This window comes from Lethenteron reissneri, chromosome 48 (assembly GCF_015708825.2).
Source record: "Lethenteron reissneri isolate LAM-NWPU_2019-01 chromosome 48, ASM1570882v1, whole genome shotgun sequence".
Lineage (NCBI taxonomy): Eukaryota > Metazoa > Chordata > Hyperoartia > Petromyzontiformes > Petromyzontidae > Lethenteron > Lethenteron reissneri.
In genome coordinates, this window is record NC_083826.1 from 6308760 (window position 1) to 7428759 (window position 1120000).

At 46.6% G+C, this 1120000-nt stretch overlaps 5 protein-coding genes across 6 annotated transcripts in view; 2 read left to right on the forward strand and 3 right to left on the reverse strand.

Annotated features, from left to right (window-relative positions):
* Window positions 1–115239, reverse strand: part of LOC133354733 (tenascin-like) — a 165270-nt gene extending 50031 nt beyond the window's left edge. Inside the window, exons 1-6 of one of the 2 annotated variants that reach the window (XM_061571798.1) lie at window positions 115052–115239; window positions 42411–43129; window positions 40596–41261; window positions 38861–38976; window positions 36173–36323; window positions 35363–35632 (exon numbers count right to left, since the gene is read on the reverse strand). In XM_061571798.1, coding sequence (XP_061427782.1) covers window positions 35363–35632; window positions 36173–36323; window positions 38861–38976; window positions 40596–41261; window positions 42411–43011 — 1804 coding nt within the window. In that variant the 5' untranslated portion in view covers window positions 43012–43129; window positions 115052–115239. Of the gene's footprint in view, window positions 1–35362; window positions 35633–36172; window positions 36324–38860; window positions 38977–40595; window positions 41262–42410; window positions 43536–115051 lie in introns of those variants that run through there. The other variant, XM_061571795.1, reaches the window with a different exon arrangement.
* LOC133354734 (tenascin-X-like) lies at window positions 28324–30345 on the reverse strand. Its single transcript, XM_061571799.1, has 2 exons — window positions 29485–30345; window positions 28324–29369 (listed from the first exon to the last, which is right to left on the reverse strand). The coding sequence occupies exons 1-2, from the start codon at window positions 30173–30175 to the stop codon at window positions 28900–28902; spliced, it is 1161 nt and encodes a 386-aa protein (XP_061427783.1). The 5' UTR covers window positions 30176–30345; the 3' UTR covers window positions 28324–28899.
* Window positions 115240–212644: 97405 nt separating the features above from the next.
* Window positions 212645–339253, forward strand: LOC133354584 (pappalysin-1-like). The gene is given in 26 exon segments (XM_061571534.1): window positions 212645–213491; window positions 232894–233084; window positions 233086–233661; window positions 236659–236996; window positions 242902–243047; window positions 243739–244035; window positions 246379–246571; window positions 246933–247054; window positions 250316–250545; window positions 250547–250833; window positions 255314–255430; window positions 255631–255722; window positions 272302–272498; window positions 284418–284534; window positions 285103–285244; window positions 288500–288701; window positions 293050–293314; window positions 297659–297848; window positions 298790–298998; window positions 305378–305542; window positions 306308–306446; window positions 307747–307856; window positions 312020–312091; window positions 324538–324639; window positions 329436–329477; window positions 332503–339253. Coding segments are annotated over 26 exon segments (4959 nt in total). The 5' UTR covers window positions 212645–213187; the 3' UTR covers window positions 332617–339253.
* Window positions 339254–345646: 6393 nt separating this feature from the next.
* LOC133354672 (astrotactin-2-like) lies at window positions 345647–829968 on the reverse strand. Its single transcript, XM_061571710.1, has 25 exons — window positions 829504–829968; window positions 770895–771082; window positions 714786–715035; window positions 711725–711928; window positions 703468–703617; window positions 693034–693141; window positions 688742–688888; window positions 676707–676877; window positions 619801–619885; window positions 585297–585371; window positions 582618–582755; window positions 546045–546195; window positions 483572–483738; window positions 471782–472048; window positions 438211–438335; window positions 418657–418761; window positions 409539–409727; window positions 388903–389195; window positions 382709–382842; window positions 380551–380706; window positions 370598–370635; window positions 364031–364172; window positions 361816–361916; window positions 361070–361253; window positions 345647–352235 (listed from the first exon to the last, which is right to left on the reverse strand). The coding sequence occupies exons 1-25, from the start codon at window positions 829841–829843 to the stop codon at window positions 352004–352006; spliced, it is 4140 nt and encodes a 1379-aa protein (XP_061427694.1). The 5' UTR covers window positions 829844–829968; the 3' UTR covers window positions 345647–352003.
* A 60-nt stretch (window positions 829969–830028) lies between these two features.
* On the forward strand, window positions 830029–945602 carry LOC133354621 (BMP/retinoic acid-inducible neural-specific protein 1-like). The gene is made up of 10 exons (XM_061571619.1): window positions 830029–831401; window positions 871714–872102; window positions 881710–881900; window positions 893921–894090; window positions 910010–910115; window positions 921145–921381; window positions 929085–929307; window positions 931015–931387; window positions 937889–938449; window positions 941987–945602. Exons 2-10 carry the CDS (start codon window positions 871759–871761, stop codon window positions 942467–942469), a joined length of 2688 nt encoding a protein of 895 aa, XP_061427603.1. The 5' UTR covers window positions 830029–831401; window positions 871714–871758; the 3' UTR covers window positions 942470–945602.
* The last annotated feature ends 174398 nt before the right edge of the window (window positions 945603–1120000 follow it).

Consider the following 1120000-nt stretch of genomic DNA (forward strand, 5'->3'; position numbering starts at 1 on the left):
CACTGATGCCACTGATACATTCCTTGATGGTAGGTGAATTGTAGTTCCACTTGTTTCAATGATGGTTGAAGTTTGTGTTCCTTTATCTAACACTGTGGTGGTTACAGTTGCCAACAATTTGTGCTCTGCAAAACAAAACATTAATTCCAGAATGTTGTATGTATATTCTACCATTATAATAACATTGCAAGCTTATTGATAAATAATAATAGTATAGGCATTTCAAACGGGGTAAAATAGTTAACGATGTTCGAATAGATACAAATATTACATGGTTAGATAATTTAGTAGATTATCTGCATTTAAGACTGAAATTACAATTCAGAAACAACTGCATGAGAAAAATTACTTTCTTACGACGAATGCAATTACACGTGCTATTTGTCACCCAACGGTGTTAAGACGTGTGTAAAAATACAACTATCTATTCATATTTGGTAACAAGAGAATACAGCTTTGGAGCACGTGAATGGAATTGGTGTTTTGTTCCAGAAAATAATGCCGAAAATACATTTAAAGTACAGGAATAAAGATCACCTGTTATAACCTTTGTTTTCAGTGGCTTTGAGTATTTCTTCAGTCTTGAACCTAAGAGAGTGACTTCGTATTCAGTGTTTTCAGTCAACCCTGAAATATCTATTGAGGTGATATGGCCAGCAAGAAACGTTTCCAATGGGGGTTCAGAGCTGTCAGTGGGCTTGTATCTCACAAGAAAGCGGTCAAAGACGTTTGGATCGACCACCCATGACACTTTCATGCTGTCAGGTGTGATGTCGGTTATGAGAAGTTCATTGGCAGAATCAATTGGAACCCCAGACTCTGAGGTAACTGAAATGCCTATTGGAAGAGCACGTGTCGTGCTTTCAGGCACTTCAATGACACTTGGTATTTCTGATGTTTTGACAAGTAGTTCTGTAGATATCCCTAAAGCTGCAAAACAAACTTAATTAAATCATATGCACAATACAGCACTGGAATATGAACATAAATGTTAGATAATTGTCACAAAATAAATGTTTAATATATTGCAATGTGCCATTGTCTATTACCTGTAATAACCCTTGCTTTTATTGGTTTTGAAAAAATTCCATTTCTGGATCCGGAGAACTGAATGATATACTCTGTGTTTTCTCTCAGATCTGTCAGGTAAATTGTCGTAATATGTCCAGGAAAGATGTGTTCATATGGTTCTGTTGAATTGTCGAGGGACTCAACTTTTATGAGGAAATAATCAAAAACACTTGGATGAACCACCCATGAAACTCTGAGTCTATCGGGTGCAACATCAGATATGATTAGCTTATATAAAGAATCAAATTGAATGGCAGGTGCTGAAGTCCCAGACATTTCCTCTGGAAACAGATGCGTGGTCGAATCAGTTGATTCAGCGATGGTCGGTGTCTCTGCAATTTGATCTGCCTCTGTCGTTGTGAGAAATATTTTACCTGCGAAGAAATATAACACGTAATTATTTTGAATCGTTCAGTGAAAATGCATACAAAAATTAAATGAAAAACCTGAAATATAAAATAAGTTAAACTTACAATACCTGGCCACATGCGAACAAGATGTTAACCGTTTTCATGTCTGTTAAAACCTTTTATGCTTGTAGGTGGATTGTAACAAAATCAACTAAAAGTGGCATACGTTGATAAAATGGATTAAATTTAAAGATTAAATATAGACGTCAGCTACTTCAGTAAAACAATAATTTATCACAGGCAGACCGAGGTGACTCAACAACGGTTGGCTCCAGGAGGTAATTTAAAAAGATTGCAAATATTGCATGTTCTTAAAAAATATGTAATAGGTTCACTTAACAAGGTTGAAATACGTGAAGATGTACCTGTCATAACTTGAGCAACCAGTGGCTTGGAAGGCTTTCCTCGTCTGAAACCAATGAGCTTAATGATATATTCAGTATCATCGCTCAAGTCTGTAAGATCAACTGTCGAAACTTTGCCAGGTAATGTTTTTTCGAGTGGTTTCTCAGAACTGTCAGCAGGCTTGTATTGAACAACAAAGCGCTCAAAGACTTTTGGATCTACCACCCACGACACCTTCATGCTCTCAGACGTGATGTCAGATATCACAAGTTCATTGGCAGAATCAGTTGGAACCCCAGACACAGAAGTTATTGACACCTCCTTTGAAGGTTCGTGTGTGGTACTTATAGGCAACTCAACAACGGTTGGTGTAATGGCCTCATGGATGACTGCCGTGGGTAAAGGAGTTGATTTTGGTTTGGGCTCTGCAAAGTAAATGAAAATAATTGTAAGCATGCAACATTCTCTTTCAAAACGTGGGGAATATTTGTGTAATGAATAAAATATATTAAAACAAATTAAGATTTACCTGTCTTAACTTGAGCCACCAGTGGCTTGGAAGGCTTTCCTCGCCTGTAACCAATGATCTTAATAATATATTCAGTGTCATCGATCAGGCCTGTAAAATCAACTGTAGAAATGTGTCCAGGCAATGTTTTTTCTAATGGTTTCTCAGGGCTGTCAACAGCCTTGCATTGCACAATGAATCGCTCGAAGACTTTTGGATCTACCACCCACGACACCTTCATGCTCTCAGACGTGATGTCAGATATCACAAGTTCATTGGCAGAATCAGTTGGAACCCCAGACTCAGAAGTTATTGACACCTCCTTTGAAGGGTCGTGTGTGGTAGTTCCAGGCAACTCAACAACGGTTGGTGTAATGGCTTCATCGATGATTGCCGTGGGTAAAGGAGTTGATTTTGGTTCAGGCTCTGCAAAGTAAATGAAAGTAATTGTCAGCATAAGACTTACTTTTTCAAAATGTCTGGATTGTTTAGGTAAAGAAGAAAATATATTAAAACGTATAAGGATGTACCTGTTTTAACTTGAGCCACCAGTGGCTTGGAGGGCTTTCCTCGTCTGAAACCAATGAGCTTAATGATATATTCAGTATCATCGCTCAAGTCTGTAAGATCAACTGTAGAAACTTTGCCAGGTAATGTTTTTTCGAGTGGTTTCTCAGAACTGTCAGCAGGCTTGTATTGAACAACAAAGCGTTCAAAGACATTTGGATCTACCACCCACGACACCTTCATGCTCTCAGACGTGATGTCAGATATCACAAGTTCATCGGCAGAATCAGTTGGAACCCCAGACTCAGAAGTTATTGACACTTCCTTTGAAGGTTCGTGTGTGGTACTTATAGGCAACTCAACAACGGTTGGTGTAATGGCCTCATCGATGACTGCCGTTGGTAAAGGAGTTGATTTTGGTTCAGGCTCTGCAAAGTAAATGAAAGTAATTGTCAGCATAAGACTTACTTTTTCAAAATGTCTGGATTGCTTAGGTTAAGAAGAAAATATATTAAAGCATATGAAGATGTACCTGTTTTAACTTGAGCCACCAGTGGCTTGGAGGGCTTTCCTCGTCTGAAACCAATGAGCTTAATGATATATTCAGTATCATCGCTCAAGTCTGTAAGATCAACTGTCGAAACTTTGCCAGGTAATGTTTTTTCGAGTGGTTTCTCAGAACTGTCAGCAGGCTTGTATTGCACAATGAAGCGCTCAAAGACTTTTGGATCTACCACCCACGACACCTTCATGCTCTCAGACGTGATGTCAGATATCACAAGTTCATCGGCAGAATCAGTTGGAACCCCAGACTCAGAAGTTATTGACACTTCCTTTGAAGGTTCGTGTGTGGTACTTATAGGCAACTCAACAACGGTTGGTGTAATGGCCTCATCGATGACTGCCGTTGGTAAAGGAGTTGATTTTGGTTCAGGCTCTGCAAAGTAAATGAAAGTAATTGTCAGGATAATACTTTCTTTTTCAAAATGTCTGGATTGTATAGGTAATGATGAAAATATATTAAAGCATATGAAGATGTACCTGTTTTAACTTGAGCCACCAGTGGCTTGGAGGGCTTTCCTCGTCTGAAACCAATGAGCTTAATGATATATTCAGTATCATCGCTCAAGTCTGTAAGATCAACTGTCGAAACTTTGCCAGGTAATGTTTTTTCGAGTGGTTTCTCAGAACTGTCAGCAGGCTTGTATTGCACAACAAAGCGCTCAAAGACTTTTGGATCTACCACCCACGACACCTTCATGCTCTCAGATGTGATGTCAGATATCACAAGTTCATTGGCAGAATCAGTTGGAACACCAGACTCAGAAGTTATTGACACCTCCTTTGAAGGTTCGTGTGTGGTACTTATAGGCAACTCAACAACTGTTGGTGTAATGGCCTCATCGATGACTGCCGTTGGTAAAGGAGTTGATTTTGGTTCAGGCTCTGCAAAGTAAATGAAAGTAATTGTCAGGATAATACTTTCTTTTTCAAAATGTCTGGATTGTATAGGTAAAGAAGAAAATATATTAAAACGTATGAAGATGTACCTGTTTTAGCTTGAGCCACCAGTGGCTTGGAGGGCTTTCCTCGTCTGAAACCAATGAGCTTAATGATATATTCAGTATCATCGCTCAAGTCTGTAAGATCAACTGTCGAAACTTTGCCAGGTAATGTTTTTTCGAGTGGTTTCTCAGAACTGTCAGCAGGCTTGTATTGAACAACAAAGCGCTCAAAGACATTTGGATCTACCACCCACGACACCTTCATGCTCTCAGACGTGATGTCAGATATCACAAGTTCATTGGCAGAATCAGTTGGAACCCCAGACTCAGAAGTTATTGACACCTCTTTTGAAGGTTTGTGTGTGGTACTTATAGGCAACTCAACAACGGTTGGTGTAATGGCCTCATCGATGAATGCCGTTGGTAAAGGAGTTGATTTTGGTTCAGGCTCTGCAAAGTAAATGAAAGTAATTGTCAGCATAAGACTTACTTTTTCAAAATGTCTGGATTGTTTAGGTAATGATGAAAATATATTAAAGCATATGAAGATGTACCTGTTTTAACTTGAGCCACCAGTGGCTTGGAGGGCTTTCCTCGTCTGAAACCAATGAGCTTAATGATATATTCAGTATCATCGCTCAAGTCCGTAAGATCAACTGTAGAAACTTTGCCAGGTAATGTTTTTTCGAGTGGTTTCTCAGAACTGTCAGCAGGCTTGTATTGCACAACAAAGCGCTCAAAGACTTTTGGATCTACCACCCACGACACCTTCATGCTCTCAGACGTGATGTCAGTTATCACAAGTTCATTGGCAGAATCAGTTGGAACCCCAGACTCAGAAGTTATTGACACCTCCTTTGAAGGTTCGTGTGTGGTACTTATAGGCAACTCATCAACCGTTGGTGTAATGGCCTCATCGATGACTGCCGTTGGTAAAGGAGTTGATTTTGGTTCAGGCTCTGCAAAGTAAATTAAAGTAATTGTCAGGATAATACTTTCTTTTTCAAAATGTCTGGATTGTTTAGGTAATGAAGAAAATAGATTAAAACGTATGAAGATGTACCTGTTTTAACTTGAGCCACCAGTGGCTTGGAGGGCTTTCCTCGTCTGAAACCAATGAGCTTAATGATATATTCAGTATCATCGCTCAAGTCCGTAAGATCAACTGTAGAAACTTTGCCAGGCAATGTTTTTTCAAGTGGTTTCTCAGAACTGTCAGCAGGCTTGTATTGAACAACAAAGCGCTCAAAGACATTTGGATCTACCACCCACGACACCTTCATGCTCTCAGACGTGATGTCAGATATCACAAGTTCATTGGCAGAATCAGTTGGAACCCCAGACTCAGAAGTTATTGACACCTCCTTTGAAGGTTCGTGTGTGGTACTTATAGGCAACTCAACAACGGTTGGTGTAATGGCCTCATCGATGAATGCCGTTGGTAAAGGAGTTGATTTTGGTTCAGGCTCTGCAAAGTAAATGAAAGTAATTGTCAGCATAAGACTTACTTTTTCAAAATGTCTGGATTGTTTAGGTAAAGAAGAAAATATATTAAAACGTATGAAGATGTACCTGTTTTAACTTGAGCCACCAGTGGCTTGGAGGGCTTTCCTCGTCTGAAACCAATGAGCTTAATGATATATTCAGTATCATCGCTCAAGTCTGTAAGATCAACTGTAGAAACTTTGCCAGGTAATGTTTTTTCGAGTGGTTTCTCAGAACTGTCAGCAGGCTTGTATTGAACAACAAAGCGCTCAAAGACTTTTGGATCTACCACCCACGACACCTTCATACTCTCAGACGTGATGTCAGATATCACAAGTTCATCAGCGGAATCAGTTGGAACCCCAGACTCAGAAGTTATTGACACCTCCTTTGAAGGTTCATGTGTGGTACTTCTAGGCAACTCAACAACGGTTGGTGTAATGGCCTCATGGATGACTGCCGTGGGTAAAGGAGTTAATTTTGGTTTGGGCTCTGAAAAGGAAATGAAAGTAATTGTTAGCATACCACATACTCTTTCAAAACGTTTGGAATGTTTAAGTAATTAAGAAAATCTATAAAAAATACGAAAATGTACCTGTCTTAACTTGAGCCACCAGGGGCTTGGAAGGCTTTCCTCGTCTGTAACCAATGAGCTTAATGATATATTCAGTGTCATCGATCAGGCCCGTAAAATCAACTGTAGAAATGTGTCCAGGCAATGTTTTTTCTAATGGTTTCTCATGGCTGTCAACAGGCTTGCATCGCACAATGAATCGCTCAAAGACTTTTGGATCTACCACCCAGGACACCTTCATGCTCTCAGATGTGATGTCAGATATGACAAGTTCATTGGCGGAATCAGTAGGAACCCCAGACACAGATGTTACCGAAACTTCCTTTGAAGGTTCGTGTGTGGTACTTATAGGCAACTCAACAACGGTTGGTGTAATGGCCTCATCGATGAATGCCGTTGGTAAAGGAGTTGATTTTGGTTCAGGCTCTGCAAAGTAAATGAAAGTAATTGTCAGCATAAGACTTACTTTTTCAAAATGTCTGGATTGTTTAGGTTAAGAATAAAATATATTAAAACGTATAAGGATGTACCTGTTTTAACTTGAGCCACCAGTGGCTTGGAGGGCTTTCCTCGTCTGAAACCAATGAGCTTAATGATATATTCAGTATCATCGCTCAAGTCTGTAAGATCAACTGTCGAAACTTTGCCAGGTAATGTTTTTTCGAGTGGTTTCTCAGAACTGTCAGCAGGCTTGTATTGAACAACAAAGCGCTCAAAGACATTTGGATCTACCACCCACGACACCTTCATGCTCTCAGACGTGATGTCAGATATCACAAGTTCATTGGCAGAATCAGTTGGAACCCCAGACTCAGAAGTTATTGACACCTCCTTTGAAGGTTCGTGTGTGGTACTTATAGGCAACTCAACAACGGTTGGTGTAATGGCCTCATCGATGACTGCCGTTGGTAAAGGAGTTGATTTTGGTTCAGGCTCTGCAAAGTAAATGAAAGTAATTGTCAGGATAATACTTTCTTTTTCAAAATGTCTGGATTGTATAGGTAATGATGAAAATATATTAAAGCATATGAAGATGTACCTGTTTTAACTTGAGCCACCAGTGGCTTGGAGGGCTTTCCTCGTCTGAAACCAATGAGCTTAATGATATATTCAGTATCATCGCTCAAGTCTGTAAGATCAACTGTCGAAACTTTGCCAGGTAATGTTTTTTCGAGTGGTTTCTCAGAACTGTCAGCAGGCTTGTATTGCACAACAAAGCGCTCAAAGACTTTTGGATCTACCACCCACGACACCTTCATGCTCTCAGATGTGATGTCAGATATCACAAGTTCATTGGCAGAATCAGTTGGAACCCCAGACTCAGAAGTTATTGACACCTCCTTTGAAGGTTCGTGTGTGGTACTTATAGGCAACTCAACAACTGTTGGTGTAATGGCCTCATCGATGACTGCCGTTGGTAAAGGAGTTGATTTTGGTTCAGGCTCTGCAAAGTAAATGAAAGTAATTGTCAGGATAATACTTACTTTTTCAAAATGTCTGGATTGTTTAGGTAAAGAAGAAAATATATTAAAACGTATAAGGATGTACCTGTTTTAACTTGAGCCACCAGTGGCTTGGAGGGCTTTCCTCGTCTGAAACCAATGAGCTTAATGATATATTCAGTATCATCGCTCAAGTCTGTAAGATCAACTGTAGAAACTTTGCCAGGTAATGTTTTTTCGAGTGGTTTCTCAGAACTGTCAGCAGGCTTGTATTGAACAACAAAGCGTTCAAAGACTTTTGGATCTACCACCCACGACACCTTCATGCTCTCAGACGTGATGTCAGATATCACAAGTTCATCGGCAGAATCAGTTGGAACCCCAGACTCAGAAGTTATTGACACTTCCTTTGAAGGTTCGTGTGTGGTACTTATAGGCAACTCAACAACGGTTGGTGTAATGGCCTCATCGATGACTGCCGTTGGTAAAGGAGTTGATTTTGGTTCAGGCTCTGCAAAGTAAATGAAAGTAATTGTCAGCATAATACTTACTTTTTCAAAATGTCTGGATTGTTTAGGTAAAGAAGAAAATATATTAAAACGTATAAGGATGTACCTGTTTTAACTTGAGCCACCAGTGGCTTGGAGGGCTTTCCTCGTCTGAAACCAATGAGCTTAATGATATATTCAGTATCATCGCTCAAGTCTGTAAGATCAACCGTAGAAACTTTGCCAGGTAATGTTTTTTCGAGTGGTTTCTCAGAACTGTCAGCAGGCTTGTATTGAACAACAAAGCGCTCAAAGACTTTTGGATCTACCACCCACGACACCTTCATGCTCTCAGACGTGATGTCAGATATCACAAGTTCATTGGCAGAATCAGTTGGAACCCCAGACTCAGAAGTTATTGACACCTCCTTTGAAGGTTCGTGTGTGGTACTTATAGGCAACTCAACAACGGTTGGTGTAATGGCCTCATCGATGACTGCCGTTGGTAAAGGAGTTGATTTTGGTTCAGGCTCTGCAAAGTAAATGAAAGTAATTGTCAGCATAAGACTTACTTTTTCAAAATGTCTGGATTGCTTAGGTTAAGAAGAAAATATATTAAAGCATATGAAGATGTACCTGTTTTAACTTGAGCCACCAGTGGCTTGGAGGGCTTTCCTCGTCTGAAACCAATGAGCTTAATGATATATTCAGTATCATCGCTCAAGTCTGTAAGATCAACTGTCGAAACTTTGCCAGGTAATGTTTTTTCGAGTGGTTTCTCAGAACTGTCAGCAGGCTTGTATTGAACAACAAAGCGCTCAAAGACATTTGGATCTACCACCCACGACACCTTCATGCTCTCAGACGTGATGTCAGATATCACAAGTTCATTGGCAGAATCAGTTGGAACCCCAGACTCAGAAGTTATTGACACCTCCTTTGAAGGTTCGTGTGTGGTACTTATAGGCAACTCAACAACGGTTGGTGTAATGGCCTCATCGATGACTGCCGTTGGTAAAGGAGTTGATTTTGGTTCAGGCTCTGCAAAGTAAATGAAAGTAATTGTCAGGATAATACTTTTTTTTTCAAAATGTCTGGATTGTATAGGTAATGATGAAAATATATTAAAGCATATGAAGATGTACCTGTTTTAACTTGAGCCACCAGTGGCTTGGAGGGCTTTCCTCGTCTGAAACCAATGAGCTTAATGATATATTCAGTATCATCGCTCAAGTCTGTAAGATCAACCGTAGAAACTTTGCCAGGTAATGTTTTTTCGAGTGGTTTCTCAGAACTGTCAGCAGGCTTGTATTGAACAACAAAGCGCTCAAAGACTTTTGGATCTACCACCCACGACACCTTCATGCTCTCAGACGTGATGTCAGATATCACAAGTTCATTGGCAGAATCAGTTGGAACCCCAGACTCAGAAGTTATTGACACCTCCTTTGAAGGTTCGTGTGTGGTACTTATAGGCAACTCAACAACGGTTGGTGTAATGGCCTCATCGATGACTGCCGTTGGTAAAGGAGTTGATTTTGGTTCAGGCTCTGCAAAGTAAATGAAAGTAATTGTCAGCATAAGACTTACTTTTTCAAAATGTCTGGATTGTTTAGGTAATGAAGAAAATATATTAAAACGTATGAAGATGTACCTGTTTTAACTTGAGCCACCAGTGGCTTGGAGGGCTTTCCTCGTCTGAAACCAATGAGCTTAATGATATATTCAGTGTCATCGCTCAAGTCTGTAAGATCAACTGTAGAAACTTTGCCATGTAATGTTTTTTCGAGTGGTTTCTCAGAACTGTCAGCAGGCTTGTATTGAACAACAAAGCGCTCAAAGACTTTTGGATCTACCACCCACGACACCTTCATGCTCTCAGACGTGATGTCAGATATCACAAGTTCATTGGCAGAATCAGTTGGAACCCCAGACTCAGAAGTTATTGACACCTCCTTTGAAGGTTCGTGTGTGGTACTTATAGGCAATTCAACAACGGTTGGTGTAATGGCCTCATCGATGAATGCCGTTGGTAAAGGAGTTGATTTTGGTTCAGGCTCTGCAAAGTAAATGAAAGTAATTGTCAGCATAATACTTACTTTTTCAAAATGTCTGGATTGTTTAGGTTAAGAAGAAAATATATTAAAACGTATAAGGATGTACCTGTTTTAACTTGAGCCACCAGTGGCTTGGATGGCTTTCCTCGTCTGAAACCAATGAGCTTAATGATATATTCAGTATCATCGCTCAAGTCTGTAAGATCAACCGTAGAAACTTTGCCAGGTAATGTTTTTTCGAGTGGTTTCTCAGAACTGTCAGCAGGCTTGTATTGAACAACAAAGCGCTCAAAGACTTTTGGATCTACCACCCACGACACCTTCATGCTCTCAGACGTGATGTCAGATATCACAAGTTCATTGGCAGAATCAGTTGGAACCCCAGACTCAGAAGTTATTGACACCTCCTTTGAAGGTTCGTGTGTGGTACTTATAGGCAACTCAACAACGGTTGGTGTAATGGCCTCATCGATGACTGCCGTTGGTAAAGGAGTTGATTTTGGTTCAGGCTCTGCAAAGTAAATGAAAGTAATTGTCAGCATAAGACTTACTTTTTCAAAATGTCTGGATTGCTTAGGTTAAGAAGAAAATATATTAAAGCATATGAAGATGTACCTGTTTTAACTTGAGCCACCAGTGGCTTGGAGGGCTTTCCTCGTCTGAAACCAATGAGCTTAATGATATATTCAGTATCATCGCTCAAGTCTGTAAGATCAACTGTCGAAACTTTGCCAGGTAATGTTTTTTCGAGTGGTTTCTCAGAACTGTCAGCAGGCTTGTATTGAACAACAAAGCGCTCAAAGACATTTGGATCTACCACCCACGACACCTTCATGCTCTCAGACGTGATGTCAGATATCACAAGTTCATTGGCAGAATCAGTTGGAACCCCAGACTCAGAAGTTATTGACACCTCCTTTGAAGGTTCGTGTGTGGTACTTATAGGCAACTCAACAACGGTTGGTGTAATGGCCTCATGGATGACTGCCGTGGGTAAAGGAGTTAATTTTGGTTTGGGCTCTGAAAAGGAAATGAAAGTAATTGTTAGCATACCACATACTCTTTCAAAACGTTTGGAATGTTTAAGTAATTAAGAAAATCTATTAAAACAAATTAAGATTTACCTGTCTTAACTTGAGCCACCAGTGGCTTGGAAGGCTTTCCTCGCCTGTAACCAATGATCTTAATAATATATTCAGTGTCATCGATCAGGCCTGTAAAATCAACTGTAGAAATGTGTCCAGGCAATGTTTTTTCTAATGGTTTCTCAGGGCTGTCAACAGCCTTGCATTGCACAATGAATCGCTCGAAGACTTTTGGATCTACCACCCACGACACCTTCATGCTCTCAGACGTGATGTCAGATATCACAAGTTCATTGGCAGAATCAGTTGGAACCCCAGACTCAGAAGTTATTGACACCTCCTTTGAAGGTTCGTGTGTGGTACTTATAGGCAACTCAACAACGGTTGGTGTAATGGCCTCATCGATGACTGCCGTTGGTAAAGGAGTTGATTTTGGTTCAGGCTCTGCAAAGTAAATGAAAGTAATTGTCAGCATAAGACTTACTTTTTCAAAATGTCTGGATTGTTTAGGTAAAGAAGAAAATATATTAAAACGTATGAAGATGTACCTGTTTTAGCTTGAGCCACCAGTGGCTTGGAGGGCTTTCCTCGTCTGAAACCAATGAGCTTAATGATATATTCAGTATCATCGCTCAAGTCTGTAAGATCAACTGTAGAAACTTTGCCAGGTAATGTTTTTTCGAGTGGTTTCTCAGAACTGTCAGCAGGCTTGTATTGAACAACAAAGCGTTCAAAGACATTTGGATCTACCACCCACGACACCTTCATGCTCTCAGACGTGATGTCAGATATCACAAGTTCATTGGCAGAATCAGTTGGAACCCCAGACTCAGAAGTTATTGACACCTCCTTTTGAAGGTTCGTGTGTGGTACTTATAGGCAACTCAACAACGGTTGGTGTAATGGCCTCATCGATGAATGCCGTTGGTAAAGGAGTTGATTTTGGTTCAGGCTCTGCAAAGTAAATGAAAGTAATTGTCAGCATAAGACTTACTTTTTCAAAATGTCTGGATTGCTTAGGTTAAGAAGAAAATATATTAAAGCATATGAAGATGTACCTGTTTTAACTTGAGCCACCAGTGGCTTGGAGGGCTTTCCTCGTCTGAAACCAATGAGCTTAATGATATATTCAGTATCATCGCTCAAGTCTGTAAGATCAACTGTCGAAACTTTGCCAGGTAATGTTTTTTCGAGTGGTTTCTCAGAACTGTCAGCAGGCTTGTATTGAACAACAAAGCGCTCAAAGACATTTGGATCTACCACCCACGACACCTTCATGCTCTCAGACGTGATGTCAGATATCACAAGTTCATTGGCAGAATCAGTTGGAACCCCAGACTCAGAAGTTATTGACACCTCCTTTGAAGGTTCGTGTGTGGTACTTATAGGCAACTCAACAACGGTTGGTGTAATGGCCTCATCGATGACTGCCGTTGGTAAAGGAGTTGATTTTGGTTCAGGCTCTGCAAAGTAAATGAAAGTAATTGTCAGGATAATACTTTCTTTTTCAAAATGTCTGGATTGTATAGGTAATGATGAAAATATATTAAAGCATATGAAGATGTACCTGTTTTAACTTGAGCCACCAGTGGCTTGGAGGGCTTTCCTCGTCTGAAACCAATGAGCTTAATGATATATTCAGTATCATCGCTCAAGTCTGTAAGATCAACTGTCGAAACTTTGCCAGGTAATGTTTTTTCGAGTGGTTTCTCAGAACTGTCAGCAGGCTTGTATTGCACAACAAAGCGCTCAAAGACATTTGGATCTACCACCCACGACACCTTCATGCTCTCAGACGTGATGTCAGATATCACAAGTTCATTGGCAGAATCAGTTGGAACCCCAGACTCAGAAGTTATTGACACCTCCTTTGAAGGTTCGTGTGTGGTACTTATAGGCAACTCAACAACGGTTGGTGTAATGGCCTCATCGATGAATGCCGTTGGTAAAGGAGTTGATTTTGGTTCAGGCTCTGCAAAGTAAATGAAAGTAATTGTCAGCATAATACTTACTTTTTCAAAATGTCTGGATTGTTTAGGTAAAGAAGAAAATATATTAAAACGTATAAGGATGTACCTGTTTTAACTTGAGCCACCAGTGGCTTGGAGGGCTTTCCTCGTCTGAAACCAATGAGCTTAATGATATATTCAGTATCATCGCTCAAGTCTGTAAGATCAACCGTAGAAACTTTGCCAGGTAATGTTTTTTCGAGTGGTTTCTCAGAACTGTCAGCAGGCTTGTATTGAACAACAAAGCGCTCAAAGACTTTTGGATCTACCACCCACGACACCTTCATGCTCTCAGACGTGATGTCAGATATCACAAGTTCATTGGCAGAATCAGTTGGAACCCCAGACTCAGAAGTTATTGACACCTCCTTTGATGGTTCGTGTGTGGTACTTATAGGCAACTCAACAACGGTTGGTGTAATGGCCTCATCGATGAATGCCGTGGGTAAAGGAGTTGATTTTGGTTCAGGCTCTGCAAAGTAAATGAAAGTAATTGTCAGCATAATACTTACTTTTTCAAAATGTCTGGATTGTTTAGGTAAAGAAGAAAATATATTAAAACGTATAAGGATGTACCTGTTTTAACTTGAGCCACCAGTGGCTTGGAGGGCTTTCCTCGTCTGAAACCAATGAGCTTAATGATATATTCAGTATCATCGCTCAAGTCTGTAAGATCAACTGTAGAAACTTTGCCAGGTAATGTTTTTTCGAGTGGTTTCTCAGAACTGTCAGCAGGCTTGTATTGAACAACAAAGCGCTCAAAGACATTTGGATCTACCACCCACGACACCTTCATGCTCTCAGACGTGATGTCAGATATCACAAGTTCATCGGCAGAATCAGTTGGAACCCCAGACTCAGAAGTTATTGACACCTCCTTTGAAGGTTCGTGTGTGGTACTTATAGGCAACTCAACAACTGTTGGTGTAATGGCCTCATCGATGAATGCCGTTGGTAAAGGAGTTGATTTTGGTTCAGGCTCTGCAAAGTAAATGAAAGTAATTGTCAGCATAATACTTACTTTTTCAAAATGTCTGGATTGTTTAGGTAAAGAAGAAAATATATTAAAACGTATAAGGATGTACCTGTTTTAACTTGAGCCACCAGTGGCTTGGAGGGCTTTCCTCGTCTGAAACCAATGAGCTTAATGATATATTCAGTATCATCGCTCAAGTCTGTAAGATCAACCGTAGAAACTTTGCCAGGTAATGTTTTTTCGAGTGGTTTCTCAGAACTGTCAGCAGGCTTGTATTGAACAACAAAGCGCTCAAAGACTTTTGGATCTACCACCCACGACACCTTCATGCTCTCAGACGTGATGTCAGATATCACAAGTTCATTGGCAGAATCAGTTGGAACCCCAGACTCAGAAGTTATTGACACCTCCTTTGAAGGTTCGTGTGTGGTACTTATAGGCAACTCAACAACGGTTGGTGTAATGGCCTCATCGATGAATGCCGTTGGTAAAGGAGTTGATTTTGGTTCAGGCTCTGCAAAGTAAATGAAAGTAATTGTCAGCATAAGACTTACTTTTTCAAAATGTCTGGATTGCTTAGGTTAAGAAGAAAATATATTAAAGCATATGAAGATGTACCTGTTTTAACTTGAGCCACCAGTGGCTTGGAGGGCTTTCCTCGTCTGAAACCAATGAGCTTAATGATATATTCAGTATCATCGCTCAAGTCTGTAAGATCAACTGTCGAAACTTTGCCAGGTAATGTTTTTTCGAGTGGTTTCTCAGAACTGTCAGCAGGCTTGTATTGAACAACAAAGCGCTCAAAGACATTTGGATCTACCACCCACGACACCTTCATGCTCTCAGACGTGATGTCAGATATCACAAGTTCATTGGCAGAATCAGTTGGAACCCCAGACTCAGAAGTTATTGACACCTCCTTTGAAGGTTCGTGTGTGGTACTTATAGGCAACTCAACAACGGTTGGTGTAATGGCCTCATCGATGACTGCCGTTGGTAAAGGAGTTGATTTTGGTTCAGGCTCTGCAAAGTAAATGAAAGTAATTGTCAGGATAAGACTTACTTTTTCAAAATGTCTGGATTGTTTAGGTAAAGAAGAAAATATATTAAAACGTATGAAGATGTACCTGTTTTAGCTTGAGCCACCAGTGGCTTGGAGGGCTTTCCTCGTCTGAAACCAATGAGCTTAATGATATATTCAGTATCATCGCTCAAGTCTGTAAGATCAACTGTAGAAACTTTGCCAGGTAATGTTTTTTCGAGTGGTTTCTCAGAACTGTCAGCAGGCTTGTATTGCACAACAAAGCGTTCAAAGACATTTGGATCTACCACCCACGACACCTTCATGCTCTCAGACGTGATGTCAGATATCACAAGTTCATTGGCAGAATCAGTTGGAACCCCAGACTCAGAAGTTATTGACACCTCTTTTGAAGGTTTGTGTGTGGTACTTATAGGCAACTCAACAACGGTTGGTGTAATGGCCTCATCGATGAATGCCGTTGGTAAAGGAGTTGATTTTGGTTCAGGCTCTGCAAAGTAAATGAAAGTAATTGTCAGCATAAAACTTACTTTTTCAAAATGTCTGGATTGTTTAGGTAATGATGAAAATATATTAAAGCATATGAAGATGTACCTGTTTTAACTTGAGCCACCAGTGGCTTGGAGGGCTTTCCTCGTCTGAAACCAATGAGCTTAATGATATATTCAGTATCATCGCTCAAGTCTGTAAGATCAACTGTCGAAACTTTGCCAGGTAATGTTTTTTCGAGTGGTTTCTCAGAACTGTCAGCAGGCTTGTATTGAACAACAAAGCGCTCAAAGACATTTGGATCTACCACCCACGACACCTTCATGCTCTCAGACGTGATGTCAGATATCACAAGTTCATTGGCAGAATCAGTTGGAACCCCAGACTCAGAAGTTATTGACACCTCCTTTGAAGGTTCGTGTGTGGTACTTATAGGCAACTCAACAACGGTTGGTGTAATGGCCTCATGGATGACTGCCGTGGGTAAAGGAGTTATTTTGGTTAGGCTCTGAAAAGTAAATGAAAGTAATTGTTCAGCATACCACATACTCTTTCAAAACTGTCTGGAATGTTTAGGTAATTAAGAAAATCTATTAAAACAATTAAGATGTACCTGTCTTAACTTGAGCCACCAGTGGCTTGGAGGCTTTCCTCGTCTGTAACCAATGAGCTTAATGATATATTCAGTATCATCGATCAAGTCCTGTAAGATCAACTGTAGAAACTTTGCCAGGTAATGTTTTTTCTAGTGGTTTCTCAGGAACTGTCAGCAGGCCTTGCATTGCACAATGAAGCGCTCGAAGACTTTTGGATCTACCACCCACGACACCTTCATGCTCTCAGACGTGATGTCAGATATCACAAGTTCATTGGCAGAATCAGTTGGAACCCCAGACTCAGAAGTTATTGACACCTCCTTTGAAGGTTCGTGTGTGGTACTTATAGGCAACTCAACAACGGTTGGTGTAATGGCCTCATCGATGAATGCCGTTGGTAAAGGAGTTGATTTTGGTTCAGGCTCTGCAAAGTAAATGAAAGTAATTGTCAGCATAAGACTTACTTTTTCAAAATGTCTGGATTGCTTAGGTAAGAAGAAAATATATTAAAGCATATGAAGATGTACCTGTTTTAACTTGAGCCACCAGTGGCTTGGAGGGCTTTCCTCGTCTGAAACCAATGAGCTTAATGATATATTCAGTATCATCGCTCAAGTCTGTAAGATCAACTGTCGAAACTTTGCCAGGTAATGTTTTTTCGAGTGGTTTCTCAGAACTGTCAGCAGGCTTGTATTGAACAACAAAGCGCTCAAAGACATTTGGATCTACCACCCACGACACCTTCATGCTCTCAGACGTGATGTCAGATATCACAAGTTCATTGGCAGAATCAGTTGGAACCCCAGACTCAGAAGTTATTGACACCTCCTTTGAAGGTTCGTGTGTGGTACTTATAGGCAACTCAACAACGGTTGGTGTAATGGCCTCATCGATGACTGCCGTTGGTAAAGGAGTTGATTTTGGTTCAGGCTCTGCAAAGTAAATGAAAGTAATTGTCAGGATAATACTTACTTTTTCAAAATGTCTGGATTGTTAGGTAATGAAGAAAATATATTAAAGCATATGAAGATGTACCTGTTTTAACTTGAGCCACCAGTGGCTTGGAGGGCTTTCCTCGTCTGAAACCAATGAGCTTAATGATATATTCAGTATCATCGCTCAAGTCTGTAAGATCAACTGTCGAAACTTTGCCAGGTAATGTTTTTTCGAGTGGTTTCTCAGAACTGTCAGCAGGCTTGTATTGCACAACAAAGCGCTCAAAGACATTTGGATCTACCACCCACGACACCTTCATGCTCTCAGACGTGATGTCAGATATCACAAGTTCATTGGCAGAATCAGTTGGAACCCCAGACTCAGAAGTTATTGACACCTCCTTTGAAGGTTCGTGTGTGGTACTTATAGGCAACTCAACAACGGTTGGTGTAATGGCCTCATCGATGAATGCCGTTGGTAAAGGAGTTGATTTTGGTTCAGGCTCTGCAAAGTAAATGAAAGTAATTGTCAGCATAATACTTACTTTTTCAAAATGTCTGGATTGTTTAGGTAATGAAGAAAATATATTAAACGTATGAAGATGTACCTGTTTTAACTTGAGCCACCAGTGGCTTGGAGGGCTTTCCTCGTCTGAAACCAATGAGCTTAATGATATATTCAGTATCATCGCTCAAGTCTGTAAGATCAACTGTAGAAACTTTGCCAGGTAATGTTTTTTCGAGTGGTTTCTCAGAACTGTCAGCAGGCTTGTATTGAACAACAAAGCGCTCAAAGACATTTGGATCTACCACCCACGACACCTTCATGCTCTCAGACGTGATGTCAGATATCACAAGTTCATTGGCAGAATCAGTTGGAACCCCAGACTCAGAAGTTATTGACACCTCCTTTGAAGGTTCGTGTGTGGTACTTATAGGCAACTCAACAACGGTTGGTGTAATGGCCTCATCGATGAATGCCGTGGGTAAAGGAGTTGATTTTGGTTCAGGCTCTGCAAAGTAAATGAAAGTAATTGTCAGCATAATACTTACTTTTTCAAAATGTCTGGATTGTTTAGGTAAAGAAGAAAATATATTAAAACGTATAAGGATGTACCTGTTTTAACTTGAGCCACCAGTGGCTTGGAGGGCTTTCCTCGTCTGAAACCAATGAGCTTAATGATATATTCAGTATCATCGCTCAAGTCTGTAAGATCAACTGTAGAAACTTTGCCAGGTAATGTTTTTTCGAGTGGTTTCTCAGAACTGTCAGCAGGCTTGTATTGAACAACAAAGCGCTCAAAGACTTTTGGATCTACCACCCACGACACCTTCATGCTCTCAGACGTGATGTCAGATATCACAAGTTCATTGGCAGAATCAGTTGGAACCCCAGACTCAGAAGTTATTGACACCTCCTTTGAAGGTTCGTGTGTGGTACTTATAGGCAACTCAACAACGGTTGGTGTAATGGCCTCATCGATGAATGCCGTTGGTAAAGGAGTTGATTTTGGTTCAGGCTCTGCAAAGTAAATGAAAGTAATTGTCAGCATAAGACTTACTTTTTCAAAATGTCTGGATTGCTTAGGTAAGAAGAAAATATATTAAAGCATATGAAGATGTACCTGTTTTAACTTGAGCCACCAGTGGCTTGGAGGGCTTTCCTCGTCTGAAACCAATGAGCTTAATGATATATTCAGTATCATCGCTCAAGTCTGTAAGATCAACTGTCGAAACTTTGCCAGGTAATGTTTTTTCGAGTGGTTTCTCAGAACTGTCAGCAGGCTTGTATTGAACAACAAAGCGCTCAAAGACATTTGGATCTACCACCCACGACACCTTCATGCTCTCAGACGTGATGTCAGATATCACAAGTTCATTGGCAGAATCAGTTGGAACCCCAGACTCAGAAGTTATTGACACCTCCTTTGAAGGTTCGTGTGTGGTACTTATAGGCAACTCAACAACGGTTGGTGTAATGGCCTCATCGATGACTGCCGTTGGTAAAGGAGTTGATTTTGGTTCAGGCTCTGCAAAGTAAATGAAAGTAATTGTCAGCATAATACTTACTTTTTCAAAATGTCTGGATTGTTTAGGTAAAGAAGAAAATATATTAAAACGTATGAAGATGTACCTGTTTTAACTTGAGCCACCAGTGGCTTGGAGGGCTTTCCTCGTCTGAAACCAATGAGCTTAATGATATATTCAGTATCATCGCTCAAGTCTGTAAGATCAACTGTAGAAACTTTGCCAGGTAATGTTTTTTCGAGTGGTTTCTCAGAACTGTCAGCAGGCTTGTATTGAACAACAAAGCGCTCAAAGACATTTGGATCTACCACCCACGACACCTTCATGCTCTCAGACGTGATGTCAGATATCACAAGTTCATTGGCAGAATCAGTTGGAACCCCAGACTCAGAAGTTATTGACACCTCCTTTGAAGGTTCGTGTGTGGTACTTATAGGCAACTCAACAACGGTTGGTGTAATGGCCTCATCGATGAATGCCGTTGGTAAAGGAGTTGATTTTGGTTCAGGCTCTGCAAAGTAAATGAAAGTAATTGTCAGCATAATACTTACTTTTTCAAAATGTCTGGATTGTTTAGGTAATGATGAAAATATATTAAAGCATATGAAGATGTACCTGTTTTAACTTGAGCCACCAGTGGCTTGGAGGGCTTTCCTCGTCTGAAACCAATGAGCTTAATGATATATTCAGTATCATCGCTCAAGTCTGTAAGATCAACTGTCGAAACTTTGCCAGGTAATGTTTTTTCGAGTGGTTTCTCAGAACTGTCAGCAGGCTTGTATTGAACAACAAAGCGCTCAAAGACATTTGGATCTACCACCCACGACACCTTCATGCTCTCAGACGTGATGTCAGATATCACAAGTTCATTGGCAGAATCAGTTGGAACCCCAGACTCAGAAGTTATTGACACCTCCTTTGAAGGTTCGTGTGTGGTACTTATAGGCAACTCAACAACGGTTGGTGTAATGGCCTCATCGATGACTGCCGTTGGTAAAGGAGTTGATTTTGGTTCAGGCTCTGCAAAGTAAATGAAAGTAATTGTCAGGATAAGACTTACTTTTTCAAAATGTCTGGATTGTTTAGGTAAAGAAGAAAATATATTAAAACGTATGAAGATGTACCTGTTTTAGCTTGAGCCACCAGTGGCTTGGAGGGCTTTCCTCGTCTGAAACCAATGAGCTTAATGATATATTCAGTATCATCGCTCAAGTCTGTAAGATCAACTGTAGAAACTTTGCCAGGTAATGTTTTTTCGAGTGGTTTCTCAGAACTGTCAGCAGGCTTGTATTGCACAACAAAGCGTTCAAAGACATTTGGATCTACCACCCACGACACCTTCATGCTCTCAGACGTGATGTCAGATATCACAAGTTCATTGGCAGAATCAGTTGGAACCCCAGACTCAGAAGTTATTGACACCTCCTTTGAAGGTTTGTGTGTGGTACTTATAGGCAACTCAACAACGGTTGGTGTAATGGCCTCATCGATGAATGCCGTTGGTAAAGGAGTTGATTTTGGTTCAGGCTCTGCAAAGTAAATGAAAGTAATTGTCAGCATAAACTTACTTTTTCAAAATGTCTGGATTGTTTAGGTAATGAATGAAAATATATTAAAGCATATGAAGATGTACCTGTTTTAACTTGAGCCACCAGTGGCTTGGAGGGCTTTCCTCGTCTGAAACCAATGAGCTTAATGATATATTCAGTATCATCGCTCAAGTCCTGTAAGATCAACTGTAGAAACTTTGCCAGGTAATGTTTTTTCGAGTGGTTTCTCAGAACTGTCAGCAGGCTTGTATTGAACAACAAAGCGCTCAAAGACATTTGGATCTACCACCCACGACACCTTCATGCTCTCAGACGTGATGTCAGATATCACAAGTTCATTGGCAGAATCAGTTGGAACCCCAGACTCAGAAGTTATTGACACCTCCTTTGAAGGTTCGTGTGTGGTACTTATAGGCAACTCAACAACGGTTGGTGTAATGGCCTCATCGATGACTGCCGTTGGTAAAGGAGTTGATTTTGGTTCAGGCTCTGCAAAGTAAATGAAAGTAATTGTCAGCATAAGACTTACTTTTTCAAAATGTCTGGATTGTTTAGGTAAAGAAGAAAATATATTAAAACGTATGAAGATGTACCTGTTTTAACTTGAGCCACCAGTGGCTTGGAGGGCTTTCCTCGTCTGAAACCAATGAGCTTAATGATATATTCAGTATCATCGCTCAAGTCTGTAAGATCAACTGTAGAAACTTTGCCAGGTAATGTTTTTTCGAGTGGTTTCTCAGAACTGTCAGCAGGCTTGTATTGAACAACAAAGCGTTCAAAGACATTTGGATCTACCACCCACGACACCTTCATGCTCTCAGACGTGATGTCAGATATCACAAGTTCATTGGCAGAATCAGTTGGAACCCCAGACTCAGAAGTTATTGACACCTCTTTTGAAGGTTCGTGTGTGGTACTTATAGGCAACTCAACAACGGTTGGTGTAATGGCCTCATCGATGAATGCCGTTGGTAAAGGAGTTGATTTTGGTTCAGGCTCTGCAAAGTAAATGAAAGTAATTGTCAGCATAAGACTTACTTTTTCAAAATGTCTGGATTGTTTAGGTAATGATGAAAATATATTAAAGCATATGAAGATGTACCTGTTTTAACTTGAGCCACCAGTGGCTTGGAGGGCTTTCCTCGTCTGAAACCAATGAGCTTAATGATATATTCAGTATCATCGCTCAAGTCCTGTAAGATCAACTGTAGAAACTTTGCCAGGTAATGTTTTTTCGAGTGGTTTCTCAGAACTGTCAGCAGGCTTGTATTGAACAACAAAGCGCTCAAAGACATTTGGATCTACCACCCACGACACCTTCATGCTCTCAGACGTGATGTCAGATATCACAAGTTCATTGGCAGAATCAGTTGGAACCCCAGACTCAGAAGTTATTGACACCTCCTTTGAAGGTTCGTGTGTGGTACTTATAGGCAACTCAACAACGGTTGGTGTAATGGCCTCATCGATGAATGCCGTTGGTAAAGGAGTTGATTTTGGTTCAGGCTCTGCAAAGTAAATGAAAGTAATTGTCAGCATAAGACTTACTTTTTCAAAATGTCTGGATTGTTTAGGTAAAGAAGAAAATATATTAAAACGTATGAAGATGTACCTGTTTTAGCTTGAGCCACCAGTGGCTTGGAGGGCTTTCCTCGTCTGAAACCAATGAGCTTAATGATATATTCAGTATCATCGCTCAAGTCTGTAAGATCAACTGTAGAAACTTTGCCAGGTAATGTTTTTTCGAGTGGTTTCTCAGAACTGTCAGCAGGCTTGTATTGCACAACAAAGCGTTCAAAGACATTTGGATCTACCACCCACGACACCTTCATGCTCTCAGACGTGATGTCAGATATCACAAGTTCATTGGCAGAATCAGTTGGAACCCCAGACTCAGAAGTTATTGACACCTCTTTTGAAGGTTTGTGTGTGGTACTTATAGGCAACTCAACAACGGTTGGTGTAATGGCCTCATCGATGAATGCCGTTGGTAAAGGAGTTGATTTTGGTTCAGGCTCTGCAAAGTAAATGAAAGTAATTGTCAGCATAAAACTTACTTTTTCAAAATGTCTGGATTGTTTAGGTAATGATGAAAATATATTAAAGCATATGAAGATGTACCTGTTTTAACTTGAGCCACCAGTGGCTTGGAGGGCTTTCCTCGTCTGAAACCAATGAGCTTAATGATATATTCAGTATCATCGCTCAAGTCCGTAAGATCAACTGTAGAAACTTTGCCAGGCAATGTTTTTTCAAGTGGTTTCTCAGAACTGTCAGCAGGCTTGTATTGAACAACAAAGCGCTCAAAGACTTTTGGATCTACCACCCACGACACCTTCATGCTCTCAGACGTGATGTCAGATATCACAAGTTCATTGGCAGAATCAGTTGGAACCCCAGACTCAGAAGTTATTGACACCTCCTTTGAAGGTTCGTGTGTGGTACTTATAGGCAACTCAACAACGGTTGGTGTAATGGCCTCATCGATGACTGCCGTTGGTAAAAGAGTTGATTTTGGTTCAGGCTCTGCAAAGTAAATGAAAGTAATTGTCAGCATAAGACTTACTTTTTCAAAATGTCTGGATTGTTTAGGTAAAGAAGAAAATATATTAAAACGTATGAAGATGTACCTGTTTTAGCTTGAGCCACCAGTGGCTTGGAGGGCTTTCCTCGTCTGAAACCAATGAGCTTAATGATATATTCAGTATCATCGCTCAAGTCTGTAAGATCAACTGTAGAAACTTTGCCAGGTAATGTTTTTTCGAGTGGTTTCTCAGAACTGTCAGCAGGCTTGTATTGAACAACAAAGCGTTCAAAGACATTTGGATCTACCACCCACGACACCTTCATGCTCTCAGACGTGATGTCAGATATCACAAGTTCATTGGCAGAATCAGTTGGAACCCCAGACTCAGAAGTTATTGACACCTCTTTTGAAGGTTTGTGTGTGGTACTTATAGGCAACTCAACAACGGTTGGTGTAATGGCCTCATCGATGAATGCCGTTGGTAAAGGAGTTGATTTTGGTTCAGGCTCTGCAAAGTAAATGAAAGTAATTGTCAGCATAAGACTTACTTTTTCAAAATGTCTGGATTGTTTAGGTAATGATGAAAATATATTAAAGCATATGAAGATGTACCTGTTTTAACTTGAGCCACCAGTGGCTTGGAGGGCTTTCCTCGTCTGAAACCAATGAGCTTAATGATATATTCAGTATCATCGCTCAAGTCCGTAAGATCAACTGTAGAAACTTTGCCAGGCAATGTTTTTTCAAGTGGTTTCTCAGAACTGTCAGCAGGCTTGTATTGAACAACAAAGCGCTCAAAGACATTTGGATCTACCACCCACGACACCTTCATGCTCTCAGACGTGATGTCAGATATCACAAGTTCATTGGCAGAATCAGTTGGAACCCCAGACTCAGAAGTTATTGACACCTCCTTTGAAGGTTCGTGTGTGGTACTTATAGGCAACTCAACAACGGTTGGTGTAATGGCCTCATCGATGAATGCCGTTGGTAAAAGAGTTGATTTTGGTTCAGGCTCTGCAAAGTAAATGAAAGTAATTGTCAGCATAAGACTTACTTTTTCAAAATGTCTGGATTGTTTAGGTAAAGAAGAAAATATATTAAAACGTATGAAGATGTACCTGTTTTAGCTTGAGCCACCAGTGGCTTGGAGGGCTTTCCTCGTCTGAAACCAATGAGCTTAATGATATATTCAGTATCATCGCTCAAGTCTGTAAGATCAACTGTAGAAACTTTGCCAGGTAATGTTTTTTCGAGTGGTTTCTCAGAACTGTCAGCAGGCTTGTATTGAACAACAAAGCGTTCAAAGACATTTGGATCTACCACCCACGACACCTTCATGCTCTCAGACGTGATGTCAGATATCACAAGTTCATTGGCAGAATCAGTTGGAACCCCAGACACAGATGTTACCGAAACCTCCTTTGAAGGTTCGTGTGTGGTAGTTTCAGGGAACTCAACAACGGTTGGTGTAATGGCCTCATCGATGACTGCCGTTGGTAAAGGAGTTGATTTTGGTTCAGGCTCTGCAGAGGAAATGAAAGTAATGGTCAGATTAACACACACTTTTTCAAAAGGTATGAACTGTTTAGGAAATGAAGAAAATAGATTAAAACGTATGAAGATGTACCTGTTTTAACTTGAGCCACCAGTGGCTTGGAGGGCTTTCCTCGTCTAAAACCAATGAGCTTAATGATATATTCAGTATCATCGCTCAAGTCTGTAAGATCAACTGTCGAAGCTTTGCCAGGTAATGTTTTTTCGAGTGGTTTCTCAGAACTGTCAGCAGGCTTGTATTGAACAACAAAGCGCTCAAAGACGTTTGGATCAACCACCCACGACACCTTCATGCTCTCAGACGTGATGTCAGATATCACAAGTTCATTGGCAGAATCAGTTGGAACCCCAGACTCAGAAGTTATTGACACCTCCTTTGGAGGTTCGTGTGTGGTACTTATAGGCAACTCAACAACGGTTGGTGTAATGGCCTCATCGATGAATGCCGTTGGTAAAGGAGTTGATTTTGGTTCAGGCTCTGCAAAGTAAATGAAAGTAATTGTCAGGAGAAGACTTACTTTTTCAAAATGTCTGGATTGTTTAGGTAAAGAAGAAAATATATTAAAACGTATGAAGATGTACCTGTTTTAACTTGAGCCACCAGTGGCTTGGAGGGCTTTCCTCGTCTGAAACCAATGAGCTTAATGATATATTCAGTATCATCGCTCAAGTCTGTAAGATCAACTGTAGAAACTTTGCCAGGTAATGTTTTTTCGAGTGGTTTCTCAGAACTGTCAGCAGGCTTGTATTGCACAACAAAGCGCTCAAAGACTTTTGGATCTACCACCCACGACACCTTCATACTCTCAGACGTGATGTCAGATATCACAAGTTCATTGGCAGAATCAGTTGGAACCCCAGACACAGAAGTTACTGACACCTCTTTTGCAGGTTCATGTGTGGTACTTCTAGGCAACTCAACAACGGTTGGTGTAATGGCCTCATCAATGACTGCCGTGGGTAAAGGAGTTGATTTTGGTTTGGGCTCTGCAAAGTAAATGAAAGTAATTGTAAGCATACAACATTCTCTTTCAAAACGTGTGGAATATTTGTGTAATGAATAAAATATATTAAAACATATTAATATTTACCTGTTTTAACTTGAGCCACCAGTGGATTGGAAGGCTTTCCTCGCCTGTAACCAATGATCTTAATAATATATTCAGTGTTATCGATCAGGCCTGTAAAATCAACTGTAGAAATGTGTCCGGGCAATGTTTTTTCTAATGGTTTCTCAGGGCTGTCAATGGGCTTGTATTGCACAATGAATCGCTCGAAGACTTTTGGATCTACCACCCACGACACCTTCATGCTCTCAGACGTGATTTCAGTTATGTGCAATTCATCGGCCGAATCGGTGGGTACTCCACTCTGCGATTCCACCAAAATGTCTCTCGCAGGTAAACGCGTCGTCGTCTCAATTAATTTAGTTGTTGAAACGTCAGCAATACCTCCTGCTGGTGTAAACAACAAAAAATGCCGGTTGATCCTTTGTTTTTTTCTTAACAAAACATCAATATTACATTGCTATATTTAGATCATTAAGACATTGTTATATTTCAAAGTTAAATTAAGCATTATGAAATAAAACATGATCCCTGTTTCAATTTGATTTACTCTCGATTTGGATGTTCTTTTTACTAATAAAGTCTTTATGGCTGTATACACTTGGCCAGATCATGTCTTTGCATCTTTTCGCAGAACTGTGCATCGGTTTGTATCATACAAGTAAACTTAAACTTTTGTTGTAAACAATTAACTTTTCACACGATAAGCTATTGATGGTCTTATATGGTCTCTGCTAAGTGTCTTAAATAAATTAAACATATTTACACATGTATTGTTTAATACATGTTCCTTTAAAATACATTTACGTGTTTAACATGCCCACGTTTTAAACTGTTCCATCAGTGGCGTCAATGGTTTTTTACATCATGTAACCAATTAGCTTCATGGTATAACCCGGGAAAATTGTTAAGGTCCATAAATTACGGTGTAGGGACTTGGTCCAGGTAGGCCTCTTCAAGACATATACAGTATTATGAATCAGAAAACGCTCTCAAGGGCTGATGAATGACGCATGCAATTATGAACGCAGGAAACATACGTAACTTTTATCAAGTGTTGTCGTGTAACTTCATGGATAATGTTACGAACACATCCTGAATTAATTATTAATGCGACTATTTAAATGTAGGGTTTTTATATACATTTCTTCAACTCAATAATGTTATGCAGTATGGATGCGAGGATAAATTCTGCATTTTATTTTGCAAAGGCAACAACTGTATTGCACATCCAATTAGTTTCATTAACAACAAAGGTATTATTATTCTTGGTTCTTTCGGTAAAGTCACGTAGAAGGGAAGTAATAAAATAATAAAAATATATAACGATAAAATTATCACGACGTTTCGACTGCAACACAAGAAATCCGCAGCAAGAAACATTTGAAAAAAAATTCTAATTTTTGGAAAAAAATTCAAATTTTTCTTGCTGTGGATTTCACACCTGATGATGATTGCTTGTGTTGCAGTCGAAACGTCGTGAGAATTTTATTGTTTTATATTTTTATTATTTTATTATTCCCCTTCTACGTGACTTCACCGAAAGAACCAAGAATATGAATCCCTGCAGTCACGAAAGCTTTAAATCAAATGTATTATTCTTTGGGTCTTTCGGTAAAGCCACGTCGATGGAAAAATAATAATAATACAAAATAAAAATATCACGACGTTTCGATCGCAACACGAGCAATCTTCATCAGGTGAAAAAATATAGTGGGAGAGCTGCCGAGGCAGGATGTTATGAAGGTTTGAGATGGGTGTAGCCCAAGGGTCATACGTGAAGTGGGCGGGGCTAGAGATGAAATTTGCATGCAAATGTAAGATCGGAGAGCTGAGCTACCTCTACGACGACAAAGCTGTAGAGGTGGCCATTGTATTGTGAGATATTTGCATGCCAATGTAAGAAAAAACGAGAGCCACCGCCACATCGAGGAAAACGAGCAACGGTGGCTGTGTTAGTGAGACATTTAGCCTGTTAATGTAAAGACATTTAACCTGGTAATGTAACTCAAGAGAGTCGAAAATATCTGCTAACATCGGCAGGTAGGATGTAAACATCACAGCCAGTTATGACTTAAACTGGTTAATAACGTCCTTCCAATGATTGCTCAGTTTGTATTTATCTTCTTCTCGGTCGAAATTGTGTTTGTGTTTATATATCTGGATGGCTTCATGAACCAATCTTTGCTGAAAGCCAGTGGGTTTGCAGAGTACCTTCGTCTAGGAAAAATCAATTTCGTGTGTGCCCACAGCGTTGAAACAATGATCAGCCACGGCCGAGGTATTGGTCCTACCGTGTTTCAGATCTGCCTTATGTTCACGAACACGGTCCGAAACATGTCGCTAAGTTTCCCCAATGTAACTACTGCCGCAGACACAGCTTAGTTTGTAGAAACCGGGGTATTGCATGTCAGGGATCACATCCTTCACAAAAGTATTACACGAGGTGCACTTGGTACATGCAAATTTCGTGTCCAGATTCAATACAATTTCGAGGAAATTACGTCTAATCTGTTTGGTTGAATCAAGTAATACCTTGTCTATAATTCATATTACAATTCTATCATGCCGACACAGTTGAGACTTGTTTAAACCAAGAATGAAAATGACACATGCATAGTATTCCTCTACTGGATTGAGATAATGTCAATTGTATTCATACATTTCATATACAACAAGCTCTTTAAAAGAACAAGTGATGTAACAAATACCTGTTTTAGCTTGAGCCACAAGTGGCCTTGATAATTTCCCACCTCTCGATCCGAGGAGTATAATGACATATTCTGTATCTTCATTAAGGTCCACCAGATCTACCGTAAAAACTTGACCGGGTATCGTTTTATCGAATGGCTTTTCCAGACTGTCACTGGGTTTGAATTGAACAATGAAGTGGTCGAATGTTTCTGTATTTACCACCCAAGATACTTTCATACTGTCTGATGTGATTTCCGTTATGTGCAATTCATCGGCTGAATCAGTGGGAGCTCCGTATTCTGACCGAACTGAAACTTCCTTTGAAGGGACATATTTGGTGGTCTCAGGTAATATGTATCCAGCTGTTGTGCCTGGTATTTGCTCGATTAACACATCTGGCATTAACGTCACCACTTTTATGTCTGCAAAAGATAAGTCATGTTGATTAGTTAATGCATACAATGATGGCATCAGAATTATATTCATGTAAATTTGTGTTGTTTATCTTTAGCATTGTAAAAGTAATAAAACAAATACCTGTTGTCACCAGCGCCATCAAAGGTTTGGAGGGCGTTTTCCGCCTGTAACCGATCAGCTTAATGGTGTATTCTGTATTTTCAGTCAAGTCTAGCAGATCTACCATGGAGACTTGACCGGGTAATCTTTTCTCCAATGGTTTCTCAGTACTGGCAGTAGGCGTGTACTGCACAATGAAATGGTCAAATACGTTCGGATCAACCACCCACGAGACCTTGACGCTATTGGGTGCAATTTCCGTTATGTGCAACTCATTGGCCGAAACAACGGGAACGCCTTCGGTCGACTCGATGGAAACTACACTTGGACGTAGCTGCGTGATGGAAGCGGGCAACTCGTATAAACCCGTTGTGCCAGATACTTCTTCCGGTAAAACCTTTGGAGGCAATGTAATCACCTTCTGTTTGCACTCTGTAGGAAATAAAAAAAAACTACATATATCAAGTGGTAAGGACAGGGAGGCAGTATGACACCGTGATTGTGGGCTCGCGGAGGTGATAACATTGACTGTGACGATGCCGACAATGATGGGATTGGCGTGAGGTGTCAAAACAGGGCGTAGCGACACGTGGCATGCGGGATGGTGGATGATGCCGAAAGCGGCGCCTCGGGACGGAACCGCCAACCGTTTGCTGGAATTTGACGGGAGAGGGCATCTGGCCTGGCTCAAGTGCCGTGGTGACGTCACCATCACTTAGTGGTCGAATGGCCTGGTATTGGTGGTGTATCGGTGGCCAAAGTGGAACAGCTGGACGTGACTTACCAAGTAGGATGTTAATGATGGTGTAATGAGGAGAAGGCGGGGGAGGGTGAGGCGAAATTAGGACATGGCCAAGAGACTCAGCCCTTGGATGTGTTCACGAATTATAATTTAAAAACATTCTCTATGTTTCGATTTAAAGCTTTCGTGACTGCATGGATTCATCTTCTTGGTTCTTTCGGTAAAGTCACGTAGAAGGGAAGTAATAAAATAATGAAAATAAAACATAATAAAATAATATAATAATTCTCTCTTATTTTTATTATTTTATTACTTCCCTTCTACGTGACTTTACCGAAAGAACCAAGAAGATGAATTCTCTATGTTTATTTAGATTATTTGGCTGCTATAATATTTCCACGTCATAAGCCACTTCAGTGAGCAATGATTTGTGGCCAGGTCGCGTCTGACAAAGAAGATAATAATAATTGTTTTTAGTAATTTTCTTACATTTTCTATACAATACACTCATATCGTGTTTTGTAATGTTTGTTGCTGTAACTTCCTGAACCTGCCCCTACTGGATATCTGTGAAAAAGAGCTTTATAGCTCGTCCGATTCCTGCAGTATAAAGATTCTGATTTTGAATTAGTGTCGTGTTAGAATAACTTGTGTAGCTTGAGTGAAAGTCACGTGATTTTAGTTTGAGGTTTGTGCACTGAATGTCAAAGAGATTGTTTAGTGAATAGTGAAGGTTTGCAGCACAAAGTATCATGTGCGTTTCGTAATTGGCACATGGTTCATGTGGCATTAGAATGTGTACATTGTAAACGTAGTGTAGTAGCTGTGTAACAACAGAATATGGGGATGTATGGTATTTACATTATTGTGTAGTGATATTATAAAGGTCTCACACAGAACTTGTGAGAGGTGTAGATTTGCATAACGGTATTGTGATATTCCCTGGGTACTCTGGACAATGTCCTGCATCATGAGTGTCTATTGTCATGTATCATGTCTGGCCTTCGTTTGTTTAACATGCGTGTGGGAGAGGGCTGGCGTGGGAATTGTTGATCTAGATAGAAAGGGAGCAACATGAAATGAGCTGAAGAAATGTCTTCCTGGTGGTGGCAATGAAAAGAGCTTCATGGCTCATCGGATTCCTCCAGTATAAATACAGATTTTGATTCTGACATGAGATGTGGGGGGGCAGAGTAGGAAATGAGTGAACCCAGTACATCCACAGCAATATGATAGATCGGCACACAACGCAACTACTTTTTGTATAAAGCTACGTATTTTTTACAATAAGCAACAATGGCAAATAGACGCGAAATATATATATTTAGATACCTGTTGTGACCCTCGCTGTAAGTGGGTTAGATTGCTTTCCTCGTCTGAAGCCGAGAAGTGCAACGACATATTCTGTGTTTTCTCTTAGATCCGTGAGTTCAACCGTAGATGCATGTCCAGGCAACGATTTGTCGACGGGCTTGTCACGAAGGTCAGCGGGATTGTATCGCACAATGAAACGAGTAAACACTCGGGGATCTACCACCCATGACACCCTCATGCTATCACAGGCAATGTCCGTAATGCGCATCTCCTCGGCTGCGTCAGTTGGCGCTCCAAAGGGTGACGGCACAAACATTTCGTGCACGGCCAGCTGAGTGGTGGTATCAAGAAATTGAGCAGTGACTGTTGTGCCAATAGTCGTTGCTTCAGGTAAGAGATCTGTCCCTGTAAGGTATGCAAGGGTAAAAGAGTGTTACACGTTTAACGTATTATTTTAAATATGGCACTGAGAATAAGTTAAACATTGATTGGGTCTTTCGGTAAAGTCACGCAGATAGGTTCAAAGAAAATAACATAAAACTACGACGTTTCGATCGCAACACAAGATGACGACCACTTGTGTTGTGATCGAAACGTCGTAGTTTTTTGTTATTTTCTTTGAACCTATCCACGTGACTTTACTGAAATACCCAAAGAATATGAATTCCTGCAGTCACGAAAGCTTTAAGTCAAGATTTAATAAGTGAACTGTTCATGGAAAGTACATAGATAAAAATGTTGAAAAATTACCTGTTCTAACTTGTGCCACCAGTGGCTTAGAAGGCTTTCCTCGTCTGTAACCGACCAGCTCAACAATATACGTGGTATCTTCCTTCAAGTCTGTCAGGTCAATTGTGGAAACTTCGCCAGGCAATGTTTTTTCGAGTGGCGTCTCAGAACTGTCCGCGGGCTTGTAGCGCACGATGAACCGCTCAAAGACCTTTGGATCTACGACCCACGAAACCTTCATGCTGTATGGGGTAATATCTGTTATATGCAATTCATCGGCTGAATCTGTAGGCGACCCATATGGTGACTGTACTGAAACTTCCTTTTGGTGTGCACGTGTGGTGGCGTCAAGTAACCCAACTACTGTCGGTGTTGCAGATTCATCAACAACTGCAGGTGGAGGAGTTGATATGTATTTGGCCTCTGCAAAGTAAATGAAAACAAGTTTAAATGTTACTCTCTCCGTTACAATCCAATTGTATGGTATATTGTAGCAAGGTAACAAAAATGTTAAGATATTTTAACAATGTACCTGTTTTAACTTGAGCCACCAGTGGCTTGGAGGGCTTTCCTCGTCTGAAACCAATGAGCTTAATGATATATTCAGTATCATCGCTCAAGTCTGTAAGATCAACTGTAGAAACTTTGCCAGGTAATGTTTTTTCGAGTGGTTTCTCAGAACTGTCAGCTGGCTTGTATTGCACAATGAAGCGCTCAAAGACTTTTGGATCTACCACCCACGACACCTTCATGCTCTCAGATGTGATGCTAGTTATGTGCAATTCAACTGCTGAATCAGTTGGAACCCCAAGTATTGATATCACTGAAACTTCTCTTGCCATCCACATCCCAGTGGTATAGAGTTCCTTATCAACGGGTGACTCTGTTGTGGTCTCAGCAATGGGTTTCAATTCTTTTTCTACCAAAAAACATTGAACGGTTAGTTTTCATCACTTATAGAACATTGACTTACCACGCATTCACTTTTCACGTTTAAATTAAATAATACTTGACAAATACGATTTTACAACAAAATGTACAAAACATGTTAGAAATAAATTATGTCTCGCCGTAACATATTTTTGGTGATGTTAATGTGTAGCCATGCCACTGTTTTATATTCGTACGAAGTTTTTTTGACAATAATTTTGAAGACAATTGTATTAATGGTGCAAAGGTGTGTGCGATAGGAATGAATTACCGAAAGTGGTTATGGAAAACGTGAAGCTTATCTGCAAGCAAATACTGCTGATACCTCCAGCAAAGATATACTGCCACGCAAGTCATGAAAGCAGAGAGATGGTGCAGCGATGGATGTTTTTTTTCAGTTAATATTCCCTGAAAAGGAATGGAAAAAGATGTCAAGGTATTGTATATATATGCAAGCGTTAACCCTTGGAATGTTTCCTGTGAAGCAAATGGAAATGGCGTTAGTACAAATTTGCAGATGGGATGGAATATTCCAGCAAGGCCATTCATACCTGTGGTCACCCTGGCCTTCAGAGGCTTGTAAACCTTCCGTCCCCTCGACGCCACAAGAGAGATCTCATACTCTGTGTTTTCGCGGAGCTCTTTGAGGGCAATGGTTGTCACATTGCCGCGCACGGAATATTCCGAGGGCAGTTCGGTGCTTCCGTACGGTTTGTATTGCACGACAAAGTGGTTGTAGATGTCGGGCATGGTCGCCCACGAAACCGTCATGCTGTGCGGCTTGACGTCGTAAATCTGCAGCTCTTTCAGCGAATCAACTGGACTTGCAGTGGGAGTTATCACCGGCCTCTCTGGGAGATATTCTTTTGTATCCAAATCGGTTGTTTGGTACCCTTTGGTCAAATAGGACAAGTTTAGAGACGAGCGTCAGTATTTTCATTAAAAAAAACAATTAAACATTAATAATGTTTCAAAAAATGGCCATTCCATCCATACAAATGTCGTTTTTTTTTCGATGAAATCATCCTCCGTTGAATGCACACTCAGCGAAACACCATTTCATCACATCATTTTCATGCAAGCTCGATCTCTTCTTCGTTTCCTTTACTTTGTATTCGTTGCTGTAGGTGCAAACTGACACGGTGCAGTGTGCCCACAAATAGCGTTTCCGAGCCACCGCAGTTGATGACATGTCCACTTTTGCTGAGTGGGCAGTCACAAACTCCCATCAACCATAATTTGTGTGTTCAGATGTGGAGAGTGGGACAGGTGGCACAGGCAATAGGGTTGTGTGTCGTACTGCATCGGTGCAGTGTGAGCTTTTATGGATGAGTGGTCACCACAACATTGTGATTGGGCATCTTACCATGCATTTGACGGTTTAAGAACACACATGCTACCACATTTTAGCCTTCCCTGCACTGCATTGTACGTCAGACAAATGTACACTCAACTGAGTTCGGTTAACTCTCTCTCAGACTTGGCAACACCTGCTAGGTAAACTATTTAAGAACGAGTATACTGCACGCTATAATAACAAAACGTTTGCAAGGCAAAAATCAATATCAAGAAGTATCGTGGTCAGTTCTGCCGATGCTACCAAAACTCAACATCTGATCCTTTTGTCAGAGCAGAGCTGCTGCACAGTTGACAACCGAACCTCTTTATAGAGACAGATTACCCCCCCCCCCACCATCCCCCAAACAATCTAATAGTATCCACATTACCTGACGACAAACTTATCCTACATTCACTCGTCGATTTATTTCACTGACAGTCTAGCTCGATTGCAAGAATACTCTGTTAACTGGCCATTTTTTTAGACCAAACTTCACAGCAGGCCATTGACATTCAAGAGCCACAAACCCAGACGAATGTTATTTCCATAATTACATTGCCCGCACTTCCGGTCAGCACGGTTGGCTAGGCACGGTGCGAAAGAAGTTCTACGTACATATATTTTAGGCTGCGTCATCGGCACGCAAATCTCCGTAAAATTAATTGCAACAAAAAGAAAGAGAGAAATGCACCGTTTCAGGCACTGCATTCTTCAGTCCCCGAAGAAGCTCCCAGCACGTGGGAGCGAAACGAAAACGATGCACAACCCCGCTCAACAACACGTGGCACAAACCGAGCACGTCAACAACCGTTCAACGCGAGCGCCGCGTCCCGACCGCCGCTCACCGGTGACGAAGCTCTGGATCTGCTTGTCGCTCATCTGGGGGCCGCGAACGGAGTGCAGGGTGACGGTGTAATGCACGCCCGGGCGCAGGCCCTGCAGCGCGTGGTCCGTCACCGTGGGCTGCAGCGGCACCTCCGTCTTGCGAGCGCCTGGTCTGGTCGGGCCGTAGGTGAGCACGAGGCCGTCCACCAAGGCGGACGGAGAGGTCCAGGACAGCTGCGCCGTGGTGTCCTTCACGTCATCCACCTTGAGATCCTTGGGGCTGTCGATCACTGGGGGGGGGAGGGGGGGTCATGTATTTTAACGCGTTGTTTTCACCACCCATGGGAATCTGCCTTAACTGGCCCGGAAGCAGCCTAGTTCTGTATCAAAAGCGGCACCCAGAACCTGCGTCTATGTCCTTACTCTTCATGAGCCATAGATGGGCTCAAGACTAAACTAAAATTGTTTTTTTACCAGGTAAAGCCGACTTAGCTATGTCGCTCTTTTTCACAAGCGACCTGGCCACAAATTGAAGCTCTACAAAGTGGCTTTTCTCGTGGAAATTTCTAGCAATCAAATACTTTAAATAATCTGTAACTCATGTTAGTTTGGCACGACGTCCCACGTCTCGCTCCACGTGCTTGGGGAGCTTGCGGCGACGAAAACAACTTCCTGAAAAATCCTGGGTCTGAACCTGCGTTTTTCGGCCACCGCCCACTAAAAAAAAAAAGTCCCAGCCCATGGGAACAAAACATGGGGCATCCGCGTCTTACAACACGCGGCGCAAAACGTGAAAGCACAACGAGAGCAACACCTCCAGGTGCGCTTACAGGTGCTGAAGAAGGACGTGGTGGGTTGACTCTTCTTGTTGTCCTTGATGGCCACCAGGGAGACGTCGTACTTGACGCCAGGCTCCAGACCGGTCTGCGTGTGGCTCGTCTCGGTGCTGCTCAGCGTCGACAGAAGTCCGTCTGGGGTGTCCTGAAATCACCATTAGGAGCGCGTCGCTAAGCTAGCAACGCGACGGGGGAAACGTGCGCGTTCAGTCCGTGACGCGCCACGGCAATGCGTGATGAGTTGTGTGTGCGATATATATTTGTTTGAGTTAAAAACGGTCCCATGGTTGAGATGGAGTAGTCCCCGCTCCTGAACCTCATTTTGATCCTCTCTGAAAGCCTCACCGCCTCTTCTTCATCACCCATTCCCTCTTCCCTCCCTTTGCCCCTCCACTTCTTCTCCTCCCTCCCCTGTAGCCCTTCCGTGACCCCCAAGTAACCCTCTATTGGGGTCACTCATTCCTCAGCCCTTGCACACAACCTGCCACCTAAATCACTCCGTTATGTTACCGCTTCTTAAAAAAAAACTACTGTATATTAAAAAGCTTATGCCAAGGGCGCTCTTTAAATAGGAAATAAGATAAGAGTACCATTGCCAAGAACATTTGGTATCCCTGCAGCATGTGTTTCGCAAGCCTGACTCTGCTGATGAGGCAAATAAAATGGAAACCGCTCCAGAGTTCACTCGCTAAAACAATATTGGTCGCGAAAGCCAATCGGCCGTTAGACTAAATCTTTATTTTACTTGTAAGTTTTATACACGTGATGGAATTCTCCTTGTAAGTGCTTTTCCGAATGAGCTATCATTGCAATGGTTGGTATAGTAGCCAACTGGACAGACAATTGGGCTTAAGAGGGTGGTGATTACAAAGTAACTGGTGGAAAGCCCGACGAAATCCGTTGATTCCCCCTACTTCCACACACACACACGCTGTTGCTCCACAGCAGCGCGTTAAGATTTTAAGACATCGCAGCAGTGCTGCTGCGGTGACCCACTTTACTTCAGTGACCCGGGTGCTGCTGCGGCAGAGGTCGCAAACGGGTTTTGATTCCTTACCCGTACCCGTACCCGGCCGCACCAGGGTCGCAATCGGGTACCCGTACTCTACACGGCTATCCGTACCCAGCCGTATTGGGTAGGGTACGGGTACCCGATTGCGACCTCTGGGATGAAGTCATGTTGCAGGCGCGGGTGGATTGATTCTAGGAACTTGAATTGTGAGAAGAGACAAGACGTTGGGAAATGAGTGACAAACGTTTACTCACCAGTGACTCACGGCCTACCGGTACCCGTACCCGGCCACACCAGGGTCACAAACGGGTACCTGTACCCGTACCCGGCCGTGTACGGGTAGCCGGGTATCGGGTAGGGTACGGGTATCGGGTACCCGATTGCGACCTCTGTGCTGCGGAGTCCACTTTCTGCCCCGCCTCTTCCCCCCTTCTCTCTCCTCCCCTGCAGCCGAGGCCTATATAACCTCGTGCCACGGCAAGTCTCTCGCCTACTTCAGCAGTTGTTTCTTGCTGTGGTTGTCTCACCTGATGACGATTGCTTGTGTTGCGATCGAAACGTCGTGATCTATTATTTTTCTACCTACGTGACTTTACCGAAAGAACCAAAGAGTATTTTAGGACATCATTGTCCGACTAGGCCGGTGAACAAATCACCCAGAATGCACTTGACCTCGTGACATCTGAGAAGCTAAGCAGGCTTTGAGCCTGGGCAGGGTGTTGCGATGGGCGACCACCAAGTACACCGGGCGGTGGTCGAAGCGCGCCTGTAATCCAGCACTGTGGAGGCTGAGGGTTGGTGGACCAGATAAAGGTTGCGAAACTTCCTCCCCGAGGGCATCGAGGAGGTGCCATACCCTGGTTCTGCCGCTCAGCAAGTGCGGACTAATATCACCTGTCCCTTCTGTTTGGGATAGAGTGTTTGCCCCCTTGCATGCATAGGTTTTCTCAAGGCGCTCCCTGGTTTCCATCCAGATGTAATAAATTTGTAGAGAACTGCAGTGCAATTGTTGGTAGCAAGCCTTCCAGCTCGTGTCTGTGGTTCCTCAGCGATTCTGAGATGCAATTTGCATGAATGGCGCATCCTTTTTTAATGGCGCATCCCTCTACTAATTCCCGTCCTCGTCCTTAAAACCTTAACCATTCTCCCCCTTCATAAATCTCGCCCCTCCCTTTTCCTACCATTATTGGATTGTACTATGTGCTCTGATGTCTATTCTTCCTGCCTTCTTCAGAAACCCCATCACTGACCAGCCTGGTGAATCATGGTCGAGTAACATCTTGGGCCCACAACGATATGGGGAGGCTCTCATCCAGCAGTGGATTGACAAAAGCTGATGATAATAATCGTGAATAAAGGATAATCCACTGATAGACACCCCACTAAAGTACGTAGGCAAGCGTGCTAAATCGTCGGTGTGCGTGGGTTGTACTGCTTGTTGTTCGGCAAGCTCCTTTCGATCCACGTGCTGGGCAGCTTCTGCGGTTCCTGAAGATGCCTCCGGCACACGGGGTGAAACGTCGGACGTCGTGCCCAACGAGCACGCCGACGCAAACGACAACACAACAGAGGGCTTGTGTATACAGCACGCAGCCACGGACACCAACGCAGCACGTCCTGAGGCAACCTTTGTCAGCCGAAACGGCACCCGTACTCGCCGTTCGACTCACCTCGGACGTGAACGTGATCTCCCAGCTCTCGACGGGGAAGGGTAGAGCTGCCCACCCCACCTGCACTGAAGACTCCGTGATGTAATTGAAGGACATTTCTTTGGGGCCGATGAAAGCTGAAAACGGAAAGACACAAGCGCTCACATTTAATCTCCACAAGGTCAGTGGGGGGGGGGGGGGGGGGGGCGGTCGTGCGATGTGTCGCTTGTTGCGGAGCTCCGTGGTCTGAGCCACTTGGCCGACCCTGGTTAATACTGCGGGCGTATTGAATCGTAAAAAAAAATATGCGCGCCGTCTGCGTGACTATTGTTTAAAAAGGAAAAAAAAGGCCACTGCGTGCCAGCAGCGTCTCGGTCCACTTTTTGTGAAACCGGCGGTGAAGTACTCAGAACAGAGTAACATCCATAGCGGTCGTTGCCCCCCGAATGTGAAACTTAGCAGGGACCTTCTCTGAAAGAGGAGCCTTGAAAATTCGGTGAGGCTTTTCTTGGTAAATGAACGTTGATAATAATATGGTCGCATGGGGTGGAACGGTGGTGCAGCGGTTGGCAATCTGTGTCATGAAACCCGCAAGGCAAGTTCGATTCTCAGCCACGGCTAGCATCAGTGGCATGTGATATCTGAACTGTTCACCACAGTGCTTTGACTATCATGGTGAAGTATAGTCAAACAACCCATGTAACTGACATGGCATGAATTGTTAATCGGTTGTAAATTATTCAAAAAGCTTGCACATTTCTTTAGGTTGTAGGCTATGCATACTTATAAAAATATATTATTTATGCAGCGTTACGTTCATGTGATATTTTATTTTACTACATGTACGGTGTATACGTACAGCCCTTTTGTCATTCCACTGCTGGATGAGGGCCATCTTTGTATTACGAGGGTTAAGAGGATTGTTTGACCATGCTTCATGACGCCGATCAGTGGGGGTTGGTGAAGGCTGAGAGCCTAGATGCGGAAGCCAAGAAGTATAGTACAACAATGGATTCTACTCCCCAACCAATAGCCCCACTGCCATATGCATGGTGGAAGCCCATCCATGCACTGTCCAGGCGCGAAACCTGCTAAGATTCTGAGACCTAACGAGATCACGTGCAATGTAGGCTATTCACCAGAGGGTATGTAATATATATTACGTAGTATCAACTAATATGTTGCTCATATCACAGTATTTACAGGAAGTCATTACAGTTGTGAGAATCGAGTAGCAATGCTGACAATGCGTTAGCACCATAACTGAATGACAAAAAAAGTCTTAAAAGACAAATAATCCATGTGGAACTCTCGCTAAGCACTGCATTGTCACGTGACGGAGAACGGCCCATATAAGGAGATGTTATAGAACTATTTCTGAGATTCCCTCAAGTGACCACTTTCATCTACAAGAGAGATGCTGTACTTTCCCACGTGCCTTGCAGGATAAATATTTGTCTCACGGCAGTAAAACTGTCATTTTTTTTTATTAAAATAACAACTCGCTACACGGGTGGATGAGACCCATGTCAAACCCAGGATCTCAGCAGTTAGGACTCATTTCTAGCGCAGAGGTACCAAGTGGCACATCGAATATTTCTCAACTTCATCTCTACAGCACAATTGACGATGTGCACCATGACACCCAAAACAGTGGTTGGGGGGGGGACCCCATCTCAACGGCACGGCAACGCAAACGCCGATGCACAAACACAAAAGCGGGGGTGGGGGGGGGGGGCAGTCTCGCGGAGCTCACGCGTGCTGCAGTCCTCCCCGACGAAGCCTTTGTCGCAGACGCAGATGCCGTTGTCGCAGAAGCCGTGCCCGTTGCAGTCGTTGGGGCAGCTGAGCACGCTGCACTCGGGGCCGGTGAACCCCGGCTCGCACACGCACCTCCCGGCCACGCACTTCCCGTGGTCGCTGCAGTCGTTGGCACACGCTCCCCCCTCGCCACAGTCCTCGCCGCCATAGCCCCTCTGGCAGACGCACCGTCCGTTGACGCAGCGGCCGCGGTTGTTGCAGTTGTTGGGGCACCGCGACTCGCGGCAGTCCTCTCCCGAAAAGCCCCGGGCGCACAAGCACTTGCCGTCGACGCAGCGGCCCCTGCCGTTGCAGTCGTTGGGGCAGCCCGGCTGGGAGCAGTCGGCGCCCACGAAGCCCCGCTCGCAGACGCAGACGCCGTTGACGCACACGCCGCGGTTGCTGCAGTCGTTGAGGCAGGTGGCCTGCCCGCAGTCGGGACCGCCGAAGCCCTCCTCGCAGTCGCAGACGCCGTCCACACAGGTGCCGCGCCCGCCGCAGTCGCTGGGGCACGCCGGCTGGGAGCACGTCTTGCCCGTCCAGCCCTTGTCGCAGACGCAGCCGCACGACTCGGTGCTGAAGGTGCCGTGCCCGTTGCAGGGCGACGCGATGTCTGTGCCACCTGCAAAAGAGGGTGGGCACCGCCGTTGGATGTTGGGTCGAGTGAACGGAGAGTCGGAGACTGGCGTAGGGGTTGGTGTAGAAGCAAACTATGCAACTGTTGCCGTTGCAATGGACGCTGTTTGATAACAGTTAAAAAATATACGGCAGTTGGCGAATGTTTTGGTAAAATGACCTTCTGCTGCTCACTGTGGAAAAGGGTCATGGAACTTGTGATATATATTTGCAGGAAAAAGGCAAAATGTCACGCAATTATCCCTTTCATGAGTAACTGAAATCACAAACATTTGGTCAAAGGTTTCGTGCAGACATTTTAAAACCTAAAACTCTATGAACATTTACTTGAGTGTGGTATTCATTGGCCTAAGTAGCCAACAATTTCAGTGGAAATTACGTGGCGCTAATGTTGAATAAAACAGGCCAAAAAAGTAAAAAAAAACTACTAGTTTACAAAAATTACGAATATACATTAGATTGTTTCGTCACATTCTAGACAATGCTAATTATGAAGGCAACAAAATATAGAGTCAACCTTTGCCGAAAGGAGTATATTTTTAAGTTTTTTTCCCTTTTCACAGGCTTTAAACCACATTCCAGCCCTGCGGTTTCAAATTTACATGAATGTGTTTTGGCGAACATTTCTCTGGTTACTTTCATTACTTTTTCGTGAAGGTGAAATAGAATGGGGGGGGGGGGGCGATGATGCCAGGCACATGGTGACAACGAATCCCAGGGCAGTCCACGGAGTCGGGTAGCAGTGGTGGGGGGAGGTCGTCTAATTGAACTTTTAAAACTATAAACTCAACTATTTTTTATTTTGCCAGGTAAGGCTCGCTGAGCTATGTCGCTCTTTTTCATAAGCGACCTGGCCACAAATGATAGCTCAATGAAGCGGCCTTTTCGCATGTGGAAATTTTATAGCAGCCAAATACTCCACAGGAATATTGATTTGAAAAACCGGAGCACCCAAAGAAAAAATGCATGCGACCACGGAGAGAGAGACGTGCAAACTCCATGTATACAGGCGTGAGGGTCAAGATCGAACCTGCGACCTCGTGTATACCAGGCGGGGTAGTTAACATCTCGCCACCGCGAGATTTTAACTGTATTGTTGATCTGCCCCATTGAAATTGGACAACGCATGACGGACCTACGGCTCCGGGCGCTGCTCCGCAGCACGCGGCAGAGGAGCACTGCTGGCGCAGCGACGAGATCTCCTGCTCCATGAGCTCCACGCGCCGCACGAGCTCCCGCAGGTCGGGAAGCCCCTCCGTGCTGCACCCGCACGCCCGCTTGGGGATGCTGATGCGGTGCGTGAACACCACCTGGCCGCCCGTCTCGTGCGTCTTCTGCGTGAAGGTGCCCAGGTCTGACTCGCCGCCGCCGATGTCGCCGTCGCCGCTACCGCTGCCGACCACAGACCTGGAGTCGAAGCCGGCGCCGTCGGGGGGGCCCGCGTCCAGGTCGACGGCACACAGCGATCCCGGCGGGACATTGATGTTGTACACGTGGTGGAAGACGATGGGCTGCAGCTGCTGCTCGTCCGAGCCGCCGCCCAACGTCTGGTTGCGGTGCGGCAAGTCGTGTGGTGCGGCGCCGACGCTGCCCGGCTCGTGCCGGTGCGTCTCCACCGTCATGCTGGCGGCCGACGCGCTGGCTGCAAGTGCCAGCAAAATGATGGCGGCCAGCGGCGATGGAGTCTTTGGAAGGAGGGCCATGGCGCCGGCCGAGCTGGTCGCTCGACGGCGCATGGAGGGGGGGCGGGTGAGGAGGTGCGGTGGTGACGGTAAGCCTGGCGAGGAGTTGCACTGGAGTCTCGTGCGGTTCTTCTTATCTGATGTGTCGGAATGAAGAAGAATCGTACCGAGCCTGCGAATGAAATGACATCAGCAAAATTACTATGAATGCCGCTCTTGCGTTTAGCCCACAAAAAAGGTTCGAGGTGCCCTCTAGCCGAGCCACTTTTCTAGATTTTCGAAATCTCGAAAATGATGGGGAAAGTGCAGCCCTGCAATTGCTTGCTCTGAGCGCTGCTGGAAATAGGGATTCCACCAGCGGGAGCTCTAGAGAGATTATCTCGAAGGTATTTAGCGTTCCATACTGGTCATACGCCTTGGAATTGGTGGGACTACCCGCACTTTACCCCACCACACGTAATCTGCCAATAGACAAACTGGGGTGCACATATTTTTACTGCTCAGTGAATAGAGGTGGTGGGTAGTTAAGAAAGTGGTACCATTACTGTTGTGCTGGGAGACCAAACCAGCATCCTCTGGAAAACAAATGTCTGTTATATTCAAATGATATTAAATTGGATTTAAAAATATGGCAGTGTACAGATTTTTTTTTTACCTGCCACACACAAATGCGAGTGAGACACTTGTCGCAAATACATTGCTGAGTTTCCCCGCATTCTCAAATAACTTTGTAACAATTTCAATAATAAAAAAACCACGTGATTCCAATGCTGTCACATTTCAGGGCTAAGCTATGACAACAACAAAATAACACCAGCATATTATATAAATGTTTAACATGAGGTATACTGGTGCCTCTGGGACCAGTCCTCAAGCCGCCACTACTAAGAGCTTAGGACCAATTCCAGCCTTCGACCATCCATGAATAAACTGGGTTTTGAAGTGTTATGAGTTGATCATCTTAGCCCACTCACCAATGACCATCACGTTAAATTCAGCTCTGAGATGAAACTAATATAAATTGGCTGCCATGTGACAATTTGCTCGAGAGTCGGGAGTGCGGGAAGATGGATATCAAATCTCTCATGAAGAGATCTCAGATGTGGTGGCCTCTGCTTCGGATGGCCATTCCCTAACACTCAGGGTTCTTCTTTCGCAGTGAGTGGCGTTGATACATTCATGTCGAGGCGAGTGAGTGAGCCAGTGGACGGCCTGGTTGACGGTGACTTATCAAAGCGGGCTGCTGTAGTTGGTGTTACCATGTGGTCCGTGGTGCGAGACGTACAGGGTGGTGTGTCGCTCAGCGAGATTTCAAATGGGACACGATGTCTCATGCAATAACGGCAAACGCGCAAATGGAATATAACTGAGAAAAAAGTATTCGCGCGATCTCAGATGCCAGCATTTCAGGTGCCACGATAAATACAACAGACGCATTTGTGTCTCCAACACAAACAAATACAAAATGATGTTTGCTCTTATGCCACGTTCCCACCACGTTATGACATTCAGCGCGAGAGCTGAGAAATCACACGGAGTGTACACACTCCGCTTAAAATGTACTACTGCTGAAATGAACAATACGGGGTGGAACGCTCTCTTTTGAGTTGTACATCTGTACGTATTTTATTCACAGTTCCCACGCACGCACGAAACAAAGATCCCCCATATGACCTTCACAGACTGTTCGGGCAACTGCTGTGAGCGAGCACCACGCGCGCGCGCACACACGTGCTGGAAAACCAACCACCGCATTGCGAGATCCCACGTGGCATGCACGTGCAAAGTTACTGCTTTCACTTCTAGGCGCTTCGAATAGTTTGTTGAATACGTTAAATCAGGGGTCGGGAACCTTTTTGACTGGGAGAGCCATAAAAGCCAAATATTTCTAAATATATTTCATTGAGAGCCATATAGTATTTTTAACGTTTAATAAATTAAATATGTCTTACTTTTAATGCGACTTCTGGTGCTGCATGGTTTTGCTGATGGCCTTGTAGTCTGGTTCATACGTGGTGAGGTTGAGCTTCATGCAGGCGTGACCCGTGAAATTTATCTTCAAAACTAATTTCTGTTTACTTTAAAATGACACAGTATTATTAAGCAATATCACAAGTATTTTAAAATCAGTTCCAAACTGATTTTTTGTTTTTTCATTATTATTATTTTTTTCAACTCAAAATTGTCTGGGAGCCATATGCCGTCACTGGAAGAGCCATATATGACTCGCGAGCCATAGGTTCCCGACTGCTGCGTTAAATGAACGGCAATAAATCATTGTCACTCTGGTCCCTCCGTGATACGCACGTTCTCCTACCCTCCCACGTCGTACTAGGCACCAACACCACAGTGATCTGTCGATTGAAATCGATTATTGTGCTCGCGATGCATCGAGTGAGAACCGATTAATTATAATTCGTGAAAATCATTATGCGATTATGTTAAACTAAACTTGTTTTTACCGGGTAAGGCCCACTGAGCTGTATCACTCTCGTTTAGAAGCCACCTGGCCACAAATGATAGCTCACAACTAAGTGGCTTGTCACGTGTCAATTTATAGCAGCCAAACACTCTAAACGCATGTTTATTCTAAATGTGGAGGAAAAAATCGGAAGCCCTGGAGAAAAGTCCACGCGTCCATGGGGAGAGAGACATTCAAACTCCAAATATACAGCAGGCGTCAGGGTCTGTGGATTTAACTCACGACCTCCTGTATACCGAGTGAGGTAGTTAACATCTCGCCACGTGGGTACAACGATACTAACGATGCGCTGCAAGTGATATGCTAACAGTCGTTAAATAATGCAATTTATTGACTCAGAAAAGCCTCGCAGAATCTCAATGCTTTTTTTTCCACAAGAGTATCGCATCGGGGTTGCTTGGCCAATTAGAATTGGTGAGGGAATGGAGTAACCAGGGGTAAACCCCTGGCATGCATACCGCACAAACAGATTCAACACACAGGCAAACCAAAGATATTAAGTCATAATGTAGACTCCAATAATAATATTAATTAAAACAGCTACATCTCAGAAGCGAAACGGTTGGTTCTAACTGGACCTTGCTTTCATGGCCGACATGCATAACAGGTGTTATAGGCCACATGGTTAGTAACACAGGGCGGTGCAGGAAAACACTGGTCAACAAAAAATAATTCTGGCCTGGACTTTTGCAGCTGTTTTAGACTAATTTCAGGGTGCTGATTCCAAATATGATCTCAGATTTGCTCTATCACATTATTTTTATGCTATCGGTATACCCCATTTTCATTGATTTTACCAGAAATTAACTCTGTCACTTATGATTGCAAGTTGTTGCGAGTCAGTGACTGCTTTAGTGTTAAAATATGGTGCTGTATTTTTATGATAGTGTGTTTATAATATCATTTTATGTGGATATCCACATTTATTTAATATTTTAATCTTCTGCAGTTTTTATTGAAAATGCAATATTTGATATCTCAAAAACCTGATGTGATAGACAAAAACTGATGCCAGATTTGGAATCAGCACCGCAAAATCACCTTAAAACCGTTGGAATACCTTATGCCAGAAAAAGTGTGTTGCCCAGTGAAATCCATCACGCACTTCTGTGGTCTCCCACAGCTATGCTCCTCGTCATCACCCCGGGGATCCCTCATCAGTGCGAGCGGGTCGACAAAATGCCGTGAGCCTATGGAAGTGGACCGAGTCCATCGCCGAACAGCACCGCCAGGCATCGGCAGTCACTCGCACAAACAACCTTCCCTAGCTACCGGGGGTTCCAAGGAAATTATGGGCGTCTTCAGGGTGATGTCATGTTTTGTGGGATCAATGCTCTTGCCCCTACGCCCGCCAGCCTGCCCGCCCGCTTGCCTGCCCATCAGTGTGAGGTTTACATTCCTTCGAGCACTCGTTCAGTAATATTTTCCGTAACGCAACGCACGCTTAATGCGCACGCTGGCGTGGCCTCTCGCATCTGCATAGAGACAGATTAGCCAAACAAACTTTTATGTGTGTGTCTGGAGGGGGGGGGGGGGGATTGGATATAATCCCAAATTTCTTCTCTGTTCATGTTTAAATGCCTTTATATATAATGTTTAGGCATGACATCATGCCCTATTAGTTATTTCCAATACAATTTTCTTTTGAGATTTTTTTTGCTGTTGTTTGACCTTTACATGCTGCTTTGGCGTCACGGTCGGCAACACCACCGCAACTTACGATCCAGCGGTTCGCAAGTGCGATTCAAACTCCTCGCATGGCAGTTTAAGCAATGTGGCACGTATTGTTTAAAATATATATCTCCAGATCTCACTACAAGGCAGTTTAAAGAGCTGCACCTTAGTTCGTTAATTAATTGGCATGTCAAGTGTCATGGGGTAAAGTGTGGGTGCTTAGACCTCTAATAATAACGATACTTTCATTTTATTTCACGCCATTCATGCCAACAGCATCCCACAACGCTGTGCATTGATTTTATATATGAGGACCAAATCCCATACAACATGGTTGGCTACGCACGGCGCGAAAGAAGCCCAACACACACACACGTACATACCAAGCGAACGAAAACTTTACGACTACCCAGCAAAATAAAAAATGAATAAACAAATTAAGAGTTGGCACCAAAACAAAAATTACAAACAATAACAAAAGGTTATCACAGCCTTTTGCCAGACATCTGGCCGGCATGGAAGAGTAGGCCAAATACCCTTTAGAGCACCCTCTAGTTAGAGGGAGGGGTTTCTATCAGCAACGGCGTGATCAAGCAATTTGAAGGCGGCACACCCTTTACATTTCCCCCCATTATTCAACATCCCTTCAGGTTACCGGCAATTCACGTGTCCACTCCTGCACCACGTGGCAACGTTCTCCGAGCGCGTTGCTGGGCCGGCGAATTCGAACGCGGCGCGAGAACTCGCGTATTTTGTCGCACGGAACCCCAATATTTTTTGTCAAGCGCAACACGCCCGGGGCGCGCACAACGGCAACGGGTGTCAGGCGTCAACGTCAAACGGCACGATGACGCCGATGACTTACGAAAACCGCGCGCGCTTTCAAATGACACCTCAAGCATTGACATTGAGGTTTACTTGACAGGAGGCATACAATAAACGTGCGCTAAGAGCATTTGGCTGATCTTCTTGTTGGTTCTTTCGGTAAAGTCACGTAGAAGGGAAATAATACAATAATAAAAATAAAACAATAAAATACAAATCTCACGACGTTTCGGTCACAACGCAAGCAGCCGTCCTCAGGCGAAGAACAGGTCTGTCGGAAAGACAGCGTCTGAATGAACACCACCAAGCTTGGCAGCGTATATTTAAGCTTTAAATCGAAATTTAAGCATTTGGCTGCTATACATTTCCACGTGATGATAAGGCCACTTCGTTGAGCCATCCTTTGTGACCAGGTCGCTTCTGAAAAATAGCTATGTAGCTAAGTGGGACCTTACCTTGTAAATAAAAAAAACATAGTTTCGTTTTAGTTTACATAGAGATAATCTGCGTATCGCATGCCCGGTGAGTTGCTTTAGCGCTGAGAGTTAGTGGGGGAGGAGGTAGAATGAGAGGGGGGGAGGGTCAAATAGCAAGGGAGAAAAAAGACCACACCACGTTAACTCCTAAAAGGAAGTTATTGCTCCTGCACATTTATCCAAGCTGATTTATTCACCGGCAACACTTTGCCACCGGTGGCAATCATTCACCCGCCTGGCAAGTGATCCTATTCCTGGCGGCGTAGGCGAGACCACCAGAAGCACAGCGGGTGGGCGGGGGGGGGAGGCGTTTCTCCACGGACGTTTTTAACGCAGCTATCGTTTCCTCCCCACACACCCCGCCGCCACTGGGCAGTGGCAGTTCCCAACGCAGCGGGGTCAGACGAGCAGCTCACTGGGAGCGTCTTCTTGTGACGAGCGTACAAGCCCAGGAAAGTTGCCACTTTAATTAAGCAAGCGAACAAACGGAGCACTCGTGCCGCCAGGACCTGAGCTACTCCCCCCTCCCCCTCCCTCTGTTTGTTTGGGAAACATTTTAAAGGTCGATTCATAATAGATTGATTATTTTCTTGGTTCTTTCGGTAAAGTCAGGTAGAGGGGAAATAAAAAAATAAAGTAATGTAATATAAAAAAAATATAACATTATTAATTTTATTATGCTTTATTTTATTATTATTTTATTATGTCCCTTCTACGTGACTTTACCGAAAGAACCAAGAAGATGAATCCCTGCAGTCACGAAAGCTTTAAATCGAAATATTGATTATTGTTTCGGCCGCCACGTGACGGTCCACTCGGATTTGTGCTGAGAGACAGTCGCACCGTCCAACACAGCCAGATATGAATTTGTCGCCGCATCTGAGCGTTTAAACAATGCACCGATTGTAACGGTTTAAAACTCGTTGGTCAAATTAAAGAGCAATTCTCACAAGCAAGTTTATTTTAGTTAATCGACAGAATTGTCCAAATTCCGGAGAGCTGACGCGTGTTAAACGCGTGTACACCACGTGACAATTACATTTGTTTGGCCGTGTTGCGCGGTGGAGTTTTTTTATTTTACACAAATTTGCCCGAATAATTCTGTGGCCTGACCCAACGATATATTATGAATCATAATAACATTGGCTGCAAAAACCATGTGTATTGCATTTTAAAGGGCGTGTGCCTTGATTAATGTGGGTGTCACCATAACGCGTGTATATTCTTCAATAAATCTCACCAGTCTGTGCAGTTGTGCAAGGGCGAAAGCCAACATGTGTCATCTAGTGGGGCCATCCCTCGGACCAGCGACATCTGTTGAATTTTCTCCTCAACAAAAATCGCGCTTACACCGTTGTCAAAATCATGAGCAGTTTCTTTACATATTGAAACATGTGCTGTGACTGCATCCCAGAAATACATCGATCACGCTGCACGCCGGTGGGTTCTGCCATCACCAGCAAATGACAAAATAAACTGTGACACCGGCACCGTTCCAATGTCCATTAATACTCCTAAAGCGCTCATCCAAAGCAAATAAATAAATAAATAAACATATAAATCACGTTCCGCCCAGCCACCCAATGACCGAGATCATCCCTATCATATTTCATTTGGCCATACCCTTAACGTGGGCAATTTCCAACTCTTGGGAAGTAAAAATATCGGTTTCACCGTCACGTGACAGACATTACACTGCAATAGGACAGGGAGGAAATTGATGCCCCATAGGTGCGTGGCCCAGAGGCTGCTCACGTGATGGCATCCCATAAGGATTTTTTGTTTTATTTAATTTTATTTTCATTAATTTTGATGTTTTTACCTACGTGACTTTACCGAAAAAACCTAAGAATATGAATCCCATAAGGAGTTCTGCGCTACTCCTCTCAAAATTGGCCGTATTCTAGAAACACAGCGGGGTGTTGCGCAACTCTGCGAAAGGTCCGCACGGCCTTTCTGTGGGCTCATGTTATGACAACCGTTCCCCAACAATTGGGATGAAGCTGGTGAGAAAGGCACAAAAAAATCACCAAAAAAAAACAAAACCCCCATCGGTTTCCTCTGACGTAAACCATAAGTGTCTTCTCATGGCCAGGAATGAATCCAACGATGCACTCAAAGGCACTGCGCAATTATTGGACGTCTCGCATCGCGCATGAAACTCGCCGAAGGCCTTACATCACACGCACAAACATTGTCCGTGATCCACCGGTCAATTTGCCTCCCCTAAAATCGTCACGAGTACTTTAGTGGTGAGTGACGAGTACAATTAGCGTGAATGGGTGACCTTCCACATGTCAACCCCAACGATGGCTTCATGCCATAGCTCAAAAAGCATTTTCTTTTGCACACACGCACTGTAGAATGCGGGATTGTCATTCTTTACACATAATGTAATGTATTGTGTACGTAGGAATGTAATACTTTTTTTTATTGCGATGAAGTCACAGCCTCTAGAACCCTAGATAAACCTACGTTTTATATCTCAATAACGTTTTACCCTACGTGACGTTACTATCTTTTGCGGGAGTCGTGCAACAATGTTAAGCGATCGCAATGTGACGAATTGTCACGTTTCGAGGTTGCGATTAATTTCGAATGTTTACATGAACGGTAGCACCTCTGAGTGGCCGCTGTGGTCACACTAAACGCATCACTCGACAGCACACGCGCTGAGTGATTTGTCCGTGCCCCCCGCACCGCCGATTAGCGCGGTTGGCTTCGTGCGGTGCAGAATAAGTTCAACATACACGCACGCGTGAACAATCTATCCCATACCTGTGGACACCTTATCAGCGCCCTACCTTATTACAGACCAATTCAGACCTTATTGGTCACCCCGTGCCGCTTATACATTTCAACGTTCATCCTACACAGTCCCATCACAAGGGAGAAACACAAACAAATCGATTTTGTTTTTCCCGTATTGAAACGTCTGTACGCCGTATGGACCTGAAAACTCAATGTCCCTGTACAAGAATGCGGGGTAAACCGTATGGGTTGACAGGTATGGCTATCCTCACACACACGCGATTCGTTCCACGGATCGTGAACCTAATAATACATTTTTAATCGATAATGATTCTTTTTTTTAACGTAAACATACTCAACGCATTCGTCGATAACACCGTGTTTTCAAACGGGGAACAAAATAATTATGGTATAAAAGGTTACGGTTTGGCAATTGCCTTTCTTCATAGCACAAGGTCATTGGCGAACGTTTGTGGTGTATTCTGTTACTTGCACGACACTGCCAATGCAGCAACAGCAGCAGCAGCAAATAACTTTTTTGGGATAGAGCATCCTTGGTTCCGGGGCATCTCAGAGAAGTGACGTGAAGCGACGCATCCAACTGTATCAGTAATTATTATTATTTTTACACATCAAGAACAAGACGCCTGTAAGAGGAAGACACACCCAGCTTTTGTTCAGGTCATATGATATTTCTGAAAAATCAATTCGACACAGATGATTACAATGACACTACAGTCAAATGTGTATTGTAAATGCTTGCCATCCCAAATGGGTTTTTGCAGCGGCGCTTTTCTGCCTGCGATTTCTGCGGGCAATAATATTTCGGGCAATAATATCCTAGTTTCCTTATTAAAGCGCCACTGCAAAACCACATTTGGGACAGCAAGCATTCACAACACACAATGGAATAATAAATGCAGGCAATTATTGCAGGCAATAATATGCTTTAGACAAGTACATCGGCTACTGGGGTAGGTGAATGCGTGGATTAATCGACTCATATCGAATATTAATCTCATACTGCGTGAAACTCAACACGTTCACGATATAATAAAAGTCTGTTGTTTTTGTTTCCCCGATTCGCGTGTCAAACTTAACTTAAACTTGCATTTAATGGGTTCGTGTTATCGCAGCCACATTTACTGCTGTGTTCAAAGAGTTATCTTGTGATGCTGCTGCGTTCGCACACATCAAAAACGAATTCTTTAACGGCAATGCCGAAAACAAAGACGTAAATTTAAAAGTAATTGTACATATTGTTTCCTCTTTTAAGGCAGTGTTATTGACGATTATGTCCAATCGTTTTTTATAACAAAAAAAATCGATTCTCAAAAAAAAATTGTGACCGTGAATTTGTGCTGTCGCACCGTAAACTTTGGGTGCATCTCACGCACCCCAAGTGACCATGGCAGCTGTGACATCACTGGCACACATTTTAACGTGACGTCAGTGCAAGGGGACATTGCCCAGAGTGCTATGTCGGAGTGCCTAATTCGAGTGTTTTATTCTCATTTATAAAGTTTCAAACTCATGTCGCGGACTGTCCAGGACACCCTGCCCCATGCGTTTATCCATCTACGGGACAACGATTGCAGCAAAGGCGCTGTTGGGTCACGTTGTTCTTGAAAGGAAATTAAATAACGTTGCTTATTAAGGGTGCCGCTCATCCAAATGGAACATGTTAAGTTTCGGTTATCTGGGATCACTCACTCCTCCCAATCGATGATTACCTTTGGTGTAAAACCCAACAGCTAAAAAAATCTCATTATACTCTGTTCATATTCACAAATAATTCAGCGTCCCCGCCCTCCTCTTCCCTGTGTCAATGCACCTCCACTGTGACTCTGTGTGCATCGACTGTAATGCCTTTTCCAACTCTATCGAGCACACAGTAAATATTGAGGAATTGTCATTAAACTCCCAGCGGCTTCCAGTTAGCGGCAAATGAATACAACCGGGAGACGTGACCGTGAAAATAACAAACTTTAATTTTGAGTGGCAATGTGTTAAAAATACACTCTCCCAGATGTATATATTTAAAATTCTAAATTCTGAATAGCTGCGCGCTACTTTTTACGCACCCCTCTCGTCCACACCGTCCCCATCTCCGTCTCCTTCAAATTCCAGATGACTCAAACTGCCTCTGCGAGGACTCCCTCTCAGGCACCCGTATTCAAGACCACATCGCCACAACACTCAAACTCCTATATTTGGCTACCAATCCAATATCATCAAGATCCTGTGTGGACCAACGCCTGCCTACCTCCACCCTTCTCATATCGGTCAACTTTCCTCCACGCACTCTCTGCTCCATTCGTTTTTCCTCTGCCCGTAACCCACCGCCTCTCTGTACACAATAAATATACCCCCTGTTTCTGTCCAGCGTCTCAAAGTCCGATCGTATTTAGCCGCGATATATTGCACATCCACAAATGCATTCGATTGTAAAAATCACACATTCTGTCTTTACATTTTAAAGTCATACGCAGCGCGCAGGACGTGAACGCGAAATCTAATCACCGTGCGGCATTCGCCGAGTGCAAGTAAGTCGGAGCGTACGCAAGAGCAGACATTTTCAAAGAAAACACGGAGGCAAGTCAAAGTCAAAGCCCTTACCCGTCAAGACGCCGTGCGCTGTCTCAACGGCGATGCTCGAACTGCCTGCGTGGAAGCGCGTGTTCCCGTGTGTGCGCACGCAGCTGGCTCAGGCGCTGCCAGTCCCTCAACCCTCCTCGCACTGCGCGTGCCTCTGCAGCCCCACCGACTCCAAGCTAGCCCCCCCCCCCCCTCTCACATCGCTGTTCCGCAGCCAGCAAGCTTCACGTTCATTTGGACATAGGCCTAAGTTATGAGCAATGGAAGCTGGCATCGGTCATCTTCACGGGGGATGAACGCTCTCGGGTTGTGAAATTCTGAGCGTGCGGGGTGGGGGAGGCAGGGGGGGGCGGCGGAGGCGGGCAGCTGTTTTAAGTTTTGAGAAAATCATTATTTTAGATTTTGCCATCGCGATCGGTGTAGAACCAACATTTTGCTGACCTGTTGACCTTTGTGAGCAAAGCGTCCTCGTGTGAGGGGCTTTCGTGATCGGTGGTCGAGCGTGGCCAAGTATACGAATTTCGGGACGCCGCACAAACTCCGATGGGAATGGAAAAGACCGTCTTGTAAATGAACGCGTTGCAAGAAAGCAACGTTTGTGAGGCGAATCCACAGTTCCTAGACATGATCTTAAGACGCGGTTGCATTGGGCCGCCAGTTAAATACAAATTGCACTGCACAGCATTCTGTGCTGTCGACTTCCTGCGCCAGTTCCAATGGCAGCCTTCAGAACCAACCCTACCTACGACCTCTCTATAAAAATAATATTCACACGTTGTTTTTGTACTTGGGATGCTGTCACACTTAGCCGCTGTATAATTCCGCATTTAATCGCATTCTGCGCTGTCGACTCCAACCTCACCCCCGCCGTTTAAGTCCAGCCTCAAGATCTTGCCGTTATCCTCTACCTATGACTGATGCTTTCCTATACAATTAACATACTCCCACTGTTTGTGGACAACAGGTCGCATTTAGACGTTACAAAAAATCCAAATTGTATTGTCTGGTGTAATTTAATTGCATTGCGTTACCAATGTTTAACACGCAGACTTTGCGCTACCAACATGATAGTTCGTAACGTTGTTCGCAGTCTGCCGAAGCGATTATAATTCAACTGTCGCGTTTGGTCACGTGGCTACTTTGTTTCTATGGCTGGGAGGTGGACGATGGTGCATAACACACATCACGTGGTGATCTGACACAATGAAGTAGTAACCAATTTCATTCACAAATGGATTCTGTGAATGCAATCTTTTTCTCAGTTAATTGAAACATTTAACCAGCAGTCCTGCAGTCCCTCCCACATTTAACCACTTTTAATGAAGTCACTTGGTGTTAGTAACAAAAAAGTGTCACACTTAATAACACTGTGTAACAATTTTTATTGTTCCTGGGTAGTAAGTGTTATTTCCTAATTGTTTATGCCTCAAAAGTACAGAAAATTGCTATTATTCTCCACAAACGTTGCTTTTGTGTACAGGAGAGTGATATTTTGAAATGTACCTATTTTCCAGAACATTCCAGATAGATTCAGTGCTGAGTAAAGTTGGAGTAACTTCTAGAACATTCTAGAACTTTCCAGTAATATAAATAGTATTATAAATACAGGGGCCTTAAGCCTACCAGTTCAGTTTAGTTCCAGCTGCCTAAGTGGATATAAATCTGTATTTACCTGAGATGGCATCAAGAGGCTGCAAGCATCCGGCAGACGAATTTGGCTATGTCTGCAGCCAATTTATCAAGACGAGCGGAAAAGTACTCTGTGGAAGCATCTTGTAAGAAGTGTGAGGCCTACAAGGCATATTTAGGCATGCCTGTATGGGATCAAGACAAACCCTAGGCACGTCATTTCACTTGCGAGCAATGCAAAAAAACTGTGGAAGGTAAGATGTTGCTCGGAATTTTAAGTTATAAAATTTGTAAAAAAAAGATTAAAATGGGAAAAGTTTTTAATTTTAAAATCTTTTACAATTTTCAATGTTATTTAAAAAAAATATATCATATATGAAAAATGTTGCGAGAATCTCTTACTCATTAGTCATGGGTGAAATAAATGTATTTTTATAGGATTTGACAGAGGAGAAAAGAGAGCCATGAAGTTCGCTATCCCAAGAATTTGGCGGGAACCCACTAACCACTCAAACAACTGCTACTTCTGCATGGTGGACACTTCCAAACGTCGGACTGGCAAGAATGCATCTGCTATCACGTATCCGGACCTTCCATCATCCATCACCCCGGTGCCACACTGCCATGAGCTCCCGTACCCACTCCTCCGGAGAGAGAACAGCCGTCTTTAGAAGAGAGCAGCAAGCCAGAGAGCGAGGAAGACGTTGTAGATCCAGATGACAATTTCAGAGGTGGAGCGGAGGAGAGAAACCCATATTACCCCAACCAAAAAGACCTCAACGACTTGAGCAACCATATTGGTCTCACCAAGTCCAATGCCGAGCTTTCGACGTCTAGGCTCAAGCAGTGGAATTTGTTGAATGAAAGTGTGAAAGTCGCAGATCAGAGGAAGCGTCACCAACCTTTTTGCAGCTTCTTCACCCGTCAAGATGGGTTCTGCTTCTGCCACAATGTGACCAGTCTGTTCGTGGCAATCGAAATCGCCTGTAACCAGAATGAGTGTTGCCTCTTCATTGACAGCTCATCCAGGAGCCTCAAAGCTCCATAATGGTAAGAAGTACCCGTTTCTTCCCCTGGCTCACTCGGGGAACCTCAAAGAGGATTACAACAGCATCAAGACCTTGCTGGACGCCTTGAAGTATGATGAGTACGGCTGGGAGGTCATCGAATACTTCAAAATGGTGGCATTCTTGATGGGTTTCCAAGGCGGTTTTACCAAGTTTCCCTGATATATTTGCCTTTGGGACAGCAGGGACACCAAGGCGCACTACCACAGGTGGGACTGGCCACAGCGGACCGAGTTCTCTTTGGGGAGGAACAACGTCAAGTGGGAGCCACTGGTGGACCCCCAGAAGGTGCTGATGCCACCACTGCACATCAAATTGGGCTTTATGAAACAATTTGTCAGAGCTGTAGATAAGTGGTCGGCAACCTTCAAGTACCTTCAAGACTTCTTCCCTAAGCTGTCTGAGGCAAAGGTCAAAGCCGGTGTCTTCATCGGACCACAGATAAAGAAGATCCTGGAGTGCAATGAATTCCCCAAGAAGCTCACGAGTAAGGAGAAAGCGGCTTGGAACGGCTTTGTCGCAGTGGTTCGTGGCTTCCTGGGCAATCACAAGGTCGAAAACTATGTGGAGCTGGTGGAGACTCTGGTAAAGAACTACGGCACATTGGGCTGTAGGATGTCCCGCAAAGTCCATATCCTTGATGCTCATCTTGATAAATTCAAGGAGAACATGGGAGCGTACTCGGAGGAGCAAGGGGAGCGCTTCCACCAGGATATACTGGACTTCGAACGCCGCTACCAAGGGCAGTATAACGAGAACATGATGGGAGACTACATTGGGGGGATGATTCGTGAAAATGATTTACAGTATAATAGTAAATCTCGAAAAACTACTTACTTCTAAATATTTAGTAGTAATTTTTGTATTACTTTAGTATAAATACATGTTAATTTTGATTTATATATTGTTGTTTTCTGACTTCATGTGAACGAAAAGACACAAATTTGCCCGTTTTCTCATTGAAAATAGGTACATTTAAAATATCACTGTCCTGGTCACAAACGCAAAGTTTGTGGGGAATAATAGCCATTTTATATACTTTTCAGGCATAAGCAATTACGAATTAACACTTACTACCCAGGAACAAAAATTGTGTTACATAGTCTTGATTTGAAGCTTTCGTGACTGCAGGAATCCATACTCTTTGGTTCTTTCGGTAAAGCCGCGTAGGTAGAAATAAAATAAAACAAATCACGACGTTTCGATCGCAACACGATCCTGACGACGATCGCTTGTGTTGCGATCAAAACGTCGTGATTTGTTTAATTTTATTTTATTTCTAACTACGTGACTTTACCGAAAGAACCAAAAAGTATGTGTTACATAATGTTATTCATACGTAACATACTATATTATAGTGTTCTACAGATTTTAACTGTGGTTACATTTTGACTACATATGAATCCAAAATGAAATGCTACAACTTTAATATTTATGGCCTTGCAGCAAATGCCAATAGCAGTTAATGCCAATTTTATTTTGGAATCTACAAGCAAGTAATACGCTGGGAGTGGTTGCAAAGTGGTCAGTAGATCACTGGGCAAATAACTCGGTAAATACATCTGATTGCCTACCACAGCTACCATCAGTGGCAAGTGATATGTGAAATGGTCAGCGTGGTGAAGTATGGTCAACAACCCCACAATCAACACAGCAGTGGATTGACAAACGGCTGTAAATTGTCGCATGAGCAACCAAAAAACCCGCCGGACCAAAATTTCAAAGGATGCCACGAGGCCACAATTTGCCACTACCATCATCAGCCACGATCTATCCACTGCTGAATGAACGCCTCAACTCCCGCGTTCCTGCCTGCTAAGCAACAGTCCGCCTATAGATCTCTAATTTATCTGCACACAAGCTGATTCCAGTACATCTCACTTGGTGTACGTGCTCATGGGCGCGTTGTACGCATGTACGTTGAACTTATTTTGCACCGCACGGAGCGAACAGCGCCAATCGGAGGTGCAGGAGAAGGACAACAAACTAAAGAGAAAAGGCAGTTCTAAAGAAGTGAGCTTTCAATCTAGATCATTTAAAAGTGCATAGCTCCAGTGGGCTTCCTAATATTGGAGGGAAGAGCGTTCCAAGCAGCCGCAGAAACGCCTCTGAACACGCAGTGACCGTCTTTGTTTCGATGGCTGAGCCAATATTCGCTGCGTTGACTCCACTGGTGTCACCATTTGGCAGACATGAGAAAATCCCATGCCTTAACACCAGGTCATTTGACTCAAACGGGTAATTCCATACTTCGAGGCAGAATATTCTGTTCAGTTATTTGCTTCCTTTTTACAATATATCTCCAACTTACTAATAGTGCCAAACAAAATTTGAAAAAAAAGTGTTTGGAATTATTGACTCAAGAGTTGCATTAACATGGCAGTGAGGCCTCGTCTAAGCCTGACTCATTCAACCACGGAGGCTTATCCAGCTGAAATTTATAGCACTGAACTTTTCCTTACTTAGCTGCAGACCAAAGAGTATGCTTGTACGGTGTAAATAAATGTAGAAAAGAGCACTCTGAACAAGAGTGTTACCATTGCTGGATAAACTGAAATGTGACGATGTACTGATGTGTCGATTCACAATAAATCAATCATTGAGGCGAGGCTATTACAAATCATGTAAAATAATAATAACTTAAACAGTGTTTTTCAATCTCAATGCACCAATGGATGAAGTCCTCCCTAAGCCAAGTCAGTCATGGGGGATTTTTGACCATACTTCCCCATTCTGGGTCAGTGAGGGTTGGGTGAAGGGTAGGGCCAAGTTTCGTCCGGCTGTGACTCACCAACTTATGTTAGCCATGGCTTGGAATCGACCTGAGGCCATGGGGTTCGTGGTACGGGTGTGCTAACCACTGTGCCACCGCTCCAAGTGACGTGACATGGCACACTTCTTTAAATCGCTACCAGGGGGATGTGGGGTGAATTGTTGTGTCCAATGTTTCATTTTTGTTATTTATTTAGCACGAATGCCAGGCATTAAAATGTAATCGCTATATACTTTACTGGTATTATTGGTAATTACGTGCCTGGAGCAATTCAAAGTAATTGAATTCACTAATTTATTTCAGCTGCTCTCAAATCCAACAGCAAGGCACTTGGGTTGCTCGAGAGCCTTTCTGCGTGACTTTTCTTCAACATGTATAATTAAACAAAGCAGCTTTTCTTTTAAATGAGTAAATCTGATAGATCTAAAACTCCACGCCAAACACTCAGAACCGCATGGGAAAATTAGATACCTCCCGTGAATTTCATTCGGCAACATTCCAACGAACTAAAACGCATTGAGAGCCCACGACATTACATTGATATGTACAGAGAATGAAACGTTGCAGCGCTGCAAATTTTCTCTGCTCAAGCTCGACTCTCTCACGCTGACCAGCCGTCTTGAACAATCTGGGAGTATAAATTTCGATTTAAAGCTTTCGTGACTGCAGGGATTCATCTTCTTGGTTCTTTCGGTAAAGTCACGTAGAAGGGAAATAAAAAAATAAAAAAATAACAGCGTCTAAGTGACGCTGTCTTCCCGACAGACCTGTTTTTCACCTGAGGACGGCTGCTTGCGTTGTGGCCGAAACGTTGTGAGAATTATTTTATTATGTTTTATTTTTATTATTTTATTATTTCCCTTCTACGTGACTTTACCGAAAGAACCAAGAATCGGGGAGTACGCACACTTCACGCCACTACGTGGGACCTACCGATCAACTAAACGGCGGTGTACCCATTTAAGTCATGTATGTGTGTAGAACTTCTTTCGCGCAGTACGTGATAATTGGAGGTGCGGGGGGGGGGGGAAAGGAAAACAACCCAAAGACAAAAAGCAGTTCTCAAGAAATTAGTTTTCCAATCGAAATTTAAAAGTGCATAGCTGCCAGTGGCGTCCTAATATCGGAAAGACGACCGTGCAGCGTCGCAATTGAAATGAGTAAAAGTGGTGGAAACGAATCCGTATTTCATTAATTAAAACAAACAGCAGCGAATATGGATTAGGGAGTGAGATGACGCAGCAGCTCTTGGTACACATTACCAAACGTGTTATTTCAGCGGATGCCATGCGTCAATCGCAGTGTTTTGTTTATAGAATCCTCGGTAAGGGTTTTCACGGTGTGTTTTTATTCTGTCACTCTTCAGTCCAATGTTAGACACATAGAGGATGCAGGAGGCCTAACTCTTCATTTAGACGTGGAGACCGAAATGTTCGACCACAGATCGACGCACGTTTGGGAAGCTGGACTTGACATCATCATGACGACTAACGTGGCCAATGGGTCGACTTTAGCCAGGGGTGTCCAAACTTTTTGCAAAGAGGGCCACATTTGATAAAGTGAAGATGCCCGGGGGCCAATAGATCCTTCTGACATGTTTTAATCACAAAAGTTACGTGGGAATACACACTGTTATAAAACAATTTTCATTGTCGCAATTACCTTTATTTTTCAAATGACAATGTAACCAAATATAAGCCACTCAGGCAGACGTGAACAACTCTAAAAACGCAATTCTGCCTTTCATTCAGTCAGATAACATTGAACAAACTGTATAGAATACCTTAAATTTCCATGAGTTATATGATGTATGTATTCTGACAGAGCTAGCGAGCCATAAATAACACATTATAAGAGCTGCCGGCCGTATGAAATCTGACCGCGGGCCGTAATTGGCCCGCGGGCCGGACTTTGGACATGCCTGGCTTAAGCAGAATATTTGTATCACCTGCTGTGCCGCGTGGATAGGAAATACAGACCCTGATAAAGAAGAGTGAACGTCAAGCTCTGAGGCTTGCAAAGCCACGTTGGGAAGGGATGCGTGCTTGGGATTGCACCCAGAAGACAGAACGAAAGGAATGTGTGGGTTATAGAACACACGTAGGCTACACCACGTACTACTGATTGTACGACTGTAAGTATACTTGTGCAGGCCACGTCAAATACTACGTCCACAGATGGAGACGGAGCGATGAGATCAGTTCGCGTGCAGTTGCTGGTTGGATTTCTGGGTTGGGCAAGAATTCAACTCAGCAGTAGATCGATGATGGCTGATGATGATGATAATGAGACTGGATGTTTATGTTGTTCCAACCGGGGCCAGCATCACGGGCACGTTTAACGACCTCGTTAAATGGCCACAAACTCAGCCAAGGGGGCTGCACAATGCAGCAAGGGGCATATACAATTAAACGCAACAGTTTTTAAGGTCACGGGGTAGAAGAAAAAAAACCCCGCATCTACAGCATTGATGCCGGCAAAAGCAATTCCAGTCGCGTGGAAAAAACCCCCCCAAAGTTGCTGCTGCTGCTGTTGCTGATTACGATTATTCTTATTCTAACGATGATGTGTGCATGCACGCGCGCCGCATCGTAGACATTTCCGCACGCGTCAGCACACTCACACGCACGTGCAGGGGCCCATCCCACGCACGTGAATCGCATGCCCCAAAAAGCCACGAAAACAACACGGTGGGGATTCGTTTGCACGAGAAGCTTCATCGGTGCATCTGCTCCTCGCACACAACTCCTCCCCGAACAGCGTGAACATCGCTCCGCGATAGAGGGCCGACGGGACGATGTTTGCAACGGCTGAATGTTGAGAGACACGGATGCTGCTATGTTAAGGCGGTGAGACTCAATGGTTCATTGGGGCGTCCGCAGCAGGTTCGGTATCCATGGAATTGTTCTTTAATTAAAGTGATGTACAAGGTTGTCCTAAAACAGGTTAAAAAATAGCAGAGGGCGTTACCAAGCCGCGCCCAAGGCACCCCCCCCCTCCTTCACGAGGCTCCTTGATCACTGGTTCAACTTACTCTCCCGTCCCTTATATAGGCGGAGATCTCTCCCTCAATTCATTATTCCTTTATTAAATCCAGCTGTTCTGCAATGACCTTACTGCCCCGCGGGAGTCGCCACACCGGCCAGGCAAAGCATGCTGGGTGTGCGTGCGACATGCAAACCAATAAACCGGCTCACCCCCCCCCACCCACCACCCTGCCTCCCAGCAATCTTCACAAGTGTGACCGTAGATCACAACGCATGCAATACCTCGCCGCTGATCTCCTCAAGGAGCATAAACGATCACGCGAGCTCCGGTCATCCTCGACGGCTCTAGGCTGGCGCGTCGAACATAGAGGGTCGCCGCATCGCGCACCGTCGGATGCGCTTCCGCGGCCGTCTGGAACGCTCTTCCTTCCGATATTAGGAAGCCACTGGAGCTATGCACTTTGAAATCGACGTCTAGATTGAAAGCTCGTTTCTTTAGAACTGCTTTTTGTCTTGTTGTCCTTCCCCCCGCACCTCCGATTAGCACGGTTGTCTGTGCACGGTGCGAAAGAAGTTCAACACGCGCATGTAAGTATGAGTTTCTGGCATGCATGCAGGCAAGCACGCGCGCATCTGTTCTGAATTAATTCATTGTAGTGGTTACTCCCCAACCTCTCCATATTGATCTATGTTCGTTGAATATTTGCGATTTTTTTTCCTGCTACGTGATGGATTTTGCTCCGATTGTCTTTGAACGCTTTTTCTCTGACTTCAATTTTGTTTGATTCGCTGCGACTTCTTGTTGGTTTCATTTGTTGGATTTGATTTCATCGCTTGTCATTTTGGCGACCCAGGTTCACTTTTTTTGCAAATGATACTCCCATCCCTGCTCGCTTGAGTCCCAACAAACCCGGCTCTACAAATGAAAGTTGAACTTGAGTTCCTCCCGAGTCGCACCCTGCCATATCCATCAATGGGGACACTGCCGCGTCCCAGCGATGACTGAGCCAAGGAAAACTGCCACAGCTTGAATTCAGCGTTAATCACGGGGGGGGGGGGGGGTGTTGGTTGTACCCGGCATTTTCACTCCCAGAATAAAATTAAATAAACAGATTATGACCACCTCCTCCTAAATGATGCGTCGGCGTTCTATATAAATATATCATCAGTATTCTTAGGTTTTATCGGTAAAGTCACGTAGGTAAAAAATTTAAATTGATAAAAGTAAAATAAAATAAAAATGACGACATTTCGGAGGCAACACAAGCATCCGTCTTCAGGTGGAACCGTCACAGCACGATAGCTGTATCAAGTAATAGCTGTACCAAGTGAGATACAGCTATCGTGCTGTGACGGTTCCACCTGAAGACGGAGGCTTGTGTTGCCTCCGAAACGTCGTGATTTTTATTACATTTTTATTTTACTTTTATTGAATTAAATTTTTTACCTACGTGACTTTACCGAAAAAACCTAAGAATATGAATCCTTGCAGTCACGAAAGCTTCAAATCTAGAATATATCGTCAGTGTGAGGACGGCAAACACCGCCTGCAAGGGTTGCTTTCGCATTTGTTTATTTTCGGGGGTGTGGGGGTGGCGCACGCTAGGGGCCGCACTAAAGGCCACCAGGGGCCTCAAGTGGCCCACAGGACCACTTGAGGCCACAAGACCACTGGCCCACGCACGTGCTGTAGCGCCAAATGATGCACTTACTGCGTTATACATTTTCCTGTGTTGAAACAGCGCCACCAAAGGTGGCAGAGTTGATGAAATTAAGACAAAAAAAACCCCGTAATTTAATGTGGCGGGGGAATTGCTGTGTGAAGTAAGTGGCTAATAGGGATAATAATGTCGGCGGTAATTGATCAGGTTTCAAGTAATTAATCAGGTTTCGATTAAATGTTAATTTGTTCATCAGCAGGGGAATCATGTTGTAGCTATTGGCATAGCGAGCAGAAAAGTCAATATTTAATGCGGAGTTATGGGACTGACAGTCAGTTGTTTGTGTTACGAGCCAAGGCTTGTGCTGAATAAGTATCGATGGCAGAATACGTTCAATTATAAACTTAGTGGAGAACTGACCATGGAATACTTTTTAAAAAAATATTTCAAAATCAAAAAGCCAAGTGGCAAGTTTGTCTCCCTTCCCGAATGAACAATCCACATTCCCATGACAGGGCCGGTCTCTCCAACGGATAACCTCTGTCGATGTTCTCTACTGCCGGATGAATGCCCCTTTGCAGGCCGGGTTCTACATACACACGACACGGAGACCTGCCACTGGAGGGGTCATCCCTTGGTTAGACCGCAAGAGGGCATCGGAATTGTTGTTGGTGTGAGATGTGAGATGCTGAGGTATGTAAGCCCCCTATAAACGCAAATCCTTCTCCTAAAATCCTCAAGTGATACTCATTTTGATCGATCCTTAATGAGTGATAGGCTGGAGCCAATCTAAAACTGGATTTTGACCAGGCTTCTGGACTGTGAGTTGAGGGTTCTAACCACTTCGCCACCCAACTGGATAGTTTTCTTTATATTTTTTCATAATAATAACAATAATAATGTTCAGCCATTTGTCAATCCACTGCTGGATGAAGGCCTCCTTATGCTGTATCTGTCATGTGCACTGCACGATCACGATTCATCACATTGGCCAGTGCAAGGGTGGTAAAGGGAGGGACCCAGCTAAGACACCAATCGAATTCAAGACGTCGGGATCACAGCACAGTTTGCTGTTAAACTATGCCAAAGATAACCCGCGCCAATTGCTATCATAGACCAAAAGTATTCCAAAATTCACACGAGTGTATTCATATTCTTAGGTTTTTTCGGTAAAGTCACGTAGGTAAAACATCAAAATTAATAAAATAAAATAAAGATCATGACGTTTCGGAGGCAACGTCGTGATCTTTATTTTATTTTATTAATTTTGATGTTTTACCTACGTGACTTTACCGAAAAAACCTAAGAATATGAATCCTTGCAGTCACGAAAGCTTCAAATCTAGACGAGTGTATTCGTTGTGACAAACCGTGACGAACCTTCAAATTGTAATTTAACAAAAGCAACAGTTTTTTTTGTCTTTCTAACCACTATTATAAAACTGTTATTGAAGTAACCCGGTTGACTCATGGAATTAGAGCACTTTAGTCAGCACTTTAGAGCTGCCTGGGTTTCTCTTCTGGGAGTCGATCACTCACAATTTTACTGGGTTCTCAGGGGCAGCGAATTCATGATGGGTCTCAGTCCAGTTGCCGATGACCGCACAAAGCAAACGTCTTAAATTGTGTTCATTTCACTTCATTCGAATCGTTCCAACTTTGGGGATTTAAAATATTCGTTTTGATTGACAACTGACATACACTGTACACACTGCATATCCAAGGATGTGTCCCTAGTTTAGGATGAAAATCCCTATTGAAAGGGATATTTAAGCAATATGCTTGCCAAAGCCTACCGATTTAATTGGCGGGTTGCAGATGTTTAAACCAATAAACCCCATGCTGATTTTCAAAGTTAAACATCTCATTAAAATAAATGTAGATATATATATTCTTAAAGCAGCATGATTAGCTTTGAAAATCGGTATGCAATCGGCAACCTACCACTTAAAATGGATATAATTAGCAGGTATGGTTCTAGCAATCTTGATTTGAAGCTTTCGTGACTGCAGGAATCCATACTCTTTGGTTCTTTCGGTAAAGTCACGTAGTTATAAAATAAAACAAATCACTGATTTATTTTATACCTACGTGGTTCTAGCAATGTCATCTAACAGGGCTTTTCTGTGACACACGGTGGTACACTTACAGCTACGAGAACTCTAACTTAGAAATACCTTCGCCACGCGGATGTGCCGCTACCAGCACAATTTGAATTTCAGTAGGGGGAAAAAATATCCCAATAAGTATAACCCGTAAAAACAAAGTTTTTCACTCTAAATCCTTTATATGCGTGGCGGCTAGAGTCTTCTCGTCCTCTGGCTTGAGATGGCTGCCACCTATGGGTCAGATGATTGTCTGCAGTATTAAACAATTGGTAATTAAATATTTAATTTGCTTTCCATAAACAGTGTAAAATTTTGGAATTTTTTTTTTCACGAACATTAATTGTCTCGCACAACGAGTCTGTGTGCAAAATGTCAGCTCGATTGGATCACGGGAAGTGGGTTAAAAATGACCGAAAGGTTTGCACGGTCGTAAGCAAGCAAGCAAGCACGCAAGCAAGCAAGCACGCAAGCAAGCAAGCAAGCGAACTTAATATAAAGGATTTAAAAATGGTTACGCTTGTCCAACACGCGTGGTATTGAAATATAATTATTTTTAGAGAGACATCATCCATCTTGGGAAAGGGCAGTTGGCAAAAGCCCAGGAAGTGATAACATGCCAAGCAAGTGGTCTTCAGGGCAGCATAACATTATAGCACAACCAGAGCTGTTGCGTCTGCTTTGCGTTAAACTCGTGTTGTACCCATGTACGCCACAGAGGACAACAGCACGCCAAAAACCAATAAGGAATTCTTCCCAGGCTCAGGGCTCTGCCTCTCTCGCACGTTGGTCCCATCACCTGGAACTGCACTCTGCATGCCACCTTGATGACTTATTTCCCGAAACAGGATGCACATGACTCTTCGGGGCATCTGCTTGGTTTAAAAAAATAATAATATTCAACACGTGGGCGTCCGTACGTACACTGTGGCACCAATGATGTTCAGCTTCAAAGAAAAGAAAATGACACGATCCCTGCAGTTGCTTGTTGTTCCTTTCAGCGCGTCGCTAAACGGGATTGACAGCCGATCGTCGCCAAGAATAATGAATGTACGTGCGCCCTGTTGAACTTCTTTCGCACCGTACGCAGCCAACCGCGCTAATCGGAGGTGCGGCATGACAGACTGGCAGCCAGCCACGGAAGTGGCATACAAGAGGAAGTATTTTAAAGAAGGTGGAGCAATGAAATCAGTTCGCGTACAAGGTACTCAGTGGATTGTTGCATCGCAAAGTAGTTAGAGGTGGCAGCCGTTTGGGGCAGGCTCAATCAGCAATGATCATTAGCGCCTTGAGACATTAGTGGAAGGCATCTTACAAATGAATGTATATTGTTGTTACTGCTGATGACTGGCGATTGTTTATATTGCACGTGGCATGTAGGAATATTGCAAACACGTCGAACCCCCGCCCCCCCCCCCCCCAAAAAAAAACTGTGATAAAACAACGACTCGTGTTCATGGGTCACGGTTTGTGTGAATCTCAAAAAAATAAATCCAGATGTGGCATTTTATCATTCTCGCTGACGAATGTACGTTGCCTGAGGTTCACTGTGAATAATGCGGCATAAGGCATGCATTTTGCCCACTGCTCAGGAGTGCAACAAATGTTTTTTTTTTAACAAAAAAATGCAAAGCTATTTTACTCTCAAATGTTTTACACGTGGATGGTGTTCCCTCCATAAAGTTTATGAGATTCAGATGTTGCAGAGTAAGGATGGCGAGCATTAGTGCATGAATGCTGGTGGACTTGTGTCATATATTTACTTTAAAACAATATAGTTTCACACATTATGTGGTGTAATAGTATCTGGCTTTGCCTGTTTTCTATCAGCTTTTGCATCTCACACTTCCAAAATGAACCCAAAACAAAAGTACGTTGTCACATTTGGGTTCAGTCACCGTCAAAGCCTGTAAACTCACACTTAGCCTAGGTTAATAAAAAAATGTATTATATATTCTGAAAAATATGTATTTCAAAAAGAATAGCCCTCACCCTGCCCCACCCATATCAATTCCAAAGTCAGCCAGTGTAGACAGGATCACAGAGAGAAAAGTTTTGATCAACAGTCTATGATCTAAAAAGCACAATTTTTTTTACACACATACTTACGAAGCAAAACTTATTGGGGCATTAATCAATTTCAGTGATGTTCATGGCAACAACAAAAAACTTTACAGCGTGCGCATGGTGATTGTGTGAAGCAATTGCATTTATCAGCGATTGTTTTTATATTTCAAATATATATAAAGTGGGCCACGTTTTGACATTGACTAATAGCCTGAAGCTTTGACTTTTTTTTTCTCAACAACATTTCACATGTTATACTCCCTTTTCACCCCTCGCCTCCCCACCCCACCCCCACTCTGAACAAAGAGAATGTTTCTCGAATTCTCTTTTTATTGAAAGGACCGCATTGGCACCACTATTTTTTTTTACTTTTTACCCAAAGTGTATTTCACAATCTCAAGCCCCCCTTCTCCTCTTTGCTCTCCGCTGTGAAGAAGAATTATCGCCGGAAGCAAACCCTAAAAAGTAAATTTTTTTCGTCACGAGATAGAATATTTCGGTTATGAATGTAGTTAACAATGTACTGCCTATATATCAGCAAACTACAAGTAGATTGTAAAGGATTTCTGTTTCATACAAAACAACAACAACACTAATTAGAAGTGTTTAATATTAAAGCATAAAATAAAATTATGCTTTAATCGTCACTCAGCCTATCAGCCTTCTGGCCCAAATGCTTTTCAGTGGCATATGTATTTTTTTTTATCATATGCCACCTGATTTCCTTGAAACCCATCAACAGGGTGTGGCCCATTTAATCAATGCTACTCGCTTGCCTGATGTAACAGGCAGTGCCGGAGCTCTGCACTTTTGAGTCATCATCTAGATTGGAAAATCATATTAGTTTAGAACTGCTTTTTAAATCCTTTATATTAAGTTCACTTGCTTGCTTGCTTGCGTGCTTACGACCGTGCAAATCTTTCGGTCGTTTTTAACCCACTCCCCGTGATCCAATCGAGCTGGCATTTTGCACACAGACTCGTTGTGCGTGACAATTTATTTTCGTGAAAATTTTTTCCAAAATGGTACACTTTTTAGGAAAAAATAAATTATATTTAATTACCAATTGCTTAATGGTGGCAGGCAATCATCTGACCCATAGGTGGCAGCCATCTCAAGCCAGAGGATGAGAGGACTCTAGCCGCCACGCATATAAAGGATTTATAGTGAAAAACTTTGTTTTTACGGGTTAATTTTTTGTGTGTTAGTTGGTTATCTTTCCTCCGCAGCTCCGATTAGCACGGCTGGCTACGTACGATGCGAAAGAAGTTCACCATCCATGCATAAATGCCATAAATCAAACGGGCCGATGATTTGTTAAATGTTAAAGGTGTCCATGTGCTGTACACAAACGCATTAGCGCGCAGGGGATAGAGAGAGAGAGCAATGTGACATGGACTTCTTGCGATCGTGGTAATTATTGTAGACTCACACGGCAAAGGGCTCTCTCCCTCTAACGATTCCCATGTGCCTTCCGATGGCCTTTATCTGCCGACTGGCGAACGAAACATTTGGCCTCGTAAGCGAAACTCGCATCACGGGCGAGACTTACGGAGCAAGCCTTGCAACCACTACCTACTTGTCATGGAATTCAAATTGCGCCTTGTAAATGTTGTCGCTGATTAAAAAACAATACAAGCTTGGACTGAAAGAGCAAATTATATATATATATATATTTTGAAACCCATAACTGATTTTAACAACGTGGCAACCGCTACAAGATCTGGCAAGATTGAGAACCGTATAATTCAAAAGTTGGGGGCACAGTACTCGCGGTTGTGCATGTGTTGCGCAGACCGATGCGACCACGTGCTTTCCTCAACTGAAAATCACTCGCACCGTCCCCTCCTCTTCTCACTCACCGCGAGCCACGAAGTCGTCCGTCGCTGCCTGTGTGGGACAGTTGAGCGTACAACTGCTTGCACATCACCAAATCGCCCGCAATGTGTCCGCTCTCATCGGAAACTCGGATGATGAGGATTGTTTGCCTTAGGGTTGCCACTTCTCCCGGTTTTCCTAGGATCGTCCTTTCTTTGAAGTAAGTCGCTGCCATCCTGAGAAATCTGCAAGCCTTTCCCGGGGAAGTCTTGCAAGCGAAGACTTGCAGTTGCGCAATAACACAACAATCACTCAATGCGATTTCAATAAATGTTTCGTGATATTCTGGACTAAAGCACAGGACAACTGTCAGTGTGGGGTCATATATTATTCGCCGCCGATGTTAACCATAGCCGGGAATTTAAACTAAACTAAAACTAAAGTTTACATTTTTTTTATCGTACCAGGCAAGGCCCACTGAGCTATGTAGCTCTTTTTCAGAAGCGACCTGGACACAAATGATGTATCTTATCACGTGAACATTTGTAACATCCAAATACTCTAAATGTATGTTGATTCTAAATGTGGAGGATAAAAACCAGAGGACCCGAAGAAAAATCTACACGAACGTTCAAACTCCGAACCTATTTTAGGCGTCAGGGTCGGGATTGAACCCACGGCCTCCTGTATACCAGGCGAGGTAGTTAACATCTCCTATTAACCGTGATGATGATGAGAGAGAGAGACACGCAAACTCTGAATCGAGAGCAGGCGTCAGGGTCGAGGATTGAACCAACGACCTCCTGTATACCAGGCGAGGTAGTCAACATCTCCTATTCACCGTGATGATGATGAGAGAGAGAGACACGCAAACTCCGAATCGAGAGCAGGCGTCAGGGTCGGGATTGAACCCACGACCTCCTGTATACCAGGCGAGGTAGTTAACATCTCCTATTCACCGTGATGATGATGAGAGAGAGAGACACGCAAACTCCGAATCGAGAGCAGGCGTCAGGGTCGGGGTTGAACCCACGACCTCGTGTACACCAGGCGAGGTAGTTAACATCTCCTAGCCACTGCAGCGCCCCCGATTCAGTGATCAGAGAAGAACTATAAAGATCCGGCAGTGCTCAGCGATGGTATTCATGCACATATTTTGGCGCCAGTGCATATTTAATACACGCATTGTTTCGGGTATTTCAAGCATCGTGTTTGTAGGAATGTCACAATTGATTCCCACACTCAAATAAGTGATTTGATAAACGGGCATGAACCTGCGGAATGAATCAATGAAAGAGATGATTGTGTTTCATCTCATTTTCACAATGTCGTTCGTACTGTTTCTATCCTTCAATTTAATATTTGGTACGTAAATGGTTTGTTGTTTCATTTAGTCGAAATGTAACAGTCAAAATACATAACAGAAATGATACACGCACGGTGCCATGGGTGTGTATCATTAATTAAAGAACCGAGTTCAATCGTTGAAGCCATGCACCCAGTATACACACCTGACGCGTTGCATCGGGTGAAGTTTAGCAAATCATTCACTCATGAATTTACTTTTTCACTCATCGGCTACTTTTAAATCATGGTTTAAGGTAGCTCTGACGATGTCTTCAATCGACCGCACCTTCAATTTCTCCATAAAACTATTTGCAAAGCACTACTGCAATGGATAACAATGGTTTATTGATCGATTTAATCATTTGCGCTTTTGATATTTTTCACAGCACTATTAAGTCAGTTAATAAAATGTTTTTTTTTCGATATACGAGCCTCGATAATTATGATATAACGCGACTTTACAAAAAGGACAATGCGATTATCATATTCTTAGGTTTTTTCGGTAAAGTCACGTAGGTAAAAGATTAAATTAATAAAAGTAAAACAAAATTAAAATAAAATAATAAAAATCACGACGTTTCGGAGGCAACACAAGCTTCCGTCTTCAGGTGGAACCGTCACAGCACGCTTGCTGTATCAAGTAATTTAAATTAATTTTTTTACCTACGTGACTTTACCGAAAAAACCTCAGAATATGAATCATTGCAGTCACGAAAGCTTAAAATCTGCGATTATCATGTTCCTAATGTAGCACGATGCATCGTAAGCCTGCCATGCCCCGGCGGCGCTTATACTGTTCATGATTAAAGTACACGAGGATTCGCTCTGGCAAGGGAACACTGGGTGCTTGGCACTTTGCTGGCCACTGCAGACGACGGTTCGGACCCCCAAAAGCCTTGGCAGCGTGACCAACAACTTTGCTGGCGAGGAGACACCGTTTCCTCGGACTTAAAGAAGTACATTTCAGTTATTTTTTTTATCCGTAAGTTGCCCCCCCCTCCCCCCCCCCCATCCGCTCGCGTGCTCGTATTTCTGGACTTTGTTAACAGTTCCCCTCTTGCCAATTGAGGCATTTCCTTGAGACCTGAACTGTCGATTAAAAAATACTGAGCCCACGGACGACATAAAAGAATAATAATGATAACGGAAAAAAATACGAAGTGAATCATTTCAAGAGTACTGTACTCCCCACAGAAACGTGATATGCAGAGAACACGTCTGTACACTCTGGCTTCTGCCAATTGAACCATGGGCCAAGGATTGGCAAGGGATTCTATTGACTCCCACGGACTAGCTCGATCTCGTTGCAAGCACTAGCATTGCATGTATGTTGAGCTTCTTTCGCACCGTACGTAGCCAACCATGCTGATCGGAGGTGCGGGGGAAATACAACACACTAAGCACGAAAAGCAGTTGTAAAGAAATGAGTTTTCAATCTAGATTTAAAAGTGCCGAGCTCCAGTGGCTTCTTAATATCACAAGGGAGAGCGTTCCAGATGGCTACAGAATCGCATCTGAAAGCGCGCAATGCAATTACCGTCTTTGTTTGATGATTAGCCAAAAGCCACTGCTAGGAGGACTGGAGTTTTCGTGATGGTTTATGCTCTTTGATGAGTTCAGCCAGCTCCTCGTTGTTCTGTGAGCCAATTAGACACATCGTAAATGTAAAATAGCCCACGATTCTTCCTTCAGATCCTTGGACATTCCGATTCTTGGGGTTCCCTCTCATTATATTTACTTCAATTGTCCTATAATGTCATTAATCATACTATCTCACCCTTAGAATGTGTCAAATCCAGGGGGGAGGGGCTGTGGAAAGCCACGAGTGTGGACTTCAATTAAAAAAACAGCTTTCCCAGCAAAAGTAATTAATAGTGGTCTCGTGTTCCGTTAGCTTATTTCATGATATAAATCTGATTCACTTGTCGTTAGAAGCTAATCTTAATGGCATTGGTTAGGAGATACACCAAAAGTTCTGTTCATAGCTATCAAACACAAAAATAAAGAGTATGGAGGCTATATTAAACGGGGGGTTCTTGTGGCACGTGGTTGTATTGTGGCAAGCACGTTTTCGAGTTTTGAAGATGCACATTTCAATACGCCGTAACAGTGATATAGCAAGCACGGTTACGGTAAAAAATCAGACAACACCTCGAAGTGATACGCAATAGCTTTAATAAGGATAGCAGACGAATAACTGATCTGAGCCAATCATCTTTGTTCCTCAATATTGTTAAAGGGCTGACAATTTATCAAACGGATGTTTATCTCGTTGCTTCATTGATGAAGTTTCCCAGTCTTGTCAAGGCCTCGCAATATAACCTCGTGGTATCAGTCTCTCTGCATTTTCTCTTTTTGCTTTGAATGGTCATCATCGAAAATATCAACAAATTCTATACTTTTCTATTGTAAGGCAGTGTTAGTGACAAAGCAAATTAATTATGGGACCTTTTTTTCCAGTTTCAAAGTATGAAAAAATAAGAATATGTTTGACCCTTTTTGGCAATAAAACATAACTTGATTTCTTGCAAAAGGTTTCTATTTGGTGTTTGAACATCTTAACACCCGTTTTATTGCCAGAAAAGATAAAACCTATTCTCATTTGTTTCATAAATTCATTACATTTGTGCTCGTACACCACTGCCAACAGACTGTAAAATACGTATTTTTCACATTAATTTCTTTATTTTATTTTTATGAATACGCAACAACCCCTTTGTCAATCCACTGCTGGATGATGTCCTCCCCACACTATGAGGGTCATGGGGGGTTATTTGATCATACTTCACCACGCAGCTCAGCGCGGGTTGATGAAGGTGGGGAGGACAAACGTGGCACCATAGCAGTACAGTACAGCAGAGGATGCTGCTGTCTTCTGCTTCCCATTACCGGGCCACCGAAGCCACCTAGAAGCAAATGACCCAGAATGCATCTGCTCACGTCAGATCGGGTGCAGAATATAAAACTATGAACAATCCTGCCTGGGGCACCTTGTTTTGTTATTTCATTGAGTTCTTTGAAACCAAATGTTTTGTATTTAATACACAACAACCCCTTTGCCCACCGCGTGGGGGGTACTTTTCTTGAAAATAGCCACAATTGTCAAATCCGCGATCCGCAAACTCAAAAAGGCACCAACGGGAAAACCGGAGTTTCGTTCGCGGTTCGGGCCGCTTGGGGCACAAGATGGAGACGAGACGGCACGTGTGTCCCTCATTCTCCTCTTCGGCAGCAGCAGCAGCATCATCATCGCGAGCAGTGCACTTACAATGTGATGAAGGAACCTCGCGGTCAATCGCGAATGGCCGAGCCACAGAGGCACGCTCGGCGAACTGAACCTCGCCAATCCGCGAGAGGGATGGGTTCGCTGGTATTCATATTTTATGTATGCCAGGCGTTCGTGCAAATTTCACTTCACGTGGAGCGCTCTGAGATGCCTTCATTGAAGCGTGGCGCACCGTATAAAATGCAGGATGGCAGGCTGAGCGAGTCCTCGGAAGCCAAGCAGGCCTGAGCCTGTGATCGATACGCCGTGTTCAATCGTGAGTCAAAACTTGAGGGTTCTCTGCCCGAGAGGACCCACGCTCGACCACGTGGGCATCTTCCCTTCGTCGGACTCTCGAGGTCGCTTGAGCGAGCGCATGACATGCCAGCGACGAAGCACCAACCCAGCCTGCTTCACGCAACCCAAAATATCTCACGACTTAATTGCTTACCATGGCAAAAGTGCATCATCAGTGGAATACGAGATCCTTGCAAAAGCAAACACAGAACTGCCCACGATCTGCCCCAGGCACGCCAGCCACTCTAGATGTTGCCAGATCTTCTTGGATCTCGGAAGAAAAGCAGGATCGTGTCTGGCTTGTGCTCGGGTTTTGTGACCACCACTAGGGTTTGCCCAGGTGTCGTAAGGTGAGGGAGTTGTGAGGTGTGGGCCAGGGCTTTCTCCGCGACTCTCCGCTTTCCTCCCAAGTGAGGCCAAATGCTCGCTCACCGTATTGGCCATTATACCATTGCAGGACTCTGCATTGGTATAAGGAACCTTGAGACGTATTTGCCTCTGCTGGCCCTGTTAGTATTCGAGCTCCCTTCCCTCAGGCATCCCATGCTCTCGACTGCCTGCCACGATTCACGTCAGTCCAGGCCCAGACCTTCCCCCCCACCCCAACCCCTTCCCACCTGATGTCTTTAACCGATTGTCTCAAGCCTATACAATTTGTAAGCCAACCCTCCCTGTACGGCGTCCTGTATTCCACTGTTATTGTCTGCATCGTCAGCTGTTGCCGACCTTTCCTCGAGCTTTTCTCTCTCTCTCTCTCTCCTGCTGCGGTTAATTAACGAATCAATTGGATTTTAACAGAACTTCTTAAGGGAGGGAGGGTGGAGGGGGGGACAACGGCTCGCAGTTTTGTGATTTCAACCGATTCCACACGTGCGTATAATTTCCCCCGCCACTCCTTTTGTTCTCGTACCCGCCTGGCCCCCTCCTCTACGACCGTCGCTCGCGCACAGACGCGAGAGAGAGAGACTTGCAAGAGCCGCAGGAAGGCGGTGTTTGTTTTTCCTCTCGTCTGCCGCGGAACACACGGCCGACCATCAATGCGGGGGACACCAGATATCGGAGTTGCGATCGCTCGCCGCTCAGTGTCATGAGTAAAGGCTCTTGGAATGCCTGGTCCGACCAGACCTCGAAAACGATATTTTTTTTGCCTCGGATACAACAACAACAAAAAAAATCAACATAATTGTTGCTACCCGATGTGATCAGATCGTGTAAGCCAAGCAGGGGGTTGAGCCTGGTTGCTTAAGTACGTGGGATGTGGAAACCGAACAGCGCTTGCCCCGGTGTTTGCAGATGTCAGGTTTGGCGGTGGCCAAGATATGGCAGTGCTGGATGTTACGGGTGTTACTAAATGGAACGGGAAAGAAAGGCAAGGAGAAACAATACAGACGAAATAGTAAGAAGGACAAGAAACACATTCCTGCGGAGGGAGCATGGTAGGAACGTTGGGTTGCTCGGTCAATTGCCAGGGTCAACGGCGGCATGGTGTATTCCGCAAATATGGCCGACTGTGAGGGCGGGCACAAGCCGGCGTGAGTAGGTTAAACGTTGAGTTTTATAAGGGCACCACGGGGTGACCAACCCCTCCCCACCCAGCCCCACTCCTCCCACCCCCTACCCAGCCCCACCCTCCCCACCAGCCCCTCCTCACCCTCCTCTCCCCACCCAGCCCCTCCCCGCACTCCCCACTCTACCCAGCCCGACCCCTCCCATTTTTGGATGCACGACGGACGGACGGGCACAATAATCCCCTGTGGGCTGGTGGAACCAGGTGGTTCCTACCAGTAAAATAGGTTCATGAATTGCATCAAAAACTGGGAATTTGTGACAATGTACTGAATCTTGGGGGGGAAACGGTGCGTGTTACATTCCTGCCAAGTGCCGCTCAGCAGTCGTCTGGCCGGGCAGTAAAGTTATTTCACTGCCCTAAGTTTAAAAACGTTGCAAGTTCAAATCCTAAGTCGAGGAGGGTGTGGCTCGGTCCATCATCTCTGCCGGGTTAATAAATGCAGCGCCACTCCGCTGGGACATCAACAGTGGGCATCCTGATGTACACACCCCTCTGCTATAGCCATAAAGGAACTTCCCCCGGTGGATTCAAGGCCATAAACAGGAGACGGGTTGCCCTCTCGACGCTCGTTTTGAGCAGGAAACCGTTCGGACTTTGCCTGCTTTTATTTTAGACAGTCCTCCGGGGAAGCCAGCCGTCCCGAATGTGGAGCAGCTGAAATTGCGTGGAGATAAGCAAAGCCTGCATACGAGCGGGGCTTAAGATAAATACGAGCAGAAGGAAAAGTCACGCGCTTTCTGAAAATAAGGACCGAAGAAAGACAAAAAGGCACGAACTTGACGGGATGGGGAAAGCATCGTTCATCGGAGATTTTATGATGGCATCGTCACAACGACCCAATGGGAATAGATGGAAAATGTGAAGAGACTTTAATGCAGACTGCTGTAAAGTTGGCAAATTGGAGATGTCTAACAGAACAGTTTATACCTTAGATAGTTATTGAAGATGGGATCAAGGTGCGTTCACGATGGGTTCAAGATGGAATGAAGGTGGGTTCCAGGTGGGACACAGGTGGGATCAAGGTGGGAACAAGTTGGGATCAACGTGGGATCAATGTGGGATCAAGGTGAGATCAATGTGGGATCAAGGTGGGATCAAGGTGGGATCAATGTGGGATCAAGGTGGGATCAAGGTGGGATCAATGTGGGATCAAGGTGGGATCAAGGTGGGATCAATGTAGGATCAAGGTGAGATCAATGTGGGATCAAGGTGGGATCAAGGTGGGATCAAGGTGGGATCAAGGTGGGATCAAGGTGGAATCAATGTAGGATCAAGGTGAGATCAATGTGGGATCAAGGTGGGATCAAGGTGGGATCAATGTGGGATCAAGGTGGGATCAATGTGGGATCAAGGTGGGATCAAGGTGGGATCAATGTGGGATCAAGGTGGGATCAAGGTGGGATCAAGGTGGGATCAAGGTGGGATCAATGTGGGATCAAGGTGGGATCAAGGTGGGACCAATGTAGGATCAAGGTGACAGCAAGTTGGGATCAAAGTGGACCCAAGGTGGGATCAATGTGGGATCAAGGTTGAACCAATGTGAGATCAAGGTGGGACCAATGGGGGATAAATGTGGGATCAATATGGGTTCGATGTTGGATCAAGGTGGGATCAATGTGGTATCAATGTGTGATCAAGGTGGGCCCAAGGTGGGATCAAGGTGAGGATGCAAACAGGCGGGAGCGAGCAGGTTGGAGTGCCTTCGGACAACGAACTTGCCAATGAAAACTAACGCATCAATGCCAATGTCGGTCATGGGCGTTGTTCGACCATACTTCGCCGTGCTGCGAGTGAAGCGGTTTGCACGGTGGTTCTCGCACTACATTCTGAACCCCATGACCTGACCTTGATTCCCGCAGCAATGGCTAACATCAGTGGCGAGCAATACCTGGGCAGACCCTGGGCCCCGGCTTCACTGACCTATAACTGACCTTATGCTGCAATGTATAATGTCGCTCTCCTTAGTTTACGTCTGCTACATATATGGACCATGAATGGCTAAAAGTACAATAATATTTACTTTACATTTGTCCAAGTAAATTATAATATTGGTAATTATCAGCGGCGCCCTGCTGTGTAGTGCCGTTATTTTACGAAGAATTATGGTTCTGCTGAAATAAAAAGAAACTTGGCAAGGCGAAGACGCAACAAAAATTGTAAAAGTCTGCTCTCATTCCCCTGCCGGGTTTCTTCTTAACAATCGCACGCTCGGAAGAAAAGTTGAAACTTTTCGCTCGCCCTATGTCGCAACCATCCCATTTTAATAAAACATCCTATTAAAACATGCCATACGCTCAACAACACTTCGTTATTTACAAGATCTAATTCATTCCATAAGCACAAGCGGAATTCATCTTTTTTTTGTTATTTTGCAAGTTGTTGTTTCAACACGAAGTTGTTTCCCACGGCTGTTGTGTGCTCAAGAGCGAGTTTCTGAGCCTCAGGAGGCATTTCAACCAAACCTGAGAATCATAAACGTGCCTCTGTCTGACTCTGTGAGTCTCGGGTATTATCAATGAAATTATTCTAAAAAAAACAATAAATCATATGCATTTTTGAATATACAGAGGTGGATGGGTGGGGTGGATGAAGGTTCTCTATGTCAGTCATGAGAGTTGTTTGACCATACTTTACCATGCTGGTTGGGGTGTGTTGATGAAGGGGGGTGTGGACAGATTCTATCACGAGCCACTTGTGTTAGCCATGGCCGCGAGCTGGGTTTGTAGCAGAATGCACAAACCATTGTGTCACTGCTCTACTCCGAAATAAAATATGGAACATAATATTGCAATAAAAGAATATTGCTAAAATTATAATAATGTTTACCCAATATTACAACACACACACACAGTGCCTTTGGATCTCTGGAGAGGGGAGATACACGTTTTGAAAGTGGATGCCTTTCTAGTTCTCAGAGCACAATCTAATTTCAGGACTTGTTCACAAGTTTTCAGCTATGTGGATTTTAAGGCGGTTGACATTTCATATTGAGGGGACCAACCCTCCTGAATTAGTAAGCGCCTCAAAATAGTTCGTCACACGAAGCTAAGGCCCTAACTTAGTACTGTGAACATTAAATCGTTGCCGTGTAAGTATAGAACATTCCTTTGTAACTAGGTTAACGTTTATTTAGGAACGAACATGGCTGAATAAAACGTTTATTTATAATGCGAACGTTGCAGGTGTGTGTTCTAAGGCTTTGAGACACTTATCCGGACATTTTTGGCGCTGTGCATTTTTAGGGCGAATTGGTTGGCGCATTGCACTGAATTCGATTCCAAGTCACGGCTAACATCAGTTGGTGAGTGATATCTGAACCGGTACTGGCACCAACCCCCCATTTCACCACAAACCCACACCGAATCCACGTGGTGAAGTATGGTCAAACAACCCCCCCCCCTCTCCATCCCCTGTACCGTTCCAAGTCCGTTGTAATGTGCACTGATGCCTACTTTATCAAGGGTGATATTGGCACGTAAAATAACGATTGATCGATTGATTGAGTGGATAAGCCATGACTCATGCAGGTGACGCTGATGATGATGGCTGAAATATAATGTGCCCACTATACACCATGATGAGGCCAAAACATTGAGTATGATGTTCGTTCAAAAGTCTATTTCATTATTTGTTAATTTATCTCAGCCTCTGGCAGTAATTTGACCCGAAACGCCCACACGCTGGAGCCATGCCAAGAAAGCCAGATACCGCCGACTCAAGCTGAGACTCACGTGCTGGCCAAGGGATCTTCAAGTATTGGTTTTCATTAACAGAAAAGAAAAACATCCCAAGAGGGAACGAGGGAACAATAATTCCCACAGTGTGCGCACGGACCAAAGAAATGCAACCCGTCGGTTTAACGCAGCACTTGCGTTCACACGAACACGCAAAGCCACAGAGAACCAGAGGTCGCAAACGGGTTTTGATTCCTTACCCGTACCCGGCCGCACCAGGGTCGCAAACGGGTACCCGTACCCGGCCGTACCCGTACCCTACCCGTACCCGGCCGGGTACGGGTAGGGTACGGGTATCGGGTACCTGATTGCGACCTCTGGGATGAAGCCATGTTGCAGGCGCGGGTGGGTTGATTCTAGGAACTTGAATTGTGAGAAGAGACAAGACGTTGGGAAATGAGTGACAAACAGTTACTCACCAGTGACTCACGGTCTACCCGTACCCGTACCCGGCCGCACCAGGGACGCAAACGGGTACCCGTACCCGGCCGGGTACGGGTAGCCGGGTATCGGGTAGGGTACGGGTATCGGGTACCCGGTTGCGACCTCTGAGAGAACCCCCTCCACACGGAGTCTTTAAAGAGTGCTGTGAGCGATGGCCTATGAAGGGAAGGTTCACGCATCACGCGAGGGCTTGGTGTGACCGGCATCACACACAGCCAGTCGCTTTCGTCTCCACCCTTCCCAGTGCTAATGTTTAAACGCAGCACCACAAGATACTTATTTAAAGGCGAGTCGCCCTGGGTAAGTCATTGGTGAAGTTCCGATCCCACTCACCACCGATATTCGCTGCGGCAGGGGACCAAAGACATGTCTTTGGGTTCGGAGCACAGCATGCAAATCACTGCACGACCGCTATTTCTCTTTCTCTCCATACACACACGTTCAGCGACACACCTATATCGTACCATTTTCCATGTCAGCCCGGGTCAGAACGGGTGCTGAGTGGCGGCACGTGGCCGGCAGGCAACGTGCGAGCAAATATTTTTGTTATAATATCGTATTTTATCACAACTTGCGTCCCACAAGCTTCATTATAAGAAACGGGACAACATACTTTGTGAGCCAGCATGCTCCTATCCAGAATCATGCCGCATCACCAGCAAAAAAACCCTCTCTCACGGGAGTGTATATGGTGTTTTTTTTAGCGGCCCTCTGCTTATCTTGCCGGTATTGTATTTCATCGTGCCGTGCCAACATTTGAAACAATAATTGTCGCAAAGCCTGTGAAATCCTTTGCTTAATCAAACGCAGCGGGCGAGAGAACATTAAGCAGTACAACATTTATCAGCTTGAGTGCATTATATGTGCAGTAATAATGGATGATCTCCTGGCATATTTCAAGCCATCACTGGATCAAGGTCCTGTCACTCCTGATGGTCAGGAGGGCTGTTTGACCATACCTTACCACGTTCGTTGGTGGCGAGATGGCAGCTCCCTCGCCTGGTATGCAGGATGTCATGGGTTCGATCCCGATCCCGACCCTGATGCTTGTATATTAGAAGTTTGTATGTTATTCTCATTATTGCGTGGATTTTTCTCCGGGTCCTCCAGTTTTTCCCTCCAGATTTAGCATCAACATGCGTTTAGAGTATTTGGCTGCTATACATTTACACATGAGGAGCCACTTTGCTGAGCTATCATTTTTGGCCAGGTCGCTTCTGAAAAAGAGCTAATAGCTCAGTGGGCCTTGCCTGGTATAGAAATGGTTTAGCAATAGTCGTACGGTGCAGAGTATGAATGTGGGGGTGGCATATAAAAAGTGCAGTACAACAATGGACTCTGCTCCTCTGCCCTATAATTTCCACCACGTTGCCCTGCAAAACTCATGAAAACCTTTTTGTGAATGGTGGTCCATCCACTAGCAAGATTTAGGGCATAGGGCACTTCACATGAATAATCAGAATTTACTTTGGTTTGCTTTTTCAAGCCAGTGCTGGGGTGAAGGTCTCCCCATGGTCTATTTGTCAGTGAGGTAGGATGGTTTGACCAGTACTTTACCACGTTGGGGTCAGTGCAGATTGGCGAATAAGGGCCCAGGACCGGTTCAGATTTCACCCGCCACTGATGCGAGCCGTGGCTGGGAATCGAACTCAGGTCCCGTCGGGTTCGGAGCACAGCACAGTGCTGACCAGGAATGCCACTGTTCCACCCTTATCTCTGGGTAGAAGCGACGTGTCCATCTGTACTCTCGTATCCCAAGTGGTTATTTAACGATGGCCATTACTCTACCAGAAAAAAATGGCACAATACGTAAAAATGTTTTATTGCACCTTTACATTTTTACAAGATCGGTTGGGTCCGGGAAAAAAACGACCAATAAAGATTCCTCTAACATGCACATGGATACTGTTGATGGCAGTTACCAAGAACCAAAGGAAACGAGTGGATTTTATATTGCTGCGTGCTTTTCAGAGAGGGGGGATACATTTTGCCCCCTTAAAGTAAATCCAGGGCTTGAGCTGATATTAAATGAACGCGCGTGCATATACTAGTCCTCTTGGGAACGTTAATGCGATGGATGTTCAGCGCTTAACGCTAACATGTAACATACGTGCTCATGTATTTATTTGAGAAAAGTGTGCATACACACTTTAATTGCTCTATATATCAATACTTCCACCCACAACTTCACCACACTCATTCTATGTCTTCGTCAACACTCATGACATATGGGTTCAGAAACGTGGTCATTAAACAAATTATAGGACAGAAACTGATAAGTGTGCTAGGAAGCATAGCGGAGAGGCATGCTTGGAATTTCATACGGATGAGAGGAACCAATGCAGGTTCATGGCATAATTCAAAACTATAAAGAGAAGTACGTGGGCTGCGTTGGGCAGGATGCATTGCTATGAAGGGTTGATAGCCTACGGAGTAGCAGCCAAAGTAATTCAACGGGTCCCAAAGTACGTCAGCGGCGGAGATGGAGCAATGGATTTAATTTGTGTGCAGGATGCTGGGTGGAATATTACCGAGCAGGAATGCGAGATGTGGCAGTGCCTTGGGGAGGCCTTCATCCAGAAGGGGATTGACCACTGGTGCAGAAGATTATGATGAATACATTCACGTCACTCGGTTCAACTTAGACCAGCATTTGTGTGGTGTTGATTTTCACTCTTTTCATGTTAATTTGTTTTTGGCTCAGAGCTTCGAGTGCTGAGATGGCGCAGCTGAAGGTCCTCGGTTTGAATACAAGTGGCTGCCTGTGAATACACGGGGTCCTCAAGTGGAGTGAGTTGATTGGTCTCGGCCGAATTACCAATCAAGAACTGCACAACAAATTAATTCCATTAAATTCTAATTCTGCAAGTAGAGCTGTATAAATTCCAGCTCTGAGAAATCAAACACATTGGATTGACCCTCTCGTGACGAAACGTTGCTCTCGTATGACGAGTGAGTGGGGAAGTGCTGCCCCACACATTGTGGACTCGAGGTCACGTGACAGAAAATATCAGAGGTAGCTCTGTGATATCTGCTTGCGTGGGCCGTTATTTAACACGAATGAATGCACTGCTCTGGATTGTTCTTCTCATGACCTGATGCCTGACAGCACAGTCAGAAAACAATTTGCTGTTGGCTTATCTGTGTTAACATTACAGTACGTCTTAATGCTGCACAGTGGATGGGAGGTTATTTCCAGAGATAAACAGAAACAAACAATATATTATTGGTTCTTTCGGTCAAGTCACGTAGAAGGAAAATAATAAAATAATAATAAAAAATACAATAAAATTCTCACGACGTTTCGATTGCAACACAAGCAATCATCATCAGTTGTGAAAACCACAGCAATAATTTTTTTGAAAAAAGTGGCGGTTTTTTGAACGTTATAAACAATACAAACAATATATTTATGAACATGGGTCCTATATTTAAATATAATAAATTGAATTATTGTTGCCAACATGAGTTTGAACACTGCAGTGTTACATATACAGGTAGGTCCGTTTTCCTGTGTGGATGTGAAAGCTGGACAAATACACATACGGTAAAAAGCAAACTAGAAGCAAAAGAAAATGTGGCTTTTAGCAAAGCATGTAAAAAATTTTTTACACGGACTGACAAGGTGAGTGACAAATGTATGATGGATAGCAGACACAAAAATACGTTGTGTATGAACAATTATAGAAAGGCAAGTAAGAATGTATTGGACATGTAATGAGAAAAGAAGAGACTCATCATCACGTGTCCACTGGGAAAATTAAAGGTACGAGGTGCCGGGAAACAATGAATGAAGTTACGTAAGCAACTTGAACAACTGGATGCAACTAGGAGAGTGTAATGCAAAGTTCTTCAATAAATGTCATGGGCAGAGCTAAACGGAAGAAGAATGCTATACAAACCCAAATGTACGACAGTTAATATTAATCAAGCTAATACTAATCTGTTCATCGAATCTGTCTATGTATATATTTTCACAGGTGAGGACCCATTGAGACCTCAACTCTCCCGGTGACAAAAACACAACAGTTAAGTGTATGCGTAAAGAAACAGAGGCACGACAGCCAGAAGAGACAATCTTCTACGAAGATAAAGACTGCGAAAGCATGCAACTAGGCACAAGTCATACAAACATAAAAGTGACTAAAGTGCATCCCCAGCTGTCATTATATTAAAACACAATAATAAAATAAATACGAGCATAATGAAGATGAACAATGTTTCTGAATTCCAAAACGTGAATAATAAAAAAGGCCCTCCCTTTGCACCCACACAAACACGCACACACACCCATCTGCACAATTTTATTTCCATATGTTTAAAATTTCCTCCCCCCCCCCCCCCCCGTTACGGACCAATGCTCATCATTCAAGGAAAGCCAGAGAATGCACAACGCTGCGACGTACATTTATTCATCTCAACAGAGCTGATGAGTCACTTTTTCGTGCAAGGCCTTGCAATTCTGGACCAAACTGGCTCAGAAGACAACCCATACCTTCTTCTTGGTTCTTTCGGTAAAGTCACGTAGAAGGGAAATAATTAAATAATAAAAAATACAATATCATAAAATAATTCTCCCTACGTTTCGGCCACAACGCAAGCAGCCGTCCTCAGGTGAAGAACAGGTCTGTTGGAAAGACAGCTGTCTTTCTCAGGTGAAGAACAGGTATGTCGGAAAGACAGCTGAGGACGGCTGCTTGCGTTGTGGCCGAAACGTCGTGAGAATTATTTTAATATGTTAAATTTTTATTATTTTATTATTTCCCTTCTACGTGACTTTACTGAAAGAACCAAGAAGATGAATCCCTGCAGTCACGAAAGCTTTAAATCGAAACCCACACCTTATTGGATTGCACAAACGATGCACTGGCACAGTGATCAAGCCACGCTACGATGCCAACATTCTTATGTTGTACATATGCCCGCAGGTCCGATTAGCATGGTTGGCGATATTTTAAATACCTTACCTGGTATACAGGAGGTTGTGGGCTCGATTCTATCCCTGACACATGTATATTTTGAGTTTGCCTGTTCTCCTCGTCGTGTTTTTCCCCCTCCACACTTAGAATCAACAACCGTTTAGAGTATTTGGCTGCTATACATTTCCCCGTGAGAAGCCACTTCGCTGAGCTATTTTTGTGATAGCCAGGTCGCTTCTGAAAGAGTTAGCTCAGTGGGCCTGCCCTAGTAACATAACATGTTTTAGTTTTTTTTTAGCACGGTTGACTACGTACGGTGCGAAAGAAGTTCAACATACATACGCACGCTGCGTATATTTACGATGTGTTTTTTATCATTCAGAATACGTACAGCACAATGCAGCGCTATTACCGGATGGTGGAGTAGAGGCAGCGAATTAAATCGTGCGAGGGAAATCGAATGACAGATACTATCCTTGCCCAACGATGCATTTTCTGGGGCTGTAGCTGAAATGTCCCACATCGTGCTGAACACCGCGTGGTGTGATCCAAAAAAAAAAACGAATGGAGAGCAACACAGCGCGCAATAGCGACAACAAAAAAACTTCGCGGTAGAAAATGTATCACCCAGAATGCACCTTGTCTCGTCATATCTCACAAAATACACATGTGAGTTCTTCCTGGCTAGTACTTGGACGGGAGGCGACCTGGGAACGTGGGCCTAGACTTCGAGGTTGGTCAAGAGACACGAGTATAGTGCAGCGCAAGCAACGTCCGTTTGAAGTTATCTATTGCAGGGCTTCTGCCTTTGTATGTGCGATGGTTTCCTCCCTTGCCATACCCCCCCCCCCCCTCAATATTCTGGTCTCCTCCCATACGAAGACACACTCTCGTTTCATAGAATTAGCCAAACATCCAAATACAAAAACCAGGCCGAAGAAGAATTGCGTGACTCGGTGTGGATTTTCTGCGTAAACCATGGGCATTAATTGCCAATGATTAACAAAATAAGCACGTGGTCGTGAGATGAATTTCCCTCTCAATTTTCACAATTATGTTCAAAGCAAAGGATATCGCTGTGGTTATTAGGTGCCTATGCAAACAGCGCGGGTGCTAATCCCGGTATGTTGGCTTTATTCCCAATGCAAGTCCGTAAAATATCAAACTCTCAGTACAGCTGGCACGATGTCAACAATGCCTGCACCCCACCCCCCTGTCGACAAGACATATACGAGTCTCTCGGTAGACCTCCCCACGTCGAAGGAGACCTTCAACAACCGGCATTATTCTGGCAATGAGCAAAACGGCTGTTTTGGAAGGTGGTCGGTGACAGAATAACAAGTGCAATCATCCATAAATAACAAGGAGATAAAAGGCTTAAAGTGAAAATCGGTTTAGCTCTCCGATGTGTTTCCGGGTTGTGCCACGTGTGATGTTTGACATCTCTCTCCGTCTGCTAGGAGCTCTTTAAGAAGGAATCTCCCAGGCAACACGTTGAGTGAAATGTTGGAGATAATATTGAACAACGCGTGGTACAACCCAAACACACGTCTGAAAACGAGACACCACAGCCGTTAAACCTCATCAAGAGTGAACATCAGTTTAACACGGGGCAGGCTTTCACAACCACTATTATCCACTAGCCTTTTTCCCGTCCAAGGACGGGTGTATTGCAGTAAATCTGAAACTTGCAAGCGAAAAGCAGACTTCTACGTGATATATTCACTGCATAAATTTGTGTGCAATTTGTAATGGCGCGTTGACACAGACCTATTTCATTTAAAGGTTATATAATACCTTGTTCATCATGACGTCCTTTTTACTTTGATGTTTCAACAGCGTCAGGGAGATCGCGTGACGTGAGGGTTCTGCCTTTGTAGTGAGGGTTGTAAGTTGACGCTGAAGAGGGGGGAGGAGGCACCTCGCCCCCCATGTGGAGTGATGTCACCCGCTCATGATTATTAATGAGGGGGGGGGGTCCATGTGGAGGACGCAACCTGCTCATGATTATTAATGAGGGGGGCTGGTCGACGTGGAATGGCATCACGGATATTCTTGGCTCATTATAATAGTAAATATAAGTTTTTTGGGGGTTAGACCACATTAATATAAAGGCATCGTTAAACCCGCCATCACCCCGACACAGCCAATTAGTAAGGGTTGTCACGGAAACCAAATCAGTTTTTCCAAGAGGCGTTAAGTTGTCTCAGGAGATTATGGTAGTTGGTCAAATGTGGTGGTAATGGAAAGAGGGACCAAAGATGTTGTAGATTACCGAACAAAATAATAATAATAATGCCCTTTATTTACCCATGGCAGCCTCGCCGAGTTTTCAAGACTCATTATCAGGAGGGTACCTGCATCGAGTTTTATGGCCAACTCTATCATATATTTTTTCCTACCTCAGCAGCTCTCCCGCTATATTTTTTCACCTGATGACGATTGCTTGTGTTGCGATCGAAACATCGTGATATTTTTAAAATACATTTTTATATCTACGTGGCTTCACCGAATGACCCAAAGAATATCTATTATGGAGCGTTTGGACTTCGCGTGGGAGTAAACGGCAAGCAGCCACATACAATCCACGTGCGCTGGGAGCTTCTCCAGCAGTTTGCTGAGGAAGCTCCTGGCACGTGGAGCGAAACGTCGGACGTCATGCAGGACAACGAAGAGCGGCACAACCTGAAAACCCCGCGTGGTTCAAGCCAAAGCTTCGTGTCAGGAGTTTGACGTGGTCCAGCCTGGAGTGAAACACAAGCCGCTAATCGTCATAGGTGCGCAGTTTGTTTCATTTTGGCTAACGCAAATTCGTGAAGCGTTACATATATTGTTTTATATTCACGAGTTCATTCATTCTAGATTTGAAGCTTTCGTGACTGCAAGGATTCATATTCTTAGGTTTTTTCGGTAAAGTCACGTAGGTAAAACATTAAAATTAATAAAAGTAAAATAAAATAAAAATCACGACGTTTCGGAGGCAACACAAGCTTCCGTCTTCAGGTGGAACCGTCACAGCCACGACAGCTGTATCAAGTAAATGAGAGATTGCAGGAGCTACCACTCCGTTTATATAATGGTTGGAGAGGGGGGGGGGGGGAAGCGGCAAGTACAGCACACTTTTTATTCATATGGTAAGGTGAGGCTTAAGGGGGTGAGCCTCTTTATTTTATTTTTATTAATTTTAGAGTTCATTCATCCGTACGCCCGCTCGAGGTCGGTAAGATCTGCAGACTCCACCCTCCTGGGGAGACAAAGGCGGCCGAGCATGGTGCTGGCCACCCACCACCACGTGTGCCGTGCCAGCCTCCATAGGTGCTCCCCGCACTTGCCCCAACAGTCTTCCAAGGCTATACGGGGGACCTTTGCCTTATATACGATTAAGATCATGGCCAAAGTCGTCGATGCCACTGCACCTCGTCAAAGCTTTGCGTCCTTGGCAAGATCCCAGCATCTGTTGCGCAGTAGACTCGCAGCAACCTCCAAAATCTGCCCCTGATAAGTCTCCTAACATCTGCATTTCGGCCGCCCCCCCCCTCCCCACCATGGCAGTCAGACTCGCGGTTGACCACCTTGACGTCCGTCTCGCGCACACACGTCATACCCGGCGCCATCTTTGTTTGCCTAACGTGGCGCGACGTTGACGAACCTCGCCTCGTATGCGCAGGAAGGTCGTGGGTTCGATGCCGGCCCTCACGCCTGTTTACTTGGAGTTTGCGTGTTCTCACCAAGGTCGTGTGGATTCTTATCTGGGTCCTCCACCGCCTTTTCACCTCAACATTTAGAAACGGGCCGTCCATGAATGACGTCACGCGATTTTAGACGATTTTTGACCCACATCCCCCCATCGTCACACGGCGTCACAAAAAGTCAGACCCCCCCTCAAATATGACGTCACAAAGATCTTGCCCCCCCCCCAAATAAAACATGCTTGAAATCGCTTAAAACTATTGTCATTGTAGTGCGTATTTAATGTGGCGCTGCACTCTGATGTTGTAGGAGAAAACGCTTATAAAAAGTATATTTAATTAAGTAGAACGTGTTGTTTATATTTATTTAAAGTTGCGCATTTTGATGTGATGTCATGTTTCTCACCCCCCCCCCCTCCGCGTCACACATCGTCATAAATGTCTGCCCCCCCCCCCCCCCCAGGTGCGTGACGTCATTTATAGACGGCCCCAAACGCGCGTTTAGAGTGTTTGGCTGCGAGAAATGTCCACGTGATAGACCGCTTCGTTGAGCTATCATACGTGGCCAAGTCGTTTCCGAAACAAAGCAATACAGCTCAGCGGGCCTTATATGTATATAGGCCTGTGCTAAATAGGCCAGCCGGCAGGGCTGCCTAAAGAGAGAACGATTGCCATGGACACAACGGGGACATGTCGCAGAGAACGCAGCCACTGGACCAAGTCCTTGGCTGCCTTTGGGAGGCCCCAATTAGTCAAAACATCCTGCCCTAACCACAAGCCCTTCATGTCTGAACGCCACCATGATCATTCCATAGCAATGCCACTGATTAGCCTAATTAATTATTGGCTGAAGTGACCGTTGGATGGAAGGGGTATAGCCTAGCGTTGGCGTGATTTTATAAGCGGGACAATTTGAGCTAACCATGCAAATGCAGGGCCCCCTTTTATCCGTCCACAGCTGGATGAGGTCCTTCTCCATGTCATGTTGGTCACGTGGGTGAGTTATTTGACCAGACGTCGCATACCCCTCCCAACCCCCACAAATATTTACGTGGAAATTCCACTTCCAGCCAAGGGTTACAGAGAGGGGACTCACACGGCCCCGCAACCATTTGAGAGGGGAAACCCCACTCTGACATTTTGTCGAAATGTGGGCACGTATATAATTAAATATACACATTGTGATAGATTGAGGACTTGATTCACTGGTAGAAAAGTATCCGATCTGAAATAATTCATACGCCAAAAGTCAAGCCCATCACTTGAGAATAAAGGGCTATTCTATTATTTGCACAAAGGAAAGCCAGTTTGGAATATCATCCCGCAGTTTCACTCAACCACCCACTCAATCAATAGCTCACTTGCCACGTCGTCTCTTAACTCAACCGCCTACTCAATCATTCACTCACTCATTTAAACACGACCCACACAACCATCCATTCATCTATGTACTCACTCATTGACTTACTTAACTGCCTGATCACAATCTCACAGGCTTACTAGGTCAACTACGCGTGTATGTATAACTTATTTCGCACCATACGTAGCCAACCTACCTTCCCACCCATTGGTCCAATCACCAATCCATCCACGCACCTACTTAACCACCCACTCATCCACTCACTCATACGTTCACTCACCTACCACGTCTACAACACACCCACCAACTCAACCATTCACCCAATCACTCACCCCATCGCTCACCCACACACCAAAACAATCATCCACCCACCCACTCAATAAATCACTCACTCACCCACCCACCTACCCAGCGCCCCATCTCCCCGTGCCGCTGCATCTCATCGCCCCCACGGACGAGAGCTCCGTGGGCCACAGGGTCACTGCCGGCTCAATCCGCTCACAGCGCCAGTGCCCAGATGCGCGCGGATATCCCGGTTGGCAGCCAATGTCGTCGCCGCTGGATGGACCAGCAACAACGCGTCTTTGTTTCATGATTTAAGAAAGTACGTACATTCATTAAATAACGGAAGACTGCAGTTACATGTAAGTGTGCGCCAATTTATGGACGTACAGACAATGCTGGACAGTCCATGGACAGATTAACGGCGTAAATCCGCACCTTTTAAACCCGCGCTCGTTGATTTATTCGCTGTTCCTCACTCGTCGAAAGTCAGTGACCCAGTGCCCCCACGTGAACGCAAAGAAATGTCAGCCATAAAACACGTCAGAAAGGTCACCTTTCCTATGGCCCCTGCCATAGGAACGTGGAATTTCCACCGCTGGCTCAGCGCTCATTTGTGCCAGAAATCATTCTGACTATAACGGATCGTGAAACAATGAAAACTAAATTGCACATTCTACATATTTACCTCTATTTTACACGTATAGGAAAATCATGTTCCATCGCCCCAACAACATGTGTTTTGCATTATCCGTGACTCTTTTTAAATCTGGACAATCCCTCCCCCACCATTACCCTCAGATAATCAAGAGTGGATTGTGTACATATACACAGAGAAGACAAAAATATCTATACATACAAAATTGACAGCTTCGTAGCTTAGACCTCAACCACGTTTTTTTTTTATTTGGCTTCAATCTCAACGGTCGGTACACGAATGTGCGTAAAAAATCACAGCAATTACACAACACGACATGGTGTGCCCGCGCGCCTGGGGAAAACATTTCACCGGGGGGGTGACCGAGCGTCAGCCGTCTGCTGCTGTTGCCGTGGAGGCGAGGCAGAGGTGGAGAAAGCCGAATTCGTTAATGATGATGATCAAGCCCAATTCGTTAATGATGATGATCAAGCCCAATTCGTTAATGTTGATGATCAAACCCAATTCTTTAATGATGATGATCAAGCCCAATTCGTTAATGATGCTGATCAAGCCCAATTCGTTAATGATGATGATCAAGCCCAATTCGTTAATGATGATCAAATCCAATTCGTTAATGATGATGATCAAACCCAATTCGTTAATGATGATGATCAAACCCAATTCGTTAATGATGATGATCAAGCCCAATTCGTTAATGATGATGATGAAGCCCAATTCGTTAATGATGATGAAGCCCAATTCGTTAATGATGATGCTCAAACCCAATTCCTTAATGATTATCGCACGCTGCTTTTCCGCCCCCCCCGGAAGTTTTTCGCGGTTGTGTTGTACGCGGCTCTCCGACGCGCGTTCGTGTTGCACCGCGTGTGGTTCGGAACGGTGTCCGACGTTTCGTTCCACGTGCTGCTGCTGCTGGGAGCTTCTTCAAGAATTGAACTGATTGTAAGTGGACACCCCCTCTTGCTGAACAGAGCTGAACTGAAGAAGCGCCTGGCACATGTAAGCGAAACGTCGGATATCGTGCTGAACAACACATAGCAGTGCATCCGAAAACACAGTTTTTTTTTACTTTCATCGTCTTCTTCCCCTCCCCCATCCCCACACAATTTATTCCAATCATGCTACCAGTGTCAAATCACAAGACAAAGGATCGACTTGGAATCTCACAGAGCAGTGTGCGACAGAGACTTGCCACAGAAGAATACATTTGACAGGACACCTGAAAATGCCTCCATCACCCATTGCACGGTTGGGCAGGCACACTTTCCTAGAACCCTCTCCTCTGGGATCCGTCATGTGTATGTATGCACGCAGAACTTATTTCACACCGTACGTAGCCAACTGTACTCATCGGAGATGCGGTGGGAAGGGCAAGAAACTAAACACAAAAAGCAACACGTGACGGTACACCATCATATTTAATTGAAGAGCTTGGATTTAGCTAGATAAAGTTTAAAAACACTTAATTTTTGTGTGCGTGCAAACATTGGTGACTGGGCCAAGACCACGAACCCGCCACATTTGTAAAAACGCGGTTTAATCACAGCAGGATTTTAACCCGGATCCAACCCGTGCCCTCAGTGGTGCCGGCTCTGCGCTCTTGACCTCCGGACGACCCGACACTTTAAAATGAAAAAAAATAATCTCAAAACGAGACGGCAACAACAACGGAGTCCACGCTCGCAGAGGCAAGCAAGGTGATTATCCTCGCACACAACCACACAACCATGATATCATGGTGTTGGCTTTCTATAAAATGTTGGGTTTTTTGGCGATGCACATATGCGGTGAAGTGTAAAGACAGCTGGATTAATGTTTTTTTGGGGTTGCCATGCAAACCGTTAACAACTTATCGGTGGGGCTTCAAACACGAGTCTTTGGTCATATTACCAAAGACCCATGTTATGTGACCAAAGGCCCATTTTCTCCCCCCCCCCCACTGCCGCCCCCTCCCCGTGTGAGTCGCTGCTCTTATTCGAGTCCAGCGGGTCCTCTTAAACGGATCATGTTTTCTCCATAATCAAATGGAAGCACACACTGAAACAAACGAGTGTGTTTTTTTTTTGTCCGTCTCCAAAGTTTTTATTCCACTAGCACTGTCGGCGCCACACCGCGCGGACATTTGGAACCATCGTGAAGCGCTGCGTCACCGCGCGTTCAGGAGGGCCAACGCCTCCGCCCTGGGTAGGGAGATATTGCAGAACCACTTCGGTTTTTTTTTCCCATTTATTTTACCAGGTAAGGCACACTGAGCTATGAAGCTTTTTTTTCAGAAGCAACCTGCCCATCACATATGATAGCTCAACGAAGTGGCTTATCATGTGGAAATGTAAAGCAGCAAAAATATTTGAAACACATGATGTTGGCTCTAAATGTGGGGGGGAAACTGGAGGACCCAGAGAAAAATCCACGCGACTGCGGGGAGAAGATGCATACTCCAAATATACAGCAGGCGTCAGGGTCGAGATCGAACCCACGACCTCCTGTATACTAGGCGAGGTAGTTAACATCTTGCCACTATTCGACTGATCTCTTATCCACATTCGTGGCACTAAACTATTTCACACATTGTCCTCCAGTGGAGACATTTTATCGCGCGGCAGCGATACCAATATTTTTTTTATCCTCGGAACTGGAATTCCTCCAATGTAAGTGAAAGGCCAATTGTAATGTGATGATATTTTTATGCAGTCATTATTGATTGAGCTGGGACCATGAATTCTCCAAAGTCTTGATGATAACACGACATAATCGTTGCTGGTGGCTGAAATCCAGATCTGTAATTGAGTTTAATTGTTCAAATGCTGTTTTTTACATTGACATATGTGTATTCGTTGTACAAGAAAACTGTGTATGATTTTGTCCTTATCAGTGAATTCACGAACCAAACTTTGTGTGCTTAATCAATGAAATTAAGTTAAATCTCTTTAATATTTAACGTGAAATTTTGTGTAAATAATAGCACTTGCTCGACGTCTTACGAGGCAAGTGTTTTGAACGCCATCTGCGTCTCTGCCGATTATAGATGAGATCATTTTTACGCCTTTCACAGTAAATTTGCTGGATAGGTCTACTTAATTTCTCCCTTGGCAATCATGAAAATTATAATGTTTACCATACCCCACGCAGCTATGTGGCAAATTCAGTTGTGCCAGAAATCACATTTGCACCCTGCCAACAACGATGCACTAAATCGACCATTAAAAACATTGCAATGTGGACGAAGATTTTGAGCCCAAGTGAGAAAAAAACGAAGCTGTAAATAATACCAATAACAAATGTTCATGTTTCGTTGCGAGCCGCAGAAAACTCAACCAAACCGTGGGAAGGGTAACATCGCGTATAACGTTGCAACGACAGGAAACTGCCACACGATGTTAAAGCGTGTTCATGGCGGTGGCATTGGGTCAGTGACACACAGTGGGGGGAGGGTGGGTGGTGGGGGGGCAAGCTCACCACTCGGGACCATACGGGAAAAACAATGTATGGCTTCCTTAGAAATCCCAAGGCAGCAATAACGAGACCCGTCGCACGCACGCAACTCTGGTCAAATAAATCACCGCTTCTCCTGCAAGCGCTATAATGTAAATACATATTGCCCCAAAGTGTGTGTATCTACCCTATTAATCTAGTGTGCAGCGCGGGTTTGCAGAAAGGTGATGACTCGGCAAGACATTCTTGAGTATATAAATAAGCACAGTACATCGCGTTTCAAAGACCATTCAAAGATTGGAAAAGGAAAAATATGCAGCCCTGCAATTGCTCGCTAGGCCCAATGCTGGCGGAAGGACCTCAACTATTAGATCTAAGAAGGTATTTTGGCATTCTCTTGCACACCAGGCAAATCGTCTTAGAAGAGGCGAAAATACCCACACTTGACCCCACCACACGTGACCAGCTGATTGACTTAACTGTGGTTGTACCCATGCATACTGCTGGAGGGATAGAGGTTTTGGGAAGGTGGGGGAGGGGGTGCTGGTGTGATTTAAAGACACTTGCACCGTTGTTTACGCTTGCCGTGCTGGGAGATCCAAAGCGGCGACATCCGGTCTGAATGCCCGGTGGGATGGCCATTACACCGCGGCAGCATTTACAAAAAAATACAATCAACATCAAAAATGATTGCGACTCTTCAGCATTAACTGTAACAATTGGACCAAGTACAAGAGTGCCCCCCCCCCCCATTTTCCATCACCACATACAGCGCGCCAACCTTTACCAGTGAAACCCACCGCCCCCCCTTCCGTTACCCCCCCCCCCACCACCACAACAAAGGGCATTCATTACATTGAGTGACAGCCAAAAGTGCATAATTCTTTCCGACAGACAGATACGACGCCTGTTGCCGAGCGGAGCTATTAAGATCGGAGAGCCCGCGGGGAGGGCTGGTGAAGTGCGTGTTACGACGGGAGGCCTTCGAGGCCACCATGCAATGGCTGTTGAGGCCAAAGCAGAGGCGAAGGCATTGAGAATTGGTTCTTCAGAGATGATCGCTTGATTGTTCTCGAGGAGATGCCGACAAGGGCTTGTGCCCTTCACGACCCTCCTCATTCTTGAGCGCGTGGAGTTTAAACTTTAATAGTGGACATAGCATCACAATTGATTGTACATGTGTACAAGGACAAAAGTATGAATTGTTAGTCCAAGTGCTGTTAGAGAGAAGCTTTTGAGGCTTGCACGGAACTTGCAGGCGTACAGGGGGGGCATCACCATGCCCATCTCTGACTGCCTTTGTCCCCCCATTGCTGATGGATGTCACCCATACCAGACCACTGTAGCGATCGGCTGAACATATTTTTTTGTATTCGGGGAAATTAAAGAACAGTTGTAGGCTTATTCATTTTGTAACCTAGAAATGCTTCACAATGGCCCGTATAAAGAGATGTATTTAATAAAATATATATTTGCTAACAGGGCACTGTTGTGTAAGAAGGAGTGCTGTGAAAAATAACATCTGCCAAACCGGCAGTGAAGCTTGACTGCCGATGAGACCGGGACGATATAAACCAGTGCAGATTTTGCCAATAATATGTTCTCGGCATTGTAGGAGGCACCGCAAACTTTTGCTTTAAAATACAAGGGAGGTGCGGTGTGTGGGGGGGGGGTCTTATAATCCAGAGAATATTGCAGAGACAATGGAGACTAAATTTCGATTTAAAGCTTTCGTGACTGCAGGGATTCATCTTCTTGGTTTTTTTCGGTAAAGTCACGTAGAATTGAAATAATAAAATAATAAAAATAAAACATAATAAAATACAATTCTCACGACGCAAGCAGCCGTCTTCAGGTGGAGAACAGGTCTGTCGAGGAGACAGAGTCTGAATGAATTCAGAAAATTATTTTATTATGTTTTATTTTTATTATTTTATTATTTCAATTCTACGTGACTTTACCGAAAGAACCAAGAAGACACTGGAGACTGCTGAATAAAATTATTGAATGAGTGAGCACGGCCGATATCTCCAACACATGCAACAAATCTGCGGTGGCCGCAAACGATTAAACAATTAGAGATGTTTAGTTCGTGAATGCTTTAATTGTAATGGGTTGCATTTAATGGGTGCTCGTTTGAAAGAAAGAGGTCAAGACGTGCGCATTTATAATTTGGCGAGTTTCACCGATGGCGGCAGTCAGGAAGGCAACAACATAAAAAAAATGTCCTCGTAAATTTTCAAGAAGAAAAAAATCCCATAAAATCCTGAGTCCCATTCTGCACGTGAACACCCCCTTTTTTAGCACGAGTAAAAGCTTGCAAGATTTTTTTTCACCTAAACATACACACACGCAGCGCTGGTACGAGTCCACCGGTGGGACCTAAACAAAACTGTTTTGTGGGTACATCCCATGACATCCGCTCTATAATGGACACACCGCATAACTGAACTCCATGGCGGTTGTGTGAAACAGTGACGTTAACGTCGGCAGCAAGTGAGATCTGACCCGCACTGACTCGTGTGGTGATAAGCGTGGTCAAACAAAAGCTCCACATGGCCGAAGGCTTTCATTCGGTATTGAACAAATGATTTGATGTTACTTCATGCACTGTAAAGAAGGGTCATTGCCCGAAACGTCAGATATTTCCCCCCAATTCCCCCCCCCCCAATTTTTTAAGGCCACAATGTTATTGACAATTGTGTTGAGTTTATTTTTTTTTACAACCATAGTAATCGCTTGAAATACACACACACACACAAAAAGACTGACAGCGATTAAAATGCATGCAATAATCATATGATAATTATGAGCTTTGGTAGATATTTTTTGAAGCATACGAGTTCGATTTGGTTTATCCTTAATTTTTTAAATCATTAATTCGGGTCGCTTGAAGTCTTTGAGGCCCTTAGATGTTGCTTAGTTGGCTTATACCTAATGCTCCCACCGCATACGCCCGCAAAAAGCATGCACAACAGTTAATACACTGCCCGCGGTACTGTTAGAACATGGGAAACCATACCGAGGTTATTTTAAGTCAACATTGGGGTTAAAATTAAATTTGAGAAAGCCAAGCTTTTCGCGCTGATCATGAAAGCATTGTGCCTGGGGTTTACGGTTATGATTGGTGGAGTTATTACTTAGTTGGCACGTGTCTTATGTTCACTTGTTACACAACATGAAGCAATTCTCTCGTGCCCAAGCCAACGTCTGAAAACCCGAGTCGCCTCAACTGGAAAACACAAAAATGTGCCGCTTCTTTTATTCAAGAGCCATCTGAGAAAATGTATTGCAGTACACACACCCCGTGCACACGCGCCTAAAGCCGCCATTCGCTACTAAGTGACGGTGACGTCACCACGGCGCCGGTGCCAGGCCAGGTGCACTTGTACGCAAAGACAAAAAACAAAGATCCCCCGTATAGCCTGAAAAGACTGTTGGGGCAAGTGCTGTTAGCGAGCACCTATGAAGGCCAGCACGGCACACGAGGGGGTGAGTGGCCAGCACCACGCCCAGCCACCTTTGTCTCCCGAGTGGCGATGTTTACACAGCGCAGCGGTTGCTCATCTGATGCTGAGTCGACCTAAGGGAGGCTCACGACCGGTTCAGATAATCGTCACCGGTGTAGGCCGTGAGCAGGAATCGAACTCGGGTCGCCGGCTTTGTAGCGAATCGCGCTAATCGCCACACGACCGTTCACACACACACACACTTTCCCATGCATGCCCACGCGCATTTGAGGACACTCGAAATACACACGCAGAGCTTGGCACGTGTACAGAGCAAATAGCAAGCTTTCCGCAACAGTTCACTCGTAGTTGCCTCCTGCCTGCATCCGATAGTTCGAGTTTATTTATGTCTGTTTCAATTCCACTTGGCGACCACGTTCGGAGCCGACCCACACACACACACAGGCGCGTTGCGTTTGTCCCGGGCGAGCATTGTGTGCAGGCAGAACAATTTGCTGCAGATTTTTTTTTGCAGCAGCATCATCAGTTACCCAGCCAGGTGTCTCGACAAGCGGCTCGCATTCTGGTTACGGGGGGGCGGGTTTGACTCAGCCCATCATCCGTGTGGTGGTTGCATAACATCAGTACTACTTTTGTGGAGAATAATAGTGGTCATCCTCTAGATAAGTGGTTCTTAAACCCTTTAACTGCAGCCTTGCACCTGTTTGGGTCTCAATCGTTAAAACATGGGAATGTTAATACATGTATAATGTTAATAAATACATAGGGTTTGATGAAACAAAGTAGTTGTACGTATGTGCCCGTGCTTAATTTATGTTTCGATCAATTACTTTCAAAAACAAATTGGCCATGTCTCGTACCCCAGGAAGGGCATCACGCACTCCCAGGGGATGCGTGCACCTCCAGGTTAAGAGCCACTGCTTTAGATGGATTCGTCCCCGCCGTAGGAATGAGGAATTTCCACCACTGTCCCTGGGCTGTAAACGGGGATGAGCACCGCCTCAATTGTTCATCTCAGCGGGGGATTACTTTTACTTGATGCTGCCAAAACCAGATTGAAAATTGTCAAAATTGTTATTTTATTGACTCTGGCAGTTATAACGAAAAACTGACGTTATACCTACACGATCTTACCCAAACAGAAATTATTCACGAATCATGTTCAGCTCGATTAAAATCCAACAAACAACCGTTGCGGGGCCTTTGTGGATATTTCCCAGGCACGCATTAAATAGGCCTTTTGAAGTCAATTGAGAAGTGGTTCTGTGAGATCTGCTTCCGCAGACCATGTGTTAACACAGGGGTGTATGCACTGCTCCAAAACGAAACTTCCCTCACCCCGTGACACGACACCGATAGCACAAATGGAATGCAACTTAGAAAACAAAGAGATATATATATATATAAATCTATCAAGATGAGCACGCTATTCCCTGAACAGGCAAGATTCAGCCGTACAAGCAACACCATTCACCGCCAAATACATCACCATCATAACACTCTCTAGCCATCGGAAAAAGTTGCAGCTATCGATAAATGACGAAGAACTTCATCTTCTTGGTTCTTTCGGTAAAGCCACGTAGAATGGAAATAATGAAGTAATAAAAATAAAGCATAATAAAATATGTTGAATTTTTATTATTTTATTATTTCCATTCTACGTGACTTTACCGAAAGAACCAAGAAGATGAATCCCTGCAGTCACGAAAGCTTTAAATCGAGACGAAGAACTTGCTGATAATTGAAAGGGTGAGTGGCTCTCAGATCTGGCGGCAGATGTTCGAGGATGGAAACTGCTTGGGGGGAGGGAGGGGGGAAGGGGTGGGGGGGGCACCAGCCCTCCCCACTCCCACCATCTAAACCTCCACGCGGTCTCAGGACCAAATATATTTTGCACGCATTATCGCCCGCGCGCACGCAAAACGCGCAAATGTCACACTCGACCCGAGATGCCTCGCTGATTCTCGATGCCAAACATATGTTTTTATTGCAGTGTGTGCAGTGGGGGTCCCACCACCCCCCTCCGGTGTGCATGTGGTTGTGCTAATGACAATAGCAGCGGAGACGCGGCGTTTGGGGGAGGCGGGGGGGTGGAAATGTCAAACTGCAAGGAGGAGGAGGCACATTGAAAACGTTCCTCTGAAAAGTTGGAGTCATGGGCACACGCACGCACGGACGCACACGCACGCACGGACAAATGCTTTTTATAAACACGCATTTACACACACACGACCCCCACCCACCCACTCACACACCCACACACAGCATCATTACATATGGCAAAAAGTCTCAACGGTTCCAAGTTCAAATAAACGCCGGGTGTTCTTGATATCCGACGCGGAAATTCTACATTCCTATGGCGGGGGGGGGGGGTCACTCGCCACTCGCTCCCATGGGTCAACCGCTGCAGTCTTTCGATACACAGAAGTGGTTCTCATGTTATCGACCCCTGGGGATGATGAGCCGATGCACGGTGTAATTTATGAAAAGCTGTGGGAACCTTCTGAACGTCGATTGCTTTTTAACAAGCGAAACCTTTGCGGTGTTGTTCTAAGCCGCCAACAGTTTCTCTAAGGTTAAACATGCCCATGTTGTTCATTTCATTTTTGCTATTCCCTTTGCAATACAATCCGGGTGTGGCGGAAAGCCGCTACGATCCAGGGATTTCAGTCGCATGGGTCGGTGGATCGTGCAGAGATTTTCTAAAACTCGCAAACGAACTTGACGGCAAAGGTGGCCAGGAGAGGGCGGTACGGGAGAGCAGTTCCAAGAGCTCGTCTTGAGGACCACGTTTGCGTTGTCTCTTCGTAGGTGTGGGCATTTTTGGTTTCCTATCACATGAAGTCAAACACTCGTCAACGATTATTGCACGTTACTCATTCGTGACATTGGCCAACTATCCGAAATCAGGACCCTTCTTAAAGAAAGAGTTCCTGAGACTAAGCGAGGCTCAGCTGAGTAAACAGATGGTATTATTATTAGTACAAATGCAGATCAAAATGTTACATTGTACCTACACAATCTAACCCAAAATGAACTAATTATGAATCATGGTATTTTTTATTAAATGGGGAGAAATAAAACCTAACAGCACATTGGAATGTCAACTCTGGAAAAACATGATTTTTTTATCGAGTATGAAACTCATACGGCCGCGTAAACAGGAAGGCATTCTCGAGTTAAAAGTGGACTAATGGAGATTAAAAAAACACTTGTGAATACACGACCAGCGGTGTAATGATGATGGTCATGATGATGATGGATCCGCCATCCCACTTCACATTTATTTTTCATTCAGCGAGTGCGTAATCGCCGTGCCATGGGTCCGCGTCCTTGGTGGCCACGTGTGGAACTTAATCGGTGGACAGTCAGCAGCAACAACACGCGACACTGTTTGTACGAGACCGCAGCTGCAGCGTGGGTTGTCATGAAGACCCCAGAGGGTGGATCTTGGCTGCATAGAGAGACATCACCCTGTTGACAACCTGTTCAGCAAGGTCCACACTATAATATAACAATAGGTTTTACCATTTCTTGTAATAAAACAGGTGTCAAGATGTTAAAACACCAAATAGAATCCTTATTCAATGACTCCTGTCTGCGTTAACCACATGCACACACAAAAATGCTCTGATAATATATGCCTTGTCTTTGAAACTGATTGGTCCACACCAGAAACAGCTTTGAAGGCCCACACAGACTGCGTGGCAGGGTGAAGCGAGGTGAATAGACCTGTAGGATCCTCGATAAGGAACTGGTGTTGGTGATGATTTTGGCCCTCCATTCCTGCCGCCAGCCGCTCTCTGCCAGGCAGTCGTGGCACTGCAGTGGGTGTTCGTGATGGCTTCACATAAACAGCAGCGGCGGCGGTGTTTAATCTGCACCGACTTCTAAGAGACACTTAAAAGGCCCCCACCATCCTCGCCTGGCTCTCCAGCTCCACCGACCTTGGCTCCCGGCGTCTCAGAGTTGCGGTCATTTAAAATATGGGAACTTTCTTGCCATTATTCAAATATAACAATAGGTTTAACCCTTTCTGGCAATAAAACAGGTGTCAAGGTGTTAAAACACCAAACTGAAACCTCTTGCAACGAATCATGTCTGCATTAACCACACGTATTTGTGGTGAACATGCAAACAGAAAGCATGCTCTGATATTATATGCATTGTCTTTGAAACTGGTTAATGCAGACAGGAATCCTTGAATAGGTAAAACCTATTGTTGTACGGTAATTGATGTCCGTAAAATATTGTGCGTCTTACAAATGGCATTATGATAAAAAAGAAAATACATGAGGATTCGCATGATGACGGATGTTTGAAAAATATTGAAATCTCGCCGTCAACCGATGCCTCCACCATGCAGTTACAACCAACCACTCATATGAAGGTTTTTTGTCTGCGTTGCAGGTGTTAGATCGTGCCACCATCTCAAAAAGAAACAAACTTGTAGTTTTGGGAGGGAATTCTTTCAATACCTGCTAATGTATGGCTTTCCATCGTACAAGTTTTGCGAGCACTACTAATGGTGCACACGTGGTCAACATCTTTCGATAAATCAATGGTTAGCGTGGTACGGTTTTTAAATTATAGAATTCCCCCTCCCCACCCCGGAACAGAATATTTTGCAATTTATTTAGAAATTGTCCATGGGGCATTTTGCGCCAGCTGCACACATTTAACACACACACGTGCAGCAATAGAGCATGTTTACGGCATATTTTAATTCGCAATGGAAGACCAAATTATTATTATTCCAATAATTTTTGTAACGGTGCCAAACATCCAAATTAAATCTAGGGCTGGGGAGCCTCACTTGAACGTCAGAGTGAGGGCTGAACTTGAACCTTCGCCCTATCCAGGTGCTAAGCACTCACCAACACCAATGGCCTTAATTCTCCTCCAGGAAAGCCTCACGGAATCTCTGGGCCGTTTTTTTTCTTTTCTTGCAATGTAATGTAATGTTTGGCTAACGTCAATATTCAGAGTTTGGTATTGTGGGATAAAACCAGAGAACCAGGAGAAATCCATTATGCATATGAGGTGGTGACATTCGGCACTGCCATCTCCTGGCCACCTCACAGGCCTCTATGCCTGTGAGACCTGGCAAGCCATTTTGGTGACCCATCCAACTATTAGGCGGGCTCAAAGCCTGCTTAGCTTTTGGAGATCCAGCGAGATCAGACACATTTAGGGCAATCTGGTCATCTGCCAATTGCATTGTGGAAGTTAAGTGTTCAAAATTGCAAACACATTATAATAATCTCTTCAATGTGCATGTACACACACACTAGTTAGATATGTACACAGTGTTCTGCTGTGATCACTGGGAGACCATACTGTAAGTGGCAGCGCATGCACTCCGCTGGTCTATTCCCATGTTAATTATTGAAGTGCTTGAACATTTATGAATTAATTGGCCATATGAGAGATAATTTGCAGCAAGCAATGATGGTGGTCTTAACTAGGTCTCCACATACCCCCTTTATGAAATATGAAACGCTGATGGCCGAGGATCACCCGAAATGCACCCTTATCATAATCATTAAAATATCACGGGCAAAGCAGGATTCACTGTAGTTCGTGGACGGATGACCACCAGGGCTTGCCCGATGTTTTAGGTGCTGCAATGCGAAGGGGCAATGGAATGGGCGTGCGTGTCACCACCTCGTGCGTGTAGTGGCTTTTCCTTTGGGTTCTCCGGTTCGACACCTCCGCGAAGCCAAACGCCCCTTTTAATGATATTGGCCAAATATACCAATGACGCAGAATCTTCCACCCGTTCTCCCCGCCAAAAAAAAAAAACCTCCGAGACTCTTCATCGATACCCTCCTGGGTCAACAATTGATACAATTGGCAGGAGCTGGAGCAGTACAGATCAGCTTTTGAACAACGGAGTCAAGAACCTCTCCCCAGGCTTCACTCAGACCCAAGGTGATTACCCCTTTTGGATATTAGCCAATGGTAGCTTTAACTTTCCGGGAGTTGAACGTGACCACTTTTGAAATGTCCAGTCCCGTTCTGGTCTGGCGTTGGCGGCGCACAACCCATTTGTGTGCAGCAGAATTAAAAAGTTCCTCGGGATGGTGGTGGAAGGGGGTCTGGGGTGGGGGGGGAGTTGGGGGGGGGGGGCACTGCCACGGGTGTGGCCTAGGAGTTACGCTACGTGGACTTGTGCCACACCCCTACGGTCGCGTCTTAAGTTATTGCGACTGAACTGCCTGATAACACGTGGCCTTCAAACTTTGACAAAATGACTATAATTGGGTAGAAAAAAAAGAAACACGTGGCAACACCGCCCCCGACTTGGCATAATACGGCGCGCCCATCTGAGAAAAGGTATTTTTTCCTGGTAAGCATCAATTAAATTACAATGTTCAGCCTCTCAAGGTGGAGGGTGGGGGGAGCATTGGCCCCATCACTTCACTCTTGGATCGGCCACTGATTTAATTGCTCTGTGCTCTAAGAACGGTGTAAATACCAAAATGTTACTCATTGTTTATCATTATGCACGTATGCATCACACAATTCACCAGGCTGCTGTGGTTAAAACAAAGGAATCACGATGCGAACATTGCCGGTTAGAATTTGGGTCAGGGTCAACTCAACCGCTTACATTTTCCAAGATGGATAAAATCAGTACAATTCGAAGAACATATAAAACGGTTGCGGCTTTTGGCTTCGCCCATCGGAATTGAGATGTGGAATTTACAACACTGGTTTAGGGCAGAAAATTGTCAACTGAAGTCCTAGATGTGGATGATGGTGATCAGAAAACATGTAAAGAAAGGTCCTGAAAAGGATAAGGCCGCTGTGTAACCGCCGAGCGATCTGGCAAAACGAAAGGAAGAGATGGCGACTTGTGGTGACATCACCATTGACATTGCCCTATCATCATCTTCTCAAAAATTATCTTGAATTGAGTACATCAATAACAGCAACTGCCATTCGCCACTAAGTGGTGGTGACGTAACCACGGCGCTTGTGCCAGCCTAAGTGCACTTTAAGGCCACGTGAAGTGTCAAACGCCCGCTTGCAGGAGGTCACGGGACAGACCGGGGTGTCAAGGGTTCACTGTCTGAGATGACTGGCCGATCCACTATCTATGCTGCCTACTGTGCCAACTTGCTGTGTTCTAGCCCCCCGGCGCTCCGCTTATTATTGTGAGCATCCCTCCTCTAACCTCCGTTGTTGCTGGAGGGCGAGCATCCTCCACAGAGGCCGATCTTGACACCGCTGGTAGCGGTCATCGGCAAGTCCACTCAGCTCCACTTCCTCTTGTACCACATCACTCCATCTCTTCTCTAGCCCGTGCCACGCCCTTTTAGCCCCCTCTATCCGGCCGAACAAAAGCTGCTTAGGCATGTGGTGTCTGGGCATGGAGGCTACTTGACTCAGCCATCAACACACACACACACACGTGCAACTTGTGCATGCAAATACAACGGCCAGCGGATGATGCCCTGGACAGCTGAGCAGCGTGGGGGGGGGGGCAGGCGAGGACTGGAGTTTGAGTACTAAACCAGCCGAAAGAGAAGTAACATGTACGCGATTTCCCAAGCCAAGAATATTGTCCGGGAACATTTTTGCACGTGCGTACACACGCCGTGCTGTAGAATCGCTTGCGCTGGCCCTGGGCGCGTCTCTCAGCGCGAGCCAAGGACACACGTACAGGTGGGAGTTTTGCGCGGCATGTTGGCTCATTGCCTTGCGTGCAATCCCAAGGAAGGTCCAAGAGGCTTAAGTCAATCTGGCTTTACTCATTCATGAAATGGACCCCTAAACTAACGGAGCTGCCGGTTACCTCCGAGCCTAATTGTCATTTAGTCCAGGCGAGTGAGGATTTATCGGGGCAACTTTTTTGTGTCATGGCAAGGAGGTCGAAGCAATTGACTTTGCCGGATTTCGGTATTTGGACACATATAATACCGAGCTTAGGAATTATGTTAAAATATATATTCCTGAGTATCAGCAATCCACCCTTTGGCAATGCGTTGCAGTCGTTACCACCTTTCCCCCCTACTTTTTTAATCATGTGACTCACTTGAGTGCGAGTGTGTGAATAAACGATTTATGTATGCGATACAAATGATATGAAACTTGACCATGTTTTAAACAGGATACACACCACACGTTGATAATTTTGAAGTTGCAACTGGCACCGAGTTTTCCTGCTTACATTAAGCTAAGCATACTTGAGCCTAGTTAGGACCTGGATGGGTAACTCCGAGATCCGACCTGGTGTTGTTGGCATTGGGATGCGAGGTCGGGACTTGTGGTGGGTTTTCTCTGCGCACTTTTTCTCCCACATGAAGCCAAACACACATTCATGGAACTCGGTCAATAATTCCAACGCAAAGAGCCACCTGAAATTGCATTTTGAGACTCATCAATTCATAATTGCCTCTTAATTTGTTTAGAAATGTTTTAACGCACCATTAAGGCACACTTGTTTAAGGTGTTTGTGTGAAGGTGGGGAGCTCTGATTGCCCCTGGAAATATTAAAATATTCACCATGCCTCCATTCTGCATTGTCAAAATCACAAAGGTAAAAAAGTTAACCCGTAAAAACAAAGTTTTTCACTATAAATCCTTTATATGCGTGGCTGCTAGAGTCCTCTCGTCCTCTGGCTTGAGATGGCTGCCACCTATGGGTCAGATGATTGCCTGCCACCATTAAGCAATTGGTAATAAAATATTGTAATTTTTTTCCTAAAAAGTGCAAAAATTTGGAAAAAAAATTTCACGAAAAGAAATTGTCACGCACAACGAGTCTGTGTGCAAAATGTCAGCTCGATTGGATCACGGGAAGTGGGTTAAAAAACGACCGAAAGATTTGCACGGTCGTAAGCGCGCACGCAAGCAAGCAAGTGAACTTAATATAAAGGATTTAAAAAAAGGGTACGAGGGCAATAGAAACATGCCGTTGGGTTGCCAGAATTGCTCTTTGAGATTTATAGCGTGACTTAAAACACGCGACGAGAAAATGTATTTTTTTTCCAAAGCAGCAATCTGACTTAAAAAAAAATCCGTAATAAAAGTAAAATATGTTAAATATTTAAAGTGCATGGAAAAGTAATATGAATCTCATCGCCATTTAAAAAAGCCGTTACAATTTAGCAGCTTTGACGATAATTATTTATTGATTTCATTTTCACTGGAGTTGGTGGTGCTGTGGCCAGTGCACGGTGCTGTGATCTCGGCAAACCTGAGTTTGAGTCCCAGTCAGTGAAAAATCAGTGACAAGTGACATCTGAACCGGTCCTGAAACTCTCCGCTTTAACAACCCGTATTGATCAGCATGGTGAAGTTGTCTTCCAACAGCAGATTGACGAATCGCTCTACATTATTATTATGAGGATCATCATTCATATTTTGCTTTGTGCATTAAGATTCACAAGTTCACCACATTTTTCCTTCTCGGCTGGAATAAATGTCAAACGTGGGCACTTTGCCGTCTGTCACGACCAACCACCAACAGCAAAAAACACCAAATATTTTAAATCGAATTCAAGATATATATCGTAAACACCGTCAACAGCAGAAGAGATGCAATTACAGTGTTCAGAGAGTTGCTGCTGGACAGGATCAACATGGCAGTGTTCTCAAGATTGAACCACCTCTACGGGGAAGGGTTTAACACATCTGTTAGAGCTTTTAACAGACTACGAGACAAGAAGGCTCACATGATCGAGCTGCTGTATCGGTGCCACCTGATGAAGGTCGCTTGTGTTGCGATCGAAACGTCGTGATTTTTTCCCAACAGTGGGGAAGTTGCAGGCCGACAACAACAAACATCTTGATACACTCAAACCAACTTGGCCAGGGATAAAAAATTAATAATATATCCGCTCAAGTATTTCATCAAAGGCTATCGAAGGGTCATGTATTTGTCGAACTATCCGAGTCAATTCCCGCACCCTGTTCTTCCATCGACTCGCTGCCAAGCTCGCCGTGACAAATCGCTCGCGAAAGCCCGTGAGCGGCCTCGACCATCCAACCCCGGCACGTGCGCGCTGCTTAGCCGCAAGACTCCGCCGCTCGGCAGCGTTGCTGTTCACCGAGCCGCGTGGCTTCCATTGCCTTGTTGACGTCTCAGCCAGTGATCACCTGTGACCCGACACTGCCGCGAAGCAACCCTGACAGTTGCTCAGCTCTGCTCTGAATTAGGGGTCATCTTGGGGGTGGGTTTGGGGGGGGAGGGTGAGGTTTCGCCCAAGAAACATTAAAAAATACTCAAATCGCGTTGGGGAGCCAAAGTTCGACGCGTTTACAGCGCAGTGACGTGCTGAGAGAAAAAACGCAAATATTTAAAAAAAAATAATTTTCCTTTCTGTAAGGCAAAGTGGGGAGGGGTGGCCCCATTCCAGAGGTCCCTGGCTGCACTTTCCAGCTAGATTTTTTTTTTACACAGCTATTATACGTCTTCACATTGCTATGCAACGACAATTCACTTATCGGTTAAACACATCTGTAGTTTTTGCAGGCCATTACAGTCTTAACTGAGAAATACCACACGGAGTGTGTAACGAGGGTGAGATTTAGGGCAAATGCAAACAGTATTATTTTACACTGGTATAATGAGGACCTATTGCACCCGTTACCCAAGCGTGGCGACGTGGTTGAGCAGCAGAGGACAGTTCATAAAAACAAATCTCTTGTTTGTACTGCTCTTCCATGTCCCCACGTCAATGCTCCCAGGCTTCACCAACCCACATTGATCAGGGTGGCGGAGTATGGCACAACAACTGCTCCTCAAGACTTGCATGGCGTGGGGAGGCCCATGTACATTTATTCACAATAGCCACTCCCCTGAGCCCCCTCCCCCATCTTGAGCACCGCTCCACAAACCATCCGTCTACCCTCCAAGCAGACATATGGCCCCACAGAATAGGGATAGGCGCTTCTACAATATTCGTAATTATTGGAAGAATAACCCAAATTCCAATCATGGCCGGACAGCCAGCCCGAGGCGACGATACATAATTAGTAATAAAGTGGTGGGGGCATTGCCAATAGCACGCTGGCAGTCTGAAACACATGTCAGCCCCAAAGTGGCAGAACGCTCTTGGCAAGGAGATTAATTAGTGTTAAAGTGATGGGTGTATTGACAATAATATGGGTTTTATGTGTATTTTTTATTGTTTCAATTAACAGTGCCCTTTTGTTTAGGACACAATTATTGGTTATATAATCCAGATTTCAGCTAGTAATTAAATGGCGGAATTGTCAATCATATGGATTTTATTCTTCAAATTAACGCGGTGCCCTTTTTTCAGCAGAGAAGTAAAGAGGTCCTATGCCAATGATAGAAAGATAAAGTCTTGTGTTCAGTTTGTCGAATTTTTGTTTCAAAATGATGATGATGGAAAAAAAAACACTTGGGGTTTTAAATCTTTGATGGATTTGCAAAAGGATTTCCTCGTACGAATGGCACGCAAGCAGCACGGGAAATGTAGTTCTCTTACTGAGAGAATAAAAAAACAGGGTTCCCAAAGATAAAATTCTTCCACGAATCTATCATCCAAGTTTACCACCACGGCAGTTGTCGTGAGGAAGAAAGAGCCAATGCCTTACGCGTCTTTTTTCTTTTAGACACGGTTTCTAGCGTTACACAGCTTCAAATCGCTCGTAACACTTCAAGCAATAGGTTTATGGATATTCGGCCAAACATTATCGACTGTAAAACCCAACACAGCCCCATTTGACGAAACGACGCTTCTCAAAAGCAAAGTTTTACGAGTGTCTATATTTTTTTTGAAACACGACCAAGCCCTGTAAACCTGCCCTATCTGAAGAAAAAAAAATCACATGACGTCTACTTCAAATATAGAAGAAGACGTCATGTGATTTACGCCACTTAGGCAGCTGACTGATGAAATTACACGCATCTTCCCTTTCGGCGACGCAAGCCGTGCTAAAAAAACTTACATGTGCCTGTACAGCCCTTTTGACAGTTCACTGATGAATGGGGCCTCCCACACACTGTTCAGGGGGTCACGGGGCTTACATGACCATACTTTACCATGCCCGTCAGTGCGGGCTGTTGACGGCAGCCAGAGGCAAAGACGTGGAAGCGTATTCTTTGGATTTTTCGGTAAAGCCACGTAGATAGAAAAATATGGGAGCGTCTTGCAGCACAACAATAGATTTTGCTGCAGTGCCCTGTATCTCAGCAGCAGCCCACACCACCTCCTCTTTTATGCACGGTGCTCAACCTTCAAAGTACTTTCCAGGCTCACCCCTGCTTGGCCTCAGAGATGGGTCTGCATTCGCTGTGAATTGGGTTATTAGCAGAAATAACATTACGCACACCATTGGAAGTAAAAATGCTGGACAGATAGGATCGAACCTTTGTCACGCAAACTGTTGCCGTTTCAAAGCTTATTTGGTTCGTGTCACAACAACGGGTGATCTTTAAAACAACAAACGTCAATCGTCCCACATTATGGCAGCGAGTAATGCGTCCTCGGGCGAAGTCACAAAAGTCACGCACGGGACCAAAGCATGATATTTTATTTTGATCGCCGCTATCGGCATCACGTCATGAGACGAGAAAAATCCATTTGGAAATCTCGCAGATAAATGCAAACCCTTGCGTGATGAAAACAAAAAAAACCGGCCCATTGAAGCAGATATCACGGAACTACATCTGAGATCCCTTCAAGTGACCAGTGGTCCACACGGTAGAGGGCAGCACTTGCCCATCCGCTCTGCCACATCAGAATAATGTCCATCAAAACCGATTTTTTTTCTTTCTCAGAGTTGGCATTTAGCCAAATGAAGGGCACAACCAAATTTACTGGAAATGTTTTGGTTGTTGTTGTGCAGTCCATGTTTCTTGCCAGGCTGAGAATATCAACTCGCTATACTTGATAACCTGGTTCAGCAGCAGGCGGCTGCCTGGATTGGAATTCAGGTTATCGGCTGTACCAGCTGATCGCTATGACATCTGCGAGCCACGTGGCCGCATCGATTTTTATTTTTTTTAATGGCCAAGCCAAGGGGTCGTAATGGCGAGGGAGTTTCCTTTCAATTCTGGGGCTAATCTCAAGAGATGGTGCGATAGGTCAACAATGGACACACACGTGGCAGCATACTTTAGCCTTGTCCGTTTTTGCTGCACCTGATGAGCACATACCAAGAAGATGCGATGATAGCCATAACCTTGCAAAAGAGTAATAAATACCAGGGCAAAGACCCCATCACTCCCGTGGTGTTTGCACGACAGACCTAACTCTACTTGTCCCAACGGCCAATAAACTCGAGGCGAGGCGGGGGGGTCTACGCCGTTATGTATCAGACCTCACGGATCACCCAAAAAGGATGTCACTCAAAGCAGAATAAAATACTCCATCAAAGTTATTTCATGGGACATCCCACCTCACTTGGACACCCCCTTTTGGCGATCATATTGCTCGTGATCATAACGCGTGTTCCACTGAGCAGAGATTCAGGATCAAGATGACATCTTGGCCGGAGCCGTTGATGCGACCACACCACCTAGCCAACACCAACAAGGTCCAGCAGTTGACACACGACCTCCACGACGTGTCCCAACATCTGCTCTGGTCGCGGGATTCGTGGAGACCAACTTCAATGCCTGTCTTAATTTTGGAGCTTTCGTGACTGCAGGAATTATTCTTTGGTTCTTTCGGTAAAGGCCACCCCACAGAGACGATCACCCCTCTCTGTACCTGTGTTGCTCTCTCTATGTATCTTGGTGATATCTGTCTGCTTATATGTCTGTCTATAGTTTTCTGGTTAAATTTTATGTCGCTATTTCATTATACCTGATGATGATTGCTTGTGTTGCAATCGAAACGTCGTATGCTATTATTCAATGCCTGTGTCTCGGCAAAACGGCCCTCCGCCATCCTGCACAGCTTCTTTGGCACGACAAAGACCGCACTCACCGCTCAAGTTCTCTTCCGGACTTCCGCACTGCTCATGCTCTCTTGCCGCGACATTCCGAGCGTCCGTTTCGGACACCTGTGCTGAAATTTCAACAACTGAAATTTCAGGCTGCTCAGTTTGAGTCAAACATGTCTCCTAGCCACACAGCGATACAGAAAACACTGCTGCCTCCAAAAAACATTTTCCGCACATTCAGAATGACATCGCTTCTCTTCCCTAAAGTGGGTTACACCCAGTCCACATGTAACTTTGGGCCAACTTTGGCATGTGTTTGAAACCACGGCCCAACGTTCCATGTTTCCTGGGCATAGCCAATACAACGCTTGCTTTGCCAGTTACACCTTAGCGTTGAGTTCCATTTGGTTTCGTGCCAATTTGGGTTCAGGCCGCTGGGGAGAGGAGTCAAAGTAACCACACTCAATACCACAAGCGTGGGACACTCTGCCTGCACCTGCTATCACGGCGGGGAACAAGACAATCACGTAAAGTAACACTCGTCTCGTCAACATTGAAGCGAACTGCTGAAGTAAATAATAATAATGAGAAAATAAATCATGTCAAATTGAATTTTATTTAGAGCTTTCGTGACTGCAGGGATTCATTTTCTTGGTTCTTTCGGTAAAGTCACGTAGAAGGGAAATAAGAAAATATGGAAAAATATTTTTATTATTTCATTATTTCCCTTCTATTTTTATTATTTCACTTCTACGTGACTTTACCGAAAGAACCAAGAATATAATGTCAAATTGATTTGAAGCTTTCGTGACTGCAGGAATCCATACTCTGTGGTTCTTTTGGAAAAGTCACGTAGGTATAAAAAAGAATAGATCACGACGTTTCGATCGCCACACAAGCAATCGTCTTCAGGTGGGAGAGATAGAGGCGATTGCTTGCGTTGCGATCGAAACGCCGTGATCTATTATTTTTTCTACCTACGTGACTTTACCGAAAGAACCAAAGAGTAATATCAACTTGTGACACACGCAGTTGTCCCTCAATCTCGCAGACAGACGATGTGACGCAGAGGAGCAAGGAACTACAGACAAGCAGATATGCAGCAGCCAAGGAGGTGAGCTGGTGCCAACAATTTCCCAAGCTCTGTGATTTTCAAGATATAAATACTCTTTCAGGCAATCTAGCTTTGAAGTCTTCAGCAAAAAAAATTCTTGCTGTGGTTTTCCCAGCTGATGATGATTGCTTGTGTTGCAATCGAAACGTCGTGATTTAATTTATTTTATTTTATACCTATGTGACTTTACCGAAAGAACCAAAGAGTATACTCTTTCAGGCAATTAACGAGTGTCGAAACAGGTCGCAAAAATGCAGCCACGGTTGAGTTCATTCTGCAGGCAGCATCTTGTGCATTGAAACTTCACAAATATGTCACCCGAGCCAGTTGTAATGTGGCAGGAGTGGTAGGGTTGTCAGTACACGCGGCGTCCCGAGTTCAATTGCCAGTCACGGCTAACATCAGTGGCGAGGGACATCTGAACTGACCCACAGTGGCCAGCAGCACACGGAAACGATCAAACAACCCCCATGACAGACAAGGCATGGGCTGACCTTTATCCAGGGGTGGATTAACAAACAACCATTAAGTCTGAATTGTATTTATTACACCCATTTGTAAAATTGTCGGGAAATAATTGAACCCACGTTTTGCAACGGCTGACACACGAGGTCTAAACATGACGTCAGGTGCCACACGGCTATTAAAACTAAACTACTTTATTTTTTATTTTATTTTACCAGTTAAGGCCCACTAAGCTCTGTAGCTCTTTTTCAGAAGCGACCTGGACACAAATGATAGCTCAACGAAGCGGCTTATCAAGTGGACATTTATGTCGGGCCAAATGATCTGAACGTGCGTTTCTAATTGTGGAGCGCAAAAAAAAAACGGGAGGACCCGGAGCAAGATCCACACGACCACGAGGAAGAACATCCAAACTCTAAATATACAGCAGCAGGCGTCAGGGTCGGAATCGAACCCACGACCTCCTGCATACCAGGCGAGGGAGTTAACATCTCCTAGCCACCGTGATGATGATGAGAGAGAGAGACTCGCAAACTCCAAATATACAGCAGCAGGCGTCAGGGTCGAGAATCGAACCCACGACCTCCTGCATACCAGGCGAGGGAGTTAACATCTCGCCACCAGCTACAGTCAAATGACCGCGTTCAACTGCTGGATAAGCATCCGCAACCCACGGGGAGAGGCACGCTAAGGTCACGACCCCGGTGTCCCCACACCGCACGCCCCGGCGAGTGACTCTTCTAGGGTTACGTCAGGCGGTGTCCCTACATGGGGTGCTTGTGCGGACAGCGCAGAATATAGGCTCCCGCTCAGGTCAGGTTATTCCTGGATAAACACAGACATTTATGACGCCCAATAATAGGTGAGGGGCGTGCGCCGACCTCGAGCAAGAGCGGCGGGGTGGGGGGGGAGAAACATGTCATGTCCAGGCAGATAAAGCCATCAAATGAGAAGGTGCGGAGGAACAGCGACTTTCAAGTCAAATAAATGTGCGACGATATTTACGGCAGGATGGGAACTATATAAAAGAGTGCGCTGTGTTTTGTTTTAAGTTCGTCGAACGTTCGTCTACCGCAGAACGACACAATTATGAAATCTCCGCTGGCCATCGCTGCACAAGCGCGAATCACAAAAACGCAACACATCCGTTCATAGCAGTGGCTTAAAAATATGAGCAAAAAAGAAGATTACAAACACACACTGGGCAACGTTTCGGGCAACGGCCCCTCATCCGTGGCATTGAACAGGTTTCTGGACTCACGTTTGTCGCGACCAGGTGTGTGGGGTTGGGGTGGGGGTGGTGGGGTTCCGAGTCCACGGTCAGCGATCTTCTCCGGCAGGCGCAGAGAGGCTCGGTGACGGACGGACAGGCGTGAGTGTTGCACCCGATGGTGCACGCGAGTGCGATCCACTTTGCTCCCTCCCGCTCCGAGGGACAGAAGCGGATGCAGGCAGGGCGCCGCGGAAATTCAAGTTTTGTCGACCGCTGAAAAAAAGGGGGGAGTAGCGGGAGTGAGGGGGGGGGGGTTAAGAGCGCGTTGCGCTGGAGTGAAACGAGACACCGCTGATGTCACGGTCAGCTCAACGTGTGGGTTCGTGACGTAGAATACATCGCGAATATTAATCAAATTGCCGTAAAAAAACCTTGGCTGGGATTAAACAGACCCTCGAGTGCAAAACTGTGCTATGAGAAGGCACAATCAATCTCTCTTGCACCCATTTCCGCCTGCCGTGGTATTTCAACGAATGCAATGGGCTCAACTTCTTCTTGGTTCTTTCGGTAAAGTCACGTAGAATGGAAATAATAAAATAATAAAAATAAAACATTATAAAATAATAAAAATAAAACATAATAAAATAATAAAAATAAAACATAATAAAATAATAAAAATAAAACATAATAAAAAATTCTCACGACGTTAAATCGAAATTCAATGCGCTCAAGTTTAACGAAAGTCACCGGCTCAATCCGCTTGCGTCTTTCTTGCCCAGCGAGTTCCTCTTCCTTCGCCAACAAAGTCGTGTTCGTCCAGGCATTGTTACGTTTCGCCGTCAGCCATGTTCCATCCACTGCTCGATGAACGCCACCCATAATCCGTCTCGCTTCACAACCTCACTGCTCAATCACCACGGCTGCCAGGCGCCCATCGGGATGGCGTTCCCTCAATTGGCTGCGATTGTCATCACTTTTACCCACTGGCTATCATGGGAACGGCAACCGTGGTAATAGCAACAGAAGAGTGACAGGGAGGTGACCGACCACCAGTGAGTGGAGTGAAGACAATTAGCAGCAGAGCAACAGATGTCTTAATTAGCTGAACGTCGCAGTTCTACTTGCAACCATGCATTCGTTGTTATTTGTCTGCTAAATCATACGAATATGCTGCTGCATTTCAAATGTTTTAATTAGGTTCTTGCCATAAATTTATCCTTTTAAGGGAATTCAATTAATTTGCGACGTACCATAATTCACTCGAATATATATTTTTTATAAAACAATACGGATTTACATATCGCCAATGATTCGTGCCATATGTACATTGTGTTTATATTCTTGGTTCTTTCGGTAAAGTCACGTAGAAGGGAAATAATAAAATAATATAAATATAAATAATATAAATAATAAAAACTTTCAGAATTTGTTTTGTTTTATATTTATATTATTATTTTATTTCCCTTCTACGTGACTTTACCGAAAGAACCAAGAATATGAATCCCTACAGTCACGAAAGCTTTAACTCAACATTTTACATTGTGTTTGTTATTAAAAGATGGTTGCAGCTTGTTACGATAAAAGTAACGGGCAATTTCATGTTTGACAGCTAACATTTCCATGCGACGATCGTAATAACAGATTGATAATCCTGGGTTGCCATTAAAGAGGGAAGCAAAATAAACTCTTGATTGTTTGAACCGCAACGTAGATTGTGCAAGTGTTTTTTTTCTTTCCAGAAAAAATATTTTCGTTTAACAACTGCGACTGGCGTCACTGCAACCGCGTGCTCCGATTTACGCGTCATTTGTACAGTTTTATTAAGATAATAACCGTCTGGAATTGGACGAAAGTCTTCGAGCGTGGCCTATTGCGAACGAAAACTCATCTCCACTCGCCTTATAAACGTGTGGTATTTATCACGCAAACAAATAAACTTATTTTTGCGCCGCTAAGTTTGATACATTTCCACCCATCCTACCCATAAAAAAAAATGTATTTCAACGAATGACATTTTCCTCACCGCAAAATGAATTGAAAACCTGCCCAACAGTTTATAATCATCATCGGCCATGATCCGTCCACTGCTGGATGAAGGCATCCCCCCCCGCCCCCGCCAAAGTCGTCACCAGCTCTCACGATCCTGCGTAGCCACCAGCACATGAAACGGCTTTAATCACTCCGTCTCCGCGGTGGGACGACCTCTCAAGTACGTTGTGGCTTGGCTCTCCAACACACAACCGGTGTGCTGTACTAGTGACGAATTGGCACGTTCTGTTTACGTGACAAAACTTACTAGTTGGCTGTGTCGGGTGGTGGCGGGTTTCAACGACACATTAATATATTTACGCGATCTCACCCAAAAAAAATCTCTATTATGGACGTTTCCCTCTTCTTTTTTTCGGTAAAGTCACGTAGGTAAAAAATGAAATTAAAATTACTAAAAATAAAATAATAAATTATGAATTTTAATTTTATTTTTTACCTACGTGACTTTACCGAAAAAACTAAGAGTATGAATCCTTGCAGTCACGAAAGATTCAAATCTAGAATTCTTCTGATATCGTATTGAAAAACGAACACGTTTTCGATGCCGTTTGAGGGCAAACCGCTCAGTTGGGCTGCACGTCACTCTCTCTCTGCCCCCGCCACCCCCATTGAGAAGACATCACCACTTTTTCACTTTCAACTTCGACGTTTCATTCATGAGGACGTTTGGACACGGCCAACGAGACAGAGCTCGTGTTTTGGAACCGTAAAACCGACGACATAAATAATGAATGGCCCGCACTGTCAACTGGTGTACCACGCAGAGGTACAAATGAGAAAAGATCTGCTGGCACGCTGTGCCCACGGCCCCGATTCACAAAGGGCCCTCTCTCCATGCTTTCTATCTAGACACGTCCCTCGTTAAATCACTCGTGCTCTCGGCGATTCAACATTTCCAGGGTTGTTGGTCACACGCGGCTCACGATCACCACCACAGCTGTCTGGGTTCCTCGCGGTCAGAAGCCTCGACGAAGAAATTGCTCAAATAAATGCCTATCCTAACTCTAAAATTGTACGTTTTTGTCAACTGCTTAGGGATACATGACGTATTTGTAGGATACATATTTGTTTAATGTGTGTGTTGAAAAAAAAATGCAACCGTGCAAAAACCCATCACGCAAGAACACTTAAATATGACATCTACTCTATAAACGTGCTCACATTATGGTGCCATGTGTCTGTGGTGCACTGCGTTTCCAAGGACATAATGCACCATGGCTCGACCCTAAATCCAAGACCAAATCTATCCACCTGAAAAAAACTCCATCAAGGTGCAAGCCCTGAAAATTCTTGCTCATACCACTGCTGGCAGAAATCTCCTCCACTACACAGAGTAGGAGAGAGCGGCTCCACCCCCCCCTCCTCCTCAAGGGTGTTTTTGGTCTACTCTTCCACGCTGAACAGATGTCTAGTAAGAGGTGGGGAAGGCGGGGTCACCCACAGCTATTTCCACGACACGGAACCTGCGTTCTATCCATGAATACTGCTGGGTAGACAGTTTGTGAGAAAATGTTAAGAAACTTGCACCATTGCTCCAACTTCCACGCTAGAATATCTACCCACCTACCTAATATTTTAACAACCTTTCTGGAGTGTCTATAATCCCCCGTAACTCTGTGCAGTGAAATATAATGATCTTTTTTGAGGGGTCCTCTCTGCATCTCTTTTAGGTGGTCAGTGACCCCAGCAGATGCCTGTTTAAAAAACAAAAACATCTCTAATTGTCTGCAATGTGGTCACAATTTACCAGGAAAGACGATTACATTGATGAACACTTAGCTGCTCACATTTGAAGTGGGGGAAAATAAACACTTAAACTACAAGAGTGGCTGGTTTAGGAAATGCCACGTGCACCATAAAAATCCACCGCAAGCCAATTCGGACGAAGCATTTGAAGACATCACATTTTAAGTGGGTGGACTGGGCAAAACTCTCAGGAAATTGCATAATTCGAACGTGCTTAATCCCTTCAGTGAACAAGGGACGCAGCAGGGAAGCATTGCTGAAGATGGTGGGAGATGATAATGTGTTTTGTAAGAACAGGACATTATTTAATCTGTCTGGATTTTAAGAGGCAAATGAATATACCATTATTGGCTTGGCCTTTTTGAACAAAGCTTGGAGATGCATTTCAAAATTGGCACTACATCCCACGGATTAATATAATTTCGTAACCAATTGTCATCCCTGTTTGAATACGCTGTATCCCCATGCTTTTCTCGATCGCGGGGTTTGTTTTAACCATACTTCACCACACTGGTCAGTGTGGGTTGGTGAAGGAATCGGGGGGGGGGGTCAGAACTGGTTCAGATATCAATTGCCACCGATTCACTGGTGTTAGCCGTGGCCAGGCATCATACCCAGGTAGGCACGATCATAGCGCAATTGACCTACAAACTGCACCAAAATGGATAGCGATTGCTGCTGCTGCAAATGAAAATCGCTAACGTCATTTCAAAAGTCACCTGATCATAATTGATGTGACATACCACGATAAAACTTCAAATTAAACTGAAAAAAAGCTGGTTTTCTAACCACTATTTTACAACTTATTGGAGATGCAGTTTGCAAAGCACCGCCCTATTTCCCCCATCCAGCGTATTTTACATATTTGTTTACACAGCTTTTTAAAACAAATGGGGCAGAGGCCACAATGTACAGAACTGTCACGTGGGGTGGGGGGGGTGCAGACGTTGGGTGGGAACAAGCTCGCTGAGACACTTGAGGGCATTAATTCACTTTGAGAGCTCCCCTACTCCCCCCCGACACAGTCCCCTCGCCAATTGTACATTCCTCATCCCAAAGGCGGAGGAGTTTCACTTCTATATTTGGAGGTGGGGCGGCAGAAATTTGGGGAATCGCGGGTGTATATATTACTTAATTTTTGTAATCTTAATTGTATACTACTGAAAATGAAGTAATAAAGGTGGCCAGTTTGGGTGCGGGATTGCCCCCCCGTGCCCCCCCCCAAAGTGCCCCCCCTCCCATCCCCCACAAACTCTGCCCGTGCCTAATCCATCGCACGATTTAAAAACGGGACACGTATCACACGTCAGGTTATTGTGTGTATGGTAACATTGATGAGAGGTAGAATTGTCCAACAAATTTCAAATTATTATAGTGAAGTCCCTGCGTTGGCAGTGGTGCACAAGCACAAACAACAATAAAACAAAGTCACATTCGTCGATAATAATAATAATACTACTGTGCTGCTTTCAACGTAAAAAATAATAATAGGTGACATTTCAGGCAACCCTTATCCATTTGTGTGCTATAAAAAAGGGATATTGCCCGAAACGTCACCTATTGTATATACCTTTCATTTTAAGGCCACAGTCTTACCGACGAATGAGTTGAGCGTTGAGTGCGATATGCCACGATAGCCAAATAACTACGTCAAATGCCGTGAAACGTAAACATATCCATGCATTACCAGTATAAATATACATGAAAACTATATATTTTAATAAACGTGTTAATATAAAATTATACAAATCTCCAGCCCTTTGTTAACCCACTGCTGGATGCTGATAGATGGAGGCATTCCCACACCATATTATCTTGACGTTTTTATCACCATACTTCACCATGCTAGTCAGTGCCTGTTGGTGCAGGTCTGGCGGTTTTGGGGAGAGGTGGAGGCGGTGCCAGTATGGATTCAGTCATCACTTGCCACTGATGTCAGCCGTGGCTGGGAATCGCACTCAAGTTTGCTTGGTTCTTACCACTGCCATGAAATAGTTCCATCCAATTGTTGTGGTCTGCTTGAGTGAGATTAACCTAGTTAGGAGCCCCCTGGAAGGGGGCAGGTGCATGGAGGAGATTTTGTAAAGATCTGGAAAGGTGTGTGTGTGGGGGGAGGGGGGGTATATACTGGAGGGAATGGTGGAAGGTGCTGAACGACGAGTTCATGGCTTTAGTGGAGTGTGAGGGCTTGCCAGTAGAATGAGAACCAGGCCACGGCCCCATGTGAAAGTCCCATTGATACCCTTGGAGTGGAGCCGAAAGGCTCTACCCTTAATCTCGTCCCGTCCCGCGAGTAACCCTACTAATAAAGTTCTGCCCAGGTGGGCTCCACCCCCCCTCTCCCGCCCGTAGATGAGAAACGTCTGGAGATGGCTCCTTGTGCGTGTGGAGATTGGACACTTAACGACGAGGAACGCTGCCCTACCACGCCCCCAAAAATTAAACGCGGCACGTCCTCTTTTAAATCCTTTATATTAAGTTCACTTGCTTGCTTGCTTGCGCGCTTACGACCGTGCAAATCTTTCGGTCGTTTTTTAACCCACTTTCCGTGATCCAATCGAGCTGACATTTTGCACACAGACTCGTTGTGCGTGACAATTTATTTTCGTGAAATTTTTTTTCCAAAATTTTACACTTTTTAGATAAATTTTTTTTATATTTAATTACCAATTGCTTAATGGTGGCAGGCAATCATCTGACCCATAGGTGGCAGCCATCTCAAGCCAGAGGACGAGAGGACTCTAGCCGCCCGTTTCAAAGACCAATGTGGGCTGGGTTGTGGCCCATTGAACACGCATATAAAGGATTTATAGTGAAAAACTTAGTTTTTACGGGTTAATTTTTCCCCCTGTTACCACAGCGAGACCGAACGTCGCTGTACATCTAACAAGCCGTGTTCGACACCTCCGATGATTTATTTGCGTTTCTCATCGAGCCATGTCATGTTCGTGTAATTGTCACGATGATCAATCGTGCGGTGAGACCCACCGCCCACGTCAACACCACCGCCGCCGCCACGGATGCTGGCCGAGTGAAAACAGGCCATTGGACCCGAGCAGCTGCTCGCGCTGGAGAAGTAATGTAGACGAGTGATAAATTAATGAATAAATAAAGACAGCCGGTGCATCTGGCATCGTTCACATAAACACGGAGCTCTCCCGAGGGGCCTGCACTGACGCTTATAGTGCGCAGTATGCGTGCAGATGTTGAAAAACCCTGCAGCATTCTCAAGCACAGCATTCTCAACTCGAGTTAAGAGTCCCAGCGCCCCCACACCCACGCAGGCCCCCAAAGAGGCCCGGCTCCAGCTTCTTTCGTAAGGGGGCAGTAGTGTGGGCCATCATAACGGTGATTGCATGTACACAGTACCACGTAGAAGAACATATTGGGAGGCCCAAAAGGGACATTTGGTGGTGTGGGTCAAACGCCAGCACCCCATTAGCCACCTGACCTGCCCCGTTGGGGACTTGTTTGGTAAAATGGGTCTCGGCTCACCCATGAATATGCTTGGACTATGTGAAGGGCTTCAGCCCCCACCCCCCAAAGGCTGTCCTTGGACTCATTTGGTGCGCCCTTGGCTGCCCCAGGCTGTGGGGATATTCGAAGATACTTCCCCATGCTGGTGGATGCAGACTAGTGGATGCGTGTAACATAGAAGTGATAGCCAAGCAGTAATGTACGGCAATTTATTCTGCCGCACAATCCTATGGTGCCCACCAGAAAAGCCCTCGCAGCAGCCTACAGCAGCCCATCATTCATGGTGGTCTATATCCAATGAATATCGCATAGGCTGCACCCAGCAATACTCCCAAGATCTGAAGACATAGGGCACTTTCCAGATGATTAGTCACGGGCAAATATGAAAAGGTAAAGTTGCAGCCATGAAATTCCTTGCTCGTGCCACTGCTAGTGGAAGCGCCTCCAACTTGGGGGAATCTCTAGAAAGCCTCTCTCGAGGGAATACGGCCTACTCATGCTGGACAAATGTCTTGAAAGAGGTGGGAATACCCAAACTTTACTCCACCACAGGGTGCACATGTTTACACTTCTGGAGGGGATTTGAGAAAAACTCGCATCATTGCTTCAACCACTGTGGCCGGGAGACCGAATCGACGAGCTCCGAGTTGCAAGTCCAGTGTGCTCTGGCCATTGCACCGTGGCAGCATTCCAGACTTGCTGAAATGATATTTTATAAGTCTATTTGAATTAATTTTGTGTAAAAATAATAATAAATCGAGACACCATTGCATACAATCCTTGCCCATTCTCAATGTGCGGTCGTGTGTTTGAACAACGATTCATCACATACGCACATCTCTGACCGTGGGGCAAAAGTGAAACGAATAAGGAGTAAAATGTGGCACCCAGGAGGCCAAGTTAAACAAACTGAGAAGATGTGGCTGGCTCACAATAAGTTGGCTGCAGCAGCTCTAGGTGTTTAGGGGCAGCAAAGTCATCGGGTAACGTCACAAAATAATGGGAAAAAAAAGAGTAGGGAACGTGTTTGTCTTTTATGTCAAAGTAGATGTTGTTGGCAGACAACGCGGACAGGAAACCCGCCTAACACATTAACTCATACCATCACACTTTACACTTCATTTTTTGCCTGTAATGTCTGACAGAAATTCGACTTAAGGCAGAGAGAGAGCTTCTACATATATTTCAGGACACACGTGTAGAATGCCCTGGAACTACGGGCCCTCAATATTTGCCGAGCAATTGCTGGCTCACGCGACTGCTGGTGGAAGGGACTTCACGAGAGAGAGAAAGCTCTAGATATGCCCCCGAGAGGGTTTCCAGTATCGGCATAATCTTCCAAACTGGTCCGGCTTATTGGAAGTTATAGGTAACACTCATTCTACTCACCACATGTAACCTGTGTTCAACTAACTGTAGTGTACCTGATCATTGTATTATGTTGAACTTCTTTCACACCGTATGCAGCCAATCATGCTAACCGAAAGAGCTCTGTATCCCAAGTCCAATGTACTGGCTGCTAAGCCATTCCACCGTGGCAGCTGCCCCAGTACTCGTAGATTCGTTTTATTTTCAAAGATCCTCTGAAAACATCTCCTCCTCGTAACGGCCTCTAAAAAAAACCGGAATAAATGTTTTTTTGAGACCAAAAATTGTCCAGCCAAAAACTCATATCATGGTAACTGCAACAAATGCCGTCAAATCAGATTAATATGACATCCCCGGGCTCTGCATATTTAATAACGCTACATCGAAGAAAAACAATTCTGATTGTGTTATTTTAAAGTGCTTCAATACACAATTCACTTGTTATAGTATCCATGTCAAACCATTCACTTCGGCGCAATTCTTGTTACGTTCGTTTTAGAGGAATAGACAAATACCACACAAGTTCGGTTTATTTGTTACTAAGACTATTTAAACTGCAAAAAAATTGAACGTTTCCGAGAAATACGTCTACAGAGGAGATGGAGCAACGAAATCAGTTCATGTGCACGTGCTAAGACGGATTTGTAGATTGCAGGACCGTGAGGGGAGGGGCTTCATCCAGCAGTGGATTAACCGTGGCTGATGAGGAATTAACAAAAAAAAATTTGGGAGATGTATAACACTGGTTAACAACAACATTTTTTTTCTGGCCTGGACTTTCAGGGTGCTGATTCAAAATCTGATCTCAGATTTGCTCCATCACATCTCATTTTATGCTATCGGCATACCCCATTTTAATAGATTTTACCCGAAATTAACTCTGTCACTTATGATTGCAAGTTGTTGCGAGTCAGTGACTGCTTTAGTGTTAAAATATGGTGCTGTATTTTTAGGATAGTGTGTTTATAATATCATTTTATGTAGATATCCACATTTATTAATATTTTTATTTGCAGTTTTGATTGAAAATGCAATATTTGATATCTCAAAAACCTGATGTGATAGAAAAAAACTGATGCCAGATTTCGAATCAGCACCCCAAAATTACATTAAAACCGTTGGAATACCTTATGGAAGGCATGCGTAATAGCCGAGGGATCTTCACTGGTAATTCTACCTGCAGAACGTATGTACGTGCGACAGGGATGTCCTCTGGCACCTACATTATTTAACATATTTTTCAACCACGTAGTTCGAGAAAGTCTTCCGTGGCTGTACCGGAGAAATATTCATCTGGTACACATACAACGGGAGGCTGATCGATGCGAGGGCGCGGTCGAGGGATGGCTCCCTATTGGTCAACCATGTTACGTAAGCTGATGATCTGGTGATTGCTGCTTACTCAGAGGAGGAGTTGGAGGCGCTGCCGCTTGACCTGGAGCGTGGCTATTAAGAGGTTGGGCCTTACTATTAGCCCCTCCAAAAGTAAGCACTTGCCTGGGTGTTTGGTGTCAAACACTCCTTCCGCTCAACTCCACATTGGCGGGGCAGTTGTGGAGAGGTTTCTGTACCTGGGGAACGTGCTTATGACCAGCTTTGGTTAACAGCAGAGGTCTCACTCCGAATCAGTCCAGCAGCATTATCTTTTCATTGGTTGTGTAACACTGTGTGGAAGCGACCTCGTCTGTCACTTCATATGAAGCTTCGGGTTTTTTCAGCCACAATCATGCTCTCTCTTCTCTATGCTTGCGAAACGTGGACCTCCCTAATGGAACATCTTTGCCAGTTAGAAACATTCCAGCTGTCCTGCCTACAATCTTTCCTGGGTTTAACCAGGCTGGATTATATTAGTAGCTCCGAAATCCTTGAAAGATCTGGAGGCAAGGCTGCGTTGGCTGGGTCATGTAGCTCACATGCCAAACCACATGCATTTGTTTGGCCAGTTAGAGGGGCTAAATGAGCGCGGCACGGGCTAAAGAAGCGATGGAACGATGTGAACCGAGAGGATATGGAGCTGAGTGGACTTTCCAATGACTTTTACCAGTGGTGTCAAGATCGGCCTCTGTGGAGGAGGCTCGTGAAGGACGCGAATGGGCAGTTGTAGGCAGTCGCCCTCCAACAACAACGGAGGGCGGAGGAGCGACACAATGAGTGGAGCGGCAGGTGGCGTAAAAATACGCAAGTTGGCACAATTGGGGGCACAGGTGGTGCATCTGCCAGTCATCTCAGTTAGTCAACCCATGGCACCTGGGTGTGTCCTGTAACCTCCTGGCAGTGGGCAATCTACACTTCACGTGACCTTCAAGTGCACATAACTTGGCACAAGAACCGCAGTGCCATCACCGCCACTTAGTGGCGGATGGCGGTTGTTGTTATACATATGCACCTCCGATTAGCTTGGTTAGCTACGTACGGTGTGAAAGAAGGTAAACATACATAAATACAGGCAATGCAATTGGGTCGTGATCACAGATGCCCTAGCAAATTTGGTGAAGTGGTGGTTAGCCCACTGCACTTGAACTTGGCGACCTGAGTTTCATTCAGGGCAAACATCAGTGGTGAGTAACAATCTGACCCGATGGCGGGTAACACCTATCCCACTTCACCAACCCGTATTGACGAGCGTGGTGAAGTATGGTCGAATAACCTCCCCCCCAAGACTGACAGCACATGCAGAGTCCTTCATCCGGAAGTGTAGCTGCTAAAGAAGTGCCATGCCTGCAGTTGGCCTAAGTATAAGAAGTAGGAAAGCCAAGGCACACAGTACATTCAAAAACCACAAACACAAACGACACTGCTGCGTTATATTACCATCTCATTTCTAAACAATGTCACGAAACGTGATCACAGCACATATTCCAAAGCAGGATAGTGAAAAACAGAATTGGCATCACCTCTGACATCCCCATTGGGGTTAATGCTAGTGCACAAGCCAACACAAGGCCTTGAATTGCATTGTAGCCGATTATAGTTTTTCACTGTGTCCGGCTAAATCAAGTGAAATTCCTATTAATGCTTCATTTATACCTCCGGGAACTATGTACGAGTGCGGGGCAGAAAACGTGTTACCAAACACTCCTGAACGTAAAAGCATACCGTGACTGCCATTGGCAATGTGGTATTAAGGCAGTCTTGATTTGAAGTTTTCGTGACTGCAGGAATCCATACTCTTTGGTTCTTTCGGTAAAGTCACGTAGGTATAAAATAAAATAAATCACGACGTTTCGGGCGCAACACAAGAGTCCGTCATCAGGTGGGAAAGCATGAGGCAGTGTTCAATAATAATGTCCCTTTTGCATAGGAAAGTCTCAGTGTATCTCAAGACTATTTTTTAAGCAGGATGATGAATTGGGATGTTATGTTCGGCCAACTCCATTAACGAGCGTCAGAGGTTGGAGCAGTTTGAGAAAACCCACGCATCCAAAGGGAATAAAACCTCGAATCTCCGCACAAGAGGAATTAAGAATTTCCATTGCTATACTGCAATATCCTGAGCCACTTCGTAAACAAAAGCCAGCAACAACAACTGATATTGCAAGGGCAGTCTTCTATGGAAGTGCTAACTAGGGCTCACGTCTGATTATCTTACAAGATTCAATGAGATCGGGCACATTTAGGCCGGGTTGGTCATCGGTCCAACATTGCCATTACAATTGAGTAACTATAACAGGAGGAGGATGTGCATTTAATGAGGCTGTCCCCTGCCTTTGTGCGTGTGTGCTGCAAACAAAAACTCGCCAGTTTAACACGTAGGCTTTCGCGACAAATATTATTCACAATAAAGTATTTTCGGGTGAGATCGCGTAAGTATCAATGTGTCGTAACCCTCCACCACCCGACACAGCCAGTAAGGTTTGTCACGTAAAAACCGCGTCAATGAGTTTACTACTTCAGCCCACCGGTGTGTTGGAGAGTAATACAATAACACACAGGTGGGCAGAATTAGTAAATTAATTGGGGCGTTGTTTACGTGACAAACCTGACTGGCTGTGTCGGGCGGTGGAGGGTTACGACACATTTATACTTAGGTGATCTCACCCAAAAAACCTTTATTATCAAACACACGCCAATTATGCAAAGCGGGCACATCCGTACCATTTAATTTTTTTAACGAGCTCGGGGTCCATTCCGGCACGGGACGACATTCACTGCGCAGAAAAGTGTGGGTTTCCCTGAAAGGGAGGTGCGAGCGAGGAAAGTAAAAAAACACAAATGATGTCACGATAACAACCCACGAGCTTGTTGAGCCAGCGATAGTGGGGAGGTTGACGAGCAGGTTGATGTCAAGTCTCCAGGGGACCGAACCGTGACATTTCACAGAGACGTCGCCCGAAACATAACGTAAGCGCTGAAAATCCACACCCCGCCGCACCCCCCCAACAACGCTTCAAGTCCGTTAGCGTTGGGAATGTTCGCCGCGTAGGATTTGGAGCTCTGTTCTCGCTTCCCGAAGGTAGAAACTCCCGGCACGTGCGGAGAAACGTCAGACATGATGCCGAAGCGACGTCAGCACGCAGCGCGAAGCTAAACACAAGTCCGAGTGCTATTATAATCACGTATCAGCTTACGTTTATTTTTTTCCCATACGACCGTTTCAATGTACGTGAAGCTCATCAACATCTCAGAAGCCGAGCGAGGCGTGGGAGCGTGGCGAGTTGCGTGGACGCGAGACGGCTTGCGGCGAGGTGACACCAAGTGACCACGTGGGCAATGCGTCAGGAGCTGCAAAAAAAAAATGTCGGACACCGCGCCGAACGCGACACGGTTTCTATTTCGCTCGGCAAACGTGCGCGCACCCCCCACCCCCCCCAACTGCAAGATTCCCGGCTGATGTACTCAACCACCAAACAAACTCCCCCATACCACACGCGCGGTGCAATGCCGTTCGAGTGGAGAGCACACGCCCGGTCTCAGGAGACTAGAGCCTCTAATCCCCTCGACGGCGGCGAGCGAGCGAGCGAGCCAGCGAGCCCACAGAGCGAGAACGAGCGAACGAGGTCGCTCAAAACGAGAAGCAGATGCGTCTTGGGCCTCGCTTGGGTCTGTTGCCTGGCCACACTTGGCAACAACTTCAGCTCGGCTCGGCAGTCAGCGGTCGGGCGGTGCTCGCGAGGCGACGGCTGCCCTCCCCTGGCCTCCAGATTGACGGGACGCAGCGGGCGCCGTGGTGGCGAGATGCTAACTGCCTCGTTTCCAGAAGTTTCTGGGGGGTTCGATCCTGATCCGTACGCCTGTATAGTTGGAGTTTGCATGTTCTACCCGTGGTCGTGTGGATTTTACTCCGGGTCCTCCTGTTTTTACTTCCACATTGAGCAACTTGCGTTTAGAGTGTTTGGCTGCTGTACATTTGCACGTTAAAAGCCACTTCGTTGGGCTATCATTTGTGGCCAGGTCGTTTATGAAAAATAGGTATATAGCACTCTTACTGCTTTGATTTTCGGTGCGATGGGCGAGTGGGTGAGCGAGCGGGAGAGCGAGCGGGCGAGCGTTGTTGTAACTAGCAGCGTGGTGGTTGAATAGTGTGGATGGGATGAAAACGGCGAGTGTAGCAGACCGAGTCCTCAGCATGGGTGGAGGGATCAACAAGCGACGTTCGTAAAAACCGTAACCATTCTAGCGGCGATGGAAGAGTGATAAGGGGGTGACTGACCGCCGGTTAGTTAGTTGCTGGAGGTGAATCAGTAAGTGCTGGATCATCATCATCATCGCTGTTGTTGTGTATAAGCGCACTTAATCGGGGTTTTTTATTTGAATGAATGGTTCAATTATCGCGGTTTTATTTTAATATCGCAATTACCCCCCCCCCCCCCAACCGTGGCATTAATTGATCGTGCAAATTATACGTTGCAATTTATAATAATTGCAGCCAGAACATTTCAACCGGGAATTCGCAGAATGATTTTTTTTAGTATAACTGAGACGGTCATTGATGCCTGTCAAATACATTTTTTGCTCACGATCAGAAATACATTTGAATCAATAATGACAGCAACATGGGCCGTCGTTTAAAATCCACAATTAGTTTCTACCCGGTAAACCAAACCAATCATCTCTTTAAATGAAACAACCACATGCAATTTTTTTGGAAGCTGTACAAAAAAAGAAATTGGCAGTACAGCAGGAGCTGTTTTTTTGGTGAAGGAAAAGTGTTTCAGCAAGAGCAATTAGGTAGTCAAGTGTGGAGCCCTTGTGTGTTGAGACCCGTTGCTGGGTAAACAGGGGCGGAGTGTTAAATAAAAAGCCACTTGACGAGAGCTTATTCATTTCCTTTCGAGCCACTACGTTCGGAGTGAATAATCAATCAATAAATCGGCCGGTCGAAGCCGAGTCAGGATCAGTCTCACTCGTAGTCACGGGGTCGTTAATCACAAACCGTTTCAAGCGGATCACATTTGGAATCTATGACTACGCAACCGGCAATTTGTTATTATTGTTGTGTTTATGTTTTGTTGTTTAAGCATCCGTGCGTGCTTATTTTGTTGTTTGTTTAATCATATACGTGTTTGTTATTGAAGTTAATTAAAGGGTGGCTATCTTTGACTCGGAGGGAGGGGGGGGCGTTAGTTTAGAAACAATTCTGCCAAGTCGACTCTTTTGATTTCTGGGGGTCCCGTTGAAGGGAGGAGAAAGTAAACATTGGAAAGTGCTAGATTTGAAGCTTTCGTGAGTGCAAGGATTCATATTCTTAGGTTTTTTCGGTGAAGTCACGTAGGTAAAACATTAAAATTAATAAAAGTAAAATAAAATAAAAATCACGACGTTTCGGAGGCAACACAAGCTTCCGTCTTCAGGTGGAACCGTCACAGCCCGACAGCTGTATCAAGCTGTACCAAGTAAACGGAAGCTTGTGTTGCCTCCGAAACGTCGTGATTTTTATTTTATTTTACTTTTATTAATTTTAATGTTTTACCTACGTGACTTTACCGAAAAAACCTAAGAGTATGAATATTGGAAAGTGCGCGTCTAACAATATTAGAGATATTCTTGGTTCTTTCGGTAAAGTCACGTAGAAGGGAAACGTCGTGAGAATTGTATTGTTTTACATTTTTATTATTTTATTGTTTCCCTTCTACGTGACTTTACCGAAAGAACCAATAATATGAATCCCTGCAGTCACGAAAGCCTTAAATAAAAATATTAGAGAGATATATTGATCGGTTGATTCGTAGATTCAAATCGGTTCAATATGTGCAATGAAGCATGCATGTCGGAAATTATTACTTATGATTAATGCTAATTGTATGGAGATTACTTACAAACGTTTACCCGTGAGTATAATGGGTGAAATTAGAAGCGAGTCAGAGAATAAACGAGACGGACAGATCAAAGACAAATGTTACAAATTAGACAATAGGGACTTTTTAAGCAAACAGTACAAACGAGACAGTACTGCAAAGACAGAGAGTATATACAACAGGCGATGAAATAGTCCATTATCGACAGTAAAAATAACCGATCCTAAAATCGCGACTCCAAAAGTAGATCTGAGTACATTAGCATACAATGGCTAAATTGTGCATCTGTAATCTAGTGCACATCTGTAATCTCAATAGCCACGGGGGTAGCACTTCTTAGTAGCAGGACACCTCCAACTTCCATCATGTGGAAGACCTCCCTTTGCCACCATCCCAACATGAGTGGTGCCTCTCTATCGCTTTCCTCGCGCTCAGCTCACACAAGGGAGCTGCAGAGGGAAAAAAAAAACACAGAGAGAGTTTCTACAGGTGCACATGAGAAATATCCAGCTGGTCTGGGCTACGGGACGGATGGAGTGAAAAGCTCTGGGATAATTGAAAAGCCATCAGCAGAAGTCCTGTGGTGTGTGCATCATTCCTCCTGAGTTTGGGCTTCGTGATAGGGGCGTCCGAGCTGGTCAGGCCACGTGCAGCCACCGTGCTGAGGTCTGAAGCTGTCGATCACGAGTTGGCATCGGCATTGGAAATGGTGAGACGACGGGCAACACCGACTCAAAAGGAACGGCCAAAACAATTGCATTGTTGTGTGAAGCGGTTAAAGAAAAACATAACACAGTGTTCCTTTTTTGCTGAAAACATACTCAATAGAGTATTTTGGCATCAATGTGCTTACATGAAAAACTAAAGAAAATATTACGCAAAAAATATAGACAGTATTTTAAGAGAGATAGCGCTGCTGAAGAGCGCACTTCATCGTACTGGGCAATGCGGCTTGAAGGGCGGGGAGGACAGACCTGGGAGCATAGAAGTATAGTATAGCTCTAGATTTGAAGCTTTCGTGACTGCAAGGATTCATATTCTTAGGTCTTTTTCGGTAAAGTCACGTAGGTAAAAAATTGAAATTAAAATGAATAAAAGTAAAATAAAATAAAAATATAGTATAGCTATGAATTTTGCTGCATTTGCCTATCTGCCCAAAACGTATCCCACTTCTGCCTACAACAACCAGTTTTTTCAAGCCAACTTCCACGACTTTGTCACAAAAGTGCTTGTACGACAACAACAAAAAGTGTTATATATATGTATCTATTTTGCGGCAATATTTCAAGCAGAGCTACAACCGCCGTGCAACGTCGTGACAACGAGCAGTCAACACGTGCAAGCCCAAAAGCGTTCTCGGTTAAGAAGCGCGGCGATTTCTCCCTCCCCAGTACATAAATCTTCACGTCCCTTCGCGGAGTTGCTCTGTTCCCCTTCCAATGTCGACCGGCGCGTTGTACCGGGGGCTCGCGTTTTGTCGCATTGAGTAAGAACGAAAGCGCCAAAACATTCCATTGGAGGGTGACACGTTAGCACATGGGAAACGTCTGCGTCGTCGTCGTCCATCGAACTTTTCATCCCTTTTCGTCTCTCTTTGTTGCTGCTTTGGACTCGTACGGCGTTCAATAAAACGAGCGTCTCTTTTTTTTTTTTGGGGGGGGGGGGCGGTTTAGACAAGCAGCAGCAAAACCACGCTCGGCTTGCAATTCGCAAATAAACCCGCCCGGTGGCCTCAACGCTGGCACCGGACACAAATGACGGCGGCACGCGGAGACGAATAACAAACGCGACCCACAATCCAAAGGACCCCACAGCAGCTGGTTCTTTGATCGAATCAAAAAAGCAAAATCTCATGGCCGGGCCTTGTTTTTGTTCCACTAGATGTGGGCCAGCGTAACTGTGGTCAAAAGAGGATATGTCCCCCGCGGACCATCTGAGAGTTTTTGAGTCGAATATTTTTAATGCTTGGCTCCCCCCCCCCCCCCCCCACAAAGTTTGATTGATATTGCGCTGTCGCTGCCCGTGTGTCGCGGAATGAAGAGTCCGTTCAGAACTCTCGCAGAGCAATGCAGTTCATTGCCCCCCCCCTCCCAACTCCCTCTATCTTTCTTTCTTTGTGGCCTGCACCGCAACTCTTCGCATGAATTACGAATTCGAGCCAGATTATCTTTAACGCATCCGATCACCAGATCTCGGAAATCGAGGCAGGGCTGAGCCCCGTGGTTACCGCTCAGACGGTTACAAAGGGGTTGTCTTGCATCAATATTGGGGCGGCGACATAGCCTAGCCTAGCAGTGGCGTGTGCATAGCTTCTTGCAAGAGCTTAAGGGTTCGCTTCTACTGGCTGCCCTGGTTAATACTGCGGTGTATGACAACCACAATACTACTACAGCAAACTTTTGATTATCCGCGCCAGTGATGGGGAGGACGGGCGCGGGTTGTTCATAATCGCGTATAATCCAAATAAATCCATTTTCCGCAGATGTCTACTGCTAATTATGTTTAAGTTATAAAAATTGAGTTTATTAATGAACCAAACTACATTTTTTGAGTAAATAGTGTATTTATTTTGTTTTATTACAAAGTCCAGAACACTCCGCCCACTAAGTGGATAGCAGCAGAGCCACACCAATCAAAATCAATCAAACTCCGCCCATTGATACAAAGATATGGAACTACTGTACTGTAGAGGCGATCACGTGGATTTCGGATCAACAGGAGCAACATATTTGTTCCGTTTAAGCACGTGACTTGTAATGCACATTTGCAAGAATAACAATGTATAACTGTTTTTTTTAGATTATTACCTTGGGCTGAAGGGAATATAAACGGGACATTAACTTACGTTAAAATCTCGGGTGCGCGGTTAATAAACCTGTGCGCGGATAATCGAGAGTCTAACTGCACTATGCGCCGTCTGCTTCGTGGTGATGTTGACTATCAACAACAAGGCAACTCCTATGACTAATTGGGAATAGGACGCAAGCGTAGGATTGATCACCCTGTCGCTGGCCGCCTTTGGGGAGGGTGTATAGTATGAAAGGCCGAAACACCCTAGGAACCAAAGGTTCACTACTGACGATGCGCTCCCCAAATTTCACCAGGCTCACTGTTCATGAACTCTTGGAAGTGCTTGCACAAAGGATAGTAACATCTCATCCTGTGTTCTTGGAATCTGCACTATGCGCCGTCTGCTTCGTGCGGAAGTCAACGATCCCCGGACGCCAATTCCAAAAGAAGGCAAATTGTGATCGGGTGTCGTGGAACGGCGTCAGTCCAAACTTGCCAAAAAAGTGCAAAGATGGCAGGTTACCCCCCATTGGGATTATATATACACACACACACAGACAGGCAGCAGCAGCAGTCATCGCCCTCCTTTTGGCATATGAGTGCCCCAGGTCAATCTTGCACATGAGAACTCTCTTGGTCCCTTGAGTTCACCTGGTTTAACAAAATAAACACACGTGTATAAATTGTGAATGTGGATGACTGTTGTGTGATGTTCTTAGACAGAGCCTTGGCCGTCTTGTCCCTGTGCTTGACGTAGTATATTTGTATTTGAAATTGTATACATATTATTAGATTTAAACACATGTTGGGCATGTCTAAATGCGTATTTGCTATATATACGTGTCACCTGACTTCCTTGCAAACGGGATGTTTGAGCTGAAGGTTTTTTTTGCAGGTTAAATATTTCAGAAAAATGAATTGAAAAAAAGTAATAATCTGAATGTAATAATTGGTTTTTGACCCTTTTATCTGGTAGCAAAACTGACACCTTTTTTTTTTACAAGGAGTCATGTTTGCATTGACCACAATACCTGCAGTCGGAATGCAAACAAAAAACATAACTCTGATAATGTATGCACTGTCCTTGAAATGTATTGGTCCACACCCGCCAAAAGGCGTCATCTGGTCCAACACCATGTGAGACTAGGCTCTAAAGAAAGCAGTTTCGGGTGTGGACCAATCAATTTAAAGGACAGTGCATACATTATCAGAGTTATGTTTTTGTTTGCATTCCGACTGCAGGTATTGTGGTCAATGCAAACATGACTCCTTGTAAAAAAAGGTGTCAGTTGTGTTGCCAGATAAAAGGGTAAAAAAACAATCATCATATTTTGTTACTGGCAAATGAGGTTCCAATAATCTGAATCTAGTCTCTATCTTATTGTGAAATCAGTTGAGCAAGGGATTGAAAGGTCACGCCTGTTCCCAAGGATGTAGCCTCCCGATGAATACATCAATCGACTTTCCAGGGCTCGTAAATAAATTTGGACAAACACCCAAAACGTGCGAGAGCCCCCTTCAGAAATGTGACCACGTTGCACGATTTCAAGACGCCGTTTGTTTTGTTTAAAGCTCTGGACACAAAACTCTACCGGGATCCTTTTCCCACACTTCGTAAAAAAAAAACTAGACATCTGCTCGAGGGACATAGGATGGGGAGGCCGAACTTTCGGCAACTGCAACATCCCCGAGGCGAATGCTGGCGGTGAATTTGCGCGGAGTGGGAGCAAATTGCACTTACGGTAAATGAGCAAAGCTCCGAGCCAGAGAACAAACAATGCATTAATCGCACGGGGGAACTCGGACCCACGGAGAGTTGTTGTTTTATGTGCCCAGCGCAATACGTTACGAATCAAGGAAATTTCCAAGTGCGTTTGTACACGTCCCAGAGTAGAGACAAAGCGAGCAATGCAAGTTCAAGACAAATATCCTCTTGGGGGGGGGGGGGGGTACAGCGCTTTTTGATGGTTCAACTTTACATCGCACTGTTTCGAATCACTCTGACTTCGGGAGGGTGACTTGCATAACCTCACCGCGCGCCGCGCGTTCCAGCCAACTCGGAGTTCTACGCGGTCGGTAACATTGCAAGATTGCGAACTCGAACATCGCTGGGGTGTTCGGTCTACCGCGCTGGATTCCAGGGGAACAAAGTGGGTTGCTTTGAAAACGATCGAGATGCGGTTCCCGTTTTTCCTTGAGAAGTCGGCGGTTGGGGTCGCATGCCAAGGTGCAGTTGCCAAGTTTATTCTTTTGACCTTGTGAGCAGCTGGACCTTAGCATCGTGGGGCAATCTCAAACAGGCACACTACCTGGGTCACCTTTTGTCTTCTCAGTTGCTGATGGTTACACATCACGCCAGGTACACTAGGTGTCATTTGAGGCCGATTTGAACCAGGGCAGACCTCGTTGAAATCTCACTCGCCACGAATGCTGTGATGAGGAATCAAATTCAGGTCGCTGCGTTCATATCACAATCCGCGAACCACTGTGGGACCTCTTCACCCACTAGTTATATTTTTTTTGCTGAAGAGGTATTTTTATTTCCCCAGAAACAATGAAAACATTCCTCTTCGCTCATTCCTCAATCAGTGTTGTGGAAAGTCAAGACATTTACATTTCTGCTCTTTTTCATTCTCCCTCTAGCGATGGATAAGTGGGGACATTTTAGGACTTAAATGTTTTGTTGAAGACGCGTGCAGATGCCTGGGATGAAAGAGATGAATTGCCAAGCAAAACAGCCGTGTCTGAGTGCTGCGATCTCAATCCCTCCCGCGCTCCATTCTTCCGTGGCCCAAACAAGCAGGCCGTTTTTTTTTTGTTTTGCCTTTTAATCCGCTTCCAAATGCAACGCGGTGCAACGATAACGATAACAGAAACGAGCGACGGCATGCGGCGAGACGAAACAAGCAAACACAGCGGCGCTGCCGCAGAGTCAAGATTGCGGCAGCCGCAGCTTGATGCGAAAACGGGGAAAAATCGAGGAACGCGAATTTTTTCAACTTTGTAAGGGGCGCTGGCAATGCTGAAGCGCGCCACGTGTTGTGTTTAATAAATGCCTCCCGTAGAGCGGAGGAGGCGACGCTAATGAGCGCTCCGAGTCAGATGATCGCGGGGGGAGATGAAGTCATGACAGTGTAATGGTCTCAATCGCTACGGCGAGCCCCTCTGCAAGGGTCAAAACAAAATAAATCTCACGACGCGTCGGCGTCTCCAAGCATTTGATCACCCAATCATCCCCCTCGCAAACTCACGCGACAGTGTTGACAGATTCACAAGGCGGCGCATCTCTCCACCAGCTGCCCCCCCTCCCTTTAAAGCATTTAGAAAGCACACACACATCATGATGGCACCAAACGCAGCCCCTAATCCCTCGTGTTCCGGGTGCAAATATCCCACCATTTCAATGAGGCTGTGGCACCTACCGACCAGCTGAAAGATAAATGGATGCGGTGTTTCCCAAAGTGTTCTAGCTCTGCCCCGGCCTGTGTTTCCCCCCCCACCCCCCCCACAGTAGCCTGACATGACTGAGCAGGAGCTGGAACCAGGCGGCGTAGCTCATTTTAATTGGGAGCCGCACGCTTTCAATCGAGCAGCCCTGGAAAACAGTTGTTAGACGAATATCTGACAATATCTGACAATATTCGTCTGAAGAGGGGAGAACTTTCCGTGCCAATGATTTTTTCACGTTCCCGGGAAATTACACATTTTCAGGACAAGCTAGAATCTAAAAACAAAGCGGACTCTCCTGGGAAAACCGGGACAGGTGGCAACCATCGTCTAGGCCCTAATGGGGTTAACGTGTAGAACTTCCTTTGCACCGTACGTAGCCAACCGTGCCAATCCGAAGTTCTGGGGAATGATGACAACAAGCCGAACACAAAACGCAGTTCTAAAAAGAAATGCGTTTTCAATTTCGAAAACGTGGAAAAGAGATGTGCATGGGCGCGGCTGTCTCTCACACTTACGTCAACTTCGGGGCAGTGTTTATATTTTAATAATCCAGTAAAAAAAAGACAAAATATTACTTCAGTTTGGAATGTACATGTACCGCCTCTTTTGCTAATCCCATACTGCGGGTCCAGGGGGTTGGGGGGGGGGGGGTTATTTCGCCATACTTTACACTCATCAGTGTGGAATGGTAATGTCAGGCAGCATAGAAGTACAATACAACAACCGTATGTTACCACGCTGCCCATTGCTTCCCACCACGTAGCCCACGAAGTCTGGGACGGTGCAACGTGAACCACGCATATGCTGAACAGTGTTCAACATGAAAAACCTCTTGGGCTACACCCATTTCAAACCTTTTAAAACAGTCTGCCTCAGCAGCCGACCATGCTGTCCCACCTGATGACGGACGCTTGTGTTGCGCCCGAAACGTCGTGAGTATGAACAATGACGGCCGCTGCTCTGAAGCGACAGGAGGGAAAGGGAAGGGGGGGGCACCGCAGGGGGGTGGAGGCCGTAGCGCCCCCCCCCCCCCCAGTTCTCGTACACCCGCGGTCACCAAGGCTGCAATACACAGGGAGATCACAGATCCACGTGCTCCAGGCCAACAACGGCGTTTGCGAGGCATTTTTTTCGCCGCGATCTTTCGCCAAAATTCCTCGTGTTGCATTGGAAATTTCTCCTGCACGGTATCCGTGCTGCAGCCTGCGCCTCCCGCCATTGAAAAGCTTTGGAGAGATGATGGGGTTGGGGCACTCAACCCAGGGGAGTGGTAACGTTTGCCGTTGGGTCTCATGCCCCCACTCGTAATGGGATATACGCGCGCCTGGAAAACCTGTGCATTTTCGGCGCAAGCCGGCACGGCACGGCTTCTAGACGGCCGCGGAAACGCAGCACGGGTTTTTTCCAGGCGCACGTATATCCCATTACGAATGGGGGGCATGAGACCCACCGGTGCACGCATCTGTGGCAAACTTTACCAACTCTCCTTCCCAGCAGTGTGGCTTGCACCGTAGGAAGCAGGAGCACGGACACGCACACGCACGCGCGTGCACTAAAACAACCGAGACCTGATTGTATAGCAGCTCGGCCTAACGACCGCGATCAATCAAGGGTCGGCGTGGCGTGCACATGCCCCCGCTCGAGGTGGCCGTTCGCGAGCGTAGGGGCGGCTGCGTCGCCGCGAGATTTCCCCTCGTGCGCCAGGCACACTTTCAAAAGCGATGCAATTGTCTTGCAGGTGTGCCTACCTGAGGCAAAGGAATTCCCCAACAATACGGAAATCCGAACTGCAAGAAGTGTGTTAAACATCAGGAGTAATTCAGCAGGCATTTTCCCCAACAGGCCCACACGTTGACAACGAGGCTCAGGAAGGTGAAACTGCTCCTCTTGTCCTAACCAAAATGTTAAGGCTATGCGGGGGATCTTTGTTTGTGTTTGCTGAGCAGTGGCGGCGTGGTGATTAGACGAAGGCGGTCACAGGCGTGGTGCTGGCCACCCACCTCCTCGCGTGCTGTGCCGGCCCTCATAGGAGCTGCTCACGAACAGCACTTGCTTCAATAGCCTGTTTGAAAAGGCTATACGGGAGGTCATTGTCTTTGCTCTGTACATCTCCGATATGTTTTAAAACTGCGCTGCGTGTTGCTCGGCACGAGGTGAACTCTGGTAAGTATGATCCAGGTGGGAGAGAGGTCGGATACGAAAATTCGGATACAGAAGGTCACATTTGTTTAAAGTGGGATGGCAATTAGTGAAATTTGTCCCAAACCTGCCCTTGATTTTGACTGCCCACGGCAATTCCTTTTGGATAATGAAAATTAGCGATTGCAAATAACATGTGCAGCATTACCTACAACAGATGGCAATGAGTACTGTGGGAGTGGATTGCTGCTGTGACTGCGGTGAATTTCAGCCGAGCCCATTTGTGAAGCTGAACTCTATCGAGTACCATTTCGCAAGGCTTCTTCATTCCTAACCACGCGCGGTCAAAAACGCTTGCAAGAGCAGGGGCTTTCTTGTTTGCAGCCTGTCGTAGCACGTGAGCAACATTTATTTTCCAGGACAACTAACTGCGAAAAAACGCGGCAAATCCCATAACTGTTCTTGCAGCCATATGTAGGTCTGCATGTTGCGACTAGCGCTGTTACATGCGCAATAACTTCGGAGACACGAACTGCAGAGGGTTTCTTTTTTAATAACACGATATCTTCACAGCGTCGACTCGACGACACAGAGACGATTTGAGGACACAATGACAACTGCCTCTATGGCGACGACTGACATTGTGACGACAGCGACGACAGCATCGATCCCGATCCCCACGGCAGCCTCGAACCCTGCTTCTCGCCCCCCCCTCCCCCCCCCCCCAGCAGTGGCCCATGCCTCCGACCCTGGCCACGCCCCTGGCCACGCCCTTCTTCTCGAACTCTCTCGCAAGCAGAGGTCGCAACCGGGTACCCGATACCCGTACCCTACCCAATACCCGGCTACCCGTACCCGGTCGGGTACGGGTAGCCGTTTGCGACCCTGGTGCGGCCGGGTACGGGTAGGCCGTGAGTCACTGGTGAGTAACCGTTTGTCACTCATTTCGGGTAGGGTACGGGTACAGGTAGGGAACGGGTACCCGTACCCGGCCGGGTATGGGTACGGGTACCCATTTGCGACCCTGGTTCGGCCGGGTACGGGTACGGGTAAGGAATCAAAACCCGTTTGCGACCTCTGCTCGCAAGGTTCTCTGAAGATCCCAGATCGTTCCCCTGTCTGTTCCCTGTCCTGGTTATTCCCACTTTGTTGTTACCACTCGCGGCCACCAGTCCCCTATCTGTCTCTACATCTGTTGTTACCACTCGCGGCCACCAGTCCCCTATCTGTCTCTACATCTGTAGTTACCACTCGTGGCCACCAGTCCCCTATCTGTCTCTACATCGGTAGTTACCACTCGCGGCCACCAGTCCCTTATCTGTCTCTACATCTGTAGTTACCACTCGCGGCCACCAGTCCCCTATCTGTCTCTACATCTGTAGTTACCACTCGCGGCCACCAGTCCCCTATCTGTCTCTACATCTGTAGTTACCACTCGTGGCCACCAGTCCCCTATCTGTCTCTACACCTGTAGTTACCACTCGCGGCCACCAGTCCCCTATCTGTCTCTACATCTGTAGTTACCACTCGCGGCCACCAGTCCCCGAGCTGTCTCTACATCTGTAGTTACCACTCGCGGCCACCAGTCCCCTATCTGTCTCTACATCTGTAGTTACCACTCGTGGCCGCGGTGTAAACGGTCAGCCGGTCGGCTCGCTGCACTTGCAATCCAAAGGGCGCCCGTTCGATTCGATTTCCCGGCACGGCAGCTGAAACAACGGTGCGAGTTTGAATCCACCCCCACTCCCCACCCAGCAGAGTAGATGTGTTCACCACAGTTGGTAGATGGCTTGTGGTCGGGTAAAGTCTGGGTACTCCCATCATCTCCGAGACATCTGGCCAGCGTGGAAGAGTTATTATAGCTGTAATGTAATGCGGTCCATTGAGAGACTTACCTTTTTATCAGTGGGATCCTGCACAACGGAAGCAAGAGGGGTGGATTAACTAACACTTTGGGCTATGACCCTCCCTCAGAGAAGGAAGTAGAACGATTACTGATTGTTAATAAGAATAAACAAATATCAGTGCATGTACAGACGACACCCAATGCGGCCCCTTTTTTTTACTCGAAATAAGCTTCCTCTCGAAACTCAAATGCTCCTGTGAAATGAAAGGCATTGAAAAAAATATGCTCTCTCTCTTTTATCTTTGCGAATCCCTTTATCCTCTTTCTGCCCTAAAGAAGGGCCATTGTCTGAAACGTGTGAGCCTTATATATTATTATTTATATGTTTGCAACAAAGCAGAGTTAAGGACAACGCTGCAGGGAGTGTTCCGAGGAGGATGAGAGATGGTTTTCTCTGCGAATGCTCTCCATTGTTCCCGAGTTGTCGAAATTGCAGCAGGGTGCACGCTCGTACGTACACTGAACTTCTTTCGCGCTCTACGTAGCCAACCATGCTCATCATGCTAATCTCTCACATTAACATAGCCACTTCCGTGCCCTATAATTTCTCACATTAACATCATGCTAATTTCTCACATTAACATCATGGTGATCTCTCACATTAACATAGCCACTTCCGTGCCCTCTAATTTCTCACATTAACATCATGCTAATCTCTCACATTAACATAGCCACTCCTGTGCCCTCTAGATTCTCACATTAACATCATGCTAATCTCTCACATTCACATAGCCACTTTCGTGCCCTCTAATTTCTCACATTAACATCATGCTAATCCCTCACATTAACATAGCCACTTCCGTGCCCTCTAATTTCTCACATTAACATCATGCTAATCTCTGACATTAACATAGCCACTTCCGTGCCCTTTAATTTCTTACATTAACATCATGCTAATCTCTCACATTAACATAGCCACTTCCGTGCCCTTTAATTTCTTACATTAACATCATGCTAATCTCTCACATTAATATAGCCACTTCCGTGCCCTCTAGTTTCTCATATGAACATCATGCTAATCTCTCACATTAACATAGCCACTTCCGTGCCCTCTAATTTCTCACATTAACATCATGCTAATCTCTCATATTAACATAGCCACTTCCGTGCCCTCTAGATTATCACACTAACATCATGCTAATCTCTCACATTAACATAGCCACTTCCGTGCCTTCTAATTTCTCACATTAACATCATGCTAATCTCTCACATTAACATAGCCACTTCCGTGCCCTCTAGATTCTCACACGAACATCATGCTAATCCCTCACATGAACATAGCCACTTCCGTGCCCTCTAATTTCTCACATTAACATCATGCTAATCCCTCACATTAACATAGCCACTTCCGTGCCCTCGTCGAGGAGGCCGCTCTCCTATCTTACAGCAACATGCTAATTTCTCACATTAACATCACTAGCCCCGGCCACTTCTTTATGACCCTTGGGCTACACCCATTTCAAACCTTGTTAAACAGTCTGCCTCAGCAGCAGACCATGCTTTCTCACCTGATGACAGACGCTTGTGTTGCGCCCGAAACGTCGTGATTTATTTTATTTTATACCTACGTGACTTTACCGAAAGAACCAAAGAGTATGGATTCATGCAGTCACGAAAGCTTCAAAGCAAGAAGGAGAACAAACTAAAACACAAAAAGTAGTTCTCAAGTAAAGAGTGTTCACACTTGGTGGTTTTTCAGAGCATTAGCGGGTATCGCACGCAACTTTAGTGGCCGATAAAGGGGAGGTGGGGATGCGGTGGTCGAATGGGTGACTGCTATTGTCTTGGCTAGAACGGGTGGGTGATTGTGAAGGCGTGGGTACCCGTGGAGGTTTGATTGGGTGGTGATGAAGGAGAGGGTAGAGAACAGAAATGGAGTGGGGGATTAGGAGGGATGAGGAGGGAGGGAAGAGGAGGGAGGGAAGAGGGTAAGCAGCGGTTTTACGTAGCAAGCAGTTTAATTATAGATGAAAAAAAGGATAGCAGCCGCGATGAATCGTTGTGGTTTGAAAGGACATCTTGGGTTAGGCGTTTACACACACACACCTCCTCTCGCTTAGGTAGTAAGCCGGTTCTCTTTTCTTGTTTTTGTGAGTGGTGGCTAACGCTGATAAATAATTCTCACGAAGTAGGAAGTTGTGTTTCCGTGGTTATTACATAACGGACCAAAAGGGACTGGACTTGACCAGCGAAAAGTTGGGAGATGGGGCAGAAGGCTCGGTCAGTATGGATATAAAAGTTCACAGCATCTCGTTTTTGTCAGCATTGCAAACTAACCCGCACGAGAGATGGTCAAACGCCTGTGACCATCTCGCCCAAAGTCCACCAGAGCTCATCACGCCTCGGAAGCGAAGCAGAGGTCGCGTCTGGCCCATTGCTTGGGATGGTGACCCCCCACCCCCCCCCCCCATGCATAACAAGGTGTTATAGACTATAGACCGGTGGGGCAACGCAGTCGAGATAATTTGTGATACAACGTGCGCTTCCATTCTCCCACACTTATGCTTCTGCGTGAGATTTGGCAAGTTTTCAGATATGTTTTAAATAGAAAAAAAGAAACTGAAAAGAAGCACTGTCAGTTGGTCAAACGGAGGGCTTAATACAGCACAGTCCATCGGGGCAATGACCTGGAAAATATATCCACAACCGGCACAGCACATCCAGTATACCCTTTCTCACGGTTGTGGCCTCTTGCTGGTAATCACGCGCCTCCTCCAAGTCGATCGGAACCTGCAAAATATTCAGTGACAACTTGAGCCGTACGTCATTAGGCCACTGCATTGCTATCATCATCATCATACAAATCAATCACAAACTCGCACGGCAACTAACACACTCTGCATGTGAAATACTGACTGAGTTGTCAGTGTCAATGTGGTACATTTCTGAGCAGCAGGAAACCACGCGGGACATAGACCGCTTTCTTTGCACAGCCTTCTCCATTCGGCCGCGCAAAAAAACAATAAAACGCGCACAACACTCGGCATCTCGCCTTTCAAAATAAAGCGAGAAAAACAACGCCCCACATCGGCCGAAGAGGACGATGCCAGTGCCCGCGACACCATCCCCCGCTGCTACGACGGCGCCACCACCAGCCGTTGTGAATTGTATTCCTGGAGCGCCGATCTTCGATTTGCCGCCGATCTGCCCGCCCGCCGGGACGTTTCCCAACACCGACCGGACAACTTGGCGACTCGTCCGGTCTCTCGACGGTGCGAGCGAGCGACTGAGCGGGCGAGCACGCGTGCTCTAGCCCCTCCCTGTGGAACTCACAAGTCGGCTTCGGTCATTCTTCCTTTCGCATGGCCGATGTCGGCGCGGGGCGACTGTAACCACCGAGTGGCACGGTCGGCTACGTACGGTGCGAAGGAAGTTCTACAATGTTGATTTGAAGCTTTCGTGACTGCAGGGAATCCATACTCTTTGGTTCAATTGGTAAAGTCACGTAGATAGAAGATTATTATTAATAGAACGATCGTCTTCACCTCACCTGAAGACGGTCACTTGTGTTGCGATCGAAACGTCGTGATCTATTAATAATCTTCTATCTACGTGACTTTACCGAAAGAACCGAAGAGTAAGGAAGCTCTAAGTTCATGCAGACAGTGACTACTATTTCACATTCAGGTGGTCACCCCAGGAGCGGGGGAGTTGTGTTGTACCGCTGTGATGTCCTCCGTCTTGGTGGATCGGGGCATTGCATCGTTATATGTTGTAAGTTCTGCTCTGGATGACCACAGTCGCGCACTGGAGAGTTTTTATTGAATTTTTCCATTTGTGTATAGGCTATCTGCATTTGTCATGGGTTGTGCAGTGGATGCGGTTTTTTATGTTGATTATGAGCTTGCGTGGAAGATCAAAATCAGGGATCTTCTGCGTTGGGTCCTTCACAAGGTGTTCGTGTGAGAGTTCTTTTGAACTCCATTCAGTTTCCCAGGCATCATCGGGGTTGAATTCGCATTGTCTCAGGTTAAGCGCATGGGTCCACAAGGGCTTGGCGTGACTTCAAGCGATAACTGGGGACGCTCTTGAGGTCCTGGTGAAATGGGAAGGTTGCAGCGTTGCGGCGGATGGGTGGCGAGAGAGATGTGTGACGGCACAGGCAGTCTGGGTGTCTGGGGGTCGACTAGGGGGTTCCAGTGATACACAAAAAGTGTTCAGTCATCGGTCCTTACGACCGCCGAGATATTTTTTTTTTCAAACGTCCCTCTACCCCACCCCCCAAACGAAGTGGTGATCCACGCTCTCTCCATATAAATTCAGACTGGTTGACTTAATAGCCAGAGGTTTAATTTGAATTTCTTTGGAAGTTCTAGTCACTCTCGTCCTCACCCTCTCACGAGCCGCGCCCTTTCTCAAAGACGTCGGCAATCATGGCCGTCCTTCCCTTGAGCTGTCCATGATATTTGCTCACAGACTCGAATTCGTGTCTGCCAGTTGCACCCGATTGTTCAAGCTGCTTTTAGCCTTCCTTAATTTTCCACCTTCAACTGGCTTCTTGTACCCTTGATTGCCCCAGTAAATACGATAGAGCGTGGGTTCAAAAGGCACACAATTCCAAGTGACAAGACATCTCTAAAGTTGCAACAGACAAGAGCTAACACACACAAGCCAGCGTGATGAACCGATCTTCAGAATACAAAGATAAAGGTGCAGCCCTGCAAAAGCATTGCTCACGCCACCACTGGCAGAAGGGCCTTCACGAGAGGGACCTCGGCTCCGCGAGAGGGCATTTGGCCTACTCTTCCATGCTGGCAAAACGTCTTGAAAGGGGGCGGGATTACCCACACTTTCTCCCACCACCACCAGCACTGGGTGAGCAGAGGCGAACAACTGAATTGGTACTTTGTGCCTTAACCGCATGTAGCAATCACTCTACTCGGTAAAATATTGGCGCTTTCGAAGCGATTGCTATAACAGGGCCGAGTGCGGAACATGCACGCGAATGATTTCATCTGAACGCACGCACATCATTGTGGCATTCCTGGACTCGGATGGGTTTTGGCGATCCCACAGACTAGCCCGTCGAACTCGGCCAGCATGCCTTCACAAGTTTTCAAAACGTGTTCAGATGTCATTGCAAACAGGCACCCCAAGCTCCTTCTCGAACCGAATTCACGGCCCGTGACTGAACAACATGTAGTTGCAGTTAGATCTTTTTAGTTGTACGTTGTGGCATTGTGCTATCGTCTGAGCTGCACGCTATCACAAGGCTGTGTGCAATTTGCGCACGAGAATAATGATTTCATCGGTAAATTGCAAAGTATTCTGCGATTGCTGCAATTTTTTAACAGCTTTAGACAAACATGTGCATACGTATCCGTAAGGTATAAGGTAATGGTGCAGCCCTGAAATAGCTTTCTCATGTCACCGCTGGTGGAAGGGCCTCCACTAGAGGCAGGTCTAGACAGCCCCTCTAGAGGGTATTTGGCCTCCTCTTCCACATTAGCCAGACACCTGGATCGCAAGCCCCAGGGTGTTGTTATTGCATGGCAGCAAACGTTGGAATAGTACCAATGAATGCTGTATGTTGAACTTCTTTCGCACCGTATGTAGCGAACCGCGTGACTCGGAGATGAGGGCGAAGGACAAACGAAACACAAAAATCAATAAAAAAAAATAAGTTCTCCATCTAGATGATTTTAAAGTGCATTGCTCCGGTGGCTTCCTAATATCGGAAGGAAGAGCGTCCCAGAGCAGCAGCAGAAGCGCATCTGAAAGTGTCCGATGCAGTGGACCGTCTTTGTTCGATGGCGAGCCAAAAGCCACCGCTAGGATGACCGGCGGTGCCGTGAAGAAGGGCTATTGCTCAAAACGTCCAGTGTTACATGTACTTTCCCCTCTAAGGCAGTGCTATTGGCGAGTGTGTCGAGTTATTTTGTTAGTTGCGCTCGTGCACGGCCGCCAACACGGAATCACAAAATAAGTTACTTAACCGTCAAATTATGGGATTTCTGAGAAGAAGAAGCCTTTGTATCACCATGAAATCCTCCACCACTAAGACTCCTATGCGTACGTCACCCCATACGCCAACGGGGTTTGGCGTCGAGTCACACGGCCATTGATTTCATCCAGATATTTTACGCAGACGAGAAAATCAGCCTGCTGACGCATTCGAAAACGAGCCCTCAAGCTACCAACCGCATCTCTCAAACTCTGTGGACATTCGCCACGCTCCCCTGACCCACACCGGTTTCCATTCAATTCACCAAAACGTATCCACCGCGGCTTGTCATAATACATTTACAATTTTGACAATTGTATCTGTTCATTGCAGGGGGTTTCGTTGCTGATGTACCATTGGGAATGGAAATGCCAATTCAATTGTCCCCATATGTTTGACCTCAGGGCACTCCCACAGTGCGCCAAGGGTGAGCTGAGAGGCGCGCTTCCAGTGGTAATTTATACAAAAGACGGTAAAACGTTAAGGTGCAGCCCCGCAAACGCTTGCCAACACCACTGCAGGTAGAAGGGCCTCCACTGGAGCGTGCTGTCGAGTCTTGAGAAAGGTGGGAGGACCCACAATTGTTTGCCACCACATGAACTTAACTGAAAACTGTTAACTAATTATTCGTATTTTACCAGGTAAGGCTCCTTTTCAGAAGCGACCTGGCCGCAAATGAGAGCTCAACAAAGTGGCTTATCATCATGTGGAAATGTATAGCAGCCAAATTACTCTAAACGCGTGTTTCTAAATGTGGAGGGGAACATCGGAGAACAAGGAGAAAAAAGCCACACTATCACGGGGAGAAAGACACGCAAACCCCAAATATACAGGGGTCAGGATCGAACCCACGACCTTCTGTACACCAGGCGAGGGAGTTAACATCTCGTCAATGTGGCGCCACACCACAGCTATTCGACCTGCTCATAAAATAGCTGTGCTGAACCTCATTATCATGCTGGATGGACAGAGGCGGGGGAATTTAATAAATCTGCCACCATTGTTCCAAGTACTGCACCACCGGGAGATAAGAATTGAAACGGCTACCTCAAGATCACAAAGTCAGTGCGCAAACAGGACATGGCAAAAATCCCTCCAGTGCTTTAGATATATATACTTCATATAACATACTCATTAAACACTGCCCATTATTCTGGTGTATGTTATCATCTTGTCCTCGTCTCTTTAGAGCAGATAGAAGGATGCTGGCTCGGAAAAACTAACAACCATTAAGACACGCTCTGCCTGTTCAATGCAATCGATTCCAGAGAGCCTATAGGCCCCAATAATGAACATGATTCACAGCAGATTTCATATCAATAATTCTGCATCACGGGTTATGTACGGTTTATGCTCGTGGTATATCCCAAAAAAATATTTCCAACCCCCCCCCCCCCCCCCCCTAGATTTTATTCCAGATTGTTCCAGCGACGTCTTGTCAAGAGAGTAGTTGCTCATTCCGACAACTGTCGCGACGTGCCAGACAACGGCTCGGGAAGTTGACGTCACAGAACTACTTCTGATGTCCCCCTCAAGAGGCCTCTTTATGCAGTGCATTATCTTGTGCATTGGAAAATGGCCCGCAGAAGGGGAAATCAGAGAAACGCTGCTAAAATCCATTCACATTTGGCCGTATCCACCCGGGTACTCTCCTACATGCCCTACAAGAGAGCAATGTTCATTATTTGGCATCCAAACTAATTTATATATTTTTCTCAGAATTTGACTTTAACCGAGTAAAGTGGCAAAGTTAATTCAATGTGATGCGGTTTGTGTGTGTGTGTGCAGTCATTGGTAACCAGGCTGAGATCATAAACTCGCTACACTTGAGAACCTGGTTTAAATCACAGGATTTGATTTCAAAATGTCAGCAGTGCCAGCTCGGTGCTCTGACCTATGACCCACATGGCTTCCTCGCAAGTCTTTATGTCACTCCCTTATATCAGTGGGCTTTCAATTGATTTGTGACCAACGCACAGCATCTGCTGCACACCAATAACCCCATGCATTTTCACAACTTATAAAAACACAACTGTTCTCCATCCCCACAGACGATGACTCCCCCACGGCAACCGCCAAATATCCCTTGACAGTGCTGCTAGCGAGCACCTATGCAGGCCGGCACTGCGGACGAGAGGATGGGTGATCAACAACACGCCCGGCTGCCTTTGTCTCTGCAGTGACGATGTTTACATACAGCAGTAAGGACTCATTTATGGTTTGGAAATCAAACTCGTGTTGCCGTGTTCGTAGCGCAGTGTGCTAACCGCTGCACAACCGCTCCCGAGTAAGACGAAGACGCGCGCGCACACACACACGTACCTGTACGACGCTTTTACTGTGGTAGTTCTTGGCAAGGGCCCAATTGTGCCAGTCATTTAAGAATGAAACCACGCCTCCGTGTGTGTACGGTATCCAATTCACGCACCTTTGCACCGCTACCGAGAGCAAAGTTTGATGGGGAAAATAAAAAACCTGGCACCTCATCCATCACAGCGCATTGTGGAAACTATGAGTGACATTGCCGGTCAGCCCAAGAATCAGCTGGTAATACTCAAGAATTTGGGATTTTTTTCTGGTGCAGTGCTCGCAACAAAGCCCCGTCTAGCCACAAATTGGCAAAATGACTAATCACGACCGACACTGAGAGAGCGTTGGAGCATTTAATCCAATAAAACTCTCCACCGACCAGCTGTGTGCGATCGCACAGAGGCTAAATTTGACTGCTACTGAAAATGCCGTACAGAATGGTGGACACTTTGATTTCATGGACAGAGGCAGTCGGGTCAAATTCAGAGGAGAAGAGGAAGTGGAAAGGTCTGGGGCCTGGACTTAAATATGGCAGGGATTGGACAGCATGGATGGCTGGGTGCGATGGAGGAGGAGGGGTGGGAAGGAAGTTCCATATGATAGGGACAGCAACGGAAATTAAGTGTCCTTCCACTGAACTAAGGTTGACTTTGATTTCGAGAGTGGAGATTATGTGGAGAGTGGTAAAGTGAGATGACAGGGGGGGGGGGGGGGAGGGTGTAATAGAAAGTATCAACAATACATTACTTTTTTAAAGTGCCTTTCTACAAAGTACCCAAAGCACTGTGCGTCACAAAAGTTAAATAAATCTTTGGCCATGGGCGGAGGCAAACTAAGAAAGGAGGTTATTTAGTGGACCGAAAGCAAGCAAAGAAATGTCCTTGGAGGATCTTGAAGACAGCGAGCGAGTGCGATCTTGAAATTGATCTGGGATCACATTGGGAGCCAGCAGAGGAATTTGAGTGAGGAGTTTATGTCGTCTCGTGTAAGGCTGCTGGTGAGAATTCCGGCTCATTTGCAGCCGGGATGAGAATTTTGGGGGAGGAAATTGAGGAGGGCGTTTTAATAGTTCGGGTCGGAATGCGATGAAGGCATGGATCCCAGTGGCAGCTGGGGCAAGGAATTGGCAGACACGGGTGATGTTGCACAGATGGACGCACGAGGTCCTGCAAAAAGAGAGAGTTGGGTTCTGTGGGAAAGCAAACGATGGCTCGGGATCAATGGACGACTGTTGAGGTTTCATACACCCTTCATAAGCGCGGTGTCAACGTTTAGGAGGCGCGCGCCCAAGCTTGTGGGTCTGCGACACAGGAAACTTCTGTTGGGAGCTTCTTCAGAACTCCATTTCCCGAAAGAAGCTCCCCGGCACGTGCCCCGAAACGTCAAGACACGGCACCGAACGCAATTGTGAAACTCAAACACGCGTCGGAGAGCTGCGCGATATCTCAGCGCATTCAAGGTGACGTGCTCGGAGGCATTTTATTCGATGCACGAGATATTTTCCTGGGATCGTCGGCCTTCAAGCTGTGGATGTTTGTCACTCGTCTCCTGGAGCGAGCAGCTGCTGGAATTAAAATATTGGCATTGCGTTACCATAGCTACAGGTTGTTGCACGGCCTTCTTGAAAGAATGTCTAAATGACCCCGTTAATTAACCTCAGACTCCTTCAGGGGAACTCTAAGGAAATGAGAAATGAAAAAAAATATAGCATAAGTTAAAACTATTTTCTTTTCAGCTTTTTGTTTAAATCCAGTAATGCTGGGGGATTGTGTTACAGAAATTGAACAGCGATATCAAATGCTCATTATGTGCAATTACATTCCTCGTGTACATTTACACAAATGGATTTTCAATTCCCTCGGTGAACAACTGGCAAACATGGCTTTGTAATAGATTGTAGTCCCACGTCCATGCGACACGGACATAGCTACCAGTTGAAATAAATACATGTACATGTAAAAATAAAAAAAATTTTGTTCGCTACAAAAAAAAATCCACACACTTATAGTTACTGCACACGTCTTGATGATTGCTCCTAAAAAAAACACCCACACCATGGAATGATGTATTGATCCCAAGGACGCATTATTCACAAACGATAATAATTAGCGTCGGCCGTCATCTATCCATTGTCTGATAAAGGCCTCCCCCCCCACCCCACTGCCCCAAGCATTCGCCATATGCCCTGATCTTGCGATATTATAATCTATCTAGCACCGGCACACGAGGCGATTTAAAATCGCTCCATCTCAGCGGTGGGCGTCCTCTCCGTTGTGATGCCACTCTGTAGTTACTCTCAACTGCTGGCCGTCGTCTCTTCTCGTGATGTGTCCTGCCCAGTGCCACTCACTCTTCTTAAAAGTCAATATGATGTCCTTGACTTGTGTACCGTTCTCTACTCCAAGCGCTTGCCCACCCCGTCCGCCTCTCTGCGCAATGCCAAGCACGCGTCTCTCCATGCTTCTTGATGAAACCTTTCCGATTTTTATCCAGATCTTTTTTGTCAATGTTCGTGTATCCGGTCCATACATCATAGCCATGCACTGATTAACTTAGTCTTCTTTAGGCACATTGATACGTTGCATTTGACGAGCAATTGTATTTTCCCAAAAAGCACTTTGCAACCTGCTCTAGTCCACTTCTTTCTTCAATATTTTTTATCCCAATTCGGCCTGCAATAGATATGCTAGGTACACACACTGCTAAGATGTGTCCAGACACACACACAGTGCGTTTTCCAGTTGTGGCCATCTGACGGATATCTCCCGATTGTTTCGGTCACGCGTGACCTTTGTTGTTCTAAAATGTATCCCGAGCCGAACTTTTCTGCCCTCTTTGTGAAATCCCATTCACATTTCCTGCAGCTCGTTCCCACTGGACGTTATAATGGCCATGTTCCTCAACAAACCCGTGGTAGATAATTATTTTTCCATTTCATACCGGATGCCTTTGTTTCTCCAAATACAATATTCGGAAAACGTCTTCCAATGTCGCTGCAAAATGTTGTATGTTACCCGAAATGTTAGACGTTAGCGTGTAAAATTGTACTGCTGTTGAAGTTTCACAGCCACATGGTTTAAATGTCATGTTTAATATTACGACCGTACATATCGCTTTACAATGGTTTAAGACCAAGTAACTTATTATATTGCCTTGTTATACAAGCCTCCCTTTAACAAAAAGACACATTTAATTATAATTAAAACCAGGCGCGCACGTTGAACACTATGTATCTTGATAATTATCGATCTCAAAGAATGTTTCAAGCGTGACAATACTTGACCACGTGATGGCCCATATTGTGGGGGCTTTTAAACATTTGGGTAAATCAGCAGACTTGTCAATGTTCGCATTAAAGACCACATCACCTTGAGCGAGCCCATTATTGCCAGTTCTACGAAGCTAAGCAGGTACCGAGCCTGGTATTTGTACTTGTGTGGGTAACCACTAAGCTTGCCAGGTGATAATTATGGGGCTGCACAATGACCAGAAGATGGCAATGATCAGCGTTGCCCCTCTATGTATGGGGTTATCTCCAGGTCCTCTGGAGTTTCCTCCTACATGCCAAACATGCGTTAATGATATTGGCCAAATACGTAACCCAATGCAAGTGTGCGTCTTGAGGCTCAGTGAGGCTTTCCTGGGTACCGTATATGGACATCACTTTGTCAATTCACTGTTGCATAATGTCCAGGCCATGCCTTTCCTTCAAATGGGGGATTGTTGAAACAGAAAGCAGGCTCCCCCCCGCCCCTAGTGGATACATAATTAGACTGAAATAAATAAATAATGTGATTAGGCAGCTGAGGTCATATTCGAGCCAGCAAAACTCTGTAGCTTAAACGCAAGTCCCCGAAATACTGGCGGCCGGTTACCATGGAATAACTCCAGCGATAGTTTCCATAAGTTTGCAATGTAAATCAGGGTGACTTCAGGATAAATTTCACTACAGGGATTATATTCAACAGGCCACAGGAGGCCGACTGTCCAATTTCAGAGCTCTTAATAAACCCCTGCAAACGAAGAACATCGATCCATAATACAGGCTTTTTTGGGTTAGTTCGCGTAAACATATGTGTCGTTGAACCCGCCACCACCGACACACATTAATGACACATTTACATATTGATGCGATATAACCCAAAAAAAACCTGTATTGTGGATGACATTGGTCGCGAAAGCCCACGTGCTAAACTGAACAACATTTAAATCGACGTAACGTCGAGTACGAAAGCTGCCTCAGTTGGACTCGACTTGTTTCTTTTATGGTGGCGCTTCCTCTGCACGGCGCGATCACATTTTTTGCACAAGCGTGGGCGCGAGACCACCCGAACGTTTCCTCGGCCGTCTGTTGTCAGCCCAACCTCGACATTGAAGCTCGCTTCCACCGCCCCCCCCGCCCCGCCACCCCCCGAACTTTGGAAGCGTAAAATAAAATAGGGTAGCATGTGCTGTTGTCCTGGCAGAGAAGACGTTTGCGTTTCGTACTCCTGCTCCTGCAGCAACAGGAGCAGCTGCGCATTCGCTCACTCGCGTTCATTTTATCGCCCCCGCTTGGACAGAAATCCTCGCGCGGCACCACAACCGGGCGAACCGAACCGAACTGTCCGTCCGTCCGTCGCATTTCTCTCTGGGAGAAGAGAAGCCTACACAAACAAAAGCGACATGTTTCAAGTGCAGTGCTTTTTGTCAATCCACTGCTGGATGAGAACCTCTCCACGCCATTCAGGTCTTGGGGGCTATTTGGCCATAATTCACCAGGCTGGGCAATTACAGGTTGGCGAACATGGTGGAGCAGCATAGTAAAGTATCACGGTGAATTTTTGCCACGCAGTCCTCTGCTGATATTTCTGCTACGCAGAAGCCTGTTTCACGCTGCATTGCGTGTATGCACGTTGAACTTCTTTCGCGCCGTACGTAGCCAACCGTGCTAATCGGAGGTGTGGCGGTTGCTCATCAAAAGCATTTCTTACTCTTTGGTTTTTTCGGTAAAGTCACGTAGGTAAACATTTTATATCAATTAAATCACGACGTTTCGGAGGCAACACAAGTTTCCGTATTCAGGTGGAACCGTCACAGCAAAAAAATTACTATATCAAGTGATACAGTAATTCCGTCGTGATTTAATTAATTTACATTTTTTTACCTACGTGACTTTACCGAAAAAACCAAAGAGTATGAATCCTTGCAGACACGAACAACTTCAAATCTAGAAAAAGCATTTCTTCTTCTTTGACGATCAAAAGCACTGGCCAGCCGCAAACCTGCTTGGCTTTTCAGACCCGACGACATCAGGCACATTCAGCAGGAGTTGGCCACAGGCCCGATACAAACTGACTAGACGCAATATGCGTTGGAGTGGTGGCGCAGTGGTGAGTGCACAGAGTTTGATTCACGGCCTCGGCTGACGTCAGCGACAGGTGAGACCTGAACCAGTCCTGGCCTCCCACCCACCCACCCCTTCACCGAACCAACCCACACCGAGACCCCCGGGGGTGAAGTTTGTGTCAAACAACAACCAAGACAGTCAACGGTAAGGGGAGGTCTGTATCCAGCACTATGTATGTAGAACTTTTTTCACTCCGTATGTAGACAACCATGATAATTGGACGTGCGGGGGAAGAACTAAAGACAAAAAGCAGTTCTAGGGAAATTAGTGTTCAATCTAGACGATGATTAGAAGCGCATAGCTCCAGTGGCTTCCTCCTATCGGAAGGAAGAGCGTTCCAGACGGCCGCAGAAGCGCATCTGAAAGCGAGCTATGCAGTGGATTGACAAGCCGCTGCCAATTTTTTAATGAAAGACCACGCACCTCAAAGACAACCGCGTGCATTACCAAAACACGTACAGCAAAACGGGTTTAAAGCACAAAAACGGAGTGAAATGGCCCGAAGCTAGCCGGCGGGGCTATGAGTCGGCCATAGTCAGCTTGGAAAGCCCCTCCAGGGAGCGCAGAATGGAAAGAGACAGTCACCCACGGCATGTGCGGCAAGGAGCATCGCAACGCAGCTGCGTTAAGGGGGCTTGGGTGCCAGGGTCCATCGCCATCGTCGGTCTTGGTCCTAAAACAACACAATCCACATACGTGTAGTCACTGCGCACGTCTTGATGCATGGTCCTAAAATAAGTAATATAAAAAAAATCCTTTTTTAAATCCTTTCTATTAAGTTCGCTTGCTTGCTTAGGACCGTGCAAATCTTTAGGTCGTTTTTTAACCCACTTCCCGTGATCCAATCGAGCTGACATTTTCCACACAGACTCGTTGTGCGTGACAATTAATGTTCGTGGAAAATTTGTTCCAAAATTGTACACTTTTTAGGACAAAACTATTATATTTAATTACCAATTGCTTAATGGTGCAATGCAATCATCTGACCCATAGGTGGCAGCCATCTCAAGCCAGAGGACGAGAGGACTCTAGCCGCCACGCATATAAAGGATTTATAGTGAAAAACTTTGTTTTTACTGGTTATACTTATTAAACACACGCTTTAATGAAATGTACCGTACTAGTAATGGAAGAACTCTACGACTCCAGGAAGTGGCCCCGAAGCTTGCCACAACGTAATGGGACCGTGGTGATTTACAGCCAACGTCAGTTGAGCGTGGACAATTAGAGCCAAGCCGAAACATAACATATAAAAAAGAATGTTTAAAAATATATATTTTAAACATTTAATGATAGAATATAGTATTGTCATCCGTATGACATAAGTATACCAAGTTTGCAGTCGATACCACATTGGGAAGTGGGCTAAAATTGAGTTACAAGATTTGAGGATACAACGACAACAACAACAGAGTGAGTTAATAGAAAGCGTGTAAAAAAAACACAATCCACACACTTGCAGTCACTGCGTACGTCTCGATGATCGGTCCTAAAAAAACACCCACACCATGGAATGATGCATTTATCCCAAGGACGCATTATTCACAAACGATAATAATTAGCATTGGCCGTGATCTATCCATTGTCTGATGAAGGCCTCCCCACCCACTGCCCCAACATTCGCCATATGTCCTGGTCTTGCGATATTACAATCCATCTAGCACCGGCACAGGAGGCGATTTAAAATCGCTCCATCACGTTAAGCGTGAGCCTGTTAAGCTGCCTCCGAGAGGTAGCCAGCTTCTCCGCCAGTCCTGGTTCCCCCCCCCCCCCCCCCCCAGAATCGTCAACTTGTTACAGGAATTGGGCAAATCTGTAAATCTTCCTGGGAAATTCACGGTCCCGCTTTTCGTCAGCTGTGAATGAATATTACTACGTCACTTAAGAGAAGGCATAAACATGCAGGTGTCTCTTCTTTCTGTATCGTAAGACGTGTGTACGTAGAACTTCATTCACACTGTACGTAGCCAACCAAGCTTCTGATGTACCCGTTTCTGAAATACCAGGGTCAGGTGAAGTGGATTGTTATTTTTTTACTCTGACCTCCAAGATCTTGATAATTGTTTTTTTACCCTTTTATCTGGCAACAAAACTAACACCTTTTTTTACAAGGTGTCATGTTTGCATTGTGGTCGGAATGCAAACAAAAACACAACTCTGATAATGATATGCACTGTCCTTGAAATTGATTGGTCCACACCCAAGACAGCTATTCTTAGAGCCTAGTCTCACATGATGTTGGACCAGATGACGCCAAAAGGCAGTTTGATGCAATGTCAAAACGCAACGTCGTACTTAGTCGGCACATTTGGTGGTGACAGTTAAGAGCTGTAACGATCAGAATTAGCGCGTCGTTAAACGGTTGGACACTCGACAACTTATATAATTTCTTTTGGCCCTTGGGTTGGGTTGGAGGGAGTTTCTTTCACAACATAAATTTGGCAATTATAATTTGCGTGGCCTAACCACAGAAAAATGCAAATATATTGGTAGACGTTGACCCACGTGTCAGCGTCTACAATGGTTACCGGCACTTCCGATTAGCAACCTGAACCTCCGTTTGGCTGGCTACGTATTGTGCCAAAGAAGTTCAATGTACACGCATACCGTTCACCATAAACCTCACCCAAAAGTCTTATTCGGCTCTCCGCAGGTGATAACCTAGGTGATAAGAGTTGCACTTGATGACGGAGACTTGTGTTGCCTCCGAAACGTCGTGATTTTTATTTTATTTTCATTAATTTTTATGTTTTACCTACGTGACTTTACCGAAAAAACCTAAGAATAAGAGTTGCACATTTATACATGTACTTACTGAATGGAAGGGTTGCCCAAGCCCGTGCTATGGACTTGGTGGCAAGGCACACATCTACTCGTCTCCTAACAGTGGCAAGAAGGCTACCAGTGTATTCGGTGGTATTCTGACACCGGGTATTCGGCGGTGGGGTGGGGAGGCGTGGGGGAGTAGTGGGGTGGAGAAGTTGGCTAAGGACTGGTATCGCCGTGCAAGTCTTATTTAACTTCAACGTGCCCCCGGTAATTTACGCAAGATTACGGTCCAAATGTACGTGAGCATCTACAGGACGTACCGTTAACTGTGGATAAATGCTTGTTTCTTTCTTTTTCCAGAAGCCTTGGGTGGTTGGGGGATTTTTTCGTTGTGTTTTGGTTTGTAGAGAACTACCCCACAAAACTGCAGCTCCGCTACTACCGACGCCAGCGAGCCTGCCCAGCTGCAGCGCTGGTGCGTTAAACACGTGTGCCCGACGCAATTTTGGCTCTCCGAGAGTGTAATGTCTTTGGCAGCGGAGCTTTATTTTTTCCCATCCACGTATCAACACGATGTCAGTGAATGCGCTTCGACGGAGGTCCCCCCTTCACATGGTCCGTCGCGTAGCAGGGCACATCGCACGATGCCCGCGAGATGAACACGTCTGCAAAACAATGCAAGTTGGACTTACGCGATGCCGTTGTAGGGAACAGCGGGGTGGGGGGGGGCATGGTGATCCTTCGGAAATTTGGCTTGTTTGTTTATTTAAATCGAGGAAGACAACGTTGGTCAGAAGCAGGAGGATAAGAGGGAGGTCTGGAGCCCTAACTTCTTGAACAGGAGCAGAAATTCGAGAGCACGGGTGTCTAGGGGAAGAGAGTTCCAGATAATGATGTCAGCAGATGAGAAAGAACGACCTCCTACAGAATGAAGGTTGGCAAGGGGCTTCAACAGAACTCCTCGGTTGCTGGAGCAGAGAGTGTGTAGAGACCAGTCGAGTGAGATCAGAGGGGATAGGCAAGAGAGTACGTGGAGGGGAGTAACATGAGATGAGATGGAAGAGGCAGAGAACATTTCTCGTAAAGCCGTAGCAGACTGTTGGGAGAGAGTCTTGTTAGCGAGCACCTATGAAGGCCGGCATGGCACACGAGGGAGAGGGTTGCCAACATGATTCTCAGCCGCCTTTGTCTCCCGAGTGACGATGTTTACGCACCACACCCGGTACTCTTGAGGCCGAGTCGACACCTATAGGGAAGGCCCAGGACTGATTCAGATGATTGTCACTGGTGTTGTTGGGTAGCCATGTGCGGGGAGTCTATCTCGGGTCGCTGGGTTCGTAACGCAGCGCGCTAATCACTGCGCCACCACTCCTCACAAAGGTAGGCACTACCACAGAGAAAAAGACACACACCTCGACGTAATAAACCATTTAATTACAGCTGGGAGATTTGTGGTTGAGCAATGGAGTCACAAATTAAATCAAACTATTGCACATAAAACATCCGAATTTGTCTTACAATACAGAATTTTGTCCTGAAAGTCAGTCTTATTAAATGTACGTACTCAGTATTTTTTGGTTGTTTGGCAGTCGCACTTGCCTGAAGCTTTTGGCCACAGGGTTGTCCCCCATGAGCCCATTGCATGCGCAATGCACAGCTACGACGGGACCCTCTGGCAGACGCACATCATCTTAGAGAGCCACTGGAAAATGTGACTTTCCTATTCCGGCAACTCCTAACAACATCTTTTCTTTTTTACGGCAACAGCCCTCCTTTTGTTTCCGCTGCCCTTTTGCCGTTGCGTGCTTCGGATTCTGGAGAAAGTGGAATTTTCACGAACCATTATCGTGAACCCAGCTGTGGTCAGAGAGCCCGATCGGTCGGGTCAGACCATTTCCGACATAGACAATCTCTCGTTTTTACTTCGCCATGTGAATTGCTGGCTGGGATGTGGCTTGGCAGAGTGGCAGACCTCTAAATTACGACATAAAGAGATCAAATCCTGATATCACGAGTTCAAATCTTGGCTATAATCGCCTCAGCCCATCACCCCTATGGGACTGATAAAATTACTATGACGTCAACAGTGATTTTTTTTTTTGCACAGTCAATGAAGACAAATTTGTGGAAATGTTGTTCAAACTGATTTCACCATGCAATTGCTTTGTCTGACAGTTGGTGAAATGCAGATACACCCACTCAATCATCCACCCACCCCATGCCTTTAAATTCATATTTGGGGCAAATCGAAGGCCATCAATTGGAGTTTGTAGTTCACAGTCGCACACAGAGAGAGTCTTGTTTTCCAACTGTGCATTAGTTAGCCGCATCTTCCCGTGGTCTGTGCTGTTGATTGCCATATGGTAGGTTTGGGTCCAGTCAGTCGAACATGAACTTTCCAATTGATCACCAATGCTATTCGGATTGTGCTCTAGGCCCCAGTGTCACGGGTAGAAGTATCTACCCGGATCTCTCAACAGTAGAGCCCTTTGTGTGACAATTGCAGGGAAGTGGATATTGTAAAGTAGATATCAATGCTCTTTGGTTCTTTCGGTAAAGACACGTAGTTAGAAATGAAACGAAATGAAACAAATCACGGCGTTTCGATCGCAACACTAGCGGTCGTCATCCTTTGCCTGATGACGACCGCTCGTGTTGCAATCGAAACATCGTGATTTGTTTGATTTTATTTATAACTACGTGACTTTACCGAAAGAACCAAAGAGTATGGATTCCTGCAGTCACGAAAGCTTCAAATCAAGATTAGATATCAATGCATGAAGAGTCATTTGAAGGCTTATGATAATGCAGTTCATGGGAATGATTTCGAAATAATATCTTGTTTTACATTTGACCCAATAGTTCAAGATGCCATTGCAGCTGATGCTGCTTATCCAATGTGCCGTTGATAATAGCCAGGTGTGTAACATATAGGAGCCCCATTTAAAATCATACAACATATTGATGAGTAGTACACGTGTGCCGTTAGGGAGGGGTGGGGTGATCTCACTGCAGTGGCAAAATGTAAACTATCTCGCCTGGCACACAAGAGGTCATGGGTTTAATCCCGACCCTGACGCCTTTATATTTGGAATTTGTGTTTTCTCCCCGTGGTCGCGTGGATTTTTCTTCCCTCCGGGTCCTCAGATTTTTTTCCTCCACAATTATAAACGTGCGTTCAGATCATTTGGCCGCTATACATTTCCACATTATAAGCCGTTGACCTATCGTTTGTGTCCAGCTTGCTTATTTAAAAGAGCTACAGAGCTTAGTGGGGGCCTTGCTTGGTAAAATCTAATAAAATAGCGAAGAAATAGCAAAAATTGGGGTGAGGAGAGCAGAATGACTCGGTACCCCTGAAATATGTAATTTATTGCCGTTAAATTTTAAAAGGCTTTACTGTATGCAATGTAACACAACACTAAATGGTGTGGAGGCGATGCTCTGCTTGCGAGTTGCTGCAGGCAGATTACATTCAGAGAACGCCGAACACATGTCTCGGTTTCCTTCATAGGGCTATAACGAGATTATTTACTATGAAACACGTGCCAAACACGTGCCCATCGTGCACAGCTCGAACTCGTCGGCGCATCTGTTCCTGCCACCGCTTCAACCTCGCAAATGGTTACATCTTTGCTTCAGGAAGTGGACATTGCCGACAAGACAAATTGTGGCCATGCCGCCATGCACATGTGACGGACCGCCATAGCGATCCCCACATCATCAGCATTCCCAACCGCCTACTCGCTCACATCAATCCCTGCACCGACTCGACTTGACCGGGAGTAACCCGCGCAGAGTGACGATCTCTGATCTGCGGTGCAGAGATGAGGCCACGCGAGTCTGAGGCGGTCGCGATATGCGACTGGCGGCTGAGAAATGGGGTGACAGGGATGAAGCGGAGAGGGGGAGGGAATGAGAGAGGGGACTGCGTGCGCGGGGGTAAGAGAGCACACGTCGGAGGAGCGACGAGAGGAGAGAGCGGTGGGTGAAGGAGGGAGCTGAGTGTGTGTCACGGAGATGGAATTAACGGACTGGAACCCTGACGTGTCTCGGCGAGGCGAGTTTCCGCTCCAGGCTCGTTGTGGCCCATCAGCAGGAAATGAGCTCGTTTGACGCCAAAGTGAGAAGCAAAACACAGCACTTTGAAGCAATCGATATTACCGAGATAGCCTTGGTTGTTGCGTCTTGCGACGGTTTGCATGCGTGTGTGTGTTTGTATGATACTACAACGTTGTCTGGACTCAGATGTCACGTGTATTATACTACAACGTCGTTTGGATTCAAATTGATGTTTCGCCGCGATGACGGTGTTCGTTGTTTAGGGTTACACAAAAACGAGTAGCCAGGTGGGCTGCCACGTGAAGGCTACCGGATGACACCCGGTCGCTAGAGACTCCGACAAAATCCCTCCAAAACCACAAACGCTTTCTACCCGAACAATCGTGCAACAAATGCCACCCCTGGATGTGTCCTTCTGCGGTAGCTGAGTGCGCCATGTCCACACCCCACAATAACTAGGGGGTATTATGGACGTAAATGTTGTTTGGGTTATCATGGACAGACGCCTGACCTTCAAGCCCCAAGTTAAACAGATCTCTGAAAAGACCAAATCAAGAATCTCCCCGTTACAAAAATGTATAGGAGCAGCCTGGGGCACCTCAGTCAATGTGCTACGAACTGCTGATATATTTAGTGGCAGTGCAACTGTGCTCTAGCCTGGTCTGGGAGCTCGTACGTGAAATTGCTCGATGCATAATTTAATAATGCAATCCGCATCATAACCAGAACACCGAGACTGACACCAAACCCCTGGCTCCCTGTTCTGGAGAACATTCCACCACCAAATATAATCAGAGACATTGCAAGCTGCAAGGGAGTTTGCACGTTCTAGCCAACGACAAAAAAATCATCAGCCAAGACATCAGCAATGTTCACGGCCACAAACTCAAGTCCCGATTCCCTCCTTCCGGGATCTCGCCGATGCCACCATCCGAGAATCTCTCCCAGATCCATAACGATGCTCGCAAAACATTGGCGGAACAACGCGGACGTCCAAAATAAACGCCGAATTCTAAGCGCGAACATCGCGCCGAAGCTTCTCCATTCTTTCGACAACACTTGGTGTAACCTATCAACCGCGTGAGAACATCAACGGCAGGCCCTCTCGTGGCCAGCAATTCCAACTCTTTCCCGAAGCCCTCTCGTGGCTAGCAGACCTCGAAATTGGAATTTAACTCCTGAACACATTTGCCATGCACAAGAATAGAACTACGCTGTCCATTGTCGTGCTGTACTATGTCACAACGTCTATGCCTTTTTCCTTCACCAACCCACACTGACCAGTGCTATGAACCTGGCGGCCTAAGTTCCATTCCTGGCCGTGCCTAATGTCGATTGCGAGTGATCCAGAACGAGTCTTGCTTGACCAGCTTGGTTAAGCATGATTAAAAACATAATTTCCCCCTACCCTACGACTCACACGTGGCACGCCGAGGCCTTCATCTATTAGTGACCAGAAAGTATCGAGACAAAAGTCTCTTTCACAATGGGAAGCTGCTGCATATCTTGGCTGTGGCACAATTCACGTAACATCTGCACTCATTTCCCCCCAAAACGAGAACATAACATACCGTGACGAGTAGCAGGGCATGCGGTCACACATTGCCTTGAGCATCTCGATTCCACGGTTTCGAAATATGCCGTACAGAACAGTGGGACATGGACATCCTGGGGAGGAATAATTATTTATTTTGTAGAAAGAAAGAGACATCCATATGCAGATGAGACGAGGAAGATCGGGACTGGATGTGAAGAGGGTCAAGGTGTCAACAGGACGGATGGCTGGGGTGCGGTAGGAGTTGATGGGAAGGACTTTCCAAATTATGAGGGCCGAGTCAGAGCGACTGTTAAATTGGACTGAGTGACTGTTCTTCTTTCGTATGGCTGATGTGGATGCAGAACGACAACTACAATTTCACGTTGAGGTGGTCAAACCAAATGACTGCGTCAGGAGCGCCGCAATGTATCGCTGTGATGTCGCCTTCGTATTTGTGGATCTGGAATTGCATCATTTTACGTAAAAACACTATTTACATTTACAAGGCGCATTTCATCCAATGATCCCAAAGCGTAAACTGGAGAGTTGAAACATTTTCCATTTGTGTATCAAGTATCCGCATCTGCCATGGTTTGTGCGGATGCGATGTAGGGTGGACCGTGAGCTTCGTGGGAGATCGAAAGCCAGAGATCTTCTACGTTGGGTCAGACTTCATTGGCGGCTTCGGCGAGACGGCCTTGGGTCACCGAAGTGGACAACATTATGGCTCACCTCCAATAAAACACAAAATACAAATGTAACGTGCCCCAGGGTGAATATCTGCAATTGCTTCCAATGACACCCGCCAAAACAATCGGCAGCTGCAAGTTTAACGCGCGGAGTGGGGACGGGGGGGGGGGGGGCAAAAGCGCTGGAAAAAGCCAACGCGACTAAATGAACGGCCGGCGGCACATGGGCCCGACTTGTCGACTAAAACGGTGCCCCCGCGTCAAACGCTGCCAACTAAAGGCAACGCTTCAAAGCGTTGCCGTCTAAGGGCCGGGTAGAAAAGGTTGTCCACACGTGGTGATGAACGCATTGTGCCGCTCGTTAGCCCGAGAAGTTATGCGCGTCGCGTTTCTCTCCCGATCGAGGTGTTTTTGCAGCCCTTAACATGCTGGCGTCGTTTTTGTTTGTTTCATACATATATTTCGTGGGGGGTTACACGCACCAACTGTGTGCCCTGAGAGGCAGAATGAACAACCATTAGTGGGGCTTGGATCCATCAACCGTGACCACAATTTCGATTTAAAGCTTTCGTGACTGCAGGGATTCATCTTCTTGGTTCTTTCGGTAAAGTCACGTAGAAGGGAAATAATAAAATAATATAAATAAAACATCATAAAATAATTCCCACGACGTTTCGGCTACAACGCAAGCAGCCGTTTTTAAATCCTTTATATTAAGTTCGCTTGCTTGTATACTTGCTTGCGTGCTTGCGTGCTTGCTTGCTTACGACCGTGCAAATCTTTCGGTCGTTTTTTTAACCCACTTCCCGTGATCCAATCGAGCTGACATTTTCCACACAGACTCGTTGTGCGTGACAATTAATGTTCGTGAAATTTTTTTTCTCCAAAATTTGACACTGTTTAGGGAATTTTTTTAAAAATATTTAATTACCAATTGCTTAATGCTGGCAGACAATCATCTGACCCATAGGTGGCAGCCATCTCAAGCCAGAGGACGAGAGGACTCTAGCCGCCACGCATATAAAGGATTTAGAGTGAAAAACTTTGTTTTTACGGGTTAATTTTTTATTATTTCCCTTCTACGTGACTTTACCGAAAGAACCAAGAAGACGTGACTCCAATGTCCAGAGAGCAGCAGCGTCGGTCCCCTCAAGAACAGACGAATTTTGATTGGTTGTGTAACTTTTATTTTTATTTTAGATCCTCATTCTTGTATAGCGACTCTGCTTGTGAATTATAAATGGGTGATCCGCTTATAGATACCCCACGAAAAGAATACGTGTTAAATTCTACTAAAATATGCGATGGCAATTGTTTGCTGCATTGGCAGTTGGTGCACAGGCACAAACAACGAAAAAAACTCACATTCGACAATAATACATTTACGTAAGAGGTGACGTTGCAGGCAAATTGTTCTTCTTTGCAGCACGTGATTTTCTCCAAAGCGTTACCTGTTATAAACTTTTCCTTTTAAGGCAGAGTTATTGACAATCGATGTATTATTATTATGAGGAAGAAATTTGATGAAACATTTTATTTCAAAGCCTCCATCTACACGTCTGCAATACATTAAACTGCTTTGTGAATCTCTTCAAGCTCACTCTCCTCTGTGAGAGATACACAGCCATCAATGTCGCAGTTTCCAAGCGTAGAAAATAATTTGGTCCCTTGAAATTTGTGGCGTTATCTATAAATGCCCATCCTGTATATTATGAGAAAAGTTTTTTTTTCTCGTGGAGAATTGTGGGTAAGAATATACACGGACCATTAAATGTAGTACATCAGCCAATGGGCTTTCCTTATATTATGCGGCAGCATTTGTTTACACAATAACAAAAAACTCCGGAATTATTTTGATCTTCAGGGCCTCATCAGCAGTCAGGCTCGTTCAAACAACATGCAGCTGGGTTGCCAAACGTTAAAAGTAAAACTGTGGGCCCTGGTAAAAAAAAAAAAACACAAAAAAAGCAATATTGCATGAAAACTCAGTTCTACAATATCATTTACTTTAATACGGCACTATTCACGCAAGAGCATCCCAGGGCACTTCACAATAAAAAAACTCTCAAAAACATTGCCCAATCTAGACAGCTCAAAAAGAAGCTGACTCAGGCAAATGTGTTCTTCATTTTTATTGAAATATGCGCCGCTGAGGATAATAATTACACTGGTCAACAAAAAAAACATTTTTTTCTGGCCTGGACTTTTGCAGCTGTTTTAGTCTTATTTCAGGGTGCTGATTTCAAATATGATCTCAGATTTGCTCTATCACATCAAATTTTTATGCTATCGGCATACCCCATTTTCATTGATTTTACCCGAAATTAACTCTGTCACTTATGATTGCAAGTTGTTGCGAGTCAGTGACTGCTTTAGTGTTAAAATATGGTGCTGTATTTTTAGGATAGTGTGTTTATAATACCATTTTATGTAGATATCCACATTTATTTAATATTTTTTTCTGCAGTTTTTATTGGAAATTCAATATTTGGTATCTCAAAAACCTGATGTGACAGACACAAACTGATGCCAGATTTGGAATCAGCACCCGTTGGAATACCTTATGTCAGAAAAAAGTGTGTTGACCAGTATTATTGGTCATGAAATCACTAACGAGAACGAAGTTCTTACATTAAGGTAAAGATGGAGCACTGCAAAGTATTTCTTACAAACCTGCTGGTGGAAGGGATCTCCACTAAAGGCAGTACTAGACGGTCCAGATGGTATTTTGCCTACTCTTCCACACTGGAGAGACATCTTGTAAGAAGTGCAGGTCACCCACACTTCACCCCACCACAAACGACCTGCCGATCTACGAACTATGGTTGATGGGTGGACAGAGATAGGGGTTGGGGACTGGTGGTGGGCGTGAATTATTCAAAATAAATTTGCCTCATCATTTTAACTGCCGCACCAGGAGATCGAACAGGCGACCTCTGGATTTTAAGTCTAGCGTGCTCACCTCGTCACACCACAGCCGCATCATCACCCTCTCTCATCAATCCTTTGCGTAAAAAAATCGCGCGCTGCATTGCGTTTGTGGATATCATTAAAGCTTCGAGATCTTTCGGACGCCAAAAATATTCCAAGCAACAAACAGCACCGCGGGGCAACTTTGTAGGCCTGGAAATCTCCCGCTGGTGTTTCGTGCGTTAACGTTGCTCAGGACGACACCTCTCCGTAAATCTCCAATGACCGATCGGATTGCAGTAATGAACGCCGTTTAAACAAAAAAAATGGCAGCTCGTGTACAATGTTTACTTTTTACTCATAGCGAATTACAGCAAAAAAAAATCTAGAAACGTCTTTAGAAACGGTCGCTTTGGATCTGAAAACACATGTTTGAGAATTCCCCCCCTCCCTCTTCGCCCCCCCTGCCCCCCCTTCCCCGCTCCTTTCATATTGGGAGCACCAATTTCATTGCTCGCCAAAAAACAAAGGCGTATTAACCCTAAAGCGTCATTGTTATTTTTACTAACTTTGGCCGGAGGGGGGAACTTCGTACGCCTAAAATTTGAGAATTTAGTGCACACATGCGACGCATGTGCTTTCTTTATTTTGCAGCCAAAACACCGTTCACTTCATTGTTGCTGTAGGCAGCAATAAAGTGCCTGTGCAGCCAACAGTTAATCCTGTACAATAGTCGTTTTTTTTCTCCTACAGCATGTTTCTGCTCAAAGTAATTTTACTTTATATATATATATACACACACACGTCCCTTGTTATTTCAATTTGATTTAGCTCATTATTGACACGTGTGGATATACGGCGATGTGCGGGGTCTGGGCCATGTTGGCCCGTGTTGCTGCCACGCATTGAGACGGACCCCCCGAGCAGAGCTTTCGCCAATGCTGGAGACAATTTTTGTGCTGGCTCTTGTAACGTCATAAAACGTGTGGGTATTCTCGTGCCAGTTCCAGAGATTTTTCCATCATCATTAATGCAGCTTTGTCACTTCATTGCCCATAGCTGCATCACGGGACCTCCTTTGCCAGTACCAAAATATGAGAATAGTTTTTTTCCCCCTTTTTTTGGCAACAAAAAAAAACATTTTACAAGGAATCGTGTCTGCATTAACCACAATACTTGCGGTCAGAATGCAAAAAAAACATACTCTGATAATGTATGCCAAAAGTGCTGTGCGTCTTTTGGCGTCCTCTGGTCTAACACCGTTTGAGACGAGCCTCAAAAGAAAGCTGTCTCTGGTGTGGACCAAACAGTTTCAAAGTAAAATGTATATATTATCAGAGTATTTTTTTAGTTTGCATTCTGACCACAAGTAGTGTGGTTAATGCAGACATGATTCATTGTAAAAGTTTTTTTTGTTGCCAGAAAAAAGGGGAAAAAAGCCTATTCTCATACCCATAGCTGCAAAAATTATAAACAAAAAAATCAATTGTGAAACGCAGTACTTTCTTTTCACTGCGAACCTTTTTGAGAACCTGCCTTTTTTTTCCAAGTCACGCTTTGCCGAGCACAGGCCCAAAAGGCCCCGCACGCCACAGGCGCAAAGTGGTTGGCAAACGAGCGTCACTTACCGAAGGTGCAATAAGAGACACGGAGTGAATACGCTTCTCAAGCTGAGAAAAGGTTTGCAAGAACGTGGGAGGGAGCGCAACGGGACGGGAGGGGGGGGGGTCCCAAGTCGAGAAGTTGTTTAAGAGCAGCCCTTGTTGTCAAGGCTCTAAAACAAAACTGCGAGGTTGCCGTAGCTTACCTTGGCACCGATTGTGACCCAACAAAGCTTCAGGTGGTGTGGCCAACACCATACCGTGCCGCCTTTGGCTGTCCAACAGCAATGCTCACACACCACTTGAGTTAGAGATTACGTAAAATAACCACTGGCCACTGATGTTACCGGAGGATAGAAATTGAATCCAGGTCTGCTGGGAAGGTAGCGTCACCACGATAAAAACCATCATGAAGACAAAGACCCCCCCCCTCCCTTCCACCTGCCCCCATATACTTTACAGAGGTTGTCAGGGCAAGTTATATTAGAGCACCTATTAAGGGGCACATGGTACAATAATTCAAAAACACTCAGTATATAAATAATGTACATACCTCACTCACTCCCATGGAGAGACGCACGTCAAATTGTCAACATTTCGCCCACTGGTTACTCATAAAAGGCAAAGGTTAAGCCCTGCAGTTCCTTGCTAACGCCACTGCTCGCAGAACGGCTTCCTCGAGGGAATTCCAGAGTACCCCTTCTGGAGGGTATTCGGCCTACTCTTCCACACCGGCCAGACATCTTGGAGCATCCACACTTGTTCACGACGCACGTGACTTGTCAATCAACGAACTGTGGTGTACCGATGGATTTAAGAAAACTTGCCACCATTGTTTCGTCTGCCACGCTGGGATATTGAAACAAAAAACGATGTCCTTAGGCTAGCAAGCCCAATGTGCTAACCATCACATGATGGCAGCATCATTTCTGGTTACTGATATATATACACATTTTTCAAATTTTAATAACTCTAGATGAACACGATTTGGAGGAATTACACTGTCATTTTTTAAATTATGTTTACGTGATAACTTAGAGTCGGGTTATTATCCCTTTGCGAGAGTGAACATAGTCTCTAAATTAATTGCAAATTTCCTGCTCCATCACCAGAAAATATTTTGAAAGCGTGCACAAGGGTAGGCCACGTATGCGACGCTAATTAAGTGGTTATTTTCAGTACACTGGTGCACTACATAGAACTTAATTTAAACATCACTTGATATTGACTGGATGAGTCTATAATAGTAACCTACACAGTTCAGCTCAACACAGCACCACGATATTACATTTCAGAATGTGTGTTTTCTGGCCAGAAGAGCGGCGAGGGAAATAACCACAAATTTACGTCGTAATATTAATGTGAAAATTACAGCGGACGTATATGAAAGCCGACAGCTCGCGATATGTAAACAAACCGCACTACTTTACGCACACACGCATTACATTTTATATTCCAACTGTAGACTTGCTTTATTTACATAAAAGACTTCAGATGTGTCCATGTAGCCTCCAATATTTTTTTTGGGACGAGTGCTGTTATCAAGCATCTATGAGCGTTGGCATGGGGGGGGGGGGGGCTTAGCTAACATCTTGCGCAGCCACCTTTGTCTTCCTTACACACAACGTTGGGTACTCATTTTAGGAAGAGGCCACCTAGGAAACACCCCTGTCCACTGCTCCCGAAACAAGTATGAATTGTAGATTCTTACATACACACATACCGTTAAAAAAACATCTCTCGTATCCACCCTCCCTATTATCCGTGGCCCCCAAAATCCATAGACGAAAACTATTATCCAGATAGAGGCGTCACCTGAAAGTTGGAATCAAATCCATCGTTTTCGTCTTATCTGGAGATAGCCGCTCAGACCATAGGTAATTATTGCCAGTTTAATGTGGATGAGAACTGAGCGTGGTGGTGCCGCGGTTAGCACACCGCGCCATGAACCCGGTGACGTGGGTTTGATTCATGGCCATGGGTAACATCACCGGCGAGTGATATTTGAACCGGTTTTTGGATCTCTCTGCCCCCACCCTCCACCTCCCCTCCAACCATGGGTGGAAAAAACCCGATTTTTCCAGCGGCAGGCATCGGGTTTTTTCTTTAATACAATTAAACCCGATTTCGGGGAATTAAGACCTGGTTTAATGAATACGAAACTCTGATAGGCTTAGGCTGCTTCCTCGTCGGTGCTGCGATCGTACTCGGGGCCGTCGGACACGGGGTAGTCGTAGAATGCGGCGGGCAGGTTGGTCGTGATGAACACGAGCTTCTCCTCCACAATCGTGGGCGCTAGTGAGTTCCTTAGCTTGGAATGGATGAAGCCCATCGTTGAGAAGTGTGGTTCCGCAATTAGAACCAATTAAACCGGATTTCTCCCATTCTCAGATGATCGGGTTTAATATAAAAAAAACTATTAAACCCGATTGTAAAAAACCCGCCTGTGCCACCCTTGCCTTCAACCCGCACTAACCAGCATGAGGTATGGTTGCGCAACCGCCCCCATGACAAACGCGGCATGGGAAGGTCTTCTACCAGCAGCAGTGGATTGACAAATGCGCTGTAAGGTAACGCAACATGTATAGGACTGTGATAACCTCCACTGTGTACCAGTGTGACGTGCGTGGCCCTTGTCTTAAGCTCCTGCCCATTGTTTGGCAAGCAACGCAGCGCAATTAGCTTTCATCACGAGCCGAACAGGGTCTCCGCCGCTCCGAGCCAAACGAGAGCCAACATGTGTGGCTTTGATTCTTAATAGTTACCCTTTGTGAAAGCAACGATTTTCCAGTGCCCTCTTTCTCTTTGGAAGAGTCTTCTGCTGGCAATGTCACCCCCCCCCCCCACCTTAATACACGAAGCATTGGTCAGAGCAAAGCAGCGAGCTAATCAAATTCATGAAGAGTACAAATGTCTCGAGGAGATGTCACCCTGTTGTTAGATACGCTGTGTAATTGGAGGAGGTGGTCAGGTGTGCATTTAAAAGGTCAGCACTGAGCTGGCACAGCCGAGACCCTAAGTTCGACTCCCTGGTCGCTCGCCTGTGATTTAACTGGTGTTTCAAGCGTACCGAGTTGATGTCAGCCCAGTCCACCAATGACTGTATGAGAACAAAAAAATTAAACCCACCACATTAAATTTGGTTGTACACTTCATTTGGCTACATTCCAGTTCTACGAAATATGAAAATACGCGACGAACATTGCTCCCACGTGGCCAGGTTTGTGGGGGTAAGTGTTTGCCCTTCACCGTGTGACCACTAGTCCAGACGTGTGGACAAGAGATCACACAGGTCACACAAGTGACCAGAGGCCCCGGCTTGTGGACCAGAGGTCAGTTGTCGTAAAAGTAATGACAGTGTGACACCTGCTGGTCTGGAAGGGGAATCACGGGTTACGGGCACGGTTAAGTAACAACCAATCAAAGAAGGAGGTGTATCTGGGGCAAAGGTAAAAGGTGGGGTTCGCCGAGATACTCCGGGAACCTGCTCGAAGATTCCACGAGAGGGCGTGGCCGGAGGCGGGGCCTAGCCACGCCTGGGGGGATATAAAGGGGAGCGGACCCGGGGCTCGTGTGGGGTCTTGGGTCCTGGCTGCGTCGCTGCTCGCCGACATCTCTCTCCGTCGTCCGGCCACGTGGAAGATCTCCTGCGGGGTTTCCATCGCCGTCATCGTCACGCCGCCAGCCAGCGGTGTAGCCGAGTGAGGGCGATGGGATCGCACCGAGTGATCGGTTGTGTGTAGCCAGTAGAGACGTTGATACCGAGTGTTGTACTCCATGTGAGACGGAATAGGTATTGGCCTGTGTCGTGCCAGCGTGAGTAATAAAGAAGAAGTACCCTCTACACGATGTTTCGCGGTAGTCGCTCATTACACATGCACAATATCTTGGCTGACACGATGACCAAATATTCCCCCCATTTTCATTTCTTCAACTACATGCCAGACGAAACGCTTAATTACATTCCTGCAGTTCTGACGGACACAACATTGTTTTACTAATTTAATTGTTACATTCATATAGCAGAAAATGCAATGGGCCATTCACGACGGTCGTTATTTTCTTTAACCCACCCCCATCCCCACGCGCGAACCACCCACGATGAAATCCTACTTGAAACCAAACATGTGTATTTGGTCCACGTCGCCCCCTTAGCCTCCAATGCTCTCCTGCGTACAATATGGACATCGGGGGGGGGGGGGGGGAGCGTAGCTACGCAGCGTTTTTCCAACTCGGCAGTTTTTGCCCCATTTGTCTTGTTTTCTTTAAAATATTCTCACAAAATGTGCTCTTAATAATACATGCATTTATAACCGGCAAAAACAGTACCCCCTCCCAAAAAAATTTGCAGGGCTGCAATTGAGAGCAAAAGTCCCCTGTACGGTTTTGGGCCTTTAAAACTTGTAAGTCCATTGCCAGTAAAGAGCTGCATGTGTCATTCACCAAGCACGTCCCAGTTCTGCTTATGTGTTGTCAGACCCCGGGTGGCTTCACATGCCGTGCTTTCACAATCAGGGGTCTCTCGGGCGAGCAACCCGGGAGAGTGTGCATTCGCCGACAAAAGGCAGAGCGGTGATCGCTTCAAATTGACCCACGTGCTTGACATTAAAATTTTTCCGACTTGGCAACCAGCCGCCCGCCAGTGGGCACCAAAGGCGCGATTGCAAAAATTAAAACAACGTCCTCGCTTGGTACCGTGGGGACGCAAGGAGGCCCTCCGTTTCATAACGGACAGCTACGACCAATGCGGTACGGATTCTCATGACGCCCGCAAACTCCTCGGCGCCTCGGCTGACGTTTGAGGTTAACGGCGAAACGAACGAGGAGATTAAAAAAAGAGTGCTCCACTTAAAACAAAAAACATTAAATTGACCACAGCTGCACAATGTGATTCATGCTGGACATGTGACAAACAGTTGGATATTAAATAATAAGCACATTTATTTGTCCAGCGCCATAGTTTAGAGACGATGGCACAAGGCCCGAGACCTGTGGTGGTGCTGTGAGCGTAGAGGTGCTGGTGACTTTCGGTCGAATTGCCAAAAGGCCACACGAAACAATGACGCTTTGTAATATTTTTTTTTACGTTTCGTGAGATGGGATGGATCGAAGGTCATCTGGCAGTCTGACTCGGCATGCTTCTAAAATCTGTAATAACAAAGTAAATAAATTGAAGGGTTATTACAATCCCAATGCTTTGTCAGCCTAGTAGCACTGGTTTGCAAGCAATATCATCATTGTTTTGGGATGGTGCGGTGGGCTTTGTCTTGAATATAGTTGCGGAGGGGGGACAGAAATACTGAGCATCAGAGGTGCGGCTTTTTTCTGCACAGAGCTCTGCTGGCCAACCACATAGCACCAGTCTTCAACACCTGTTGTGCATGTTGGACGCCCATCCAAGCAGTATCAAGGCTCAATCCTGCCGACTTTCTGAAAACGGACCAGATCGGTATGATTTGATCGAAAAGGCGTTTGCATTCAGTCGCTTTTAATTACGCAAGCCACTCCACGGCATCGGGGCTAAATGGAGAGTCCCCTCGTGTCACCGGAACACGCGTATTGTATTGGGAAGTCGGTGATACGCCCGTTAGTTTTCAACTCACCGCATTCGATTGGGACATGCCTTTATCAAACACCTGGTTCTAATGTGTGTCGCTGGACTTGCTGTACCAGCTACAAATAAGTACCTTATTTTCCTCTGCCATGTGGGAGACTTACAGAAGCCGGCTCAGTTTTTTTTTTCCCACAGCCGTTCTCAGACACACACGGTGCACACTGCAAGACCTCCCCAGTGGAGTTTTTGATACCACGTAGGGGTTCGCGGTTTTTGCTGTACATTTCACCGACGCGTTTTTGGGTTGCACTAGAGTGTTGTTCGGTATGATGTCCGATGTTTTCGCTCGACATGTGCTCGGAGAGTTCCTTCGCCGGACCGAATTGAACAGCTCACTCTACGAAAACCGAGGAAGAAAGGAGGCTGCCGAATTCTCCAGCGTGTGCGAGAAACGTTGGCGATCACGCCAAACGACAAAGCCGCGCGGCACAACCTGAAAACGCATCGAAGAACTCACGAAGGTCCGGTTGCGGAACCACCTCCAGGAAATAAAAATCTCGAGACTCGGCAAGCCACTTGTGTATACGCGTGCTGGGAGCTTCATTCAATTCCTCACGTCCGTGAACAAACTCCCCAGCCACATGGAGCGAAACGTCGGGACACGGTGCCGAATGGGCACGTGGCGAGGCCCGAAAGCCTGTCGGAAGTTTCCAATGGATTTTTGCATCTCATGACATAACACCAATGGCACAATTGCAAAGGAACGGGGCAAAGAAATTATAACAATTTGAAAAAAAGAAAATCCAGCAACAGAGGGCTCCTTCCCACACAAGCTCCGCCATTACCATGGAAGTCGCCATCAAGCTTGAAACACACACACACACGTGTGGCACAGAGTTATGACGGGAGGCCAGTATGAGCCATCGCCGTGAATAAAAGGCCCTTTTGTGCTCTTCGATTTTCCACCGCCTCCTTTTCAGCACGTGTGCGCGTCGCACGCCAGACACGCCAGACGGCTGGCAGTAGGGTGATTCACTCTGGCATGCCGGCCTCCTACGTTGCAGGTCAATGGCTGGGACGCCTAAGGTGGGTCACCGCGGCCTCTCCTCTACAGCCAGCGCCATCCCAGTAAACGTGCAACGTTGGACCAATGCCACCGTTGGTCCAGCACCATTGGACTAATATTGGCATGTCGTTGGCCCAACTTTGGGCCAACATTGGCCCAATATTGGCCCAACATTCCACGTTTACTCAGATGTGATGTTGACATGGGCGGTGCCTCCATGGCAGGGAGGTGCCACGTGGAGAAGTCAGGGCCAGCAACAGAGGGATAAGATGATTTCCCGTTAACGTTCATATTCTACAGCCTTGTGAAACCCGCCAGCAAAAAACTTAAGATGGCGGCGTTTCCAAAATAAATGTTTATGCTTACATACTCTACCGATTAGCCGCGATGATGATTAAAGCAATACACATTCATCTTGTCGTTTCTTCTGATGCCTACAGTTAAACAAAGGCCACACTCTTGACAATGTTGGGCTTTCGACTGTGCAGAATATATGCAATGGTGATGTGATCTTAATATGCACAACATGCTGAGATTCCTGTTATGATTGGCTCTTTAAGACAAGGAAGAAGCCTATTTGCCAATATTTTTTCATCACAATGGTACATATCCCATGCACAGAGTGTGAAATGAAAACGTATTTGAGAGCACAGATAAAGATTGTAAAAAAGTAGTTAACCTCTCAAATGGGCATCGTCGGCAGTGGTCACAGCTATTATTAACAACCAAGTATTGGACATTCCATATTCCTATGGCGGGAGTGAACCACTGTGCAGGACAACCGTGAGCCGAGCAAAAATATTTTAATCTGCACGTTTATGGCCTCAGCAAGCACCAAAATAACATTTACCTGACAAGATAGTTAAATATCCACAAGAGCAGTTTGCAATCACATTTGCATTAATGCTCAGAAATGATTTGAAATGAACGAGCATCCTTAGCTTGACGAGGGGAGCGAGGATGAACGATGACGATTACAATTTGTTTGAGATGTTTTATTTGTATGTACAATGTATTGTGACCATACATCTCCCGGCGAGCACATGAATATTATACGATTTGTCCAGACAAGACCTGTGGGATGTGTGGCTCACGCAGAGAACAAGCCAACTTGTGTACGGGAACTCTGGGAAAACGTGGCGAGCCACCAAAACCCCCAAACGAGCGATTGGAATCAGAAAAATCAAACATGCAAAACTGGGAGGTGGGGAGGGGTGTTAATAATAGCCATCTGGCACACAAAACAAAATAAAATTACCTCGGGCTAAAATGTTCCAACCGTTACCCCCACACCGTTAACCAAGTGTAAACCATTCACAAGCCACAAAGCGAAAGCAACTGGCATTGACGTGTCCTGGCAAAGCGACTTGGTGCGTCATCAGAACCACGAGGCTTGCATTTAATGCCAACGCAGTGGTGACACACGTGCCCTCACAGCAATCAAGGGCCTGGATTCGATTCCCGACTTGGGTGCCTTTGTGTGGTGTGGCTTGTGTTCTATCCCTTGTTCTACGCGGTGGTTCCCAAACAGTTAGAGCATGGAACGAAACGTGTGACGATCCAAAATATTCATGGGAACAGTATCCATGGCAGGAGCGAGTGCTTCCACCCATGCCTGGGTATGCTTCGGGTTTCCTCCCACACGTATGAGCACCCATTATCTGGTCGATAACACCTTCAGAAAAAGAGTTAAATAGTCTAACACGTAGACTTTCGCGACCAATATTATTAATAATAAAGGTTTTTGGGTTAGATCGCACAAGTATAAATGTGTCGTAACCCTCCACCACTCGACACAGCCGGTAAGGGTCGTCACGTAAACAACACGCATATTAGTGGGCCTTACCTACTAATTAAAAAAAATAGTTTCGTTTTAGTTTAGCTTGGGGGTGGGAGTTGTCACTGGCTCACTGCCTTGCCCGCTTGTTCGCGATTCCTCACTCGCACCTTCGAATCCTTCTTCTCTCTTCAAGAGTGAACGAACACTGTCCCGTGGGAACACTTTAAAATTGCTATAATTGTTATGAATAGCGACTAATAATCCGTTCGGAAAACTCACAACTCTCTGCGCTCAATGAATGTTAAATCATGGGTGGCTAAAACTTGGAACCGAAACCACAGGGCCCGATCGGAGCTCGCTCCATGACTTATGAGATGCACTTAAAATGTTCGCATTTTGTGCAATGAACTACCATTCTTACCACTATCATAACTCCATTGGTGGCCATTTCGTCATTTGGCTGTGACACTGGCACAACATGACCTTGAGCATTAACATTAATTCTGGGTTTCATTGTGCATGAGTTCTGGTTTATAATTTGTTACATGTATTATTCATTAGTCATGTTTACAAAATGTCTCTGCTTTTTTTCGAGGCAGCCCCCTGTAAAACCTCACTTCCCACGTAAAGGCGCTTGTGGCTCTTTTTAAATCCTTTATATTAAGTTCGCTTGCTTGCTTGCGTGCTTGCGTGCTTGCTTACGACCGTGCAAATCTTTCGGTCGTTTTTTAACCCACTTCCCGTGATCCAATCGAGCTGACATTTCCCACACAGACTCGTTGTGCGTGACAATTAATTTTCGTGAAAAAATGTTTCCAAATTTTTACACTGTTTAGGGAAATTTTTTTAAAATATTTAATTACCAATTGCTTAATGGTGGCAGACAATCATCTGACCCATAGGTGGCAGCCATCTCAAGCCAGAGGACGAGAGGACTCTAGCCGCCACGCATATAAAGGATTTAGAGTGAAAAACATTGTTTTTACAGGTTAATTTTTATGAAACCACTTTGGCCGGGTCGCCAATGGAACCTCCCCGATAAAAACGGACCGAGTGACTGACTAACTTCAATGTCCATTTTGCAGCAGATGGCACAATTTTTAGCACGAAATAAATACAAGGTGGCTGTGGCGAGGCCTTCATCCGGCAGTGGATTGATCACAGCTGATGAGGATGATGCAAACTGTATTAATTTGTCCTTTGAGAAAAATGTTGGTGGCAGTGGCCCTCGTTCCGACCGGAATATCATACCTGTTGTTGCTGCATCAGAACAAGCGGTTTCAAATTGTCTGATCTACCCACGACCACCAAGAGGCATTAAACACACGGCCTCTCAAAGTGCCACATCGTCTGCACACGCACGACCTCTTGAGAAGATGGACACACACCTCCGTATGCATCAACGACACCGCCTCTCACAACAACTCCAATCATCTTGGACGTGACGGTCAATTCAACTTCCACCCCTTTTGACCTCGGATTCTTCAGTGAGTGAATTAACAAGCAAGTTTGAAAGTCCTTCCAGAGATTTCAAAAGTGCGCTTAAAACAGTTCGCAAGCATGATTAAGAAATATATTATCTCATTTTGTTTGTATTCATCAATGTGCTGGTTTTTCTTACGTCCGTCCAGAAATGTACCAAGGCAGAATATTCCAGTTTAGTGGCGATGTTGGGAGATGGTGGTGGGAGGGGGGAAGGGGGGGCATCTGTCTTTCGGCAGCATTGCTCCTTTTCTCGGGGTCCTCATGGAATGGTTTTGAACGCTGCCCAGCGAGGAACTGGAGCCACCATTGAGTCGCGCAGACCTATTTATGAGCCAAACACGTTTTTCTCCTTAGTATGCTGTGCTGCATCCAAACAAAGTATCTGCCTGCATGCTGAATAGTTGTTTATGTGCGCAAGGCACAAAAGTGATCAGCTCCCCCCTGCTCCTTTCGGCGAGGACCTTAGAAGATATTCATGTGCAAGCAGAATGCGGCCAGAAATAAAATATACACGATACATAGGCTAAACGGAACATTTTTCCCCAGAGTGATATCAACCCTCCGAGTTTGCTAATCTGGGCCATTCGGCCCATCGTTCGGAGGCCCCCTCAATTGTCCCTTCATTGAAGTTTTATTTTTATCTCCCGATTTGCTTTTACACGTGTCCTGTAAACTATGACATTGATCCTCAGCTAAGATCGTCAACGGGGTTTATTATAAGTGTTGTTGTTGTTGTTGTTAGTCTTGATATGAGAAATACGGCTTAACGCCTAAAAAGCTACTCTCTCTCTTGGTAAACTGCTACTCTGTTTTGTTGGCGAAGGATACCGTTGCGAAAAGGTAAATAGGTAATGGGGCAGCCCTGCAACGGTATGCTTGTGCGACTGCTCGTTGAAAGGACATCCACTGGAAGAAGCTCGAGACGGTCTGAAAATGTATTTTTGACAAATCTTCCATGGTGACCAGATGTCTTAGAAGAGGTCGGAGGTTGCCAATACTATACCACACCACCATGCAACCTTCAATTTATAGCGTTGGGTGGACAGTGGCTGGTGGATTCAAAAGACATTCCCCGGGAGATTGAATTGAACCAGTGACCTCCGGATTATATGGGAGAGTTTAGCCTATGATTTGCCTAAATTGACATTTGACAAAATCACCTATGCATTTGTACCCACACCATAGCTAGAGACATTGAAAGGCCAACGTGTGTTCACTCGCATTTTATTTATCTTAAATGCAACCATCCATATTGTAATGCGAATTACAGACAAGGGGCCGTCCATAAATGACGTCACTCAATTTTTTACTTTTTTTGACCCCCCCCCCCTCTCTTAGTCACACAGCGTCTCAAAATGTCTAACCCCCCCTCAAATATGGCGTCACAAAGCTTTGCCCCCCCCCCCTAAAATGTTTTTAACATGCTTCAAATCGCTTTTAACTATTGTCATTGTAGTGTTGTCTATATTTATTTCAAGTTGCGCATTTTGATGTGACGTCACATTTCTCAACCTCCCCCCCCCCCCCTCGTCACACATCGTCACAAATGTCTGACCCCACCCCCCAGGTGCGTGACGTCATTTATGGACGGCCCCCAACATGCCGTGCACAACCTTTGCTTTGAGTGCCGATACACCTGGACATGAGACGTGCGGCGATCTTCACGGTCTGTTCGTCTTCTTCTGAAAGCCAGTGACGGGACTATTGAAGGCACAATACGTAAGGGCCATTAAATTAAGCAAAGTTGTTGTAAGATTGAGAATACGAAGGGAAGGAATTGCAATGTCCAGCAGTACGAGGGAAAGCTGAACGAGAAGTGTTGTGACCTGCAGTGCGGTGAGTGGGTGAGTGGATGGGTGGGTGAGCGGTTTGGTGTCCGAGTGTGAGTGAGTGAGTGAGTTTGTGAATGAGTGGGTGAGTGAGGGTGTTGTTTCGACCCGCAGTGTGGTGGTGGTGGTTGTTGAACACGGCGTGCATGATACGAAACAGTTTGTCTGGTTGACCGAGTCTGCAACACGTGAAGATAAATCTATGATCGACGTTCTTGGAAACAATATAGCCACGGTATTGGGAATACAAGAGTGATCGCAAGTGTGACTCGATGCTGGTCATCGAGTGAAAATGTGGCGGAGTGACAATTCCATAACGGTGACTTTGCCAAATTTCTCAGTCTGAAAATCTGTTCAACATCAGAGCACACCCTTTCTTCAGGGATTCATAGGGAGCCAATTGAAATAACGTCTCAATTTGAAAAATAAGACCGCCTTTACATGCATGGAACATTGAGCCATTTGACAAAGGAATTTTTTTTCTATTACCAACACCCAGAGCAATTTTGCAAAAATAAGACTAATGCTGGACTTTTTAACTAAAAAAACCCGACTGAACCATCTATTAATTTACAGTACGTCCGTTGTATTTTGACACGCACGGTTGTTCAGTCGCTTCCTTATCACTCGTTTATCACGACTACCAGGGCCATCGCTCCCGTGAACTTGATTCCTCGCCACTCCCCTCGGCCCATCAATGACTCAGTCATCGAGAGCGACTCCTTGCGCACCCGTGCCGTGTTCAACCGTCAGCCTCCGCAGGGCCCCAAAAAACGACTTCTTGTTTTCTTCGTATTGCACCACTAATATTGCGATTATGATTTTGCTATCTTTCCTGAGCACTAAGGTCCTCTTATCTTTTCATTGGCTACCAGTCAAATTCCGAGTGGATTTTAACATACAGTTATTAACCCATAAGGCTTTCAAATGGCTCACCCCCCCTCCCCCCCACAATACTTGCAGGAACTATTACATTTATATATTCCATCAAGTTTCTCAAGATCTTCTGATATTCAGCTGCTCAGCACTCCTGGGTCTTGGTTGCGCTTTTTCGGTCATCGGGCTTTTGCTAGCGTGGCACCCACGCTATGGAAAGCCTTGCCACTTAAAATCAGGCCATCGGAGTCAGTAGATATATTAAGGTCTGCTTTGAAAACCCGTCTCACAAAAGTGGCCTGCCCTCTTTAGTTTGGTTGGTTGCCCCAATGGTTCTGTTTTTGTTTCCCGATTTCCATGCATTGCGCATTGGGATCTTGTGATGGAATGCGCTTGAATACGTTTGAATTATTATCGTTTTCTATTTTTTTGGTTTCGCTTACTTATTACCGTTCATCATTCATTTATTTTTTACCATGACTCGTTGCGCATGTCGGAGACGCGGTGTTGTTTTGCCGTTGACGAAAAAAAGGCGATTTAAGAGCATCTTGGCTCTCAGGGTAATTGAAAACAAACTACGACTAACTGCTAATACTATAACTAACTGCCGAATTCCCAACCGCTCTTCCATACAGCGTCTTGGAGGGGCAGCTAGTTGCCCAGCGTGGCTTGGCGAAGGCGGCAAGCGTTTGTGGGCGCATGGAATGACCGCTGACGTTGTAGCCCAACATCCGTCTATAAAAAACGCCTGTTATGCAGTTGCCCGTGTAAGAACCATCCACGCCCAACCACTGCTTATCTTCTGATATCCGGGCGCATTCCAGGTGATTTTGTCAAAGGCAAAGGTCGTAATAACATTGCTCAATTTAAGAAACATCACGTTCTTATCTGCTGCATTATCACGAGTGTTTTGTGTTTCTCTCGATGCTTGCAATTATAGACCTTTGGCCCAGTGTTGAGCAGCTTTGATGATAAAAAGCACAACCTTTTTTTTGTTGGTTCAAGTTGTTTCTGGAAAGCACGTTACTTTCATTGACGTGATAAATTATGATAGAAATACCGTCACATGCGGTTCACAGAGCCCCCTTCCACTGGCTTACATTGTTCATTTTTCACTACCAAGATATTTTTTTAAAGAAAAGGTCAACGTGACCTCATATCGCCGTCTCAGTTTTCACGGTTGCACCGAAGATCGCTTCCGAGCTGAGACTATTCTTTTTGCGCGTTCAGTTTTTTGCCCTTCTCGCCACCCCTTCGATTAGCACGGTTGGCTACGTGCGGTGCGAAAGAAGTTCAACGTACACACACACGCACACATACGCGCGCTATTCAGTTCTGGAAGAGGCTCCCAGCACGGTTCAGTTTATTTGATTTGTTAGACGGATGGTCCCATTTAGCCACTTTCCTGGCTGTTTTGGCAGGGAGATTCTGGAGTGCGTGATCACAGCAGCGGCAACAGACGAAAAACGTTAATATTGCAGGGAATCAGTACGGGTTATTTAAGGAACATTGCAACGAGTAACAAAACGAGTTATTTAACGACAGTAAAGGCGCAAATAAAAAAGACGCGCGAATTACAAAAAGTGCAAACCTAATAAGAGCATAAGAAGCTGCATAAAAAAAAGTCCGGTTCATGTGCAAGTTAAGCTCTATATATTTAGACTAATTATGGATAAACGACAGTGCAAACAAGGTAAGAGCAAGGGGTGATGGAAAGTTAGGTCCAGGTCAAGTAAGGTAATAGGGACACGTGTTTGGGAAAGAGGGAGCAAAGGGAGGGAACCAAGTTGAAGACGAGCCGTGAGGGTATTCCAGAAACGTGGAGCAGCAAGGCGGAAGGACTTTTTTTTAACAAAGGTTGAAAAAAATGGCATTTGTAGTAGGAATGAGGAGACACTTCTGAGGCTACAAGAGGGAGTTCGAGGAACGAAGTGGTCCTTTAGGTAATAGACAGATTTGTTTAAGTGGACAATTAGGATGAAGGCGGCCCAGTTATGTTCTCTGCGGATATCCAGGCCGGGATAGGTTTGCAATGAGGAGTTCTGTAGGGGGGGCACGAAGGTCAAAACGGAGGGTGGAGTGGTATAATGGCACGAGACGTTTTGGAGTACATTCACAAGTTTGGGGGGATATGTCACCGTCATGGTTAGCGTTGACGCTAACCGTGACGGTGATACGAACCGTGACAGTTACGCTAACCGTGATGATGATACTAACCATAGTCATGCGGCGATTAGTTTTTTTGTTACATAATATTATCCACGTGATCAATGCGAGTGTTGAAAAGCAGTTGAGTCCAGGAGAGCCCCTAGCTATTTAAAGTTGTCTAGAGCCGCAATGTGCATAGGTGGTGAGACAGGTTATATAGATAGCTGTAAAATTATGTAACTTTTGACTTTTTTCGCTACGTTGAGCAGTTTTAGGGCATTAGGTTTGAAGCTGAAGACTACCGAAGTACTGTTGTAGATGCTGTTGCAACTCTTCTGTGAAATATCTGAAGGCCATCAGGACTGTGCCATCAAAAAAGTAAAGAGTGGAGATTAGATATTCCAAGACTGTTGATGTTCAGAGAAAACGAGACATGGACCAAGCACAGGGTCCTTAGGGACCCCCTCAGTAACGGGAGCCTTGTCAAATGTTGGAGACATTTTGAAAAGGGTCAGAGAAGTTGTTGTTGTAAACCCAGTTGACTGCACAATGTGACAAAACGTCGACATTTTTTTGCGTTTGCAACATAAGCCGAGTAATAGACTGGCACAACGAACGATTAGATGCAAAACTCTTGACGATTCAAGACTGGTTGAAGGAGCCAGTCTTGAAGTGGAGTTGAACGTCAGACATAATGCCAAACAACTTTGAGCTACAACCCGAGAACACATTGGAGAGCCAGTCTCCCCCCTCCAATGCTTTAAAAGTAGCATGGGGCATGATAAGTGTAAGTATGTGTCGTAACCCTCCACCACCCGACACAGCCATTAAGGTTTGTCACGTAAACAACGCGCCAATTAGTTAATTCAGCCCACCTGTGTGTTGGAGATTAAATCCACAACATTTACCATTTGAATACGACGTTTCCCTGGTAATTACATCCAGCATCATCGGGCAATTTGCCAGAATAGAGAAGCCATCCACCTGCTTCCGGTCTAAAATAGAGCAGCAGTATGACGTCATCACTGAACCCATCAGGTGCATAAATCAGAGGCGGAGGAGGTGGCGGAGGGTCTGGAAGCGTATTATTAAGTAATAAATCTTAAAACTACAATTCCTTATAGAGGAAACGCATACTAATGCACTGATTACTAATATATTATATAATTACAATAACCCCTTCTCCTCTGCCTCTGATCTCTGCAGCTGATGGGTTCAGTGATGACATCATTCCACTCTATTTAAAGACCGGAAACAGGTGGATGGCTTCACGAGTCAGGCAAATCGCCCGATGATGCTGGTTGCAATTACCAGGGAAACGTATTCAAATTGTAAATGTTGTGGATTTACTCTCCAACACACCGGTGGGTTGAAGTAGTAAACTAATTGGTGCGTTGTTTACGTGACAAACCATGATGGCTGTGTTGGGTAGTGGAGGGTTACGACACATTTATACCTACGCGATCTAACCCAAAAACCTTTATTATGAATAATATTGGTCGCGATAGCCTACGTGTTAAACTAGCATGGGGCAGTTTAACCCATTAACGATTTTTTTTTATCTCATGATAGAAATTACACAATCTAGTTCATAGAGCAAAATCACCTGCAGTACACCCGATCTCATCGGATCTCAAAAGGCAAGCAAGGGTTGAGCCTGGATAGTGCTCGGATGGGCGATCACATTTGGGAATTCAATTGCATGTTTTTCTATACTTCAAAAGGGAGACTTTTGGTCTCTGTGGACTCTCACCTGGCGATAAATACATGATGCGAGTGAACGGTGAGTCATCTTGGGCCAGAACTTGAAGCCACGTCCTCACAAAAGATAGTCTTGGTACACTAATGACCAACCTATATCCCAGTCTCTTACGTGACAGGTGAAATCTGGCCAAAGGTGCAGCCCTGCTATTGCTTGTCATTGCCACTGCTGGCAGAAGAACCTCCACTATGAGGAGGGGGACCCTCTAGAGAAGATGTTGGCCTCCTCTTCCACGCTGACCACACATCTTGGAAGAGATGGGAGTACCCACACTTCACTCCACCACACGCGACCTGTCGACTAATCAATTGTGGTGTACCCACGTATAGCGCTTGGGTGGGCAGAAACTCGCTCATTGTTTCAAATCGCCTTTCCTGGAGATTGAACTTACGACCTCTGGATTGCAAGATCACTCTGACCATTGCACCATGACAGCGTCCCACCTTATTGCATGATGCTGTTTGGCCATCCTGTTTTTAATACAGGAAGCAGGTGGATTGCTTTACTATTCTGGCAAATCGCCCGATGATCCTGGATGTAATTACCAGCGAAACGTCGTACTCAAATTGTAAATGTTGTGGATTGACTCTCCAACACACCGGTAGGCTGAAGTATTAAACTAATTAGCGCGTTGATTACGTGACAAACCTTACTGGCTGTGTTGGGTGGTGGAGGGTTATGACACATTTATACTTACGCGATCTAACCAAACAACCTTTGTTATTAATAAAATTGGTCGCGAAAGCCTACGTGTTAAACTGTCCTACTTAACTATGCACTAGGGCAGGGGTCGGCAACCAAAATAACAAGAAGAGCCATTTCTTTCCAATTCGGTAAAAAATTCAGTATTTCAAGAGCCGCAATGCATCTGAGTACATACTGTACATACGTACATATCGTCAAGAAGCAGCCCGTAAAGAGCCGCATGCGGCTCCGGAGCCGTAGGTTGCCGACCCCTGCACTAGGGGAACAATGAACGACGTGGGGTTTGCCTTCGGTTGCTATTGGGAATTGGATCGACCAGATGTTTGGAGGATATAAATCGGAATCGGTTCCGGAATCTGCAGACATGATTCTAAAAATCAGAACCCGATCTCATTCAAATACATTCTGATCCGATTCTAAACATGGATTCTAAATATAAAATATTTAAACGTATGATCTGATACAATCCACGAACCGACTCATGTAGTTTACCGTACAAACGGAGTGATTGTGCACATCTGTGAACCAACACTTTAAAGGGAAGTGGTTGGAGGACCAGGTGTTGTTGGTATTTTGCCAAAACGTACAAACCCCGCAGAGCTGCGAAGTTGTCATCAGTGTTCATGAACCTTGAATGTTATTCTCAAGTAGGAGTGGTGGGTTTTCTCCGGGTACTCCAGTAACCTTCTCACATTAAGCCAAGCACCAATTAATTCTAGATTTGAATGCTTTCGTGACTGCAAGGAATTCATACTCTTAGGCTTTTTCGGTAAAGTCACGTAGGTAAAAAATAAAAATAAAATTAATAGAAGTAATAATAGAAATACAAGAATGTATTATTTATTTTATTTATTATTTTATTTCTATTATTCTATTATTTTTATGTTTTACCTACGTAACTTTACCGAAAAAGCCTAAGAGTATGAAACACCAATTAAACATCGAACTGGCCACAGTCTTAGAGACTGGCGTTCCTGAGTAAATCACTTTATTACTACTCAGCGTGCGTCTGTGTTGTTTTCAGAGCGTAACATAATTGCGTAATGTATTACCATATTAACCAATGCTCTTAGACTCTGTTCTCCCTTGACAAAGTTGACTTTTGATCTCTAGGTGCGTACAAGTCGTTGAATCTTAAGGACGTTGCGTAATTGATAATTGTGCTGGAATTGAAGTTCCGTCGAATAATTGAACACATCTCCATCTGCATATTGTACGACAATGCTGCTACAATCTAAATCAGCTCCGCATCGGAACGACATTCACATCCGAACGGGAATCCGGTAGCTTTTTAGTGGATTGCTTTAGTGGATCAAATTAGACAAGAAGTACAAGCCGCGTGGCACGGGAAAGGCTTTCATCCAGCCAATGGATTAACGAAGAGCTGTTTGCCATTCGTAGACAAAGCGACGTATTCCAAACACGGGAAAACAGGTTGCAGTGGGACACCTGGTGGTAGCGTGGGGAATGTGCAAGCGAGCAAGACGATCATGAAACTACGTTGGACTTCTTTCGCACCGTACGTCGTCAACCGTTCTAATTGGAGGTGCGGGGGAAGGACAATAAACTAAAACACAAAAGCAATTAATCTTCTTGGTTCTTTCGGTAAAGTCACGTAGAAGGGAAATAATAAAATAATAAATATTAAACATAATAAAATGATTCTCACGACGTTTCGGCCACAACACAAGCAGCCGTCCTCAGGTGAAGAACAGGTCTGTCGGAAAGACAGCGTCTTTCAAGGGGTGTGGGGGTCCCCCCCAGAAAAAAAAAATCTAAATTTTAAAACGAATTTCCTGTCTTTCCGACAGACCTGTTCTTCACCTGAGGACGGCTGCTTGTGTTGTGGCCGAAACGTCGTGAGAATAATTTTATTATGTTTAATATTTATTATTTTATTATTTCCCTTCTACGTGACTTTACCGAAATAACCAAGAAGATGAATTCCTGCAGTCACGAAAGCTTTAAATCGGAACAAAAGCAATTCTGAAGAATTGAGTTTTCAATGCGAATTTAAACGTGCATAGCTCCAGTGGCTCTCACGTCAGAAGGAAGAGCGTTCCAAATCTGTGCTCAAGTGATAGAAATCTAGAGCCAGGCGGATCAGATTATTCAGTGCAGTAAACAGATTATTCTCCTGTCTGCCGATTCGATTGCTCAACCCACCGCGGACAACGTGGACAAAGTCGGCAAATAAAAGCCCAACCTCTGTCCTAGCGTGTGCCGCTGTACTGAAGGTGATGGGCACGGCAGGGCCGGATTAAGGTTATTGGAGGCCCTAGACCAAGGCCGTAGCCAAGGAATCAACATTGGGGGGGACCAAATCTTTCAGGGGGTGTGGGGGTGCCCCCCAGAAATAAAATCTAAATTTGAAAACTAATTTCTTGCCATTTCCTGCCTAAAATATGAAAAAAAATCACTAACACATGGGATGGACTTTTTATTTTTTACAATAATTTATAATAGTGTATTGTATTACATTGCTCTGTTTTTTTTACCTTTTATTGTTTCATTGTATGTAGTGGCAGAGATTAGGGATTAATAAAGTACAACCTTAACCACAATCATATAAACAGACATCTATTTTATAGCAATATATTTGTTGGGGGGGGGGGACATTTTGAGCATATTTGAATATTGGGGGGATGTGTGTATTGGGGGGGATGTGTCCCCCCCAGTATATATTATAATTACAGCCTTGCCCTAGACACTTCTGTTTCAGAGGTCTTCAGTGATGAATCTCTATAGTTGGCACTGCTGCAGTCCCGTGGTTACTAACTACCGCCCCTGTCACTCGCTAAAGCAGATTTTTTAAAATAAAAACTGTCTCCGATCAATCATAGGTCAACAACGCCGCCTTGTCTTCTCTTGCACTCCTCTCAAGTAGAGAATGAGATTGTGCGAAAAACACCCTTTGAAGATGCTGTTGCTAATTTTGCAATGGAAAAAAAAATCTCCAAAAGTTAACCTCCGATGTTCATTTATCTCACTTTATGGAAAACGATTCGAATTGACATGACTATGCCTCTGAATATTCACCGTACCTATCTAAATATATTTATTCAAGACGATATCTTGGTTGCATTTTTTTTATCACACAATCAAATGCGGTCACATCTTTTTTCGTGGACCCTCGGCACAGTGTCTCCTATAATGTGGGCCTATTGGATGATACGGGCCTGCTGCCCGCAAGGCTTGAATGGCGATATCAACCAAGAGCCGAGTTGCGTTGGACGCGACTTTTGTGGCGGTGAAATCGACCGCAAAGTATAGTGGTTCAATCTTGATTTGAAGCTTTCGTGACTGCAGGAATTCACGTAGGTATTTTTATACCTACGTGACTTTACCGAAAGAACCAAAGAGTACAAAGTATAGTGGATTGATTTATTTTAGCCGATTTGACTCGATCAACTCCTCATCCCAGTTTTTTATTGAAATAATGCACACACCCAATAGATTTCCCCATAATTAAAACGTTCGATTCATCTATGGACACACAAGCGCGCACGCACACACACAGGTGAAAAGTGAGAATTGGTCCAAAAACAGGTCCTGTGAGGCAATTGTCTCTTAACCTTCAACCCCTGAGCTAAGTGTACACTCAACGTAATTGAAGCCTTAAAATAGAAAGATTATGTTTCAAGATAGAATAATGATTACTGGGGCTGCCCTGTGCGATAAGGGAGGCCAATTCAACCTTTTTTAAGACCGTATAAATGTGCACCGTATTTATTTTCCCTTCGATTCAACCACACGTTTTGGATGGATCCCTTTGAAACGTGTATTTCGTGTGCAGTGCAGTTTTTGCATAGGCCATCGTGCCCGCTGATCACGTACAAATAGAATGGAATAACACCAGATGGCGCGCACGCTGCATGAACATATCAACAGTTCCGACCAGGCGAGAGCACATGGCCTTAAACAGGACCCGAGGTTGTTAGTGTTGGCCGATGTCCTCGTGTGTAGGGGAGCGTTAGCGGAGCCGCAAACCCGGCAACCCGAGTTCGATTCCCGCTCACGACCAACGCCAGTAACGATTATCTCAACCGGTCCTGGGCCTCCCCCCTAGGTCGACTCAGCCTAAAAAATGAGTTGCCTGATAAGGAGTGTGTAAAATCACCTCCACCCCACACCCCTACCCCCCTCGTGTGCCGTGTTGGCATTCAAAGGTTGCTCCTCTCTAATAGCACTTTCCCCAACAGTCTAAGTCGATACGGGGGATCTTTGTCTTTGTGTGTATGTTCAAACGCCACCAGCAGCATAATCCGTGATCGATCCGCTGATGGACGACGGCCTTGCAATTCGTTGACAACGCTCACAGTTTAGCATAACAAATCTACAATGACAGTACCAAATTGGAGACGCAGATATTAAATGCGTCTACGTCACCTATATACATCTCCCCACTAAATTTAAAAGTGTTGCGTACACAGCACATCAGCCGCACAGCCTTACTGGCAGTTCATTCATTTCAGCAGCATGGATCCATAGACTGCATAGTGCGACCAGACTAAGGCGCTTTTAGCAGCGTTTAATCAGGAAAGTTAGGACGATAACACGAGTGTCATTTATTTATTATTTTAAAAATCTCAAGGTGTTTCCGCAGAAGGGTCCTGCTACATCGGGATGTTTGTCTATAAGGATTAAATGAGCGTTTACGTTTTCATACGTAAAACTGAGAAAATCCACCACACATCAGAAAATGAGACTCAGAACGGTCATGTCCTGGCCCTACACGGCAGCCACAAGCCTGCAACACCTGGCAAGTCCTGGCGGTCGCCCATCCGATATTAGAGAGCCACTGGAGCAATACACTTTTAAATCGAGGTTGAAAACTCATTTCTTTAGAAGTGCTTGGTTTTTAGTTTGTCGTTAAGTTAGTAGTACAGCACATCGGTGTGTTGGGTGGTGACGGGTTTTAGCGACACATTTATATATTTACGCGATCTAACCGAAAAAAAAACCCTATTATGGATGATATTGGTCGCGAAAGCCTACGTGTTAAATATACATCCGAATATTAACCAGATTCAACCCTGCTTAAATTCTGTGATCTTTTAAGATCTTGCACATGTTGGGTGATAAGGTTTGACCGGTTCCTTACATATACACAGGGTTCACACTTGCATAAACACAGGTGCTCGCGGTCACACACATCCTACACCTTGACTTTCACACAAACATCATACACGAATACACAGGAAGGGACAAAACTGTTAATTTTACAGACTTCATATTTGAGTTCAGAAACGAGGGTTGGACAGCACATTTCACAAGGTGATAACGGTGACATCGCGAAACAACCGACAGAAGATCCCTGGCTTCGAAACGTCTGGGCCACTAGCCGACACCGCATCCGCTCACAAACCATGGACAGCTACACTTCATGAAAAATTGTGGAGAATAAAACAATGTCTCCGGTATGCGACTGCATGACAACAGCCCATGGAACACATCACGAATCAGTTCACAGTGGTACACCTCTGCTACTCCTGACGCAATTACGATTCATCTACCGCACGCGAAGAGTTAGTTGCTGCTCCTGACAAACATCAGCCGCACACGGACGACGAGGACCGATGGACAAGACGCCCGGACGCAACGAAACAACCCGACATTGAGATTGAGCCCACGTTACGCGGACTGTGTCATCGCGGTACCCTGAGAAGAACGGTGACGGCACGGGGAGGCCTTCATCTACAAGTGGATAGTAATGATTATCATGATGATTGACTTGCAGTGTTTGTCCCATTGTAAATACCCTGTGCTACACTGATTTATTGGAGATCAACGGTTAAAGGGGCAGAACTAATGGTCCAGTGATGCCGACCCTGCATCCCCCTCCACCCTCCAGCCACAGAACAAAGACTAAAACCACCAGGGTTTTGCAAAAGTAACCAAAATAGCCGCCGCTAAGGCCACGAACGTCCATCAATCAAAAGAGACAACATTCCGCACTTTAGTGTTTAAGTCTCCGCTATTTTAACGTTAACAACAGCAGGGGCCCAATTGCGTCAATATTACGACTTCGTTATCAACATCTCCATGGACTCCACCCTCGCGAAACGTTCAGGAATCTCTCCCGCTCGCTTTGGCAAACAAGTGCCCAGCGCGCCCGCCCTAGTTGATGCGTCGACATCTCAGGGATGATTTGGTGACCTGGCGGGTCGAGGATCCATTGCCGCACGTGCCCAGCCGGCAATGGAAGAGCCGTGGCATTTCATGGAATAAATGTTTTCACAGCACTATTTCGCAACGTCTATTAAGTGTAACATTGTCCAGCCCAGCTGCCTCGCTGTAACAATCCCACAAATGTTGAATGAAGGTTCGTCATCATTGGTGAGATTGCATTTCCCTGCAAGTTCGTCTTGTAATTGTGCGGCAAATTTGACGACACTAGCAACGCTTCCACACAGAGGTCGAAAGCGGTAACGCATTCTCGGTCTGAAACGCGGGGTCACACCCAACTCTTGCCAAGGCGATCTGATGTGCACAATACTTTGATATGGAGTCGTTTTGCTATCATGGCCTTCCTACAAAACGGAGACCATTCATTAAAAAAGGGGGGGGGGGGCAAAACTTGGGAAACACAAACCAGACCAAATAGTTTTTTACCATTTTGCAAATGTAAAACGGCCGTTTTGCCCCTGACAATTGCCTACCATCTGTCGTACCGCAAATTGGATACTTCCGAAGACAAACGCGTGTTGGAAAGCATTACAGAACCTGTGCGCGCATTTCTTCTTCCAAACTTGTTTTTTTTATATGCTAAAACTAGTGTCCACAGATTCGTTTTTTTATTGCGCAAACGAGCTCTGTTAAACACCAATATTGCCGAATGTTTAAAAGCCATCTGGGATAAAAAAAAATCTATTTATTTGGCAGAACAAATGGCTCCAATAGAAGGACTGTAATCAATTAAAATGAATTAGTTAAATACAACCAACAGTGGTGATGTATGGTTTCATGCACTGCCTCGCAATTCCATCGAGCCAGCTTCAATTTCTTGCCAGAGTCAACGTATGGAGCACGTATTATCCAAGCCTATCCTAGGTTGATTCGGCCTTGAGTACTGTGTGCAGCGCGTGCATCATTATCCGTGAGACAAAGGCGGTCGCAATGCGTGGTGCTGACATCCCCATTGCTTTCGTTCGTCATTCAAGCCTTAATAGGTTCTCGCTAACATAACTTGCCCATAATAGTAGTAGCTTTTTACCCTTTAAACTGGTACAAAACTGACAACTTTATACAAGGCATCATGTTTACAATAACCGCAACACAAGCAGTCAAAATGCAAACAAAAAGAAACAACTCTGATAATGGTAATGATATGCACTGTCCTTGAAGTTGATTGGTCCACACCCGAGACAGCTTTCCTTAGAACCTTGTATAAAGGTGTCAGTTTAGTACCAGTTTAAAGGGTAAAAACCTACTACTATATTTTGCCACTGGTAAAGGAGGTCTCATATTGCCCCAAATAGTTTCTGAAGCCGATCGGATGCCAGCGGCGCCCCCCCCCCCCCCATCGGATATGGCTGTGTCATAATCAATTTCCATCTTGGTCTCTCTTAGGTAAATAGAAAAATTAAGTTGGTGAAATTAAATAAACGTCTTTTTGTTGTTGTTGTTGCGAAGTTATGGTCGGATTCATCCTTATGATCCGCCGAGTAGGAACTGAAACGTGACCTCGTGCTGGCTTTGCATGCTGCACTTTGCACACCCGAGACCTCGTACGCAAGTGCGTTGCGACAATATAAATGGTCCATGATACGGCGCCAGATTTCGCAACGTGACGATAATCGCGATGTCAGTTTCTCCTGTAATTTGGTAATTGTATTTCACTTGTTATTGGATTGTTTTTTTTTGCTGCTGACAAATAAAGATTTACTTCAAAGATGTTCAAAACTGCATGCACTCAATTTAAGCCTTGCCCTGAGTCTCTCTAACCGTTACTATGACATCATGGCAAACAAGACACACACATTATTAAGTTAAGACTACACAATAACTAAATGCCGTAATCGAATGAAGAACAAAAATTATAACGTCATATAATGACCGTACCATCAATTACTCAAGACAATTGTTTGTGGCTAATATACTTGATTAAAAAACGTTCATTATTCAATTTGCTATTTCGTAACTGATTTGTCAGAAAATAAATAATGAAGTAAAATGAGCAATAACAACCAATTGGGCTTCATTTGAAAAACAATGTTTTTCTCACTCACAGCCGTATGCGACCAATCTCACTCATCGTTAACAGACTTTTAACGATTTCCAGCATTTCAGTGTCAGAACAATTAACGCAAGGTGCCAGCCACTGTGTGCATAAGCTGGTTAAGGACTCTTTCCCTTCTCACCATCCACCCCCTGCGCGCACTGCGTTTTTATCCGAAGGATCGTTGCAATTCCAAGCGCTCAATTCTAAGCTTCATTGCCAGCCAGAGACATTACCGATACCACTTCATACCGTGTTCATGGCTAAAACAAGTGATCATTTTGGAATCCATACACTGCGTTGCCAAGCGAAACCCTTAGTAAGGTGCATGTACAGCAGGTTTTGTCAATCCACTGCTGGATGAAGGCTGCCCAAAGCTGCTGCCACCTCTCTTGATCGTGTGGCACATTCCACTTGGCACCTGCCTACGGGTCAATTTTGTTGCTCCCATATCACCACGGGGGTCGCTCTCTTGGGTGTCTTCCCGCATTTGGCTGCCACTCAGTGCCGGATTAAGCGAGTGCGGGGTTTGTAGAATATATTATTAAAGGGGTCCTAAATTACAAAAAAAACACACAAATATTAAAACACATTTTTTACTTGCATAGTAAATTGTATTTTTTCATTTGCTATACGGCCAGATAATACAACAAATTGCTAACCTTAAACACCCAGTCGTTCATAAAAGTTGAAGGCGGTATAGTACTATCGTAATAGAGCAAGTGCAGAATCACTGAACCGGAATTGATAGCTTGAAAGTATTTAGCGCGTGGCCCTTGAAAGTGCGGGTTCCATTAGCATATGTAGCTACTTTTGCTACTAGGATAATCCGGCACTGCTGCCACTATCATTCGTCTCGACCATAATGACATTGGTTCATCTTATTATCATCCCATGCGGAAATTGAATATATATTGGCCGTTTAGTGCACTCACCAATGCCAATGCCTTCGAGAGCTTACTTAACCATTAAGATTGAAATCGCGTTGGCACAATGGTTGGGATCTACATCATGGGCCACCTTCTCAGACTCTTGCTTACAAACACGCATCAACCCACTCGATCTTCACAAACAGCCCTCCACACCTTGCTAGGATTACAAGAGGGAATCACCACATACGGTTCAATCACATTCATGATGGACAATGAGTGAAATTTTGCTAAGCGGCCAACGTTATAGATGGATTTGCATTTTATTTGTGGCCGATGTTCCAGATCGATCTCAAACGCTCGAGTTGGAGGGGAATTACATGTGCATTTAATAGTCTGACTTTCATTGAAATTGCCAATTTAAATTGGCATTTTCCATTCATTGGAATGGCCAACGTACAGGGTGGCCCAAAAGTCAGGATATGATTATCTATCCTGACTGGCATCAACACATTTTTATTGCTTGATCTTTAAGTTAATATTATATATTAGCTTCATTAATATCCATTTTTCTTCCTTTTCTGAGGACATTTAAAAAAAAACTAAGACGAACGAGTTAAATTAATTGTATGTACGCTAAAGGAGGAACTTATAATATAACAAAAAATCCTGAATTAATTTTTAAAGAGAATGCCAAGCAGCGTCCTTCACGAGCCTCCTCCACAGAGAACAATCTTAACACCGCTGGTACCAGTGATCACCAAGTCCACTCAGCTCCACATCCTTCTATATTGCATCAGTCCATCTCTTCTCCAGCCCATCCCATGCCCGTTTATCCCACTCTCTCTGACCAAAGAGAAGCCGTTTGGACATGCAGTGGCTGCCTGCGCATGCAGGCTACATGACCCAGCCAACGCAGGCTCACGTGCCAGAATAACTCACCGACGGGACTGTGTCCAGACCTTTCAAAGATCTGCGAGCTCCTCACACAATTCAGTCTAGTTAAACCCAGGATGGGTCGAAGGGGACAGCCAACCTGAATTTATAAATCCAGCACAGATGTTTCTTTAAAGGGCTCCACGTTTCGCAAACAGACAAAGGAGGGCATAACTGTGGGTGAGAAGACCCAGAGATTCATATGGAGTGATAGGCCAGACAGCTTGCACACACCGTTATGCAGCTGATGAAAAGAGAATGCTGCTGGGGCTGATTCAGAGCGATACCTCCGATGCCAAACCCCGAAGTGGTCATACGCACACTGCCCAGCTATGGGAACTCTTCCACTCTCTCCACAACTGCACATCCAGTGGAGGAGTCTTTGATGGCAAAATATCCAGGCAGGTGCTTTGTTTGTGGGGCTGATGGGAAGGCCCCATCTCTTAGTAGCATGCTCCAGTTTCAGCAGTTGCGTCTCCAACTTCTCAGAGTGAGCAACATACGTAACATTTCTGACCAATCGGGAGCCATCCAGTGCAGGATTATCCTCGTAGCACAAGTAGCTACATACGTTACGGGCCCTCCACTTTCAAAGGCCCCACGCTAAATGCTTTCAAGCTATCAATTCCGGTTCAGTGATTCTGCACTTGCTCTATTACTATAGTGCTATACCGCCTTCGACTTTTATGAACGACTGGGTGTTTAAGGTTAGCGATTTGTCGTATTATCTGGCTGTTTAGCAAATGAAAAGATACAATTACTTTACTACGCAAGTAAAAAATGCGTTTTAATATTTGTGTTTTTTTTGTAATTTAGGGCCCCTTTATAACTTGTGCTACAGGCCCCGCGCAGATTGCAACTGGGCAACGATCAGCCTCCCATTGTATCTGTTGTACCAGATAGACGTTCCTCCAATTCAGCCACGCAAAGATTGTAGAACTATATTGTCAAAAAAGATGTTACATAGTGGAGAGGCCAGAGGTCATCCCCGTCACACCAAGGTGAAAAGAAAATATCTCCAACTCATGTCAACTTCACTTTACTCAGGCCTGTCCACCATCACAAAGTTGCTTAATGATTGTGAGCAGAGGGTCAGGAACTCCGAAAGCACAAGTAATAATCCAGAGCTAAGGCCTGTTGATGGTATCATAGGCCTTGACCTATGACAAAGATCCTCCGCATAGCCTGAACAGACTGTTGGGTCAAGTGCTGCTAGCGAGCACCTATGAAAGTCAGTATGCCACACGAGGGGGTGGGTGGCCAGCACCACGCCCGGCCGCCTTTCTCTCCCCAGTGGCGATGTTTACACACCGTACCAGGTACTCATTTGCGGCCGAGTCGACCTACGGAAGAACCAGGAACTGTTCAGATACTAGCCACTGGTGCTGGCCGTGGGCGGGAATCGAACTCGGGTTGCCGGTTTTGTAGCACAACGCGCTAAACCCTACACCACCGCTCCCCACTATGATACACACACATTAGATATCTCCATTTCATTTCAGTGGAACACATTACACGTTTCGATTGTCAGCAGCAATTTCTCCACCACATGGGACACACATACACTCCCAACAAGTCTTCGTTTTCAAGCAACACTATTCATCACGTGGACGCATACAAGATGTCTTAATATTCATCCCCACCAAGTCCTCGTGGGACGCACAAGTCTAGATTTTAATCAGCACTCCGCAGCACGTGTGACATACACCACAGCACACACCACACAGATGATCTCTATCTTAATTTGAATCTGCTGCTCTCCAGGCCCACGTGGGGCGTGTTAAGCAATCATCAGACGCGTGCGGCGTGTAACGGGCCTTCATTTGGACATCTGGTAAAGAAGGTAACGTTGCACGCTGGTGCGTCTGCAAGACTGGAATGTGGGGGGTGAGGGGGAGAGAGACCCCCACACCCCCCCCCCCCTCTGATTTATACCGGGCACCTCTCATATAAATTAGGGGTTTTCCCAAACTCGATTTCTTGTCCGACGGTCGCGGATTAATCTTGTTGCACTCTCTCTCGCTCCTCGTCCCTGCATGAACTGCAGACTTACACCGCGCTCCTATCCCCCACCCCCGCAACCTCACCACCACCACTCCTCCTCCCACCACCAACCCTCACCAAAGCTGTCCCCCCCCACCCCCACCAACCACTTTCCCAGACAAGAATCGGCAACATCACTTAGGATGAGCGTTGGGTCCTTGCACGGCGGCGCAAGCAAGCCGACATCAATTATTCAAGCGGCCCCATCTCATTTGTGCCGTGGCTTCGCCAACGAGTCTCAAGGTGGATTAAAGGCGGCAGTGTGGTTCCAAATATTGCTTATTCCGTTTGGCGGTCCCGTTCACAATCTAGACCACTGAACGGTTTCATCTCCCCCCCCCCCCCACAGGCCCACCTCACTCCCCCCAGCACCCCCCCCCCCCACTCTCCCAAAACGCTCCCGTCCCACTCATGAATCTCGTTAGGCATGTTGTGTGCTCGTGCGTTCATTAGTCGCCGCAACGTGGCGCTGACATTCCACGCTCGCGTTCAACTGTTGTCCTGCACAGTATCCATGCCGGCCGCATCCTGCGCGAACCACCGGATTTGATAACCACGGATTTGTTTTTCTCTTTCTCTTTTTCTTCTTCTTTAGCCGCATTGTTAGATTATTGCCTTGGGCATCGCATGCGATTACATCAACGGTGTTATACCATAGCGTACGTGATACAGTCGGCAAATGTAGTACCGCCGTCGTAAGTTAACGGTGTCCCTCTGGAGATGAAAACCCCCACCATGTACATAATACAAGGCGGTGACACGCGAATTGCCGCACAGATGGATTGAATAATCCATTGCTGGAGCGTAAACTTTCCTGGCTGCCTTGCAGGCAAGAGCTCACCTACAGCATCTAGTATTCCCAGACAATATCCCATCCAAGTATTAACCGGTTTAAAAAAAAAAACCTCCTTATAGCTTAAATCTTTACTTAAAGCTGAAGACGACCGCTTGTGTTGCGATCGAAACATCGTAGTTTTTGTTTGTTATTTTTTGTTATTTTCTTTGAACCTATCTACGTGACTTTACCGAAAGACCCAAGAATATTAATTCCTTACAGCTTCCGAGACACGAAGAGATCGGGTCCGCCTTCTCTAAGCGTTTTTGGTCGTAGCGAGTTTCATTTCTAGCCTGGGGAATGGAACTTAAAACTGCGATTCAATAGTGCAACATAAAGTCAAAATAACAACGCTGAAGAACCAATCCAAGTACAATTTGCGATGGTGCCCTTACGATGCAAACTACTCTGGGATTGCTGCTATATTTTACTACTGAAGGTAGCATTGTGTATTAGATTTAAGGTGTATTCACGATTCGGCTTTAAGCATTAATATTTTTTATCAGTTGTGAATGTAGCTGCCTCAAGTGGCTGCAGGGGTAGGGAAAAGCTATTGCAACTACTGTACTGTACAGGGACTCAAACACTTACGGACATTCGACTTACGAACTTTCAGAGATTCGAACAAACCTGTCCTTATGTCCAGTTGCCTGTTCGGACCGAGAGTCGTAAGTTCAACTGCCGCGCAATAAATGGCGGTGGTGGCATCTACATCTGCGGAACAAGAAGAACCAATGGCATCTGCATCTGCAGAACATGAAGAACCAGTGGCATCTACATCTACAGAACGTAAAGAACCAGTGGCATCTACATTTGCAGAACGTGAAGAACCAGTGGCATCTACATCTACAGAACGTAAAGAACCAGTGGCATCTACATTTGCAGAACGTGAAGAACCAGTAGCACCTACATCTGCAGAACGTGAAGAACCAGTGGCATCTACATCTGCGGAACATGAATAACCAGTGGCATCTACATCTGCGGAACATGAAGAACCAGTGGCATCTACATCTACCAGGAGATTATACAACTTTTACAGCCATTCCCTGTGTTTAGTGTACATGCCGTACAACATGTTTGGAATCGACAGGAGTAAAGTTGGACTTACGAACAAATTTACTTACTAACAGACCTCTGTCTTTTCTTGGATTTTCTGTTTGCACATAGTCACTTAAGGATGTTTTCTTGTTCATGTTTTTGTTTGTTGCGGTTGCACCCGATTCAAGAGCCGAATGGCTCACAGGGCTCTACCAAATAAATGAAACTTGAAAACTTTGAAACTTTGGAACCTAACTCGTTCGTAAGTAGAGGAGTCCCCGTGCATAATACGTACATATAGGCGAAAGACGAAGATCGCTCATTTTGCACAGAAGAACGCAAAGTTCGATCCATCATAGATTGGCCGTTCGGAAAATACGGCGAGCAGGATGGCATTGCACTTAAAGCCAGAGACGTGGATTCGAGAACATGCCCAGGTTAACGGCATCATTCACACCTTTAAAGTGCTCACAGTCTCAGTGTCGCTCATTCTCGCTCCCAGCCCATCTGCACTCGAATCAACTGCCCTTGCACGACAAACAACCACCCTCTCTCGCTACCTTCCGCTCCTCTCTTCAACCCCACTCGTTCTCTCTAGTCCCCACCCTTCCTCCTCCCCTTGTCGTCCTCACCACCTCGCACGAACGCCTCCTTCCGTGTCCCCCCCCCCCAACTCCCCATGGCCACCCAGCATCAATCCACTCATCTTCCTTGATTTCACGTATCGTCACCACCACCATATTTTACACACACATCCCGTCCACTCATCTCGTTTCATCTCGCCCAGCATCCTTGTCCCATAGTTAGTTCGCCGTACAGCGCCTTGCTTAAGACGCTGTATCAATGCATCATGCAAGATATTTAAACATGAACTATCAGCCAAAAGTCGAGAACGTTCACCGCCGAGATGGGAACCGTCAAATCATCTTGAATGAAGGTACTGGACGAGACTGTCAAAATCGCAGCGGGCCCCACGTGGAAAATGGCAGCAGTGGATTGATCATGGCTGGTAATTATGAAGACGAGCTTGAGACTATATATTGTCCGGAGCATCGTTGCACTCCTTAGGTGTGCGTCACCGCACCGTGAATCGCGTACATTTCTGCCGATACTTGAATCGGAACAGCAACCTGTAACTCACCAGCCACCTCAACAATCTTCTCTTTCGTCACGTCACAGATCTCTCCTCTCAACCATCAACACCGCGCTGCTCACCTGCTTACTCGTGCCCGTTTAGCCCCCTCTATGCGGCCAAACAGAAGCTGTTTGGGGCATGCGGTGGCCGGGGCATGCGGTGGCCGGGGCATGCGGTGGCCGGGGCATGCGGTGGCCGGGGCATGCGGTGGCCGGGGCATGCGGTGGCCGGGGCATGCGGTGGCCGGGGCACGCGGTGGCCGGGGCACGCGGTGGCCGGGGCACGCGGTGGCCGGGGCACGCGGTGGCTGGGGCATGCGGGCTACATGACCCACCGCCCCATATACGCACATTAAGACAATCATCCTAAACATTGAATGCAACAAAACGATTATTTTCCCTTCTTAAAATTGTTGCTAGTGTAGGGCTTCCAGTATTTCGTAGGGCTTCCAATTGAGCACACGCTGACCAAGTGAGCAAAGCGGCGTGGAGATAAGAGGCGCGCGTGTGTGCGCAACCCTCTTGGCAATGCAGAGAGAAACAGGGAGAGGAACACGCGGATTGGCGCATGGACGTTTGTCTGTGAGAGTTCCGAATTCAACGTTTACAAGGCTGCGGACGTGGACGACGATAGCACAACTTGAATAACATTGTAGAAGCAAGTACAGGACTGTAGTAGTAATAATAATAATAATATTAAAGAAGAATACTGCACGGAGATGAATTATGGCTGGGGCAGATGCACGAGGGGAGTGAATCAGGGAGGCTCGGAGCCAGTTGCGTCACTCGAGTTGGTGCTACCCAGTGCGGTAACTCATGGTGTCACCCCTCATGGACCTCTGCCCGTACCAGACCATAGAGAACCTTTAGTAATGTTTTTTGTACGAATGTTATTCGTAAAATCGGATTTCCCGTGTATCACTGAATGTAATGGCAATAGTAGTGACGTAAACAACTAGCAAGATGAAAATGACACCTTTAAATTACAATATTTCCTTTAATTACTACTTCATTTTCAAAAAAGATATTGATATAGATTCACAAATACCAATTACCACAATATTGTATCAGCGACTATAAAAACACGAGCAGCAGCGAAAACAACGGCGCGTGCAAGTAGCGCGTGCAGACGAAACCACGTGACACGAAGCGTCACTGTAGTTGGGTAACAATGACGGCTCTGACCGGAGCGCATTAGAAAGTTAAAAAAGTAAATAAGCACAGAGTTATTGCCTTGTAGGTGTATTGGTACCAGTACATGTAAGTTGGTCTTAGTTATAACAACAAAAACAAATTTCTGTTGTTATAACTAATTACAGAGATATTAAAAATATATATGCTGAAACATATTCTTTGGGTCTTTCGGTAAAGTCACGTAAATAGGTTTAACGAAAATAACAAAAAACTACGACGTTTCGATCGCAATACAAGCGTTCTTCCTGATGACGAACGCTTGTGTTGCGATCGAAACGTCGTAGTTTTTTGTTATTTTTGGATATTTTCTTTGAACCTATCTACGTGACTTTACCGCAAGACCAAAAGAATATGAATTCCTGCAGTCACGAAAGCTTTAAGTCAAGATACATGCTGAAACACTGTACAACATTTTTTATAGACATTCATTTTGGTGTCACCCCCCTCTGACGGTGTCACCCGGTGCGATCTGTACCCCCGCACCACGCAACTGCTCGGAGCAATTTCTGCCTGATGAAGGCACCCGTCCCGCACTGACAATCGGCCCATGCTGAAGTCACAAACCCGACTGAGGCCACGGAGAACGCGTGGTTGTCACATCACGTGAAGTTTACACGGAGTGGGTCACGTTAACCGGGGCCGGTCCACGTGAGCTTGGGTGAAGCGTACGAGCCACGGGGAAACACTTGGGTTTCAACGTACATGGCAATGCGATGAACATGATACCGATGTAGCGAGAGCCACTCCCTCTCCCCGCTTAACAACTTTAAAGTGACAAAATCATCACGAAGTAATGCGATAAATCTCGACAGATCGTCGAAGCTAAGTTGGGGTTGAGACGAGCTCGTGCTTGGATGAGTTGGTCACCGGAGCTGTGAGATTGCCACATGCCTCTGGGTATGTACTCGAATTTCTTCCCGCAAAGTTGAACACTCATTTCAACGAAAAACAACAGAAACCACTATTTTTATTTACCAGCTATATTGCTCTTTTTCAGAAGCGACCTGGCCACAAATGATAGCTCAACGAAGTGGCTTATGTGACCGCGGGGAGAACATGCAAACTCAAAATATACAGCAGGTGCCACAGGTTGGAATCGAACCCAAGACATCCTGTATACCAGGCGAGGTAGTTAACATCTCGCCACCGCGGCGCCCATTTGATGGAATTGACCAAATAATTTTGAGAGTCAGTGAGGCTTTTCCAGGATATATAAATGACAATCAAGACAATTGAAATTATGTTCATGTGTATGGGTAGAGTGCACACTCTGAGAAATTACCACACTGATGTTGTATGCGCAGTTGACACGTCCAAACCAGGCATGTGAGAAAAGTCATCAAATGGTGTGGATTAGAGACAATTCAAGTGTTCAGATGTAGTTCTGCAATATCATCTTCCACAGACCATTCTTCATCAGGGGTTTATATTCTGATAATGTGGTGATATAACGTAATTTTCACGTGAGCCAATTACTCCAACCGATAATCGACAATCTAACTGATAATCTAACCGATAAGTGGTTACTTGAATTATCGCATATCCCAACTCTTAGACACCTTGCTATTGTCTTTGTTTGTGTATTCCATGATACAATACCGTTAAAGCCACTCCAACAAAAGCAATCGCCCCAAGCTCTCAATAAACCATCCTGTCGTGGTTGCGAACATATGCAGAAGCCTGCGCTCTGCCAAATAGACACTTGTGCATTAAATTTAAAAGATACAAACGTTGACATGAAAACTTTCCTGAAACATTTGCATGTGAACTTTGGGCTTGACTTTCATTTTTGTTTTGACCCCTTCCACCACCAATGTATCCCAATGTTCATATTGGAAAAATATTCATTGGGACTATAATTTTATTCTTGCGTTTAGCTGTGTCCTCAGGAGCAAAACGCCAACGTCGAGGTCTGCTAGCAACGATCGGGCTTCATAAGAGCGTTCGTGTAGTTTTGCTCAACTCCGTTGAATGAGCCTAGACTACAGTGATTTACTACATGGCCCATAGCGTGGGTTGCATAGCCACAATCACAACACTGCTGTGGCTTGTCTTTAATGTTCCATTCACGAAGATGTGCAGAGTGGCCTGTTGATGTTCTGATGCGGTTGATGGTTCTGCCAGTGTCATCCAGGAGGAATGTCAAAGCCTGGAGAGGCGATGTTTGGGTCTCGAGTGAGGTGTTTATTGTGGACGTCCGCGTTGTTTCACTCTGATCGCCGGTGTTCCTCCGGCTCTGGGCGAGATTCTAGGATGGTAACAGCAGCGTGATCCCCAGAATAAAAAAGGTGCAGCCTTGCAAAAACCCACACTTTACCCCACCAAACGTGACATTCCAACAGACTGTCCATTCATGCTTCCGGATGAACAAGCGTAGTGTGATAAACCTTACGCCACAGCATTAGAGAGAAAAAAAAACTACAGCAAACTAATGGAAAAGGATGCAAGTTACAGATTTGCTGACAGTGACAGGTCGACAATTACTTAATGTGATCAATCAAATGTGCCTGACACGTGTGAAGTCAGACTTAAAGTGACTCATATTAATCTGTGCAAGGCGACTCAAGAAGCCATCAATCATTGATTTTGCATGGCTCTAGGATGATGATGATGATTATCGTCATCATCTGGTCATTCTATGATCACGATCAGATGATGATAATTGGTTTGATGATCATGTAAAGGCACAAATGTTTTTGTTTAATTTGATGTTAAATGTGTGTAAAATGTACGGCTCTTTTTGCCACTGATTCTGCATGAGGGCCTGCCCGTCCGTGCCCAGGTGGGTCGTGGCGCTTATTGGACCACACCTCACCAAGCTGACTGGTCAGTGAAGGCATGGAGCATAGACGTGTGAGCAAAGCACCAGAGTGCATACATTTATTGTTTTGCACTTCACGCTACAGCCACCCCTTGGCAACGAACCATGCATGGCAGTCAATTGTTTTTAGTTTAAGTGAGTGTTCAGCTTTGTGGGAGGAAAGGACGTATCCGGTGAAAACCCATACGTACGAGGAGGTGGCACTACCATCTTAACTGGCAACCTCACAGCTCCGGTGGTCAACCCATCTGAGCACTAACCAGTCTCAACTCCTAACTTACCTTCTAAAATCTGTTGAGATCGATCGCGTTACTTCGTGATGATTTCGTCACACATCCAAGCACTTGTCCAGACTCAATGTTGCTTAGCGTCTGATATTTGAAGAAATGTATTCTGGGTAATGTGGTCTCAGTCACAGGCGTGAAAACTATCCAGTATTCATACATTGGGGATGTGCTTCCAGACCTTCGGATTAACATGAAACAAATATCCAAAAATTTGGCCTGGACACCAAATTTTCATCCGAAGCTATGATATCACGTGAAATGACGTCACTTTCATTACACTCACAGTACGTCACTTCCGTGCTTTTGTTGTCAAAAGAGACGCCACGTGCCACTTGGGTCGTCGTGTTGCTTTGGGGTTTTTCGTGCAACGACGCGTTAAGTCATTGCAGAATATACAGTTTAAAAATGCTAAAAAAATACACATTCAACTGTCCTTAAAAATCTGAAATCCGAAATGTTTAAATCTGAAACTCGTCCTTATCTACAAATATAAAATAAAAAGAACAACACACAAACTCACCAAAAATCAACAAACTCATCTACACTATGGGGACCTCATTTGCCAGTAAAAATATGATAATTGGTTCTTTACCCTTCTATCTGACTGCAGGTATTGCGGTCTATGCAAACATGACTCCTTGTAAAAAGGTGTCAGTTTTGTTGCCAGATAGAAGGGTAAAGAACCAAAAATCAACACACTCGTCAACAACATTGCCTTAAAATCAAAAGGGACATTTCCCTATAGGTCGGCGATGATATATTGTTTTTTTAAGGCAGTGTTGTTGAAGAATGTGCTCTGTTTCATTGTAAAATAAAAATAAAAGTGACAATGCCCGTAGATTATGCGCTGGAGCGGTGTTTATCGGAAGCCAAAGCGAAGGTTTCGCTTCACTTTGGCGTCAGATATACAGCGCATGTGACTGGGACCGACCGTCATATATATCTATTTGGCACGTTTAAAACCCCAACGTTTCAAAACGGCCTGTAAAATGTCACAGCGGTCATCGTAATCTGCAAAACACCTGCCTAACAAACGGAAAGGAATACATTCATAAAAGGAGTACAAACGGAAAGGAATACATTCATAAACGGAGATGCATCGTTGGTTTCCCACTGACTGATGTATTTACGTTGTACCGTAGCATAACTATATCCACAGGAAGTTGAAACGTAATTTACGGCCCTATGTCAATCCGCTACTGACTGAATGCCTCCCCGTGCGGCCGTGTCGCGTCGTCATTGGGTTTGTTCGACCATAATTCACCGTGCGGGTCAGTGTGGTTGCCTGCCCTCTCTCCCATCATACACGAGTGTCCCCACCCCTCGTAACATCCTCTTCCCAATTACATCTGCAGCGTTGTCTGCCACTGCCGCATAAGGCCGAACATTTGAGTTTAAAGGCTCGTATTTAATGCGGTTTGCACACTGGATTTGGAGTTCACAGGTCGCTGGTTCGATTCCACCTCCCCGGCGCGGCAGTTGAAGCATTCGTGGCAAGTTTCTTAAATCGCTTCTGTCCACCCTGCAGTAATAAGCGGGTTCACGATCACGAATCGATCGGCAGATCACGTGCCGTAGGGCAAAGTGTAGTTTTTTCACTACGTCTGGCCCAGGATGGAAGAATACGCCAAAATACGCACACACACTTTAGAGGTGTCCTGTAGAGCTTCCTCTCGTGGAGGACAATGCACCAGCAGTGGAATGAGCAAGCAATTGTAGGGGGCTCCACCTTTTCCTTAAGTTACTACGCGCCTCTGATATCACCGATGGTTAAGCCGTGCGCGATCACAATTTGTTTTCATCGTGATAACCGATGCCACTCTGGCAAGAGCGCGCGTAGGTACAACGGCAAAGATCCCCCGTGTAGCCTTAAACAGATTGTCAGGGCAAGTGCTGTTGGCAAACACACACACGACCCGTCTCGCTCGCGTTTGTCGTCCATATGGGTCGACGCATTTCCCCCAAAAATGTACGTGTTCGCAAAACAATGGCAATTTTTTTTGGATCGCCTTATATTTGTCGCCGCGCTATTGAAAAAGGGCGAGTGAGCAAAGCAGCAAGGATTGGAAACGAAAAACAAAAAAAGTGCACGCACAAAAGGAACGCCGTCTATCTCCGATAGGGGCTTTGTTCAACATTTGTCGATGGTGGGGGACACACAGAGAGAGGGACAGAGAGAGAGAGAGAAACAAAAAAAGATTACGATGATCGATTTCTCCTGGAAGCCAGTGGCTAAATGGAGACGCATGACGTGTTTGTCCTGTGTGTGCGATATGACGCTGACGGTTCTGCTTAACTCACTAAATCGCTCGAGGTTTTAATAGAATTATTTCAACAAAGGGGAAAGAGACGCGGGACGCTTCGCGAGTGTCCACCCGGCGGACTTTGCGTTTCAGTCGTGGCCCGGGACCGCCGATCCGTTTAGTATCGATCCAAGAGGCAGGGATTCAAAAATATATATATGACGCCTTTGTCTCATCCCTCCCACTCCTCCGAGCCCCCCCCCACACCCCACCCGGACCGCTCACCACAGCGGCAGTGACGAACGCGACGCTGATTTTGGTTTTTTGTCTGTCACAGAGGAACTCTCGACTCAATCGGACACCTTGGAATGTGCCAAAATCTCGCCGGATCTCGGAAGCGACGAGGGGGGGGGGGTGGAGCCTGTTCGGTCACTCGGTTGCAGCGGCGTCAATCGTGCCCTTGGGAAGGCTCTTGGCATGGGTCCTGGTGCAAGGAACGAATTAGAATTTGAAAAATGAAGTATACTTGAGAGAATCCGATGAGCTATGAAGCTCTCTTTCTCAGATGTCCAGTGGGGGGACGGGGTAAGAACGTTGCAACAAGCAGCTCAAAAACATGACAGTAGTGCAAAGTACAAGAAAGGTAATGAAATTACCCAAACGCACACAGGTCAAGTTCAAGTTTCATGTATTAGGTGTAGCCCTGTGAGCCATCCGGCTCTTGAATCGGGTGCAACCGCAACAAACAAAAAACAAAAACATGAACAAAAAAACATCTTAAAGTGAATATGTGACTGAGTGCAAACAGAAAATACAAGAAAAGACAGCAAAATATTGCAGAAAAAACACCGTACACCAACGCTGTGTGCAAAAATCCTAGTGGGATGCAAGTCAAACAACCAACAACAACCACAAGACAACTTAGATTAAGGCCATCAGTCTATGTACTACAACAAACAAACATGGCTAAACCAATACACTTTTCGAAATCACCAAAATAAAGCCATGATACAACACTAAACCACCCCCATCCTACCAGGCAAAGCCCACTGCGGTGTTCACTTATTTTTCAGTAGCGACCTGGCCACAAATGATAGCTCAACAAAGCGACCCATTATTTGGACATTTATAGCACCAAAGTATATCTAAATCGATCTTAAACGGGGGGCCCCCATGTCTAGCGTTTACCTCTGCTCTTCGTAACCTGTTGCTTGGGGCCACCGGTGCAGTTGCATCACGTGATGCCACTGGCGGTGACTACCGTTAGATGTCACGTGCTGTGTGACCACGGCTCAGCCAGGTGCTGCAGGTGTGGGGCTGCAGGGGGCAGTCAGGAGATGGCAGTGCTGCTGCGGTAAACTCCGGTGCACGTGGTGGGTTTCCAAAAGCACTTCTTAAGTTTACTTCCACACGAAGCCAAGCACTATTTTGTGGAATTAGCAGAACATATTTCTGGGGGGGTGGGGGGGGGGTGAAAGTATTGAGACTCAGTGATGCTCTGCTGTGTAAATAAATGGCATTGTTGTTCTTCAATAGTATTTTTTTACTCGGCTTTACACACGGTGCTCTGAACCTAGCCACCCAATTCCAATAACCGGCCACGGCTAACAATAGCGATGAGGGATAACTGAACCGGTTTTAGGCCTCCTTTACCAAATCTCAACGACGAGCGTGGCGAGATGAAGTAAAAGCCCCCCCAATGACCGGCTAGCAGTAGAGAAGCCTTCATCCAAGCAGTGGATAGGCCATGCCTATTGCTGATTATGAAGATTAAACCAGCCGTGTCTGTTTAATACGCCTGACTTTGCTCAGGCAGTTACTTTATTTCGGATAAGATCCATTGAGCTAGGAAGATCGTCGTCAATGCTGACGAGCCTCAGAACAGTGAAATTGGTCCCAAAAATGTTTTAACAGACGCCGCTTCTCAATGTAAGTCCGCAAAAGAGCAATGGACCTATACACTTAGACAAAAAATACGAATACTTTCACGTGGCATATATGGAACGGAAGGTGTGGCTGATTTGGAATAACCAAAAGATGAGAACCATTTAGGTCCGCACGCCAATAGCCATTCCAGGTACACAGTCTCTGCTGCGTATTGCTGCTGCGACCTAAAAAACAGATGTCTGCAACTGCGTAGGGAGCCTGACGTAGACGGGCGCTCGGCTTTTGCCGGTTATTTATCCCGAATGCAACTCTGGAAGCCTCCCTCGTTGAGTTTGTCCCATGCCATTTCCTTGAGTTCACTCATTGTTCATTACCAATGGACGTCATAATGACAGTCATTATTACATCAAATAAAATCCAGGACACTTGAGCAATTGTTCTCAATCTTTTTGGTATGCCCCCCCCACCCAATCAAGACCACTGGTTCATGTGCACCCCCCTGCTCTCCCGTTTACTACGGCTACAATAACCAGATAGATCACATGCCCGCACCTCTAGTCAAGGAGGTGTTCGTCTTGTGCTTTTGAATGACGAACGTTTGGTGAGACACAGTCATTTATTCCACGTCGTGTCGTCGCAACGTGACTCTGACGTTTCCCTGCTCACGTTGGAATTGCCTCCCTGCACGGTATCCACGCTGCAGGCTACGCCCCCCACCCCCACTCCCCTATCCCCTCCCCTAAAAAGTTGAGAGCCGCTGCTCCCTGGAGTAAGTTGCTACTGAACATCGCCTCTAGAAGTTATCCCGCATGCGTAAGCGCGGAACTCGACATCATCGCGTGTGTGTGTGTTGGCTATGACGTGCGCTCAGTGGGTTTGCTAATTGCTCAACACCACAACTCATAACCTCGGCGCGAGTCACGCAAATGAATGGGGCCAATGCACGCAACGCGCGTGTGCGTGTGTGTGTGCGTGTGTGTGTACGTGTGTGTGTGCACGTGTGTGTGTACGAGGAGCGGTGGCGCAGTCGTTAGCGCGCATCGCTTACGAACCAGGGCGACCCGTGTTCGATTTTCATGCTCGCGGCCAACGACAGAGATGATTATATCGGAACCCGTCCTGGGCCTCCCCAACGTCGACTCAGCCTCAAATGAGTACCTGGTGCGGTGTGGAAACATCGCTACAGGCGGGGACAAAGGCGGTCGGGCGTGGTGCTGGCCACCTGCCCTCTCATGTACCGTGCCGGCCTTCGTAGGTGCTCGCTAACAGCACTTGCCACAACAATGAGTTCAAGCTCTTAGTTCTTTCGGTAAAGTCACGTAGGTAAAAATGAAATTAAAATTAATGAAATTTTTTTTCATTTGATAATGATTTTATTAGTTTAATTTTTTTATTAATTTTAATTTCATTTTTTACCTACGTGACTTTACCGAAAGAACAAAGAGTATGAATCCTTGCAGTCACGAAAGCTTCAAATCTAGAATCAGTTCAAGGCTATAAGGGGAATCTTTACCTCTGTACGCGTGGTGACAAAGTCAACATGAAAGCGGTAGACCAATGGGTCTGGTAAGGAAAAGGACAGAGAGAAAGATCGTAATGTGAAGCGTGCATAATGCCAGACACGTGCCAGAACGGACAGGTTCGTTTGTGGTCGAGTCTGTTGAGGTGTGTGTGTGTCTGTGCATGCATGTGTGAGTTTGTAGGCGCCGCGCTAACAACACTTGCCCCGTGAGTCTGTGCAGCCTATACTGGTGGTCTTTGTCTTAATATATATGTGTGGGCATTCGCGTGTGTGTTACTTAAGCCATAACACCTGGATCTGCGTTGTGACCTCCTGCCAGCGCACGTAGCCTGGCACAAGCGCCGCGGTGACTTCCCCATCCCTGAGTGGCGAACGACTGCTGCTGCTGTTGTTGTGCGCGTCTGTACGTGTGATCTGTCCACGGGGGGGGGGGTGGGCGTCTTTGTCTTTGCATCCACTCCTGTGTATACGCGTGCGTGCGTTACAGAGAAGTGGGGGGCGGTAGTGTAGTGGTTAGCGCACTGCATCATGAACCGGGGGGTCCAAGTTCGATTCCCGCTCACCAGCATAATCACCCGTGAAACCGAATGTCTGAACCGGTCCCGGGCCTCTCCTAGGTTGACTCAGCACTAAATGAGTGCATGCACGGTGCTATACGTAAATCATCAGCACCAGGGGAGAGAAGGGCGGCAGGGCGTGGTGCTGAATCACAGTTCCTATGATCACTGTTACATAGTTTTTATCGCTTTATTTTGGTGATTTCGAAAACGTTTTGGTTTAGCCATATTTGTTTGTTGTAGTACAGAGTTAGACTGATGACTTTCATATAAATGGTCTCATGGTTGTTATTGTGTTGCACACAGCATTGATATACGGTGCTTTTTCTGGAAGACGTTGCTGTTTGTTCCTGGATGTTTCTGTTTGCGCATAGTCACTTTAAGATGTTTCTTGTTCACGTTTTGTGTTTGTTGCGGTTGCACCCGATTCAAGAACCGAATGGCTCACAGGGCTATACCTAATAAATGAACTGAAACTGAAACTGTGACCACCCACGTTGCCGTGTCGGCCTTCGTATATGTGCTCGCTAACAGCACTTGCCCCAAGTCGATGAGATAATCGTTGTCTGTTGACCATCAAAGAAGTGCGCTCTGCGTCTTTCACTCATCTGCATGAGCGCGCGCGCGTCTTCTTCGACGCTAAGCACGTGGGCGTTCACGCGTGTGTGTGTCTGTGTGTGTGTATGTGTGTGTGTGTCGCCTGTGTGTGTGTCTGTGTGTGTGTGTTCCCTGTGTGTGTGTGTGTTGCCTGTGTGTGTGTCTGTGTTGCCTGTGCGTGTGTGTCTGTGTGTGTGTGTTCCCTGTGTGTGTGTGTGTGTTGCCTGTGTGTGTGTTGCCTGTGCGTGTGTGTCTGTGTGTGTATGTGTGTGTGTTTCCTGTGTGTGTGTCTGTGCCTGTGTATGTCTGTGTGTATGTATGTGTGTGTGTATGTGTGTTCCCTGTGTGTGTTCCCTGTGTGTGTGTATGTGTGTGTGTATGTGTGTATGTGTGTCTGTGTGTGTATGTGTGTGTGTCTGTGTGTGTGCCTGTGTGTGTGTATGTGTGTGTATGTCTGTATGTGTGTGTGTCTGTGTGTGTCTGTGTTTGTGTATGTCTGTATGTGTGTATGTGTGTGTATCTGTGTGTGTGCCTGTGTGTGTGTATGTGTGTCTGTGTGTGTGTGTCTGTGTGTGTGTCTGTGTGTGTGTATGTCTGTGTGTACGTGTCTGTGTGTGTATGTGTGTATGTGTGTGTATGTCTGTGTGTGTGTGTCTGTGTGTGTGTCTGTATGTCTGTATGTGTGTGTGTGTTCCCTGTGCGTGGTAGGTGCGACGATGTTGCGTCTCTGCGCGCTTTGCAACTGCGTGCGTTTCAGGCCAAACACGTGGAGGCGGGGCTGACGTGAGTAAAGGGAACGGTGCCTCACGCGTGATTGATTAGCCCTGGGTTATAAAAGCCCTTCGGGGCGAGATGGGAGGGTGGTCTCCGCTGACGGACAGTAGTGAGGCAAAGAAAGACAGAGAGAGAGGAGGAGGAGGAGGATAAGGGAGGGAGGCTTGCAGAAAGAGTGAAAAGGGAAAAGCAAGATTGAATGAAGCGGGCGGAGAGAAGCAAGGCAGAGAGTAGCGCGTAGAGGGTTGGAACGACAAGAAGACACAGACACGAGAGGACGAGAGAAGATTCACACGCGAGAAGATTGAGACAGTGCGCGCGACTGGCACAATCTCGTCCGCTAACTTATGTGCAAAGTGCAGAGATACATCAAAGGCTCGCTCAGTATGACTGGGTTAGCGCAATAGCCGTCAGACCTGTGTTCCAGGACTGATCATTACGCACGACACTTTATAGTTAAATTGACACTTCGTATTATTATTATTCATCCTTCTGAATTCAACCATCAAGTACATTTCGTTGGTTCTTTCCTCGCTAAACTAACCAGGGGGAGGTGGTGGTGGTGGTGGTGGTGGAAAGTCGCCAGCGTCTCTCTTCAAAAGGAAACGGGCATCAACAACAACACCACAAAACGAACCCAGGCAGTGGCCATGCGCACAGCCGAGGGAATGACGCTCTTCGTCTGCCTCCTCGTCGCCGTGACCCCGGCACGCACCGCAAATCGTTACGGCCGCTACAGCCGCTATCCCAGGCGCGGCCCCACTGTGCTCCCCGCGGGCAGAGGCGGCGACGGCGCTACCCGGGTGGGAGTCAAGACGCTCTACTTCAGCGGGCAGAGGGAGCAGCTGAAACTCAAGGGCGGCACGCCGCTGATCTTGCGGACGCAAGCTGCTTTCACCGTCGAGATGTGGATTCGGCCCGAGGGAGGGCAGCACTCGCCGGCAATAATCGCAGGTAAGAGACTTCGATCCGCTCACCGGTGCTCTTCACGATTCGCAAGACGCCGCTGCCGAGTTGGGTTGAGATCGCGACGGAAATTAAGGTGTTGTTCAAAGTTGTACAAATGTGGTCACGCACGCACACACCACAAAGACACGCAGACACATAGCTACCGGTTTATAAGACGCACTCTCCCATCACCCCGCAAACTATCGCTTTAGAATTCAAGGATTAAAAAGTGAGTATTCTAATCCAAAGAATACGGTAAATGTATTGCCTCAACGTAAAATAAATACACTCATTTTTTTTCTTCCCTACGATGTTTGCCGGTTTTACTGCGTGTTGTTCGGCATGATGTCCGACGTTTCGTTCCTCGCCATCGGAACCTATTTAAGAACTGAACGCAAATAGCCAACGTTTTGGCCCCGCGATTACATATCGCGTCGAAAAGATTTTGTACAGCGCTGCTCAATTCAGTGAGCCGACGCAGCTCCCGGCACGTGGAGCGAAACGTCGAACATCACCAGAGAGCCATGCAGCACAACAGCGAACACCCACGAGGTGCGTTTTTTTCTTTCTTAAGTCCAACAACTGACTGGGCATCCGCTCTTACGTTTAACGAGAACCGCCTGCAAGGTGTCGTACACATGAAACTCATCGGTTGCCCTCGAAGTTGAATGCAATTTCGTATCGTCGTCATCATCAGCCATGATTAATCCACTGCTCGATTAAAGCATTCCCCGAACGTTTGCCAACTCTCACGATCCTGCGACGAGACAATCCAGCTCGTGAGCTGATGTCATCGCTCCGTCTCCTCGAACGGTGTACGCTCGGATGCGTTCCATCTATCGGTTGCCGCTCCATGATTATTTCTGACCTTCGTTTGTTTCAACGGTGTCTAATACAACGAGGTATCTGTGGTCAGAGACGTGGGTGTCATTCCGGGTTCACCAATCGCATCGAGTACTGTCCTGGGTTTTTAATTAATTTGGTACAAAAAAAAACATGCCAGCTCTGAGAATTCGAAAAAATACATTTAAGGGTTCCAATGCCTCGCACCCCTCTCTATGGTAGATACGAGGTCACTTGAATGGATCTCAGACTTGATTTGAAGCTTTCGTGACTGCAGGAATCCATACTCTCTGGTTCTTTCAGTAAAGTCACGTAGGTAGAAAATTAATCGATCACGGCGTTTCGATCGCAACCCAAGCGACCGTCTTCAGGTGAGAGGAAGACGGTCGCTTGTGTTACGATCGAAACGTCGTGATCGTTTCATTTTCTATCTACGTGACTTTACCGAAAGAACCACAGAGTATGGCTCTCAGACTGTTGTTCTGCGATGTTTGCTTCCGCGGGCCGTTGCATGACACGACGGGATGATGACACCGTTCGCTGCGAGATGACGTCGACGGTACAAGTTCGGGGGTGGGGGGGGGGGGGTGGAAATAACAAACAGACAAATGAAAACGTCATGATTCAACACAGCAAAGCGTACGAAATAAGATCGACCGAAACTACCGTGTTGTTGTCAGAGCCGAGTCGGTGGGCTTACTGAGTGAGCTCATGGCCTTGAGCGCGCCGGGTACAATTCTCGGTCAAGGTGGGATATTAAATCAATCATACCTCGGGAGTTCATCGAAACTATCATCGTTTTGTAAATTCGGAGAAGTTGGCATAGCTTATTATATGGACATACTGATCCCCGTCAGAGCAACGTGGACTTTGCAAAAAATTGTTCAGGACTTCCAATAGAAGACTGAGCGGGCGATGATTGTGAAAGCGTGTGGACGTGCTGAAAAAGTCACGAAACTCTATTGGGTCGATACAATTGGTACCCATTTTTGGGGTGTTGAGAAGTTGTTCGTCCTATTCATCCAATCACCACCACGGCTCATGGCTCTGCACGGCAGACCGGCGTCTCTCCACGCTTGCTCGAGCAGTAAACCTAAACCGACCTTGAACACGATGCATGACACAGGACCCTACATGCAAAACAGAAAGACGTCGGATGAGATAAGAGTATCGTTTGCCTTTTTAACGGCAGGTCTCGCACGAAAACGAAACTTGCCACTCCGCTGAAGGTGAACGCTCCCTCCCGATTGTAAATACGCATTTTCCTCTTACTCCGCGTGCATGGCGTGGCACACAGAGACCAACGGTACAACATTCCCCTTCAAATGGCCATCGTTAACATCGGCAGGGCTCTTCCTTCCGCAGGTGAAACCGCGTACACACAGGCTACGCAGATCATACGTCACGTCAAAGTGATGTCCTGCTCGAATGCGCATTGATGCGGTGCTCGGGCATGGATGCGATCGGTCGAAAATTCCATATTCCTATGACGGGTCCATAGGAGAACAAATGTTGACTCTTGTTGGACGGGCAGGACTACATGATCACGTAGCAATCGTTCATCTCTCGGTATTTTTTGTCCTCATCATACTACGCTTGCGTTTGACAGCGATGTGCATGTAGCCGTACATCAAACTAATGTAGAGCACGGCTCACGTAGCATCGTTACTGACGGGCGTACCCTGTAGCGTAGTGCTCGTGCCGTGCGTCAAATAATCCCTGAGCCGGAAAACGAAGATCAAGAAGACACTCGCTTTCGCTCTGCTTCAACGCGGCCGGGTTCCAATTCATGGATTCTCCTCGCCCGCGGCGTTATCTTCTTCATCTTGTCAATGGCAGTGGCTCTATCATTGCTTCGACTCGTTTTAAAATCTGCCGCGCCTTTCCGCACTTGCCAATCAGCGACAGTGTGCTGTGGTTCGTTCGAGCAGAGAGGCGTTGGAGCGCTCGTGCGCGCCTTCGTGAACGTCATCGCAAGCGCGCACGTGTGAGTGAGTGAGTGGGTGCGTGCGTGCGTGCGTACGCCGAAAAGGGGGAGCGGTAGTGTAGCGGTTGGCGCGCTGCGCTACGAACCCAGCAGCGACCCGAGTTCGATATATATATTTGAAACGGTCATGGCCCTCCACGGGGTCGACTCAGCCTTAAATGAGTACCAGGGGCGGTGTGGAAACATCGCCACTCGGGAGACAAAGGCGGCCGGGCGTGGTGGTGGCCACCCACCCTCTCGTGTACCGTGCTGGGCTTCATAGGTGCTACTCGTTAACAGCACTTTCCCCAACATTCTGTTAAGGCTATATAAGGGATCTTTGTCTTTGCATGTGTGTGTGTTGAGGGAGCGTACAACGTGTGAGTGTGAACTCGTGCACATGCGCGTGGATGCGTATGTGTGTGTGTGTGCGTTCACACGCATTCACGCGCACGTATACGTGTGTGTGTGTTCCCATGCCCGTCTGGGTGTCAAAACGACCCTCCCTATCCAAATTTCAGAGCTCTGATGCAGAGGCGCTCGGCTCGTCTTGGCCAGTGCCTGTCCAAAGTCGAGCGGACACGACAGCCGTGGTTACACAGTGTCCTCTCTGGACACGAACAGCTGTCAAACTTTGGAACGGGAAGCTCACCCGCGACAGATGACCTTTTTATTGTTTCATTTGACTTTCTCGAGTTTCTGTTTTGGCCACTCAAGGAGACAAGCGGGTGCATTGAAAGCGCCCCCTTTTGCCGTGACATCGCGTGCTCGGTTTGTAAGCAGAGTGGTTGCGAACGAGCAAAGAATCACGCTTACCAAAAAAAACTTAAAAGCAAAGAACCTCCAGTGCGCACTCTTTGACGTTCGGATCAATCGCTGATAACGAGAAGCTATTGAGACCGGCACGGCCCACGAGTTGGGTGGTGTGGCCATCGCCCGGCACGGCCGTCTTTGTCTTCTCAGTTCTCATTCATGGCCGAGTCGACCTAGGGGAAGTCCAGGACAGGTTCAGACACGCGCACGCGCGCGCACCACACGTGTTAGCCGTGCCCGGGCAAATCTAACGAGAGAAGCGCAGTGCGCAAATCGCTGCGCCACGGCTCACCCTGAACGTACAAAGGAGAGACGGATGGCACCACAAACAGTCTGTGATAGACTGTTAGATGGAGCAGGCGCCTATTAAGGTCCGCATAGCGTGGGCGAGGGGTGCGATGGGGCGAGCACCCAAACCCATCCGCCCGTGGTCTCCGTATTGCATATGCCACGAGAGGGTGGGCGGCGTGCATCACGCTCGGCCGCCTTTGTCTTCCCAGCGACGAACCATTCAATAGTCGCTTGTGTTGGCCGTGAGCTCGAATTGAACCCGTGTCGCCGGGTTCGTAGCGCGGCGCGCTAACCACTATACTGCCGCTCCTCTATTGACCAACAAAGATCCCCCGTGTAGCCTTAACAGATAGTTGGGGCAAGTGCTGTTAGCGAACACCTTTTAAGGCCTGGAACGGTACACGAGGGGTTGGGTGGCCAGCACCACGCCCGACTGCCTTTGTCTCCCCAGTGGCGATGTTTACACGCCGCACAAGATACTCATTTGATACTGAGTCGACCTAGGGGAGGCCCAGGACCGGTTCAGATAATCGTCACACTGGTGTGGGACGTGAGCGGGAACGAACCCGGGTCGCCTGGTTTGTAACGCTACGCTACCGCCCCCCCCCACACACACGAACACACACGTGGACACGCACTCCACAGCGAATGAGTCGTGGGCGCATTTGGACTGTCCGCAATAAATAACGCGCCGCCGACGCTGCTGCTGCTGCGCGCACTATCGCTCACGTCGCGGTCATTCAATTTGCCTGCAACAGTGGCACTTCAAAGGGTCTTGCTTTGTTGGCGCGGCCCACGGGCCAGTCACTGCTCGGCGAAAGCCGCTTAGGCATGCGTCTTGCGGGAAGAGGTGCACGCGGTTCTAAGTGATTACAGAACTCACAGTGGGGGTGGGTGGGGGGGAGGGAGGCTTTGGCGTGTGCGGGGAAGAGGTTGGACGTCTCTCCTCCCAACCACCACCGCCCCACCCGCCCGCCCCAAACTCCCCATCCACACTTTGCTTGCCCTGGCCGCGTGCGCATTGGCAATACTCCGAACACACTCTAGGCACGGGACGCGGCAAAAGGAGCGAGCCGTGGTCGCCGAGAGGGCTCGTTATAGGGGCCGTCCATAAATGACGTCACGCACCTGGGGTGGGGGGCGGGGTCAGATATTTGTGACGATGTGTGACGATGGGGGGAGGAGGGTTTGAGAAATATGACGTCACATCAATATGCGCAACTTTAAAATAAATATAGAATTGTTATAACAACACTAATTGTTATAACAACACTCCTACAACATCAGAGTGCAGCGCCACATTAAATACGCACTACAATGACCATAGTGATTTGAAGCATGTTTTATTTTAAAAATGGAAATATTTTTTTTGGGGGGGGGGCAGAGCTTTGTGACGTCATATTTAAGGGGGGGGGTCTGACTTTTTGTGACGCCGTGTGACGAGGGGGGGGGGGGTCAAAAATCGTCCAAAATCGCGTGACGTCATTTATGGACGGCCCCATAGCCGCGTTCGAGCCGCGTTATGGCGATAATGAAGGCGCAGACGGCGAGGCAGCGGAAGGACTGTGACATTTGGTCGTTGAAGTCGATCGAGCGACGAGAAATAAGAATCGATTACTGCTTCGTTGGCCAATTACTACAGCTGGTCGCCAACACATCCTGCCACCATAAGGGGAACCCCCCCCCCCCATGACGTCACCAAGTCCCGGCCGTGACCTCCCGTCCAGCGGCACAGAGGGGGGAAACTGAGGTCAGACGTTTTCATTTCGTGCTAATCATAACCGAAAACGCTTAAAGTTACAGTATGGAATAGAGCACAGTGCGTAGATGCCCCAGCTATATAATTCACGTTTGAATACACAAGATAGCTTTGAATGAGTCTCAAGAATCCTGTCTTTTTAGGAGGGTCCTGCAGTGAGATATTTGGCGATTAAAAAACAAAATTTGCCTTGCACGCAAGAAATCTGAGCACCTCGGACAAGCGAGTGGATTGCAACAAGACAATTATGGCAGACAGCTGTCAACACGCGTACATGACCTCTCAGCAGCACGTAACGTTAATACGTGAAGGCGACTGGCAATGGTCCTCCCTTAGGTCGACTCAACCTTAAATTGTTCTTTCGTGCGCCCTGCCGGCCTTAATAGGTGCTCGCGAACAACAGCACGTGTGAAATGAACATTGCTACTACGAAGAGGGCAGAACGCAGAGGGTTGGAGGTTTGTTTTGCACACTCCATACCTCCACCCTGACTGCCAACGGTTCGGGCAATGGTCCTTTTTCATGGCAGAGGTGGCGCCTATCCAGGAGACATCCAATGGCTGCAACGTCACATACAGTACCGCACTAAGATATAAAGGGTTTTGTTTTTTCCTGGAATGGCAGGCAATGCTATTCCCCTTATTTATTCACGCTCAATTTGATGGGAGACATCACGCTGGGGATGTGTGGAGAACACACGCGTGTCTATCTGCGGCCCAGACTACTCTCCCCCCCCCAGTCCGCAGTTAGTCAATCGGCAACTCGCGTGTGCGGTGGGGTAACGAGTGGGTACTCCGAATCTCAGTGTGGAAGAGTAGACCAAATACCCCGCTCCCTTTAGAGATGCTCTCCAATGCTCCCTCCAGTTGCAGGGGCTTCCACCAGCAGCGGCGTGAGAAAGCGATTCCAAGGGTCTGTACTTCCTGTGCCTACTCTCTCTCTCTCTCAGTAGCCACGGTGCTAAATCGGGCAGGTTTCCCTCGCAAGTCGAGTTGTGAGTTTCGACGGGGGAAACTGTGCGGCCGCCTCCCTCGCGAGATGTTGCGCCCGGCAGAGAACCGGCACTCGGAGAGAACTCTGGAGGTTTGGCACGCGATGGGGACCGAGCGAAACGAGCGGGTTCATCCGGAACGCCTTCCGCGCACTCGCGCACGTTCAACAGTCGTGTGCACGAAGCGGCCTCACGGGGAGCCGCGCGGACGAAACCACCGTTCATCTTCTTGGTTCTTTCGGTAAAGTCACGTAGAATGGAAATAATAAAATAATAAAAATAAAACATAATAACATAATTCTCACGACGTCTCGGCCACAACGCAAGCAGTCCGTCCTCAGGTGAAGAACAGGTCTGTCGAGAAGACAGAGTCTGAAACCACCGTTGTGCAGGCACAAGCGATAGACTCCCAAGCGCGCACCTCCCCCCGCGCCGTCCACTGTGTTTTGCGTTGAACCCAAACAAAGAACAAGCGGAGGCAGCGCACCCAATAGTCACGGGAGGGGCGATAGAGAGAGAGAGGAGTGAGTTTTGTGGCAAGTTGCACAAAACCGCGTCGTTATTTGTTTCTATCACAACACGCAGCGTCGTGACCACGAGAACCCGTTTGACCTCTCGAGCTGAGAGTTGCACAATTTGCTTCCTATTCACAATTCGGCATTCAATGTCTTGTCTCGGTCGGGGAGATTGATTGCTCACACCACCACCGTTTGTGGGAAGGCCTCGCTCGAGGGAGCTCCTCTCGAGGGCACCTTTGGCCTACTCTTCCTGCGCTACGGAGAGCTCTCGACAGAGGTGAGAGGGCCCCACACTTTAACCCACCTCACGTGACCTGTGGACCGATCAACTTCCGTTTCCTATTTATACTGCCGCTTGGATAGCGGCGCAGGTATTTAAGAAACTTGCACCATTGCTGTAGTTCGTGAGCCCAAAGCAGACAGTTCACCTGTTTGTACCTCCTGTTGTGGCGGAGCTTCAGTGGTTCCAATGTCTCTATGTGGCCAACAACAGTGAAAGATGTCAAACCACTTGGAATGAGTGGGTAATCAAATCATACACCCTTGTTAGCCATTAAACTAATTGCCACTTCTAAGATTTTTTTCCTATCTTTGGAGGTTCCTTGGTTGGCTACCAAATTTCCGCCGTGGCTCACATGGATTGCAAACCTCGGTGTGCTAGCCATTAACACTACGGCTGCATCCCGTGGACTCTCCCCTGTATATTTCGTCAAGTTCATCTGTCTGTTCACATGACAAAGTACACACAGAGAGAGAAAACATTCCACTAAGTCACCGCTTTCATGCAAGCGGCCTCTGGAATTTGAGAATCTCCGGTCCAGAGTCTTTAAACGTATTGGCAACAACAAAAAAACGCACCAAGAGGAATTCCCAAACAATGTTTGTTACACACTGGCCTCGCGTCACCGCTTATGGCCACGTGTAAAAGGAGCTGGGCACTCGCCGTTTGGGTTTTATTTGAGATGAGATGTGACGACCGCGCTTTTACGTGGCATCTACGGAGGGGGGTGGTGGGGAGAGAAGCTCGCAAGCCAGGAGCACCTTCAGACAAGGCTCTTGCCAGGATACCTTTAACTGGCGTTCAGCCATCCTTTTGAAATCTCTTGGCAGGTCAGCCTGCCAAGCACACACACACACACACTAGGCTCGATGGAGAAAGGGAGGGAGGGGAGGTAGGAGAGGGAGCAATTGCATTTATGAAGAACTGTACTAATAATTCTATCATGCTCAGCGTAAAAAGCTCAGACCCATACGTGTTGAGAATGTAACATTTTACGGTGGATTTGTATCTTGGTGCATTCACCGCCCACGAACCACAGCGCCTTCATTCGCGAGCGTCGTATTATGTGGACGGTCTCGTCAGGTCTCGGAAGTTCGTAGCAGAGAGACTGCCCAATGAATACTGGATGTTGTTAGGCTTAGGCGGTGAGGAGCCCATGAGATGCGTGCTAACGACAATGCATTGCTGAGGCGGCCAGGAGGTTCCGGTAGGGCGATGAATTGTTGAGTCCGTGTGGAGATTTTAGTGTGTGCCCCTTCCCCCTGGGCATAGTACTCCGGTTACATCCCGCATGGAGCCAAACTCTTAGTAATGGAATTGATCTCAGCAATCCCGATGCAGAAAAGCCTCCTTGAGATGCCGTACCTTGGCTCGTCTTGAGACTCGGTGATGTTTTTTTCTGGATATAAATAAGAGGGCTTGATTGTTTACCCGGTTTCTTTGCTCATAGAGGGGGGCCCACGTACTATGGAGGCAATTTCGCTGTTTTGGTTTGCCAACTTCCTCAACATCACATTTTGCGATGCTTCGCAATCATCTCGCTTTGCATGCACACCGCAAACTTAACCGATTGGCTGACATCTCAAACCATCGGTGTGTTTCGATTTAAAGCTTTCGTGACTGCAGGGATTCATCTCCTTGGTTCTTTTGGTAAAGTCACGTAGAAGGGAAATCATAAAATAATACAAATAAAACATAATACAATAATTCTCACGACGTTTCGGCCACAACGCTGTCTCCCCGGCAGACCTGTTCTTCACCCGAAACGTCGTGAGAATTATTTTATTATGTTTTATTTTTATTCTTTTATTATTTCCCTTCTACGTGACTTTACCATCGGTGTGTTGTCGTACGTGGATAATTGCGTCCCTGTGTCGTTGCTGTTGGCTCCCTGGTTTCTTGGTCCGGGCCCTCCTGTTGTCATGTTGCTCTTCCTTCCTCTCTACCACGGTTCCTTGCCCTCACCTCTCCACTCATCCATCTACCCACCCACTCCCAAGAGGTGGGGGGGGGGGGTGGAGAAATAATAATTTAAAGGTACAGCGAGAAGAATACGGTGGTGATGTCACTGCAGTCGGGAGAGCATCATACAAGTGATGTCACGGTGACATCTGCAAAGGCCTCTTGACCGTAACTTTAAAGGCTTTTCTTTTTTGTTCTTGCACACGGCATAACATGGCATCGCTACTCGAGTAGTTAATTTATTCCGCGCAATCAATAGCGCCGTATATTTTTTTTTCACCGGCACAAATGGACCTGAATCGATACACGTGCTGGCCGTTACCACTGCTACTGAGCACAAACCCTTTACTTGCGATGAGACATGGGGTGCTGTTTGACTTTTTTTTATTTCTTTCCCCTCCAACATTATTCCAATTACGCTGCTGTCAGCATCGTATCACGAGCAGACGAATCCATTCGTAAATCTCCCAGAAATAAATGCGACGACTGTCAATTAGAACAGCTGCATATAAAGCACGCAAATTGTGCCTTTTGTTATTGTTATCCTTTACACACTTTCCCACACAGACACACACTGCTATGAAATCGATTTGTTTAATTTTAAGAGCTGACAAATTAGAAACGTGAAATCGTGATAATTTTTTTTTCGTGCAGTTATCGGTGACTGCTTTGAGCCCATCAACTCAGCTGCACCTTCAGAACTTTGTGTAACCGCACCAAAGTTTGCTAAAAGTCTCCACGTCCTCCGAACGCGTCTACGTTTGCGTATGCGAGCGGTTAGTGACTCGGCCGAAACCAGAGTTTTACTTAAATTGAGAACTGATCGCATGTGGCTGAAATCTGGATTTGAACCCAAGATATCAGCGGTGCAAGCTCTGAACCACCAGACCACCTCCCATGTGCATTTGTTTTTCAAAGCAAAACTCTGGCCCTATCTGCCACCTTAATCCCAAAGAGTAACAGGTAACAGAATTGTATCTTGTGCTCCCCAAAGGTATCATATCATAGCCACGGAAGTGTTGATGATCAATAGAGATTGAGTTTTTGAGTCTTAGATAGACGATCTGTATGTATGACCGGGTGGGGTCCATTGAGACCGAACGTTTCTTTTGTCAAGGGAGACCTGGGTTTAAATAATTACGGCAAAACAGAAAGGACATTCAAATGTGTCAACGCAATGATGGAATTCGCACCGTGTGAAACATTTCTAACAATTATAAGGGCGTGTGGTTAGCACACTACGCAACGAAGCTGGCCACCTGAGTTAGATTCCCGGCGACGGCTAATATTAATGCGGAGTGACATCTGGACCCCAGTTCAGCGTGGTGAAGTATGGTCAAATAACCCCCACAACCAGCAGACTGACCAAAGGGTTGAACACTGTTTTGTTACTAATGAAGACTCGTTACCGTGCAAAGGCCTTGGCATCTCTGAACATGCACATATACTAAGCAGAGGGTAGCTCTGTGGTGTGTCTGCTTGTGCCGCCACGATGTCCGACGTTTCGCTCCATGTGCTGGGAGCTGCTTCTTTTTAAAATTAATCAAGAGCCCAGTACAAAGCACGAGCGATGGAGGGGGGGGGGGTATCCGTTCTGTGAGCTTCTTAAAGAACTGAAGAATCTCCACATGGGTGGGAGGGGGGGGCATCATGCCAAAACAACTCGTGAACAGCACATCGTGCCCGTGGGCCTCCTCTGGGTGCTCCGACTTCCTTCGGTATGTACGAGCGCTCATTAATTGGCCCGATGAAATCATAACGCATCGAGGACAGCGGTGCTTTGGGCAATTGTTGGAAGGCAGGCGCCATGCCCACCGCCTTCCGGCCCGTGCCTGTGCTCCCTCGGCGTTTGTGCGATGCAGTTTTGCACGAACTTCCTGCATGCGCAACCGCGGACTTGTACGCGGTAGGAATCGGTGTACCGTCCCACAGAGGTCGCAAACGGGTTTTGATTCCTTACCCGTACCCGTACCCGGCCGTACCCGTACCCTACCCATACCCGGCCGGGTATCGGGTAGGGTACGGGTATCGGGTACCTGATTGCGACCTCTGGGATGAAGCCATGTTGCAGGCGTGGGTGGGTTGATTCTAGGAACTTGAATTGTGAGAAGAGACAAGACGTTGGGAAATGAGTAACAAACGGTTACTCACCAGTGACTCAGGGTCTACCGGTACCCGTACCCGGCCACACCAGGGTCGCAAACGGGTACCCGTACCCATACCCGGCCGGGTACGGGTAGCCGGGTATCGGGTAGGGTACGAGTATCGGTACCCGGTTGCGACCTCTGCCGTCCCATGAGCAGCTTGGTGCAACTCCGTGATGCTCTCACGAAGGTAAAGGACTCAAACCGGGCAAGGAATGGACTCGGAGGTTGGTGGGGGGGGGGGGCGGGGGGGGGGGCGAGTACATTATGCGTCTCAGAGTCACCCAAGCCGCTCATCGTTTATTTATCAACCTTCGTGAAATATTAAAGTTTGAGAGCTGTGTCTTGATGAGAGCAACTTGACACTGATGAGAACAAGCTCGCTAATTGAACGCCCCTGCACTCTGCGTCGCTGCTTTTGATGGTGGTAATAATAATAAATCTTACATCGTTCAGGTGTAGTAATGTGTGACGCTCTCAAGAGCAGCAATTCAGGGCCCTTTTTGCCAATCTACTGCTGGATGAAGGCGTCCACCATGCCTTGTTAGTCATGGAGGTTGTTTGACAATACTTCACCATGCTGGTCCGTGTAGGTTTGGTGAAGGTGATTAGGGTGGGTGGCCCGGATCTTGTTCAGTTATAATTTGGACATGACCAGGATTCAAACTTAGGTGGGCCGGGTTCATAGCGGCAGTGCTCTAACCACTCTCACACTGCTTCCCCTAACACTGTGGTGTAACTATACACCCCGTGTTGTCAATCCTCACTAATTTACAGACTTCTTTTCAGGAGGGTCGTGTGTGGTGGTGGATTTTTATTTCATTTTAAGATGTGTTCAGCCAATTCATGGCTGCAAACATCTTAGTACACGGGTGGGGAGGAAACTGATGCGCCCGGAGAAAACCCACAACCACAGTGCTAGGAGGCAACACTCTACCCCCGTACAGATGGAAACAGATGGCGATTAGTCCACTTGCTGTAACGCCCTCTCTTGGCTAGCCAGGGTATGGCATCTTCTCGACGCCCACTGGAAGGGAGTTAAGATCTCGCCACCGTGGCATAGATGTTAACTCCCTCGCCCGGTATGCAGGATGTCGTGGGTTCAATGCCGACCCTGACGCCTGCTATATATTTGAAGTTTGCTTGTTCTCCCCCGTGGTTGCGTGGATTTTTCTCCGGGTTCTCTGGCTTTTCCCTTCACATTTAGAACCAACATCACGCGTTCAGAATATTTGGCTGCTCTACATTTCATCATGCTGGTCAGCGCAGGTTGGCGACATAGGGGGTTGCGTAGACATCGGAGCAGAGGAATACAACGACGGCTATGGATTTTTCTAAGCTGTTAATCTCTGCCCGCAAAGTATCCCCGCAGCCCACGACGCCGATCTTGTGCAAGGTGGTTTGCCCATCCGAGCATTATCCAGACTCAACTCTGCTTAGGACGAGGTGGGACTACCCACACAGCACCCCACCGCATGCTTGCGACCTGCCGATCGACTAACTGCAGGTTCACCCGTTCATGAAGCTGGCCGGACAGAGGCAGCGGTGGCGTGATGGTCGTGGTAGGGGTGGTGGTAGGAGTGGAGGGATGTAAGAAACGTGCCACCATTGTTTCAACTGCCGTGCTGGGAAATAAAATCGAACCGGCGACCTCTGGCACGCGAGTCCAGTGCCGCTGACCGCCACGAGCACAGGAGAATTCCTCTCGTTTTCAAGAAAGAAAGAAAAAAACGTAACCTGGCATATAATCTACAGCATCTTCCCCCCCCCCCCCCAGTAGCAGAAGCCACTCATATCGACGTTCGGCAGTCAATATTCGCTCAAGGGATCGATTCCGTCATCCCAACGCGATCGCGGCTTCCCAGTGACCCGGCCGTGGCGCAGTGCTTTGCCCTTTGATTAAAAGCGCCGTGCCACAGAAGACAGCTGCACGTCCGAGCCGTGCGTGCCCTATCACAGCCGCGTGTGAGTGGGGAGAAGCTGGCAACCCTCAATGCCTCCAAACCAACGGTGCCAGCGTGGGTTGGAAAAAAATAAGACACAGACTCAGGTCATCGCAGGTTACTCTCGCATCGAGTTAGACGTAATGATTTACGGTGTCAAAGGGCTGTGAGTGATGATGGCCTTGATGAATATCATTATTGATGGTGTTTGATGATTGATGATGCGGTTTCGCACATCGCCCCTATCGTGCGCCACGCGTGTACGCGAACGCACAAAGACGCAACCGGCGGTAAGTGAGAAAAAAATAAACAAGGAAACAGATACTGTCCGTGTCTATATATGAATTTCTAACGTAAGTATCCATATTGACTCAAAGGCAAATATCTCCCCAGTATCGCCTGTAACAGACTGTGGGGGCAAGTGCCCTTAGCGAGTACAGTGAGGGAAAAAAGTATTTGATCCCCTGCTGATTTTGTACGTTTTCCCACTGACAAAAAAATGACAAGTCTATAATTGTAATGGTAGGTTAATTTGAACAGTGAGAGACAGAATAACAACAACAGAAATCCAGAAAAACGCATGCTAAAAATGTTATAAATTGTTTTGCATTTTAATGAGGGAAATAAGTATTTGACCCCCTCTCAATCAGAATGATTTCTGGATCCCAGGTGTCTTTTATACAGGTAACGAGCTGAGATTAGGAGCACACTGTACCTATGAAGGCCGGCACGGCACACGAGGGGGTGGGTGGCCAACACCACGCCCTGCCATTTAAGGTTGAGTCGATCTAGGGAAGGCCCATGACCGGGTTCAGATAATCGTCACTGGTGTCGGCCGTGAGCAGGAATCGAACTCGGTGCCGCCGGGTTCGTAGTGCAGCGTGCTAACCACTGCGCCACCGCTCCCGAAAAGTCACCCGGAATAAGTATAACCCGTAAAAACAAAGTTTTTCACTCTAAATCCTTTATATGCGTGGCGGCTAGAGTCCTCTCGTCCTCTGGCTTGAGATGGCTGCCACCTATGGGTCAGATGATTGTCTGCCAGTATTAAGCAATTGGTAATTAAATATTTAATTTATTTTCCCTAAACAGTGTAAAATTTGAGGAAAAAATGTTCACGAACATTAATTGTCTCGCACAACGAGTCTGTGCTGCAAAATGTCAGCTCGATTGGATCACGGGAAGTGGGTTAAAAAACGACCGAAATATTTGCACGGTCGTAAGCAAGCAAGCAAGCAAGCACGCAAGCAAGCAAGCAAGCGAACTTAATATAAAGGATTTAAAAATAACGACGAAAGACGAAGATCCTCCGCATAGACCTGAACAGACTGTTGGGGCTTGTGCTGTTTGCGAGTAGCACCGATGAAGACCGACACTGGCACGCGATGGGGATGGGTGGCCAGCACCGCGCCCGGCCGCCTCGCGAACACGATACGACAAATGCAGCCCTCCCCAGTTAACATGTTGGGGCAAAACGGTTTTAATCACGTTCCAACGTTTGCTCAACCTTGGCAACGTTTACCGGGTAGTACTAATCCTGGTTGTGTACCGTCGGGGTAAGTCTTGATAGAAAGCACCCGTCGTGAGCCAATTTGGATGTGTCCAGACATTGGCTGCAAGTAAGAGCTGGGAAATCGGATTATTTTAGTAATCGGTGAGCCTACCAATGATCGGCGTGATTGCTCGACGAATCGGATGGCTGTTAGTGAAAGATTCTCGCGCCTAATCCCAAATGTGCCGCTGGACGGAACGTGATGGGCGGGACTTGGTGATGTCATCGGCACGATTGGCTGTGATGTGACCGGTCGGGCAATTTTACGCTTTCGGGAGGCAGGATGCTGGGCCCGGGGTAATATATCCAAAGCGTGATTAAATAAATACATAATGCGCCGTTATAATGTTGTGGATCGTGTCGGTACAATGTCCATTTTTAGGTATTAACCCTCCAACCACCCAAAATGGACAATCGAATCAGATTGTCAATTGATTAGTTTTTTTGGCAAATTGCAATGTTGAAAAGCAAGCAAAATGTTTACTATGTTTAACAACCTTATTTTGTTCGGGCTCTGTCAGGTGCTGGAGGGCTATAATTAGAAACTATTGACTGTGTACCTCCACAATCTAACCCAAACTAACCAATTATAAATCATAACATTGGGCATGAAAGCCTCCATATCACATCACAGCAAACTATTTTATTATAATTTGAGCGTGTTAATCTATTTAATCTACTCATTTTCAGTAGCTCAAGTGGAAAGCATTAGTGTAGCTGGTACCACATCCAGCCACACACACACACACGCACACACATTCACACGTGCTCACACACACACAGACACAAATGCCGTTCTGGGATTACATAACTTAAACCAACGTAGCCCAGTGCAGTCAAACCGCCGTAAAAAAAAAATCTCTATTTTAAAGCACATGTCTTTTAGCTTTAGGTAAATCTCTTACGTAACGCAGGGAAATTACGCCTATTCCCCAAAGCCCACTTTACCCCATATCTCCCCGCCTTCTCCCTGCTGTCTGGAAAGAGGAGTTGAGAGGAGGTGGGGGTGGTGGCGGACCGATCGTTCGAGCGCACGCGGGCGCGTGACGCCAAGGGTGGTGGAATGCTCACAAGGCACGCTGCATCGCACCGCGTCTGCAGTATCAATCACCCTGCTAACGGGCTGCTCGGTGAAAACCAGTGCAGCGAGTGAGCGAGCAAGCGAGTGGCAGAGCGCGGTGTGAGAAACCATACACTTTTATTCACATTTTTGGATATCAATATATAAATGAATTACGCTTACCAAGCACAGCCGCAAAAGGCCCAAAATGCTGAGAGGCCAGCGATGAACGGCACCGTTGAATGGGTAATAGATAAGAGTTGAGACCAGGGCTTAATTTTTCGTAGAAATATTTTTTGTTTGTGGAGCGCAGTTCCCCCCTCCCCCCCCCCCACTGACAGCTCCGGATGAAAGGAAGGTCTGGTTTGTACGTCTCCTGAACCGAGCGAGGTTTTTGCGAGAACTTGCGAAAGAGAAGTCGACGGGACGGGAGGGAATTCCGAAGTGGAGCAGCGAAGAGGAGGAAAGCTTCGCGATTAAAGGGGGGAAGTGACCGCGACCCACAGCGTGGTGTTTGAACAACAGTACGGATGCGATGGATGCAATGCGATGCAACTTGCTTGCGTGCAACACACTTCACGCAGAGCGTCCCAAGGAATTTCACAATAAAACAAACTCTGACAATTACGAAAACCAATTCGCCAATCAATACTGCACGAGGGTTGTGTTTTTTTTATTTGACTCAAAATATTTGACGGTGGCAGCGTGGCTGGTGTAACTCTGGGCGGAGTTTCAAAGGCGGTGGTCCGTGACGATGGGACATTTCACTTGTGTGAACCACCTGAGGTGCTTTCACTTTAGAGGTTCCATTGTGGTCGTATGGCCAACAAGTGAATTAGCTGATAATCATTTGAAATTAGTAGGGTTGTCAGGTAGTCCGCACTCTTATTAGCCGTATTAATGAATTGGTGCAACTAAAGTTTTGATTCCTTTGGTGCTACTGATCGCTTCAGAAGTTGATGAAATAATATATTTGGAAACGTGACAATGTTGTCGGGTGGCGGAGGGTTAATGCTCAGAATGTTGGGATAAAACTACCACCACGTGGCCTAACCCATAAACAAATACCGATCAATGTATTGCCTGCAAAAACCCAAGTTTTAACTCAGCATTGAGTAAAACAAGAAACACATTCCTGCGGAGGGAGCTGGTAGGAACGTTGGGTTGCTCGGTCAATGGCCAGGGTCAACGGCGGCGTGGTGTATTCCGCAAATATGCCCGACTGTGAGGGCGGGCACAAGCCGGCGTGAGTAGGTTAAACGTTGAGTTTTATAAGGGCACCACGGGGTGACCAGCCCCTCTCCTCCCCACCCAGCCCCACCCCTCCCACCCCCCACCCAGCCCTACACACCCCACCCAGCCCCTCCCCACCCTCCCCAACCAGCCCCTCCCCACCCTCCCCACCCAGCCCCACCCTCCCCACCCAGCCCCTCCCCACCCTCCCCTCCCAGCCCCTCCCTCCCCACCCAGCCCCTCTCTGCACGACGGACGGACGGACACAATAATCCCTTGTGAGCTGGTGTAACCAGGAGGTTCCTACCAGTATAATCAGATATAGTGAGCGTGCAGGTGAGTGAGAAAATGAGCGAGCATGTGAGTGATAGGTCGAGTTAATGGGTGGGTGAGGGATCGAGTGAGTGAGAGGGTGAGTGAATGAGTGAGTAAGCGAGCGAATGAATGAGCACACGAGTATGGTGCGCTAACCACTGCACCACCACTCCGCACCCCGTTTGGGGACCTACACAAGGAAACAAGATGAACATACCCCAACAATCCATAACAGACTTCTTGGGAAAGTCCTGTTAGCGAGCACCTATGAAGGTCACCACGGCACTCGAGGGGGTGGGTGGCCAGCACCACGTCCGGCGGCCTTTGCCTTCCCAAGTGGAATTGTTTTACACATCACACCGGGTACTAATTTGAGGCTGAGTCAACCTCGGGGAGGCCCCGGCACGGTTCTAATAATCGTCACTCGTGTTGGCCGTGAGCGAGAATCGAGCTCAGATCGTCGGGTTCGTAGCGCAGCATAGCGCTAACCACCCACATGAATATAAAAGCTGGTAACACTTACATAAAAAAAGCATCTGCTTGAGACGCACACATCCCATCGTACGTGCGTGGCAGTATGCTTCCAGGCTGGCACGAGAAAGTGGCAAGACAGAATATTATTTATCCTCGTACCTTCAGCAAAACGTCTCTCTTTTTCAGAGTCACGAAGTGACAACTTTGCCATCCCCATCTACAAAATGACTTTAGTTCGCTGTGAACGTCGTATCTGATTGAAGCGAATATTCTAACCTTTTGTTAAAATTGCATTGTTCGGAAATCCAATTTAAAAGAAAGTTTCAAATGTCACAAAGTGACGCCGTTGACGGGTCCGTCCAGATATGAGATGGAACAAGCACAACATTCTGAGCAAAGAAGTTGCCCCTGGGAGATAAACATTGCCGGGTGTTTGGCAGCTCGAAGCACGGAGACACACATCAATCCTGTTGACGTGTCGCTTCGAAAGTTCATCGTGGAGAGAGTGGCTTTAACGTAAGCAAATAAATTAATGGCACACAGTTGCAACAACTTTTCTTAACTCCTGTTTCATCACCGCCCCTGTCATTGCCACCGTCCTTGATGTCATCATCATCATCATCATCATCTTCACATCCCCCAGTCCTAACGTCATTGTCACTATCATCGTCGTCATTGTCATCAACATTAAAACTGGAATATTTTTTTACATAAACACTGATCCAAAGTCATGGTCACTTGTATAAGAGGCCTGACTCTGCTGACGAGACCCAGAACGTGCAGAGCCAGTCCAGTGTTTTGCTGACTTAAACGAACGCTGTTGGGATAATATCGGTCCAGAACACCAATAAGCTGGTGGAATGACTTATACATTCAAACGTACATCCGGAAAACAGTTGGACCAGCGTGGAGGTTGTGAGTCTTGTAAATAATTTTGAAGCAATTCCGTGTTTTTTCTACCTGCTTCGCTTTATCTCCCTCCTCCTTCTCCGCTATCCTGTGCCCTCTCTCTCTTTCTCTTGCTCCCTCGATCACAGCTGGGTTTAACTACAATAATGCCTCGGATGTGTCGGTCACTTGAAGTCTGTGCACCCGAGTTTTTAAAGTCTCTGCTCTTGATTCAGAACAAAAAATTGGATACAGTATGTCAAAATAGAATTCGCAAACGGTCAGCTTAACATTGTTGCAATGCTGTTCATTATTGCTACTTCTGCTGCTGCTGCTGACGACGATGATGGTGACCGTAAGCGACGGTGTTTTGTAGGGATGTTTGACGAGTGTTCGTACGTGTCCACCGACAAGGGCTGGGCCCTCGGCCTGGCCCCGTGGGACGAGTCCCACGCTGACAGCGGCGGCAGCGGTGGCATCGGCCCCTCTCGCATCTTCTTCAGCCTCCGCACCGACCGCGCCCGCTCATCCTCCACGGTGTTCGCCCGCACGCGCTACGAGCCCGCCTGTCTGGACGCACGTGGCCGCCACGTACGACGGGCGGGCCATGTCGCTGTACGTCGACGGCGCCCGGGTGGCGCGCGGGCTGGTGCAGCGTGGGCCGCTCTTCTCGCCCCGCGCCGTCGGCTGCAAGGCGCTCATCCTCGGCGGCCACGGCTCGGACCCCCTGGGCGGCTACCGCGGTTACGTGGCCGCGCCGCGCCTGTGGAGCGTCGCTCGGACGCACGGCGAGATCCGCGCCGGCGTCCCGCTCAGCTTGTGCGGGGCGGACCCGCCGGGACTGGTGGTGGGCGAGAGCGTCGTGGAGGAGCTGCGCCAGCGCTGGAAGCCCGTGGCGAAGGACGGCCGCTTCCCGCGGCGGGAGGAGGCCGACGACCCCGGCGTGACCCCGAGCGACGGGCCGGTGCTCTTCGCGCCCACGTGCGGGCAGACGGTGTGCGACGACGTGGGGGTGATCGGCAGCTACAACCGGCACTGGTGGCTGCGGCGCGGCAAGGTGGTGCGCTACAGGGTGATCAACGTGCACGAGGATGACCGGTCGAATCCCACGGTGACGGAGGAGCAGATTCAGCTGCAGCACCGGGTGGGTGAGGCTTTGGCGAGACGGTGGTGCTGGTGATGCGGTGGTGATGTGGTGATTGGTGAGCGGTAGGACGTGTTAAACCACCGACACTACTTTGCTAGGAGCAGAACGAGAGGCTTCAAATTCGATTCTCCGTCAGGAGGTTGATGCAGCACATCATCCCTGCAAGGTGGTTTAAATAAAGTTCCGTGGGGATGTGGTTGTTCTGCGAAATTGACTCACCCCTGTTACAGAGTTTCCACCGCTGGCTCAGGTCTGCAACCAACTCAGGTCTGTAAACAACTCAGGCTTGTAAACAACTCAGGGTTGTAAGCAACTCAGGAGCATCGCACGTTGACGTTTTCATCACTTTAAAATTGTACTCTCGAGCGACGTGACGGAAAACTTAGATCAAAAAGATGTGACCTTCGTTGGTCATGCAGCAACAGCGCCCGAATAACTTCCGATGTGCCAATGCCCATTTCGGCCACGCTAATTTGTGCGGCGATTTCACAATCAAGCGGGCGCACCTTCGAATTTACAAAGGACACAACCGGCCCGTATTAACGATGCGACGTTGCTCCATCAGGGGCCACAGCGTTACATGTTGCAATGGTTGACATTGCAAGTCGGTCGCGTGCGTTGGAAAGAAACCAAAAATTAACGGATTAAGCCCCGTGCCTCACCCCGTAGACTATTACTGGGACGACGTTAGCCCTGCGATTGCGGCATCGCAAATGTCAAGGGTCGCCGCGTGCCACTCGGGTGTTATAAACAAGATATAATCAGTGTTTTATTCTGGAATAAATATCACTCTCTCTCGACTGAAACCGTAGCCTGTTGATAATAGATTCTGCTCGTTTGTTTGTGTTTACAGATACACAGTGGCTTCCTAATGAGTATTCCAGAGGCTGCTAATTAGGAAGCTACTTGGAGCTATGCACTTTAAAATCTAAATTGAAAACTCATTCCTTTATAATCGCGTTTGATGTTTAGTTTGTTGTCCTTCCCCGCACTTCGGATGAGCACGGTAGGCTACGTAGGGTGCAAAAGAGTTCAACATACATACACAAATCAGGTTTATAACGTTTATTCCCACCACATGCATCATTGCATCACCACGAAATAGAGTTAACGTCTCCACAATCTGTGCTGCTCCATCAGAATAAACATTGAAACCTCGAAAAAATAAATCTAATGGAAAGCTGTGTGAATGCCCGACTGCCCTTTCTTCATTGTCATATCTCATCATTAAGTTGCCACCTAATTGTGCATGGGTTTAAACTCGCCATCAAACGTACGTACGTACATACTTTGAACTTCTTTCGCACCGTACGTAGCCAACTGCGCTAATCGTGGAGCGCAAGGTCTGACATCGTGACGAGCAACACATAGCGGTGACAACCCGAAAACACATCGGAGAGCCGTACAACACATCCAGGAAAAAGCGCGTGCAGTTGCATATAAACTCGTTGCAATTGAAAACCAGGTCAAATGACACGTGGCTGAAATCCAGATTCAAATCTGAAATCTCAGCAACGCCAACTCAGTGGTTTTGACCTGGTATCCGACTCCCAAGCCACCCAGTCACCTCTTGTTTCCTCCGCTATCCTTTCCTGCGGACCGTCTAATCAAGTCTGTCAAGCTATCCTTGTCGCCTTCCTCGCTTCATTTGGCCACGCAAACGTTCGTTTTCCTTCGCCGACTCTTCCACACAAAGCGCTTCATCTCGTCACTTCCGATCAGCACAGTTGGCGACGTACGGTGCGAAAGAAGTTCAACGTGTCCATGCATGGCCATTAGTGCCGCGGAATGGGTGAAGCAGGCGATGGCTGTATGTGTGGCCGAACAGTTGTGTTGACAAAGCAAGCAATGTCGGCTGGTGACTCACATTGCCCAAGGGTGCAAACAACATCTACATTCAATCTTGAATTTGGAGCTTTCGTGACTGCAGGAATTACTCGTTGGTTCTTTCGGTAAAGTCACGTATAAATATAAAATAATACATTAAATAGATATCACCAAGATACATAGGCCTGTGTTACTCTCTCTCTATGTATCTTGGTGATATCTGTCTGCTTATATGTCTGTCTATAGTTTTATGGTTACATTTTTTGTTGCTATTTCATTTATACCTGATGATGATTGCTTGTGTTGCAATCGAAACGTCGTATGTTATTATTTAATTTATTCTTTTATCTTTATACGTGACTTTACCGAAAGAACCAACGAGTAATATCTACATTGCCTACGTTTTCTACTCGCCACGTGTAATGGTCAGCACACCAGACTTGCAATCCAGAGGTCGCAGGTTCAATTGCATCTTCCGATGTGTCAATTGAAACAACGGGGCGAGTTTCCGCATATCCCATCTCGCAGCCAAATGCCTACAACACCTGGCAAGCCCTGGTGAGTGGTCACCCAACCAAGTAATATCCAAGCTCGCCTCTCCTTAGCATCTCAGGCATGGCGAGACCGCGTGCACTTATGGTTATTCGGTCACAGGCAGGTACAGCGCAGGTCAATCAAGGTCAAAGAGACACTTTCGTTAGCAACCTGCGATGCTACTGCCGCTGACAGTGGCATTGCCACCGGGCGTGCAGGTGGTGCAACTGCACAACAGGCCACAGGCCGGAGGAGCCCAGATGTTTGGCAATGAAGAGGCGAGGCCCATTTCATTCCTTGCACCAGGGTCGATGCCAACTATGCCACGCCAAGCCCACCGATACCCACTCCATAAGTGGTGAGCCCCAGGAGGTGGTGCAAACCGGCCCAGGCACTGCTGATTCAAACAAATTTTCCCTCGAATATGTTGGTCTGGATAGCAGATACGTCCGTAGATTCAGAACAGTGTACTTGTTTTATTTATATATGGAGGCACGGTCGGGAGTTACGTTTTTATCTTGATCTGAAATCCGTTATTTATCATCTACGGACAAACAATCCATGAATTCCACCCCAAATCTCATCGCACACCTCTCGAACCCCCCCCCCCCCCCCTCCTCCAAACCGCCGCAGGAGCTGAACGCCGCGTTCCAGCCCTACAACATCACCTGGGAGCTGACGGTCAAGGACGTGGCCGACTCGTGGCTGCGGCGGCGGGTCGTGCTGGCGAACTGCGAGGCAAGCAAGATCGGCAACGGGGCGTGCGAAGTCGAGTGCAACCACACGCTCACGGGCTACGACGGCGGCGAGTGCCTGACGCAGCGGCCGCCCGCTTGCCGCTGGGGCGCCTCCAACGGGCGCTGCAACCCCGAGTGCAACACCGAAAATTACCGCTACGACAACGGCGACTGCTGCGACCCGGCCATCACCGACGTTGCGCGGACGTGCTTCGACCCCGACTCGCCGCACAGGTGCATTGTGGGTTTTTTTGTTTGCTATTTTTTTTGTGGGTGTCTCATGTGAGTCGGCGGGTCCGTTAGAAACTCGGTTTAATTACAGGCGGCTGGATGCCTGCGTTCAAAGTCAGCACCTCGGCGGTGCTAGTTCACCCCTCTGACCTTTGAACCACCCTCGCGAATATTTGTTTTGTGTGTGCCGGCCCATCCTGTGAATCGCCTAAGAACAAACTATTTTTTATTTGACCGGGAAAGGCCCGCTGAGCTATAGAGCTCTTTTTGAGGAGTGATCTGGCCACAAATGATCGCTCAACGAAGTGGCTTATCACGTGGAAATGTTTTGCAGTCAATTACCTTGAGCCAATGGTCCAAATATGGCCAGTTTGTACCACAGCAGGTGGCAAAAGTTTTTGCTAAAGTGTGATAACAAGTTCCCCGCAGTAGCTTCGCGTGAAAAAAATGTCCAAGAAGGGTATGTTTGATGAAGAATATAATTTAGAAAATTAAAAATAAAAACTCATAACATTAAATCAAACATCTATGGAATATGAAAACTAAATATGAAGCTTGTTTATAAAACATATAGAACATTTATTTTCGAAGCTTTTCTGCTCGTTGTGGACACTTCCACGGTTATCTATGTACGGTGCGAAAAAAGTCCAACATGCGTACAACATACATGCGTACTTGCCCTTGGCAAACACTACCCGCGGTGGACACTACCAATTGGTGGACACTCCCCAGGTCAGACGCTGCCCCCGGTTGCTACCGGTAGTAATTTACCATCCCAGTTGGTACCGCCAAAAAACGCCCTTGTCTCGCCGGTTCATGAGAGAGCCGTGACCTCGTTGGACTCGCTGACCCCGTGGCACTGCGCTGGGTGAGGCTTCGTCACGGTGGGCGGGCCGGCCACGTGACTGGGACGCGAACCTCCCTGGCCGTGTCACCTGCGCTCGTTGTCGGCACGGGTCCCGCGATGGAATGTAATCGGTGCGATGACCGTATCCTATATATATTATTACGAAACCATTTTTTATATTACCAAATAAAGCCCACGGAGCTATGTAGCTCTTTTCCAGAGGCGACCTGGCCACACGTGATAGCCTAACGAAGCGGCTTATCATCACGTTGAAAATTTACGGCAGCCAAATAACATGAACGCGCGTTCACTCGAAATGTGAAGGGAAAAACCGGAGGACCCGGAGCAAAAATTCACACGACCACGGGCAAACTTCAAATATTCAGCCGTCAGTGTCAGGATCGAACCCATGCGATCCTGTATATCAGGCGAAGCAGAAAAGATCTCACCACTGGCCATACGTTTTTTATACTGCAAGATTTTTTTTTTAAAGAAAAGTTGTCCACCCCCCCCCCGCACTCCTTTTACTTTTCTTCCTCCTCCCTTTGCCTAACCTTCACAACGTAACAAAAAACTCCCCTCTACGTCCCACCGCTCACAGTCCCTACACGAGATGGGGCAGCGAGTCCAACCACATGGCCTTTCCAGAGCCCAGGAGCACCGAGTCAGGACTTCGGTTGTCCACGGAATTTCTGTTCCCCCCTTCCCCCCCCCCCCCAGCCTTATTATGAATGTTCGTGCCTGGGCTCTTGGCATTCATTTTTAAAGGCAAAGGTGCAGCCCTGCAATTGCTTGGTCACACCTCTCTCTGAGAGCCCAATCCCCCCTCCGCCCCCCCACTCCAAAGGGAATTTGTCCCACTAGTCCACACTGGCTGGATGTCGTGGAAGAGTTGGTTGTACCCGCACTTTACTTACCCCCCTCCCCCGCGCGTACAGTAATTGGCGTGGTGAAGTATGGTCAAACAACCTTTCCCCCATACTGTTTGGTTCTTTCGGTAAAGTCACATAGGTGAAAAAATTGAAAAATAACAATAAAAATAAAATGAAAATAAAAATAAAATGAAAATGTAGAATAAACCTTCCCCCCCCCACCCCGCTGCGCCTATAACCTATACAGCACGTGTATGAGGCTTTCATCCAGCGGTAGATTAAAAGCTATGAGTGCAAAGGGGCAGCACCGCAATGTCTTTCTCACGCTACCGCTGACGCAAGGGCCTCCACTAGAGGAAGCTGTGGAGAGCCCCTCGACAGGGTATTTGGACCTCCTCTTCCTTGACGATGATGCCGGCCTGGCGTCTCGGGAGGAGGTGGTGAGAAAACGCGCGCGCCCAAAGTGGATTGACAAAATCGCTAAGGAGTTGCCGTCATCCCAGTAAACCACGAAACCAACAAAACAAAAACGCAGACATCCTGGCAGCTGCGACAAGGCACGGCACACGCGCAGCTTGTTCTACACCCGCGACTGAACATCTGCGTTGCTTTCGAGGTTCGCGATCCGCGGTGAGTGTTCCTGTTTACTAACGTGGCAGCCGCCGCGTTGCAAAAAGGATCTCATTGAGCACATCCAGCTTAATTAGTCCACTCGCGGCCATTACTTTTGAAATTGGCCTCAGCTCTCAAAAGTTAATCCACCGCCACCCCCATCCCCCCGGCCGAAAGGAGGTATTCACTCAATGATGCCGCTCGCTGTTATTGCGATGGGTCGGCCGTAGCTGTTGGCCTAAATAAATGTTCCGAAGGTGCGCCGTCTCTGTACGGACCTCAATACAAGCTCGATCAACGTCTCAGGACACGTGCGTCCGAGTTGCCATCACAATGAACAAAGTTCAGGGTGAATTGAGTTTCTAAAATAAAATAAAGAGTTATGGGAATTACAAAAACGACAACCGGCACGTATTTCTTCTTGTGCATGCGTGTACCGCGTGTTTCGAGAGTCACAATATTTATCTGTGAGCGAGCGATCCGGTTGTCCTGCTTCAACCGTGTATCGTGACCTTGTTTTAAAAGGTGAGGGGCAAACAAACATCGTGTGCTTAGTATTTGAGGTGATTATGGATAGGCATACCTTTGTTCTCTTGTGGTAGTGCCTAAGTCAGCTTCGCAGTGTTCCGAGTGAGAAATTCAGCCCTGCCTAGAGATATTCCCAACATCCATCTCAGCATTCTCATCTCTGTCCTTTCAAGCGCTCCTTTTTCTCTCCTCTTCCTTCCCGAGTGCCCGCATCGCCGCTGTTTTTCCTTTTGTGTGTCTGACTCACCGTTGCAATGAAATGAAAGTCGACCTTTTCGCAACTCATTGGCCCCCACGATCTTTTCTCGGAGTGCATAGCTTCAGCGGCATTGCTTCGATACGAGAAAACTCTGGACCGGTTTCAACACACGGTGTGTCTCATCGGCAGAGTGAGGCTTGCTTGAATCAATGTTGGGGGGGGGACTGCCAGATGTTATAGGCAAGGGCCCTCTCTTTCAGATATGGGTCCGAGTTCGACGCGATCTAATTTTATACATAACACAAAGTAAGCATGAGCTGCATTGATTCACGAGCACCGTTGGGGGTCCCCGTCCTGATAAGCGAGAGACGGGGGATCGTCGCTCGGGGGGTGGGGAGGGGTGAGGCCTCCCGGAGGGCTGAAATAGTATCAGCCAACGTAATGGAGGACGCGTCGCACCGTGCCCCCGCGCGTTGCTTAAGATCGCCGCTGCGCCCTATTAATCCCAGACAGCGCGCGGCATCGACTTCTCCCCCGGCGCCCCTTAAGCAGCGGGTGCGACGAGACCACGAGGCAGCAAGGGGTGGAGGGGTGGGACGCATGATGAAAGATGCGAACGCACGATGTTTGATATCACGGCCTCTGTAATTACTTTACTTTACAATGTGATGTGTTTAACCTCCCCAGACTACTATTTAGAGGAAGGCGATTAGACAGTTTGCCACACTGCAGATGCGAGGTTGAGGTTGCGTCATTTGTGCTGTGTGTTTTTTTCGTTCATTTTAGTAATGCGCTATTTTAACTCACGGGACACGTCTAATGTCTATACTTTTTTTTAGTTTTCAAAATTAAAATTACACGCCGCCTGCGATGTGAACGAGTACCGTACATGTTTTTGGCTTTACAATTTTTCCAAATTGCTTCCTACATTTTTCCAGCTCGTAAAAAAAAAAAACATTGACAACCAACACACTGAGCATTATATTGGGCGTTAAAATAAATTAGCAGGCCGATGACTTGTTCCGAGCGGACTCGTGAACGTAACATTTGTTGACGAATTTTTATTTGGGTTTATTTACGCGGTTTGCCGCTAAACAACATTGACCGTATTTGTCTGACGTGTTAAAAATAGACGCTTTATTGCCACGCTGCTCAGAATTAAACCAAATCAAGTTTGCCGGCGACCGAGGTAAATGGGTTGTTTGATTTAACGGTGCAGGAAAATAAAACGTCAAGTTTAATTTCAATGCTTGCCCCCCAAATGGTGGATAATAGAACACGGTACCGCTTTTTGTAATGAGAACAGAAATCCACCTTCACGAATATTAATCACAGTCTAACGAAAGCCATGCGAGGAGGATTTGCAGGATGCGTCCGTTAGGCGTGTATCCTATTTAATTATTAGATGATAAACCAATTGGCAATGAGTAAAGGGAAGAAAAAAAATCCCGAACATATTCGTCAATAACACGGCCTTAAAAGCAAATATATATATGCGTAATCGCTGACGGTTTGGGAAATATCTCTTCGTGTTGTGTGTGCTACGTGGAAGGACCATTGCTTGGAATATTGCCAATACATGTTTCCTTTTTTCTAAGGTAGTGTTATTGGTAAATGTGTTTCGCTTTTTTATTCCTGCCTGGGTGCAACTGGCAAAGCAGCAGCACCAGCATCGCCAGGTGATTCGCCAATAAGCAATGTTAGCCTGTTTAGTTGCAGTGAAAGACCAACTCTCACCCTACAGGAAAATATTTCTGATCTGCCTGTTGTCGGGTCATTCTCTTCACCCGTTCTCTTGCTCAATTAAAGCACGATTCTAAGATTGTGTGGGAAAGGTTACTGTTTAAAATGTAGTGACGATGATTATTAAGATGACAAATTGCAGACATTATAGCCTTGCTGTCCGTCGAAGCCTCCAGTCCAACCTTCTCTCAGTGAGAGGTTGCCTTATTCTTCTCTACTACCGCCATCCCTCAGCCGCTCATGATGTTGAATCCCCGCCTCTGTTCAGGTCCGGGATACAAAGGCCACCTACCTTGAGTCCTCTGCATAGGGGACCGTTCATAAATGACGTCACGCGATTTTTGACGAGTTTTGACCCCCCCCCCTCGTCACACGGCGTCACAAAAAGTCAGAACCCCCCCCTCAAATATGACGTCACAAAGCTCTGCCTCCCCCCCCAAAAAAAACATATTTCCATTTTGAAAATTAAACATGCTTCAAATCTCTTTAAACTATTGTCATTGCAGTGCGTATTTCATGTGGCGCTGCACTCTGATTTTGTAGGAGAAAACATTTATTAAAAAAGTCTATTTAATTAAGTAGAACGTGTTGTCTATATTTATTTTAAAGTTGCGCATTTTTATGTGACATCACATTTCTCAACCCCCCCCCCCCCTCGCCATAAATCGTCACAAATCTCTGAACCCCCCTCTCCCCAGGTGCGTGACGTCATTTATGAACGGCTCCGATGATTGATTGACTCTCGACAAAATATTAAACACAATGTGTCCAGCAGATGCTCGATCTTGCAGGGGGCGGAGAGCATTGTCTACAACCGTGGCGACGTCTGTAAAAAAAGAGCTTCATAGCTCATCGGATTCCTCCAGAATGAATACATATTCAGACTTTGATTCATCTTGTTGCTGTTAAAGCATGCAACAGTGGATGTACAGTACGCTGAACTTCTTTCGCACCGTACGTAGCCAACCGTGCTAATCCGAGTTGCCGGCGAGCGGGCGGGGAAGGACAAACTAAACACAAAAAGCAGTCCTAAAGAAATGAATTTTCAATCTAAGATACAAAAAAAAGTGCTTCGTATGCTGATCTCGGTGGCTCGCCGATTCGCAGGGCCTACCTCAGCGTTCAAGACCTCAAGGAGACCCTGAGGCTGGACGGAGCGACGCACCTCAACGTCTACTTCCCCACGTCGCTGGGAGACGTGCTGGCGGGGGTCGCCATGTGGCCCTGGGAGAAGGATGCCCTCACGCATCTGGGTGAGCAGTGAGCAAGTGAGCGGTGCGGTGCGTGCGGTGGCTGGGCGGGAGGGGTGGGAGGTGCAGGTTTCACTCTGCAGAAGGTGTAGGAAGAAAAGCAGTCGGGGGAATGCGACATTTCTGCTGGTATGCGGTAGGGATGTCGCATCAATCTGGAAAAATATGAAAATTGGGCCTAGATAAGAGATTCGAGATGGTCCATTTATCTACTTAACGTCTCGCCACCGTGACACCCCCACGGTGTTAACTACCTCGCCTGGTATTCAAGCAGTTGTGGGTTCGATACCGACTCTGACGCCTGTTGTATATTTGGAGTTTACATTTTCTCCCCGTGGTTGCGTGGATTTTTATCCGGGTCCTCCGGTTTTTCCCAACACATTTAATAAACATGCATTTTGGAGTATATACATTTCCGCGTGATAAGCCACTTCGTTGAACTATCATTTGTGGCCAGGTCTCTTCTGAGAAAGAGCTGTATAGCTCAGTGGGCGTTACTCGCTAAAATTAAAATAGTTTAGTTTAGTTCATATTGACCTTTAACCCTGACCCATAGAATAATTTAGGGGTCTCGGGGGGACAGTCGACAAAATTCACACTTTCCGTCATCATCGACGAGCACCTCCCTCCCTCCCTGCCTCCCTCCCTCCCTCCCTCCCTGCCTCCCTCCCTCCCTGCCTCCCTCCCACGGCAGGCGGCATGGCGCTCAACCCGACGTACTACGGCAAGCCGGGCCACACGCACACCATGATCCACGAGATCGGCCACGCGCTCGGCCTGTATCACGTCTTCCGCGGCGTGTCGGAGGTGGAGCACTGCGGGGACCCGTGCCTCGAGGTCGAGCCGTCGTTCGAGACCGGCGACCTCTGCGAGGACACGGCGCCCGTGCCGCGCCACAAGGGCTGCGGGGACGCCGAGGTCGACAGCAAGGACATGTGCGGAGCGAGGCGCTTCTACGACGCCCCCTTCCACAACTACATGAGCTACGCCGGTGCGTCGCGCGACCGCGTGCTCGGCACAGCTGGGCCGTCGGTGGCTGTGCGCAGCTGTGATCGCGGGTCCGGTGGTCGTCGCAACGAATGCCGTTGCGACCGGGGATACCCCTACCCTGGCTTTCCAGGAGAAGGCGGGAACACCAAAATGTGGACCTCACCCGTTCCACCTTGGCCCGCTCGCACGTGTGGGGCTTTCTCCGGGTGCTCTGGCTTCCTCCCACACGTATAAACACCCATCAATTGGCCCGGTATAAACTCAATAAAGAGAGGATCGCATAGCTTGATGATAAACTTGGCGCTGGTTCATTGCGTGGCCGCCTTTCCCGCTCGTCTGTGGTTCCTCATGCCTCCGAGTCATTCTCGGTCATTCGAGACTGAGCGTATACTGCATGGCGAATGGAATGGGGTCTGAGAGCACGTATCCTAAGGAGATGGAGCAGCGGGCGCTGGGTGGATTTTCACCTTGTAGGATCGTGAGATGGCGGTGGCTTAGGGACCCCTGTATCCAGTAGTTTATTGCCCACGGCTGCTGCTGATGATGATGATGATGATTTTTTCATGGTATTACTTTCACTTCTCTTCAGGAAGAGTGTTTTTTTCTTCCCCCAATGAGGATTCCTTCTTGGCTCAAAGCAGGCACTTCTAATGCTGGCAAATATAAAGAGTAACATAGTGTACTTTTTTTCATAAGTAGACATTTAAAAAAATACTTTGGAATCTGGGCTACGTTTGTACGTGTCTATTATCGTTCACGTTTTTTGTGAAGTTCCATCAGAATAGGGTAGCTTTACATTATTATGCAAAGGTGACCGTTTTGGAAAATTTCTGGTGGGTGGTGGCGGTTTGTGCCTCTGGATTTAGGAGGTGGCAAATTTCATCTTGAACTTTCTAGATGCACATACAATCGTAACGTGGTCGCAATTGTAATTGTAGTGATACACGGGAGTTGGGATCTCACGCCAGCTCTGGCAGCTGCATGGATTCCTGTCTGATGGGGGGAAGCGCTGACAAGAGGTCCAACTGCCAATGCATTCCAAAAATTGCACCGTAAATAAACAAATGAATCACGACCATTATTTTTCATGCTATTTTTCAAGGGAGACCCGAGCCCACCACCCCCTAACGGGGTCGACATCACTGCATACAAATGAAATACAGGATCATTGTCAGGCATGATCAATCCACTGCTGCATGAAAGACCTCCCCAAGCTGCGGGTCCACCTATCACGCCTGTGCGATGTAGCAACGAGATCAAATGAAATGAATTACTAAATGCAGACAAAAATGTAGGGGTCGTCCATAAATGACGTCACGCACCTAAGGGGGGGAAGGGGTCAGACATTTGTGACAATGTGTGACGAGGGGGTGGGTTTGAGAAATGTGACGTCACATAAAAATGTGCTACTTTAAATAAATATGGACGACACGTTCTACTTAATTAAATAGACTTGTTAATACATGTTTTCGCCTACAACATCAGAGTGCAGTGTCACATTAAATACGCACTACAATGACAATAGTTTAAAGCGATTTGAAGCATGTTTTATTTTTTTTGGGGGGGCAGAGCTTTGTGACGTCATATTTGAGGGGGGGTCTGACTTTTTGTGATGCCGTGTGACGAAGGGGGGGGGGGGTCAAAAATCGCGTGACGTCATTTATGGACGGCCCTTTACGAGAAATGAACGTGATGACAATTCGGAGATTTAAAGTAACTTGGCCAGTGATTCTACTCCCACGCCAGATCCATTTGGATCACAAGTCCAGTGCGCTAACCATTACACCATGGAGGAAAAGCTTACATTCTGCGATATTTATTCTCCGAAACATTTACGTGACCCCCCACGTGTTACGTCGGTGATATCTCATGACCTCGTCGTGGTTCTTCAGAGACGAATGGTTTTTAATTCCTGATGTGCTTTGAGATTGAATAGGCAACCTCTGGACCGTAACTCCAGCGAACTAACCACCTCGTTCAACAAATATCCCCCGTGTAGCCTTAACAGACTGTTGGGGCAAGTGCTGTTAGCGAGCACCTATGAAGGCCAGAATCGCACACCATGGGGTGGGTGCCCAGCACCACGCCCAGCCGCCTTTGTCTCCCCAGTGGCGACGTTTATACACACCGCACCAGGTACTCATTTGAGTCCGAGTCGACCTAGGGGATGCCCAGGTACCAGTCCAGATAATCATCACCGGTGTTGGTGGTCGTGATCGGGAATGAAACTCGGGTCACCAAGTTCGTAGCGCTGCACTGACCGCTGAACTACACACCACTGCCTCTAAAATCCGACCCCAACTCCCAAACTCCCCCCACCCGCCCGTCTTGATGCGCCGGGCAGACGACGACTGCACCAGCTCGTTCACGCCGAACCAGGTGGCGCGCATGCACTGCTACCTGGACATGGTGTACGAGACTTGGAGGGAAGAGGCCGGTCCCACGCCCGTGCCGCTGGCGCCGCGGGTTCACCAACAGGGCCCAGACTTCCTCAGCCTGCGCTGGATGCCCCCCATCAGTGGACAGGTTTTTGAAAGGCAAGCAACGGGGGGGGGGGGGGGGGCTGGGGGGGCAGTGGGGGGTAAATTTCACATTTAATACATTTACTGAAAACCTGGATATGAACTGATTTCCTCGCTCCAGGAGGAGGAGGAGGACGTCCTTCTCTCGGGACGCATTCCATTCCACACCAACGCATTTTTTTTCGTTGTTGTTCAAGAGAAACGCTCGCACTCGACTACAGGTTCACAGAACCTCTCGACCCGTGACACCGTGCGCCGCCTCGAACACAAATCCCGCTCCCACTCGCATCTCCCGCGGTCGTCACCCACCGTACACCTCGGCGGGGTCTGGCTTTTCCCCGCCCTGTGCTGAGCACCCTTGCCGTGTGGGCCCCAGGGAGCCAGGTGTTCCGTGCGAGGAGTGCGGGGAGGACGGCGAGCTGGTGCAGTACGCGTGCAACGCCTCGTCGCCGCGACCCTGCGACCCCTCGGGGCACTGGAGCCCGCGGCAGGCCGAAGGTGGACACACCGCGCGCATTCTCGCGAGCATCGCCACCCCCCCTCGCCCCGGCGACACACGCGGCGTCAGCGTGGGCCCAACGTTCCACGTCTAGTTGGCCGTTGCAGAGGTTCGCGGTTTCAAACCCAGCGTCTGCCCTGGTTAATACTGCGGGTGTATCAGCAAAAAAAGATATACGCACAGTCTGCTTCGACTCGCTCTAGCCACCCTCCGCGCCTCCTCCCCCTTCCCCCCCACCCCCCCATATTTTTTACCGATGACCGTTCATTTGTATGGAGCGATAAAGCGAATGGCAATTGGAAGGTTGTTGAGATCAAATGCTGGTTCGGAGGTCTATTTAGCCCATCATCCCCCCACGGGGTCGATAAAATAGATACAACTTTGCGAGGAGATCAACGGTGGTTGCAATATGGATAGACTCGCCCTCTCCATATGAACGTAAAATGTCCACCACACGCTCAGAAAATGAGCACCACCATCAGTCCTCATTTGAGCAGGGCATCACTTAGACTCTTAAAGATTTAAATTGTATTAATTTGATGAAGTAGCATCATTTGAGGAACAAACGTGCAGCGGCAGAGCGCAAAGGGGCGACGAGCAGGCTCCGTCTGCTACCATCGAATGGTGAGCTGTAGACGGGGTGGGGAGGGATGGGGGGATGTGTGAACTCCGCAGGGCAAAAGGTCAGAGGTCACGGCCCTTTGTCTCAACGGCAGAGGACAACGTCGCTCATTTCTCATGGGGCTTGGCGCGAGACGCCGGCTGCTCATTTGTAAACAAAATATCCGCGCGCCGCGCGGAGTAAGTTGCTCCGCTTTAATGGAATGAGGCATTTAAAAAAAATCGTGGGTCGGAGAGCGGTGAATGATCTTCTTTTATTGGAGAGGATCGCTCAATAAGGCGGAAAGTGGTGCGCACGTATAAATTATTTGCACGATATGAAACGAAATAAATCCGTTACGTTTATGGAGGGGATATATAAGTCTGAAGCATTGAAAGCTACACGGATAAAACTGCCGACGTTTGTTCACGCCCAGTTGTATTTTAAAGTTGGAAAGGGAAAACAATCTCCACACGGCATGGGAGGAGGCCTTCATCCAGCAATAACTCCACAGAGGGCTGAAACATATTCTTATTATTGTTAAACCGTAACAAGGTAATGTTTCGTCAATATGCCTATGTGTAATTTACACGATCCGCTTACGTATTTATACGTATGTAAGATTCATTAAAACCTTTACAGGCGTGTGGAATTCAATATATGTGTTTAAGCAGAGTCATCATCATCATCATCATAAACAGTCATGTTTTCTCCGCTGCTGGATGAAGGCCTCCCCACGCCGTCGCCACCGCTCACGGTCCGGCAACGCCACAATCCATCTTGCGCCTGCGCTTGAGCTGGTCTCATCGCTCCATCTCCATGGCGGTCCGTATTCCCTCCTTTGTCTGCCATTCTGTCACCTGCTTCGTCCGTCCGTTATCACCCCCCTCCCCCCGGCACAGCGTCCTGCCCTCGGCTCACTTACTCTTCATTTGATGTCTCCAATTTGCGTTTTTGTTCCATCTGCTCCTCCGTTTGTCAAATTACCAGCGTGCCTCTCTCTCTCTCAGTGCCTCTTTGTGTACTTTTCAACCTTTGTTCCATTTTCTTTGTCAGCATTCGCGTTTCTTATCCGTAGTCTTTGCATGCAACATCTGTAATTAAATTGACGACGGCCATTTCGTCAAGATGACGGTATTAGTTGCGTTTGAGACAACGTGGAAACACACAGCAGACGGAACCACCATGAGGAGGCTACCATCTCCCGTGAATGTTGAATTAAAGACAAGCCACAGTTGTGCAATTGTGGCAATGCAAGCAAACTATGGACCCAAATAGTAAGGCAACAGAGGAGGAACAGCAAAACTACACAAACTCTCTCCTGAAACCCTCTCGTCATGGCGAGCATAACTCGATATTGACATTTAGCTCCTGATCATATTACCATCGTACACAGGACTATAATCGTGTGCGATTGTCAGTGTAACACTTCGGCTTTCGCGACTAATATTATCCATGAAATAGTTTTTTTGGTTAGGTCACGTAAATTTAAATACGTCGTTTAACCAGCCACCACCCGACACAGCAAATTAGTGAGGTTTGTCACGTAAACATAACGTGGCCAATTCGTTTCTAGTACAGCACACCGGTGTGTTGGAGAGTAAACCCACAATGTTGTGGCGGGTTCAACGACACATTTATATTTACGCGATCGAACCCAAAAACCTCGTTTCTCATTTTTATTAAAGTACATTTCTGCAAAAGCACCGCTCTCGCTTGCCTCCGTATTTCATGAACTCGACAGCGCACATTAAGTAAAGGATACAGCTCAACAAGTAGGGCAACGTTGTCTTGGCTCTGTGCAACAGTACCGTCCAAGGGGAAGTAACTGGATTAAATGGATTGCTGCCACCTTCAAGAGTGAATGACACTGTAATGGCCAGCGTCTTGAGAGCGGGGTGCGAGGCAGAGTTCATTTGAAACAACAGCAAAAAAAAACTAGCGAGACATGAAAAGTGATGAAATGCCAAATAAAACATAGGCGAGCCAAAACTGTGTTAAACCATTATATAAAAAAATATGTCTGAGTCTACAGTATTAACGGTTGTTATATCTTAATCTCAATGGCGCTTTGAATTTACTCGGAGGTTGTTATTACATTAAATGACGTGAAAATATTACTTTTAATCTGCGATGTGGTCAGATGGCATCATTGTTATCATTATGCATGATAAGCTAATGGGCTGAAGACGTTCACAGCAACACACACAACTGATAGGAGTCACGGTCACGTTGCATTGTTGGGTCCTCTGAGCCAAGATTACGATGATAAATTATTGATGAATAGAACAACTCGCAGGGATTTCCTGTGATGCTCATCTCCTATTCACAACCCCTGAGCTGGTGTGGAAATTACACGTTCCTATGGCGGGGGCGGGTCTATCCACGGGACGTCCACTATTAAATTCCCCACTCATTTCGTCTGCGGTACATATTTTATCGACCCGAGAGGAATGATGGGTTCGAGTCAATCCACTGCCAGGATTTGAACTCGCAACATTGCTGCCGCCAGCCGCTCCCCTCTACCGCTGAGCCACGCATTCTTCACCACAGCCGCATACTGACGACCACTAGCATCGCTGACAATGACGACGGCAGCGACGGCGGCTGGCATGCGGGTAGGTTGACGCGCGCACGACCTCGTGCGTCCCGCGAGCAGGCCCGCCCGACGTGGAGACGCCCTGCGACGCGAGCCTGCGTACCTGGAGCCCCGAGCTGAGCGTCCCGGGGGGCACCTTGTCCGTGCCGTGCCCCTTGCCGCCCAGCGGCTGCGCCCTCAAGCTCTCCTTCTGCCGCCCGACCCCCGCCACCTCCGTCACGCTCTGGGTCACCTACGTGAGCGCGCGCAGCGGCCACACCGTCCACGACCTCGTGCTGCTGCTCGCCAACTGGCACCGCCGTCTCGCTGGGGCCGCACAAGGTGTCCTGCGACGTTCCGCTCACGGTTCGCGTGCCGCCGATGGCCGTTGGCGGCGCCGAGGAGCCCGCGATCGCCGGGCTGAGGCTGCACACGTTCGACGAGAAGCTGGAGGTGGACGCGGCGGCGCTGAGCTCGGGGCCCCGGAGCGAGCTGTGCCGCCGGTGCCGCCCGCTGCGGTACGAGGTGGCGCGCGAGCCGCCGTTCAGGGGGCGGTGGCCGTCGATGGTCTCAGACCTGCACCGCGAGTTTGTGGACAGGTGAGTGGAGGCCAACGCCCTTACTGTGGGGGGGGGGGGAGGGCATGAATGAATGGACGGACGGACGGGTGAGTCGATGGATGAATATATGTACAAATTCTACGATGATTTGTAATTTAATTTTAGGTTAGGCCATGTCGTGATCTCACCATATATGTGTCGTTAAGACTGCATGTGAGTCTATGAGTATCCATGTAAGTCTCCATGTGAGTCTATGAGTCTCCGTGTGAGTGTCCATGTGTGTCTATAGGTCTCCGTGTGAGTCTACGAGTCTCCGTGTGAGTCTATGAGTCTCCGTGTGAGTCTATGAGTCTCCGTGTGAAGTCTATTAGTCTCCATGTGAGTCTATGAGTCTCCATGTTAGTCTATGAGTATCCATGTAAGTCTCCGTGTGAGTCTATGAGTCTCCGTGTGAGTCTATGAGTCTCCGTGTGAGTCTATGAGTCTCCATGTGAGTCTATTAGTCTCCATGTGAGTCTATGAGTCTCCATGTTAGTCTATGAGTATCCATGTAAGTCTCCATGTGAGTCTATGAGTCTCCGTGTGAGTTTCCATGTTTGTCTTAGGTATCCGTGTGAGTCTATGAGTCTCCGTGTGAGTCTATGAGTCTCCGTGTGAGTCTATGAGTCCCCGTGTGAGTCTATGAGTCTCCATGTGAGTCTATTAGTCTCCATGTAATTCTCCGTGTGAGTCTATGGGTCACCATGTGAGTGGGATTCTATGCGAGTTCGTGCAATACAATGTGGTTTTAGAAATCCTGATAGGCGGTTGAATCAGCCAATTACATTATCCATCCGGGATTGATAAGTTAAGTTACATTAAATGGATAGACATGCCCCCACCATGATAATGTGAAATATACACCGCTGGTTCAGGGCTGTAAACGGAAGATGAGCATCAACTCACCACACATCCGAGCAGTAAATCATTTTCGCGTCTGACTTTGTTTTGTGAGTGACGTCACTAAGAGCTTTTAATTATATATAATCATCATTATCGTCATCATCATAATAGTCTTCATCATCAACATCATCAATGTCCACTCAAGCTTCGAAGAGTGCGTCACAAAAATTGAATGATTGCTCCGACAATAAACTCTAATCTAAATCGCAGCAGATTAAACATTTAAAGGCCACAGGAACGAACTATGTCCTCAAATCCCAAAATCCCATATTACTCACGCAAAACAATTCCCAATTACAAAACAAATTACTGTCACGACAAGGCCCTCGCCAATAAAACATAGCCTTGGGAGCACAATCCAAAGTATATTAGTATTAAAAAAAATAATGTGTGTCTTGAGAACCACATTGCTCCAGAGCAGATCGTAAAACAGGCACAAACTAGCCTAACGGAGGTCGTGAAACACGTCCGCGTAACAGGCACGGGGCAATACAACAACAAAAAGTGCCGGAACAAAATAACGTCACAATTACGAGCATTATCTGCCGTGGTGCAACGGTGAGCACACTGGACTCGCGACCCATAGGACACCACTTCGATTCAATGCCCCTTGGTGGGGCGGTTTCATCAATGGCACAAAAGTTTCTTAAATATCTCTGCCTCTGTCCATTCGGCTACATAAATGGGTTGCAGCCGCAGTCAGTCGATGAGCAGGTCACGGTGTGGTGCGATCAACTGTGGGCACTGCCACACACTTCCCAGACGTCTGGTCAGCATGGAATGGCAGTAGCCAAAAATATATATGTACCCTGTGGTAGAGGGTGTCTCTGGAGCTCCCTCAAGTAGAGGTCCCTTTCTCCGGCAGCGTTGTGAGCTGAGCAATCCTAAGCGGCTGCACCTCGACCGTTTGTAGGGCATTTCACATTGAACAATGAGCCCTTACAGGAAACCATCGAAGCCACTTTACGAGGACGGTGTTGCGAGTTTCAATTGAGCCCCGGCCACTCAGCGAAGTGACTCAAGAGCAAGGTCCCACAGCCACTCTGATCACCCATTAGGGGCCATCCATTGAGTACGTAAGCAAAAATTTGTAAAAACTTGACCCCCCCCCCTCCCTCCCTGTACGCACGCGGACTTGTTACACTGCCCCCTCCCCCAACCTGCGTACGTATGCCTGACGCACCCCGCCCCCCCACCCCAATCCTATAGAACGGCCGATTTTTAATCCACGCAGAAACGATCAAGGATTAATAATATTAACGTGTTTAATCAAACAGATAGTCCACCGCCGGCTGTATTAAAGAATTAAGTTGCGTACCTTGGCCACTTATTTTGCTAAGCTGCGTGCTAGCTGCACTCAGGGGCACGGTGGCACACAAGTGACACCTCTCCCACAGTCCCACGTCTCCCGGTAGTACTTGTTGTCTGACAGCTGAAGAAACTGAACTGTGGCTCATTTGAAGGCCAATGTAGACAAATTATTATCGAGGCTTCACCACCCCCCGCCCCCGTTTCATATGCGTACATTGTCAGTAGACTCCCCATACGCAAGCTACGCATTTGGGTTAACCCCCCCCACCCCCTCCATGCGCACGTACTAAATGGATGGCCCCTCACACCAGGCCTGCTTTTGACGTAGGGAGGAGGCATGGCTTTGACCCAGGGCAAGCTCTCCAAAGACACCTACATCAGCAGCAGAAGCAGCAGCAGCATTAGCCTCAAGGCTTTCTCTGATGTTGACCGTAGCCGTTTGGAGAAAAAAAAACCACCAAATCACCCTGAATGTGCTCAGTTTTTTTTTTTATTACAGTTCCTGAACACAGGCCCAATGACGCAAAAATCGCCATGGACCAAGCAACAACCAGCTCTGCTGTATTGGATGAAGGTGTAATGCATATGAGCTGATACGTTTCTTGAACGTAAGGTTATTTATTAAGAACATGGGCAAAAAGAGACGATGGGAGAGAATTCCAAAGGGGAGCAGATTGAGCGCGGTGAGTGAGTGGGCGAGTGCGCTGGTGTGACCGGCAGTGTGGACGTTGAACACAGTATGGCCGAGATGAAACAGTCAGTGTCTGGTAGACTAATTCCTCAACATTTGTGGAAGAATCAATGAGTGAGGTTCACGGGAACAATACGTATGTAAGTTTAACTTCTTTCGCACCGCACGTAGTCAACCGTGCTAATCAGGAGCTGCAGGGGAAAGTACAACAAACTAAACACAAAAAGCAGTTCTATAGAAATTAGTTTTCAATCTAGATGATTTAAAGCGCATCCGCTCCAGTGGATTTCTGATATCGGAGGGAAGCGCGTTCCAGACAGCCGAAGAAGCGCATCTGAAAGCGCCCGATGCGGTGACGTCTCTGTTCGACGGTTTGCCAACAGCCGTGGCGGTTTACCCTCCTTGACGAGATCGGTGAGGAGTTGTGGTTCATTTGTGGCGAGCCTCTTTGTAACGTATTTCGTCCGTTAACCGGAAATAAGCGTGGTCGTAGCGATAGAAGGGTGGCCATACAACAGTCTCGAGCGGTGTGGCAGGCAGGAGTGGTTTCTGCAGTAGAGTTGCAGGAAGAAACCCGTGTTCTATTCCTGGCTTTGAGCCCAGAATGGCTGTCACGCCAGCCACCTCCACACAAACTCGCATTGCCACCTGCCCCGGTTTGTTCAAGGATTGCCTCTCTTGAAAGTAACTGTCCTGCAATATGCGTAGGTTTTCTGCCGACACGTTAAAGTTCCCTGCTTTTACCAGCGGAGTAATGATTACAAACACTCAAGGCAATGCATATACATGCAGCTATTCCCCCTCCTGCTATTTTGAGATCGCTTTCATCTTCCCACGTTACGTGCGAGTAATTTTGTACCTCTTTCGCACCGTACGTAGCCGACCGTGCTAATCGGAGGCGCGGGGGAAGGAACAACACACTAAACTAAACACAAAAATCGATTTTATATAAAGGAGGTCGCAAATTCTACCTCAGTGTCAGCAATTGGATGATACCAGGGGCAGCAGAGGGAGTTCCCAGGCCCCTAAGGACAGCAGAAGAGAAGGAATGACCTCCTGCACTTCAGAGGTTGGATCGCTGGAGCAGAGTGTGTGAGTGGGGTCACCGATACAGTGAGGGATGAGAGAAGAGAGGGAGGCAGAAGCGAGATAATTTACGATCTCCCCCCCCAAAAAATATGAAAGTCAAAGTGATTAACTGCTCAAAGGAGCATTGCGGCTGTGATCATATCCCGTTTACAGTTCTGAGCCAGTGGTGGAAATTCCACATTCCTATGGTGGGGGAAGACTTATTCCATTGGGCAACCACTGTTGACTTCCCCACAAGGTGATACTGAAAAACCACAACGACAATCGTGTAAAGTGTTCGTGGATATATTTGGGGAGTAAATGGCTGGCTATGACGATTTGAAAACGGACAGGGTTTTACCATATAAAAAAATAAAAAAATAACGTGAATTACAGTACAATGTCAGAATCAGAAGCTTTATTCATACTGCACGATTGTTGAACTTCTTTCACACCGTACGCAGCCAGCCGTGCTAATCGGAGGTGTCACCGTGAATGTTGCGCTAGGGACGTGGAGGAGGGAGCTGTCTACGCCTACCAAGTTCGCGTTCTCTCCGGTTCGGGCTTCTCCGAGTTTTCACCTCCGCTCGTTCATCGGCACGGCGCGGCCTTCTGCGGTGACCGGCACGGTGGACATGGTGAGCTCCGTCACCTCTGTTTTTGCATTCTATTTTGGTATTCGGATTTACGCCGTCTAACATCATCCTATCACCGGGAAACAATCACCGACGCCGTGGACTCTGGCGATTCCAGAGGCATGAGCTATCGTGTCTTGTGGTGGTGATTTTCACGGGAACACCGGGCATCGCACTCTCCCTACTCAGGTCCGATGGAGAGGAATGCGACGATGGCGGGGTCCGTGACGGCGACGGCTGCTCTGCGTTCTGTCGCCTGGAGAAGGACTTCAACTGCGTGGGTACGTGACCGCAGGGGTGCTGGTCTGGTGTTTGCTCGACGGCAGCGGTGGGTAACCTCAGGCCCACCGCCTGTAAAGTGGGCCGAGGGTTTCGTTTCATACGGCCCATGGAAGTCGCTGGAGCGATGTATTTTTAAATCCTTTATATTAAGTTCACTTGCTTGCTTGCTTGCGCGCTTACGACGTGCAAATCTTTCAGTCGTTTTAAACCCACTTCCCGTGATCCAATTGAGCTGACATTTTGCACACAGACTCATTGTGCGTGACAATTTATTTTCGTGAAGAAAATGTCCAAAATTTTACACTTGTTAGGAAAAAAAATTATATTTAATTACCAATTGCTTAATGGTGGCAGGCAATCATCTGACCCATAGGTGGCAACCATCTCAAGCCAGAGGACGAAAGGACTCTAGCCGCCCGTTTCAAAGACCAATGTGGGCTGGATTGTGGCCCATTGAACACGCATATAAAGGATTTATAGTGAAAAACTTTGTTTTTACGGGTACATTTTTTAAGTCTCAATTGAAAGTTCATTTCTTTAGAAATGCTTTTTGTACGTCTAGTTTGTTGTCCTTCCCCCCGCGTGATCGCTACGTACGGCACGAAAGAAGTTCAACGTGTACATGCATGACCATCAGTGCCGCGGAATGGGTGGAGCAGGCGATGGCTGCATGCGTGGCCGAACAGTTGTGTTCACAAAGCAAGCAATGTCGGCTGGTGACTCACATTGCCCAAGGGTGCAAACAACATCTACATTGCCTACGTTTCTCGTCGCCACTCGAGGTCTATGACTTCAACACGGCCCACACTTGATATGTATCTCTCACCACAAGCATCTAAGTCACACCAATCGGGCGCTAGAGGGAGGGAATATTTTGGACCTGCCCTCGCATTAGCTGTCTGAGTAGATTACATTGCGTGGGTTCGTCCATTGCATCAGCTTACCAGGTGCTCCGCTCACGATGGCCTTGGCACTCGCATAGTGGAGCAGATAAGTGCAAATTTTTTTTACAGGAATCTTTCAAATTGTGATACAAGCATGAAACTTGCTCGAGGTATTCGCAACGGTGTTATCTTTCCAGCAGAAAAAAAAACAACACAACCACCTGAGAATCAAAGCTTTTGATTTTGCGTCCAATTTTTTAAACGTATTTCTTTGGCGGCTAACATTTCTGTTGGTGGTTGCCACCCAGCGCCTCGTGTGCCGTGTTGGCCGTCAAAGGTGCTCACTAACAACACGCGCCCCAAGAATCCGCTAAGACTACATGTGGGATCGTTGTCTTTGTTCGTAGGGGATGGGCGGGGGTGGGTATGTGCATGGTACACAGATTTGGGGAGCGGTGGTGTAGCGGTTAGTGCGCTGCGCTATGAACTTGGCGACCCGGCTTCGATTCCCACTCACGGTCAACACCGGTGGCGATTATCTGAACCGGTCCTGGGCCTCCCCTAGGTCGACTCAGCCTCAAATGAGTACCTGGTGCGGTGTGTAAACATCGCCACTGGGGGCGACAAAGGCGGTCGGGCGTGGTGCTGGTCACCCACCCCCTCGTTTGCCGTTCCGGCCTTCATAGGTGCTCGCTAACAGAACTTGGATGATCTTTGTTTTTTTGTTTTTTTGGTACACGTATGCTTAGGTATGCATTTGCGTGCGACTATGCATCTGTGCGCACACGTGCGTTTGTGCACGCGTTTGCGCGTGCGCGTTTATGCACGTGCGCGCTTACATTGACACGTTAGTGTATGCTTCTTCGTGTGCATACCCGTGCACGCATGTGAGTGCGTGCATATGCGTGCACGTGTGTGCATGCGTACATGCATGCGTGTACACACCTGGCCTGGCACAGGCGACTGTGGTGATGTCACCGTCACTTAGTTGCGAATGGCGGGTATTGGTATAGACACGCATGCACGTGTGTGTACGTGTGTGTACGTGCGTGTGTGTGTGTGTGCATGTGCCCGCGCGCGTGTGTACGTGCGCCAAACCCGTGCACTCCCCAGAAATGTAATCAGAGGAAGTGGCTGGGGAAAAATGTGAATGTGGTCCTTGATCAGAATTGAGTTGGAGAAACGGAAAAGGGACCAATAAATAATGGGGGGGGGGGGGCATGGGGGGTAGAATAATGCTTCGACTGTGTGTGCAAGCTGCGATCACAATGGGGGGGGGGGGCACACTCAATCTACGTAGAATACGTCATTGCCCTACCCTTCCTTCTCCGTACAAATGAACTCTGTGCGCTCACGAGGTCACCTCCTCCAAAACTGGACGATTCGATGTCTAAATATCAGCGGCCAAGGTGGGGGGAGGGGATTGGATGAGGATTGCCCATAAAGCACCGCGGCCACGGATGTTGTTCGTTCCGTGCGCGGATTCTCACACGGGAGATGCCCCAGGATGGTTACGCACCGATTTGGCAAATTGCCCCAAAATCGCAGCCGATATTATCAAATCTCACAGTCTGAAGCGAGGTTGCAGCGCGGTTCGGTGCTTAGATACGTGAGCAGCAGGGATTTGCTCGGTGTTGTAGCTGTGTGTGTGCCTGAGAGGTGACCAGGATATGGGAATGTAGAGTGTTTACCTCCCCCCCACCTCCGTGTGTCTGACTTTCTCCAGGCACTTTTGATTTACGTCCAAACTCAATTTATGACATTGGTCAAACATCGCAATGCAGGATCCTCCTGAAATAAGGAGTCTTCAGACTGAGCGAGGCTTTCATGGCTAACGCTTCGACATTATTTGGCACAGATGGCATACACGGCGAAGTTGAAGATGCAGCTGGGTGGTTTAGAGATGGCAGCAATGAGTCGGCACTGCCGACATCCTGGGTTTGCATCTGGATTTAAGCCGCCGATGATGAAGCCGCGTCCTAAGTGTAGCAATTTGATGGCATTAACACCCATCAAATAAATATCTACGCCAAAAAAACCCCCGCTCACGTCGAATACATTTATTTTTTACTTAATATAGCTAAATTCCAGCTGCGCGAATTAACAATGACATCAGATTGACTTCCACATTGAGGATCGGACACTGCTCTGTGTGTAGTAAGGGCATTTGTGGGGCAAGTTTGCCGCATGATGCGTGGATTAAAGAGGCGCCGTGAAGTGATCTCAGAAGCAGTTTCTCCAGGTCCCCTCCGCTTTCACCCCTCCACGTTGAGAATCAGTGTCACGCAGTTTAGAGTATTTCGCTGCTATAAATGCCCACGTGACATGCCACTCCGTTGAGCTGTCACTTGTGGCCAGGTCGCTTCTGGACAAAACAAAGCTCGGTGGGTCTTACCTGGTGAAAATAAAAAAAAATGTTTAGTTAGTTCTGTGATATCATCCTTCGGCAGGCCATTCTCTAACAGATGAAGCGTTACGCCCGACAGAGCTGCAAACCGATGCTTTTATCTCGTGACGTAACGCCGACGAGCACAGTTGTGGAACAAAAATGACAAAATAGCCAAAGTTATTATGAAACAAACCAACAAAACGATTACATTCGAGTCATTTACAATCTGTTCCAATTGCCGTATGCGCGCGCTCCCTGAAGTGCTTTAGCTTGTACTTCCTGCGTTAGCGACATCTCAACAGCATTCTAGATTTGAAGCATTTCGTGACTGCAAGGATTCATATTCTTGGGTTAGTCACCAACGTGACCAACGTGACTTTACCGAAAAAAACCAAGAATATGAATCTCAACAGCATCCTCGGATCGTCGACCCGCTGCAACCGAGCGACGCAAATGCGTCCATCGAGTTGGCAACAGTCGAGGACGTGCTCCGGTTTAAAAGTTCCCCTCGTCGTACCTTGTTAGCCCTGTCGACTGGAGAGACAGGCAGCGTCTGCAATGCGTGCAGTACTCCCATTTCTCACGACCGGTATGATCTCAATACTGGCAACAAGGGTGTCATCGACGTTCGGAATACATGCTAGCACCGGTTCATCGCCACTTTCTTGCGTTGTTGCGTTGCAAGACTGAATGCGACAGTTTAACAACAATAAAATGATGGTTGTCATACAAAGCACGCTGCCGAAGAAGCCACCGTCAATAGTCCCTCTGTGGTGGTTAAAAGACCCTAGCTGCATGCAGCTGACCGCCATCGTCGTGATACCAGCAACGTGTCGTGCGGTGTTATGGTCCAGGGCGATCGCACGCACGATCGTGATCATCGACGCTGGTTTTACTTTAAATACACATTTCATTCCTTGACAAAAAAAAAAACTACTTACGCAAGAATCAACGAATAACGTTTGCAATTACACCATTGGAACCTCATTTGCCAGTAAAAAATATGATATTGTTTTTTTACCCTTTTATATGGCAACAATACTGACACAAAAAAGGTGTCAGTTTTGTTGCCAGATAAAAGGGTAAAAAAACAATTATCAACGTTCGCAATTATTGCTCAAGGTCTTAAGAGGCCGTCATCCAGCAGTGGATTGACTATGGACTGTCAATTATGTTATTCTCGGATACGCTTATCCCAATCATAACGTTCAGGGACATAGAGTGTGAGGGAATGGTAAAGCAGTGGCTAGCACCTGAGTTCGACTCCCAATGGTGACCAACATCATTGGCAGGCTCTCTTGGTCAAACAACCCCCATGAGCAATGTCATCTTGCAGTGACTTGACCAAGGGCTTTAAATATATATAGAAATAGAAATAAAGGTTTGCCTATCGTAATTATCTATCTTTATTCCTGTCCGCACCAACACAAACTAAAGTAGCAGCTAGCTACACAGGTTATTAAAGGATCGAGTCAATCAATAAATAAATTAGCCAACAACAAAAAATGATCCCTTTCATTTGCTTGCGCTCGGGAGCCGTAGATAGCAATGACGTAAGGTTTTCAAGACGCGTTCCCCATGCGAACGCCTGCTTGGGCCCTGGCTCTGAATAATAGAGGGCAGCCTGCCACTCTCGCATGCAACAATAACCCATTCGACTGCCTCGCAGACAGCCAGCAGCGATGCCCTTCAGCGTGCACTACGTGGGCACGAGCGCATAGTGCCCCACTTACACAGGGCAACCACTCCCGTCACCAACATTTTTCTCGCTTCGTTTCTCTCAGTCTCTCTCTCTGTGTGCCTCTGCGTCTTTTTTTGCCTTGCCATGTTTTTGTTTTCCCTTTGCATCTGCGGTAATTAATTATATTTCATATCCTGCGCTTTATCGCCACTTGCTCGCTCTGCGTATCTACAGGCATGTCACTGTGTCTGTATTCCACTATCTCTGGATTTTCCTCTCTCTCCTTGTATCTGTCTCACTCCACGTCTTGTTTCTGTTCATTTCAATGTCTCTCTCCTCGCGTTGTCTCTTTCTGTACTTCTCAATGTCTGCATCTCTCCGTGTCGACTTCACTCTCACCTCTCACTCCACGTCTCTATATCTCTCCACGTGTGTGTGTCTCTCTGTATCTCTCCATGTCTCTTCCTCATGTATCTATAGAACACCTCTTCTAATCCCCCATCCAGCACAATAACACCACTTAATAACCGAAAGCTATGTATATAATGCACGCGTGTTTTTTCTTTTCTTCCAGAAATATATATTAGAAAAAAAATCTATCACACTGAGTGCAATGCAAGGGTGCGCCGTGCGTGTGGTGTATCGTCCGCAGTGTGCCCAGGGTTTAATTAACAAAATGGAAAGCCGCCCAATTATTTTAAGGGGAATGCAAACAACTTAGGTGATCTTTGTGCGCGCAAATGCCTGACACCCTCGTTTAAAGCGACGGCGGAAGATGATGTAATTTGTATATCTAAGTACCCTTTACTCGGCGTGATTTAGGCGCGCGTGTAAAAAGCCCACGCACAGAAGACACTCACGGAGTGAATAAAACATTTGCAAGAGTCTTGGTTAAAAGCAAGTGCTGAGTTGTAGAGAGAGACGTGGTGTCACGGGGGACTGGGCTCTGTGAGTTCATACGTAAGGCGCTCGCACATGAGCCATGTGGGTTTTTTAAATCACGGCTGGGCACCAGGTCCAGCCCATATTTGGCAATTGGGGTCAGCAACAAAACGGCACTCGATAAGGTCAAAGTGATTTGCCCCTCAAACGAGATTTGAGGGCAGTGTTGCTCATCTCTCACTTAAAGCCCTGGAGCCAGTGGGTGGGCATTCCACATTACTACGGCGGGGGCAAGTCTATACAGGGAACAACCCAATCTTGACTTCCTCACAAAGCGGTAGTAATTTTATTGGCCACAAAATGATGATGGGCTGACAATATCTAGCCAGGAATTGAAATTGCAATCTTCGTATTACGAGCTGCTTCGCTCTACCACTGAGCCACCTGGCTGACGTGACATAACAGAGTTCGTGCGTTCATTGTTTGAAGCCAAGTCGTAATTATAATAATAACTTGGAAAAATAGACTGATGGGAGGGAATTGAAAAGTGGAGCAGTGCACAGAGATGAAGCGGATGGAGTGGCATCGCGAAACGCAGGTGCGGTTGAACCCACGATTTTTATTGAGACGAAACAGTCTGCTGGACCGAGTCCTCGACATGTGTGGGTAGGAATCAAGCGGGAGGAAATCCACGGGGAAAAAGTCACCGTGGCAGTCACAACCGAAGAATGATATGAAGGCGCGTGAGCAAGTGAATGCGCGAGTGCCTGACTCGGTGTTCACCCAGACGGCTTTGCGTCCATCAAGTTCAAGTTCACTGTATTAGGTATAGCCCTGTGAGCCATTCGGCTCTTGAATCGGGTGCAACCGCAACAAACAAAAAACAAAAAACATCTTAAAGTGAATATGTGAACTAAGTGCAAACAGAAAATCCAAGAAAAGACAGCAAAATATTGCAAGAAAAAAACACCGTACACCAACGCTGTGTGCAAAAATCCCAGTGGGATGCAAGTCAAACAACAACAACAGTGCAGTGTAGTAGGTGCCGAGTACTCCACTCCAGATATGACGAACACACTTTTCCCCACCTTCAGCAGATTCCGTCTACACGTAGATACCCAGGGCACCAGCGCCTTCGCGTCTTCACGTATCGCAAGCCTTATAAAAGCATCATGTTAAAGCCTGTGCATTATCCGAGCGTGGAGAGAATGCACGCGTGGTAGTCCTGCATTTGACAGACGGAATGATGGACGCTTGGATGAGAGGGAGTAGACAGGTCAAAAGCATCATTCAAACTGTTGGCTTAAAAGTTTACCGTGCTTAGGCAGAGCACGATTCGCGAGAGGTCTTTACGATCGGCCGATTTTCAGGGGTAACAGCTGAAGCAACGTAACGCGTCAAGAGAGTGGGAACGTCTACCATGGAGATGGAGCGGATGACATGAGTTCGTGTGCAGATGCCAGGTGGACTATTACATCGCAGAATGGCGATAGCTGGCAGAGGTTTGGGGGTACTTAGATTTTTTTTTATTAGCGAATGCTAATACTGCTCGACATCTGTGAAAAAGAGCTTTGTAGCTCATCGGATTCCTCCGGTATAATTAAATATTCTGATTCAGAAAATATTGTGATTCTGATGCACGTGTTTTTTTTACACAGTTAGAGCATCAGATACACATGACGTCATTCGTGAATGAGCCACTTCACACAATGTCGACGTCATCCGTTTACAGGAGCAGTGGATTCATTTCGCCTGACGATGATGATGCATCATCCACATTTTGATGTAGGACTCAAGTCATGAGGGCATTAAACACAGTATTCCCATGGTGTTGGGAGACTAATATGAACGTTATTTTCCGTTTAAGGCGGTGTTATTGATGAATGTGTTGAGTTTTATTTCATACTCCCGATTTCAAGACGTTTGCTCTTACCCACGTCTATTATAAGGCACTTGTTTATTTACAAAGTGTAGATAAAATAAAAATGCAGCACTCACTATATTTTTATGTTTTTTCGGTAAAGTCACGTAGGTAAAAATTTAAAATTAAAATTAATAAAAGTAAAATAAAATAAAAATCACGACGTTTCGATTGCAACACAAGCAATAATTTTAATGTTTTACCTACGTGACTTTACCGAAAAAACCTAAGAATATGAATTCTTGCTGTCACGAAAGCTTCAAATCTAGAACTCACTATATTTGTTGCTGACACTGCCTGATAGCAGGACCTTTAACAGTATAGTGGATTAGGGTTGTGAGGCGATGCCTCTTCTTCAGAGTGGCGAGATTGAGTGGCTTGTAGTTGGAGCTCACCCATTACACTATGGGACACTGCGATAACTTGGAAACTTTCAGAATATTGACAAGTTAATAAGTTTGAATTGACGTAGACTGCGCGTGGTTTTGTATGAGTCAACGTTTGGAATCATTATACACGTACAGTCAAATATTTCATGAGACCTCCTTTGCCAGTGTAGGGGTTATTACGGGAGAAACGGCGGACAACAAACACAGGGCTGTCGGCACTCACATACACGGGTGGTCACACCGACGTCCGCATCAGTTATTGCCCACGCCCCCAGCCCTCGGAGGCGATCCCTATAAAAGGTGGAACCCAAAGAGCTCGAGTTGAGTTCGACACGAAGCTGACCAGTGAAGATCCAAGACTCGGAGATTAGGCCCTGGGACTCCCCGGTCTCGCCGTCCTTATAAGGGCCGAGCCGGGTAAGCCAGTGGCGCGGCCCAAGAGCTTCCAGACCGCTGCCCTTATCAGGGCAAGGCTGGTTAGCTGGTGCCGAGATCTGTGCTTGCCAGGGCCAGATCAGTCAGCCTCCCGTAGCCCAGTAGAGGAGGACTGGGGGACAGGACAGAGGGCTTAGTACTAGGGTGGGTTTCCCATAGTACGGGTGAAGGGGCCGATACCCCTTCAACTATTGTATCTGTCCCGGAGTTAATAAACAGTGTGTCTCAACTTCGACATCGTCTCCTCCTCTACTTACTACACCAGTACCAAAATATACTAATAGGGTTTTTCCCATTTTTTTTCTGGCAACAAAACTGACACCTTTTGCAAGGAATCATGCTTACATTAACCACAATACTTGCAGTCAAATGCAAACAAAAAACAATACTCTGATCATTTATGCATTGTCTTCGACCAGATGACGCCTTTTGGCGTCATCTGGTCGAACACCATATGAGACTAGGCTCCAAAGAAAGCTGTCTCTGGTGTGGACCAATCAGTTTCAAAGACAATGCATAAATTATCAGAGTATTGTTTTTTGTTTGCATTTGACTGCAAGTATTGTGGTTAATGTAAGCATGATTCCTTGCAAAAGGTGTCAGTTTTGTTGCCATAAAAAAGGGGAAAACCCTATTAGTCAAAATATTGTACATAAACTGCTTGGAATTAAAATGCTAAAGTGAGAGTATAACTGCATGATGAGATAAAGCAGGTTATACCCATTGCTTTGTGAAACTAGTACTGTACTGTGATTAATATCAACTTTAGGGTCATAATCTTGCAAAAATATATTTTTTAAATGAGAGATCATTCTAATTTGATGCCATATGTCGATTCAACAAATTGCAGCAAAACGCAATGTTCTATATCACTCCAGATTTAAAATAAAGTGTCATATTATTTAGCTGCCCAATATATATTTTGATGGGCTTGGGGGCCTAACATCAAAAATGTTGATTTTCATATTTCTCTGACTCTTGTGGAGTTACCAATGACCATCAACTCACTGCATTTCAGAATGCAGTTTTACCCTTTCATGCATCATTTCCAATACGGTGGACTTCTATAATTCGCTGGACTGCGACAGAATTATACGAACAATGTTCAACGCAATCACGTTCGAGCAACCCGTTAAAACACTCTTAGTTTTTTCGGTAAAGTCACGTAGGTAAAAAATGAAATTAAAATTAATAAAAATAAAATAATTAAAAATCATGACGTTTTGGAGGCAACACAAGTCTCCGTCATCAGGTGGGACCGTCACAGCCAGATTTGCTATGAAATTTAATTTCATTTTTTACCTCCGTGACTTTACCGAAAAACTAAGAGTATGAATCCTTGCAGTCACGAAAACTTCAAATCTAGAACCCATTAAAAACAAAAATCCTACATTTCGATTTAAAGCTTTCGTGACTGCAGGGATTCATCTTCTTGGTTTTTTCGGTAAAGTCACGTAGAAGGGAAGTAATATGTTTTAATTTTTATTATTTTCTTACTTCCCTTCTACGTGACTTTACCGAAAAAACCAAGAAGAAAAATCCTACATTTACAGTTAGTCGATGGCCAGGTTGTGTGCGTCAATGATAATGCGTGGGTGGGTGGGCGCCCACCTCTCCAACACGTCTGGCCAACGTGGAAGAGTTAACCAAATCGTTTGTTCGAGTAGAGGGCCCCTTCCGCTGGCAGTGGCACGAGCAGCCAATTGCATGGCCGCACCTTCCCCTACTTTTGGGTGACAGCCCAGCCCTGCAATTCAAACTCGAGATCTCGTGTTGGCTCAGTGTCTCCGACCTAGACGTTTTAAGCCATCCCCTGTCGCCACCCCTCACCCCTTTCACCGCCCGCCCCCACCCCAGTGACTCAAACAAGTTACTCAGTGCAACCTGAACGTAGACAATGGGAATAGCGCCGAAGGGCTCGCGAAATAATTGCTGCAGATCACGGAAGCTCACTAATGCGTGGACGCAATGCTCCTAATGATGATGCCTTTGGTCAACTGCTCAGGACACGTGTCTTTCTCTATGTCAAACAGGACCAAATGAGGACAAAAAAAAACAATCACTTCCTTTTTTGTTGTTGTAAAGTGCCGTTCATTTAAGGGATAATTGTGTATATATTAGCTCAACAACGGCAACCGCATAACAGGGATGACGTGTTGTGCTTGAGTCAACATTAATATGGCACAGTTGCCTTTATTAGTCTGGCTTTGATGAATGCCAACGCTTAAGTTACGTCAAGTAAACCCTACACCACACGCTTGACACGTGGAATTGAAAAATACAATTCAAAATAGATTTCTCGATGATGTATGCAATGGAAAGTTATTTCATATTGGGGGCAGGCCCAGAGACAGATGTCTAAATATTGCATTCCAATGTGATTTAATGATTTATTTCCCAGGGGTGCATAACACTGCATGGAATCGTCGATTACGATCGATTTCTGGGTGGAGTGCTGGCACTGAATTAAATTTCTGGCCAGTGTTATCACGTAATTTTGTTACAATTTTAGTTCAGTGAATTTAAACATGATTTGGCTTTGATTTACATGCCACAAACGCTGTTTTCAGGGGCATATACAATTTTTCCCCTAGGAGTGGATAAAGATGGGTGTTGTTATTACAGTGACTTCAAAAGTAGTTCAGTGATATTATCTTCCGGGGACCATTCGCTGATACAGGCTGGTGTGCTGCACACAGCGCAATGAGTTCAGAAGGAAATTTATCGTGCCATCAGTCACCACAATTGAAATAAAATAGGGAATTTATAGTAAAACAACACGCAACAGAATCATGCTGTTTTACCAAAATAGTTAATACTTTATAAAGATGCACTGATGGTGATGTGGATGATAATGGCGATGAACATTTCTGTATTTTTAAAAATCTAACTTTAAAGCAATGGTAAACAAGTAACTGAATCATTTAATTGCAAAGAATGCATTGTAAGAGCCACTGCATTGTTAAGAGTCTCCGCTCAAAAGGAGGTTGTAACAGCCCCCGGGACGGATACAGGAGCAGGTTGGCATTTCAACCATGGCACTTCTACACTCACTGGACTGGCATCCAGACGTGGGACAGCCGATATCCTATTATGTAAGCGGCAGATAAAAAAAATCAATCACCTAACGTCCGTGGGTTACGGTTACTGAAACGCCACTGCCACTGGATCCGTCTGCACAGCATTTTTTCTCTCTCTCTCCCGTCTTTTTAGTTTGCCCCCGTTTTTTTGCGCGCGTGTGTGCGCTTGCTCGGTGTGCACACGCGTGTGTATTTGTACGGGTTTGCACGACAACAACAACAACAACAACAAAAGGTAAAGGCGCACTCCTGGAATGCAGTCGCTCGCTTATGCCAACGCTGGCCGAAGGTACTCCACAACTCCAACAGAGTACCACCCCTCTCGACAGAGAATGTTGGCTTGCTCTTACACACTGGCCACACATCTTGGAAGCGGTAGGAGTGCCCACACTTTACTCCACAGATCGACTAATTGGAGCGTGCCCACGAATACCACTGGGTGAATAGCGGCAGGACATTCACCGTTTCATTCTTTAAGCTACCGCGCCAGGTGGTTCGAATCGAACCGTCTTCTTCCGGATCGCAGGTTCCATCGTGCGCGAAACAATCCAGCCGCCGTGGCTGTCACGCGTTACCGATCCTGCGTTTCATTTCCTATGATGATACGCGACTGTGTAACATCACAGCCAAGGGTGGGTCCGCGGGTTTGTTTTATTAGTTTGGCGGTGGACAAGAGCCCTCCGAAGGCGAGGTTTTCGAAACGCTCGATTGCGTGCCCGCGCGTGGCACAAGCGGACAAATCGAATTACCGGACCACAGCGGTCCTCCCAATAGTTCTCCGCTGCCCGCGGTGGTTGAATGAAAGCGCCCATTTTCGGCGTCACTCAAAAACAAAGGGCTGCTTGAGCCGATTTTTTTGGCCCGCGGAAGAGACATCCTGTACCCGGTAGCCGTGCCCCGTAATCTGCGTGCCCCATGACCATGGTGATCAGGGGGGAAACCTTGAAAGGGAACGTTATTAACCTGCTCTTTTCGTATTTTCACTTGAGTATTTCTGTGCTGATGTAAGACGATAGCTTCTTAAGTGATTGTGTGGTCTAGCTTAGCGTGGAGCTAAAACAAATTCTTTAACCGTGCGTGTAGACGCTGTTGTGGTTAGCAGCACACTGAACTTGCAATCTGGAGATCGCAAGTTAAATTCTATCTGCTGGCGCGGTAGTTGAAACGGTGATGCAAGTTTCTTATCTGCCCCCTCCCGCCGCCTCTGCTCACCCAGTCATATCAATGGGTTCACTGCATTGATATCGATCAGCAGGCCGTGTGCGGTGGGGTAAAGTGTGGGTTACTCCCACCTATTCGAAGACGTCTTGCCAGCGTGGACGAGAAAGCCAAAATGCTAAATGCAGAAAATAGCCTCTAGTGGAGGCCTTTCTGCCAGCATGCAGCATGTCCAAGGAATTGCAGGGCTGTACCTTTACCTGTGTAACGGTGAGCCCTGCGTGCATGTCTGGTGGAGGGGGTGGGGGTACTGCTTACTTGCCCTCAGCTCCTCCTTCTCCAGACGTCCCGTTGTGTTGACATCGACGCGGCTTGCTGCGGAGGAATTCCCAAGGCGGGGACAACTTCAATTTTTTTTTTTTACAGATTTGCACCGAGCAGACTACATTTCCGAAAGCAGAGTCGAATATGTAGAAATATTTTCGTTGAAATGTCCCATGAATAACAAAACACCGCTCCCCTACCTCCACTACCTCCACCACCACCACTATCCCGTCCCTATCAAAACGGCGTTTACGACGGATTAACTTTCTCGCAGCTGCTCGCGCATTGTCGGGAGAACTTTTTCTATGGGGAGTGCAAAAGGTCATTCGCTCGTTCGGAAAAGGACCGATGGGTTTGTGTGTCGGGGGGGGGCGGGGGGGGGCGCGGGGGGAGTATTTCTCCTTCTTCACAATCCCCCTCGTTTGCCACCCCCCCCAAGGGAACCGTTCTCATCGTCGCCCCATTGTGTCGCCAGCGGCCTGCGTGAGGGGCGCACAATGAATGCGTCTCTGTTACGTCTAACATTTCCACGAATAACAATGGGCACCATTAAGCATTATTTGCGAGTAATTTAGGGAATGCGCACGTATATGCATAACAGGAATTTAATTTACGAACGGTAGTTTTTTTTTTCGAGTCAACGGTCGAAGTGATTTTAACAAGTTCGCCTTTCGCCGATGGGAAAGCCACAGTAAAGTTTTTTTTGTTCGGGTTAAATCGCGTAAATAAAAATGTGTCGTTAAATTCGCCACCAGCCGACGCAGCCAATTAATAAGCTTTGTCACGTTAACAAAACGTGGCAATTCGTTACTACTTCGGCACACAGGTGTGTTGGTGAGTCAACCCACAACGAAGTGATTTCCTGGCTCAAATCGAGCACCAAGGCATAGTCTTTGGGTCTTTCGGTAAAGTCACGTAGAACAAAAAATTAACAAAAACGACGACGTTTCGATCGCAACACAAGCAATCGTCATTGCAATCGTCATTGCTTGTGTTGCGATCGAAACGTAGTCGTTTTTGTAACAAAAATTGTTCAACGTGACTTTACCGAAAGACCCAAAGAATATGAATTACTGCAGTCATGAAAGCTTGAAGTCAACACCAAGGCATAGGTGCTCATCTTCTGTATGCAGCCCTGACCCAGTGGCAGAAAGTTCCACGTTCCTATGGCGGGGCGAGACAACTGCACCTCCGATTAGCACGGTTGGCTACGGACATAAACACAACCGATGTTTCTTTTTTTCCTTTTCTCAAGCAAGAGAGGCATTAAACGAGTTGAGAATTTAGACTGTCGATACTCATGATCTCACAGTGCTGGTGTGCTCTCCTTCTAATAGCGTGGGCTTTCACGTGGATTCTCCGAGCTGGGAACTTTACCAGCCACGAGGCTCAGAGCTAGAGCGAGGAGCTCGCAATCGCAAAGTTCAGAGTTCAAGTGCAGGTGAAGTGTGTGTACTGACCACAAGTCTACAGTGGCCTTTTGATAAGAGAGATTTGCGCCAGGCATAGGAATGTGGAATGTTTCACCACTTGCTGTACAGGGCGACGGTGTTTCGATGCTCATTTGAGCCGGTAATTCACTTTTGTTTGTCCTGATGAAGTCTCATTGGACATCTGTGGAAAAGAGATTCACAGCTCATCGGATTTCTCCACGATAAATAAAGATTCAGATTCTGATGCATTGGCAGGGGAGATAATGGAAGACAGGGAACAAGCTTTGAATTACGTTTCAATAAATTAACGGGCCTTCATTAACACGTAGGGCTTTCGCAACCAATATTATTCATAATCAACATTTTTGGGTTTAGATCGCGTTATTTATAAATGTGTCGTAACCCTCCACCACCCGACACGGCCAATCAGTAAAAAAGTGTCACGTTGACAAAAGATACAACATACAAGATGAGTTAATGAGTTAATGATGACGTCACCCTGCTGCTGCTCTATATAAGAACGGGAGACAGAGGAGAGCCTCACCATTCTGGCGAATTGCCCGATGATGCTGGATGCAATTACCAGCGAAAACGTCGTACTCAAATTGTAAATGTTGTGGTTTCACGCTTCAACACACCGGTGGGCTAAAGCAGTGAACTATTTGTATTTTGTCAACGTGACACTTTTTTACTGATTGGCCGTGTCGGGTGGTGGAGGGTTACGACACATTTATAAATAACGCGATCTAAACCCAAAAACGTTGATTATGGGCCTTCATTAGTTACCCTTGGCTACACTGCGTGGATCCTCCAGTCTAGTTGCCCCACTAACTTGAAAATAATTCGCAGGTTGCCGGGTAGCTCAGAGCTCTGAGCAATGAGCTGTCATCGCTAAGATCCCGGGATAGAAATCTGGGTTTCAGTCGCCCATGATGAAACAAGTTGATCAAGAATAGTGAGCTGATGGTCTCAGCGCGGTCACCAATGACTGAACATAAACCCATCGTATTAATTGGCATTCCCAATTAGCTCTACTTAACTTGGGGAAACCACGTGCCAGCAGCGTCTCCTACCAGCAGGCGATACCTGTCTGTGAAACGTATAGCGCCTTCGTGATAGCCTTCCATTAGCGTGCAACAAATGTTTATCTGATGCAAAGCGTGTGGGGAACGTGTACATCTTTGCACTTGGAAAATAAAAAATGGTCACTCTAACGCATTTCAGAAGTAGTTCTGTGAAATCCACTTGCAGGGGCTCTGCGTGATGCCTTATGAATGTCCACTTCGTCTCATGATACGATACCGGTAGGACAGTTGGAACAAACATTTTGTGGGAAAAATTGATACTTAAAAAAAACATTGCCTCTAAATTCTCATCCAAACAAGCCTGTTGTGAATTGAAACTGTGCCATGCTACTGCGAGGTTTTAGCGGCCGTATTGCTGTGAAACCTTCCGATGCGTTTTCGGGCTGTACCGCGTGTGTCGTTCGGCACGATGTCCGACGTTTCGCGGGACACATGCTGGGAGCTTCTGTTCGCGCTCATTGATGCTCCATCGTGCCAGACGACACGCGGAACAGCCTGAAAAAAACAACGCGTGGCACACCATTGCCTGGTAATGCTTCCGCTGTTGCATTGGCAGTGGTCCACCAACACAACTAACAAACACAACTCTAAACGTTCATTGTCAATATCAACAACTGTGTGGCCTTGTATGTATGTATGTTGAACTTCTTTCGCAACGTACGTAGCCAACCGTGCTAATCGGAGGTTCATGTGGAAGGACAACAAACTAAACACAAAAAGCAGTTCTAAAAAAATGAGTTTTCAATCCAGATTTCAAAAGTGCATGGCTCCCAGTGGCTTCCTCACATCGGAAGGAAGAGGAAGATGGTGGAGTCGGCAATGTTTCGGGCAAAGTCTGTTCTTCGCAGTACATGGAGAGAGGCCACCGGGGCAAGAGTGACATCAGAAAGCCCAGACCGTGCCGTGTTTCCCACCAGGCTCGCCGAACGTGTGCTACGCGTACGCCGGCGACGGGCTCTGCGAAGAATTCGAGAAGGAGGGCAGCGGGCTGGACTGTGGCATATTCACGCCTCTGGGTCACGTGGATCAGTGGGCGTCCCAGGCCACGGCCTCCCACCAGGACAGCCTCCACTGCCCAGCCAGCGTCCTCGTGGGCCCTCCGGCCCTGTCGAAGGTAAGCGGTCGTCTTTTGCTTCGGGCAGTGACGGTGACCCAAGAGGGCAGTGGTCCTCATTTTCTTTGGGTCCTTCGGTAAAGTCACGTAGATAGGTTCAAAGAAATTAACAAAAAACCACGACGTTTCGATCGCAACACGAGCGGTCCGTGTGCTGCGAAACGTCGTAGTTTTTTGTTATTTTCTTTGAACCTATCTACGTGACTTTACCGAAAGACCCAAAGCATATGAAGTTCTGCAGCCACGAAAGCTTTAAGTCAAGGGCAGTGGTCTTCACGAATTTTCACGGGGGGAGAGGGGGGAGAGTGGGGGTGCACTTTCGCTGATAAGACTTCAGTACGATGGCCGCCACACCGCTTGCAAGACAAAATCATTGGCGTGTTGTGTATTATTGTAGAGGACCAGACGTCAGGGGTCGCACTGAAGGCCAACAGAGACCGCCAGTGGCCCACGGGCCTTGCAATGAAGAACGCTGCGATGAGGCTTTGTTTTGTGAGCGAATGTGTTGGTGAGGTGACCACAGGGTGGATTGCAGATTCGTTTGATTTTCGTGGAAGTGTGAGGGATTCTTCAACGGCCAGGAGGTGTGAGTTAGGATGATGTCGAGGATAGGTGGTGTTTTTTGGGTGAGAATAAAGCTGGTGATGGGCGATTGGGATTCGACGATGATGGGTGATGGTTAATGAATATTGATGGTGGTGGAGGATGATAAGGTGACGATGTTAAGGACGACAGTGGTGGTGGATGATGATAATGATGGTGGTAGTGGTGGACAATTATGATGATATCTCTACTTTTCTGCCAAAACTATCAAAACTATGTTTTTACCTGCAGTGAAAACAAATCGTTTTAAAAAAACTCTCTATATAGCTGTTGAAGCACAACATCTACAGACACACGTGGCAGTAGGCACAGTGTCTATTTCCGAGGGTTGGCAGTCCACCCCTCTCCCTGCCAGGTACACCTTCACGCCCACAACAGCATAGACACGTCTTGAGCAACTGCAGCAGATTAAATACGTATTTTTTTTAATGTATCCACTCAATTGTCTGTTCAGACGCAAGCACTGCATGTGCAGCGGGCAACAGAGGCTCGGGAAGTAAGGGGGGGGGAGGGTGGTCGAGGGTGAGTGGCTGGGTGTTTTCACGACACGCACTCATCCAGATTAGTGGGCAAAACAAAAAAACGATTGACGCACAAAGTGATATAATTGCGGCCTGCCCATTGGCTGAAGGGCAGAGAGCGCCACGTGCACTTGACCTGGCCACGCTGCGACGTACCTGTGGCTTTCGATCGCCCCTTGAGGGGGCGAATGAGAATTTCCCGAGATGCTTTTGCAGTCGTGCGTCATAGAATAGCGCGTGTCACTTGCGGCTTGCGTTTTTTTTGTTTTTGGGGGGGGGGGGGGGGTGGTGTGCGAAGGTGGAGGAAGGGAGATGACAAAAAAAATACGACCCCAGCGATCGGCTTGGCTTTGAAGGAGCGGGGCTCGAAGCCACTCGAATTCCCGGTTCTCGTGTGCACGTGACCGTGCCTTGACCCGGTGTGTGCGTGTGTGTGGGGAGCGGTGGTGCAGCGGTTAGCGCGCTGCGCTGTGAACCTGGCGACCCGGGTTCGATTCCCGCTCACGGCCGACACCAGTGATCGACTCAGCTTGAAATGAGTACCTGGTGCGGTGTGCAGTAAACATCGCCACTGGGGAGACAAAGGCGGTCGGGCGTGGTGCTGGCCCACCCCACCCCCTCGTGTACTGTTCCGGCCTTTATAGGTGCTCGCTAACAGCACTTGCCCCTACAGTCTGTTAAGGCTATACGGGGGATTTTTGTCTTTGGTGGTGGTGGTGTCGGCGGGCACACAACGGGTCCGATTTGGGCACTTTTCGTGGGCGATGAGAGAGAAAAAAAAACGCCGTCACGAGAGGAGAACGAGCGCAGGCCCGCGGTGCGGGTCGATGATTTAAGGGCGGGTACTCGCAAACAGCGGGGATAAAACGTCACGGATTTTTATTTAAAACAACTAATTATTAGGCGATGTTGCGTTTGCAGCGGTGCACAAGCACACGCAACAATAACAACACAAATCAACACATTAATCGGGTGACATGTTGCACACATAGATGTACTGTGCAGAAGGGTTATTGCCCAAAACGTCACATTAAGTGTTTCCTTTGAAAGCCACTGCTGTTGATAAACGCGTTGAGTTTTTGGTAATCTGCGTTATGCCAAACGCCGGGGGGGGGGTGTAGAGGGGGGGACCCTTCCAGGTGCGCTGGAGTGTTTTTATTGTTGTTGTTGTTTTTGTTGTTATTGTTGTCGCGCCCTTTACGTCGGATTTCTCGTCGGTCGGAACGAGCGGCGACGCTCGTTTCATCGTCCCCTCCCCGGCCCGGCTTTCCCCAGCCGAGGGCTAAGAAGAAGAGGAAGGAGGAGCAGGCCAAGTCAATTAACTAAAACGGTCACCACGGAGCCCATAAATCTACGACGGGGGGGGGGACGCGGGTGGAGTGGGGGGCGGAGGATTGCACCCCAGTCCTCGGCCCGGCTTTGGGAAGCAAGGGAGATGCTCAGCGCTAGCTCAAGGAACAAAGATCTCTGCGTGCAGTGCAGAGCTGGCGTTCGGAAGGTCGAGACGGTGGAGGTTTGGGGATTGGGGTGATTTTTCGATGTAAAGCTTTCGTGACTGCAGGGATTCATCTTCTTGGTTCTTTCGGTAAAGTCACGTAGAAGGGAAATAATAAAATAATTAAATTTTTATATAATAAAATCATTCTCACGACGTTTCGGCCACAACGCAAGCAGCCGTCCTCAGGTGAAGAACAGGTCTGTCGGGAAGACAGCGTCTGAATGAAACACCACCATACCTGTTCTTCACCTGAGGACGGCTGCTTGCGTTGTGGCCGAAACGTCGTGAGAATTTTTTTATTGGTTTATTTTTATTATTTTATTATTTCCCTTCTACGTGACTTTACCGAAAGAACCAAGAAAGTGGGATGATGTGGAGGTAAAGGGGCAGTCCTGAAATTGCTCCGCTCAGGCCACCGCTGAACAAAGGGCCTCTGCTCCAGGGAGTTCTCAGAGATTTCTACTCCTCTGCCACATTGGTTCTCTGAGTCTTGGAAGGGATATGTTAATAATAATGATGTATATTTTTTACAAATATAGTACGAAAAAATTGAACGAAAAAAGATCAGTCATGTGGAAAGAAAATCATGAAGCAGGAGACATTTGAATGGTACATCCGTTGACATCATCACTTCGGTAATAATTCATCACTTCACGTTGAGCCTGCACTCGTAAAGCATTGAGCATCTAGGAATATTTTTTTACGTTGCAATTGCTTTCTCAAACCGCTGCCGAAAAAAACATAAACGGCCTCCACTAGTGGGCACATTCTACAGAGCCCCTTCAGAGGGTATGTCAGCCTTCTCTCCCACGTTGGCCAGACGTCTTAGAAGAGGTGGGAGTCACGCGCACGCAACCTGCCGATCGACTGACTACAGCGGAACCCATTTATTCTGCTGCTGTTGGGTGGACAGAGGCGGCTGCGAGGGCTTTGTGAGATTTAAGAAATCTTTCCCAATTGCGCATCGGCACTGACAACCTCCGTTGGAAAGCGTCAGATTTCCGCACCTCCAGTTCGCGCGGTTGACTACGCACGGTGCGAACGAGGTTCAACGTACGTTCTTACGTACACGGGCGTTCAAGAGACACTTAAAAGGCTCCAGTTCTTTCTTAAAGGCTTACCCTCTTTCGCCTGGCTTTCAAGTAACACTGAGCTTGGCTCCGTGCGTCTTGAGTCACGGTCATTTATGATGTGTGTAAAATATTGTTTGCGTTACAAATCGCACTCTGAGTTTTATTATTCATCCACTCGTTGATTAACCATGTCTCGTAAATAAAAAAGATCTATGACACACAAAGGCCATCTACAGATTTCCTCGCTATCAAACAACCGCTCCGATTAGCACCTGCGATTAGCACGGTTGCCTACGTATGGGGCAAAAAAAGTTCAACATACAATACATTTCACACTTGTTTTTACCTTTGCTGTTCAGGCACTACTGGTAGGAGAGCTAACCTCCCCCCACCACCACCATAGGTTAAATGTGAAAAGCGAAGCTTCCTATTGATTTACTCTGCATTTGTGCAAAGCATTCCGTGTGGGCAAATCCTCCCTGCCCCGCCCCCCATCCACAACCTCCAGTGACCTTTATCACATTAATCAGAGGTCCTCTACTGGGCACTGGCCCCAGCGGCAGTTAATCCCAAGCCCTCTAAACCGTCGCCCCTTTTCCATAGAGGAGTCAGCCTGGGTGGCTTGGCCGCCTCTTTGCTTCCTGGGTGGCATTGCCCGTGGTTGATTCGGCCATCCTCTCTCTCCGTCGTCGTCAAAGCCACCCTACACAGCATTGCGACCTGGTTGTTGATTCTGCTCGGCGCGCGTGTGAGCGTGCGTGCGTGCGTGGCGCTTTGTGCCGCTGCGCTACGAACCCGGCGACCCAGGTTCGATTCCCGCTCAGGGCCAACACAGGTGACGATTATCTGAACCGGTCCCGGGCCTCTGCTAGGGCGACTCGGCTTCAAATTAGTACCTGGTGCGGTGTGTAATCATCGCTACTGGGGAGACAAAGGCGGTCGGGCGTGGTGCTGGCCACCCACCCCCTCGTGTGATGTTCCTGCCTTCATAGTTGCTCGCTGACAGCACTTGCCCCTACGGTCTGTTAAGGCTATACGAGGATCTTTGACTTTGTTGTGTGTGTCAGTGGGGAGTGGTAGTGCAACGGTTAGTGCGCTGTGCTGTGAACCCAGCGACCCGAGTTCCATTCCCACTCACGATCAACACCAGCGACAATTATCCGCCCCCCCCCCCCCCTAGGTGGAGTACCTGGTGCAGTGTGTAAAAACATCGCCATTGGGGAGACAAAGGCGGCCGGGCGTTTTGATGGCCACCCCAGCTTCTCGCGTGCTGTGCCGGCCTGTATAGGTGCTCGCTAACAGCACTTTCCCAAATAGTCCCTAGACTATAACGGGGGATCTTTGTGTCAGTCAAACAATATTGTGATGTTTAACACGTAGGCTTTCGCGACCAATATTATCCATAATAGAGGTTTACGTAACAAATCTCGGGTGGTGGCGGGTTCAACGACACATTTATACGTATGCAATGTAACCCAAAAAACAAACCTCTATTAAGGATACTATTGCGATGATTGATGACCATTTTTTGTTAGGTATTAAATGGTTTTGCGTAGAACAAAATAGCAGTTTGTTAACTTATTGGGTCAGTAATGTAAATTATATGGAACTGTACACAGGCGTTGAATTTAGATCAATGGAATCCACACAGCTGTACGTGCGAGACAGATAACAAACAAGCAAGGAACAATACGCAGTGAAATAGACAAATGAATAATCAGGCTATTGTACTGGATCGTGACATTTCTTCAAAATTGCTTGGATGTGAATTGGCAACAACATAATTCCTATATTCACACGTACTCGATGCTCAGTGAAACGCCGCTGACATTCACATGATATGTCCGTTCGTCGCACAACAATGCATTTAAAGACACATTCCCTTTAGCCGGGTTGCACATTGGAGGCAAGGTTCTTTAAAGTCATCCACAGACAACTTGCCCTTTCACCAATGAGTACTCATGAAACTCACAGCTTGCCAGCCGTTTGGCGACGAAAGACCACTCCTAACTACTGCTGCTGCTGCTACCATGGACGCAACGTTTTACAACGGTCTGAGTCAGAGGGCCCACCGCGATCTGAAATCCCACCGGCGGTTACATCACTGCCTTGGAATAAACATGCAATAAAAAAACTGACCTCATCATAATTAAATTTCATACTCGCACACGGGGAAATGCACCGCAGAGGGTTAGAAATCTGCGGATAAAACTGATTTCCTCGCTGCCGTTTAAACACAGGCACGTGAGCTCACTTTCTCCCTCCCTCCTGCCCCGCCTTGACATCAATGGCACAAAGGAATGCTAAATAAATCCACCGTGTAATTGGAAGTGTGCTAATGATAATGGATGATCACGTGCGCGCGTGTGTGTAGCCGGAGCTTGAGTGCAGCGGTGAGCGCGCGGCGCAATGCACTCGGTGACCCGAGTTCGATTCCCGCTCACGGCAAACATCGGTGAAGATTATCTGAACCGGTCCTGGGCATCCCCTCGGTCGACTCAGCCTCAAATTAGTATTTGGTGCGGTGTGTAAACGTCGCCACTCGGGATACAAAGGCGGCCGGGCGTGATGCTGGCCACCCACCCCCTCGTGTGCCGTGCCGTGCCGGGCTTCATAGGTGCTCGCTAACAGCACTTGCCCCAGCAGTCTGTTCAGGCTATAGGGGGGATCTTTATCTTAGTGGCAGCCTGCAATTGCATGACCGTGTTGAGGTTCCGTTGAACTTTTTTTTACACAATGCTGGTGATAATTCACCCCCCCTCACCCCGTCACCCCCGTAGAAGGGAAATAATAAAATAATAAAAATAAAACATAAAACAATATTTTAGTATTATTATTACATTATTTTATTATTTCCCTTCTACTTGACTTTACCGAAAGAACCAAGAAGATGAATCCCTGCAGACACGAAAGCTTTAAATCTAAATTTAATCCTCTGCCCCTTCGATGCCTCCCTCCAGCAATGGAGTGAATTGTCACGATTCAAGCTTCCAATGCGACCCAAGAATCACGAAATTATTGCCTTAGTTTTACCACCACCTCGTTTGTACTGCTCCGTTAATTCTTTGTTCTGCCCAATGTGTGCAATAGAGACTTGGGCACCACTGCCAGCACAGTACAGAATCGCTCAATAATAATGCGTGCAGACCATTTGATGTAATCAATTTTACACACGTGTCTCATGCAACATTTTAATGCTTACGTTAATTGTATCAGCAACACCGGCAACAACGCCTAAAAACAATTTAATTCGACAAATGGAATGCACAGTACAGTGTAGGCTTGTTTTTTTATTTGTTACATATAAAAAAAACATGCACAGTTACACTTCACGTACATCAGGTCAGCGAGGTGAAGTATGGTCAAACAGCCCCCCAGGACTGACACGGCCTTAGCGAGACCCTCATCCAGCAGTGGGTTGACACAAGTGCTGTAGATGCAGGTGTTTGGTGTGTTTATTCAAGAGCAGCATCTCAGACAGGTATATAACCGACAGATTACAAATCCTAACAGATATTGGGCAAGTTCTCTAATCCCGGGAGCTTGCCAGCATACAACGTGCGCCTTAATCCAGACTGAGCCCTCTAACTGGATCAAAACCCAGCCTAATGTGCGGTTCATATAACCTGGATTAGGAAGCGATGGTGGATGGGATTAAGGGCTCGTGAAGAGGTTTTAAACCAGATTAATTTATTTAACAATATTCTTATTCGCCGAGCGCTTTCTGACATGGATAGACTCGGCGGGGATTAGAGCTTCTTGAAGACTCACTTTTATTTATTGCCGTGGCATCACGCGCCATATTGAGGGTTTAAATGTTGGCGTCAAAACTTTTGGCGCGCGAGGGAGGCGAAAACGCGTTAGTTTTGAAGGAGCGTCGCAAGCGAGAAGCGCTAGGCCTAGAAGCGAAGAGTTTGCGAGCGCCTCTCTAAAAGGACGATACGCGTGCATCATCGTTGTGATCCTGCACGGCTGCCGAGGGTCAAGAGGGTCGGAGGTCAAAGTTGTAAACGTGGAACCTCATCCGTGGCGTTTTTAGATTCTGCTTCCCGATTGGAATGAGCGCGATTCTTTCGCGTTAATATCTGCCTGTAAAATCGGTAACATGGATACAATTGAATAGGTTCTTACATGAAGGGTGTCCTACTTGCGAACAGGATGAACATGTACATGTCCCTTTACATTGTGGAATTTAGGACTCGGTGAATACGTTTTTATTTATAAGTCACTTGCCCTTGATGAACTCGCTGAATCCCCAGGACTGTTGTTCTGGAGAGTCCTGCTACATTGGGACGTTTGGCAAAACCATTATTGTGTCTTTGGCTTCATGCGGGGTGGGTAACACTCAGCACTGCAACTTCTTGGCCACCTCGAAGCCTCTTGGCAACAGCACCTGGCATGCCGTCTTGTCACCCTTCCGCTTACTACGCCCAGGCTCAACGCTGCTTAGTTTCTGACGTCTGATAAGACACGATGCGTTTGGGCAAAATTTGGTTGTAGACAATCTAATGGGATTATCACAATCCATTAAAATAAGTTTTCATCCAGACCACAGCTGAGCTGGTCAATGATTATAATCCAAAATGGGGCATTTCTCGCAACCATTCATGAACAATTAAAGAAACAATTAAATTAGCTATTTGAAAACTCTGTTCTTTTAATCTCCAGCGATACTGTTTTCGGGTGGAGCAGTGGCGCAGTGGTTAGGACGCTGTTTGATTCCGGGCCACAGCTAAGATCAGTAGCGAGTGATACGAAAACCTGGTCCTGTGCCGCACTCCTTCACCAACCAATGTGGTGAAGTATGGTCAAATAGCCCCCATTACTGACACGGCCCTAGGGGGAGGCCTTCATCTAACAGGGGGTTGACAAAGGCCTGTATATTATTATCATTATCATATTCTATTTCACATCATTCTGAAATTTCACGAAATGTATCTCAACAACAACAACAACAACCACTGCATCAAATGCCAATGCAGACGGTCTCCAAAGAGAGAGATGTTACCAATGACTTTAGGCATCGTCGCTAGCGTGCGGTTAAGGGACACATTCCTTTCAAGTAATCCGCGAGCCACGACGTGCCAAGAACTGCCCCCTTGAGAGGCACAACAGCGCACTTGTGTTTACTTGAAGTGGCACTTGGCACACACACACACAGATGCACAGTGAGAGAGGTCATTTAACTTGGTAGCCAGTTAACATGAGCTTACAATGTGCCGGCACAGCACTCTTCAATCACCTGCAATTGCCGACGAAGAAGATCAGTGTTTAATCTTCAATTAAAATATATGTAGGTGGGTTCTTTTTTTGGAGGCAGCGTTGTCAATGTGGGGTGGTGGCAACGTGGACTGGCGTGCTGCACAATGAATGAAGCAGCCCAAACTTCACTCCCCAGCCACTGATAACATCGGTGGCGAGTGATATTTAGAACCAGTCCTGCCTTCCCCACCTTTACCAACCTGCTCTGACCAACGCGGTGAAATATGGTCACATAAAGAAATCCTCATCTGTCCAAGAGTACGCCTACTGTAGAGATGTAGCTACGAAATCAGCTCATGTGCAGGAGTTGTATGGATTGTGATCAGGGCAGCCCAGAGAGGTAGGGGGAGGCCTGACACAAAAGAGGCCCCCAACAATGGTCCTATTTCTTTCCCCCACTCATGAATGAAGCGGCCACCACATGGCATTCTGTCCCGAGACCGAGACACCAACATCCAGTTGTGGGTAGATCACAGCACGATGTGCTGCTGCTGATGACGAAAAATGACGGCGGGATAAACAAAGGTGCGATCGCCGCAGATGGCAAACCCACTGCCACAGACGACCGAAGAAGGGGCATGCCAACGGTTCTGCGGCATCCGACGGGAGAAAGGTGTTGTCTACCTGTGAGGGGGTGGGGGGCAAGGGGGGTCGGTGTCTTGGCCAGGAGACGCGGGCGGAATGGCACTCCGTTGCGTTCTGAACAGCCCCCGGGACTCGAGCCGCCGTGCGTCACACTCGCTTGTGTTTTTTTTTGATCTGCCGACCTCGGATCCGAGGGCAGGTCCGCACGAGTGCGGCGCGGCGAGCCGGAACAGCGTGGGGCGTGGGGGCCGCCTCCCGCACGGCGGCCCGTGTCACGTGGGGATGTTCGCCGAGGATAATTGGGGATTAGGGATTAGGTTCGGACGATTGGTTTCAATGAGTCGGGATCGAACCCACGAAGTGCTGTACACCAGGCTGAAGCAGATAACATCTCGCCACGTGAGCGGACGGAGCTGAGCAACTCTGTCTACAAGGACGAGCGCAGCTTATTCTGGTTAGAAACACGCATTGAGGTGATTTAGATATATTTTGGTGCTATCAATGTCCAAATGACGGGCCACTTTGTGGAGCGACCACTTGTGGCCAGGTCGCTTCTGGGAAAATAAGTTAACACCTCAGTGGGCTTTGCCTGGTAGAATAGGGATGGTTTAGTTGCATTTGTATGCGTTTGGGTGATTTTTTTTTACCTTTCTTGGACTTTGCAATACTATCATGGTGTTGTTTTACCCTCCCCTACTAGTATATCAGTGAAAAAGAGCTTTATAGCTCATCGGCTTGCTCCAATATAAATAAAATATTCAGATTCTGATTCTGATTTGCTCGACATCCGATATTTCGCAGCGAAACGTCAGACATGGGAGAGTTGTGAAAGCACACACCGCAGTGGGCATTAGTGCACATCCTCTCAAACGTATTAGGGGAGCACCCAATAAAACAAAACAAGCATCTCGTCAAGGGATGCTTAACGGCACAGTGGTAGTAAAAGCTGCTCAATGAGGCATTTAATTTGCCTGAACAGAATTTCAGTTGTTCCCTGGTGCCTTGTGAGAGCGTTAAAGCCCCCCCCCCCCCAATACCAGAGGTGGCACAGAGTGGCGAGTTAAATACCTTGTCAGAAACTTAACTGAGGGTTAAAATACCGAGTTTTTGGCCACTCGCGATTTGGTCATTTCAACTTGTAACGCCGCCGTGCGCCAGGATTCACCCTCGCGGACAAGAAACCTGGCAGCACATTTATCTCATTATGTGTTTCTTCTTTCTTCCATGCTCTGCTGCTCGGACAACTGCAGCAAAACTCTCAGATAATCACAGAGAATAAGATTAACACCTAGCACAGCCCTTGCGACAAATCGGATTACAGGATTGCTTATCAATAACCATCATCATCATCACGACCCATGGGCAGGTAGCTCGTAAGTGCCCACTGCACATTTCGTCATTTGTTTGCACTTTCCTCTCTGTCTTGTGTCAATATGCTCAAACGTCGTCGTGGCCACATCTGTCTGGCACCGATCTCTTGTGATGTCCTCAAGCCGTTCTCTGCCGTTTCTTCCCCTCTTACGCACCACGCGAGGGAGCAACACTTGTAGATGCGAGTTCCATACGATAACATAATGACGTTAGAGCGCAAATGAACAGAGCACCGCTTCAACACGTGCATAATTCGCTTCTCAACTCAATCTTCGCGAACTTCCTTCCGTAAGATAACTGATGTTTTGACTAACCGTTCTCCATCAGCAAATTGCCAATCCCTTCTGCAGCGTGCACCACCCCCCCCCCCCCACTGCCTCTATGGAAAATGAAAGGCACCCTGGTGAAAAGGGCAGTCTCACGCAGGGCTCCCGTGGCCTGGCGTGTAAATCTGATGTGGCTGCGCCTCCCCCCCTCCCACCACCACTGAACAGCGAGAGAGAGACAGAGAGCAATGAGGTGGCTGGGTAGCTCAGGGATTAGAGAGACTGAGAAAAGACTGCTGGGAGCCTGGGTTCGAACCCAGGTTTTCTGCCGCCCGTGGCTATACCGGGTTCTCAAGTGCGTGGAAATAAATTGGTTTTTCGCTTCATTGGGTTTCAATTGCAGCTCCGATACTGAAACTGTTGGTTTGGACTGTCAAGCGATAAACAGTCCTCTCTGGACTTGGTTACCTTTCCTACACTTTGCACTTTTATCCGTTTTTGTATTCTTGTTGTAACTTCCTGACCAGCCCCTACTGGACATAAAAAAAGAGAGAGATTCATAGTTCATCGGATTTTTTCAGGATAAACAACGATTCTCATGATTATGTGAATAAGAACGTCATAGCCCATCGGATTCCTGCCTCCAAGTCGACATGCAGATTCCGATTCTGATTCTCTTACCCTGCTGCGCTCGCACCTCCTACGGCCGCGACCTCTCCACCCTCCCCGCCGCCACCCAGGGCTGCCGGAGCAAGTTCGTGGTGCTGCCGGAGGACATGTCGAGCTACGCGTGGTTCCCGTGCTTGCAGGCCGCCGACCCCGACACGTACCCCTCCGACAACCCCTACTGGATATGGGTGAGCGAGCGCCGGGCCGCCACGACCGCTCTTCATCTCGCGTCGTCAGGTTTCGGAGTCGCGCCGTTGGGTCGGCGTGGGGCATTGATCGCTTCACGTGCAGCCGTGGCGAGATGTTAACTCCCTCGCCCGGCATGCTGGAGGTCGCGGGTTCGACCCCGACCCCACGTGACGCTTGTATATTTGGAGTTTGTCTGTTCTCCCCGTGCTCGCGTGAATTTTTCTCCTGGATCCTGCGGGTTTTTCCCTCCGCATTTAGAAGCGTGCGTTTGGAGTAGTTGGCTGCTAGAAATGTCCACGTGTTAAAACCATTTCCTTCGAGCTACCGTTTGTGGCCAGGTCGCTTCTGATAAAAGAGCTGTACAGCTCAGTGGGCCCTTACGTGGTAACATACAAATCTTTTAATTGTTTTTTTTATACAAACTAAATTATATTTACTTAAGCCACACTGACCAGCGACCGACACGAATGCGGGGATATTCTGCCTTGCAGCACTGGATTGGCAGAGGATGGTTGGGTATTACCATTGTCTTCAGGAAGCTGACGACTGTGCGGTCTGTTGCCGCAGGTGCACTTCCCCTACCCTCGGATCGCCACGGCGGTGGTGATTTACTTTTCTGCCGATGGCATCGGCAGATCCCTGGCCAACCGGAGCCAGAAATACGTGCACGTGTCACTCATCGAAGACGATGGCACGAGTTACTCCCTAGGTGAGTTTATATATTTACACAGAGTTACGTATAGATTTGCAAAACGGTATATATATCCTGATTTGAAGCTTTCGTGACTGCAGGAATCCATACTCTTTGGTTCTTTCGGTAAAGTCACGTAAGGTAGAAAAATGATAGATCACGACGTTTCGATCGCAACACAAGCAACCGTCATCAGGTGAGACCAACACAGCAGCAGAACTGCTAACGAAGGAGAAAGAGCTGCTGCAACAAGAGGTTATATAAGGTAGGAGGCAAGCTGCTGATGCAGGCTAGCACTATATATGTGTTATTCAATTTTTTCCCAATTTAATCGGCCAGCGACAAGCAAAAGTGTTCTTGTCATTATGAGGCTGCTGCCGTGATGTAGTGGTGAGCACACTGGACTTAATTTTCAGGGGTCGATTTCATCTCCCAGGTGCTGCGGTTTAAAAAATTGCCACGTATCTCAAATTCCCCACGCAACCTGTGTCTTGATTTAAATAAACGCGTTACTTTTACAACGGTAAATAAATGTTTGATGACTTCACCATTGTATTTTACAATTTCTAATCCTTAAGCCCCCTTCCCTCCTATTCGCCTTAGGCCCCTCGTAACCTTAATCCTGCCCTGATCTTGGCCGAGCGTCTGCTACGGAATTGCGATCTCCACATCGACGTGTGAGTGAGAGGAGAGCGGGCACAGACATCGAATTAGTGTGGTAAAAAGTGAGATGTAATTATTTTTTCAGGACAACCCGAAGGTGTGTGTGTTTGTCTTTTGTATTGTAGCTGGTTAGCGCACTGCGCTGCGAACCTGGCGAGCCGGGTTCGATTCCCGTTCACGGCCACCACCGTTGGCGATATATGAACCGGCCCTGGGCCTCCCTTAGGTCGACTCAGCCAAATGAGTGCGGTGTGTGTAAACGTCACCACTGGGGAGTCAAATGGGGCCGGGCCTTGATAGGTGCTACTCGCTAACAGCACTTGTCCCAACGGCTTGTGAAAGCTGTACGGGGGGATCGTTGCCTTTTTTGTGTCAGAAATGTGGCCGACCAAAAGCTCTCTCAAATTCCCGCTCAGCCCTCAGTAAGGGAAAGCTTCCCCACGGTTGGTACAGGGCAACAGGCAAACACAAAGGAAAGGGGAGCGGGTTGATGGCTTTTTATTTTATTTTTTACAGTAATGGACGAGAGGTCAGAGGTTGAACCGCGGACGCGGGGACATGATGGATGCGTAGCGGAAAGTGGTTGGCAGACGACAATTGGGTCGACATCACGGGCCACCCCAGAGGCAGCCACCACGGCTGCTTTAGCTTCGTTGATATTTCAATTCGCTGGCAATTGTTGGCGGTGGAAGAGAGAATGGGTAGCGGAGTGGGGGAGGTCACATTTTTTTCTATTATTGTTATTTAACTTTAAATTTTATGCAACGGGCTGGTAAAATCGTTATTGGCCTCAAGATCAATAGTCTAAGCGCTGTGAGGTGTTGCAATGCCAGAAAGTTGGTCCAATGAACTGTATTGCATTGCACGGTATAAATGACAATGAACAGAGCTGCTTTTAACGGGAGATGCAATGCATTTTGTTCCTGTGCGTACCTTACTGGCAAAATTCATTGAATTCAACTGGTGTTAAGGGGCTATTGCTCAGACCACATGTCGACTCGTATTTCAGAGGGTCCTGTGAGTTCGCTGAAGACTTTGCGAGCGAATTGGCGCGCGTGCAACGTCGGGTGGAATTAATTCAATTCTCATGCCCTCCCAACATGCGCGCATTTAGTCACGCATGCGAGAGACGAACGCGAAAATAATGCACCGCTGTTGCAAGTGAGGTTAATGGGAAGAAACGGAGAAAAAAGAAAGCCTTCCCAAAAAAAAAAGCCGTAAGGACGAGATGGAAAAAATAAACGTTAAACAACGCGAAATAATCAAGAACCAAAACCAATGCTATTCATGCATTGGCATGGGGTGGGGGGGATGAATCATCAATGCTCTGTGAGGAGCAACGCCTAGCCAAAAAACATCAACGCTGACATAGAGTACATCGTGGTGAGCGCACTGTGCTATGAACCCCCGCTGACCTGCGTTTGATTCCCGGCCACGACTATAACGTCAGCGGTGAGTGATACCTGAACCAATCCCGAGAGTTCCGCTCCATCAGCACCCCGCAGCCTGCAAGGCGAATATGGACAAGCTTCAAGCTTCATCTATTAGGTGTAGCCCTGTGAGCCATGCGGCTCTTGAGTCGGGTGCAACCGCAACAAACAAAATATGAACATAGAAACATAAAACACCACCCATGGCTTCATTTGTTGCACTGGAGACCAGGAGACCGTTGATAGATGGCATTAGTCATGGTTTGTCACTTAACAGAGTAGGCAGTGCGAAGCCTGCCATATTCCACTCCACACCCGTGACTAAAACAATGTGGCTAGACCTTCATCCAGCAGTGGACATTTAAAGCGGCTGTATGGAGTTCACCGTAGGTGGTTTTTTTTCTCTCTCCGTATTTGTCTTTTTCCTCTTCTTCTTTCCTATGGCTGCTGTAGATGCAACTTCACATTCAGGAGCCGCAAAATCAGAAGCATTCCGTGGACAGAGAAGTGTGTGTTTGGTCGAACACCGTACGGATGAGATGAAGCAGTCATTCTGGTAGACCACGTGGGATGTTGTCGGGTAATAATTCAAAATGTATACTGCGCGATCCATCCAAGGATTCCAATGCGCCATGTGTGGAAAGCAGGAAACATGAACGGAGCCAGGGCAATTGACCAACCCAAAGAGTGAAGGCCACATAAGAGAGATGGGCTTTCAAAACAGACTGAAATATCTCTACGACTCCGATGGCCTGATTTCAAGTGGCAAGGCAGTCCATCGCTTGGGTGCCACGCGAACAAAAGCCCAATCACGAAAAGGAGCACAACCTAAGAGACCTGGGAGTGCTGAGCAGTTGAAGATCAAAATATCTTAAGCACCTTCATGGAATATATGAATGTATTAGTTCCTGCAGGTAATGTGGGGTGGGACCTTTTGGAGAAGTCAATCAAATAGATATATTTACTCTAGATTTGAAGCTTTCGTGACTGCAAGAATCCATACTCTTTGGTTCTTTCGGTAAAGTCACGTAAGAACCAAAGAGGATAGATATATTTACGCTTCATAGCTCATTGGATTCCTCCAGTCCAATAAAGATTCTGAGCTCACAAGGGCAAATCAGAGTGTGTCTCTCTCTCTATCCCTCTGTGTCCCCCCCCCCTCCCCGCTTTTGTGTTCCAGGGAGCTACCCCGTCAGCTGCAGCTTCAACCCCTTGGTGATTCCGGTGACCTCGCCTGACCCCCCGGCACCCCAGGTCCTGACTCGGGGTGTGCAGGTCAGCATGGGGTCACCGGAGGTCGCCATCTCTGGGGTGGCGCTGCGATCAGCCAGTCAGGGGGGTCGCCCGCACTGCGAGGAGGAGGAGCCACGCGGATCAAAAAGGTCGCCGGCGTCATCGTCGTCGTTGCTTCGGTTGTTTTCCTTCCGCCCCCCGCCCCCCCCCCCCCGGGGGTTTCGCTCGGTCGTCAAATTGGCGACGCTCGCTCCGTCAGCGGCGAGCCGCCGATAGGTTCGCCCCGGCGATGATTTGCAGGAACCGATTTCAAGTTAGCTCTACGTATGTACGCACGTACTGTACGTGCGTCAGACTTCTTTTGGCACCCGTACCTAGACAAACTTGCCCATCGGAGGCGCAGGGGAAGGGCGACAGATATTGCCCAACGAGTTCCCTGCGGTCTTTAGATCACCTTCTTCTAAGGACTCCAAGGTCAAGGATCTTTTGCTGGGGTAGATTTGAAGCTTTCGTGACTGCAAGGATTCATACTCTTAGTTCTTTCGGTAAAGTCACGTAGGTAAAAAATGAAGTTGAAATTAATAATTATTTTATTTATATTAATTTTAAAATTAATATTTATTTTATTTTTATTAATTTTTATTTCATTTTTTACCTACGTGACTTTACCGAAAGAACTAAGAGTATTTTTCTGGGGTGTTTGGGTTTTTTTGCCACAGTGTGCCTCTCGAGGTGTGGAACGCTTTGCCTTTGCTTATAAGACAATAAGAGTCGTTAGGTTATGTTTGAAGTCTGTCTTGAAAACTCAGCTCTTTAAACAGCCCTTTGCATACCACTTAGTTCTTCCCATTTACCCGACAGGTTCTGTTCATTTACTGCTTTGCATACACGGGCGCATTGAAATCTACGGATGAAATGCAGCCTTACAAATGTCAATTATTGTTCAGCGAGCTGCGTGCTTTGAAAGTTCGTGTGTGTGAACCAAGGCCGTAATTATAATACATATTGGGGGGGGACACATCCCCCCCCCCCATATTCAAATATGCTCAAAATGACCCCCCCAATATATTGCTATAAAATAGATTTCTGTTTATATGATTGTGGTTATACTTTATTAATCCCTAATCTCTGCCATTACATACAACGAAAACAAGAAAAGGTAAAAAGGAAAAAACAGAGCAATGTAATACAATACACTATTAGACATTATCGTAAAAAAAAATAATCCTTCCTATGTGTTAGTGAATTCTTAAATAGTTTAGCCAGGAAATGGCAGGAAATTTGTTTTTTTAGTTAGATTTTTTTCTGGGGGGGGGACCCCCAGATCCCCTAGAAGATTTGGTCCCCCCCAATGTTGACTCCATGGCTACGGCCTTGGTGTGAACGTGTGTCCACGCGTGTTGACGCGTCTGGATGTGTGTGTGCATGCGTGTGCACGAGTGTGGATCGATCTGCGTATCGGCATGTTTGATTTTTTTGTCTGTATCACTTCGCTTGTTTACCCAGAAAATCCTCGCTGAGTCTCGAAACTCTTTTTCAAGAGGGTCACGCTAGTATTTCACAAGTTAAGAGCGCTCTTGCTCAGTGTATGTATGCGTGCACGTTGGACTTCTTTTGCACCGTACGTAGCCAACCGTGCAAATCAGAACTCCTCAAAGATGCGATCTCCGGGTACACGGGAGGTCGTGGGTTCGGAATCCAACCTCGTGGTTGCGTGGAATTCTCTCCGGACCCTCCAGTTTTGTCCTCCACTTTCATGAACATGCATTTCGTTTATTCGGCTAATTGGAGGCGCGGTGTGAAGGGCAACAAACTAAATCATTGAGTGATTTGCGGGCTTAATTTTCAGCGTTGTGATGTTTGTTCAATGGAAGTTAGAGTGCGTGATATTTTTTTGCTCTGGAGGGAAACCCGCAGGTAGCCCGCACAGAACACGGGGGAGAGAACGCACAAATCCCACTGAGAAAGGCACCCGAATCGGGAATCGAACTCAGGCGCTTCTTGCTGTGATGCGCGAGCGTAACCACTGCGCCACCCTTGCACCAACCCGGCATGTACATCTGTAAATGTTAACTCGGTAACCTGTAATGTCATCAACTCGTTGACGTGCGGACCCTCACAGAGTTCATGAGTTCGTGCTTAAACGTAAATTACCGTAACTAAATTTCGATGAAACTACACGGCAACATTGCCACCTACTGGCAGACGCATCCGTTTTGCGGGGCGGTCCTGTGTTCACCTTGTGCGGCATAGGCACAGCTCCCATTGGGCAGGAGGGGGGGGGGGGGGTCCCCCTTGGCTCGACTGCAGCAGTGAAATGTCAATGGCTGGGGTTTGTAATTTGAAGCAAGGTGCTTTAGGTCGCGAAAGCGTGAAGTATCCTAAAAAAACCCACATTATTCGATAAAGTAATGCCCATTTGGGGACTTTCACAGTGTAGGGCATCACTCTGCGGCGGAGATTCCATTTGTCATGTGCCAGTCAAACGAAATGGTTACTTTCTGCGATTCTCAGAGTTGGAATTTTTGCGAAATTAATCAGAACATCGAATGGAGCCCGATTGTTGTTGTTGTTGTGCAGTCATCGGTAACCAGGCTGAGACCATGGACTCACTAATTCTTGAGAACCCCATTTTATCATGGGGGGGGGGGGGGGGGAGCAGTGCTGGCTCATTATCCCTAAGCCAGCGAGCCACTCCTCTACACGCACCTGTACGGCCATGTGTAAATCCACTGCTGGATGAGGGCCTTCCCATGCCGCCTGGGTGTGTGGGTGTTATATGACCACACTTACTCACACTGGGTTCGTGCAGGAAAGACGAATAGAAGAAGTGGGAGCTTAGAAGTACAGCGCAACGCTGGATTTTACTGAACTGACCTATGCTGACAACTTAGCAGCCTATACGACCTGTGTGTGCATGGTGTCCACCTGTCCAAGCATAATTAGGGCTCAACCTGCCGTAGCTTCCGAGATCGGATGAGGTTGGGGACGTTTTGGGTGAACGGTCATTTGCTAAGAGCCGCATATGCACGCATGAACATACACACAAGATACATCGATAAAGTTTCCAAAACTCGACCCACCAATCGGACAAAGACGTCGGTCACCGCATCGCGACGCTTTCAGATGCGCTTCTGCGGCCGTCTGGAATGCTCTTCCTTCCGATATCAAGAAGCCACTGGCGATAGGCACTTTGAAATTTAGATTGAAAACTCATTTCTTTAGAACTGCTGTTTGTGTTTGGTTTGTTGTCCTTCCCCTGCGCCTCCGATTAGCACGGTTGGCTGGGTACGGTGCGAAAGAAGTTCAACATACATACATACGCCTCTCCGCACTAGGCAATAAACTACAAATTAAGTCGTCGCACACGACACACGCCTGATGGTTGCTGAACGCATCCCACCATGACGTGCAGAGTGCTGATTGAAATTCAACCGGACGTGCTGTGCGAGTGTACGCGTTTGTGCACCGTGATGTCGGGAGAGAGTTCTTAATATGAATCACTTGAAGAAATATTGTGGAAAAACACAAATAAAATAACACCAGCTTCCGTGCGATTATAGACTTTAATGAAAACTGACGTTTTGCAGGCGAATTCGAATCGTAAATAAGAAGTCAGCGGTTTCTTGCTCAAACGAGCATAGTAGAAGCATTTATTTCCTGTTGACAGCCCTGAGCCATTGGTGGAAATTCCACATTCCTGTGGTAGGGGTGAGTCAGTACACAGGACATAGACTACTCAACAGCCACATCAAGGATGCCTGAACACGTGACATTAATGATTTCTGACACGGAGTATTACATTAAAATAACAACTCCGCACAGATGAATTCAGGAATATCTTGCCATGCAAACATCTCCTGGCGATCTCGCAGAGCCCAAGCCGAGGCCACCAGGTTTAAACAACCCTGCTTAGCTTACAAGCTTTGACATGTTTAGACACATGCAGGGCTTATTTGGCAATATCAATGTGTATGTTGTTTTACATTTAGATTTTACTCGTTTTCATCCTTAACCATCTCCATCTGCACGTGTAATCTTATAGTCTTAAGGATTACAAAACAAATATCGGAAAGCACTTTACAGCTCGTAGAAGGAACTACGTGATATTTGTACTGTTGTTCGGAACACAACATACTTATGAAAATAATGAGGGTAAACTCGCAAGACTTTATAAGAAGTCATGGGAATACAACAAAATAGCCGAGCTACGCGCACACACTGCGCCAAGAAACCCTTAAACCCCCCGAGTTAGGTTCCTGGCCACGGCTCACATCAGCGTCAATTGTCTGGACCTGTCCCGGGCCTCCCCTAGGTTGACTTCGCCTTCAATGAGTACCTGGTGCAGTGTGCAAGCAGAAAAACAGGGAGGGTGGTTTCTGACCACACCACCCCCACGCCTGTACTGCACCAGCCTTCATCGTAACTGCTCAGTAACTGCACTTGCCCCAACAGTGTGTGAAGGTCACACCTTGACCTCTATACCTTGTGTTGCAGCTGCGAGATGCCGGAGTCACCTTGCGCGCGGCCGCACGTGGAGAACGGCGCCGTGGTCTGCACCGGCGATGCTCAAGAGGCCCTGGGCGGACGTGACGGCGGCGTGCAGACTGCGTGGGCCGAAGGTGCCGAGGAGCCCGAGGCCCGCGACTCCAGCGTGACGTGGCGGCAGGGGATGACTCCAGGAAACCAGCGGTGCTCCGTCACCTGCAACCGCGGCTTCCAGCTGTACGCGCGCGGGGAGAAGGAGACCAACATCAGCAAGGTACGCGCGCGGTGCAGGCTCGTCGTCGTCGCCGTCCGCCGTGGTCAATCCACTGCTGGATGAAGGCCTCCGCCAAGGCGATGTTATTTTCCTGCCCGCACGAGCCGATTTCAATTTGCGCCATCTCCTAAGTGGACGCTCTCTCCGGCGTATTAAATTTCTTGGCTTTCACTCCGTTATTATTCTTGACCATCTGCCATCGTGCCTTCTTGCAACATGTCCTGCACAAGTAAGACCTACGGTTTTTTCTTACACTTTTAACGACGGCATTGTCCTGCACATGTTCTCGTAATGTGTGTGTTTCTCTGTCTCCCAGTGTAATTCCGCACTTCTTCTTTGGGCACCATTCACTTTTTGTGCTGTGTTTTGTCGTTAAAGACCGTGTCTGTGAAACAGGCAGTACGCACGCATTAAACACGCACTTCTTTCGATGGACTATATTGTTATTTTACTTTTCATGACCAAACTCACTTTTTTCAAAGCCCTCTAACATGAGCTCTTCCACCTCTTAATTTTAACATTTTGTTTCTGTTGGATTGCCAACAACTCTCCTAGTTGCACATAGGCAGATGTAATTTTCCAGTTGTGTCCTTTTCAGATTACCATACAATTCTTTTCAGATTATCATACAATTTTTTTCAGATTACCATCCAATTCTTTTCAGATTATCATACATTTTTTTCAGATTATCATACAATTCTTTTCAGATTATCATACAATTCTTTCCAGATTATCATACAATTCTTCTCAGATTACCATCCAATTCTTTTCAGATTACCATACAATTCTTTTCAGATTATCATACAATTCTTTTCAGATCATCATACAATTTTTTTCAGATTACCATACAATTCTTTTCAGATTATCATACAATTTTTTTCAGATTATCATACAATTCTTTCCAGATTATCATACAATTATTTTCAGATTACCATCTAATTCTTTCAAGTCTGCTCCTGGAGCTCATGCAACCTTTCACTGAGCATGATTTGGTTAAGGTAAATACGCTAATTTATTTTGGTTTTGAGATCACACTTTTTCCGCAACTGCACCCACTTCTCTGGAATTTCCTTCGCGTGGGAATCCACAACGCTGAGACCTTCATATGATTTTGCTGCTGTCAATTTTCACGCGATAAGCCACTTCTTTTGAGCTGACATTTGTGGCACAATTTGCTTCTGAAAATACATTCATAGCTCAGTGGGCTTTACCTGGTAATAAAAACATAGTTTAGCTTTATTTGTATTGAAAGTGATTTGATAACCTTTCATATACTTTGCACTCCTATCGTGTTTGTTGTGTTGTTTGTTGCTGTAACGTTCTTACCCCGTGTCCCTACTGTGAAAAACGAGCTTAACAACTCATTGGATTCCTCCAGTATGAATAAATATTCTGATTCAAATTATGGTTCAATCCAACCTCGGAACTTTCCTCTATTGCTATGCCTGCCACCCTCTCTATGTGGCATCTTCATATGCACTTCTACCATGTTACATTATACAATGTCATACAAGTCTCTAAACTCGTATTCCAATTGGGGTCATGTCACAAGCTACAATTGAAAACTAATTTATTTAAAAGCACTTTTGTGTTGTTTAGCTTCTTGTCTCTTCCCCACGCCTCCAATTAGCACGGTTGGCTACGTACGGTGCGAAAGAAGTTCAACATACATACAACATTTGTTCGTTCCGGAAATAATAAAAAATAAAATAAATTAAGACCCTAATTTTGCCTGAGTAAATATATGCAGGTACCTGTCAATGAGTGTGTGGAAGGAGGATTTATGGGAGCAGGGAATGCAATGGGGGAGCAGTGGAAATTTCGTAAGAGAATGTAACGCATTTCAATTAAATCACAGCCTAAACATATGCAAATGAAAACCACTGCCCAAAGCATTAGTAGTATGCCAGCGTTTGCGATTAGCTGATTGGGATCATGGATGCCTATTGTTAAGACTGCGGTACTCATTCTGCAAGGTTTGCAAGCGACTTTCGGTCCCATCCTCCCCCCCACCTACGCCCGTATCATGTTCCGTCTCCTGCGAAACCAAAGTAATTTTTGTTTTACATTTGCAAAAACGACAATGACGTTATCCCGCGCACATGCAGAAGCGCACACGCACGCACGCACGCATTGATTTGCGTCAGGACCGCGAGCAGACACGGCGCATGATGTCTCATCAATAAGGCTGATTCACAGTGAGTGTACCTGCATGTGCAATTTAGTTAAAAAAGATGAAAATGTAAAAATGTCAGATAGACCAGACTTGAAAGTAATTTAGCTATCAGGAATACACAGCATGCAGGCTTGTCATTCTCACTGTCTCTCTCTCGGTCTCCCTCCTTTCCTCCCTGCGTTCCACTCTCTCTCCCTCTCTCTATCTCTCTGTCTGCTTCCCAATTGCCCCCCCCCCCCAACGCCAATCTGCTCTCATGGATTTGAGAAGCAAAAAAAAATCCATCCATTCTCGCGAATGAGATGGCTATTTGTGGAAAAATGACATCATCACTTGAAACATTTCACTGCTGCAGCGCTTTTGTTGCCTTTGCAGCAAGCGCCGCCATGCACAGCACACGCAGGAATAGGTGACAGTTTCTGGGCAAGTGGCACACGATACGGAATCTTTAACTTTTGGTCCTGACATACACGTAATAAATTTCGATTTAAAGCTTTCGTGACTGCAGGGATTCATCTTCTTGGTTCTTTCGGTAAAGTCACGTAGAAGGGAAGTAATAAAATAATAAAAATAAAACATAATAAAATAATATAATAATATAATAAAATAATAATATTTTATTATGTTTTATTTTTATTATTTTATTACTTCCCTTCTACGTGACTTTACCGAAAGAACCAAGAAGATACACGTAATAATAATGGTGCTGGAAAATAAAATTGAGCCACTTTCGCTACAATTAGCGGGAGCTTGAGATTTTTGCGCCGGTATTTGAAACAAAACGATGTGATAACGTCGACCAAGCGGACTCTTTTAAAGGAATCAAATGAAATGTGTGCATGCATTTCATCCGCTTTATTCTATGCAAAACAACGCTGCACACTTTAGCGCATCCGTAATGACCACACTGCACGATGGACAATTACGCTGATGGTGTTTTAGGTTTCTCCGCGCAAACGTGAGTCTGCCGACAGAATGACCTTTGCAGAGGACGGCACATTCAGGAGATGTTCCTGGAAAGCTCGTATCGCAGCAGTCAAGATAACGGGTCGAGCTGAAAACCCTTTTCTGTTAAAAAGCATTTTCTCTTGGGTTCTGACACAACATTGCATGCAACTCGGTACATCATTAAACATCCACTGCCAAATGACTGGTTGAGTCAGTCCTAATAGTTATTGGACCATTGTGCTTTTTGTACGTAATGTTCGCTTAACAGAGGCAACTTCTCGGATACATGTTTTCCATCTTTATATCCTCCGTGTAATTATCTTGCCTTCGCGATGCAACTTTGTTATTTTTTCTCATCATCAATTTCCATGTTTATGATTCTTCTTCTTTCGTGCCGCTGCTAATGTAGACGGAGAGCAACAATGATAATTTCACATTGACGTGGTCAAGCCAGACGACCACGTCAGGAGCCAGCGGAGTGCACGTGTCGCTGTGACGTCTACCCTTCGTATTTGTGGATGGGGGCATTGCATCGTTAAGCGTTGTGTGCGGTCTGTTCTGGATGACCACAGTCGCACACTCCTGGAGAGTGTTTTTAGTATCAATTTGTGCATCAGCCATTTGCCATGGTTTGTGTGGATGCAGTTTAGGGTGGACAATGAGTCGTCATGGAAGATCAAAACCGGAGAACTTCTGGTTTCATAACTCCGTGATGGTTTGCTCAGAAAAGGCTCATAACTTCCTAGAGGCCAGCGACAGCCGCTATTGACGTAATATATTTGGTGATGCTGCTTGCGATGACAAGTAGTTGCCCGAACACAATTAAAATGTGAAGGAGAGAAAAACCTCACATTATTGATTCATGTCATCAAGTTCAGTTTTCCAAAAGCACTGCAACATCACCCCTTGTCGTCCACCTCTCTTTCACAATTTTGATCCCGGCCAGCGCTCAATCACCGCCCTCGGCATGCATTGCCTTGCTGACGCTTCACTCCACGGGCTTCGGAGACCTTCTTCATCTTATCATTCTGGAATTTAATTGAATCTCTCTCGACACCTTCAGCGCAACGTGGTCCCCGCCGAACGGCGAACGCGCCGCAGAGCCACGCGGCAAGCGACCGCCAAAACCTACGCAGTGAAACTAACGCTATGACCGGCCCCCTGCCTCCTCTGCCCCCCACCCCCCCGCCTCCTCTGCCCGCCCCCACCGCGCACGACAGGCGAGCCCGGCAGAGTCGGTGACCCTGGCGTGCGCCTCGGAGCGCTGGAGCGGGGAGGTTCTCTGCCGTCCCGTCGACTGCGGCCACCCGCACCCCTCGCTCGTCCCGCACGCCGCGTTCTCGTGCCCCCGGGGCACCGCGCGTGGACAGTCCTGCTCCTTCCAGTGCCGCCCACCCGCCCAGCAGAAGGGTGAGGCTGCGATGGGCTCTCTGTCGCGTCTCAGGATCAACCACCTTTAGCTTCGGAGATCTGATGAGACCCGGGGCATTGTGGACGATTTGGTTATTGGCTACGACTGCTGCTCACTGCTAGTTCTGTCCCCTCCTGCCGCCCCTCCCCCAACCTCCCCCCCCCTTCCAATGACCAGCCCCTTTTAACAATTCCCCAATGGATGGGGGGCGCCATACTTCACCACAATGGTCAGTGTAGGTTAGAGAAGGCAGATGGCAAATGTGCCACGCGGCGAGCGGCTGGCTCAGAGTTTCGAAACGATGTGGGGGGGCACGTGCCACCCCACCCCCCACTGGCTCCGCCAGTGTTTGCGAACAAGTGATTAAAGAGTGCAGTAGGGGGTAGGGGACAGGGTGCACCACTCTGCATGATCTGGGTCGCAAGACTTTGACGCCCTAATGTGTGAATGTTGAACATATTTCGCATCGTACGTAGCTAACGGTGCGAATCGAAGGTGCGGGTGAAGGACAACAAACTAAACACAAAAAGCAGTTGCAAAGAAATTCGTTTTCACGATAGATAAGTTAAAAATGCACAGCTCCAGCGGCTTTCTGATATCGGAAGAGCGTTACAGACGGCCGCAGAAGCGCATCTGAAAGCGCGCGATGCAGCGACCGTCTTGGCTTGCCGGTGAATGCGAAAACGTTGGTCCATCCAACAGCTCGCACCACGTGTCAACGTTGGCCCAACGTTGGTCCCGATACTTCTAACCGCGTGCCAAAGTTGGCTCCGATGCTTGATTGCGCTCGGAACACGCGGTTTGAGACGGAGCGACGGGATTGACCCCGTGCGCGGGAGCTCAGACGGACCGCTGCATCGTAAGACCACGAGAGATGACGACGGTATGTGGGGGGCTTGGAGCCTTCATCCGTGTTATGTCGTTCCGCGCCCGCACGCAGGCACCAACACGGCGGTGGCGTGCCTGGCGGACGGCATGTGGTCGCACCCGGAAGCGTCGTGCGAGCTGGTGTGCCTGCCGCCGCCGGCGCTGCCGAACGCCGAGCTGCGCACGTCGCAGTGCGCCAACGGCACCCACAAGCTCGACTCCGTGTGCAAGTTCCGCTGCCGGCCCGGATACCGTATCGCTGGCGGAAAGGGCAAGAGGCAAGTGGTGGTGGCGTGGTGGGGGACGCGGGGGGGTCGGTACGCCCCGATACCGACACACCGGCGCAAGTCGGAGCCACCGGCCACGTGCGAGACGTCGCCCCGCTGCACGGCTTGTTTGAGCGCGGGGGAAGCGCACGGCACGTGGTTGATTGTTGATGTTGGCCGCGATTAATTTTCATAATGCAGACCACTCCGGAACACTGTTCCGCCAATTGCTCTGGCACGCCACAGCCGTCGCTGCCTGTGTTGTTCACGTATTTCTTTTTCTTTTAAACCCTTTCGTAGGAGTATTTGGAATATCGGTTGCAATGTAGGGTGATGCGGACAGGCGGTGCCTCGTACCTTGATGGTAGTGCCTTCCTCTGTTAGTTTCCACTCCAGGCCAGCCTAGCAGGGTTACATTGATGATCGAGCGACACAATTAGACCATGCATTTCAAGGCATGTGCTCCCAGAGTCACCAGTCAGAAAGCACTCGTAGTGAACGAGACATTAGGCAGATGAGATAAATGTGGAGAACGGATAGAGGTGCAAAGGGATGAAAGATACGGACGCGACAGAAATGTGGTGATATGAGAGAGAGCTGTGGACAAGGGACAGATCCAAGAAGAGACCAGGAGGTCAGAGAGAGATGAGGGATTAAATCCATGTTTTATGTTGTAAAATGTATTTGTGTGTTGTCCATGGGCACATTCCAGGTGAACGATCATTTGCTAAGAGACGCACATGCACATAGGAACATACACACAAGATACATCCATGGAGTTTCCAAAACTCGACCCGCCAATCGGACAAAGACGTCGGTTACCGCATCGCGACGCTTTCAGATGCGCTTCTGCGGCCGTCTGGAACGCTCTTCTTACCGATGCCAGGAAGCTACTGGCGATGGGCACTTTAAAATTGAGACTGGAAACTCATTTCTTTAGAACTGCGTTTTGTGTTTGGCTTGTTGTCCTTCCCCCGCACCTCCGATTAGCATGGCTGGCTACGTACGGTGCGACATAAGTTCACCGTACATACGCGCGTATTAGGTGCTGGGATTTGAGCTGATATGTGATGCAATCTCGATTTTCTAGAACCTGGGGCCCCTTCGGCTGCTTGGGAGCCCGAAGCTGTTGCTTAGATGTCCGATGCCTCGCGCGATCACTTCTCACCTCGTTTGTTTCAGAGCCTGGGAAACAAACAAATAAACAAACACAAAAAAACAACCACGCGTGACGCACTCTGACCATCGGTGTTATTTGTCTGGGGAGACGCAAATATTTTTCCGTAATTTTGGGACTGCATGCAGCGAATGAGAGCCACGTCTCGTGAACAACGTCAGCAGGTCTTTAAATGACAACTTCACAGTAGGTAGTGAGCAACAGGGAAATAGCCTGCAAATGCTTCATTCACATTATCTTCAGTCACTCCCTCGCCTGTAAATAATAATTGTGACTGCGAAGGCAAAGGCACAGCCCTGCAATTGCTTGCTCGCATCACTGCTGGCAGAAGGGTCTCCACTGGACAGCCCCTTCGAGAGGGTGTTTGGCCTTTACTTCCACGCTGGCGAGATGTCTTGAGAGAGGTAGGAGTACCCACACTTCTTCCCACCACGTGTGATCCTGTTGATCGACTAACCGCAGCTGTACACATTTATCCTGCTGGGTGGACAGAGGGCAGTGGGGGAGGTGGATTAAAGAACAAAAAAACTTTCCCCAATCATTAAACTGCCACACCAGAAGATGAAATCGAACCTGCGACTGCTGTATTGCAAGTCCAGGGTGCTGACCATTACACCACCATCACACACACTCCGGTCATCCTCGCAGCAGCTCTTGGCTGTCCATTGAACAAAGGCGGTCACCGCATCCCACGGCGCTTTCAAATGTGCTTCTACGGCCGTCTGGAATGCTCTTCCTTCCGATATCAGGAAGCCACTGGAGCGATGCGCTTTTAAATAATTTAGATTGAAAATTAACTTCTTTAGAACTGCTTTTTGTGGTTAGTTTGTTGTCCTTCCAACACACCTCCCGATTAGCACGGTTGGCTACGTACGGTGCAAGATAAGGTCAACATACATACCGTACAACAGCATCTCTTGAAGAGTAGAGACCGTAGGTGATGAGATGAAGCGCTTTGTGTGGAAGAGTCGGTGAATGAAAACATCCTCGTGGCGAAATGAAGCGAAGAAGGCGACAAGGATGGGTTGACAGACTTCATAGAGGTGCCATAGGAGAGGATCAAACGAGGACGTGGGGATTTAAGAACCTTTTCACCACGAGGGAGAGAGAGCAAATCGAACCGGCGACCTCTGGATCGGAAGTCCGGTGTGCTGCCCGTTACAAAACGGCACCATTTCACTCCCTGCCACCCCGTGGCTACAAACCCATCGGTGTTTGCAGGCCTGGCGTTGTTTTGCCAGAGATGCATGGGACTGAGCCAAGCACACGTCCCGCCGCCCGGCGCGTTAATTATTGAAAGTTACAACGGCTTTCAATTTGTTTTTCCTGACACGGGAACCATAATTAAACTTCCCAAAGGCCACCGCGTGCCAAGTTAGCAGTTATAATTTTTCAATGGATTATTGTCTCGACCAATGTAGCGCTCGGTTTTGACATGCTTACAGGGCGTGTAATTGGCAAAATTGCATTCTTAAAAACATTGATCTGTGGTTGTTATTGTTTTTATTCATGAAAAGCGCGTTAAGGAAAATTCATGCGCGAATTGGGCACACGAGTTTCGTTTTGTTTTGCAGACACGTCTTGAAACCATCCAATGGAATATTTCCGCAGATAAAATATTTAGCCACCAATTTTTTTTCCATGAACAACTATTTAAATTTCGATTTAAAGCTTTCGTGACTGCAGGGATTCATCTTCTTGGTTCTTTCGGTAAAGTCACGTAGAAGGGAAATAATAAAATTATAAAAATAAAACATAATAAAATAATTCTCACGACGTTTCGGCCACAACCCAAGCAGCCGTCCTCAGGTGAAGAACAGGTCTGTCGGAAAGACAGCGTCTGAATCATTCAGAAAGGCAGCGTCTGAATCATTCAGAAAGGCAGCGTCTGAATCATTCAGACGCTGTCTTTCCGACAGACCTGTTCTTCACCTGAGGACGGCTGCTTGCGTTGTGGCCGAAACGTCGTGAGAATGATTTTATTATGTTTTATTTTTATTATTTTATTATTTCCCTTCTACGTGACTTTACCGAAAGAACCAACTATTTAAATGTGAGTATTCTATACCGTTGCCTGGTGGAGTGGTGGTTAGCACACTTCACTCTGAACCCGACAACCTGAGTTCTATTCCTGCCCACGGCTCACATCAGTGGCGAGCGATATCCGGATCGGCTCAGGGTCTCTCTCCCCTTCACGAACCCGTACTGATCAGCGTAATTAAGTGTGGTCAAACAATACCCATGACCGACACGGGAGTTGGGGAGGCTTTCATCCGGCAGTAGATTAAGCGAGTTATATGTTTTATTTATTTTGTTGTTAACATTGGTTCGTGAGTGACACCTCTGAATCGGGTCGTAGGCCCCTGTTTCACCCGCACTGATCAGCATGCTGAAGTAATGATACGGTGTTGGGTGGGGGAGGGGAGGTGGTCATCATCCAGCAGTGGAAGCGCCATGAAGCATTATTTTTTGTAATATCTATTCTACTGTTATAGGAGCGTACATATTTTACAGAAGCTCTGCAGACACACATAGAAAAAAAAACACAATCCCTAACCGAAGAAATATTTAATTATAGTCTCTGAGAAATAATCAGTGACCAAAAAGGCAATTAGAGAAATGGAAGGGGGGGGGGATATTTCTCGGAGTTTGGGCTGGGCTCAGGTTTTTCCGTGATCTATATCGCGGGGGCATCAGCCTAACCTGGCGAGCGGTGTCGATGCTAAGCTTTTTGAGCGTAAGTGGCTGATCGGGTTAGGGAGTTCGATTCAAACGGCGCGTCAAATTGTGTTGCTTCTCTCTCTCCTCTCTCTCTCGCTCTCTCGGCGATGATGTCACCGACAAACAGAGCCGCGATGCGGTCACGCGCGGCGGCATTGCTGAAGCTGCCGTTCGGGGGGGAGGGTGAGGTCGGGGTGGTATTGCAGCAGACGGCTTAGCCCACGGGGTCAAGTCAGTGGACAGAAATCGTTCTGCATATTTCAGCTAATTAATCCGGCTTTTGTGTGCCGTGATTTGATCGCTCGCTCGCTCGCTCGCCCCCCTCCCACCCCCCACCACTTCCTTTCGCTGATAGATTGATAGATTAATTGATAGGGCGATCGATTAACTGCTTTTGCAGATAAAGTGATGTATTGATCGCAATACGGAAAAAAAACCCACTTTAAACAAGCTGATCTGACACAGATTTGATGGTGCGGGTCCACGTGTTTGTCGGCCAATGACAAATGCTTCCGTATTCACAAAGTATGACAGCAATAGCTCCGTGTCCTGCATCGCATTCACTCGTAGATGGCTATATATTTGTTTCTCATTGAAAACTAATTTATTTAAAACTGATTTTTGTGCTGTCCTTCCCCCGGCACCTCCGGTTAGCACGGTTGGCTGCGTACGTTTGAGAGAGAAGTTGGATGTGCATATTTGCGCTGACACAATTACAATAAACCTGTGGAGTTCGCGTTAAAAACCTAACCTTACCGTGAAAATAATCGTTTGTGATAGCCAGGTCGCTTATGAAAATGAGCTATTTGACTCAATGGGCATTACCTGGAAAAATAAAACAATTTTTTTTTTAAACAAACCCATACTCTTATGGTGCATATGGTTAAATGATGTTGGAAGACTTTCATCTAGCAGTTGATTGTGAAAGGGCTGTACACTTACAGATGCAAATAACGTGAAAATGAAGGTGTATAAAACGAGATGATAGAAGGTAGAGATAGTAGAACACGAATGTGAGCGACGGTGCAAGTGAGAAAAACGATAGCAAGGAACACACAAGCAGGACGCAGAGAGAGGACACATTAATGAATTTAATGGTCACTCAGAATTGTGTGAATACATCGAAGCACTGCCAGTAGGTGGTATCATATACTGAACAGTCAAGAACTCATGATGAAACACCCCCCGATGTGGCTGTACTTTATTTTATTGCTTTTGTTATTTGTATCACCCAGGTCACTCGTGCATATGAGGCCCTATCCTGGTCTCTTGAGTTCTCACCGCCTGGTTAAACAAAAAAAAATGAATGAGATTCAAAATCTTTAGTCATCCAGGAGAAATCCGATGAGCTATGAAGCTCTTTTTTTACAGATGTCCAGTAGGGGCAGGTCAGAAAGTGACAACAAACTATACAAAAAAAAACAAAAGGAGTGCAAAGGGGCCGTCCATAAATGACGTCACACACCTATGGGGGGGGGGGTCAGACATTTGTGACGATGTGTGACGATGGGGGCGGGGGGGAGGTTGAGAAATGTGACGTCACATCAAAATGCGCAACTTTAAATAAATATAGACAACACGTTCTACTTAAATTTTGATTTAAAGCTTTCGTGACTGCAGGGATTCATCTTCCTGGTTCTTTCGGTAAAGTCACGTAGAAGGGAAATAATAAAATTATAAAAATAAAACATAATAAAATACAATACGTTCTACTTAATTAAATAGACTTTTTTTATAAATGTTTTCTCCTCCAACATCAGAGTGCAGCGCCATATTAAATTCGCACTACAATGACAATAGTTTAAGGCGATTTGAAGCATGTTTTTTTTTTGGGGGGGGGGGGGTCAGACATTTGTGACGCCGTGTGACGATGGGGGGGGGGGGTCAAAATCGTCCAAAATCACGTGACGTAATTTATGGACGGCCCCAAAGTACAGAAAAGGTAAGCAAGTCACCATAAATAAATAACTATGAACGTCGCTCACGTGAAAACGGTGGCACTCAAACCCATGAAATACCCCTGAACTCTTTTTCGATTTAAAGCTTTCGTGACTGCAGGGATTCATATTCTTTGGTTCTTTCTGTAAAGTCATGTAGATAGAAAAATAATAATAAATAAAGTGAATGCAAATTTCGATGTAAAGCTTTCGTGACTGCAGGGATTCATCTTCTTGGTTCTTTCGGTAAAGTCACGTAGAAGGGAAATAATAAAATATATATTTTTTATTCTATTATGTTTTATTATTATTATTTTATTATTTCCATTCTACGTGACTTCACCGAAAGAACCAAGAAGATGAATCCCTGCAGTCACGAAAGCTTTAAATCGAAATTTGCATTCACTTTATTTATTATTATTTTTCTGTCTACATGACTTTACAGAAAGAACAAAAGAAGATGAATCCCTGCAGTCACGAAAGCGTCAACGATCACGCCAGCGGCCACACCACGTGCCCCCTGACATGACCGCGTGTGCGTTCACGATGCCCACAGGAAGAACTTTCAGGTGCGCTGCACGGAGGATGGCCGGTGGGAGGAGGGAGGCTGCGTCCCGGTGCTCTGCAAGCCTCCGCCGACCATTCTCCACGGACTCTACCAATGCACACGGGGGTTCGAGGCTGGCAGCCGCTGCTCCATCACCTGCAAGGGAAAGGACAAGGCGGTGAGACCCCCCCCCCCCCCCCCATCCACCGTGCCCCCATTAATGAGACGGTCCACTTTAGGGTTGCCGCGCAATGGAAATATTATGACATATCATATGATAAATATAATTCGATATCTGTGTGCTTTGATGAAGAAAGGCATTTTCCTGAAATATTGCCTATTATATATTTTTTTACTTTGAATGCCTCAGTGTTATTGACGAATGTGTGTTTTTTGGGGGGTTATTTTGTTATTGTGCACTACTTCCAAAGCTGTACAATCACACAATAATTTACGATACGATACAAAGGTCCACATTCATTGTGTCCTGCATTTTGCAAAATATTGCTTTGACGTGATTGTTGCAACTATTTCATTTTTCATGCAAATATTTTATTCCTTGACCAAACGTTTCTCAAATAACAAACTAAAATTTTTTAGTTTATAAATCAATAGCTAATCACCAATTAAGTTAGTGCTTTGAAGAATTATATTATGTCATCATCGTGTAACTGGCAGTAGTTGCTCTTACGTTTTTAAATATTGTAAGTTCTGCTGTCGATCCACAACTAATTCATAACGTTGAGTTTTAATCCAAGCCATTGCCAACATTATTGGCGAGTGCTGTTCAGAACTGGTGATGAAGAAGCACCTTCGGTTAGCACGGTCGACTACGTACGGTGCGAAACAAGTTCCACGTTAAATATCGACCGCATCTCGCCTCGTCAAGTAAAGAACGATGAATTTAATCGATACCCGTCCCTCCTGCGCATGGCCGTGCCAGAGTTCCAGCTCCCAGCGGTGCACAAAAAACGGCGTTTGGAAGGGACAACTCCGCCAGTGCCCAAACCTCAACGGGGAATGCTCCCCCCCCGAGTCAAGTGGCACAGTCCTCTTCATGTGCGACCAGGGCCACAAAATAGGTATGTTACCATGTGGGACACAAACAAGGGGTGATTCGCCATACCTTCAAAATGCGGGGGGGTGGGGGGGTCTGAACAGGGAGGGGCTCAGTTGATTGACGATCCAGCGATTGGAGTTCACACCTGCCATCTGCACACAAGGGTGCAGGTTTCCTGGATCCCGCAACCACCCACCCCCCCCGTCCTTATTTACAGCCTCTGTCCACTCTATAGTATAAATGTGTTCACCACATTAAGTCGGCCTGCGGGGTCACACGTGGCGGTGTAGAGTGTGGGCACTTCCACCTCTTCCAAGACGTCTGGCCAGCATTGGAGGGTAGGCCAAAATGCGAGTGGTGGTTCCCAACCTTTATAGACACACGGACGACTGTCGACCCATGAAAAACTATAACAAGGCCATGAAAACTATTCCCTTTTTTTCGACCAAAAACTAAAACAAGGCCATACAAACGATTGACTTTTTATCGACCAAAAATTAAACAAGGCCAGAAAACCTATTCCCTTTTTCTCGACTAAAAACAAGGCCATGAAAACTATTCCCTGTTTATCGACCAAAAACTATAACAAGGCTATGAAAACGATTCCCTTTTTATCGACCAGAAACTATAACAAGGCCATGCCAACTATTCCCTTTTTATCGACCAGAAACTATAACAAGACCATGAAAACTGTTAATTTTTATCAACCGATCCAAAAGGTTTGTGCAGTACGGGGAGTGTAAAAAGTAAAAAAAAACTCTAAATCTGGAACAGTTCAGCAGACCACTTGCCGACCGCCTTGCGGACCACCGTCGACCTAGAGGGCCTCTTTGGAGCTGCGCCCAGTCGAGGCCCTTCCGCCAGCGGTGGTGCGTCAGCAAGGGCTCGCGCCACCTTCACGTCCGTATTAACTCTAGATTTGAAGCTTTCGTGACTGCAAGGATTCATATTCTTACACGCACCTTTACATCATCCGCACCTTTACATCATCCGCACCTAGTTTACACAACAAAGGCTCATTCCTAACAGCGTGCTTCAGCCGCACCGAACCTCACAAAAATAATATTCAGGGCCTACCTTGGCTCCACCCACCCTCAACCAGGATATATACAAGGACTATTTTCTTGGAATTTCTCTCACTTGATACAGCTATCGTGCTGTGACGGTTCAACCTGAAGACGGAAGCTTGTGTTGCCTCCGAAACGTCGTTATTTTTATTTTATTTTACTTTTATTAATTTTAATTAAAATGTTTCACCTACGTGACTTTACCGAAAAAACCTAAGAATATAAATATACTTCACGTCCGTGTCTACCTGTCAGGTGCTCAGTGCAACCCGAGCTGCAACAAACCGATGCACGATCCCGTGGTGCTTCCCGTGAACACGTCGGCGGAGAAGCTGCCCTACTGGGTCAGCGTGCCTCGAATCCAGGTGACATGACGTCTCGACAACGGCAGCGGCGCGGCCAGGTGATCGCGCCCGAGCTTTAGCCTCTCGCGCACGACGAAAAGTTTCAAGTCCGCAGGGAAGTGCGTCACCGAAACCGCGCGCGTTTCCAGTTCCGCACACGCAGCGCGGTGTTTGAGCAGAATTGTGCGGGGACAAAGATACAATTTAATGACGCTGACTGTATATATATATTTGTTTTTAAACCCTAAACATTAACGTCGTAATTTTTATTGTGAATAAGAAAAAGTTACCCGTCGTTGGTTATGGAACAGCAAACGTGACTTAATCATTTCCTGCCATACAGATCACTGTAACTCCAATTTCTTCACACTAACTAAAGAACATAGACACGCAATAATGCACTCTGTCATGATTTGTAATCATGTGTCGATTCAACCATCATTCCTTGTTGTCTCATTTTTAATGTCTTATTTGTTCTGTCTTCATGCTTGTTTATTTTTTTCATGAGGTGTAATGTCACATTTACACAAAAATGTCACATTCTAAATCGCCATCATTATCACCGTCGACATCATGCGTCCACTATAATTAAAATCTCATCCAAACTGTGCTGGATCAAAGCAAAGCGACCAATCCTGATACATACTGTGGAATCATGGATTAGATTTGAACTTGTTTGGAATCAGATTCATGATCTATCTGGGCCGAGTAGTCATATTGAAACGAACTAGAAACCGCTCCCCGTTCCTGAAAATGCGTGAGAGAGAGAGAGAAAAAGAAAGACCCGAGGCTCTGGCAAGACTGTCAAGCAGATTTTTGTTTGCAATCACAAAGCAGAATTGTATCTGATCACAGACGTCCCGCAGGTTCTGCTTAACCACAAGCGGTCCTTTCCAATGCCCGCCTCTTCAGCAATTGCTTGACGATTTATTGAAGGGAGACCACTTCCTTATTTGGCGCGTAGGGTTAAAGGATTATGGGTTAAAGGTTTAGAGGTTGGGCATGGGAGTGGCGTTTGTGTGGCGGGCACGGGCGCGCGGCCAATACCTCGCCCAAACCGGACACCTTGGTTGAATTATTTTCAGCAGTTTACAAGTAAGATAAAAATAATAATAATTAATGATTTGCACCCCCGATTCCTAATGTGAGGAACAATGCAAACCCCTGCTCACCTTCCCCGAAATATAGAAGTCAAACGCCGCCTATGGGTTCAGGTTAAGGGTCGAGGTTTTAAGGTACAAGGTTAGGAGTTAGACTACAGCTACGGTTATAGCTTCTGGCTTGAGTTTGAGTTGATTTTATTGGTTTACACGGACGATCCGGTTCAGGCCAGTTGCTCGCCTATTCGACAAAGGGAGATTTTCCGGGATGCTTGCGTGAGCACAGCAACAACAAAAACAGAAGGCAAACACATCGATATTATCGAGAACGAGCGCAGGGTCCTTAAAGGAAGTACTGCACGACTAAGAAAGGCGGTAAGTGACGCTCGTAAGCGAATAACAACAACAACAAACACAAATATGATAGGTTTTTCCCCTTTTTTCTGGCAACAAAACAGGTGTTAAGATTTTAAAACACCAAACTGAAACTTTAACAAGGAATCATGTCTGCATTAACCACAATGCTTGTGGTCAGAATGCAAACAAAAACATGCTCTGATACTATATGCATTGTCCTCGAAACTGATTGGTCCACACCAGAGACAGCTTTCTTTTGAGCCTCGTCTCAAACGGTATTAGACCAGAGGACGCCAAAAGGCGTACATACCAAAAACAGCGCAAACATGCGGGGGGCAAGTGGTGCCAGCAAAAGAGAGCTAGGCACAGGTGCAAGTTTGCTCTGTGTTTTGGGCATGATAAGGGCATAATGAGGAGGAGTGAAGGGAGAGAACCGAGATGTTGTTTTTACATTTAGGGAGCACGATATTAAAGGAGACCTGGCTTTCCTTGGTGTGCATCTGCAGGGAGAGTCATCTCGGCCTCAAAAATAAAATTGTCAACCCAGCACACCCCGAATAATATCCTCGAATAATGGGTTGTGCCTCTGTGGTAGGGGTATCACTGTGCAATGCCGGAATTATGTTTTTGATAAGAACAAATGCAGGTGCATGAGATTCGATGGAAATCCTTTACCTCTCTCAACACTGAACTCACAATGGACAGTACACCGCGCGATGACCATCGGACGCTCAAAATGCGCAGTAAACCTTTAAGGATTGATCTACTCAGAGCGTAAGTGGACATTTTATCGGCAACTAAATGATGGACGGGAAATCCCAATTGTCCCGTTTTTAAGAGGAACCTGTTCTTAACGCTTAGTCTGGGTTCGGCAAAAAAATTGATTTAGCGATCTTGTTTTAATCATCAGAGCAAGATGCCAGTCGCCAAAAAAAAAACCTAGCCGATTGCAAGAACGTGCTGCTGTATATTTTTTTGGGAGTCGGGTTAAACATCCAAGGTCATCGCCTCGTTTCGTTTCGCCCTCGTATTCAAATCATTCCATGGGATTTAAGTCACGGGACACCCACCAACAACAAGTCGCATTAGCGATGCGCCCATATGGGAACAAATGTCTCGGAAGACAAAACTTCACGCGACAGGTCAGGCTGTGACCGAGCGAGGGAAGGAGAGAAAGGCGAGCACAATTCAGGGGGATGCACAAGGCAGGGAGTTGAAGAGGGAGTTTATGAGGTGAGATTTGAAAACATCCGAGCGCGAGAGGGGACCAGGCAGAGTTGCCTGGGGAGGGAGTTCCATTCTCACACAAACTCCGGTCATCCTCGCATCAGCTCTTGACTAGCCATCGAACAAAGACAGTTACCGCATCGCGTGCCTTCGGATGCGCTTCTGCGTCCGTCTGGAACGCTCTTCCTTCCGATATTAGGAAGCCACTGGAGCTATGCACTTTTAAATCTAGATTGAAAAAAACATTTTTTAGAACTGCTTCTTGTGTTTAGTGTGTTGTCCTTCCCCGGCACCTCCGATTAGCACGGTTGGCTACGTACGGTGCGAAAGAAGTTCAACATACATACTACACTATACACTGCTATACACTACACTATACAAAAGGTGGGGGGCAGGGGAGGGATGCATTGCCTAAACGAATGAAGGAAGATGCTCACTCCCGCACTCCTCATCTGCCCGTTTGCTTTCTCGGTCCGCTCCCTGTTTTTTTTTTAGTTCCAGTGCGGCGTCGGGGCAGAGGGCACGGCCCGGGAACATTCATTAGGGCGCGCATTACAGAGAGCACGAGTGGTGGTGGTGGGGGGGGTTGGGGGGGTTGGGGGGGGTTGGGGGGTGGCGGTGCCGGGTGGGTCGAGGCAGGAGGGGAGGGGCCTCAGCGCCATTTGGCGGGGCGCCCGCTGCCGTGAGCGCATTCAGCCCAAGACGTTGATGGATGATTCAGGTGGTGTCCTTGGGGGATGGCGGAGTGCCGTCGGCCAAATGAGATAACCCGCCACGGAAGACGAGGGCCTCTGCAATCCCTCATCTCGCCTCATGAATATTTAAGGCGGTTCGCGGATTAGATCATCGACAAATTTAACCCACGTCTCTCGTCCTGTCCGTCCTCGACTGTCCGCCGCTACGTTTCGGGGGGGGGGGGGCTGCGTTTCATGCTAAACGGTCGCTTGCCCCCCCCCACCCCCCCCCCACCCACCACACCTCACCCACCTCACCCCACCCCACCCACCCCTCCCCACCCCCCCACCTCACCCCCCACCCCACCCAACCCTACCCACCTCACCCCCCCCACCCACCCCACCCACCTCACCCACCCCACCCACCTCACCCCACCCCACCCACCTCACCCACCTCACCCCCCCCACCCACCTCACCCACCCCCACCAACCTTACCCCACCCACACCACCCACCCACCCCACCCACCTCACCCAACCCACCCACCTCACCCACCCCACCCCACCCACCTCACTCCCCACCCACCCCACCCACCCCACCTCACCCACCTCACCCCCCCCACCCACCTCACCCACCCCACCCCACCCACCCCACCCCCACGCCTTGTGCGGGGCGACCGTGCGGGACACTTGGCACGTGACCCCGGTGAACTCTCCAACCCCAAGCGAAGTCGCCGCTCTGCATTGACAAACATTTTGCTCACCCCACCCCACTTTCGCCCCCCCCACTCCGCCCCCACCCCCGACGACCCCCTTCTTTTATTGCAGCACATCATCTGCACAGCCGTGAAAAAGTGGTACCCAGACCCATCGACCATGAATTGCATCAAGTCTTGCGAGGTGAGGTTCGGATTCCTTCGGCCCAAATAAAGATTCTGATTCTGTTCTTTGTGCTGCTGCTGCTGCTCATGATGATGATGAGCCTCAGTACTTACGGTTATACCACAACTCCAAGCCTCAACCATCATCACCGAACGGTTCAGATTTTCTTTTTTAAATCACTCCTCGTGCTAAGCTTAGATGGGGTGGCATTACGGTTGCAACCTCTGAGCTGCACAAGAACCAGGACATATATTGGGAAGAAGACTACCTAACAATATCACAAGAGTAAACTAAATCCCCTTCATCATACGGCTGGCAGATTTTGCCAAAGAACTCATCGCTGTGAGCTTTAATCCCAAACTAGTCGAGCCTCACTGGAGTTACGCAGAGATCTCCACTCGGCAAAATTCACCTGCAATGTTCGTAAAACCAGCTCAGCATTCAGTTGACGTTCTCCATCCATTAAAGAATCCAAGAAACCCAAGAGACCTCTGCCCGGTGATCATTCCTAGATGGAGTCTAGTTCCAGGACGGTCTCTTGCACGGCACCCACCCTCTGGAGTGTCCTCATAATCAATCTTAATATTCCAAATTGACCTTCTGTAGCCATGTGTGTGAAGGCCACGCTGCAGGATCGCCTGTGCCATCATTGGGAATGCTGTAACTAAGCTCCGTTACGTCTGACGTTGTACGTAAGTTCGTGAACATCTGTGACGGGATTTTATTGACACCGTTTTTGATTCGTATGAAGGCACTGTTTTAGTGTTCATTCTTTGCGCGAATTTTAGTGTTCATTCTTTTGCGCGGTAACTTTTGGCTTGTATTTCTGCATAAACGATTTTTTTGGTCTTGCGAGTTTGCGCATTCCCACCCTGCCATGTACTACGACCACCGCCAGCTGCCGATGGTGTTTGTGACGGAGCCACTGATCTCGACGGAGCCTTTCCAGCCGAATTGATGAAAATATTTAAGTCTCAGACGGGAGAACTTGATTGCCAGTGCATCGTTATGAGTGGTGCATTATTACACAAACCAACAAAAAAACGTGGACTTCTAATGTCCCGGGAAGACTTACAGTTTGCCCAGGACAGCAGCTACCTCCTGAAAAAGGGTCAATCCTGGGAAAACCTAAAGAGTTGGCAAATCCTTAAATGGCATGGAATTGGTGGCCTTGTACGGGAACGAGGCAAAGAGGCAAAAAAAAGTAAAATTTTGACAACCTGAAGACGCGTAGAATTGATTATGATGATGATGATAATGATGATAATAATTTACATTTATTTATAAGGCGCCTTTCACTAATGCCTCAAGGCGAATTAATATAAAGAACGCTTAATATTGGGCCGAATGGAGGGAGTTTGAGCCACGAGGCAGAGAACGAAAGAGAGGCATGCTAGGACACACTCTCCAAAAGTCCCAGTTTTTGTCAGTTGCGTAATACCACACTACGTTGCAGTTAATTACTTAGAAGTTTACCTTCTCCTCCTTCCCACGATGTGTCCCGTTTTTGTTTGTACCTCATAAGGTGGCGAGCCAGCCCCCATCAACGTTGTCTCTCGCCCTCGCAAGTGAAACGCAACGAACCGTTAGCGTCTTTGTTGAGAGTTCCGAGAGCAACTTTCGCTGAGCGCGACTCCGAAATCATTACGCGATGCCCGGGCACTGTAACGTTGCTTAGACAACAGCCATAATCGTCACGTGCAGCGTGATATAGTAATTAACCATGGCGAGATGTAATGCAGCCTTGCTGAAATAAGGGCCTTCAATTGCAACTTCTGCTTTGGGTGAAATAATGAAAATCAAATTTGCGGCTCCCTGGACACGGCCCGGTGAGTTATGTGTTTGAGCAGCAAATTACCCTGTAACCCGTTAGAGTTACAGCCGCATATATTGAATTAAGAACACCTTGACATCGCACCCCCCCCCCCCCCCGCATCAACGGGGACCGCACGTGAACCGAGCGCGCGATCGCCCCGAGCCATTATCCCAACCGACGACGGCACGGCGGCTGTGAGATCGCTCCGAGGTGAAAACCTAAAGAGAAAAAAAGTGTTGAGCACTCCGTGCTGTCTTTGAGCCCCGCCCCCCTCCCTCCCGATACGTTTCCATTCATTGGCTACCACATTCTGATGAGCTTCCCCCCCCCCTCTCCTCCCCCCCTTCAACTTGCTTATAAGGGATTACATCTTGAATCATTGCCTCACTTGATACAGCTAATTCGGCTGTGACGGTCCCACCTGATGACGGAGACTTGTGTTGCCTTCGAAACGTCGTGATTTTTTGTTTTATTTTATTTTCATAAATTGTGATGTTTTTACCTACGTGACTTTACCGAAAAAACCTAAGAATATGAATTCTTGCAGTCACGAAAGCTTCAAATCTAGAAAGAATGAAGGATAAACTTTTTATTGCCAAAAGCCGGGAGCCGTTGAGCAAGTCACTTGATCTGAATGCGCTCGATTGGCGGCGCGTCGTCGTTCTCCGCCGGTGACGCTCTACATCTGAAAGTTAATGTTGTGCTCGGCTTGCCAAAGACGTGCCACAATATCGTTATATCGTGATTATCGTGGCTCGTATACAGTTCTTTTAAAATTATTTTATTGCGAAATAAATTTTAATTGCGAAATAAAATCACTTTGTATCCTCTGAAGCTCAATAATTAACGATTCTAAATGATTTTCTTTTTTTCTTCCCATTAAATGAGTGCTTTGTTTTTCAGAGTAATTTACGACACAGCCATTATATGACCTCATCGTTTACCGCAGGCAACAAAATGATGTATTTAGTTTACCGCGTGTAACGGAATACACGTGCATTCTAAGTGTTATGGGTTGTAAAGTTGTGATCCTTAAAACGCCTTCACGGCGGGCTTACGTGAAGTGAACTGCAGCTGAAGAACTTTTAAGTTAATCTTCATAAAATAATGACAATGCTATTAACAGCACGCACGATAATATTTTACGGGCATCTTCTTGGTTCTTTCGGTAAAGTCACGTAGAAGGGAAGTAATAAATTAATAAAATTAAAACATAATAAAATAATTCTCACGACGTTTCGGCCACAACGCAAGCAGCCGTCCTCAGGTGAAGAATGAAACACCACCAAGCTTGGAGCGTATATTTAAGCTGGGTTGGAGGGGGGAAGAAGAGCGCCTTGACAACAGAATTTGCATATCAAGAGGAATTTAGCATATTTATTGGAAATTCACCTGTAATGGCGCAGATGAGGTGAATAAAATAGATGAGAGGAATCAACGGGCGTATCTGCGATGCGTGAAGATGGTGAAAGCGAAATTGATGACAGTAAATGATGATTACTGGATTGTATGAATGGGGAATGAGTGATAGCCATATCGTGGATCTCATGATTATCGTCATTTAGTGGAAACGTATATCGTGTGGAATTACATTGAGAGACGGAAAGAGGGAACGCGGTGGAATAGAGAGCATACGCAAGTTTAATTTAATGATATCATTCTGTCAAGAAGGGTAAAGTGGGTTTGCGTGGGATGGTCAAGAATAATGAGGGATTGGTGGAATCAGTCAGACGAGCGGGTGCTCTGTGGGTTGTTACGTCGGGGGATTGCGAGGTTGCGGTGGCTCGGAAAGGCCTCCAATCTAGCTGTGGATTGGCCATGGCTGACGATGATCGCATCGTACGAGAGACGTCGCGGCAACCCCGGTTAACAGCCACGTGATGGGTCCACTCTGCAGAAGCATTTTGAAAAATCGGCTACGGAGTTACACTCGACGGATTGCCAGTAGACAAGTTTTCCGAGAATGTTTTTTTTACTTTTTCCCCGCTCGTGTAATTAACCTGTCACGCTAAAGGGTACGCAACAACATGACACTAAGCCGCTGAGACAAATTAAAGAAATCAAAGGCCAAATGCCCTAGAGCTGCTGTGTAAATGAATATCCCTACACCGCATCAGACCTAAGGAAGATTTTTCACAGAGCCAGAACGGAGTGCGCGCATTCTTCAGCTGCTTGCTGTGCTGCGTGGTTCATTCCAGGGGTGGAAAGATGTACTCCCCCGGTACATTGGTGAATTTTCGAGATTACTGGCAGCATTCCCATTGAGTAATTAATCATGTTTAGGTTTTTTTTCTTATTCTTGGGTCTTTCGGTAAAGTCACGTAGATATATTCAAATAAAATAACAAAAAACTATGACGTTTCAATCACAATACTGAAGACGACCGCTTGTGTTGCGATTGAAACGTCGTCGTTTTTTGTTATTTTCTTTCAACTTATCCACGTGAAATTTCGATTTAAAGCTTTCGTGACTGCAGGGATTCATCTTCTTGGTTCTTTAGGTAAAGTCACGTAGAAGGGAAATAATAAAATAATGTTATGTTTTATTATGTTTAATTTGTATTACTTTATTATTTCCCTTCTACGTGACTTTACCGAAAGAACCAAGAAGATTATCCACGTGACTTTACCGAAAGACCCCCAAAAATATGAATTCCTGTAGTCACGAAAGCTTTAAGTCAAGTTAGTTTTCTTCTTCTTCTAACAATTCTCTGAATGGTAGTGCCCCTGGTGGATGCAAGTCAACGTGACTCCGCTCTCAAAACATTTGCAAGAGCTTTTGGTTGAAGGCAAAATGCTTGCTTAGTGATAGACGTGGTGTTGCGGAGACTGGGCCCTGTGAGCACTTGCACGTGAGCCATGGGTTGGCTTGCTGAGCACCAGGGCTCAAAGGCACAAAGAGCCATGTGTTGCCACCAACAAACAGCACTCGAAAAAGTTCAAAAGGTGATTTGCTCCTCAAACAGACATCGAGGCAGGCATTGGTGCTCGTCTCTTGTTTACAGCTCTGAGTCAGTGGTGGACATTCCACATTCCTATGGCAGGGTCTAGTCTTTTCTGTAGGACAACCACTGCTGACGTGCCCACAAAGTGGTACTTATTTTAATCGGTCGCGGATGACTGATGGGCTGAGTCGACCCGCGGCCTGGGATTTTACGTGGTTGCGTTGACGCACGTTGAACTTGTTTTTGCACCGTACGTAGCCAACCGTGCTAATTGGAGGTTGCATGGAGGACCTCATTGAGGAGCGGCTTGACAATGGGCTGCACATGTACCAATACTGATGCTACTCACCGCTGACGTCAGCCATGGGACTAAAACTTGGTTCATCAACCGCTGCGCCACCGCTCACCGCTTATGCACAAAGACAAAAGGCACACGCGCACACACATACTCTGCTTCACAGAAGATAAGTGCCAGATGTGCCAAATTCAATGCAATCAATTCTGAATTGCTTAAGCTGCGGACCACTGCCCCAAACAGATAACACAGAGACACAGAGAGAGAGACACACACATAGGCACACACATGCTTATGTGTCTGTCTATGTGTCTCCGTGTCTTTGTTTTGACTCTCTCTCTCAAATTTAGCAATCTTTGGAAGAACGTAATCAACCAGGTAGGGTGTTGACTGTTATGTTAGCCGACTCTCTGTGTTGTATTGCATTATATTTCTAAGTTTACTAGCTTTGTTTACTCTTTCATTTGTACCTGATGATGATTGCTTGTGTTGCAATCTAAACGTCGTAATGCTATTATTACATTTAGATTTTTTTTCTTTCTACGTGACTTTACCGAAAGAACCAAAGAGTAATTCCTGCAGTCACGAAAGCTCCAACTCAAGTCAGATAACAGCATGCTTTTACATTGGTGCCAGCATACAACAAACAAATCACCCAGAATGCACCCGACCTTGTCAGATCTTGGAAGCGAGTCGTAGCTGAGCCTGGAGTGCTCGGATGGTTCGACTGTCACGCTGCGAAATATGTTAGAGGCTACGGGGCTACTACGTCGTCGGCAACAGAGGGCAGTACAGCAACACGCATTGTTGTACCGTTCTTCTATGGTCCCACATGCCAGTGATCAGACGACTCTCATGAACGGCCCCACTGATAGGAGTTTCGTAAAGATTGCACTTGCCAATGCTATTATGCAACGACGTGGGCGGTCACAGGAAACTTGGAAGAGTAGGCCACGTGCCCTCTAAAAGGGCTCACGCAGGGGTCTTATTTCAAGCGGAGCGGTGTGTGCAAGAAATCGCAGGCCCGCACTTTGAACATCTGCCTCTATGAGTTGTACGCGCGCAGCCTGGGTTTAAAGATGCGGATAGCAAAGAAGCACTTACACACACATAGCTGGTTACAGTGGCTCTCAGTGGCTCAGCGGCAGTTAGAAATCTATCTGCGTTACCCATCAGGGCATCGCACGAAACCCCATAAACAGGCTTTTAATGCTGCTGCGAGACGTTCTGCAATTTAAATATGCACGCGCCGTGTATAATGCGTGTGTCTGCGCCAGGCGCGCCGCTCTTGGTTAATAGGATCAACTCCAGCAAGTCACGTTGACCCGAGATGAAAGCTACAGTACAGCTGTGAGCGATGATGCGGCCAACATTTATTACACGTGCAACTGTGGGGCTGACGTGCCAGGGAGCAGCCCATTTTACACACCTGCCAACTTCTCCGGCGGAATACTGTGAGAGTACACACACACACATCTTTTTAAACAAAAAAAAGTACAACTTATATCGATGTGGTGCAATGGCTACAATGCTGGACTTGCAATCCAGCGCGGTCGCTGCTTTGATTACATTCTCCCGACGCTGCAGTTTGAAATAACGCTGCAAGTTTGTTCAATCCTCTCACCCCCCCCTCCCACCCCCTTCTCGTCTCTGTCCACCCGGCAGCATAATAATGGGTGACACCACGGTTAAGTCGATCGGCAGGTCGCGTTTGGAGGGGGAAATTCCGGGCATTCCCACCTCGTCCAAGACGTCTGGCTGGCATGGAAGAGTAGGCTAAAATTTACCCTCTAAGAGGGTCCGAGCGATTGCCCCCTTCTGGCAGCAGTGACGTGAGCAAAGCAATTGCAGGGCTCCGCCTTTACCCTTTTTGCTTCCCATTTCAACTTCGCAGCAGTCTTTTCATGTCGTGCTGTTGAAGCACAATGCCGAGCCGCCGTGAGTCGTGACAACACCTGCGAACTTGGAGCAGGGCATCCCCCTCCCAGTAGACTACACGTACTGGATAAAGCTCCAGGAGGACTCATTCATTCGTGAGTGCGTTAGTTGCGGCCTGCATTCAACCGCAGCTAGAGCCCCGATGTCCTCTTGAACCATTTGTCAATACACTGCCGGATGAGGGCCTACCCCCGTTGTCGTGCAAGCTAGCGGATGATGTCTGACCATACCGCACAACATTGCTCGGTATGGGTCGGTGAAAGGGCAAGGGAGTGGACACGTGGAAGCATTGCCGCGATGAACTCTGCTGCCCAACACGTAGCTCCAGAGCTGCCCATGACGACCTGGAAATGCTGGTGGTCTCACACAAGCTCCGGCCATGGCTCAAATTCTTTCTGACACCCGACGAGATGGGGGCAACACTGCACGTGATTTGGCCATTGGCGTAAATGTTCAGGAAGTTACACACAGATGCCATATCTCAACTGACAGAAGACTGGTGGGGCCTGCCAACGCGAGCCTGAAACTATAATCACTTAGGGTTGATCGAAGATTTCGAGACAATCTTGTATCGCTTGAAATCAAAAGGAACAATGAGCCACGTCAAGTACGATGTTTTACACTGGTGTACATATGCACACTGTGACTTGGATTTACGCCGTGTGAAAACACGGCCGAATGTCAAAACGCTGCAACAAAAAGTAGGATGTCACTTGGGACCATCCAAAACAGACAGAGAAATATGAGTACATCTGTTCTACATTTTGTTTTACATAGAGCGATCAGTCATGGGTATAAGAGAAGATAAAACTGCTGAGCACAGAGCTAGATAAGAGGCAGGGAGTTCCAGATTTCACGGGCAACAGAGGAGAAGGAGTGACCTATTGAGCAGATGTTGACTGAGAGCTTCCAGAGAAGGCTCTGATCATCGGAACGGAGAGCACGCAGCCAAAAATGTTACCTGTTAACCAGAGGTAACAGAACAATCCCTGCGGAGAGGAACTCAACGTTATGCTCCAAAATACACACGCGAAAGACATTTCACATATATAAGTAATCAATCAAGGATGTAAGCATCCCAAGACTTATGAAGAATGACACAGGCAGACGGAACAGCTGGTTCATCTGAGCAAAGTTGGTTTTTGCCCACCTGGAGTTGAATGGCCCCATCACTACCACCACCACCAAATCTGGGGGAGTGTTTTCTGCTTTCCCCAGGCGGGCTGGGGGACAAAACTAAGTGCGCTCAACTCCCCGGAGCTCGACATCGAACACCTGCGGCGAACGGTCGAACGCGACCGCTTTAAAATAGCGAACACCGAAGTTGTATTGAGCACATTCATGAAACCTGGAAAGTTGCGAGCGAAAGCCAACGACGTATCGTGTGACCAGCTCTTCAAAAATGTTAAGAGGCAATTATATTGTTGAAATAAAACATTGCTCTCCTAAGACCCCCCCGTCCCCCGTCCCCTCTCTACCACCGCCCGGACAAAAAAAAATACGAAGTCGCTGGCAAATGTGCGAGCGGGAATTGATAGCGCTACCTCCTGGGAGATGGCGACACACACGACGAGAAGATCGCAGGGCCCGGTGAACCTCCTCGCGCAAGTCTCGTTAACCCGAGGGGGGTGTGGGGAGGTGTGGTGGAAACCACGACGCACAATCATCGCTCACGGCCGTCCGGCACACGCTGACGGACCGGAACGTAGGGCTGGCAGCGAAGCGACACACACAACAACAACAACAAACCTCATGGCAGTTCGCCCTGTTTTTCACAACGTTCAGGAGGACTCCTTCGTGAAGGAGCGTCGTGGGCTCGTGACGAGGTTCACGCCGGCGGCAGGCGTGATAATGACACTATGTAACACGATTTTTGTTCCTGGGTAGTGTCATTTTCTAATTGATTATGCCTCAAAGGTATAGAAAATGGCTATTGTTCCCCACAAACTTTGCTTTTGTGACCAGGACTTTACGTGAAGGAATGGCACAAATGCACACCACGTTTTCTGATTGAAAATAGGTCAATTTCAAAATATCACTGTCCTGGTCACAAAAGCTAAGTTTCTGGGGAATAAAAGTAATTTTCTGTTCTTTTGAGGCATAAGCAATTAGGAAATAACACGTCCCAGGAACAAAAAAAAACATTAAATGCGTTACACAGTGTTATCAATGGAGTGGATTGTTAACTTTGCTTTTGTGTCATGCTCACAAAAGCAAAGTTTTACTACCCAGGAACAAAAAAACATTTTTTGCTACACACTGTTATTTGTCGAAAGTGTGTGCGTCTTCGCGCTGGGTGGGGGGGGCAGAAGGTCACCAAACCAAAAACGAAGTCAAGGGGAGAAAAAACTCTCCCGGTGGAAAACATAAAACACGCTCCCCTAGCCGCTTGCAAGACTGCACAGCAACGCACTTCGCTGTCCGTCACTGGGCGCGAGGGAGCCAGTGTTTATCGTGAGATTTGTATCACAACACGAGGGAGTTGAGCATTTTCAATTGGTACCTTTGAGTGAAAACCGTATTCATTACAGCATTCTGCACGTGTTCTTCCATTGCACACTCGTGTAGAAATTGTTTGTGCATATCCGTTCGCCCTACGCGCGTGCCAAATAATGTCAGAGCACTCTGGTGTTCATCTGTCCACGCTGTTGGTCAGTGGATGTTGACCGTGGCCAGGAATCGGATTTGTGCCATCGTGTTCAGAGTTTCAGTACGCTAACCGCTGCACCGCCACCACCGCCGCCACCGCCGCCACCTTTCCCTTATATTTTCGTAACGTTTCCATCACGATATATTGATGATTTATAGTTACTACTATTGACGAGAAAGCTGTGCTCAAGACTTGCCATATTTTGTATGTAGTGTTCCACATGCGAGCTGAGGTAGTAAAATGTCGCTCTTAAAAATCACGAACGCAGCTCGCCCGTAAAAATGAGCTCACCGCGCTTGTTGAACCCCCATTCGGAATGGTGAATTGTCACGCACAACGTGATGACACGTACGATGCAGCGCACACCGCTGCAGCACACCGACGCGTAGCAGAACGGCCGAACATTGCCTGACAGGGCCACGACTTTGCGTGCTCTTAATGTCAAAAGATAATCGGGGCTACGGATCCAGTTCCAGATCGCTGACGCTATGACCAAAATTCTAGATTTGAAGCTTTTGTGACTGCAAGGATTCATATTCTTAGGTTTTTTCGGTAAAGTCACGTAGGTAAAAATTTATAAAAGGCAACACAAGCTTCCGTCTTCAGGTACTTGATACAGCAAGTACTTGATACAGCAAGCGTGCTGTGACGGTTCCACCTGAAGACGGAAGCTTGTGTTGCCTCCGAAACGTCGTGATTTTTATTTAATTTTTATTTTATTTTACTTTTATTATTTTTAAATTTTTTTACCTAAGTGACTTTACCGAAAAAACCTAAGACTATGACCAAAAATCATGCGTGCCTCTCTCGAGTTTCAGCGGGGGGGGGGGGGGGTGGCGGGGGGCTTCTAGTGGGACCAATTGTTCCCCCCTTAATATTTCATTTCGTTGCCAAAACATAACCGTGCTGCCCCCGAGTGGCCGGGCTCTTTCATCTGACGGCTATTTAGCGCCCTCCCCCCCCCCCCCCGCGCTGAGATTACGATTGAAAAGGGGGGGCTCATCCTTCCGTGCCCCTCACCCACCACCCCTCCCCCCTCTCTCTTCTCTCCCGAGTTGTACGCGCTGTTGTTGTTGTTTTTGCGCGAGCCCCTCGACTGGGCACGTAGGGGTTGCGAGTTCAAACGATTTGACGTGTAGTGGTCGCGCTTTTCCAAGTGGTCTGCACGTAACCGCCTCTGTTATTGCCAATGCACTGTTGGCTGAAGGGGGGTGGGGGTCCCCCATGCCTGGCTAGCCACGGGCGGGGGGGGGGGGTTATGTTCTCTAAACAGGGACTCCTCGAGTTACGAACGAGTTAGGTTCCAGAGGTCTGTATGCAAGTCGATTTGTTCGTAAATCTCAACTTTTCTCCCGTTGATTCCAAACATGTACGGCATGTACTCTAAACACGGGGAATGGCTTTCAAAGTTGTATAATCTCATGTAGATGTAGATGCCACTGGTTCTTCTTACTACCACCTTCAACACTTTCACCGCTCTTACGCTTCTGAGACACGATGGGGGTTGATAATGTTCGTGAAATGCACGGAAAACGTCGTAGTGAGCCGCACAGCGGGGAAGGCTCGGTGACGACACCGGAGAACCACCGCCGTCTATTACGCGCGGCGGTTGAACTTACGACTCTGGATTCAAACATGCAACTGGACATACGGACATGTTTGTTCGTATCTTTTAAAGTTCATAAGTAGAATGTTCGTAAGTCGATGAGGCCCCGTACTTTATCGTGCTGGTCAGTCCGAGTTAGTGAAGGTGGAGGGAGCAGCAGAATAGCAATTAATTTTGCTGCACTGTCCTCTGCTGACTGCGATACCTATTGCACACGTCTTACAAGCACGGCGGTCACCCAAGCTCGCACGATCGAGGCTCTTCAGGAGCCGTGCCTAATTCAGTGCAATTTAAAGGGCGAATCGATGCGTGGCCTTGTTTTAGATGCTCATTATGACCCTGACTGAAATAAAGGACATTTAACTCGACGTGTCAAAATGTGGCGCAGCAAATTCCGTTGCTTGTATTTCACTTCTACGTTCCACCGTCCTTATCTACGCGGCCCACCCCTCCCAACTCCCGCCGCCTTCGCCAAACTGCACTGACCATTGTGGCGAAGTATGGTTGGATTATCCCCTTCCGCCCTCACTGTGTTGGGAGGCCCTTATTCAGCCGCGGTATTTCATAGACTATTTAAGATTCAACATTTCATTAGCTGTTCCCATCGAACAGCTGGCTGACTATCGAACGAAGACGGTCACCGCATCGCGCACTTTCAGATGCGCTTTTGCGGCCGTCTGGAACGCTCTTCCTTCCGATATTAGGAAGTCCACTGGAGCTATGCACTTTTAAATCATGTTTAGTTTGTTGTCCTTTCCCCGCACCTCTGATTATCGTGGTTGGATACATACGGTGTGAATTCAACATCCATACATGAGATGAAAATATAAGCAAAAAACATTTTGTTTCGAATTGGCCAAGTAGGCATGCAACAAGTAAATTATGTTATTGTTCTTCACTTATCCTGAAGTCTGCCCTGAATTTGAAGCCGTAAAATATATCTGTACTACTGTAGTTTTTCGATGATTTTACACGGTGTTCAACTGTAGCTTCTGGTTCTGGTCCAGTAACCACAATAAAGGTGAATACATTGACTCGTTCTAACCTATAGCATATTAGTGTTTAAACCAGAAGTCTCACCAAATGTATGACGTTCAACATATGCACGAGATAATAATAATGAAAAATATTTGCCCGTGCAATTTCATGCTACCATATGAAAGAATAAGTGTGAAGTTGCGTCGTTTCTGATGCATTCGCTCATTATATTTGCAGGATACCTTTAAAGGGGATGGCTGGTGTGATCCTCATAATAACCGGGCCTACTGCCAGTACGACCGCGGAGACTGCTGTGCCTCTACTGCCAATGCCAAAGAGGTAAATGCCATTCTGCCAAACACACACACACACAGGTAAAAAATTATTGCGTAATAGAGTTTTTTTGGGTTAGATTGCATGAATAGAAATGTATCATTAAACACGCCACCACCCGACAAAGTCAATTAGTAAGGTAAAAATTTAAAATTAATAAAAGTAAAATAAAAATAAAATAAAAATACCTACGTGACTTTACCGAAAAAACCTAGGAATATGAATCCTTGCAGTCACGAAAGCTTCAAATCTAGAATCAATTAGTAAGGTTTGTCATGTAAACAAAACATGCCAATTTCTTATTAGTACACCACTGCCGTGTGTCGGAGAGTAAACCTACAACACTTACAATTCAACCAGCATCATCAGGCGGACAGCCAAAGTTGTGGAGAAATCCCCCTCCTGTTTCGACAAGGAACTAACCCAAAAACCTCTGTTGTGGATAATATTGGTCGCACACAACCGATCATGCATGTGCATCCGTGAACACACGCAAATACACAATCCACCGTTGAACCACGTGGCCTTTTGGTTTGGGACTGGTGCTGTTGGTGAGCACCTGTTAAGGCTGGAAAAGCGTTCGTGTGGCACTGATGAGTGTACACTACACCAGGTGCTCAATTGAGGCTGGGTTGAACACGCACCACAGCTTAGAATTGAACCCAGGTCAAAATGGATCATACTACAGTGTATTAAGCACTGCATCACCACTGCACTCATAACACGAAAATATATCACTCGTATGGTGATAGCAGGGGAAAAGTCCTCAACTAGCAGTGGGTCAACGGATGTGCGTGGGATGTAATGGATTCACACTAGCCACGAGAAGTTGCTACCATTTATCTTACTTTGATGTTAACAAAAAAAATCGATTTCTCGAATCGAATTGTAGCCATGATTTGCATACATTCATCATCTAACCTCTGGCAGGGTGGAGGGGGGGGAGGGGTGTATCAGTGCTTATCGCACTGATACACCACTTAATATTGTTACATTTGTTCCGAAAATATTTTGAAAGGTATTGCAGTGCCAGCTCTATCCACAAAGGTACGCCCATTTATGACTTGGTATTGGGATGCTGTTAAGTTTGTTTTAGTGGACTTGCCGGATAAGAAAATTGCCCTCGTGTTACTTAATTGAGCAAAACTACAAGGCAACATCGCCCCCACTGGCAGCCGACTCTACCCGTCCATGCAAGTTTCTCGTTCCTTACCGATAGCCTCGCGCTCTAAGAACGGCGCAAATACCAAACGCCCTCAGTGGTTTGATTTGAACTTGACGAGTGGTATTGTTGGATAGACGGCCACACATGGACAGACGTAACATTTATTGGCCTATATACTCCATAAAAAAAACACAATCACAATTTTCTCCCCTTTAGCCATAGGGACGTCGAGACTCGGAGAAAGTTTTGTTCAAAAACTATGGCACTGTTCTGTTTTTTGTTGTGTTTTGGCTGGCAAGCACACCAAGCATTGTGGTCATTGCCAGTGCTGGCATTGACCTCATCAGACCAGCGACTCATAGTGTGTTGGATCAACCTGTCAAGCTCAGATAATTGGCAGTTACTGTAGCAAGCGTGGCCAGGAAACGAACGAGGGTCACCGAGATCATAACACGGTGCGCTAACTGATATGTCATCTCACGAAGACAAAGTTCCCCGATAGAGCATACGCAGGCCCTTTGGGGCAAGTGCTGTTCGTGAAGCACCTATAAAGGCCGGAACGGCACGTGCGACGGAGGTGTATTGCAAGCACAAGGCCCGGTCGTCTTTGTCTCCTCCTTGCTAATGATTACACATCGCGGCAGGTACTCACTCAAAACGGAGTCAAGCTAGGGGAGGCCCAGGGGTCGGTTCAGATAACAACCGCTGGGGTTAGCCACGTAGAGGAATCAAACGCAGGCCGCCGGGTTTTGGAAGCGCGGTGCACTAACACGTCGCGCTGATGCCCCATGCACCACGTCATTTCGCACACGCAGGCAGCACACGGACAACCGCAGACGAAATAGCTTGCACTGTAAATATACAAAAAAAACTGCACACGCCTATGTTTCGATGGATGTCAATACTCCATTAGAGCAATTGTCGGCAGAAGAAGAGTCCGTTTCAGATGACTGCTAGATAAATTACGTGCCATCAACCCTAATTTCGCCTAATGGGGTTCCAAACTGCTTATGTGGGGTGATGGGGGTTGATTGCGGGGTCGAGTTCCGTTTGTCCAATTCGTCAGCTGTGTTAATATAGCACGCTATGCATGCATAACCACACCTGCCTCGCGAACATGTACGACTCGCCATCGCAAACACCACGACGCAATGCGCATATCCAATCGCAGTTTAACCCTCGTTCGATTTGCAGCTGTAAAATGACCTGCGCCACGTACAAACATTTTCTCATTGTCTCTCATAGCCATGTTCTAAAAAAAAATGGGAGGGGGGAATGGTGGGTGTTGCTTAGACATATCTAAACATTTTGGGGGTTGTCTCTTAGCCCATGCGAAAACATTTTGGGGGCTGCCCAGACTCCCGTGACACCCATGGGTAGGTGGCTGCAGGGATGGCGGTGTTGGGTCGAACACAAGTGCGTATTGTGGGCCGCGCCGCTCCTGACTGACTCACGCGGCAGCAAAAAACCAGCAACGGCATTTTTTTAAGCGCAGCTCCCGGTCTTGGCCGAGGTGATTTTCCAAAACATTACAACACATTCACAGGTAACGGCTTTGCGCCGCCGTGCGCCAACAAGCGACGCGTGTAAGGCACGAGGCGCGATTCGGCGCGGGGTGGGGGGGGGGGCGGTGTAGGAGGAGGGGGGGGGGGGCGGAAAAAAAAGCGAATTCATTGGCAAGGCTGCATTCGTGTAAGTTTAACGGTGAGCATGGGATGCACTTTTTTTCCAAGTTGATTTTGACCGCCCCCCCCCCCACAATGCGTTGTTGTGTTCACGGGCAAAAGTTATGCGGCTTGCTTAGCTTACCGTTGCGTGCTATTCACGTACAAAGAATTGACACGTGTTGATCTGATTTGAATGGCGCAACCACAAACAATAAACGTTAAAAGGTGGTTGTCTCAAATTTAGCTTGTAAACGAACCGCACGCCGTGAGCCATAATTGCACGTCGATTCATCGATAAATATTGATTCACAAGCTCACGGTAATGTTTTTTGTTTTGTATTTCCGTGTTGTTTTTAATGGGTTAATGTGATCTCTACAGGCTACTAGTGACCGCTATATTAGATAAAAAGTATTTTTTTCTCTTCTTACTATTGATTCTCGAACCAAATCCGTCCTCGAATTGAGACCATTCGTTTAAATGTCCCGCACGTACATTCTTTCACCTCTGCCAGTCGCACTGCACATGGACATTATTGTATAAAGCAGAATATCGCACGTCTGCCCCGAAATCAATTAACCATCCACACACGCAGTGCAATATTTGTTGGCACGGTGTAACTGTAATCTTTCTTTTGAAGTTCACATATCTTCTTACCTTGTCACGTATCCGCCCTATACCTTGTTCCCAGGGCATTATATCATTAACAAGTTAAATTGTACAGTTGTTTGTGTCTTCATCGATCGCACTCATACTCTGTTGTATTTCATGTTGAGTCATTTTTTGTTGTAATTATACCGTGCAATATTAAAATCATGAAAACAATTTCAATCGAATTCACGTAACCTGAAACCATATTCTTTGGGTCTTTCGGTAAAGTCACGTAGATACCAAGATGTCTTATTTTATTATCACTCGGTGAATGAAAATTAATTTGGCATCAACGGCTCTCCAACCATTCAACAATTATGATACATTCTACATCCCTGCATTTAATAACCGCAACTTCACGGCTCTCCGGCGTGTTTTCAGATTGCAGCGCCTGTCACTCGGCGTGATGTCTGACGTTTCTCGTCACGTGCCTCACCGGGACACGCGCAAGTTAAACGTCGGACATCGCGCCGAAAATGTTGTAAACAGGGCGCGACCCGAAATAAACACGCCGGAGGGCCACGAAAAAAACCCAACGCAGGCAGCCGAACTTTTTTGTTGTTAAGAGTTACGAGAAAATAACCGTTGTCAAGGAGGCCACACAAAGGCTCAACCAGACAGCCTTTGAAAGCACGTGCTGTTCTTTCCACTTGCGGAATATTCCATGGCACGTATCACTCACCTCCAGTGCAATTCCTACACCTTGGCAGAACTGAGGCTCTTATTGTAGGCTCCTTGCGAAACCACGTGCACATTTCTCGTAGCTATAACCGCCATGTGTTCAAACATGGAAAAGGATGAGTGGCGTTTTGCTGGAGGGTTGGTCATGGCAACAAGTTAACAATTCTCGCATTCAAAGGTAGCAATTAGACGCATTTAGTATCTACAATTAGTATCTAACCAAAGTTAGCAATTTGATGCAATTATTGTAGTATTAATCGGATAAACTGGATTTTGAAAACCGTTCTTCAACTTCAACCGCTGTGAGCTGAAACTATTATAATCGACGCCTTGTTAAACGCTTGTAAGTTCGTGACAAATTAATTTGGTTGGCCTTGTCGGGTGGTGGAGGGTCCTGTAAACGACACGATCATTTACGTGGCTGGACTCAAAGGTCAATTATGAATCATTAGCAGTGGTGTGATTTTGAAGAATGGTAAATCGTAAATTCTTACACACATACGTCTTGAAAAATGTGTATGTATAACGTGATCATAAGAAATTCGATTTTAATTAAATGGTTCAGTGCGTTGTCACGTGCCCACTTGTCTGTCATATACAGCCTTGGAAAATGACTGATGTGCGCAATTTTCTACACCAGGATTTGCACTCCAACCCTCTGCACCTACCAGTTCGCACACAGGTACAGTTAACGTTGACCGATCAACGTCCATCGTGACAAAAAAAAAATCACCAGGTCACTTGATTTCAAATTATCACATTTTGTGGGATTTATCTCCGACACACAACGCCAGTGTACTGAGGCATTGATACAATTGGCGAGTTTTTTTTAATTGACGACTTGATTTATCTGCTTGGTTGTGTCGGGTGGAGGGTGGTGTACGACACACATTGGCATTGTACTTACGTGGTGATCTGACCCAGGCATCTATTATAAATAATTTTTTCGATGTTTTTGGGGGAAACAAATATTTTGTACTTGCACATTAGCAGATTAAAGGTACAATACATCTCTTAAAACGGGCAATGCATCATGTACATTAAATTGTTTGTGTCTTTACCCCCATCCCCATTGTATTACAATTGTTACGTCAGTTTCATGTGATGAGACAAAGTGCTTGTTTGTCATTCTTGCAGAGCATTGCATCACCTCATGGTAGTAAGTGACCTACAGAACGAGATGTTGCAGAAGTATATTTGAGATCCCTTCAAGTGACTATTTTATCCATACACTTTCCTCCTAGCCCTGTTACAGAGAAATGCTTGTTGCACGGCATGCAACCGGTATTATACATATATACAAATTCTTAGAGCTGGAACGCATGCAAATTAAATGAAAAAAGTACGTTAATTATTACGATTTTTTTTGTGCAGTCATCTATGACCAGACCATCAACTCACGACACTTGAGAACCTGGAATCATCATAGACAGCCAAAGCCTCGATTAGAACCTCCCAGGATCTCTGCCACCAGGACAGCATGTCTATTTAAATGGTGGAGCAGTTCTTTTTTTATCACAGTGATTTAGAGTAGAGCTGAGCCCATTTCCAAATTCTCATTGACTCACTTTACTTTAGCTGAATACTTGGACCCCTTTTCAAATGTTGCCCCCCCCCCCACATCCTGCCTCTTTTCGAAGGCAGGAAACCCCCTTACAAGCCTGACACGGCTGATGATGCCGATGGGGTCACGGAGACCCCGCCTATCGACTCCCGTCCAGCGGCACACGTGGAGAATAACGCCTGTCCCCCCCCCCCCCCCCACAGCTATTTTTGTATTATCCGATTAGGCGCATGCTCGAGCTGACAATCGGCAGGGGGTAATCGATATATTTTATTCATCGGATATCTCGTAGCTTTTTGGAATGTGCCAGCAAGCGACGATCCGCAGCGACAAGTTCGCCCGTCGCGATGCACTCCCTTTGACCACGTTGGGGGATGTGCCTCGCGGAGCCGGGCGTAACAAAAAAAAACATTGGAGGGGGGGGGGGCCCTGCTCCGATCGCCCCGTTGTGACATTCCACATGGATGTAGCAGACGTACTTCGGGGCGCATTAGCTGGGGGGGCGGAGCGGGGGGGGGGGGGTGGACGGTATCCAGCAGCAGCAGAAAAAATACATCGCTCATACCTTCTCTTTGTGGCAGCGATGAAAGCCGAGGTTGAATGAAAAGGGCCAATTCATGGGGCTGCGGAGTGCCCGGACGAGAGAGTGGCCAAACGAAAACGTTTTCTCGGCCCAATGCCATAACGCCGCCCCCTCTTTGCTCCAGTTCACAAGGCGCAGCCGTGCAAGCGCTTGCTCACGCCGCTGCTGGCCGCCGAAGGACCGCCCACTGCGTCGAAATCTTAATAGGGTTTTTTTTGGTCGATGTCTCTTTTTAGCGCTAGCCACGTGCCATCGGAGGCGGGTGTAACCCACACTTTACCCCTCGCAACCCGCCGATCGACTAACTGGAGTACCCATTTGCACTGCCCTGTGGACTAGAGGCGGTGAAGGGTGGGTGGGGGGCGTTTGGGGTGACTTAAGAAACTTGCTGCCATTGCTTCAACCACCGTGCTGGAAGATGGAATCAAGCCAGCGAGCTCCAAATTGCAAGTCCGGCGTGCTAACCATTATGCCACGGTAGCAACATCCCTTCCTATCGTAAGAGTTCCAGAAATAGGCAGCTGAGGAATTGCCCCTGGATTATTCTTAGCACCATCTTCTGTTAGCCTTCGATGTTTGCTGTGAGAAGCTGGGAGGGTGGGGGGCGACTGTTTTGCGAGCAGTGTGGGAGCTGTGTGGTAGAGACAAGCTGTAAAAACCTTCGCCGGGTGCTTTCCATCCGATTCGGATTTTGGGAACAACCGACGATTTTTCAAGTTGTACTCAAACAGAGATTTAAGCGCCCGTGAGATTATAAACCCTGAGAGAGGAGTTTCAAGTGTTCAGTAAATATGAGACTCACCTTCTGCGGAATATTTTAAAAAGCTCGTTTGTGGCTGTGTAAAAGCATACGGCCAAAAGCAGCTTTCTGCTAATGTTAGAAAATATTGCAAGAGTGGTTGTCCGATTAAAAGTCTGATCCTTGTCATAGATATATGGAATTACCACCACTAGTTTAGAGCTAGAAACAAGAAGACGAATCCCATCCAAGCAGAAAATCGCGATGACTTTTGTTGAGTATGCAATAATTGGTCATCTTTCCTATTATTGGTAAAGGGAACCCCAGCATTTTCATTGTTTATCTCAGTTGCTGAGCACAGGCCCAAAGACGCGCAGAACACCAAGCAGCGAATACGTTCCTGGAGTTGAGAAAGATTGTAAGATCTTGGAACAACAGACGATGGGAGGGAATTCCAACGTCGCGCGTTGCAAAGCAGAGTCGTGTTGTGATCTGCAGTATTGGTGGCCAAACACGGTGTAGATGAATCGATGTAAAACGGTCAGTCTGGTAGACCGAATCCTTAACATGAGTTGAGGAGTAAACCGAGTTCATTTGAGCAGCAACCATGGCAGTAGCGACAGCAGACTGGCATTGGCGGTGACCCGACCGCCAGTGAGTAGAGTGGTGACTGGTCTGAATCAGTGAGTCCCTGGACCATCATTCGACCCTGACTTTACTTCGAATGTAAATATATGGGGGGGGGGGGGGGTGAGGAGGGTGACCTGTAAATGTGGCAATCAAATCTAACTGTTGCGTTTTTGTTTCGCTTGGCCCTGCAGGTGATCCCATTCGGACAGCCATGTGACTTCCAAGGCGAGTGCGCTTGCCGGGATCCGGAGGCGAGGGAGAACCGGCATCGGATAGGAGACCTCCGCTTGCCACCGCATCTTTAGAGGTCGCCAACGTACAACAAAAAAACCCGCCGCGAAATGACACGGGATATTCCGCAGGAAGCGATAACAATTCAAGTAACATTAATGGTGTCATAAAAAACCCCCAAAAACAACTTTAAAATTATACGGTCATGCTCAACAAAGATGTTTCGACACAAATTCGGCGCCTTCATCGTAAGGCCCGGCTGCAGCCGATCAGTGTCCGCCGCGAGAGGAAATTGCTAATTTCTTCGTGCGGAGTGTGTGTGTGTGTGCGCACGTGTACATGCGTGCGTGTACGCGTTGCGCACTTATCTCAGTTGAGGGCGTTTTTACGAATTCCTGGCAAGGCGAGTTACTGTAGTCGGCAAATTAAAAGGAGCCTTAGAACCCCTCCGATTGCTGCTGCCATTCTACACGCAGCTACCAATTTGGCACTGGAGCAACGCATTGCGGAGCTAGCTCTAAGTCGCTGCAGCGTGGCAATCATCGGCTCTCGGAAGAGTTTTCGATTCACTTACGGCGGCGGTAATGAGTGAGCAACTGAAAAAATATGACCCATGACGGAATATCGAAACGCGACGAACGAGCGAGGTCAATGAACGTGTCGAGAGATTCTCTCGAACAATCTGTCGCATTCCAAACCTTATTAATCGGTCCTCTTTTATTAAATTAATTCAAGAACCCCAACAAAAACACAGAGGTGACGAAGATGAGCGCTCACTTAATTACAATTACTTCCGCCCGGGTATCAGTCGCCAACAGTGGAGAGTACGAAACGTCGCTTTAGTCGGGTGCGCGCGAAGGATAAACCGACTGAAGTTGTTATCGATCGTTTGCTCCAAGGGGCGATCCAGCCCTCGGTGGGACGTTAAACATCGAGAAAATGAAGTTACGATCGCTCATTGGGTTTGCAAACTCATCGCCGAGCACCACGAAGGCATTTTGGAAACTACTTTACTGACCTCTGAATTTCCTCCACTTTCTGATTTTGCACTGTTGTCACCCAGTGAAAATGCATGCAAGCAAGAGCGTGTTATTGCTATAACGATACGTACGTTGAACTATTTAAACGACGCGGTTTTTAATTTTACATGTTAATTTATGTTACGTTACGTTAGATCTTCGGCAAGATTTATAGCTTCCCCCTCTCCCTCCTCACATCTGTCGACCCGGCAGTAGAGATGGGGTACAGCACAGCGAGTCGATAGGCAGGTCACGTGCCGTGGGGTAAAGTGTGGCTACTCTCGCGCTCTTAAAATACGTCCGGATAGTGTGGAAGAGTAGGCCAAGCACCCTCGAGGGGCTCTCAAGCGACTCCCCTCAAGCGGAGGCCCTTCCGCCAGCGGTGGTGTGAGCGAGTAATTGCAGGGCTGCCACCTTTTACCTGACATGTTGTGGGGGTTAAAAGTGCAGCATTTAACGTAAGGCGCTGTGGTGTGCTGCACTGAACCGTGATGGGAGGGGATAGGGCACGAGTGGAAAATGTGTGGATTTTTGTTTACGACTAATCGGAACTCCAAAAATTATATCAAGGTGTAGATGCAAAATAACAAGAGAGGCATAAAAAAACAGATCACTTATTACATTCGCGTTTTATCGTCTGAAACTATTTTGGCAAAGGGCACCCGCCAAACGTATTAACTCACCAAAGAAGTGTGTACTTTGAAAATAATACCTATGGTATATTAAATGTACAATGTCTGAAACTGATTTATTATAAATCGTCCCTTATGGAAAACCCAGGGTGCAAGCATGAGCGCAGTGATTAATGCCCAATGCTGTGAACCCAGAAGGACCGAGTTAAATTCCCAGCAAGGGCTAACATCAGTGGCGAGTGATATCACCCTGGTTCAGCAAATCCGCACTGACCAGCGTGGTGAAGTATGGTCAAACAACCCCCCAAAAAGACGACGCAGCTTTGCCTAGTCCGTCCAGCGGTGAATTGACTTAGGCGCTGAAAACGATTATTAAATTATTACTCACATTATGGAAAATTCACAAACCGCTGGGTACGCCATGAGCACAGACTAACTTGGGGTTTCACGTACCATCGCGGGCAATTGACAGTTCACTGCAAGAAAGTGATGCATTGAAGAAACGTGTAAACTAAAGGAAACAAGTAACACAGTCCAGCCGGATTGCCATGACTACCCAACAACGTATGGCCGGAGGCCACACAGCGGAGTAATATCTATGGCTTTGATCACGAGAGAAAAGTTGACCGAGAAGGGCATGAGCTTTTCACCTCGTTGGCACCGTGACATGCCCACTGGGCGTCAAAAGCAGTGGCCACCTCCGACTCTGGTTACACAAAGAAAAGATCCCCCGTATAGCCTTAACAGACTGCAGGGGCAAGTGCTGTAAGCGAGCACCTATGAAGGCCGGAACGGTACACGAGGGGGTGGGTGGCCAGCACCACGCCCGACCGCCTTTGTCTCCCTAGTGGCAATGTTTACACACCGCGCCAGGTACTCATTTGAGGCTGAGTCGACCTAGGAGAGGCCTAGGACCGGTTCAGATAATCGCCACTGGTGTTGGCCGTGAACGGGAATTGAACCCAGGTGGCCGGGTTCATAGCGCAGCGCGCTAACCGCTACACCACCGCTCGACACACACACACACGTGCATGCACACACAAAGAAATCCTTTTAACCGTGGTTTAGATGAGTTTGTGTCGATATCCCGTCAACTGCTACCAGTTTCCTTACGCATACCACGACATATACGCGAAAGCATCGGCACGCGCGCACATGCGTGTGCATTCTCAACAGACGAATCATTTTACGTGGGGTTTCAAACCTCCTTTGAGTCATCAGCAGCACGGGTGCAGCTGTGCTCTTTTCGTCGGCCAAAAAACAAAAAAAAAGTTTCAAAAATACCTCCGTACATACGAAATTTATTTCTTTGCAAGGTGATGACCTGAAATGCAGTGGACGTTCACCACTAATATGGAAAACATTACATGCATCTGCATTCTATAAGTTGGATACAAAGACAAAGAGCCCCAGTATAGCCTCAATATATGTTTGGGGCAAGTGCTGTTAGCGAGTACCTATCAAGACTGGCACGTCACACAAGGGGGTGGTTGGCCAGCACCACGCCAGGCCGTCTTTGTCTCCCCAGTGGCAATGTTTTTACACACCGCACGAGGTACTCATTTGAGGCTGAGTCGACCTAGGGGAGGCCCAGGACCTGTGTTGGTAGCCGTGAGCGGGAATCGAACTTGGATCGCCGGGTTCGTAGCGCAGCGTGCGAACCGCCACACACACTGTGGCTGCCCCCAAATGGGCCAGCACTGCCACTGCACACCCGCAAAACCCCACGGAATTCTCACGCAAAACTCCGGCACACTCGGGCACACTCGTGTACACTTGCGCGCACTCGCGCACGGACGGATGGACGGACACACCGACCTGCACGGCTGTCTAAATTGGCGTGGACAGGCGAATGAACGCGCGTGCGTTTTATTATTTAGATCGATTAAATGACGTTTCGTGAAGCTTTGCGGCGAGAAAGCTCCTCCGACTTGGTCTAAAATCTTGAAGAATTTGCGGTCTAATAATACGTTTGAACTGCTGAACTGGAAACGGAGCCGTCAAATGCACACGCGGTTGTGCATGGCGTTACACGCACACACAAAACTAAAGAGAGGCCGTTTATGTTCCGTGGAAGCAAAGGAATCATTATTTTTGCCAACTCTTATGAAAGATGCCAGTCAGATGAAGTCCTGATTTCTTAGTCTTTACCCACCGAACAGAATATTCCACTCTTTCTGAAACGTGTATAGTCAATTCACGAGTCGTAAGTATTGATACGTCCTACTTCACGTATATGTAAACTACATCGAGATGTGAATAATGTTACACTGGACTTGCACTCCAGAGGTTCGCCGGTTCCATTCATTCCATGCCCCGTGTGCGGCCATAGACACAACGGGGCAAGTTTATTAAATACCCCTCGTCTCTGTCCAGCCCGCGGTACAAACGGGTGCAACCACAGTTCGCTGATCGTCAGGTTGTTGTGTGGTGGGCAAAAGTGTGGGTACTCCAAACCTGGCCTGCATGGAAGAGTGGCACTAAAAACACCCTCCGAGAGGGGGCTATTTAGAGTTATCTCAAGCGAGAGGGCCCTTCTGCCAGCAGTGCCGCGTGCAAGCAATTGCAGGGCTGCACCTTTAGCCACACAGCTAACAACCACAAGCAGAGTCCATTAGTCTAAGCCAGTGCCATCATTTAATAACACATCCGTGCGATGAAACCTTTCCTTACTTCTAAGCAAAGCTTACGGCTTGTCACTTTGGTACGAACTCCTTTCATACGGCTGCATGGTGTTATCTATAAGTGAGCTTGTGCCAGCATTTTTTTGGTCAGTTTATTCCCGCTCGCTCGTAAATCGGAGCGAGCGAGGGCACGGTACAGAATTATATAACGTTCCCATCACAACAGACTGTTGTGGCAAGTGCTGTTAGCGAGCACTCTATGAAGGCCGGCACGACACACAAGGTGGCCAGCACCACGCCCTGTCCACCTTTGTATTCGTTTGAGACTGAGTCGACCTAGGCGAGGCTCAGGACGGGTTCAGATGATCGTCGCTGGTGTTGGCCGTGTTGGCCGTGAATCAAACTCGGTTAGTCGGGTCCGTAGCGCAGTTCGCTAACCGCCGCACCAACGCTGCCCACTAACTTTGCCACCACCACCATCACCACTCACATGCCCACCGGTGTGTCAAACACTGCTATTGTTCGGTGAGACAACCACACCCATTTACAAATGCTGCTGCTTCCGTATCTCCTTCGAGCTGTAACTGTCGCACCCGTTCGTCACATGGCTGCTAAAACACCATCGTCTCGTTTACTACCTACTTTGCGCAAATAGTATACAAAAATATATATATAATATTTAAACGTGCAGAATTTATTTACACATTTTCAGTCGGAAAACAAAAGTTGCGTACGGTGGTATTATTTATTTGAACATGAAGAAAAGTTGCGTGTCCGTTTTCATTGTCTGTTGTCGTTGTTGTTGTTGTTTCCCCATCGTCGGCATTGTCTTATTTATGAGTCTTACTGTAAGTAAATTATGTAAGTTACGATCGCTGCTGAATGAGGTTCCATCACTCCGTGTTCAGTCCGTGGGTTCCGCTCACAGGACATATTTGCGCGCGTCGTTCTTCGTGGTGCAAATATCATTCTCGATTTGGCGGAAAAACAGGTGGTTTAGACGCCAAAAGGACAGCACGAAGTCACAGCATGCTTTGCTTGTCAAGATGACATCGCCATTTCTCGTATACGGTCTGCAGCACATGATAGCCGCCGACTCAAACGAGCTGATGGCATGGACTTTTAATCATCTATTTTCTGCAAAAGTAATAACCACAGTGTAGGAAAAAAAATCTGGCGACGCTGTTGCTGCTGCATTGGCAGTGGTAAACAAGCACAATCAACGAAAACACATCGTCAACGCTGTGGCCTCAAAATTTAAAAATAAGCATATCATGCGTGACGTCTTAGGCGATGGCCCTGCCTAGCACGTAAATATAAAAGTATTATTTACGATTGTGTTTTTTTGGCGTGTTCAAAAAAGTGTTTGCACAGTGTCAATTCCTTAAATATAATTGGCAGTGGCAAGGCGATGGTGACTGTTGTCGGAGCAATGATTCTCCGCAACCCCGACGATTCGACAAATTGCCACGATTGGAATCTATAATGTTATTGTTGAGCATTGCCGTGAATGTATCGGCATCGAGTGGCTGCAGGGAGAACGTGGAATCAATGCCTGTGTGTGACACACACACACTGAAAACCATCGATTCTTATTCGCGATAATCAAGAAAAGTATCACGAGCTTAAGAATTTATATCAATTCATGAATCAACGGGTGATTTATTTATACCTCTGATGGCTATACTATCCCGATGAGTCCTCATAACAGGGAGACCAGTATATCATTTCCTTGTTCTGCTGCCACATAAAATTAAATGCCACACTTTTAGCACCATTGAGTTGGTGGGCCACCAGCAGCTGTTTGAGGATGATTTTCAGGAGATATGATGTCATCTTGAGATTCAAAGCATGCTGGGATTTTCCGTCGTACCCTTTCTTTTCAAAAGCATGTGCTTGCGTCCATTATCATTTCTTTCCGTCGACGGATTTTCTCAAATAGCTACACAAAGAGTGATCCGTCAAGTTTCCCGCCGCCTGTTTTACCGTATTACTGTCAGAATCAGACTCTTGATATATTCTCCATGAAATACGATGAGCAATGAAGCTCTTTTTTTCACAGATGCCCAGTACTAAGAAGCACTCACTCTCAATTCCTTGTCATCAAGTGTTCACGTCATTGATAATGATGTTACATTATATTTTACATTTTAGTGGCATTGGCTTGATATTTCCTGTGAATGCGGTCACTCGGGGCTCGCTGTGTGGTGTGGCTTTTAAATCAATGCAATTTCAAACTTTTTGAATACTTTGGAGGCATGTTACTGTGGGTCCGTGGAGTCATCGTATAATTTATATCAATCATTGTATTTTCATTACTGAGAACAAAGCGATGAAATAGTTATTTAACTAAAGTATCCTCAAAAGGGTAAACTAGAATTACACGCGTTGTACGTTTGTGTTTGTTGCGTATCTATGAACTACCAAATAAATGGTCGACTGGAAAACGTTGTGCTTGAAGAGTCATTAAGGAGAGCTACTCCTGGACACATCGCCTGTTGTATATTCCTTCTTTTAAGCTATTGTCGAATGTGTGTCGTCGCTTTTTTAAAATTAGTATTAATCGGGCTTGTGGCACCACTGCCAACGATGCAGGATCGCAAAATACATTCCGATGATGATCATGGAGCACCCGCGTCCTGTGGTAGAGAGTGGCCCACGGAAGAAGACGTATCAGAACTACTTCTGAAGACACTTCAATGGTCCCCTTTATCCACCCCTAGGGTCACACCTTGAAACACTTCGCAACGGATAGTTCATTACATTTCTAACAATAATATTTCATCCGAGCTGGAATGTTGGCAAGTGAAGTAAAATAAAACAACGAATTTAACGTGACGCCACGTTTTCGTCCAGCCATTGCTGACCTAAGACCACACAACTCGCTACAAAGGTAAAGGTGCAGCCCTTGCAATGCCCTGCTCACGTCACCGCCGGCAGAAGCGCCTCCACGAGAGGGAACTCCAGAGCTGCTCATGCAGGGAAGTATTGGCTATACACTTTGGTTCTTTCGGTAATGTCACGTAGGTGAAAAAAAAAGAAAAAAATTCACCTACGTGACTTTACCGAAAATAGAAAATAAATATTTTTTTTCACTTTTTCACCTACGTGACTTTATCGAAAGAACCAAAGAGTATGGATCCTTGCAGTCACGAACACATTCCTGCGGAAGGAGCTGGTAGTAACGTTGGGTTGCTCGGTCAATGGCCAGGGTCAACGGCGGCGTGGTGTATTCTGCAAATATGCCCGACTGTGAGGGCGGGCACAAGCCGGCGTGAGTAGGTTAAACGTTGATACAGGTAGGAACAACAGGTTCCACACTACCCACCAGGGATTATTTGTCTGTCGTGCATAGGAATGCAGCCCACCCATGCACCCCCCACCGACCGCCGTGAAAAGGGCCACGATTGGTTGAGGATGTCGGGGAGGGTGGAGGGAAGGTAAACACACCAAATAATCCAACTTCCCCCTCCCCAAACACCGAGCGGGCCGCCATTGGTAGAGGTGGGATGTAAACACGCCCACTCATGCAATCCCCCCCCCCCAACCGAACACCGAGCAACGCCGTGATTGGTTAACAATGTCGGGGAGGGTGGGGGGGAAGGGTAAACACGCCAACTCATCCAACTGCCCCCCCCCCAACGCCGCGCTGAGTGTGTGTGTGTGAGAGTGTGAGAGTGTGTGTGAGTCTGAGAGTGTGAGAGTGTGTGTGTGTGTGAGTCTGAGAGTGAGTGTGTGTGAGTCTGAGAGTGTGAGAGTGAGTGTATGTGTGTGTGAGTCTGAGAGTGTGAGAGTGAGTGTATGTGAGTCTGAGAGTGTGAGAGAGAGTGTATGTGTGTGTGAGTCTTAGTTACCTAGAGAGTTATACAGGTAGGAACAACAGGTTCCACACTGCCCACCAGGGATTATTTATCTGTCATGCATAATTCCTCCCACCCATGCACCTCCCCACCGAACACCGAGCTACGCCGCGATTGGTTAACGATGTCGGGGAGGGTGGGGTGGAAGGGTAAACACGCCCACTCATCCAACTGCCCCCCCCCCCCACCCTCTGAACGCCGCACTGTCCAACTAAGTTCCTACCTGCCCACTCCGAAGGAACGTGTTAAGTAGTTGAGGGCACCACGGGGTGAGCAGCCCCTCCCCACCCAGCCCCACCCCTCCCACCCCCCAGCCAGCCCCACCCTTCCCACCCAGCCCCTCCCCACCCTCCCGACCCTCCCCTCCCCACCCAGCCCCTCCCTGCACGACGGACAAAATAATCCCCTGTGGGCTGGTGTAACCAGGAGGTTGCTACCAGTAAAACTTCAAATCTAGAATGAATTATTGGCTATACTCTTTCACACTGGTCAGACTACTTGAAAGACGTGGGAATAACCACACTTCATCCCACCACATGCAGCCTGCTTATCGACTGACTATTGGGGTGGTCCAGTATCACTGACCATTGCACCACGCTTGGGAAACCTGGGTTTAGTTACGGGTGGCGATAGACCCAGATTGTAACCCAGGCTCTCGGTAGTGGCGGCTCAATGCTTCGAAATAATAAGAGCCCACCCCCCCCCTTCCCAATCCACCCAGCCACCTCAGGGAACTGCAGATTAATCAAAGTTAAGAGCTTGTTCAGATTTTTCCAGGAGCTCATCATGTCAGACATGGCTAATGGAATGTAATCGCTGCCATTCATTTTCAATCTAATCTGTGGCCAGGTGTCACACCTTCGCTTTAAACACGAGGGGTGGGGGGGGTATCGTCTACTTAGCTGACATCATCAGTATTGGTTAATCCACTCCTGGATGAACGTTTCTCCAAGCTGCCAAGATCTATCACTATCCTGTGATGCAACAATAAATATGCTTCGTACCTAATTCCATCTCCTCTGTGTCCATGCACCCAGACACGTTCCATTCTTTGGCTATCACATACTTGTATAATTACTGTTCAGCATTGTTACCGTAAAATTATTTTTTATGCACGATTCAAAAAGTGTGCTCATTCATATTAAATTATTGTTTCGTGAATAATGCAATTTAATATTTTTGCCAGCAAGCTGAACTAATACAAAATGTTATAATAAATGGGATTTTCCCCTTTTTTCTGGCAACAAAACTGAAACCGTCCTACAAGGATTAATGTCTGCATTAACAACAATACTTGCAGTCAAAATGCAAACAAAAAACACACTGATAATATATTCATTGTCCTTGAAACTGATTCACACACAGCTTTCTTTTGAGCCTCGTCTCAATTGGTGCTCGACCAGATGACGCCAAAAGGCGTACACAGCTCAAAGACAATGCCACTATCAAAGTAATGAGGGCTCGGGTGAGTATCTACATCATTAGACCTCCTTTGCCAGTACCAAAATAGAAAAAAGGGGAAAACCCTATTGTTATATTTTGGAACTGGCAATGGAGGTCTAATGATGAGATACAAAACGTTACTTAATGTTACAAACAAAAACATTTGATGTCATTTGTCCGAAAGCGACAAAGTGCATTTTTGTGTATACTTTTGCTTCGTTTAACTTCACCAATCTCATTAACCAGACTCTGACCCTGGTAATCAAAAAGAAGAAAGTGGGTCAAACAATACCACAACGAATTTCGATTTAAAGCTTTCGTGACTTCAGGGAGTCATCTTCTTGGTTCTTTCGGCAAAGTCACTTAGAAGGGAAATAATTAAATAATAAAATAAAACATAATCAAATAAAACACCATAAAATATGTTATTTTATTATGTTTTATTTTTTATTAAAAATAAAAAAATATTTTATTTCATTATGTTTAAATTTTATTATTTCCCTTCTACGTGACTTTACCGAAAGAACCAAGAAGATGAATACCACAACGGCAAAGAATACAAAATCAGTAGAGCCATAAGAGTAGGTTTTACCCTTTCTGCCAATAAAACAATTGTGCTAAGATGTTAAAACACCGAACATAAACCTTTTGCAAGGAATCATGTCTACATTAAGCACATATACTTGCGGTGAACATGCAAACTAAAAAAACATGCTCTGGTAGTATATGCATTGTCTTTGAAACTAATTGGTCCATCTTCTTGGTTCTTTCGGTAAAAGTCACGTAGAAGGGAAATAATAAAATAATAAAAATAAAGCATAATAAAATACAATTCTCACGACGTTTCGGCCACAACGCAAGCAGCCGTCCTCAGGTGAAGAACAGGTCTGTCGGAAAGATAGCGTCTGAATGAACACCACCAAGCTTGGCAGCATATATTTAAGCTGGGTTAGAGGAGGAGAGCGCTTAAAATCGAAATTTAATTGGTCCATACCAGAGGAAGCTTTCATGAGAGCCTAGTCTCAAACAGTCTTAGACCAGAGGATGCCAAAAGGTGACCAGCACAAAGACAATGCCACTATTGGGACATTGTTAGGTGTTTGGCGTTCTCTGGTCTAACACCGTTTGAGACTGGGCTCTCATGAAAGCTGTCTCTGGTGTGGACCAATCCGTTTCAAAGATAATGCACATACTACCAGAGCATGTTTTTTTGTTAAGCACATGTTTTATTTCCAGAAAGGGTAAAAGCTATTCTCATATTTTGATACTGACAAGGGAGGTCCCATCAGTAGAACCAAATCACATTTGCAGGAGACATCAAAACGACTGCACACGTATATGTCTCAATATTACGTGAAATCACATTTCTGTGACATAAGTTGGCTTGGCCAATTTCGTTTCTAAATATTGACAGTAGAATTATGTTTAAAAAACATTACGCAGCATTATTGTTTAAACATGTCTCCAGCCAGCACGGTCGAGCGAGCGGCTCGTAATCAGAAAGTTGTGGGTTTCAATTCCTACTTGATTCGGTCGACTCGGCCAATCATCCTTCCAGGGCAAGCCGGCAGGTGATGTCACGTGGATCGACTCGTGCCCCCGCCACTGGAATGAGGAACTTCCACCACTGGCTTAGGACCGCAAGCAGTCGATGCGAATTTGAGGAATTTCGGTCGATAATTGTTTGCAAGCCCAATCATCATATAAAGTCATAACGTCACCACACCGACCTCTGGAGGGATGGTCCAAGAAACCACGGACCGCACTGCAATCACCTCTCTGGATGTGCGTATGTTGAACTTCTTTCGCGCACAATAAGTGGTCAACCGTGTCGAACCCTTCACAACAATAAAAAAATGACTTGGCTCAGCACGTGAAAAGTCCACCTTTTGCACATCTGTAACCAATGAACTCAGCAGATATATTTATCCAAAGATTAAAAAAACGACCTGGGTGATCGACACAGAGAGTGGGGGATTGTGAGAGTGAAAAAATGCCCATTTGAAAGGGTTTTCACTGCCAAAACACCTAAATTTGTCACAGGATCTCTTCATGGATTAAATTATAGTAAATGTGGCTACAACAGACGCGTTCGGAGGCAGACACATCATCACAAAGAGGCACTCATGAGCGGCTCAAAAAGAAACCACACACACCTTTTGCCAGTTCCATCATTTCCAGCTGGTGGCTGCAAAATAACAACAAATCCATGGGGACCAAGTGCAACGGGGAACAGATGACGGTGCACTCACCGCGGAGTTACTCGCCGGAGACCAGCGTGTTCCTGGACGCGCCGTCGGACCCTAACGCCAAAGACGGTCACGTGCTAACTCGGCCACGGCTGCGAAGGTGGGTGGGAGCAGGGCTCGTGGTGAGGGTCTTTTTGTGTTAACCACGGGCTCGATGCCGCATCTTGAAAGGCACGCGGCATGCACGTGGATTCATCCATAAGAGTTTTTTTTTTTGGGTTAGATCGCGTAAATAAACGTGTCGTTAAAACCCGCCACCACCCGACACAGCCAATTAGTAAGGGTTGTCAAGCCAAGTCGTCACATTTACATGTTGTGGCTTGGCTCTCCAACACACCGGTGTGCTGTACTAGTATTGTACACTATACACTACACACTACACTATACACAACACTATACACTACACTATACACTACACTATACACTACACTATACACTACACACTAGTGCTGTGCTAGTGACGAATTGGCACGTTCAGTTTACGTGACAACCCTTACTAGTTGGCTGTGTCGGATGGTGGCGAGTTTCTACGACACATGTATATATTTACGCGATCTAACCCAAAAAAATAAACCGCTATTATGGATATTGGTCGCGAAAAGCCTACGTGTTAAACTGACGCGGATGCATTTTTGCATCGTTTGCAAGTGGCGTGGCGATGAACATTTGGGCAAAGAGGTCTGCGGAATTTTAGCGGAAGAGAACCCCTGCCTCTTAGGGTACACGTTTAGACCTTTTTGCCGTGTTCACCGAAACGTGGTGCCGGAGCCGTGCCAAGCCGAGGCAATCCCGGTGCGGCTCAGGAGGCCCCAGGTTGTTTTTTCTATTTTCTTTCCACCGCAAAAGCCGAGCCGTGCCGCTGAAGTCGCAGGTGCGCAGGTAGATGCCACGCGGTGTGCCGTCTTCCTCACAGTGTTACCGACTGAAGTCGCACGCAATGAATGCATCATCTTCGACCTGTCCCTTTGGCCCTTCTTGGCCCCAAGGTAGATCGCGATGTTTTTTGTGAGGCCAGCCATGTCACTGTTTGGTCACGGCTCAGCACAGCAAATGGCCGGTGAAAAACTGTCCATGCTGTGAGAGCCCTACGCTGGCGTGGCTCAGATGTGCCAATGGAAAAGGGTGCCATAACAACAAATGATTTCCCTCTCCCTGAACCCAAAGATGTTTTGTTATTTTGATCACCACACACTTCTTCATTCGAGGGGCATTTTGTGGGCTAAATTAGGCGTCACCAGTTACAACACGGCATGTGAAAAAACTGCCACAATGAGACGCGTGGAAATCACCGCAAAACAGAACCATTACGTGGAACACCACAAAGGCATTTATTTCCCAATGAACTTTCAAAAGCAAACAAGACATCATGCACAAGTCATGGGCAATGACCACCAGCAGAATAACGGCAAGGTTTTGTAAAGAGTAAAACACCGAATGTATGTTACAAAAAAAGTCACCAAATACAAAATTAGAAAAAAAATCGATCATAAATTCTTGATTGTGATGCGGCTACTTCTTACGAATATTAAACGATATTGTTCTTAAACATTCCATTCGAATACAAATACATAGGCAGCCGGATGGCTTTGCTAAATCCAAATACAATGCATTTATTTATATTGACAATTTAACCACGCACTAGGTAGGACGTTAAATGCAGTTGTTCACAGACAGCCAGCCACGTTTTCTAAAGAGACAAAGTAAAATCGCACGAAAACCATTGATGCAGTTCCGCATTCATTAATAGCATAGGACCTTTGCTGACCCCGGTGGAATAGTTTAAATAAAATCAAACTCCCACTTGACACACGTTCACATCACAGCAACACGACTAATGCATACCAATTAACCAGCGGGTGGGCCTTGTTTTGGGAATTATTGAGTTAACACAGATTGTCACAGCCATCCCAAATGACAGTTTCAGTGAGCACAGTTTAAATTGTGAAGTTTTTATCTGACACCAAACATTATCATGGTTGTCGAGTAATATCTATGTGCGAGTGTGAACAAAACACTACCCCCTCACTTCACGAAAGTTCCTGGACCAGATGGTATGACTGTGAAGATCATCAAATTAATGAAAGCTATTTAATGTATGTTTACACAGACGTTAAAGCCTTCAATTACAGTATAACGACTCATTGTATTGTATTAAAAAAGATAAAAAAAATAATTCAAGAATTACAGAGCCATTAGTCTCTTCGCACATGTATATACATTCTTCACAAGGATCATACGGGAGATTTAGGGGGCAAAATCTATAGGCAAGCCACGTTTAACCATTGACCACATACACACTATTAATTGGATTATGGTATAGACTAACATCATATCCTATTACGCCGAGCCTTCATTTAAAATGAAGAAAAAAACATTCGATTCAGATAGCTGCGATGAAGTCAGCGAAAGCTCATAGGAAACTGACTCCCAAGTAAAATAAAAAAAAATGTTGAACCGCTTACAAAAAATGATTGGGTGGACACAGTAACGACATACACGCGAGAAGGGGAGTCAGACAAGGTGGTGCGGCACCTTCGCCCCAAGATATTCGCAGACACGCGGGGGATTGTTTTTCTTTTACGAACAATTGGCTCGGATAAACACAGTCATTATTACAAATGCAGAAAATATTAACCATCTCAGTACCTACTGAAAACGCAGCCGTTTATGGCAACCGATGGGAATTAAATGCAGGCAATAATAATGTTTAGATTTATATAGCGTCGTCCTTCACGCAATGTGCATCTAACAGCAGATAAGCTGAGACGCAGAAGCCAGGCGGTAAGCCGGTACCAATAATTACTACAGTTCTGAAGCCCTCGGTATATATATATATATTTTGTTTTTTATAATTTTGTCTTCTTTTACTTTATACCAATGCAAAAATTAGCACCAACTGAAATTTTCGGCAATACGTAAAAAGAAGGAACACATTCATTATCAAAGTTTTTGGGTTTAGATCGCGTTATTTATAAATGTGTCGTAACCCTCCACCACCCGACACGGCCAATGAGTAAAAATGTGTCACGTTGACAAAGACAAATAGTTCACTGCTTTAGCCCACCGGTGTGTTGAAGCCACAACATTTACAATTTGAGTACGACGTTTCGCTGGTAATTGCATCCAGCATCATCGGGCAATTCGCCAGAATGGTGAGGCTCTGCTGTGTCTCCCGTCCTTATATAGAGCAGCAGCAGGGTGACGTCATCATTAACTCATTAACTCATCAGGTGCAAAGATTCAAGGGGGGAGTGATTGTAATTATATACTAGATTAGTAATCAGGCTATTGTTACGATGCGAGTTGTAGATTAGTAATCATTTGGAATGTGTTTTATTGTGATTACTCGACGTATTTTAACGATTCCCTGTGACCCCCGATGGCCTTGGACAACAAGCGGTACCGATCACAATATCCTTTACTCACGGCTATGAGAGATTCACATTTTACAACAACGACGGCACTCAAAACGGTCCATGTGCAACTCTCAACCAATACGCTCGATCAACCCGAGAAATCATGAGTGTAAACTGCACCCAACTGTTGATCAGTGAGCATGAAACGCTCGACCAGTGGAGCATGGGAGAGGAGATATGTGCGATTGTCGAGGAGTGATTTAGGAAAGGACCACGGGGCCTGGCATTTTTAGATCTGGATAAACTAAATAACATAATGGCTCTGGAGCAGTGGCACAGCGGTTAGTGGTGCTGAACTCTGAACCGTGTAACTTAAGTTACATTTTTCTAATCCTGCATAATGCACGGACACAAGAAGTACTAATCACATACCTGCATTTCCCATGGGTATGCTGGATTCCTCTTGATATGCAAATTATTTTGTCAAGGCGCCCCCCCCTTTCAACCCAGCTTATATATATGCTCCAAGCACGTGTGCTGTTTCATTCAGACGTTGTCGCCTCGACAGACCTGGCTTCACCTGAGGACGGCTGCTTGCGTTGTGGCTGAAACGTCGTGAGAATTATTTTATTATGTTTTATTTTCATTATTTTATTACTTCCCTTCTACGTGACTTTACCGAAAGAACCAAGAAGATTAAGTTCAATTCCTGGTCAAGAATAAAATGGGTGGCTGTCTTTGCCCTACAATTATAAATTATTCTTTTTTTTACCAGGTAAGGTCAACTGAGCTCTATAGCTCTTTTTCAAAAGCGACCTGGCCACAAACGATAGCTCAACGAAGTGGCTTATCATGTTGAAATGTATCGCAGCCAAATACAAAATCGGGATCGAACCCATGACTTCCTGTATGCCAGGGCGAGGTAATTAACATCTCACTACCGCGGCACCCTGCCTCCTCCGCTCCCCCACCACCTTCACAAACACACACTGACCAGCATGGTGAAGTATAGTCAAACACCCATGACCGACACATGCTTTGGGACGCCTTCATCTAGCAGCGGATTGACAATGGATTGTAGGCTATCATCATCATCATCGCTAATCTTCTTGCGATCAACTCAATTGCTATTCGTATTCAACAACACGTCACACTGCCAAACCCATCTGGCCAAGAACGACGTCGGGAAGGGGTGGTGCATGGCTAGACTGAGCTGGGAATATTTGATAGCGACTTGTCAGGAGCCGTTTCCATAAATAGACGTAACAAGTCAACGCGGCGACAGCTCAACCTCTCTCTCAGGCAAACGTTGCTTTGACATTGCGATGTCTCGGGGTAGTTGCCCATCCTGTGGGCCGTGATGTCATCATGAGCGATGGCATGATGAGCAAATCCGGGTAAACCACAAGGGTGGTCAAATTGCATCCCACCAACAGAGAGACAAAGATTCCCCGTGTAGCATTTGGGGTGATAGCTGTTTGCGAGCAGCTATTGACCTCGCTGATCTCGTAGAGGAGCGTACACCATCACGATAAACTCCGGTCATCCTCGCAGTGGCTTTTGGCTAACCGTCGGACGAAAACAATTAATGCATCGCGCGCTTTCAGGTGTGCTTCTGTGGCCGTCAGGAACCCTCTTTCTTTCGGTATTAGGAAGCCACTGGAGCTATGCACTTTGTTTTTTATCTAGACTTAAAAGGCATTTCTCTAGAACTGCTTTTTGTGTTTAGATTGTTATCCTTCCCCCGCACCTCCGAAAAGCTCGGTTGCCGATGTATGGCGCGAAAGAAGTTCAACATAAATACAAGGCCGGCACAGCGTGCGAGGGAGTGGTGTGGCAGTTACAGCGCCCAGCCACCTTTGTCTCCCCAGTGAAAATTTTCACACACCCCGGCAGATACTCAATTCAAGTTGAGTTGACCTCATGGGAAGACCCTGGACTGCTTGAGATATGTTTCACAAGTGTGAGTTCTAGCCGGGAATTGAACGCGGGTCACCCAAGTTTGCCATGCAATGCATTCACCACGGCACTTGGCGCTCTCCACATCACGAGCACATCTACCAAACACGCCAGCCGGCACACAAGCATGGAAGTAATGCAGACATAAAGAAAACCACCACGAGAACACATAATGTACGGCAGTCCAGTGAACAAACCAAAAATATCAATGAAAATGTATCTACATTCTCCTTTCTTTAGTTGTTAAACAAAAGCAAGTTTGATAAGCCAAACTAATTGCATGCAACAAAAACATACCGTTAAACATAAAGACTCGCGTCAAAGTGTTTGAGCTGCAAGGGACTGTGGGAAGACAGCCACAGTGCGAAGCAAGCCTCACTTGAAGTAGAAGGTAAAGGTGCAGCCCTACAATGTCTTGACCACATCACAGCTAGAGGAAGGATAGCCACTAGAGGGAGCTCTATAGAGACCCTCTAAAGGGTGTTTTGGCCTACTCTTCCATGCTCGAGAAATAATACGAGACGTAGAGTTGCTTGATGTAACATTTTAAAATGCGGGGGGAAGTGTATGCAAATGAAATTCACTTTTCTCACAACTACACTTCTTCTTCGTCGTCCGATAAACCTCTCGTTAAACCAAGACCTTGTTCGACCCTCCACGAACTCGACTGAGATCCTGGAAACCAATCTGGGATCGCCACGCGAGACAATCGAATGAAGCGGGGTCCACTGGTGACCGCTGGCGAACGCCACGGATTTCTGCCGAGGTTCCTAACCAAAGCCTCAATGGGAAGTCTTTTGACGCGTTCCACAAGGCCCACTCCTCCCTGAAGCTACCACATGGCACACAAACTTAAACCCGGACGTATAATTTACACCGACTTGGCATATGCTAGAAAAAGTAGTGCGGTGATTTAAAATAAACACGACAACAAAAATAACATAAAACACCAGTGTTTAAATCGAAGGCTGTGGTCATCACAGATTTCCATAGGTCACACGGCTACCACCAAGCGTGTTTATTCAGGCGCAGCAGTTAAATGCCCTCTTTTAAATCACTCCATTCTTCTTGTACGATTTGTGGCCCGAGTATAGAATGTTACGGTCGTCCGAATTATAGTGCCCCATTCCTTTTTTTTCGATTTAAAGCTTTCGTGACTGCAGGGATTCATCTTCTTGGTTCTTTCGGTAAAGTCACGTAGAAGGGAAATAATAAAATAATAAAAATAAAACATAATTAAATATTTTATTATGTTTTATTTCCCTTCTACGTGACTTTACTGAAAGAACCAAGAAGATGCCCCATTCCTGTCCATCCGAGTTCACTGACATCTAGGATCTGCATGCCGAACTCAGAGGTGGATGGACGACATCAAGAACACCACAGGCCTTACACTAACCCAGCAACGTGAAGCAGCGAGGTGTGGAGGGCAGAGTATGGTCGTAGATGTCACCAGAGGTCGTACTCGACCTGACGCCACAAGGTGAGTTAATTACCACTCGTACCGCGCGTTGCTTGGCGCCAAGTCCGACGCTTTGCTCCACGCGCTAAGAACTTCACCTTCAAGGACTGAAGAGCCAATTCAGAGAGTTCGGAACTGAACCGATGCACCCTTTCGGAAGAAGTTCCCAAGCAGGCGCAAGAGAAACGTCAGGGCTTCGTGCCGAACAACACGCAGCGGCACGGCCGCGAAAACCACGCCGGAGAGCTGCACAGCCACAAGAGCGTACAAAAGCTACGCCGCCGGACACAAGTGATCACCGCTGCGGAGCCGCCGGCTGATTGAACCAGCGGTTCTTAACCTTGACTGCAGCCTTGCACCCCTTTGGTTCTCGATCATTAAAAAATGTAAGTATAATGGTCATAAATACATAGGGGTTGTACTCACGTGCCCGTGCTAAATTTGTGTTTTCGATGATTTACCTTCTAAACAAAGTCTGGCCATGCCTCGCTACCCCAAGAAAGGGCATCTCGTACCCCCAGGGGGTGCAGCGTGCACCCCAGGTTAAGAACCACTGGGTTCAACCAACAGGGACCACTCGGTGCCCACCATCATCATTGTCTCTGCGCTAAGCTTGTCGGGGTACTGTTGGATTTTTTTGTAAACTTTTTTTTTTAATCGTCATTAAAGAACCCAGAATGCAGTGGGGAATTTCAAAAAGACGTGGGGGGGGGAAACAACAGGTTACGTATATATATATATGAAACAAAAGCCAGGCGTAACGCACTCTCAAAATTCGCGAATGAACGAGGGCACCTGGGGGCCTCGCTGCCCTACCGCGGGTTAGGGGCCTACTCTTGGATCTGTTATATAATTTTTTAGCCCTCGGCGTTTTCCGGGAAGAAGTTTCGCAGCACGCTGAGCCAGCGCTCCTCGCAGACGCGCGGCAGGTCGGAGGGTCGCAGGAATCCCCAGGGCGGGGGTCCCCCCAGACCGCGGCACACCAAGTACGGGATGGACACAGTGTGCATGTAGATGGACGGCTCGGTGAGCAGCGCGGCGCAGCGTGCGCTCACCTCCCCGAGGCGCCGCAGGATCAGGCTGGCCTTCCTGTGGGGGGGGAGGGATCGCAGAGAGAGAGAGAGACGCGCACACCAACAGACTGATGACGCGAACGGAGATACAGGCATCTCGCGTACGGTCGTACGCAATTCTGTGGCGGGTGTTGTTAGCGAGCACCGATTAAGGCACGGCGCTGGACGGATTCATCTTCTTGGTTCTTTCTGTCGAGGAGACAGACCTGTTCTCCACGTGAGGACGGCTGCTTGCGTTGTGGCCGAAACGTCGTGAGAATTATTTTATTATGTTTATTTTTTATTATTTTATTATTTCCATTCTACGTGACTTCACCGAAAGAACCAAGAAGATGAATCCCTGCAGTCACGAAAGCTTTAAATCGAAATTTAAAGCTGGACGGATTGTTGCATTACAGGATAGTGAGAGGTGGCGGAGGCTTCCGGAGGCTTTCATCCAGCAGTGGATTAATCAAGACTGATGATGATGATGATTAAAACTCAAGGAGTACATTTTGTGGTGCTGACGCGCGGTTCCCTTATCGCTCGCAGGAAGGTTTGGTCTCCTTTTGTTGACTCGCTTGGGATTTGAGTCCTCTGACCCATCATCGTATTTTCCACTTGTCACTTCACTTTTCCCTCTTTACTGTTATCTGCTCTCTGTTCTTCCAGCTTTCCCACTCTTCCACTTTCATTTAATCGCTTCTCTGTTGTTCCCTCGATCGTCATTCGGGGCCTCTATCGCTAAACGTGTTCATGCTCGGGCACCGTGCACCCCGCGTCTGCGCTCCCCTGTACCTGTTGTTGCGTAGTACATCATATTATAAGTAAGATTATTATTAATAATATTACAAATAATATTATTACTCTTGGTTCTTTCATGTAGAAGGGAAATAATAAAGTCACGTATAAAGATAAAATAATAAATTAAATCAATACAAGCATACGACGTTTCGATTGCAACACAAGCAATCATCATCAGGTATAAATTAAATAGAAACACAAATCTAGTATACTTAGAAATGTACTGCAATACAACAGAGAGTCGGATAACATAACAGTCAACACCCTATCTGGTTGATTACGTTCTTCCTGAGAATGCTGATGTTTACCCAACCCGAGCAAGTATTTATTTCAGGCCAAGCCAACTTAGGGGAGGCCCACGAATAGCTGAAGAGAATCGCCACCGATGTTCAACTCGGGTCACCGGGTTCGAACCAATTCACTTCCTTGAAGAGGGTCCCGGCTCGTGCAGCGAAACGCCGGACATCATATGCCTGACGACTGGCCGTGATCGTCGTGCCAATACTTTGTTGGTCCTGAGCAGAACCGGCCCTAGACCTTTGGGGGCCTTAAGCAAAATTTGGTTGGAGGCCCCTTTGATGTAGGATTTTTTTCACCCACTAGCTAGCAGTGACTCTAGGGGGCCCTCTGCTGGCCACGGGGCCCTTTGCAATTGCAAGGGTCGCTTAGTGGCTGGGCCGGCTCTGGTCCTGAGCACCGGCGGTTTCCATCCCTTCCTCTAGCTACGTGTCCTGCCCAACGCCCAACTTACTTTATCAACCACCAATAAGGTGTCCCGACAGAGTAGCGAGAACCTGATTCATTTTGCTCCTCTGTCTGTTTCACAGTCAAGTTCCATGCATGCGCCTCCCGCCCCCCCCATACTCATTGGCACGCTCTTCAGCTTTTGTTCAATTTAACGTTTTGAATGAAATTAGTGTCCGTTAACACAGTTCACAAACACTAATTTACGCAATATCATTTCACGGAATTTGTATTGGCAGTGTGCCAGAGGAGTGCTGAGTAATAAATTGCATTGGACACGCACTCGCAAGCACGGAAACATCGCGAAGGACGTTATAATCAAGCGCGCGTGTGCTTGTGAAGCTGAGATTATTGGTGAGAGCCGACTGCCCAAGGATGACCGCGGCTGACGATGGTTGGGGCGAGTTAGGGGGCTAAGGCTGTGTCAAGAATCACTCAGCCAGAGCCGCTGACGTCCTAAGCTTTAATGCTGACTTCCAGCCTCTCCTTCTTCCACGCGTTTGTCCCACTCACGTGGGGGTGTCCGCTGTCCTTGCCAACCATCTCCACGTCGCCCTGTCCTGCGCCATCTCGCTTTCCGCTCCTCGGGCCAACATGTCCCTTCACTTGATGCAGCAAATCTGGCTGTGACGGTCCCACCTGATGACGGAGACTTGTGTTGCCTCCGAAACGTCGTGATTTTATTTTTATTAATTTTTATTTCATTTTTTTCCTACGTGACTTTACCGAAAGAACTAAGAGTATGTCCGATCGCACCACGTTTTTTTTCTTTCTGCCTTCCTCTTGATCTCTTTCCTTCCCCTTGCATCACTTGCACCTTCTGACCCATGTGATTTTCCTGTAGTCTCTCAACATGACCGAACCACACCAGCGTTTTCTCTCTCTCATCTTCTCTGCGCATAAACTGGGTTCTCAAGTGCAACGGAGTTGATTGCCTCAGCCTGGTTATTGCAACAAAAATCGCCACAACCATCATCGGGCCTTGGTCAATTCCCTGCTGGGTGAAGGCCTCCCCTCAATTCACCGCCATTCCTCACGATCCCACGATATTTAACATTCTACCTCACGCCTGCACAGGAGCCGATTTCATTGCTCCATCTCCTCGGTGCACGTACTTTCGGATGTCGCCATCATCTCTTCTTGCGGTGAGTCCTTCCCAAGCCCACTTACTTTTCTTAGCAGCGTTCGAGGTGTCTTTCGCCTGCCTGCCTTCTCTAAGGCACGCGCTCATCTTTCCGTCTCTCAATTTAAAATCCAAAGCGTGCATCCTCTCTCTATCTCTCTCTCCTTTGCGCGCAACTTTTCAGTTTACAACAACAAATCGTTGTTAAATTTAGTTCGAGATTAAAACGTTTGGTGTGGACATTGCCACGTGACGCGCGGGGCACGTGAAAAGGTGCATCAACCGGCAGAGAACGAGGGCTTGTGCTAAAGGAACTTCGCAAATATCCGCGTGTGACATCATTGTCAAAGTCAACGCTCTGACGCAAGAGGATTCCGTGCTCATCCGCCAAGGGTTCCAAATTGAAATCACTCCGTTGCATGAGAAAGTGAAAGAGACGGAAAACATGAATGAGTCAAGTTGAGAAGTGCTTCTAAAGCAGCGGGGAACCACCAATCACAGGCTTCATTCAAGCTGCACAATCATTGGCAAGCACGCACACACGGAGAAATGTAGCAAAACATTCTAGATTTGAAGCAGAACGCATCGGGAGGGGGAGGGGGTCCGGGCCAAAAGGATGGACGACGCGGCACACGTCCACGCCGCCGACTCTCGTGTGCCGCGTCGTCCATCCTTTTGGCCCCGCCCCCCGCCCTCCCGATACGTTCCATTCATTGGCTACCACATTCTGATGAGCTCCCCCCCCCCTCTCCTCCCCCCTCAACTGGCATTTAAGGGATTACATCTTGAATCCTTGCCTCACTTGATGCAGCAAATCTGGCTGTGACGGTCCCACCTGATGACGGAGACTTGTGTTGCCTCCGAAACGTCGTTATTTTTATTTTATTTTACTTTTATTAATTTCAATGTTTTACCGACGTGACTTTACCGAAAAAACCTAAGAATATGTAGCAAAACATAAAAAATTAAATCAAATTTTTTACAGCGCTTTTGCTTGGCAGAAAGCGGCTGGCTGCAGGAATGGTGGGGCAACATCGGCAGCAACATCACTTCCTTATCGCGAATCTTCCCACAACTCTATTCAACTCCATTTAACTGCCATCAGCCTGGGCCCTGCTGAACAGGTTCTGGACAGGGCAAGGTCTCATCTGCGAAAATAGAGCTTTGTAGCTCATCGGATTTTGCCAGGACGGGTAAGATTCTGATTTGTGATTACCTGTGGAGTCATCTTCCGACATTGGGGTCTTCGCGATGACCCACACCGCAGCTGTGGCACCGTACAAACGGTGCCGCGTTTCGTTGACGTACGTACGCATATTGAACTTCTTTCGCGCCGTGCGTAGCCAACCGTGCAAATCGGAGGCGCGGGGGAAGGACAACAAAGTAATGACTGTCCACTGACTAAGTCCAGCAGAGCTCTACGGCGATTACGCGCCACATGGCTCGGAGATTACGCACTCACTGAACAATCAGCCCCTCTGTCAATACAATGCTGGATGAAGGCCTCTCCCAATGCCTTTTGATCATGGGGTTTGTTTGACCACACTTCACCACGCTAGTAAGTTCAGATATCGCTCGCATCTGATATTAACAGTGGATTTAAAGCCAGGTCCGGATGTGTTCATATTGCAGGGCACTAACCGCGGTGCAACCATTCCACAACCTACCCTTATGGAGCAAGATTGGCTACCTTTGATGACAAAATGACAGGGCCACGCGTGACGCAATGGCAATACGCAGTGTAGCAAAAAAATGATAATCGCTTACTCCAAAAAAAAATTGCGTGCGCATTGTTTGAAGGTTCACCACCACTTGCGTTTTCTGGCGTGGGACCCATTGTTTAACCCACGGAATCACGTGCGCGTGGGGGCGTACGTGCGTGCCTGTGCGTGCGTGCGCGTGTGGGTGCACCGCGCTTTCGTCGCACACGCTCCGTGCACCATTGATTCTCCGTTGCGGGGGGGGAGGGTGAAATGCCACGAGTGGCACAAGAGTGACCTCCACTCGGATCCCCGTGCCTCGACGGAACCGGCGACGCAAGTGACGTGGGAACCAAGTTGTCGGCACTTTCAAGAAGGGGCGGGGGGGGAGTGGGGGGGGAGGAGCATCCCCTTTTCATTTCCCATGCTCGTGTCGCGCACGCAAGAGGCAATTCCGTCATGGGAGATTTGGAGCAAATTTAGGGGATTTCCCCCCCCACCAAGGACACCGGCTCGCCCCGTAACTGCTGTAGCAGCAGCCGTCTGCCCGAGCTTTGAAATGCTTCTCAAAAATTTACCGTCCGAAAAAATGTGCATTAATACTCACAAGAATTATATATAAAGACAATCAACTATATATAACTTAGAAGATTTGTTTTAGCCTTGGCGAGATCATATATCTTATTGCGTGATTCACATTATGATTTGTGTGTTGTTACTTACTTGCACGATAGCTAATCAATCTTTCTAAATAAGTTTGATAGATACATCTTTCTGGCCCTGGTTTGTGAGTGCCGAGACAACCGAGTAATTATTCAATCAATTATTGGAGACACAAACGGCTGAACACAAACAGATGCAGTTGTAATGATTTTAGAGTAGACGTGTGGTTGATTTATAATAATTCGGAATAATCGTGTCAGTAATTTACAAAGGAAACCATCAATTGGGTACAAGGATCCTTTGCATTGGGGAAGCTTGGCCAATTGCATTAATACGCGTTTGGCCTGTGGGGTTAAACCGGAGAGCCGGGAGAAAACCCCCACCGCACCTACGAGGGGGTCACGCTCAGCGCAACAATTTCCTGGCCACCGCTTCCAGCCCCACGCTTACAGCAGTAACCTGGGTCATTCCCAGTTGGTCTCACCGTCCAAGCCCTAACACCAGCAGTAGTGACGTTACACACGTAGACTTTCGCGGCCAATATCAGGCGATTTACGCGTAAACATTTACGCGATTTACACGATCTAACCCCAAAAAGAATCTATATTATTGACCAGCAGTTATCCTGCTCGGCCCTCTGGGATGCTACGACGTCACACGCAACTCGGGGGTGATTTCGTCATCATCAACTCCGACACCGGTCTCACCGTCGATACATCGATGCACGTTACACAATAATTGCTTCGAGCACAATAGGAAAAACGTCAGCGGTCAATTAAAAATTTAAATTTACTCGGGGGGCAAACAGGAGAGTGTCACAATGCAGGTGGTGGCGTGACGCACACGGCTTTTGAGGACGCGACAAAGGAGAGCGTCGCGTTTTGAAGTGGGCGCACACGCGCGCACACACACAGAAACCTGTGGGCTGACCGAACGAAACCGGAATGTCACGTTTCGAGACTTGTGGAGCGTTGAGGATAATGGGCGAGAGAGGCAGAGATGATTGTCACACTCGATGATCAAGGGGCTGCGGTGACGTCAAAGCGTGGGCAATTTGGAGATCCTGCTCGTAATTGAAAACCATATGCCACCCCAATGTCTGAACATAATGGATCTTTAAGAGCCATATCATTTGCTGAGGAGTTAACGTGCAATAGGAACGGGGCTAATGGGTGTAATGTTGATGACAGCAACATGAGTTACATGCAAAGGGGGAACGCGTGTTGTGAAATAGCCGGACACAATTGCTACTTTGCACAGCGCAGTTACCACAGCAAATGTGGAATTTTGAATTAAAATGAGAATTAAACGCTGGTCTTGCAAAATGAATACATGTCGTGTCAATGATGAATGCGTGCAGACTTTCTGGAGGTCTCGGAAGCTAAGCAGTTTTGCCAGTGACCAACAGGATTGCTGGCCAGGTGAGCAGTGGAAAGGAGGGCAGGAAATGGCCGTGTGGAATGTTAAACCATCCTCTTTTTTTGTATTCTTGGTTCTTTCGGTAAAGTCACGTAGAAGGGAAATAATAAAATAATAAAAATAAAACATAATTAAAAAAATTAATTCTCACGACGTTCCGATTGCAACACAAGCAATCGTTATCAGGTGTGAAAACTACAGCAAGAGAATTTTAGCTGAAGTGGAAGAGATGCTGTGGTAAGGGGTTATATAAGTTAGAGAGGGGGGAGGAGCAAGGGAGGGGGGGAGTTTGGGGAGGGTAGCGTTGCGTGGAATGCTACTGGACGGGGGGGGGTGGGCGGGGCTAGAAAGGTGCAAAAAACCAATGCCACTGCAGCAAAGCCAATGAAAGACACGAAAGCAACAGTAATAATAATAGTTCAATTTATAACGCGCGCAAATTTGCGGACGTAATGGCCGCAACTCAGAGGCGCGGAGCCGAGCTCAGAGTCACTCGAAAGCGTGATTGCAGAGGTGAGTTTTTAAGTGTCTCTTGAAGGAGGCGATTGAGGTGATGCTGCGAATGTGCAGAGGGGTGATGGCGTTCCAGACTGTCGGGGCTGCCACCGAGTAGCAGACGTTGGAGAAAAGCTAACGCCACTACAGTAAAGCCAATGAAAGACAACAAAGTGTGGCACAATAGGAATGGATCACTCTTTTAATTATATCCTTGTGCAGCAAGGGAGTAAAGTGTGGTTCTGTGAAAGTCCTGATGTGCTGTGCAGTGCATCAATGCACGTGTGTACAGCAGCATGTGATCACTGAGTCTGGCCTGTAGGTGGCTGGCAGGGTTAATGAATGACCACGCGGATACACCAGCCACATGGTTAATGGCGACTCGGGAGAAATGCTGGTTGTAATACACGTGCTGTTGCATTTTACAGGTAAAGGACCCAAAGGTTGTTTTTGATCGTTACATAAATGTTCTAGACGGGATAAAATTAAAAGAGTGATCCATTCCTAATGTGCCACAAAAGCAACAGTAGCAGTACTGCCAAACGCTGAGGATGCAATTAACTCAGAACACAATCAATCAAGACCCGAAAAAAAAATCCATCTTTTGTTTGGGTTGTCTCTGGTTGCACTAGTTTCCTCTCGGCTCGATTTATAAACTGGCCAAGCATCTCACAGCAGGACCCTCCTGAAGAGCTTTGAGACTCAGTGAGGCTTTACAGGGTTAATAAGTGCCATTTATCTTCTTGGTTCTTTCGAAAGAACCAAAAGATGAATCCCTGCAGTCACGAAAGCTTTAAATCGAAATTGCCATTTATTGAGCACTGTTTGTGCACCACTGCCAAAGCATTCCTTTAAGATGTTCGTTCAACTTTGAACAATAATAAACGGACACAAATACAGCTCGCAGGGCATAACGTTGAAAATTTTACTTGAACCAAAATTCTAAAATATGGCCCCAATGTTACTTCAATCGGATCTGGCACATTTGCCGATTAGTGGAAATTCGAAAAATTCTGTGGCACAAAGACCTCAGCTGTAACACTCAAGCCCTGGATGTGAGCAACTGCACGAATTCCCTCGAAGGTTTGGGAAACACCAACAGAGGGAGTTGCTAGTTATTTCCCGGCAGTCAGTAAGTTATATAATGGTTATTTAATATGTAATACATCACATTTATTAAAATATGTAATCGCAACAGTGAAGGCTTAATGGCGTTTCAAAAATATTTTCCCCAACTTTTTTTTTGCCATTAAAGGGTCAGATACCATCAGCGGAGAAATGCTCTTTCACACCGGGGCTTCGTAATAGGTTTTGAGAACTCTAACTGAGGCCAAAAATATTTCAGATCAGAAACATTCATATTTTGGGAATTTTTTATTTCCCAGTGCATTGTTATGTGGAACGGCATTACCCATTACTGGTAAATAATGGCCAGAGAGCAGCTCTGAGCATAACTGTGTTTCCAACGATGGTAAATTAAAGGCGGCGTCCACTGCCTTTTAAAAAGAAAATCATGTCTGGGGCGAGAAGAAGTGGTGCAGTGGTGAGTGCATTGCACTTTGAACCCAGAGACTTGAGTTCGAGTTTCCGGCCACTGCTAAGATTCAATAGCAAGTGATATCTCATCTAGTCACACGTCCAACGCCCCTTTCCCTCTTTCCCTCACTAACCCGTACTGACCAGCATGGTGCAGTATGCTCAAACCGTTTGGTGTATTTCAGGCAACACCCATGAAACTAAGAAGCTCTTTTCAATGGCAACCCAGCCAAAGTGGCTGATATGATGGTAGTGAGCACGTCACATGGGAAGGGAGGGTTTACAGGGGCTGCATAGAGTGGCTGATACAACCAACCTCTCGCTGTCTCCACCATGCTAGATCAACACACCACGATCGTCCACCACCACCACCGCCACCGCCCTTACCGGGGTCCCAGCTCGTCCTCGGTGCGCCAGGCGAAGTCTCCGAACTTGCCGTAGTGCTTGTTGTAGTGGCGCTGCACGCGGTGCAGGGCGGAGGGCGTCACCTCCATGAGTAGCTGGTAGGCCGACAGCTGCTCCTTGCCGCTGGTGTAGCCGTTGTAGAGCGTGTGCACGCGGTCCGCCACGTCTACAGGCGAGAGCGGGCGAGATGTTAACTACCTCGCCTGGTCCACAGGAGGTCGTGGGTTCGATCCCGACCTTGAAGCCTGCTGTATATTTGGAGTTTGTGGTGTCTCTCTCTCTCATCATCATCACGGTGGCTAGGAGATGTTAACTACCTCGCCTGGTATACAGGAGGTCGTGGGTTCGATCCCGACCCTGAAGCCTGCTGTATATATTTGTAATTTGCGTGTTCTCCCCCGTGGTCGAGTGGAATTTTCTGCGGGTCCTCTGGTTTTCCCCTCCACATTCAGAGTATTTTTGACTGCAATAAATGTAATATGCCACTTTGTTGGCCAGGCCGCTTCTGAAAAAAGAACTACACAGCTCATTGGGGGCCTTACCTGGTGGAATAAAAATTAGCAAGTTTAATTCGTTTTTGGACGTTGAATAAGCGCGACTTTAACCAATCTTGACTCCTCGACAGAGTACGTTAGCCCCCCCCCCACCCATAATCCCACCCCAAACGTGTTAAACAGTGGCACTACTTAATTTGGGGGGGGGCGGGGTGAGGGAGGGAGGGGCTGTACCTTCAGCCTTGTTGTCATCCACCACCTCGCAGGGCATGCGCATCACAAGCGAGGACGGCTCCGAGCGGCGCCCCGTGCTGTCCACGGCGCGCAGGGTGAACCTGAGAGGCGACGCCACCATCGATTCATAATCAACGTTTTTGGGTTCAGATCGCGTTATTTATAAATGTGTCGTAACCCTCCACCACCCGACACGGCCAATCAGTAAAAAAGTGTCACGTTGACAAAGACCAATAGTTTACTGCTTTAGCCCACCGGTGTGTTGAAGCGTGAAACCACAATATTTACAATTTGAGTAGCGCGACGTTTCGCTGGTAATTGCATCCAGCATCATCGGGCAATTCGACATCGAGATCACGGTCGCGACGTCACCACGGGCCGCGGCCGTTGACGACGCCGCACCTCACCGACGCTCTCTACCCCAGATGTCAGCGGCTGCTGCGTGGTCGACGCGCGACTTCCCAAAACGTGCCTTAAGATTCTCCCACCAACTGCTCTCAGCACCTAGCACGGCTGGCTACGTACGATGCGAAAGAAGTTCAACATTTTTACGTACAGGTCTTCAATCTCCCTTGGTTGCCAGACTTGTGAAGCCTTACGGAGAGCGCCTAACGTAGTGTTTCCAGTTCGAGTGCATGACGTTAATTAAATTTGTCTCATTCACTCAAGATGCGTGCGTTTAATCGTACGTGTAAGTGCAAATTAATATTTCTTACGTTTACGCCCTACGGTGAAGACAAAGCTGTCGAACGTCGACAACATAATTATTATTGCCAAGAATTCTACAACGAAATAAATGCGCTTCGTGAATCAGGGTCCAACGCACCTCTGTGAGTAAATAAAGTTACACAAAAATGCATTCGGCAAACTTATCTCGGTAAAGTCTTCCAACTAATTAGACATGTGAAAAGAATTGCACGAGGGTAATTTTTCACACAGTTGCGCACAAAGTAAAATACAATTATACGTGTGGCAGCAGTTCTGATGGAATTCAACAATTTGGCACCAAGGCAAATTGGAATTCATATAATTGGCATCAATGGGACACGGTTGATCATGTTTTTTTATTAATCCCTCCTTAAATAGAATGCAAAGTAGTGTTTTGTATCTAAATACAAAAAAAATCAATGATCCCCCAAATAGGATTCATCAGACTTTTGTTGTGAGCAGGCACCTGTGAAGGTTGACATGGCACACGAGGGGGTGGGTGGCTAGCAACACGCCTAGCCGACTTTGTCTCCCCAATGCGGATGTTTACACACTTCATTGGGTAATTATTTCAGGCTGGGTTAACCTAGGGAAGGCCCTAGACCGGTTCAAATATTCATCACTAATGTTGGCCATGACGGGGAATCGAATTCCCTCGCAGATTATAAAAAAAAATTAACCCGTAAAAACAAAGTTTTTCACTATAAATCCTTTATATGCGTGGCATCGGGGCGGCTAGAGTCCTCTCGTCCTCTGGCTTGCGATGGCTGCCACCTATGGGTCAGATGATTGTCTGGCAGCATTAAACAATTGGTAATTAAATATTTAAAACAATTTCCCTAAACAGTGTAAAATTTTGGAATTTTTCACGAAAATGCATTGTCACGCACAACGAGTCTGTGTGCAAAATGTCAGCTCGATTGGAATCCCGGGAAGTAGGGTTAAAAAACGACCGAAATATTTGCACGGTCCTAAGCAAGCAAGCGAACTTAATATAAAGGATTTAATGAATATCGTTTTGAAGAAACTCAACCAAAAAAAGTTGTATGATAGACTTATCCTGCCACAGAAATGTGGAACTCCCACCACTGGTGGTTTTACCATGGACAATCAAATTGAGGGGTGACGTGGCCTAGCAGAAACAACCACAATGATACGACGTTAAAGATCCCCTCACGTAGCACGCAGGAAAAGGCCGGGCCTCAGGCTGAATGTGTTTTCAAAATTAAAAAATCACACCGCAAATTTCTCAATTGGGATAAAACATAGCAATCATTTACCCCGAGCAGCAGACTAATGCCCCAAGTTTACTCTCGAAAACGAGACTCATCCTGGCGCCTCAGGTTCTAATCTGGCGAAACAGAATAAACTGACCTCGCTTAAACATTTCCGATTAAATTCGGTGCACACGTTTTACACCGAATTATCTCGGGGGGGCGGGGGGGGACACGAACGAGGTGTGATGCACACAGGAGCGCACGGAAGTAGCGTCTCCCGCGGAACTCACTTGTGAAGTGTGTCGGGACGCAGGCACTGAAAGATGAGCGTGAAGACGCCGGGGAGGGGGCCTGATTTGACGTTGCGGCCAATCACAACGCAGGGCGACATGGATCCTGAGAGAAGGTCCTCGGTGAAGCTCAGGTAGTTCTCTGCAACGTAAACAAAACAAACCAAAAAAAAAAATCACAAAATAAAATTTAAGTTCGAAAAAAAAACGTGGATATACGTGGATTATGTAATGCTTTGCAACATGTGTTTGTCTTTGGAAGTGTATAATCAATTCGATAACGTTTGTTTACTCGGGAGAGCATCAGCTTATTTTTCATCAGGGTCCTGCTAAGTCTCTCAGTAGAGGATGACAGTTACTACGTGTTTTTTTTTTTTACCCAATTGTGTAATAATTAGCAGAGAAACATTATTCAACTACACAACCAAAATGCAGCACGAACCAGACTGTAGGAACGAATAGCATGAAGTGGTGGTTCTTAACCCGGGGTGCAAGAACCCCCTGGGGGAGCAAGATGCCCTTTCTGGGAGTGCGAGATATGCCCAGACGTTTATAAAAGGTAAATCTTCAAAAGACAAATTAGGCACTTACTTTGTTTCATCAAACCCTATGTATTTATTAACATTGCACATAATTTTTTTACAATTTGAGAACTAAAGGGCTGCAAGGCTGCAGTAAAGGTTAAGAACCACTGGTCCAACGGTATGGGCCGTTCATCAAGGAGCTATCGGTGACAAATTAATTAGCACGCTTGCAAATGGTCCATTTTGCTTTTTGTGCGACGGTTTCATCAATTAGGCCAATTTTGAACAGGGCACTGCCCTAACATCAGCACAGCATTCAACTAAAGTGTGGCTCGTATTCGATCATGTTTACAAATTAAATAGTGCCCCCCCCCCTCGCCCCCTCCCCATTACACAGATGGACAGATAGAGCTAATGCATAAAGGCTTTCAACTTTTAGTTGGAATTGAAAAGTTCAGTTACTGTACTTTGTTATTCATTTCCTAGAATTTTCCTCCGATTAAGCCTGAAAGAACAGATGCTAATCATAGATTAAGGCGGCAGTTTTATCGCCGGAGAATATTTTTTACCGAGTGACTGCGAAGCTACTGAATGTTTTGACGAAATGTAATTAAGTGTAAGGTAACAAAAAAACTAATGCATCGCAAGTTTGCGCTTGGGTGAGATTGTGCCATTTGTCACGGTAATGCCAGGGAGACGTAACGACAATGCCACTGAAGACTGGAGTAGAGAACTTTGCAATATGCCGAGCGTTTAACTTATGTACGTATAAATCTTAATTTTAGAACTTTCGTGACTGCAGGAATTATTATTTGGTTCTTTCGGTTAAGTCACGTCTAAAGATAAAATAATAAATTAAATTAAATAATAGCATACGACGTTTCGATTGCAACACAAGCAATCATCATCAGGTATAATGAAATAGCGACATAAAATCTAACCAGAAAACTATAGACAGACATATTAGCAGACAGATATCACCAAGATACATAGAGGGAGCAACACAGGTAACAGAGAGGGGTGATCATCTCTGTGGGGTGGCCTTAAACAGACAGAGGGGGGAGGAGGCAGAGAGAGGGAGGGGGTTAGAGAAAACATTTGCATATCAATGAGTGGTCAAAAAACAAGGTTCTGCAAGTGCGACGACACGGCAAGCAAGTCTGAAAATCAGGAGAAGGACAAACTAAAATTCAATAACCTAGTAAAATATCGAAATGTAATGTAATACAACACAGAGGGTCGGTCAACACACAATTAACGCATAGCCTGGTTGATTACGTATTTCAAAGATTGCTAAGTTAAATGTCGGTCGCGAACAGCCATGACACATTTGACGTGACGCGAGAAAGTAAAAGGTACGCCTCAAAATAAACTCTGGATCTTATAAACCAAACTATCAACTATTTTTATTTGACCAGGTAAGACCCACTAAGCTATATAGCTCTTTTTCAGAAGTGACCTGGCCACAAATGAATACTCAATGAAGTAGCTTAGCATTTGGAAATGTATAGCGGACAAATTCTCTAAAAGCATGTCTCTAAATCCATAATAGAGGTTTTTGGGGTTAGATCGCGTAAATAAATGTGTCGTTAAAACCCGTCACCACCCGACACAGCCAACTAGTAAGGGTTGTCAAGTAAACAGAACTTGACAATTCGTCACTAGTACAGCACTAATGTGTAGTGTATAGTGTAGTGTATAGTAGTGTAGTGTATAGTGTAGTGTATAGTAGTGTATAGTGTAGTATACTAGTACAGCACACCGGTGTGTTGGAGAGCCAAGCCACAACATTTACAATCTGAGTACGACGTTTCGCCAGTAATTACAACTAGCTTCATGACTGGAGAAACGTCGTGCTCAGATTGTAAATGTTGTGGCTTGGCTCTCCAACACACAACATAATTGCCACGTGTATCCATATATAAAGGCATTGAGTGTTGTCCCCCCTCTCGCGCGTGCTTGTGTGTGTGTGTTTTCTCCGGGCACTCCGGCTTCCTCCCACTTGTGTAAACGCTTATCATCAATTGGCTAAAAATATCTTAAAATAACAAACCCAATGTGGCAGGACCATCCTAAAAGAGAGTTATACGATTATGTGTGGGCTTTCCTGGATACATAAGTAAAATAAATAAAGTATTGGCCGAGAGAGAATCAGAATCAGACTATTAATTTATACTGGAGGAATCCGATGAGCTATTAAGCTCTTTTTCACAAATGTCCAGTCGGGAGCGACCTGGCCACAGATATCAAGTAGGACGTTTGTGGCCAGTAGGACATCTGTGGCCAGTGGAACATCTGTGAAGCGAACCAAACCAAAGAACCACGATTCAGTAGGAAAATTGCCGGGGTGTTCAATTAAGGATGTGGGCCGATTGTAAAGCTCTTTGAGGTTTTCAGCCCAATCATCCTAACATTGACGACCCCCGTTTCAGTTTGGCACCGACATCCAGAGAAGTCTACACCCACAGAGACATCGAAAGTAACGATGTAATCGCACTCTGTGCACCCTTAATGGAACTTGGCCATTAAAGATTAAAATAATAAACAGATGCATAATTGATAAACAAGTTACATTTACAATTCAAGGCAAATACAGTTTAAAAATAAAATCATCCATCAGCGTCGGTTAGTTCTTGAACGCCGAATAAGATAATCCTCATGATAATAATAATCTGCACTTAGAAGGTGCCTATCACAAAACCTTTCAAAATCTACCCACTGCTGGATGATGGCGTTCCCATATCATCGCCGTCCCACACAATCTCGTGAGCTGATCGTCGCTCCATCTCCACAGTGAGCACACAATATGACGAGCTCCCTTCATTGATTGTCATTCCATCACCAGTCCCATCCACCGACCATAATCCCTTGGAGCATTACGTCAAGCCCAAGCCCCACAAACTTGTCTCACTAAAGTCGATGTCTGCAATTCCCACTTGTTCTGCGACCAGCGCATTCTTATTTACGTCTCGGTGAAATGTGCAAGTGATATACTTGCGTGATCAACGGGATAATGGACTGAACAAAGCTGTACAAGTGAGACAAGGAAACAAATAAACAGGAAGCGACACAAATGAGATGGTACATGTGAGACAACAAACAAATCATTATTGTTCTTGGTTCTTTCGGTAAAGTCACGTAGAAGGGAAATAAAAAATAAATATATAAATATATAAAACAATAAAATTATCACGACGTTTCGACTGCAACACAAGCAATCATCATGAGGTGTGAAATACAGAATTTTATTGTTTTATATATTTATTATTTTATTATTTCTCTTCTACGTGACTTCATCGAAAGAACCAAGAATATGAATCCCTGCAGTCACGAAAGCTTTAAATCAAAATGTAAATAATTGTTGAATAAAACTGCAGCGTTCAATCACGATGAGTCATTCAATCGCCGGGGATGTGGATATTTGGCCTCCTCTTCCAATTTAGCCAGAAGTCTCGGAAGAGCTGGAAGTAACCCACACTTTGTTATACCACGTGTGACACGTGCCGTGCCCATTTTCACTGCTGGGTAGATAGGGGCACAGGGATTTGAGAAACGTGTACGTTTGTTTTAGTCCATGAGCCCAGACCAGATGTTTCACTTGTTGGTACCAGCTGGTCAGGCATTGCATTAGTGGCTCCAATTTATTTATGCGGCCAAAAAACAGTGAATTATGTGATAACCACTTCGAGTGAGTGGGGTTCATCACATCATTAGCTCTTATTTACGATATAAATAAATTAGTACTCGGAAATTATTGCTACCTTAACTTAGGTGGTACCATCCAGAAGTGAATAGACACTTCTGGATTGAAAAGTCCAGGTTTGGGCATATGGAATTCGTTACACCCCCCACTTACATCACCGTAAGCCACCCAGCCACTGCGCTTTACATAACGTCAGCTCTGGGGGGGGGGGGCTCTACTGTGATGATATAACAATACAGCAGACGTTGAAGGGGTACATCTGCTCACGTTGCCTACGCATGCGAAAGATTTATTTTTAAAAAAATTCTGCTTTTCAGTGCCTTTATTGTTGCAAGATTGGGACTGGCACGGGCAGACAACATGACATGCAGGTCTTTTATCGCACGTGCTTCCCTTTAACAGCATCTGGCACCACGCCACTCTACCTCACCCCCAGAATAATAGAATAAAAGCACACGCACAAAACTACTGATGACCCAATGATGGTGGAAAACAACTGGCCCTTGCAGACGCAACGAACCAAGTGCGTTCAATAAAGACAGTCAAGACCCAGACGCCTTTGGCAACAGTGTTCAATAGCAGGTGAACGTGAGCCCCCTTTTTTGAGAGCACAATTAACAAAACGTGTGCGCTTGACTTGAGATGACAAAGTGCTCGATTGTTTGTATATACCATGTATACAGGATCCTCGATTATACACGGCGGGTTTTATCTTTGAACTCTGGTTTCCTCCCCATACGTAGCCAAAGTGTGATTAATAGAATTGGCCGAACGAACTCAGTAACGCAAGGACCCACCTGAAAATAAAGGCGTCTTGAGATTGGGCAAGGCTTTTCCTCGGTAAATATTAGCATAGTCATTATCATTATTATCAGTGTAAGAAAACTATACTTATGGGGAGCAAAAACAAAAGCACAAGGTCCCTTCACATTGTATATTTCTTTCCGACATCTTCTAAGCTAGAGTGGGGCCTGTAGCATATGTTATAAAGGTGCCCCAAATTAAAACAATAACACAAATATTAAAAACATAATTTTTTTACTTGCACAGTAAAGTTAATTGCATTTTTTTCACTTTCTATACAGCAAGATAAAACGACAAATCGCTAACCTTAAACAACCAGTCGTTCATAAAAGTTGAAGGCGGTATAGTACTATAGTAATAGAGCAAGTGCAGAATCACTGAACCGGAATTGATAGCTTGAAAGCATTTAGCACGGGGCCCTTGAAATTGCGGGGCCCGTAGCTACTACATATGTAGCTACTACACGTGTAGTAGCTACTACACGTGTAGTAGCTACTACTACTGCACGTGCAGCTACTACACGTGTAGCTACTATATATGTAGCTACTTGTGCTACTAGGATCATCCGGCACTGCTTTCAACGCCATGCCCCAAATTCCGGCTCGTACATAATGCAATTTTAAATGTTAAATGCCGCCGCATGATGCACTCGGGGTTTTATTCTCGTAAATAAAAGCCGTAATTGTTTCAATGGACGAACACGACTGAATTATTTCTTGTAATTAATCTTTTACAAATAAATATATAAAACATTCATTATCTCCTCTGCACTTCCCTTAAAGGATATTCCGAAGACGCCACCCCCCTCTCATCCTCCAATGCCCTTTGTTCATTGATAGACGGCAAGAATACAGCTGCAAGAGTAATCATGATCATGTACACTTTATGGACCAATCAATCACACTTTCAAAAGATAAACGATAATAGTTTGGTACGGCACGTCTGATTGGTTTGGAAAAGCCCCTTGGTTTTTCATTTTGATTAATAACACTCACTTAATACCACTTAAGCGTACGCGATATATTTAGTAACATGTGTCGTCTGCGTGTGTATCCTTCATTTTGCCGCGTGACCCACAGTTTATTTGAAAGTGACAGGGACTTTCTCTCCGCTTCTTCTCTACTGAAAGGCAACAGTGACAGATTCCAAGTGTTTTTTTTAGACTTTGTAAAATTAGCTCGCCGTCAATAAACGTTTCCACGAAACGACTGATTCATTCAGCTACTGGAGTGAATACAGCGCAGCCACATGTCAAAGCCAAACCCCGGCAGCAGGCGACAGGGGGTGAAGCCACCCGTCAAAGTTATTGTGAAATAACTTTGCCGACCCACACACGACGCGGGGAGGCCATCATCCAGCAGTGGAGTGACACAGGAGATGTCCACACGCATGTTATGAAACACATCACCCCCCCCCCCCCAACTGTGCTGTGTTAGCCACAAGATGTGCTCAATTGGTGCTCCAGCTCTCCCTGCTGTCTACGACCGATATTACAAGTGGCGCCCACCGATGACAAAGCAAATGACTGCGCACGACTTTTGGCATCAAGGCCATGCCAGGAGTCGGCGAGGCCCCTGGGAACGCAAAAAAATGAGTACCCAGTGCACGTGCGTATAGTGCCTTCCACGGGTGAGTTTATTAGGCACACAGACTACGCATAGGGGAGCTTGATTCAATAGCCCCTTGCAACAGGCCACAATTCCATGATATATCGCCCCTGCCCCACCTCGATCCCTTTCCAGCAAACTTTGAATGCATTTGAATTCACCCACCTTTTTCAATTTGAAAACTACTGGCCAATCAGCGGGCGGCTCGCCATTTAGGCGACTCTTCGCGACTGGTTCCTCCGCTGAGAACCTCGCTTACCGCTGAGCCACTGGGAGGGCCCACCGTGCTGCATTCGAACAGCAACCGTTCGAATTCAGCGCATTCGTGGACGAGTCGTAGCTCATCAATGCACATCGGTCTGTCATGCCAGGCCAAAAAATAGCGACTCTGCAAGGATGGACAAAGTCTCATGCTCAGTAAGGTGAAGAGGCTGGCCGGACATGTGTGTGCTCATGACCAATTCCTGTCGTAAAAACGTCGGCACCACGTAGCAACGATGCCGAGTGGACGTATCCAAGCCAACGAGGTGGTCTTTGCACAGCCCGCATCCCACACGCTTGAAGCTGAGCAGACGCGCGCATGGCACTCGAGCTGGTGAATTCACATCGCGATCGCAAGTAGAAGGCCTCATTCTGAAGCTGCCACCAGTCAACCGAGGGGTTAATCCCAAATCGTGGTAGGCCAACCTGGCCTGGCACGCAACACGTGTCCGGGGAGTGGAGCCGTGAGAAGGGGAACAACCACCGCAACCTCGCAAGAGACAGCGGTTGTGCAGCGTGTCATGTCCGTGATGTACGCACATCGAATAAGTGGTGACATATGGGACAGCACAATAGCCATGCATAGGTTATATCTCGCGCACCCCTCCGCTACCTTACAGCAACTTTCAATGTTTGTTGAACAAATTGGAATCCATCCTTACTCTTTGGTTCTTTCGGTAAAGTCACGTAGATATAAAACTAAATAAATTAAATCACGACGTTTCGGGCGCAACACAAGCGTCCGTGATCAGGTGAGACAACCACAGCACAAAACAACTGCTGAGGCGGGCAAAAGGGCTGCCTGTAACAACCTGATGACGGACGCTTGTGTTGCGCCCGAAACGTCGTGATTTCATTTATTTTGTTTTATACCTACGTGACTTTACCGAAAGAACCAAAGAGTATGGATCCCTGCAGTCACGAAAACTTCAAATCTAGATGGAATCCATCCTCTTGTTTCCTTCCTACTGGCCAATCAGCGGACAGCTTGCCGGTCAGACCAGTCGTCCAGATTGGCTGCACGGCTCAGCTTGAACATGGCTTAACCTAAACGGAAAACACAAATGTGAGGGTCATGCACTTGAAGGTTGATTTTGGCCTATTCTTCCATGTCGGCGAATTGTCTCGACAGCGGCAGGAGCACCCAGGTTTTTACTCGACCACAGAGCGACCTGCCGATCAACTGCAGTGCAACCGCTGTCACTGCTGGGTGGACAGAGGCCGCGAGAACTTAAGGCGTTCTCCCCATCGCTTCAACTGCCACCGCCACGAGGTTAAAATCGAACCGGCGGTCGGCCTCTGGATCGCGAGACTGCTAGCACCCGGCGGTGAATGTGCGCAATTCGATGTTTCTCATCTCTGCGTTGAGCTCGGGTGTCAAGACGTTGCGGGTGGATGGAGAGGGGGGGGGCAGTCAAAATGAGGGCTTGGACCACAGGAGCACAGCATGGATTTAATTTGAATATGTCCATCCACAGCAACCTTCCCTCTGAACATAATATAATAGTATGGCAATGTTAAAACAAAACCCAAAGCTCCCGGACAAAGGCGCGCCTTTGTTTGGTAACATATTGCTCTTTCTGCTTTCACTTAAATATGCCATATCACTAAATAACACCTGCGATCAATGATGGTATTTGTATCCTAGTAATAACAAATCAAAAACAATGCTCTGGTTTCTCACTTAGATTTTTTTTTATATCCGTGTAAAAAAAAACCAAATACGTAAAATATACACCTTGGCTCAATTAATTCCATAAACAAATGTTTTATAAATTATTTTATTTCACTGAGCAAGGAAAAAAGAAGTCACACTTTGACAGGATAACTTCACAGCTTTTTCTTAATTCCACCCCGCCCCCCCCGCCCACAATTGAGACTGTCCCAATATGTGTTCGCAATAAAGTAGACGTTAGGGTGGGGGAGCGGGTGGGAGAGGTGGTTGATATGTGCCCCATGAATACACAATAAATATCCCTGTTAAGATGAAACCCATATGGGCATGGCCGGTGCTGGTTACGTCAATCTAAAAGCATGGGTGGTCCAGGTGAGTGTGAGACCCTGCCCGGAGCAGACATGCTGGCCACGTTCGGTTGATTGAAACAGTCGGGTGGAGCCCTGAGTTTTGAACACCAAAGTCAAAAGTGATTTCCAGCTCAGATGAGCATTTGAGGCGATTGCTCTTCTGTTTACGATCCCGAGCCTGGTGGTGGAAATCTCCAAATTCATACGGCGAGGACGAGTATCAGCGTTGGTCACAACCACCGCTGACTGCTCCACAAAGTGGTACACGTTGTTTAGCCCCCGGAGGTATGATGGGTCCCGCGTCAACTCTCGAACCAGGATTTAAGCTTGCAACCTTCCGATCTGCGAGCCGCTCGCTCTGTTGTTGAGCCACCTGGGTCGATTTTCTTGAACACCAGGCCTAAGATACCTAGACTCATTTATGGACACAAGAAGTAGCTTTCCCACTGCCAATCTGTATGGCATCTGTCAGCTTGATTTCTATCAAACATAACATTAATTCAGAGAACAACAAACATATGAACAGGTGAATTACATCGTGACCACTGTTAACATCGGCTCAGCTCAGTGAAAGAAAAGGAAGTGCGCTTGGGGCAGGACACGACACAACAAGAGGGATGACAGCCGACAACGGAGAATAATAACAGAGTAAAAAGAGCGGCAGCCAAGGAATGGAACTGGTCTGGGAGGACGTCTAACCGAGGAGATAGAACAATGAAGTGTACAAAAGATAGCAACTGTTGCGAATATATCTTTCCCACTTCTGAGCGGAATTAACACTCACTTTAGCAGGCGTTAATCATTTGGCAGGGTTTATACATGGTATCAGCAGTGGTCAGTACAGGACACTGTTAGCTTCCCAATGTGATCCCCCTAAGGGGCTGAGTGAGTGAGTGTGCAGTTTGGAGAAACAAGCAGATTGCATCCCACCTAAAGAATATATGATGATATCATTATCATCAGAGTTGTTTCTTTTTGTTTGCATTTTGACTGCTTGTGTTGTGGTTATTGCAAACATGATGCCTTGTATAAAGGTGTCAGTTTTTGTACCAGTTGAAAGGGTAAAAACCTATTACTATATTTTGCCACTGGTAAAGGAGGTCTCATAGTGTAATTGCTTACCCCGAGCTCTCAATACTCTGATTGTGCGCTGTCTTTGAGTTGTACGCCTTTTGGCGTTATCTGGTTCAACACCAATGGAGACTAGGCTCTAAGAAAAGCTGTCTCGGGTGTGGACCAATCAACTTCAAGGACAGTGCATATCATTATCATCATCAGAGTTATTTATTTTTATTTGCATTTTGACTGCTTGTGTTGTGGTTATTGCAAACAATATGCCTTGTAAAAAGGTGTCAGTTTTTGTACCAGTTGAAAGGGTAAAAACCTACTACTATATGTGGACGGTCACCGACACATGCACAGGAGTGGTCTACATGAGTCTGACGACCAAAAGGAAAGGAGATTTAAGGGCAGATGATGGTTAGGAGACTTTTATTTTGGCAGTTCTTGGAGGTCGCTGCACGTCGTGGTAGCATCGATGGCTCTGACCTTTGATCTAGAAGGAATATGTTTTGGATGTAAATATTTGCAATGAAATTATGTTTTTAAGGCAAATTTGGATCTTTTGTTGTTGAGATTTGCCGATTTATTAGATCATTTTGTGACAATTTAGCGTGTGTTTGTGCCAACAAGGGCGAGGTCATCCGATGTCACGTGACCGCCACCTTTGCTGAAATAAACACTGAATGTGACATCATTTGCTGTGAAGTGACCTTTTTTAGATAAATCTAAAGTAAATGTAAAAATTTGGATTTTAAAAAATTGAGTTCTCAAGCCCGATTGTTATATTTGTGGTATATATATCTTTTTTTTTATTAATCTCATATACAATGACATAGATTCTACATTTGAAGTTTTCGTAACTGCAAGGATCCATACTCTTCGTTTTTTTTTTCGGTAAAGTCACGTAGGTGAAAACAAAAAATAACAAAAACATTTTTTCTTGTTATTTTTCACCTACGTGACTTTACCAAAATGACATGGATGCAAGTGCATAAACTACACGGAGCAGTTGAAACTACGGGGCTAGTTTCTTAAAACCTCCCTACCTCTGCCCACCCAGGAGTACAAATGGGCACACCACAGTCAGTCCATCGGCAGGTGACGTGTGGTGGAGTTTGTTGTGAGTACTCCCACTTTTTCAAAATTCTTGCCAGCGTGGATGAGTAGGCCAAATATCCTCCAGACAGACTCTCTAGCAAATCTCTTTAGAGGAGGCCCTGCAGTGGCATGAGCAAGCAATTGCAGGACTGCACTTCTATTTAGCGCTCGTATTTTATAGTTGGGAAACGTTCTCCATTAATCCATATAAAACCTCCACTAAAAAAAGAATTGCCTTCAAAGTAGTATTTCCATGCATGTATTTTCAATTTCTATAAAGTTCAAAAATGTAATTTCAATAAGCATTAATGCATTAAAATACATCCTCTAACATAATTGGCAATAACTCTACTCTGTTATGCATGGCATTTCGTCAAGGTGCTCATTGTGGCTTGGCTACTTTGATGATTGAAATGTCTGCTCTGTCCGTATTCTACATAAAAAAAACACTTTGCTCTCTCTGGCAGGCATCTCACAAATCCACCCATGGCGACTTTAACATCTGAATACTTCAGCTGGTAGCCCAGAAATAGAACTAAATGTTTTCATGCAAACCGTTCAATCGGTTCGCTGACCCACTTGGCAGTCAAAACAGTTGACGTTGAACACTGCAGCTTGAACTCATTTTATTACTTCAGTTAAAATCAAGTAAAATAACAATTCAACGGAGTTTATGTGGGTAAGAGAGCAAGGGTAAAATGCACACGTCCGCTCCATAGGACTCAAACAAATGTGTTACGCTGCCACCCCATTCAAGAGAATCTAAACAACCAATTTGTGAAAATTCTGCTCCACTCTTTGTGCGAGCGAGCTGCCACATCATATAGTTTTAAGCTCAAGTTTTAAATCTATTTTGTCTCACCAGGTGAGAGAGAAAAGAGACCATGATGAGTCACTTGCAAGAGTGACCTGGGGCATTAGCCTGCTAGAAGGGGGGACAATGAATGCACAGCATATTCCCAATTGAGCGCGATTATACAATTTGGCAAATTTCGACCCTGGAATGTAAAATCATATGCGACACAATTTCGATTGGTGAGATAAGCGAATGGGTAGGACACATTGCGAGAAGGGATGAAGGCCGACGGGATGAGAGACTGGTGACGGAATGGTAGAATGCGCCAGAGCAGACGAGAACCAGAGATCAGTGCAAGTGCGGGAGTGAGAAAAATCGTGGCATCTCAAGAGCACAAGGGATGGCAACATCCAACAGTGTACAGACAATGGCGGATGATGTCTTATGCGTAGGGTTTTACAGCCAATGTTATTATTCACAATTAGTTACTTTTGGCTGAGGTCGTGTGGGTATAATGGAAGTTTTCAGACAAACACCTCTGCCAGTCCGACAGAGCCAATCATAATAAATTGTCACCTCGGTAAATATGCCAATCGATTTGGGTTTTCAGCAAATAGGAATGTTGATAATTTTAAAAGACGTTTCAATGGAGAAAACAGCCGGCATGATCAGGTCTTAACAGAAGCTCAGCCTATATGAGAGCTGAGCTTCTGTTAACACCGAAGGTTGAAATAATAAATTAATAGATGTGTCCTATCTTGATTTGAAGCTTTCGTGACTGCAGGAATCCATAGTCTTTGGTTCTTTCGAACTCTCAGATACAGCAGGATAACTTTCCTGCTGTATCTGCAGCAGGATAACTTCCCTGCTGTATCTGTTCCACCTGATGGCGGTCGCTTGTGTTGCGATCGAAACATCGTGATTTATTTTATACCTACTTAACTATACCGAAAGAACCAAAGAGTATAGATGTGTCCTGTCGTTTTTTTTATGAAGCATATCTCCGAATACATTTAAACAAAAAAAATGTTCCTTTTTTGGTCAGAGTGCCGAGCTGGCATTGCCGAGGCCATGAGTTCACATCAGGTCAGCTGCCTGCGAATGAAGTGGGTTCTCAAGTGATGGTCTCAGGCTGGTCCCCGATGAGGACACAACTAAACCATCTATTATGAAAGCCCGGCGTTCCGTTTGTCCGTCAACAAAATCACAAGAGCCTTGCAGAGGGCCTGAATCAAAAAGTTATAGAAAGTGGACCCCCCCCCCCACCCAGATGTGGGGGTAAAAAGTTTATCCAACAGGGCTTTTCACTCCGCACTCCCCCTAAAATAAATATTTTGTATGCATATTGTCCTACACACCCTACATACAATACAGTCAGTAGTATCTGCACACATCGGGGCGGGGGGGGGGAAGAGGACATCAGTGGGGGCGACGGTTGAGAAGTGCTGAGAAGCCCTCTGCAGGAGCTAGAATAAGGTGGCCTTAGGCCGCCAGAATTCTAGTTACATTAAATTTGGGTCCAACTCTGACCATTTCAAATACTACTTTGTCCGTGACGAGATGAACGCCATTACCGTCAGGTGGCGAAGCGGGTGGGGTAACGTGCTGCGCCCTCGACTGTGTCAAGTGGAGGTCACTTGTATTGACCTCAGAGGTAGTTATGTGATACCTGCTTCCATGAACTATTCTCTAATGTGAAGGGAAGCACTGGTCTGAAGGAGAGATCAGGATAGGAGACTTCATCCCAAGACACGGTGCCGTAAGCAGCACAATCAAGGATACATTTTAGAAAATAATGACACAAAATATACGTAGAAAAATAAGGGTTTCCCTTCCTGTTACCATTAGCTAAACATCAGGGAAATATCTTCTTGGTTCTTTCGGTAAAGTCACGTAGAATGGAAACAATAAAATAATAAAATAAAACATAATTAAATAATTAATATTATGTTTTATAATGGCAACAATAAAAATAATAAAATAAAACATAATAAAATAATAATGTTTTATTTTATTACTTTTATTGTTTCCATTCTACGTGACTTTACCAAAAGAACCAAGAAGATGAATCCCTGCAGTCACGAAAGCTTTAAATCGGAATCAGGGAAATATATAATATGTACTTAGACACAGAATCCAGGTGCCACGACTAAAGAAGAATAGTTCGCTGGTTTCAGGATCCCAGCCTTGATATTTGTGCAGAGATGAGATCCAGAAACATAGCCAGGGCCCTGATTAAAACGGGGACTTAGAGAATGAGATGTCATCCAAAGTAGCTGTACAATGATAAACACAGAGCTGAAAGAAAAAAAATTATACAAATATATTTTGAACATTCGCCTCTTTACAGAAATCCATCACGGGCAAAACGATTTACAATTTCATTTGGCTTCTGTTATGGATTTGGTATTGGGTTGACGTAAGATGCGGATGAGAGGCATTCCATTTAATTTCGTCGATCAATATTAATTTTGAAATTGGATCACCATATCTGGCGCGAGGCCGAAGCCAAATGTGCAACACCAAGTGCGTGCCAAGATTAAGGGCAGAGGCGGCTGAGTAACGTTGGCAAAGTCACATACGTTGTCGTGACAGAGCATGGCGCAGAGTGTGGCGGACCCTTTGTAACGCGAAAGGCTCCGTGCGACTGACATTTCTACGATGGGCAACAGTGCACAACAGAAGCGTTTCGTTTGCACCGGTCGAATAACTGCGATGCGTCTGCACATGTGCACAGTTTGTCTATTGGCCGGTCGCGTGTGGTGTGGTGTCGTAAAGTACTCGCTAACAGCACTTGCGCCAAAAACCTGTTCAGGCTATAAGGGGAACCTTTGTCTTTGCACTCCCACCACTTTCAACATGATTGGTCGGCGTGAAAGAGTCGACCAAATGTCATCTCGAGCTCCCTCTACGGGAGGCCCTTTCGCCAGCAGTGGGGCAAGACAGCAATTGGCTGAGCTGAACCGTGACCTCCTCTGTGCACGTGCACACTTAACATACGCATCTTCCGATTCCGTTCCGATGATGTACACGTACGTCATCGGTGATGAGGAAACTTGAAGAAAAGCTAAAATAACTTTGTCGGTACCGAGGCTCCCACAAGGCCATGCGGGAGGGCAGTGTGGCACAGTTTTCCGCCAGCTATCGTAGAGTGGCGGTCGTGTCGCTACAGTTCTCTGCGGTGAGTACAATGGCTTTTAAAACAACGGCGCTACGCCTCTCTAAATAAAATAAATGCTGAGCCGCTTGCACGTCCCGAGATTCAGAGGTGAACGGGACAAACACTCTGCAACTTGCAGACGTCTCAGAACGGGAAAGGGTTCACGTGCAGAGAATAAAACGGATTTTTCTGAAGTAGTGGCGGTGCTGGACAAGGATGGAAAAACTGAACTTGACAGATGGCCGTCAAGGTTCCACAGTGAATAGATGAACAAGTGGCAGACAACGAAGATTATTGTTAATCACGAGTGGAATTTGGTAGCGCGCCCATCACCATGAGATAGAGCACCCTGATAAGAATTTCCAACCTTTTGCATTGCTATGCATTTGTACCATAGCAGTGTCTGTAGACAAAAATCATGGGAGTGGGTAAAAATATTCAGCAGGGTAACCGATATGCCAGATGAATGGGTTCCTGTTAGTTCGCCTAGGAACTGATATTTGTGAATATTGGTTCCGATGGGAAAACTAATGTTTGTTTGTTACTGGGGGGAAATAAACATTACGTGACCACTCACCCCCCCAGAGTAACAGCTCTGACCAATGATTCCAGCACGGCTCCTTTACAGGGTAAGAATCATTCATTTTATGGACGAAATTATATACTGTATATAGCAAGATCACTGTGCACACCAACTTAAGAGGATCTGTCAAATGACTCTACAATCTGATTGGCCCTCAAACCACAAACCTACAACATTCCCGGTAGGAAATGCATGGATGGAGAACAAACTTTACACGACACCGACACTCACCACAGTACATCTCCATCAGCCGAATTCACAGCTTTGTCCACTGACTCGCACCATGACTCTTAACAGGGTGCGATATGTAAATAAATACAAGGTGGCACGTACACCTATCTCAGAACATTGAATTGTCCTCGAGCTACGAACCTCTCCAACAAGTGGCAAAATTCACTATCCCTTGGGAATCGATATTCACAATTGTTGATTTATAGAGGGGGGGGGGAGGCGGTGGGGAGGGAATGGGTGAATATTCATTCTGGTCGCTCGTTTCTGGGAGGACAAATAAATCACGACCACGGCATGGCACCACGGCAGGCGGCAGGCCCTCACCCCGGTGAATCTCAGGCCACCGTAATTCACAGCTCTGACCATCGTCTCGCAACGAGAGAATGCATTACTCGGGGCGCGATATATATATAAATACGTATAAAACGCGTATAAATACAAGGTGGCCGCGTACAACTAACTCGGAACTTTGAGTTATCCTCGAACCACAAACCTCTGCAACAAGTGGCAAAATTCACTATCCCTTAGGAATCAATATTGATTGATTCATTGTGAGGAGGAGGAGGTAGGGGGGATGAGAAGGGATGGATTTTAATTTAAGCTGCCCGTTCCTGGGAGCACAATAAAACCGTGACCATGGCGTGGCAAGCGGCGGCGGGCCCTCACCCCAAGTGCATCTCGGCGCCGCGGACGCCCGGCTCGGCCACCGTCTCGTACTGCAGCTCGAAGTCGACGATGCGGGCGCCGACCGGCGGCTCCAGGTCCTCCCACTCGAGTGCCACCAGCGTGCTGGTGGGCTCCAGCGCCGGTGAGAGCCGCAGCCTGAGCCGTCAGCCGCCGGCGAGGCAACCACCCCCCGTCGCCCGTAGGTCAGCCAGTGAAGTGTTACGTTGATTCTGGTTTTACCAAATTATATGATCCTGATTTTCTTTGTTCTTTCGGTAAAGTCACGTAGAAGGGAAATAATAAAAATAAAACATTGTGGCCGAAACGTCGTGAGAATTATTTTTTGCTGTCTTTCCGACAGACCTGTTCTTCACCTGAGGATGGCTGCTTGCGTTGTGGCCGAAACGTCGTGAGAATTATTGTATGATGTTTTATTTGTATTATTTTATTATTTCCCTTCTACAGTGACTTTACCGAAAGAACCAAGAAGATGAATCCCTGCCGTCACGAAAGCTTTAAATCGAAATATATATGATCCTGTACTGATTTGGAGACAGGGATGATTTCAGTATAGTCTCAGCTTAATCCTAGTTTACTACCTCAGTAGTATCATCTCAGCTCCGAGTCGGTACTTAGCGTGGAGCCGGGATGATGCCACTGAGGTAACAAGCGAATTTTTTTTCGTCTTCTTCTAAATTTTAGTGAAATAACTCATCGGGCGAAACGACCCTGAGTCCAAACTACCGATCGAAGGCTGATGTGCAACGATACGGCGACAGCGGCTAACGAGTCTGAAGTGAAGACTCGGTCAAAGAACAACTCTGCACGACTCGCAGTCGCTTTTAAAATTGGAGCCATGCGGTTGGGCGATTCACATTTTTTTTCTTTCATGTTATGCGATAATGTGTGGTGTACAGGCTTACTGGAAGATTATGGGTAGAGGATGGTGTGATAAACAATTGGATTCTAGATTTGAAGCTTTCGTGACTGCAAGGATTCATACTCTTAGTTCTTTCGGTAAAGTCACGTAGGTAAAAAATGAAATTAAAATTATTTTTAAAAAAGTGATTTTTTTTAAAATTAATTTTAATTACATTTTTTACCTACGTGACTTTACCGAAAGAACTAAGAGTATGAAACAATTGGATGCTTCGTTTATACAAATTTGGGTGCGGTACGATTGTATATGATGTACAGTTGTACTGTGAGGCTTATGATGCTTGTGTTGAACTTCTTTTGCACCGTACGTAGCCGACCGTGAGAAGAGGATGCATGGTAAACGGTTCTGAGTGATGAATATTTGAGTTTGATTTGGTGATGCTGCTGCTGCATTGGTGGCGGTGCACAAGCACGATTCACAAACAACTCAACGCACTCATCATTCACACCCCCAATGCCCCTTCTTCATAGCTGTCGCAGCATTGATGTGCTACGAAGAAGGGATATTTCCCAAAACTTTACAAGTTATATATTGTTGTTTCCTTTTAAGACAGGTCCTTAGAAGTAGTTATTTGGTGAAAATTGAAAACTCATTTATTTAGTTTTTGTTTTTAGTTTGTCGTAGTTTCCCCTCACCTTTGATTAGCATTGTTGGCTACGCACAGTGCGAAAGAAGTTCAACTTACATACAAATATGACTTATTATTGTTGTTGTTGTTTTTAATACAATGAGGTGTGGTGGATCTTGCTGTCTGAGCGTCGTGTGCAGGGGGGGGGGGCTGCCGGGGGGTGCGTGGGAGGGAGGGAGAGGGGAGGGAGGGAGGGGGAGAAAAGGCGGGCGGGAGGGAGGGGGGGGAGGGGAGGGAGGTGGAGGGAAGGCAGGTGGGAGGGAGGGAGGGGGGAGGGAGGGAGGGGGTAGGGAGGGGGGGAGGGGAGGGAGGTGGAGGGAAGGCAGGTGGGAGGGAGGGAGGAGGGAGGGAGGGAGGGGGTAGGGAGGGGGGGAGGGAGGGAGGAGAGAGGGGGGGAGGCAGTGGGGAGGGAGGTGGAGGGTAGGCAGGTGGGAGGGAGGGAGGGGGGAGGGAGGGAGGGGGTAGGGAGGGGGGGAGGGAGGGAGGAGAGAGCGGGGGAGGGAGGGGGGAGGGAGGGGGGATGGATGGGGGATGGATGGGGGAGGAAGGGAGGGGGAGGAAAGGCAGGCGGAAGGGAGGGGGGCACATACGTGGGCCGTGGCAGGGGGGCGCAGTCGGGGAGGCCCTGGTGGTCGAAGGCATCGGGGTCACAGCGGCACCAGTTCCCCACGACCTCGCCGCGCCCCGAGCACCAGGCGGCACTCTGCATGGCCGTGCGGCACGCCTGCACGCGAACGGCAACAACAGCAGCAAGCGCCGTCGTTATCCGCCACCCCACGACGCGCCACCCCACGCCACCCGCCCGTTTAAGTCTCTCCGTCCGTGTCCCCACGCGGGTTCAATCGGAGGGCCGAGCCTTGCGGGGAGGGTCGTCTGCCCCCAGGGGTTAAGAGTCCGTCACCGCTCTGCCGGCGGGAACGCGCTGCCCAGGGGCAGATTGCATGCCCTTTTCGCACGTAATGAGAGGCCGGACAAATGTGGGCGCAGCCATATTTCAATTAAATCGGAATTGATTTTAAAAAATGCAAGATTTTTTTTTATTAAATTAGCCACTTGTGTATTTTTCGTATATTCACTTTCAAACATATGACTGCAATTTAGCATTTTTATTTTCAAGCACATTTTTAGCTGGGGCAGAGCCCCAATGCCCCACACGCACGCCGGCCACTTCGTGGATGCTGCTCTTTTCAATTGGCGGCGCTGAGCTGGTGTGGAAATTCCACGTCATCGTCGTGTCGGCCAGTCTCTCCATAGAACGACCGGTGCAAGAGACATTAACCTCAGGAATAGCACGACCAGTGTGGGTTGGTAGAGAGGAAGGACCAAGACCCAGCCCACAGATATCACTGGCAACTGATGTTAGCCACAGCGGAGAAATAAACACGGGTCAGTGGCTTCAGAGTGCGGTGACACTAACCCACTGGACCTCTCTGCCTCATCATTTGTTGTGTGTTCAGTTGGTTGTCCTTCCCCCCCCCGCACCTCCGGTTAGCACGGCTGGCTAAGTACGGTGCGAGAGATTGTTCAACATACGTACGTCCATCACGTCCCATTCAGAGAGCGGCTGCCCACAAGGAAAAACAAACATTCACGCTCCGTCGGTTGAAACCCGAAACGGCAAAAAGCGCACGCGCAGAACGAGCGCGCAATTCAATTACCTCCTAGGGAGAATCTCGACGAAGAGGGATGCTGCTTTTGCTCGCAGGGAGGCCTCTTCGGAGCGGCCTCTAATGTGCGGCGCGGATCAATGCCGATGGATTTTGCGGGCGCGCGAGGCTCCGACTCGGCCACCGCGTCGGTTCACCCCCCCACCCCGCTTCGCGTCGAGGGGTGCGGGATCATCCGAGGCCGCCGCCGCGGGCGGGCGGGCGGGCGGGCGAGCGCGCGGGGGGTGACCCCTCTCTCCTGGAGGAGAGGACAGGGCGCTAACTCGATAACGTCGTCCCCCCTGCCACCCGTAATGCGGCAGCCTCGGCCTGTGCCGGCCGCACCTGGAGTAGGGGCCGGCGGTACAGGGGTCGCTGTGGAAGGGCGCCTCACTGGCTAGGAGATGGTAACTACCTAGCCTGGTATACAGGAGGGCGTGGGTTGGATCCCGACCCTGACGCCTGCTGTATATTTGGAGTTTGCGTGTCTCTCTCTCTCTAATCATCATCATCACGGTGGCTGGAGATGTTAACTATCTCGCCTGGTATACAGGAGGGCGTGGGTTGGATCCCGACCCTGACGCCTGCTGTATATTTGGAGTTTGCGGTGTCTCTCTCTCTCTCTCATCATCATCATCACGGTGGCTGGAGATGTTAACTACCTCGCCTGGTATACAGGAGGTCGTGGGTTGGATCCCGACCGTGACGCCTGCTGCATATTTCTCTCATCATCATTATGGTGTCTCGGAGATGTTAACTCGTTCGCCTGGTATGCAGGAGGTCGTGGGTTCAATCCAGACCATGACAATGCCTGTATATTTTGAGTTTGCGGTGTCTCTCTCCCTGTGGTCGCGTGGATTTTTCTCCAGGTGCTCCGGTATTTCCCTCCACATTTAGAATCAACGTGCGTTTTGTGTATTTGGCTGCATTACATTTCCAGGCGACGATGTGCCACTTCGTTGTGAGCTGTCATTAGTGGCCAGTTCGCGTCTGAAAGAGAGCTACGTAGCTCAGCGGCGAACGTTGACTCAGAGGGCAGTACCGGCGGAGGGGCACGGCACGCTCTCACACCCCTCTCAACCGGTTCTCTTTGCTGAGCTACGGACTACATCGCTCAGGGGTTAAGCAGCCGATTATTTTTGTCAATGACCGCCGGGGAGTTCTTTGCGGCCGTACTGCTGCGTGTTTCTCCGAGGTGGCGTTGCGGCGCTTTCGGTGCTTCTGCAGGAACTTGAAGAAAGAAAGCCAGCGGTATCTCCTGACACTTGAATTGGAAAGCTTTGAAGAGGGTTCTTGCAAAATGTTCGGATGAAGAGGCTGATAATATAATGAAGGATGTGCTAAGAAATAATGGCTTTTGAGTATGTGTGTGTATATATATGTCTATATACATATTGTGCAGTGGATAGCGCAGTCTGATACTAACCTGGTGACCTGGGTTCAATCCCTGCCAGAGGTCGCAAATGGGTTTTTATTCCTTACCCGTACCCGTACACGGCCGCACCAGGGTCGCAGACGGGTACCCGTACCCGGCCGGGTATCGGGTAGAGTACGGGTATCGGGTACCCGGTTGCGACCTCTGATCCCTGCTTATGACCAAAAACAGTGGCGAATATTTTAACCGGTCCTGTGCTTAGTGTGGTGTGTAAAGATTAGCACTGGCTGGGCGTGGTGCTGGCCACCATAAATAAGTCAACACATAAAAAATTAGGAAAGTGTTTATGAACTCTTTAAACTTAGTAAACTCTTGAAAATGTGTATGTAAATCTTCCAATTGTTCCAAAAGTGTTTCATAAAAAAAAAATAGCTAATGGACATTTAAATTGCACTCCTAATTTACTTTCGTACGGACGCCTATTTTTACCCAACAATGATCTACTATGATGGTTGTCGGCTTAATTGCGGCAGCTCGTGCAGCAGCACATGCGGGCATTGCTTTTCGCACAAGATGATGAACAGCGACGGCTCGGGAAAAATATCAGCTGAGAATCGCTGCACTGGCCACCAGCTGCTCGCAGCAATCTCTGATATATCTTTTTGCTCTCCTCCTGCTCTCAATGCCCTGGCTCTGGGCCACGTTATTAACGAGTGAGAGCACACGGTTGCGTTGAAGCTCTCCACAAGCTCACCACTCACGGTGGCTAGATGTGAACTACCTCGCCTGGTGGACAGGCGGTCGTGGGTTCGATCCCAATCCTGTTGCCTGTATATTTGAAGATTGCGTGTCTCTCTCCCCGTGGTCGGGTGGATTTTTCTCTGTGCCCTCCGGTTTTTCCCTCAACATTTAGCATCAACATCGCGTTCATAGTATCTGGCTGATATAAATGTCCACACGATGATAAGCCACTTTGTTGACATATCATTCGTGGCCAGGTCGCTTGTGAAAAAAAGTGATATAGCTTAGTGGGCCTTACCTGGTAAAATAAAATGTAAAAAATAGTTTACATTTAATAGTTTATGGTTTATTCGAACAGCGGCGGCGCTAGGTATACGTAACACAAGCAGAAGTTTAGGGCCCCAAGCAGCTCATGGGGGGGGGGGGTCCCAGTCTCAGATTCAAATCCTAATAAACATCACGGACACTTTCGTTTTTTGAGAATTGCTGTTCAAATTACCGCTGGGCTCAGACAATCATAGCGCGTTAATGAACGCCTGTACACGTGACGGTTTAATCTGAGGCTATATATCGAGTGGTGGAGAATTACACACCAAAAATTTGGCCAGATCATTATCTGGCCAAACCAGAAAATCAATTGCAAATCACAACAAGCAAATTAACATGAAAAAACGCCAATTATTCTGCCTCTATCTGGGCCGCTTCTCTCTTTTAAATTTTTGCTAAAAGTCTCTTATCTCATTCCATCTAGGTCTCTTGCCAATGTGGCTCTCGTCGTCTCGATATGGGGAGCGCCAAATAATTTCTAATAGTTATCACTGAGGGCCCCCCACAATTGGTGAGCCACTCACCGCTGGGATGCTCACACGATAGCTTGGCTGGTCAGCAAGCCCTCTCTCTGTGTAGTTTAACATGTCGGCTTTCGCGACTAATAGTATCCATAAAATCGTTTTTTGGGTTAGATCTCGTAAAAATGTACCTGCTCTCTCCATTTAAACCCCCTCTTAGGCAGTTCCCACGTGAGGCCAAACCGCCCTCGAATACATTTGGCCAAATAAATGTCCCTCTTTTTACATTAGTATTGTTGTTGTATTGCAATATGAGCCCAGTGCAGAGCACAAACCGTGCCGTGAGGCGTTGGGGGGGGCGAGGGTACAGAAAATCCGCGGATCTCAGCTCCGAATTCTATGCATCTGGGTTTAAAGCAGGGGGGAACGATGGCTCGCCGCCCCACCGAACAGGCACCACGAGCGGGGTGGGGGTGGGAAGAGGGGAAGAGAGGAGGGCTATGTTAAAAGGAAAGGGAGGAGCATTGAGGATGGAAAAACTTACACGCACATTGGTCAACTTCTAAACCCATCATAGCCCCCCAGCCAAAATGTCCCTCTTAAATAAGAGTCTTGAGATTCGGTGAGGCTTGCCTGGGTAAATAATGTGCATCATTGTTAAATGGCACTATCATATTTACTACGACTCATTTAATTTTTAATATATATTTAACGTACAGCGTCGTGGGATGCAATTAGCATGAATTCCACCGTATAAATACAATTATTTACATTGATTCTGCGGCTACTAATGGACGTGAGCACTGCTCCACTGCTGGACAGTTTAAGGGACACTTTGCCCTTTGTAGTCACAACTGCTTCAACTCAATGCCTGCCACGAAACACGTGGCCAAAATCCAGCAGCTAATAATGTCTCTTTGGATTGAATACCATGGGCTGTGGTCTCTCAATGGCGCAGAACATTTCCCAATTGTAATTTGGAGGAGGAGGAGGAGAAGACGTGTTTACACGGTGCTGCAATCGAAAGTGACGCACATCTGCATTTGCAATATCCATTAAAATGGCGATTGTCTTGTTTTGCGCATGACTTTAAAGCAGAGCACATGTGGGGCATAAAACTACTATGCACAAGCAGGTGAGAGTGGATTTTATTTTGCCCTAAGAGCAATCATGATGAACGCGGCTCATACGGTGAGGGTTGGAATATCAGGCGGACTAACTTTCTACTCAGAGATGGCAACTGAGCCTTATGGCGGGACCCCGGGGTCCCATAAGCCCCCGGCTCTCGCATAAACTGCGCTGCAACGTCATTTTATGTCTGTTGAAGGCGAACGACATGGCAATCTATTCCTCTCGACGAGCTCTACACGATGCGCTAATCAAAGTTTCAAAGTTGTGTTTATGACTACGGCATTCGTGCTCGCTGCACTTGGACGATACGACAACAGAATTATCCGCACCAGGTGGGTCGCGGCATTTATGTGCGCGGTTGGATGGAGTCGCCCAAATAAATTAATTAATTTATATTTTGACTTACGTTTATTCGGGACCCCGGAGTCCAGCCATAAGGTTCATTAGTAATGATTTAAGGACACTTTCGTGGTGCAGCGGTCAACGCACTGAACCTACAACCCAGAGGTTCACGGTTCGTTACGATCTCACGGCGCGACAATTGAAACAACGAACACGTTTCCTAAATCTCTGCCTCTGTCCAGCTCGCTGCAGTGTGATTTGGCTCACCATCGTGGGCGCCACGGTGCCGAGATGTTAACTACCTCACCCGATATACAGGAGATTGTGGATTCGGTCCCGACCCTGACGATGCTTGTTGTAAATTTAATGCTTGCACGTTCTCCCCGTGGTCGCGTGAATTTTTCTCCGGGTTCCCTGTGTTTCTCCCTCCACATTTAAAATCGACATGCGTTTAGAGCATTTGGCTGCTATACACTTCCACGTGATAAGCCAATTCGTTGAGCTATTACTTGTGGCCAGGTCGCTTCTGAAAAAAGGGATATATAGCTCAGTGGGCCTGACCTGGTAAAAATAGAATAATAATTGGCAGATGGTCGAACGCATTGGTGAGGTGCGGTGGCATCAGCGGCTTTGCCCACGATAACATCTTAATCTTCATCACGAACTGTTTATTACCAGTCCTTACTGCTAGACGGCAGTTCCCTCCACCACCTCATCCTCCTCCACCTCCTCACCCCTCTCCCGCCCGGCGCGTCTCTCACCTCCCGCGTGCGATTGTCGTGGAGGAGTTCGCAGACGGACGAGGTCCTCGCGGCCTCGAGGAGCACGGGCGTGGGGCCAGTGGCGTGCGGCTGGCCATGCTCGGCGCAGAGGCTACATGACGGCGGGCAGCCGCCCTTCTCCCAGCAGCTCATCTCCAGCCCCGGGATGCCCGCGCCATCCCCGGCACCACCGCCGCCGATGACGCCGCCGGCCAGCCCGGAGATGTACGCCGCGAAAGACGTATATTTGGGGTCGCGGCCCCGGTGCGTCTCGCCACCCGACTCGTGCATCACTTCCGGCCCCGGCAGGAGGGGTGGGGGGGACAAAAAACGGAGATTCAATCGACTTCTTTCCACAAATGGACCAAGAACCTTTGCTGATCTTGGCAAGGAGTGTAAAACGTCACACGGACTCTGGGCATCCTCGCAGCGGCGGTGGCTTTTTGGCTGGCCGTCAAACAAAGATGGTCACCGTGCCGCGCGCTTTCAGATGCGCTTCTGCGGCCGTCTGGAACGCTCTTCCTTCCCATATCAATGCAGTTATGCCCTTTTAAATCATCCGAGATTGAAAATGAATTTCTTTAGAACTGCTTTTGTGTTTTGTTTGTTGCCCTTCCGATTAGCACGAATTGCTACGTACGGCGCGAAAGAAGTTCAACACGCATGCATACAATGACGATAATGGCCTCAGCGGCATGGGGGGCGGTGGGGAGGGCGAAACGTCGGACGTCATTCGAAACAACACGTGCCGCATTCTGAAAAGACGGGCGTGGCGTTGCAGAAGGTGGCTCAAGTACACGCCACTTCGCCAGCCATTGCTCCTGCGGATGTGTGTGCGGGTTGTGCCTGTTACGGCTCTCTGGGCGTGTTTGGTTTTCGGGTTAGGACCGCGTGTTGTTCGTCACGGTGTCCCATCCAGCGCACGAAGCGGCACATCGGAATACCACGCAGTACAGTATGAAATCATACCAGAGAGCTATACAGCCACAACCGCAAAAAAACAACGTAGGACTATCACAAATGTGTGACAGAGTGCATACTTGTAGTGTAGTTTAACAACATCGAGTAAATCGCGTGCCAAACTTGGATCGCGGGGCCGGCACACGTGGCCAGACTCTTTTTTTGATCTTTAACGCTCACTGCGATGCAAACGGCGCGCACAAAATTTTTGGTTACCGCACCACGTGGCATTAACCAGGGCAGCAGGCCGCCACGGCTCGAACCAACGAAACGCCCGCAAAGAAGCCGTCACGAGCGGCACACACGCGCACGCCGCGGATACGATTCGTGGCGAAAATAAACGCAGTGTCATGAAAACGAGCGACCACATCGTGGATGGCACAGCGAACGGCACGGCGGGCCCGTCAACTGATGGATGGCTGCATCAGCTGATGGAGGGACAGGTGGTGGGGGCGAGCGGTAGTGGCGTACGTCACTTTATTTTTTAACGAAACAACAAGGTGGGCACGTAACAATGCTTTAGATGACAAACTCGGGGACTCGCGTACGTCGCTTTTCAAGGGAGACGGGACTCAACTCACGGACGCGTGCGGTGCTCGCAGCGACGGCCGCTCCTTTTGGCTATCCGCAGCTTGACGAATGAAAACGGTGTGGGAATCACACGTGAATTAAGCATGGCGTGCAGATAAAGGCCCCCTCTTTTGATGTTGTGTAAACATTTGCGAGCGAGCGGTACGTTGCACGCGGTCCCATTACAGTTCCATGCAGCTGTATTTATGCGACGAGCCAACTGGCAAGGGGAAAAGGCTGCAGTGGAAAAAAAAAAATTGTATGTGGAGAGAGGAAAAAAAAACTGGGCCGACGTCAAACTCAAAAAATCATGAAATTATTATAAAATATAATTATAATCTCACAGCCCCCCCCCAAGCCCATATAAAGACACGCCGCAATTATATATCGCAATAAATAATAATGCAGCGATGTCAAAGCTTCTCCCGCAAATATCATGCCCATAAAACAAATTGGCATATCAAACTTTTTAGGCAAAAGTTGGCGGCGAATATTTAGGAGACATTTATTGTGCGCGCACGTACAGACTTGTACACGCACACACACACATATATACAGATGAGCGTGTACACACATGCAGATACATTCATACACACACACACATATATACAAGCTAAAGAAAATAATCTGTCATATAGCCTGAATCGACTTTTGGGGCAGGTGCTGCTAGCAAGTAACTATGAAGGCTGGTATGGCACACGAGGTGGTGGGTGGCCAGCACCACGCCCGGCTGTCTTTGTCTCATGAGTGGCGATGTTTGCACATCGCACGAGATTCTCATTTAAGGCTGAGTCAAACTAGCGGAGGCCCAGGCCTGTTTCAGATCATCGTCACTGGTGTTGGCCATGAGCGGCAATTGAACTCAGGTCGCTGGGTTCGCAGCACAATTACATACAAACTCATGCACACACTTTTATGCAGACTCACACACGAAGAGACATCGACACACTCTCTCACACACCGCCTTGCACAAGTTGTGCGGTGGTGGGGGCCGTGAGAGGGAAAGTTACATTTCAGGGGCAAGAGATGATGGCATGTGCAATTAATCAGGATGGTGGAGCGCTCCCATCCATCGCGACTGTCCCGGGCAAAGACTGATGAACTAGGCACTTAATAAAACCAACGGCTCCTGCCGTTAAATGTGAGGCGCTTCGCTCATCCTGCCTCGGAGCAACACAAGGCAATACATAATACCTGGCCTGTCCTCGTGATGGGCGGTAATGTCATTAAAGGCTGGCACCCAGGAAAGGAATGTTATTACCTGGCAGTAAATGTTATTTACAAGGTGGCTTTGGTGTCGCTTGGCCAACCACCAGGGACTGCATTATTGCCGATGCGAGCTTCACTCAAGAGTCAAAGACGGAGAGAAAAGCTCGTGCCACACGTCGTTCTGATCGGTGATCAGTCACTGATATTATCAGTTGGTCGCTGACGTCACCGTATACTGGATGTAAAAGTGCATGAGGACTTACAATTGCTTGATCTTGCTGCTGCCTGCGGAAAGGGGGCCTCCGCTAAAGTGAACTCTAGTTGGGTATTTGGCCTACTCTTCTACATCGACCCAGACGCGTTGGAGGAGGCGGGCGTACCGACACTTTACCCCACCACATATGATCTGCCAATCGACTTACCCGCAGTGCGCCCATTGTGATCGTTGAGCTGCATTGGGTTCCGGTTGCCGAATTAATACATTATGAGGTCGCACTCATTGTACACAAAGTGTATGCCACGAATGAACTACGGTACCTTGCCGATTTCTTCACGGAGCATGAACCATCACGCAAACGCCGGTTGTCCTCGCAGCGGCTTTTGGCTGACCATCAAACAAAGACGGTCACCGCATCGCGACGCTTTCAGAGGCCGTCTGGAACGCTCTTCCTTCCGATATTGAGACGCCACTGGAACTTTGCACTTTTAAATAATCTCGGTTGAAAACGAATTTCTTTAGAACTGCTTTTTCGTGTTTCGTTTGCTGTCCCTCCGCCGCACCTCCGATGAGTACGGTAGGCTACTTGCAGTGCGAAAGAAGTTCAACGTACATACACACAACCATTGACTCCAAAGGGTGGGCAGAGGTGGTGGCGGCAGAGCGGAGAAGTTCGCGGTGGGGGGATTAAGAAACTTGCCCTGTTGTTTCGACTGCCGCACCAGCAGATGGAACTGAACCCGCGACCTCTGCACCCGCAAGAGCAGTGCACGGCTAAATATTGCGGCTCCTTGAATCAATGTAATAGCAATGACGTAACGCCAACAGGGGATTAAATATCAATGCGATGTTCTTATATTGTCTTTTGCTTTTAATATATTTTTCTCCCCCCCCCTATCCCCCTTCCCCCGGTGTTCCGACTAGTGTCGGTTACAGGACGTAGCTCCTTTGTAAAGGGCCCACCACTAGATAACAACATGGATTTCACATCCTGTTGGGAGCACAACAGATGTGAAACTTTACACCCGCATCACACTAAATGACACGGTTACATCACCCCGCGACGTGCAGGTGTGCCCCCCCCCCCCCCCCCCACTGAAACCAGGAACGCCGAAACGTCAATCCGGCCGTGTTATATTACAAGGGCAAATATACAAGCTCTGCACGAATGTTTTAATTCCGAAACGAGAAATTTGATTAACGGCTGGCGTTGGCCCGCTGGGAAACACTCATCTCAGTCATTCACACCGACCCAACGCATCTGCAGCCAAGACCAACATACAAGGCCCTTCCTTATTCGTTATCTCATCTCACTCTACTCCACTCTGCTCAATCTGCTACCTGTCCCGTCTCATGTCACTCCAATTCCCATCCTGCACTCTCCTACCTCTGCCCTCCACACACGTTCCTACCAATCTCCTCTCATCTCACTCTACTCTCTCTCTGCACACTCTCCATCCTACCTGTCCCCTCTTATCTCATCTCACTCTACTCCCCCTCCACACTCTCTCTGCTCTAGCAACCACAGCTTTGTATGGAATACCCCATTCAACCTCCACCGTGGAAGGTCGTTCATCTCTTCGACCGCCCCGATATTCTCGAACTCCCTTGCCTCCCAGACGTCCGTGTTGTCGACTCCGTGTCCCTCTCCAAGGCCGGGCTCAATCCCATCTCTTTGAAGAGCCCTCTGCTTATGTCTGATTGACGCCTTTCTATCAAATAAATACGTCCACTGTTTCTGTACGGTGGCTGCGAAGGATATACAGGAGGTCACAGGTTCGATTCCGAACCTGACGATGCCTGCTGTATATTTGGAGTTTGCATGTTGTCCCCGTGGTCGCGTGGATTTTTCTCCCGGATGAAAAACCATTTCGTTGAGCTATCACTTGTGGCCCAGTCTCTTCTGAGGAAAAAAAATTGATATATATCTCAGTGTTCCTTACCTGGTAAAATTACAAAAATAGTTTAGTTTAAATATTTTTAGTCCTGAGATGCATTTGCACTTCGACAGAATATAAATCCAAATTGTCACTGCATTGAATACAATTTTGCTTCCTAAAAAAATGGTACAGATGGAAGAGAGCTGTGAAGACACGCGGGGACATAAAGGGAGATTTCTACTACAGAGTGTCAAAAGCTACATGACTTCAGTTTAGACACGTGACAAAACATTTGGGATTGTAGACAAAGCAACACAACATCCCATTCTCCCTGACGTAATGGCCAGCCCACAGGCTTTGCAACCCAGAGATTCCCCAGTTCGATTCCATCTCCTGGCGTGGCAGTTGAAAGAATGGTGACAATTTTATTGCCTCTGTCCACCCGCCGTAATCGACTGGCAGGTTGCGTGTGGTATGGGTAAAACGTGCGCACTCTCAACTCTTCGACCGAGAGTGTGCCGTTTGTGCCCAAGCGTGCAACGGAGTCTCGGCATATCAATGGCAAAGACCAGACCACAGAAACATCTCCAGGAAGAGTTCTCTGGAGCTCTACGTTTTGCATGTTGAACTTCTTTCGCACCGCACGTAGAGCCAACCCTGGCAATCGCGAGCTGCGGTTAGCTCCCTCGAGCAGTGACGCAGGGACGCACTTGCAAGGCCTGCACCTTTAACCCCCCTCGCTCATCACGGGACGCGCGCGACAATGAGAGACGACGGCGTGCGACAAATCAATGGCAGTTTAGCCGTCGGCGGGCCGCACTGCTGCTTCTCCCCGCGCCTTTCGGCTAATATCACCTGCGCTGGGCGGCATCTGTGAGGATTTACCGTCTTGGACGCAGTGGCCCCCGGTCGCGTCCCCCCCCCACCGCGCCAAAGCCCGATAGCCACGCCGCGCACCCCGCCTCGCTCGCACACCCTCACCCCATGCGACCCTCTCGGTCTGGCGTCTTCTGTTCCTCCCTCCACTCATTCTTCGCCTCCCTCTTTCACTCCCTCTTTCTCTCCCTTACTCCACTCCGTCCACTCCCTCCATCCACTCACTCCCTCCACTCCCTCTTTCACTCCCTCCATTCTCACTCCCTCCACTCCCTCTCTCCCTCCATCCATCCACTCCTTCCCTCCCTACCTCCATCCACTCCCTCTCTCACTCCCTCTACTCCCTCTCTCTTTCCATCCACTCCCTCTCTCCCTTCTCCACTCCATCTCTCTCCCTCCCTCCACTCCCTCTCTCACTCCCTCCACTCCATCTCTCACTACCTCCACTCCCCCTCTCCCTCCATCCACTCCCTCCCCTCCCTCTCTCTCTCCATCCATTTCCTCTCTCTCTCCTCCACTCCCTCTCTCCCTCCTTCCACTCCCTCCCCTCCCTCTCTCCATCCACTCCCTCCCTGCATCCACTACCTCTCTCCCTCCTCCACTCCACTCTCTCCCTCCCTCCATCCACTCCTTCCCCTCCCCTCCCTCCCTGCCACCACTCCCTCCCCCCCAGCTTCTCTCCCCGAGATTGATGCCGCGCGGCGCGCGCCGAGGATGACATCATCTCCCTGAAAACAAAAAAAAAGTCAAAGTCAGCGTCGATAAACAACAAAAAAAAGCCACCGCCCGCCTCGGCAGCGCTGCGGTCTCCGGGCGCGCCGAGGGGCCCCGGGCCGCTCCATCGCTCGGCCCCGCGCGGTGGACGCCGATAGCGGGGTCCAATCGGGAAAATTGCGTCGTTCTGCCACGCGTCGCTCAGTCGGGGAAGCGTCCAACTCCGTGCCGTTGTTTTCGGGGCTGCTTTGTTGCTGCGCTCGGCTCGTTGTCCTTCGGCCGCGCCTCCTGTGAGCGCGGGTGGTCCGCGTACGGTACGAAAGAAGTCCGACGTACAGAGTGTCTCTTCCCCTTGTTCGCCCTCTCGTTCTCATTTCTCTCCCACGGTTTGTGTCTCCGCAGTCGAACGCGAGGCTCGCACTGTCCAAAGCTTAGCTTTGTGGTGTGTTGACTCAGCCCATCATCTCTCCGGGGATCGTTAAAATTAGTACTACTTTGTGGGGGCAGTCAATAGCGGTTGTCCAACGGACAGTCTTTCCCCCGCCATAGGAATGTGTAATTTACATCACTGCCTCCGAAGTTGGAAAAAAACCGGGAGATAAGCACTGCCTCTCAATGGTCATTTGAGCAGAAAATCACCGTGACCCTTGAATTGTGTCGATGGGTCTTGGTGCATCCGTCGATACTCGACGCGTCAATGTCTTTTTTATTTTCTTCGAATACAGATGGGCTATCAGAGTACTGAATTTAAGTAGTCGAATCGTCTACCAACGATTGGTGACATTTCACGCGGAATCATGGCGGGACCCCGGGGTCCCACCATGAGGTTCATTTGCCGATGCTCGAAGCGACAGTTTAGTCAAACGAAGTGCAAAAAACCCACAAAATCCAATTATGATGCTCAGGATAAGAGTTTCCATTGCAAAATGTGTGCTCATTCCTATGTAATTCTGACCGCACTACAGGGCATCACGTCAGAAGCTAAAGAAATTCGTCACAGCGATGCAACACAAAAAAACGCCACACTTTTAGTATTTGCCAGTGCATGCCGCTAGATATCTACAGATCTACTGAAATCGGCCACGACACAGTGCACTAATCACAGAGCACTAATCAACATGTTGATTCAGAGCTGACCGGAAGAATTGCCCACATTACGAAAGACATCGATGGTAGATCTACAAAGTAGCTCAAGGTGCTGGGGCGCAGCAGGGCTCATAAAAGATGTGAACCAAACTGTGAAGTGAAACGCAGACATTGGGTAATTCACCCGATTTTTTAAATTGACAATGGATTCGTTTTTAAAGAGCTTTCCAGCGACTGAGAAGCAACTGGAGCATTGAGAAAGTGTTCAACTCCTGCACGCGTTCAAATTAATTTTGATCGCTCGGCGCGAGGTGCACAAGCCCACCCCGTGGGGAAGTTAGTTTTGACGAGGATAAACTACGCGCTTTTCTGGCTCGGGATATTGCGGCGTATCGCGTTCGCGGCAAAAATGACACGAAAAAATAAAGTGGCTCCCCTATCCCCCCCACCCTCTGCTGTTTGGAGTTAAAGAGAGACCCATGGAAGAAGACGTTTATTCTTCTCAAGGCTTCGTTTGGCACGAGAGAGATTTACACTGGTCAACAAAAAAAATATTTTTTTCTGGCCTGGAATTTTGCAGCTGTTTTAGACTAATTTCAGGGTGCTGATTCCAAATCTGATCTCAGATTTGCTCTATCACATCTCATTTTTATGCTATCGGCATACCCCATTTTCATTGATTTTACCCAAAATTAACTCTGTCACTTATGATTGCAAGTTGTTGCGAGTCAGTGACTGGTTTAGTGTTAAAATATGGTGCTGTATTTTTAGGATAGTGTGTTTATAATATCATTTTATGTAGATATCCACATTTATTAAATATTTTTCTTCTGCAGTTTTTATTGAAAATGCAATATTTGATATCTCAAGAACCTGATGTGATAGACAAAAACTGATGCCAGATTTGGAATCAGCACCCCAGCATTACCTTAAACCGTTGGAATACCTTATGCCAGAAAAAGTGTGTTGACCAGTGTTATCTTTACTTGAAACAAGCTCAATGGGTGAGGAATGAATCAAGTGGGCTGCCACACATGGCAACGTGTGTGTGGTTCTCAGATGCGTGTGGGGGAGCGGTGGTGCAGCGGTTAGCGAACTACGCTACGAACCCCCCGGCCACTCGACTTTAAATCCGCTCACGACCACCAACTGGTCCTAGGCATTCCCCTGGATTGACTCGGCTCTCAAATGAGTACCCAATTGGTTGTGTAAACACTGCCACTTGGGAGACAAGAGGTGGCCGGGCATGGTACTGGCCACCCACTTCCTCGTGTGCCGTGCAGGCCTTCATCAGTGCTCGTTTACAGAACTTGCCCCAACAGTCTGTTTAAGGCTACACAGGTGAACTTTGTCTTTGTCTCAGACGCTGCCTTCAAGCAACCACCAGTGCATTACAATAGACGAGCCAATCAACTGGGGCAATTTTAGGGCAATTGTCGCCGGCATTTGTCAGCGGCGATGATTGCCGCGGAATTTCCCATTGTCAACATTTACTTCCACGGTGGCGCCACGGTGGCCAGATGTTAATTACCTCCCCTGGTATACAGGAGGTCGTGGGTTCGATCCCCATACTGATACGTGTTGCATATTTAGAGTTTGCATATTCTCCCCGCGGTCGCGTGAAAGACAAATTAAAATCCGTATGGTTCAATCTTAATTTTAGAACTTAATTTTAGGCTATGCGTTAATTGTGTGTTGACCGACTCTCTGTGTTGTATTACATTACATTTCGATATTTTGCTAGGTTATTGAATTTTAGTTTGTCCTTCTGATTTTCAGACTTGCTTGCCGTGTCATCGCACTTGCAGAACCTTTTTTTGGACCACTCATTGATATGCAAATGTTTTCTCTAACCCCTCCCTCTCTCTGCCTCCTCCCCCTCTGTCATTTAAGGCCACCCCACAGAGATGATCACCCCTCTCTGGTTCCTGTCTTGCTCCCTCTATGTATCTTGGTGATATCTGTCTGCTAATATGTCTGTCTATAGTTTTCTGGTTAGATTTTATGTCGCTATTTCATTATACCTGATGATGATTGCTTGTGTTGCAATCGAAACGTCGTATGCTATTATTTAATTTAATTTATTATTTTATCTTTAGACGTGACTTAACCGAAAGAACCAAATAATCATCCGTATGGTTGTTGAGCAATGCAAAGCTCTTATTGTAAATATTCTGTTGACCGAGTGACTGGTAATATCGGATTAAATAAAGCGATCACCTAACTTTGTTGTCTGCTAAGTTATCACGGTCACTCATGGCTGATATGTTGCTGGTGATGGTTGCTGTCAACAATTGTCATAAAATTAGGTATTTCAAGGCACAAATGAATTTGTCGACTTTCTGTTTGTTATATTATTTTTATGTCTTCCCGTTACCACATAGGTCAAGGAGACTATCAAAGATATCAGATTAAGAGAAGATGAAGTTGGTTAGGACAACTGCATCAAATGTGCATGAGAACAGAATTAATCGTCAGGCAGGCAATGCACTGAAATGTAAAGATACAACGGAAAGAATAAAGAGCAAAAAGAGAGAAATCCATTAATTCCTATATTGTAATTATAATTATGATATAATCCATATTGCACTTAAACGTGCCAAACATGTCTCACAGTGCAAAAAAAACAGCTAATGCATGTACACTTGGATAACTAATGGGTATGAAGGATTTAAATGTAATTGGAAGAGCATGGGAAGACTTGGCTCAGCTTGGCCAAAAACTGGAAACTGGTGATGCTGTGTTGCCCCATGTGCCCTCCGGAACGTAATCGGCTGCAACTGCTTTGTCCACATCTGAGCCAGAAGTTGCTCAACATGGCCGTGTCTGGCCACACCCCTTACAGCAGAGCCCCACCCCTTACCTGGTTAGCTCCAACCCCAACAGACTCAAATCGGGATTGCAACGACCAAGCAAATGCGTCAGACAGTGATGGAATACGTTGCTAAAAATCGCCGAGCAGATTCATTGTTGGAAGGTGGAATCTGTCCCTACTCAAAGCCACCGTGGGTCGAGAAACTTCAGAGACGTCCACATACAAATGGTTCAGTTGCATGCAACCAAGTTGCGCAAACCACTCACTCAGGTGTGGACTTACGTTACAGGTAAAGACCTCACCCCATTTAACTGATTCCCTGCGCCGAACGTGTGCCCACCTTGGCTGACTCACGAAAGTCGAGCCCTGTATCAGGCAAGAGGCAGTGGAGCTGCCACTTGGACAAAGAAGGAGTTGTGATGGAATGCAGGCACTATTTCAAAGTCGGACCGTTGTGATTTATAATGTAACTGGATCGAGCTTTTGGCTACTTTCAGGAATTATTACGAAGGCAGAGCGTTTTATTATTTCGAGGCGATCTTCAAACTGTAACTTAGTGGAACAAGTGTCGTTGGAGATGAGTGCATGGACTATATCATCGTAATCATATTTAAAAATTCTATGCTCGAACTAATTATAATCAGTGTATACGAGTACAACATAATCAAGACTTACATTATGCATGCATCCTACTTTAAATCAATCAATCAATGCTTTCTTTACACCTACAGTATAATCAGTGCGTTTGACATCAGCAACGAAACACTTTTATAGTGATAGGTTTTTACCCTTTCAACTGGTACAAAAACTGACACCTTTATATAAGGCATCATGTTTGCAATAACCACAACACAAGCAGTCAAAATGCAAACAAAAAGAAACAACTCTGATAATGAAAAGCATATGCACTGTCCTTGAAGTTGATTGGTCCACACCCGAGACTGCTTTTCTTAAAGCCTAGTCTCACATGGTGTTGGACCAGATGACGCCAAAAGGCGTACATTTTTGTTTGCATTTTGTGTTGTGGTTATTGCAAACATGATGCCTTGTATAAAGGTGTCAGTTTTTGTACCAGTTGAAAGGGTAAAAACCTATCACTATATTTTACCACTGGTAAAGGAGGTCTCATAGTGTGAAACACTTTTCATCAACAATCGTGGTTCAAGACATCAATGGGGTGTTTTCAAGCATGTGGAGAAACCCCACACATGCCAAGGGGGCAGCACTCGACGCCACACAGATGGAACAGGTTGGAGCCCACATTTTTTGCCGCGTTTCCATCTCCTGGCAAGCTGGGGGGGGGGGGGGGTACGCGGCTCCAATCTTCGGCGCCCGCGGGAAAAGGGAATTTCGCCATCGTTTGTCGAGATCCACCGACGCTCGCCCTCCACAGGGCTGGACTACAAGGAGGCAATGCGTTCGGTCACCACCGCCTGGCCCAATCGATGAATCAATGGCACCGTTAAACCCGCAGTGTCGCACCGCAGCGCTTAACGTCGGTAATGAAACGGTGATCGGTCCGCGGTAGAGGTGGGGGATTTTGATTTTTGTGGGGTGGAGCGGGGAGGGGGTTAAAGTTGCCAGATGTTACAACTATCGATGAGAACACAGAAGGCCCATCGACACGGATGCTTAATATGCACGGAAACAAATTAAAAGAGTGAATGTATAACGTGTGCAAATGCACTTTATATCTAGGCAGAGGAAAAACTAAATCCAGTGCGGAGGTGCAGCGCCGTAATTTATTTAAATGGCTACATTTGTCGGAGAAGGTTATAAGGACAACCCATTAATTACGGTTTGATGGTCATGGGAAGTACATCTACACGAGGGCTGGTGGCACGGCACAGTATACCACATTTGTGAAGTTTAGTCGGGAGCTTTGAGCCAATTCCTTCGTACCCAGCATCAATAGCCTATGCCATCTCATGGTCACACATGCGACCCTCACGAACTCACCGTGATCATCAGAAACATCCGACTTTATTTTTTAATAATCAACAACAACAAAACCTTCAATAACACAATATTAGTGTAACTCCAAGTGCCTGCTCTCTGTGCATGATGACCAGATTGGATAGTCTGCCAAGATTACACTCAGGTCTAATGTAAATTTAATCAGAGCACAAGCACAACAATCACAAATGAAATATTAATACGTGCACATTAGCCAGTGCATTGTGAATGTCTCGTAATAACAAACAGCTGTAAATTAACTCCTTCGAAACGCAGAATAAGCAAAAGCTTGAGGATCCACGCAGCTAAGAAGGGCCTGGTGATTTAAGTTGGGGGAGGAATAGACATGCATGAAATATCTCCTGAGAAAATCCAAATTTGTTTCATCACACAGTCTTGTATCACTACATCTCACTGAACATCTCTCGTTCACCTCCACATCTCTTTATCTGGTTTCGACATCTTATCTCACTCGATCTGCTAGCCACATCTCTCCCATCATCTACACCGGCTCTGTTTTCAATCAACGTCTCTCGGGATCCCCAAAACCGTTCACCTCCACATCTCTTTACCTGGTTTCGACATCTTAACTCACTCCATCTGATAGCCACATCGCTCCTGTCACCTACACCGGCTCTGTCTTCAATCAACGTCTCTCGGCATCCCCAACACCGTTGACCTCCACATCTCTCTACCCGGTTTCTACATCTTATCTCACTTCATCTGTGAGCCACATCTCTTCTGTCACATAATTGTCAACATTCTAATTGTCATTTAAGGAGGGTTCATGATATGAAAATGGAGTTGATACATTGCATAGGGCCCCCAATAGGCTTGCGCTACTACTGCTGTTAGTTAACCACTGACAGGGCTTTGCAAAATAAATATTTTGCCCAAACACCAGCGTAACTCTTTAGCGAAAAAGCCAACAAACCAAGGGTACCAGTGTGAATGTGTGAGATTAAATTGATTAAAACAACACAATATGGAATATATATTCTTGGTTCTTTCGGTAAAGTCACGTAGAAGGGAAATAATTAAATAATAAAAATAGAAAACAATAAAATTCTCAGTGGCGTTTTTTTTCTTTGTTACGAAAAAAAAACCGCCACTTTTTTCAAATTTTCTTGCTGTGGATTTCACACCTGATGATGATTGCTTGTATTGCAGTCGAAACGTCGTGATAATTTGATTGTTTTATATTCGTATTATTTTATAATTTCCCTTCTACGTGACTTTACCGAAAGAACCAAGAATACGAGTCTCTGCAGTCACGAAAGGTTTAAATATTAAAAATATGGAATACGTTTACATTAACCCCCCACACACACGTGTAAAAAAGATTTAACAACACATATTTGGACCATCTTATTTGACAGTTACTATTCTACTTTACCGAGTGTTGACATCCCCAGCGTTTAAGAGTACTCTCCTTTTTGCAGTTGGATTGTCAACCAACACCGGGTACAACAACATGTGCACCTATTGTTCTCTTTTAGCCCCGCCCACCCCCCCAACACGCTCCATTCATTGGCTACCACATTCAGATAAGCCCCTCCCCCTTAACTTATATTTAAGAACTTGTCTCTTGGAATTTTGCCTCACTTGATACAGTAAATTTAGCTGTGACGGTCCCACCTGATGACGGAGACTTGTGTTGCCTCCGAAACGTCGTGATTTATAATTTTATTTCTATTATTATTTATTTTATATTTATTATTTATTTTTATCTAAAACCTAAGAGTACGTGTGAAGCAGTTAGCTCACTGCACACTGAAGCTGGTGTGCCCCTGGGTTTAATTCCTAGCCGTGGCTGTCGTAGCGGTGAGTGATATTTGAACCAGTTCTAGCCTTTGCTCTGACCTCCACCACCCACCATCACCAAGCAGCACTGCACCGGTGTGGTGAAGTATGGTTAAACAAACCCCCATGACCAACACGATATGGGAAGGCCTTCATCCAACGGTGAATTGGCAAAGGGCTGCAAGTTATTTCATATATGCATACAATAATATAAAACAATAATTCTATATTATACAGCCATAATATATTTGTGTTGGGTTAGATCGCGTAAAAATAAATGTGTCGTTAAACCCGCCACCACCCGACACAGCCAATTAGTAAGATTTGTCACGTAAACAGAACGTGCCAATTCATTACTATTACAGCACGCCGGTGTGTTGGAGAGCCAAGCCACAACATTTACAATCTGAGTACGACGTTTCGCCAGTAATTACAACTAGGATCATCAGGCGGAAAGCCAGATTTGTGGAGAAATCCTCCTGTTTCCTTCCTTAAATAGAGGGATATATATGATGACGTCACTTGTGAGTCTACGTGTTATATTTATACGGACTCCAAACGTGTACATTGTCCAGGTCAGCAAGTATTCTGGGCTACGTATATCTATAAAGTATGCAAATGTAAGATGCATTGACTGTTCTTTTGCTGGCCTCATTGAAATTACTGGTAAATATATTCATAATACATGCACATTTCTTTCGTCCATTTACTTATGAAAAGGCACGTTTTTTTCTTTCTTACAGCCCATGCACTCAAAGCGTGTGAATACCCAGGGGTGTGGATTAGTGCTCGTGTAGAGAGGGGGAGAGTGTATCGATGCATCCATTTATGGGATTAATATTGAATTTTTAGCTCTTGACATATGCATGCAATTGCCTTTGCAAGGATTACTAATGCTCTTCAATTCCTACACGTATTCAATGGGAGCCGATGAAAACCCTTCCATACACCACCAATGTTGACAATAAGAATAGTTTTTTTTAATCGAATCGTGACCATTATTCGAGACTATTCGTCACACCGCCGAATTGGGGTGCACGTGCAGTACACATGTGGTACAAATTGCCAGCCTCATGCCAGTACAATATACAGTACTATATATTATTGTTCATTGTTTATCCATTGTTGAATGTCTATAGTTAACTCTTTAATGTTCTTTTTTAATATAACGGTTTTTACGATGTTCAATGTTTAGACTGAGTGTGTGTGCAAATTGAATATAAACTCTGTCGCTACTTTGCCAGACTCATTAACGAGCTGCGTTAGTTTACAATTAATCTGAGGAACATTCATTTCTGATTTACTACCCTTGTCCTTGCAGGATTATATTTACGACATTACAATATTCCTCTTATCCGCATCAACACGGGGTCCTATTTCACGTGCCCATCTGTAGAAACAACTCCTGATGTTTATCGCACGGGGGTTTTTGGCGGCCGTGGTTGTGTAGCGCCCTGCGGTGTGTTTTCGGCTTGTACCGTGACGTCTTGCCCCGTGCGCCGGGAGCTTCGACGGGAGGTGAAGATCCCAAAGAAGCCCCTGGCATGTGGAGTAAAACGTTGGACATCATTCCGAACAACACGTGGTACGACACGAAAATCCATCGGGGGAGCTCGATTTCCTCTCGATATCTGTACTTTTGATTACCCGTGGGTAAACACGGATAAGTGGATGATTGGGTGCCACTTCTTTTGATTCACGCCAATTATCTTTAAAATGTGGATACTGAGATGATTTCGCATTTTGGGAAGACCACTGATGGGGAAACCTCAACGTAGACGAGCCTGGATAACAGGGTGGCAATGCTTCCACCGATCGGTTATTCGTCCTATGGGTCAGAGAGTAAGCCACTGTCGTCCGTGACCCTTCGACGGAGGAGGAACATAAAATCTACACGAACACTTTTCCGAAGCCCTCTCGTCGTGCCTAGCAGACCCTCGGCATTGGAATTTAGCTCCCGGACATGTTGCCATCATACGCAAGAATAGAATAGAATTCATTCTAGCCGTGAAAAAATATATTATAGGGGAAAAATTAGGATAAAAAAAGTTGCGTGTAATAGGGCTGCATTTAAAATAGCTACATAGTTTTATTACATGCATACACACACGCCATATGCAGTGCTTTTAATGTAATTTCTTTCTTGAACATTATTGTAAGTTCTTATCAAATAAGAATGTGGCCGTTTAAAAATGTTTTAGCGGCCAAATGTTTTTTTCCTCCCATCATTTCAATGGTAAATGTGCGTAATTAACAACACTTAACTTTAAATTGACAATGCATACATACTAAAAAAATATGCTGCTATGAACTGTTAAACATTTGGGATTTCAATCAAAGTGCAATACTGCCCCCTGCTGTTCACTGCCGCTTATTAGACGCACGAAAAACCAAAGCGTGCAAAACCAGTGGGTACCATGAGCGCTTGAAATTTGGAGCGAGACAAAACGTCTGTGGGCTCTCACCTGAATTGCGATCCCACGAACAAACCAACCCCAAATGTTGGTTCCAGTCGCCCGTCATTAAAACCTGGTTCTCTTCATTTTGAACACGTGGGCTTTCTTATACCATGAAACTGGTTCTTTAAGTGTCCTGAATTTATGGTCTCATTCACGCCGTCTCACCAATGAAAACACACACACAGCCCAAGATTTTAAATGAGTTGTTTTAGTTAATTTGAGACTTTTAATATTTGATTTAAAATAATATGAAAATGTGTGCCTCGAGTGTGGATAAAGAGACCTTTTGTAGCGACTTCGGAAGGAATCTTGTAACGCAAACTTGCGGGGGCCGTACTCTTGACACAGAACGATGGATGCGCCGATAGTAGTTCCTATTGTAAACTTAGCTCGCTAAATGCCAATAACACAATCGGAATAAAAACAAGGAAGCGAGAGAGAGGGGGGGACAATAAAAACCCAAGAGTTGCAGGCTATTTGCGGTGAGATGGTGAAACACTGCCACCTTGTGGAAATGTACCAAATTTATATCTACAGTTATGATACGGTTCTTAAGTGTTAAGCCATGGTGGACTTGCAATCACAGTGGACTTTACAACCCAGAGGTCACCCATTCGATTCCATCTCCTGGCGCGGCAGTCGAACCAACGGTTCAAGTTCCTTCAACATGCATCACCTGTGTCTACGCAGCCGTTAAAATGGGTACACCACCACCACCAGAGCCGTCTGGTGGTGGTGTGCATGGTGAATTGGGGCGACTGCCCCGGGCCCCGCTCTTGGGGGGGGGCGGGTAGGGGGGCCCGCGATTCGACATCACAATGTAAGACGTGATACGTCTTGAAGGCGTTGGGGGGCTCTCACTGTGTGAATTTCCCCGGTCCCCGCACTCCCCAACCTATGGACGGCCCTGACCACCACAGTCGATCGGCAGGCCACACACGTGTAGGATGGGTGTAACGTGCGGCTTACCCCCCAGGTCTTGCAAGAGTATAAATCTCTACAGCTCCCCCCAGTGGAGGACCCTCCACAGGCAGTGAAGCGAGCCACAAATAACTGGGCTGTAACATTTACCGTTTATCGTTAAAGTGACGAATTTTCAAGTTTATTTAACCAGGTGGTAACTCAAGCGAGCAGGACAGTCTCATTTGACCTGGCGTGTTAGTCTGCCTGTAGGGCGACGATTGCCATGCATAATCCCAAGTGAGTAATTTTGAGTGTCATTTTCAAATTTTTACAAATCTGGACCATGAAGGCCAGCGCACAATAAAGCCTTCTCTTGCGAATTAAGTCGGGGGTGGGGGGGGGGGCTCTCGATCGGTGGCTAGTAATGCCATTGTTGATTATTACTCCTGCAGTGATAATGAGGGCGACTGCCAAAAACGGCAAAGGCTCTACCGCTGGGCTGTGCCGTCCCTTGTTGATTTTTGTTATTTTGTTACGGAAGGTGGGGGGAGAGAAATAATGTAACCAAACAAAAACCAGAAATAAAATAACATAAACGCGATGGTCAAGTTTGTCATTCTTGTTTTCTCCCAGGAGCAATGATTACTGTGTGCTAACGTATGTAAACATAACAGAGGTTTTTGGGATAGAAGGCGGAAATACAAATGTGTCGTTAAACCGGCCGTCGTTAAACCCGACAGCCAATTAGCGAGGTTTGTCACGTAAACGAAACGTGCCAATTCGTTACCAGTTCAGCACACCGATGTGTTGGAGAGTAAACCCACAACATTTACTATTCGAGTACCACGACGTTTCGCCGGTAATTACAACAACAACCAGCATCATCAGGCGACAGCCAGAGATGTGCAAAAACAAAGCTCTGTTATGGATATCGGTCGCGAAAAGACTACGTGTTAAACTAATGTATGTATGTAGAACTTCTTTCGCACCGTACATAGCCAACCGTGCTAATAATTAATTATCATTGTTGTAGTATCCAGAGCCCATCACTTCTCCCCGGCCCACATTTTCCCAGCTATTCATTGCTGGGTTTGGCGGCAAGAACGAGGCTCATGTTAATGAGCAGCACTGGTAATTTTAAATGCTGGATTTCTCGTGCGGTGCAGAGATTACACTTCCAATCCTCACAACTCTGTGTTTCAGACTACGATTGGTCATACTGGGGATGGGAATTTTTTTTTATCATTGCTCACACTTGCCTTAAAATAAAATAAGGATCCCATGCGGAGTTCTTAATTGCAAAACAACCAAAATGAAGTTATTTTAAATGCGATTAATTAAAATCCTGATGTTTATAAACATATCAACTCATTTTTCGATTTAAAGTTTTCGTGACTGCAGGGATTCATCTTCTTGGTTCTTTCGGTAAAGTCACATAAAAGGGAAATAATAAAATAATTAAAATACTACGTAATAAAAAAAAATTCTCACAGCCGTCCTCAGGTGAAGAACAGGTCTGTCGGAAAGACAGCGTCTGAAGACGCTTCTGAAGACGATGTCCTTCCGACAGACCTGTTCTTCACCTGAGGACGGCTGCTTGCGTTATGGCCGAAACGTTGTGAGAATTGTATTTTATTAAGTTTTGTTTTTATTATTTTATTATTTCAACATCAATCGGTTGAGCTGATTTAGACTCCTGTGCTTACCGAATGACTCCAGTCTCTCTCTCACTGCCGTTAAGCTGCTTGCTTGTTACTTTTCGATTTAAAGCTTTCGTGACTGCAGGGATTCATCTTCTTGGTTCTTTCGGTAAAATCACGTAGAATAAAAATAAATAAATAATAAAAATAAAACATAATAAAATTCAATTCTCACGACGTGTTTTTTCTTTCTCTCACCTGAGGACGGCTGCTTGCGTTGTGGCGAAACGACGTGAAAATTTGATTTTATTATGTTTATTTGTATTATATTATTATTTCCCTTCTACGTGACTTTACCGAAAGATCAAATTGCAACAGCAAATTATTTGGTGGTACTGCACTGACAGTGGTGCACAAGCACAACTAACAAAACACAAACTAACATTCGTCAATCATGATGTGGCCTTAAAAATCTAAAATTATAGAATGTGCCACATTTTGGACGATGGTCCTTCTTTGTAGCAGAGATGGCCGATGGCACAGCTGGTCAACAGCACAGAGAGATGCCTCTCTGTGTGCTCTGCAGAAGGGATATCGCCTAAAACGTCCCCTATGACATACTTGTTCTGTGCAAGGCAGTGCTATTGACGAAAGGGTTGAGTCCTTTTTAAAATCTCAATCGATCCAAGAAACGTGTTCATTCTTATCTGCTCTTAGTTGAAACGACACGCAAGAATGTGTAAAAAGCACAACGGCCTTTGTACAAAAAACCATCAACGTCTCCCGATGTTTTGTTTTGCACTTGGGCAAGCGTACGCGTGCGCTTTTAGCACATTTCCACGTGAGTGTTCGAAGCGTTCTCTTCCCCTACGATTTGGCCTCTTTTCACTGCTGTGTAGCTTTTGGTTGCGTAGGTACCGTGACGGCTCTGCGGCGCGCTTTCGCGTCGCATCCCACACACTGTTGGGCACGACGTCCGGCATCGTTTCGCCCCATGAGCCGGACGATTTCTCAAGTCCCCGATGTTCTCTCGGAAAAATAATATAAAAATATTTTTTCATAATTTTTATTCACTTTATTCACTTTATTATTTTTTCTATCTACGTGACTTTACCGAAAGAACCAAAGAATAAGAAACCACTACCAACCATTTAATGACTTGATGAAGCAGGAAATGAAGCATAACAACAATAATATAAACAGATGCACAGACAGACATGAATGTATGTAAGTATGTTCAACTTCTTTTGCACCGTACATAGTCAACCGTGCTAATCGGAGGTGCCCGGGGAAAGACAACAAGCTAAACACAGAAAGCAGTTCTAAAGAACAAAAAATGCAATCTAGATGTAAAAGTGCATAGCTTCCTAATATCGGAAGAGCGCTCTAGACGGCCGCAGAAGCGCACTTGAAACAGCACGGCGCAGTGACCGTCTTCGTTCGATGGCGAGCCAAAAAATAATTAAAATAATAATAATAACATCGCCCGGATGGACGGGACACTTGGGGTGAGAGACAAGCTCGGTGGAGAACCGCAATAGCTCCCACCTTTGCTGAGCCTCTGGTACTGCATCCACATCTGTCGCTGCAGGCGCTTGCTCGGGAAGCGCATGGTGCAGTGTCGCTCGGAGCCGTACAGCGCCTCGGTCATGAAGCGGCTTCCGAAGTCGGCGGCCAGAGCGAGGAACTCATCCCGCGAGCTCTCGGGACTCAGGGCTCCGATGGCCTTGACGAAGCCTGCGGTGCGGGAAACGATGTCTTAGCCGGCGAACTGGTGTTGCAAACGATGCAAGGGTCAATTTTTTTCACGACGTGGAAATTCATCGCAGCGTCGCTTGCGACTAACTTCGCAAACGTTTAAACACGTAGTAGGCATTTCGCGACGCAATATTATTCACAATAAAGGTTTTTTGGGTTAGATCACGTGAGTAGAAATGTGTCGTGTTTTGTACTTTTATTGCATCGACTCTGTGAAAATCTCAACGCGCGAAAATATTTAGCAGGATGGACGGCGCGATTATCGTGGACCGCGTTTCGCACGCTAGTGTCGCTATATTGTGGCAATCTTACAGGGCAAAGGAACAATCCACCACCCACCCTCCCACCCCACCGCCTCTTTCCACCTCAGCGATTTCATAATGTCATGATTTGGGTTTCCGCTTTGAGTCAAGAGTAAATATTTTTTTTGTCTCAATTCACCACCTCATTTGTATCCGGCCCTCACATTCTTCCGTCCCGTTTGTAGGGTTTTGTTCGCTGCATTGGCCAGAATTTACCATTAGCGGATACATTTCCTGCAATCAAAATGCATCGTTTATCATGCGCATGGCTCGGTGCGTGTATCTTTGAGTGTAATAAGCGTGAGGCTCGATCGACACACATGTAACACACCTGCCAATCGGAATCTTGCTCAGAAACCAGACTAATTTTTCTTACTTATGTCATTGCGGTGAAACCTCGGCTTCTATTGGCTGCAGGGATCACGTGAAGAAATTACGTTGAACATAAGCATTGCAAATAAACAATACATTAGATGCATTGCTACTTTTTGCACGAAGTTCTTTTTTTTTTTGCACAAACTTCAGCACATTCGTCAAATAGACCGTGGCCTTCGCAAACAAAGTATATATTCTCTGACGTCTCGTCATAGCATATCTGCTTCGTTGCCTATTATACACGTTTCCTTTTAAGGCCACAGTGTTATTGACGAATGTGATGAGCCTTTTGTTACGTGTTACTCGCTATTACATACATACACACGCAGACATTCGACAGCGTGCTCTCTCGTTTAGAGCAGTGGTTCAAATCCCAGTTGGGGATTCGCTCGACTCATCATTCCTTCTGAATGATGAGTCGAGGTCCGCAGCGATTGTTGTCATATGGATAGACTTCTCCCCTGCCATTTAAAGGAAGAATATCCACAAATGTTCAAGGATTACCAATGAAAAATTAATTCTACTGATTTCCGCAAAGAGGAACTGTGACCTTTGACTTGACACAGACCAGAAAAAAATCCACAAATAAAGGCTCAGTGTCAATTAAGTCTCCGTGAGGCTGCAGTATAGGGTCACCACCTGTCTGGGTTTGATCCAAACAGCCCAGAAAATGGCATCTTTCGCAGGAATCGATTCGTACCTAGATACGGTGGTATTGTGTTTAACTTGTTTCCAGTATACTGCACAGTTCTGATAAACCTAGGCTGACAGACATATTTCTGGGGTTGTGGAAAAGTTGGCAACCTTATTTTCTGTCGTAAAAAAATCACCGCTGTTGACACTAGGAATAACTAGAAAGCACGCAGACCAGAATACTTGCCAGTTCTACTTGGCTTATGGTGACAACAAATTAATTCTGCATGTAATGAAAGGAAAAAAGTATGTTCACCATTAGCGCAATACATCTGCTCACTGGAAGAATACGCATTCTTTCAAAGGCGCCAACAGTTGGGAATGTAAAAAAAAAGATGAAATTATGAGCGCCAGGGGAAAACAGTTGCAAGCGAGGGCACAAATATGTCATAATCATGAATCTTAATCAGTGTTTTTTGCAATGAAAAACTCGAACTTAATAAACAGAGTTCAGGATAGCATAGGCACAAGCGTTTAATTGCGTTAAACCAAGAGAAATATGTCAGAGACCAGCTGCCAAACATTGTTAATTGAAATTGTCCCCTTAGTTTACAGTGCTTCAATTTGGACCTATGAAAATGTTTACCAATTCAATCGATCGTAACATGTAATCGAGTAATTTATGCCAAAAATAAGCTCTGCTGTTGTTTTGCCCCTAAACAAATCAAGACAAATTTCTCTTTCTCTCAAACATTACGGACGAGACGTTTCGTCAATTAATTAAATTAATTGACTGAACATTGTCATCAACTATTTCTTTGTGGTCCATGACTCAGCACTCTTAAACCCCCCCCACCACGCCACACCCTGCCTCCTGAAGACAGGAACACCCTCCTAGAAGCTACATTCAGTACGATGAGGCTGATGATGCCGATAACGTCACAAAGCCCTGTTTGCCACCTCCCGTCCAGCGGCACACGTGAGAACAGCGGTGATATATTTTTCTTCTTGGTTCTTTCGGTAAAGTCACGTAGAAGGGAAGTAATAAAATAATAAAAATAAAAAATAATAAAATATTATTTTCAAATATTATTTTATTATGTTTTATTTTTATTATTTTCAAATATTATTTTATTATGTTTTATTTTTATTAAAAAATTGAATATTGACCTATGAAAATGTTTATAATAAAAATAATAAAATATTATTTTAAAATATTATTTTATTATGTTTTATTTTAATTATTTTATTAAACGTAATAAAATATTATTTTAAAATATTATTTTATGTTTTATTTTCATTATTTTATTACTTCCCTTCTACGTGACTTTACCGAAGGAACCAAGAAGATGAATCCCTGCAGTCACGAAAGCTTTAAATCGATATGTTTTCGTTTACAACTATTTGCACGTGTTATTCGATTAGTTGGGTAATCGAATCGACGATCGAAAGAGTAATTGATTACATAGATAATCCAATGTCCGAGCTCTCCCAAACATCTGTGATGAGGAAGACCTCTCAGCGGCATGGAGACAGACGCCCTAAGGTACAACTATGGAGTGGGTCATAGGTCAGCGTGTACTCCTACATATTTTAGGAGCAAAACAAGAGAATGCCGTGAGCACCATCTGTCTAGGACAGAATAATTTACAAGTCAGGCTTTCATAAAAAAAAAAGTAAAACATGACCGATCTCACACCATACTAACCCATGGGCAAATCTTGCACAATGCCAAAGCAACAGTGCAATATTACGGGCAAGGTTTCGCCGCGTGTGCTGTCTGAAGTTGCCGCAATATTCAGAATAATTGGAGAGAAAAAATGTAAACGGCCAATTAATTACACGATTTTGCAGAACGTGGCATCTGGCCAGTATCCTGCTCGTGAATATAGGTACACACATACACTCACACCTGGGTTTGTTACCCCACAGGCACGTCTCCCATCGGAAACAAACACAATCGATGGAACGCGTGGATAAAACTTGCACAATTAATTGCCCGTGACAAGTTAATAGATGCAAAACAGCGAAAATCAGTTTGTGTTTATAGTAAAAAGGCAAAGGCTGCAAATTCCTGCTCATGCCATCGCTGGCAGTCAGGCCCTCCACGAGAGGGAGTTCTAGAAAGGCCCCTTCTAGAGCATATATGTTGGCCTATTTTTAAATCCTTTATATTAAGTTCACTTGCTTGCGCGCTTACGACCGTGCAAATCTTTCGGTCGTTTTTTAACCCACTTCCCGTGATCCAATCGAGCTGACATTTTGCACACAGACTCGTTGTGTGTGACAATTTATTTTCGTGAAATTCTTTTTCCATAACTTTACAATTTGTAGGAAAAAAAAATTATATTTATTTACCAATTGCTTAATGGTGGCAGGCAATCATCTGACCCATAGGTGGCAGCCATCTCAAGCCAGAGGACGAGAGGACTCTAGCCGCCACGCATATAAAGGATTTAGAGTGAAAAACTTTGTTTTTACGGGTTGATTTTTTCACCCTGACCAGACATCTGAGAAGAGGAATCCCTCACGCTTCACTCCACCGCACCTGCCAATCGACGGACTGTGATGCACTCATTTACACTGCTGGCTGAACAGAAAGGTGTTGGGTGGGGGGGCGGATTTGAGAAAAGCTCCCAGGGTTGCCATGTGCGTATAGAACTTTACATGAAATATAAATCACGGGCATATACTCCACGGGGAAATACAATGGAAACACGAAATACAAACAAAAATGCCGACGTTGGTTTCATTTGCGCGTCGGTAATTCAAGCGTCAAGAGTGAATTTTCCGGCTCAAATCTGCATTGAGTCAGTTCTCGTCTCCTTTCGATTTAAAGCTTTCGTGACTGCAGGAATTCATCTTCTTGGTTCTTTCGGTAAAGTCACGTAGAATGGAAATTATAAAATAAAACATGTTCAGACTCTGTCCACTCGACAAACCTGCTCTCCACCTGAGGACGGCTGCTTGCGTTGTGGCCGAAACGTCGTGAGAATTATTTTATTATTATTATGTTTTTTTGTATTTTTCCCATTCTACGTGACTTTACCGAAAGAACCAAGAAGATTCTCGTCTCCTGTTTACAGCCCTGAGCCAGCGATATGAATTCCAATACCCTTACAGTGGGGGAAGGGGGGGTGTCAGTCTCCCCATAGGACAACCCGCTGTTGACTTCCTCGCAAAGTGCTAACTCTTTTCATTGACCCCGGAGGATGATGGCGCTGATTAAACCTCCAAACCGGGTTTGAACTCGCAACCTTCCCGACCGCGAGCCGCTCGCTCCACCGCTGAGCCGCCATGCTGACAAGACGTCTCGGAAGGGGTGGGCGCACCTGTGATTTAGTCTGACCTTTTATTTGTGTTTTCCCTAAGGCGAGGGTCCCTTCGTTAGATCTCGAATGCATGAATGTCATTGAATGTTAACCGCAATCTGTCTCCCAGTTTGTTTATTGCAATTATTTCCATTTCGTGACCACGCGAAAAAAAGGGGGCCCGGAAAGATTTCTGGAAGGAAAAAAAAGGAAGGAACAGTTGCTGCACGATCGTGTTATACAATCCCCTGGTGGAGAGGCAGCCGCAGTGGCCACACACGCCTCTTTACTTGACGCATATTTGCTATTAAAATGCAGCCTGTCGCGCTGGCCACAGTTTCTCCCCTTCCCTTCCCACCCCACCGCACCCCCCCCCCCCTAATGAAATGAGCTGATGTCACATTGGTATAAATGCAGTGTTTGAGCGGAAGTCGCAGAGCGAGACGCTTAGAGGTTTAGGTGTAGGTGCAGCCCTGCAATTGTCCGCTCATGCCGCTTGCTGGCGGAACCTCAAATTGAGGAAGATATTTCTGGAGAGAGCCCCTCCTGGCGGTGCTTTGGTCTACTATTTGACACTTGGCAGGCGTCTTGGAAGAGGTGGGATCAACCCGTATGTTACCTGCTGATCGGCTTTGGTTGCACATGTTTGTACTGTTGTGCAGACAGAGGCAAGGAGGGGGGGGGGGGGTTTCAACAAGTTTTCCCCGTTGTCTCAACGGATGGATCCAGCGATCTCTGGTCGACAGGTTCAGTGTGCTAGCCATAACACGACGGCAACATTCGCGGAAAGATGGAGGTGATCAAATCGCATCGGCCTGCGTGTTGCAATGGGCAAAAAAAAGCATTGCGAATGTTTCCTTCGCCCGACAAATCCTTGGAAAAGAATCTTCACCTCACAGCAAGGCACCCCAGGTGGTGATAGGCACCAAGAACAATTTTAACACGTAGGCTTTCGCGGCCAATGTCATCCATATTTACGCGATCTAACCCAAAAAAACCTAACCCAAAAAAAATAACTCTTTTATGGATGAACAATTTTGTCACGCGGGAATTTTTTTTGCAGCGACAAAATTGCACACTCAATACGCGAGTGTGCATATTTTTTAGCAAATGCAATCCTAATATTACGTCAACAAAAAAGGCGGCGATGTAAACCGCCTGAAAGCCTCAGTACTTTTACCGCAGGCCTATGAGAGCTTTGCATAATGCTGCACCATGGAGGTCTCCGTTGGTGCTTTATTTTACACCTCATTTGAGAGTGCTCCATTTTCATTCGGGCAGTGTCCAGATTCTGGTTCGTGTTGGGAGTGGTCCTACATCCGAGGCAGTGGGCAATCTGAGCAGCGATAATGATGTGGCTGCTTTGGTCAGAGAGCCTTCCATTACACAATATTCTCAGAAAGACAAGATGCACCAATAGTGTTTTTTTTTGTTACAAATTTTTTTCCGTAATTATCATAATTGCGATCGTGATAATGCCAATTATTTAACCAGGAAAACCTCACCAAGTCCCAAGGCTCTTTTTTTTCCAGAGAGTTTCTGCATTCAGATGTTTTGCCAATAACATTAATGAGTGTTTTGATTCATGTTGGGGAGGAAACTGGAGGAGAATCAAGTGAAAGCCCATGAGTATGAGGGTTTCAAAATTAGCTCTGATATCTCCTGGCCACTTCATCCACTCGCCTTATGCCTGCAACACATGGCAAGCCCTGGTGTCGCCTCATCCAAGTATAAAGCAACTTCAACCATGGTTACCTTCTGAGAGACTTTTCCCAATTTGCTGAATGGCCTTCATCGTAAATTGTTTTAGTTGTGATTGCAAACAGGTAAAGGTGCAGCACTGCAATCGCTTACTCAAGACACTGTTGGTGGAAGTGCCTCCGCTAAAGGGAGATGTACCGAGCCTCTCTAGAGGGCGTTTGACCTACTCTACCACGCTGGCCAGACACGCTTTACCCCATCAAAACACGTCCCGCCGATCGACGAAACTTGTCGCGCGCTCATTCATACCGCTGAATGGACAGAGGCAGGGGGCATTTAAAGTAATCGTCCATTGTCTTAACTGCCACGCCGGGAGATCGAACCAGAGACCTCTGCTTTGCAAGTCCAGTGTGTAAACATCACACCATGGCAGCATCCCTTTGTATATGCAAAATTATTTATGATCCAGGGTGCTAGAATGAATTGGCCGCGGAAACGTGAGAAATGGTGATAGTTTTGGGAAGCCGTCATCCACCAGTGGATTGACCATGGCTAATGACGACGATGATGGAAGAGCCTATCCCAGGAAGGCCCTGCTCAGAATGTTTGGGCAATTAACCCTTTCCCATTCTGATGACGTACGTGTATGTCGTCAGTTTTTCTTTCAATTCCATTCCGATGAATGTACGTGTACGTTTAGAACGAAACCAGAAGCAAAAACTAAAATAAAATGACTGTATCAGTACCGAGGCTCCAGCAAGGCCATGCGGGAGGGCCATGTGGCACAGCTCGGCGCCAGCCATCATAGAATGCGTGTCGCTACGATTCTCTGCGGTGAGAAACGATGTCTTTAAAAACAACGGCGCAATGCTTCTCTCAATAAAATTAAGGCTAACAGCTTTCGAGATTGAGCAGTGAACGGGAACAAACCCTGAATCTTGCAGATATCTCGGAATGGGAAAGGGTTAATTTTGGAGTGGAAGGGGAGGGGGAGAATCTGATACAGATTATACCTGTCAGTAAATCTGCATCTGCGTTGTCCAAATATAGCTGATCCCAGGCAATGCACATGCAAATGCATCGCAGGGCTTATTTTGACCGCAAAACGTAAGGAAATATTTCCAGCACACGTCAATTTATTGCCATGATTTGACAAGTAATAACACAGCACCGATCCGTTCCCATGTAAGACGTTTCAATGATCCGGCAGATTTGTACATTGCCTTCCCGCCACGGTTATGCTAATTCCGAGCAGCAGTGAGCAATGCACACGCAACTACGCACACAAAATAAAATGCCACCTGAAACGTTATAACTTTTGCCCGAAAACCTTCGGGCTTTTTTAAACAAACACCAAATAAGCCCTGCCATGCCTGCCACGGGGATGCTGCCGCAGCGATTGTAACGCTCGGCACAACGGGCTTGCAGTCCAGAGGTTAGCGATTCGACTCCATGCCCTGGCGCAATGGGCAAGTTTATGAAATCCCTCCACTTCTACCCACCCAGTAGGATAGATGGGTACACCACAGTCAAGAGGCTTGGCAGGTGGGGTGAACTGTGAGTAAGCTCACCCTAAGTACCTCGCCTGGTATGCCGGAGGTCGTGGGATCGATTCCGACCCTGACGCCTGTACATTTTGAGTTTGCGTCTCTCTCTCCCCATGTTCGTGTGGATTCTTCTCTGGGTCCTCCGGAAACATGCATTCAGGAGTTCTAGATTTGAAGCTTCCGTGACTGCAAGGATTCATACTCTTTGGTTTTTTCGGTAAAGTCACGTAGGTAAAAAATAAAATAAAATAAATGAAAACTACTAAATTAAGTCACGACGTTTCGGGCGCAACACAAGCGTCCTTCTTCAGGTGGGGACAACGTAGCGAAAGCACAACCGCTTGAGTGTGTCTAAGAGATGGCTGTGACGAGGAATTATATAGTCGCGGGGGGTGCTATAAATTTAGACGTGATGAGCCACTTTGTTGAGCAATCATTTGTGGCCTGGTTGCTTCTGAAAAAGAGCTGTAGAGCTCAGTGGGCCTAACCTGGTGAAATTAAATTAGTTTAGTTGCTAGTTAAGTTTAGTTTAAAATCTTTTGTAGACGGGATCTCCAAGAGATCCCTCCAGTCAAGGCCCTTCTGTCAGCAGCGGTGTGAGCAAGCAATTGCAGGTCTGCACCTTTATCTTTACCCCTTTCCTACAAAATATCGTGCTATTAAAGCTAATAAAGCATTCACTCGGAAGAGCACGAGAAGGTGGTAATAGAGTCATTCCTATGGTGGGGGTAAATTACAACGAACATTTTGTCGTGAGAATTGTTCTTTTAACCTACCTCTGAGCTAACAAAATAGAACGCGCTAAATGTTGGAACTCTTGAATAATTCATTTGTTTGACTTTGTCGGTTGATGGAGGGTTCTTAACAACGGACATTTTTAGTCAGAACATTGCGTAGCCTGGCGATAAAAAAAAATACATTTGACGGGGAATTATTCAACACCAACGATTTACTTAAACCCTTCGGCCGCTATTGAGAATGCAGCAGAGAATATTCGTGATGTTGATTTTTTTACTCGCTCCGAGGTTCGGTGGCTTACCCGGGGAGAGGGTGCGTGTGCTGAGAGTCACTCTCTTCAAATTGCTGCGCAGGGTCCAGTGTTGCTCGATGGGGTAGCCTGTCACCACGCTGTAGTTCACGTGGCCTGCGGGAACAACGCCGGCGGGTGTCACTGTTACGCAAACGCCACCAACTCGGTCACCAAAAAAAAACTAGAGTCAAGCACCGGTTTCAAATAACTCTCTCATGCATGAATGATTAAAAGCAACAACAAAAAACAAAGATTGGCTTTGACCGCTTTAAAATTGCGTGATTTCAGCCAAAGAAACGTCTCAAAATATGTTGGACATTTATTTTTTCATACGGCTGATTCACAACATTCTGAGCTGCATTCACGTTTACAAACATATGATGGAATGGCTTTTGGAACAGTAAAAAACAATAATTGAAGAGTGAATTATGCTTGGGTTATTTCCGGGTGCTCTGATTTCCTCGCACATGTACACACTCTTTCGATTTAAAGCTTTCATGACTGAAAGCATTCATCTTCTTGGTTCTTTCGGTAAAGTCACGAAACGTCGTGAGAATTGTATTTTATTATGTTTTATTTATTATTATTTTATTATTTCCCTTCTACGTGACTTTACCGAAAGAACCCAGAAGATGTACACACTCATTAAATGGATTATAACACCTGAACATCTGAAGGATCGCAGAGCTTGGGCAATTGTTGATGCCGGCTCACCAAATGACTGCCTTTCTGCTTGTCTCTCGTTCCTTGCGCCGTTCTGTCTCTTCCGAAAGCGAGTGAATACTTTGCACGTTATAATTTCGGATTATTATTATAGTTCTGCGGCTTTCTTCGAAGTGCAATCGATGAGCACATACAGCCAAAACAACACTTCCTAAATGTTTCCACTGAAGTTGGTAATTTGGAAAACAAAATTGGCATTCCACTACAGATATTAGGAGCGTAAAAAAATAGAAAGCTTTGGAAAAATAAACTTGACTGAAAACAAAGTATAAGGGGCCGAAATAGGCGTGAGCAAAGAAGGCGCGTGAACAGTCGTTCAGAAAAAACTAATTCTTGCAGGATAATCTTGATTTGAAGCTTCCGTGACTGCCGGAATCCATACTCTTTGGTTCTTTCGGTAAAGTCACGTAGGTAGAAAAAATAATAGATCACGACGTTTCGATCGCAATAAGCTTTCGTGACTGCAGGATAATTGAAAAGTAATTGTGACCCTGTTACGGCAAGGATGGACAAATACATCACCAAACCTGCAGAGCAAAGGTACATTATTCGCCGCCCAACCGCCACCATGCAACCTCCAAATTGTCCAACTTTAAGAGACATTGAATCAATGCCAGAAATGAGCATCAACGTGAATGGTATCGCAGGGGAAGACTTGAGATATTGCCTCCACCGAACTGAAGAGCAAAGCAGCTTGCGAAGACCACATTATTGCACAATCACATCAATAACAGTGGCCTTAAAGAAAAAAATAGATATAAAAGCTGACGACTCGGATAACGGACCTTCTTCATCATGCATAAATATAGATGCCCGAGAGGTAGAGTGGATAATAAGATTCATAATCAACGTTTTTGGGTTTAGATCGCGTTATTTATAAATGTGTCGTAACCCTCCACCACCCGACACGGCCAATCAGTAAAAAAGTGTCACGTTGACAAAAGACAAATATTCATAATCAACGATTTTTGGGTTTAGATCGCGTTTATTTATAAATAAACGCGATCTAAACCCAAAAATCGTTGATTATGAATAACATTGGTCGCGAAAGCCTACGTGTTAAAAAGACAAATAGTTCACTGCTTTAGCCCACCGGTGTGTTGAAGCGTGAAACCACAACAATTTACAATTTGAGTACGACGTTTCGCTGGTAATTGCATCCAGCATCATCGGGCAATTCGCCAGAATGGTGAGGCTCTGCTGTGTCTCCCGTTCTTATATAGAGCAGCAGCAGGGTGACGTCATCATTAACTCATTAACTCATCAGGTGCAAAGATTTGTGGGGGGGGTTTATTGTAATTATATACTAGATTAGTAATCAGGCTATTGTTACGATGCGAGTTGTGGATTAGTAATCATTTGGAATGTGTTTTATTGTGATTATGCAACGTGACACTTTTTTACTGATTGGCCGTGTCGGGTGGTGGAGGGTTACGACACATTTGTAAATAACGCGATCTAAACCCAAAAACGTTCATTTTGAATAATATTGGTCGCGAAAGCCTACGTGTTAAACTGGATAATAAGAGTTGGTGGCTGCACTTTTCTTACACTGTGGTGCATAATGAGAATTGCGTTTGTTAAATATTTCTTGTGACCATTTTGTCTATAAGCAGGTGGTGAAAAAAACATTTCTCGTAGTTAAATATCATATAATCATCATCATCATCTCTTTTTCGATTCACTGTTTTTGACTCATTCAAACGAGTGGGGAACCACTGAGACTTTTGTTAGTAAGACAATATCCCTCTCTTACAAAAACTTTTAGCAAACAATGAATTTCCAAAACAATACACGTTTGCAAAGATAAACAAGTACACCAACTTAATTTGGAGCTTTCGTGACTGCAGGAATTATTATTTGGTTCTTTCGGTATAGTCACGTGACTTTACCGAAAGAACCAAAGAATAAGTACACCAACTGCTTATTTACTGGTTCATTTATAGCTCCATCAATCGACTGCTGGATGAAGGCATCCCGACACCGTGTCAGATACGGGGATTGTTTGGCCATACTTGGCTAACGTTGGCGAGACGAGGATTGGCGACGGCGCGCCGGGGTTGGCCCAGTTGCCAGATCAGGACATCGCTCGCCACTGACAGCGTCGGTCGACCGCTGGACGTGGATCGAGCTCACTTGGCCGGCTTCACGGCGCTAGCCTACCACGGCACGCGCGCGCGCCACCGCTCCTTCTTAACCCCTTTTCGTTAAGTTTCCCTTACGATTCCGTTCCGATGACGTACATGTTCATACTCAAAAAAGAAACCGGAAGAAAAAATAAGTAACAAAAATAAAAAATTAAAACAAGTAACTGGTACCGAGGCTGCCACAAGGCTACGCGGGATGGCGTGTGGCACAGTTTGGCGCTAACGATCATAGAAGTTTCGATTTAAAGCTTTCGTGACTGCAGGGATTAATTTTCTTGGTTATTTCAGTAAAGTCACATAGAAGGGAAGTAATAAAATAATAAAAATAAAACATAATAAAACATATTAATTGTGATAATTGTTTTATGTTTTATTTTTATTATTTTATTACGTCCCTTCTACGTGACTTTACCGAAAGAACCAAGAAGATCATAGAAGTGCGGTCGTGTCACTACAGTTCTCTGCGGTGAATACAATATATTTCAAAACAACGGTGCTATTACGCCTTTCTAAATCAAATTAACACTAACCGCTTGCACGTTCCGAGATTCAGAGGTGAACGGGACCCCACACCTTGCAACTTGCAGCCGTCTTGAAGCGAGAAAGGGTTAAAAGATTGCCTCGGATTATTTGATCTCACATGGGCCTCTGAGCAACACCCTTAAGGATGCAAGAAAGGGAACCATTATGAAACTAGCAGAAAAGAACGACTTGACAAACTGCAATAATTGGTGTTAGTTTCAGCCCTTTATCGGTCCCAAGGAAAAAATAATATAATTTGTCTGCTTTATTATGCACAACGGGATCAAAGACGCCGTTGATAAAAGATTACGGGAAGAACAAGCGATGCTTCCGACTTGCTGCCGCTGCCATATATGCCACATTTATACCCTTTAAACATAAAATTGAATGGCAGGCACCGCTAATTATGAACTGATTTGGCTCTCAAAAAGATCTGTATAAAGTGTAGAAATGAACAATCGCTGCGGAATATTCTCAAATCATACAGTGTAGCGCAAGAGATTATTATTAATACGATAAAAGATTAAAACACTGGCCCACCGTGTACGGTCAATGCCAATAATAAAGAAAGCGGAAGCTTTGAAGTAAATAGCGCCATCCGTCAAGGCTGCATAATGTCACAGGAGTTCTTTTGGCATTGTTAGAGACCTCATTAAGTGGCACTCGCCCAGTGCGAGACAGTGAATACCACAGAGAGACAATAAATATTAAGAAGCTCTGCTTAGTCGCTGAGACAATGTATGCCTCCCTACAGCACCGTCACTGAAATGCGGAGGAAGAAAAAAAGAGATCTTAACAATCTCCAAACGGATCGGAGCGTTAATAAATGAGACAGATATGGATATTGTGAGTATATATATACACACGAGGTATTTAATTGCATAGACAACAGCTATAAAGGAGATACATCTTTGAAGTACATTTTGACAGTACGTATATTGAATTTCTTGCACACCATACGTCGTCAACCGTGCTAATCGGGGCTGTCGATGGAGATTTAAACAATGATGTTAATTGCAAAGTGGGTGGTCCGCTACAGTAATAAAAAATCTAAACATCATCATCAGCTATGTTCAATCTACTGCTGGATGAAGGCCTCTCCAAGCCACCAGTTTATTTTACAATTCCGCGATGTAATAATCCACCTAGCACCGGCACACATAGCACCGTACTATGTCTCGCTAATTTTTTTACTATTTATATTTTACCAGGCAAAGCCCACTGAGCTATGTGACTCTTTTTCAGAAGCGACCTGGCCACAAATGATAGCTCAACGAAGTGGCTGGTCATCATGTGGAAATTCACAGCAGCCAAATACTCTTTAACGCATGTTTATAAATGTAGAGTGAAAAAACAGAGGACCCGGAGAAAAATCCACACGACTACGGGGAGAACAAGCAAACTCCAAATTTACAGCAGGCTTCAGGGACGGGATCGAACCCACGTCCTCCTGGATATCAGGCAAAGTAGTTAACATCTCGCCAGCGCGACCGCATCATCTTGGATGTGGGGGTTGTTTGACCATACATCACCACGCCGGTCAGATTATGAGCAGCAGGAGAACAATACCGGCAGACATTGTTGAACGGAAGCAAAGGCGGACCCTCTTTGGCTCGCCTACTTAGTCCTGTACTCCGCATTGCAAAATAAAATAACGACAAAACCGGCTTTGGAGCAGGAAACCGAGTTTGTTCCGTAATAAAGATGCCTGCCTGGAGGGACACTTTGTCACTCCATAACACCAGACACCAGAGCACTTGATATCGACATACAAGACCCAGGACACCGTGCCCGGGACATATGAAAGTGGAAACGTCTCGGCTCTGTTATGTGGTTGGCGGCTCAGGAAGACGAGGACTAAGAAGCCAAGCGGCGCGGCGCTTTATTTCGACAGAGACTTCCGAGCCAGAACTTGCCTCCAGGCGATACTAAACCACTTCGAGACGAATCATCGGATATTAAGAAGCCTACAGCGTGTGTGAAATGCACTGTGATGCAACGGGGCTTAATCCGATGCTCGACGAAGGCCTACCCAACACCTTTGATTGGTCGTGGGGGATTGTTAACCGTGCACAGTTGAATTCGCCGGTGAGTGCGGATTGGTGGCCTTCATCTAACAGTGGATTGTTACCCGGGGACTGGTTCTAATACCACTCGCCACTGAAGCTAGCCGTTGCTAGGACTCTAACTCGGGTAGCCAGGTTTGTGGCGCGCTGCGCCGCTATTCCATCCTGTGCGAGTGTAAATGAGAATAAATAGCGCAGAGTGGTGGCAGAGCGGTTAACGCACCGCCCCTATGAGCCCGATCACCTGAGCTTGATTCCTAAACCATGACATCAGTGGAAAAAAATCTCAACTGTGCCCTGATGCTCCCCTAGGTTGACTCAGCCTTAAAAGGTGCCGTGCATAGCATCATCAACACAGAATGAGCCGGGCGTGGTGTTGGCCACACCACCATCAAGCATCATTCTGGATGCCGTAAGTGCTCGGCAACAGCACTTGCCCGAACAGCCTGTGCAGGCCCTATTGGCAATCTTTGTCTTTGTGCAGACACACACATACGTATAAACAATTCTCGATACGCTGCAAATGCATGGCGTGCCACAGCTGAAGAGCCCTGCATTGATTAACACGCAGCGACTGTTGCCATGAATGTCAGCGGGCGCTTCACTCCTCCGGAATGGGAGCGACATTTCCTTTCGCGGAACCCCAAGAGGAGCTGCGCCGATGGACGGGCGAACGTACGGACAGATGGACGGGACGGGACGGACAGACGGACGGACGGACGCGGTTAGCTGAGTACCACGTGACCTGATTACCGCCTGCTCACCGCCCTCCCAACTAGGGCTGAACGATTTGGGGAAAATATCTAATTGCGATTTTTCTGACAGATATTGCGATTTGAAATCGATTAATCGTTCAGCCCTACTCTCAACCCGGCCGCCCTCTTCCCTTTCCCGCTCGCTCGCCCCGCGCTGGCCGGCGCCGTCACCATGCCTCCGATTCGCACGGTTGGCTACGTGCGGTGCTAAAGAAGTTCAACTTACGTACGTGCAAGTAGTGTGCATTTTCACTGCAACCTACGAGCGCATGAAGAGGGTTGAGACCGAGTTGGTTGCCGCTATTTCCCCCCCCCCCCGCTCCGAGCGCTGGGTTCGCATAGTGCAGGGTGAGCCTTCCAATCACACGTAGCAGACGAGTGTGCAGGTGTGTGTGTGTTTAACTTATTTCGCACCGTCGTACTCAGATTATAAATGCTGTGGCTTGGCTCTCCAACACACCGGTGTGCTGTACGAGTAACGAATTGGCACGTTTTGTTTACGTGACAAACCTTACTAGTTGGCTGTGTCGGGTGGTGGTTAATGTACGTTGACCTCTTGCACCGTACGTAGCCAACCGTTTTAATCAAAGGTGCGGGCGAAGGACAACAAACTAAACACAAAAAAGCAGTTTTCAATCTAGATTTAAAAGTGCACAGCTCCAGTGGCTTCCTAATATCGGAAGAGCGTTCCAGACGGCCGCAAAAACGCATCTGACCGTCTTTGTTCAATGGCCAGCCAAAAAGCTGCGAGCATGACCGTAGCTTGCGTGACGCTTTGTTTCCTTGACGAGAACGAGATCACCAAGGTGTTGTGGTCCAGCAAGGTATTGCGATTCGATACCACGGCGCGCGTGTGATCATGCGATAGAACTAAAGGGTGACCCTCTGTGCGTCGACACGCTTCCTCGAACACCGCATTCGCAAAGGGCCTCAGGAGTCCGATGAGCCGGGGCTACAGAGTTTGTTTGCGGTCAGAAGAATGTTCCCTGCCGTAATCGGCAACTATTTTTTTTTGTTACGTGGCATTTAAACTACGTATATATATGAGCAAAACGAAGGTCATGTGCAACAAATTGTGAGTCATCTGTTGGAGAGATATAATTGGAAAAACACACTGAAGAATGTGTTCCTGAGGCAGTTATTGAAGAAGCAATATCAAAGATGAAATGAAAAGGCGGATGAGAGCAGAGTGGAGTGCTTTTGGAAAGCCGACGTTGAGAATGAAAAAACAACAAACCAATGGGGGCCTAAAGAAGAGATATGTAATCATGCGGTATGGTCGAGAAACAACATGGTCAATAATTGTAGGGGAGGGAAGAAAGAACAAAAACGGAAATGTGATCAAGGAAATGTGAAAAAGTGCATGCAGGGAATTACATTCGGAGAGGAACACGTGGTATAGAGAGCATACACAGCCTAGTGACATCATTCAACCTATTAACACATTAAATACACATGCATTAGAGTTGCTACAGTTGGAAGCACGCAGTTTATCCGCATGAGGCCAGAGTCTATAAATGCTCGTAAAATCCAGCAGTTGGACTTTGTGTGGTGCCATTAGGAATACACTTTTTGGCCCATGCGCGCACCGCAATTTTCTGCGCGATACAATTTTTTGTTCAGCAAGGCGCAGCCATAAATACGTGATGCAGCAACGGTGCTTATTGGTCAACTGCCAAGCAGAATGAAGACCTTGCGGACGCTCGGGTTATGGCCCCGTTTCGGTCAATTTGGTCATCGGCAAGCACATGGGAATCGACGGGCACGCCAGAGCACTGACGTCGGATCAATGTGCCAAGTGACTTTTTTTTTACTCAGACAGGAGGCATCACACGAGAGCCATCGGACATCGATCTGCGAGCCGGTTTGTGTGAAGCCCTATGCACGAGCGCTGGCAATCTGTGGGGGGAGAAAACGTAAAGCGTTTATGCCACTTGGTCGGTGTGAACGGTAGTTTGTGTCGGTGGGTCGGGGGAGGTACTTAAGCGAGGCACTGTTCACGGCAGAGAGCGATGTTCCCCCAAACAAAGAAGATCATTTCATTCCAGTTTGCCGAAACCGCACAAAAGCGAGCCACCGCCGCGTCCGTCGCGACCGCGCGCTTCTGCCGGGAGAGCCGCCGGTGGCGGCAATGCTCCATGAAATGCGCGACGCAAAGAAACGCGCCCGAGGGAACACGTCGTCAATTTGCGATACTCGACTATCGTCTTCGAACCGACGTGGGCAAGCCCGACGTTAGGTCGCGGTGGCTTTGCACGGCATTTGCAAATCACAACGAACGCTCTCGCTTAACGCGAGCATCACCGTCGTCGCGTGCTCTCGCCAATACATCTCTCGCCGTCCTCTTGGTTTTTTTTTTTCCCGGAACATTCCGTAACCGATGAAAATTAGTGTCGAAAGAAAGCGTCAAACCCACCGGTGGATGAAGGCTTACCCCACACGACGGATCAGCCATCGGGTTTGTTTAGCCATACTTCACCACGCCGGACAGTGTGGGTTGTGGCCCAGGATCAGTTCAGAGAGCACTCGCCACCGATGGCAGTCGAGACCAAGGATGGAACTCATGTGGCCAGTTTCAAAGCACAGGTTGATAACCACTGCCCCACCGCTCTCCACAGGCAATTAGATAATGCATGTATGTAGAACTTCTGTCGCACCGTACGTAGCCAACCGTGCTAATTGGAGGTGAGGGGGATGGACGACAAACGCCAAAAGCAGTTGCAAAGAAATGAGGTTTAAATCTCAATTTGAAAGTGCATAGTTTTGGTGAATTCCTAACAAAAAAATTCCCCTTTACAGACACAGCACCGATTGACACATGGCTGTAAGTTACTATAAATAAGATAATCGGCCTGAAATTAACTGTATTTGTGCATATCTCTTTTCAGACTCAATTACACCATCAACGTTGTTAAAGACAGTTTTGTAATAGTCTCCCAAAACACGCAGATCTTTATTGTTCACTTGATATCCATGACACGCTCTCCTAATCTTCATGTCGTGACAGCTTGTAACACAATCCAACACACTGCCATTATGAATTAAACTGCTAATTGTTAGTGTTTAATTTTCTCCAATTACAAACGCCAACAATGTAAACATCTCTACTTAATGCAACAGACCTGTCAGTATTATCTTTGTGAGTGTACGAAAAATAAAGCGTTCGATGGACAATTAAAAAGTACAATTAATTTCACTTGGCATTAATTTTAAAACTCTTAAGGATGATGCCATGATGTAATGGTGAGCACACTGGACTTCACACCTAGAGATGGCTGGATCATCAGTTGAAACAATAGGGCAACGATGTTGAATCCTCCCACCTCTGTGTACACAGCAGGGGCGGTTTCTTCATTAGGGCGATTGGGCGACGCACCACCAATGTCATTCAACCACAGAGTCACGCTAGCCGTCACTGTGCCTCTGGATATAGTCCAATCAGCGTCATGCTACGTTCTGTGGAGTACCGCCTCTTTTTGGGCGATTTCCCTCCAGCTGAGAATCACCCCGAGTGGTCCCATAGACTTATATTCAAAGATGTTTTTTTTCGAACGGGGGCGCTGCAATGCATTCTCTATGGCTTCCGGGAGGGCTCGCCCTAACGTGCTTACGTCATCATACGTGCTTACGTCATCATACGTAAGCACGTTTCATCCAACAATATAATTTGTTGCCACCTAGTGGAATCTTTAATAAAATAAACTTGGGTGGTTTGTTTTAATAGTGAGTATAGAAACAAACAAGATGTATTGTAAGAGTCACTTTATTTTTCATTAATATTAAAGAAGTGAAGTTGCCTTTACATGCTTAAGCTGTTAATTTATCCATTGCATGGGTGGACCTTATCCTTATCAATCATCCAGACATTTGCCCCCCCTGAGAGATTTTGCAGGAACCGCCACTGGTACACAGAAGTAAAAAATAGGTCAAGTAAACCCCAGTTAGTGGATCGGCAGGTCGGTTGTCGTCGAATAAAGTGCTTGTTCTCCCACCTCCTCCAAGACATCTTGGCCAGAGTGGAAGAGTAGGCCAAACGCCATTTGAAGGCCCTCTCATTTTAGAGCTTTTTCTCTAGAGCAACAAGCAAATGCAGGGCTGTACATTTGCAGTTTAATGAGGTAGTTCGTCTCTGATCGCCCAGAAGGCTGCGCCGTGAAGGTGCGCGTTCCATAATGTGCCAAAAATTGTCCCTTTGTAGAAAAACTACGCGACGCCGAACAACGCGTTGTGTGAAAAACGCGCTCAGCGACGCTTAGCGTACTCGACTGGGGACTGTACATCACAATCACCTCCCACCTACTGGCAGGACCCTCCTGAGAGCGAGTTCATGAGATTCAGTGCGATTTTCTTGGGTCGCAATAATAATAATTCCATTTCACCCCTAAAGGTCGTACAGGGACTCCTCTACTTAGCAGTCGGCTGTGTCGGGTGGTGGCGGGTTTTAACGACACATTTATATATTTACGCGATCTAACCCAAAAAAAACCTGCATTATGGATGATATTGGCCGCGAAAGCCTACGTGTTAAACATAACTCTTTGGTTCTTTCGGTAAAGTCACGTAGGTATAAAATAAAATAAACCACGACGTTTCGGGCGCAACACAAGCGTCCATCATCAGGTGGGAAAGCATGGTCTGCTGCTGAGGCAGATTGTTTTAAAAAGTTTGAAATGGGTGTAGCTCAAGGGTGTAGCTTTCCCACCTGATGACGGACGCTTGTGTTGCGCCCGAAACGTCGTGCTTTATTTTATTTTATACCTACGTGACTTTACCGAAAGAACAAAAGAGCATGGATTCCTGCAGTCACGAAAGCTTCAAATCAAGTGTTAAACATTACTCTCTCCGCCGTTTCGGACAGTGAGGCGGTGCTTTGTGGCTGTTCGCGATCTTCATCATTATTATTGTTAAAGAGTTTTATTGTCCAAAGACCACCCTGAGAGTGAGATCATCTTTGACTACACTCGTTGGTAAGGTGCCAAATTAGGAGATAAGACCACAGGTGGAAATACCCACAAGTTAACCCCACCGCACGTGCCCTGCCCATTGACTAAAGCTTGCAGCGCACCCATTTGTTATTTGTGCTGCTCGGTACACACCAATGCGGTGAGGATGGATTTTAGAAAGATATTTTTTCTCCCCCCCCCCCCCCCCCGATTGCTTCAACTGCCGCGTCGTCAGAGATTGAGTTGAACCGGCGACCCCCTGGGGTCAGGCGTTGAGTGGCTGCCGAGCGGTACACGATGGCAGTGTCGTCACGTGGTGTGCAGTTTGCGTGCTAAACACGCAATGTCTCGTGTCTTTTTTTTACTTTGGAGAAAGCCAATGTTTCTCCATTCGGAGAGAAGGTAGCGCAAGGCTGTACGGTTTACAGTCAGTTTAACGGGTAGACTTCCATCAGGGGACCAGGCGAAGGAAGACTCCTTCACAATCCCCGGCAAGATCGCCTTGATGAAGCTGTCTGTAATCACCGGCGAAAACGTCGTAGTCAAATTGTAAATGTTGTGGCTTTAATGCAGATTTGAAGTTTTCGTGACTGCAGGGATCCATACTCTTTGGTTATTTCGGTAAAGTCACGTAGGTAGAAAATAAAATAATAAATCACGACGTTTCGGGCGCAACACAAGCGTCCGTCATCAGGTGGGACAACCACAGCAATTTCTTGCTGGGGTTAGGGAAATATCATGCTGTGGTTAGGGTTAGGGTTAGGGCAATGTCATGCTGGGGTTAGGGTTAGGGTGAGGGCAATGTCTTGCTGTGGTTAGGGTGAGGGCAATGTCTTGCTGTGGTTAGGGTTAGGGTGAGGGCAATGTCTTGCTGTGGTTAGGGTTAGGGTGAGGGCAATGTCTTGCTGTGGTTAGGGTTAGGGTGAGGGCAATGTCTTGCTGTGGTTAGGGTGAGGGCAATGTCTTGCTGTGGTTAGGGTTAGGGTTAGGGCAATGTCATGCTGTGGTTAGGGTTAGGGTGAGGGCAATGTCTTGCTGTGGTTAGGGTTAGGGTGAGGGCAATGTCTTGCTGTGGTTGTCCCACCTGATGACGGATGCTTGTGTTGCACCCGAAACGTCGTAATTTCATTTATTTTATACCTACGTGACCTTACCGAAAGAACCAAAGAGTTGTGGCTTTACTCTCCAATACCAACGGTGTACCGACGTCGTTATTATTTGGCTTCGTTTCGTTGACGTGACGAACCTCACTAATTGGCCGTGTCGGGTGGCGGTGGGTTCAACGGCACATTTATACTTACGCATTCTAACCCCCTTCCCCCCATCCCAAAAAAAAAGAAAACCCCTCAATATTCTGGGTAAGGTGTACAGCGTCGCTGTGTCCCAGCAGCATGTGTGTGCGCGACCCGCCGAGAAACGCGAGGGTGGTGCCTGTGGACTGTTTATTGCTGCCAAGATCTGCACAAATCCCTCTACGTGTGTTGTACCAACACCCGTTCCTAACACCTGCTCCCCCCCCCCCACCACCACCACCACCACACCTCACCACTTGTTAAACATTGAAATCCACACCTCACGTTGGCCGCATCCAACCGCTAAACTATACCGGGCAGGCGATGGCCTCGGTGATTTAGGCTTGTTTACCTGCAATTCCACGCCATTCATCTGTTCTGTTCTCCTATTCTCCTCTTCCATCTCCCCTTTCTCACGATTCCCTAATACAACCTCGTTAAAGATAAATTTCTGTCAGTTGCAATTTTAAACCTGATGTCTGAGTAGGTTAACTCATTCCGTAAAGGTGACGGATCGCTCAATTCACCCCTTTCTTTCCAAAACGCGAGTTATTTAGCACCTTCAATTCAATATGCAAAGCAGGCATCTCTCTCTCGCTCATCCGTGAATCTTATCTGGCCGCCTTCTGGGATTTTTACAATGAAAGGCTGTGCAAGTTAGCTTCGCTGTCACATTGGCAGTCTCTATTCAGAAGCGAGCATCGTATTAATATGGAAAAAAAAATCCCACTTAAAATATTCCCTCTCCTCCCCCGGCGACAATACGTAAACTCCCGATGCTCCATCTGCACCCCCAATTAGCATGGTTGGCTATGTGGGGTGCGGAAGAAGTCCAACACACATTCAGAAGTACAGTATTGATATCGAAATCTGGGATCTGAGGTCTCCGAACTGGGTTGCTGGAAGTACAAGAGAGGTTTACGGGATTGTGTTTACTATAGCTACTAGGGTTGGCATGTTTTTTTTCTCAATAAGATACGATCTCTAATTTCATGATATGACGGTCATCTCGATGTCAGTTTCTCATAACTTTGTTATGAAATTCTGCCATTGTATTGCAATATTTTACGTGATTTGCTAAACTGCCAAATGCAAATAAAGATCACTTAAACGATCTTCATCTGCAGATGACTCATCATAGGTCTGCCAATAATCGTTCTAATCATTACGGTATCATGTGATGCTTATAACGCACACTCTGTTGGTTATGCAAGAATCAAATAACAACATGAATTATGAAAATGACGGTGTCGTATAATCGTCATGCCATCATTCACTTGAAAAACACAATCACTAATGTGATGGATAATAGCTATGCATTTAAAATGCTACGCATTGATTTCTATTATTTAATAATATTTTTTCTGGAAATTTTCTTTTCTTTTTCACGCGCAACAATAATCGCAATGCGACAATATTTTGCAAAGCTGTCCATACCGATCACCGCGGCCCTTATGTTGCACGGTGTATCGTAGCAGTGCCCTATCCGTGGCAAGACTACTTGGCATGAATGCACAGTTGTGTGCGAGAGTGTGTGAGCCCACGCTTGTGCAAACGCAGAGGAGTATTAAAAGACACTCAATGAGCCGTAATCCCACCGTAACCTTGCAGTGACAACCCACAATTGCTGTGGTTCATGCAGAGTCATTAACAGACAACCGTGAATTCAAATTGGCCCACGGGACGAAAAAAGGCTAATGTTAGTGCACACTTCATGTGGTCGAGAATTTCAATGAAAATGTATTGTGGACGAGAGTGCAGCCTAACAGTCAACAAAACAACGTCAATCTGAAAGGTAATTGCATCGGCGCGGCAAGAATGAAGAATATAAATCTGCAGTAAAGATCAGACTTTGGTGCTATTAATAACAGCTCAATTTCAGTGTGGGGACAATGCCATGGTGCAATGGTTGGAACACTGAATTTGCAATCTGGAGGTCGTCGGTTTGATCTTCTGGCACGGCAGTTGAGACAATGGGCAAGGTTCATAAAATCCACCTCTGTCCACCCAGCAATTTAAATGGGTTCACCACAATTTCGATTTAAAGCTTTTGTGACGACATGGATTCATATTCTTGGTTCTTTCGGTAAAGTCACGTAGAAGGGAAATTATAAAATAATAAAAATATAACATAATACGATAAAATTCTCACGACGTTTCGGGCACAACGCAAGCAGCCGTCCTCAGGTGAAGAACAGGGCTGCCGGGAAGACAGCGTCCTAATGAACACTGCTAAGCCTGGCAGTGTATTTCTAAGCTGAATCGGAGGAGAGAGCCTTGACAAAGGAGTTTACATATCAGAGGAATTTAGCATATTGATGACAAATGCAGATATGGGATTAGTCACTACTTGTGGAATGTGTAGGTGGTGGGGGGTCTCAAAGTCATATTATGCGAGTATATCAATATGCTAAATTCCTTTTATGTAAACTCCTTTGTCAAGGCTCTCTCCTCCTCCGATCCAGCTTAAAAATACACTCCCAAGCTTAGCAGTGTTCATTAGGACGCTGTCTTCCCGACAGCCCTGTTCTTCACCTGAGGACGGCTGCTTGCGTTGTGGCCGAAACGTCGTGAGAATTTTATCTTATAATTGATTATTTTTATTATTTTATAATTTCCCTTCTACGTGTCTTTACCGAAAGAACCAAGAATATCGGCAGGCCGCGCGTGGTAGGATAAAACGTGGATATCCCCACCATTTCCAAGACATCTGAGTGTGGAAGGAGACGGTCAAATGTCATTTAGAGGGCTCCTGTGTTTAGAGCTCCCTCTTGTGGGGGTGAGCAAGCGCCAAAGTCTTGCTTGTGTTTGGCACGTAGATATCCCCCACCCCAGAGGAGGCACGGCGCATGAGATAATTTCTACGCAGTGACCCATGCCCAACAAAGAGCTTTGGACATGCATTAAAATAGCGTGCAAGGAGTTAAGCTTTCGTCTTGGACGTGCTTAATTGTAGTGTGCGAGGAGTTAAGCCCTGGGGTTGTACAATGCCACTTAAGAACTTTCTTCATTTAAAAGTACTTCGTTCATGGCCGGAAAACATTCCGTGTCAAATAAAAAAAGTTCACACTTCTATATCAATTAAAATCTGACACTGTTTGTTACTAGAAAAAAAATGAAAGACCAATTGCTGAAAGCATGTTCACCAAACTGAAACACGCAGGAATCGATGAGTACGGTACTGACTTTTTTTAGTCTGACCTACAAAACGCTGGTCAGAGGTGCTGCAAGATTGCAGTATCGTTTGTGGTGGCCCCCCTGTCGAATTCTAGATTTGAAGCTTTCGTGACTGCAAGAATTCATACTCTTAGGTTTTTTTCGGTAAAGTCACGTAGGTAAAAAATAATAAAAGTAAAAATAATAGAAATTTTATTTCTATTAGTATTTCTTTTATTTTTACTTTTATTATTTATTTTTACCTACGTGACTTTACCGAAAAAACCTAAGAGTATATACGCCTGTCGAATTGTCAGTTGCCTCGAGGTGACCGGGTGGCTCAGAGGTTGAGGGCACAGAGAGTTGGCAGTGCTCAGATCCTGCGCTCTGATCCAGGCAAGGCCCCTGTAATTAAACCGCGTTCTCAAGTGCAGTGATACACCACGGACGTTTTGTTGGGTTAGATCGCGTAAATATAAATGCGTCGTTAAACCTGCCACCACCCGACACAGCCAATTCGTAGGGTTTTTCCAAGTAAACAAAACGTGCCAATTCGTTACTAGTTCAGCATAACGGGGCGTTTGGAGAGTAAACCCATAACAACATTTACATTTTGAGTATGACAACAACTCTGTCTGTTGCCTGATGATGCTGGTTGTAATTACCGGTGAAACGTCACGGTAATCGAATTGTAAATGTTGTGGCTTTACTGCTGCTGCCCCTGATGCTCAACGTTTGGCCGACCATCGAACAACGATGGGTCACTGCATCGTGCGCTTTTAGACGTGCTTCTGCGGCCATCTTGAACCGCTCTTCCTTCCGGTATTAGGAAGCCACTGGAGCTGTGCACTTTTAAAGAATCGAGATGGAAAACTCAATTCTTGAAAACTGTTTTTTGTGTTTCATTTGTTTTCCTTAACCCGCACCTCCGATTAGCACGGTTGGCTATGTGCAGTGCCAAAACGACGTTTCGCCAATGATTACAACTAGCCTGCTGAAGCTAGTTGTAATTACGTATTTTAAAGCTCACATTTGGTGAAACGTTGTACTCAGATTGTAAATGTTGTGGCTTTGCTCTCCAACACACTGGTATGCTGAACTAGTAACAAATTGGCACTTTTTGTGTACGTCAAAAACCTTACTAATTGGCTGTGTCGGGTCGTGGGTGATTTAACAACATTTATATTTATACGATCAAACCCAAAAAGACTAAATTATGAAAAATATTAGTCGCGAGAGCCTACATGTCATCGCAAACACAATCGACTGCATAAAAAAAAAACAATTATCACATTAAATTTAGTACTTCACTCAATTTGATCAATTCCAGATCTCAGAATTAAAATATAATTCTGACCACCATACAACAACCATTACTCTCACATCCAGGGTCGGTGGGAAAGTGCCGACCTCTACCATGTGGACGAGTGGTCACTTTAAGGAATCTCAAAGGTAGCTCTGTGATGTCCACTTCCATGGGCTGCTCTCTAACACAAAATAATGCACTGCCCTGTGGGTGAGCTGAATGGATTTTTCTTCTACTCGTGATATGACATCGATAGCACAACTGGAATAAAATCGGTGGGAAAAAAATATGTAATACCAACAGTCTGATGTTTTAGGGGATATATCCGAGTGGGGCAACACGCCAGCCATCCAGGGGCATACCAGCTCGAAACTCTTGTCCAAATGACACGTGTAAATACCAAGCCAGGTGCCACATTACGTGTACCACATCTCGTCAGACCTCAGAAGCAAAGCAGCTTTTAACCTGGGTTAGTATTTGGATGGCTGGTGGCCACCAGGGCTTGCTAGCTGTTTTGGGCATACAGCTGCGATGTGCTCAGGCGTTTACAGGGTTCAGTGTCTCCTATGACATGCATGGTGGGTTTTCTTCAGGCAGTGTGGATTTTTCCCACGTGAAGCCAAACCATTCATAAATTTAACAAAAATGGCCAAACATCCCAATGCAGGACACTCATGAAAGAGAGTACTGAGACTTGGTCTGGATTTCCTGGGTTAATGAATGGCCTTGCAGTATCATTAGCAATATACATTATTACCTATTATTCAGCGGGAGACTTTTGGTGGATAATTATAAGAATTATCTATTAGATACCCCAAATTATTCCGACCCTATTAGTCAGAGAGGCAATGTTAATATTCAAGCAATTATATAATTGACTATCCCTTTAATGTCTGATTTTTCCTGCCACTTGATTTATACTTACTTGGCTGCTGAACTGATTTCAATCGGAAGGGGGTGAGGTGGGGGGTAAGGGGGGGGTGAAGGGGGGGGGGTGGAGGTGAAGGGGAGGGTTAATTTATGGAACCTTGAATTGACAAGGAGACTTATGGGTAAGCAGAAAGGTGATATTGATATGGGAAGCTTAATGTTGTGTACTGTGAGTGGGTGTTCCTCGCATTCAATCTGGCGGTATTGTGTTCGACCAATAGTTATAGCTTCTAAACAGCCTCCCGGGACATGCTGTTCTTATTGAGCGTCGAGTGCTCTCTGGCCACCGATCGCTCACTCTTGCCGGTATTAACGCGCGGAAGTAGAACTCATTTCCGATTGACTCATTGCTCTGACACGAGCAGTCAGGACCCGGTGCTGGGGAGGTGTTTAACCAGCAGGTTTTCATATTTGAGTTGTTGAGCTGAGCGATTGTTTCAAACTCTCGGATGCGAGTTGTCACCAACTTTGCGTTTTTTTTCTCCTTTTCTCCACCCGTCGCTCTAACTTGTACTTTAACCGAAAAAACTCGACCCATTCGTCACTAACAATGTCGCATTCAAAGGACAAATGCACAACAGAGGATGTCTGAGACAAGGGCCCCTCTCTGCAGCACATACAATATAGAGAAGCCGCAGAGACACGGTGAATGATAATGGTTACACAATTGGGCCCGATGAAAATATTTTTGTAAAAAAAAAAATTGATTCACATTTTTTTTTTATTGGCGCATGAATAGTTACCTAATAGTACCTATTGGGTAACAGACAAAACAATAAAACAAAACTTAATGTGACTAAACAAACTAATTTATATTGAAGGTTACATTTTAAAATGTTGCTGGCACATTTTGTTCTTACGAGGGCAAAGCAGAATGCGCCCCATGATGCATTCCTCGGGCTCAAATATAATTTGACCAAAATAAATGTAACTGCCCTAATTACTGTACGTCTACTTTACTTGTGTGTCACGGCAGGAGAAGAAACCACTGCTCTCGTCATTCATGATTAAAGGCATACAACTGATAAAGCGACTGATGGCATTCGGTCTTAACTATTGAGTAGCTGTTTAAACTGGTACAAAACTGACACCTTTATACAAGGCATCATGTTTGCAATAACCGCAACACAAGCAGTCAAAATGCAAACAAAAATAAACAACTCTGATAATGGTAATGATATCCACTGTCCTTGAAGTTGATTGGTCCACACCCGAGACAGCTTTCCTTTAGCCTAGTCTCCATTAGTGTTGGACCAGATGATGCTAAAAGGCGTACAAGGAAAGCTGTCTCGGGTGTGGACCAATCAACTTCAAGGACAGTGCATATCATTACCATTATCAGAGTTGTTTCTTTTTGTTTGCATTTTGACTGCTTGTGTTGCGGTTATTGCAAACATGATGCCTTGTATAAAGGTGTCAGTTTTGTACCAGTTTAAAAGTTAAAAAGCTACTACTATATTTTGCCACTGGTAAAGGAGGTCTCATAGTATTGAGTAGCTATCGAGTTTGTGGGCAATGCAACGCACTGGGCTCCATATGGCGGAGGGGGGGGGCAAAGCACGGGGCAACGCAGGGGGAGGGGGGGCAATGATCAGCACAGGGGCTGCCCCCATTCATTCCATCCACCAGGACCCATTGCCACCCACGCTAGGCCACCGTATTCATTACAATGACTATATAATTAAGAGGTGGTGAGTCAATTTAGCACGTGTAATGGCATTACCATTAAGCTGTTGCAGGGCAGGGCTGGGGTCAGACAGGTGAGCCTGGCACTGCTGGTCGGGCGGCAAAGGCATCACCTCGAGTCCGTCGGCAAGCTGCGGGAAATCCTTCATGAAGTTGTTCTCCCTGAAAGGAAAGGGGACAGCGGTGGGGGTGGGGGAAGTGGATAGACAACGAGCTGGTAAATATTTCCACGGGTGTCACTCTGGACTCCACCGTCTGTTTTGACAATTTACACCAACAGTCATCTCAAAAGAAACTCCAACAGTTGCCGAACCATCTCGCTCAAGTCACCCTCGGCTATAGATCCCCTTATCTGCCTCCACTCCCTCCTCCACTCGCTAACCACCATCACCAGCAGGACCAGCTACAAGATCTCCTGCCTCCACTCCCTCCTCCACTGGCTTCCCTCCATCACCAGCAGGACCAGCTACAAGATCTCCTGCCTCCACTCCCTCCTCCAATGGCTTCCCTCCATCACCAGCAGGACCAGCTACAAGATCTCCTGCCTCCACTCCCTCCTCCACTGGCTTCCCTCCATCACCAGCTGGGCCAGCTACAAGATCTCCTGCCTCCACTCCCTCCTCCACTGACTTCCCACCATCACCAGCAGGGCCAGCTACAAGATCTCCTGCCTCCACTCCCTCCTCCACTGGCTTCCCTCCATCACCAGCAGGACCAGCTACAAGATCTCCTGCCTCCACTCCCTCCTCCACTGGCTTCCCTCCATCACCAGCTGGGCCAGCTACAACATCTCCTGCCTCCACTCCCTCCTCCACTGGCTTCCAACCATCACCAGCAGGGCCAGCTACAAGATCTCCTGCCTCCACTCCCTCCTCCACTCGCTAACCACCATCACCAGCAGGGTCAGCTACAACATCTCCTGCCTCCACTCCCTCCTCCACTGACTTCCCACCATCACCAGCAGGGCCAGCTACAAGATCGACTGCTGCCTGTGCCACTGCGCCTCTACTTTCAGTCATCCACCGCACCTCTCTCTGCTGCTCACAGGAAAACACTCCCTGAAGCGTGACTTACAACCTACTCTTCTTCCTCTCTACACAGAGGACCGCTGCTGCACATTCGCAGCAGCATTCAATTTACACTGACTTCTAAGAGACACTCGCCTGGCTTTCCAGCGACACTGAGTTTGGCTTTGCGCCTCAGGGTAACGGTCATTTGTGCCTGTAAATGATTGCATGCGTTACAAATTGCATTTTTATTGTTGCATTGTGTACATTGGGGTCGCTTGATCCTCTTTAGCCATGAGTTGTGACTGCGATCACTTACGATTCTTCAAAAAGTAAATATTCTGGAATATTGAGCTGGACTAACCACTTATTTACGTAATTGATTACTCTCCATATAATATTATATTACTCGATAATCAAAAGACGTGAAAAGAGCTGAAAAAAGTCTCACCTCTGTTCCCACGTGTGCCGCTGGACGGGAGGTGATGGGCAGAGCCTAGTGATTTAATCGGCATCACTAGGCTCGTTTCGACCGCCAATTTTAAACGGGCATGAATGAGTCAATCGACAAAGTCGATTACCTTTTAAGTCGATTGCATTTGTATTCGACTGATTGACTTAATCGACGAGTTGTCCCAGCTTGGCTTGCATTGAATCATGACCCTAAACGGTGAGGATTCATCGAATCATGGGGGTAACAAAGTCATTACAGCTCTGCAATGCATGAATGTTGAATTTCCCTCGCACCGTATGTAGCCAACCGTGCTAATCTTAGGTGCGGGAATCTACCGTAGCGGATCTTAAAAAAAACGAATGAGAAAAAATATATTCTTAGACGGGCAATTCACTGCATGTGTTGCGAGGGTCAGCACCTATTTTACTGGGTGAATCGTTAAATCTTTGTATGAAACCGAGTGTACGAAATGGCCATTAATCAGTTTATTAGCCTTCGTTATCAGTTGGTAATCGCATTCCGTTGAACACTGCCAGCGTCGCAAAAGTCTAATTGCTGTTCAGCTGTTGGACATCACATCAGGCCATGCTCCCAGGAGAGGCGTTCATTTTAAGGTATAAACGGAGCCCTTTATCATTGCGCTGTTGTTTTGAAACCGGCAAAAAAAGACAAATGTGTCCACTCTTCCTGCGAGTCTCGACGGCAACGTCAGAGCGTCAAATAAACGAGTTGGGAAGCTTAACACGTGGTAGGCTTTCGCGACCAATATCATGCATAATAGAGGATTTTTGGGGTTAGATCGCGTAAATGTATAAATGTGTCGTTAAAACCTGCCACCACCCGACACAGCCAACTAGTGAGGGTTGTCACGTAAACAGAACGTGCCCAATTCGTCGCTAGTACAGCACTAGTGTGTAGTGTATAGTGTAGTGTACTATACTAGTACAGCACTAGTGTGTAGTGTATAGTGTAGTATACTAGTACAGCACTAGTGTGCAGTGTATAGTGTAGTATATAGTGTAGTGTATAGTGTAGTGTATAGTGTAGTGTATAGTGTAGTGTACTAGTACAGCACTAGTGTGTAGTGTATAGTGTAGTGTACTATACTAGTACAGTACTAGTGTGTAGTGTATAGTGTAGTATACTAGTACAGCACTAGCGTGTAGTGTATAGTGTAGTGTATAGTGTACAATACTAGTACAGCACACCGGTGTGTTGGAGAGCCAAGCCACAACATGTAAATGTGTGCTGTACTAGTGACAAAAATTGGCCACGTTCTGTTTACGTGACAACCCTTACTAGTTGGCTGTGTCGGGTGGTGGTGGGTTTAACGACACATTTATACATTTACGCGATCTAACCCAAAAAGCCTCTATTCTGAGTTGGGAGGCTTTACCCTGAGAGTGACAAACCTCGCCTTGCACATGGCTAACCCACCCCACCGCCCGCTCGCCCTCCTCAACACCAACCAAGACACCACATTGTGTCGTGCCTGAAGGCTAAGAGGATGCTTGCTGCGACAACGATGCTAGCAGTAGTCATAGCAATACAACAACAACTATAAAAAAACAACACATCAGTTAATTTGCATGAACGCTACAGAACCGTCTACCGTAATCTCCAGATTATAAGGTGCTCCTTTAGGAAAGTAAGACCGGAATTTAACTTCTCGCTCGATATCATCAAGAACGCTGTGAGGCTGCTTTTGGCGTAACGGGGGGCTAGGTGAGGGATTATTGGCATAAGCCACTTCCGCACGAGTACAAGGTAACCCCCTATCCACAACAATCCTTTATTATTATTATTATTGACCCCCATATTGCATTCATCATATGAACAGGTTTATTGAAGAACCAAAAAATTGGATGGACTACACGAGGCAAAGACAGATGTGGGTGTGCCCAAATAAATCCCGGTCTGCACTGTTCCGGCTGAAATTATGCAAAACCTTGCCCAGGGTCGATAAATGTCTACAAATATGATCACAAAGACGCAGATGCCCCACATAGCCTAAACAGACTTTTGGGGCAAGTGCTGTTGGAGCCTGTGAAGGACGATCTGGCACACAAGCGGGGTGGGTGTCTCTGCAGTAGCGATATTTACACATCGCACATGGTACTTATTTTTAGGTTGAGTCGACCTCGGGGAGACCCAGGACCGGTTCAGATATTCATTACTGATGTTGGCCGTGAGTGGGAATCAAACTCTAGGTCGCCGGGTTCGTAGAGCGGTGCGTTTACCCGGTACACTACTGTTCCCCACAAACATGGCAGCAAAGACAAAGATCCCCCATATAGCCTGATCACATTTCCAGGGCAAGTGCTGTTAACGAGTAGAACCTATGAAGGCCGGTGCTCTGGCCACAAAGACCAAGATCCCCCGGTATAGCCTACACGCTGTTAGGGCAAGTGCTGTTAGCGAGCACCTATGAAGGCCAGCACGGCACACGAGGGGGTGGGTGGCCAACACCACGCCCGGCCGCCTTTATCTCTCCTGCCGCGATATTTACACATCACACCAGGTACTCATTTGAGGCTGAGTCGACCTAGGGGAGACCCAGGACCGGGTTCAGGTAATCATCACCGGTGCTGGCCGTGAACGGGAATCGAACCTGGGTCTCCAGGTTCATAGCGCTGAGTGCTAACCGCTACATTACCGCTCCCCACATACACAATAACACACATACACACTCACCTGATTTTAATACACACCCAACACTTTTGGTTTAAAAAGACACATGGGGGTGGGGGGGGAGTGCATCATAATCTTGGGAATACGGTAGTATATTTGGTGTCAGTGCTTGAATTGCTGTGCCCACATTGGAATTATCAGCGTGTTTATGTAAAAATATGGCTTTTAATGAGCTTTGTATTTGCATTATTACACAAAGGTCATCACTACCCCGAAGCCTATGCAGCCGATTATTAAGCTGATTGAGTTAGCGATTAAAATTACATTTTCACTTAACAGATATGATTACTTTAAATAAATATTTAAGCACTGAACGTTCATTAAACTGCTTGTTTCTGCGTCTATTTGCAGGCTTTATTTAAACTAAACCGTTAAGTCTATATTCCATTACTGTCGGGTAACAAAGGACATTAGAGAGATGTGGATTTTATCGGCTTGTCCGACAATAGGTAAATGCTAATAATTATTTAGGGTCATTATATTTCAAATTGTGTCCATACATATGTATTAATGTCCCAGAACATCTATTTATTCAGTTATTAAGGTTTCCGTTCCCCAATCCCCTCGACAAGGCAGTGCTGCAATACACCAGTTAAATGATTAAATATGCAACAAAAGGCCAACTATAATCTTACTTCTGCTGATGAAAATAACGAGCTTAGAAGCAGCAAAATAACAGATTAGCTAGAAGGTCAATTAATACAGCTTTCATCCTGCAACTCTCTGGACCTTCAAATGGCCATGATGATTAGAAAAACGATACAAGCATTTTTTTCCCTCCCCCATTCATTTTCTTCTTTAAACCCATCGGCGATGATCTCCATAAAGGAGGCACACAATAAAAGGGTGGCCGAGAAAGCCCTGCAAATTTTAGTGCACGTATATCGCACGTGCTCCGCAAAAAAAATTCCCGTCCAACGCAACCTAACGGAACGTCTCGCGTTCGTCAATAACACCGTGACCTTCAACATAATTTATATATAACAATAATAATATAATCCTAGATTTGTAGTTTTCGTGACTGCAAGGATCCATACTATTTGGTTTTTTCGGTAAAGTCACGTAGGTAAAAAATAATATTTATTAAAATGAAAACAAATAAATGTATTTGTTTTCATTTTAATTTATTTTATTTGTTTTCATTTTACAATTTTTTCATCTAAGTGACTTTACCGAAAAAACCAAAATAATAATATATTAATAAAGTGACGTGTTGGGCAATGACCCTTCTTACCAGCACAAAGGAGGAGAGGCTTCACATTTGCCAGCCTTAGTGGAAAGCATGTTGGGTTGGTTTTTGTTATTTGTGCCTGTGCACCACTGCCAACGCAGCAGCACCGAAAATTTTGTTTAATTTTAACAATCAGTCTGATACCTGGATTCAAACCCAGGATCATCAGCGGTACTGACTCACCTCTGAGCCACATTGCACACACACACATGGCACAGTAAAGATGTGGCTTATTATATAGATATGATGATGCTGTGCAAGTACATGTGTTTGAAGCACAATATGGGTGTACAATCTGTACAAATATACAGGAGGAGTCAAAACATTTCAAATCTACAGGTACAGAACTAAAATAAATAATTGCCAACGAAAGGTAAAAAAAAATTAATGCACCATGTTTGCGCTCTAATAACCTCGTGGGATACAACGTATATTCAATAGACACGACTACCGCTCGCATCAGAGCTAATTAACTTCTTTTAGCAGGAATAAAATAATGAAAACAACAAATGTGTGAATTATTTGCACGTGAGAAATTCGCAAACATTTGGCGGCACTCGTAAATATTACACCGGGTATTTATAAACACACGTAAAAGAAATAATGCTTGCACATTTTAACACGTCCTGAAATTAAATGCGCAGGGGTTCACGAGGTGTTAAGCGTCGTCGCACGGATGCAGTGGGGACATCATCACCATTAAGTGTCAGTCTGTGTGGATATTATTATGGAGAGCGGTGGCGCAGTGGTTAGCGCACTGCGCTACGAACCCGGTGGACCGAATTCGACTCCTGTTTAAGGCCACCACCAGTGATTATCTCAACCAGTTCTGGGCCTCCCCTAGGTCGGCTCAGCCTCAAATGAGTATTTAGTGCAGTGTGTAAACATCGCCACAGGGGAGACAAAGGCGGCTGGACGTGGTTTTAGCCACCCATCCTCTCGTGCGCCATGCCAGCTTTCATAGGTGCTCACCAACGGCACTTGCCCCAACAGTCTGTTAAAGGCTATATGGGGATCTTTGTCTTTCCACGTCGTGGAAAAATGAGAGCAACCTTTTTTGTTGGCTCGCCAACTTAACTCAGCAAGGGCTTCTGTCATAGTAGTAGAGGCAAAAACTCAATACATTCCTTCATAACACTGTGGCCTTAAAAAGAAAATTATATCATTGGTGAAATATTTTGACAATGGTCCTTCTTCAGCTGGATAAGAGTTTAACTCATGTGCACTACCTCTCTGCCCTCTCTGTGTTCTATGAAGAAGGACCATTACTCAAACCATTGCCGAATTGGATACTATTCCTTTTCAGGCAGTGTTATTGACAAACGAGTTGAGTATTGTTTTGTTATTTGTGCTTGCGCATCGCTGCAATAGCGGAATTAACAAATAATTTGATTAATTGAATCATCGCGTATACCATGCAGCCACCACGCATGCGCACAAATATATAGCCCACGTGCTGTTAGACAGCACCTATTAAGGCCAGGATGGTGCATGAGAGGGTCCGTATAGCCAATACCATGCCCGACTGCCTTTATCTCCCCAGTGCTTATGTTTACATTGCACACTCAATTAAGGCTGAGTAGACCTAGGAGAGTCAGTGTACCGACTGATATATCACTCGGAAGCAGAGGTTAGCCGTGGCTGGGAATTCAACTCATTGGGTCACTGTGCTAACTACAACACCACCGTAACTCCTCACTACATAGACACACAACTTAGCGTAAAGCCCCTGCAACTTTGATTAGCTCGGTTGGCTACGTGTGACGCGAAATAAGTTTAACAAACATCCATTCACTAATAGGGTCCAGTTGATACACTTACCGAAAAATAAAACTATTTAAACACATATAAACACCTAAAAGGACGAAAAATTGTCTAAATAGCAGGAATAACAGTGATGTTTTCCACTTTATTTTCATCCTTAATTGTGCAAGGGATTTTTTCTTTTTTACACACAGGCAGGCAGTGAGGCATGGAAGTGACGTCTGGGCCAAATGCGAACGGGTTAAGGAAGGCAGGCAAGCAGAACAAAGACTGCAGTTGGTCTCGCTCGATGCCACGGAGAATCACACGAAACAGATGGCAGGATTTCTCTCCAGAGGCCGGCTGGTGCACCTGCAAACGCGTGCGAGCGTGTGTTCGTGTGCGCGCGTGTGTGCATGCGCGAGTCCTTTTGGTGGAAAGTAGTCTGCAGCTGAGCTTTGCAGGAGCACTCTAGCTCAGCAGTCATTTATTAGGGATTTTTAAAATATATATATTTTTATGTGCACATGGGGAAAGTGTAATACAGCTTCTGCATCGGAGAGAGCAGGCTTTAAACGAATGTCTACAGTGGCCTATTTAATGTAATAGCTTAATGCTCGAGTAAAATTCTAAATAACCGAGACAATTCACCACATCTCAGAGTCAGCATACAGTCCATTAGCTATACTCGACGCCCAAAGAGAAATTGCTAAATGTTTTGGTGGAGGGAGGAGAGAGGGGATTTTATGCATTTAATTAAATTATAATTATGGTAAAGGTGCAGCCCTGCAAATATCTTGCTCATTCCAATGATGGCAGAAGGGCCTCCACTGAAACGAACCCGAGCAGGTCCTTGGTCTACTCTTCCACATTGACGAGACGTGTGTAGGGGGGATGGGGGGGATATTGGGTGTACCCTCACTTTACCCCCAACCACAAGCAACTTGGCGATCGGCTTAACTGTAGTGAGCCCATTTATACTGCTGCGCGGACAGAGGTGGTGTGGAGTGGGTGGTGGGGGGGACATTGAATAAACTTGGCACCAGTTGTTTCGACTGCCACTCCGGGGAACGAAATCCAACCGGGTGATCTCTGGACCCCAGCGTGCCCAACGTCATGCTCAAACATTGCACCCACGACAGCTCCTGCCTTCGATGACTGCAATGGCATGTGTCCGGTGAAAGTGAGTGCATGCACGGCGAGGCTGCGCGACGGGTACTCGGACGTGCACGTTCGACGGTTCCCCATCGTAGCCTGGGACGTCGCAGAGCCGTGACTTTGGCAGATGAACCGGTGGTCCGTCGACCGAGCGTATTGTCTTAAATCTGCAGGCGGCGCTGAATTTTGAATGTCCACAATGCTTGTCGGTCCTACTCCGCCCCCCACCTCTGTCCCCGCACCCCCATTTGCAAAAGAGATGCTTGCCCGTGCCTCCGCGGGCCATTGGCTGGTCATAAACAAAAAGGTTAAGGAAGAAAATAGACCTCCAATTCCATCTGGGACTTGCAGCCAACAACGACTTTCAGGAGACGGATTGAAATGCCACAAATTGAAAGTCAGCAAGGCTTACGAGCGGCTGGAAAGATCACGTTTGTTTTCTTGAGCCCGAGCACACATCCCAGCCGCACAGAGGCGAGACGAGAAATTAATCTCAGGAATTTACTTTCTTTGCGCCGAATATTACGATGCGTTTCGTATAATTCTTCCCCCCCCCCCCCCCCCCCACTAGAAAACGAGCAATGGCTTTTCATTGCAATTAAAATGCAACCACTAAAACAACTTGGAGCAATAAATACTGATTTATGCTGATTTTTTAAATTGGAAAAATAAGCTGACACATATCTCCACTGAATTACTGTGCGTCTGCAAGCTAAGAGGGACAGCGGTTGTGAATTATAGTAAGCTTGCATTTTTATTTGTGTGCGTTTGTGTATATAAGTCGCGATATATTATGGAAATATGCGTTTGTGTGTGCAAAATATAGAAGTAAAAAGTGTCACGTTCTTTTATACATTTTATACACGTATTTTAAAGCTCAAATTTGCGTCCATGTGCATGTGTGTGTACATGTACGTGTCAAAGGTTCAGCCCTGCAATTTCTTGTTCAAGCCACTGCTGGTGGAAAGCCCTCCCATAGAGGGAGCTCTAGATGGTATTTGGCCTACTCTCCCATGCCGTGCTGTGATCTTAGAGGGAGCGGGAGCACCCACATTTGACCCACACCACATGCAGCCTGTCATTCGACTGTGGTTGTACCGATCTGTGCTGCTGCTGGGCTGGTCAGAGGCATTGTGGGAGGATTCAAGTGCCGGGAGATCGAATCAGTCCGGCGACCTCTGGATTGCAAGTCCTGTGCATTGATCATTACACCACGGCGTCATCCCGCGTGTGTGTATACTGAATGTGGAAATACACAAATCTGTGAAACTAAAATGCAATTTTGAAAAAAACTATACTTTAAAATGCGTATAAAATGACTTTAATATGTAATGACCGAAAATGCCCAAAGTGTCGATTCTTAGGAGGGCAGCGCATCATCCGGAATCACATTATTTACGTTTCTTTACAAAGGTACCCAGAAGTGAACACCTTTGCAACAAAGCAAACACCGCCTAGATGTGTTCAACCATCGTGCCTTGCGCAATAACAATGTGATTTTATACAGCATCATCCATGCGTACTGCATCTCAGAATGCTGCACAAGCCGCAGACTTGGAGCTGCATGTATACACGAAGATATGTGCAGACAATGAGTCCGCGTTGACATGCGAGAAGAACCAGAGCACCTGGAGAAAACCTGTGAGGCACGAAGAGGCAACGCTCTATACAATGCAGATTTGACGAATGAGACGAATGATATTCGTCCGCCCTTTGCTACAATGCATTCTCCTGGCGAGCCTGGCTATAGTACCTCATCAACGCCCACGGGAAGGGAGTAACCACAATATCCGCGTGCGATCCACCGACCATCACTGCCTCCACAATGCTGGATTACACGCAGCTACGCGCGGGCAATTGCCACCACCGCTGGGTTGCAAGTCACGTGCTATCACCGCACTGAGCGCATAACGCACAACAGGCCACCAACTCAAGAGTCAACATTGTTTCACGCGACTGATAGAAATTGTTAGAATTGATTCACGTCACCTCTGTGATTCTGAGCCATCATCCCAGTTTAATGTATGTATGTTTAACACGTAGGCTTTCGCGACCAATGTCATCCACAATACAGGTTTTTTTGGGTTAGATCGCGTAAATATATAAATGTGTCGTTAAAACCCGCCACCACCCAACACAGCCAACTAGTAAGGGTTGTCACGTAAACAGAACGTGGCAATTCGTCACTAGTACAGCACACCAAATGTGAGCTTTAAAATACATAATTACAACTAGCTTCATCAGGCTAGTTGTAATCATTGGCGAAACGTCGTACTCAGATTGTAAATGTTGTGGCTTGGCTCTCCAACACACCGGTGTGCTGTACCAGTGATGAATTGGCACGTTCTGTTTACTTGACAAACCTTACTAGTTGCCTGTGTGGGTAGTGGTGCGTTTAACGAAACATTTATATATTTACACGATCTAACCCAAAAATACTCTATTATGAGTTGGGAAGCTTTACTCTGAAAGTGGCAAACCTCGCCTCGCACACCTTCTCTTGCACCGTACGTAGCCACCCGTGCTAATCGGAGGTGCGGGTGAAGGACAACAAACGAAAACCAGTTCTCAAGAAATGAGTTTTCCATCTCGATTCTTTAAAAGTGCACAGTTCCAGTGGCTTCCTAATGCCAGAAGGAAGAGCGGTTCAAGATGGCCGCAGAAGCGCATCTGAAAGCACGCGGTGTGGTGACCCGTCTTTGTTCGATGGCCGGCCAAACGTTGAGCATCAGGGGCAGCAGCAATCACCTCGTCTACGTTTGAGCCACTCCTTTTCACCGCGTATGCTTTCGCAGTTGCGCCGTATACGGCTCTAACCGACGCGTTTTCAGGTTCGTACCGCGTGCGTCGTCCGGCAGAATGTCCGACGTTTAGGAGAGGAACTTCGGAAGCGTACTTTCAACAAGCTAGGCGATCGAAAAAAAACACATCGGATATTTTTTGGTTATTAAAAAAAAAATTACGGGAGAAAAGGGTGTGGCAACCTGTCGCCAGTAGAAGACTGCTATCAACGATTGCCCGAAAATTTCCTGAGTGTAGCGTGGCCCTTGGAGACAAGCTCGGGGCAGACATTGGAAAGGCGGACCTAAGTGGGTGGAGAAATTGAACCGGGGAGTGGCATCACAGCGCTAACAGGGCTAGAACGATTCCCCTTCCCCAGGCGATTGATTGTATTTGTCAAGATTCAGTCTCAATGTAATTACGGAATCAATTATTCCAAAGAACGGCAGCACCTCCAGTGGCTGCAGCATTGCAGCGAATCCATGAACATATAACACACGCGAATTAATAGAAAAACATGACATCGTTTAAGCGATTATATGCACTTATCATGAATCCACAATATTAATAAATGAATCATTCCACCCACAAGATAATGTGGATGTTAAGATAATATAATTGCAGCTTTGGCGAATGAGCGGAAGCTCAGTATGCCACATTCCTATTATTTCCCATCCGCCCCCCCGTACACAGGCCCCTGGGTCAAGAAACTTCCGGCAATGGCAGTAGCGATGGGAGTCTTTCACTCGTGGCCATCGTCACTATCACATCACATCTGCTGCCGATGCTTACGGACACCTTCCTCTCCGTTCTAAGTGCCACACCCTTCCGAATCAGGATCTTGATTCATAGTGGAGAAATCCGATGAGCTATGAAGCTTTTTTTCTTCTTCTTATTCTCACAGATGTCCAGTGAGGGGGCACGTCAGAAGGTTTAAAAGAACAACAGCAACAACAACAATCGCAGTGCAAAGTATGGGAAATAAAAGCAAATCGCTAAAAATAAAAACGTAACATAGAAAAAGTGTATAAGTTCAAATTGCATAAGTACACCAATTACCAAGCTTGGGCAAAGCAGCAAAATAACAACAAAAACAATCCCAGACCACAAAAAGACAAACAACAGTCCAGTCCTTCAATACAATTGCACATTTAAACTGAACTCCACTCCATCGATCAATCATGTTTCCTCTCTTACACCCTCCGTGATCATTACGCTCATACGTGAAGAAAAAAAAAATATGATTTCTTTAAAAAAAACCCATAATTTTAAGAATTGGTTAAAGTAGCTTGAAAGGCGGAGAAGTGGCCCAAAAGTGTGTTGCCATTGCTTGTGCAGGAATTGGTGGCATTCTTGTCTTGTGCCAATCATAGGGATGTGGATTCATCTGAAAGTCAGGCCTAAATTCAGAATGTCAAGACATTCCGAATTCTAGATTTGAAGCTTTCGTGACTGCAAGGATTCATATTCTTAGGTTTTTTCGGTAAAGTCACGTAGGTAAAACATTAAAATTTATAAAAGTAAAATAAAAATCACGACGTTTCGGAGGCAACACAAGCTTCCGTCTTCAGGTGGAACCGTCACAGCCACGACAGCTGTATAAAGTAAATGAGAGATTACAAGAGCTACCACTCCGTATATATAATGGTTGGAGAGGGGAAGGGCCAAGTACGGTACACTTTTTATTAATATGGTAAGGTGAGGCTTAAGACTAAGAATAGACTGCATAACAAAAGGCTGAGCCTTTGTTATGGAGAGGTACGGTTTGTGACTTAGCCTGGCCTACATAACAATAGTGTGAAAAAAGAAACAACTAAACATGGTAAAACAAGCCTGGCTGTCTATCAATAACCTGTAATAGTTGTGGTTTCAGATTGACCCGAAAAACAAGAAGTGACTTTACTAAATATGATATCAATTCGGCACTTTTCCCACCAAAAGTGGTGTCATGTTGCACCACTATTTCTCCTACATTCGTACGAAATTTTAATGATTTGAAGATCCGACAAAAGATATCCAAAATTGTTCTTAAAAGTACAAAAATGTGACGTTTATTATCCAGAACGTATCCATAAACTCGACCATAGAAGTCTCCATTTCTCAAATATTTACATTATTGTTCATTCCATCACTGAGGTCTTCCTTACGTCTTTATTTAATTTCTATCTTACGTTTCGATTTAAAGCTTTCGTGACCGCAGGGATTCAGACGCTGTCTTTCTGACATACCTGTTCTTCACCTGAGGACGGCTGCTTGCATTGTGGCCGAAACGTCGTGAGAATTGTATTTTAATGTTTTATTTTTATTATTTTATTATTTCCCTTCTATGTGACTTTACCGAAAGAACCAAGAAGATCTATTTTGCGTATCAATGAAAATTTGCTTCATACATAATTTATGCATGTTTTTCAACACCACTCTCTGGAAGCAAACAGAACCCGAAAAAAACATTTGCCCAGTGAACCGGTGTGCATTTGTATAATTGTAGCGTCCTCCAGCTGTGATCTAGGCAGACAGGAGGGTAACATGAAAGGGTAAGGGACGTTCATGTGAAGCTAAGCCCATGGGAGAGGCCTTCCCAGACAAGCCCGGGCTAGTTCAATTCTCAAGTGCAAGGGCCAACTGATGACATCGGAGCCAGACACGAATCCTGAGGGGGGTCTCACTCGCAAGCCCCCTTTTCCACCAAACAGCTGAGGCATAATTAAATGTTTAACTCCCAGCCAAGTGTAGTCGGGTATAATGTACGCTCCGATGTGGCAATGACAAAAAATATAAAAATCTCTGCGATGAAATGGTATTTTTAGAAAAATTTTGTGTCCTATGCGAGCCTTTCCATGCTACTACTGCATCGTTTTTTGCGCTGTTGTGCAGCACTGCTTTGTTTTCGGGTTGCGCCATGCGATTGTTCACCATGGCGTTTTTCATTCCACGCGCTGGGGCAGCTTCTCGAGGAAAGATAATTCCTGAATATTCCTCAAGAAGCTCCCAGCGCATGGAGCGAAACGTCGGACAGTCATCTGCGAGGTACACGGTACATCCTGATGACACGTCAGTCACTGGAAGTGTTACTTTTAGTTATCATGTTGCTTTAATTATCGTCTTCTTGGTTCTTTCGGTAAAGTCACGTAGAATGGAAATAATAAAATAATAAAAAGAAAACATAAAACAATTATGGTGTGTTTAATTTTTTTATTTTATTATTTCCATTCTACGTGACTTTACCGAAAGAACCAAGAAGATGAATCCCTGCAGTCACGAATGCTTTAAATCGAAATTTAGTTATCGTCGTTAGCATCATCGTGAAGTTCCGATGGGGAGTGAAGGTGAGGTGGGGGCATATCCAAGTGACTTGTAGACTGCTGGTTACACGTATAACAATGTGGCTATAGTCATTTCACTTATTGTAAGTCATGAAAATTTGAATTAAGTTACAGCCCTTTTTCAGTATACTTCTGGATGAAGTCCTACCCATGCTTTGCAGTAATGGGGGTTAATTGACCATAATTCACCACTCTGATCAATTGTAGTGGGTGAAACATGTAGAGTACGATCAATGCGGCTTTGGAAAGTAACCTCTCTATAGCTATATTGAATTTTTTACTTAAATGGATTTTGTACAATATTAAAATAACGTTTGGGTAAATAAATCCTCAGTCTTTCATGTATATTTTCTCTTACAATCTTCAATAGAAAACTGCGCCTTTACTTCAAACTTATCTTCATTTCATTTTCTTTAAATAATGATTTCACATTCAGGCAATTTTCTTCTCTGGCCAGCATTTTTCTTTTGGATTACCATAATTTTTGATGAGCTCAAGGAATGAATCAGGCCTGCATTAAGTGGCTTAGGAAAACAGCTTTAAATGTAAGGGCTTCCACAAGTCGGGGAAGAACAGCAAGTAGCGAGTTTACAGCTCCCCATGAAGATTTACATTTTTTTCATATTTAGAACTCTGTCAATGGTAGTCACAATGACCAAAGACAAATGAGCCGTAAATCCGTAACAGACTTTTGGGGCAAGTGCTGTTCGCGAGGACCTTTGAAGGCCAGCACGGCACAAGGGGCTGTGGGTTGTCAGCAAAACGCCCGACCGCCTTTGTCTCCCCAGTGGCGATGTTTACACAACGCACGAGGTACAAAAGTCATTTGAGGCTGAGTCAACCTAGGGGAAACCCAGGACGGGTTCAAATGATCGTCACTGGTGTTCGCATCAAACTCGGATCACCAGCTTTGTAGCGCAGCGCTCTAACTGCTGCAATGCACACGCACGAGCCCACACATATCCCCAGTTAATTATTTCGATAAATGCTGCTTTGTAGGGTAACTTTCTTGCAACCGAAGCCTCAATTTTATTTTGTTGCTTGAAATAATAATAAGAAAAAAAAGGGAAAACGTTCTTTTGGAGAGCGGCAGCAAAATGAATTTGAGCCTCATGTTATCGTTGACTTTGAGGAGAGTCACGCTTGGGCTGCGATTTCTGAAAGCGTCATGATTTAACCCCCCACCCCCAACTACCCCCCACCGCCACAACCCCGGCCATTTCCTATCAGTGACCAAAACGCTGCTCACTAATTGCGTAGAAATAGCGACTGGCAAAACGTGCAAATGGTGCAGCGATGTTCTTTGCCGAAGAAAATGACTGGCTCTAACATTTTATCCATTTCGTGTCGTGAGCGAATGTGAATAAAAAATAGCAGAGGTCAGTTGCAACCACAACAGAATTGGTTCCCCCATTTCGCTCGGGCTTGGACACGCGGACACACACTGGCAATCTACGGTGCTCCAGACCACCACCTATGAAAACCCCCCACCGTAAGTACACAGCGGGCGACCCTGCCCCGCGCTGTGTACTTTCCCTGGCTCCCGGATTCGGCGATATTAGATGAAGCATTTCAGCATTCGCCAGGAAATTACTGCGACCGTAGCGAGCATAGGATGGGCGAGCGAGATCGTGACCGCACGTGATTGTGGAAACGCGAGAGCAGCTTGAGAAGTCGGGGTAACCGAATGTGAATGAGCAAATGAAGGCTATGAGCTGTGGATTGGGCACTCTCTCTCACAGGTGAGAGCGAGCTGTATGTGTGCATGCGTGTTGAACTTCTTTGGCACCGTACGAAAGTCAACCATGCTAATTCGGAGGTTTCGGAAGACACCGTTGTTGGGAAAGAGGCCAGGTTTCCCGCACCTCCGATTTGCACGGTTGGCTACGTATGGTGTGAAAGAAATTCAAGATGCATATGTAGTGTAATAGCGCCGGCTGGTGGACAGCAGCGGCAACTGTGGTGGACAGGCAGTACACACGCCGGTGAGCGTGATCACGTGGTGTGTTGGCAGAGTGGAGGAACTAGGGCAAGGGTCATGGAAGACCCCATCTGGAGGCCCCTGGAACCTGCTGGCGGGTTCGAGAAGGGAGGCGCGGTCAGGGCGGGGCCAGGCCGCGCTGGGAGCATAAAAGGAGCCGAGAGCGGGGGGGCTCAGGGCTGCCGGTTCTGGGAGTGGACTCGTCTCGTCGTCGCTGTCGTCTCGTCGCTGTCGTCGCTAAACGTCTCCGCTAGACATTGCGCTACGAAGGAGAGTAGTTGGCTATTTCGGTCAGCGCCGTCAGTGTTAGACGGCTAGTGTTGTGTACAGGCGAGGCTGAGCTACTGTGGAGAGTGTGCGGACGAGAGCGTGAAAGTTGTTAATGAAGAAAGTGCCTGCTAGAAACTCTGTCCCTGAATCGTTGACACGACACATACATACAAGAGGCAGAACTGAAGCCGGTGTTCGATGACCTGAAATGTGCAGAAGGTCAGGTTTGAGCCCCTAATGTGCCATTTGACAAGAGGACCAACAGAGACAAGACTGACAGTAATATACATCCTAGTGTTTTAGAAAGGCTTTAATTTGGAAAATGTGTAATTCGGTCCACTTTTATAATGAGAAAAGTTCAGTCAACAATGGGTTTGAATTTGGGCTCTGAAGAATTATGGCCAAGAGCGCTCATTGGTTTCACTCACAGGCCAGGCTTAGCTTAAATTCTAAATTGCTTCAAGTCCCGTGCTAAAAATCACTTACATAATATATGAATGGCATCACCAGCAAATCAAATAAATTGCTTCCCATAGAGTGTAACGCTAATGCCAATGGAGGAGCCCATTACTGGTACAAACTATGCCCTCCTTAATGGAGTTTTCAACAGACATCTGTATGAAATTACTGTGAATTAAAATATTGGTATGATTGTGCAAAATGTTTCCAATTACACATTCACACGGCATTTGTCGTATTCTAGATGGCCGACAAACAGCACATTCGTTTGCTCATTGTGCCAAAGAAAAGTTACTTGGATGTGTTTCTCTGCTCTGTTGTTTGTACTGCGAATGTTTACCGATCGTAAAAATGAAAACTTTCTTGTGCAGCAACACAATACTGAACCCTAACTTCCCCAATAACTTATCAGGATGGCAAGACTGAGCTGCAATGGTTAAGAACGGAAATCTTATGCTTTTGCAAAGCAAATCTCAATAGGCTGTCATAGCCCATCTCAGAAAATTAGGTACACATTTTGATTTAAAGCTTTCGTGACTGCAGAGATTCGTGTTCTTGGTTCTTTCGGTAAAGTCAAGTAGAAGGGAAAAAATAAAAAAATAAAGATATATATAACAATAACATTCTCACGACGTTTCGACTGCAACACAAGCAATCGTTATCAGGTGTGATAAACACAGCAAGAACATTTCACAGCATATATGTCCCCGTGTTTTTCACACCTAATGACGATTGCTTGTGTTGCAGTCGAAACGTCGTGAGCATTTTTTTGCTTTATATACATATTATTTTTATTATTTTATTGTTTCCCTTCTACATGACTTTACCGAAGGAACCAAGAATATAGGTACACATTGTTTACATCTAAGTTCTCACATCTGCCTCTCAGCAAAAATGTACACCTGTTCTGTGCAATAACAGGTCTACAAATCTTCCTTTCACCCTCAATCAGTAAATATAATGCAGGTTTCTGTACCAAACCGACTGTCAAAAAAAACATCGCAATCTTCAGCTCCTTTGTCAAACCATTGCTCCATGAAGGCGCCTCGATGCTGTGCCATGGGGGTTGTTTGACCATACTTCACCACGCTGGTTGGTTAAAGGAAGTGGTGAGGGCGAGCAGAGGGGGCAGGGAGACGGCCACCCAAAACCGATTCAGTTATCACTCGTCGACAGTGATGTTAGTGAGGGATGGGAATTGAACTCAGGTCGCCAGGTTCATAGTGCATTGCCACCGCTTCAATCACCTTACTCACTTATTACGAACAAAAACGTGCAATAAATATTCCCACTTGGAATGCTGTGGATAGAGCATCATATGAACAAAACTCATGCAACTGTTAATTTAAAAAAATGCATTATCAATGGGAAATGGATATGTACTAAATGTTTACTTTGTGTGATAATAAAAACAAATACAATTTTGATAAATTCATTAATTTCTGCAGTATAGATTTATTAGCATTGGAAACTGCCTGATCATGGTTCATTTTTTTAATATATATTTTATTTTTATTAATGCAACAATTAAACAGCGATAATGATGTTCGTAACAGTTTAGCACCGCTGAGATTTGGACAGCTCCTGGCTGTGCAGTTTGGGGCCAAGTTGGGGTGAGCGACACAGATTCTGTCTGTATATGTCCCTTGTGACGATTATCTGATCCGGTCCTGGGCCTCCCCTAGGTCTACTCAGCTTCAAATTAGTATCTGGTGCAGTTTGTAAACATCACCACTAAGGCGGCCGGCCATGGTGCTGGCCACACACCCCCTTCGTATGCCGTGCTGGTCTTCATAGGTGCTCGCTAACAGCGCTTGCCCCAACAGTTTGTTATAGGCTATACGGGCGGATCTTTGTCTTTGTGTATGTGTGTGTGTGGATCCGAGTGCTTTCTATACGGCTATGTCCGCCCGCCCTCTGAGCCGGCAAACATAAAGAAGGACACCAACACAGGGGGGGGATTGCGCTGGCGATATGAATGACTTTGGCCCCATCTGCACACTCGCAGCTGTCGTGGCCCAGCCACAGCTGCTGCAATCTTTGCAAAGTCTGCACAAATAAATATCCCGGCAGATCCGGCCAAAAATCCACCGAGGCAATGGTTGACCGGCGCTCGAATCGCATTGCCGCCACGCGGTTGTCCTGCGCGATATCGAGAGGTGCCCGGGACACTTTTAACCTGGGGATTTATCAACGGTTCAATCGTGTACACAAGCGGTTTTGAAGCAGCGTTTTTGAATTACAGTCTTGCGGGTAAAAGAATGTACGTTAGTATACGTAGGCGAATATTATCTTCGCATTTTCTATTCCATTACCTACATTTTTTTAAAATAACGAGGATGATAACGGCGCATTTGTTGATACGGCGTGTTTTACGGCAGTTGCTTTCTCAGGGAGCTTAACACGTGACGAGTGACTTGCATCATTACACATCAACACAATTCGTCGGGCACCCCCAGTGGCAGCGATCCCCGTGGACACACGGTGATTTAGCACCTGGCCTACATTCCGGCATTAGTCTGCCAGTAAAAGGTGTTTATTGCTTCGTGTAATCCCTGTTGAGTTATTGGCATTCATTTTATTTTTGAAATTTGTCAAATATTTGAACCATGACACCAGCACACAACGGCCTACTCATTTTTGAATGATGTCACGGGAACAATAATGTCCCCAGTGAAGCAGAAGGCGCGCATTTTATGGTTATTACACTGTACACAGTCAGTAATAACCGAGGCAGCCGCATGGGGTCTAACCACGAACCTCTGCAACTAGCGGTGAACGCAAAGACCGCTGGGCCACGTCACGACCTCAAATATAAACGGTGACCAGTGTTACTATGTGCAAGCTCGCTAAACAAATCATGACAGCTTCATCTGAATGAAGGCCATTATTACAGGACATTGACAATCTACTTGCTTTATAAATGTGTTGGTCATGGGGGCTGTTTGACCATACTTCAAAGGGTGGTCCAGGTTCGATTCAGATCTTCCTCGCCACTGGTGTTAGCGGTGGGCTGTATTCAAGCGCAGGTCGCCAGGCTCATAGCTCATTGCATTAATCACTGCTCTGCCACTCCAAACTCTTTTTTTTTGACACGGTATAAGAAGAAAAAATAGCCGCTATAAAAGTATGATATTTTTTTCAAAATTAAAATGTTACCGTCAATTTTACCCAATGAGTGTTATTGACGTCACATCCCGAGAAATCAAGTATACATTCGGATCCCTCGCAGAGCAGTGGAGGAGAGGAGCCCACGGAAGTGGATATTACAGAGCTACCTCGGATCCCTTCAAGTGACCTCTGGCTCACACAGAGTAAGACGGAAGGACTTTCCTACCCACTCTACATAAAAAAAACGTCACGTTCATCAAACCTATCTTTTTATTATCAGAGCTAAATTCAAGCCAAATTCAGTGATGGGATTTAGTTTGTTTTTGCTGTTATTGGGGACCATCCCATGACCATCAAACTCAGTAGATGCAAGGACTTGGTTAATCACAGGCAGCTGTCTGGATTCTAAACCAGGACCTCAACAGTACCAGCTCGGCGCCGATGACCTCCGAACCACCCATTCACCTTTGGCGAGTGTAATTCTCGTGGATATGCACGCTGATCGCCTGGTCGTTATACTTTTTTTTTTAAACCACAGTTACATCACAAGCACAGCGTGTTGCCAGAATACATGAGCAGTGCAAGATCCCAGTTGGAAACAAATACAATTACAGCCAATTGGAATAGATGTTCATTTAATGCACTGGATAGGACAATGCACTCCGTGGGTGCTATAAAACGCAATCAATCACAGAAATGACCTTGGAATGCTGGAAAGGCTTAAAAACGGTTTGATAGCAATAATCTTTGTGCAAGAAATTAAAGCGTTGCTTCAAAATGGTTTATAATGTTCATGTATTAAATCTTATATTGAGCTTGGGATAACCACTTTTGGCGCAACCTTTGAAAAGCATGAAAGGTCTAATCTTTTACATGTATTCTTGCTTTATATTTTTTAAATAAAATATACATAGAAAATATGAAAAAGGGATGATTCACCAATGTTTTTTTTTTTGCCAATGGATTAGGTTTCCAGCCAAGGGGCTCAGCGGTAGAGCGAGCGCCTCGCAATTGGAGGGTTGAGAGTTCAACTCATGGTTGGGGGATGACTCACCCCATCTGTCTGAGTTCAATGAAATGACGACCACTTTGTGGGGAAGCCAACAGTGGTCGTCTTATGGATACTCATCCCCAGCATAGGGACATTGGATTTCCAGGTCAAGGCTCTAAATATTTGAGCTAGGAATCACTTTGACTATTTGACTGTTTCAAGCCCATATTCTGGTAACATGGAAATATCAATAATACACGTGAATAGGACACAACGTGGCCAAGCCATACAATAATGATCTTCTAAATAAGAACCGGCTACTCTGTCATATATGTGATGCATTTTACAAATTATCAAGATTCCTAAAAGCTAGTATTATACAACAATGAGGGCCTACAAGTCAACCAAGTCAGCTATGAACACGGACCAAATGATAGTGGCCTTCTCTCATCATAATCATCAGCCACGATTAATCCACTTCTGGATGAAGGCCTCCCAAAGCCACCTCCAGCTCTTATGATCCTGCAATGCAACAACAATCCAACTAAGTGCCCACAGAAGAGCCGATTACCTCACCACCAATCCCTGGTGGGCATCCTTGCAGATGCATTCCTTCCATTGGCTGCCACTCATACCGGCACCTTCATGACCCGCACTAACCATAGACACGAGAAAACAGCTGACGTTCCTCATTGCCGGTCTCTCTCAGAAGCGGTCACATGACCGCGGCACCTCAAAAGAGTGCCAGCGGTGGGGTTGGCTGGCGTTCCATCAGCACGGGATCCCACGTGCACAGTTAAGACCGCGCGGTTATTCTCTCGCCCTGCCCGCTCTCTCTCCCTGAACATCGCTCGTCGCTCTCGTGCCTACCTTACTGATCTCGTCAAGGAGCAAAAACCATCACGCGAATTCTGGTCATCTTCGCAGCGAATTTTGGCGAGCGACCGAACAAAGACGGTCACTGCATCACACGATTTCAGATGCGCTTCTGCGGCCATCTGGAATGCTCTCCCTTCCGATATTCGGAAGCCACTGGAGCGATGCGCTTTTAAATCATCTAGATTGAAAAGCCATTTCTTTAGAAACTGCTTTTTTGCATTTAGTTTGTTGCCCTTCTCCCGCAGCTCCGATTAGCATGGCAGGCTACGTATGGGACGAAATAAGCTCAACATACATACGTGAAATATCCCGCGGTGTTATTCGAAAAATAGAGGGCCATGTGTGCTGGCGTCACAGTCAAAATTCGCCAAATTGTAACAATTAATCTCAATGATCTTAACTCAACATCATCATCATCACGATTCATGAGCACATAGCCCCCAGCAGGTGTCCACTGCACATTTCGTCTTTTGTTTTTCCACTGTCCTCTCCGTCTTGTGCCCATGTGCCCAAGTCGTGGCCGCATGTTTCTGGCAACAATCTCTGATGTCGTCCTCCTCGTCGTCGTCGTTAAGCCATTCTCTGTTAGGTCTTCCTCTCTTCCCGGTTCCTTCCATTTTTCCAAACAACACACTTTTAATCTTCTTGGTTCTTTCGGTAAAGTCACGTAGAAGGGAAGTAATAAAATAATAAAAATAAAACATAATAAAATAAAATAAGTCTCACGACGTTTCGGCTACAACGCAAGCAGCGGCTGCTTGCGTTGTAGCCGAAACGTCGTGAGAATTATTTATTTTATTATGTTTAATTTTTATTATTTTATTACTTCCCTTCTACGTGACTTTACCGAAAGAACCAAGAAGATGAATCCCTGCAGTCACGAAAGCTTTAAATCGAAACACACTTTTAATGTTCCCGTTGTTGTTCTAGTGCCAGTTTACTTCTCATCATTGCCTGCATCATCAGGTTCTTCTTCGATGTGCAACCATTTTCCTACTTTTACGTTGGTCACTCTTTGGGTCCAGCTGAGATGCAGTATCACACTGTAGCAGTACATTGAGTGCCCATATCTCATCTCTGCACTCAATTCATTTTGAAAACAAAAATGCAAAGCAATATTGCTCCTTACAGCATAGGCCCTTTCACTAGCAGTGACATAAACCGTGCAATGGCAGGGCTGCGTGTTTACATTTGACATCTGGACTCATTAAGCGGAGATTTTATGGCGCTCACAAATTCCAAATGAATATTATCTCCGAATATCGGGACAAGTCACAGAGGGGCGTGTTGGCTGGTTGGCCAAAATGCAGCTCCAATCGGCCTCAAATTCATGTTTAAACCATCAGGCGTTGAGCAAAGCATACGAAGAAAGTGTGGATTGCCCCAGATTATTTTTTCTTTGTTACATTTATGAAAATAATTTACATGTAATAGCTGCTCTGCCTTTCCCAGCAACCTTTAAGTATTTCTATCATGGGGTGCAGCGCTGTATGTCTGGTAACACCAACAGCCGAGTAGAGCTTAGTTCTATTATTTATTCATTCCTGTGATGCTAGTGCATGAACGCAAACTCAAATACGCACATTAAAAAGTTATGCCCCACGCTGGATGCTGAAGAAAGTAAAAAAAAAGGGAAAACCCGTAAATTAATAAACACAAGGCTGCAGGAGATTTGTTTTGCCACTAGATATGTACAAATTTGCTTTCCTGGGCTCTTTAGAACCACTTACATGGATTCAGCAGAGAACTGCATCATTTGGACTGCGAGCAACAAAATAATGTACCGGTAACCACTTGTGTAGGTTTTCACTATTGTGCTGTACAGCTGCCTCGACGAGTCTTTCGGGTCATGCCGCGCGTTGCTTGTGAGCCGCTCAATTCAGTTCCCGAAGAAGCTCCCAGCACGTGGGGAGAAAGGCCGGAACGCCACGCTCAACAAAACACCCAGCGACCAGACCAACACCCATCACAGAGCTAGTTTAATCAGACGCGTTGTTTTTTTTCGAATCCTCCGCCGCGCATAATTCTGTCGCAGCCGAGTGTCTCTCTGCCTTTACGACGGAATTGACGCAGCTACGGAAATCGCGTTGGTCGGTGGGAATATACGACACAGTCCACGCAGGAGCCGAACTAATGAAACTGTTGGGTGGCTTAGCCGGGTGGCAGTGCCTTTATAATCTGGAGGATACGGTTCTTGTACATTGGGCGTTTGTTGGCATATGTGCATAGTGTGTTTGTTTCACTAGAATTACACAAAATAAAAAAAATATAAACTGCTTTTGTTGTGTCTTCCGATAGCCCAAACTATTAAGAACAAGAAAAGAGACTTGTTCTTGTTAATTTTTAAGAAAGCGTGCACATGCAATTTCGCTTTTGCATGTTATTTCACAGATGAAAGCACATTGTAACTAATAATAAGTAAATTTTGATTTAAAGCTTTTGTGACTGCAGGGATTATATTTTTGGTTCTTTCGGTAAAGTCACGTAGAAGGGAAATAATAAAATAATAAAAATATAAACAATCAAAATTCTCACGACGTTTCGACTGCAACACAAGCAATCATCATCAGGTGTGATGATGATGCAACACAAGCAATCATCATCAGGTGATGATGATGGTTACTTGTGTTGCAGTCGAAACGTCAAGATAATTTTTATTGTTTTATATTTTTATTACTTTATTTCCCTTCTACGTGACTTTACCGAAAGAACCAAGAATATAATAATAAATAATAATAACAATTGAAATACCAGGATTCTACCGGAGTGTAACCGTTTGCAGACCAAATTGTCAATCTGGAGGTCGTCGGTTTGATCTCCAGGTTCGGCAGTTCAGACTATGGGCAAGGTTCTTTAACAGCCCCCCCCCGTCTAAATGGGTTCACCACAGTTAGCCGATCAGCATATCGCACATGATGGCGTGAGATGTTAACTCCCTCGCCTGGTATGCAGGAGGTCGTGGGTTTGATCCCGACCCTGACGGCTTTTTGGAGATTTGGAGTTTGCAAGTTCTCCCGGTGGTCGTGTGGATTTTTCCCTGAGTGTTTGGCTGCTATAGATTTCCACGTGATAAGCCACTTCATTGACCAATCATTTGTAGCGATGGTGCTTCTGAAAAAGCAGCTAAATATCTAAATGGACCTTACCTGGTAAAATAAAAATAGAAAAATAGAACATAATCCTTGGAGGCCTTTCCTCTACCAACGGCATTAAACTATATCATTAAAGTACCGCACCTTTAACCACTTTTTTTTTTGAAACATCACTTTATTTCAGAACGTCTGATAATAATCATATCTGAGGCCTACAACCCCCCATGAAGGTCAGCCTGTAAGTCGAGGTTGTCGTGGTAACCGGGCAGGTTAATTGTTTGCGCATGCGCGCTGGGTGCAGGGAGATAAAAAGCATCCCCTCTGCTGCATTACATTTCAAAGAGCATACAAACAACACTCTGCTGATGTCCACAAAAGAAATTGGCCCTACGCTGGGCCATCAGACCAATGATAAGCCCCTAGCAATTGGCAAAACCCCGCCTAAACGTGTACGCGAATGGCAGCATTGAGGTTGTGGTATAATTGAGAAAGAAACGTATAGAAGAAAGCTAACCCAAAAAATATATCAATGGGCTGTAAGTGTAATAAATAATATGAATGACTTGTTTACCCAGTATAGCCATGCCAAATCTGAGGATATCTGTTTCAGCAGGCTCCTGCACGGGGCTGTTTGGCTAAACCCAATTAGATTGTAGTTTTAGCTATGGGAGGAAACCCACGCAGAAAAATAAAACAAGGAGAGAAAATAGAAATTCCACACAGGTATCGAACCCAGGTGCTTTACGCTGTGGGGGCACAATTAATAATACTGATGTGGCAACAAAATAATCCCACGTCTATAAAATAACCACAGCCCCGTGAGAAAACAAGAGGGGCATGAAATAAGGCGTGCTCCCTGAATGCTAATGTGTGTGTGTGTGAGCGACAGACAGTAGCAGCAACATTCATTTTTCACGCCTGGTAGAGATGGCTTGCTAGGCAGCCCCCTAAATCACGCCGCGAATGGGGGATAACACTTATAACGTCCAGCACATGTAAAAGTAAGCCTGGCTAAATGCAAACGCATTCGTTTCCGTCAATTTTATTGCTAATAAAACAAACATCTGATAAAAAAAAAAGAAATGTATTTAGTTTTCTTGGTTCTTTCGGTAAAGTCACGTAGAATGGAAGTAATAGAATGATAAAAATAAAACACAATAAAATAATTCTCACGACGTTTCGGCCACAACGCAAGCAGCCGTCCTCAGGTGAAAACCAGGTCTGTCGAGGCGAATGCTGCTTGCGTTGTGGTCGAAACGTCGTGAGAATTATTTTATTGTTTTATTTTTATCATTTTATTACTTCCCTTCTACGTGACTTTACCGAAAGAACCAAGAAGATGAATCACTGCAGTCACGAAAGCTTTAAATCGAAAAATGTATTTAGTTTCTGTAGGAAATTCTGCAATGGTGTAATTGTTAGCACACTGGACTTGCAATTCAGAGGTTTGTAGATGAAACAATGATCACATTTCTGAAATCGCCCTCGTCGTTGTTTGCTCGGGAATATCACTGGGTGCACCACGAGCGGATCAACAGCACACGTGTGGTGGGGTAAAGTGTGGGTATACCAACCTATTCTAAAACTTCTGGCCAGCGTGGAAGAGTAGGCCAAATCATCCTCGAAAGGTACTCTCTACGAGCTTTCTCCAGTGGAGACAGCAAAAAAATGCAGGGCTGTACCTTAATATTTTTAAATGTTCAAATTATTTTTAATTATACGAGCAATTTTATTTTTAAATTCAGGTTATCACAATTAGTTTCGCATAAGCACAAAAAGATGAAAAATATATGTTGCTTATTAAATCACAATAAGATTAAATATATTTCAAACAGAACATACATTACTCTCTAATCGATGGTTTTAAATACTCATCATTTAGCTCGTAGCTAATGAGTATAGTCTTTTTTTTTTAGCTTAGGCTCAAATGCGTCACGCTTTCATTCGTAATTTAGAAATGTATACATCGTGTGTATGTTATAATATCGTGCCTTGTAAGACGTTTACATAAAATAAAACAATGGTTAGAGGGACACAACGAGAAAACACAGCAGGATTGAAATACATAGAAACATTCATTTGATTAGGATATCATCTGAATTAAAATTCTGAAAAGGTCAAACGAATGCTGGATGTTGCGCTTTTGGATAATTGTTGTTTATATAATGAAGGGAAACGCTGATATTTCCGCAGAGGAAACTTTTCAATCAGTGCCTATTACATGCTATGGCACAGGCACGATATGTATGTATGCATGTACTTTTAAATTATTTCGCACCACACATAGCCGACCATGCTAATCGGAGGTGACAAGATTTGTATGACCCAGAAAGTGTGCAAAGAAGCACGGAGTGATGCACGATTGAAATTAAACTCGAGAGACAGAAACAGGAAACCATGGATCAAGGACCACATGCAAAGCAGAGGCATGTTTGTAACTGTTAAACAAAGTAATTGGGCTTGGAAAGGACACAAGATGGCTTAGAATAAATTAACCCGTAAAAACAAAGTTTTTCACTCTAAATCCTTTATATGCGTGGCGGCTAGAGTCCTCTCGTCCTCTGGCTTGAGATGGCTGCCACCTATTGGTAAGATGATTGTCTGCCAGCATTAAGCAATTGGTAATAAAATATTTATTTATTTTTCCCTAAACAGTGTAAAATTTTGGAAAAAAAATTTCACGAAAATTAATTGTCACGCACAACGAGTCTGTGTGGAAAATGTCAGCTCGATTGGATCACGGGAAGTGGGTTAAAAAACGACCGAAAGATTTGCACGGTCGTAAGCAAGCAAGCAAGCACGCAAGCACGCAAGCAAGTCAACTTAATATAAAGGATTTAAAAAAAACAGCTGACGGAAAGAAATGGTGATGGAATATCAGTCAAAGTAGCCGGTAACGACCACAGAGATGGAGCTCCCTTTCGTGAACGCCCATCCACCAATAGGGAAATGAGCAACCGATTGCAGGGCTGCACCTTTGCCTCTTACTTAGTTTTCAACACGGATTAACCTTCCCTTTTGAAAAGCATCACACCGAGATAAAAGTGGGTGCCAGGTTGTCCTGCATTGCACAACCACACATTGTCATTAAGATCATAGACTGCCTGTGATCAACATTACTGTAAGACCCACTAAGCTATATAGCTATTGTTCAGGAGCAGCATCGCCACAAAACGATAACTCAACGGAGTGGCTTATCACGTGGAAATGTATCGCAGCCAAAATACTCTCAACGCACGTTTCTAAATGTGGAGGGGGAAAACCGGAGGACCCGGAGAAAAATCCACGCAAACCGCGGGGACTACACGCAGACTCCAAATGTACAGGCGTCTGGGTCGGGATCGCACCCACAACTTCCTGCATTTAAATTTCGATTGAAAGCTTTCGTGACTGCAGGGATTCATCTTCTTGGTTCTTTCGGTAAAGTCACGTAGAAGGGAAGTAATAAAATAATAAAAATAAAACAATAAAATAATTCTCACGACGTTTCGGCCCCAACGCAAGCAGCCATCCTCAGGTGAAAACCAGGTCTGTCGGGGCGACAGCGTCATTCAGACGCTGTCGCCCCGACAGACCTGAGGACGGCTGCTTGCGTTGTGGCCGAAACGTCGTGAGAATTATTGTATTATGTTTTATTTTTATTATTTTATTATTTCCCTTCTACGTGACTTTATCGAAAAAACCAAGAAGATGAATCCCTGCATACCAGGCGAGGAAGATTACGGCTCGCCACCGCGGCGCCCTGTAACGCGATCGGCCAAACTGGATGGTAAAGCTGCCCGACGGTCCCTCGAACGGCAAGAAAATGCGAAACCGATCGCTATATCGCGCCCCAATCATTACTTTCCCCCTTTTATTTTTAACTGTGAGTTGTGAAACTACACGGTCCGTGGCTTCTTTGGTGCGAATGCTACCGCTCAAACAAAGAACAGCATTGCCACCGACGTGAAATCAGCCCCTTCCGAGTTGAATTTCGAGCACAACGTTTGATTCTCATGCAAAATTACCCCCATCGGCTGCAAATTTCAAGACTTTCCATCTTCCAAAGCCATTTCCCATCGGAAATAAAATATCGCTATTATAATGCCCGCCAAAGCTAAGGCTGATTGATTTATTAAAGCCATACTCGCACAGAGGGTATGCGCAAAAAAGAGCAATCTTACAATTCCCAACGCACGTCTCGTACTCGAGCTACGACATTTCCCTCGGCCGTGCGAGCAATTTCACCGCCTTGTGTCGACCGTACGGGCCACGATGGTATGTCCGCGTGCAGCGCCCTCCGTCATTCCACTGCTGGATTGAGGCCTTCCCCCGTGCCACGCCGGTCATGGGCATTATTTGACCAGACTCGCTCAGTGTGCGGGTTAGGTAAAGGCTGTCGGCAAAGACGTTTGGAGGATTTTTCGATTTAAAGTTTTCGTGACTGCAGGGATTCATCTTCTTGGTTCTTTCGGTAAAGTCACGTAGAAGGGAAATAATAAAATAATAAAAATAAAACATAATAAAATCAAATAATTCTCACGACGTTTCGGCTACAACGCAAGCAGCCGTCTTCAGGTGAATGCACGTACGAGGCAATATTTTGAAGACGGCTGCTTGCGTTATAGCCGAAACGTCGTGAGAATAATTTGATTTTATTATGTTTTATTTTTATTATTTTATTACTTCCCTTCTACGTGACTTTACCGAAAGAACCAAGAAGACGTTTGGAGGATTTGTTCGGGGTGCAACGTTTGGTTTTTTGCCACACTTCCGCCTGCTGAGAGTAGCACGCAATAACTTGTTCTATGCATGGTGGTCGCCCATCCCAGCACTGATCCAGGGCTCATGCATTATGGCACCGCCGCATTACGTATTCAATGTGACACAACAACAACATATCCGTCAATAAGACTGTGGTTTTAGAATAAGTGTCTAAATGGCAACGTTTCGTAGAGCATAAAATAAAATCCTTATATAAATGCATAAAAAACCCATTGAGGGTTGTTATGGATAGTGCAGATTACAAACTAACTCAGCAGACATAACCTCCGTCCAATGTCTGTCTGTGAACAAGAAAGAAAATAAATTTCCTCTTTACACATCCCATCGGCCACACATTTGTTCAACGGCATTGGTTCAACACGAGAAAACTATGGAGTGAGTTTGACACACACATTATCTCATCAGCAGAGTAAGGCTTTCTGAAAGCAGTTTTTGGTGAAATGCAAGATGTGTCTTTGGCAAGGACCCATTCAGTTAAAATGGATGCTAGTTCTATGCAAAAACGACGGAAGAAATACAACAATCATTGGTCGAATAAACGCACGAGTGGTGGAAATGTACCATGCAGTTCCAGAAATGTCATTCCGTCATATTCCAGTCAATAACGACCACTGCAAGTATGCACTATTTGAATACAGTAGAGGTAGTTTTAATATTGTACGTCCCAGTGCAAGGGGCAAATTCACACCCGTCTAATGCACGTACGAGGCAATGTTTTATATATATATCTCTGTATCCAGTCCGAGGCCTTGGAGGAAAAAGCCAAACATCTCGGGGTGAATTGCAGTCTCACCCCACCCCCATACCAGACTCCAAGGGAGCCCACAGTGACCTTGCTCAGTGAAATGTGGATTTAATTTTCTGTCAGTTGAATCACACACTCCGACAGATTTTTTTTCTCTCCCAGAGCATTGTTATTAGACGGCGTAAATCAAGCATAAAAAGCAGCATTTACATCAGAGGGAGACATTACAATGTACAGAGAAAGACAGCCAGAGAGGATTATGGGATACGCAGCGCAATCAGCTTCTGCTCGCGGTTGAGATCTCCGCGACGTTAAATCTGCACGCGCTGCGACAAAAAGCCTCCGCTAAAAATTACGATCGCTCTCTCTCTCGCTCTCTCTCTCTCTGCACTCTCCTCCCCCAAGTAACGAGGGCGTCAAGTGAATTTGGTGCCGATTTTATACGCCGAGGTCTCCGCCACCAGCGCCCGTGTTGGATAATCACGAGGCGAAGCCCGTCGTTATTCAGTCCGGCCGGGGTCGGAGGGGGAGTGGGCGGAGGGGGAGATAATTTTGTTCGAAGTTTCATCGTCTCAAAGCACGTGTCGGCATCTTAACGCAGTCTGCGCATCCACCTCACCCCAGCTTAGCAAGACAATTTTTTTTAAAAATTCGCGTTATCGGGCTGTTCCGCAGGCCCGTGTCTATCTCATTGGAGCCCCCCCCCCCTCTGCGTGGGGGGTGCGCGGAGAGACGATGGCTGTGCAACAACAACAACAAACCGAGACAACAATTGCCTCGGATTGCGGCAATCTCAGAGGCGGCAGCAGGCGCGCGAGGGCGTTCCAATCGAGGGGAGACTCGCAATAGCGAAATTTTAACGCCCCTTTAATGACACATTATGAGACATTTATATTTCACGGGCTGAATGTGCCTATGAAGTAATAAAATAAATAAATGTGTTTTTGAAGTCTTTACAAAAAATATATATTAAATTGCTTCCTAATAGGTGAGTTCGCCTTTCAACTCGTTGCATGGATCATCCTGGCCTACAAATCCCATCATCATCATCAGCTTTGATTGATCCACTGCTGGATGAAGGCTTCCCCAAGCCATCGCCAACCCACAAACCTGCGATGTTGTCATCCTCCGAGGACTCGCACACAAGCAGATTTCATCGCACCATCTCTGTCAGTGGACATCCTCTCGGATACATTCCATTTCTTCATCATCATCATCATCCTCATGGTCCATGAGCAAATAGCCCAGAGGGTGTCCACTGCACATTTAGTCATTTGTTTCCACTTTCCTTTGTCTTGTGCCGCATCTTTCTCGCACCGATCTCTTATGTCGTCGCCAAGCTATTACTCCGCAAGGTTTTCCCCTCTTTCCGGTTCGTTCCATATTTCCGAACAACACGCTGTTAATATTCCTCTCCTTGTCCATCCAACACACGTGTCCATTCCTTGGCTGCCATTATTTTTGACCTATGGTCACCAACATGTCCTGCCCAAGCCAGCTGACTTTTCTTTACAGTTTGAATTATTGACCGGCGAATGTTCTCCAATCCACGTTCCTATTTCTGTCCTCCCAATGCGATTCCAATGATGCATCAGTTCACGCTTTTTTGCGCTAAGATAGATACAAAAGCCTATCTATCATATCACGCTTCATACTTATATATGTGCTTGGTAAATAGTTGATGGATAGACTGAACACGCGTCTCAGTTATAGGATGGCTATGAAGACGATTGTCCGGCTCTTTCATAAGCGGTGTCCTTCCACACGTGTGAATATCCCACCGCCCCCTGTTATTACATGCAAACAGCTGGACTCACACATGCCAACACTGATATACGGCACAGACGTACACAGATTCACTGCTTCGCCTTGTGGACTGTTGGGACAAGTGGCGTTAATGAACTGCTGCCACACAGCTTCCGACACAAAAACAACACCAACAAACTGCCACACGCCACTAAGTGACAATGTCGTCACCAGGGGACTGGTGCCAGGCTAGGTGCACCTTGGGGCCACGTGAAGCGTCGAAGCCTCTCTGTAGGAGTTCACGGGATAGACCCAATGTCCTGACTGAATTTAAATGACTGGCAGATAAACATTACACACACACATGCTCACACATAGGAAAACATATCCCCCCCTCATAGGCTTCTTTAACTGACTGTTTGGGTCAAGTGCTTTGAGTGAGATCTTATTAGGGCCTTCGTGACATATGAGAGTGTGCTGTGGACAACACCACATTTGGCTGCATTTGCAGCGCTAACGTTTACACACTGCACCATTAGCCACTGTATCGTCGATACAGAGACCCCCCCCCCACCCCGTAGAGCCTTTAACAAACTCTTGGGGCAAGTTCTGTTAGCGAGCACCTATGTAGGCCAGCATGGTACACAAGTAGGTGGGCAGCCAATAACCATGCCCAACTACCTTGGTCTCTCGCGTCGCGATGTTTACACACGAGACTCAATTTGAGGCAGAGTCGACAGATATACAGCACAAAGCCCCACCACCCCCCAGAATAGCACGAACAGACTGTAGGGGCAAGTGCTGTTAGCGAGCACCTATGAAGGCCGGCACGGCACACGAGGGAGGTGGGTGGCCACAACCACGCCCGCCCGCCTTTGTCTCCGCAGTGGCGATGTTTACTAAACACCGCACCAGGTACTCATTTGAGGCTGAGTCGACCGAGGGGAGGCCCAGGACCAGTTCAGATAATCGTCACTGGTGTTAGCCGTGAGCGGGAATCGAACCCGGGTCGCCAGGTTCATAGCGCAGCGCGCTAACCGCTTCCCCACCGCTCCCCACACACACACACACTCTCTCACACAAACACTCACACTCTCTTGTCACATGCCAAGACGATCGCCCACACAACGAGACACACCACTCGCACACCCAGCCCCCCCACCCCCCCGAGTTTACGCTCACCGGAAGGTCATGCGAAAGATCAGTCCCCTGGTGATGTCGCTCGAGCGGGTGCCGTTGCCGAGGTGATCCGTGCGATTCTCGTCGCCGCCGTGGCTACCGCCTCCGAGGCTCCCGGACGAGTTCTCGTGGCCGTGGAGCATCTCGGCGAAGAGCGTCTCGTTGGGGTTGGGGCGCACGTCCGACGGGCAGTCGGGCGCGTCGGGGCATGGCTCCGACGTCAGGATGCACGAGCGCCCGTCCAGACCCAGGCGGTACTCCTCCACGCAGCTGCGTAGAGGTGGGGGGGGGGGCAGCAGACACACGCACGCCCGGCCTTCGTCATCGTTGCGATAGCAGTCGTCGTTATCGTGATCGTGATGATCATCATCAGGTCTCAAATCCAGGTGTACCAAATCATAAAGACCATCGACCAAGTTGATACAGGCCACCACTACTACTACCGCTGCTCCTGCTGCTACTTACAGCTCAACACAGAGGAGAGGGGACCAGAAGAAGGCCATGGGGGTGGAAGCCATGTGGGTGAGCAAGTTCAGGAGGAGGCGACCGCGTTTCATAAGCAGAGAGCGGCGGGAGTCTGCAACTGGGAGGCCCACACAGCACGCGTGTGGTGGAAGCCGACTCACTGGCGACTCTTCGAGAAGCAAAGCGATGAGATTCTAGTATCGACCTGCTACTCACAACAGAGTGAGGAGGATTGACCAAAAGGGACCCCTCCTCTTGATAGCCACGCTTCTCATGTTCGGATGTCATCATCATCATCATAAGCAGTGACAGCGGCAGCAACAGCGAGCAGATATATTTGAATCAGCTATTCGTATCATCTGCTTCATCATCGGTGGCAGAATCATCAGCAGCAGAATAATCTACATCGTCATCGTCATCATCATTATTGTCGACGATGTTATTTTGCAGTGTTAATGTATGTATGTTGAACTTCTTTCGCACAGTACATAGCCAACCGCGCAAATCAAGAGGTGTGGGGGAAGGACAAAAAACAAGTGACATTTATATTTTGGCATCTGCGTGTTGAACCAGTGACATGCCCGAAATATTTATCCGGCCCTCCATATATTTGTGCTACATGAAAGGGCCAGCTGCTCAAAACGTCGCCCAATATTTTATTTTCGTAATTACGGCAGCGTTTTGGATTCATGAGTTTTGTTAATTGTGCTTGGGCACTACTGCCAAAGCGGCGACAGTAGCATCAAATAATTTGCTAAATATCTTTTCAATATGGTTTGAAACAGTGCGATTAATTGGAATAAACAAAGTTGAAGATTGAAAAAAAGACGAATGTTTTGCTTACAATGTGCCCTTCTTTAATGCATGGCTGATTTGTTAAAAAACAAAGCCAAATATACAAAGCAGAATGGGAAATCTCTTTAAGCGGGGCGAACATCAAGAACAAAGATCCCCCGTGTAGTCTCAACAGACTGTTGGAGCAAGTGCTGTTAGCGAGCACCTATGAAAGCTGGCACGGCACACGAGGTGGTTTGTTGCCAGCACCACGCCCTTCCGCTTTTTTCTCTCCAGTGGTGACATTTACACACCGTACCAGGTCCTTATTTGAGGCTGAGTCGACCCAGAGGAGGCCCAAGACCGGTTCAGGTAATCGTCACTGGTTTTAACCTCGAGCGGGAATCGAACCCGGCCCGTCGGGTTCATCACGAAGCGCGCTAACCGCTTTAGACACAAACAGCATGAGAGACGCACGCACACGATGGGATATGAAACTCGGCAAAAAAATAAAAGTACAAATTTAGAAGCGGCGATGTGATTATGCCGCGGCAAGAAAGGACGCAGAAATATGGACAAGGGGCAGGGAACGTTCACAGCACACTTGCCAGAAGACTGAACTTGAACTTCTTTCGCACAGTACGTAGGCAACCGTGCTAACCGGATGGGCACATCAGAAGCTTGCTAGCGAGACTCCGGTGGGCGAAGGAATGCACTTGGATGTTTGAAATGTGTCGGTTTGCGAACAGATTTCCAAGCAATGAGGTAGGTGCCGTTGATTCTGGCGATTTTTTTTCTAATCCAAGACGTCATGGGGAGTGAGCTGGGTTGAAAGGCGGCCGAGCGGAGACAGTCGAGGGGAAAGGTGAAGTTTGATGGAAGCTTTTATTTTCTACCGATAGCCGCTCTCAAGTCGAAGAGGGTTTATTTTTATTTGTTTTTGTTCCATCGGGTGCTCTTGAAGAGCAGGAGGCAGAAGGTGCTTCGAGATAAAGCATTAGTCGTGTCGGATGTGCTGATCCCCGACAGTCTCCATGACAACCATTGAGAATTCGCAAAAAATTAACAAGAGTTTAACACGCTGTAGGCTTTCGCGACCCATAACATCCATAATAGAGGTTTTTTTGGGGTTAGATCGCGTAAATATATAAAGTGTCGTTAAACCCGCCACAACCTGATACAGCCAATTATTAAGGTTTGTCACGTAAACAGAACGTGCCAATTCGTTACTAGTACAGCTTGGCACTCCAACACACCGGTGTGCTGTACTAGTGACAAATTGGCACGTTCTGTTTACGTGACAACCCTTACTAGTTGGCTGCGTCGGATGGTGGCCGGTTTAACCACACTTTTATATATTTACGCGATCTAACCCAAATCAACAAGAGGCTGCAAAGTTGAGCTTGAGGTCAGTTCGAGCGGAACAAGGCACGATCAACAATTGTTGGGAACTAAATTACATCTTTGTTCCAGGGCTACGACCGCAAAGCACAGAGGAATGGAGAACCCAGGGAAATGACCAGTGTCGGATTGGGATCAAAGTTTGGTTTTGCAAAAGGAATGATCACCCCATAGTGATTTGATTCGTAGGTCACGTGTGGTGGAGTAGAGTGTCCAGTGTGGAAACTGTCCAGCATGGAAGAATACATTTTTAAAAAAGCCTTCTCAAGGGAAGGCTCTTTTGGCCAGCAGTGGCACGAGCAAAATAACTCACAGCTGCCTCTTTACTTTTTACCCCTTCACCCCCCGCACTCGAAAGTTTGGTTAATTCCTTGCTAACGAGAGGCGAGAACTACGTGGGGAGGGAAGAGCAGAGCACACGGAGGGAAGACCAGAACACGCATAGAAAGCCCACACCTACGACGGGACAACGGCCCAGAGGGACCGCGCCCGCACGCTCCAAAAACCCGCGCGGTCTCTTTCCGTATCGTCCTTTCTGGAAACCACCACCTCTCACGAGCCTGGCGAGGTTCGGGAAGTTTTGAAAAAACACGCGCAATTTTTTACCGACCCTTGAGTTTAAAGCGCCGGGTTAGAGGCACGCGCTCTGCAACTCCGAGCTCAATCAAATCAATGTCAAGCGAGCAGACCTCGCTCGGCGGCAGAGGTGTGTGTGCAGGCGACAGTGCAAAGGGAATCTCAAATTGGAGGCGGGGGGGATATGAACTTGTCAAACGAATGCCACGCAACTCGGAGACAATGTGCCAACCCAGCGGATCACTCATCGCAGAACCTGAATAAGTAAGTAAATAACCAAATGGCAAAAAGCCAAATTGCACCCACAGATGGAAGCATGGAGATCGAAGCGTCTTTATCTGCTGCCGCATATACAATGGCAAACACCGCAAATTTGGGGACCGTGCGTCAGTAAGAGGTTCTGAAAAATGTGACTCAAAGCCGTGGCTTTGGGCACCCTGCTTGGTACATACATAAATTCTGCAAGAGCAGTACGCAACTCTGCCTGTCAGGTACTGGGGAACGGGATGTCTCTACCCCCTTTTCCAAACGCTGTGATGTCTGTTTTATTCAAGGCTGTTGCCAATGTCAATTGCCTTCAATCTGTTAAAGTGCCTGTGGACACGCGTTCGTAGAAAAGCCACTGTTGTTGTTGGAAAGTGGCCGGACATTTCGTAGCATGTCGCAAAAATAAATAGGAACCCCGAGAGGCAACGCACGGGGCATTATTCAGCGTGTTTACAACGAAGTCACATCCAAGTACTCAGAAGGCTAAGTAAACATTTTGAACTTCCCAAAAAATGCAGATGACTCGCCCTTAAGATTGAATCTTCTGGGCAAAGAGTTTTGCTCCCTTGATCCAAATCCAAATCTCTATTCATCCTGGAAAAATCCAATGAGCTCTGAAGTTCCTTTTCACAGATGTCCAACATGGGATGGTTAGAAAGTTACAAAAGTGATCACCAGCCATGATCAATCCAATCCTGGATGAAAGGCTCCCAAAGCCACCTCCATCCTTCATGTTCCTGCGATGTCATTATCTACCTAAGCACCTGCGCACGAGCTCATTTCCATGGCTCCATCTCCGCGATAGTGGTCCTCTCTGATTCATTTCATCCCTTGGCTGCCATTTCCATCATTATTCTTGACCTACAGCAATCATCCCTTCCAGAAAATAGTCCTGCCGAAGCCCATATACTTCTTAGTGGTTTGAATTGTGTCTTTGGACCTGTGTATGTTATCTATGTCGGTTGCGCTTCTTTCGCACCGGACGTAGCCAACCGCGTTAATCGGAGGTGCGGGGGAAGAACAAGAATAATTTTTTGTTATTTTAATTTAATTTTTCTATCTACGTGACTTTACCGAAAGAACCAAAGAGTATGGATTCCTGCAGTCACGAAAGCTTTAAATGAAGATTAAAGAACAACAAACTAAACACGAGAAGCAGTTCTAAAGAAATTAGTTTTCAATCTGCATTTAAAAGTGCATAGCTCCAGTGGCTTCAAATATCAGAGCGCGTATGAAAGCGCGCGGCGAGGTGACCGTCTTTGTTCGAGGGCCAGCCACAAGCCGCGGTGAGGACGACCGTAATTTGTGTGATGGTTTATGCCCTTGACAAGATCAGTAAGGTATTATGGTTAATTTGTGTCAAGCACTTTGTGTGTCAAGCACTTTGCGTGTGATACGTGCAAATAAAATACACATGTTCCTCGTTCTGTCTCTGAAAGAGGAGTTTACCGATGACCACAATCGCACTGTGGGCTGTCTTTAATTTTTCATTCATTTTCATGCCCAGAATCGCGCTCTTGTGGCTTGTCTTTAAGTTCACGTGTATGATGGAGATGTGCACATCGTCCTGTCGATGTCCTGATGCGGATGATGGTTAGAGCACCGGTGTCAAAGCCAGGAGGTGCAATGTTTGGGTCTCGAATGGACGTAGATGGACGCATGTGCGTATACACGTGGACACTTTAGCAGCACATGGTGTCGAGTGGTTCCACAGGTCAACGAATGCCGACTGACCTTAGTGAACTTATTCATCATTCCGAGAATAACACTGGGCTGGACTGCACTTAGTAATGCCCCAGTATGATTTTGATTGCTACCATATAAGAGACGACGGGGAAAGTGAAATCATGTCCATTTAAACTTTCCCAATGGATCACTCGGCATCTGGCCATGTGACAGAGAGGTTAGAGCATGGCCCTCACAAATACAAAAGGTTAGGGAGTTCAAATCCTAATTGGGGTTGGAAGGCAAACTCAGCGCTTCATCATCCTGCGGCGTATAAAAGTAGTTCCAATTTGTAGTAAGTCAACAGTGATTGTGCTACGCATGGACTTTTCTCTGGGACTAGTAAGGCTGCCACCTGTCCTGGTTTCCCCAGTATCGCCCTCTTGTTAAGGTAGCTGTTTGTCCTGAGACATCAACGAGTCTAACTCAGAGACCTTAAAAGTCCCAACATTTATCAGTTGCATAACATGTCACCTCTTCAGACATTGGTGTCTAGCGCTAATCTTCTCGATGTCGATGCAGATGATCGTATTCCCATGAAGTGTCTCAGGATTTTGTTTATAGATCGGAGGTGGCAACCCTACCAGCCACATTCCACCATTGACTGAGGCCTGTTCACAAGAGACGTTGACTGACAAAACGTGAATTTGTATGTAGCACCACTTTGACTTGTTGGGGAAGAATCACTTTGGTTAAGTTTGTTTTTCGATTTAAAGCTTTCGTGACTGCAGGGATTCATCTTCTTGGTTATTTCGGTAAAGTCACGTAGAAGGGAAATAATAAAATAATAAAAATAAAGCATAATAAAATAATTCTCACGACGTTTCGGCTACGACGCAAGCAGCCGTCCTCAGGTGAAGAATTAAACACCACCAAACTTGGAGCGTATATTTAAGCTGGGTTAGAGGGGGAAGAAGAGCGCCTTGACAAAAGTCGTGAGAATATTTGATTATGATTTATTTTTGTTATTTTATTATTTCCCTTCTACGTGACTTTACCGAAAGAACCAAGAAGATACGTTTGTTTTATTGCATAGAATTCTTTCACAGGATGTGGCCATCTTCTTCACTGAAGCTAAAGGCCACAACATTTACAATCTCGTGCATTTTACACAGAAGACAATTTCCCAATTATTACAATTTCACCAACACAATGAAATGCATTGCAGGGTGCAAAATATGTTGTCGTGTTTTCAAAGTACTTTAACAGGTATCTAGCATTTAGCTCCATTTAAAAGTCACAGGCACACACCGCTGTGATCAGCATGTCTACAAAGCAGCCCTTTCACTGACTTTTATTGAATACCTCCACACAGTGCAGTGCCAGGAAATTTCACGTGGATTTGTTTACAGGAATGTGCAATTTATCACTATCATCATGATTGTTTTCTCACATTTATCACATGCAAGTAAATTGCACAGCAACAATTCATTAGTCGCACAGATCATTTGATTGGAAATAAAAGAAATAACGACTGCGCTGTATTTCAAAAAATCTGGTAAAGGTGCAGCCCTGCAATTGCTGGCTCATGCCACCGCTGACGGAAGGAGGTTTGGCCGACTTAATACCGTTGCATGGATTGGTGGTATAGTGGTCAGCACTGTGAATTCGGCAACCTGAGTTTCATCTCTGGACATGGAAAATATTAATGGTGGATGCCACGGTGGCGAGGTGTTAACTCCCTCACCTGGTATGCAAGTGGTTCTGGGTTCGATCCCAACCCTGGAGTTTGCATGTTCTCCCCGTTGTCGCGTGGATCTTTCCCAGTAATCCGGTTTTCCCCCTCCACATTTAGAAACATGGGCTTAGAGTATTTGGCTACATTATGAGACCTCCTTTGCGCTGTTTTTGAGTTGTACGCCTTTTGGCGTCATCTGGTCCAACACCAGTGGAGACCAATCAATTTCAAGGACAGTGCATATCATTATCAGAGTTGTCTCTTTTTGTTTGCATTTTGAATGCTTGTGTTGTGGTTATTGCAAACATGATCCCTTGTATAAAGGTGTCAGTTTTTGTGCCAGATAAAAGGGTAAAAACCTATTACTATATTTGGCTACAATAAATGTCCACGTGATAAGCCAGGTCGCTATACAGCTCAGTAGGGTAAAACAAAAAAATACTTTATCGTTTAACGGTGAGTGATGTGTGAACCCGTTCTCGGCGCAACCTTCACCAGCAAATCGTGGGAGCTGCACCAGACTCTAACGCTGGCCAAACGCCCTCTTCTTACAATCGCTTGATTGTGCCACTGCTGTCGCAAGGCCTCCACTCGAGGGAGCTCAAAAGCCACTCTTAGAGGGTAGTATTGGCCTACTCTTCCACGCTGAGCAGCCAGTCTTGCCAGAGGAGGGAGTACCCATCACTTGAACAGCGGTGCACTCATTCATTTACAACTCCAGCTGGGTGGACATCGGGGGGAGATATTTACGAAACTTTCACCATTGGTTCAATTGCGTTTTGCTTCGTAAAAGTAAACATATTTTAGTATATCGGTCGACTGGCCTCCCAGACTTATGAAGCAAACGACATCTCGGCTGGTTTCGCTCTTCTGGGGCTCATCAGCGGGAAGGCACTCGGTGAGATTTTATGCAATACAATTACAGAGACAAGCTCAGCTTGCTTTGAGAACTATCGTTTTTACAGCAGGTGGTTTATTGGAATGGGGTTTACGAGCGCAAAACACTAATGCAAACAAACAGTATAGTTCAATTGTTAACCCTAAATTGTATCGTTTATTACATACGATAAAACATAAAATACATATATATTTTTTCAAGCACATTTTAACGTGTAACTAAAGCTCTGCTATTTTCACCTGCCCAAGGCGAGGAAAAAGATTAAAATCAAGTGGGAGAGGGTGCGTCTTTGTTTCTGCAGCTTTGGGCTTTCACGGCGGTGCCTCTACGGCTCCAGGCGCCGTGTTGCTCGGCCACTGCGTCCACCGTTTCGCCGTCCGTTCGGAGAGTTTTTCTCCGTGAACTGAACCGAGGTCCGCGAGCGAACCGTCGGACGCTGGACGCCACACCGAGCAGCGCGCGGCGAGACCCGCGGAAACCCGTTTGCGATCGGCAATTTCGTAGCAGGCGCACAAACACCCACGCACGCTCCCGGTGGGAATGCCCGGTGGGAATGAGCCATGTCACGAGAAAACGCCTGTAAAAAGAACTATAAACATGCACACACATTCATTACCTAACGAACACTCCCCTACTGATATGCCTACAGGAAAGATTTAACAACTTCCAGTGGTCTGGCTGGGCGCTTAACCGTCTCGCCGTCCACTGTGGTTATTGTTGTTGTTGTTCTTGTTGTTGTTGTTGTTTAATTCCACGGGAGATTTTCTTGCAATGAGAGGAGAGCTGTAAACTTGTCCAAACAAAACCCCCAAAAAACAAGACCAACATTTTGGCACAGGCCGGAAACAAAAGCAGGTTATCGCGTGAACAAAAAAAGAATGCAAAATCCACACATGCTGCTACGAGCGTAGAAGGCTGGAGGTGGTAACGGGGTTTTGATGTATTACCCGTTTTGTGTGGAGCTGCTTTGTCATGTAAGCCCATTCATCACCGAGAGGGATGGAGTACCGCATGATAACTTTGATGCTAAACACAGAAATAATAGCATTGTCCTGTTTACAAATCAGACAGACGGTGCAAAGCTCAATATCCAACGGATTTGAGGTGGGGGGGAGCACAATTGGTCTCCAAAAGCATCCACACACGCTCATTCGTGGTCAGTTCATTGCATCATCGTCACTCTTCTACTGCTACTACCACAGCTTGGTACACCACGTATCCAATTATTTTGGCGCACATGTCCAATAATATAGGATTACAGAGGAGTATCTTGTAATGTAGTGGTGGTGCCTTATACCGACAAAACCTTCTCCAAGCCAGCCTAACAGAAACCGGTATTGTCATGGTTACTCTTTCCATGAAAATTACTCATCGATTCCCGCCCCTGGTACTGCTGCAATCGGAAATCCCTGCCAATGTCGCTTTTCCCCAAGAGTTTGTGCAACCTCGCTCGAATTCAGGAAACGTATGAGCCCATCGATTACGACTTAAACAATGCTAGTTTGTCACTGGCAGTTGGGCGCTCTGGGCAAATTGCACAACCTGTGCTCAGCAAACATAGTGGGAAATATAAACGTGCAGGTGTGTGCACATGCGCGCGTGCACACAAACTCATGCGGGGTACCGCGTGAAAAAATTAACGGAGGCCCCGAGTAGCAAAATCCTTGCGGAGCTTCCACATTCTTAACGAGAGGGTGGCACAATATCGCGTCGATGTTACACACACTTAATTAGCCTAAGTAAATAAAACGTTTGCATATTCATCCAATTTCCTCGCGCAGCCATTTCTCAAGTACGCAAAGTACCTCACTTTTACCTGGAGTAAGCAAGCTCATAATTGCGAGGATAAAAAAAATGTTTGCCTCGTTGGCGCTTAAAACAGATCATTAAACCGAAATCGCATGCGGACGGCCTAATAAACGGTATTTAGTCTCCCGAACTTAATTCCCGAAAAACTGTTTGCCGTCCGTAATTGGTGGGCCCTCAAAGCGCGGTGGGGAAGAATTTTAAACTTCAATCAAGTGTGTATTTTTTTTTTTTACGGGCTTGAAACGGGCGGCCAAGCAGGGCACCTTGCCTGTCTGGGCAGGCAAGGTGCCATTACTCCGGCTGGGGCCCATTAGTAGGCGGGAGTGGCATGTAATTGGGGGCTAATTGAGGCCGATGCTTCCTGGAATAGCGTCACGAAAGGGCCGTAATCAGCACACCGCAGGGTGCAGCCGCCTTAACCTTGGTCGTGGAAAGCGGTTTCGCCAACTCTTCCGTGCTGTCGACTTGCTTGAAGTTTAAAAAAAAACATTAATTCACATTTCATCCCCACTCCCTAAAAATACCACATTCCCGATCGCTACCCCTCCCCCTTTCCCTTACCCCGGCGGACACCTGGCCTCGGGCTTGATGTCCGTGGGGGGAAAAAAAAACAAAAAAACCTGTGTCACTTTTCCCTATCGCTCGTGATTTGTAAAGGTCTCTTGTTTAGTGCAAAAAAAATTACATACGTACAAAAAACACGGAGGGTAAAACAACGGCCAGGATGACTGTTGCCGCGTTGGCATGTTGGCAAGGTTGGTTAGCCCCACGGGTCGATTTGCAGCGTTAATACGAGATGCGGAATATGAGCGTTGGGCGGTGTCCATTATTTATTCATTAAAAAGTGGGCCGAGATTGGCATATTGTGCAAACGCTACGCAAGGTTTGTTCGTGGGATTGACGGCTCTCTCTGACTCGTTCTCGGGATGCGCCGCGTGTTTTGCTCGGCACGATGTCCGACGTTTTGCTCCGATTACCTCCAGAGGCCCCCGGCACGTGGAGCGAAACGTCTGACATCCTAGCAAGCAGCACGCGGCTACAACCCGCACACACGTCTGACACCCTATGCATGACCACTCTCGGAAAGTGGCATTTACAATGTTACAGAAGCAATTCATCATTTTCATCATCATGATGTTCCAAAGTGGCATTGTAATGAAAATGGGGTGATGTATGTGGATGTTGAACTTCTTTTGCACCGTACGTAACCAACCGTGCTGATCGGAGGTGCGGGGGAAGGACAACGAACTAAACACAAAAATCAGTTCTAATGAAATGAGTTTTCAATCTGGATTTAAAAGTGCGTAGCTCCAGTGGCTTCCTAATATCGGAAAGAAGAGCATTCCAGATGGCCACAGAAGCGCATCTGAAAGCGTGCGATGCAGTGACCGTCTTTGTTCGAGGAGGGTAGTGAAAGATAATGATGAAGATGATGGTGACGATGGTGACGAGGAAGAAGTTGCACACCTTAGAGAGCGTGCAGTGGCCGTCCTGGCCAATATTGGGGGCCCTAAGCAGAAACTATTTAGAAGTGGGCCCCTCTCTTTCAATGGATAAACTCCCTTTGACTTTTGACAGAAGAACTCAAGGCAAAAAGTCAGAGACATAGTGAGATGAGAGAAGAAAGATACAGATGCGATGGAAATGTGATGAAATCAGAGATGTAGACAAGATGAATATATGATCCGTATGGCGGTACCCAGGGGTACCAAAGAATAAAAAATGGCCGAGGCAATTAAATATTTTATTTCTGGGACACTATTTTTTTTCCAGGGGTGTTACTTAACTCTGCGATTGGGGTACCAATCAATCCGAAATCAGTGCTACTCCGCGATGTCGAAACGCCAAACATCATCATAAAAAGATCCGTTATCGCAAAAAATCAACTTTGAATAGTGCATCGTGCACAGCTCGTCGAGATGAGTCGATTGCCGCATCGCCGACCACCAACAAACTAAAGATTACTGCATCATATGTAGTGAGAAGAGAGCTGTACACAATCTACGGGAACAGTGATCCTCATCTTTGGGTTTCTTAGGATCTCAATTCAAGCTGGAATTTGGTCCAATTTATCCGGGGGTCCCTTGAGCCACCTGGCGTCCTTACGCCCCCGTTGGCTTCGTTTGCTTACTACGCCTCGTGCCACCCACCGTGTGCGTGCGTGCGTGTGCGTCCTCGTGTGCACGCCAAGCCGGGGCACCTGCAGAACATGAGGATGTTGAACGAGGACGTCTCGTCGGGCAGCGGCACCGTCTGCTGCAGGCAGAGCTGCTCGCAGCCCCCATTCATCCCGTCCGAGCAGTCGACGCCAAGCCTGTAGTCGTAGCAGCCAGACCCATCCTTCATGGGCCGCAGGCCCCGAGGACACTGATGGCAGAGCGGGGCAGGGGAGGAGGTTGCGGGGGCGTGAGCGTTGGGACCGGACAACTTGCCGAAGCAGGACAGGAGGAATGCCTAGACGCCAAACGCCAGACGGCTTCCGATAATTGCGCGCATTTATTTCCGTTGCACTCGTTGTCACCGAGCGTCAAGCATTGGCGTTTGACGTACCCCCCCCTACTGCCCCCCCATCATCCCCCCACTGCCCCCCCATCATCGCCCCCCCCCCAAAAAAAAAAACCAGCCAGATTTTTTAATAGCACAGATAAATAGTTGTCCGAATGAAAATATATTTAACTTCCGTTTTTTTCTCATCTCGCTGACAGCTTTTATTCTCTCTCTTTTGTGCGTAAAGGTTGTCGCCTTATTTCTTATAAGTTTTGCATTGAGCAGTCGTTAAAAACAATAAAACCCTACACTTTTAACAATTCCGGGGATAAATTACTGTGAGGCTCCTTTCAGACGAGACTTCGACTTGGCATTCATCAATAGAGCAGATATAAGGTCCTTGACCGATGTGCCTGCCACGCTGATGCAATGGGATTCAAATGCAGGACTGGCGGGCTTCAAAATCTACGCATGCACATAAATACCACACACTGCTGATAACATTGATCCGACATTTTATACTGGTTTAATTTTTCCCTGCACTTGACAGCAAAACGATTCTGCATAAATAAGGGCTGACATTATGGAATGGCAGTTTTTTTTTTTGCAAGAGTCCTAGAATGTGAATAACCAGCGAAAGGGTGGAAAGTCAGCCAATATTAGGTTTCTTTTTTTTCAAGACATGCGATTACATCAATCATAGTTTGGTCTATGAAAAATTAAGATTAATGTTGAAGTATGTGTCCAGTTTGCAATTGCCATAACATCGTTGCTACGAATGCATGCGTAGTGGTTTCCACGGAGGCACACACTTGAACTCGGAGGCAACACATTTATTATTACACCCCAACATATACGGGATAACGACATAGGTGGTAACTACCATGGTTAACTCAGATCCCAACGGGATAACTAATCATCTGAGTCAGGTCAGTAACGTACTGCCTGACTCACGATGCCAGACGTGACGACCGAACACCGAAGAGCGAGGAGACTTAGCACCGCGCGCTGATTCATGAAGACAGCCCGGATTGGCTCTCGGGACCTCCCCTTTACACCTCTGAGCGTGGCCTGGCTCAGCCCTCGGCCACACCCCCTTCTGGATCCTTAGGGAAGGTTCTGGACCACATGTCACATGTCCCTCTCGACACCCGTTGCCCCCCTCGCTACCCTCACCTAGTCACGTGCCCTCTCGAGTTCACCCAGACTGTCATGTCCTCACTTGCCCTCCCTCTGACTGTTAGGAGAACCATGCCCCTGAGGGACCCCTTCCATATCTTACATACTCTGGTGGCAGAGAGAGACTCAACAACGCACAGTTCCACACTTTTCTCAGTAGCTGGCGCTAAACGCCGCAGTGGCTCAATATACGCCACTACACATGTTTCAACAACTACTGATTTCTGGTAGCTGTTTAATGCTTTAAATATATTTAAATACCTTGCAATAATGAAAAGGACAACCGACCAGCGGGCTGAGCGGTAGAATGAGCATCTCGCAAACGGAATGTTGCGAGAGTTCAAATCCTGGTTAGAGTTTCGGTGAATTAAATGCGCACCACTTTGTGGGAAAGGCAATAGTTGGCCGTCCTATGGGGAGATTCGTCCCCGTCATAGGAACGTGGAATTTCCACCACTGGTTCAGGGCTGTAAATAGGATAGGAGGGGGGGCATCTCCTCGATGTTCATTTTAGGAAGAATTCAACTTAACTTACTTTTATTGTGATTCCCACCCGCACCTCCAATTTGCGCAGTTGGCTACGTACGTTGGCGGTTAGATTCCAAACGTGCTATTGATATCATGTCGTTTGTAACTCCCACAGTGAGTAGTGCACCACTGTGTGTCAGAAGATGGCCTCAGAAGATGATGCAGGCGGAGGGCCTCCGCACCAGCAGTGACATAAGCGGGAAATTGCAGTTCTGCAAATTTACCTTTTAAGTTATGCTTTAGATACCACATTATAATGCATGCAAGTCAAAGTGATAGGAGGCCCATTGAAAAGGCATACATCTTTGGACCATTTTAAGCAGCGAACGGTTATTATAATGAAGAAAAAAGATATTTGAATCCTATTTAAACGTGCTTTGTGTTTTCATACGTTGCACATTGGCAATTACTGCAGTATTTCATTGCAGGAGGCAGCCTATTCACCACACACTCCGAACAGAATACGTTTCAAATATTGCGATGCATTACGTAACCACGTACGCATTTCAACACCTCCGATTTTCGTCACCTATCAAAATAACGCCGTTTATCTTCCATGTCCCGCCCTCTATCTACTAAAAGGTAACACGATGTTCAAGGCAGAGGTGCAGCCCCGCAATTGCTTGGTCAGGCCACTGCTGGTGGATGAGCCCTCCGATTAGCACGGTTGGCTACATACGGTACAAAAGAAGTTAAACATGCACATGCAATCTTGATTTGAAGCTTTCGTGTCTGCAGGGATTCATATTCTTGGTTCTTTCGGTAAAGTCACGTAGGTATAAAATAAAATAAATCACATTTCAGGCGTCCGTCATCCCACCTGATGACGGACGCTTGTGTTGCGCCCGAAACGTCATTATTTATTTTATACCTACGTGACTTTACCGAAAGAAACAAAAAGCATGCACATGTACATACACTAGAGGCAGCTCTAATAGAGCCTCTCTACAATTCAAGCCGACTCCTCTACACTGGCCAGTCGTCTGGCAATCGACACGGCCGAAGTGCCGCTGGACTGAATTAACAGGAGTTGCTCAATCAGATTTCTTATGCTACAGAGTGACTTCCCACGTGGCGAGAATGGAGGGGGAAGTAATATTTTTGAAACGGCGGCTCGGGAAACATCTGGGCGCTTCAATCGTGGCGGGGGGTTGGGAATTAGGAGCTACAAATGCACTTGGGGGGCCTTTCCGTGAGCCAATTACTTCCCCCCTTAGATTAAACGAATATAATGTTTCATTTCCACTCCCTCCGGCGTTGGGACTCTTCACTGGGCAGGGGTATTTGGTATATCCATGGTTGAACATGTAATTATGACACTGCGTGTTGGATATTGTTATGTCTGCATTTGTTCTTGTTTGCTAATGCAATAAGACTATTATTGCTTGTGATGTCTATGGTTATGATACAAATAAAGATGTTGTGGCTGCTTCATGTTTGCTCTGTGTTGTCATCCTTTACTCTTCACTATCCGCTGCTGTGAATGCCAGAACACGCGAAAACATAAATTAAAAAAGGGCTCTGTTGATTCGAGAACAATTGTTGTTGTTTGGGAAAAAAAATTATGTTTAAAGAGCACAAAACACGGCGATGTTATGACCCTTGTTATAAGTGCAATAAAAACCCACAATAGCGCAATGAGTTGTATTAATTGGTATTAAATTTCAGCCCTTTGTCAATGCACTGCCGGATTAATGCCCCTGCATTTCATGTCAGTGATGGGAGAGGGGTGGAGGGAGGAGTGTCTAATCATTCTTCGAATTAGCACGGTTGGCTACGTACGTTGAGAAAAAAAAGTCAACGCACATTACTTCGCCATGCTGGCGGGTTGGTGAAAGGAGCGCCCAAGGAACCGGGTTTGGACGTCGGTCACCACTGAAGCTAACCTTGACTGAGAAATAAACCTCGAGTGATCAGATTCACAGCGCAGTCCGATAACTGCCGTGCTCGCCACTGCACCCCTGTGTAATTATTTAAGTGCACAATGTTATCTTCACGTCTACCACATTTGTAATTTTAATTACATTGTCAAATAATTGTAGGTGGTCCCGTAACTAAATATTCCTTTTGAATAACACATGTTCATATTACATGACAGCATGATGATCATTCGTCATCATAATTAGCCATGGTCAATGCACTGCTGGACGAGGACCTCTCCAAGGCCACCATGTCCCGTGTTCCTACGGTGTACGTTTACGTCATTAGAACATCCCAGGAAATATGGGACACTGAGCCAGCGTTCTCATTGGCTCAACGGTTCCAAACACATGTAATGCGAGCAAGGACAGGGTCACGTGGTGTGGGCGGAGTCAGGGTCACGTGCGGAGGAGTCAGGGTCACGTGAGGGGGAGGATATAAGGGGAGAACCGGAAGGGGATCGGGAGTGGAGACAGAATAGAGAAGGGAGAGGCCACGTGGAGTGCTGGCGAGGAGTGGCGCGATTGCCACGAGGCAGGAGTCACGGCACCGTCGGCCAGCAGTGTTCGTGGAGCAGCAGGGGTGTCTGCAGAGTGTGCGGGAGCACACGGAGTAGTAGGGTGGCTGCTGGGTGCGCGGGGAGCACACGGAGCAGCAAGGGGGCTGCGGAGTGTGCAGAGCACACGGGCAGCGGGGTGGCTGCAGAGAGAGAGAGCGAGCGGGAGCGGAGGACTCGGACGATGTGCGGAGGCACGAGGCGGAGAAGGTGCGGGTCGGAGCGGAGACATCGCGGGGTGCGAGCAAGAACCCAATAAAGGACACGGAGAACAACATCGGCTGAGAGTCCTTTATTACACACATGCCAACGTTGGACCAACATCGTCATGTGTACCGGGATGTACCACTTGCATACCTTGTTCACTCTTTTGGACATCTGTGTGAAAGAGCTTTATAGCTCATCGGATTCCATCCAAGTTGAAATTAATATTCTGATTCTGATGTATTTATACTGGAGGCATCTGATTAGCTGCAAAGTTCCTTTTCACAGATGTCTAGTAGGGGTGGTTAAGAACGTTACAACAACAAACAGCACAAAAACACGATAGGAGTGCAAAGCACAAGGCAAATAAATCACCCAAACACACAAAAATAAAACTAAACCAGAAACTGATTCTGATATTATCAATACACATCTTTTTTCTAAAATGGCTCAATGAATACGTGAAAGTTGTTGTTATTCAAAGAGTAAACAACATAGACAGTGATAATACGATGACCCCTATTTAATAGCCATACAACAGGGCCTACAAAAGGCATGGGAAAAAGATATCAGCCGTCCCAAATTATTCCAAATGCCCCTTTGTCTGCAATTACATTTGTTTTGCCTCTCATGTGCGATGCATAATATGTTATCAGTGTGTGATTGGGCTGTAAATCAAACGGGCAGTTAATTACACACCGAGGTATTGAAGATTACACTGTGAGCAACATTCCACGCAACATTGCCTATTAGTTCACGTGTGGTCAGAAAGATGCCAACTACTTACGACTCCAGTATAGCATGAACAACAACGCAAGCCTGCAATTAAAATGTAATATTTAACACCAGTGATTATTGTCAGCAGAAATCCTTGCAATTTGTTGTTGCCGGCCAGTAACTTCACACTGCTGGGAGAAAGGCCTCCCCAAATATTAATAACAATAATCATAACAGTTCTATAACAATGATTTCAACTTGTAACGTACTTGCTCGCTCTCAGAGAGAGAGAGCATCACTCGTCGGCACGAGGAGGAAGACAGCGCCAGGTGATCAGCCGGCATAACCAATAATTGCCCAAGCTCTATGATCCTCTGTATATGAAGAGGTTATAATCCCGTTAATGAATAATTGTATTCCAAACAGTCGTAGTTCATGTCCAGCGGTGGCCTCCAGACTCTTTGGTTTTATCTGGCACTTTATCCCACCACAATTAGGCAATTTCTTACTCATGCCACTGTTCAATGGAAAGGCCCCACCATAGCGAACCCCTCTAGATGGTAATTTGGCCTGCTCTTCCAAGCTGGCCAGAGTTCTTGAAAGAGATGAGAGTGCTCCCCCCCACCCTCCACCGACCACTTTACCCCACCGCACGTGACCTGCCGATCAACTGACTGCGGTGAAACCATTTACACCACTGGGCGGACAGAGTTCCCAAGGCTTCAATGAAAGCTGCACCATTGTTTCAAACGTCGCGTACCGGAAGATCGAATAGGAGCGGCGACCTCTGGATCGCAAGTCCAGCGTGTCGACCGTTTACAACCATGGCAGCTCATTCTCATTTTGAGCACGGGAACTTTTAAAGTGAAAAAACGATACGCGAAGTGATTTCTATAAAAAAACATTTTGGTGAGCAGTTCATCCATTTGGCACCGACACACAATGGTCTCCATGCAGAGAGTGCCAGGAGACCCTTATCACGTGAAACCAGTCCAGGACAGCAGCCTGCGTCCATCTGCTAGCCCTAAAAAAGCTGCTGGCCCGGGTGAATGAGTTGCGAGTGTTGCTGCGAGGCTCTAGGCGCGGACATGGCAAATCACGCGTAAGCAGCTGCTCGCCGGCTTTGGCGAAACGTGTAGACCACAGAGTGTTGGCGCAAACGTAATCTATTTTTTCCTGTAAAGCCACTCATCGTGGCAATGCCCGGCGAGATGCACACATCTCATTTAAAGGTGTTTGCAATCCCGCACGGGGGATGCATACAGCATTATTATTTTGAGACTTCGTCAAACGAGGGAGAGGAATGCGGTCATGACACTGATGGTGTAATGGGATTTTAATTCGAGAAACTCAGTTAAACTCCTCCAACTCACGTCGAATAATACGACGGCACTTTTTAACGCCGCTCACAGGGTAGAGAGGACATCATCGCCATCGGCCATAGCCAATCCACTGCTGGATGGTGGCCTCCCCAATCCGATTAGAGGACATAGGAGGTAGGTGTACCCACACCTTTGCCCATGGGTGGCATCACTGCTGGGACGAAAGAGGTGAGGGCGGCGGGGGTATTGTAATGAACCTTGCCCAATGTTTCAATTGCCACACAGGGAGATAAAACCCCCAAATACCTCCAGAGACTGGATGGCTGCTGGCAGGCAGGAGGGCCTTCCATCTGTTTGCCTTTGCTAAATGTTTGCACCTCGTGAATGGCAGCTCGGCAAGAATGTGGAGTATTTGGTCTCCCAGGTAAACATCACAAAGGGGCATATCATTCCAGGTTTCCAGAGTGAGGCCTATTTGCGGCGTACAACCAGGCAGATCGATAAACCACGAAGTGATAAAATATGAAATTATAGCGCATAACACCAGTGACGGGCAAGCACCGGTATACATCCGCAAGGATGTTTCTCTTTTTTTTCTCTTCGTAGCTGATTTATGGAGATTTTTGTTGTTGTTGTTGTTGTCATGCATCGACAATTACACATAGCCACTCACTCGGCTACCCGTCCGCCCACCAACTCCCATACCAAGGAAGGCTAACAGCACAATCCACGGGCGCACGAGTGTGCGTGCGGATAAAACCTTGCTCCCAGAAGCGGCTAAAGCCTGCAAATTTGGTCCCAGCGGACTGATGAGAAAAAAAGCAAAATGCGGTAATGGGTTTCTGGGGGAGAATTTTTTGCCCTTTTGCCGTGCCACGCAAGTTAAGCGGTAACTCGCGATGAAAAGGAGAGGGGAAAACCAACCAACCAAAGCAACAGCAGCTAAACTGTTGCACTTGCAACCATAACACGTGTACTTTGCAAGGACGGGCTAAAGCAAAAAGCTCATGGTATTGATTTTACTCCGACCGGTTCAATATAGTTCTAAATCACTCACGCAAGGAATATGGTTAAGTTATTAAACATTCCCCCCCCCCCCGAAACTGCAAGCATTAGATAGCAAGCATAAATAAAAAAAAACTGCATCCAAGTTCATTAATTAAACATTACAAAAATATAACCGAGAAGCCACATTATCCCTTAATTGGCCTAAGTGGTTATTCTGTGCAGGCAGGCATGTGTGGCATTCAGAGTTGCCTTTAATTGAGTTGGTATAGGACTTATGTGTTAAGCTTCATTAGTAATTACAGTAATGGCAACTTGCTCATCTTTGCAAATAAAGTGCTTTGTGGTGCCAGCCACTCTTTCAAACTAGGCTGTGCATGTTTGCCCACAAACCCTACAATGTTTCACGTTATGTTGCTACTTGTAACATTTCACTTGGAGCCCTTTGGTCAATCAACTGCTGGTTGTAGGCCTACCCCACGCTAAGCTGGCAATGAGGATTTTTTAACCATACTTCACCATAATGGGAGAGGGGGGGAGGCCCATGACCGGTTCAGATAACACATTCCTGCGGAGGGAGCTGGTAGGAACGTTGGGTTGCTCGGTCAATGGCCAGGGTCAACGGCGGCGTGGTGTATTCCGCAAATATTCCCGACTGTGAGGGCGGGCACAAGCCGGCGTGAGTAGGTTAAACGTTGAGTTTTATAAGGGTACCAGGGGGTGACCAGCCCCTCCCCACCCAGCCCCACCCCTCCCACCCACTAGCCAGCCCCACCCTCCCCAGCCAGCCCCTCCCCACCCAGCCCCTCCCCACCCTCCCCACCCAGCCCCTCCCCACCCTCCCCTCCCCAACCAGCCCCACCCTCCCCACTCAGCCCCTGCCCACCCTCCCCTCTCCACCCAGCCCCTCCCCACCCAACCCCACCCCACCCTCCCCACTCAGCCCCTCCCCACCCTCTCCTCCCCACCCAGCCCCTCCCTCCCTACCCAGCCCCTCCCCACCCTCCCCTTTCCACCCAGCCCCACCTCTCCCATTTTTTGATGCACGACAGACGGACGGACACAATAATCCACTGTGGGCTGGTGGAACCAAGAGGTTCCTACCAGTATCACTCACCACTGATGTTAGCCGTGGGTGGGAATTGAACTCCATAGGTCGTTGGCTTCGTTGTGCAAACTACCCGCTGCATGTTAGCAATCCCCTCCATCGTTACTTTATCCTGACAGCAACCGTAATTATTACACAGTAGACTCTCAATTATCCGCGTGCGGTTTATCCGATTTGCGGATTAAACGTGCACCTGAGATTTGACTTTAATTAATAACTCATAGATTTTCCCTTAAGCCCAAATTAATAATCTAAAAACAGTTACGCAATGTTATTCTTGGAAATGTTTATTAGACGTCACGTGCTTAAACCAAACAAATATGTGCTCCGGTTAATCCAAAATCCACGTGGTTGCCACTACAGTACAGTAGTTGCATATATTTACAACAGGGTTCGGAGTTTGATTGATGTTGATTGGCGTGGCTCTGCTGCTATGCACTTGGTGGGCCGAATTTCTGCATGGGAGCAGGAAAGTGTTGTTATCGCTGAGCAAGCGCATCCATCGGTCGATCGCTAGTATTCGTTCTCAATAGAAAGAGTAACAATCAAAATCGTCAGTTGTGCTTCATTTTTAAATCCTTTAAATTAAGTTCACTTGCTTGCGCGCTTACGTCCGTGCAAATCTTCGGTCGTTTTTTAACCCACTTCCCGTGATCCAATCGAGCTGACATTTTGCACACAGACTCGTTGTGCGTGACAATTCATTTTCATGAAAAAATAATTTCCAAAATTTCCACTTTTTAGTAAAAAAAAAATTTCATATTTAATTTAAAATACCAATGTGATAAAAATGAAACTCTTACGCAAGAAAAACTGAAATGAATAATACAATTAAACTGATGCCACGCATATAATGGATTAATAGTGAAAAACTTTGTTTTAACGGGTTAATTTTTTACTCATTTATCCGATCGTTTATTCTGGGAGTTTAAATTTTCGAAACTGTGTGATTTCAACATAATGTACACCTATATTAGTGGTTTTTGGAATAAGAGATCCGCGGAAAATTGATATTTTTGGATAATCCCAGATTTTTAATTATCCGCGGCCGTCCTCCCCGTCATTAGCGCTGATAATCGAGAGCCTACTGTATGTAGTTAAAGCAAACTAAAGTCAAGCACTGTTTCATTTGTGCAAAAGATGTGCAAAAAGAGTACCATCATCTCGGCATGCAAAGCCTGCTGTGTGACTGCTGTTCGGTTTTGTAAATGAACAGAAACATTTGCGTACAGGTTGCTAATGGATGCACGGTAAAGTACTTTAACTATTACTTTTTTTACTTTTTTTACCAGGTAAGGCCCACAGCCATATTGCTTTTTCAGAAGCGATCTGGCCATAAATGATAGCATCATGTGGAAATATGTACAGCAGCTAAATACTCTAAACGTATTTTTCTAAATGTGGAAGTAAAACCCGGAGGACCTGGAGAAAAATCCAGGTGATCACGGGGAGAGACACGCAAACTCCAAATATAAGCAGTCATCAAGGTCGGGATCGAACTCACAACCTCCTGTAAACCAGGCGAGGTAGTTAACAACCCGCCACCACAGCGGGATGTTAACTCCAGGTGAGAGACTGCTGAGCCTAACTCTCTGCTTTCAAAACGAGATGTGGGTAAAACACAGCGATACGGCGAACATTAGATATTACAATTCGTAAATTCATGAATGAAAATATTTTTTTTTTGACTTCACAATAAGGTTGGATTTGTGTAATGTATGGCTTCATGTGGTTCCGTCGAGCTAGCGAAGAGTGCTCTTCTTACCAATCGAATCACAACACTGAATCGTGATACTAATGTAATGGCCACAGGTTCAATCAGCACGCACGAAACACGGCAAGGCTTATAGTAATTTTTCGTGCAAAAAAAAATCCTTAAAACTACAGCAGGATATTTGAACAATGATACACTTTTGATTTAAAGCTTTCGTGACTGCAGGGATTCATATTCTTGGTTATTTTGGAAAAAGTCACGTAAGGAAACAATAAAATAAAAATAAAATAAATATATAAAACAATAAAATTCTCACGACGTTTCGACTGCAACACAAGCAATCATCATCAGGTGTGAAAACCACAGCAATAAATAAATATATATATATATTGCTGTGGTTTTCACACCTAATGATGATTGCTTGTGTTGCAGTCGAAACGTCGTGAGAATTTTATTGTTTTATATATTTATTTTATTTTTATTTAATTGTTTCCCTTCTACGTGACTTTACCGAAAGAACCAAGATAAATTATACACTTCATATTTCAGTATGATACACAGGTTGTAGTTAAATAAATAAAAACCTACTCTCATAGTGACTAAGCAACAAGTCCAACTTCCAATCAAACCCGACTGACCAGCCTTTTTTTTACGTAAAAAAAGGGACCGCAATATTATTCCAGCGTACGAGAAACGTCGGGGCAAGAAGTAACAGCTTCCAAATATAGTATTTACTCTTGGGACCCTAGAACATTCGCAATGTGTGCGGCCACATGCGCTGCGGGGAGAAGACAGGTGGGGTGGGGTTGTGGGGGGGGACTGGTTACCGAGGCAGAGGTCAGCCACCAAGGGGGAGGACCTGGGGGTCAGACGGTGGTGATGAGACCGTGAGAGCGGATCCCCGAGGTCAGGCCTACACCGTGCAAACGTTTGAAGCGACTGACAGCAAACGGATTGGCGGCGAGCTCCGGTGGAAATTGTTGGAAATTATCTCCCGTGATGTTTTCTGACCCGTCGTCGCAACCGATGTGCGCGTGGTACACGTAGACCCTTTTTGTCGATTCCACTGCTGGATGAATTACCTCCCCCCCCCTTTGCGTCGCGCCGCACAAGGGGGCTCTCGTTTGACGACACTTCACTTTTTTTTACCCCGCCACATGCAAACCTGCTGATCGACAAACTGTGACGGACATATTTAGACTGCTGGATGGACAGAGGCAGGCCAATTTTTGACACTCGCCCATTACTTAAACTGGCGCGCCGGGGATATTGAATCGAACCTGTCAACCTTTGGATTGCAAATGTCGTGTGTGAACCATTACAGCTCATGGGCAACCTCACCCAGCCACTCACCACACCGCAGCTCACCTCTTTCTTACTAGACATCCGTGAAAAAGAGCTTCATAGCTCGTCAGATTCCTCCAAATCAAACAAAGATTCTGATTCTGTAACCTTAAACCGCAACCACAAAACCATGCGGATACTTGATGCACAAAAGGAAAACGTAAAAGCTTGGGGCAAGCATCTACACTATGGGAACCTCATTTGCCAGTAAAAATATTATAATTGGTTTTTTACCCTTCTATCTGGCAACAAAACTGACACCTTTTAACAAGGAGTCATGTTTGCATAGACCACAATACCTGCAGTCATAATGCAAACAAAAGACATAACTCTGATAATGTGCACTGTCCTTGAACTCTATGGTGTACAACTGTGGTCTCCCAGAACAGACTATAGGACATACTATGACTCAATGTCCGATTCACAAATATGCTAATTTCTCTAACCCCTCCCTCTCTCCCCGCCCCCGCCCCCCCTCTCTCTATTTAAGGCCTCGACACAGAGGCGTAGTTTCTCTGTGTGCCTATGTTTGCTCTCTCTATGTATCTCTGTGATATCTGTCTGCTTAAATGTCTGTCTATATGTCGCTGGTTCTGTGTTTAATCTCTCTCTCAAATTTAGCATTCTGAGTAAGAACGTAATCAACCAGGTAGGGTGTTGACTGTTATGTTATCCGACTCTCTGTTGTATTACATTACATTTCTAAGTGTACTAGATTTGTGTTTCTATTTAATTTATACCTGATGATGATTGCTTGTGTTGCACTCGAAACGTCGTATGCTAGTATTTAATTTAATTTATTATTTTATCTTTATACGTCACTTTACCGAAATAACCAAAGAATGAACGAGGCAACAAACACCTCACTGATCTCGTCAAGGAGCATAAACCATCACGCGAACTCCGGTCTTACTGGCAGTGGCTTTTGGCTGTAGATCGAACAAAAACAGTCGCTGCTGCAGCGCGCACTTTCAGATGCGCTTCTGCGGCCGTCTGGAACGCTCTTCCTTCCGATATTAGGAAGCCACTGGAGCTATGCACCTTTAAATCATCTCGATTGAAAACCCATTTCTTGAGTACTGCTTTCTGTGTTTAATTTGTCGTCCTTCCCCCGCACCTCTGATTAGCGCGGTTGGCTCCGTGTGGTGCGAAAGAAGTTCAATGTACGTACAAGACACGAGGCGTCATCGCACAGTGACGAACCACTCCGCTTCTCCCGACGCAATTATCCGGCTCAACCACCTCAATGTAAAATCATAGCTATTGCTCTACATCACTGGTCGGCAGCCAAAATAACAAGAAGAGCCATTATTATGTTTTTCATACGGTACAAAACTCAACATTGCAACAACTGCAATACACGTGAATAGGTACATACGCACGTGTATTGCAAAAGCGGCCGAGCACGGTGTTGGCCGCCCAACCCCCTCGTGTGCCGTTCCGCTAACAGCACTTGCCCCAACAGTTTGTGAAGGCTATACGGGGGATCCTCGTCTTTAGTTTCTTTTCTAATATTACATCACGCAGCAGTCTGTGAAGAGCCGCATGTGGCTCCGGATCCACAGGTTGCTCTCCATCAACAACAGCCAAGAGGAAAAGCATCCCTGCACGTGGAAGGGTGTGTGTGTGCGGTGGTGTTTGAGTAACTGTAACGAATTTTGTTTGACTTTTTACCTAGCGCTGCCGATTATAATTCTCAGCGTGCCATAGCGCCCAAGCGTTGTGCTCTAAACGCATTCCATTCATTGCGCTGGCAACCTCGATGTGGCCGATCGCCGATCCTGGGCTCGCCTGCCATTCCTGGGGGGGGGGGGGGGGGGGGCGGGGAGTCGACGAGGATGGGAGCACGATGCTCTCACGACTCAAGTGAGCGAGCACGGGGAATTTCAAGGAGCCGCTGTCATGGAATGATAATCCGCCGTAATAGAGCTGATCTGTCGCCGCCGTCAACTCTCGAGCATGGCAATGCACACGGCCCGCCGTTCACTGCCCTAATTAGGTGGCACGCGGTAGGAATATGATTTTATTCGCTTGCATTTTTAACATGCCGCGCGTGTTGATGGAGGCTCATTGCCCTCTCGATTTCCCCCCTTTCCCCCTCTCCTGCCATTTCAATTATGGATAAATAATGCCGCTTCTATTTATGGGAATAAATACAAATAGTCACAATAATTGAAAGCCTATTGCGAAGTTCCTTTTGGATGATGGCCTCCATCACCAAGTCAGGGTGGCGACACGTTATTTATCTCCCTCGCATGCTCTGCAGTAGGTTTTGGGTTTGATCGTGACCCTAATGATGCCTGTTACATATTCGGAGTTTGCATATTTCTCCATTGTCGCTTAAGTTTTTCTTCGGGTCCTCCAGTGTCGCCCCCCCGCACCCCTCTCCATTCACAAGCGTGCGTTTAGATTATTTGGCTGCTGCTACAGATTCCCACGTGTGATGATAATGATGATGATGATCTCAGCCACTTCGACAAGCTATCATCACGTGCGGCCAAGTCGCCTCTGAAAAAGGGCGAATACGCTCAGTGAGCTTCACCGGGCAAAATGCAATAGCAGCGTAGTTATGGGGGATGCTGGCCATACTTTACCACGCTAATCAGCGTGGAATGGGTGAAACAGGAGGTGGGGCACTCAGGATCACTCACCACGGATGTTGCCCGTGGTCGTGAATTGAACTCGGGGTTGCCGGGTTCATAATGCAGTGTGCTAACCACTGTGCCAGCACCACTCTTAGCCGCGTAACAGGGCGATCCATTCATAGATGCCCCACCAATTCTAACAAAACTGAAAAAAAAATCAATGACCACGGCTTAAGCGTCACTGAAAGTTGGCAAAAGAATTGCACCATCTATGTTAATAAGTGGATTCAGATTGGCGGGAGACATGTAGACGCTTTGAAAAAAAAATATCCATCATTTCTCACTTGTTTTAGTGGCGTATCTATAAATGGATCAAACTACATTGCTACTAACGTATTTTATTTACGTCACTATAGCCTGCGTATGGCAGAGTCAATAGTGTACCATTTATGCCCAATTCGTATTTTACATCGTGATATACCGCGATTAAGAATGGGCTTGGAGAATAAATATTCCGGTAGAAAAAGTGAAATCAAATTTATCCTAATTGCAGTCACAACTGTGGATTTGAGAACTTTCAAACGTGCAATAACACGTAACATTAGTATGCTCAATGGTGCCAAGGACTCCGTTGGAGGCTTCGGGATGAATTCCCAAAGCAATGCCTCACGCTGATGAAGTTCAGAGACCCACAAGCCATAAAGGTGACGTTGGATTCTGCACCAGCAACGTGAAATGCGGCGCATATCCGGAGCCATTTCGGGATAATAGCGGAACGCATAAAAAAAAAAATGCAATTCCCCCAAAGCTGAGAAGCGAGAATTTCTCCCAGCAGCGCGGAACGGTTCGCAGCACCGAATAAAAATAAAATTTAAAAAAACCGCCCAAATACATTCGACACCGCCGCGGTTTGACACGCGGAATAAATACGCTCGGGTTAAGAAAAGATGTGACTTGGCACAATATGCCGGTTGAGTAAGAAGGGACGTCATCGCGTGCATGACGGCAATGGCGTTTACTTAAGATGGGGGTTTTGGTCGTTTTCTTTGGGGGGGGGGGGAGGTTTTAACACTACCCCCCTCCCCGTCCCTCCTACGGCCTGCACGGCAATGTCACCTCGACGCAGGCGCTAATGGTAATAATCCGCGCGCGTTCGCAAGCCACCCAGCGAGGCAGCGGCGGGTGCACAAACGAGCTGATGTCGAAGCGATCACGGCCTGCTCGAGATGGACGACTGTGGGTAGGGGGAAGGACAATATAGAAACCACGCCGCTACCCCCCCCCCCCCCCATTACTAATACCCCCCACCCCCTTACTAATTTGGACGACCGATACCTACACGGACCTCCTGCCCCTCCGTCAACCCCCGCCGGCCGACCGTACGCACGGACCGCATTACTTTAGCAATATCACAAATCACTGTCGTTTTAAATCTAATTTAGCCAGCGAATGGAACAAGTGAATGAGTGGATTGTGGACAAAATGTAAGGAGTTTAAGGGGAGGACGGGCGAGGCCAATGGAATGGCACGTAGTGAAACCGGCGAATTTGTGTTTCTCATCGGCCAGGAGGCCAGGTGCTGCGAGAGTGGATATGTTCATTCAATTTTCTACTCATGGTTTTTAGCACCTACGATTAGCACGGTTGACGACGTACAGCGCCCACCTCCTACGCATTTCACAAGGTGTACTAATCACATTCCTGCATTTCCCATAAATATGCTAAATTCCTCTTGATATGCAAATTATTTTGTCAAGGCGCCCTACCCCCCTTCCAACCCAGTTTAAATATACGCTCCAAGCGTGGTGTTGTTTCATTCAGACGCTGTCTCCCCGACAGACCTGGTCTTCACCTGAGGACGGCTGCTTGCGTTGTGGCCGAAACGTCGTGAGAATTATTTTATTATGTTTTATTTTTATTATTTCCATTCTACGTGACTTTACCGAAAGAACCAAGAAGTTGAACATACACACATACATACAAGACACACCTCTCAAAGTGAAAGTGATTTCCTGCTCACATGGGCATTGAAGCCGGTGTTCATCTCCTCGGAGCCAGCGGGGGAAGTTATGGTGACTTTCCCACACAAAGTGATACTTTTATTTTATCGACCCTGTTGGGATGATGAGCCGAGTGAACTTCCATCCAGGATTTAGAACTTGCGAGTTGCTCACTCCTCGCGGGACCCCGGGGTCCCATAAGCTCCCGGCTCTCGCATAAACTGCGTTGCGACGTCATTTTATGTCTGTTGAAGGCGAACAGCACGGCAATCTATTCCCCTCGACGAGCTCTACACGATGCGCTAATCAAAGTTTCAAAGTTGTGTTTATGACTACGGCATTCGTGCTTGCTGCACTTGGACGACACGACAACAGAATGATCCGCGCCAGGTGGGTCGCGGCGTTTATGTGCGCGGTGGGACGGAGTAGCCAAAAATGAAATAAATTCATAACGATTTTGACTTCCGTTTATTCGGGACCCCAGGGTCCCGCCATGAGGTTCATTATGAATGCAGCGCCGGGAGATTGAATCGGTCCAGCAAGCTCCGAAGTTGCAACTCCGGTGTGCCGACCGTTACACCACCACAGCATGTTGATTTGTAAGATAGAACGAAGCCACTAGCAATCACAAACTCCAATAAATAACTTTGCTCACTCTCCAGGTCAGGTCACACTCTCCGAATAAGGAAACTTTGGTTTTGGAAAGTTGAAAATATTGTCGGTGAAATATGGCGAACTGCTCATCATTGTGCTGCTTTTGTTTTGAGTTAAACATGAAATGACGCAACATCGTTTTTCATTAAAGCAATAGCAGTATGATTGTACCTCCACGTACATCGGTAAGTAAATACTGTGGCCTGAGTCTTCTTTTGCAAAAGCCACACATTACTCAGTTAAATTCCAACTAGAGTGCATTGGATAATGGTTGACATGATGCACCAGATAGCTAATTATTTGAAAAAAGTTTCGGACACAATGAATGTGTATGTTTAGCCAAACGCTACCTACTCACCAGTTATGAGTCTTACTGAATAACCATGCATTGCTAATTTAACTTTTATTGAGAATTGCTTTTCAATGGTCGTTCAATATTGATTCTAGATTTGAAGCTTTCGTGACTGCAAGGATTCATACTCTTAGTTTTTTCGGTAAAGTCACGTAGGTAAAAAAAAATGAAATTAATAAAAATTAAATAATAAAAATCACGACGTTTCGGAGGCAACACAAGTCTCCGTCATCAGGTGGGACCGTCACAGCCATATTTGCTGTTTCAAGTGAGGCAGGGATTCCAAGATGCAAGTTCTTAAATACAAGTTAAGGGGGAGGAGGGGGGGGGGAGCTTATCAGAATGTGGTAGCCAATGAATGGAACGTATCGGGAGAGGGGGGGCTAAAAGAGAGCACGAGGTGTAAGTAGACGTAGACGTGGACGTGTTTTATTAATTTTAATTTAATTTTTTTTACCTACGTGACTTTACCGAAAAAACTAAGAGTATACGTTCAATATTGGTTTCGATGTCAGGACTATTTTCTTAGATATCGTGCCCCATTTGTATAGAAGTGTCAGTGGGAACTCAACTGGGATAAATGAAAGATATATCTGCGTGTGTAGCTGTCTGTTACCGCGTGGTGTTCAGCGTCAAATCCATCGTTTCACTCCACGTGCTGAATATTTATAGTCCCCAAAGATATCTCCCCAGCGCATCGAGTAAATCCTCAGGCATCATCACACAGCAGGGTGGCGGTGCAGTGGTAATACTTGTGCCTCACGGCAAGGAGGGCCTGAGTTGGATTCCCAACTCGGGCACCTTTCGACGTGGAGTTTACATGTTCTCCACCTGCTCTGCATGGGTTTCCTTCAGGTGCTCTGGGTTCATTCCCAATAATACCAAAAAAACGTAGCTGGTATTGGACAAAACATCCTAATGCTGAAAAAAATCACCTGCAATATTCCTCAATTGGGATTGCACAGGACAACATCGCTGCCCTACTTAAAAAACTTGGCAGGTGAGTCGAAAGACTCAGTGAGGCTTTCTGGAAAAAATAGTGTACTGATAATAACTTCTAACAACTGGTGGCACAACCCAAAAACACATCGAAACGCTATACAGCACAAGCATCTGTATTTAACTGGTTGTCTGTGGCATCACATTTCTCCGATGATGCTGTCAGTGTCTCAGGCGCTGCAAAGAAAGCAGCCATGCCAGACCTCATGATCACACAGAGGGGGAAGTGAAGGAATTAAATCAAACCAATTGAAGGGGTTAAACGTGGGCACACTTAATAATGAAAGGTGGTGACTGAACAAAGAATGGTTTGGCCAAATGGCAATCTGCTTTTATACGTTTCACCGAGCAGACGGGAGGTTTTTCCAAGAAGGGCAGACATTTAAATCACCCACTTTCTACCTTGCGGATCAAAGGTTTATTGGTGAAACTGTTAGCGTGCCGCATGAATGGGGAAATCTCAGCAAAATCACGTTGTCTTAATTTTACGCTTTGCATTTCTGGCCCATCGGTACAGTCCTCCACTTCAGCCGACACCATTTACGGTATGTTCACTGTAGAAAGAGCATTACAGAGGAATGCACGTTGTTCCTGCCCTTACTAACGCATGAATGTATATCTGTATGTTGAATTTCTTTCCCACCATACGGAGCCAACTGTGATTATCGGAGGTGCAAGGAAACAGCTCTCCTCATCGTCCATGTTCACGAATCAATCCTTAGACGATGCCCCTTTCTTCACATGGAGTATTTAAATAATCTATTATATTCTTGTATAATAGAAGTGCTGTATTGTGAATGTGGTGGCAAAATGCATCCCCATATCTGCATTTTGCCTGCTTATAAGAGAAGTCATGAGTTTATCTACAATTCGAGGCAATGCACATTTCCATACTTAATTGCCAGACATTTTCTGATTCAGATTTTGATCAGAAAATGTCAAGCGATTTCAATCCATATTTCTTCCCCACTGTGCAATATTTGATCATGAGAAGTGGTAACTGGCTTGGGGAGGCCTGCATTCAGCAGTGGATTGATCATGCCTGATGATGATGATGTCATATTTAAATCAAAAACATCAACATTACCAACACTGAAACCAAAAACTCTAGAGAAACAAAAAAAATGCACAAAATAATAAGTATAACCCGTAAAAACAAAGTTTTTCACTATAAATCCTTTATATGCGTGGCGGCTAGAGTCCTCTCGTCCTCTGGCTTGAGATGGCTGCCACCTATGGGTCAGATGATTGTCTGCCAGTATTAAGCAATTGGTAATTAAATATTTAATTTGTTTTCCCTTAACAGTGTGAAATTTTGGAAAAGAAATTTCACGAACATTAATTGTCTCGCACAACGAGTCTGTGTGCAAAATGTCAGCTCGATTGGATCATGGGAAGTGGGTTAAAAAACGACCTAAAGATTTGCACGGTCGTAAGCAAGCAAGCACGCAACCACGCAAGCACGCAAGCAAGCAAGCGAACTTAATATAAAGGATTTAAAAATAGCACGACTTCCATGTGCACTGAACATTCCCATACCTCCGATTGCCATGGCTGGCTACGCACGGTGCAAACGAAGTTCAACAAACATTCACATAAAACCAATGCAGATACATATGACTGATTTATCGACATTTATGATGTAGTCAGACTGCAGCTGTGAGTAATTTTCAAAGAGAATTAAAAAAAACATGATAATACTAGCCTTCATTATTTAATTGCAGTGCTCTTGCCAATAACGTCTTGTAATCAAACAACATTTGTTCAAAAAAAACTGGAAACTCAACATATTCGTCAATAACAATGTGTGGTCTTAAAAGGAGAATTTTTTTTTAATAATAGGTCATGACCCAGGCACTGGCCATTCTTTACAGCACATGAAACGGCCCTTGTATGGAAATCTGCTGTACAAATTGGCCTTTCTACAAAAAATAATTGCATAGAATGTCGACCACTTACGTTTTTTTTTTCCTTTGATGGCAGCATTCCTGAAGAATGCGCGTGAGTGTTTTGAAGAATACGCTTGAGTGTTGTGTTATTTGTGCTTTGTCCAGCACTGCTAATGCAGTGACTCTGTTCATGCGACCCAGAAGAGTTGACACCAGTTCAGCGTTCTCACCTAAAAACAAATACTGCTTGATAATATTGGTCTGGCCGATGGGCTGAAAAAATAAAATAAAATACACGATTTGTTGTTGCACGTGCGTCGAACTTCTTTCGCGCCTGCACGTAGCCAACCGTGCTAACCGGAGGCGCAATTGACGCGAGGAAAGGAGAATGCTTTTCTGCCGAGATTTTCTTCAGATTGGAAGGCCGCAACCACATCTCGTCCGAGGAGGAGGCTACTCTGCACGGCGTCGGTCACAGCGGGAAAGCGTCCACTCGTTGGTGCCAGGGATGAAAAGGACTGTTGCTCCGCGTGGACCCTTTTGTGCCTTGCGGTGCTTGCTGAGTGCGTGATTGCGAGCAGTTACCGACGCACTGCCGCTTCCCATGTTTTCCATCCATTTTCACCGCACGCTGTGCTTTTGAGGGGTTTCTTTTTTTTTTGGGGCAAAAATATTTTTTTAAGTGGGGCCTCCGAAAGCCATAGGAAAAGAAAACAAATGCAACATTCAACAGCTGTTGACACGTACACATGTTTGTCTTTTCACCGTAGGTTCATACATTCTCCCGTGAAATTTGAAACGGGTTTACCAGGGGAACTCTTCACCAAGTTCAGCAAATCTGTGCTGCAGACAACTTCCACCGCGAAAATAATAAATCCGTGAATCTAATTATAACCTCGAAACCACATGAACGCATTGAGTCGTGGAAGGAGGAACCTGCGACATTACACTTACAAACCAACTAGCATGCAACCGCTTCCCCCTCACTGCAGCAATTGTGAGTGACCGTCAGCCTTATCCGCAGTAGACACTGCTTAGGTAGAAGGCGCAGCCCCGCAAGTGCTTGCTCACACCGCTGCTGTCGGAAGGCCCATTCTTACGGGAGCACCACTCTAGAGCCCCGCTCTAGACGGGTATTTGACATCCTCATCCACACTGCTCAGACATCCTGGAAGAGGTGGGAGGACCCACAATTTACCCCACCGCACGCGGACCTGCCGATCGATGACCTGTGGTGCATCACGAATATAGCGCTGGGTGGACATGGGGAGGGATTTCACTTGTCCATTGCTTAAAGCGCCACGCCAGGACATTAGACCGGGTATCCTCCTGACGGAAAGCCCCAGCGTGCCGACCATTACACCACAGTGGCATCCAAGGTGGTCAAATCAATCTCAGTTTTTAATATATATAAAAAACCTATTCAGTTACCCTACAATTTAAGGTGTATTTTACATTTGTAACGTTATCCGTCATGAAAATACATCACCTTATAACCAGTGAGAGACTTTACAATCACCGTGTAAATAAATGGAAGAAGAAAAAAACACACACACACACGGGTATTTGTCAAACACATCTTGTGGCAATCCAACGCGGCTATTGCAACCCTTGCCAATTTGTCTGCGCTCCAGCTGCCGTGGCCCCTGTTGCTTATTAGGTCCATTTTAAGCCCCTATTGGACGAACTCAAGAGCCCAATGTCACAAATTCAGGGGTGGATTTGTGTGGTGGATTAACGTCAATAGCCAATTCCGCCGATGCGATCAAACTCACGGCACTCGGAGGTGAACGCCTCCCGCCCGGAATGGTTCCAACCTTAACGCCTCGTCGGGGGTGGGGGGGCGGTGTGATAATTCAGATTCAGCGGAGGCTCAGGGGAGGACGCCTTATTTTTTAAGCATTGGAGAATGTAAAAGACACGCTGCTTATAAATGCATGCGCACGACACTGAAATTTCAATGCAAAACATAAACTCATGCACGTGTGCAACCAAAAACTGAGACTGAAAATCCCCGTGTAGCCTATACAGGTTGTTGGGGCAAGTTCCGTTCAGCTCGCGGCTACGAAGGGCCACCTTTATCTCCTAGTACTAATAATTTGGAAGAATGGCAATGGCATTGTTTTCGATATAGTGCCCGACATGCCGGAGCCTCTCAGATTGCTCTCCACGACATCTCACTTCAACACGTTGGAAAGGGAACCCCCAGTTCTAGATTTGAAGCTTTCGTGACTGCAAGGATTCATATTCTTGGGTTTTTTCGGTAAAGTCACGTAGGTAAAAAAAATAAAATTAATAAAAGTAAAATAAAATAAAAAATAAAATCAAAATCACGACGTTTCGGAGGCAACACAAGCTTCCGTCTTCAGGTGAAACCGTCACAGCACACTTGCTGTATCAAGTAAATGAGAAATTCCAACAAATACTACCCCGTATATATACTGGTTGAGGGGGGGAGGAGCCAGGACAGGCCCCCTTTTCATTATTATGGTAAGGTTGGTGCGGCTGAAACTACGGCTAGTCTACATAACAAAGGACTGAGCCTTTGTTATGTAGACTGGCTGAGAGGGGGGTGGGGGTGCCAGAGTTGTTAAAGTGCAACTGCTGCTAATGGGACCGAGGCCTCTGCCATGTACTTTTATTAATTTGCATTTTTTTACCTACGTGACTTTACCGAAAAAACCCAAGAATATGGAACTCCCAGTGGCAGCTGTCTCTGTAGACACAGGGCGGCTCGGCACCTGGCCTGCAACCAGGCGTTAGTCGGCCAGTAGGGGGCGATGATTGCTGATGCGTGTTACCCCAATTGATGCTTGCACGCTGCACAAGGTAGGCACTGAAGGCAGAGTCTTCCCAGCGGAGGCATTGCAATCGGTTCAGATAATTTCCAGCGATTGCTAGCCGTGGCTGAGAATTAAAGTCGGGCTTGCCAGGTTTGCAGTACAGTGTCTTAAACACGTTAACCACTACACGACCTCTCCCCAATCAAGTACAAAGACCAAGGATCCTCTGCATAGCATTGAAAAGACTGTTGGTTTAAGCTCTGTTAGCGAACACCAATGAATGCCGGTAGGGCATATCACGGAGTGGGTGGCCAACACCACCCCCAGCCGCCTTTGTCTCCCCAGTGCTGATATTTACACACTTGACCAATAACTAATTTGAGACGATATCGACCTTGCGGAGGCCCAGGAACGGTTCGGATATTCGCCGCTGTTGTCGGCTGTGAGCGGGTATCGAAATTGGGTCCCAAACTCACGTGATTCCGGCATTGTTTAAGTGTTTCATCATCGACAACCATGGTATCCAGGTTATTTAAACCGACAGTAAAAGTCATAGTTTAAGTGTTACTATTTACATGCATTCAATAGGGATAAAAATCACGCATATGCATGGATTCGGTAACGCTTTTCAACAAGCGTTTGTTCTCGGATGGCATTTATAAGCAGCATGAAACAGCATGCGTGGCCGTCAGGGTAATAAACATTTCTGTATTCGCAAGTAGTAAATTTACTACTGGTTTTTGGTCTTCAAGTTTTGTGCAACGCTTTCATCGATTTGAGAAATTTTCCATAGGGCAGGTCCATAATAGCTACACAACTTATACGAAAGTTTCAGAGTTTACTGGATCATGTTTACACCATCCTGTTACAGCCAGACATGGATCGACAGACCAACTGGACGTTTAAATATTTTTATTTACCTTGGTCACAAAAGCTCAATTAAGTGGATTATCATCATATGGGAATTTATAGCAGCCAAATACTCGAAACGCACATTTCTAAATGGAGGGAAACACCATAGGAAAATCCACGCTACCATGGGGAGAACATGCAAACTCCATGTATACAGGCATAATCAAGGTTGGGATCGAACCGACGACCTCTTGCGTACCAGGCGATGGAGTTTACATCTCGCATACCACAGCGCCCTAACTAATGCATTTGTGCTTTCGACTTGAGGTTGTAAGTGTTTAAAAAATCTATTTCAGTTTTTTTTATTCTAAACGATGTTAGCATATCTTGATATATGATGACACATTAGGGACATTATTTACACGTACTATTCACGTATTGTTTTGCACAATGTGACGGCAACATCCAGTTTACGCTCCACCATTATTCAGCGTTACGAATCCGTTTCAACGGCTTTCTCGCACGCATGTCAAAAGCGCGTGCGTACCATTTAATCTTACACCTTGTCCCTGTGGGACTGTTACCCCACACACTCGCGCAGCATCATCACCAAAACCTCATCAGGAAATGTATCTACTGGCCCATAGGAGACGTTTTTTGTTGCTGTTGTTTTCGTTTTAAATAAGCGCACCACGAAAATAAATAAAACATAAACAGCCCAAACCCTCACTATCCTCGTGTAATATTTCACATCCACCCCTAAATGAGCCACTGTTTACAATAGAGAACCATTTTGCGCCCTGTGCAATGCATTCACTTCACACACACGCACACAACATGTAAAGGGCTCATTGCATTCTTTCTGCTGATAAGTCGATAATAGAATGAAAAAAAATCACGCGTTTTCTTTCATTACACAATTTTTTTTAAGCGGCAATCACCGATGTTTCGATGTTTCGACCTCGCGATCTGTGCATCGACAGCAACGCGTGGACCCTGTTTGGCCAGACGCGCTCCCCAATCTGCATGTGACAAGTTCATCGGATCATAGAAACATTATTAGGCGATGCTGCAGCTGCTGCGGCTGCTGCTGCGGCTGCTGCTGCTACTGCTGCTGCTGTTGTGGCTGCTGCGGCTGCTGCTGCAGCTGCTGTTGCGGCTGCTGCTGCGGCTGCTGCTGCTGTGGCGGCTGCTGCTGCTACTGCGGCTGCTGCTGCTGTTGCTACTACTGCTGCTGCTGCTGTGGCTGTAACTGCTGCTGCTGCGACTGCTGCTGCTGCATACTGGTGGTGCTGCTTGGCAGTGGTGCATGAGTACAATGAACAGAAACAACTCAACACGCTCGTTAATAACGACAGGCATTGGCCCTTGTTCAGGGGAAACGTATGTGCCACGAAGGTCTATTTATTCATTAGGATACTTTTTTTAAACGTTTATTTGTCCAAACGCCGTTGTACATCAACAACGGTAAACATTACAAATCCGCCGCGTCTGTCCCGTTACGTTTGCTCGAGTTTCCTGCTTATTGGTCGAGTTTATGTCGTTGCAGAGTTTATTTTTCTATCGACAATAAGAGGGCGTATACAGGGACGATGTTGGGGAGGGGGAAGGCAGGCTACACATGAGGAGATCCGAGGTTGAAGGCGTTGAATTGAGTTTTCAGGCGTGTGGAATGGAATCCGGTGCTGGTAATATTGGTTATTAAGCCACACGAAAACTCGCGTTGAATCGTACACGTAAGATTTTATCGAATGCTTTTGTTGATGACACCTGATTCAACGGCTTCTTAGCTCACATGTTACTTAAAAATAAACTGAAATAAACTGGTGATGATAAACTGATGATGATTGGACGTTTCCAGAATCCGAGATTCTTCAACGACCTTAAGTTTCAACCAACACGAAAAAGATGCGTACAAGTAAGCGCACAGGTAAGCGCACAGCCTTTCTGTGCATATCCCAAAAAATCCACCAGCATTTCCCCCTTACCTCCGGTCACCGTCGAAATTAATTTGAGCACATGTGGAGCAATGCGGAATCCAAGCCCTCTTCATGTAGCGTATCAAAAAAGCCATGTTATCAGAATGTTCACAGAGGGCGCTCTTTGTCTGTTGGGGAGGGGGGGGGCAGTGTTCGTGTCGTGGCGAGGAAACCCTGACACTTTAAGACAAAAGCTGGTGCACAAATACAAATTCAGAATTTGTCTTTTTTGGCACAGTTACCGGTCGCCATGACGACACTATAAAATCAATTGCATGTCATGTGTCTTCTCGCATACGGTCAAAGGCCGGGGTAATATATATTTTTACAATTGCTAGGACTTAAACCAAGACACGCAAGTCTCAAACGACACGCACGGACTGGGTTAATGCAGTGGCACGACTATCGACCACCCCACCCCGTTAGTATTATTTAAATAAAGTTTCTGATCTATTTTATGATCAACACATTCTTGGACACAGATCTGTCCATTCTGCAACCCTTTCCAATTTATTGGTAAATTCCTTTTGAGCCAGAGGGCCACCAGATATTTCTCTATTGCTTTTTCTCGCATTTTTTGGAACTGTATTGATTTTTTTTTATGTGGGGGTATTTTGATGATATATTTATATTTCGGTCAAACATATTTGAGTCAATAAGTCATGTTTATTCTAGCATAACATTTTTCAAAATATATATCCCACGTAAAAAAAAAAGTCTGCTACATCAGTAGCTTGTATTTTAAGCACACGTGTAAAATAAAACTGGGTCATAGAGGGACTGAAAATAGTTAATGCAAGGGTGTCAATCTGACTTAAATGAATAATTAATAATGCAATAATCATTTGCAGGCCCCCATGTCAATTCACTGCTGTATGAAGGCTTCCGCATGCTGTGCAGGTGATTTTTCGATACTTCAGAACGCTGGTTTAGTGCACGGTGGCGTAGGCAGATGTAGGCCAGGGTCTACATGTAGGCCAGGGTCGGTTCGGATAACACTCGCCGCTGATATAAACCACAGACGGGAATTGAACTCGGGTAGCTGAGTACACAGCAGTGCGCTGCTGCTCCCCCGGTGAAATTAACGCCAAATGAAAGTTAAACGAAGTGGAGTTCTTAAAATATTTTTGCGATTTTTCCAGATTATAAAGCGCTGCAGAAAGGAACATTCACCCCAAAACCTTTGAGGGTAATTTTTATAACCTAAAAAGAAGGGGGTTTCATGAAAAAAAAAAAAAACCCGCGGAAGATGAGTAAGGAGGCACTGCTTTAAAAATGGGAGATGTCTTGTGGAAGATGATTCTGAATGGCAGGCACTGTCGACTCTGCCATCTGGGTGGTCGCGCATTGCTACGGAGAACCTGTGTGGAGGGAGACGATTCTAAACAACTAGATTTTAACACGTCTTCCGGAAGACAATGTAATGTGTCCTGATTATGAGACACACTGCCAACTTTCACTTTAAACTACAGGGTGGGTGGAGGGGGGGGAGTGCATCTTATAATGTGGTATTGCCCTTGAAAAGTGACTTCAATTCCAAACAAAGCTTGGGAAATCCTAAGATAAATAACAATGAAAACACTGGTCAACAAAAACAACAATTTCTGGCCTGGACTTTTGCAGCTGTTTAAGACTAATTTCAGGGTGCTGATTCCAAATTTGATGTCAGATTTGCTCTATCACATCTCATTTTATGCTATCGGCATACCCCATTTTCATTGATTTTACCCGAAATTAACTCTGTCACTTATGATTGCAAGTTGTTGCGAGTCAGTGACTGCTTTAGTGTTAAAATATGGTGCTGTATTTTTAGGATAGTGTGTTTATAATATCATTTTATGTAGATATCCACATTTATTTAATATTTTTCTTCTGCAGTTTTAATTGAAAATGCAATATATTTGATATCTCAAAAACCTGATGTGATAGACAAAAACTGATGCCAGATTTGGAATCAGCACCCCAAAATTACCTTAAAACCGCTGGAATACCTTATGCCAGAAAAAGTGTGTTGACCAGTGTGATAATAAAGTCAACTTGTATCGCGCCACCGCGACCGATATTTGCTCTCTCTCGTGAAGAGGACGACTCAGAGGTGCGAGGAGGAGGAACCACGGACGAGCTGACATTAGATTCCACCCCCAAGCTCTGCGTTCCCTTACATATCGAGGTGTTCATCTTCTTGGTTCTCACTGATAATTATTTTATTATGTTTTATTATTATTATTTTATTATTTCCATTCTACGTGCATTTACCGAAAGAACCAAGAAGATGAATCCCTGCAGTCATGAAAGCTTTAAATCGAAATTTATCGAGGTGTTATTGGCCAATTGAAGATTGTTTATACGCGCGTAAGGTAAATTTGGAGCACCCAGAAAAGAAACCCACAGTGTTCGAGGTGACAACACTCTATCCCGTCCAGATGGAACAGGTGGAGTCTGTATGGCACCTGCCTCGGTGATCCAACATCTTTGTGTGCTCCACCGACCCTCGCTGCCTCCACAGCGTTGGATTAGAGGCCGGCTAAAAATTGCAGGCAATGCCTTTAAAAGCTTCTTCAAATGACCACAACGCCGAGATTAAACTATTGCCGTGAAAATGGCCTCGAGCTCAAAAGCACCGAAGCTTCATGAGAAGCCGTAGAAACTGCGAGTTACTGTTACCGAGTGACCTTGTGGCAGATACACGGCATTCAATCTGGCACAAAAGGCCCCCAATAGGAGGGATTGTTTTGACAGTTCCATCGATGTCAACTCGCAGAAGAAAAGCGAAGAAGACAGAAAGGAGAGAAGCCCAACCCAATATCTAATCTGGGTTGGGGGGGGGGAGCTGTCTCAGGTTTGGCAGCAGACAACCAATTTATTATAATAATGATAATAATGTATTCCCTTCTGTCAAGCTATTGCTGGAGGAATACCTTCCCGTCTATGCAGTACGACTCATGGGGGTCTTATGTGACCACGCTTCACCATGATGTTCAGTGCGGGTTGGTGAGCAGACTGGTTTGAATACTCGCCCACCACTAGGAAGTTATAACGAGCAGAATAATATCTCACGAAACTGGACGGGCTCCATATATATACACACACACACCTGAATTGTCTCGAGTGGTTTTGTATCATTATACCACTGACAAAAAAAATCACAGCAGCTACCACTTCAAAAGAAGACCAGAACAGCCCTCGGGCCCCATGTACCCTGCTCACAGCCGACGTTAGCCATGGCTATGAATTAAACTCAGGTCGCCGGGTTCATTGCCGCGGTGCGAGAGTCGATGCGTCTCCCTTGCTCCCCCGAGCCATTTGGAAACTGAAACAAAACGCCGAAGAGATGCGCAAGCAACCGAACCGAATGTCGCTAATCGCGTGGCTCTTAATTCATCAACCAGTCTCAGAATTCATATTCTTTGGTTCTTTCGGTAAAGTGACGTAGATAGAAAATAATGAAATAAAAGTAATAATAAAAATACGTAATTTTTTGTTTAAAAATTTATTTTATTATTTTCTATCTACGTGACTTTACCGAAAGAACCAAAGAATATGAGTTCCTGCAGCCACGAAAGTTTAAAGTAAAAATTCCGTCTCAGAATTGCTGCGAATTACCGGGTACTTTTCTGAGTGGGGGTGGAGGGGGGGGCACTGGATGGGGGGGGGCGGCGGCGATGGAAATAAGCAGAGTCAAAGTTCCAGGCGGCATACAAGAAACCATCAACTCCGGCACGAGACAACCACAGCAAGTTGGTGTCGTGAGAGTCCATGCTTCCTTTGGCCGCGTTTCTGGATTTGCTGTTGCTGCTGCTGTTGCGGCGTCTTATGGTCTCACCTGCGCCCGAATGACCGCAGCCAATTTTAAGGAGGCATTCAACGGCAAGCGAGCAGGAGGGATGCTGCGGCGGAGGATGCCCTGTCACACGCGCGTTCATCAAAAGCAGCCCAAACTGCGCATTCCGAATCCGTCTCTTGAAGTCGGGACGCGGGCGGCACCGCATGATGATACACGAGGCTCGACAGCGCATCTAATGAGAACTGATTGACGATCTTGCCTTGGGTCACCGCCGGCTGCAACAATCAACTCCCTAATTGCTTTAATGCACGGCAATAGGTCTTCGGCCAAATCGTCTTTTCAACAAAGGCGCTACAAAATGGATGGTGGGGGGCGGGGAGGTAGTGGGGCGGGTTGGGAGCGATTCTTACATTCGCTTATCATCGCCAGAGTCAAAATTATCAAGAGAACTCAAACCCAAGCCCCGTTATTCAATTTCTGCACAGTTTTGTTTCGTGCGTGTGGTACAGAAAAAAAAGCAAAGTCACCTGCGAGAATTTAACGGGCGAGCAATGAGACTCAAAAGAAACAAAGGACGTCAAACACGCATCAGACGCGGTTGGCTGCAGGGCCGCAATTACCTCTGGCCAAAAAAAAAACACAGCATCGGCCACGCAAACACCAATGTAGGAAAGCAAACCCGATTAATTAACAAAAGTCCGTCAGTACCCTCGAGTTCCGCAGACCCGTTTACAGACACTAATTGCCTTTTATTGCTTTAATGCTCAGCAAATAGCACGAAGTTGAATTCAGAACAAATTAGGACTGCCTAGGAGGGCTTCCTGTTGGGTTCCAGACGCCACAACATTTCGGATTTCGCAAGCTGTGCAAATTCTCCAGGGTTGGTTGGGCTTGCGCGCTTTAAACTGACACGGCAAATTATTTTCCGGTGACATGCAACGTGCCGTATAGTTTTACGTGTACCATTAATTTGAAGGAAAAAAAAAACTGAGACTCACGGATGAAACTTTTGTTGATGCGTTTTGTTTTTGCAACACCCAGACTTAATAATGTTTGCATCTGGAGGCTTAGATAGGGGGTTGAGTGCCAGTGGAGAGGGATATTCGTATAACTCACTTAACAGCGGTATTTTTTTATGGTAGCATTTGTGCCTCGCAGAAAGACGAAACATGGGTTCGATCCCTGACTTGGGTGCCTCTCTTCGTGGAGTTCTTATATTCTCCCCCTACCCTGCATGGGTTTCCTCCTGTAGCTAAAAATGCACAATTCAATACACCATCCAAATAGAGGATCCTCTTTAGACTCAGTGTGGGTTTCTTGGGTAAGTAAATAATTCGTCATAGTCTCCTTCTTCTATAAAGGCAATAGAAAGTGGATGAGGCCCGATACCAGATTCTGTTTATCATCTCTAACTCTGAGCCATTGGTCACGTGCAGTCCTGCGTACGTTTGTGGACATGCGTGTGCAACTGCAGTGGGAAGCGGTCGTGCAGGGGTTAGCGCACGGCGCTACGAACCCGATGACACGAGTTCGATTCCCACTTCATGGCCAACACCAGTGACGGTTATCTGAAGCGGTCCCGGGCTTCCCCTAAGTCCACTCGGCCGCAAATGAGTGACTGGTGCGGTAGGTTAACATCGCCACTGGGGAGACAAAGGCGACCGAGCGTGGTGATGGCCACCCACTCCCTCATGTACCGTGCCGGCATTCATAGGTTTCTACTCGCAAACAGCACTTGCCCCAACAGTCTATTGAAGGCTATTCGGGGGATCTGTGCCTCTGCCACTGCGTCGACATTTTCTTCACTAAAATGGGTCACTGAAAGAAGCGAAGCAATTCTCAGGGATAAATGTGGGACAATTTACGTTGATAAACAATGCTGACAATGGAAAATGATTACGGGTAATAAATGAACACTAAAACCTTGACAGCCACAGCAAAGTGAAGACGACTGCACCTGTTGTATTTTTTTATTCGCTTTGCAAAAGCTTATGAGCTGTAACTAACACAGTTACAGCTCGCAAAGCATAGCGAGTAAGACCAAATATATGTATACACACACACGCACAACAATGCTGATCAAACAGACGAGCATTTAAATGTACGTACACGCTTTACCACGTGTACACACATCTAGCCGCTTTGTCAATCCACTGCTGGATGAGGGCCTCACCCTGGTTAGTGCGAGTTGGTGAAGGCGCGGAGCGATAGACCCGGGAGCGTAGAAGTACAGGACAATAAGTGGTTATGTCGCATTGCCCTCCACCACCCACCACGTGGCCCAATTCTTGCTTAGCTTCCCAGATGTGGTGAGATGGGGCCACATTCCGGGCGATTTGTTAAACGACTAAACCTTTGTCATGTCAATTGCATTGCTTGTGTTTTCATGCTTAATATCTATTTGTTCCAAATGCATTAAATCTTGATTTGAAGCTGTCGTGACTGCAGGAATCCATACTCTTTGGTTCTTTCGGTAAAGTCACGTAGGTAGAAAAATAAAATAAAACAAAAAATAATACATCACGACGTTTCGATCGAAACGTCGTGAATTTTTTATTTTTTATTTTTTTATTACTTATGCAGACAGTTTGTAACAAGCAAATATGCGGTGGGCCACTGCACAAACAGACGTACACACGAGGTTGTGGTCAGTGTAGATGCAGTGAATAGAAGAAATAAGAATTGACCATCCAATTATTACACTCACAATATCCGAGGTATAACCGAGTGTATAAAATATATGAAGCTCAGATTTTATATATTTAAATGACATTCCTAGAAAGGCACTGAAGAAAATAACACTATGTAACACAATTTTTGTTCCTGGGTAGTAAGTGTTATTTCGTAATTGCTTATACTTAAAAAGTAGAGAAAATGGCGATTATTCCCCACAAACTTTGCGTTTGTGACCAGAACAGTGATATTTTAAATTTACATATTTTCAATGAGAAAACTTGTGAATTTGTGTATTTTCGTTCACATGAAGTCAAAAGTAACATGTATTTATAGTAAAGTGATACAAAAATGACTACAAAAGATTTAGAAGTGAGTAGTTTTTCGAGATTTACAATTATACTATAAATCACTTTCACGAATCAGCCCCCAAATGTAGTCTCCCATCATGTTCTCGTTATACTGCCCTTGGTAGCGGCGTTCAAAGTCCAGTATATCCTGGTGGAAGCACTCACCTTGCTCCTCCGAGTACGCTCCCTTGTTCTCCTTGAATTTATCAAGATGAGCATCAAGGATTCGGACTTTGAGGGACATCCTACAGCCCGTTGTGCCATAGTTCTTCACCAGAGTCTCAACCAGCTCTACATAGTTTTCGACCTTGTGATTGCCCAGGAAGACACGAACCACTGCGACAAAGCTGTCCCAAGCCGCTTTTTCCTTACTAGTGAGCTTCTTGGGGAATGATTGCACTCCAGGATCTTATTTTTACATTTGGTTGACATCACGGTATGGGAGCAAGAGTGAAGCCCTGCATGTATGCAGAACTTCTTTCGCACCGTACGTAGCCAACCATGCTAATTGGAGGTGCGGGGATAATTATGCACGGTTATGATTAATGACGGCGAGCGTATATGAAAAGGTAAAGGTGCAGCTGTTGCAGTTGCTTGCTCATGCCACTGCTGGAGAAACGGGCTTCTCTATAGATCTCGAGAGAACACTTATCTTGAAGGCATGTGGCCTATTATTCTACTATGGACTGTCATCTTCGAATAAGGCAGACGCGTCCACACTTTACCACCGCCCACACGGGCCTGTCGATTGACGAACTGTGGCATAAACGTTTATACTGCTGGGTGGACAGGGGTTACGGGGGGATGTATCACACTCGCCCATTGTATTGACTGCCACGCCGGGAGACTGAGTGATCGCGTGTCCGTCCGGAAGACGAGTGTACTAACCATTCTGCCACAACCACCACCGTGGCGGCGGCCGCAGCAGCAGCAGCAGCATCACCCAAGCATATATAACGGTTTATAAAATTTAATTGAATAACCTGAATTATTCATGTGCCACAAAAACACCCAAACGACGCGGACAGGGGAAGAAAAAACAACTGACATTGATTTGACATTGTCAGCAAACGGGGTTCGTAGCCACCTGAATTAACGCCGCGTTGAAAATTAAAGCCACTCACAGACAATCTTCAGAAAGGGCCATATTTATAATCACTTAAATAATACATTGCCCACATTATTATTGGCAAAGCGCACAGCTGGAATGTCAAGCGCCACTGAACAACTACGAAACATTTTGGGGGTTGGGATGGGGGGGCTCCGAGGAGGGGGGGGGGCGGCACTGAGGGGGGCACGGTGGGGGGGGGGGGGGGCTGGAGAAAAAAAAATACCGGCAAATGCACACAAATGCATTCAGGGCGGCCACTCACACACCATCACGTACACTAGTGCATCATAAAATATTTATTGCCTTGCTGAGAGTGCACGTGTGGGCTGGCTTTTACAATGCCTTCCCAAGGACAAATGGTTTGGCATGTGGCAACAATTTCTCAGCCAAATCCTCAATTGGCAAATGTTTTGGAGGGGGGGTGGGGCATGCAAAAGGGTAGGGGTTTGGGGTGGGGTGGAGTTGCTGAAAAAGGTGTCTGCAGAGGTATCATCTCAGACGAGCATCGCTTTCGTGTGAACACTTTGGTTCAAAATGTACATGTTTGTCCATTGATTCAAGACTAATAATCACTTTGTAAACACCGTGTTTTTTTACGCATTCGTATTATCCATGCAGTTTGGAAATGCAATTCTATTTGGCACCCGTTTCATTCTCTTGGGCTCGACATTGGGTACAAGTTTTCCCAGCAAAATACCTAAATCTTATATCCATCAGAGTCAACTTCTCAGAGACTAGAAAGCAGCAGATGATGGAGTTGAAGACTGATGCTGAACCTGTGGTGTAGCACAAAGAGGTGGGGCCTTGCCATGAGCCCCAATAAAACAAAGCACCTGCCTGGGTTATCAAACACTCCACCACCTCGGCTCTCCATGGCATATCGGGTAGCTTCAACACATTCGGTGAACGCCCTCACTGAGCATACGTGCGCTTGGAAAAGTGAACATCTGTGAAAAAAAAATATTTATAGTTAATCGGATTCCTTCAGTATAGGACAGAGCATATTTGTTACGTATAGCCCTTGTGCCAATCCACTGCTGGATAAGGGGCCTCACAGCACCACGCTGGTCGGTCCACGTTGGTGAAGGCGGGGAACATGCATACGCCCATCCAAGTCCTCTGCAGGCTCAACTCGGAATTAATGCAGAACTCAGAGAACCTACATTTCCTTCTTCTATTATATGTTTGTCTGGTTGTGTATGCCTGTAATCTAGCGCTATGAAGGCAAGGGTTGGTGGATCAGCACCGTTGGCTACGTACGGTGTGGAAGAAGTTCAACATAGATACAATACATACCCTACCTTTGTGTGATAGAGTGTTGCCCCCGTCGAATGCGTGGGGTTTCACCAAGTGCTCCGGTTTCCTTCCACACGTATAAATGCTTACGATATTAATTTGCTGATGACGCATTCATATCTAGGACTGCAGACCTTGGGCAAATCATTGGCACCGGCTCACCGCCTGGCTGCTGCCTCTCACACTCGTCTACGAGACTTCCTCGCACCCTCCGAGTCGTTCTCTCTCTTCGCGAGCGAGCGGATATTGTGCGCCGCATTACATTTTGGAATGATGAGACGGTATTGGATAGTGTGCTGCTGAATTTTGTTCCTAAAAAAAGCATCCAGCACATAGGGGCACAACGTCGGACATCGTGTCGAACCACGCTCGGTACAGCCCGGAAACACAACCGAGAGGTCTACGGCACAACCGCGAAAAATCCACGCGGTCGCGCCACGGTACGGTGTGCATCCGGTGCGTTCAAACCATGTTGTGATTTCAACGACGCGACGTGAAATGTACCAATCAAAATGCCTCCCACCGTCTCGGCCGCTTTCGTAATCGTCGGTTAAAAAGCACGCACGAGTCGACGAACGGTCACGGTCCGATCTCTTGCGTCTCGTTTTTACCAACCGTGCGCGCCATCTCGTCACTTTGTTTCGCGAGGACGTCTCCGCTCGCCGTTGGCTTAAATGCGACGCGAGTGTGTAATTGGCGTAAATCTCTCGCACACGCGATGTGATGCACGGGCGTCAACGTTTATTTGTTTTCTTGATTGACGGCAGACATTTTTCGCTGCGAAGGAAAACTGCTCCCCAGCAGACGTCCCCGGATTTATCGAAAGGTCACAACTGCACTCGAGTGTCTCAGCCCGGGGACATGCGCTGCCATAACTTCGGGAGAGAGCGATCCCCCGCCAATTGCAAAGTCTACTTTTAAAATTAATGCTGCGCCGCACGATTGAACTATTCTGTTCAAAAGCACACGGGGTAAAGTTAATTAGTTTGCGCCACACATTCATAAAACCGCCACCACCGCCACTGCACAAAAAATAAACAACGAACTAATATCGCAGACTAAACTCTTTGTTCTGTTCCGTGATGTGTTGTGTGCACGAAATGTTTTTATTTTTTTGACACAATAAGGCCCATCAAGGTCCAGAAATGTTCCAAGTCTAAAGTCTGCCTCGCTTCGACCTCCCAAGGCCACCAGTGGATTTTTTTCTCTAGTTCCTCGGGTTTTTGTCTCCATATTATAAACTTTGCACTGAGATTATTGGATTATTTTGGTGCCATAAATGTCCAAATGGTGGGCCACTTTGTCGGGTTATCATTTGTGTCTTCTGCAAAATAAGTTGACACCTCAGTGGGCCTTGCCTGCTAGGATGGGGATGGTTTAGTTGTATTTTTATGTGTTTGGGTGATCTTTACCTTTCTCGTACTTTGCACTACTATCGTGTCTTTGTCCTCTTTGTTGTCGTAACGTTCTTACCCGCCCCTACTGGACATCTGTGAAAAAGAGCTTCGAAGCTCATCGGATTCTGAACCTCAATGGGGCGGACGACACGCCAGCCCCGCTGTGTGAATGCGGTGCTGGAGGAGGAGGCCGTCACACGGATCCGTGGCTACGTGCGCTGACATCCACTCGCAAGAACATCGACGCACACGCACGTGTCATCGTTCGTCTCGTGCACCTTCTGGCGCTCTGCGGGGCACGTCGCGTGTTAAAGCATTCGCCGAAACAAACTTTCTGCGTTTCGCGTGAACACGACGATTGGACTACGCCGAGAGGTTTAGAAGAGAATTAGAGCGAGCAGGCACAGAGGGGGGGGGGGGGGCGGGGGAGGACGACACCACATTGTCTAGTGGTTATCACACTCACACATGGGTGCGCTAAACAGCATCGCAAAAGGGAGCATGAAGGAATGGGAAACGGGACCAAGGAGCAAGGCTGGGTCAGAGCCACAGATGTTTACTCGGAAAATAGCAGCGACAGCGGCGGCGGCATCTGCGTTAGGGGAGCTGTAGCTGAAGGACACACGGGTGAAGAGTTGAACTGTGTGGAGCAGCTGTAGCTGAAGGGATGTGACACCAGGATGAAGGGTTGAATTGTGTGGAGCAGCTGTAGCTGAAGGGATGTGACATCAGGCTGATGGTTGAACCGTGTGGAGCAGCTGTAGTTGAAGGGATTTGAGACCAGGGTGAAGGGTTGAACTGTGTGGAGCAGCTGTAGCTAAATGGATATGAGACCAGGGTGATGGTTGAACCGTGTGGAGTAGCTGTAGCTGAAGGGATAGGATACAATGGTGATGGGTTGAGCGGTTTAGAGTAGCTGTAGCTGAAGGGATATGAGACCAGGGTGAAGGGTTGAACTGTGTGGAGGAGCTGTAGCTGAAGGGATAGGATACAATGGTGATGGGTTGAACGGTTTGGAGTAGCTGTAGCTGAAGGGATATGAGACCAGGGTGATGGGTTGAACGGTTTGGAGTAGCTGTAGCTGAAGGGATAGAACATTGATTATTATACTGTAATGAATACGACTTTTTTTTAGGAGTTAAACCAGTTGGTATTCATATTCCCGTCCAAAAAGAATTTAGTCGGTGGGCTAAGTCTGTTGTTTCCCACCCAAGGCTGCCAATTGAAGAGCGTAATAGCCAACAATACGTTTTTTTGTTATGACCATTACTCACCACTGATGTATTTATTTCCTCCGGGTGCTCCGATTTTCTCCCCCATATAAACGTGTATTGGCCCATAACTCCTTAATATATATAGAGGATCGCAGAGCTTAGGGGAATTTGACACCGGCTCACTGCCTGGTTTACTTTCCCGCTTTCACTGAGATTAAACTGGGTTCTCAAGCCAAGTCAGCTGATGTTCTCAACCCAGTCAATCAATGGGACCGTGCAAACCCCCTGTCATGCTAAATAGGGTTTTTGCGATTCATTTAGCCAAATTCTAGTTCTGGGAGAATAAAAAAAAATATTGGTGTATGTGCTGAACGTTACTCTGGGGTGCCACGGTGGTGAGATGTTAACTACCTCGCCTGGTATGGAGGAGGTTGTGGGTTAGATCCCAATCCTGATGCCTGTATATCTGGAGTTTGCATATTCTACCCTTGGTCATGTGGATTTGACTTCGGGTCCTCCAGTTTTCTCTCCAAATTTAGAAACATGCATTTAGAGTGTTTGGCTGCTATACATTTCCACGTGATAAGCCGCTTCGTTGAGCTATCATTTGTGGCCAGGCCGCTTCTGAAAAAATGGGCGATATAGTTCAGTGGGCCTTACCTGGTAAAAAAAAAATAGTTTAAGTAGAATCGTTTTAAAGTTTTCCAGCAGCTAAGGTGAGCAACTGTCACTCGAGTGTGGATACCCGACCACTTGAAGGGATCTCGGCAACCGTTCTGTGATACCATCTACCGGGAATAGAGTTTCCACTGCTCCGCAAGAGTTCCGAACGTATTCCTCGACTCCTGACGTGACACCGACGGCACATTCGGGATAACATTTGCGGAAGAGAAAAGCAAGTATGATAAATGCAAGGCCGGCGAAAATGGCAAGCGGCGCATATGGTGGTAATGTCCTTCTGTGTAGGGGGTGCTTGGCTTCCAAATGGCATTCTTTATCCTATGTAGGAGGGCTTTAATTTTGAATTAATCACGTTCACCGTCTGTTGCTCAGTGCTCCCTGGCAAGCTGGGCCCGTAGAGCTCGAGCCGGGATTTTGTGTGTCAGCAGGTAGTCACTATCCTTGAGTTACCCACTGACTCGTGATGATAATTACTAGAGATCAGCGTGAGCCGATGTACAAACAAACTTGTAAACACTACGCATTCCCTCGCTCTGCGCCCGGGCGCGCGACGTGATTACCGGGCCGTCTGCGGGATCTTTTTAAATTAAATTAAAATTGATTTATTTCTGCGATCAATTAAAACCTCCGACGTCTCAATGCCGCTGTTTGTTTTATTACTTGGAACGGCAACGTCTCACCTTTGAGCAAAATAAAATGAGAATTATATTGCACCGATTTAAATAGCGCGGAGTTTCCGTTGGCCACAAATTAATATTGTGCTTTGTAAAGTCAAAATGTACTCTTTAGAGCAAATAGCAGCAAATTATTACTGCGATATTGTTTTCCTTTATTTACTTGCAATGTAGTGTTTCCCAGGGGTCTCCTGAATCAAAAAAAAAACATAAAATAATATTGGTTAACTTAGAAAATTGCCCGTGAAAATTTGCCCCGTGTTTACAACAACTATTGAATAATTTATACCTGTTCGTTTATTAGCTGAGAACAACACAGATGTTCTATTAGTTTGGACTATTGCTGTGAATCCTGCAAACATTAATGTTCATCAATTACCTCCTCCCCCCCCCCCCCCCCATTCTGTAATAACTGTAAAACACATTTCAGCAGGTATGTTTAATTACGTGGGGTCTTCAATAGAAATCGTGAGCAGAAAATCTAACGAAATATACCGGCAAAATACGATACTTTGCGAGTAATCATTGGAAGCAACATGGACCGATTTTTGAGCTTCAAGCAACTAACACACCTCATCAGTGATGCCACCACCACCACCAATGCCCCATATTCGACCTTCAAGAGATACAACGGACTGTGCTTCACCAGATCCACACAAGCAACAAAAGCTGTGGGTACCTAACGTGCAAATGCCATTGCTCACACTATACCTGATGCACACGTGGGAAATCGGAGACTCTTGCTCCTGTGAGCGACTTTTCCTCCAAACTTGGCCATGCCTTGCACCACGCAGCTTTGCACTGCCCCGAGTAAAAATGTGAAGGCAGGTGGGTGGGTGGGTGGATGAGCGAGTGGGTGGGTAGGTGGATATGTCTGATATTCTTCAAATCTCAGACAAAGCAATTGCATGGTTAAAATCACTTAAAGCCGACATTTCTCATACTTATTTTTAATAGGCCATTGAAAGAGAGAAAAAAGTATTCCACGTGTTTTTTTCTCTCTCTCTAAACATCGCAACTTTGTCCGTGGCCGTACGAGAGAGACGTGAGACAAACACATCTTCCGTCATCTAACTTTGCATCTATCACGCGATGTTTGAAAAGTTAGCACGACTGGCATTGTGTAGGTCATTCGCGTGGGTTATCCTGCATAGCACCTCACCAGTGTGTGTTTAGCGCTTGGCACCTTCTGAGGCCACCACATCACGTTAGCAGGTTGAGTGATGAAAGCTGCACCAGCTGTTATTTGCACGCCACACCGTATACTTACTCACTTCGGGCCCAGTTGACCTAACGGAAACCCGCGCCAATTTCAGATAACAAATACCACGGGTGCTGTGCGTGGTCAGGACACAAAGCTGGGAGGCTGGCATTGTAGCACAGTGCGCTAACCAATCACCCACACAAAAAGACAAAGCTCTCGCGTGGTGCTTTAAGTAGGCGTCTACGAAGCATGGCTCACCTAGGAGGGAGTGGTGTGGCCGGAATAATATATCCCCATTGCTGATGTTTACACACAGCACGAGGTACTCAGCTGAGGCCGAGTCGACCTAGGGAGGCCCAGGACTGGTTCAGATATCATTCACGGTTATTGTTTGTGAGAGGGGTTCTTAGTGCAATCCGGTAATGACTGCGCCACCACTCCCCGCTCACCAACAAGGACAAAGATGCCCAGTGTAGCCTGTTACACACTTTTGGGCCAAATGCTGTGAGCGAGCACCTACGGAGGCCAACAGAGAGTACGACGGGGTGGGGGTGGGTGGCCAGCACAAACCAAGACAGATCCCCCATATAGCCTTAACAGACTATTGGGGCAAGAGCTGCTAGAAAGCACCTATGAAGGCTGGCACAGCACAAGAGAGGTTGAGTGGCCAGAACCATGCCGGGTTCATAGCGCAGCGTGATAACAGCTGCACTACCGCTCCCTGCAATAGCACCAACCACGCACATCCAAACACACACACACACACACAGCAGCGTTTGTGTACACACACGAGCACACACAAACACACGCAACTTGGGCAGAAAAATTCATTACTCTGGTAATACCCAGACTTAGCGTCGCATGGGAGATGAACGTCATGGAAACACAGAAAGCCACAGAGGCAGAAAAGACCATGCAGCCCATTAAACTCACCGCACCGTGGATGAAAGCGAATATGGACTTCTTTACACCCATTCCCAGTGGCAGCCAGATGAACATTAATATCTAAATCAGTCGCAGGCCAACTGAACTCCGTAATTACATTTGACGCCCACCCCCCCCCCCCCCAAAAAAAAAAACCCACTTCCAGATGTCTCAAATGTAATTACTGTAGCCACATTGAATATAAGGCTTGCTGGGATTCACCCCTGCCAGAGATTCTGCTGCGATATTGTAAAAGTAATATATGAGCGACGATACGATTACAGAAGACTGTTGTTGTTGTTTGGATATGCCCCTCACCCCCCATCTTATTTGTATTGTTTCTGTGTTTTACTCTCCTTGGTGTTAGCTAAATAAACCCCAAAGTGCAATTAAATTCCCCTACGCTTCGCGTGAATTGTAAAACATTACCGACGAACGATTCTCCGCTTTGCACGCAGTGTCAGGATCAATGTGTAAAAAAAAATGAATTGGAAACAAACTCAATGAATCCCATCCTTACAACACACAGACGCACTGGCACATTTACTTTAGACATCATCGACCGTGACGGTGCTGTTTTAATCAGTTTTTTCTCGAAAGTTGAATAAACTTTGGTGCATTTCTGGCATATCTATAAAACATAAATCCTAGGTGAAGTTTATATATATATAAAAAGAACCACAGACACACACGGAGATATAACGGCTACACAAGATCGGATGAGATGTGCCGAAGAAAAGTCGCTTGGCTGTATTTGTAACGCACTCCCTTATCTTCGCAGGACAAGTATGCGGATGCCGTGGAAATTGCTGCTGCTGCTGCTGTATTTATAGGCGAGGAAACCCAGTGGAACCGATTACGGGCAAGGTGCCTAGCTAAGCTTATGCCGCATACTGTGGGCGTTGGAGGCCAGATCGTAGGTCTTTCAATAGACAGTTGTGGTCCATCGGCCTGCACATGGCCTATCAGTTACACCATAGATGGCATATGTGAACAATTATTCCCTTGAAGCAGTTTATTTCTAGATTACATATATTTCCGATAGCAATATATCTGTGGTTGCTATTTATGAAAAAAAAACGAATTTAAGAAGGTAACGATATACGTTTGATAAAGAAGGTGGTTTTGGAAAAAAATGTTTTTCGTAATGTGATATAAACACCCACATAATATGCAAATATATATGAAGTGTGTTTGTGCGTGTGTCTAAAACACATGACATATACGGTATACGGTCTGCGTTCTGCCCATGGTGGATTCTGGAAGTGTTTGCCACCCGCGTTTGGTACCAACGATCCCTCTTGGCTATCTGTACAATCTTCTCTCTCTCTCTACTACGAGCAGACGAGCACACGGTGAGGTCAAAGGTTGAGCGATGATGGCACAAGTGGTTTGAAGTGGTGAGACTCGAGCTGGAGCGCTGGTTTGTCGGCCCATTGTGACATTTACCATGAAAGTTTTTTTACATTTGTAATTTGAAGTTGGGAGGGCGAGAGAGGAGGAGGGGAGATACTACGACTACTCCGGGGAAATGCAGTGATGTGAACCTTGCCTCCCCTGCTGTCGTCCGTCGGACGTCAACGCATCGCTCATTTGCCCATATGTTAAGTAGATGTCCACCTGCCTATCCAACATGTTGCGGGCCACGGCGGTCACGATGGAGATCACAAATGACACCGGGCATCTGCCCCGTCGCAGGGGACTTGCGTCCTATTTTGGGGACGTCAAAAAAAGTTAAGTCAAAGTGGTTTCCGGCTCAATTGCGCATTGCAGTGGGGCTCACCCCCTGTTTTAAGCTCCGAGTCAATGGTGCCAATTCCCCTCTTCCTATGTTGTGGGTGACTCTCTCCGTAAGACAAACACTGGTGACTTCATCTTCTTGGTTCTTTCGGTAAAGTCACGTAGAAAGGGAAATAATAAAATGATAAAAATAAAACATAATAAAATACAATTCTCACGACGTTTCGGCCACAACGCAAGCCGCCGTCCTCAGGTGAAGAACGGGTCTGTCGGAAAGACAGCGTCTGAATGAGCACCCCAAGCTTGGCAGCGTATATTTAAGCTGGGTTGGATGGGGAAGGGTGACTTCCCCCACTGAAGTGGTATTTATTTTATCGAACTCACAGGGATGATTGGCTGAGTCAACCCCCAACCAGGATTTGAACTCAAAACCTTCCGATCGCAAGCCGCTCGCTCTACAGCTGAACCACCTGGCCGGTAGAATTCAAGTTGCCACCTGTCCTGGTTTTCCCAGGACCGTTCTCTTCTTGAAGTAGCTGCCCTGGGAGATCTGTAAGTCTATCCAGGGCATTAAAAGGACCGTTTTTTTTCAGTTACGCAATTACAACAATAATCTTCGTTTATAGAGTGCGCCGCTGCTTTCGCGCGGTGCAATGCCGTGTCACACGCGTTAGGATGGAAAAAACAAGCGTTCACAAAGATAACAAATGTTGTATAAACACTCGCCCACTGAGAACACCGCATTTTTGCCCACTCATTTAATAATAAATAAACAAGAACGGCAAATGAATAAAGCGGGGAAATAATTGTTTGATGCCGGAGTAAATTCGGAAGGGCTGGGTGCTGGAATTGGCGTTCCAATGTCTACGTTCGGAGAGTGTTGTTGACCACTGTATGGATGATCAGAAGGCGAAATCATCGCAATAGGCATTAAGCCTCTGATTTCAAAGTAGCCACTGTGAGCAAATCCTCGGACGCGATGGGCCACAGTCGAGGAGGCCCGAACACACAAAACAGCCGCCTCTCTTTTCCTCCTGAGCCTGGCCCTTAGAATAGACAGCTGGAGCCACTATTAACATACCTCAATGCCACTGTCTGCCTGATTAGCGCGGTTGGCTACGTACGGCGCAGAAGAAGTTGAACACGCGGACATGCATACATGCTGAGGTTGATAGGGAGACAATAAATGTGATGATAAATTTGGTTCCGTTCCTTTTAGCGCTATAATCATAATATGTACACACCCTTTAATACAATACCTATTGTATGCAGTGATACGTGGCTCTGCCGTCACCTGGTATTGTGAGATATTCTCATTATAACGACGTGTTCCGGGTTTTTTTTGCACTTCAGAGGCGGCAAACTCGTGGTCATATGGCACGGTGTTCAACACCTTACGACAGCTCTCACTAATACGATGCAGCCATTCCTTGAGATGCCCTTACAGGAACTGGGGAGGGCACGGGAAGATTCCGATCGGGTCAAAAGATGATGTAAACTTCTTGGCGTTGTTAAAAAACAAAGTTGTCGGAATATTACTTGGAGCAAAGAATTGAACAGCACGAGGAGGTTCATCTCATGATTTGCTGCCCTCATCTTACAATGGATTGTCATGGTTCAGAAGTTGCTATCTGATAAAAAAAAACATTAGTTCGACATTCCGTTCCATGCCTCTAATGGCTGTAGTGGTCACGTAACATTATCTCTCGTATGGTTTAAAAGCAACTGATTCCAACACGAGATGGCACGTGCATCGTTGCACGTGTAACAACTACAGAGGGCATGTATAGGTCTGCTTAGGTCAAGAGATCATGTAAAGGTCTTGATACGCAGCTAGGGAATTGTTGGAGGTTATGGGGCATTCAGGAATGTTAAATTATACAATGTTTATTTAACAGTATGTACATACGTCATAAAGAGGGTTGAGTAGCAGTGCGGCAGTTAGCACATTGCGCTGTAAACCTGTCACCCAAATTCGATTCACGGCCACAATTAACATCAGCATCGTTGCCGATTTCAGGCACCGCCAGAAATCAATATCAGAACCAGTTCCGGTTTTCCCCCATCCAACTTCACCAACCCACACGAACTAGAATGGTGAAGTATGGTCAAACGGCTTTCATGACTCACGCGGCCTTCCTCTGGCAGCGGAATGATAACGGGCTGCGCATTACTATCGTTCAGTATTCGTATCAAAAGTTAGGCTACACATCAACCGCATCCTCATTCCCACTGCATGTTTGACAAGCTTCACAAATGCCGTGTTGTCAAGCTATTTTCTTACCCGCTGCTTCATTTCCGCCGCCTCCGGATGACAATTATTTTCACTTCCACTCTGGCATGTCCATTCAATATGATTTGTCCATGCGGTGCCACCAGTTCGTACCTTCTTTGTTGATCGAAATACGTGTACATTACTTTTCTTTTTCTTTACCAGCAAGGGAAACAAATTATTTTGCTTTGTTCACGGGTCAAAGAGACACCTGGAGAGAGAGAGAGGCGGAGAGGACACGCCAGTTGCAAAACCACAATGAGTCATCTGAAATCCACTCCATTAGGAATGTGCCAAGGCTGGTGGCTCTCTTGTGATGTGCACCACTATTACCTCTAACGGAACGTGTGATAAAACACACCCCTGTCAGACCCTGCTTTGAAATGTGGCACGTTACTATTGGGCCACGTGGGGAGGGAAAAAAAAACCCCCACAATAAATAAATATTGAACTAATACAATCGGCGCAAGCAGAATGAGCGGTGCACGCAAGCACATGCTCCGCAGCCAATCGTCCTTTATTCAGCGAAGATCCAGCTAACGTCGCATGAATCTCTGCTTCATTAATTCAGCTCAAACGCGGCTACACGGGAACAATCTGCGGGATTTATGTTGTCTGCCGACACCATCCTTCGCCACGTTCCCCCTCTCCGCGTCTGGGCACAGACCCCCTTTCGTTCGACTCGGAACGCCGTGGCGGCAGCGGCGGCGGCGGCGGCGCTTTTCATTCCGTTCCGTGAATTTCGTCGTCGGGTGGGAAGCACCGTTCTAAACGATCGCTGTAAACCCGGCGGCTGCTTGCAATGGTGACGCGTTTCATTCACGCAAACCCACGGCACGAGTAAACTTTTGGCGACTCGGGTCTTATTTAGCTTTCAGGTTGATTCATCGCGGAACGAGATGACGCACGGGGGTCGTTAGGAACCTGGAAGGCGGCGCGTTCGTGATGGGATATGTTTAGTAATGTGTCGATGCGGCGAGTGCAGTGACGCAAATAAATATACGTGTACGTATTTCAGTGGGGTGCTGCGCTGGGCACACCGCAGCAAAACAAAACTATATAAGCTGAGTCGCACTCCCTGCGACGGCTAACGCCAGCGGCGAGAGATATCTGAATCAGTCCCGGCATGCCCTTTCACCAACCCATACCGACTGACCCCAAAGACAAAGATTCATCCTATAGCCTGAGCGGACTGTTGGCGCAAGTGCTGTTAGCAAGCACCTAATAAGGCCGGCATGGTACACAGGGGCGTGGGTGGCCAGCATTATGCCCTACCGCCTTTGTCTCCCCAGCGATGAGGCTAAGTCGACCGAGGGGAGGCCCAGGACCGTTTCAGGAAATCGTCGCCGGTGTTGGCCGTGAGCAGGATTCGAACTCAGGTCGCCGGGTTCGTAGTACAGCGCACTTACCGCTACACTAAACTCCACTACGGACACAATATCGAGGGACCTTCATGCAGCAATGGACTCACAAAGGGCTGCAAAACGTTGATATCAATCAGCATATACTTTGCATGATTGTGAATAACCGATTTAAGGAACAAGAATCAATGCGCGTATCATGAGCATCATAACAGATTTCAATTGCTACATCGATGCATTGTTACACGCATAGCGCACAGGCTGGATTCAACACACACAGGCTTCTGATTTCATTGTACATCGAAGGATTTCAGACGCTGGGTCTTTTTCTGCCCATAGACTCATTGCATTACATTGATTGGCTGATGATATACGGTTAGGTACAGTGTAGGTAACTAACGCAGTCATACATCCATCTCACGTGATCTAATTTTGCACCCTGCTTTCGAAAGCATTATGTCCGTAATTGCTCGCGCAAATGTCATCTCTGCCTTTTGTTTACCGTGACTTGTTTTGGCATGATTCATTTTTTTTTTAGCGATTGCTTTTTTTCGCGAACCTGCATCTATTTCCGACGTGCGATTAAGCGTCCCTTGCGGATCTCACGGCTCCGCGTGTTTCGGTGTCACCTGCACTGACAGTCGCTATTGTCACCCATTTGACCCGGGCCTCCCTTGCCGGATTTCACTCGTCACTGTTAGCCGCGGGCCAGGAATCGAACTCGGCTTGCCAGCAATCCGCACACACACACACTACTGTGCCCACCACTTGTGGTGGTTAGGGAAACGGCAAATGTGCAGCCTTGCAATTCATAATATAGGATTTTGGGTTAGATCGCGTTATTTATAAATGTGTCGTAACCCTCCACCACCCGACATGGCCAAACAGTAAAAAATGTGTCACGTTTACAAAAGGACAAAATCATTCACTTCTTTAGCCCACCGGTGTGTTGAAGAGAGAATCAACATCATTTATAAATAACGGGATCTAACCCTAAAACCTATATTTTGAATAATATTGGTCACGAAAGCCTACGTGTTAAGCCCTGCAATAGCTTGCTCATACCACTGATGGTGGAAGGATTTCTAGATTTCTAGAAGTGGAAACGAATGATGAACTTGTGGAGTGCACACCCACGGGCCACTTGCCCATACATCGTGATGATGACGACGAGAAATCTCCTCCAGAGGGCATTTTTGGCCTATCCTTCCAGGCTGGACGGGTGTCATCACGGGCGGTGGTTGGGACCACCCACACTTTACCCCACCTACAAGGGACCTGTCGATCGACTGCGGTGCATCCATATCTACTGCTGGGTGGACAGAGGCGCGGTGGATATTAACAAACGTTCTCATTATTTCGACTTCCACGTCGGGGGGGAATTGAAGAGGTGACCTCTGGATTGCACGCCTATTGTGCCAACCGCTGCACCATGGCAGCAGCCAAATTGCATTCCTTCATGCTGATAGAACGGACGAGGCAGCACAATTATGGCATAAATAAGAGCGACAAACAATGCAGAGGAGGCAACAATTCTCGGCTTGAATTACGATCACGACTTGGGACAATACATCGAATTGTCAGGGAGGAAGAGGGGTGGTGGCGCGGACGTGTGAATCATCATCGGGAAAATGTTCCCGTAACACCGCGGTCCCGCAGAATATAAATAGATGTGTGAGCGTGAACTGGACATTAATTTTACCTGCTGTGAATTTTTTTTTATATATAATACAACAACTGTACTATTTTTATTTTCCCAGGTAAGGCCTACCAAGCTGTGTAGCTCTTTTTCAGAAGCGACCTCGCCACAAATGATAGCTCAACTAAGTGGCTTTATTATCTGAACGCATATTGAGAACTGTGAACTGTGGTGGGAAAAACCGGAGAACCCGGAGAAAAATCCACGCAATCGCAGGGAGAACGCGCAAACTCCACATATACAGGCATCAGGGTCGGGATCAAAGCCACGACCTCCTGTACACCAGGCAAGGTAGTTAACATCTCACCACCGTGGTGCCCTAATGATGTCCCAGCCAAAAAAGTGTCACAAATTGGATATCTGGGACATTGAGACAGTGCCCTACGTGACCCACACTCTGGCCTGGTGGACCATGAATATGCAAGCAGTTCAGATTTGATTCCACTGGGTTATTTAATCACACTGTGTCCAGTTGAAGTCATTTGATAACTCCGCTCAGCCCACTGGAGACCAATAATTGTTATAGGCCTCGCTTTAATATGGCCACACGAAGACGAATGGGAATAGGAATCAATGCAAGAAATGCTTTACAAGGAATCTGACACGGAAATGATATTCCATTAAAAGCAGCCAGCAATTGAAATGGCAATTAAATGAACTGCAAATCAGATTTACTCTTCGCCATTGCGCTTAGGGGCTTTAAAGAAAACGCGCACGATAACAATTTTATTTTCGTGTGTTGTAATTAATTTGTACTGGATACTCACAGTTCTGTCAACACTCGTCGTTTACCAAGATCAACTTTGCACTAATCGCACAGTGTCCCACAGTCGTTTATTTACCGGCCAAGGAACCATCATCGGTGCATCCGGTTCATCAGTTATTGACACAATTATCCAAATTTATATTTACCACAGCCCTATGTCCGAACAAAGATGCACTAGTCATGCACTTGAAAACCCCATTTCATGATAACTGCTTTTCGCGTTTAGTTTTTTGTCCTTCCCCCGCATCTCCGGTTAGCATGGTTGGCTACGTCCGGTGAAAAAAGACATTCGACAAACATACATACAATCACGACAGAGGTGACTGCAAAAAGGAGTACACTGGAGCCAGGAGTGGAATGTAGCACTGTGCTAAACGTTCTGCACACTAACAGTAGAGGTCTAACATAGCAATTTGTAGGTGTAAATTGGCAAGCTGAGGTGTCAAAGATGAAACATTAATCCAAAACAATTGAAACTTACATTTTGACCTTCGTTGGAAATACACAAATGTAACATTGACGAAGTGGGTCTTTTTTTTCTTTTAGATTTGAAGCTTTCGCGACTGCAAGGATTCATACTCTTTGGTTTTTTCGGTAAAGTCACGTCGGTAAAAAATGAAATAAAATAAATGAAAACAACTAAATTAAATCACGACGTTTCGGGCGCAACACAAGCATCCTTCTTCAGGTGGGGACAACGTAGTGAAAGCACAACCGCTTAAGCTTAAGCGGTTGTGCTTCCGCTACATTACCTATGTGACTTTACCGAAAAAAACAAAAAGTATGGGTCTTTTTTGTACGATCGTGTGAGCTTGCGCCGTCCAACGTTACACGAGAGAGGTGTCCGAGGGTAGGAATACTCCTACGACGCGTGAAGAAGGACCAGTGCCCAACAACATTATTATCTCATAAGTCCACAGCATTATTGATGGGTGTGTTGAGTTGTTATCATAAGATGTGTGCTCACTTCCAAGCCGAAAAGGGTCATGCACCTGAATTCAAATCATAGCCTCCCCCGGCAATGTCTGATTGGAACTGGCATTTCTCAGCAGTTGTAAATATGGGAATTCATAATTGTCGTCATCATCATCATCTGCAAATGTCTATTTACTCAGCTCCTCACTGTAATGCGATGTCACTACACATCTCACTCCTGCACGTCAACCGAATCCATTGCTCCATGTGCTCCGATGGCATCAACTCAGGCATGGTTCTATCCCAGCGATGGCCAACTGGCGTCTCCCGAGCCGCATGCGGTGGCTGTTTAATCCACCGCATGCGTCTCTATCGAAGGGGCATAACGTAGAACGTGCCAGCACGGTGGCAAAGAAGAATGAATGCAAGTTTTGTACGACACGTTGTATTGTATGATATTGTATATACACTTGGCTTTTAGCAGAACTCACGGGCTATTTCTTGGTCTCTTAGAAGTCGACCACCCCCCTGTTCTATCATTTGACTGCCATTCCACCATCAGTCTCGTCCATCAGCCAGCATCCCTTCTGGCCACGATGGGCCCTGCCTAATTCCACTTACTTTTCCAAACGGTCAATAAAGTTTTTTTTTCATTCGTTGCCTAATATATTGCGTTCCCTTATATCTATATATTTATACAATTTCTAAGTATACATCTCTTCCTGCTTCTCTGTGTACTCTTCAGCTCTTGTTCCATTGCGAAATGAAAAAAAAAGTGCATGCGTAAACGTAGATATTACATCGCAAATAATAAATCACGCACTTTCATCGTGGATTGTGACGGGTCTTTTTTTGCTTAATAATATCTTACACAGTCCGCAGGCATTTGTACCTTCTGGACCAATATTTGTCTGCACTGTTTGTCTAAGAAGACCAACTCTGAGCCAGTTTTTTTGGCTCAGAGAATCGAAGAGAAAATTGATGAGACTCAGATGTGTCGAAACTGGTTCAGAGATCGCCTCCCTAAATAAAATCGGCTGGAAAACATTGGTCTGGAAAAGCCTGCAGCACACTGATTGATCAATGTTGTGTTATTTCATTCCCTTTCAAAGGATGAAATGGAACTTTGCTTTATTATTATTACTACTACACACTACGCTGTGGAAGTCTAACAATGAGAGAAAGAGATCAGCTTGTGTGCAAGCGCTAGAGTGGATTATTACGTGCCAGAATCATAAGACACGGTGATGGCCCTTGGGAAAACATCCAGCAGTGGATTGATCACAGCTGATGGCGATACCATTGTAGTTTCCCTCATAATGTATACAATGCCAGGACAATGCAGTATTATAATAACAAAAATATAAAACTATTATTTTTTATTTTACCAGGTATAGCTCTTTTTCAGAAGCGACCTGACCACAAATGATAGCTCAACCAAGTGGCTTATCACGTGGACATTTTATGTCAGCCAAAAACTCTTAAACACGTTTCTATATGTGGAGGGACAAAGCCAGAGTTACCCGGAGAAAAATCCACGCGACCACGGAGAGAGAACGTGCAAACTCGAGAAATGCAGGCGTCTGGGTTGGGATCAAACCCACGACCTCCTGTGTACCAGGCGAGGTAGTTAACATCTCGTCATATCAACATACGGGACTGCATAGGGCTTCTCGCAAACAAACGACGAGCCGCATTGCATCGCGAACACAACAATGAACAACAACGTAATGTGTTTCAGGGGACCACGCTTGATTACATCCTGCTGACTTAACCGCCCTGCCTTGGAGTTGACGGTGTTTTAAATTCAATATTAAATTATATCCCTCGGTAGGCTGTCCTTCATATTAGCGTTCTATATGCTGGGGCACGTGTCTGCGCATTCCAGTGTACGGAGGGTATAAACAATATTAATATATAATACCGACATTGACATTCCGATTGCCTTCTATATCCTGTGACGGACAACCCCAAGTGAATTACACACCGCATAGGAACCTACTCTTGGCTAGTTACTGCGCTAAGGAATCAGTTCTGTCTACAATTCCTCACTGTGCTAAACGGGAGGGTCTTAAATCGTGGCCCTTTTCAATTAGCCTAAAGACAGCAGGCGGTATCCATTAAGCAATGATGCTATAATTTGTGCTTCGTCGTTGCACGGAGCCACTGGAAATCCCACTGAAATAAAATAAAAAGTACATTTTATTGGAATTGGGCCACAGCTGTCGGCTATTGATGGACAGCAGCCGACGGCTGTATAAACTGTAAAATATTTATCAAAGTCAAAGTGAGTTCTTGCTCAAATGAGCATTGAGTCCATCCTCATATCCTGTTTGCAGCTCTGAGCCCATGGTCGAAATTCCACATTCCTGCTAATCATTTTTATTGACCCTGGAAGGATCGTGGGTCAAGGTAACCCCCCTCGCCAGGACTTGAACTTGAAACCTTTCGATTGTGAGCCCCTCGCTCTACCACTCAGCCACGTTGGCTGGAAATAATTCATTTTTTCCCTCCACATTTGGACACATGCATTTAGAGTATTCGGCTGCAATACATTTCCACATGATAAGCCAAATTCGTTGAGCTATCATTTGTGGCCAGGTCGCTTCCGAAAAAAGAGCTATAATGGCTCAGTGGGCATTATCTGGTAAAATAAAACTTGTTTAGTTCTAGTTTATTTCGAATGCTAATGAATATAACTATGTTTTTAGCATCATCATCATTGCCTCCAGCAGCAGTAGCGGCCAAGGTCTATCCACTTTTGTAGAAAATATGTGTTGATGCTGTCTCCTTTCCTCATGGCCGTATGATGCCACAATCCATCTCACTCCCGCACATCAATGGATGCTATTGATATATATTTTTTCGTCGCTCCTTCTCCTCGGTGGACGGACTCTCGGGCGCATTTCATTGCCTCGCTGGATCTCCGTCACTATTCTTGACCGTCGGCCATCATCCTTTCTCGCTGACTTTTCTCAACAAAATAAAAAAAAGCTGACAAGATGCCTCCTTCAAAAAGCCGTCTCTCAGCGTGCACGGCCTTCTGGGAGTACGTCATTTCAGCAGCAGAGTTGATTCAACACAAGCAAACTCCAAACCGGTTTCGACATTTGGTGTCTCGTTAGGAGTCAAGCCGGATACTTTTCCAGAACAGTTTGATAATGCCATAAACGTGCTAATGTTCGCCAATTCATGTTTTCCACCTTTTTATCTCACCGTTCCTGACGATTTAGCCCAGTACCACCGACTCTCCTACTTTTATCGGTTGCAATCTGCCATATCTCGCTAACAGGAGAACGCGCGGGTGAGGTTTACACTGGCATATAAACATCGTTACACATCGTGAAATGCTCAATGCATGGATTCTCTCTAAGTGGAAAATTCCATTAAGCGATTTTTTTAATAATCTCATATATATATGGCGAAACCCCTTTTCATTCTCATATAACATACATTAAAATATGCAAATGAGGCCTTATCGCACGTACTTGCACTGGACTGCACAATTATTGTAAACCATCAAAGTGGTCCGCGTAGCTCTGATTAAAGAGCCATGGACACCCTTAATGTTTAACGGAGCTGCAATCGCATTAATCTGCTGCCCAGTTGGCACACCCACTCCCCCCACCCCTTTTAAAACAGTTGGGCTCGATGTGAAGAGAAATGTGCAAAATGCCTTTGCATACTTAATTGGATATAGAGAGAAAAGGATGCGTGCACACACACACACAAGCCAAAGACACCCCCCCCCCCCACCACCCGTTCAGCCATTCAGATTGTTTGGGCAAGAGCCGATAGCGAGAGTAGAAATCTTAAATTCCCCCCCTCCCAGCCACCTCTCCACTTCCTTCTATCCAGCAGTGGGGTAAATGTGTCGCTACCCTCACCTCTGCCAAGTCGTTTGGTCGGCATGCGAGAACGGGCCAAATCATTCTCTTAAGAGGGGCTGGTTGAGAGCTCCCTCTCGCGGAGACCTTCCTGCCAGCGGCAGTGTGAGTAGGGCATTGCAGGGATTAACGGTGCACCAGGCAGGGCACCGTTAATCAGACCCAGCACTGACGTTTACACGCAATACCAGGTACTTATTTGAAGGCAGAGTCAACCTAAAGGGGGCCCAGAATCGGTTCAGATAGTCGCCACTCATGTTTACCCACGAGCGCAGTGGGGGTATCCACTGCATCATCACATCCCGACACACGAAATATAAAGATCCCCTGTATAGCCTTCAACAGGTTGTAGGGGCAAGTGCTGTTAGCGGGCACCTATGAAGGCTTGCACGGCACACAAGGGAAATGGGGGGGGGGGGCATCACCAAGCCCGGCTGCCTTTGTCTACCCATGGCCGATGTTTACACAACGCACCAGGTGTTCGCTTAAGGCCGAGTCAACCTAGGGGAGGCCCAAGACCGGTTGGAATATTCATCAATGTTATTGGTCGTGAGAAGGCATTGAACACGGGTCACCAGGTTCATAGCGGAGTGCGCTAACCATTGCACCACCGACACACACAGAGATCCCCCGTTTAGCCTGAACAGACTGTTGGGGCAAGTGCTGTTAGCGAGCACCTATAAAGGCTGGCACGGCACACGAGGGGGTGGGTGGCGAACACCACACCCGGCCGCCTTTGTCTCCCCAGTGGCGATTTTTAGACACCGCACTAGGTACTCATTTGAGGCTGAGTCGACCCAGGGGAGGCCCAGGACCGGTTCAGATAATCGTCACTGGGGTTGGCCGTGAGCGGGAATCCAACTCGGGTCGCCAGGTTCATAGCGCAGTGCGCAGCGCAGTGTACTCATCACTGTTCCACTGACACACACACACACCATCACACACACACCATCACACACACACACACTCGCACAGTCTCACATAAAACACACTTGGGCAGGGAATAATGAAAATGCAGCGCCTAAATTATAGACCACAGTCTCAGCAGAGGGAGCAATTTTTACCTTATTAAAAGTTAACCCTTTAATGTGGTGGGATAATCAGTGACTGGAAGGATTGCATGATGATGATCCTACTTTTTCCAACTCTTAATGAAGCTCATCTGCCCAAGTGTTGATCATGTTGAGTTTAATTTATTTTTTATTTCCCTGCGTAAATTGAATTCCTTAGTGTTTCAACTGACCACAGTGAATGGCCCATGGCGACCAGATATATGGCTGTAATTATCGATGTTGCGGAAGAGTAATCAATAATTCAGGCACTGAAAATTTAAATAAGTTATACAATTACAAAACCCATTTGCAAAGTAAAAGTATTTTCCAGATTGATGGCAAGATAGGTGCTAGGTTATGACAATAAACCATATCTGCTTGCATCACTTTATTTAACATTGCCTTATAATTTTGATGCCATTGTAATGAAAATAACAATACATTATAGTTCTTTGTCAATTCCACGCTGGGTTGAGGATCTCCCCACACCGTCTTGTTCGTGACCTTTGTTTGTCCATACTTCACCACGCTGGTCACTGTGAGTTCGTAAAGGTGGGAGCCAAGACTTCTTCAGATATCGCTCGACACTGAGATGTTAGCCGTGGTTGGGCATCAAACTCATGACACTGGGTTCACGGTGCGAGGCATCAACCACCGCACCACTGCTCGCTTCTTTTCACTTAATGCAGTTAATCCAACGAATAATTACACTTTGGTGTAAATCACTTTTCTCGTGATATATTGGAGGGAAACGATGTGCAGCATATACAGCCTGCTGTATATACTGGGTGTCTGAATATGAATATACGAAAAACTTTAATCGTTTTCTTTTTGATTTAAAGCTTTTGTGACTGCAGGGATTCATATTATTGGTTATTTCGGTAAAGTCACGTAGAAGGAACAAAGAATACGTTTCTTTTAATTCGAGATACTGACATAACTTTTATATGAACATATGCATTAGACTTATAAGTTTTACTTTGTTGTGGATATCGATTGCTACTTTCTTTCTGTTTCAGGAGAAACCCAATTTTCTGATATGACAAGTCCGTCCATGCACCCGACTTAACACCGTTAGATTGTTATCTCTAGCTGATTTTAAAGTGAAGTTTTACACGAGCAAACCAAGGGACATTGCGCAACTTAAACATCGTATTGTCGATGCTGCTGTATCGTCATCCATCCCTGCGGCTGTTGTAAAATGTATTTTTTGAGTTTGAATGCCGATTTTAATTTATTATAGTGAATGACGGACAAAACGTAGAAGTTTATTGATAATTCTAGAATATCTAATGAACACCATACAACATTAAATAACCTTAAACTTATAAGTCTATTCCGCGTATTCATATGCAATAACACTACGACGATTCAAAGTTATTTTTGGTATATCAATTTTCGGACACCGTGCATGCAGCACAACATGGCGAATGAAGTAATTCACACTTGCAAAACAGTTTTACACTTCGACGTGAAGCGACGGGCACCCGCCAGACCTTCCAAGAGGTCTCTCCCAATGTGACACCGTGAAACCTGACGGGAGCAACGAAGAACAAAGACAAAGATCCCCCGTGTAGCCTTAACAGACTGTCGGGGCAAGTGCTGTTAGCGAGCACTTATAAAGGCCGGCACGGCACCCGAGGGGGTGGGTGGCCAGCACCACGCCCGGCCGCCTTTGTCTCCCTAGCGGCGATGTTTACACATCACACCAGGTACTAATTTGAGGCTGAGTCGACCTAGGGGAGGCCCAGGACCGGTTCAGATAATCGTCACCGGTGTTGGCCGTGAGCGGGAATCGAACCCGGTTCTCCAGGTTCGTAGCGCAGCGCGCTAACCGATACACTACCGCTCCCCATACGAATGACAATCATCTACAGCACGTGCACACCGCCACGTGTACAGACAAGTTGCAATGAGCCAGCACACTACGGCAGGGACTGAAGATCATGCTCGCGAGCAGCACCTACGAAGGCCGGCACGGCACACGGGGGAGTGGGTGGCCAGCACCACGACCGACAGCCTTTGTCTCCCCTGTGGCGATGTTTACACACCGCAACTGTTACTAATTTGAGGCTGAGCTGACCTAGCGAAAGCCCAGTACCGGTTCAGGCAATCATCGTTGGTGTTGGCCGTGAGTGGGAATTGAACCCGGTTCGCCGGGTTCGTAGCGCTAACCGCTTACAGCTCCCCTCTCACACACACACACAAGACTTTACCTCGGGAATGGTCTATATATAAAGGGGGTATTTAGACGTGAATGTGTGTTTGCCTCTGCCTCTGGTGTCTTTGACACGTGCTGGTGTAAATGGAAGCAGTGTAGGCTTGCTGTAAACAAAGAAACTTTCTTAAGCTCTTTCATGGTCGGCTTTTGGAGACAACCTTCTTGGCCATGAGAAAAGAAAACGAATTGGGTGGGGGGGGGGGTTGAGAGAGATGTGCGATAATGAGCGTCGGATGACAAATTCACTTAAAGGTCACCTTTCCCATCCAGGCTTCAAAGAAAACCAATCTCTCAGCAATAAAGTTTGGACGGAAGAGATGGCGCTAATCAATTGGTGACAATGAAATATTGGAAACTGGTTAACATTGACAGTACAACTTTATCAGTGGTCCGGTTTAATCCGCCTCGGGGAGACTGACACATGCTTTCTTTTTTTTTGTAACGTTTTGATATTTTTTGGTAGTTTTGTGTTCTCGTATTTGTCGACAGGAATAATGAAGAGGACACATTTAACAGCCTTCTGTCAATAAGATTAACACGGTTGGCTACGTACGGTGCGAAAGAAGTTCAACATACTTACACGTACATACAATAGACCACCTAACGAAGGCTTCTTCCACAATCTGTCAGTGAAAGCGGTTTGGTTGATCATACTTCGCTATTATTGTCAGCGCAGGTTGGTAAAGGTGAAGGGGTGGCGGGATTGGTTTGGATACCACTCGCCACTGATGCACCCTATTGCCTATTCACCAGTTGATGAGACTCTCTGCAAAGTAAGATGCCCCCCATACATTACATAAAAGGTTGGAAAATGTGTGTCTTATATTCCAGAGAATGTACGTATGTATGTATGGTGAACTTCTTCTTGGTTCTTTCGGTAAAGTCACGTAGAAGGGAAATAATAAAATAATAACAATAAAACATAATAAAATAATTCTCACGAAGATTCGGCCACAACGCAAGCAGCCGTCCTCAGGTGAAGAACAGGTCCGTCGGAAAGACAGCGTCTGAATTCGAAACGTCGTGAGAATTATTTTATTATGTTTTATTGTTATTATTTTATTATTTCCCTTCTACGTGACTTTACCGAAAGAACCAAGAAGATGAATCCCTGCAGTCACGAAAGCTTTAAATCGAAATTCATGTTGAACTTCTTTCGCGCACCGTACACAGGCAACCGTGTCCATCGGAGGTGTCGTAGCCGTGGCAGAGAATCAAACTCTGGTCGCATATTGTACTACACTACCTCTCAAACATGCACGTTTGTTACAGATTATATGTTTCTGTGTATTATTATATGAGTGAAAATCTAAGAAGGGGAAACATTTCCAGCAAATATTCCGTAAAAAAAATATTGTTCACTTTTATACATTTTCGTTTAACAAAAAATACGATCAGTTGGTGAATTGTCAAAGCACGGTACAAAATCGCATGTCTGACTTGCTCGACTCTGAGATGGCTGGATATATGAAAGTTGACACGTGTGAACATCGAGAGAAAATGACCATTTACAGCCTGCGCAAAGACTGCACTGGTCAGGGTGGAGACGTGACGGTCGGATACGCGGCGTTCTAACGGATTAACAATACGACTACGTGAGCATATGTTAAGCGTTCATTTTATTTAAAAAAATTACTTGACCGTTCGAAAAAATATACACCACATTCCTTGCCAGTGGCCCAAAATAATTAATTACTTTTGAACTCCCGTGAACAAAAAAAAAGTTAAAATGAAATGTTAAATCGAACGCTGCAGAGGCATGTCATTTGCAAAGTTTGAAACTGCAACAGAAATGCCTTCCTACAAAGTATGTCCTGTTGGCATGCATTATAAATACAGAGCAGCTATAATGGATTACTTGAAAGTAAGTTTTGACAGCTGTGAACAGTGAAAAGATTATGAAAAAAATACATGACACACACACACAAAATAATCTCTACCTCTCTAGAAGACAGCCAAAGCAAAATTTAAAATAAGCAAGACATAAAAAAACGAGCCTGACAATAATTCTAACAACGAATGACCAACCCAGGATAAGTTAATCGCAAATTTTATTAAGCCAAACCTTTATCTTAAAATTCACTTCATAAACATTATGAGTGGTGGGCAGCAACTTTCATTAAACTTTCTCCCAAAGATGATTTCTCCGAGCTCGTGTGGCATTGCGGACTAACGAGATTTCATTATGAAAAGTCGTACAAGTGTTCACCGTGGCCCTAAAGCAATCACTCCGTGCGCTGAATGAATTTTGCATGCGCGTAATTCTCTGCATTATCTCGGTAAGTTTAGGTGATTGCCCCTAAAGGGGAATGGCAATGCGGGCGCAGAACGTGTTTAATTAATATATAAACTGACGATCTAAGGTTATAAATCGTTCAAGTGGCTCCACACATTTAGGAGAGCGTGAGAGAGGTAATGTAACATGAGCTATCAGCTCACTGAAATATTTATTTAATTCAATGAACAATGAAAAACAAGTGCGCACATTTAACTTCACCATTTCATTCTGTTCATTTATGCCACTTTTGCTGATAATTTCTCCCCATCCCCTCCCCTTCTTCTTCCAGGTTTGTGTAACATTTAATAACTTTTCATAGCCCCACACACTTTAGCTGACCCAACGGTCGAACACTTCCTGGCTTCGGAAATATCTCGGCAAGAGTTGGTTGGTGGTGAACTGCATCACAACATATGCAGATACCGCATGGGGCCATCGCTATGAATATGCGTGTTTTATCCGTGACGGCCTCATTGAGTCTCAATAATCTTTTTCAGATCTTGCCAAGTTTTTAGAAGGTATTTTCAGAATTGGGATATTTGTCCAAAAAATAGTGACATTTCACATTTTCCCAAGGAAACCACGTTGCAAAAAGCTGGGGGGGAACAACGTACAAACTCTACAGAGGAAGGCACGCGCCCAAGTCGGGAATTGAACTCAGGAGCCTTCCTGTTGGGAGGCACAAATGCTACCACCGTGCCACCCGGCCGCTTAGCGGAAGGCTCAACGACACTCCACAGTGTGAAATGTGCCGAACGACTTTTCAGTAAGCGAACATTGGGTGAACAGCCGTTCGCTCCTCCTCATTCCCCCCATAAAACATCTCTCAAATTCACTCCGCATCTCCCTGAACTCGATATCAAAAAAGTACTAATACATTAAATAATTCTATTTCTCATCATCATCATCATACGTGTGTATGCATGTTGAACATCGTCCGCACAGTATGCAGCCAACCGCGTGACTCGGAGGTGCAAGGAAAGGAGGATGAAACTAAACACAAAAGGCAGTTCTAAAGAAATTAATGAGAAGATGTTGCCTGGTCATTGAATACATAAATGTTCGTTATGAGTATTATTATTACTACACGAGCTTACCCAATAAAGCATGACAGTTTCATGAAGACTCTTTTTCAGGAGCGTCTCCTGCCAAATTGGAAGTCACGTTGCTGCTGTTGCTGCTGCTGCTGCTGTTTGCAATCCCAATCGAGTAATTTACAAGTACATTTTTACTCTCTCTCCGGTATTGGGGATGTTTGGCCGATACCAGTTACATTATGCATTTGTGTTTTTACCAACGTACGTTCGTCGGTTGTTCTTGTTGTTGTTGTCTCAAATCGTCGGCCATGTGCACTGCGCCGCTGTCGTTTTTCGTATTACGGGAGGTGCACACGAATGATTTCGCTTTTCTGAGTTGTTGCCGACAACAAATAACAAAAACGACCGAACGTGCACACGCGCGCACGCGCAGAGGCGCGCAGAGAGCACAGCCGCATGCAAATCAATTCGCAGCCAACGGAAGGAGGCATAGTGACAAATATATAAAGCGTCCCTCGGCGCACGATAATGAAACTTCACACACCTCTGTATTTCCAGGATAGCGAGAGTTTAAATGGTGAACGGGCTCCAAATTGCACAGAGGAGCAGACAAAACTGTGAGACTGCAGCCACCGTCGCTCCGAGCGTCTCTGAGGCCCTCTCGAGCCTCCACGGCTTCGCAAGGCCTAGCACCCCAAGCTGCCGTGATAAGTGCTCACATTATGCTTCATTAAAAAACGTACGGGGGGGGGGGAGGGGGGTGTGTGGGGGATTGGGCGTTATAATGAGATGTATTACCTCGAGAGGTCGGACGCACACACTCGCGTTCAAGAAAATATCAAGGGCTCAGTGCAAGATCCTCTTTTTTGTGACATTTTTGTGGTCAGATGTGAATCGCCTTCTCGAAAGAAAGTGCAGTAATGGTCTTAATGGATACGGTGAATAGGGAGGAGGAGTTGGCAGGTAATTCTAAGTTCAGTGGCGAGAACATTCGTCCCGTTGACTATCGTGGCAAATGGGTGGGGTGAACCGGTTGTTACTCGCTGGACAGACAAGTGAGCGCAAGCTTGAAACAAATAACGATAATAATGCGTAACAGGTGAATTTTTAGGCAGCAAAGGATGCAATTTTCACCGTATGCGCTGGATGTCACACGGCATCACCATGCTGTGTGTATCGTTCACAAAGCCTTGCTTCAGACCGCCAGCATAAAAAAGTAAAAAAATAAAATTGTGGCCATATTATCCTTGACAGCAATGAACGAGTTTTTTTTTTTTTTACCATGCCCCCTTGTCACTGCAAAGCCAGCACTATGAGTGTGTGTATCGCAGTCTGTCCATCGGCAGGTCGCGTGCACAGTGGGGGTAAAGTGTGGGTACTGCCACCTCCTCCGAGACGACTCGGCAAAGTGGAATACCCTTCAGAGGGGTTCCCTGCAGCTCTCTGTGGTGGGGTGCCTTCCGCAAGAATTGAAAAGCGGGGAATTTCACATCACATCTTATGCAATGCGGCCAGTCTCTGTCACTCAGGGGAGGTGTCCAGTATGTATGTTGAACTAATATAGGAAAGAAGAGCGTTCCAGACGGCCGCAGAAGCGCATCTGAAAGTGCACGATGCAGCGACCGTCTTTGTTCGATGGCCAGCCAAAAGTACGCTGCGAGGATGACCGGCGTTTTGTGATATCATTTAGATATCATTCGTCACAAACGTTCGTCTTGGTCGGGAACTGAAATTCCGATCACTGTGTTCATAGCGCCACTGCTCAACCCATGCCCCACCACCCCTCCTACCTCTTCCAAAGCATCCGGCGAGCGTTGAAAAAAGCGGCTCTCCAACAGTGGAGAGAGCAAACGATTGCAGGGCTGTACCTGGTACCCATTTAGACAACATCAGGATAGTTGGTGTGAGGAGTAGGGAGTGGCGGGTGAGAGAGGGGGGGCGGGGTAGATGCAGTTCCTTACCACGCAGCCCGACGAGTCGATGCGACGCTCAGACACGCAGTGGAAGTTCCGCGTGCAGCCACCGTTGTCCCGCGAGCAGTCGCGGACCGGGCCGAACGAGTCCAGCAGATCCTCGAGGGACTCGAAATGCGTCGAGCGCATCGCCTCCTCCCTGCGTAAGGCGAGGGGGGGGGGGGCGGAGAGTTGTGGGGGTTAATGGGGTGAAACGTAAGATCGATTAGGGGAATGCTCGAAAGTGGTTGGGGAACGAGGAATACCGCGCTGTGGCCGGATGTCAAATATCCAACATGGGGAGGGGGATGGAAGCTGTCCTCAGCCATAGACGGAGATAAGTGGAGAGATATCTTATTGCACTCGCACTGCGAGTGCAATAACTGCGATGGGAGCGGTGACATCACGGTGTTCCAGAAAGTCCAAGGGAATAGAGGAAGAGGAGTGAACCAATGGCTTCACATCTGTCATCTTAGTGCGAGTCGTCGATTGACCACTCAATGCTGTTCATTTAACACAGTGAGAACCCACAGTGCTTTGTCAATCCACTGCTGGATGACGGGCTTCTCATGCCGCGTCAGGCACGGAGGTTCGCTCGGCCGTACCGAAGGTCGGCGAATGGGGAGGCTCCCAAGACCTGTCCAGAAAATCACTCGCCCACCGACATTAACCCTGGCTGGGAGTCGAACTCAGGTTTTGCCGGGGTTCGTAGCACGAAGCTGCTGCTGCCACCACTGCGCGCTGCACGCGACGGACCAGGATGGATTCGGGCTGTGATGGGTCACACTGTGGACCCGATGTTGCGAATGTGCAAAGTTTACGACCCAATAGTGACGTATTATTTGAGTTGCGAGTTAGCATTGTTTAAATAAATAAATTAATACCGCGCGCACACTGCATTTATTGCAAAAAAGGGAGGAATTTTGACGTAACGTTGATGTGCCTTATATGCTACCCTTTTGCAATAATTTACAGGATAGTCCATGCCATAAAGGATTCATTAAATGCATGCAATTACTACCCTGAGCTGTATTGCACTACCTGTTTGACACAGAATGTCGGTTTCCAATCGGAAAGTCCCTAATTGCCCGAGTTCAATTATTATATACTAACCTTTCCTCTAGAGATCCCCCTAATGGGTGTCAGTCGGATTCTTTAAAGATCCATAGAGGCACATGGCACGGATGCCCTCTGCCCTGTTGTTTTTTTGTTGTTGCACTCACTGCACGTGAGATGAGGCTTTATATAGATCTAGCCGGGATTATGCACCAGAATAAATCTATCCGAATCTTCCCTTCACGCAATGCACTTTTGCCGGTTCAAAAAAACTCAGTGGTAGAGCTCTCTATATATACACGTGCCAATTATGTTCATGAACTTGCTGGGATCCCGCCGCCGATACGATTAAAATGAGACGCATTTGTGAAATCGCTCCAGGATTTCCACAAGATGCGGTGTTCGGCGGTCGTGCCGTGCCACGCGCTGTTCGGCGGGACGCCCCACGACATTTCGCTCCAGGCGCTGGGAGCCTGCTGCGTCTCCCGACGTCTGTGCCTCGCGTCGGAGCTTTGGCGGAAAAAAGCGAAGAGGCTCCCAACACGTGGAGCGAAACGTCGGCCTTCGCGCCGCAAACGACGCGTGGTACAACCCACGAAGGCACCGGAGAGCCGTGCTGCAGCTGCAGCATGACCACGAAGCAGAAGTCGCAAACGGATTTTGATTCCTTACCCGTACCCGGCCGCACCAGGGTCGCAAATGGGTACCCGTACCCGTACCCGGCCGGGTACGGGTAGCCGGGTATCGGGTAGGGTACGGGTATCGGGTACCCTATTGCGACCTCTGCCACGAAGGCATATGCAGTAGTACACACTGAATGGTTCCCCCATTCGAGAAAGCCACACCGTCTTAAAAACCTCGCAAGATCTGCTTGAAATTGCACCTTTGCCAACTCGAGCCACCCCGGAGCCTCTAACCAGCCCTCGATGGATTCAGGTAACAAGAGATAATTTATGCCAATTGCTTGAACGATTTTGAAACTACGGCACAGACCCAGGGAAGAGCAATTTCACATTTCAGTTGTCTGAGGTTGCCAGATGGCTCAGAGGTCAGAGCAATGAACCAGCACTGCCGGGATCTTGGGCTCAAGTCTGGGTTACAGATGCCCGTGATCAAACCACCGGGTTGCCACGTGTACCACAGAAACATCACGTAAAATGTAAATGTTTCACTTGATGTGGTAAAAGTTCTGCTCTCAATGGCACGTGAGAGACACCTCTTCTGTCGCAGGCAGGATGGGAAGACGTGCCCACTGGAGTGTGCATAAACAAGTTTAATATATTCAGTTCAGAATCTCAATATTGATTTACACAGGAGAGAATCTGATGAGTGACAAAAGCTCTATTCACATTTCTGGCACAGTGCTACGAAATGTCCCGCTGTGGGTCGTTCAGTGACACACGGTGCCATGCCCAGGTTCTGTTATCCCAAACGGACGCGATGTCTCCTGACGGTGACGTCGAAAGCACAATTGGAATACAAATTTTGAATTTTTTTGAAATAAAATTTGTATTCATTCCCCAAAGATAAAGAAATCTAACCGTTGTACTTATTAACTTTCGACCTTGCGTAATTTAAAGGGAAGACAATAATATTGATGACCCTTTATAAACGTACCAATTGTCGTATATCCACTGCTAGATAAGAGCATTCCAATGCCAATCGGGTCATTAGGTCGACTGACCACGCTGCACCACCCTGATCAGTGGGGGTTAAAGGGGACAGCCAAGATCGGTTGAGATGTCGCTCCTCAATGATGTTAGCCATGACCGGGAATTGAACTCATGTGACTTGGTGCACAGCGCAGCGCGTTAACCACTGCGCCACCGCTACGCCAATTTAAATTCGGTTCATCCACCAAAAACAACACCTTTGAATTCAATCACATTTCTAAACTTCATCACGCCGGCCAGTGCGGATTGGCAAAGGCAGGAAGCCATATACACGAGAGCATAGACGTAAATATCGATTTAAAGCTTTCGTGACTGCAGGGATTCATCTTCTTGGTTCTTTCGGTAAAGTCACGTAGACGCTGTCGCCTCGACAGACCTGGTTTCACCTGATGACGGCTGCTTGCGTTGTGGCCGAAAGATCGTGAGAATTATTTTATTATGTTTTATTTTTATTATTTTATTACTTCCCTTCTACGTGACTTTACCGAAATAACCAAGAAGATGAATCCCTGCAGTCACGAAAGCTTTAAATCGAAAAACAAACTTAACCAAAGTGATTCTTCCCCAACAAGTCAAAGTGGTGCTACATACAAATTCACGTTTTGTCAGTCATCGTCTTTTGTGAACAGGCCTCCGTCAATGGTGGAATGTGGCTGGTAGGGTTGCCACCTCCGATCTATAAACAAAATCCTGAGACACTTCATGGGAATACGATCATCTGCATCGACATCGAGAAGATTAGCGATAGACACCAATGTCTGAAGAGGTGATATGTTATGCAACTCACAAATGTTTGGACTTTTAAGGTCTCTGAGATAGACTCGCTGATGTCTCAGGACAAACAGCTACCTTAACAAGAGGGCGATACTGGGGAAACCAGGACAGGTGGCAGCCTTACTAGTCCCTGGGAAAAGTCCATGCGTAGCACAATCACTGTTGACTTACTACAAATTGGAACTACTTTTATACGCCACAGGATGATGAAGCGCTGAGTTTGCCTTCCAACCCCAATTAGGATTTGAACTCCCTAACCTTTTGGATTTGTGAGGGCCATGCTCTAACCTCTCTGTCACATGGCCAGATGCCGAGTTATACATTGGGAAAGTTTAAATGGACATGATTTCACTTTCCCCGTCGTCTTTTATATGGTAGCAATCAAAATCAGACTGGAGCATTACTAAGTGCAGTCCAGCCCAGTGTTATTCTCGGAATGATGAATAAGTTCACTAAGGTCAGTCGGCATTCGTTGACCGTGGAACCACTCGACACCATGTGCTGCTAAAGTGTCCACGTGTATACGCACATGCGTCCATCTACATCCATTCGAGACCCAAACATTGCACCTCCTGGCTTTGACACCGGTGCTCTAAGAAGCATAGACGTAGATTGAAACAAGACATTTTGCAAATGTCAACCACGAGCCTCAGTGTGTTTAGATGGGAGTGCAACCCTCACTACTTTGTCATGGCTTTTATTTAAAGATGATTTTTTCTTCTTTGCATTTTATTTTCGTCTACAATGTTTTGAGTGGAGGTGATTTTACATTCAAAATTAATGCGGCTCACGTTTTACGGACATCATGTAGCTTCACCACCACGTACGTAACCTCATACATCAAGTTTAGGGAGCTACTGGTTTTCAGGTATTGAGCATGTATTGGAGGTAGGGGAGGGGGGAGATGGCGCTCTGATGTTACGAATGTCGAAACTTATCTCCTTCCAACAGAATTGCTGAGGTGCTGCTACTTTTCTCTGCAACAAGCGGAAAGGAGGACAGGAATAACCAAGCCTGGAGAAAATACTTGCAGCTGACAATGGCCCCGTTGTGTCGCAGACGCTATCTAACACATTCAGCGCGTCGGCCCGGCAGAGATTATTTCGCGTACTTAAAAATTTCAGACTGCCGTCAAGACCTTTAATCCATAATCCCAGCCTCAACGTTAGACGGGAAGTGAGATATTCTTAAAGTGGCTCGCTAATCACACACTTGCATCGGGAGTAGCCGATACACTGCACCTGCGGGAACACCTCTTGGCCTTTGGATGCTGGCCCTGCCAGACAAGAAAGCCGATTCTATATACAAAAAAAAAACTGAATTGGAGAAAGATGTCCCAAAGCCAAACGACAAAGGGGCAACATCTCACCAGATCGCACCGAGATTTTGGAGCGTGTCGTATTACCGCATCTGCCTTTAGGGAGCATGTCTACAATCACGAGGATTTCGTAGATCGCTCCAGACATCAATCCTGCCCTGCGTGTGCACGCCGTTGCAGATGCTCTTCGGCGCTTATCATGCAATGCTCAAGCAACTTCTGTCAGGATGGTCTCCACGGAAGGGAGCTTTTGGTAGACTCTCTGAAGGAATATTTTGGCCTACCCTCTCACACGGGCTAGAAAGGGTAGGAGAACCCACACTTAATAATAATACTCAAATACGATAATTGTTTTTTTCATTAAATATATATGAAACAGTGATACAAGCAGCTAAGCACGTCCATTTAAGTATTAGGATACTGACTGCCTAATCTCCGCAAATTAACACATAGCCCTTCACATGATATTAGGGCAGGTGCTGTAGAATTCAAGATTAGAGGGGATTCCCAGTATTCTGCCATTAAGTGCAGTAGGTGATGCAGTGCCCTGCTGCCTGGCGGGATTAAGACCGGCGGCACTGACCGAGAGGATTTAGGAGAGATTTGACCGTACCTCTCGTCGTACATGTCGAAGCTCATCTCCTTAGCTATGCTCCCTCCTTTCGTCAAGCTTATTTATGCTTTGTAATGCGAGCGTCCAGACGGCAGCTTTTGCAGAGGGTGGAGCAGCGTCGTAGTGCTGTACGCAACACGCAGTGAATCCAGTGCCCGCGAGTTTGATTCCTACTGGACGTGGCTAACATCAGTGGCGAGTGCTATCCGAATGGGTCCTGGACGCCCCCGACCCTTCACCAACCTGCCACTGACCAGTGCGGTGTTGGTATGATCATGAAACCCCCAACGACTGACGAGGAGGTGTGCGGTCACTGATGTTCGTCGTGGTCGGAAATCGAACATCTCGATCGGCGGGTTGAAAGTGCAGCGCGCCAGCCACTTTGCCACCGCTCCACCACTTAGGCCTCCTCTTACCTGGTCTAAAATGAAGGATTTAAAAAAAAATACGGATGAAATGACCTCTTGCCATAAGAATGTGGAATTTGCTACGACTGGTATCGAGGCCAACGTTCGTGTGAGCGGAGAGACCACACTCATTTTTCTTAACGCTGCCGCGCCAAACGTTACCCACGATATACTGCGCCGGCAAAATCCGCAAGTTAATTTTGCATTCACAATGGCATGGCGCAGCAGGGAACACTCAGACTGGGGCGGCTTCTTTGCATGAAGCGCACAATTCTGGGCACGTGTTGAAATTGATGCATCCATGAAAAATAATAATATCGTCTGGCTTGCTTTCCTTGTTCTAGTGGTGCGCGAGCCACGACGAAAGAGCTTCAGGAGATATTCCCGTAGTTTTGCTATTCCTCCTCCATTGAGCGAGTGCACACTATAGTGGTTTACAATACGATCCATAGTTTGGGTTGCAAGGCCACAGTCGCACCGTGGCTTGTGTCTTTAAATTCTGCATTTGCGAAGGAGATGCGTGCATCGGCCCGCTGATGCTCGGACGCTGTTGATGGTTACGCCGGCACTCCCGCATGAAGGCTGCGACTTGCCGTAATAATGTCACACAGAACAGCGCACGTATAAATCTCAAGTAATTACACACGGTGTCAGCATGCTCTCCGTGGTTCAGCTCCAGCGGATTTTAGACGCAGCCGCGCTTGCTATAATTTACCCGGCCACCAAATTATTTTTTTGGGTAAGCAAGCACACATCAAGCTTGAGCCGATTCACAATCCACGTTGTGTTTGTTTGTATGTATGCATGTCTGTGGGCGTGTGCACCTTTTCCCCATAATGTGAGCAGTGTCAAAGCCTTTTGGTGTTTTTTTTCTTTCCTTTAGTAGCCCTCAGCGGGAATATAAAACCCCATATATCATTACAAAATCTCATTCTGTACTCAGCGTCCTTCCAGTAAAGGGCACACACTTTTGGCAGAACGTGAGCTCGCATCCGTGGCTCTCTTCCTGATTTAATCATCGTCGCAATCGTCATTATCATCATCATCATCATCACGAGTCATCGTCTCCCTGCTTCTGGATGAAGTTTTCCCCACAATGCGGGCGGCATCACTCACGGTCCCCGCGGCGATGCCACGGTCGATCTCACTCGCGCGCGTGAATTAATATCAGTGCTCCACCTCTGCGCCAGACGCCCGCTCGGTCAGGTATTCCCCTCTACTCTGGTTGCCACTCAGTCACTAGCCTCGTCCAGAGGTCATCAAACCTTCCAGCCGGAGTGACTTGCCAAAGCCCACTTTTGTCAAATCAATATAAATGTTAAATGTCTCTTGATTTGTGTTTGTGTCCACCCAATGCTCTTTCTTGGTGCCATTTCCAGCATGTTGCCTTCCCCACTCTTTGCTTGTGTACTTGTCAGCTCTAACCAGGCGAAATCTCAAGGGACCAGGCTGAGTCTCATTTGCAACGGTGAGCGAGAGGGTCGAGTGGCAGGGCTAGTGAGCTCGAGTTTGAAGCAGATTTTGTTCAATCAGGCGAGATAACTCAAAAGACGAGGATAAAAAAGTCACATTTTCAAGAGTAACACAGCAAACCAAAGCTACAAAAGCAAAACGAGCAATGAATCAAATAGAAATCGGAGCAAAGCTATTTCACCGAACGAGAAATTTTAAATGTCGCACCAACATAAATCATCGTTAGAATAATAAATTCCATGTTGCATAAGTCGACTCGGGCAGAATATTTTTGGACTGATTAAAGTATAACGACAATTATGGTAATGGAAGTTATCAGCTTGCTGTACGCAAGTGCTCTGTATGCCTGCGCACTGAGTGTTAGCGTGCTGCTGCTGCTAGATGTGCTGTGCGCACTGATCAATGTCCACACGGGTTACCACGCACTGCTAGAAAACTTTTTTTCCATGCACATATTTCCTCCCCAAAAAATTGGACCACGCAAACAAAGGCACGGACGCAAACAGAGGCAGAAGCATTAGCCACGTCAGATTTGCCGACAGCGTGGTCTCCACGACATCCAGTTGAAGACTGGCGTGAAGAGGGCGATCAAGTTGGACTCAAGATGAACGCGAGCGAAGCGAAAGTCACCAAGAGCAAGATCGCGAAACGAAGTCAAATAACCGTCGCTGGGAGTGACCGGTAAAATGCGACGACGATTTTGAATGGGGAAATCATTGTGGTTGTATTCGACAAAAGGATGAAACAACATAGGGGCGGACAATAAGTAGGACAGAGTGCTTTTTAGAAATCCGAAGGTGATCATTACACAGGATTCCTTGCCGAAGGTATCTTAATTGGTGTCCACTAAAACGCGAGCGGAGAAAATGCGCGTGCAGAAATTGCGCCAGAATTGTACGTCAGACGAAAGGACAGGATGGAGATGGGGGGGGGGGGGATTTAAAAAAAATCGGAGAGAGAAAGAGATGCTTTATTGTGTAATCTACGAGTGTCAGGTGAGTCAAGACGAATGAAAGGATTTATGACATCTGGAGCCGTAGGATGAATAGAGCAGCCTCTCTCCCCATTGCCACACATCTGACCAGCAGACCTTGGCGCTTTCTGGTTTAGATTAATAAATAATGAAATCAAAGAAAGAAGGCACCCGCGCATAATAGCAGGGCGAGAGATTCCAATCCTTTCTTGTCACGGCTCGGTTTGACGCGCTGTCACTTAGAACACATACATCAAAGTGTGTCACTCGCACATGACCGATGGCACGGCAGCGTCGGCAGATATATATATAGTTTAAAAGTAAAAACGTGACCGCGTGAGTCGCTGACAAAAATACGAAGTACAGCCCAGGGAGCGGTCGCGACGGAAATGTCCCGAGTGTGCGCGTAAAGACCGCCCGCGCCACGAAAGCAGCCCCCCGCAACGCCGCCAGGTCCACCGCTTAAAACTGAGCAGGCGTTTGCTTGGGGGCCAAAGCGTTTGTGCTCGAGCCGTCGATATTAACGTCATAATATGAACGTGTTGTGGTGCTTCTGAGAGGAGCCCGGAGAGGTGGGAAGATGCGTTGTCCTTGGGCCCGGTGCGACCACCACGTGCCCTCTACTCCCCCCCGCCCCAGCCCCTGCTCATATGAGTATTTTGAATTAGGTGGCAGCAGAAGTTGAAATCGATTTCATAAAGAGCAACGCCACATATGCTACGGACCGAACAACCGAGCAAATATTATCCGAGCCGTAGGTTTGCACGCAATATTTTTTGAAACAAGAGATACGTCAATAAAGTGTAATCCTTATCCAGCTGGCATCGATTTTTTTGTATATTTGCAGTGGATCTCGGGTAGTATTTTTCACACACACACACACACAGGTAATGATAGCTCATACTTTCAGCCTGACAGGCTGTCAGGGTACGTGTTATAAGTGGGCACCGATTCGCACACACACATAAACAAATACTTATTATTATTATCATCATTTACCCATGAATGTTTAAGTTTTAAGATGTTTTTGTTCAACCAGGTAACGACTCAGGAGACCAGCATAGTCGCTCATCCTACGTGACTTTACCGAAAGAACCAAAGAGTATGGATTCCTGCAGTCACGAAAGTCTAAAATCAAAAAAGACAAAGATCCCCCGTATATCCTTAATAGACTGCTGGGGCAAGTGCTATGGAGGCCAGCACGGCACACGAGGTCAACACCACGCCCGGCCGCCTTTGTCTCGCTCGTGGTGATGTTTACTACGCACTTGCACCAGGTACTCATTTGAGGCTGATTCGACCTAGAGGAGGCCCAGGAGGGGTTCAGATAATCGTCACCGGTGTTGGCCGTGAGCGGGAATCAAACTCGGGTCGCGGGTTCGTAGCGCAGAGCCGCTAACCGTTGCACTACCGCTCCCCACGCCCATCCACACACACACACGTATATATATACACACAAACATACATTAGCCAGCCAGATATAATCTCAAAATTGGTTATCACACGTATCCTGAATTCGCATCCACATTCAGAGCAAGTTTTCAAGATGTTTTCCGTAGCAATAAGAATTAATAATTGTTGACGTGTGATTCTGGCTGAGAGACACATTGGTTAGAGCCGGGGTTGCCACGATATTGACGTAAAATATACCGCACGGTCCAGGGGCCTACGATAAAAACACATCATCCGTTCTGCAAACTATTGAAACGACGTGGTTATTTTTAATTGAATAAAAGTGCAATCGACTCGAAATAAATGTCTTCGACCCAGTGAAGTGCTTTCACAAATCACATCCCAGCGATAACTGACGACATAGTGGTTATACGACTTCAGCGTTTTTTGGAGTTCCACTACATCTTAAAAAAATAATATACCATATCATATCGTAATCAAGGCAGCCCATCATCCGTCTGGAGTCAATAAAACTGGTACCATTTTGCAGCAAGTCAGTATTGGATGTCCACTGGCCATACTCAACCCTGCCGTCCAAACGTGTAATTTCCACGCCCGTGGATCAGTGTTGTGAGCGGGAAAGCCGCTTATGTGTGACAAACACAATTGCTCATACACAAGTCGAAAACCGCTACGGACGCAGCTTTGCGCGGACTGCCTCCACGAGAGGGTCGTGGGTTAGGGAGTGGGTTAACAATGGCCAGAGGTAAGATGCCCTGCAGTTTTCAAAAGCTCTGTGGTCGTGGCTGAAGCGGGGTGACCTCACGAGGCCATGAGCAACGGCCTTGAGTGAAGAGCACAGCACGCACGAACACAGACACGTGCGCGCACACATACACAACAAAGAACCCCCGTCAAGCCTCTTGCAGACTGTTGGGGCGAGCGCTGTTGGGGCGGGCACGGCGTACGATGGGGTGGTGTGGCCAAACAAACCACGCTCGGCCGCCTTCATGCCCCCAGTGGCAGTGGCGATGTTCACACATTGCACCAGGTACTCACTCGAGGCCAAGTCGTGAGCGGAAATTGAACTCGGGTTGCCAGCTTTTTAGCGCACCGCTTCAAAGGCAAAGATCCCCTGTGTAGCCTTAACAGACTGTAGGGGCAAGTGCTGTTAGCGAGCACAGATGAAGGCCTGCACGGCACACGAGGGGGTGGGTGGCCAGGACCACGACCGGCCGACTTTGTCTCCCCAGTGGCGATGTTTACACACCGCACCAGGTACCCATTTGAGGCCGAGTCGACCTAGGGGAAGCCCAGGACCAGTTCAGATAATCGTCACTGGTGTTGGCCGTGAGCAGGAATCGAACCCGGGTCCCCAGGATTGTAGCTCAGTGGGCTTAACCGCTGTGCCACCGCTCCTTACGGTAATTATTTCATGTGTTTTGTTTATGTTTCAATTACAAAAAGCCTCGTTTTCATTCGAGACGTTTATGTTGGGGAACCGCGTTTGGGCAGTGGTGCACACTTGCACAAATAACGCAACTGACAACACAGATGTAACCCCTTCGGCAATAACGCTGCCCCAGTATGACCACGTCCTCCAACAAACAGAGCGTCGATCTTATTTTGGCGTCATTATTAAAAGGGGCGATCCATTTATAGATACCCCCCCACTCAAATAAGCTGCAGATAAAAGTCCGTTTCGATCCAGAGCGTCTCTCTCTCCCACCAATCTCAAAGGAATTTCTGAAATATTTTAACACTCTCCTGATATACACTTTTGTCCAACATCACTTTCACAATAATATCTAATCACCTGTGAGAGAGGGTTATTTGAAATGAATGAGTTATCTATAAATGAATCACCCTGTATATATGTTTTTTTTTCTGAAGCAGTATCGATTACACTATGGGACGTTGGGTAAAAAAGCTTGACAGCATCTATGGGATGTCCACACAGTGAGAATACTCAGTACACCTCAGTCAGACAATCTGAATAGCGACTTCCGCAATGCATTAAAACAATCCGTAAACAATGACGAGACGTTGCTATGTGCTATGAAAAAGGGCCATTGCTCGAAACGTCACTTTATAAATGTTTTTCTTTCATTTTTAAGTCCGCAGTTTTATTCATGACTATGTTGTATTGCACCTCAGTGAACCCACAATCTAACATCACCCAACTACCAAACTTTTTCTGCCAAGACGACTTAACCCTCTCTCTCTCTTTGTCAACATCCTCATCATCAGCCATGATGAATCCGGTGCTGGATGAAGGCCTTCCTACTACCACTTCTCATGATCCTGCAATGTAATAAGCCTCCCCCTTCATCGCTCCTATAGACATTGAAGATCGCTGGCGTGAGTATTGCGCCTTGTGGCAATCCATTGTTGATGAACCCCTTGGTGCTGGAGCGTCTCTCCCTGTCTCTCTGCAAACCTCAACATTTTCTCAAGAAGGCCGATCGGCCGAAACGTCGATACCATCATTTCCTCTCGGTGACAGTATTAAAAACCTGTTATTATTTTTGAATGAACCAATTTTTGTTTTGTTTTAATGCACAAGTCGACCGAAGCTCAGACTCGATCGTAGCGCGTATCTCTCAGCCACGCAGCGGCATCGCAGAGTAGCAGCAACCGCAAGCACACGTACATACAGCGCATACAGCAGATGCATCACGTAATGCAAATGGTTCATTTTCCATTTGCATTACTGTATAACGCAACGGAGCGATCTTGTAAAGAGTCGAGGCAGGCATTTTATCAAGGGCTGGGATTCAGGCCAGGGAACCTTGGTATCAAAGGCAAACATGCTACTTTCCCTCTCGCCCTGTGACTTACATTAGCGGCAGTGACTGATTGCACGAGTGGAACATACAGATCATTATGGCAATACCAATTTACTGTAGACGGGTAGCGTTCTTTATCCAGAACGTTTTTGAAGATAAATTTCGAACGTAAACATAGTGTTAAATGGTTTTGCCATACCGGTGAGGTTGTTCCGCTGAGAGCTGGCATTTTTCAAAGGGCATTTTCCAGAGATTGTGAAAGATTGCTCGCCCAGCATCTAGTCAATGTACTGAGATGTTCTGGGTATTACGCAAGTAGCAATTCCCAGCAAGCCATACCTCCTTCCCACCCTGCCCCCAGGGATCCCATGAATGATCTCGAGTTGGGGCTATTGTGTCAAATCGTAAATCAGCTGTTTTTTGCATTATTTTTTACTCCCTCGTTTATATTTTTTCTGGTTGTTATTTTCTGGTTGTTATTTTCTGCTCATTTAGTGAGGAAGTTTTTGAGTCAGCTGGCCAGGATTGGAACAAAACTCAGCTTCACTTTTTTTTTTTTACCCAGGCAATTGGAGACCAGATACTACGTATTTCTCACGGAACATTACAGCTAACAATAACATTTGTAAGAATCACAGTTAAGATACAAACAACAGATAAACAGTACTATTGAAAATAATCATTCAAATAACAATTTCAAAACTTAAAATCTTATCAATGGTCCTCATACTATCCAGGACACTGTTCCATTACCCAAATAATATTTTTTTTAAATACCGTGAGCACCAACTGAACACTTTTGTTCATTCCACTAACCTTAACATATATTTGTCCTGTTAATATTTACACCAATCTTAGAGCAGAAAAAGCGATCACAAAGGTGTTATGTTTCACAGGCCGGTAGTGTCTCGCCAGTAGAGGCGAGGTTGCTAATTAAGATATTCGTGAAAATACGTTTTTTTCGAAATTGCTAATTTTTGACCGCTACGCCAACACCCACACACACAATCTATTCCATTTCAAACAACGCCGCGGGCTTCTCATCCTATGCGGCAGACGGCGGCACACCGTTGGAAATATTTTGCACAAACCGTAAATAATCCATTTTGGCACGCACGATTCTATGCATGCATTGCGAGCATTGGAATGAATTTTAATAGCTGCATTCACGCATTGTTACACGCCTGGTGGATATATATACATACTTCTCACCCCTCTCACAATTCAATGCATAATCATGATTCTGGAACATGACTCAATTTAAGAATGTAGCAGCGACGGTGGCTTGCCGGAGTTAAATGAACCAATGACATACAACATAAACAAACATTATATAATCACACAATCCGATGCAGCTGTGATGATATTAATACGGTCGGTATCCAGGTGCAGCCTTGCACTTTTTTTGCTCACGCCACTGCTGACAGAAAGGCCTCCACTAGTGGGAGATCTGGAAGGCCCCTCTGGCAGAGGGTACTTGGCCTCCTCTTCCACGCCGGAGAAAGAGGGACTGCCCACTATTTAGCCCCAAAAACACGTAACCAACCGATCGACTACATGTGGACTGCACGTGTATACACCGGGAAATCATTGATTGTAATAAATGAAACAAGGCACTGGCACGTCCTTTGAGGTTTTCGGATAATTTTCATGGCCATGTACTGCGGCTAGGAGCCATTCATTTGCCTTTGTGTTTGTACACAGAGGCTCAGGAAGGAGATACTCCTTGCAATGGCTCTGCCCGAGGCCCCTGGGGAATTTGAGATAAATATTAAATTTGATGTCATGTCCTGATGGGAATCAGAATGTCGGGAGTTGGTGGCAGAGGAGTTTGGAGGGCGGGGGGCTATTTGGCCTGTGAGGGCTGCACTACACAATGAATGAGACCGGCTTTTCTTGCATCGTAATCTGTTTCCACCATTACGTACATGCGTTAATTCTAGATTTGAAGCTTTCGTGACTGCAATGATTCATATTCTTAGGTTTTTTTCGGTAAAGTCACGTAGGTAAAAAGTAAAATAAAATAAAAATCACGACGTTTCGGAGGCAACACAAGCTTCCGTCTTCAGGTGGTACCGTCACAGCCACGACAGCTGTATCAAGTAAATGAGAGATTGCAGGAGCTACCACTCCGTTTATATAATGGTTGGAGAAGGTGGTGGGGCGGTAGCTCCTGCAATCTCTCATTTACTTGATACAGCTGTCGTGGCTGTGACGGTACCACCTGAAGACGGAAGCTTGTGTTGCCTCCGAAACGTCGTGATTTTTATTTTATTTTACTTTTTACCTACGTGACTTTACCGAAAAAACCTAAGAATACGTGCATGCGTTTTGACACAGAAGTGCACGTGTCAACTCCTGAGCACATGGGAAGGACAAAAGGCTCCAAGTCTCAGCCAGTTACGTTGTCACTTTGCGAACTTAGATACGCAGATTAACGTAAGGAGGGAATGCTTAACAGAATTTTGGCAGCTTCGTCATTGCGTTTGTCAAGTACAAATAATGTCAAATATCATCCCACAGAGGCCTTGTTTGCATGGCACAAAGGAGCAGTGTGCCATCAAAATGTCTCAACCATCAGCACCTCCATCATCATTATTATACCACCATCACCACCAGCCATATCGTGGCCACTGAAGAACCCTCATGAAGCCTTTAACAGACTGTTGGGGGAAGTTCTGTTAGCGAGCACCTATTCAGGCTGGAACAGCACAAGAGGGGGTGGGTGGTCAGCACCACGCCTGGCCATCTTTGTCTCCCGAGTGGCGATGTTTATACACCGCACCAGGTACTCATTTTTGGCCAACACCATCACCACTACCATTATCACCATACCACCCACATCACCAGCACTTTTACGACGACACCAGCACCACCACAGAGACAGTGGCTATTAACACCAATCCACCGACGTTACCAATAACACCCACGTCACCACCACCACTACTGACAACACCATTACACCAAGCAGTTTCACGCAGCGTGGCGTTTTTTTGTATAGTTACATCCCTGCGTCAGTATTTAACCTGATCACCTGTTGCATTGATGAGAGTAGTAATAATTTAGTACAAATGGTATGTCCGCGCCGATCATATCGCGTAAGGTTATGATCCACGTGGCACGCGACTGCTACTCATTTCGAATGACGTCACGGGAGGTTAAACATCCATGGTGCAGCATACGTCGCACATTGTATGGTATTAACCAGGGCAGCCTAAAACTAAAACCTGTTTCACCAGGTAAAGCCCACTGAGCTATTGGCTATTTTTCAGAGGTGACTAGGCCACACACGATAGCTCATGGGAAGTGGCTGATATCGTCATCACACGCGGGAATTTATACAGAGTGCTTCAAAAAAATGTTTAACACTTCTGAGAATTTGCAACGACACCACGAGAAATGTGCCTCTGGGCTCTGGTGACCACTTGGAGAAGATTCCAGGCGTGTGTTGACAATGGTGGCGAAAAAGTGGAGACTTTTTGATGCTATTAATATACATTTGTTATCAGGTTACAGTGCATTATCCGTTTTTTTTCATTAAAAACGATAATGCCATGGAAGTGTTACCATTTTTTTGAAGCAGGCGCGGTTCGTCCACTAGGGGCGTTGGGGCGCTGCCCTACCAAGCCGCTGGAAGGTGAGACATTTTTTTTCTCTTAAAAAGCATTCTTCTATCAATTGTTTTGACGTACTCTTTGGTTATTTTTTTTTGCCTGATCGAAACGTCGTGATTTGTTTTATATTATTTTATTTCTAACTACGTGACTTTACCGAAAGAACCAAAGAGTATGGATTCCTGCAGTCACGAAAGCTTCGAATCAAGATTGTTTTGTTGTGTTTCAAAGAAAATAAATACAATGATTATTTTAACGTGAATTGCCTCATGAACCTTTGGAGTCGGCGGCGAATGCACTACCGCTGGTGCCATGTCACGGCCCCTATCATTGACACATTTGTTCCATGCACTGAGAAACCGATGTTAAGACATTCACAGAGGCGCCGGTTCTTATCGGGCTTCTCATGAGCGGCGAGCCCTCTCCGTCATTCTCATTCCGCTGTAATATGCCGCAATATTTCCACATGAGGCATGCCTGCAATTCAAAAATCATTCTGCGCCACGCAGCTCAACCAGAACGTATATTCGCAATTTAAGCAAATCAATTTCCGTAATTGCTTCACTTTTAATTCAACATTAATTAACTACCCGCTTCAGTCTCCCTTTGTTCTCTCTTTTATTGCATTTTAAAGTTTAATTGTCTCACATGCACGCACCAGCAGTAGTTTTATCACCCATGCATGAGGCATCTATCCTTTTTTTTATTATTCACAACAAATTCACTCCACCTCGGACAATGGCTTGGGCCAACGGGACTCAAGCGAGGTGAGTCGAGGCGTACGCTCATTGATCCGTGTTAATTAACCAGTCGGAGCTTGACAAGGCATGTACCGCACTTTCCACGTGGCCCTGGAATCTCTGTAACCGTAAAAAAAGAGACATTTATTTTTCTAAAGTCGTTATTCGCAGCGTTATCCCGATTGCACATTTTAATGACATTATTGAAACGATAGCTTTTTTTTGTAATTATGTGTTATTATTCAAGAACCCAGAACACGGACATCACAGAGGGAGATGCAAACGACGGACACGTGGTCGAACCCGGACCAATACACTCTCAAATGGGGGGGGGGGGGGTGCCGTGTCTGGAGGCACTTGTGCTCACTGCCCCCCACACCACAGTAGAGGCAACGATTGGGAGCAGCAGATGAACGGGGTCGAGTAATATAACCAAACAAGAAATAAAGTAACACAAGGGGCAATGTCTGGGTTTATCCTTCTTATTTTCCCCTAGGAACAACGGTCGTCAGATGCTTCCTAACAATGTCTCAGTGTCGGGGAAACTACTGAGTTTTAAAAGTCAGTGGACTTAGGCAGGACACGTCATGGCTTGCAGGGATAATAGACGACGGTCAAGGGATAATAACGGAGTGGCAGCCGTGGAACATAACCCTGTCAAAGGGGACGTCCACATGCATGTGCCTGGTGGATTATTACATCCCAGGATTATCAGAGGTGTTCGGAGGCTTGGGGAGCCCTTCATCCAGGAGTGGATTGACCATGGCTAATGACACGGTATCCGGCATTGCGATACGAGATTGGGCAAATCCATTTCGAGCTCTTGTAGACCGGCAAGCTATCCCTGTGTTTGAGAACGGTCCGTTGAAGCAGCCATCGCAGAACTGCATCTGAAATATCTTCAAGTGACCTCTTGTCCATAATAGAGGGGCAACACTTTCCCAACCAGTTTAACACGTAGGCTTTCGCGACCAATATCATCCATAATAGAGATTTTTTTTCAGGTTAGATCGCGTTAATATATGTGTTGTTTAAGCCCGCCTGATGAAGCTTGTTGTAATGACTGGCGAAACGTCTTACTCAGATTGTAAATGTTGTGGCTTGGCTCTCCAACACATCGGTGTGCTGTACTAGTGACGAATTGGCACGTTCTGTTTACATGACAACCCTTACGAGTTGGCTGTGCCGGACGGTAACGAGATTTAACGACATACATATATTTACATGATCTAACCCAAAAAACCTCGATTACTTTCCCACCCATCCACACGACCACGGGGAGAACATGCAAACTCCAAATATACAGCAGCAGGCGTCAGGGTCGGGATAAAACCCAGGACCTCCTGTACACCAGGCGAGGTAGTTAACATCTCGCCACCGCGGCGCTGACAATCTAGGAGAGACCCAAGGCTGGTTCTGCTGTTACTTGCCAGTGATGGGCATAGGCACGAATTGAAACTTATTTGCCCAGGAAAGCCTCAGTGAGCGTAAATACTCTGCTTCAAGAGGGACCTGACATTGGGACGTTTGCCCAATTACGCTAACGAGTGTTTATTTTGCATGTAGGCAGAAGGTAGAGTACCCAGAGACAACCAACACATACCAATGGGTAACACTCAAAACTTCGCCTGAGTGAATTCAATAATACATTTTTGCACGTCCATCTGGCAACCTTGGAGATTTATGTCTATAAAACCTGGCATTCCCAGGTAGTCTCCCACACAAGCATTAACCAGGCTTAAATATCCAGCTTAGTATCCGAGATCTGAAGAGTTCAGGTTCAATGAGGGTGTTTTGTTCAAAGCATTTACAAAGCCACTGGATATGTTTGTCAATGTAAAATGTACTATTAACAGTAACGTTTGAATCTTATATATTTTATCGGCTGTAATTTGGACCACAAGGGCTAAACTTTAGGTTTAACCATTAAATAAGATAAAAAGCAGAGAGAATGGAAAGGAGCCAAATAAATAAGTATATAAAAAAAAATATTGTCAATCTTTTAGACTCTCTTTACATGACAATCCAGGATATCACCTTGATTGCTGACGCCACTAAAAAACAACAACAACAGCAACAACATTAAAACCTCGAGGGTACACAAGCAAAATGTTGACGATATTCATTTGGGCTCTGGGTGAATAATTCTAAACAAAATTGATACTGAGAGGCAGCTGGCTGACGTTTGCGCTTATTTATTATAGGCACCGATGTAGAACACTGGGAACTATTTCTAGATTTGAAGCTTTCGTGACTGCAAGGATTCATATTCTTAGGTTTTTTCGGTAAAGTCACGTGGGTAAAAAATAAAAATTAATAAAAGTAAAATAAAAATAAAATAAAAGTCACGTTTCAGAGGCTTGTGTTGCCTCCGAAACGTCGTGATTTTTATTTTATTTTTTATTTTACTTTTATTCATTTTAATTTTTTACCTACGTGACTTTACCGAAAAAACCTAAGAATATACTGGGAAATATCTCTCCTGCGTGTTAAATGCATCTCTCCTCCCGTCCAACACAAGAGCAAAAGTACAACCCTGCAATTTTTTGCTCACACCACTGTTGGCGGAAGGGCCTCCAATAAAAAGGGAGCTACAGAGAGCCCCTTTTAGAAGTCCCCACACAACAAACACTGACGAAATGTCATGCTGTGGAGGATAGAGAGCTCACCAGACACACGTTAACGTCACGTAATGTTTTTTTTTATGTTTTTCAACTATATTTGAAGGCATTGATGCAATAGCTCTCTCTCTCTGCCTATCCATCCATCCGTCCATCTGTTTGTCTAAAGTGGGGAAGAATGGGGTCGGGTCAAAATAACTCTTATGTAATTGAAGGGTTCTTATACAGTTGTGCAGCTATTAAGGACTTACCCTACAGACGACTGGGGACATTTATCAAAACCGACACTCAGCGAACAAAAACCTCATCACTAATTCCATCGGAATCTTGACCCATTGCTATGATATACTTTTTTTAAATCTTCAAACTATTGCCGCCCGCGTGTAATCATACTTGTCTGCCTCTGATGCAGAGAAGTTGGTTCACGCGTTCGTTTTCTCTTGGGTTGATTGTTGTAATGCCCTCTCGTCAGGCAGGCTGCCCGCAAGGGTTCTCAAGAGGCTGCAAAGTGTTCAGAACGCAGCGGCCCGCATTTTATCCAGAGCCGCTTTACCCAAAAAACATCGCAGCTGTTCTGGCATCACTACACTGGCTCCTGGTGCAGCTCAGAATCAATCTTGTGGCTAACCAATGAAGTGCTGAAGGGCCTTGCACCCACCTTGCCTTCAGGACCTATTGCATCCTTATGTTCCATATCGAAATCTGTGGTCCACGGATCCCGGTCTTCGCTAAATAATCACGATGACGAGACTCTGCTCCTAGGGTGACCGGCAAGTAGCGTAACGAGTGCGGGGCAGGCAGGGGGTGCCTTACCCCTCCGGTCCCCCCTGGTGGCCTAAGCTCCGAGTTGGGGCCCCCTTTGACATCCACCATAAGATATGTTTTCAACAACAGTGTAAAAAAACAACTAATTTAAAACGCGGTTCAATTTTTTTTAATGAAAATGCTTAACGATGTGATTGGGCAAGAGGAGGCACGATACGTCATAGTCTAGGTGCGACCGTGCCAGACAAACCAAATACCGGGGCCCCAACTGCACCCCTGAGCTGATAATGTAGCCACTACGCCACTGGTGACCGGGTCTTACGTAGCGTGGCTCTCCATCTGCGGAATGCCTTCACCAGCCATATCCGTGACTCGGGACACTGTCGATGATTTTAAGTTATGACCGAAATCGCTTTTCTATACCCATCGCTCTTGGAGCGCTCGACCAATGTCTTGGTGCAATCTGTTTACCATAATTTTGTCTTGTGAGAGGACTTTTTCTTTATATCATGGTTGTCCCAGGTTGCTCTTGTTTTGTTAGGAGTGGTAACATTTTCACATGAATAGTGCTTTGTGATCTGACGACGAAAGTTTCTGTATAGAAATAGATAACTATTATTCCTGTTATTATACTTCACATGCCAGGTCTGATGGTAAGGATGGTGATGACGCTATGTGATTTGAGCCTAACACGGTCCCTTGGATATTCCTTTGCCTGGGGAGGCGTGAGGAACTGGGCAGTGGAACCAGCTGAGGCAGGCTTGGTGTGGGGCACAAGGCCTCAACTGAATTGTTATTTAAATTAATGAATCAATAACAAACGAGACATCATTACACGTGACATCATGTCCTGAATATCATGTGTCTAACTAATTTAGGCATATGAAGACTAGTTGGCCAAAGATTCTAGATGATTTATTTCCTCTCAATGAGCGAAAGTAATAAATAAATGCCTGCTATTTTTAAATCCTTTATATTAAGTTCACTTGCTTGCTTGCTTGCGCGCTTACGACCGTGCAAATCTTTCGGTCGTTTTTTAACCCACTTCCCGTGACCCAATCGAGCTGACATTTTGCATACAGACTCGTTGTGCGTGATAATTTATTTTCGTAAAATTTTTTTCCATAACTTTACACTTTTTAGGATTTTTTTTAATATTTAATTACCAATTGCTGAATGGTGGCAGGCAATCATCTGACCCATAGGTGGCAGCCATCTCAAGCCAGAGGACGAGAGGACTCTAGCCGCCACGCATATAAAGGATTTATAGTGAAAAACTTAGTTTTTACGGGTACATTTTTTGTATTTATTAACCTATTGTTTTTGTGTATGAAGTTCTTTGAAGCCGCATTTTTGCATTGCATTATTTTCATGATCACTTATCATTCCAAGGCCCTGCAATGCAGTGCCATTAGGCATTTTCAGACTGACAAACCACTTCGGAGCAAACGTGCACATTTGTTATTGTTAAATATGACAAAAGTCAGTAATCTTTAAACAAAAATGTGCCTCGTGAAATTTTCCATCCTGTTAGGAACCGTGCTGGCCTCCGATGTTCCATATAATCACAGTGTTCCGCTTGTAGTAAATCAATGTGACGGGCTAAATCTGTTTACACAACGATTCGTAGCCTCTCCTGCCTCCTCATCCAAGCCCCCCCCCCCACCCTCCACACACATTTCATGACCTATAATTAGAAGACATTCAGTTCTGCAGAAGAAGAAATGGGGACTCATCACACTAATAACTGTTTCTTCCACGGCACTTCAGACGGCTGTGTCTGCACCGAGCCTTAATCACAATGCTTGTCACAATCGCGGCGAGAAAAATAAATAGACGGGGGAAGGTCGAAGGAGAGGAATAAACACATTTTCATTCGGAAATAAGAAGTCAAGTGATGTTTTCGCGCACACAAACATTGCATCAGTGCGCATCTCCTGTTTGCAGCCCTGAACCAGTGGTGCGTACTCCTTATTCCTATGGACGGGGCGAGTCTATCCACAGGACAACCACTGTTGACATCCCCATCAGGTGGAACCTATTTTATCTACCCCGGCAGCATGATGGGACGAGTCAACACAACCAAACCATGATTTGAACTCGCAACCTTTGCGATTGCGAGCCCGCCTGCTCGCTCGCTCGCTCGACCACTAAGCCACCTGGACAGTTTTCCATTTTAAGTGGCTGCATTTATTTTTGGACGGTGCAGGGGGGAGGAGGGGGAGGGCATTAAAGAATTGAAATGCTTTGCGTCCTGTCTTACTAATTGCGAGCGGTGGAGGCCAAGGTGTAAACCCTCGTTCAACTGACGGGGTCTGATGTCCTGTCAGGTGCTGCATGTGGCCCAATTAATCACGCGCACATGGCAGCCCGCTGGTAATTGTCCAGCAACTCAAGCTGTCAGCCAATAAAATCGAAAATAACCACCGCTCAGCGCCTCCAACATTCAACAAGCCTAAATATCAAACTTGATTATTTACGTCCCCCAGCGCATTAAAGTGTTGCATTATGTTCTAGGGGGGGGAGGCTGCCAACAACAACATCAAGCCCCACCTAAATTTAGTTACCGCTCCGAGCTCGAGTTTCGTTAATTGCAAATTCCCTGACATGTTTGTGGCAAGAAAAGCGTGGCCTCTCGTGTCCACGTTCCGTGCGTTTCGCGATGCGCGCGTCCGTTAGCTGCACACTCTTGCAAGCTCCTTAACGCCCTGAAGCCAATTAAAAGTTTGACCTGCCTCCACGTGTAGGCGGAGAGCTTCGTTTTGGCCGCGCGCAACAACAAAAAAAGCCACAGAAACGGCGATTCTCGAACGCTTTGCACGCAAGTCGCGCAAACAGGCGTCTGTCAATCAACAAGAAGGATCGCTGCTCGTGGGAAAATAAAGAAAAAACTATCCCCCCCCCCCTCCTTTCCCCATTCCCCTCCCGCACGTTGAAGATTTATTTCCGGGATATGGCACGGATGTGTGTACTCGCGGCGCAGTTAATAATGTATGCCTAGCTGGACGGCTACTGTGTGTCAGATAACATAAAAGTGATACGCTTCTGGCAGACGGATGTAAACAGGGAAAGTCAATTTATTTTAACGTATGCGCGCGCGCACGCGGCGCAAGAGCTTTAAGGTTCGTACGGAAATGCTAATCCACAGATTGCTGGTGCAGGTGGCATTATGATAATGACGGTACGTGCATGCAAATAGCAACATTGCCATTTGTGGATTAAAAATGAATAACAATAAATCCTTACTGCTTACACTGCAACAACAACACCAAAAAACAACCCACTGACCCCCTTATTAAACCCAATGGCAAACGCGAACTTCCAGCTGATTAATCCGGCACGCTCCGCGGAACATTTTGCATAACCATTGTAGCAGAGCGGCCAGGGTTAGCCGGAACTATTTACGAGTAGAGCGCAGCGCAGGTGATCGATGCTTCCGTGGGTTTATCTGACAGTCCGCAGTGCCAACAGCAACATCAGCGCTCACTCTCGCGATCACCATAGAATGAGAGAGAGAGAAAAAGAGTGAGCGAGATGAAAGTCACTCAAAGTTTGGACGGGGCTCTCTGATGGTATGCAATTGTCGTCTGCCAGGGCGGTTCTTGTCCTGGGGAGTATGGGAGTCAGACCAACTTCGATATCATCTAGCAACCCGAAAACACCTCTCTGCAGCGACGATGGACCGTCAACTCCCCAAATGCAATTCATGAAGGTCAGAGTAAAGGTGCAGGCCTTTGAAACCGCTCATGACACTGCTGACGGAAGGACTTTGATGGAAGGGGCACTGCAGGCCGCAACCCTCGAGCATTGCTGGCCTGGTCTCCCATGCTGGACAGACGTCTTGGAAGAGACGGGGGGCTTGCGCATGCTTTACCCCAGCGTAGGTGACCTGCCGGTTGACTACTAACAGTGTTGTACTCCGATAGGTACTGCCGGGTGGACAGAGGAGGGATGGATTTAAATAAACTTGCCCATTGTTGTAACAATACACGGAACTTGAATGTGACTTGAATTGCACATGTTGTGTCATTACCCCTTGCAAGCATATTTCAAATATACTGGAAAAAGAATATATTTTTTGAATAGTCTCCCACTGGCTTTAAATTGCCCATGAAAGAGTCAAAATGAGTGGATTTTAAGCATTAAATTATCTTTAAGGAAGACAGGAAGAGTCACAACACCGAGGTAGTTTTTTGCCCCATCGCGCTGTCAAAATAACAGAATGGAAATAATGTTATTAAATAAACAATTCTTATCTTCAGCCCTGAGTAGCCACTGTAATAAATGACATGGGAAGAAATTAAATTGCCCCTGGATTGATTTTAGTTATTCATGACAATCAATTATCAACAAAAAAGTACCACACAAGTCGAATAAACACGATAATGATAGAATTATATCGCAAACAGATTGAATCGCATTTTTTAATTTGCTTTGGCATATAAAACATTTTTTACTGCCTTGATACATTTTAATTCTATGAATTAATGATACTCGTCCAACAGTAAAAATATTAGCGTGGAACATTTATTCACTTCATACTTAAGGAAATAAGCTGTACCTGGAGACGGTTAAAACAAATTCTGATTATTCTGTAGTCGTAATTTTTTTGTCCATGAATAATTGGCTGTTTGGGAAACCGCAGTTTATCAAAAAAGAAAACAATGACGATCAAATTAAATTTCAAATTAAAATTTTAAACATGCATGGGCGAGATAACCAAAAATTATATCCAGTCAAGAAGTACAGATTTCTTAATCAGTCTTCTAGCGCTGAACAAGGGTAGTAGTAGTAAAATGGGCCGTACATTTCTCATGAAGATAACTGACTGCCTGGCCATGAACCCAAATGTATTCTGCAGAGGTATTTAATCAGACTTCTAATACAACCATTCTCTCGGGCCTGCCTTGCAGTCTTTAACCGAGGGGGGGACTGTGAATAAATTGATACGCAGTCATTTGACAGTAAAAAAATGCTTTGGAATGATTCAAGCGACAACCAGGTACAAAGGGCCTTCTCTGCCGTTGCCCCTATTGCATATTACATTCGTGCAGGTGTGCATTGCCACGCACGTACCCCCATCGTGTGAGATCACGCGCTGTCTGCCGACTTTCACTGCGCGCGTGGCAATTTGGGCATGGAATGTACATCACGCATGCCCGGCCTCTGCGAGTCAGTTTAACACGTAGGCTTTCTTCTTCTTGGTTCTTTCGGTAAAGTCACGTAGAAGGGAAGTAATAAAATAATAAAAATAAAACATAATAGTGAGAATTATTTTATGATGTTTTATTTTTATTATTTTATTACTTCCCTTCTACGTGACTTTACCGAAAGAACCAAGAAAATGAATCCCTGCAGTCACGAAAGCTTTAAATCGAAATTTAACTCACACAGTGATGAGTAAACTATATCTATGGGACCTTTTTTGCCAGCATCAAAGTATGAAAAATGTATGATGATAATAATGAGAATAATTGTGATTTGAAGCTTTCGTGACTGCAGGAATTCTCGTCACAAAGGCGTGCTTCTCTCTCTTTTGTTGTATTTTTATTGTTTATTATTTCCCTTCTACGTGACTTTACCGAAAGAACCAAGAAGATGAATCCCTGCAGTCACGAAAGCTTTAAATAGAAAAAGTAGGCTTTCGCGTCCAATGTTATCCATAGAAAATGGTTTGTTTTGGCTTAGATCGTGTAAATATAAATGTGTCGTTAAACTCGCTGCCACCCGACACAGCCAATTAGTACGGTTTGTCGCGTAAAAAAAAAACATGCCAATTCGTGGCTAGTGCAGCACACCGATGTGCCGGTGAGTAAAGCCACAACATTTACAACTCTACGAGTCATTGGCCTTCATATTCGTCTGCGGTGTTCCCTAGTCGTTCGCGAGAGATACGTTCCGGAGATGCTCATGAATAGAAGATTTCGCGGATGATGATATTAGCCTTCAGAATTGAATTACCTTATATAAATAAATAAGCTGTTACGTGCGTGGAAATTATTATAACCGCCCCAAAATGGTAAATAAAAATAAATATGAAATATGATAAGGAAATATGTCGCTTTATCTCATCACTTTATCTCTCAGAATTTGATCTCATCGCATTCTCACATTACTTTATCTCTCATCACATTCTCTTTCATCACTGTATCGCTCATCACTCCTATCTCTCTCTCTCTCTATACAGATGTGTAGAGTTCCAGATGCAAATAGCAGATAGCAAAAATCGTGGATAGCAAGTTCGTGAATAATGAGGGAATACTGGAAACTGTTTGCATATATTACCCTATGTTTGTTTTTACTGTGTGTGTGTGCAATGTACTCGCCTAAGTGGCAAGTCATTCGCCATCTATGACGCAAGGATATGGTAAATGGTGTTCACTGAATATTCCTCTTGCTTTGTGACTTGCAAATGCTCATGATGTACAATGCAAACGTCAATTTACGTCTATGAACGGGGAATACGATGTCTCTAATTTGTGTTTGTTCTGTGATCAGCAGGTTTCTTCTCGCTGTCTCGCAAGAGTAACACCAAGCAGGCATCATCCTGTGCTTCATTGCGTACTTTTCATCTTTTGCTCTATTTGGGCTGTCATTTGCCCACATCACAGCAGGTTTTATATATATACACAGATACATTTCGATTTAAAGCTTTCGTGACTGCAGGGATTCATCTTCTTGGTTCTTTCGGTAAAGTCACGTAGAATGGAAATAATAAAATAATAAAAATAAAACATTATAAAATAATTCTCACGACGTTTCGGCCATAACGCAAGCAGCCGTCCTCAGGTGAAGAACAGGTCTGTCGGGGAGACAGCGTCTGAATGACACACTCCAGAGTCTGAATGACACACACTAAATAGACGCTCCAAGCCTGGAGTGTGTCATGCAGACTCTGTCTCCTCGACAGACCTGTTCTTCACCTGAGGATGGCTGCTTGCGTTGTGGCCGAAACGTCGTGAAAATTATTTTATAATGTTTTATTTTTATTATTTTATTATTTCCATTCTACGTGACTTTACCGAAAGAACCAAGAAGATACACACATACAGTTTTTCATCGATTTAAACTATTTTTCACGAGGAACACTAGCTTTGAGCTTCTCATAATACAACTCAAAAGCACTCCCCCTCCTGCTCTCGCTTATTTCCTTATTTAATTAGATTTTTGTTTTAACCAAGTCCAACTTCGATAATTGCCTGACACGTCCATCACGGGTGGCTGGAGATAAACGATTAGAATCCAGGTCCTCAGGTGGTGCCAGCACCGTCTTTCAGCCCCGAAGTCACCAAGCCACACACGATGAATGCATTTTCAAATAAGCCAATGGAAATATTTGTAAGCGCTCAGCATACCGAGATGCCAATCTGTATGTGGTTTGACGCATTTTGGAGAGATTTGTAGTTACATATTCATGACTAAAGGATTTGTGAGATTTCGTGGGAATGCCTCTCTCGGACGGAATGATAATGCGAGGCAAATTGACATGAGGAAAAGGTTGAAACCGTGGGACATTCTAACAGAAATGTAATACAAAAAATATATAAACCGTCTCCAATCCAAATGCAAATTCATTGGGACAGAACGCTGAAGTTTCGCATTTGTAATGCATTTTAGATTTAAGTTTACAGAGCTACATCGGTGCCTTGACCACACTCAAGTATTCGTCCACAGAAGTTTGCCCAGAAGCCGTACCATGCCCCCTCAATTTCACCTCCAAAGTGCCTCCTCACACGTGTACACAATGCACGCTTCGGACACAATTGACAACATTTTCAGTTTACCCGCTGAACCGTGTTCAGTTGCAAACACTTCGGCCGTTTTACGAAAGATTAGCTTTCCATTGCAAGTACCGTGTGCGCCGCTATAAAAATGCATCATCATCATCATCATCGTCGCCGTATATATTTATGTATGTGTAGGCTCACGCATTTAAAAACATGTTTAACAGCCCTGTAATGCGAGGTACTTTAAGGCTCATGAGGGAAAAGGTGCTGCAAAAAGAATAACAGAAATGAATTAAATATATAGCGAGGTGTCTGATGCAACAACATACTTAACTCAGCTGGCTCACTATGGGGACCTCATTTGCCAGTAAAAATATGATAATTGGTTCTTTACCCTTCTATCTGGCAACAAAACTGACACCTTTTTACAAGGAGTCATGTTTGCATAGACCGCAATACCTGCAGTCATAAAAACAAACAAAAGACATAACTCTGATAATGTGCACTGTCCTTGAAGTTGATTGGTCCACACCCGAGACAGCTTTCCTTCGAGCCTAGTCTCACATGGGTTGGACCAGAAGACGCCAAAAGGCGCACAACTCAAAGACAATGCACCATCAGAGTATGAGAGCTCGGGGCAAACATCTACACTATGGGGACCTCATTTGCCAGTAAAAATATGATAATTGTTTCTTTACCCTTCTATCTGGCAACAAAACTGACACCTTTTTACAAGGAGTCATGTTTGCATAGACCGCAATACCTGCAGTCATAAATACAAACAAAAGACATAACTCTGATAATGTGCACTGTCCTTGAAGTTGATTGGTCCACACCCGAGACAGCTTTCCTTCGAGCCTAGTCTCACATGGGTTGGACCAGAAGACGCCAAAAGGCGCACAACTCAAAGACAATGCACCATCAGAGTATGAGAGCTCGGGGCAAACATCTACACTATGGGGACCTCATTTGCCAGTAAAAATATGATAATTGGTTCTTTACCCTTCTATCTGGCAACAAAACTGACACCTTTTTACAAGGAGTCATGTTTGCATAGACCGCAATACCTGCAGTCATAAATACAAACAAAAGACATAACTCTGATAATGTGCACTGTCCTTGAAGTTGATTGGTCCACACCCGAGACAGCTTTCCTTCGAGCCTAGTCTCACATGGGTTGGACCAGAAGACGCCAAAAGGCGCACAACTCAAAGACAATGCACCATCAGAGTATGAGAGCTCGGGGCAAACATCTACACTATGGGGACCTCATTTGCCAGTAAAAATATGATAATTGGTTCTTTACCCTTCTATCTGGCAACAATGGTGCATTGTCTTTGAGTTGTGCGCCTTTTGGCGTCTTCTGGTCCAACCCATGTGAGACTAGGCTCGAAGGAAAGCTGTCTCGGGTGTGGACCAATCAACTTCAAGGACAGTGCACATTATCAGAGTTATGTCTTTTGTTTGTATTTATGACTGCAGGTATTGCGGTCTATGCAAACATGACTCCTTGTAAAAAGGTGTCAGTTTTGTTGCCAGATAGAAGGGTAAAGAACCAATTATCATATTTTTACTGGCAAATGAGGTCCCCATAGTGTAGATGTTTGCCCCGAGCTCTCATACTCTGATGGTGCATTGTCTTTGAGTTGTGCGCCTTTTGGCGTCTTCTGGTCCAACCCATGTGAGACTAGGCTCGAAGGAAAGCTGTCTCGGGTGTGGACCAATCAACTTCAAGGACAGTGCACATTATCAGAGTTATGTCTTTTGTTTGTATTTATGACTGCAGGTATTGCGGTCTATGCAAACATGACTCCTTGTAAAAAGGTGTCAGTTTTGTTGCCAGATAGAAGGGTAAAGAACCAATTATCATATTTTTACTGGCAAATGAGGTCCCCATAGTGTAGATGTTTGCCCCGAGCTCTCATACTCTGATGGTGCATTGTCTTTGAGTTGTGCGCCTTTTGGCGTCTTCTGGTCCAACCCATGTGAGACTAGGCTCGAAGGAAAGCTGTCTCGGGTGTGGACCAATCAACTTCAAGGACAGTGCACATTATCAGAGTTATGTCTTTTGTTTGTATTTATGACTGCAGGTATTGCGGTCTATGCAAACATGACTCCTTGTAAAAAGGTGTCAGTTTTGTTGCCAGATAGAAGGGTAAAGAACCAATTATCATATTTTTACTGGCAAATGAGGTCCCCATAGTGTAGATGTTTGCCCCGAGCTCTCATACTCTGATGGTGCATTGTCTTTGAGTTGTGCGCCTTTTGGCGTCTTCTGGTCCAACCCATGTGAGACTAGGCTCGAAGGAAAGCTGTCTCGGGTGTGGACCAATCAACTTCAAGGACAGTGCACATTATCAGAGTTATGTCTTTTGTTTGTATTTATGACTGCAGGTATTGCGGTCTATGCAAACATGACTCCTTGTAAAAAGGTGTCAGTTTTGTTGCCAGATAGAAGGGTAAAGAACCAATTATCATATTTTTACTGGCAAATGAGGTCCCCATAGTGTAGATGTTTGCCCCGAGCTCTCATACTCTGATGGTGCATTGTCTTTGAGTTGTGCGCCTTTTGGCGTCTTCTGGTCCAACCCATGTGAGACTAGGCTCGAAGGAAAGCTGTCTCGGGTGTGGACCAATCAACTTCAAGGACAGTGCACATTATCAGAGTTATGTCTTTTGTTTGTATTTATGACTGCAGGTATTGCGGTCTATGCAAACATGACTCCTTGTAAAAAGGTGTCAGTTCAGCTGGCTCAGTTAAGTCTGCTGAATGAGGGGGGCAGAGTGCGGGGGGGAGGGTGGAGGAGGGGGGCGAGAACCGGTTCAGATATTGCTCGCCACTGATCTCAGCTGGGGGTCAGGAAACAAATCAAAGACAGGTCTCCTGGTCGTTGTCACGGTGCAGTACCCACCGCGCCACCCACTCAACCCTCAGTTACAACGGAGTTACGTCGCAAACAGCGAGTTTTTAAATGTTAAACTTGTCACCACGAGGATTTTTCGATAGTTTTTTTCATAGCCTCTGTAAAACCGCTTGATTCATTTGTTCCATTCGCCTAAAGGTGACATTCGCACAATATTTGACGAAAATATGAAAGAACAGATTCTTACTCAAAGTAACTATATGCACGTGTAGTGTAATAGCGCCGGCTAGTGGACAGCGACAGCAACTGTGGTGGACAGGCAGTACAGACGCCGTGAGCGTGATCACGTGGTGTTGGCAGAGCGGAGGAACTAGGGCAAAGGTCACCGTCTGGAGCCCCCTGGAACCTGCTGGCGGGTTCGAGAAGGGAGGCGCGGTCAGGGCGGAGCCAGGCCGCACTGGGCGCATAAAAGGAGCCGAGAGTGGGGGGCCCGAGGCTGCCGCTTCTGGGAGTGGACTCGTCTCGTCATCGCTGTCGTCTCGTCGCCGTCTTCGCTAAACGTCTCCGCTAGACATTGCGCTGCGAAGGAGAGTAGTTGGCTATCTCGGTCAGCGCCGTCAGTGTTAGACGGCTAGTTTTGTGTACAGGCGAGGCTGAGCTACTGCGCAGAGTATGTGGACGAGACCGTGAAAGTTGTTAATGAAGAAAGTGCTTCCTAGAAACTATCTCTGAATCGTTGACACTGCAAACGTATGGTGAGCGTGAGTAGGGCAGTGGTCAACACATTGCACTTTTAATCCAGAAACTTAAGTTCAAGTCGGAGCCATGGCTAACATCAACTCTGAGTAATATCTGAACCTATCCTGGGTGCTGAATTCAACCATTATCATTGACACAGCACGGTGAAGTATGATCAAACAACATTGCTGACTGACAGCGTAGACAGGCCTTCGCCCTGTAGCAGATTGACCAAGGACGGTCTGCATTAAAGCTGCAAACGATTTTGAGCATCGCGATTGATTTTAATTGACAAATCAGTGCATGCTTCGTGAGTTCACTTGGCAAGGGGTAGATGAAGCCACCGTGCATTCGTTATTCTGAATTGTTGTCTCATTTGTAAAGGAATGCTGTGTGGTGCACAAGAAAAAAAATTGCTAAATGAGCTGAAAAAACTATTTTTTTTGCCAGAATCATGCGAGCAAAATGCTGACCCATGCGTAAGGCGAGACTAAAGTTGTAAATCATTCTTATTTATTTGGGTATCAATTCTTTCACCAGAAGGCATTGATTTCATAGCCATTACTACACACACACAAACACAGGGGGGAATTATAGGGCGACAAAAGCTCAAAATCCGCATGTAGGTTCATAGCACTAAGCCCCAGTGCTTTGTAGTGACAGGCCATGCAGTCAGTCTGCAGAGGACAAGGGAAGGTCTTTCTCGTAATCATTACATTCAATGCACTTAATACATAGCTGAGCGGTTGTGCATCCGCGCGTCCGTAATCCAGCACTGTGGAGGCAAGTGATGGTGGATCACCGCACACATGTGGTGAGATACCCTTCCCGTGCGTGCCGAGGTGCCATACTCTGGCTTGCCAGGAGAAGGCAGTCCAGCAAAAGTGTATTAATCGCCATTAGTTTCCATCTGTATGGGGGTAGAGAGTGTTACCACCGTGACGCGAGGCCGTGGGTTTTCTCTGTGCGCTCCGCTTTCCTCCCACACACGTATAAGAAACACAACTGATCATGAAATTGGCGGAAAACATGCCAGAAAAAAATGTAACAGGAACCTCAAGAAAAACAGAGTTATTCGATAATAAACAAATAAAGACAGGAAGGTAAACATTTATTCGTGATGAGACCGTGGCTCTGTTAAGGCGATGTGTACCAGTGATGAGACGAAGTCTGTCCGTGCAAAGGGGGGCCAGGACATTGCCGTCTAATTGAAAAGAGAAAGTCAGAAGAGCATGTATATAAATGAAATAAAAAATAAAACGCACAATTTATTACACACATCAACGAGCTGCACAATTATGATTTCTGTTGATTCTGATTAATGCGGAAGTGAGATGCAAATTGGGGAAATTTATGTGCATGTATTATAAATTATAAATGAACAAAGTCCTTCACCACCTACAAAGGTTGCGTGTAGCAAGATGACTAAATCACTTACTCTGCCCACTGCACAAATATAAACAGTGACAGTGTTGCCTTTCTCAAATGAGCATTGAGGCATTGGTGCACATCTCCTGTATACAGCCCTTAGGCAGTGGTAGAAATTCCATATTTCTACAGTGGGGGAAAATCAATGCATTTGAAAAACCAATCTCGACAGACCTGTTCTCCACCTGAGGACGGCTACTTGCGTTGTGGCCGAAACGTCGTGAGAATTATTTTATTATGTTTTATTTTTATTATTTTATTATTTCAATTCTAAGTGATTTTACCGAAAGAACCAAGAAGATGAATCCCTGCAGTCACGAAAGCTTTAAATCGAAATTCAATCTTGACTTCCCTGCAACATGGTAGATATTTTATCAACCCACAGAAGGATGATGGGCTAACCCCCCCCCCCCCCCAACAGAATTTTAACTCACAACCTTTCCATTAGGAGCCGCTCACTCGTCCGCTGAGCCATGGAGGCATTTCTAAAATAAAATTGGACACTGCGATGTAAGCTGGTGCGAGAGAGAAATCAACAAATAAGCATGCAGAAAACACGCGGAACACACGCACGGCTTCGATTTACAACATCATGCGATACTTGATGACTTTCATTTTATTTATATAAAAAAAAAACCTCGGTAAGGGACAGCTCCAATAAGCTCAAAGCAGCTCATACACAAGCTGGATCTTATTGGTTTGGGACCATGTATATTGTATGCGATCAATTTGGGTCGTGATGCAGCCTTTTTCTGTTCCTTTTATACTCTTTATATTTAAGCAGTCGAGAATCCATTGGGTTGCAATATCTCTTGATTAAGGGAGAATTCAAACTGAGCGCTCCTCTGCCCAAACCAGGACAGGTGGCTCAGCGATCGAGCGAGCGGGCTCGCCATCGGAATGTTACGATTTCAAATCCTGGTTGTCGCGCAGCATGGTGGGAGGTTAACTCAACCCATTTGTCCCTCTGGGATCAATAAAATGAGCAACACTTTGTGGGGAAGTCAACGGTGGTAGTCACGTTGGGTAGACTCGCTGCCGCAATAGGAGTGTTCAATTTCTGCCTTTGCGCCTCTGCAGGGCTGTGGATGGGAGATGGGCGCCAATGCCTCAATGCTCGTTTGAGCAGCAAATCACTTTGACTTTTGACTCCGGCTGCTTGCGAAGTTATTTGCGTCGGTAAGCCTCCTTCACTCTCACCTTTGTTTCCACTTCAATGACCCATCAACAAATGCACAATGCACTCAGACCACAATTTTCCTCAACCCAGACAGTTAAGGGGGGAGTGGGGGTGGGGGGAAGCTTCCCCCTCCCCAACCTCCCCTGAGGTTAACTCAGCTTAAAATCAGCAGCCACGGTAAGATTCACATCAAATCAATTCGCCAATAAAGAAATACATTAATTGCCAAAATTAATTTCACACGCGCTGTTTCTGCCTTGCTTTATTTTCCCATGAACAGTGCAACAAAAAATCTCTGCAGCTCGGAGCAGTTCTCCACTTAATTAAGAATTTCAGTAAACAATGCGCGTTGAAATTAATGTGCAAACTTACTCGGAGGCTACATTCGTTTTGCTAATGAGGAACTTGCATGTGCTCAAATCCGTTATCTCTCTTGAGCTATTTCTACGTTTTTCCAGATAGAGTTGCCACTTGTGTCCTGTTTTTCTTCCAGGATAGTCATTCTTGCTGCCTGGACATCTCTGAGTCTTCCCGAGATGTTCAGCGTCCCACGCTTGTGTCAGTCGTGTGACGATGCACCACTCGAGACTGAAGCAGTCTCACGCAAAAAAAAATATTTGGCGATATTGCACGGGCACAAGCAGTATAACATTGCCTTAAAAAAACACATTGCTAACAACTTCACTTTAAAAATAAAAAAAAAGCTTATCATGTATTCTTACGTGTGACAATATGTTCAGGAGCTAAATGCCAATGTCGAGGTCTGCTAGCCACGAGAGAGCTTCAGGAGAATTTATTCGTGTAGTTTTGCGAGGAGCGCAGATTGCAGTGGTTTACTAAATGTTCCCAGGCCACCGTTGGCACACTTTACATTCATTACGGAAATGGTGGGAGGTCTTTGCTGTGTGTCAGATGGTTGTCTGCTGTGCATGGCCATCGGTGGCATGTAAGGCATCCACCGCAAGGATTCCGTGAAGCCCACCTTGGCTTTTCCCACAAGATGTCAATGCACGGCCCCTTTATTCATCCGCTGTGAATACACTTCACTCTGCCGATCCGCTTGGGTCGCTGTAAGGTGGGAAACATCGACATGGGGAGCATAGAAGTGCAGTACTCCAAGGGCTCTCCAGAGCTCCCTCGAGTGGAGGCCCTTCCGCCAGCAAGTGGCGTGAGGAGGAAAATTGCAGGGCCGCCAACTGTTACCTTCCATGCCAGGCCGCGATGGTAAAGCGTGTATGACGCCGCTGGCTTTTGAGGGCTGTTTTGAACACGAAACGTTGCATCGGCCGGTAGCACATGCACTCGGAGGTCGTGGCCGTGTGGCTACGGGGAAACAATTTTGCCTGCGTGGATGCGCACTGTTGTTATTGCTACTTTCGAGGGCTTCAAAATCTCCCCCCCCCCCACCCACCCCAGACTGTCTACGACAATGGAGGGCGATGATCATTTCACTTCACACTGGCAATTGTCGTTTAACTGCGAGCAAGTCCACATTTGTTGCACAAGGATGCCTCGAACGACATTTTCAGGAGGACCCTTTTTTCTGGAGATTATTTAAGGGCTATATATATGTCTTTCTTGTAAAGCATATATAAATAAGATAAACTGGAAATTTGAGTACTTGGGGAAAAACTCACGATCAACTTCTAATGGAAATATAATGCCTGCGCTGCGTGTGGGTCTCACGTAGGCGTCGTCTCTGCATGATCCACCAATCCCACTTAACCTCGAAGTTGGTGGGATTAGAGAAATACATTCTCAACACAAAGCCAAAGATCATATAGCCTGAACAGACAGTTTGGGCAGGTGCTGTTTGCGAGCACCTATGAAGGCCGGCATGACCTATGAGGAAGTGGGTGGCCAGCACCACGCCCGGTCACCTTTGTCTCCCTCGTGGTGATGTTTACACACCGCAAGAGGTACTCATTTGAGGCCAAGTCGAAGTAGGGAAGGCTCAGGACCTCTTCAGATAATCGTCCCTGGTGTTGTGCCGTGAGCGGAAATCGAACTCGAGTCGCCGGGTCTGTAGCCCAGCGTGCTAACCACTGCGCCACCGCTCCTCAACACACACCGGGATTAATCCACACCTGGTTTGATAACAGGGTTCAAGGGCATAACGCAGATCACCTGGCGATGGTCGGAGCGTAGACGCATAACGATTATGAGGAATGGCAGACGCGGAAATAAACTTTTCTCTTATAGTAGTAATAGTCGTTGTCAGGTGATGTTACATTTTGGGAAGTGTTGCTGATGGCTGTGTTGAGTATTTTATTATCAGTGCTCGTGCACCACTGCCAATGCAGCGTCACGAAACAACACGTCCAATGCATCGTTGTCTTCGCTTTTCCCCTCGCCTGCCAAAATATTTCACCCGCAAACATTTCATGGGCTGGCTGCACGGGTGAGGGGGGAGAGGGAGGAGGAGGGGGGGACCTACCGGACTTCGGCTGTCTCCTCCGTGATGGAGAGGTCCGTGCGGCAGCTGGCCAGTGGGCTGATGTCCAGCTCGACGGGAGGAACGACGAACGTCTTGCTGAAGGGCAGCCACAAGCCTTGGCCCATGCCGTACGTGAACCTGTCCGCACACTGCCGCGGCGGTGAGATGTCACCTCCGTCGCCTGGTATGCGGGAGGTCGTGGGTTCGAACCACGACTCTGACGCCGGAATATTTGGAGTTTGCATGTTCTTTCTAGATTTGAAGCTTTCGTGACTGCAAGGATTCATACTCTTAGTTCTTTCGGTAAAGTCACGTAGGTAAAAAATTAAATGAAAATTAATACAAAATAAAAACAATAAAATCACGACGTTTCGGAGGCAACACAAGCTTCCGTCTTCAGGTGAAACTGTCACAGCAAAAAAATCTGTATCAAGTGGGAAGTGTTGCTGATACAGATTTTTTGCTGTGACAGTTTCACCTGAAGACGGAAGCTTGTGTTGCCTCCGAAACGTCGTGATTTTATTTTTTTTATTTTTTATTAATTTTAATTTCATTTTTTACCTACGTGACTTTACCGAAAGAACTAAGAGTTTGCATGTTCTCCCCGTGGTCGCGTGGATTTTTCTCTGGGTCCTCCGGTCCCCCCCCCCCCCCCACAATTTAGAATCGGCATCAGAGAGGTGTTTCTTTCTCTTCTTTTCGCCCTCGGACCACTCGGCCGATGAAAATATTTTCGCTGACCAACCTGCCCTACCACCCCTGGTGACGAAACGCAATCACTTATCTCTAAATACTCCTAATACAACATGATTCATATTACTGGAACATAAAAATATTATTTTAACACAGCTATACATTTTCTTTTTAAATCTTATGGCCAGGGTAGTTTACCCAACTTCATTTTTTTTACTAAATATCATGGTAAAATTTGAATAAATGCCTCAAACAAGAGGTATCAACGTTGTCATTATTGTCCGGATCAAGCTGCGTTTTGCATCACAGCCTCGCGGACCACCTGGCGGACCATCGCGGACCGCTCACCGGTAGTCCCGGGGCAGAACCACTGCTGTAGAGAAATTTGGCTGCTATATGATAAGCCACTTCGTTGAGCTACCATTTGTGATAGCCAAGTCACTTCTGAAAGAGAGCTATATTGCTCAGTGGGGCCTTACCTGGTAAAAAAAAAAGTTTTTAGTGTTACAGCTTTACACACACATCAAGGTGCACCAGCGGCTAGTTGCATATGCAGTTGTGGAGGTTGCTGAGTGATTCAGGCAGGGATGGAGACATGGAACCCCGAGTTGTTAATTTGCAATTTTAGCGTGAAAGAGAATCCTTTTCTCCCCAAAGTGGTATTAAAAAAATGGTCTGAACTTATAATAGACATTGTGATAACAATTTACAGATCATGAATTTTAATCATCTCGTTATTGGTGGACTGTATTAAATTCCAAAGGCTGAAAAAAAATACTCGGCCTAAAGTTATAAAAAAACTATTAGATGATAAAATGAATGCCAACACAAGAAAATTAGTGGCAATATATTTTTTTTCTTTTAAATAGGGGCGAAACAAATGATTTAACTGGCTCTTTCATCTAAAGAAAAGTATATACATTATATGTGAGCAGTTTCAGTTGATAGTGTTATTAAAAACAGGGGGATACTGCCAGCGTAATGGTTAGCACACGAGTCTTGCAACGCAGAGCACACTGGGTTAAATTACTGGCACATCAGATGAAACAATTAACAAGTTACTTAAATCACAAACCACCACCTCGGTCCAGCCAGCAGTATGAATGTGTTCAGCACACCATTGGAACCTCATTTGCCAGTAAAACATATGATAATTCGTTTTTTACCCTTCTATCTGGCAACAAAACTGACACCTTTTTTACAAGGAGTCATGTTTGCATAGACCACAATACCTGCAGACAATGCAAACAAAAAACACAACTCTGATAATATATGCACTGTCCTTGAAGTTGTGCGCCTTTTGGCGTCATCTGGTCCAACCCATGTGAGACTAGTCTCTAAGGAAATCTGTCTCGGGTGTGGACCAATCAACTTGAAGGACAGTGCATATATTATCAGAGTTATGTTTTTTGTTTGCATTATGGCTGCAGGTATTGTGGTCTATGCAAACATGACTCCTTGTAAAAAAAGTGTCAGTTTTGTTGCCAGATAGAAGGGTAAAAAACCAATTATCCTGTTCAGCAGAGTTAGTCTATCGGCAGGTCACGTGTGTTGGGGTAAAGCGTGGATGCACTCCCACCTCCTCGAAGACGCCTGGCCAACGTGGAAGAGTAGGCCAAACAAATACTGCATAGAGGGGCTGTCTCTGTCTCTAGTGGAGGCTCTTCCGCCAACAGCCGGCGCGAGCGAAAAAACCCAAATGGCCGGTGGCTCAGCTCGTCACCCCTCAAGAGGGGTGATAAAAGGAGTACTACTTTGTGGAGAGGTCAACAGTGTGTGTCCTACGATAGACTCACCCCTGCAGTAAGGATGTGGAATTTCCACTCCGGGTCCAGGGGTGCCAACAGGAGCTGAGCACTCAACGTCGATGTCCATTCCAGCAGCAAATAATTTTGACTGTTTGACCTCGACCGTGACCATTTCCTTTCACCGTTATATAATAATAATGTATTTCAAGCCATCACCTTGCAGGCACGGGTTACATACCTGAAGATTTTGTCTGTCGGCTGTTTTCCGTTCAGAAGGTCGTAACCGCTCTCGAACGTGGTGTACGGCCAGGGCCTGGGCGGAGAGAGGAACGGCACAGGTAGGCGGGGAAACAATTGAATCGCTCTCAGTCACCCCGCACGCATCCCTGGGAACTCATTTAAACGGGCAAGTTAAAAATAGGCAGCCGAGTTTGTTCTTGCATGAAATATGGCGACGCATTTAATGACTTGTATTAAAAATGATGCTCTCTCTCTCTCTCGCAAGGATTACGAAGGACGTCAAAATGAATTGTCGACGCCCAGCGCAACACTTCTCTTGCGGTGCAGCTCGGCTTATGGCAGGGGAGATAATGTCAGCGGAACGCACACATGCCGCCGCCCAGGGTGTGATCTCGTTTCGTGACACTTTCATGCGATGTTCATCTGCGGCACATCTGGCGCGCCGGGCTCGATGAATCAACATTGGTGGGTTTTTTTGCCTTCCCTTGACAGGTAAACCAAACTGAACTATTTCTATTTCACCAGGTAAGGCCCACTGAGCTATATAGCTCTTATTCGGAAGCGACCTGGCCACAAATGATACCTCACAAGAAAGTGGCTTACCGTGTGGACATTTATAGCAGCCAAATACTCTAAATGCACGTTGATTATAAATGTGGAGGGGAAAAAAACAATGAGGCCAAAGAAAAAAATACACGCGACCACGGGGAGAACATGCAAATTCCAAATATACAAGCGTCAGGGTTGGGATCGAACCCACGACCTCCTGATACACCAGGCGAGGTAGTTAACATCTCGCAGCCACCGTGGCGAGATGTCCCATGAGCTTCTCTATCCACGGCCAAAGGTGCAGCCGTGCGATTGCTTGTGAATGCCACTCATGGTGGAAGGGACGCTGCGAGAGGAAGTTCTATAGAGAGCTCCTCTCAATGGTATTTCGGCCTCCTCTTCCACCTTGGTCAAAGGCGTTGGTAGTGACCGCAGCACCCACACTTCACCCCACCGCACGCAACCTTCCGATCGACCAACTGCTGTGTAAACCTATACTCTTGGTTCTTTCGGTAAAGTCACGTAGGTAAAAAATGAAATTTAAATTAATAAAAAAAAATCACGACGTTTCTGAGGCAACAGAAGTCTCCGTCATCAGGTGGGACCGTCACAGCCAGATTTGCTGCATCAAGTGAGTGTGGATGTGACATCCCACCTGATGACGGAGACTTGTGTTGCCTCCGAAACGTCGTGATTTTTTATTTATTATGTATTAATTTTAATTTCATTTTTTACCTACGTGACTTTACCGAAATAACTAAGAGTATGAATCCTTGCAGTCACGAAAGCTTCAAATCTAGCTGTGTAAACCTGTTACGCTGCTGTGAAGACAAAGGCAGGGGGTACTGAAGAAGCTTGCACCAATGGGGATGTAACCGGTGACCCCTGGATTACAAATCTAGTGCTAACCACTACACCATGGCGGCATCCCTGTACGCCTTCGTAACCAACTTTAATTGCACCGTGCTGGTGCCTGAAAAACACTGCGCACTAAACTTTTACAATCCCTCCCTAAACTCAGCCCCGAACTTTTGGGAAGTGATAAATATATTTTACGTTTTGCGTTGACTTTTTTTTTTCACGAACCGTATCCCGATTGTGCGGTCAGCGTCGTTTTGGGGAGAACAAGAATTCACTCGCATCTCGCACAAGAGCTGTGCAACCGATGAAAAGCGCGTATTCCACGGGCAGTGGCGAAGTACACCTGCAATCCATCACTCTGGAGGCGAGGACCGTACGAAATCCCCTTTCCGTGGGCGTCGAGGTGCCACCCCACGGATTGCCGGAATGCGCTACAGAAAGTGTGCACTAATCTCTACATCTGTTCCACCTGTATGGGATAGAGTGTTGCCCCCTTGCATGCGTGGGTTTTTTTCTCTGGGTGCTCCGGTTTTCCGACCACTCATACAAACACTCAATAATTGTCCATAGCATAGTTTTGTTTGGGTTAGATCGCGTAAATATATGAATGTGTCGTTAAACCCGCCACCACCTGACACAGCCAACTAGTAAGGTTTGTCACGTAAACAGAACGTGGCCAATTCGTTACTAGCTCAGCACACCGGTGTGTTGGAGAGCAAAGCCACAACATTTCCAATCTGAGTACGACGTTTCACCAGTAATTACAACTAGGTGGTGGGTTAAATGACACATTTATATATTTACACGATGTAACCCAAAAAAAACCTATGCAATGGATGATTTTGCTCGCGAAAGCCTCCGCGTTAAACTGACTCGGTAATTGGTTGAAAATACCTTGATACAGAGAGAGTTACGCAGAGTTTAGGGGAATTGTTTGGTACCGGCTTACGGCCCGCCCGCCTGCCTTTCGAAAAGTGAGCGACAACCGTGCGCCTTCTCAGTAGTTAATATGTACGTCACAGAGATTCTTCTGAGATCACATCCAGTGTTCTCTGTTCTGCAGGCTAGGGGGCAGCACTTCATCACCTGCCTGCTACGGACAGCAAATGCTCGTCGCATGACCAACTAACAATTTTACTGGTAGGAACCGCCTGGTTCCACCAGCCCACAGGGGATTATTGTGTCCGTCCGTCCGTCCGTCCGTCGTGCATCCAAAAATGGGAGGGGTGGGGCTGGGTGGAGAGGGGAGGGTGGGGAGGGGCTGGGTGGGGAGGGTGGGGAGGGGCTGGGTGGGGAGGGTGGGGAGGGGCTGGGTGGGGAGGGTGAGGAGGGGCTGGGTGGGGAGGGTGGGGCTGGCTGGGGGGGTGGGAGGGGTGGGGATGGGTGGGGAGGGGCTGGTCACCCCGTGGTGCCCTTATACAACTCAACGTTTAACCTACTCACGCTGGCTTGTGCCCGCCCTCACAGTCGGGCATATTTGCGGAATACACCACGCCGCCGTTGACCCTGGCCATTGACCGAGCAACCCAACGGTCCTACCAGCTCCCTCCGCAGCAATGTGTTAATCCTCAGAGCTGGAAGTTATCCAAATTAAGTGCAGGCATTTTTTAAAAATAATTTCATGAGCATTATTGTGCAGTCAGTGATGACCAGGTCGAGACCATCACAGAAAATGCGTCTCGGCGCTATGACATTTGAACAACCCCTTTGACCTCATTGGGAAGTGATCTTTAATAAAACACTAACTTTGTTTCCAACAAAGGTTAATTATGTCATTGATTAGGTTAGGTTATTTCTAAGTAAATGTCTACAGGTCTCCCCAATTACTTGCATGTATTTTTTTTTACTTGGGCACAGCCATAAGGCGGTCCTTCGTGTACCACACAATGAAGCAGGTTTAACACAATATTATCCATAAAATAGTTTTTTTTTTGGTTATATGGCGGAAATATAAATGCGCCGTTAAACCTGCTACCACCCGACACAGCCAATAAGTAAGGTTTGTCACGTGGCATGTTTTGGCATGTTTTGTTTACACGACAACCCTTACTAATTGGCTGTGTCGGGTGGTAGCGGGTTTAACGACACATTTATATTTTCACAATATAACCCAAAAAAAAACTCTATTATGGTCGATGAAGCTGGCGAGATTGATTTTTATTCTGAAATTCTATAGGTTGTAGGATTTTAATCATCAACACCATAGGTGCCTGGTTCCTTCCAATCAGAATTAACCATTGTGTGAATATGTATAGAAAAATAAGACTCAAAGCGCACTCACTGTCAAACCGACTGAAAAATAGTTCAATCCAGTTTGTTTACAATGAAGAAGTAAAGTACATTTTTTAAAGTTACAAACTGCAAGCTGAGCGTAGTTTCTCATTTTTTTGTCATAGATTAGACATTATATTACCCTGGTTGTGAGGGCCTGCTTATATATTACTTTTCAAAAGCAATCTTGCCAACGCTGCGAATATTGGCACACACACACAAAACACCAGTGCATTTAGAAAGCCTGTACTGACGCGGGGTAATGAGATAGCAACCGTACTTGCAACTCGGAGGCCGCCGGTTCCATCTCAAGGCACGGCAGTTGAAATTACGGAGCACAGGTTCTTAAATCACCCCCGACCCCCCCACCCCTCGTCTCTGACCACCAAGCAGTACAAATGGTACACTACAGTTAGTTGAGAAGCACACTGCCTGCGGTGAGTGTGGAGTGGGGTGTGGTGGTGAGCGTGGTGTATGTGGGTTGTCGTGAGTTTGGTGTATGCCGTGTGTTGGTGAGCGTAGTGGCGAGTGGTGGTAAGGGTCCCCTAGTCTCCTCTCAGCGCACGTGCTGGTTTTCAACTGCAAGTGAAAATGTCTCCGGTAATGCTTCTGTACACGGCTTCGCGTGGGCTCATCACATCATCAATCATCCCGTGTATCGGAGGCCCTCGCGAGGTGTCCGGCCGACGAGGAAGAGTGAGCAAAACGAATGCCCTCTCGAGGTGCTTTCCCGGGAGCTTCCTCGAAGTGGAGGCCGCTTCTGCCAGCAGCAGCATGAGCAAGACAATTCCAGGGCTGCGCCTTTACCCCGCAAAGCAGCTCCGGCGCAAATGCCACGGAGGCTGAATTTTTTTCTGCTGCGGCATTCAAAAAAAATTTGCGGCGTGCAAACACAGCGCCGGGCAGAGCGCCGGATTCACGAGCAGAGGCACCAAGTCATTCAGTAGCAAAATGCCAGGTGCGTGGCTGTGCATAGAAATCACGGTGAAAACACTTGCCGAGGAATAATGCGAATCAAATTAATCTTGATATTTTGAAATGAACTGCGGAGGTGAACTTTTCACGCGTTATTTAAATGCGTCCCGAGGTGTCTGCGACGACGGCCGCCAAATGCAAAGGACAAACACAATGTTTCCACGGCATTGCTTTTCATTGACCGAGATAATAAAGTTACCATTTGGTCTGGAATGCAATATTAAGGGGCTTTTACAGACCGAATTTTAAAGGGCATCAATACGTTGGTGATAAGTCATAAATTAATGGCCCGTGTTTACAACGCGCACACTCACAACCAGGCTCTGACCGCAACCACTGGGCGGGTTGGTAGATTATTGGCAAGTGCAGACGTGGGTCTTTTAGTAAGCAGTCAAAAACATATTAACATTCATAATAATAATGATGAATAGCCACTTATATACCCCATTACAGCACACGTACTAAATGTAAATGATTGCCTGAGAGGTCTTGTGAATTATTCTAAAAGTTGGTTGATCCGATTTCAGTACACAATGCTCTCCCCTTGCCACAACGGAAACTCTGCTGCTAAGAACACTCTTCGGGCGTTTTCAGCTAATAATAATCATAATACATGGAACTCGCATTTATGAAACCTAATACATTTGATATGTCTGTATTTGAGCAGCTAAGACAGGGCCGGCGTGCATCATTTGATAGAGGGACTACACCGGGTCTCTGTGTGTTGTTCAAACAGACAGACACCGCACACTGAGCTCAACAAACTTTAATTACCTGGGTTCCAGATGTCTATACGCTTATTTCTCCGCATTGCAGTGTGGGCGTGTTACTGCGTGGCCCTATATTTGGCCAAACCTCCCAACCTCAGCCCACCCTTGCCTGACTTCTCTACTGAACTCTCATGCTGCTGCAGTGTAATATCCCAAAGCAAGGGAAGCATCAGCCGAGTTTGAAGATTATTTGCTTAACCACGCGACAACTTTAAGAAACCAGCAGTCTCATTTTTCAAGAATGACCTGCATCACTCGGGAGCGTTACTGTCAAACATAGCGACGTGTAACACACGTCAGACAAAAGCACTGGGACTCAGCCTAGGCTTTCCGGCGCAAACAATGGGCATGATAATTACAGATTTGGCATTACTATTACTACACACTTTGGTTCTTTCGGTAAAGTCACGTAGGTATAAAATAAAATAAATCACGACGTTTCGGGCGCAACACAAGCGTCCGTCATCAGGTGGGAAAGACGGACGCTTGTGTTGCGCCCGAAACGTCGTGATTTATTTATTTTCTACCTACGTGACTTTACCGAAAGAACCAAAGAGTATGGATTCCTGCAGTCACGAAAGCTTCAAATCAAGATTACTGTTACTGTTCAGGCCTTTGGCTTGGACACCCATAGATTGCTAGGCGTCCATTACGGTAACCGGTAACAACACAGACAATCAGGTGATGCGTCTTCACAAATCGGTCTCTCTACATCGAAAATTAAATTACGCTTTTAACATCACCCATTGGCCCGGAATCTGGGCTGTAATATTTTGTGCCCAAATTTAAAAAATTAAGTCTGTAGATGTTTATATATCTATATTCAATCAATTACAGTTGCACCCAATTTCAGTTGTCTAGCCCTTGTAGAACACCAATAGAATGTAGATAATTAAAATTCACTCAGATTCATAGCCCTTATGAAACATCACTAGATGTCACATCTGTCACTTAGTCAGTCATGATTGTCTATATTCTATTAGATACACAGACACAAATAACATTTGTTCCACTGGCCAGTGGTGTTTACAAACACATATGACCAAAAACAATGTATTATTTACACTGCTTCATATATATATACAAAACGTTAAATTATAGATACACATAAAATAATCTGATTTCCAATACCAGCTAATGCAGTAGTAGGACTCTTCAGGGACCAACGTGTGTGAGCGGGATTTATTTGGGCAGCTAAATCTTGTCCTGGTATCAACCCCTCTGAGTTTGTAGCCAATTCAGCGTTACCTTGTCAGCATGCCCTTCAGGAACTGTTGATGGTTTCTAGCACAATGCACAAAAGTGCAGTGTGCCTGCCGTTCTCGTCTCTGCGTTTTCGGTTGAAACGTGTGGGTTTTTCAGGCCATCGTAGGTCTTTCTTCTCGCCAAGCACAGACGTAATTATTGTCACGAACCTTTTTGTGCACAGGTGTGGCCTTACAGCTCAACACAGACACATCAAATATCCCATGGGCCCAATGCCTAATATATTTCCTTATTGATGCCATCTGGTTTGGTAAAATGTGATTTGAAACCAACATTTCGATTTAAAGCTTTCGTGACTGCAGGGATTCATCTTCTTGGTTCTTTCGGTAAAGTCACGTAGAAGGAAAATAATAAAAATAAAACATAATAAAATAATTCTCACGACGTTTTGGCCACAACGCAAGCAGCCGTCCTCAGGTGGAGAACAGGTCTGTCAAGTAGACAGAGTCTACTTGACAGACCTGAAACGTCGTGAGACTTATTTTATTATATTTTATTTTATTTATTTTATTATTTTCCTTCTACGTGACTTTACCGAAAGAACCAAGAAGATGAAACCAACATCTTGAAATTAACCATTAAAAGTTAAGATGTGCAATAACCGAGATTTTACACAACCCACTTTCATTAGCCATGTACAGAAACTGGTGTCCGTAAATGCGTGCCACCGCCAATGCTGGCGAACACTGCATTGGCAATCGGGTTCCAGCAAGGGCGTTGTTGTTACGTGCGCTGCCATCGGCGGCGTACAGGGCGAGACCAATCAACCTGCTACATTCGAGAGGCGAGTTTAAGCGTGGCTGGCTTCGACCCAGATTCGAAAGCCAGGGCCTCGTCGTTGCTGGCTCAGTGCTCTGATCTCTTAGCCGCCCAGTCAGCTCAGGCAGGCTTATTTGATAACGTTTTGTATTGCACATGGGGATGCTGGCCTGGTGCGGGGGTTAGGACAATGGAACAGAGGCAGCAGGTTCGATCTTCTGCCACAGGGAGTTGAAACCGTGAGCATTTTTGTTTTTTTATAAAGACACCCCCCCCCCCTCTGCCTCCCCCCCCCTGCCCACCGCTGCTGTCATCCACCCAGCAGTTTAAACAGAATCGGAATCTCTATTTATCATGGAGAAATCCGATAAGCCGTGAAGCTCTTTTTTCACAGATGTCCAGTAGTGACGGGTCATACATTTACAGCAACAATAAACAACACAAGCAACGATAGGCATGCACAGTTTGGGAGAGGTGAGCAAATCTCGAAAAATAAATCCGTAACGGAGATAAAGTGTATAAGTTGATATTGCATAAGTACACCAATGGGTAAGGCAGCAAAACAACAGCAAGAACAGTCCCAGACCACACCAAGACAACAACACCAAAATAGTCCCTTAGTAAAATGAAACGTTAAAATTGAAATATCGATACACGGGTGAGGATGAAAGTTACAAATCACGTTTGCGAATGCAGTTGAATCCAGCACTAATCTTTTGCTTCAGGATATTGGTTGAAGGAAGATTTACGATGTGCACTCCAAATGGGAGTCCATGTGTGGTGGGAGAAAGTGTGTGGGTCCTCAACTCTTCCAAGGTGGCTGGCCAGCATGGAAGAGTAGGCCAAATATCACCTACATTGGATTCGAACCCACTAACCCACAACTTGGAGAAAGATGTTCTGATTTTGTTTGCCCAAGTTGCTTGTTCCATATACGCCAATCCTCAGAATACAACCCGACAGACACGAACATTAGACAAAAGAGTTATTACGTTACAAAATCAGATAATAATGATAATAATAAAAGCGGCCAAAAAGTTAAAAATGTAATTAAGTTTGATTTAAAATGTTCTAGGCAAAAAAAAACAATGTTTACCTGCTATTTCATTATGAGGGTTATTTAATGGGTGACATTTAAGCGGGCCGGTTTTTCAAATTAATCAATTTAATTCACAAATTATAAAAAAATGTGTTCATTGCAACATTTAAATACAGGTCTCTGTGCAAACGTCGCCAGATCCCTTGCACAGAATACGCTTACACACGACGTCGGGGCTTCCATACCGGGTCAGTGCTTACACAGGGCGTCAGCACTCACAACCGGCGTCAGCGCTTACACGCAGCACACCGCTTGCGGAGTTCATTTGTATGACGGACGAGACAGATACTCTGCCAACACGGACCTGATGGGGGTAGAGTGTGCGAGATAACAGGATGTACGGAAAGACTAAGCCACCATATGTATCAGTGTATTACAGTGGCCATATACCTTAGTCTGCCAGTGCGGAAGTCATTTGGTAAAATTCATGCTGGAGTACACAGCCGTGCAGCTGCTGAGCACACCAGTGTTTCTCAATGTTTGTGATCTGCAGCGGTAAGTTTCTATCACTCAGCTCCTCTCTTCACCACCACGGGCAGTGTTCTGACACAGGATCCCGGCTATCGATTCCCTCGCACATAACCATTCGAGCGCCGGGCCAAATTCCTGACAGTTCAATATCCGTGCCGTTTGCCACGGCGGTGACGGGTCAACGTTTGACACCTCGGAGAGATCCACACGGGGGCTGTTCAGGCCTCAGTTGGACGATGGAGCATGGATTTAGCTGACAGTCGAGTCCCGTGTCACATCCTCTGCGGCCTTGTTCGCGCCTGCAAGATGCGGTGCATCCGAGTAGGTTTTGCGGTGTGTGCAATGCACTCCATCGAGTTTTTTTAACGATCGCAATCAATCTTTGTTTGATTTGTTTTTTGCTGAAGTATGTCCATACTTGCTCGGACATTGCAACACGTGGTCCCAGGGATGCATAATTACATTTCCATCAATCCGTCCGTCTATGCAAGCTCCGGGGTTCGGAGGTCAAAGGTCAACGTGTTGCAGCACTTGCTCTTGACACAAGCTCTCATGATACTCACTGAGCCGATCTTGGTCCGCTCCTAGACATCACTCCCCCCACCCCCGGCCCACCCACCCACCCCAGGTCTGTCTTTGTTTTTCTCTTGCCGCCCACCTTATGCCTTATATATTTCCCAAGAAGAAGGTGTGTAAGTAGGGGCTCGTTGGGAGTCACACAGAGGATTCCATCTTCTTCTGTTTGACAAATACTAGGCTGAGTTCTTATCAGATGCCAAACAATGAGTGAGATCGTTAGGTGTTTCAGGGTACAAGCACTCAAATCAAATAGCACCAATGATTTCAAATCCTCTTTACGAATCCACTTAGCTAACCGTGATTAAACTAGGTTCTCAATTGTAATACGTTGATGATCTCAGCACAGTAACCTCTGATTTTGTACACACACACAAACTAAACTATCCTTAAGTTTGGTGCTTAACTTAAGTTGACTTATTCCGAAAAATGTTTTGGTCCATGTGATGAACCTTATGGGGCACGTAAAACATGTGGACCCCCTATGTGTGGATAATGAGCTATTGAAGGTGCTTCAGAAGAAGTTATGTGACATCATCTCGTGGGACCATTCTCCGACACAGGGTGAGATGCACATCTGGCTACGAGACTTCTTCACAGAAATTGAGCCATTTCGCATGGTGACATGAACGGCGCGAATTGGAATATAATTGGGGAAAGAGCAAAAAGTAAACAACAAAAAAACCCCTGGGGATGGTAAAGAGACCCCTTACTGTCACGACAAAGACAGAGCTCAATGGCAAAAAAATCACCCTCTCCAAACAGGCAATTACTGTATGGACACATTTTTCAAAAAGAAAAGTGACAAAGTGTCAAGAGATATATCAAATGCTAGAAACAGTATCCAAAGGGCAGGCAGATTGATGTGTTGTGATGCGGGGCAAATGATAGATTCCACTGACGTTCTGGCCAAGTTCAACACTGATGGCGCAACGCCATCAAGGGCCCTCGGTCTCGTACGGCCACTCCTCGCTGGCCTGTTATTGGTACGGTGCAGCATGGATCCTCTGTTTTCCCACCGCTTCTAGAACACTGCGGCTCTCCTGTGTCATGCCCTTCCCTATCCTTACATTCCAACCCATTCTCACGAAATGATCATAATTCTTCGTGTAATAATTAAAAAATGTTTCCCCTCTCCTCACATATACATGGCCCTGAAAGTTGACCGATGAATGCTTCCAAGCAGACCCTGAAACGGCAGAACTGGTTGTGAGAGTAAGCGGCTTGACTGCGAGCAAGTTCCCTGTGTATAGTGTAGTGTAGAGTGTAGTAGTGTATAGTAGTGTATAGTGTAGTGTAGAGTGTAGTAGTGTATAGTAGTGTATAGTGTAGTGTAGAGTGTAGTAGTGTATAGTAGTGTATAGTGTAGTGTAGAGTGTAGTAGTGTATAGTAGTGTATAGTGTAGTGTAGAGTGTAGTAGTGTATAGTAGTGTATAGTGTAGTGTAGAGTGTAGTAGTGTATAGTAGTGTATAGTGTAGTGTAGAGTGTAGTAGTGTATAGTAGTGTATAGTGTAGTGTAGAGTGTAGTAGTGTATAGTAGTGTATAGTGTAGTGTAGAGTGTAGTAGTGTATAGTAGTGTATAGTGTAGTGTAGAGTGTAGTAGTGTATAGTAGTGTATAGTGTAGTGTAGAGTGTAGTAGTGTATAGTAGTGTATAGTGTAGTGTAGAGTGTAGTAGTGTATTGTAGTGTATAGTGTAGTGTAGAGTGTAGCAGTGTATAGTAGTGTATAGTGTAGTGTAGAGTGTAGTAGTGTATAGTAGTGTATAGTGTAGTGTAGAGTGTAGTAGTGTATAGTAGTGTATAGTGTAGTGTAGAGTGTAGTAGTATATAGTAGTGTATAGTGTAGTGTATAGTGTAGTATTGCTGGAGTCTGTCGCCAGGGAGAGGGAGGTGTGGACCGCCACTACTCAACACGCTGCTGCCGTGACCCTCACCAGGACAAGCGCACTGAGAAGCGAACGAACTGACTGATTGTGATGTAGATTTAACCTTTGAATGACCTTGCCCTATTAGTGAAACTAATGAACCTACGGGTTCTCATTTCACGAAACAATTTTTTAAAATTTTACATTTCAAATCGTTCCAAGTTACAAGCATACTCTTTAAAATGTATTTGTGCCAAATTTCAGCTTGCTGGCCTTCCTAGAACACTGTTGGATATCACATAGCTCAGTCACTAACTTGTTGCCAGTGTCCATAAAGTTAAACAAATCTATTCTCACACACACACATCTTCTGGATGATAAGACGCACCCCAAACTTTTGCAATAAAATACGGGGTGGGGGGTGGGAAGGAAGTCCATAAAATGTGGTGATACTGGACTTTTTACGACAGAAGCATCACAAAGTAGCTTCGAGTGGTTACCAAACAGAAACGATAAAGCAACACAAAGATCCCCCCCGCCCCCCCGCCGTATAGCCTCAACAGACTGTTAGCGAGCACCTATTAAGGCCGGCACGGTACACGAGGGGCTGGGTGGCCAACATCACGCTCGGCTGCCTTTACCTCCCCAGTGGCGATGTTTACACATCTCACCAGGTACTCATTCGAGGCTGAGCCTATCTAGTAGAGGCCCAGAAACGGTTCACCGGTGTTGGCCGTGAGCGGCAATCCAACCCGGATCACCAGGTTCGTAGCGCAGAGCGCTAACCGCTACACTACCGCTCCCCCCACATACACACAAGAACACCGAATGATGCTCAAAATCCCTCACTTAGAAAAAAACAATTCACGAATTAATATTTGAAATTTCCATCGTCAGAAATCGTTACAACTTTCATCGCCTTCCATCGCGTGCAATTCGAAGCACCGTTGCCATCTGCGGCAAAGTTGTCTCTCGCCTCTTCCCACGGGGGCCCTTTCCGACGTGAAGGACACGTGGCATCAATAGCGCCGCAGCGCACACATCAGGGCGTTCGATCCCACAATGCACGGCCTACGCCGATGGAAACCCCCCTTCCCCTACCCCACCGCCACCATCGCCCGCACCTCCCCTAGACGCATTTATAGATTCAACCAATTGCACTCGATTGTCATGCTTAGGTAGAATATACACACGCGTCGAATTAGCTACGTGCGAGAATCGATCAACTGTTTTGCGCGCAAATGAACGTTCTGGCCGTGTGCGAACGGGGCGAACAAAGTTGTCCACAAGACGGAGATAATTTGAAGTGATACAGACAAGAAGTTGAAAACGAGAGACGTGACATTATTAGAATATTGAGTTGAATCGTGGGCTCCACATCTTGACCGCTCAGTGAATTGCTGGGAAGGGTGGCAGCAGTAGAAAATTAGAAGCAGAACAGACGAGACTTTGAAAACAAAAATATGCCAAGTTATTTGACTCATGGTCAACGTTAAATCGCATCCGCTGCACAAATCATGGAACACCTGATGCACAAGTGGAACATTAAAAACTCTCCAGTGTGCGGCTGTGGTCATCCAGAATAGACCGTATAACTGTCAAACAATGCAATGCCCTATCCACAAATACGAAGGAGACATCACAGCGAAAATCTCCACTGTTCCTGACACGGTTGTCTGGCTTGACCACCTGCATGTGAAATTGCAGTTGTTGCTCTGCATCTACATCAGCCACATACGAAAGAAGAAGATTAGAATTTTGCACTTGAATCGTGGGCCCCAATTCTGAACAAATCAGTGAACTGCTTGGGTGGGTGGCGGCAGTGTGGTAGTACTGCAGTGGTGTTCGCTCAGCCATCAATGGGGCTGTTTTCGTCGAATGTTCCCGCAGGTGTCCACTGATCCATCGCCACTAGCCTGGGGCTCCGCAAGCAACCGGGTTTGAGCGGGGGCATCCCCTCGGCCGAGTTTTGGTCCGATCCAGAATCAGAATAATCATATTATTTACCGTACCTCCTATTAGCGCGGCTGGCTAAGTACAGTTCGAAAGAAGACCGACATTCACAATATATACTGAAGGAATCCTTTGAGCTATGTATGACCCTTTTGTTCACAGTTGTCCACAAGAAGAAAGAGGCACACTGCCTGCTCATTGGCAATGGCATGACATTTTTTTTTTTACGCCAGCAATCAATCCATCACAGATAACTTTCCACGAGGAACGATTGACGTTTTGTGGCTCCCATTGGTCCGGCGATTGCGAGAGTGTTGTGCATACACTCCAAGGCAATTATTTCCTGCAGTTATCCAGGAAAGGCCTCGCTGAGTTTCAAGACTAAGTTGAAGGAGCGTGCTGCATCGGAAAGTTTGGCCAATTTCATTGACGAGTGTTTGGCTCGTCGTGGACAGTCATAGTTTCTGGAGAGAACTTCACTCATACGAGGGGGAGTCATTCAAAGTTCCACACTGAGAGAACTGAGCATCCTTTGCGATCCCTATCTTATTTGAGACACCTCACATTCCAAGCCAAAATCACCATTGCATTCATCGACTGTCTCCCTCATCCGAGCGCTAGCCAGGCTACAAACAGCTTAGCTTCTGAAAGGTGATGAGATCACGCACGCATAAGTTCAATTAGTCACAGGCAGCGTGTTGTATGCATATATGTAAATGTGTAAGTGTATGTTACGTGAGTTTATGGGTCTCTATGCGGGTCTATGGGCATACGTGCAGGTCTATGGGTCTTACGACGGACATAAGTGCGCGCAAACCAGCGCACGTTTGCGCGCAATTGTTCACGGGTAACAATTCTGTTTTTCTTATTTCATTACTTTCTTCCTGCTCCCAGGGGGAAGGCACATTGTGAGCTGGAATCGTTTTAAAATGCACGGAGGTTACGCACGAGTGAGAGGCAGTGGTCGAATGCTTTTTTGGCGTTTGACTCACTTGGATGCGGCCAAAGTTACGCCTGGCATACGACTTGCATCGCAGGCTCCCTTCAGAGAAAGCATTTCGGCTAAACGCTCGGCCTTTAGGCAATTGCATTGTACAGAAAATGAGAACCTACTGAAATGGCTCCATTATATGATAAGTATCGAGAAAAGTCGAATATTGTGTACCCACACACACACACACTGCCAGCTTCAATTACTGTGTATGTATAATACATCAGCAGCGGAGAAAATATGACATTTAATTGTCACCATAAACTTGTTTTACTGCCAAGTGGGTGCATAGGGAATTATGGGTACCAGCTGATGTAATAAAGATGTAGGAAAGCAATTAAGGTTAGATGATTTGAGGACAGGTTATGAGCATTACATTAGCACGTAGGCAGAATTGGCAGAGTGATCCTTGGTAAGATGTGTGCCCAAAGTCGCTTGGGGAAGGGTCTTGCAGGAAAGGTGCAAAAATGATGGGTGAACCGTGCATGACAAGAGAATTAATCTATGAGCTGTCGGTATGCCCACTAAACTTGACATTCCTCACCTTAACTAAAAACCAATCACACACATAAAGGCTTTTGAATCGAGACAGGGCTATGCCAGCAATTGCAAACGCTTTACAGATTATTTAGCGATTATATTTCTCATTTATGCCTGAGCTCTTTTCTTATCCCCCGATCGTGTTTACATTTTTTTTCTCTTTACAGCAGGGATTTTCATTACGCATTTCCAACGTGAAATACGTCTCCGTAATAGTTTGTTGAGAATATTAAAAAAGGAAGAGAAGTATTGCCATTTCAAATTCCGAAATTCAGACATTAGACTTAAGTGAAAATGTGAAATAAAAAAATACTAAATCCAGGAGAGCTCCTTTTATCCATGGTGATGCTAAGGACCAGTATCACAGACCCTGTCACCCTGCCAGGGACATCCGCAAAATTACTCCACTTAACCGTGGGAAGAAATAGTGGATAATCGCGTATTATCCTCTACATTTTCGTCCATAAACTCTTCTTACTCGCAAGATGGTTGCGGATAATAGGATGCCTTCCTTCAGGTATGTTGGGGAAATCTACAGATAACTGCAGATGATAGGAAGAATGGAGTCTCGGGCAACAGGATATTTCAAGTCACGGGCAATATCGCAGCGGTTAATCGGGAGTCCTCCTCTATGCAATATCCCAGGAAGAGGAGGAGGGCGAAATAAAAACCGCTGCAGTGGCGATAATTGGCAACGATTTTAAGAAGTTTGCATGCACGCATAAACGAACAAACAAACGGAGTGGGTAAATAACAACGCTCGCGCCTATTGCGTGGGCCTGGATAAACAGCCCGTGGAACGGTATATCTGTCATTCCTTTAGCCGGGTGGCTGGAAACGCACAACGCATTGGGCCACACCGGCCAAGATGAAATTGCAGCGTCCGTGTAATGTTGTGAGGGGTCCTATTGGCCGTGACAAGCGCATTAATCACAGGCGCGATGGCTACAACTATCTCCGCGACCAGCAGCGTGATGTTAAAACCACCGCCCTTCCCCACAACAACTACTGGGTGGTTGATGATAGGTATCTGTTAATGCAGCGTGGAGCTACAGAGGGAGGGGCGCGAAATGTTCCAAGCAAGAATCGGGGAGGTAGGGAGGTGCGTGGGGAGAAGAGGCAAGCGGGTGACTTGGCAGGGCTTGAAGTAAATAATGCCGCCAGATAAAACAAAAATCTCTAGGAAGCAGTGGTGCCCCTGTAACTTAAAAAATACCACAGCATATCTCTGACGCTTGCATTATTTTCTTATCAGCTGTCAAGATTGGTGTGTATTTCATTAAACTTGTTGTCCGCGAATAAAACTGCAAACACAGAGATACGTAATAATTTATTTTGCTTGCCAGAAAAAGTCTCGCCGGGTTTTCATGATTCATTTTCACCACCAGATCTCTGGCTTTGCGACGCCGTGTAGAATTGCGTGCGGAGGTGGAAAAAAGCGGTTAGCGTAACCACACTACAAAACTCAGCAACCTGAATTGAATTCCCCGCCACAGCTAACATCAGTGGCAAATGATATCTGAACCGGTTCTAGGTACCCCATTCACCAAACTTGCATTGACCATTGTGGTGAAGTATGGTCAAACAGCACCCCGTGACTGACATGGCATGGGGAGGCCTTCAACAGGAAGTGCATCGACCAAAGGTTTTTTTGTATTATTATTAACAACGCATGTACGTATGTATGTATGCATGTTGAAATTCTTTCGCGCAATACGTAGCCTACCGTGCTCATCAGAGGTGCGGGGAAGGACAACAAACTAAACGTAAAAAAGTTTTAAAGCATTTAGTTTTCAATATACAATAATAAGTGTAACATTTTTTTTTGTTCCTGAGTAGTGTTATATCCTAATTGCTTATGCCTCAAAAGTACACAAACTGGCTATTATTCCCGACAAACTTTTCTTTTGTGACCAGGACAGTGATATTTTGAAATTTACCTATTTTCCAGAACATTCCAGATAGATTCAGTGCTGAGTAAACTTGGAGTAAACTTCTAGAACATTCTAGAACTTTCCAGTAATATAAATAGTAGTATAAATACAGGGGCCTTAAGCCCACCAGTTCAGTTTAGTTCCCAGCTGCCTAAGTGGATACAAATCTGCATTTACCTGAGATGGCATCAAGAGGCTGCAAACATCCGGCAGACGAATTTTGCTATGTCTGCGGCCAATTTATGAAACCAAGAGTGAAAAAGTACTCTGTGGAAGCATCTGCTAAGATGTGTGAGGCCTACAAGGCATATTTCGGCATGCCTGTCGGGGATCAAGACAAACCCTGGGCACCTCATTTCACCTGCGAGCAATGCAAAATAACTCTGGAAGGTAAGATGGACAATTATTGCTTAGAATTTTATGTTGTAAAATTTGTTAAAACATTTAATTTGTAAAAGTTTTTTATTTTTAAATGTTTTACAATTTTTTATGTTATTGAAAAAATATATATCATATATGAAAATTGTTGCGAGAATCTCTTACACATTAGTCATGGGTGAAATAAATGTATTTTTGTAGGATGGTACAGGCGGGACTGGCCACAGCAGACCGAGTTCTCTGTGGGGAGGAACAACGTCATGTGGGAGCCACTGGTGGACCCCCGGAAGGTGCTGATGCCACCACCGCACATCAAATTGGGCCTTATTAAACAATTTGTCAGAGCTGTAGATAAGGAGTCGGCAGCCTTCAAGTACCTTCAAGACTTCTTCCCTAAGTTGTCTGAGGCAAAGGTCAAAGCCAGTGTCTTTGTCGGACCTCAGATAAAGAAGATCCTGGAGTGCAATGAATTCCCCAAGAAGCTCACTAGTAAGGAGAAAGCAGCTTGGGACAGCTTTGTCGCAGTGGTTTTTGGCTTCCTGGGCTAATCACAAGGTCGAAAACTATGTAGAGCTGGTTGAGACTCTGGTGAAGACCTACGGCACAATGGGCTGTAGGATGTCCCTCAAAGTCCATATCCTTGATGCTCATCTTGATCAATTCAAGGAGAACATGGGAGCGTCCTCAGAGGAGCAAGGCGAGCGCTTCCACCAGGATATACTGGACTTTGAACGCCGCTACCAAGGGCAGTATAACGAGAACATGATGGGAGACTACATTTGGCGGCTGTTTCGTGAAAGTGATTTATAGTATAATTGTAAATCTCGAAAAACTACTCACCTCTAAATCTTCTGTCGTAATTTTTGTATCACTCTACTATGAATACATGTTCATTTTGATTCATATGTTGATTTTTTCTGACTTTATGTGAACGAAAAGACACAAATTTACCTGTTTTTTCATTGAAAATCGGTAAATTTCTAAATATCACTGTCCTGGTCACAAAAGCAAAGTTTGTGGGGAATAATAGCCATTTTCTAAACTTTTTAGGCATGAGAAATTACTAAATAACACTTACTACCCAGGCACAAAATTGTGTTACATAGTGTAATAAGAATAACAATACTGCTTACGAGAAGTATTGATAGTTATTTTCAGTACTTTAAAAAAATATATATTATCCTGCCCGTGGTGTAACGTTTAGCCACACTGGCCTTGCAATATAGAAGTCGCCGAATCGATTTGATCTCCGTGTTGTTCGCTCGGCAAGTAGAAATGTGTGTTAATGGCCAATCGGCAGGTGGAATGTGGTGGGGTAAAGCGTGGGGACTCCCACCTCTTCCGAGACATTATGGCCAGCGTGGAAGAGTAGGCCAAATACCCACCGGAGGTGCGAAGAGCGATAGCGACATGCTGCGGAACATTCCGCTGTTGTGTCGCTGACGTTCCTTGGTGTCGTCACCCCCCCCCCCCCCCCGTTAGCCGTTCCAACGTTACCTTCCGCAAGCTGGGGCCTGATTACTGTGATCTCGTTGGAGAACTCAGAAGATGACAACGCTCGCAAGGAACACGCTAAGTGGAAGTGGCACGGGCCCTGCAGCCGTTTATATCGCCACGCAGGAAAATAAAAGCAAACAAAAGTTAAACAGAAGGCGAGAGAGAGAGAGAAAAACTAATTACAAAAGAATAGGACGTAGATGTTACAAACACGGAACAGAATGCAAAGTGTAGTGTAAGCACTTTATAGCAAGAAGTTATTTTAACAAGCAACCAAGCTAAATTATGTATCATTGTTGGACTGTGTTGCCTAAAGGAACACGATCGATACGCTAGTTCAGCTATCTTTATTGTAGCATCAGCTTTTATTAATGATGAAAATCATTGATGCATCTTTAGAATCCGTATGAATGGGGAATTATCAACAGAGCTTGTATACGTTGACTAATTTCCTCCAAGATTAACATGCTGACCTGATTTTAGAACTTGCAAGATGACGATGATGCCAATTATATATCCAGTAAAACCTCACGGAGTCTCGAGACTGAATTTCGGGATTGATATTCAACAGGGAAATGTGGCCAATGTGATTATGCACACCTCTTCCAAGGCTTCAGCGCAACATGGAAGAGTGGGCTAAATACCCTCTAAATAAGCTCTCCAGAGCTCCGCCTCGAGCGAAGGCCCCTTCTGACAGCAATGCCATGAGCAAGTAATTGCAGGGCTGCATCTTTACATTTTCTAGTTGGGAAATACCGCTGGCGAGCGTGTAGTATGTGGCGGGGGGGGGGGGGGAGAACCGGAGGAGCCAGAGTCATCTCACACGCGTCCCAGGCAATGACACTCTCTTGGCCATCTGTGGACATCTGTGCAAAAAGAGCTTCATAGCAGAGGTCGCAACCGGGTACCCGATACCCGTACCCTACCCGATACCCGGCTACCAGTACCCAGCCGGGTACGGGTACGGGTACCCGTTTGCGACCCTGGTGCGGCCGGGTACGGGTACGGGTAGGCCGTGAGTCACTGGTGAGTAACTTTGTCACTCATTTCCCAACGTCTTGTCTCTTCTCACAATTCAAGTTCCTAGAATCAACCCACCCGCGCCTGCAACATGGCTTCATCCCAGAGGTCGCAATCAGATACCCGATACCCATACCCTACCCGTACCCGGCCGGGTACGGGTAGGGTTCGGGTACGGCCGGGTATGGTTACGGGTACCCGTTTGCGACCCAGGTGCGGCCGGGTACGGGTACGGGTAAGGAATCAAAACTCGTTTGCAACCTCTGCTTCATAGCACATCGGATTCCTCCAGTAGAAATTAAAAATTCCGATTCCGATCAGCCACTGCCACCTCTGGGCCTCCAACACCTGGGAAGCCCTGCGGGTCACTGGATCAAGCTCTAACCAGGCTCGAAATCTGCTTAGCCTCTCGGATCAAATCAGAAAAGGTGCATTGCTGGTGATTAACTGCAATGAGCAATCCTTTGTGAATTATAACTCAAGAGGTTTACTTTACAGCCTTATATAAATCCACTGCCGGATGAAGGCTTCCCCGCGCCGTGTTGGAAGTGGATCTTATTTGACCATACTTCACCAAGTTGGTCAGTGCAACTTAATTAAGGGGGTAGGGTGGTGGGGGGGGGGGAAGCAGAACCGGTTCAGATATCATTCGCCACTGATGTTGGCCGGGAATCCACTGGATTATAAATGCAATGTTGCAAACACCGATCCACCATTCCACCCCGACCATTTACTGCATAAAAATCCAAATCTTCTTGGTTCTTTCGGTAAAGTCACGTAGAAGGGAAACAATAAAAAATAAAACAATAAAATAATTATCACGACGTTTCAGCCACAACGCAATCAGCCGTCATCAGGTGAAGACCAGGTCTGTCAGACCTGGTCTCCCCGACAGACCTGGTCTTCACCTGATGACGGCTGCTTGCATTGTGGCCGAAACGTCGTGAGAATTATTTTATTGTTTTATTTTATTATTTTGTATTGTTTCCATTCTACGTGACTTTACCGAAAGAACCAAGAAGATGAATCCCTGCAGTCACGAAAGCTTTAAATCGAAAAAAAAATCAAAATCGTTTAGCCTTCATACATTTGTCCAATTTAAAAGATCTAAACAGCAACGGTTTTTTTCACGAGTCCACATTTTCGTCACACCGTTGGATTTTATTTTATCTTAATTTTGTTTTCATCCTTGAAACAGAATCTGCGGCCCCTAATTGCTTCTTAATGCCTTCATTAGTAATCGTTCCTCTGCCTTGTCTCCTCCTGTTTATTGAACACTTTTATCACCAATTGCTTTATCTGAGCAAGATTCCTACGATATATCAACGCTGATCTAATCATCGCCTTATTGACTGGAATTTGTGTGGCTTTTATTCAGTTTTTTGATAATTATACGGCGCTCCGATTCTTTCATTTTTTTGTTGCTTTTATTAATATCCTTGGGTAGTAATTGCAGGCCATTATTAAGACGTCGCAACATCGGCCCACACTTTAACCCGAGCATTCACACAAATGCCGGACAGGCCATTTGCACCCAGCACAAGTCCACATAGGCAAGAAGCACTAAATACTGTCGTTGTTGTTGGCGTTTTTTTTTACACCGCTATTTTCAGTTATTAACACCACGGCAGGGGCCTGCAGCGAAGATCACACCTCTGTGTGTGCCAAGCCATAGTGTTGGGTGCAACTTTCCAACATATCAACAGCAGCAGCAGCCACGGTCAAGTCACTGCTAGATGAAGGCCTCCCCAATCCACAATCAGAATATTTATTTATCCTGGATAAATCCGATGAGCTATTAAGCTCTTTTTCCCTACAGATGTCCAGTAGGGGCGGGTTAGCAAGTTGCTAATGACAAACGACACAAGACACGATGGGAGTGCAAAGTGTAGGAAAGGTAAGCTAATCGCTAAAAATAAATGCATAAAATAATTAAAGTGTATAAGTTGAAATGGCATAAGTACACCAATTCCCAAGCTTGGGTAAGTTAACTAAACAACAACAAAAACAGTCCCTGGCCACACCAAGAAAACAACACACAGTCCCTCTACAACATTGCACATTAAAATAGAAATACCGATACACGGGTAATGATGAAAGTTACAAATCAGATTTTCAAACTAAGTTGTATCCAGCATTAATCTTCTGCTTTGGGGCATTTTTTGAAGGAAGATTTACCATGGTTAGGGAGGAAAGAAGGGCCTTCCAAAACGTCGTTGCTGCAATGGTAAAGTCTCTGTCACCTTTTCCTATTCTTGTTCTTGTGATAGTTAAAAGGCAATTAGATAGACGTCTGAGGTTTCTTGGGTTTGACAATGGGGTTAATGAATTAGCTAAGTATAGCGCAGCTTTGCCAATAAGGATTTCACGGATGAACAGGACCCAATGGAGATGTATTCTTGCATCGAGTGACGTGAGGTCGCCATCGCCACCGCTCGCGATACGGCAACAAAATCACCACGCAGCACCTTGCACATGAGCTGACGATGTCCTCGCTGCATCTCATCGGTCAACGCACACTCCCCCTCTCTCTCTCCCCGGTGACACGTTCCATCCCTTGGCTGCCACTCCGTCAACCGTCTCGACCAATCGGCCGCCTTCCCTCCCGTGATGGCACGTCCTGCCCAAGCCCACTCGCTTTAACATGACAGCTTGATCTTCTTGGTTCTTTCGGTAAAGTCACGTAGAAGGGAAGTAATAAAATAATAAAAATAAAACATAATAAAACAATTCTCACGACGTTTCGGCCACAACGCAAGCAGCCGTCCTCAGGTGAAAACCAGGTCCGTCGAGGCGACAGAGTCTGAATGAAACAGCACACGAGCTCTGTTCATTCAGACTCTGTCGCCTCGACGGACCTGGTTTTCACCTGAGGACGGCTGCTTGCGTTGTGGCCGAAACGTCGTGAGAATTGTTTTATTATGTTTTATTTTTATTATTTTATTACTTCCCTTCTACGTGACTTTACCGAAAGAACCAAGAAGATGAATCCCTGCAGTCACGAAAGCTTTAAATCGAAAAATGACAGCTTGAATTATGTCATTTAACCTGGGTGCGTCCTCTAATCCACGTGTTCCTCTCCCTGCCTCCTAAATTAAATTACGAGCAATGCATCTCTCCACGCCTCTTTGCACACCTTTTTGAGGTTTCTACCCATTTGTTAACGACCGTTGTTATTATTTTTATGAACCATATGCCAGAGCAGGTTGTACGCGCCGATTAGAAACTTTCTTCCCGAGACACATTGCTACGTCCCTTTTCATGCTCAAGCTCAGCTGCCTTAAAACGCTCGACTAGTATACTGTGCATTAATCGCAACATACAGCACGGCAACAAGACACTGCGTGGACATTTAGCATCATCCAGAGTTGCCGTGACATGGATATTTCGCGATATGCCGTACTGGGTGAACGGTAATCATATCGCCCGTCCAAATCGCACCGCGTGGTCGTTTGTGGTTCCTCCTCGCACCGTTGAGTTGGAGTCTCTCTTCGCGAGTGAATACTGTGTTGAAAATACAAGTTGAAATGATGATTGTTGTTGTTCATTTCATTTTTTTTTTAATGAAATATTACATCTTCTGAATATTGTTGAGTTGCCCAAGAGAAGTCATGGTTTTTACTTTAACATTTAAATTTGAAGTTGAGCCTACAACCGATCCCGTGGCCTTGTTGGGTGTGTGACCACCACATTCGCACCACACCAGTCTCACGATATTATAATAACAAAAAAGTTTTGCTTACTGGTCGGCTGACTGGCGCACGCGCAGGCAAGTGCCCCGGTGGCGCCGTCACCGTGCACATCTCTGCGATGACAACGACTGAATTCCACAGCCCGAATGAGCCAGGTGACGCCACCATGCCTCCCCCACCCACCCTCCACCACGGCCGTGTACCCCACGCAAATGCGCGGATGGTCGCGAGTGTTTGCGTTAAAATAAAAGGTCGAAGATGTAATTCAGAAGATGTTCTCCTTTAAATTAGCGATTTATAAAATATACATATATACACGAATGAAATCACATCAATTGACAGAGCGACAGATATTTTACGGCAACATTGCTTTTTGGTTCATAAAACTACGTAGCGGATTTGTGTGTACCTCATCGTGCATCATAAGGGTTGTCTATAGTAATGATGAGACAGACTTATGGCAGGCTTGCACCCAGTAAACATGGAACGTCGTTGGGGGGGGGGGGGGAACGCTGGGCGAGCGTTGGATCTAACAGTGCCAACCGCATGCCAACAACGTTGGCCAAACGTTGCATGCTTCCTTGGTATCGAGCGAATTGCAGCTGCAGAACTTCGAATCAATCTTTGCCTGCGCTGGACATTGCAGCAAAGGCACAAAAACAACACGACGGAAATGCGCAGCACAGTTACAAAGCTGTTAACAAACTGATATCGCGATAATCGTCCCGTCGTGACACTTGATATCGTATCCAATTGCGAAAATTTACATATCTACATCGCTTTGCATTCCAGCACTCAGACAGTAGCACCCTCCGCTGGACCAGACAGGAATATTTGTCACGGGCCAGGAGCTGTTGATTTTGTTCTCCGTTAAAGTTCCGTGCGAACGGAGCGAGTAAAAACAACCTGTTCCTTGCAGCCGATGCATTGGTGTGCATCTTTTTGACTCTGGACGAGACGCTGAGAATACTCTTTGCATGTGAGCTGCCCTCCTGGCTCACGCAGGCAAGTGTGTATCTTTTTGCTCGCCCCCGTGCCAAATATTGGAATTCTCAAACCGCGCGGTCCCATTGCATCTGCAGGGGCGGGAGTGTTATTCCGCTGAGCCACACAGCCGCACGTACTTATAAGATTAGAACACAGAGGCCTGTGGCTGCATGGCGCATGGGTCAGATAATTGAGCTGCCACTGCTGAGTGTGACGGCTTTAGATCTGGATTTCAGCCATCCATGATTCAACTGGGTTCTCAAGTCGAGTTGCCCACCTGTGCTGGTTTTCCTAGGGCCATGCTCATTTTGAGGTGGCTGTCATGGGAAATCTGCAAAGTCTTCGGAGGACATTAATGATTTGCCACTCAAGATAATTCATGTGCATACTCCTGGACATCTGTGAAACTACTGGGCGTCTGTGCTTAATAGCTCATCGGATTCCTCCGCATCTAAATAAATATTCTGATTCTAAATACATATTCTGATTTACATATAGTTCCCACCTCTTATGACATTGTGAGATACTCTTCGTAATTATACTTTTTTTATTAAAAAGCCACTGCATGAACTTTGGGTCTTCACTTAATATTGACAAAAAAAATCCCATTCTTGAGAATGAAAAATATCCCTTAGGACGTGGATAAAAAATGTCATGTAAGAGATCTCAGAACAATTTCCTTGAAGTCTACTTCCGCAGGCCATTCTCTAATGCGCCAGGGGGGGCGGGGTGATAGACCGCTCCGTGACAATTTCCGAATAGCGGGCTTCATCTCGTAATTCGATGCCGACAGCACACTTGGAATGAATTTGTGGATAGAAAAAAACTAAAATAAAAAAACAACAGGGAGCTGTCGAGGATGGCACGAATCCCACTTGACATGGTGACGGATCTGGCACACGCGCACACACACACCCTGGGCTACTTCTTGTAAGGGGGGAAGACTGTGGCGGAGACTTCTAGACGCACGGCAGCATAAGCAAAGGACGTGGAGACAGTCTAAACACGTGGGTTTTACGCAAGCAGAGTGAACAGGGTATGCAGACAAACCAACGGACGCAAAAAGGCCACAAGGAACTGTGCATTGACCTGCGTGTATTTTAGCATTATTTTTGTTACAAAAGAAAGCAGAATTTACATAATAATTAGATTGTGCTTCAAGCTGCATTACCACGGCTGCAAAATACAAAACTGCTTCAGGATAAACAAATGCAAAGCTGCCTCGTCAAATTATAATTTCATCCCTGTTTTAAGAACATTACCTCCATATCATTGGTTGGCCTGAGCAGAACAGAGTATTTTAAACAATTCGATGCAACCTCCATTGCCCTATGGCCCACAAGTATATTCATAAAACACATCATAGCCTATGCAAATAGCAAGGTAAAAGTGCAGCTCTTTAATTTCGTGTTCACTTCGCTGTTGGTTGGATAGGCCTTAAACTTGCTCGGGTGCGGTAGAGCGAGCGGCTCTCAGTCAAAAGGTCGAGAGTTCAAATCCTGGTTGGCAGTTGACTCACCCCATCATGCTTCTGGGGTCGATAAAACGATCAACCACTTTGTGGGGGCAACCAACAGTGTTTCTCCCTCCGGATAAACTCACCCCCATCATAGGAACGAGGAATTCCCACCAACGGCTCAGAGTTGAACGCATAATAGATAAGCCCTAACTCAATGATAATTTGAGCAAGAAATCACTTTTGATTTGATGATTATGATGATGATGATTTACGAAGGTAGTTCAACTAAGGGGTTAATTCAAAAAGGGATCCTTTGCATACCTCACATGCAGTCATCCAAGTGACAAATGGCTTCCATATTTGCACGCATTCCTAAATGCCCAGAGACAGCCAAGGTGTGGGACTTTTTTTTTTTTTCCCTGCGTCTCATTTTATCATTATTCCACCGATGCCACAGGAATAAATCACCATAATCTTATTTGGGGGCTCTGGCACGTAACAAAAAAAAAATCCATACAATTATAATCGGCCAAAAATTCATATGCATTTTCCACTTCTGTCTTCGCCCTTTTATTTCGTATAAAGGTGCGAGGCTCCGTACACGGTGGTCTGCATAGCGCCAGTGTGTACCGTGAATTCATAATTCAAAAAATGGCTCGCTCACACCCCCCCCCCCCACCACCAGCCGATGCAAATTAAATTCCTGGTGGGATTTCTGTGACCAGCGGTGACTTAGAATGACTAGAATTAACAATATTCCGCAAGCCACGTGGGTATTTATTTATTTAAATACCAGCCATATGAACACTTGCTTCATTGTGCTGGGAATTCTGCAGTTGGCATTAATCGTTGTTGCTGTGGTTTTGCTGTAGTTTGGTCACATATTCGCAGGGAATTTTAAATGTTTGGTTTGAGTTACGATCCTTTGTATTGTCACGTGGTCGATAGAGGGGCACCTTTTCCCTTCTGGGAATCGTGGAGATTTAAGAGCATTGCTATTCCGAACATATTAACATTTTAACGAACGACAGTCACAAATAAAATGTAAAGGTGCAGCCCTGAAAATGCCCACTCACGCCACTGCAGGGAAAAGGGCCTCCACCCTCTAGAGGGCGTTTGGCCTACTCTTCCACGCTGACCAGATGTCTCGGAAAATGCTGGGAGCTATCCACATTTGACTCCACTACACGCTGCATGCTGATCACATTGTAAATGTTGTGGATTTACTCTCCAACACACCGGTGGGCTGAAGTAGTAAACTCATTGGCGCGTTGTTTACGTGACAAACCTTACTGGCTGTGTCGGGCGGTGGAGGGTTACGGCACATTTATACTTACGCGATCTAACCCAAAAAACCTTTATTATGAATAATATTGGTCGCGAAAAGCCTACGTGTTAAACGTGTTAAACCGATCGATTGTCGTTCATACATTATGCTCAATAATGTGAGCATAATCTAAATGCAGGGCAGCACCTTTTGCCTATTTACCACGTATTCTAACACTGTGAATGGACAGTCAGAGCCACTGTGACCTATTCTGGCCCATATGAGGATATGACAAGGGACGTGTGGCGTTCAGGGTGGGGCAGTGGACATTGCCGCTGTGTATGGAAAGAGCTCTCAAACTTAAATGTTTCTTACATCTGGCTTCCAGGCACCATAAAGCAGCTTAATAATGGCCTTCGGCAACGCATTTCAACCTTGGGAACCCACATCTTTCACTTTTGAAATTGAAAGTGATAAATTGGGGCTATTGCTATTGCGTGCTAAAAATAAAAGACAGGCGTTTATAACAAAGGAGCTTTTAATTGATCTGAATAAAACTGTCAAAGGCACATTACATTTCCCATCTCTATAGCCTGTGTCTACATTTTTTTTCCAAATCTTTTTTGATAACCCTGTAGGTCGAGACAAGATCTTACGGTGTTTCTACCGCCAGTATAATATATTTTTTTTATGGACTCGTACAAAACGGTGTTCCCGCGTGGCGGCAGTAAACCTTGGCGCAGGGTTTTCACCGATGTCATTTTAATTCACGGCGTCAGTTCACACACGCGCCACGTGACATTTACGCAAAAAAAACCTAAAACTAGCGCAAGGCTGCGCACTTGCACCATTAATATTCAGGCCAAACAAATAAAATCATCTGCAGACGCAAGAGTTAAACGGAAATCTGTGAAGGTAATATGAGGCGCGGCGGCACCGCCTAATCACGCAGTAACATTTCGTCTGCACAAAAGTGATTCACAAAATATGACTTTAGTTTAAAATCAACTGAGCCAAATGTCAAGGACTCAGTCCTGTGCATCACAATGGCGTGTGACCTATGATTTGCAAATGAACGCTTACCCAATTGCAATCACTCTGGCAACTGAGCTCTCTTTTATATATATAAAACTAAATAAAAATGTATATGAGCGAGCTGTATGCCAAGGTCAAAGCTTCTGTAAAATGGCTTCTAATATTTAAAAAAAATAATTGCTGTTATTCTGTAACGTATTACGCTGTACCGTATTTTCCCGCATATAACCCGCGGTGTAGACTACTTTTAACAAACAAAACAAGACCCTGCGGGGTGTATGGAGGCTGCGGGCTATCCCAAAAATATTTTACACGTGTGACATGTCATAACACCGTTTAATTTTTTCATGGTAGGACTATCCACTATGCAACATTTACCTTTGACTAAAGTACTAATGAATAAACCACTCACACTAAAATTGCGCATGTTATCACGTTTTAAATGATTCCAATTGGTTGTACAATGAAACGACAATGTTTGAAGTGGGTGCACTTCGTTTACCGTAATACTTTCAGTGGCTGTAGGGGGGTGCGAAAGTTTCAGCTGAGGCTATGGATTGCACAATGGAAAGGGCCTTAACAAGCGTCTACCAGACGCGGAATCATAATTGTTGAGTCCCTTAGGCCGCTGCTATTGGCTGAGCACGATACAGTCGTGACCATGAGCTTTGTATCAAACTTCCAATGGCTTTATCTTCTTGGTTCTTTCGGTAAAGTCACGTAGAAGGGAAGTAATAACATAATAAAATTAAAAATAAGTGGAGAACAGGCCGTCCTCAGGTGAAGACCAGGTCTGTCGGGGAGACATTCAGACGCTGTCTCCCCGACAGACCTGGTCTTCACCTGAGGACGGGTGCTTGTCTCCCCGACAGACCTGGTCTTCACCTGAGGACGGCTGCTTGCGTTGTGGCCGAAACGTCGTGAGAATTATTTTATTATGTTTTATTTTTATTATTTTACTACTTCCCTTCTACGTGACTTTACCGAAAGAACCAAGAAGATGAATCCCTGCAGTCACGAAAGCTTTAAATCGAAAAATTCCAATGGCTTTGTTGCCAGGAGGCAATGGCGTTACCGTAGTGCCGCTATTGTCTGCGGAGTGCGCAATCTATCAGTGCTAAAACTGTACAGGGGTAACTACCCGTAGCTGTAATATGATGGGGTCGAATGCTGGTAAGCCTAACAGTACGCTTACTTACTTATCTACCAGTTATGTGTTACTTACTTATTGGCTATTTACTTTTGTTACTTATTTACTGTTTACATTTCACTTGTTTCTAGTTAGTTTGTTTTCTTTGTGCACGCTATGATTTTACTGTTAACAATTGATAGTGGAGTGTATTACAAATGTAAACTTTGTATTAATATGATGGAATTAAGCTGCGTGCGGTAACGACGTTAAATATATGAATGCATGCGGTTTATATGGAGGTGCTGGCTATCTGAATTTTTTTTACACAAAACGTAATTTTTGCGGGGTATATGCGTATGCGGGCTATATGCGGGAAAATACGGTAATAAGCGTTATTGTATGCGCCACTGTGTGTCTTGTGAAATATTGTCGCAGATAATATATACACATTGCATACCAAATACAGCAAATGCGATGCAGAAAAAATGCACGAGCCACTTTCATAGTAACCAACGTCAGGCTGCTTGACAGGTACCAAAATGGCTGTCACTTCGCTTTTCACTGCAACAATAATAGCGTGCACTTATAAGGCACGTTTCACACACGTCTCAAGGTGCCGTGCATGAAAATGAGAAGGGTAAGCAAAAATAAACAAAAATTACTGGGTGGCAAAATAAGATACCCGAAGATAAGAATAAAACGAATTCGGAAGAAAAAAAAAAACTTGTTTAAAGAGAGGGAGAGCCTCATCTCGGCACGCAGGGAGTACCACAACCTGGGGGGGCATCAGTAGAGAGCTCCACAACGGGGGGGGGGGGGTGGGGGGCACCAGGAGAGATGTACACAACTGGGGGGGGGCACAGTAGATAGTTCTACAACTGGGGGGCCCCACTGCAGTAAACACCCGATCAAGCCCAAGAACGCAGCAGCTGTGGGTTTGAATTTTATCGCAAGAAGCAATTGCTTGATATGCAGCATATGGACAGCAGGGTGTGCATACTTCTGTGAAAAAAACCTGCGCAGCGCCAGATCTGCATCGGAATGTTCGTGTCGAACCCGTCGCTAGACGCTCTTGAGAAAATATTACGCAATCCAATTTATCTGACAATGTATTTAAAATACGGGCTGAACATCCATGTTAGTTTGATACTGTCGTGATGTATGTACGTGTGTTGAACTTTTTTCCCACCGCTCTTAGCCAACTGTGCTCTCTCGTCATCGTCATTAGCCATTATCCATTCACTGCTGGACGAAGGGCTCCCTCAGCCGTGTCCGTCTCTCTCCGTATCGCCCCCTTGCACACGAGCCCATTTCATTAGCTCCGTCTCCCCGGTGAACGCACCCTTGCGCGTCTTCCCTTACTTCGGCTGCAACTCTGTCACCAGTCTCGACCACCGGCCATCGTCCATTTTTTGCTGATGTGTCCCACAAAGCCTCCGTACTTTTTTTTTTCATTAACAGCCAACACGGTAACTCGTGGCTCGCCGATGTAGGTGTTCCTCTCCGTGTCTCAGTGTAATTCTCAGGCATGAACCTCTGGCGTGCCTAATGGCTTTTCAGATGTTGCTCAATTTACTTTGTCACAGTTCACGTTTCCGATCCATAGGTCACAGCAGGTAGTGTGCACTGATTGATAACTCTCCTCTTCGGCCACATTGGCGTACGTTGATTTCCGTTATTAGATTATACTTTACACTCCGCCTTGCTCTCGTCGTCATCTTCATTTCAGATTGTTGATCCCGCTCCCGGCCATGAGTTACCGTCCTCTGCTGCATTTTCCATTTGCGTCCCTCTGATTGAAATCATCAACATTTCCACGAATAAATACCACCGTAAATATGTGCGCTGGTCGTGAGTACATGAAAATAGTGCGTAAAGGAACAGTCCTGCAATGCCTTGCTGATGCCAATGCTGGCAGAATTGGCTTCCACAAGAGAAGGAGTTTTCGAGAGCCCCTCCAGAGGGTCTGTTGGCCAACTTCTACCACGCTGGCAAAGACGTCTTCGGATCCGGTGGGAGCAACCCACACTTTACCCCACCAATCGATTAACCATGGTCGTGCCCATTTATACCGCTTTAGGTGGACATCGGCAGGCAGGGATTCAGGAAACTCGCCCCATCGTTTCAACTGCCGCTGCCAGGATATTAAATCGAACCGGCGACCTTCTGGATCGCAAGCCCGGTGCTCTCACCGTTTCAGAAAGATATGGCAGCATCTTAAATGCATGAATCAAATTGGAAATAAAATTCAGCACTTGCATCGTTACCGCTGTTTTGTAAAACTATAAATATATTCAAAGAAGGAAGGTAAGCTACCTGAAACATCAGTCTGTGGAATAGTTGCATGTCATTAGTTCGGGTCACTGATGAGTGTGGTGAAATTTTATTTTTCGTGTGCCCTACTGCCAAGGAATTAACTTAATGTTGTGCATAAGTGTCAATTGTGCTGGAAGATAAAGTGAAAATAATGTTTTAAAGGGCGTATTTTTCCCTGATTAAATTGAACCTTTTAACCAACTAGAGTTCATTAAGATGTTAAATTCATTTCTCATTTTTGAGCAAATAGGGGGTGCGGAATTTGTATTAAAATACCTCAGAAAAACCCCTTCCATTTAATTTTCAAATGAACAGACTCCATATACATAATGGATGGAGATAAAAATTCGATTTCATTCAAATGGTGATAGCACTTGTCAACACAATTTGAGGATATAAACCAGAATGGAATTTTGTAGAACATGAACCCTAGTAATTGATGCATCAACAATGCAATTTATCAGACAATTTGCTTCCATTGTGCTTGACTGAAGATGGCCTCCTATCTCGCAGAGTATGCAAACGGACAGGAAAGATTTTCATTCAAACCAGTCAAGGGTAAACTCTATGTACCATGCTGGCACGGGTGTCACTGCACGAGCAGTGGAAGGCTTTCTACGAAAGGTCACAAGCCAGTGCAACAGTGGATGAAAATGTATTCTATCTTTTAATTATTAATATTATATATTTTTTGACATGTGCCATGTGTCTCCTAGGATTAAAACTTGACGATGAAAATAATTATAATGCCTCTACATAAGCGGTTTAAATGAAGCCACACAACGCTTTGAATATTATTCCTAATAAAAATAAAATAAAAACATCGACATCAAAACATTTTGAAAAGGTCACCCGTGCTGCAACAATAATATCATCATACAGGCATGAACATAAGTTTGGATTATCGCGGTGCACAAAAGCTTCAGACTGTAAGCATGCTGTTTAGTACAGTACACAAGCGAGACTCGGGAATGGACACCGACTTAAGTTATGTACTGACTGCGGGGATTCATCTTCTTGGTTCTTTCGGTAAAGTCACGTAGAATGGAAATAATAAAATAGACTCTGTCTACTCGACAGACCTGCTCTCCACCTGAGGACGGCTGCTTGCGTTGTGGCCGAAACGTCGTGAGAATTATTTTATTATGTTTTATTTTTATTATTTTATTAGTTCCATTCTACATGACTTTACCGAAAGAACCAAGAACAAGATAAGAGCTGTGGTTATTCGCCAAGTCAAAATATGCGTGTGCAATATTTTCAGAGGCGGTGAGAGCTTGAGTAGATAGCAGGATATACCAACTACGATTGTAGCGTTCATCTTCTTGGTTCTTTCGGTAAAGTCACGTAGAAGGAAAATAATAAAATAATAAAAATAAAACATAATAAAATAATTCTCACGACGTTTCGGCCACAACGCAAGCAGCCGTCCTCAGGTGGAGAACAGGTCTGTCGAGAAGGCAGAGTCTGAATGGCACGCCCCAGGCTTGGAGCGACTATTTAAGCTGGGATGGAGGGGCGAAGAGCGCCTTGACAAAATAATTTGCATATCAAGAGGAATTTAGCATATTTATGGGAAATGCAGATATGCGATTTATACTACTTGTCAAATGCGTAGGAGGTTTGGCGAGGGGTTTAAAGTCATTATACCCATGCATTATGCAGGATTAGCAGTATCAAAGGGAGGGAGTAAGGTTAGAATTAATAAAGGGAAGGAACATTCAGTCTAAATCTTGTTTAACATTCACTGAAGCCATGCCCCCCCACCCACCCCGTCTTTCTGCTGACTTTTCTCGGCCCCCCACCCCCGTCTGAGTAACATCTAAATTGAAAACTAATTTCTCTAGAACTGCTTTTTGGGGTTTAGTTTATTGTTCTTCCCCGCATCTCCAATTAGCACGGTTGGCTACGTACGGTGCGAAATAAGTTCAACATACGTACACAGACACTAGATGGAACATTTATATTTAAAGCTTTCGTGACTGCAGGGATTCATCTTCTTGGTTCTTTCGGTAAAGTCACGTAGAATGGAAATAATAAAATAATAAAAATAAAACATAATAAAATATTATATAATTATACAAATAAAACATAATAAAATATAATATAATATTTTATTATGTTTTATTTTTATTATTTTATTATTTCCATTCTACGTGATTTTACCGAAAGAACCAAGAAGATAGATGGAACATTGTTGCGATTGTCGCAGCGTAGGAAGACATCGTCCGGCAGCTGACTGATCATGTTGAACTTGATGTATGTTGAACTTCTTTTGCACCGTACGTAACCAACCAGTGCTAATCCGAGATGCGGGGGAAGGACAACATACTGAACACAAAAAGCAGGGCCGAGAAAAGTCAGCGGAAGGAGGGGGGGGGGTGCATGGTTCAGTGAATGTTAAACAATATGTAAACGAATGTTCATCGCTAGAGAGAATGAGTAATAATGCTACAATCGTATTTGGTATATCTTGCTTTCTACGCAAGCTCTCACCCCCTCCGAAAATATTGCACACGCATATTTTGACTTTTGATTTAAAGCTTTCGGGACTGCAGGGATTCATATTCTTGGTTCTTTCGGTAAAGTCACGTAGAAGGGAAACAATACAATAATAAAATATAAAACAATAAATCGAAATGTCGTGAGAATTTTATTGTTTTATATTTTATTATGTTATTGTTTCCCTTCTACGTGACTTTACCGAAAGAACCAAGAATATATATGTTGACTTGGCGAATCATCGCAGCTCTTATCTTGTACACAACTTAAGTCGGTGGTGGCGGCGGCGGTGGTGGTGCGGGCAGTTTGTGTCACGTGTCGCGGGAGACTCACCCTTGGTTTAGTTCCCACTGCTTGCGCACGCAAAGGTGGCTGTAGACAGGGTCAGGCAGGTAGCCATCCCGGCAGCTGCAGTCTCCTGCGGTGGACAGATGGGATCAGAGTTCAGGTGGAGAAGGGGGGAAAAGGCTCGGGATGCAGCTATACGACGATCCAGCGAATAAATCGCACAGCGTGAGATCCGTGCTAATCGTGTCGTCCGTTTTGCAAAAATACCGCCATTTCGTTATATGCCGTCGGTCATTTTATCTTCGCTTCAAAACGTCCAGGCGAAATGTTTATGAAATTGCCAAACAATTATACTTCGACAGAAATAGCTACCGTCGATTGAATACGTGCTCTGTGAAATGTTATTGGGAGCAATTCATTTGCGTGGGGGCTATACAACATAATTATCTTCATCGTTCATTGAATTATCAATTATATTATCACGCGACTAACAGCATGTGCGTTATTGATTGTAAGGTTGCAAACATTAGAGGGCATGATAGTCTAATGTCAAGCGAACTGCATGCCGTTTAAAGACGTTCTAGTGAACTTTAGTTGTACCAGAAACACAGCAAAGCAGGAGGACACATACTCTTAGTTTTTTCGGTAAAGTCACGTAGGTAAAAAATGAAATAAAAATTAATAAAAATAAAATAATAAAAATCACGAAGTTTCGGAGGCAAAACAAGTCTCCGTCATCAGGTGGGACCGTCACAGCCAGATTTGCTGCATCAAGTGAGGCAGGGATTCCAAGATGCAAGTTCTTAAATACAAGTTAAGGGGGAGGAGGGGGGAGGAGCTTATCAGAATGTGGTAGTCAATGAATGGAACGTGTTGGGAGGGGGGGGGGCTAAAAGAGAGCACGATGTGTAAGTAGACGTGGACGTGTTTGTGCGCAAGCCCCTGTTGGTGCACATGCAATAAATACAATTTACAGTTGTGAGAAACTCATATCAGAATAACCAGCGATGTGGCTGAGCAGCAGAGCAAGCGGCTCACAATCAAAGTTTGCAAGTTCAAACCTTGGTTTAGGGGTCGAAAATATAAATATCTCTTGCGGTCGATAAAATTCATATCGCTTTGTGTGGGGAAGTCAATAGTCATTGTCCTATGGCGACGTTTTCCCCCAACATAAGAATGTGGAATTTCCATCACTGGCTCTGCAGGGCTGTATATGGGAAATGAACACCAATGCCTCAATGCTCATTGTGGAAGGAAAACACTTTGACTTTTGACTCTGCTGCTTGCTAAGTTAGTAAGCCTCCTTAAATATCAGCATAATCATTGTGTCGTGAAACGTGCCATCGCACCTTCGGAAAATCACAATCGCAGAAACCCGAGAAAAAATACGGTCAGTAATTTACATGTAACTTTATATGCGTGCGAAGCTTGCAGTCTGGGGGTGTAGCAAGTATTGTCAGGAGGAAGACAACCTTGGGGAATTCGACGGGTTATGTATATGTATACAATGTCAGTTATGGGCAGAGTATGCATATTTACATCCATCCATACAAAAATGTGGATGGTGCCTGGGTATAATGGTTAGCATACTGCACTTGCAATCCAGAGGTCATTGGTTCAATTCCACCTTCCAGCACGGCAGTTTATGGAACGTTGACATTTTCTTAACACCCGCCCCCCCCTCGCCTCTGGTCACGCAGCAGTATAAATGGGTTTGCGACAATTAGTCGATCGGCCGGTGACATGTGGTGGGTTAAATTGTGGGTACTCCCAGCTCTTCCAATACACCTGGTCAGTTTGGATGAATAGGCCAAAATCGTCTCAAGAAGGCAATCGATATTTAGCGTATGCCAGAGAAGTGCACAAGAGTGCATGTTTGGACCAGGCCTCGACTGGGTATTGCAGGCCATGTGTTCTATATTCATGGAAGACGACGGCAGACATGGCTGTGGCCGTTAGATAGCACCAAGAGGTAGAATGTTTAACACCCAAAACTGACAATCATTTGACCACCCTCATATCCATTGTAAACTGCCTAATCGCACTGCCACACCTCAGGTCAACTTGTTGTTCAACTACCACTTGAAACCGGTGTCTAGGTCAGCTGAAGGTCACGCACCACGGACGCAACATGACACAAGAACGTCAGCGAGGTGGCTTGACCTTCAATTGTGATTATAAATGTCTTCACTTTGACTGTTAAAATGACTGTGAAATCGGTGGGGCCACAACTATTCACGTTTGGCATTGATAATTATTGACTTTCCATTAAACGACTCGAGCGTGACCTCGGTTAAGTGAAATGCATCTTGCAGATGAATGTGGAACAGATTTGCAAGAGAGTTAATGTTATCACGAGCCGTGGCCAATCCTATTTAAACGGGGACTACAGGTTCATAAACTGTTTGAAAAAGAAACCAACTTCTGGTCGTTCTACTAAAAATGACATTCAGCCCTCAAGCGGACATTTTTTTGAAACTTCATTATTAAATCTGAATATTTTCAATTGCACTTTTTTTTTCTTTCAACGAACCAAATGTATTATTCTGCCTCTTCCCCTGCAGACCACAAGTCATCTCCCTGCTCACACAAAACACAACACCCGACTCTTGGAGCCCTAAGTATAAGGTCAAAAAAGAATATGGTCATTGCTGGAATATGAAATGAGTTTCCACATGTAATATGCAGAAAGGCCAGAGAAAATGTGTATATAGTCGGATTTAGATGTCTAATTTTTGGCTTTCTCCTACACAGATATGCTTTTGTATTTGGTCAGATCGAAAGGTAAAGGTGCAGCCCTGCAATTGCTCGCCTCTTTATTTTAACTTTTTGATTCCAGTCTGTGATCAATAACTGCCATGAGCATGCATTCTGTGATGTGTTCTACAGTTGTCTCCCTGCAACTGATATCTTTACGTACGGAAACACAAGAGTGAATCTGTGCTGGTATTGAATAGACCAAGATGACGGCTGCAGCCCTGCAATTGCCTTCTAATGCCACTGCTGGCAGAAAGTATTCCACGTGAGAGAGAAAGAGTGCCCCTTTAGAGGCCGGATGTCTTAGGTGGAAGAGGTGGGTGTGCCCACACTTTGCCTCCACACTATTAGCTGTGTTTATATCCCATCTATACTGCTGGCTGGACAGAGTCTGGTGGCATTTAAGAACCAGCGACATCCGTATTACAAGTTCAGTAATAATAACTGTCGGCCACCGAAGTTTGCTTTAGTCACAGCCGTCCATTTTTAAAATTCTCCGGATTCGCTGTAAATGTTTGAGGCTCCAACAGCCAAACTAAAGGCAATGTGTCGATTAGCTTAAAGGCAGTAAGTGTGTCTTGAGAAACGACACAAGCCATCGAGATGTGCTCCTTCGTTTTTAAAAAATCCTTTATATTAAGTTCACTTGCTTGCTTGCTTGCGCGCTTACGACCGTGCAAATCTTTCGGTCGTTTTTTAACCCACTTCCCGTGATCCAATCGAGCTGAAATTTTGCACACAGACTCGTTGTGCGTGACAATTTATTTTCGTGAATTTTTTTTTCCAAAATTTCCCACTTTCTAGGAAATTGTTTTTTTCATATTTTATTTAAAATACCAATGTGATAAAAATGAAACTCTTACTCAAGAAAAACAGAAATGAATAATAAAATAAAACCGATGCCACGCACATAAAGGATTTATAGTGAAAAACTTTGTGTTTACGGGTTAATTTTTAGCATTTTGGAGGGACAATCGTTTACAAGACAGGCTGTAAAAACCAAAGCAAGGTGTTACAGTTGTTGGGAATTCGACGGCGACAAAAAAATAATCCGCCAACGCACACACATTCGGCAATCACCTCCTCTTCGCGCATCGGCAACGCCGCGGTGCGCTCCAAAAGAGCCGTAACGTCGCATTCACAGTGACGCACGAATAAATAAAATGACGACGCCGCGATTGGCAAGTCACCAACGCGCCAGGCGTGCCGGGGTAATGACATTGCTGCCACCGCAAAAAGGCCACTCGTGAAGCACCCATCAAATTGAGCACACGTGTTTTACCGCAATAAGTCCTTCGTGAGGACTGAGCCCAATCGGCTATGACGGGTTTTGTTGGGTTTTGTTTGTCGTTGGGAGTTCGTAAAGGGCCAGAGCATCGGCACACGACCCACGAGGTGCTGTGAAGGGTCTCCTCCGGGCACTGCGAGCAGAGATCATGATCGCCGTGCGCTGATTGCGCACGCTCAGCGAAAGCGCTGCACCGTTGTTTTTTTGTCGTTGTACGTTTGTTGTTAACCCTTCGCCTGACCGCCGCTGACGAAGGCGATTCGCCCCTCTCCACCCGGCGGTGCGGTGATCTGTCGCAAACTCAGGGTCACAATTCGATTCGAGTAACCGACTTCTCCCCATCTTGAAAAATGTTTTTGCACTGCAGGCGAATGGTTGTCGCCTCTAGCAGCGTGACGCAACAAATTTGCGGGTTTAAGAATAATGATGAACCAACGAACGGATGAATTGTCACATCCGTAGTGTAGGTACCCCAACCCTGCCCCCTCCCCAATGGTAAACTGATATTGAAGGCACCCAAGCCACATTCGAAGCCCCTGCGTCTCGTCCCTTGGCGCTGCGCACGCTCAAACACACCGCCACGCCCGTTATTAGGCCATTAAAAGCAATTGTGCTCGTGGACGCGTAATGTTACAGTGGGCAATCCAGGAGCTCCACAAAAAAAACAGAACAAATGAATGGCTAATGTAAATCCACAACAGCTTGCTTAGTCTATGATCCAGCCGCAATAGTTTTTGTTTTGTTTTCATACACGTACAAATATGATTATTACAATCACGTAACAACTGCTAATTCCGCGCAAGTTGCCAACGCACTGGGTCGTGGTGCGTGGCCCACCGCCACGCGAAAGAGCGGCGGGCGATTCGGAACGCTGTTTGGAACGATGCAACCACACTGACTTCACCAGCCGATCGTGTAATAAACAAGTTTGAAGACTCGTGCACACGCGTGGATCCTGCAACGCTCTCGAGCACGCGTTGTACCCTCCGAAGCGTTTAACACTCTGCCGTTGCCGACGACGTACGTGTAGGACGTGCGCGTCACCGGCGCTACGCCTCTCAACGTCAAATTGACTACGAGCCGCCTGCGCATTCCGAGATTCAGAGGTGAATGGGACACCCCCCCCTCACCCTGCAACTCGCAGACGTCTCGAAACGGGAAAGGGTCAATTAGAGATACCAACGCTGCCCTCCGAGCTGCGCGATGAGATGCAGTCACGTGTGACATCGTCGACTTGGCCGAAAAGGCTGAACGGTTTTGTCCCATTTAGGGCTGATTTTGAGTTTTTATCGCCGTGTTATGAGCAAAAATCATTGACCTATTTGACCTGTTTTCTATTGGGCGAGTCGCTAACAGCAACGTAACTTCGTGCTGACGTCTGGTTTACGTCTTAATCTAAGTTGTCTTGTGGTTGTTGTTGTTGTTGTTTGACTTGCATCCCACTGGGATTTTTGCACACATCGTTGGTGTACGGTGTTCTTTTCTGCAATATTTTGCTGTCTTTTCTTGGATTTTCTGTTTGCACTTAGTTACATATTCACTTTAAGATGTTTTTTGTTCATGTTTTTGTTTTTTTGTTTGTTGCGGTTGCACCCGATTCAAGAGCCGCATGGCTCACAGGGCTATATCTAATAAATGAACTTGAACTTGAACGTCAGATCATTATTAACGCGTCATCGTGCCCTCACGTTGCAGACAGATGGCGCAGACCGACAAAGATAGTGCCTGATAACACTTTCCTCCATTGTTGGATAGCATTAACAAAACGAACGTATGGAGTAGGGGGGGGGGGAAATGTATCTAAACCAAAAAGTGCGTGCGGAAACAGTCCGGCAACCTGACCCCTTGTCACCGCCGACGATAAAATAACGGCCGGTCCATTTGCGGCGGGGAGATTTCCCTCTCCGTGTTTGGTGTGATAACGAAAGCGGTCTCTGAGAGGCCTGGCCAAAAAGGGTTGAGGTCCCATCCATAACTGTCCAGAGGTGTGAGTTCTGACGGATGGCAGGGCTATGGCTCATTATGCCAGGCTATTAAGTTCAGGGGACAGTTTCTCCTCTTTATTTATATATATATATTATTTCACAAGATAAAACACGATTCGCCTGGATTTTTTTCTTCTTCCTTCCATCAGGTGAGCAGCTCGAGGCTTCTGACAGGCACCGCCCCACATGTGGACGATTTGCAAGTACAATTTTTCATTTCAAGTTTTTTTGTAAAAAAAAAAAAACTCAATAGTTCTTTCATTATTCGTATATTTGACTCTTATTATTATTATTATCATGACTACTACTACCACTTAGGTATCCGCGGTTGTGCTGTACAGGTCTCTGATGTGTTTTTGAGTTGTACCCCAAGTTGTTCAGAATGTTCTATGATGTTTCACTCCGCATGCTGGGAGCTTATTTAGAAACTGACTCAACTACCCACCCACTCAACCACAAAAATATCCACTCATACACCTAAAAACTCACTCACGGAACCACCCACGCACATACGCACTCTCTCATCCACTCACTCCCTTCCTCACCGATTCACTCACCTACCTACCCACCCACCAACCTATTCACTCACCAACCTATTCACTCACCCACCTACAAACTCACTCACGAACCACCCACCCATCGACTCACTCATCCACTCATTCCCTCACCCACCTACCCACTCACTCGCCCACCTAATGACTCATTCACTCCCTCGCCCACTCACTAAATCGCCCTTCTACCCACTCATACATTCGCCCACCTACCCACTGCCTCACTCCTGAACAAGCTTTTGACTACGTGGAGCGAAGAGTTGAACATCAAGCCAGGCAACACATGGTACAACCGCGAAACACATCGGTGAACCACGCATATATGTGTCCATTATTATCTAAAATGTGTGAGCTCGCTTAAGTGTCAATGTAACTTTGTTGAGGCCTGTGAATGTATCTGCAATAATAAAAGACAGAAACTCAGGTGGCAGTATACTGGGAATAAATCCCAGTATTTTTGCGCCGTAAAAGGCGCCGTTTGCTCAAGCACAGCTGAGTTTACCGAAAGTAACCACGCTATGGCCAAAAGGGCACAGGTAAAGACCTCCAAAGTGACTGTGGAAGACTTGAGGGCAGCCTACATTAATGGGACAAGACACGCATGACTTTCCGTCCATTTCAGAGTTCACAAAGGCACGGGCGCGCGCGTTTTTTTTTGTGTTGCAAACTCATTTTGGTCAAGATTAACGGTGGCGCCGCCACCATTTCAGACGTCTCAGACACGTTCAAGGTGTGGGCAATGGTTCGTGCAATGGTTCGTGCAATCGCGACGAAGCAATGTTTGTGTGTTTTGTTTTATTTGACCCGGGGCATCGTGCGCCAAACCAATTAGGAACTGCCGTGCAGAGGGAGATGATTTGCCCACCCCTTTGTGGTCAGGGAGACATGCTCGTGTGAATGCCACGCGGTCAGACTCCGCGCACCGAGCTTCATTGCGAGTGCCACACTAATGACACTCAACCTAAATGTGCGAGAGTTCCCTCTCAATCTGTTGATAAAAATCGTCAAAAATACACCGCGCGCGTCGATGTGTTTGGACGATTATACAACTTCAACTGCGAGGTTGTCTCACTTATCAATAAGTATACTTATAAATAAATACGCGCATTTGATATTCGCGCCTTTGGAACTGCGCAAGACCTACCACTGCCTATTCGTGGAATGTCACATTCTGTTCTCCAGTGTTTATGGGTGTGTGATACTGGAGGGGAGCGGTGGCGCAGCGGTGAGTGTGCTACTCTACGAAACCGGCGACCCGGGTTTCATTTCCGCTCACGGTCAACACCAGTGACTGTTATCTGAACTGGTCCTGGGTCTCCCCTAGGTCGACTCGACCTCAAATTAGTACCTGGTGCAGTCGTGGCTTTTTTTCCAGGCTACAGTCTACATTATAGACTGCCAGTACACTCATCCAGTTTAACCATTGTTACAGTCTACATTATAGACTGCCAGTACACTCACCAAACTTAATAACCAGGCTACAGTCTACATTATAGACTGCCAATACACTCACTCAATTTAACCATTGCTACAGTCTACATTATAGACTGCCAGTACACTCACCAAACGTAATAACCAGGCTACAGTCTACATTATAGACTGCCAGTACACTCGCTCCGATTAAGATCCAGGCTACAGTATTATTTTTATTTATTTGTATTAACTTTATTTGCATTATTATTTTTCTATCTACGTCACTTTACCGAAAGAACAAAATAATGTGTAAACATCGCCACTAGGGAGACAAAGGCGGCCAGGCGTGGTTCTGGCGATCCGCCCCTCGTGTGTCGTGCCGATCTTCATAGGTGCTCGCAAACAGCACTTGCCCAAACAGTCTGTTAAGGCTATGCGGGGGATCTTTGTCTTTGACGTTGGAGGCAATCACACTCCAACAACGTTGGAGGGCATGGGAGCGATGCTCTCAACAACGGGCGGAGTGCCCGGTGGCTAAAACGCATAAAGTTGGTGCAGTACAGAGCACAATTGGTGCATCTGCCAGTCATCTCAGTCAGTCAACCCATGGCACCTGGGTCTGTCCCGTGACCTCCTGCCAGTGGGCCTTCGACACTTTACGTGACCGCAAAGTGCACCTAGCATGGCACAACTGCCGTGGTGACGTCACCGCCATTTAGTGGTGAACAATGGTTGTTATTGTTGTTGTGCTTCTTATCCCTGTGTTGGTAATTCAACCACCAACTCATCCAATAACTCACACACTCATCGACCTACCCACCCACTCACCCACCCACCTATACACTCGCTCACACACCTACCCTCCTGACACACTCACTCAAGAATACAAAAAACCTGTTTATAAAGTAGAGAACATTTAAAAAAACATGACCCAGGTCACCCTTCCAAGAGGCAACGTATCAAGCATCCCAATGGGTGCATTTCATCTCCTGGTTAATTGCAGGGTACAAACAAACTCACGTATTCCTGACAGAGGTAAGTAACAGGCATGAATTGTGCAGTGTGAAAGGATAAGCCAGATAACATGCAAATTGCTTATTTGTGTTCAGAATTTTTATTTAGTGATTCTTCGAGATGGCTATTGATTGAGCATGCATGGTTGGTCACGGCGAGAATGCTTCATATAATTGGTAGGATTTTTGTTTAAAATATTCAAACGGAAAACACATACATGATGTTGGTGTGAAAAATCAACTTCCACCGATAATAACAGCAATGCTCTTCATGTAACCAGTACCGCCTCCCTGAATGTTAAGGATCGTTCCCAGGAGGATCCTGCATTGGGATGCGTGGCCAATTACATTACATTGACGAGTGTTTGCCTTCACGCCGGATGAAATCAGAGAAGATAACGCTCAAAGCTCCACACGGACGAATTCAAGAATCAAATACTTTACTGCAATTTCCTTGCCACCTCGAGCCTAGAACACCTGCTTTTCTAATACTAACCAAGCTAAATGCCTGCTTAGCTTCCAATATTCTAAGAGATGATCAGGGCATATGCAAAGTTGTATGGGGATGGACAATCCCAACACAATCCTCAAAAAATGACGAAATAATATGCTGCAATATGATTGGAACTCAAAATTTCGGTCAATAAAACTGTGGCCTTAACATATATATAGTAGGCAACGTTTGGACAATTGCTCTTCTTTACAGCATGTTATAAAAATGGAGATGTGTCATTATATAAAATGTCCCGTTTTTTTATTAAATGTATTTTAAGACAGTGTTAATTGACGAATGCGTATTGCTCGTGCACGACTGCCAATGCATCAGCAGCAGCATCACTAACCAATGTGCAATGGTGATGGGATTTTATTTTTTTACATAAAACCAACACACACAGTGAAACCTCCCTTTAATGGACTGGATTTCAAGTTGTTTTTACATATCATGGAGCACGGTAATTTGGATGATTTAATGTAGATAATTAAAATTCAATTAAAAACACGCGTCTACTTCATTTAACGGGTAAAAATTGACTCCGTATCGGCGGTATGCACGGTGCAGTCAGTGGCTTTATCGTCATTCCTCATGTTTCAATTTGGATAACAACAGCGATCCTGATTAATTCTCTCAGCCTCTCGTGCCAACCAACAGTCCTGTGGCGACGAGCGAAATGCATAAAGCCCAGAGTCAAGCACGATGAGCTACACGCTCGCAGGCAAAATACATTTTGACCACCATACAATGCGCACGCTTCGCCCAACAAAAAAATACATCCGGGAGGGGGGAGGCAGAGCTCAGAGGTCAGAGCGCTCAGCCGGCACCGCTTGAAGCCTGGGTTCGAATCCAGGATTTCAGCCACATGTGCTTAATCCAGGTCCTCAAGTAAAAGTAAATTAGCAGGCTTCACCCTTTCTGGCAACAATACGGGTTGGTGTTAAGATGTTCAAACACCAAATAGACACACCTATTACAAAGCACAATGTCTGCATTAACCACACACACACATGGTCATGGTGAAACATGCGTACAGATATGCCCTGATAATCTATGCATTGTCCTAGAAACTAATTTGTCTCTTCATGATCGTGTTTCATCAGTGCTGGACCAGAGAGCGCCAAAAGGTGAATGGCACACAGACGATGCAGACGCTAGCTCGGGTTAAGCAGTTTTTTTTTATCTACAGGATCCTTTTTTTCCAGTATTACGCTGATTTGTAAAAGCAAAAAAAGGCTGCACCTTCTCTGGCAATAACACAGGAGGTGTTAAGATTTGTAAATACTAGATAGACACCTATTACAAGGCAATAAGTCTGAATTAAACACGTATGCTTGTGGTAAAATAGGTGATCAAGTGTAATCAGTTGATGGTCTCAGTGTGACCCGCCCATGCTGGACACCTGTGAAGAACTTCACAGCTCATCGGATTCCTCTGGTCTTTATAAAGATTACAACAATGAGTTGGTCACCAAAGACTGCGCTTAATTTGGCCACATTCAAGCTGCGAGGCTTAAAATGTCGGTTTGACCGGCGTGCGATGGACATTACCGGCACGCCGGTCAAGAGCGGGTGGGAAAGTGCTGCCCCCTTACTGCGTTTGACCAGAGGTCACCTGTAGGGTGCTCAGAGGCAGCTCTGTGACATCCGCTTCTGTGGGCCATTCTCCAACATGAAAGATTGCTTCTAGATTTGAAGATTTCGTGACTGCAAGGATTCATATTCTTAGGTTTTTTCGGTAAAGTCACGTAGGTAAAATTTTTTTAAAATTAATTATTTTATTTTATTTTCATTTTACTCTTATTCATTTTTATTTTTTACCTACGTGACTTTACCGAAAAAACCTAAGAATATGAAAGATTGCGCTGCTCTGTGAGAAATCCGCAAGGATGCATTTTCTCGTGATGCAACGCTGACTGCATAATCTTGATGAAATCGGGAGGAGGGGGTGGCGGGATTCCAAAAAAATTATTTTGCAAAAAAGCAAATGTACATCTTTAGCTTCCTCGTATTCATAACGAGACTTTAGACCTCCTTGTTTTCTATTCCAGTGGGACCCACCAAGATGTGGCAACTTTGTGTTGACCCAGGAATGGGTGGCGAGGCAAAACTAAGGATATGCATTCCCCTCCCGAAACGAGTGCAAAGACACGCAATTAGAGGCATTTTTGAGCATTCAGCACCTGACTATCGGCCCGTATTTCTCATGGGACCGGCAAAAAGCGAGATACATATTAACATACTATTTAATAAGCCTAAAATGAGCTCCAAACTAATTTACCTTCATGTAAATCAGTCCTGTTCTCATGAGAAGCGGTTGCCTGCCAGAGCGGGAGGGCGAGGATTTTTTGCGATTATTTCCGGCTTTTCGTTTTGCCTTGCAGCCGAGTCTCCTGAGCGTGACGGCGTGCATGCGTGCGAGCGAAACATGTACATCCCCCTCCCTGCAACCTTTTGCGGGCTGTTGGACTGATGGGCGGTCAGGACAGAGGTGGGACGGTGGGGTGGGAGCTTTGCTCAGTGTGGGCATTCGTTTGCACGCATTAGCGACGACTTTGCGGGCGGAATGCGACTCGCAAAACTGTTGACAATGCTATGCAACGAAATAGGATTGCGACAACGGAGGCACTCCGTGGCATCTTAAGCGGGCAGAGAATCGCGAATGTGGGTGCCATTGATATTTACTTTGGAGGTTCTGTGCTGGGTCCTAGCACCACAAGTTGAGTGCGGCTCGATAGAGATTTTGGTATGTAGCCCAACAACAACAAAGATATTGGCAGGGTGCAAGTGACCACCCTGACCCGTACAAAGGGGCGCATCTAAATAAGATCCCAATTATATTCTTGGTTTTTTCGGTAAAGTCACGTAGAAGGGAAACAATAAAATAATAAAAATATAAAACAATAAAATTCTCACGACGCTTCGACTGCAACACAAGCAATCATCATCAGGTGTGAAAACTACAGCAAGAAATTTTGAAGAAAGTGGCGTTTTTTTTCTTAACGTCAGCACCACGCACAGCGATTTGGCAGTTGTTCAGATAGACGAGTCCATCTATGTTCGGGAAAGAGGGAAGAGAAATAAAATAGTGGAGAAAGAGAGAGAAGAATAAGGGTGGGGAGCCAGGTATAGGTTGGAGCAAGATGATCAAGTCGGGGACCGAGTTCAGACGCTGCTGACTTTCACACTTTTCTACAAAACCTTCTTTGAAACAGGAACAAAAATATCTGTGGAAGTGCGAGTGGCCCGGAGCACTCGCCCCTTGTAGGGGTGTCAGGGACGAGTACTCGCAGGGCGCTCACGCAGATTTCCTGAATTCAAAAATCCAGTCACCTAACGCGAGCGAACCGACCTCGTGAACGCCCCAGGTGACCACCCCACGTGACCAACTCAGTGCCTCGTGGTTCTCAACCATATTAAGATTTTGGTATGAGGCCCTTTATAGCCTTGGACAGACTGCTAGGGCACGTGTGCTGTTAGTGAGCACCTATGAAGGCCAGCACGGCACACGAGGGGGTGGGAGGCCAACACCACAGCAGGCCGCTTTTTTTCCCCCTCATTTGAGACTGAGTCCACCTAGGGGAATCGAACTCAGGCCGCCGGGTTCTTAGCGCAGCGTGGCGCTAATCGCTACACGCTACCGCTCCCCCCAAGCAAATTAACTTGCTCCTAAAAGAATTAAATATGGAAGACCAGAAAGCCATCTATGAAATAAAAGCATGCATTCCCCTTCCTGGAATATTTTTGTTATTGTTGTGCAAATGAAATGGTTCTACATGCACTCCGGCTCGCGGTACCCAATTACACCGAGACACAGGAAGAGGGACTCATGGATCTCGGACCCAAATACAAATAATGGACATAATTGGGCAGCGAAGATTGGGTAGCGAGCCCAATCATCCCTCCTTCCTTGGCGTTCGGGACTTACGTCCGCGAGGTTTCTCTACCACTCTCCCCCAACATCGCGGTTTGTGCTCTGTACCAGACTCCTATGAAAAAAAACATCGAACAAAAAATTAAATGGCTCAACGTTTCCATGGTCACACTTGGTGAGAGCCATCCCTTCCTTGTGGATGTAGACCCCTCCCCGACCTCTCTCTCTCTCGAGCATCTGTACGTGCACTGCCAGTAGATGCCTCCACGGCGGTTATTCGGCCTCCAGCCTCTCGCTTGTATATATTTGTGTGATCTGAAATTCAGAGCTAGGCTGTTACACACACGTCGTTTATTTTTGTTCGTATCTTCTTCTCAAGCAAAACGAAAACAAACAAGTACTGGGATAGAAGGCAGCGTTACGAGCGCGAGCATGCGCGTACGCACACACGCACATGCACGCACTCCATCACCACTGTTATCATCGCCAGCTGTGATCTATCCGCTGCTGGATGTAAGGCCGTCGCCATCCACAAGCCATTGCCAGCGCACGCGGCCTCGCGATGAAGTAATCCAGCTCCTGTGGCACACAAGACGTCCCTTCCTCGTCCTCTCCGCAGTGAACGCCCTCTTGAGCGTGATTCCCTCCTTTGGGGCACCGCGATGGCAAGATGTTAACTCCCTCGCCTGGTATACAGGAGGTCGTGGGTTTGATCCCGACCCTGACGCCTGCTGTATATTTGAAGTTTGCATGGTCTCCCCGTGGTCGTGTGGGTTTTTCTCCGAGTTATCAGGTTTATTTTTTCCTCTCTACATTTACAAACATGCGCTTAAGAATATTTTTCTGTGATTAATGTCTACGTGATAAGCCACTTCGTTGAGCTATCATTTGTGGCCAGGTCGCTTCTGAAAAAGAGATGCATAGCTCAGTGGGCCTTACCTGGTAAAAAAAAAAAACTGTTTAAATATTGCTAATAGTCGGTTGCCGCTTCATTGCTAGTCTCGATCACCAGCCATCGTCCCTTCTAGCGATACGTCTTCCCCAAGCCCATTTATTTTTCTCAACAGTCGATATGACGTGTTCAACTCACGTTCGGATTATAGGCGGCAGAACGATGCACTGACCGATCAATTCATATGGATTGCTATGCTTCAAATGCGTGCAATGAATGGCGCGTGTTCAACATCTGCCACGGGTGGTGCTACAACTCGCCGTCATGTGTTTAAAAATAAAACAGTTAAATTTTTCGATTTAAAGCTTTCGTGACTGCAGGGATTCATCTTCTTGGTTCTTTTGGTAAAGTCACGTAGAAGGGAAGTAATAAAATTATTATTACAGCTGTCGCCTCGACAGACCTGGTTTTCACCTGAGGACGGCTGCTTGCGTTGTGGCCGAACCGTCGTGAGAATTGTTTTATTATGTTTTATTTTTATTAATTTATTACTTCCCTTCTACGTGACTTTACCGAAAGAACCAAGAAGATAAAACAGTTCCTTGAGTCAAATCGTGTTAAGTAATCAAATCTCCGAATAATTAATTCCACCGTGACGAAGTAACCTCGTAAAAATGTTTTAAGACACACACACACTTTACGAAAATAACTTTTAACGAAAAAAAGATGCGCGCAGGGGCATCGTCAATATCAGATGCAGTTGCCTTGGCCGTTGCATCCTGCCCCCTCTTAAATTACAGGTATTCAATTTGAAGTCGCTTCTTTTTATGTCATCTGTAAAGCAAAAGCCAATGCCATGAAACCACTCAGGCCATGCTTTATCCATTGTCCAAAAGTACCGTCCCTCAAATGGCAAAAAAACAGAGAAAAAGCCTCAACAGGCCCGCGTCCCATCCTATCACCCAAATCGCCAATCGCCTCCGCAGGTCAGTTAACGAAGTATTGATTTTAACTTTGAACGCACATTAGAGTGATGTGCCTCTTAAACGCAATGCCCCGTGTCGTCCCGCCAGTGGTGTACATCAACAGACACTTTCCCGAGCACCATTAGACCTCCTGATACTCGGCATCGAGGGGTGTCGAGAGGGGGGTGACGGTGAGGAGCAGGGGGCACGGGGGGGGGTGAACCTGGATGGGCTAAGTCCCCTTATGTTGATGGCTCAGCTATCTCACTAAATGATGTTGTTGTTGTTTGGCCTAAGCTTCCCACTGCTTGGCAAAGGCCTCCCCTATTTGCTTCCATTTCTCCCTTTCCCCAGTGGCTCCTGTCCATTCGTGATCTCCGAACTATGTGATGTCGTCTCAGCGCTGTTGTCGTCCATTCCCCCGTCTCTCTCTTTCCCTCTCTGTCTCCTCCCTTCTCTCGGTCTCCGCTCCCCGAGTTGATTTGTCTCTGGTGAGTCTGGTCTCTCGCCAGCTGTGATGCGTTCTGCCCATTAGCGCTCGATTTTTGTGGCTTTAAGAACAGCATTGGTGATCCGTTCTCGTTTCCTTACTTCTAAAATCCCTTTGGCGTTCTCTTCGACTTGCTCCAAAGATTGCCGTGGCTGTTTGGAAAATTCGTAGAATGAAGTAAAAAAAAAGATAAGTACAAAAAATTATACCATTAAGCAACGGGCATTGCAACCATTCCTCAAATGGCTCCCAATTTATTTCAATACTTGGCTTAATTCTATTGACAGGAGCAGAATGGTGTGAGAGAGAAACCCAGATTGCATCTTCACTCATCTCATTTGCCATTTAGGTTGTATTCTGGTTTTCGAAAACCCAAGGGGCAATAAATGTTCATTGTCGATGGGGGCCTGGTTACACTGCACAAACCTGGCCACACTGCAGCAAAATAAAGGTCAACAAAATAATCCAAACACAACTGCTCTCGGGTCAAGTTTCGAGCGGCAGGATCCGTACATCAACACGGTATAAACAGCCACGGAAAATGCAACAAGGCCAATAGCACGCATCACGTACAAAAACAAGCATTTATAACTTACAGTCCGCAAAGCAGAACAATCAATTGCACGCCCACTTGAAGGGAAATCTGAGGTCTAAAAGTGATTTAAAGCCGGACAAAGATGGTTAAGGCTTTTATCCAACATTTTCGCTCAGTTATTGCAGAGATTAGGGGCGGCCACACGGAGGGAATTTAAACAGAGTTTGCTTCTCATATGGGGTTGACGGGGGGGGGGGGGGGGTTGCGGGGGGATGGGTTGAATTTTATCAGGAACAGGTTGGAGGAGCTTCGAAGGATTTGGGGATTTACCTGTTGGGGGAAAAAAATTACCAGGAAGATATTTAGCAGCAGACTTATTTTGCAACACTTTGAGGATGAAGATGGCCTCCATGCCTTTGCCTTTGTAGGTTGGGGTGGTGGTGGGGAGCTCACGGGAGCATAACTAACGTTCACAGTGATGATGGGTACTGCGGGGGGCATAGAGGAGTGCGGAAATGGAACCGGACTGGGGCAGCACTACCCATGCCAACTCTCTAAAGAGTCGAAACATCGAGAGTCGGGGCGGGATGCAACGTTCGTTTCTGTAGAGGAAGCCAATTTGCGTCTTCATTTTGTCTAATTACAAATATGATCGATATGCACAGCAACAGATCGCTTGTGATCGAGAGTGACGCCTACGTATTTAAACTTGTTGATGCTTTCAGGTTGTTGATAGTTGATTAACGAGGGGATCAATTGGCGGCTTTACAGAGAATGCCACGGAGTTTGGTGTTTGCTGTCATTATGAACAAGTTTGAGATAACTAATGTCCATTTGAAGTAAGTTAAAGCCTCGCTGCGGCTCAGCACACGGATCATCCTCGGATTTGCCAGACACCATCACGGCGGCATCATCAGCGAACACGTTTAGGGATGGCGTGGATCAGTGAGTCTCCTAGGTTATCGACATGAAGAGAGAAGGGGAACGGACAATTTATGAAGCCCCAAGGGACACCTTTATTGATAGGGGGGTTCCATTTAAATGTTTTTGGGTTAGATCGCGTATGTGTCGTAACCCTCCGCCACCCGACACAGCCAGTAAGGTTTGAATAATACAGGTAGTCCTCTATTTACGACGAAGATGCGTTACGATGATCCCATCGTAAGTCAAAAATAGCGTAAGTCGAAGATGGCCTAGCCTACCCAGGAGTCTTAAAGAATGGTGATAATTTAGCAAAAAAGCAATTTACAGTACCGTACTGTATACACTATATACTGTATGTATTTATTAATTACAATACTGTATTGCACCGTAAAATGTAAACAAAAAAAAACGAGGTAAATTCTCAGCCTACCTCTATGAACTGCAATTTAATAGAAAGTTTTTTTCAGGAAACAATCCTATCTGCTATTAAACATTTTTTTTAACAGGCATTGAAGGTATCGTATCGCGATCGTAAGATCGAAATATCGTAAGTCGGACCATCGAAACTCGGGGACTATCTGTATTGGTTGCAAAAGCCAATGTGTTGAATTGACAGGGGGTTCCTTTTGAGGAAAAGGTAGCTTACAGACGTGACCTGCTAGGAGGGGTCTGAATGGTCGTTCTGGACACGTTCAGCAGTTCAGTTGGCTCTGGATTAAGATGTCGCGATATCCTGGATCAAATACTTTCGATAGGTCAAGGAAGAGGATGGCAACAGAGATCTTTACTATCCAGGCTGAAGATAGACATCAGGCGTGATTAGCACCACCCAAGTTGCGCTGAACTTTTCCCTAAAGCCTGATTGTTTGGGGTGGAGCAGGTTATTTTCTTAGGATGAAATCAGTAATTAGTATTTTTAGTAGATTTTTGAAGATGGGGGGGGGGGGGGGATAAGATGGAAAATCTAGCGGTAGTTATTTGGGTCATCAGTGGCAACTCCTCCTTTACGATGAGGGGGGCACAAAAGCAGTTTTGCATAGCTCAGGCAGCGTCAATTGCTGGACGGAGAGGTTAAGAATATGGAATGTGGGTTCAGCAATGAGGTTTGCCACACATCAAAGGGCAAAGGCAGGGAGATCATCAACGCCATCTGAGCGTGAGATTTGTTGTTGTTGTTGTTCAATGCGGTGAGCACGTCAACGACGTCAGAGGCAGAGACTGATGTACAATTTCAACGTGGGGAGAGCAATTGGTGGGGGCCTTGGGGAGACGAGGAATTGGAACTTTGGAAGGGGGTGAAAGTTTCGCGGAAGATGTGGCCCTGTAGACACGTGGCGGGAGTTAAAGATTTTGGTTGCATCCTAATTGCAGGTAACCACTGAACGAAAGCTTAGGCGGTGGACCGCTGTCCTCGATTTTTAACTTTCAAGGGCTTTTATCGCTTTCCAGAAAAGTTTAGGTTCCCCACGGGAGTTCGGTAAGGTATCTTGATAATCGCGTTTTTTCTTGTTGTTGTTTTAAGATGTCCAGACGCGACGTGTAACCCGGTTTAAAGTTTATACTTTCGTTTAAAGTTTATTTCACATTGGCTGTGCTGTGCATCGCCCTCCCCCACCCACCCCTTGGGTTGTTGCCCGCTGCCCCCATTTTTTAAACAAGGTCAAACTCGAGCGTTGTGCTGCAGTCCCGTCTATTAAACTACTAAAATTTAAAAATTTTAAAAAAAAATTACGACTTAAACTAAACTATAAAGCCATTTTTTTTTTATTATTTTACCAGCTAAGGCCCACTGAGATATATCGATTTTTTTTCATAAGGGACCTGGCCAAAAATAATATCTCAACGAAGTGGCTTATCACGTGGACACTTATAGCCACATACTCTAAACGAGTGCTGTTCTATAGTAGTAGGGTTTTACCCTTTAAACTGGTACAAAACTGACACTTTTATACAAGGCATCATGTTTGCAATAACCACAACACAAGTAGTCAAAATGCAAACAAAACGAAGCAACTCTGATGATGATAATAATATGCACTGTCCAGTGCATATTATTATCATCATCAGAGTTGTTATTATCATCATCAGAGTTGCCACTGGTAAAGGAGGTCTCATAGTGCGAGTGCTGTTCTCTAAAAGAATGTTGTTGACTCTGAATGTCTAGCAAAAAAGCAAGCCGGAGGACCCCGAAAAAAACCCATGTGGCCACGGAGAAAGAGACATGCAAACTCTAAATATACAGCAGCAGGCGTCAAGGGTCGGGATCGAACCCAACCACGTCCTGTACACCAGGCGAGGTAGTCAACATCTACCGAGCCACCGTGACGTACGAACGCCTCCTGCCTCCCCGAACCCCACCGCTGGCTTCCGCTCGCAGCGCAATCCGATTCGGGCTTAACCAGCCGCGATCGTGCGGCACAGCAATAATCCGCTTTGTGACATTATCACCTTCACGCGAACATTTCGTTTTTGGCAAGTCGCTGCAGTTGATTCGTAGCTAGCAAAAAAAAAGTGTGGGGGGGGGGTTGGTGGGGTAAGAGCTGTCAGGGTGGTGAGAGAGGTGGGGAGGGAATAGTGTGCGGTCAGAGGCGGAGGGAGAAGCAAATAAAATAACCGGAACGGCTTCCGCTATCTCAAACATTAATAATGAAACACAATGCATCATTTCGATTCCAAAAAAAAAAAAGTGGCTCGCAATCACGGAGAATGCAATCGCTTACCCAAATATATTCCGAGGCTCGAAATGTAATTCTATTAACTGCACGCGGCGAGGATTAAATCAAGAAAATTAAAAACGTGCAGAAAATCTAACCGGAGGATCTGTCAAGGAGCAGGTGTAGAATGTACGACGGTGGCTTCTGTGCGTCGCGCCTTTATTATAATGGGCGGCAACCACTGCTCCAAGTACCCTTGATATTTGTGAAGTCAGGGACAGAAGGCGTGCGCTGTTATATTAAAAGCTCCTTCAAGAAATCGATTGAGACTCATGAAGGGCGCTGAGCCCTTAAACATCAAGCCATCCCACCGTGGCATCAATAACGTCATCTTCGGCAATGATCTATTCACTGCTGGATGAAGGCCTCGTCGTGATGACGCCATCCATCATGATTCACCCGATGTCACATTCCATCTCGCTCCCACACGTGCGCCCATTTCAATGCTCCATCTCTAAGGTTTTTTTGTCTCTGCTATGGCTGCTATTCCATCACCAGCCTCGTGCATCTGCCGTTATTCCTTCTTGCTCCAAGTCCTTTTTGTTATTTGACAGTCAATAAAAGGTTCCAATTTGTATTTGTTATGAGACCCTTGAGTTGCTCTTTCTGAGTCTCGGTGTAACTGCCAGCATGCATCTAAAAAAAACACATAATTCTCCATGTAATTTTCCGCTATTGTTTAATGTTATTTGTCAGTGTCCATATTTATGATCATCCTTAGGCAGGCTCTATGCACTGATTAAAAACTTTCCTCTTAGGCACACCCAAGTCACTCTGTTGGCTCAGGAAAATGTTGAAGGTTATTCCATGCAGGTTTCGCTGTACTGTGCAGGAAAATGCAAACGTCTTCACTCTGATTTGTACGTTATTCTAAAACCTGGGTTGGTGTATCTGAAATGAAAACAATTCTATATGTAATTAGAGAAGTTTAAAAAGGGCTCATAAATATAATTGCTACCATTTTTTGACTCGTATTTTGGCACTGATTTTCTTTTATATTACAAAACCTAAAACCTAGATTTTTCCCCCCATAACTTCACAAAAGTCTTAAAACACCAAAGCGTAACTCTCAAAAATATCTTAATTTGAGGATATGTTCCCGATTTTAATATGAATAAAATTTTGGAAGATGTAAATTTTTGCTTTGTTTTGGATTGATCTGAAAGGCTGACGTCAAGGCGATGACGTCACCGATACCTCTGTGCTCTTCCACCCAAGTTGTGTCGGCTGACGTCACTCTTGTTCGCACGAAGGCGCGTCGCATTCATCACCTGATGTAAACGCTCGAAAAATTCCCCCCCTCCCCCCCCAAAAAAAATCCCAAAATTATCCTGAAAAAACCCCCACGAAAATCCAACTGAAAATGTGAATATCCAACCCTCACGTTACACGTCTAAACACCTTACAAAATGCGACTATTTGACAGTTTTCTTGCCAAAGAGATAACGAACCTCGATGGGCTCCCTTTCCTGGTTGGACAAAAGATCGTTGGAAGCTATCGGAGTTGCACGACATCAAGGCAGAGGGGAAACTACCATCAGCTCACGAACGCAGCCAACATGCGGCGCAGCTACATTTCCTTAAATTTTTGCTTTTGCCTCTCCTCTTGTTCCCCGCTGAAGGCGAATTTGCACACGGTATCACGTGACCGCCACGCGGCGCAACAAGTCATACATTACGGCGAGAGGCTATTGCGTCTTGCATAACAGTGCCCGAGACTGAAGGCGAAAAGCCAAGGATGGATTGCATTGAGGAGCGGAGAGAGAGGCACGTTATATAACAGAAATGCGCATAATTAATTTTTCTCCCTCGACGAGATTGCTCGGAAGAAGAAAGGAAAATTTGAAACCTCTGAATATTCACTCCTCGTGCTATAAATCAGTCGCCAGGGTCACCTCGCACTGCCCACCCTAACCCTCCCGACTACCCTCATCTCCCCAAAAAATTAGTTTGATACAAATTGATACAATCCCATTTTATACGATTCATTCATGCAACGCAAATTACAATTGGGGATACAAGTTAATCGGACGGGGAGATGATGTGCCAATGTTGGCCAAGAGGAAGTCAAAATTACTTAGAATAAAATGACAAAACGACGTGAGTAAAACATTGTCGAATAAAAAGAAAATTGACAAAGCCAATACTATATTCTCCCGATTGCAAGATCCTCTGGGAAGTAAGATGCACCTCAAACTCGTGCCTGGTGTCAACAATATTACATGAATCTAGTATTATAACATTGATTGCTTTAGTTGAATTTATACGCACAGATAGACACGGACTGAACAATTCCCAACTCTTCATTTAAAATACACGGGTACAAAAGTGCATCCCGTAAACTGCCGAACACGCGGTGTAGTGCGTGTTCGTTCAGAGAGAGTTAAGGCACCGTTTCCCCAGAGCCCCCAGAGGGTTACGAAAATTCGGGGCTTCTTTGATATCAAACAAAAATATCCATCACGCATTCATGAGAACATCGCGAAAGATGCGCTGTCGCATACATTGAGCCCGTACGATGGTGTTAAATTGGCATAACAAACGCCTCGACGCTGCAGTGCCCAGCCCTTTCTAGGCCCCTAACATTCCGCGTGGCACTCTTTTGAACATCGCTTCATCTCACGTCCACAATTAAAACGGCGAGATTGATTTCTGACGAAAACTTGCGTTTACTATTAGGTCTGATCCTCATGCCGTGACCCAGGTAAGACCTGACAGAGCACCACGAATATGAGAATAAAACCCTGCTCACGACAGCACTTGTGGAGAACAAAGCAACGTGCGTGAGCGTGCACAGACACGTGGTTTGAGCGTCGATGAAGCCACACTATCATCATCATCATCAGCCATGCTCTATCCATTGCTGGATGAAGTCCTCTCAGAGCTCATCACCATATCTCACAATCCTGTGATGAAACAATCCGTCTAGCACCTGCAAGTGAGTGTCGGTGCCAGATGGATGAATTATCGTTCCATCTCCTCGGCGGAGGGTTGGACGTGGTCCCTCCGCTAGCTGCCACTCCATTGTTAGTCTCAACCACCGGTGTTAAGCCTCAACTGCCTTTGTAGGGATGTGTCCTACCCAAGCCATTGTCAGCCTACAATATAAAACGTATGTATTTTTCCCTACGTGAATACCTTGCAGATGTTTCTAATTTTCTGCTGAAGTCCCACGCCACCCTCACCCGCCATGGCATGGTCATTAGTTGATTGTGTTTGACCATACTTTACCACGCTGGTCAGTGCTGGTTGGGGAAGAGAGGGGCCCAGCACTTGGTTAGACATCGCCTGCCACTTACATCGGCTGCGACCGGGAATCTCACTGAGGTCGCAGGGTTCATAGCGCAGTGAGTTCACCGCTGCGTCACCACTCCTCCATAGCTCTCTAATTTAAAGTTTCACATTTAATTTAATACGATACTTACTCAAAAGATAATCCTCACTTTCATTTTGCTTCAGGGCAATTGGCTCAAAACACAGAATCTGTGATTCAGCAGCAACTTGATGTGAACAATTATTTAAATGTGGTCAAAAACTCCGTGAATAATCACTTTTGGGTTATGCTAATTTAAACATAAGAAACAACACACACATCTGTGGGTGATGCCAGGGATCTATGGGCCAGGAACACTTTAAATGAATTTTGAGTTTGCATTGTGTCACCAAGGCACAGAACGCCCAGCGGCCAGAAAGAAACAGCACAATAACAGTCCTAACAGATAAGAGTAAACGTGTCATGATTTTAGAAAGGTTAATAGAACTGGAGAAAAGAGCAGCTTGTAGGGAATTCCAAAGCGGAGGAGTGCGAGGGAAGAAGCGGACAGAGGCGTTTTGATCCGCATTGCGGCGAGTGAGTAGCTGAGTGAGTTGGTGTGTGAGTGGGTGAGCGATTGGGTGGATGAGTGGATGATTGAGTGGGCGAGTGAACGAGTGAGTGAGCGAGTGGGTGGGCGAGTGAGCAAGCGCGTATCGTTGCGAATCGGGAGTGTGGTGGTTAAACCCAGTGCGGTTGAGATGAAACGGCCAGTCTGGCAGACCGCGTCCTCAACGTGGGTGCGGAGGTGATCAATGAGTGAAGTCCACGGTAGTAGCGATATAAAAGTTTACGCAAGTGAGGGAGTGACAGGAGTGGGAAGCGGTGGTGTTGCGGTTAGCGCGATACTCTACGAACCCGGCGACCCGAGTTCGATTTGCGCTCGCGGCCAACAACAGTAACCATTATCTGAACCAGTCCTGGGCCTCCCCAAGGTCGACTCAGCCTCAAATGAGTACCTGGAGTAGTGTGTAAACATCGCCACCCACCCGCTCGTGTGCCGTGCCGACCTTCGTAGGTGCTCGCTAACAGCACTTGTCCCGACAGTCAGTGAAGGCTACACGGGGGATCGCAGGAATTATCTGACGTCGTCTCTCGCAACCTCGCCCAATTCGATAAGTGCGTTAACCGCGGCCGAACGCACCTTCATCAGGGCCGTTCATTGCTGGCCGCTTGACATTTAGGGTTTCTGGCCATGTACTCAGCAACCAATAAAAAAAAATCAACTGCAGCAGCCTTCGAACGTTGTGCTCTCGCTTCCGAGAGCGAAGTGGATATTAATGGGCTGTTGTAATACGCGCGCAGTAGGATGCGCCCATATGGACATTCTTTAAACATCAATGAATTCCTTTAGTCTGAACCCAGCGAGACGTCATCGAGACACAATATGCTTGGCAATAGGGGCCAGGATGATACAAGCGTGCGGAGAAGCAGTAGATCGTAAATGCAGTGCCAATAATCGCAGCAGGCACGCGAACAATACGTGCGCATTAAAATTGAAAGAGATCATTAAAAATGTCAAAATTGGAGACAGCGAGAGAAGAAAAAAAAACACCCCATAATGATGAATAACCGTATTAATAAGCGAACTATCTACACCTGCATTGAAAGAAAACAATTTAAAGGGCTAATTATACAACGGGCGAAGCGGCGGTGCAGTGGTAGGTGCGCTCCGCTATGAACCCGGCGACCCGAGTTCGATTCCTGGCCACGGTTAACATGGGTTGGCTTTTTCCATAAACCAGTGCACACCGGTCAGTGTGGTGACGTATGGCCACACAACCCCCATGACCGATTACGGTGCGTGGAAGCCGCTATCTAGCAGTAGATGAACAAAATTGTAGTCAACTTTTGTTGGTATTTTTTCAATTGTAACGTAAACATTTTTTCACAAAAAATCACGTGGCACATTTTTACAGCACAAAACGAGACGAGCAAATATTTTGTCACAGATATAATAACTACAAAGTGCATCGGACATCAGGTTTACAGTGAGGTTTTACATAGGAATGAAAGGTTCATCCAGATGCAATGTCAAAGCCATCACAAGTGCGCGTTTGTTGTCGTGCAGATCGGCTGAAAAGAGGGGCGGGGGGGGGGATAAAGCTCTGCAATTGTATTGCAGTTCGCGAAAGCCACAGTAGCCGCGCCGCGCGGCTTCCACACAAATGCACGGACAAGGTGACTTGGTGAAGAATTGAGCGTAGAGAGCAATTGTGGCCCCTGGCAGTGCAATGGAGGACAAGAGAACGTGGCTGTGTAGAGTTCTACGGCCAAACAAGGAAAGCGACGTGCCCCTAAGCTCCCACGTGTTCGAAAATGAACTCAGCGGGAACCTTTGCTTCTTAATGAAATCAATCACCGTCAGTTCTGCGTGACCACATTTCGCGCCTCCGATTAGCACGGTTGGCTACGTGCGGTGCCAAAGAACGTACATATCCTGTACAAAATACATCTCGAGTTCTGCAGTCGGTGGCCGATGTGACAGATCTGGCCAACGAAGGCCCCTTAGGAGTGAGCTCACCGCGAACAAAATATGGCTCACTTTATATTAAATTAAAAAAATGGATCTGTGCCTCGCGTTGTTCGACGTGATGCCTGGCGCTTACCACCGCGTGCCGGGAGCTTCATCGGCAACCGGAATGAGTTCGGGGCAGGCGAAACGATTGAACACGGACGCAGGAACGCCGATGGGCAACGCTTCGTAGGGACTACGCTGCGGCAACAGCTGCGAAAGGCCACGCTGGGAGACAGTAAACAAAATGCCGATTGGAAAGATGAAAGCTCCACGAACAAGAGGCGCGAGCGAGAGCCGTAGACCAGATGCAGCAATCGGTGAGAGATCAAAGTAAGATGAACAAGGGAAGGACGAGAAGAAGCCTCGAGATGAGCGAAAACGGATCGGTGGTCGCATACGCGCAACGTTATTGCGTCACCGCGTGACATCACGACGTACGATGTCACGAGGCCCGTCAGCGCACACCAATTTTATTTTGTGACCCGCAGGAAAAATATTTGTTGAAGAATCATATTTTATTTTAATAATCGACTGGCCTCCTAGACTTATGTTAAAAATCACATAATTTTAATTCAGCATGTAATTTGCCGGTCAGTTTCCATCCTTTGGAGGCTCATCGGCAGAATCAGTCCTGCCAAATAAATAGCACTTAGTGACCACATGTTACAGGAAAAGTGCCCTCTTTCTTCACCATTGGCAAGTAGCATGCAAATGTTTTTTATAAGATGTTTTTTATAATTGTGCATTGAGGGTAGGGGGAAAATACAGAAAATAATTCCAAGCATTCCACAAATGAATCCCTGTTGACTTGTATATATTTTTTGCGAATGTTATTCACGGTATCATGAAAATCTTTCGAACATCAAACGACCACAACATCTCACGGATCCATCAACTACAAGCGTGCACCACCTCCAGTTAAATTTGAAGGATCGTGTTGCTTTGTCGCAGAAGCAGTCATTCCACCTAATAAAACACCACCGTTACTAGCCTACCGACAACACAGCAATACAAATTCAGCGTAATGATAGGATGAAAAAAAATAGAAAAATATTACAAGGATGTTTTGTGGCGTACATGTTTAATAAAATACAGCATTATGCTGAGAAATAATTCAGAATTATGCTGAGAAATAATTCTGTAACACTGAGGAGCTCGCTTTCAACCAACCGGCATGCCACTGTAATACTTTTGCGTCTTGTTTGGATGATTATTTTTTATTCCATACGGGACATTGACAGGTCCGTCGCTTCATTCATGATTGTTGATTAACCGAATATTGCGTTGCAACCTATCGAATCTCAAATTGCATTAGGACATAAAATATTGCAATCATGACATCTATTGAAATCCGCACCCTTCGGGGATTCTAGGAATGTAAACATCAAAATAAATAAAAAATGTTGACTGTGCTGACTGCAAGGAAATATGAGAACATTTACAATGCACATTTGCCGTCAAAATGTAAATGAAATGCACTGCATATTTAATAAAAATGTCTTCCTGTACAAATTTTCGCACCAAAATATGATGGGGGAGGGGGGGGGGGGGTGTGTACGACTAATCCTTTGTTAAAACAAAATCAAGACACAGTGTTTCCTGTCTTGATGCGTTTCCGAACACGATCTTTGCAACTATATGTCAGCAGAGAAGGCTCAGAGTAAGTCAAGCGTGAGTGCTGGAACCTTTGCCGTGACCTCAATATCTCTTTCCGCAGCAGAGCTTTATCGTCTGAGTTAATTAAACATGCAACAAACATTGCAACGCTGGCAGCAGCCTATTAATCTCGACGACGATAGCAGTGATGGGGTAATCGTGCGCTGGGGAAAGCAATGGTCTCGGAGTGCCAGAAATGCGCACCTATTTCATTTACAAGATTTGAAACGTTACCACCCCCCCACCCACCCACCGCCTATGCATTCCCCTTTCCAGTTACACATTTCTTTATTCATCACACTCGCGAGCACTTTCGCAGAGTGACCTCTAATGGAGTGCGCATTTATGAAACAAGTTACGTGACCGGCACCAGCCTTTGCGATTCGCGTTGTCGCAAAAAGCGCTGCTTCAGTGTCAGTGCCCCTTCTCTCTCTCTCTCTTCAAGATACACAAAATCTTTTATTGGTTCCACGTTGTGGTTGGCTGTATTCATCGCCTGATCTCTGTCACCCGCGTATCCTCCTGGGTTCACGAGAAGTAGCCGCAGGGAATGCATAAGTAACTCCGTGAGGATTGCAAGGCCCCTGGCTCACGGTGGCAAAAAATCAGACGGCTACTATATTTTTTTGTACGAAAAGTTTTTGTGGCCTATGTTTTCGCCGCGTAGGGCGCGCAATCGGCGCCCGTTGAAGTCGGGCGAAAAATATAACGAGGCGCTGTTTCAGAGGGCAGGTGTTGCAGGCGTAGAGATATAATTTAGCAGGCGCCAAGGCACATCGAGAACGATCGCAACAACGTTTTGTTCGAGAAGGGAATGCAAGAGCGTGATTAAACCGAAGCAGCGGTTGCAGCTGTGTACGCGTTAGCGGTCTCGTTCACCTTTCTAGCGCCGCTCAACGACAGGATTTGACGTGTCAAAAAAATATAAATATAATACGTGCTCTTTCCTGACATCACGCTTACGCTCATGCATCTGCAGAGCGGCACGCACACGGAGAGAGGGAAAGAGCCGTCATTCCACTCAAGGAATGCAACACGACTATTGTTTGTTGTTGTTGCGTTGTTGTTCACGCATACTTTTAAAAAGCTAACATTTAAGCTGTCAACGGTGTGCCGCCGCCCCCCCCCCCCCACCAGCATCTTGGTGAGATGCGGCAGAAATGAGGGATCTGCTTGAGCGCTCGTGACGCGACTCTCTTGAACAGCACGCTCGCACGGAGCTATTATAATTCCTGTGGCCTGCGCTGGACGGGGGGAGGGGGGGGAAGTGAATTCCATGAAGAACGCCACAATTTGCCGGATGCATTGCCAATTGAAAATTAAGAATAAAATCAAATGGGGGGGCGGGGGAAGGTGGGTGGAACAAAAAAGAATAGTGAAGCGTTCGTGGCTGTCAAATCACAAAAGCGTCGGCCAATTTTTCCATCCCCGCAGGGATAGCCAAGGGGAGGGAGGGGGCATTCGAGAATTCGCAACTTGCAGTGGGCACGGCGCCCAGCAACACCACGTGGCCACACCCTGAAATTCCACGTTGTTCCACACGTCGTTCAAACACCACCGTCGTTGTTCTTGTAGCCGTGTCATATAACACCCCCGAGACAAAATGGATTTTTTTTTCTCTAGCCCTCCGATCAAACAAATAACCAGACACCCAACCGACCAATTATGTTGCCACCGAAGCAAATGGCCAACCAACATCCTCACCTAATCATCATCATCACCAGCCACGATCTATCCACTCCTGGGTGATGAAGGCCTCCCCAAGCCACCACCATCACGACGCAGCAAGCACCTGTATTGCTTCACCCTCCACAGCCTGGCCGTGACCTGGTCACTCATTCTTGACCATCGCACACGGTCCCATCCAGCGGTGTGTCCATGCCTCCAATCCCACAAATTATTTCTCACTCAAGGATTTGTATCGTCTTCTTGGTTCTTTCGGTAAAGTCACGTAGAATGAAAATAATAAAATAATAAAAATAAAACATAATAAAATAATATAAAATAATATATTTTATTATTTTCATTCTACGTGACTTTACCGAAAGAACCAAGAAGATGAATCCCTGCAGTCACGAAAGCTTTAAATCGAGATTTGTATCGTCTTCTGCTGTTCATGGCCATATTTCCGAACCCCCCCCCCCCCCCCATATGCCACGGCTCGTAGCCGGATACACATTCCCACCTATTTCACCAAAAGGTACAAATTGCCCCCTGCCCCGCCCCTCGGCCCAATGCCCCTGTGCCCCCAAAAACCACTCGCTTGGAACTTCCAGCTAGAATTCTTCTGAATACGGAATTCTCTAATGAGGTGCTGCGCAGATACGTCGCGATGCTGCGACAGATTTATGCGGAGCGGTGGCATGCTGACACCTTCGCCGTCTCTGGTAGTGAGCGCGCGCGCGCGTTACAAATTGGTTTGGGATTGATGATCATCCGGGAACTCGCACGTGTGCTCGCTCGGCCCATTTAGCATTCTGACCAGACGCCTGATCTGTACACAGTGTGTGTGTGGGGGGGGAGAGCGGTGGTGTCGCGGTTAGCGTAACGCGCTATGAACCCGGCGACCCGAGTTCGATTCCCGCTCACGGCCAACGCCAGTGACAATTATCTGTACCGATTCTGGGCTTCCCCTAGGTCCACTCAGCCTTAAATGAGTACCTGGTGCAGTGTGTAAAACATTACCACTAGGGAAACAAAGGACGTCGGGCGTGGTGCTGGCCACCCATCCTGTTGTGTGCCGTTCCGACATTTATAGGTATTCAATGATAGTCCCAACAGTCTGTTAAGGTTATATGGATGTAGTTTCTCCCATAGTGGGTAAACTACTAACTTTAGCATTTTTATTTTGTTTTACTAATTATAAAAAAAACACTTATTCACTTTATAAGGATTTGTATGTAATAGACAACGTTTCGGGCCATGGTCCTTCGGCATAGCACAGAGATCATGTATGTGCTATGAAGAAGGGCCATCACCTTTAAGGTTTTTACATATATTTCCTTTAAGCCCACAGTTAAATTTTTTATTCAAGAATGTGTTGAGGTTTTATTTTGTTACATGTGCTCGTGCACCATTGCCAGCGCAGCAGCATCATCATCATCATCAAATAATTTGTTTCATATTTTACATTTCAGTCATGTGGGTATATAGATATTAGCATCATCATCATCATCAGCTAAGGTTAATCCGTGGCTGATGATCCTGCAATTCAATGATACGCCTGCTGCCTACCTGTACGTGAATTGAGTTCATTGCCCCATCTACTTGGTGTATGTACGCTCTTTCGGACACGATCAATTCCATGGCTGTCACTTCATTATTATTCTTGATCATCGTCCGTCATCTCATTCCAGCGAAGCCGACGAACTTTTCTTTGCATTCAATATGGGGCCGCCACGGTGGCGAGATGTTAACTCCCTTGCCTGGTATGCAGGACGTCGTGGGTTCAATCCTGACCCTGACGCCGGTATATTTGCATGTTCTCCCTGTGGTATCGTGGATTTTTCCTCCGGGCCCTCCGCTTTTTCCCTCCACATTTACACCGAATCGAGCAAAACTACAGCGGCGCAACTGAACATCCTCAAGAGTGACAGGAGAATCATCCAACGCCATCCTTGCCTGCCTGCATTGTTCTCTGTCTTTCTCTGCAGTTGCGCACCGGGCCAGACTACGGGGCTCTCCTCCTCAATTAAAATGGCCTTTCATCCACATCTTGAATTAATAGGCTTGCCCCCCCCCCTCCCCCCATGACCGCTGCCCCCACCGCACGGACAAAACGCATTAGCGTGAATCGTGCGTGTGACACATCGCAAAAAACGAACACCTTTTTCACCTCCCCTGTCCTCCCCCGCCTGCACATTTGTGACTTTGCAATGACATTTAGTTATGAAAACAAGCTGCAATCTCTCAAGTTGTCAGAGGCGTCATCGGCTTTTTGTTGTTGTTGTTGTTGTTTTGCATTACCCTTTATTGTTGTTGGTGGCAGTGCAATGTTTCGTCCTATTAAGTATTATACCATTACTGCTGAGCAGCGCCGGATTATATCGTAGTAGCACAAGTAGCTACATAATGATACAGACCCCGCACTTTCAAGGGCCCCGCGCTAAATGCTTTCAAGCTATCAATTCCGGTTCAGTGATTATGCACTTGCTCTATTACTATAGTACTATACCGCCTTCAACTTTTATGAACGACTGGGTGTTTAAGGTTAGCGATTTGTCGTATCATTTGGCTGTATAGCAAATAAAAAATATACAATTACTTTACGATGCAAGTTACAAATTAGTGTTTTAATATTTAAGGTTTTTTTTAATTTAGGGGCCCTTCATAACATATGCTACAGGCCCCGCACTAGCTTAATCCAGCACTGTTGCTGAGGGCAGGTAGAGCAGTAGCGCAGTTGTCCATGAATACAAAAAACAACAACAGCTGCAAACACAGAGACACATAATATAATAACGTATTTGTTTACCCAAAGAAGTCTCGCTGGATTTCCAGATTCTTTTGCACCTGGTTAATAACTTTATTACCGTTGTGGCTGTTATTATTTAATTGGGTGGAGCAGTGGCACAGTGGTTGGCGCTCTGCACGACGAACTCAACCACGCCTGAGTTCAATCCCTGGCTGTGCCTAACGTGAATGGGAAGCGATGTCCCAAACACTCCTGGGTTGCCCTTCGCCGACCTGCACTGACCCGCGTGACGAATCGGTTGCGGCCAAACGACCCCCGTGACCGACAAAGCGCAGGGGGGATGCCTTCAATTCAGCGGCGGATTGACCACTAAACAAAAGCGCTGATTCCTGCACACGTGCGATTCGATGTGCGCATTCACTCAAACGCTTTATCCTCGAAGGTAACTACCACGACGCAGGTCTCCACCCTTCTCACCTAATCAATCATTCATTCCTTTATTAAACTGTGCAATCCAGGTGAAGGCATTTGCTGTCGCCGCGCCGCGACACATCGGGGGGGTGAGGCTCTCATTTGCATATCGCACGAGACGCACGGTCAGGTGACAAAGAGCCGAGGCGACCGGTGCGGCGGTCAGCGGTAAACGCGGCGGGGACCGCCGGAGTGCCGCGGCTCACAATTGCGTTGCATTCGGCGAGCGAGCGGCCAAATTACGGGCGATTACCAGCACCCCAGGCAGGCACGCAGAGGCTCACTTACACCGCTTCGCAGACCTCATGCGTGTCGCGGACCTGCCACAGCGGTTGTCACGGCGAGTGCGCTGGACGGATGAAGCCGCTGGTTTTCGATTCCATCTCTCGGCGCGGAAGTTAAAAAATAAAACCTAGTGGGGCATGTTTATTGAACGGTCCAGCACCTCCGCCCACCGAGCAGTGCGAATGGCTATAACTCGGTCGGTCAGCTTATTGACATGTCGCGTGTGGTGGGGTAAAGTGTGGGCACGCTCACCTCTACCACCATGTCTGGGCTCCGTGAAAGAGGAGGCCAAACACCCTCTGGAAGGTCTCTCTAGAGCAGTGTTCTTCATTGCAAGGCCCGCGGACTACTGGCGGGCCCCTGGTGACCTTCAGTGCGGGCCTCTGGTGACCTTCAGTGCGGGCCCCTGGTGACCTTCAGTGCGGGCCCCTGGTGACCTTCAGTGCGAGCCCCTGGTGACCTTCAGTGCGAGCCCCTGGTGACCTTCAGTGCGGGCCCCTGGTGACCTTCAGTGCGGGCCCCTGGTGACCTTCAGTGCGAGCCCCTGGTGACCTTCAGTGCGAGCCCCTGGTGACCTTCAGTGCGGGCCTCTGGTGACCTTCAGTGCGGGCCCCTGGTGACCTTCAGTGCGGGCCCCTGGTGACCTTCAGTGCGAGCCCCTGGTGACCTTCAGTGCGAGCCCCTGGTGACCTTCAGTGCGGGCCCCTGGTGACCTTCAGTGCGGGCCCCTGGTGACCTTCAGTGCGGGCCCCTGGTGACCTTCAGTGCGGGCCCCTGGTGACCTTCAGTGCGAGCCCCTGGTGACCTTCAGTGCGGGCCCCTGGTGACCTTCAGTGCGGGCCCCTGGTGACCTTCAGTGCGGGCCCCTGGTGACCTTCAGTGCGGGCCCCTGGTGACCTTCAGTGCGAGCCCCTGGTGACCTTCAGTGCGAGCCCCTGGTGACCTTCAGTGCGGGCCCCTGGTGACCTTCAGTGCGGGCCCCTGACGTGCGGCCACTGACAATACACGAATGTGAAAACGCCCTATCATCGTGCTGTCAATCCCAATGGTTTCGAATCTACGGTGGCACTCACACCGATGCCTTGTCGGCGAAAGTGTCCCCCCTCTGAAAACTAGTGAAATACACTGCTGAAGATCTACCTCTACTGGATGCCCTTCTGCCATCAGTGGTGTTGAACAAGGGATTGCGGGGATGCACCTTTACCTTTGATACGGTCTTGGGAGACCCTTGCCACTTGAAATGCAATTTAATGAGGAAATACATCGGAAAGACTTCAATGATAGTGGCTTGATTAAATATGAACGTTAAGTGACGATATATGAAGGTCATCGTTATCAGCCATGGTCAAAACTCTGCTGGATAAAGTCCCACCAAGCTGATACCCATCTCTCAAATGTATTGAAGGTTTAATTAAAGATTAATTAAATTAAATGTAGTCAGAACAAATTGTATTATGGATATTTTTTAAGTGAGGAACAGAGCGCTCATAAATCATATCTCATAAGAAAGCAGTAATTCATGTGACCATATATATGATTAAAAATTACTTATCTATCTATAACGAAGCTCGTGAATCAATTGTAAATTGGTTAAAGATTTATTTTAAGTAATTTTTTTTCCGCATAATTAGCCCTTTGCCAATCCACAACTGTATGAAAGCTTCTCCAATCCAGGGGTTGGTTGGCCATACTTCACCACGCTGGTCAATGCAGGTTGCTGAAGGGGAGGACACCCAGTACCCGTACTGATATCTCTCGTCACCGATGCTAGCAATGGCCGGAAATTGAACTCAGGTTGCCAAGTTCATAGCGCAATGCGCAAACCGCTGCGCCACTACTCTACCCCAAAGCTGCATTAACCACAGCTACATTTGATAGAGAGTCTTAAGCCAGTGGTGGGAATTCTACATTACTGTGGCAGGAACAAGGCTATCCTTAGGATAACCGCTGCTGACGTCCCAGAAAGTGGTAATAAGTTTATATACCCACGAAGAATGATGAGCCGATTCGACTTCCAATAAGAAATTCTAACTGCTGTGCGCAGGGTCCAACCTCCGGTGCACAGTAAATGGCGTTGGTAATTTTTCCAGCTATAAATTTGCTTGCACACATCCCTCGCGTTGTGTGGTAGATTCATCCTGAAAAAAGGGGGCGCATGAAGCGAAAACCGCACGAGACAGCTGCCCTGCCGTGTAGCACACACAGCAGCCAAACGGTGTTGTCCAACATCCAATCGCATAGCCGCATGTGAGTTTAATTAAAACCACGTAATATATCGAATTGGGTAGAAATAGGTTATCCGCATATACAGCGCAAAATCGCACAAAACCGAATCTGTATAAACCTGTATGTGTAAATCTGCCATAAAAGTTTAACATACATACATTAACACTGCATGAACTTTCCAATTGTAATTTTATTATGTATGTTGAACTTTCGCACCATACATGCCAATCACAGAGGTCAAACCCGTCTCAATACACAACTCTTATGTTAAACAGAATCAGTTTAACAAAAAAATGTAATCTAACTGCAGATATTGCACAGTCATTCCACGAAAGATAACAATATCCCCTTCTCTCTTTGTTTTTGCTGCATCACATTTCCACTGTGTGTTTGTTTTCTACGGTCATAGAGAGCGCTAGTCACCTCGTGGATTAGCGCACCTGATTAATTCCCATTCACGGCCAACATGAGTGAATGTCTGAACCAGTTCTGGGCCGGCTGCATTGTGTAAACATTGGCACTGGGAGAACAAATGTGGCCGGGCATGGCTATGGCCACACGTGTGGCGGTACCGACTTTCATAGGTGCTTACTAACAGGACAATGCATGGCTATAAGGCGCGGGGGGAGGGGGGGATCCTTTGTTATTCTGTGAACAAAACGGTGCCAACTCCTGAAAAACAACCCTACGGACATGAAACAAAAATTATGCAAAATATGCAAAATCCTGTCCGTATGCCGCATTATCAACACGTAATAACACATCTTCAGGCAGAATGCAACTAACCGATTCACCACACATAGGGCAGCACATGCATATTCAGAAAAGGCCACTATTGTACATCAATATTAATAGACTTTTTTTACGCCGATATTAAAGGCAGCAGCTACAGGACCTCCCACTGACTTGCGCGGCGCAGGGAATTCCTGCCGATTTTATTTGCGGCAGCAGCGGCATCAGCGCCGATCGCTTGCCTAACACCCGACCCCCTCTTGCAACCCCACTCTGCCCGCACGGCGGGTCACCGTGACACGACCCCTGACCTCTCTCTAGCAGTGGAATATCCGCACGGACCTGAGAAGCCGAGTGGAGTGGGGCAGTGCTGCAAATGAAGGCGACGGCGTCAACACGGCAGCATTTTCCAGCGGCGTCGCCCATTATTCCTCGTACACAGAGTCAGATTATTTTACGGTCGGCTTATTCAGTAAGTCCTTGCCATGGTCCTTCAGGGCAACTAATTTCACTCGTGAGCCCTGCTGGTGCCAGGTGATGAATTGCCACCTAGGGCAGGTAGCATTTTATTATGAAATAGGTGCCCAGCCAACTAAGGGCCTTTGCACACGTCCACTGTTTAGCGCTGTGCGCAAAAACGCCGTGACAGATGGTTCCCGGGCATGCACGCGCGTTGCATTAGTTCATGCAGGGCGGTGGCAGTGGTTACATTTGTGCCTCGTAGCAACACAGGGCCTGGGTTAGATTCCCGATGAGTGGCGGCCACCTTTCCGTTGTGTGGTTTGTATCTTCTCCCCCCTGTTATGCAAAGGTTGCCTCCAAGTTCTCAAATGTACTCCCATAGCTAAGAGAAAACAAAACATTGTAACTGGTATTGGCCATACATCCCAATACTTACAAACAAAAGATGCTTGAAAATGGCTCAGTTGGGATCACACGTAGCAGCAACATCGCCCCCTGCTGCGATAGCTTGGCAGGACTCTCCTGAAAAAGTCGTGAGACTCAGTGGAGGCTTTCCTGGGTAGGAAGTAAACCGCACCTTCGATTTGCGCGGGCGGGCTACGTACGGTGCGAAAGAAGTTCAACTACACGTACAAACAAAAGCAAGCATATGCAACCCTCTGGTTGCAACGCCATGCCACAATGGAAATGTTCCGTGCAGTCAATTATGAACCCTTATTGGGTCTTGCAAAAATACCTTTATTTTACACGTGGAGAGACAAACATGGATAGGACACCCTTTGACGACGATTGCTTGTGTTGCGATCGAAACGTCATGATATTGTATATTGTTTTATTCACTTTATTTTATTATTTTATCGTTCTAACTTTTTCTAACTACGTGACTTTACCGAAAGAACCATAGAGTAGGACACATCATTTACTTTGTTATTTATATTCTCCATCATGACGCTTAAGGATTATGTTCTATTCTTTCGGTAAAGCCACGTAGATAGAAAAATAATAACAATACCACGATGTTTCGATCGCAACACAATCAATCGTCATCAGGTGAACATATATATATAGCGGGAGAGCTGCTGAAGAAGGATGTTACATAGGTTTGAGATGAATTTAGCGGCCCAAGGGTAAGTGGGTGGGGCTAGAGATGGAATTTGCATGGAAATGTGTATTCTCCATCATGACGCTTAAGGATTATGTTCCATTCTTTCGGTAAAGCCACGTAGATAGAAAAATAATAACAATACCACGATGTTTCGATCGCAACACAAGCAATCGTCATCAGGTGAACATATATATATAGCGGGAGAGCTGCTGAAGCAGGATGTTACATAGGTTTGAGATGAATTTAGCGGCCCAAGGGTAAGTGGGTGGGGCTAGAGATGGAATTTGCATGGAAATGTGAGATCGGAGAGCTGGGCTACCTCCACAACGATGCAGCTGTAGAGGTGGCCATTGCATTGCGAGAGATAAGCATGTCAATGTAAGCGAACCACCGCAACGGTGGCTGTGCGAGTGAGACATCCAGCTCGTTAAAAAAACGAGGGACACCGCCGACATGAGGACAAGGAGCAACGGTGGCTGTGTTAGTGATGTTACGTAGGTTTGAGATGGGTTTAGCCCAAGGGAAAGTGGGCGGGGGCTAGAGAATATGAATTCCTGCAGTCACGAAAGCTTCAAGTCAGGATTATGTTCCGTTATGCATTTTATTCTAACTATGTATATAGATTCACATCGAACTAGGACCAATTTCTTACAGAAAGTGGCCTGACCTATGAACAGCTGGCAGTTCACCAGCAGTTGGTTCAAGTGAGCCTGCCTCTGCTGATGAGACGCTGAATGTTGACACTGGTCCAGAGTTTCCTTGCATGGAACCAATGCTGCAACGAAGATACTTTCCCAGGAGGCCACGCAACCAATGGTCTGTGTAAAGAATGTTTTTTTTACGTGGAGAAATAAATTTGAAAATATGGAATCATTTATGTTGTTATGAGCCCTTACATCGTCGCACATATAATAAAAATGAGAGTGCAAAACGCTGAATTGCACTCTAAATGTCCCAGTGTAATACTCAAAGAGTATAGGCTGCAGGGTAAGCGGTGGCGCAGTGGTTAGCAAAATGTGCTGCGAATCCTGGTGACCTGCGGCTGGGGACAATGATTCAGAAACTCTCGATCAGATATCACCCCAGATTAGCACAGTAGGCAACGTACGGTGCGAAAGAAGTTCAACACACGTACGGTGCAGAAAACTCAGCCCATAATTCTCCCTGGGAAGACAAAACATGTTCTGCTTTCTAGGAAGTCAACAGTGTTTGTCCTATGGATAGGCTTCCTCCTGCCAAAGGGATGTGGAATTGGAGACGGGTGGGAAATGAATTTAGCGGAGATTAAAGAAGCACAGGGTAGATCGTTGGCGCAGAGGTTAGCGCACTCTACTGTAAACCCGGCAAGCTTACCGGGCACCACTGGTGGCTAGGAGATGTTAACTGCATCGCCAGGTATATATTGGAGTTTGCCGGTTCTCCCCGTGGTTGGAGTTTGCATGTTCTTCCCATGGTGGCGTGGATTTTTCTCCAGGTCCTCTGGGTTTTTCTCTCTAACATTTAGAAACAATGTGCTATAAACTTCCACACGATAAGCCACTTCATTGAGCTATCATTTGCGGCCAGGTCGCAAGTGAAAGAGAGCGATATTGCTCAGTGGGCTTTACCTGGTAAAATAAAAATATAGTTCAGTAACTTTTTTTCCTGGCCACGTCTAATATCAGCGCTGAGTGATATCTCAACCAGTCCTGTGAACGCTCCATTTGCCCTGCATCTAGCTACAATGGCCAGCCTGGTGAAGGAAGTGTGGTCATACAAACACCACGGCCAACAGAGCACGGACTTCACTCCCTCCTCTCTCACCCACTGTCCTCATCAGTGTCGACCATTTGTCAGAACCTTAAGACGGTCCTTTCTCTCTTTCATGTATTCTACCACACCTCTCTGAACGCCCTTTAATCGCCCTATTTTTGTCTCGTCACGAATATTTATTAACGAACAAACCGATGGATTGCCCTCCATCTACCAGTGGATTTAAAATGACTGCGCGATATTTGCGTATTATGATTTCCATTACTATTATCGCCAACTGTATTCATAATACGTGTCACTTTGTTCGTTTTTTTATCTTCAGTGACAAGCGGCGCCAGAAGCCGTTACGTTTCCCTCCATTTTAACGCTACGGACATTTCAATGCGCGAAGTGCGTTTATGTACATTTCTTGACTTGAGTTGCCGTTTAAGGCGCCCGACGGCAAGGCTCCCATTATAAAGCAAACAGCACACGCGGCAGCGTAGCTCGGAGGTAAGTGCAACAATTGCCACGTCCCGTGAAATCGCTTCCCCTAAACACACACGCATCGCTACCAGCGCTGTGATTTTTTTTTTATTGCATCTTCACAACGAGCAGCTGTACAATTCTCAGCAGCACTTGCCTCCCCCCATAGCGGTGACATTTCGGCAAAGAATGGGCCGGAAAACGTCATTTTGGAAAAATTATTCATGAACTTGCAGGTGTCCTGATTACAGCTTTTGGATAGGAACAGCGTCGTTCCCCTCTGCAATGCCTTCGGGGAGGCACGGTTCAATCAAGCCACAGCAATATTCCCATCCACCACAGAATGCAAACACATAGAGCAGTGCGCGCAGCGCCAGTGGGTAGGGTCCCCCTCACTCGGCAAGCAATGACACAGAGGACAGCATTACCGCGAAGCTGCCAAAGACCGCAATCTAGGCTGATGTGCTCTCAAAATGCACATGTTTTACCCAGATATATATTAAAGGATGCCACTTGCGAAACATTTTTCTGCCTCGTGCGCTCTTTACAGCAGAACGTCGTGGACTCGATGGGTTTAACTGCCTTGAATACACAATTTCTCAAATGTACGCAAATATTCGCAGCGTTTCGCTGACAATTAACGACCCGTGTACTACGATTGGTCTTACACGTATATTGGTTTTGCCATCTGCTCACATAAAAAAACCCAGAAATGTGTCAATAAAAATATTAAAAGCCGGAAGGAAAATAGGAACTGAATGTTTCAGCTTTGAAAGGCTTCCCGAAAATAAAAAAAGGAGAAAAAAAACCGCCCATGATGGCGATGATTAAGAAAGCGCCGGTGCAATTTACACAAATTTACATTCACTCAGGGAGGTGGACAGATAGCCCAGGGCTCGGAGCAATAAGAGCCGTCATAGCCGAGATCCTGGATTTTAATGAGCGTCGGAGAACTGCGGTGATTCTCATAATTCCGATCCTCATCGCGATTCCATCCCCACAGTCGATTTGTGGGATCGGAGTGACGTTCAAGTAATTTGGGGAGGGTAGCTGCCTAATTGCCTGCATGTTTAGCATTGGCTATAGCCTAGCATATACAGAAGGCAGATGTGTTTCAATAACCGTGAATGGACAATATATATATGGGGCAGCTATGTTTAAATGACCTTGGAAAGCCAATATATATATGAGGCAGCTATGTTTATATGACCTTGGATAGCAAATATTTATGAGGCAGCTATGTTGAAATGACCTTGGCTATAGCCTAAGCATATACAGGGGATAGCTACGTGTATATGAAGGCCTCCCGAACTCGAGGGAGCTCCGCAGAGCCACTCTGGAGGGCAATTAGGCCTACTCTTCCACGCGAGGCAAACGTCTACGGAAGAGGTGGGAGAGCACCCACACTTTGGCCCACAGCACGTGACCTCCCTATGGCGACGAGCTGTGGTGCACGCAGCATCTAAACCACAGCTGGATGGACAGAGCAGAGGTCGCAAACGGGTTTTGATTCCTTACCCCTACCCGTACCCGGCCGCACCAGCGTCGCAAACGGGTACCCGTACCCGGCCGGGTACGGGTAGCCGGGTATTGGGTAGGGTATGGGTATCGGGTACCCGTGACCTCTGGGACAGAGGCAGTGAGGGCGGGAGGGGGATTTAGGAATCTCGCCCACCATCGTTTCAACTGCCCGTGCGCTGGAAGATCCGACGGGCGAGACCTCTGCGTTGCAAACTGCGGCGTGTGAACCGTCCGTTGTGCCACCGCACGCAGCACTTCGCTTATTATTGGTGCGCAACGTTGCCAATTGGTTGATTCCGTGAAGACAACGAATAAAATACCGAATCAAGCAAAAAACAATAAGCGCGAGCGTCAGTGGACGAAAATAAAGGTTTTTAACGGAGAATGAGATGTGAAGTATTTTAAGCGAGTGCAACTACGTCCGCATGCGCGGGAATGGAATCTTAGAATTTAGCTGCATTATTTAGGGCCTGTGTAATGTCGGCGCGCGCTTATTGCCTCGCGCTTGTCTATTCTCCGAGGCGAAATAAACATGGCATGTTGATGTGCAGCGATGTTGTAGTTAAACCTTTTTTTTTTTGCAAGGCCACTTCCAACCACACGTTCGTTTGTAATCCCCGGCGGGACAATATCCAGGACGGGTCCGTGCGTGCACTACGCACGGACAGTGCACGTGCTGAACGCTAAACTATTGTACGGGCGGCCCCTTTGTTACGAACAAAAAACTAAAATAGGTTTTACCCATTTTCTGGCAATTAAACAGGGGGTGTTAATTTTAGATTTGAAGCTTTCGTGACTGCAAGGATTCATACTCGTAGGTTTTTTCGGTAAAGTCACGTAGGGAAAAAAAATAATAATTTACTTTTATTAATAAATAAAAAATTCCTACGTGACTTTACCGACAAAACCTAAGAGTAGGGGGTGTTAAGATATTCAAACACCAAATAGAAGCCTTTTGCAAGGAATCCTGTCTGCATTAACCACACGTACTTGTGGTGAACATGCAAACAATCATATCTGGCGTTGTCCTATGAAACGGATTGGTCTCCACCAGAGACAGCCTCCTTTAGGGCCAAGTCTCACCAGTGTCAGAGCAGAGAACGCCAAAAGGCGACACTGTTCGCCTTTCGGCGTCCTCTGGTCTGACACAAAAGGCGATCCGAGCATGTTTTGATTGCATGTTCGCCAACAACTACGTGTAGTTCATGCAGACATGACTCCTCGCAAAAGGTTTCTATTCGGTGTTTGAACATCTTAACACGCCCTGTTTTATTCCCAGAAAGGGTAAAAACCTTTTCTTATTTTTGTTCAGACTTTGATACTGCCAAAGAAGGTCCCGTGCTGGCTGCTTTGTTGTCTGCCCATCGCTGGATCAAAGCCTCCCCACGCTGTCTCCTTTCCCGGCACCAACGATGAGCACGGTTGGCTACGTGCGGTGCAAAAAAAGTTAAATATACATTACATAGAGTTGTTGGGGGGGATGGGTGGGGCGGGGTAACTACAGTTGCCACTTCTGGAGTACAACAATAAGCAGGACACATCTCACAACACCAGAAGAGGAGAGAAGGAGATGTCAACACATAGTCTTGAGTGGTGCGTTTTGGTACAACTGACCAAAAAAATAAGGGACTTTTTATTTCCCCGGAAGATTTGCAGATGTCCTAGGACATCTGCCTAAAAAAAAAAAAAGAGATGATCCTGGGAAAACTAGGACAGGTGGCAACCCGAACCGTGCTTCGCCGCACTGCTGATATCGGATTGGTGAAGTGGGGGAAGAGACCAGGACAGTGACAAGGAATCAAGCTCAGGTCGCCAGGTTCAGAGCGCACTGTGCTAAACCATCGTGCCGGTCCACCCCACAATGCAATCCTACAATTGAATATTGGGCTCATAAAGCCAGGGTGTTGCCATTCCTCAGCAGCCTGTACGCACTGCAATTGCGACAATTCGGCATTGTACAGCCTGCGGTGATTCCATTTACTTCATCAATAACAAGGAAGGCATCATTACAGCCACACGTTCGGACTTCCACAGAGATGTATTGACCCAGGCCATCGTAAATGAAAAAAGAAAAAGTCTCAATTCAAATGGTTTGCATGAAATGAGCAACGGAAATGAGTGAGATACCAGCCCGAGGCGCAATCTCCCATGGCTTCATTCGCCATGCAGAGAACTGACCAGTGCAAACTGTCACTCCTTCGCCACCTTACCGTCACCCCAGCTGGCATGAGTGGCATTTTCAGAGTGGCACGAGGGGACGGATGGAGGGAGGCGGTGGGGTAAGTGTGCGTGACCGCTCGTCTCTTAGCATGGACGCTCAGAGCGGTAAGGTTTCAAGCAACAAGAGGAAGGGATATCTTGCATTTCCATAAGGCCGGGCTCTACATTTCCATGCATAACGCTGACATTTACATCTGAGGATGCTGGTATCTATGAATCTGCAAAACGTAATGGATCTCTTTTAAGTCTCAAGTCAAAAGGTCTGGATCTCCTCGCTCAAACAGATATGAAGCGCGGCTGCGGTGTAATGTATAAAGAGCATTATAATATCGTGATGCGTGATGCTGCCGCAGATATAACGTTGAGCACACTGGACTTGCAATACAGAGGTTGCCGGTTTGGTTCCATCCTGTGGCAAGGCGGTGGAAAAATTGGGCGGGTTTCTTAAATATTCCTGCCTCTGTCCACGCATAAACCATCATGCAAACTCCAATCATCCTCGCGGCTGTTTTTGGGCAACCATCGAACAAAGACGGTCACCGCATCACGCGCTTTCAGATGTACTTCAGCGGCCGTCTGGAGCGCTCTTCCAACTGATATTAGGAAGCCACTGGATATATGCATTTTCAAATAACCTCGAATAAAAACGAATTTCTGTAAAACTGCTATGTGTTTAGTTAGGATGTGGCCATCGTGGAAGTATAGACCCAGTCAAATCTGGCCACCATGGAAGGATAGACCCACTCAAATCTGGCCACCGTGGAAGTATAGACTCACTCAAATCTGGCCAACGTCAAGATGGGGTTCTCAATAAATCCCTAGAGTAGAGGCCCTTCTACCAGCAGTGGTGTGGGTGCGTAATTGCAGGGCTGCACCTTTAACCGTTTGATGTTACTATTCCATCATGTGGTTATTATTTTTTTCTTCCAGAAGGCGAAACGTGCACTGCTTGTTATTTTTTTTTTCCCGACCTTAAATCGTTTTAAGGTGTGCAATCAAGTGAGACGGCAGGAGCGTCGGCCAGCATACGTCTAACAGCAGCGCGAGAGCAAAAAACTAACAAAAAACACAGTCTGCATTTACTTTGAACAAAGACAAACAAATGTCAATAATTTATTTATTTTTAAATTGGCCCTGTTCATTTTGTTTGTTGAGAAAGGATCACATTTGTTCGGCCCACATCCCGCATCCTGCCACAATATAAATTCTGAAATACTGTGGGGCGTGAATCCGATGCACATCATTGTGACTGAGTGTTCAGATGCAGCAAGGACAGCTTAATGGACTCCTGGGGTAGCAAGAAGAGAAACAAAATCGTGATAATAATTGGGTTTGACATTAAACACAACTCAACCCAAGGGGTTTATATGCCTCCACGCCAAATGTTTGTGACAATAAGCGGAGGATGATACAAACCCAGGCCACATTACGTGTGCTCAAGCACACATAAATAAACTATATTCTACTTTATAAACAAACACAAAATGATATTCCACCTTTGCAATTACATGGCGTGTCGAGGCTTGAGCTTTGTCTTCTGCCTACCAGCATACATTATTTTTCATGAAGAACAAAATAAGAAAACAAATTAGGTTTTAAAAAATGCGATGCCCTCCTGCGATGGGCTTGTTACATTCCAATCTCTTGACAAAAAAAGGAATGAAAAGTAACACCATTGGGCGCCACATTCGACACGACCAGCCAGAATTTTGGCACGTTTCAAATTCACAAATTTAATTTGGGAAACATCATACCCGACACACTGCAGTCTTGTAATATGCCTTGGATGTGAACCACATCACATTTACGGTGCACGTAAGCTCTATACCAATTCACTATTGAATGAGGGCCTCTCTGCAAAGTGTGTGGGTTGTTGTGGTTATTTGACCATGGGAGAATGGAAACTTTTTGTGGTTGTTGTTGCACTGCCCTAGGCTGGCTACCACGTATCCTCACAGCCTAAAACACCTGAAATGCATGGTGATCACCCATCCAGGAGCTGTCCAGGCTCAACCCCACTTAGCTTCTGAGATCTGGTGATAGTCACCACATTTATTAAAGATCAGACAAATAAACAAAAAGGTGAATTAATTAAAGTCTCTACCTACATTAAATTATCTGATAAATAACACTCATTAATTTTAAATGTTGATTGGACTTTGTACAAACATTTACTAATAATAATGATAATTCATAATCAACGTTTTTGGGTTTAGATCGCGTTATTTATAAATGTGTCGTAACCCTCCACCACCCGACACGGCCAATCAGTAAAAAAGTGTCACGTTGACAAAAGACAATTAGTTCACTGCTTTAGCCCACCGGTGTGTTGAAGCGTGAAACCACAACAATTTACAATTGTTGTGAACATATTGTCTTTTGTCAACGTGACACTTTTTTACTGATTGGCCGTGTCGGGTGGTGGAGGGTTACGACACATTTATAAATAACGCGATCTAAACCCAAAAACGTTGATTATGAATATTGGTCGCGAAAGCCTACGTGTTAATAATAATGATAATGCTGAAAATAAACCCGTTTAGAGCATTGGCATAGTTGTTGGCGAGCGATATAAATGAAAGAGACCTGAGTTGGATTTCTAGTCACAGCTAACATCACTGATGAGCGATATCATGGACAACCTTGCAAATGAGATGTTCCATCTCTAGAGATGCGCCACTGACTAATGTGGTCAAGTCTGCTCAATCAACAATATGACATGGGAAGGCCTTCATCCCACAATTTATTGACAACAAAAACAACTAAATGTAATTTAATTATTACGACCATTTAATTAATAAAAAAACAACAACAATTCTAAGGATACATACAACCCAAATATATGGACATTTTGTTTCAACAAGTAATTATTTATTGCATTTAGAAAACTTGCTAAAGAAAATGAAATAACCGTTTTTTTTTCAAAGGCTACATATTTTTCTCAATGAAAGCTGTTAGTTCTCCGCACTGTGCCAGAACATTCTGATGCTCTTTGAATCTTGGATAGAAGCAAATGCCAAGGCCTTCAATTTAAAGTGATTCGGCTCCCTTCCATTGTTTGCCTTTGTTGAAGCATTCTTTTGTCAGATTCTGAGATTCTGGCTATCTCTGAGATGGAAGAAGAATAATCGTTTTTTTTATGTGAGATCGGAAGGCATGTTTTGTAATTTTTTCACGTTGTTACTTCTAAGCAATGGAAAACATTGTGTTCAAACCAAGATGCAATACTTGCAAAGAAAATAAACAACGTATTACACCATTAAACACTTGTTACAGACGGAATATGCTTTTTGTAAGAAAAATAATCACTGCTGTCCTATTACAATGTCTCTCAAAAGCAGACTTGCTCATGCTGGTAAAGCAGAAAAGTAAGTCAAAGTGATTTCATGATGATGATGTTAGTACTCACCTCCCGTGTCCTGCCCTTAGCCAGTGGCGAAGATTCCACTTTCCTACGGTAGAAGCGAATCTATCCATAGGGCAACCACTGTCACCTTCCCCACAAAGTAGTACCGATTTTATCGACCACAGATGAATGATGGGCTGGAAAAAAGAGTGTGTGTTTACACCCTAAAACAAGTTACATATATGTCAGAATCAGAATGTGTTTATTCAGGATGAATCCAATGAGCTGTAAAGCTCTTTTCAAAAGTTCTCCAGTAAGGGCAGGTCAGACCGTTACAACAACAGACAATACAAAACACAATAGGAGTGCAAAGTATAGGAAAGGTAAACAAATTACTAACAAAAATATATACAAATAAAACTAAACGATTTTTTCTTACACGTTTAAGCCCAATGAGATATTAGCTTATTTTGCAGAAGCGACTTGGCCACACATGATAGCTCAATGAAGTGTTTTTTCATGCGTAAATGTATACACGCTATTAACATATATTACATGCAAAGTATTAAGTGTTCCCCTTTTGCCCCGCAAAATTTTAATTTGGGCGACCTCTGTCTGTCTTGCCTATGGCTCATTATCACAAAATTACCCACGGGATGCCTCTGTGGGTGGCCACGCATTACACAGGCCCGACATGCCCCCTCTGAAAATCCTGACCAGGAGTCACCCGGTACCCACCGCTGCCGGGTTAATATACACGTTGAACATTCTCGTCCCGCACTGCCCTTCAGCCGTGCCCTTTGTGCTCTTCACCGTGTGCCTCTTTATTCCATCAACCTTGGAATATGCCGCTGGTGACCCCAAACACCAGACACCAAACACAGAGGGGGCAGGGGGCGGTGTAGTGACCAACCCCCCCCCCCCCAAAACCACCCCATCTCACCCCCCATCGTGCATGGCCCAGTGGCTTTTCAAAAGCCACGCGTGCAATGCGGAGCGATGGTACGGCGTCAAAATGATTTGAGAACAAGCCACTGCAAACAATGTTTTGACGACCGAATGATTAAAGGTGTGACGCGGTGCGTCGATTCGTCGATCGAATACGGATTCTTCCGCGCTCGTGATAACGCGCAGAGAATCGCGAGTGTGTAAGACATTCTCCTATCGTTTTTTTTAATTCGTACAGAGAAATAATACATCCGAAAGGCTGTTGATATCCTTTTACAAGCTAACACGTGTGAATGCGCAATGTCTGTCAAGAACAAGATACCAGACTGAAATGTTACTCTTCCCCCAACCCTTAATGGCTTTTCTGCTCCGCTATAATCCCACAAAAATTAGTTTTTAATCTTTACGTTGTCAGTTCCAATCACATTTTGAGTTAATTAAGCTGAGAAATAAGTATGCACGTCCACAGCAAAGTCATAGGGCCCTGTCTTAGCAGAGATAATAATTTTCCAATTCATCAGTGAGTTTGAGCCACTCGTGATGGAAGAGCAGCAATTACTTTGTTGGAAGAAAAAAAAATCTTATCTCATTCCGAGCCATGCATATCACAGACCCACAGACAACCCACCCCACTCCCTGTCACATTACAGCTAATCACTGCGGGGCCAAAGATGCAGCCGCTTATGGCTGATGTTCGCAAAATGTGAAAATCCCACACGTGTTTTTTTTTCCTCTGCACACTGCGGGTTTGTTGTCGCGGTTGTCGAACGAAAACCGAGGGCTGCCAAGGACCAGAGGACGTAGGATACAGACGTCAAATTTGCCGACTTGCAAAGCCACGAGTGATGGGGACCTTTGTTTAACATGGAGTAGTAGTGGGGCTTTTGCGACCAATATTATCTATAATGGTTAGATCACGTAAATATAAGTGTGTCGATTTAAAGCTTTCGTGACTGCAGGGATTCATCTTGGTTCTTTTGGTGAAGTCACTTAGAAGAGAAATAATAAAAATAATAAAATAAAACATAATAAAATAATATAAAAAATGTAATAATAAAAATAAAACATAATAAAATAAGATAAAATTATTTTATTGTGTTTTATTTTTATTATTTTATTATTTCCCTTCTACGTGACTTTACCGAAAGAACCAATAAGATATAAGTGTGTCGTGAAATCCGCCACCGCCCGACACAGCTAATTAGTAAGGTTTGTCACGTGAACAAAACGTGCCAATTCGTTACCAGTTCAGCACACCGGTGTGTTGGTGAGTAAACTCTGGCTGTCGCCTGATGAGGCTGGTTGTAAATACCGGCGAAACGAAGTACTCGAATTTTAAATGTTGTGGGTTTACCCTTCAACACACTGGTGTGCTTAACTAGTAACACATCGGCATGTTTTTTTTTACGTGACGAACCTTACTAATTGCTTCGTGTGTTTAATTTGTTGTCTTTCCCCAGTACCTCCAATTAGCGCGGTTGGCTACCTACGATGCGAAAGAAATGCACCATACATAAGTACATGTACAAGCATACTCTTGCACACATTTACACACACTAGCACAGACAGTATTGGCCCTGGACGCGAAAGAAGTTCAACGTACATACATATATGGCCAAGCTCATTAGAGCTTGGGTAGGAACACTGCTCCGTGTTGTTCAAAGTCATAACCCTCCTCCCGCCGGCCTCTCACCCGACCAGCCACCCTTGGGAACTAATCGGCAGCGAACACAACCGCATTGAGCATTTCCACGGGTGGCAAGGGGCGCGTACATGAACGCTCCGGCTGTAAACCATCGCGTCCCGCTTGGTTTACGTTTGTGGCCGCCGATCCGCATTTCCGCACGGGCAGCTACCGGGAGATGCTTGTTCCGGTCACACAACGGAACGTTCAAAAGTGTGCGCCCGTCCATGTACGTGCCGCCCACGTACGGGCGTGTTGTAAGAGTCTCACGGCGGAAATATCTTATAGAATTTACGCGTTCCCCCCCGTGCTGCCCTTTGTTTTTTGTTTTTTACCAATCTCTATTCATCATTCAATTGCTTTACCTTTGGTGGCGGGGGCAGCTTCTCATACATCAATGACCCTGCCAGCATAATGTTTTGAAACATTTTTTTGTTGTTCTCTTACGAGGTTCCTCACTGTCCATCGCCACCTAATTTGACCGGAGCGATTCGAAAAGATAGACGTCCGAGACCGCACTGCCCGCTGTAATGTGCTCATTAGTTTTCCTCCACGTCGCTAACTCCACTTGTTTTCCCCCCACTTATCTTCATAAGCGCTCTGATATTCAACCACCAGCCTGGGCTCTGGCCAGATACATCAAAGGTGATATAATCACTGGCACGGGCGCGTGGCGCTTGCCGCTCGCCCCGGCTTTTTCTCTCATTAAAAAACTTTTTTTAAACAGCCTGTGCTTTAAATTCGTCGGGGAGAGAGGGGGGGGGGGCGGAGTATAGAGGAGGAAGAGGAGGTGGTAGAGTAGGAAGTAGAAGTGGTAGAGGAAGAGGAGGTGATAGAGGATAAGGAGAAGGTGGTAGAGGATAAGGAAGAGGTGGTGGAGGAGAAAGAGGAGGTGGTAAAGGAGAAAGAGGAGGTGGTAGAGTAGGAAGTAGAAGTGGTAGAGGAAGAGGAGGTGATAGAGGATAAGGAGGAGGTGGTAGAACATAAGGAGGTGGTAGATGCCATCTCCGGCGGAGATTGCCGGTTTTGGATCTTGCATCTCGGGGCACCGCAGTGGTGAGATGTTAACTACCTCGCCTGGTATATAGGACGTCGTGGGTTCGATCTCGAACCGGACGCCTGTATATTTGGAGTTCGTTTGTGGTGTGTCTCTATCTCTCTCCCCTTGGTCGCGTGGATTTTTCTCCGAGTCCTGCAGCTTTTTCCCCTTCACGTTGAGAATGGACTGCGTTTCGAATATATTTGGCTGCTCCAAATTCGCACGTGGTAAACCACTTCGCTTAGGCTATCATCTGTGGCCAGGTCGTTTCTTTAAAAAAAAAGAGAGCTAAATAGCTCAGTGGGCCTTACCTGGTTATAATAACAAACAAATAATTACGCTCAAATTTCGATTTAAAGCTTTCGTGACTGCAGGGATTCATCTTCTTAGTTCTTTCGGTAAAGTCACGTAGAAGGGAAGTAATAAAATAATAAAAATAAAACATAATAAAATAATTCTCACGACGTTTCGGCCACAATGCGAGCAGCCGTCCTCAGGTGAAGACCAGGTCTGTCGGGGAGACAGCGTCTGAGGACGGCTGCTTGCGTCGTGGCCGAAACGTCGTGAGAATTATTTTAATTATGTTTTATTTTTATTATTTTATTACTTCCCTTCTACGTGATTTTACCGACAGAACCAAGAAGATAGTTCGGCTCAGTTTAAGAGGGTGGAAAGAGAAAATCATCGAGCCAGGAAGGAGTCCACAGCAAGGGGGCATCACGCGCCACGGGGCTTACGCGAGCTGCGGCATTATTAAGACGCGGCAGCGCGGCGTGTGGACAAACCGTGCGGGGCTTTGCCGCGGGCGAATGATCAAAAAGAATGACGGAAGGGTAGCAAAGGATGGAAGAGAAGAAAGACGTGTTTTTATTTTTCACCCTTCATCAATGCCATCTGGACCCCTGCTCCCAAGTCCTTTGGCAGGAACAAAGGGTCACGATGCTTTTTATGTATTCACTTATTTATTTATCTGCATGCTGCTGGAGGTTTGTTGTTGTTGTATGTCTCTGCCCCCACCCTACTCTCTCTCTCTCTCGCTGTGGCTCATGCTCAAGCTGAAGCGAGAGATTCATTTAATGGGGAGCGTGTCGCCCTGCCCATCTGGTCAAAGTGAATTTCACAGAGGGCCAGCCCCCGGTTGAGGCCAAAGTAATTAATGGAATGAGCGAGCAACGTTTACTGCTTATTAATCGAATTATGCTGGCCCGATGATGATGCTGGCACTCTGCAAGGGCGTAACGTTGTAGGAATGTAAGGCGTTCTGTAATTTTTTTGACCGGATGTGTAAACCCCCTCATAAAAATGCTAATGAATGGTAATAAAAAAAATAACCGTTATAAAGATTAGCACTCCGTGTAGCCTCGTAGACTGTTCGGGGCGAGCAATGTTAGCGAGGACCTATTAATTCAGCTCATATGGCGCATGAGGGATAAGGGGCCGTCCATAAATGACGTCACGCGATTTTGGACGATTTTTTACCCCCCACCCTCGTCACACGGCGTGACAAAAAATTCAGACCCTCCCTCAAATATTACGTCATAAAGCTCTGCCCCCCCCACCCACAAAACCATATTTCCATTTAGAAAATAAAACATGTTTCAAAGCGCTTTAAACTATTGTCATTGTAGTGCGTATTTAATGTGGCGCTGCACTCTGATGTTGTAGGAGAAAACATTTATTAAAAAGTCTATTTAGTTAAGTCGAACGTGTCGTCTATATTTATTTAAAGTTGCGCATTTTGATGTGTCGTCGCATTTCTCAACCCCCCCCCCCCCCCCCTGGTCACACATCGTCACAAATGTCTGACCCCCCCCCCCCCTCCAGGTGGGTGACGTCATTTATGGACGGCCCCTAAGCATGACTACCAGCACTGTGCCCGACCACCAGAAATGATTGCTCGTCTCGTTTGTTGTGTTTCCTTTGTATCGTTTATCTCGCACACTGCTGCCCTGTGTTCTGTCAATTCCCTACTGCTTGTATGCAGTATGCTGAAGGTTAAATTTGCAAATACTTTTCCTGTCGTCACCAGCCAGGGTCAATCCACTGCCGGAATAATTATATAATTTTCACGTGATATTTAGAACTTTCAAAAAAGATACATTTCGATGCACGAATTTTTTCGTGTTATGTTGAGCAAAGCATAATGTTTTGTTATTATTCTGAATTGGTCACATGCGCTTTTCCGTATGGGTGTCAGCTGATTAATTTTGAGCTGTAATCCACCGAACGGGATGCTTCTATGGCGGTGTTAATGGTTAGCACTCTGGATTCAACTGGCGAGGTCTCTGGTTATATCTACCCGTTCCGATATCAGGAAGCAACTGGAGCTAAGCACTTTTAAATCTAGATTGAAACCCCATTTGTTTAGAACAGCTTTGTGTGTTTAGTTTGTTGTCCTTCCCCCGCACCTCCGATTAGCCACGGTTGGCTACGTACGGCGCAAAAGAAGTTCAACATACATCCAAAACAAATACAGAGATCCCCCATATATCCTTAACAAGTGCTGTTAGCGAGCACTTATGAAGGCCGGCATGGCACAGGAAGGGGTGGGTGGCCAGCACCACTCCCGTCCGCCTTTGTCTCCCCAGTGACGATGTTTACACATCGCACTAGGTCCTCATTTGAGGCTGAGTCGACCTAGGGATGGCCCAGGACCGGTCCATACAGTACATACATCAACATACATACGTACATGTACAAGTGTGAAGATCTCCGTTGACCCTAATGCAGGTGTGGCAGATTAAGAAACACTGCAGTAGATAATAAGCCTTCAATTACTTCAATGGGACACACCTGGCATGGGAGAGACTAACCCCACACACGCACCACCTTCATCTTGATGTGTAAGCAAGGGGCGAGACGCGTGCACACATCTACACACACCTTGATGAAAGCGTGATGGCAGACGTGGCAAATCCCGACCATTCTGTTTGGCGCACGCAATCGCTCCTGTTCGTTCCTTTCCACGGTGACATTCTTGACGAATAAAGATCGACATTCTAGATTTGAAGCTTTCGTGACTGCCAGGATTCATACTCTTAGTTCTTTCGGTAAAGTCACGTAGGTAAAAAATGAAATTTAAATTAATAAAAATAAAATAAAAATCACATTTTATTAAAAATAAAATAAAAATCACATTTTATTAATTTTAGTTTCATTTTTTACCTACGTGACTTTACCGAAAGAACTAATAGTATAAAACGATCGACAGGCAGCGCGTATAAAGAGTTCAACACGAGGAAACGTGCTCGAAATTACATTGAATCGCGAGGATTACAAGACAATTATCCATTTCATGGCGTCATTAAGACTGCGAATCCCTCTTGTTTAACTGCATCAAAACTACACCACCACTTCCAATCACCCAGTTATTCATTTCATGTTGTTATCATGCTATGTACAAAGTTGCAATTGCTGCAAAACGCCTTCGTAAAGGCGCGTATGTACATCACCATTAAGATTAGATGAGAAGGACTCATAGCTGTAAGTCCGATGATTTGAAGAGTGGCAGCCGGGGAACAGAAAATGCGTCCGGAGCGAACGGACGCCCACTGAGCGGATGGAGCGATTGAACCCGATGGTTTTATGTCACAAGATTGCGACAGATGGTGGCGGCTCGGGAAAGGGTCTACATCCAGCAGTGGATTGACCAAGGCTGGTTATGCCGATTATACAGTAAAAAAAATTGCATCACGTTTGACGCACTGCGCTGTTAATTTGGAGGTCTACGTTCGAATCCCGGTTACAGGCGACATCAATTTGGGGAGTTGTATCTGCACCAGTCCTGGGCCCCTCGCCCTTCGTGAACCCGCACAGACCCACGAGGTGCAGTAGGGTCAAACAGCCCTCAAGGCTGACATGGGGAAGAGGTCATTCGGCTACAGCAGCTTGACAAAATGCGGTTTCCATTATGAATGTATAAATAAACGCATACATACATTCATATATGAATGCACACACTGGATGTATTTATTGAAACATTCATATATGCATGCAGCAGTAACTTACATGACCAAGCACACGTACCCTGCTGTCGCACGAATTATGAATTGTCTTAACTTTTCCAACTGTCAGGAATACAACTTTTTTTTGTACTGCATGTGTTAATTATAATCAAAGGTGTCAGTTTTGTTGCCAGATAGAAGGGTAAAGAACCAATTATCATATTTTTACTGGCAAATGAGGTCCCCATAGTGGCCTATCAGTACTTAAAACTTTCGTGACTGTAGGAATTCATACTTTATGTTCTTTCGGTAAAGTCTCTACCCTCCCTCTTTCTGTCCCCCTGTCTCTGCCCTCTTCCTCCCCCCATTGTCTAACACACTTGGACTGCGCCCTCGCCTTTAGCTCCACCTCTATCTCTACCCCCCTTCTCTCTCCCCCTGTCTCTGCCCCCTCCCTCCGCCCATTGTCTAATGCACTCCATTGTCTAACGCACGACTTGTACCCCCTCTCTCTGTCCCCCTATCTCTACCCCCCCCCCGTCTTCACTCTCCCCCTATCTCTACCCCCCTTCTCCCCCCCCTGTCTCTGACCCCTCTCTCTCCCCATTGGTCACCTACATTTGCGCTGGCTGCCGCGCCCATGCATTTTGAAAGTCCTGAAAAGCAGTTGCATTTGGAGGCTTGCCCCCTCTTTTCTCTCCGCTTGTGTTGCGATCGAAACGACGTGGTTTTTTGCTTTCATTATTTTCTATTTATTATTTTTATTTTTATTAAGAATATAGGCTTATCGATATTTTAAGTAATTAAAAGTCTGTGAAACAGTAAGATCAACAAATTGACGTTCATTTGTGAGCCAGTTAAATGTTTTATAGAAAAGTGCGGAAGGCGGTCATTCCTCACATGTTTACTAGGTGAGCTTTGAGAAAATTATCAAAATTGGTTTTAACTTCCAACAATTAAGTGCCATAATCATCAATGCTTCTATCACTCCACCTTAGAAAATCATCATCTATTTAAGAGGGCCGTTCACACTCCAGACGCGAGTCAAATTTCAAACTCAAATTGTCTCCCTCCTGCAGTTAGTCAGAGTAAGACGCTCATCTCTACCGACAGCCACAAACCAATGGTGGAAATTCCACATTCCCATGGCCGGATGCCGCCTGTAATTACACATTCTCCTAGACATATACCAACATTTAATTTGTCTATTTGCTGAAGCTGCTTCACCGTATCATAGAATTTGTACTTGATCATGAGTATTGTACTGACCGTACACTCACCAAACTATTTTCCAACCCACTGACACCATGACCACCGATATTGTCGAGAAGAACCACATTGATGGGCCGTGTGATTTGGGTTCAGTTGTTTTGGCCTCTGCCCAATGCCCTATGACTTGAGTTCATCGGCATTCACAGCGGTGCAGAGGTAGTGGACCTCACCCAAATGCCTTCTTCACATTGCCCAATTGTTACAATTCAGACCTGAACACAGCTGTAAAAGAAATAAAATATTCCCTCAGCCTCTCATTTCTGCTGTCACAGACCCGGTCATTCCACATTATTTATTTCCAACAAAGTTTTCAAAGCAATTCATATCTCAGACAACACCCACCCCCTACTCCCTGTCATATTACAGCTTATCACTGCAGGGCCTACGACGAGGCATATGGCTGATGTTTGCACACTGTGAAAATCCCATGTTTCCCCGCACACTGTGTTTGGGCTGAGTCAATCCTCCAAAGAGGATTTGAATATACGCGACCACGTCCCTAATATAAAGTAATACGTTCCTACAGCCGCCTTTTACTGAAACCGAACATTTTACGTGTGAAAAAAACAAGAGTGTCAAAATGCCGTTACTTGCATCTCGTTACGGTTCTGTGTTGTCAACTTGCACACACGCGGTCAGTCACTTCCGTGTCACAACAGTATTTCAACTTCTTGGTTCTTTCGGTAAAGTCACGTAGAAGGGAAATAATAAAATAATAAAAATAAAACATGATAAAATAATTCTCACGACGTTTCGGAGGCAACACAAGCTTCCGTCTTCAGGTGGAACCGTCATTTTATTATTTCCCTTCTACGTGACTTTACCGAAAGAACCAAGAAGATTAATCCCTGCAGTCACGAAAGCTTTAAATTGAAAGTATTTCAACTCTCATGGTTACCATTCTAATGAGCTTCACTACGACCACTACACCCATGTTATGGACCAGACCGACTGTTTTTCGTCTCATCCCATGCTGCGTCCAACCTCCACAGTGCAGGTGGCAGCATTCCTCCCCCTGATTCTTCTTCTTCTTCTCCAATAGTCTCTTTTTCCCAAGTTGCTTCATAATAATGATGACTTCACTTCTCTAGAACTGCTTTTTGTGTTTAGTTTGTCCTGCTTCCCCTGCACCTCCGATTAGCACGGCTGGCTACGTACGGTGCGACAGAAGTTCAACAAACATTCATAGATTGCCCGAATCATTAAACACTTTCATACATCTTCTTGGTTATTTCGGTAAAGTCACGTAGAAGGGTAATTATAAAATATAAAAAATAATACATATGTTTTATTTTAAAAACTTACTATGTTATATTTTTAAAACATATTATGTTTTATTTTTATTATTGTATTACTTTCCTTCTACGTGACTTTACCGAAAGAACCAATAATATGAATCCCTGCAGTCACGAAAACTTTGAATAGAAAATTAAAATTCATACATCTATTAAACCATCACTGGTGTTGTTTGTTGCTGGCTACTTGGCATTGTGGGCCAATGGGCCTGTGCTCCATAACCGTGATGATAACAGAGGGGAGAGAGGAGAGCAAGAGAAAAAATAGCACAACCAACCCCCAACAAATGAAAACGACGACGAGAAACAACCGGGCAAACGAATCACGGCGGATGGGAACACGACCGACCGAGAGATTCCTCGACGAATGGGAAACGCGACTCCGCTCACCGGTCTCGGGGTCACAGAGGTGCTCGCAGGGGCTGAGGGTCCGCTCGGCGCAGGGGTCGCGCACCCACGGGATCGATTCGTTGGCGCCCTGCCGGTACAGCACCACCTTGGCCGGGTTGAGCCAGTCCGACACGTCCAGGTGGGCACCCTCAGACAGCACGAACACGCTGCCTGCGCCGCGGCAGACGGAGGACGGTGAGCGGTCAGTGTTTTGTTTCTGGCATTCGTTGCTGTTGCTTTTATTCGTTGGTTCGCTTGTCGATCCGATCGTCCTGGTGAGGGTCGCGGTGGCAGCATGTTGAGTAGGGCGCTCCAGATCTCACTTTCCCTGGTGACAGACTCCAGCACTACACTATACACTACACTATACACTACACTATACACTACACTATACACTACACTATACACTACACTATACACTACACTATACACTACACTATACACTACTACACTACTATACACTACACTATACACTACTATACACTAGACTATACACTACGACACTATACACTACAATACACTACACTAGACACTACTATACACTACTACACTATACACTACACTACTATACACTACACTATATACTACTGTAATGCAGGCGCGGGCGACCTCCCGGATGTGACGTCTCGGAGAGGTGGAGTTAGGTGACGTGGGAGGAAAGGTTAAGGTTCTTAAGGGAGGAGACCGGAAGAGGAAGGCAGAACGAGTGGGACTGGACCAGAGTAAGGCCACGTGGGCAAAGCCAAGGGGTGGCAGCGGCGGCCAGCGGTGGCCAGCTAAGGGAGCAGCCAGCGGAGCTGCGAGAGAAGACAGCGGTGGGGCGGCTGGAGAGAAGGCGGACGAGGAGCTGCGGGGAACACAGCCGGCGAGGCTGTGTGTGAGGGAGAGGCTACGAGAGCGACGAGAGGAGAGAGAGGCTGAGAGAACGACGAGGGGAGAAACTGCAGGAGAGCAGTATCAGTGTCAGTATAGAGTCTTATAGAAGGACAGCCGTGCGGGTTAAGAGAGAAGAACCGAATAAAGGACACCAAGCCAGACATCGTGGTCGAGTCCTTTATTACATTGGTGTCGGAAGTGCAACGGCATGTCGAAACAAGTGAGAAAGAAAAATGTTCCAGCGCCGGCATCGGCTTCTTCGTCCGAAGACGAAGACTTCCCTCCAAACATGGATCCCGCCAGGGTGGTGGAGGAGAGCCCTGCTGAAACGAGTGCGGGGACGGGAGTGGAAGATGTAGCCACAGTGTCAGGGCCGCCGACACCATCAGACGCTGATCGGCGATGGCTGCAGGTGGCTGAGCAACTGGAGACTCTCAAGGACGCCCTGGGCCAATTGTGTCATCTCGTCACCCCAAGCACGGCGACGGAGAGAGCGGAGAGTGCTCCACAGGCCGCCACGGGTTCTTCACTCCCGGCGCCATGGGCCACGCGGCAGGAGGCCGCCATCTTGCGCGTGCCGCGGCGGGAATCCGCCATCTTGACCACGCCGCGATTCGACGCCATTTTGAATTTGCCTCCGGAGGAACCATCGGCGGAGGGCGGAGTGAAGCGAAGTCGGAGTCGCCATCTCACCACGGTCAAGGAATTCGCCATTGGGGGCGACTGGAGCGCTTTCGCCTGCAGATTTTTAGCGGCGGTCCGTTCTGCGAGATGGACCGATGCTGAGGCCTTGGAAGTGTTGCCGACTCTTCTGGACGACGAATCTGTTCGTTTTTTTCGCTCCATTAAGGCCGAGAAGAAGAGGACATTATATGGAGTTTTTCAAGAAATGGCCGACGCCTACGAGCCACCTGACGACGCGCATCGGCGATTCGCTCAACGACAACGAGCGCCCGAGGAGTCGCCTGTGGCGTACAGGGGTGCAGTGCTTGATTTGGCTATGGCCGCGTATCCAGATACAACACCTGACCTGCTCGAGCCTCTCATCTTGGGCAAGATGCTCGAGCTGTCGCGGGATCTTGGGATTCCCATGCCGGTGTGCGGGCATGAGAAGCTCACCTCCCGGGCGGCGGCGAAATGTCTGGATGCACAATTCAACCTACGACGATGGAAACAGGTCACGGCGTGGACAGGGGGGCCCGTCGCGGAGGGTGGCGCTCTGGGTTGGGACCCTACGAAGTCGGTATACGTGCCGGATGAGCGGGGCCCTCAGGAGCTGACGGCCGCCTCGGTGCCATGGTCAGGCCGCGGTGGACCGGCCTCTCGTGCTGCACCGCCGATACGCGGGCGGCGCGATGCAAGGCCTGCGCTTCGGCGCAACGACGCCGATTGCTTCCGCTGCGGACGGAAGGGCCACTACGCGAAGGACTGCTGGGCCCGCATCCCGGGTCCGCCACAACAGGAGGCCTCATTACCGGCCAAGCCGCCCAAGGATCCACCGAAACAGGCAAGTCGGCACGCACCAGACACCCGGCAAGGCTTTACACCTCACCCATCACCTTCGTTGTGCGGTCATAGTGTTGTTGTTAAAGAGGGACCTTCGACGGGGCCTTGTCGCTCTGTGACGCAGTGGCGCAAATTGGCACGGAGGGTTGTTGCGGCCGCTACGGGTTCGTCCACCGTGCCGGGGTCTATACAAGGGGTGGACGTGCGCATTTTGGTCGATTCCGGGGCGTCCGCGACTATTATTTCGGATGTCATTTTTCATCTGTTAGGCATCCCACCCGGGGCCGTGCGTCCGGTTTACGGGTCGTGCGTCGCTGCGAACGGGGGTAGTATGGGCATCGTGGGCCAGGTGGACGCTAAAATATCTATTGGGGATGTGTCGGCCTCGGGCGTTGTGTTGATTTCAAGATCCTTGGCAGTTCCCTGTTTATTGGGCACTGATTTTCTGGCTAAGATGCCTATTTTGATCAAAATTAATGAGAATTGTATTGAACTGCCGGGTGGCCGTCAAATTTCGTTTCTGCCGTCGCCCTGGGGGCGACCTGCTTCGGCCGTACAAGTGCAGGCGCTATCCGTGGCATCTGTTGATATTCCACCTGGTTCACAGATGCTTATTCCCCTGCGGTATCGGAAGCCCCTGCCTGGTCGGCTGGGAGCGGTTGGGATCTTGTTGTCACCTTCAGCCTCGATAACGGCCGGATCGGCGCTGGTCGGAGCGCAGACCATCGTCCGGCCAGATCAATTACCGTTTTTGCAGGTGCTCAATGCGGGTACGGAAAATGTCTGTGTCCCAGCCGGCACGGTTGTGGCACATGCCACCACGGCATTTACGGCTCACGATTGTTCGCATAGCCAGGGAGTGGTTGCTGGTGTTTCCGAGCCTGTGGCTTCGGATGACCGCTGGATTGCTAGCTTATGTGACGGAAATTCTTCCCTGTCTGTGGATCAACGGGGTGCGCTTCATAAATTGTTATTGACGTATTCCGATGTGTTTAGCTCCAATGATTTGGATTTGGGACGCACCTCATTGCTTCACCATCACATTGCTACAGGCGACGCTGCCCCTATTCGGTTGAATTCGCACCGAATGAGTCCGGCCGAGCGAGAACACGTTCGGGGGGCAGTGGAGGATATGTTGGCTGCGGATATTATATCGCCGTCGAACAGCCCATGGGGCGCGCCTGTGGTTTTGGTTAAGAAAAAGGATGGCAAATTGCGATTCTGTGTTGACTTTCGAAAATTGAATAAGATATCGGTGGCAGATGCGTATCCCCTGCCGCGTATGGACGACTCCCTCGACGCATTGTCGGGGGCTAAGTATTTCTCTACACTGGACCTCTCTTCGGGATTTTGGCAGCTTCCCCTTGACGAGCCCTCACGGGAGAAGACCGCATTCCGTACGCCGCAGGGGTTGTTTCAATTTAACTGCCTTCCGATGGGGCTGAATGCGGCCCCTGCCACATTTCAAAGGCTCATGGAACTCGTTTTGACGGGGTTGCAGTGGGAGACATGTCTCATATATTTGGACGATATCATCGTCTTCAGCCGCACATTTGATGAACATTTAAGGCGGCTGGAGACGGTGTTCGCGAGGATGCGCTCCGCGAACTTGAAATTTAAACCAAAGAAATGTCACCTACTGCAACGGTCCGTCCGTTATTTGGGGCACATCGTGAGTGCTGAGGGGGTGTCTACGGACCCGGAAAAAACGGCGTGCGTCCGAGATTGGCCGACTCCGGTCACCGTGGGGGATGTACGTCGCTTTCTGGGATTTGCCTCGTATTATCGAAGATTTGTACCGAATTTTGCGACCATCGCGAGGCCCTTGCACCTCCTTACGGGTAAGGGACGTAAGTTTGCGTGGGGACCGCCGGAAGAGGCGGCCTTTCAGAGTCTGCGTAATCTGTTGGCTACCGCCCCAACATTGGATTATCCGGATTTCAATCAACCGTTCATTCTTGATACGGATGCGAGCGACACAGGTATTGGCGCGGTGTTGTCTCAGTCTAAAGGGGGCGTAGAGCGCGTCGTTGCGTATGGTAGCCGGGTCCTGTCGCCCGCGGAAACACGCTACTGTGTCACTCGCAGGGAACTCTTAGCCGTTGTTTTTTTCCTACGTCAGTTTCGACCGTACCTGTACGGCCGTTCCTTTATCGTACGTACGGATCATGCGGCCTTGCAATATGCCCTTAAAATGGATCAACCTTCCGGCCAGCTGTCGCGTTGGTTGGACACGCTGCAAGAATTTTCATTTCAAATTCACCATCGTAAAGGGGTGCGCCATGCGAACGCAGACGCACTTTCTAGGTTGCCGCAGCGCTCCCCTTGCAAATGTGCGTCGGGGACGCAGAGATGTGCGCCCAGCCTACCCCCCCCTCAGCCGGTGGTATTGGCTGTGGAGAAGTCGGATGCTACTGTGGAACCGGGGCCGACTGATGGGGTTTTGAATCTGCCACGGTCTGTTTGGATAAGGGAGCAAATGATGGATGAGTCGTTAGTGTCCTTGCGGAAGCGATCCAAAGTGGAGGTTGGGGGTCCGGTTACGGAGGGTGCGCCGGAAACCGCGGTCCGAGATGGTCTGCTTATGTGGAGGGAAAGTCTCCAGGAACACTGGCGTCTAGTGGTGCCTGCGTCCCTCCGATACGAGTTGATTAGAACTCTCCATTGTGACACGCTATTACATCTGGGTGTGCAGAAGACCTTGTTGACGTTGCAACGTCATTATTTTTGGCACGGCATGTCGACGGATGTCGTGGGGCACGTCCGCGCGTGCCCTGACTGTGCCCGGCGTAAGCCTCCTAAACATCCTTATGTGCCACCCTTACAGTCAATTCGGGTGTCTCGGGTCAATGAATTGGTGGCACTGGACATTTTGGGACCTTTCCCACCTTCGGCGAGGGGTAATAAATATTTGCTGGTCGGGGTTGAGTACCTCTCCCGTTGGCCGATGGCCTGGCCGTTGCCCGATCAATCGGCCGCGGCCATTACCGACGCCTTTTTGTTCGGATATGTTATGGACAAGGGTGCGCCGGAGAGACTCCTTACGGATCAGGGCCGAAATTTTTCTTCGAAATTATTGGCGGAAGTATGCGCGGGCCTAGGGACTAAGAAGGTCCGGACATCCCCATACCATCCGCAAACGGATGGTATGGTTGAGCGGCTAAACCGGACATTGTCTGCCATGCTGTGCCACACGGTGAGTGAGCAACAATCGGATTGGGACCTGCACATCCCGGGGGTGCTTTCGGCGTACAGGATGACTCCTCATGCGGCTACGGGTTATTCGCCATTTTACCTTATGTATGGTCGGGAAAACGTGCCGCCAATGGATGTGCAGATGGGAACCGGTGTGAGGGGACCTTGTAAACCGCTTCCTGACTACATTCGGGACACTGTTCGCCGGGTCTCGGAGGCGCGGGAGAGTGCCCGTGTGGCTACGGCCAAAGCTCAGGCCCGAAATGAGAGGTACGCACGGCGTTCCAAAGGGGAGTGCCCCTGGAAGGTTGGGGACCTGGCCTGGCTCCATTGCCCGCAGGTGCGGCCGGGTACCTCTCCCAAATTTCACAAACCTTGGCGAGGGCCTGTCCGCCTCATTGAGGTTCCTAATCCTCAGTCGGCGCGTGTTCAAATTGGTTCTCGCCGCTGGTTTGTTCACACGTCGCGCTTGAAACCGTATGTTGCTCCCCTACATGATGCATCATCTCCCAATGTTGCCTTGCCGGGGTCTGTTGCTGCCGACTCTCCCCCGCCTGCGTCCATTGATCTTGCTAGAGCGCCTGTCGTACCTGTTCCAGGCAGGCCGGCCTTGACACCGGAGGGGACGAGGCGCTCTGCTCGGAGGGTGCCTGCCAGATCTGCGGGTCCTTCGAGCCCTGCAGCCCTTCCGACCCCGCTGCAGACGCATCCGCGGGACAAGCCCAAAACTGATCCTTCAAGGACACGGGACGTTGGTGGACTTCCAACAGCGACAGGGGGATTTCACCCTGTCGCTCCTCAAACTCAATCACGTTCCCGTTCCGCGGATGGGCCGCCGACCGTCCGGGACGGGCCGGCGACCCGCACACGCTCTAAATCCCTTGTGTTTCGTTGATTGTTATGTTGTATTGTTCTTACTGTGTATTTATTGCCTGCTTCTGCTACGTTATTGATTGTTGAGTTGTGTTGATTGTTCTTACTGTTATATTGCATGCTTGGTGTCCTTTGGTGTGTTACGCTCGGGTTCGCCCGCATTACTGTTGGTGTTGTTCAGCCGAGGTCGGCTGGGTTTTTCTCCACGGGGGAGGGTGGTGTAATGCGGGCGCGGGCGACCTCCCGGATGTGACGTCTCGGAGAGGTGGAGTTAGGTGACGTGGGAGGAAAGGTTAAGGTTCTTAAGGGAGGAGACCGGAAGAGGAAGGCAGAACGAGTGGGACTGGACCAGAGTAAGGCCACGTGGGCAAAGCCAAGGGGTGGCAGCGGCGGCCAGCGGTGGCCAGCTAAGGGAGCAGCCAGCGGAGCTGCGAGAGAAGACAGCGGTGGGGCGGCTGGAGAGAAGGCGGACGAGGAGCTGCGGGGAACACAGCCGGCGAGGCTGTGTGTGAGGGAGAGGCTACGAGAGCGACGAGAGGAGAGAGAGGCTGAGAGAACGACGAGGGGAGAAACTGCAGGAGAGCAGTATCAGTGTCAGTATAGAGTCTTATAGAAGGACAGCCGTGCGGGTTAAGAGAGAAGAACCGAATAAAGGACACCAAGCCAGACATCGTGGTCGAGTCCTTTATTACACTACTATACACTACACTATGCACTATTACACTACTATACACTACACTATATACTACTATACACTACACTATACACTATTACACTACTATACACTACATTATACACTACTATACACTACCGTACACCACACAATACACTACTATACACTACTACACTATACACTACTATACACTACATTAGACACTACTATACACTACACTATACACTACTACACTATTATACACTACACTATACACTACTACACTAGTATACACTACACTATACACTACACTATAAACTACTATACAATACACTATACACTAGTATACACTAGTATACACTACACCATGCACAACTATACACTACACTATAAACTACTATACACTACCCTGTACACTACTATACACAGACTCTAGCTCTTCCTGGGGAATTTCCAGTTGTTCCCAAGCCAGCCGAGTGACACAGTCCCGCCAGTGTGTCCTGGGTCCATCACAAACAAACATTTTCTATTGAGCAGTTAAAGCTGCACCGAGCTATATAACTCTTTTTCAGAAGCGACCTGGCCACAAGTGATTGCTCAACGAAGTGGCTTATCACGTGGAAATGTACAGCAGCCACGTACTCTAAATGTACGTTTCTAAATGTGGAGGGAAAAACTGGAGGACCTGGAGAAAAATCTACGTGACTACGGGTAGAACAAGCAAACTCCAAATATACAGCAGGCGTCATGGTCGGGATCTAAACCACGACCTACCGTATACAAGGCGCGGTAGTTAACATCTTTTCACTGTGGTGCCCCACATCGCAACTCTCTGAAAATGCCGCTCATGCTAGCCGCGGTGAGTGTAGTTGGCGACGAAGGGTATGTACGTACGTGTGTATGCCGAACTTCTTTCGCACCATACATCGCCACCCTTGCTCATCGGCAAGGTCATACTTATTATTAAAATCACCTTGCATCCTCGGCAAGGTAATAACAATAAGAATAATAAATTGGACTGATACAGCGTTGCCCCATAGAGCGAAGCCTTTGACCTCGGAGAGCAAAGGAGCTCTCGATGGAACGCAGGGGGCAAAGCAATTCGTGAAGGGAGTGTGGTGCGCGAGATCATTTGGGGCCGTGAAAGTAAGACGAAGGCTTTTTAACGCCACGTCAGACACAGTCGTCTGCATGATGCCCAGACGTTTGGCTCTTCACGTGCTGCAAATTTAATTTCGCAAAAAAAACATGCAATTTTAAATTTCGATTTAAAGCTTTCGTGACTGCAGGGATTCATCTTCTTGGTTCTTTCGGTAAGTCACGTAGAAGGGAAGTAATAAAATAATAAAAATAAAACATAATAAAACAATTCTCACGACGTTTCGGCCACAACGCAAGCAGCCGTCCTCTTCACCTGAGGACGGCTGCTTGCGTTGTGGCCGAAACGTCGTGAGAATTGTTTTATTATGTTTTATTTTTATTATTTTATTACTTCCCTTCTACGTGACTTTACCGAAAGAACCAAGAAGAAAGCATGCAATGTCCATTGCACGGGCGGACGTTGAAAAGGGCACCCTGCCTGCAGAGGCGCTTACTCACGAACACGACTGGCGGAAGGGCTTCCGCTTAGCGGGGGCCTCCTGGACCTCTTCCACGCTGCACAGGCATCTTGGAAGAGGTGGGAGCATACCCGTACTTTACCACACCGCACGCAGAGCCTGCCGATCGACCGACTGTGGCGAAGCCATTTGAACTGCTCGGGCCGACGCTGGTTGAGGGTTTCGAAAACGTTTCCCAGTGTTTTCGTGACTGCAGGGATTCATCCTCTTGGTTCTTTTGGTAAAGTCACGTAGAATGGAAATAATGCGTAGGAGGTTTGCCGGGGGGTTTAAATTCCTACGCATTTCACAATTAGTACTAATCGCATATCTGCATTTCCCATAAATATGCTAAAATTCCTCTTGATAAGCAAATTCTTTTGTCAAGGCGCTCTTCCCCCTCCATCCCAGCTTAAATAGACGCTCCAAGCCTGGGGTGTGTCATTCAGACTCTGTCTTCTCGACAGACCTGTTCTTCACCTGCTTGCGTTGTGGCCGAAACGTCGTGAGAATTATTTTATTATGTTTTATTTGTATTATTTTATTATTTCCATTCTACGTGACTTTACCAAAAGAACCAAGAAGATGTTTCCCAGTGTCTCTGCTGCGAGCGTGGGGAAATCGAATCGAACTGGCGACCTCTGTGCTGCAAGTCCCAGTGCGCTAGGCAGTGCACAACGGCAGCATCTCTACCCCCAATCCGTTGCATGCCCAACAAACAGTAAAGAGTTTTTTATTCACTTTATTTTAATTATTGTTTTTCTATCTACGCGATTTTACCGAAAAAAACAAAGAATATAGGTATTTTTGAGAAGCGCATATGGAAAAGTCGCCTAAAACAAACGTCGCCTTTACTTTCCAGCGCTGTCATTGTGTATAAACTATGTAATGCATTAGGGTATTGACTTCACCAGACACCGTAATGAAAAATCAGGCAGCAAGCATGAGCCTGCATGTAACTTTTCATATTTTTCATTGCGAAAAAAAATCACAATTCTCGCCCCAAATATTTAGAGCACTGGGCGACCTAATGACAGCTCCCCTAGGCCACGCAATGAACACGCTATGAAGAAGTAGCACGCGGATAAAACAACGCGGAAACTCGTACATCATCCTGTGTTCCATTAACATGTCTCGCATGCAGAGCAGACATCACATTTGCACACAAATACATCGGCGCCCATTAACGCCCGGCCTCCCAACACACGTGCACGTTCCTCGTGGTTTATTTTTTGCTTGCGGTTATTTTCACCGACGGTGGCTTTCGCCAGACCAACTTTTTAATCCAAACCAATGGCTCCGAATCCCCACAAAGGCTCACGCCATGGCGCATTTGTCACCTGGTCCACCTGGGCACGTGCGCAAATTGAACGCGGGTGTGGTTGTCGCACGCGCGTGTGGATACGCGAGCGTGCCTGAGCATGGTAAGTCTGCAATGCCACTCCGTCTGGTCTGCTGGGTCGGGGTCAGCGTTTGGAGCAAGAAGAGGGAGGGTGGGTGGGTGGTTGGGAGGGCAGGGGCGGGAACAGCTTATTTTCAAAAAAAAATTATATCTTGAACGGCGAGGTCGGCATTTCTTTGGAAGAGACATCACCTGCGATGAGCACGGTTGTCTATGCACGGTGCGATAGAAGACAAAAGACAAAAATACCCCATATAGCCTTAACAAACTGCTGGGGAAAGTGTGGTTAGCGAGGGGGTGGGTGGCCAGCACCACGCTGGGTCGTCTTTGTCTCCCGAGTGGCGATGTTCACACACCGCACCAGGTACTAATTTGAGGCTGAGTCGACCTAGCAGAGGCCCAGGACCGGTTCAGATAATCGTCACTGGTGCCGACCATGAGTGGGAATCAAACTCATGCTCGTGGTGCAGTGTGCTAACCGCTGCACAACTGCTCCCCATGTATGTATGTACGTTGAAAGAAGTTCAACGTACAGACACATACACAGGTCACCTGACGACTCCGTTGTCTGGCGACTCCCCCTTCGAGTGCTCAGCCTCAATTTCCACAGTCGCGATCGATGTTGTGAAATCGCCTTAATTGGGCGACTGAGCCCGACAATCGAAGTTGGACAGCCGGAGGGAGAGCATGGGTGCGACGAGCAGCCTGCGGCCGAGTTAGTGAACCACGTTTGCTGGACGGTTTCATTAGGCGACAGCCGTGGAAGTTTGGGTTCCCACCGAACGTCCTCGGAGGTGGTGACCTCACTCAAAACGTCTGGAGCTGCAACGTTTAAATTCGACGATTTAGAGCCGTGCGCACGCAGTTGCTACGCTGAGTGAGAGCAATCTTAGTTTGTTGTGTTAATCGCTGTTCATCTTCTTGGTTCTTTCGGTAAAGTCACGTAGAAGGGAAATAATAAAATAAGAAGATGAATCCCTGCAGTCACGCAAGCTTTAAATCGAAATTTAATCGCTATTGTTGAGTCTAAATGAGCACGTGGAGTGACAATTACAGTCTGTTCGTGAATCTGAGCCAACACGCGGATTGTGGTTAGAGCCGGTTATGTCACAGATCAACAAAACGGTACCTATTTTAGTCACCATTGCTCCTCTATCGCTCCGGCCATGGTTCCAGTTCCCGTGAACATGATTCGTCCACCGGTGTCTAATCTACATCATCTACACTGTGTTCACCAACCACACCGTGGGTCAAATTGCTTCTCGGGTCCGCTTCTTCCCCCACCCTGTTCAACCTTGGAGCTCTTCAGAGGTGCAAGTCCAAGTCGAGTCTGAAGTCATCAAATTCATGACTCGAGTCTGACTCGAGTCCAAGTCACATGACTCGAGTCCACACCTCAGAGGTGGGACAAAGTCATTGTTATGCAAGTCCAAGTCGAGTCTGAAGTCATCAAATTCATGACTCGAGTCTGACTCGAGTCCAAGTCACATGACTCGAGTCCACACCTCAGAGGTGGGACAAAGTCATTGTTATGCAAGTCCAAGTCGAGTCTGAAGTCATCAAATTCATGACTCGAGTCTGACTCGAGTCCAAGTCACATGACTCGAGTCCACACCTCTGGAGCTCTTATATAGCCTCGCTCAATTCGAGAAATGCGTTCACTCTGACCTGCCTCAACCGTGACGGTGCTGTTTGTTGCTGGCCAACTCGGGGGTGTTGGCCCTTTCGAGGCCTGTGCTCAGCAGCTGCGTGTTTTAGTCAAGAAAAAAAAGATCAGCAGGCGCTACGTGAAATTGGCACATCGCACGAGCGTCAGAGATGGCGACGGCTCGGGGAGGGATGGGGATGTCACGATTGGGGAGGAAGTGTCGGTCCATGTGCGGTGCAGCGCACGCACGTACGCACGCACGCACGTGTCGCAGGGCGATCGTACCGTCGGCCACGAACTGCTCGGGGACGTGCAGCGTGACGCGCACGGTGAGCGGGCAGGCGAGGTGCACGCCGCACACCATGGCCACGGCGCACGTCGTCACGCTCAGCAGGGCCAGCGTCGTCTTGCCAACGGGACTCCGGGGAGAGCCTGAGAGCGGAGGGGGGAACGGAGGCGAGAGACGGGCGGGGGGGGGGGGGTTAGCGGAGAGGTGGGGGATCATGGGAAAGTACGCGGCGGGGGAGATGGGGAAATTATTACTTCTACATTTATTCAATTCTGATTTAATTGAGGCTGGCGTACAGATGCCGTGTGCCCACCGGATGCGGCCACCCCACCACCCACCGCCCCCTTAGGGAGGAGGAGAAGCATTGTAACCTAGAGACCGAATCCATCGTGCCTGCAAGGTGGTCCCTTGACAGCAGGGGTTGTGTAACGTGGTGTGAGAGGATCTTTCTGCCAGCGGAGGTGGCAGCAATATCCCTCCCCATGCGTGTTTTTGTAACATTTTAATAAAAATGAAAGGAAAATGTTCAGCCCCGCAATTGTGCGATGGCCTCCACTGGAGAGAGCTTCGAGAGAGAGGGTACTTTTGGCCTACTCTTCCATGCTGTGTAACTGCATTACATTGCTGAGAGAGCAGAAGCGGGGGGGGGGGCAGATTTAATAAACTCGCACCGTCATAGTTTCGACTGCCGTCCCAAGCGATCGAATGAAACCGGTGACTTCTGGATTTACAGCCATTACACTTACGGCAAAATAACAGCGTTCTCATGAATAAAGAAAAAAAACACCCTAATTGTTCATTTCACAGAACTGAATCATGTCTTGTTACTGCTGCCTCAAGTGCATTTATTTTCAATTGTGATGGTTAATGGTGCAGTGGGGTGTTTCATGCCTGGATCTTCCAAAGCCACAAGTTCCCCCCACTGGGGACTGAGACTCTTACAGCTGGCAGCACAACCACGACCGTCACCATCATCGTCATCGTGGGGACATTGTCTTATCAACTGCTGGATGGAGGCAACCCTACGCCTTGCCAATCCGCCTACCACCCGGTTTCCGCACGTGAAGCGATTTCGTCGCTCCATCTCCGTCCGGGCTCTCGAACATCGCTTGCCCATCGGCCATCATCGCCGTCCGGCGATGCGCTCCTACCCAAGCTCATTCACTGCTCATTCGTCAGGCTCCTGCAGCAGCCTGAACGATTCGGTGCCTGGGCATCGGCGTGAGCGCAGCGGAAAGGCGTGGAGTCGTGGAGCCGCGAGCGACAATGGGGAGGTTTCGAAGTCGTACTTTTTCATGATTTCGTAAAAGTCTCGTGCGCCATGAATGCGACGCACACGTTCTCTGAAAGCAATGTTTGCTCAACGTGCACAATGCGCGTGCGGATATTTTAGATGTCACGTGCAACTACATTAAATTGTTACAGAAGGAGGAATGCTTAAAAGTTTATCGCGCTGACAGTGATTTATTTTGGCTTGGGGAGGCTATTCTCTTAAAATTGAATGATTATTGTTATTAAATAAAGAGACAAAATAATCGTATGAAACCACGAGTAAGTCAAGAGTAGAGAATTACTACAAGAAACAATAGACTATGTTAAGATGTGTCAAGAAGTACCACATTTAATTGCAGAAGCACGATTTTCCAATTACACCACGTAATAAATTAGCTAAAATCACGAGCCAAAATACGTTAGGTAAGAAGTCATATGTAACGAGACGAAGATGCCAAACAAAAGATCGAGTTCACACAACTCTGCGGAGAAATTCGATCCATATTTAGTTGCTTCATCGTCACGATCGTCATCAGCCACGATCCATTTCACTTGCTCGCTGCTGCGCAGGAGCCGATCCCATCACTCCATCTCTGTGTACCGCCGTTGCCCCAGGTACATTCCCACATTTGGATACCATTCCATCGCCGGCCTCGTCCCATCTGATGTGTTCTGCCCATGCCCACTTTTCTAAACAGGCAATGCGTCAACTCCGACATACTGCTACAGGAGAGTCCCTCTTAACGACGGTGATTGGTTCCACGAAACCGGTCGATAAGTGCTTTTGCTGGTTAAGCGAGTGTAGGAAATGCACGTTAAAGGCTAAATTCGTTCCAGTAGCATCGGAAGTTTCCCTTTTTCACCACAAAAAACGTACTTTATAGTATAAAAAATGGATATAAATACTTAAAGATACTAACAAGATTATAAACACATGATATTAAAAGAAACATGGTTAATCAAAACATACATTCATAGTCACTGTACCTACAACAGCACTGTCGTAAATGGGGGGAATGGTCAATAAGTGAAAACATTGGGCTCTTAGGAAGCCCTTCATTAAGCGATTAGTCGTTAACATTAAGAGGGGTTCTACTATACACTACACTACTATACACTAAATGATACACTACACTACCATACACTAAACTACTACACTACATGATACACTACACTACTAAACACTACACGATACACTACCCTACTATACACTAAATGATACACTACACTACTATACACTACACTACTATACACTATGCACTACACTATACACTACACTACTATACACTACACTATACACTACACTACTATACACTACTTTACACTATACTATACACTACACTACTATACACTATACTATACACTACACTACTATACACTATACACTACACTATACACTACTCTACTATACACTACACTACTATACACTATACTATACACTACACTACTATACACTATACTATACACTACACTACTATACACTATACACTACACTATACACTACACTATACACTACACGACTATACACTGCACATTGGGCTCTATGAAAGCCCTTCGTTAAGCGATTAGTCGTTAACAGGGGTGGTCGTTAAGAGGGGTTCTACTATACACTACTATACACTACACGATACACTACCCTATACACTAGACTATACACTACACTATACACTACTATACACTACACTATACACTACACTACTATACACTATACACTACTCTACTATACACTATACTATACACTACACTACTATACACTATACTATACACTACACTACTATACACTATACACTACACTATACACTACACTATACACTACACGACTATACACTGCACATTGGGCTCTATGAAAGCCCTTCGTTAAGCGATTAGTCGTTAACAGGGGTGGTCGTTAAGAGGGGTTCTACTATACACTACTATACACTACACGATACACTACACTATACACTAAACTATACACTACACTATACACTACACGATACACTACACTATACACTACACTATACACTACACTATACACTACACTTCACTATACACTACACTATACACTACACTACTATTCACTACACTACTATACACTACACTATACACTGCACATTGGGCTCTATGGAGGCTCTTCATTAAGCGATTAGTCGTTAATAGGGGTGGTCGTTAAGAGGGGTTCTACTGTACTCTCTCTCACACACTCTCCCCTATCATCCTGATCCACATGTTCCACTTTATTCGTGTATACTCTTAGTTCTTTCGGAATCCTTGCAGTCACGAAAGCTTCAAATCTAGAATTTATTCGTGTAATTCCAAGGATCCACCACCATGTACTTCTTTGTAACAATTTTCAGGTTTCGTCAGTTCATGCTTCTGATCCGTGCTTCATGGCTGATATATGCACCGATTAAAGTGTTTTCTGTTCACGAGCAATGGTCTGTTGCTTTTCAATGGCAAAAATAAAAAAAACCAAGGGTCTTCATAAAAAATTATACAAAACCATTTCCAAAGAAAGAAACCGCTTCAATGAAATGCATTACACAGAGCTTCAGAATGTAAATTGAATTACAAAGAAGTTAAAATAATACCGCATTACTTAATGACTACCAAAAGAAATGGCCATAATATAGCATTAAGAGAATGTAGCTAGCACCACCACATTACTGCAGTAATAACTCACCGTGCCGAACAACCGTGGGAAACGTTTCTGTGAAAAAAAAAAGAAAAAAAGATTTGCTTTCTGCCCGACTGAGGATGGAAATAAAGGTTTAATGTAGCTCTCCAATGTGCTGTTGAGTTTACCTCGCCTTTGGTGGAAGCTCCGAACACATGCAGCGAAACGTCGGACATCGTGCCGATAGAAACGCGCGGCTACAATCGCCCCCCCCCCCCGCCGCCACGCGCAAAATAAACCAGCGCAAACCGCGAAAAAAATGTTTAAAAAATCGCAGAAAAAACTTTTTCATTCGACGATGAAAAGACAAAACAGCTCATCTCAAACGACACCAGAAACCAAAAAAAATATTGGGGCAACCTCGGCTTTTCCTGCGTCCGCGGTGCTGCTCAGTATAAAACGCCAGCTGCGTCTCGTCATCCGCATCTGTCCCGGAGTCCTCCCCACCACGTGAAAGACTGGTGCCTCCTTCACGCACGCACGCACGCATTCACACACACACGCACACACGCGCGCGCGCATGCACAAAGACAAAGACTATGATCCCCTGTAGAGCCAGGCAGACTGTTGGGGCAAGTGCTGTTAGCGAGCACCTATGAAAGCGAGCACGGCGCGCGAGGGAGCGATGGGGCCAGAATCATACTTGGCCATCTTTGACTCCCCGGTACTGATACACAGCCTGCTAGCTCCTCATTTAAGGCTGATTTAACCGAGTGGATGCATTTTTAGACACCACCTGTCACCTAACTTGATCAATCTCAAATCACCAGGTCTCAAATTGAGGTCGATAAATCATCTCAGGTTGCTGGAATCCACAGCACGAAGCATGGACAACTTTAACACCACCCAAGACAGACAAAGATCCCCCGTATAACCTTAACAGACTGTTGAGGCAAGTGATGTTAGCGGGCATCTATAAATGCAGGCACGGCACATGAAGTGGTGGGTGGCCAAAACCTTGCCTGGTTGCCTTTGTCACCCCAGTGGTGAATGTTCACACACCGCACCACGTACTCAATTGAGTCGACCTAGGGGAGGCCCATGATCAGTTCAAATAATCTCAAATGTTATTGGTCGTGAGCGGGAATTGAACTCGGGTCACCGAGTTCACATCGCAGTGCGCTAGCCACTGTGCCACCGCTCCCCAAATACAAAGATCCCCCATGTAACCTTAATAGACTGTAGGAGCAAGTGCAGTAAGCGAGAACCCATGAAGACCGGCACGGCACACGAGGGGGTGAGTGGCCAGCACCACGCCTGCCCACCTTTGTCTCCCGATGTTTACACACCGCACCAGATACTCATTTGAGGCCGAGTCGACCTAGTCGAGGCCCAGGACCGGTTCAGATATTCGTCACCAATGTTGGCCGTGAGCGGGGAATCAAACTCGGGTCGCCGGGTTCATAGTGTGGCGCGCTAACTGCTACACCGCCGCCCCCGCAACACAGACACACTCGCCCGCACACAAAGACACACGGCAAAGGCCTCTTCTTAAAGCTTTGCCACGCAACGGTGCACAGCGCCTGCTTGCAGGAGGATTGGCGTAATGAGCGGCCACTGTGCAGCCCTCCACCGGGGGACAGGTGCTTAGGTTTTTCATAGCAAAGAGTGTGCTGCACCAACTACACCAACACAATGCAGTTGTATATACTATTACACTGCTACTATATTAGACCACAACGATACTATTTCACAATTCTATTTTTGAATGTTACCGCTCTACTTTTCTTTTTCTTTTACCAGGTAAGCCCCACTGAGCTGTGTAGCTCTTTCTCAGAAGCGACCTGGCCACAAATGATAGCTCAACGAAGTGGCTTATCACGTGGACATTTATAGCAGCTAAAAAATACTCTGAACGCACGACTCCCTGCATACCAGGAGAGGTAGTTAACATCTCGCCACCGCGGCGCCACACCCGTGACTTTACGTTGTGCACGTTCAATCAGGAAAAGCCACACCGAGTCTTAAGGCTCATTTTCAGGAGAGGTCCTGCCAGCTGTTTCGAAGCAGTGGGCAAATGTGTCTGTGTTGCTGTGTGTGTATGTGATCCCCAATTGAGTCATTCGCAGCTACTCTTTCAGCATTGTGGGATGTTTGGTCAATACCAGTCACATTGTGTGTGTTTCTTTTTTTTCTGCTGCACACCGCAACAAAGTTAACTCTGCCCCGTGCCCATTCCCAGAAATAAACACGCACATGAATAAATAAGCGCTGGCGTGTTCATGCCGTCGTAGTTTTGTGGACTCAAGGTGAAGGGCACATTCTGTCACAGTGCCAGATAACAGGAACACTAAAATAAAATCCGGCAGCAAAGATATACTGTAGTTTGCCAATAAATGATGCAGGCTATTGCAAGTGGAATGGTGAAGGGGGTCGTTGCCATTTATTGCAGAAGCAAGTGAATTCAAAATAGTTCCTGATGGGTCGGTGAGGTGGGCCGGTGGGTGGGTGACTGCAGTAGAATATAGACCATTATGCGTGCCGCACAATTCATCCTGGGTCATAGCCACACAGCTCAGCACCCTGAAGGGTCCGCGTCTTCCAAAGCGGCATTGTGGAGAGTCACCAGATGTCACACAAGCAGCCGAAGATCGGCTCCAAATCACCACAGCTCAGCAGGTGGAAGCCTGGTTGAGATAAATTATTCACCCACCCACCAAACCCCTAGACCACAAGTGGCAATTTGGCAAATTGTCACAAGTCGGTAGCACAATTCAAATACAAAAATCAATTATTTTATACCAATGGGGTGGTGGGTTTGAACCCCTCTAGTGATTGAAAGGGTCATGTGAACTCATTACTTGCAACATCTCTGAATCAAGGGGGGAGTAGCAGTGCAGTGGTTCGTGTGCCGGGCAATAAACCCGGCCACCTGAGTTAAATCCGTGGCCACGGCTTACATCAGATCCGGTACTGGGCTCCCTCTACACCAACCCACATTGGCCAGCATGGGGAAGTATGGTCAAAAATCCCCCATGACCTACACTGTGTAGGGAGGACACGTCCAACAGTATATTGGCACAGGGCTATGAAAATTATCAAGCAACTGATTTTTTTAAATATGGGATTATATGTGCATATTGTGATGAGAAGCATATACATTAATCAATCAACGAATTCATTCACCTTTCCATCACTATTTCATACTGTGCATGCCTTCTAAAAGGGTGCATCAGCGAAGATCACACATAAAACCTTATCACTATAACCATAAATGTGCCAAAGCTAAGCAGATTCGATCCTGGCAATGAATGCATGGAATACCACACAAACACAAACCAGGTAATTTCGATCAACATGGGGAAATCTTTTTGTGTATTAACTTGTGCACTGATGTGTCTCAAATGTAAAAAAACAATATTGCTGAAGATGGCTTCAGCGTGAAATATGACTAAATCAGTGTTGTGCTTTAATTTGGTACTTACAAGCTTCCCCATGATACTGATATGGGAGTGACTCGAAATGGAATGCTCCCCGAACTCAGTTTTTCTTCGGAAGACAAAATAAAATAACTTTATCAGTACCGAAGGTTCCCACAAGGCCATGCGGGGAGGGCACGTGACAGTTTGGCACAAGCCATCGTAGAGTGGCGGTCGCGCCGCTACGGTTCTCTGTGGTCAGTGCAATGCCTTAAAAAAAAAACGGGGATATGCTTCTCTAAATAAAATGAATGCTGAGCCGCTTGCGCGTTCTGAGATTCAGCGGTGAATGAGACACCCACCCTGCCACTTGCAGACGTCTCGGAACATGAGAGGGTTAAGAGACGAAGCATTTGGGCTTCACAACAGTCCTAGGGCAATGCACGTAGAGCACAAACGTGCACATTCCCACATCATAGCACAGATGAGCAGAGCAAATGTTTGTCAATTCCACATTGTGCATTTATATATATATACACAGAGTATATATACACACACATATGCAGGGGTTTGGCTCTTCAACACAAACCAGATGACCCATGGCCCACACTGATGCACACACATGCACAGGCGAATTCATTGAAACTTCTCCTAGGTGATGTGGAAGGGTGTGGAGGGGGAGGGGGGGAATGCTACTGCTCAATCCTTGTTTCCGTGAACATGACTGCTACTATGTGCGTGGCTATTCCAGTTTGATAGAAAACTAAATCAGCACATTCGTAAATTACACTGTGGCCTTAAAAGGAAAATAATACAATGGGTAATGCTTCGGGCAATGAAACTCAACTAAAACTGAACAGTTTTTATTTTACCAGGTAAAGCCCACTGAGCTATATAGCTCATTTTTTTTTTATCAGAAGCAACCTTGGCCATCACAAAGGATATTTATAAATGTGGAAATTTATAGCAGCCTCTAAACGCAGGTTTATAGATGGCCCTTCTTCACAGGACAAGAATAATAGGGGGAGTTCAGTGCTCTTGGGCGGCCACATCCGCTGACTTGTTATTCCGCAGTTAGGCACAGATAACAGGAAGGGTCCCCTGCAAACTGCATGTAACTCCTATCATCTGTGGTATACGTGGGGATAATAGGATGCATTTAATGCTACAGGGAGACCGTTTCTGGGTTGGGTTTCCGGCTTTCCTCATTTCCCCACACTCATCTTCTTTTTTGAGGATGGAGCTTTCCTTGGAGATTTCTAGGCCCAAATCCGTTTTTTTTTGTCAGCTATGTGATGATGCAACACTCACGGACCTGTATTTTTTTCCCCCTATTTCGGTATTGTGAGATAGTCGTCTTTTTGGGAATACGTCCCAGTATTTTGTACCTCAGAGGTGGCAGCTTTACTTATGGGCGTGGCTTTTCTTTTTATCGCAAATAAGCACCGATAATCATAATAATAAGAATAAATACATCAACACAAGCTGCTCGTGTTTAGTTTGTTGTCCTTCCCCCGCTAACGCCGATTAGCACGATTGGTTACGTACGGCGCGAAAGAAGTTCAAGATACATACATGAGCGATAGAGGGGGGTTACGGAGAGTAGAGAGAGCGGATAAAGGGGGGTATAGGTAAATCGATTTCCTTTCTGCCATGTCCATAGGGCCGTGGGTGAACCGTACAGGCAGTTGGATGTGGGGAAAACAAGGCAACATCGCCTGCTGCAAATTGCATTAAAAAAAAGACCCAATCTCGGCAACATGAGCGGCTCAATATCGTTCTGGCGGCAGCAGCACCGCAGCCCGTGGCTATGTTTTACCAGGAACAGGCAATAACAATTACATCAATAAAAAAAACTCCTAACTTCGCAATAGATCGACTTCGTTCTCCATCCCGATTGAAAGGTAGGAAATAAAGCGTGCGTTTCACGAGAATCTGCGTTATGTGAGGAAAATCTGGCAGTGCCTGGTCGCCGTGACAACGCGGCCTAGTTACAGGGCCCTGTAAACTTATGAACCATTGGAAGGGTAAACATGCACTGAAGGCACCCTTTTCTTTAATTTCATGTATTCGTGTTTTTTTTTTGCCAATGTATGGATTATTTATCACCCCCTCATGAGAAGTGGTATTAATCGGTAGATTTGTGTTTTTCACATATATACAAAACAACAATGGCAACGAAAGTAAGTTAACAAATAATTATAATCACTCCCACACACACCTGCAGTTGTCTTTGTAGAAAACTGCGTTTTGCGGCCACTCACTAAACACATTAGCACAAGGTGGTCAGGTGAATCCGGGTTCAATAGTGCTGAGCCAACACGGCTTGAAACCTGGGTTCAAATCCAGGCAAACCACCCGTGATTAAACCAGATTATCAAGCGCAGTGAGTCGATGGTGTCAGCCCGGTCACCAATGACAACAAAGCAAAAAAGAAAAGCAAGCGACTGCTCTCTCTCTCTGTGGCGGGACCACGTGGGCCATTCTCTAGCACAAAGGGGTTGACCTACTCTGCTTTGAGAGAACCGAATGGAGACGTCATCTCATGACGACGTAACACTGATAACGCACAATCACGATTAAGTTGGAGGGGGGGGGTGACAACGGTTATTTTGTAAAAAAATTATAATCACATTGCACAGATCTGTGCAATACCCCTGGGCTTGTACCCTTCATATCGCCAATAAATATGCGTTTACTGCAAGCCACATTTGCATAAAAATACGACTGCTGGATACTACAAATTGCCCTACAATGGCATGCGTGGCATAACATCTACTTCTAAATGTATTCAACCCACCAATTTAACATTGGCTCCTCAAAATAAAAACGAAAACACATCGTAACATAATGATAATTCTCTTAAGGAATGTCCGGGAAAAAATGTTGGTCTCTTTCCAAGTCAACACCCACATAATTGCGAGAGTGATTCGTTTCTAATTAACTGGTGAACCAAATGTCAGCAGATTACTTTCAGTAAAATGAAGGGGGGAAAAAACCCCACACTCAAACTTAATCTTGTCGCACATATATAATAATTGGTAGCGTAAAGCAGAAAAACGTGTGTATTAATCTAGGCGGGTCATCCAAGTTTAATGCTATGGTGTATTATATATTATTGCATGAATGATGGCTGTTTTAATTGACACAAATGGCTCCCTTGTCAAAGCATCAATCTTTGAACAGGCGTGCAAGTGCCCTGGCTTCTTGGGATTTGAAATTCCGTGGGAGGAAAGACCTCAAGGTTAAATGCATTTGAGATACAAAATAAACCGTTTCCTTGCATTGATATGGTCGACTGGTCCCATATACCAATTTGCCTGGGTGTTTTGGGCGTCAACAAAAAAAAACATGCATTCTCTGTCTGCCGCACGGCCGTTCGCTGTTGATAGAGCAAGCTTGAAATAGCATAGTACCTGTGGCAATTACCCCGAAAGACAAACATTGTTTTTTTTTCTCTCTCGAAATGTCAAGTCCCATAAGGATAAAGCATTCATGGAATATTGAAGAAAATGCCGCCTATTATGGTGTGCCATTTGAGAACAGGCTGGAGTTAGTCCGGCGAATTGTCTCGAGAAGGAATCCGAGGCCTTTACACGCGTCCCGTCTTCAACTTGAAACGGGCAAACAAACACTCAGGCGCAGAGGTCGTAACCTTTATCCCAACAAGTGTATGTAAAGGATGCCACTGAGCATGATGACTCGGGGGCATTTCCGCCTGCATTTTGACTGAATCCCCGTCATTCACACGGCAACGGCTGACATTCTTTAAACGTTCAGCAAACCTCAGTGCCGACCATTACTGTTGTTGTATTGCCTCTCTCCTCTCTCTCTTTCTTTCCATGGGTGAGAATGCACGTTTTCCTTCCACATATTTAAGACAAAGCAGGCATGGTCCATCCGTCAATCTCGGTCTCACGCTTGTCTCTGCAGCGGTGACGCCGAAGATAAGAAAACTGAGAAAAATCTTCATGCCCCAAGTAGCTCAACGGTGGGCCAGGATTTGTAAAAAAAAAAGAAACACATTAGGCGACACCAAATACAATATCACCGTATCATTCCAATAGCACTCCCAAATATAACTCCAATTGCAATCGGTCAATTGTTATTATTAACGAAAACATTTATTTTACACAACCGTGATATAAATAAGTAATGTAGCACCTCCATCATGTCATGTTTAGAATGCACTCACGTTTTTTTGTTTTTCCCCATGGTCCCTGATTGGCCGGTACCACCAGCATTGCCGCTCGACTCTCGCCATAGACTGAAGGCCCTAACTGCCCACCTTGGCCAAGCCAAAGGCCCCATCGACTTCGTCTAAGCACGACATTCAGACGCCCACCACCAATACCAATACCGCGCCATTCACCACTCAGTAACAGTGAAGTTAACACTGCGCCTGTGCAATGCCAGGTGCACTATGAGGCCACGTGAAGTGTCAAAGGCTCACTTACAGGAGGTCACGGTACAGACCCAGGTGCCACGGGCTGGCTGACTGAGATGACCAGTAGATGCACCACCAGCTGTACCCCCTCATGTGCCAACTCGTTGTATTTTAGCCGCCCGCGCTCTGCTCGTTGTTGTGAGCGTCGCTCCTCAGCCCTCAGTTGTTGTTATTGGAGGGTGAATGCCTCCAACTGCCCAGTAGCAGCGTCCTTCATGAGCCACTACCACCACCACCATCCACACCACCATCATCACAATCAATTCTATATTTGGTATTTGCGCCACTCTTACAGTGCACACATTTTAGTGGTTCTACAGTAGTTTCAGAGTTGGGGGGACGCTGCTGTGTGGATGTACCCACTTGTTTGTTATTTGTCCACGACTGTTAGCTTAGTATCACAGAATTGTTTTCATTATTTGTTATGACCATACACAACCAGGTGACTTGTAAGTACATTTCAAATGAGGAAAAGGTGGAACATGACTCACGTGTCTACTCCTTTACGAATAACGTCAAGGGGATCCTTCATGTCAACTACGAAGCATGCAGAGCATATCCACGGTTAACGGTGAATTCACCCGCAGTATTAACCAGGGTCGTTTGCTGGACTCGAATCGCAAATTAAAACTAAACTGAACTTTTTTTTTATTTTACCAAGCAAGGCCCACTGAGCTTTCCAGCTGTTTTTTCAAAAGCGACCTGGCCAAAGATGATAGCTCAACGAAGTGACTTTATGTTGAAATGTATATCACCCAAATACTCTAAATGCACGTTGATTCTAAATGTGGAGGGAAAAACCAGAGCACCCCCTGGAGAAAAATCCACGGGACCACGGGGAGAACATGCAAACTCCATATATACAAGCATCAGGGTCAGGATCGAACCCACGACCTCCTGTATGCCAGGCGAGGTTGTTAACATCCCGCCACCGCTGCGCCCACCTACGACATCTTCAACAAGCGGCAAGCGCACTACCGCCTGGCCACGTGGCCACCTCGCCACAAAAGCGGCATTATTGTAATTTCCATTAGTTCCATTCGATCTTTTAAATGTGTGGGAAAGTATTGCTGTGCACCGCTCGCTGAGCAAATCCCGCCGGGAGAGAAGGGATTTTGCGGCATAGATTTGTGAGCCTCAGTGTGCGTGTGTGTGTTACATCCATTACACTACACTGAGAGGTCCAGTGTGTTAATTGATCCTCTAGCACTTGTTAATAATATTTGCACCGCACCGCAGCGCTCCGTCACTTTGGCAAACAGTGTGGCTGCTGGCCCATTGAGGGCCATAAGCAGAAGTTATTTTTGGTCCCCTACCCCGCCAACCCCCCCCACCCCCGACACCTTTTCAATAAAAAATGAAGCTCCTATAACAATGGCGGAAGAGATATAGACAAGCCGAGATGAACGAATGTGGACAAAAAGTAGTGGTGGAATAATGAGAGGAGAGAATACAGATGAGACGGAGATGTCGTGTCGTGAGAGATGTGGCACGCCAGACAGATGTCGTGAGATGATGAGAAGAGAGTTCCCGACAAGCTAGAGATGAGAGATGAATTCGCTTGTTCGCTTTAATGGATTTTTTTTTACGTTCATTAGACCAAAATTAATGTATGCTGCATTGGCAGTAGTGCCAGATCACAATAAAAAAAAGGCAACACTTTCGTCAATAACACTGCCCGAAAGTGGAAAATGTTTCTTTGCTGCAGAGATGGACCATTGCCTGAAACGTCACCTATGACACAACTACTCTCTCATCTGCGGTGTTGTGGGTGAGCTCTTTGGGGGATCATGTTATTCGCGGGGTTATCGGCAATTTTACTCCTCTCATTCACTGGGAAAGATTTGTAGGCAACCCTGTCGGTAATAGGAGTCACTTGCCATGCATCTCCTATTATGCCCAAAAAACTCTGTACGTTAGGAAGACGCGTTGCAATGCATTATGGGTAACATTGTGGATCACCATGGATAATATGAAGAAATAAGGAAGTGGATAATTTGGAGTCTTCATGGATCCTACAGCTGCCACGGATAACAGAGTTGTGGGTAATAGGGCCACGGATAAAAGTACTCCTGCATGTATTTTTCCTCTTTGGGGCAATATTATCAACGAACATGTTGAGTCACCATTGGAACCTCATTTGCCAGTAAAAAATATGACGATTGTTTTTTTACCCTTCTATCTGGCAACAAAACTGACACCTTTTTTACAAGGAGTCATGTTTGCATAGACCACAATACCTGCAGCCATAATGCAAACAAAAACATAACAACAAACATAACTCAGTACAGCTTTCCTGTCTCGGGTGTGGACCAATCAACTTCAAGGGCAGTGCATATATTATCAGAGTTGTGTTTTTTTTTTGCATTATGGCTGCAGGTATTGTGGTCTAAAAGGTGTCAGTTTTGTTGCCAGATAGAAGGGTAAAAAAACAATTATCAAACATGTTGAGTTTTTGAAAAAACATTTGTGCGACATTTATTACTCTCTCAATTTGAGGTGATATTGTAAACGATCCCTATTATTATTACTACAATTTCATGAATCCAGGCCCCCTTGTGTAGGAAATGCTTGCTACATCTGCACGGAAATTCTGGCAAAGCCGCATCACCGGCCAAACTTGAATCTACGCGAGTTGTTACGAGGTGCTGAGCTGTTACACGGCAAAGATTGGTGCATCGGCCATCGACGGGGAAACACCTGTTGTGTCACCTGCTTTTGAAAACTCATTTCCATAGGAATTATTTTCGTGATTGGGTTGGTGGTCCTTCCCAAGCACCTCCGTTTAGCACGGTTGGCTACGTACGGTGCGAAATAAGTTCAACACACGTACGTACGTACATACGTGTTGGCTTAGGCACGAAGTAAACGTGAAGCCTCGGGCCTCGTGAGCCACTTGTGATGCTAGTAGACCTTTGCTTAGTGGCCTCTCAGTTGGCCCCATGTGCTTGCCCGGCGTCGCCGCCGCCGCCGCCCTCGGCTTCTCACCTCGACTGCGGCTGCGGCGCCGCCGCTTGCGCCGGTTGTCGGAGCCGCACGGCGTAGGCATCTGCTGCAGCCGGTTGAGCTCCACTGGGGCGTTGGCGCGGAAGCTCTCCTTGAACTTCATCACCAGCGACTCTACCGTCTCGTCCCGGCCTGATGGACGGTGGGGCGAGAGCGGCGGGGGGTGGGGTGGGGTTGATGAAGAGGGTCGTTAAACTCCTGCCGAGGAAGTCCCCGTCCCGACCGCCTCCCCCAATGGCATAAGCATCGTCGTCGTCGTCGTCAGCCGTGATTTAGCAACTGCTGGATGAAGGCCTCCACAAGCCGTCGCCACCTCTCGCGGTCTTGCAATACACCGGCAACATCTAACTCCTGCGAACGAGCCGATTTCATCGTTCCATCCCTTCTGCTAAACGATCAAGAGGAATACAACTGGGAAGAAGAGCAAAGACACATTCGAGGATGCATGTGTCGCTAACGTAGTTGTCGAAGCTTGGCAAGGAAGTCCCATGTAACCGGGTCAATCACGGTAGCACTATCGGTTTATTCAGATGCTCGTTTGCCATTTTACAGCTTGCCAAAGCAAAGGCAGCGGAGTGATTTCAACTACACAACAACAAATCGACGATTTCTTTACCTCCCCTGGAGAGTGAGCAAACGGAGTGGTTGTCTGTAAGTGACTGCTCACGAGAGACACCTATTTATCGATGGCTGAATTGCAATGGTTTTGAAATCGCCATCGTTAGCCAGCACGCTGCTATTGATTTACTCAGAGAAGCTTGCCCAACATTCAGCTTTTAACTCGACAGCCAAAACTCGTACAACGATGAATCCTCCATGGGTACACACTACACAGTAACCATCCTATGCACAATGCCGTCCGTGGTTGATATATGGTACCAAAGACAGCGTCAATGCCATCATGGAATGGCTATGCTACGAACCTGCAGGAGACATTTAAGAAACTCGACTTAATTTTTAGCGCGACAACTCCATCTTCCACCATGAATAATTAGGACGACCATACACAGCTCAAGTTCAGCCAAAGTTGGAATCCTGCTGATGTCGTATATGGCAAGTAGAGTGCCCAGTTCCAACCTTCACTGCACCAGACAGAATTAAATGTAAAACAGTCGGGGCGATTGATGATCCAGCACTAGGCACTTCACTCCACAGCCACAGCCACTCGCTCACTGGCATTCAGTCACCTCCATATCACTCTTCTATCGCTATTATCACTCATAGATTGTTCCACCAATGTTTGAGGACTCTATAAACTATTTATACTCAACAAATGCATCTTGTTTTACCACGTAAGACCCACTGAGCTATATATATATTTTTTTTGTCCGAAGCAACCTGGACACAAATGATAGCTCAATGAAGTTGCTTGTCATCATGTCGACATGTATAGCAGCAGCCAAATACTCTAAACGCCTGATGTCGATTCTAAATGTGGAGGGAAAAACCAGAGGACCTGGAGAAAAATCCACGTGACCACGGGGAGAACACTCAAACTCCAAATATATAGACGCCAGGGTCGGGATTGAACCCACGACCATCCTGAATACCAGGCGAGGTAGTTAACATCTTGCCACTGGGACACCACCACGATATCAGATGCAAGATAACTCGTATTGGCCATTATCAGTGTGTTTATCCCCAGCCATACACTCTTGAACCACCACACCGCAGGTCAAAACACTTCTCTTTCTGATTCTTCCCTCGCACTCTTCGACGTTTGGAAGTCCCTCACAACGTTTCTCTTTTCCCCAACATCTTATAATGACCTCGCTCAATTTAAGAAACGCATTAACTATTCATACTCTTTGGTTCTTTGGTTCTTTCGTTACACTGCTGCAGTGTTTCTTGCTGTGGTTGTCCCACCTGATGACAGACGCTTGTGTTGCGCCCGAAACGTCGTGATTTAATTTATTTTATATTTTATACCTACGTGACTTTACCGATGGATCCCTGCAGTCACAAAAACTTCAAATCTGCATTAACTATTATTCATTCGCTGTTGATTGCTGGGCCCTTGGCGTTATGCGACCTATGACCTGTGCTCCGCAAGTCACCTGAAGCCAGTGCTTGAAGGTTTACAGCCGATGGGTTAATTTTTTTTTTAAACAGGGAAACCTGTCTGTGAGTCCTGAAAACATTGAAACCAAGGAAGAAGATTCTGGAACTCAGTGCAGGCTGCAAACGAGACCACCGTGGAATTTTGATTGCGTGTAAGTTTACACAATGGATGTATAATAAATTGAACAGCAGCTGCTGTTTCACAATCTTAGCAGAACGAAAATTGTCATGGGGGAGACGGAGCGTTTTTTTTTCAATAAGTTCCGCTTTTTGTTTTTAAATGTATAGCAGGTCAAACTCTACACAGGAAAAAGTTTGGCAAAAATGCCGTCAAAAAATCATCGCTTTCCGACAGTTGCATTCAAGCAACAAAACTGGTGCACTGTGAGTCAGACTCTGTACGCATTACGAACACTTACATGGTCACGAACGGGACATACATGGGGTGCAGCGGTGGTACTGCGGACAGCACACTGTACAATTAACCCTGCGTCGTGCGTGATGGCAAGGCCGAGCCGCAGTGCTTTCGACCGCAAGCAACTGAGGCTCACGTTTCAATCTTAATTTGGAGCTTTCGTGACTGCAGGAATTACTCTTTGGTTCTTTCGGTAAAGTCACGTATAAAGATAAAATAATAAATTAAATAATAGTATACGACGTTTCGATTGCAACACAAGCAATCATCATCAGGTATAAATGAAATAGCAACAAAAATCTGAACAGAAAACTATAGACAGACATATGAGCAGACAGATATCACCAAGATACATAGAGAGAGAGCAACACATAGGCACACAGAGAGAGATCGTCTCTGTGACGAGGCCTTAAATAGAGAGAGGGGGCGGGGGCGGAGAGAGGGAGGGGTTAGAGAAAAAAAATTAGCATGTCAATGAGTAAGACGACGCGTGGTAAAGTACGCAAGCTTGAAAATTAGGAGAACGCTTCTAGTCCAGCCGCCGGGCCTGATTCATACTGCAATGTGTAATTACCGTAGTAGGAATAATACGACTATGCACTGTTTGCTTTACTCGCAGCGGACGCTAAAGGTCCCTTGACGTCATTCGCGCGAGTAGGCCATCGTGTGCTGGCGTCAGGGTCCAAGGTTGCCAAGGTGGGGAGTTACACCACAAATTGCTCAATTGGGATGAAACATAGCAATCATCGCCCCGACCTCCCTACTGGCAGACTAATGCCCCAGGCCACTCTTGTAAATGAGACTGTCCCTGGACTCTTGAGTGCTCACCTGGTGCAAGATGATGAACGTGAGAAGTTGAGACTTCATCTGCGCTTGATTCCCCGGCTGGGGCCAACATCAGCGGCGAATTGTTTCCACTGTTACATGCTTATCACAAACTAATGTCAACAAACCCGGCTGTCAAACGCCCGAAAGAAGGAGCCTCCTGATCGGGATTGCAAAACCAAAGTTCCTTTTCGGGGCCAAACTAACCGCAGTGTGGGGCTGTCACTACGTCTGTCCTGTCTAAATGTAGAGGGGTCTATCAAGGCACCAAGCGCGACTTCCTGGGATGTTTCCTCGAACTCCACATGGTTGGCGTGTTCCTGCTCGGAGAAGCTTGTACGGCCGATGCCAACGTCTGAACCGGGGCATGTTGCGCGGATTTTTTTTCATCCAGAAAATTATATTTGCAGTTGGTGGGTAAAAGGTACCGCAGATCCGAGGAGTTTCACCGCCGTTGTGCCTTCGTCGGAAGACTGCGAGGATGGAGAGACGCATCTCGGTGAAAGCTCAGTGAGCCAGCTGCTTGAAATCCCTCAAGTGAAATTATATCTTTACTCCACTCGGATCGACATTGCAAACGAAGCGGAAATATCACTTGCGATGGTTTATACTGCAACTGGCAACAACGCCGCAACATCAGGGCAAGGCTCTAACACCCTCACTGCAGAGGCAAAACAAAGTGCAATGAAGTACAGAGAGAAAGAAAATGATACAAACGGAGTATTAAGTATAAAAAAAAAATAACCTTGACAACTGGGAATAAATATTCCAAGGAGAAGCAGAAAATAAAAGACAGAGACTCTGTGGACGGTGGTGCTGAGGGAGTTATCTCCGTATAGCCATGCACATTTATTTAGTATTTATTTGGGGCAGTAAGAGAGAGAGTAGGTCACCCTTGGCGTGACCTTGAGTGGAAAGGTCTGCCCCCCCCCCTCTCCCCCCGTTGCACACAACGGAGAGAAAACACCACGAGCCGGGCCAGGCCTGGGCCGAAGCTGCTCCCATTGCCTGCGGTGGATTTAACGATGGATAAAAACGACGCGTGCGCCCATCGTGATTTTTATCATCGCTTAATTTCCACGACGACCGGCGAACGCGTTTTTGTTTTACCGGGGGGGGGGGAGGTGCACCACGCACCGTGCATGCTGGGAATTTCACGGCCCGTCTCACCGGCTATTGTGCCATTATGTGTGTGAGAGAGAGAGAGAGTGTAGAAGAGTTTATGTATTGATGGGTGAGCGTGCTGCGACACAGGCTAAAGGAAGTTAAGAGAGAAACGCCGAGACATAAAAATGGCCATAAGACAAGACCGTCTAAGAGGTAGCTTTCTCATAAACGGGACAATAAAACTGATATTGGCATCCATAAACCATGTGCAGTGGCACTTCCATTTTTTTTTTCTGGACATCATTTGCTCGTCACGGTTGTATTTCTTGGATTTTTTTCTCTCCAATTTTTGATTAAAACAGCGACCGGTTGTGTTTATATTTCAGAAGGGATGAGCTCTAAAGAGCATTGCAGGGGCTTAAAATGCTACAGTCGTAACACTCGCCTGCTTCCGACAGTTGCGCATGAATCCTTAATGGAATAATGAATCGCTTAACAAACTCTCTCCGCTCGGCCAAGGCAGCAGACCGTTCTGCTTTAAAGTAAATATTTGTTCTTCCACACACACACACACACAAAAAACGAGGAATGGAGCGGTTTATTGAGTGAATAAAGCGGTGCAGAATAATGATTTGTAAAAAAAAAAGAGAAATAAATGCAGTTTAGCATTGAAAGAGAAAATGCAACCATAAAATAAATAAAATAAAAAATACACCCCAATTCTTTACCTCGATTGCGATTTGCAAACATGCCCAGATGGCAGCCCTATGTACTCATTCTTGTGGTAGGGATTTATACGCATACAGAGTACTATACACATATGAAGTTACAGCCCTGCAAGTGCTTCACTCACGCCTCTGCTGCCGGAAGGGACATCGCTGGAGGCAGCACGAGAGAGACCGTCGAGGGGGTATTTGGCCTACTCTTCCATGCTGGACAGACGTCGTGTAAGGAGTGGAAGTACCCACACCTGACCACACAAAAACGCGACCTGCCAATCGAACGTGGATGGACATGCCGTGCAGGGAAAATGAACTGGCGACCTTTGGATTGCAAGTATATATTCTGTATATGAATACTGTCATTTCCTTTTTTATATATATATATTTTATTAGGAGTTATTGCTTTCTCACTCAGTCGAGCAGTTAGTGCACCCACCATCATTCACTTTACATGCTCAGCAATAAAGTCCATTGCAAAAAATGCTCCATCTGCTCTAAAAGCAAACATTAACAATTCAGCAGCGGCTCGTGCACCGTGCTATGAACGTGGCAAATCTGAGTTTGATTCCCGGTCATGATTAACGTCGGTGGTCACCGATGTCTGAGCCGGTTCGAGGGCCCCCTTCTACTTCACCAACCTCCACTGACCAGTTTTGGTGAAGTATAGTCAATCATCACGACTGACGGAGTTGGGAGGCCTTCATCCACGAGTGGATCGGTAATAGTTGTAAACTATTGCTGTCAAAACGATGAGGGGGAGTAGTGGTTAGAACACAGCCGTTAGAACACTAAGCTATGAACTCAGTGACCTGAGTTAGATTCCTGGCCACGGCTAACATCGGTGGCGAGCGATATCCGAACCAGTCCTTGGCCTCCCTGACTTCATCAACGTACGGTGATCAGCGTTGTGGAACGGGGTCAAACAACCCCCCTTAGACGGACACGGGGATGCAGAGACCATGATCCAGCAGTGGTTTTGACAAAGGGCGGTAAACAGCGAGAGCACATTAGCGCCTGGGAAAACGGCACGCGTTTAAAACGCTCCCATTTATTAAAATTAGAGCGGCTATTTGGATTTGGGAAGGGAATAAAAATGATAATAATTCAGAATCTCCACGCCAATTCTACAGAGCACAGGTTGAGTCAATTTAGAATTTGGTAGGGCAGGCGGCATCGCGTGGCGTGTTTAACAATTCACGAGCAGCAGTGAGAGATCATTCATACGAGCAATTTCATTTCTCCCTCTCCAGTGTGGCTCGTTTGATAAATTAAGTCTTGCATTAAAGGCGTGAGGGGTTTTTGTGAAAGGAAATCAGGTGGCTGTCATGTGGGGGGGGCAGTGGGGGAGGGAGGGGGGGAACCAGGGGGAACCAGGGGGGACCAGGGGGGAGCAGGGGGGAGCAGGGGCGAATAAATTTGCGCGCGCCGCTTTAACCAATGCCGAAATGTGTGGGCGGGGAGGAATCGTGGTGAGCTCCCATGCACGGCGACCGCAGCACCCTGCCGTAGTAATAGCTTCTGACAAACCGCTCCCGACAAGAGGGAATTGCGAGCTTCCCTTGCTTGCCAAGACACAGCGGGGGGCGGGCGGGCGGCGGTGGTAAGAAGAAGAAAAATATTTAATAAATAGCAAAACAAAAGCTTCGGGAGAGCTGGACCCGCAACGTTCCAGATAACCATCTCCCAACCGGCCAAGCGTCGAGCACCGAGTTCGGCAGAGTATAACCACGAACCGCCCTCACCCCGCCAGATGCCGCTGGATTGATTTTAATCTATTTCGCGAGTGTGCGTCTGTTGATTGCCCCATGATGCCGTTTCAGATATTTATTGCGCGGCCGCCTAAAAAAAGTAAGAAGGAACCGTTCAAGGGAGCCGCGATCGTGGGGGGGGGGGGCGGGGTGGTGCAGGGGTGGGGGGGAGCAAGAGTGGGGGGGTGACCCCACGTGGGCCGGACAGCGAGGTGAGCGAGACGGCATCGATCCGCGTTGTGTGTGGACGCACAGCGACCCTGGGGGGGGTTGCCTCGCCTCCTCGCCGCGGCGTTAACGTGGCTCGTCCCGTTAACGCTCCGCGAGCATTGCTGTCACGTCTCTTGCCAACCTGACGCTGGTGAAATACACTATCGATTTCGCAGGCTCGCCAAAACCCCCCCCCAAAAAAAGGAGAACCCCTGGCTGCTACTGCGAGCAATAGCGGCACCAACTCCGCCGGACAATCACTCGCCGCTGCGTGGACCCGGATCTCCCGCAGATTTGCTGGCGGCAACAAAATTAGATGGCCTCGATAACAAAAAAAATCCACGCCGCATTGCCGACGTCTCATACGGACGCCCGCGCACGTGCAAGTGAATAGATGGCCACGTGTACGAATTTCGCGAGATGCAAGGTGCAAGGGAACATCGGAGCATGTGTGTGAAAGAGGGTTAGAAAGGCACTATCGAACAAATGTGTGGTACATTTTTATGTTTCCGGCACCAATGCACAGAGTGACCAACAAACGCAAGTTTTGTTCGCGCGAAATATTTCCGTTTTCTTTTTTGTATTACCAGTTTCATTCCGATTGCTCTATGGCCATCAAATCACGGGGACAGAACGTCCGCGCGGAAATCTCCCGCACAGGAAGCAAACACACAACGACGTGCACAACGAGAAACACTTTACAGATCCGACGCTCGCATGGCTGTACCTTTGTACGACGTCAAAAAACACTTACGGCGTGTTGTCAAGAACAGGAACAGGACAGCCAAGGCGGTGCACGCGTGAACGCAAGCCGGCTGTTGCACGCACCCCGCTTCGCGTGGAAAATCGCGAGGCGGACTTTTCAGCCGCCGCCCGCACCGACGCTACAAAATCCGCCGGCCGAAGAGGAGCCGAACCACCGCATCAGAATCGTTCACTTATCGTGCAGAAGATCCGATGAGCTACAGAGCTCTTTTTCACAGACGTACGCGCGTACGTTGAATGTCTCCCGCACCGTACATCGCCAACCGTGCCAATCAGAGGTGCCGGGGGGGGAGGAGGGGAAAGGGGGGATATGTCTGGTAGGTGTGGGGTCAAGGGAGCTGTGGGTGGGAGAGAGAGAGCGTTTGGCCGAAGCGTGGCAGACGCACCTGGGCTCACGTCGCAGTGCCCGTGGCAGTCCTCGTCGACGCGGCCCAGGCTCTCGAGCGTGCGCGTCACCTGACTCCCGTAATCCTCGTCGCCGCCACCGCCGCCCCGGTGGTTCATGCGCTGCACCGTGCCGCTCACGCCCACGCCGTTCTCGAAGTCAAAGTCGTCCAGGATCGGCGTCTCGCGCACCGGTGTCCCGTCCGCTGCGACGGGGAGGGGACATGGGGGGTGTGGTGGTGGTGGGGGGGGGAGGGGTAAATATGAAAGTTATTTACGAGGGAATGTGTTCGGCGCTGTTATCCATAGTTTTGCCGTCGACGTCGTCAAACAAACAACTTCCTCTAGCCGAGAAAAATCATCTGTCACGTTATACAACCCATACTGCGGATCTTCGGAAAGTGAATGAATGGTGAGGTGAAAATGCCGAAATGCATGCATTTTTTATTAATATTATTATCCAGGAAAGCCTCACCGAGTCTCATTGCTCAGGAGGGTCCCCGCAACGTTTTTGCAATCGCAGCATTAACCAGGGAGGCCGTTTGAATCTGAACGGTGAACCTCTCTAACAGTCGATTAGAAAACCGAGCCTCCGCTAGGCCGCGTCATCACGCTGTACACCGATACGCATCTGAAGGGATATTTTAAAAAAATCTTATCATCTTTGCCTGTTCTGTATTTTATCTGAGGCAGGGATGTGACGGTGGTCAGCAGAGGACTTCATCAATATCCACCGTCGCACCGTGCACTGCACTTTGGTGTTTGCCCTGTAACGCTCCCCGCCTTCGCTGATCCACATTGACCAGCGCGGTAAAGTGTCGAGTGTTTCTCCAATCGCAGCTGCGAGCCAACAAAACTGTTTGAGGCTGGCCCCCGTGAATGCAGCTCGTGTGAAAGTTCGACCGTCGTGGCGAACGGGTTTTGGGGACACGGATTAGACTCAGCCTCCGTCCCGGGGAAGCAACGCGTTTAAAACGCCGGTTCGGTGAAATCCCAAGGGAAATAACCTCTGTCCTGGATTAAAGATGATATTACATATTCTAACAGAATATTGACGTGTCAAATAACAAATTGCCCCGTGGCGTTTGGGTCAATGGCTGAAGCGCTGCTGAAGAACGCGCGGGTAAAGTTTGTGATCGTACGCGGTGTGGGGTATGCGTTGTTTGCCGTGTTTATTACTTTCGCGCAGCGGTCTTATAACCCTGCTGTCACGACCCGCAGGTGGATCAATATCTTTATCATTTCCCCTGAATTGTATCAGAGCACTTTGTAGCAGCGGCAGCAGCAGCAGCAAGAGCAAAATATGATATTGCTCGTGGCAATATTAAATAGGAGCCACTAAGTCGCTCATCGCACGCGCGTCGTACCTTTCTGTTATCAGAGCGGAGAACCCTCTAATCTCACGGGAAAGTTTTTTGTTTACGTTTCGTTAAAGCTCGAATTAAAAACCATTTGTTTTGACTTTTCGAAATTTGGCATGGTATGGCGATCGTGGCGTTGTGCATCCAAGCCGGGAGACGAATGCATTTTCTTTCTGGAACTGCCGATGGCAGAAGAGACACAACCTACATTGGTAACTGATGCAAAATACACAACGGGATTAGCCTTCGCCTTGTAGCTTTTAAGGGCTCTGCCCCCCCATGTGTTTCCGGGTTATACTGTGGGCTGCTCGGCACGTTGTCCGACGTTTCGCTCCACTTGCTGCTATGAGCGCTATATTATCGGGAGATGAAATCGAGCTGCTCATATCAGTTCCGGAAGAAGCTCCCAGAACGTGGGGGGGGGGGGGGGGGCGGGGGGGATGTCAGACACTGTACAACACACAGTGAAATAACCCGACATATCGGAGAACTGTACAGGATATCCGTGAAGAGCCATCATCATTTGCACCATCATAATCATCACCACCACCAAAAAAATACAAACATTAACCGTATTGCCTTTAACAGACTTTTGGGGCAAGTGCTTTTAGCGAGCACCCCATTAAGGCCGGATTGTTACACAGGTGGGTCGGTGGACAGCATCACGCCCGACCGCCTTTGTCTCCCCATTGGCGAAGTTTACACACTGCACCAGGTACTCATTTGAGGCTAAGGCGACCTAGGGGAGGCACTGGTGTTGGCCGTGAGTGGGAATTGAACCCGGGTGGCCGGGTTCGTAGCGCAGCGTCAAACCGCTATACTACCACTCCCCATCATCACCATCAGTATCATTGGCATCATCATGATATCATTGATTCCTCCAGCCATGTTGAGACTCTATTATACCACTTCTCTTCTTGCCTCCGACCTTGCACTGCTCCACTTTGGAATTCCCTCCCATCGTCTCTTTTCCCAGAGATCTCAGAACCTTGCTCAATTGACGTTCCCGGTTCGACTCCAGCAGGCCGCCCCCATTATGACTGCGCGTATAAACCACAGCAACACGCACCGTCTGTGTCACAGTGGACGACAAAGATCCCTCGCAAGAGGAGGCCATCGCGTGCTGACGTCAAGGTTCAAATTTGCCAAATTGTTCAATTACACTGCAAATTACTCAATTGGGATTACACGTAGCAATCATCACCCCCTAAAGGCAGACTAATCATTCGTAATAATGATTTACACTTCGAAAATGCCTTTCAGCCAGAGGTCAGAAGGTGCTGTACTGAGATAATAAAAAAAAACATATTCCCGGGGCCTCTCCTGCAAGTGAGACCGATGCTCGTGGTCGCCAGAGTTCTCACCCGTTTAAACAAAACGAACTTCTGCACACCTGGTGAACATCGATACAATACGAATTTTGTATTGTGGGGGGGCGCGTGGCGTGGCCGGGCTGGAGTTGGTGGGGGGGAAGACGATCGATCCCACCACATCCCTTTCCCCACCGACCTTTGAACCTGCCACTGCCTGTTTATTAATGCACCTCCGATTAGCACGGTCGGCTACATACGGTGCGAAAGAAGTTCGGCATGCATCCTCGCCACGTGACTTTTGTTTTCCTTTCCCCATTTGGGCCTGAGCTCAGCAAATGCGTCGGTAAAGAGCAACGAAAAGAAACATGTCAAACGAGACAGACGATCACCGTCGGCGTGCGAGTCCTGCAGGAGGCGGGCGTTGGAGCGGCGCGAGTCGAGACCGTGGGCGCCCAGCAGCACGGACGGGATGTAGTGGATCTCGTCGCCCGCCTCGGCGCTTGCGCTCTTCTGCGGCGGCATCGGCGGGCGGTGGCGCTGGGCACGGCAGCATCCCGAGGAGCCGCCGCCGCCGCCGCGGCGCGTGTACAGGGCGAGCGTGAGCAGCAGGAGCAGCAGCAGCAGCGCGATGAGACCGCCCTGGAACGCACGGCGGACACGGGCGGAGGGCGGGTCGTGCGATTCGTTAACGGCGTTCGTCTAAGGAAGATTTTTTTTTTCATCGTAGTTTTTACACGGAATACATCGCGATTTTTTTGTTGTTGTTGTTGTGCCGTCAGATGAAGTAGCCGTCGGACCTCTCGCGGAGCGGTGCTAACCGACCGCGTTGCAGATATCAGAGAGCTACTCATTCTAGATTTGAAGCTTTCGTGACTGCAAGGATTCATACTCTTATTTCTTTCGGTAAAGTCACGTAGGTAAAAAATGAAATTAAAATTAATGAAAATAAAATAAAAATCACGACGTTTCGGAGGCAACACAAGTCTCCGTCATCAGGTGGGACCGTCACAGCCAGATTTTATTTTATTTGTATTAATTTTAATTTCATTTTTTACCTACGTGACTTTACCGAAAGAACTAAGAGTAAGAGAACTACTCACTTATCGTCCATGGGCCCAGATCAGATATTTCACTTGTCACTTCCACCTGAGGTAGCATCATAACATTACCGGTTCCAATTTCTCGATGTCGCCAAAAACAGTGAATTACGTGATAACCATTTTAAACGGGTGGGTTATCAAGTAATTCACTCGTGAGGACGACCGCTTGTGTTGCGATCGAAACGTCGTGATATGTGATTTTTTGTTGTTTTATTTTTCTACCTACGTGACTTTACCGAAAGAACCAAAGAGTATGGATTCCTGCAGTCACGAAAGCTTCAAACCAAGATTTTATTCACTCGTATTAGCAATTATCAATCAATTGGTCCGACTACATTTTGTTACCTTGAGTGGTAACAATTTCTGCTCTGGTCCACGGAATCTACACCTCTGAGATACCACCAAGTAGCCTCTGGTCCTCACAGAAGAGGGCAGTGCTTTCCCACGCGCTCTGCATAAGAGGTCAATGTTCATCACGTAACAGTCAAACATGATTTAAAAAAAAAATATTCTTTCGCAGAGCTGCAATATGGCCCCAATTGAGCATAGAAAAGAAATATAGAGTGATGTTGTTTTTTTGTTTGCAGTCATTGGTGATCGGGCTGAGGCCATCAATTCGCCACGTGACTTAACCACAGGTCGTTGCCTGGATTGAAACCCAGGTGCTTAGCTGTCCAGGCTAAGCTCTCTGCCTTGTAAGCCACCCTAAGCATAATGTCTTCTTCTTACACTCGTTGACGACAACCTGTGGAATTTTAATCAAGTCTTAAGAGTCCGTGGCTTTAATACAGTTATTGTTTTCTCCGTCTAGTTGACTAAAGCAGTCAAACATGTCGTCCATTCTTTGAATAAACATCAAATTACTCTGCTTGGAAACTGAAATAAATCATTGGCGGCTGAAATTCACGTTTCAAACCCACCATCCCTGAGCTACCAGCGCAAGTAGTCTGACCTGAAAGTCACCAAAAGCCAACTTGGTTAAAACTCCCAGCAACGTTCGGAAAGAAAAGAAAGTCATGATCAATTTAGTTTTTACATGGGCGGAGAGATATATAAAGGATGAGTCTAATCCGCTTATTTATTGCATTACTTAAATTCTCTAATTTCACGCTACAGATTATTTCGTCTTATGAACTTACAGCCATTCAGTAAAAAAAGAGTAAAGTTAGCCAGAATCTTTATTAAAATTGTTAGTGAAATTATGGCAGGATCCATTCGATTGTGTCTTTGAAAGTGAAATAAGACCATGAAAACGCAAGGAAATGTACGGAATGGGCTCTTAACGAATATCCAGATTTAGCAGGGAGTGCAACATTAGGAGCACGGGAATCGATCCACCTTCTCTGTCCCACAGGAGAGACTCCATTCACAGAAATAATTAATGAGCCATTCATGACAATTCGTCAATAAACAAATAAGAAAGTTTTAAATAATATTAGATATATAAAATGTCCCACTTTCAGCACAACAAGCAGCATGTAAAATTGCGATCTGAGTCAGAAATAAACCCAAATATGCATAAAATAATTAACGTGTGTGTGCATTATTTTCGTATTGAAACTCAAAGCAATTCCAAAGAACACCCATCCGTAACAACATGGACATGTATGCATATGTGAATACATATTTATTCTGGTAACAAAAAATGTTCTTCTAATTAATAGTCATTGTCAATCCAGTGCTGGATGATGGCATCCCAACGCCTTTGGCATCCCTCACAATCCAATAACGCTGCGATCCATCTTAGTCCTGCGCATGCAACGAGATAATCGCTCCATCTCCGGAGTGGTTTTCCTTCCAGATGCCTTCTCTCCTTCGGCTATCACTCCGTCACCAGTCTCGTCCATGGGCCATCACCCCCCCAAAGAGTGATATATCAATCGAGCAAATTTCACGGCTGGATTTTAATTTTCCCATTCCTTTTTCCAAGCCTGGAACTAAAATAGAATAAACTGACTGATTGACGATGCCTGCCTGGTACCTTCTCAGTCTCTCCTGAAATTGAAATGTGCAGTGGTTATTCATAATGATCCGTTCCAGCATGGGCTAAACAAATAGTAACACTTCCCTTTTGTACATCCACTGCTGGGTGAAGGTCACCCGACACCATCCAGGCCGTCTGTGCTAATTGACTTCACCGCTCGCCACGTTGCTCAGTGTGGGTCGACGAACGTGGGGAGCGCAGACATTGAAGCAAAATAAGTCAAAAAGCCCGCTGCAAGGAAAACCAACGGCAAAGCGGACAAGACCTAGGGGGATATCTGAGAATCACACGCTGGGAAGCAGGCGTCGGAGCAAACCCGAGATCCGCGCGCCACAAGACAGTTGCAAGAGGGTAGAGACGTTGTGCGCAAGACTGGGCCGCCGTGATAGTCACGGCTCTCGGTTCGGCACGACAGCAGGTCAGTGGTGCAATTCCCCGCGGGTGGCCAACGAGGCGCGCGCGGGAACGCACCTTCAGAAAGCTGCTCGTGGGACCGGACTATCGTGGGCACGCACGCGCGCCCGCCCCGGAGCTCACCAGCTCGCGCGAAGCGTGATCATAATACCGTCATGCCTCACCGAAACTTAAAAGCCGTCTTCCCCGTGCTGGGCACGGAGCACTGAGTGGTGGGGTGGTGGGGGGGCAGACAATGGTCCGCTCGCGGGGATCTTGGCGACGTTTGCCGTTGGATCGACACCGCCGCCGTTTCGAGCGGGCGTTTTAATTTCCCTTCACTTTGGCACGCCGCTGGAGGAAGACTTTGCCAAGCGAACGCAACAGACTATTGATTGGTGCAACGCCGAAATAATAATCTTGAGGCAGGCACGGCCGTATCGTGTTGTTGTTGCTGCGGAGGTGACGTCTTCATTGCATCTTCAAGTGTGGGAATTCAATAGGCGATTGCAATTACGTGGAATGTGCACGCTCAGTCAATACGCAATCTTGTCCCTCACTGACTCGAGGAAATATTAATACAAACATTTATATACGTGTATTTAAAAAGCATAAAATTTCCACCGGGTCTAGATTAGCAGCGCGCGCGTCGTTTTTTTTTGCGTTGCGAGGTATCGCAGGCGAAATATATTCAATTTCAAAATGGATTTTGCTTAAAAGCTGAAACTATCACGTGATTTGAGTAAAAAAAAAAGCACGAAGTTATCAAACAAAGTTTTAATCCCGTCACACGTAAAACCAATTGCGTCTCGCAAAATCAATTCCCTGTAAAAATCTGGGGAAAACACGAACATTTAGAACAGGAACGATAATGAAAGAGTATGCACGCGCAAACTATCTGTCCAAGTGTCAGTCCTTTCTCGTCACCACGTTGTGATAAAATCTGCCTCTTAGACTCAAACGCCGATGCTGCTTCCTTTCACACTTCGCGTTTTCTCTTCTCCAGCAGAGGCCATCGCTCAAATCCAACCCCTAATTATTTTCAGTCAGCCACACCCCTGAAATGTTAGCTGAACATTACACTCTCCTAATAACGATGGGTGCACCTTAATGATGACGACACTGGAATATTTTTAATTTCTCGCCCCCTTCCAAGAACATCTCCATCAAAGCGGTTGCCTAAATACATCACGGTAGGCCCCGAGCCAGCTGGGCAGTGGTGGCAGCCTGCAATCCAGCACTTTGGAGTCAGCAGCTTTGAGGGTCAGTGGATCTGCACGCAGATGTTTGCCAAACTCCCTTCCCCGTGGGCAGTCGAGCAGGTGCCACATAGCCCGGCTCGCCAGGAATACGCGGCATGTTGAAGTGTGGACCAACATCATCTGTTCCTTCTCTACGGGATAAAGCGTTGCCCCCTCGCATGAGTGGGTTTTCGCCAGGTGCTCCGGTTTCCTCCCACGCGTAAACACGAATTGCCTGTATAAATATCTTAACATATGAAACGACTGCAGAACGTGGGCAATTGTTCGCAGGCGCTCACTGCCTTCGGCTCGTCGGCGAGCGTGCGAGAGATGCAATTGCACGCGAACGGCAAAGCTCGGTTCAAACCGAACGCGCCGCCACTCCGAGTTAAAATCTACGTGGTTCGCGAGCGCCGGTCGCGCCTCAGCCGGGCGGCCGACCGACAACGCCCTCGCTGTGCGGGGTGGCACCTTGAACACCAAAAGCAACATTCATCACTCCTCGGCGGAGTGAATGCCGAAATGTGACGGGGGGGGGGGGGGTGGGCTGACACCCATAATGATTTATGCTCCGTTCCAACACGGAGATTTATGCACAGCTGCGCCTGATTAAGGGCGGGGGGGGGGGGAGAAACGGTGTCGCCTGCGTTTATCCCGCCACATGGCTAAGTCGGGGGGGGGGGGGTGCCCCCCACCACCCCTCCTACCCCCCCGTCCCCCTGCTCCCCTTCAATGAGATTACCGTACGAGACGCTCAGGTGAATGGCGCCCATTAGCTTTGCACCGTGATCTTCAAAATAACTAGCGACGAAAGGTGGCCCATTAATCCACCACGTCCTCACCAACCATTAAATTCAATTGCACGTTGAACCCCAGCGATGTGCTATTTTTCATATTTTTATTCACAGTATTTACTGGGGATGCTAGCCGCGGTTTAATGGTTGGCACGCTGGACTTGCAACGCAAAGGTCACTTGGTTCGACCTCTCGGCACAGCAGTTGAAACAGAGAGCAATTTTTTATTCCATTGCTCCCCCCCCCATCTCTGTAGACCCAGCAGTTTGTTCACCGTCAGGTCATGCGTAGCGGAGTAAAGTGTTGGGCATCTGGCTGGCGTGAAAGAGTAGGCCAACTTACTCGAGAGCTCTCGATAGAGAAGGCCCTTCTGCCACCATTGGCATGAGCAGGAAGGTTTTGCACCGTTGCCACCGTTTAATGTCATTTATTTGCTACCGACAAGCAAGATGTTTTTTTTTCAGACAATCTAAACGTCATACCTTTGTAAACAAATTATTTTGCAACAGAAATACAGATAGATGCTTGAATGGCTTCGATAGGATTACGTCGCAAATGTGCGTGTGTTCAAACTTTACGTATTTTTTTTATGAAGTTAGCATAAACTGATGCGGAATTCCAATAGCAAATCTGAAGGGGGTCTATCAAACCGAATGAGGGATAAAGCCTGACAGGTTTTTCACTCCTTAAAAAACATATTTTTCCGAGTTTTTGCTCAGATAAGTTGAAAGTCATTGCCATCCCAGGCCAAAATGTTCCTTACACTCCCCTGTTCAGACAAACACTGTCATGTATGCCCAGAACCCAATCGTGGTTGTACTCGCAGCGAGCTTACATTTTAATTATTTGAACTTCAAAGAAGCCGGCTGCATCACGAAGTGAATGCTTGCCAGGTAATGACAAGCCTCTTGCAAATTAATAAAGTGTTTTGTGCACACATCTACATACTTACCCTGTCTTGAGACACAACTCAAGTTAATTTGAGTACGGCACCCTGACATGCAGGCACGTATACTCAACATAAATTGAATACCTATCATTGAAAGTGAATAACCGACTGCAGGGTGTCATGAATGCGGCAGCCAGATGACTTACAATACGACCAGGGTCTCTGTAAACTGATGCGAGAAGGAGCTAACCAAATTCGTTCGATGTCCCACCCCCGCACCTCCGATTAGCACGTTTGGCTACGTACGTACGAAGGAAGTTCAACACATACACGTACATACAGGGCCTACAAGGTATGGCACACCGTCGCTGTCGCCGATGATCGCAAAGCGGCAACACTTTTGGTGGTGGTTGTGATGATCGTGGTGGTGGTGGTCTTCTTACTTCACCACACCAGCATGCATAAGAGAGCAAACAATTGGTACGTTTGGTACGCAGACCTTACTAATTGGCTGTGTCGGGTGGAGGTGGGTTCACGACATATTTACATTTACGCGATCGAACCCAAAAAACGTTATCATGAATGACATTTGTTGCGAGAGCCTACGCGTTGAATTGTTACATTTCGAATTACGTTACTTTTTAATTTGTTATCATACCACAATTTGCACATTATGTGTTTGTGTGCATAACGATTAAATACAGGAAGAAAACAAAAAAGCTTTACGATTTAACATTGGTTGGTCCAATTAGTCCAGACACAAAGGGTTATTTAATTTATTAGAACACTGGCGTTAAATCATTTTAATAGCTTAGTCTTTAAGTTAGCTTTGTATCTGTCATCGTTAATAATATCTATTGTAGTTTTACCCGTGTGGGTCACCTCGCATCTGTCGTTTACAAAACTCGACAAAGAAGAACCCTGAATCAAATGAGACGGAAGCATAATTGTTGAATGTTCGAAGATTACTACTTTGTAATATGAAAAAAGAAAAACGTCCTCATTTCATTTCAAAAGGGAATGTACGCACGCATTCATTGTTAATGTAAGTCAGCTTGAACATTTATTAAAATTAATTAAATAGCCCTTTGTGGTTTGCGAAAATAAAACATAATAACCCCGTTTATCCTGCATTCTGGGCCATCCTGTGTATCATGTTGGTTTGAAACCGTGGCTGTGAGACTGGCTGTGAGAAGGGAACTCTGTGATTGCATACAAAGATAGAAATAACTAAATTAAATCACGACGTTTCGGAAGCAACACAACCACAGTAATTATTTTTTTTTGCTGTGGTTGTCCCACCTGATGACGGAAGCTTGTGTTGCTTCCGAAACGTCGTTATTTAATTTAGTTATTTCTATTTTATTCTTGATTCTTTATTTTAATTTTTTTAATTTTTTTTCACCCACGTGACTTTACCGACAGAACCAATGGATCATTGCAGTCACGAAAACTTTAAATCTAGACTTAATGCATACAAAGACATAAATTACAATTCTTTAGACACCTGGGAAAAGTTGCCCACAAAAGGCCAGGAGACTCACTTGATGAGAGATCCTGAGGCCTCTCTGCATTTTCCCTCATGCCGTTCGACCTTTGAACTTCTCTCTCGTAACCTCATTCCCTCAGTTCGTACAACACTGCTCAAGCCAAGAAATGCATCTACTCATATCGCTTACAACTTACAGTGCCTTTTGGAGTATGCGTGCACGTTGAACTTGTATCACACCGTACGTAGCCAACCGTGACAATCGGCGGTGCGGGGGAAAGACGCCAACGCTTGGAGTTTTGGGTCCTCTGGGCTTGTGCTCAGCAACCGTAACTTATAATACTTTTTTTTGTTAAGAACACAACGGACGGGCGGCACACGCAAAGGGACGGTGATCTTAATGAACAATGTTCCCAGAGTCAGGCAGATGACAGGGATAAGTGGAGGGGAGGTGCTACTACGCACCACCAACCCCTCCATCACCTGACCATCTCGATTGGAAACAATAACACTCAATCACCATCGGTCATTTTCTATTCACTGTTGGATGAAGCACCCCCCCCCCCCCACATCCCCTCTCCCCCCATGCCGTTCGCACCCCTCACGGTCTTGCTAGGCCACAGTCCCATCTCACTCCTGAGTTGGGTTCCCACCTTTCCCAGCGTTGATCAAATTAGGGACATATTTCGCAATCGGCACTCGGTCTACTATCAAATGTGTGCAGTCCACCGTGAATGAAGTTCAATACAACAACATAATACCTCCACCATATCTCGGTACAAATCAATCCAATGCAGATGCCAAATCCCAGACTGGCAACCCCAGCACAGTTGCATCTCAGCTCCACCTCAGAAGATGCTTTGTCAATATTTGCACGGACACTTTATACACACGTGTTGAGCCAGTAGTGGTTTGCTTATTGTGTCGCCTGATAAGCGATATGCCTGTAGGAGTTATGGGACACATGCTGTGTTTATGGTAAACATGCGAGCCTGCTGTGCCGCAGTAAAACCAGACCTCAAAGTCACACTGTGTCAGAAACCGACGGCATGTGTTGGCTTATTTATCTTATTTTTTTAAATAAAGTTTTGGACTTTAAGTGGCGAGTATGATAATCTGTTTCGCTTTAAAGTTATTGAGAGAAATGCAAATTGGGGGGTGGTGGTGCAGTGGTTAGCACTCCGTGCTGTGGGCCTGGTGAGCAGAGTTGGATTTCCGACCACGGCTAACATCAGTGGCGAGTGATGTCTGTGCAAGTCCCCTCACCACTTCGACATCCAGAATGGTGAAGTATGGTCAAACAGAATCTATGAAGGACACAGCTTGGGAGAGGCATTCACCGAGCTGTGGTTTGCCAAAGCGTTAGCTGCAAATAACAAGAGTAATAATTATCATCGTGAGCCTGACCTAGTAAATAGTAGGAGCCTTCGGTCCCAAACCTTTATTAAGTCCCTAACACGACACTTGTCTGCTTCGGCTCTGCGGTCTGAATGAAAAGAGGGGCTCCAATTTTGTTTTAACAAGGTGCCAAATGGCACATATTTAAAAATGCCAGTGACTTTCATCTTGAGCAGCATCATTCATTCATTCGTTTAATCAATTATCCATCCCCGCCTCCTGAACACAGAATGCGCTTTTTTTTGTCGCATTGCCAATAATTCCCTCTCCCGTCCCGGAGCCAGAGCTTCTTCAAGTCCGCACGACAGAGACTAGAATGAATGAATGAAGGGATGTGTGGCATCTGTCAGTTGTTGCAAGGTTTTTGGTTTTTTTTTTACCAGGTAAGGGCCACTTAGTTGTAGCTCTTTTTCAGAAGCTACATGGCCATCACAATTGATAGTTTTTTGCTTATCGTCACGTGGGACCTTATAGCAGCCAAATATTCAAAACGCACGCTGATTCTGAATGCGGAGGGTTTTTTCCCTCCACAATTTACAATCAACGTGCTTTCAGAGTATTTGCCTGCTGCTATATATGTCCACGTGATAAGCCACTTCCTTGAGCTATCATTTGTAATAGCCAGGTCGCTTCTGAAAAAAAAAAGCTAGTTCGGTGGGCCTTATCTGGTCAAGTGAAACATTTTCTTGGTTCTTTCGGTAAAGTCACGTAGAATGGAAATAATAAAATAATACAAATAAAACACAATAAAATTATTCTCACGACGTTTCGGCCACAACGCAAGCAGCCGTCCTCAGGTGAAGAACAGGTCTGTCAGAAAGACAGCGTCTGAATGAACACCACCAGGCTTGGCAGCGTATATTTAAGCTGGGTTGGAGGGGGAAGAGCGCCTTGACAAAGGAAAAACAAGTGAAACATTGTTTCGTTTAAGTTTTAAGAACAACCAACCGGGATTTGCGCTCGCTCCCTTCTGGTTGCAAGCCGCTCGTTCTGCCGGCCGAGCCGCCTGGCTGTGGGGTTATCTTCGTGCAACTCAAACTCGGCCAACAGAAAATAATTTGCGGCGTGACGCTTCGCGTTCGGGCAGGTGTGCCAATTTATTCTAAGGGAAAAAAAAGAAAGCGGGGATTTTGACATCAATTGCTCAGATTGGCTCTCTCGAGAGAGAGCACATCATTAGCAAACAAAGAACCGGACCTCCGCGCTCAGATATAGTCTTGTCGAACAATGGTACCAAAAGAGCTGATGGCATCAGCGGGCCGGCGGATGGGGGGGGGGGGTTTGGTAAGGGAGAGAATGCACGCACGATGATGGCCACCAATGTATGTAATTGGGCAGTGATATCAGCTCGTGTGCAGGAGTGAGATGGACCGTGGCATCACGAGGGAATGGATGTGTATGTATGTATGTAAGAGGAACTTCATATCCTTTGCTTCTTTCGGTAAAGTCACGTAGATATAAATAAATAAGCCACGACGTTTCGATCGCATGTGTTGCGATGGAAACGTCGTGTTTTTTTTTATCTATGTGACTTTACCAAAAGAACCAACGAATATGAATTCCTGCAGCCACGAAGGTTTGAAGTCAAAATTTAAGATGAACTTCTTTCGCACTGTACATAGCCAACCATGCTTTATCGGAGGAATGGTGATAGCAAGTGAATACCTTCACCCGGCAGAGGATCAACGATGGCCAATGATCGGCATTTCTACGGATAACATTTTTTCTCAGTAAACACGTTAGTTTTTATAATTTTATTTATATCATTTTTTTTCACTTAATTTTTCTTTTTTTTCTATCTACGCAACCGAAAGAACCAAAGAACATGAACGCATTAGTTCTCCACACCGTGGCTGAATACTCTGATGCCGTTTATACCTTGGATGCAAGCTAATTCCATGGCCTTCAAATTAAAATGCTGTGATATTGGGTGGGGGGGGGGGTGGTGCTCAGGTAGGGGATGCGCATACACGGAGGGCGGTGGAGGTATCTACATATAGCGGTGGAGGTAATGACGGGGGCTCATTAACACAACTTCCCCCAGCGTGCTTTGCACCCCTCGACCGAGGGTCCCCACAGCCTCCGAAACGCCGCAAATTGAAAAAAGCAACCTTCTGCGTCCCAGGCAATTACTCTGCACCTCGGCCCCTCTACGCCAGAGGAGGAAGAAATAAAACCCCCACCACGAGTTGCTGGCGAGGCTAATTTGTAAGAAGCACCACGTGTTCAGCAAGCTTAATCAGTCTCTTGGTTTATTTTTTTCCCCCCCTCATCCTCATCATTATTATTATTATTTTGAGCCATTCTATTGACTAGACTGGACAGATGGGCTGCGCTAGAGGTCGGGTCCCGCTCTTATCATGACCAGATTCTTGGGCTTAATGACCTACAACATTTTTCATTCCCCATGGACTCAGTACATGCACTTTGAGAGCGAATTAAAAAGGCAACAAATACCATTTGCGTGATGTTTTTTTGTTTCTAACCAAGCGCTGTATATTCACGAGGCCGACAGAATAATCTCTCCGGTACGAGTGCAGTGACGCAAGGAATTTACTATACCGTGAAAAGCTCTGTGCAATGCTGTTGTTTCAGAGCACGAGCCAGATTAAATGTTAGATATGGGAAAATGTAAAATAAGGGAATGTTATTCCCACGTTCCTCTGCTTATGCGGTGAAAAAAGATCATCTGTAGGACAGGGAACAAACATTGTCGTGATAGTGCATTGGAAGTGTGCACAAGCCGAAATAACAAAACGCAATGCCTTGAAATACATTTTTGTTCTGTAATTAGAGGTGATATTTTGAGAGATGCCCCTTCTTTGTACCGACGACGTGGAGAGGCCAGAGAGATGGAGTAATTAACTTTTTGATTGTTAATTGTTTTCTTTGAACGACGCAGTGTTGTTGAGAATTGTTGTTTTTGATTTCAGTGCGTCGAGCATTTCACCCTGCAGTATTCCATCCTTGCGTATGGCAGAACGTTCAGCAGCTAAGTGTCAATGTCACACTGCACTGCACTGATCATGTTGAAATGATCACAATACGTTATGCATGTGTGTGTGACTTCAGAGAAAGTGTGATATACTCTATCTTTCAGACACTACCCTATGACTGGTCCATAACTCAAACTCCCTCCATCCTGCCCAATCTAAGAGCTCCCCTTTCCGTTTCCCTGTACGCTCAACATCCTTGCACCCCACACCCCACTTCCTTCAGACATCAAGCAGCATCTTTCTCTATGCCCCTTGGCCATCATCCCCAGCATCGTTCCTTTCAAAACGTCCTTAATTAGGCTTATGAGCACCGGTGAAACACACCTGTAACCCAGCACTGGGAATCACACCTGTAATCCAACACTGTGGAATACACCTGTAATCCAGCACTGTGAATCACACCTGTAATCCAGCACTGGGAATCACACCTGTAACCCAACACTGTAGAACACACCTGTAATCCAGCACTGTGAATCACACCTGTAATCCAGCACTGTGGAACGCACCTGTAATCCAGCACTGTGGAGGGAGGCAATGAGAGCTGGTTGGTGGATGGCACGAAAGTTACGGAATTCCCTTACTGTGGGCAACAAGGTGGTGGTGCCATACCCTGGCACCTCGGGAGAAGGCGGTACAGAAATCGTTGACTCAACCTGTATAGGATAGAGTGTTTCCCCAACCCCCCGCCCCCTCACACGCGTGGCTTCTCTCCCGTCGCTTCGGTTTCTTCCCCCATGTTGAAACGCTCATTATTTGTGGCCGATAACCCCCTTGCTACATAGAGGACCACAGAGCTTGGTGAGGGAGGGAGGGAGGGAGGGAGGGAGGGAGGGAGGGGGGTAGGGGGGTAGGGGAATTTTTCAGCAGCTCACTGCCTGGCTGCCTTCTGTCTGTGGTTCGTCGCGCCTCCGAGTCGCCTTTGAGAGCGAGCGCATTTCTGTGCGGCGTGTTACAAGTTGAAATCACTATCATTATCATTCACCTCTGTGATTGTGCCCGTGATTGTGCCCAATCCACATCTCTGCCTTGTCTAGATTGTTATAATTGTACGTCTCTCCTGCAGTACCTACTCCAAAACTTACTTTTCTTTCCATCCAACTCACTTTGTCCAAGCAACAGCACGAGATCCCATGATGGTGAACACATTAAACACGGACAATTGCCGCACGAATACAGCACAATGCGGCGCATTTGACCCCTGTATGCAGCACAGGTTAGAATGAATTGCAGTAGAATCTCTGACAATAAATACATCCCAGAGGTCAATCAATCCAGCGCAAGCTAATGCAATTTTTTTTTTTATATAAAATGGATTTAAAAGTTTTGATGATGCCAGAATTCCTGATCTCACTTGTGATGGAGTTCCAGAGGCAAAGAAGCAATACAAAACGCAAGGTCCCAAGGTCCTTTCCCCTCCTGATTTCAAAGAACTGCTAGAATACTGCCAAACGTCAAGCAAGTCATGATCTTAATGTACCAAAAGTACCAACAGTTCCTCTAAATATATAAAGACCCAAAACCCCACAAAGCTACGTATTTTGTCCATCGTTGTAACACCTCTGACATCAATGTTCTTGTGACGTGTTCTCAGGAGCGCGTGTATACATTTAAAGCCAACCTTAGATCTTTTTTGTTTTAAGAAATGCATGCATAATGTTCCAAAAAAAATTGGAAATCCTTGTGGACATGAATATGAAATTGCAGAACGATATCCCTGCCATGGTAAATGTAGAATTTATGTATGTATAAAAGACCGATATTATATGGAGACTAAAAGTATAAAAAAATAAATGTACTCTTTAGGGCTTACATTTCAAGCTTTCAAAGTATGATAACCTAATCAATGTTTAAATAATATAGTGACCACATCATCGCACCACCAACTACAAAAAAAACCACACACCTGTGCCGCATGTCAAGTCAATACTTAGAAAATGTACATTTTAAATGCCTGCCCTTTCGCAGCATGAAAGCACTTTTGAGGTGATCATTTACAATTTCATGGAGAGAGAGAGAGAAAAAAAATCCCGTGAAAATCTTGCAACCACTCGAACAGCGTGACCCGTCGCTACCTTCCGCAAGTGGCTCGAAGGAAGGGTCTGAAACGATGGGGAAGCTCTCAGTATGTTTCAAGATGCCAGCTCTCAGGGCTTTGACCTCCCATCATCTGAGGTTCATCCGCTTGCTGTTTTACCAGCCTCCCCTAAACCTACGAAAAGTATGCACAACCGTGGCGAATCAGAAAGAGGTTAGGTCAACAGAAAGTGATGTGATCACAGGAAATGTCATCATCACTGAAAGCAAAAAAAACTTCTAGAAAATGTAAAATCCCTCGAGACTCGTGAAAGTAAATTTTTAGAACCCAAAATACGAGCAGTGGAACTCCTCTTGTTCACTGTGGATGACGAATATCAGGGATGTCATTATCCATGACGTTAGCTGCGAATTTACTTCACCTATTCATGATACTTTTTTTGTTTAATTGCAGCTAATAGCATGGACTTGCAAGTGAACTCCTCTTATCCGCCGAAGATACGTGCTTAAGCACGTGCGCTGCCTGTGCATGTGCAATGCACGCTTGCAGGGTGGTGCTGTGACAGAGGGCCTCATTCACGATCCGAAGGTCAGGAGTTCGGGCCCATCACCCCCTCTGGGAAAGATACAATGGCTATCACTGAATTGAGATGTCTACAGTGTTTGTGCCATGGGGCAAATGTCTTACCCCGTAGGAATGTCAAAGTTTCATCACTGGCTCAGAAACACAATAATTGTCTCACATTTCACATCAGCATTGGCACAAGTAAGACGTCTTACTTATATATGTACTCGGCATACTCAGTGCAGGCTTTGAACCTGGGATGACCGGACTTTTGTTTGTATGGCACCCAGACTCTGGAATTCCCTGCCCTTGGAGGTTAGGAATTTGTAGTCGTTGTGGAATTTTAACTCCCAGCTGAAGACCCAAACATGTTTAAAAAGGCTTTACCTCACGAGCTCTCCATCTTGTCTCATTAGTCTTCCTCTCCCAGATTGCTTCTTGCTTATTTCCCTCCTTCGCACACACGGCGCTGTGAGATACGTTTAAGGGCGCATTACGAATCCAAATGTATTAATTACGTAGCACAAGGTAAAGGTGCAGCCCTGCAAATTCTTGGTCATGCTACTGCTGGCGGAATGGCCTCTGCCTAGACGGAGGCTTAGAGAGCACCTCTACAGGGTATTTGGCCTACTCTTCCGTCTTGGTCGGACTTCCTGGAAGAGGTGGCAGTGCCCACACTTCACTCCACCACGCGCGACCTGCCGATCTACAAAATGTGGTTTTCCCCGCTATTACTGCTGGGTGGACAGAGGCTGGGGATTTACCACATTTGTCCATCATTCAAATGCTGTGCCGGGAATCTAATCGAACCGGTGACCTCTGGATTGCAAGTTCCCTTGTGCTTCCCATTACAACGACAGCAGCATCTCTTTGAATTACACACGTACAGATATATATTTATATATATATAACAGCAGGAAGTTTTAAGGTATTCTACGGGAGCGTCAATTTGGTGATGGCTCAACCGTAGGGCTTCTTTCATTGCGAATTCAAGCTACCGAGCCCGCGGCTACACCGGTAATCTCCTGGTGACCGACCCGATTACATTTGGGAGAAAAAAAAAAAGGGGGCATGAATAAATCATGTCGCTTCATACAATATTCCCTTTTGGGAAGGTGGATGGGTGGGGGGGAAATATTTCGCACTGATGTTTTAAAATACATTTCACACTCGCGACGCCGGTCACACTCGGGGCCATCCACGGCGACGGTCCTCGACGTGCCCTTGCGCGCTAAGCGCACCCACCGCAAGCACCGCCAGCTGCCGGGCACAGCTGCAGGAACAGCGGGCACAGCAGTAGCAGCAGGCACGGCAGCAGCAGCAGTAGCAGCAGGCACAGCAGTAGCAGCATGTGCAGCATTAACAGCAAGCGCAGCAGCAGTCTAAGCAGGCACAGCAGTAGCAGCAGTAGCAGCAGGCGCAGCAGGCACAGCAGTAGCAGCAGGCGCAGCAGTAGCAGCATGTGCAGCATTAACAGCAGGCGCAGCAGCAGTCTAAGCAGGCACAGCAGTAGCGGCAGTAGCAGCATTAGCAGCATTCGCAGCAGCAGCAGCACTTCAGCAACAGCAGCAGGCACAGCAGTATCATCAGGGGCAGCATTAGCGGCAGGCGCAGCAGCAGTTACATCAGGCAAAGCAGTAGCAGTAGATACCGCAGGCACAGCAGGCACACCAGTAGCAGCATGCACAGCAGGTGCAGTATGAGCAGCAGGTGCAGCAGTAGCAGCAGGTGCAGCAGATGCAGCAACTGCAGCAACCGCAGCAGGCACAGCAGTAGCAGCATGCACAGCAGGCACAGCAGTAGCAGCAGGTGAAGCCAGCTCAGCAGGCACGGCAGGCACAGACGCGCGTGATCTGCGCGCTGCCCAAGCCACCGCTGGCCCTGCTGGCAGAAGGGACTCGACTCGAAGCGGTTCTAGGAGGCCCCCATTCGACGAGGTGCTCGGGCCGACTCTTCCACGAGGGACAGACGGCCTTGGGATTGACGGGAGTGCCCAAACTTGACCGCAACACACGCCGCGCGCCGTACCCATCTGTACGGCTGGATTCACAGGGGTGGGAGGGCCCGGGTGGTGACGTGAGAAACTTGACCCTTGGTTCGACTGCCGCACGGGGAAAGCTCGAACCGGCAACCTCTGGACCGCGCGCCCTGCCTGCTGACCTTCGTAACAAAGCGGCGTCCCGGGGGAAGGGATTTGTATGCATTGAATGGAAGTGTTTATTCCAAAGGAGGCGCCTTCGTTATAGAGGAAATGCGATGTGATTTGGATTTATACAGCATGTCAGGTAAGTAAGCTGAGAAATGCACAAGGAAGCACGTTGTGCACGTGGTCCCCGGAATCACGCTTCGAGAGAGAGAGAGAGAAAGATATCGCGACTGTCAAGGAAAGTTAAACAGCTTGGGCAAAACACCGAAAGCGATGATAGTCGCTGGTTGAGATTAACCAATGGAGTGGCAAACCATATAATTATAGAGGGACCTCTGGGTGCTTTGAACTCTCTAAGGCTGCGATGTGGCCTGGAGACAGCAAGACAGCACATTGGTGTTGTGACCTGTATATGCACACGACTGGGTGTTATAGCTCATATATGGAGACTGGGGTGGGAGAGGGTGGGGGGGGGGATCTCCTGACTTCATCCACTCTCAAGATTCAATCCCGAGAAATAGATTCTTGCCACTTGTTCAGGCTCTCCCAGATAAAGTCAGGTCAATTATTAATTAGGCACCGAGGTTTTGCTTGGGGAGAACGGTGATTATAATGTGACGTGCCGGCGGGGGGGGGGGGGAAATGATGACTCCACGATCGGTGAAAATTAAAATGCAAGATAGAGGTCAGGTAGCAAGAGAAGAGAGCATCAGATTATCATGGCTGGATATTCAGCTTGAGACACGTATTGTGGTCAAACAACATTTTTTTTTATGACAACAGTCAATTCAGCCAGCGGTGGGATTGCGAAAGGCTACGCGTGATTATTGTAGATTACCAGATGCACTATTATCCTCCAGCAATGTGGGGAGATGTTAAGAAAAAAATGTCACATGCAACATCAAATGACAAGGCAAGCAACTGATGTGGATCATTGTGGGTTAAAGTCCATTCTGTGCCTCCAAATTTTCTGAAAATAAATGTTTAGGCAATGAGCCTGTTGGCTTTCCAAACCCGTTATTGTGCGGCGGCTTTCGTTTTAAGCATGGAAACTCTGGACTGGTGTTGACCTTCGGGGTCTCATCAGCAGTCAGGCTTGTTAAACAAAAGCTGCTGAGTTAGCAGCCGCTATTGCCAAAAGCACTCCATCCGAACTATGGGGGCCTGTTCGACGCAGAAATAAATATCATCAACTCACTCATTCTGCACTGTTTAGTATACAGAACTGCATTGCCTTTTTTGCAATGCAACCTATTACGATGAACAGCAAATATTACTATGAACAGCAAATATTAATATTTTCCACTGCCCATTGCAGGCTCCCGCATGTCAGCACCGATGTCTGTACAGCCCTGCACAGCTGTAATCTATCTCACATGATTCCAGTGGCCCAACTCCCACGGTCACATGCTCGAAAATGTCAAGGCGAAGAAATCTTAAACTCGTTTGTTGTGCTCATTCCTTCCATGAATGTGCGCTGCATCCCTACATCACCGCCATCATCGTCATCATCATCGTCGCCGTCGTCATCATCATCACATGCGGTGCATCTCGAAGCAACAGGAACCCACCCCGTGGCAGCTGGTCTCAGTGCGGCTCAAATTGAGTGCAGCACCAGCCACCGAGTGGGCTTTAGGCTGCCAGTAGGTGAGCGATGTTGCAATGTGTTATTTTGTCGCTGTTACCAATTCGCGAGCAAGTTCCGTTGTTGCCTGCTCTGCTGTACCTATCGCTTTGATGTTGTTGGTCTTGTTCTGTGCTGATGCACCACAGATCTCCCTTGAAAACCAGCTGGGCAACAAGCCAAATGGGACTTTCCATGTCACAAATAAACACTGATTGACTGATGGAATGTGTAAGAAATTTGGCAATTTTGGACCATGACGCCGAAGCACGTGGCCGACTCTTTTTTCAGATGCTGTCGCGGGGACCTTGAATGTCCACCGAAGAGAGCAGATGGCTCTCCTTGATACATTTTCTCAGCAGCGAGCCTCTTTCCGATCCATGCATTTCTCTCCCTTGTCTGTTTGCAACGCTCCGCGCGTGTGCTTTGTGCAGTTCGGATTGTGAACCCTGCCCGCTGATCCCCGCCATTTCGGCTGGGGTGGTGCTGAAGTATGCCTCGAGCAAACGATGTAACGCCGGGGGGGGGGGGGGGGCGGGTTGATGAGAATATGAGCGCTGGCAACAGAACAAGTCTCGCTGAAATCGAGAAGGCATTATTTGCAGAAAGATAAAGAGTTTAGTCGAATGCTGATATAGACACATGCCCAGAGAGGCACAAGGCCAACTGCGCTCATATCTCAAGATTCAAGTTAATTTTGTTTGACCAGGAAAGGATTCGATAAACCAGGATAGTATTACTTGCAAGAGTAACCTGGTGCATTGGTCTGCCAGTAAGGGGAGATGCGTGGGGTGATGAGTTCTATGCGTATAATCCCAATTGCATAACTCGTGTCGTTTGGCAAATTTGGACTCCGGCCTTGCGAATGACGTCAGGGGCATCGTCAACGTCCACTGTGAAGCAGACGGCGCTCAGTTTTGACACGGTCATCACACACCGCAGTGTTAACCGGGGCGGCCGCTACATTCGAACCATGATCCTCTGCAACAAGCAGTGAATTTACTGCCGCTGCAGTGTCCTTGTATCATAAATTGCCTTCTCGGCCCTGCTCCCCCCCCCCCACCGTCAGTGTGATGTACGCAATATGTTGCTTATATATGGATGTGCTTATAACAATATCCACTTTTTATTTGATATATTTTCTTAAGGGAGCAAAAGGTGTGTTTGCTAGCCCACTGCTGTTGACCTTAACGAGCACCATATGTTAAAAACTGAATTAATTTATTTACGACGACTAACATTTCATTAGAGCCTATGTTCCCCATGCACGAAATTTAATTCCCAGTTACAGCTCATTTCTGTGGCAAGTACTGTCTGCACTGGTGCCCCCCCACCCCCATTATTTAACCAACTTCCACCTACCAGCATGGTGAAGTATGGTCAAACAACGGCTATGACCAACACGGCGTGGGGAGATCACCCAATAGCAGTGGATTGACCAATGGGTTGAAAATCATTGTTATTGACGATGATGATCTTAAAGACGTTGATGACGTTGAGATGTAAATGACGTAGGTGATGCCAATTTTGTTTCAATGAAGATTCTGCATTTCTTCAGTTTATCAAAACAATTGTTTCCATTACCAGCGGAGTATGGTCCCAGTGAACTTGATTATCACTACATCTGGCTAGCCATTGAACAAAGATGGTCACTGCATCGTGCGCTTTCAGATGCACTTCTGCGGCCGTCTGGAACGCTCTTCCTTCCAATATTAGAAATTCACTGGAGCTATGCACTTTTAAATTTAGATTGAAAACTAATTTCCATAGAACTGCTTTTTTGCATTTAGTTTGTTGTTCTTCCCCCGCACCTCCAATTAGCACGGTTGGCTACGTGCGGTGCAAAAGAAGTTCAGCATACATAGACACACACACCCACCCACACATCTGCGGTTTACCCATTATGATCAGAATTTGCATTCGTCCCCTCGGGACTATCCTGGGAAATGCGGAGCTGACTCACGCGGTCCGTTTACGCTGCGCGTAATGCAAGGCCAGCGGCCTGGGGGCCACTGAAGGCAGCCTCGATCACATTTCCCCAGAAGCCACTCATCCACCGGACGTGAATCAACGCGGTGGCATTTTTAGTATCCGAGGCCAGACTCGAGCCGACCGGAGAGAATTAGAAGGGGAAAAAAATCCAGTTCGAGGTGGTTTAAGCATCGTATTACACGATGCTCAACTCACGCGATGGAAGAGGACGCACCCTTAATTGCCTTCCGCCCTTGTTTATTAACGCTGCCTCAACTTAGAGGGGGGAAAAAAAGGGTTAATGCGGCTTTTTTTCTGTTAATGTCTTGGAAAATGGCCTCTTTTAGATAATGTTTCACGGGCAGTAGTCCTTCTTTCAAACAGATGCTTAAAAGAAACGTCCGCTTTCTATATATGATGCTCTTGCTGTTAGCCGACTATACGTGTGACAAGTAATCTACCACTGATCTGTATGTGTAGAACAAACTGAACACATTCGGGGGGGGGGTATACATATTAGATGACGTTTCGGGCAACAGTCCTTTATCGCGATTAAACAGAGAGGCCTGAGAGGTACAGTGGATAAGGGTTGGAGGCTGGCATCTTACTATCCGTTTACTTTGACGATAAATTCGTTCATTTTGCGACAGTTTTTTTTACTTGAAAGGTTTCGCTGTTACTCGGCAGCGACTAATAGGTAACTATCGCCAATTTTAAAAGTGGTCGTCAAAACACATTAGGACAAATTTCGATTTAAAGCTTTCGTGACTGCAGGGATTCATCTTCTTGGTTCTTTCAGTAAAGTCACGACTCAGCCTTAAATGAGCACCATTGTTTTCAAGTGAGTGCCGAGATATCCAACCGGGAGACCCTTTGGATTGCGAGTCTGACGTTGCAAGCAACCATTGCACCTGCACGCGCCCAACGAAACGTGCGTTATTATTTTCCTTCTACGTGACATTAGGACGATTAAATTATCATCATGCGACCACGTGGTGGGAAGCGCAGTCTCCAACCCCTTGCGAGTCAATCTCGCTGGCCGCCCTATGTGCTGCAACGATCGCCCATTGCCCAAAATGTCGCCTACTATATAGTGTTCCTTGTAAGGCCACTGTGTCGTTGGCGAATGTGTTCAGTGTCGCTTGTAAACAACTGCCAACGCAGCATTAGAAGCATCACCACCACCGCCTCCACCAAATAATGTTTGCTCCTGCATAAGGCTTACTCCGAGTGGCACAGTTTGTACAGTGACCCCGAGTTTAATTCCTCGGCCACGGCTGGCAAACCGTGAGCGTGATATCTGAACCAGTCCCGGGCCTCCCTTAGGTCGACTCAGCCTTAAATGAGCACCATTGTTTTCAAGTGAGTGCCCAGAGATCCAACCGGGAGACCCTTTGGATTTTGAGTCTGACGTTGCTAACAACCATTGCACCTGCACGCGCCCAACGAAACGTGCGTTATTATTTTCGTGGAACAAAAAAAATGTCCCAACATTGAAGGGATCTTTTGATTTAAAGCTTTTCTTGCTGTGGATTTCACACCTGATGATGATTGCTTGTGTTGCAGTCGAAACGTCGTGAGCATTTTAATTGTTTTATATTTATATTATTTTATTATTTCCCTTCTACGTGACTTTATCGAAAGAACCATGAACATTGAAGGGATCGTAAAGAACATCAATATTCGTCAACAACAAAATAGTTCCCAGGAAATTCGTGGAAGATTCTTTCACTATTCGTCGGGGTATTTATTTTTTTGTAAACGCAGCTTTTCACAACCGAACGACGTTAAATCATCCGACTGCCTCAATTCCCTCCGCAACCACAGGAATTATTTGCAGTCGTTAAAATACCGATTGTGAATTTAAATGTCTCGCAGATAATGCGGTTTCGAAGAAAAACATGTTTTTTTCCCCCCCAAAGTATATATTTTCTACATGTGAATGCAGCAGGGCATGCACGTTTAACACTCTAGATATACTTACTTTACATTATCTAAAGGCGGTAAACATCAATCAAGCAAATGGATACGGCATCTACACATGCACTGTATGCGCTGCGGACTTAACCCTGCAGTCTTGTGCGTTTTTTTTTCCTCCCCCGTCGCAAAAGATCGTGACTTGCATTACAACATTCAGATGGCCCATTCCGATTATTATAAACCATATTCAAAATAAATAACCGCGCCTCGATTATACGCCGTCAGCCGCGGTCCATAATAAAAAGGTGATGCAGGTCACGGCACTTGTGGCAACAACAAAAAATAAAAACTGCCGCGCTGCCAGAATGTTAATGGGACATCAGCCCCAGTGCGGAAAGACCTACACTCCTGCCTCCCCTACTCCAGTCGGGCAATCTCCAGCGGGGCGTGGGGTCAACATCCAACTGCCAAACAAGGGCCACTTCACCGCGTGGTCTTCTCCCGTGTTAGCCCTGTGCATGTATTTAGGCTGGCGTGTGACTCAGTGGACGTGTGCATTGGCGAAAGCAAAAAAAACAGACCCCCCCCCTCACCCCAATGAGAGTGTTTGCACGTGGCCTAAGACGCGAAGGTATTACCAATGGGCTAAATAAGCAGGAATGCGTCCTGTCTCATCAGATCTTGAAAGCTAAGCAGAATTTTTTAAGCCTGTTTCGGTATGGTACTCGGATATCGTGCATGGGAGACCACCAGGGCTTGCCAGATGTTTCTGGCATTAGGATGCGAAACGGCCAGGAGATGGCAGTGATGAGTCTCACCTCATTGAACACTTGCCGTGAATTTTCCTTTTGGAAAGCAGGGTATATCTCGACAAAGCGATTTGTAGTCCGAGTAGCCTCTGGTCTGATTCAGTGGTCCAGGTCACTCTTGTAAATGAGACTGTCCTTGTCGCTTGAGTTTTCAAATAGTTACAAAAAACGAACTTCAATCCGGGTTGAGATGAAGCAATAAAAACGCAATAATCATTTGTATAAAGCATTAACAAACAAAAAAAGATCCATTCCCACACGTCTACGGTGAGCGTGCTTTGATCACGTGGCCCGGAAACCTTCCCGGTATCATCAAACCTCACAAGCTAAGCAGGCGTTTGAGCCTAGATAGCGGTTGCATGGGAGGCCACCAACGCGCAAACAGGTGGGCATGGGGCTGCAGGGGCCACGCGTTGGGCTGCAGAAGCAGTGAAGCAAAATCTATTGCTGCTCTGCACTTCTATGCTCCCGCATGTGCGCTCTTTTCCTACGCCACCCCCCGGCAGACCAACGGGGTGACGCGTGGTCAGGGGTCCCCCATGACCCCGCAGGGGTTATCGGGAGGCCCTCGTCCAGCAGCGCATTCACAAAACAGGGGCCTGCGAGCGTACACACGGCGAGCGTGGAAATCGATTCTCATTAAATAACCGATGCGTGATTACACGCGTGACCACACGCATGGGGGCACAATGCGGTGTCTTCAATTTCCCAAGTGGCACCGTTGTTTTACGGCTCAGATTCATATTTGCTTTGTTGCTCGACAGGGACTCCTCTACATATGAACGAGTTAGGTTCCAGAGGTCTGTTCGTAAGTCGATTTGTTCGTAAGTCCAACTTTCCTCCCGTCAATTCCAAACACGCTGATACGGCATGTACACTAAACACGGGGAATGGCTTTAAAAGTTGTATAATCTCTTGTCGATGTACATTCCACTGGTTCACAAGTGGAATGCCAACACTTTCACCACTCTTATGCTTCTGAGACACGGTGGGGGTTGATTATATTCGTGAAAAGCACAAAGAATGTCGTAGCGAATCGCACAGCGACGACAAAACAACGGACAATGACTGCAGCTCAGGCAGAAATCCTGAGAATGCTGGGTAACGACACCGAACAACCACCGCCGTCTATTACGCAGCGGTTGAACCTACGACTCTCTCGGTCAGAACAGGCAACCGGACATACGGACATGTTTGTTCGTATCTCTGAAAGTTCGTAAGTCGAATGTTCGTAAGTCGAGGAGTCCACGCTGGCCTCTTGTTTGTCTCCTTGAACGATGCAAGAACTCCAAACGACGACGATTGAAAGTTGCGCGCGGCTGATGTTGCACGGTCAGCGATATGTTCATAATCAACGTTTTTGGGTTTAGATCGCGTTATTTATAAATGTGTCGTAACCCTCCACCACCCGACACGGCCAATCAGTAAAAAAGTGTCACGTTGACAAAAGACAAATTAGTTCACTGCTTTAGCCCACCGGTGTGTTGAAGCGTGAAACCTCGCCTGGTCCTGGGTTCGATCCCAACCCTGACGCCTGCACTTTTGGAGCTTGCATGTTGTCCTTGTGGTTGCGTGGAGTTTTCTCCAGGTCATCCGGTTTTTCCCCTCGGCTTTCAGAAAAATGCTTTTCGAGTATTTGGCCTGCTATTAATTCCCACGCAATACGCCACTTTATTGCACTACGATTTGTGATAGCCAGGTGGCTTCTGTAAAAGAGCTATATGGCTCAGTTGGGCCTTACCTGGTAAAATCTAAATGTATTAGTTTTGTTTGTTTATATATATTTAAAAAATGTGGTGCTGAGGTGGCGGTGTTCTAACACCTTCCAATTGAGGCCACTGGCCGGCTGGCTGGTCAACAACTAAATTACATGGCTACGCGAGCGTCAACTGGCAACTAAAAACCTTGCCAGGGCCCCCTCTAATTCGACCAAGGCTGAAATGAGCGCATGACAAAGGTCGCCGGCCACAACATAGCACCGCATTATGCGCTGTAATTAGTTTAATAGTTGCTCCCTAACAGCACTGCGCTGGCAGTCTCTGAAGCTAAATGGGGGGGGGGGGGGGGGGGATGGTAAAAAAAAATCTAGTTTCTTTAATGGATTTCTTGGATGCTGCCGTGGTGCAATGGTTATGACACTGGAGTTACAATCCAGAGGTCATCGGTTCGATTCAATGTCCCAGCGAGGCAGTTTAAACAACGGTGCCTGTGGTGGGGTTAAGTGTGGGCACTCTTTCAAGATGCCTGGCCAGTAGAGAAGAGTAGGCCAAAATCACCCACTCGAGGGAAATTATACAGTACTCTCTCACAGAGATCCGTCTGCCAGCGGTGACATGGGCAAGAAATTGCAGGGATGCACCTCTACCTGTACCTGGTTATTGCGGAATATATTCACTGCTTAGCTAACTGCAACTTGTGATACGCACGTGGCAGAAGGAGGCAATAATGTTCTCCAGGAGACTCTTGCAAGAGTTTGCGCACACACACACACGAGCGCGTGTGTTTGTGTTTCTACAAACCCATGTGCTCCCCGCAAATCTCCACGTCTTACTTATTCCATATATATATGGAAATAAAATCATGCGGCTCAAAATTTGTATTAGAGTCACAGCCGGAGGGGCAGGTGGGAGAGAGGGGGAATAAAACACAATATAAACTCATCCAGGAACTTGAACGTGGCATTTTATATATATATTTTTTTTGCACTAGTAAACGCTGCTCAGGCTTAACCGCGATCAGTCGGCTGGATGGCTCCACCGCCAAACGGAGTCGCACTCTCAGGCGGTGTCAGAACCGGCGACGCGTGACACGTGTGCCACGCTGGACACGCAGTACGAGCGACACGTTCTGATGCCCGGGCCCTTGGCCTTTATAATCCTTTCCCAATCCGATGACGTGCACGTACGGTGACGTACGTGTGTACGCGTACGTCATTGGAATGGAATCAGAGGAAAAGCTGAAATAAAAAAAACTGAAAACTAAAGTAAAACACAAGGCCATGCGGGAGGGTGCGTGGCACAGTTTGGCACCAGCTATCGTAGAATGCGGTTGTGTCGCTACGGTTCTCTGCGGTGAGTAACAATAACTTTAAAAACATACAATGAACGCTAACCGCTTGCGCGTTCCGAGATTCAGCGGTGAGTGGGATACCCACCCTGCAACTTGGGGGCGTCTCGTAATAAGAAAGTGTTAAGGTGATAAAATGTATTTACCGAATGAGATGTTTATAACCCATTGTCATCATCATCATCATCTGTCCAATCCGTCAGCTCATTAGCAATGATGGCGTAGAACTAATTTCCACCGTGGTTCCCTCTCTTCAGTCACAACCAATGCTTCGCTCAATCTCAATCCCGATTATTATACAAAAGTTATGTTTTACCACTGCACCTGTCCAACTAGTCTTCTGTCTTGCCTGACCCCTGTTTCCTTCTCGGTGTCTAACCAGTAATATCGCACCATGTCAATCTCGATTGTCTTTCTCCTTGACCTGCATCTATCTGCCTGATGTTCTGTCTCCCCTTACTTGCATTTGCCCTTCCATTTTGGTCTTCATGCATGTTGAACATCTTTCGGATCATAGGTAGCCAACCGTGCAAATCGGAGGTGCGGGGGGAAGGACAACAATCTAAACACAAAAAGCAGTTTCAAAGAAATTAGCATTTCAATCTAGATCTCAAAGTTAATATCTCGAGTGGCTTCCTGATATCGGAAGAGCGTTCCAGACGGTCACAGAAGTGTATCCGAAAGTGCACGACGCGGTGACCGTCTTTGTGGCCACGTACGGGGGCTAGGGGGGGGATGGCGGGGACGGTGTCCATTATCAGGGCTCATTCTCGACCCAGCGACAAACCACCGACTCTGTGCCAGCCTACAAAGTCAGCGCTGCCGTGGATGAAATCCATCCCTGGTAGTAAAGTAAAAAAAAAACACCTTTGTTTTGCTCGTCTTTTTCCAATTTGTTCGCATTTTCGCTCCAAGGTTCCCGGCGACAAAGCGAAGCACTGCTGCGCCGTTAGAGAGATGGGGCCCCTGCCGGAGGACAACGCCATCTATGCGGTGCTCAGTCCCGGAACCTTCACCGCGTGACTCCCCCCCCCCCGCCTCCGTCTCATTCGACGCACACTTTACTTACCTCGGCTGCAAGAAAATGCTTCGTTTTACCTGCGGTGGAAATGCGCTCTACGTTCTGTCCTCTGGTGCTCTAGCAATGTTGAGTTGTGAGGGCCCGGAGATACTGGTGAAATTAATAATGGTATGAATGAAACACAATACAGATATTCGTCATTGCACTGCTCGTAATGATAATAATAATAACCTCGATTTTATAAATCGCCCTTCATATTGAAGTATCTCAAAGCTGGATGAATGCCTCCCTACGCTGCGTCCATTGTGGGGGTTGTTTGACCATACCTCACTGTCACCGTCATTTGAGTGTTCAGGAAAGGTTACCTCGCAGGGGCTGGTTCAGGTATCATTTGCCAATGACATTAGCTATGGCCGGGTATCGAAAACCAGGTCACTAAGTTAATAGAACAGCGTGCTAACCATTGTACCAACATTCCCTTGGAATTGAATAACAATGCCTTTTGTTTACTAGGAAATCCTGAGCCTCAAGACCTTTTCAGGCTGGTCCTGAATTATGATGTTTGACCAAATCTACAGATGAATATCACGTGGGAGAAATCCAGTGCAGAGAACCCATGCGTACAAGAAAATTGCCTTTTGTCCATCTCATAGCCCAGCCGGTATCCTCCAGCAATCCCCCATCCAACTACTAACCATTCTCAGCCCTGCTTAGTTTCTGAGCTCTGATGAAATCGAGTGCTTTCAGAGTGATTTGGCCATGGTCAATATAGCCAAATCAATGACAGCTTTAATTACAATTTTTAGATATGATTTAGTGCAGCCATCAGTCAAGAACATTGATATCTGCTGCACATAACCGCATTTGATTAAGAGTGGATGGACAATATATTTTTCCTGCACCGAGAATCTCAGATAAATATTTGCTCACAGTTAAAAGCTCGGCAGGAGTCCAGCCAATTCAAGATAATCCCTCTGATGAAGTTTCAGGTTTCAATCTTGTTGTTAGAATGTTTAAACCAGGCGGGAGGGAACCCAAAAGAGACCAGGCGAGAGTCTCGTTTTGCAAGAGTGACCTGGGTCACCACAATTACAAACGTTCGAAACATCTCCGAAGCAAACGGAACTCGGAGCAACAAAGCAAGCGCCTTCGCCACAAGAACAAATAATCATTGCAAAAACTGACGCGGCGCGGACTGGAAAATAGCAACTGAAGCGCTCATTTCCCCGATTGCTCAACATGACAAGAGGCCTGGCATCAATACATTCAAACCTCCGACTGCAGCCCCCCAACCCCAGCATCCTGATCTCAAAACACTCGCCCACCCACCTTAATTCACAGTTCACACCACCAAAACATCCCCCCACCCACCCCACACACACACATCTACCCCCTTCTCATTGATTTCTTTCCCTATAGCAAACCAACGCAATCACCTGCCATTAGGCTCTAATCAACTTTGCCAGAGATGCAAGGCCCCGGCGTGCACGAGCGAAGCGTAACAACGAACTCGTGAATTAAACGGAGATAGGATCGGCCCACGCTGGCCGCATCACTCACGTCGATGCCGCACAAAGCACACGGGGTCGTCCCACACCAAAGTTGGTCAAGGCCAGATTTTTTTGTGTGTGTTGCTTCACTTCGCTTAGTTTGTTCGGTCGCAAAATGAAAATGCCAATTTTGTACCCGAGGCAAAAATTGGGATGCGTGCACATTAAGTGATTTGCCTGCGGACTTGAAATTGCTCTGTGGAGCTAAAAAAAAAAACGGAATGCTCCCGTGTGTCGAATAACTTTATTTGTCCTCTCGTTATATTGTCTGCCTGGCACCATTTACAAGGCCATCTATCCGCTGCATTGTGCTGTCTCCATCCATTATCACCCGCAGCTGCTCCACCCACCACAAGCTGCAGAGTAAAGAGCACGGTCAGTGTTTGATATATACGCTTGTATTATGTATGAGGGTGTACGTGTGTCACCGTACGTACGCGCGTGTGTGTGTGCGTGTGGCGGTAGTGTAGCGGTTAGCGCTCGCCCCGCTACGAATCCGGCGACCGTGAGTTCGATTGCCGCTCACGGCCAACGCCAGTGAGAATTACCCGAACCGGTCCTGGGCCACTGCTATGTTCGCTCAGCCTCCAACGGAGTACCTGGTGCGATGTGTAAACATCGCCACTGGGGTGACGAATATGGCCGGGCGTGGTGCAGGCCACTCACCCTTTTGTGTGCCATGCGGCCTTCATGGATGCTACTCGCGAACAGCACTTGCCCCAACAGTCTGTTAAGGCTATACGGGGGATCTTTGTCTTTGTTTGGCTTTGCGTTGATGTATGTCTGCAGTATCTTGCTAACAGCGACTGCTCCGACACCCCTCTTTAAGTTATACGGAGTGGATCTTAGTCTTGGTCTGTACGTTGTATCAATAATGTGCGAAGAGGGAGCTCAGTGGATAGTGCGCTACGAGCCTGGTGACCCGAGTTCAATTCCCGGCCATAGCCAACTGGTGCTGGACCGGTTTCATAAACCCCTAGGTTGACTCAGCCTTTAAGGGGTACCTGGTGCAGTGCGTAAACGTGATTACTGAGGAGACAAAGGTAGCAGGATGTGTGCTGTAGGCGTAGTACAAGTTCAAAACGTACCTGGGCTGAAACTCCTTTAAACATGTACGATATCAGTTATATAATAATTGTTAGTTTACTATGCATGGTATCAGTTTTAGAATAATTGTTAGCCTAATATGTATATCAGTTATATCATAATTATTAGCTCCGTATGTATGGTATCTGTTCTCGAATAATTAATCGTTAGCTCAATATGTATGATATCAGTTAAATATGTTTTAGCTTAATAAGATATCAGTTCCAGAAGAATCGTCAGTTTAATATATGTGTATCAGTTCTACAATAATTTTTGCTTAATATGTATGATATCAGTTCCAGAATAAGTGTTCGTTTATATGTATGATATCAGTTCTAGAATAATGTTTAGCTGAATATGATATCAGTTCCAGAATAATCTTAATGTACATATATCAGTTCTAGAATAATTGTTATCTCAATGATATCAGTTCCAGAATAATCGTTAGCTTAATATTGTATGTATGATTTCAGTTCCAGAAGAAGCTCTCAGTACCCGGAGCAAAGGATCAGATGTCACGCCGAACACCACTGGCTTACAACCCGAAAACACATCGGATAGTTACACATAATTAAAATAAATGTCGCACTCAAAAGCAATCATCCGTTCGATATGAAGTGGAAAACAGCTCATTTGAGGGCCTCTCCAATAGAAAACACGAACAAAAGATCCGAGTCAAAAATATATATATGAATTAAAACACGTTCATAACTATATTGTTCGGGTTCACAATTCAATTAAACGTTGTCCCAACGCAGCCTACTCAAGGTAATGCGATGTGCTGCTTGTGTTTGCTTTTGTGCCAATAACAAGAAACCCCATAACCCTGGGGAACCGATCGCTCAAATGCAGCTGCTCCTGTCGTTGTCGCTGCTGCTGCTGCTGCTTTATTGTTGCCGGCACTGATAGTAAACGCATTGCGTCTCATCGCAGTGGGATATATGTCGGAACGATGCTCTCACGCCGATGTTTCAGTGTCTGCAGGGCGTCGGCAGGGACTTTGTGGTTCGGCAACAGAGTGCTGTGGGCTCTGCGAAGGAGTTATATTTGATTTCGATTTAAAGCTTTCGTGACTGCAAGGATTCATCTTCTTGGTTCTTTCGGTAAAGTCACGTAGAAGGGAAATAATAAAATAATAAAATATCTTTTTTTTTATTTCCCTTCTACGTGACTTTACCGAAAGAACCAAGAAGAGTTATATTTTTATATTATTTTAACTGACCACCCGCCCGTCGCTTTTTCCCCGTCCCTGTCGATGCGCAGCAACAGACACAGCGCGATGAATTTAGGGCACAACAAGGAGGGCGCAATCAGCACGAAACGTCGGACATTGTGCCGGGCAAACCACACGAGGCGCGACCGGAACACTGTGCCGAAGATCGATGGCGCGGCGCGACCGCCAAAACCTTTGTGGTAAAATTTTGTCTTGTGTTGCTCTTCTTGGCAGTTTGGTAACAGACGTTGACCTGCCAAGAGCTGGTTCGACATTAAACTCGCGGTCACTTAGGAGCACCTGTCGTTAATTTTTGTTCTTCATTATTTCCCTAATCGCATACTCTGATTAACACGTGGGCCTTCGCGACCAATATTATCCACGATAAATGTTGTGGATTTACTCTCCAACACACAACCGGTGTGCTGTACTAGTGACGAATTGGCCACGTTCTGTTTACGTGACAAACCTTACAAGTTGGCTGCGTCGGGTGGTGGCGGGTATAACGACACATTTATATATCTATGCCATCTAACCGCAACATAAAAAAAACCTGCATTGTGGATACACACTCTGAAGTGTGCTACTGGAATCACTCCACGAGACAAAAGCCGCATTTCCACTCGGAGATCTTGCGGCAAGCGGCGCACGACCGTGCGTATGCAAGGCAATGGCCGCGGACGTCCGACGTTTCGCTCCGCGAGCTCGGTCGAAAGCTTCCGGACGTAGGAAGCGAACGGCTTCCGGCGGGCAGCTGGAGGCGTCGCGACCAAACAGAATGCGTGGCTCCGATCCAAAGAGCATGTTAGAGGGCGGCGGACCAATCTCTTCTTCCCCGCATCCCTAACGAATCCTGACATCGGGCAGAGCCCGAGTGACAAACCAGCAACAACTCGTTCTTTTGCCGCGTGCACACAACAGGCCACACGCTTTTCACCGATCCGGCCACCAAACGATCGCGCTTTGCAGACTCGACATCGCGTTAGCCCTTTGCCGGCCGAAACTCGCGTGGGTTTTCGCGCTTGTGCCGTTACGGCTCTCCCGACGCGTTTATTTCTCCGGGCTCATGTGGCCGCCCGCCCGCCCGCCTGTCGTTTGGAAACGACGTTCCCGCCGCACGTGTTTAGGAGCTTCGGGAACGACGAGCGAAACGCCGGATTACCCTCGCGGCAAAACCCGACAATACTACGGAGAGCTTAATCAGAGAAGTCATTGATTTTGGCTGTATTGACTGTGGTCAATTGACTCTGAAAGAACCTAATCCCACCAGAGTTCAGGAACGAAGCATGATTGAGCATGGTTCGTACTAGGATGGGAGACTGCTTGTGAATACCAACTTGTGCTGTGAGGAGGCTAGCAGATGGCAGTATTGAAATTTCCGCAATTTAGTTTTCTTCCACACGCCACCAATAAATGGATGTGGCCAAATACAGCGCCGTATTGAGGCTATGTATGGGCCTCAGGCTAATAGGAGGGACGGGCCTGAGTATGCATTACGTATTGCCAAAACAAGGTAATCAAATAATGCGACTTTCTTTGCCAGTACCAAAATATGATAATAGGTAGTCAAATATATGTATGTATCTACCAATAGAAAATTATCAAATGTATTCTATTCAAGGTAAATGCATGAAATATAAATCACTCACGACACTGATTTCCTTGCTTTAGCTGTGGAAAAGTCATGAATGGTGTCATCGAATGCAGGGCCTAAAGGAGGACCTACAAACCATGAGGGCTTAGGGCCTTATCATCCAATGGGTTACTCTGGCCCGGGCCAAACAGAATATTTCAGGGCCCTCCTCATGAAGGCCTTGGGATTCAGTGAGGCCTGAGGTCTCGACGTTTCTCTCTTGGCAAGTGCAGCGCAAAGTCGGACATCGTGACGAACAACACCGCGGTCCAACCCGCAAAAAAAAAACAGTCTGGAGACAAAAAAATCAGCCAATGCCAGCAAAGGGCGGTGGCGGGGGGGGGAAGAAATTAAAAGTTATATTTTTGTCACAAGGCACGGGAGCCCGTCTGCCAATTTTCTGGCTCCGTCTCTCCCCAGATCTGACGGCGGTCACAATCTGTCTTTCCATGTTGGCTGCATTCGCATCGCACTCTCCCTGCAGCAATCGCGGGAACGGCGGTCTAAATGGGCCCATCCGTCTCGTGGCGCGCGCATAGACGCACGCACGCACGCACGCGCGCACGCAAAAATGAACGAATGAAATAAAAAATAAAGAAAGAAGGGAGGATTAATTCTAGATTTGAAGCTTTCGTGACTGCAAGGATTCATACTCTTAGTTCTTTCGGTAAAGTCACGTAGGTAAAAAAATGAAATTAAAATTAATAAAAATAAAACAATAAAATCACGACGTTTTGGAGGCAACACAAGCCTCCGTCTTCAGGAGAAACGGTCGCAGCAAAATATCACTCACTTGATACAGATATTTTGCTGTGACCGTTTCACCTGAAGACGGAGGCTTGTGTTGCCTCCGAAACGTCGTGATTTAATTGTTTTATTTTTATTTATTTTTATTTCATTTTTCTACCTACGTGACTTTACCGAAAGAACTAAGAGTATAGAGAAGGGAGTCCATATACCCCCACGGCGTTTGCTTATTAAGGCACAGTAGCCGGTAGCAGTCCAGCCCGTGTCTCCCGGCCACGTCTATTGCCAAGTCCAATATTGGGGCACGGGTGCGATGTGCGGAGCTGGCTTCACAGCCCCATGAGTGTTGGATCGCTTTGCCGGAGCAGCTGGTTGTTTGCAAGTGCAGTTGCTGTTGCCCCAAATAACCTGGGAATATATTTGTACATATTTTGTTGATTTTTTTTGTACGGGAATAGCTGTCGCTGTGTATGAATATCTACATTTCATCTTTGTTCATTCGCTATCTGTCTGCTGACGTGAACTCAGCCTGTCACCCCGTCTCCCATCTTTTCCCTTTCTTCTATCACCTCCTGTCCTTCCTACTCTCTCTCGCTCTCTTCACCCTCCTTTAGCTTGCATTTTGTTTACCTAGATCACAGCCGGGGGACAAGGCTGCTTTGTCGCTCACCAATCATCCATCGGCTGTCTACTTTGGTCCTGTTCTGTTGTTCAAAAGCATACATAACATGTTTTTTCGTACAATTTACGTTTATGTATCGTGCAATTTCCCCCCAATGTTATTCCAATTGTGCTTTGAGCTTTGACGTATTGGGACGACTGGACATCTGCGAAAAAAAGCTTCATAGCTCGACGGATTCCTCCAGGTTAAATACATATTCAGATTCTGACTAAGTGGCCGCACAGAAGTCTAGCTGAGCAATGTAGCACCCTATCTTAGAGAACAGGCCACAGAAGAAGATATCTCAGAGCTACTACTGAATTCCCTTCAATTAACCATTTATCTAAACTCGGGGCACTGAACTGTTGTAAATGCCACAACAAAATTTATCATATGGCAGCCAAACTGACATTTCTAATGTTTAGAAATTGAATTTAGCATTCATTAAATTAGTGACCAGGCAAAAAACCATAGATTCACTCCACTTGAGAATTCATTTTAATCATAGGCGGCTACCCATATTCAAACCAAGGATGTCAGGGGTTCAGAAGTAATGGTATTTTCAAGCTAATATTGCTAAAAGCACTCTGAATGGTGAGACGACTACCATCTAAACAATACTAATAGCAATAAACAAACCAAGCAATCTTCAGGATATTGGTACGGTTTTTGATATCCACATAGGTGTTCATTCAGATAACAATTCCGGCAAGCGAGTTGTGCGGTTTGTAAGTGTAAGCGAACAAGAGGTAATGGCGTGACGATTAGTGCTGCTTAAATAAAAGCAACTCAGTATGCCTGGGGACTTCGAGATTCCATGAGCTTCTGAAGAAGTGAGCAAAGCTAGCTCCGAATGACAATGACCTCATATAATGAACATGCTCCCCATTTTCACATGCATCCCAGATAATCCAAACATAAGGCCTGCATCGGATAAGTTTTGGATGTATCAAGCATCCCCCCAAAAAATGTATTTGTTCAAAAAAACCTGATGTCGCAAGGCAATGCTGTCACTTAAAGTTACACCACGAACTTGCTTTTCCCGTCAAATGTGGCGTTACACCATCACACAGTGCGGAGAGGGGGTGGGGGCACGGGGTTTGTGAGTACAGAGGCACGTAAAATTATTCCTTCAAATAATTTTTTTTTTCAATCCTTAAAACAGATCTGAAATTGTATTTAAAACTCAAAAAATCCATAGGGGCCACATGCCATGGATGGTCAATGCATTGCATCGAGATCTTTCTGTTCGTTTTCTCCTGATCTGACTCCCCGTAAGACGTCCTCTCTCGCTGCTTTGCTCGTCGATCATCCTTTTGATTTTCTCCACCGTCGCTGCCTCTTGCCATCTTTTCATCCTTTTCTCTCCCTCCCACCTACATGAAGCTCATCATTTCACAGCTGGAGACTACCATGGTTACTTAAAGTCTTAAGTCTTAAAGTCACTTTATTGTCAAGTGTGTTACATGCATGACATACAACACAGATGAAATTACAGTCCTCTCTCTTGGTCCCACGGTGCAACCAAGCAATTAAAAAATTAATCACAATTAACAGACATAAATAAACAATAAACAATCGGCGATCAACACAAGATAAATAATCAAAAATGTAATAGACTTAAAATAAACAAGTCAAGAATTTTTTAAATGTAAAATATTATTTTAAAAAAGTATTTAAAGAAATAAGATATTTAAACCAGTGTGGTAGTGCGATGTAGTGCAATGTGCAGTCCAGAGATCAGGATGTACGAGTGAATATGTGTTTGGGGGTTCGGGTCAGGGGGCAAAGAGGGCACAATAACAAGCGTTCAGACTTACATACTTAATTACCCGTTCTCTGCCGGAATTATGGACCGCAGTTCTTTGTGTTACTTACTCTATGTTGTTGAATAAAATTAACACGGAATTTTTTTATTTTAATCTAAAGCTCACCCCCCCCCACCCCGTGTAGCCTGTAACAGACTGTAGGGGCACGTGCTGTTAGTGAGCACCTATGAAGGCCAGCACGGCACACGAGGGGGTGGGTGGCCAGCACCACACCCGGCCACCTGTGTCTCCCCAGTGGCGATAATTACACATCGCACCAGGTACTAATTTTTTGAGGCTGAGACAACCTAGGGTAGGCCCAGGATCCATTCAAATATTATCCACTCTTATTGATCGTGAGCGGGAATCGAACTCGGATCGCCGGGTTCATAGCGCAGCGCATTCACCATTACACGACCGCTCCCCACATACCGTACGCACAAACACCAGCGACACAGGGACAGCACCCGAAGGAGATGTCATTATAAATGTGATGTGCCACCCAGCCGTTGTCGTTATCTGTGGCCACGTGGGGCGTCCGTCGTTGCTAGTCAAGGTCTCTCTCGAGTGAAAACAGAGTCACGGATTAAACCAGCCATATATGGCTCTTCCAGTGACGGCATATGGCTCCCAGACAATTTTGAGTTGAAAAAAAAAAAAAAAATATCAGTTTGGAACTGATTTTTAAATACTTGTGATATTTCTTAATAATACTGTGTCATTTTAAAGCAAACAGAAATTAGTTTTGAAGATAAATTTCACGGGTCACGCCTGCATGAAGCTCAACCTCACCACGTATGAACCAGACTACAAGGCCATCAGCAAAACCATGCAGCACCAGAAGTCGCATTAAAAGTAAGACTTATTTAATTTATTATACGTTAAAAATATTACATGGCTCTCAATGAAATATATTTAGAAATATTTGGCTTTTATGGCTCTCCCAGTCAAAAAGGTTCCCGACCCCTGGATTAAACAATAGGCAGTCCATTCATTAACTCTGCCTGGCTTGACAGGCCACCTCGTGGCCAAAGTTGTGGCCCAAATTCTGTAATGGGGGGAAGGGGGGGGGAAAGAAAGAAATACTCCGCAACTAAATTGGACATGAAAAAAAAGTAACAAATTTCCCAACGGCTCTCCAGGTGTCACTTTCAAGAAAGATTATACATCTCACCGGGCTCTCCGACATCCAAAGGAGAATGGAATCACCAACTTTTAAATTAAAGTCTGTAAGGTACCAGCCGATTGTCAGTAAGGTAGTGGCTCATGTTAGAATTTTGCTTTGACAAAATCACAATGAATGTGCCTGATCTTGTCAGACCTCAGACGTTAAGGAGGGTTGAGCCTGGCTATTAAATGGATGGAAGGCTGCCTGGAAAGAGCAAGTAGCATATTGGTGGATAGGAGATGGCGGTAGAGAAATTGATCCTTGAATCTATCCTGCGTGAAACCTTTCAGTGTTAATTCTAGATTTGAAGCTTTCGTGACTGCAAGGATTCATACTCTTAGTTCTTTCGGTAAAGTCACGTAGGTAAAAAATGAAATTAATAAAAATAAAATAAAAATTACGACGTTTCGGCGGCAACACAAGTCTCCGTCATCAGGTGGGACCGTCACAGCCAGATTTGCTGCATCAAGTAAGGCAGGGATTCAAGATGCAAGCTCTTAAATACAAGTTAATGTGGTAGCCAATGAATGGAACGTATCGGGAGAGGGGGGGCGGGGCTAAAAGAGGGCACGAGGTGCTCATAGGCGTCGACGTGTGAGTAGCCAGTGTTAGCCCCTCGTATGCATGGGTTTTCTCCACATTCTCCAGAGTACTCTCACAAGGCAAGCACTCATTAGTGTGACGGTCCAAACATCCAAGTAGCAGGACCCTCCTGACACAAGGACTCGAATAAGACTTTCCGGGAATAAATCACGGTCATTCGTGCAATCATTCTCATTATCATCATCATCAATGCAGAACGAAGCAAAATACCAGAAAGCCGTCTCTTAATGAGATGGCCTCACCAACAGCAGTGCTACGTGTACAATGAATGTCTCGGTACAGTCAATGCTTTGAAGGTGGCGATTCACAAAGGGTCCTCTGATGTGTAGCAAATTGGGACTTTAAGGGATAGAAGCCAGCTCGGAATGAGCCATTAGAGATGCGGCACGAAACAAACAATCGCTCTTCGGCTGAAAATGTAGCTATTGGCTTTACATTATATCTGGGTGAAGTGGCAGAGTCAACCAGCTGTGCTGGTCTCGTACCCGGATTGAGGTTTGTCTCTTGCATTGCAGAGGAAAAGGATGATGTCTAAAATGTGTCATGTGTGTCATTGCTTAATAATTGATTACAGAGGTAAACATCAATGTGATGACTATGCCTTGGTTTGGGACACAGAAGCCGTAAAGGCACCTGCAAAAATAAAATAACAATGAATTCCTCATTAATACCTACTGCGAAACAGTGAAGCGTTTAAACGGTCTGCCTTGTTTGCTGATAATTCAGACGCGTGCAAATATGCAGTGGTTTCAGGTTATTTTTTTTCATGAACCAAAATATATCATTGAGATATCATGAATTGACAAGGAGCATTGCAACGTTATTTGGAGGCATGACACACTTTTCATTTCATTATATAATATACACGCACAGTTAAGGTACATGCTGAATTGTGTCAAATCATAACAACAATTTATAATGCATGACCCTTCATCAATTGACTCCTGGATGAATGCCGTATCATGCCATGCCAATGGTATGGGACGGTTTGACCATACTTCACCACTGCGGATCAGTGTGATTCGGTGAATGGGGTTTCCGATAATCAAATTCAGACACCAATGATGTTATCTGTGGTCCAGAATTGAGGCTAAGGCGACAACTTCCTTATGCAATCCATGGCCAATATGAAGCGTCTATATTAATTATTGTAAATTTTCATCACAGCTGTTGCGCACAAGCCCAAATGCTCCACCACCCCCCCCCCAAAAAAAAAAAGATCACATGGACAGAAACATAAGCCACCTGTCAAGCAGTGACTTACCCTCGCCATAGGAACGGCACAAGCGGCTATGTGCAGCAGGAAGGTGAGCAGCGGTGAGCACTGTCCCACACTCACTTGGATGAAGGGAGCTGAGTGGATTAAAAAAGAAATTCCTATTTCCCACCCGTCCAACTTTCCTCTCATTCGGTCGTGGTTCAGTCGCCGGCGCGCAAAAGGTCCGAGAGCCCTGCCACGATCGAAGCGACGAGGGGGCCGCTTTAATTGTCGACGGAATTTCCAGTCGTCCATCACGGACCAGGCCCAACGATCACCCACCAGGCAACCAGGCCACCGCGGGAAGAGACTTAACGAATGCTGGCACGGCCGCTCGCACGCCCGCCCGCACGCACGGGGGAGGAGAGGAGTAGGGATTGAATCGGGTCTAAGATAATTGCAAGAAATTCCACGGGGCGCTAATTTATCGCCGACAACCAGACAAGAAATTTCTGGTCGTCATAAATTTTGGGTGAAGCGTCGGCGAGCTTGAGGGGCGGAGTGAAAAAGGTCTGGATACGCGAGGGGCAATACATCACAGAGGCCGCATTAAAATGGGAAAAACCAGATCGCTGACTCCCTTGCCAGGGGAATTAACGGATGACTTTGCACCCCTCGAGTAACCGGTATTAAAGCGTAAAATAAAACACAGTGGAGCATATGCGTCTGCGACAGAGATTACAAAACTCTGGCGGGGGCGGGGGGTGGTGGAGGAGAAAATAAATCTGGATTTAAAGCCACCCCTGAAAAAAAGTAACCTGAAAAGTTCGAACTAAATCATTGATTTATACAATTTCGCAGGGTTGACAAAGTCTGGTAGGGCCTGATGCACGCTAAATCATAAAAGAGCAGGTGGCAAAAAACGAACTCAAATCCTCCTGACTAACCTTTTCTTTTTTGGCATTAAATGAAAGGCTTTAACATAATAACAGAGTGGACCCAACAATCTTTTGGAAACACTGCACTTCAACTCCACCCAGACCCCCCCCCCCCCCCGAGGCAGAAGGGGGAGAAGAGATTACACCAATCCCAAGCCATGCGTGTGGTTAGGGTTACAGCTGTGCACACATACACACCTCACAAAGACAAAGACAACCGATTCCCTTGTGTCGACGCTATCCAGGGTTGCTGGGGCAAGGGCTCTTCGCGATCACCTTGTTGAAGACAGGCATCGATTTGACGGGCACTGTTACCCGGCGGTGGTCTTTGTTTTTCCACCCATGCTGATGTTTCACACACTGCCCCAGGTAACTCACTCACGGCTGAGCAAACCGGCCGTGTTCTTAGCACGGCTAGACAAGCACGGCGCCACCGCTCCAAACCATCATTCGCCACCAAGTGGAAGTGACGTCACCTCCGCGGCTGTGCCAGGCTAGGTGCGCTTTGCGTTTCAAAACAAAGACAAAACACACCGTCGGTGCAAGTGCTGTTAGCGAGCATTTGCCCCGACGATGGGGGCGGGTGGGCCAGCACCACGCTCAGCTGCCTTTGTCTCCCCAGTGGCGATGTTTCTACACCGCACCAGGTACTCATTTGAGGCTGAGTCGACCGAATGGAGCGGTTACCGCGCTGTGCTACGAACCCGTTCACGGCCACCACCAGTGACGATTATCCGAACTGGTCCTGGGCCTCCCCTAGATCGGCTGAACATTTACGAACAAAGCCAAAGATCCCCAGTATAGGCTTAACAAACTGTTGGGGCAAGTGCTGTTAGGTAGGTCGGCACGGTACGCAAGAGGGGGGGGGATGTGGGTGACCACACCGCAGCAGGTACTAATTTGAGGCTGAGTCGACCTAGGAGAGGCCCAGGACCGGTTCAGATAAGGCACACACACACATCGCAAACGAGCGCGTGAGCGTCTAGACACAGAGGAGGAGGATTTGCCGAGCTCGCTCGCTCGCGATGATGTAACCACGAAAAACGCCAATGGAGGATCCGTCAAGGCTGTCACTTGTGCTCACCGCAACAAATGGGGAGAGAGGTAGCCACGTTCACGTCCACCCCCCCCCCTCCAACATCGAGCAGCGCGGGTGATGCGCGGGGGGGATTCAACCGCTCTGGGTAAGATGAAGAGATAGACCACCGAGCGGGGGCTTGCCACGAGAATGAAATGGAGCTCATCGCAGATCGCAACGTGATTTCATTTTTCAGCGTGATTTATGTTCGGAGCTGCGTCGCAAGCAATGGCTTTTTTTTTCTTCCTCTTCTTCTAAATATCCTGTCAACTCGGTCGCTCCCACTTTGTTTTATTTCGCTTTCATCACCCCGATCGCCTGTCAGCATCACGCGAATTCTTTCAGGCAGACCTCGTTTTTTTAAAGGTAAATATCACTCCTCGCGTACGAAGGTTGAAACTTTTACGTTGAAGGAAAGAGGTGCACCCCGGTAATTGCTTGCTCACACTAATTGCTGGTGGAAGGGCTGGAAAGACGTCTTGGAAGAGGTGAGAGTATCCACACTTCACTCCACCCTTCGAGGCCCGCGTGTCTCGTACGGTATTCCCTCGTTATCCACGAAATCGCCGTCCGCGATTTTCTGCTATCCGCCATTCGCATCTGCCACGCATTCTCTCTCTCTCTCTCTTTTGACTGCATCGAGAGAGAACCGGAGACAAATTGATGAGAGAGAATGTGACGTGAAAATGTGATGAGATAAAATGATAATGCCCAGCGTCATCATCATTTATGGTAAGTTCATTTAGAAACTATTATTTAATACTTGAATATTTACTTTTTACTTTTAATTAATCACAACAAAATTGTATTTTTCGTGCTATGATAACTTCCATGTATTTAAAATATCATTTAAACTTCTATTTAAGGTACTTAATTCAAAAGATGGCTTTTCGTAAGGCCAATATTACTATCCGCAAAAGTTTCTATTTCCGAGCATCTCTGTAACGTATCGCTGACGAGTGGCGAAAGCGGGAGGGGGTTTGAGAAACTGTCCACCGTAGTTAGGATTGCCGCGTCGCGAGAACAGACAATGTCTTCGACGATGGATGATGGGTCAAGAATATTGACGGGAGTGCCAGCCAGGAAATTGAAAAAACTAAAACTATTAGGAAAGTATTTTTTATGCTACCAGGTAAGGCCCCACTGAGCTCCACAGTGCTTTTTCAGAAGCGACATGGCCACAAACGACAGCTCAACGAAGTGGCTTATCATGTGGAAATGTACAGCGGCCAAATACTCTAAACGCACGTTTCTAAATGTGAAGGGACAAACCGGAGGACCCAGAGAATAATCCACGTGACTTCGTGGAGAGAGAGAAGACATGCAAACTCCAAAAATATGCAGCAGGCGTCAGGGTCGGGATCGAACCCACGACCTCCCGTATACCAGGCGGGGTAGTTAACATCTTGCCAAGGTGGTGCCCTAAAAGGTTTCGAGAGAGGACGCCCAGTCAGGAGATGGAGCAATGAAACCAGCTCCTGTGCAGGTACTGGGTGATGTTTTGCACTCTAGGATTGCGGGTAAATGACGGCGGCTTCGGGAGGCCTTAATTCAGTAGCGGATTGACTACGGGTGTTGATGATAACAATAATAACCATAATGAAAGCATGGTGATGCCAAGACTTAACAAGTAGTCTACATTAATGAGTGGAACTTGGTTGTGGTGCTGGGAGAGAGAGAGAGAAACACGTGGACATAATAAATAAATCGAGGACAATAAGCCATGGAAATTTAAACAAAACACTCTGGGCTTGCCCTTGGGAGCCGTCTCAAGGGTCATGATAAGAGCAGGTTAGAGGAGGCCCCACGTGTTTGTAGAGCTGCGAGTCATTGTCTCCCACGTGCTGGTTCTGCCTTGATGAGTAGGCCACGGGCAATCACTGCCATTCAGGCACCACTATTCCCCCTTCCTGTTGTTGTTGTAGTTGCAATGTCAAAAAGCTGACCTTCTAAATAGTACATCGCACTTTCGATTTATCTATTAAAAAAATTCGTTTGTGAAATTCTACTCCCGTGAACAAAAGGCTTCAATCCATACACTCGTGGAAAACTACCCCCCCCACCCCACCTCCCACTAGCCTCCTATTTGGTCGCAAACATTATATGTTCATGTCACTACAATTATTTAGTTTTTTTATTACTTTCTCAATCCTCGTGTTATTTCCTCCTTCTCGTAATGGTTTACATGCACGGCTGCCTTTGCAGTGGAATTGTTGTTCTTGTTGTTTTGGATAAAAATCCGTCTGTACCCGCACTCGAGCACCACCGGTACGAATGTCACGGCCACTTATTGCCTGAATGGCGGCCGCTTGTCGTTTCCAATGACCGCGCGTCGGCGTGAGCGGTGGAGCCATGGTTGGCGCACCGAGCTGGACAGCAACCCGACGGACCCGAGATTGACTCTCGGCTGAAACATTGCAGCATCTGTCGTGGGCCGGCTCAACCTCAAAATTCGTAGGAAGCGCGGAGATAAAAAAAAAACATCGGCATTGGTGAGACAAAGGCGGCTGTGTGGGTGTGGTGCTGGCCAAGCAACCTCCTTGTGCCCCATGGCGGCCTTTATAGGTGCTACCCAAAAGCACTTGCCCCACGAGTCTTTTTAAAACGACATGGGGAATATTCTTGGTTCTTTCGGTAAAGTCACGTAGAAGGGAAATAATAAAATTAGAAAAATTAAACATAATAAAATTTATATATATATATTTTTTATTTCCCTTCTACTTGACTTTACCGAAAGAACCAAGAAGATGAATCCCTGCAGTCACGAAAGCTTTAAATCGAGACATGGGGAATATTTGTCAATGCATGCTTATGTGTCTGTGTGTGTGTGGGGAGCGGTGGTGTAGCGATTAGCGCGCTGCGCTACGAACCTGGCGACCCGGGTTCGATTCCCGCTCACGCCAGTGACGATTATTTAAACCGGTCCTGGGCCTCCCCTAGGTCGACTCAGTCTTAAATGAGTACCTGGGGTGGTGTGTAAACATTGTCACTTGGGAGACAAAGGGGGCCGGGCGTGGTGCTGGCCACCCGCCCCCTCGTGTACCGTGCCAGCCTTCATAGGTGTTACAGGCTATGCGGGGGGTCTTTGTTTTGTGCATCTGAAAGTTGGTACAGTGGGGAGCACAGGTGGTGCATTTGCCAGTCATCTCACTGAGTTAACCGGCAACACCTGGGTCTGCCCCGTGATCTCCTGCCAGCAGAGAGCCTTTCACGCTGCACGTTGCCTCAAAGTGCACTTAGCCTGGCACAAGCACTCTGGTGACGTCACTGAGAGGCTCTGTAGCTGTGCAATTCTATGCCACCTTGGTGGAACAGACATCACAATGCACTTTCGGCGCTGCAGTTGACACAATGGAGTAAGTTCCTTAAAAAGACCACCCACCTCTGTCCACCCAGCAGTGTCAACGGCAGATTGTGGAGTGACGTGTGGGTACTCCTCACCTCTCCGGTGTTAACTACCTCGCCTGGTATGCAGGAGTGCATGGGTTTGATCTCGACCCTGACGCCTGCTGTGTATTTGGAGTTTGCGTGCTCTCCCCGTGGTCGCGTGGATTTTTCTCCGGGTCCTCCAGTTCTTTCCCCTCCACATTTATAATCAGCGCGTGTTTAGAATATTTGGCTGCTTTAAATTTGCACCCGATCATTTGCGGCCAGGTAGCTTCTGAAAAAGAGCTGCAAAGCTCAGTGGGCCTTACCTGGTCCAATAAAAAAAAAGTGTTTAGTTTATTTGGCAGGCGTAGGCACAACACGCTTTCCCGGGCCCACTCTCGTGGAGGACATTCCGCTAACAGTGTCGTGAGTAAGCAATTGCAGGGCTGCACCTCAACTTTTACCTCTGGTGTGCATTTGCCGCAGAGAAGAGCAGAGGAATTCAGAATATCATGGCAAACCTCCAGAGACCACGGCACAGCGGACCAGGTGGCATTATACAATGCATTACACGCAAAGTGCTTGCGACAATTGAACCACAAAAAACCCCCACTAATCTCGTCAAGGAGCATAAGCCATCACGCGAATTCCGGTTATCCTCGCAGGAGCACATTTTGTCTAGGCGTCGAACAAAGACGGTCACCGCATCGCGTACTTTCAGATGCCTTCTGCCGCTGTCTGGAATGCTCTTCCTTCCGATATTAGGAAGCCACTGAAGCTATGCAATTTTAAATCTATATTGAAAACTTTGGGAGCGGCTATTGTGTTTAGTTTGTTGTACTTCCTCTGCACCTCCGATTAGCACAGTTGGGAATGTACGGTGGTGAAAGGAGTTTAACATACATACAGTGAGAGAAATGGTGAAGGAAAACATCCATTTGATATCGTGGTCTGCCACATTATTACCAAGTTCTTCTTTGCTATTTTCTTCTCGTCTGGAATGCTGGATTTATACCACAAGATCCAAACTCGATCCCAGGAGAGCAAACACTTGCACAGGCGTGCACACAAAGGCAAAGACTCCTCCGCATAGCCTTATCGACTGTTGAGGAAAATGCCGCTAGGGAGTGCCAATTCAGCCTGGCACATACCAGTTGGGTCATGTGGCCAGCAATGCACCCTGCCACTTTTGTCTCCACCGTGCTGATATTTCAACACGCGCCAAATATTTATGACACCGTAGGTTTTCGCGGCTTTGCAGACTCACTCTCTGATGTTGTTATCCGGTTGCGCCGCTCACGTTGCTTGCCACCGATGTCTGGACGTTTTCACGCCCCTGGCGTGTTTTAAAGAAGCCCCCAGCACGCGCAGAAACATGTTGGACATCACGCCGCACAAACCCGCGCTCACAACCCCGAAGACACAACGGACGGATGCGCAGCACTGCGCCACGGTGCAGCGGTGTGCGACACAACCGACTGAGCTAATTGTGGACGAAAATAAAATCAAGAAATTCGTGGGTTAGATCGTACAAATGTAATTCGCGGTGAATCTACCTCCGCCGACAAAACAACAACTTCACAGTGAACAACAATCGTTATGAAATCCTACGTGTTATATTGACTCAACCCATTGGTCAATAACACAGTGGAATGAAAAGGAAATCGATATACAGCAATACCCCGATGTACGTCTCCCGCTTTTAAGTCGTTTCGCAAATACGTCGTCACTTTATCAATACCGCGCCCGGATTTGCGTCGCCTCAACTCCACATGTCGCCAACGGCATCATCGTCCGTCCTTTCTGTTATCTGTCGCCTTCAGCTACTGCCCTGGTGAATCGTTTTGATTTACGTCGTTCCGATATTCGTCGTAGCACCTTTCAAGAACGCATCCCTGATGTAAATCGGGGTGTTACCGTATATAATTGGTAACGTCTTGGGCAAAGGGCCCTTCTTTATAGCACACACATCGGGAGGGTACTGACAGAGTGTGAACGATAAGAGATGGAGACTGCACTTGACACTATTGGGGCCTTAAAATAATAATATTTTAAAACTGTTTCCAGATAACCAGTTTCGTAAATCGTCACGTGAATAATTATTAAAAGTAACGTAAAAAATATGTGGCTGCCACATTGTATTGTGGGAAGACGAGGCATAATCCACTCATCAACAACAAATCACGGAGTTTAAAAAATAATAATGCACAGAGTAGAGCATGAGTCACTCCTAAAAGGGGGCACAGGGGTGGGGGTCTGTGGTTACTTTACCTGTACAAAGCTCTGCCACTTGGAATGTAAAGTGTGGCGAATCGGTAACCTATCGCGCATTGTCAACCTCAAGCAAATGTTTTCCCAAGTTTTCTTCAACAAAGAAGGGCTTTGTGGAATTCAACAAAGCTAATGGATTGCCAGGGTTTTCAATCTGAGCATAGTTTATGATTTTTGTCTTCACCACAAATGAGGCTCAATGTGGGAATGTTTGAAAAGGGGCTTTTGGAGGAGGACAACTGCGCCACAGAGAATGGCCTCCATTAAACTAAGTGACTCATCCCCCCCTCAGCGATGAGGCCAGTCATCAAGCATGTGGCTGAGTGGCTCTGGAGTCCAAGCAACTGAGCCAACATTGCCGACCTCCTGGGAGTGAATTTGGGTTTTAGCCACCTGTGGCAACAACCAAAAACTCAGCTTGTAAAGGGCTGATATTGTCAGCCCAATCACAATTATTTTTTTGCCTAAATTTCAGTGAGGATAATGAACGTAGGTGTATATTAGGTTGACTGACGCATCACGGACACATCGCCATTAGCAGGCCACACGGGAAAGTGCAGCGGCCCCTTAAAAGCGCGAGGATAAATAGGCCACGGGGATCTCTCCCAACGGCGCGGTGGCGAAACGTCGGACATGGATGACGAACAACACACGCGGCACAAACCCCCGGGCAACAAAGCGTAGCGCCGCGCAGCACAACCACGAACGCCCACGCGGCCAATTGTCACACAACCTTAACAGTCCACCGAGGACGAACCGATCGTTCACTGCAAGCGCACAAAAGCGTTCGGAGTAGGGAGGTTGCTCGAACGTTTCGCTTTGAGAACGTTTAAATCGCGATCGCACCGCAGGCATACTAAGTGCTACGTGTCGCCACGGCACCCGGTAAAGAACCGCCTGTTGTCCCTCTCTCCACCCTCGTCGTATTCACACCCAGGCGGCCGATAAACGCGCACCGCCGATGTTGGAGCTCTGATAAATAAGGTGCGGCGCTCCTGAAATTCGTTTTGATAAGTCGCATCACCACCGAGCCACTGCCACTGAAATTAGGTTAGAAACATGCCTTGGGATTATTGATTACTTTGCTGCTATAAATGTCCAAATGATGGGCCACTTTGTTGAGCTATCATTTGTGGCCAGTTCGCTTCTGAAAAATAAGTTTATACTTCAGTGGGCTTTGCCTGCTAGGATGGGGATGGTTTTTTTTGTGTTTGAGTGATTTGTTTACATTTCTTGTACATTGTATGACTATCATGTTTTTTTTAGATTGTGTTTGTTGTAACGTTCTTACCTGCCCTGACTGGACATCTGTGAAAGAGAGCTTTATACCTTATCGGATCCCTCCATTATCAATAAATATCCTGATTCTAATTCTGGATTAGTGCCGTCCCAGCCAGCAGCCCACCACAGCAACGCTCATGATAGGCAAGCTGACGGTTGAGGTGCAGCCCTGCAATTGCACTGTTCGTGCCACTGCTGGCGGATGGCAATCCGCTAGAGGGGGCTCTAGAGGGACTCCCTTGGGGGGGGGGGGGGGGATTTCTTGATCTGCTCTTTCGCGCTGGCCAGCAAATCTCAAAATAAGTGTGAATACCCACGCTTTTACCCCACCACACGCGGCCTGCCTATTGACTGTGGTGCACCCATGTACGTGTGCGTGTACGTTGAAATTAAGCCGCTGGCGTGGATGGAAGTGGTGTCTGAGGAGGAGGCGGGGATGTTGGCCCTGGTTGATATTTAGGAAACCTGCACCATTGTTTCAACTGCCGCAACGCGGAGATTGAATCGAACCGGCGAGCTCTGGGATTGGTGCTGCGAACCATCGCAGCACGGTGGCGGAATAACAAGCTGTCCTCCGCTTTGAAGGACAGCACATACAGCACCTATTACGTGAAGGGAGAAAGGTTGCTCTACGACACAGGTGCTATGGGTTGCTGTCCTTCGCAGTGAATGGGAAGAGACGCAAATGTATATTTGTACACTCAAAGCCATGTCCATAGTGTGCGAGCACACAGAGAATGTGGAGAATTGCTCAAAAGGGCATTCAAGGAACAAACACATATTTTAGGTGTGGTATTCTTCTCGTAAAAATATATATAAATTATTTCTAAAGAAGCCCACACAAATAATCACGGAGTACATTGGTTTTTATTCCTGTCTTACGATTATCAGCAGCACTTTTCCATTCATGCATTTTTAATATATTTACCATTTTGTGAAATGGCCACCCAAGGACATTCCCCTTTCAAATTATAATAAAATAAACTTTCAAGCTCCCAGGTTAAACGTTTGCATTGTAAGTGTTGTAACTGACACAATGGCAGTTGTATTATCAATCCTGTTACTCATGTGGAGTGGCACGCGATCATTAACTTACAGGGTGAATTAAAGTTATCTAAGACCATACTGGATTAAAATGTACTCAATTCTGACAGCCTAAACCCAGATTATTCAGGGATATATCTTTGTTCGATTTCCAACATGCATTTGTCCTTGGAGGAATTTAACTGGTGATGATCATACGAATTTAGATTGATGGGACGCCCTTCAACAATGGATGCAACGAGTGGTGGGATTATTATTTTATCCGGGTAAGGCCCACTGAACTATACATCCCTTTTTCAGAAGCGACCTGGCCACAAATGATAGCTCAACGAAGTGGCTTATCACGTGGAAATGTATTGCAGCCAAATACTCCGAACGCACGTTTCTAAATATGGAGGGGAAAAACCAGAGGACACGGAGGAAAATCCACGCGACCACGGGGGGAGACAGAAAGAGAGAGAAACGCAAACTCCAAATATACAGGCGTCAGGTTCGGTATCGAACCCATGACCTCGTGCATACTATGCGAGGGAGTTAAAAACTCGGCGCAGCGGCGCATTGTCGAGCAATTTCAGGGCTGCGCTTCTATAAATAACGAGTTTCAAGCCACGCAACGAGGTGATGTCACACAGAGCCATGACGCGGGTCCTCGCAAGATGACGAAATAAAGACGATAGCCGATGGCCGAGACTGGCGACGGAGTGGGAACCAAAGGAGGGAAGATTTAACTTCCAGGTGAGTACTCACTCAAGAGATCAGGATGAGTGTCGTTCGCAAGAGTGATCTGGGACCTGGGGCATAGGTCTGCCAGTGGGTGAGGGCCAATGATTGCTATCTATAATCACAATTGAGTCATTTGCGGTGTAATGATCGAATTTGGCAAATTTGGACCCTAACAGCAGCACACAACGGCCTAATATTGCGAATTAGGTCAGGGCATATTTAATGTCCAATGTCATGAGGATGGCGCCAAGTGTCATCATAGTTATTATGCCTGCAGTATTAATCAGGGCGGCCTGCTGGACAGAACCATTAACTTCCTTGACTTCCCCCCACACCAGAGTAATGTGACCATGTGTTGCTCATATCAGAACTGTGCTTATATGCGCTGTGTGCTGATATCCAGTTTTTTATGGGTCCATGTCACCATCCAAGGAACAGGAGCATGCATGACAAGATGGTCGCTTATGAGATCAGCTGACTTGCATTCATGAGGATGTCTGGGCATTTATAGTCGTGATAAATTGTGGTAGGACCTGATCAAACTTAATTTATCTGTGATGTTACAGAGATATATGGCGAATTGGTAGGTCACGGCTAATGATGATCGTGATGACATTTAAACATAGCACACGCATGAAGCAGTGCCAGGCATGCATTTCATAAATAAATACAGCAGTGTGCCTACAATATTTAATTGTGATCTTTGCAAACCGTGTCTTGGCGCAGAGCCATTTCACGTTGATTAAATATACCTGACAGTTTATTTTTTAAGGACACGGGATATTTTTTTACCTGCAAAATTTCTAAAGTGAGACAGATTTGAAAAGGGCATTTCACGAAGCGCACCAGCGAATATTTCTCACCATCGTCAAAGTGCATTCATTCGGCCCTATTTGTGAACACAAATTGGTCTAAAAATGCACACAAGTAAAAAGAGTTGGAGCACACAAAGAGCCTCTGTACACTGCTGCAGAAAGTTTAGTTTGCGAGCAACTATTAACGCAGACACGGAGCACGATGAGCCAGCACCACACCTGGCCTGCTTCGTCTCCCCAGTTCTAACGTCTACACACTGTGCTCATTTAAGGCTGAGCCGACCTAGGGGAGGGCCCGGACTGGTTCAGATATAACTCGTCCCTGTTGATTAGCCCTGACCGAGAGCTGACCTCAGGTTTGCCGGGCTAATCCGTAGATCAGTGCGCTCACCGTTGCGCCACCACTCCTCCACGTGACATACAAGGCAAAGACATGACACACGAGGGGGGTGGGTGGCCAGGACCACGCCCGACCCTTTGTCTCTCCACACACACAGTACTAAGAACTCTTTTGAGGCTGAGTCGACCTAGAGGATGCTCAGGATCAGTTCATAATAATCGTCAGTGGCATTGGTGGCCGTGAGCGGGAATAGAACTCGGGTCGCTGGGTTCACAGTGCGTGAATCACTGCGCCGCCGCTCGACACACGCAAAGGCAAAGATCCCCGGTATAGCCTTGACAAGACTGTTGGGGCAAGCACGTGTGTGTATGTTGAACTTCTTTCGCACCGTACGTAGCCAAGCGTGCCATATGGGAGGGTGCAGGGGAAGGACAACAAAGAGTGCTGCTCGTGTCCACTCATGAAAGCAGGCACGACCGACCGCCTTTGTCTCCCCAGTGGTGATATCTACACATGCTAACAGGTATGTATTTGAGGCTGAGTCGACCTAGGGGAGGCCCAGGACCATTTCAGATAATGTCGCTGGCCGTGAACAGGATAGAACTCGGGTCGCCGGGGGGGGGGGGGGGGGTCCATAGTGCAGCACGCGTTAACCATTGCACTACCGCTACCGCTTGACACGCACACACACACACGCGCACTCTCACATTATCACACTCGCAAGCACAAACACGGTCGTCACGCAGGTGCCCGCCCGCTAAAAGTTCAAAAGAACAACGGGACCTTGTGGGTGTGCAGCTGGCCGGTTGTGCATGCCCTACAAAGGTGCAACGTTTGACCAAGCCAAACAGCCCACCCGCATTCAGACTGTAAGTGCAATTGTTGCAAGTGCCCAGTAAAAAAACTACTTGCGAGCACAGCTGTTTCGCAGACTGCCGTGTGACCGAGAAGAGAGGCCGCGCGCTTGGCACGGCGTGGTGTCGGCCACCGAGGTTCCTATTGACAATCGGGAGAGATAAAAGTTCATTCAAATGCGCGGTGACGCGGCCCGGCGAGAATTAGTTTGTTTGCTCGTCGCGGAGGTTCGTGGTTTGGAATCCAGCGGCCACTCTACGGGTGTATTGGCCGCAAAAAATGCCAAACGCCGTTTGCTTTCACAGTGGACACTTAAAAATCCCGTCATGTATTTTGCAAGAATAGGCCATTGTGTGCCGGTGTTATGGTTAAAATGAGAAACATTACACCGCAATTTACTATAAACTAAAAACTAAACAATTTTTTTGTATTTTGCCAGATAAGGCCCACTGAGCTATGTAACAATTTTTTTTCCAGAAGCGACCTGCCCACAAATGATAGCTCAACGAAGTGGCTCATCACGTGGAAATGTATCGCAACATGTTGACTGAATGTGGAGGGGAAAAGCCGGAGGACCCGGACAAAAAAGCCACGTGACCACGCGGAAAAGAGAGATACAAACTCCAAATATACAGCAGGCATCAGGGTCGGGATCAAACCCATGACTTCCTGTCGACCAGGTGAGAAGGTTAACATCTCCTAGCCACCGTGGTGCCCCCTGTGGAGATTACACATCGCAATTATCCCCCTCCCCCCCCCCCTCGACTACGGAAAACTGGGCAGGCCTCTCCTGACAAATCGTTGTGAGACTCAGTGAGACTTTCCTGGATAAAAAAGCATAATACTTATTCAAGCATTAAAAGGGAAGTGACATCACGAATATCACAACATCCCTTCCGCTGATTTTACAGCCAAAGATTGTGTTACGTGGCCTCGAGTGACATCACTTGTGAAGACAAGATCTGTGTGAACGAAGACGCACTGATGTATAAGGTGACGTACAATGATCGGATAACCTGAAAGTACATCAAACATTTTCCTTGAAAATCTGAAAATCATAAATGTTAAATTCCAAAAAACATCCCTCCTATACACATACATATATAGGTACATATAAACAGGTATATTATCTGCCTGTATCTCTTGTCTATATATCGCATCTGTCACCTCCCTAGGAGTTTATAAATTGAATGTAGGTGGGGGGAATGAATGCCCCCAATGGACCAGCGCCAGTGCTGCATAGGACTGGCATGGATTTTTTCAAACGTGGCATTGATTTTTGTTCGTTTGTTTACACCACAGTTGCTGAGCACAGTGGGCTCAAAGGCCCCAAAAAACGGCGAGCGACCAACAGCACCACCAAAGCTCGTCACAGCAACGACTCAACGCGTTTCTACGAGCTCGGGAAAAGGAGACGGGGACGGCGGGGAGGCGATACCCTCTCCGATGCTTGGAATACGAGTGGCAACCACCCGCTGCTGAAAATGAAATCGAGCCTTCCTCTTCTTTACAATTAACGGGCACTTTAGCAACCCTGTAAGAAATAAATTGACAAGCCACTGACCCCACGCAAACTGACTCGGTGTTGGTACGCACTAAGCCCACTTGGCCACTTATCAGAGTTAAACCGGCTTAGACCGCCCTTGTGGTCTGAAAGGGATGCAGTCTGTTTGCTCCGAGCAAGGGCCAGCAAAGTGGAATTGCAAATCCACAGCTGAGTGGTTAATTTGAATGTCTGACAGTTTTCCCACGAGTTTGCATTACTCGAGCGAGAGAGAAGGGAGAGCCATCTGACGAAGAGGGACGCCCCCCCCCGCCGCCGTCCAACCATTGCAAAATCAGTGCTGCCACATCATTATGGCAAACGCAGACAAAATATAGAGCCTCGTCCTGATTGCGAACGTTATTCCAGTTGCTTGCACCGCTAACAAGTGCTACCGCGCGCACGCACGCCCGCAAGCAGACAAGAGGCGGATGTGATGCTGTCAAATTTCGGCTGGCCATCGAACAGAGACGGTCACCGCACTGCGCACTTTCAGACGCTTTTCTGCGGCCGTCGGGAACACTCTTGCGTTCTGATGTTAGGATACCGCCGGAGCTACGCACTTTTAATTCTGGATTGAAAACTCATTTTTTTAGAACGGCTTTTTGCGTCTGGTTTGATGTCCCTTCCGCCGCACCTTCGATTAGCACGGTTGGCTACGTACGGCGCAAACGAATTTCAACACATACACACACGCACGCAGATTGACTCCGTGACCAAGTCATGTCTGTTTGGCTTCGCGCTCAACAAGCGGTGCGCCGTCATGTCAGCTGGTTGGAGGCGTGGTGGTTGTGAAACTGTGAAACCGGACAGAGCAGGCCACGCCAACTCTCGCAGGCACCTGGCAAAACTCTAGCTTCAATCGACAAAACGGACCGTGCGTGTGCGTGATGAGCACGGTTGGCTACGTTGCCGTGCGAAAGACGTTCAACATACATAAGAAGTGTTCATGACTCGTGTACATTATAGGACATTTCGGGCAAATAAATGAGAATGTAAAAAAAGACAAGAAGAATCAAAATAATAAGGATGATTCATCGAATCAACCGGGGGTAGGTGATTAGTAATCCTTATAAATTATGTCTAATGATTAATCATTCAGAGACCTTTTCCAATCCATTGTCGGATAAAGGACTCACCACGCCGTGTCAGTCACGTGGGCTGTTTGACCATACTTCACCACGCTGGTCAGTGCCGGTTGGCCCAGAATCAGTTCCGAAAGCGCCTGCCATTGATTTCAGCCAGAGCTTCGAATTTAACTCACCGGCGCAGACCACAGGTGCAAGCACTCCGCCCCACGTGTACCTTATTTCGACGCGAATCTTATTCAAGGCTGTCCTAAAGGCGTTTGACCATACTTCACCATGCTGGTATATGGGCAGTTGGTGAAGGTGACAATGGTACCCTGTGAAACCATTAAAAAAAACTATTTTGTATTTAATCAAGTAAGGCCCACTGAGCTACATTGCTCATTTTCAGAAGCGACCTCACCACAAATGATAGCCCAACGAAGCGGCTTATCACGTGGAAATTTTTAGCAAGCCAAATACTCTAAACGCACGTTCCTCAATGTGGAGGGAGAAACCAGAGGCTACGGAAAAAATCCCCACGACCACGGGGAGAACGTGCAAACTCCAAATATACAGACATCAGGGCGGGGAACGAACCCACGACCTCCTGCCAACCGGGCGAGGGAGTTAACATCCCGCCACCGTGGCTAGAAATCAAAGTCACATCGGCAGGTTCACAGAGCAGCATGCTAACCCCTGCGCCACCTCTCCCACCCATCGCGGCGATTCGTTACATGGCTACAAGTTAGAAGAAGTACATGAAAACACTGCCTTGCGTAGGCGTCGAGCATTCTCATCATCGCCCCAGGGTTGGAACACTTCAAGGCTGACTCCTGTGTCGACAAAACCTCGGGTATGGTTTAGAGGTCAGAGGCAAAATGACCCCGTCGGTGTCCCGGGTTTCCCTGACTTGAAATTCATCGCTGTTCTCCCCCCCCCGCCCCCAGGCATCGGCGCGGCAAGACACGGCAACACGACACGCATCACTCGTGCCTGTGAAGGGCACAATCTATCCTGATGTTCGGCCTGCCTGCCTTCCTTAAAGAGACTCCACAAACGTTCTACGCAACATTAGACCGGCGCTTGCCACCCTCATTGCTTTTGCCGCAAGAAGGAAGGGCAGGTTCCCGGGCTGCCCATGCTTAGCACTTGCAAAAGTGGAACACGGCAGGGCCAGCGGTGGAAGATAACAAAGGTAAAGGTGCAGCCGTGCAACCGCTTGCTCGCTGCACTGCTGGCGGAAGGGCCTCCACTACAGGAGGCTCTGCAAAGAACATCTATGTGGTATCTTGGCCTGCTCTTGCTACGCTGGCTAGAGATATTGGAAGAGGTGGTGGTAGCTACACTTTACCTCACCGCATGCGATAACCGAATCGACTAATTGTGGTGCACCGTTTTGCCTAATGCACTGCATGATGACGATGATGATGAGGATGACTGGAGAAGGAGTGAATAGCAACATGCCCTGGCGTGGACCCAGCCTAATCGATCCATTCGCATGCAACTGAGTAGAGCAAACCAGTCGCTCGAGCGTGGGCCCAGCCAAAGCGTTCCGATCGCATGCAACCGAACTGCGCAACTCACTGCTCAGGCGTGGACCCGGCCTGAGCAAAATCTGAACACAACTGGGTGGGTGGGGGTGTTGTAGGTGGGGGCAGGGGAGTGGCGGAGGGGCGTGTGGACACTCTCAGGGCACGGACGATGGCCAGGGTTCTCTGCCCGTGGTGAGCACGGGTTCAGGGTGACGGACACGCGCACAAGCGGGGCGGGGGAGGCGCGGCAGAGGTTGCAAACGGGTTTTGATTCCTTACCCGTACCCGTACCCGGCCGGGTACAGGTAGCCGTATCCTACCCGTACCTGTATCCTACCAGAAATAAGTGACAAACAGTTACTCACCAGTGACTCACAGCCTACCCGTAGCCGTACCCGGCCGCACCAGGGTCGCAAACGGCTACCCGTACACCCGTACCCGGCCGGGTACGGGTAGCCGGGTATCGGGTAGGGTACGGGTATTGGGTACCCGGTTGTGACCTCTGAGGCGCGGCCCTCGCGCCAAAGCTCACCATGACGGAGACGTGCAGCATGTGCAGCTGCTCATCGAGCTGCTGTGAGTTGGGCCGCAGGGTGGGCACCGCGACGGGGGAGCGCAGCGCCACGCTGTCGCGCAGCACGCGGAAGTGCAGCGTGCCGTTCTCCAGCCACCGCTGGCGCCAGTGGACGGCGGGAAGCTCCTCGGCAGGGCCCATGATCTCTGGAGACGGGGAGAGGTGTGAGAGGGAGAGGGAGGGAAGAGGGAGTGGTTGGGAGCAGGAAAGAGAGGGGGAGTTGAACAGTGTTCGGTTTTAATATGTAGTAGGTTTGCGAGACCAATATTATCCATAATAACGGTTTTTTTTAGGTTAGTTCGCGGAAATTTTAATGTGTCGTGAACCCGTCACCATCCGACACAGCCAATTTGTAAGGTTTGTCCCGTAAACAAAACGTGCCAATTACCTTTGCTCTATATAAGATCGAAATACTTTTTCACAATTCTGGCAAATCGCCTGATGAAGCTGGTTGTAATCACCAGCGAAACGTCGTCGAACTCAAATTGTAAATGTTGTGGCTTTACTCTCCAACTCACCGGTGTTATTGAACAGTATTGTGGGTAAAGCGAATGGTGGCTCGGCGGTGGAGCGAGCGGCTCGCAACGGGAAGGTCGACTCAACCCAGCATCTCTCCGGGGTAGATAAAATAGCTACGATTTTGTGGGGAAGTTAACGGTGGTTGTCCTACGGATGATCTTGCCCCCGCCATAGGAAGGTAGAATTTCCACCACTGGCTCAAGGCTGTAGGCAAGAGGTTGGCACCGCCTCAATGCTCATTTGAGCAAAGAATCACTGCGACTTTTAAAAGTGCTCTGAGATACGTGCTTGGTCATATTCAGGGGTCCAATCGAAACAAGGGTGTTGGCCGAAAGATTCAAACGGATGTTCGTCTGACCACACACGAGGCAGTGAAGGTGCAGGCAGCTGCCTGTCGGGTGGAACAAGAGACTTTCAAACCAACTTTGGACTCCATTGCAAACAAAACATCTCGAGGGATTTCCAAGGTTCAATCATTTTTGACGCATCATGAACCAAACAAAAACAGTACATTATGATACTCTTAGGTTTTTTCGGTAAAGTCACGTAGGTAAAAATAAATAATCAAAATAATAGAAATGATAAAAGAAATAAAATAATAAATCACGACGTTTCGGAGGCAACACAAGTCTCCGTCATCAGGTGGGACCGTCATAGCTAAATTTACTGTATCAAGTGAGGCAAAATTCCAAGAGACAAGCTCTTAAATATTATTTATTTTCACCTACGTGACTTTACAGAAAAAACCTAAGAGTAAGAATCCTTGCAGTCACGAAAGCTTCAAATCTAGAAGTACATTATGATGTTTCTCCAGATGAATGTCGTCGTCGTGATTGTTCACCGCAGTCATCGCACACAAAACAGGAATCACGAAAACCAAGCGCAGCCACGTAGCCTCATCCCCCCTCGCTTCACCTCGGCGGAAGTGCTCACCGCAATGCGTTGCTGATGATCTACTTCACGAAGGCTATGTAAACTGTGGGGCAATGCAATTGGCAATAAAATGAGAAAATTTTTTTCCCCCTTTTTTCCTGTGAAATGCCCTGCGTGATGTCATTCTGAAACGTTCTCATCGTTTTGCCATTCTGCGAGATTCGAAAAGGAACACATTTGGTCCACGCGGACATGAAATGTCCATTTGACTTGGCCGAGGGGCACGGTGGACGATTGATTTTCGAGCGGCTCCCTCCTTTTTACAAACGGCTGCCGCTCTCGGCGCAGCGGAGGAAGCGAAACATCGCCAGCACAAAAAATTAACCCCGGAGCCAAAGAAAATTCAAGCGCTGAACACGTCAAAATAAACACGGACGCACACGCCGGGACTATGACAGGTTGATAAGTTCACCAAAGCGCGTGTTCAGTTATTCCTTGCTAAGTGCTCTTCCCTTTTCTTTTACCATTGCCCCCCTCCCGACCCCTCCCCCCGTCCTCCCACCACTCCCTCTACTCCCTTTCTTAAGTTATTCCCTTACCTTCTCCTTCCCACATGGAAGTACACACACCCCGCTCGCAGTCCCCACTCAGTAGGGGCAGCGAGCCCAATCTCCCCCCCCCCCCACCCTCTCCTCCTCTGAACGGTGGTTGTTCTAAGGATATCCTTGCCCCCGCCATAAGAGTGTGGAATTTCCACCACTGCCTCAGGGCTGCAAACGGGAAATGAGCATCAATGCCTCAATGATAATTTGAGCAGCAAATAAACTTTCACTTGTGTTTATGAAAACATAAAATAAAACCACAGACATGAAATGTGGCCAGATGGCTGAGGGGTCAGAGTAATAATCTGGTACAACTGAGAGCCTGATTTCGACTCAGAGTTTTTATCCAGAGCAGATTAAAGAGTTGTATAGCGAGCAGATGGACTCAGTCTTGTCACCAATAACTGCACAAAAAACACGTTGATGTTAAACTTAGTATTTTTTACTTAACGTGACACAATTCCCACGGTGAGAATTCATACACCAGGTTTGACCGTTGCGTAAGATGTGCAGGAAAGGACACCTTTAGTGTGGAAGCCGTGTTCACTTGAGGGGATTTTCAAGAAGTGGTTCTGTGACATTTGCTTCTGTGGTCTGTTCTCCACTAGACGGGCTCACTGCCGTCTGGAGCGCTCTTCCTTCCGATATTAGGAAACCGCTGAAGCTACGCACTTTTAAATGATCAAGATTGAAAACCCACTTCTTTAGAACCGCTGTTTTGTGTTTAGTTTGTTGTTCTTTCAAGGGCACCTCCAAATAACACGGTTGGCTCCGTGCAGTGTAAAAGCAGTTCAACATACATACATACAAATAGACCAATAGAATCACACAGACACCCATAGACTCGTCACACAGAAACCCATGGACTCACACAGTGCATCGCACACTTTCAGATGTGCTTCTGTGGCCGTCTGGAACACTCTTCCTTTCCGATATTAGGAAGCCACTAGAACTATGCATTTACAATCTGGATTGAAAACTAATTTATTTAGAACTGATCTTTGTGTTCAATTTGTTGTCCTTCCCCGACGCCTCCAATTAGCACGGTTGGCTACGTACGGTGCAAAGGAAGTTCAACATACATACAAACATACCGCTCTGTGGGAATTCTGAACGATATCTTCATGTCAATGACATCTCAATGACATGGCAGGGCGCCGACAACATCACTGGATAAAATTAGGGCATATTTTTTTTTTCCACCAAAAAATAAAACCACGGCCGTAATGCAATTATTTCTGTCCACGTCACGCCCGTTGAGCTTCGTCTTCCTAATCTTATCTGGTGCCTGATCCGCGCACATACGGCGAAAAAAATAAAAGACGTAACGTATTGCTCGTGGAACAACGCGGCCACGTAAAAGAGCAGGGCATGAAATGAGTGTGTTCGCGGCACAAGCACCGAGAGGCACTGCCGTGCGAACGAGCCCGCTAAACACCCGCTCCATTAAGAGACTTGGAGAAGCTTTCACCGTCACGCACGCACGCTGCCTCCTCTCTTCCTCTGCGTATGATTGTCTTGAGCCACGTTCACTTTGCGCCCATACCCCCCATCTCCGCCTCTCTACGCGCCCGCGCCCAAACCCCTCCCCACCCACCCGTCGATGCAATTTAGTACCACATTTATTTCCTCTGCCACGAGGAAGCCCAAACACACCTGTTGCTGTTACCATTTTTAGGTTCTCCCCGCAGGGAGATATTAATACCGTTTCTGCCGTTCATGAGAATCCATCATCGTCATTGTCTTTGCCGAAGGGTGACCTTGAATGCTGGTGCCAGGCGTTCTTCTGCCAGTCGTCTCTACCCTGCCGCCGTTGACAACGCGCAGGGTGGGTTTCCGTGGCCTCCGCCACTCCGTCATCGTTGTCGTGGACAAGGCAAAGGTGCAGCCACCCTCCGCAATGTCTCGCTCACACTACCGCTGGTGGAAAGGCCTCTGCTAGGGAGAAGCTCGAGAGAGACTCTCTCTCTCTCTATTTTGGTCTATTCTTCCACATTTCTTGGAAGAGGTGGGAGTAACCCCCACACTTTACCCCGCCACACGTGACCTGCCAATCGACGATTGCACACAATTCACACCGCTGGGTGGATACAAAGAGGGGGAGGAATTTAAGGAACTTTTCCCATTGTTTCAACTGCTTCCCCGGGGGGTTAGAATCGAACCGGCGACCTCCTGATTGCAAGCCCAGCGTTGCGAAACCAGGCTACACCACAGCAGCACACGGAAACTCAGAATAAGCGAAATGAATCACCGATGACGATGTTAAAAGAGTAATAAGTTGCTTACGTTGCAGTGCATGCATCTGACGCGCGATCTTGCTCAATCAACAATATTCGTTTAACACGTGTGCTATTTTGTGTTTTCCGTCTAAAGAGGCGCGTGATCTCAAAGGGCTCACACCTTATTATAACGGTGCCATTTATTTATTTAATCCAAGAAAGAGGGAAAAAACCTCACCTCCTTCCTGGGGGAAAGGATCCCGCAATGGGCGTTGCTCGGCGAATTTTTCTATTAAACGGAAAAAAAAGGTATTTTACGCGGACGAAGAAAATCCAGGTCCTACAAAAAAACTCCTCCGAGCTCTTTCCGCAACAAGGCGAGACGCTGTCGCGCCGAACCACCACGTGTGCGGCACGACCTAACGACATCGCAGAGCTGTGCCGGGCGAGCGCAAAGAACACCCCGTGCAGCACAAAGCAACCGGATTCCCTGGAGGACACCCACGATGCACAGCCGAGGATAACCCTCACAAAGTCGGCACAGCTGGGTCCAGGAAACCATCTGCATGCATGCATGTATGCACGCTGAACTTTCTTCCGCACCGTACGTAGCCAACTGTGCGTGCTAACCCCTCAAACCCACCCGGCTGGTCACCCCCGTGCAGCCCAATGGGTTTGAGAGGTTTACATATTCTGCATAATCCACCAACTCTTGGCTCTAGGGTGCTGGATCACATGCTCGCGCAATCACACCCAGATTAATAAGCAAAGGCTCCGACGCGTACCCACCCGACTTGTGTGAAGTGTGGGCAACCTCTGATGACTTTTACTTTTAAAGTGAATCGGTTTCGGAAACACATTTTAGATATTTTTTTTTCTAGGTTTTACTTGAACTCAGTATATCTACGAATGGGCAAATAGTTCACATGCCAATTGAAGACCGGTCATCTGGAGAGATTCTCAAAATTAAATGTCAACCAGGGCCCCATGATGTATATCGTGGAGTCTCCAAATATTAATCACTCAATCTCTCCGGCCTATCCAGTTATGCGCTACTGAGATGTGCCATTGGCCACAATGTCCCCTTTTAATATTTTCCTCCCCCCACCCCCCAAATTTTAAGGCCACATGTATTCCCGACGGACTTGTTGAGCCGCGGTGGCGAGATGTAAACTGCCTCGCCTGGTAAATAGGTCGTGGGTTCGATGCTGACCCTGATACCTGTGAGTTTGTGGTCTCTCTCTCTCCCCGTGGTCACGTAGATTTTTCTCCTGGTCCTCCGGTTTTCCCCTCCGCATTTAGAATCAACGTGCGTTTGGATTATTTGGCTTGCGATAAATTTCCACATGATGATAAGCTACTTCGTTAAGCAATCATTTGTGGCCAGGTCTCAGTGGGCCTTACCTGGTCAAATACAAATAGTAAATAAAATAGTTGCGTTTCTTATTCTGCCTGGTGTCAGTACACGCGATTTTGTGCACACCGTTCACATCCTACTCAGAGACAAATGAACTGCCACTTGGCTAATGGATTAGTGTCTATTAACGCAGCCATTACCACGACTCCTACGACTGCGACCGCCATCCTACCTTCCGAACTGTGTCGCACACAACGCATCGTCACCGGCTATTTTTGAAAAGCGCATTTGCAATTCAAAGAGAAAGGCACCTCTGTGAGACCAACACGCGCGCATCGCTGCTCGACGCGCCGCAGCCGAGGATGCATTATTAATCATTGATACGATAATGAGTCATCATGTGTATTACCGTGCACCGAGGGCAAATGCAGGGCGGGAGAAAAAAAAAAACAGAGGGCACATTGAGAGTTTTTCTTTCTTCAAAGAGATATTTAAACTTATTTTTGCAATTTTTTCGTCAGCACAGTTCATGCCAAGTACATCTCCGTGAACGTTCCGTCAACGCGCCACGTTGGAACGACAGCGACGGAATGATTCAATGCGACGAATTGCCACGATTTAGAGTCACGATTTGATACGAGAATTAATACATTGTTTCTTCTCGTGATTAATGTCTCGTTCGTTCTGCCCCCTTCGTACAAGCTCGCTTCCCTCCAATAGCCCAACTGTAACATCTCTCGATCTAAATGGGGCTCAGGCCTCGTGTAAATCACGTGACTTCCGTGTGGCAAACCCTCTCTCCGAATCCCTGGACCCTCTCCCAACCCACTGTGAAAACAGACGCCGCTCCGTTGCAGCTCACTCCTGCTCGCTCCCTCTCTTCCCTCCCTCCCTATCATGGTCATCGTCACCCTCTCATCCCCTACCCTAACATCTTGGCCTGGCTAATTTCTTCTCCTCCCTCGCTTCCTGCCCCAGCGTTCCTCCGTCATTCTTCCATGCTGCTCATCTGGAGGTCGTGTCCTCCTCTCTGTCTGTCTCGGGGACTTCCGTTCCGACATCCCAAACCCTTTCTCATTCCTTTCTTTGTTCGCTTTATGATGTTTTCTTGTTCATGTTTTTTTTGTTGTTGTTGCGGTTGCACCCGATTCAAGAGCCGAATGGCTCACAGGGCTATACCTAATACATGAACTTGAACTTGAACTTCCATCCATTGCATCCTTGACTCTACTCACCCTTCCCGTGGGTGTGCCGTGGGCAATCAGTTTTTTTTTGTGTACCGTTTGCATGTCATTTGCATGAAACGTGAGGAATCGATTCTTGCTGTGCACAACGTGAAGCCCTTATCATGGGTGTAAGAATCGGTTTAAACTGATGCATCGCAACATGCTTAACGAAGAAGGTAATGAAACAGGCTATGCACTGCAGTCGTGTTCACAACTGTAATATTAATATTCGCACCAATTTATTTTTAAGCCATTAAACAATAACTTTGATGTGATGTAAAAAAATATATTCTAACAATGTAAACAAAAAAGTGGCACCATGTGCTGTGAAATTAAGGTCACGCGACTGCATTTTTGGTGAGAAATGCTAATTAGTTAACATCATATTTTAGAAACAAAAAAAAATTATTATCCATCACATTTTTTTTATCTCGGGCCCGAATTTCATATTTTTCAGATTTAATCAAAAAATCCGGAACGCTCCTAAGCATTGCATTCCTAGTCCAAAGCTTTTCATATTGTCTGCTTTTCCTATTAACTGCTGCCCCCGATCAACCAGTGCATCCCCTATTATGCGTCAATATATCACACATGAGTTTTCCCGGCAATTTGTCCTCTACTCGCATTTGTCTGTGGACAAATCACCTAAAAGTGGCCTCCAGAAGCACATCATCCATACTATTATCAGCTTATTTTCATGGATGTATGTCTGTATGTCGAACTTCTTTCGCACCGTACGTAGCCAACCGTGTAAATCGGAGGTGCAGGATAACTGTAGTAACGTGACATACTAATCCTATTATCCGTGTTTGTGAACGAAAAACAATCGTCTCTTAGAAGGGCTACATCTCTCCCATTATCCGCAAATGCATCACGGATAGCAGGACCTCCTTCCACGGATGAAATCAGAGATCCGCCCATATCACTACCCACCTTCATCGTTTATAACAGGAGTTCCACTACACCGAGAAACGTAGCGTCAAGCAAGGCATCCCGATGCAGTTTTTTCCGGTGACCTTCAACGCAGCTCTCCGACACTGCCCCGTTGTGTGCCAGCCAGCCGAGCGTAAGTCACGAGCTACCCCACACTTTTGCAATCATCGCTATCACCATCATCGCCGAGCATCAATCAGACACCTGTCTCGCCGCGAGATAAGAAGGGCAAGGCTGCGGGCGAGGCAGACCCGCGTGCCGGGGCAGGTAAGGTCGGAGGGCTGCCCGACATTCTGCCCGACTCAAATCCCCGTGAGAAAACACAGACACGGGCAGGACAGCCCTGGGCGGGTAAACGCTTACTCGGCAGTGGCAGCGGTGCCAGCTTTGTCGAGCAGGATTCGGCCACTCGTGGGTGTGAAGACGTCGGTGGCCCTGCCCCCCAAATGAATGAACGAATGAATGGACGGATGCACGGAGTGGTGAATGGATGGGTGAAAGCACAGATGAACGGACAGATGAACGGATGGATAATTTAAATAACGCACGGACGGATTAACGGATGGATGAACGGACGGATGAATGGACGGATAAACAGACGGATGAAAGAACAGATGAATGGACAGATGACTGGACGGATGAACGGATGGATGAATGGTTGGATGACTGAACGAATGAATGGGTGGATGGACGGATGGATGAACGGGTGGGTGAACCAAAGGGTGAACGGATGGATGGATGAATTAATGGATGGACGAACGGGAACTGCTGCGGAGAGACGTGGCCAACGAGATCACAAGGGCCATGAGTGGTGGGTAAAGGTGGACTCGGCAATGATCAAAACGAATCTCCCCAATCCCACGAATGACGAACGCGACGCTGTCGTGGTCAAACTTTCCGGGAAGCCGACCGAGCTCGTTTAACCGAACGGAACCGACACATTCACAGAAACTTTGGCGGCAGCAGCAGCAGCAGAATAAGCTGCAGAGACCGCTTTCCGATGACATGGCCCAGCGGTAGCGCATTCGCCGCTTGTTGCAGAGAACCACAGCTAGAATCCAGCCCCCACCCCTGATTACCGCGTTGTGCAATAACCGTGATAATTATACCACGTGCCGTCTGCTGCAGAGGGGGCGTGGAAGGTCCCCTGACGTCATGCGCAAGAGTAGGCCCGCTGTGTGTGCCGGCGTCAGGGTCTGAAATTGTTAAATTCAAATATTGTTGGCTGGTGAAACAAAATGAACTTGAAACTTCTTCTGAGCGGCAGAGGAGACGTTATGAAAAGAACAGGTGCACAGCAATCAGCAAAGGCGTCAAACCACGCAACTTGCCAGATATCACCACACAACCCATGTTTCAAAGGGAATTTCGAAAATGTGAGCACACCGTAAATGTCGAAAAAAATTGTTGTTGTTTTATTCTTGTTCCATGCGACAAACCTTTCATCAAAACCGCTTGGCCAGTTAGAAGTATGGTGGCTTACGCACTGCACTGCGCTGTAAAGCAAGTAACCTCTGCTCCATTTTTGGCAATAGCTAACATCTACGTAGAGTGATATCTGAACTTGTCCTGCCCGCACCCCACCTACACCAGCTGGCATCTACCCGCTTGGTGAAGTATGGCCTCAACCCCCCCCCCCTGCCATCACCGACACAGGGTGGTTGGGCCCTTTCCAACGAAAATAAAATCGAGCAGTGGATTGACAAAACGGCCCTTAATCTATTTATGTTTTTCTTTCACATAAACGCAATCATTTTATTTTTGCTAGAAATGTTTTTGTAAAATATTGTTGGGTAAATATTACATTTCAGCATTTCAGCACTTTTATCTCTGGTTGTCAGTTACTTTCGACTCTGCAGGCATAACGCGCAGCTCAAAGTAGTCATCAGTGACATGGAATTACTTTGAAACTGTTTTCTAATTGTTTACCCTCATTATTTTGTTGTCCTTCCCCGCAACTCCGATGAGCACGTTTGGCTACGTACGGCGCAAAATAATTTCAGCACACGTACAACTTTGACTTGCATCCCACTGGGATTTTTGCACACAGCATTTGTGTACGGTGATTTTTTTCTGCAATATTTTGCTGTCTTTTCTTGGAGTTTCTGTTTGCACTTAGTCACATATTCACTTTAAGATGTTATTTGTTCATGTTTTTTGTTTGTTGCGGTTGCACCCGATTCAAGAGCCGAATGGCTCACAGGGCTATACCTAATAAATGAATTTGAACTTGAACATACATTACCTTGCAAAAATAAGTGAGGATAGTTGACTTCTTCTTATGTATGGCAGGGGGCAGAGGAGGGTTCATTAGCAGCGTGTGAGTTCATGATGAAGCTTTCCAGTGGCCAGGTCTCAGGAGAAGCCTGGTGAATACCGTGAACCGCTGCCAGCGAACAATCGATCGGGCACATGGCGCTGCGATGTGGTCCACCGTTCGAAACATGCATACGCTCACGTGACGAAAACACAGGGGCTCACAATGAAACCCGTGGACCACAAAGGGTCCATCGTCTTGAAATAGACACGTCCGTGCTCCCTGTGGCGGGGAGTTGTTCGGCAACATTTTATTAACGCGTTCGCGTCGATGCTGATGAGTGAGCAAATACGGAAACGGGCATTTGCGTGACTATTCGGTCAGTGGCTTTGAAATTTCTGACCGGAGTAGCGCCATTCCTATTGTCCTGGGATCAGGACGACAGCTTTTCGTCACGTGGCCGCCCCTGTCATGCGTGACTTGTTCGCGCTGTCCCGCTACCCGTCGGCACAACAGATGTCCGGTTGCCGAACGAGATACGTTACGAGGTCGCACTTGTTACACGCACAAAGTGGCTCGCCACAAATGAACCGCAACGCCTCGCCGATCTCGTCAAGGAGAGTAAACCGCCACGCGCACTCCGGTGATCCTCGCAGCGGCAGTCGCTTTTGGCTAACCCTAGATTTGAAGCTTTCGTGACTGCAAGTATTCATATTCTTAGGTTTTTTCGGTAAAGTCACGTAGCTAAAAAAAATACAGCAAGCGTGCTGTGACGGTTCCACCTGAAGACGGAAGCTTGTGTTGCCTCCGAAACGTCGTGATTTTTATTTTATTTTTATTTTACTTTTATTGATTTAAATTTTTGGCTAACCGTCGAACAGAGACGGTCAGCGCATCGCGCGGCGCTTTCAGATGCACTTCTGCGGCCGTCTGGAATGCTCTTGCTTGCGATATTAAGAAGCTACTGAAGTCATTCTAGATTTGAAGCTATTGTGACTGCAAGGATTCATACTCTTAGGTTTTTTCGGTAATGTCACGTAGGTAAAAAATTAAATTAAAATTAATAAAAGTAATAATAGAAATAAAATAAAATAATATCAAGTGATACAGTAAATCGAGCTGTGACGGTCCCACCTGATGACGGAGACTTGTGTTGCCTCCGAAACGTCGTGATTTATTATTTTATTTCTACTATTACTTTTATTAATTTTAATTTTATTTTTTACCTACGTGACTTTACCGAAAAGACCTAAGAGTAAGCCACTTAAGCTATGCACTTTTAAATCATCTGGATTGATAACTCATTTATTTCGAACTGCGTTTCGTGTTCAGTTTCTCGTCCTTCTCTCACACCTCCGATGAGCAGGGTTGGCTACACACCGTGCGTAAGAAGTTCAACATACATACAGCAGATGTTGTCGTACCACTGCCTGGTGTAGAGGTGCCAACTACTGGACATCTCTGCGACTACCGGACATCTGTGAGAAAGAGCTTTGTAGCGCATCGGATTCCTCCAGTATAAATAGTCTGATTCTGATTCAATATTCTGCCACGATCAGCAACAGTTTGACTGTAGCTGGTTCACTCGTGGTGCTGCCATACCAGGAAACCCTCAACGCATTCGTCAATAACTCCGAGGCCTTGAAAGGAAAACAAATACGGGCAGCAGGTGATGTTTCAGATAACGACCCCCTTCTTCGTTGTGCATAACTAGAGAGGCCAGAGGGATGAGCGGTTGATGCGAGTGTGAAACTCCACTTCACAGCACGGGACCTGATGAGAATTAACAAAAATAAATAATGGACCCCTGGGCCGGCTCAGGACACGGTTTTCGGGACTGTGTCGCTCGGCTGGCCTAGGAACACCTGGGAATTCCCCAGGAAGAGCTAGAGTCTGTGTAAATAGTCGTGTAGTGTATAGTGTAGTAGTGTATAGTGTAGTAGTGTATAGTGTAGTGTATAGTAAATTGTAGTGGTTAGCGCACTAAGCTAACGGCCAACACCAGTGACGATTATTTTAACCGGTCCTGGGCCTCCCCTAGGTCAACTCAGCCTCAAATGAATACCTGGTGCGGTGTGTAAACATCGCCACTGGGGAGACAAAGGCGGTCAGGCATGGTGCTGGCCACCTACCCCTTCGTGTACCGTTCCGGCCTTCACAGGTGCTCGCTAACAACACTTGCCTCTACAGTCTGTGAAGGCTATATGGGGGACCTTTGTTTTATAGTATAGTGTGTATTGTAGTAGCATATAGTGTAGTGTATAATGTAGTAGTGTTTAGTGTAGTGTATGGTAGTGTATAGTGTAGTGTATAGTGTAGTATTATATCGTAGTGTATAGTGTATAGTAGTGTATAGTGTAGTGTATATTAGTGTATAGTGTAGCAGTGTATAGTAGTGTATAGTAGTGTATAGTGTAGTGTATAGTAGTGTATGGTAGTGTATAGTGTAGTGTATAGTAGTGTATAGTGTGGTAGTGTATAGTAGTGTATAGTAGTGTATAGTAGTGTATAGTGTAGTAGTGTATAGTAGTGTAGTGCTGGAGTCTGTCGCCAGGGAAAGTGAGGTCTGGAGCGCCCTACTCAACATTCTGCCACCGCGACCCTCACCAGGACGATCGGATCGAGAAAGGAACAATAATTGTTTTCGACGACCAGTTTTTAAATCCTTTATATTAAGTTCACTTGCTTGCTTGCTTGCGCGCTTACGACCGTGCAAATCTTTCGGTCGTTTTTTAACGCACTTCCCGTGATCCAAATCGAGCTGATATTTTGTGCGTGACAATTTATTTTCGTGAAATTTTTTTCTCCAAAATTTTACACTTTTTAGGAAAAAAATAATTCTATTTAATTACCAATTGCTTAATGGTGGCAGGCAATCGTCTGACCCATAGGTGGCAGCCATCTCAAGCCAGAGGACGAGAGGACTCTAGCCGCCACGCATATAAAGGATTTATAGTGAAAAACTTTGTTTTTACGGGTTAATTTTTTTTTCTAATTGTGCTCGTGCATCACTGCCAATGCAGCAGCAGCAGCTTCACCAAATTTTTTGTTTAATTGCCGTACACCAGCCTGATTCTGACAATAATGCAGAGGTACACACAGAATAAAATGATTATATTACACGTGGCCATCCGGCCCCTCCTTGAAATTCCGTGAAGCGTCGCGATTCAAAGCTTGTGATTTGGGGTTCATGAAAACCTCCAACCATTTTAAATTGTACAGAGAGCCTCATGCCAAAATATAATGGATTCTTGAGGTGGCTGGTTGGTGCAAAATGCCAAAGCCAGTCCGGAGGACTGAGCCAGCTCTGGCAAAATCCTGGGTTCAAATCCAATCGTTCACTCACGATTAAACTGCATTCTCAAGTGTAAATTGAGTTGAAGATGAAAAAAGTAAATGTTCATTCAAAGAGCATCTCTAAAACAGTGTCTGAAGGGTCTATACGAAGTCACTTGAAGGTATATCAGAAGTAGTTCTTTGATAGCTTCTTCACTGGGCCAAGTTCGTAACGGGCGATGTCTCATGAATAGCAATGTGACGTGTCTCACAATGTGGTACTGCTAGCACAAGTGGAACACTTATATCACAAATAACACACATACACACATTTATCTTTGATTAAACCATGACCCTGAACCATTCATGACAATTTCTATATGAAGGCCAAACATTAAATAGTTTCTATTTAGAACAAAACTATTGTTGTGTGACACTTTGTATCTCTGGATGATTGTGTAACTGAAAAAAAATTCCGAACATTTTTTAGGGGTGAGGGAGGGCTTTCCTTTTCATACGAAAGAAGAAGGAAGATGGGAGGAGGAGCGAAACGTCGAACAACCCTGAAACACATCGGAGAGCTGCACAAAGGCGAATGAAAATAAACTAATTTCGATTTAAAGCTGTCGTGACTGCAGGGATTCATCTTCTTGGTTCTTTCGGTAAAGTCACGTAGAATGGAAATAATAAAATTAAAATAAATAAAGCATAATAAAATAATATGTTATTATTATAATATTTTATTATTATTATGTTTTATTTATTTTATTTTATTATTTCCATTCTACGTGACTTTACCGAAAGAACCAAGGAGATGAAAATAAACAACTCACGCGCGGGTAGTGCCGCAAAAAAAACATACGCACAGTCACAGAAGCAGCATTCATCAATCCCGGACACGCCGCTGCCACAGCGTCTCTACGCCGGTTCCAGCGCCGTTGCGTTTCCGACGTTGGGCAGAAGCACAAATAACTCAGCGGAGCCGCAATCCATACCTCGTTACGGGGGGCGGCGCGGCGCCGCCAAGCGTGGCGCTACGCCCGTACCCTGCAAGGCTCCGGCGATGTAGGTCACACCAAAATGGTCTGCCGCGGAGAAGCTGAAAGAGGCCCCCTTCCCTCCTATTCCCACCGCCCAACCATTAGCGCACGCCCACTTAAGCTAATTACCGCACGCGAAGGTCACGAGCAATGAAACTGACCGAGGGGGGTGGGGTGGCACGTGCCCCCCCCCCCTCCGCCAATGATCCGATCGAAATCCCTAATTTCGATCGATCATTGGGGTATATTAGTAATAAATCGGCATTTTGCGACCCCCACTGCCACTGTGTAGCATATTATTATGTGCCAGGGACTCTATGAGATGATAGGACAATAGTCTGAGTCCATGATTGTCAATAAGTAACGGCAAAGCGGTTATAAGTGACTCACAGAATTGTGCGCAGTTGCGTATCCAGTACACGACTTCCCTGAAGGCAAACACCTTCAGCGAGCGCGATGCCGATCACACAACGCGGTTCGAATTCGACCCTCGATTGATGGCTGCACCATCGCCGCACACGCGTCGAATAAAAAGCAAGGGACAAGTCCTTACTTACTAACAACTCCTATCATTTTTCATTGCCGGAGGGGTTTCCACCCCTACCTGAAAATCCTGGCTATGCCATTGGACCGAGGGAATGACCTCGCCACGGCGGTGGCTAGGAGATATGTTATCTGCCTCGCATGCTGTGTAGAAGGTCGTGGGTTCGATCTCGACCCTGACGGCGGTGTGTATGTGGAGTTTGCGTGTTCTCTCCGCGGTCGCGTGGATTTTTCTCCGGGTCCTGCGATTTATCCCTTCGCGTTTAGAAGCATACGTTAAAAGAGTTTTTGGCTGCTATACATTTCCACGTGATCAGCCACTGCGTTGAGCCATCATCTGTGATAGCCAGATCGCTTCTGAATAAGAGCTATAAATAGCTCAGTGGGCCTTACCTACTAAAATAAAAAAAATAGTTTCGTTTAAATAACAGTAAATGTCAGATAACGTCTGAAATAAAGAACTCAATTGCCCAATGGCTCTTCATCCACCGCCTCTCTCCGCCGTATCCACACACCTCGGGCCGCAAGGATGTTCGCTTTTTGAATACCGATAATGATTTAGTCTGGCGTTTGTGCTCAGCGTTGCTTTTTTGTTCCCTCCATCTTCTGCGGTTGCAGTTGATCGCGGAGTGGGCTGGATGTTTCAAGCGTTTGTCTTGTGCGCTTTTTTTCTGGGCAAAGAAATTAAGTCTTCAAATTCAAATTGAATATCATCAGGTTTTTTTTTGTATTTTCTGAGCAGCTGCCAGATGGTACGATAATAGAGAATCGGGGATGTTTTTCACGATTTTGTTCTAGCAGATTTATTTATTTTTATGTGCGTATATTAGGCAACATCTGCCAACGAACTAACAAAGCACCCTGAGTGAGCCCGATCTCATCAAATCTCATAAGGTGGGCAGGGTAGAACCTGGTTAGCACTGCGGTGGGTAATTGCCAAGGCTTGCCAGGTGCTGTAGGATGGGGCTGCGAGATGTGGCCAGCTGAAGCCAGTGCCAACCGTCGCCCCCCTCGTGATGAGTGGTGGGTTTCCTCCAGGTACTCTGCTATCCCTCCCCGACCAGCAGCCGAACACTCAATAATGGAATTTGGCCAAACATCCCAATGCAAGACCCTCCTGAAACAAAGTGTTGAGGCTCAGCGAAGCATTGGTGGGGTAGACTTTGAAACAAAATTATGTTTCCTCTACAAATGTTTTCCCTATTATTTTAGTGATGGGGAATGTATTATTGAATCACCCGGTATAGTTATACACATGTACATTTTATAGTACAGTATTATATCACGCTGGGTATCCTGTATTCAACCCATCAGCACACTCGTACCAATAAATCAACTACTAGATTTTGGGAATTAAACAGTGGTTGTCTGAGCGCAGACTGGATTTCCTCGCCATAATAATGTCGAATTTCCACCCTTCTGGCTCAGGGCCGCCAAGAGACACGGAGTCAAGACCAACCCCCGGGACAGTCGAGACAGCACGGAGACACCGACACGTTTGACTTGCTGACATGCACAATCAAGCGCGTGCGTGACCTTCGCGTCAAAAGGGTCAAACAAATTCGAGCTCCAGCCAGCAGCAGAGAAGTAAGTCATCCGTTACTGTCTCGGCCGGGTTTTCCACCTCAATATCCTGTCAAATCTATCATTCGCGTTTGTGGCCCACTCCTCATGATACCAACAAAAGCCACCCCACCCTCCACCCTGAATATAAAGTGACGCAATCAACACAGGCACTTTTGCTGTGATGCAGTGCTCTTGCCAACAACATCCGGCAACCCAGCAGAGGTGGTTTAGCAAGATCGGTTCTGCTGACGAGACCCAGAAAAGTCAAAACCGGTCCAGAGTTTGCTTGCTTTAAACCGCGCACTGCGGGATTAGCGTGGTATAGAAAGTCAAAAGGCTGATGGATTAAATGATTTTTGTTTATTTTTGGAGGCACAAATCGAAGTTCTGCCTATATATGCTTTTACCCATAATGCTTTCCAACAATGTTGTGCCAATTTAAGGCGAAAATGTACCCGTTTTTAGTGAACACTTTGAATTTGGCCAACAGCTCGTCCACGAACATTCACAGCTCTTCTTTGATCCCTTTCTGGATAACGGCCTTCCCACGCCACGCGGGTGGCTGGAGGTTATTCGACCATACTTCACCACTCTGGTCGGTGTGCGGGGGCTGGTGAAACTGTGGCAAGTAGAGGACAAAGGCAGATTTTTCTGCACTGACCTCCATCGCCCAGCACATATCCCCCGTAGTCCCTCTTTGTAAGGGAGGGGACCAAGAACCAGTTCCAAACATACCGCTGATGTTAACCATGTCCGAGGAATGGAGACTTCACAGCCGAATGCGCTAACTGCTGTGCCACCGCTCCGTCCCGGGGGTGATGATCTCGATTGGCAACCATTCACATGCCGCTTTATTGAAATGCCACGGATGGACCGCGCCGACAGACACCTGCGTAAATGATGAGTTGTCGGATAGCTCTGCGAGTCGATCGATTATAATTTATATATATTTTAAAAAACGTGATCGAGTTGCACTTCGTGGTAACTTCTGGTGCTCCGACGCTACAGTCGAGCCCGGAGAATACATTTCCGGAGGCAAAATGCATTTGACAATAACAAACATTGGCGCGACAAAGTCTCGCTCTGCTGCGACTAACAATAACCGTTTGAAGTGTGGAACGAATTCTTTGCCAAGTTGTTTAAATAAGTGATGCCACATTGGCCAGTTTCGACGGGTTTTTTTTCTCCCAAGAAGCAACGGATTCCTTACTCAACTCATTTCAGGAGGGGGAGGGGGTGGGGTGACGGGAGTGGCGGGCACTAAAATTGTGATGAGGCTGAATTTTTTTTTTAGCAAGAGCACAAAAAACTGCGCCGCAAAAAAAAAAGTGTCTGATAAAGCGCAAGTTGTTAAGCTGTCTCGGTTTACCAATATACCTACGTCATGCGTTTCAGTAAAATAGGAGCCCTATTAATCCCGCGAATGTTCACAGGCATGTAAAACGAAAGCACTTATAGGTGTCGTGATGGGACGGTAAATCGGGCTAATTCCAAACGTTGCACGAGGAGAGGGAGGGGGGCTGTTAAAAAAAAGCCACAATTCAAAAACTCTGCATTTAAATTGCCTATTTGCAGATCAATGTTCATAATGCACTGACCCATGATCCTGTTCAACGGGTGCCTGGTTATCGCGTAAGTCACCCAGCCATTGCAATGAGCTTCTGTCGTTTTTAATACATCTTATGCCCTTAAAGTACAGTAATGGTATAATGCTCTCCCAGCATTATACCATTACTGCTGGGTGAGACATAAAAAAATTGACAAAAGTTTTCCTCTTTTTTTCTCTCTCTCTCTCTCTTTGAAATTGTGAATACAAATGGAATGTTTGCTAATTAGTTTGGCGTTCGATTCTCAAACCATGGCGAATTCTGGAGGCGATTATTATGCTACGTATTTCCATTACTGCACCCGATTGTGGAATGGCGTTCGATCTTCGTGTTCGGGCCACGAAGCCATGGGTCAATGTCCCCAAGGCTTGTTTTCTCACCACAAACCAAAGGGAGATTAGCGACCCACAGTCCCAGATATAAACCAACAATTTTAAACCATTTTTATTTTACCAGGCAAGACCCACTGAGCTACGTACAGTGATGGAAAAAAAAGTATTTCATCCCCTGCTGATTTTGTACTTTTGCCCACTGACAAAGAAATTATCAGTCTATAATTTTAATGGTAGGTTTACTTAAACAGTGAGAGACAGAATAACAACAACAAAATCCAGAAAAACGCATGTCAATTTTTTTATAAATTGATTTGCATTTTAATGAGGGAAATAAGTATTTGACCCCCTCTCAATCAGAAAGATTTCTGGCTCCCAGGTGTCTTTAATACAGGTAATGAGCTGAGATTAGGAGCACACTCTTAAAGGGAGTGCTCCTAATCTCAGCTTGTTACCTATATAAAAGACACCTGTTCACAGAAACAATCAATCAATCAGATTCCAAACTCTCCACCATGGCAAAGACCAAAGAGCTCTCCAAGGATTTCAGGGACAAGATTGTAGATCTACACAAGGCTGGAATGGGCTCCAAGACCATCGCCAAGCAGCTTGGTGAGAAGGTGACAACAGTTGGTGTGATTATTCGCAAATGGAAGAAACACAAAAGAACTGTCAATCTCCCTCAGCCTGGGGCTCCATGCAAGATCTCACCTTGTGGAGTTGCAATGATCATGAGAATGGTGAGGAATCTGCCCAGAACTACACGGGAGGATGTTGTCAATGATCTCAAGGCAGCTGGAACCATAGTCACCAAAAAATACAGTTGGTAACACACTACGCCGTGAAGGACTAAAATCTTGCAGCGCCCGCAAGGTCCCCTTGCTCAAGAAAGCACATATACATGCCCGTCTGAAGTTTGCCAATGAACATCTGAATGATTCAGAGGACAACTGGGTGAAAGTGTTGTGGTCAAATGAGACCAAAATGGAGCTCTTTGGCATCAACTCAACTCGCCGTGTTTGGAGGAGGAGGAATGCTGCCTATGACCCCAAGAACACCATCCCCACCGTCAAACATGGAGGTGGAAACATTATGCTTTGGGGGTGTTTTTTTGCTAAGGGGACAGGACAACTTCACCACATCAAAGGGACGATGGACGGGGCCATGTACCGTCAAAGTTTGGGTAAGAACCTCCTTCCCTCAGCCAGGGCATTAAAATGGGTCGTGGATGGGTATTCCAGCATGACAATGACCAAAAACACACGGCCAAGGCAACAAAGGAGTGGCTCAAGAAGAAGCACATTAAGATCCTGGAGTGGCCTAGCCAGTTTCCAGACCATAATCCCATAGAAAATCTGTGGAGGGAGCTGAAGGTTCGAGTTGTCAAATGTCAGCCTCGAAACCTTAATGACTTGAAAAAGATCTGCAAAGAGGAGTGGGACAAAATCCCTCCTGAGATGTGTGCAAACCTGGTGGCCAACTACAGGAAACGTCTGACCTCTGTGATTGCCAACAATGGTTTTGCCATCAAGTACTAAGTTATGTTTTGCAGAGGGGTCAAATACGTATTTCCCTCATTAAAATGCAAATCAATTTATAACATTTTTGACATGCGTTTTTCTGGATTTTGTTGTTGTTATTCTGTCTCTCACTGTTCAAATAAACCTACCATTAAAATGATAGACTGATCATTTGTTCGTCAGTGGGCAAAAGTACAAAATCAGCAGGGGATCAAATACTTTTTTCCCTCACTGTAGCTCTTTTTCAGAAGCGACCTGGCCACAAATGATAGCTCAACGAAAGTGGCTTATCGCGTGGACATTTATAGCGGCCAAAATACTCTAAAACGCACGTTTCTAAATGTGAAGGAAAAAACCCGGAGGACCTGTAGAAAAATCCACACGATCACGGGGAGAATATGCAAACTCGAAATATACAGTCATCAGGGTCGGGATCGAACCCACGGCCTTTTTTGCGAGATAGCCAACATCTCGCCACTGTGGCGTCCCATATGAGAGTGATAAACCACAAGCCCTGGTGCTTCAGCCCTCTAGAAACTGGACAGGCCACCCATTGAATCAGTCACAAGACACAGGCGTTATATTTTACTCAAGTGTGACTTTACATTTTATGTATATGTGTGTGTATATATTAACAAGTAAAGGTGCAGTCCTTCAATTGCTCGTTAATATCACTGCTCTCGTGAGACATTGGGAGCTTCTTCTTTCCTCCTGAAGAAAGCTCACGCCACGTGCAGTGAAACGTCGGACATCCTGCTGAACAACACGTAGTGCAACCTTGAAAAAATTTTTGCATGGTGTGTGTACGTTCTCCCCCCTGTTCTGCGTGCGTTCTCTCCGGGTTCTCCGGGTTTCCTCCCGTTGATATTGGCCAGACGTCCCAATGCAGAACCCTCCAAAAAAGAGAGGTTCTGAACTCAATGTGGCTTCTGTGGATGAAATGAGAATTGAATTATTTCATAAAATCGCTATCGGAGCATTTATATTAGGAGCTGAAAGTGAGATTGGTCACAATACGTTGCACGCGTTTTTCTTTTAAGTTTGGTTACAGAATCTTACCGAGGATTTTATACGTCGCTTCTGTCAAAGCGCTGTACACGGATTAAAAATGCTACGTGAATATTTGGCCGATGGGGAAAAGGGATGGGAGTCGATTGTTGGGGAGGGGAAGGGATGACTAGGAAGGGTGGTGATAGCGAAAGGGAGGGGTGAGGTAAGGGAGGGGAAGGATAGCTAAGGTTTTAAGGATGAGGACAGGAAGTAGGAGAGGGATACGCTACTGAAAAAAATGAGTCTTAGGGGAGGAACGAAAAATGATTAGTAGCGTTGCGTGTTTGATGTGGAGTGGGAGAATGCAGTGTCCTCATGAGGGAAGCGTAATCAAACGAATACATTGTTATCCTTGTGCCAAGCTGTGCCAAGTAATTGTTTTATTCAAAGACAAAGGCGACCAAAGAGCCCCAACGTAGCCTAAAACAATGTTGAAGAAAGTGCTGATGTACGTTGGACTTCTTTCGCACCATACACAGTCAACCACGCTAATAGGAGGTGCAATCGCAGGCACCTACCAAGGCCAGCATGGCACACGCGGCGACAGGGAGTACACGAGAGTGCTCATTCGCACCCGAGTCAGTCGAGGAGAGGTCCTGCGAGCACCTCGCCGTGCGATAGTAATGCCCTTCGTTCATTCGGAGATCCTCGCGGATTGCACGTTCAGGAGGACTCTGCATCGGGATGTTTGGCCAATTCCATCTTTCGGTGTTTGGCTCATGGGGGAGGATAACGGTGGAGCGTTCGGAGGTAACCCACACATTATAGGGGCCAACATACTCAAAGATCAATCTCGATTTGAAGCTTTCGTGACTGCAGGAATCCATCCTCGCTGGTTCTTTCGGTAAAGTCACGTAGGTATAAAATACATTTTATTTTATTTTTTATTTTATACCTACGTGACTTTACCGAAAGAACTAGAGAGTATACTCAAAGATCCACACAGATGGCTTTAATCCACTTACACTGGTGGGGCAAACCTCCCTTGTTCCTGACGATGACCGCTTGTGTTGCGATCGAAACATCGTGATATTTTTAATCACTTTATTTTCATTTTTTATTGTTATTTTTTCTATCGTCGTGACTTTACCGAAAGAACCATAGAATACTGGTGGGCGAGTTTGGCAATTTCACAAAATAATCCAATGCCAATTGCAAAAAGTTGGGCATGACCAAGAATTCAAACTGACGTTTCCAGGATTGTAGTGAAGTAAAAAAAAAACAATAAAAATGCCATGCAATGTTGGTCAAACACATCCAACGACTTGCAATGTTTCTGGAAACGTTCATCCAGAAAAGCAACGAGCGATATAATAAATGCTCTACTATTATAACACCATCGTGAACTGTCATTAGCGGACCATTACATCCCATTGGAATAACCAAGCGAGAGGTTGGAACTGCTCCTGGGAAAACGTCTGAAAACCATTAAATAATTGCATGCCCTTTGGTTGATTTTCTTTTTTTACGCAACGCTTGACATCTAATTCCAGTTCTAATGTAGGCTCAAACAATAAGCCGTGGCTGTGGTGCCAGGTGGTTGAGTCGTATGTTTCGGCGTGTTCACGGAGCTCGCACTCCATCGCTCCGGACTAGCCACGAGCGTCGCGGATGTTTGATAGGCTACGGGGAAACGCCGGACATCTCCGCCACACAAACGCAAAATTGCCTCTACCACGCTCGCTCGTTCGCTCGTCTGTATGTACGTACGTATGGTGAACTTCTTTGGCACCGTACGTCTGCTGCGGTAGAAAGCCTGGGGAATGGCGGGGGGGGGGCGTTCGCAAGTAGCCCGTTTAGAAAGTCCCAGAAGTTGCAGTCGCTAGAGGACAGTGGCTCAATAACGAGATGCGGCGGCTTGGCCATTAACAGCGTGAATGTCCAACGCGAATATTTATTGGGGGGGGGGGGGGTGGCGGGCGAGGGGTGGACGTGGGCGGGTGGTTATCACGTACACGGTAAACCTGAGGTTAAAAAGCAACTCTGGCACGAGAACAAACAGGCAGCGCCGCCGGCTCATCGCGGGAAAACACGAAACCGCAGGGTCCCAACGGAAAATGAGGTTCCCCCCAAAGCGACGATCAATCGCTGGCTGGGCTGTCCGTCGGTGGCCGGCGCTTTCCTCTTTGTTTAAGTGGAGAACGGCAGGCACCGTCCACCACACGTTGTTGGGAGATATCAGACAAGTTGTCTGCGCTCGTAATGGTTATTGTATCACATGGGCCGTGCGTGCGTGCTGCAGCCTAAACGGCATGAAGAATCAAGACTTGGGCATTGCAATTTAGTGGGGTGACGATTTTACACACTCCCTTGTTGTCCTGTCGCTTATGTTTCATCTTAATTGTCTCAAAATTTTTCACGCGGATTATTCCGCTCCTAAAGAAGCAAAACATCACACTGACATCGCACTGAACAACAGGTGGCCAGGCACATAGGTGAGCTTATCACGTCAGCATAATACATGTACAGAACTATGCCAATCCACTGCTGGATGAGGGCCTCCTTACGCCGTGCAGGTCATGGGAGGAAAATGTGATCAACCTTCACCATGGCAGTCAGCATGGTCTAGCAGAAGGTGGGGAAAACAGACACGGGAGCATAGGACTGCAGTACAACGATGGATTTTGCTGCAGTGCCTTCTGCCTTGCAGCAGCACATAGCCCCTACAGGTGCCTATTGCAACCTGACGAGCTGGATGGTCGCCCATCCAAGCAAAGTCCAGGCTTAAGCCCCACTTCGCTTCCGAGCTGTGACGAGGTCAGGGTGAATCCTGGGTGATTCACAATGCTGGGCATCCACGCTTAACAAACAACAACTCTCAACGCGACGTCAATCCATTAGCGCAAAATCTGCTTGCGCCAAATTGCCAGGGAGTAAATTATAACATTTCGTCGGAGCTCGAAGCAATTAATTTCGCGCCCGGGATGGGGGGGGTCAAAGTATGGAAGAGGCTACGCTGGATTAAAAATCCATACTGGTTTCGCCATTAATCCTAGAGAGAGGCAGCTGGTCAGTGCTGCAATGTGCGGTGGGCTAGAGTGTCGCAGGCGAATAATTGCTCCGTGCCAGGGACGAGAGAGGAAATCGTTTGCTCACCGTGCGCTTAATTGCATTTGCTGGTGATCTGTACCGAGAGCCGGGAATTAGCAGAGTTGCATTTGTGTACATTATCATCTCCCGGGTCAAAATGCATCAGTGTGTTTAATTTAATGCTCTCGTGTGTCTTATCCACCGCGTGAGTCTGCCTTGATTTACATGTAAAGGTGCAGCCTGAACTATTTATAATTTAAGTACGATTTATAATTTGTTCACTCTCGCAGACGGCACTGATTCAGAGTCGAGGGAAGCCACTGAGAACTGGGAAGGCAGCCAGAACTTTGGCCAACAATTTCCCAAGCTCTGCGGTCCTGTATTGGGATGGTTGGTCAATTTCTCGTTCATGCCATTGCTCGTGGAAGGGCCTTAACCAGAAGCAAATGAAGAGAGCCTCTCTGAAGGTTATTTGGCCTACTCTTCCACACTGGTCAAACCTCCTCGACGTGGCACTCACACTTTACCCCACCACACCCAACTTGGCAAATTCACTAACTGCTGGTGCGTCACTTATACTGCCTGATGGACAGGTTGGTGAATTTTGTGAACTGAAGTCAAGTTCGCTGGGCATCGAGTAAAGGGCGCTAACCACTGTGTCACCACTTCCTCCACCTCTGAGCCACAGCACTCGTGTACGCATTCCAAAACAGGACACTGAAACATTTTTACGTTCAAAAGAGCCATTATGGAATAGATGTGAGAGCGATGCCGATCAATAAACACATTTAATTGGAAAAAAATATTAGTCTGGATTAATCACACCCTTTGGAATGTGTTCTGCCAAAGAGCCTGGCCCATTCAATATCCCGCGAAAGTTGGTGCCATATTTTATGCATTAATCCATACATCGATTACGCCGGTGCGCTGACGAATCCCAGCTTTGCTAATGCAGAATGATAACCTGGGACACTACCAGCAGGAAATCGATGAAATTGGCCAAATTTGGCCAACTAAGCAAAGTTCCCTGGGCTCCTGTATTCAGAACATTTCCTAGAATAAATACAAGATGACCGTGAGTGTGTGGCGACTTGATGGGTTTGTCATTATTTACAACGCGCGTTTGAACGTGACCATTATCGCCCCCGGGGAAGTGCCAAGCTGTCCCCACAGTGGTCGGGATGGTGTTATCCACGTGGAGCACCTCAGGCGGAAGGCAGCAAGCGGGCAAAGATGGCTCAACTGCACTGATGATTTCTAACAAGAATGAAACTGTATGCAGTCGCATCGTCCAACTGCTGCCTAAAATAACACGGCCGCACACGTCTGAAATCTCAGTGATCTAAAACAATGGCTTTAAATCAATGCATTTGAAACAATGGATCTAAAACAATTGGTCTAAAACAATGGATATAAAACAATGGATCTACTACAATGCTGTGTGCGTTACACACGCAGCTCATGTGCAGGTGCGAGCGAGGTGGATTGCTGCATCACAGGATCGTGGGAGATGGTGGCAGCCTTCATTAAGCAGTGGATTGATCACGACTAATGATCACGATGATGGACGAATGCAAAATGTGTTCCATCCCAACTGTGGCTTCCCAAATCGGAACACGTTTGAATGAAATTAAAACAAAGCTTACTTTCTCGTGATTATGCCTGATGAACGAGGCCCAGGGTTAAACACACAAACGTCGCATTAATTTACATCGCACTTAATGAAAATTACTTTTTGGACAAGGCAGATGTTCAAACTCATCCGCAACGGCAAAGAGCAAACACGTGAGCTGTCAAAATGTAGGATTACAATTTGTACGTCTATTTTCTCTCTATATATGTATGTCTTTGTGACTTAACCTTTTTCTATCTTACTCCGGGATTTACTGTTTATTGTTGTAACTTGCTGACCCGCCGTTGTTACTGAACATCTGTAAAAAAATAAAAAATAAAAGAGAGCTTCATAGCTCATCGGATTCCACCAGGATATATGAAAATTCTTATCCTGATAGCCACACGTTTGCACTTGCCCCCTCCCCGTGATTCAGGAAGGCTAACTCATTACTCTAGAACTGCTTCGTGTTGTCCGTCCCCCCCTGCCACACCTCTGGTTGGCTACGTAGGGTACAAAAGAAGTTCAACATACATACTGTACATACTAGCCACCGATGTTAGCCACGGCCGGCAATGGAATTTCGGGTCGCTGGGTTCACAGCGCAGGGCGCTCATCATTTGTGCCAACTGCTCCACCACCCCCTTCCCTCCACGCCACCCCCCCCCCCCCCCAGTAGTTCACTGCCATTCTTTAATATGTACGTACGCACTTTTTCCAAACGATGTCTTTAATAATCACAGATGACACACACACACACGTGTGACGGAATTCGCTGCTGTGCTTGTGAGCGGCCAGCGGCACTCGCAACCCAGAGGTCGCGGGTTCGACTCCATCTCCCCTGCACGGCAGGTGAAACGACGTTGGCAAGTTTCTTAAATCTCCCCCCCCCCCCGCCCCTCTGCCTCCCCCCCTCCCGCATCAGGCCTCTATCCACCTCAGCTAGTCGATCGGGAGGTCGGGTGCGGTGGTGTACAGCGTGGGTGCTTCCACATTTTCCAGTGCATCAGACCAGCGTGCAAAAGGAGTAGGCCAATTACTCTCAAGAGGGACGCTCTGGAGCTCCCTCTGGTGGAGGCCTTTCTGCCAGCAGGGGAGTGAGCACGACATTGCGAGGCTGAAACTTTACCCGTTTGCCTTCACTGCAGCATATTAATGCTGGTGCACGTACGTATATGCAGCCGGTGTGGTGAAACGGATACAGCACGTGGCTCCGCGATGGGATGGCTGCAAGTTCAAATCTCAGACATCACCGTCATCAGTTATTTATATTGTGCTTCACACAGTTAAGAACTCGTGCGGATGCACGGCATGACGGGGCAACATCAGTGCGAGCGGGTGAATCAGCAGACATTAATAATTCATTAAGTCACACGTACACGCGGAGACAATACGCAAGTGCATTAGAAGCACCGTGGTGCTGGAGTGGTACAGGCGATATTCACGATCGCTGCAGCAACAACAATTTGCACAAAGTTCGATTTAAAGCTTATTTCGTGACTGCAGCAGGGATTCATCTTCTTGGTTCTTTTCGGTAAAGTCACATAGAAGGGAAATAATAAAGTAAAACATATTTTTATTATGTTTTATTTTTATTATGTTTTATTTTTATTATTTTATTATTTCCCTTCTACGTGACTTTACCGAAAAGAACCAAGAAGATGAATTTGCACAAAGTTACTTCGTTGGGAAAAACAACGCGGCAACATCGCTCCCGACTGGCAGAACAATGCCCGTTGGCAGGCCTGCGTTGCCTTCTAACCTCGTGACACGCGAGGACAGCTGCCACTGTGTGGGTCCCCTTGGCGAGTCTGCAGAAGGGCATTGCGATGACACATGATGCTAAGGCAATTAAAGTGTTTTGACGTTAAATTTAACTGCCATTTCTTTTTTGGGGAAAAGTTCTTCAAAAGTGGCAGCTCAGTAGCATGAGCTAAATATGTATCGCCGACTTATCTCAAACGTGCATGTCTGAGAATGTGTCCGTCTGAAATCTTGAATTATTCAAGGGAATCAAGGAGGTTTGAAATCGGTCTTGAAATAATTGTCACGAGGACACTCCTCCCTTCATTCCTCCAGGGAAGTCAACGGTGGTTCCTACCGACAGACCCACCCCCGCCATAGTAATGTGGACTTTCCACCTTCGTTCCGGCCTGTAAGCAGAAGACGAGTGCTTGTACGCGTGCGGCGTAGCATGTAGAACACGTGCCGACTCTTACACAGCGTGTACAGAACACAGGGCCCGTCAGCCAAAGCGTTGATATCTTCCTTTCCTCTCAGCGTCAGGAATTAAAAAAAAAGAGAGAGAGTTGTCAGTTTTAATGAGCCTGCTATAGACGTACACGCTCGCCGAGGCAGCAACTTGAACGGCCGTAAACGAAGCAACTCTCAATTGGCAGCGGCAGAGTGCAGGCTTTGTTACCGCAAAGCCTCAATTTCGAAAGCAGGTGCGGGGGGGGGGGGGGTTCGTAGGTGGGAGCGGTTTGGAATTGAGATATTGCAAGGGCTCTTTGCAGATGCCAATTTGCAGGCCACTTTTCCCGCATTGTTGGGTGCACCCCCTAGCTCTGCTAATGGGAAATCTCCACTCACTCCTGTTCTTTGCTCCCGTAGAGGGTTCGGCGGTTTCAAAGTGACGTCTAATCTGTTTGGGGTTGCTTTGTCTCAGGTGAACTGCGTGCAGTAAACAAGTAAGGCTGCTCAATCTGCCCAAATTGTATTTTTGTCTACTTTTTCTTGTTGTCTTATAATGATTTGGTTTGTACCCACGCTCTGCCCCATCGCACGCGACCAGCTGATCCAATCACTGTGGCGTATCCATGTATACTGCTGGTTGGACATAGGCGGGGGTGGACGGGGGGAGTTAAGAAAAGTTGCCCAATGCGTCAACTGCCATGCTGCTGTGAGATTGGTGGCGAGAAAATAATAATAATAGGGGTTTTCCCCTTTTTTCTGGCAACTAAACTGAAACCTTTTTACAAGGAATCATGTGTGCATTAACCACAATACTCGTGGTCAAAATGCAAACAAAAAACACACTCTGATAATCTATGCATTGTCCTTGAAACTGATTGGTCCACACCAGAAAAAGCCGTCTATGGTGTAATGGAGCAAGTGCAGAATCAGTAAACCGAAATTGATAGCTTGAAAGCATTTAGCGCGGGGCCCTTGAAAGTGCAGGGTCCGTCGCATATGTAGCTACTTTCTCCTCCTAGGATAATCTGGCACTGGTGGCGTACAATGAGTGGAGGAGGAGGGAGCAGGAAAGGCAGATTCCACATGGGTGGGGACAATGCCAGGAAGAATAAGATAAAGTGATTGCAGACAGTTGCCAGTCTGTGGGTGGACCTTACTTCCACTGGTAACGAGGGTCTGAGCCATGAGCGCGGAGGCGCTGGTTCAGTGGGGTGCAGTGACGCGCGGTGAGTCCCGTGGGTGGACTGCCACTTGCACAACGGAGGCATTTTGCCAGAAAGCACCTGGGTGGGTGGTGTCTTTGTTTTCATAATCTGACGCAAGTCACCATCTCGGTTGGGATTAATGCACCTGAAGGACACTGTAATACAGGCTAATTCGTTTGCAGACACCCCGCTGATTTCTGAAGACCCTGGACTCGTACAGAAAATTATCGGTGGTCACAAGCGGTGCTTAATTTCGGCCGTGTCACCTCAGTTTGTCCTTGTGGTACATATTTTGCTTTAAAGACTATTGGACACAATAATATAGGATTGTTACGTATAGGATAATGTGTACTCCAGTGGTAGTGCCTTACGCCGCCGATAATCCCTTTTACTCCAAGCCAATGCGGTGGCGTTACAGAATATATTTGAGCGAGCAATTAGGCCCTGGTCATAAGAGACGTTTGTGTGTCGGGTTGAATGAGCTGGAACAATTGTGTGGCCCCCTCTGCATTCACCTGACATGACCCCACTGTGTGTTTTATTATTGTGGGGTCGCATTGCAGGCCGTGCGTGCGTTTTCGCACCGGCTTGCGCGCGCGACAAAACAACCGGAGATGTCTACGACCTCCGCTTGCACATTACCGAATGCACATCATACCGGGATGTTGGACAGAGTGCAATTTCAGCAGAGCGGCTAACACGTGTGGCACGTGTGTTGAGATGAGCGCGAGACGTGTCGAGGCTTTGATGTCACAAGTTTTTTTTTTTCCACTGCAATAATAATTGCAACTTGTAGCGTGTAGCCGGTGTGAGCTCCGCCTGTGATGAATCGCACGTATAATTGTGCACTCTGCTAGTTGCTAAGCAGCGCCAGGTGAGTTTCTTATGATTATAAGAGAAGGGAAATGGTGATGTGGGATTGGACCCAGAGCCCCCCGTGCACAGAGTACGAAGCACACCCTCGCCAGTTTAGATTGTGGCGGAATTTGGACCGAGGAATTCAGCTGCAGATACATAATTGCCCTTCTGAAGTGAACTTCTGAAATAATGTTATGCCGTTTCACAAACCCCCCTGGTGTTCAGCAGTTGTGGAGCCGCCAACTTCTTCGGAGGACAAAACACAACCTGGAGTCTACTCATCGTCTCCGAACTTTATTACTGTTATTATTGTTTTTTTCTGTAAAGTCACCTAGATAGAAAAAAAAATGTATTATTATCGTTATTATTGTCTATTTAGCCGATCTTTCCCCCCCCCCCGCCCCCCTCAAAATGAGTAAATGACAGGAGGAGAGAGAACAGGGCGGACCGACTACAAACGGGCAACGTACAGGGACTCCTTTACTTACGAACATTCGACTGACAAACTTTCAGAGATACGAACAACCGCCACGCAATAGATGGCGATGGTGGCATCTACATCTGCAGAACTTGAAAAACAAGTGGCATCTACAGATTATACAACTTTTAAAGCCACTCCCCGTGATTTAGTGTACACGCCGTACAACACATTTGGAATCGACAGGAGCAAAATCGGACTTATGATCAAATCGACTGATGAACAGACCTCTGGAACCTAACTAGTTCGTAAGTAGAGGAGTCCCTGTATTCACTCACTCTCGAAGAAAGAGGACAACGACTCAGAGGCATGGGGAGGAACCACTTGGAAGAGGACAAGGCGCTGAGCTTGTTATTTGATGTAGGCGCACGATGCCAAATTGCAGCCGGTACTGGGGTCTCATGCAAAAAAAAACACTGCCAAGGAAGTGTTCATAGGATTCTTAACATTTATGAATGTGAAAATGGAATAAATGCACTGTGTAAACGGGTGAAAGTTTGCTGAAATTAACGAACGTCAATCTGGAAATACGAAAATAAAAAGGGGCCAGAAAAATTCTAAAACAGAAAAAAATAAACCGAAAACCTCACCATAATATACATTACATATAACCTTCACTTCTGTAGTCAAACAAAACCTAAAAACCACACGCAGAGAAATGTAAGAACCTTACGTGTAATTCTGTGAGAATGTCACTCACCAATCTAATGGAGTGTGTAAGTATAACTTTGAAAGACGATCCGAAGGGAGTGCATAGCACAGCCAAATGTCAGTCCTGCGTTTGCAAAGCATTCCTGACAGCCTGTCACACATTTCACGTGAACTGCATTTAAGAGGACGGTCTTAATCATTCAGTCATTGCTCCTAATCACACGTGATGGCGGACCATCTCACAAGCCTGACTCGCGCCCTCACTCTCCGTCCGAGCGCAGACGTCAAATACTGCCGCATGCGTGTGTACGTGCACGTGCGCGTGTACGTGCGCGTGTACGTGCACGTGAGCGTGGTGTGAACTCACCACCACGTGTGGGGAGCGGTGGTGCAGCGGTTGGGGCGCTACGCCACAGAACCCGGCCACCACAGTTCCATTCCCGCTCACGGCCACCAACACCAGCGATGATTATCTGAACCAGTCCTGTGCCTCCCCGATGTCGACTCGGCCTCAAATGAGTACCCGGTGTGATGTGTAAACATCGCCATGAGGGAGACAAAGGCGGCCGGCAGTTGTGGTGCTGACCAACCCCCCCCCCCCCCCACCCACGTGTGCTGTGCCGGTGCTACTCGCAAACAGGTGCTACTCGCAAACAGCACAAGCCCCAAAGGCATGGTAAGGCGAGGGGGGACATTGGTGGCTCACGGCTGTACCGCAGCATTTTGAAGGCAGGCGTTGGTGGATCACGGCCCAGTCGTGCCAATGAGTGGAGGGGGACAGCCTGAGCCTCTGTTATCCCCGCGAGCCCCCTCGTTATTAAGGTTCCAGCTCCACTTCGAGTCAAATCGTGCTGCTACAGACATATAACACGGGCACTTTTTATTTTTTCTTCTTCAGAGTTAACACCATTCCCACTCGACCTGCTAGGGCATCTTTTTTAGCAAGCTTCGTTTGGGATGTAAAGGGATAAAATTCACGTCTACCGCAATAATAGGACAGGCGTTGCGTATGCTTGCATTCCGTAACGCTTTCAAGCGTGCGTTTGACGTCGGAAGGAGTTTCGTATTAAATGTGAACGATTGCGTATTGTATTCCTTTCACAGTGGATCACCTTTAGGAGGAGAGCCATCGCGGCAGACAGACAGACAGACGGACGGACGGACGGACAGCGAGAGCCGATGCCCGCGTGCTTTCGCCCTGAGCACTTGGGAAGCGTTAAAAATACCTCGCCTCAAACGATCCTACAAAACACTCCGTGAGCCAATTTGCACGTCTCCAATTCTCGTCCGATGAGTTTGTCATCGTTTACGGAAAGCGTTAGAATTAGTTTATTGCCACCCCTTAGGCCATGCAAAAAAAAATGCATTCCCGGGGCGATGGCAGTGGGCTGGGCCACGTGCAACGATGCGGGCTCAAGGCAGCAGTATGCACGCGGCTACGGATGAAACCGACGATCAGTTGAACACGTGCACTCTTCGCGAGGAATATTATTTCATGGCAAAAGTTTTGTTGGGTTGGATCGCGCGAATGTGAATGTGTCGTACACTCACCTCCACCTAACACGGCCAATTAGCACGGGTCGTCACACCGTGCTCTTTAACGCACACCGGTGTGCTGTAGCGGAAACAAATTGGCACGTTTTGTTCACGTGAAAAACCGAACTAATTGGCCGTATCCAGGTGGAGGTGGGTGGACGGCACATTTCCATTTGCGCGATTCAACACGACAAAACTTGATCGCTAACGATATAAAGTTGACTCACTGTCCTACTGCCGCCTAATGTAACATGGGCCGCAAAGTTTGACCGGAGCTGGTGGGTTAAAACAAGAAGGCCGTGTGTGCGTTTCACGCGCAGTGTGGCGATCGGTTGGCACCAGTGTGGGCGCTAGGTGGGTGTTATAATTTCGCCGGATTGTGAGAGATGGTGGGAGCTTGGGGAGGCCTTAATCAAGCAGTAGATTGACCAAGACTGATGATAATGATGTCATGTGACATGCAAGGCATGCTAGGATGATCCAAGCCTATGGTCACAATCGTGCCTTTTGCCGTGTATTAATCCCGTATTGCGCGTACTATTAATCCTCTCACATCAGCATTCGTGAAATTAGAAAGCCGGTAGATGTGCATCAGCTGTGCAGGGCTTTGTTTCAGCCGAGATGCCGGCGCAACAACATCCAGTGCCGGATTAAGCTAGTGCGGGGCCTGTAGCATATGCTATAAAGGGGCCCTAAAAAAAAACACAAATATTAAAACACAATTTTTTTGCTTGCATAGTATTTTTTTTACTTGCTATACAGCCAGATAATACGACAAATCGCTAACCTTAAACTCTCAGTCGTTCATAAAAGTTGAAGGCGGTATAGTACTATAGTAATAGAGCAAGCGTAGAATAAATGAACCGGAATGGAGAGCTTGAAAGCATTTAGCGCGAGGCCCTTGAAAGTGCGGGGCCCGTAGCACGTGATACTTTTGCTCCTAGGATAATCCGGCACTGTGCAGTATGCCTCTCGCTGTGGGCTCTGGCTCCTCGTATAGTCACGCGTCACCGACATGAAGTCCACCAGCAACTGGTGAGAAATTAATCGATGAAGTCAACTGCCTCTGCCATTTTGAAACCTGCTGACACAGCACTCTCACGGAATCTCCATGGAGATCGCAGAGGGGGGGATAAGATTGTCGCTGCCGCCACCGTTGTTGATCCTAGCCGGCTTACGTGCGTCTTGCGGGGGCGACCCAAGGGGTGCGGAGGATGAGCCAGGTTCCAGAGTGCGTCACAAAGTGTCCCCAGCTGACGCGCTCGCACATGACACGCGCCTTTGGTATATTCCCACGCAGCGGCCCAATTATGTTTACCGCGTACACGCAAGGGGTGAGGACTGCTCTCGCACAACGGTGCAACGGGTAGCCCACCGGAACCTGCCAAAGGTAACCGGTTTAATCCCAATTGAAACATTCGGGAAAATGGTTTAATTCCTGCCGCATCTCAGGGCGCCGTGGTGGAGGGATGTTACCTACCTTGCCTGGTATACAGGAGGTCGTGGGTTCGATCCCGACCTTGACGCCTGTATAAATGGAGTCTGCATATTTTCCCCGTGGTCGCGTGGATTTTTCTCCAGGTCCTCTGGTTTTTCCCTCCACATTTAGCAACAAGCGTTCAGAGTATTTGGTTGCTATAAATTCCCGCATGATAAGCCACTTCGTTGAGCTATCATTTGTGGCCAGGTCGCTTCTGAAAAAGAGCGATGAAGCTTAGTGGGACTTACCTGGTAAAATAAAAAATAGTTCAGTCTATCTGTCTAACTATTAACGTAAATGGGCGCAAACCACAGTTAATTAACCCGCTGGTCAAGTATTGTGGGGGAAAAGTGTAAGGTGTTCTCCAGAGCTTACCATTCATTACACGACAGCAACCTCAATCATCACCATCAGCCAAGGTCAATCCACTGCTGGATGAAGGCCTACCACAAATCGTTACCATCTGCGGTGTGTTGGTAATCCACCTGTCTCCTACACAATAGCCAATTTCACAGCATCGGCGTGAAATGGGTAACTGCCTAATTGCGGGTGAGAACGTCTCAGCCGGCAACGCAATTTCCGTGACACTGCGTAACCAAATCCAGACGTATTAGCTCTTGACGAAATCTACAGTGATCCGCCGGGCACCCCACTTCATCACCGTCGAAATCCCACAACAAAATACCGAACCGCTTTTGCCGGGGAGTGGCATTCCCATGAAATTGTTTGGCAAAGCCTCTAATTAAGGGGAGGCTCTTCCAGCCTCGCGACTTTCAAGTTTAGGACGGACGGGTTCAAAGTAGAAACAAAAAAAATATACACTCTCGTGAATGTTTTTTTTTTGCTTAAATTGGGGTTGTTGAGCACACATACAACAGGGTTGCAAAACGCCAAGCAGCCAGTAACAAGAAGCACTCCTGAAGGTGTAGTGGATAATCTTAAGCACACGTCTTGAACTGAGTGAGGTTATTTAAAAGAACTTGGCGACAAGAAACAACGAGGACGGGAGGGAAATGCAAAGTGCGATAGTGCAAGGGAAGAAGCGAAAATAGAAGTGTGGAGACCTACAGTGTGGCGAGTGGGTGATTGAGTGTGTGAGTGAGTGAATGAGCGGGTGAATGTGTGCGTGTGTGATTGGGTGAGTGAATCAGCGGATGAGTCAATGAGCTTGTACGTGGGTGAGTGTGTGCGTGCATGAATGAGTTGGATTGAGTGACCTGCAGTGTGGTGAGTGGGTGGATGCGTGGGTGAGTGGGTGAGTGCATGAGCGGGTGAGTGTGTGAGTGTGTGAATAGGTGAGTGCATGCAGCGGATGGGTGAATGAGCTTGTGAGTGAGTGGGTGAGTGAGTGCGTGAGTCAGTGGGTGAGTAACCTGCAGTGCGGCGGTGGGTGAACACAGTGTGGTTGATACGAAACAGTCCACGATGTGAATGGACACATCAACGAACACCGTCTGTGGGGAAAAGTAAACATGCTAGTGGTAGTAGTTGTAGTAGTGAGAGAAGAGTAATAAGGAGGTGACTGGCCATCGGTGACCAGAGTAAATGGGCCGTTCTATGGCGACAGTGGTTGTACTATACACAAGGGCTCACTCGAGGGAAAATGTCACGGAGGTCGGGTCGGGGGACATGACAGTCTTGGTGAACCCGCGAGAGCACGTGACCGGACAAGGGGGCACGTGCGCCACCAGAAGGGGAGGAGCGGGCCACGTGATGTGGACCCAGAGTCTCCGCGAAGGATCGATCAATTGAAGCAATTTCAGGAAATATAAGCCGAGCCCCGAGAGGAAGCGTTGCTGTTCAACCCTGTGTAACAGGCCGCAGTCTACCCCTAGGCCGTAGTATACCCAGGGTTAAAACGGCCTAGGCTAGATTATACCCGGGTATATTATGGCCTAGGCCAATTTATACTCACGTGATAGTAATAGTGTTGAGCAATATACACATGAATTACTACATTTTTCCAATATTTTATTTAAAACTGTAAACACATAGACTTTGATTGCTTCAACCAGAAACACTTTAATAATAATAACCCTATCCCTAACCTTAACCCTAACCCTATCCCTAACCCTAAAATTGCTTCATTTGATCAAATTGAAATTCTTACTTCCATTTATATGCTTTTTAGATATCGATTGAAGTTCGTTTGAACTTTCACATGGGGCATCTTTTGGCCTGGAGGAGGGGTATGGTCTGGCCCAGTCTAGTTTAAACTCCCGGGGGGTATAGTTTAGCCGAGGACACTTTATCCCCCTCGGGTATACTCTGGCCTGGGCCAAACCATACCCGGGTTTAATCGGGGCAGGGGTTATTTTAGCCTGTTACACCGGGAAAGAAGTCGTCTTCTTCGATCTTCGCTCTTCGGTCTCCGTATGCGACGACGCGACGGCGTCACGGCTGCTCTGGTTCAACCGTATAGGGATTCAGTTCACGTGGTTAGGTGGTGAGGAACGGTGGCCGCCACCTTACGTAGTTAACCTGTAATGTACACAGTCGCTCGCAATGTATATAGTTAACCGTGGATCTTTGAATAGCGTTGGTTGTGTTAGAGAATCAAACGTGTTGCCTTCCAGTCGTGGTGTGCGCCTGATTAGAACCCACTACAAATGTAAGCTCGTTTAACACACTCCTGTGCTGTTTGTGTGGTTTTGTCATTAAAATGCACTGGGGTGCAGCAACATCACTCGTGCGTGTGAAATGCACGCAAACTCTTTTCTTCACAATGCAATCTGCCTTCCACGCACCGTTTATTTTTGTTGTTGTCGTATTTCTTTATATTTTGTCGGGGGGGGGGGGGGGGTTAACTTAACACCTACAATGGAAGGCGAAATAATAATAGTAATAATAAATAAATAATGCGTGCAACGCGTATACCGAATCATTGCCGTAGCAAAATATAACAAAACAACATCACATTAACTTTATCGCAACGTGAAAATGGCAGATTTATCTTACATTACCTAAAAAAGAAAATCTACTCATACGCTTTCCAACTTGCATTTTATTTGCCGACATTTAGAAAGACTCTCTCTCTCTGGGTTTCCCTTACCCCACAGCATGACGAATACACGTAATTGGTTTTGGTCGAGCCACTCATCCATGGCTTAGTGGATGTTTCAGCAGCTGTCATTACTCCAATACAGGTTAGGCAATGACGGTGCTTTTTGCAACTTTATTTCATTCATTTATCTTTTTTTTTCTTTTTATGCCCCACGCCATTTCCATAATTTTATCTACTTTTAGAGAGGCACATATTTAAAAAATACAGCCGTGCTACAAAAGGATCTATCTACATTTAAATGGCTTTCACTTTTCGTAACGGGAGGGGAATTTTCATATTAAATAGCGGTGCTTGGAGAGGTGGCGTGAATTTTATTGCGTGTTAAGGTCATGGATTAGAGACATGGTTATCTTGGGGAGGCGGGGGGTCTGGTGGTTGTCAACTAACTTCATCACCTTTATTATATTGGCCGGATCATTCTTTTTTTTTAGTACATAATGAGATCATGAAATGCTGACGATGATTGACAATATATCTTATATCGACATTTAGTATGTTTTTTTCATTAGGGGCCGTTCATAAATGACGTCACGCGATTTTTGACGATTTTTGACCGCCCCCCCCCCATTGTCACACAGCGTCACAAAAAGTCAGACCCCCCCTCAAATATGACGTCACAAAGCTCTGCCCCCCCCTACCCCCCAAAAAAAATAAAACATGCTTCAAATCGCTTTAAGCAATTGTCATTGTAGTGAGTATTTAATGTGGCGCTGCACTCTGATGTTGTAGGAGAAAACATTTATCAAAAAGTCTTTAATTAATTAGAACGTGTTGTCTATATTTATTTAAAGTTGCGCATTTTGATGTGACGTCACATTTCTCACCCCCCCCCCCCCTCGTCACACATCGTCACAAATGTCTGACCCCCCCCCCCCAGGTGCGTGACGTCATTAATGGACGGCCCCTTATCTCAATACACTTCGCCACTTAATGTTTACGCTGAATATCCTCCAGTCTATAAGTTGACATCGCATATCAGTGCGCGCGCGAGGCTGCCGTGGGGTGCGACGGTTCCAAACACTCGCCTTGCAATCCAGAGGCTCGCTACTAAACAAAGGCGCGAGATTCGAAACACGCACAACTCCTGGGTGTTCTCTGCACAATCTTTCGAACCTCAAGGAAAGCGCGAGGGTTTTTGGAGGGGCAAGCCGCTCGTCAGGGATGACTGCTGAGGCCAAGGAACGGAATGGCAGCCAAAAGGCCGGCAACGATCCTGGGGACCGAAGCGGTGAGTCCAGCTCACGGCGCGGACGGCAAACGTTGCATCGAGACATATCCTTTGAATGATTGGTTCTTTCGGTAAAGTCACGTAGAAGGGAAATAATAATAAAATAATAAAAATTAAACAATAAGTTTAAATTCTCACGACGTTTCGACCACAACGCAAGCAGCCGTCCTCAGGTGAAGAACAGGGCTGTTGGAAAGACAGCGTCCTCATTAGGACGCTGTCTTTCATTAAGACGATGTCTTTACGACAGCCTGTTCTTCACCTGAGGATGGCTGCTTGCGTTGTGGCCGAAACGTCGTGATAATTTTATCTTATTATGTTTGTTTTTATTATTTAATTATTTCCCTTCTACGTGACTTTACCGAAAGAACTAAGAATATGAATCCATGCAGTCACGAAAGCTTTAAATCGAAACATATCCTTTGGTTCTTTCGCTAAAGTCACGTAGGTATAAAATAAATTAAATCACGACGTTTCGGGCGCAACACAAGCGTCCGTCATCAGGTGGGGACAACCATAGCAAGAAACAATTGTGTTGCGCCCGAAACGTCGTGATTTAATTAGTTTTATACCTACGTGACTTTAGCGAAAGAACCAAAGAGTATAGATCCTTGCAGTCACGAAAACTTCTAATTAAGTTGCATCGAGAGTCAATGGAAAAATGGTGACGGCTTGCGGACGATGCCTTCACCCACCAGTGAATGGATCACGTCTGCTGATAAACAGATAACAGGATGTGATCCTAGCACTTGCACTGGTTGCACATCAAATCAGATGGGGAGTTTGACTACATTTAATGTCACCGATCTCTTTAATTGTCTCACTTATTTCATACGAGTAATCGTTTGATTTGTTATTTCAATTAGCGAATGCTTAAGCGATCCACCCATTACCGTAACAAGCGACTCACACGGAATTCTCCATCTATACCCCGATTATCTTCCTACCGTGTACGTGTAGCAATACGAAGTACACCATCTGTTTGTGTGCACAGGAGATTGTGGATTCGATCCCAACCCCGACGCCTGTATACTTGGAGTTTGAAAGTTCTCCCCGCGGTGGTCGCGTGGATTTTTTCTCCAGGTTCTCTGTTTTTTTGCCCCTCCACATTTTGAAAAGTGCGTTTAGACTATTTGGCTGCTAGACATTTCCACGTGATAAGCCACTTGGTTGAGCTATCATTTGTGGCCAGGTCACTTCTGAAAAGGAGCAATATAGGTCAGTGTGCCTTACCTGGTAAAATAACAAAAATGTATTAGTTTTAGTTTGTTTCTTTGAAGCAGACCGTGATTATGTTGACCTCATTATAAATGCAACATCGAGCGTGACGGTGGTTATTAACTTGGTTCCTCGTGACCTCATCACAGTCCAGCTTTTCCAAGTGCGCAAATTAACAGACGGATGCAATGTTTACCCCTACCCCACTCCCCTCGATTCCCGTACCGTCCAACCAACCAACCAATAGCTGTCCGTGCGTGTGTAGTGACGTGGAATGAGTCACTGGGGCGCGTGCCGCTGGGAGATTGTTAGACAATGGAATTATGGGTAGCAGCCCGTTCTACGAGTTGGACCTTTGGACAAGGCACGGAGCTTTCTGGGGGATCCAGAGGGGTGCGGGGCCGAGGGCGGAGCCTGGCAACGCTGGGTAGGATAAAAGGCGAGCTCCGACTCACAGTCGGGGCTGCTGAAAACTGCAGTAGAACTCGTCCGTGCTGCTGTCGTCGGGATCTTCACCCTCTTCAAGCTGTGGGTCGGGCAGCGTGTTGGCTATCCCGACCCGGTAGGTGGTTATCCCCTAAAGACTGTGAAGGCTGGAATAAAAGAGAGTACCTCTTACTAGTGTCTGTGAATTGGTACACTACACGTGAATGAAGAGAGACTGGGCTGCCTGCCATGGACGGCAAGACCGCCAGTGGGGGGAGAGGGCGGGAGACACAATGACTCGGTTTGAAAGTCGGCGGTCGAAGTTGGCACCACCACACTTGGGGTGATCGCTGGTGCAGCCAAATCGCCCGCAGCCGCTTTGTCCACATCCGAGCGACCAGTTGAGCTATCGTTCGTGGCCAGGTCGCTTCTGAAAAATAGCTTCATAGCTCGGTAGGCCTTGCCTGGTAAAATAAAAACTAGTTGAGTTTTTTAGTTTGCTGCACGTGGCTGCCTGTAATTCAGCACTGTGGAGCAGGGACGTGTGGTCAAGGGAGACGGGGCAGGCAGAGCGTCGCCTGTCATACTCCAATGAAAATAGCTGTTACGAAAAGTAAAAAAAGAATAATCAAATCAAATAAATATGAAGATTTTTCCGCTGATCTGTGTTATAAATGCCATTTCTGTACGATTCCAATCATTTTTATAGTCTAAATCGCCAAATTTGCGGAGCTCCGCTGCAAATACAGGAAAAGACGAGAGGTGAGGCAGCGACGAGCTCAGCCTCCCCTCTGATTGCGGAACCCCTCCGTAACTGGATGGAGAGCGGGCAATAAGCACGTGCCTGTTATTATCTCAGTATGTCACCATTGTAATGTTTGTTGACCCCTTCATTTCATGTCCTTGCCTTCCATACTCCAGATAACTTATTTCACATATGTGTATAAGGATATTTAGGCTCGCTGGTCTCATGAAGCTGCTATTAAAAAGCACCAGGGGAAGCAGCTATCACATCTGCCTCACTGAGGGGGACGTGTCTAACACGCCCCCTCAGCGAGGCCACGCCCCCCTCAGTGTGTGAATCTGGCTCTGACACTAGCCGGTGCCTCCCCAGCCATTGACCTCTCCGCACGTCACTGCTGTAGAGGCAGCGAGGGTTGGTAGACCACCGCAGAAGTGTTGTGAAACTCCCTTCCTGTGATTGTCAAGGAGGTGCCCCATTCTCCTGGTTCGCTATGAGAAGGCGGTGCAGTGCGTGGACTAATAGCCATCTGTTTCCATCTGTACGGGGGGGGGGTAGAGCGGTACCCCCTAGCCCGTGGGTTTTCTCTGGGTGCTCCGGTCTCCTCCCCACTTGTGGACTAAACGCTCATCATAAATTGGCTGAAAACATCTTAAAATATGAAAGAAACTCGGTGGCAGGACCCTACTGAAAAAGAGTCCGAAGACATCAGGGTGGCGCTCCTGGATAGATAAATGATAATTGTCATGTAATGATCATAGAAGCGTATGCGTGTTTTTTTTTCTTCCCGGTAATTGCAGTGACTCTCCCTTTTGCCGCTGTGGCTTCTTTCAAACGAGGGTGGCAGCGGCGGCCTCGTTAATTACCCACGGTGGTCTCGAAAGGCAAAACGAGCAATTAAAACGCATTCTCTTATGATCACCATTGCCGTCGTCATTCTTGGTGAAATCCTCGTGACTTTACCGCATCTCTTCAACAGGAAATAACGACGGCACGCATACTGTGCAAATATGTTATACCTATTATATACGTTATGAATTACGACAGCGCGTATAACTGTGTATATGTACATTCACGATTGCAACGACCAATCACGCGCTAGCAAATGTACGGCACGCGATGGAACGAGTCGCTACAAATCGCCGAGCAGATTTCACCAAAAGTCGAGTTTTGTCTCTACTCTGAGCAACCAGTCGAGTGGCTGCCGAGACAGCGATTTCAGTTGCAAGAAAGCGAGTCGTCCAAACTGATCGCCCACGTGTGCACCTTTCTTAAAGCAGTGGATCGTCCGCCGGTGGCCTGTGGGCCAGATGTGGTTCGCGTGGGCGCCTGGTGTGGCCCGCATGCAGACGTAAGGTCAACATGCATGCATACAGAGACGTAAGGATGATGATAATGATGTTGATGAGGTGTGGAGTTTCTCCAAATTTCGCTCCCAGGTGCTACAGGAACGTCATCGACATGCAACGACCGCCCGGACGACAATGCGCCGCCAGGCTCGGCTTGTTGAAATCTTTAACTAAAACTCACCCGCACAACTCATTACGCGTTGCACACCTCATTACACGTTGCCGTGCAGCATTGCGGGTGAAGGAATGTATAATCAGAACTCTGCTCTAAATACAAATGTTTTTCAGTCGCTTGACGACACTTACGCGAGAGCACAACGTACCCACGCCTCGCCCAGCACGTCAGTAATCGTGTCTCCTGCCACCCTGTTCTGTCCACAGCGACGCTCCAATCCCATGGAACAAAATTGCACTTGCGTCTCATTTCGCTTTTTCCTCCCGCAGTTCCTAAAGGGCTCACGGACTCAACGTTTGGACAATCATCATCGAAACGTCGTATTCTATTATTTAATTTGTTTTCTTTCTACGTGACTTTACCGAAAGAACAAAAAAGTAATTCCTGCAGTCACGAAAGCTCCAAATCAAGTTTGAACAATGTTTACGGCATCGCTTCTGAGAATCGACTCCTAAAAGGTAAAGGTGCAGCCCTGCAATTTCCTTGGCACACGCCACTGCTGATGATTACACCACTGTGGCAGCATCCAAATGACCTCCGATGGCATTTTCTTCTTTCAAATTTTTAACATTTCTTTACTTTGTTTCAAATTAAACGTTTGCGACATCCGAAATATATTTTCTTTAATAGTTTTCCGTAAATGTTATTTCATCCGACGCTGCGGTTCCTAATAATTATTCGGTGGGCATTGTGTAACTTCACAACTTTGTCCGCATTGCCACGAGTCCTTTCTCAGCGCAAGTTCTCAAGTTCTCCGTTGACAAGACCACCCTTACCTTGTTCTACAGATGGATTACTCAACCCTGCCGCCCACACGCCCGCCAGCCCGCCCGTCAGCACACTTCGCGTCCGACCGCTACAAAGCGCGCAGCTGGCGGAGGTGCTCTGGGACGTGGGACAAGAACACCTCAACCAACAAAATTCCACCGGGGGCGTGCGAAGGGGGCAGCTGGGGGTCAAGAATTTTTACGGAGGCGGTGGTCGCCATCTCACCTCGCCCGCTCCTCTCGGCCTTCGCATTCCCTAGTAGCACCGCTGGCGAGAGGCGTGGGGGGGGGGGGGGCGTGGGGAGCGTCGGGGGAGAGGGGGGCAATAAAACGAAATGATCCACGGCTTTCTGGGGAATTCTCTCACCCCCGTATTGCGACTCGATACATCACGTGGCAGCTGGCGACCACCTGCAGGTGAAAACGCGGCTGCCCACGGTTGACGCGCGTCCAACGTCCCTTGCCCTCATCCGGGAAGGTCTCGCCGATACCGGTGTGTGTGCGTATGCATACGTGCGTGTGCGTGTGTGTGTTCGCGAGATGAAACGTACAGATAAATACGGAAATTATTTACCCAGCAGAGCTTCGCTGAGTCTTAATTTCCCTTTGCGAGAATGATATACTTCCATCTCGTAGGGGCTCTGGTAAGTGGGAGGAAACGAGGGCAGCCGTGCATGTGAGGGGGTAACGCACTCACAAGTCCCATTTGGAGAGAGGCTATAATCCACTGCTGCACTGACACTATCAGGCAGCCTCTCAGCATAAGCCTGTAACACATGGTATTGCCAGACAGCCTGCCATCCAAGTCTCACTTCGACTCTAAGACTCATTTTCAAGAAGGTTCTGGTACCTTGGGACGTTTGGGCAATTATCTTCGTAAGCATTTGGCTTCTTAAGTGAATGGTGGTAAATACACGTTTCATAACGACAAGATTTTAATGCTTTCAATTAAACAAGTATGTATTTGGCAACACTATTCTGTAGGTAGCAGAGTGACATCATGGGAAGCCTCACTGGGTCTCGATGTTTGTCTTTGAGAAGGGTCCTGCATTGGGACATTTGGCCAATTCCATTCATGAGTGTTTGGCTGAGTGCGGAAAAAAGTCCAGGCATATGATTGGATAACACTAAAAGCCCCATAACACGGAGATTCAAGAATCCATTCCTCTCCTCTGCATGTTTTCTGTTTCCCTGTCCCCCCACCTCCCTAGAAACCATCAGCGCGTTGTACCGGGGCTTGTGTGCTTACCACAATACTTTTTTTTTTAATCCATTCCTCTGTTCACATCTTCTGGCCACTGAGCGATACAAACCCCTGCTATTCCCAAGGAGTCTTCCATCCAGGTACTCGACCAGTCGTCAACTTTGCTTAGCTTCTGAGATCCGGGTGAGCCTGAGAACATTTTATCGCGATTTTTGCTTTCCTTCTGCATATATTACAATAGAATCTGGATATAAGCACGCTCATTGAGAGCAAGGCCGGCCGTGCTTATATCAGAAGTCGTGTCCTTGTATCAGAGGTTGCCCTTTGCCTCCCCCCACCAGTGAACTGTAAACATGTATTGCTTATATCAGGACTATGCTTAACGTTCGGTGTGCTTATATCAGGCTTCTGCTGTATTAATAATATCACGTGACTAAATTGTGTGAAGGAAAATCCACCTGTGTTGAGGATTCGTTCTTTCAGACACTTCGTCTGTTTTCGTCTCATCCACCACACTGCAAAGCCACGGCGACACACTCACCCATCCACTTAACCCACTCACTCACTAACTCACCTATTCCCACTCACCGACCCCCCCACCCCCCCCAATAACATCAACAACACCCGCCGTTCGCCAATAAGTGGGGGCGACATCACCGCGGCACCCGCGCCAGGCTAGGTGCACGTCGAGGCCACGTGAAGCCATCGGCCATCGAAGGCCCGCTGGCAGGAGGTCACGGGGCAGACCAAAGTGCCATGGTTTGACCGTGATGGCTGTGCCAACCTGCACGCATTCCAACCGCCCGGTGCTCCGCTCGTTGTTGTTGTTGGAGGGCGACTGCTTCCAACTGCCCAGCAGCGTCCCTTACGAGCTTCCTCCATGAACACCCCCCCCCCTCAACTATTCACTCACTCGCTCGCCTATTCACTCACTCGCTCACGCGCCCGCTCACTCACCGCACTTCGGGTCACATCACTTCTCTTTCTGCTGCTTCTCTCACACTGCTCCACGTTTGAATGCCTTCCCATCGTCTCTTTCCCCCAACCCGACCAAGCTCTTACAATAATAACCTTGCTCAAGTCACTCTTGTCCATTACACCTGTAAGATAATCTGTTTTGTTTTCCTGGTGAGTTAAGCGTTTTGGGAATGTGGGCCTGTGCTTAGCAACGGTGACACAAAAAGGAAAGATCGGGGACAACCAATTGACATTTCAGTTTTCATAAATATATAATTAAAATGTATGTATTGTAGAAACAATACAGTGCATCACGCTTGTTAAAGTCTAATTTTGGCATTGCGCTGAACCCATAGCAACATCGTGTGGAAGTGGAGACTCCACGCGGATGGTTCCCATGAGCAGACTCGGCAGCGGTGAGCACTGACACTCTACTGATGAGTCCTCACAACGGCGAAGCTGGTGTACAATGGCCTATCTCTGTACCAATGCTGCCGGTCGGCCGGTAATTTATTTAGACGGTGACCTCAGACGAGGGGATTGCAATGCACTTCTTCTGGAAACCAGAGTCTGAGTGGCTTTCAAAAGGCTCTTGTTTTTTTGCGCGAAACACACGAAATCTCCCGAAAGGGCTGCCGTGTGACACCACAGGAGGCAGCTGTCCGTCTCGCTTTAAAACCGGACTCTTTTCCTCGCCGCTGCACCTTGCACGGCAGTTACCCGACTCCAGCCGAGCGATCAAATAGACCAGTAACCTTGCCCACACCTGCGTTCGCGAGTATTAAACCACGACGCTACCTGGGTTTTGTCATTTAAAGGGAAATGAGAAAAATAAATTGTCCAGTGCTCCTACGATGAAGAGCAACACTGTGTGTATATATATAAAAACGACGAAACGTAAACATATGAATAATGTCGAAATGCACGCGGCCATGCACGGATTGACATTGGCGGACAGAAAAGTGAACAACACGGATTGAATAGCACATGCAGTTTAATGGCATCTTTCAAACCGCGATGGGAAGTAAGTGATGTAGGCTTCGGCAGGGTTACCCCACGAGAAGCGGTGATGGCTGATGGTCAAGAATAACGATGGGGCAGCCGCCAAGGCATGGTACGCATCTGAGAGCCCCGTCCTGCAGGGAGATGGAGTGATGGAATCGGTTCGTGTGCAGGTGGCGGGGGGGGGGGAGGGATTATTACGCCGCAGGGTAGCGATAGATGACGTCCGCTTGGGGAGGCCTTCATCTAGCAGTGGATCGATCACGTTTGGCAGTGAGGGTGATGAAACCCGAAAATAGAAGCACGCGCATATTTTGAACGAGAGAAACGGTGCTCAAATAATACGTTCAGTTACAGACGCTCACTGGTACATCGCCATAAGCTATTCTCAATCCACTGCTGGATGAAGGTTTCACCAAGCCGCCACACCTCAAGATCCCGCGACGCAACAGCCCACGTCGCTAGCGCCTTGCAACACGGACTCATTTCACCGCTCCACCAAATCGGTGAACACTTCTTTAGACGCGCGCCAATTGCACGGCGGCCGCTACATCATTATCCTTGAGCATCGGTCACCATCATTATCACAATCACACCGTGCCAGAATCCGGGGGCAAATCGGCTACGCTTTGCGTAAGCAACGCGACCACCCGATCAAAGTTCGTAGTTCCTCATTCGCGCAACTTGTGGGGAGGTGCCCATGCCATCATCAAGTCAATAATGATCCACGGTGTAATTGATACCGCGGCTGTGAAAGGCGGCAGGATAGATGAACCATCAGCGCTAACATGTATCTCACCAATTAAACCGCGCAAAGGGTAATTGATTTTTTTTCTTCTTCATCTTCCGAGCTCGTTCGTGAAGCTTCTAAGTAGAATGCTCGAGACAAACACGATCTGCGGCGTTTAAAGCTCTTTCAGCCTTTTTAGTAATACCTCAAGGTAAAACATTTTCTTCAAAGCAACTGCCACGTGGCATCTTTTGACTTTGGAAAAGGGCGCACGTACCCGAGTGTGAGTCAATGGGCGCCTATGCAGGTCTCAGTGCGTCTTTGCGTGAGTCTCCTGTTCACCTCTGTGTGAGTCGATGGACTTCTACATAAATCGGCGTGGTCTCTATGACCGACTGCTTCTTTCATTTTAAAACAACTAAAATGCCCCCCCCCCCTTTTTCTCCCCCTGTACATCGGCTTGACATGTGGTCACTTGTAAACCAGCTATTTTAATCCGCAATTTAAAAAAATATCAGGCTATCAAACAATAAGTATCTCACTATGAATCTCTTTGCGAGGCTGTTTTGGTCTCTATGTGGGTCCTTTGTTCTTTGTGTTGAGTCTATTGTGTCCGTAAAAGTCTGTTGCTCTCCTCTCGTGGATCTCTATGGATCTCTGTGCGAGTCATTGGATCTCGATGGATGTCTGTGTAAATTGGAGGGGTGTCTATGACTGACCGCTTCCTTCCACTGTTTCCGCACAGCGACTTAAATATGCGGACGCATACCGACGCGGCATTAATCCACATCGGGGAAATCAGGCCATCAAACAACCACAACCGCAAATCGACGCACCTTTCTCAACGTGGTAGGGAGCTGAAAATACTAATTATCATTTTTATTCTTGGCATAATTATTTGATATTTTGTGCCACCAACAGTGGCTCCAAACTTAGCTCCGCTAATGAAACGCCGCGCTGACAGCAGCAGCATCATTGTGCCGCACGGAAATTGAGCAGAGCGGGTGTGAAACGTGAAACCTATCCCGGAGATTCTACCTACGGCGATGAAGAGCCCCCCCCCCCCACACCACCACTCCCCCCGTACAGGTGTGGTAGACACAGGAATTGTGCGTAGTAAAATACTGGGGGTGGGGGGACGGGTGGTGGAGCTGTTGGCACAATCGATGAGCGCATTGCGCTATGAACCCAGCGACCCGAATTCGATTTCCGACCGCGGGTAAGATCGGTAGCAAGTATGTATGTTGAACTTCTTTCGCACCGTACGTAGCCAACCGTGCTAAACGGAGGTGCGGGGGAAAGACAACAAACTAACCACAAAAAGCAGTTCTAGAGAAATGAGTTTTCATTTGAGATGATTTGAAAGTGCATAGCTCCAGTGGCTTCTTTATATCGGAAGGAAGAGCGTTCCAGACGGCCGCAGAAGGGCATCTGAAAGCGCGCGGTGCGATGGTCAGTTTGCGTGATGGGTACACCACAGTCCATTGGCAAGTCGTGTGTGGTGCGACAAAGTGTCGGTTACACCCCCACCTCTTCCAATGCGTCTGCTCAGCGTAGGCCAAATACCCTTTAGAGAGGCACTTTAGAACTCCCTCTGGTGGGGGCCCTTCCAGCGACAGTGGCGTTAGCAAGCTACTGCGGGGCTGCACCTTAACCTCTTTACCTTTGTACACGATGCACTGTGTATATCTGAATCAAATGCAAACAACTATTTATGATGGGAAAGTGTGGCGGGGGTTGTGGACAGCGGCGGGGGTGCATTGTGCAATTATTATTTACCGAGCTGAGAACATTGAACTCACTGCGAACGAAAACCATTTCGACCCCGGGGGCAACTCGGGACGCAGACCACGAGACCCAAGATGTGCAGGCTTCGCAACCTTATAATGCGCCTTTGACACCAATTCACTTTTTTCATCAACGAACGGTGTAAATCCCACAAAATAGGAAATGGTCCCATTATCACGGAAACGGCTGCAGCTGTCGCTGCTGCTGCTGCTGTGGCTATGCATGCGACTCGCAAAACCGCACGACATCGTCTATTATGTTTACGGGAATCTAAACTACTTCAACAATATTTGCTTTTACTTTTACAAGGTAAGGTCCACTGAGATACATTGCTTTTATGTTTCAGAAGCGACCTGGCAATCACAAATTATATCTTCACGGAAGTGGCTTATCGCGTGGACATTTATAGCAGAAAAATGCCCGAAACGCGTGATGTTGATTCGAAATGTGGAGGGGAAAAAAACGAAGAATAATCCACGCAAACACTCGGAGAACACACAAACTCCAAATATATACAGGTGTCAGGGTCGGGATAAAACCCGCGACTTCTTGTACACCAGGCGAGGTAGTTAACATCCCGTGCACCACGGCGCTCTGATAATAAGCAATTGAACCAAACTTAATTTGTCTGCTTATATGTCTGTCTATATGTCTCTGGTTCTGTGTTTATCTCTCTCTCAAATTTAGCATTCTCAGGAAGAACGTAATCAACCAGATAGGGTGTTGACTATTATGTTATCCGACTCTCTGTTGTATTACATTACATTTCTAAATATACTAGATTTGTGTTTCTATTTCATTTACACCGGATGATGATTGCTTGTGTTGCAATCAAAACGTCGTATGCTAGTATTTAATTTATTATTTTATCTTTATACGTGACTTTACCGAAAGAACCAAAGAGTAGCAATTGAACCGCCCCGAGTGTCATTCATCCATGCGAGACAATAAGCAACGTCTTCTGCCCATTGTCGGCAGGGCTGAGACCGCATCACGTTCCACTGCACGCGGCGCTCTTAAGACTCCCGCAGCAACCGAGCTTCGTTCAAACTGCTTGCGCTTGTCAATAAATGAGGTTGTTACTGCTCCGGCAAACAGCGCACGTGACAGAATTGAACCACGAATTGCCAGTCAGTCAACACGTATCGCTCGCTCGCTTGGCCTCGCTCGACACTTCCCAGTTAATAATGCAATCATATTGGACGGGGCCTTGAAGTGGCGAAGGTGCAGTCCTACAATTGCTTGCCTACACCGCTGCCGACAGAAGGGGAGTTCGAGAAGGCGGAGTTCCTCGGGGGTATTTTTTGGCCTGCTCTTCCAAAACCTGGCGAGGTGCGTTTTGGAAGAGGTCCGGGAGTAACCCAAGCTTTACACAGCCACACGCGAACTGTCGACTGACTTACGGAGACCTCGGTTGTCGCCCATCGGTACTGCTGGGTGGACAGAGGCGGACGGGGATTTCAAGAAGCGTTGCCATTATTTCCACTGCCGCGTGCCGTTCGCTCGAATTCGACCCAGTGACCTTTGGATTGCAATTCCCAGTGAGCTAACAATGGCAGCACCCCAGATGGGCCCGATGTGGGCAAAGAAAGAGTATCGCAAGAGGTTCCTCTTGCCAGAAGGTGGAAAGCAAGTGCATTACATCCCCAAATGTGAATTAATATATTTAAAAAATGAACCCGTAAAAACAAAGTTTTTCACTATAAATCCTTTGAATGCGTGGCATCGGTTTTATTTTATTATTCATTTCTGTTTTTCTTGAGTAAGAGTTTCATTTTTATCACATTGGTATTTTAAATTCAATATAAGGAAAGTCGTATATAAAGATTATAAGGTTTTCAGTTTTTGTATGATTGTTTATATTGTACATTTTTGTTGTTTTCTTGAATAATTTTCTGTGTTTAGGAAAAATATATCAGCTCGATTGGATCACGGGAAGTGGGTTAAAAAACGATCGAAAGATTTGCACGGTCGTAAGCGCGCAAGCAAGTGAACTTAATATAAAGGATTTTAAAAAAGGGATTTGGTAAAAAATGTACTCAAGTATTAACTATTAGAATCGACAGACTAGCATTTACAAGCCTCGTCATTAATTAGCCCACGTAAGGTGGTAAGGTGATGGGGCAAAGTCTTCTTCATCATCTGCCATCTGCATGCCTCGCTCAGCATCGCCTCCAAAAGCGCGATCAGAAATTATGCAAGCATCCGTCTTTTTCTTTCTTTCATGCCAATTCCAATCGATACCCTCGCTGTAATTGTCAGCAACGGAAGAAAAAAAAAACGCGGCGATGATGCAGAGTGCCACGCTTCTCCGTGTGTGGTAGGCGAATATTGACTTTTGTTCCAACTATCAGAAATGACTGCTTACCAATGTGCGATCCACCGGATGATGATGATGATGATGATGGGTGAAGGATGCTGCCGGGGTCTCTTCCACTCATCCCCCGCATCGCGTGATCCCAGGGTAATTGGTCGGTGAGAGAACGGTGGCACCGATTCCGGAGTCGATTCTCCAACGTCTGACTACGGCACCATTACCCAGCTCGCATTTTTGGGAATCTACGTGAAATACAGTTTACGCAGCGTTGGATGGGCCCAAAAACATAAAATCGTATATCATCAACTCTCAGTAGGTCTGGCCGTAACGTGCAATATTATAGATATATATATTTTACCATTTCATTCGCTTGCCATTCGTCAGTTAAATTACACCACATTACAGCGTTAAGACTGAGTCGCTTTGGGAATCGTCGCGTTGAGCGGAGTCGATGCCGAGAGACTCAGGGACATGGCATGAATCAGGCGCAGAGCCATAATAAAAAAAAACCCAGGCGTCATAAATACTGCTGCAATGCACCGGGCCATGCCAAAAATCATTTTGGATGCGTGGGTGGGCAGTGAGAATGTAGTCGTTTAATGCCTCTGCGTGTCTGCTGTGGCCACGCACGCGCACACAGGCACACGCAATTACACGTTCGGAAAAGGGGGGGGGGGGAATTAACCCGTAAAAACCAAGTTTTTCACTCTAAATCCTTTATATGCGTGGCATCGGGGCAGCTAGAGTCCTCTCGTCCTCTGGCTTGAGATGGCTGCCACCTATGGGTCAGATGATTGTCTGTCAGCATTAAACAATTGGTAATTAAATATATATTTTTTTCCCTAAACAGTGTAAAATTTAGGAATTTTTTTTTCACGAAAATGCATTGTCACGCACAACGAGTCTGTGTGCAAAATGTCAGCTCGATTGGATCATGGGAAGTGGGTTAAAAAACGACCGAAAGATTTGCACGGTCCTAAGCAAGCAAGCAAGCGAACTTAATATAAAGGATTTAAAAAGACCGGCGTGGATGAAAAGTGTTGGCAGCAACTGCCGTCTTCTTTTGAATAGACTGTAACTGTGCTGCACTCCGCAATTCATGCTGAGTAAGAATCACAGTGAAAGGTAAAGGTGAAGCGCTGCAATTAGCTTGCTCATTGCTGGCCATTAGTAAAGCGAGAACCCCTCTAGTTTTATCACATCGTCGTAGGAGGCTTTGCGTCCAATACCCATGAGGTTTTTTTTTTTTGGGGGGGGGGGGGGGTTAGAACGCGTAAATATAAATGCGTCGTTAAACCTGCCACCACCCGACACGGCCAATTAGTAAGGCTTGTCACGGAAACGTCGTCGTCGAATTGGCTGTCGCCTGATGATGCTTGTTGTAATTACCGGCGAAACGTCGTCCTCGAATTGTAAATGTTGCGGGTTTACTCTCCAACACGCCGGTGTTGCTGAACTAGTAACTAATCAAATTTTTACTTAAAACTTTCGTGACTGCAGGAATTCATATTCTTTGCTTCTTTCGGTAAAGTCACGTAGATATAAAAAAATAATACTAAAAGTATTCGTATTCTTTTTTTCTATCTACCTGACTTTACCAAAAGAATCAAAGAATACCAATTAATTGGCATGTTTTGTTTACGTGACAAAACTTACTAATTGGCTGTGTTGGGTGGTAGCGGGTATAACGACACATTTCTATTCATGCGATCTAACCTAAGTACTTGGACTACGCTGTTACACTGCACACACTTGGTGAGAAGACCCACACTTGAACTCGCCAAACGCGACCTTCTGATGGACTGTGCTGTACCCATCTATGCTGCTGGGTGGACAGAGGTGTCGGCGAAAAAATTGTAGGAACTTGCGCCACCGTTTTAAGTTCCGCGTCCGGGAGATCGAACCAAACCGGCGACCTCTGAATTGCTCGTCCAGTACGCTGACCTTCAGCACACGGCAGCACCCCCATCCACGCCACTGCATGATGGGTACTCCACATGTAAATAACAACACATTTTAATAAACAGACACTTCATTTAGGCGACTGCTGTGGCAAATTATGTGAGCACGAGAACATAACGATGTAAATAGATTAATTGCATGAATATAAAAGCGAAGCCAAAGATCATCTTTTTACCCTTGAAAAACTGTTATTAACAAGTGCTATTAGCACAAGTGCTTATAAACTTATAAAGGTTCCACTTTTAGCCATGGCAAGCTGTTGGGGAAATGCTGACAGAATATACATAATACAGTAGACACAAATGGAAACTGCCTCTTTTATAAGCTGGGTTAAGCACTCTGGAAATTATTGAAACTGTCACCAGCAGCGGACATTACCTATACACAACTTGGATGAATGAGACCATCCTGGAATCTTTTCTGGTAATTTTTTTAAAATAAAGTTAAACATGAAACGTGGCCACCGCGGAGATGAAAGGCTGTGGGAGTGAGGTGGACTTTTATCATCGCAGGACAACCGCAAGAGACGGTGGTGGTGTGGAGAGACCAGCCCCGAGTGGACATCTGTGAAAAAGAGCTTCATTGCTTATCGGATTTCTCCAGGATAATTACAGATTCTGATCCTGATCAACCGTTATTTTCATTGTCCGCCAACCCGTCTATCAAGCTCACTTACTTTAACAATCAATATTATCTTTCTGTGTTTTATTTCATATACCATGTGCTTGTCTTTCTGTATCTTGGTGTTATTAGTAAAATTTCTCCATGCTTATTTGTACAATTTCAGCTTTGCTCCATTTCCTTTGTGAGGGTGCTCGATTCTGGTCCATGTCAAAGCTGGTGATTACAATATACAAATACCAAAGACAAATATCTACCTCAGCCTTAACAGGCTATTGGGACAAGTGCTGTTAACTCCCTCGCCTGGTATACAGGAGGTCGTGGGTTCGATCCCGACCCGTGACGCCTACTGCTGTATATTTGGAGTTTGCGTGTTTTCCCCGTGGTCGCGTGGATTTTTTTCTGAGTCCTCCGCTTTTCTCCTCCACATTTAGAAACATGCGTTTAGCGTATTCAACTGCTATACATTTCCACATGATGATAAGCCACTTCGTTGAGCTATCATTTGTGGGGCCTTAACGTGGTAAAAAAAAAAGTATTTAATAGTTTTAGTAATTTGTAGTACTCATTCACTGATATGCACTGATAGTTTATGAGCACAAGATTCGTTGCTGGTATCGGGAAATGAATCCACGTTACTGATGTGAACAGCTCTTAAGTGTCTTTCCAACTCGGTTGCAATGTCTGCCAACTGAGTGACGCTGTTTTAACTTAACCAGTAAGCTACAGTAATCATCATCAGCCACGATTATGCCACAATTCTGTCACGGTAATTCATTTAAAAATGTATGGCTGGCTGGAAAAAAAACTAACAAATATATCACGATTCACGGAATTAGACGTGACAGTATTGATAATATTCTTCACATGTTTAACATGCAGTGGCCACAAGTGGCTTCAATAGCCAAACTAATCCATTAGATACAACATACAAGAAATAAAAAATGTGAATCTTACACATGTGCGCTTAAGAAACGAAATTAATTGATGAATCGATAATTACACACTTAAGTCACAAAAGTCACTTATTTCCTGCTCTTATTGGCAATGATGTGATACTCATCTCTCAGTTTATAGCCCTGGGCCAGTTGTGGAAATTCCACATTCCTACGTTGGGGGAGAGTCACTCCATAGGACAACCACTGTTGACTGCCCCACAAAGCGGTACTTCATTTATCGACCCCATCAGAATGATGGGCTGAGTCAATCCCCCTGTTGTGATGTGAACTCGCAACTTTCTGATTGCGAGCTGTGTGCTCTACCGCTGAGCCACACACCCCGAGTTGGTGGCCAAAGTTTCATCCCCACCCCCTCCCCCAGTCTGCAGGGTAGGGGGCTGATAGATCTGCTGTGGCAGCCTTTATTGTACCTCAGTGTCTCTTCCTTCTGTTAATTGCAGCAAAGTTGACACCCAACCTCGAATATCTGTCCTCACTTTTATCATCACCACCACAAATAGCATTTCAATTCCTTTCTCCACTCGCACATCTGAGTCGTTTTTCCACCGGGTATTTGCCAAGCCGAGCCAGAACCAAACCGTGATATGCAAGCCCGACATCTGCATCTACCTCGGGGACCTAGCAGGGCCAAGTGTCCGGGGTCAACCGATTTCAACGCTGCCGTGACACCGTCAAGTCAGCAACACTGAGAGATCGTCGCTCCAACGTCATCTACGCGCGTCTCGACTCGCCCCGTTGGGTGTGATGTCAGCGGCACGGCTCGGCTCGGCTTCTGCGGTGGAAAAAATATAAAACCACACCTGACTCCGCCTCCCGAGCCGCACCGAACCCGGGCTGGTTGGGCACGGCACGGCCCCGGCTCGACTCGTTTGTGCGGTGACATCAGAGGCACTTAATTCGGCAGACACATTACACAGTTGCGAGGCCCCGGCAATGACGCGGACGACGATGAGCTTGATGCGTGTGACCTTAAGATTTTTTTTTAAACGCATGCCATTAGCATCGCTCCAGATTCTCACGGCCCAGTGTTTACAAGTGAGGAGGTCACCTCTTAGGGTGTGTTGTCAAGAAGGAGGCAGGCTCTGTGTTGTATACGACATAGGTTGACATCCATCGGATGACCTAGTGGAAGGGTGGGGGGGGGGGCTACAATATGATGCTGCTTCATTTGCTCAACGAAAATCTGCTTACCCATGGAAACGCATACGCAAGCATAAACGTAGAAATAATCATGCTGAATATTCACCCAGGAGAGCGAGCCTCACCGAGTCTCAATATTCCTTGACGAGAATCGTCGAATTCCACTGATGAACGTTTGGCTTGCCGGAGGAAACCAGACGTCATACTTGGAAAAGACTTGTGCGTATGAGGAAGTAACACGCACAGATGGAGTCAATAATCCATTGCTGTACTATAATATATTGGCAATCGCTGCAGCCTTCCACCCAAGTTGAGTCTCAAGACTCGTTTTCATGAGGGTCCTCCATTGGGATGTTTGCCCAATGCCAATGTTATGTACAGAGCCTCCTCTACTTACGAGCAACCCCCATCGTGTCTCAGAAGCGCAATAGTGGTGAAAGTGTTGAGGGTGGTATTAAGAAGAACCAGTGGCATCTACAGGAGATTATACAAGTTGAGTATTTAGTACACATGCCGTACAACATCTTTGGAATCAACAGGAGTCAAGTTGGACTTACGAACAAATCGACTTACGAACAAATCGACTTACGAACAAATCGACTTACGAACAGGCCTCTGGAAAAGAACTCGTTCGTAAGTAGATGATTCCCTGTATATAAACATACACTTGCATATGTATACTTTATAGAAGAGGTGGGACAAAGTCATTGTTATGCAAGTCCAAGTCGAGTCTGAAGTCATCAAATTCATGACTCGAGTCTGACTCGAGTCCAAGTCACATGACTCGAGTCCACACCTCAGAGGTGGGACAAAGTCATTGTTATGCAAGTCCAAGTCGAGTCTGAAGTCATCAAATTCATGACTCGAGTCTGACTCGAGTCCAAGTCACATGACTCGAGTCCACACCTCAGAGGTGGGACAAAGTCATTGTTATGCAAGTCCAAGTCGAGTCTGAAGTCATCAAATTCATGACTCGAGTCTGACTCGAGTCCAAGTCACATGACTCGAGTCCACACCTCAGAGGTGGGACAAAGTCATTGTTATGCAAGTCCAAGTCGAGTCTGAAGTCATCAAATTCATGACTCGAGTCTGACTCGAGTCCAAGTCACATGACTCGAGTCCACACCTCTGCTTTATAGGGCATTAGCATTACGTGTAAACATGCATCATTCAGGCAAGCTTGACTCTGCTGATGAGAACAATGCATGTCAAAACCGGTCCAGAGTTTCCTTGCATCGTGTCAATGCTGCTGAATGTATGCAGAAGGCCAACGGCCGACGACTCGTCGTGCATAAGACGCGGTTATATTACTTTATTATTGAGTTACTTATCTAATTAGTTGGCCAAATAATCCAATGCAAGGTCCATCATGAGGCTCAACGAACCTGTCCTTCGTTGTTATTCTTACTGTACAGAAATATATTGAAGGTGCAGTACTGTACACATGGCCACACCAATTATATTGCATTGTGTATGCCCGTACAAGATATGTATTTACACACACATGCAGTCCTGTAACACGGCACACAACCCTACACGTATAATTACACACATACACTGAAAACGTGGCAACAGAAATGCAATTATCAGCACATTGGCTCTGAGGATTGTTCATTGCTTGCCCAGATTATTATCAGTGGGCGAACAAACTAAAACATAATACTCCAAATAATAATAATAATAAAACAGCCTACTGTAATTGAAAAAAACCCAACAGGCTAATGCACATGTGCAGTACTGTACAGTATACACATATAGGTATATACACATACAAAATCTCGGCTTATGCGCAAGCGATTCAATCCAACCACACGTTGGCAATCAGAGAACGCACGTTTAAAGGAGCGCATCGTCAAATGACAGAGGCGGCCTTTTTGCACAGCAGAAGAATGAGGATGATGATGATGACGTTAAGGATGTCTATTGTTGTTGCTGTGCGTGCATCCACCAGTACTGTTGTGGTATGGCCTACAAGGCCCTATATGGTCGGCTTATAAGGCTGCTGCTGCTGCTGCTAACAACGTTTGCAATGCACGTAGACAGTATGTGATATAATGGACTGTAGGATTTGCCATAATAAACGCTTTGGGGTACATATTTTCAAATGTGTATTGCAAACGCGCTGTTATTCATCGGCGTGTGCACATGCTCAATAGGGGATATCACGCGTAATGTCGTTCGCACGAACACATCTGGCAGGACTGTCCAATGCACGCACTATTGTAATCATACCCGAGGATAGCTCTCGTCTTATAGCGTCGACTTTGATTACAGAGCAATGGATCAGGCGCGTTTAGTCGGCTCCGATCTCGAAACAATGGGGGCACCAATATAATGCATCCATATAAATACAGTGCGACGTTCGTCTGTATTAATAATTCCCTGTTGGTAAGTGCAGCAGTGTGTGTCGTTAACGTAATGCAGGCAGCGCAATATAAAGCAATGATATTCATCATGGTAACGTCACAAATACAATGATGTTTCTTTACACGGGTAAGCTTGAGCCTCAAGACTCATCTTAGGGGAGGGGTTCTTGCTACGAATCGAGATGTTTGGCCGATTAATTTTGATGTCGAAGTAAAACTGGCTCAAACGCTCAAAACTCCGCACAGATGCATTCAAGAATCCACTGGGGGTAGCACCACCTCCTGGCCCTGCTCGCAGCCACAGGAGAAGCGACGTTGACTTTGGGCAGAGCAAGCACGGTTTGCGGTGAGCAGAGGTGCGCGTCTTCCAAGAGCGCGTCGCGCACGCCGCACAGATGGATTGCAACGATCCATACCCGGAGCGCCATCTCCTGGGCCACCCTCGCGGTACAAGAGTGGTGAGGTTGAGCGACCGTGAGTGGTGAGACAAGGAGGTGGGGAGGGGGGAGGGGGGGACACTGGTGGAAGCTACCTGCCAAACATGCGTCTCTCACTCACACACACAGACAGACAACAACTCACGTACCGAGCACGAAGTAAGGCAGCTCGGTGTTCTCCAGGTCGTCCGCGATGGCCAGTTCTCCGGGGAGGATCGTGCCTGATGGACAACAGCAGCTTGGACTCGGCGGCAGACGACGACGAGCTCGAGGAGAGACCGTGAAAGCCACTTCGCTCTCACGCAACACCGGCAGCGTGGACACGGTCACCGTGTGTGTCCGACAGCCGGAGTGCGCCACGGACGCAGATGACAACGCGGGGTGCAGGAGGAGGATGAGGATGAGCGCGAGCGACGATGATGGAGCAGCTGCCGATGATGAGAACACGAATGGGAACGGCACGGGCAGGAGCCGCGGCTTTGCGGCCATTATAGCTGCCCGGCCGTGCTAGATGAGGCTACAGCAGCGGCAGCAGCAGCAGTAGCGATGAAGAGGAGAGGGAGGAATAGCGCGCACGGAGCGGAGGTGATGGAGGCGGGCGGGAGGGGGGGTGAGCAGAGGAGGAGGAGGGTGTTTGGGGGGGGGGTGTTGTTCTGCTATAGAGGAGCGTGGTGAAGAGAGAGAGAGGAGAGCGCACACGCGCACACACAGGGGGGGCAAGGGAGAGAGAGGAGAGCACACACAGAGAGGGGCAAGGGAGGAGAGAGAGGGAGTGGGGAATGAGGGAGCGCTCTTAAAGCGACGCTTCCTCGCCTCTTCCATTCGCTCGCAGTGGCGCGGCTCGTACGGCAGTGGTGATTGCAAGTCGGCGAGAAGGGGGCAGGAGGCTGTACGGAGGACGAACGCGGAATGGCAAAGGGGATTGCTTTTTGTGTTTTGGAGGAGGTGAAGTGTTGAAGATGTCTTACGACGATGCATAGTTGGGAGTGGTGTTATTATTGCATTTCTTTGAAATAATTGTATTTTTGTAGGTTTGGTTGCTACAATGGGACACCTCTTTTAGGCAGGTACATCTCGCAAACCGGCGTAATAGGTGGACTAATTAATTACCCCGTCAGTCGTATCTGCCTGCTCCTCCTCCACCATCACCACCACCCCATCAGCACCACCACCCCATCCTCGTCCTTTATCCCCACCCCACTCCAACACCTTCACGCTCTCTCGCTCTCTCTCTCGTGCGCTCTCTCTCTCTCTCCCCGTGCGTCCTCCTCCCCCCGTCTGCCGGAGAGACTGCACATTTCATCGCAACGTGCACACCGCGGCGGACCATCGAGCCAAGTGAGGGCTTCCTCGTAGGTGGCGGCCGCTACGTTGTGTGACCCCCCCCCCCCCACCACGAAGATTTGAGATAAAGAGACAACAGGAGAGAGAGAGAGAGGTGGAGGGGTAAAAGCCAACGTAATCTACACGCCGAGTCGATGCCCCATATCTCTGGGGACCCGGGAGCGACACCGGTCGAGTCTTGGCTACAAGCGGCGGAGGAGGAGGAGGAGGTGGACGCCGAAGAAGAGGAAGCACCACGCGTGGGCTCTTTGACCAGACGACGGAGTTTTCGTCCGGAGAGGGGAAGCCGCGAAACGTCAGACTTCATGTGCGGGAGTTAATTATTTGCCAGCGGCGCGTTTTTTGCTGGGTTGGTGTTGGTGGTGGTGCAGGAGGAGGAGCGCACAGATTCGAGGCCGTGCTGCCCGCAAGCGTTTTCTCGAGGACACATCTAACCCGCCGAGGAGTCAGAAGAGGTCTCTCGCTAGCGGCGTCTCGCTCGCCCAGTCACTCCGCTACCCTCGCTCGCTCGCTCGCCACTCTCTCGCCCGGCCCATTCGCCGCTTCTCTCTCGACGGCTTCTCGTTCCGTTTGAATCCTTCACAATAACGCCGGCGACTGCCTCCACAATCCGCCACGAGACAGAGGAGAGGGAGAATGCGCCCTGAGTGAAATACGCGGACAAGCGAGAAGCGGACAGAGGACCGCGATCGGAGCGCAATAAGTAAGTGGCTGGCGCTGCGAATTTCCACGCGTGCAATATTTTGGGGAAGGGAAATGTTTAGGGAGCCGAGGGGTTGGGAGGACAAGCTTGGTGTTTGGATGCCTTTTATTGACACTCCACGCTAAATGATTTTTGTTAAATGTATTCATTCATTCCATGGGGGTTATGTATCCACGATTGTCCGATTTAACCCAACTTTGCCAATCGTTCGTTTGACCCATTCCCTCCACGCAATCAGCTGCCCCGATCGCAGGAACCGAACGGGATGTGGCACGGATCACGCGTGGCGTTGAATGTTGCGAAAAACCTTCGCACCGCGGTGCAAGTAGTAGTAGTGTGGGGGGCTATTTCCTCTGGTCTCCCTTGCAATGGAGACACGTGCACCCGCGTCTCAGCAGTGACGCCCTCGGTTTAATTGGGACATATGCCCAGGTGTGCGTCGTATCCAGGTAGTGATCGCAGGTAGGGTAGGTACACGTGTATGTATGTAGCACGCATAGGATGCTGGGCTTGGTTGCGTGGGTAGTGAGCGCTCTGCTCGAGTGATTTGTAGCGAACAATGTGGCTCTAGTGGTGTACGAGACGGCCCAGTCTGTGGTCTTGTTGCGGTGTGTGCACTTCAGCACGGGGAAGACAAAGGCGGACGGGCGTGGTGCTATCCACACCAATCCCCCCGTGCCCTCGTGCCCTGCACTTGCTTTAATGTGGTTCTCTCTCAGCACTTGCCCCTAACAGTCTGTGAAGGCTGTACGGGTGGATCTGTGTGTGCGTGCGTGTGCGCGTGTGTGCGTGCGTGTGCGCGTGTGCGTGTGTGTGTTGGGGAGCGGTAGTGTAGTGATTAGCGCGCTGCGCTATGAACCCAACAACCCTAGTTCGATTCCCGCTCACGGCCAACACCCAGTGACGAGTATCTGAACCGTTCACGGGCCTCCCCTAGGTCGACTCAGCCTCAAATGAGTACCTGGTGCGATGTGTAAACATCGTCACTAGGGAGACAAAGGCGGTCGGGCGTGGTTCTGGCCAACCACCCCCTCGTGTGCCGTGCCGGCCTTCATAGGTGATTGCTAACAGCACTTGCCCCTACAGTCTGTTCAGGCTACACGGGGGATCTTTGTGGGTGTGTGTGCGTGTGCACACTGAGAGCCGCCTATGGAAATCACGACTTTGCGGTGCCACAAGATATGACAGTGGTCCGTGCCACTGCAGGGAGATCAGAGAGGGGTTGGGGGGGGAGGGTTACGTTGTGTGGGTAAGTGAGTGTGGGGGGTGGCGAGCGACAGAGTCATGTGTAGTACAGCCGATGTTCACACACCAGCGTTTGGTAATCTTCGTGGGTCATATCATGTACTGCGACGGGGATGCGTAAGGAGGATGGAGGTTCGTGGATAAAAACATTTGTTCGAGAGGCTGCGGCTTTTTCGCCACCCTTCGCCTTCCCATCAACTCGCTAATTCGCATACCGATCACCTTCACACAGATACACACCACACCACCATCGGCTAACAAACCCTTCCCGTGCATGCGTAACATCGCCCCATCGCTCCATCCGTCCGTTGCCCACCCCCCACCCCCAGAGCCTATGACACCCCTCCACATGGGCGACCGCTTTCAGGTTTTGTATTCACGCAATGATAGGGACATCGTGGGTGCGCGGATAGGCGCTCACTATAACGCCGCGAATAATGAACACACTGTGAACGGAAAGCCAACGTACACATCGGCCGTACCTTTTACGCACAGATACGCGCACTAAATTGCATTCACTTTGGCCTTTAAGGCGTGGGGCCAACGTGATTTTTTTCACACATCATTCATCCCCACCCTACAGAAACCCTTCTCATTGTGTGTACGTCTCTATTGGTTTGTACTTGTACAGACCCTTTCTCTATCCACTGCTGGATGAAAGACACCCCCCCCCCTTCCCACGACGTTACGGGTCTTGGGGGTTATTGAATTACGCTAGTGTTGTTTGTCAAGGATGTGGTGGATCCATGACCCGGTCCAGATACCACTCACCAATGACTGATGTTACCCGTGCCAGGGGAATTGAACCGGGGTCAGCTTGTTTGAAAGCGCACTGCGCTAACCACTGCGCCACCACGCCACCCCCTGAACTGCTTGTACTGTGTGATTTATGGTACGACCCGGCTACCTACCACTACCACCACCATCCCCCAAATCCGCCACTTCTCCACGGCTGTTCACCTCCATATCACGCCCTCGTTCTCCCGTCCCGCGCCTCTCTACCTGATGGACCCTGTCGCTATCTCGTGATCGCTGATAACAATTGACTGCTTACAGAACCTTACCACCTTATGGCCGTTGCCTTCCCCCGTGCATTCCGAAGACATGTTTTTTTTTTACAGCCCTATGCGGTACTTTGGTTATTAGAGGTTACCCAGGGGTTTAATTGCAGCCGCAGCTTCTGCGATTCGGCCCTTTGTTCAGCGAGGGTTGGTGATGGAGATTTGGGACGGCACCACAGCAGTCCCCCTGGTATGCGTGGGGTTTTCTCCGGGTTACTCGGATTTCCTCTCACGCGGCGAGCCCAAACGCTCGTCCATGTAATTGACCAAACCATCCCAATGTAGGAGCAGAACCCTCCTGAAAAAAAAACAAGTCATAAGACCCAGTGAGTCTTATGTATTATGTTAAATTTGGCGGTGATATTTAAACATGTCAGCATGTACAATGAGATAATATTCATGTCTGCGTAGAATGCTTGTTTTTTTAGTTATGTTGAAATGCCTAATTAACGCAACCCATTAATCGGTGACAGAACTTACTCTCGACTCTCTCAATGGCATAATACAGAGGAATAACAGGGAAACTCATGTCCTAAACCCTCTTTTCCCTATCCACTGCTGGATGAAGGCCTCTCCCCACGCCGTGTCGCTAGCGGTGGTTGCTTCATCATATTTCACCACAGTGGTGAGTGCGGGTTGGGTGAAACGGATGGGGGGGCGGGGGAGAGCCAAGGGCCACTGATGTTAGCCGCCGGGGCCGAATTGAAAGCATCCAGGTTCATAGCGCAGTGCGCTTACCACTGCGTGACCGCTCCTCTCTGTGTATACATGCATGTATGTGTGCCACGCGTATATCCTATATATATAAAGCGTTGTGCGAGAGGCGACGGAGTCGCCTTTGTCTTCTCGGTGCTGATGGTTGCAGTGTAGACCGTACCAGGCACAGTAGTCGTTTTAGGCTGAGTCGACCTAGGGGTGGTTCAGAACCTCTTCCGATATCACGCACCATGCACGCAGCCGAGTTCGTAGCGCAGTACGCAAACCATTGTGCCACCGCTCCCCAGAATTAAACACGGAACAGAGATCCCACTCGCGCCGTATAAATTGTTCGGGAAAATGCTCCTAACGAGCGCCTATTGATGCCAGCAATAAACACGACGGTGTGGTGTGTGACTAGTACCACGCAGGGCTGTCTTTGCCTCCACACTGCCTCGGCCACCTCGGTTCGACACCCAACCACGGCTTACAACCAGCGGTGAATATGCGAACCGGTCCTGGGTCTCCTCTAGGTCGACTCCGCCTTGACGAAACACGCGGACACTGACACACACGGACCTCTCTGTCGGTCACGGTAATCATCTGGCGGAGAAGGCTCAGCACGTTTCGTAGTTAGTGCGGCAGGTCTAATTTAATATTTAGTAAATCACGTACTGTGTATGCGCACACCACAGTGATTATCCACCGAGCAAGTTGGGAGCTGTGTTTGCAGTTCGACTGCCTGATAGCTGCCGGTCTATTTACAGCCCGATAGGCAATTCACTGCGGGCTCTTTGATAACACTTGAAACCACGTTGATCAGTCGGGTCTGACAGTCCTTTATAAATACTGTATAACCCTTGCGTGAAGCCGCTCCACCACCCTTGCCCCCCACCTCTCCCCCCGCCACATCGTATCGGTCGTGGAGGGGTGTTGTTGTTTGACCATACTTCACCACTAAATGGCATTGGGGAGGAGGAGGAGGTTGCTGTTGGCCAGTACCGCTTTAGATATCGATCGCCACCGATGTGAGTAGCCGTGGCCGAGAATTATCCTCGCAGCCCGGATGCGCTCACCAAATGCGCCACCTGCCTTCGCGAATTATCGCTTTGCATACATCTCCCATATAATATGCGCACACACGTGCACACGCGTTGCCTTCTGCACAGTGTAAGTGAAACGCCGTGGGGGGGAGGGGGGTAGTGCTCGCGTGGACAGCGCTCACTGCCACGCGATGCGCCGCCTCTCGTCGACAAGAAGAGACGATAACAACTAGGAATTCTAGATTTGAAGCTTTCGTGACTGCAAGTATTCCTATTCTTAGGTTTTTTCGGTAAAGTCACGTAGGTAAAAATTCAATGAATAAAGTAAAATAAAAAATAAAATAAAAATCACGACGTTTCGGAGGCAACACAAGCTTTTTTATTTTACTTTTATTAATTTTAATGTTTTACCTACGTGACTTTACCGAAAAACACCTACGAGTATGAATCATTGCAGTCACGAAAGCTTCAAATCTAGAATTAACACCCCCTGTTTTATTGCCAGAAAATGGGTAAAACCTTTTGCACGAGGCATCTCGCTTGGAGCAAGCGGCAAAGGCGTTGTTATTGTAGAGTATATTTAGTATACTGATGATACTATGTAGTTTATACTTTAGTTGTTTACGTGGTGGTTTAGTTACTGCAGCTACATACTATAACACTCCTTCCCTTTATTAATGCTACCCCTATCCCTTCCCTTTGATGCTACTAATCCTGCATACTGCATCGGGCATAATGACTTTAAACCCCTCGCCAAACCTACGGATTTCACAAGTACAGAAGTACTAATCGCATATCTGCATTTCCCATAAATATGCTAAATTCCTCTTGATATGCAAATTCCTTTGTCAAGGCGCTCTTCCCCCCTCCATCCCAGCTTAAATAGTCGCTCCAAGCCTGGGGCTTGTCATTCAGACTCTGTCTCCTCGACAGACCTGTTCTCCACCTGAGGACGGCTACTTGCGTTGTGGTCGAAACGTCGTGAGAATTATATTATGTTTTATTTTCATTATTTTATTATTTCCATTCTACGTGACTTTACCGAAAGAACCAAGAAGAAAAAAAGGCGTTGTTGTTTGGAGCGGTGGCGCAGTGGTTCGCGCGCACTGCGCTATGAAAACCCAGCGAGACGAGTTCAATTCCCTGCCACGGCTAACATCAGTTCGCCGATGTTGCCTCTCAACCCCCTGATCAAGTTACTACCCCCCCCCCCACACCTTTCACCGATCCATATAGATCAGCGTGGTGAAGTATGCTCCAACAGGCAGCACGACCGACGCAGCGTGAAGGATGCCTTCACGCGGCGTTGGGTTGACAAAGGGGTTGTGAATTATTAATTTTATATTTCTGCATGCGATTATTGCACCGTCGGTTATAATTGCTGGATTTCACAATCGCGTGAGCACGCCGGGGACGAGACACCTCCAAGTGTCAGAGACCAAGGGCACAGAGACGCAGATATTGAGCGAGAACCACGTCGATAGGATATTAGATTTGTCACGAAAGGTTAAGATGCGCATCTTCAGCAGCAGCAGCCATAGTCAATCCACTGCTGGATGGAGGTCTTCCCAAGCCGTCGCCACCGCCGCCTCTCACAATTCTAGTGGACGTCTCTAGGAAGAAGAGCTTCATAGCTCATCGGATTTCTCCACTACAAATTAATATTCTGATTGATTCTTCTGATGATTGCGATGTAATAATTCACCCAGCGATCCGATTCTTTCGCTCTGCCTCTCCTGTGGCTGCCCCCCCCCCCCCCCCCCCATTGACGCGTTCCCCATTCCCTTGAGATACGATGCATACAACAGTTGAGTTACGGTACTGGTTATTGCTCTCCATGAACTGCAGCGTCACACTCGGGGACGATTGCACGGGGCCATGCGTCTAACGCTGTTTGCTGCTTGTTAAAAAGAGCTTCGGCGGATTCGAATCCAGGGACCGCTCCGATCATATTTTACTGCCGTGGTGTATCTTACCTCTAGTCTGCTTCAGTGCGGACATTGCCTACTTACCAAGAGGTAGGCCATTACGTGCCAGCCTCCATGGATCTAAACTTGCCAAATTCCTAAAGTTAACACACGCAACTCGATACGTTTTAACACGCTGTCGGCTTTTGCGACCAATATCACCCACAATACAGTGTTTTTAGGGTTAGATCGCGTAAATATATAAATGTGTCGTTAAACCCGCCACCACCGACACAGCCAATTAGTAAGGGTTGTCACGTGAACAGAACTTGCCAATTCGTTACCAGTACAGCAACACCGGTGCTTTGGAAAGCAAATCCACAACATTTACAACGTGAGTACGACGTTTCGCCAGTAATTACAACTAGCATCATCAGGCGGACAGCCAGGTTTGTGGAGAAATCCTCCTCCTGTTTCGTTCCTTAAATAGAGCCGTAGATGTGATGACGTCACTTGTGAGCCCTTCACGTGCGAAGGGGGGCTGGGGGGGGTGGGATTCAGGAATGCATATAAATAACAACTCGATACATTCGCTAAAAGATGTGGCATGAAAATAACCATTTCCTGAAATGTCACCCATGATATATATATATTTTCTTTAAGGCCGTGTGTTATAAGCTAATTGGGATGAACCTGCTGTGCTGCTGAGATGGGAGACAGCCATACATAACAAAGTTATTGTAGAATTCTGCTGCTGCGATGCTACGAGTTGGCCAGCAGGGGGCAGTGCAACACAATGCATTGTTGTACTGTACTATTCTCCGATGGCTATGCTCCCCTGGCTTTCACCAACACGCACTGACGCACATGCGTGGCTTGGAGGTGCTCATCCAGCAGTAGACTGACGTAAAATGGGGCTTCCGTGAGGACATTTACACAAAGCAGACTTGACACAAAGTGGAGTGTGCGTTAGCCAATTGAAGCCCGGTCCAAGCCCGAGCGATCAGTTGCACGACTTTACCGGCACTTGGACGTTTCTGCAACTGGTTGCAGGGCAGCTGCGCAATCGGGCTCCCTTTTTATTACAACGATATTGTTATCATTGCGGTAGTGGGGGAGGCGCATGAGTCATATGCACCGTGCAGCATATTCAAAATGATTACAGTAATTTGCGGAATAATCTTTTAAAAAAGATAAAGCGTTGACAATGACACCGGCACACAGCGGCAAAGTATTGCGAATGGCACCACGTGATGTTTAATGTCCTCTGTGACGCAGGTAGCGCGTAGAAATGTATTTAATTATTTTATTAACGTTGAACGCACCCGCAGTGTTAATCAGGGCGGCCACTGGTTTTCGAACCACCAATCTCTGGAACGAGGGGCGAATGGGCTACCGCTCGACCGTGCGATCGCACTGACTAATACATAAATACGACTCGGCACGTTCGTTCGTGTCATGGTCATGAAATGAAAAATATATATATATATAAAATGCGCCGGTTCTTGTAATTGCCCGTTGTTATCGCACATAAATGGTTCTCACTCATAGGTGCAATTAAGAATTGGCATTGCCCTAAATATCGCCGCCTGCATGTTTATTTTCTTTTATTTTTAGGCTGCGATGTAATTGCGTTCAGTTCTTTGTCAATTGGACTTCATGCACCACTAACCACGCAAAAAGGAGCTGCAGCAGAAATACCAAATCAACTGATTAATACACACTCTACAGACTCGGGTAGCGAGACAGACAGACAGACCCTGCTCTTCAAGGATACGCTCGGCAAATGTGGTTTGCTCAAATGACGGCTCAGGTGTGGAACCGATTTCAACGCCGAGCTGCTTGCTATGCCACATTTCATGGCCATCACCTAAGGGAGTTGTTTGGGCTGCCGCTAGGCGCTCGCTGATCACTTCACGTTAATCCTCTTCTAAGACCCCCCCACCCCCCGGCATTCCAAAGGCACGCACTGGGGTCATCGTTCCATCGGGTTTTACAGCCAGCGTGTGACTTAGGTCCCCTTGGGCTATCCGTGCCACACGTGTCAGTGTTCTCGTCTGCCTCCCAGCCCCGAGTTGTACTTTGTTAACCACGTCAGCGTCTTCGGATTGCTCCGAGCACACCCACCACAAACCCACCCAAAAAACAACAAAGATCCCCCGTATAGCCTGAACAGACTGTAGGGGCAAGTGCTGTTAGCGAGCACCTATGAAGGCCGGAACGGTACACGAGGGGGTGGGTGGCCAGCACCACGCCCGACCGCCTTTGTCTCCCTAGTGGCGATGTTTACACACCGCACCAGGTACTCATTTAAGGCTGAGTCGACCTAGGGGAGGCCCAGGACCGGTTCAGATAATCGTCACTGGTGTTAGCCGTGAGCGGGAATCGAACCCGGGTCGCCAGGTTCATAGCGCAGCGCGCTAACCGCTACACTACCGCTCCCCACCACAAACCCACCCACACACTGACACACCCACACATCCACACACCCACACACTGACACACCCACACACACCCACCCACCCACACACCCACGCATCCACCCACACACCCACACATCCACACACCCACCCACACACTGACACACCCACACATCCACACACCCACCCACACACTGACACACCCACACACACCCACCACAAACCCACCCACCCACACATCGACACACCCACCCACACACACCCGCACACCCACCCATACACCCACACACACACCCGCACACCCACCCACACCCACCCACACACCCACCCACACCCACCCACACACCCACCCACACACCCACCCACACACCCACCCACACACCCACACACCCACCCACACACACCAACACACCCGCACACCCGCACAACCACCCACCCACACACACCAACACACCCACACACCACACACACCCATACCAACACACCCACACACCGACACACCGACACATCGACACACCGACACATCCACCCACCCACACACACGCATACCCACACACCAACACACACACCCACACACCAACACCCCGACACACCCACACAGGCAAATCTCTAAACATTCTTAACACGGTTTCTCTTGTTTTCTGTGACCAGGTGTATAGAGTGCAGACTCACACGATCGTTCACTCCACCTCTCTGACCTCTCGATGTGCTATGAAGAAGACCCGTCGCCCGAAACGTTTCCTATGCTATACCTCTTGTACTCTGAAGGCCAGAATGTTTTTGACTCATGCACGAGACAGTGGTGTGAGGCCACTGCTGTACTATGACCGGCCATCTTTGTCTCCCCAGTGCAGACATGTATGCACCGTCTTCGGCACTCGTTTGAGGTTGAGTCGATCTAGGAGAGGGTCAGGACGGATTCAGATAATTAACACTGATCTTGGTCTTGGCCTGGATCGAACTCAGGTGCATCAACTGCTACTCCGACGCGCACACACACAATTATGCAACAACATTCATTAATCCCAAAGTGACGGTGATGTCACCGTGGGGCTTGTGCCAGGCTCGGTGCACCTTGAGGCCACGTGAAGTATTGAAGGACCACTGGCAGGAGGTCAAGGGACAGAACCAGGTGTTATGCATTGACTTAGATGACTGGCAGATGCACCACCTGTGCTGCCAAACTTATTAATTCACGGTGATGTCACCGAGGGGCTTGTGCCAGGCTCGGTGCACCTTGAGGCCACGTGAAGTATTGAAGGACCACTGGCAGGAGGTCAAGGGACAGAACCAGGTGTTATGCATTGACTTAGATGACTGGTAGATGCACCACCTGTGCTGCCAAACTGCTGCATTTTATCCGCCCGGCGCTCGTTGTTGTGAGCAGTCGCTCCTCCCCCCTCCGTCGACGTTGGAGGGCGACTGCCTCCAAGTGCCGAGCAGCCTCCTCCACCACAGGCAGATATCTTGATACCAATCATCGGAAAGTCGAATCAACTTCACATCCTGCTGTGCCACAATAGCCCTGGACCGTTTCCCCTCCCCCCCGCTATCTGGGCAAAGAGAAGACGTCAGTGTGTATGTGCACGTGTGTTTGTGTAGCACTTGCCCGGGTATTTTTGTGTCGTCAAACCACTTCACCCCTTCAACTCCCCACAAGTGATGGGGTAGTTGTGGAGAGGCGACAAGTTCGCGTGTGGTGCTTACGACTAGTTCCAAGTTTGACAGCAGAAATCAGTTGAGTGGTATTATCTTTCGATCGGCTTGCCTATCGCTCCATAGGAATTTTTGGGTCTTCTTGGCCCAGAGCTTCGTGTGTATCTCTTAGAGAGCAGCACCTATGAAGGCCGGCGTGACGCATGACACACAACAACAAGGTAAAGATAACGATCCATTGTATGGCCTTAGGGGACTGTCGATGCAAGTGCCGGCGTGGCACCGAGGGGGCGGGTGGCCAGCACCTCGACACACGTACACCTTTCCATCCACACACCCACTCACTCACTCACTCACAAAGACAAAGATCCCCCGTATAGCCTTAACAGACTGTAGGGGCAAGTGCTGTTAGCGAGCACCTATGAAGGTCGGAACGGTACACGAGGGGGTGGGTGGCCAGCACCACGCCCAACCGCCTTTGTCTCCCCAGTGGCGATGTTTACACACCGCACCAGGTACTCTTTTCAGGCTGAGTTGACCTAGGTGAAGCCCAGGACCGGTTCAGATAATCGTCACTGGTGTTGGCCGTGAGCGGGAATCGAAACCGGGTCGCCAGGTTCATAGCGCAGCGCGCTAACCGCTACACCACCGCTCCCCCCACACTCCCACTCACCCACGCGCACACACACACAAGCCGTTCCACACCCCACACTCCAATACCCTGGCAACCCGATTGGACCGGTCTCCCCTGCTCCGTGCCGTGGCTCTCACCCTAAACCCTGCGTCCATCCTCAAGCCGCCTCGGTCTCGCCACCGCGGCTGTGCGCAGCAGCAGCACACGTGGAGGACTTTTAATCGCAGCTCCTCGACTGCAAATCATCAAGTGGCCGCAATTGAGGTGCCCTCTATTCCCCAACGCGTCGGGTTTAGGGTGCAGAGAACCATCAGGTTCGGGGTGTAGCCTCAGCCGTCAGTCTGTCGCCCCTCTACCTCTCAACGATCCATCAGGGGTGTCGCGGTAGGCTTTACTAAGTGCTCTTTTCCACGCTTTGTATCGCCCGTTTGACCTTATAACGAATATCTGAGCACGCAATTTATAACCTAAATTATTAACATCCGCCCCCCCCACATACATACACCATTCACTCACCAATCAAATCCTTATTTCCAACCACCCATTAAATTCCGAGGCTTTGGTTCACTTAAGGATCACCTTGATACCTTCAAAATGTCAATTTGACCCACTCACTATTTACATGTTGGCTCAGCGGTCCGTGCGAGCGGCTCGCTATCGGAAGGTTGTGAGTTCGAACCTTGCTTGGGGGGTTGACTCGGCCCATCATCCTTGCGGGGTCGATAAAACAGCGGTTGTCCTGTGGAGAGATTCACCCTCGCCATAGGTGTGTGGAATGTCCACGACTGGCACAGGACTGCCGACGGGAGATGACCACGACCTCCTGCTCATTTGAGCAGGAAATTACTTTTGACGTTTAAAAAAAAATTGCCAAATGAGGTGCCGGTGTAGAATTCTCACGCTTGCGATGTGTGTTAATAAGCCAAATGCTGACAGACTCGCTTTTAGATTCAGTGGGCGGTAGCGAGTGTTATCACCAAGAAGCTGTGAATTTGGGTACAATCGTGATGGCGTTAATGCGTCTATAATAGAAGGACATTTTAATTAAGCCGCTGCAAACCTATTTCACATGTGCAGTATGCTATACTGTAGGGTACTACTGTACAGTCGGCAATATATACCGTGTGCAAGACTGGGAAATCACTGATGTTAGCCCTGGCTGGGAATCAAACTCGGGTTGCCACACTCATAGTGCACTGCGCGATAACCCTGACACCTACACCGCCCCTGTTTTTCTATTGTCGTACGCAACACTTTACTCTTCAGACACAGTCCATGGATGTGTGTAGCACTTTAGTACCGTCGGAGTATACAATGCACAATGAAAGGTAAATATCCCAACAGAGCCCTCCTGAAAAGTAGACTTTAGTCGCAGTGAGACTTTGCTGTATTCATCAATGGCATTAACACGATTACCACCATTATTGCCGTTATCATATACACTTTTCACACTACAGCTGTTACCCGCGTCACGGTATTTGTGGAGTTAATGTGCAGGTGCTGGTTGGAGCATCGCATCCCGTGGGGAGGAGGCCTTCATCCCAACAGTGTAATGAACGTGGGTGAAGATGATGATGATGATGATGATTTGTGCAGTAGCACACTGCGCCATGAACCCCGCGAGCTAAGCTTAACTTCGAGACACGGATAACATCAGTTGAGAGTGATGTATACATTTTATCATTGGTGACCCCTTTCCTAAACCACACCTGGGAGTTATCCGACCGTACGTGGCCAGCATGGCATTGGGAGGGCCGCGATCCAGCAGTCGATTAACACACGGGTTGACAAGTATAATTTTACATTTCAGATTTCATGTACATTTAATTAGGCTTCTGTGTTATACTGTAATCATAACACATCGGACTAGACTTCGTGAGAGCACATGCAGCGTAATTGTGCGGATGTCTACAGCATGGCTGTCCGTGGCTGCTCCGCGCGGCTCCCTCGGCGTAGCACAGTTCTGAATTTGAACAATTGCCCGATACGAATCTCCCGGCACGTGGAGCGAAACGTCGGACGCCTGCTCCCGGCACGATCCGAAAATCCGTGGGCGAGACGGCGTCGGTAGTGCAAATCGCCGTGATGGACCTCGATGGAAGCGACGGGCGTCGTTCGCTCGAAATCGGGCTCCGTGAGAGCGCAAAGACGGGGCCACCAGATGCAGCGGCTCTGCAACATTTCACGTCGCGGTGCCACCAGGGCGATACGTAACAGGGGGGGAGGGGGGTGTGGAAAGAACGAGCTACGGCAGTAAGAAAATAATGAAACAAGTGGGGTAAATACACAGGGTTACTCTGCGGGTCGTGAACTGACCCCGGTGCAATCCTGAAAGCAATTTGTCCCAAACAGAAGTTGCAGCGGTCGCAGTCAGAGGGCTGGTCTGGCTTGTCAACATGGAGTGGCGATTGGGCTGCCTGCGCACGAACGCACGCACACATACACACACACGTACACACGCGTACACACACACATATACACACACATATACACACACATACACACACACGTACACGCACACATCTTCACACACACGTACACACACACACACGCACACCTACACACACACGTACACACACACATACACACACACGTACACACACACGTACACACAAAGACAAAGATCCCCGTATAGACATAGCAGACTGTTGGGGCAAGTGCTATTAGCGAGCACCTATGAAGGCCAGAACGGCACACGAGGGGTTGGGTGACCTGCACCACGCACTGCCGTCTTTGTCTTCCCAGTGGCGATGCTTACACACCGCACCAGGAACTCATTCGAGGCTGAGTCGACCTAGGGGAGGCCCAGGACCGCTTCGGATAATCGTCACTGGCGTTGGCCGTGAGCGGGAATCGAATTCGGGCCGGCGGGTTCGTAGCGCAGCGCGCTAACCGCTCCACCACCGCTCCCCACGCAACATGCACACTCGCACGCATCCGCACGCAACGCACAAACCCCGAGGCTGCGAACTGACAGGCACTTTAGGCAGGGATGTGAAGGTGCCGAGAAGACGAAACTGGGGGATGGTGCATAGACCAGGGCGGGTGGGTGATCGCGCCAGACAAAGATCTCCCGTATAGCCGACACGGGCTGTTGGGGTAAGTGCCGCTAGCGAACGCCTGTTCAGGCACGGTGCGACGCGCAAAGGAGGTGGTGTGATCAGCAACATTTGCGTTACCCAGTGATGATATTTCGACACTCGGTACACATTTGAGGCCGAGTCGACCTAGGGGAGGCCGAGGACCGGTCTAGATGCCCGCCGCTGCTGTTGGGTCACCAGCGGGAATCGAACTCGGATTGCTGGGCTTGCAGCGCAGTGCCCTAATCACGTCACCACCACTCCCCGCTGGGTCACCATACACACAGACAAAGATCCCCCGTGTAGCCTTAGCAGACCGGAGGAGCAAGTGCTGTTAGCGGGCACAGCACACTAGGGGGTGGGCGGCCAGCACCATGCCCGGCCGCCTTTGTCTTCCGAATGGCGATGTTTACGCACCGTAACTGGTACTCATTTGAGGCGGAGTCGACCTAGGGGAGGACCTGGACCGGTTCAGTTAATGGTCACTGATGTTGGCCGTGAGCGGGCATCGAACCAGGGACCGCCGGGTTCGTAGCGCGGTGCGCTAACTCCCGCCGCCCCACTAAACACACGTACACACGCAACACACGTGTGCTTTCCCAGGCTGATTGACCAATCCATCGTTGGGTCAGCTCCCCAAGCAGAAGGCTGCAATATTGTTGAGTGTGGTTTCATCCACTTTTGCCGAATGTGAAAAAGGGGCTCAGAGCTGCAATGCGCGCATTGCATAGCCTCGCACGCAGACATGAAGACTTGCCCCGTGCAGGCAAAGGTGTGTCAGTTGCTTATACTGATGAATATCTGGGTCTGCTTATACCAAGGGAGGTTTAGGGGGACACTTTCATCCTAACCCTCTTGCACGTTGAACAGGCGAATTGGAGGAAGCTGTTGTTACGCACACTTTACTCCACCACAAATTATCCACCTGTCACATTATACACATACAGGATAACATGGTATCGACGGTACACGCACGCAGGATGTATACATACATGTACACACACACACAGCATTTTACGTAAATATTTCAGAGGGAGCGGTAGTGCAGTGGCTAAAATAAAGTGGCTAACATCAATGGGAAGTGAAATCTGTACTCCTCCTGGCGAACAATTTTCACCAACCCGCACAGACCCAGGCGGTGAAGTATGTTCAAACAACTCCATTGACCGACACAGTGTGCGAAGTCCTTCGTCCAGCAGACGATTTGACGAGTGGCAGAACATTCTTTCACACGCATGCATTTATATTTAGCCAAATCCAGGAAACACACACTATATTTATCCCCTATTTATCATGAGACGTTTGTGTTTTCGGGTTGTACCGCACGTGTGTTCAGCATGCGGTACAACCCGTGAACATATCTGAGAGCAACACGGCACAACCGCGATAACCTACGCAGTAGAATTTACAATTAGATTATTGTAATTATACACCTAACATTTATCATGTTTTTAATACAATGCAAGGATATTCTTGCCTCCATTTCCAATTCCAGCATTCGAAGACAAAAAAGACAAAGATCCCCCGTGTAGCCTTAACAGATCCTTGGGGCAAGTGCTCTTAGCGAGCACCTATGAAGACTGGCACATGCTGGGGTGGGTGGCCAACACCATGCCCGTCCACCTTTGTCCCCAGTGGCGATGTTTACACACCAATCCAGGTGCTCATATGAGGCTGAGTCGACATAGTGGAGGCCCATGACCGGTTCAAATAATCCTCACTGATGTTGGCCACGAGCGGGAATCAAACTTGGGTCGCCGGGTTCGTAGCGCGGCTCGCTAACCGCTCCACCACCGATTCCCAGCCCCAAAAGAACTCATCCATCCTCCACCCGCACCTCCGTACAGGCCACCTACAGTCAATCACACGCCTCTCCCCTTTGCCACCGCTGTCCCTGATCGCACAAAAACCACCCGCTCGGCCTGCTGGGATTTGATTTTTGGATATCATCCCGAATGTAGATACGGTGCAGACCCAGTGGGATCTGCGGCTTTGCGCGCGGTGAAATTGTTGCTGCCGCTTTGCTGGTTTCCTCGAAACGCTCAAAAGCAGCATTGGAATTATTCCTAATTGCCGGGTGTATGCACCTACTTTGAACGACCGCTTGGACAGGGGGGTATGATTTATTCATTGTTACTGTCGTGCTGTGTTTTATGTTATCCAATGTGGTTTTCTTTTTTCAGGAGTTGTGGGGGGGTTGGTACCCATTATTTATTTTCTAAACGCTTTATAAATTTGGCAGCCCTGCACTCGGACAAACGCGATAACAAATGGCGCAGGATGTTATTAAACGCGGGATAAATGGGGACGCTTTGTCAGATTTATGTTTTTTTATGCAACCTCAGCGGTCTGTCACAGGCCTGCACCACGCTCGCAAACAGATCCTGCCGAGATGTTAACTCCCTCGCCTGGTATGCATGAGGTCGTGGGTTCGATCCCAACCCTGACGCCTGTGTATTTGGAGTTTGCGTGTTCTCCTCGTGGTTACGTGGACTTTTCTCCGGGACCTCCGGTGTTTGCCTCCACGTTTAAAATCAACGTGCATTTAGAGTATTTGGCTGCTGTAAATGTCCACATGATGTTCAGCGACTTCGTTGAGCTATCAATTGTGGCCCAGGTCGCTTCTGCAAAAGAGCTACATAGCTCAGTGGGCCTTCCCTTGTATACAAAAAAATATATAATAATAGGGTTTTTCCCCTTTTTTCTGGCAACAAAACTGAAACCTTTTCACAAGGATTCATGTCTGCATTAACCACAATACCTGCAGTCAAATGGAAACAAAAAAAACACTATGATAATATATGCATTGTCCTTAAAACTGATTGGTCCACACCAAGGGACGGCTTTCTTTTGAGCCTCGACCCAATTGGTGCTCGACCAGAGGACGCCAAAAGGCGTACAGCTCAAAGACAAAGCACTATCAAAGTAAAAAACATAAAAATAGTTTAGTAGTTTAGGAGTCACTGCTGATGTCGGGTGGGGCTAGCCTGGCGGTGGCGACGGTGCGGGTTGGGTGGGCGGATGGGCAAAAGGGGTGGCAGGTAAGGCAGCACAAAAGGTCAATGCATACATTAAAAAGCAAATGTCACGATAACCTTAATCCCATTTTATTACGTTTTTCTCTGAAATAAATTTCTTAAAAAAAGTATATCACGACAATAAATACACAAAACTAATTATTACTGGCATTTAACAAAAAATGAAACTGACGGTGAATCAAAGTTGACAATTGCATATGAAGTAATTGATAAGGGCGCTGCATTTACAAACACTCTGACAATTAATCACGTCGGTGCAAAGAAATTGCAGCTTTGCAAGCGATTAACCTTTTTCTTGACGCAGCCTACCCTTGTGTCATCTGCGCGGAAAATAAAAAATGTGCTGGAAGGCAACGTGAGTTGGGGTAGGATGTGAAAATGTTAATGGTAAGAGGCGTACAGGGTTTGTCCGTTAGCTTCACGCAATATTACAGCCCTACACATTAATTATAGCGCAGTGTCTGCACCCAACAACGCTTCACCGTTGCTCATTAACTCTTCGCACGCGTCCGCCGTTGAAGCAAGATAGGAGTTAGCATTTATTACTGCTGCATTGCTATATTTTGGAAATGATAGCGATGTTTGATATTCAATGAAAATACAAGTACACCGTGTGAAGGGTAAATGCATGATGCATTGCAAAACTATTTTTAATACACATTTACGTGAAAAAGATTAGAATGTATGACTAAATAATTGTCTGCTGAGAAATACCAGAAATAGTAATATCCGTTATCAGCGTTCAACTTGCTTGAGTGTGCTACAGTGCTTTGGTAACATTGCACGTTTGCCCAGTTTAAAATCTGAAGCAAGATTAGTTGAGGAATTGCTTGCGACTGCAAGCAATTATTTGAAGCTTGTTTATCGAATTCCTGACCTGCACTGCCATTAGCATAGCAAGCCCAATGTGTCTCAGAGTATCAAAGAAGCAAGCAATTTGTCAGAATGAACCTGCAAATGCGAGATGGGAGTGCATGCGTGTCAAGATTTGGCATTATGCTAGCTGTGTGTTTTTTGTGGTTGTGCTGTTAGTGCCATCTCCAGGTCCTCTCTCCTCCTGCCATCCAGCCAGGCTCACCATTTTGTGAAGGCCGGTCAAAGGGTCCAATATAGTTGCCAAATTCATTGAAATCCGCATGCTGTCCATTGGCGAACAGACCGTAATAAACTTTTTCGAAATATATTTTTTGCTCTTCCACCCTGCCGCCACCCCGCTCAAAATGTCTGTCCATTGCAATAGCGATATTGGTGTTGTGTTATAAGACTAACAATCTATTTGGAATTCTAGCAGAGAAGTGCTGCCCTGTGTGATAGAAAAAGGACACGGAAGAGATTTTAACTAACAGGACTTCATCCGAAAGGTCCTGTAAGTGCCACTTTAATCGCGAGGGGGCGCACTTTCTCACACTCTGTTACGAGATTGGATGTATGTTTAACTTCATTTTCACCGTACGTAGCCAAACGTGTTTGTCGTATGACAGTTAAAATACCTGTAGTGAGTCAAATGCCTTGTAAAATCTGCAGTATATGGCTGCTCAGGAGGAATTTCAATGGAAACCCTTGCGGTGACAGCTATGCAGTTCTCTGATGCGTTCTTGCATTGTACTGCATGTTGTTCAACACGATGTCTGACGTTTCGCTCCACCTGCTGAAAGGATCCTCACAGCACGTTTAACCAAAAGTGGGAGATCAGCCTGTGTTTCGAGGTAGATATGAGTTAAAACAACTACACACTATAGGAAAGAAAGGTCCCACAATGAAGCTACTCGGGCGAAATGAATGCACATGATTTTAATGTACCATTCGTTTTGCAATAACAACAGAATCTTAAATTGCTACCTCATTTAAATTTAAATTATCTTTCTTTTTTAAGTGCTTTCTGAATTTCATTTCTAAATTGCATATATTTATTCGATTCGTAATTTATTGCATTTTCTCACATTTACTGAACATTTTCTGTGAGTTAGTTTACATTTAGAATCTGTTTTTGTTTACTCATGTATTTAGTTCGTTAGCTGCTGCTCCTGTATCGTTTTATTAGATTGTTTGCATTTTCTTCTTGACTTTCATGGAAAATCTTTCTTTGAACAACGTACGGGTGCCACGGTGGCGAGATGTTTACTCTCTCGCCTGGTATACAGGAGGTCGTGTGTTCAATCCCGCACTTGACGCCTATATATTTGGAGTTTGAGCCTTCTTGCCGTGGTTGCGTGTAATTTTATCCGGATCCTCCAGTGTTTGCCTCCAAAATAAAAAATCAACGTGCATTTAGAGTATTTGGCTGCTGTCAATTTCCACGTGATAAGCCACTTCGTTGAGCTATCAGTTGTGGCCAGGTAGCTTCTGAAAAAGAGCTGTATACCTCCGATTAGAACGGTTTGCTACGTACGGTGCGAAAGAAGTTCAACACACATTGATTAATTATCATTTTCAGTTAAAACTCGCCCCCACTAAAGAGGGCATCGTAATAATTTCCAGTATATATTTAACGAAGATAGTCATCCCTATATAATCAATTAACCTATACAAATATCAAAATAATAAGAGGACATGATCAGTGGGCCTTACCTGGTAAAACAAAAATTGTTATTCATAGTTTTTTTTTTATTAATTTCAAATTAGATCTCACCTGAAAAAGAGACTTCCAAGTCTCTTATGTTGGGGCCATAACCCTGGTGGCAATGGTGATCTGTCTATCGTGCACTGTGCAACATTCGCCGCAACTTCAACGGCGCCCAAAAGCGATTGGCCGTGAGGGATCTGCGCAATGGGCGAGCTTCCAAACTGTTCCCGGCAAAGTGTTAACGGGGAGGAAATGACCAAGACCAGCCCCTTGGGGGCTCGGAATCAAGGGAGTCTCAGTGGCAATGATTGGAATCAGCGGCCAGAACTCCATTTTTCCTCCCTTCGCCTTCTCCTCAATGAAAAATCCTGGCCTCTGCCAACCCAAACCTCGGGTGTTAATTTTGCCACTCACGAACTGTGCAATTCATCATAATGATGCAAGTTATTGAAAACGGTCAAATCCGCAATGATTTTAAAAACACCACGACATTCAGTCTTGGTTATATCGAGTCACTATTTAATCGTGGAATTAATAACAAAAAAATAATATTTGCAATAATCTTTTTATTTATTTCAAATTGACTACAATATTAAAAAAGTGTACATTCTTAATAATTCGAAAACAGTAATGACAACATTTCTCTCCGCGAGCACCCGGATGCTCAAACGACGTATGGTCGAGTGGACCTCCTTAGCCAGACTGCCACGAGGCTACAATTGGCATAGCGATGATGAGAATGAATGACTGTCATTATCACTTGCCCATGCATGCAATTGCCCAGACGCGATGCAAATAGGATCCGCTTGACGCAGGTTTTTCCATACGCCCGGTCCCCTCAATCAGTAATTACCCCAGCTGGCTCCAACACAGCATAATATGCTTCTCATTAGAAGTGCATATTTCATTCAAGATGATATTTCCACTCTCACCGCTGAGAAAGTGCGTGCGCAGCGAACGATACCCAGGTATCCCTTCGCCCGCTCCAACAGCCAGAAATCCTCAATCTTGCGTTCGGCGATTAGCCTAAAGGTTACTCATTGCCCACCGGCAAAGGCAATGATGACCAGCTGTGCCTCTCAATATATTTGCCAAATTTAGAGCAAGTCCACGTGCCATCAATCAGTGAACAGGCCGTACTAAACGTTTTTTTGCGAAACGTTTTTTTGGTCTTTTCTCCCCACCACCTTCCCCCAATTATTGCAAGAGCGCGATCGGTGTTGTGCAATTAGACGAAGAATCAATTTCCGAATCTCACAAAGCAGTGCTGCCCCGAGTGATAGAGAAAGGGCGCGGAAGAGATTGATGTAATTTTTTGACAGGGCTTCGTCCAAATAAATCTTGCAGGTGGCACGTTTTTTTTTCCTTATAGTTTGCACATTATGGGGGGGGGGGGGTGGGTGGAGGGCACGCTGTCCCACACACACTGCTGTGAGATTGTTTGTCGCTTGAGTAGTCCAACTCATACCTGTCAACCCATACGGTTTACCCCGTATGCTTATATAGGGAAATTGAGTTTCCAGGTCCGTACGGCGTACGGCCGTTTCAATACGGGCCTCATTGTTTGTGTTTCTCCCTTTTGATTGGACTTTGTATAATGAACGTTGAGGTTTATAAGGGCACGTGGTGACCAATAAGGTCTGAATTGGCCTGTAATAAGGTAGGCACTGATAAGGGGTTGACAGGTAAGCCAAACGCTCTTTTAATTTCTAAGAGTAGGACTTGTCCACCGGATTACGTGGAAAAACAACATTTCCTGCGATGGAAATGTTCACGCAGTCATTGGTGGCCAGGCTGGGCCCATCATCTCGTTAGACGCCACGAAGAGTAGCGACACAACAACACCTATAGACAGAAAGTTCGAGGAAAACAACAACAACAACAACAACATGGCCGAGAAGAGCCTGCCTGTCCAATCTGGTTTCTGCCATGACAACCAGCGCTCTTAAGAGCAGACTTTAAACTCTTCTGAATCTCCTATCGCCCATCACGTATGCCAGTCATGGTTCTCTAGCATCCGAACTTCCGTCTCAGCGAACGCTCAATCACGACATGTTATAATTTAACATCAAGTTGAGATCCTGGTTCAATGACCGGGTGGCATAGTACGGTATAACATCTTCTGCTGTACTGCCCTCTGCTGGAAACATAGCCCCATCGGCAACCTAACAACATTACAGTTGTCACGATTACCATCAACATATTTAAAAGTGTGTTTCACGTTGCGCCCAAAGCACTTGCATTAGGTTAGTTCCCACGTGTGCTATTGGCGTGAAAGCAAGAACAACCCTCACAGCTACTTATTCAAGCGACGCAGCTGAACTTTAGGCATCATTGACTCCATCAACCTGTCTATATGGGTAACAACAACAACCGCCATTCGCCACTAAGTGACGGTGACGTCACCACGACGCTTGTGCCAGGCCATGTGCACTTTGAGGCCACGTGAAGTGTCGAACGCCCGCTGGCAGGAGGTCACAGGGCAGACCCAGGTGCCACGGGTCGACTGACTATGGGTTAAAACACATTCAGACAACCATGCACGAGATATCAACCTATCTGATGGAAACTCTTCACGCACTTCCGACGTAGGTATGTACACGCGATGTTGAGGTTTTGTATCCCCCGCAATGCATATCCCATGCTGGCAATTCCCTAAACCGCGGCTGTGTTTCAACTGAGCTACGCTCATCGCCACCGACTCTGCGTCTGATTGGACAGGTCACCGCCTACTTGGTAAGGGGCCCAGACAAAACGTTGCACGAATTGATCGAAAAAAACTCACTGCCCATGTCATCGACACTGAAATCCTGTCTTGCCATAGATCTGGCCGAGAGATTTTGGTGCCATGACATATATGTGTGCGATGTTTTTATTCTTGTTTTCAATGTAGGCCTCGGTTTGCGAGAAATACAAATGCGCACGAAACGTGGACATTCGTAAAGGCAATGTAACAAAGTGCACAGAGTGTGCAAAGAGGCACGTAGAGAAATGCTTTAACTTAAAATCACTTTGGGCAGACGGAGAGGCGACGTAGTCTAGCTGAAGACGCGAAGTTGACAGGAGACGTTTTGGATTGACACATGAAAGGTTTCTCGCTGGCAGACATTGCCTAAGCAAATAAACAAGCAAACCACTCAACCACCAAACATCGATACAGAAAACGGAATTTGATTAAAAACATCTATGCTTGTTGAAGAATGGCCTTGGGGAAGCCGTTGCAATTATACTTAGTGGAACTCCGCGCTGTCTGCCCGTTTGCTTTTGAGAGAATTGTGTTCGAAAATCCGCAGAACTAAAATATCCGTGGCATTGTCTTTAGCTACAGAGTAGTTCCTTGCCCATGAACGTGAACAAGACATACTAGCTCCACAACCAAGATAATACCCTTAGGTTCTTTCGGTAAAGTCACGTAGATAGGAAAATAAATACATAATAGATCACCACGTTTCGATCGCAACAACAAGCGATCGTAATCAGGTGAAAGAGAGAAACTTGCCTCTGTGACGAGGCATTATATCGAGGGGGAGGGGGGGAGGCCGTAAAGGGGCGAGAGGGTGGGGATACAATTTAAAGAAGGGTTGTGTGAGAGAGAGAAAATAAATGTGACAAGGAAGTTTTGATTTAAAACTTTCGTGACTGCAGGGATTCATATTCTTGGTTCTTTCGGTAAAGTCACGTAGAAGAGAAATAATACGACGTTTCGACTGCAACACAAGCAATCATCATCAGGTGTGAATTCGACAGCAAGAAAATTTGAAAAAAAATTTACCCGTAAAAACAAAGTTTTTCACTATAAATCCTTTATATGCGTGGCGGCTAGAGTCCTCTCGTCCTCTGGCTTGAGATGGCTGCCACCTATGGGTCAGATGATTGTCTGCCACCATTAAGCAATTGGTAATTAAATATTTAAATTTATTTCCCTAAACAGTGTAAAATTTAGGAGAAAAAAAATTCACGAAAACGAATTGTCATGCACAACGAGTCTGCGTGCAAAATGTCAGCTCGATTGGATCACGGGAAGTGGGTTAAAAAACGACCGAAAGATTTGCACAGTCGTAAGCAAGCAAGCAAGCACGCAAGCACGCAAGCAAGCAAGCGAACTTAATATAAAGGATTTAAAAAAGACAACCCCCACAGCTACTTATTCCAATTTTCTTGGTGTGGATTTCAGACCTGATGATGATTGCTTGTGTTACAGTCGAAACGTCGTGAGAATTTTTTTATTGTTTCATATTTTTATTATTTTATTATTTCCCTTCTACGTGACTTTACCGAAAGAACCAAGAACGTGACAAGGAAGCTTAGATATCAAACTTAACAAATTTTTGAAATGTAATGCAACTCAGAGAGTCGGCTAACACAACAGTAAACACTTTACCTGGTTGATCAACGTCCTTCCAAAGATTGCTCAATTTTGCATCCATCTTCTCGGTTGAGATTACACAAGATTGAACCAAGATAATATTTAGTGGCCTGTAATGGCCACTGGGCAGTGTGTGGATGCTGCCATGCTCTCGTGGTTAGTGCCACTCGACTTGTGTGTATGTATGTTGAACTTCTTTCGCACCGTACGTAACCAACTGGTTATCACCTCCGATTAGCAACGGTTGGCCACGAAAGAAGTTCAACACACGTACATACAACTATGCTCATCGGAGGTTAGCATGGCTGCAGAGGTCGCAGGTTCGATCAAATGCCTCCATCCCTGTTCACACAGCGGTATAAATGTGCACAAGCATGAATACAATTGCTCGGCAGCTCGTGCATGGTGGAGTAAAGTGTGGGAGATGTCTGCCCAGCTTGGAAGATTAGGCCCAGATATCATTTGGAGGGGGTCGCTAGAGTGCACTCTAGCGGGGAGGGCCTTCTGCCATGAGTGGCGTGAGCAAAAGCAGTTGCATGGCTGCGCCGTTACCTTCCGATATTCGGAAGCCACTGGAGCTATGCACTTTGAAAACCAGATTGAAAAAAACTCATTTCTTGAGAACTTATTTTCGTGTTTAGTTTGTTGTCCTTCCCCCCCCCCCCCCCGATTAGCGTGGTTGGCTAAGTATGGTGCAAACGAAGTTCAACATACATACACACACAATCATTCACATTTTAACTGTCCAGTGTCAGCCGGCTCCCTCTATTCTCCAGCAACAATTCTGGGGGCTAGAAGCTCACGCAGCTGCCTGCCTGGGGGGCTCTTAGCGAACCCACCCCTCCACCTCCAGGTAGATAGTAATCATAATACTTGCATTTTATACGGCGTCTTTCATGCCAACAGCATCCCACAACGCGCTCTCGCTGGAATTTTCGTCCAGCCGTAGACCGCGCTTGATCAGATTCGACATAAAGGCAGTGAGGCTCGTCGATGATCCAGCACTCGCCGTTCACTCTGGCCACACGCTAACTAGCGGTCAGTCGCCTCCTTATCACTCTTCTGTCACCGCTGCCGTGGTTTTACTGTTTCCGTGAACTCCTCTCATTGATTCCTCCTCGCACGTCGAGGACCCGGTCTAGCAAGGCCGACTGTTTCATCCAAGCCATGCTGCATTCAACCGCCACACTACCTTGCTCAATTAAAGAGCCGTATTGACCCTTATATCCGGTACAACTATGCTGTGCTCCGTAATATAGGTCAGATCGCGTAAATATATAAATCTGTTGTTAAACCCGCCACCACCTGACACAGTTTGTCACGTAAACAGAACGTGCCAATTCGTCACAATCTGAGTACGACGTTTCGCCGGTAATTACAACTCGCATCATCAGGCGACAGCCAGATTCGTGGTGGGTTTAATGGCACATTTATATTTACGCGATTCAACCCCCCAAAAAAAATCTATATTGTGGATGATATTGGTCGCGAAAGCCTACGTGTTATACTCGTGCTGTTTGTTGTTGGCCCTTCGGGCCTGTGCTCAGCAAGAGTGCTATTCAAGGACGACTCAATTATTGTGACGAGCAGCAGGAGAGACCTGAAGCTGGGCAGTGTGGGGACCTCGTCGCTGGCGTAATGGATGCTTGGACCTGCTCTGCAACAAACTGTACTACGCATGGGGCACCTGGAAATATGAATATGCTCATCGTGGTCGCTTATACATTTTTTTCACTGTACAACTGAGCCGTTTCTGTGCCGAGACAGCCCAGTGCGACAAAGGAAGCAGTCAGGTTGTTTATTTTCCACTGCAGGACCCAATCCGCGTTTGCTAACATCGCACGCAACCTATGATGAAAAATTATTAACTCCGCCCCTGGCCCTGCTTGGCTCCGGGCAAGATTCAAGCATCTTGTGAGGCCAGAGCATCGTGGTTTGGTCCTGGCTGGGCTCAGCAAACATCCAGTGGACATACGACCCATAACTGTGAGGGCCCTGCACTTGCTTGGGTTGAGTTTAGAATGAAATACACATTGTGCATGGGGGGAGGGCACCACCAACAACAACGACAGCCACCATTCGTCACTAAGTGGCGGTGGCATTACCATGGCGCGCTTGTGCCAGACTGCCGAGGCTATCGCCGTGGAGTGCAGAAGGCTCGCTGATGGAAGGTCACCCGGACAGACCCCGGTGCTGTGGGTTGATTGACTCAGACTGGGAAGGGCTGGCTGTTGGGGCAAGTGCTGTTAGCGAGCACCTATGAAGGCCGACACGGCACACGAGGGTGTGGGTGGTTCGTACCATGCCCGGCCGCCTCCGTCTCCTTTGTGGCGATTTTTACACACCGCATCAGGTACTCATTTGAGGCTGATCTGGGGGAGGCCCAGGACCGGTTCACATCAACGTCACTGGTGGTGTTGGTGGTCGTGAGCGGGGACCGAACTGGGTCGCTGGGTTCGTAGCACAGCGCGCTAACCGCTGTACTACCGCTAGGGAGGGCACCACTCATACACACCGGCGACTCGCAACCTCTCCCAACCTCAGTGTTCCCCAGCACCAAAACTTGCCAGTGCGGTGCAGAAATGGTCACGCGCCTCTCCGTTGAGCACGGTTGGCTACGTACGGTGCGAAGGAAGTTCCACGTACATTCCTTTCCATCAACGGGAGTGGAGTCTGCCATGTGGTCATCAATCACTTGCAAATCTGACGCAGTCAGCTGGAACGCCAGAATGAAATGTAACATTTATACCGTGCGGGAGCCCTTCCCATTGGTGGCAGTGGCTCCGTGTTCACGTGGCCTCGGTAGCGGTGTCAGGAGACGAGTCTTCTGCAACATGCCGGGTCCAGCCCTACCCATCGACCGAGCCAGGCCATACCCTACCAGTTGAGCTAACCGGGCCCTGCCCTACCCGTCAAGCGAACTGGGCCCTGCCCTACCCGTCAAGCGAACTGGGCCCTGCCCTACCCGTCAAGCGAACCAGGCCCTGCCCTACCTGTCAAGCGAACCGGGCCCTGCCCTACCCATCAAGCGAACTGGGCCCTGCCCTACCCGTCAAGCGAACTGGGCCCTGCCCTACCCGTCAAGCGAACCGGGTCCTGCCCTACCTGTCAAGCGAACTGGGCTCTGCCCTACCCATCAAGCGAACCGGGCCCTGCCCTACCCATCAAGCGAACCGGGCCCTGCCCTACCCATCAAGCGAACCGGGCCCTGCCCTACCCGTCAAGCGAACCGGGCCCTGCCCTACCCATCAAGCGAACCGGGCCCTGCCCTACCTGTCAAGCGAACTGGGCCCTGTCCTACCCGTCAAGCGAACCGGGCCCTGCCCTACCTGTCAAGCGAACCGGGCCCTGCCCTACCCATCAAGCGAACCGGGCCCTGCCCTACCTGTCAAGCGAACTGGGCCCTGTCCTACCCGTCAAGCGAACCGGGCCCTGCCCTACCCGTCAAGCGAACCGGGCCCTGCCCTACCCGTCAAGCGAACCGGGTCCTGCCCTACCCGTCAAGCGAACCGGGCCCTGCCCTACCCGTCAAGCGAACCGGGCCCTGCCCTACCCGTCAAGCGAACCGGGCCCTGCCCTACCCGTCAAGCGAACCGGGCCCTGCCCTACCCGTCAAGCGAACCGGGCCCTGCCCTACCCGTCAAGCGAACTGGGCCCTGTCCTACCCGTCAAGTGAACCAGGCCCTGCCCTACCCATCAAGTGAACCAGGCCCTGCCCTACCCATCGAGCGAGCCGCGCGGGCTTTATAAGCCTGGCGTGTGCTGAAGTGAATGGTAAACTGTTAAGAGAATGAATTGTGAGCAAAAATCATGCGTCAACCATCTCGCCGCAATAAATATGAAAGCGCGGTTTGCCCTCTCTGAGCACAGCTCCCCCAATCGGTCCACACTCCGGTGCCACTGACACGGCACTCATGCCACCGGTGCCACTGACATGGCACTCATGCCACCGGTGCCACTGACACGATTGCCCGACTTGTCGGCCAAACAGCTTGCATTGTCGAAACAACTCAAAACGGTCGGGGAAGAGATTCGCCAAAGGAGCTTTTGCCGTCGTGGCGACGAGATGTCATCTCCCTCGCCTGGTATGCAGGAAGTCGTGGGTTTGTTCCCAGACCCTGCCGATACCTGCTCTATTAATGGAGCTTGCGTGTTCCCTTCATCGCCCGCCACCCATGAGAATCGCGTGAATTTTTTTCTGGGTTTACCCGCCCCTCCACATTTAGAAAGCACGCGTTAGATGATTTGGCTGCTGTGATACATTGCTACGTGTGATGATGATGACGATGATGACATAAGCCATTTGGATCATCACGCCAATAGCTCAGTTGGAGGCTTTACTTGGTTCAAAAACAGGGAGGAAGAAACGGCTGCTGCATTTCATTCTTCTGAACTGTTTTTGGTGTTCAGCTCTGTTCTTCCCCCCGCACCATTGTCTACGTACGGTGCCAAAGAAATCCAACGTACATACAGACTCGGGGCGGCACAACCGATGCCCCCCCCCCCGGCAGACACGTCGTCAACTCCGGTGGACGGCCACGCGAAATTATCCGTGGGGGCGGGCGATCGATTCGAAGCGGGGTTGCTTTTTGGGGAACGGCGCCGCTTTGTCACGCGTGGCGCTTTGAGCGAAAAATAAATGTCACCGTGATTGGAGCGAGATAGTCGGAGAGGCAACGGTGGTGGTGGTGGTGGCGCGTTTGATTTTTAAACGGGATGTACCGGCCTATACCACCGTTGCGTCTTTTTAATTGGAGGGAGAAAAAAATGTCATTGTAATGCGTTTGCAGGCTCAGACGATTATAACCCTCATTATGGAGGCGTTTTGAAGCCAAATTGAACCGCTAACCCTAACGACACGAATGCAGATGCTTTATCTCGGCGGCTGCTTGATGCAATGGCTCGTACGAGGAATGCACAACCGTAGTTTATGGGACCACATTACCTCAAGTTGTTCTTCACAAAGCGCAATTGGCGAGGTTAATTTTGCCGTATTGTTCGTAGATTTCGTTTGAAAGGGAGATGATTTTCTTCATGGCTGGCTGGGTAAGATTCGCGAATTGTTCTTTTTAAATATCAAATAATCTCTCACCATTCTCGATTTATCCGGGTGTTCGTTTACGTGTGCCACATCTGGATCAAAATCACGCACCACAATGATGAATAAATGCCGAAAATTGCGCGATGCAGCATGCGGCGAGGTGCGTTCTTTGGAAGCGCCACAGGAGATAGGAAGAGGAGGGCGTTGATGAGAGAGCAATGCACAAGTTACGAGGGAGGGAGGGAGGGGGGTCATAAATGACGTGGGTACGAAATGTCTCGATAGGGGACAATGGCCGATGTATCGAGATTGACAATGGGGTGGCGGCCAGGGTAGGGAAACGCAACCTGGAGAACTTCCGCTGCGGAGATTGAACCATGAGATTCGGCTGGAGTGCAGGACCGAGACTCATCGTTGCATCGCAGGACTGCCAGCGATGCCCGGTGGCTTTGGGGGGGCCGTCGTCCAGCAGTTGATAGACCAAAGGTGTCGCTGGTATGAATAGTTCTTCCGCCTCGTGGCAATCCAAGTTGCGGTGGCCTCAAGATATCGGTTCCGCTCATCGTAATGATGAGCTGTGCATTATCTCGGCCTTGTTACCAAATGCCCGGCCTCCTTTGTATTTCATTACAATAATTATAATAATTGTAGATAATTCTCAGATTACCTAACAGCCTCTTTATTTTACAGCCTCTTTATTTTCAATCTTAATATAATTATTATTTTCATTTGGCTTTGCTCAACCACGTTACGCGGCTGCGGTATCAATTAAATGTCAGGATGTTTTAGCCAATTTTTTTTCCATGCTTTTTCATCATTGTCATAACTTAAATAATTTATACAGAGATGTTTTCACCTTTCTTCGTGCTTACAACTGGACAGCCAAAAGTGCAACAGGGATAAGCAAATACAAATAAATGCATCTTTATCAATTTCAGGTTTATCTTTTGGAAAGTGGTAAAAATAAATCATTTCACGGAGACAACCGCAGTGACAACTCACCGATCCCTGCCTCACTGCCATCTGCGAATCGTGAAGCAATGGATATTTATTGAATACCAGGGAATAGTGTGCCGAACAGTACGCGTTTGGTGAATGGACAGCAGCTGGTGACATCAAGTTAGCAAGGCAGTGACAGAATCACCGCCAAAGCATGCAAATAATTCAGCGGGAAATTAGTTTTGAAATACACTCGGAGTTTTATCCTAAGGGCATTCCAAAGTATAAATTAAGCATTTAATCATATTTAAAGCTCTACTGCAGAGAAACTGTGAGCTTGAGAAACTGAAATGTAAGGTGACAGCGCCTACAATAGATGCAGCATCAGCACTGACACTAACTCTCTCAATTTTATGAACACGCGATACAATTAGAGTGATCCCAATTGATTTTCTAAAATTGAATATAGCATTGATTTTTTTTTCATTAATACAAAATAAATTAAGTGTTCAAATATTAATGTGTCCTCGCCGAGCAGAAAATATACCCATTTAAAAGTCACGTGTAGCACAATATTTTTAGATAACCACACTGGATATGGAGCACACTGTGTCATGAACCGGTTCACCAGAGATGCATGCATGTTTGTTGAACTTCTTTCGCACCGTACATAGACAACCATGCTCATCGGCGTCGTGGGGGAAGGACAACAAACTAAATACAAAAATCAGTTGTGAAGAAATTCGTTTTCAATCGAGATGATTTAAAAGTGCATCGCTCCAGTGGCTTCCTAATATCGGAAGAAAGAGAGCGTTCCAGACGGCCGCAGAAGCGCATCTGAAAGCGTTGCGCAATGCGGTGACCACCGTCTTCGTTCGATGGCGAGCCAAAAGCCACCACTGCTGCGAGGTGATGACCGGAGTTCGCGTGACGATGGTTTACAATCCTTGACGAGATCAGCGAGGTGTCGTTATTCATTTGTGGCACACACTGTGTGTGTACTCGTTATGAGGTCGCACTCAACTCCCCGGCCATGGCTCGTACGGGTGGCGGATAATATCTGAACCTGCCTTGGGATCTTCCTTACCCCTTTTGATCAGCACGCACGAACCAGCATGGGGAGGTATGGTCAAACGCCGCCCCCCAAGTTTGACATAGCATTTGAGGTCTTATTCTTGGTTCTTTCAGTAAAGTCACGTAGAAGGGAAATAATAAAATAAGAAAAATTAAAGATAATATAATACAATTAAGACGCTGTCATTCTGACAGCTCTGTTTCTTCACCTGAGGACGGCTGCTTGCGTTGTGGCCGAAACGTCGTGAGAATTTTATTATATAATGTTTTATTTTTTTATTTCATTATTTCCCTTCTACGTGACTTTACCGAAAGAACCAAGAATATGAATCCCTGCAGTCACGAAAGCTTTAAATCGAAATTTGAGGTCTTCTTCAGAGCAGTGGATTGACAAATTCCTGAAATGTATTATTTCACGCCCACGAAAAAATGTCATGCTACATTTATCCACAATTTCCCAAGTTATTACTTAACAAATGGCTGATGAAAGGTCAGGAGATAGCAGTACAACAATCGAATTATCAAATCTGTCACCTCTTCACGTGTGTGTGTGTGTATTTTCTCCCGGCGTTCTGGTTTCTTGCCACATGCCAAACGCTCACTCCTGGAAACTGGCCAAACATCGCAGTGCAGAACCCTCCTGCTGCTCAACAAGTCTTGAGACTCATTGGTGCTTACCTGTACGAATACATCGCCATTATTATTTACTGTATTGAGAAATGGTTAACCATAATTAACATCTTCTGGTTGCAAGGATAGTCATAAAATGTACAACACTATTTTTTGGGAAAATTACGGGTGTTTGCCAATGTATTACTTTGCTTGCGTACGGATTTCACTCTTTCCATGTTAAAATATAAGACCCACTTGTTTAAATTTCGGAGACACTGAGTTGGAGATGAAAACCACTGTTAAAGTTAGTGTTATAGTGCGATGCGGCACTCGGTAATTATCACATTCACAGATACCCATAGCTGCGAAAATAACGAGCAGCGCTGAAGCTCACAGAGGCAACTTCAACACTCACGGGCACTCTAAAAATACTCCACGTGTCCGACAAGACATCTCACAGTTAGAAATAGCGGACGTAATCTAACCACTCCTGGATGAAGGGCCTATCCAAATCCGTTGCAAACGTTCCCACGGTTTCACGACGCAGCAATCGTCCACCTCTCGCTCCTGCACGTGGGCCGATTTCGCCGCTCCATCTCCGCAGTGTACGTCCTGTCGGGCACGTGTTTTTTGTTGCGTCTTTTGGCTGCCACTCTGCCATCATCCTTGACGGGCCTTCTCTAGCAACGTGTCCTGCCCAAGTGGAACCGTCAACGCGGCGTCTCTGACTTGCGTTCCTTGTTCCCGTCTCTCGGTGCAAGTGTCGCGTGCCACCTCTCCGCGCTTCTTTTTGCGCTCTTCAGGGTTTTCTCCACTTATTTCGTCAAAAAATGATAGTGTTTCTGAATTCATCAAAAGTGCAACAATTAGACGTTGGCCGTTCAGGAATAACAACGCGGAGTGGCATCCAAGGAATGGAAGGCGAGGTGCATTGCTGTATTGAGGAATCATGAGAGAAGGTGATGGCCTGGGGAGGCCTTTATCCAGCAGTGGATTAACAAATGCCCGTACATGACTTATTGAAGAATTGTAATTAGACCGTGTGACTGAAATGCCGGAAAGATTTTTGTTATTCGCTTTCTTTCTTTTTTACTGGATATCTTGAGTAATCTTCAGGAGCACTTTCGAAACGACCACAGCTGAAATTGTGTCGAACACCTGGGACTTTCTTGAACCTCTATACGACGTTGTTTTTTGGTAATGCCATGGGGGGCCACGTGGGGGATTAGAGGGATGAGACACATTCGATACAATCTTTACACAATCAAGTGTGTGAGGCTGCGAGTAGCTTTATCAACCTAGTTCAAACTGCCGTCTGTATTCATAGAAAAAAAATGGATGATACATTTACGACCACCCATAAACATTAGCCAATACTTTATTGTTTGCTTTATTATAAAAAAACATCTCACAGAGAGCTCCAACTTTGCTGACCTTACTCGACATGGCTTCCCCCTTGAACGACCTATCGTTTTTGTAAAATGGTAAAAAAATCAGCATTTATAAAATGGCTTAAAACTGAAAAGGTCACAGGTAATGCAGCTCAGCTTAATTTGGCCACGCAATGCGTAGCACAAAAATGAAAATAATTCAATTTATCAACATTTTTTTTTACTTTGTCCGCAAGCATTTTACGGTTCGTCGATTGGCAGGATGCGTGTGGTGGGGTCAAGCGTGGGTACTCCCATCTCTTCCGAGATGTCCGGCCAGCGTGGAAGAGTAGGCCAACTTACCACCTAGAGGGGCTGAGTACTCATCAGCAGCCTGAACAACCAATTGCTGGCCTGCATCGTTCGACGGTACCCATAAGCAATGCATTGCAAATTAAGCCCCGTGCAACGGATGCTAATGCAGCGCCTTTGGATCTCATTTTCAAACGATGGGATTTCGAGGCAATTCCACGAATAAATAAATAAGCGTGCAATCGCGGCGTACTATAGATACATACTAACAAGAGACTCGCAATTCGAGGTCACAGGCGCTATCTCTGTTGCTCACAGATAAGCAACATCTGGCCCAAAGGGAGCTAATTGACATTTAGCTGTTGCTCAGAAGAAAAACACAATCACGGGATTTTCCAAACGTCGCACCCCCCCCCCCCCCAAAAAAAAAAGCACCTTAGCCTGACCGCCACGGCGATGAGCGCCGAGGCTAATTTCGATGCCAGACACACGCCGCAACGCCGTCGTCCTACCACCTGCTAATTCAGCATTCATTAGGTGCCGCTGTCTCGTCTCCACGCTTTGGTAATGCACACCTCGGACGCAGGGAATTGATTGCGTAAACACTGGCCGTAAATATGTTTGTTAGGGTTCTGATTTCGCTTCGGGTGTTGCACGCGCGCTTCGTGCCGTTCGGATCGGTTGATTCTATAGCTTTCTCGGCTTGCCATCTTTTTTTGCGGGCGTGTAATCAGTGGGGATTGAAGTACATTTTGTGAGGATGGTTTTAAGAGTCTACTGCTCATTAAACATGCGTGTATACTTGTAGCGGATGCCCATGCTGTTGCACGGTATATTTTTTTGAGCAATTCCTTTCAGAAACTGCCACCACCTTCCAAGTGGCTGCAGGGGGTCACGCGAACCCATTATATACAAAATATATAAATTGGCAAAACATCCATTCTGACACAGCATACACGACTCAATGCCTGTGAAGGTGCAGTTGTAGTGTAAGGGGCTAAAGGCGCAGCCCTGCAATTTCTTGTTCGACGTCATTGCTGGCTGAAGGGCCTCAACTCGAGGGAGTGTTGAGAATTACTCTTGCACGCTGCCCAGACAGCTTGTAGGAGGAGACAGTACCCACTCTTTACCCCACCACGTACGATCTACCGGGCAGCTCACTGAGGTTGTGCCCATTTGTAGGTGGGTTGAAATGTAAGACTCGTGGACATTTACTCTTTGTTCTAGATTTGAAGCTTTCGTGACTGCAAGGATTCATACTCTTAGGTTTTTTCGGTAAAGTCACGTAGGCAATAAATAAATAAATAACTGCCAAAAAACTATAAACAATAATTGAAATTATAATGTGAATAAAATAATAGTGTTTTATTATTTAATTTGCATTATTATTTATATTAAAAAATATTTTATTTATTTTATTATTTCTATTATGTTTATTATTTATTTTAATATTTATTTATTACCTACGTGACTTTACCGAAACAACCTAAGAGTATTTACTCTTTGGTTCTTTCGGTAAAGTCACATGGATGGAAATGGAAAAAAAAATGAAAATAACTAAATTACATCACGACGTTTCGGAGGCAACACAAGCTTCTGTCATCAGGTGGAATAGCCACAGCAACATAACTTTAGTGGGCAAACTTCGAATCTAGAATTAACTCGTTGATATTGTTTCGACTGCCGTGCGTGCCTGGAGATCGAACCCGGCCACCTATGAATCGCAGGTCCAGCGTGCCAACCATAATGTATGTTTGCATGTTGAACTTATTTCACGCAGAAACGTAGCCTACCATGCTCATCGGAGGTGCGGGGAGAAGGAAAACAAACTAAACACATAAAGCAGTTCTAAATAAATTAGTTTTCAATCTCGTTCATAGCTCCAGTGGCTTCCTAATATAATGATAGGTTTGCAGCAGCAGTCCTCCTTCAGTACACTGCACCACAAGCTCATTAATTGATGTTAATTGATACATCGTTACTCCCCTAGTTTGTACGACGTTTTGTTCCACATGAATGTTTTATCGCTGTCGTAATAAAGTTGTGCCAATGAAATATTTACGCGGTGTAATTGAGGTGCATCGCAGTTATATTACTCTCGAAATGTTAATGAGACAAAGCCAATTTTCCTACATTTTCAAGATGGATATATCTTGCCGCGTTTTACTATACACTACCCTTTTTGGGGGGGGGGGGTGGCAGGGAGGAGGGGGGGGGGAGTATAAAATAAAACCCTTGCTATTATTTTTGGAAGACTTCAAAAATGTCATTTTCAGAAGTGACCTACCCAAGAAGGATAGCTCAACGAAGTGGCTTGTCACGTGGAAATGTTTAGCAGCAGCCAATTAATATGAACGCATGTTTCTAAATGCGGACGGGAAAAACCCGAGTGCCCGGAGAGAAATCCACGCGACCACGGGGGAGAAAATAGAAACTACAAATATACAGCAGGAGTCAGGGTCGGAAACAATCCCACGACATCCTGTATACCAGGCGAGGGAGTTAACATCTTTTCAGAGGTTTCAATTTGACGTAGGAAGCAATGATATTTTGGATGACAGGTTGCGATTAGCAATGAATCTCGTTCGCGACTTTTGTTTCGTTTGAGCGCCAGCGCACAGCGCGACGTTACATTGCGTTATGAAGCAGGGCTGCTCTTCATAATAATCCGGTGATACTTTAGCCACGCACGTGATGTGTACCGTTTTACCAAGAGGAGATCGGGGGGGGGGGGGGGACACACACAATCATGGCACATTGGAGTGGAGGTAATGATGTGCTTGTATGCTGCCGGTGGTAAACATTCAAATGGGCATTGTCGATTTTGGGGTAGGGAGGGCGAGATGAACGTGCCTACGTTAAACTTCTTTCGCACCGCACCTAGCCAGCCGTGCTAATCGGAGAGTGCGCGGCGGGGGTGAAGGGCAACAAACTAACAAAACGATTGGTGTGCCGATAAATGCAAGAACGCAGAGCGCGTAAGAAGACTGACGGCCAATTTTGAAAACAATCGCAAGCAATCATTCCACAATTACTGCGAGCGGCCACACCCGCCGTGGGAGACGCGCTGCTACCCTGCTGCGCGCTGCTCATCCCTCTCGGAATCACAGGAGCGTTCCTCGCTCGTGCGACCCAGTTTAGGGGGCTGTTGCCCACAGTCAGTCTGTGCGCCGTTGAATGTTTCGTGTCATCCGCACCGCGTGCAACCACCGAACCCGCAGGTGCGGAACGGGGCGGGGTGGCCAAGCACCACCGATTAGCACAGTTGGCTACGTACGGTGCGAAAGAAGTTCGACGAACATAAATAAACCATGCCCAGCGATCATTGTCCCACCACTGCAGATGCTTACACACCACACCAGCTATTCATTTTAGGATGTTTCGACCTCGGGGAAGCCCAGGACATGTTTCCAATAATCACCACCGATGGTATACGTGATGCACAAATGGATAATTAAAAACTCTCAAGTGTGCTACTGTGGGCATCCAGAGCAGACCGTACAACGTGTAACGTCGCAATGCCCGATCCACAAACACGAAGGCGAGACACATCCGCTGCTCCTGACACGGTTGTCCGGCTTGACCACCGGAATGTGAAATTGTGGCTGATGCTCTGCATCTACATCAGCCGGACGACAGAAGAAGGGCACCGATGGTAGCCGCGGCAGGGAATTGAACTTGGGCCGCCGGGTTTGTAGCATGGTACATGACTTCTCAAAGCACGTGATCCACACAACACACGTGGTCCACACACAGACACACACGTGATCCACACACAGACACACACGTGATCCACACACACACACGTGATCCACACACACATGATCCACACACACACACGTGATCCACACACACACACGTGATCCACACACACATGATCCACACACACACACGTGATCCACACACACATGATCCACACACACGTGATCCACACACACACACACGTGATCCACATACATACACGAGCGTAGACAGTCGATGCATCCTCATTGTGGTATTCTGCAACAACGACCGTTAGCATGGCCCTGCTATGGCTTGGTTGGCACACATTGGGGTGGTGTAGCTACCAGCACCTTCGATGAGCACGGTTGACTACGTACGGCGCGAATGAAGTTCGGCATGCGTGCTTCACTAGTTGACTGTTACCTTACTGAGAGTCAAAGTGTTCTACCGTGATCATGTCATCCGCACAAAGTGTTCGACCACCGCACTGCTCGCCCCTCTCTCTCCGCTTCTTTCCTCGCGCCGCTCAACGTTGAAATTCCCTCCCATCGTCTCTTCTCCCAAGTCCTTGCGACTTTGCTCAATAATAATGATAATCTATTTCCGCTTTCAGTGGCGCTGTTTTTGTCACTGCCTGCTTGGGCTTTTGGGTATTGTGAGCCTGTAACAACAACAACGACAAAAGTTCGTACGCCTTTGGATTAGTCACGCGCATTTGTCAAAATGTATTTCTCGTTCCGCTGCTTGATGCGGGCCTACCTACGCACACCGTATTGGTCGTGGGGATTGTTTGACCATACTTCGCCACGCTGGTCCGTCGTTGTTTCTAAATATGACTCGCAGCTGGTGTTAGCCTGGGCTGGAAATCGAACTCAGGTCGCTGTGCTTACACGATGGTACGTCACCACTCCACTCACAGCAATGCATCATATCTGGAGAAAGCGTTACAAAATTAACAGACGCAAGCAACTAATATTGCACCGCCAGAACACTGTATTACATTTCAGGCATTGTAAATGCGGTATAAGATACTCAAGTCAAATATTTACGTCAATTTTTTTTCACGAGCACAGAAGGTATAAAATGTTCTAAAATTAAAAGACGCATTCATCAAAACGTTGTGCGATTAATGACACGGTCGTACGGTATCTGGGACCAATCGATAACATTTTGAATCTTGTAATACTGTGGATTTTTTTATTTTTTTTAACCCGCTCCTTAAAAAAACACACGAGCTGATTGACTCGGCTCATGCCAATCAGACAAATTTACACGCGGAGTTGACCTGGTCTCGGCTTGGAGCCAGGATAAGATGGTGGCTAAAACACAAGCGACACGCGACCACTGCCGAACTCAAAGTGGTGACCAACACGGCGGGACTTTATCCTTGAAGGTGATCGTTCGAAGAAATGAGCAGCAGCGGTCGCGCGAAAATGCAATCTCAGGTCGCATTCCCATCTCCTTTTCCGTTGCGGAGATTTGGACGCTCACATATTTGCCAAAAGGGAAACGAAAAGCAAATGCGGTGAAAGGTGCAGCCCTGCAATTGCTTATTTCATGCCACTGTGGCAGAAAGGGGCCATCACACTGTAGGGATCTCCTACAGAGGTGCCCTCGCTAGAGGAGATTTGTTTTTTATTGGCCTACTCTTCCACGCTGGGAAGAGGTTGGAGTTACCCACACTTTAGCCCTCCGCACGCGGCCAACCGACCGACTGACCGACCGCGCTGCATCCGTTCACACCGCTGAGTCGCGACCGAGGTGGTGGGAGTTAGGAAACTGCCGCACCTTTTGGGAGATGGAATCGAACCGGGCGACCTCTGGATCGCAGGCCCGGTGTGTCTGACCATTGCGCCGTGGCGGCTTCACGTGACTGCGACGAAACAGGGAACTTTATGCTTGAGTTAACAAAGATATAAGCAGCAACAATCGCGCAAAAAATGCAATCTTGAGTCACAGATTCTCATCGCCTTTCCCGTCGCGGAGATTTAGGTGGCTGCACGTTGCTGAAGGGAACGGCTTTGCCTGTTCTACTTATATATTTATTTGAGAACCCATTTTGCTATTCTCACCTGCCAGTGACCCTGGGACTCTGCACAACTGCACAGGAAATGAGATGGTTGTGCCTTTGTTGAATATTCCAAAGGCCCCAAAAAAATATTTCTTTCAGAAAATAATATTACAGTATTCTCCGAATGTTGCACCGAACCATGTGCTATGGATTCGTCCTTGCTCCCAAGATCCGCTGGTCGACCGGCGGTGTCTGCTGTTTTAGCCTCAGGGATGACTCCCACCCAGACGCCCCCCCCCCCTCTCTCTCTGTGCTTTCAAGTCTCTCCCAAAAAACTAAAAGCCGTGCTCCCCGCCCCCTTCATCACGAGATGTTACCGCCTTCGCTTGATGTGCAGGAGGTCGTGGGATCGATCCCGACCCAGAAGCATGCTGTATATTTTGTAGTTTGCGTGTCTCTCTCCCCGCGGTCGCGTGGATTTTTTTTCTCTGGGTCATCCGGTTTTTCCCTCCACATTTAGAAAAGTGCATTTAGAGTGATTTGGACGCTATACATTTCCACGTGATGATAAGCCATTTCGTTGAGCTTTCTTTTGTGGCCAGGTCGCTACTGAAAAACAGCTATATAGCTCAAATCAACAAAGATCCTACCAATCGCCTGGCTACAAAAACCAACAATATCATCACTAGTTCGATTTTTCTCCCTAAAACCTTCAGCTGCTAGACCACCCAGATTCTATGGTCTTCCAAAAATCCATAAAGAAGGGACTCCACTTCGGCCCATCGTTTCCACCATCAACTCAACCTACCTACAAACTGGCCCGATTTCTGTCCGAGACCTTGCGTCCATTCACGCGCAAGACTACCTCAGCAGTACTTAACTCAGCTCACTTGGTTTCTCTAATCAAGGCCATCTCACTGTCTCGCCTGAAGACGAAAGCTTGCGTTCAAAACGTCGTGATTTATTTTATTTTATTTCTACCTACGTGACTTTACTGAAAGAACCAAAGAGTATAGCTCAGTGGGCCTCACCTGCTAAAATACAAATAATTGTAATAGCTTCCGTTCTCTGTTTTCCTTGTTCAACTCTCCCGTTCCTCTTCAAGACATTATTTGCTCTCTGAAATGTTCGGCATAGTCACGAGTGCATCGTAAATTTAAGCTGTTGTTGTTGAATGAGTGAGTATGTGGGTGCGTGGGTGAGTGGGTGGGTGCGTCAGTGGGTGACTGAGTGGGTGAGCGAATGGATGAGTGTGTTCCTTACGTATATATGTATGTATGTTGAACTTCTTTAGCACCCTACGTAGCCAACCCTGCTAATCGGAGGTGCGGGGGAAGGACAACAAACTAAACACGAAAAGCAGTTCCTACCCTTCATAGTTCTCTCCCGTTCCCTACTGCTCTTTGCATGTAATTCTGCGCTCCGGTACGCTTGTTTACGTCACGGGCGCGTTACTAACGTAGTCTGTCGTCGTCACCGTCGTCGTCATCGTAGTCGTCGTTGTTGTCGTGACGCGTGCAGGGACGATGGTGCGAGAATGAAGGCGCGCGGTCGCCGTCGGGAAGGATGCGCCGGCGTCCGTTTGACCTCCTCTGCTGGCTGCTGCTGGGGCCCTGGATCGCTGAGCCCTGGCTGGCCTTGCCCTCGCAGGCCATCGGACCTGGACCAGCCTCCAGAATTTTGCATTCCCTTTCTCAGCAGCAGCAGCAGCAGCCAAAGCAGCTGCAGCAGGTGTCGCAACAGCAGCAACAGCAGCAGCAGCAGCTGCAGCAGCAGCAGTTGAGAGGTGGCGGCACGGAGCCTCTGTCATGGCTCCTGGCCGAGAGAGGGCCGTTCCACCACGCTCCGGAATATTCCTACTTCAGCGACTGCTACCGCCAGGGTTTCACCACCCGCTACCGCATACACAGGTGGGCAACGCGGCATCCCGGGGCTTCGACGATAGAAGCGACTTGGCCCCACGAATGATAGCGCAACGAAGTGGCTTATCGTGTGGAAATTCATGGGAGGCAAATATTCTTAAGCGCTTGTTTCGTAATGTGGAGGGAAAATCAGAGGACCCGGAGAAAAAATCCGTGCGGCCACGGGGAGAACATGCAAACTCTAAATATACAGCAGGCGTCAGGGTCGGGATCGAACCCACGACCTTCTGTACACCAGGCGAGGTAGTTAACATCTCCTAGCCACCGTGATGATGATGATGAGAGAGAGAGAGACACGCAAACTCGAAATATACAGCAGCAGGCGTCAGGGTAGGGATCGAACCCACGACCTTCTGTATACCAAGCGAGGTAGTTAACATCTCCTAGCCACCGCGGGTGCCCCATGACAGACCGCCACGGCAATGGTGCGAGCGGGAGGTCTTAATCTAGCTGTGCCTTGATGTACGGCTGTGAATGATGGTTGTTGTTTCTTATTATTATTATTATCATTGTTTTACATTCAAGGGGTCAATGCCGTGACCTCGCGCCACCTGCGTGCAGATCTTGGCAAGGCACGGGACGCATGGGGGGATGGTGACGGGGGGTAGGGGCTGGAAGCGACACGTATCGCCAACTAAGACTTGCACTTACGCCGATAAGGGCGCAGCTGAATTTGAGGGGCAACATTTCACTATTAAATTTCCATGAAATGTAATTGCAAGGTTTTGAGACTTTCAACTTTTGCAGCGTGATCTCTGCGAGTTATTTGCCGCGTTATGAATAGCGGCACGTGACTTGGGCACACGGTGCCTAGTTTTTTTTCTATTTCGAAGTGAACGTGTGCGTGTGTGGCTCTTTGTCAATCCGCTGCTGGATGAAGGCCTCCCTACGGCCCCGTCGGTCACGGGGGCTTGTTTGACCATACTTCACCACACTTGTTAGTTGGGGTTTGGTGAAAGCGCAAGGTGGGAGCACCGGTTTTCAGACGTTGCTCGCCAATGGTGAGATCAATTATGGACGGAAATTGAAGTCGGGATCAGAATCAGAATATTTATTTATACTGGAGGAATCCGATGAGCTATGAAGCTCGTTTTCACAGATGTCCAGTAAGGGCGGGTAAGGACGTTACAACAACAAGCAGGAAAAAAAAACATGATGGTAGTGCAAAGTTCATGAAAGGTCAACAAACCACCCATACACATTCAAAGCCCACTGAGGTATTGACTTATTTTTCAGAGGCGATCTGGCCACAATTGATAGCTCAACAAACATAGTGGCCCACCATTTGGACATTTATAGCACCAAAGAAATCTCATAATCTCAATGCATGTCTCTAAATGTGGAAGGAAAAACCGGAGGACCCGGAGAAGAAAAAATCCACGCGACCACGGGGAGAACATTCAAACTCCAAATATAGAACAGGCATCGGAGTCGGGATCGAACCCCCAACCTCCCTCATACCAGGCAAGGAAGATAACATCTCATCACCGTGGGATGCCGGGTTCATAGCTTGGTGCACTGACCCGTGCTTCCACCACTGCGTCCCACGTGTATATGTTTCAGGGGATTGCTGAAAGCGTGCTATCTGATGAATATCAAGACATTAAGACAGCGTCCGTAGGGTCATTCGTAATTATTGAATGTCAGATGCAAGGTGTCGCAGAGGCCACGTGCTCAGTAAAAAAAATAATAATAAACGACACACACACGTTGGCCTAATTAAAGTTGTAAGATCTCCTTTGCAAAATAGATTATTTAAATTGGCTTCCACCCAGTTGAATAAAGGACGGCGATTGACCAATTGATCGAGATGCCGCTGGCGAGTTCAGATATCCCTTGCCACCGATGTTATCCATAGCCAGGATTCTAACTCGGGTCACCGGGTTCACAGCGGAGTTGTGCCAAGCACTGTGCCACTGTTCTTCATCGTGAAACACTTAATCTGTCATTAATATGTGAGGAATGCACACTGGCCCATGAGCACTTAACTTCTGTCCCTTCTTTTCGCGCTCTGAGCCATACGTGTTGAATTCTGCGTGTACATTGATCACGATTGCGTGTGGACAAGGCAAAATGCAAGATGACGTACAGAGACACTATAAAATAACTGAAAGATCTTGGCCGCTCAGCCATGCGGTACAATACAGCACCGTTAAGCATACGGTGCCATGCGACCGCTCTTCGTAGCAAACCTGAACTGTGCCTCACGGTACCCGATCCATCGGATACCAGCTACCGTGGACCCAGACTCGCCCAAAGAAAGCCGACTTCTGGCATCGTAATCATCGTCAGCCATGTTTGCTTGTTGAAGGCTTCCCCATCAATCTCTCACCAGTCTGTGATAATAATCCGCCTTGCAGCTGCACGCAAGTTGATTCCATCGCTGCGTCTCCTCGGTGGGCGTGATTTTGGACACGTTCCTTCCGTTATTACTGTTGACTATCATTTCGAGTATTTGGCAGCTATTGTAAATGTGCACGTGATATGCCTCTTCGTTGATCTATCATTCGCGATAGCTACATAGCTCAGTGGGCCTTACCTGGGAAAAAACAAATAGTCCGTAGTTTTTTTCTTCTAGGGATGCTTTCTGCCAAAGCCCACTTATTTATTCTTATTTATTCTATATCCTGGATGATGTCATGAACATGCGTACGTTCCGTTACCCAGAACGTCTATAACGTGTCAAAGGAGCAATCAGGACGTCGGCTTCGGTGCTACCGACGTGCTTGAAAAGTTTTCGGTCATCGGATTTTCTAGGAATTCCTCTCCCCCCCCCCCAACTCCATTCATTCTCAAAATGCCTGGGCCCTCGTGCGAATTGCAGAGCCAATATTGTCACGCCGCACAGATGGCGCACGTCCTCCGAACAACTCTCGGGCTGACGCGACGTCTCGATCAGCACTCTGCTGTTGACGCGAAATTTGAACATTTTCCTCACCGTTTGCTGTGGGGACGTTAACGAGTTAACAATGCCACAGAGGTGCGTCTCTCTGCAATGAAATCATCTGAATTGGTCTTCTCAAAGGGGGGGGGGAGGTTTGGATGGCATGTGGCGCTCCAGATAGGTGGTGTTTTTCAAAGCGGCTAGTGTTATAAAGATATCTTTAAGTGCGCATATTTGCAAGCTTGACAATGCTGTAAAGAGCAAGATAAGACGGGTGTTTGGAAGCCGCTGCTTTATGTAATATTTGGTTCATCATTGATATTTTGAAGGTTTTATGTTTCTCCAAACTATTCATAATGTTATCGTCTCATTGCTTTATGGATCGAAGCCTTCCCTGAGGTTTCATTTCATGAGTAAAGGCGTTATTCGCCCTGAACTTGCAATGAAAATCAACATCAAATAGTCCCATTTAGATAGATAAATAAACACGTATTCCTGCTTTTGCCCCATTCAACATTTTGAAGACAATGGACGCCGTTTTGGAATGCTGGCGATCGTCGTCAAGGAAAAGCAAAACAACTTCGGAGTGAGCTCTGCTTTGTTGCAGGCGAATTTCCGCCGCGTTCACGTTGTGCCGCCACCGCAAATGCGTCGTTTACTATCTTGCGCCTGGGTAGTCCTGCCGAGGCTTCGGCGAGAGAAACACACGCGCAACAAAGAAACGGTGTGGGCGTTAAAGAATTCAATTCCGTCGCGGAGATATTCAGCAAAAAAAAATGCAAGCTTCGATCGATTCGCCGGGGATTAGGGCTGGAGAAAGATGATTTTTTTTTCTTGCAGGCAGATATTTTTTTTTTTGCTTGCGTCAAACGACGAGAGACACGAATCGATGTTTTCGTGCGAGGCACGATTTAGAGTTTCATCGCGAGCTCAAGGCCGCAGCTTGCTGGCAACTGCAATCACTGCCCAAAACCCCCATTGCTCCTCATTCGTGGGAGGGTGCTCACGCCAGCGCAGCATTTACACGCTCCCCAGAACGAGCGAGTCCGGATCGGCGCGGTTGGCGACTGTATGGTGCCAAAGAAGTTCAAGGCGCGAACGTACATCGCGGCTCTGATTTATCTATCCGGGTGGCCTGCGATAGACCGCGTTGCCCGGCTCGCCAATGTGAATGCTGAGGGTTCACATGTTGGCCCGCTGGGTCGACTTACCCCATCCTTCTCTCCTGCAGGGTCAGTAAAACTAGTACCGTTTTGTCGTGGCAGTAAGTTAACCTTGGAGACGGTCAATATCTTATACTGCGGATGTATGAATAAAATGAGAAAGAAAAAAACGCAAACGCGCTGTCTGCTTCACGGTAGAAGTCAAATATCCTCCGTGATGTTATTACAAAAGTGCCAAGATCCAAATTTTCCCAGTTTGAAAAATTACATGCAAAATTACCAAATTTTTGCAAAGCTCAATGTAGCTACATCGTCACGTACTGTGCAACTACTGCAGGCTACGACAGTCTGTGAAACATAGCACCCTGCATTCGTGAGATAGCCTTGCACAATAAGAATGGCGCGATCACCAAACGTTCTGACAGTTTTATATGCAAGACTGGTGCCCCCGTCATAGGCAATGTGGATTTTCTCATTGCTTGCTGAGCACCCGCGATGGAGATGCACAGCGCTCAAGGCTCGTAGGATACTCACATACAAAGGTTCCTCATACAGCCTTTGCAGACTGTTGGGGCAAGTTCTGTTAGCGGAGTAGCACCTATGAATGCCGGCACGTCACACGAGGGGGTTGGTGGCCAGCAGCACCACGCCTGAGTGACGATGTTTACTACACACCGCACTGGGTACTCATTTGAGGCTGAGTCGACCTAAGGGAGGCCCAGTACCGGTTCAGATAATCACCACTGGTGTTGGCCGCGAGCGGGAATTGAACTCGGGTCACTGGGTTTGTAGCGCAGCATACATACATACATCTAAACTCATTTATTTAAAACTGATTTTTGTGTTTAATTGGTTGTCCGCCCCCCACACCTCCGATTTGCACAATTGGCTACGTACGGTGCGAAAGACCTTCAACGCACATACATAACCACCACACGACCCGCTCTCACACACATTGCGTCACCGCAAATTGATAAAACCCTCCCCTTTTGCTCGGTTAAGTGCCTTCGATAATAACATTAGCATTTCACAACATTGATAAGTTTTTACACGTACGACATTGTACATTAATGTCAGAGTGTCGTGTTTAACATTGGAAGGAGGCGGCGAGAGAGAACAAAAAAACAGCACTGCCATTCCACGGTCGTGCTCTGGAGAAAATGATTCTCTGTCTATAATCAGGAGCTGTACTTTGATGGCATTAGCTGTGCAGACACATAACTAATGCATGGCTGTTTGGCTCAATATACACAGACAAGCAATTAATTTCGGTACGTCAAAGCACACTGCAAAAATGTAATTATCTCATGCACTTACGTTTAAAAAGGCCTTAAACACACTTGCTGCCCCGACTATTAGTATTGTGGCGTTGCACGCGCATCAGTGTGTCGCATCTTCAACGTCGAATGTTTTTATAATGTTTCCCGCTTCTTAGCATAAAAAATGAAGTTATTTTTTTAAGCGCTTTAATATGGGTAGAATAATACAGACTATTTTAAAGGTGCTCTTTAAGTTGACATCAAGGATGGCATCGTGTTAATGTTTTAATTTTCCCAATATCCATTAACTTATATCTGGAGGGAAGAGGTGGGTTGAGGGTGTTTAAAAAAAAATTGATTAAATTAACATCAGCAATCTCGCATCAAAAGCCATCGAAGGGCAATTCACTTACAAGTAAATCGTCGCACATTGAATAGGAGAGGTGTGTTTTTAACTTTTAATGCAATTACAGATAGGCTCAATTGCCAAGGCAAGCAGAGAATCCATTACCGTTAGAGGTATGAGCCATGCAATTAAACACTAATTAGTTGCTCGACCCCCATTTTTAAAGTCATTAGCGTTGGGGTCAAATTTATGACCAATTTTTTTTTGCTTTTTATAATTTATGAAAGCATTTACGTTTACATTTTTTTTTTAATCTCATGCGATAAAGCCATCGTCATTATTGTTTCAGGGGCCATGCAGGTGTCATGGAGTAGTGGCTCCAGATCCCCTAGGGGGAAGGGCCCCACTCCGTTATTTTCCTCTCGCGGGGATGTAACATTCGCTTTCCCAGCGTTCCGTTGTCTCAAGGGCGTGCGATCCACGCGTGACGCTAACGGCCGTAAGCTCCCGGAGATGTGGAGGGGGGGAGTCCTCCGCTCTCTTATCGGCTCGAGTCCTCGCACGCCGGAAGGGTTTAGCTAAGCGCCAACGCGCTTCTGACAAAAGCGCTCACGCTGGCGAGATGATAACTACCCCGCCTGGTGTGCAGGAGATCCTGGGTTCAATCCCGACCCTGACGGTGCCTGTACTTTTGGAGTTTGTGTGTCTCTCTCCCCGTGGTCGTGTGGGTTTTTCTCCGTGAGTGTAGGTAAACTCCATTTGTGGTCGCGTGTGCGGTGTGATTTCATGCCTCGCTCTCACATCTGTGTTTCCAGGTTTGCTACCGCGTGTTGCGCGCCACGATGTCCGACGTTTAGCCCCACGTGCTTAGAGCTTCATTAGGAACTGAATCAATTCAGCCACACGTTCACAACAATATATACACGTACATATATCTACCGGCTAATTTGAGAGAAGGCAGAAATGCGCGTGGCATAACGAGCTGGCCGTGTAGCACGCCTTGGGATGTGTCTCCCGCCTGTATCATGTTGAACTTCTTTCGCACCGTACGTAGCCAACCCGTGCTAATCGGAGGTGCAACCTACGATGAGTTGCTTCAGTTGGAGAAGCTCCCAGCACGTGGATAATTAAGTCACTGCAGAAGCTCAAAGCACGCGGAGAGAAACGTCGGACACCGTGTCGAACGACACGGTGTACCGCATTGAAACACGGCGCAGAGCCGCACAGCAAATGGTCTGATTTTAAGTTTCGCTCTCACGGATGTACTCATTTAATCGGTTGTGGATCTTGTATACTGTATATTAAACTGAATCGCAATCGCCATCATCCACGCATCATCTACGAGGTTAAGGTGTACATCACGAAAAATTGTAGTTTTTACAAAATCGCAATGAAAAAAAATCTCATCTTATGCAAAAGCAAAACAGCGGAGAGCGTGCCGCGCAGCCAAAGTTAGTGGCAGGGGGAAGCGATTGGTGCGACGCATCCAGCAGAATACAAGTGTAAGTTAAGATGCAAGCACCATAAATACCACTACTACTACAGATAACGTGAATTTGTTTAAGAAAATGAAGAAATAAATGTCTTCACAACCGGTGTATTAAGACCCGCGTGTCGCTGCGAGTTGACCAAGTCGCAGCAGAATCACGGTTCGGATTCCTACAATTCGGATTGAATGCAACTTATCGAAGATCACGCGAGCAACTGGAGGAACGTCCCAAGCCGTCGCGAGCGGCTGCCTTGCTGCCTTGTATCGAGCACTCGCAGCCGAGATCACCGCCTCCTCTCGCACGAGCCCGTGGATATTCCACCGGTGACCGCCGACCAATCCCGCGGCCAGGGGGCCTGCGGCTACAGTAAATTAAAAATGAACAGACGCGCGGAGACGCAATCCGTTTTTGTGGCCTTAGCCTCCTCAACCTTTTGTACCCGGGTTCAACTCCCGTTCGGTCTAATGGGACGTAGGTGTCCTTTCGCTGACAGCTGTTGGGGACACAAGGGAAATGAGTTTGGACGGTTTTAATCCGGCCCTTAGTGGACCGGCACTAATTGGGGGAGGACAAATCCATCAATTCCACTTGGAGGGTTTATACAGACAGGCCTGTCAATGGTAAATGTCATTCCGGCGCAGCGTGGGATTCTCCGCTTAGATTGAAATTGCCAGACCCGCTATTAGCAAAAGAGGGTAACGGGGTGGTCAAAGACGAAGAGAGAGAGAAAAAAAAAATCCAAGATTCCCTTGAGGCTTAAAAGAGTGGAATAGAGTGTGCATGGATTTTTTTTCTTTTTCATTTTGATCAACAAAGTGCAGTTGGTGGTGTGTGGGAAGTGATTGCCCATTCGGATTCACGTCTCTCTCCCTGCGACGGCCATGGGAACTGCAGTCATTAATGGAGTGCCTATAAAAGGGCATCTGACTTTGGTCGATTGGTAACGTATGTAACTGTGCGTGTGTTGACCTTCTTTCGCACTGTACGTAGACAACCGTGCTAATCGGAGGTGCGGTGGAAGGAGAATAAACTAAACTAAAAAGAAATTAGTTTCCAATCTCGAGTTAGAAGTGCATAGCTCCAGTGGCTTCCTAATATCCGTTTAATTTTATATATTTTGTGGACTTTATTTGCATGTATATTCAAAGACCTCGTTTGTTACTTGTGCACTATTCCCGAAGGATCCTGTACTTGTGCTCTGCAATATTAACGTTTTTTGTCTTTATTTTTTGTTGATGTTGTTACTGCTGCTGTGTCCTTGTGCCACTGATCTCCCTCGCAAGATAGATGGGCAACTGGCTAAACGGGACCATTATCTCTGTGAGCAAAAAATCATGAACCTAATTCGTATTTGCATGTATGCCAGATTGTATCAATACAATTAAACAAAAGAAAGCACATTTTTACAAAAAAATCAGAGTTGATATGTTGTAGGTTTCTTTCTCAATATTTTCTCATTTTAAGCGAGTACCCGGTGTGATATGTCAAACATCAGTACTGGGTAGACAAAGGCCCGATCAATACCGCTGGCCACCCACCCCCTTGTGTGCCATGCTGGCATTCATAGGTGCTCGCCAACAGTACTTGCGGCCACAGTCTGTTAAAGGCTACATAGGAGATCTCTATATTTGTGTGTGCACACGTGGCCATACTTGCAGCAGGCCATATCGTGGATCTCTGCTGTACGTGCAGATCCCGTATGTATGTTGAATTTATTTCACACCGTACGTAGCCAATGATGCTTATCGGAGGTGGGGTGAAGGACAACAAACCAAACACAAAAAGCAATTCAAAAGAAATTAGTTTTCAGTTTAGAAGAAATGAGTTTCAATTGAGATCAACGCGAATTTGTGATGGGCCGGACTCACAAGAGTGTGCGATAACAAGTGGCCAGACTTGCTTGCTAACGCCACTGCTGCCAGAAGGGCCTCCACTAAGGAAGCTATGTTGGCCTCCTCTTAAGGGTATTTTGGCCTCATCTTCCACTCCACGGAAGAGGTGGGATTACCCACAGTTTACCCCACCCACCCACCCACTCACCGCACAAGACTTGCCGATCGACTGCCTCTGGCGGTACCCATTTATACCTCTGGCCGGATGGAGGAGGTTTGGGGTATTTACGAAAATTGCCGATTGTTTCGACTGTCACGCATGGAGGCGAAATCGAACCGGCGACCTCTGGATTGCAAGTCCAGCGCGCTAACCAATGCAACCGTGGCTGCATCTCAATGTACTGTAGATGCTGCACGCAAGCGAAAAACAGTGCCCCACAGAGGAAAGGCGTTATGGCATTACGACTTGCCAATCGACAACCTGTGTTGGTACCTTTTTATACCGCTGGCTGGACAGAGGGGGCACGGGGGATTTACAAAAAAATAACCACAAAAAGCAGTCGTTAGCAGCTGAGTACGGTGACCCACATGCGTTTGTGCGTGCGCGTCCGTCACATGCAGGGAGTTTGCGCGATGGAGGGTGAACAACGTGGCGATCGGCCGGCAGGAGGGTCTGGGCGCCCACGTGGGCCTCGCCCCAGAGTTCCTGCAGACGCTGCGCCGGCTCGGCCGCCGGCCGTCGGCGCAGCAGCTCACCGACGGGCTCATCCGGCGCTACGGCACGCACGTCCTGCTCTCCGCCACGCTCGGAGGTAACGGCGCCACCGCCGCCCCCCCCCCCCCCTTCTCGGTATCAAAGGGCGAAGTTCCTGATCAGTTTTGAGCGTCGGGGCATTGGTATGTATGTGTATGTATGTTGAACTGTTTTTCGCACTGTACGTAGCCAACCGTGCTCATCAGAGCTGCTAGTCGGAGGTGCTCATCTGGGCCAACTTTTCCCTTCGCGGCGTGAGCTCAACGCATCCGCCGATCGCACCTCGACGTCAATCTTCTAACCTCACCCAGTCCCCCCACACCGCACCCCCCCAACCCACCTTCCTCACAAGCTCGTCACCTCCCATTTCTCATCACACCCACCACCCCCAGTACGAGTGCGTTCTTCCCACTCCCGCTCATCCATCTCCTCCCCATTCGCTCTCCCACCTCCCCCCGCCCCTTGCTTTACATCTCAACCCCAATCACTGCCTCCTTCACCGTCTTTAGCACTGCCGTCGTTAGCATCGGATTTCCACCGGTACGGATAAAGATTCTTGTTCTGATCCATAAAAAAAACAATTGCACTCGTTCGTCTTCAGCCAATTGCATTGGCACTTTTAAACGTCGTCTGAAAAGGAAGATGGAAAAATAGAAAAAATGATAAGCGATATAATATGAACTTAGAGAATGAACAATAATGATATTTTTCGATTTAAAGCTTTCGTGACTGCAGGGATTCATCTTCTTGGTTCTTTCGGTAAAGTCACGTAGAAGGGAAGTAATAAAATAATAAAAATAAAACATAATAAAATAATTCTCACGACTTTTCGGCCACAACGCAAGCAGCCGTCCTCAGGTGAAGAACATGTCTGTCGATAAGACAGAGTCTGAATGACATGTCCTAGGCTTGGAGCGTCTATTTAAGCTGGGAGGGAGAAGGAAGAGCGCCTTGACAATTTTTTTTCATGCCACTGTTAAAATACATTAAATAACCCTATGTGTCCTGACTTTTGGGCCACCGTGTGTATGGGTCTTCTCATGAACGAAGCTTCAATCTCAGCTCGCACCGCCCGGGGCAGGCAGCACAGGCAGGTATACGCCACGAGATAAGAGCTGTTTGTGTGTTTTTTTGAAATGCAACCTCCTTCAAGCCTGGCAGAACTAATGGCCATCTGCTTCTGCCAGGTTTAATTGGCCCTCTGCCAGCACGTGAATTGTGCCCATTGAAGTCGATTTGGCCTGGGTCCCATCTAGGTCATCTGAGCATTGGCTCTGGACAGAGAGAGTAAAATATGTGAATGTGTTCATGGGTCCACCACCCCTTCTGGTTTTGTTCTATCGATAATTTTCAAAAATAATGATTGCGACCGGCCGGACGTACGCTGACGAGATGGAGCGACGAAATCTGGTTGTGTGCGGGCGCTACGTGGACCGTTACATCGCAGGATCGTAAAAGGTGGCGGCGGCTATGGGAAGCCTTCATCCAGCAGTGGATTGACCATGCACTTTGATGATGATGATGATGTGCCTAGGAAAGCCTCACTGAATCTAAAGACTGCAATAGACACCCGGATTATTTTTTATGAATGAGCATTTGTCACGTGGGAGTAATGCAAAGTGCTGAGAGAAAACCCACAGGTACGAGGCGATAGCACTGGAAGCTCAACGCAGATTAATTAAATCAACTTATTATAGCCATGGGGATGCTTCCTTGTGGTGATAGTTTGCACGCTGGGCTTGCAATACAAAAGTTGCCGGTTCTGTCTCCTGGCGTGGCAGCTGCTATGGTGGTGCAACTTCATTATTTAAACCTGGCTCTGTCCACCCAGCGGTATAAATGGGGCCACCACATTTCGGTGATCGGCAGGTCACGTGTGGTGCGATTAAGTTCAGGTACCTGCACCTCATCCAAGATATCTGGCCAGGATGGAAGACAGGAGTGGCTCTCTAAAGCTCCCTCTAGTGGAGGCCCTTCCACCAGCAGTCGCGTGGGCAAAGCAATTGCAGGACTGCACCTTTACTCTTGGTGTCACCTCACAGCCCAGCTGGTTTGGGGGTTTCACTCATCTCTGTGTCGTCCACCAATGCTCGCCTCCAAAGAGAAGAGGCATGCAATATATCAGTTACGTCTGTCAGCTGAGATAAGAAAGTCATGGTCGGAGAGGGTAAGCAACTTGGAAGTTCACAACAGAGCAAGGCAAGGAGAATTGCTGCATATTTCATCAGGAATAAGAAGACGTCGTGATGGATGGGACATGTGGGCAGGATGGAGGAGGGAATGTTACCGCGACTGAGACATTGACTGGAGTGGCAACCCAGAGATCAGAGACCCAGCGGCAGTCCAAAAGCCAGACGGTCGTGACGATGAGACTTGAAGAGTGGTCTTATATAAACTGCCCGTGAAAATTTTCCGCTAAGGGGGATGGGGTGGCTGTCGGTCATGCCAGGTTTTCGCAGTTGGGGGCCGAGGATTGCCATGTATAATCCTAATTGAGTCATCTGCGGGGTAATTCTGAAAAAAAAATTGGGCAAAATATGAACCATGACGCCGGCACACAATGGCCTCCTCCTTGCGAATTACATCACTGGATCTTTGACGTCCTCTGCGAAACAGACGGCACGCAGTATTGTTGCGGTATTGATCGGGACGGCCTGCCGGCTTCGAACTGTGAACCTCCCCGCGACGAGTGGCAAACGCACCTCCGGCTTGGCCACGTCAATTGTGTAACAGCCGGCAGGGATTTGCCAGCGAGAGAGGGAGCGGCCGTGAGGTGTGATGTCATCAATTGCATCGGCTTGATGACCTTTCTAGCTGTGTTTGCTCGAGAGGTTCTTTCCCCCGCACCTCCAATTGGCACGATTGGCTACGTGCGGTGCGAAAGAGGTTGAACGTATGTACGTGCAGAAGGAGATTTCTACATCTCACCTCGCTGTGTTGTCCGGTTAAGAGGAAGGTCTCGGGTCACGTGTTTTCTCCCACCCTAACTGTTTTCCATCTGTAGTATTATTATTATCATTGCTATTGCTTCTATAATTTTTTTTAATGATTTACAATAAAATACCGGATGGACGCCTCCCATCCTGCGTTGGTTATTGAAATAGTTTGACCATAATTCATCACACTGGTCAGCGCAGGTTGGTGATAGAGGGTGGGGGGGGGGCGCCCAGGACCAGCGGGATTCCATATCAAACCCAGGCGACCGGGGTTCGTAGTGCAGCATGCTAACCGTTGTGCCACCGCTCGACGTACGAATCGATGTTAATCGGCAGATTGATGCATCGATATATACCCCTTGCGTTTACGGACTGATAAAAAGCACAATTTTCCACGTGAATAATTCCCATTCAGATTAAACACCCCTTCGGTCTGTCTATCCGTATTTACCCGAGCGATGTTTGTATGAATGCTAATCGGGTCATTGCGCACCGATCGTGATTGGAAAACAATGAAAACCTTGCAGTGTCGGTGGCAGTAGCAATCACTTGACCCAGAGTTTAAAGTCCCATAAGAGGTCGAGTTCCTGTTAGAAATCTGTGATGCTCATCGAATACAAAACAAAGATACAAACGTGAATCAAACTGTAGCGATCAGTGGTCTCTGCTGTCCTGTAGGGGCCAGACGCAGAAATCATTTTCTGTGGCTACCCCCCCCCCCCCCACTTTCAATTTATAATCCCAGAATTGAAATGGTAAAAGGGACACTGACAAATTGATGGAGAAGTGTAAAGATGAGAGAGAGAAAACTAAATTTGAGATGAGAGAAGAGAGATGCGGATGAGACAGAAGTGGAGTGAAATGTGAGATATCATCAAGGGAGAGAGATGTAGTGAGATTAGAAACGAGAGACAAAGATGAGCCTGCTACGTCATGAAATTAGAGAGATGTAGTCAAGAGACAGGGAAGTAGCGGGATGTGTCGGGGGGGGGGGCAGCAAAGATAGCGATGGGAGAGATTAACTTGAATTTTTATGTTAGAGTCACTCGTTCTTTCGTGTTCAAATCATTCATATCTGAATATTATCTCAGTATTTGGCGCATCCGTTTTTTGTCCATGAATGCTGAAACTCCCGGTTTGTATTTTGTGATGACTGTAGTCCAACGTCAGACAACGTGTCATTATAAATCACTTCTTCTCGAAAAACGGACAGGGCTTTGCTATTGTGGGTGTGCGTCCCTGCCATTATCCCATCCTACCTCTGTGGTGAGGCCTGCCAATACCAAGTGCATTTGCGGAGCCAAGTGTACGTACAGTGTTTATCGATTTATTTGGTTACCTATTTAGAAAAAAAATTCAATGACATCATTTCTCTCACCGAGTTCCATTAGAGCATACGTTGCTAATTTGAATTGATGCCTCAATCCCAAATGTATATTTCGCAACCGAGAAAATGCATACAATCATTGATTTGAAATCATAAATACTAGCAGCAATTATTATCTACTTGAGCAGGTTTTGGTGGTTGCGCTGCGCTGCATAGCTCTCTCATTTGTTTTATGGTCATGCCCGATAGGAGCATTGGCACCGGATGACCCAGGACGGTCTCACTCGGATTTAAGACTTTGTTTTTCTTTCAGAAAAGGTCCTATATTGGGATATTTGGCCAATTACATTAATGAGTGTTTGGCTTTGTGCGGGAGGGAGACCAGAGTAGCCGGCAAGGACCTGTGCACACGAGAGGGTGGTGTGTTTTCTCAGAATTCGTTTTGTTATTGGGACAAGTGCGTTGTGGAAACAGTCGATCGGCCAAATTGTACACAGGCTCTCATTCAAAAGCAGAAGTGTGCAATCTGCTGGCACTTGTCTCTCATTGGTGCTTCGAAGCCAGCGATTGGAATTCCACATTCTCATGGCGGTGACCAGTCTATCTTGAGAACAATCACAATCTCTCCAAAGTGGCTCCCTTTCCTAAAAGAGTTATTTTTTTGTTTGGGGGGGGGGGGGGGGGCTTGATGGCGTAAATATAAATGCTGTCGTTAACCCACCCCACCACCATGCCACACAGCTATTTAGTAAGGTTTGCCACGTCAAAAAAAAAACTTGACAATTCGTTATTACGGTAAAGTCACGTAGGTTTCAAATAAATCACGACGTTTCGATCTGCTGCAGCAGCAGATCATGCTTTCTCACCTGATGACGGACGCTTGTGTTGCGCCCGAAACGTCGTGATCTATTTTGTAACTACGTGAGACAGAACCAAAGAGTATGGATTCCTGCAGTCACAAAAGCTTCAAATCAAGATTTAATTTGTTATTACTTCAGCACACCCAGTGTGTTGGAAAGTAGATCCACACCATTTACAATTTCAGTACGACGTTTCGCTGATGACTACAACAAAGCATCTTCAGGCGATTTGGCAGAATTGTATTCATGACACATCTATATTTACCCGATCTAAGCCAACAAAAACTTTGATTATGAACAATATTGGTCGCGAAAGCCCTAAATACTACGTGTTCAACCGGAACTCTTTGTAGCCGACCTTGGACTGGGGAGGGGGAATTGGTTGGGCGAAGCGACAGCCAATCAGAGTTTTAACCTCCGGATCCTTCCCGTCGTGATTCAAGCGCTCCCAGCAAATACGCCACCCAGGCCCACGATTATTTCGGGCCAACCAACCGGCCATTAAAATCCCTGGCGGTAAAACCCCGCCGCTTCTGAAGCTGATATCATGGGTCACCTGCAGTGGTTTTGCCGGCAGAAGACGGAGCTAAGGCATGTAGATGTGCGTCGAGATGAGATGGGAGATGCAGACAGCATGAAGATGGCACGTTACTGCAGCAGTTGGCCTGTCTACGTTAATGAGCTTACTTAGGGGCGGTGGCATGGCGCAGTGGGAGTGCTTGCTGCAGAGGTTCACGGTTAGAATTTAATGGCCGCCCCGGTTATACCTCGGTGTAATCTAATGTAATGTATGTTTATGTTGACCGCATTCACTCCAAAGCGCTTGATAAAGCTTACAAAACGGTGACGGAATAGGATGATTTAGATGGCAGGGGCAATGCAACAAGGATTTAGGAATGAGTGATGGCGATAGAGGGGTACATAAGGATCACGAAAGTGTAGGGGAGGGATGCGAACGAGTAGAGGGGTGAGGGGAGGGAAGAGGAGGAGAATGGGCAATAGAGAAGAGGTGAGCCTTAAGAGAGGAATGGGAGGAGGTAAAGGAGGGGGACTGCCTTAATGCAAAAGCATATGCCTGCTGATACACAGCGGACGTTAAAGATCCCGTGATGAAATTCGCAAGCGCAGGCCATTGTGTGTGCCAGCATCGGCTGAGTTGTGTCTGCGGCAGCAGTTACATTGGTGAAACGAAGCGACATGTCTCAGACCGGGTTCGCGAACACAAAGCGGATTTGAAACACGGCAGAACCAACACCTCGGCGGTGGTGGATCACTGTTTCAACTCTGTGGGCACACGTGACATTGTTTTTTCCGAGACCAAGGTGCTCCGCAAACCCTACTGTCAGAGATGTGTTTATGAAGCCATCCAGATATACAAACACAGACAAAACTTTAATCGAGAAGATGGATTCAGATTGAGCAATCATTGGAAGGACGTGATAAACCACGTCAAGGTTTAACTGCTGTGATTTTCACTCGCCCACCCGTGTCGTTTTAGTGACCGGTTACTAATTCAAGCTCATTGACATGCTAATTTCTCCAGCCTCACTCGTCCCTGCAGGCCACAAACCCTCCCCCCTCTCCCCCGTGAACTCCTGCAGCCAGAGCCGGCCCAGCCACTAAGCGACCCTTGCAATTGCAAAGGGCCCCGTGGCCAGCAGAGGGCCCCCTAGAGTCACTGCTCGCTAGTGGGTGAATAAGTATAACCCGTAAAAACAAAGTTTTTCACTCTAAATCCTTTATATGCGTGGCGGCTAGAGTCCTCTCGTCATCTGGCTTGAGATGGCTGCCACCTATGGGTCAGATGATTGTCTGCAGTATTAAACAATTGGTAATTAAATATTTAATTTGTTTTCCCTAAGCAGTGTAAAATTTTTGAAAAAAATTTTCACGAACATTAATTGTCTCGCACAACGAGTCTGTGTGCAAAATGTCAGCTCGATTGGATCACGGGAAGTGGGTTAAAAAACGACCGAAAGGTTTGCACGGTCGTAAGCAAGCAAGCACACAAGCACGCAAGCGAACTTAATATAAAGGATTTAAAAAAATCATACATCAAAGGGGCCTCCAACCAAATTTTGCTTAGGGCCCCTAAAGGTCGAGGGCCGGTTCTGCCTGCAGCCACGACTCGACAACAACTCCTCCCCACCCTTCCCCCCCTCCCGTGCCTATATAAAGCCACAACAGCAGATCATTTTCTCACCTGAAGACGGACGCTTGTGTTGCGACCGAAACGTCGTGTTTCCTTTTGTTTGTTATTTTTTTCTACCTACGTGACTTTACCGAAAGAACCAGAGAGTATGGATTCCTGCAGTCAAGAAAGCTTCAAATCAATAATAAAAATAAAAACCACGACGTTTCGATCGCTTGTGTTGCGATCGAAACGTCGTGGTTTTTATTCGTGGTTTTTATTTTTATTATTTCTTCTATCTACGTGAATTTACCAAAAGAACCAAAGAATAACAACAATTTGAGTTGAGCTTCCGTTCACCCGTCGATCATTGCACGCGTGACGACAATGGCAACAACGACAACAACAACACCCTGCGTTAGCAACGCGCCCGTGATGTAAACAATCTCACCGTGGTGTAAACAATCTCACCGTGATGTAAACAAGTGTTCCGGAGCGCTGAGTTACACGTGAATAGCAGTGGGGAACGGGATGTAATGGGAGGAAATGATCCAGGGTAGGACCTTTCTTTTTGTGTGTTTTGTTTGTTGTACTTCTAACCCGCACAAGTCCGAATTGCATGGTTGGCTACGTACGGCCATGAAAGACGTTCAACGTACACACAACTCGGGGCCCCCCGAAGCTTTTGGTCCGTTTTAACTTCTGCTTTAACTTCTGGCCTGGCACTGGTAAAGCGATCGCCCTTTGATAATTATATAATGACTCTTTGGTTCTTTCGGTAAAGTCACGTAGGTGAAAATAAAATTAAAATACGAATAAAAATAATGAATCAAAATAGAAACAACTAAATTAAATCAGGACGTTTCGGGCGCAACACAAGCGCCCGTCATCAGGTGTGGACAACCACATCCAAAACAGTTGCTGAAGTATGCCAAAGAGATGACTCTGACAAGGGATCATAGAGCTGAGGTGGGGAGAGGACAGGGTGAGTGTGGGGGCTGGGCGTGGGCTGGAGAGGAGCGGAAAGCAGAGGTCACAACCGGGTACCCGATACCCGTACCCTACCCGATACCCGGCTACCCGTACCCAGCCGGGTGCGGGTACCCGTTTGCAACCCTGGTGCGGCCGGGTACGGGTAGGCCGTGAGTCACTGGTGAGTAACCGTTTGTCACTCATTTCGGGTAGGGTACGGGTAGGGAACGAGTACCCGTACCCGGCCGGATATGGGTACCCATTTGCGACCCTGGTGCGGCCGGGTACGGGTAAGGAATCAAAACCCGTTTGCGACCTCTGCGCCAGACCAGAGGTCGCAACCGGGTACCCGATACCCGTACCCTACCCGATACCCGGCTACCTGTACCCGGCCGGGTACGGGTACCCTTTTGCGACCCTGGTGCGGCCGGGTACGGGTACAGGTAAGGAATCAAAACCCGTTTGCGACCTCTGGCGGAAAGGCTGATCCTAAAGCTCGACCTACTGCTGTGACACGTTGTGTTGGTGGGGGGGGAGAACTCTGCAGGCTCGAAACGCTGCACGGCAAATTTTCAAGTGATGGGAGTGAGCAGGGCTTGGAGTAAAAGACTGGAGATGTGGATATGAATATAAACTATAAGGTAGCTAATGTTTAACTTGGTTAATAACATCCGTCCAATGATTGCTCAATTTGAATCCATCTTCTCGGTTGAAGTTACGTCTATGTTTGTATATCTGGATGGCTTCATGGACAAATCTTTGGTGGTATCCAGACGGCTTGCAGAGCACTCACCCTGGCCTTTCTTTCCCCCACCCCATCAGCTCTATAATCCCTTGTCAGAGTCATCTCTTTGGCATACTTCAGCAACTGTTTTCGCTGTGGTTGTCCCCACCTGATGACGGACGCTTGTGTTGTGCCTGAAACGTCGTGATTTAATTTAGTTATTTCTATTTTTATTCTTTCTTTTTATTCGTATCTTTTTTTTTCACCTATGTGACTTTACCGAAAGAACCAAAGAGTATGGATCCTTGTAGTCACGAAAACTTCAAATCTTGATTTATATAATTACATACTGTAACACAATTTTTGTTCCTGGATACTAAGTGTTATTTTTTTATTGCTTATACGTAAAAAGTATAGAAAATGGCTATTATTCCCCACAAACTTTGCTTTTGTGACCAGGACTTTACGTGAACGAAAGACACAAATGCACACCACGTTTTCTCATTGAAAATAGGTCAATTTCAAAATATCAATCTCCTGGTCACAAAAGCAAAGTTTGTGGGGAATAATAGCCATTTTCTCTACTTTTGAGGCATAAGCAATTAGGAAATAACACTTACTACCCAGGAACGAAATATAAATAAATGTGTCACACAGTGTTATTAATGGAGTGGATTATTAACTTTGCTTTTGTGTCCTGCTCACAAAAGTAAAGTTTGTGGGGAATAATAGACATGTTCTCTACTTTTGAGGCATAAGCAATTATAAAATAACACTTACTACCCAGGGACATTAATTAAAAGATATTTTTTGTAACATTGAATAACACTGGTCAACAAAAAAAAACTTTTTTTTCTGCCTGGATTTTGCAGCTGTTTTAGACTAATTTCAGGGTGCTGATTCCAAATCTCATCTCAGATTTGCTCTATCACATCTCATTTTTATGCTATCGGCATACCCCATTTTCTTGATTTTACCCGAAATTAACTCTGTCACTTATGATTGCAAGTTGTTGCGAGTCAGTGACTGCTTTAGTGTTAAAATATGGTGCTGTATTTTTAGGATAGTGTGTTTAAAATATCATTTTATGTAGATATCCACATTTATTAAATATTTTTCTTCTGCAGTTTTTATTGAAAATGCTATATTTGATATCTCAAAAACCTGATGTGATAGACAAAAACTGATACCAGATTTGGAATCAGCACCCCAAATTTACCTTGAAACCGTTGGAATACCTTATGCCAGAATAAGTGTGTTGACAAGTGTTATTAATCAGCGGGCAGGCCAGTGCCCCCTTGGCTTGGCTGTCACCATCAAGGTGGCGGGCAGAGTCGACGCCACGGTTGGCTCCTGACGTCAGCTGCTGCGTGCATCTCGATGGGAAATGATAAAAAAAAGATTTCAACAGAGCAGTGTGTGCTTCGGAAAATTGTGAGCGTACAATAAATACAGGCTACGGGCACATATTTTCCGAGTGTGATGTCTCAGATGGCGCACCAATAAGTGCTCTCCCGTTCCATTGTTTGCATTCAGAGAAGCCAATCCGCTGTTATATACTTTTCTATCTGGGTCATGAGGCTTTTCGGTGTTTTGCTCAGCAAATGAATTGTACGGGCAAGCGATTGCCGCTGTGAAGACACTGGCGAGGCTTTAATCGTGTTTTTAAATTTCATGATTTGGCTCTCATCTGCCACACTTTAGGTGGATTGCAGCTTTGGGAAGTGTATTTTGCATTATATGTTGTCTGCACGGGAAGAGGTGGGGTAGTGGATATTTTCACCGTGTTATGAAATCTGCTGACTTGGGTTTGATACCGGCACATGGCTAACATCAAACTGAAACTTTTTTTACCTTACCAGGCAAGGCCCACTGAGATATATATTTCTCAGAAGCGACCTGGCCACACGTGATAGCTCAACGAAGTGGCTTATCACTTGCAAATGTATGAGTAGCCAAATACTCTAGCAAACATGTTGATTATGTGGAGGGAAAAAATGGAGCTCCCTCGAAGAGGAATCCACGCGGCCACGGGGAGAACATGTAAGCTCCAGATATATCGGCGTTTTTTTTCCCTGGATTTTTCTGTTTGCGCATAGTTACGTAGTCACTTGAAGATGTTTTCTTGTTCATGTTTTTTGTTTGTTGCGGTTGCACCCAATTCAAGAGCCGAATGGCTCACAGGGCTATACCAAATAAATGAAAATGAAAACTGAAAGGATCGAACCCATAACCTCCTGTAAACAAGGCGAGGTAGTTTTCATCCCGCCACAGTGGCAAGTGCTGCTTTAATTGGACCTGGTTTATCCCACGACCACAGTTATCCAACTCAACTGACCACTCTGGTGAAGTGTGGTCAAACAGCTCCCATTACTGACACAGTATGGGGAAGGAAGCCTCCTTCCAATAGTCGAGTGACGATATTCTTCTTTTGTGGTAATAATGATACATATACAAGCATGTTATTTTTGAGCCTAAATCAGAAATGAAAATGATGTAATATTTTTAGAAGCATTTTTCGGTGTGTTAGAGTTTTCGGATTTTTCCCAAATGTAATTACATCAAACCGGTTTGCAAAAGTGGCAAAAGAGGCTTTTGCGAGGGCAGGTGTTGGATTTTTCAGGTTTTGTCGGGTCAAATGTACATTAAACGACTTTGTCAGATATCCGAAACTAAGCGCATTTAGATATTTTACCACGTGTGTGGGTGACCACCACCAGGACTTGCCAGGTGTTGTAGGCTTGGGTCGTGAGACGACCAGGAGATGCCAGTGCCGATTGCCACCCCCTCGTGTGCACTTTTTCTGGGGTCCCACAATGATCCCACAATGCATCTTGCTCCTGTGCAAGAGCTCATCTCATCGCTGAGTTAGATTCCTGGGCATGGCTGACATCACCGGCAAAGCGATACTAAAAGGCTACACATTTTTCCCATTCAACCTATGTTTTACATTTATACCCATTATTTGTCCTTTTGTAGGGCAGTACCGTACAACATTTCTGATGATGGGCTTTGAACAAGCGCTATTGAGTGAGTGGCCTGGCGGATGGGCGGACGGGCGAGTGAGCGGGCGGGCGAGTGAGCGGGCGGGCGGGAGTGCTAACCTCGGCGCTGTCGGCATGGCGCAGGGGAGGAGGCGCTGACCGTGTACGTGGACCGGGGGAAGGTGGACAAGCAGGTGGAGAACGCGACACAGACGCAGGAGCTGCTGCACCAGCTCACGGCCGCCTACTTCATCGACCGTGACACCACAGTCCGCCGCTTGCACGAGATGCAGATCTCCACGGGGCACATCAACGTGAGTTGACCGTGGCGGTGGCGGTGGCGGTGGTGGCTGGGAGGGCCGGAGGGCCGGGGGGGGGGCTGCGTGCGTGGCCGTGCTGCTCGGGAAAGCCGGACGCCACGCGCGAGAGACGAGGGCGCGACGCCACCGATGAGAGCTGCGAGGTTAGGTCCACGAGGGTGGCACCGTCCGTTTTTTGCTGTTGTTGTTGAGAAATGTCGCCGCCGCCACCGCATCGTGATTATCGCGGTTCACTTAAAAAAAAAATAAAGTTTCATTTGGTTTCCGTTCAAAAGAAATGATGTTACATTTTGATGTTGATTTAATGTTTCATTTCCCGTGATGAAATGACGAATGTAACGTTTGCAGATGTAAATAAATACCCATTACCCATTACGTAGGTGCTCCGTGAAACGTTTTCCAATGGAATTGACAGCATTGCTGTTTAATACATAGAAGGCTTTCACGACCAATTTAATGATTCGTCATTGATTTTTGGGTCGGATAGCATCAATAAGATTTGTGCTGTCCACTCTCCTCCACCCGACACAGCCAATTAATGTTGTTGGCACGTGAACAAACACACCAATTCACTACTGCTTCAGCAGCACCACGAGTGTGTTGGAGAGTAATTTCACAACATTTACATGGGTTCGACGTTTCGCTGCTTGTAACAACCACCATTATCAAGCAGTAGCCAGAATTGTGAAAATATCCTTCAGTGTTGGGCCTTAAATGATACCGGTTGTAGCTACCAAGTGAAACGTCGCGCCGAATTGTGAAATATAGTGAGCTTGCTGTCCAACGGCCAGAACCAGCGCCTAACCATTTTCCAAGCTCTGTGGCCCTACATTCGGGATGTTTCGCAAGCTCCATTATATATTGCCTTATAACTGAGAAATATGTATGAAACTCAAGCTGCACAGAAAAAGGTCATTATTTAGAGCAGAGAGGGGAGAAGGCAGAGAGATAGACGAGCATGTATATGGGGAGCACACTTTATCATCATCATCATCATCAAAATGCCCTTAAATTCACAACGGAAATCTCTGAGGACAAATCTTTACACTGCGGCGCCTTGAAAAATTACAAGTTGATAAATGATCAGTTTTTCCATTAACAGATAATGAGTAACAAACTGTCCATTTGTCAACCTCAAAGTTTCCCAGGCAGCCGCCGTGAAGTATCATCTCAGCCGCCGCGTCGCCTTTCACGCCGTGCTCGCCGATGCACTCTCGGGTCGTCGTTCGGCACGATGTCCAACGTTTCACTCCACGTGCCGCTGGGGAGCTTCATTTACGGGATAATTCACTTGCCAAAGCAGTTCCCGCGCAGCACGAGGCGGAGGTGCGAAACGTCGGTCGTCGTGCCCGACCAGACGCGGCACAACCCCGGGAAACCGTGCGCCAGTCGGCGTCCCTTACCATCAGTGGCCTTCCTGAAGAAGGGCTGTTGCCCAACACGTCGGGCTATCGTTGCGTTTCTCCCGTTTTTCAGCAGCGTTGACAATGAATGACGAGGGTTGGGGTTGATATTATACATTCCCATGCACTGCCAACGCAGCCTCTTAATGAATTTCATCATATTGCATTACCGTTTTCACTTGATGAGCTTTTTTAGGCCATGGATAGGGGCGCAGCCCTGCAATTATGTGCTGGTGTCACTGCTGGTGGGAAGGGCCTTCACACACTGTAGGTATCCCTTACAGAGTCCCCCTCCCTAGAGGATATTTATTTGGCCTAGTCTTCCAAACTAACCAGACATCTGTCAAGAGGTGGGAGAACCCACATTTTACCCCACCGCACACGAACAACTAGTCGGATTAACTGTTTCATACTCACATCTACTTCTGGGTAGACAGGACAGACGCAGAAGTGGGGGCACGACTGCAGGAATCTATTCTCTTTGGTTCTTTCGGTAATGTCACGTAGGTAGAAATAAAATAAAATATCGATTTAAAGCTTTCGTGACTGCAGGGATTCATATTCTTGGATCTTTCGGTAAAGTCACGTAGAAGGGAAATAATAAAATAATAAAAATAATACATTATAAAATTCTCACGACGTTTCGGCCACAACACAAGCAGCCGTCCTCAGGTGAAGAACAGAGCTGTCGGAAAAACAGCATCCTAATGAACACCGCTAAGCTTGGCAGCGTATTTTAAGCTGGATGGGAGGAGCAGAGCGCCTTGACAAAGGAGTTTACATATGATATGGAAACTCCTTTGTCAAGGTGCTCTATGATATGTAAACTCCTTTGTCAAGGTGCTCTATGATATGTAAATTCCTTTGTCAAGGCGCTCTGCTCCTCCCACCCAGCTTAAAATACGCTGCCAAGCTTAGCGGCGTTCATTAGGACGCTGTCTTTCCGACAAGTCTGGTCTTCACCTGAGGACGGCTGCTTGTGTTGTGGCCGAAACGTCGTGAGAATTTTATTATGTTTATTTTTATTATTTTATTATTTCCCTTCTACGTGACTTTACCGAAAGATCCAAGAATATACAATGAAATAAATCACGACGTTTAGAACGCAATACAAGCGCCCGTCTTCAGGTGAAAACCGCGACAGCTGCGATGTCTGCAGTCTTCCCACCATCGTTTGAACTGCCGCGTTGAGCGAGGTCGAAACTAACCGGTGACCTCTGGATCGCAAGTCCAGCGGCTTTGCCACTGCAACCGTGGCAGCATCCCCAACCTTCTCATAAACCTCCTTACCCGCTTATAAACCTCCCCTAGTCTTACCGTTAACTCCTCTTATCCGTTCCGGCAGAAAGTGCTGCGTGGAGTGCAGAATGACAAGTAGCATTTCCACCGTTGTCATTTCCTTTGACATTGTGATAATGTTGTATTCGGGCACTTTATAATTCCCAATTGTGTTGAATTGCGATTGCGTTACATTAGAGTGTTCTGCTATCCCGTCCCTGTGATTACAGTTGTGGTAATACGAGCGGAGTGCTTTATGGAGTTGGGGAAAGGCGGCGTGCGTGTAAAGCTGATGGCATGCGTTGCTCGTGGGCCATCGGGAAGCCTCAAACAAGCTGGCTCACTTGGGGACCCCAAAAATGTCTTTGTCTGTTACCGTTCATCAGGAGCTCATCTCTGACATTGCAACCCTTTCTGCTCTCTTCCTCTATCGCTCCATTCATCCCTCCCTCCGCATCCTCTATGCCCCTATGTGTATTCATAATCAGAATTTGAATAAGTATTTATCCAGGAAGAATCCGATGAGCTACAAAGCTCTTTTTCACAGATGTCCAGTGGGGGGATTGGGAAAGAACGTTGCAACAAGCAGTGCAAAAAACATGACAGTAGTGCAAAGTACAAGGAAGGTAATGAAATCACCCAAACAAACACAAATTAAACTAAACCATCCCCATCCTACCAGGCAAAACCCACTGAGGTGTTCACTTATTTTTCAGAAGCGACCTGGCCACAAATGATAGCTCAACAAAGTGGCCCGTCATTTAGACATTTATAGCACCAAAATAATGTAAATCATCTCAATGCATGTGTTGCCTAACAGCTGGTCTTTTTGTAATAAATTGGATACATTTCTTAGAAAATGGGAGTGCAAATTCTTGTTATCGTTTCGCTATCCTCATCCGGTCTACAAACAGCGCATAGTTGCTTTGTATTTCTTGTTTTTTGTCCCATCGTCTGTGAAATACCTTGATGTTTTTAAAGGTGTATTTCTGATATCTTGCACTTAATGTTGTTGTTGTGAAATTGATGTTTATCCTTGTATGTATGTGCGTATCCCAGGTCTGCCTTAACAGAGAGACGTATAGTCTCAATGACCTCTCATCTGGCTATAATCTCAAGGAATTTAACGAGCAAATTGGCATCACATTGCTTCGGGATATTTTTCGTGCCATTAAAATACCTTTTCAGGGGCAGTATATGGCAACAGTACCTTTTCATATTTTCGAAAGCCCGTGTAGATGTTTCCATAAATAACTAGTGCTACTGGCTGTAATACAGTGTATGTGCCTGTATTTCCTGTAATATTCACCAATCCACACATTCATGGCTGACATGGTGTGGTAGGGCCTTTAACCAATATCACTCATATCATAATTTATTATCGTTATTATCATATGCATCTGCATCGCAATGGAGTGAGAACGTGTGCACGCTGATGAATAAGCTAGTGTGATAATACTCTTTGGGTCTTTCGGTAAAGTCACGTAGATAGAAAAATAATAGATCACGATGTTTCGATCGCAACACAGGTAATCTTCTACAGGTGAGAGAGAGAGAGAGAGAAAACTACTGAAACAAGGTCTTATATAGGCCTAAGATGGGTGGGTACAGCCTCAGGGTAAGAGTTCAGGGCTCGAGATGATCTCCCTGAGGCTGTCGAAGTGGCTATTGTATTGTGAGAGATTAGCATGTCAATGATGCTTCAGTGAGACAACAAACATTTTAAGTACAAGATGCTGACAGTGAGTTAAGTTACCGAGGCAACTTGCAACGGTTGAATGCAACTGGGGCGCGAAATGTTAACTACCTCGCCTGGTTTACAGGAGGTCGTTGGTTCAATCCCGACCTCGACGCCTGTATAAATGGAGTCTGCATGTCTCTCCCCGTGGTCGCGTGGATTTTTCTCATGGTCCTCCAGTTTTTCACATTTAGACGCATGCGTTTCGAGTATTTGGCTGCTATAAATTTCCACGTGATAAGCCACTTTGTTGAGATATCATTTGTGGCCAGATCGCTTCTGAAAAAGAGCTGTATAGCTCAGTGGGCCTTACTTGGTAAACTAAAAAAAATAGTTTAGTTTTTCGGGAGTATTTAATGCAAAATCCGAGAATAATATCATGGACAGAGCTAAATGGAAGGCAATGATTGCCATCATCTTTGAGGAAGGACACGGTAAATATATATATACATAGAGAGAGAAAGCTATAATCCCATGTACACAAACGCATCAGCCCAGTGCTTGCTAGCCCACGTTCTCAAACATCCTTTGCTTGCAGCTGTCCGGTGTGTTTGTGGGTCGCGACGAGTGTTGGTTTCAGCCGCCGGTGTTGTGACATTTCGCTCCACCTGCCGCCGAGCTTCTTCAAGTCACCCAGAATATTGGACGTTGCGCCAAACGGCGTGCGGGTACAAACCTCGGTTACTATGGCTGGCTACGGTACGGTGCGAAAGAAGTTCAGCATACATACAGTGGAGCCTCTCTTTAACGACCATAGAGTAGGTTTCAGTCCTGTCTGGGTGGAGTCGAGGTATTATTGCCTCTTTCCCACGGTACAACTGAGCGACACCATATTGAACTTCTTTTGCACTGCACATAGCCAACCGTGCTAATCGGAGGTGCGGGGGAAGGACCACAAACTAAACACAAGAAGCGGTTCTAAAGAAATTAGTTTGTCAATCTAGATGATGATTTAAAAGTGCATGGCTCCAGCGGCTTCCCAACATCGGAAGGAAGAGCGTTCCAGACGGCCGCAGAAGCGCATCTGAAAGCAAGCGTTGCAGTGACCGTCTTTGTTCTATTTTAAAACTATATATATTTATTTTATTTTGCCAGGTAAGGCCCACAGAGCTATACAGCCATTTTTCAGAAGCGACCTGGCTACAAACGATCGCTCAACAAAGTGGATTATCACGTGAAGATTTATAGCAGCTAAATCAATTCGAAATGTGGAGGGAAAATTCACACGACCACGGGGAGAACATGCAAACTCTAAATATACAGCAGGTGTCAGGGTCGGGATGGAACGCACGACCTCCTGCATACCAGGCGAGGAAGTTAACATCTCACCACCGCACGCCCCTAGCCAACAGCCCCTGCTGCGAGGATGACTAACCCTGGCCTTGCTTGCTCACGAGGCCAAGGTTTCACGTTTTGGTTCTGGCCAGTGGAAAACCACCCTATTTGTGAGGGCCTCGTTGCTAGCTCAGCTCTGATGTGCCAGTAGATAAGTGGTTGTCCGCTTGTACACTTGGCTTTTCTCCAGGCTCTACAGATGAATCCCAGATCGTATATATATGTGTACATACAAAAATACGCAGGAGTCTTCTTAAAAAATGTTTTTTTTTATAATTTTCTAGTCCTCACGGGACTTTCTTGGGTAAACAAAGCATTTTACAATATAATTAATGCTGTTGTATCTCTTGAGACGGCTGCACATCACTCTAACATGATCAACATGTAACAATGTGGGCAGCCCGTCCAAGCAAATTAATTTCTAAATCTCCAGCCCAACAATCGCGTGTTCTGCTGGCAGAAGGGACCCCCACTCAAGAAAACCTCTAGAGAGCCCCACAAGAGGGTTTTGTCCTACCCATCCACGCTGGCGAAACATTCTGCAAGCGGTGGGGCTACCCCCATGGCACGCGACCTGCCGTGCCGAACGACGAACCGCGGTTGAAGCCACCGGTAACGGTGGGCACACGGATATAGGCGGGGGCGACTCCAGAAACCTGGACCATTGTTTCAAACAGCCGCGTCGGAAGGATCCATCGCGCCGGCGACCTCCGTGTCGCGACGCGAGTGCTCAAACCATCGCGCCGTGCCAGAATCCGTGCGCGTGCAAGCGAACGTGAATGTACGAGTAGAAGGTGAACAATATGTGCATCGCGCAAACCACTGCCACGTAGTTAACTTTGGCTTTATGTTGGGCTCCGAGGCAAACGGGCAGCCCGACGCAAACAGATTTTTGCTTATCGCGCGGAGAGCCGTTGGCGCACGGCGGAGCGGAGCAGCGTTCACGTGCCTAATGGAAAGCGGAGGCTGCCGAGGGATGGGCAGGAAGCACACCCCTGCCCATTAAGTCGCACGGCCACGAATACACCAAGCGTTCCTTTCATCCGCTGGCAAGCCGACGGGCAGATGGGCTTGACAGTCGCAAAGGCCCAGTCGCCTGTCCGCTTACTTACGTCTCACGCAAAATGCGGGTTTGGGTCGGTGGCATCGCCTCAGCCCATATGGCTCGCGCCAGGGCTGCACGTTTAGGTCACGAGCAAGCGCCGGTCGTCTCTCCAGGGAGAGGGCGCCGAGAGGAAGCCACCGGAACAAAGTGTCTGGCAGAAGCGGGTTGCACGCATTGAAAAGCAGCCTATGTGCCCTCTGGCTGGGCACTGATGATGATAATGGTTGTGATGCTTGCGATTGTATTCATTTGCATCGTTGTTTAGATTGAACAACGCACGCACAAAGATGTGTTGTTGCGTGCACAAAAGCTCTCGTCCTTATTTATGCCACCAGCTCAACAAAACTGGCATGCACTGATTGTTCTGTTGTGATTGGATTTATGGTCATTTACAGACTATGATCCAGTGTTATTTTATAATTATTTTTAAAAGGGTAGAGGTGTAGCCCTGCAATTACCTGCGCGTGCCACTGCTGGCAGAAGTGTTTAACACTAGAGGGAGCTCTGGAGAGCCCGGATGGAGAGTTTTTGGCCTACTCTTCCATGATAGCTAAATGTGTTATTCTTATAAAATCTTCACAAATGGTTACATTTTCAAAACATGCAGGTCCTTCCGTGTCAAGGGTGGCAATTCAATGCCGATTGTTTTCATCGTTGGCATTTTCGTTCCGTATTTTGACCCTTGACGTCGTTCTTCATCCTTGTCTGAAGAGCGTTGCCAATTCGGACATCGGCTTTCACAGATATTTTCGCCCAGTGCAGTCTGAGCAAGACCCCCCTCCCCCCTCCACCGCCCTAACTTAATCTCCCCCGTGCTGTCATTCCCCCTGAGCAATGAAGTCATCTTATAAATGTGGCATTTATTCCCGATAATAACCCCCGTCAATTTATCAAAAGTAACAGTACTCCGACAAAAAGCAGATGCGCCGTTGATTTCCCATCGACAGCGAGAAAATCCATGTCGCTGCGAGTCTCTGCATTGCTTGATATGCACAAGTAGTCTGTCGGCTCAATATTCCAATTCGCGCAATTTCCCCGCTCTAAATAATTAGAGGGGGGGTGGCGGGGTATCCCATCGCGTCTCCAAGAACATTAACCCGGGCCAAGATTGTTGAGCATCTCCAGTGGGAATATTATGCACACATTCCACGTTGTCTTCCCATAATTCCCGCGTGACTGGTAATGACACGCGTGGCAATAAAAGTTTACAAACTTGTAAGGTGCTAAATGTCCTGTAAGAAAAACAAATGGCCTAATAAAGGCGGCCAAATTACCACTTTCCCTTTAAATTATGGCACGTGATCAAATTCATTTCCGTGTGGCAACAGTGAGACGGGCACGCTACGAATTGCAGACGATGCACGTTCTCGGTATTAATATTTACCGTGCAAGTGAAATCAATTGCGTTGCGTCAACAATCCGACAGAAATTCACGGATTGATCCAACCCAGTGTTCGCACACACTGGCATTTGCACTCAATTTCATGCAGTCAATGCCGTGTGTATTAACTTTTAATGAGCTGTTTAATAATCGCTGTTGCCGACAGGAATGTGCCAAAGCGATACATTTAGCTGTATTTTTTCCCAAGTGTAAATCCTTTGGATTAACATTGGGCCTGAGTTGCCAAGAACTGAACATGTGGCATACAAATCTCAAAGTCTTCCGGAATAAATGATCTACACTTTAAATCCGAATGATATGTTATTCCATATTCTGTGGCATTTTAATGATCCTAAGGTTTCTGCTGATTCACCTGAGCGTTAATCATAAACCTTTAGTGAACATTTACCCTTGCAATTTAAGATGAGCCTAAGATTTCCTCTATATGATACGGCGAGTTCACACCCGATTTTGATAATACATCACAGTTTGGATTCATATTGCGTCGAAATTTGAGTGCATCTCAAAATGCTGGGACAGGAACAATAATGGCAGTTATTTATTTATTGCCCTTTGTCAATCTAGCAGGCGATTGAAGTTTCACAGATATTTGTTTCACCAGGTAAGAACTCAAGACACCAGGATGGTCTCATTTGCAAGAGACCATCCCGGTCTCTTGGGTTCTCACTGCTGGATGAATACCTCCCCCCAATCTGCACTGGTAGTGAAAGTTGTTTGAGCATACTTCACCATGCAGGTCCATGTGGAATAGTGAAGAGAAGGATCAGTGACACCTTTGTATCTTTTTTATTGTATTTATTTTACCGAAAGAACCAATAATAAGTCTACATTAAAGACTGCCAGTACGCTCACTCAGGTTAAGAACCAGGTTATAGTCTACATTATAGACTGCCAGTATGCTCACTCAGTTTAATAACCATTGCTACAGTCTACATTATAGAATGCAAATACGCTCACCAAGCTTAAACACCAAGGCTACAGTCTACATTATAGACTGCCAGTACGCTCACCGAGGTCAAGAACCAGGCTACAGTCTACATTATAGACTGCCAGTACACTCACCCAGCGTAATAACCATTGCTACAGTCTACACTATAGACTGCCAGTACACTCACTTCGAATAAGAACCAGGCTACAGTATACATTAATATTTTGGGTTTATTATTTTTTATTTTATGTTTATTATTTTTATTCACTTTTTATTATGATAATTTTTCTATCTACGTGACCTTACCGAAAGAACCAAAATAGTATTTGTAAAGACAGTCAATCATTTGCTGAGTTATAAAGAGGAAGTTCTCCACAGAATGTGACTTGAACAGGGGCAGGGAGCAGACAGCACGGAGGGCTGGAGGAAGAAAGTTTCAGGCTATGGAGGCAGCAGAGGAGAATGAGCGACCCTCCCACCGAGGGCTGTCACCCGTGATGCTGTGTGACTTCGGATAATCCGGCGTCCGCTCCGCAGTTAACGTCCATTATTTTACGACACCGAATATGATCTACTCGGCAACATTGAGCGCGATTGTGTCTTGTCGCATCGCTATCTTCTCCTGATCGAAATTTGCACCCTATTTTGGAAAGTTTTGCGCTCGTAATTTGCTGCTAAACAAAAAAATGTGATGGTAAAGTTGCAGCTCTGCATTTTCTTGCTTGCGCCACTGCTAGCGGAAAGGCATCCACTCAAAGGTATATTGGCCTACTCTTCCACGCTGGCCAGACGTCTTGGAAGAGGTGGGTGCTACCCGCACTTCGCCCCGCCACAACGCAACCGACCGCTGTGTTCTCCCATTGACACTGCGGGGTGGACCACAGGCGGGGTGGACGACAGGCGGGGTGGACGACAGGCGGGGTGGACGACAGGCGGCGGAGGGGGAATTTAAAACCAGCGAACTGTGCATCGCAAAGCCCGGTGCGCCAACTGGGCTCGTGATGCACGGTGGCATCCTGACGCACGCGACATCAGAATCGGAAGTTAATTGCCCTCGTAAATAACCCATGGAGCTATACGACTCTTCTTCAAGGGTCACTCGGCCAGCAGACAGACACAGCAGCAAGCGTCCACAAATCAAAATTTTAATATATAAAAAATACAAAGTTAATTTTAACAATGTGATCTTTAAAAAAATGTGCGCGTATTCGCACTGAACATTCGTCTTCACATACCACGGTTTGTGTTGGCACGACTTGTTCATCCTTTGTTTGCTCTGACAATCCTCGGTGTCTACTGAAGGAAGGCAATCGGAAACTTCTCGCCGTAGATCTCTCAGCTGTGTGTGTTTAGGATCAGAACTCCGCATGCGTGCCGCTGCCGGTGTTGTCATCGCGTCTTTGACCCCGGCCACCCTTTGCTAAAGAGACTCCTGGTCTCAATTTATTCTCACCTGGTGAAATAAAGTCGATCGATCAATATCAAATTCAATTACCGTTAACCTTCTGTAGCTACCGTTCTTCCTCCACTGCGTCATTTGCAGTAAATACTCCGGCTTAACTTACGCGGGAGTTTACAACAATAAAAAAAACGGGAATTTTATAACCAGTCATCAAATGTTCGGACACTCAGTATCGCCGCCATTCTCATAGTGCAAAGCTATCGCAGAGTCGATTGTTTTTGCGAGATAATCATGAGCGTCGTTGTGGAGAAGACGAGGAGTGAAATTCATCCGTAGAAGTATGGCGACACGTCCCATCAGCCACACGGCCTTCTGGGAGTGTTTGGATCAACACAAACAAAATGATTGAACGGTTTTGATGTTCGGTGCCACGTCAGCAGAGTCAGGCTCACTTAAATCGATCCTGGTGAACTGCCATGTGTTTGTCTGCAATCAAGAATATGTATTTATACTGAAGGAATCCGATGAGCTATAACGCTCTTTTTCACTGATTTTCAGTCGGGGTGGGTAAGAATGTTACAACAACAAACTGTACAAACGCATGGAAGTCGTGCAAAGTACAAGAAAGGTAAACAAATCACCCAAACACACACCAATGAAACACTAAACCATCTCCATCCTACCAGACAAAGCCCACTGAGGTATGAACTTATTGTTCAAAAGCGACCTGGCGACATATGATAGCTCAACAAAGTGGCTCACCATTGTGGGCATTTATAGCAGCAAAATCATCTAAATGGTCGAAACTCATGTTCTAAATCTGGAGGTCAAAACCGGATAACCTGGAGAAAATTTCCATGCGAACACGGGGAGAACGTGCAAACTCCAAATATACAGGCGTCAGTGTCGGGATTGAACTCCTCTCAGTTACGTATGGGATACAGTTAGACACGAAACTATATTATACGTAACACCAAATCATCTTTCACGTCATTGTTGCACAAAAAATAACTATCTTCCTGGTTCTTTCGGCAAAGTCATGTAGAAGGGAAATAATAAAATAATAAAAATAAAACATAATAAAATACAATTCTCACGACGTTTCGGCCACAACGCAAGCAGCCGTCCTCAGGTGAAGAACAGGGCAGTCGGAAAGACAGCGTCCGACAGCCCTGTCCTTCGGACGCTGTCTTTCCGACAGCCCTGTTCTTCACCTGAGGACGGCTGCTTGCGTTGTGGCCGAAATGTCGTGAGAATTTTATTTTATTATGTTTTATTTTTATTATTTCCCTTCTACGTGACTTTACCGAAAGAACCAAGAAGATGAATCCCTGCAGTCACGAAAGCTTTAAAACGAAAAAATAAAATAACTAGTGAAATAAATAAGCAAACACGTGTACGCCTAGTCGCATGTTTCACAGGTGAGTACAGCCTGCCAATGTTGCTTTGCAATTTTTTTACCAAATTAATTTGATTAGCAGTTAAACTTTCACGTTGGGGAAAATTGGGACCCTGTGGCGCCTGGGTTCTAATGGCTTAGAACGACATCACGAGATCTCTAACGGCCACTGCTTAAGCAGACAGCGTGGAGTATTTTACGGTGAACATGCCCCCAAATTATTTACCCAGAGTTGGCTGCCGGGCTCAAAAACCACGAACTTTTGCAACAAGCGACAAAACGTGCTATCGCTCGGCTATAACGTGTATATATATAAGCACAGTTACGCATTAAAGAGGTCCAATACATTTGCCCGATGTAAGGTTTCCGAGAGAATGTTCACATATCGTTCGGTACTTGAAGTTTTTGCAGTAAGCAGTCTGCCCATTTGGAAGGATTAATTTGCCATCGAGAATATGAAATGCTGAACATTTGCATTGATAAATATGATATTACTTTCCCCAGCTGACCAATAATTGTGCATTTTGAACACAACATATGAAATTACCACCATTTTATGATACGCTCTTAATTTATGTCCTGCCGTTAATTCTTATTTGATTAGATTTTTTTCCCCTCTCCTAGTGTATTGGCCCTGTTATTAATCTTCTCGCAGTCTGGCAAAGTACACTCAAGATACCGCTGCAGGGAGCACTAACCATGTCGCCCACAGTTTCGCCAGCGCGGTTGCGCACACGCGCGCTCTCGCGTGCGCGCACACGCATCTAAAAGCGCAATGAATGGCTTCCCACAGACCTCTTCTTTTCCTTCTAAAATAGCTATTTCGACGAATAGACAAACACAAACAAATGCAGACACAAAATATACACGATCGTCGATCGCCCTCTTTGAAAAGTTCATGACCACCATGCAAGTGCTGGAAGATGATGACGATGATGATAATGCCATCAGCGGAAGGGTTAAGCTTCCGTATTTAATTAAAAAGGTGTCGTGGCACGCTCCGCAGTGGCACGCACTACAGACCAGTTTCTCAATTAAGGGAATATATTGCTTCCCAAGCACACATTATTACGGACATTTTTTTTCGTCAAAGAGAGGCTTCGTAATGCGGTAATGGCTTTCGTCTGTGGGGCATTGCTTTTTGCTTGTGTGCAGCTTCTACGGTACGTCGAGATGCAGCCACGGTTGCATTGGTTAGCGCGCTGGACTTGCAATCCAGAGGCCACCGGTTCAACTCCGCCTCCACGCGTGACAGTCGAAACAATCGGCAATTTTCGTAAATACCCCAAACCGCCTCCGTCCAGCTAGAGGTGTAAATGGGTACCGCCAGAGGCAGTCGATCGGCAAGTCTCGTGCGGTGAGTGGGTGGGTGGGTGGGGTAAACTGTGGGTAATCCCACCTCTTCCGTGGAGTGGAAGACGAGGCCAAAGTACCCTGAAGAGGAGGCCAATAGCTTCCTTAGTGGAGGCCCTTCTGGCAGCAGTGGCGTTAGCAAGCATGTCTGGGCACTTGTTATCGCACACTCTTGTGAGTCCGGCCCATCACGAATGCACGCCGATATAAATGAAATATATTTTTTTAGAAGTGATTTTTGTATTTGGTTTGTTTTTCTTACCCCCGCCCGCATCTCCCATTAGCACAGTTGGCTATGTACGGTGCGAAAGAAGTTCAACATACATACTTGCATATAGCAAGCTGTTTGGAATCACACTGTTTTTACTCTGTCGCAACACTGGCTGGGACTCGAGGATGAACCCCGGACATCTGCTGGTAACCGTAGCGGTGCGCCAGCACGCCCTAAGAGGAATCACAAGGCGTATCACGATTGTGCGCGTAACGAAACTACACTTTCACGACTGCGTTGCGTCGTTTCCTTTTGAGGGCTGTGTTTTTGGACTTAACGTGCGGAGCGTTTCGCTGTTCGTCGCTCGCGCGCCGCTACCGGTGCGGTTTCACACGCGAAGCTCCAGCGGTGTTTTTAATCTGCTGCCTCCCGTGGCTCAAAACGCAGCAGCAGCGGCGGCGGCGGTGACAACTGGAGGGGCTACGCTTTGAAAGCGTCCCCCCCCCCCGCACCCCCATCATGTCCCCGCAACGGTCAGAGCGAGGCTCTTCAGTTTCGCCACGGGCACGTGGGGAGAAACAGTTTTGAAATTGGCCCCGTTCGAATTCACCACAATGCCCAGCTGGGCCCCATCAGACAAATGAAATCGAGTAATGTTCACCGGTGAGAAAAGAGGGCTCTTAAATACCAATTCCCAGGCTTGGGCTGACCCGTTTCAAAACCCTCCCGCTAAGTAAAAGGTAAAATAGGTAACGGTGTAGTCCTGCAATTGCTCGCTCATGCCAACGCTTGCTGAAGGTTCTCTTGCACCAAAGGGTATTGACGTGCATACTAACAGCCTTTGTCTTTCGAACAAAGCCATTAGGGTGCGTGACATCCACTTCATAACACAATGTAATGGCAATGGTAATGTCCCAGAGCATTGCTCACTGACATCACTGATTGCCATGGCGAGATAACTACCTCGCCCGGTATACAGGAGGTCGTGGGTTGGATCCTGACCCCAGCGCTTGTATGTTTGGAGGTTTGTTCTCTCCGTGGTCGGGCAGATTTTTCTCTGGGTCCTCCGGTGTTTCCCTCCACATTTATAAACATGTGTTTAGAGTATTTGACTGCTATAAATGTGAACGCGATAATAAGCCACTTCGTTGAGATATCATTTGAGATGGCCATGTTGCTTCCTACAAAAAAGAGCTATGTAGCTCAGTGGGCCTTGCCTGGGAAAATAAAATAAAAAAAGTTAGTAAGTTAGTTGGTGCTGGCTCATTCGGGGCCCAAAGCAGACGTTTTGTTCGGCACCCTGCAACCCCTTTCAATGCAGAAGCTACTCGATGACAGAGGAGCAATAGGCAGAGATACAAATATAGGAAGGTTAGGGAAATGTGGACAAAAGATAGAGGTCTTGATTTGAAGCGTTCGTGACTGCAGGAATCCATACTCTTTGGGTTTTTCGGTAAGGCCACGTAGGTATAAAAATAAAATAATTATTATTTTATTTTACCGAAGAACCAAAGAGTATGGATTCCTGCAGTCACGACAGCTTCAAATCAAGAGATATACATTTGCTAGTGATGTCAATTGTCTTGATGGGTCTATGGTACCCAAATTTTAACACTTTCAAGACAATAAAAACATAATAGGCTTGACCATTTTAGCACCTGTATTATTGCCAGAAAGAGCAAAGCCTGCTGTTTGTCATTGTCTTGCTGGTTTTATTATTAGCTGGCGCACCCCTATAGTTTCCACAAATCCGGGTACCCTTGCGCTAACTGGGGCAACATCTCGTGCCAAGGTCGGCTAATGCATAGTGCCACGGCTGCTCCACTGACTGCCAGACTTCAACCGCTGACCCCAATGACAACTGCTCAGACCGGGCCTCGGCAACACGCGGCTCCGATCAGCACTGCTTCGTGGCGTTATTCATCAAGGACCTTCTCTCAACTCATTACACCTCCAGCTGTTGTCCACATTGCCCTCTTCGTTAAGGACCACCATCTCCTATTCACGTGCATTGGCGGCTTTTTAAATGCTTGGGGGTTTTTTTTGTGTGCGTGTTTTTTTTACCGGATTGGAAAACAAATTTGGCTCCCCTTGCGTAATTTTGTTGCAGACCTCCCTGGCTCAGACCTAATGAGGACACTGACCACTGGGGCTTTTTACCTCACCGGTGGAAGCTTTGATGACCGCCGAGCTGACCAAACAGCCCGCAGCAGGGAAGGGATCTTGTAATGTGGGGCCAGCGTACGGATGTATGTGGTTCACGTTGTGTTCCTGTCGTTGACTTTGATGGAAAGCGGTAGTAAAGACGGGGTTTGGGGAGGATGTGGATTGGCTTTGACCGCCGCTGCTCTGCCCGCAGGTGATTGAGACGAGGAAGGGTCCCCTCGGATGCAGTTCCTACGAAAACCTGGACCTGGTCAGTTCGGTTCTTATCCAGACGCCGGAGAACAAGTTACAGCTGCTAGGTGAGTGCTTCATCCAGGAATCATGTTACGTGTGTGCCTGTTGTTAAACCATGAATCTGGAAACAACTATAAATAAACAAACCCACGATATGTTTGTGTTGTTGTGTTGAACATAGCCCCAACAATTGGATGGAGAGCTCTTGCATATGCGATAACATCCAGCAAGCCAGCAGCATTTGTTTAACAAGCCTGGCTCTGTTTATGAGACTCTGTTTGCTCGCCTAAACAAATCCTGCTGGATAATATCGGTGTAGAAACTTTACTTTTTATGCATGCACGTATGTATGCATGTGAAGTGTTGTTGAAGACGCGTGGACAACGGGGTAAGGCACACGTATTTATTTATACAAAGGGCTTACAGTACTAGAGGGATGTATCGGCCCCCTCACCCGTACAACTGGGAATTCACCCCTAGCTAGCCTTCCTAGCTGAGTCCTCCGCTAACGGGCTAGGGGAGGCTGTCTGGCCCGACACTGGTTAGTCGGGCTACGGTACCCGGAATCCCAGAGGTCTGACTCTGGTTCCGGGACCACGCCACTGGCTCCAGCCTGCACTGCCCTTACAAGGGCGGCGTCCCAGGGGGAGTCCAGGGCCTATCTGGCTGGTCTTCTCTCTTCTCCTAACTACTCTAAGACTGAGCCCCGAGCTCTCTGGCTCAACCCTTTTTATACCCCGTTAGAGGATCGAAACCCCCCTCACGCCGTCCAGTACGGACGTCGTTGCGGGCACCACCCCGTGTGCTCACGGAGACCCCGCCCACTGTGTCTGTTTTCCATTAGCCCCTATGTAAACAGCCCTACACAAACAGACCCTCTGTAACAGCCCTACATCACCCCCCCCTGTACAGCTCGCAGCCGTCCCGGCTGCAACAACTTTCAATAAAGGTTATTCAACCCCTGGATCCCCGCGTGTGCCTTAAAAAAAACGTTTTGAACGCTAACTTGAAGGAACCAACAGTAACAACAACAACAACGACAATGACAACAACAAAACCCTCAACCCTGAAAGGGAACAATCCGACGCACCCCCCCCCGAATAAATACGGATACCGTAAGAACAAGCTATATACAATATGTAGCGAAGCCACAATGCACACCAATGGGCGGGGGACACCCCCCCCCCCACACAACACACAATGAACACAACATATATATACAAATCTTGCGGTTCCTCAACAGTCTGCGCATTTTTGCGCGTGTCCTTGCGGTATCACAACAGTTTTCGCATTTTTGCGCGTGTCCTTGCGGCGGGCCCCTCACACGGGGGAACCCCGGTTGGCGGACCGTCAGGTGGCAATCGTCCGTCCGGGAGCGGGGTCTCCTCTGATGCCTCGTGACTGTTGGCATCCCCAGAAGGGGTGGTCGGGCGTGAGCCCGTCAGTCTCGATGCACCTGGAGGTGGCACGGCCGGCAAGGCATTAGGTGAGCGCGGTGGGGACGGACCTAGTGAGTCGGTCGACCCCCCACACGTCTGGCCACGCATGTGTGAAGTGGGTTTGTGTGCCGCGACGAAAGGTTTCAACCGAGAGGGGTGCACGAACCATCGCCGCTTCCCCCAACGAATGCGCACGCACTGTGGTCGCAGGACCTCGACCACTTCCACAGGCCCCCGCCACGGTCGCGCCAGCTTTGGGGAGGTAGCCAGGGGTACTTGGGGACAGTGCAACCATGCCCTGTCCCCCGGTTTCCACTGTATGACATGCGCTCGACCCAACCTGAGGCGCTCGTTCGCCTTTTGACGGAGGTCCGAGTTTAACCTCGCAGCATCCCGTGCCTCTGTTAACTTAGCCAAATTAAATTTGACGTGGTCAGCCAATTTTGTTTTACCTTGCTGGTCGGGGATCTGCAGCTGGGCGCGAACAGGCGGGTCGGGTTCGCGACCGTACATAAGGTAAAAGGGGGAAAACCCCGTAGCCGCATGGGGTGCCATCCGATATGCCGCCAAGACCCCCTGAATATGCAGGTCCCAATCAGTCTGGGAATCTGAGACCTGCTGTGCCATCATTGACGAAATGGTGCGATGCAGGCGCTCGACCATTCCGTCAGTCTGTGGGTGATACGGGGAGGTCCGAATTTTCTTTGTGCCTAAGAGGTCACAGACTTGTTTAAGTAATTTGCTGGAAAAATTTTTACCCTGGTCGGTCAGCAGCCGTTCCGGGGCACCTTTGTCCAGGACGTATCCCTGAACAAAGGCGTCCACGATGGCTGCTGCCGACTGGTTGGCAAGGGGCCAGGCCATGGGCCAGCGCGTAAAATACTCGACACCCGTCAGCAAATACTTATTGCCCCTGGGGGTGGCGGGAAATGGGCCCAAGATGTCCAGTGCGACCAGCTCATTTATCCTGGACACCTTGATGGATTGTAACGGCGGGTTAGACTCCCGCGCCGGCGGTTTCCGCTGCGCACACCGCGGGCATGAACTCAGAAGATCCCCCACATCCTTTGTCATACCAGGCCAAAAAAAAATCTAGCTGTATTAGTGCGAGGGTCTTTAGAGTCCCCAGATGTAACAGGCGCTCATGCGCGGCCCACACCACTTTGCCTCGCAACTCCGAAGGGACGACCAGCCGATGTCGCTGTGATTTTGCGTCCCAGTGCATGAGCAGACCCTGTACCATTTCCCATGCACCCGAATCACCTTTCACCCGGCCAGCACCCCCGACGCGACGACGCCACCCGAGGAGGGAGGTGTCCTCCATTTGGAGGCGCCCCCACTCAGTGACGGGCAACCCCAACAGGGAATCCCTTCCCTGTTGTTCGATAGAATTATCAGCCAGTGGCTCGTCATCGTCGGTGGCTGCCAGGACCGGGACCGATGCGTCCCCTGAAGGTCTGCAACGTCCCGACCCCAGGAGGCATGCACATTCCGAGGCGGTTGGCATGCGTGACAGAGCGTCCGCGTTGGTATGGCGAACGCCCTTACGGTAAGTGGTCTCAAAATCAAAATCCTGGAGAACCTCCAACCATCGAGACAACTGTCCCGATGGTTGTTGAACTCGCAGGGCATACTGTAGTGCCGCATGATCTGTGCGGACGGTGAAATGCCGACCGTACAGATATGGGCGGTATTGTTGGATGAAAAAAACAATTGCCAACAGCTCTCTACGGGTAACACAATATCTCTGCTCCGCAGGAGACAACACCCGACTACCGTATGCGACCACCCGTTCAACGCCATCAACCACCTGGGAAAGCACACCCCCAATACCCGTGTTGCTCGCATCGGTGTCGAGCAAAAAGGGTTTCGAAAAATCAGGGTAGATCAAGGGAGGGGCTTTCACCAGGGCGTCCCGAAGGGAGCGGAACGCAGCCTCCTCCTCTTGACCCCAGTGGAAACGAACCCCTTTAGATGTTAGAGCGTGCAGGGGTTTTGCAATTGTTGCAAAATCAGCAACAAACCGTCGATAATACGACGCGAACCCAATAAAACTCCTGACCTCTCCCACTGTAGTGGGAGTCGGCCAGGAGCTGACACACTGCGTTTTGGCGGGATCGGTAGCAATACCCGAGCGTCCCACGATGTGCCCCAAATAACGCACCGAATCACGCAACAAATGGCATTTTTGGGGCTTAAATTTCAAATTAGCAGCCCGCATCTTTAGGAAAACTGCCCGCAACCTCTGGAGATGGTCATCAAAAGTTTTACTAAAGACGATAACGTCATCCAAATAAATGAGGCACGACTCCCATTGCAGTCCAGCCAAAACCAATTCCATCAACCGCTGGAAAGTTGCCGGCGCTGAGTGCAAGCCCATCGGCAACCTGTTGAATTGAAACAAGCCGTGCGGTGTACGAAAAGCAGTTTTAGGCTTAGACTCATCATCCAGAGGAAGCTGCCAGAATCCCGAAAGTAAATCGAGTGTGGAAAAGAATCGCGCTCCCGCCAAAGCGTCAAGCGATTCATCCATCCGAGGGAGCGGGTATGCGTCGGCAACCGAAATTTTATTAAGACGCCGGAAGTCAACGCAAAACCGCAACGAACCGTCCTGCTTTTTAACCAGGACGATCGGCGCTCCCCAAGGGCTGGTGGAGGGAGAAATGATGTCCGCGGCTAACATGTCATCAACAGCCGATTTGACATGTTCCTTTTCGGCGGGACTCAACCGAAACGGATTTTGGCGAATTGGCGCGCTGTCACCCGTGTCAATATGGTGACGCAGCAAGTGAGTGCAGCCCAAATCATATTTATCTCGACTAAAAACGTCGGAAAATTCTCGCAATAGCGTTTTAAGTTGTTGACGCTCTGAATTGGACAGGTCCGTCGATCCCGCACAAAGCGCCTCGAGCCACCCTTCATCGCTGTCCGAACGTGGTCGCGACGCAGGGACAGTGTTTACGGAATTTACGGCGGGCTCCTCACACGGCACCGGCGTTGCGTGAGCAAGCACGGTCCCCTGTGGGAGCACCACCGTCTGCGAGCCCACGTTTAGGACCGCGATGAAGGGTTCACTATCCCCTCTCACTATGGTCTGGGCCGGTAGTAAATCAGGTCCACTAACCCCGGCCCTAGACGGTCCCAACAGTACCCCTTGCGCCCCGACACCCTTAACGAGGGGCCGCCGAAGCTTCAAGGGCACCAACATTTGCGTTCCCGGAGGAACGCGTACCGTTCTCTCCACGAACGCCGGCACCGTCGCGAACGCCGTCCGAGTCGCAACTGGTGATGGCAGGAACGCCATGCGTCTGCCCGATGGAAGCTCTATGCACCCCTGGTCGATCAAAATTACAATCGGCATTTTGGCCAGGAAGTCCGTCCCCAGCAGGCACGGAACCGCCAGCGAGGACGAAACAAAAATCGGCCCAGACAATTTAATTTCCCCAATACAAATTTGGGCACGAATTTGTCCGATGATGCCAAGTGAGCCCCCGTTAGCCGCATAGAATGGTACGTTAACAGGCATCAAAGGACGGCTCCGGACAGGGAGAATATTGTAAATTAATTCCGAAATAATAGTCGCCGATGCCCCCGTATCGACCAGGATGCGCACTTCCACCCCGTCGATAAATCCTACAACGGCCGACGACCCCGACGATGCGGCAACCACACGATCGGCCAGCACGGACCACTGGCCGGGTTCGATATGGGTACCCGGAGTGGTGCGTGATGGTGCGATGGTGCGTGATACCGGCCCCCCTCTCGTCGCGGTGTTTGAGTGCGTGACGGGTGTGTGTGTGGGCCAAACGTGTGGGGTGCCGCGACTCGCCGGTTTTTGACGGTGGAGCTTGGGATGAGGCCCGTCGTCCCGGTGAGGTGTCGTCCCGCGCTGACGAGGAGAGCGGCACCCCGAGGCGACGTGGCCCCGGACGCCGCAGTTATAACACCGCGGGAGCAATGTCGGAGGTGACGAGTGGTCGGAACGGCCTGACCCGTCCTGGCCCGGCCGTGCACTCGTCGCCTGTTGCCGTCGGTGGTCGACGGCGTAGAGTTCCTCCGTCGGAAGGGTGGCTGCAGCCACCGCACGCCCCGCCGATGCCCTGCTGGCTTTGCGTCGAAGCGACAGGAGGTTTGCGTGGAGGAGCCGCGCCGCCTGGAGCGATGTCATTTCCGCGTCCTCCTGTGCGACGACAGCGATGTCTAGATCGTCGGCCAGGAGGAGTATCTTCTCCGTTACCATAGCGTCGATGCCGTCGTCATCCATCCGGGGGAAGGCCGACTTGGCCATCGCCAGGAGGCTCGTTCGGTACGCTAGGGGCGACTCCTTCTCTCCCCGCTTGCGGTCGTAGAACTCTTGTCTGCATTCCGCCGACGGTCCGTAGACCCCTCCCAGCAGCTGCAGCGCCATCGGTAACGTGGAGCGCCTTTCCTTGGGTGCCGATGTTAGGGCGGCCAGCGCGTCGCCGTCCAGGAGCGCCGGCAGGGCGCTGAGAGCTTCTTCGTCCGTCCATTTAGCCATCTCCTGGTGGGCGAGGAAGCGTCTTTGAAAGCCGCTCCAGTCGCCCTCTGCGCCCACGAATTCTTTAAGCGGGGGCAGCCTTTGGTGTAGCGCAGCGGCTGCCGTGGAGTCCCGCGGACTGCTGCCTCCCCGACTCGGCTGCGTCTCGGCGCGAATGGCAGATGGCATCGCCTGTCGCAGCTTTGATGACGCGCCCTCCTCCGTCGTTGATGCAGCAGCCCCAGCGCGGCCGATGTCGGACCCCAGGTTGAGGTTGGCCACGCCCCTAGCGGTCGCTGCGTCGATGGCGGGAATTTCAAAATTTAAATCTTCAGAAATGGCGGGAAGACGCTCCCCACGCCGGTTCCTCTCGCCCCGCGGTGGACCATCAGCCGCCAGCCGTGTGATGTCCCCCAGCGCAGCGGCAGCGGCGTAGAGCAGTTCCGCCAGCCTCTCATGAGCCAGCCTCAGGTCGTCTCCCCGCTGCTCCTCTTCATGGCGATGCTCCGGTAAGCCCGCATCCGGCCCCGGCTGCACGTCGTCTAGTAGAGCCATCTCGGGCTCGGCAATTTCGGCGGCGTCCTCCGCCCGCTGTTCCCTGGCTCGAGCTGTTTGGCGCGTGTCCATGTTCTTGGTACTTCTGACGCCAGATGAAGTGTTGTTGAAGACGCGTGGACAACGGGGTAAGGCACACGTATTTATTTATACAAAGGGCTTACAGTACTAGAGGGATGTATCGGCCCCCTCACCCGTACAACTGGGAATTCACCCCTAGCTAGCCTTCCTAGCTGAGTCCTCCGCTAACGGGCTAGGGGAGGCTGTCTGGCCCGACACTGGTTAGTCGGGCTACGGTACCCGGAATCCCAGAGGTCTGACTCTGGTTCCGGGACCACGCCACTGGCTCCAGCCTGCACTGCCCTTACAAGGGCGGCGTCCCAGGGGGAGTCCAGGGCCTATCTGGCTGGTCTTCTCTCTTCTCCTAACTACTCTAAGACTGAGCCCCGAGCTCTCTGGCTCAACCCTTTTTATACCCCGTTAGAGGATCGAAACCCCCCTCACGCCGTCCAGTACGGACGTCGTTGCGGGCACCACCCCGTGTGCTCACGGAGACCCCGCCCACTGTGTCTGTTTTCCATTAGCCCCTATGTAAACAGCCCTACACAAACAGACCCTCTGTAACAGCCCTACACATGTATGTATGCGGATGTACAGTACTCAGTCGGTTTACGAAGACTTGATGACCAGACACAAAAAAGTCTGCTTCTCCACATAAAACAAAATCCAGTCCATCGGCGTTTTGGACAAAGTGTTTCCGCAGCAGCGTTGTATTTAAGCAGGCAAACTCTGGGCTGGTTTTGACCTTCACGGGTCTCATCAGTGGGGTCAGGCTTCAGGCTTGCTGCCGTGTGGCCGCACACTATTGGCAAAAGCCATCGCGTTAAGCTATTGGCACAACGCGCAAACGTTGCGTCCCTGAACCGATATATGTAGCAAAAGCTAGTTTTTACACAAAGCTAACAAATCTGCTTTCCTGGCACAAAGCACCACTATTATTAGGGAGTAAAGATTGCGGTTACATTGTGCCGCTATTATTTATGTTATCGTATAACCCTCGTGAAGGTCTGCTGAGCAAAATATCCGCTGTCCTGTGTTCCTATCTCAAGGTGTATTGCTTCCAAACCCTCGCTTGCTCACTTGCTCTCATTCCATTATTGTTCGCAATTCCGGAGGGCCTTCAGAGCATTTGGAATAAATTGCTGCCCAACCCCCCCCCCCCCCAAAACAGATTGTTTTGCCAGAATAGTCATTACGGTGAGGGCAATCCACAAATCCCATACGTGAATTCGGAACGGGAATATATATTTTACAAAAATCCAGCTCATTTACTGCCTAACTGTCCGGATATTTCTAAGTTTAAAATTACGCGGAAAGCCAAGATTGCATTTTTTTTTATTTTCATTGAAGAGGTCGCGATGCTGTCCTGCTTTTTGCTTTTCCACCCCCGCCGTTGGTGAAAGGGCCCTCCACGAGAGAGTCTCTAGTGAGTTACTTGGCCTACTCTTTCACGCTGGCCAGGCGTCTTGAAGGAGCCGGGAGTTAACCACCCTTTACTCCACCGACACGGGGCCTGTCGATGGTCTAATTGCGGTGCATCTCTTTCGACTGCTGGACGGAAAGAGGCGAGAGGGGTAGGAATGAAGAAACTCGCCCCATTACTTAAACTGCCGCCCGCGAGGTCGAATCGAAACCAGAGACCTCTGGATTTTAAAAATATATATAACGATACAATATATGTGGCTGCGAACAGACACTCTCATTCACGACCTTCACCAGTGACCAGCTGTTTCATTGAAAACCCGCTATACTTTAAAAATGTAGATAAATAACATACTTTAAAGACTTAAGTACTCTCGGGCTCGGCCAGAGCACATTTGCACGGCCCGGGCCACGTGTGTTTCCGATCCAGCTGATTGAGTTTTCACAACTCCCAGTCATTAATTTACTTAATCTGGCATATTTATGACACCTACAGGAGTGCTCCGTGAAACCTGAATAGGTTAATGCACCCAGCGCAGGCGTGTGCGGTCGCGTGGGCGGGCTTTTCGCGAGCTGCTTGTCTGGCGGTGGCAGCAGTAGCAGCAGCAGTGGTGAAGTCTCTTTCAGAGCTGTGGCGAAATACACTAAATAATACAATAAAATGCAATAAATAGAATTTAAAAAAACGGAAATTCTGTGCACAATGCTGATAAAGCCAGTGTCTTTTGCACGTCAGCACAGCACTTGTCCTGCATGTATAAGCACCTTCCCCAGGGTGATTCGGCACATCTGCTAACGCAAAAGAAAAAAATTAAGCCATCATTACGGCAGGAAGTTGAGGAGTGGACCGTTTTAGACATCATTAAATATTTATCGCTCAATTGGTTTCTTCTTTTTTTTGTATCCTATTTGTTTTACTGCCAGCTTTTGCCATGAATTGTGCCATCGTAATGGCTTTGACAGGCACATTAACCAAAACAGTCTTGACGCTGACACTGCCGCCACTCTTCGAAATGACGGATTGAAAATTCAAAACCACTCATTCGTTGTTTTTCACACGTACTCGCTGCATTTATGAAATTACGGACATTATATTGATCTCATGATGCCGTGGTGTACTGGTGAACACGCACTCGACTTGCAATTCATAGGTCGTCGGTTCCATTCGATCTTTCACCGCGGCGGTTGAGGCAATAGCGTAAGCTTCTTATAAATGCTTCTGGCTGTCTCTGTGCAACCAGCCGCAGTATAAACGGGGCGCAACACAGTCAGTCGAATTGGCAGGTCGTCTGTGGTAGGAATAAATGGTGGGCACCCCCACCTCATCCACAATGTTTGGCCAGTGTGGAAGAGTAGGCCAACCAATGGCTGTAGCTAGTGGAGGCCCTTCTGCCAAGAGTGGCGTGAGCAGAAACTGGCAGGGCATCACCTCAATACTGATCTGATGCCATGGTGGCGAGATGTTAACTACTTCGCCTGGTATACAGGAGTTTGATTCTGACCCTGATGCATGATCTACCTGTGGTCGCGTGGATTTTTTCTCCGCATTTTTTGGTTTTCCCCTCCGCATTTAGAAACGTGCTTTTAGAGCATTTGGCTACTATGTATTTCCACGTGAAAAGCCACTTCATTGGCTATCATTTGTGACCAGGTCGCTTTAGAAAAAGAGCTATATAGCTCAGTGGGCCTTTCCTGGTAAAATAAAATAAAAACAGTTTTAGTTTTAATAGATCTCAAAATGCGACATTTGCAGCAACCGGCATCTCATAAATTGCACGTTGTGGGAGAGACGGCCAACATATCAAGCAATGTGACTCGGATTTTGTCTAAAGGGAGAACATTTCTGCTTAATGTATTGTACCTGGCCACCCCTTTTGGGAAGGCCCACACTGGCCAGAACGAGCAAATTGGCAACGTCTGAGATTCAAGTGGGGAAACTCTCTGCCCGTGGCTCATGGGAGGCAAGCATCCCGTGCACAGCACCACACGGCAGGGCTGTAACTCAGCGGCGCTAACCATCGAACGGGACCTCATTATAAAGCAGCTGATCGTGGCAAAATTGAACCGCGCCGTTTCCAAAGGCGTTCGATGAATAATAAATAACGACACCTCTACGGCCGCCCCCTCTTCCTCCACTTCGCCCAACACTAAGTGGGGTGGGGGGAAGGTGGCTGGGATATCAATTTTCAAGATACCGTACGAAACGATATCATACGTCAAGATGGGATCATGGTGCTTAAAAAAATAGCTATTTGCGCGTTGCCTTGCATTCGTGCGTTTGCCGCCGCAAAGCGGCGCCCATGTCTCCCCACGCAACAGTCAATATTCGCCCTGCACCGTGTCCATGCCGCAGCCTGAAAGTCAGGGGCCCGCAACCCATGGATTGAGAACGGCCGTTCTAGAGAGGCTCCTGAGAGCTCCCTCTTGAAGAAGGGGGCCCTTCTGCCAGCAGTGGCACGAGTAAGATATGAAAATGTATCTGGTTAAAATGGTTTTCTCTCTTCAGTTATTCTCAAACGTCTTTCTCACTTCTTCTTAACGTGGTTGTTGTTAACTATTATGAATACAAATTGTTATTGTTTTATTTCGGGGCCACATTTCATCGGGGCAAGCCGACCGCGATGCAATCAGCCAGTAAACAAACACCGAATCACGCGTCTGTGTCAGGCAGTGCCCTTTCCATCGCACTGTGGACAATCGATGCGTTTTTCAGGTGTCACCCAGAGCAGGGCTTTAACTCGCACCTCCGATTAGCACGGTTGGCTACGTATGGTGCGAAAGAAGTCCAACACGCGCACGTACACGCACAACGGTTGAACCACCCAAAATCAGAATCAGAAAATGTACTCATACTGGAGGAATCCGACGAGCTCTAAAGCTCTTTTTCACAGATGTCCGTTCGGGGCGGGTAAGAACGTTACAACAATCAATACAAAAACCCGACAGGAGCCCCAAAGAACATCAAAGGCGAACAAATCACCCAAAAAAACACACGAATAAAACCGCGCCGTCCCCATCCCACACAGGCAAAGCCCACCGAGGCATTAACTCATTTTTTGTTTCCGAAGCGACCGCCAAAACGCCACTGACGTTGACCCCACCGCCCACCGCCCCTTGCAGGCATGCAGAGCATCCTGCCGGCGTATCTGCGCGAGCGCTTCGTGCGTGCGGCGCTGGGCCACGTGCTGTGCGACGGGCAGGGCTGGTTCGAGTGCCGCGGCGCCGCCTGCTCGTGCCGCTGCCACGCCGCCTTCCCCGAGTGCAACTGCCCCGAGGCCGACGTGCGCGCCCTGCGAGACACCCTGCGACGCCTTCGCCAGAAGTGGTCGGCGGCCTACGAGGCGTTCGAGAACTCTGGTGGGTGCTGGGGGCGCGGCGGTGCGGGGGTATTGGGTGTGGGGTGTGGGGGGCGGGGTGTGGGGGTGTGGGGGTGTGGGCATGTGGGGCACGGTTTGTGGGGGTGTGGAGTGTGGGGTGTGGTATGTGTTGGTGTGGGGCTCGGGGTGTGGGCGTGTGGGGCTCGGGGTGTGGGGGTGTTGAGTGTGGGGTGTGGTATGTGTGGGTGTGGGGCTCGGGGTGTGGGCGTGTGGGGCTCGGGGTGTGGGGGTGTGGAGTGTGGGGTGTGGTATGTGTGGGTGTGGGGCTCGGGGTGTGGGGGTGTGTGGCACGGGGTGTGGGGGTGTGGAGTGTGGGGTGTGGTGTGTGTGGGTGTGGGGCACGGGGTGTGGGGGTGTGTGGCACGGGGTGTGGGGGTGTGGAGTGTGGGGTGTGGTGTGTGTGGGTGTGGGGCTCGGGGTGTGGGGGTGTGTGGCACGGGGTGTGGGGGTGTGGAGTGTGGAGTGTGGTGTGTGTGGGTGTGGGGCTCGGGGTGTGGGCGTGTGGGGCACGGGGTGTGGGGCACAGGGTGTGGGGGTGTGGGCATGTGGGGCACGGGGTGTGGGGGTGTGGAGCACGGGTTTGTGGGGGTGTGGGGCACGCACAGAGGTGTGGGGCACGGTGTGTGGGGCTCAGGGTGTGTGGCGTGTAGGGGTGTGGCGTGTGGGGGGGGGAAGGGCTCCTGGACATATGTGATAAAGAGCTTCGTAGGTCATCAGATTTCTAAAGGAGCATAAACCATCACGTGACAGCTTTTGGCTTGCCATCGAACAAAAATGGTCACCGCATCGAGTGCTTTCAGATGCGCTACTGCGGCCGTCTGGAACGCTCTTCCTTAGGAAGCCGTCGGATCTATGCCCTTTTAAATCTAGATTGAAAATTCATGTGTTTCGAACTGCTTTTTGTGTTTAGTTTGTGGTCCTTTCCCGCACCTCCGATTAGCACGGTTGGCTTCGTACGGTGCAAAAGAAGTTCAACATACATAGAGTCTCAATAAAGATTCAGAATCTGAGCATTCACGGCTCATTGCGGAGGCGATGTCTGTGATTATTTGTGCCTCGTGAGTAGTTGTCTCTTCGAGAGCAAACAATTACTGTGTTGCGCATTACAAGTGGACATCAGCTATTGCCACACGATGCAGAATTGCAGTTGAGTGGGAAGTCATTCATCCAGCAGTGCATGGATAATGGCTATTGATGACGACGCACATTAGAATACCGCAGTATTTTTGAGCCAAAACATCGTAAAATGTCGCCTGTACACTACCCATCGCACACACTTTATCCCTCCACTCTCTTGTGCCCCGCTCTGAATAAGCTTACTTAAAACATGTAGGCCTTATTTACATTCTGCCCGTAAAAAAAAAAAGACAGCATCACATCGTGACATCCGTGGTAAATTACCTTCGCGTCAATTCTCAGGACGCGACGACGGGCACTTACCGGCTACAGAATTGAATGCCAGCGGCGGGTGGCGTGAAATGACCTCACCGCCGACTACTTTGAGCGCCTAGTGAGCGTTGACCATGTCCCAAGCGCAGCCAGGTCAAACCGACGCACAAACCGATCGCGAGAAATTGCGGCATTGTCACTCTACCAGGCTCTCATCAGCTCCGAGGAGCCCTCGGAGCAAACGGGTGAAATTGGCAGCCGGATCCTGCCACACCATCTTGTGTGCCCGCGGTGAATTGGATCTCAAAAATAAAAAGGGACACCTTGTTCATCTGTCGCTCATTGAGCGGTGCCAATTGAATGTACAGTATTGCGTCTGAAATGTATTTTCTTTTTCAAGGGTGAAATTAAGCTTTTTTTTTGCGGGAGAGCAGTTTCTATCCTAGCTATTGAACTGCTTGCCCGCTTTCGGCCGCCGCAACGTTTACCCCGTTGTCTGTTTCATAATTTCACCAAAAAAAAAGGGAGAACGGTGCTAAGTCCCCGCTGGGTTCAATAAACTTTCACGGAAAGGGCCAGAACTAAGAATTCTCACGGGATCCCAATGGAACTAAGAACTATTGGCAATTTGATAAAATGACCGACAAAAAAAAACATCTGCCGATCCCCGTGGCCACCCTGGGAGATTTCAGCAAATGAAGTGGGCAAAGCAGCAGCAATTTCATTTTACTGCATATTGGCGATGTGATGGCTGTAGCGTTTGGTATGTTGGGTGCGATGCTGTGCAGGGCTCACGGCAGCAGTTCCGTTTGAATTGCACGCAACGCAGCTGAAGGAATAATTTTGAAAATGTATGGACGCGCTTTATGGTATCGCATTGTATTTCTAAGGTGAGGCTAAGCCTTCATTAGAAGTTTTACCCATCGCTTAGGGATGCCAGTATATATTTAACAAAAATATGTAAATTTCAACTTAAATCTTTCGTGACTGCAGGGATTCATCATCTTGGTTCTTTCGGTAAAGTCACGTAGAAGGGAAATAATAAAATAATAAAAATGTGAGAATTATTTGATTTTATTATGTTTTATTTTTATTATTTTATTAGTTCCCTTCTACGTGACTTTACCGAAAGAACCAAGAAAAATATGTAATGTATGGGAAAGGTACAGCACCTCAATTGCTTGTTTGGGCCACTGGGATAAGGGCCTCCACTAAAGGGAGCTTTGGAGGAACCCTCTCGAGGACTTTTTCATGCTTGTCAGACATCTTGGAAGAGGTGAGAGCATCCACACATTAGCCCACCGAACGTGACACGACCAATCGACTAACTGTGGTGAACACATTTGTAACCAAATGCGTGGTTGAAGGTTTCACATAATTATTATTGCAATTCAATGGTTTTAAGCTTATATTGAAGAATGATCATGTATTACTGGCCCCTTGTTTTAAAAAATGTGCCTTTAAAGAAATAACTTTTTGACTTGATTGATAGATGTTTCAACTGTCGTGCCAGGAGATTGATTCGAACCAGCGACCTGTGGATTGCAAGTCCAGTGCTCTGACCGTTACACCATGGGAGCATCTATTAACACAATAAATACATTACTGTATTTAAGACAAAGATCCCCGGTATAACCTTTAAAATACTGTTGGGGCAAGTGCTGTTAGCGAGCACCTATGAAGGCCGGCACGGCACACGAGGGGGTGGATGGCCAGCACCACACCCACCTTTGTCTCCCCAGTGGCGATGTTTATACATCGCACCAGATACTCAGTTGAGGCTGAGTTTGACCTAGGGGAGGCCCAAGATCGGTTCAGATAATCGTCACTGGTGTTGGCCGTGAGCAAGAATCGAACTCAGGTCGTCCGTCGGGTTCGTAGCGCAGCGCTCCAACCGCTACACCACCACTCCCCTTATTACAGTATATATATACACACATACATATTTTACTTAAAATCCATTGAATGAAAGTGGTGTCTAATGCTCAAAAGAGCATTGGGCACAGTGCAAAAGAATTGTCTTTTGACAAAAAAAAAAACCTTTACACTATGAGACCTCCTTTACCAGTGGCAAAATATAGTAATAGGTTTTTACCCTTCCAACTGGCACAAAAACTGACACCTTTATACATATCATTATCATTTTTTAGTTGTTTCTTTTTTTTTGCTTGAATTTTGACTGCTTGTGTTGTGGTTATTGTAAACATGACCCCTGGTATAAAGGTGTCCGTTTTTGTACCAGTTGGAAGGGTAAAAACCTATTACCAGAAAAAAACCTCTCCAATGTTAACGTTCCACAAAGCGACACAAGTTTTCATGACCCTTGAAGAGATGATAGGCCGGGCCAAAACCTCCGACGCGAGATTTTAACTGGCAACCCTCGGAATGAAGAGTCTGGAGCATGAGCCAATGGCAGCGCCACCCGCACGGCCAATATAAGAGGCGATTAAACTCGTAATGAGAAATGCAATGAGGTGCAGTGGCGGTTGGAGTTGGTGAAAACGGAGCCGTTGACATTCGTGGCAGTGAAATGTCTGAGTCATCACAGGCCCCGCCTGCCTAGAGGGCCGTTGGCCACAATTCTTTGGCGGAACCCTGAACGGCAAGTAAATGCAATATCGAGATCAAGATACGAGTAGAAAAAAAAAATGCACATTTGGCGTGGGTTCTTCTTCTTCTTCAATATTGAATGATTAGCATCTCCAAGTGATTCATCGCCAAGATCGTTATGCACGGTTAAAAAAAGAATTGATACATTGACCAAAAAAAACATATTGAGTGAAAATATAAAGCCGTTGGATATGCAAGAGATGAGACGCACATTTTTTATGCGGACCATTTTTTTTTATCAGTGCCAAATAAACAACCGCTGTGATAAGAGCCAGTAGATATTGATATTTTTCATTTTTTATTTCAAACACCAATACAGCTTCCTCATATATATATGGGACAGAAAGCGAGATATCCCTGTGTAAATCTCTTTGAGCAAATATATTACCCGAGTTTGACATACAGCCTCTATCTCAAAGGCCCAGTTGTCCATATTGTTGCCTCGTTCCATTCTTCTCTCAATAAATAAATGATTTGTATTCTGATCATTTGTATTCAATAAACTGTGCCGGCGTGGAGCAGTGGCACGGTGGTTAGCACGCTGCACCGTGAACCTGACGACCTGAAATGCAATTCCTGATCGTGGCTAAAATCAGTGTCTCGCGATATTTGAACCATTACTGGGTTCACCAACTTCACCAACTCGCACTGACCAGCAATGGTGAAGTATGATCAGATATCCCTACAACTGACACAGCATGTGGAAGCATTCGTCCAATAGTGCATTGACCAAGGGCTGCACATTCATTCACTATGCATTTTGGTTTGTAAACTTAATATGACTATGTATTACTTCAAATGTGTTTCTTCATTTTGCTTATAAGTTAACGTTTGTCAGTAATCTTACAAACCCCTTCGTTTGAACAGTTATGATAACGGTAAATTGTGAAACTAAACAAAAAATTGTATTTTTCCAGGTAAGGCCTACTGAGCTATATAGCTCTTTTTCAGTAGTGACATGGCCACAAACTCACACGAAGTGGTTTATCATTTGGACATTTATAGCAACCAAATATTCCAAACGCATGTTTCTAAATATGGAGAGAAAATCTGGAGGACCCAGAAAAAAAAATCCACATGATCACAGGAAGAACATGCAAACTCCAAATATACAGGATTGGGATTGAATCCTTGACCTCCTGTATAACCAGCCCTTCAATTGCTTCCTCATGCCACTGCTGGCAGAAGGAAGTTCGAGAGAGCCCCTTCAGAGGGTAATTGGCCTACTTGTCCACACAAGCCAGACGTCACATGCGACCTGCTGCCCGACTGTCCGGGTTGAACCCATTTACGCTGCTGGGTAGACTGGGTGGAAGGGCTTCAATAACCTTTGACCTGTTTCAGCTGCCACGCCGGGAGGTAGAATCGATGTCCTCTGGAAAGAGTTAATTGTGTTGCCCCGTTTCACGAGACTTATGGGAAACCAAGGCCTCGGCGATTATTTGGTCGTACGGTTGGTTCCCTTGTTCCTGGCAATAATGCAACGTTTGTAACAGTAATGTTAGCTCAAGAATCGCGTTTTCTAAAACGGCCAAGTAAAACCAAAAAAATACACGTTTTATTTTGTTGCATATTTACCATGATGTCAAAATTCATTCCATCGCGATCTTGCGGCGCGCGAGCATGCACGCTCGCACCGAGTGTTACCGTTATTCATTCTATTTATTTTTTTCCCATGTAGAACAATTCAGATGATTAATCAACGCCCTGAGACGAGAAAGAGTGGGCGGCAATGAAAGCAAATTGCATTTGCGGAAAGTGCCGCACTTGTGACTTATCCTTTCCCACTGACGCTTCGATGTTTGCCTTGCAGAGCGCCACCGCCGCGGAATATCAATGGCATTATCACGCATGGCCATTCAGCGCCTGGTCGGTCATTCAATCTTCGAGACTGTGCAGCTTTAAATGAAATTAACTCGGGCACATTTTCCGAGCCCGTCTTTCCCCTCCGTTCTTTGGAGGGGTCAAGATGCCGTTAGGAAATTGGTAGTGTCCAATAACTCACCAACGTGTCCGCGTATCCCCGCGATGCCCGTGGAAATTGCCCAGGTGTCTCGTTGCTAATAAATGTAATAATGTCTCTGAGTGGCCCGAGTTGCAGGAGTTACACGCCGGCGCCAAATCATGCGGCGGCTGCGGCGGCGGGCAGATTGGCGAGGAGTCTCAGGAACCGATGGGCGGGGTTGTGGGTGGCGGGGAAATAAGATTTAATTTTCCATGCTTCCGAAGGCGCCTTTAGATCCTCTGAGCCTGGCACCCACACTTTAATGGCCTCTGTGGTCTACCGCAAGAAGAATTTCCTCTCGAGTAACGCCTGCCATAATTTGCCATAGCGGGCGAGCGAAACATTTGGTTAATGTGTCACTTCCCCTTTTAAAAATAATTAAGGCGAATAATGAATAGCAGTCCCGTGATTGAGGGGTCTCCGGCTCCAGGAGAGAGTACTTAGTGGCATTTGATGAGCCCTGCTGCCAGTGCAAGGAACGTGCACCACTGCGAGCCGTCTAAGTAACAGTGAACGGAGATGAGCGAACCATCGCAGTTTTGCCACATCCTCAAATTCACTTGCCGAGTCTGCGCGTCAGCCTTTGAAACGGCCTGCTAAATATTTACGTGCCCAGAATTACATTGAAGACTGATGGCAGTGGTAATTGAGTTTTTTTATCTGCCCCCCCCCCCCTTCTCATACAGGGGACTTTTACTGACCTCCGCCAAATAGTAACCTTATTCAAATGGCACGTACGGCTCCCTCAAAATGTTCTCTTCAGTTTGGCTTGAGTGTCAGAAGAGAAATGAGCCCATCACTCAGCGGTGTCTTCAATTAACGACACGCGCCAAGATGTGTGACTTTCGGATCCCCCGAATCATATTAAGCCCCCATCAACCTCTCTGTCTGCCATTACCACGTTATTGCCGCATTTTGTGCTTCGCCGGGTGATGCCGTCGGGTGATGGTTAAGCGCGCCGGAGTTGGAAATCCCGAGGACACCGGATTGATTCGATCTCTCAGCGTGGCAACAAAAACGATGGTGCACGTTTGTTAAAATCCAAGCCTTCTAAATCGGTGCGCCACAGTTTAGTCGATCGGCGGTTCGCGTGCGGTGGGGTAAAGTGTGGCCCCCGGCCCCTCTCACCTCTCTCAAGTTTGTCTGCAGCTGCAGTTGGTGGAGGAGTAGGCAAAATACACTCCAGGGGGGCGGGGGAGGTCTCTCTTGAGTTGCCGTGAGTAGGGGCTCTTATAACAGTCGTGGTGGTGTGAGCACGCTATTGGAAGCTTGCAACCTGTGCTTTTACCCGATGCTAATCAATATTGATTTTATTTTGAAATGCATTGCATTGTTTGTTGCATTTTTTGTACCGTTTGTTGTTGTAACTTTCTGGCCCGCCCCTCCTGGGTGTCTCATCTGATTCTGAAAGATTTCTGAATGACGGATGCTCTTTCAAAAATATAAACGAGACCTCTTATAACGGCCACTCCCTGGCATCGCGCGCCGTGATTTACACATTGTTTTCACAGGAACGCCCCAATTAAACAACATTTCTAGTAATTGGACAGAATCCATCAACGCGTAACTTAATTGTAATTAAAACCTAATCAAAGCCTCTTTCCACCACTCCCTCCCCCCCTCCCCTCCCTCCCTCCCCTCCATCCCCTCCCTCCCCTCCCTCCCTTGCTGTCTCGCAGAGGAGTTCCGGGCGTTTGTGCGCCGCCTGCCTTCGGGCCGCTTCCTCTCGCGCTCCGAGCTCTACCAACTATGGGCGTCGGAGCGGGACCTGCAGCTGCAGTACGGCCGCGTCCGCGTCTATGCGGCAGGCGTCCGCGCCAGGGCGGAGCGCACGGCGCGACGGATTTACTCGCTGAGCCGCACCTGCGACAGCAACCCCACCGTGCAGATGCCGGCCGAGAGGTCGGTGTCGGTTAACATTTCTGCCCGGGAACTCGCTCGACATTTCGCTGCCCCATGCTCTGAGCTTTCTTCCTCCGAGTCGGTTCCCCGAGAAGCTTCCGGCACGTGGAGCGAAACGTCGGACAACGTGTCAAACGACACACAGTACTACAGGCTGCAAACGCGATCGGACGGCTATGGTCATTGTCGACTTTTTTTTAAAGTGGTAATTATTTTATCGATCCTGGAGAGAATGATGGTCTCGTGAGTCGAACTCCGACCGGAATTTGACCTCGGAATCTTACGTTTGCGAACTTAGCTTTTTTTTTCTGCCAGACAAACTGCGTAACGGGGATCAAATTATAGGCTGCATTATATCACACTGGCGGGGCGCGATCATTATTTGTGAAAAACAGGTGGACAGGAAAATCCAGTGCAGAAAATCCTTTGAGGTCAAACAGAGTCAAAGAATGTTTCCTGTTCAAGTGAGCACTGCAACAATGCTCATCTCCTATATACAGCTCTGAGCAAGTACTGGAAATTCCACATTGCTATGGTGGTGTAGAGTCTATACTTAGGGACAACCACTGTTGGATACCACGGAAAATTATATTTATTTTATCGACCATTGAGGGATGATGGGCTAAGTCAACCCCCACCAACCAGGATTTGAACTCCCAACCTTCCAGATAATAAAACAATAATGTGCTCTTAGCCTGAATAATTCTAAATTGGTTTTAAGTGTGTGATGTACTGAGAAGGCAATGTTAGGACTAACTAAACGGCATGCTAAATTGTATTCACTACTGTAATTAACCTGAATGGTAATACCAAATTGTATGCTCATTGTTATATTTCCAAGAACATTAGTTAATCACGTTGTTACAGAGCCAATGTGTATTTTTATTTCGAATAATTTATATTTTCAGTGCGAGAGAGCACCTGTTTCTTTTTTCCTTCGTCGGGAGCCTTGGCGTCTTTTAGAAAATGGCGAGCAATCTTAAATGAATGAAACTAAAGATACACAAGCATGTCAATAAAATCAGAGCCACACCTCTCATTTGATTGACATGAACTCTATTTGCGCCAACATTATCACCGGTTGCTCACAGCTCGGGAGCAGAGGACCAAGGTAACGTCACCGATCATGTGATGTCATAACACGCACGTACACTGTGTGCACCACATTGGCGAGATGTTAACTACCTCGCCTGGTATACAGGAGGTCGTGGGTTCGATCCCAACCCAGACGCCTGTTGTATATTTGGAGTTTGCGTGTCTCTCTCTCTCTCATCATCATCACGGTGGCTAGGAGATGTTAACTACCTTGCCTGGTATACAGGAGGTCGTGGGTTCGATCCTGATCCTGACGCCTGCTGTATGTTTCGAGTTTTCATGTCCTCCCCGTGGTTGCGTGGTTTTTTTCTCCACATTTAGATTCAACATAGCGCTTAGAGTGTTTGACTGCTATAAATTCCCACGTGATAAGCAACTTTGATTTGTGGCCAGGTCGCTTCTGAAAAAGAGCTGTGCTTAGCTCAGCGGGCCTCACCTGGTGAAATAAAAACGGTTTGGTGTTTTATGTACGCACATCGAACTTACTTCGTACCGTACGTAGCCAACCGTGCTACTCGGAGGCGCGGGTGAAAGGACCCGTTTAGCAGCTTCACACCTGAGACACCACATCGAGGCATTCAACTCTCACCCGCCCCTTACGCTGCCTGGCAGGCCGCTGTCCGTGTGGCTGGAGCGAGTCCAATCTCTCCTCTACTGCTCGGGCCACGGAGCCAGCGGCGGCACCAGCGGCGGCTCCGGTGGCGGCTCCGGCAGCTCCGGCGGAAGTGGCGGCCGTTTCTCCGAGGAGTCCGGCGTGTGCGTGTGTCCCGCCGGCTCGCCGGGCCCTGCCGTGTGCCAGCGTCCGCTTCCGTGCCGGACGGGGCCCGGCACTCGCTGCACGTCGTGCGACCGCGGCAACGCGACGCGGTGCGGCGGGTGCGGCGCCGGCTACACGCTGGCGCCCGACGGGACGTGTAGGCCTCAGGCGGCGCGGCCGGACGAGACGGAGCTGTTCATCGACTTCGAGTCGGACCTCGACCTGCAGGTGTGACGGCGGCGCGTTCGTGGACACGAATCACAGTTTTTGTGTACGCGCGCGTAATGTTTACGTTGTGAACTTTTTTCTTCTTCTACCTACCAGGTTAGGCCCCACTGAACTGTGTAGCTCTTTTTCAGAAGCGGCCTGACTGGCGATCACAAATGATAGCTCAACGAAGGGGCTTTTAATCGCGTGGAAATGTGTCGCGGCCGTTTTACTCTAAACGCATGTTGATTCTAAATGTGGAGGGCAAAAACCGTAGAGACCCCGAGATACCTTCACACGACCACCACGGGGATCGAACCCACGACTCTCCTGCATATGAGACCAGGGAAATAACGCCTCGGCACTGAGGCACCCCAACATCGATAGCTGTTTAATGCACGTGTCAGCCATCGAAGAGAGTACAACAAGGGTGCATTGCAACACATCTAGCGGATACCGTAGCCTCGAGCCCAGGATATCGGCGGCTCCGCTTGATCTCCCTTCCGCGGACGTTATCCCCCTAACCGCCTACATTGCTCGTGCATCCTTAGCCGCAGCCACGTCTGTAGCGCTTCCAACAAGTGCTCCCCCCACCAACGTCCTATTCAGTGTGAACGCACCTGTCCACAGCTGACGTGTGTCGGGTTTGATTAGGAGCGTCCCACCCCACCAACAGCGGGGGTGGGGGGGGGGTTGCGTTCATTAGCAGGTGCTTGGTCGATCGTTGTTGTTGTTGTTGTTTCTTTCACCCCCCCCCCCAAATAATCCGGACGATGAACCAGTGTTCACGGGCAGATTAGGGGCAACGTAGGATCTGTGTAAATGTCATTTGCCGCGCAGATGGTTGAAGGGATGCGGCTGGGATTCTGCAGCCCGAGGGCAAAATGCCGAGCGCCATCTGCACAACGCAGCTCGTTCCACGCCCACGCTTGTGTGTGTGTGTCTGTGTGTGTGTGTGTCTGTGTGTGTCTGTGTCTGTGTGTCTGTATGTGTTTGTGTGTGTCTGTGTGTGTGTGTGAGTGTGTGTGTGTGTTTTTAACCCTTCCAGAGACGTCTGTCCAGTTCACCGTTGAATATCGGAACGCGCAAGCGGCCCGGCGTTAGGTTTATTGGGAGAGGCATAGCGCCGCTGTTTTTAAAGACATTGTCCTCAACGCAGAGATAATGTAGCGATACGACCTCCGCTCTACGATAGCTGGCGGCCAAACCGCGGCACACGCCCTCCCACATGGCCTCGTGGGAGCCTCGGTACCGACAAAGTTATTTAATTGTAGTTTTTTTTGTTCTCCCGGTGTAACACGTTGGCTTTTCCTCCCGGTTTTAGCTTTAACGGTGGACGCGTACGTCATCGGTGTTGACGTACGTGTCCATCATCGGAACGGAATCGGAAGAGAAACTGACATACATACGTCAGAATCAGAATCTGACGTATGTACGTCAGTTTCTGTCGACGTGGGCTCAATCCGAGGAGGTGCTTTGCCAGGCGCGCGCGGATTGGCGCTAGGCAACAGCAAACCGAGCAGTCGTTCTTAAGAGTGCCCAATAGCTCAAGGGAGTCCCGGATTTATGAATGGAAAGAAATAGGGGCGAGCGGAAAATCAGCTGCAGTGTAATTATTATCGAGATTTAGAAAAATGAATAAATAACATTCAAAGGATAATCCCTCCTGATCCCTATTTTTCTGTATCTCGCATCATCTGTATTAGTCTCTTGACCACGTATCTGTCAATTTCACTGCACGTATGCCTCGCCTGCTATCTCTCTTATTCTGTCTTCTCGCTATGTCCCTTTTGCTTGTCAAGATCTCTTCTCTCACGAGGAGTTTATATGTCGAAATGTGGTGGAGTGGGGGGGGGGGGGTCCCTCAAAGAGCCAGCAACACCACCATCACACTTCTTGCGCATTTTACATCTCCCCGCAAACAAGCGTTGGTCATCAACATACTTCTCTGGCCTTAAGTCTGTGGAAGGGAACCCCACACCCCCCCAAGGGAATTCCACCCCCCCCCCAAGGGAATCCCACACCCTCCCCCCCAAGGAACGCCACCCCCGCACCCCCACAGTCTCAATGCGTCACGCACATCAATGGGATGATGGCGACTCAATTTGACAAAATGGTTGCATCAGATTTCGATTTGAAGCTTTCGTGACTGCAGGGATTCATCTTCTTGGTCCTTTCGGTACAGTCACGTAGAAGGGAAATAATAAAATAATAAAAATAAAACATAATAAAATAATTCTCACGACGTTTCAGCCACAACGCTGTCTCCCCGACAGACCTGGTCTTCACCTGAGGACGGCTGCTTGCGTTGTGGCCGAAACGTCGTGAGAATTATTTTATTATGTTTTATTTTTATTATTTTATTATTTCCCTTCTACGTGACTTTACCGAAAGAACCAAGAAGATGGTTGCATCAGAATAAGAGGCCTGACGCCTGAAGGTGGTGTAGTCATCAAACGGCCCCGCTGTGAACGTGCGACAAAGAATGGTGAACGCATGGATGGGATTTGTGTTGAAGCTGCTCAACTCAAGTCTTCACGCCTTGTGTATGCACGTGCATATATGTGTGTGTGTGTCACTCCAATGAGCCCAACCGATCATTTTTCCCCCGAGGCAAACGCGTCTCTTGATAGGAAAGGGGTGCTTCCCTTTTAATGGCTCTCATATGACAGTCGAGGGTATAATCAGTTACATTTGGTATGCCCTTCTTTCCTAAGTACGGTAATCTCGTTATGATTATTGTAAGGCAGTGAGTCAAAACAGAATTAATGGAAAAATATGTTGCAGCAAAATCAATGTTTGATCTCGTGCAATCGTGGGTCATTGCTTAAGAGTGGAATACAATCCCATTACGTTACTGCCTCTTGTACTTTATACAATTTGATGAATTGACACGATTTTGGATAAATGTTTCAATTAGCAAATTGTTATTTTTTTTTGTCTCAATGGTACCGACTCGCATGTGGAATCTGTGTATTGTTCCATCTCATTTATTGTATTACCCTGAGTTAACATCTCGGTGGTGAGATGTTAACTCCCTCGCCTGGTATACAGGAGGTCGTGGGTTCGATCCCGACCCTGACGCCTGTGTGTTTGGAGTTTGCACGTTCTCCCCGTGGTCATGTGGATTTTTCTGCGGCTCCTCGGGTTTTTCCCTCCACATTTAGAGACATCCGTTTAGAGTATGTGGCTGCTATAGATGTCCACGTGGTAAGACACTTCGTTGAGCTATCATTTGTGGCCAGGTCGCTTCTGAAAAAGAGCTATATAGCTCAGTGGCCCTTATCCGGTCATATAAAAAAACAATAGCTTCAATGTTGGTATAACATTTGAATTCACAGCAAATCGTCTTTTCTTAGACATGCATTTTGACGTTTGAATCACGAGCATAATTTTTTTCTTTTTAATTGATTATTTCATGATTCTCTATCTGTCGTACACAAGGGGTATGCATTTGTTAATATCCTTGGTCGGCATTGACAGGGCCCCCATTGCCACGAGGGTGCTGGGACCTTAACCAGTAGCACCCTCTCGGACGCTGCAAGTATGCAGGGTGGGGGTCCCGTTCTCCGCCGAGTCTCGCAAGGAGCAAGTGGCATAGCGCCGTTGTTTTTAAAGGCATCGTTTACTCGCCGCAGAGAACTACCTGAACGGGTGGCTGGTGGGTAACGTCGGGCATCCGTGTAGCCCATAGGTCAGAGCAGAAATTGGTGCCATTGAAGTTGGCAAAAACAACTTTAGTCGTACTGATGTACGTATAAGGCTAACTAGCTTTACTACCCGGCTTCGCCCGAAACTTGGATTCTTGTCTTGGATTTGAATACACGGCCTACGCGGAGGGTGGGGGGGGGATGCGTGACGTTAGCAGGCACACTGCGTGACGCTGCCGCATGCGGGTGACATCACAGATGTGACGTCACCGCTCACTTGCCGTGCAAAATAATCATTATTGCGCCCCCGCCCCCCCCCCCCCCCAAAAAATACAAAAGTCTATTTTTAGACTTTCTGCATTGTGTACAGTCTGAAAGCTACTCACATGACAAATTTCAAGTTTGTTGCATGTTGGGAAGTATGCTAAACATTTCGAACAGACACACATATTCACAAATTTCCCTTTCATATAGATAGATAACAGTTAATTACTTGCTGGGCCCGCTCGTTTTAAATGCGTTCGCATAATTCACCGTCATTGGACACATAGGGCAATTGGGACCACGAAGGTTATGCTACCTCAGGTGGTACCGAAAAGTGAAATATCTGACCTGAGCTCGTAGACTAGGGAAGCCAATATGTTCATAGATAAAAAAAAAACTTTTTTTTACGTAATTTTATTTTCGCTTTGGAACGTAGCTTTCGGACAAAACCCCCCACCCCTCAAACCCACCGCATCCCACTAATAATGAATCCACAGTCGCCTCCGGGACCGGGGACACGTTGACCTAAATTTAAATAGCAGGCACTGGCGCATCGTGCGGGTAATTAATCACACTCGAGTTCTCAAATTCCTGGGGACTGTCGGGGGGGTGTTGGGGGGGGGGTGAGCCCCTCCAACCGTATACAGCATCCCCAAGGCGGAGGTTGCAATATGGTTGTCACTTTTTTTTTGGTTTGGTCCAACCACTCACCCAGACGCCCACACCTTGCCGTCCAACCCAGCGGTACAACCAGGTAGATTGCGGCGGGACGGTGGCGCTTGCTGGTTTTAAAGCGTGTGCCGCTCTCCCCATGAATGGCCTGCGTGGAAGAGTCGGTCAATGAGCCCCTCCGCCCCCCCTCCTCCTCTTTAATTCTCACACTTCGCCTCTCCTCCTCCTTCGATTCCGCTGGCTTCTCGTTGACTGCACCGCTATCTTGAAGCTTCCGTGACTGCAAGGATTCACACTCTTAGTTTTTTCGGTGAAGTCACGTAGGTAAAAAATGAAAAAAAAAATAATAAAAATAAAAGGATAAAAATCACGACGTTTCGGAGGCAACACAAGCTTCCGTCTTCAGGTGAAACCATACAGATATTTTGCTGTGATGGTTATGTTGCCTCCGAAACGTCGTGATTTTTATCCTTTTTTTATAAATTTTAATTTCATTTTTTACCTACGTGACTTCACCGAAAAAACTAAGAGTATGCACCGTTGTCATTGCAAATGCCTGACACTCGTCTTTAGATCTCCTACAAAGCCCTGCCCCAACTCATCATCTCACCTCTCTCATCTCCTTCCATGTCCCCACCTCTCGTCCTCTTCGTTCTCAATCTTCTCTCTCTGTCCCTCCGTCTCCCTGTGCTCAATCCCATTTATGGTCCTTCATCTCTCCTCGCAGCCCAGTGGTTGAAATTCTACATTGCTATGGTGTGGATGGAACCACCCATAGGACGACCACTGTTGACTTCCCTGCCTAGCGGTACTCATTTTTTGACCCCGGCAGAATGATGGGATGAGTCAACCCCCAAATAGGATTTGAACTTGCAACCTACTGATTTCGAACCGCTCTGCCTCCCACCGACCCATCAGGCTTGTCGTATTATTGCCACAGTAATAATCACAATGATGCTTCCACTGGTAAAACAATTGTTCCACAGGTTCCATACATCAATATTAATCAACTCAATCGAGATTTGAAGTTTTCGTGACTGCAGTTGTTTCGTGCTTTACCGAATTAACCAAAGATTATTAATGAACTCGTTTTTGACGGGCAAGTCAAGTGCAACTTTATAATGCTGTGAAGTTTATGTAAATCAGCTATTAGTGTAATTTGAGTCTGAGTTTCCTCCGCCCGTGATTAAACCGAGTCCTCAACTGGAGAGAGTGAATTGATGGTCTCAGGCCAGCCACCAATTACTCCAACCCAACAACAACATCCACCATTCCCACTAGGTGGGAGTTACGTCACCGCGGTGCTTGTGCCAGACCATGTGCACTCCAAGGCCACGTGAAGTGTTTAAAGGCTCGCTGACAGGAGGTCATGGCACCCGGCGCTCCGCTCGCTGTTGTGAGCGTGGCTTCTCTGCCCTCCGCTCTTGTTGGAGCGCGACTGCCTCCAACTGCCCAGTAGCGTCCTTCACGAGCCTCCTCCATAAAGGTAGATCTTGACACCGCTGGTACCAGTCATTGGCAAGTCCACTCAGCTGCACATCCTCCTGTACCACATCAGTCCATCTCTTCTCCAGCCCATGCTGCACCCATTTAGAACCCTCTAAAACAACCCATATATGTATGTTAAACTACTTTTGCACCATACATAGCCAACCGTGCTAATCGGAGGTGCGGGGGAAGGAAAACAAACTAGAACAAGCAGTTCTAAAGAAATAAGTTCTCAATCTGGATGACTTAAAATTGCATAGTTCCTGTACCCTCCCAATATCAGAAGGAAGAGCGTTCCAGACGGCCGTAGAAGCGCATCTGAAAGTGCTGCGCGATGCAGTGACCATCATTGTTCGATGTCCGAGCCAACGGCCGCTGCTGCTGCGAGAATGACCGGAGTTCGCGTGATGTTAGACCCTCACCGGCACTCTCCGACGCACCTCCGCAGGACTTGGAGCTCAAGTACCTCCTGCAGAAACGAGACCACCGCCTCGTCGTCCCGGACGCCGCCTTCGTCAGCAACGAGCTGCACCTCGACTCGTGGTTCGACCCGCTCTACCGCCGCCGCATGCTCATCAGCCTGCGCAGCAACCGCCACCGCCCCACCTCGCTGCACGTGCTGCTGGGCATCAGCCTGCACGTCTGCCACGCGAAGACGGGCGCCGGCCGTTCGGGCGGAGGCGGCAACAGCGGCGGCGGGGGCGGCGGCGCAAACGGAACGGGCGGCAGCGCGGCGCGCGGGGAGCCGCTGCTCACCGTCTCGGTGAACCCCTTCGGCGGCAGCCACTCGGAGAGCTGGCAGCTGCCGGCCGGGAGGGACGGCTACCCCGGCTGGGAGAAGGTGCGGCACCCGGAGGCCGGGCCAGTGACGGGCTCGGGCGCCGCCGGTACCTTCCCGCCACCGGGCACCGTCGTGCAGTGCCACAACTGGACGCTGAGCCTGGGCAACCGCTACAAGTCCTTCTTCGAGACGGTGCACATTTACATGCGCAGCAGGGGAGGCCTGAAGGTAAGGGGGACGGGCGGTCGCGTGCGCGCCCCCGGGGCGGTCTGAGCTGGTGCCGATGGTAGAGCGGAGCTCGTTCCGTTCCGGCGATGCGGACGATCGGTGGCGCGGTCGCCGCTTGTTGCAGAGGTTCGCGGTTTAGAGCACCCCGCGGCCGCCCTGGTTAATGCTTTTTCCATTCTTTTTGGGTCTTTCGGTAAAGTCACGTAGATGGAAAAATAATAGATCACGACGTTTCGATCGCAACAGGCAATCACCTGATGACGATTGCTTGTGTTGCGATCAAAACGTCGTGATCTATTATTTTTATACCTACGTGACTTTACCGAAAGACCCAAAGAGTACGAATTCCTGCAGTCATGAAAGCTTTAAATCAAGCATTTTCCATTCCGATGATGTACGTGTACGTATGTGTACATATTGAGGCGTTCTTCAGATCCCGTTCGGATGGTGTCTACGGCTCGACGCACCTCATCGAAACGTAACGTTGTGGAGGTCAACAGTAATTGTGCTATGGCGAAACCCACGCTCACAACAGCAATGTGACATTTCCAGCACTGGCTCTGCAGGGCTGTAAACAGGAGGTGAGCACCAATGGCTCGATGCTCATTTTATTAGAAATTCCCTTTGACGTTTACATTTCATTGGATTACTTGAAAAACTCTACTAATTTTTTTAATGTATTTTATTTTTATTGAACAGGCTTGTCGTCCGTGGACGACAAGCCCGAGGCAAGGTACCCAAGGGGTAAGAGGAGGGCGATTGGGCTCATGTCCCCCTTTTCACGTAGGAGTAGCGATCTGGAACATGGTATTTGAAGGGGGTCTCCTCCCTATACTTGACCACTACTTCCATACACGTGCTCATCATTGCGCGTGTTCATCACGTGTTCATCACGACTCACCAATGGCGCTCAGCACAGATTTCTACCTTTCCACGAAGCATTCGCAACTTTCAAAATGTTTTAAATCCCATGAATCATCACACCAGACAGGAAATATTACCGTTTTGAGGTAGAGTCACATCTCAACCGGTCCTGGGCCCCACCGCTCTTCACCAACCTGCTCTGGTAAGCGCGGTGAGGTATGGTCAAACATCGGCCGTGAGCGACACTGCATAGGCAGGCACTCATCCCAGCAGTGGATTGACCGAGGCCTGTACGCAATGTAATTGTTATTTTGTTTGTGCACAAGTGTTCCTTGCCACAATTGGGCATGCAAGACAATGGCACGCGAGCGGCATTAATAACAGCATGGGCAGCGCCGACGGAATCAGTGTTGGTTTAAGAAACTGCAACGCAGCATCAGCAGCGGAAGCATCATTAATACAAAAAAATATATCAGCAGCAGCAGCAGCATAAACAGCAGCAGTGGTGCAAACAGGCGTCCTGGGGATGGCAATAAACCGCATCTGGTGTTGGTGTCATCTAAAAACATTGCTGAGGAAGGCAAGGGAGAAGCCACCTCGGCTGTCCTTTCCAGGCTATGGTTAAATAACTCTGAAGTATGAAGAGCGGATAAGCTGCCAATTTGTCTCCTTCATACATCGGTCCGTTGTAAAAAAAATAAAAACATTTCTTGCACGACCCATCAGAGTCCATGATTTCAGCAGCACTGCTGCTGATTGAGCGCAGGCAAAATCAGGACCGGTTCCGGCACACAGCGTCTCTTCGGCTGAGCCGGGCCTGTCGGAATCAAGCGCTGGCGAACCGCCACAATGCCACAGGCAAGGACAAGGGTCCTCGCTCAACTCAAAATTAAACTATAAATAACACTCACCGTTGCATTGTGTTACGTAGTGCGAAGGGTTCGCGTTGTGCGGTGGTGGGAGGGGGAGCGCGATCAGATGAGATAGAGGGACCAGACCAGGTCGCCCATTCTCGTTCTGAAGCGTCTCCAAGCTGCAGGGTGTTGTGTCACGTTCACCGCTGAAGCTCGGAACGCGTAAGCGGCTCAGCGTTCATTTTATTTTGAGAGGCGTTATCGCCATTTGTTTTTAAGACATTGTACTCACCGCGGAGAAGTGTAGCGACGCGACCGCACTCTACGATAGCCGGTGCCAAACTGGCCTCGTGGGAACCTCGATGGATCTTTCGATCTGAAGCCGTGGCGATGAAGTTATTTTATTTTAGTACGCGTACGTCATCGGAATGGGAAAGGGTCACGACGGAGCGTCAGAGAGAGAAGGGCTGCATGCAGAACGAGAGAGTGAGTGAGAGAGTGAGCGAGAGAGTGAGTGAGAGAGTGAGCGAGAAAGTGAGCGAGAGAGTGAGCGAGAGAGCGAGCGAGAGAGCGAGCGAGCGAGCGAGCGAGAGAGCGAGAAAGCGAGCGAGAGAGTGAGCGAGAGAGCGAGAGAGTGAGCAAGAGAGTGAGCGAGAGAGCGAGCGAGAAAGTGAGCGAGAAGTAAGGGGTTACATAAAGCAAAGTTATTTTAAAAAAAAAATCACGAAATGAACGAAGCAAAGTGCCGACTACACCGAGCATCTTCTTGTTTCCACTGGTCGTAAAAAAAAAGAGAGTAGCAACATCAGCTGTAAAATAGCAGCCACAGTGTAAACAGCATCCTTCCCCAAATCTTGTTGTCCTTTGCCGCACCTCCGAATAGCGCGGCTTGGCTACGCACGGCGCGAAAGAAGTTCAACGTACGTGCGTTCGTCATGAGCAGCAGATGGAAACGGGACCAGCAGAAACAGCAGCGGCAGCGTTGCACGGCAGCGGGACGACGCGTGGCATTTCAGAAGCCGAGTTTGATTGCTGTGCCGTGTTGTGGAGCGCCATCTCCCCTTGTTGGCTCCATGGCCCGAGCTCACCCCATGCCATCTGACCCCACTCCGTCCGCTTCAACAAAACTCGTTCTACTTACCTGCTCATTACAAACATTGTAAAAACTGCACAAATGATTTCCCTCTTCTCTCGTTCCCATGCTCCCCACCCCCACGGACTTACTCGTGCCAACCAAGATATTTACCGTCACACAATGTGGCCGATGGCGATGGTTTATTGCAACTGCATCCGGAACAATCAATAGACTAAAGATAACCAAAATCTCCTTACAACAGACTTTAGGAGCAAGTGCCGTCAGCTAGCATCTATAAAGGACGGTACACGGAGGGGAGTGGGTGTGATTGGCCAGCACCACGCTCGGCCACGTTTGTCTCACTGGTGGCGATGTTTACACCATATACTCACTTGAGTCTGAGTCGATCTAGGGGAGGCGCAGGACCGGTTCAGAAAATCGCCACTGGTGACATTGGCCGTGCGTGGGAATTGAACTGGGGCCGTCACCATCGTCACCGTTAAACGTCTCACAAACTTTCCTCCCTCCCTCCACTCCCTCCCTCTACTCTCTCCTTCCACTCCCTCCCTCCGCTCCCTCCCCTCCCTCCTTTCCCTCCACTCCCTCCACTCCCTCCCTCCACTCCCTCCACTTCCTCCCTCTACTCCCTCCCCTCCCTCCACTCCCTCCCTGCCCCACCCCTTCACTCCCTCCCTCCCCTCACTCCCCCACCCCTCCACTCCTTCCCGTCTTTGCAACCCAAAGTCAGGTGCGCTTCTGACCAACAACCGTACGGAGAGCAGCGAATCGGCCGACACGTCCGACCCTCCGGCCAAGTCCCAGCCGCCACCGCCGCCACCACCGCCGCGCCGCGGTTTCATGAAGATCACATCGGTGCAAGTGTTCGGCTACCGGCTGCCCTTCAACGCGGAGCTACTGCGCTCCACCGTGCTGCGCTCCGCCCAGGTGCAGGCGCAGGGAGGCCCCGGCACCGCCGCCACTGCCGCCCAAACCCAGCAGCAGCAGCAGCACCAGCAGCAGATGCTGGCGCTGTCAGAGCTGCGGGCTCGCGTGAACTGGCTGGCGCCGGTGACGCGCCACCCGCCCTACGACCTCTTCGGGTGCCTCCTGCGCCACCGCGTGCGTCTCAACGGCACGGAGGTGGCGCGGCTCAATCAGGCGCTGGACGCGTTCGATTCGGCGGTGCTGCTCATGCCCGAGACGGAAAGGACAAAGCTCTGCACGTAGTCGTCCGTCGCGGCGAGTTTTCGTTTCCGTCGACGAGGGAATTTTAGGAGAGAACGAGAGAGAGAGAGAGAACGAGCGAGCGAGAGAGAGAGAGAGAGAGGAGGAATGAAAGCGAAGAAGTTAGAAGATGAGGATAAAGAAATGAACATATATGTATATCTGTCTATACAAGTCGAACGATGCAAATATGCGCTCGCGCGCGGATCAAAACACATGACGTGAATGCTTTATGAAGCGCCGTCGGAAACGTTTTTGAGAACAAGATATTGCATATACATCGTGTTCATGTTCCACGAGCAGATCACCCAGAAATGCACCCCTAATGATTTTCTTTGAAATTTGTTTTAACATTCGCACACACAAAATCGTGTTCTCCAGATTATGAGACGCCCAGGAGAGTAAGACGCACCCAAAACTTGTTGCTGGTATTTCATTAGGCTCCTAGAGATCTGGTCAAGGACAAAAAGACAAAGATCCCCCGTATAGCCTGTAACAGACCTTGAGGGCAACTGCTGTTAGCGAGCACCTATGAAGGCTGGCACAGCGCACGAGGGGGTGGGTGGCCAGCACCACGCCCGGCTGCCTTTGTTAGATGTGGTCACATGCACACACACACACACCCATGCACACACAAACACCCACGCACACACACACACCCATGCACACAGATACGCACACACCCACGCACACACACCCACACACGCATACACACACACGCACCCACACGCACACCCACGCACACACAGCTACACACACACCGACGCGCACACACACACCCACGCACACACACCCACGCACACATGCACACCCACGCGCACACACCCACACACACACACCCACGCACCCACGCACACACCCACGCACACACACACACCCACGCACACACACACGCACACACACACAAACCCACGCACACACCCACGCACACACACACACAAACCCACGCACACACCCACGCACACACACACACACACCGACCAAATTAAGAAATGCAACCCCAACTTTTGCTGTAGCACAGAGGTGGGGGCGAAAATAAAATGCGTCTTAATCTGGAAAACACGTTAATGGTTAATAATCAAGATGATCAAGAATACAATTTATGATAACAATTATTATTTCCTCTGGTCAAATTAAACATCAGATCTCGACAACGAAGCATGCTTTTGTCTGGACGGTGCTTGATAATGCGGCCACCGCAAGCGCACGGGGCTCTGATATGAGGGCAGCAGACGGCATCGCAGCGAAATCCATTGTTGTGCTGCACTCCTACGTCACCACGTGTATGCTCCCCTCGCTCACACCGACATGCACTGCCCGGCGACATTGACGTTGAGCTATGGTCAAAACCCCCCCTCGTGACATGCACAGGCGTAGGGGGAAAGCCTTCATTCAGGGTTCGATTGTCAAAGGGCTGTACATTAATATTGATATTGACGCACGGTAGTTACATCAGTGATAGGGCCTTAAACGATGACCCAAACAAAAGTGGATTCTTCAATTGATCTTGTTCTCAGAACTTTTTGGCCGACTCTCGTGAACACGCACGCAAACACACTCGCGCACAAAGACAGAGATCCCCCGTATAGCCTTAACAGATTGTTGGGGCAAGTGCTGTTAGTGAGCACCTATGAAGGCCGGCACGGCACAGCAAGGGGCGGGTGGCCCCCAACCGCACCCAACCGCCTTTGTCTCCCCAGTGGCGATGTTTTATAAATCGCACCAGATACTTATTTGAGGCCAAGTCAACCTAGGGGAGGCCCAGGATTGGTTCATATAATCGTCTTCATGGCACAGTGCACCAACCGCTACAGTACCGCCCCATACCACGCTAGCACGCACAAACGAACATGCACGCTTATCAACAGCACCAAAAAGAAACATCACATTTGTTTGTAAATCTATTAGATGTTGCCATACCATTTGAGACAGCAAATGCCTTTTATCGGCAAATGTTGAGGGTATGAACGCGATTGGTCGAGGTGGCTCCTAAGTGCAATCGCTACTTGTGTCCATGGTAATGTAAGTTGTATTTATTGAATGGAGCCAAAACGGAGGCTGAAACGACCGTACATTTCGTTCCGCGCGAGTTTTTTGATGACGGGGAAAAAATATATATATATGTAACATCAACGATGATTCGACCAAGCGTTAGAATATCGATGGAAGCGAAATACGGATTCAAAAATGTCTTAATTTTCAGCGATCAAATGCGCGGGTGAAGTTAAGTAATGCGCTCTTGTAGACAAAAGCGAAACTGTTGTCCATGCGAGCGGTGGATAGGGGGATCTTCTTTTTTTTTACTTTTTTTTCTTTTCATTGTCGTTGGAGAAAAACAATGCACGTACGTGTCCCCTGCCTTTACGTTATTGCCAGAGTGGGACCTGTCATGGGTTTGTGTTTGTCTCGAGATTTGCGACCCAGGAGATGCGCCTTGCATGAGCACGATGGATGATGGGCAGAGGTAGCAGGGTGAGTGGAGGGATTTGGGTTTAACTTTGACCCAGTGCAAGACGTGGTGACGACATTTTATAATCAAAGACGAGCCGTGGACTCTTGTGAATTCACCGACTCTGTGAACAAGGCAAGACCAAGTCGACAATTGAAGTTTATTATGGACTTAACAAATCTTTCGGAATTAATCATCGTTGTAAATTTTAAGTGTTTCGTTATTTCTGGGGGGAGAGGGTGGGGAGGTTGGTTTATTTTTCATTTTGTTGAAGACTGGGATGACGGTTTTGAAGGATTCGCACAGCTAACAGCGAAGTTGAACCCACGCAACCCACTCTATGCTTAATTTATAACTGTGAAAGTCAAAATGTAATGACAAGAGTTTTAAATGTTGGATTACACATTTATTAAAAGGTATTTCTATTGCCGTCGTGTTTGTGAGTGCTCGGGTTCCGTAACTCGCGTTTTTTTAATTGTATTTACACGTTTATTTATTTATATTTGCGATTTACACCGAGTCCGATTTTTCATTCCATCTCACGATCACGTTTACGAAAAGGCGGTTCTCTCACCAACGACAAACATCCACCCCGAACGTTGCCGACAAAACTGTCACATTCTCAGAAGCGAAGCAGGCAATACTGATACTGTTAGGTTTTTTCGGTAAAGTCACGTAGGTAAAAAATAAAATTAAAAGTTTTTCCATTATTATTTTTTTAATTTCCATCATTACTTTTATTAACTTTTAATTTTAATTTTTTACCTACGTGACTTTACCGAAAACACCTAACAGTATGAATCCTTGCAGTCACGAAAGCTTCAAATCTAGAATTAGGCAATGCTGTGCCCGGTTAGCACTTGGTTTGGGTGGTGACCACCAGTGCTTTCAAGGTGTTGTGGGCGCGGCCAGAAATGTGTCCGTGCACTCCGGATTCCTCTCGCACGAAGTCGTGAAGCACTGCGCACATTCGCGGGTGTGGCCGTAGAGCGCCCAGGTGCGTTTCCCTGGGTCTACTGCCAGCCCGTCGGCACCGACGTCCCACGTTTGGCGCCACGTGCTGGGAGCATCCGGTTCCTAAAAAATAAAAGAACTGAAGGAGCTTCCAGAACGTGGAGCGAAACGTCCGACATCGTGCCGAACAACACGCGGTAGCATCCCAAAAACCACATCGGAGAGCCAAACCCCCATTAATTAGCATTGGTCAATCACACCAGTGTTTAATCGAAACCTTATCGTTTTATTTTACCAGGTAAGGCCCACTGAGCTATACGGCTCTTTTTTAGAAGAGACTTGCCCACAAATGATAGCTCAACGAAGTGGCCTTTGTGCAAATGCATAGCGGCCAAATACTCGAAACGGGTGTTGATTCCAAACGTGGAGGGAATAAGTATAACCCGTAAAAACAAAGTTTTTCACTATAAATCCTTTATATGCGTGGCGGCTAGAGTCCTCTCGTCCTCTGGCTTGAGATGGCTGCCACCTATGGGTCAGATGATTGTCTGCAGTATTAAACAATTGGTAATTAAATATTTAATTTGTTTCCCTAAACAGTGTAAAATTGAGGAATTTTTTTCACGAACATTAATTGTCTCGCACAACGAGTCTGTGTGCAAAATTTCAACTCGATTGGATCAGAGGAAGTGGGTTAAAAAAAACGACCGAAAGATTTGCACGGTCGTAAGCAAGCAAGCAAGCACGCAAGCAAGCAAGCACGCAAGCAAGCAAACTTAATTTAAAGGATTTAACAAGTATAACCCGTAAAAACAAAGTTTTTCACTATAAATTCTTTATATGCGTGGCAGCGAACTTAATATAAAGGATTTAAAAATATATTCGCCTGTGTAGGACGCGGGGATCGATCCCGCGACCTTTGGCATGGGAAGCGAGGGCGCTACCAACTGCGCTACTCCGCCACGGCCTGTGGAGGGGTTACGCTCTGGGCTCCTATACTGTGACGTTCAACCAAAGCCAAGAATGAGTTCTATTTGAATATATGTAAAATATTTTTTTTTGCCTAAAAAGTGTAACATTTTGGGAATTTTTTTTTCACGAACATTAATTGACTGGCACAACGAGTCTGTGTGGAAAATGTCAGCTCGATTGGATCACGGGAAGTGGGTTAAAAAACGACCGAAAGATTTGCACGGTCGTAAGCAAGCAAGCACGCAAGCACGCACGCAAGCAAGCACGCAAGCAAGCAAGCATGCGAACTTAATATAAAGGATTTAAAAACCGGAGGACCCGGAGAAAAAATCCACGTGACCACAGCAAGAGAGAGAAGCATGCAAGGCATGCCAACTCCAAATATACAGGCGTCAGTGTTGGGATCAGCCGCAGTGCCTGGATTATCCCAGTAGCAACAGTATCTACATGTGTAGTAGCTACATGTGTAGTAGCTACACGTGTAGTAGCTACACGTGTAGTCGCTACACGTGTAGTAGTAGCTATACGTGTAGTAGCTACACGTGTAGTAGTAGCTACACGTGTAGTTGCTACACGTGTAGTAGCTACGGGCCCCGCACTTTCAAGGGCCACGCGCTAAATGCTTCCAAGATATCAATTTCGGTTCAGTGATTCTGCACTTGCTCTTTTACTATAGTACCATACGGCCTTCAACTTTTATGAACGACTGGGTGTTTAAGGTTGGCGATAATGTATTATCTAGCTTTAGAGCAAATGAAAAAATACAATTACTTTACTATGCAAGTTAAACATTTGTGTTTTAATATTACTTTTTTTCATTTTAGGGCCCCTTTATAATATATGCTACAGGCCCCGCACTAGCTTAATCCGGCACTGATCGGCAGGATGCTTCTGAAACCATGAATCTCTCGACTCAGTGAAGCTTTCTCTCATGCTCTCACTTGCGCACACACATTCAAGTTCGGTCGACGCACAATCTTGTTCATTTGTGTCAACATCACCAGATGCGATGGCTAAAACCAATCTCCGGACGGCAGTGAGTGTGCGGCAGAGACGATGCACGCACACACACCCAAACTCAGCCCGATGCTGGGAATAGTTCCTTATTATGCAGCTCGATCCATTTATGGATACACCACTAAAAAAGGAGAGAGAAAATACAGATAAAAGTACGTTTTATTTTCAGAGTTTCTACGCATCTCCTACCAATGTCACTGTCTCTCTCTCAACATGCCACCATGTCAAATTGGTTGTTTACCCTTTTATCTGGCAACAAAACTGACACTTTTTTTTACAAGGAGTCATGTTTGCATTGACCACAATACCTGCAGTCGGAATGCAAACAAAAACACAACTGATAATGAATGCACTGTCATTGAAATTGATTGGTCCACACCCGAGACAGCTTTTCTTAGAGCCTAGTCTCATCCGACTGCAGGTATTGTGGTCAATGCAAACATGACTCCTTGTAAAAAAAAGGTGCCAGTTTTGTTGCCAGATAAAAGGGTAAAAAACCAATTATCATATTTTGCTACTGGCAAATGAGGTTCCAATGATGCCACCATGTCCTTTCTCAAACATGTTGGCGATCTCGTGCTCCCGTGTAGCTCTGTCAATGATTTTGCTCAAGAACTTTGAATGAGATGCTCTCTCTCCCAATTGCATATCATTGTTTCAGTTGCTTATGTAACGTTACTGGCCCGTCTGCCCTGGCTTTTTGTCCCCATAATTTTCCCCTTCCAACAATAATATTCAGTCTCAAATTGTCCCATTACATGTCCGAGACATCTAAATGAGCTTTTTTCTAATTATTATCGTTAATTTTTTTTGTGTGTACCCTGCTGCTACCCGTAATATATTTACTTCACTCATTGTCCATACATAAGCACTTTTAAATTCCAGACCTGCACACATAACACAGCATACTTCTAATTCTCGTCGTCATTAAAACAATATCATTTTTCAATTTCGATCCAATTTTCTTACATATATCTCTTCGCAAACTGCTTTTTTGTTTTTGTTTTGTTTATCTCAATACTCTCTGTAGGCTGTGGGGACCATCGCTTCCACGGGATCCAATCAGCTGCTCAAAATAAAGAAAGAGTGGGTCATTGTAAATCATCCTTGCACGGCACCATTTCAATTTACCTGCATCTATACACATATTGTTATTTAATCTTGATTTGAAGCTTTCGTGACTGCAGGAATTCATACTCTTTGGTTCTTTCGGTAAAGTCACGTAGGTAGAAAAATAACAAATAGATCACGACGTTTCGATCGCAACACAAGCAATCTTCTTCGGATTAGCCGAGGTATGCCTGGCTCTGCGATCTTACATTTACTTGCAAATTCCATCTCTAGCCCTGCCCACTTACCCTTGGATTGTGCCCATCTAAAACCTATATAACCTTTGGTTGCTGTAGCTCTCTCGCTACATTCCTTCCTGCCTCAGCAGTCCGTCTGCTGTATTGTTTCACCTGAAGACGATTGCTCGTGTTGCGATCGAAATGTCGTGATCTATTAGTATTTTTAAATCCTTTATATTAAGTTCGCGTGCTTGCTTGCGTGCTTGCTTGCTTAGGACCGTGCAAATATTTCGCTCGTTTTTTAACCCACTACCCGTGATCCAATCGAGCTGACATTTTCCACACAGACTCGTTGTGTGTGACAATTAATTTTCGTGAAAAAAAATCAAAAATTTTACACTGTTTAGGGAAAACAAATTAAATATTTAATTACCAATTGCTTAATGGTGGCAGACAATCATCTGACCCATAGGTGGCAGCCATCTCAAGCCAGAGGACGAGAGGACTCTAGCCGCCACGCATATAAAGGATTTATAGTGAAAAACTTTGTTTTTACGGGTTTACTTGTTTCTATCTCCGTGACTTTACCGAAAGAACCAAAGAGCGTATTGTTATTTATTTTTAATATATATACAATTATGGCCCCATCTCAATCCACCGCTGGATAAAGGCTTTCCCCGTGCCATGTTGGTCACGAAGGTTGTTTGACCATACTTCACCAAGCTGGTCAGTGTGGGCTTCTGAAGGCGGGGGGATGTGGGGGGGTAGGCCCAGGATGGGTTCATACATCACTCTGCCATCTCAATGTTGGTTGAAAATGGAACTTGGGTGACTGGCTTCATAGCACCGTGCCAGCTTAATAAGCAAACTCTCATCGGCAAAATATAAAACGCATTGACGACTCACGTGCTCGGTGTCCCTTGGCATGAACCAAATAAAAACAAAGAGTATGAATCCTTGCAGTCACGAAAACTTCAAATATAGAAATAAAAACCAACCAGTTCGACGTTGACGTATCATAATACAGGTAAAGGTGCAGCCCTGCAATTGCTTGTTCACATCACTGCCGACAGAAGAGTCCTCTACTCGAGCTAGCTCTAGAGAGGCCCTACAGAGATCACGTGGCCTACACTTCCACGCCGGTCTTGGAAGAGGTGGGATACTCACACTTTACCCCACCACGCGTAACCTGCCTTCCGACTAACTGCGTTTGTGATGGTGGTGGTGCCCATTCATTCGGCTGGTTGCACAGAGGCAGAGTGGGGGTGGAGAGATTGTACCGTTGTTTGGACTTGCTGCTCACGGAGATGTAATGGAACTGCCCGTATTCCGGCATGCGCTGTGCTCAGCATCACACCGTGGCAGTACCGCATTCATCAATATCTCTCTCGGTAATTGCGCAACTCACCATTATTACCGACCCGCCCCAACCCAATCCCACCAGCAGTTCCACTGCGAAGTGAGATTGGAAATCCTTTCCTTAAATTACCGAGTGCCTCGACTCTCAAAGCTGCCGGACAATCCTTCACCAAAGCGTGTCGGGACTTTCTTACCCCCCACCTGCCCGCCCGCCCCCTCGGGCCCCCCCCCCCCAAAAAACGTGGCCAAATTAGTGGCGAAACTGAAAAAAAATTCCACGGGCGTATCGATTTGGCACTCCACATCCTCACCGTGTTCACTCATTGACGAGATAACGCTTAAGTATTAGCCACGGATGAGAGGTCTCAGCCAGAGTCTATTGACAAATCGCCGCGCGTGAGCGCTCGCCGCAACATTCTTAGCAGGCGCGACGCGTCTGGTTGTTTTGTGTTTGTTCGCACTGTTGTGGAAATGATTTTACTTCGTTAGCATCTCTTGCCATCCACTGCCGCCCGCTCCACTACAACCCCTGCGCCCTCGGATCATCCATCATTGTTCTGCCGTGTCCAGGACTGCGTTCCATGCCTTGGCTGCCACTCTTCTATTATTCTTGACCATCGGCTCTAAATCTCTTTTAGCGATGTGTCTGTCCTGCCCAAGGCTACTTAAATTGTTAACGGTTTCAATGTCCGTATGTTGAACTTCTTTCACACCATACGTAGCCGACCGTGCTAATCAAGGTGTGGGGGAAGGACAACTAACCAAGCACATTTCCTATTTAAAGCTTTCGTGACTGCAGGGATTCATATTCTTGGTTCTTTCGGTAAAGTCACGTAGATGGGAAATAATAAAATATTTTTAAAAAATTACAATAAAATTCTCACTACGTTGCGATTGCAACACAAGCAATCATCATCAAATGTGAAAACCACAGCACATATATAAACACAGAGACAATTTCAACCGAGAAGATGGATTCTGGCTTAGAAATCATTGGAAGGATTCTTAATTGATTGTATTCACGCTTACGGTGACTTTCAGATCGCATTCCATTCTCTTTCTCTCCCCCCGCCTCCGTTCCGAGCATAGATGGACTTGTCCGTCTGAACAACCGCCAGTTGCTGTCCGTGGCGCTGACGTTAAGAAAAAACCGCCACTTTTTTAAAATTTCTTGCCGTGGTTTTCACACCTGATGATGATTTCTTGTGTTGCAATCGAAACGTCGTGAAAATTGTATTGTTTTATTTTAATTTTTCCCTTCTACGTGACTTTACCGAAAGAACCAAGAATATAAACCAAGCACAATGATATATTTATTCTGCATACGTCGTCTAAATCAACTCGTTCCTGTTTAGAAGTCGACTTGCAAGGAAGCAATTCCCCATACTTTTTACACTTTTCGGGTTGCGCCTTTTGTAGCTCACGATCGATGTATCTAAACCATACATCTCAGCAGGTCGTACGCTCCAGAGGGAATGTTTACTGTTTTGTTTTCCAAGTTATGCTTTTAGCATCGATTGAATCATAGGGGGTGCCTAATTTGCTTGGAAAATTGGGACAACGTGGCCCAAACTTGTAATCACAGGCTCGTGAATTTGTTGCGCGTGGAAAATAATAACCTGAAAAGTATTCTACTCCCTTTCCGGTGCGTTCAATGGGCGGAGCGCTTGAGCAGACTCTGGGGGCATATTTCTATTGAATGAGCTGTTAGCCCAGAGCACATCGTGACAGGAGCTGTGCAGTTTTCTCCGCTATTTTATAAAAGCCCTCTCCGAACACACAACGTTCAAGAGGGGCTAACTTCTATCTTGTAGTGCCACGGCAGAGCGTTCTGCCCACTGAAAGCACCCCTGGACTCCAGGCCACTGGGTTATTTAGCCAACTCCCACTGCTCTTTAAGTAATATATTTTTTGCAGAAAAAAAATCTGCACGATATTTTAAATGTTCAGTGTTCCCGTTCGATTGTTATTGTAGTCAATGTCCCTGGTGTGAATGATGCCCCTGCATTTCGCCAGTGATTCTGCAGCATCAGCGAAGCAGACAATCAGTTCTCATTAACCAGGCTCTTGACAATATATATGACACAGAAGACCCATTATGAGCAGCCTGATCTATAATCCTCGTCTGGCACCACATTTAATTGGAGACGACCGTATTTGTTGTGCGAAAATAGGAGAGAAATGATAGACAAAAGGGGATAGCAAAAAAAATTCAAAATGAAAACTAACCGCCTTGCCATCACTCCAAACGCTTCTGTGAAACTGCTGTTACTTAATCAGTGGTAGCGCTGTCAACATCCACAGAGTACTGCTGAGTCTCTAGCGCCGAGCAATTGTCAGGCACCCGGTGTTAAGGGTTTCACGCTTGCTGCCAGATGCCGCCACCCATTCGTTTTCAATCGTCGTCACAATCACCACCACCGTTGCGGTCCTATTCTCTGGTTGCACTGTCGGTGCCACGTTCGTCAGCATCCGTCGTCGACCATGATCTATCCGCTGCTGGATGAGGGCCTCTAGCACGGTTGGCAACGTTACGGTGCGAAAGAAATTCAACATACATACACAAATTATTTGCTCAACTAAATATTTATTTTACCAGATCAAGGCCCACTGAGACGTTTAGCTATTTTTCGGAAGCGACCTGGCCACAAATGATAGCTCAACAAAGTGGCTTTTTCACGTGGAAGTTCACAGCAGCCAAAGACTTTAAACAAATGGTTCTAAATGTGGAGGGATAAAAACCGGAGGACCCGGAGAAACATCCACGCGACCACGGGGAGAGAGACACTGCAAATTCCAAATATGAAACAGGCGTCAGGGTCGGGATCAAACCCAGGAACCCCCTGCATACCAGGCGAGGCAGTTAACATCTCACCACCATGGCGCTCCATGCTGTCACCAGCTCTCTCACGCGATGCCACAATCCATCCAGCACCTGCATACACACGAGACGATTGATTTTAAAGCTCCAATTCCATGGCGAAGCGTCCGACTGGAAGTGTTCTCCACGTCTGTTTAATCGATGTATAATTTATCGATTTCAAGCGTTTGTATACACGTCGTTATGTGTTACTATGTGTGTGTCAATTGACAAACCTCAAGGGATTATCCAAGTCAAATATCTTAATTATAATAGATTTGATTCATTGAATTGCCACATTTGGTTGTGAGAGTTGTTTTTCAACTTACCGGTTCGAAATGAAAAAATAATAATTAGCGCGTTCATCGTCTTGGTTCTTTCGCTAAAGTCACCTGGAAGGAAAATAATAAAATAATAAAAATAAAACATAATAAAATAATTCTCACGACGTTTCAGGTGGAGAACAGGTCTGTCAAGTAGACAGTCAGACTCTGTCAGACTCTGTCTACTTGACAGACCTGTTCTCCACCTGAAGACGGCTGCTTGCGTTGTGGCCGAAACGTCGTGATAATTATTTTATTATGTTTTATTTTTATTATTTTATTATTTTCCTTCTACGTGCCTTTACCGAAAGAACCAAGCCGATGAATCCCTGCAGTCACCAAAGCTTTAAATCGAAAATTAGCGCGTTGTTGAACACTGAAACACGTGGACATTACGGATGATATTGCTCGCGAAAGCCTACGTGTTAAACTTGTTTGGCTGTAAACTAGATTCGAAGCTTTCGTGACTGCAGGAGTTACTCTTTGGTTCTTTCGGTAAAGTCACGTAGAAAATAAAATCGAATAATAATAGAATACGACGTTTCAATTGCAACACAAGCAACCATCATCAGGTAAGAATGAATGATAAAACACAGACACGGAAACAGCATCGGCAGACACACATGCAGAGAGAGAAAGATCCCCCATATAGCCTTAACAGGCTGTAGGGGCAAGTGCTGCTAGCGAGCACCTATGAAGGCCAGAACGGCACACGAGGGGCTGGGTGGTCAGCACCACGCCCATCCGCCTTTGTCTCCCTAGTGGCAATGTTTACACACCGCACCGGGTACTCATTTTAGGCTGAGTCGACCTTGGGGAGGCCCGGGACGGATTCAGATAATCGTCACTGGTGTTGGCCGTGAGCGGGAATCGAACCCGTGTCGCCGGGTTCATAGCGCAGCACGCTAACCGCTACACTACCACTCCCCACTACAGAGAGACACACACACAAAGACAAACAGAAGGACAACGAATATATGCCGAGGCCTTAAATAGAGAGAGGGGTGAGGGGCCTGGGCAGAGAGAGGACTGGGGAGGCGGACAAACGAGAGGACAGGGAGGGAGCAGTGTGGAATTCCGGACCACAGTGGCCGGATGAGAGACAATAGTTTAGAGCAAGAAAATCGAAAGTTTGAGAAAGCAAATTTAGTAAAATTAAATTGTGTTGCTGTGTTGGGTGGTAGAGGGTGTTAATGACACACACTTGGTCAGATCATTATGTAGCCCAAGCCAAAAATCATTTACGAACCACAATATTGGCTGAGATAACCGACATGCTACGAATTTTTTTTTTAAATATCTAACAATTGTTAGTCCACTCGAAAAGATTAACCAGGACGGCCACAAGGCTTGAACTGTGAACCTCTGCAATCAGCTACTCTCAAACGCCACCACGCCTGGTAGCGTAACAGCCGAACAGGCCCACATACATCATCCATTATTCCCGTTAAATCACGGCACGTGCTTCTCGTGTTAAAAGGATTATCAAAGCAAGAATGCTAATCCATGGGTGGAATTCTCTTAAAACAAAACACACAAGTGGACGCGTCCAGAGCACTTTCCACGTCAATGCAATACGGTTCCTTAAAAGCGAAATACACCGCGGGTTCACCGTTAGATAATTAGCAACAACGGGTAGAATAGAATTTGCGGAATTAATCAACTGCCGAGCAAAGCTTGTACTTTGAAGTATTTTTTTCTCTCCCAATATTAGCTGATTTCATCACTATCGGTCTAAGAACGTATTGTACAGCCAAAGCAGTACGACATGACATCGATTAACGAGTCACAGGAAATATAGCATTGGCAGATTTTTAAATATATACGCTGTATTACACGGAGTGCTCTTGCAGCCAATTAAAAATGCATGACATTAAGGTATGTTTTTTGTTTCTAAACAAACTGCCACGATGCATGTACACAATAATAAGGGACCACATTTGAATAACGTCAATATCAATTCTGTGACGGGGTTTACAATGTGTGCGATGAACATCACGAAACGAAGAGAAGATCATGCTGGAGTTGCTTTGGTCGACGGGAACGTTTTTATCCCTCAATCATTGCCGATTGCCGTATGACTGCAAGATCGGAGACACAGACACGAGGAGAAAGGAGGAAAGGCTGACGGGTGATCTAAGATGCGTGGAGAGATCAGATGCACGCCTGAGACAGCAAGGGGAACAACGTTCACTGGAGATCAAATGACAGAGGCAGACATCGTGATGTTGGAATTATTTCGCACCATATGTAGCCAACAGTGCTAGACCGGGGGGTGCGTGGGAGAGGACAACAAACTAAACACACACATCCATTCCAAAGAAATTAGTTTCGAATGTAGATTGAAACGTGCATTGCTCCAGTGGCTTCATAATAAACAAAAATGTAACAGTGAAGGAAAATTAAGTTCACTTAGGCAGGGCACATTGAAGCAGAATCAAAATATGTATTTATCCTGGAGGACAATGAGCTATGAAGTTATTTTCCACAGATGTCCAGGAGTTTGCATAGATGTCCCGTCGTGATGATGGCTGATGGACAAGACTGGCGATGGAATGGCAACCAAAGCGGAGATGCAGCGATGCTATCAGATCATCCACAAGCAGCATGTGGATTGCGACATCGCGTAAACATATTCTTAGGTTTTTCGGTAAAGTCACGTAGGCAAAAAAATTTAATTAATAAAAGTAAAATTAAAATAAAACAAAAATCACGACGTTTCGGAGGCAACACAAGCTTTAAGGGCCTACCTTGGCTCTTCCCACCTTCAACCAGTATATATACAAGGACTGTTTTCTTGGAATTTCTCTTACTTGATACAGCTATCGTGCTGTGACGGTTCCACCTGAAGACGGAAGCTTGTGTTGCCTCCGAAACGTCGTGATTTTTGTTTTATTTTTACTTTACTTTCATTAATTTAAATTTTTTACCTACGTGACTTTACCGAAAAAACCTAAGAATATGAATCCTTGCAGTCACGAAAGCTTCAAATCTAGAATCGCACAAACAGTCAGCGATGGGGCTCATCCAGAAGTGTATTGACAACGGCAGATGATAATCATTCAATTAAAATTCTACTTCTTCACCTTCCCCTTCTTCTTCCTCTTCTTTCGTACGGCTGATGATGTAGATGGAGAGCAACAATGACAATTTCACATTGACGTGGTCAAGCCAGACGACCACGTCAGGAGCCAGCGGAGTGCGTGTGTCGCTGTGACGCAGAGGTGGGACAAAGTCATTGTTATGCAAGTCCAAGTCGAGTCTGAAGTCATCAAATTCATGACTCGAGTCTGACTCGAGTCCAAGTCACATGACTCGAGTCCACACCTCAGAGGTGGGACAAAGTCATTGTTATGCAAGTCCAAGTCGAGTCTGAAGTTATCAAATTCATGACTCGAGTCTGACTCGAGTCCAAGTCACATGACTCGAGTCCACACCTCAGAGGTGGGACAAAGTCATTGTTATGCAAGTCCAAGTCGAGTCTGAAGTCATCAAATTCATGACTCGAGTCTGACTCGAGTCCAAGTCACATGACTCGAGTCCACACCTCAGAGGTGGGACAAAGTCATTGTTATGCAAGTCCAAGTCGAGTCTGAAGTCATCAAATTCATGACTCGAGTCTGACTCGAGTCCAAGTCACATGACTCGAGTCCACACCTCTGCTGTGACGTCTACCCTTCGTATTTGTCGATCGAGGCATTGCATCGTTAAGCGTTGTGTGCGGTCTGTTCTGGGTGACACAGTCGCATACTCCTGGAGAGGTTTTTTTTCTAGATGTATTTTCCATTTGTGCTTCAGGTATCCGCATTTGCCATGGTTTGTGTGGATGCGATTTAGGGTGGACCATGAGCTTCGTGGAAGATCAAAAACAGAAGCAGAGAGACAACTGCAGATGATTACACTTTGTAACAAAACATATTTTTTGTCCTTGGGTAGTAAGTGTTATTTCCTAATTGCTTATGCCCCAAAAGCAAAGGAAATGGCTATTATTCCCCAACAAACTATGCTTTTGTGACCAGGACAGTGATATTTTAAATTGACCTATTTTCAATGAGAAAATGTGTGCATTTGTGTCTTTCCTTCACATAAAGTCCTGGTCACAAAAGCAAAGTTTGTGGGGAATAATAGCCATTTTCTATACTTTTTAGGCATAAGCAATTAAAACATAACACTTACTACCCAGGGACAAAAATCGCGTTGCACAGTGTAATTATTTAATCAAAAGAACAGAATTTTTCCGCTTGCGCACGGTTAACTGCACACGGGCGTTACTATTTTTCTTTCTATATCAATAGTAATAACAGGCACACCGTGAAAGTGACATTTATGAGCCACCTTTGCCGGCTGATGCCACATGCTCATGGGGCAGCAAAAGTTTTAATCAGACGCGTGTGTGACTGTAATGGGGAATTGTCTCCTTGTGTCAGCATCGCAGCGTTCCCCCACTGGGAGGCCGTGTGGTGTCTGCTCCACATTAATCCCACGCAACTTTCGTCACAGCTTGGCAAAGCGGTGAGATTTTAATTGAGGTTGAAATTTGCAATACTTTCACTAAGTTAGAGCTGGGTAGAAAAGGAGCTATGGTTTTATTTGTATTCCTATATGTACGTAAAATCTACACCATGGTAGCTAGGTATACAACACGGTGGTGAGATGTTAACTACCTTGCCTGGTATACAGGAGGTCGTGGGTTCAATCCCGACCCTGACGACTGATGGATATTTAGAATTTGCAGGTTCTCCCTGTGACCGTGTGGATATTTGTCCGGGTCCCGAGTTTTTTTCCCCTCCACATTTAAAAAACGTACCTTTAGAGTATTTGTCTGCTGTACGTTTCCACGTGATAAGCCACTTCGTTGAACTATCATTTGTGGCAGGGTCCCTTCTGAAAAAGAGCTACATACCTCAGTGGGTTTTCTCTGGTGTTAGTGATATATTTCTAGATTTGAAGCTTTCGTGACTGCAAGGATTCATATTCTTAGGTCTTTTTCGGTAAAGTCACGTAGGTAAAAATTTTTTAAATTAATAAAAGTAAAATAAAATAAAAATGACGACGTTTCGGAGGCAACACAAGCCTCCGTCTTCAGGTGGAACCGCCACAGCCACGACAGCTGTATCAAGTAAATGAGAGATTACAAGAGCTACCACTCCGTATATATAATGGTTGAAGAGGGGAAGGGCCAAGTATGGCACACTTTTTATTAATATGGTAAGGTGAGGCTTAAGACTAAGAATAGACTGTTATGGAGAGGTACGGTTTGTGACTACGCCTAGCCTACATAACAAAAGTGTGAAAAAAAAATTAACCTGGTAAAACAAGACTGGCTGTCTATCAATAACCTGTGTTAGTAATATATATATTTTTTTATATAGTTTAGTTTCTATACAATGGTATAGTCTTCTTCACTGCGTGGGGTATTTTGCGCGGTTGTGCTGCACAGCTCTGCGATGTCTTTACGAGCCGTGCTGTGCCTTGTTTCAGCACCGTTATAGACGTTCAGCTTCTTCCACAGCTGACTTAATGATGCTTACTTGCAAGTTCTCTAGTTTCCTCCCAGACGAAGCAAAGCAACGTCAGCCGGCCAACGTCAAATCATTGAGCCCAATTGGCCAATTAGCGTCAGCATCCATCAGCGCTGGAAGTAGACGGCTGCTCGGTTCAGTTCCTGAAGAAGCTCTCAGCACGCGGGTCGAAACGTCGGACGCGGTGCCGAACAACGCGCGGTACAACCTGATAACAACGACCGGGAGGTTATTCCTCAGATCTGTTTCGTCCACTCAACGGCGACGATGCGGGTGAGTGAATGAGTGTCCTCCATTGAATTTTAACTTAACGGTTTTTGTGACTGCAGGAATTCATATTCGTGGGGTCTATCGCTAAAGTCATTGTCTTGAGTTGCTCTCAGCAGAAACCTGGTTCAATTGGACCAATAGTAAACATTACAAAAGACATTGTCACTTTTAAGCTTACGAACTTGTAGGAACAACGGCTGATTCCGAGCAGCGTTTAAAGCTGATATCGCTGAATGGTAAACGAGCGGCTGAATTGGCCAGCATTCAGTCTGGCTGCGTTGAATTTTCCATTACTGATGTTTACGCACCACAACATGCACGGTGGTTTTTAGCCTGAGTCACGGAGAGGAAGCCCAGAATAGTTTCAGAAGCCACAGCTTACTGATGTTATACATGGCTGGAAACAATTCAAGTCGCTGGGACCACAACACGGTGTGTGAACAACTGCACCACCACTCCTCACCACCATGACAATTTAAATAAAATTCCAAATTGTCCAATGCCCAAGTAAGTGTTGGTCAAAACCCCACATTCCAGTGGCTGGGACCCATTCATAAAAAAATCATAATGCAAGTAAATAATTACATATATGGACCTACAGTGGAGTTGCAATAATTCATTCATTCAGCAATTTAATATCAACCCTGAACGTTCTTGATTATTACACCGAATCGTGCACGCATCAAATCAAAGTTTTTCAATGCCATACGTTGCAATGGCTTTTTGCACAATCCCTGCAGCCACGATAGGTTGCCCCTATATTGGCCACAATGTCAAACGAGACAATTCACGAATTTGAATCGTAACAATTGATTCAATTACAACGGGGTGGTGTGAATTGCTAAATGCCTTACCTACAGCATAACAAACTGGGCCCCTTTGTAGGATTGGCAACGAAAAAAATAAATACCCCGATTCTTGTATTTCTGTGCTCGAATGGACGTCCGCCATAACACGTTGCTCAAGATGTTGGATGAATATCTTCCTTCTTTATACGACACACGTACAGCAGAGTGGAAAGGGGGGAATGGAAGTTGCCAAAGAGTCATTCTAGATTTGAAGTTTTCGTGACTGCAAGGATCCATACTCTTTGGTGCTATCGGTAAAGTCACGTAGGTGAATTGTGAATTTTTTTTTTATATATATAAAAAGTTTTTTTTTCTTTTTTCACCTACGTGACTTTACCGAAAGAACCAAAGAGTTTTCCAAAGAGTCACCTCTCTTCTCCCAAGGACAGGCACGACGGATGGCAGGAAGTAGACTCCACTGATTAGAGCCCATTGCGTTGTTGCCACCATCCACGTTGACCGTCCGCATGAGAGCGCCGCATAAATACACCTCATGCTAACTCACGTTTCTCAAATAATAACAACAACTATTATTTAGCATTTTTGACATGGCACTGAACTCGAGACGATATCTCACACTCGCACCTCGAAGCAGTTCAGCCATTATCACGACCGACGATCAATCTTCCGCATGGATGAAGGCCTCCCACGAGACGTTCGCCATTTTGTCGTGACGCGACGTAGGAATCCACACGGCACCTGCACACGCGAGCCGCATTCACGGCTCCCGTCTCTCTCGTAGAGGTCCTCTCAGACGCGTTCCATATCGTTGGCTGCGACTCCTTCGCTGCACCACTCCGACTGGCACGTTTGGCTACGTACGGTGCGAAAGAAGTTCAACATTCATACTTACAACCTCCACAACAGAGGTTGTTGGGTTAGACTGCGCAAACATAAATGTGTCGTTAAACCCGCCATCACCCGGCACAGTCAATTAGTAAGGTTTGCCACGTAAACAAAACATGCCAATTTGTTTAAACATACTTACAACATACGTACAACATACGTACACAGTATTTCCCATCGTCCGTCATCCCTTCTAGTGATGACTTATCCTGCCCAAGCCCACCGGCTGTTCCCGAACTGAAAACGTTAAGAAAAAAACGCCACTTTTTTCTAAAAATAAATTTGCTGTGGTTTTCACACCTGATGATGATTGCTTGTGTTGAAATCGAAACGTCGTGAGAATTTTATTGTTTTATTTTTATTATTTTATTATTTCCCTTCTACGTGACTTTTCCCGAAAGAACCAAGAATATGTTCACCGAACTGTTAAAAAGTAAAGCATTTAGCCTACCCGCCCATACTGGATATCTGGTTGTTTAAAAGCAGAAAAATTGCTTCCTAGCTCATGGTATTCATCCTGCAGTCTAAATAAAGATTCGGATTCTCTAATCCGTGGGTTTCTATTTCCGTCTCTCAGTGTAATTCCACACGAGCACCACCGCCACCACCACCACCACCACCTCCCTCTGCCTTGCGTCTGTGCGAGTGTTTGATGATCGCGCCTTTGTGCTCTCATTTACAAACAATATCCAAAGATGTCACGTTGAGCTCGCATTCGCATTTCTCTGCGATAGCCGGAATGGCAGACGCATTTAGCGACAGATGATAATTGGTGCCATGTTTTCCACTAATCAGGAGTCCAAACGTGATAATACATATTTTAATTTACCGGCCAAAAGCACTCTTCAATGAATAACGATGCCGGTTTCCCCGCAGCGCCGCCGACACAGGCAGCCGCATTCGGACCATTTCACCGATTTTTTTTGTATTATGCACGGCATCCGCATTGTGTACACAGATCGCGATTTGCAAGATGCCGAAATGAAACCCCGAGCCGGCATTAACCCCTTCGGCTGCGCCGTCTGCTGCCATGCTCCGGCGGGGCCCATTTTCGCCAGCCTCCACCCACGCAGTGTTTCTTGTCAGCAACATTTTTGCATCTGCAGCATTCTTCAGCATCCCCCTCCCCCCACTCACCAGCTTGCCCCTCTCCTTCTCCTTTGAAGAACAAGCTCCACATATCCACTGGGAGATTGGGGAACATTTCAATGTAAAACTATAAACAATTTTTTTTATTGTACCAGGTAAGCCCCTACTGAGCTGTATCTATTTTAAAAAAATTCAGAAGCGACCTGGCCACAGATTACTGTATAGCTCAACGAAGTGGCTTATATCACGTGGACATTTATAGCAGTCAAACACTCTAAACGCATGTTGAGTCTAATATGTGGAGGGAAAAACTGGAGGACCCAGAGACAAATCATCGCGATCATAGGGAGAGAGACATGCAGACTCCAAGTATACAGCAGTTATCAGGCTTGCGATGGAACCCACGACCTCCTGTATACCAGGCGAGGTAGTTAACATCTCACCACCGTGGCGCACACAGTGCACGTGCGCGTGGTTACATCACATGATCGCTGACGTTACCTCGGACCTCTGCTCCCGAGCTGTGAGCAACACGTGATAATGTTGGCGCAAAGAGAGTTCATGTCGATCAAATGAGAGGTGTGGCTTCGTTGTTAAAATATGCTCCCGTACGGAATTCATTGATAAAATGCACGTTGATTCTAAATGTGTGCTAAAAAAAAACGGCGGACCTGGAGATAAATACAAGTAGCCACTGGGAGAGCATGCAAACTCCACAAGATTTCAGCACTGCTTGGACAGAGAGTATTAATCCCGCGAGTGTAAAAGAACCTTGCCATTATGGACGCAAGGTTAGAGCATTGGAGATTATTAATGGTACAAAAATTGTGAACACTCGCCTATGAGGCGAATTCATTAAATCTGCACGGTTAAGTGAATCAATTAGAATGCAGTTCTATGTATCCCTTAACAGTGTCACAATACGAAGTGTAATTAATGTTGACGATTATAGAGAGGACAACTTGCCCTCGTTATGAACACTATAGATAGCGCTGGCATGAACCCAATTTGAGGCCCGAAGCAGAAACTACTTCTGGAGGGCCAGCCTTTTTCAATTCATAAAATCCTCATGAGATGTTAGAAGAGACATCTATATCTAGACACGATGAGATGTAGTGAGACGAGAGAAGAGAGAGACGACTTGGCTCCACCATTGCCAATTATTTTACACTTATTAGGATTTAAATTTAACCTGACATTGTATGACACGGAAAAGGTGTGCTCACACCAGCCTGCACACTTCCTCCTGGTGCAATCAGTTTTCCCAGCCTTTACGGAGAGTGTCGGACTTGAATAATTCGAGTGAACAATTAACGACTGCATCCAAATTTGGCACGAATCTGTGGACCCCCTTGCGCAACTTGGACCACTGTACATTTGGCTTGCTTTGCTTAGGCCCAGCGCCCGGGGCCCCAACTGTGACCTGAAGTCTGCCCGGCGTTTTTATTTCGTGGCCCAGGATTGACGCCACCACGGAGCGATCTGCGGAAGATGATGGGCTCATCCTGCCCCGTCTCTGCGGTTAGTTTGGCGGACCCCGAAGCTACGCGGAGTGCTCTCGGTGTGCAGATGGTCTCGCCATCATCTCCGCGGAGAAGAATATGAAGCGTGAAGACACCATCTGCACGCAGAAGCCCCGGCTGTTTCCTTCAAGACGCAACCAACAAGAAAAATTGTCAACACGCCTGCGGGCACATTGTTGTGCGATGCCGCATCGCGTTATGAACCGCAGACGACACTCGAATTGGCTTCCAGAATCTTTATTTAGACTGGGGGAGGAATCTGATGAGCTATAAAGCTCTTTTCTCACAGATGTCTCCCAGTTGGGGTAGGTCAGCAAGTTACAATAACAAACAATGCAAAAAAATAAACGATTGGGGTGCAATGTATAGGAAAGTTAAGCAGATCACGCTTAAAAAATACGAAAAATAGATTAATGTATATATGTAAAAATTAACCTTATGGCGGGACCCCAGTGTCCCGAATAAACGGAAGTCAAAATCGTAATTAATTTATTTATTTTTGGCGACTCCGTCCCACCGCGCACATAAACGCTGCAACCCACCTGGCGCGGATCATTCCTGGGCTATTAGTAGTTCAACCTCCTTTCCCAGAAGGAACCAGACACACACGTTTAAAAGTTAGACGTTGACAAGGTTGTTATTAATCTGAGTAATAGCCAAATTTCCGATGGTCTAAAGTCGGTTTTGGCGAAAGGGTTAAACTTCGCCGTCACCCCCAAACACATACCAGTGGATGACATCATTGCCCAGGTCGATGTAGCTCTTAAGAGTTTGGGACACATCGCTGCAGACGTGACAAGATCTGTAACCGCTGCAACCCTCAAAAGCGCGAAGATACCAGTAAGCAACATCAGTGAGGATGAGCGTTTTGAGTTATCTCAATTGAAATAGCGGGATGATATCGTCATCCTATCGGCGACAAGGCCTATGCCACGGTCATCATGGACAAAACCGTGTAGAACAACAAAATGCAGGACCTACTTAATGATATTCTTAGGTTTTTTCGGTAAAGTCACGTAGGTAAAACATCAAAATTAATAAAAATAAAATAAAACAAAAATCACGACGTTTTGGAGGCAACATTTTATTTTTTTATTAATTTTGATGTTTTACCTACGTGACTTTACCGAAAAAACCTAAGAATATGAATCCTTGCAGTCACGAAAGCTTCAAATCTAGAACTACTTAATGATGGTAGCTACACAACCATTAAAAGAGATCCCACAGCCTTGTTACAAAAACGAACGGTAACATCACTGATTCAGCTTCATTAATTGAACAGAACAATAGGTTTTCCTTAAAACCTTCTGCTGCTAAACCACCCAGATTATATGGCTTACCAAAAATCCATGAAGGTACACCCCTTCGTCCCATCGTCTCCACCATTAGCTCACCCACCTACCAACTGGCCCGAGAGCTGTCTGAGACCTTACAGCCATTCACTAGTAAGTCCACCTCTTCTGTACTTAACTCAGCTCACCTGGTATCGTCAATTAAAAACATCTCACTGTCCCCAGGTAATTTGCTTGTTAGTTTCGATGTAGTTTCTTTGTTCACCAAAGTTCCTGTGCCCGATACCATTTCAGTCATTGAAGATTTGGTCCAACAAGAATTGAATGCTGATGTACAGGCCCTGGTGAGACACTGCCTCACCAATGCATACTTCACCTGGAGCGGAACATTCTACAAACAAACTGAAGGCACCCCAATGGGTTCTCCCTTATCTCCGGTTATAGCCAACATTTTCATGGAAAATTTTGAGATGGACGCCATCCAGGCATCCACTCTACGCCCGTCCTTGTGGAAGAGCTACGTGGATGACACATTTGCCATCTAGCCACATAGCCGACCGGCTCTAAACCAATTCCTCAACCACATCAATTCCATACACCCAGCCTTCAAATTCACCATGGATGTGGAAAAGGATGGCAAGCTACCTTCTTGGATGTCCTAATCAAAAAAGAAACTAGATGGCTCAATGAGCCATTCTGTCTCCAGGAAAGGAACCCATACTGACGCCTACCTAAAACCTGATTGCCACCACCATCCATCCCAGAAGAATTCCCTCATCAAAACGCCACGTCATAGAGCTCAATGTATCTCCGACCGTGAACACCTGACCAGTGAACTCAAACACATACACCAAGCTCTCAAGGCGAATGGATATTCTGACTACACAATCTGTAAAGCCATCACCCCAACCGTGAGGAAGGCGCCATCTGAGGATTCAATCAAAATCCATCACCCTGCCATATATAGCAGGGGTAACCAAAACGATTTCCAAAATCATGAACAAACACTAGATCCAGGTCTGATTTAACACAGTACATAAAATTCGTGATCTGATCCCATCTGTGAAGGGCAAGATTCCTGACATGCAATATCCCGGCGTCTACAAACTAGCTTTATCTGCAGCAGCAGTTACATTGGGGAAACTAAGCGACATATCTCGGACCGTGTTCGTGAGCATAAGGCAGAGTTGAAACACGATAGGACCAATACTTCTGCCGTGGCTAATCATTATTTTAATGTTGCTGGCTCACACGAAATTGATTTCTCTAAGACGATGGTACTTTGCAAGCCTACTGTCTATCAACAAAGATTCGTTCATCTTCTTGGCTCTTTCGGTAAAGTCACAAAGACTCTGCCTTCTCGACAGACTTGTTCTCCACCTGAAGACGGCTGCTTGCGTTGTGGCCGAAACGTCGTGAGAATTATTTTATTATGTTTTATTCTTATTATTTTATTATTTTCCTTCTACGTGACTTTACCGAAATAACCAAGAAGATGAATCCCTGCAGTCACGAAAGCTTTAAATCGAAAATTAAAGATTCGTTCATGAAGTAATCCATATTTACAGACACAGACGCACTTTCAACCGAGAGGAAGGCTATAGACTCAGCAATCATTGGAAAGATGTCCAATCATTGGAAAGAAGTTGCGTGTGGTCGGGTAAAGGGTGAGTGCCTGTTTCGGTGAAGCATGAAATAGTCCACAGAATACTCTCTGGAGGGAGCTCTCTCCAGTGGAGCTCCTTCTGCCAGCAGTCACGGGAGGAAGCCATTGCAAGGGCTGCACCTTTGCCTTGTATATATCGTTTGCACGCTTAATGTTCAGTGAAATGTATATGCGCCCTTAAAAATGTAAAGGTACTTAAATGCAGCTATTGCAACAATTTTATCCCAACAACAACAACAACAGCAACGACCTCACCACAAAGTAATCTTTGAACATTTTTAAAATAATTGGCTGGACTATTTTCATATTAAGATCGTGCTTCGTGGCAACACTGCGCTTCGCCGTGCAAGCAAGGGGTGTTAATTTCAGCAGCGCTTTGTTTTATCAGGTTGCTGCCGAGGGTGGTTCATTATTTAGCGCGAGTGTCGGTTAAATTGTCCGGGACACCGAACATCCCACACTTGCAAATTTACTGCCAGGCCTTCTTTACGCGCGGGCGAGCCAACGCGAGAGGCCACCGGGGTCAGTCTCTCCACTCCGAGGGATGGTGGGCATGGGTTGTCAATGCGAGCCGAAAGGTGGCAAAGGTGGCTCAGAGGTCAGAGCGCTGATCGGGCACCGCTGGGATTTCTAGGTTCCGAAGCAGGTTTTCGGGTTCCTACGATCGATCTGGGTTCCCACGTGTGTAAGTGAGCTTGATGGTCTCAGCCGGCACAGCAAAGAATGCATGCACGCACACAAAAACACCGTCAAATAAAATACTGTTCTATACTTTATTTGGCTGAATTCAATCTCTGAGAAGTAAAAATTCTGGATTGGTTTGACCTTCATTCGGCGAATATTACTCTCATGTGCACAGCGAGGGGGAAGGTTCTGCCCGCGACTGTGTGGTCCGCACGGTAGAAGGGATCTCAACAGGGAGGCTCTGGCAGTATCCGCTTGCGTGGGCCGTTCTCAACGCCAAAAGGTTTGCACTGCGCAGCCGGAGATCCGAACAGACGCTTTGTCTCATGACGTGATGCCGGTAGCGCAATCGGGATTTTTTTTTAAGATGTGAAGGCGAGCGCACGTTGCAGCGGATAAAAAGCACGATGCGTATTTTTTCGGTAAACAAACAATACGATACGAGGGAGTGCAAACTGCGCCCTTAATTGATCGCCCGATCTACGCATGTTGAACCTCTTTCGCCACCGTGCGTAGCCAACCGTGCTCGTCGGATGTGCGAGGGGGAAGGACGACACCCCCAAAACCAAACGGATCTTGTCAATGCAGCGGGGACTGTAGATGCGGTGGTGGCTACTGCACGTCACCGCGCCCTCTAGGCCGGGCTCAGTAGCCTCGTGCCGCTATTTACCAGCCATGCCGGGTTCGAGCCGCGCGCTACCTCCACACCCCCACACCGCCACCACCGCCACCACCACCGCCACCGCCAACACCACCACCACCATCGCCACCGCCACCACCGCCACCACCACTGCCACCACCACCGCCACCACCGCCACCGCTACCGCCACCACCACCGCCACCACCGCCACCACCACCGCCACCGCCACCACCGCCACCGCCACTGCCACCACCACCACCGCCACCACCGCCACCACCACCGACAACACCACCACCGACAACACCACCACCGCCAACACCACCACCACCACCGCCACCACCGCCACCACCACTGCCACCACCACCGCCACCACCGCCACCGCCATCACCACCGCCACCACCGCCACCACCACCGCCACCGCCATCACCGCCACCACCACCGCCACCGCCACCACCACCACCACCACCACCGCCAACACCACCACCGCCAACACCACCACCACCACCGCCACCACCACCACCACCGCCACCACCGCCGCCACCGCCGCCACCACCACCACCGCCAACACCACCACCGCCAACACCACCACCGCCACCACCACCGCCACCACCACCGCCACTACCACCGCCAACACCACCACCGCCAACACCACCACCGCCACCACCACTGCCACCGCCACCACCACCACGTGCCAATGCGGCACAAACAACGAGGCCTCAAAGTCGCGCTCCGGTTGCGTTGGCATTGTGAGCGCCGGATTAACGCGGGGGAATTAAAATAGGGAAGGGAAGGTCGTGGGGGGGGGGGGCATAATTGTCATGCTTCCCCACCGCCCTTGCAACTCCGTTTCCAAGTCGCGTTAGGAATGTAGACTAAGTCGAATATTTCAGGCTGAATAAAAAAAAACTCACATTTGTTTGCACTTAGCTTATCCTTTGTGTCGTACTGCAAGACCAACTGGGTTTGTATTATTAATGCCAAAGATCTTTTTTTCTGTGTGAATTGTAAAAGCGCGCTCGTTTGCTATGCGTGAAGAACGTGATACACAAGCAAATTGTATCAAACTGCAGGGAGACTGCATATTGAGGAGTCTGAGATGTTAAAGGAGCCCTGTGTGTAGTACTGGCAGATATGAGGCAGAATTAAAACATGTTTTCTTCCGTTTTCATTTTGCTGTACAATTGCGACATCAACATTCAAAAGCCGGAACTGACAAAAACCCAAGGTGGCAAAGTAAATATAAGTTGTGACGCATCACCGGTAACACATTTGTCAATGGAAATGCCCTAAGACGAGGGAAAATATACATCTATATAAGGGACGAAACTTTTGTGAAATGGCCCTTCCTCGTAGCAGATGAAAGTTAAATAACAACGCATGGGTGGTGGCAACAATTAGTCAAGTGCAGAAATTGAAAATGCAAGGATGGGATCTCCAAAAAAGTATGAACAGCCCCATTAAACCTTAAACAATACCAATAATAATGATGTAAGCTTTTCAACAACAGAACAGGGTCGAAGAAGACAGCCAACGGGGTGGGTAGGCGAGCTTGTGACAAAACAGCCCTATCCACACCCCACCACGTCCCGAACGGAAAGCTCAAGAGGGGGTTAGAGAGAAGGGAATGGGAAGGACGAGGTCGTAGAAGGAAAAGGCAAAGTCACGATGGAGGGGTGGCGTAGCGAATCAACAAAGGGTGACCCCCCCCCCCCACCACCACCACCATAACGCATCAAACCTATCCCGAGCCCCATGGTCATCGTCCACAAATATAGAACTGAAGCGAGGGGAGAGAGCGAGCGAGACAGAGACAGAGAGAAGGTAGATGGCCTCTTCAATTACAGCCGAACGGTTTTCCCACGGCAGTGGAGCGATGGCACGCGGTCAACAAGTGACTGCGCGGGCCCGTAGCCAGCTTCGTAGAGCAGGCCGCTCGCTCATCGACTCCTCTCTGGAGAAAAAGGCGCGGGGAGGGAGGGTAGAGGGACGTGAGCAGGAGGTTTGGGCGACATAATCACAAGCACTGCAGAAAGGCGCGGGGCGTGCGGTATTTATCGCGTGCCGGGGATAGTGCTGTGGGCAATTCTTGCTTACCGCGGCTAATACCGGGACTGCGAGCAGCGGCAATCGATAGCGCTAAAGATTTGGCCAACCGCAGCGATTGAACTTTTTCTTTCAATTGATCATTCCCACTTTCAATTCCGTGACAGGAAGCTCCGAACTTACCGCGAGCGTTCATCACCGTGTTTGGTAACTAGTCACTTTGAAATAAGGTTGATTATTGGGACGTTGCGGTGTTTTGTTGTTGTCTTAGGAACAATTGTGATGATTTGTAATTGTGTGTGTGTTTGGGGGGGGGGGGTATAATCGTTAAATGTAGAAATCATCATGTTTGTGCAAATCTAGAATGTTTGTGCTATTTATTCCCGTGGTAAGTCGACAAGTGGCACCCGCTGTGATTCTAATGCACTATGTCTTTTTTTTGGGAAACTTAAACTGCAAACATCCCCATAGCATGCAAACCGATGTCATATTTCCATGCTGATCGTTGAATTGCTTATTTAAATTTATGCCGTGGAAGGAAACGGAATAATTGTTTTACTTCATTTCAACGTTATTTACCTCCATAGTTACACGAACGCAAGAGCGCATGCCACATGTTACATGTGTGCGACTGTAAACATATTAAAATAAAGACGGCATGATATATGCTCATTGGCACGCGTCCACGCACATGGGCAATGTTTATGTTTTCCCCCACGGAGCGCATTTCCATTATATTTGTTGCCACCGATATATTTATGTGTGGCCAGGTACATTAAAACCCTAGCCTTCGTCAATCTGCCCTGCTCTCTCCGTGTCTATTCTTGGACACTCTTGTGATACACACACACACACACACGTACGCACGCAAAACAAACTCTGGCCGGTTGGAACCAAAGGAGTTGAATCCGAACCATCATTGCTATCGGTTATTGATTTTGTGCAATGTATCGCACCCCCCCTCCCCGCACCCCCGCAGCCACATCTCTCGGAATCGCATTCGATTCTAACAATGACGTCTAGATTACAATATAGGAATCATTAGGATGGGAATCATCCATCTGTAATGCACATCTGGGGAATATTTACACCTCAGTTAGAACACGGTACGGTTTGTGATCCCGCAGCTGTGGAATTACAATTATGAAATAGAAATGGAATAATAATTCCAACTTGTAATGTGACGAACAGTATTCACTCAAACGCGCTGCTTCTTTCGGTAAAGTCACGTAGATAGACAAAAGAAAACACGACGTTTGGTCGCAACACAAGCGTCCGTCTTCAGGTGAGAAATTTGCCTTCAGGTGAGAAATCACCTGAAGACGGACGCTTGTATTGTGACCGAAACGGCGTGTTTTCTTTTGTTATTTTTTTCAATCTCCGCGACTTTACCGAAATAACCAGAGAGTGTGGATTCCTGCAGTCACGAAAGCTTCAAATCAAGACAGTATCCACTCACTCTCGTAGGGAGAGAGTCGGCTCAGAGGCACGGGGAACCACAGACAAACAGAAAGGCTATAAGCTGGTGCCAACAATTACCGAAGCTCTGTGGTCCTCTATATATAAAGATGCTATCGACCAATCGGCGTTTACTTGTGGGAGGAAACTGCAGCACCCGAAGACAACAAATGCATGGAAGGGGGAAACACTCGATTCCATACAGACGGAGCAGATGGAGTCCACATTTCCCTGACTGCATTTGCCTGGCAAAACCAGGCTCCTCAACACCCACGGGACGGGAGTTTTGGAACATTTGTACTATCCACCAACCCTCACCTCTACAGTTCTGAATTGCAAGCGTGCATAGCCACCACCAGCGGGATAAATGGGTTATTTAGCATTCCGCAGCACAAACTACTGTGCAAGAGCATTTACAAATTAACATATATATATCGTTTTTATCATCACGTGTCACCACCGACTGTCCAAAATAAAAGCCATGACATTTAATTCGATTCTAAATTTGGATAAATTCCAGCTCTGGTAATTCAAACACTGGGTTGACCGTCACGTGACAAACGTGACTCTACATATTGGGGTGGGCGGGAAATGTTATCGCACTGCCGTCGATCGGAAGCCACTTGAAGAACGAGATCTCAGAGGTACCTCTGTGATGTCCGCTTCCGTGGGACGTTCTCGAATGCACGAAGGGATGGCCACTGCTCCGCGAGAGATCCTCATGGACACTCTGCCGAGAGCACATCCAGGCCAGGGTGGACTTGTGGTTTAAACAATTACAGAGAAAAATATAATTGAACATTTCTCATCGTGAGGTTATCCGTCCAATGCTATAACCCCATTTGCGTGAAATGCACCGTGCACATTGCTTTCCCTAAAAGCGTCTGTCGCTCTCATGATTGGAATGGCCCTCCGAACAATGTGCAAGAGTGCAGTGTCTCCAACGCAAGACAGCACAATGACAAAGGACCCTGCTTAGCTGCAGAGACTATTGGGGCAAGCGCTGATAGTGAGTGCCTATTAAATTAGTCATGGCACATCGGGATTAATGTGGCCCAGGACCGTATTCCACATTTGTCTATTATGCACACACACACACAGCGCATTTGGGTGTGTACCTACGATTCTTACTCCACCCTCATTACATATTGTCGTCACGACCACGGCGTGTCTCCGAGACGCCTTTTGCATATGGATGCGATATCGGTCCCATCGTATATTTGTCGTAATAACTTTGGGGAGCCTTTCAGCCGCTCTCAAATTCCACCTCGCTCACGTTCGGCTCGGCACCGGCGTCACCCGCGGCGTTGCACGTCACGGCAGACGGCGGTCAACACCCTTTGATCCTCCAAAGCTTCAGCTGTGACCACTCTTGTCACCACCATACGTTGCAACTCGCGTGGCTCTTCCTTATGGTTCGCTCATGGCGTTGGCTAAGTTCAACGCATTTACAATGAAATCAGTCGGTCAAATAATTGCAATGTACTGTAGAGCCCTTTGCCGAGCCAATACTGATGGACTCCCAACACCATGTTTGCCATGCGGGTTGTTTGACCATACTTCACCACACAGATCAGTGCGGGTTGGTGTAGGGGGATGGGGGGGGGACCCATGACGTTTCAGATTTAACTTGGTCGTCACAGCTGGATATCGAACTCAGGTATCAGGGTTTATAGCGCAGTGTATCAAACACTTCACCGCCACTCCAACCCAGTAGAATGAAGGAAAGCGTCATTCCACAAGTGACTTGATGGTTGAGAAACATTTTGCCCACACGGTTTGCTCATACTATAGAACCAAATATCGATATTATTATTTTACCAGGTAAGGTCCCGCTGAGCTATATAGCTCTTATTCAGAAGCCACCCGGCCACAAATCATAGCTCAACTAATTGGCTTATCACGTGGATATTTAGAGCAGCCAAATGCTCGAAACACGTGATGTTGATTCTAAATGTGGAGGGAAAAACCAGGGACCCGGAGAAAAATCCACGCAACTGCAGAGAAAACATGAAATAGAACAGGGTCAGGATCGGGATCAAACCCACGACCTCCTGTATACCAGGCGAGGTAGTTAACATCTCACCATCAAAATTATATTATAATAATAGTGGTGAAATATTACGCATTTACGTAATTGAATAAGCATGTCAAATTACAGACATCTGAATTAACAGTGAAGTTGTATTCAATAGTTGATGAGCAAATGTGAATACGGACTTTGAACAAGGAGGACAAATCGTAAACAATGCCCTCGAAATTGAAAGCCTTCAGGAGAATTATTGAAATGTGTTATGAACGTGAAATGAATAAGAAAACCCTGGATAAAATAGGCACGGACAAAGAACCGAGACTAGGAAGTTGAGATCAAGTACAGGAAACAAAAATACCATGAATACGTGACCACGGTGTGAATGGTGATCGGCTGCAGAACACGGTGATGGAGGGAACACTGTGAGGTGCTTGGGGAAGAGGAAAACCTCCATCTCACGGACATCAAACATCAAAATGCTGATCGAGACGGAAGCCTTCCCCAGTTGAAAGATGCGCACAATATCCCACAGACATAAAAGACCGTGACTCTGAAATGTGGAACCAAGATCAGCATCTCTGGAAAGCCAGGCGAGAGAGTAGGTTGGGGCCTTTAAGTGTCACTTAGAAGTCGGTGTCAATTGAATGCTGCTGCTGCAATAGCAGCGGGACGATGATGGCTCCGTTCCAGATGTGTGGGTCTTGCTACGGAGAAACGATGCCTGGCTGTGGTGGTTTTCCGGTCCTCTGTGTAGAGAGGAGGTTGTGAGTCGTGCTGCTGAGAGTTCCAGCGTGAGCTTTAGTGTAGCGTGACAGCAGCGGAGAGAGGTGCAGTGGAAAAGTGAAGGTAGAGGCGCAGTGGCACAGGCAGCACGATATCTTGTAGCCGGCCCTGCTGGTGATGGAGGGAAGACAGTGGAGGAGGGAGTGGAGGCAGGAGATCTTGTAGCTGACCCTGCTGATGATGGTGGTTAGCGTGTAGAGGCAAGAGATATTGTAGCTGGCCCTGCAGGTGATGGTGGTTAGCCAATGGAGGAGGGAGTGGAGGCAGGAGATAATGTAGCTGGCCCAGCTGGTGATGGTGGTTAGCGAGTGGAGGAGGGAGTGGAGGCAAGAGATCTTGTAGCTGACCCTGCTGGTGATGGTGGGAAGCCAGTGGAGGAGAGAGTGGAGGCAGGATATCTTGTAGCTGGCTCTGCTGGTGATGGTGGGAAGCCAGTGGAGGAGAGAGTGGAGGCAGGAGATCTTGTAGCTGGTCCTGCTGGTGATGGTGGGAAGCCAGTGCAGGAGGGAGTGGAGGCAGGAGATGTTGTAGCTGGCTCTGCTGGTGATGGTGATAAGCCAGTGGGGGAGGGAGTGGAGGCAGGAGATCTTGTAGCTGACCCTGCTGGAGATGGTGGGAAGCCAGTGGAGGAGGGAGTGGAGGCAGGAGATGTTGTAGCTGGCTCTGCTGGTGATGGTGGGAAGCCAGTGGAGGAGAGAATGGAGGCAGGAGATGTTGTTGCTGGCTCTGCTGGTGATGGTGGGAAGCCAGTGCAGGAGGGAGTGGAGGCAGGAGATGTTGTAGCTGGCTCTGCTGGTGATGGTGATAAGCCAGTGGGGGAGGGAGTGGAGGCAGGAGATGTTGTAGCTGGTCCTGCTGGTGATGGAGGGAAGCCAGTGGAGGAGGGAGTGGAGGCAGGAGATGTTGTAGCTGGTCCTGCTGGTGATGGAGGGAAGCCAGTGGAGGAGGGAGTGGAGGCAGGAGATGTTGTAGCCGGCCCTGATGGTGATGGAGGGATGTTGTAGCTGGTCCTGCTGGTGATGGTGGGAAGCCAGTGGAGGAGGGAGTGGAGGCAGGAGATGTTGTAGCTGGTCCTGCTGGTGATGATGTGAAGCCAGTGGAGGAGGCAGTGGAGGCAGGAGATGTTGTAGCTGGTCCTGCTGGTGATGGTGGGAAGCGAGTGGAGGAGGGAGTGGAGGCAGGAGATGTTGTAGCTGACCCTGCTGGTGATGGTGAGAAGCCAGTGGAGGAGGGAGTGGAGGCAGGAGATGTTGCTGGAGATGGTGGGAAGCGAGTGGAGGAGGGAGTGGAGGCAGGAGATGTTGTAGCTGGTCCTGCTGGTGATGGTGGTTAGCGAGTGGAGGAGGGAGTGGAGGCAGGAGATGTTGTAGCTGGGCCTGCTGGGGATGGTCGAAAGCCAGTGGAGGAGGGAGTGGAGGGAGGTAAAGTAATCTATAGCCAAGGATACCATGAACGAGATGGTTATGCAACTATTGGAGTTATTTTAGGTTACTCGATAAAGTTCGAACAGGGACAGAGTTGCAATAGTTCTGTTTTCTGTCAAATTGTTGTTGGAGGCCCTTCCTGAGATGCCCCCGATAGTTTTGCCCGCTCATCAGCAGAGCACCCACAGCTGCGGGTGCCACGCTGCAACGTCATCTTCGGCGTTCCCGAGTGTCCAACGTCGCGCGTTCGTCAGTTGACGACGACGACGACGCAGGCGCACGACTGGTCCCGTGTGTCCCCCCCCCCCCCCTACTGTGTCATCCGTCAACGGCTCAGTGAGCCCCACAGACGCCTGACAATAGCAACAACAACAAAATGGGCAAGCGATCTCCAACATCCACCGGTGTGACCACATCAAAAAAAATAACGTTTTTAAATCGCGACAAGACATTTGCACATATAAATTTCGATTTAAAGCTTTCGTGACTGCAGGGATTCATCTTCTTGGCTCTTTCGGTAAAGTCACGTAGAAGGGAAGTAATAAAATAATAAAAATAAAACATTATTATATCATTATATTATTTTATTATGTTTTATTTTTATTATTTTATTACTTCCCTTCTACGTGACTTTACCGAAAGAACCAAGAACATTCGCACATTTGTTTTTTTGGAAAATCCACGTTGACTCATCGTGCTGTGCGCGTTCCAGCTGAAACCACCGTAGGTATCCGCGTACTGATGCAGTCGCCTATTCATTACTCGTTCGCCAAGATGCGAATCCCGAGGCGCAGCGTATCGCTCGCATCGTTACAGACGCGGGCCGTGCTTTCCTTCCCCGGGGGGTGGGAATTCACACCGGCACTGAATTCTCTCGCGCGCACGTGCGCACGTACGCACACAAAGACAAAGATCCCCGAATAGCCTAACATACTTTTGGGACAAGTGCTTTTAGCGGGCACCTATGAAGGCCGGCACGGCACAAGAGGGGGGTGGGTGGCCAGCACCACGCCCGACCGCACACACACACACATGCACACACGCACATGTATACACGAACATACACACACACATGCACAGACACACATGCACACACGCACACACATGCACACACGCACATGCACACACGCACATGCACACAAACACATGAGCCCACACACACGTACATGCACACACACACGCACACACATGCACACACACACATGCACACACACATGCACACACACACATGCACACACACACATGAGCCCACACACACGCACATGCACACACATGCACACACACATATGAGCCCACACACACGCACATGCACACACATACATACACACACGCACATACACACACGCACACACATGCACATGCACACACACATGCACACACACACGCACATGCACACACGCACATGCACACACACACACATGCACGTGCACACACACACATGCACGTAGCACACACGCGGCTGCTTTGCAGAATATTGCCACGCGCTCCGGAGTTCGGTGCCAATTTGCAAATTTTTATATTTTTATTTTTTATTGACGCTCTATAGCGACACAACAGAGCCAGCAAAATTCAGAAATATGGGGGTTAGTGCACAAAAAAAAAGAACCCATTCTGCTGTTTTCCCCCGTCCGTGATCTGGGGAAATTAAAGGCAGAGCTGAACAAGCTTTTGGGGAGCAGATGGGAGAGAATCTGAGGATGGTGGTGGCTACGCACATGGCCAGTAATCCAGCACAGGGGTTGGTGGACCACACAATTGTTGTGAGGCCCCCTCCCTGCGGGCATTGAGGCGCTGTACCCTGGCTTGCCAAGAGAAGGCGGTAGCGCAAATGTAGACTCCCACCTGCCCCTTCTGCATGGGAGAAAGTGTTGTCCTCTCACACGCGTGGTTTTCCTGCCACATGCACAGAGGACCGCAGAGCTTGGACGGGGGGAGGGGTAGACTTTGACATCGGCTCACCGCTTGGCTGCCCTTTGGCTGCCTTTTCCGCTCGTCTGTGGTTCGTCGTGCCTCTCTCGGTGAGTGGACAGACTTCCAGCAAGGCATGCATTGATGGAGGAGGAGAAGGAATGAAGCTGAGAGCGAATCAACGAAAGGCGGGCATGGGTATCTATACTCTTAGTTCTTTCGGTAAAGTCACGTAGGTAAAAAATGAAATTAAAATTAATAAAAATAAAATAAAAATCACGACGTTTCGGAGGCAACACTAGTCTCCGTCATCAGGTGGGACCGTCACAGCCAGATTTGCTGCATGGGTATCTACTCGCGGCGATGGCTGCGGCAGAGTGCCCACTGGACGATCGGTAAAGGCTTCGGGCATTCCTACCGAAGGTTGCGTTGTTAAATCGTTGCTCATTAAAAGGATGAAAAAGCCCTCACTCGCCCCCCTTTAAAACTGTCCATTTTAGGGAGATTGCATTTCATGGGAAACCAAGCCCTTGGGATTTCCCTAAATTAAAACTGCGTCCGTTCAAAAGCACGACTAATGGTGGATTATTTCCTTTATTTTGGATTCAATGGAATCTAAATGGATTATTATAAATTGTTCGCTTAACGTCCTTATTACCGCGAGTTAAATATACAAATAGCATTTCGGTGATATTACGAGCTCATTTATTTGTCGTCGTTATTACTTTTTCGTGCCGTTCTCCCCCCTATGAGCGAGTTCGTTAAAAAACAAAAATCCAAGAGCTTTCCTGATCCATCCCGTTTCCTGCCTCTCCCCATTGGCCTCCTTCCTCAGGGACATTTGTGCAAATCTGCCCCGCCCCTCCCCTCCCCTCCCCCGCAACATTTTACCAAGACGCGAATTGCAAAATAAGCAATATTGAAAAAAACTTTTTTTAACACGCTTTTATTAAATGTACTAGTAATGGCAGAACTCCACGAGTCCAGGAAGTCGCCCCGAAGCTTGCCATAACGTAAGGGAGCGTGGCCAATTACAGCCAACGTCAGTTGACCGTGGACAATTAGACCTAACCCGAAACATAACGTATAAAACAGAATGTTTAAAAATATTTTATTTATTTTATTGATAGAATATTGTATTGTCATCAGTATGACATAAGTATACCAAGTTTGCAGTCGATATCACATTGGGAAGTGGGTTAAAATTGAGTTACAAGATTTGAGGATACAACAACGACAGAGTGAGTTAAATGACAGCGTGCAATAAGAAATGACGCGGCGCACGCTGACAAAGAGGAATCCGCTTCGCCGTTCCGATGGAAGCCCTCTGTGTTTGTATATCTGGTGTTTGCCGAGCCACGACGCGGCACCGGGTGACTTGCAACCAAATCACTGGCAATGTTCCCGAGTTCTCGAGATCTCTTAGGCTAAGCTCAGTTGAGCCTGGAGAGTAATTGGATGGGAGGCTGCCTAGGAACACAAGGTGTCGTCGGCTTGGCCTTCGGGGTGACAAGGATATTACAATTTAGCACTGGATCCTTGAATCTATCCGTGTGGAGCTTCGAGTGTTACTCGCTTGTATGCCTCAGTTCACCGCTTCTCTCGCACATGAAACCGAAGACGGATGAATGGAATGGGCCAAACAATCAAATGCAGCAGAACCCTTGTGAGAAGAGTTAGATTTCCTGAATAAAGGGCATTACGAATTAAGTTTTAGAAGTATCAGTATTACATTACCCTCTTTTATTAAGTAAATATGAACAACAGTGCGTTTATGTGCAACGTGAAGTTTTTTTGTTTAATTTCAATCCGTTTTATTATCCTAAATTATACACAATTACCACTACATCTGGTTCAAGTTAATTTAGTATCCTCCCTCCATCTTTGCCAAGGAAATAGCACCCTAGAAACTCGGGCTCCTAATTAGCTTTGGTAATTAAATAGGTGGAGTTTAATTCATCCGATTTATAGTGGCTAAATTAACCGCGCACAACATCTGTGACCCGGAATTAAAATATTAATGCGCACACACACATTTATAGGTGCGCACCTCGCGTGATAAGTTTAATCCGCTAAGGTGGTACAAATTCTCAGTCCGCCAATTGCTAACCCCGAGAAGCCCGCACTATAACAGTGCCAACATCTGCCGGAAATAAGTTTATACCGTGGAAGACTCAACCAGTAAAATAAACGCACATCTTTTGCACTATATTCTTGGTTCTTTCGGTAAAGTCACGTAGAAGGGAAATAATAAAGTAATAAAAATAAAACATAATACAAATAAAGCATAATTAAATAATAATCAAATAAAAAAATACAACATAATAATGTTTTAGACATAATAATGTTTTATTTGTATTACTTTTTTATTTTATTATTTCCCTTATACGTGACTTTACCAAAAGAACCAAGAATATGAATCCTTGCAGTCACGAAAGCTTTAAATCGAAAAATCTTTTGCACTATGTAGGATTTTTTCACGGTTGTGCCACGGTGACCGACGTTTCGTTCTACGTGCTGGGAGCTTCTGCAGGAGCTGAAAAACGTGGAGCGGAATCGTCAGATGTGCTAAACGACGCGCGGTACGTCCCGACAACACATCGCAAGGCGATACGCCACAAGTGCGACAAACCTACGCGGTAGAACCCATTCCAGAAAAAAAATGTTTCCTGAAGAAGCTCCCAGCATGGTGCAACGAAACGTCAGACACCATGACGAGCAAAATAACTTCAACATGCAAACGTGCATACATCGGAGAGTTGTTTGGCGCAACCGCAAAACCTACGCGGTGGTAAAGATTTGAAGAAGCTTCTTCAAGAACGCAATTGAATGTGCGGCTCAAATTCAGGAACACTCTCAATTCAATTGAGAATCCTGAATAAATTCTCAAGAAGTAGAGCGATAACATCACGCATATATCATGCCGGACACCGCGCGGCACAACCCCGAAGACACACAGCGGAGAGCCAACGTAAATTTTGGAAACACCACTGTCATTGTGAAGTGTTCGAAATATGTCAAGCTATGGAGAAAAAAAAGCAGCGAGGGTGGAGGGAGGAGCGTTTGGAGTTGAAAGAAAGTGTCAGATGATCGCTAAGCATCGCCGGCAGATTACTTGCAAACACGCGACACACTTAGATCTGACAAACGACTGATGCACGGGGAGAGAGAGAGAGAGAGACTTACGATAGGCTCCGAAAAACAACACACAGCTGCAGAAATGTGAAAACCACGCCATAAATTAATAAGCAGCGATTCTGGCAGAGAGAGAGAGAGCGATTCACCTGTAATATTTAATATTCATCGTGTATGGCTGGGGAAGGGGGTGGATGGAGGAGAGGGACTGGGTGGAATTTCACACATTACAGACTTCACGTTTCACCAAGGGTGCCGGCCCCATTCTGCCAGACCAGGCCGTGAGGAGGGGGGGGGGGGTTGGGGAAGGGGGCACGCTTTACTTTTGATTTTATTCTCCAGGCGAAAAGAAAAAAAAACGTAGGCGCTCTGAATGTGTCGCTTATTCACAATCCTTGTCACTTCTTCGAGGTATAACAACGACCGCCACCAACGGGCCTGTTTGAGCTAGGAGCACGCGCGGTGGTGGGGTCTACAAATCGCTTGTACGCTACTCGTCCTCAGCGAGCAATTCAACTTAAGGTACCTTTAATTATTTACTCATTTTTTTCTATGCATGTTAACAAAATGTAATCCCATTTTTATACCGTGCCTCTAGTGGCAGAACAAAAATGATAAACCCTCTTAAAGTTGTCACACAGCACTGGATATATATCATTGTTTTATTCGGTAAGACTCTAAACGCGTGTTGATTCTCAATGTGGAGGCGAAAAAACCGGAAGACAAGGAGAGAAATCCACGCGACTGCGGGGAGAACATGCAAACTCAAAATGCATGTCTAAGAAAAGCCGATTTGCTGTGAATTCAATTGTTACACCAACATTGAGGCTATTGTTTTTTTTATTTGACCGGATAAGGGCCACTGAGCTGTACAGCTCTTTTTCAGAAGCGACCTGGCCACAAATTATAGCTCAATGAAGTGTCTTACCACGTGGACATCTATAGCAGCCACATACTCTAAACGGATGTCTCTAAATGTGGAGGGAAAAACCCGAGGAGCCGGAGAAAAATCCACATGACCACGGGGAGAACGTGCAAACTCCAAACACACAAGCGTCAGGGTCGGGATCGAACCCACGACCTCCTGTATACCAGGCGAGGTAGTTAACATTTCGCCACCGAGATGTTATAACACTTCCCACAGAAGCGGAGTTTGGAGGACTTCTTCTAAAATCGATTTCAGTGATTTTTTATCTTTTTGTATCCACGTAAGGGAAGGCACTCTCTCACACACACCGCTGCCTTTCAATGAATGTCAATCAACAGAAATGGCTCATCATTAAGAGCTGGAGTTTAGCCGAATGAAGTAAAAACAAAGGTAAGTTTCAAGTTGGGAATGTTTAACCAGGTGACGAACCCCAGAGACCAGGCCACAGCCTCAATTGCAGGAGGGACCCTGAGTCACCAAAAATGACTTTCGCAAAATAAAATTTTAAAAAGTACAGCAACGAAGCAAATATAAATCTGGGGGAAAAAAAACAAAAAAATGCGTCACGTGACAAATCAAAAACTTATTTCACAACCTTTCAAATTAAGAAAGTGTAATACGATGGGCGGTTTTTTAAATCCTTTATATTAAGTTCACTTGCTTGCTTGCTTTCGACCGTGCAAATCTTTCGGTCGTTTTTTTTAACCCACTTCCCGTGATTCAATCGAGCTGACATTTTGCACACAGATTCGTTGTGCGTGACAATATATTTTCGTGAAAAGAAATTCCAAAATGTTACACTTTTTAGGAAAAAATAAATTATATTTAATTACCAATTTCTTAATGGTGGCAGCCATTCATCTGACCCATAGGTGGCAGCCATCTCAAGCCAGAGGACGAGAGGACTCTAGCCGCCACGCATATAAAGGATTTATAGTGAAAAACTTTGTTTTTACGGGTTAATTTTTTTCTTCTTCTTTATTTGTGCGTGTGTAGGAACATGCGTTGGTGACGGCTCGCTACACTCGTTAAACCCGGTTCAATCACGAGCAACGACTGGAACCCTGACTCGAACCCAGGAGCTCAGCAGTTCTGGCTCTGCGCTCTGAACTCAGAGCTACCTCCGAAGCCCTCGAAATTACTAACACGCGCAAGAACCCGTGCCACATTTGTTATTTCATCGTTTTTTTGACGGACGCTTGTGTTGCTCCCGAAACGTCGTGGTTTAATTTTCGATTTAAAGCTTTCGTGACTGCAGGGATTCATCTTCTTGGTTCTTTCGGTAAAGTCACGTAGAAGGGAAATAATAAAATAATAAAAATAAAACATTATAATATACAATTCTCACGACGTTTGGGCCACAACGCATTACGGCCACAACAACGCGTTGTGGCCGAAACGTCGTGAGAATTGTATTTTATTATGTCATTTATTTTTATTATTTTATTATTTCCCTTCTACGTGACTTTACCGAAAGAACCATGAAGATGGGTCGTGGTTTAAATTATTTTATTTTATACCTACGTGACTTTACCGAAATAACCAAAGAGTATGTATTCCTGCAGTCACGAAAACTTCAAAGCTAGATTATCTCATAGTTGTTAAGGGCCATCTGGTTCATTGAAGTTTTACACGGAACAAGTTGTTCGACAACCACCGTAGTTGCTGCGGTGTGACGGTTCGCAAAACTGTAATTACAATCCAATCCAAGGGGATCACCGGTTTGGTGTCCCTGTATTGCGGTTGAAATGATTTGACAACAAAAATAAGCAGAAAATATATCTCATTGAAAAATGTGTCTCTCCACGTAAACATGAATAAATATATGTTTTACACTTCCCTTCAACCGCAAAGCCACGAGGCCTTCTGGCAGTGCATAATGTCAGCAGTATTAGTTTCATGCAAAGCATAATCTGGACGAGATTTCGCTGCACAGTGTTCCATCAGTAGGGTCACGCTTGCTCAAGCCGATGCTGGTGAACTGCCGGATGAAGTAGCAATGGGCCAGTTTCGTGAAACTCTTCAGCATTTATTCGCAACAGCATTACAAAACGGAGACTCCGCGGTTTCGTCGATCAGAAGGTTGCACGTGGAGGGGTGAAGTGCTGGTACTCTCACCAATGCAACTAACTCACAGCCACAAGTTGCTTTCATTTATGTTTTAACTTTATAGAATTTTGTTTTATGTTTAATCATTTCATGGCGCTTTGGGTGGCAGATTTGTGCCACATTTTAATGAAAAATAAATTCAGATGACTTGGCAAATACCCTTTACTGAGGCCTTCTAGAAGCTACCTCGAGTGGGGAGGCCTTTCCACAAAATAGTGGAGTGAGCAAGTCACTGCTGCACCTTCATCTTCACCCCGTAGGCATTTCAAAATTGGTGTTTGCGTTGTTTGGACTTGATATGCAATGGCCCACCCCTGTGAATGCTCTAACCTTTCATGTTTAAGCAGACTGTGCACTTGGGTAAGGCCACACACTTGGCATTGTGATGACTTCAGGAACTGATCCATGAACCCCTGACATCACTGGCGGGTTGCACCAAACACTTGTCTATCCGAGCAACCACAGTTCACTCTATAACATGTCCATCAAAGTCATATTTATTGGAGGGGCTGGGTGACTTGCATTAAATTCGTCCGTCATATTAAATTTGAGTTGTCACGTAATTTGTCTTATTTCAGCGGTGAGAATTTATTTTTATTTCAGTTTGGCCGACGTGCGATGAACGCTGCCATAGGAAGGCGTATAAAAGGTGGGCTCGTAGTTTGGATGAAAAGGCCTGTTTTACACCAGTGAGTTCAGACATAGTCCTGTGATGACATATGTGGAAATCCTCAAACACAGGGCAAACGCACTACACACCGCAGGAGTTCCCAATGGAAATGTATTTCTACATGCCATCACACGATGCCAATAACACACTTGGCAGAATTTTTTTTCAGATAATCTTTCATTTAATAATCATATTCTAGTCTGCGAGATTGATTGTATTTGCTGCATACTACATACTGCTGTGTTGTAACGGTTTGCACACTACTTACAATCCAAATGTCTATTTCGATCTCCCTGCGTGGCAGTACAAATAAATGGCGTAATTTTAATTAAATTCACCCGTAAATCCGTCCACCCATCCAAATGAACGCATAAATCAGAGAGTCGGTGAGTTGCCTACTGTGGGGGAAAGTGTTGGCACCCCGACCTCACCATAGACATCTGACCAGGGTGGGAGAGTAGGCCAAATACCCTCTAGAGTGGCTCTACAGAGCTACCTTCCACAAGCGCCGGCGTGAGAGCAAAGAATTTGCACGGCTGTGCTTTTGCCTTCACGTTTTTTTCGTGCGATACCTACACAGAAAGCTATGTAGCCACATGGGGCTTCCAAGGAAATGCTGTTTCACTCCGACATAAATATGAAGCTATGTCGCGCAGGCATCGTGCTGCCATTACGAGGTGCATTTGCCCCATACAGAGACCTCAAATGACCACGGGGCACAAGGCTCATTTGCGATTTTCCAAAGCACCGTCTCACCACTCTGTGGTCGTCACAAGAGAGAGATTTCTGTTTGTTCGTAAATGTTGCACGGTGATCCATATATATATTTGTACTGCACCAAAGTATTACGGCGAAATTGTATTCAGAACAAATCCCCTTCCAAGTCTCCCACATACACTCAGCAATAAATACGACTGCGTAGGATTTTTTGTTCTCTTCGCGGTTGCGCTGTACCGCACCGTTGTTTGTACGATATCCGACGTTTCGCTCCACATGCTTTGGGGGTGGCTTCTACGGCGTGCTGAACTGCACCGGATATAGAACTGAATATTCGGCACCTGAAGAAGCCCCCTGCACGCGGAGTGGAACGTCGGACTCCGCGCCGAACAACACGCGGTTGCAAAAAAAAAAATCACAGTGCAACGCTCAAAACCTACACGGTAACGACGATCCAGTCGATAGCCCATTGAGAATTTTGATGCCTAAACAGGCTTTTGCTTGCGTAAATACAGAGGTATATATTTTTTTTAATAAGATGAGCTTTTTTATTTTATCTTTCTTCGATGCCGAACCAAAATCCAATGCGAGGATTAAACTCGGTTATCAGGGTTCATAGTGCAGTGTAACAAACACTGCAGCACCGCTCCAACTCAGTAGGATGAAGGAAAACGTCATTCCGGAAGTGGCTTGATGGTTGGGAAAACATTTGCCCACAAGATTTTTTCATATTATTATAATTTTTTCTCGATTGTTTTTTAATTTTTACCAGGTAAGCCCCATTGAGCTATCTATTCATTTTTTCAGAAGCGACCTGGCCACAAATATCAGTTCAACGAAGTGGCTTATCATCGTGTGGAAATTCACAGCAGCCAAATACTCCTTAACGCATGTTTATAAAATGTGGAGGGAAAAACCAGAGGACCCGGAGAAAAATCCACGCAACCACGGGAGAGAACGTGCAAACTCCAAATATACAGCAGCAGGCGTCAGGGCCGGGATCGAACCCACGACCTCCTGTACACCAGACGAGGTAGTTAACATCGCCACCGTGGTGCCCATATACTACGAGTATTGAAAATCGGTGCTTGGATGAAGGGATTTTCGCCGCGTGTGCCACAGGCATGGGCGCACGTTACACGGAAGGCACCTTTAAAATACCAGCCACTCCCTAGTAGCTCTGGGGACAGATCGGCCTGGACTGTGCGCCACAACATGTGCCAGCAAATCACCTTTTTTGACTGCAATAAAACTTGCAAAGTGGCGCATGTCCTGTTCTGACATTCACACAGCTGGGCCCACAATGTCCTGCCTGAAGGTCAGCTAATTCATCAAGTATTCCCCCTGTCCTCCCTGCAGATGGAATGCCATTTGGTAGGACCCTGGTTTCGTCCTTTACTTATTTATTTACTTGCTCGCTTAGATGTTCACACGGAGCTGTGTATGTGCTGATGTACCGCTGCTTTTCCGTAGTGGCTGGCAGCAAATAAAATAATTGCCGTGGCTGGAAATACCAAAACCGCCGCGAATATTGGGCATCTGCATATCGGCCGGGAGCAAAAGCCCTGGTGGATAAGGGCAGGCCAACACTGCAGTTTGCAAACAAACCAGGATTAGACGCAATGAAAGCACAGCTCCTAGCGGGATTCGTGGTTGTTTGCGGCGGACGTTAACAGCAAAAGGGCTTCTCCACGGTGTGCCGTGATTCAAAAAGTGTCGATACATTTTCATGCCACGGGGGAACTGAGCTAGCACCGCCGAGATTCCTGGTTCGAGCCCCATGCGTCTTATTCCAGCCGTAGCAGGTTCAATAGCTGCGAGTTCACCGGATTTAATGATATAAACCTGCTAAATAAAAACTGATATTTTTTTTTTAAAGAAAAGCGCATTCGTAAGGCAAAGGGTCCAGTCTCTCCTCGCAGGACGACCGCTGTCGTTGACTTCCCACTGAATGTGAACTCGTTTTTCTTCCTTCTCGCTATCAACCGTGGGAGTGACTATGAACAAGGCAAAGGTGCAGCCCTGCATTCTGCATTGGAGGGAGCTCTAGAGGTGCCCTGCAAACAGGGCGCTTGGTGAGATACTCTTCAACGCCGGTCATACGTCTTGAAAAATGTGGGGGCAGTACCCCTATAATTCTAGATTTGAAGCTTTCGTGACTGCAATGATTCATATTCTTAGGTTGTTTCGGTGAAGTCACGTAGGTAAAAAAAAAATTAACTTGTTTGATACAGCTGTCGGGCTGTGACGGTTCCACCTGAAGACGGAAGCTTGTGTTGCCTCCGAAACGTCGTGATTTTTTTATTTTTTTTATTTTACTTTTATTAATTGAAATTTTTTACCTACGTGACTTTACCGAAAAAACCTAAGAATAGTACCCCCAAACTTTACCCCACCCGTATCGGTGAAGGAGATGCTCACACGTCTCAATGGACTAAGGGGAAGAGGCCGCATGAACTCACAAAATAACGCAGATATATATACACACACACGCGTGAAAAACATTACACCACATTGTTTTGGTGATACTTCATTGGCATTGGTGCACAAGAACAAACAACAAACAAACAACAACAACAATCACATATCCGTCAATAACACTGCGGCCTTGAAAGGATTTTTTTTTTGTTCGTGAAAAGGCAATGTGGGTTTTGTTGGCAATGGCCTTTCTTCATCGAATACACAGAGCGCCCAGAGAGATTTGAGTGGATACGAGTCGGCGACTGCACTCCCTGTGGCCACAAAGAGAGGTGAGAGGGTGGGGTGGAGGAATGAGGAGGAGGAGGGTGGTGGAAGAGTGGGAGGGGACCAAATGGGAATGGCCCAGAACTGCTCAGAAACCCCCATGGGGAAAATTTTGAATTCAGAAACTTCAGATTCCGAATCAGTAAAAAAAAACGGAGCCACCCGACCAGCTTAAGCCGTAGATAGCCATGCGCTGTAAACACGCTTGTGCGAATCAATATGTGGCCAAGTTAAGGGTGAATAGATGATTTTCAATTTCTCCCTGCTGATACCCTTTAGAAATGTAGTGTTTCAAGCCTCAGCACACCGTGCAATGACACCAGCAAAAAAAAAAAATAGATAAACTTCCCACCAGGGAGCTTTGAGGTGGGGTTCCCAGGCTGAAATACATTCCGATTAACAAGATGTGGGTACCGTACATTCGTGTATGCCTAGGGCGTTCATTGAAGGCGGCCCGGGATCAAAATTAAGTATAGAGGAAAACGATAGGTTAAATGTGTATGGGGCGATGCTGCGGTGGAGAGAAGATGTCATCTTCCTCCCCTGGCACGCAGGAGGTCCTGGGTTCCATCCCAGACCTTGGTGACGCCTGTTCTAAGCCCTGGGTTCCATCCCAGACCTTGGTGACGCCTGTTCTAAGCCCTGGGTTCCATCCCAGACCTTGGTGACGCCTGTTCTAAGCCCTGGGTTCCATCCCAGACCTTGGTGACGCCTGTTCTAAGCCCTGGGTTCCATGCCAGACCTTGGTGACGCCTGTTCTAAGCCCTGGGTTCCATCCCAGACCTTGGTGACGCATGTTCTAAGCCCTGGGTTCCATCCCAGACCTTGGTGACGCCTGTTCTAAGCCTTGGGTTCCATCCCAGACCTTGGTGACGCCTGTTCTAAGCCCTGGGTTCCATCCCAGACCTTGGTGACGCCTGTTCTAAGCCCTGGGTTCTATCCTAGACCTTGGTGACGCCTGTTCTAAGCCCTGGGTTCCATCCCAGACCTTGGTGACGCCTGTTCTAAGCCCTGGGTTCCATCCCAGACCTTGGCGACGCCTGTTCTAAGCCCTGGGTTCCATCCCAGACCTTGGTGACGCCTGTTCTAAGCCCTGGGTTCCATGCCAGACCTTGGTGACGCCTGTTCTAAGCCCTGGGTTCCATCCCAGACCTTGGTGACGCCTGTTCTAAGCCCTGGGTTCTATCCCAGACCTTGGTGACGCCTGTTCTAAGCCCTGGGTTCCATCCCAGACCTTGGTGACGCCTGTTCTAAGCCCTGGGTTCCATCCCAGACCTTGGTGACGCCTGTTCTAAGCCCTGGGTTCTATCCTAGACCTTGGTGACGCCTGTTCTAAGCCCTGGGTTCCATCCCAGACCTTGGTGACGCCTGTTCTAAGCCCTGGGTTCCATCCCAGACCTTGGCGACGCCTGTTCTAAGCCCTGGGTTCCATCCCAGACCTTGGTGACGCCTGTTCTAAGCCCTGGGTTCCATGCCAGACCTTGGTGACGCCTGTTCTAAGCCCTGGGTTCCATCCCAGACCTTGGTGACGCATGTTCTAAGCCCTGGGTTCCATCCCAGACCTTGGTGACGCCTGTTCTAAGCCCTGGGTTCCATCCCAGACCTTGGTGACGCCTGTTCTAAGCCCTGGGTTCTATCCCAGACCTTGGTGACGCCTGTTCTAAGCCCTGGGTTCCATCCCAGACCTTGGTGACGCATGTTCTAAGCCTGGGTTCCATCCCAGACCTTGGTGACGCCTGTTCTAAGCCCTGGGTTCTATCCTAGACCTTGGTGACGCCTGTTCTAAGCCCTGGGTTCCATCCAGACCTTGGTGACGCCTGTTCTAAGCCCTGGGTTCCATCCCAGACCTTGGTGACGCCTGTTCTAAGCCCTGGGTTCCATCCAGACCTTGGCGACGCCTGTTCTAAGCCCTGGGTTCCATCCCAGACCTTGGTGACGCCTGTTCTAAGCCCTGGGTTCCATGCCAGACCTTGGTGACGCCTGTTCTAAGCCCTGGGTTCCATCCCAGACCTTGGTGACGCATGTTCTAAGCCCTGGGTTCCATCCCAGACCTTGGTGACGCCTGTTCTAAGCCCTGGGTTCCATCCCAGACCTTGGTGACGCCTGTTCTAAGCCCTGGGTTCCATCCCAGACCTTGGTGACGCCTGTTCTAAGCCCTGGGTTCCATCCCAGACCTTGGTGACGCCTGTTCTAAGCCCTGGGTTCCATCCCAGACCTTGGTGACGCCTGTTCTAAGCCCTGGGTTCCATCCCAGACCTTGGTGACGCCTGTTCTAAGCCCTGGGTTCCATCCCATACCTTGGTGACGCCTGTTCTAAGCCCTGGGTTCCATCCCAGACCTTGGTGACGCCTGTTCTAAGCCCTGGGTTCCATCCCAGACCTTGGTGACGCCTGTTCTAAGCCCTGGGTTCTATCCCAGACCTTGGTGACGCCTGTTCTAAGCCCTGGGTTCCATCCCAGACCTTGGTGACGCCTGTTCTAAGCCCTGGGTTCCATCCCAGACCTTGGTGACGCCTGTTCTAAGCCCTGGGTTCCATCCCAGATCTTGGTGACGCCTGTTCTAAGCCCTGGGTTCCATCCCAGACCTTGGTGATGCCTGTTCTAAGACACTTCTATGAGCTGTCATCTGTGGCGGTGTTGCCTCTGAAAAGAGCTAAGAGCTCAGTGTGCCTTGCCTGGTAAATAAGATTGTTCGATTTCGTATGGAATGTTTGAACTCGATAACGTAAAACAAAACTTAACAATGTGCATGAAGATGAATGCGAAATTCACTTAAACACAGTAAAAAAGTATGCAAAAAATCACGCTTCGAATTACACTGGGAGACAGTAAGATAATGTAGAGATTGTAGAGAATGCACCCAGGCTGACGACATATTATCGACTGTTAGAAAAGTATAAGTGGGCTTTGGGCAGGACACGTCATCGGAAGCGATGACGGCCGGTGATCGAAACGAACAACACAAGTAGCAGTGTCACGTCCTCTGCGGAGATGGAGTAACGGGATTCGCTGGCGCGTAGGAACCAGACGCGTCAATACATCGCAAGACCCGTGCTTACAGCCCTTTCGAGGCCTTCATCCAGCAGTGGATAGAACCACGGCTAACAACCACGAACACTGACGCCACCATGGAAATTGAACGATGCCACCATGGAGGCGAAGTGGTGAAATCGGCCCACGCCACCGCAGCTCGCCGCGTGGCCAAATCGCAGGACGCCGAGAGACAACGACGACTTGGTGAGCCGTGACCTCTTCGTCCAGCCTGCAGAGGTCGCAACCGGGTACCCGATACCCGTACCCTACCCGATACCCGGGTACCCGTTTGCGACCCTGGTGCGGCCGGGTACGGGTAGACCGTGAGTCACCGGTGAGTAACCGTTTGTCACTAATTTCCCAACGTCTTGTCTCTTCTCACATTTCAAGTTCCTAGATTCAACCCACCCGCGCCTGCAACACGGCTTCATCTCAGAGGTCGCAATCAGGTACCCGATACCCGTACCCTACCCGTACCCGGCTGGGTACGGGTAGGGTATGGGTACAGCCGGGTACGGGTACGGGTACCCGTTTGCGACCCTGGTGCGGCCGGGTACGGGTACGGGTAAGGAATCAAAACCCGTTTGCGACCTCTGCCAGCCTGTGGGATAGATCACGCCTAATGACGATGATGATGTTGGGGTGCCAAGGTGGCGAGATGTTAACTACCTCTCTTGGTATGCAGGAGGTCGTGGGTTCGATCCCGACCCGTGACGTCTGTATATTTGGAGTTTCCGTGTCTCTCTCCACGTGGTCGCGTGGATTTTTCTTCGGGTCTTACAGCTCTAAATTTCCACGCGATAAGCCATTTCGTTGAGCTATTATTTGTGGCCAGGTCGCTTCTGAAATAGAGCTATATAGTTCAGTGGGCTTTACCCAATAAAAAGCTAAAATCGAAGTTTGTTTTTTTATGGGATGAGCAAGCCTTGTGGGTAAAATGATTCCCAACCATCAAGCCTCTTGCGGAATGACGTTTTCCTTAATTTTGCTGGGTTGGAGCGGCGATGCAGTGGTTGGTACACTGCACAAAGAGCAGTGCTACCCGATATTCTTTGGTTCTTTTGGTAAAGTCACATAGATAGAAAAAAATAATATAAATAAAGTGAATAAAAATAATAAAAACAAATAAAACTAAAAACCACTGATGTAGACTGTAGCCTGGTTCTTAACCTCGGTGAGTGTACTGGCAGTCTATAGTGTAGACTGTAGCCTGGTGTTTAAGCTGGTGAGCGTATTGGCAGTCTATGATGTAGACTGTAGCAATGGTTATTAAACTGAGTGAGCGTACTGGCAGTCTATAATGTAGACTTATTCTGGTTCTTTCAGTAATAAAATGAAAATAAAAACAAAAACCACGATGTTTCGATTGCAACACAAGAGGTCGTCATCAGGAAAAGGAGGGTTAGCCTCTAAAGGCAAACTGTTTATAAAGGTTTAGAGATGGGCGTAGCCCAAGTGTGTCAGCAGCATGGGTGGGGACGCTAATGTTAATGTAGGAGAAAAAACAACGCCAACGCAGCGGGTCTACACCAATCAAAGGGCCGCCAGGCAATCATTGCACCTTGCTACACATACCCACACTGCTGATGGTGGAGGTTGACAAGAAAACACAAATCAAGTCATGACCTAAAGTGATTGATGACATCTTTCCAGTGATTGCTGAGTCTATAACCGTCCTCTCGGTTGAAATTGTGTCTGTATATATGGAAGGCTTCATGAACAATCTTTGTTGATAGCCAGTAAGCTTGCAAAGTACCATCGTCTTAGAGAAATCAATTTCGTGTAATGATCACCCACGGCAGATACAGCTTAGTTTGTAGACACCGTGATATTGCATGTCAGGAATCTTGTCCTTCACAGATGGGATCAGATCACGAATTTTATGTACTGTGTTAAATCAGACCTGGATCTTGTGTTTGTTGATACTCACAGCGGCCTTTGGCTAGCCATCAAACAAAGACGGTCACTAATTGGTTTTTTAGCCTTTTATCTGGCAACAAAACTGACACCTTTTTTTACAAAAGGCCTTTTGGCGTCATCTGGTCCAACACCATGTGAGACTAGGCTCTAAAGAAAGCTGTCTCGGGTGTGGACCAATCAACTTCAAGGACAGTGCATACATTATCAGAGTTATGTTTTTTGTCTGCATTATGACTGCAGGTATTGTGGTCTATGCAAACATGACTCCTTGTAAAAAAAGGTGTCAGTTTTGTTGGCAGATAAAAGGGTAAAAAAAACAATTCTCATATTTTTCTTCTGGCAAATGAGGTTCTAATGGTGAGACGGTCACGACATCGCGTGCTTTGCGATGAGCTTCCGCGGCCCTCTGGAACGTTCTCCCTTTCAATATTAGGAAGCCGCTGGAGCTATGCACTTTAACATCTGGATTGAAAACTAATTTCTTTATAACCGCTTTTTTCTTATTCATAGTCTGTTGTCCTTGCACCGCAAGCTCCGTGACATAGTGCCGGATGATACAAAGCTCCAGCGTTTCATTTCCGAATATCCAAATTTGTTTAAACGATAACCGCTCCCAGGTTGCGTTTGCACTCTGATAGCTGCGGTATTGGAATTATCGTTCCTTTCTATTCATCGTCATCAGCCATGCTCGACCCACTGCTCATCGAAGGCCTCCCAAGCAGCCGCCACCTCTCACAATCCCGCCACGTAGCAATCCACCTGGCCCCACTGCCAGTGAAACATATTTACATTTTGCTTCGTACCTTTGGTTCAACTCCTCGAAGACCCGATTTTATTCCCTGCCTGTCACTCCGTCATTATTTCGGTACCATCGGCTGCCCTCCTTTCCGGCGACAAAACACAGCGTTTCTCAACAGCCATGATGAAGCGACGACCCTGCGTGCCTTCTCTCATCCACGTGTTCCTCCTCCTGCCGATGCATGTGTAATAAAGGACTCGACCACGAAGTCTGGCTTGGTGTCCTTTATTCGGTTCTTCCTCGTAACCCACACGGCTGTCCTTCTATAAGGCTTCCGCACTGATACTGATACTGCTGTTAACCCCGTCACGCCAACAGCTCCTCTGTTGGTCTCCCGTTGTTCTCGTAACCTTCCAGCAGCCTCGCCGCTGTTACCCTCACGCAGCCCCCACTGGCTGCACTCGCTGCAGTTTCTCTTCTCGTCGCTCTCGTAGCCTCTCACACACAGCCTCGCCGGCTGTGTTCACCGCAGCTCCTCAACCGCCCTCTCTCCAGCAGCCCCACTGCTGTCTTCTCCTGCAGCTCCGCTGGTTGCTCCCTTAGCTAGGCCACCACTGGCCGCCGGTGCCACTCTTCCTGGCTTCGCCCAACGTGGCCTTACTCTTGTCCAGTCTCTCACTCTCCTCCTTCTCCTTCCGGTCACATCCCTTAAGAACCTTAACCTTGCTCCCACGTCACCTAACTCCACCTCTCCGTGACGTCACATCCGGGAGGTCGCCCGCGCCCGCATTACACATGTAACCGCAAGCGTGCATCTCACCAAGCTTCTTTGCGCGTGCCTCCGTTTTTTGACTCCGTAATTCTTCCCCCCCACACCGCTCCCCACCGCCAGTAATCGTGTGTCTAAACGAGATGCATGATACGACGGATTGCCGCAGAAGTCCCGTTTGTTTCGTTTCGTTTTGTTTGTTTGCTTGCATGCTGGAGATGTTATGAATACGACGCGCATTTTCCTCAACGGTAATTTTTATTTTTAAATAATCCTCGTTGCCTTCCGGAGATACACTCATCGAGTCTGAGCGCCACAGTGAGCTGGCACACATTAGTGAACGCTGATGCATCCCTTAATCATCATCATCATCATCGTCGCTGTGCGCTTCCAATTAGCGATCTTTGTTGACACGTGAAGTATAATGACGATTTCGAATGCACCTGTGTGCAGCAGCAACTTGTGCTATATCGCCCTGCAGACCGTTGGATGTTTTGGAGCCTCCGGGACAAATGAATTGGTGGCGATGCTGCTGCTCCTGCGGCTTGGATTGGCAGTGCTGCACAAGCAAATATAATAACAACAACAACTTGACACATTCGTCAATAACAACACTGTGTCAGCGTTAACAGGAAACACGTGTACAATGGGCGACGTTTTGGGGCCCATTTGCATAGCACGAAAATTGAGAGGCCAGCGATGTTGACAGATCTGGCCTCTCTATTCATGACCTATTTAAGAAGGGCCATTGCCTGAAACGTCACGTATTATATTAATTTACTTTTAAGGCCACAAGTGTTATTGACGGACGTGTCTTTTTTATTTTTCCGAGACAGATCAGTCGTGACAGTGGCAGCTGTAACAATGAAGTTGTCAAAAGCGGTGTACCTGGTGCTCTGATGCTGCTGCATACGTTTGTGTGCCACCGAAAAAGGCAGACCTTTTCGATATCATCCCAGCATCATCGTCTAATGTCTTACTGCACCCCTATTAACCAAACGGAAAATGTCGTGTGGTCCGAATCGTCTCATGGCTGACACAAAAATGCCCCATAGATTTTTTCGGTAAAGTCACGTAAAAAAAATTTAATTAATAAAAGTAAAATAAAACAAAATAAAAAATCACGACGTTTCGGAAGCAACGCCGTGATTTTTTATTTTGTTTTATTTTACTTTATTAATTTACATTTTTTTACCTACGTGACTTTACCGAAAAAACCTAAGAATATGAATCCTTGCAGTCACGAAAGCTTCAAATCTAGAATCCCCCATAGAGCCTTCAGCAGACTGTGAGGCAAGGCTTGTTTGCGATCACCAATTAAGGCTAACGTGGCAGACGAGTGGGTGGTGTGGCCAGCACCACGCCCGGCCGCCTTTGTCTCCCCAGTGCCGATGGTTACGCACTGCACCACGAACATATTTAAGGAAAAGTCAATCCAGGGAAGACGCATGGACATTTTCGAAATTTGTCACATGCTGACACACACTCCGTTGCAAACACAATCGATCTATGGATTTGTCGCAAACATACACAAGTTAGAGGAGGGCGTGGGAAATGCAAATGACGTTATGCAACTAAAATTGGCTTACATTGCTTGACGATGCATATGGCACAGAGACGTGTCGAGTGACAAAGGGAATGGATTAAAAGCTGAAATGTGCACGAACCAAAAGCGCACGCTCTGAACGACAGGGCACCCAGAGAGAGTAAAAAAAAATAAAAAAATATTACATAGAAAACATAGGGGGAACGTAGACATTGAGTAGGAAGAGAGGGGGTAGAGAGAAAGGTGGGGGGGGGGGGGGGTAGAGAGTGGGGGTAGAGAGAGATCGAAGGGGTAAGGAGAGCAAAGCGTGAAATCTATTGTGAAATATTTCATTTAAAAAGGAGGTGAAAGGGGTTTACATAAAGCAAAGCATTAAAAAAAACTAAATGATGAACGAAGCAAAGTGCCGACTACACCGAGCATCTTCTTGTTTCCTCTGATCGTAACAAAAAAGAGAGAGAGAGAGAGAAAGACGTGGAATTGGAGAACGCACCGAAGGTTAGAGTCGTCACCTTGATGGATACGGCGCTAGGAGGGAGCCGGTGACCAGTGGTCAGAGCAAACAAAGTGAGGGAACTTGCCCCAAGAGGACGTCTTAGGAAAGAGACGGAGCGACGACGGCTTTTCCCGAGACGCGTCAACGTTTCCGTCTTACCCAAATGACGCGTCCAATAATGAAACGCGACGCGACAAACCGCGAATATATTGCCCCACGTTCCGCAATCACCGCCGAGACGCTTAACAAATGAATAATTAACGGCGGTGGAATGCATTCCACGTTATAATACGTTCCGTTACAGATGCGGCGGATGAGACAGCTCATTCGCCGCGAGGAGTCACTCAAATAGTCCATCAGACGCCGCTTAAACGTTCATTGTGAATGATTGCGCCGTGAGTTTAGGGTGGTGGGGGGGGGGGTTTGTTGAGATATACTCCCACGCCGAGAAATGTTGAGGCACACTCACAAGGTCATTCGTTGCATTTTAGCTGCAGGCCATAAACGATTGCGTCCAATTATTCTTGCTTTGTCGCATTGTTGGTTGTTGCGCAAGTCTGCATTTTTTGTGTGTGTGTCACGGAGTTTCAAAATGCCTTGGCTCGGTGTCACTTTCGTGTTCCGCGGACAAGCAAAGACGAAGATCCCCCGTGTAGCCTTAACAGACTGTCGGGGCAAGTGCTGTTAGCGAGCACCTATGAAGACCGGCACGGTACACGAGGGAGTGAGTGGCCAGCATCACGCCCGACCTCCTTTGTCTTCCCAGTGGCGACGTGTAAACACCGCACCAGGTACTCATTTGAGGCTGAGTCGACCTAGGGGAGGCTCAGGACTGGTTCAGATAATCGTCACTGGCGTTGGCCGTGAGCGGGAATCGAACTTGGGTGGCGTCGGGTTCGTAGCGCAGTGCGCTAACCGCGACACTACCGCTCCCAAAGTTCTGTGGACACAAATACAAAGATCCCCCATATAGCCTGTAACAGACTGTAGGGGCAAGTGCAGTGTGTGTGTGGACACACACACTGCACACACATACAAACAAGTCGTGGAGGCGGGACATTTCACTTTTGGCAGCGGTGCAAATTGCCAAAGTGGGCGAGTGAAACCGAGCTGAAGGGAATGAGGAGGAGGACCCAGAGCAGAAACAGAACTCCGCTGACGCATTATTTGAAACCCGCACGCTGTGTGACTTGGACGTGACGATCGTGACACTCTGGGGCAGTGCCCCCCCCTTCATGAACCCCTGCTCACCCCCCCCACCCCCTCGCCGCCCCCCCTCCCCACCTGCTATCATTTCAATCCAGGAAGTTGAAATGAAGAGAGACAGGACACGTCTCTCGAAACGGCATGTCTCGGACCGTGTTCGTGAAGACAAAGTAGATCTGGAGCACGGTAGGACCAATTCCTCTGCCGTGGCTGATCATTGTTTCAACGCTGTGGGCTCACACGACATTGATTTTTCCTAGACGAAGGTACACTGCAAACCTACCGGCTATCATCAGAGATTTGTTCATGAAGCCATCCAGATATATGAACACAGACACAACTTCAACCGAGAAGGTGGGTACAAATTGAGCAATCATTGGAAGGACGTGATTAACCAGGTAAAGTCTTAACCTGCTGTGATGTTTCCATCCCTCCTGCGATTTTAGCTGACTCTCTGAGTTGCGTTGGATGTCTTTGTATCGACGGGCTGGATGTCCTCTTCGTTCAGTCACCGATGCTGCGGCATTCTAAGCTGGTGCATTGACACGCTAATCTCTCACAATACAATAGCCACTTCCACAGCCTCAGGCAAACCATCTCTAGCCCCGCCCTCTTACCTTGAGGCTCCACCCATCTGAGACCTATATAAGACCTTGTCTCAGTAGTTTTCTCTCTCTCACCTGAAGACGGTCGCGTGTGTTGCGATCGAAACGTCGTGATATATTAATTTTCTATCTTGCGTGACTTTACCGAAAGAACCAAAGAGCATGAAGAGAGACAACTATGTAGCCTCTCTTGAAAACGTGACGATGAAAAGGGGACCATTTCCCCTCCGCCTGATGACGACCGCATGTGTTGCGATCGAAACGTTGCGAGTTTTTTGTTTTTTTTTTTTGTTTCTATCTACGTGACTTTACCGACAGAACCAAAGAATATGAATTCCTGCAGTCACGAAAGTTTTAAGTCACGAGGTCAAATGCCGGTGTCGTTTTCCTGTCCCCGCACCTGCGATTAGCACGTCTGGCTACGTACGGTGCGAAAGAAATTCGACACGCATCATCAATGCCATCACAAAGGTACCATCAATTGATTTTCCTTTCCTTCTGCCAGATAAGGCAACTGTCGTTGTTGCTGCTTCTGCTGCTGCACAGTCGACACTTGACAGGGGTCACCCCCCTCCCAAGCGTTGCCCCTAGCAAGCCTCCCATCATACGACTTTTGAGTTTCCCCTTCTCCTTGGTCTTCGACCTCGAGGTGCCCCCCAACGCAATGATTTTACGTGACAGCTCCAAAGCCGTCTGAGAGGGAAGGAATGGGCCATCTAATTAACCAGGGCGCCTGCTTAATTAGATCTCGGTGGGGCGGGAGAGGGCAAGGCAAGTAAGAGAGGGGACACGGTGATGGGCAGTGCCCCCTGGACCTCCCCTATGGCTATTAGCCCGTTTCTCAGCAACTTAAGACCGAATGCATTATTCAATTAATAATCAAGAGCGATGAATTCATTACTTATTTCATTCATTATGGAACGCTGCCTCGCTTGCGATGCTTAGAGCGCTGGATTTGAAATCCTGAGTTGAAAAAACTGCTTGGTCTAGCCACTGCTGCTGAGAGGGGTCTTCTGCCGAGGAGGAGGGGCTCTTCTTCTTGGTTCTTTTGGTAAAGTCACGTAGAAGGGAAGTAATAAAATAATAAAAATAAAACATAATAAAAAATATTATGTTTTATTTTTATTATTTTATTAATTCCCTAAAATAATAAAAAATAAAACATAATAAAACAATATTATGTTTTATTTTTATTATTTTATTACTTCCCTTCTACGTGACTTTACCGAAAGAACCAAGAAGATGAATCCCTGGAGTCACGAAAGCTTTAAATCGAAATTTAGGAAGGGCTCTTTGAAGGTCGTATGTGACCTACTCCTCCCTGCTGGTCAAACGTCTTGGAAGAGATGGAGAGCATGCCCACACTTAAGACCACCACACCACAACACGCACTCGCCAGCGACCTCTGGGTTGCAAAGTCCAGCGCGCTAAACCGACGTGGTACGGCTAGGTCTCCCCGCAACCGTGAAAGTAGTTTTAAACTTGCACAACATCTTTAAATATATCAACGCCTCCGTTTCCCCGTCCCCGCAGTACGCCCGTGGCGGTCCTACTTTATTTTTTTTCCCGGCATCCCGAGAAAGCGGCTTGTTTTCTAGAGGCTCCAAACAAAAGTCCAAATCGCATCGCGCCCTGCAATGCATCACCCCAGCCTTGGCGGCATTTTTGCTTTCCACGGAGTCAGCAGAGGACCGCTGGGTCTGGGGGGCATAAACAAAAGTCCAACGTCTCAGCATTTCACACGCAGGTGCCTCCCCCCCTTCCCTCCCCGAGTGCCCAAGTAGGACTTGCCTCGCCAAAGCGCAATAAATCAACACTCCTGTGGCCTAAGCGAGCGCCCGTTGTCGTTGCGAGACATGGACACTAACCGATAAGGGGGGGGGGGGAGTCTGCGAGACATCCGTTTGCGGAGCTGCATCTTTACTCCCCGGCGGAGGCGTTCTTCAGAGGAATGTTAATGAGAGAATAAAACATTTACAACGACAATACAAAAAAAATCTCGACTCGTTTTCGCTTCATAATGTTTGCAGGGGCTGAAACGGGTCGCTCCGTGTGCCAGATGGCGATGGTTTGGCGGACGTCTTCATCCAGCAGTGGATTGGTCAAGATTGATAATGATGGTCTGTGTCCAGTGTTTGTCTTCTATGCAAAATACATCTTTTTAGGGGTGTAACGATGCATTGAGTCATTGATTAATATTTATAAACGCCACCACTCGGGATACATGCGTAGAATAATGTGTCATTATTTCTCAATGCATGCAAATTGTATGTAAAGTTCATGGTAATGTTGTATTTAGACTAATGGCGTGAACACATTTTTTACAAATGAGAAATTTATTTTTAAACAACATAAATGAGACATTAATAAGATAACCAACCACATTACAAATGAAGTACACACACTCATTATGCATTTCCGTGCAGCAGTATTGGTTAATAAAAACACGAGCCGAACTTTATTGTTTTTGTTTCCACATAGATAATGAACAAAAAAAACACAAGCCCATTGGCTTTCCAGCCCAATATATTATCACGCAGCATTGGTCTCAACAAGCAAACTCTGGACCGGTTTCAAACTTCTCAGTTTCGTCAGTGCTTGTTAAACAAATGCTGCTGCATTAGCAAGGGGCCCTAACATTACATGGAGTGTGCTTCCCAACGACATCTGGTGAACAAGCACCAATTTCAATTTAGTGATCCAGCAGTGGGCGGATAAAAGGCTGGCACATGACGTTCTTTTTTTCCATTAACGACGTTGACTTTTCAAACACCCGGCCGGGTTGGTACGCACATTCGAGCCATTCCATTAAAATGCGTTCAGATGGGTGATGCACATCGTACGGAGATGCAGTTAATGCATTGCTTGTCAAGAGGCACTTCCTGACATCGTCAACGTCTGTTCCTTCACTCGTTGCTTTAATCCCCAGCTCTCGTCACATTGCCGCATCGACCACAACGGCTGCGTCCGACTTTTAAAAGCGACATGGGAAGAAAAAAAAAATAACTCAAGTTTTCAAGTTTCATTTATTAGTTCTAGATTTGAAGATTTCGTGACTGCAAGTATTCATATTCTTGGGTTTTTTCGGTAAAGTTACGTGACTTTACCGACAAAACCTAAGAATATTCATTTATTAGGTATAGCCCTGTGAGCCATTCGGCTCTTGAATCGGGTGCAACCGCAACAACAAAAAAATGAACAAAAAAACATCTTAAAGTGAATATGTGACTGAGTGCAAACAGAAAATCCAAGAAAAGACAGCAAAATATCTCGCGCGCACCAGCGGCAAAAATAACCCCACCTCTCTCAAGCTTCTTTACCCCACACACACACGCAGAAACCACCTTTTCCGTCTTGGCAAACACATGTGTTTTTTTAAGTGGCCGAAATGAGGCTGAATTGTTGATTCGTTTAATCTCCTTGCGGACCCACGTTGAAGACGAAAGGTCGTGCCTGCCCCAGCGAAAGCGGTTCCATCAAAAGATGACACCTGCATCATCCCTCCGCCAAATACACGGATCCTGATCGAGAGGCACGATCCGGTGACGCCGCTGCCACTGAGTTCGCGGTGTTGACTTCTAAGCGGTGCACAAACACAATTAACAACAACAACACATTTGTCAATAACACTGTGGCCTAAAAAAAAAACGTAATTTTTTTTCTCATTTGTGTACGATGGCCAAGGGTCGTTACCTAAAACGTCGCCTATTGTATATTTATGTATTTTGTTTTATGCCACGGTGTCATTGGCGAATGTCTTGAATTAGTTTTGTTTCATCTCATTCAGAGGTCGAGTGTCAGTGGATCCAATCGGCCGCTGGTTTTCTCACAGGAGGCACGGCTTCCCTTTGAGCCGAGCGTAAATCACCTCGCTGCCAGCGCCCCAAGGCCGCGGGCGTTCATCACGGTGGCACGGGTTGGGCGCGCTGCTTAACTTGGCCAGACGTTTGTGGGGCACGCGTGGTAATAAGGATGGATTGAAGTCACCTTTTCTCTCCCCTCCCCACCCCTACCCCCGTCAACAGCGGGGAAGTGGCGGCCCTGACACCGCTGGACGCCGATATAAATTGTGCCATTATTGTCACGTGTTTTCCACCTTTTCATTCCAGGTTTAAAACGTGTATACATGCACACAGGCGGTATCTGCAACGGAGACGACGATTCCCCCGTGTCGCCTTTAACAGACTCTTGGGGCAAGTGATAATTGTTTTTTTACCCTTCTATCTGGCAACAAAACTGACACCTTTTTTACAAGGAGTCATGTTTGCATAGACCACAAACCTGCAGTCATAATGCAAACAAAAAACATAAATCTGATAATGTATGCACTGTCCTTGAAGTTGATTGGTCCACACCCGAGACAGCCTTCCTTAGAGCCTAGTCTCACATGGTGTTGGACCAGATGACGCCAAAAGGCAAGTGTTGTTCGCGAGCACCTGTGGAAGACGGGGTGTGTTGCCAGCACCAAGCACGGCCGTCTTTGTCTCCCCAATGCTCGCGTTAATACATTACACCAGGTACGCATTTAAGGCTGAGTCGACCCAGGGGAGGCCCATGACAGGTTCCGATAATTCTCGCAGGCGTTGGTGGTCGTGAGCAGGAATCGAACTCGGGTCGGCGGGTTCGGAGCGCAGCGTGCTAACCACTGCGCCACCGCACCGCCCCCCCCCCCCCCAAATATGTAAACACAGACACGCGTCTGAAGAAATGTGCTTCCATTTCATAAGGGGGGGGGGGGGAGAAATGCAGCGTTTGCAGTCACGAATGCGCGTAAAACGCGACTTTCCAATTACTTTGCTCGCAATTAAATGTAAACACGATTTTAAATATTAACGAGGAGGCAGGAGGAGGAGGCGGAGAGATGATGATGAGGACATCTGCACTGTCTGCCCGTGTCAGATATGGCAACTGAGCCCTGGTAGCACACGGAGCGAGAGTGATTGGAGACACCCACCTCGAAGAGCGCGACACAATTCATCTTCTTGGTTCTTTCGGTAAAGTCACGTAGAAGGGAAATAATAAAATAAGAAAAATACAACATAATAAAATACAATTGTCACTGAAAATGGTATTTTATTATGTTTTATTTTCACTGATTATTATATTCTCACTGAGAATTGTATTTTATCATGTTTTATTTTTATCATTTCATTATTTCCCTTCTACGTGACTTTACCGAAAGAACCGAGAAGATGAATCCCTGCAGTCACGAAAGCTTTAAATCGAAATTTCGCGACACAATTGTTAACCGGCGCGCGCTGCGTTTGGAGGTCCGGGGAAAAGGAGTGGGTGGGTGGGCGTTGCTCACAGCATATCGGTGTGCTGCCTCGTGCGTGTGCTGCTCTGGCGATAAGCACAAATAATGTGCAACAAAAAAACCCCCACCGCTCTAGCCATTGCCATGAACACACTGCACCATTAAAGAACAAAAGCGATGCGTTGTTGGTGTTGTACATTATCCGTTACTCTTTTTTACCTGATTTTTTTTGTTACGTGGGGAGGGGCTGCTTTCCACCCGACTCGATCTTTCTCCACTTTTTTCCGGTCCCCGGACACTCGGCTCCACGTCCACTCCACATTCCTTCCTAGCCCGGCCCACCTCTTAGAACCACCTTTTCTCAAGGCCTTGCCTCGGGTGCTTCCACGTGCGTCACCTTCCTTTGCCCCCCGATGTGGTCGTCCTCTCTTCTTACAACGTGTCTTGTCCAGCCACACGCTCGCCTACGGTAATCCGATTCGCGCGGTTGGCTACGTACGGTGCGAAAGAAGTTCAACGTACAGACGTACGTACGTACACACCGGCACGTTTCGGACACTGGTGAGGCGTGACATCAGTTACCTATGCCGAGCTGTGGTGGCTATGGGGCCGTCCATAAATGACGTCACGCGATTTTGGACGATTTTTGCCCCCCCCCCCTTTGTCACACGTCACAAAAAGTCAGACCCCCCCCCTCAAATATGATGTCACAAAGCTCTGCCCCCCACCCAAAAAAAACATGCTTCAAATCGCTTTAAACTATTGTCGCTGTAGTGCGTATTTAATGTGGCGCTGCACTCTGATGTTGTAGGAGAAAACATTTATTAAGAAGTCTATTTAATTAAGTAGAACGTTTTGTCTATATTTATTTAAAGTTGCGCATTTTGATGTGACGTCACATTTCTCACCCCCCCCCCCCCTCGTCACACATCGTCACAAATGTCTGACCCCCCCCCCCCCCAGGCGCGTGACGTCATTTATGAACGGCCCCTATGCGCGTGGCATGTAATCTACTTTCTTTCAACTCGACTGAGATGGGCAACACGATCCCCTAGCCCCGAACCATAACGAGACATGTCCCCTGAACCACTTGAGTCAACCCGTTCTCTCAGCGTGTCCAAGATGGGTATCACTCCCTGCCACGTTCTTCGTCGCTTATACCGGCCAAATGTAAAAATAAGTAATATTAAAAAAACTTTTTTATAAACACGCCTTTATTAAATGTACTAGTAATGGCAGAACTCCACGACTCCATGAAGTGGCCCCGAAGCTTGCCATAACGTAAGAGACCGTGGCCAATTACAGCCAACGTCAGTTGAGCGTGGACAATTAGACCCAAGCCGAAACATAACATAAAAATGATGGTAAAAAATTGTATTTTATTTTTAATGATAGAATATAGTATTGTCATCAGTATGACATAAGTATACCAAGTTTGCAGTCGATACCACATTGGGAAGTGGGTTAAAATTGAGTTAAAAGATTTGAGGATACAACAACGACAACAACAGACAGAGTGAGTTAAATAAAATCATAAAAAGGGCGCTTCAAGGCTCCAGCCTAAACAAACATTCTGTGATTAATTGCCGACTGAATCCCGTTTTGGCGAAAAATCATCGTTACTGAAAGTTCTAAATGTGTTTTATCCCCATTATTTTCAGAGGCAAAAGCGCACGTTAATATTAATAAACTATTCAACTTTTTATATTTTATAGCCTCACTGAGCTATATAGCTCTTTTTCAGAAGCAATCTGGCTATCCCAAATGATAGCCAAATGAAGTGGATAATCACGTGGACATTTATAGCGGTCAATCACTCCGAACGCGTGTCGTTTCTAAATATGCCGGAGGACCCAGAGAAAAATCCATGCGACCACAGGGAGAGAGTCATGCAAACTCCAAATATACAGCAGGCGTTACGGTGGGGATCAAACCCACGACCCTCCTGTATACCAGGTGAGGTAGTTAACATCTCGCCACTATTTGCATTTTTGTGTTGTATATAATTACACAATGCCGATCATGCATGGTGGAAGACTCATGTCCATTTGCAGGCTAGGCAATGAGGCATCTTGCGCCCACAGGGACGGCTGCTACGGGGGGTGCCCTTTGAAATTGTGTTGAGGTGAGACGCCAATTTAAAGCGCTCCGAGACACCCACTGGCAGAGCCAGTGGGGGGGGGGGTGGTGGCACGTGCCCCCCCCCCCCCCCCATGATTCGATCGAAATCCCTAATTTTGGGGGGTTATCTATATATAAGGGAATCTATATTTCTAAAAGGGAAATTTGTGAATGTGTGTCTGTTCAAAATGTGGAGCGTACTTCCCGACATGCAACAAACTTGAAATTTGCCATGTGGGTACTGTCCAGACTGTACACCATGCAAAAATTATGAAAATACACTTTTGTATTTTTTTTGTGGGGGGGGGGGGGTGCAATAATGCATATAGTTTGCACGGCAAGTGAGCTGTCATGTGACCCTATGCGGAAGCGTAACGCAGTGTGGCTGCTCATGTCACCCCCCCCCAACCCTCCGCGGGTAAAGTGAAATACAAATGTGTTGCAGGTCTATAGGGCGTTCTTCGCGCAGTGTTGGTTTATTATTTCAGTCGTTTACTGCCGTACGCACCTTGAAAGTTGTGTGTGTCTGCAGCAAGCGCGTGTATGTGCACCTATGGATGCACGTGTGTGTGTGTGGGGGGGGGGGGGGCGGTAGTGTAGTGGTTAGCGCGCTGCGCTACGAACCCGGCGACCCGAGTTCAATTCCCGCACACGGCCGCCACCGGTGACGATTATTTGAACCGGTCCTGGGCCTCCCCTAGGTCGGTTCGGCCTCAAATGAGTAATTGGTGTGGTGTGTGAACATCGCTACTGGGGGGACAAAGGCGGCCGGGTAGTAAAGCAAGTTAGTAATACATCGGCATTTTGAGACCCCCACTGCCACTGTGTAGCACATTCTTACGTGCCAGGGACTCTTTGAGATGATAAGACAATAGTCTGAGTCGATAATTGGCAATAACTAACGGCAAAGCAGTTCTAAGTGACTCAAAGAATTGTGCGCAATTTCGATTTAAAGCTTTCGTGACTGCAGGGATTCATCTTCAGTCCACGACTTCCCTGAAGGCATTCACCTTCAGCAAGCGCGATGCCGATCACACAACACGGTTCGAATTCGACCCTCGATCGATGGCTGCACCATCGCCGCACACGTGTCGAATCAAAAGCAAGCGACAAGTCCTTACTTACTAACAACTCCTCTATCATTTCTCATTGCTGGAGGGGTTGCCCCCCCCCCCCCCCCCCCCACTTGAAAATCCTGGCTCCGCTGTTTGAGACACCCGAGTGTATGGGTCGGTAAAACCCGCGTCTCTGGAGCGGCATGCCGATCTTCAAGGACCGGCCTCGTGACGTTATTTATTAAGGGACTCGCCCGTCACGTGTTCACCACCACAGTGCATTGCGGCTCTTGAAACATTGAAGATTTTTTTTAATTGACCGAATTCGAAAAATTGGCTCTTCTTGTTGTTAATTTGAGCGCCGAGCCCTGCCCTCGTGTTTATCAACAACAAAGCATTACTATCACAATGCAAATGTCAGTCTTTTATTGTATACGCTGCATCTCTGAAAATAAAACATTCAACAATCTGACACGCGTAAATCATCAATGTGGCTCAATTCCTTTCTGGAGTAGGGACCTTGAGCGGCATTCATGTTTAAATGATCTGCCAGTGTGTGCTTCATTATTGATTCAATGATATTGCCGTCAGACATCACAAGTCTTGAGCTCATGAGATCCTGGACTCATTGTCAACTAGTGTGATTGTGTCAGCCGATTCATAAATAAATGCAAGGTAACAACAGCCATATGCATTCAGCAGCTTTGAAATGTTTTCCCCACCCGATATGGTGGTGGAGTGATCGGCGCAATTTAAATTGCCTCTGGGTCACAAACTAACGTCAAAAATGATGGGCACAATGTGGCGGTGGCCACAGCTCCGGACACAGCGGACCCGAGTTCGACATCTGAGCTGGTTCTGGAACCCCCAATCCCTGTACCAACCTACACTGAGCAGCGTGGTGAAGTATGGTCAAACAATCCCCCATGACCAACTTAGCATGGCAAGGCCTTCTTCATTCAGCAGTGACTTGACAAAGGAATGTAATTTATTCATAAAAAATGTATAAACACCTGGGATTAGGGAAGCGTTTTCTGTATCTGCCACTTTTACTCGAGGCCAAAGAGAGTGGTAATTAATTGATCGTGGAAATAACTGACGATTAACCAGACATGTTTAATTAAACACCGTATAAAAGCCGTTGTAATTAAGCTCCATGTGCCTCGACTGATATATCCGTTTGCAATTTAGATCGTGGTAAAAGTCAAATCCACAAGTGTATCGCTGCTCATACACTGTACCCATTTGGCAGAGATGCTCATTTCAATTGGTGGTCCTGAACCAGTGTTGAAAATACCACATTCCTATGCCAGGTTAGACTGAAATTAACCGGATTTAAATGAGAAACCAGACAGTCAACACCACAGCACTATAACTCCAGCAGGCATAATTTCGACAGAGTATGTCGCCTCGACGGACCTGGTTTTCACCTGAGGACGGCTGCTTGCGTTGTGGCCGAAACGTCGTGAGAATAATTTTATTGTGTTTTATTTGTATTATTTTATTACTTCCCTTCTACGTGACTTTACCGAAAGAACCAAGAAGATGAATCCAGCAGGCATGTAACACTGTATCGATTCATAAATTCAAATTTATATTCACACTCACGAGACACACACATCGAATGCTGCCTGCGCTAATAAACAACGCATTTAGCTATGCAAATTACATGCACATATTCCACTTGGGTTAACGGTGGAAACCCGTACGAATGAGACGTAATCAAATGAGAAACAATATTTAACGGGACGGTAAAAATGGGACCTAATGTTTTTTTAAATTAAATTGAAATAGTGAACTCAACATTAAAAACTTAAAAATCATCGTCAACCTCGCTGGTGGGGTGGCTAAATCATAGCAGGCCCAATGACCAGCCACTTCGCTGCATAGACGGACCCAGTTACACCCACCCACCCACTCATCAGCCACACAGCCACCCACCCACTCATCAGCCACACAGCCACCCACCCACTCATCAGCCACACACCCACCCACCCACTCATCAGCCACACACCCACCCACCCACTCATCAGCCACACACCCACCCACCCACTCATCAGCCACACACCCACCCAGTGCCAGGATTAGCCTCGTAGCTGCACATGCTACGGGCCCCGCACTTTCAAGGGCCCCGCGCTAAATGCTTTCAAGCTATCAATTCCGGTTCAGTTATTCTGCACTTGCTCTATTACTACAGTACTATACCGCCTTCAACTTTTATGAACGACTGAGTGTTTAAAGTTAGCGATTTGTCGTATTATCTGGCTGTATAGCAATTGAAACCATGCAATTACTTTACTATGCAAGTTAAAAAGTGTGTTTTAATATTGATGTATTTTTTTATATTTAGGGCCCCTTTATACTGTTGGGAACCTCCTGGTTACACCAGCCCACAGGGGATTATTTTGTCCGTCTGTCGTACATCCAAAAATGGGAGGGGTGGGGCTGAGTGGAGAGGGAGTGTGGGGAGGGGCTGGGTGGGGAGGGTGGGGAGGGGCTGGGTGGGGAGGGAGGGTGGGAGGGGTGGGACTGGATGGGGAGGGGCTGGTCACCCCGTGGTGCCCTTATAAAACTGAACGTTTAACCTACTCACGCCGGCTTGTGCCCGCCCTCACAGTCGACCCTATTTGCGGAATACACCACGCCGCCATTGACCCTGGCCATTGACCGAGCAACCCAACGTTCCTACCAGCTCCCTCCGCAGGAATGTGTTAATATATGCTGCAGGCACCGCACTAGCTTAATCCAGCACTGCAGCCAGCCCCATTCACTTACCCAGCTACTCCAGCCGATGGACTCCAAGATGTAGCACGGACTCGTATCAATACAGTTGGGGGCAAAATGTAACTGTGAACGTGTCACTTTTCCCACACTAGGTATGCAACTGGGCAAGTAATGTGTGGCGTGCTCACCCAAACAATCAATTGTGAAACACTTGCTGCGAGTGTCAAGTCGATCATCAAATACAATCACAGCACCCGATTCTTAACAATTCATCAAATCGCTAGTGAGGAGTGGAGGTGGTAGAGATAGGTGGGCGGGTGGGTTGGGGGGGTGACATCTACCAGCCTTAACACATTCTTGCGGAGGGAGCTGGTAGGAACGTTGGGTTGCTCGGTCAATGGCCAGGGTCAACGACGGCGTGGTGTATTCCGCAAATATGCCCGACTGTGAGGGCGGGCACAAGCCGGCGTGAGTAGGTTAAACGTTGAGTTTCATAAGGGACACCACGGGGTGACCAGCCCCTCCCCACCCAGCCCCACCACTCCCACCCCCCACCCAGCCCCACCCTCCCCAGCCAGCCTCTCCCCACCGTCCCCACCCAGCCCCTCCCTACCCAGCCCCTCCTCACCCAGCCCCACCCTCCCCACCCAGCCCCTCCCCACCCTGCCCTCCCCACCCAGCCCCTCCCTCCCCACCCAGCCCCTCCCTGCACGAGGGACGGACGGACACAATAATCCCCTGCGGGCTGGTGGAACCAGTGGGTTCCTACCAGGCTTAAAATGCCCAGCTTCTAGCAGCACGACTCCAGCAGAGCTCCGTGAAAGCTCAGAAACACCGCACTCATCAGCCGTTCGCTTGCCTGCCCACCCCTCCTTCCATACGAGGCGATAATTAAATTGAGTTGCTTATCAACAATCCGGATTTATTTTGCCCGTGCCGCAGGTGTGCATTATGCAAAGTGCCATTTGTTACGTGGTTAAACCGACATTCGTGAGATAAGTCTTCGGCAAGGCAACGGCCAATGCCTGTCACGACCATCCTTGTCCCGTGTATCCTTCGCCAGTATTTATTTGTGAGTGTGGCGCAATCAGCTGATTGTAACGGTGTATTCTTTGGTTTTCTTCGGTGAAGTCATTCAGATCCCTTGTGTTGTGATCGAAACGTTGTAGTTTTTATTTTATTTTTTCTACCTACGTGACTTTACCGAAATAACCAAAGAATATGAATTCCTGCAGTCACGAAAGTGTTAAGTCAAAATGTATTGGTGCACTTCAATAAGGTGACGAGAGGAACACGTGACGCATATGCCCAGGCTGTGTGCGCTTTCCATCAAAAAACAAGTACATCTGCCAATCGGATGGGTCTCTTCGGCCGCCTGGAACGCTCTTCCTTCCGATATTAGGAAGCCACTGGAGCAATGCGCCTCCAAATCGAGATTGGAAACTCATTTCTTTGAAACTCCTTGTTGTGTCGAGTTTCTTGTCCTTCCTCTGCACCTCTGCATTTGCACGGTTGGTTACGTACGGCGCGAAAGAAGTTCAACGTACATATATACAGCACGACCGCTGCGAATACTCTACTCCAATTGACAACAGTGGAATTCTGAACATGCGACTTGCCAAGACAGACCCATAATCAAAACGTCAATTCCCACACGAGTGTCAATCAAACACTCAGGTAGACTGACAAACGTGACGGGATGCGCTGGGAGCCTCTCCGGGAAAGGGAATTGTCCACACATTTTACTCACGCGATGTTATGGGATTATTTCGTACGCAGAATGCGATAACAAAAAATACGGATGAGAAATATCCACGTTGCTCCGAAAAAAAGTGTAAAAGCTGAAAAGCGTATGAAGAAGCACACGTGACCTTGGAATGATTTCAGAGCGTCAGAAAGATGAACACGTGGATGAAAGAACATAGGCCAGGGGGAGACATACTTTTGACGCGTTAAACGTCAAGTGGGCTTGAGCAAGACACCTCGAGACACGGATGATACGCGGCGGTGGTGGCAGAGTGGCAGCTGAAAGAGAGAACGCGCCCAAGAGAACATCCGTGCAGAGTTCTCATACAAAGGGAACGTCTCATCGCCACGCAGACTCAACCACCTTTAAAGCACACCATCATTAACCATAACCAATTTAGGTAAAATTGAGTTGTTTTTTTGGGGGGGTGAGACCGCGTAAATATAAATGTGTCGTTAAACCCGCCACAGTCAAGATCTAAGGTTTGTCACGTAAATAAAATTGTCAGTTCGTTACGAGCGCAGGATGTTTCGTTTAAATGACAAACCTTAATATTTGGCTGTATCTAGTGGTGGCGGGTTTAACGACACATTTATACTTAATTTTGGAGCTTTCGTGACTGCAGGAATTATTCTTTGGTTCTTTCGGTTAAGTCACGTCTAAAGATAAAATAATAAATTAAATAATAGCATATTACGACGTTTCGATTGCAACACAAGCAATCATGATGATTGCTTGTGTTGATGATGATTGCTTGTGTTGCAATCGAAACGTCGTAATGTGCTATTATTTATTTTATTATTTTATCTTTAGACGTGACTTAACCGAAAGAACCACAGTATATTTACTTACGCAATCTAACCCAAAAAACCCTCCATTAAGGATAATAATGGTCGCGAAAGCCACGATACTACGTGTTCAACTGATTAACCAATGTATCAGGTGCTGCTGCTGCTGCTGCTGCGTTGACAGTGGTGCTCAAACGCAATTAAGAAAATAACCCAACACATTTGTCAGCTACGCCAGTGGCCTTAAAAAATGTTGAATATTTTCGGCGATGTTTTCCGGCAATGGCCCTTTTTCATAGGAAATAAACAAAACAATACATATTTGTGCTGAATGATCAGCTCATGCTGGTGACCTGATCATTCCGCACACACTCAGACAACGAGATTTGGACCTCAGAGCTTTGCTGTCAGCAGTCCACCGGCTTGGAACTCACCTACCTGCTCACTCACCTTCTCACCCACTCATTCACCCACTTACCGACTCAGCTGTCTACCGGCTTGGAACTCACCTACCCACTCAGTCACCTACTCAACCACTCACTCACTCACCTACTCAACCACCCACTCACTCACCTACTCATACACCCACTTACCCACTCAGCTGTCCACCGGCTTGGAACTCACCTACCCACTCAGTCACCTACTCAACCACTCACTCACTCACCTACTCAACCACCCACTCACTCACCTACTCATCCACCCACTCACTCACCCATTCATACACCCACTTACCGACTCAGCTGTCCACCGGCTTGGAACTCAACTACCCACTCAGTCACCTACTCAACCACTCACTCACCTACTCAACCACCCACTCACTCACCTACTCATCCACCCACTCACTCACCTACTCAACCACCCACTCACTCTCCTACTGGGATATTTGCACACAGTGTTGGTGTACGGTGATTTTTCTGCAATATTTTGCTGTCTTTTCTTGGATTTTCTGTTTGCACATAGTCACTATAAGATGTATTCTTATTCATGTTTTTGTTTGTTGCGGTTGCACCCGATTCAATAGCCGAATGGCTCATAGGGCTATACCTAAAAAATGAACTTGAACTCATCCACCCACTCACTCACCTACTCATCCACCCACTCACTGACTCACCGGTCCAGAGGCCTGGAATTTACTGTCGCTAGATGTTCCAGATTCTTCACAGACATTTAGCCAGTTCAATAGAACGTGAGAGACAGAACTGTTTAAGAGAGCTCATGATGCATGAAGATTTCACACTCGTGATTTAAAAATGTACTTACTTATTATATATCTTGCATTTAAAGGCCGCGGTGTTAGTGATGAATGCGTTATGGGTTTTTCCATATCATATCACAATCTATTGTGCCAACACAACGTGGGGATGTGGCATCGGAGCAGAAAAATGCGTTTCGTCTCGACAGCCTTATGGAGATGACAGGTTCCGAATTCATATCCGGTAACAAATGTGCGTGAAGATAGAAGAGTCAATACAAACTAATTTAGCATCGAACCCAGACCCGTCAAGAGTTATGTGTTGTGATGATAAAAGGAAATAAGAAATAGAACTTTTGCGGGAGTTTGAGAAAGTTCAGTCGAACAACCAAGCCAGTTTAACATTATGATAGTTGAGATGGTAAGGGTAAAGGTGCAGCCCTGCAATTTCTTGTTGACGCCACCACTCGTGGAAGGGCCTCCACTAGGGGGAGCTCCAGAGTGCCCCTCTAGGGAGTGATTTTGGTCTACTCTTCCCCATTGTCCAGACGTCTTGGGCAGAGGTGGGAGTCATCACACTTTACTCCACCATTTGCGACCTGCCGATCGACCGACTGTGGCATTCCCATTGATACTGCTGAGTGGACACACTTTAGCAAACTTGCCAAATGCTTCAACTGCTGAGGGGCATCTAACCGATGACTTCTAGACTGCAAATCTCGTCTGCAAACTGAGTCCACTGCAACATTACAATTGTGATGATTATAGTTTCAACCCAAATCGCATATAAACCTAGAGTTGCAACTCCAGTTTAAATGCCTGAATGGATTAAATGTTAGAATTAACGAACATTCACGCAACCAACAGGGAATGCCGGATTATCCGAGTAGCACAAGTAGCTACATAATGCTACGGGCTCCACACTTTCAAGGGCTTCTGGTTCAGTGATTCTGCACTTGCTCTATTACTAGAGTACTATACTGCCTTCAACTTTTATGAACGACTGGGTGTTTAAGGTTAGCGATTTGTCGTATTATCTGGCTGTATAGCAAATGAAAAAATGCAATTACTTTACTGTGCAAGTAAAAATTTAACATATTATATTTTTTGCTAGGACGGGTGTATATTGCGGTGGGATGATGTCACTCGGCTGGCCTGGGAACGCCTGGGAATTTCCCAGGAAGTGCTAAAGTATGTGTATAATAGTGTATAGTGCAGTGTATAGTAGTGTAGTAGTGTATAGTGTAGTGTATAGTGTAGTGTATAGTAGTGTATAGTGTAGTGTGTGGTAGTGTATAGTGTAGTGTATGGTAGTGTATAGTGTAGTGTATAGTAGTGTATATTGTAGTGTATAGTAGTGTAGTGTATAGTAGTGTATAGTGTAGTGTATAGTAATGTATAGTGTAGTGTATAGTGTAGTGTATAGTAGTGTATAGTGTAGTGTATAGTAGTGTATAGTGTAGTGTATAGTAGTGTATAGTGTAGTGTATAGTAGTGTATAATGTAGTGTATAGTAGTGTATAGTGTATAGTAGTGTATAGTAGTGTATAGTGTAGTGTATAGTAGTGTATAGTGTATAGTAGTGTAGTAGTGTATAATGTACTGTATAGTGTAGTGTATAGTAGTGTATAGTAGTGTATAGTGTAGTGTATAGTAGTGTATAATGTAGTGTATAGTAGTGTATAGTGTAGTGTATAGTAGTGTATAATGTAGTGTATAGTAGTGTATAGTGTAGTGTATAGTAGTGTAGTGCTGGAGTTTGTCGCCAGGGAAAGGGAGGTCTGGACCGCCACTACTCTACACGCTGCCGCTGCGATCTTCACCAGGAGAAGCGGATTGAGAAACGAACGAACGAATAAAGATACTTCATTAATTTAATTACCCATTGGCAAGGGGGCGGAGATGGGGGGGGGTGTTATTGATCAAAAGAGAGATATTTCGAGAAATGCATCTTTTAATAGACGCATACATATTAATGCGACCTCAAATCATTAAAAATGCAACGCACTACATTCCCGTGCAATCTGTTGTTCTTCTGCTAATCAAAACAAATTGGGACTTGGCCCCCAAGAATAAGTTTAAAAAATTACTTGGCAGAGAAATGTTGCCAATGCTTAACAGCCCTTGAGCGAAACTGGCCATGTCTGGCATCTCAAATTCCATCGAGTACACCTCCTCGTGCCATTATTTTCTAATTGTATTATTCAGGGCTTTGCTTAAATCCACTTAGAATCCAAACAATGCTCTCGCTCGTGTATTATTTACAATGGGACAACGCGTCCCGGATGAAGCGAGACCCTCACGAGCGAGAGTAGCGGTCACAGCTAAGCTCGAGTTGCATGCAAAATATAAAAAATAAAAATTCGCGATGCTGCACTTTGTCAAAATCGCACTGCGTGATGATTTTCGCAACGTTATCAAACAGCCGTCGGGTAAGCCGACCAATAATCGCGACGTCACAATCGGTGCAACGCAGATACTTGACGTCAGTTACAACATTTATATTTTTAAAATAAAAATGCGTGACACGTAATTAACGGAAATTATGACATCATAGAATTGCTCACCATATAGGTTTTTTTTGGGTTAGATCGCGTAAATATAAACGTGTCCTGAAACCCGACACAGCCAATTAGTACGGTTTGTCATGTAAAAAACCATTAAAAATCGTTAACTAGTTCCGCACATCGGTAGATTGGAGAGTAAACCCACAGAATATACAATTTTAATTGCTATGCCATCAATTACTCCGAAATAAATGTTTGCAGTGCACGGGAGCAAATTAAATTCATAACAGCTATTTATTTACAACGTTTAAACATTGCACATGTAATTCTGTAACTGTTTCGTCGGGAAAGAAACTGTTTGTGGAAAAACACACAATGGGCTATGGATAATCACGAAATAGCTGTATTTTGCCAAAGGGACGATACGGCTATCGTAGACTTTACATCGTATCGAAGTCAAGTCATGGCACCTGCACCATTCCCTTTGAGATCTCACCTGGTTCAAGAAAACTAAACTGAAACTGAACTTAGGGGTGGCACCTCACCATGTAAACGCCGAGCCTGTAGCGATTCACACAACTCGCCAGTGAAGTTGGAACATTCACACAGTAAACTATTTTTTTAAATTAGAAATACTGCGCTGATATTTAAATTGGACTTTGAAATACAAGCCTGAAAAAATAGCATTCAAAAATACGAAACCAAACAATTCCAAACATGCGTAATGTAATTTAATGGACAATTACTTTTCTGAAAAATAATCATTAATCTTTTCTTTTTTGCGTGGCACACAAGTTGGAGGTTGGGTCTCAGCCAGTTCCACAGCTGCTAGAGAAAGCCCGGCTCTGGGGCCTCCGATGTGCCTCGGGCTCCAATAATTACCCTCCACAATAATGTGACGGTAATTAAAATACCATCGGCTATTAATAATACAGCTTCACTCTTTGTAACATACTTTTTCCAATTCTCTTCACAGTATAATGTCGCATTACTTATTCAATTGTTCGTTTTTTGGGACAGCGTGGTCGTGTTTTTTACGCAGCAAAAGCCTTCATTTGTGTTGGAACGATTTGCTAAAACTGGGGTTTTGTTTAATATTCTTACATATGCCACTCTGTATTGGAAATGGCAAAACATCCTAAGTGCGAGACCGTACTGAACGTGACGGTCGAGGCGTTTCTGGATAAACACGACGTATCCAGAAATCGATGCAAATCAGATTTCCAGGGGAGAAATAAAATATTAATTGAACCTACTTGCTGCACTGCCTCCTACCTTGTTCCAATGATAGTGGACGCTTCGCATTCACACACCGTAACATTTTAGCATATGTTACACATTACATTCTTTTGGAATGCTGCCGAAGTGTCGTGGTTAAGTGAAGCAAGCCTGTGTCGTGCAAATCCAGAGTTTGCAGGTTAATCCGTTAACACCCCTCGCCATATGCCATCTCTATCCACCCAGCAGGGTTCGTCGATGGGTGAGGTCGCGTGCGGTGAGACAAAGTGCGTGGCCTATGCCAGCCTCTTCCAAGACGGCTGCCCAACATGCAATAGTAAATTCATACTCTTGGGTTTTTTTCGGTAAAGCCACGTAGGTAAAATATGAAATTAAAAGTTAATAAAAGTAATAATGGAAATGAAATAAAATAATAAATCACGACGTTTCGGAGGCAACACAAGTCTCCGTCATCAGGTGGGGCCGTCACAGCTAAAATTACTGCATCAAGTGAGGAAAATTCCAAAAGAGCAGCCCTTAAATACAAGTTAAGGGGGGGGGGGCTTATCTGAATGTGGTAACCAGGGAATGGAACGTGGGGATGGTGGGCGGGGCTACAAGAAAAATTGGTCAACGTCGTGTGCAAGAAAACGGAGCTACAAGAGAAATTGGTCAACGTCGTCATGTGCAAGAAATCTAGAATAAATATGCAATAGTACACCCTGTTGAGTGACGATCCTGAGTAGTGTTCTTCAATGCAAGGATCGCGAGCCACTGTCAGGTCCCAAGGGGCCTTTGGTTGCGGGCCTCTGACATGCGGCCACCCGACAATGCGCTTGTGGGGGCCCTGACACTGATGAAGTCTTATGGGCGAACGGGCCCCCCCCCCACCTCCCCGTCCGAAAATTTGTGAGTAGCACTGATCTAGAGCTCCCTCTAGTGGACGTCCTTCCACCAGCAGTGGTGTTGAACAAACAATAGCAAGGCTGCACCTTTATATTGTTTTAACAGGTGTCCTTCTTTGCACTATCCACCATCACCGATTATAAACCACAAAATACATAAGCAGACAATGTGTCTCTCTCGTCTATGTATCTCTTTCCACGTGAAAATAATAAAAATATTTTTGACACAAGCCATCAGCCGTATGGAGTGCATGATCCCAGCAGAATTTCGTTCAAGACAAGCAACCTCTGGACTGGTTTTGACATATATCGTCTCATGAGCAGAGTCAGGCTCGCCTGCGTCAATGCTGGGGAGCTACTGATCTTACAGGCAAGGATGTTTTATTTTTATGGTGATGGGTCCTACACAGTGTTGGTGTACGGTGCTTTTTCTGCAATATTTTGCTGTCTTTTCTTGGATTTTCTGTTTGCACATAGTCACTTTAAGATGTTTTCTTGTTCATGTTTTTTTGTTTGTTGCGGTTGCACCCGATTCAAGAGCTGAATGGCTCTCAGGGCTATACCTAATTAATGAAACTTGAAAACTTGAAACTTGAAACCTAGTTGGGCACAAAATCTCTAATACATTAAACACAAAATAATTAGAACGTGGCTTAGTTGAAGAGCTGAACGTGGCAAAGTGACAACGTGACATTACCCACCAGAAAGAGCTCAATGCAGCCTCATGAGAAAGCAATTGGTCTACTCTTCCACACTGGCCATTGGAAGGCGGTGAGAATAACCCACACTTTAACCCACCAAATGCGCCTTGCTGATCTACTAACTGTGTTATACCCACGCACACTGCTGTGTGGATAGAGGCAAGGAGGCATTGAACGCACTTTGCACATCGTTTCAACTGCCGCTCCCGGAGATCGAATGTAACCAGAATCCTCCGTGTTTCAAGTCCAGCGTGCACACCGCTTCGCCACAGCCGAATCCTCCAAGAGTAAATAAATTCGAGCATTTAGATGGCCACGACGTAATGCTTCAGAAACACGCACGCGTTCACCTCCGATGTCCGTCTGTGTATACAGCTGCGTACTTACTCAGTATTAATGTATTTTAATTGGTTTCAAATCCGCGAATCACATGCACAGGGACATTCTTCACGAAGGACGTGTTTGCAGAACGCGTCTGCTGATGTATGCAGGTTTGGGCTATTAGTGACCATATTCCCGTGTGGCCACGGTGTGTTTTCTGCGCGTGGGTTACCGTGTGTGTGTGTAAGTGTTCGTGTGTGGTGTTGGGGGGAGCGGTAGTGTAGCGGTTAGCGCGTTGCGCTATGAACCTGGCGACCCGGGTTCGATTCCCGCTCACGGCCAACACCAGTGACGATTATCTGAACCGGTCCTGGGCCTCCCCTAGGTCGACTCAGCCTCAAATGAGTACCTAGTGCGGTGTGTAAACATTGCCATTGGGAGACAAAGGCGGTCGGGCGTGGTGCTGGCCACCCACCCCCTCGTGTACCGTTCCGGCCTTCATAGGTGCTCGCTAACAGCACTTGCCCCTACAGTCTGTTAAGGCTAGACGGGGGATCTTTGATCTTTGTGTGTGGTGTGTGTGTGGGTTTCTGTGTGTGTGGGCTCTGTGTGTGCGTGTGTGGGGAGCAGTGGTGCCTCGCTTGTGGCCGCTGCGGTACGAATCCGGTGCGAACCCTGAGTTCGATTCCCGCTCACGGGCCAACATCGGTGACGATTATCTGAACTCGGTCCTGGGCCTCCCCTAGGTCGACTCGGCCTCAATTGAGTTCCTGGCGCGGTGTGCAAAACATCGACCACTGTGGTTGCTGTCCACCCACCCCCGTTGTGTGCCGTTCCGGCGTCCATTGGTGCTCGCTAACAGCACTTGCCCCAACAGTCTGGTAAAGGCTATATGGGGGATCTTTGTCTTTTGTGTGTGTCCTGCGCGAGGGGAGCGGCGGGTTAGCGACCACGACTCCAGCGTAGTCAGAGGGGCAAATGTTTAAACGGGTGCCAGTCCTCAGCCTCAAACGGGTATCCTGGTGTGGGTGCGTAAGCATTCCCACTGGGGAGACAAATACGGCCGGGTCCGGCCTTGGCCACACCCACCCCATCGTGTGCCGTGACCGATCTTAATAGGCGCTCGTGAACGGCACTTGCCCCAAACGATCCGTTAAAGGCTATATTTTGTGGGATCTTTGTCTTTGTGCTGAGCAAGCGTGCGGTTTTAAACAAAAACGAGCCCCAACGGGACACAAACTCACGGGGCGATGTGGTGCTTTTGCCCATCACTTGGCAAATAACGCGATGCACCACAGAGATTCCCAGCAGCAATTAGGATGTCCTTTTTTTAAGCCTGGCTTGCTTCAAGTTGTTGCAGCACATCACAGACAGACAGGTGCATCACAGAGCAAAAAATAAAAGTGCTCATTGACAGAAATTGCGTTATTTTGTCCTGTCCCGTAGGCGTGCATTGCTGGATAGCCTCATATACAAAGGGTGATAATGCACGTGAATATATGCAATTCCCAGCTAAACATGAATGCAATGAGACGCGTGGCATCGGCACAGACAAGCTGTACCCAGCAAGTGCTGCGAATTGATGGCACCTGAATGAACCACACTTAATATTTCATTACCTTAAATTATTCATGCGCAAATCACTATTTTGGTTTAGCCACTGGTGATTTTCACCATTCAAAATGTATTTATTTTAAAAGTATAATTAAAAGCGCATGTTTTCAGAAACAGGTTTCAAGTCAGCGACAGACTTTGGCTCGGTTTTATGAAGAAGAAGAATTTAAAAAATTAAATGAAAAATCACATTTTAAACCACAAAATGTACCCCTATTGATCCAGGGTATATCTCTTCCCTGTAACGTAACCCACATCCAGAACGCACGAGCAGAAAATCATCGAAGTATGCCACACTGAGACGATCCTCGCTGTTTGTTTGTTCTTCCCCCGCACCTCCGATTAGCGTGGGTGTCTACGTACGGTGCGAAAGAAGTTCAGCATACATGATGCAATCGGTCACTAAGTCCACGTGCGCAAGCTCTGTTAGGCACTAACTCAAGCCGTAGCTTTACTTGGGATGTTGCTGCCATGGTTGGTGTAACGGTCAACGCAACCGAAGTTGTGATCCAGAGGTCGCCAGTTCGATACGATCTCCCGGTGTGGCAGTTGCAACAATTAAGGCAGCTTTCTAAAATCCTCCCCTGCCACCTCTATCCACCCGGCAATGTAAATGCATAACACCACATCTTCTTGGTTCTTTCGGTAAAGTCACGAAGAAGGGAAATAATAAAATAATAAAAATTCAACATAATAAAATAATATCATATTTTATTATGTGTTATTTTTATTATTTTATTATTTCCCTTCTACGTGACTTTATAATATAATATTTATTATGTTGTATTTTTTATTTTATTATTTCCCTTCTACGTGACTTTACCGAAAGAACCAAGAAGATGAATCCCTGCAGTCACGAAAGCTTTAAATGCATAACAACACCACAGTTAGTCGATCAGCAGGTCACGTGTGGTGGGTAAGGTGTGGGTCCTCCGGGACTCTTGCAAAATGTCTGGCTGATGTTGAAGAGCAGGCCAAACATATATATTCTACAGGGACTCTGTAGAGATGCAGGTGGAGGCTCTACTGCCAGGAGCGACGTGAGAAACTAATTGCAGGGCTGCGACTCTCCCATTTACTAACTTAATTTGTGCAAGTTTCTTGCAATTTTTTGTTCAAAATTAAAAGTTATAAAGCGAAACGAGTTTTACATTTAAAAGAGGGCCGCCTACAACCACATCATCCTGAAACGCAGCCAATCTCAATAGCTCAGCAAGGTTGAGTCTGGTTAGTTATTGGACGGCAGACTGCCCGTAGAAGACCAACCAGGTGCTGTAGACGTGGGACGCGAGGTGCTACCAGAAGATGACAGCACAGCGATGGGATCTTTAGAGTTGCTTGGCTGCTGCTATAAATGTCCACGTGATAAGCCACTTTCGTTGAGCCGTCATTTGTGGCCAGGTCGCTTCTGAAAAAAGAGCTACTCAGCTCAGTGGGCTTTGTCTGGTAAAATAAAAAAAAATGAGTTGTGAAGTTTCTGTGCCACATGGTAAGGCTTTCTGCAGGTACTGTACGCCAGTGTCTTCCCACACGTAGCCGAACACGTATTAATGACATTGGCCAAACATCCCAGAGCAGGACCCTCTTGAAGCTCAATTTAATCTATCCTGGGGAAATACATTTCATTATTTATTGATATCACAATTATTATAATTTTTTCCGCCTGAGGAAGACCGCCTGTGTTGCGATCGAAACGTCGAGATATATATCTTTTTTTCTACCTACGTGACTTTACCGAAATAACCAAAGAGCATGACTACTATGTGTGGAACTTGCAGTGTAGTCTACAGACTCTGAATTGATCTAGAGCATATTTTCCCCTCTACAGACTCCAAATACGCCGTGCAAAAAAGAAAAATGTTTTACTCTTGTGAAATGTGGCGTGCAGTGTTTTGCACGTTAAGAGGATGAGAGGCCAGGCTTAAGAACCCGAGCGAGCGCCCATTTATTGCTATTGTGCTCGAAAATATGTCCTCGAGGGACAAGATTGAAGCAGTGACTTCTAGTCTGGGAGCCGTAAGGCGCTGGTAATTTGGTGAATGCACCACAATCTTCAAGGGTGTCTGACGGACACCTCCCCTTGATGCCTCTCTCTTAATAGCTCTCCCCGATGTCGTTTTCAGGTCATGCCGCGTGTCGTCTGGCACCACGTCCTGACGTGTCGCTCCACGCACGCCGGGAACTTCTCCGGGAACTGGAAGGCGTGGAGCGAAATCATCAGACGTGCTAAACGACGCGCGGCAACACCCGAAAAAGACATCGCAGGGCGACACAGCAGGGCGCGTGAAACACCCAAGCCGGAGAACGCCTCTCTAATTTTGGTCGGAAGCTAATGGAAAATTTATTGACGTTTTCGTCAAGAAATCTTTGGCCTTCTAGGGAAGGAAACTAAAATGTACACGTGAAATTTCGGGTTCAGGCCCAACTTCATAGCACATAGAGAGGCCAGGAAAATTGCGAGAATAATAAGGAGTTTACACCGTGGGGACTTATGAGAATACAAAAAATAAAAAAAATTCTGATCACCGTTTCTTAAATAGTTGTCTGAATAATTACGTATTAGTAGTCACAGCTATCAGAAAGTTAAACTCACGGTATCGTAAAAATTGCGAGGATAATAAGGAGTTTACACCGTGGGTCCTGATGAGAATTAAAAAAAAATTTCCGATGACCATTTGTCAAATAAGCGTATGAATAATTACGTATGAGTAGAGTCATAGGTATCTTAAAAGTAAAAAACTCACGGTATCGTCACGATTCAACTAGACTTGGTGGTGTGCGGTGTCGAGGTGGTTGGTGCGAGTGTTGTGGTTGAGCAACCCGATGGTGGTGATGGGACTGGACTGGCCTTTACTAAAATCTGTGAATCGGACTTCATGGTTGGAATTCGTTGCGTTCCTCTTTTTCCTCATTGAACTGGGATTCAAACTTTGAGATGCACATTTCGCTTACGAATGGGGTTCTCTGATAAGATGGCAGCAGGATGTAATTTTCACTTCGAATTTACAAACACAACAATGCATTATTAAAATAGAATAAAGTAGCACGCATAATAATTTCAGATCTACACAGCATCATTCAGGGTAATTGCATCTCGCAACGTTTTACAATGATTAAATGCATAATCACATTAAGCGCTGAATCCTATTCGTAGCAATTAAAGTAAGTTAAACGGTAAAAAAATATATAAGAAAGAATAAACAAATCAATAAATATTATGGAAACAAAAATCTCAAAGTTATCACAACATAAGAATAGAAAATTACGTATGGAGCAAATGTCTAGCTCTGAGCCAGCCATTTCCGCACCTCCGATGAGTGGCTACGTACGGTGTGAAAGAAGTCCAACGTATTTAGCTTCCCTGCTACGTCAGCATGGGCAGTGGGTGCACTAAAGTGACATCCCAGCGCACGGTCCCAAGCTCTCACACGAAGCCAGCGTGGTAAACTGACAAAAAAACTGATGACCAATTTAGAGCGATCGGTCAAACGTCTAAAAATATGATTTTTTTCTTCTGTTTATCGGCGTAATGCCCTGCTGAACAAAACACAATTAATAGCGCACGCGGCAAGACGCCTTTGCGAGCGTTTCGCCGTCGTCTTTGTGTTCGCGTCCACGATTTCCGTTGCCGCGGCTTTTTTGTATTTCCCGTTTGCTCCGCGAAGCGTCTTTGGGAGTCCGTATTTGATTTGAACGCTCAGCCGGTGGTACGATTTTGCAATTCCACGAACGAACAGCTGCACCTTTAGCTTCTCTTACCGTTCACATAACCGTCGTCATCACCACACGATCCGTGGAGCAGATAGCCCATAAGCGCCCGCTGCGCATTTGGTCATTTATTTCCACTCTCCTCTGCCTTGTGCCAACATGCCCACGTAGCGCCACACGGTTCTGGCTCCAATCTCGTAGATTATCGAGCCACTCTGCGTTAGGGCTTCCTCGCTTTTCGGTTCCTTACATTTTTCCAAAGAACACACTTTCCAATATTTCCTGATGTCATCCATCCCACATATGTGTCCAAATAGTGACCGTGTCCTTTTCTTCACCGGCTGCATCATCAGGTTTTTGTCAACGTGCAACTTTTGAATACAGGTTCCTGCGTGTGCACTCAGGACGTCTTTTGTCAATCCACTGCTGTACGAGCCCCCCCCACCCCCCGGTCTGCACCCTGTGTGCCCACAAGAGACATCTCCATCTATATAAAAGGCAAAGTCGTGATTAAGTGTGTCTGTTCAAAATGTTTAGCGTATTTCCCGGCATGCAACAAACTTGAAATTTGCCATGTGGGTACTTTCCAGACTGTACACCATGCAAATATTATAAAAATACACTTTTGTATATATATATTTTTTTGGGGGGGGGGGCTCAATTATGCATGATTTTTTTTGCACGGCAAGTGAGCTGTGACGTCACATCTGTCACGTGACCCACGCACGTGGAAGCGTAACGCATTGTAGTGCACTGGTTAGCGCGCTGCGCTACGAACCCGGCGACCCGAGTTCGATTCCCGCTCACGGCCACCACCGGTGACGATTATTTGAACCGGTCCTGGGCCTCCCATAGGTCGACTCAGCCTCAAACGAGTAACTGGTGTGCTGTGTAAACATCACCACTGGGGGGACAAAAGCGGCCGGGCGTGGTGCTGGCCACCCACCCCCTCGTGTGCTGTGCCGGCCTTCATAGGTGCTCGCTAACAGCACTTGCCCCCTAAAGTCTCACAGGCTACACGGGGGATCTTTGTCTTTATCCTGTGTGTGCGTGGGGGGGGGGGCAGCGACTGCGTAGCGATTCGCGCTGCGCTATGAACCCGGCGACCCGAGTTCGATCTCCGCTCACCGCCACCACCGGTGACCATTATTTGAACCGGTCCTGGGCCTCTCCTAGGTCGACTCAGCCTCAAACAATTAACTGGTGTGGTGTGTGAACATTGCCACTGGGGAGACAAAGGCGTGGTGAATCCAAGTCCTGGGCGAAGCCGGGTAGTAAAGCTAGTACATATACATATCTGACCATACCTCACCATGCTGGGTTCAGTGCACGTTGTATTTCGCTGCAGACACATCTCTGCACAGCCCTCTGTCGCCCACAACGCCAAGAACGCCGACCGCACCTGGCCTCCGTGAACGGTGGACGGTCGCCCATCCGGGCGCTGTCCGCGTTCAACGCCGCTGAGCCTCCGAGATGTGACGAGATCGTGCGCGTTCCGGGCGTCATGTTCACGTTGACACACGCACGAATATGTTAAAGCTTTCACGTGTTCTACAATAAAAAATATATAAATAATACAAGACACTTCCAAATGTACGGGTAGTTCAAATTATCAAAGCGCAGCCCTGCAATTGCTTGCTCATGCCACTGCTGATGGAAGGGCCTCCACTAGACGGAGCTCGAGAGCGCCACGGACGTTCGTGTAACGGCGCAGTATCTATTGATGCTGCTGGGTGTTTGTCAATAATCACAACAACAACAACAACAAAAGACACACACACGCTCATGCACCAGATGTCCAATGAATTATTGTGCTTTAGCTACAAAGGAGAGAATGCACCCAAAGAGGTTGACCACCGCAGAGAATAAATGACGAGAGCAGTCGCTAAGCTAGAAAGAGAATGAGATTGGCATCGGAGGACCAGCGAGGAGTGGGGCCAGCATGGGAGGCCTTCAACCAGCAGTGGATGGATGATGAATGATGGTGAGGTTAAGGTACTCGAATATCGAAGTACCGCACTGACAGCACACGCCCCGTGCGAGCATCTGTGTCTCTGTCTGTGTGTCTCTCTATGTGTCTGTCTGCTGGTGTGTGTGTCTCTCTATGTGTCTGTGTGTCTATATGTATGCCTGTCTGTTTGTCTCTATGTCTGTTTGTCTGTATGTCTGTCTGAATGGCTGTATGAGTGTCTGTGTGTATGTTTGCGTGTCTCTATGTGTGTCTGTGTGTCTCGCTATGTGTCTGTCTGTTTGTCTGTCTAAATGGATGTCTGTGTGTATGTTTGTGTGTCTCTATGTGTATCTGTGTGTCTCTCTATGTGTCTGTCTGTTTGTCTGTATGAATGGCTGTCTGTGTGTCTGTCTGTTTGTCTGTCTGAATGGCTGTCTGTGTGTCTGTCTGTGTGTCTGTATGCCTGTCTGCGCGGGCCCTTCCTCCGTTGATACGGCCACCCGCGGGCCTTGCCAAACGGCGCCGCTGACAGACAACGAGGTGCACGCGGACCGAGGTGAGCGGATCGTCGGAGACGTGGCAACGACGCACCTCCGTTTGGCACGGTTGGCTACGCGCGGTGCGAAAGGTCAACATGCGTACGGACATCCCCGCCTCTGTTTAGGCTTTCAAGTAACACTGAGCGTGGCTCCGTGCGTCCGAGTCGCGTTCATTCATGATGCGCGTGAAAAAAATATCCGTCCGCGTCTCAAATCGCATTCTCGGTTTAATGATTTCGTCCAGCAGTAGATTGCCCATGTGTGTCTAATGACGATGGAAAAACCTGCAAAATGAAATGGTCTATGACGTGCAGAGGTCATCTACAGATGTCCTCGCTGTCAAACAACTGCTCCGACGATAGCGACTCCGATGAGCACGGTCGGCTACGTACGGCGCGAAAGAAGTTCGCCGCACGTACGACGCGCAACGTCGCCTTGGCTGCTCAGGCGCACAAGAGGTTATTGACAGACGCCCGAGGGCTGTGTACATTTGGGAAGGGGATTTTGTGAAACTCCTGAACCCCTTCAACCTCGGGGAGAGGAGGGGAGGGGAGGGGGAGATAGGGGAGGGAGGGAGGGAGGGAGGGAGAGGGAGGGAGGGAGGGAGGGAGGGAGGGAGGGGGGGGGGGAGGGAGGGGTGGGAGAGAACCCACAGACACAAAACACAACAACAAAAGAGAGAGAAAAAATCGAGCGTTAAATGAACAAGGCGGAAAAAAAAGTGGAAAAAAAAACCGACGAGCGACAAGGTTCAATGCCACCGGCCGAAACTGGAGACCTTTGTGTAATGGATTTTGGATGCCTTACACGGTTAAATGTCAGAGTTCAATCTCAGCAGGAGTAATGCACAGCCCTCTTTAGAACTCGGAAGGTCAGCTCAAAAGCTTTTCGTACGTTGGCTTTCAAGAAAAAAAAAATGAATTCGCTTTTACAATGCGCAGTGGGTTCTCCCACCCCCGCCACCCCGTCTCTCTCACACTTCCAACTTTGTGCGCGCGTTACATTTGCGGCGCGTGTAACAATTGCCACGATGATTTAAAGCCCCCGTAAGTAAATAAATAAATAACGAGCCAACGATGGGGGGGGGGGGGGGGGGGGTGCTCCCTCAGATCACGTGCTGATGTATGAGATGTGGATTTCTACACATTAGTCCCGTGGTGCAGTCCTGTCTAATCCACGGGATGGGCCAATTCCTGGCTATGTTTTATTGCGTGCGCGTGCTTGTTTACCAACCTGGCCACCCGAGTTCGACACCTGTTCAGGGCCAACACGAATAAATGATTATCTGAACCGGTTCTGGGCCTCCCCTTAGGTCGACGCAGCCTCAAATGAGTTTTGTGCCTGGTGCCTCTGTCTCTAGCCAATGGAAAGACAAAGACGGCGGGCGTGCTGCTGACCAATCTCCCACTCGTGTGCCGTGCCGGCCTTCATAGGTGCTCGCTAACAGCATTTGCCCCAACAGTCTGTTAAGGCTATATGGATGAATCTTCGTCTTTGTATCCTGAAATCCATTTGACCGGTGCTTAATACCTGGTCATGATAACAAGACTAAGGGCATTACGTGTCCGACCTGGCCCTCCTCTAAGTCGGCTCGGCCATAGGGAGACGAAGACGATCTGTAGTGGTAGATGCATTCCAAAGAAACAAAAGGGCCCAACAAAGCAAAATTGCGTAGCATGGACCGCACAGGCCACCGAACCCACAGCGCAGCGCACGAGGCAGCTGCATGCCGAGTAGCCCACGCAGTGTTGTTCCACGTCCGACCGCATAGCCGCGCATTAGAGTGAATTGAAACCACGCAGAACGAATTGTGGGGGGATGGGGAGTAGAAAGAGGTTAGCCGCATATACGAAGCAAGAAATCGCACAAACCGAACCCGCACAGTGCAAAGGAAACACAAAGTGCAATTTTTGCAAACAGCCCTTTCCTCAAACAGCAATCAAGGCTAAAGAGGGGATGTTCGTCTTTCTCTATTTATGCACGAGTGTATTTAGTTAGAGGGGAAGGGGGGAGCGACAGGGGGACGCGGTGTATATATCCGCCCTGTAGGTCATTTACCTCCGCGTTCCGTTACCATCCAGCGCTCGCGGGCACACGGGGAATTCAAACCCATTTCGAGAATTTGAAATGGCCTTGCGCGTAACCGATCGATATTAATTGCCCGTGGAGAGAAAAAAATAAATATAATGAAATAAAATAAAATTGCATTATGGCACAACGACCCACCCCCCATCCCCCCAACGTATGCGTCCTTGTTAATTGCAGCGAGTTGGCAGAACGGCAGCGTCTGCAATGAAGCCTTCACCTTTCAGACTGCGAGGCCCCCATAGGTGGAGCATGCTAAATTAGGTTAATTTGTCTTTCGTGCAGAGGAGGCCTTTCAATTCACATCGCTAAACGCGCGGAATTTAAGTGTGCAGCGTGTGCACCACTTTGACCAGCGCTGTCAACAATTGCCGCCGCGTAGCATTAGGGCGTTAAAGGTGCAGCCACCGAAACTGCTCGCTTACGCGTCTGTCGGTGGAAGAGCCTCCAGTGAAGATTGACATCTAAAGAGCCCTTCCAGTGCTGGCCCAGACGTCTCAGAAGGTGAGGGAGTGCTCACCTTTGACCCCACCACACGTGCCCATTTATACGACAGCTGATGGTCAGATGGAACTGTTCACACACATTAAGTGCTCGCCACAAATGAACCACACAATACCTTGCTGGTCTCGGCAAGGAACATAAACCATCGCGCGAACTCCGGTCGCCCTTGCAGCGGCTTTTGGCTCGCCTTTTTGTGGCCGTCTGGAACGCTCTTCCTTCCGATATTAGGAAGCCACTAGAGCTATGCACTTCTAAATCTAGATTTAAAACCCATTTCTCTAGAACTGGTTTTTTTGTATTTAGTTTGTTGGCCTTCCCCGGCACCTCCGATTAACACGGTTGGCAACATAGGGTGTGAAAGAAGTTCAACATAGATGCATACGTACACGGGCTTTTCAGAGACACTTACAAGGCTCCAGCTCTTTCTTAAAGGCCTCTCGTCTTTTGCCTAGATGTCAAGTAACTCTCAGCTTGGCTCCCTTTATTTATGATGTGTGCAAAATATTGTTCGCATTACAACTCACACTCTTAGGTTTATTATTCATCCAGCAGTAGATTAAGCACGTATAATGATTTTTAAAAAATAAAAAAAAATGGTTCATGACATACAAAGGCCATCTCTAGTATGTCCTCACTGTCAAACAAGTGCTCCGAATAGCACCGTCGGCGACGTACGGTGTTAACGAAGTTCAGCATACCGACATACATACAGTAGTCACACAGTGGCCCATTGACTCACACAGAGACCCGTAGTTTGCTGCCCTCCCCCACCTCCGATTAGCACGGTTGGATACACAGGGTGCGAAAGATGCTCGAAGTACAGACACGAACCGATGACCTCGAAATCGTTAAGTCGAGCGTGGTGACCCTTACACCGCGACAGCACCCCGGATAGCGCTTCTGAAACAGACATTTTGCTCACTGTAAGGTGTTCCACCGCTAACTGTTCCACCGCGAAACGTTACACTGCGACAACATCCCAGAGTGCCCCCCTAAACTCAGCCAAAACCTCCCTAAACTCAGCCAAAACCCCCCTAAACTCAGCCAAAACCCCCTTAAACTCAGCCAAAACCCCCCTAAACTCAGCCAAAAGCCCCCTAAACTCAGCCAAAACCTCCCTAAACTCAGCCAAAACCTCCCTAAACTCAGCCAAAACCCCCCTAAACTCAGCCAAAAGCCCCCTAAACTCAGCCAAAACCTCCCTAAACTCAGCCAAAACCTCCCTAAACTCAGCCAAAACCCCCCTAAACTCAGCCAAAACCCCCTTAAACTCAGCCAAAAGCCCCCTAAACTCAGCCAAAACCTCCCTAAACTCAGCCAAAACCTCCCTAAACTCAGCCAAAAGCCCCCTAAACTCAGCCAAAACCTCCCTAAACTCAGCCAAAACCCCCCTAAACTCAGCCAAAAGCCCCCTAAACTCAGCCAAAACCTCCCTAAACTCAGCCAAAACCCCCCTAAACTCAGCCAAAAGCCCCCTAAACTCAGCCAAAACCTCCCTAAACTCAGCCAAAACCTCCCTAAACTCAGCCAAAACCCCCCTAAACTCAGCCAAAAGCCCCCTAAACTCAGCCAAAACCTCCCTAAACTCAGCCAAAACCTCCCTAAACTCAGCCAAAACCCCCCTAAACTAAGCCAAAACCCCCTTAAACTCAGCCAAAAGCCCCCTAAACTCAGCCAAAACCTCCCTAAACTCAGCCAAAACCTCCCTAAACTCAGCCAAAAGCCCCCTAAACTCAGCCAAAACCTCCCTAAACTCAGCCAAAACCTCCCTAAACTCAGCCAAAACCTCCCTAAACTCAGCCAAAACCCCCCTAAACTCAGCCAAAAGCCCCCTAAACTCAGCCAAAACCTCCCTAAACTCAGCCAAAACCTCCCTAAACTCAGCCAAAACCCCCCTAAACTCAGCCAAAAGCCCCCTAAACTCAGCCAAAAGCCCCTTAAACTCAGCCAAAACCTCCCTAAACTCAGCCAAAACCTCCCTAAACTCAGCCAAAACCTCCCTAAACTCAGCCAAAACCCCCCTAAACTCAGCCAAAACCCCCCTAAACTCAGCCAAAAGCCCCCTAAACTCAGCCAAAACCTCCCTAAACTCAGCCAAAACCCCCCTAAACTCAGCCAAAAGCCCTCTAAACTCAGCCAAAACCTCCCTAAACTCAGCCAAAACCCCCCTAAACTCAGCCAAAAGCCCCCTAAACTCAGCCAAAACCTCCCTAAACTCAGCCAAAACCTCCCTAAACTCAGCCAAAACCCCCCTAAACTCAGCCAAAACCCCCTTAAACTCAGCCAAAAGCCCCCTAAACTCAGCCAAAACCCCCTTAAACTCAGCCAAAAGCCCCCTAAACTCAGCCAAAACCTCCCTAAACTCAGCCAAAACCTCCCTAAACTCAGCCAAAACCTCCCTAAACTCAGCCAAAACCCCCCTAAACTCAGCCAAAAGCCCCCTAAACTCAGCCAAAACCTCCCTAAACTCAGCCAAAACCTCCCTAAACTCAGCCAAAACCTCCCTAAACTCAGCCAAAAGCCCCCTTCATATCCGCATCTCCAGTGTCTTCCTCCTCCCACTCCCAGCCCCGCCCACTCCCCCCCTCCCCTCTATCTCTCCTCCCTGGCTCCTCCCCCGTCTCTTACCTATATAGCCCCTTGTTACAGCAGCTATTTTGCCCACTTCAGCATTTGTTTCTTGCTGTGGTTGTCCCACCTGATGACGGACGCTTGTGTTGCGCCCGAAACGTCGTGATTTATTTTTTTATTTCTATTATTTTTATTATTTATTTTTATTTATTTTTACCTACGTGACTTTACCGAAAAAACCTAAGAGTATGAATCTTTGCAGTCACGAAAGCTTCAAATCTAGAATCCCAGATTGCGCTGCTGAAACAGGCATTTTTGCAAGTCCCTGCATTTTTCATAAATCATCGTCCGCCCAGTTCTAAACCCCTAACCTCGGCACTACATGGCAGGCTTTCCTGTTATTTATGGCCATTACATGTAACCATTTAAGATGCAATAAACCATTAGCATAAATCATCGAGAGGTTTGACATAAATTTGAGTTTTTTTCCCGGTGTTACCGTGGAGGTGATAGAAGTTTTAAAGCATTTTGCTATTATAGGTGTCTGCGGTGTATTCAAATCTTGTAAGGTTGGGTTATGCAATTTAAAACATCTGAAAATAATGATTTGTTCTCAATTGCTGCCCAACATTGACAATACAGTTACAGGTTCACAATGCGTAAGAACCATTGTCATTCATTAACTAATCATGTATATGGACAACACTTGTGTCAGTCCATGCGTAGGTTGTGGGAGTTATATGACAATTGCCTCTGGTGAGAGTGGATTACTGGGAGTTAATTTTGCGAAACTGCCCTCTACTGCCCACGCTGTAAGCCCCAAAGTCCACAGCACCTGCTACGCGTGGTGGTGGCTCATCAAAGCACTACACAGACTCAACCCCCGTTTAGCTTGAGATATGTCGAGGTCGGGTGCAATCCGGGCATTCGGTAAAAGCCACATCTTGTACTATAGTCAATCACCAAATCAAAGAAATGTCATCAGCTGCGAATTGACTCACTGCTGTCATATGGGACCAGTGACAAATTAGCATCAGATAGAACTGACAATTTTTGGATCTTACGCGGACATATTTTAATCATGCATTTTCAACCAGTCAATTAAAAAAAATCTCAACAAAAAAACCTGGCGGGAACTTAGCACGAGTTAGTTAAGCCCAGAACCACCTAGACGATATCCAGGCAATATTCCACTTAAATTAATTTTCCCAGCAGTACAAATGTGACTGAAACAAAAGGCCAACACAGCCTTCCACGTGATCGAGTGAGCTGTCCTATGAGCTTGATGCAAGATTACTTCAGTGCCCAGTCTGGCCCTTGCAATATCCATTTTAATTACCGCGAAACCACCTCGTGCAGGACCCTTTCCCCCAAAAACAGTGGAGCAACATGACCCAAATGGAATCCACGCGACCACTGGCGAAGCCAGTGGGGGGGGGGAGGGTGGCATGTGCCCCCCTTCCCTATGATTCGATCGAAATCCCTAATTTCGATCGGATCATTGGGGCTTATTAGTAATAAATCGGCTTTCTGTGATCCCCACTGTCACTGTGTAGCATATTATTGCATGCCAAGGACTCTATGAGATGATAGGACAATAGTCTGAGTCCATAATTGGCAATAAGTAACGGCAAAGCGGTTATAAGTGACTCAGAATTGTGCGCAGTTGCGTATACAGTACACGACTTCCCTGAAGGCATCAATACCTTCAGCGAGCGCGATGCCGATCACACAACGTGGTTCGAATTCGACCCTTGATCGACGGCCGTGCCATCGCTGCACACACGTCGAATAAAAAGCAAGCGACAAGTCCTTACTTACTAACAACTCCTCTATCATTTTTCATTGCTGGAGGGGTTGCTCCCCCCTACCTGAAAATCCTTGCTCTGCCATTGCACGTGACCCATCGCGTCAGACGTGAGTGGCGAATAGAGGATGTCTCGAATTTGTGACGGTGGAGGCCTCGTAAAGGCAGCTTTTGGCGAGCCATCGAACAAAGATGGTCTCACTGCATCGCGAGCTTTGAGATGCGTGCTTTCCGCGGCCGTCTGGAACACTGTTCCTTCCGATATGAGGAAGCCACTGAAGCTATGCACTGTTAAGTCTAGAATTAAAATTCATTTCGTTAGAACTGCTTTTGGTGTTTAGTTTATTGCTCTTGCCTCACACCTCCGATTAGCACGGTTGGCTAGGAACAGCGCGAAATAAGTTCCACATACATTAGAGACCAATATAATCGTACATAACCCCATAGACTCATCACGCAGAGACCCGTGTACTCACACACTGCATCACGCTTTCCAATGTGCTCCTGTGGCCATCTGGAACGCTCTTCCTTCTGATATTAGGAAGCCACTGGAGCTAAGCACTTTTAAAGCTCGATTAAAAACTAATTTATTTTGAACTGCTTTTTTGTGTTTAGTTTCTTCTCCTTCCCCAGCACCTCCGATCAGCACGGTTGGCGACGTACGGTGTGAAAGAAGTTCAACACGCGTACACACATACAGAGCACGTTGAGAACGACCACTGCCAAGTTTGCCAATTCAACGGAGGCGTCGGCACCAGCTGCAATTCATTCGGCATCACCCGAAGCAGTCGCGTGCCTTTCAAAGTTGGATATTGATCCTCAAGTTGCTATTCACTAAACCATAGGCAAGACGAATTGCCACGGAAGGAGCATGCAGTGAGGGCAGCCAAAGGTTGTATGTAGACATCACCGGATCGCCAACGGCCCATTCGTTCGCAGTCTGGCCATTTGCGGGTTTTAGAGCCACCGCATCCACCACCACCACAACCACAACCTGCTCCAGGAATACGAACAAAAGCCCGAAGTTCGTGGCTTTAACTTGTACACTGCGGAGCGCAGAGGTTTCGCGAGCCAAAACAAAGTAAAAAACACCACAAAGTGGTGTTATTATTTTATTAGCCCAATTGCAGGACGGAAAGATTACCTTTTTTAAAAAATATATTTATTTGCTAACAGAAAACTTGCTGTTTCACACACGGTAAAATAAAAACAGCGCAGGGACATCGGCTTGATAGCACACCCATTCCACGTTTCGCGCATCTATATCCAAGCTGTTTTTGTTGTTGTTGTTGCAATGACTTCTACTCAAGGGGTTCTCTACAGCGGTGTCACGGGGTTGGCACATTGGACTTGCAATCCAGAGGCACTCGGTGTTTCTCAATCTCCTGGTGCGGCAGTCGAAGCAAAGAGCAGGTTTCTTAAACCCCCCACCCTGAAACTCTATCCACCAGTCGTCGTCGTCATCGGCAGTCCCTCTGAGTTCGAGGATGACGTCCATCAGGTTTGGTGGTGGCTCTTGAGGTGGCCGGGGAGTCCAATTACGGATTCGCAGATCTTTGGGCTATTAGGGGCACATGGTCCCAGATTCAAATTTTTCAAGTTTTAATTTATTAGGTATAGCCCTGTGAGCCATTCGGCTCTTGAATCGGGTGCAACCGCAACAAACAAAAAAACTAAAACATGAACAAGAAAACATCTCGGAAGTGACTATGTGCAAACAGAAAATCCAAGAAAAGACAGCAAAATATTGCAGAAAAAGCACCGTACACCAACACTGTGTGCAAACATCCCAGTGGGATGCAAGTCAAACAACAACAACCACAAGACAACTTAGATTAAGGCCAGATGGAAGTGGAATCCGCAGTGACGAGCCGCAGTATACAATGAGTGCACCACAGTTAGGTCACGTGGTGGTGGGGTAAAAGTGTGGGTACTACCACCTATTTCATTACGTCTGGATAGAGTGGAATAGCAGGCCAAACACCCTCCAGAGAGGCTCTCTTCAGCTCCCTCTAGTGCTGGCCCCTTTACAAGCAGTAGTGGTGCGAGCAGGCAATTTCAGAGCTGCACGTTTATTTTGGTTTTACACTGAAGAGGACACTTGATGGAGGGTGACGAAGCAATTGTTCATAAAATATGAACGGGGGCGGAGGGGGGGGGAAAGGGGCGCACATATTTGCGCCTCCTCGTTCATCCCCACGCGCACCGGTGGACATCGTGCGGGCAGGCGAGCGAGCTAGCGAGGAAGGGCTGGGCCATACGCTAGGAAGGGCTAGGCCATACGCTAGGAAGGGCTGGGCCGTACGCTAGGAAGGGCTGGGCCGTACGCTAGGAAGGGCTGGGTCATACACTAGGAAGGGCTGGGTCATACACTAGGAAGGGCTGGGTCATACACTAGGAAGGGCTGGCCGTACGCTAGGAAGGGCTGGGCGTACACATGTGCTGCACATGTTGGGGCACGTCATCTACCCTACACCTATTATTGATCGGCTTTCGGCATCAGACCTCCAAACGCACCTCTCTCCAAAGCCAACAAAACACTTAAGAAGCCCCGTGGCAAGTGCAAGAGCCACACAGAGAGGGTGTATGCATGTATGATGAACTTCTTTAGCACCGTACGTAGCCAACCGTGCTAATCGGAGGTGCAAAAAGGGTTGTTACTTGGCTGGGCTTGACTTGTACCGCACTTCTATTTAAATCGAGTTTGCGACTGTATATATATGCATATAATGACTTTGCATCACTTCTTGGTGATAATTCGGTTACGGCTGCCCAACCCATTCAGCCCGAGGTTGAGATGATCGAGTTAGCCACTGTCCTAATTCGATTTTTCACCTCCGAAGGGAATGCCAACCACGGCAAATAGGCATCAAATGATGGGCAAGGGGATACGGCGAGGGGGAGAGAGCGAATGTGACGACGGGAGATCATGACTTGAGAAATCAATGAGCGCTCTCAATCTAAAAAAATGTCTATATATAAAGGTAAAAAGATAAGATGCGGACGGAAATGAGAAGGAGATAAACGGAGCACAAAAGGCTAAGATGCCGTAAGTAGGGAGCTTTCATGGGCGCCGTTCGTTATTGAAGTCAAGTCGCGGGATGTCTTTCAGAAGAAAACCCCCTTTTAACAACGAAAAATAAAGACAAGCGAAGCCATCCCGTGGATGTAGACTCAAGGGCGGCGGGAGTAGATGGGCGAGAGGAGCTGGGCGAGTTATTGCAGCAAATGCATCCAAAAAACAAATTAAAATTGACGCCAAGCCGGCATTGAAATTGATCAAAAATGATAAGCAAGCACACACACACACACAGACGCGCGCGAGCGCGGACGTAATCAAACAGCTACAATATCAAAGGAGATGAAAATAACCGTAAAATAAACAGAACACAGCACTGTGTTTACTTGGTACAATTAATTTAACTCGGAGACATGCAGACACAGTATACGACTCCGCACACAGCAGATTTGTTCCACTAACTTTACCCAAATGGATTATACTTTAAAGCTCCTTATGAGTAGAATAATAATAATCCTGCTCCCTGTGGCATGCCTATTTATTGTCGGGGTTAGCAAGGGTTAATTGAATTAACTTGCATGAATAGGAGGGGAGTTGCTTGCGCATATGGATGGAGACAGCGTCTGTTGGGCCTTCGAAAGTGTGCGCTGCGCATCTTAATTATATTTACAACAGCTGTGCAAGCGACGCTGGCCACACTGCAGATGTTTTACACCACTGCAACACAGCGTGACGGCAGTCTGACGGGAAAGCGTGCGCGGTGCGCTACTCAGGAGGGATGCGTTGCTGCCTTATGGGAGGATCTGGAACGATGTGGACTTGCCGATGACCAGTACCGGCGGTGTCAAGGTCAGCCTCTGTGGTGGAGGCGCGTGAAGGACGCTGCTGGGCAGTTGGAGGCAGTCGCCCTGCAGCAACAACGGAGGGCAGAAGGAGCGACGCTCACAACAACGAGCGGAGCGCCGGGCGGATAAAATGAGGCAAGTTTGCGCAGTAGGGGGCGAAGGTGGTGCATCTGCCAGTCATCTTAGTCAGTCAACCCATGGCACCTGACCCTGTCCCGTGACCTCCTGCCAGTAGAGAGCCTTCCACACTTCACAAGGCATTAAAGTGGACCTCGCCTGGCACAAGTACTCTGGTCATGTTACATCGTTCACTTCGTGGCAAATCGAAGCCGTTGTTGTTGTTGTTGTGGTTGGAATGGTGGTTCAGCAGTTGGCGCACTGCGTTCGGAAACCCGGACACCAGGACCCGATTCCCTGCAAAATCTGACATCAGCGGGGATTGCCTCAAACCAAGTCCTGTACCTCCCCTAGGTTTACTCAGCCTTAAACGAATACCTGCTGGTGCGGTGTGTCAACACCAGCGCGTGGGAGACAAAGAGGCGGCCAGGCGTGGTGCCTGGCCATGCCACCACCTCGTGCACCGTTTCGGCCACCACCGATCCTCGCCGGCAACATTTGCCCCTAACAGCCTGTGCAGGCTGCACACGGATGAGGGAGGGAGGGAGGGAGGGGAGAGAGAGGGTGTGTGTGTGGGGTGGACCCTTTATCTTTGTCCTTTTATTTACGAGCACTCGGGAGAGCTGGTGCTGGGTTTATTTAGGCAGCTGATGTGAACACCTTGACTTTGAGTGGGTGCCGGATGGCTGCCTGGGATTTATGAGCGACCCGCTTTGCCGTCACCAAACAAGGACCCTGGAAATAATCACTCACGCAAGCAATTCCCCCACCCCCCCGCCTGCCCGCCCGAGTGGATGGCTGGCTGTCACGGAGAGGACGGCAGGGGTGACGGTGGCGGTGGGGGGAGAGTGTGGAGCCCAAGCAGTGTGAGCCCCCTCTGCGCCGGGTTATTCACCTTTGACGCACGGAGGCAAGATGAGCCGCCGGTAAGTCCAGTGGCCTGTCAGGTGGAGCGCAAGGTGACGATTTCTCGTCCGCCTCGCGCAGATTGAAGGCGAGCGTCTTGCGCCGAACCGCGGTGGTTCCCGTTCATCGGACGAAGCGGTCACGGGTAACGATTGCTTGCCCTGCTGTTGGCCGCGAGCGTTGGTTTTCGCCGTGCGATATAATGCTGAGTTCATCACGCAGTAGGCTTTCGCGACCAATATTGTTCGCAATGAAGGTTTTTTTGGGGGGGTTAGATCGTGTTAATGTGTCGTGAGCCTAGATCACCCGACACAGCCGGTAAGGTTTGTCATGTCAACAACGCGAAAATTAGTTACTACTTCAGCCCACATGTGTGGTGTTGCATTGCTCTCCAACACACCAGTGAGCTGAAGGAGCAACTACTTAGCGCGTTGTTTACGTGGTGGAGGGTTACGACACATTTCTATTTACGCGATCTAACCCAAAAACCTTTATTAGTACGAATAATATAATGCTAAATTAAACAATACACTATATATGTTTTGATTTTACCAGGTAAGGCCCACTGAGCTAGAAATATATTTCTCTGAAGCGACCGGGGTCACAAACAATCGCTCAACGAAGTGGCTTATCACGTGGAATTTTATATCAGCCAAATACTCTCTAAACGCATCATGTTTCTAAATGTGCAGGGAAAACTCGGAGGGCCTGGAGAAAAATCCACGCGACCGCGGGGAGAACACGGAAACTCCAAATATACAGGCGTCAAGATCGAACCCACGACTTTCTGTATAGCAGGCGAGGTAGTTAACATCTCCCCACCGTGGCACTCATGCAACGAGTACGCTGCACGTACGAAGCCGCCACTGCTGGAACAGGAAACACGTGAACGAAGGAAAAAATTGAAGCAGGTGGGAGAGGCCCTTTGCTCAGCAGTGGCAGGTTTGCAGGCTGAAATGCCATCGCAGTAAACGGTGGAACGCTGGGCCAACGGCGGTCCAATGTTCGAACCGTGTGCCGATGTTGGTCCAACGCGTTGCGTATTTATTGGGATTGCATCTCTGGTGTAGAAAAAAAAAACGGGAAATGTGTTCATAGAGAAGACTTCATCTGGAGCGACCAGTCATAAGCAGTAGAGGAGAAAGTCTAGAGCCTGAACTTGGATATGGCAAGGTTCTCAGTCTTGTGGATGGCCACAGGGATGGAATTTAGGGATGAAATTCCAGACAACGGGAGCAAGCAGTGAAAGCGCAATCTCCTGTTAAATCGCCGCATAAAAAAGGTGACGCTGTAGCTCTGAAGTTTAAACAATCACCTTGTCAATCTGCTCAAATGACCATGGTTACGAAACGCAACATTCAAATCTAGCCCCATTGGTGCACGAGCTAATCTCATCACTCCACCTTCATTACCGACGTCCTCTCTAGCACGTGCACACCCCCCCCCCCCCCGTCCTCCTTTAGCTGCAACTCCGTTGCAAACCTCGACCCCGCGGGGCCATCGTTCCTTCTAGTTACGCGTCTTGGCCAAGTCCATTCGCTTTTTCTCACCGGTCAACACGACGCCTCTAAAACCGGAAGACGCTCTCCGATCGAGGCGTTCCCCTTTTTTAAATCCTTTATATTAAGTTCGCTTGGTTGCTTGCGTGCTTGCTTGCTTGCTTACGACCGTGCAAATATTTCAGTCGTTTTTGAACCCACTTCCCGTGATCCAATCGAGCTGACATTTTGCACACAGACTCGTTGTGCGTGACAATTTATTTTCGTGAAAAAAAATTCCAAAATGTTACACTTTTTAGGAAAAAATAAATTATATTTAATTACCAATTGCTTAATGGTGGCAGGCAATCATCTGACCCATAAGTGGCAGCCATCTCAAGCCAGAGGACGAGAGGACTCTAGCCGCAACGCATATAAAGGATTTATAGTGACAAACTTTGTTTTTACGAGTTAATTTTTTCTGTTTCTCGGTGGACTCTCAAGTGTGCAAGGCTTTGTCGTGTGCTCTTTCGGTGTTTGTTAAGGCGTCTTCGACGGGGACAACTGGTTATGTCGCTTTCATCGTGTTAATTTGCGTTCTTTCAAAATCACTCCAACCTCGTCTGGTCCGCGTATTTGCTTGATAATCTTGCTCCCATGATAACGGTGTTTTGGGTTTGATCGCGTCAGTATAAACGTGTCGTTAACCCGCCACCACCCGACACGGCCGATTAGTAAAGTTTGTCACGTAAATAAAACGTACCAATTAGTTGCTACTTCACCCCACCACAACACTTACAATTTGAGTAGGACGTTTTGCTGTTAGCTACATCCAGCATCATCGGGCGATTTTGCTATAATTGTGAAGAGATCTACCTGCTTCCGGTTTTAAATAGAGCAAGATGACGTCATCACATGTACACTTACGCGATCTAACCCCCCCAAAAAAAAACCTTTATGATGAATAATAGTAGTCGCGAAAGCGTACGTGTTAATATTGCTCCCAGTTCGCCTTCAGAATCAGAATCTTTATTTATATTGGAGGAATCCGATGAGCTATGAAGCTCTTTTTAAATCCTTTATATTAAGTTCACTTGCTTGCTTGCGCGCTTACGACCGTACAAATCTTTCGGTCGTTTTTTAACCCACTTCCCGTGATCCAATCGAGCTGACATTTTGCACACAGACTCGTTGTGCGTGACAATTTATTTTCGTGAAAAAATTTCCCCAAAATTTTACACTTTTTAGGTAAATTTTTTATATATTTAATTACCAATTGCTTAATGGTGGCAGGCAATCATCTGACCCATAGGTTGCAGCCATCTAAAGCCAGAGGACGAGAGGACTCTAGCCGCCCGTTTCAAAGACCAATGTGGGCTGGGTTGTGGCCCATTGAACACGCATATAAAGTATTTATAGTGAAAAACTTTGTTTTTACGAGTTAATTTTTCACAGATGTGCAGTGTGTCTTCGAGTTGTATCCTTCCAACGGATATCTTCAGCTGACTTTTGGTTTGCTCGTATTTGCTCGAGCTGAACTGCACAGCCACCTTTTTGTTGATTAAGTTCTTCAATAATTCCCTGCAGTTCATTTCCACGACTTGTTATCATGAACATGTTATCAACTAACTAGAGACGTTTCATGGTTTCTCCCTTCGTGGTTACGCCTTTATTTGTCAACTCGAGTTTTTCTCTAAAAACAATCTAAATTCACCGTGAATAACTGTTGTGAGCGCGTGTCTCCTTGTTCGATTCATCTTGTTATATTTTATTTCTTTCCTCGTGCAATCTCAAACGTAGATGGGGTTTTTTTTTTCAAATCATATTCGTAAAAAAAAATTCTCTTCATAATTTCTACACATTTATTTAATTTGGGTCATGGGTTGTGAAATTGTGAATGCTTGAATCGATTTTTTTCACAGAGTCGAATGCCCTTTTCATAGTCCTATGAAGGCTCAGCACAATGGCATTTGATATTCATTAATCCTGGACCAGAATCATATTGACAGTGTTTATTTGGGCGATGGTATCCCTAAAGCGAGCTTGCTCATGTGACCGTTTGGCCTCAAAATCTTTCATTATCCCGTCCCCCAATGACCTTCGTGCACGATTTATACACACGTGGAATTACAGAGCCGCTGGAAAATGAAAGCTCACATTCGTCAATAACACTGTGGCCTTAAACGCAATACAAGTATATAATAGGCAACGTTTCGGGAAGTGGCCCCCATTCTTCACGCGATAATGGCTCTGCAATTATTTATATCAGTAGATTCCCCCTTTTTGAATAGAAGAATGATTGGAGCCATCATTTCACGATCGAGGTGTCTCATTTCTGTGTAAACGCTTAGTAAATGTATCTCTACTTCTTTGATGATTTTCACAGTAATGCCATCTTGTCCAGGAGTTTTCTTATTCTCATACCGCGAGGGGCAGTCTTTGCTTCTTCAATCGAGCCAATGTTCTACTGCCTCTACGGGGAGGGTTTCCACGCAACTATTAGATCTTTTAACAGACTGCGAGACAAGACGGCTCACCTGATCGGGGTCTCAACTTTCTGAAGAGATGCCGCTTTCTCCCCCCCCCACCCTTCTCTCCACCCCTACTGCCGATGCCTATATAACCTCGTGCCACGGCAGATCTGTCGCGTACTTCAGCAGTTTTTTTCTTGTTGTGGTTGTCCCACCTGATGACGATTGCTTGTGTTAAGATCGAAACGTCGTGATCTATTATTTTTCTACCTACGTGACTTTACCGAAAGAACCAAAGAGTATGGATTCCTGCAGTCACGAAAGCTTCAAATCAAGATTGGTTTCTCTTCTTCATCGGAAAATATGTTTTGAGCCCTGAGATACACGTTTCTGTCGCATTATGCGGTAAGAGATGCATTCCAACAAAATGGGTGCATGCAGCGAAACTGCACGAGAAAGCCTGCTGAGTATACACGCATACAGTACACAACATGTTTTCCACGTCCGGCCACGTAGCCGCATACGAGTGAATTCAAATCGCAAATAGCGAATTTGGGGAATAGGTTTGCCGCTTATAAGCAAAATCACACAAACCGAATGTGCATGAAACGAGGAAAAACTGTCTATTTTTGACGACACAGATCGTCAGAATATTCCTCTAATATTCTTGGTTCTTTCGGTAAAGTCACGTAGAAGGGAAATAATAAAATAATAAAAATATAAAACAATAAAAATTATCACGACGTTTCGACTGCAACACAAGCAATCATCATCAGGTGTGGAATCCACAGAAAGAAAATTTTATAAAAGTGGTGGTTTTTTCTGACGTCAGCACCACAGACAGCGATTTGGCAGTTTGCCAGATGGACGAGTCCATCTATGTTCGGAAAAGAGGAGGGGGGAGCAGAAAATGAAATGCGGTCTGAAAGTCACCGTAACAGTGAACACAATCAATTAAGACCCGAAATGGTTGATCAAATCCTTCCAATGATTGCTAAGCCAGAATCCATCTTCTCGGTTGAAATTGTCTCTGTGTTTGTATACGTGAATAGCCTCATGTGGATTTCACACCTGATGATGATTGCTTGTGTTGCAGTCGAAACGTCGTGAGAATTTTTATTGTTTATATTAATATTATTTTATTATTTCCCTTCTACGTGACTTTACCGAAAGAACCAAGAATATGAATCCCTGCAGTCACGAAAGCTTTAAATCAAAATTTATCCTCCTCGAATGTTTTGTTTTTGTGTATCTCTATCACGAATTGTTATTTGGGTGTAGTAACCATCAAAAAAAGACACACTGCCTCAATCACAGCGGATGTTGAAGATCCTGTGATGCCATTTGCAAGGGGTGGGCCTCTGCGTGCCAGCGTCATGGCCCACATTTGGCACGTTTGAAAACTTGTCTGCAAAATTTACACAACTGAGATTCGTACAGAGCAAATCACTGCCGCGGCTACTACGAAAAAAGACTTGGCAGGACCCGGCTGAAAAAAAACTCGACACTCAAGTGAGGCTTTCCTGGGTAAACAAGTGTAATGACTAAATAATAAATAAATTAAAGAGTATTCCATCTTTCCTCAAAGGCCTAACCATTTGTTCATCACCAATCATCAACTTTCAATTTTGCTGCTTTCATTCACTCATTGCTTGCTACGATGCCTTTTTAATTCTTTAATAATCGTTTTGCCGTGTTATGTGTTCAGTCCTCGGCTTCACATCTCGCTTTTCTTTTCAAATTTCTCCCTTTTTTGTGGTGTCAGATCATTTTCCCAACTTGTTTTTTAGCCCCCCCCCCCCACCACATTCAATGGAATAACCATTACCATCAATTCAATAATGTTGTGGTCTTAAAAAAGGAAACGTACATAATCGGTGACAGTTTTGGCAATCGTTTCATGTGCGATGCAATGGGACAATCGTCTGAACCATAGCTAATTGTATTTGTCTTGTCTGTTTTTAAGGCCACAGAGCTACCGAGGAATGTGCCGAGTTTTGCTTTTGTTATTTGTGCTTGTGCACCCCATCTGCCAATGCAGCACAACCAAAACAATACTTAACCTTTGCTCTGTCAGTCGATTCATTATTAAAACATCCATTGAATAATAATTCTGCTCCATGCGTTTAAAATCGTTGCTTAAAGGGTTGATCTGAAATCGGCTACATCCTGACCCAGATTTTTTTTTTACTTCAACAAATCCTCTGTTTTTTTTCCCCTGTAATTATCTACGCCAAATGATCGCTTCCTGCGTTGAATCAGTTGGACAGATGTCTCCAACAATGTGAGGTTTGTCCATTAGACTCAAAGTCAATATCATTTATAATTGAATTATATGGGCTTCTCACACACGCATTTCAGAGATTCCTTCCTATTCGAAAAAAGGTTTGTTTTCATTATCTTGATGTCCTTCATGGCTGGGCAATCGAACAAAGCCTCATTTCTCTCATTCTTCACTCCAATGCCAAACTCGCCACTCGTCCTCTCACCACCGCTCATTTCTAGCTTCCTCCGCACTGATGCTCCCATTTACGATGACGCAGCCTGTGTCCCTTTTTTTTGTTCAGCTCGTTTAAAAGACGCTCAATTTCATCGTACGCCCACCGCCTATTTCCAAAGCCACCGAAAACCGAAGGCAATTCGAATTGCCTTCGGTATTCGGCGGCTTGAGAGCCTTATTGTCATCATGGCAGCTGTAGCTGAAGTACCTTTTGACAAAAAAAAAGTTCATTATTTTCATGGTGTTCTTGGTGGTGGTGGTGGTGGTGGTGTTGGTGGTGTTGGTGGTGGTGTTGGTGGTGTTGGTGGTGTTGGTGGTGTTGTTGGCGGTCTTGTTGGTGGTGGTGGTGGTGGTGTTGGTGGTAGTGGTGGTGTTGGTGATGGTATTGTTGGTGGTAGTGTTGGTGGTGGTGTTGTTGGTGGTGGTGTTGATGGTGGTGTTGATGGTGTTGGTGTTGTTGGTGTTGTTGTTGTTGTTGTTGGTGGTGGTGGTGGTGTTGATGGTGTTGATGGTGGTGGTGGTGGTGGTGGTGGTGTTGGTGGTGGTGATGGTGTTGATGTTGGTGGTGGTGTTGGTTGTTGTTGGTGGTGTTGGTGTTGTTGTTGGTGTTGTTGGTGGTGGTGTTGTTGTTGTTGGTGTTGCGATTTCTGATATAGATTCTGATCTCTTTCAGATCCTCTCTCCAGCAGCGAACTTTCTGATCACCCTCCCATCGCTGCTCCCCCTTATCTACTTGCGTAGTCATGGAATCGCCTCTGATGACATCGTTAGGCATTTTTATCCTCGTTCACTCGTTAATTCTCCAACACGTTTGTTCCCATCATCATGAGCGCGAGCCGTGGGCAATCCACTGCTGGATGAGGGCTTCCCCAAGCCACTGCCATCTGTCACGATCCGGTGTTGTAATAACACTGGAGCAAATATGTATTTATTCATTGTTCCTGGGTTGTAAGTGTTATTTTCTAACTTTGAACGCCGCTACCAAGGACAGTATAACGAGAACATGATGGGAGACTACATTTGGGGGCTAAGTAATTTTAAAGTATAATTGTAAATCTCGAAAAAACTACTCACTTCTAAATCTTTTGTAGTCATTTTTGTATTACTTTAGTATAAATATATGTTAATTTTGATTCATATGTTGTTTTTTCTGACTTCATGTGAACGAAAAGACACAATTTCGCCTGTTTTCTCATTGGAAATCGGTAAATTTCTAAATATCACTGTCCTGGTCACAAAAGCAAAGTTTGTGGGGAATAATATCCGTTTTCTATACTTTTTAGGCATAAGCAATTACGAAATAGCACTTACTACCCAGGAACAAAAAATGTTACATAGTGTAATCCACCTAGCGCCTCCACATGAACCGATGTAATTGCTCCATCTCCTCAGCGCACGGCTTCTGGAATGTTATGCATTCCTTGGCTCCCACACCATCCTTTCTCTAGACCACTGGCAATCATACGTTCGAGTCGTGATGTGTCCTGCCGAGCCAGCTTATTTTTCATGAAATATACTGACGACTTGTGGAGGCCTTCGTCCAGCAGTAGATTGACCATGGATGGTGATCTTCGTGATATAATCTTGTTCAGACTGACGACTAATGGGTAATTACAACCGTATTGAGCACCAACGTCATTGGGTAAGCAAAACCTTCAATTGCCAGTGGTTAAACGTATGTCTCGCAGGAAGAAGGGCCTATGCTCGAATCCTAACTCAGTAGCCTTTCTGTGTGGAGTTTGTACGTCCTATACTCTTTGGTTCTTTCGGTAAAGTCACGTAGGTATAAAATAAATTAAATCACGACGTTTCGCAAGCGTCCGTCATCAGGTGGGACAACCACAGCAAGAAACAATTGCTGAAGTGGGCAAAAGGGACTGCTGCAACATGATGCCATATAGGCAAGAGAAGGGGGGGAGGAGCCAGGGAGGAGAGACAGGGAGGGTGGGGGTGTGGGGTAGGGGGAGTGGAGGCTACAAGTTAGACACAAGCACGGCAAAACATGCCGGGGTGGGGAGTGCGAGGGTTAGGAAACTGGAGATGTGGATATGAAGGCAGGCCAACAGCAGTTATGGTTTTACCTGGTTAATAACATCCTTCCAATGATTGCTCAATCTGTATCCATCTTACCGGTTGAAGTTATGTCTAATATATCTGGATGGCTTCATGAACAAACCTTTGATAGTAGCCCGAAGGTTTGCAGAGCAGCTTGGTCTCGGAAAAAAACAATATCATGAGAGCCCACAGCGTTATAGCAATGGTCAGCCACGGCGGATGTCCTTCCACCTGTTCTGCATGGGTTTCCTCCGGATTCACTGGTTCCCTCTCATACCAAAAAAAAAACAATGTGGCTGGCATTGGCCAAACCATCGCACCGCTGAAAATGTATCTGTCAATTACTCAATTTCCCCCTACTGCAAAAAACTTGGCAAGGCCCTCCAGAAATATAGTTATGAGTGTCAATGAGGCTTTCCTGAATAAACAATCATAATAGTAACAATAGTAATAACAGTACTAACTACAGCTGCGTATGCAGTGTATGGGAGCACATTTGTCTTGCTACGATCACTCCGCTACGTCAGAGTGGAGAGGCGGGAATGATGAAGTGAACGCGATCGCTGGCCAGCAAAATAAAATATCCATCCAAACACGGCAACAACCCTCACAGGGGGCATTCACGTGACCCCAGAAGTCATGGCTCGGAGGGCCTCTTTCTGTACGTCCATTGATTTTCACGTCGGGAACACTTGTAATTTTCAATGAAAATTAAAACACAGCGCTTTCCGATGAGACGTGATGAACGGTGACCTTATTATCCGTCGCGCTCGGCCCGTGAACTAACTCGCGTGGAACAAAACAACAAAATGTTCTCGTAATATAACAAAAAACCGCGCGCTTAAAACGACAAAAAAATAAGCACAGGGACCGGCCATCTTGTGAGCGAGGCCTCGTTCATTTGCGGAGTAGTGAATTCCCCATCGCGCAATGCATCACTCGTGGCCGGAAAACCTCAGAGGGCCTATTTAGTCATTGGCGGTTTAAGACCCATTCTTCAAATGCACGTAAAAAAACAACAACAATATAATGCTTTTCTATACGTTGACTTTTATTCTCTCCCTCACAGTGTGAACGTTGTTTCATGCACGCTTCGGTGCGATAATGATAATTAAAGGTATACGTTAATATTTCTGCACCTTCGCAGCAAAATGGAAGGCTAGTGAACGCCACTGTGCATGTACTGATGTATCACATTGCATGACAGGTGATAAGACCCAGAAGGTCAAAGCCAGTCCAGGGTTTGATTACTTAAATGCTGCTTTGATATTATTGGTCTGGAAAACCAATGGGCTAATGGATTAAACATATAAAACATCACACGTGGAGACACAGAACCGAGTCTATACGTATAAATGTTTTTACATATGCAAGCGTATTTGAGCAAGAAAGTTAATAATTCTGTAAGCCATGCAAGTGCCACTGCAGTGAACATTTTGTGGTGAATCGGGCCTCCCTCTGTTTCTTTCAGACTTTACCACTGAATGGCAGATGTATTGTAATTCACGATAGATGTACCATTGCTTGCACAACTGCAAATTAGAATAGCAGAGAGCTGATTTCATATATATATGTTTAATTCTCAAGAGGGTGTAAATACAAGTGAAATGCATTGCCGAATGAAGCTGCAATAACACTGATAACAATACGGTAAATCGAGGCTATGCTTAAATTGCACTCACATTTGTCTGTCTGGGTGGCATTGTGGTAAGAGGACTAGACTCACTATAAAGACAGTAGTTGACTTTGATTCTAGTTGGGGGAGTCAGTTCAGCCCATCATTCCCAAAAGGTGGACTAAAGAAGGACTTGTTTTGTGAGAAGCAATGTTTTGGATGGAACCAGCCCCGGCATAGCAATGTGGAATGCACATCAATAGGTTGAGGACCACCAATGGAGCTGAACTTTGCCACGAATCGTATTTGAACGTGGCGACAGACTGATGCTTACTTCTGAAGAACAACTTCACCGCTTCAATGCTGGGTCTCAGCTCTCAGATAAGCACAACCCAGAGCAGCAAAAACTAAATCTGAACAGTATCCCATCAGATGATGAAACATGTTATTTTGTATCGCTTTATCTGTCTTTTTATTTGATGATGCAATAAACTAAATGCGCTGCATATAATGAGCCCAAGAATGAGTAGATTATATTAAAAAAATATTTGCATTTTGGTCCCAATGATATTAAGTAGATTGCTTATTTGAATCATGTATGTGTGTGTACCGGTGGTGCAATATACTGCACCCTAAAGCAGACGATGCAGGTTTGTTCATAATCAAAATTTTTGGGTTTATTTATTAATTTATAAATGTGTCGTAACCCTCCACCACCCGACACGGCCAATCAGTAAAAAAGTGTCACGTTGAATAAAGACAAATAGTTCACTGCTTTAGCCCACCGGTGTGTTGAAGCGTGAAACCACAACATTTACAATTTTTGAGTACGACGTTTCGCTGGTAATTGCATCCAGCATCATCGGGCAATTCGCCAGAAATTTTACTGATTGGCCGTGTCGGGTGATGGAGGGTTACGACACATTTATAAATAACGCGATCTAAACCCAAAAATGTTGATTATGAATAATATTGGTCGCGAAAGCCTACGTGTTAAACGGATCCAGGTTTGATTCGTCGCTATGGCTAATTTGAGTGGTAAGTCATCTGAACGGGTACCTGCATCTCCTGGATCGACTCAGCTTTTAAACGAGTACCGGGTGTGGTAGATATGAAATACATGAGCGCCGGGAAGACGAAAGCAGCCGGGCATGGTATTAATAGGTGCTTGATAATGGCAGTAGCCCCTGAAGTCTGTTATCGGCTTTATGGAGGGCACTTGTTTCGTGTGTGTGTGCGGTTATTTACTGGACTGGATTATAGACAACAACTTTATTGGATGCTGTAAAAGTAAGCTTTAAATATAACATGTATTTCCTCAAAACTATAAATGCCAACGTTCCAAACAAAGCACTCATGCTGGTGTAAAGTTAAATGGAGCAGGCCTGAAATTGCACCGCTCACACCACCGTTGGTGTAGGGGCCTTCCACTCGAGGAAGCCTGAGATGGCCCTTCTCGATTGCGTTAGGCCTACACTCCAACACTGACCAGAGGCTTGGAAGAGGCGGTATTACCCACAATTGACCCCGTCACTCGCGACCTGCCCGATTGACTAACTGCCGCGATGAAGACGATTATACCCGAGGAGTTCGAATCGAGACTATTGACCTCTGGATCGAGTTTACCATTGAAGTCAATTTTACCATCAAAGTCCATTTTTACCATGGAAGTCCATTTGACCATGGCAGTCGAGTTTACATGGAAGTCGAGTTTCCCACAAGACGAAATAAACACGCAAAAAAAACCAAACTCGAATAAACAACCATCGTAAGCCGCGGTGGCAATTAAACCGCACACAATGTGGCGATGCAAAGTCTCCTCGCTTCGTTAAGTGTGCAAATGCGAAGGAAGATCACATGCTTTTGCGTGAGCGGCACTTGACGACAAAGCAGATCGCACGTTGGAGCACACGACCCGTGGGCGAGTCTCAATAACAAGCTCGCAACGGCGCCCGCTGTACGCGCTCACGACTCTCTTTGTCCTTGTAATAAACCCTTCGGAAAGCATTTCTTAAGATCCGCGAGCCCCGGACCAGCGCGTGAAAGGCACACCTTGCTATTTACGGCGCATGTAGGGAATAAAGAGTGAAAGTAATTAATAGGCCAGCCAGATTGAACGAGGCAGCATTGTGCGGGAAGATTGAATAGGCAAGTCGGCCGACCCATCTTTCTCTCCGCCTTTGCTCTGTGCCGGAGCGCAAAAAAGAGAATTGCAGGGCAGCAGGGATTGTGGGGGGTTTTTACGACCGGGACAAAAATTTACCGGTTTCACCAACATTGTCCGCAAGGGACCCCGAGCTCAGGTAAAGGAGAGGGGGGGGGGTGTGGACCCTTCTGTGTGCACACGGATATGTGTGTGTGTGTGATGCTTTTACACGACGATTATGTGACCCGGTCCTGGGCCTCCCCTAGGTCGACTCAGCCTTAAATGAGTACTGTACACGATGCGTTGTGAGACAAAGGCGGCCGGGCGTGGTGCTGGTCACCGAACCCTCTCGTGTGCCGTGCCGGCTTTCTTAGCTGATACTCGCTAACAGCGCTTGCCCTCGTAGTCTGTTAAGGCTATACGGGGGATCTTTGTCTTAATGATTTTACAAACGTGGTCCTCACTCTCAAATGCTTGGTGACTCAGAGGTCGCAGCGCTGAGCTTGGCAGGGTTCTCCTCCCGCGAGTAAAAATATCGGCTTTGGCAGTTCAGAACAATGCATTATTGTACCGCACTAATTTTCTCCGACGTCTATGCTCCGCTGCCTTGACCAACCTGCACTCACCAGCGTGGTGAAGTGTGATAAGTGGACGGCGTCACGGAACCTTCATCCAGCAGTGTCAGCTACGTGTAGTTTCAACTGAACATCATTGGGCACATGAACGTTTTGAGTAAATAATTAGCAGCGTGCACAGCAGCGGCGATTCCGCGAAGACTAATCTATGGGAGGAAATTTTGACCACTGAAGTCATGGAAGTCCAGTTTATCATGGGAGTGAATTTTTACCATGGAAGTCCATTTTACCATGGAAGTCCATTTTACCATGGAAGTCGAGTTTACCATGGAAGTCCATTTTACCATGGAAGTCGAGTTTACCATGGAAGTCCATTTTACCATGGAAGTCGAGTTTACCATGGAAATCCATTTTACCATGGAAGTCCATTTTACCATGGAAGTCCATTTTACCATGGAAGTCGAGTTTACCATGGAAGTCCATTTTACCATGGAAGTCGAGTTTACCATGGAAATCCATTTTACCATGGAAGTCCATTTTACCATAGAAGTCCATTTTACCATGGAAGTCGAGTTTACCATGGAAGTCGAGTTTACATGGAAGTCAATTTTACCATGGAAGTACAGTTTACCATGGAAGTCCATTTTACCATGGAAGTCCGTTTTACCATGGAAGTCGATTTGACCATGGAAGTCCATTTTACCATGGAAGTCGAGTTTACCATCAAATTCCATTTTACCATGGAAGTCCATTTAACCATGGCAGTACAGTTAACCATGGAAGTACAGTTTACCATGGGCAGGGGTGTGCAATCTGTGGTTCCAGAGATGCATACGGCTCTTTAAGGACAGCTTAATAACGTTATTTATGCATTGCGGCACTTGACACGTTGTTTTTTTTTTACCAAATTCGACAAAAAAGATGTCTGCTCTTGTTATTCTAGTCACCGATTCTTGGACGAATGGAACACACCAGGATGTAATGATTAATCTGCGACAAGGTGCACAGGCAAGGGCATGCTAGCGCAGGTCATTGGATGAGGTCCCCGATGAGAGCATGAGGTTTCGCGGGGTTAGGGCTGATGTCACTGCTAGGAGGGCAAAGGTCAAGGCACAAGGTAATATTGTAAATGTGGATTGGGATGAATATGATTATGGGTCTTGGTGGCACTGCATATGCCAGGAAATCCGAAATTTGGTCGATATGCTTCTTCAATAATTCTGAAAGGAGATGTGACTGGAAATGTTGATACTCTGTATGATAATTATCTGTTTAAAAAAGAGAATTCTCTTGGGAGCTAAAATGGTTCATGATTATAATTATGATTATGGCATTCTTAAATTGTAATTTCTTTGCAATTGTCTTAAGTGCCAGAAAAAAAATTGCACGTTCGTTTTTTTTCTTTTTTTACATTTCATCTCCATGGAAATTTCATTTAAATATTTAAATCTAAACTGCACACGCTATTATCTAAATGCAAGACAATTATTGTTTTTTTTTTATGCGTGCAAATTCAAAGCCACTTAAATGAGAGCCCATTCCGGTGGCAAGACCACGTCTGAATGCAAATTTTCCGCGAGGTTGAAATTTTCCCCGTGTCAAGTTTGATGCGCAATTAAAGGCTGCTCCCGTGGTTGAAAAATTAGTACTTAATTAACTCCTAACTCATTACCAGACACATTTTGTGTAAGCTGGGTGTTTAATACTGCGCTTTATGAAGCACTGGGAGGTTTGTATGAAGCAAATAAACTGGCCTTGTGAAGTTATCAAGCAGTAATTTCATTAAGAATAGTTGTATATATATTTTTTTAGGATGAACAGACATGTGTTTTTGAAAATGGTGCGTCGTTTTGAGCGCACTGGACTTGCAATCCAATGATCACCGATTCAACTCCATCTCCCGGCACAGCGATTGAAACTTGGTTGCAGCTTTTCTTAAATTTCTCCTGCCTCTGTCCGCCCAGCAGTGTAACTAGGCGGGTTCACCACAGCGAGTCGATCGGCGAGTTCAAAGTTCAAAGTTCATTTATTAGGTATAGCCCTGTGAGCCATTCGGCTCTTGAATCGGGTGCAACCGCAACAAACAAAAAACAAAAACATGAACAAGAAAACATCTTAAAGTGACTATGTGCAAACAGAAAATCCATGAAAAGACAGCAAAATATTGCAGAAAAAATCACCGTACACCAACCCTGTGCAAATATCCCAGTGGGATGCAAGTCAAACAACAACAACCACAAGACAACTTAGATTAAGGCCATCAGTCTAACTTTGTACTACAACAAACAAACATGGCCAAACCAAAAAACTTTTCGAAAATCACCAAAATAAAGCCATAAAAGCAATGAAACAGTTGTCATAGGAACTGTGACCGAATTTTCACAATAAACGACATAAACAACATGTACTACCAAACTCTGCAGCCATATAGCCTTAACAGACTGTAGGGGCAAGTGCTGTTAGCGAGCACCTATGAAGGCCGGAACGGTACACGAGGAGATGGGTGGCCAGCACCACGCCCGACCGCCTTTGTCTCCCCAGTGGCGATGTTTACACAGTGCGCAAGTAGTGGGTTAAATTGTGCGCAATCTCGCCTTGTTTCCAAGAGGTTTGCTCAGCGTGGGAAGAGTAGGCCAAATACCCTGTAGAGGGGTTTAACTTCCTCTTGTGAAGGCCCTTCTGTCAGCAGTGGCATAAAGCAAAGGTTGTCGTAATGTTCCGTTTTACTTCATCAACATCATCATCCATCATCCATCCACCGCTAGATGAAAGTGTTCCATGCTGGCACCATTCTTCACTGACCCTGCGATGCCAACCGCCTTCTCTCTCCAGCACACGAAGAACTGCTCTCATGATTTATTCTGCGCAGTGGTCAACCTCTTGGGTGCATCTCCTGCCTTTGTAGCTAATAACAATCATTCAATGGACATCTGGCGCATAAGCACATGCTTTTGCGATTATTGACAAACACGTGTACATATATATAATTTCCCATGTGTACCCCTTATTAGCGATATAAAAATAAGGCGTTTGTGAATAAGGATTGAATAAGACATTTCTTTAAATGCAAAAAAAATGTCATCTCAGCCCCGAAAATAAAAAAAACGAAGTATACACTCTGCACATATCCATTAAAAATCCAAAGAGAATCTTCCCCCGCCCCCCCCCCAAAAAACCCTCTGTTTGATCTAATTATAATGGTTTTGGAGCAATTACAAGTTGCGTGTTTACCAAACTAAATTAAAAACAAACCTCGGTGGGATTTTGCACACGTGCGATGCGCACACAGACAAAGATCCCCTGTATAGCCTTAACAGACTATAGGGGCAAGTGCTGTTAGCGAGCACCTATGAAGGCCGGAACGGTACACGAGGGGGTGGGTGGCCAGCACCACGCCGGACCGCCTTTGTCTCCCTAGTGGCAATGTTTACACACCGCACAGGTACTCATTTGAGGCTGAGTCGACCTAGGGGAGGCCCGGGACCGGTTCAGATAATCGTCACTGATGTTGGCAGTGAGCGGGAATCGAACCCGTGTCGCCGGGTTCATAGCGCAGCGCGCTAACCGCTACACTATCGCTCCCCACACACACACATGTACACGAGCACACACACACATGTACACGAGCACACACACACATACACGAGCACACACACACATACGCACACATACACACACTCTCGGCATGCGCATTCCACATCGGATAAGTCAGTGGGCCTCCTCGTCTGAAGTGCTCGCGAGATGGCCCAAACTACCGCCACCACCACCGCCAATATTCGAGGTCGCAAAAAAGCGCAGAATGCCAATTGAACGCTCGCGAGGAAGCTCAACGGTTCATTGCTACGGCAGACATCCCCACACGGTTGTGCCCGCAAGCGCGCCGGATTTGATGAGTTGGCACGATTCGGTTGACGATGAGATACGATTCGTGGAGCTATTTGTTTTGCGTTATGGCTTCTCGCGTGGTGAGTGCAGCAGCCTCTCCAGTGGCTGCTGTCTGTGCGCGAGGCGCGGTGCACACGGAATCGATGCTAAGTCGTCGACACGAAATAATCATGAGCGTATTTGTGGAGGAATGTAAATAAGCAGACAACGCGTCTCTCCACGCGAGAAAAATGTGAAGTATTTATTACAAAACCCATCAGCCGCACGGCCTTCTGGGTACGCCTCATTGCAGCAGCATTGATTCAAATACTGCATCAGCAAACTCTGGGCCGGTTTCAATATAAAGTGTCTCATTAGCAGTCATTGAAACAATTATGCTGCTGTATATATTTTTTTCTCACCATGCGCTCGGGATGCTACCAAGATGTAATGGCGCGCATGCTGTACTTGCAACCGAGACGTCCAGATGTACATTCACCGCTGATGTTAGCTAAAGCCAGGAATCAAACTCGTAACACTGTACTAACCACTGCACCACCACTCACACCTCCATAAAAAAATAACAAGCACCACACTTCACGACGCTGGTGAAGTGAGTGAGTGCGAACTCGGTGGAGAGGTCAGTGCAAAGGCCAGGGCCAGTTTGGATATCATTCAACTTGACTTGCATCACTGGCTTCAGAGTGGGAATTGAACGTGGCCCAAACGGATTTATGGCACAGTGCACCAACTTGCCCAGCAGCATCATCAAGAGTCGCGTTGTTCAGTGTGCCTCTTGCAGGAAGCTTCTCTTTCTTAATCGAGTGCCACCTGTTGAGATTCTGGCATGGTGACCTGTTGAAGATGTATCTTTTTTTCTAGGCGAAAATGACAACGCCTTTCATGTGCTGAAGTGGAAATTGACCCTAAATATTTCTATTACGCTCCACCAGGGCAAAGCGATTCGAGATACTCCGTGAAAATTACAAGGTTAAAGTCCCAGATGGCTTTCGCAAAGAGGGATACATTGTCTCAGTCAGTTCCGACCTGGTTATGAAACGTTTTTTTTAACGCCCGTCTAGTGTGTCTCATGTTTAAGTTATTCAACGTCAAGACTTTGACACAGCGATGTAGTCGGAATAGGTTTCGGATTTCAACATATTGAATCTTGGGATTTTTTTAGTATACATTTTTTTCTCCAACAAATTTAAATATGTATTTCTGAAATGTTTTAATAATTTTCATTCAATTGATAAGGGTGCCGCCACAGTGGTTTTAATGGTCAACACACTGCAGTTCCATTGCAAAGGTGGCCGGTTCAATCCCATCCACCCGCGTGGCAGTTGAAGCAATTGGAAAGGTTCTGAGTTCCGTGTTCCCCTCACCACCAACTGCCTTTGTTCACCCAGGATTATACTGGAAGGAACCACCTGGTTCCACCAGCCCACAGGGGATTGTTGTGTCCGTCCGTCCGTCGTGCATCCAAAAATGAGAGGGGTGGGGCTGGGTGGAGAGAGGAAGGTGGGGAGGGGCTGGGTGGGGAAGGGGCTGGGTGGGGAGGGTGGGGATGGGTGGGAGGGGTGGGGCTGGGTGGGGAGAGGCTGGTCACCCCGTGATGCCCTTATAAAACTCAACGTTTAACCTACTCACGCCGGCTTGTGCCCGCCCTCACAGTCGGGCATATTTGCGGAATACACCACGCCGCCGTTGACCCTGGCCATTGACCGAGCAACCCAACGTTCCTACCAGCTCCCTCCGCAGGAATGTGTTATATGGGTACACTCCAGATTGTCCGCGGTGGGGTAAAGCGTGGGCACTCCCACCTCTTCCGACACGACGTCTGATGAACGTGGCAGAGTAAACCAAAATGCTCTCTAGAACTATTCTCGAGTGGAGGTTTTTCCGCCAGCAGAGGCACGAGCAAATGATTGCCCACGTCATGTTTGATATTCACGTGTCGACATGCTAACAATATCGACGTCACGTGACAGAATTTTTGACGCGAAAAACGTGAGGACGTGACCTCGTGTCAGTGACATTACCGGCTTTTGGATCAGTCTGAAATATAAAAAATAAAAGTTCAGAAAATCAGAATCCACGCCTGATTTTAATATTGTTTAAAATAAATCACAATTGTTTTAAATAATTTCAAATAAACTCGTTGCAACATCCCTACGCCCGTAGAGTGCTCACGCATGGTTAAAATGTCAAAAGGGGGGGGGGGGTAAAGAACAAAAAAGGACAACCACTTAATCTGTGTGCCTTTTAGCAACTGAATTAGCATCACATCTCCTACATTCTGGGCATCATCAAACAGAACCCGGTCGTTAGTTTCAAGGGAATCTTGCCATTCGAGCAAAGATAAAAGAATCACTGCGATTCCTCGTGGAATAGCTTGCAATTACAGAGTGTGCTTATTAGGTTAATGGACATTACAAGTGATCAGTTTCTGGGCTCGGGTCCTCTGTCTGGGATGCTTGCTAATTGCCAATGTCGTTATGAAAGAGATCACATTGAAGTAGACTGTCATAAATAATGCATTTGGTGTTGCATATCGCGTCTTTTTTTTTACACGACTGACATTCCACTCGGTCAGACACACACACAAATATAAAAAGTTTTGTGGCGTTAAGAGCAAAAACTTTCGTAAGGCAACTCTCTTCGTTGCTTGAACTTTCAGAATTTTGTAGATGCAAGAGAATCTTTTATTTTATATCCGTAACCAACAACCTAACGTCTTACACACTCACACCTTCCTCCCACGACGGTAAAATAATAAAGCATCGGCATGCATTTCGATGTAAAGCTTTCGTGACTGCAGGGATTCATCTTCTTGGTTCTTTCCTTAAAGTCTCGTAGAAGGGAAATAATAAAATAATAAAAATAAAACATAATAAAATAATTCTCACGACGTTTCGGCCACAACGCAAGCAGCCGTTTTTTTGGCGATGGCGCGAGTTGCTTGGCACCATGTCCGACGTTTCGCGCGGCAGAAACAAGCTTCCTGGAAGAAGAATCTCCCGTCACGTGGAGCAAAACGTCGGACATCGTGCCGAGCAACAACGGGGTACACATCCCCCGAAGAAGACAACATCACTGGGTAATGTACGGCGCCACCGTGGAAACCCGTGCAGTGAGCGTGACATTTAAACGTGTGTGTGTGCGCACGCGCGTTTATGTTTTCTGTGCAATGTCAAGACAAAACACGGCAGCTCCAAAAACTTTTCACTCGAGTTGGCAGAAGGGCTATGAGAAACGAGTTCCTTAAAACACGCGGCCCGACATTAGCAGGAACGCCGCCGACCTTTTATCGGCGCGGAGGAATTAAATGGCACAGTCCCGAAAATCGCGTTTCCCCGTACGGCCGTTGTTTACACAGCGAGGTGAAGATGCGGCCCCACCAATTGCTCGACAATCCCACACGCCTTTTGGCGTCATCTGGTCGAACACCATATGAGACTAGGCTCTAAAGAAAGCTGTCTCTGGTGTGGACCAATCAGTTTCAAAGACAATGCATAAATTATCAGATATTTTTTTTTGCATTTGACTGCAAATATTGTGGTTAATGTAAGCATGATTCCTTGCAAAAGGTGTCAGTTTTGTTGCCAGAAAAAAGGGGAAAATCCCTATTAGTATATTTTGGTACTGGCAAAGGAGGTCCCGTGATATCCCACACTACCTCGCGTTAGGGGTTTCATCACTACGGGGAGTTGTCGAGAGCCTCAGCCAGAGGGTATTTTGGCCTACTCTTCCATGCTCGCCACGGCATCTCGGAAGAACATGGGGCAGTACCCACACTTTGCCCTACCGATCAACCAAGTGGCGAACTCGGTCACGCAGCTGGGTGAAGAGAGGCGGTGGTGATTCAAGAAACTGCCGCTTCGGGCGATCGAATCGACGACGAGTACGGCCGACGATTTGCACCACGGCTTCGTGGTTCGCAATCCGTGAGTGTATTCCATTTGCTCTACTGACACACTGCGAGATGGGCTACAGCAGCAGTAGGAGGTGTGACTGGCCAAACCTAATTGGCACGTGCAGCTGTCATAAAAGATGAGCCCAGACATCGGTGTCTCTCCTGGAAAACTCGGCCAATTGACAAAAAAAGATTGATGAGAAGCTTAGTTCTGCGCTAGAGCTTTGGCGAAATGTTTTTGCCGAGGCAAGGAAGCCTCATCCGAAATAAACTTACCGTGGTAATATTGAGGTCATCGGACACGCTTATAGCAATGCATCACTCACCTGCATTGTATGGTGTGTGTATAAATAAAGAACTAAACAAATTGTTGGGCAGATTTCCCAATGTGTCCAATTAAATAGACCGGTCAATATTTTTTTTTCTCTGCAACCAATTAAATAAATGGCCCATGCGCATAGGTCATGCCTGGGGATTACGGTTAAGAGAGCATATGTTACGTGGACTGCACGGGTTAGCATTTCAACAAAAGGCCTACGACTCATTTGCACAACATAGGCGTAATGAAATGTTTTTATTAAGTTAAACTGTCAATCACATTAATTAACCAATCTATCAATTTCACGCTGCACACAGGTGGCGATTTCACTCGATGCACGAGGCCCCACCGATTCTAAATTCGCAGAAAAAAAAAGAAATAAATACGGGGCATGTAGAACGAGGATTTACGAAAATGTATCAAACATTTATTTACTTTTAATTCCGCTGGAGGAAGACCGCGTCGTCGCACGCACGCGTGCTCTTAAAGCAGTGGAGCGATCCGAAACAAATGCCTTCAAGGACAAAACTGGATGTTTCTTTCGTCCCTAATTGCTTCACGACCCGGTGAGCAATTATAACAGACGAGTCCGGCAACTGAGCTTGTGTGGCGATAACACAAAGTGCAGGGCACCAACACCGCTGCACACACGCGCACACGTATTTACCACCACCCCCCCCCCCCAATTGCGCTCGACTCTGCAAATTTCCGCAGTTAATACCTCGGTGGTTATCAGCGAAGCTCCCGTTTTTTTTTGCTGCTGCTGCTGATGCTTTGCATTAATTTCTACGCCCGCGAGATGCTTCGTGTCTTCATTTCTCGCTCGGTGGGCCCGCTGATAAAGTTTGACATGCCTTTTGACAGCCGCGCTATAATGAATGCTGACCTGGCGTTACGCTTGCCATTTCCCCCGCACCCTTCACGCGCTGACCTGCTCCTCCTCGAGGCTGAACCACTCCGTTGATTTTTTTTTTGCGCCTCCATTTTTTCCCCTCTCTCTCTTCCCCCATCCACCGGAGCTCAGGGAAGATGCACACAGGTGCAGTTTGAAACGTTCATTGAATTCTGATCACCTTTTGGAAGCCAGCAGAAAGTGGCTGGTTATCTCGCAGCGAGTGTAAATGTAAATGGTGCGGTCCTGCAATGTTCTTGTTCACGCCACTGCTGAAACGAAAACTAAGCTATTTTTATTTTACCAGGTAAGGCCCACCTGAGCTGTACATTTCTTTTTCAGAAGCGACACTGTGACAAATGATAGCTCAACCAAGTAGCTTATCACGTGGACATCTATAGCAGGAGCCAAATCCTCTCGACAAGCATGATTCTGAATGTGGAGGGGAAAACCCCAGAGGACTCGGAGAAAAAAAGATATCCACGCGGTTACATAGAGAGACACGCAAACTCCAAATATAGAGCAGCAGGCGTCAGGGTCGGGATCGAACCCACGACCTCCTGTATACCAGGCGAGGTAGTTAACATCTCCTAGCCACCGTGATGATGAGAGAGAGAGACATGCAAACTCCAAATATAGAGCAGAAGGCGTCAGGGTCGGGATAGAACCCACGACCTCCTGTATACCAGGTGGGGTAGTTAACATCTCCTAGCCACCGTGATGATGATGATGAGAGAGAGACACGCAAACTCCAAATATACAGCAGGCGTCAGGGTCGGTATCGAGCCCACGACCTCCTGTATACCAGGTGGGGTAGTTAACATCTCCTAGCCACCGTGATGATGATGAGAGAGAGAGACACGCAAACTCCAAATATAAAGCAGGCGTCAGGGTCGGGATTGAACCCACGACCTCTTGTATATACCGGGTGGGGTAGTTAACATCTCCTAGCCACCGTGATGATGATGAGAGAGAGACACGCAAACTCCAAATATACAGCAGGCGTCAGGGTCGGGATCGAGCCCACGACCTCCTGTATACCAGGTGGGGTAGTTAACATCTCATAGCCACCGTGATGATGATGAGAGAGTGACACACAAACTCCAAATATACAGCAGCAGGCGTCAGGGTCAGGATCGAACCCACCACCTCCTACGTACCAGGTGGGGTAGTTAACATCTTCCCCCCAGTGAAGGAGAGAACTCGAGAAAAACCCCTTCTCCGGAGGTATGTCGGCCTACTCTTCCATGGTTGCCACACGTCATGGGAAGAGGTGAAAGTTACTCACACTTCACCCAAAAGCGTGACCTTCCAATCGACTAACTGTGGTGCATCCATCTGTAATAACAGCCATAGAGGGTTCACGTGGGGATTGGCTTGCCGGTCCTGCTTTGTAGCCAATAAGGGATGAGCCAGGGAGCATGGCCTCGGCGTGATCACGGACATGTTAGCAGGGGTGATTGGCCTGGCCATTCGGGGCCTCAGCTAATGGGGAGCCGGATCAGAGGCGTGGTCCCGGGGTTGACAGGGAACCATCGGGAACGGTCAACGCTGTCTATGGAGGATTGGCTGGGGGTACCACGTGACGAACGGATTAAGAGAGAGAGAGAGCGATCGAGAGCAGACTTGGGAACGTCAAGAGCAGGAGTCACGCGCGTACGGGGGCTCTGGGTGCCACGTGCGCGGTGGGGACTTGGTGGGAAGTCTGCCCTCTCTCCGTTGTCTGCCAGCAACGGAGAGTGTGTGTGTAAAGTGTAACTGTGGAAGTTGAAAATAAAAAGGACTGATTCCGGAAGCCGTCTCAATAAGGTTTATTACACATCTATCCAGCTGCGGATGGATTTAAGACGTGCCCGTTGCTTCAACTACTGCGGGGCAAGCTCTGGCTTAGCCGGCGATGTCTGCATCCCTCTCTCGTGATATCCACACATTAATCCCTAATCACGTTGCTTTTCGCCTAAATGAATCGCAAAACCGTTTGTTTTCATTTGCAGAATAAATAATTCACTTCACAGTCCATGATGAAATCTGCTAATGGCTTTAATCGCAAGGCTACTACTTAGATTTTTCACTATTCCCATGACATAAATTGTCCTTAAATGTGTGAAGGTGGCTGAAAGCTATTTCAGCCATGTACATATATAACCCAAAACAAAATCAGTGAATTCAAATTAAACCGTGTTATGTGCCACCACTTGGAGCAAGTGCTGTTAATGAGCGCCGATTAAGGACATCACGAAGGTGTCTGGGTGACTCAAAGATCAGAGCGCAGAGTTGGCACCACAGACCCCCCAGGAATAGAAACCAGTCTCGATGTAAAGCTTTCGTGACTGCAGAGATTAATCTTCTTGGTGTTTTCGGTAAAGTCACGTAGAAGGGAAGTAATAATAATAAATAAAACATAATAATTTATTTTTATTATTTTATTACTTCCCTTCTACGTGACTTTACCGAAAAAACCAAGAAGAAGAAACCAGTCTGTGATTAAACCCGATGTTCAGGTGTTGCGACGATTCCAGTCCAGTCGCCAATGACTGCAAATAAAACCAACAGCATGAAATTGGTTCTGCACTCAATGTTTACTAAATTGAAGGTGACGTGATAGCACAATCAGAATATAATGTTGGACATTTGCAAAAGGCAACGTTTTAAAATTGCAGTTTAACGCGTAGGCTTTCGCGACCAATATTATTCTTAAAAAATATGTTTTGGTTAGATCGCGTAAGTATAAATGTGTCGAAACCCTTCACCGCCTGACAGCCAATTAGTAAGGGGTTGTCACGTAAACAACGCGCCAGTTAATTACTATTTCAGCCTACCGGTGTGTTGGTGAGTAAAACTGCTCTAGAGGATACATACTCTTTGTTTTTTTCGGTAAAGTCACGTAAGTAAAAAATTAAATAAATAAAATCACGACGTTTCGGAAGCAACACAAGCCTCCATCATCAGGTGTAACCGCGCCAGTAAAATCTAGAATGCTCTAGAGGAGTTGTACACCCCTAGCTGCCACTGCTATTCAGTGGCCTAAAATAAAATAAAATGTTTCGCTCCGGATGACCGCTGCAAAGTATGATCTGTGTTTTGATTTAGTGTGCTGATCTTAAAGGTGCATTGAAAAATTTGATACTCCGACTAATGCTCCTGATGTTGAGGAGTGACTCATGCAGCCAGCTATGGCTGCAGGGTTTGGTGGTACATGTTGTTTATGTCGTTTATTTTGAAAATTCGGTCACAGTTCCTATGATCACTGTTACATTGCTTTATGGCTTTATTTTGGTGATTTCGAAAAGTTTTTTGGTTTGGCAATGTTTATTTCTTGTAATACGGCGTTGGAATGATGGCTTTAATCTAAGTTGTCTTGTGGTTGTTGTTGTTTGACTTCCATCTCACTGGTATTTTTGCACACAGCGTTGGTGTACGGTGCTTTTTTCTGGAATTTTCGCTGTTTTTTCCCCTGGATTTTCTGTTTGCACTTAGTCACATATTCACTTTAAGATGTTTTCTTGTTCATTTTTTTATGCGGTTGCACCCGATTCAAGAGCCGAATGACTCACAGGGGGCTATACCTAATAAATAAACTTGAAACTTGAAATCCACAACATTTACAATTTGAGTAGTACGACGTTTCGCTGGTAATTACATCCAGCATGATCGGGCGCTACACTTCCACTCCCAACACTATTCTGGCAAATCGCCCGATGATGCTGGATGTAATTACCAGCGAAACGTCGTACTACTCAAATTGTAAATGTTGTGGATGTACTCTCCAACACACAGGTGGGCTGAAGTAGTAACTAATTGGCGCGTTGTTTACGTGACAAACCCCTTACTAATTGGCTGTCAGGTGGTGGAAGATTTCGACACATTTATACTTATGCGATCCAACCCCAAAAACCTTTATTATGATTTTTAAAAAGCCGTTACAGCACACAAATGAGAGTGTTGTCGCCTCAGTGCTGACGTTAACACACAGCACAAGGTACCCATCTCAATGCCGAGTGGACCTTGGGGAGGCCCAGGACGGTTCAGACACCGCTCGCCACTGATGTTATCCGTAGCTGGAAATAAAATGCAGATTTCCTGGTTCACAGCAGAGGGTGATAACAGCTCCACTACCACTCGCAACAACGCTCACTCGGGTTTTATACTTTTTTAAGGAAACGAAAATGAATGTACATCCCAAGTTTCCGCCAAAAAATCTATAAAAAATGTTAATTGTTTATCGCCAGCTCAACTCCCACGACCGTTACCTACCACCCATTGCATTGTGGGAAGGGGCTGCGTAATGATAATGTTTACGGGGCGTAGGGGAGTTTAATTTCCAGATGAATCGATAAATCAGGATTACAGTAAACACGCTCTTTCAATTAAGCCATGACTAAACAGTCTCCAGCAAAAAACATCGCCGCTTTGCGCACGGATGCGGCGATGGGGTGGTGGTGGCGGCGGTGGAGCGGGGGATCTGCTCCCTTGCCGGCGAAATTGCAATCTTCTAAGTGCGAGCTCACAAGGTGTGCAGGACGCGGGCCAAACGTGCGCGCGTCGCCGCCTCGCCATGCCCACGTGCTCTGCGCGGGGAGCTGTGGCGATGTCACTAACTAGCAGGCCACAATTTGGTTAAGTTTTTGTTGAGTATTTTTTTTTACTTTCGATATACTGTAGTTTATAAATGTTTTTTTCTCATTGTAGAAAATGTTGTCTTTTTAAATCCTTTATATTAAGTTCGCGTGCTTGCGTGCTTGCTTGCTTACGACCTTGCAAATCTTTCGGTCGTTTTTTAACCCACTTCCCGTGATCCAATCGAGCTGACATTTTCCACACAGACTCGTTGTGCCAGACAATTAATGTTCGTGCAAAAAAAATTCCCAACATTTTACACTTTTTAGGCAAAAAAAATATTTTACATATATTCAAATAGAACTCATTCATCGCTTTGGCTGAACGTCACAGTGCAAGAGCCCAGAGCATAATCCCTTCCACAGGCCGTGGCGGAGTAGCGCAGTTGGTAGCGCCCTCGCTTCCCATGCCAAAGGTCGCGGGATCGATCCCCGCGTCCTCCACAGGCGAATATATTTTTAAATCCTTTATATTAAGTTCGCTGCCACGCATATAAAGGATTTATAGTGAAAAACTTTGTTTTTACGGGTTATACTTATTAAATCCTTTATATTAAGTTCGCTTGCGTGCTTGCTTGCTTGCTTACAACCGTGCAAATCTTTCAGTCGTTTTTTAACCCACTTACCGTGATCCAATCGAGCTGACATTTTGCACACATACTCGTTGTGCGAGACAATTAATGTTCGTGAAATTTTTTTTTCCAGAATTTTACACTGTTTAGGGAAAACAAATTAAATATTTAATTACCAATTGCTTAATACTGGCAGACAATCATCTGACCCATAGGTGGCAGCCATCTCAAGCCAGAGGACTAGAGGACTCTAGCCGCCACGCATATAAAGGATTTATAGTGAAAAACTTTGTTTTTACGGGTTATACTTATTTATGCTTACGAGTGTAGCGTCGGAAATACATAGCACACACCACCGTGTGCACTTACCTGTAGTTGCGGGCAAGGGTCTGTAGGGGTTGCCACCCTGAGCTAGAGAGAGAGATCCGGTTGGAGAGATGACAACCTCCGCTTAGAGGAGGCGCTCGGGTCAGGATACGAACCCTGGTCCTCCTTGCTGTGAGGAACGATGATCAACGCTTCGCCACTCTGTCGGTCGTGTTCGCAGGAATGGCAGGTAGAGATCGCGTAATGGGGGACGGGATCAGACCGCCGATATACTTTGCGCTTCTATCGTGTTTGTTGTGTTGTTTCTTGTCGTCGCTTCTCTGACCCGCCCCTGTTGGGGGGCATCTGTTAAGAAAAAAAATGCTTCATAGCTCTTCGGATTTCTTCGGTCTAAATAGAGATTCTGATTCGGAGATTTGGGAGCTAATTCACAAGAGGGGAAAGAAGACATCGTCCTTGCACACCGTTCACGAGCCCTGCGAGAGTCATTGCAAACTTTTAACACAACTCCAGTTTTGGAATTTCTCTGTTCGCAGAAAGTTAAAACGTGTCAATTTTTTATTTCTCCCCACCAGGGATTTGAGAACCCAAAACTTTTCCGTTGTAAAAGCCTCTCCGCTTTTTAAATTCCTCTTGATGTCCGAGGACGCAACGCGAGATATGATGTAGCGACCGCGCTCAAGATTACGGCTCAATTGCACGACGAAACAAACACGACCATTTGAAAAGACGAGAAATGGACTTCATATCTCAATGGCAAACTTTACAGGTCTATATGTTTTTTAGAACGGTCGACACGTAACTTAGGCAGGTTACAATGAGCGTGTTATGAATCGGTATGGGGAGATTAATATCGTGCAACATTTGTTTTCACTGCTATGTTGGTCACTCTTATGATCCACTTTAGATGTTGTATCCTTCTATATCAACACATTTCAGCATGGCTAAATAAGGCCAAGTAAAAACCGTGTTCCTTTTTTTGACACAAACGACCCCCGCATTCTGCGCCCCACGTGAAACATGCATTGCGTCTTTCGGTAAAGTCACATAGTTAGAAATGAAATAAAATACAATTATTTTTAACACATGCAATTATTTTATTTCTAACTACGTGACTTGACCGAATGACTCAATGCATGTTTCACGTGGGGCGCGGAATGCAGGGGTCGTCTGTGTCAAATAAAGGAACACAGTTTTTATTTGCCATATTTAGAGTATGGATTCCTGCAGTCACGAAAGCTTCAAATCAAGACATGCATGGAGATGATTTTGCTGCTGTAAATGTCCAAATGTTAAGCAACTTTGTTGCGCAATAATTTGTGGCCTGGTCGCTTCTTAAAAACAAGTTCATACCTCAGTGAGTTTTTTGCCTGCTAAGGTGGTGATGGTTTAGTTGTAATTCTAGATTTGAAGCTTTCGTGACTGCAATGATTCATATTCTTAGGTTTTTTTCGGTAAAGTCACGTAGGTAAAAAATAAAATTAATATAAGTAAAATAAAAATTAAATCACGACGTTTTGCTGTATTACTTGATACAGCTGTCGGGCTGTGACGGTTCCACCTGAAGACGGAAGCTTTTGTTGCCTCCGAAACGTCGTGATTTTATTTTAATTTTTATTTTACTTTTATTAATTTTAGGTTTAGTTGTATTTGTGTGTGTTTGAGTGATTTGTTTATCTTTCTTGTACTTTGCACTGCTGTCGTGTCTTTGTCCCGTTTGTTATTGTACAATTCTTACCCGCCCCGACTGGACATCTGTGAAAAAGAGCTTTAGAGCTCATCGGATTCCTCCAGCATCGATAAATATTCTGATCCTGACCTTGTCGCACGAGGCACAGCGGGACATCGGACAGATCTCCCCAGATATACGCCACTCACGGCTTATGGCCTTCGGGTGAGTGAGAGAGAGAAGTTGAGCAGGGGATAGGGATAGGGAGAGAGAAACGCCACCACAGCGGCTTTTTATCTTCCGGAGACTGAGTGGCTCCAGCGAGCTCATTCACACCACGCGGCGAGATGGCATCGGCATGAGCAGCTTTGAAGTTGGAGGGGTGAAATTGTGATTTTTTTTTCTGGTGAGATAGTGTGCGCTTGTGTATTGGTGCGTGCGCACGTGTGCATTCGAGTGTGTGTGTGCGCGTGTCTGTGTGTGATATGTACACTCGCAAGCAGCACTTGCCCCAACAACATGTTACAGGCTATACGGGGAATTATGTCTTTGTTTGTGTGTGTGTGTACTCCCTAACAGCACTTGCCCCAACGGGCTGTAAAAGCTACAGGGGGATCTTTGTCTTTGTGTGTGTGTGTACTCGCTAACAGCACTTGCCCCAACAGGCTGTGAAAGCTACAGGGTGATCTTTGTCTTTGTGTATGTGTGTGTACTCACTAATAGCACTTGCCCCAACAGGCTGTGAAAGCTATAGGGGGATCTTTGTCTTTGTGTGTGTGTGTACTCGCTAACAGCACTTGCCCCAACAGGCTGTGAAAGCTATAGGGGGATCTTTGTCTTTGTGTATGTGTGTGTACTCACTAATAGCACTTGCCCCAACAGGCTGTGAAAGCTATAGGGGGATCTTTGTCTTTGTGTGTGTGTGTACTCGCTAACAGCACTTGCCCCAACAGGCTGTGAAAGCTATAGGGGGATCTTTGTCTTTGTGTCGGTAGTGCCCAACACCAGTGACGATGATCTCAACCGGTCCTGGGCCTCCTCTAGGTTGACTCTGCCTCAAATGAGTACCCGGTGAAGTTGTGTAAACAGCAGCTCCAGGGAGACAAAGGGGGGAGCAAGGGAGGGAGGGGGGGGGGGCACTGCCCCAGAACGTCACGTCCAAGTCACACAGCGTGCGGGTTTCAAATAAGGGGCCGTCCATAAATGACGTCACGTACCTAGGGGGGGGGGTCAGACATTTGTGACGATGTGTGACGAGGGGGGGGGGGTTCATAAATGTGACATCACATCAAAATGTGCAACTTTAAATAAATATAAACAACACATTCTACTTAATTAAATTGACTTTTAAATACATGTTTACTCCTACATCAGAGTTCAGCGGCACATTAAATAGGTACTACGATGACAATAGTGTAAAGCGATTTGAAGCAAGTTTTTTTTTTGGGGGGGGTCTGACTTTTTGTGACGCCGTGTGACGAGGGGGGGGGGTCAAAAATCGTCCAAAATTGCGTGACGTCATTTATGGACGGCCCCTAATGCGCCAAAGGAGTTCTGTTTCTGCTCGGGGTCCTCCTCCTCATTCCCTTCAGCTCTGTCTCACTCGCCCACTTTGGCAATTTGCACCGCTGCCAAAAGTGAAATGTCCCGCCTCCACGACTCGTCTGTGTGTGTGTGCAGTGTGTGTGCCCACACACACACTGCACTTGCCCCTACAGTCTGCGACAGGCTATACGGGGGATCTTTGTCTGTGTGTCCACGGAACGTTGGGAGCGGTAGTGTCGCGGTTAGCGCACTGCGCCACCCAAGTTCGATTCCCGCTCACGGCCAAAGCCAGTGACGAATATCTAAACCGGTCCTGAGCCTCTCCTAGGTATACTCAGCCTCAAATGGGTACACGTCGCCACTGGGGAGACAAAGGCGGCCGGGCGTGATGCTGGCCACACACTCCCTGCCGGCCTTCATAGGTGCTCGCTAACAGCAATTGCCCCAAGAGCCTGTTAAGGTCACCGTGCGCATGGTGAATGTCAGTAGAAAGTAACAGAACGTCTTCTGGGTTTCCGCTAAATTGACGTAACCGTCTAACGAGTGCCGCGTACCAATGCATCAGATTTGGGGAGACAAAGGCACGCTCTGCATGTTCCTGACAACACCACCTCATCCTCATCCTAATGTGCCATTCCATTTTTTCATTAGTGACTCACGGACAGCACTTGGCCCTAAGAGTTTAACTCACAGCGCAGGTCCCCTAACCATTGCTCCATTCGCTCCCCCCACGGTTTTTATTCCGCGCGCATAAATATTCATCAACAGTGACATCCCAATGGAGACATCGGGGAGCGAGGGGGAGGGTGGGGAAATGCCCTTGTCCTGGACATCGCACGCTGCGCCCCGTATCTCGTCGAATTTCAGCGGAGTTTACGAGCTTTTACTGGGTCGTTACGCGAGTGAGATGGGGGGGACAATGACGGCGTTGATTGTTATGCTCCGCTGGGGCAACGCTCATCATTTGTGTAGTTTATAAGGCACCTCACGATCATGGATGGGGGGAGGGAGGGGGGAGGGGGCATAGCAGCTCAACAGGGTGGATACGTTACACACAGTCATCGCTTCCCGTGGCAGTAGCAACGCCGTGCCAACAAACGAGGACGAAAATGTACTGCCAAATTTACGCAAGAATGTCTGTGTGTAACGCGCGTGATGTCACTCCATGTCGACCAGCCCCCCCCCACCCTCATTAATAATCATGAGCAGGTGACGTCACTCCACATAGAACAGCCCCCCTCATTAATAATTATGAAGAGGTGACGTCCTGTAAATGGATAACCCCCGCTATTAATAATAATTAGCGGCTGACGTCACTCCACATGGGGGGGGGGCGAGGCGCCTCCTCCCCCCTTCTCGGCGTCAACTCACAACCCTCACTGCAAAGGCAGAACCCTCACGTCACGTGATCTCCGTAACGTTGTTGAGACATAGGGTGTCGTCCATAAATGACGTCACGCACCTAGGGGGGGTCAGACATTTGTGACGATGTGTGACGATTGGGGGGGGGGGGGGGTTGAGAAATGTGACGTCACATCAAAATGCGCAACTTTAAATAAATATAGACAACACGTTCTACTTAATTAAATATACTTTTTTATATAAATGTTTTCTCCTACAACATCAGAGTGCAGCGCCACATTAAATACGCACTACAATGACAATAGTTTAAAGCGATTTGAAGCATGTTTATATTTTTTGGGTGGGGGGGGGCAGAGATGTGTGACGTCATATTTGAGGGGGGGGTCTGACTTTTTGTGACGCCATGTGACGACGGGGGGGGGGGGGTCAAAAATCGTCCCAAATCGCGTGACGTCATTTATGGACGGTCCCTAGAAGTAAAAAGGACGTCATAATGAACAATAAGTCCGTGTCACCGCGGCCTTACAAATTGCACACGAATTGATGCAATGAATATATCAAGTCGCGGTCTGATTTTCGCTTGCAAGTTTCAGATTTACTGCAATACACCCGTCCTTGGACGGGCAAAAAGCCTCGTAATAACACTAATCACGCACACGCGATGCATTCTTTGTAACCCTTTCCAGCACCGCGTTTGCCTCCCGCCCTACGGAGAGTTTTTAATTGGCTACGGCAATGACGTCACCCGTAGTGACGTAATCGGGAGTGTGAGTTGTGACGACACAGGCGAGAGGCGACGCATCACGCGGTGAAGTGATCGAGGGCTCGCACGCATCGCCCGCGTGATGTCATCGCATCGGCCGCGTGATGTCATTGCATCGGCCGCGTGATGTCATCGCATCGCCCGCGTGATGTCATCGCATCGCCCGCGTGATGTCATTCCATCGCCCGCGTAATGTCATCGCATCGCCCGCGTGATGTCATCGCATCGCCCGCGTGATGTCATCGCATCGGCCGAAAAGGCTTACACCGTTACCTTTCGGATATGTATATCGACAAGTGTTTTGGAACACCCCTTTCGATCACTTTGCCAGATTTTCTTAGGGCAGGTGCATAATGGCAACATAACCATGGATTACAAATTTCACTCACATTGGATCGACCATACACGGGTTATCGTGAGCCTGTTTAACAGAGAGACTGGCGCTAATGCCTTAATTGACATTTGGGAAATCATCCCCGATATCTCTGGCACGACTTGCGGAGAAAATGCGCCATCGTACCACTTCCGCAAAAAAGCTTTGCTCATCTCAGTTCGCGTCTCTTCCCTCCGGGGTAAACCCAGAGAGAGAGAGAAAGAGTCCACACCCAGGCTGGGATTATAACCCCGTGGGATCATAATTATAATACAGTGAGATCATAATCCCAGTGGGGGTCCCACATGCACACTCGCACACTTCTGTCAATCTGAACGCCTACACAGCTACGGCCAGTTGCACGCAAGGCTCCGAAGAGAAAGTTCAGCTCAGTTTGTTACGAGCAAAATTGGTATGCCGCAGTTACATTTCACTCGACGGTCAATGGTATAGTGTATAGCGGATTGTATAATAATAAAAAGTATAAATTGTAATGTTTAATACAATGTACAAAGTAATATATAGTATCGTAATTGTATAGTGAATATACAGAAGTGTGATATACAGTAGGGTGGGTAGAATAATACATAGTGTAATATTACAATGTATAAGGTATAGTAATACAGTATATAATTTAATGTTGGGTTTGTCTATGGCAGTATATAGTACGGTGTAGACCCGTGTGATGTAAGAGAATAAAGTTTAGCTGGAAGCATATTATATTTTTTACGAAATTGAATTGTAATGTATTACTTACTGTTAGTAGCTCAGCTTATTGGAGAGTATATTTAGTATACTGATGATACTATGTAGTTTATACTTCAGTTGTTTACGTGGTGGTTTAGTTACTGCAGCTACATACTATTAACATTCCTTCCCTTTATTAATGCTACCCCTATCCCCTCCCTTTGATGCTGCTAATCCTGCATAATGCACGGGCATAATATGACTTTAAACCCCCCGCCAAACCTCCTACGCATTTCACAAGTAGTACTAATCGCATATCTGCATTTCCTATAAATATGCTAAATTCCTCTTGATATGCAAATTATTTTATCAAGGCGCTCTTCCCCCTCCATCCCAGCTTAAATAGACGCTCCAAGCCTGGGGTGTGTCATTCAGACTCTGTCTTCTCGACAGACCAGTTCTCCACCTGAGGACGGCTGCTTGCGTTGTGGCCGAAACGTCTTGAGAATTATTTTATTATGTTTTATTTTTATTATTTTATTATTTCCATTCGACGTGACTTTACCGAAAGAACCAAGAAGATGCCGCAGTTAGTTGGCAAAGGCCTGGGTGTGGTGGGGTCAAGTGTGGGCACGGTCACCTCTTCCAAGACCTCTTGCCAGCATGGCAGAGTAGTTTAAAATACCTCCGCCAGCATTGGTGTGAGCAATACATTGCAGGCCTACAACTTTCCCTTTCCCTAGACGTAATGCATCGGGGGGGAGGGGGGGTGTGATACAATGGGTGGTGCCCTGTGCTGTGAACTCTGTGACCCCGGTTTAATTTCCTGGCCACGTCGCGGGCATCAGTGACGAGTGACGGCCGAAGTGGTGAGATGGGAGTTAAAATGGATCGCTAAATGGAACGGCGTTAAATAAAACATGCAGTGCCGTATACGACGCACAACGCTTTTTTTGACGAGATATTCGACAATTTCACGGCCCCACTCGTTGTTTCAACGGTGATTATTCCGTTGCATTATTGGAGTCAACGGAAGCCTGTTAATCGTCATCAAAGGGTAAAGGTGAAGCCAGGGAATTGCCCCCCACCCCGAATAGACCTTGGCCTACTCTTTCACGCTGGCCAGAGATCGTGAAGGAGGTGATGAGTGTTACCTCCGCTTCAACCTCATTGCATGTGGAGTTCAAAGGGGCCGTCCATAAATGACGTCACGCGATTTTGGACGATTTTTGACTTCCCTACCCCTCGCCATACGGCGTCACAAAAAGTCAGACCCCCCCCCCCCTTTAAATATGACGTCACAAAGCTCTGCCTCCCCCCACCAAAAACCATATTTCCATTTTGAAAATAAAACATGCTTCAAATCGCTTTAAACTTTTGTCATTGTAGTGCGTATTTAATGTGGGGCTGCACTCTGATGTTGTAGGAGTGTTGTTGTAACAATTAGTGTTGTTATAACAATTCCATATTTCGATTTAAAGCTTTTGTGACTGCAGGGATTCATCTTCTTGATTCTTTCGGTAAAGTCACGTAGAAGGGAAATAATGAAATAATAAGTAAATAAATATCCATAATTAAATAATTCTCACGACGTTTCGGCCACAACGCAAGCAGCCGTCCGAAACGTCGTGAGAATTATTTTATTATGTTTTTTTTTTATTTCCCTTCTACGTGACTTTACGAAAGAACCAAGAAGATGAAATCCATATTTATTTAAAGTTGCGCATTTTGATGTGACGTCACATTTCTCAACCCCCCCCTCGTCACACATCGTCACAAATGTCTGACCCCCCAGGTGCGTAATTTATGAACGGCCCCCAAGTGTCACGTCTATTTTTCGTACGCTGCATTCTCTTGTGTGGACAATAGCGGGAGGTAGGGCAGGGGGTTTGGGGGGGGGGTGACAAGCTTCCGTCACCCGCTTCTAACTCTACCCGCGCCGGGGACGATCGAACGAATCGAACTGCCGCTCCGCACGAACTGTCGGCACTCACAGCACGGTCAGCGGCCAATGCGATGCAGGCACGCAGTGCCGGATTATCGCAGTAGCACAAGTAGCTACATAAGCTACGGGCCCCGCACTTTCAAGGGCCCCGCGCTAAATGCTTTCAAGCTATCAATTCCGGTTCAGTGATTCTGCACTTGCTCTATTACTGTAGTACTATACCGCCTTCAGCTTTTTTGAACGACTGGGTGTTTAAGGTTAGCGATTTGTCGTATTTTAGCTGGCTGTATAGCAAATAAAAAAACAATTACTTTACGATGCAAGTAAAAAAAAATGTGGTTTAATATTTACGTGTTTTTTTAGTTAGGGCCCCTTTATAGCATATGCTCCAGGCTCCGCACTAGCTTAATCCGGCACTGCAGACACGAGTGGCAATTTCACACCGCTCTCAAATTCTACAAACGCCAAACATCCCCGTTGCATTATGGAGACAACAGCGTGGGGAGGGGCCCATTAATGTTCACGCTTGGACTTCAAACGCCGCTAATTAATCTCACTAAAACGTCAACAATATCGTTGACCTGGGAGGAATTGTTTTCCCCTTTTGCCCGAGTGGCTTAAAAAAAATGTCTCCTGCGATGGAAGCTGCTGACCATGCTGGACTTTGCCCGGTAAATGCGATGTGTGTGCATCACCATGGATCCAGCCGCCATAAATATCTCCGGATTTTAATAAATATTGCATGGGCTCCCGTGGATAGAAAATGGAGACTGGACAATATATCCTGCTACAGGATATTCTCCATGGCCCCTAAACCACCCATGCGAGGCGGGCGGAGAGCACACACACACACAACAACCTCATATTCTGTATCTTTAGGGACGGTCATAAATATATGAGCGAGGTAAATATGAATTTGGTGGAACACACAATCCATTCTGACTCTGCATCCCAATGTCCAGGTCTATGCGAGGACTGTTGAACCCTACACACAGTGTACCATAGGGCTGAGGTGGAAGGCTTTCCTGGGTCTTATTCTATTCCTTTATTCAGCCTCGCCGAGTTTCATGGCTCTTTTTCAGGAGGGCCCAAAGTTGCTCCCGTGTGCAACCCCCCCCCCCAGTTGAGTCATTTCTGGAGGTACATTTTCAGAATTGGAGGATGTTTGGCCAAATACCAATGTTCTTAATCTCTCTAATAGACACAACACTGCACGTGTAATTGCAAAATGTACGCGCGCGTAGGTATATTGGTTAGTGGTTAAACGAGGTTAAGGTGCTTCTCTGAAATTCCTTCGTGTCTCTGCTGGCAGGAGGGCCGCGACAAGGATGTCTCCGTGAAATTTGGGCCTACTTGTGTTTTTTAAAGTCTTTGAAAAGGTAGTCTTTACTCCGACTTTACCCCACCACACGCGGCCTGCCAATCGACTCAGTGTGGTGAACATATTCATATATTCACATTGCGCTCCAGACAGGGAAGGGGGGGGTGTGAAACTTGCACTAATGCCTCGTCCACAGCAGTCTGTTTCTTTCACCTGAAGACGATCGCTTGTTGTTGCGATCGAAACGTCGTGATCTATTGTTTTTATTTTCGATCTATGTGACTTTACCGAAAGAACCAAAGAGTATGAATTCCTGTTGTCACGAAAGCCTCAATTCAAGATTTGTACTATTGTTTAAACTGCCATGCCGGGAGAATGATTCCATCCGACGATCTCTTGATTGCAAGTCTAGTGTGCGAAACATCACCACACCTCGGCTGGCTGCGTCCAGGCATAATAAAGTTCTGTAATACCCCGTTTGGCTGTCGACGAAAGCGTCACAGAATCTCTTTGGAGGAGGGCGCTGCTACTGCTGCAGCAGCATTTGGGAGGTTTGTCCAATTCTATTGAGGAGCGTTTTTGCTTTCACGTGGGACGAGACAGGGAGTAGCAGGAGAAACCCCCACGCTTGCGTATGTTATGGCTGGATTTCATTATTAAACTTAAGTTTTCAAAAACACGCAAAGCTCATTATTTTAGAAGATTTTTTTTATCCTGGTCCGTCTGCAATCGCTTCCCTAGATATACATTCTCTGAAGTTATTTACAATTGTATTCCGCTGACAGATAACTTCAAATGTTTGGTGAACTTTCTGTAGACAATTAACCAATGTCCATCCATGTCATCGGCGTGTTATACTCCATGGTTCATGGTCATTCGTGCAACAAAAAAGTTAGAGCAAAATCAACATTGCAAAACATATTCAAAAGAAGCACGTTTGGAAGACCTCTTGAGAGAGACGAAACGAGGAAAGCGTGGATTGGAGAACACACGCAGGCTTAAAAAAAAACGGCACCATTTGAACTGTTTGGCAAAAACGCATTCCTGCGGAGGGAGCTGGTAGGAACGTTGGGTTGCTAGGTCAATGGCCAGGATCAACGGTGGCGTGGTGTATTCCGCAAATATGCCCGACTGTGAGGGCGGGTACAAGCCGGCGTGAGTAGGTTAAACGTTGAGTTTTATAAGGGCACCACGGGGTGACCAGCCCCTCCCCACCCAGCCCCACCCCTCCCACCCCCCACCCAGCCCCACCCCACCCAGCCCCTCTCCACCCTCCCCACCCAGCCCCTCCCCACTCTCCCCTCCCCACCCAGCCCCATCCCCACCCTCCCCTCCCCACCCAGCCCCACCCTCCCCATCCAGCCCCTCTCTGCACGACGGACGGACACAATAATCCCCTGTGGGCTGGTGTAACCAGGAGGTTCCTACCAGTATAAGCGGGCTCGTACAGGACACGTCATGGCGAGAAGGGATGAAAGGCTCGATGGTGAAGAATAGCAACGCAGTGGTAGCCAAGGGATAGGAACGCACCCGAATGGACGCCCCCCGAGGAGATGGAGTGATTGATTCAGCTTGTTTGCAAGTGCTAGGTGGATTGTTGCATCACAGGATCGGGCGAAAGATGGCACTGCTGGATTTTATCCAGCAGCGGATCGACCATGGCTGATGATGGAACATCATTTCAGCACTCCTGTGAAATCTTGAAATAGTAGGAAGCATCATTCCATGACCAGGCAATTTCCCCCTGCCATGTTATATAGACACTGTATATAGACTTGATTTAAAGCTTTCGTGACTGCATGAATTACTCTTTGGTTCTTTCGGTAAAGTCACGTAGAAAGAAAATAAATTTAATAATAGAATACGACGTTTTAATTGCAACACAAGCAATCATCATCAGGTAGAACTAAATTTGAGAGAGAGACAAAACACAGACACGGAGACACACAGACAGACACACAAGCAGAGAGAGACAACACAGAGACACACAGGGAGAGACACACAACATAGACACACAGAGACTATGTGTGTCTATGTTGTGTTCTCTGCGTGTCTATGTTGTGTGTCTCTGTGTGTCTCTGTGTTGTCTCACACTGTATATATGAAGCACAATGTAGAAATAAGTCGTGTCTACTTCTTCTGGATTCCATGCACACTGCAGCAGAGCCCGTATCGCGCAACAGACTCACGTTTTCAATTTGTACCTCCAACTTTGAAGATGTAATTGTTCATGAGCGTGATGCGACATATCCCAAGACATACCACACCAAGGGTATATATATATAGCGTCACAACTGTGGCTGTATGCTAATGTAATAACAGGTCGTGGAAGCGACTTCTGGAATCCGGTCTTTATTTGTCTTTCGTTCACAACACTCCCATCTTACTCCTTCACGCTGCTGACAGACAGCGTGAGAGGGAGAGAGAGAGACACGCACGGCCACGTGGCAGCCTGGACCACGTGGGCAGCCCGGACCACGTGGGCAGCCCGGACCACGTGGGCAGCCCGGACCACGTGGGCAGCCCGGACCACGTGGGCAGCCCGGACCCCGCTCCTGCGTGGCCTCACCCTCTGTTCGTTCCAGATCTGACCACGTGTTGTCCGTCTCCACCCCTTTTAATACCCGGGTCACGTGGTACCTTTCCACCAATCCTGGTTAACCTCTATGGAATCTTCTCGACTCCATCGTACATTACCATGACCGCGCCCCTGACTCGTCCCCCCATTGGCTGTGGCTAAAGCCAGCAGATCCAATCCTCTACTTACAGATGTCACCTTCCCATTACGTCCTAGACTTCCCCCATTGGCTATGGGCCAGGACCGGTAGAGCCAACGATCGTGACGAGGTCTGATCCATCAACCACCCGGATATATCCTCACATTATACTAAGTTTGTGACGATAGCAAGCACACTAGCAAACGACGAAAGTCTAAACGATCGTGCTGTATGGATTTCGCACGTGGGTTGTGACGTATGTTGCTCGGCACGATACCCCGACGTTTCATTCCATGTGCTGGTAGCTTCTTCAGGAAAGTTATCAATTTTATCTCTCCCCCCCCCCTACTCTGCTCCCCCCACTTTCACCAACCTGCACAGGTCAGCATGATGACATACGGTGCAGCGATCCGTGATGACAAACGCACATAGGACATTTGTGAAAAATAGCTTAATAGCTCATCGGATTCCTCCAGTCTAAATAAAGATTCTGATTCGAGTAAGACTTTCACCCATCAGCATATTGACAAAGGGGTGTAAATAATTATTATCATCATCAAGTCAACACTTTAAAACAGATTCAGTCGAGATTCTCAACCACCGAAGATGTGTTTCCCTTTGTTCTCCAACGTTTTTTTGGGTTGTGTCACGTGTTGTTCGGCACGATGTCCGACGTTTCGCTCCACATGCTGGGGGACGAGGAGGGGGGTGGGTAGGGTGAGGGGATCTTCTTCAGGAAGAGCAATGAAACAATATAAAAGAGGGTGCCGGCGAAACGTCGGACATTGCGCAGAAGAGCACCCGATAAAGATCACGACAGGGAGCCAGTGAAACATAATCGCGAGAGAGAAAAAACAACAACCACGTGCTAGCATCACCCGCCATGCTGTGATGAAATTATTATTATTTAAAGGTAGAGCAAAGCAACCCATCAAACCCTTCACGTAGGTGACCTCTAGTTGTGTGGTTTTTTTTTACAGGCCAGTCTTAAACGAGATCTATTGTACACATCCGACACGGGTTATTAAAAAAAGAGAGGCACATTGCAACAATAACAACAACAACAACAGAAAATCACTCGAAGTGAGCCGAAGAGGAGGGACACGCAAAACGGGCCTTCTTCGACAATGACCTCCAAAAGCGTATTTGTATTAAACAAAAACTGCCCCAGGTACGGGCGAACAGATGGGACGGAAGATTAGAGGCAAAGTAAGCATGTAATAGTTTCATTTTGTACATATTTTGCATTCATTACGACGGAAGTGCGCGCCACGCGCATTTATTTCCATCAGGGAGCGGACGAGGGATGGGGGGGGGTAGGCGGCGATGTTTTTCCGCTCGCATGAAATGTCATCTTATTTCACTCACTCGTCACACTCCTGCCTTTTCGTCGCCGTGGTTCTATCTGCGCGGTTCCGTGGACACTTTTTTCCGCTGTTGCTACACGCTGCGTATCGGGCGATGTTGGACCGGGATGCGTCAAAGAAAGAGTATATAGAAGTATCTTCTTGGTTCTTTCGGTAAAGTCACGTAGAATGGAAATAAAAAAATAATAAAAATAAAACATAATAAAATAAGAAGACAGAGTCTTCTCGACAGACCTGTTCTTCACCTGAGGACGGCTGCTTGCGTTGTGGCCGAAACGTCGTGATAATTATTTAATTATGTTGTATTTTTGTCATTTTATTATTTCCATTCTACGTGACTTTACCGAAAGAACCAAGAAGATGAATCCCTGCAGTCACGAAAGCTTTAAATCGAAATTTAAATAGAAGTAATAAAAAAAACGTGCACATATCGTCCATGCACACTTTCGTTTCATCGGTTGTTGTTTTATTCGATCTACAAACGAATCCGCTGCGCAAACACAATGTTCGAGATGCATGCAGGGGGAGAGGTGGGGGAGAGGAGGGGGGTGGGGCGTTGCGATATGCAGGTAAGGAAAAAGTCTCGAATCACATCGCCGAGGAATTTAATTCTCGCGGGGGCGTTGAGCAGCAACAACAACAACAAAATACATAAAGCGGTGCCGTCGGCTTGTGAGGAACGGATACGGGCACACAAAAAGGAATCCATTGAAGTATGCCAACAAAAAAGGAGAGAGAGATTTTAAAAAAAACGCATGAACAAGGCACGAGGAGGTAACTAATGGGACAGGAATAGTACGTTCAAAATCTATAATGCGTGCGGGCGATCATGAAAGGAGGCTTGAATCACTCCGTTGAACACAGAATTGGGAAACATATGGTGAGTGAGGTGGGGGGGGGGGGCATGGTTGCGTTCCACAGATGAGAAATCGCGTTAAATTATACAAGCTATTGCACGGTAAATGAAAATGGACATCAAGGACACTTATTTTCAGGAATGCCTAAATAAATAAATAAAATATAAGACACTGCACGGGAGCAGTGGCGAAAACACAATTGTAAATAACATACATTTTTGTAACTAAACCACCAGGAAATGTGGGAGCATCCCCAGTGGGGGGGGGGGGGGAGAGAATTGGAATTCCCTTGGACATTGTCTGTTTGTTCATTAAGGCGCGCGCGCACACACAATAATTTGCCGCGAGAAACTCATTAAGTCCGCGGCCTGCGTGCACCGTGGGCACAACGAGAGCGCTCCATGCTTCAAAAAGGGACGGCGCACACTTTCGGCAAGTCACCCGCCGGTTCCCCCGAGGGGTGCGGAATGCGTTATGTGTTGGCGTAATGGTCGTGGCGCTATCATAAGCAGGGTCTAATCGCTCTTGAAACGGAGAGGGAAATTTGTTAGTTTTTTTTTTTTGGGGGGGGGGGGGGTTGTTTTAAAACAACAGCACTGCGCAAATAATAACAGCAGCAGCACACGCTTTGTACAACTCGAAAAGACGCGTGAGAGAGCGATACGGCTCAATCGCGTAAGGGACGTCACGCGATTTTTGACGATTTTTGACCCCCCCCCCCCCCCTCTTCGTCACACGACGTCACAAAAAGTCAGACCCCCCCCCTCAAATATGACGTCATAAAGCTCTGCCCCCCCCCCCCCCCCCAAAAAAAAAAACCATGCTTCAAATCGCTTTAAACTATTGTCATTGTAGTGCGTATTTAATGTGGCGCTGCACTCTGATGTTGTAGGAGAACACATTTATTAAAAAGTCAATTTAATTAAGTAAAACGTGTTGTCTATATTTATTTAAAGTTGCGCATTTTGACGTGACGTCACATTTCTCAACCCCCCCCCCCCTCGTCACACATCGTCACAAATGCGTGACGTCATTTATGGACGGCCCATTAACCCACCGCATTGGGACTGCCGAGCGCCTGGTGGCTACGCGCGCCTGTAAATCCAGCAGTTAGGGAGGCGAGGGTTGGTGGGTCATACAGATGTTGTGTGGATCACACACAGATGTTGTGGGGATAACACAGATGTTGTGTGTGATTCACACACAGATGTGTGATCCTCACAGATGTTGTGGGGATCACACAGACGTTGTGTGGATCACACAGATGTTGTGTGATCCACACACAGATGTTGTGGGGATCACACACAGATGTTTTGTGATCCACACAGATGGTGTGTGGATCACACAGACGTTGTGTGGATCACACAGATGTTGTGTGGATCACACAGATGTTGTGTGAATCACACAGATGTTGTCTGGATCACACAGACGTTGTGTGGATCACACAGATGTTGTGTGATCCATGTTGTGTGGATCACACAGATGTTGTGTGATCCACACAGACGTTGTGTGATCCACACACAGATGTTGTGTGGATCACACAGATGTTGTGTGAATCACACAGATGTTGTCTGGATCACACAGACGTTGTGTGGATCACACAGATGTTGTGTGATCCATGTTGTGTGGATCACACAGATGTTGTGTGATCCACACAGACGTTGTGTGAATCACACAGATGTTGTGTGGATCACACAGATGTTGTGTGAATCACACAGATGTTGTCTGGATCACACAGACGTTGTGTGGATCACACAGATGTTGTGTGATCCACACAGACGTTGTGTTATTCACACACAGATGTTGTGTGGATCACACAGATGTTGTGTGATCCACACAGACGTTGTGTGATTCACACACAGATGTTGTGTGGATCACACAGATGTTGTGTGATCCACACAGACGTCTGTGTGATCCACACACAGACGTTGTGTGGATCACACAGACGTTGTGTGGATCACACAGACGTTGTGTGGATCACACAGACGTTGTGTGGATCACACAGACGTTGTGTGGATCACACAGACGTTGTGTGGATCACACAGACGTTGTGTGGATCACACAGACGTTGTGTGGATCACACAGATGTTGTGTGGATCACACAGATGTTGTGTGGATCACACAGACGTTGTGTGGATCACACAGACGTTGTGTGGATCACACAGACGTTGTGTGGATCACACAGACGTTGTGTGGATCACACAGACGTTGTGTGGATCACACAGACGTTGTGTGGATCACACAGATGTTGTGTGGATCACACAGACGTTGTGTGGATCACACAGACGTTGTGTGGATCACACAGACGTTGTGTGGATCACACAGATGTTGTGTGGATCACACAGACGTTGTGTGGATCACACAGACGTTGTGTGGATCACACAGATGTTGTGTGGATCACACAGACGTTGTGTGGATCACACAGACGTTGTGTGGATCACACAGACGTTGTGTGGATCACACAGACGTTGTGTGGATCACACAGACGTTGTGTGGATCACACAGATGTTGTCTGGATCACACAGACGTTGTGTGGATCACACAGATGTTGTGTGATCCATGTTGTGTGGATCACACAGATGTTGTGTGATCCACACAGACGTTGTGTGATCCACACACAGATGTTGTGTGGATCACACAGATGTTGTGTGATTCACCGAACCGTAATCCTGTTACATTTAATGGCGTTTTGTCCCCCTCGAACGCATCGGTTTTCTCCGGGAGCTCCGGTTTCCTTCCACATCTAAAAGCCACTAATTGGCCTATAAGACACAAATACGATAACACCTTGATACATAGAGGACCGCGGAGCTTGAAGGCGGCGACATTTGGCATCGGCTGCAGTTCCTCCTCTCGTCTCCGAGGTGTTCCCTTGCTTCAGAGAGCGAGCGATGCTGTGCACAGGGGCCGCGTTACAAGTGTGGAAATAAACTCTTAGTTCTTTCGGTAAAGTCACGTAGGTAAAAAATGAAATAAAAAATAATAATAAATAATAATAAAATAATAAAATCACGCCGTTTCGGTGGCAACACAAGTCTCCGTCATCAGGTGGGACCGTCACAGCCAGATTTGCTGCATCATTTAATTTTAATTTCATTTTTTACCTACGTGACTTTACCGAAAGAACTAAGAGTATGAATCCTTACAGTCACGAAAGCTTCAAATCTAGAAGTGTGGAAATGTTTATTCATTCTCACACCTCAATGCAAAATGTGTGTGCAAGTTACAAATCCTACGGCGTTTTGAAATGCATTTTTCCCCCCACTTTAATTTATTTCTTTTAGCCGGTATGGTCCACTGAGCTTTGTAGCGTCTTTTTCAGAAGCGACCTGGCCGCAAATGATAGCTCAACGAAGTGGTGTGTCATGACGTGGACATTCATAGCAGCCAAATACTCTACACGCGTGTTGATTCTAAATGTGGAGGGAAAAACCGGAGGACCCGGAGAAAAATCCACGCGACCACGGGGAGAGAGAGACACGCAAACTCCAAATGTTTATATAAGCGTCAGGATCGGGTCCGAACCCACGCTGAATATAGGGTGGCCAAAAAAGTCGGGACACGGATTTATTTCGCGTATTCGAACACTGGTATTTAAAATGTTTATTATTATTTATATTTTATATATTATCAGTATTCATATCTATTTTTCTTCTTCTTGCGGTGGGGTCACCTCAAATACGTAGTTTATCAAACTCCATGAGGAACCATGAATGAACTGAGACAATACGTTAGTGATGAATATTCACAGATTTCTCCTGTAATTTATTGAAATTTTAAAGTCCGATATTCATTTCAAGAGAGAATTCGTGCAAGCATTCATGTCAACGCAAGTCAGTTTGAACAGTTGTTAAAATAAATATAATAACCATATGTGTCCTGAATTTTGGGCCACCCTTGACATAAATACAAAGATTGCCCATGTAGCCTTTCTTAGACTGTGAGGGCAAGTGCTGTTAGTGAGCACCTATGAAGGGTCGACACTGCACACGAAAGGGTGGGTGGGTGGCCAACACCACACCCAGCCGCCTTTGTCTCCCCAGTTGCGCCTTTGTCTCAACCAATTGTTTATACACCACACCAGGTTCTCATTTGAGGCCGAGTCGACCTACACGAGGCCCAGGACCAGTTCAAATAATCGCCACTGGAGTCCTTGGCCATGAGCAGGAATCGTTCTCGAGTCGGCGGGTTCGTAGCGCGGTGCGCTGAACAGCCACACCACCGCTCCCCCACCGCTCCCCCACCACTCCCCCACCGCTCCCCCTACCGCTCCCCCACCGCTCCCTCACAACCCACCCACACATCGTCATATTACTATCAGAATTGTTATCAAGAAAATCGGGCTTCGCAATTCGTCATCACGATGACACATGCTCAGACATTTCCCCACGTCCACCGTGCGAGGCTCTGGGGGAATTTTTTATTTGTATTGTTTGAAACGGTGAGTCACGATATTCCAGGGCGCGCGCGGGGGGGGGGGGGGCTGGGGGGGGGCGGGGGGGGGCCCTCACCTTTGACACCGAGGGCCACCCCAGCGCGGTGCCTCCACGCCCACCGTTGGAAATAAATAAATATATGAACGAGTTTTGGCCGGCGAGATGAATAACAATCGACGAGGAAGACTCCGAGCGTACTCGCCTGTCAGCGTCGGCCGCTTCAGTTCGAAGGAGGCTGAGTACATTCAGCACCTCTGCTGAAGCATCTCGAGGTGAATTGTAAAATATCAAAAGGTATTCTATGGTTCTTTCGGTAAAGTCACGTAGATAGAACAAATAATAACGATTGCTTGTGTTGCGATCGAAAGGTCGTGATATTTGTATAATTTTTTATTTACTTTCTTTTTATTATTTTGGCCTGTAAAAAAACGTGACTTTACTCAAAAAACCATAGAATATGAATTCCTGCAGTCACGAAAGTTTAAAGTCAAGATCAAAAATGTTGCAGCCCTGCAATTGCTTGTTAATTCAACTGACTGCTGGATAGATGGGAGGGGGGGTATCATCTGGAGTGAGTTCCAGAGAGCTTTAGGCCTTCTCTTCCAATGCCGGCCAGGTGGTGTGAACGAGGTGAGAATATCTCCACTTTACCCCACCACACAGGACCTTCTGTACCCACCCATCTATACATCGCTGCGATTACACACTACCAGAAGGACGTGGGGCCACACTTTAATTTTTTTTAACACGTAGGATTTCGCGAGCAATATTATGAATCACGATTGATTTTATTTGCATTTACGCTAACTGACCCAACAAAAAAATCCATTGTGAATCAATCCCGATGAAAACAAAATAATAGGCTTTAACGCTTCCTGCAAGAAAACAGGACGTGTTAAGATGTTCAAACACTAAATAGACACCTATTACAAGGAGTAGGCCAGTCAGATGCAAGGTACAATGCATTCATTATTATCAAAGCATGTTTGTTTGCATGTGTGGTTAATGCGGATTTGAGGTCTTGTAAATAAGAGTGTCTATTTGGAGTTAGAACATCTTAACACTGCCTGTATGCTTGCCAGAAAAGAGTAAGGCCTTTTTTTCCATCATCTTGATACTGGCACAAACAAAAAAAAGAGTCACATTAGGTATGAATTAATACTGCTATATTTTTTGTTTAAACATGGAGACACGGCTACATGGAGACACATTGCTCATCCACGCTGGCCACTTACACCGATGGGCATGCAAAAGTGTGAGGATCCGGCGAGATTTGCACCGTTGATTCCGCGCCTCGAAATTGTTCCAGCGACTCTCTGCACAACGTTTTTGGGGGGCGCTACAAAATCGAATGTATTTACTAATATGAATACTACACAAGCGTCCAACCAGGGAGATCTGAAGCCATGCACTCAAAGAAACGGACCAATGTCACGAACCTAATATCCGGAAACCAAGTGGTGTGCCGATGCACTGCTAGGCACACCGATGAATACCATTGTGAGTTTTACTTCACTACCTCTCCAATTCGAGAGAATCACCTCGGAGGTGCGAGGGAGGAACCACGGACGAGCGAGAAGGCAGCAAGCCATGCGCCGAGCCGCCGACGACGATTGCCCAAGCTCTGCAGGCCTCTGTATATTAAGGTGCTTTCAGACATTTCATGGAGTGGTTTACAGTGTGGGGAGGAAAACCGGAGTGCCCGGAGAAAACGCACACGTCCACAATCCCGTACACGTGTAAGCCACGCACTTTGCTAGGACCGCCTTCTCCTGTGGAGCTTGGGTACGGCTCCTCATCATCCTCGACGCCGAACATTTGTTGCGACGATCCAACAACACTCACCTGCCGCCTCCCGCAGTGCGGGATCGCAGCATGCACACATGCCGTCCTTCCCCATGCACGGTTACCTAGGTACGCTGTGAAATAATTTCAACGTAGATACATAGAGATCCACAGGCTCAGAGACACCCACAGAGTCACACAGAGACCCATAGACTCGCAGAAAAACCCACAGACTCATATAGATTGAAAACTCATTTCTTTAGAACTGCTTTTTGCGTTTAGTTCGTTGTCCTCCGATTAGTACGGTGGGAAAGAAGTCCATGCACGCAAACACCGCACAGGCAGCGACATGCGGTGTAGCCTCCCCCTCGCCTCCTCGGATAGAAAAAAAAACACAACTGCGAGCCTAAGCAAGCGCCTGCAACTCCTCAATTCGTCAGAGTCGGGAGCCGGGTGCGCACATCGTGCGAGGAATGCGGCGAGAGAAGAGCGCGCGGCATTTGCCTCCGAGGTTTCCACACGCCGTCACCAAATCCATCAACCCCCCCACGCCCGCCCGCCCGCCTCCACTTAAAGGTTGCCACCTCTGGAGGGTGTGGAAATAAAGAAATAGCACGAGGACACATCGTGGGAAGTGGAATATCTCAACTCTGGCAGAAGAGGGGAAGGAACTTCGTGCAAATGCGTTGTCTTGAGTGGCGCATTCAGAGCTTCGTGTTCTCACTCGATGTTTATTTTTTTAACGGAACGCCGCTCAGCTGGATTTTTGGCGCAAGGCACTACCACTAGAGTTTGCCGATTCATATATCCACATATTCATATATGCGTATCTTGTAGAGCTTTGGGGGGGGGGGGGTGAACACAACAGAAAGTTCAACATTTCCCAGAACAGTATTTCAGACTTTTCCAGCTGAAATGAAAACACTGGGTTGCGTTAAATCACACGAAAGACAAATAACTATTTAATATCACGGGGAGGCTTACTGACCGCCACCACAGACACCTGAACAAGAAGACGATCCCTTTAAAAACAAAAGCGGGCACGTGGTATCCCTCCATAACAGGTTTTTTGGGGGGGGTTAGATCGCGTAAATATGCAAATGTGTCGTTAAACCCGCCACCACCCGACACAGCCAATTAGTAAGGCAGTAACCCGACTACCACCACCTTCACTACTGCACACCCAAGAACCTCAATCTCCCCTGCCTCGCTCCCCTCCCAAACCCCTTCAGACTTTCCCAGTGGCCCCCATCCACCCGCCACCCCACCACAAACCCTCGTACCACCTCGTCAGCTGCCAGAGTTGCTCCCGTCAGCTGTCCGGCACGTGCGCTGTCTCACTCGACTCGTCATCAAATGGAGCTGTTGTTTTTCTGCTCGCCGGTCTCCGAGAAGGGGGGGAGCGGGTGGGGGGGTGGTGGTGGTGGTGGTGGCGACTCCCGTCAGCAGCCATCACATCCTCCCTCGGGTGGGGTTGTAGGGGTGGGAGGGTGGAAATGATCGGACAGCGTTTATCGCTCACTTTGCCGCCTGACGGAGGGGGCTGCTCATTCTAAAGGAGGAGACATCCCCCGCGTGACGCCACCACGCAAAGCGAGCCGATCGCTCTCTCTCTCGTAGATGGCGGTGTACAGAACGAGAAAAAGGATGCTGGAAGGTGACACTGACGGCTGCTCTTTGCTTCCAGTGTTCATAGGCCTGCTCAAGGCACGGCTCCGGCTGGAGAACGCGTACCACACACATGTCTGTGATGTGCACGTCTTCTTCGAACGCTGGGGAGCCGGAAAAGCCCCTCTCTGTACCAGCGTGGACGGCACCCTCGTGTTCACCTTCTGAAGCGCTCGCTCGTCACCGTGGCGTGCGCGATGACCACCACCACCACCACCACGTGGCTTTTATTTTGTGTTGTGCGCGGTGCTTTTAGCGCCTACAGCGCGTGGATTTGTAGCGTTTACTTTCATTTGTTTGCTGGTGACTTTGTGTGTTTCATATCGAAATCGCCTCCAGTGCTTTTGCTGCTGGCGGCAATAAAAGTTTTTTTTTAAAGTCAAAAGTCTCAGTGACCGTTTCATTCTCTCCGAATTCCGTCCGCATTTATTTATCCTTTTCGAAACACGGAGAATGATTCTATCGCCGGCCGTCGTATGGGCAACGGCGTTTGTTCAATTACGCAGCCAGATGTGTGAACCGACACACGAGTTGATGATGAGCTTTCGACTGTGCGTGCATTGTTGAACTTCTTTCGCACCGCACGTAGCCAACCGTGCTAATCGGAAGGCTACACACACACACACAATGCACAAGTACGGCGTGAATTGTTACGAGTGTGTAATCAAGGTCGAGGGCTCTACGCGGTTGTTGCGTAATTGGGGGCTTATCGAGGAACATTCTGCAGAAATGTTACAAAGGAAACGATTTGTCCTCGCGAATGCAATAACGAGTGTTACTTTTTGTCCCCGTGCTCCGGTTTCCTCCCCCATGTAAAGAACACATTCTTAAAACGTTTCATGTACGTAGAACTTCTTTCACACCGTACGTAGGCAAACCGTGAAAATAACAGGACCCTGCTGGGAAAAAAAGCTTAAGACTCAGTACCAAAAGTAATTAGAAATACAATATTCTTGGTGCTTTCGGTAAAGTCACTGTAGAAGGGAAATAATAAAATATAAAAATAAAAAATAAAAATTCTCACGACGTTGCGATTGCAACACAAGCAAATCATCAATTTTTCTTGTTGTGGTTTTCACACCTGATGATGATTGCTTGTGTTGCAATCGAAACGTCGTGATCATTGTATTGTTTTATTTTTATTATTCTATTATTTCCCTTCTACGTGACTTTACCGAAAGAACCAAGTTTGTGAATCCCTGCAGTCACGAAAGCTTTAAATAGAAATACAATATTAAGAAAAACTTTATGAAAATACAGTATTCGCATTATCTTCGAGAGCAGATTCAAATCATACTAATTAGACTTGCATGCATGCACTACTTATCCAAAAACAAATATTAGCTCAGAGTTGATTTTTTTTTTATTCTGCATGTACACCTCGCGTGCTTTTGAAGTGTTTATACTTTGCCTTCAAACACGCCGCTGTATAAATACCTACGCGATAGACGCGTGGGATGCGCCAATATTTTGAACAGTAAAAAAATAATTTTTTTTTACAGATATTTTTACCCTCCTCCTCCGCTCTCCCCAGATTCAATTGCCAGCGATCCAGTCGTTTGAAGTTGCAATGGCTTCGCAATGTCCACCAAACGTAATCTCTTCTTTAGCATGACGACGAGTATTTTGCGTGGGGATGTGTCCATTGAGGAGCAGGAGCGTTTCTCCGTCGACTTTCACCGTGCCGAGCTTCTGCCCGAAGTTGTATTATCCGTTGTAGATTTAAAGTTTTTTTTTGTCTTATCCAGCCCACACCCACACGCACCCGCAAGCGTTGGCACCTACCCTCATTAGGGGCCGTCCATAAATGACGTCACGCGATTTTTGACGATTTTTGACCCCCCCTCGTCACGCGGTGTCACAAAATGTCAGACCCCCCTCAAATATGACGTCACAAAGCTCTGCCCCCCCCCCCCAAATAAAATAAAAACATGCTTCAAATCGCTTTAAACGATTGTCATTGTGGGGCGTATTTAATGTGCCGCTGCACTCTGATGTTGTAGGAGAAAACATTTATTAAAAAGTCTATTTCATTAAGTAGAACGCGTTGTCTGTATTTATTTAAAGTTGCGCATTTTGACGTGACGTCACATTTCTCAAACCCCCCCTCGTCACACATCGTCACAAATGTCTGACCCCCCCCCCCACCCCCCCCAGGTGCGTGACGTTTAAGTTCACACGCAATTTATATTCATCTTCATATTCTGTAGATGTTTCGTTTTACCGTGGCGATGTCTATGAAACCACCCGATTTTATCATGAAGCTGCTACAATGCTGCAATTGCTACCATGCACATTCGCAATTGGCAAATGAACTGCTCTTGAAAAATAATTGCGAGCATTTGCCACGCTGAGGTGGTACAGGCAAATATATAGAGTCCTGCTCTCAACATAAAAGCATTGCCTGCGCCGAGCTTTGATACAGAAACCAGGCAGTTTTCTTGCATATAATATCTATTTACCAGCATATTTCCATCACTAGAACAGTATATATACACACACTATTAGGCTACAGAGATTTATTTTTTACCTCCAATGGCGCCGTTAACTTAAAGTGTAAAGTTTAAAGTCTAAAGATGCAGCCCTGCAATTGCCTGCTCGTGTCACTGCTGTGGTGAACCGATTTATACTGCTGAGTGGAAGGAGACAGGCGAGTGGTCCGATGCTAGGAAACTTCCAAAATTGTTACAACCGCCACGCTTGGAGAACGAATCGATTATCATACTGTGCATGCAATCGAAACTGCCCGACCTCTTCATTGCAAGCCCAAGTGGGCTCACCATGACACCACGGCGCGATCCAGCAAAAAAAGATAACGACTGCATGTTGCTGCGTAGAAAAATAAACGAAGCAATTCTGTTTAAAAAAGGTTAAAAAAAAAACAGAACAACAGACGACGGACATTTCTGGGAGAAAAAAGGGCGTGCAATCTGTTTACGGGTAGATGCGCACCCCATTCAGTAAACGATTCAATAAACACAGCCAGCGTTCATGGAGAAATGCCTGCATCGCATTCCGCGTCAAAGCGTTACGCGAACAGAGCCAAGCAGGAGTGACGAGCCCTCACCTCCCACGTGACAGCACAGCGGCCTAAGCTGTTACCACTTCCACCCGGGGCAGCTTCTAAACCAGGGGTCGGGAACCTTTTTGACTGGGAGAGCCATAAAAGCCAAATATTTTTAAATATCTTTCATTGAGAGCCATATAGTATTTTTTAACATATAATAAATTAAATATGTCTTACTTTTAATGCGACTGCTTGGCAGAGGACCCGTGACCCGTGAAATTTATCTTCAAAACTAATTTCTGTTTACTTTAAAATGACACAGTATTATTAAGCAATATCGCAAGTATTTTAAAATCAGTTCCAAACTGATTTTTTTTTTCAACTCAAAATTGTCTGGGAGCCATATGCCGTCACCGAAAGAGCCATATATGGCTCGCGAGCCATAGGTTCCCGACCGCTGTTCTAAACAAAAGGGTGGATAGCTCTCAACCGTTCCACAATCCCACAACAGCGACACCATCTGGCCCGTTGCCTTAACCCCAAAGTCTGTGGGGGTGACGTTTACGCCTGCCGCCGTGGCTTGTTTGACGAGAAGATGAATCTCTTGGCCCGAGCAGGTGACGGGGAGGTGGGGGGGGGCTTACCCTGGCTCACATCGTTCACCATAGAGTGGTGAGCAGAAGGACAGTCGATACCCAATTATTTTAAGTGCATGGGTGAGCGAGCACTGGGAAATGAACTGGTGACCTACCAAACTACACACACACACACACGTTTACATGCACAGTATATGGTCTCAACATGCCCGCACTGGTTGAGCTCTTTCATAAATCACGGGGAGGGGAAAAATAATTAGGTGTGCGTAAAATAAAAAACAAAATAAAAGTTAAGTGCTTTGTTTCTACGAGTGTGGGATGAGCGAGAACTCTAAGAAAGGGAGGGAGATAAGTGCAGAGGCTCCTTTGAAGACTTATCTTGTTTTCCGATTGAAGCGGGGGCCCTACGCATTCAGTCCGTGCCATCCCCACATCCACTCACCCACCGCTCCGGCAATGCAGGCGCACCGCTAATTACTGTAATCATGAAAGCAAGTAAAAAAAAGAATCCCGCATTGCCAGACGAGACGAGCCCACGTTTGTTAAGCAAAAAAAAAAGAATGGGCACATGCTCAGCAAGGTGTGCAAAAACCCTTTTGCCCATCTGCGCAAAATGATTATTGCATCAAAATAATTGCGAAAAACTCGCGCGGGAAATTATACCTCTGCAGTGGGCGACTTCCTCCACCAAAGTAGGAAATCTTGACAATAACCAACAATCATTTGCCTCATTCCGAATCGCTGGTCGCGCCGAGATGCGGATGCCACGCGGCAAATTAAAGGGCATCTCCGTATCATTTACGGTTATTAACCAAACCGCTAAGAGCTTGATAGCTGTCCGTGTAATCAGTCACAGTTTGAGTCAGAGGTGTGGACTCGAGTCATGTGACTTGGACTCGAGTCAGACTCGAGTCATGAATTTGATGACTTCAGACTCGACTTGGACTTGCATAACAATGACTTTGTCCCACCTCTGAGGTGTGGACTCGAGTCATGTGACTTGGACTCGAGTCAGACTCGAGTCATGAATTTGATGACTTCAGACTCGACTTGGACTTGCATAACAATGACTTTGTCCCACCTCTGAGGTGTGGACTCGAGTCATGTGACTTGGACTCGAGTCATGAATTTGATGACTTCAGACTCGACTTGGACTTGCATAACAATGACTTTGTCCCACCTCTGAGGTGTGGACTCGAGTCATGTGACTTGGACTCGAGTCAGATTCGAGTCATGAATTTGATGACTTCAGACTCGACTTGGACTTGCATAACAATGACTTTGTCCCACCTCTGAGGTGTGGACTCGAGTCATGTGACTTGGACTCGAGTCAGACTCGAGTCATGAATTTGATGACTTCAGACTCGACTTGGACTTGCATAACAATGACTTTGTCCCACCTCTGAGGTGTGGACTCGAGTAATGTGACTTGGACTCGAGTCAGACTCGAGTCATGAATTTGATGACTTCAGACTCGACTTGGACTTGCATAACAATGACTTTGTCCCACCTCTGGTTTGAGTTCCGTTACGAGACAGCGTATGGCTTTGCCCCAGCCATCACGGGCGATCTTGAGCATTAAACATTCTACACGGACGAGAATCCGCGCACGCCGTGCAGCGGCGAAGTCACCGATGCACATCCGCAAGTATGGACTGGATCACAACTGGGATGTTTGAACAAAACAAACAGAATTAAAAAAATTCGTTGCTTTTATTATCACATCATCGCTTGCCTGCATTTATCAAAACCAGATTCAGAATATGTCTATTTACTGGGAGGAATCCGATGAGCTATTGGAACTATGTTTCCGCCCCCACAGATGTACTTATTGTAAAATTGGGATTTTGCGGCCAATCTCTCATTAATAGAACCGACCAAGCGTTCCAATATCGCAAGACACTACTGAAAAATGAGCATCAAAATTAAGAAGGCTTTCCTGCTTAAAATCCATCGTTCATGGGTGCATTGTTATTCTATGCCGCTGCGGTTCGCACACTGCACGATGGACTCTAAATCCACATGTCACAGGTTCGATTGCATCCATCTCCCTGGCGAGGCCGTTGAAACAATGGGATAAGTGTATTAACGCCCCCACTCCCACACCCTTACGTTTCCCGTCCACCCGGCGGTCTACTCAAGGGGTGCAAGCAGATCGTCGATCGGGCGCGTGTGGTGACACGAAGAGCGGGTTACTCCCATCCCTCTCTTCCACCACATATATGTAGAACTTCCTTTGCACCGTACGTAGCCAATCTTGCTCATTGGAGGTGACGCAAAAAAAAGCAATTCTGAAAAATGAATGAGCATTCAATCTGAATTTTTTAAAAAAATGCATAACTCCAGTGGCTTCCGAATATCGGGAGAGCGTTTTCCAGACGGCCGCAGAAGCGCGTCCGACAGCGCGCGATGCAGTGACCGTCTTCGTTCGATGTCTGAGCCCAAAGCTTCTGCGATGCTGACCGGAGGGGCGAGCCTCGTGTGACGGTTTATGACGCGATCAGCAACGTATTGTGTGGTTCACTTGTGGTAGTAGGTTTTTACCCTTTTAAACTGGTACAAAACTGACACCTTTATTCAAGGCATCATGTTTGCAATAACCACAACACAAGTAGTGAAAAAAGCAAACAGAAAGAAGCAACTCTGATAATGATAATAATATGCACTGTCCTTGAAGTTGATTGGTCCACACCCGAGACGGCTTTCTTTAGAGCCTAGTCACCATTGGTGTTGGACCAGATGACACCAGAAGGCGTACAACTCAAACCTTGAATAAAGGTGTCAGTTTTGTACCAGTTTTAAAGGGTAAAAACCTACTACTATATTTTGCCACTGGTTAAAGAGATCTCATAGTGTAAATGGTTCACTTGTGTCAAGCACATCTGGTCAGCGTGGAATATTAGGCCAAATGATTCTCTCAAGCAGCGGTCCCCAACCTTTTTTGGCACCAGGGATCGGTTTTGTGGAAGACATTTTTTTCACGGACCAGGAAGGGGGGGTCATCATTGGGTCTTTCTCCCTTCTCAAAGAAGCTCTCCAGCGACGTTTGTTTTATTTTTTTACTCATTTTGGCTACTAGGGGTTAGCAGCTTGTGGGCTGACCAAAACTGTGACTGAGACAAGTGCACAGTGCGGGAAAGAGGTAGATAATAAAATAATGGACCGGCCACGCGTGGACTCACCGCTCACCTCCTGCGGTGCGGCCAGCTTCCTAACAGGCCACGGACCGGTACCGGTCCGCGGACCCGGGGTTGGGGACCCCGGCTCTAAAGGGTCACTCTCCAAAACTCCCTATAGCGGAGGCCCTTCTGCCAGCGGTCCCGTGAGCAGGCAATTGCAGGCCTGCGCATTGCCTATCAGCCCCTAACATGGACTCGTGAGTTACTCATTAGAAATCTGCACCTAAGGTGGATGTATGTCGAACTTATTTCGCACCGTACGAAGCCAACCGTGTTAATCGGAGGTGCCGGTGGATGATGAACGTCAAAGCGCTTGCCAGGTGCTGTAGCGAAGTCGTTCGACTGCGAGATGTCGCCACCCCTTCATGGCGGCATGTTTTATCCGGCTACTCGTCCGGTTTCCCCCTCCTCTCACATCAAACCAAGAACGTTGGCCAAAAAATGCATCAACGCTTACCTATTACAACAGCGATAGTGCCGTTTGTTGCAGGCTGTCGGATGCTGTTATGCATTTGCGCCGGTGTGCTCAGCAACGTTGTGTATATATATAAAACACATTCATGGTATTCTTGGTTCTTTCGGTAAAGTCACGTAGAAGGGAAGTAATAAAATAATACAAATAAAACATAATAAAATATTTTATTAAAATAAAACAAAAAATAAAACATAATAAAATATTTTATTAAAATAAAACGTAATAAAATATTTTATTATGTTTTATTTTTATTATTTTATTACTTCCCTTCTACGTGACTTTACCGAAAGAACCAAGAAGATGAATCCCTGCAGTCACGAAAGCTTTAAATCGAAATTTACACATTCATTGTATTTGGTCAAACATGCTAATGGGCCAGGGACCCTCCTCAAAATAATGTTGAGACTCAATGAGTCTTTCCTGGGTAATTAATTAGAATTCATATTATTATGAATGCAACATAATTTCCACAACAAAATTTCAGTGCATCGCTCACCACACTATTTTCCGTTCTTTATATATTTATTGTGTTCCACGGGAAGGAAATCATTCCGGCTTGCTGCAATTCAGTCGCACCATTATAATCAGCAGCAGCAGCAAAAACACATTAATTACATGTGTGTGTGTGTATAGCACACTCAGTGAGCTGTCAATTTCCCCTGGTTGTTCATGGCAACTGAATACTCCCCTTATTAAGGATGCCCCGGTTAAATAAATTAAAACATAGTAAATATGTATTTATGCACGTGCAGGATTTATTTTTTAATATTCATCCAACACAAGCTTGCATTATGGAGTAATGTATGCACTGGCGAGGGCTTTTATCGAGGTTCCGCTTTCTCTATGCTTAAGCAAATTCACCTCCTGTGTACGTGGCCAAGCGGCTCATAGGTCAGAGCTGTTTTTATTTTTAATCTGACAAAAGCTCGGTAAAAAAAATGAAAAAATGAATCACGAAGCGTCATCAGGGAAGAGGGAGCAAAAATTTAGCGGACCGGGGACAGAACTCGGTCGTCCCGGGTTCTGTAAAGGAGAGAAGGTCGGGGGCTCAATACCCCATCTCACGCAAGGACTGCCAGCAGCGGGGGGGGGGGGGGGGTCGTAGAGGTTCTTTAAAAGGGGAGAAATGGATTGCGGGGGGGAGAAGTGCACGTAACCACAAATCTTCAGAACAATACTTGTAGTCAGAATGCAAACAAAAAACATACTCTGATAATATATGCATTGTCTTTGAAACTGATTGGTCGACACCAGAGACAGCTTTCTTTTGAGCCTCGTCTCAAAACGGTGTTAGACCAGAGGACCAGAGGACGCCAAAAGGCAGTGGATCTGACTTGGAAGAATAATGTTATTTATCTATAAAATCACAAATAATTCCCAACCAAGCACTGCACTGTATGTGTAACATTCTGAAGGTGACGTTCTCAACGTATTTTTACAAGTCAGTTCTTCTGCTGGATAAATTGTGCATCTGTGAAAAGGAACTTCAAACCTCATCGGCTTCCTCCAGTCTAAATGAATATTCTGATTCTAAACGTTGACCAGAGAACATGCAACGATTAAACTTGAAACGAGTAAAAAAAAAAATCCGCTACTCACGCCATTCGGAAAACCTATGTTCCAGCAGCTACAGCTACATTATTCTCAGCACACTTCACCAACTGTGCTTTTGTTTATTTGTGCGTACGTATCAGACATGGCTGTACATGTGCAGGCTCTTGTTTATCCACTGCTGGATGCCCCCCCTACCCCACACTGGTGCAGATAGTGGCACTTATGTGACAATACTATCACACAGAACCGACCCTAGATCTTTGGGGGCCCTAAGCAAAATTTGGTTGGAGGCCCCTTTGATGTATGATTTTTTTCACCCACTCGCTAGCAGTGACTCTAGGGGGCCCTCTGCTGGCCACGGGGCCCTTTGCAATTGCAAGGGTCGCTTAGTGGCTGGGCCGGCTCTACTATCACACATTGCTGGTCCGGCACTCATCCAGGTTTTATATTTGAAGTTTTCGTGACTGCAAGGATTCATATTCTTAGGTTTTTTCGGTAAAGTCACGTAGGTAAAAAAATTAAAATTAATAAAGGTAAAATAAAAATAAAATAAAAATCACGACGTTTCGGAGGCAACACAAGCTTCCGTCTTCAGGTGGAACCGAAAAAACCTAAGAATACACTCATCCAGGCTCAAATCCGCTTAGCTTCCGAGATCAGGCGCATTGAGAGCCATTACGTTTTGTTTCCCATCATCCTCATCACCATCAGCTATGCTCAATCAAAAGCTGTATAAACTTTCATTTTCGACCGCCCTAACGTCCGCGTGAGTGTGAATTCGCGTCGTAAAATGACCCAATAAAACCGAGTACTAATTTAATCAGCGGTTTAAATATTCTATTCGTAATCTCGGTCCAGCCGAGACAACCCGTCGGGTATTTTAATGGAGGCCGTCGGTCCCCCGGCTTTCGTGAGGTCATTAAAAATTTGCAGAATAAATTCTTAAACACCGGCACAGAAACAGTTCACATCACACAACTGTGAAACCAAAAAAAATATAAACGGCGTTGTTAATTTGATTTTACGACTAAATGAAACCCACGGACCAAAGTAGATTTACACTAAAATGCCACGTGTTGGAAGACTGAAACGACTAACAACAATTGAATTAACGCTGCGATACACGTTCAACTAAAGTTCACAAATAAAAAGGAGACTGTACATCATTGGACCTCTTTTGCCAGTACCAAAATATAATATTAGGGTTTTCCCCTTTTTTCTGGAAACAAAACTGTAACCTTTTTACAAGGATTCATGTCTGCATTAACCACAATACCTGCAGTCAAATGCAAAAAACACACCATGATAATATATGCATTGTCCTTGAAAGAAAGCCGTCCCTTGGTGTGGACCAATCAGTTTCAAGGATAACACTGGTCAACACACTGTTTCTGGCATAAGGTATTCCAACGGTTTTAAAGTAATTTTGGGGTGCTGATTCCAAATCTGGCATCAGTGTGAGATATCAAATATTGCATTTTCAATAAAAACTGCAGGAGAAAAATATTAAATAAATGTGGATATCTACATAAAATGATATTATAAACACACTATCCTAAAATTACAGCACCATATTTTAACACTAAAGCAATCACTGACTCGCAACAACTTGCAATCATAAGTGACAGAGTTAATTTCGGGTAAAATCAATGAAAATGGGGTATGCCGATAGCATAAAAATGAGATGTGATAGAGCAAATCTAAGATCAGATTTGGAATCAGCACCCTGAAATTAGTCTAAAACAGCTGCAAAAGTCCAGGCCAGAATTTTTTTTTTGTTGACCAGTGTAATGCATATATTATCATAGTGTGTTTTTTGTTTGCATTTGACTGCAGGTATTGTGGTTAATGCAGACATGAATCCTTCTAAAAAGGTTTAAGTTTTGTTTGCCAAAAAAAGGGGAAAACCCCTATTATTATAACAAGGAGACTGCTCTACGTACTTCTACGCGGCCTTCGTGGCATTCGTGAAGGCCGTGGTCCAACCCCAAGCCCGCATCCACCGCACAAACCATTTGCAGATGCGGAGAAACCTTCCCGACTCACGCGTGGAACATTAAAACAAACTCTCCAGGAGTGTGCGACTGTGGTCATCCAGAAAACACCGTAGCACAACATAACAACGATGCAATGCCCCCGATCCACAAATTCTAAGGAGACATCGCAGCACGATACACTGCTCCTAATGCGGTTATCTGACTTGACCACCTGAATGTGAAATTGCAGTTGTCGTTCTGCGTCTACATCAGCCACATACGACAGAAGAAGTGGTTTCAGCCACGACTGGGAAAATCACGGCGTGTATGCAGTGATACATTTACAGATACGCAACTAAAAATATATTTGGAGAAAACTGCATGTTAATTCAATGTCTCCACGCGCCTTTCACCAATATCAACACCATATAAAATCTTGTAACGCTCTGCTGATGCATCGTACAATACGCCCTTCGCTGTTCCTCCGTAAGAAACGGAGTCCATCGCTTTTACAACACAGCATTCAATCACCTGTTGCAAAGGCCACAACGAGGGTCATTGGAGATCAGTGGGGTATCCATAAATGTGTCATCCTTCGTGTGTATATATGAGCTGCGTTAACAATATATTTAACTTACAATACAGAATGGACCTGTGTATCACACCTGTTCAGGTGGTCAGGGTGCTCTTCGGATTAGTAAGATGAGTGACTATGGCTCAATTGAATTCACAAAGGGTCAGAGTGTCTAATTGTGCTCTGCAACCACGTGTCTAATCCAAAACAATCAACAGTCATCCGATCGAATCGCTCTACGTATGCGCGTCGGATTTCGCAAGCTGAGCACGGCGTGCGTCCGGTTAGCAGCTGGAAGGGTGACTGCTTGTGATTACTGAGTGTGTGAGGCTTGGGAGGTGTCCAGGTGGTGCAATACGACAATTGATGAATCTATCTGTGCGGAGTTTTGAGTGTCGTGCATTATTTGTGTGCGTGGTGGACTTTCTCCGGACACTCCGGTGTCCTGCCACACGTCACTGAACATTGGAATTGGTATTCGCATCGAAATGCATCGGCATCCTCCTGAGTAAATACACTACACACTATGTAACACAATTTTTGTCCCTGGGTAGTGAGTGTTATTTTGTAATTGCTTATGCCTAAAAAGTATAGAAAATGTCTATTATTCCCCACAAACTTTGCTTTTGTGACCAGGACAGTGATATTTAGAAATGTACCAATTTGCAATTAGAAAACGTGTGAATTTGTGTCATTTTGTTCACATAAAGTAAAAAAAACAACATATGAATAAAAATGTACATGTGTAATGCGGGCGTAAACGGCCCTCCGGAGGTGACGTCAGGAGGGGAGGAGTTAGGTCACGTGGGGGGGTGAGGGGTTAGGCTATAGAAGGAGGGGAACCGGAAGAGGACGGGGAGTGACGGGGAACCAGGAACAGAGAGAGGCCACGAAGGGCGAAGCGGAGGGTGGCGAGATCGCCACGAACACGGGGGAGCGAGGATCGGCACCGTTGGCCAGCGGTGACCGACCCGAAGCAGCGAGGAGGCTGCAGTCAGCAGCGGGGCTGCACAGAGAGTCAGCAGCGGGGCTGCATACAGAGTCAGCAGCGGGTCTGCATACGGTAGCAGCCAGAGGGTCTGCACATAGGGGTAGCAGCGGGAGTCTGCATAGAGGTAGCAGCGAGTCTGCAGGGAGGAGGTTACAGTAGGTGAAGCAGAGAGTCAGAGGGAAGGAGAAGCTATAATAGCAGTGAATAGCCGGGGGCTACAAATACAGAGTTATAACAGAGTGCCGTGTGGGTGAAGACGAGAACCCAATAAAAGACACGAAGACAGAAGGAAGTGTCCGAGTCCATTTATTACACTGGAGTCAGAAGTGAAACGGCATGGCGAAACAACTGAGGAAAAAGAATATCCCATCTCCGGCGTCGGCTTCATCATCGGACGACGACGATCTTCCTCCTGAGGTCGGTTTCACTTCGGCGGAGGGAGAGATCCGTGAGGGCCCGGGTGTCGAGGAGGTTGCCGCTGCGTCCGCCCCGTCTGCGTTGAAGGACGAAGATTTAAGATGGACCCGAATGGCGGAGCAGCTGGCGACTCTTAAAACCGTCATCACTGAGTTGTGTGACCTTGTCACGCCAAGGGCGGCGTTGGAGGGGGACGGTGGTGATCGGCAGGAGCCCGGATTGTCTTCGATGGCGCCGCCATCGGCCACGCGGCGTGAAGACGCCATCTTGGGCGTGGCGCACCACGGAAGGCGGGAAGCCGCCATTTTGGGGCCGCCGCGAGGATCGTCCGCCATCTTGGCGACACCGCGTTGCGACGCCTTGCTGAACTTACCGCCGGAAGAGTCAGCGACGGACGGAAGCAGGCCAAGGGGCCGCAGTCGTCACCTTACAACCGTCAAAGAGTTCTCCATCGGGGGCGATTGGAGTGCGTTCGCCTGTAGATTTTTGGCGGCGGTACGTACGGCAAGGTGGACGGACGCTGAGGCACTGGAGGTGCTTCCGACTCTTCTTGATGATGAGTCCGTTCGTTTTTTTCGCTCTATAAAAGCTGCGAAGAAGAAAACTCTGCGTGGGGTGTTCGATGAAATGGCGGACGCGTACGAGCCACCGGATGACGCCCATCGCCGCTTCGTGCAGCGGCAACGCGCACCGGAGGAGTCGCCTGTAGCGTACAGGGGCGCCGTGTTGGAACTCGCTATGGCCGCTTACCCGGAGACAGAGCCTGACCTGCTGGAACCTCTCATCTTGGGGAAGATGTTGGAGTTATCCCGGGATCTGGGCATTCCTATGCCGGCGTGCGGTCACGAAAAACTCACGTCCCGGGCCGCGGCCAAGTGTTTGGACGCCCAGTTCAATCTCCGCCGCTGGAAACAAGTCACGGCGTGGACGGGCGGTCCTGTCGTCGATGGGGGGGCCGTAGGGTGGGACCCTACAAAGGCCGTGTACGTGCCGGATGCGACCGGCCCAAAGGAGTTGTCGGCCGCCTCCACTCCGTGGCTGGCTCGAAGCGGGCCAGGGCCGCGGGCTCCGCCGCCGGCGCGGCCGCGTCGAGACGGGGTGCCCGCTGCGCGCCGCCCCGACGTCGACTGCTTCCGCTGCGGCCGTCGGGGCCACTATGCCAGGGACTGCTGGGCCCGGGTTCCGGGGCCGCCCCAGCAGGAGGCCTCGACAGCGGACGCCCCAAAGAAAGACCCTCCGGCACAGACAAGCCGGCCGTGACAGCGCAGGGAGGAGGACGTTCCGCTCGTGGGACGTCGACTGGAGCCGCAGAACCCACGGGACCTGCAGCTCTTCCTATCCCTCCGCGGACGCGAGTACGGGATGTCTCTGGATGCGAGCGGGACAGTGGCGGGCCTCCAATGGCGACGGAAGAACTTGCGCCCGTCGCCCCTAAAACCCTTCCACGTTCCCGCTCGGCGGGTGGTCTGCCGACCGTCTGGGACGGCCCGGCTGCCCGTACTCGCTCGAAATCCCTCACGTTTCGTTAAAATTGTATTGTGTTGTGTTCTGGTTATATTGTTGTTGCATGCTTCGTGTCTTTTTACGTGTTGGCCCTTTACACCCGCATTTCTTGTCAGGTTGCAATTCAGCCGAGGTCGGCTGGATTTTCTTTATGGGGGAGGGTGATGTAATGCGGGCGTAAACGGCCCTCCGGAGGTGACGTCAGGAGGGGAGGAGTTAGGTCACGTGGGGGGGTGAGGGGTTAGGCTATAGAAGGAGGGGAACCGGAAGAGGACGGGGAGTGACGGGGAACCAGGAACAGAGAGAGGCCACGAAGGGCGAAGCGGAGGGTGGCGAGATCGCCACGAACACGGGGGAGCGAGGATCGGCACCGTTGGCCAGCGGTGACCGACCCGAAGCAGCGAGGAGGCTGCAGTCAGCAGCGGGGCTGCACAGAGAGTCAGCAGCGGGGCTGCATACAGAGTCAGCAGCGGGTCTGCATACGGTAGCAGCCAGAGGGTCTGCACATAGGGGTAGCAGCGGGAGTCTGCATAGAGGTAGCAGCGAGTCTGCAGGGAGGAGGTTACAGTAGGTGAAGCAGAGAGTCAGAGGGAAGGAGAAGCTATAATAGCAGTGAATAGCCGGGGGCTACAAATACAGAGTTATAACAGAGTGCCGTGTGGGTGAAGACGAGAACCCAATAAAAGACACGAAGACAGAAGGAAGTGTCCGAGTCCATTTATTACACATGTATTTATACTAAAGTAATACAAAAATGACAACAAAATATTTAGAAGTGAGTAGTTTTTTTACATTTACGATTATACTGTAAATCACTTTCACGAATCAGCCCCCAAATGTAGTATCCCATCATGTTCTCGTTATACTGTCCTTGGTAGCGGCGTTCAAAGTCCAGTATATCCTGGTGGAAGCGCTCGCCTTGCTCCTCCGAGTATGCTCCCATTTTCTCCTTGAATTTATCAAGATGAGCATCAAGGATATGAACTTTGAGGGAGATCCTACAGCCCTTTGTGCCATTGTTCGTCACCAGAGTCTCAATCAGCTCCACAGAGTTCTCGACCTTGTGATTGCCCAGGAAGCCACGAACCACTGCGACAAAGCTGTCCCAAGCCACTTTCTCCTTACTAGTGAGCGTCTTGGGGAATTCATTGCACTCCAGGATCTTACTTGTCTGTGGTCCGACGAAGACACCGGCTTTGACCATTGCCTCAGACAGCTTAGGAAAGAAGTCTTGAAAGTACTTAAATGATGCGCACTCCCTAACTACAGCTCTGACAATTTGTTTCATGAGGCCCAATTTGATGTGCAGTGGTGGCATCAGCACCTTTCCGGGGGTCCACCAGTGGCTCCCACTTGACGTTGTTCCTCCCCACAGAGAACTCGGTCCGCTGTGGCCAGTCCCGCCTGTGGTAGTGCGCCTTGGTGTCCCTGCTGTCCCATAGCCATAGATAGCAGGGAAACTTGGTAAAACCGCCTTGGAGACCCATCAGGAATAACACCATTTATAATTCTCCGATGACCTCCCAGTCGTACTCATCATACTTCAAGGCGTCCAGCAAGGTCTTGATGCTGGTGTAATCCTCTTTGAGGTGCACCGAGTGAGCCAGGGAAAGAGACGGGTACTTGTTATCATTATGGAGCAGCACGGCTTTGAGGCTCCTGGATGAGCTGTCAATGAAGAGGCACCACTCATTCTGGTTACAGGCGATTCCGATAGCATCGAACAGACTGGTCACATTGTGGCAGAAGCAGAGCCCATCTTGACGGGTGAGGAAGAAGCTGCAAAAAGGTTGGTGACGCTTTCTCTGATCTGCGACTTGCACACTTTTATCCAACAAGTTTCACTGCTTGAGCCTAAATGTCAAAAGCTCGGCATTGGACTTGTGAGACCAAGATCTCTGATCAAGTTGTTGAGGTATTTTTGGTTGGGGTAGTATGGTTTCTCTCCTCAGCTTCACCTCTGAAATTGTCATCTGGATCTACAACGTCTCCTTGTAAAAAGGTGTCAGTTTTGTTGCCAGATAGAAGGGTAAAAAAACAATTATAATACGTAAGAGATTCTCGCAACATTTTTCCTATATTATATATATTTTTTCAATAACATTGAAAATTGTAAAACATAAAAAAATACTTTTACAGTTTAAAAATTGTAACAAATTTTATAACATAAAATTCCAAGCAACAATTGTCCATCTTACCTTCTAGACTTTTTTGCATTGCTCACAGGTGAAATGAGGTCTCCAGGGTTTGTCTTAATCCCCGACAGGCATACCGAAATATGCCTTGTCGGCCTCACACATCTTAGCAGATGCTTCCAGAGAGTACTTTTTCACTCTTGTCTTGATAAATTAGCCGCAGACATAGCAAAATGCGTCTGCCGGATGCATTTGCAGCCTCTTGATGCCATCTCAGGTAAATGCAGATTTGTATTCACTCAGGCAGCTGGAACTAAACTGCACTTAAGGCCCCTGTATTTATACTACTATTTATTTTACTGGAAAGTTCTAGAAGTTACTCCAAGCTTACTGAATCTATCTGGAATTCTCATTGAAAATAGGTACATTTCAAAATATCTCTGTCCTGGTCACAAAAGCAAAGTTTGTGGAGAATAATAGCCATTTTCTGTACTTTTGAGGCATACGCAATTATAAATAACACTTACTACCCAGGGACAAAAAAATTAATTGTTACACAGTATTTATATTATGATAATAATTTGAATACAATTTAAAACGTTGGCTTTTATCGACCAATGTTATTCATACTAAAGCGTTGTGGGTTTGATCGCGTACATATAAATGTGTCGTTAAACCCCGCCACCACCCGACACAGCCAATTATTTAGTTTTGTCTCGTGAACAACACGTGCCAATTAGCTATTACTTTAGCACATCGCCTGAAGAAGCTGGTTGTAATCACCAGCGAAACGTCGTACTCAATTGTAAATGTTGTGGGTTTACATCAGTGTGCTGAAGTCGTCGCTAACTGACACGTTTTGTTCACGTGACAAACCTTACTAATCGGCTGTGTCGGGTGTGGCTGGGTTTAACGACACATCATATGCTGGGCAGACAGGACGAATGATTAGCACGAGACGAAAAGAACACCAAAGGAATATTAAATACTCCCAAATACAACTGTGGCAGAGCACGCGTGCCAACAAGGACACTCAATTGATTTTGATAATGTTGAAGTTCTGTGCAAAACTAGCTACTACTGGCCAAGACAAATTAGAGAATATATCGAAATTGAGAGAAATAAAAATAATTATAACCGTGTGGACATCGACAAACTTAGTGCTGCTTGGAAGCGAATCATCAATCAATACATTGTTTAAATGCATGCCTATACAGATCACCACACTTGAATGGGGATTACCTGTGCGCATACAATAACAGTTACTACTATTTTAGTACACACTAACGACAGGAGGTACAAGAGCAATGTGCATGTATAATGTGCATGCATAATGTACGTTGATTACCATATGAATAACCCAACCGGCAATGGATACCCATTGTCATTTATATGCATTGATTAACCCCCCCCCCCTCGCACGTGACGAGCTCACAAGTGACGTCATCATATCTACGCCTCTATTTAAGGAACGAAACAGGAGGAGGATTTCTACACAAACCTGGCTGTCCGCCTGATGAAGCTAGTTGTCATCATCATGGCTTGGCTTCGCGAACGAAGAAGATCTAGGAAGGACATCCACGTCTTCTGCAGGCACGCTGGTGGCTGAAGAGGCCTATGCAGGACAAGCAGGTCCTGCCACAACAGCTGCAAGTATAGGTCTCATCTGGGATGGGTGCTGAGGGATCATGGTTCTTCCTCCTTCTCCTTTTGTCCTCCATACGGGCCCTGCGGGTATCTTCGAAGAAGGAGGTGGCCTGGTGGACTGTGTGCCACCAGGAGTTGCGATCAGCTGCTTGTGTTGCCCACTGACGGTGATCGATGCAGCAAGCATTGAGGGACTTCTTCAGGGAGTCTTTGGCCACGTTCTGTTTACGTGACAACCCTTATTAGTTGGCTGTGTCGGGTGGTGGCGGGTTTTAACGACACATTTACATGTACGCGATCTAACCCAACTTCCTCGCCCTGCTGTATCTTTGGAGTGGGCTTGTCTCTCTCTCTCATCATCCTCACGGTGGCTAGGAGATGTTTACTGTCTCGCCTGGTATGCAGGAGGTCGTGGGTTCGATCCCGACCCTGACGCCTGCTGTATATTTGGAGTTTGCGGTGTCTCTCTCTCTCCGTGGGCACGTGCATTTTTCTCCGGGTCCTTGTGGGTTTCCCCCTCCACATTTAGAATCAACGTGTGTTTTGAGTAATTGGCTCCTATAAATTTACACACGAGGATAAGCAGCTTCGTTGAGCTTCTTAAAAAAATACCTATGTAGCTAAGTGGGCCTTACCTGGTAAAATAAACGTAGTTTAGTGTTAGCTTAGTCTCTATGCTCCCCACCTTAACCAACCCACGCTGAGCAGCGTGGTGAATTATGGCCAAATAACCTCCCCACCCAACCCCACCGGATCAGCACAGATAGTGGAGGCCCTCATCCAGCAGTAGATTGACAAAAAAACGGCCTGTACGTGTCTATTCTCGTGCCACAAATTGATTTAACAAGAACCGCGCAGGCTCATTAATTATAATAATCGGCATCATCAATGTCAAACACACGCAGCTTGAAGACGATGCCCGATGTCTCGTGATCGCTTGCAGATTAAAAATGCGCGCATTATCCCCCGCCTCTAATAGCTCCGTCACCCACGCCCCCGGCTCCTTCCTCCCACTCTCAGTGTTTCTCTCTCTCCCTTGGCTCGCGTTCCATCATTAGTCGCATCCGCGTGTCACAGCCCTTCCAAACTGACATACACTTGCCCCAGTGTTATTTACTTTTTTTCTTCTTTCCTTTAACGGTGAGTTTGATGAATCGAGATGGAGTTGCTTAATCGATCCATGGCATTATCCCTCCCTCCCCTCTCCAGTCGAGTCGTTTTGTCGAGGCTAAAGGGATTTGCTGCTCGCACATTGAGGTGGTACAGCCCTCGGCCAGTGGCGGAAAAATTCCACATTTCCATGGCGGGGACGAACCTCTCTCAGCGCAACCTCGATCCGCGATATTGGGAGCTGCTGGCTCCACCGATGTAGTCGAAGCTGCACGTGCGACTGCTGTGCCGTGTGTGTTACATACTTTGTTCTTTACGCGTTCAAGTGTAATCATGGGCAAAGAAACCACACACACCACACACACACAACAGTTTGCTTCAGCCATTCACAAATGCTATTTATTTCATTCCTCGTGAAAACAAACGAAAGTGAAAGAGTGGGTCACTTGAGAAAAGTTTGTGATTGGTACTAAGGGCATGGGCAACACTATTAAGTGATGTAGCACACCAGGCAATCAGAGCCTACTCGTGGCTCTAGTCATCCACCTCCTAACAAATAAAAACTTAATCATTGATCTAACCCTAACACTTGCCATACTCGTTTGATAATTATAATAGCTCTACCAATAATCCACACCAGACTAGCCAATAAGACCCCCCATCACGTCCCAATCACTCGCCACACGAGCCAATAGGAGCCTCATCATAACCCTACCCCTAACCCGAACCGCATTAGCCAATCAGAGCCTAATCATAGCTCTACCCATAACACTATCTATACTTGCCAATTAGATCATTATCATAGATCTAACCCTAAACATACTAGCCAATACAATAACCCCAACTACACTATCCAGCGAATCCTTTAACCCCTGATTCTCTTCATGCATCTTCTTGGTTCTTTCGGTAAAGTCATGTAGAAGGGAAGTAATAAAATAATAAAAATAAAACATAATAAAATAATTATGTTTTATAAAACATAATAAAATAATGATGTTTTATTTTTTATTATTTTATTACTTCCCTTCTACGTGACTTTACCGAAAGAACCAAGAAGATGAATCCCTGCAGTCACGAAAGCTTTAAATCGAAATTTCTCTTCATGCATTCATCAATTTTCACTTTGATTTTCTCTACACTCACGTAAATTACTGCACCACAATAAACACTTCCTGTGGCCACCTCACCCGCAATGGGACTGATCTCATCCAGCTCGCAGAAACGGAGCAACCTGAGCCTGGAGAGGCCTTGGATGGGTGACCGCCATCCATGAAACACCTTTGTGATGGGCTGGGTAGCAGATGTCACCACAGCAACACGCATCATCGTCATAATCAACGTTTTTTGGGTTTAGATCGCGTTATTTATAAATGTGTCGTAACCCTCCACCACCCGACACGGCCAATCAGTAAAAAAGTGTCACGTTGACAAAAGACAAATAGTTCACTGCTTTAGCTCACCGGTGTGTTGAAGCGTGAAACCACAACATTTACAATTTGAGTACGACGTTTCGCTGGTAATTGCATCCAGCATCATCGGGCGAAACGTCGTACAACTCAAATTGTAAATGTTGTGGTTTCACGCTTCAACACACCGGTGGGCTAAAGCAGTGAACTATTTGTCTTTTGTCAACGTGACACTTTTTTACTGATTGGCCGTGTCGGGTGGTGGAGGGTTACGACACATTTATAAATAACGCGATCTAAACCCAAAAAACGTTGATTATGAATAATATTGGTCGCGAAAGCCTACGTGTTAAACGCATCATCGTACTGTACTGCACTCCATCCTCTATGCTCCCCCACCTTAACCAACCCAGGCTGACCAGTGTGGTGAAGTATGATCAAATTGCCCTCCATCTGATCCCCACAGATTGGAGAGGCCCTCATCCAGCAGTGGAATGACACAAAATAATTACTGTACATGCACTTCAAATATACCCAACACCCCCGGTCGCTGGACCACCCGGTCTCCCTCGGTTGTACATTCTATTATTATAAAAGCACGGTGTTTTGTTTGTCCGTTTGTCCTTCAACTAAATTATGAGGGCCTCTCAAAAGGCCCGAATCAAAAAGTTATAGAACGTGGATCTCCCCCACACCCCCCTCTCTCCCCAGGATGTGGGGGTAAAAAAGTTGATCCAACAGGGTTCCAAAAATTGTCGACCCCCCCCCCCCCCCCAACGTACATATATAAAGACAATTATTTTGTCGGCATCTATGCCTACACACCATACATACAACAGAGTCAGTAGTATCTGCACTCGTTGGCGGGGGGTGGGGTGGAAGAAAGGAACGTCAGTGGGGATGAGGCATGAAGCGTTGAGAAGCGCTCCGCAGGTGTTAGAAGAAGGCGCCCGCAGGCCTGCGAAATTCTCGGAGTTTAAAAACCCATCTGGGCCCCCCGTACGCCGATATAATTCAGGAAAACGAAAGGGCGTGTAACGCGGCCGCGCGGTGGTTGTAGGCGCACGTGGAAAATAAAATATTACAGAACATAAAGCACACTTGGCAATTACTGTAATCCATCACGTGCAAACCATATCGGACAACCCAGCACTTATTCGCGGTTTTTCGCCATCACTCAGAACTCTGCCCATGTAAAACCTCGCAAATGCTACATCTCGGGACTCGATGGTATCGCAGTGGCGTGAGGAATGGTCCACCCACCAAGACATTAGGAACCACTTCCTCATCGCCAAAGTCTTCCTGCCATCGAACTTGCCATGCATTGACGAGATAACATCGCGCGGCGGCGAGATGTATGGAGGAGGTCGTGGGTTCGATCCCGACCCTGACGCCCGTGGTGGCATGGATGTTTCTCCGGGTCCTCCGATTTTCCCCTCCACATTTATAAACGTGCGCGTAGACTATTTGGCTGCGATACACTTCCACGTGATAAGCCACTTCGTTGAGCTATCATTTGTGGCCGGGTCGCTTCTGAAAACACATTCTTGCGGAGGGAGCTGATAGGAACGTTGGGTTGCTCGGTCAATGGCCAGGGTCAACGGCGGCGTGGTGTATTTCGCAAATATTCCCGACTATGAGGGCGGGCACAAGCCAGCGTGAGTAGGTTAAACGTTGAGTTTTATAAGGGCACCACGGGGTGACCAGCCCCTCCCCACCCAGCCCCACCCCTCCCACCCCCCACCCAGCCCCTCCCCACCCTCCCCTCCCCACCCTCCCCTCACCACCCCTCCCATTTTTGGATGCACGACGGACGGACGGACACAATAATCCCCTGTGGGCTGGTGTAACCAGGAGGTTCCTACCAGTAAAATAGCTACATACAGTAGCTCAGTGGGCCTTACCTGATACAACAACAAAAAATGATGTTTAGTTTAGGTAACGGTGCCTGCCCAACAGGTTTTGTACCGGCGCAGGGTCCGTCCGTGTGCCATGACCAACCACCACCACCCTGCGGCCAACGTGGCCATAACGTGACGATATCCCAGCGACGGGACGTGCCGCGCTTCCTGCCGATGAGCGGCCCCTGAACCGGACACAACGATGGTCTCTGGGCCATCGTTCCACGCTGCTGATGAAGCTGCTGCTGCTGCCTGGCTCGGCGAGATGAGCGCACGATAACAATAATAATTCCTACTCTTAGTTCTTTCGGTAAAGTCACGTAGGTAAAAAATGAAATTAATAAAAATAAAACAATAAAAATCACCACGTTTCGGAGGCAACACAAGTCTCCGTCATCAGATGGGACCGTGACAGCCAGATTTGCTGCATCAAGTGAGGCAAGGATTCAAGATGTAATCCCTTAAAAGCAAGTTGAGGGGGGAGGAGAGGGGGGGGAGCTCATCAGAATGTGGTAGCCAATGAATGGAACGTATCGGGAGGGAGGGGGGGCGGGGCTCAAAGAAGGCACGAAGTGCTACGTAGAACTAAGAGTACGAATCCTTGCAGTCACGAAAGCTTCAAATCTAGAAATAATAATTCCATTCTCTCCCCCCCCCCCTCCTCTTTTCCGAACATAGATGGACTCGTCCATCTGACCAACTGTCAAATCGCTGTCCGTGGTGCTGACGTTAAGAAAAACCGCCACTTTTTTTTCAAATTTTCTTGCTGTGGATTTCACACCTGATGATGATTGCTTGTGTTGCAGTCGAAACGTCGTGAGAATTTTATTTTTTTATATTTTCATTATTTTATTGATTCCCTTCTACGTGACTTTACCGAAAGAACCAAGAATATGAATCCTACACTCGTCAGCACTATTTGGGTTAAGCCAGTGCTCAATTTAATCGGGGAAGGTCCGAAATTCTGTTCCGCAAATTACGCTGGCACGCCACATCCATCTCGCCTTATATTGTCCTCACTGCATCCCTCTACGCCTGTTCGGAGGATGGACCAATAGTATACAACTATATAGGATTATGCCAATAATCCTACTCCGCGCCAATCTAGCGGTGTTTTCGGCAAACGTTGAGTGGGAAACGAATCCATGGTTCGCGCTCATCAGCTGCCATCATCGTTTTTGCGACCATTTTCTGGGACCCAGGCAGGAAACAACCATTCAGACGTGTGTTGGGTTTTTGAGTTTAAACAAAAAATTATTTAAAACATTAAATCTCAATTATAAAATTCATACATTAATAACAATTTCCACCAAAAACAAATCCCCGCGTTAATCTTAATGATGGCGAAAAGAGCAAATCGACAGAATTAGAACACAGTCACCATTTCTATTTTTGGCCATAATTGCCTGGGTCATTAAAATGCCATTTTATTTACGACAGTGCCCCTAACTGTTAAACATATTCGCTCAGTTCATAATCGAGACGAACCCTGCATTGATGAAACGAAAAAACATGTGCGGGGTAAGCCGAGTGCTCGGTTAATTGCTCTGCGGCAATTATTCAATGATGGGCGAACAAGCCACCTTTGCGGTGTCCCAGCTCACACCACTTTTAAATCATTGACATCTCCCCTTGAAGTGACTGCTCCCTTTGAGAGATATGCCTCCATGTCAGAGCTCGAGACAGCTCAATTATGCCTCCATGTGACGTGTTCACGTGCCCATAGTTTTCACGTGTACTGGCACACGGCGGGTAAACAAGCGTGCTGGTTAGCGCGCTGGCCTTTGCAACCGGTTGAAGATGACGGTGCGAACTTATTAAATCTCCCTACGCCTCTTGCCACCCGGCAGTGTGAATGCGTGAATGGGGGTTGACGTCACAGTTCGGCAATCGGCAGGTCGCCTCTGGTGTGGTCAACCGTGGGATACTCCAATCTCTTCCACTGTGCCTGCCCAGTGTGGACGAGTAGCCCACAATGCCCTCTAGCAGGGGAAGTCTACATCTTCCTCGAGTGGAGGCACTTCGGCCAGCGTAGTGAGCAAGCAATCACAGGGCTGCGAATTTATATTTCATTCTATACCTGAGACCCCTTGCCAAGTCTCTAGACTGAATGAAAAGCCTCGACTGAATCTCCTCTTTTCCCGCATTGATGCGGGGGAGGGGGGCTGGGGGAGCGGTTAGGGGATAATAGAGGTAAAGGCGCAGCCCTGCAATTTCTTGCTCACACCACTGCAGGCAGAAGGGCCTGGCTCAATTTTGCTGTGTGACGTTCAGCCATGCGCAACACAAAAAGGGGATACGGGGATTCATTAGCCGCGGGGCTCTTATCCTCTTATCTGTAAACAAAAGAAAAAACACACAGGTAAAAAAAAGTAAGTCCCACAGATCGATTACAGGCCACAGATAATGGGTGTCGCGGTTATGAAGAGTTTGGAGTTTCACCGCATGAGCAATGAAAATGTAAGGCATGAATGACAACACACGTAGGATGAGTATCCGGATGCACAACGTTGCAGTACACTGAATATGTTCATTACACACAAAGATCCTGCTACAAGTTAACAACAATACCTTGCTGATCTCGCCAAGGAGCATAAACCATCATACGAACGCTGGTGATCCTCGTAGCAGCATTTCGCTGTACATCGAACAAAGACGGTCACCGCATCGCGCGCTTTCAGATGCGCTTCTGCGGCCGTCTGGAACGCTCTTCCTTCCAATATTTGTAAGCCACTGGAGCTATGCACTTTTAAATCTCATTCTTTTAGAACTGTTTTTGGTGTTTAGTTTGTTGTCCTTCAGCCGGCACGTAAGTACGGTGCGAAAGAAATTCTACATACATATACATACATCAAAGATCATAGATCCCCCATATAGCCTGAACAGACTGTAGGGGCAAGTGCTGTTAGCGAGCACCTATGAAGGCCGGAACGGTACACGAGGGGGTGGGTGGCCAGCACCACGCCCGACCGCCTTTGTCTCCCTAGTGGCAATGTTTACACACCTCACCAGGTACTCATTTGAGGCTGAGTCGACCTAGGGGAGGCCCGGGACCGGTTCAGAAAATCGTCACTGGTGTTGGCCGTGAGCGGGAATCGAACTCGTGTCGTCGGGTTCATAGCGCAGCGCGCTAACCGCTACACTATCGCTCCCCGCATATATATATATACATACACGATGACCCCGGCTTGCAAAGCCCTGAATACTTAGACCATTGCACGGAGACAGACCCATGTCTCCGTGCTATTATTCCAATCTGCCCTCGTTGGAACTGCACGTACAGGGCACAAGGGATCATGCCCTAATGCACCAATACATTGCCTATGCATGTGTGAAACTGTCCCTTGCAAGGCTTCCTTGATTGCTCTATATATATAGGCACGCAGCCTATGCATGCAGTGGTGGTGAATTTGGCTGATTTCGGGCAATTATTTGCGATGAATGCATCTGTATCATGCACTAAAATCTGCATCAGTGGAGGGTTACTCCCGGTGTGGGTCTCGTGAGGCTTTAACCGTCGTCGTCATAGTTTAAAGGCGATGCTCCAGGTTATGGTCCAGTCTGTCCTCGGACTTCGTCAGATTTGTGTTTGTGACGCCTGCGTGCGAATTACGGGCGGCATTACACGCAGCATAGCGCAACGATGCCATGCGAGGATTTATTGCGTGATACCGTCCGTCAGATCCCGACCAAAATAATTGCTGGATATGAAAATGTACCTTTCAAGCTTCCGGAGAGGATGTCCACCGAGGAGATGGAGCGATTATATCAGTTCGTGTGTAGGTGCCAGATAGATGTGTCAACATCGCAGGATTCGCAGTGGCTCTGGGAGGCCTCCATCCAGCAGTGGATTGACCATGGCTAACGGCCGTGCCTCTTGCTCGTGCAGCGATTTTGGATCCGCTGCGGTGGCGAAGTGGTTAGCGCACTGCACTATGAACCCCGCGACCTGATTTCATTACCTGACCACGGCTAACATCAGTGGCGAATTATATTTGAACGGATCCCAGATCCCCGCCCTCCTCATTCTCAACCAACTGATGGCTGAGGCTCCACGACTGAAGGAAGGCCACGCTGTATGTCTGTGTGCATGCTGAACTTCCTTCGCACCGTACGTAGCCAACTGTGCTGATCGTAGGTGCGGGGGAAGGAAAACAATGTAGACACAAACAGCGTGTAGGTCATGGGGGGGGGGGTCATTTGACCGTAACTTCAGCATGCCAGTCAGTGCGGGCTGGTGGACACAGAAGGAAGTAGACTTGGCAGCATGGAAGCCTCCGTGAACAAATCATGTTGCTGCACAGCCCTCTGCTGCTCGCCGTGTTGCCACGCAGCCTATAGCACCCGGTTGTGCACGGTGGTCACCAATTCCCAGATCCGTCTCGCCGAGCAGACAGCGCTGCCCCCTCCCAAATGTGGACGTCGTGTTGTGCCGCTACGAACGTGTCGGATCATTGTTTGGACGGCGACTGCTAATCCAGACGCAAGGTCCGTGCATGAAGGACGCACTCTGCGGGACGCACCTGGCACGCGTGCGTTTAAATGCCGCAGCTCAATGGATCGCTCTGGGCGCTCGGCGGATCTTGTTGCGGCCGCACACGTCGGTGGAGATTCAATGTTAAAGTAATTAGAAATTGATAGGGGGATTTGCAACACTAAAGATGCCCTCTCTCTCTCTCTGTCTCTTCAACGTTAGATGTATTATGCTGCGTGATTATATTTCAAGATGTCGTTCACAGTTCATTGAGTGATTCGTAGACTTTTACGAGATGAGAACCCTTTCAGAAATTCGCGACCCTTCTTCCATTGACACATCCGAGCCGTGCTGAGCGTAAAACCGTCGCGGTACGAGTGGTTTTCCTCCGGGAATTTTGCCGGTCCGAGCCAAAGCCACACCGTGATAACCAAGCTGAGTAAGCATCCGATGGTTTTTCTCTTTGTCGGAATGACTGGGTTGGATTGTGCGCGCGGCACAATGACAATAGGTGTCAAACTAAGCATTGTTTTGACACAGGCCACCCTTGTGTTTACCCGGTGGAACAAAGGTGATGATGATGATGCTGAGCTAAAATACTCACCGAGTCAGCGCTGACGTTTGGGAAAGTGTCCTTCTTCATAAGAGCATCACGCGTGAGTCAGTTGACGATTCACAGTTGCACAAAAAGATGTGGTATGAGCTGTGTGGGTACAATAAGTGGTTGAGGTAAAGCCCAGCCATGCAATTACTTTCTTGATTTGAAGTTTTCGTGACTGCAGGAATCCATACTCTTTGGTTCTTTCGGTAAAGTCACGTAGGTATAGAATAAAATAAATCACGACGTTTCGGGCGCAACACAAGCGTCCGTCATCAGGTGGGAAAGCATGGTCTGCTGCTGAGGCAGACTGTTTTTTAAAAGGTTTGAAATGGGTGTAGCTCAAGGGTTATAAAGAAGTGGCCAGGGCTAGTGATGTTAATGTGAGAGATTAGCATGTAACTGTAAGATAGGAGAACGGCCTCCTCGACGAGGGCACGGAAGTGGCTATGTTAATGTGAGAGATTAGCATGATGTTAATGTGAGAAATTAGAGGGCACGGAAGTGGCTATGTTAATGTGAGAGATTAGCATGATGTTAACGTGAGAAACTAGAGGGCACAGAAGTGGCTATGTTAATGTGAGAGATTAGCGTGATGTTCATGTGAGAAATTAGAGGGCACGGAAGTGGCTATGTTAATGTGAGAGATTAGCATGATGTTAATGTGAGAAATTAGAGGGCACGGAAGTGGCTATGTTCATGTGAGGGATTAGCATGATGTTCGTGTGAGAATCTAGAGGGCACGGAAGTGGCTATGTTAATGTGAGAGATTAGCATGATGTTAATGTGAGACATTAGAGGGCACAGAAGTGGCTATGTTAATGTGAGAGATTAGCATGATGTTAATGTGAGAAACTAGAGGGCACGAAAGTGGCTATGTGAATGTGAGAGATTAGCATGATGTTAACGTGAGAAACTAGAGGGCACGGAAGTGGCTATGTTAATGTGAGAGATTAGCGTGATGTTCATGTGAGAAATTAGAGGGCACGGAAGTGGCTATGTTAATTTGAGAGATTAGCATGATGTTAATGTGAGAAATTAGAGGGCACGGAAGTGGCTATGTTCATGTGAGGGATTAGCATGATGTTCGTGTGAGAATCTAGAGGGCACGGAAGTGGCTATGTTAATGTGAGAGATTAGCATGATGTTAATGTGAGACATTAGAGGGCACAGAAGTGGCTATGTTAATGTGAGAGATTAGCATGATGTTAATGTGAGAAACTAGAGGGCACGAAAGTGGCTATGTGACTGTGAGAGATTAGCATGATGTTAATGTGAGAAATTAGAGGGCACGGAAGTGGCTATGTTAATGTGAGAGATTAGCATGATGTTAATGTGAGAATCTAGAGGGCACAGAAGTGGCTATGTTAATGTGAGAGATTAGCATGATGTTCACGTGAGAAATTAGAGGGCATGGAAGTGGCTATGTTCATGTGAGGGATTAGCATGATGTTCGTGTGAGAATCTAGAGGGCACGGAAGTGGCTATGTTAATGTGAGAGATTAGCATGATGTTCACGTGAGAAATTAGAGGGCATGGAAGTGGCTATGTTAATGTGAGACATTAGCATGATGTTCATGTGAGAATCTAGAGGGCACGGAAGTGGCTATGTTAATGTGAGAGATTAGCATAATGTTCATGTGAGAAATTAGAGGGCATGGAAGTGGCTATGTTAATGTGAGAGATTGGCATGATGTTCATGTGAGAAATTAGAGGGCATGGAAGTGGCTATGTTAATGTGAGAGATTAGCATGATGTTCACGTGAGAAATTAGAGGGCACGGAAGTGGCTATGTTAATGTGAGAGATTAGCATGATGTTAATGTGAGAAACTAGAGGGCACGGAAGTGGCTATGTTAATGTGAGAGATTAGCATGATGTTCACGTGAGAAATTAGAGGGCATGGAAGTGGCTATGTTAAAGTGAGAGATCAGCATGATGTTAATGTGAGAAACTAGCATGATGTTAATGTGAGAGATTAGCATGATGTTAATGTGAGAGATTAGCATGATGGTAATGTGAGAGATTAGCATGATATTAATGTGAGGGATTAGCATGATGTCAATGTGAGGAATTAGCATGATGTTAATGTGAGAAATTGGCATGATGTTAATGTGAGAAATTGGCATGATGTTAATGTGAGAGATTAGCATGATGTTAATGTGAGAGATTAGCATGATGGTAATGTGAGAGATTAGCATGATATTAATGTGAGGGATTAGCATGATGTCAATGTGAGGAATTAGCATGAAGTTAATGTGAGAAATTGGCATGATGTTAATGTGAGAAATTGGCATGATGTTAATGTGAGAGATTAGCATGATGTTAATGTGAGAGATTAGCATGATGGTAATGTGAGAGATTAGCATGATATTAATGTGAGGGATTAGCATGATGTCAATGTGAGGAATTAGCATGATGTTAATGTGAGAAATTGGCATGATGTTAATGTGAGAAATTAGCATGATGTTAATGTGAGAGATTAGCATGATGTTAATGTGAGAGATTAGCATGATGGTAATGTGAGAGATTAGCATGATATTAATGTGAGGGATTAGCATGATGTCAATGTGAGGAATTAGCATGAAGTTAATGTGAGAAATTGGCATGATGTTAATGTGAGAAATTGGCATGATGTTAATGTGAAAGATTAGCATGATGTTAATGTGAGAGATTAGCATGATGGTAATGTGAGAGATTAGCATGATATTAATGTGAGGGATTAGCATGATGTCAATGTGAGGAATTAGCATGATGTTAATGTGAGAAATTGGCATGATGTTAATGTGAGAAATTGGCATGATGTTAATGTGAGAGATTAGCATGATGTTAATGTGATAGATTATCATGATGGTAATGTGAGAGATTAGCATGATATTAATGTGAGGGATTAGCATGATGTCAATGTGAGGAATTAGCATGATGTTAATGTGAGAAATTGGCATGATGTTAATGTGAGAAATTGGCATGATGTTAATGTGAGAGATTAGCATGATGTTAATGTGAGAGATTAGCATGTAACTGTAGAAAAGAAGTAGAAGAAGAGCAGCCTTCTCGACGAGGGAGTGCAACCCAACGGGTGTAATCCGAAGGGCCTGTGAGTATGAGAGTGACATGCAATGACTTTGCTTGCACCACTGCTGTCGGGAAGGACCTCCACTATAAAATATAAAAGCAGTTCCAGAGAACCCCATCGAGAGGACGTTTGGCCTACTCTTCCATGTTGGCCCGACGTCTGGGAAGAGGTGGAAAGTACAATGCAAGTCCCATGCCCGCTGACCGTCACACCGCCCTGGCGGCATGGGCATCACCGTCCCGATGTTGATATTGCGGTGCGTACGTTTCACTCAATGACCTCTACACCGCAACAACAACAACAACAACAAAAAGGACAGCCATCGAGAACGTAGGACAAGGTGGACTGTTCAACCTTTGTTCAGTATCCATCAGAGGTCGCAAACGGATTTTGATTCCTTACACGTACCCGTACCCGGCCGCACCAGGGTCACAAACGGGTACCCGTACCCGGCCGGGTACGGGTACCCGTACGTTACCCGTACCCTACCCTACCCGAAATGAATGACAAACCGTTACTCACCGGTGACTCACGCCCTACCCGTACCCGGCCGCACCGGGTATCGGGTAGAGTACGGTATCGGGTACCCGGTTGCGACCTCTGGTATCCATTCTTTAAAAAAAACCACGCTCCCCCTCCCCGCACCTCCCGCAGCCCCCCGAGTCTATTTAAAAACTCACTCCAGGATACTTTTAGCGGCACGAGCACTCGCGCACACCGGCATCTGCACGTGCGCGCGGCACGCGCCCGACAAAGCGTTTCACGCGTCCGAATTAATAAGCCTTTTCTCCGACTGCGACAAAAAATACTACGGCAAGGTGTTACGAGACACGTGACACGTGCGGAGAGAGAGAGAGAATAAAAATAAGTCACTTGACAGAAAATCGGAGTGGTCCAAATTTAGTCCCGGCCTTCCAACATCGCTTGGCAGTTTGCGTTGCGCGGCGCGCGGAGTGACTTTTCGTTGGCGGAGGACGCACGCGGAGGCGAGAAGTTCGCATGGAG

Bases quoted from the DNA above. Each gene is read 5' to 3' on its own strand.
- LOC133354734 (XM_061571799.1), bottom strand. From the start codon at position 30,175: ATGGTGACGTCACCACGGCACTTGAGCCAGGCCAGATGCCCTCTCCCG. The intron at 29,370-29,484 runs GTATTTGTTTTA...TATCTTTTGCAG, and splicing joins GATGGCGCTGGTGACAACAG to ACATAAAAGTGGTGACGTTA.
- LOC133354672 (XM_061571710.1), bottom strand. From the start codon at position 829,843: ATGGCCGCAAAGCCGCGGCTCCTGCCCGTGCCGTTCCCATTCGTGTTC. The intron at 715,036-770,894 runs GTGAGCTTTGGC...CGTGCGTTCCAG, and splicing joins TGCTGCACGTCTCCGTCATG to GGCGGTCTCATCGCGCTGCT. The intron at 438,336-471,781 runs GTGAGCGTAAAC...CTTTCCTTTCAG, and splicing joins ATCTTTCGCATGACCTTCCG to GGAGAACAACTTCATGAAGG.
- LOC133354621 (XM_061571619.1), top strand. From the start codon at position 871,759: ATGCGCCGGCGTCCGTTTGACCTCCTCTGCTGGCTGCTGCTGGGGCCC. The intron at 921,382-929,084 runs GTGGGTGCTGGG...GCTGTCTCGCAG, and splicing joins CGAGGCGTTCGAGAACTCTG to AGGAGTTCCGGGCGTTTGTG. The intron at 938,450-941,986 runs GTAAGGGGGACG...TGCAACCCAAAG, and splicing joins GCAGCAGGGGAGGCCTGAAG to TCAGGTGCGCTTCTGACCAA.